General features: G+C 40.6%; 2 protein-coding genes, 4 long non-coding RNA genes, 1 other non-coding gene and 3 pseudogenes across 89 annotated transcripts, besides 48 other annotated features; 4 read left to right on the forward strand and 6 right to left on the reverse strand.

Annotated features, from left to right (window-relative positions):
* Positions 1-27905: 27905 nt before the first annotated feature.
* KIAA1217 lies at positions 27906-881022 on the forward strand. Of its 54 annotated transcripts, none has more exons than NM_019590.5 (21): positions 542317-542442; positions 552805-553088; positions 714048-714246; positions 766174-766372; positions 771565-771658; positions 806407-807239; positions 827679-827783; positions 828326-828375; positions 834558-834724; positions 846438-846613; positions 853302-853432; positions 854961-855108; positions 857502-857943; positions 861115-861298; positions 865009-865172; positions 866249-866416; positions 869953-870072; positions 875872-875949; positions 876062-877660; positions 878160-878282; positions 879006-881022. In NM_019590.5, the coding sequence occupies exons 1-21, from the start codon at positions 542373-542375 to the stop codon at positions 879501-879503; spliced, it is 5832 nt and encodes a 1943-aa protein (NP_062536.2). In that variant the 5' UTR covers positions 542317-542372; the 3' UTR covers positions 879504-881022. The 54 variants fall into 54 exon arrangements, with proteins under 54 accessions (NP_001091970.1, NP_062536.2, XP_047281450.1 ...); XM_047425494.1 differs by having other exon boundaries at positions 865012-865172; XM_047425495.1 differs by having other exon boundaries at positions 857502-857910.
* Positions 36142-36191: an enhancer, noted in NCBI's record as "active region_3152". NCBI's record gives its function as "activates an Ori minimal core promoter by ATAC-STARR-seq in GM12878 lymphoblastoid cells {active_cell/tissue: GM12878}" and the evidence as "EXISTENCE:reporter gene assay evidence [ECO:0000049][PMID:35858748]".
* Positions 75830-75879: a silencer, noted in NCBI's record as "silent region_2220". NCBI's record gives its function as "represses an Ori minimal core promoter by ATAC-STARR-seq in GM12878 lymphoblastoid cells {active_cell/tissue: GM12878}" and the evidence as "EXISTENCE:reporter gene assay evidence [ECO:0000049][PMID:35858748]".
* Positions 157450-157629: a silencer, noted in NCBI's record as "fragment chr10:24113200-24113379 (GRCh37/hg19 assembly coordinates)". NCBI's record gives its function as "represses an EF-1alpha promoter that drives an FKBP-Casp9 reporter gene in an ReSE screen in K562 erythroleukemia cells {active_cell/tissue: K562}" and the evidence as "EXISTENCE:reporter gene assay evidence [ECO:0000049][PMID:32094911]".
* Positions 251293-252188: an enhancer, noted in NCBI's record as "H3K27ac hESC enhancer chr10:24207043-24207938 (GRCh37/hg19 assembly coordinates)". NCBI's record gives its function as "activates a minimal SCP1, AML or CMV promoter by ChIP-STARR-seq in naive H9 embryonic stem cells {active_cell/tissue: H9 hESC(naive)}" and the evidence as "EXISTENCE:reporter gene assay evidence [ECO:0000049][PMID:30033119]".
* Positions 252189-253082: an enhancer, noted in NCBI's record as "H3K27ac hESC enhancer chr10:24207939-24208832 (GRCh37/hg19 assembly coordinates)". NCBI's record gives its function as "activates a minimal SCP1, AML or CMV promoter by ChIP-STARR-seq in naive H9 embryonic stem cells {active_cell/tissue: H9 hESC(naive)}" and the evidence as "EXISTENCE:reporter gene assay evidence [ECO:0000049][PMID:30033119]".
* Positions 429293-429910: an enhancer, noted in NCBI's record as "OCT4-NANOG hESC enhancer chr10:24385043-24385660 (GRCh37/hg19 assembly coordinates)". NCBI's record gives its function as "activates a minimal SCP1, AML or CMV promoter by ChIP-STARR-seq in naive H9 embryonic stem cells {active_cell/tissue: H9 hESC(naive)}" and the evidence as "EXISTENCE:reporter gene assay evidence [ECO:0000049][PMID:30033119]".
* Positions 491001-492522, forward strand: NUP35P1 (nucleoporin 35 pseudogene 1; annotated as a pseudogene).
* Positions 535421-536186: an enhancer, noted in NCBI's record as "H3K27ac-H3K4me1 hESC enhancer chr10:24491171-24491936 (GRCh37/hg19 assembly coordinates)". NCBI's record gives its function as "activates a minimal SCP1, AML or CMV promoter by ChIP-STARR-seq in naive H9 embryonic stem cells {active_cell/tissue: H9 hESC(naive)}" and the evidence as "EXISTENCE:reporter gene assay evidence [ECO:0000049][PMID:30033119]".
* Positions 542503-543702: an enhancer, noted in NCBI's record as "CDK7 strongly-dependent group 2 enhancer chr10:24498253-24499452 (GRCh37/hg19 assembly coordinates)". NCBI's record gives its function as "activates an origin of replication core promoter dependent on BRD2, BRD4, P300/CBP, MED14 and CDK7 cofactors, with strong dependence on CDK7, by STARR-seq in HCT116 cells {active_cell/tissue: HCT116}" and the evidence as "EXISTENCE:reporter gene assay evidence [ECO:0000049][PMID:35650434]".
* Positions 542736-542785: a silencer, noted in NCBI's record as "silent region_2221". NCBI's record gives its function as "represses an Ori minimal core promoter by ATAC-STARR-seq in GM12878 lymphoblastoid cells {active_cell/tissue: GM12878}" and the evidence as "EXISTENCE:reporter gene assay evidence [ECO:0000049][PMID:35858748]".
* Positions 543076-543135: an enhancer, noted in NCBI's record as "active region_3153". NCBI's record gives its function as "activates an Ori minimal core promoter by ATAC-STARR-seq in GM12878 lymphoblastoid cells {active_cell/tissue: GM12878}" and the evidence as "EXISTENCE:reporter gene assay evidence [ECO:0000049][PMID:35858748]".
* Positions 547588-548176: an enhancer, noted in NCBI's record as "H3K27ac-H3K4me1 hESC enhancer chr10:24503338-24503926 (GRCh37/hg19 assembly coordinates)". NCBI's record gives its function as "activates a minimal SCP1, AML or CMV promoter by ChIP-STARR-seq in primed H9 embryonic stem cells {active_cell/tissue: H9 hESC(primed)}" and the evidence as "EXISTENCE:reporter gene assay evidence [ECO:0000049][PMID:30033119]".
* Positions 555850-556578: an enhancer, noted in NCBI's record as "NANOG-H3K27ac hESC enhancer chr10:24511600-24512328 (GRCh37/hg19 assembly coordinates)". NCBI's record gives its function as "activates a minimal SCP1, AML or CMV promoter by ChIP-STARR-seq in primed H9 embryonic stem cells {active_cell/tissue: H9 hESC(primed)}" and the evidence as "EXISTENCE:reporter gene assay evidence [ECO:0000049][PMID:30033119]".
* Positions 570927-571452: an enhancer, noted in NCBI's record as "H3K27ac hESC enhancer chr10:24526677-24527202 (GRCh37/hg19 assembly coordinates)". NCBI's record gives its function as "activates a minimal SCP1, AML or CMV promoter by ChIP-STARR-seq in primed H9 embryonic stem cells {active_cell/tissue: H9 hESC(primed)}" and the evidence as "EXISTENCE:reporter gene assay evidence [ECO:0000049][PMID:30033119]".
* MIR603 (microRNA 603) lies at positions 608864-608960 on the forward strand. The gene has a single exon (NR_030334.1). It is a non-coding gene; the product is annotated as a microRNA 603 (primary transcript).
* Positions 625551-626750: an enhancer, noted in NCBI's record as "BRD4-independent group 4 enhancer chr10:24581301-24582500 (GRCh37/hg19 assembly coordinates)". NCBI's record gives its function as "activates an origin of replication core promoter dependent on BRD2, P300/CBP, MED14 and CDK7 cofactors, and independent of BRD4, by STARR-seq in HCT116 cells {active_cell/tissue: HCT116}" and the evidence as "EXISTENCE:reporter gene assay evidence [ECO:0000049][PMID:35650434]".
* Positions 682616-682675: an enhancer, noted in NCBI's record as "active region_3154". NCBI's record gives its function as "activates an Ori minimal core promoter by ATAC-STARR-seq in GM12878 lymphoblastoid cells {active_cell/tissue: GM12878}" and the evidence as "EXISTENCE:reporter gene assay evidence [ECO:0000049][PMID:35858748]".
* Positions 693688-693767: an enhancer, noted in NCBI's record as "active region_3155". NCBI's record gives its function as "activates an Ori minimal core promoter by ATAC-STARR-seq in GM12878 lymphoblastoid cells {active_cell/tissue: GM12878}" and the evidence as "EXISTENCE:reporter gene assay evidence [ECO:0000049][PMID:35858748]".
* Positions 693798-693857: an enhancer, noted in NCBI's record as "active region_3156". NCBI's record gives its function as "activates an Ori minimal core promoter by ATAC-STARR-seq in GM12878 lymphoblastoid cells {active_cell/tissue: GM12878}" and the evidence as "EXISTENCE:reporter gene assay evidence [ECO:0000049][PMID:35858748]".
* Positions 714122-714318: a silencer, noted in NCBI's record as "fragment chr10:24669872-24670068 (GRCh37/hg19 assembly coordinates)". NCBI's record gives its function as "represses an EF-1alpha promoter that drives an FKBP-Casp9 reporter gene in an ReSE screen in K562 erythroleukemia cells {active_cell/tissue: K562}" and the evidence as "EXISTENCE:reporter gene assay evidence [ECO:0000049][PMID:32094911]".
* Positions 716227-717426: an enhancer, noted in NCBI's record as "P300/CBP strongly-dependent group 1 enhancer chr10:24671977-24673176 (GRCh37/hg19 assembly coordinates)". NCBI's record gives its function as "activates an origin of replication core promoter dependent on BRD2, BRD4, P300/CBP, MED14 and CDK7 cofactors, with strong dependence on P300/CBP, by STARR-seq in HCT116 cells {active_cell/tissue: HCT116}" and the evidence as "EXISTENCE:reporter gene assay evidence [ECO:0000049][PMID:35650434]".
* Positions 716524-716603: an enhancer, noted in NCBI's record as "active region_3157". NCBI's record gives its function as "activates an Ori minimal core promoter by ATAC-STARR-seq in GM12878 lymphoblastoid cells {active_cell/tissue: GM12878}" and the evidence as "EXISTENCE:reporter gene assay evidence [ECO:0000049][PMID:35858748]".
* Positions 716754-716913: an enhancer, noted in NCBI's record as "active region_3158". NCBI's record gives its function as "activates an Ori minimal core promoter by ATAC-STARR-seq in GM12878 lymphoblastoid cells {active_cell/tissue: GM12878}" and the evidence as "EXISTENCE:reporter gene assay evidence [ECO:0000049][PMID:35858748]".
* LOC124902395 (uncharacterized) lies at positions 764570-772645 on the reverse strand. Its single transcript, XR_007062090.1, has 2 exons — positions 772569-772645; positions 764570-764807 (listed from the first exon to the last, which is right to left on the reverse strand). It is a non-coding gene; the product is annotated as an uncharacterized LOC124902395 (long non-coding RNA).
* Positions 765587-766786: an enhancer, noted in NCBI's record as "CDK7 strongly-dependent group 2 enhancer chr10:24721337-24722536 (GRCh37/hg19 assembly coordinates)". NCBI's record gives its function as "activates an origin of replication core promoter dependent on BRD2, BRD4, P300/CBP, MED14 and CDK7 cofactors, with strong dependence on CDK7, by STARR-seq in HCT116 cells {active_cell/tissue: HCT116}" and the evidence as "EXISTENCE:reporter gene assay evidence [ECO:0000049][PMID:35650434]".
* Positions 765587-767300: a biological region, named in NCBI's record as "CDK7 strongly-dependent group 2 enhancer GRCh37_chr10:24721337-24722536".
* Positions 765642-766278: an enhancer, noted in NCBI's record as "NANOG-H3K4me1 hESC enhancer chr10:24721392-24722028 (GRCh37/hg19 assembly coordinates)". NCBI's record gives its function as "activates a minimal SCP1, AML or CMV promoter by ChIP-STARR-seq in primed H9 embryonic stem cells {active_cell/tissue: H9 hESC(primed)}" and the evidence as "EXISTENCE:reporter gene assay evidence [ECO:0000049][PMID:30033119]".
* Positions 766624-767300: an enhancer, noted in NCBI's record as "OCT4-NANOG hESC enhancer chr10:24722374-24723050 (GRCh37/hg19 assembly coordinates)". NCBI's record gives its function as "activates a minimal SCP1, AML or CMV promoter by ChIP-STARR-seq in naive H9 embryonic stem cells {active_cell/tissue: H9 hESC(naive)}" and the evidence as "EXISTENCE:reporter gene assay evidence [ECO:0000049][PMID:30033119]".
* Positions 773973-774022: an enhancer, noted in NCBI's record as "active region_3159". NCBI's record gives its function as "activates an Ori minimal core promoter by ATAC-STARR-seq in GM12878 lymphoblastoid cells {active_cell/tissue: GM12878}" and the evidence as "EXISTENCE:reporter gene assay evidence [ECO:0000049][PMID:35858748]".
* LOC105376455 (uncharacterized) lies at positions 787374-799565 on the reverse strand. 3 transcript variants are annotated; one of them, XR_930755.4, is made up of 3 exons: positions 798932-799565; positions 791143-791215; positions 787374-790362 (listed from the first exon to the last, which is right to left on the reverse strand). It is a non-coding gene; the product is annotated as an uncharacterized LOC105376455 (long non-coding RNA). The 3 variants fall into 3 exon arrangements; XR_007062087.1 differs by having other exon boundaries at positions 795403-799565; XR_007062088.1 differs by having other exon boundaries at positions 787374-791215.
* Positions 795647-796148: an enhancer, noted in NCBI's record as "H3K4me1 hESC enhancer chr10:24751397-24751898 (GRCh37/hg19 assembly coordinates)". NCBI's record gives its function as "activates a minimal SCP1, AML or CMV promoter by ChIP-STARR-seq in naive H9 embryonic stem cells {active_cell/tissue: H9 hESC(naive)}" and the evidence as "EXISTENCE:reporter gene assay evidence [ECO:0000049][PMID:30033119]".
* Positions 825071-825240: an enhancer, noted in NCBI's record as "experimental_11630 CRE fragment used in MPRA reporter constructs". NCBI's record gives its function as "activates a minimal promoter by MPRAs in K562 erythroleukemia cells, with activity observed for both the introgressed and non-introgressed 10:24780906 variant alleles {active_cell/tissue: K562}" and the evidence as "EXISTENCE:reporter gene assay evidence [ECO:0000049][PMID:34662402]".
* Positions 826785-827286: an enhancer, noted in NCBI's record as "H3K27ac hESC enhancer chr10:24782535-24783036 (GRCh37/hg19 assembly coordinates)". NCBI's record gives its function as "activates a minimal SCP1, AML or CMV promoter by ChIP-STARR-seq in primed H9 embryonic stem cells {active_cell/tissue: H9 hESC(primed)}" and the evidence as "EXISTENCE:reporter gene assay evidence [ECO:0000049][PMID:30033119]".
* Positions 827287-827786: an enhancer, noted in NCBI's record as "H3K27ac hESC enhancer chr10:24783037-24783536 (GRCh37/hg19 assembly coordinates)". NCBI's record gives its function as "activates a minimal SCP1, AML or CMV promoter by ChIP-STARR-seq in primed H9 embryonic stem cells {active_cell/tissue: H9 hESC(primed)}" and the evidence as "EXISTENCE:reporter gene assay evidence [ECO:0000049][PMID:30033119]".
* Positions 827942-828722: an enhancer, noted in NCBI's record as "OCT4-NANOG-H3K4me1 hESC enhancer chr10:24783692-24784472 (GRCh37/hg19 assembly coordinates)". NCBI's record gives its function as "activates a minimal SCP1, AML or CMV promoter by ChIP-STARR-seq in primed H9 embryonic stem cells {active_cell/tissue: H9 hESC(primed)}" and the evidence as "EXISTENCE:reporter gene assay evidence [ECO:0000049][PMID:30033119]".
* Positions 834631-835131: an enhancer, noted in NCBI's record as "H3K4me1 hESC enhancer chr10:24790381-24790881 (GRCh37/hg19 assembly coordinates)". NCBI's record gives its function as "activates a minimal SCP1, AML or CMV promoter by ChIP-STARR-seq in primed H9 embryonic stem cells {active_cell/tissue: H9 hESC(primed)}" and the evidence as "EXISTENCE:reporter gene assay evidence [ECO:0000049][PMID:30033119]".
* On the reverse strand, positions 858651-859995 carry LOC124902394 (uncharacterized). Its single transcript, XR_007062089.1, has 2 exons — positions 859958-859995; positions 858651-858741 (listed from the first exon to the last, which is right to left on the reverse strand). It is a non-coding gene; the product is annotated as an uncharacterized LOC124902394 (long non-coding RNA).
* Positions 865328-866527: an enhancer, noted in NCBI's record as "BRD4-independent group 4 enhancer chr10:24821078-24822277 (GRCh37/hg19 assembly coordinates)". NCBI's record gives its function as "activates an origin of replication core promoter dependent on BRD2, P300/CBP, MED14 and CDK7 cofactors, and independent of BRD4, by STARR-seq in HCT116 cells {active_cell/tissue: HCT116}" and the evidence as "EXISTENCE:reporter gene assay evidence [ECO:0000049][PMID:35650434]".
* Positions 874539-874833: an enhancer, noted in NCBI's record as "tiled region #10635; HepG2 Activating DNase matched - State 5:Enh". NCBI's record gives its function as "activates a minimal TATA promoter and a strong SV40 promoter by Sharpr-MPRA in HepG2 cells {active_cell/tissue: HepG2}" and the evidence as "EXISTENCE:reporter gene assay evidence [ECO:0000049][PMID:27701403]".
* Positions 891800-892247: a silencer, noted in NCBI's record as "fragment chr10:24847550-24847997 (GRCh37/hg19 assembly coordinates)". NCBI's record gives its function as "represses an EF-1alpha promoter that drives an FKBP-Casp9 reporter gene in an ReSE screen in phorbol 12-myristate 13-acetate-treated (for megakaryocytic differentiation) K562 erythroleukemia cells {active_cell/tissue: K562(+PMA)}" and the evidence as "EXISTENCE:reporter gene assay evidence [ECO:0000049][PMID:32094911]".
* Positions 913028-913529: an enhancer, noted in NCBI's record as "NANOG hESC enhancer chr10:24868778-24869279 (GRCh37/hg19 assembly coordinates)". NCBI's record gives its function as "activates a minimal SCP1, AML or CMV promoter by ChIP-STARR-seq in naive and primed H9 embryonic stem cells {active_cell/tissue: H9 hESC(naive and primed)}" and the evidence as "EXISTENCE:reporter gene assay evidence [ECO:0000049][PMID:30033119]".
* ARHGAP21 (Rho GTPase activating protein 21) lies at positions 916793-1057066 on the reverse strand. 28 transcript variants are annotated; one of them, NM_001367450.1, is made up of 28 exons: positions 1056336-1056400; positions 1055016-1055458; positions 1003397-1003576; positions 1000164-1000188; positions 983870-984134; positions 982010-982115; positions 968190-968282; positions 966581-966659; positions 963175-963229; positions 955912-955941; positions 952652-954548; positions 940924-941082; positions 940678-940780; positions 937491-937527; positions 935157-935282; positions 933825-934109; positions 931124-931188; positions 930626-930762; positions 929919-930061; positions 929067-929222; positions 928896-928974; positions 928296-928369; positions 928129-928218; positions 925066-925191; positions 924821-924862; positions 924404-924509; positions 922450-922481; positions 916793-919285 (listed from the first exon to the last, which is right to left on the reverse strand). In NM_001367450.1, exons 7-28 carry the CDS (start codon positions 968254-968256, stop codon positions 917591-917593), a joined length of 5583 nt encoding a protein of 1860 aa, NP_001354379.1. In that variant the 5' UTR covers positions 968257-968282; positions 982010-982115; positions 983870-984134; positions 1000164-1000188; positions 1003397-1003576; positions 1055016-1055458; positions 1056336-1056400; the 3' UTR covers positions 916793-917590. The 28 variants fall into 28 exon arrangements, 23 of the variants coding, with proteins under 23 accessions (NP_001354379.1, XP_011517904.1, XP_011517906.1 ...); NR_160021.1 differs by lacking the exons at positions 982010-982115; positions 983870-984134 and adding an exon at positions 923385-923658; NR_160022.1 differs by lacking the exons at positions 982010-982115; positions 983870-984134 and adding an exon at positions 923385-923658 and having other exon boundaries at positions 924704-924862.
* Positions 945637-945826: a silencer, noted in NCBI's record as "fragment chr10:24901387-24901576 (GRCh37/hg19 assembly coordinates)". NCBI's record gives its function as "represses an EF-1alpha promoter that drives an FKBP-Casp9 reporter gene in an ReSE screen in HepG2 liver carcinoma cells {active_cell/tissue: HepG2}" and the evidence as "EXISTENCE:reporter gene assay evidence [ECO:0000049][PMID:32094911]".
* On the forward strand, positions 973345-973463 carry RNA5SP305 (RNA, 5S ribosomal pseudogene 305; annotated as a pseudogene).
* Positions 979093-979182: a silencer, noted in NCBI's record as "silent region_2222". NCBI's record gives its function as "represses an Ori minimal core promoter by ATAC-STARR-seq in GM12878 lymphoblastoid cells {active_cell/tissue: GM12878}" and the evidence as "EXISTENCE:reporter gene assay evidence [ECO:0000049][PMID:35858748]".
* COQ10BP1 (coenzyme Q10B pseudogene 1) lies at positions 993720-994233 on the reverse strand (annotated as a pseudogene).
* Positions 1055846-1056155: a silencer, noted in NCBI's record as "silent region_2223". NCBI's record gives its function as "represses an Ori minimal core promoter by ATAC-STARR-seq in GM12878 lymphoblastoid cells {active_cell/tissue: GM12878}" and the evidence as "EXISTENCE:reporter gene assay evidence [ECO:0000049][PMID:35858748]".
* Positions 1056216-1056575: a silencer, noted in NCBI's record as "silent region_2224". NCBI's record gives its function as "represses an Ori minimal core promoter by ATAC-STARR-seq in GM12878 lymphoblastoid cells {active_cell/tissue: GM12878}" and the evidence as "EXISTENCE:reporter gene assay evidence [ECO:0000049][PMID:35858748]".
* Positions 1056596-1056675: a silencer, noted in NCBI's record as "silent region_2225". NCBI's record gives its function as "represses an Ori minimal core promoter by ATAC-STARR-seq in GM12878 lymphoblastoid cells {active_cell/tissue: GM12878}" and the evidence as "EXISTENCE:reporter gene assay evidence [ECO:0000049][PMID:35858748]".
* Positions 1056596-1057509: a biological region, named in NCBI's record as "H3K27ac hESC enhancer GRCh37_chr10:25012349-25013259".
* Positions 1056599-1057509: an enhancer, noted in NCBI's record as "H3K27ac hESC enhancer chr10:25012349-25013259 (GRCh37/hg19 assembly coordinates)". NCBI's record gives its function as "activates a minimal SCP1, AML or CMV promoter by ChIP-STARR-seq in naive H9 embryonic stem cells {active_cell/tissue: H9 hESC(naive)}" and the evidence as "EXISTENCE:reporter gene assay evidence [ECO:0000049][PMID:30033119]".
* Positions 1056766-1056835: a silencer, noted in NCBI's record as "silent region_2226". NCBI's record gives its function as "represses an Ori minimal core promoter by ATAC-STARR-seq in GM12878 lymphoblastoid cells {active_cell/tissue: GM12878}" and the evidence as "EXISTENCE:reporter gene assay evidence [ECO:0000049][PMID:35858748]".
* Positions 1056866-1057055: a silencer, noted in NCBI's record as "silent region_2227". NCBI's record gives its function as "represses an Ori minimal core promoter by ATAC-STARR-seq in GM12878 lymphoblastoid cells {active_cell/tissue: GM12878}" and the evidence as "EXISTENCE:reporter gene assay evidence [ECO:0000049][PMID:35858748]".
* Positions 1057806-1058185: a silencer, noted in NCBI's record as "silent region_2228". NCBI's record gives its function as "represses an Ori minimal core promoter by ATAC-STARR-seq in GM12878 lymphoblastoid cells {active_cell/tissue: GM12878}" and the evidence as "EXISTENCE:reporter gene assay evidence [ECO:0000049][PMID:35858748]".
* On the reverse strand, positions 1086168-1111353 carry LOC105376456 (uncharacterized). The gene is made up of 3 exons (XR_930757.3): positions 1111131-1111353; positions 1109641-1109830; positions 1086168-1086620 (listed from the first exon to the last, which is right to left on the reverse strand). It is a non-coding gene; the product is annotated as an uncharacterized LOC105376456 (long non-coding RNA).
* Positions 1095526-1095726: a silencer, noted in NCBI's record as "peak910 fragment used in MPRA reporter construct". NCBI's record gives its function as "represses an SCP1 promoter by STARR-seq MPRAs in K562 erythroleukemia cells {active_cell/tissue: K562}" and the evidence as "EXISTENCE:reporter gene assay evidence [ECO:0000049][PMID:32103011]".
* Positions 1096016-1096568: an enhancer, noted in NCBI's record as "OCT4-NANOG hESC enhancer chr10:25051766-25052318 (GRCh37/hg19 assembly coordinates)". NCBI's record gives its function as "activates a minimal SCP1, AML or CMV promoter by ChIP-STARR-seq in primed H9 embryonic stem cells {active_cell/tissue: H9 hESC(primed)}" and the evidence as "EXISTENCE:reporter gene assay evidence [ECO:0000049][PMID:30033119]".
* Positions 1111354-1153433: the final 42080 nt, after the last annotated feature.

Genomic DNA, 1153433 nt, shown 5'->3' on the forward strand with positions numbered 1-1153433 from the left:
GGACATTTGGGTTGGTTCCAGCTCTTTGTTACTGTGAATAGTGCCGCAGTAAACATACGTGTGCATGTGTCTTTATAGCAGCATGATTTATAATCTTTTGGGTCTATACCCACTAATGGGATGGCTGGGTCAAATGGTATTTCTAGTTCTAGATCCCTGAGGAATCGCCACACTGACTTCCACAAGGGTTGAACTAGTTTACAGTCCCACCAACAGTGTAAAAGTGTTCCTATTTCTCCACATCCTCTTCAGCACCTGTTGTTTCCTGACTTTTTAATGATCGCCATTCTAAATGGTGCGAGATGGTATCTCATTATGGTTTTAATTTGCATTTCTCTGATGGACAGTGATGATGAGCATTTTTTCATGTGTCTTTTGGCTGCATAAATGTCTTCTTTTGAGAAGTGTCAGTTCATATCCTTTGCTCACTTGTTGATGGGGTTGTTTGTTTTTTTCTTGTAAATTTGTTTGAGTTCTTTGTAGATTCTGGATACTAGCCCTTTGTCAGATGAGTAGATTGCAAAAATTTTCTCCCATTCTGTAGGTTGCCTGTTCACTCTGATCGTAGTTTCTTTTGCTGTGCAGAAGCTTTTTAGTTTAATTAGATCCCATTTGTCAATTTTGGCTTTTGTTGCCATTGTGTTTGGTGTTTTAGATATGAAGTCCTTCCCATGCCTATTTCCTGAATGGTATTGCCTAGGTTTTCTTCTAGGGTTTTTATGGTTTTAGGTCTAACATTTAAGTCTTTAATCCAACTTGAATTAATTTTTGTATAAGGTGTAAGGAAGGGATGCAGTTTCAACTTTCTACATATGGCTAGCCAGTTTTCCCAGCACCATTTATTAAATAGGGAATCCTTTCCCCATTGCTTGTTTTTCTCAGGTTTGTCAAAGATCAGATGGTTGTAGATGTGTGGTATTATTTCTGAGACCTCTGTTCTGTTCCATTAGTCTATATCCCTGTTTTGGTACCAGTACCATGCTGTTTTGGTTACTGTAGCCTTGTAGTATAGTTTGAAGACAGGTAGCATGATACCTCCAGCTTTGTTCTTTTGGCTTAGGATTGACTTGGCAATGCGGGTTCTTTTTTGGTTCCATATGAACTTTAAAGTAGTTTTTTCCAATTCTGAGAAGAAAGTCATTGGTAGCTTGATGGGGATGGCATTGAATCTATAAATTACCTTGGGCAGTATGGCCATTTTCATGATATTGATTCTTCCTATCCATGAGCATGGAATGTTCTTCCATTTGTTTGTGTCCTCTTTTATTTCGTTGAGCAGTGCTTTGCAGTTCTCCTTAAAGAGGTCCTTCACATACCTTGTAAGTTGGATTCCTAGGTATTGTATTCTCTTTGAAGCAATTATGAATGGGAATTCACTCATGATTGGGTTCTCTGTTTGTCTGTTCTTGGTGTATAAGAATGCTTGTGATTTTTGCAGATTGATTTTGTATCCTGAGACTTTGCTGAAGTTGCTTATCAGCTTAAGGAGATTTTGATCTGAGATGATGTGGTTTTCTAGATATACAATCATGTCATCTGCAAACAGGGACAATTTGACTTCCTCTTTTCCTAATTGAATACCCTTTATTTCTTTCTCCTGCCTAATTACCCTGGCCAGAATTTCCAACACTATGTTGAATAGGAATGGTGAGAGAGAGCATCCCTGTCTTGTGCCAGTTTTCAAAGGGAATGCTTCCAGTTTTTGCCCATTCAGTATGATACTGGCTGTGGGTTTGTCATAGACAACTCTTATTATTTTGAGATATGTGCCATCAATACCTAATTTATTGAGAGTTTTTAGCATGAAGAGTTGTTGAATTTTGTCAAAGGCCTTTTCTGCATCTACTGAGATAATCATGTGGTTTTTGTAGCTGGTTCTGTTTATGTGCTGGATTACATTTATTGATTTGCATATGTTGAACCAGCCTTGCATCCCAGGGATGAAGCCCACTTGATCATGGTGGATAAGCTTTTTGATGTGCCTCTGGATTCGGTTTGCCAGCATTTTATTGAGGATTTTTGCATTGGTGTTCATCAAGGATATTGGTCTAAAATTCTCTTTTTTTATTGTGTCTCTGCCAGGCTTTGGTATCAGGATGATGCTGGCCTTATAAATTGAGTTAGGGAGGATTCCCTCTTTCTATTGATTGGAATAGTTTCAGAAAGAATGGTACCAGCTCCTCCTTGTACCTCTGGTAGAATTCGGCTGTGAATCCATCTGGTCTTGGACTTTTTTTGGTTGGTAAGCTATTAATTATTGCCTCAATTTCAGAGCCTGTTATTGATCTATTCAGAGATTCAACTTCTTCCTGGTTTAGTCTTGGGAGAGTGTATGTGTCCAGGAATTTATCCATTTCTTCTAGATTTTCTAGTTTATTTGTGTAGAGGTGTTTATAGTATTCTCTGATGGCAGTTTGTATTTCTGTGGGATTGGTGGTGATATCCCCTTTATCATTTTTTATTGTGTCTATTTGATTCTTCTCTCTTTTCTTCTTTATTAGTCTTGCTAGCGGTCTATCAATTTTGTTGATCTTTTGAAGAAACCAGCTCCTGGATTCATTGATTTTTTGAAGGGTTTTTTGTCTCTCTATTTCTTCAGTTCTGCTCTGATCTTAGTTATTTCTTGCCTTCTGCTAGCTTTTGAGTGTGTTTGCTGTTGCTTCTCTAATTCTTTTAATTATGTTGTTAGGGTGTCAATTTTAGATCTTTCCTGCTTTCTCTTGTGGGCATTTAGTGCTATAAATTTCCCTCTACACACTGCTTTAAATGTGTCCCAGAGATTCTGGTATGTTGTGTCTTTGTTCTTGCTGGTTTCAAAGAACATCTTTATTTCTGCCTTCATTTCATTATGTACCCAGTAGTCATTCAGGAGCAGGTTGTTCAGTTTCCATGTAGTTGAGCGGTTTTGAGTGAGTTTCTTAATCCTGAGTTCTAGTTTATTGCAGTGTGGTCTGAGAGACAGTTTATTATAATTTCTGTTCTTTTACATTTGCTGAGGAGTGCTTTACTTCCAACTATGTGGTCAATTTTGGAATAAGTGCGGTGTGGTGCTGACAAGAATGTATATTCTGTTGATGTGGGGTGGAGAGTTCTGTAGATGTCTATTAGGTCCGCTTGGTGCAGAGCTGAGTTCAGTTCCTGGGTATCCTTGTTAACTTTCTGTCTCGTTGATCTGTCTAATGTTGACAGTGGGGTGTTAAAGTCTCCCATTATTATCGTGTGGGAGTCTAAGTCTCTTTGTAGGTCTCTAAGGACTTGCTTTATGAATCTGGGTGCTCCTGTATTGGGTGCATATATATTTAGGATAGTTAGCTCTTCTTGTTGAATTGATCCCTTTACCATTATGTAATGGCCTTCTTTGTCTCTTTTGATCTTTGTTGGTTTAAAGTCTGTTTTATCAGAGATTAGGATTGCAACCTCTGCATTTTTTTTTCCATTTGTTGGGTAGATGTTACTGCATCCCTTTATTTTGAGCCTATGTGTGTCTCTGCACATGAGATGGGTTTCCTGAATACAGCACACTGATGGGTCTTGACTCTTTATCCAGTTTGCCAGTCTGTGTCTTTTAATTGGAGCATTTAGCCCATTTACATTTAAGGTTAATATTGTTATGTGTGAATTTGATCCTGTCATTATGGTGTTAGCTGGTTATTTTGCTCATTAGTTGATGCAGTTTCTTCCTAGCATCAATGGTCTTTACAATTTGGCATGTTTTTGCAGTGGCTGGTACCGTTTATTCCTTTCCATATTTAGTGCTTCCTTCAGGAGCTCTTTTAGGGCAGGCCTGGTGGTGACAAAATCTCTCAGCATTTGCTTGTCTGTAAGTATTTTATTTCTCCTTCACTTATGAAGCTTAGTTCGACTGGATATGAAATTCTGGGTTGAAAATTCTTTTCTTTAAGAATGTTGAATATTGGCCCCCACTCTCTTCTGGCTTGTAGAGTTTCTGCCAAGAGATCTGCTGTTAGTCTGATGGGCTTCCCTTTGTGGGTAATGCGACCTTTCTCTCTGGCTGCCCTTAACATTTTTTCCTTCATTTCAACTTTGGTGAATCTGACAATTATGTGTCTTGGAGTTGCTCTTCTCGAGGAGTATCTTTGTGGCTTTCTCTGTATTTCCTGAATTTGAATGTTGGCCTGCCTTGCTAGGTTGGGGAAGTTCTCCTGGGTAATATCCTGCAGAGTGTTTTCCAACTTGGTTCCATTCTCCCTGTCACTTTCAGGTACAGCATTCAGACGCAGATTTGGTCTTTTCACATAGTCCCATATTTCTTGGAGGCTTTGTTCATTTCTTTTTATTCTTTTTTTCTAAACTTCTCTTCTAGCTTCATTTTATTCATTTCATTTTCCATCACTGATACCCTTTCTTCCAGTTGATCGCATCAGCTGGAATCACTGACAAATGCACTGAGGCTTGTGCATTTGTCACGTAGTTCTCGTGCCGTGGTTTTCAGCTCCATCAGGTCCTTTAAGGACTTCTCTGCATTGGTTATTCTAGTTAGCCATTCGTCTAATTTTTTTTCAAGGTTTTTAACTTCTTTGCCATTGGTTCGAACTTCCTCCTTTAGCTCGGAGTAGTTTGATATTCTGAAGCCTTCTTCTCTAAACTCGTCAAAGTCACTCTCCCTCCAGCTTTGTTCCGTTGCTGGTGAGGAGCTGCATTCCTTTGAAGGAGGAGAGGCACTCTGATTTTTAGAATTTTCAGTTTTTCTGCTCTGTTTTTTCCCCATCTTTGTGGTTTTGTCTACCTTTGGTCTTTGATGATGGTGACATACAGATGGGGTTTTGGTGTGGATGTCCTTTCTGTTTGTTAGTTTTCCTTCTAACAGTCAGGACCCTCAGCTGCAGGTCTGTTGGAGTTTGCTGGAGGTCCACTCCAGACCCTGTTTGCTTGGATATCAGTAGCAGAGGCTGCAGAACAGTGAATATTGCTGAACAGCAAATGTTGCTGCCTGATCGTTCCTCTGTAAGTTTTGTCTCAGAAGAGTACCCAGCTGTGTGAGGTGTCAGTTTACCCCTACTTGGGGGTGCCTCCCAGTTAGGCTACTCAGGGGTCAGGGACCCACTTGAGGAGGCAGTCTGTCCGTTCTCAGATCTCAAGCTCCCTGCTGGGAGAACCACTACTCTCTTCCAAGCTGTCAGACAGGGACATTTACATCTGCAGAGGTTTCTGCTGCCTTTTGTTTGTCTGTGCCCTGCCCTCAGAGGTGGAGTCTAGAGGCAGGCAGGCCTTCTGGAGCTGCAGTGGGCTCCACACAGTTCGAGCTTCCTGGCTGCTTTGTTTATCTAATCAAGCCTCAGCAATGGCGGGCGCCCCTCCCCCAGCCTCGCTGCCACATTGCAGTTCAATCTCAGACCGCTGTTCTAGCAATAAGCCAGGCTCTGTGGGCGTAGGACCCTCTGAGCCATGTGCAGGATATAATCTCCTGGTGTGGTGTTTGCTAAGACCGTTGGAAAAGCGCAGTACTAGGGTGGGAGTGACTCGATTTTCCAGGTGCCATTTGTCACCCCTATCCTTGGCTAGGAAAGGGAATTCCCTGACCCCTTGCGCTTTCTGGGTGAGGCGATGCCTCACCCTGCTTCGGATCACACTCAGTGTGCTGCACCCACTGTCCAACAATCCCCAGTGAGATGAACCTGGTACCTCAGTTGGAAATGTAGAAATCACCCGTCTTCTGCGTCGCTCACGCTGGGAGCTGTAGACTGGAGCTGTTCCTATTCAGCCATCTTGGAACCACCCCCAATAGTAAATTTTTTAAGGCACACAAATATATGTGAGAAAATGACTTTTAAAACAGCAAAACAATGAAAAAAGATTAATAAAGTCAAGGTAGTTATTACCTTTGAGCAAGAGACTAAATCATATATGATGGAATAAAGAAAGGTGTTCATAAATAGCATTGTTGGTGTTATCAATTCTTAGGCTGGGTGGCAGTTTCACCCACATAAATAACTTATGAAAATAAAAGAAACACAATAAAAAGTAAAAGTCTTGATGACAAGGGTGTGTAAGCTTTGAGATGGGTGATTGGATTTAAGCATCTTAAGTCCTTCTATTACTCAGGAGGCAGATAAAGATATGGATTAGTGTTAGAGTTTAACATTTAAGCATGTTAAAATTTTAAGGACAACTTCTTGAAGACTAGAAATAAATATATCTATCTTCCAAATAGCTTCGGAGAGAAAAAAAATTAAAAAAAATTCAGAAGACCAGAAAAAAGAAAGCTGAAATTTAGAAAAAAAAACTTGGACAAAATAAGAGGCCATCTATATAACAAATCACAGTGAATTTTGAAAGCATAGATTAATTGTCTGTTTTTTTAAAAAAATTTACCTATATATTTTTTACAAGTAAAATTTAATGTAATTTTTTTCACCTGACTCACTTGTGATAAACTACCCTAATAATATCCATATTTTCTGTGTTCTTAAAGTACCTAATAAGAGAAACTCATAGATGTCTGAGCCAACAAATGTCACACAAGTCAGAATTAATTTGTCTCCAAGGTACTTGGAGACCTTCAAAGGCATGTTTTTATTTTATTAGTCACATCCTCAGGGGTGTGAGGTATTTTAAGCCAGCCCTGGAGTTCTCTGAGAAGTCTCTGTGGAGTCTATAAAATTCACCACATGACCCACCACCAAGCATTTCACCGCTGAAGGCTCATGGACCTTGGCATAGGACTTCAGCCTCAGAGATGTCATTCTGGGACTTTTTCAGAGAGCAGAATTTTTTTTCTTGGACAGTCTAAAGGCTGATGCTACTAAAACCTGATTCCACATTTTCCTATCTATGTTGACATTTAGTTATGTCAATTTCATAATGTCAGGGCCAATCTTATTATATAGGCTGGTCGTCAGCTGTCTAGGGTAGAGAACTGCGCTGGCATTAAAGTGCCAGGTGACTGGCACTTTGATGTTGGCAGAAAAATAATTCTATTTAAAAAGACCACAAAAAAGAAAATACAGTTAAAATGAAAACTTTAAAACATAGGAGTTCTTATACCTTTGCTTCCTGTAAAGAAAACGATGTTGTAAGAAAAGGAAAGTCTGAAACTTAAGAATCATGCTGTGCTTCTTTTCTTCCCTAGAAACTATCAGGGCTAGCTCTGTGCCTAGGCAAATGTGAAAAACGGAAAACAGCTTCCCTTTTCTCCAAAAATATTATTCTGCAGTCTTCCACTCTGACGTTCTCACAATAGGCGATTGCAATTAAAATTTTAAAATTATAATTTTATCAAAGTAAAGCATGTGTGGAGTTTTTTGTTTTAGTTAAAACATCTAATAAAGAATAGCACTCTCTTGCCCTAATCTGTCAGTTGGACATCTCAGAAGCAACCTCTTCATTTTTTTTTAGTTATTTCTTCTGATGATCATCTATATAATTTTAAATACTACTTTCACTTTGATTTTTTTCTATTTTAGACATTGTTGTGTACCTGGCATGAAAGGAGAGTACCTGCGACTCTTATGAGACCATCCCAGCCCTCCATGCCCTCCTTCCTTCATCCTTTCTATATACTTACATAATATATTTTAAATAAAATCAATAATCAGTGTTACAGTTTTATGGCTATGAAGGTATTATTTGCTGCTGGGCAAAATCTTGTTTTATGGTTGTATTCTTTTTAAATAAGGAAACTGTATGTTTTCCTTGGAGTTGACATTTGCTTCGTTTTTATTTATAAGTATTAATGTTTCCATCACAAATTTTTCTCAAACGTGTCAAAGAACTATAAAACCTGTGATATTATTTTTGGTACCATTTTCCACATGGTAAAACATAGCAGGTAATCTATTATTTCCAGTTTGATTCCCCATGGAGACATATTTGTTTTATCTTCCTCTTCCAATCTGGATGGTTTGATTTGGCCTATTGCAGAGATGGCATACTGAGAATCCCTTTAGTTTCACCCCTGTACGAGGAGCTCTACATCTTAGATTTACTGTTGGTGTTTTTCTTGACTCTTATTTTTCTATATCACATCATTTAGTAATTTCCTGAGAAACAGTGCATGAAGATTGTCAAGTAATACTTTTGAGACTTTGAATGTCTAAAAATGTCATCTTTAATCACTTTTGTACTTTAGATAGGTTAGCTGGATATGAATCCATATCCATGAATACATGAAGGTACTGCTCCATCATCTTCTGGCTTCCAATGTCTTAGATAAGAAGTATAATGTCATTCTGATTCTTCATTCTTTGAATGCAACCAGGCTTTTCTGTCTGCAGACTTTTTGGATCTTATTTATTTTTAAATTTAATTATTCTTGTGTTTTAAAAAATCATTCTGACACATTTCACTTAGGTCCTTTCTTATTGATTCTGCTGGATTCATAATTTCAGTTACAGAAATACTTTGTATTTTCTATTGGCTAAATCTTTTCTCCTCTGTTTTCTTCTCTTTTTCTGTTTTATGTATTATTTGAATTCAGGATTTTGAATTAATCATGTAACTTTCCAAAATTTTTCTTTCCTGTTTTTTATCTCTTTTGCTTCAGTTCCACTTTCTAGGAGATATTCTGCAATTTCTCTTCCAGACCTTCTGATATTTGTTTTTGACCCTATGTTTAATTAACAGGATTTATTAATTGCTGTGTCTTTTTTATTGTCAATATATTCTCTTAGCTCTTCAATAATATTAAATACAGGTTTTTAAATTTTTTTCAACTTTGTGCATCATCTCATTTTCACTGAATTTTATTCCCTTTTGGGTTTGTATTGGTTTTTGTTTTTCATGTTGAAAACTTTCCTCAAATGCCTATGACTTATAGGATGCCAGGTTATACTAAGACATTATTTGAAATATGTGTGTACAGGCAGGACATATCTACCGGGACTTCATGTGAGTTTCATAGTAGTGGCCCAGCTGTTTCAGGATAATTTTCTCAAATGTCAGTACATGCAAATCTTGCCCTCATCCTCCACTCCGTCTTTTTATATCTCAAGAGAAGAATTTTCCAGTCTCCAGCCTTGGGGAATATGCCTAGTTGCCTGCATTCTTGGAGCTGAGTCATGAAAAAGTGGTGGGTGTTTCAATATTCAGCATATAGATTTTTAAATTCAATTTTTAAATTTATATACAGTAGGGTCCCTCTTTTTGGTTTATAGTTTTGTGAGTTTTGGCAAATGTAGGGTCACAAACCATCACCACAGTCAAGAAACAAAATAGTGTCATCATCCCCCCAAATACCCTCATGTTTTCAACTCCTCCTCCAAGCCCTAATCACTGTCAACTACTAATCCTTTTATCCCTAAGGTTTTGCTCTTCCAGAATATCACACAAATGAAATAATTTATTTACTTTTTAGTGTCTGGTTACTCTCACTTGGTGTAATGCATTTGAGATGCATCCATTCTATTGCGTATATCAACAGTTTATTGTTGTTGTTGTCATTGAGTAGTATTCCATTACCTGAAGGTTTTTCATCTGTTCCCCTGTTGAAGAACATATGGATTGGTTCCAGTTTTTGGTGATTATGAATACAGCTACCATAAATGTTGGCATATGATACTGGTATAAAAATAAATTTTCATTTTAATCCCATCCCCAAGAATGAAATTGCTAGGTCATATGGTAAATGCATATTTATTTAAATTTGTAAGAAGCAGACAAACTGGTTTTCAAAGTGGCTGTATAATTTTGCATTTCACCAGCAGTAAATGAGAGTTGCAGTTGCTTGGCAACCTCACCAGGATTGTCATTGTTAGGATTTGTTTGTCCAATTTTGTTCTGTTTGTTCAAAGTTCTTATGGTTCTTCTCTTTGCCTTTCCGTGTAAATTGTAGAATCACCTTGTTGATATCTACCGAAATTTACTTGGGATTTTGATAAGGACTGCCACATGTGAGACTAGGTCTCTGGTGGAGAAGTACAGATAATAGTGGAGGACACATGCAAGACATCTCTTAGATATTCCTAGAAATAGTCAAGAGAACTTTGCAAAGGTGTCTTAAGTTAGCATGCACTATCTAATAGACTTCAACTTGAGACTTCTGCTTCTTGTCAAGATGGAATTAGAGGCACTGTATTTTCCTGACAGAAACAACTAGAACATTTGAAATAATATGTCAAACAATGGTTTTCAAGACATTGGATATAAGCCAATAAAGAATAGTTTTCCTTGAGAAATGGGAAACAAATGAGGTGAGTGTTATGCTTGCCTCAGTTTATTGCTAATGGTGCATTTTCAGGTTTTAGTCAGGGAAGAAAAACCCAGAGGGAGCCCAGAAGTCTTGAATTGAAGTGATGCAGCTAGGGATCTGGGGACACAAAGTCTGCTAAAGTTTGAAGAACAGAGGAGAATGCTGCATGAGAGAGAATGCCAGAGATCTCCAGGCAGTGCTTTTCAAATGTTCTGAGAGTACTGATCAACACATTGCATGTGAGAAAACTCCCTGTGTCAGGAGAAAGAACCTCTTACAAAGATTAGCATGAACAATAGCTGGCATTCGCACAGAGTCTGAAAAAGTGCCTGTGGCAATCAGGTGAAATGGAAAACTGATAAATTCTGAAGGCATTGGGTTGAGCATTCAAAGGATCTTGCATAAGAATTGGAAAATAATTAGGCTTAAACTTGGCATTACTCTGGACCTGCCTAACAAATCAGAAAAGCCAGATCCAAACAAATCAAGTGGTTTCACAATAACTTAATTGCATCCAAAAATAAAGCACAAGAAGACTTAGAGAAATACAATAATATCCAGTACACAACAAGACAAAATTCTTAATGTCTGGCATCCAATAAAAAATTACCAGGAATGCAAAGAAGCAAGAAAATATGACTCATATGAGGATAAAAGTTTGGTCAATCAAAATGGTCCCAGAACTTAAACAGATGTTAGAATTAGAAGACAAAGGCATAAAGGCAGTTATTATAACTGTATGCCAGATGTCCCAAAAGCTAGAGGAAAGATCAAGTTAAGTAGAGATACGATATAAACAAGAAATCCAAATCATATTTCTAGAGATGATAGCTATACTTGGAGATTTAAACAAACTCACTAAATAGAATTATTGGCAGATTAGACATTGCAGAAGATATAACTAGTTAACTATGCAATGAAAAACAGAAAAAGACAAAAAATGTAGAAAACGGAATCACTGAGATACGGAATAATATCTATTGAAATCTATAAAAGAAATAAAGGATAAAACAAAAATATTTGAAGAAATAATGGCTGAATTTTTATCAAATTTCATAAAAACAAAAACTTTACAGATCCAAGACAATCAATGATCTCCAAACACAAAAGACATGAAGGCAACTACACCAAAGCACATCATGATGAAATTCTCTAAACTGTAATAAAGAGCCTATCTCAAAAGGAGCCAGAGAATAAAAGACATGTTAAGTAGAGAGTAACACAGAAAGAATTACAGCATATTTTTCAAGGGAAACAATCCAAGTTAGAAGATAGCGGAACAACATTTCTCAAATACTCAAAAAATGCCGTCAAGAAAAACTGAAATTGGCCGGGCACGGTGGCTCACGCCTGTAATCCCAGCACTTTGGGAGGCCAAGGTGGGCAGATCATGAGGTCAGGAGATTGAGACCATCCTGGCTAACACGGTGAAACCCTGTATCTACTGAAGAAATACAAAAAATTAGCCAGGCGTGGTGGCGGGTGCCAGTAGTCCCAGCTACTTGGGAGGCTGAGGCAGGAGAATGGTGTGAACACAGGAGGCGGAGCTTGCAGTGAGCCAAGATCGTGCCACTGCACTCCAGCCTGGGGGACAGAGCAAGAGTCCGTCTTGAAAAAAGAAAAAAAACCTCAAATCAAGAGTTTTATACTCAGTGAAAACAACTTTTAAATAGAAACTCGAAATAAATTACATTTTTAGACATACAAAAGCTGAAAGAATTCATCACCACTAGAGACACACTGTGAGAAATGCTAAAGGAGACCTTCAGACATAATAAAAATACAGATGGAATGCACATAAAGAATAAAAAGTACTGAAGCCTGGACACCTGTACTGAAGTGGATCACACCTATAATCCCAGCAATTTGGGAAGCCAAGGCAAGAGGATTGCTTAAGCCCGGAAGTTTGAGACCAGCCTAGGCAATATAGTAAGACCTCATCTCTCTTAAAAAAAAAATTAAAAATAAGAAAAATTAACCAGGCATGATGGCACACACCTATAGTCCTAGCAGCTACTTGGGAGGCTGAAATGAGAGGATCTCCTGAGCCCATGAGGCAGAGGTTGCAGTGAGCCAAGAGCACACCACTGCACTACTTGTAAGTGATAAAGTGAGACTCTGTCTCAAAAAAAAAAAAAAAAAGAAAAGAAAAGAAAAAAGAAAAAATGGTACTGCAAATAGTAATTATGTGTGTAAGGATAAAAGTCCTTTTTCTTTTCTGTTTATTTAAATCTCTTTAAAGGATAATTGACTATTTACAGAAAAAAAATAATATATTTTGGAGTTTAAAACAAGCAGAAATAAAATGTATGCCCATGATAGCACAAAAGACAGGAAGGCAGAAATGAAAGTATACTGTTGTAAGGTTCTCTTACAATATGTGTTATGGTATAGCATCACTTGAGGTTTAAGTTAAGCATACTAAAGATAAAATGTACAGTACAGTAAGTTAAATATGAATATTAAATATCCCCATGCAATTGCTAAAGCAACACAAATCATATCTAGTAAGCCGATAGGGAAGATAAAATGGAGCCATAAAATATTCAATTAATTGAAAGAATGCAGAAGAAAAGGAGAAAAAGGACTGATGAAACAAACAGCAAGATGGTAGATTTAAATCGAACCATGTAATTAATCACATAAAATTAAAGGGTTTTAATATCCTAATTAAAAGACAGCTTTCAGATTGACCAAAAATGCAAGACTCACCTATAAGCTGCCTACAAGTGACACATTTCATTCATTTTTCATAATTTCAATTTTTATTTTAGATTAAGTGGGTACAAGTACAGGTGTATTGCATGATGCTGAGGTTTGGATACGAATGATCCCATCACCCAGACAGTAAGCATAGTACCCAATAATTAGTTTTTCAACACTTGCCCCCGTCCCTTCCTCTCCTCTCTATTAGTCCCTGGTATCTACTGTTGCTATCTTTATGTCCACGAGTACCCAATATTTAGCTCCCACTTATAAGTGAGAACATATGGTATTTTTTTTTCCCCGTGTTAATTTGCTTAGGATAATGGCCTCTAGTTGCATCCATATTGCTGCAAAGGACATGATTTCATCCTTATTTATAGCTGCATAGTATTCCATGGTGTCTATGTACCACATTAAGAAGCACATTTTAAATATATAGACAAAATAGGTTAAAAGTAAAAGGATAAAAAGCTGTGTACCATGCTAGTGCTATTCTAAAGAAAACTGGAGTGAATATGTTAATATTAGACAAAAAAGTATTTAGAGAAAAGTATATTATGTTGAAAATATAGGATTATTCTATAATGATAAATACCTCATATCTACAACTATCTGATCTTTGACAAACCTGAGAAAAACAAGCAATGGGGAAAGGATTCCCTATTTAATAAATGGTGCTGGGAAAACTGGCTAGCCATATGTAGAAAGCTGAAACTGGATCTCTTCCTTACACCTTATACAAAAATTAATTCAAGATGGATTAAAGACTTAAACGTTAGACCTAAAACCATAAAACCCTAGAAGAAAACCTAGGCATTACCATTCAGGACATAGGCATGGGCAAGGACTTCATGTCTAAAACACCAAAAGCAATGGCAACAAAAGACAAAATTGACAAATGGGATCTAATTAAACTAAAGAGCTTCTGCACAGCAAAAGAAACTACCATCAGAGTGAACAGGCAACCTACAGAATGGGAGAAAATTTTCGCAACCTACTCATCTAACAAAGGGCTAATATCCAGAATCTACAATGAACTCAAACAAATTTACAAGAAAAAAACAACCCTATCAAAAAGTGGGCGAAGGACATGAACAGACACTTCTCAAAAGAAGACATTTATGCAGCCAAAAAACACAAGAAAAAATGCTCACCATCACTGGCCATCAGAGAAATGCAAAATGAGATACCATCTCACACCATTTAGAATGGTGATCATTAAAAAGTCAGGAAACAACAGGTGCTGCAGAGGATGTGGAGAAATAGGAACACTTTTACACTGTTGGTGGGACTGTAAACTAGTTCAACCATTGTGGAAGTCAGTGTGAAGATTCCTCAGGGATCTAGAACTAGAAATACCATTTGACCCAGCCATCCCATTACTGGGTATATACCCAAAGGACTATAAATCATGCTGCTATAAAGACACATGCACACGTATGTTTATTGTGGCACTATTCACAATAGCAAAGACTTGGAATCAACCCAAATGTCCAACAATCGTAGACTGGATTAAGAAAATGTGGCACATATACACCATGGAATACTATGCAGCCATAAAAAATGTTGAGTTCATGTCCTTTGTAGGGACATGGATGAAATTGGAAATCATCATTCTCAGTAAACTATCGCAAGAACAAAAAACTAAACACCGCATCTTCTCACTCATAGGTGGGAATTGAACAGTGAGAATACATGGACACAGGAAGGGGAACATCACACTCTGGGGACTGTTGTGGGGTGGGGGGAGGGGGGACGGATAGCTTTAGGAGATATACCTAATGCTAAATGACGAGTTAATGGGTGCATCACACCAGCATGTCACATGTATACATATGTAACTAACCTGCACATTGTGCACATGTACCCTAAAACTTAAAGTATAATAATAATAAAATAAAAAAACCCTCAAATCCTCGGACATACAAATTCCATTTTTGTGTACTTAATAAAAGGGCTACAAAATACATGAAGCAAAAACTGATAGAACTGCAAAAAGAAATCGAGAAATCCACAAATGTAGTGATAGAGTTGAATGTAACTGACAGAACAAGTAGATTATCAGTAAGGATGTATACAATTTGAACAACACCATAAAGTAACTTACCTCATTGATATTTATATGATACTGCATTCAAAAGCAGCAGAATATATATTCCTTTCAAATGCTCATGAAACATTCATCAAAATAGATCATGTTTTGGACCACAGTAAAATCTCAACAAGTTCTCTGACCACAATAGAATTAAGTTAGAAATTAATAACAGTAAGTTTTCTCAGAAATTCCTGAGTATTTGGAAAGTATACAACACAGTTAAACTCATGGGTTATTTACGAGATAAAAAAGAAATTAGAAGACATTTTGTACTAAACTGAAACGAGAACACATAATATAAAAATTTGTGGGATACTATTAAAGCAGTAATTAGAGGAATATTTATAGCACTAAAAGTCTATATTATTAGATAAGAAGAAAGGTCTTAAATCATAGACCTCAAGTTCCACCTTAAGAAAGTAGAAATAGAAGAGTAAATTAAACTCAAAATAAGCGGAAAATGGGGCAAATATTGGAGTGGGAAACAAAATAATAGATAAAATGAAAGCTGATTCTTTGAAAAGATTGATGAATTTGATAAACATATATCCATATTTATCAGGAATAAAAAAGACACAAATTACCAATATCAAAAATAAGAGGTAACATAACTACAGATTCTACAAATATTAAATGGATAATAAAGCCATATTATAAAGAACTTTATGTCAATAAAGTTGACAACTTCAAGGAAATGAATAAATCCCTTGGAAGACACAAACCACTAAAGCTCTCTAAGAAGAAATAAATAACCTGAATAGCCCCGTATTTATCAAAGTAATTGAATACATAGTAAAAACTCCAGGCCTTCTTGATTTCATTGGTAAATTTTACCAAACGTTTAAGGAAGAAGTAATACCAATTCTGCACAAACTCTTCCAGAAAGCAGAAGCATGGGGCATTCTTCCCAGGTCATCCTATGTAGACAGCATTACTCTTATGCCCAGACACAACAAATATATGACAAAAATAGAAAACTACAGAGCAATATCTCTCATGAACATAAATGCAAAATTCTTAACCAAACTTTGGCAAGTCAAATTCAACAATGTGTATTTTAGAAACATGACCAAGTCATGTTTATCCTAAGCAGGGTCTGTTTACCATTTAGAAATTTATCAACACAATTTATATTAACAAATTAAAAAAATCGTATAACTCTCAATATACCCCCAAAAAGTATTTGACCAAATTCAATATTCATTCCTGATTAATTTTTTTCTCAATTAGATAAATGGCATACAGGAAAAGTCTATGGCTGACTTCACACTTAATGGTGAAGGACTAAATGCCTTCCCCCTAAGATAAAAAATAAGGCAAGAATGCCTACTCTCATTGTGTCTATTCGTCATCATACAGAGTTTCTAGCTGGTGCAATGAGGCAAGGATAAAAAATAAAGGCATTAAGATCAGAAAGGAAGAAGTAAAGATGATTTTTATTCACAGATAACCTGATTACCTATGGGGGAAATCTGATGGAAGTATACAAAAAAATTACTAGAACTAATAAGTGAGCTTAGAAAACTCACAGGATACAAAAAAGACAAAAGTCAATGTGTTTCTATTACCAGCAATGAGCTATCAAAAATTGGAATAAAATCATATTCACAACAGCACCAAACTTGTGAAATATTTGGGATAAATGAAAAACAATGCACAAGACATGAACTTTGAAAATTATAAGCCATGCAGAGATAACTTTTAACAGATCTAAATAGAAGGAGAGATATATTGCCTTCTTGAGTTACATCTTGGCTTCAACCACTCCTGCTGCCAGCACTGATTTTCCTTGTAAAGACTTTTTCCTTGCCATTACCGCTTGTCCTAAAAGGAAAACCCTTTTAGGTTGAACAAACCTCTACATGTACCCCCTGAATCTAAAATAAAAGTTGAAGTTATAAAAATAAATGAAATATGTTTCTTGTCGGCAGCTTATAGTCGAATCTGGCATTTTCAGCCTATCTGAAAGCTCTTTTAATTAGGATATTTAAACTCTTTAATTTTATGTGATTAATTACATGGTTAGATTTAAATATACCATCTTGTTGTTTGTTTCATCTGTCCTTTGTTCTCCTTTACTTTTTCCTTCTTTCTTTCAATTAATTGAATATTTTTACAGTTCCATTTTATCTTCTCTGTTGGCTTATTCAATATGATTTTTTGTTATTTCAACAATTGCTTGGGGATACTTAATATTCCTATTTAACTTACAATAGTGTACATCTTTATCTTTAGTACACCTGTTTAACTTTAACTTCAAGTGATGTTATACCATGACACATATTGTAAGAGAACCTTCCATTTCTGCCTTCCTGTCTTCCAGTCGCCTGTGGATGAAGCACGCTACTGGCACCAAGTTATCTGCCTATGCTCTACTGCAAAAGGGGTTGAGCAAGTGAGACTTTTAAAAATGTTGACAAGGTAGAACTCACCCAAAATTAAGAGTGTTCAAAAATATCAAAAATATTGAGCGGCCAGGAACATAATGCACTTCCCATGTAGGCCAAATACTAGCATAAAACATAAAATTATAGGACACGATCTGTATTTTAAAATAAACTTTCTACCTTGGAAGTATAGGAATCCTTTTGTTAGTTGTCAAGACTAGGGAAGCCTGTGTTTTAATTCAGAAAGTATGCCCATTTCCATTTCCCTCAGATTCACTGGAAAAAGATTTCCAAAAACGTGTGCGTAGGTCATCATCAGGAAGACAAAATACAAAAACAGAAAAATAACCTAAGGGATGACTTCATAAAAAGCCTAAGGAGAAATAACCTATTTCTCTTTTCCCACTCTGCACTGGTTCCCAGGGAGTCATAAAGAAAATGGAGAAAGACAGACTACCTGTGATTATCACATGGGCAGACAGGAACCACCTTGTTGGAAGTCTTTCAAGAAGAGTTAGTGCTTGGTTCTCAGGGATTTTCCCTTACCTGGTTTCCTGAGTTAGTTATTTTTTTTCCTTTTTAAAGATTTCAGAAGTCCCAGGAAAAAATTTTAGACATCAGACTCATTGTTAACATTGTGGTTATAATTTAAGGCATTACTGGCAGTCGTGTGGAGCAGATAAGCCAGCAAGCTTTGAAGAAAAAGTACGTTTCTTTATAGGTGTCTTGAATTTCTAAAAGAATACTTTTTAATATAGCTTTATGTGGGTATAGTTTAAAATATAAAATCTGCTTCTCTAGGCCACCACAAGAACAAGAACAGAGATTTAATAGGCACACACACACACACACACACACAAACATACACATACACATATGTACAGATGCTCCTTGACTTATGATGCAGTTACATTTGGGAAAATCCATCATAAGTTGAAAATCTCCTAAGTTGAAAATGCATTTAATATACCTAACCTACAGAAAATCATAGCTTAGCCCAGCCTACCTTAAGCATGTTCAGAAAACTTACATTAGCCTACAGTTGCATGAAATCATCTAACACAAAGCCTATTTTATGATAAAGTGTTGAATAGCTCATGTAGTTGAATACTGAAAGTGAAAGAATGGTTGTATGGGTACTCAAAGTATAGCTTCTACTGAATGTGTATCATTTTTGCATCATAGTAAAGTTAGAATACCTAAAGTTGAATCATAAGTTGGGGACCATCAGTACAAAATACAGTATTTATATAATTCTGTGCCCACACTCCATTACAGGGCTTTAATCCTTCACCTAAAGAGCATTTATCTTAGTCTATTCCTGCTGCTGTAACAAAATACCTTAGTCTGGATAATTGATGAAGAACAGAAATTTACTTCTTACAGTTCTGGAGGCTGGGAAGTCCAAGATCAAGGAGATCAAGGCACCAGCAGGTTCAGCATCTGGTGAAGGCTTGTTCTCTGCTTCAAAGATGGTGCCTTGTTGCTGTCTCCTCACATGAAAGAGGGCAAAAAAGTGTCAAATAGGCTCCTTCAATCTCTTTCATAATGGGCATTAGGTGAGAGCCTCCATGACCTAATCACCTCTTAAAAGCCCTACTTCTTAACACTATTGCATGGGGGATTAAGTTTCAACATGAATTTTGGAGGGACACAAACATTCAGATCATAGCAGTACTTTTTGCCTCCCCTTGAGGAGTCCAGCTCCAGGCCAAAATCATCTGTATGCTCTCTTTTTTTTTGAGATGGAGTCTTGCTCTGTTGCCCAGGCTGGAGTGCAGTGGCTCCATCTCTGCTCACTGCAGGCTCTGCCTCCTGGGTTCATGCCATTCTCCTGCCTCAGCTTCCTGAGTAGCTGGGACTACAGGCGCCCACCACCACGCCCAGCTATTTTTTTTTTTGTTTTTAGTAGAGACGGGGTTTCACTGTGTTAGTGAGGATGGTCTCGATCTCCTGACCTTGTGATCTGCCCGCCTCGGCCTCCCAAAGTGCTGGGATTACAGGTGTGAGCCACCGCGCCTGGCCTCATCTGTATGATCTTTCATGTCTGACTATAGACATTTACAAAGGCTTTGCTGGCAGGCCTCATGGGGGAAGCTGCCCTTCCTTCCCAGACCTGGAGCACAGCCAGTGCAATGCAGTTTTCTGAAGGCGGTTGCAGTGAAAGACTCATGGCCCTTGGGTCTACCATGCTCATTTGCATATCTGCAAGTCTAGCCCAGGCACCTCCATTCAGAGACCTCCTTATGGGAGGGGAGGGCTTGACTCAGGCACTTTTCTCCACTCCTATTTCTTCCTGACCTCCTTCCTTCCCACCTGTGCTTTCATAAAAAGGCAGGAGCCTTTTGTTCAGGACTCCTTAGTGAGATGATTTTCCCCAGTTGGCACAGATCCTCCTGATGCTTGCCCAGAGCTCTTCTGTGGGGCCCTTTTTGCCTTTTGCCTGCACTGCTGCAGTAAGTGAACAAAGCCTTGATTGTCACTGTCAGTTTGGCTTGTTGTCCTAATTGGCCACCATCACACCTGGCTGTTCAGCACCCCCTCCTCAACTATACCCCAATTACTTGTGAACCTCTGCAGAGGTTCCCTCATGTAAGGTTCTCTCAGCTGCCTTGTGAAGCTCGTGGTTTCCTCTTCACTGGTTCTCTGGCCCCGGAGACTGAAAACTGGGAAGTTCCCTCCTAAATGGAGTTGCTGCTGGCACTGGTGCCATCTCCCAGGGATGGTGCTTCTCTGCTTAGCTGGTCTGCTGTATCAGATCCATCCTGTGGACAACAGGAGTATTGCTCGTGCTGCCACTTTTCAATGGTCTTCCTGGTCTGCTCTGTCTGCTGAGTTTTCTTAGGAGGAAGATTCTCTCCCCCATGAATCTACACACCATTATTGAGACTCACAGCACCGTTGCTTTGTTTGCTTAGTGACTAGGGGTTTTACGTAATGAGTCTCAGTTACACTAGGATAGTATTTTTCTCTCTCAAGGACCCTGACACAAAGTAACTGGGGTAAGAGAATCACCTGAGTGATAGACATTTATTGTTCTCAGAATGATTCCTTCCCTGCTTGTAGCCCAGCATCATTAAACTCCTCCTTTCTGGGAATGGGGTGAATGCTTGCGTAAGATCTTTCTTGGCCACTGGTGGTTGCTGCTGTTCATTGACTCCCTTGATCTCCATTCCATTCCCCTAAAAGGAGAAGTTGGAAAAGCTCAAACTCCATTTCCCAAGGCTCCTTTATCTAAGGTTCTAGATTCCAGGCAAGACTCACCAGCCAGACACACGAATTTGATGGCAGAAGTGAGGCAAGACCCCGGTGGCTCACGCCTGTAATCCCAGCACTTTGGGAGGCCGAGGCGGGTGGATCATGAGGTCAGCATATCGAGACCATCCTGGCTAACACAGTGAAACCCCGTCTCTACTAAAAATACAAAAAATTAGCTGGGCGTGGTGGCCGGTGCCTGTAGTCCCAGCTACTCAGGAGGCTGAGGCAGGAGAATGGGGCGAATCCGGGAGGTGGAACTTGCAGTGAGCCGAGATCATGCCGCTGCACTCCAGCCTGGGCAACAGAGCGAGACTCCCTCCATCTCAGAAAAAAAAAAAAAAGAAGTGAGGCAAGACCCATCTTCCTGCCAGCTTTGGCTGATTGTGCTGGCAAGGAAGACTGCATGAATTACAGTTGCTCTGCACTGGTAATCTCCTGCCTTCTGGAGGTCCAGGAGCACCTGCAGCAGCTAAGCAAATGTGTAGCATGATCAGAGGTGTAGCACGATCAGAGCTCCAGAGGCAGCCTTGAAAGCTGTGGCTGGCCTAGGAGTTCAGCTCTGTGTTTTTGGCATGTCGTTTCTGGAGACTCAGGTCAGAACATTTTCCTCTAGATCCTGCAATGATTTTGTGAGCACCCAATTCCTGACAGTATATTACTGCTTTCATAAAATACCTAGAGTCCTTTTTGTTTGTTGTGCGGATTTTGACAGATACGTTGCTCTTATCAATAGACCTCTGGGATGCAAGTTTAAACTCAAGCTAGAAAGATACCCTGTCTCACCTCAACCCACCCATACCACATGTCTAACTATTTCTCCTTTGAAATACATTTTTTTCCTGCCCAGCCATGAACAGCACATGTCTTCTGATGGTTTTTTAAGAAGAAGATAAGTCATTTAAAAGTTCAGAAATAGTTGCTGGAGAACAGTTGCAGTTACTGTACACTTCTCCTTTCATCATTTTAATGGGAACTTCCTGGAGGGCGTTTTGCCTTGCATTTCTCATTTGCTATGGTCTTTTACACACAAATCTGAGGATTAATTCAAGATGGCCCCCTTTTTTTTTTTAAGCAACTGCAAGTGAAGACATACATACCTAATGATTATGTTGGTGGATTGGATAATGTTTCAAATGATAACTTCCTCCAAGGTAAACTCCATGTGCTGTAAAAATCGATGGATTTTGTTCTGCCAGAGAGAAGCGGGAGAGTTAGGATTGCCGACTGCAGACTCAGCGCCTCTGCCAACATTTTGGCTCTGTGGCAGTTCTTTCTGAGAACTCTGCCTTAGGTATTTCTGAAGCAGTGTCAGAGGCATTTTTACTATATGGTGCTATATTCAATTAATTCAGAAGGATAAATATACAGCTTAAGACAATGGAATTTTTTTGACTGCCTAAGTCTCTGGCCAAGGTTTCTATTCTGGCACATTAAAATAACATGACCGCATCAGAAGCAAAACCCTAGGCAAAAAGCAGGGAAGCCAGGGAGCTCCCTCTTTTTAGGTAGTGGAATGGTGTGAGATTTTCAATTTTATGTACTGCCGTTCTTTCCACACTATTTATTTTCAGACGGCATGGGTATTTTGGATGTGTAACCTATCTGCTCAATGATTTCAGCTGCAGTACTAACTTCATTACTTCAACCTGGCACCTTTGTTGCAGCAAGAGACAAGTAGCGCTGCTTAGCACAAACCAAGAGTTTTTTTTTTTTTCCTTCTGTATTTTCAGGAATGCCTTTGCTCTCTTCTCTGAGTTTGAAAGTGAGAGGCAGTTCACTGTTTTTCCAACAAAGTCAAGGCTACTCTTCTGATTGCTGTTTAATCAGACAATGGAAACTCAGACAGCTTACAATGGTGGCCATTGGTAGTTACCACTGGTTAAAGCTTACATAATTGCCCCTAGGCCCTATGTTTCATGTGATAAATCTGTGATCATCCATAAAGTGGTTGGTTATCTAAATGTTGCAGTCTATAATTTGCAAGCTATCCTTTATGTGGGGGCAAATTATACATTGCCATCTTCTTGTTCAAGTTACTTCTCCTGGACAAAGATATCTTAACCATACTAAATGCTGGCTGGGTTTTTGGATGAAAAAGGCTGAAAAGATTACTTGGAACAGTTTGCAACATGAATACAACTTAAGTATCATCCTACCATTTCTGTATCTCAGAGGTAGGTGGGGATAAACTGCAGGTGCATCTCTTTGCCAGAATATATAGTAACATATTTTGGGAAGATTGTATAATGTAGTGCCCATTTTTACCATAGGTTTCATGAGATAATTATAAAGCACTAAAGCAAATCAGCATACTAGACTGGTTGAATATGCTAACATTCTAATTTTGTATAGAGGGTGATTACTGTTATTATTTATAGAGTGCAGTAAGTATATATAATGCTTTATAAACACGTAGGCAGACAAGGTGCCCAGAGGTGCCTAAATTCTAATTGCTTGAATTAGACATTTTAAATGAAAAAAAGCTACTCTGCAAAAGTGGAAAGAGACTAGGCATGAAATTGTGTTAAATAAGTGTTTTTGAAGAACTGAAGGATAAAAGCAACTGTTCTTTTAGATTTAGGTTGAAGTTGCTCCATAGAAGTCAAGAAGAACCAAAGTACTGTAACTAAAACCATCTAAAAACACTTCTTGAAACATTAAGAGAAATTCCAACTGGTTCCCATAAATTCAGTTCTCCCCTACTTGCCCAGGTCTAGGTCTGCATTCCAAGTTCCCAGAGCACAACTCACAGGGAGTTCACAAAAAAGGGGGGAAAAGATGACTGTGGGCTCTTTGAGTGGAGAGACCAAGTCTGATAGGTACAGACTTTCTAAATCCATTCTCTTGGCTAGGACTTTTCTTGACCCAGTAATGGGGAAAATGAAAACTTTGCAACTAGCGGCAGTGCTTTCACAGATAAGCAAATCTACATATAGAGGTACCCTTTATAAAAACACGTAACGATCTACCCTTTAAGGAAGCCCTTCTTAAAACTTGAACTGGAAACAACAATGAATTGTCCTTTTACTATTGATCATTAGGTTTGATAATGTCACAAAGATGTTCTTTGATGTCAGTGCAGTCCACTTAGGAAGAGTGTTCCATATATCACAAAAGATTCAGGGAATGGTCTATTGTAAGTTCCATACGAAAATCTATGATGAAGTACAGTTACCACATATAAACATATGTGTAAGTAAAATGTCCTTATTTCTAAATATAATAGCCGAGTCCAACTTTCATCACAAAATTATTGCTAATCTGTCATTATCCACAAAATAGTTGGTTATCTAAATGCTTCTTCATTAACATTTTAGTATGAAATTTAACTTGGCACTACCTTGGGAGTACTATTTATAAATGTATAATGTCAACTACTTGTTTTGGTTATGATATTTTTGAAATTTGAATTTATTGAGTTTATCAGTTTAGGCCTTCTTATCAGTTTAGGACTCCTTAAAAAGGAATTGGCCACTTCGATTTTTGTCTTCAGGGTTAACTCTATCTGATTAGAGGGCACTACACAAGCCGTTCAAATACAAAACTATTAATATATCATGAAGCATAAAATATTAAGAGCCAGCTCAAGTCCTGAGAGAAGTTACAGGCAAATGCCAGTGTTTTTTGCCAAATTTGCTATGCTCTGAAACAAGTGTTTAAAATGTTTTGATCATGTTTTCTTTATGATGAGCTATTTTAGCCCTCTTCTAAATGTCACTCTAGAAACATACCTACATAATTGAATAGATTTATTAAAATCATTTTGGCAATATTTTATAAGTGGTGTATATATATGTGTGTATCTCTGTCTATATACATATATATGCATATATGTATAGCTACATATACAAATACGTATATATAGGTATGCTATAAATATGTACAAGATTGGTGCTAACTGGTTTTCAGGGGCCTATAGGAAGGTAAGTCCTATGAGAAATAATTAATTTTTATTCTTATTCTTGTCTTTTTAAAATTTGCTTTTGTGTTACAGAAAATGAGAAGCTGCCTCCAGGATAGGGGGAGCTTGTTTTGCTGTGGAGATAGCTTCTAGAAGGACAGAATTATGATTCTCCATAGTTTTGCCAACATGTATTTGCTAGAGGGTTTGGCTTAGAAGCTTTAATGGCTATGGAGTATGTGATGAAAAGCCACTGCAGTATTAAAGTAGTTACCTTCCCACTCCAAGACCCTACTCTTTGACACCCAACAGAGCTATTCCTTCCTTGTAAACATGATGTTCTGGCTCCATAGCTATGGATTGATGTACGTGTGTGTGTGTGTGTGTGTGTGTGTGTGTGTGTGTGTGTGTGTGTGTGTGTGGCTAATTTTCTACCTGGTCCCTTTATTGTGCTTGACAATTGAACCACCTGGCCATAAGCGGCTTGTGTTTGAGAGCATAGTCATAAACATTGGCCTGTGGCCTGTTGGGCTATAATTGCAGTTGCTGGACTCTGACTCTCCTCACACTGATTAGGGCACAGTCCAGGGCACGTTGAGCTAACAGTGTTTCTGAACTCACCACCAACACATATACCCAACTTAAATGATGTGCTGCTTCCTAAGCAATGGGAAATATTTGTAATGTACTTTGAACAGTGCTTCTGAGGTCCAAACCCCCAAAATTTAAAACATGTACATGGTAATAGACCAATGCGAAAGAAATCTCACAGGTTAAGGGCAGCAAGTGATGTTTCTACGGACAGTTCAAATCCTCACTCAGATTGAGTCACTGTTTAGCCATTGGTAGTTACTGTTTTCAGAGTTCATTTTTTCCTCTCCTTTTCTTTCCCCTCTTTTTTCTCTTCTCTTCCCCTTTCCATCTTTTCAGTTTCATACATACATACATATGCATGTGTGCATGTGTATATACGTGCACATGTGTATATATGTGTAAATATGTGTATGTATATACACATTTGTTTCACATATATGCTATAGGGTTCAGCTTAAAACAGATTTTAAAATGTTATGTTATACTCTTTAAAAAATAATTCAGTCAACATATATTTATTAAGTGCCTGCTGTTTATACCAGGCACTGCACTGGGTCCTAAGAAAAGAAAAACAGAATTCCTGCCCTGGAGGAGCTTGTAAGTTGAGAAGGAAGGCAGACATACAAACAACCAATCACATCAGAAAGTAAAACAGTTGTTGTAGAGTTGTGAACAGAAGGCAGTGGGAAATAAGGAAGGAGGGCTTAGGCTTGCCACATCAAATAAGCATTACTTACTGTGGCATGTTAGCCAGGCTGATACCTGCTAATATGGCATCACTTACTTGCTGCATTGAACGCTTGGAACGAAAACTGTGACCCAACAAAGAAGGTTCCTGTGTACCAGCATAGCTGCCTCTTGACAATTTTGTTTTCAAATCATGCCTTTAATTTGTCAATGACTTGCCTATTCCCACACTATCAATCTGAATTAGCATTTTCAGGAACAGTGATTCCTACTGAAAAATTGCTGCTTTTGAAAGATGCAGAACGAGGAACTAGTTATGTAATTCCTTCATGATGTCAGGGTGCTTTCACATTTGCACGTTAAAAAATAGGACGGTTACAGTTGCAAGAAGCCCTCGGGGCAATGAATCTACAGCCTTCTCTAGTACTCCTTTGTTCTAATTAGGAACATGCTGGGCTGTACGTTACTTATTTTAATTATTCTATTTATTCGTGAAATCTAATGCATCGTTAAGGATATCCATAATTTTGTCTAATTAGCTAGAATTTGAATTTTCAAATGCGGGAGTGTTTAAGATCATTAAACCTAAGACAGTAGACTAGGATCTCAGGCTTGCTTCTATTCTGTTGAGCTTCCATTTGAGAATCAAGAGTGTTAATGAAACTTTCTGCTGCTTCATCCAGATCTGACTCTACTTCAGTAACTTTAAAAAGGTTGAAAAACAGTGTATGTGGATGGAGAATATTTTTGCCTCTTTTACTTGCCACTTCCCACTCTCTACCCTTTCCATTAAAAATATTTTAATGAATAAAAAGTCATCTTGGCGATTAAACAGTGTCTGGATTCAGGAAGCAAGACGCTCGCAGTTAAAAACCGTTGCCACTCGACGGTGGCAAAATTGCTGGCTGCACTGGAGATCACTGCAGAGCGCTCCTGATGCCTCGATGCTGACGGCGGATCTGGCGCGGGCTGGGGCGCATTGCACATTCTGCTCCAGCCGGGAGGCGGCGGGCGGGCAACTCCGGGTTGGTCACTCGGCAGCCGGCAGAGGTGCGCAGAAGGCGCACAGAACCAGGCACTCAGCCTCAAGGATGTCTGGGTCTCTGCTAAGGGACAAACGCTCCAGGAACAAGGAACAACCTCTAGCCATCCCAGCACCACCTAACGAACCTTCGTTTGGCTCTCTCGCAGAAAGTCTCTTCTATTTTTGGCCCCCAAGACAATTTCAGAGAACCAGTAAAGTTGGGTGACAACGTGGATCGCTTTCTAGTGTAAGGTCCCGGGGAATGGCAAAACTCAAATGTAGCCTCACTGATGAGCTCAAGGAACTCTGCTTGGAGTTGTCACCCCTACGACTGACCTCAGACCCAGGACCCAAGGGCGGGGCCCTCTTGCATCTGGAATCCAGCCTCGGCCTTGACCCCTTTCGCTTGTTCGGAGTGCTTTCGCCCAGCTTCTGGCGGAGGTTCACGCAGGGAGGGGACTCAGGTGGAAAAGGCTGGCCCCTTTGATCTCTTTGCAGGAACTTAGTAGACAGGGGCCCCGGGCTGGAGATTTGCTTCGAGTAGGCTAGAGGCGCCCTTGGCGCACCGAAGCTGGCTGCCTTGCTGGAACCTGCCGCGGGGGTGGAGGTTGAAAGGACTCTGAGCTCTTCTTCCCCAAGCCGAACTCCCTCCTACAGGAGCGTGGAAACCAACTCTCCCACACCGTCTATCCCACTCTTCCCCCCTAAACCTCTAGCGCAGCTTTTTAAAGGCATCCTGTGCAGCCTCCAACTTTGGGGAAAGAGAATGCCCAACTCCCGCTCTCCAACTACCCGTACTGCCTTCTTCCTTTTCCTGCGGTCGCCTCCAAACTCTGCTTCCCTGGTATCCCCGCCCCGACCTGGAAGCGAGCGCCCCCGGCTGCTCGCGGCAGCCCCTCGGCGCCCGTTTGCAGGGAGCGAGCTCTGGCTCCTCACAGGATCCAGACGCGGTTCCCATCCGTCCCCAGCCCTGCAGGGCACACGCGCGCGTGCACACGCACGCGCTTACACTCCAGCTCACACTCGCGCGTCCTCACTCCCTGCACCCCACCCTCCGCGCCGCTCCTCCGCGGGGTGGGGGGTGGTGGGGGTGACGTCAGGACTGCAGTCCAGAAGAGAGCGGCTGGAGAGGGCTGCGCGCTTCTCGCCAAGCAAGCGGGAGGCGCACTGGGGCCGCCGCCGTTCCCGCGCTCCTCCCTCTCCTCTGCACCCACTGTCACGCTACCCGCCCGCGGGGGAGCCTCGAGAGCCTCCAGGTGAATTGAAAGTCGTTTCCGGGGGAGGACGGAGAGGGTGCTGCAGTCCTGGCATGCCCTGAAACTGCAAGTCGGGCAGAAACGACCCGGCGGAGGAGCAGGGCGCGCAGCGCCCTGCGCAGCATCCCCGGGCTGCCAGAAGAGGCCACCACTCGGCTGGCAGCCGCGAGCGGCGGCCGAACCTCGGCCCCAGACTCGGGCCCCCGGCACGCTCGCCCGGGAGATACCCCTTCCCCCTCTTGCGCATTTCGCAGCTGCGCTGGTGTGGGGCATGAGAGCGAGGTGGCTCCAGGTCTCCGCGGAGCAGCTGCCAGTGGGAGAGCGAGGAGAGGCGAGGGGGCGGCAGCCTCGGCCCGAAGTAAGTGCAGCAGAAGTTTGCGTCGGTTGCCCCGCCGCTCCCCCAGCGCGAGTGGGAGGCACATCTCCCCTCCTTGGATAAGGAAACCGAGGGGAGACTTACAAGGGAGCCTTGCGCGGGAGAGCAAGTGAGCGTTTCGAGAGAGGGCAAGGACCCCCCCAGGAGGGCCAGGCCGGGAGGGGTCCCGGTGCGGTGATGGGGTGCCAAAAGGAGAAGACCCCCAACTGGGAGGAGGGACTGGAGAGGAACCGGACCCCGGGGATCTCAGAAAGGGAAGGATGTGGGGAGAGTGAAGGTGGAGGCAGTCACACCTATCCTGGTGACCTTGGCGTGCCCCCCTGGAGTGGCGAGCCAGGGGCTTATATAGGTGCGACTAGGATGTTGCCTCGTTTTTCACTCGGGGCTGCGAAGAGGGCATTGCTCTTTCTGATGGCTGGAAGACAGGGGCAAGGAGAGAGAGAACCGGCCCCGAGACGGGCTGGAGGGTGGGGACACTGGGGAGTTTGGAGCTGGGGGTTCGGAGTGGGAGGTTTGGGTCTTCTGAGACGCTCCAGACTCTCCGGAGGCGGCAGAGGTCGAGGCAGGAGGCGAATGTGACGCTTAGGGTCGCTACGGTTGATGTTGGGCGCCTTTGGAAGCTGGTCATTAATTCTTGTCATCGGGAGGTTTCGCGGAGGGCGACAGCGCCCGGGAGCAGGGTGACCCCCACAGCGGCCGGCCTTCCGGCTGGCTGCCCTCCCCGCTCGCCGCTCTCCCCGCGCCGCTGCGGGTCCTCCGAGACCCCGGACTGTCCTGAGCTGCTTCGAGGGCGGGCGAGACCCTGTCTGTTCAAAAGAGACCCTCGAGACCCTCGACATTCTGCTCACTTCTTTTCGGGGGCATGTTTAGCTCTTTTGGGCTCTCTCCTTCCTAATGGGATTCTCCCAAGGAGGTTTTCTTCTTTAACTGACCCTACTTCTCATAGGGGAAAAAAGTTCTTGGAATCTGCCCTCGTCCTAGGGTCAGAGCCCTGCAGAGGGCAGGCGAGGACGGCGTGGGCCAGCTCGCCTACCCTGCTCTCACCTGGGGAGGGTTCTCAGGAATTTGATATTAAATTTGATGAAACGATCCTAGGAAAGTGGCTAAGGCATCTTCTCCGAGAGTAGGAGTTTCTGTGCTTCGGGAATGGAAATCCCACTTAGCTTCTGATACCAAGTCTACACTTCGGAGAGAGAGGGAGATAGTTAATTAAAAACTGATTCAATTGAGTTGAAGACAAAAGTCATTTGTAATGCATCCTGGTCACCCAATTTCACTCCATCCCTCCCATACACTTTATGGGGCCCAACTATGTATGTGCCAGACATTGTGCTAGATGCTCCTGCAACAGAGATGATTCATGTGTGGTCTCAGCACTTTGGGAGCTTACAGTCTGTGCTAGAAGTGGTTTGGAAAGAAGGTGAAGATGCTTGCTCTACAGGGAAGGGCAGGTGCTACCTGGTTTTAACCACAATGACTCACACTCGCAGCCCATTAAGTGTATGGACAAATATTTGCAAGACGGTATCCTCCTTGAAGGCGGGATACTGTCATTCATCTTTGATTCCCAGAGACCACCACTGCACCTGCACATAGTAGGTCATCAGCAAGTACTGTTAAATGAATAAATGAATGCATGAATTATGCATAGTTAAAAGTAACCTAACGAAAACTGTCATGCTAGGGGAACATGTCAAGAAGAGACTGAAATAAAGGGAATTGGAGAAGGCAAGAGGGAAGAGAAAATAAGGTTCATGAACGTTCGAAAGTGTATATCCTTAAACAAGTGTTTGTTTTCTATCTTTATGCAATGGAAATTACCAGCACCCATCTCCGTTCTCTATGAAATACGTGCATCTCTGAACACTTAGATTGTAAATGCCATTTTTAGAGCAGAGTCTCTGTTAACTTACCATGCAGAGATCACAATACCCTTCTCATGTGGCTGTGTTGATAATAAGATGATTGGAATGTGTCTAGGTAGTGAGGCAGATGGGTGAAAAATACTTTAGGATTATAAGAATTCCTTCACGTATCTAATAATATTTTGCTACTAATGTATGAATTTATACCCTTGTGCTTTAAACGTACTTCATTTAAACCTCATTAAAATATGCATATATTGATTTTACTAGTGAAGATTAAACACATATATGGAAGACTTTCCTTGGTTTTATTAATTGAGCCCAAGTTACTATTGCAGTACGGTAGAAGGTGATAAATTCCAAGGTGAGTAATAAGGATTCCATCCCCCTCCACCCCCTGCCAAATTTAGTTTCATTATTCATTATTTCAGAAAACTAAGGCTTCATAGTTTTTTAAAAGTGCACAACAAGGCCAGTCACAGTGGCTCACTCCTGTAATCCTAGCACTGTGGGATGCTGAGGTGGGCAGATCGCTTGAGCTCTGGAGTTTAAGACCAGCTTAGGCAACATGGCAAAACTTGTCTCTACTAAAAATACAAAAAAAAAAAAAATTAGCTGGCATGGTGATGTGCACCTGTGATCCCAGCTACTTGGCAAGCTGAGGTGGGAAGATCGCTTGAGCCCAGGAGGTCAAGGCTGCAGTGAGCTGAGATCGTGCCACTGCACTCCAGCCTGGTTGACAAAGTGAGACCCTGTCTCAAAAAAAAAAAAAAGTGTACAACAAAACTACTTACTTTTGCACTCCTTTTTCAGTGTTTATCAATGATAATTATAACTCAGTAATTTGAGTCAAGAGTTTATAGGCATTAATACTGGTTTTAGTTTTTGGAAACTTTTCAGTGCTATGTGATTTGGGGCAATTTGTAGAATATTTGTAAATTTTATTTTCTCTACTTACAAAATGAGATTATTGTAATTACATGATTTAATTAGGCACTGAAAATCAAAATATGTTGATGTAGAGCATTGCTTTGTTTGGGGCTTTGTATTCTGTAGTTAATGTCATTAATTTAGTATACCAACACTGAGAAGCAATTTGTAATTTGTGAATAGGAAAAAAATAGTATATTTTCCATTATTGAGTATCTTGCAGATATTTAAGACATCAGAGCTCTAGGAAGAGTATTGTGATTGTGGATAATTTATGGTGGCTTAAAATTTATATTGTAGAAGTAAATGTAAAGAAATACTAAAAATGGTAGCTAAATGTTGGAATTCTTTAACCAAACATTGAGATGTTTCTTCTGTGGTAGATCTTTGATTTGGATTATTTCCAGAACTGCACTGTTAGATCAAATGACAATTTGAGTGAGTCTTGAAATTTGGCAAGAAGCACACTCTAGGAGGCAGAAGTTTATTTTGGAAATTTAGTTAAGGGACAGAAATGCTGAGGTTATAGGAATGTGGGGTCGTAGATTACCGAGTTTAGAAAATATCTGGCCTCATTTTGCAGATGAGAAAACTGGAGCCAAAATAGTGAAGGGTCTGCATTTCCCAGGATCACACTCAAATGCATGAGTCCCTTATGTTGTCGACCGTAGGCTTAAGAGAAAAATCACACATTCAGGATACCTAAATCCAGGGGCAGTCTAACGGATCGGCTATCCTATTTTTTTTTCCTTTTTGAGACAGGGTCTTGCTCTATCGTCCAAGCTAGAGTACAGTGGCATGATCTCTGCTTACTGTAGCCTCAACCTCCTGGGCTCAAGCAATCCTCCGATCTCAGCCTCCCAAGTAGCTAGGACTGCAAGTGTACACCACCGTGCCTGGCTACTTTTTGTAGGCACAGCCTCCTGCCTCAGACTCCCAAAGTGCTGGGCTTACAGGCATGAGCCACTGCACCTGGCTGGGTCTGCTATCCTTGAATTTGTCTTTTCTCTCATTCTCTCTGGCTCACACCGTCCAGTTGCTCCCATCTCTGAGAGCGGTCTCCCATGCCAACCCCCTACTTTCACTGCTCCTTCTGCCTGATCAGGTCCTTCTGAGGACAGGGCAGCAAAGGACTTGGTTGGGGTCCTGTGGCTCCCAGTTTCAGACACGGGCCTGGTCCTAGGCAGAGCTGTGAAGTCAGTGAAGCTTGGACTGGGTGTTCCCCACATCTTCTTTCCTACATGTGGACACCAATGTACATCAAAGAATCACAGTTTCAGACACAGAAGGGACTGCGAAGACCATCTGGTTCATTTTAGAGATGAGGGAACTTGGGCCCAGAAAACGTTCTGTAGTTTTCATGACACAGCCATGGTCAGGATCTCCTGGGTGGTATTGGTGCTCCTTTTGACTGCTTGTGCTCTCTTCTCCATTGGATGGTGCTTGCATCTGATCACTCCATAAAGTGAGCATGTGGACTCTGGAAGGAGGCACCTGTGTCAAGTTCCAACCCTGTCTCTCCCCACCTATGCAACTATGGGCAAATTACTGAAGTTGTCCAATACTTCCCTTTCTTTTTCTTTTCCTTTTTTTTAGAGACTGGGTTTCTCTTTGTCACCCAGGCTGGAGTGCACCATTTCAATCATAGCTCACTGCAGCCTCGAACTCTTGGGCTCAAGTGATCCTCACACCTTGGCCTCCCAAAGTGCTGGGATTACAGGCATGAGCCACTGTGCCCAGCCATTGCTTTCTTTATTAATAATTTTTTATTTGTTTTGTTTTATAGCTTAATATAATTGCTTTTCCTCCAGATCGTAAGTTTTAAGAAGGGAAGGAACCAAGTGTTTCTTGCTCACTACAGGTCTAAGACCTAGCATACTGTTTGGCACACAATGGACACTTGATGAAAATTTGTTGAATAAAGGAGTAAATGAATAAAAGAATGAGTGAGTGAAGTATGCATCACTTAGATAGAACTGGAATCTTAATCATGAGAGCCACAGCCTTCTAAAGATTCTAACTGTGAAGTACTGTTTCCTTTGCTAACATTACTTTATGGATAGACGTGACCCTAATATGCCTGCTCCCTGCTTCTCTCACTTATTCCTTCTCTCAGTAAGTGGCAGCCCCATTTTTGTCATTACTTGAGCCAAAAACCTCGGAGTCATCCTCTTACAGAAAGCATTCAACCCATTAACCAATCCTGCAGCTAGGCCTTCATTATGTAATCCCAATCTGACCAGTTATCACCACATCCCTTCCTGGCAGCCGAGACCAAGCTGCAGTCATATCCCTGAATTATTGCAGTGACTTCCCAACCTCTCTCTGCTTCCATCCTTGTACCACCCCCAAAGTCTAGATTCCATACACAGCCACAGCAATACTACTAACACATAAGGCAAATAATGTGACTCCTCTGCTTAAATTTTATAATATTTTCCCATTTCTCTCATAGTAAAAAAAAAAAAGCCCTTACAATTACAAATAAGATTCTACATGATCTACCTGCTCTGACTTTCTGATTTCTCTACAACTTCCCTCTTTAATCACCATGCTTCCACCACATTGCCATCTTCCTGTTCCAATAACACACCACACTTGCTGTCATCTAAGTAACTTTGAACTTATCTTTGAACTTCTCCAGATAACCTGCTTGACTTCTCCACTTCCTTCAAATGTTTTCTCAAGTTCATCTTTTCAATAAGGTCTTTCTTGGCTACACTATTTTAAATTACATCCATCTAACTTTCTATCCTTTTTTGCACTAATTTCCCTTTTAGCTCTTTGGCTATAAGAAATTCCATACATTTGATTCACTTCCATCTTTTGTTTCTCTCCCCTACTAGAAGGTAAACTCCATAAAGGAAGAGATTTTTTTTTTCTGTTTTGCTCATTTCTGAATCCCTAGTGGCTAGAACAATTCCTGCCACATAGAAGGTAGTCTGTAAATATTTCTTGAATAAATAAATGGGAATAAAATAGTACCTATATCATAGAGTCTTGTTATGATTAAATGAAACCATGCACATTGAGTGTTTAGCACAGCGTCTGGCACTTGGTACATGTTTATTTAGTATAAGACATTATTATTATGGTGTCATCTCAGTTCTCCTGGCCTTTTAGTCCCTCTTCTGGCCAGAATTGTGGTCAGAGGCAGAACTCTTCTAGAATCCCTAATACTATTTTTGGAAATGACTTTGAAGAAGTCCCAATGGCTGTTTACATCTGCTGCTGAAGATAAGTAGGAAATAAATGCATTTATCTCTCCAAGATATGGCATAATCCTTTCCGTGAAATACTTTCTGTCTTAGGGATGCTGGAAGGTTGCGGTTGTGCCTTTCATCCTCAGGGTGAGAGAGCCACATTCTCTCATGTCCATGCAAGTCGTCCTCAAATGGGTTGGCCACCTGTCTTGGTTTTTCACAACTTTCCTGTCTCTCACTTTTGGGTTTGCCTCTTGCTGGTCTTAACATAGCTGTTCTCACTGATGGCCTCCTGAACCAGCAAAGTTTAGCTGGAGGAGTTATGAGGTCGTATCAATTAACCAATGAAGCATTACATGAACAACAAAAACTAATAATAAAATGACCCCTGTAAAGCCCTCCCTAGGGCTAGTAATAGCCTGTATAAATAGCCTAAATAAATACTTCTTACTTGCTTAATAATAGCCTGTAGCTGTTTAAATGCCCTGTTGTCTGGGTTGATAGGATATTTTCACAGCTTTACCAGGACATTGTGAGCAGATATTGCGTGTACGTGTTAAAGTTTAGTACCTTATTACATTTATGTATAAATTAGCATACTATACAGATCGTAATTCCTACTAGCTCAAAGCAGTCAAATTTTAGAAGTTGACTCCACAAATAGCACCTTCAGTCCTGAGTGTTTACAATGGTTTTGCTTTACCAGAGAAAAATGTCATGTTGTGCCCATTTTTCATGCTAGAAATAGAAAGAGAGCCTTGGGTTTAGTACTTGTAGGTTACCAGGTCTTTTCTTAGCCTGCTCCATGACCTTGTCCAATTTCCATTAGATTACAGTGGCTTTTCTGGAGCCAGGAAAAGTTACTACAGCAGCAAAAATGGGGCCAACAACCTTAAAGTGCAGCATATCTATGAGAAATTCATTTTATTGTAACTGTAAAAGAGATGCAGACAGTACAGTTCTTTAGGGAAGAGGGAGAGAAGAGAAGTGAACAGAGAACTTGGGGTGGGTGGGAGGAATTTGGACTCCAGTTATAATCATACAATGAGACAATGAAATGAAAGAGGGAGTGACTTTCTAAGGGGTACACATTATTTTTTCTTTTGCCTAGTTCATAAACACATTTTATTCTGAACACTCTTCATAAGTAGGTTGTTGGGAAGTATTTTCTAATAGAAACAACATTATATGTGGAATGTAGGTTTCCAGCTGCCTTGGGGAAACCTATTTAATTTATGGCTGAGCATTCAAAAATAATACTATAGTTTGCTTTTTCATATGGGAAAATGAGTCTTAATTTGTAATTAATAAAATCTTAATTGCCATCATGTTACACCATGAAGATTCAGGTTGGGCATTTTTGTAAGTAATCTCTTCCTTGACTCCTTGCTAGTTTACTTAACAGAACAGGAGAATACACACACACACACACACACACACACACACACACACACACACAAATATATTGTATTTTGTTGTGTATGATACATATATAAAACATACTTATATAATCACTCTACTGAACAGACAATATCGAATCCACTTTATTTGCTACTTAAAAATTAACATAAATAATATTAAGTTAATAAAATGTAGCCTCCGGAGTAGCTGGGACTACAGGTGCATGCCACCTCGCCCGGTAATTTTTTGTATTTTTAGTAGAGACGGGGTTTCACCGTGTTAGCCAAGATGGTCTGGATCTCCTGACCTTGTGATCCGCCCGCCTCGGCCTCCCAAAGCGCTTCTGGTTGCCTTTTTTTGCCCTCTGTATTCTGGTCCCTCGGGCTCCTTGATGCAAAGTGTGACCAGCCCTCCCCCTAGTGGCGATTAGAACATCTTCCCTCCATGCCCTGGTTAATGCCAGGAACTTGTTTTCACCTGCTATAGTCCTGGCATGTGGGCTGGGCGCTTCTCCTTCTCAGCAGTCTCCAGAGATCGGGAGTGGAGACCCTCCTGGCGGTCACCTATATGTATAGAGCAGAGAGATGTCCCAGCAAAGAAAGTGCAGTGTGGGAGTGGTGGAGGGAGGATCAGAGAGACACTTTGAGTCTGAAGTTTCTTTTCTTTGCAAGAACGGGACATTGCCCTATGTACTTCCTGATCTGCACCTAGCTTTATACCATGGCGTCCCATCTGCAAATTCCCTGTGGACTAAAAATCTGATTGTAGGTTTCTTCCCTGTTCTCTGATTTCTGAAAAGTACAAAGACGACAAGATTTTCGGAAGGTTTTTATTTGAGATACGCTGGCTCTCTGCAGGGGGAAAAAAGCCCTGATTTGAACTGTTTGCCAATTTCTGTATCGTAAATATTTCTGCTGTGGCCAATTACAACATGACATCAACTGACTTAAAAAGTCTTAAAAACTTAACAGTTGGCTCTCGTGAATATGTACAAACTGGTCCCCATACTGCACTGTTTTCACGGCTAACAATGATGTAAAAGAAAGGGTATGTTTTCCTCTTATTCTTTCTCCTCCTCCTCCTCCCCTTTTCTTCTTGGTAAATGTAGAGAAAATAAAAGGTATAGATCAGGGGGTCAGCAAACTTGTTGTATAAAGGCCCAGAGAGCAAACATATTTTAGACTTTGCAGTCCGCACTGATTTTTGTCACATACTCTTTTTTATTTTTTAAAAAGTCCTTTGAAAATGTAAAAACTGCATTTTTGTTTTTGTATTGCCAAAGAGCAATACAAAAACAAAAACAGGTTGAGAGTTAGATTGGGTTTGTGGATCTTCATTTGCTGATCCTTGGAATAGAACATCAGGGTGGGTCTTTGGAAACCGAGGACTGGTGTAATATATACAATATACTATATATATATACACAATATATATGTGTGTATGTACTTTGTATTATGCACACACATACACATATATGCATGTATGTGTGTGTGTATGTGTGTGTGTGTGTGTGTGTGTGTGTATATATATATATATATATATATATATATATATATATATAGTGAGCTCAGTGGTAAATAAGGAGAAATATGACCCCAGGGCTTCTTTTTTTCTTTCCTTTCTTTTTTAAAAAACAGCTTTATTGAGATATAATTCTTATAGTGTACAATTCATCCATTTAAAGAGTATAGTTGCATTTTTAAAAACAAATTTATAAGGTCATGCAACTACCACCACTATCTAATTTTGGAACATTTTCATCTCCCCTAAAAGAAACTCCCCTACCCAGTAGTTGCGGTTCCCTTCTTACCTTCCAGCCTGTCAGCCCCTGAAAACTGCTCATCTACTTTCTGTTTCTATGGATTTGCTGATTTTGGACATTTCATGTATATGGAATCATAACAGTATTTATCCTTTTGTGATTGGCTTCTTTCACTCTGCGTAATGTTTTAACTGTTCATCTGTGTTGTTGCATGTGTCATTAATTCCTTTCTTTTTATTGCCAAATAAAAGTTCATTGTATGGATATACCACATTTTATTGTCCATTTATCAGTTTATGGACATCTAGGTTGCTTCCAATGTTTGGCTATTATGAATAATGCTGCTATAAAGACTAAAATACAAGTCTTTTTATGGGTATATGTCTGTATTTCTCCTGGATAGACCCCTAGTAGTGGAGTTATTGGGTGATATGATAACTATGTTTAGCATTTTAAAGAACTGTCAAACTGGTTTCCAGAGCAGCTGCATCATCTTACATTCTTGCTGTCAATATGAGGGTTCCATTTTCCTCACATCTTTGCCAATACTTAACTCTTTTTTTGAGGATAGTCATCTTTCTGGATTTGAAATGGTATCTTGTGGTTTTGACTTGCATTTCGCTAATGACTAATGAGGTTAGGTATCTTTTCATGTGCTTATTGGACATTTGCATATCTTCTTTGGAGAAATGTCTATTCAAATTCATTGTCAACTTTTAAATTGGTTTGTCTTTTTATTATTGAGTGAGTTGTTAAGTGTTCTTTATTTTAGGTACAAGTTTCTTGCAAATATTTTCTCTCTTCCTGTAGGTTTTCTTTTCAGTTTCCTGATGGTTTATTTTGCAACACAAAAGTTTTAATATGTTGATGAAGTACAATTATCTGTTTTTTTTCTTTTGTTGCTTGTGCAACAAATGCAGATTCATTAAGATTTATTCCTGTGTTTTCTTCTAAAAGTTTTGTAATTTTAGCTCTCTTAATTTGTCTACATTTTATTTTAAGTAAAGATTTTTGTATATGGTGTGAGGAAGGGATTCAACTTTATTTTTATGCATGTGGATATTCAATTGTCCCAGCAACATTTGTGAAAAGTAATCAAATTTTCTTGACAGCCTTGTTGAAATCAATTGACCATAAATGTGAGGGTTTATTTATGGGGTCTTAATGTTATTTTATTGATCTGTATGTTCATTTTTATGCCAGTACCACATTATCTTGGATACTGTAGCTTTGAAATAAGTTTTTAAATTGGAAATTGTGAGTTATTCAACTTTGTTCTTATTTTTTAAGATTGTTTTGGCTATCTCAGTACTTGAGTTTCCACATACATTTTAGGGCCTGCTTATCAATTTCTGTGAAAAAGAAAAAAATAAACAGAGAGACAGCGCCAGCTGGGGTTGTGGTAGGAATGGTGTTTAGTCTATAGATCAATTTGGGAAGTAATGTCATCTTAACAATATCAATTCATTTGATACATGAGCATGGTATGGCTTTCCATTTATTAAGGTCTTAATTTTTTTCAACATTGTTGCATAGTTTTAAGAGTATACATTTTACATAAATTTTGTTAAATTGATTTTTAAGTATTTTATTTTAAATGTTGTTGTAAATGGAATTGTTTGCTTAATTTGATTTTTGAATTGTTCATTGCTAGTATATGAAAACACAATTGCTTTTTTTTATATTGGTCTTGTGCTCTGCAACCTTGCTAAACAAATTTATTTGTTTTAATAGCTTTTTGGTAGATTTTTAAAGGATTTTCTCTATGCATGATCATGTCATCTGTGAATAGACAGTTTTATTTATTTCTTTCTAATCTAGATGTGTTTTTCTACCTCCCTCCCTTTTTTACTTCCTTGCCTAATTGTCCTCGCTAGGTCCTGTAATACAATGTTAAACAGAAGTAGCACAGGTGGACATCCTTGTCTTGTTCTGGATCTTAGAAGTAAAAGCACCCAGTCTTTCACCATTAAGTATAATGCTAGCTGTAGGTTTTCCACAAATACACTTTATCAGGTTGAGGAAGTTCTCTTTCTCTTCCTACTTTGTTGAGTGTTTCTATCATGAAATGGTATTGGATTTTTTGAAATGCTTTTTCTGTATCCATTAAGATGATTATTTGATTTTTATTCTTTATTATATTAATATTACATATTAACTAATTTTTGATACTAAACCAACCTTGCATTCTTGGGATAAATTCTACTTGATTATGTTGTACAATCCTTTTCATATGTTGCTGGACTTAGTTTGTTGAGAATTTTTGTCTATATTCATAAGAGATATTGGTCTGTAATTTTCTTGTGATATTTTTGTCTGGTTTGAGTGTCAGGATAAAAGTGACTTTCTCCTTCTATTTTTCATTCTTAACACTGCTGTTCAGGCACTTTTGGGACATGTAAGATGAAGGGAAGAGAAGGAAGTCTAGGGCTGATAGTGAGTTCCAGTCAGCAGTATGGAAGAGGGGAGGAAAACCCTAAATAGATTCTATAGTGGGCCAAAGATTCTTGGCTGCCACATGGACACCAGGCGGGGACCTGTTATTGGGTATATCCTATGTAAAGAATGTGTCCTGTTCTGTTCTTTTTATACACATATTCATTCAGAATATTTATTGATCACCAGCTGCTATCTAATAAGAAGTAAACTTATTACCAAAAAGTTTAAATAGACCTGACTCCTGTCCTATGAGAACATATAGGTTAAAGGGGTAGGAAGACACAATAGAATAATTACAAACTAAATGTAAAATTACAGCTATGATTTGTATGATGAAGGGAAGATTCCTGGTGCTGTGAGAGCATATAATATAGGGGTTTGGTCTGGTGTTCTGGCGGTGGGAATAACATACCCCAAGGCCCTGCTTTAGGAAGAAGTGAAGGAAGGCCAGTGCTGGGGGAACACAGAGAGCAGGAGGAAGGGAAATAATGGGAAGGAGAAAGTAAAAAGAACCAGGCTACCTGCGGCCTGGAAGTCTGGTGATAGGCCCATGTCATTATCCTCAGAGCAGTGTGTTTTCACTTTTAAAATGTCTGTTTCTGAAGAACTGGGGGCCATTGCCTAAATGAAATAACCCAGAAACAGAAAGTCAAATACTACACTTATAAGTGGGAGCGAAACAATGGCCACATACAGGGTGGAATAGTAGACACTGGAGGCTCCAAAAGGTGAGAAAATGGGAGGGTGTGAGGGTTGAAAAATTACCTGTTAGATACAATGTTCACTATTTGGGAGATGTGTCCACTGAAAGTCCGGACTTTACCACTACACAATATATCCTTGTAAGAAAACTGCATTTGTACCTCCTAAATCTCTAAAATAAAAATTTTTTTAAAGGCAAAAATTAAAATGTCCTTGTCTGGATTCACCAGTTTTATTTTGGTTTCAGGTTTTCCTTCAAGAAGGAAATGTCATTCACGATTTCTGCTCTTTCCATTCCAGTTCTTTACATTTTTGAGACTCAAAGTGGAGGCAAGAGAGAAATGGAATTGAATGAAGGATTTGAAAATTGCTTTCAAAAGGCTGGTCACAGAGGGAAGGAAGGGAGAAAAGCAGGGTGTATTAGTCCATTTTCATGCTGCTGATAAAGACATACCTGAGACTGGATAATTTATAAAGAAAAATAAGTTTAATGGACTTACAGTTCAATGTGGCTGGGGAGGCCTCACAATCATGGCAGAAGACAAAAGGTACCTCTTACATGGCAGCAGACAAGAGAGAATGAGAGCCAAGTGAAAGGGGCTTCCCCTATAAAATCAGATCTCATGGGACTTACTTATTCACTACCACGAGAACAGTATGGGGGAAACCACCTCCGTGATTCCATTATCTCCTACCAGGTCCCTCCCACAACATGTGGGAATTATGGGAGCTGCAATTCAAGATGAGATTTGGGTGTGCTCATAGCCAAACCCTATTACAGGGTTAAGTTTATTGAACAGCAGCAGAAGGAGGGTACACACATCTGTCTGGTCCAATCCCCTAATTTTACAGGTGGATGCCCTGAGGCTCAGAAGCACTGGGTGACATCCTGGCTCACAGAGCTTGAGGTGGCAGAGCCAGAGAGGGAGCCTCAGCTTCCTGGCTTCCTTTTGAGTGCTCTTTCCTCTGACCCTCACTCTTCCCCAAGCTGAGCTCTGAAGGACAGGAAGAGAGAGGGCAAGATGCCAAGTAGAGGAGGCCCAATATGTACAGGCCTTGAGGCAGTCCTTGCGGAAGGCCACTGTGGTTGGAACAAGGTGAGTGAACAGAAGATGGTGAGAAATGCAGTGGAAAAGTTAGGCAGGGCCTTAACTCCTCAAAGAGGAGTGCAGATTTATTCTAAGGATGGTATGAGGCGTTTTAAAGGGGGACTAATGCAAAAAACATATATGGATGAAGAAGATGACTCTTCCTAGTTCATGGAGAATGGATTAATGGGGCCAGACAGAGGTGGAGAGTTGAGGTAGGAGTCTGTGGAAGGTGAAGTGGTGAGAAGTGGACAGACTAGAGCTTTGTTTTGGAGTTCAGATTGCCAGGACTTCCACATCACCTTTAAGGCATTTGTAAGAATTCCAAGAGGAAGGTGGCTATGCCTAGGCTGGAGAAAAAGGGCAGTGTGGATCCTCCTCTAGGCAGTTGGGTTATTCTAGAAGCAGATGTGTTGGCTCTTTCTGAAGCTCTGGAAAAGTATAAAGTTTTCTGTTGCGGTGTTCATGGCTTACCCTCCAGATGTTTTGACTGGCCGTTGCCCCACCAGCCTGCGGCCACTTGACACTTTGGATATCTCCTCTCAGGTATTCGGCTATAGCAGTAGTGGAGGAAAATTCTCCAAGAAATAAAAACTTTCAGGTGGGTGCGGTGGCTCACACTGGTAATCCCAGCACTTTGGGAGGCCGAGGTGGGCGGATCACTTGAGTCTAGGTGTTTAAGACCAGCCTGGGCAAGATAGCAAGACCTCGTCTTTATAAAATAGTTTTTTAAAAATTAGCCAGGCACGGTGGTTACACACCTGTGGTCCCAGGTACTCAGGAGGCTAAGGTGGGAGGATTCCTTGAGCCCAGGAGGATGAGGCTGCAGTGTGCAGAGAGCATGCCACTGCACTTCAGCATGAGTGACAAAGCAATACCCTGTCTCCAAAAAAGAAAAAAAAAAAATAAAGAAATAGAAACTTCCTTTCATCCGAATGCCCCTCCTTCTTTCCTAATGGAAAAATGGTTACCTATTCTTCAAAGCCTTCCTCAGATATTAAGCTTTACTATGAAACTATGAAGACTTGTGTTTATACACAATTATATGGCATTAATTATGCTCATCTAACCCTTTTTACTATGCCTGTATGGTCCTTATTACACCTAAACTGTTATCATTTTTTCTGTTTAACTCGGAGATACAAAGCCTAGAGAGATGAAGTAACTCACCCAAGGTCACAGGCAGTTGGGGCCCACAGTCTGAAAGCTTAGCCATTGTGCCATGTTGTCACTAGCTGGGAGCTCTCTGGGCAGCATTACTGATTTTCTCTTGCTTTCAACACAACTCTGTTATGTCGCACTTTCCCTATTATGTGAAGAGTTAATTATCTGATTTTCTTCTCTGGTTGAGAGTGAGCAAATTGAAGGTAGGAACTGTGTGTTACTTACTTTCATATTCCAGTGTTGGATGGATAACGGATGCAAAGTGAGTGAATGAATGACTAAAGAACATGAATGAATGAAGGGATGACTCAGAGAATAACTGAGAAAATAGAGTGGCAGGTGTGGGACGGGGCCTTCTGTTACCTTATGCAGACTGCACTTTTTCTAGGCCGAGGAGTCCCTGAGCTGCATTACAATTCAGGCCAGTGTAATTTCTGGCTTTACCATCACATAGTTTAAAATTTTCCATTAATCCTTTGGTGTGTTCTAATCAAATAATGCTGTTCTCAGTTAAACAGTTGAAGAAGCTCCCATTCTGGCAGGTATTATACTCTTTAACACAGTTGCTCTGTTGTCACCAAGGACACTTCTGCATCTGATATTGATTTAAATCTTCAGTTATGAAGGTCTTGAAGATGACTTTGTAGATAATGAAGATTGTATTGGCTCAAGAAACTGTAACAATGGAAAGAATATAGTGCATACTTGTTCATCCAATCTGAGAAACAGAGTAGCCTTATTGATAAGCAATTTACAAAGCATTTTGTTCTATGCTGATACAAAGTTGAAACATAGTGGGTGTTCTATTTGGTGTCAAGTGTTGAAAGTATTTTTGGAAAATTCATTATATTTTGGAGACAGTTCAAGTTGTGTTGAACTTTTACTCAAATAAAGATTTATATAGCTGTGCCTTGATTTTGAAAAATTTGTTTTATCAAAATCTGAATTGCAGAATAGATACATCAGAAACAAATGCCATTACAAAATAATCTCCAGGTAGCTCATCAAATACCTATGGAATGGGTACAATGAGTATAGGGAACCGGGTCACCATCTATCCTTCTTATTCTCTAGGGTCTGATCAATAAAGCAAACCAATGAAGCAAGATTGCTAGCCAGATAGAAAATGAAAAGAGTGATTTTGCTTTGTAGAGTCCTCTGTGCACATCCTTGTAAAATCTATATTAAAATATTTGCTTTAGGCTTCATCAAAAGTGAGACTATTGACTCTTACTCTTTATCTAGATGTGAGCACCACAAGCTCAGATGTGCATACAGAAGGAGTGAGGCACCAGATCTTCTGGGCCATCCCCAATACCGTGTGCTTGAATATGGATGAGGCTGGCAGGTTGGTTCCAGAAAGAAGACATTATAGGTGGAATGATGTTCCCTTAACCCCAGAAGATGTCCACATTCTAATTCCTAAAAGCTGTGGCTATTTTACCTCCGAAAGCAAAAGAGACTTTGCAGATGGGATTCTATTAAGAATCTTGAGATGGGGTTGATCAATGCCTTTGATTATCTAGGTGAGCCAATATAATCACAAGGGTCCTTACAAGAGGGAGGCAAGAGGGTCACAGAAGATGTGATGATGTAAGCAGAGGTCAAAGTGATCCACAGGCCAAGGAATTTGAGCAGCCTCCAGGAGACAGAACAGGCAAGAAACTAGAGTCTCTTGGCAGACAGCGTGGTTTTGGTCCATTGAGATTTCTGACCTATAGAACTCTAATGTAGTAAATTTGTGTTCTTTTGAGCTAGTAAGTGTGTGATTTCTTACAGCAGCAATAGGAAATTACTGTAGAAGGTTTGGGGACCTGCACAGATGTGCTTATTACAAGGGAACAAGATACAAAGGAGAACCTTCTGGGTGTCATCACAGAAAGTGAAGGACAAAGTAACCCTGTTCACCAGGAAAGCATGGTCCAGTTCATGTCAAGCTTCAACAGATGAAATCAACCACCTTCCTCTCCTGGGGAAGACGAGTGAGAGAAACAGAAGCTAATTAAGGTGTCTTAGTGGAGAGAAGTTTAACTCCAGGAATTAGAGGCTCACACAACCCTTGAAGGATGGGAAACGAAGCCTGATATGATCACTTTCAGGAAATCTAAAATGTGGGAATCGCAGAGAAACATGCTCCCTAAGTGAGTCACAGGAGGATGCCAAAGTCTATAGTCCAGACTCCACTTCTGTTGCCTGTCTGCAGACATTGTCAGAGAATGACCTTCACCTTCCAAATCTCATGTGAGACATTCTCAATGGTGGACTCTTCTAGTGACCCCACAGGCAAGGAAGAAATGTAGTTTCTAGGCTTCACCCCTCTAAAAGTCAAGGGCCAAACTGTACAGGGTATCAAAATACCTGGCACAGAGGTGAAGAGAAAATTATGGTAGAAGTTTGCTTCTCTGCAGTTTGAGGGTGGAAGGTAGAAAGAGGAACATAAGCATCTCTCCTTACATCCCTAGCCCTATGCTCCCCTCACCTGCATTCCCCTCACCAATAACTTAGAGTTTGCCAAGACTGGGAGATGGTCTTAGAAATGGAGAAATAACTCAGTATGATAGTCAGCAGCAAGCCAAGATGTTCATTGACTTGGCTACCATTATAAGCCAAGTCAATGAACATCTTGGCAAACTCTGAGTTATTGCAGAGCAGTGCAGTCAACTCAGTACAGAAAAGATAGGAGACAGATGGGAAATTGAATATTCGTGGATACGTTTTAGGTGATTGTGCTGTAATTTAACTATAACTTACCAGGTATCTATTTTGAACCTGCTTTATTTCAAGGGCACTTTTTTTTAAGCTTTTGACAAATAATTTAAGCCAAATTAATATTCATTGCAAATGTCAGGAGCAGTTGAGTTTTCTTTTCATAGAGCCTTTGAACCTGTTTATGGGAAAGATCAAGTGTTATCATGCCATTAGTTCTACTTTTTAATACAGGATAAAGTTGTACATGTCACTGTTATCTAATTACTAATAGCTATAAATACCAGTTAATTAAATAATGCAGGAATAGAATAAATTTACTATGCCGTGTTTCTTATTGCTCTCAATCAAGTATTTTTAGAAGATTTTCATATTACCTCTTTTCAGTTTTAATTGCCTCTTAAGAAGACAGAATTGCTTCTGGTATACCTGAAGCAGCCAAGGGGGTGGAGTTGTTAACATGTAATGCGGCTTGCAGGCATTTGGTTCAGTGTGGAGTCTCAGAGGGTGAAAGTGTAGAATGCCAGATCAAGGTTTCAAGCCATGAACTAAGAGTATGGAAAAGAGCTGGGGAGGAGTATGTTGTAGATGAATTGAGGTATTAGAAAATAGGAGTGCAGGTTGCAGATTACTAGGAAGCCACTGAATAGAACTGTTTGAAGCTATCGTACCTGCTCAGTAGCCAGGATGACTTTTTCAGGCCCATTCAGAGTAGGTTTTGGTTTGGTAACACTGTTTTTGCTTGACTTTTTGCTGCTAACTATCATACTGAGTTATTTCTCCATTTCTAAGACCGTAAGGCCAATATCAAGAGCTATTGCTTTCAGCTCCTAGTTACTAATCATTTCAGTTTTATCATCAGAGATTTTGTTTTTTTACTTCCAATGGATTAGTTCAGTTTCTACCTAGGCAGACTATCATGGACCAAAATGTTCTTCTCTAAAAATGCATGTTAGAAAATATTATCATGGTCCTTTTGGTGTTTAACAGCTTCTTTGGAATAATAATTTAAATTGTGTTGACCACTCTACACATCATATTTTCAGTTAATATAGAAGTTATGCTCTAAAATAGTCAGTTTCTAAGGTTTGGTTTAATTTCTTTGTGTCTTAGGAGCCTATGTTGATTTGAATGGTGATATTAATATCATTATTAGCTATCCTTACATAAGACCACCCAATAAAACTTTTTGGTATCTGTAATAAAGTTTGACTTTAATTTTTGCCAAAATATGTGATGTAATTCTGGAGTTGAAGACATCCTAAAAAAGAGTCAACTTAGATTACTGTATGCCCCAGCAAAATAATGCCTCATGATCACCTATTTCCACCTCTAGACAATTTCATTTATAACCTTGACTTCAAACCTAATTCACATCTGCTTAGCTCAGAACTTTCTTCTGAATTCAAACTTGCTTATACACTTTTCATTTTAGGTACCCCATCCAGCTGTTTCATAGGCACCTCACCTTTAATATGTGCAAATCTGAAATTATTAGTCTTTTTTCATTCCACCAGAACTTCTCTGCCTTCTATATTTCCTGGCAAAGGGATTGATGCCAGCTAGTCGTCCAAGTTCAGGATCTGAACATATCCTAGACTTCTACCTTTTCTCCATATCCAATCAGTTGCTAAGACCAACCTTCTAAATACATATTTCCCCTTCCCCGCTATCCTGTTTGTTATTATATTGCTGAAGCGTTCATGATGTTTCAGCTGGAACTATTGCAATAACTTGCTTACTAACCATTGTCTTAGGGCAGCTTCCACAGAAATCAAACCCTAAGAGGAATTTTTGTGCACAAGTAATTTATGAAGAAATTGCTCCCAGGATAGACTCCTGGAAAGTGAGGGAAAGTAGAACAGGGGAGGAAGAGAAGCCAAGCAAGGATGAGAACTTGGGCAAATTTCTGCAGAGGGTAGCTTCCATCATATCCTGCAGCCAGGGCGACACTAAGACTTTGGTAGAGTCCTTCCTCAATCAATCAATTGCAACTTGGACTTTCCTGAATACGCTATGCTGCCTCAAGATTCCTGCCTTTTCACCTGCTGGTCCACTGGCCTGAAATATTCTTCTTCTTTGGTTCCCTCCTCACTTGACCTCTGGACTAAAGATGACTACAAAGTTTTTTTCCTGCTCTCCCTTTGTGACTGTTCCAAGAAGTCTTGAGGTCGTTTTTCTATTCTGTTTTGTGAAAAGGCCATATTTGCGAAGGGAACCCCAAATACAAAAGGAGCTGAGAAACCAAAGGGTAGGGCAAACAAATCCAGTTTGTCAATAGAGGGTGGTTTATTGGGGAACTCATGGGCAGAAGCATGGTCTTGGGCAGTCATAAGACAGGTAGATCTCCTCACCATTACCCCAAGACCCAGAGCTTATATACCATAGAAAAAGGGTATATGTGCTTTAGCTCTAGAGGGAATGTGCAGGACAATTAAAGTTGACCCTTCATGGAAAGACAAGAACGCTATGTGCATCATAGCCTATAATTTGCCAAAGGGCAGGATATATGGTAAGTATGTGTTTATGATGATAACATCGAGATTGTACTGGTTTACAAAAGGAACAGTAAATAAGGCAGAAATATTAGAGGCACTCCTGGGATTGGGGTTAATCTGAAGTCAAAATGGCGGATTAGCATTCAAGATGGAGTTACTTTAGCCTCCTCTTACTCCATGGTGAGCTTCTCCTGGGCTGCCATAGCTCTGTGTATTGACTTGGTTATTTTATTTCATTGCAACTGTTATTTGCATGATTACCTTTCCCTAGTGGGGGATGGAAGAGACAAAATCTTTTCATTTTTATCCCTTTGGTGTTTAGCCCAACACTTGTTAAGCCAATGAAGGAAGTAAAGAAGTGAAAAAAATTGATGAAAGGACTGTGATTCCAGTTATGCGTATTAGATCATAAATAGTTTCTGAGGAGCTTGAGATTCCATTAGAATATGTGATGTAAGTAAAACTTATTTTGGCTTATTACCTTTTTACTATTGAGTATGATGAGACCTCATGGTAAAAGTTGTATCAATTTTAGAGTCTCTTTGATGTAGCTATAAGATTTTACATTTCTTTTATGACTCACCATGTAAAGTTTCAAATATGTACTAGAGAGATTTAAAATGAGCATGAAGTGATGACTAACATGTAAATTTGAGAATTTCAGTGTTAAAATGATAGATTTGTTTTCTCATCTACAAATATTATATTTTTAAATATTAGGTAGAACTGATTCTAAAGGAAGTAATCACATTACCCATATTTTAAAAATTAAACTTGCCCGTGAAAGAAAAGCAAAGCTTACATGACACTTTAACTTTTACAACATTTTATTTAAAAGATAAATGTCATTACTCAGTTCACTAAAATGACCTTTAAAAGCCATGATCTTTAAAAAAGAAATAGTTTTCTTTTAAAGGGAAACACATTGCACCAATTTGCAAGTTAATGGTCGAATTTTTGCCTTAACAGTGATGAGAAAGCAGAAATTGAGGCACAAATGATACAAATAGCATGTTTCAGTCTTGAAAGGCAATATTATTCCTTTTATTCCTTAAATAAGCTTTTACGGAAGCGTTCTGACTAACGCTGCATGCAAGAGATTTACGTACATACTTCCATGAGATGAGGATGTGTCATTAAAATATATGAACATAATAGATGTTGTGCACACAATATGAAACAAAACTATGCTTAGGGCATCTGGAAAGTTTCTCTTTATGAAATAAATGAACAATAGCTTTATTTAAATCTATCTAAAACCAAGCTCTGATTTACATATAGGGCTTAATTTGGATCATTGAATTTCCTTTGCATTGGTTTCTTATGCATACATTTTGTAGTAATTTTAAATATGTAAACTCATCAGCATAGTTTGTGTGTGTATCTGTATTCTAGGGGATCCTTTAGGCTAAATAAATGCAATATGTGAAAGTTTTAAATCACCAATTATTAATTAAGACATAAATTTCCTATATACAGTCATACCTACCTGCATTTACAGTGTGAACCTGCTTTGTCTTTCCTTGAATAAAATTAAAGTGATTGGATCTTTCCAAGTATCATATTTACAACCAACTTCTCCCTCTGGAGGCTCCCTCCCTTCCCCACCTCCAGCCTGGACTGAACACACAGAAGACTGGGTGTGATTTTATGATATAAATCAATGGAAAAGCTGGTCCACCTTACTAGGAGCAGCTTTTTAGATCAGCCTCTATTGTGCATATTCAAATATATTTATATGCATGTAACAACAAAAAAACATTCTTGTGGCTTTGTTTATTAAAGATTTCTTTCTGGACAAATAGATTTTGAATTATTGCTTTATAAAGTAGACCCCAATTTACTACATCACGTTTTTTCTTTGTCATCATCTATTGTTCTTTTGGATCCTAATTATTCATTTTTCTCATGTTTTAAACTTCTTATATACAAGGCTTATTTATACTTGTCACTCTCCCATGCCTGTCATAGTCTATATTTATATTTCACTTATTTTAAGAAAATGCACAGAAATCCATGTTAAACAACTAACCACACAAAAACTACATTCTCCTTCAAGATTAAACCCCTGCCTTACTTTGCCCCTTCTCTTCCCAGCCTGTCTTTTTGAAAGAGTTACCTGCTTTACTATCTTTACGTCTTCACCTTTTTGTCATCTCTAGGTTTCCGTGAACTTAAAATGCTTCCTGGTATTAAGAACTACTTGGTTGTCCCCTGTGCTTATGTATTTTTAAATGAAATAGGTTGAATTCCGCTTTTAGATTTTTTTTTTGCTCTGAATTAAGCTCATAGCGGGACTTATTAAAATGCAATTGCTAATAAGAGCTAATAATTACTGAGCACGTACTATAGTCCAGGCAGCATGCTAAACTCTACCTGGATTGTCTAATTTATGCATCACTATCACACTATGAGGTAGGAGTTTTGCCACTGGAGAACTCACAAGGCGAGTTTTGGCCATACTCTCCAGAATAATATAGGTCACCCTAAAGTCACCCCAACATGGAATATACATACATTGCTGAAAATACATCCCCTAAGGTTGGAGTTCTAAAATCAAAAGTCCAGTAGCAGGTGGGGTGGTTCAGGAGATTGATTTCTGAATGTTCTTATTATTCCTAATAGAATTTAAGTCTAGACAATAAAGATATATTCAATGACAGTAGAAATAGGGATAAGAAAAACAATAAACCTAAGATGAAATTAGTATGCAAAATGTATGCTAGAAATCCTCTACCCTTGGCAACATGAGCCTCAGACTTGAACTCTGAGCCAAAACGAAGATGAAAAAACTATCAGTGACATCATTAACTTTTTCTAAAATCAGAAAACAAACCACTTGTTCAGGAAAAGTTCAGTTCATCTAACAATGAGACTCAGGTCCTCATAGCAATGATCATAAAACATTATACACACATCCCTTTAAAATAGATGTATCTTTCCAAAATACATTTTTATAGCAATTACATAATTTTCTTGAATCATATTTTAGTGTAAAAATGAGCAGCCTTTTCTATTGGTTCGTCTAAGTCCTCCTTGCTTCCATTTTAGCTTACTTAGCTTATGATTCAGTAGGTGTGGAATCTATTAAGTTGGTGCAAAAGTTATTGCGGTTTTTGCCAGTTCCAAAACCAATGGCCAAAACTGCAGTTACCTTTGCACCAACCTAATATGTGAATTTCCTCTCTTTTTACCTTGCATGTCATCAATAGAAAGTGGGGCCACAGTAGTTAAAATAAGTGACTGCTTCTGAAATGGTCCTTCATCTATTAAATATCTCAGTACTTACAAGAACACTTGTATTTCTCCTTGTTTCTTTTTGGAAATATTTAAATGTAGTTTATAGAATAGCAGAAATATTCCAAAGAGCCATTTGTTTATTAAGCAAATTTTGTGTCAGAGGGAAATATTGTATAATGAAAGATGTGTCCCAAGTTTGTTTTTTTCCATGTTTAAATCTTTTTGTTTGCTTTGTTATTCCTCACAAGCTTAAAACAGTTTTAAAATTGCATAATGTTTTAGTTGCTGATAAATCCTTTATCGGGGAGAAGAGGATGTGGGTGGATAAAATTAAGACTATTGTGATACGGAATAAATTTGCAGAGCTGGAAAGCAAGGAAAAACTAAAAAAAAAAAACTTTTACAGAGATCTGTTTAGTGAAAAAACATAAGTGATAGGATTTCTCTTTGTTAAAAAGGACCATATTCTTTACAATATTTTCTTATAGCAATCTCAAGGTTTATTTAGATGAAATACCTAATACAAGGTTTTGGAACATCTACAGAAGTGTATTTGGGGCCATACAACTTGGAGAGAGGGATTGAGGGAGGGAGGGAGGGGGAGAGAGAGAGAGAAGAGAGAGAGAGAGAGAGGAGAAAGTGAAAAATGCAAACATAATTAAAGACAAAGACTTCTTTTCAAGAAATATCATTCAGTTAGATAAAATGTGCACAATAAACCTGTGTTTGTGTTTGACAATTCCTCAGAAAGCATCCTTAAACATGGTATTACCATATGACCCTGCAATTCCCCTTCTAAGCATATACCACAAGTAATTGAAAACAGATATTCAGACAAATAACATGTATACACTACATGTTCATAGCAGCTCTATTGACAATGACCAAAAAGTGGAAACAGTCCAAATGTCCATCAGTGGATGAATGGATAAACAAATGTGGTATATGCAAACAATGGAGTATTGTTCAGCCATAGAAATGAAGCACTGATACATGCTACAGTATGATGAAGCCCCAAAACGTCTTAATTGAAAGAAGTCTAGGCCTAGTCCGGGTGCCGTGGCTCATGCCTGTAATCCCAACACTTTGAGAGGCCAAGGAGAGCAGATCACTTGAGGCCAGGCATTCAAGACCAGCCTGGGCAACATAGCGACACGCTATCTCTACAAAAAATACAAAAATTAGCTAGGTGTGGTGGCACACACCTATAGTCCCAGCTACTCAGGAGGCTGAGATGGGAGGATTGTTTGAGTCCAGGAGGTCATGGCTGCAGTGAGCCAGGATCATGCCACTGCACTCCAGCCTGGGTGACAAAGCGAGACCCCCTTCTCAAAAATAAATAAATAAATAAATAAATAAAAAGGAAGAAAAAGCTGGACATAAAAGGCTATATCTATATATATCACACCTGTAATCCCAGCACTTTGGGAGGCCAAGGCAGGCGGATCACAATGTTAAGAGATCGAGACCGTCCTGGCCAACATGGTGAAACCCCATCTCCACTAAAAATACAAAAAATTAGCTGGGAGTAGTGGTGCATGCCTGTAGTCCCAGCTACTCAGGAGGCTGAGGAGGATCTCTTGAACCTGGGAGGTGGAGGTTGCAGTGAGCCGAGATCGCGCCACTGCACTCCAGCCTGGCAAGAGAGTGAGACTCCGCCTCAAACAAACAAAAAGGCTATATAGTGTATGATTACATTTATATGAAATGTTCAGAATAGTTTAATACTAGAGACCAAATGAAGATTGGTGGTTGCCAGGGCCTGGGGAGAAGGGGGGAGGGTGGTGGAATAATTGCTTAATAGGTAGGGGATTTGAATTTAGTATGATGGAAATATTTTGCAACTAGATAGAGATGGTGGTTACACAAAGTTGTGAATGTACTAAATGCCACTGAATTGTATAATTAAGAATGGGTAATTTTATGTTACGTGGTTTCCACCTCAATAAATTATTTTAGAAATAAGTGTTTGCCTCCAGGACTGAAGAATGGGGAGTTGGAGAGAGGGGTGGGGCATTGTCATAGTATTTTGGTTTTAAACTTTACAATAATGTCTAAATTGTAAAACTATGTGTGTCACTTGATAAAATAAAATTCATTTAAAATTTTTACTAAATGTTGAGTAAATAACAAGGAAATGTCTAAGTCCTAGAAAAATGTTGACTAATAAAACTGATTATAGGTAGTATTGAGGATTTTTAAAAGAAATCTCTTTGTGGACATTAATTTTGAGCTGCACTTTTGAGGCTGAGCTGAATAGACTGATAGAATGAACGAGGGTTTGGGAGTGGGTGGCATAAGAGGCGGGATATGAAGGGGACTGGGAGGTACAGCCTTATAAAAAGGACTTCCCCAAAGATGAAAGTAGAGGTCATGGGAATCCAACAATTGGTTACTTCCTCTCCATCTTGTTTGCACCAAACACTTTACCTCTCTCTGCTTTCAATTTATAATTAGTTAAATGAAAAAGATATTGGAATCCCCATATCATGGAACTACTGTAAGAATAGTCTGTCCTGGTATTGGAAAAAAATTCTAAATTTTATCGATAAAAATTCAATGTAGGTATATTAACTACTTTAAGCCCAGAATTATTCCACTGATGTTCACAAGTCACCCATAGGGAAGTGGCTCTTGTTCCCTAAGGGATGAAAAATATGAGTCTTGGTTTTGCTTAGAAAATTAAAACGAAAAGGTATGAATTCCACTGACACCTTTGTAACTTAACAAAAACCTTAAGGATCTTTTTGGATTCATGGCATTCATAATAGCTTCTACCTACCCAATTCTGTAGAGGCTTTAGTAGTCTTCAAGTCCTGTTTCTTAAAGCCTATTAAAAAATACATTTTTAGAATACGACATGTGAGAACTTCATAAAACATTTGGGAAATTAGCCAGTTTCCCTGAGCGTGTGCCCTTGAAAAATCAGATGTAACTTCCAAAGTGACTCTAGGAATTTCAAATTGCCACTCACAGTGAGAATCCACTCCTTCATCCCATCTTGACACTTCTGCCCAAGAAGAGCAACTGCTGGGCATATTTTGGAAAGTGATTTAGGGCTTCTTGCTCCCAGTATTATTTTAATTTAGTGTATTGGAGCTGTCAGCTTTCACCTGACTGACTCTGATGGACCCCACGCATTGCACAGTGTATGGGTAAAATAATAGGTAAGACATTATAATTTATTGAAGTCAGGGTTACTGTTATAAATACTCATAGCATCTTTTTCCTTTTTTTAAAAAATCATAAACTCCTACAATTGCTTTCACTGCTGGTGGTATTCCTTTTCAATGCTTATCAAAGTGTAAGTAAACAAATAACCCATGTTCTCGGTGACATAAACCAACCTAAACTAACAAAGAGAATTAAAGATAGTCTCTGAGTATGGTTACCTTGAAGATAAATAAATTGTTAAAAAAATTCCAGAAAGTTTTTCTAAGAAAATTTCCCTCATTTAGGAATCATATTTTTTGTCTTCTAAGACAATGAAATAAATTAACATAAGCACACTGGTTCTAAGTTTAAAAGAAATCAACCCAAATGCCTGAAGCTCAGAAAGTGAGTACTCCTAATAAAATATTTGAAATTTCACTTTTCCAGGTACAAGTTTCCTGTATTTTATCATTTTCTTGTGCCTACTAGATTTCCTATCTTTCTTGCTTTTACAAATATTTCCTTGTTGCAATCCAAGTGTCCCATTGATGGATGCATGGATAAACGAAATGTGATGTAGTCATACAATGGAATATTATTCAGCCCTAAAAAGGAAGGAAATTCTGACACATACTACAACATGAATGAACCTCGAAAAACTTATGCAAAGTAAAATAAGCCAGGCACAGAAAGACAAATACTGTATGAATCCAATGATATGAGTTACTTAGAGTAGTCAAAGTCAAGAAGAAAGTAGAATGGTGGTTCCCTGAGGCTGGGGGAAGGGGAAATGTGGAGCTATTGTTTAATGAGATTAATGTGTATAATGAGTCTCAGTTTTGCAGTTCAGTTTTGCAAGATGAAAAGAGTTCTGTGAGTGGGTGGGGGTGATAGGACTATGACAATAAGAATGTACTTGAAGCAATTGAACTGTACAGTTAAAAATGGTTAAGATGGTGAGTTTTATGTGTATTTACCATAATTTTTAAAATTAAAAACTTAAAAATAGATATGAAAAGAATGGTTTTAGTAGTTTTCCATTAAGTCTATCATCAGCTCTTTAATTAGGATAAACACTTAGTGTCTTGTTAGAGAAAAAATCCTTGCCTTTATTTTATTTGTAAATTCAAATGATGTTGGATACAAATATTTTCCATATATATTTAGCTTCTTAAATATAGTCTGTTTTCACTCTTGGTTTTTAAGATGTGCCATCCTTTGAAGTAACAAAAATGCGATATAATATGCTTTATGTCTGTAATTTCATTTTAATACCACAATTATTGGTGAGGAAACTCTTACCAATGAGGAAACTGATGCTCAAAGAAGTACCTTGTTCCAGGTCATATAGTGCTAAGTCAGGATTTGGGCTTAGTCTGTGCAGTAAGAAGCTTTGGACTGCATGTAACAGAAATCCCACTTCAGACTGGCTTCAGCAAGGAGATACCATAGTTCTCACATTCCAGTTCCTAAGGAGTAGGCTTCAGGTCTCGAACCCTGGGTCCAGCTGTTCCTCTGTTCCTCCCTTTATTCTGCCATATCCTGAGTGTTGGCCTCACTCTCAGATTGGTGGCAAAATGTAGCCAAAGCCATTCCCGAGTGTCATCAGACAGCCCTTCAATAGGTTTCATCACGCACCTCATTGGCCAGGCTTGGTCACATCCATTCTTTGACCAGTCACTGGCCAGCAGAAAGTAATGAACTAAAATTAGAATTTGGGGCCACATGGATATTGAGAAGCTCATGGCCGTGACCACTTTAGCCTGCTTGACTCTCCTATAGCATGCCCCTTCCTTATGGGTATTGATGCTTTTCATCTCTTTCTGCACTGACTGGCCCCACACTCCTGTGCTTTTGGGATGATTGTATCTGGCTTGTTACAGCTTCTCTAGCTCTCTTTGTCACTGTGAGCTGCTCCTTCTGGTTTCTATTAGTGTACTTATTCCCATTCCTTCTCTGGTTGCTTAATTGTCTGTTGCTTAGCTGCTGTGCCCTGGGAAAATGAAAAAAAAATCACCTTATTAGAGATTTTTATAAAAATTTAAAAATAGACTAATAATAATGGCATAGTGGTCTCTTCTAAGAAAAAAACAAGTAAGTCTTAGTGCATGCATCTTGGATCACCACTTTTTGCTGTTCAGATTCATTGTTGCACATTTACTGCTTCAGCTCTAGTTTCCTAATAGTTAAGACTGGTTCGTGAGTCATTTCCAATTGCAAGTATTTCATGTTACATAAAAGAGTATATAATTCTTTTATGTTTTTCAAAGCTATTATGAAATTAGCTGAATGAGAATTTTTATCATTTTTAAAGAGATCCTTGCTAAGAAAGCCTTGTAGTTGTACATACTAGGTTTGCTGTTTGCTGATTTTTTTTAAAAAATGTTAAAATTCATATGTGACAATAAATACATGTGTATTAGGCCGTTCTCAGATTGCTATAAAAATATCTGCGACTGGTAATTTATAAAGAAAAGAGGTTTAATTGGCTCATGGCTCTGCAGGCTGCACAGAAAGTATAGTGGTTTCTGCTTTTGGGGAAGCCCCAGGAAGCTTCGAATCATAGCGGAAGATAAAAGGGGAGCAGGCATCTTACATGACAGGAGCAGAGACAAGAGAAAGCAAGCGGGGAGATGCTACACACTAAAATTACCTAAGAACTCACTCACTCCTAAGAACTCACTCACTTTCATGAGAACGGCACCAAGGGGATGGTGCTGAACCATTCATGGGAAATCTACCTGCATGATCCAATCACTTCTCACCAGGCCCCACCTCCAACACTGAGGGTTACAATTAGATGTGAGATTTGGGCAGGGACACAGATCCAAACTATATCACCTTGGTAACCCTAAACTTTGCTTCTTATGTATTTTTTTTAACAAGATTTGATAATTCCTATGTGCTTTCTCTTTCCAAAATGGTAAAAAGTTCTATCACCTAAATGTTTAACTTTGAATGTTATTTCTGTATATATTTTTCATTGTGTTATTAATTTTAATTTTTCCTTCTGTGAATTTTAAATTCTATTTAATTAACAATTTTCTATATTTCTTATGCTTAACTTTTAAATCATGCATTGCCTTTTATCTTTTTCAAAAGATATTATCCAAGGTATTTTTACAATGGTGTTAGATTTTTCAGTAGTGGGAGATAATGTTAAAAGATGGTCAAGATTTTGATTGGCAGACTGGATAACTTAGCAGAGTCTCTCAAATTTTACCCCTAAATATCCCTAAAGGCAAAAGAGAATGAAGGATTAATTCTATAATTTGGGTGGCTAGCCCTAAATGGTCCCAGAAAGTCCACTACAATCTCTTTAAGCCGTTCTGTTTCAACTTAAAACTTCATGTACATTTTTTATTTCCCTCCATAATAGGTGTGTAATTATTTTAATGTGAGTTATGCTTTAATTAATTGTCATTGAGTTAACTGATATACCAGGAAGACATGCCATGTGTAACTCTTGACTTTGCCTTCATATTATCCCATTTGCAGGAGGACTTGTATATCTGGTCCATGACTCTGGCTTTGTCTTAAGCCCTCCCAGTCCAAGCCTGCCAGCTGCTTGAAGTCATTGGTTCTACCTTAGTTCTACACAGAGGGAGCCTCCCTACACCCAAAACTTTATGACAACCTTTCATACAAGGTGCCTCCCCTCTGGCCTGCCTATGTCATGGGTTCTCTTTCCTTTCATGTCTTCAACTACACCACTTCTGTGTTTTTAGCAGTTTTCTTCCCTTCTAAACCACATATGGACTCTTGTCATCCTGCCTTCAGCACCCTGGTATAGTTGGCTCAGCCTATGCTGTGGAGCAGGACCTAAAAACTGAAGATTTTAATAAAACAGTGTGACTGATTCAGAGTCTTAATGGAAGTTTGCTCCAAGAGTGGTCTGTGAGAAAAGTTTAAGTGGGAACTACAGAGACAAGGCCACCAGTTAGAATGCACATAGAAGGCAGTTTCAGCAGAAAGACTGGCATGATTTGATGTTATTGTTTAAGGAATACACAGAAACCATGACCTATGTCTTGAATTATACTTCCCCCATCCTTTACAGGCTGTGATGTGGGTGAATGCTGATTCATGTGAAATTTCAGTTATTTTCCTGAGGGTAACATTATGATTGCATTCATGTATCAGATCTATGAGAATATGACATAATTAAATATTACACAGAAAATGAGCTACTTGCCCCCTTCCTTCCAAGTAGAATAAAATATGGAATGCTGTAGTTAATGGAATAATTAATGTCCACTACTGATGACAGTGAATTCTTTGGCTCAGAACAACACATGTCATTTTGCTTACATGCATGGCTTGTTTATTCCTTGAACTTTTGACTTACAGAGACTAGCATTTTACTGTAATAAACACTTGGTTACATCTGTTATAAATTGAGCACAATTGGTTTTTCCAAGAATAGTAGCGTTCCAATTCTAGACCAAAATTATAAGCAGCTGTCTGCTAATAGATATGTATACCAACTTCCACCTTTGTGCCCTCTTGTTTAAAAAGGTTGTCTATACCTTAGAAATCAAGTTAAACTTGATGTAATTTCTTAATTTGAAAACTATGCTTTATGATTTTGTGTTCTTTCCCCCTTTCCTCACTCAAAAAGGGACCATTCTGTATGGAAAGAAAATAGTGTTTTATGGTGTTTGCAACTTTTTTCTTCCTACGATTTTAAGGAAGTATTTCTCTTAATTTTTTCTACCATTTGAACTAAATTTAACTTTCAGTCTTTCTAAGTTCTCATGGGGTTTTAAATTCATCTTTTTACAGTTTTCTTAGTGGTTACTTTTCTGTAGTATTAACCTCTATAAAGTTTCTAGGATTTGGGGGAGAGTAAAACTAATTTGTTTGTAAAAAGTAAGCCTAGTATTTGAGCATGAGTTTGGTTTTTTTTTTTTTAGACAAATCATATTTTTTATTTGAAACTTCAGATTACATGTTTATTTTATTTATTTTATTTTTTATTATACTTTAAGTTTTAGGGTACGATGGATTAAAGACTTAAATGTTAGACCTAAAACCATAGAAACCCTAGAAGAAAACTTAGGCAATACCATTCAGGACATAGGCATGGGCAAGGACTTCAAGTCTAAAACACCAAACACAATGGCAACAAAAGCCAAAATTGACAAATGGGATCTAATTAAACTAAAGAGCTTCTGCACAGCAAAAGAAACTACCATCAGAGTGAACAGGCAACCTACAGAATGGGAGAAAATTTTTGCAATCTACTCATCTGACAAAGGGCTAATATCCAGAATCTACAAAGAACTCAAATTTACAAGAAAAAAACAAACAACCCCATCAACAAGTGGGCAAAGGATATGAACAGACACTTCTCAAAAGAAGACATTTATGCAGCCAAAAGACACTTGAGCATGAGTTTTGCATTTTCTTACTAACTCTCTTAAATTACAAAGGAAATGTAATTCACATATGAAAATCTTGGCATATATAGAAAAGTAAAGAATTTCTTGTGAGCTTACCAGAATCTCAATACTGCTATGATAATTTTAGGATATTTAATTCCATGCCATTTCCATGCCATTTGTATAGGCCTCTTTTTTTTTTTTTTTTTTTTTTTTTTGAGACAGAGTCTTGCTCTGTCACCCAGGCTGGAGTGCAGTGGCATGATCTTGGCTCACTGCAAGCTCTGCCTCCCAGGTTCACGCCATTCTCCTGCCTCAGCCTCCTGAGTAGCTGGGACTGCAGTTGCCTGCCACCAAGCCTGGCTGCTTTTTTTGTATTTTTTTTAGTAGAGACAGGGTTTCACCATGTTAGTCAGGAAGGTCTCGATCTCCTAACCTTGCGATCCACCCCTCTCGGCCTCCCAGGCATCTTTCTAAAAATAAAATTGTTAAACCAGGCATGGTGGCTCACATCTGTAATCCCAGCACTTTGGGAGGCCAAGGTGGGTGGATCACCTAAGGCCAGAGTTTGAGAGCAGCCTGGCCAACATGGTGAAACTCTGTCTCTACTAAAAATACAAAAATTAGCTGGGTGTGGTGGTGCACACCTATAATCCCAGCTACTTGGGAGGCTGAGACAAGAGAATCACTTGAACCTGGGAGGTGGAGGTTGCAGTGAGCCGAGATCACCCCACTGCACTCCAGTCTGGGCGACAGAATGAGACTCTGTCTCAAAAAAATTTAAAAAAAAGTTGTTATGATGCACATACATAGTTATATTTTTTTCATTTAATATTTTTAACGTTGCTTTTCAAAAAATAGACATTTTAAAATTACACTTTAAGTTCTGGGGATACATGTGCAGAACGTGCAGTTTTGTTACATAAGTATACATGTGCCATGGTGGTTTGCTGCACTCATCAACCTATCATCTACATTAGGTATTTCTCCTGATGCTATCCCTCCTCTAGACCCCCCACCTCCCGATGGGCCCTTGTGTGTGATGTTCCCCTCTCTGTGTCCATGTGTTCTCATTGTTGAACTCTCACTTATGAGTGAGAACATGCAGCATTTGGTTTTCTGATCCTATGTTAGTTTGCTGAGAATGATGGTTTCCAGCTTCATCCATGTCCCTGCAAAGGACATGAACTCATCCTTTTTTATGGCTGCATAGTACTCCATGTTGTATATGTGCCCCATTTTCTTTATCCAGTCTATCATTGATGGGCATTTGGGTTGGTTCCAAGTCTCTGCTATTGTGAATAATGCTGCAATAAACATACATGTGCGTGTATCTTTATAGTAGAATGTCTTTATAGAAGAATGATATTATAATCCTTTGGGTATATACCCAGTAATGGGATTGGTGGCTCAAATGGTATTTTTCGTTCTAGATCCTTGAGGAATCACCACACTGTCTTCCAAAATGGTTGAACTAATTTACACTCCCACCAATAGCGTGAAAGTGTTCCTATTTCTCCACATCCTCTCCAGCATCTGTTGTTTCCTGACTTTTTAATGATCGCTATTCTAACTGGCATGAGATGGTATCTCATTGTGGTTTTGATTTGTATTTCTCTAATGACCAGTGATGATGAGCTTTTTTCCATATGTTTGTTGGCTGCACAAATGTCTTTTTTTGAGAAATGTCTGTTCATATCCTTTGCCCACTTTTTGATGGTTTTTTTTTTTGTTGTAAATTTGTTTAAGCTTCTTGTAGATTCTGGATATTAGCCCTTTGTCAGATGGATAGATTGCAAAAGTTTTCTCCCATTCTGTAGGTTTCCTGTTCACTCCGATGATAGTTTCTTTTGCTGTGCAGAAGCTTTTTAGTTTAATTAGATCCCATTTCTCAATACATTCAGGACATAGGCATGGGCAAAGACTTCATGACTAAAACGCCAAAAGCAATGGCAAAAGTAGACTTTTTTTAGAGCAGTTTTAAGCTTACAGCAAAACTGAGTGGAATTATATACAAAGATTTCCCATATCCTCCCTGCCCTAAGACAAGCACAGCCTCTGCAGTCATCAATATCCCACACAAATGTATGATGACATGTATCCACCATTTGTGGTACCACACAGAACAGCTTCGCTGCCCTAGAATATCCTCCGTGCTGCATCTATTCACCCCTTCCCCCACTCCCAACCCGACTGACCTTTTTACTGTCTCCATAGTTTTGCCTTTTTTTCAGAATGTCATACAGTTTGAATCCAACAGTACATAGCCTCTTCAGATTGTCTTCTTTTATCTGCTCACATGCAGTTAAGGTTTCTCCATGTCTTTTCATGGCTTCATAGCTCATTTCTTTTTAGTGGTGAATAATATTGCATTGTCTGGATGTACCATAGTTTACTTACTCATCCACCTACTGAAGGACATCTGGTTGTTTCCAAGGCTTGGCAATTATGAATAAAGCTGCTATAAACATCTGGGTAGAGGTTTTTGTGTGAACATAAGTTTTCATTTCCATTTGGTAAATACTAAGGGGCATGATTGCTGGATCATATAGTTAGAATATGTTTTGTTTTATAAGAAAGTGCCAAACTGTCTTCCAAAATGACTACACCATTTTGCATTCCCACCAACAATGAATGAGAGTTCCCGTTACTCCACATCCTTGCTAGCATTTGGTGGTGTCAGAGTTCTATATTTTGACTATTTTAATAGGTATGTACTAGTATCTCATTTTTGTTTTAATTTGCATTTATCTGAGGACATATCATATAGAAATTCTTTTCATATATCTATATTACTTCTTTAGTAGGGTGTCTGTTAAGGTCTTTGGTCCATTTTTTAATTGGCTTATTTGCTTTCTTATTGTGGAGTTTTAAGAGTTTTTATATATTTTGGATAAGCTGCCTTATCAGATATGTCTTTTGCAAATATTTTATTTCAGTCAGTGGCTTGTCTTCTAAATTTCTTGACAGTGTCTTTCAAAGAAGAGAAAGTTTTAATTTTAATGAAATCCAGTTTATTCTTTCTTTCATGGATCATTCCTTTGGCATTGTATCCAAAAAGTAATTGTCAAACCCAAAGCCCAAAGTCATCTACATTTTCTTCTGTTATTTTCTATGAAATTTTTTTTTTTTTTGACATAGTCTCACTCTGTCACCCAGGCTGGAGTGCAGTGGCACGATCTCTGTTCACTGCAAGCTCCGCCTCCCAGGTTCACACCATTGTCCTGCCTCAGTCTCCCAAGTAGGTGGGACAACAGGCGCCCACCACCATGCCTGGCTAACTTTTTGTATTTTTAGTAGAGACGGGGTTTCACTGTGTTAGCCAGGTTGGTCTCAATCTCCTGACCTCGTGATCTGCCCGCCTCGGCCTCCCAAAGTGCTGGGATTACAGGCGTGAGCCACCATGCCCGGCTTCTATGAATTTTAAAGTTCTGCTTTTTACATCTGTGTCTAGATTCTTTTTTTTTCTTGCATGTGGATGTTCAGTTGTTTCAGCACCATTTGTTGAAAATAGTCTTTTCTTTATTATATTTCCTTTTCTTATTTGTCAAATATCAGGTGATGCTAGTCTGTTTTATTAATCTATTTGTCTACTGTTTGGCGAATACCGTACTGCCTTGATTACTGTAACATTCCAGTAAGCATTGAAGTTGAGTAGTGTCAGTTCTTCAACGTTATTTTCTTTCTGAGTATTTTGCCTTTCCATATAAACTTCAGAATCAGTTTGTTCATATCTACAAAATAATTTGCTAGGATTTTTATTTTGATGGCATTTAATTTATAGATCTAGTTGGGAAGAACCAATGTCTTGACAATATTGAGTCTTCCTATCCATGAACATGGAATATTTTTCCATTTTGTAGTGTCTTTATTTTATTCATCATAATTTTGTAGTTTTTCTTACATAGATCTTGTATATATTTTGTTCAATTTATACCTAAGTATTTTATTTTTGAGGAGATGCTAATATAAATGATAATGTGTTTTAATCTCAAATTCTTTCTTGTTTATTGCTGGTATATAGGAAAGCAATGGACTTTTGTATATTAATCTTGTATTCTGAAACCTTGCTATAATTGCTTGTTAGTTTCAGAAGGCTTTTTGTTCAGTTCTTTCAGATTTTCTTCATAGACTAACATATCATCTGCAAACAAAGACAGTTTTATTTTTTCTTTCCAATCTGTCTACCTTTTAATTCATTTTCTTGTCTGATTGCATCAGCTAGCACTTCCAGTTCAATGTTGAAAAGGGGTGATAAGAGGGAACATGTCTTTTATTTCACTTTATTTTATGCTTTAATTTGGGAAGGAGAGCTTTTTTTTCAGAAGGGTTTGCAGTCTGCAGGATGGCCATCCTGACAGGCCAGGAATCATAGCCTCTGGCCAGAAGCCAGAAATAGATACTTTGAGGGAGGGGAAGGTGGAACAGAAATTTACGCTGAATGAGGTGGCTAAATATACATACTCAATAAGCCATAGGAAAGTTCATGAATGTTTATAAAAGAAATATGCACATGCACAGTTGAGCTTTATGCCCATTCCTGGGTCCCCTGTACAAAAAACAGTGGTGTTAGCATAATCTGAAGGTGGACTTTTGAGTCCTCTGATGTCAAAAGGTGAACCAGAGGACACAAATACCTGTACTACCCATTCTCTGTGGACTGACCAGGAGCGCTTCATGGTCAGTGGTCTCTTATCCGGTGAAAAAGGAAGTACAGTGTCAGTTGCTTGGTCCATATCAGTGGTGGAGTCTTTTGAAAGGGCTGGTTTCTGTTAAGCCCTTAGGGAAGAAAGCCTAAGCCCGGTTAGGGAGGGAGGGGGTACAACCAGGTAGGTATGAACCCCCATCCCATCATTTTTGAGAACTCAGTTTTCGTCCTTGCCTTGTTTTTGATCTTGGTAGGAAAGCTTCGAGTTTCTCACCATTAAGTATAAGGTTAGCTGTAGGGGATTTTTTTTTTCTTAAATATTCTTTATCAAGTCAAGGGAGTACCCCTCTAAGATTTTTGTTTTTTAAATCATGAGTGAGTGTTAGATTTTGTCAAATGCTTTTTCTGCAACTATTGATATTATGATGTGATTTTTCTTTTTTAGCTTATTGATGTGATGGATTATGTTAATTGATTTTTAAATATTGAACCAGCCTTGCATACCTGGGATAAATCTCACTTGGTTGTGGTGTATAACTCTTGTTATACATTGTTGGATTTGATTTTGTTGAAGAGTTTTACATATATGTTTATTCATAGTATTAATCTATAGTTTTCTTGTAATATATTTTTCTGGTTTTGGTATTAGGATAATATTGGTCTCATAGAATGAGTTAGAAAGTATTCCTTCTGCTTGTATTTTCTGAAAGAGATTGTAAAGAGCTCGTGTAATTTCTTCTTTAAATGTTTGATAGCATTCACCAGTGATCCATTTAGGCCTGATGCTTTTGGTTTTGGGAGATTAATAAATATTGATTCAATCTCTTTAAACTTTAAAAGATATATAGTTGGCCCTTCATATCTACAGGTTTCACATCTATGGATTCACCAACCATTGATCAAAAATGTTCAAAAAAACCCAAAACAACAAAAACAAAAATTAATACAACAATAAAAAATAGAAATTTAAAAATCAATGGTTTTAAATTGTATAACAACTCTTTACATAGCATTTGCATTGTATTAGGTATTTTAAGTAATCTGGTGATGATTTATAGTATACAGGAGGATGTGTGCTATTAGTAATTTGTGTTCTCTCTCTTTTTTCTTAGTCTGCCTACAGGCTTACCAATTTTATTGATCTTTACAAAGAATCCGCTTTTGGTTTCATTGATTTTCTCTATTGATCTCCTGTTTCCAATTTCATTGATGTCTCTCCTAATTTTTATTTTTTTCCTCTACTTACTTTTGATTTAATTTGCTCTTTTTCTAGTTTCCTAAGGTAGATAGCTAACTGGTTTTTTAATCTTTCTTTTTTCCTAATATGTGTATTCAGTGCTATAAAGTTTTCTCTAAGCATTACTTTTGTTGTACCTCACAAATGAGATGCAAGTTTTTTACATGCCAGACTGGAAACAAGAACTTTAACATTGCTCTTTTTTTCTTATATAATCTTCAAAATGATCAGCTTTAATGCCTTTACATCATACTTTGGAGAGATACATGATGATTTACTTAATGTATTTTATATTAAACATTTATATCACTTCTCACTATTCCAAATAAACACATAGTGTATGTTTTTGTTTTTTTTTTGAACCCTAGTCTCACTCTGTTGCCCAGGCTGGAGTGCAGTGGCGCGATCTCAGTTCACAGCACCATTCACCTCCCAGGTTCAAGTAATTCTCATGCCTCAGCTTCCCAAGTAGCTGGGACTACAGATGCCCGCCACCACACCCGGCTAATTTTGTATTTTTAGTAGAGATGGAGTTTCACCATATTGGCCAGGCTGGTCTCGAACTGCTGACCTCAAGTGATCCTCCCTCCTTGACCTTCCAAAGTGCTGGGATTATAGGTGTGAGCCAAAATGTGTGGCCAAAATGTAAGAATATGTTTAAAATTTAAAATTTAATACTTTAAAAATTCTTTGATAAATCGCTTTTCAGTAGTACAATCATTTTTGGTATCATCAGGGAATTGTTTCCAGGGCTGTGAAGATACCAAAATTTGTAGATGCTGGAGTCTTTTCTATAAAATGGCATAGTATTTGCATATAAACTTTGCATATCCTCCTGTTTATTTTAAATCATCTTTAGATTACTTATAATACCTAATACAAGGTAAATGCTATGTAAATAGTTGTTATGCTGTGTTTGTTTTAAAATTCATATTATTTTTGTTGTTATGTTTTTTTTTCTGAATATTTTCTATCTGGGGTTGGTTGAATCTGCATATGCAGAAACCGTGGGTATAGTACCCGCCAGATAGAGAGGGCCTCCTGAATTGTAGTATATGGCACCTATAGGATTTTAAGTGCCTGCACTTAACTGTATAATAGCTGACACTAGATTATTAAAAATGTGTTAATTTGCAGTAACTTACTGCTTCAATTATCATTTTTGGTTGTTAGAAAGACTGAATCTTTGTCCTTGTATATTTTCCAGTTGCATTTTGTCTTTTATAAATTGTTCTTTGTTACTTGGCAGTTTACTGCATTTTAAATATTTTTCAGTATATCTATATATTCCTGATTGTTCCTTATCATGATAAGGAAAAACACATTTTTTCTTTCATATGTTTTTATCATGTAACATTTAATATGAAACATTGATGTAGACATGTGAATTATAAAAATAATTCTTTATTATTATAATGCCAACTTCACTGGAACCTCCCAACTTAGTAGGAACCCAACTTAATGAGAACATCAGCACCTAACTTAATGGAGTCTTACTTGGACCAATCTCTGCACTTATGTTTTCTTCCCTGCCCTCCCCTTATCTTCCCTTCATTGGAAAGCACTATTCTTACTTTAGAAGTTATCATTGCCTTTGAATTTAGATTTAAACCTTTTTTTTTTTTTTTAAATAAGACAGAGTCTCACTCTGTGGCCCAGGCTGGAGTGCAGTGGCATGATCTCAGCTCACTGCAACCTCTGCCTCCCAGGTTCAAGCAATTCTCCTGCCTCAGCCTCCTAAGTAGCTGGTATTACAGGTGCATGCCACAACGCCTGGCTAATTTTTTTGTATTTTTACTGGAGACAGGATTTCACCAGGTTGGCAAGGCTGATCTCAAACCCCTGACCTCAGGTGATCCACCTGCCTTGGCCTCCGAGAATGCTGGGATTACAGGCATAAGCCACTGCACCTGGCCAAGTTTTAAACTTTTTATCATACACTTAATTTCTAAACAATAGTTTGTTTGATTTTATTATTTTTTGGATTTTTTTAAAAAATATTCTTACACTATGTGATTTCTGCAACTGGCAACTCCTGCAACATTGTTTCTGTGAGTCATCCATGTTGCTGCATTTAGATATGGCTTATTCATATTTATCATGATAAATTTTCTGTTGAGAGATCATGGCACATTTATTTACCTTTATTTTAAGTTCAGGGGCATATATCAGGCTCGTTATATAGGTGAACTTGTGTCATGGGTGTTTGTTGTACAGATTATTTCATCACCCAGGTATTAAGTCTATACCTGGTAGTTATTTTCCTGATTCTCTCCCTCCTCCCACCCGCCACCCTTTCCTTCCATAAGCCCCAGTATGTGTTTTTCCCCTCTAAAGAAAATATCACAATTTATTTGTTTCTTGTTGATAAACATTTGAGTTTAAAAAAAATCGTTATTATTTTAAATAATGCTGTTATGAATATTGCTATAGGTGTCTGTGTCTACAAAAGTACACATCTAAGGATTTCTCTAAAACATGTTCCTGGGAATAGAATTACTAGGGTAATTATAGAGTATTCAGAGCTTCAATTTAAAAGTATAAAGCTGTATTATTTTATTTATTTATTTATTTATTTTGAGATGGAGTCTAGCTCTCTCTCCGGGGCTGGAGTACAGTGGTGCGATCTCAGCTCACTGCAACCTCCACCTCCCGAGTTCAAGCCATTCTCTGCCTCAGCCTCCTGAGTAGCTGGGATTACAGAGTGGCATACCACTTTAATTTTCTCCAGCAGTGTATAAGAATTTCTTTGGATCTGCATCCTTGCCTATACTTTATATAGTTAGACTCAAATTTTTATAAATCTATGGAAGTAAAATAGTATAGTATTTTAATTTTAAAATTATATTTTTTTCTAATTATTAATAAGAGTGTGGCATCTTCTTGTATGTTTATTTGCCATTTTTGGGTCCCTTATCTGTGAAATGCCTTTTTGTGTCTTTTGCTCATTTTTTAATTAGGTTATTTGCTTTATTCTCATTGGGCTCAATGAGATCTTTATATATTATGATTACCATTTCTTTGATGGTTATATGTGTTACAGATACCTTTCAGTTTTTGGCTTATCTTTTCACTTTCTTTGTGATATCTTATTTAAACACCTTTATTGAGTTATAATTGACATACAATAAATGACACATATTTAAAATGTATAATTAATCATATTTTGACATATAGACATATGAAACAATCAACCATCAACATAATCAAGATCATGAACTTACCCCACATTCCCAGAAGTTTTCTCATGAACACATATTTCATTCTCTCTTGATTAAATACCTAGGAGTGGAATGGCTGTGTATATGATAGGCATACATTTACATTTTATCATAAGAAATTGCCCAACTATTTTCCAAAGTGGTTGAACTACTTCACATGCCAGCTGGCAGTGTATGAGAGTTTCATCATGATACATTTTTATGAACACACATTCTTAATTTTAAGGTAGTCAAATGTATCAATCATTTATTTCTTTACTTCTTTGCACATGTTATTTAGGAAATTCTTCCCTGTCTGAGACTGTAATGACATTCTCCTGTATGTTTAAATTTTTTAGGTTTTGACCTTTTGCTCAAATCTTTGATCCTTTGTTGTGATATGTGCAGTATGGTGAGTGTGGTATGACACACAGATTTAATTTTATTTTTCCTATATGGACAACCAGCTGTCTCAGCACCACCTATTGAGTTGTCCCTCCCTTTTCATGTGATCTCCAGTGCCGCCTTTGCCAAACATCAAGTTTTCCTGTATGAGAGACTCAGTGTTTACATCTGTATTGTTTCAGTTGTCTATCCTAAGCCAGTGTGACACTATGGTAATTAATCACTACACCTTTGTGATAAGTTGTTGTTTTTTAGAGATTTTAGAGATGGGGTCTCGCTTTGTCACCCAGGCTGGGGTGCAGTGATGTGAACATAGCTCACTGCAGCCTCAAACTCCTGGGCACAAATGATTCTCCCACCTCAGCTTCCCATGTAGTTGGGACCACAGGGACATACCACCATGCCTGGCTAATTTAAAAAAAAATTTTCGTAGAGATGGAGTCTTGCTGTGTTGCCCAGGCTGGTCTTGAACTCCTGGCCTCAAGCAATCCTTCTGCCTCAGCCTCCCAAAGTGCTGAGATTACAGGCATGGGCCACCGCACCCGGCCTATAATAAGTTTTGAGAGCTGTTGGTGCAACTGCCCTTAACTTATTTTTCTTCAGCAGTTTCTGGGCTATTCTTGGCCTTTGTTCTTCCATATATATTTCGGAATCAGCTTGCCAAGATCCATAAAAAAACACTTCTGAGATTTTGAGTGAATTCTATTTAATTCAAAGATCAATTTGAAAAAAAATTAAAATCTTTACAAAATTGGGTGTTCTGACCCGTGAACATGGTTTCTTTCCCTTTATTTGAATCTTTAATGTCCTTCAAAAGACTCTTATAATTTTATTAGGTATGTCTTGCACATCATTTGATATATTTATTACCAGATTTTATGTATGGAAGGCAAATAGTGTGTTTTAAATTCTACCAGACTTACATTAACATATTTTTTTTTGAGACGGAGTCTCGCTCTGTCATCAGGCTGGAGCACAGTGCATGATCTCAGCTCACTGCCACCTCTGCCTCCCAGGTTCAAGCGATTCTTCTGCCTCAGCCTCCTGAGTAGCTGGGACTACAGGTGCGCACCACCATGCCTAGCTAATTTTTTTTTAGTAGAGACGGGGTTTCACCATATTGGCCAGGATGGTCTGTATCTCTTGACCTAGTGATCTGCCCACCTCAGCCTCCCAAAGTGCTGGGATTACAGGTGTGAGTCACCCGCACCCGGCCACATTAACGTTTTAATAGAAGTTTAGTCCTTTGCTTTTCTAAATTTTCTCCCATTGCCCCTCTCCTCATTGCCCCCAAAGATTACCACTTTTCTATCAGTTTAATATGGAATTTTACACAAAAAATTATTTTCATTCTAAAACAGAATAAAAAATAGTACACATATTAAAAAAGATGAAATTTTGCTTTCTGTTTTTCATTCTGTTACTGTATCATAATAAAATTATTTACATTTGTGAGAATACATTATTTTTCTCATAGTGATTAATGAATTAATTTAAGTACTTTTAGGTAGAGAACTGATTTCAGTGCCCATTGACAGTTATTTTCTACTAAAATGTCTCTATTTTTTGGATTCACAGTTTTATTAATCTCTTGGTGGTCTGGATGATATTGTTAGCTAATTTTTGTAGAAAACTTACTGTGTGGCAAATTTATAAGACTTTTTCATCTTGTAGCTGATTTTTTTATAATATTCATTTGCAGGGATGATCATTAAACATAAGTCATTCTAACATATAAATAGCACGTAGATATATATATAAAATCCTTGAATCATAAACTTCTCCCTCCACGCATAATACTCTGCCTTGTTTTTAGCATTTGTTATTGTAGAGGAGATATGGAAAAGAAAAGTATAGTTGATTTTTCCCCCACTTTGGTTAATTTTAGGACTTGTTGAAAAAATTCTTTAAGTTTAAAATTTTTATGAGGCTATATTTTAATATTTATTTCTGCTCATTAAGTTTCTCTGGAAGATGTTACACTATCAATTTCTAATGTCAAGTTTGCTTTTTAAGGTCTGGAATGTTTTATTCTCTCATATCTCTGATTATTGCCTCTCACTGATTCATTTGTTCTTGCATTGGGCAGTTTTCTTTCGAAGGTTTGGCATTTAAATATGTCATTGCCTTATGTGTATTTTTCACATTGTCATTTATTTGGCCTCTACTCTGAAAATGCTTCTCAAGTTTATTCTCTACAATTATAAATTGATTTTCTGCGTGCCTGCTGATTTTATTTGTTGTTACATATTTCATTTTCTTGTATCTTTTTCAGCCAGTTCTTGTTTAACACATTATTTTTTCATATTGGGTTCAAAAAGTAGATATCTTTAGAAATGTTTTTTTTTCTATTTCTTCAAATCCAAGAAGGAAAATGGTGAGCAGTGAGGAGGCAGATGATTTTCCTTTAAGCCATTATTCTTTGCTTTTCTTGGGCAGACAGAATTTATGGATAGATATTGATTAATTAATTCAGCACATATTTATCGAGCACCTACTATGTGCCAGGTACTATTTCAGGCCCTGAGGATATAGTAGTGAACAAAACAGGCAAAAAAAGTCCCTACTTTCATGGCGGTTATATTATACTGAGGGGAATAGGGAATACACATACAAATAAATAAAACATTTGTACATCAGATAGAGGGATGTGCCCTAGAGAAAAGTAAAGTAGGGAAAGGAGAGAAGAATTTTTGGATCAGGTGCATGGGTTGCTTTTAAACTGAGAAGGTAAAGAATGATTGGATAAAGAAAATATGATATATATGCACAATGAAATACTATTCACCTATAAAAAGGAATTAAGTCATGTCTTTTGCAGCAACATGGATGGAACTGGAGGTCACCATTTTAAGTGAAACAATTCAGAAACATAAAGTCAAATGCCACATATTCTCACTTATAAGTGGGAACTAAACAATGTGTACACATGGACACAGAGTATGGAATGACAGACATTGGAGACTCGAAAGGGGCAGGTGATGAGAAATGACTTAATAGGTACAATGCATGTTATTTTGGGTGATCGATACACTAAAAGCCAAGATTTGACCACTATGCAATATGAGCATGTAACAAAATTGCACTTGCACTCTTAAATTTACACAATTTTGTTTTTTAAAAAAGTAGATAAAGATATAGGAAACAGAGCATTCCAGGTGGAAGAAACTATGTTGCAAAAACCTCTAGTGGGTGCATGTCAGTTGTGTATGTTTCATAACAAGAGTGTCAGCGTGGCTTGAGCAGAACAAGCGAGGGAGGGTGAGAAGTGATGTCAGAGAGGGACAAGGGATGAGGTCCAGTGAAAAGGTCCGGCAGGGCTTTCTGGCTTTTGCTTTTTTGTACATGAGATGGGAATGTGTGGAGGAGGTATGAGCAAAGGCATGGCATAATCTTACATTTGTTGTTACAAGATCACTCTGGCTGCTGGGTTAGGAATTGACTGTAGAGGCCAGAGTAGAGGCAGGGAGACCCGGGACGAGGCTCCTGAGAGATCCTGTGGATCTCACCTTGTGATTCCAGTGAGACATGCTGGCAATTACAGCAGGTGGGAGCAGCAGCGGAGAAGTGCTGGGAGTTCAGCTCTAGATATATTCTGAAGCAGAGCCAACATGATTGGCTGAAAACATTAGATGCCAGGTGAAAGAGAGAAGAGTTACGGATAAGTCCAAGGATATTTGCCTGGGAACCAAAATTGAGTTGCCACCTTCTGAGCAGGAGAAGACTGAGGGGAGATGAGATTTGGTGAAGATGGGGGGGTTCCATTTTATACATCTTAAATTTGAGATGCCTATGTAAGTGGAGCTGACATGTAGGAAATTGGATACACCAATCTGAAGCTCAGGGGAGAGGTCAGGCTGGAGAAATGATATGAGATTCATCAGTGGCTAAATGGCATTTAAAATCATAACTCTAGATGACAGCAAAGGAGGGAGTGCTGATAGAGAAATAGATATGTTGGCATTTTCATTTGTATAATTCACTTTTGACTTTGATTTGTTCATTTCTACTTATTTTACACAGTAGTCTTCTGAGATTGGTTTTAGGGCTCCTGTGGTGTAGGTTATGTCATGTAAGCACGTATTAGATTGTTTTAGTTTTTGAAACAGGGCACTGTGTTGCCCAGGCTCGAGTGCAGTGATGCAATCATGGCTCACTGCAGCCTCAAGCTCCCGGGCTTAAGCAATCCTCTAGCCTCAGCCTTACAACTAGCTGGGACTACAGATGCGCACCACCACACCCAGTGAATTTTTTAAAATTTTTGTAAAGATGGGGTCCTGCTATATTGCCCAGGGCGGTCTTGAACTCCTAGGCTCAAACAGTCCTCCCATCTTGGCCTCCCAAGGTGCTGTGATTACAGGCATGAGCCATTATACCTGGCCTTGTTTTGATTTTTGAATGTAAAAGTTCCACCCAGGTCTGTCTCAGAGGACCCCATCTCATCCTTGTAGCCATCCTAAAGTTTTCTTCTAGACCTAAAGGTTGTATGTAGGTTGAGATTAAAAAAAAAAAAATGGGCGCATGCCTGTAATCCCAGCTACTTGGGAGGCTGAAGCAGGAGAATTGCTTGAACCAGGGAGTCAGAGGTTGCAATGAGCCAAGATCGTGCCATTGCACTCCAGCCTGGGGGACAGAGCAAGACTCTGTCTCAAAAACAACAACAACAAAAAACAGGAACAATAAAAATCTTATTTTATGCTTGGGATAAAGCAGACATCCATCAAATGTTAGTTTGCTCTTTTAGATATGGATGTCCTACCCTTTCTGTAGTTTAGCTGTCCAGTAATTGGTCCAGTAGTACACATAGCCGCAATCTGTGTCTTCCTGGGATGAATTTAAGGCTGCTAGCAGAAAGAAGCCTCTTTCTACTGAATTAACTAATTAATGTAATTCTGGATTGGCAAAAGTTATTCCCTTGCTGCACAGAGGAAGCATAGGAAGAGAGAACACAGTCTTCATAAAAAGGAAAAAGTGAGGTGAGGGGTCAGAGAGAATACACACTCTGACAACATTCTTTAAAGATCCTGGATCCAGCCATGCCTCAAGTCACCGTAGGATGGCTTCTTCCCCCTTCCTTGCCTCTCTTCCTCCCTTTCTTCTCTCTTTTCCTTATTTTTTTTCTGCTTATGCCTTTTGAAATTGGCTATTTGCAATTGGAATGATTCTGACTAATTTCATGCCTGTTCAATCCTTCAGGTCAAGGCAAGGGAAATAAAGAGACTACAAGTAGTTCATTGAACAAAGAAAGCACATTCAGGTCCTTATTTCACTAACCCCCCTTTTCAGCATCTCAGAGATGACATCAGTAGGTTGCTTCAGGAGACACTGGTCTGTAAGCACATAGGCTGTACATGCAGAGCCAGCTCTGGGTGGCCTGAGCTGCCAGCCACTCCCAGGATGGGGGTCAGTGGTATACGAGTTGGTGAAAGTTCATGCCTCCCTCTGCTTAAATTTAGTGGGAGAGCCAAACATCAAACAAATCCACATGTAATCTAGGTGATAAAGCAGAATAGGGGCTAGGGATATAGGCACAGGGGATAGAGCTCTGTTGTGGATAGGTAGAGCAACACTAAGAGGTGGCCTTGAAATGGTGTAAGAATGAAACAAGTGATGGGATGAGGCCATCTGGGGATATGGAGTCCAGGCACAGGAAGTCAGGAGTCTTTGGGTGATTTATGAGCAGGTGAGTGATGTAGTTTGATTTATTCTTTAAAACCATCACTCAATGCTCTAGAGAACTGACCTTAGGGGCAGGCAGGCCAATTAAGGGCTAATGTAATGGTGGCGCAGGTAGGAAGCAATGGGACTTGGACTGAGTGATAGTGCCAGGAAGTCATCGTAGAGCTGGAGATCAAGCTGATGGGAGTTGTTGGTGGAGTCGCTCTGGGGTTTGAGTACATGATAAATATCAAAAAATGCATGCAAGATTTTTGCCTGAGTCAATAAGTCCTTGTGCCATCTATTGATAGGGAGAAGTGTGAGGGGTAGATGTCTGGAGGGGCCTGCCACTGAGCAGGACGCTAGAAGAGTGTGACATCTTGGAAATCATAGGCATGATTGTTTTCAGGAGAAGGGGGTTGTGTTAGGCTGTTCTTGCATTGCTATAAAGAATTACCTGGGACTGGGTAATTTATAAAGAAAAGAGGTTTAATTGGCTCACTGTTCTTCAGGCTGTGTAGAAAAGTATGGTGCTTGCATCCGCTCAGCTTCTGGGGAGGGCTTGGGGAGCTTCCAATCATGGCAGAAGGCAAAGCAGAAGCAGGCACATCACATGGCGAAAGCAGAAGTGAGAGAAAGAGTGGAGGGGGAGGTGCCACACACTTTTAAAGCAGTCACATCCTGTGTGAACTCAGAGCAAGAGCTCACTTATCACCAAGGGGATGGCCCAAGCCATTCATGAGGAATCCACCCTCATGACAAAAACACCTCCCACCAAGCCCCACCTCCAACATTAGGAATTACAATTCAGCATGAGATTTGGGTGAGGACAAATATCCAAACTGTATCAGGGGTTGACTCTATCAAACACTGATGAACAGCCAAGGTACAATGAAGACTGAGAAATTCCCATTGGGTGGGCCATGATCATCATATAACAAGAAGGTTTGGGAGTGTAGGGGTTCAGGGGAGATCTGATTCTTGACCATGTGTTCAAGGGACAGTCCCTTTGCTGTGCCAACTGCTAGAGGAGAGCAGAATGTGCAGGCTGCCCAAACCTGTTCTGCCTCTGCAGAAGGGTTGAAAGTGATGGGTTGGATTGCCTGGGATCAAAGCCAAAACTAGCACCACTGAAGCAGTGTGGGGCAGGGGAGAAAAACACAGATTGCTGGGAATTTCTGCAAGATGATTTTGGCATCATCTTTATGGTACGTTTGAATGTGGCCTGCATAGGAAACCAGAAAGTTGAACTTAATACAAAATTGGAACTTGCCTCCTGATGGGCCCCAGGTGACAGATGAACTTTGAAAAAAAAAAAAATCAGTGTTTACGGTAGTTCTTACCACAGTATGATCGGTAATTCCACCCAACACCTATTTCCATGATTAGCCTGGTTTTCTTATTTCTTTTGCAATTCACCTCTAAGCCAGGCATGTGATATGTACTAAAATCAACCTGAGGGACAAAAAAATTCTCTGGCATTTAAATGGATTTCACATGTGCCACTTCTAAAAATTCCCAGCAAGAGGGGACATTTCTATTAAGACATTCCACTGGAATGAATTGATGGCTGCCTGAATTGTACAATTATATTTGCTCTAAGGGATGAAGGATCTAAAGAATAGAGGAAATGAGGGTAGTTAGAATACAACAATTATAATTATGGAGCTCACACGCTGCTATGTTGAGAGAAATGATCAGCAGCCACTTCTCTGACACTGCAAGATTTTATGTTTTGGAGTTCTTAAATTTGAGGGTTATTACCCTGAGTTACCCAGTGTTATAAACTTTTATTTGCAAATTGCATTTATAAAGAGTGGCTATAGAAGGCAGGATAAAATATAGCCAGTAAAATTTGCACTGTCTCATAGTTTTACTAGTTTTCCAAAACAACTTTCATTGGGCTGATGTTTGAATGTTTGGTTAATAGGACCATGTTTTTGCGTGTTGTTTTAATTTTCAGAAAAAAAAAAATAAATGTCTCTGAGAACCCAGGAGAGGGAGTAGTTAATGTTTCCTGACAGGGATCAGGAAAGACTTCAGAAAAATGCTAACATTTGGCAGGGCTGGAAGGAGAGATAGTTTTCTAGTAGAAAAGTGGAAGAACACATCCCACGTAGAAGGGAAGCATCCACAAAGACGAGACCACTTAGAACAGCTAGATGGGCCTGGATCAGGGCCAAATCCAACAGGAAGTTGGCAACCTTGGAATTATGGGCTTTAAAGATAGGGGATGGCCTTAGTGGTGTCTGTAGCCCCCAGCTAGCAAGGATGTGAGCTACTAGGTAGCCTGTTGTCCCAGGGACAGAACTGAATGCCATTTCTTCTTGGGTACTTTCCCGCTGCTTTTAACATTTGGGTGACCCCAGAAGAGGATCCAAATTGGCGTTTTTCAGGTCTAAAGGTCAATTTTTGCTTCTAGAAAGATGTGTAGGTTACCTCTAGAGCCAGCTGAACTGCCTAATTCCTCAGAGGACACACTAGGGGAAGGGAAATTGAGGAGGTGTCAGTGGAAGGTGACAAAGTTGGAGCTTCCAAAGGTCACACTTTTATTGACCACTGTTAAGCCAGACAGGGTCGCATCCCGAGTGTATCATAAAGGGTGTTTTGGGAGAAGTAGGCATAACAAGTCTCTCCAAAGGCAGCCCTGGGAAGTACGTGGAAAAGGCATGATGGAAATGATTACGGAAGGTTATGCTGGGACTGGGTAATTTTCCATCAGTCTTAGTTATTAAAAGCATTTACCCCGTGTTAGGGTTTTGCAGAGAAACAGAACCAATAGGATGTACTTGTATGTCAAAAGATTTATTTTAAATAATTGGCTCACATGATTATGGAGGCTGGAAGGTACATATTCCTGTGATTTTGAACCTGTGAGTTGGAGATAAAGGGAAGAACCAATGTTGTAGTTTAGGTTGAAGGCCAGCTGCTTGCTGGCAGAATTCTTGCTTGAGGGAGGTCAGACTTGGGTCTGTTAAGGCCTTTAACCGACTGGATGAGGCCCAGCTCCATTATGGAGAGCAATCTGCTGTATTCAAAGTTCACTGATTTAAATATTAGGATCACCCAAAAAAAATCCTTCACAGAAACTTCCAGAATAATGTTTGACTATATATCTGGGGACCATGGGCCAGTCATATTGACATATAAAAAGTTAACCATCACAGCCTCCAAAGACTGACGCAGGAGGGGATGCCCCTTTAGAGCTCAATGTCTCTTGATTGTCTTTTGTTGCCAACAAAACATGAATTTTAAAACTACTTTTTTCCATGTCGATGTATCCCCAGTGCCTATAATATAACTTAGCACATAGTAGGTGCTTAATAAATATTTTATAAATAAACAAATGATAGGATAAATGTTTGAGTTCAATTATTTGAAAGCACATTATATGACACTCTAGTTATTTCCATTCTGGACAGAATGTTTGTGCTAATGTATGTAATAACATCACGTCGAGTTGCTCGGTTTGTCTGGCTTGTGTTCCTATACTTCCTAGGCATAAATTGGGCATCTTTGGAAATTGGTCGTAACTTTTTCATATTACTGATTATCATGGAGAAATTGGCAATAGACTTCAATACATGATGTTTCCGTGTGTCCTGCTGAGAAGCTCTCACCCAAGTGAGAAAGCTAATGAACCGTCTGAGGAGTTTTAGCTGTATATATATTACAGCACATTGAAAGGGAAAGAGAAATGATGTATTTTCTTTACCAGCAAAGCTTGTGAAGGCTATTTGTAACTGTACTTGGCCCACCGATAATTTGTAGCCTTGGAAAATGTGACCGACAGGTGTGGAAGTACTCCTGGAGCCCATGGTAGAGTGAATGATAAATCATAGCCTTGTAGATGGATGGGAGACAGGACTGGCAAGAAGTTCATCAGCAGTGGGTGCAAATACAATGAGCAATGAATAAAATAATATGCATCTGATTTTGTCTGCAAACAAATAAAGAGAAGGCTAACCCATACTTACCTTCCTTTCATGGTTCAGACTTTCCTGATATTTTATGCCCTTTACAAACACCACTTTTTGAAGGACTACACTGAATGTCATTCACCATGTTCCCTGCCCTCCAGTAACTTATTGCTGCCATTTGTTTGTTCCCTACAAATCTCATGTTGAAATTTGATCTCCAGTGTTGGAGGTGGAGCCTAAGAGGAGATGTTCGGGTCATGGGGGCAGATCCCTCATGAATGGCTTGGTGCCATCCAAGCAGTAATGAGTAAGTTCTTCTATTAGTTCCAGTGAGAACTGCCTGTTTAAAAGAATCTGGCACCTCCATCCCCTCTGTCTTGCCTCCTCTTTCACCATGTGATCTTTGCACACACTGGCTCTGCTTAGCTTTCAGCCATGAGTGGAAGCAGCTGAAGCTTCCCCAGAAGCAGATGCTGGTGCCTTGCTTCTTGAACAGCCTGAGGAACCGTGAGCCAAATTAACCCCTTTTCTTTATAGATTACCCAGCCTCAGATATTCTTTATTTTTTATTTTATTTTATTTTTTCGAGACAGAGTCTTGCTCTGTCACCCAGGCTGGAGTGCAGTGGTGCGATCTTGGCTCACTGCTAGCTCCGCCTCCCGGGTTCAGGCCATTCTCCTGCCTCAGCCTCCCGAGTAGTTGGGACTACAGGCGCCCGCCACCACGCCCAGCTAATTTTTTGTATTTTTAGTAGAGACAGGGTTTTACCGTGTTAGCCAGGATGGTCCCGATCTCCTGACCTTGTGATCCGCCCACCTCAGCCTCCCAAAGTGCTGGGATTACAGGTGTGAGTCACAGTGCCTGGCAGATATTCTTTTATAGCAACGTGAATGGACTAAGAGACATTCTAGATAGAAGTTTGGGGCAGAGGTGTGTATGCACCTTTCCTAGTTGGTGGGACAAAATGATTTGCTTCAGCTACAATTTTAGTAGCTGAAAACTTAACAGAAAACAGGGGTCAAGGTAAAGGGTTAATGGGAATCATTCTCTGCCAGCAGCTGTAGGGAAGGAGAGATAGAGATGGCAAAGGAAGGATTAAGCAAAGTGTGCCAAGGGAGTATCTGATTATAGTGAAGGAAGTAAAAAACTATAGGAGGTAAAGAAGAAACTAGAAAAACTGGCAGAAAGGCTTGAAACCATCAGGAAGGAAGCGAAGACTACGCAGGGCCTAGGGGACTATCTCATTTGATAAAGCACTTTCTAGTATGCATGGCACTCATCTCAGAGGAACGTAATCTGATTTGGCAAAGAAAAATACCTCTTTGAATCTCTGGAGAGGAAACTAGCTAGAAACAAGAAGGCTGCTGGGGCGATGACAGTAGCCAGAGGAGTCTTGAGGAATAAAAAATAAATGAAGGTAATGAAGATGTCCAGGGAAGTATTGGCATTTATTTATTCCAGACTTTGGATGAAGATGGAGATGCATCTTTTGTTTCCTGGGCTTCGGATCCTGGGGCACTGGGGTCTCTCAGAGGTTTTATGAAGATGATAATGGGGTGGGTTTCAGGAGAGAGATAAAGACTGTATCTTTGGTGTAAGTCCAGGCAACAGAGAACAGTTCAAGGAAATATGCTCCCACATGACCACACATGAGCCTCTTGAGTAGGGCCAGGACATGTCAAGAAGGGAATGACTATCTGCACCAAGATAGTTGAGACAATTAAGGAAGGACATTTCCTTATTAGGAAGGGATTGAGAATAGATCCCAGAGGGAGCATTCATAAATAGTGGAGGAAATGATGAAAATGAAGATTTAAAGAAGATACAAAGGTCAGAAAGATACAGAGAACTAAAGTCAGAAGTGAGTTCCTTCAGAAGCCCAATCTAGAACTGGCTGGCCTCTTTGCAAAAGGCCCAGCTTCTTGCTGAGCTCCGGGGATTGTTTCTGTGACTGATACGTGATGAATCCATCTCCATGTTTCCTGCTGCTGCCCTACACTTAGATTTCCCCAAGAATACAAGCTAGCTAGACCTGGGCTGTTTTGCAATGAGAGCCAGTTTCTCTCCTCCCTTATCCCCAGGAGTGACTGTTGTGCGCTACACCTGGATTCCCTGGGGAAGCTCAGTGAATTCAAACCTGCAGGTGTGGAATCAATTCCATTGGAAACCCCAAGGCCAGTTGACCAGTTCCTCCAGACTGCACACCTCTGACATTCTCAGGTGCTTCTCAAAATGGAAGCCCCTCCAAGGTAGGTTATCTGTTCTCTGCAGCCCAACCTGCTCTGTGTGTCCTCCCCTTGGCCCAGCCTCCCTCACTCCCTCTCTCCAAAACCTATGCACGACATCTTTTGGAGTGCTTGTTTCCTAGTGAACAAAAGTCCTTTCCTTCATCCTCCTCTTTAGTAGAGGGTCTTTATCCCTGGGTCTTAACTGACACCTTCCTCCAGCTCAAGAATTTTAATTTTCTAGCAGCCTTCCGATTGTAGATTCTATGAGAGCAGGAACCCCATGTGATTTGTTTACCCAGAATTTTCTTAGCATCTAGCACAGCCCCAGCACTAGCAGGCACCCAAGAAATGCTTCTGGAAGGAAGGAAGGAAGGAAGCAAGGAAGGAAGGAAGGAAGGAAGGAAGGAAAGAAGGGAAAGGAGAGGAGAGGAGAGGAAAGGAAGGAGAGGGGAGGGGAGGAGAGGAGAGGGGAGAGGAGGGGGAGGGGGACGGAAGGAAGGGGGGAGGGAAGATGGAAGGGAGGGAGGATGGGAAGGAAGATGGGAGGATGGATTTGCTTATTTGCCTGCAACCTGTGTTTTCAGAGTCAGTAGTTGGGGTTGAGACCCCTCTATTTTCCCTGTGCCTTTTACAGGTAACGTTTCTTCTTCCTCTTATCCACGGTCCTGTGAGGTTCATGCTGTCTGGTTATAAAACCCACTACCCCATCACTGTCAGCACTACCTTCCTACTTCTGTTCTTCATGTAGTAAAGGCTTTGCTGTCTGGCTCCTGTATCTCCTTTACCCCAAGTCTAGGGTAATGTCAGTGTCTTAAAAAATGATCCACTCAACACTCCAGTTTTTTGGTCTCTTGACTTCCTCAATACTAGTGAACTTCATCATCACTTCTCTGCCACCATCCACCCCTGGCTTCGTCCTAGAGCTCGTCATCACCTGCTGTTATACCACATCTAACATTTTTGTTTTTATTGGTGTATATTTCCAGAAGTGGACAATTAGTGTTCATAAAAATGTTCTCTACACCACTGACTTCAATTCCTCACCACGTAGACACATCCTGATTCAATCCAATCAAGCATTTATACTACCAAGATCCCCAACTCATTTGCCATCTGCCTCCTTTTTGTTAAATCCACTGTGGTTTTCTACCTTTATTTCAATTGACAACTTGGCAGCATGTACCAATTTTAACCACTGCTGCCTTCTTGAAATGTTTTTCTTTGGCTTCCTTCACACTTACTCTGATTCTCCTATGTCTCTTTCTCCAACTCCCTTTGTTCTCTGCCATCTTTACCCATTTCTAAATGTTGGTGTCCCTTAATGTTTAGTCTTTTGCTTTTTTTTTTGAGACAGAGTTTCTATCACCAGGTTGGAGTGCAGTGGCGCCATCTTGGCTCACTGCAACCTCCGCCTCCTAGGTTCAAGTGATTCTCCTGCCTCAGCCTCCCAAGTAGCTGGGACTACAGGCATGCACTACCATGCCCAGCTGATTTTTGTATTTTTAGTAGAGATGGCATTCACCATGTTGGCCAGGATGGTCTTGATCTCTTGACCTTGTGATCTGCCCACCTTTGCCTCCCGAAGTGCTGGGATTATAGGCGTGAGCCACCTCGCCCGGCATTTTGATCTTTTTTCTTTGAATTCTACACTTTCTACCTGTGATTTCTGTCTTTCCTTGGGCTTAAGTAATAATTTGCATACAGATGTTTTCCAAATTTAGAGATGCCTCAGCCTAGCTTGTGAGGTCCAGACAGTTATCTCAAAGCTATGTGCTGATTGTACAAAAGGGACTAATATTGACTTCAAACTCAACCTGTTAGAAACTAAATGCAATATACCAACCATCTCCACAAATTTTCTTTGTCTCCTGTGTTTTGTTTCTTTCCGTTTCCTTTCTCTTCTTCTCTTCTCCTTTCCATTCCTTTCTTTTCTTTTCTTTTTTTGACCTTCCTCACGTATCTTGATTCTGTTTTCTTCTCTCCAACTCCATTCCCACAGCTTCTGGCCATCATCATCTACTACCTAGGCCATTGCAGTCCTTTCTTAAACTGCTTTCCAGATATCTATTCTTAATTCCATCCAATTTAATATCCAAACTGTCAGCTTTCTAAAATGAAAATCTGATCATGTCATTCTTCTGCTTAATGCCCTTCCATTTCTCTGCATTGCCCTTAATAAAAGTCTAAATGTTTTGTCATGGAATATGCAACCCTTCAAAATGTAACCCAAGTTTACCTCTTCTGCTTCAACTCTTGCTGTCCTTCTCTCTACTGAATCCTAATAGTCCAGCAGTCCTAAGAATTCAAGAATCTGCCATTCTTTCTAATGTGTCTGTTTCAACTGCCTAGAAACAGCCTTTTTCTTACCTCTCTTTAACCTCCTCTTCACAGTTTGGCTTTTGTGATGTCCTCTACGGTGGGCTTGGTGGCTCTCCTTTGTGTTCTCACATGCACAGTCCTTTCTTTCACTGCATTATTATTGCATGTTGTATTTGCCCCTTTACGCCTCTGTCTCCATCACTAGACAGAATGAATGCCTTTGACGGAAGGCACTCAAATCACATTCTCTGTTAACTCCCCAGTGCCCAGGACCCTGGCTTGATATACACTTGTTCAATTAATGAATGACTAATTGAAGAGCTTGAATGAGGGGCTGTGACTGCGTAATGGTGGCACAAATGCAGGAGGCTTCTAATAGCAGCATCTTGGCAGAATGAAGTGTTGGTCCTATTTTACATGATCATTAATATGGTCAAGTACTTTCTAGCTAGGAAAAATATAGATTTTAGTGGTTCATCACCAGGCATGCACTTTGAATTTTCTACTCATGATGTGCTGACCTTAAGATAATTCCTTTCCCTTCCCTTCCCTTCCCCTCCCCTCCCTTCCCTTTCTTCCCTTTCCTTCCCTTCCCTTCCCTTTGTTTTTTTTTTGTTTGTTTGTTTTGGTTTTTGTTTTTTTGGATACAGAGCCTTGTTCTGTCACCCAGGATGGAAGGCAGTGGCATGATCTTAGCTCACTGCAACCTCCACCTCCCAGGTTCAAGGAATTCTTGTGCCTCAGCCTCCCGAGTAGCTGAGATTACAGGTGCATGCCACCTTGCCGGGCTGAATTTTTTATTTTTAGTAAAGCTGGGGTTTCTCCATGTTGCCCAGGTTGGTCTCAAACTCCTGAGCTCAAGCTCTCTGCCTGCCTCGGCCTTCCAAAGTGCTGGGATTACAGGTGTGAGCCACCGTGCCTGGCGAGAATTTTCTACAATACCATGTGAGGTGTCCCATGCACCAGGACAAATGTGTTGTCTAGAAAGTTTATTCAATCACGTATTTTAATAATTTAAATCAGTGAGGATCATATGTACTGAAGCATTTTTGAAAGTATGCAGAAAATGAGTCTTCTAGTTTTTACTTCCCTATGTTATGTGTCATGAGGTCCTTACAGGAGCTAAAATGTCTTTTTTTTAAGATGCCATTTCTCCAACTCTTCCCTAGTCCCCTTGAACTTACTTTCAGTATTAAAAAAAAAAGAAATTTCTTCTTATTTTACTGTGATTGACCAAACTAATTTGTGACTGTGGCTAGTGGTCTTGAAAATTAAAATAATTTCATTCATTTAGCAAATCTGGTTGAAGAAAAATGTGAATAAAAAGTTTTTTCTTCCTGGTTTTCTTTACTGTATTTTAAGCCATCTGCAGGGGCTTCTTGTGAGATTATCTGTCTTGAAGATATTTGTGACTAATTACAAGCAGTGTAACCTGGGAGAGAAGCTGTTCAGGCTGAGGATTTTAAAACGATGAGATGAGAGAAAATTAGCAGACATCTTTTATTATGTCTACTGTCTTTAAAAGTCAACTCTCTGGAAAACTATTTTTATAGGCAAAAAGTAGGTGGGTATGTGGTATGATTATTTGTTTTACTTTTGAGGGCAGATGCTGTACCTCACATCATGAGCAATCCACCCTCATGTTAGAGGGAAGATGGAGTCGTTTCTGGGTGTTTGTGAACTCTTGGTAGAGCCAACTGAATGTCAGTTTCTATTATTCTGTGGTGAATAATAACTCAAGTAATTTTCATAAAGAAACAGATTGAATTTCACTGTGAACATTTTCATCAATTCCTAGAATCTTGGAATTTCGCTAATTAGCGAGTTGGAAGTATTGTATTATGTGGGAGGGGGATTTAATGAATTAAAATACTATTAATTTTGTCTCTTTTTGTTTTGGTTCCTGAGACATTTACATTTTATTGACTCCTTAGATATGGGCTTAAGCAAGTCTCTTTTTAAGACAGGAAGTCATTGAACAAATTATTTGTGAGCTCCAAGAGTAGGCTGATTTTATTGCTTCAAATTATGTGTGGGGGGAAATGTACTTTGATCCAAATGTTAATTGGATACTGAAGAATTGTTTCTGAAAATTTGACTATTTTTAAACAGCTTGATATAGGCTCCAATTAAAATAACCACATATAACGTTCATTTTTATTTTCATTAACTCAGAATTAAGAACTGTGTTATAATTTTTGAATTCATGCAATATTGCACTTTCTCAATTTCCCTCAGGTATCATTTTTGACTATGTTTACTTGGAAATTATGCTTTTTACTCTTGTATCAAAGGCATTAGTTATGACATGTTACTAATGAATGTAAGCATAAAGGAATGATATTTTTATTAAATCCTAGGCATTATGTTTTATTCAGTGTCTTTAGATTGCTGGTTTAAAAAAATTCCATCAGAAACCAAAGTGAATGGGTATTACCCAACAACTTCCACAGGGCAGCCCTGTGCTAAGCTACACATACTACAATTTATCACATTTAAGCTCTGCAAGAGCCTTGTGAAGAATTATCACCCCCATTTTACACAGAAGGAGTTGAGGCACAAAGAAGTTAAGTGCCTACCCCAAATTCATACAAATAACAGTTGGTGGATTTGAGATCATGGGTTTTTTGAAATCAGTGATAGATGCTCTGCGTTTTGGTTCTTCAGTTTCATGCTTCTTATTTTTTATGGGGGCTCAAATCATTGTATAGAAAGCATTCTGTGCCTACTTGCAAAAAGATTTCAGATTTGACAAATAGTGGTGCCAAAAATGGAGCTGGCAAACACAAATAGAGGGAAAACTGGCTAAGACCAGTGGCATTGGTTATAAGCAGAATATTCACCAGCATTGCTTAAAGCTTTATAGAAAGAAAAGATGACATCCTCAGTATGAGGATTAGGAGACCATTTGTAGCTCAAGAAGCATGACCATTAAGCTTCTAGCTGTTAATGGAAATAATCTGAGAGCTTTGCACTGTACGAAGCTGTGTCTGTTTGATTGCTTCATCTGTACATTTGCTTGTGAACATAGTCAATCAAAAATCAAAGAGCTACCTACCTGTTTCTTAGTTGAAGCTGTAACTGTAATAGTTTTATAAGATTTAGGATGCAAGCTAGGAATTGAATTTGGAGCTCTTACAGACTGTGTTCAATTGGGTTGACTCAACTTGCTATAATATATTTTCAAAACATTTGGGAGTAGGAATCTCACTGATTGAAGCAAGAGTTATCCAGACTTCTAGTTTCTATTGAATGCTGGAGTACAAATTGGGGGTCTATTTGATAATAAGCAAATTAATCTGTTTTAATGATTAAAAATAACATTATGTCTAAAATCCAAACTAATCTCAACAGTTTATCAATGAAAAGTAATTAAGAACTTTTGAAGAACCATCACGTCTCCTGTGATTTTTAAACATCTATTTTTAGAACTTAGAGAAAATCATAGATCTTAAAACTTTGATTCTCGCTTTCAACTTTGCCTTAAGATCTGGATTATTCTAACCCTCCTAGTCCTCCTGAGAAATTCCTACTTTCTTGCTAGACCCAGCTCAAAAATACCCTCATTTATGGATTCTCCCTTAACTATATGCCCAATGTCCCCTCCTCCCTGTTCTCACTGGAGTTAACCCTTTCTTGATTCCCCCTGTACGCTATTTAATGACTGACCTTTCTGGGTATCTGCCAGGCTGAGCTGTGAGCACCTGGGTAGCAGCCAGTTCTTTTGTCTCAGAATATAGTACAGTGCCTGACATTTAAGAGACACTCAATATTTGTTAAACATTCATACATTGTTAAACAAATGTATGAATAACACGGGGAAGGCAATGCATGGGTGCATCAGAGACAATCATGTCAAAAAAGAGAGGAAAGGAAAGGGACATTTCCCAGAACTTTAAAGACTGAAGGATCTCATTAATGACTCATCTCTGTCCTAAAAGCAATCAGGATGACTGTTCAGTGCCCCTCCTGGCACCATGTGACCCACATAAGGAGTGTCTTCAGACTGAAGCTTTGCTAGAACTCAGAGTTTTACAGGCTCTGCCCAGGAGCCTCTCTGGCATTTTCTCACACAGTCTAACAGGCAGAAAATCTCTTCTTTCTTTTTGTGATCTTTGACGAATATTGTTGGATCTTCTGATTCTGACAGCCTTTAGCAGTGCTCCATTCAGGTGCAGGGCAGTGGATGCCTAGGCTGCTGCCTTCATAGCTTCTCCCGCTCTCTCTATCCTTTTTATCTTTAATGTCCTGCATCTCGAGGATAAAGTGTCCGCCTCCTGCTTCTGCTGTCCACCTTCTCTTTGGGACCCTTGAATCCTGACACTCAGCTGCTTAGATTTCTAAATGCTCCTTTTCTGCCCTACACCTTGCTTCCTTAATCTCTGGGCATCGCCTGAGAGAAGGAGCTGATAGGGCCGTTGTACCATTTCCTGCAACTTTTTTTTTTTTCCTAAATGAGACTTGCTAATTTTTTTCCATTTGTGAGCTTCAAGAAGTGGTATTTAATTGCTGCATTAAGAGGAAGAATAAAATCAAAGGAAAAGGAATTAAAAAAAAAACAATTGGCAAATGATTAAAAACCACCAAATTATCAAAATAATAATTAAATACAAACCGAATTTCATCTTCATTATATAAATACACAGACAAATCACAGACTGTGTAATTGTCAGGACTGACACTCACAATCCAGGGATCTACAGCTGTGGCACCCACGGCGGACGCTTCCAAGCCCAGCTGCCCCCAGCTGTGGCCCAGATTCTTTCCTGAGCTGGAGAGCAAATGGAACAAAAAAGTTTGGAAGAGAAGATAACTTAGATCTTTGGAGCTTATTGAGAGAAATTGAAATCCTAGAGGAATCCTAGGAACATGAATCTGTAGGGAGAGGAAAAACATTTCTAATATATACGACAGTTCTTCACCATAGATCTTTGGCCATATCCAGGGAATTAAGAGATCTGGTTTAGTCTCAACTCAGTCTCCACGCAGGCATAATAATCTTGTCCAAGTCTGTTAACCTCTGTCATCTTCAGTGATCATAAAAGTCCCTAATATTGCTAAAATTCAATACTTCTGTTATACAGTCCTATTGGTAAGAGTATATAGAATGTGCAATGTAGAGATGAATGTAAATGGTCTTTTCTCCCTGGTGGCCTCGAGTGAGGAGCAAAATACTTATAATTCTGTGAATGCAAAGCAAAAACAAACGAGGAATGAAAAGAGAAGAGAAACAGAACACAAGCCTAGGGGGAGAAGACTTAATAGGTTATTGTGGAAGGAAAAAATAGAAATGTCAATAGTCAAAATAAGAAGTTTGACTGTGCTGTGTATCACTGAGAGCCTGCTGAACAGGTTGCGAGCTAATAATTACAAGAATCCAGTTAACCTCAAGTAAGCATCTATGCCTCATGTTCAGGATTGTGAACCAGTACTTTATTTCACTGATACTTTATTTTACTTTCTAATCTTCCACATATATTTATGTGCGATATCACATAATAACCAATACCTTTGGTTATTATGTGATTCTGAGCCCTATTTTATTTTTTTGATTTTTAAAATTTTATGGAGACAGGGGTTTCACTCTGTCATCCAGGCTGGAATAATGCAGCAGTGTGATCATAGCTCACTGCAGCCTCAAACTCCCAGGATCAAGGGATCTTCCCACTTCAGCCTCCCAAGTATCTGGGGCCACAGACATGCACCACCACACCCGGCTAATTTTCTTTTTTTTTTTTTTAGTAGAGCTGAGGTCTCACTATGTTGCCCAAGCTGTTCTCAAACTCCTTAGCTCCAGTGATCCTCCCACTTCAGCCTTCCAAAATGCTGGGATTACAGGCATGAGCCACCACACCCAGCCTGAGTCCTATTTTAAAGAAGTATAAGGTTTATAAAAACAAAAGGAAAACCTGTAAATAAATAGGAACTGATGTAATTAATATTTTAAAAAACAACATTGGGGCTACTAAAGATGAGTTTCATGCCCACATGAAACAGTCTTTTCAAAAAAATAACCACGACATTCATTTTTATTTTTATTAACTCAGAATTAAGAACCATGTTATAATTTTCCAATTCATGTAATATTGCACTTTCTCCATTTCTCCAAACACAGGTGCAATGTTTGACTATGTTTGTTTTGAAATGATGCTCTTTATTCTTGCATCAAAAACTTATGGCATGTTACTAATGAATGTAAGCATAAAGGGACGATAGTTTTATTAAATCTTAGGTTGTTTGAGCCATTAGGATGTAATAATTTTAAAATATATAACAGTCCTTTCAAAAATAGCTATTTAAAAATTATTAGTATTTAATTTTTTCACCTAATTTTTCCAATTATTTATTGTGGTAAAACATGTATAACATAACATAATTTAGTACATTAACCATTTTTAAGTGTACAATTCAGTGGCATTAAGTGCATTCATATTGTTTGGTGACCATCACCACAGTTTATCCCACATACATTTTTCATCTTGCAAAGTCGAAATGCTATACCCATTAAACAATACTGTCTGTATGATTTCTATTATGCTAAGTGCCTTATATAAGTGGAATCATGCAGTATTTGTTTTTCTGTGGCTGACTTGTTTTGCTTAGCATAATGTTTCCAAGTTTCATCCATGTCATAGCACATGTCAGAATTTTCTACTTTTTTAAGGTTGAATAATGTTCCATTGTATGTGTAGATCACATTTTGTTTATTTATTCATCTGCTGATGAATGCGTGGGTTCTTCCACATTTTAGTTATTGCGATTAATGCTTCTATGAACATGTCTGTGGAAATATATCTTCGAGATCCCACTTTAAACTCTTTTGGGTATATACTCAGTAGGAAAATTGCTGGATCACACAGTAATTCTATTTTTAATTTCTTGAGGAACCACCATAGTGTTTTCCACAGTGACTGTACCATTTTCACTCCCATCAGCATTGCACAAGGGTTCTAATTTCTCTACAACCCCACTAACACCGGTCATTTTTTATATTTTGTTCTTAATTAAAAAAAATTATAGCAGCCATCCTTATGGGTGTGAGGGGGTGTCTCATTGTGGTTTTGACTTACATTTCTCTAATGATTAACAATGTTAAGCATCTTTTCTTTTCTTATTATTTTATTTATTTTTTTGAGATGGAGTCTCACTCTGTCGCCCAGGCTGGAGTGCAGTGGCGTGATCTCAGTTCACTGCAACCTCTGCCTCCCGGGTTCCCATGATTCTCTTGCCTCAGCCTCCTGAGTAGCAGGGATTACAGGTGCATGCCACCACACCTGGCTAATTTTTCTATTTTTAGTAGAGATGGGTTTTCACCATGTTGGCCAGGCTGGTCTTGAACTCCTGACCTCAGGTAATGCACCTTCCTCGGCTTCCCAAAGTGCTGGGATTACAGGCATGAGCCACCACACCCAGCCTAAGCATCTTTTCATATACTTATTAGCCATTTCTTATTTGGAAAAATGTCTATTCAAGTCCTTTGCCCATTTTTGAATTAGATTGTTGACTTTTTGTTATTGCGTTTCAGAAGTCTTCTATATAGCTTGGATATTAATCCCTTAAATAGACGTATGATTTGCAAATATTTTCTTTCATTCTGTGGGTTGTCTTTTTACTCCTTTAATAGTGCCTTTTGATGCACAAAATTTTTAAATTTTGATGGAATCCAATTTGTCTATTTCTTTTTGTGGCCTGTCCCTTTGGTGTTATCATATATAAGAAATTACTGCCAAGTAAATATTGGGAAGCTTTTGCCTCATGTTTTCTTCGAAGAGTTTTACAGTTATAGCTATTACATTTAGGTCTTTGATTCATTTTAAGTTAATTTTTGTACATAGTGTTAGATAAGGGTCCAATTTCATTCTTTTGCATGTGAATATCAAAATTTCCCAGCACCATTTGTTTTAAAAAAATTATCTTTTCCCCAGTGAATAGTCTTGGCACTCTTATTGGAAATCATTTGACCATATATGCAAGGGTTTATTTCTGGACTCTGTTGTATTCCATTGGTCTGTATGTCGATGCCAGCACCACACTGTTTCAATTTACTGTAGCTTCATAGCCAGTTTTGAAATCAGCAAGTGTGAGTCTTCCAGCTTTGTTATTTTTTAGAATTGTTTCAGCTAATTGGGACTGCTTGCAATTCTACATGAATTTTGGGGTGGGTTTTTCTTTTTCCTTTTCTTGATTTTCTCTCTTTTCTTTTCTCTTTCTTTCTTTCTTACTTTCTCTCTCTCTCTCTCTCTCCCCCTCCCTCCCTCCCTCCCCCTTTTTCTTTCTTTCTTTCTTTTTTTTTTTTTTTTTGTTTCAGAATTTTGCTCTTATCACCCAGGCTGGAGTGTAATGGCGTGATCTTGGCTCATTGCAACCTCTGCCTCCTGGGTTCAAGTGATTCTCCTACCTTAGCCTCCCAAGTAGCTGGGATTACACGTGTGTGCTACCACACCTGGCTAATTTTTGTATTATTGTTAGAGATGGGGTTTCACCATATTGGCCAGGCTGGTCTTGAACTTCTGACATCAGGTGATCCACCTGGGGTGGGTTTTTCTATTTATATTAAAAAAAGTCATTGGGAGTTTAATAGGGATTCATTAAATCTGTAGATTGCTTTGGGTAGTATTGACGTCTTAATAGGTTTTTCAACCCATGAACATGGGAAATCTTTCCACTTATTTATTTCTTCTTTAGTTTGTTTCAGAACTGTTTTATAGTTTCTATTGTTTGTTTTTTACCTCCTTGGTTATGTTAATTCCTAAGTATTTTATTCTTTTTGATGCTATTGTAATGGAGTTGTTTTCTTATTTCCTTTACAGATTGTTAATTTTTAGTATATAAAAATGCAAGTGTTTTTTGTGACTTTGTATGCTGCTACTTGGTTGAATTCATTTCTTAGTTCTAACATTTTTTGGTGAAATAATTAGGGTTTTTTACATATAAGAACATGCCATATGTGAACAGAGATAATTTTGCTTCTTCCTTTCCAATTTGGATACCTTTGATTTCTTTTTCTTGCCTATCGGCTCTGGCTAGGACTTCCAGTACTGTGTTGAATAGAAGTGGAAAAGTGGGCATCCTTGCCTTGTTCCTGATCTTAGAGGAAAAGCTTGCAGCCTTTCACCATTGAGTATGATGATTACTGCAGGTTTTTCATATATGGCTCTTTTACGATGAGGTACATTAGTATTTAATTTTGAGTGTTACAGTTTCTCTGAATGTCTGATTTCAGGGTAAGTAGCTTTATTCTGTAGAAGGCAAAAATAAGAACAACAGTAACACTCTTAATAATTAGATAATGGTGTAGTGAGATAAGAACGATGTCTGACAGACTTTGGGCTGATTCATAACACTTCTGTTTTCTGACTATCAGACTTTGAACAAAGTGCTTAACTTCTGTGAGCCTCCAGTCCCCATGTGTGGAATTGCCCTCCAAAAGTTGTACCTATGCATGCTTTTGAAGTTTCAGTTTGTTTCTATATCCACACCTACATCATGAGTATGAAGAGTGCATTATTTTCCCCTGTTACTTATAGTAAAGGGAGGAAGAATAATTTCCTTTGACTTGACACCATATCCCCAATTAGTTCATTTTTTCTATTTACCTAATGTCGTATATATACCATAGGTAGAGGATTAGCTAATTTTATTTTATTTTTGGATTTTCCTCCCTTCTTGGGTTTAGGGAAGTTTTAACTCAGTGCCTAGACCCTCACACATAGTTGGCACATGCAGGTTGGTGGGCATACACAAATCAAATCAAAAGTGTGAAGAGCTGAAAGTGCATTGCACTTGCTAGCATGTACTTGCTAAGAGCTCTGTTTGCTCCTCATGGATCGGGCTCCCTTTCACACTAGGCATATGAAGGGTGTGAGGATGAGAGTGCTGGCTGGGATGACTGCTACAGTGCATGCATGCAGCAGATAGAAGTTCCTATTTTCACCTCAATGCTTATTGAATCAGGCTTTTCCCTCAGGCTTTCACACTATCTTAACGGGACTAATAGTTGAGTTAGTTAAGTTTGTGACAGCCTAAGGCTGCATCAGTGTGCATTGAGATAGAAAGTTTCAGGAATAAGCAAAGCAGGAGGGACTGGAGTGGACAATGTGCAGAAGTTGAATTCTAGCAGTCGCAGTAGCACATCTGTTTCAGTGTTCAAAGTGTTATTTTGCCAATGCTAAGAAGAATAGGAATAGGATAAAAAAATGGATAACAATATAGGGGAATGATTTTAAAAATGAATCAAAAGGTTAATAGTAAGAACAAGTCAGGTGTGGTGGCTCATGCCTGTAATCTCAGCACTTTGGGAGGCCCAGGTGGGAAGATTGCTTGAGCTCAGGAGTTTGAGACCAGCCTGAGCAACATAGCAAGACCCTGTCTCTGCAAAAAATTTTAAAAGATAAGAAAAGAACAAGTATCAGCATACGTTTATGTTGAGATGGTTTACCAGTCAGTGAAAAAAAGAAAAGTTCAGACAGTTTAACAAGTATCCACTTTCCAGGAAGATCTAGTCCCAAATTCAGTCATTAACTCTTAAATGGTGATGTTTTAGAAATGTAAATGTAATTGGACAATAGCTGGGCATGGCAGTGCAGGCCTGTAGTTCCAGCTACAGGGAGGATGAGGTGGGAGGATCACTTGAGGCCAGGAGTTTGAGATTAGGCTGGGCAACATCGTGAGATCTCATCTCTACAAAAAAAAATTAAAATGAAAACTAAAAAAATTAGCTGGGCATTATAGGGCACACCTGTAGTCCCAGTTACTCAGGAGGCTGAGGTGGGAAGATCATTTGAGCCCAGGAGTTCAAGTCCAACCTAGGCAACCTAGTGTGGCTGACCTTCATCTCTTAAAAAACAAACAAACAAAAAACAACCCTGATCTGTTATTTCTTGTCTTCTGCTAGCTTTTGGATTAGTTTGCCATTGCCTCTCTAGCTCTTTTAAGTGTGATGTTAGGGTGTTGATTTGAGATCTTTCTAGCTTTCTGATGTGAGCATTTAGTGCTATAAATTTCCCTCTTAACAGTGCTTTAGCTGTGTCCCAGAGATTCTGGTACATTGTCTCTTTTTTCTCCTTGGTTTCAAAGAACTTCTTGATTTCTGCCTTAATTTCATTATTACGGGAGTCATTCAGGAGCAAGTTGTTCAATTTCCATGTAATTGTATGGTTTTGAGTGAGTTTCTTAATCCTGAGTTCTAATTTGATTGCACTGTGATCTTAGAGAGGCTGTTTGTTATGATTTCACTTCTTTTGCATTTGCTGAGGAGTGTTTTACTTCCCACTATATGGTCGATTTTAGAATAATTGCCACGTGGCACTGAAAAGAATGTATATTCTTTTGATTTGGGGTACAGAGTTCTGCAGACATCTACTAGGTCCACTTGGTCCAGAGCTGAGTTCAAGTCCTGAATATCCTTGTTAATTAGCTGGTGTTTTTTTTTGTTAAATTAACAAAATAGATACATTCCTAGCTAGACTAATAAAGAAGAGAAGAATCAAATAGACACAACAAAAAATGATAAAGAGGATATCAGCACTGACCCCACAGAAATACAAACTACCATCAGATGATACTATTAACACCTCTATACAAATAAACTAGAACATCTAGAAGAAATGGATAAATTCCTGGACACATACACACTCCCAAGACTAAACCAGGAAGAAGTCAAATTCCTGAGTAGACCAATAACAAGTTCTGAAATTGAGGTAGTAATTAATAGCCTACCAACAACAACAACAATAACAACAAAAAGCCCAGGACCAGATGGATTCATAGCTGAATTCTACCAGAAATACAAAGGGGAGCTGATACCATTCCTTCTGAAATGATTCCAAACAATTGAAAAGAAGGGACTCCTCCCTAATTCATTTTATGAAGCCAACATCATCCTGATACCAAAACCTGGAAGAGACACAACAAAAAAAAAAAAGAAAACAGGCCAATATCCCGGATGAACATCAATGTGAAATCCTCATTAACGGGCAAACCAAATCCAGTAGCACATCAAGAAACTTATCTACCATGATCAAGTCTGCTTCATCCCTGGGTTGCAAAGCTGGTTCAACATACCCAAATCAATAAATGTAATCCATCACACAAACAGAACCAAAGACAAAAACCACATGATTATCTCAATAGATGCAGAAAAAGGCCTTTGATAAAATTCAACATCTCTTCATGTTAAAAACTCTCAACAAAATAGGTATAGATGGAATATATCTCAAAATAATAAGAACTATTTATGACAAACCCACAGCCAATATCATATTGAATGGGCAAAGGCTGGAAGCATTCCCCTTGAAAACTGGCACAAGACAAGAATACTCTCTCTCACCACTCCTATTCAACATACTATTGGAATTTCTGGCCAGGGCAATCAGGCAAGAGAAAGAAATAAGGGCATTCAAATAGGAAGAGAGGAAGTCAAATTATCTCTGTTTGCAGATGACATGATTTTATCTTTAGAAAACCCCATCATCTCAGCCCAAAAACTCCTTAAACTGATAAGGAACTTCAACAATGTCTCAGGATATAAAATCAATGTGCAAACATCACAAGCATTCCTATACACCAATAGAGAAGCAGAGAGCAAAATCATGAATGAACTCCCATTCACAATTGCTACAAAGGAATAAAATACCTAGGAATACAGCTAACAAGGCTGTGAAGGACCTATTCAAGGAGAACTACAAACCACTGCTCAAGGAAATAAGAGAGGACAGAAACAAATGGAAAAACACTCCATCCTCATGGATAGGAAGAATCAATATCATGAAAATGGCCATACTGCCCAAAGTAATTTATAGATTCAATGCTGTTTCCATCAAACTACCATTGGCATTCTTCACAGAATTAGAAAAAACTATTTTAAATTTCATATGGAATCAAAGAAGATACTGTATAGACAAGACAATCCTAAGCAAAAAGAACAAAGCTAGAGGCATCACACTACCTGACTTCAAACTATACTACAAGGCTACAGTAACCAAAACAGCATGGTACTGGTACCAAGACAGGCATATAGACCAATGGATCAGAACAGAGACCCCAGAAATAACACCACACATTTACAACCATCTGATCTTCGATAAACCCCACAAAAACAAGCATGGGGGAAGGTAAATGGTGCTGAGAAAACTAGCTAGCCATATGCAGAAAACTGAAACTGGTCCCCTTCCTTACACCTTATAGAAAAATTAACTGAAGATGGATTAAAGACTTAAATGTAAAACCCAGAACCATAAAAACCCTAGAAGAAAATCTGGACAATACCATTCAGGACATAAGCATGGGCGAAGACTTCATGACAAGCCAAAAGGTTCATAACAAACCTGCACAGTCTGCACATACACAAAGTCATATAATATCAACATTCTGCTCTGTATTAGTCTGTTTCATGTTGCTGTAAAGGAATACCTGAGACTGGGGAATTGATAAATAAAAGAGATTTATTTGGCTTCCAAAAAAACCCACTAAAATAAGTAAAGTTTAAAAAATGTAGTTGGGAAAGTCATTTAAAAAAGCCAAAAGCAATTGCAACAAAAGCCAAAATAGACAAATGGGATCTAATTAAACTAAAGAGCTTCTGCACAGCAAAAGAAACTATCATCAAAGTGAACAGGCAACCTACAGAATGAGAGAAAATTTTTAGAATCTACCCATCTGACAAAGGCCTAATATCCAGAATTTAAAAGGAATTTAAACATATTTACAAGAAAAAAAACAACCCCATCAAAAAGTGGGCAAAGGATATGAACAGACACTTCTCAAAAGAAGACGTTTCACAGCCAACTAACATATGAAAAAAAGCTGAACATCACTGCTCACCAAAGAAATGAAAATAAAAACCACAATGAGTTACCATCTCATGCCAGTCGGAATGGTGATTATTAAAAAGTCAGGAAACAATAGATGTTGGCGAGGCTCTGGAGAAATAGGAACACTTTTACACTGTTGATGGGAGTGTAAATTAGTTCAACCATTGTGGAAAACAGTGTGGCAATTCCTCAAGGATTTAGAACCATTTGACCCAGCAATCCCATTACTGGATATGTACTCAAAGGACTATAAATCATTCTACTATAAAGACACATGCTGCATATGTTTACTACAGCACTATTTACAATAGCAAAAACATGGAACCAACCCAAATGCCCAGCAATGATAGACTGGATAAAGAAAATATGGTACGTATACACTATGGAATACTATGCAGCCATAAAAAAGAATGAGATCATGTCCTTTGCAGGGACATGGATGAAGCTGGAAGCCATCATCCTCAGCAAACTAAAACAGGAATAGAAAACCAAACACCACATGTACTCACTCATAAGTGGGAGTTGAACAGTGAGAACACATGGGCACAGGGAGGGGAACATCACACACCAGGGCCTGTTGAGGGGTGGGGCCTGAGGGGTGGGAACTTGGAGGATGGGTCAATAGGTGCAGCAAACCACCATGGCACACATATACCTATGTAACAAACCTGCACGTTGTGCACACACACAAGTCACATAATATCAACATTCTCGTCTGTATTAGTCTGTTGTTTCATGTTGCTATAAAGGAATACCTGAGACTGGGTAATTGATAAATAAAAGAGTTTTATTTGGCTTCTCCCCCAAAAAAACCCACTAAAATAAGTAAAGTTTTAAAAAGGTAGTTGGGAAAGTCATTTAAGTTACACTTTCCTGTTAATAAACTATAATATTATAATAGTTATGATAAACACCATAGGACTCTTGTCTGTTGGTTAGAAAATTTTTTCTTTTGTTTTCCCTTTTTTGTTCTCTTTTTTTTTTTTTTTTTTTTTTTTTGAGACGGAGTCTTGCTCTGTCGCCCAGGCTGGAGTGCAGTGGCGCGATCTCCGCTCACTGCAAGCTCCCGGGTTCACGCCATTCTCCTGCCTCAGCCTCCCGAGTAGCTGGGACTACAGCCCGGCTAACTTTTTGTACTTTTAGTAGAGACGGGGTTTCACCGTGTTAGCCAGGATGGTCTCAATCTCCTGACCTCGTGATCCACCCGCCTCGGCCTCCCAAAGTGCTGGGATTACAGGTGTGAGCCACCACGCCCGGTCTTTTGTTCTCTTCTTTATCACCCCTTTGCCATCCCAAAAGTATGCATTGACATGGTTTGGCTCTGTGTCCCCACCCAAATCTCATCTTGAATTGTAATCCCTATATGTGGAGGGAGGGATATGCTGGGAAGTGATCGAATCATGGGGGTGGTTTCTGCCATGCTGTTCTCATGACCGTGAGTGAGTTCTCACAAGATCTGATGGCTTAAAAGTGTTTGGCAGATCCCCCGATCAGCGCTCTCCTGCTGTCATGTAATACATGCCTTGCTTCCCTTTTGCCTTCTGCCATGATTGTAGGTTTCCTGAGGCTTCCCCAGCCATGTAGAACTGTGAGTCTGTTCGATCTCTTTTCTTTACAAATTACCCAGTCTCAGAGAGTTCTTTATAGCAGTGTGAAAGTGGACTAATACATCCATTAAACATCAGAATAAAAAGCATTAACTTGCTATACTGCCTAATGTTTGCTACTTTCAAATTTCCAAGTCTTACCAGCGTTACTCAGTAATTTTAAATTTTTTGAATTATCACAGTAAGGCAGAACTTGAAGGTGATTTGCAGGCAAAACTGTGGCTAATACTAATAACAAGGTAGAGAGTTGCTGAATCTTTTAATTAGCAATGATTTTAATATTCTTCTTCTCTAGGAGGTTTGCCTCAGATGACAAGTTGAAACTCATGTGTTCTAAAAGAAACCTCAGTAGTTCCCCCAGGAGATTTTTATGGCTTCTAAGTCAAGTGTGATTTTGTGCCCTGCAGCTGTCACTAGTGGCATGGTAGAGTGGATACAGCAAAAATTGATTTTTGTTTTTGTAATATTTAAAGAATAGCTTTTATTTATGGCAATGGTCTCAATGTCAAAACATACAGTTAATAGTGTCCTCAAGTTTGTCGTTATATGATTTCACTGTGGGCACCACTTAACAGCAAAGAACAATAATTTATTTTTCAGTCCTAATGTTAACTGAATGTTCATTTAACAAATATTTAGGTTTACAAATGTCATTTGACTCTGGAGCTGTTGGTATCACTATGTGCTCAAGTTAGTTGATTCTCTGGGAACAAGAACACATCATTCTTTCTTTTTTCTTTTTCTTTTCTTTTTTTTTTCTTTCTTTCTTTTTTCTTTTTTTTTTTTGAGACAGCGTCTCACTCTGTGACTCAGGCTGGAGTGCAATGGCACAATCTTGGCTCACTGCAATCTCTGCCTCCCGGTTTCAAGCGATTATTGTGCCTCAGCCTCCCGAGTAGCTGGGATTACAGGTGTGTGCCATCATACCCAGCTAATTTTTGTATTTTTAGCGGAGACGGGGTTTCACCATGTTGGCCAGACGGGTCATCTCGAACTCGTGCCCTCAAATGATCTGCCTGCCTTGGCCTCCCAAACTGCCAGGATTACAGGCGTGAGCCATCATGCCCAGCTGGAACATGACATTCTTATTCTTACCTCTGTTGAATCATTCGTTTAGCAAACATTCCATCTACCACCTGTCCTGTGCTAAATAAAAGGGATTCAGAGACAGGCACAGAGTCCTACCTCCAAAGGACCTTTTGGATTAGCTGGGTTATGCAGGAGCATCCAGAGTTCTATGGGGACACAGAGAAACAGTGAATTACTAGAAAGAGTGGTGGGAGAGAGTGGTCAGAAATGATATTGAAAAAGAGATGGACAAAGAAGGCTGTGAATGCAATGGCCAACAGCTATGAATACGTATAAAGTGCATCCTGAGAATTACAGCTGATGGTGGGAGGAGGTGAGACCCATGAGGACTAAGCTGGGCTTTGCTCTGAAAGCTCTGGGGTAACAGAAGGATTTCTCAAAGGAGAATGATGTGATCAGCTATGCATGTAGATATCAATGTGGAGAAAGAATTGGAGGTGGCTGATCTGGAGGAATGGTGCTGAGGCTCTTGGTTGCAATATTCCAGATGAGAAATTCTGGAGTCCCAACTAAGAAGAAAGAAATAAGAAGGACATATTTAGTAGGTCAGGCACAGTGGCTCATGCCTGTAATCCCAGCACTATGGGAGGCTGAGGTGGGAGGATTGCTTGAGCCTAGGAGTTTGAGACCAGACTGGGAAACATAGTGAGAGCCCATCTCATTTTTTTTAAAAGAAAAAGTAAAAGGACATATTTAAATTCTATTAGGAAAGAATTTGAGGGGCGAGGTAATTGTGGATATGGGAGGAGGAAGAGGCCGTGAACCCTCAGGTTGGGCTGTGGGGAGGTGCCATTCACTGGTGATGCATTTGCATGGGGGCAGGGTTTTAGTGCCTTTCTCCCCTCCATGATTTCCTAATACAGAAGTGTATGCAGAAGGAAAAACTCAAGTAAGACATAAAGCCCTACTTTAGGAATAATCAAGTAAGCATCCTATACCCCCATGCAAACCCAGAGCGTAGGGTGTAAGCTGAGAATCCAAGTAGGGCTTTCTCCTTTCCCCCTCAATTTGAAATGGCTGAATTTGGGCAGTACACGCTGGGTCTTCTACTTCAAGAGACCAGAAGGAGGGGGCTGGCTGGTTGCCCTTAGGGCCAGGCCATGCCCAAGCATATCTGGAAGAGCAAGACCTGGGAGAAGTTACCTCCCAGTTAGAAAGTGGGTAGAGTCCCATTCTGTCTCCAGTGAATCCAATGAACAGTAATCCCACCCATTCTTAAAATGTAGCCCAATGAATGCTGCAAGAGCTGGCCAATACGATTTTCAACTTTTCCCTTGGGGAAGTAACAGTGAAGAGGTGGAACAGTGGGGCAGGAGCATGGTCTCTTTTATGGTCAGAGGAGGGATAGGAATGATGACAGTTGCATATTCACCCCCAATGCTGGACACAGTGACTTTGGAAACTCTCAAACAACTGGGAGGAAACATGAGCAGGGATTCTTGCTGTGGAGAGAAAAAACTATTTGAGAACCATCAGAATGTTGGTTGGAATGAGAGGGGGGATCCTGTCTGGCTTTGCTCATTATTGTGCCCCTGGCCCCTTGGCACATTGCCAGGTACATATTAAATGCTCAATTAATATTTGTTAAATCCATCAGTGAAATTTCCTGTGCTACTCTTGTCTACTAAAAGATACCTAACTCTTAATTTTACCATTCAGGAACAAAGGTATATTCGTGAACTTTTCAATGAGGAAAGTATAAGTTGCCATTTTAAAGACATAGGGGAGAAAATGGGTTTGATGTTTTAATGGAGCAATTGGGCTTCACTGAGCTCGGTATCACAAGAGATGAGGGGTTGAGAAAATACCTGGATTTGTCTCTTTACCATTTAGCACAGCCCAGAGATGGGTTCAAGGATTATTGACTTTCCCGCAGGCACTCGGGCTGAACTTGCCTCATGGGAATGCTTGGAGCTATGGATGATGTAGGTTTGTCTGGGTCTTCTGGAGCTGCCCAGATCCACAAGGAACAACCTCCCAGAACCAGGCCAGAGAGTGTAATAAGCATTGATTTCTATGCTCTGCTGTCCATGCTGCTAAGGACTGGGAGTCCTGCACTGAACAATGGTGTAACTGCCTAACAAGTTCACCTTGCCTGCTGCCTAGACAGAGACAATTTATTAAGACAGGGGAATTGCAATAGAGAAAGAGTAATCCATGCAGAGCTGGATGTGTGAGAGACCAGAGTTTTATTGTTACTCAAATCAATCTCTGTGAGCATTCTGGGATTAGCATTTTAAGGACAGTTTGATGGGTAGGGGGCTGCCAGTGAGTCACGAGTGCTGGTTGGTTGGGTGGAAGATGAAATCATAGAGAATTGAAACTGTCTTGAAATGAGGCAGTTCTTGGGTGGGGTCCATAGGATCAGATGAGCCAGTTTATCCATCTGAGTGGTGCCAGCTGATCCATTATGTGCAGGGTATGCAAAATATCTCAGGCACTGATCTTAGGCTTTACAGTAGTGATGTTATCCCCAGGAGCAATTGAGGGGAGGGGGGACAGTCAGAATCTTGTAGCCTCCGGCTTCATGACTCCTAAACCATAATTTCTAACCTTTTGGCTAATTTGTTAGTCCTATAAAGGCAGTCTGGACCCCAGGCAAGAAGCGGGTTTGTTTTGGGAAAGGGCTGTTATCATCTTTGTTCTAAATTATAAACTATAAATTAAGTTCCTCCCCAAAGTTAGTTCAGCCGATGTCCAGGAATGAACAAAGACAGCTTAAAGATGAGAAACAAGATGGAGCTAGTTAGGTCAGATCTCTTTCACTGTCTCAGTTATAATTTTGCAGTGGCAGTTTAAATGGAACTGTACACTCTCAACCTCACAGAATTTCAAGTCTAGTGAGGACTTAGGGTAATGGAGACCAAATAGGTGAGACAGAAAATGTGTTTTATCAAAGGAGTAGGATTGATTGCTACTACATCATTCTTTCATTCCAACTTTCTCACAGATTTTGCCTTAATGATCTGAGAGGTCAAGAGGCTCTATTCAGAACCCTAGACCACGTTTGGCTTTGACATAGGCAATCAGCCTTGGGGACTCAGTTCCCTTTTAACTCATAATTAATTATAGGCATTTACAAATTCAGGGACCAAAGTGGGTAATCAGACCTAATTAACTGGTAATCAACCAATGTTTCACTTTCTATCCTTCTCCATGTACAATGGGACAAGTTCATAAAGATAGTTTTGATTCTAGGAAGACTAGAAGCCCTTTGGAGGCTGGGAGAACCATTCTAACATCATGTATGAGGAAATTGATGTGTGGCTTCTAGTTTTTTAATCATGTTTGGGGAACACATGGCCATCTTTTTCACTGCTCCAAACTTTCCCCTACTTGGTGGTTACCATGTCTTCTACACCAGACACTGTCCTAAAATGTGCAAGCCCCATTCCTCAGGTGGTTGCACATTGGATGAAACTTCATGCTTGCTATCTCTGTTGTTTAGGCTTTAGTGTACTTTCATTTAGTTCCATTACATGTTGTCTATGATTGCTTAAAATATTCCTTCAGGCTAAGCTCAATTTCTACCAGCTACTCACTGATAGGTAAAGTTCAATGAGTTCATTTGTGGTGGTGGAAGGGGAAAAGACAAGAGCTGGTGACACACAACTTCAAAACCAATTATCACAACGTTGCTACATTGGCCCCTGAGGATGGAGAAGACCCTGGAAGAGTGATTATATTGTAGCATCAGTCTAAAAAGTTAGTGTCCAGTGGTTTTTCTGAGAGAGTGATCATCATTTTCCTCTTATTCACCACTGAGTCAATGTAGGTTTTCTAGCATCTCTATGATGCACGGATCTTCCTAATTTCCCCCAAAGCAATGTAACACAGAAGTAACTTCTGTGCATGGATTGACCTTTGATCTCCAGTGGCTCTCCAGGCTTCACCTGTTTTTCCAATGTTATGGAACTCAATGAAATGGGGGAGTCTGATGAAATTAAGGATTATATTTATGGCTTGCAGTATTGGTGCTGTACATCCAAGGTACTGCTGTCCAAGTTTGAGGTACTCCCTTAATGTGACAACATAAATTAGCGTGTTATCAACCCAACAACACTCTTTCTTTCTGTGATCAGCCCTTTTCTCCTTTCATCACCTTGATACAAGTCATCAAGATCTTGGAAGCTGTAAAGAAGTGTACTTTGTAAGAGCTGAAATATTATTGCAATGATGCCACCAAGAATGATTATGACATGGTTCATGTGCCACTGTTAGATCGACTTCAGGGATGGTTTCCAAAGACATGGCTTTGCCTCCTACATAGTTCAGATTGAATAAAGCTCTCTTCTAATACAAATTACCCAATCTGTAGAGTCTCTGCAGTGAATATTAGAACCTACTTGTTTTTCTTCCTTACATAGGGAGCTTTTAAACCATTTCCTCTTATGACCATGCCTTTGAGCTAAAAGCCATAGGTTTGGATTTAGGAAAAGCCCACAAAATTTTAATATTAGCACAAGTAAGATAGACTTGGGAAAATGTATGTTTTTGCTGCTCAAAACATTATTTTGCTCTCTCAAAACATTATTTCAATCCAAGCCATTCATTTATGTATCAAGCATACTGGTAAGTCTTGATGCTATTTTGTGATGTTTATATTAGATATAGTATCCCTGGCCACTGTACAACAGATAAACTTTTAAATGTTAAGGCACAATAGAATTTTATTGGTCAGGTACATAATGTGTTCTGATTAGTGGGCGGTGCCCCTCCAAGCAATGATTTGGAGATCCAGCTTTCTTTCATCTTGTGGCTTTTTTGATACAACACTTCCACCATTACCTCAGAAGGGGAAAGAACATGAGGGATTGCATGTGTTTAAGGGTCAGTCTTGGAAGTGGCACATATCACTTTTGACTCAGCTAGAAATCAATCATATGCAAAGAAGCCAAGACCAAAGCCCAGTGGTGTGCCCAGGGGGACAAGGATACTGCTGTGGTCAACAGCTAGCCCACCTCTGCTGCAATTATCTTCTGTATTCCTCTATATCCTCTTCCTTTCTTTGCAATTTGTCTTTTTAAATTCTATAATGTAAAGCTTGGCAGTGAACCTCAAGTGTTGAACATTTAAGAAAGAATCTAAAAATACATGAGCCCATCATATTTTATGCATTTTAAATTATGTGAATTTTAAAAGTGTGATTTAAATGTTAGTAAATATTAGCAGAATCTCATTTGATGTGTGAAATTTAAGAAAAGTAAAATATACCAAACTTAAAAATAATCTAAATTGTGTAATCTCAAAGCTGGCTGGCAAAGCAAATAGTAAGGTGTTTATGCTCTTGACACTTGGAGCCTTTGCCTCAGCGGACAGCAGAAATACCCAACGTCCTTGGTTAGTACAACATGAATTATAAAAATTTTTATGCATTAGACTCTCTGGTTGTAGGTTTTAATGACCTGTTGTGCTATCCTCTTAACCTTCATGGTTATTCTACTTTAAATCATGAAGTAGTAGCCAATGTTAAAAATGTACCTGAAAATCAATGCCATTGAAATGGAAAGGTAATAATAATAATAAAGAAATGCAGGAGGATGAAAAGAAAGAAAGAACAACAACAAAAAAAGATCAGCTAATACTTAGGAGCACCAGGCATTGTTCTAAGCATTTGGATGGTACTGACTTCTGAGTTTGGTAGGAAGGTACTGTAATCACTCACTCCCAGTTTATAAATTCAGAAATGTGATACTCTGGGTGGAAGGCCACACATCTCTGTATTATACGATGTCATGCTGTTCATTTAGGAATGAACACTCCGCGAACTATTAGAGATATTGCTGAGACAATTAAAAGGAAAATGCCAGCAATTTTTTCACTCTGCCCCATTCTAGAATTAATCCTATTGGATAATTAAGAAGCATGTGTTCTGACAACATAATTGTTCAGGCACACATCCCTGGCATACAAGCAGCTGCCTCAAACTTTATACACAAACAAGGATCGCTTCTCGGCCTTTTGGCTGAGATCAAGTGTAGTACACACAAACAGGGAGACACACCCTTGTCATTTCCTCATATTTTGAATCAAGGCCCTAATTTTGTTTCTGGTTTCTCTTCCTTTCATGCTGTCCTGTAAACAGCCTGTTGCATTCTCGCTTATGGAGTGGGGTTTTATTTTATTTTTTCTTTTTGGAACCCCTGATGGATTTAGAAATTCAATAATAAGAATGGACATTGAGGAAGAGAAAAACAGGGATGGGCTGGAGAGAGGGATATGATTGACTGATTCATTAATGATTATCTTCATTCATCATCAAACTGTTATCAAGAATATTGTGTACCAAGCATTATTGTACACTCAGGGAATCATTTCCCCATTTCTTGTTTTTCTCAGGTTTGTCAAAGATCAGATAGTTGTAGATATGCGGCGTTATTTCTGAGGGCTCTGTTCTGTTCCATTGATCTATATCTCTGTTTTGGTACCAGTACCATGCTGTTTTGGTTACTGTAGCCTTGTAGTATAGTTTGAAGTCAGGTAGCGTGATGCCTCCAGCTTTGTTCTTTTGGCTTAGGATTGACTTGGCGATGTGGGCTCTTTTTTGGTTCCATATGAACTTTAAAGTAGTTTTTTCCAATTCTGTGAAGAAAGTCATTGGTAGCTTGATGGGGATGGCATTGAATCTGTAAATTACTTTGGGCAGTATGGCCATTTTCACGATATTGATTCTTCCTACCCATGAGCACAGAATGTTCTTCCATTTGTTTGTATCCTCTTTTATTTCCTTGAGCAGTGGTTTGTAGTTCTCCTTGAAGAGGTCCTTCACATCCCTTGTAAGCTAGATTCCTAGGTATTTCATTCTCTTTGAAGCAATTGTGAATGGGAGTTCACTCATGATTTGGCTCTCTGTCTGTTCTTGGTGTATAAGAATGCTTGTGATTTTTGTACATTGATTTTGTATCCTGAGACTTTGCTGAAGTTGCTTATCAGCTTAAGGAGATTTTGGGCTGAGACAATGGGGTTTTCTAGATATACAATCATGTCATCTGCAAACAGGGACAATTTGACTTCCTCTTTTCCTAATTGAATACCATTTATTTCCTTCTCCTGCCTAATTGCCCTGGCCAGAACTTCCAACACTATGTTGAATAGGAGTGGTGAGGGAGGGCATCCCTGTCTTGTGCCAGTTTTGAAAGGGAATGCTTCCAGTTTTTGCCCATTCAGTAAGATATTGGCTGTGGGTTTGTCATAGATAGCTCTTATTATTTTGAGATATGTCCCATCAATACCTAATTTATCAAAGTCCATTAGGGAAGGAAGATGAGTATTTAAAAAAGGAAATGAACAAAGTAGACAATAAAGATGTGTCTCACTTTCCCTGTGAAAACACTTCATATACAGTTTATCCAGACAAGAAGAGGTGAAAGGACTGGCGAAAGAGGTGAAAGGACCATCAGGTGTTCTGTGTTGCTGGTGTGTGGGCTATGCTGGAGACAGTCCTGCCCTTAGCCTTGAGAGACAGGTACCCCCATCCTAGGTCCTGTACTTCAGAGGGTGTCACTGTGGCAAGAGGCCTGTGGAGCCAAAGAGACCTGATAACTTAGAGTCCCTTATGACCCAGGGGCTTGGCGCCCTAGAATGCCCTGCAGGATGACCTGGGGCCCACTGCCTAGGTCTGTGCAGACCTCCTCTACTGGCAGTTCTCTTGAGGATGGAAATGCATGGTAGATGTGAGCATCTCCAGGCTCGAATTGGGCCAAGGGGTGGCTGTTCACAGGGAGGTGCAGTTCAGCTCTAACATCAGCCAGGGGTGTCCCCAGGCTGTCCACAAGACTGTTCATGGAGGGAAACCAGAGGTGGAAGAAAAAGGTGCAGTCTGGGGCCCAGGGCCTGCTCTTGTTTGGCTGCTATTTCCCATGTGGGACTCTGAGGGGTCCAAGAAGTCTAAAGTCATCCCTGATCTCTAAGTTCTTTAAGAAGTTATATTTGTTAAGATAGAAAGCTTTAACATTTTTTAACAATGTATAAGCTTGCTTTATAAGTTTTGATCATCATACATGGCTATTTGGGCCTCCATTTCTATTCTTGCCTATACCCCATGAATGGAAAGGGTGAGCTTCATGGAGAAGATGAAGCTGATGAGGTTGGTTGGGTCAAATGATGAAGATCTTGGTGCATGATGCCAAGTAGCTATGGGGAGTTAACAGACATGTTTAAGGATAAGGTGTGTGTGATCAGATGCATTTTTATAAAGACAGCCTCAGGCAGTGAGTCCATTAAAAGCTGCTGCCCTTAGCTCACAGATGACCAGGAAGTGGCACCTAACCCTGTGGAAGAGACAGTGAGAGTGGAAGGGAGATGAGGAGATTCAGATTTGAGAGACATTTATGAGTAGTATCAATGGGGTTTCTTGATTGATTAATAGGTTGGCTAACATGCAGAATGATGGAATGAGAAATGGGAAGTCAGAACAGCAGGACCCATAGGAGGAACGGAGATGGGCATATTTTGTTGTCTGGGAAACTAAGGATGGCAATACTATTGATTGACATTAGAAGGGAGGTTTTTGGGGAGAGACAATGCATTCAGTTTCAGGTACCCTAAGTTGGAGGTGTCTCTTAAGACACCCAGGTGCCAGTGTGCACCCGGCACTGAGAAATGAGGTCAGGGCTGTGCCTGGACCTTTGTCACTCCTCCGTCCCCAAGTCACACACGTCTGTTGTAGCATGTGAGAGTGGATTAAAATCTCATACAAAATTAATGGCCAACGTTAATTATCCCTTTGTCTAAATTGACTAAATAGTTGAGTTAATTCAAGATATGAAACTTCACTTATGATGGACTATACCTTTTAGGTCATACTAGTATTTCACATAACATGAGGCTTCTGGGTAATTAAATTCATTGTCCGGAGTATTGCATTAAAATGGGACAAATCTGGATTTTCTTCCTTTGATGTAACTGATTTGTACTGCAAGACATTTCCATCACAGACTTTTTTTCCCACTGGTCAGTGCCTTTTTTCTATTTTATACATTCTTAATTTAAGCCATTTTATGTGTAGCTGTGTTAACTTCTATAACTTCTATAACCATAAAACATAATTATCCCATAAACGTATCAGATAATGTTATGAAAGTTACATTGAATTAAAATGACTTTCACAGAGTCACATAAAGAACTCTAATAATTTCTTTTAAAATTATAGGGCAGGTCATGTTCAGAAAAATAATCAAACATTAAGTAGAGGAATTACATTGGATCAGTGCCCAGATTCTTAAGAGATACCATTGAAGATGATCACCTGGTTTCCTCTGAACTTGAATGTTTCCTTGTTATAGTGGCCCCTGACAGTAAACCAAAGGATGAGTCTGATCCCTCAAGATTCTTCCCCAAAGGACACTGGTAACAGTGTAGTTTATAACTTAATTCCTTTTAAAGTAATTTAGTCAATGTTAAATAAATGAACTTTGGAGAGCTATTGGAAATATATATATATATATATATTTACAATTTTTCATCTATGATGAAGATAATGATATCCCTATGCCTAATTCATTATTGCTTTATTCACCCATTTATCTCATATATTTATTCATAATATTCTCCTATGTCAAGCTGTGCTTTCAGGTGACAGTTGTATATACCATAAGGAGCATATTTGGCTATAGATATTATCTAAGGCTATAATCTCAATAAAATAATATAAATATTAATGAAATCTAAAATTAATAAATTCTATTATTTTTAAATGTATAGATAAAATTACTAGAAAAAATACATTGGAATTACTACTATGTGTACTGAGTGTTATTGACTGTGGGTACTTTTTTTTTTTTTTTTTTTGCGACAGAGTCTTGCTCTGTCACCCAGGCTGGAATGCAGTGGTGTGATCTCGGCTCACTGCAACCTCTGCCTCCTGGGTTCAAACAATTCTTGTGCCTCAGCCTCCTGAGTAGCTGAGATTACAGGAGTGCACCACCACACCCGGCTAATTTTTGTATATTTTAATAGTGATGGGGTTTTGTCATGTTGGCCAGGCTGGTCTTGAACAGTCCTGGCCTCAAGTGCTCCACCTGTCTCAGCCTCCCAAAGTGCTGGGATTACAGGCATGAGCCACAGGGCCCGGCTGACTGTGGGTACTTTTTCTTTCTTTAAGCATAGCCTGTGTTTTCCAAAATTTCTCTCATGAGCATATCATTCTTATTGTCAGGTCAGCCTGAAATAATCAAAAGGATTAGAATGTAGTTTTAAGAGATTATTTCAGTGAAAAGCTGGGAATAGCCATCTGGGAAACATGAACTCCAGAGAAATGAGGTCAGTGCTCTGAAGTTAAAGTTAAAATCTTGCTTATATAGGATAGAAAACAAAGAAACTTAGTAGGATTACAGCGTTTTCTATACAAGCCTGGTTTATGTGTTACAACAATTTAATTAGTTACCATTGGTTTTCTTTTCTATACAGCTTTTCTTTTCCTTTCCAGTTTAAAAGAGTATATTTAACATTCCATCTTAGACAATGCAAAAGTCATGAAGTGTTTGTGTGTTAGAGTTAAGAGGGAAGTTAATCTGTAATGAAGATCAGCAGTTAAGAGGGAAGGGGTCTTGCCTGGAACCCGTTAGTCATTCACAACATTTTACAAGACAGTGTAAGAAAGGGAAAAGGCTAATCCATAATCAAAGAAACAAAGGTTAGAGCTGCTTAGGTTACAGGTCTCTGCTTATGTGACTTAGGACCCATAATCACATTCCCTTACAGCTGAATTATTTTAAAGGTCCAACAGCTTAGAGTTTGAATTACTTATTTTCATATTACATTTAGAAAAAGCCAATCTGTCATTAAAAAAAAATAAAGATGCATGAAGGTTGAGGAAGAGTGGTGGTAAGGTCACAAGGAGTCATATGTAGGCTCATGTGTTCACACTCACATATTCACTATAAGGAAAGAATAAAGCCAAGAAAGAAAAAGAAAAACTCAATTTCTTGTCATCCTTGTAGGGGTGGAAAGGAAGTCAAGTCACGGAAAATGCTTTCTGTTTACCTCTTTAAGAAGTCACTGACTACCAGTCTTAACTACGGAAATTTTTTCTTTTTTTCTTTTTCTTTTTTGAGATAGAGTCTCACTCTGTCACCCAGGCTGGAGTGCAGTGGTGTGATCTCGGCTCACTGTAACCACCGCCTCCGGGTTCAAGTGATTCTCCTGACTCAGCCACCTGAGTAGCTGGGATTATGGGTGTGCACCACCATGTTTGGCTAATTTTTGTATTTTTAGTAGAGACAAGTTTCACCATGTTGGTCAGGCTGGTCTTGAACTCCTGACCTCGTGATTCCCCCCCCTTCGGCCTCCCAAAGTGTTGGGATTACAGGTGTGAGCCACCATGCTCGGCAAACTGCAGATATTTTTGTGGCAGGTAGACGCACCAGTTGCTGGATAAAAACCGTTTTTATTTCATAATTTGAACAGTTACCATTACCATTTCTTTTTAGTATCATTAAAGATTTAAGCACATAGAAAAACATAGAGAAAAATGTAATAGACATATGCCCATGATCCAGCTTTGTCAAAATTTTGCATTTTTGCTAAATTTGCTTCAGATATTGCATTGTTGTCAAGTTAAACATTACAGCTTTATGGTGGATAAGGGGAAAGACATCAGGTAGCCCCTGATTGGAGGCCATTGTTGTGGGGAATCTGGAGGCAGGGTAACTAGAAGTGGGACATCTTATGTGCTTGGTTAGGGGTACATATTTGGCTTTCTCTGGTGATAAGTTGTAAGCAGGGACAAAAATTAAAGAAGCTGTTAGTAATCAAGTCCTGGCTATTTGGGGCCAATTGCTATAGAGGTCATTGTTTAGCTTTGTGGATTGTCACTAGAGATAGCAATGTGTCTTCCTGCAAGTCTGACATAAAGTAGGCTGGCTTCTGGATTGTTCATTGGCAATAAAGGGATTGGTTTCCTGGGCAGGTTGCTGCAGGTCATGAGTCAATGTAACATTTTTATATATGGTCTGGCCACAGTCTGTAGATTCAGTCTCCCCTATATGTGAGGCTCAAATTCATTCATTTAGCTGTTGAATGGTATTTCATTATATGACTATACAACTATTTATTTATTCATTCTCCAGTTGATAAGCTTGGATCTCAGCTTTTTAACATTCTGAACAATGCTGCCATTAATATTCATGTCTACTTGTAGAAGACATTTTCATTCAATGTTTTTATAAGATAACTTTCCTGCTATGTGGCTGCTTTCTGGTTTTGGACCAGAAAGATATGATGAGTATCTATAACTCTTGTCTTTTCCCTTGGTCAGAGCTGATGTACTGTAACTATAATAGTGGATCGCTAGAATTAGTAAACAGTACCCAGGACTCCTAGAGCTTACAGAGGCAGGTCAGAAAATCACATTTGCCTGGTTTTTAAATTCTTATGACAAAATGTCATTATTTCTCTTCCTTTTACAAAAATCCAAGCTCCTCCTTTTCTTTCTTCATCGTCTCCCTTTGTCTGGAGTTAGTCAGGATGGCAACTTCACCACTCCAGCAGAATAGAAACCTCTTTAAGCTAGCTATTATAAATAGCCTCCAGAGTTGCTTATTCAGACATTATCACATAAAGCTCACTCAGTGTGAATGTTTTCGGTCAAGGCCAGGTGACTAATAGATACTTAACTGGAAGTTAAATTGACCACAAATTCTACGATGAACCCTTGGTATTGAGTAATTGTCAGCACTGTTATTTTACGTTTACCCTGTCCTTTAAATGCTCTACTGTGTATTGAATATTAATATTGTAATACATCCTTTTATACATGCATGCTTTCTAGGATTTTCAATAGCTTTTTCTTTCACTCCAGATATTCACTTAATGTACATTGATGTGAATAGTAACTATTTATTTCAAAGAAATGGTAAAACACACACACAATAACATTTCAGTCAACAATGAACTGGGTATATGACAGTGTTCCCATGAGATTATAACGCTGTATTTTTACCGTATCTTTTCTATGTTTAGATACACAAATATTCACCATTGTGTTACAATTGCCTACAATATTTAGTACGGTAATAGGCAGTACAGGTTTGTAGTCTAGGAGCAATAGGCCATGCAATATAGCCTAGGTGTGTAGTAGGCTACACCATCTAGAATTGTGTAAATGCACCCTATGATGTTCATAGGACAAAGTCACTTAATGATGCATTTCTCACACTGTAGCCCCGGCATTAAGGAACACATAATAGGAAAAATATGAAGTTGTGATCCTCACTTACGTAACCAAGTTTTTGTTTTGTTTTTATTGTACATATTTAAGGTAGACAACATGATGTTTTGATATACTTGTACATAGTGAAATGGTGAGTACAGTTGCACAAGTTAACACATCCATTGTCTCTCATAGTTATACTTTTTTGTGTGTGTTAAGGCACCTAAAATCTACTCTCTTAGCAAATTTCCAGTATGCATGACAATATTATTAACTACAGGCTTCATACTGTACATGACAGATCTTTAGACTTATTTATCCTATATAACTGAAACTTTGTACTCTTTGACCCACATATCCCATTTCCTGTTTAGTCACCTTTTGTTTGTTTTGTTTTGCTTTGCTTTTAGATTTTGTATATAAGTGAGATCACTTCTCCCTGTGTCTGACTTATTTCATTTAGGCTGATAACCTCCACTTGTACGTTGTTGCAAATGGCATGTTGCAACATACATGTTGCTGTTGCAAAAGGCAAGATCTTCTTTCTTAAAGTTGCAAATAGCAAGATCTTCTTTCTTAAGGTTAAATAATTTTCCATCCTATAGATATACCAGATTTTCTTTTTTGGGAGGGTGGGGGGAATGGAGTTTCACTCTTGTTGCCCAGGCTGGAGTGCAGTGGTGCCATCTCAGCTCACCGCAACCTCCGCCTCCCAGGTTCAAGTGATTCTCATGCCTCAGCCTCCCGAGTAGCTGGGATTACAGGTGCCCACCACCATGCCTGGCTAATTTTTGTATTTTTAGTAGAGACTGGGTTTCGCCATGTTAGGTAGGCTGGTCTCGAACTCCTGACCTCAGGTGAGCCACCAACCTCAGCCTCCCAAAGGGCTGGGATTACAGGCGTGAGCCACCACACCTGGACACCGGATTTTCTTAACCACTTATTTATAGACAGCCACTTAGGTTGTTTCCATATCTTGGCCGTTGTTGAGTAATGTTGCAATGAACATGGGAGTGCAGATATCTTTATGAGGTGCTGATTTCATTTCCTTTGGGTATATACTCCAGAAAAGGGATTATTGGGTCATGTAGTAGTTCTGTTTTTAACTTTTTGAGGAACCTCTAAACTGTTTTCCATAATAGCTACACTAATTTATTCTTACTCCTACCAACAATGTACAAGGTTTCCCTTTTCTCCACACCCTTGCCAACATTTGTTATCTCTTGTTTTTTTGATAATAGCCATACTAATAAGTGTGGGGTGATATCTCATTGTGGTTTTGATTTGCATTTCTCTGATAATTAGTGATGTTGAGCACTTTTTCACATCTCTGTTGGCCATTTTTATGTCTTCTTTGGGAAAATATCTATCCAGGTCCTTTGCATGTTTTAAGATTGTGAGTTCCTTATGTATTTTGGACATTAACCCCTTATATAGATATATGGTTCTAAAATATTTTCTATCCATCTGTAGGCAACGTTTTGAATTTGTTGATTGTCCCCTTTGCTGTGCAGAAGTTTTTTAGTTTGAAGTAGTCAACTTGTTTGCTTTTGCTTTTGTTGCCATATCCAAAACAATAATTACTGAGGCCAACGTTAAGGAGCTTTTCCCCTGTGTTTTCTTCTGAGAGTTCTGTGGCTTCAGATTGTACAATAGTTCTTTGATTCATTTTGAGTTGCTTTTTGTGTAGAGTGTAAGATGAGATCCAATGTCATTCTTTCGTATATAGATATTTAGTTTTCCCAGCACCATTTATTGAAGAGAACTGTCTCTTCCCCTTTTGTCTTCTTGATGCTCTTGTCAAAAATTTGTTGACTATATATGCACGGGTTTATTTCTAGGCTCTGTATTCTGTTCCATTGGTCTATGTGTCTGTTTTTATGCCAGTACCACATTGTTTCAATCGCTATAGCTTTATGATAATTTTAAATCAAGAAGTGCAATACCCCAAACTTTGTTTTCGTTTTTCAAGATCGCTGTTTGGGGTTTTTGTAGTTCTATATGAATTAAAAAAAAAATTTTTTTTTCTATTTTCATGAAGAATGCCATTGGCATTTTGACAGTGATTGCATTGTGTCTGTATATTGCTAAGGGTAGTATATACATTGTAATAATATTCTTTCAACAATTCATGAATATGAAATATCTTTCCATTTATGTGTATCTTCATTTTCTTTCATTAGTCATTTAATAGTTTTCAGTGTATAGATCTTTTATCTCCTCAGTTAAATTTATTCCTAAGTATTTTATTGATTTTGATGCTATTACAAATGGGATAGTTTTCTGTATTTCTTTTTCAGGTGGGTTGTTACTGGTGTAAAAAAATACAACTAATTTTTGTATGTTGATTTTGCATGGTGCAACTTTATTAAGTTAATTTTATTTATTTAGAGACAGAGTCTAGTTCTGTCACCCAGGCTGGAGGTGCAGTGGTGCGATCTCAGCTCACTGCAACCTCTGCCTCCCAGTCTCTAGTAATTCTCCTGCCTCAGTCTCCCAAGTAGCTGGGACTACATGCATGAGCGAACACACCTGGCTGATTTTTGTATTTTTAGTAGAGACGGGGTTTCACCATGTTGGCCAGGCTGGTCTGGAACTCTTTACCTCATGTGAGCTGCCTGCATGGTCCTCCCAAAGTATATTATGTTTATTAGACCTAACAATTATTTTTTTGTATGGAGTCTTTAGGGTTTTCCACATATAGGATTATGTCATATGCAAATAAAAATAGTTTTACTTTTTCCTTCCCAATTTGGATGCCTTTAATTACTCGTTATTATCTGATTGCTCTTGCCAGTACTTCTACTATTATGTTGAATACAAGTATTAAGAATGGGTATCCATGCCTTGTACTGGATTTTAGAGGAAAAGATTACAGTTTTCCCCCATTAATTATTATGTTAGCTGGAGGCCTTTCATAAATGGACTTTGTTATGTTGAAGTTCTTTTCTATACCTAAATTGTTTTGAGTTTTTAATCAAGAAAGAATGTGGAATTTTGTCAAATGCTTTTTCTCCATCTGTTTAGATCAGGGTTTTCCAATCTTTTGGCTTCCCTGGGCCACACTGGAAGAAGGAGAATTGCCTTGGGCCACACATAAAATACATTAAGACTAAGGATAGCTGATGAGCTTTAAAAAAATTGCAAAAAAATCTCATACTGTTTTAAGAAAGTTTACAACTTTGCGTTGGGCCACATTTAAAGCTATCCTGGCCTGCATGTGGCCCATGGGACACAGGTTGGACAACCTTGATTTAGATGATTATGCTTTTTATTTCTCATCCTGTTAATGTCATATATTACATTGATTTATTTGTCTATTTAAACCAACCTTGCATCCTAGGGATGAATGCTGCTGACTCATGGTGTATAATATTTTCAATGTGTAGTTGATTTCAATTTGCTGGTATCTAATTGAGGATTTTTGCATCAATATTTATAAGAGATATTGACTTATAGTTTTCTTTTTGTTTTAGGTGTTTTTATCTAGTTTTGTTATCAGACAATGCTGGCCTCATAAAATAAGTGTGGAAGTATTCCATCTTTTGTTTTTTGAAGTGATTTAGATGGATTGGTATTAATTTTTCTTTGAGTGTTTGGTAGAATTCATCCATGAAGCTCTCTGGTCATGGTTTTGTGGCTGTTTTTGTTGGGAGGTTTTTAATTACTTTAATCCTTTCTGTGCTATTGATTTGTTCGGGCTTTTTGTTTCTTCCTGATTCAATCCTAGTAGGTTGTGTGTTCCTAAGAATTTATCTATTTCCTCTAAGTTATCCATTTTCTTGACAGGTGATTGTTTATAATAGTTCCTTAGGATTCTTCTTATTTTTAAAGCATCCATTGTAATGTCTCTCCCCTTCATTTGTGATTTTATTTATTTGAATCTTTCTTTTTTCTTAGGCTAAGGTTTTGTCGATTTTATTTATTTATTAAAAAAAAACTTTTGTTGGTTTTTTTCTGCATTTTTTATACTCTAATGAAGTATTGAAGTCTCCTGCTATTATTGTATTGCTGTCTATTTCTCCCTTCAGTTCTGATAATATTTAGGTGCTCTGGGGTTGGATTCATGTATGTTTACAATTGTTAAATACTTTCTTAATGAATTGACCCCTTTATCATTTAATAGTGAACTTCTTTGTTTCTTGTGACAATTTTTGACTTAAAATATATTTTGTCTATTATAAATATAGCCACCAGTATTCTCTTTGCATGGAATATTTTTTGTTAGGAATTTTTTTTAATACCTTCACTTTCAACTTGTGTGTCCTTAAAGCTAAAGTGTGTCTCTTATAGTCAGCATATAGTTGGATCATGTTTATATATCTACTCAGTCACTCTGTGTCTTTTGACTGGAGAATCTAATCCATTTCTACTCAAGGTAATTGCTGATAAGTAAAGACTTAGTGCTGCTATTTTGTTAATTGTTTTCTGTGGGGTTTTTTTTGTTTGTTTGTTTTTAGATCCTTTGTTCTTTATTTCCTTTCTTGCTGTCTTCCTTTGTGACTGGATGATTTTCTATAGTAGAATGCTTTGATTTCTTTGTTTTTATCTTTTGTGCATTTAGTATATGTTTTGCTTTGTAGTTACCATGAGGTTACATAGCTAGTCTTATAGTTATAACTGTCTATTTCAAGTTGATAATGTCTTAATTTTGATAACATATAAAAACTCTACACTTTTATTCTACCCTCACATTTTAATTTTACAATGTCACAATTTTCATTTTTAAATCTTGTATATTCCTTTATAAATGAATGTAGCTGTAGTTACTTTTTGTCTGTGACCACTTTTAAAACCCAGTTTCTTAACTCACAGACCTTTTCCCCTATGTGAATCCCACTGCCTCCATCATTTCTTGCCTGAACTATTGTTTTGAAAAAAAACCAACGCTTTTGAACAATTTTGCTATCTCTGGGCTTACTTCCTTTCAAGCTACTCTTCCAACTGCTACCAGAATGATATTTCTAACATGAAAATCTAATTACTTTCCTTCTTAAAATCCACTGGGGCTTCTTATCATCTTTAAAATAGAGTAACAACTGGCTAGTGTGATGTGAAAGGCCCTTTGTGACTTGAATGCCACCTCTCCAAGTTCCTCTTCTGTCACTCTCCAGCATAATCATGTGCCAAGCAGCCCTATCCTCCAGCTACACCCAGAAGTTCCCAGATGCGCCATAGGGCCCCAGACCCTTTGCTTGGAGTATTCCTTCTTCCTTTATTTATCTGACTAACTCATCCTTTAGGAGTCAACTGCTCTGTGAAGCTGTTCCAGAGCCTGTTCCCTCACCTGCAGAATCAGGTACCCCCTTACCCCTGTGCCTCAGCATCCACACATTTCTGTTATGGGACTTGACATAGAGTTTTATAATTAGGAACATGCTTGAGTCCCCCATTAGACTTTGGGCACTTTATGGAGAAGGACTGTCTTGAAGTGTTCATCTATTTTATTTTTCATCACTTTGAATTTCAATTAAAACCTTGTAAATATGCACATGTATACATGCACACATACATACCTACAAATACCTCACTTTTAACTCCCCTCTGCCACTTGTTTTCTGAACATGGACATGTTATTTAACCATAAGACCTTAGCTTCCTCATGAAAAGGTTGGGCTTTGGTAGATTTTAGGAGCTTAGAGGAGTCATTAAAAATTGTAACCAAGGATTCATCAAGAGTAAGGTCATTTTTTCTATCCTTAGCACTCAGAAATATATGTAGTAATTTGTTGAATAAATTAAAGGAAGTAAGGAAGGAAAAGGGGCTGGAGTAAAAGAGTTGAGGAGAAAAGAGTAAAGGAGAAAGAAAAAAAGGAACATGAAGCCATATGGGGTGAGTGGGATACATAAACAACATCAGAATTCTGTTGGAAATAAAGAAAAAGGAGGAGACCAATGCTGGGCAGACAAGTAAAGTATTCACACTAAAAATAAATCAGACATAAAAGTTGCCCTCAAAAAACTTCCTCTCTGGTAAAAGAGATTAAAACAAGTATCTACATAAAATTACAAGGCAAGTAGTGAGAATTGTCTGGGGCAATTGGTCTTCTGTAAAAGTCCATGGAATTAACAAATAATTGAGCAACAGAGGTACAGGGGGAAGTTCTTATGGGACTTCAGAGGAGAAGAAAATTCCATCTAGCTGAAAGAGTCTAGGAAGGGATAAATAAAACTTGACTTAGGCGGTAAGGACAGGGAGGATTTGGTTAATATGGATAAGGGGGAGAGTTTGGGGTGATGGGAGGAGGGGAGGAGAACATTCCAGGCAGCATGAGGAAAGGAGAGTGAATGGGACTTGAGATTAAACCAGTTTGGCCAAATCATTCTGTTTTGGTGGCTCACAGTCATGCCTCTATGACAACAAATTCTGACAGTTTAGACATGCATTATTTTATTGTCTTGACTTTTCCGGCTATTGTGGTAACCACAAATACCATTTCTACCTCTCCCAAAATTTTAAAGTCTATTCAGAAGTAGCCAAAAAAAAAAAAAAATTAGTTACAATAGTGACATGTAACTATCCTAACTCCGACTTTGGTACATGCTGCAAAGATGGAGACTTAGGAAGTGAGCTCCTGTAATCATTAAGCATAGGCCATGGCAGAGTTTTCATAGCCTTGCTTCCTAATGAAGGATTGAAAATTATTTAGCCAGAGTAAAGCAAAGGCTAAAAGAGGAGCTAAACTCAGCAGGCTCAGGGAACCCAGAGAGCACACAGGAATGATACCACACCTGACCACAGAGAATTACACTTTCTGCTTGTGCTACTCAGAAGTCTGAACTCCTCTAGTGAAAGTGTTTTCCAATCATCAAAGCTTAACCTTTACCGATCATGACAGCTATCTTTGTGTCCTGCTCACAGGTCTTCTGTAGAGGAGGCTGAATATGACAATGAGAAATGGAAATCATGTTTTCTGTTTTATGGACATTTTAAAAAATGTTAAAGTTTTAATAACATATTTTTCTTCTGAGCAACATTTTAAAATTTAAAATCTATCTTTGAGTCTTTTTTGCATTATAAGGAATTCCACAAGATAGTAAAAATGCGAGTTTAATACATTTTGTAAATATTGTGGAATAAAACAATTTCCTCCTCTTTATGAATTAGCTCATATTTCCAAATGTTCACCAATCACATTGATCCTCTGGGGTGATTTAAATATGGAGTGTGATAAATACAAAAATCCTCTTGTTAGAAAATAGCATTAGAATATATGAGATTCTAAGAGATTTATGTCATTTGACTTTCAATAATTACTGGTTACCTGCTATGGCTGGTATGAGGCTAGGTATTGGGTATATAACGGTACAGAAGCATTCCTGACAATATCATCAGTGATCCAGGAGCAGGAACCAGGTCCTTATAATTCTACAGGTACAGATATTGGTAAACACAGGGTTCTTCAGGAGCTTGCCAAATCCAGGCTCTAGGGTCAAGAAGGGATCCTAGAAAATAGACCATTAAGGTAGAGTGCTAAATTGGAAGGAGGGGTTGGAGGTGATGTTCTGGATAAAAGTTACAGTCTACTCAGAGGCTATGGGATGAAAGGAAGCATGCCACTGGAGGAGTATTGCTGGGAATTGTGAGGAGACAAACAAAACAAAAATCCGCCACAATGCTCAAATTTCTAATTCAATGTGTTACATGCATATTTTATGAGAAACAGCCTTTCTTGTCTGATATTTCTTTTCTAAACCAATTGGTGAAACAAATAATCGTAAAAATGTTAACCCACTGCAATTCCTTTTGGAGCATATTTTTTTTTTAGGACAGAAATTTGTGAAAATGTTGTTACCTTGTGTTTAGTGTTTCCTTCATTGGTAAGTCCTCTGTCAAACATAATTAATTATGGGGCTGGGCATGGTGGCTCACACCTATAATCCCAGGATTTTGAGATGTTCAAGTGGGAGGATCAGTTGAGGCCAGGAGTTCAGGCCAGCTTGGGCAACAAAGCGACACCCTATCTCTACAAAACAAAAATGAAAAAATTAGCCAGGCACAGTGGCACACACCTGTAGTCCCAGCTACTTGGAAGGCTGAGTTGGGAGAACTGCTTGAGCCTGGGAGTTTGAGGCTGCAGTGAACTATGACTACACCACTGTATTCCAGCCTGAGCAACAGGGCAAGACCCTGTTTCTGGAAAGGAAAGAAAAATAACAAAAACCAAACCATAACTTGTTATTTGAGAAAAGTTAAGATTCTCTTCATTTCAATTTGTTGATAGCCCAGTGGGAGAAACATGGAATTTCTGAGTTGGAAAAGCCTAATGGAATTCATAGACCTTTATTTGCCAAGGAGTTCTCAATGGGAGGAAGTAAGTTGCCCAAGGTTACTCAGCCTCTTGGGGCTAATGCTAGAGCTAGAGCTCAAGGTTTTTAATTCCTATCCAGTACCATTCTCCAGATGCCCAGAATTTAGACATAAGGTTTCCAAAAAAGGCTTGGTAGGGATCCCCTAGTTCTGCTGTGAAGTGCCCACTGTGACATTATCCTTTGTTTCCACTTCCCTCTGCCCCCATATGGGGTTTTAATTAATTAATGGAAGGTCAGATGGCAAATGATTTGCTTTCTGATGGGATTTTGATATGCATTGTTGAGAGCAATTACATATGCACATTTTGGAGACAGCAGCTTCCTGACTGTACTCATTTACATGGCTAATCACCATGAGCAGCACTTGTCAGGCAGCTCTATCTGTAGGGGTAGGACAGGCACGGGGAGAAGCCAACAAGGACATAACACAAAACACTCACGTTATACTCTTTCAAACTGAAACGCTCAATGGCACATTTTAGATGAAGCCAAGTGACTTGTTATTACTATTACCAATGTCCTTTTAATTGAGGCTTCAGATGACCATAGAACTCGGTGACCTTAAAGAGATGAGCTCACGTCAAAAGGGACAATTTTTGATATATTTCTTTACAGTGTGAAAGGGTCAATGAACTGGCATTTGCCAATAAAAGGCAAAGCTCTTTTTGCATCTCTATAATTCTTAATAAAATTTGAGACCAAATGAGAAAACTTTGTCTTTTCTATTTCCGTTTCTCTGATTGTGAAATAAATTAGTAAGTGAAAAGAGAAATAACTTCTATTTTATTAAGGTTTTTTTGTAGTTTTATTGCAATAGACATAGCTAAGGCATCAGTATTAGAGGCTTGTGTTGGTGACTTTTATTTTTAATCTTTGGTGATTCAACGTTTGCATTTAGATTTCTGAAAAAGACTACTGTGTGAGTAATCTGGTATTGTACAGTACACTGATTATCTGAAAACAAAAACCTGCCATTTGTAAGCATTTCCTTTTTCTCTAGACATATCGTGCAGAATCTGCCATGAACGCAGGCTCTAGAATCAAATATTGTTAGGCTCTTACCTTAGTGCAGCCTTATACCACCTGAAAGATGCTGGGTAAATTGACGTAAACTTCTTGAGACTCAGAATTTTCTTCTGCACAATGGGATGATAATGGAATCCAAGTCACAGGGTATTAATGAGGATTAAGTGAGGTGAAGTGAGTGAAGCCTTGGCAAGATACATAGCCCATTCTAGCAACTCAGTAAATGCTATGAAATATAATATGACTGGTAATGTAGAGCTTTATTCAGCTTTTCAGACTGTACCTGATATTTCAAACCCTCATAATTGCGCTGACTCTGAGTTCATCACTGAGAAATGGCCAACTTTGGTTATAAGTATGGAAGTTCTTATAAGTACTATTTCTCTAACACTTACTAAGCTGTCAGTGCATGGTCATAGGTGATATTTGTAGTAAATGCCATGTAGAAATTTCATTTGGTGAAAATAGTTCCCTTCATATATATATATCATATATATGATATATACATATACATATGCATATACATGTATATATACACATATACATATACATGTATATATACACATATACATATACATATATACACATATACATATACACATATGCACATACACATATACACATATGCATATACACATATACATATGCATATACACATATACACATATGCATATACACATATACACATATGCATATACACATATACACATATGCATATACACATATACACATATGCATATACACATATACACATATGCATATACACATATACACATATGCATATACACATATACACATATGCATATACACATATACACATATGCATATGCACATATGCATATGCACATATGCATATGCACATATGCATATGCACATATGCATATGCACATATGCATATGCACATATGCATATATACATATGCACATATGCATATATGCATATATACATATGCATATATGCATATATACATATACATATGTATATATACATATGTATATATACATATATACATATACATATATACATATATACATATACATATATACATATATACATGTGCATATATACATATATACATGTGCATATATACATATATACATGTGCATATATACATATGTATATATACATATATACATATACATGTGCATATATACATATGTACATATGTATATATACATATGTATATGTACATATATACATGTACATATATACATATGTATATATACATATATATGTACATGTATACATATGTGTATATATATACATATATATCATATATATAATATGTATGTATATATACACACACATATATATATGTATGTATGTATGTATGTATGTATGTATGTAAAATCTGAGACAGGGTCTCCCTCTGTCACCCAGGCTGGAGTCCAGTGGCATGATCTTGATGCATTGCAACATCGACCTCCTGGGCTCAAGCCATTGTCCTGCCTCAGCACCCCCCAATAGCTGGGACTACAGGGATGTGCCACCAGGCCCAGTTAATTTATATATTTTTTTGTAGAGTCAGGGTTTTGCCACGTTGCCAGGGTGGTCTCAAACTCCTGGCCTCAAGTGAGCCTCCTGCCTTGGCCCTCCAAAGTGCTGGGATTACAGGCATGAATAACCATACCAGGCCAAATAGGTCACTTTTAAAGAATACGTGGTTTTCCCCATTGTATTACCAATTAAAATGAGGGGAAAAAAGACTCTTTTGACATCTATAAATAGCTGTCTTTCAAAAATTCTGTTAATTTGGTTTATTGCTATAGACATTCTTAATAATCATATGATTTCTGGTCATAATAATTGCTGAATCTTTGAATTCTGTTTTAAAAAACTTTGTATAATGAAAAATGTCAAACCTATACAGAAGTTGAGAGAAGAATATGATAAGCCCATATGTATACCTCACCCAACCTCAACAATTAACAATATATGGCCAGTCTTATTTCATCTAACTTCCCACTCACTTCCCTCTTGTCTCATCACAGTGAGTTATTTTGAAAAAAAGAAAGCCAGACATTACATTATTTTATTCCTAAATACTTAGAAATATATCACGAGAGGATAAGGACCCTTTGGTGTTAATAAAACCACAGTACCAATATCACACCTTAAAAATTAAATTCCTTAACATCATCAAATATCCAGTCAGTTCTCTAATTTCTGCAATTATTTCATGAGCATAGCATTGCTTTATAGTTTAAGTACCGCTTTTGTGTAAAAGAAAATGAAAGAAAAATTAAAAAGTAATTTTATTGTGCATTTGTGTTCATGTGGTGTATACCATAGTAATTTCTGTCATTTGTCTCCTAGGAAGTAACATATTGAAAAATATCTTTTTAGTAGTTGCATTTTACAAGGCAACTGCTAGATGCATCTTGATCCCAAAGATGAGAATTTTACTGGGAGTTAGAAATACCACAGCCTACATCAGCATTACTGTTTTATATTTCCACCAAATAAGAAGTGATTTTTTTTCTCTGTTATCTAGACACTGTCGATGAAGACTAATCCAGAATAATTTATACTTCCAATTTTATATTTAGGAAACCCATTGCAAGAGTTTCCTTTGATTTGCAATTTGAGCTACATGCATACTGTGTTCTGTCTTGGAAAAATACTGATATCTATGGAAAGTTTCATGACTTTCTTCTGTAAAAGCTATAAGTGGCCTAGAAATCAATTAAATAGAAAGTCTCTCATTAGGGTGATCATTTTATGATATGTTTTATCTTTGCAAGCCAGGACACTGGAGGACAAAACAAACATTTAACCCTGTCAGTGGGGTCAGGAAAAGGCCAAGCTTTTTCACTTTCTGCCATAGCTATTCCAGAATGTTCACGTGTAAATCATGCTTTCAGAGCCAAGCTATGCTTTAGATGTCTACAGAAGCCTGCTATTTAAGGAAAACTACAGTGAATCCTTTTGCAAAGTGAGGAATACATTGTTTTGAACCATGAACAAATATGATTAATTTAGTTCTCTTATAGTAAACTTTCCGCATATTAGTCTTTTTGAATGGACCTAACTTGAATGTCATTACTGTTAAAATATTAACCTCTTTTTACTCTTTTTATTTTTATTTATTTATTATTATTATTATTTTTTGAGATGGAGTCTCGCTCTGTCATCCCAGGCTGGAGTGCAGTGATGCGATCTTGGCTCACTGCAAGCTCCGCCTCCCGGGTTCATGCCGTTCTCCTGCCTCAGCCTCCCCAGTAACTGGGACTACAGGCGCCTGCCACCACGCCCGGCTAATTTTTTGTATTTTTTTTTTTTTTTAATAGAGACAGGGTTTCACCATGTTAGCCAGGATGGTCTCGATCTCCTGACCTTGTGATCCACCTGTCTCGGCCTCCCAAAGTACTGGGATTACAGGTGTGAGCCACTGCGCCCGGTCTCTTTTTATTTTAAAGTAAGATTGAACGTGGGTAAAAACTCTAAGCTTCTGTGGCCTTATAACTACTCCATTCTATAGAACTGCATTTCTCTGAGATTTGCTTGCTTTTCTTCTCTGAGCCAGTGTTATGTTTAAATGGAGCCAGTGAGTCTTCATTCGCCATTTTTCACAGTGCCTTACAGTTTGTCACACCAGTGGGTTGAATGATTTTCCAGGAAACATCATCACCTCTCATGTGGGAGAAGGGATGACAAGGGATGTGGGAGAAGGCAAGGTCATTTCTGCTCCAGACCGTGTCACAGAAGAAATGAGTGACGATTTGTGCATGGTTCTCTTCTATTGATTAGGAATGTGCGCGCTTCAGTCCCGTTCCTGTGTATGTTCTTGTCAGGATGAGATTTCTAACTGCTCAGTTGTCTCACTGTGGTCACAAGGAGAACTTCACAAGTGAGTGGAGAGGACCCAGAAAACCCCTTTCTACTCATGGCACAGCAGCCCACAAGATGAGATCCCTATGCCACTCCCAGATAGCACGTCCCCGGTGCGTTCTGTGCTTTTGCCTTGGGCATGATTATTCCATGTCACTGATGGCTTCCTGGCTGAAGGTTAAATGTCTGTGTGAGCCAAGAAGGCACATTCCTGTTCATGCCTGTCTTTACTTTTCCCTCCTTGTCTTCCAGTTCTGGTCCTGTTTGCTTCCTGGACATTTTGCACTACTTCCAGGAAAAGTCCTGTCATTCAATGAAAATGTAGTACAATTAAACGTACTTCTACTGAGCACATTTTTGGCAAGAAAAATAATGTCTTGGCTGTAAGTCCGCTGCCTGAAACACACTGATAGTTGCTAACCATGCACATTTTTTCATATAAAATGTCCACACAGAAGTTCGCCTGCTGTCTGGACCTGGGTTCTTCCTCCCTTGCTGCTGTAACTGCTGCTACAGCCGCCTTGTGACCTACCACACAGGCCAGCCACAGGCAAGCACAAAGCACACCCCTAGCTGTGGACTCAAAACTGACAGAGATAAGTTGGGCTTCTGTCAGTAAGAGCTCTTAAAAGCAAAGGAGATAATTTCATTTTGACCTTTTCTCCCTACGGTTCAAATGAGGTGAAATTAATTTTAATAGTCATTAATCAAAGGCATTTTGACCATTAATGTAAAATCATTGCTTTTAAAAGCACCCGGATGCTTGTTAAGAGGAAACTATTGCCCTTCCAAATAGTCTTCATTTTTAAAAATATCCTTTAACATCGTAAGATCATAGAATTTTGAGACCTGCTTAAACTTTGCTTTCCAACTTGCCTTTAAGCGATTCCTTTCTAGACCAAAGTGCAGTAAGAAATGTGTCATGTCTTCCCACCTGTTGATGGGTTGCTTTGTTAAGTGGATGCTACTCCATGTCCCATTCTGAGATGCTTACCTTTTGCTGATTTCACTGATATCACTAATCATAAAGTCTTTACATGTTTTGGGGAATATCCTAACACTTATGAAATGGACATCAGGGCAGGGGGTAAAAATCTTTCATATAATAACTTGGCTTGTGAGATAAGTTGATTCGTAAGGAAACCGACCCATCCTGTTCTACTCTCTATCTATTTCCAATTGTAGGGGACTAAGCAAAGCTCAAGTTTTCACTAAAGAATGACACGTTTTTCCCTCAGGCTTTTGGCTTTTGCTTACAAAAGCAGAGAAAGCTGTTGTTAATATTTTCATTTAGCTGACAAAATTGCAGTTATCTCTTTTAGCGAGGTTTTGATATTTGTTAACAACTGTGAATCATTTCATAGATAATTCAAGCCTTGGCTTTCATCCTGTCAGATTTCAGAACAAAATTTTAGATTTCCTGAAATAAATGTGGAATGCATGCTTTGCTCAAGGTAGAATAAACCTAACCTCTATGAAGTCAATTAAATAAATGTGTAATGGATCACCTTAACCTGGGAGGCTGGGATCTCTAAAAGTGTCTGATGATTTTAACGTGTATACGTGTGTTTCTTTTGGTGGTAAATATATAAAGATACATCTTTTATCTGATTGTCAAAAGGCATTTGGCTATCACTTGATTTTACCACTTGCAACAGAGATGTCAGGTGAGCTACTTACTCTTTGAATAGCTGATTACATTTCGCCTGACTCAGTTTCCAGCTTGTGATGCCCCAAAGTCCTTTGTAGGAGAGCTGGGAAGCCCCAGGGCTTTCTTCCTCACGGGACCCTCAGCCTCAGTGCTCCTGGGTGTGTGTGACAGTTTCAGCCTGCCTCAGCCTGGCCACAGAATACCACCTCTTTCTCAACCAGTGCCTGTAAGAACAGCCCCATTAATAACATTTTCTGACTTTAGTAATCTTTATTGACAATTTAGGGGCTATGGAGAGAGATCACTCAAGAAAGGACCTCCTTTGATGTCTCCTTATCTCCACTTCATTTTCTCTTGGTCTCCCTGCCTCCCTTACTAAAGAAACAAATTCCCTCCCTTATGCCTCACTAGTTCTCCCAGAGGTCTCAGCTTCCACCCTTGGTGCTTATCTTGTTGCCAAATTGAACTTGGGTCCACTTGCCCCGTGCACAGAAAAAGCCACATGGACACCAGGATTTGCAGCAAGAGAAAATGAGACATGATTTCAGGGCACAAAGCAAAGAAAATGGGCTGCTAATGCTTAAGACCTGAACTTCTCAATGGCTTATAAGCAAGGGCTTTTAAAGGCAGGGTACATTTCAGGAAACCAGAAGTTATAGGCAAAATCATAAATCATTATATGGTGGTTATAAAGTGGTTCGGTCCAAAAGGCTGGATATCTTGAAGTAAGGACTTATAGGTCATAGGTAGATTCAGAGATTCTTTGCTAAAAACTTGGGGTCAGCAGAAGGAAGTTCTCAGGTTTGGCCTACAGGCATGACTCTCTTCGGGCCCATCAGGAAGAAATGCAAAACAAAGAGTGGTAGTCAGAGTTCAGTCCATAGTTCCCCCTTTTCTGAGGTCTATATGATAGCAATTGGCATTTTTCATCTTCTGGGGGTCCAGATTGCTATAAAACAACTCAAGAAGATATGTTAAGATGTTATCTTTTAGTTTCCATAGGGACCCAAAACACCTTGTGACTCTGACTTGCTTGGGAGACTATTATTACTATCTTGTTTGCTTTATCAAATTGTTCGTTTACTTTTCAAGGCTAAGTGCCTGGAATTTCCCTTGAAAGAACTCAAAATTTTTCCTTTATTTCCATGCTTCCAGGGCCCTGGCAGGCTCCTAAGTCAAGTCCCTGCTCCATGTCAATCTTTGTAGTTTCCTAAAGAAACCTGGAATATAAAGTGATCTCTGTCTTCTTACATGCCATGCAAAGATTTTAGCTTTGGTTCCCAAAGGACATAGGGGTGTGTTAGGAAAGATGCCTAGAAAGCCAGGATGTCTGGGTTCTGAGAGTCTTGACCCTGACCCTCTAAATGACCTTGTCTTAGTCACTTCACCTCTGTAAACGTCAGTTTCCCCATTTGTAAAGTGGAGATGATAACATAAGCCTTGCCTTCCCGAGAGACTGCTTATTTATTTATTTATTTATTTATTTATTTATTTTTTAATTGAGACGAAGTCTCACTCTGTCACCCAGACTGGAGTGCAATGGCATGACCTCGGCTCACTGCAACCTCTGCCTCCCGGGTTCAAGCAATTCTTCTGCCTCAGCATTCCTAGTAGCTGGGATTACAGGTGTGCACTACCACACTGGTTAATTTTTGTATTTTTAGTAGAGTTGGGGTTTCACCATGTTGGCCAGGATGGTCTTAAACTCCTGACTTCAGGTGATCCACCCATCTCAGCCTCCCAAAGTGCTGGGATTATAGGCATGAATCACTGCGCCCGGCTGCTTTGTTTGTCTCTTATGTTCTTTGATATCCTGGAGGGTAGAGCAGCTCCAGGGTCTGGACCTTCAAATTCTCATGGGAGAACAAAGCAGCTCTACCCACTAGGACCTTACACAGGAACCCATCACTGAAGGAACAGAATACTTTAGGTACATGACTTTAGTGCTTTTTAAGATATATGTATGTATACATACATACATAAATATTTGGAGACAAGGTCTCACTTTGCCACCCAGGCTGGAGTGCAGTGGTATAATCATAGCTCACTGCAGCCTCAATCTCCTGGGCTCAAGTGATCTTTTCACCTCAGCCAACCCAAGTAGCTGTGACTCAAGGCAGTGCTACCACATCTGGCTAATTGTTTCTTAATTTTTTGTAAAGACAGGATCTTACTATGTTGCTCAGGCTAGTCTCAAACTCATGGCCTCAAGCGATCCCCCTGCTTTGGCCTCTCAGAGCTGTAAAATGTATATTTTAATACAAATATTGTCCATAGTGTTATGTGGGTCTGGAATATTCCAGCTGTATCACCTTTCCTGATGAAGGGTCTGAGTGGACAGGAGAGTGTTTTCAGGCCTGAATGGTGATAGGGATGTGCTTATTGAACACTCATGACTCGTGACACTGGGGTCAGCAGTAGTTTACTACTCACAACTACCCTGAAGATAAGACATTTTTAATCTCTATTTCAGAAAGGAGGAGACTGAATTTGTGAGAGAATAAACAACTTGCTCAAGGCCACACAGTCATTATGTCCAATTTCAAAGTACAATTGACTCCAAAACTCGTGTTTCTGTATATTAGCCTGTTCTCACACTGCTATAAAGAACTACCGAGACTGGGTAATTTATGAAGCAAAGAAGTTTAATTGACTCACAGTTCCACAGGCTGTACAGGAAGCGTGGCTGGGGAGGCCTCAGGAAACTTACAATCATGGCGGAAGGTGAAGAGGAAGCAAGCACGTTTTCACAGGGCAACAGGAGAGAGCTAGCAAAAGGGGAAGTGCCACACCCATTTAAACCACCAACTGTCATGAGAACTCACTCACTATCATGAAAACAAGGGGGAAATCTGCCCCTATGATCCCATCACCTCCCACCAGGTCCCTCCCCCAACACTGGGAATTAAAATTCAATATGAGATTTGGATGGGGACACAGAGCCAAACCATATTATTCCATTATACCAAGTTATAGTACAGGGTGTCATTCATGCAGAAGAACATCTGAACTTTCTACAGCCACCAGTTCTCATGAATCCTAGAAGGAGATTTAAACTTGGAGGAACAATAGATTGTAAGATCTTTAGGGACTCTGCCACCTATAGCATTCCAAGAGGTCATTAATTCTTTTTTTAGTCACAAGTTCAATGGGGTGCTCAAAAAAGAAATTATTCCTTGTTTTGCCTCTTCCATTCAAACAATGGTCTCTGGAGTGTGATGTGCAAGAGAGTCAATCAGGTTGTAGAGGGAAAATATTAGGCAGGAAGAGGAAGTTGCCAGTCCCTCAAGGCCTGGCCTATGAACCAGCATTTTGCATTCTATGGGTGAGATTGTCATAGCATCCATCCAAGCTCAAGAGGAAGACACAGAGCTTACCCTCGATGGAAGCAATATCACGGAATTTCTGTCCATTTTAAATCTTCTTCAAGCTGCATTATTTTTGTAAAAATGATCCCAGCAAACCTGTCCTCATGGAAGCAGAAAGGACCATGTATAGGTGTCACATTCTGTGTCCTCCTCCATCACCACTTCTACCCATCATCTTCAGCATTGGCTTGGGCTTGGACAATTGACCCTCTGAGTTCTTTATGCCACTTCACGTTAATTTTTAAAGAAGATATATCCCAAATTGTTGGAGATAAAGATGTAGACTACCTCTTGAGTATAGTAGTTTTTTTGTTTGTTTGTTTTGTTTTGCTGTGAATCAATCAGGAAACTTAATGGTAGAGTGAGTGCAGAGCTCCATGGAGTTTGTTGTGTGTCTCCTAAAACTAGAAAAGAAAGGAAAGATTTTGTCCCCTAAAATATTCTGAAATGTGCAGTGATCCCTGACAGGCAAGGTGCTGTACTTCTAGTGCTTAACATCCTAACAACATCTAGCAGATTCTTTGTGGACAGTCTCCTGTCTATCATGTTCAGTTTGGCTCAAGCGTAGAGTCCATTGGAAGGAAGGATGAGAGATGGTGCCAGAGAGAAAAGAGCAGATTGCGAAGAGCCTTTGGGCTGCATGACAAAGTACCACAAACAGAGTGTCTCAAACAACAACAAAAAATATATTGTCTCACATTTCTGGAGGCTAGAAATTCAAGATTGAGATGTCAGCAGGGCCGGTTCCCTCTGAGGACTGTGAGAGAGAATCTGTGCCATGCCTCTTTCCCAGCTTCTGGTGGTTGCTGGCAAATTTTTGGTGTTCCTTGGCTTGTACATGCATCACCCTGGACTCTGCCTTCATCTTCTCATGGTGTTCTCCCTGTATGTGGCAGTCTCCATGTTTTCTTTCTTTTTTACAAGGGCATCAGTCATATTGTATTGAGGCCCAACCCTAACAACTTCTGTAAAGACCCTCTCTCCAAAGAAGGTCACATTCTGAGGTCCTGGGGGTTAGGATTTCAACATATAAATTTTGAAGAGGAAACTATTCGACTCCTAACAGACTTGTAAACCAGTAAAGGATTGTAGACTTTGAAATCAGAGTTTTTATTAGGATCATGTAAGATAATGTTTATGAAAGCACTTCACAAACTGTGAAGTACAACACAGATGTGAGTTGCTGCTATTGTAATTGCTATGCATGTTACAATTATTCAGCCTATTTCTTTCCATTTTCCTTTGATTTTTGGACTTTGCAGAGCAGACTGTCACGCTGCAGAAAGTGTGAAAATGGCAAAATGCTTCTACCAACATGGGATTTGGATGTGAGAAAAAACAGCTACCCTTTGCATATTCTTCTAAGGAATTAGGACCTACTAATTAATTTCTGATGTTTTGAGGGAATCCAATAAACTGCCTCTATAATTTGTATTGGACCTACCAAGACTCACTCTTGTACACAAGCCCACTGGGCTTATGTATGAAATAGAAATTCTATTCTGTTCTATTAAGAGAAACCTAGCAGCTGCCATTCTCTTCTGAAATGGAAAACCCCAAGGACCACCGTCTTTGGAATGTCAGATTTAAAATATAAAAAGGAGCTTATGTTCAAAAAGGCAGCAAACAGGGGAGGGTTCTATTGGACTAAGAATTGAAAATATGTTAGCCCTTCAAGAAATGCCTTTCTAGGATGTAAACAAGATTAATTTGAAAGTGATTTCTTTTGCCTCGCCTGTATAATATTTTTCTGGGAACAATTTTGTTTGCTTTGAAACTGTCACCACTGGGTATCTTAGAAATCTCTTGATTGCTTTTTCATCTTCTCACAGACCACCGACCTTGCACCCCTGCCTCTCATATTTTCACAAAAATGGAAGATCAAAATTCATTTAAACAGGAGTGAGAACTGCCATAAAACAGCAAATAGCATAATAGGAAATAAGACACTAATCCATACTGTATGAATTTGTTTCTCTGTTTATGTATATGATGACTTTTTTCCTCAGTGGATTTGAGGGGGTTCATAAAACCATGTAAATTACAATAAGATTAAATAAACAACCGAGGGAGCAAAAGCCAAGGAGCAAACATGGGTGACAAAATACGGAAACTAGAGGTGGGTTTAACACCATGAAATGTATACCCTGTGGACCTGTGCTTTCGCTGGAGCTGGACCTGAGATGGTGCCCAGCTTCTCAGTGGTCACACCATTCATCTCCAAATGCCTGGGTTCTGTAAGATAATCATAGTAATGAGCCCTGTGCCTGAGTAGCTGCTCTGTGTCCTTGCAGAGAAATTTCTTCCAGGGGCCCTCATAAAAGGACACTGTGTGATTATGGGCAGAGTCTTCAGCCCCTTTCGCTGTAGCAGATACAGAAGTGGACACCATGTGGTTGGGTTCTTGTATCTTCCCTTGATGAAGGTCAGTGGCATAATAGTGTGGCGTAATTAAAAAAGCAAACATATGAAAAAAACCTTATTATCACTGGTTATTAGAGAAATGCAAATCAAAACTACAATGAGATACCATCGCACGGCAGTTAGAATGGTGATCACTAAAACGTCAGGAAACAACAGATGCTGGGGAGGATGTGGAGAAATAGGAACACTTTTACACTGTTGGTGGGAGTGTAAACTAGTTCAACCATTGTGGAACATAGTGTGGCAATTTCTCAAGGATCTAGAACCGGAAATACCATTTGACCTAGCAATCTCATTATTGGGTATATACCCAAAGGATTATAAATCATCCTACTATAAAGACACATGTACATGTATGTTTATTGCAGCACTGTTCACAATAGCAGAGACTTGGAACCAACCCAAATGCCCATCAATGACAGACTGGATAAAGAAAATGTGGCACATATACACCATGGAATACTATGCAGCCATAAAAAAGGATGAGTTCATGTCCTTTGCAGGGACATGGATGAAGCTGGAAACCATCATTCTCAGCAAACTAACACAGGAACAGAAAACTATACACCACATGTTCTCACTCCTAAGTGGCAGTTGAACAATGAGAACACATGAACAGAGGCAGGGGAACATAACACACTGGGGCCTGTCGTGGGAGTGGAAGACTAGGGGAGGGATAGCGTTAGGATTAATACCTAATGTAGATGATGGGATGATGGGTGCAGAAAACCACCATGGCACGTGTATACCTATGTAACAAACCTGCACATTCTGCACATGTATCCCAGAACTTCAAGTATAATCAAACAAACAAACAAAAAGCATGGTCCAAATCAAAACTCCCTGATCGTCTGATAGTCTGACTCCATCCAAGGGTTTAATTGAGAATATCCACAGCAGCATTTCTGAACATTTTTGGAGTAGGGACTCCTTTAAGAAGAAGAATAATGACAAATATAAACTGAGAACTGAATATACCCAGGTATCTGAGATTGTCTCGTTTACTCTGCACAGACACCCCAGGTGTAGATACTGTTATTATCCCCCTATTAAAGATTAGGAACTCAAGACCTCCCAAAGTAAGTAACGTGCTTAAGGTCACATAGGTGATAGTGATAGAACCAGATATAAACTCAGGCATGGGTTCAGCCTGGTGTTATCCATCACACAGAACAGGTCAGGACAAAGCTTTTTGACAACGTGATTAAAACCATTAAGCTCTCTCTCCAGAAGAATATGCATACGGACATAAATACAAAAATCTAGATGTCTTCTTTACAGTTTTCATATATTCCCTAAAGTCCTTCTTCTAAATAGATCAAGAGCCTCCAACTGTAAAGACTGAATGATCCAATGTCATTCAGGACCTTCTTGGAAATAGTTTTCTATCAGGACTTGAGAGACTGCAGATGGGAGAGTTGAGGGCCCTAGCTGATAGCAGAATATGGGGTATAGATGTGCTAGGTTTCAGATGAAGGGCAGATACATGAGCTTGTACAGTCAGGTAAGATATGGGACAGACTGGGGCCCTTTCATGAAAGTTGAGGACAATTGCTAAGTGAGTGGTCACTCTCACCTCACATGCTGAGAAGTTGGCCAGGGAACATCTACGGTGTCTGTTCCAACACATGATGAAAGAGTGATTGAGGGCCCAAAGTATTTTTACCTACATAATCATTTTAGTTAGGAAATATTGTTCCAATAGTACAACATGGCCACATGAATGTTCCAATAAAGCAGCCATAGTTTATCTACCTTTACATGGAGCTGTTTCCTGGTAATCTATCTAATCTATTGACCTCTCTGCAAATTGTACACCCAGGTGTCTGATTGACTTGACCTATGGCATAGAATCAATGCATATGAGGGATTAAAGGTTGGAGGACATCTGACACCTATCAGGGTTTTGATTTTAGAATAGTTGACCTAAAGCTATCCTTTCTGTGCTTCTCAATAGAAATGCCAGTTATCTTTTGAAGCCGTATATACTGATCAAGTACAGAGAAGAAACTTTATTTTTTAAATCAGTGACATAAAAGTCAACCAAAGGTAATGTGAAGTCATTGGGTTATCACTTAAAAAGAGGTAGGACATCATTAGAACCTAAAGTGTTGGGACACTGGGCTGGCTCCTGACTCTGTCCCTTAGAGTGTTTTGTGGAGTAGATTCTGAGTAAGCATAGTAACCATGAAACCATATTGAGCTCACAGAGTTTTCCAAAAATAATAATGCTGGTAATAGCTAACTGTGTGACAGGCACTCTTCGAAGATCTTTGCATGGGTAATATAATTTATTCTGCACACCCCATGAGGTAGGTGCTATTATTATCATCCCTGTGTTATAGATAAAGGAACTGGAGCCCACTCTCTTTCCACAAAGTGTGCAAACTCTCTATTTCCGTCAGATTTCTCTACAAGGTGATCAAGGACACTTTTCCATGTGGAAAAGCTGGACTACAGTTGACTCACTGTCCTAAGAAGTCAGATAGAAGACTGGATTTATAATTTGGGGTAACAAGTTGTAGCTCTTCTGAAAAAAACAAGATGGATTCATAAATCTCTTGTAGTGACACTCTGGTGCCCAGCTCATGCCACCTTCAGTCCTGAGGAACATATTTCCCCAGCTGCTGGGAATGCCCCTTCCTGATGGCTCATGACTGAGTCCATCCCTGAGCATTTGCCTCCCAGAAGGGGTTATGCCCCACACCAGGGGCAGCCCCCGTCCTATGACCGCTCAAGGCAGGGTGCCAGGGCCCAGTCCCCATGCCTCAATCTGGGACATCTCTGAAAGGGCATCTCAGCCCCATCGCTTCTTATGAGATCGGCTGAGGTTTCTTTTGAAACTAAATCACAGTCAGTTTCTCCCTTTGCCCTATCCTGCTGTCCTCATGCCCCATAGGAGTCCTGCTCCCAAGGCACTCCCCAGTGAACATCGTGCAGATGCATTTTGATCTCAGAATCTGTTTCTTGGGGGGACCTGAACTATGACATCTGTCTTTGTTTATGATGTACTTTTCTCAATTTTAAATCAGTGAAAGATTACTTTCTCATTGTATGTAGGATATCTATTAAGTAAACTATTAGTGCCTAGGTCTTTTTTGTTGCATCTCATTGCTGTGTGGAAGAAACACATCTCAAATTGCATTTTGATGAAATGACCATGAGAATGCTTTGATTTTACCTGGTGGGTTTGTGTTTGTATGCACACACACATACACACACACACAATGACAAAGACATTGATGCAGACTCATATAGATATCTACGTGTTTATAAAAAATCAATAATTTTATATAGCTTCATAGATATATGATATAAATATGGAAAAATATAGACCTAAAATAATATTTTATATACATCATCATATAAATGTAAATACAGACAAAATATAGGCGTATGGGCAAAACATAGCCATAGCCATAGACATGGATTGTTGTTGTTATTGTTCTCTTAGGCCTCCATCTAGATCATGTTTTCAACCAGCACTTTTTTTTTCTTCATTGCTGGTTCTTCACCTTTATTAGGAGGACAGGTAGAGTGAAACTATTCAAATATGACTTAAATCAACTGCCAGGATACCTCAGGGAAGGTTATAATTATATGCTGCTGATGTGCTATGAAAAGCTGCCAAGCCGTGAGTACATCTGTCTTTCTGAGCCCTTTGTCACTTAGCTTGCTTTGTGTAGAGGTGAGTGTGATAGGAAGCTGGGTGACAGCTTTAGAATGTTTTGAATTTCTCTGTATGAGTACGGTCTAGGAGCCACTCACTCAGGTGTTTTGCATTAAGATAACACCTAACAACCAGAGATTCTGGGACATGTGAATAAATGTTGGACTTTCACTTGGGTAAACTCTTTCATTTTTTAAGACAGAGAATGCATACATGGCCAGTATGAACATAGGTCTTGTCCTTGGTGCTTCTGCAGTCTAGACTTTTGTCTGAATTACTTTTTCAGTGCTGTGCTGGAGATATACAGGTCTAGATACACACCGTTGCCAGTGTCTGAAGTATATATGCTTTATACAGCATATGATAGAAATATCATATTTATGGCATATGTCAATGAAATAGCCAGCGTGAATGAAAGTGTATAGTCCGAGACAATAGATCAGACTATATTGCTCCTATTAGTCTGCTAGTCAACTGGCCCAATCATCATGTATTTAATGACACCTTAATATGCACTCAATACTGGTCCCTGGGAGAGGACAGTATAAGGCAAATATTTTTAGTTAGGATCTCTGATCTTAGAGAAATGCAAATCAAAACCATAATGAGATACCATCTAACACAAGTCAGAGTGGCTAATATTAAAAAGTAAAAGAATAACAGATGCTGATGAGGCTGTGAAAATAAAGGAATGCTTATAAATTGTTGGTGGGAGTATAAATTAGTTCAAGTATTGTGGAAGACAGTGTTTAAAAATCACTTAAAAAGAGGTGAAATACTAAAGACAGAAATACCATTCGACCTAGCAATCTCATTAATGGGTATATATCCAAAGGAATATAAAAATTGTTCTATTATAAAGACACATACATGCGTATGTTCATTGCAGCACTCCTCACAATAGCAAAGACACAGAATTGACCTAAATGCCCATCAATGATAGACTGTATAAAGAAAATTTCTTACAAATACACCACATGTATTATGGACTACTGTGTAGCCATAAAAAAGAATACGATCATGTCCTCTGCAGGGACATGGATGGAGCTGGAGGCCATTATCCTTAGCAAACTAACATGGGAATGGAAGACCAAATACTATATGTTCTCACTTATAAGTGGAAGCTAACTGATGAGAAAACATGGACACATAGAGGGGAACAACAGACTAGGGCCTATTGGAGGGTGGAGGGTGGGAGGAGGGAGAGGATCAGGAAAAATAACAAATGGATACTAGGCTTAATACCTGGGTGATAACATAATTTGTACAAATGAACCCCCATGACACAAGTTTGCCTATGTAACAAACCTTAACATGTACCACTGAACTTAAAAGTTAAAAATAGAATTTCTCAGGACATAGAAAGCACTAACTATAAAAGAAAAATAGGGCCAGGTGCGGTGGCTCACGCCCGTAATCCCAGCACTTTGGGAGGCCGAGGCGGGTGGGTCCCCTGAGGTCAGGAGTTTGAGATCAGCCTGGCAAACATAGTGAAACCCCATCTCTACTAACAAATACAAAAAATTAGCTGGGCGTGGTGGTGCATGCCTGTATTCCCAGCTACTCAGGGGGCTGAGTGAGGAGAATCGCTTGATACTGGGAGGCGGAGTTTGCAGTGACTCGAGCCTGGGCAACAAGAGCAAAACTCCATCTCAAAAAAAAAAAAAAAAAAAAAAAAAAAAGAAAAGAAAGAAAAAGAGAAAAAGGTGTATGAATTTGATGTCATCAAATGATAAAATTTTTGTCTATTCAAAAAAAGGATATCATCTAATCAGATGGTACTCCCATCTTGGGGATTCCTTAGATATTGAGGGATGTGTGTGTGTACACATACACTTGCACCTGTGTGCACGTGAGAAGGGAAAGATTGGTTGAGGAGAATGTTCCGCCGTTGCTGAGTTTATTCCATTATTGCCTGATAATATTCTCATAGGTTAAAAGGATGCATATTTAAGACCAAATTAAAAGTGACGGATTAACAAATCCAAACTGAAAAATAAGAAACAAATGATAAAATGTGAATGACTTTTTTACATTAAATTGGCTTTGCTTTTAGATAATGGCATAAAACTAGAGATTGAGGAAGTCATTTTTCATTTCTTCAGATTGTGCCCCAATGACTACACGTCCCTTTACCTTGGTGATGGTCTTCCATTTTTACATTCATCTGTCTTGCTAAGGATACCATTTTGCATTCTCATGAATTATGCTGTGAAAAAAAATTCTCAAACATCTGGGTGGTTTCTTTTTTTGTATTCACATTTCATATTCCATTACTTTCCTCTGTCATCTCTTCTAGGAATAATGATTTTTTGCTAGCCTAGTTGAATCTTCTTAGGTTTGAACCAACAGTCTTGACTCTTTTGAATGAGTTTAATTTGCATTCCTACTTTTTCTTTTTGCCGATTCTTTGAAGATTGCAATCAACTCCTTTTTGCCTTCACTGTACATTTTCGAGTTATTGATTCACTTGCTATGTGGTATAAAATGAAGCTTACAAATGCAGTTTCTTTGGTTCCTAAGGTGCTTCCCACCCCTCTTTCAGTTCTCTGTTGTCCCAGCAATCCTAACTCTGCATTCACAATATCTTGGCCCATTAGCAGCTAGGACTTGTTTGGGCAGAGTGAACTATATTTCCTTGCTCTAACGAAGCACACAAACTATAACAGCTATCTCCTCAGCAGGCTGCTCCTGCTAAAGAGGGCAGAGCAAATGTTGCCTTAGAGCAGGGAGCTAAGCTCTGAGGATTTAATGAACTTCAGGATACTGTCTACACAGGACTGTGGCATTGGTATGAAGCTCAGCGATTCATTTCAGCTGTGTTAGCTGCTCCTGTCTGCACAGGGCCTTTCTGGCCTTTCGAATGGACATTTTTACTCTCCTGTATGGCTTTTGTTTAGTGGATTAGTGACCTGGATTATGTAGTTGACTATGCTGCCATCATTTAGCACTTTCTGAAATGGAAAACTCACAGATCTTAGATGAAGGTCACAGAAATCATTATAAATAGAAATAGGACCTAGAAGCTACCCCTAAATGAAGTTTCTTGAAACAAAGATGTGGGGTTGTGATGTTACACAGAATGTTCAGGAATGAGGCCTGGGCCATTATGGCTGTAGTGTGGAGTGGGGGGATTAAGAGTGTGGCTACAGGTCAAGTTTAGAAGCCAGAATCCTACCTGGATGTGAAGTTTATAAAACAGTCAGATGGAGAGATCGACTTTATTCTTCAAGCAAATGGGAACCCATTGAAGGCAATGTGATCCTGTTTGTGTTTAGAAGGATAGGATGAATATGGCTGAGTGAGCTGATGTGAAACAACTTCCCAGCCTTTCACTTCAGCACACAGCCACATCAAAAAAGTATAAAAATGTAAATACCTACTTCAGATTCAAAATCAAGAATGGAAGGCCTCAGCTGTCAGAAATGAGGAGGGAACTCAGAGGCAGGGCAGTGAGCAGGAACTGGCATTTAAATGGACCATGAGAGAAAGCAATAAAAGATGTAGGCTCTAACTGCTGGCAATTGGAGTTTTAAGCCCATGGGAAAGCAGTTCAGGCCTTACTCTTAGATCTGAGCTACAGGCACCAAGCCAGGAGTTAGAAAGGGCTGCCTTGTCAATTAAAAAGGAAACAGCAACTGCACACTGGCTCAGAGGATTGATGACAAACTTGCCATATCTCTGGTGCCATCGGAAAAAGATCACCAAAGCGAAGTTAGAACTCCAGGCTATTGCCACTGCAGATGTAAGGTCTGGATTTATACTATCTATGTGGTGGGGAACCCAGTACTGAGAAATTAACATGAAAAATGTCTTGGAATGGGAGAAATGAGTAGGCCTCTGGCAGAGACATCTACAGTCATCACATTGGTACTCTTCCTAAGAGAACTTGAATAGAAAATAATCCCCACTGAAGGTGAAGTCACACTAAAACAAGTACAAGGCCTGTGAGTAATGAAGTAACACAGAGGGAATTAGGCCCAACAAATGGTAGAATGTAGGTTCCAAAAATTAGAAATAATAGAATAATCAGAAACATCAATTCAGGTTATTTAGGATGTTCAAGAACCAGAGAAAGAAGAAAAACCATAGGATTGTTGTATAACATGTTTTTATAAGCGTATTTTTCAAGTGCTCTTATAAAACTGTAAAAGAGCATTTGAAAATAACAAGAGGCTTTCTAAAATTAGAACTGCAGTCATTTAAAGAAAAAAGCAAATGGGTTGAGCAATAGATCAAACAGAAAAAAAGGGTGAACTGGAATATTAATCTGAGAAAATGATGGAGAATTCAATAACAGAAAGGTAGAGATGAAAAATTTAAGAGAAGAAAAAATGGAGGCTACATTAAAAACACCTCAACATATGTCTAATAAAACTGTCAGAAGAGAAAATAAAAGATGAGAAAGAAGCAATTTTCAAAGTGAAAATGGTGAGAATATTACAGAACTCAAGTGGTTCCATACTGGTTCCTGAATATGATAAGTAGATAATAAAATAAAAATATAAACTCACCCAAGACCTACAACTGTGAAAATGTATAATATTAACAGCATAAAGAAAATTTTATCAGCTTCCAGAGAGGAAGGCAAATCCGTAACAAGGAAGGGATGTTAGATAATACACTTGGCATCTGCAACAGGACATGATGTAAGACAGTAAAATATCTTCAAGGTACAGAGGAAAATAATTGTCATTGTAGAATACTATACCTAGGATAAAATAAAAGAATAAGCAATGACAAACTTTGACTTAAAAAGAATATGAGTATTTACAACTCTGAATTCACAGTTCAAACGTGTCCTTGAGAAAGAAGGAAATTAAATACAGTAAAGAATGATGAATAAATAACATCATAAAAGCAAATGCAAGTAAAAGTAATATTGGAAACATTTAACAATGGATATTTAAGAAAAAAGACGCAAAACAGTGATAACAAGGGACATAGGTTGGGAGGGGGAGAGAATTGAGTCCTTGGGTTACTTGGAAAAACATTAAAGATATTAATTAAATCTAGACTTACTAAAATTAAGATTCCATGTGAAACTTTAAGGGTATTATGAGAAAAGAAGTGGAATGTATAATTTGGGAGAGAAATAAAATATAGCATAGAAAATAAAAAGGAATAAGGAAAGTGATTAATTCAATAAAGTGAGGTAAGAAGAAAAAAAGGAAAAGCAAGGTAAATTCAAAACACAAAATAAAATGACAGTAATAAATATAAACAGGTAAGTAATCACTGTAACTAAATGCTTTAAACATACCTTGTAAAAGACAAAAACCTTTCACAAATAATCTATAAATTAGTAAGAATTTAACAGTGTCACTAAAATGAAGTTCAATATACAAAAACTAACCATGTTTCTGTAATATGTAATGGCAACAATTAAAAATAAATTTTAAAGAAAAAATCACTTACAATAGTATCAAAAAAATTTAATACCAAGGAATAACTCTAATTACAATATGCTGGATAGCAACACATGTATCTGCATATGCAGATGGTCTCTGACTTAACAGTTCTTTGACTTATGACTTTTTAACTTTACAGTGGTGCAAAAGCAATAAACATTCAGTAGAAACCATACTTCAAGTACCCATACAACCATTCTGTTTTTCACTTTCAGTATAGTATTGAATAAATTACATGAGATATTCAACACTTTATTATAAAATCAGCTTTATGTTAGATGATTTTCCCAACCGTAGGCCAATGTAAGTGTTCTGAGCACTTTTAAGTTAGGCTAGGCTAAGCTATGATGTTCCATAGGTTAGGTGTGTAAAATGCATTGTTGACTTAAGACATTTTCAACTTGTGATAGGTTTATCAATGTAACTCCATTGTAAGTCGAGCATTTATCCATCCATTCATCTATCTGTCTGTCTATCTACCTACCTACCTACCCTCTTTCTGACTACCTACCTGTCTATCTGTATATATATATATGAAAAGCTATATAGTATATATGTGTAGATATCTATATATACACACACTATATATACTATATATAGATTATATATAGTATATATTCTAGTCCATATACTATATATATATACTCTCTCTATAATATATATACACACACGCTATATGTACTATATATAGATTATCCTATGTATACTATGTATAATCTATATATATACTATATTATACTATGTATAATCTATATATACTATAGATAATCTATATATAGTATATATAGTATAATCTATATATAGTATATATAGTATAATCTATATATAATATATATAGTGTGTATATATAAATTATATAAATATATAGTGTCTTATATATAATAAATATATAGTGTGTATATATATAATTAATCTATATATAGTATGCTATATATAGTATACTATATTAATCTATAAATATACCATATACAGTATACTATATTATATATACTATATAATATAGTATTATATAACTATATATACTAATTACACTAATTACTAAATTATAATTACCAAATACTAATTATTATATATACTATATATTATATGGTATATATATTATATAGTATATATACTATACAGTATAGTATACATATCATATAGTATATATACTCTATATAGTATAATAATATAGTATATATACTATAGTATATATTATATAATATATATAGTATATATTATATACTATAGTATATATACTATATTATTATACTATATAGAGTATATATACTATATGATATGTATACAATATATAATATATATTGTTAATCTCTATATATAATACATAGTACACTATATTATATATACTATATATTATATACACACTATACATACTATATATAGATTATACTATGTATATAGTATACATGTATACTATACATATATACTATACTATACATATACTATGTATATAGTATAATCTATATATAGTATAGCGTGTATATATATTATATATAGTATATATAATATAGTATCTATATATAGATTATACATAGCATATATAGTATGTGTATATATTATATATAGAGGGAGTATGTATATAGTATATGGACTAGAATTATGCATCCAAATTTTGGGGGGCAAGAAAGAAGGGAGTGGGACTGGAGAGGGAAAAAAGGGGAACTCAGTTTTGGCCAAAATGCTCCATTTCTAAATAGAAACTAAAATTACAGTAAAAGTTACATTATATTAAGATATGTTCATTCTTAGTTATAGGATTTTCTTTAGTCAAGTGTATTTTAGACTTTTTTAAAAATGCAATTTTAAAAAAGGGAGGAAAGCTAATCCTTACTGCAATGTGAGGATGAGAAAGGGGAAGGGGAAGCTGGAATTAGATGTACAACTTGGGAAATGACTGCACTCTTCCAAGCAAGAGATGGTGAAGGCAAGAACCAGGGCGATGGCAGTGGGAGACTGGAACATGAATGCTAGAGACACTCAAGAGGTGGAATTATAAGACCCTGCTGATGGCCTGGATCTGGACAGGGGGAAGTGAGCAGACTCAGGGGATTCTCAGGTTTCTAAACCTGCTTTCTAAGAGGATGCTGTGCCATATGCTTTCTGAGATGTGGAAATAGAAGAGGTGTGCATTTGGTATAGCAATAACGGGGAGGAATGGAGGATGAAAATATTATTTAACACTTAAGCTTGACGGGGTAGTGCATGCCTACAGTCCCAGCTGTTTGGGGGGCTGAGGTGAGGGGATCGCTTGAGCCCAGGAAGTTGAGGCTGCAGTGAGCTGTGTTTGTGTCACTGCACTCCAGCCTGGGTGACAAAGTAAGACCCTGTCTCAAAACGAAAACAAACAAAAAACCCACTTAAGTTTGAGATATTATGGGAAACCCAGCTGGATGTTTCCATAAGACAATTGGAAATACAGATCTGATTTAGTAGACACTTATATTAAGTGATGAAGTTACATATGATTGCTTAAAAAAGATAATGAAGTAAGAAATGATAATACACATTCCATGCTTTTGCTAGTGTTATGACAGAATATATGTATAATCTATAATTAGTTGTATATACACAGTCACATTATTACTTCTAGCATGAGTTAGAGTTAATTCATGTGAATGCCTTAAAAACAAAGGATTTACTTTATTTGGTATCTTTGATTGTATTTGGCACAGGCCATAGTAGGAGCTTGGAATAGGGTTAATAGATGAAATAATGAAACTAATTATTATTGTTTCTTTTTTTTTATTTAAAAAAGCTAGCTCTATTGAAATAGTATAAAATTCACATTACATACAAGTTACTCATTTAAAGTGCACAATTCAGTAGTTTTTGGTGTATTCCCAGAGTTGTGCAACCATCACCACCATCAATCTTAGAACATTTTCATCACCCCAAAGAGAAACCCTGTGCCCACTGGCTGTGACACCCAACACTGCCTCCCATCAATTTTCTACTCCAGCACTAGTTTACCATTCACTTATTTTCTTTCACAGTAGATTTGTCTATTCTAGATAATTTTATAGATGGAATCACGCAGTATGTGGTTTTTTGTGTGTGTGTGATTGGCTTATTTTACTTAGCATAACATTTTCAAGGTTTCTTCTTGGGTTGTTTCCATTTCTTGGCTATTATGAGTAATGCTGTTATGAACATTCATGTGCAACTTTTTGTGTGGACCTATGTTTTTCTCTCTTGGGTGTAAACATAGGAAAGGAATTGCTGGGTCTATGGTAACTATGTTTAACCATTGAGGACTGCCTGACTGTTTTCCAAAGAGGCTACACCATGTTACATGTTCACCAGCAGCATAGAAGGTTTCAAAGTCTCTACATTCTCTGTAGTACTTGTTATTATCTGACTTTTTGATGATAGCATCCTAGTGTGTGTTAAGTGCTATCTCCTTGTGGTTTGGGTTTGTTTTTCTCTGATGGCTCATCATGTTGAACATCTTGAGCCTATTGGCCATTTGTGTGTCTTCTTTGGACAACTATCAGCTTCTTTGCCCTTAAAACTAGGTTATTTGTCTTTATATCATTGTAATAATTCTTTATGTATTATATATAAAATTCTCTTATAAGGTACCTGATTTGCAAAATAAATAATTCCTTTTTTTGCTATTTTTTTGTTTTGTGTCACTATAGTCCTTTTTATGCACATAAACCTTGTCCTGTCCTATTCTTTTCTTTCTCTCTGTAATTATCTATCTTTAAATAAGATCTTTATGTATGTAATGGTTTGATCCTGTTTTTCTCACTTAAAATTTTATAGTAAAATTTTTCCCATATTATTCAAAATATTTGGAAAATATTTATAAAATGGCTATAAATCCTACTATGTAATTTATGTACCATAATGTATTTAATTGTTTTTATATTCTTGCACACTTGTAAAGTATTTTCAATATTGTGGTATTATTATTAAGGGCTAAAACACATGTGTAAATACATGTTGATCCAAATACCTAAGTCTATCCCTAGAATGGGTTCTAGTTAAGAAGTAGAGTAACTGGGTCCAAGACCATAAACATCTTTCTAGACTGCATGCAAATTGTTTTCCAGAAAGTGCGTCAGTTCACACTCTTCTAGTAAGTGCCTGTTTCATTATGTCCTTATCAACACTGTGTTATTTTTAATCAAGTAGTAACTGTGTGAACATTTCTCCTTGATGCCCAGACCCTGCATTTACTTAATGCTGAGCCCGTAGCTGTCAATTCAGGATGATGCAGTTCGCTCAGGAAGTCATAAGTTCTGACAAAGCTTTCACAGTAGTATATCCATGACTTTTTGGTGACTTCAAAATTCACTTAAAGAGACATAAAACAATTACCAGGTCATTAGCAGTCACTTTTTAAAAGGAGCCCCCAAAAAATTATCTCTGAGAGAGATGGCTTCTGAGCTGGTGTTTTATTTTGCAGGGCAGGGAGGGGGATGCCAAGAGGAATAGTTGACAAAAAGGAACAATTTAAAGGCAAGCATTAGAGTTATGGGAGGAATGAGTGGATCATTCTGCTCCTATATCTGGGTAATCTCCTCGAGGGCAGGGACTCCAGCTTACTCCTACAATGTGGGACACTTAACAGCACAGACTCCAGATGAGCAGATCAGTGTTGGAATCCAGGTGTTCCTATTTCCTGGCTGAGTGATCTTGGGTCTGCCTTAATTGCACATGAAGCACTTAGCACAGCTAAGAGCATGCTAGCTTCTCAATATATGTTAGCTATTTCCCATGACTGTTCACTCAGTATCCCTAACTGGACAGCAAGCATTGGGGATGACCCAAACAAGCACTCAACATAAGTATTAAATGAACAAGTTATGGGAAAACTTTTTAAAAATTTGCTTGGAAGAAACGTTTCAGTTTTCTGTAGGATGAGCCACTCACAATCCACCATTTTAAAATTAATCCTCCTCATGTTTGAAATTGTCCTATGCTCTTATCCAGTTAGGTTTCCTCAGTAAGATTTTACTTTGAAATAAACCATTATGTGTAGCATGACATTTTTCTGTTCTTGCAGGGATATGCATTGTTCTTTATTTCTGTTATTTTAAATCATTTAGTAGATAACCAAAAAAAAAAATCACTTAAGAGTCTGATTTAATCAAGAAGCAGAGGATGAAGTGTGAAAGATCCAGTGTTTTTCTGATCCTCAGTTTTGTTGAAGGCTGCAAAAAGGTATCAATTAAGTGACCTTTCCAGGTCAGGATTTTATGGCTCTGATAAATTCCCCAGGCTTAGCACTTGTCAGGGAAGACATGCAAGTGAAAATATGAAGATTCTTTCTCTCTAACTACATCTTTCCAATGAGTAGATGAGATCATGGATTTGCAAGTGCCTCAAGAAAAGTTTTATAAATCTAAAACATTATTATTATTATTATCTTGTTGTGATAACAGCACAAAAAATGAAGAACTTAAAATTGAGGCAAAGGTTTTTTTTTAAAATCATTTTGTAACATCTTACAGCTAGACAGATTGTTACAGATTTTGTGGTCCCAAGCTCTCACTTTTACAGATGAAAAAAAAGCATAAAATTGCTTAAGATGACATCATTTAAAACAAAAGTCTTGTTACTCTACAGAAAGACAGTGGATGGTAAAATTTAATAATTTAGGCTGGGCGCGGTGGCTCACGCCTGTAATCCCAGCACTTTGGGAGGCCGAGGTGGGCGGATCACAAAGTCAGGAGATCCAGACCATCCTGGCTAACACGGTGAAACCCCGTCTCTACTAAAAATACAAAAAATTAGCTGGGCGTGGTGGCAGGCGCCTGTAGTCCCAGCTACTCAGGAGGCTGAGGCAGGAGAATGACGTGAACCTGGGAGGCAGAGCTTGCAGTGAGCTGAGATCAGGCCACTGCACTCCAGCCTGGGCGACAGAGCAAGACTCCATCTCAAAAAACAAAAGCAAAAACAAAAAAATTTAATAATTTAAAATATTCTTAGATGACTACATTATTTATCCCCACAATGCAAAGAAAATACAAACTTATATTCACATATTTCATGTATAATGAGTTTGAGTGCATTTTAAATGTTATTGTCCCAAGGTAAATTTTAAAAATCTGAAATAAGAAATTTCGTTTACGAAGTCTTTAGTGGAGTCGATTCTTTTGGTGTTTGGAAAATGTTTTTGCTGCATAAGCAGGGCAAAGTTTAAATTCTCCAAGCTTACTGCAATTTACCACATAGCCCTTTCCTTCAGAGAACTGCTTACAGGAAGGTACTGTCTTCCCTGGATGTTAAGTTACATTGAAATTAATAAAAGTTAATGAAGTCTTTTAGGAACTCCCTGTCTTTCCTGTGAGGTGCCATATTTAAAGTTAAGCTACTCCCCTTAAGCAAAACTTCAAGAATGTTATTTCCTGGTAACCAGCATTTGCGTTACCTTGAGCTGTAAAGGTCCCCTCTGCAAGGCATTGAGTGACATTTTGAATACACACAAAGCAGTACTAGGTTACAATTTTTTCTTTTTTGCAAACATTACTTTGATCCTTAGGGGAAGTAGTTTCCCATGCTCACATTTCTTTTTGTTGTTGTTGTTGTTTGTTTGTTTGTTTGTTTGAGGCGGAATCTCCTCTGTTGCCCAGGCTGGAGTGCAGTGGTGCTATCTCGGCTCACTGCAACCTCCACCTCCTGGGTTCAAGCAATTCTCCTGCCTCAGCCTCCCAAGTAGCTGGGATTACAGGCACCTGCCACCATACCCGGCTAATTTTTGTATTTTTAGTACAGATGAGGTTTCACCATATTGGCCAGTCTTGTCTCAAACTCCTGGCCGGGTGCGGTGGCTCATGCTATAATCCTAGCACTTTGGGAGGCCTAGGCAGGTGGATCACTTGAGGTCAGGAGTTCACTTTTTGATAATACTGTATTTAAAACACAATTCTCCTTTGTTCAACTCTATTTGGAAGAAATGAAGAGTGAAGAGTGATGGTGTGAGAAATCTAAATCACTTTAGGGAGCTCTAGAATACACTATATTTTATCATTATAATTGGAAGGGCAATTGGACAAATGGTTAGAGATTGACATTTCTGCATTGTTTATCACTAACTGGAGAGGCATAGTCAGAAGGAGAATGGTGGAAATCGGCCTTTGGGCACTATTCTTTGTGCAACAGAGCAGGGCTCATAGAAATTCTGGGAAACAAGCAAGGCAAAGAGAAGGAAGTGGAAAAAAGGATGACTCTGCTGTTCTCAGGCTGCAGCATATACTGCTATCCCTGCTGCCAAGAATTTGAAATAACAATGAGCAGTGCAGAATATGTATTGCAGAAGTACTTGACATCAGATAATCCGCATAGTTGGAAAGTAAGATGTTTCCTTTCCCCTTGCAAAAAAGGCAAAGTGCTAGTTCTTCCAAAAGCCATACTCTAAGAGTATTATATAATATTCATTTTAAATGATTTGAAGTAATTTTAATTGGTACTTACCTGGGAGGCTATATCACTCTTCATTTCACCGTCTCAAAATGGCATAGTGAATTGCCTCTCATTGGCAGTTGCGACAGTAGGATAAGACAGGATGATATATACAAATGACTTCTTCTTCAGAAGAATCCATCCAGAAGAATTGTCAAATTATTTTTAAATGGCTATAGTTCTTATTGAAACATTGCAAGAGAAGTTTAAAGTCTTCACTTGCATTGTTTGACATTGTTATTTGGCAATTCTATCATAAAATCCTGGAACGTTTGAGCTGGGATATACTTCAGGTGCTTTCTTTTCAAAACTCTCACCTTTTCCAAATGAGATAAGAGAGATCCAGAGAGGCTAGGTAACTTGAGGAATAAACTCCAGGATAAAAGAAGTTGTCAGAAATCCAAAAGATCACAGTTTTTATAACTATGAAGAAGACAGAAGGGTGTCTAAGATCTCTTCAATATCAACAGATAGGAAATTGGAGGTCAGAGTAATGGAAAGAAGGGAACAGGTTTTTGAGAGAAGAAACATTTCAATGACTTTGGTTACGGTGTTACAGAAATAGTACTAGTCTCATTTTGAGGTGTTTGACAGAAGAGTTTTTGGATGACAGTAATGCAGTTTTTGTATATGAAATATAGGGCCAGATGTGGTGGCTCATACTTGTAATCCCAACATTTTGGCAGGTTGAGGCAGGAGGATTGCTTGAGGCCAGGGGTTCAAGAACAGTCTAGACAACATAGCTAGACTCTGTCTCTACAAAAAATTAAAAAATTATAGCTTGGTGTGGTGGCACATATATATATATATATATATATATATATATATATATATATATATATACACACATATATATACACACATATATATACATATATATACACATATATATACATATATATATACACACACACATATAGATATACATACACACACACACACACATATATATATATACTCACACACACATAAAGTTTCAAACCATGAAGACAAATTGCCATGTACGATGACATCAATAAAGGTATTAGGTAAGACATATTTTTTTTGCATCTATAGGCAAAACTTTATATATTATACATAATATATATTTTATATGTAATATATAATATGTTATATATTTATATGTTATATATAAATTATATATATATAACACTATATATATATTTTATATATATATATAAAAAAATATATATATATATATATATAGCCATGCTCCCATTCTGAACAACTAACTGGGAAGGGCTAAAAGGGACTAATTAGACCCAAAGTGAAAAATATTTTGCATTTATTTAAACCCTACATTTTGAGTAACTCATATTTTCCAGATTCCCTGTTGGTAGTAGCCCCAGCAAGAGGAAGGAATATAAAGGAAGAGTCAGCAATCTTCACCTCTGTGATTTGGATACAGAAACCAGGACTCCAGGCATTCAGCGACAGAAACCAAAACCCACTTCCGTCTGCCCCAGAGCACCTTCTTGCTCCTTAGTGCTTGTTTGATCACAGCACAGGCGACCAGAATCAGCAGGGGAGCATGAAGGGCCTTGGTTGCCTTGGCAATAATTTGTCCTTTGGCAGGGCTTAAGGAAGTGGGAAGGGTTGGGGGAAAGGGTCAGCCACACTCTTGAAGAAATCACAGCTCTGTAAGCTCTCTTGACAAATGTCATGACCTGGTGACTATTTCCTTGCCCTGTGAGGAATTTCTGATAGCCCTGAGATTATTTTGCAGCTCTTAGTCTCAACAAAACAAAGATGTGAGCTCATAATGATCACATCTTAATAAAATCTCCCTTATGTACATAATGTGTTTAAAATGATTGTCATTATGCTGGTTCATATTACTTTATTCATAGAAATTATAGTGTTCCATTTTAAAGTGTGGATTATTTGCATGATATTAAAGCAATCTTTAAATTGATTAAGAAAGCAATTGAGGAATTGTTGAGCAGGCTTTCTGTGGAAAAGGGTGCTGATGGCACCTCATATTCACTCTCTCCTTCTTTCTTGGGAGCAGAATCTCTATTTTAGCAGGGAACATGGCCACCATGATAAAAGACTGCATTGTCCAGGTTCCTTGCAGTCAGATAGGGCCACATGACTAGGTTCTAGCTAAGACAATGTAAGCAGAACTGTTGTTTGGGTCCTCCAAGAGGTCTTCTTGAAAGAGAGGAGTGTGCCCTTTCTCTACCTCTTCTCCTTCTGAATTCAGGGGAGATAGCTGGAATTCAGGATCAACCTTGAACCTGAATGTAATAAGGGAAAGATATGGAGCAGTGAGAGATGACGTGGACTGCTGACACCAGTGAGCTCCACACCAGCTTTGGCCCCCCTGCTGCTGGACTTCTTTAGGTGACAGAAAAATAAATGTAATTCTCATTAACTTGGAGATCACCAGATACATTCAGCTGAATGCAAACCTAAATAATATAGATCTTAAAATAGTATGCAAACACTTAGCTCCTGTAGGAAAATCATCAAGCAAAAAGTTTTGCCCATAGACACAAAAAATATGTCTTACCTAATACTTTTCTGATGCCATTGTACATGGCAATTTGTCTTGGTGATTTGAAACTTTTTGTGTCGTAACATTGAATTTTTGAACCAGATTTCCCTTTATATGCTATATGGAGCCTTGGGAGAAATACCAGACCAGTAGTTCAGGAGCTTGAATTCAGTGCCACCTGAGTCATTTTTTTAGCGCTATGCTCTTGAATAAGCCATCCTGATCTCAGTTTCTCTCCGTGTAAAATAAAACTTCTGGACTAAACAATTCTCTAAGCTCTAAAGATCTATAAATGTATGATAGTGCCTATTTCTTTTTAAAACCACTAAAACTGATTCTGGGCCCTAGTCATACATGTAAATATATGTGCACAAATACAGAGTATCTGGTATATGTACAGAATTATTCAACTTTTTATTACGTAGGGTATGTGTGTATTGGGGGGAGGACCACAAAGCTCATCGTCAAAGAGTCTACATTTTAATTGTGTAGAAAATGAGGCAAACATCGAAGCATAAAATTCTGAGTAAATCCTGTTTCCTGACTCCTAGTTCAACACTGTCTCTTCTATTTCATATCCCTTATCTCACAGAGCTTCACATATTAAACGGACAGAGGCCTACTAGCTCTGTGGTTTACAGAACTCTTTTAAAATTCCAACAATTTTGTTTAATGCCATGAAATACAGTTCTACTCTATGATTACCCATGTGAGACTAATCCACTTGCTATGATAACAGTCATTCAACCTCTCTCTAATTAACATTAACTGTGCTTCATCTCACTTTTAAAGCTATATATCCATGAGGGCAAAATATTCTATTGTTCACTGAATACCCACGTATTAAAACAATTAATGGAACAATTAAACCAGAAAACATTTTTATGGAGGAAGTGAGTTTTGATCCAGAGTTTTAGGGAGGTGATAAATGTGGGTTGTCAGAGAAGTGAGGAGGTTGCCTTAAAGGGCGTGAATGTTATTTGCAAAGACATCAGGCTGTGGATGATCAGCAGCACAAGGCAGATGGTACAAGGTGGGGCTAAAGAGAGTGGGATCTCAGAGCTTTCCTGCTGTTCCTTTGCTGCCTTGGCTTTCTTATTAGCATGAAATACTTGCTTTATGCCCAGTGTTTGTTTGGAGTTGGATGGCACTCATGTAGAAGAGAGATGGATAAGAATATGATGCTGGTGGAAGTAATTTTAAAGATGAAGAGCAGAGAATGGCAAAATCATCGCTGTAAGAATGTGCCCCCTTTGTACAAGAGATATTCCATTTGCATATTTAGGTTTCATGCTTCATTGTGTGCTTATGTTGTGTGGGTGAGATAAAGTTGCAGAAGGAACTTAGCATTGCCTGACTTGTGAAAATTAAGTCAGCCGTGTCTTTCCACTAATAAAGTATCTTCATGGGCTTAATTTTCTTGCAGCTGTGTGTGTGCGTGTGTGTGTGTGTGTGTGTGTGTGTGTGTGTGATACTAAGTGAAGAGAAAGTAAATAGGCAGTGTATTTATTGCAAGCAATGTGTTTACCTGCATGTATCATCACTGAAATTATCAGTTATTAGAAGTGGAAAGTCATGTGTTTTAAGTGTCAGTTCCAGTCAACTTCTTTTGCAGCACAAACCTGCCCAACAGGGTCATGATGGTTCCTAAGCACTGATTTGGACATGGTCACAGGAATACAGCACAAGAATAAAGCCCCATGTTCAGGTGGCACAGGCTGCAGCAAACTAGACTGGCCAACTCAAAAGAATGCATGCAAACCACAAATCAGAGTGAGCACTGGTTTGTGTTTTCTAAGAGAGGCATGGAAGCAACTCTTCTTCCTGGGCCATATTCCAAAGGTCAAACACAAATGATGGGGAAAACCTTGAGAAGCAGAAGGAAGCAGGGCCTTTCCCACTTGGCCCTTCTTTTAATAGCCAGTTTCTTGGATTCCTTTCCTCATGCTCCTCCATCTACCGATTCACACATACACATATAGTTGGCATGAATTTGCTCCACAACAAATACAAAAACATTGCATTGCTTTACATTTCTATATGTAATAAAAATCTGTTTTTGCCTGTTAGTTAGGTTTTACCTCTGACACCCAACATCAGTCATAGTGGGAGGCCTGTTTACCTGAGGGTGGCTTAAGAGTCTCATGGTGTTCTGCAGTTCAAAAAATTAGGAAGGGGCCTCCAGCTCTTTCGGCCATCAGGATCACTGCTGAGATGCGTGTTGTCCAAACCCTTGGGGCCTAAGCCACCAAAGGAGGTACTTCTCCCACTGCATGGAATGTGGCCATCATCTTCCGTGTCTCCTGAAGCCCCTGCTGCTTGTGTTCAGGCTACAGCTACTCAGACCATCCCATCAGATCTCCTAGACAATAAGTAAGAGCGGGTGCAGGCACCACAGCTCCACACATTCACCACTCATCTCCTTACTCAGTTCCCACTCATTTTCATTTCCTAAACTCAAAACTATAGTCTCCATCCCTTTCCTGTCAGGAAAGACTCACCCTAACTCATCTCTTTAGTTTGTAACAGACTCCAAAGCCTGCATAGGGCTTTTTTCAGGTTTCTGGCAGTTTCTGTTTTCAACTCATGAACCTAAAAGTTCTGGAAGCCCTAAACTCAGAACTCAAGGGGCTGTGCTACCTAGAAAAAGGACTGATAATTTTGCCTTATATATGTTTGGATCTGATTGCAGTAGCAGAAACAAGACATAAACTTTATTTTAATAAATTATCTTGAACACACACATATCAGAGTGGGAATTTGTGCCAATAGGGAGCAGACAAACAGGAATTTTTTGACTTGTGGAAAATTTGCAAAATTGATATTTGTCTTTATTATTGTTGCTGATGTTGTTTTGTGTTAGAAGGAGCAAGACTTTTCTTAAGGTCAATTTGACTGATAAGTCAATAGGCAGAATCAACAGGTTGTTTCTGCATCACAGACCTACAAACCTCTCGTTCCATTTGTCAGATTGGGGTAATTGTACTTCCATTCTGGTGGTGTGGTAGAGAACATTATGTCCCTTGATTGCTTAAAGAAACAAAATGCTTTGCTTAAGTCTCCCACAAGGATGGAGAGGTATTTAGCACAGAGTTTTTCCCACAGAGTTTTGTAAGAATAAGAATGAATCAAGTATTTACAATAATGATATGTATCTTGAGAATGAGCCCCTCTAGATTACTAAGTTTATCCTTTGATCTGAAAACATAACAATGATTGAAAAATCAATTAGCACATATACCATATGTCTAAATTTAGCCTAAATTAAAGATGAGGGAAGCACTTTTTTATTAGGAGTTATTAACCTATGTGTCCCCAAATTAAGCAGGATTTAATAGAATTTATGCTTGCATTCATTTTTTATTGCTACAGTAACAAATTGCCTGTGAGATAATAAATAAATGTCTTAAGCATGCTTCACCTGGGTCCTCTGCTTAGAGTCATGCTTCACCTGGATCCTCTGCTTAGAGTCTCACAAGGCCCAAGCCAAGGTGTTGGCAGGGCTGTGTTCCATTCTGGAGGCTTTGGGGGAGATCCACTTCTAAGCACATTCAGGTTGTTGGGAGAATTCGGTTCGTTACGGTTGTAGGACTGAGGTCCTGCTTCCTTGCCTGCTCTCAGGACAGCTGGGGACCACCCTTGGCTCCCAGAGGCTCCCTCTGATCCTTGCCCATGGGCTGCTCCATCATGTGATTTCCTCCATCTCAGAGCCAGCAAAAGTTTGAGTCCTTCTTACGCTTAGAATCTCTGACTTCCTCTTTTGCTGCATCTCTTCTGCCCCTAGAAGAGATGGCAGAGAAAGGTCTCCACCTTTAAGGGCTCATGTAAGTGGAATGGGCTCACCTAGGTAATCCAGGATAACTCCCTCAAAATCTGTAACTTTAATGACATCTGCAAAGTCCCTCTTGCCATGTAATAAAACATATTCATAGGTTCCAGGGATTAGGGCGTGGATATGTTTGGCAGGGGGTTTGGCCTACCAAGATGCCTTTTCGTAGAAAAATGAATATAAAACATTAAACCCCCCTACTTTTAAGTTAGAAAACAAAGAATATAAAAGTATTCAATAAGAGTGACTAAAATATCAAAACTTTGTTTTAGTTCGGGGTAATGGCAAGTTGGGATGGGCCTGATAGAATGGAGGGAATATGAAATCTAGAAGGAAGATTTTTGTTTTAAAAAGGGGTGGAAGGGAAGTAGAAAGTTGCATAGATGGAGAAGAAAAGAGCCACAGAAAGACAAAGAGGGAGGAAGAAGAGAGGGGGGGAAAGGAAGGGAAGGAACTGAAAAGAAAGGCAGAGGGTTGATGAAAGAGGAGGGACACACCGGGCATGGTGGCTCACACCTGTAATCCCAGCACTTTGGAAGGCCAAGGCAGGTGGACAACTTGAGCCCAGGAGTTCAACACCAGCCTGGGAAATACAGTGAAACCCCATCTCTACAAAAAATACAAAAAATTAGCCCAGCGTGTTGGTGCACACCTATGGTCCCAGCTACTTGGGAGGCTGAAGTGGGAGGATCACTTGATCTGGGGGTGGTAGAGGTTGTACTGAGCTGAGATCATGCCACTGTACTGCAGACTGAGTGACAGGAGTTAAGACCCTGTCTCAAAAAATATATAAATAAATAAAAAGAGGAGGGACATTGTATAAAGGCTAAGAAAGATACATAAAGATATGTAGGCCGGGCGCGGTGGCTCACGCCTGTAATCCCAGCGCTTTGGGAGGTCGAGGTGGGCAGACGATGAGGTCAGGAGTTTGAGACCAGCCTGACCAACATGGTGAAACCCCGTCTCTACTAAAAATACAAAAATTAGCTCAGCATGGTGACATGGGCCTCTAATCCCAGCTACTCAGGAGGCTGAGGCAGGAGAATTGCTTGAACCCGGGAGGCAGAGGTTGCAGTGAGCTGAGATGGCGCCATTGCACTCCAGCCTGGGCAACAAGAGTGAAACTCTGTCTCAAGAAAAAAAAAAAAAAAAAAATAAAAAAAATATATATATATATATATATATATGTATATATGATATGTAAAGGAGAAAACAGGTAAAAGAAGGCATGTGAAGAAGAAGAAAGTGTAGAGGGCTTTAAAGTGAAGGTTAACTGAAGGTCCTGTGGTGTGTAGGGCATTTATCATCTATTGGGGTAACATATTCTCTAATTTTCCTAAGACAGCTCCAGATTACGCTAATTATCCTGGCATATTTACTAGTGGCATCCTTTTCACTCTCATAAATGTCCTGATTTGGACAAGGTATTACATAGTAATCCTTCCTTAATATGGCTCCATTTGAAAGGTACATTATCTGCTTACCATTTTTTGCAGTGTTTAAGATGTTATCGGGAACATCTGCTCCACATGGTTTGGTCTCAATTCAGCAAAATGCATGAAATTTATCAGTGACTGACTGAGGTCCTTGAATCAAGTTTCCAATTCCTGCACGCACCTTTTGTTTCTATTTGTCTCTGACATTCACAGTCTGCAAACCCTATTAGTGGTATTAGAAAACGTCTGCATCTTTTCTTTTAAGTTAATTTTCTTTCTCCACTTGTAATATATCATTGCATAACACATAGTTTAAAGTGTAATCCTATGCTTTTTGGTGGGAGAAAAATGAACGCTCATTATCTCTTAGATGTTAACTCAGAACATACTTTCTTGTATTTTAGTTTTTTTACATTAAAATGTCAGCTTTTCCTTATCTTTGCATCCTCTTTAAATGGTTTAAACTCTTAGAAGTTACATTCTTGTTTGCATGCTAATTAATCTATATTGATGAACATATATGTAAATAATAGTGATAAATAAAAGAGCATCTGACCAATAGAAAAGCTAACTGGCTTTAATGAGACTGTATTTCAGATTGATTTTGGTTATTAAACCACATACAGTGCTCTTGCCTTCCAGTAATTACACTAAGCAGAACTGGTTATTTGATGATGAGACAGTTTCCATTTTGGTTTAAGTAAAATTGATTTCCATGAACTACAGTTTAGTTCTGAATAATATATGCGTTATTCTGGATTGCTAAGCACTTAGGAAATAGTGGATAAGAGAAATATTCAATTCGCCACAGATGAAAATAACAGTAAAAAAATAGTGGTAAAACGTGGATTTTTGAGTCATGCAGACTGAGATCCAATGCTGACTTTGTTCCTTAGGAACTGGAAGACCTCGCACAAGTCACTCATTCTTTCTGACACTCGGTGTTTTTATGGGCAAAATGGGGTTAGCAGTATCAACCTGGGGTGGTGGGGAGGAATGTGATGCAGATTAAATGAGATTGCTGAGAAATAACCAGCCCAGTTTCTGGTACACAGAGATAAAAAATTGTTAGTTACCATCTCCTTGCCTCCTGGGGTGGCCAGTATGCTAGTATGTTAACCTCAGCCTCTGCATCCAACTTTAACCTGAACCCTAACTTTGTGATGTAAGAGTGAGTTGAGTCTATCTAGATTTAACATTCTTTTATATTGCACTAGTTATGTTTGAATTTTTTTTTCAGTTACACCCTCCAGGTCTACTAAAAAAAAGTGTAAGTAGTTAATATGATTATTTTCTAAAGCAATAATAAAAATGCTTTTTAAAAAGATTAGAAATTTGAAATTTTATAACAGGTTTAGAAAACAGTAGCATCTTATTATTTACATTAGATTTGACATGTCAATAGCAAATGATACTTTATTGTAGTTCAAAGGTTTTACCACTAAGAACTTGATAATTATTCTTCTCAAAAGTAAGCTGGGCATGGTAGCATGTGCCTGCAGTCATAGCTACTCGGGAGGCTGAGAGGATAGAATCGCTTGAGCCCAGCTAGGAGTTCGATAAAAGAAAACAGCCTTGACTGGTGATTTGAAAGCACCGTCAAAACTCCCTGCATTTCCTTTGGTGCTTGGTTTATGACTCCTCCTCAGAGATGCTCTTGTCCATGGTGCTGACCTCCTGATTCAAGCTGTGGATGGAGTTCAAGTAGCGGACGGCCAGGGTGTCCCTTCCATGCTGGGAACATAAGGAGCGTCCTGTGGTGTGTAGTTGCTGTTCTTCTGTGTTCAGTCTGTTGTAACTTTAAAGCTCTTCTTCGACTCCTCAAATGCTCCAAGGGCTATCATATTCTCGGTTACTATTCTGTAAACTCCCCACATGCAATGTTCTGTTTCATGCTGTGGGTCAGAGCTTCGTGAACTGTTTCTCTGGTCCAACTCACTCATGGTTGTTGAGAGTCAAGTCCCCTATAGTGATATCTTCACTCATTCATTCCATAAAATTTTACTGCCCTTTTATGTAGACTCTTGTCATGGGCACTATGGACAAATAAAAGGTGAATATGACTTAGTCCCTGACTTTTAGATACTTAGAATCTGGTGAGAGGTGAAGAGGGAGATCAGCACACAAATTCAGGAAAGTGAGGCAGAATTAAGTAACTTTATAGGACAGGTGCAGTGTGAACCTATAGTGATTCTCAACCCTGACTACACATCGGAATCACCTGTAGGGCTTTGAAACATCCTGCCACACATGCTTCATCCCAAACAAATTCAGAAGCTCTGGGAATAAGGAGTGAAGGCATCAGTGTTTTTAAAGCTGATTCCAGTAATTCAATGTGAAGACAAAGTTGAGAACCACTGGCCTAAGGAAGAGCCTGAAAAACTTTCACTGGCTCTGTGGCAGGCTGATAGTAAAATCTTAGGTACCTTTGTTTCCATTGATTTCTTGCACCTGTCCTTATATTATTATTGGACTTTGATGTCCCTTACTTTCGTGTTGATAGGGAACATGTGTAATTAGTATATACTCAATAAACGTTTGTTTGTGGATAGATGAATACCCATTCTTAATGCTTCCTTCTTTTTAACAGCAAACATTTATTGAGCATCTACTATGCCTCAGGCACTGTACTGAGTAGTGGGAACAGAGCAGTAAGGACGATTGTGTCTCTGCCTGGATGCCTTGTGTTTCTCACATTGCATCTTCCCCTCCAGCAGAACTATCTGGGGAGCTTGTTAACAGAGCAGGCTCTTGAATTCCTCCTCAGCCTATTGACTAAGTCTTTGAGGGTGAACTTCAGTAATCTCTGCTCACAAGCCGCCGGTATGATTCCTGTGTGCACGACAGCCTGAAATTGCTGAGTAACGGCACATGCAAAGCCATGACAACAAGACAAAGACAAATGAAGAGGGCTGTTGGTGTCACATCAGAAAGGGTGACTTCCCCTGGGGGGAGGTGGCCTCTAGGTGGTCTTAAAGGATGACTGTTTGCCCAGGGAAAGAATGGGAAGGAAAGTACTTCAGGCCCAAGGAAGATGACCTGTGAAGTCACAGAGACACAGTGAATACAGCATGTTGTGGAGAATTGAGCCAGATTGTGAAGAGCCTTTTGTAATTTTAAGCTAATTAACGCTTATTGATTTTCTGCAATGTTTTAAGTCCTGTGCACAAAGACGGTAATAAACTGCTCAAGGAACAGGGTGTTCCTGGGTCTGGCTCTGAGCCCTTGTTTAGTTCGGAGCTATGCCAAACTCTGAAAATCTCCCCAAAACACAGAAGCCTTCTTGATTCCTGGTGTTATAAAACCATACCTAATTGTGCCAGTGTCCCTGGGAGATAGGCATAGAGTTCTAGCTTGGGTAGCCAGGAACACATCCTCTGATACAGCAATAGCAGATGGAGTAGGGACTCCCTGCTCTCCAAACTTCTAGAAGCTCTAGAAGGAGGCAGAGTCTGGTTTGAGAGGGTGGGCATGGGAGTTGTTTCAGACACTCTAGGAGGTCATGGCTGGTGATCCTATTACATTGATAGTTTGGTTTTATAACACCGTGAATGCCAGGCTATCAACATTATGAGTAAAATTGGCTTTGGTAGCCTAACCTGGAGTTCTAACCACTTATAACTTTTTGTCTAAAAGAGGAAGCTGTGTTCCAAAAGCTAAATGTTTTTGATTAACAATAGTTATGTATGGGTTGCTTAAAAGCATCTGTCCTCCAATGCTCTGAGCTTTACATTTGCTTCTTGTTACTACTTATTTGTTTTTCTCACCAACCCTCTAAGATATGCTGTATGATTACATCTGTTTCTACAGATTGTGTGGCTTGGGAGTGACAGAGTTGGGATTTCAACCTAGGTGCATGTAATTATTAGAAACTGAGTGTATAGCAACTATGCCAGGCCATTCTTGGAATGAGGCTTTTTCTTAAACTGGTGGATTTTCTCTGCCTTTTTGTTAAATACTTTACATATATATCTCACAGTTTCTGTAGGGGTTTTGTTGAGTAATTAAGGTAAGGCAAATTGAAAGTATATAAAATGCCCCAGATTAAACAGGAAAAAAGATATTACCCTCTTACTTCTGTCCTATGACATACATTGATATATGCAAAATCCCTTTTCCTAAGCACTTTTGCTTAAGGATGCCAGATAAAGGGATAAGGAAATATAACACTATTCAATTTGGCAGGAATCACAGCTAAGGTTGAATATCACATTACTTTGCTGCAAAGAGCATTTTCAGATACATTGGCTGTAGGAAGATTATGATTCTGCAAAACAAAATGTGGAAGAATAGGATGAAATTGATTGAGTTATGAAAACAATTATTATATCTATTCACTTATCATCTAATTTCCCGTTACCTGGATAATTACTGGACACTTGAATCACAGTCTACACACTAACCAACTGATGGCCCACAGAACCTAGAGGAAGGCAAACTCTCAGCTCTGTTATTCGTCTTCTCCATGGGAAAAATATTGACACTGCTTTGGTGAAAACTTACAGTTCAAATATACAAAAGGAGAAAACTGCAGAAACAAAATCCCTTCACAGTGATCTGGAATTTCAGTAAGATTCAGATATGATATATTTGCTCCTTTTTATTAGAAAGATTTGATTATTTGCACATTTATAATTTTTTGCATGACTCACTATTTAATCCAAGTGTTTTATGTTTATTCACTGGGTAGTCTAAACATGTTCTCTCTTTCCAAACTATTATCAGTCATCACAGTCATTTGATATGATTCAGTTATATCCTATTATTTAAACAATCCTCTACTGACTGCCTTCTGTGTACTCAGTATTACATACGTAATCTTTTTGTACATGTGGTAATCTTGGATAGCAAGGGGTTAACAATGCCTTGCATAGTTGTTAGGCATTTCAAAATATTTATAGTGAAGATATGAATGCACATGACCTCTTAGTAAATAGAAATTAATTGAGCTCATGTTGTGAAACTAAATAAATTAGTGGGAAGAAAAATGGTAGGGCTTACTAGCGGAAGTAATTAGATCAAAGAATTCTCTGTTGTACTAAGTTGCCTCTGTTTGTTTCTGAATGGCTGCTAATGTTTAAATCTCTGGGCTGCCAAATTTGTGCTATTTTGCCAACAACATTTTCTCTACTCCAAGTGTTACTGGAAAGCTAATCAGAGGCAGTAATTGATTTAATGACAGAATGATTCAATAGTTGCAATCTTCCATAAAATATCCCCTTTTTTGGGTAAGGTAAATTATCAATTTATAGATCTTCTCAGAAAAGCAGTTCTTTTTGCTCCCTTAAAAAGAAGAATTCTTTGCAGTCAAATTTGTTTGGGGATAGAATGTTTCACCTATTTTGTGCTGGAGCATAAACACAGTCCTTCGTTGACAGTGAAGTCTCTCTTGATTCGGTTGTCCTGCATAATAATTACATGGCTGCTTAAAATGGCATGTAATCAAAATGACACAATCTTGATAAAAGACGACCGTGTCCAGGGCTCTCTGAGAAGAATTTAATAGTAGAATTTTTGTGTTTGGCCGTTGCTGTGATAAACAGTCTAGGGTTTTGCTTTTAAGAGCCTTCTGTCTCTCTGAACTGCCTTTCTTAGCTCCTAGCTTCAGTAGTTGATGAACAACACACAGTTTCCTCCCTTGCAGGTATGTGTGGCATGAAAGAAAGAGAGAGAGAAAGGGAGACAGTGATGATAGGGAGACAGATGATAGACGATTGATAGAAAATGAGAAATCATAGGTAGGTAGGTAGGTAGGTAGGTAGGTAGGTAGGTAGGTAGATAGATAGGTAGATAGATAGCTAGATAGACAGATAGATGATTGCTGGAATGGGGAATAATAGAAGATACATAAAAGAAAATAGATAGGTGATAGAGATAGAGATATATGTGTACACACACACACACACACACACACACACTCACTCACATATACCTGCTTAATGACCAGAAAAAGTACAAAACAGATGTGAAACTGCAGATTTCATGTTAAAGCTAGAAGTCTCTCCAAATGCCCACAGGTATTGAGTATGACACAGCATTTGCAGTAAAGGAAAGGATTCGGGTGAGCAGGAGGCAGCATCCTGCAGAGCCCTGAGCTGAGTTGACCTCCAATTCTAGAACTTGTCTTCTCTACTGACTCCTGAATAATTACCAGCTTCCCCACCCCAGCCTTGCCAAGCAGCAGAAATTAGACCCTTATCTCGTGCTACACACAAAAATCAACTCAAAATGAATTAAAGAGTTCAAACAGGGGAAATTGACATAGACAATGATTTTGTGGATATGAACCCCAAAGTGTAGGCAACACAAAAAAATATAGATAAATGGGACTACATGAAACTGAAAAGCTTTTACACAGAAAAAAAAAAATGGAAAACCAAAAAACAAACAAACAAACAAAAAGAGTAAAAAGATGGCCTATGGATGGGGAGAAAATATTGGCAAATGAACCATACATCCAAAAAGGAGTTAGTATCCAAAATACATAAGGAATTCAAACAACTCGATAGCCCATTAAAAGAAAGGGCAAATAACTTGAATAGACATTTTCCAAATGAAGACATACACATGGGATACAACATACAACAGGGATTTCCTTGGTGTTTGCATGCCAACAGTGTTGCTCAGTTGTCCCACAGCTTCCAACTTGTACGTTTAAATAATTGTATTAGGAATGTAATATGTGTATTAATGATAAAATTTGAGTAGTACAGAGATGATAATACATAAAATAAATATCTCCTCCCCTAACCATATCTTGATCTCCCATTTCTGGTTTTCATTCTTCTTGTGGTTATATTTATAATAATATCCAGGTGATATGTATAAATGTCTACCTTTTGAGCTATCAACCTTAAATAGTATACATTGCTTCCCTGATATGAAAGATGTGGAATTTAGCATACTTGTACTATTTCTTCCACTTCTAAAGAAGGTTTTGTTCTCACTAATGATTGATTTTATAACTCTATTGAGAGATAGGAAAAAGCAAAGTGTTTTTTCTACCCTCATGCACCACTCAACACAGAACACTTCTGTGACCAGATGTGTGCAGATTTTTCCCAGTGGACAATTCTCTAGTGGACACCAACTGGGTATCCTACAATTCCATTCAACTCTGGTGCTATCTACCTGGAGATAGTGTCAGATCTCTCAGGTTGAGAGCCCAGTCCCACAAGACTTCTCTCCGCCACTTCAGATACCAATAGCAAATAGCAGATTGTCACTTATACTTCTGACTAACAAGCAACAAAGCAGGTTCCTGTGACACTTCCTTGGGTTTGATTAATTTCTGGGATGTCTCACAGAACTCAGGGAAACACAATTACTGGTCTATTATAAAGATTATAAAAGATGCAGATACCTCAGATGAAGAGGTGCATAGGGCAAGGTATGGAGGAAGGGTGCAGAGATCTCATGCCCTCTCTGGGCACACCGCACTCCCGGAACTTCCATGTTTTCACCAACCAGGAAGCTTTCTGAGCCCTGTCCTTTCTGGATTTTATGGAGACTTCATTGCATAAGGATGTTTGATTACATCACTGGCCATTGGTGATCATTCAATACTGTCCTCTCTCCTGAAGCGCAGGAGTAGGGCTGAAAGTTCCAACCCTCTAATAACATGGTTGGTTTCCCTGGCAGCCACCTCCCCATCCTAGGGGCTCCCAGTTATCAGTTGTCTTGTTATTATGCAAAAGAAGACTCATTATTCCACAGATTACAAGGGTTTTAGGAGCTGTATCCCAGGGACCAGGGGCAGAGATCAAATATATATTTCTCATTTTATCACAATATCACAACTCTAGTAATATATGTGTATTAGTCCATTTTCATGCTGCTGATAAAGACATACCTGAGATTAGGCAATTTACAAAAGAAAGAGGTTTAATGGACTTACAGTTCCATGTGGCTGGGAAGGCCTCACAATCATGGCAGAAGGCGAAAGGAAGATAAAAGAAGAGAGCTTGTGCAGGAAAACTCCCTTTTTGAAAAACGTCCGATCTCATGAGACTTATTCACTATCATGAGAACAGCAGGGAAAGAACTGCCCCCATGATTCAATTACCTCCCACCCGGTCCCTCCCACAAGACATGGGAATTCAAGATGAGATTTGGGTGGGGACACAGCCAAACCATATCAATACTTAAATCTATTTTTCTTAATATATCAACCTTAGGCTTTATATCTAGACTCCAGTATATCTGTAAAATGGAGATAGTAATAACACCTATTTTATAAGGCTGTTATGATAATTAAATGAGAGAATCCATTTAAAGGACCTAGCAAAAGCTTGGCTTACAGTGAGTTCTCAATTAATTTAGCTGTTATTCATTGAGGACAGTTAACTAATTGCCTCAAGCTTCATCCCCTCACAACTTTCACTGAACAACCACAGCCTCAGTCAGCAGAGTGTGACTGTGATTGCCTGTAATCACAGCTACTCAGGAGGCTGAGGCAGGAGAATTGCTTGAACCCAGGAGATGGAGGTTGCAGTGAGCCAAGATCATGCCACTGCACTCTAGGCTGGATGACAGAGTGAGACTGTCTAAAAAAAAAAAAAAAAACTAAGTAAACCATTATCTTTCCTTAGCATTTTGATGTTTCTCTACTATTTCCTGATTGCTGTAGTTGCTGATGAAAAAATACAGTCTAACATCACACTTCACATCTTAATAGTCTCTCTTTCATCTTCATTTTCTTGTTTACAGTTTCAATACTTCTGTCTCTAGTTTTGTATTTATTTTTATTTAACTTTTTTGGTACTTAGGGCCTATTTCCATTCAATATCTTTCTATAATTCTTGGAAATTCTTACCTACTACTCTTCAAATGTTGCCTTGGTAGTCTTTCCCTAGATCCTGGAATTTCTATTAGATAAGTGATATAACCTCTCAGTCTGTGCCCTTTTATTTTTAAATATATATTTTTTATTTCTAATATGTCAAAACAGATCTTTAAAAAATCTGCTTTTCTTGTTTTATTGCCATCAGTTTTGTTTCATAGTTTATTGTTGTGGGTGGTTTATAAACATAGTTTATATGGATTTCATGTCTTCATTTATCTCCCTTTAAAGTTTGTTTTGACTGTTTCATAAAATAAATTAAATTCCAAGTCTAGAGAATTCATGTTCCTACTGTTGATGTTTTTGGCTGTCTTTGCTAGGATTAGTCTTATATTTGTGTTTTGAAATTTAGATTCATAGGCTCATTTTGAGTGAGAAAATCTTGCTTTTTATTTTGTTTTATCTTTTCTATCTGCTCACCCCTGGGCTCCTAGTTCAGAACCAGATCTTATTATGTTTTGAACTTTCTGATCTGTGGTAACTTAGGAATGTTGCCCTTCCACTTTGGCTCAATTCCTAGACACAAAGCTTTTCCTCCATGTATGCATGCATGCTTACTTTCTTATCAGCCAACTATTTCAAATAAAGGTGCAGCACCCAATGTCAGGTTTATTCATTACTTTTATAATATTTATTGAGTTACCAGTATATTCTAGGCATTATTCTAAGTCCTGGAGGTTTAGCTGTAAACAAAACATAGTCTCTTCCCTCATGAGCTGACATTCTAGTGGAAGAGAGAGACGATAAAAAATAAACATGCCATATGTAAGAAGATGGTTAAGTACTATGGAGAAAAAAGAAAGAAAAATGAGGAATTTGGGGTCAGTGTTAACTCATAAAAATGATGAGAGAAATCTTCATTAAAATGGCAAGGGGGCAGTGTGGCTGGAATGAAGAAAGGAACAGGTAGAAGCAATGGAGGTGATGAGAAGGAGTTTGAAGATAAAACTAAATGGATTGCATGTGGGTTATGATAGAAGAATCAAGGACAACTCCAATAATTGTGTTCTGCAGGATTGGTTGCCATTTACTAAGATGGTGAGGACTGTAGGAGGAGATTTGTGCCATGGAGGGGTGGCAGGTGGGGGCACAGAGCAAGAATTCAGCATTCAGACGTATTCATAAAATAAATTTGAATAAACATTCAAATCACTGTTTTGTAAGTAGTCACTTGAAATGACTATCAAATATCCAAGTGGAGATGTGGAGTAGGAAGTTGAACAAATGCTCTGGCATTTGGGAAAGACGTCTAGGCTGGGAGTTGGGATATGGGGTAATTGGGCCATGGGACTGAATGAAGTCATGGAGGGAGAGAATGTCATAAGAGAAGAAAATAAACAGTTCTGAGGGCCAGGTTCTGAGTTATGCCTAGATTTAGAGGTGGGAGATATGAAGAGGATCTAAGAGAGATGGAGAATAAGTCAGTGAACTAGAGAAGAACTAGGAAGGAGTGTCATTCAGGAACCCAAGTGAAGAAAGACTTTCAAGAGGAGAAAGAAAGAAACCAGACCAGATGCTAATAGTAGAAAAAAGAATATGAAGGCTGAAATGTAAAGTGAAACTCATTGGTAAACTTCTCAAAAATGGAGTGATTTTTTTTTGGCTTATCTGAGAAGGGGGAACCCTCCTCAATCTTTGAGGCATATTTATTCCCAGGAGATAACCCCTCCACCCCCTGCTAGCATCTGCATTAGTACCTGGCAGGTCTGTGACCTGAGGCATTGATGTTTCTGCCCTTTTCCTTATCCAAGGTGATAATTATTTCTTTGAAAGTCTGGCTATGTTGTTTTTATTTGCTCTTTTTCTATTTGGTCACATTGGTATGTGTTTAGAGCAGTGAGAGTATGAAAAAGTATGAATTTACTGTACCATTTTGACTGAAATTTCTTTCTGCCACACCTTTAATGTCTTCAGTAAGTGTTCCTTTTATCTTCTAGCCTCACCTGGGTCACCATTAAGAATATGATTTTTTTTTTCTATCCCATTTCACATATAGCCAAGTTGGCGGTGAAATTGATGTCTCATCACACCACACTGCCATGAGAAGTCATTTCTCCTTCCTTTATGAGTATTTCATTTGCTATATCTCCCTCTGTTCCTCCTAGTTTTTGTTGTTTTTTAAGCTCCTCCTGGGAACTCCTGTTATGGGATGGATTGTGTCCCCCCAAAATTCATGTTGAAGTAACCCTCAGTACCATAAGAATGTGACTGAGTTGGATATAGGGTCTTTAAAGAAGTTACTAAGTTAAAATGGGGTCATTATTGTCTACTTTCATTCAATGTATTTCTATTATTCTTGGAAATTCTTACATACTGTACTTCAAATGTTGCTTTAGTAGTCTTTCCCTAGATTCTGGAATTTCTATTAGATAAGTGATATAACCTATCAGTCTGTGCCTTTTTGTTTTTAAATGTATATTTTTTATTTCTAATATGTCAAAACAGATCTTTTAAAAACCTACTTTTCTTGTTTTATTGCCATGTTTTGTTTCGTAGTTTATTGTTATGGGTAGTTTATAAGCATAGTTTATATGGATTTTATGTCTTCATTTATCTCCCTGGGCCCTACTCCAATATGACTGATATCCTTATAACAAGAGGAAGTGAGAACACACACACAGAGAAGGAGGACCATGTGAAGACACAGGGAGCAGACCGCCATGCAGGAGCCAAGGAGGGAGGCCTCAGAACAAACCTCCTCTGCCAATACCTTGATCTGGGACTTCTAGCCTCCAGAACTGCTTTTTTTTTTTTTTTTTACTTTGTATAAATGTAAGAGGTACAAATGCAATTTACTTACATGTATATATTGCATAGCAATGAGGTCTTGGTTTTTAGTGTATCCATCATTAGAATAACGCACATTTTAGGCCAGGCTCAGTTGCTCATGCCTGTAATCCCAGCACTTTGGGAAGCCGAGGCGGGAGGATTGCTGGAACACAGGAGTTCAAGACCAGCCTGGGCAACATAATGAGACCCCCGTCTCCACAAAAAATAAAAAAAAAAATTAGCCGTGTATGGTAGCACACACCTGTGGTCCCAGCTACTCAGGAGTCTGAGGTGAGGAGGATTGCTTGAGCCTGGGATGTCAATGAGCTGTGATCGTGTCACTGCACTCTAGCCTGGGTGACAGAGTGAGACCCTGTGGGAAGGAAGGAAGGGAGGGAGGGAGGGAGGGAGGGAATGAATAAGGTACATTGTGCCCATGAAGTAATTTCTCATTCCCCACCTCTCATATGCCCAGCAACCCCTCCAAATCTCACGTGTCTATAATTCCACACTCTATGTTCATGTATGCACATTATTTAGCTCCTCCTTATAAGCGAGAACATGCCGTGTTTGACTTTCTGTTTCTGAGTTGTTTTGCTTAATATAATGGCTTCCAGGTCCTTCCATGATGCTACAAATGATAAAATTTCAGACTTTTTTATGGCAGCCTCTAGGACTGTGAGATAAATTTCTCTTGTTCAGGCCACCCATTCTGTGGCACTTTCTTATGATGGACCTAGCAAAGTAATATGCCCAATTCATTCACAGATTTTTGCACCTGGTTCTCAGATTTTCTTTCAACCCAGTTCCCTGCCTTCTTCCCGGATGACTTCAATGTCCAGAGAAATGGTTCATTCAAGACCTTAGTAATTTAATAATCCCCAAGGTTCTTCTTCACTCTTCCAGAGCCATGCACCCCAAGGACATTCTTTGGTTTTCACTCAGAACTGTTTCACTATTGAAATGACACATTCACCTTTCCAGCAATCTCAGTCATTTTTTCTTTTTTGAGATGGGATCTTGCTCTGTCACCTAGGCTGGAGTGCAGTGGCATGATCATGGCTCATTGCAGCCTCAACTTCCTGGGCTGAATCAGTCCTCCCATCTCAGCCTCTCCAGTAGCTAGAACTACAGGCATGTGCCACTATGCTTGGCTAATTTTGTTGTTGTTTATTTTTTTTAGAGATGGGGTCTCACTGTGTTGCCTCGACTGATCTTGAACTCCTGGGCTCAATTGATCCACCCACCTCTGTCTCCCAAAATGTTGGGATTGCAGGCATAAGCCACCACATATGGCCAATTATTTTTAATGTACTGGTTCTTTAACCACTTCGTCATACTGGCTGTTATCTTCTAGATGTTCTCCCTGTATATAGGGCAACTATTTTCGTGAATTTCTCCCACCTTGCTTAGCCTGCATGACCCATTCCTTCAACAAAACTCTGCCAGCAGCCCTAACCCTCTTGTCCTTTTGTCTTTCTGCTGCATCTTCTCAGCAAACCTAAGACCTGGATAAATCCAAATGCCTCTTTTCCATGTCTGCAACTAGGACACATTATAATTTGTTTAATGATTGTTGGGCATGTGGAGATTGTTTCTTTTTATACTACTAAGACTGTGATTAATATCATTATACATGTATCTTTGCGTGTTTCTCTGCTTACTTAAGCTAAATTCCTAGAAGTGTAGTTACAGGATTAAAAGGCTTAAGACTTTGGAAAAATGACATCAGGTTGCCTTTAAGTACATTTGTAATGATTTCCCATTACTGATATATGAGAATACAGTATACATTTTGTTGTAAACATCCCAAAGTAGAGAAAAATGAGTTTAAAATTTTAAATCAACATAAAAGATGAAAAATGACACTTCATGGCTAGGGAGATAACAGACTTATGTTTATTGACAACTTGTTTTCCTGTTTTTTTTTTCTTTTTTTGTGGAGTCTCGCTCTATCGCCCAGGCTGGAGTGCAGTGGCACCATCTATGCTCACTGCAACCTCCGCCTCCGAGGCTCAAGCAATTCTCCTGCCTCAGCCTCCCAAGTAGCTGGAATTACAGGTGCCCACCTCCATGCCTGGCTAATTTTTGCATTTTCAGTGGAGATGGGATTTTGCCATGTTGGCCAGGCTGGTTTCGAACTCCTGACCTCAAATGATCCACCCACCTGAGCCTCCCAAAGTGTTGGGATAACAGGCGTGAACCAGCACACCCAGCCGCTTAAGATTCTTTTTAATGGACTTTGTAAGAGATCTTTTTTTCTTTTCTCATACATGATTATCAGATATATTGTTGACTTAGGACTTTCTTAAATTCACAAGTATTCTATCTTATGAGTTTGATTATTGTTTCAATAATCTATTATCTGCTGTTCTTGCACCTGCAGGGCTACCAATTATACATAAATACAGGATTTTTTCCCTTTCATATTTGTCATGTTCTTTATTTCTGTGTTCAGCTCCATTCTTTTCCTCCATATTCTTGAAAATCATCTAAATATTTTCCCAACATTTTATTGATTTTTCCACATTTTCAATACTTTTTCTTTTAGAATTTTATATGCAGATTTTAAATTATCCAATACATGCCTAGTTTTCTTCTCCTATCTTCTTATTTTATCTAGTTCCCTTTTCTTCTCTTCCTGTGTCTCAGACAGCTTCTGAATAATTTCTTGCTATCTTTCTTTTCTTGTTTCATGGCCTGATTAAATTTTGAGATGACAAAACCAGTATTGCTGACAATCTTCTTGTGAATCTTGTAGTAGACCTTTTTTGAGGCATGTGGTTCTTCTTCTTGAAGATGACATTTCTCTTTTTTGGGTGGCAGAATTTTTTCTACTGGATTCATTTTTTTCCTGTTTCTCTTCTTTAGTGAGAAGGTCACTCTTCAGATCCGCTTTTGCTGATATACAGGGCAAGCGAAATCTCCTTAGTGTCTCTAACTCTTCACCTGGTCACTGTTAGAATTTCTCTCCCATGCAGCAGCCTGGGTTATTTTATACAGATCCTTTTCTATTTCCTGAGGCTGGTGGTCATTTATATACAGCATGGCTGTGCTGCATTGAGGAAGGATCTTCTGCCTCTCCTGTCATCTCTCTGTGTGAAGAGGAATTTATTTTAGATTCTCTGAAGCATCCTACAGATCATCCCTTTCCAGAAGTGGTGCAAGAAAAACTATCGCCTCTCCATCTCTGATGGCTCCCACAACTCTTTCTTCTTTTTCTCATCTTACAATAGATTTGTATCCCAGGATTGATGTCCCACCACAAATCTGTCTTTGTAGCCCAGAAATAATGCTCCATTAGAAATCCCCCACCCCAATCAGATAGTTTTTATTGAAAACGTATGTGTCCAAATGAGTACAGAAAAGAAGGGCATACTTTTAATTGGTGGAAATAGGTGGTAAAGGGGCCCCAGCTGCTGCAGAACACAGCTCCTATATTAGGTTGATGGCTTTTCTCATTTTGACCAGAGAAAGTTCTTAAACTTTCTGTGATCCCTGGGCAGTGGTGGAAATTGCCTAATGTCCTCTCCTTAAGTTCTGTCCACATTTGGTTGGTATATCTGGTGTGCTATGAACCAGTATTTCTTATTTCCAATGCTCTTGTAATTACGCTTCTTTTTTTTTTTTGAGAGGAAGTTTTGCTCTTGTTGCCTAGGCTGGAGTGCAATGGTACGATCTTGGCTCACTGCAACCTCTACCTCCCAGGTTCAAGCAATTCTTCTGCCTCAGCCTCCCGAGTAGTTGGGAATACAGATGCCTGCCACCAAACCCAGCTAATTCTTGTATTTTTAGTAGAGATGGGGTTTCACCATGTTGGCCAGGCTGTCTCGAACTCCTGACCTCAGGTGATCCACCCACCTTGGCCTCCTAAAGTGTTGGGATTACAGATGTGAGCCACTGTGCCTGGCCGATTATATCTTTCTTTCAGTGTTATTGTGAGTATTTCAATGAGAAGGTAGAAAAGGGTGACTATAACACCACTAATGGTCCTTCAACTTAATATGGAAGTCTATATTTTTCTTAAAGTTATAGAATGTGGTTTAATGAAGAATTAGTGATCCTTTTACATGAGCTTCAAATATGTAAGAAAAAAACATGATTGAATTTCTACGAATGAAGGCTTTCCCCTACTTATTACATTTTCAGTATGTTTTAGTTGATATAGATGTGTTTATTGTAAGTTACAGTACATTCTCCCGAATTCCTAAGTCTTTACAGGTCACCTTCACTCTATAAAGAAACTTGTGGAAATGGTCATAATCAGAGTTCGACAGAACTGATAATGATCGACTTTCTTCATATTACCCTGCTTGTACTTGCATTTTTCCCATCTTCTATTTCAAGAGGAGCCATAGAATAGTGGTCAAGAATATGAATTCTGAAGCCAGACTACCCAAATTCAAATTTCAGGCCAACAACTTCTAGCTACCGGCCCTTGGGCAATTTTGCTTAACCTTCCTGAATTTTCATTTCCTTGGGTATAATGTTGGATTGGGAATGATATGTACTCCATAAAGTTGATATGAATATTAAATAAGCACATAGTTGTAGAATTTTAAAGCAGTAATCAGCATATGGTAAGCACTATATATGTGACTTTTATTACTATTAGTGCTTTGTGATAAATTTAGGACTATTTGGCAATTTCTATGAAAAAGTGATGTTTTCATTAGGTTGTGTGTAAACCTGAATGGTAACAGAAGCCTGCGATGTAAAAGCTGGAGGGAAGACCATTCCAGAAAGAAAAAAACAACAACTGTAAAGACCCTGAGATAGGAATGAATTTGTCCTGTTCAAGAAACAGCAAGGCCTGAGTAACTGTCATTGCTGGGTGGCAGTGAAATGGTACACAGTCCTCGATGCACATAAATACTATTTATTTAATGTACCAAAATAATTGATGCATGCTGTAAAGCACCCAAAAGACATTTATGCAAAAGACATTATATATGGGAATGATCTGACTGATGTTTACCTTTTTATGTATGCTATTCATGGTGAAGGCAGATCTAACACTCTGTTCCTATTAATTCTTTTTTTTTTCATTTTCTTCTAGGAATTTGTAACAGAAAACCCAACATCTGATTCAAAAATAATAGCTTCTGTTTATTTTGTCCCAATAAGCAGTATAATTCTTCGTTGCAAAAACAGAAAAGCAGCTTAAATTGATTTAAACTTAATGGGTAATTTATTATTATAATGTTGAGGTGTCTCTCAGAATACAAGGGTAGAATACAAAGGGTAACTTAGGTACCCTAAGGGGACTCCCACACCATTGGGACTTTATTTTATTTTATTTTATTTTATTTTATTTTATTTTATTTTATTTTATTTTATTTTGAGATGGAGTCTCACTGTGTCACCTAGGCTGGAGTTCACTGGCACCATCTCAGCTCACTGCAACCTCTGCCTCCCAGGTTCAAGCTATTCTCCAGCCTCAACCTCCCAAGTAGCTGGGATTACAGGCACGTGCTACCACACTTGGCTAACTTTTGTATTTTTAGTAGAGATGGGATTTTGCCATGTTGGCCAGGCTGGTCTCAAACTCCTGTCTTCAGATGATCTGCCTGCCTTGGCATCCCAAAGTGCTGGGATTACAGGTGTGAGCCACCGTGCCCGGCATAGGACTTTCTTTCTTTATATCTGCATATCTGCCTTATTCCCTCTTACTGCAGACCAGTTTTCTGTTTTCCAATCTACAAGATAGGGGAATAAATGGTTCTGCCAAAAACTCCTAAGTTCAAATATTCTCAGTTCAAGAAGATCACCAGACGGCTCTCCAAATTTCCAGAAACAACAATAATTGGCTGAGTGTGAGTTGGATTTTCACTTTTGGGCCAACCACAGTCATTATACAGATAAGTCGGAAAAAAAGGCAGTCTTCAAAACAGGTGGTGGTGATATGGAGCGAGTGCTGGGTAGACAAGATAACCATTCTGCTCCACACATATTCTCGGATTAATCCTTCATCACAAACTTAAGAGGCTAAGAAATAATTTGCCCTCCATCACTCATTTTACCAGTAAATAGGGATGATATTTAAATCCTGAACTGAACTACTTCAAAACTCATGTTCTTAAGTACCACACTATGTAACCAACTTTTAATTACATGGTGGTGAATGAAATGTTAGTGCCTTCACATGATGACATAAGTGAGTTTGGGGTTCAAGAAGGAATTATACATTAAGTCATCTCTGTTGAGACTATTTTAGGATAAAATCATCTATTATCCAAGCAGAAGAGTTTCCAAAATGGACTTTAAAAAATACAATAATTAGAATCTTCAGATCTACTGCAGGGAAGCACTCACCTGTCACAACAATTCTAAGTTTGAACACTGATATGAAAGGAATTAAGTTGTAGGCAATCAGAAAATTTCAAGAAATGTTTATTTCTGACAAAGAACCAAGTAAAAATTATTATCTTGGTTTTGAGAGTATTTCTAAAAGCAAACATCACTGGGCAGAAGTTGAGGAAGACTTCCAGTATGTGAAACCACTTAGGGTTAGTCGTGAAGTGGAATCACTTCTCAAATATTATCAATGTAAATGTTTCTACTTTACTGGTCAAAGAGACAAAGTTTGAAATTTGAATGATTTTGATTTAGTCTATCTTACTATGTAAAATTTGTATTATATGTGGTAGAATCATGCTATGGCCATTAAGATATTCTTTGTATTATTAAAAATTACAGCAAGGAAATCAAGTAAAACAGTAATATCTTAAGTAATTTAGTAGATCAACTCGAAATAGTCCTACCCCCAAAGTGGGTTCTACAAACAAGACAGTTATTTCTTTCTAATATCTAAGCCTTTTTCCAACTCCCAGTGCTAATAGATGATTTTTATCCTAAAATAATCTCAACAGAGATGACTTAAAAATCAATCCCTGTTCCTCCCTGCCTTCCTCTCTGATCCTGTTCTCCCAAGTGTTTTCAGCCAGTTTCCAGAAGTGCAGGTCTACTACTTGGTGCTCTTTAACATCTTACCATTTGACGAGGACCTGTTCCATTGGTCCCTCCAGATCCACTCTGTCCTTCCTAATTCTGCTCTCTACTTGGAATGGCTAATTTCAGTTGGGTTTGGCCAATGGTGATACCCAGCAAGAAATCAGAGAGAAGGAGGATACTGGGATAAGATCTTTGTTGACTATGTTCTTCTGTATAGGCAGGGTGATAATGGTTGACCTGTTCCCTTGGCGAAAACCTATGTAAGTTTCTTTGGGTCTTTTTTCTTGAACTGGTCAGATTTCCAAAAGAAAATTCAACCGATCTCTTCCTAACCAGGCAAACTTGGTTAAAATACAATATACATCAAGGAAGAGGGCTTGAGGGTCTTAACATTCCGTAAATAACCTTTGATTTAATTCTCCATTATTCAGCATGGTACCTTATCTTTAGTGGTGTATGGAGTCCACCAGTCTAGAGATCCTCTGCTTTAACCTTTCTAGAGAATTAATACACCATTATATGTTGGCATGGGGAAGAGCAGCTGTATAGCTACAAGGTATGAAAATGGATAAATGAGGATTTTACTGCTTTTTAAATATTTTCAACCAATCTTTTTATGTTTAGCAACCCCCTCATTTCCACTTATAAAGGAACCCAGTGTTACAATTTCTTGAGCCTTCTGGTATATTTTGAGATGTCACTGTGTTGCCACTTTGTTTTTCCTACCAGATTAGAATCCAGCTTTCTACATTTGCCAGTGGTTTCTATCTTCCCTTTTATTCTCTTTGTGAGTTTATGCCTTTTAAAAAAATCCCTTTATTTTCATTGTTCTGGGGTTTGAGAAGTGAGTAGAATAAAAGACTATTTTCAATCCACTGTCTTTAAATCTCCTTAACTCTTACTCTCCTTCAGCCTACTGAAGATATAGCTTCTCTCCCCTACAACACTCAAATATTCCTTGCTGAGTTACTCATGACCTGTGTTGTCATATTCAAAACACAAGCCCAGTTTTCATTTTACTTCACACTTCAGCAGCATTTGTTTATGTTCACCAGTTACCTTTGTAAGAATTTAGCTTCTGAATTTCAAGATACCATATTCTCCTGGTTTTCTCTATCTCTTTTGTTCCTTCCTTGTCAATATCCTCTGCAAGATATGCACATCAATGTTGGAGTCCCTCAAGGCTTGGTTCTAGGTCCTCTTTTCTTTTCTTTTTTTTTTTAATTTGTGGCTCAACGTTTAATTTTTTTATTGTTATTATACTTTAAGTTCTGGGGTACATGAGCAGAATGTGCAGTTTTGTTACATAGGTATACACATGCCATGGTGGTTTGCTGCACCCATCAACCCATCATTTACATTAGGTATTTCTCCTCATGCTATCCTCCCCTAGCCCCCCGCACCTCGACAGGCCCAGGTGTGTGATGTTCCCCTCCATGTGTCCGTGTTAACCTTGTTCAACTCCCACTTATGAGTGAGAACATGTGGTGTTTGGTTTTTCTGTTCTTGTGATAGTTTGCTGACAATGATAGTTTCCAGCTTCATCCATGTCCCTGCAAAGAACATGAACTCATGCTTTGTTATGACTGCGTAGTATTCCGTGGTATATATGTGCCACATTTTCTTTATCCAGTCTATCATTGATGGACATTTGGGTTGGTTCCAAGTCTTTGCTATTGTGAACAGTGCTGCAATAAACATACATGTGCATGGTCTTTATAGTAGAATGATTTGTAATCCTTTGGGTATATGCCCAGTAATGAGATTGCTGGGTCAAATGGTATTTCTAGTTCTAGATCCTTGAGGAATCACCACACTGTCTTCCACAATGGTTGAACTAATTTACAGTCCCACCAACAGTGTAAAAGCATTCCTATTTCTCCACATCCTCTTTAGCATCAGTTGTTTCCTGACTTTTTAATGATCTCCATTCTAACTGGCATGAGATGGTATCTCATTGTGGTTTTGATTTGCATTTCTCTGATGACCAGTAATGATGAACATTTTTTCATAAGTTTGTTGGCTGTATAAATGTCTTCTTTTGAGATGTGTCTGTTCATATCCTTTGCCAACTTTTTGATGGTTTTTTCTTTTTCTTGTAAATTTGTTTAAGTTATTTGTAGATTCTGGATATTAGCCCTTTGTCAGACGGATAGATTGCAAAAAATTTCTCCCATTCTGTAGGTTGCCTGTTCACTCTGATGATAGTTTCTTTTGCATGTGGAAGAAAGCTCTTTAATTAGATACCATTTGTCAATTTTGCCTTTTGTTGCCATTGCTTTTGGTGTTTTGGACATGAAATCTTTGCCCATGCCTATGTCCTGAATTTTATTGCCTAGGTTTTCTTCTAGGATTTTTATGGTTTTAGGTCTTATGCTTAAGTCCTTAATCCACCTTGAGTTATTTTTTGTATAAGGTGTAAGGAAGGGGTCCAGTTTCAGTTTTCTGCATATGGCTAGCCAGTTTTTCCAATAGCATTTATTGAATAGGGAATCCTTTCCCCATTGCTTCTTTGTGTCAGGTTTGTCAAAGATCAGATGGTTGTAGATGTGTGGTGTTTTTTCTGAGGCCCCTGTTCTGTTCCATTGGTCTATATAACTGTTTTGGTACCAGTACCATGCTGTTTTGGTTACTGTAGCCTTGTAAGATAGTTTGAAGTCAGGTAGCATGATGCCTTCAGCTTTGTTCTTTTTGCTTAGGATTGTCTTGGCTGTGTGGGCTCTTTTTGGGTTGCATATGAAGTTTAAGGTAGTGTTTTCCAATTCCTTGAAGGAAGTCAGTGGTAGCTTGATGGGGATAGCATTGAATCTATAAATTACTTCGAGCACTATGGCCATTTTCACAATATGGATTCTTCCTATCCATAAGCATGGAATGTTTTTCCATATGTTTGCGTCCTCCTTTATTTCCTTGAGCAGTGGTTTGTAGTTCTCCTTGAAGAGGTCCTTCACCTCCCTTGTAAGTTGTATTCCTAGGCTTTTATTCTCTTTGTAGTAATTGTGAATGGGAGTTCACTCATGATTTGGCTCTCTGTTTGTCTGTTCTTGGTGTTGTATAGGAATGCATGTGATTTTTGCACATTGATTTTGTATCCTAAGAGTTTGCTGAAGTTGCTTATCAGTTTAAGGAGATTTTGGGCTAAGACAATGGGGTTTTCTAAATATATATTCATGTCATCTGCAAACAGAGACAATTTGACTTCCTCTCTTCCTATTTGAATACGCTTTATTTCTTTCTCTTGCCTAATTGCCCTGGCCAGAACTTCCAACACTATGTTGAATAGGAGTGGTGAGAGAGGTCATCCTTGTCTTGTGCCGGTTTTCAAAGGGAATGCTTCCGGTTTTTGCCCATTCAGTATGATATTGGCTGTGGGTTTGTCATAAATAGCTCCTATTATTTTGAGATATGTTCCATAGATACCTAGTTTATTGAGAGTTTTTAGCATGAAGGGATGTTGAATTTTGTCAAAGGCCTTTTCTGCATCTATTGAGATAATCATGTGGTTTTTGTCATTGGTTCTGTTTATGTGATGGATTCCATTTATTGATTTGCATATGTTGAACCACCCTTGCCTCCCAGGTATGAAGCCAACTTGATTGTGGTACATAAGCTTTTTAATGTGCTACTGGATTCGGTTTGCCAGTATTTTATTGAGGATTTTCACATCGATGTTCATCAGGGGTATTGGCCTGAAATTTTCTCTTTTTGTTGTGTCTCTGTCAGGTTTTGGTAACAGGATGATGCCGGCCTCATAAAATGAGTTAGGGAGGATCTCCTCTTTTTCTATTGATTGGAATAGTTTCAGAAGAAATGGTAGCAGCTCCTCCTTGTACCTCTGGTAGAATTCAGCTGTAATTCGGTCTCGTCCTAGACTTTTTAGGCTATTAATTACTGCCTCAATTTCAGAGCCTGTTATTGGTCTATTCAGGGATTCGACTTCTTCCTGGTTTAAACTCGGGAGGGTGTATGTGTCCAGGAATTTATCCATTTCTTCTAGATTTTCTAGTTTATTTGCATAGAGGTGTTTATAGTATTCTCTGATGGTAGTTTGTATTTCTGTGGGATACCCCCTTTATCATTTTTTATTGCATCTATTTGATTCTTCTCTCTTTTCTTCTTTGTTATTCTGGCTATCGCTCTATCAATTTTGTTGATCTTTTCAAAAAATCAGCTCTTGCATTCATTGATTTTTTGAACGGTTGTTCATGTCTCTATCTCCTTCAGTTCTGCTCTGATATTAGTTCTTTCTTGTCTTCTGCTGGTTTTTGAATTTGTTTGCTCTTGCTTCTCTAGTTCTTTCAATTGTGATGTTAGGGTGTCGATTTTAGATCTTTCCTGCTTTCTCCTGTGGTCATTTAGTGCTATAAATTTCCCTCTATACACTGCTTTAAGTGTGTCCCAGAGATTCTGGTACATTGTGTCTTTGTTCTCATTTGTTTCAAAAAACCTCATTATTTCTGCCTTCAGTTCGTTATGTACCCAGTGGTCATTCAGGGGCAGGTTGTTCAGTTTCCATGTAGTTGTGCAGTTTTGAGTGAGTTTCTTAATCCTGAGTTCTAATTTGATTGCACTTGATCTGAGAGACTGTTATGATTTCCATTCTTTTGCATTTGCTGAGGAGTGTTTTACTTCCAATTATGTCGTCAATTTTAGAATAAGTGTGATGAGGTGCTGAGAAGAATGTATATTCTGTTGATTTGGGATGGACGGTTCCATAGATGTCTATTTGGTCCACTTGGTCCACAGCTGAGTTCAACTCCTGATTATCCTTGTTAATTTTCTGTCTCATTGATTTGTCTAATATTGACAGTGGGGGGTGTTAAAGTCTCCCACTACTATTGTGTGGGAGTCTAAGTCTCTTTGTAGTCTGTAAGAATTTGTATTATGAGTGTTCATAACATTCATAAAGTGTTCATGGAACCCTTTACCATTATATAATACCCTTCTTTATCTCTTTTCAACCCCAAATGCCCACTCAGCATCTCTATTTACATGTCAAAACCTTTAAAGGAATCTCAAAATTGGTATGTCTAAAACTGAACTCAGGAGTCTCCTGCAACACACATAAAACACACACTATCTGGCCCAAATCATGGGTCTCTTCTGGCATTTTATATTTTTGTGAATGGCACCATCATCCTTGTGGGTAGACCCATCAGGGGTCTTTCTCAACACCTCCCTTTCTCTCATCCCACATATCCAAGCATCTCCAACTTTTCTTGCTTTTACCTCTTATATATCTATTGAATTATCACTTGGAGGACAGTTACTGTCTGCCCTGGAGAGTCACATGGCTCCACAGTGGATTTTTTGTGAACAATAAATATACCTTTGTTGTTACAAGAAATAAAATGTTGACATTGTGACTGCAGCACTATTTACCTCATCCTCACTAATACAATATATGTCATGGTTTGTAATTACACATTGCTTTGAGTTATTAACTTAATATATTCCTCTTTGACTAAATTATTAGCTCTAGTAGTGCAGAAATTGTGTCTATTTTCTATTTCCCCAGAACCTGGCACAGTCCTAGGACAAAGAAAGTGCTCAGAGAGTATGTTAGATGAAAGAATGGGGAAATAAGACAATATGGAGCTAAATACTGTTGTTGATACAATTCTTCATAATTAGCTTGCATTAAGTGTTGGTAGAACAACTGAATAAATGAAGTAGATTTTGCTATTATTTATAACATTTTATCAATGGAAGCCTTAAAATATATAAATCTCCAATCTAAATCCAGGGACTAATGTTGGAAATGTGCTAGAAGCTTGGGCTTTATTTTCTGGGAACCAGTTTTTACTTACATAAGCAATCATCATCCATCCACATTTGGATGTAGCAGAGCTTCAATATCTGCTAGTTCTGGTGAAAAGTTCTTTGCTTATCCTCTCCTTGGGGCAAGGACCCTAGATCTGTGTTGAAATAAGGGGACGTGAGGCAGTGGCTCTAAAATCACCTGGAGTGGCACCTGATTGATACAGTGTTGCTCCATCAATCCCTCCTAAGGAATATTCTCAAAGTTGGTGTCAGGATAACATCCTCCTAAATGCAGCTGAGCTTCGCATCTCACTCTCTGTGAGTTAATGGGTGCATCAAACCAATATAGCACATGTATATATACGTAACAAACCTGCACGTTGTGCACATGTACCCTAGTACATAAAGTATAATAATAAAAGAAAATACATAAAAATAAAACTTAAAAAAAAGAGTTGCTCTCAATGGATTTCCTGAACCTTTCATCTCTCTGTCTACTTTCCCTCTCATTCCCTAGAACTGGTCAAAAGACTTTCTGTTCTAACTCAGTCTTGGTTGTGATGGTCCATGTTCTCCCAATGTGACCGTCTTTGATTGACCTTCCTCTGTCCTTCTAAGAGTTTTCTGCCAATTTCCAGGTACTTATAAACATTCATGCGTACAACAGACACATTGCAATCTTGCTTACTTTCTAACCTGAATAGCCTATAAATCCATCCTTCAGAGACTGCAATGGATTTTTTTATTGTGTGTTCAAACCAGGAGGCTATTTTTAAACACAATTTACAAATTGGACTTTGGAAAATAAGGTGGACCAAATTCTAGCCTTTACAACGAATGCCTGAGAGTCCATCCCATTAAAGAGTTTTTAATTAAAAAGAACAACCCACAGGTGCCTTATTGTTCTAACATACAGGATCACTCAGCAGCCTCTGAAAGAAACAGAATAGTTCACTCCATGGTTAACATCTTCTAGATAAATTTAACCCTAGCTAACAGCTGGGCTGGCCATTACAGGCTAAGGTAATTTTGTTTGAAGTGCTACCAGCTCCTCACTTTCATGTTTAAGTCTCCCAGAATAGCACAGAGAAGAGTAATCATGGCCTCAATTCTTTTATTTCCTCCCAACACTATTTTAATGAGAATTTCAAAGAATGCCAGCTGACAATTTCCACTGTAGGGAAAAAACCAGATGCAGAAATGCAAACAGGGAGAGGATGATTTTCCTCTGCACTACTCAACTGTGATCTTTATGAAGAGGCAAAGATTGACACACCTTTGTGGGCCCAGTACCAGCTAGAGTATATCAAACACAGTAGCCTTTCAACAAATGTTTGTTGAATAACATTTATACAAGATTTGGTAGTGCTTTCAATTAATAAATAAATTAACAAATCTCAGAAAGAGAAACTCCCTGTATTAGTCTGTTCTCACATTGCTATAAAAAACTACCTGAGACTGAGTAATTTATGAATAAAGGAGGTTTAATTGACTCACAGTTCTGCAAGCTGTACAGGAAGCATGGCTGGGGAGGCTTCAGGAAACTCACAATCATGGTAGAAGGTGAAGGGGAAGCAGGCACATCTTAAATTGACAGAAAAGGAAGAAGAGAGTGAAGGGGAATGTGCTACACAATTTTAAACAACCACGTCTCGTGAGAACTCACTATCAATGAGAACAGCAAGGGGGAAATCCACCCCCATGATCCAGTCACCACCCACCAGGCCCCTCTTCCAATACTGGGGATTACAATTTTTTTTATTATTATTATACTTTAAGTTTTAGGGTACATGGGCACAATGTGCAGGTTAGTTACATATGTATACATGTGCCATGCTGGTGTGCTGCGACCATTGACTCGTCATTTAGCATTAGGTATATCTCCTAATGCTATCCCTCCCCCTTCCTCCCACCTCACAACAGTCCCCAGAGTGTGATGTTCCCCTTCCTGTGTCCATGTGTTCTCATTGTTCAATTCCCACCTATGAGTGAGAACATGCAGTGTTTGGTTTTTTGTCCTTGCGATAGTTTACTGAGAATGATGATTTCCAATTTCATCCATGTCCCTACAAAGGACATGAACTCATCATTTTTATGGCTGCATAGTATTCCATGATGTATATGTGCCACATTTTCTTAATCCAGTCTATCATTGTTGGACATTTGAGTTGGTTCCAAGTCTTTGCTATTGTGAATAGTGCCACAATAAACATATGTGTGCATGTGTCTTTATAGCAGCATGATTTACAGTCCTTTGGGCATATACCCAGTAAAGAGATGGCTGGGTCAAATGGTATTTCTAGTTCTAGATCCCTGAGGAATCGCCACACTGACTTCCACAATGGTTGAACTAGTTTACAGTCCCACCAACAGTGTAAAAGTGTTCCTATTTCTCCACATCCTCTCCAGCACCTGCTGTTTCCTGACTTTTTAATGATTGCCATTCTAACTGGCGTGAGATGGTATCTCATTGTGGTTTTGATTTGCATTTCTCTGATGGCCAGTGATGGTGAGCATTTTTTCATGTGTTTTTTGGCTGCATAAATGTCTTCTTTTGAGAAGTGTCTGTTCATGTCCTTCGCCCACTTTTTGATGGGGTTGTTTGTTTTTTTCTTGTAAATTTGTTTGAGTTCATTGTAGATTCTGGATATTAGCCCTTTGTCAGATGAGCAGGTTGTGAAAATTTTCTCCCATTTTGTGGGTTGCCTGTTCACTCCGATGGTAGTTTTTTTTTGCTGTGCAGAAGCTCTTTCATTTAATTAGATCCCATTTGTCAATTTTGGCTTTTGTTACCATTCCTTTTGGTGTTTTAGACATGAAGTCCTTGCCCACGCCTATGTCCTGAATGGTAATGCCTAGGTTTTCTTCTAGGGTTTTTATGGTTTTAGGTCTAAAGTTTAAGTCTTTAATCCATCTTGAATTAATTTTTGTATCAGGTGTAAGGAAGGGATCCAGTTTCAGCTTTCTACATATGGCTAGCCAGTTTTCCCAGCACCATTTATTAAATAGGAAATCCTTTCCCCATTGCTTGTTTTTCTCAGGTTTGTCAAAGATCAGATAGTTGTAGATAAGCGGCGCTATTTCTGAGGGCTCTGTTCTGTTCCATTGATCTATATCTCTGTTTTGGTACCAGTACCATGCCGTTTTGGTTACTGTAGCCTTGTAGTATAGTTTGAAGTCAGGTAGGGTGATGCCTCCAGCTTTGTTCTTTTGGCTTAGGATTGACTTGGCGATGCGGGCTCTTTTTTGGTTCCATATGAACTATAAGTAGTTTTTTTCCAATTCTGTGAAGAAAGCCATTGGTAGCTTGATGGGGATGCCATTGAATCTGTAAATTACCTTGGGCCGTATGGCCATTTTCACAATATTGATTCTTCCTACCCATGAGCATGGAATGTTCTTCCATTTGTTTGTATCCTCTTTTATTTCATTGAGCAGTGGTTTGTAGTTCTCCTTGAAGAGGTCCTTCACGTCCCTTGTAAGTTGGATTCCTAGGTATTTTATTCTCTTTGAAGCAATTGTGAATGGGAGTTCACTCATGATTTGGCTCTCTGTTTGTCTGTTGCTGGTGTATAAGAATGCTTGTGATTTTTGTACATTGATTTTGTATCCTGAGACTGCTGAAGTTGCTTATCAGCAGAAGGACATTTTGGGCTGAGACAATGGGGTTTTCTAGATATACAAGCATGTCACCTGCAAACAGGGTCAATTTGACTTCCTCTTTTCCTAATTGAATACCCTTTATTTCCTTCTCCTGCCTAATTGCCCCGGCCAGAACTTCCAACACTATGTTGACTAGGAGTGGTGAGAGAGGGCATCCCTGTCTTGTGCCAGTTTTCAAAGGGAATGCTTCCACTTTTTGCTCATTCAGTATGATATTGGCTGTGGGTTTGTCATAGATAGCTCTTATTATTTTGAGATACGTCCCATCAATACCTAATTTTTTGAGAGTTTTTAGCATGAAGAGTTGTTGAATTTTGTCAAAGGCCTTTTGTGCATCTATTGAGATAATCATGCGGTTTTTGTCTTTGGTTCTGTTTATATGCTGGATTACATTTATTGATTTGCATGTATTAAACCAGCCTTGCATCCCAGGGATGAAGCCCACTTGATCATGTTGGATAAGCTTTTTGATGTGCTGCTGGATTCGGTTTGTCAGTATTTTATTGAGGATTTTTGCATCAATGTTCATCAAGGATATTGGTCTAAAATTCTCTTTTTTGGTTGTGTCTCTGCCTGGCTTTGGTATCAGGATGATGCTGGCCTCATAAAATGAGTTAGGGAGTATTCCCTCTTTTTCTATTGATTGCAATAGTTTCAGAAGGAATGGTACCAATTCCTCCTTGTACCTCTGGTAGAATTCGCGTGTGAATCCATCTGGTCCTGGACTCTTTTTAGTTGGTAAGCTATTGATTATTGCCACAATTTCAGAGCCTGTTATTGGTCTATTCAGAGAGTCAACTTCTTCCTGGTTTAGTCTTGGGAGGGTGTGTGTGTCGAGGAATTTATCCATTTCTTCTAGATTTTTTAGTTTATTTGCGTAGAGGTGTTTATAGCATTCTCTGATGGTAGTTTGTATTTCTGTGGGATTGGTGGTGATATCCCCTTTATCATTTTTTATTGCATCTATTTGATTCTTCTCTCTTTTCTTCTTTATTAGTCTTGCTAGCAGTCTATCAATTTTGTTGATCCTTTCAAAAAACCAGCTCCTGGATTCATTAATTTTTTGAAGGATTTTTGTGTCTCTATTTCCTTCAGTTCTGCTCTGATTTTAGTTATTTCTTGCCTTCTGCTAGCTTTTGAATGTGTTTGCTCTTGCTTTTCTAGTTCTTTTAATTGTGATGTTAGGGTGTCAATTTTGGATCTTTCCTGCTTTCTCTTGTGGGCATTTAGTGCTATAAGTTTCCCTCTACATGCTGCTTTGAATGTGTCCCAGAGATTCTGATATGTTGTGTCTTTGTTCTCGTTGGTTTCAAAGAACATCTATATGTCTGCCTTCATATCATTATGTACCCAGTAGTCATTCAGGAGCAGGTTGTTCAGTTTCCATGTAGTTGAGTGGTTTTGAGTGAGTTTCTTAATCCTAAGTTCTAGTTTGATTGCACTGTGGTCTGAGAGACAGTTTGTTATAATTTCTGTTCTTTTACATTTTCTGAGGAGTGCTTTACTTCCAACTATGTGGTCAATTTTGGAGTAGGTGTGGTGTGGTGCTGAAAAAAATGTATATTCTGTTGATGTGGGGTGGAGAGTTCTGTAGATGTCTATTAGATCCGCTTGGTGCAGAGCTGAGTTCAATTCCTGGGTATCCTTGTTAACTTTCTGTCTCGTTGATCTGTCTAATTTTGACAGTGGGGTGTTAAAGTCTCCCATTATTATCGTGTGGGAGTCTAAGTCTCTTTGTAGTTCACTCAGGACTTGCTTTATGAATCTGAGTGCTCTTGTATTGGGTGCATATATATTTAGGATAGTTAGCTCTTCTTGTTGAATTGGTCCCTTTACCATTATGTAATGGCCTTCTTTGTCTCTTTTGATCTTTGTTGGTTTAAAGTCTGTTTTATCAGAGTCTAGGATTGCAACCCCTGCCTTTTTTTGTTTTCCATTTGCTTGGTAGATCTTCCTCCATCCTTTTATTTTGAGCCTATGTGTGTCTCTGCACATGAGATAGGTTTCCTGAATACAGCACACTGATGGGTCTTGACTCTTTGTCCAATTTGCCAGTCTGTGTCTTTTAATTGGAGCATTTAGTCCATTTACATTTAAAGTTAATATTGTTATGTGTGAATTTGATCCTGTCATTATGATGTTAGCTGGTTATTTTGCTCGTTAGTTGATGCAGTTTCTTCCTAGCCTCGATGGTCTTTACAATTTGGCATGATTTCACAGTGGCTGGTACCGGTTGTTCCTTTCCATGTTTAGTGTTTCCTTCAGGAGCTCTTTTAGGGCAGGCCTGTTGGTGACAAAATCTCTCAGCATTTGCTTGTCTGTAAAGTATTTTATTTCTTCTTTACTTATGAAGCTTAGTTTGGGTGGATATGAAATTCTGGGTTGAAAATTCTTTTCTTTAAGAATGTTGAATATTGGCCCCTACTCTCTTCTGGCTTGTAGAGTTTCTGCTGAGAGATCCGCTGTTAGTCTGATGGGATTCCCTTTGTGGGTAACCCGACCTTTCTGTCTGGCTGCCCTTAACATTTTTTCCTTCATTTCAACTTTGGTGAATCTGACAATTATGTGTCTTGGGGTTGCTCTTCTCGAGGAGTATCTTTGCGGCATTCTCTGTATTTCCTGAATCTGAATGTTGGCCTGCCTTGCTAGATTGGGGAAGTTCTGGATAATATCCTGCAGAGTGTTTTCCAACTTGGTTCCATTCTCCCCGTCACTTTCAGGTACACCAATCAGACGTAGATTTCGTCTTTTCATGTAGTCCCATATTTCTTGGAGGCTTTGTTTGTTTCTTTTTATTCTTTTTTCTCTAAACTTTCCTTCTCGCTTCATTTCATTCATTTCATCTTCCATCACTGATACCCTTTCTTCCAGTTGATCGCATCGGCTCCTGAGGCTTCTGCATTCTTCATGTAGTTCTCAAGCCTTGGCTTTCGGCTCCATCAGCTCCTTTAAGCACTTCTCTGATTGGTTATTCTAGTTATACATTTGTCTAAATTTTTTTCAAAGTTTTTAACTTCTTTGCCTTTGGTTTGAATTTTCTCCTGTAGCTCGGAGTAGTTTGATCGTCTGAAGCATTCTTCTCTCAACTCGTGAAAGTCATTCTCCGTCCAGCTTTGTTCTGTTGCTGGTAAGGAACTGCGTTCCTTTGGAGGAGGAGAGGCACTCTGCTTTTTAGAGTTTCCAGTTTTTCTGCTCTGTTTTTTCCCCATCTATGTGGTTTTATCTGCTTTTGGTCTTTGATGATGGTGATGTACAGATGGGTTTTTGGTGCGGATGTCCTTTCTGTTTGTTAGTTTTCCTTCTAACAGACAGGACCCTCAGCTGCAGGTCTGTTGGAGTTTGCTAGAGGTCCACTCCAGACCCTGTTTGCCTGGGTATCAGCAGCAGTGGCTGCAGAACAGCGGATTTTCGTGAACCGCGAATGCTGCTGTCTGATCGTTCCTCTGGAAGTTTTGTCTCAGAAGAGTACCCGTCTGTGTGAGGTGTCAGTCTGCCCCTACTGGAGGGTGCCTCCCAGTTAGGCTGCTCGGGGGTCAGGGGTCAGGGACCCACTTGAGGAGGCAGTCTGCCGGTTCTCAGATCTCCAGCTGCGTGCTGGGAGAACCACTGCTCTCTTCAAAGCTGTCAGGGACATTTAAGTCTGCAGAGGTTACTGCTGTCTTTTTGTTTGTCTGTGACCTGTGCCCAGAGGTGGAGCCTACAGAGGCAGGCAGGCCTCCTTGAGCTGTGGTGGGCACCACCCAGTTCGAGCTTCCCCACTGCTTTGTTTACCTAAGCAAACCTGGGCAATGGCAGGCGCCCCTCCCCCAGCCTCGCTGCTGCCTTGCAGTTTGATCTCAGACTGCTGTGCTAGCAATCAGCGAGATTCTGTGGGCGTAGGACACTGCCAGCCATGTGCGGGATATAATCTCCTGGTGCGCCTTTTTTTAAGCCCATCGGAAAAGCGCAGTATTAGGGTGGGAGTGACCCGATTTTCCAGGTGCTGTCTGTCACCCCTTTCTTTGACTAGGAAAGGGAACTCCCTGACCCCTTGCGCTTCCCAAGTGAGGCAATGCCTCGCCCTGCTTTGGCTCGCACATGGTGCGCTGCACCCACTGTCCTGCACCCACTGTCTGGCACTCCCTAGTGAGATGAACCCGGTACCTCAGATGGAAATGCAGAAATCACCCGTCTTCTGTGTCGCTCAGGCTGGGAGCTGTAGACTGGAGCTGTTCCTATTCGGCCATCTTGGCGCTCTCTCAGGGATTACAATTTTATATGAAATTTGGGTAGGGATGTGAATCCAAACCATATCACTCCCCATACGATACTGACTTGAGATAGACTTCAGGGGTCAGAACATCTTATTCCTCAGACTATGAGGGATTTTTTTGTCACCTCTTCTGAGCATCTTTTCAAATAGTGCTGATAAGTTCACTTTGTTCATTAGAGAGAAAAAGGACAGGACGAAATAGGAGACCATAAATAGGAAGGAATGAGAATAAAATGGTCAATTAAGGAAAGGATTTTCTGAAAGCAGGCCCTGTCATTAATAATGATGATCTCTAGCTGTAATTAAAACACCTTTGTAAATGTATTCATGCCCTTGTGCCTCAGAGGTGAGGTCTTCAAGCCTGTCTCTATATCACAATCATCTGGAGAATGACAGGTCCATGTTAAAGGTATTAAATCAGAAGGTCTAGGGTCGGGGCCCAGGAATTTGCATTTTATAATAAACGGTTTGCACGCTTTTGATGCATAGCTAGTTAGGAAACCACATTGCCTCTAAGAATTTCTGTGAGTGGAGTGACATCTCTCAACCTTTAGAGGAGTGGGGAATCTTTTCTTGAGAACTTTACAAAGAATCAGCTATAATATATTAGAAGGAGATAGCTATTTAGATTTATGGATGAATGTATGTTCATATATATGTATGTATTTATAGAGGAAACTATAGATATGGTTGAAATTCCTTCTAATTTAATAGTTAGAAACAGTGAAAATGCCATTTTATTAAGTTATATGTCAAAAACATTTAAATATTTCAATCTGGTTAAAAAAAAAAAAGAGGGGTGGGCCAGAGACTTCAAGTAGGAGACAGCAGCTGGGAGACAGGCCAAGAGGATCAGATATGGAAGGGGAGGAAGAACAAAGTTGTGCTACTTGGTAATTTCTCTAGAATACAGCAGGAAAGAGGGCCAGGAAAGGACAACTGTGACCACTCAAGAAACGGGAGCCAAGGCCGGATCTTCTTTCCTTGGCTCTTCTCTGGGCTCTGACTTAATCCTGCCAGGTCTCAGTTTCTTCTCCTGAAAAATGAGCTGGATGGGGAAGAGCAGTGATTTTCAATTTAGCCTGAGAATGTGCCTTGCTGTGTCATCATTTCAGCATAGTCGTGAGGAACCCAGCATGATGACAGTTGTAATTTTAGTGTTCACTGATTTAAAAATTGATGATACCTAAAGAACTATAAACTTAGAACTTTTTAAAATTATATTTCCTTTTATTCACCACAACAGCATATATATATGCTGTATATATATATATACACACAAACATATGTGTGTGTGTATATACATACATATAAATATACACACACATCTTTAGAGCAGTTGTATACACATGTCTATAGCAGATATCAGTATCATTGCTTGAATTCTTGCTTTTTGAAAAAAACAACTTGAATCTGACTCTGAATATCATAAAAATGATTCTGTTAGTATAATCATAAGTCTAATTTCAGTCATAATCGGGCTCCCCATCAGTCCTAGGATCCCTCCAGTCTTCAACCCTCACTGATTGCCACTGAAATACTCATTGTCCCCCACCACTCGGTCCTTTTACAGTTGCCTCATCTGCTGGTTCTCTGGGCGTGGTGCCCTTTCAAGTCTAAAAGACCTGGTTGTAGGTGTCACCTGCCAAGACTTAAGAGACATAGTAGAAAACTCTCCATCTTATGATTCTATTGCTCTTCCAGTCTACTGTACAATCTCAAAATCGTCCTTACTTAGATATAAAGCTACCACTTCTCTTTCCTCCCTCGTAACTTAATTTCTCCAAGGGGTTTAGAGTTTCAGAAGATAAAATGCAGGAAGAAATTTAAACTTATTCTAAGCCAGTGGAGCACAAAGACCCTGACTACCGTCTTGGAAAGGAGAAACACAAATGATTTCAATATACTATAATTCCACATGTAATGTGTGTGTGAACCCATATATGTATATGTCTTTGTATATGTGTGGGTGTATACATATGTATATGTATAACATGTGAAACTTGTTACATTTATAGATTGGTGGTTTCTTTGTTATGGACCTAAAGCCTGTGGATTGGGAACCTCTGGACTACACAGTCTCTAAGATCCTTTCCAGCCTTAATATTAAGTGCTTCTGGGATCTCTTTGCCCTTTGGCATTGACTTTGATTGAGAATTGCTGCAACCTACAACTTCCAACAATAGGCACTAAACTCTCTATATGTAATGATAATGGTAACTTGAATGGAATTGTCATTGTTGATTGGTTGATTTATTTTCTAATCTAGGTTGAAATAAAAATATATTTGGTGTCATATTTTGCAAAATAATGGCACAACCTTCTACTAATCACATGTCTTGAAGCATTCCTTGCTCTAGGGACACCCAAGGGATTACCACTATCTACAATAGTCAGACTATGGCTGTAGTGACATATGGGATTCATCCACATGTAAACAGTTGTTCTTCAATATTTCACATTTAAATACGAACTTTGTTACTTTTGGCCATGGCATGTTGCAAAGGTTTCTACACAAAGAATAAATCAATGTGTACTTTAGAAAAGGTCATATGCTTTTAGCAAAATTTCTAAGTATAGAAACTTACAACATTTTTAGAGATGAGTTTATTAGCCTCATTAAAGTGTCACTGTGTTTAGACTCAAATGTCTAAAATGACTTTGCTGTGATCCCTCTTTTTTTTTTTTCTTGGCAGCCAATACAAAAAACAATTACTCAGAGTCACAGACCTGTAAGACTTGCCTTTTGGTATTAGAATATCATGTAGACTTTCAAAGGTGTATGCACTCCTTGTCATATGCTCATTTGAGTAATGGCATTTGCAGCAACAATGCTGACATAGTCACTTGTCTATGTATAGGAGGGCTGAGAGCGAGCAGGAATATTGATGTGCCCAAGCTAGTCCTGCCCCTCGTACGTTCTGATTTCCATGGCCTCCTCTTCAGAGCAGGGAGCAGCTACAGGATTGGGCCTCATGAGCAGCTCTGGGCAGGGCTCTCCTTGCCTTCTTGTGCTGGTCTTTGTGACTTTATCTTCCTTAATGCAGCTGAGGTAAATGCACATTTTTTTTTTTATCTTGACGCTAAACTCTAACTGACCTTAATGGCAAAATCTTTACAAATTTATACCTCTGGTTTCCTAGGTGATAATTTAACGTCATTACTCCTTGCTTCTAACCTACTTGGAAACTATTCCATTTCACTTTGGTCTTCTGTGTAGTATGATTTCCATTATGTAACTCCCATCAGAGCTGACAAGATTCCCTTGCCCCATGTAAAAGGTATATAATTTAATGACAATATTATACATTGTAATGAAATGTTTACATGTCAGAACATATATTTTAAAATAAATAGGTTAAAAAACAGACTTTGGAGTTAGGAATTGTTATTCTAACTCATTTCTTTCTTCCTTTATGTGTAAACAATTCAGATATGCAGTTTTAAAAAAGCAAATACATTACTACTACATTAATAATAAAGGAATTGTTGTAGAGATAATCATAAAGATGATGTTAACTGTTATTAAGGTTTGCTTTTAACCTGCTATGGGCAACATAAAAGTCATGAAACATTAAATTTTTTAAAAATGTTCTTGTGTATTTTTTTTTCTGGGAAAGTGCTCTCCATTCCTGTGTTATACAGAGATCCTGACTCTTTATTTTTCTTTTTTTCTATTTTGTTTTCTCATCTTTTCTCCTCTCTTTTTCTTTCCTTCTTTTGTTTTCTTTCTTTTATTTTTTTCTTTTCTTTTTTTGAGATGGAATCTTGCTCTGTTACCCAGGCTGGAGTGCAGTGGGGGGTCATAATTCACTGCAGCCTCCACCTCCTGAGCTCCAGCGAACCTACCACCTAAGCCTCCTGAGTAATTGGAACTACAAGCACACACCACCGTGACTGGCTAATTTTTGTATTTTTTGTAGAGACGGAGTTTCACCATGTTGTCCAGGCTGGTCTCAAACTCCTGGGTTCAAACAATCTGCCCACTCTGGACTCCCAAAATGCTGGGATTACAGGTGTGAGCCACTGTGCCTGGCCAGATCCTGACTTTTGAAAGTTCCTGGTAGCTTCTATCCTGTTTAGTAACACAGGCAGGAGATCCACATCAAGAAAGGCAGGCTTGGTAAAATTTCAAGTGAATTTGGAATGAATGATGAAACACACAGACACAGTGACTTTATAGTAGTGGTTTTCTGAGCTATAAGCAGTGAGATAGGCAGAATGAACTCCAAAGATGTCCATGCCCTGATTCCTGGGAGCTGTGAATATGTTACATTACACGGTAGAGAGGACTTTGCAGATGTAATTAGGGTCACATGCTTTAAAATGGAGGGATTATCCTGGATTATCTGTGTGGGCCCAGTCTAATCCTATGAATTTTTGAAAGTAGAGAACTTTCTCCAGTTTGGATTAGAGAGATGTGGCAGAAAAGGAAGTCAGAGAAATTCAAAGCTTCAGACATACTCGACTCAATGTTTCTGGCTCCATGATGGAGAGGCCAATAGGACGAGGATGCAGGTGGCTTTAAGAGTCTGAGAGAAGCTCCCAACTGGCCATCAGCAAGGAATTTGGACCTCAGTCCTGCAACTACATGAAGCAAATTTTTTTCAGCAGATATGAACCTGGAAATGGATTCTTCCCCCAGAGCCTCCAGGCCAGCTGACACATGGATTTCCTCCTTGTGAGCCTCAGAGCAGAGAAATCAATTGAGCCACCAGGACTTCTGACCTACAGAACTATGAGATAACAAATTGTGTTTTTTAAAGCTGCTAAATTTGTGGCAATTTGTTATGACAGCAATAGAAAACTAATATAAGTAGGAAGCTGTGACCAGAGTCATAGACTTTAGTTCTGAACTGGTCAATATTGTGAAGATGAAACATCTTCATTGATTATGAATAGGATTAACCTGTTAGACTACAGGTCTGGGTCTGGGTACTGAGATGCATTTAGGTGAGTTCATAGCAGTCTAGTATGTTCAGTGGCTCCCAAAGAGTTGGCTGGCATTTTATACCTAGTTTATCTTTGTCTAGCTTCTTTTAATCCATAGTAAGCTGTGATTTTGCCCCAGTATTAAAGAAAAATATGAATAAACATGAACCTCTATTTCAGTGGAATTTTAATGCACAGATTATAAATATGCCTGTTGTGCATTTCTAAGTTAAATTTTAAAATAAAGAATTGGAGGTCAAAAATTAGGCAGAGAGAGAGGGATCAATGAAAGTTGTCCATACAGAGATACTTGAGTATTTGAGATGATTCACAAATATCCATAACTCTTGTTGACCAAACACATGTTGTTCTTGACCAACCAGAGCTTTTATCTCTCTCTTTGGAGCCGAATGTCTCTCAGGAGTTATATTTTCAGATTATAGTTTAAGATATAGGGAAATTTTGTAATTACTTATACTTTTATCCAAACAGATTGAAAACAGTAATAAAAATTAGTAGACAAGAAGTTCAGGTTGTAAAGATCCAATGTTAAATTACTGGAGAACAAAATTCCCAATGAGGAGAGTGGCAGACAAAGAAATCAAAATGGTAGGCAGGGGGCAGATCACAGAGGATCTTGTAGGCCAAGGTAAGGATTTTATTTTGTTCTGAGGGAAGTAAGAAAGTTTTGGAGAGGTTCAAGCAGAAGCAAGATATTCTAACTGCTTTTCTGTTTTTCTTCTTGCCTTGATGCTACATTCCTTGAAAAATATTAATATTTACCATTTCTTCTTCTTTATTCTTTGCTCTGAAAGCCATTGAAGTCAGACCTTAACAAGGATGAGGTTGCCTCCAAATTACCAAATTCAACATCTCTTTTCAGTGTTATGTTTCCAGATTCTTAGCGACCCTTAATACCTTTGACATTAGCTTCCATTCTGAAATTTTCTTCATCTGTTTATAACCTACTTCCAGTCATTTTGGCCCTGTTAGCTCTGTGACCCTGGGGATACTGATTCATGTCACTGTTCTTCAGTTTCCTCATCTGTGAAATGGGGAAGTAATTGTAACAACTTCAAAGGGACATTTTGAGAGTAATAAGAGATAAGCACTCAATGCATATTAACGATTGTTACATCCCAAACCAAACTCCCGATCTTAATTCCTCTCCCAGAATTGCTCTTCCTCCATTAGTGGCATCGCTACCTGCTATGGTTTGAATGTGTCTCCTCCAAAATTCAGTGTTTCCATTGTGATAGTATTAAGAGGTGGGACTTTTAAGAGCTAATGAGGCTATGTGGGCTTTTCCATATTTAATGAGATTAAGACCCTTTCAAAAGAGGCTTCACAACATTTAGGCTGGCTTGATCTTTTGCTCTTTTGCTCTTCTGCTATGTGAGGATACGGTTCATCGTCTCTTGCCTTTCCATCTCTTCCTCCATGTGAGGAGGCGCAAGAAGGTCCTCACCAGTCACCAGGTGCTGACACCTTGATTTGTACTTGCCAGCCTCCAGAACTGAGATAAATAAATTTCTGTTCCTAGTAAATTACCTAGTCTGTGGTATTATGTCATAGCATTACAAATGGACTTAGGTACTATCTAAACCAGAAACTTCAGAGCCACCCTTGATATTGATGTAATCTTGTAGATTTTACCTCTGAGATTCTCCCCTTTATTTATTTCTACTGCCATGGCCTCTTCCTTCCAAGCACATGTACACATACACACACAGCTTTCCTTATATTACACTCTGGCCATACTGAACTACTATGCCAGCTACTTAACTCCTCTGCACATTTTGTTTTGACTTTCAGTAGTCCTTTAGTGATCTCACTGCCTCTTGTCTGTAATAAAAATGAAATGACAGTAGGAATAAATGCAATGGTTTACCTTGTGCCTGCATACAGTATATTAAATGCTTTCCATACATGATTATTGAGTACTCACAAAAACCTTGTAAAGTAGTTATTATTATTATTATTATTATTATTATTATTCCTACTTTACAGAAAAGGCAACCAAAACAGAGGAATTACATAAAAGGTCACACTCAAATAAGCAGTAGAGCTGGGATTTGAGCCCAGATACACCTGATGTGAAAGCCCAGGCTTTTACACTATGCTCTTATTGTGCCCTGAAATGAACTTACCTTGACAAATTCTCTTAAAATTTTTCTTACTTGTATATCTTATGCCTGTGATAACTGTCCGTTTTGCACAGGACAAGTTAATGTTCCTTAGCCTGGTATGAAAGACCCTTCAGTATCTTCTCTCAATTGATCCCTGTAAAATTTAGTTTATGTCCTTGTTTTTATTTAATTTTTATATACTTGCAGTTTTACTGTACTTTCTTTTATATTATATTTCTAATTTATTCTAGATTTTTTCCATTCTCCTCTTCCTCAGTACACACACCAACACACACACACACACACACACACACACATGAATACCCACAGTACTTTCAGCTTGGGAAAAATTCTTCCTGAATTTTTCCCGTATTTGTACAGACCTGTACAAATATAAATACACATGAATAGGGCTTTTGTTTGTCTGTAGCACTGGAAATATTATATGCATGTATTAGTCAGGGTTCTCCAGAAAAACAGAACAAATAGACTGTACATAGTTATATATAGAGAGAACATTATTTATTTTAAGAAATTGACTGGCATGACTATGGGGGCTGACAAATCCAAATTGTGCAGAGTAGGCTGGCAGGCTGGAGGCCAAGGGAAAAGCTGCAGTCATGAATCTGAAGGCAGTCTGGAGGTAGAATTCCTTCTGTTTCTGGGGAATCTCAGCTTTTTTCCCTTAAGAACTTCAACTGATTTGATGAGGCCCACCCACATTATGAAGGATAATCTGCTTTATTAAAAATCTACTTATTTAAATGTGAATCACATCTAAAAATACTTTCACAGCAACATTGAGACTGGTGCTTGAACAAATATCTGGAAACCACAGGCTATAAAAGTTGACCCATAAAATTACCACCACAGTGTATTTCTTTATAACTTGCTTTTTTCTCACCAACAAGGTAACATTGACATCCCTTCATATCAATAATTACAATATTCACCTTTCCATCAGCAGCATGTGAGAGAATTTTTCCTTTGTCCTGGTCAGCACAGGGCATTAGAATTATTTGTAATTAATGCAGATCAAATGAATGAAATATGGCATCTTACTATACCTTTAATATTAATTTCCCAGACTGTGGGAAGTTGAGCATCTTTTTATTTATTTATTAATCATTTAGCCTCTATTCTGTGAATTGTATTTTGAGAATTAAATCATATTCCTTGCCCACTTTTCCATTTATTTCTATTGTTTTTTCTTATCAATTTTTGTATTCAAGAATTTAACTCTCAATATTTCACGTCATTTGCAAATACTATTTTCCTGTCTGTCATTTGTCTTTTGACATTATTTGTGAAATCATTGAACATTCTAAATGTTTTTCTTAAACTTCCTTTTATAATCCAAACTGCCTTTTTTTTTATAGCTTTAGAGGTGCTTAAGTTCTTTTGCTTAAGAACTCTGTTTTGTTTTTTAATTTTTAACGTTTAAATCTTAATTTAGCTAGAATTTATTTTTGTATTCTATATAGGATGAAGTCCAATTTCCTTCCCTTGAAATAGCTTGTCAATGGTGACAGTAAAATTTATTAAGGTTATTAAATTTCAATGAAATAAATTTTAACAATGGGAGAAGGGACTAAATAAGCCATCCTTTCTCCAATAAATTAAAATGCCATTTTTGTCACATGTCAGTTTTTCATAGATATTCAAATCTTTGTCTGGATTCTCTATTGATTTATTTGCTCCTGTGCTGGTCTGATTAAGGAAACTTTATAATAAAGTTTTATAGCTGGCAAAGCAAATCAACAACCTCCTCAGCTTCGAACATACATATGCTGTATTCTTTTTTCTCATGATTTTATATACTTGGAGATTCCTTCTTCCATACAAACATCAAATTATTTCACACACTTCCAAAAATAAAATAAATAAAGTAACCTCTGCTGTAGCAAAGCAAAAACACAACCCTATAGGATTCTGCTGGTGGCTGCATTCTATGATGTGTGATGTCGGGGGGAGATATTGCTGTGCTTATGATATTAAACCTTCTCATCTCAATGAAAGTTGCTTATCTGTTGAACTGCCATCATCATAGTTGCTTCAGGTTGATCAAGCCTCAGGGAGAACTCCTCTGTTATGTCTAGATGATTCTACAGTACTGATTCAAAAGCATTCTAATAAAAGTGGGTGAAAATTTAGTAAAACAAAATTTTGTATTTTAGCAACTTTCTCTGTTTTCTAAAGACATGATGTTTCCTGTTAGTACACCCACAATTTATTATACGAAAGAGCAAGGAATCCCCTCCCTTATGGGAGCCAAGATGGTCAAGAGGATGTATTTAATCTTGCTGATTTCTGGAGGGCAGCTGTACCCTTTTCCCAGGCTTATCTCCCCCTCCTGGGAAGGACCCATCCCACCGTGCACCCTACCCCTGCTTGGGAGAGAAGGTGCCATCAGAGCTCCTCTGATGCCTCTCCCTCTTGCCCATTTGTTCACCTGCTACTCTCCCAGCTTGGCAGCACTGTTTCGAGACCTTTGCATTCTGTAGACCCAGAAGCCCTCATGTCACAGCAGAGACAACACAAGTTGGCCATACATTATAGAGCTCTTCTCTTTGGTGCGATCTCAGGACAATTTTCTTTTTTCTTTTTCTTTTTTTCTTTTATTATTATTATACTTTAAGTTTTAGGGTACATGTGCACAATGTGCAGGTTAGTTACATATGTATACATGTGCCATGCTGGTGTGCTGCACCCATTAACTCATCATTTAGCATTAGGTATATCTCCTAAAGCTATCCCTCCCCCCTCCCCCCACCGCACAACAGTCCCCAGAGTGTGATGTTCCCCTTCCTGTGTCCATGTGTTCTCATTGTTCAATTCCCACCTATGAGTGAGAATATGTGGTGTTTGGATTTTTTGTTCTTGCGATAGTTTACTGAGAATGATGATTTCCAATTTCATCCACGTCCCTACAAAGGACATGAACTCATCATTTTTCATGACTGCATAGTATTCCATGGAGTATATGTGCCACATTTTCTTAATCCAGTCTATCATTATTGGACATTTGGGTTGGTTCCAAGTCTTTGCTATTGTGAATAGTGCCGCAATAAACATACGTGTGCATGTGTCTTTATAGCAGCATGATTTATAGTCCTTTGGGTATATACCCAGTAATGGGATGGCTGGGTCAAATGGTATTTCTAGTTCTAGATCCCTGAGGAATCGCCACACTGACTTCCACAATGGTTGAACTAGTTTACAGTCCCATCAACAGTTTAAAAGTGTTCCTATTTCTTGACATCCTCTCCAGCACCTGTTGTTTCCTGACTTTTTAATGATTGCCATTCTAACTGGTGTGAGATGGTATCTCATTGTGGTTTTGATTTGCATTTCTGTGATGGCCAGTGATGATGAGCATTTTTTCATGTGTTTTTTGGCTGCATAAATATCTTCTTTTGAGAAGTGTCTGTTCATGTCCTTCGCCTACTTTTTGATGGGGTTGTTTGTTTTTTTTCTTGTAAATTTGTTTGAGTTCATTGTAGATTCTGGATATTAGCCCTTTGTCAGATGAGTAGGTTGTGAAAATTTTCTCCCATTCTGTAGGTTGCCTGTTCACTCTGATGGTGGTTTCTTTTGCTGTGCAGAAGCTCTTTCATTTAATTAGATCCCATTTGTCAATTTTGGCTTTTGTTGCCATTGCTTTGGTGTTTTAGACATGAAGTCCTTGCCCACGCCTATGTCCTGAATGGTAATGCCTAGGTTTTCTTCTAGGATTTTTATGGTTTTAGGTCTAATGTTTAAGTTTTAATCCATCTTGAATTAATTTTTGTATAAGGTGTAAGGAAGGGATCCAGTTTCAGGTTTCTACATATGGCTAGCCAGTTTTCCCAGCAGGTCTACGGCCATACCACCCTGAATGCGCCCGATCTCGTCTGATCTCAGGACACATTTCTACATGGTTCTTCATTTCCTGATGGTTCAGCCCTGTTTGTCTTTGTGTTGCTTTTTACCCCTTCTCAACCCACAAAATAACTCCTGGGTACATGGTTTTCTTTGCTTCCAGGAAAGCAGCCCAGATGTACGGTTACTCAGTTAAGCCAGGCCTGGCATGAAGGATTCAAAGACAGACCAGCAAATAGGCTGAGCAGAGCCTGGGCCAAGATTTTCCTGACCCAAGGGCACAGTGACACTCAATTCAGTGCTTGCATTGTGCCCAGGGCTCTAAGAAAGACAGGCAAAGAGATTTGCCAGAATCTGTCCTTGCCTGTATAGCTCTTTGTATGGAGATGTTTTTTTTTGTCCATCTGTTACCAAATCATGACTCTCCTGACAGTCAGCCTGGGTAAAGATGCAGTGGTTAGCTCCTTGTTTCTTCTGAAGGATGACATTTTCCAACATCTGCAGCCTGCATATTGAGCAAATAAATGGCTGTCAGTTCACTCAGGGAGAAGATTCTTCATTTCTCTTGTGACCAACCTCTAGGACACATGGCAGGGCCTGAGGGCTGTCTATCCTTCTTGTTAGTAGAGCCTCCTGGCTCTCAGGCCTGCTGCGTTGTCAGGATGTTTGCAAAATCCCTTTATTGGATATAGTAGCTAATACAATGTTATCACTTGATATCACAAGTTGAGGCTATCCTTTCCCATATTTTTGAATATTTGAAAAAGTATCTTGTCTTTGGAAAAACTAGAATGTTTTATAAAAATAGACCTGTTCTGATGTCAATTTTCTGCCTGAATAAAAGTGAATGAATATTAAACATTGCTGCAGGCAGTCTTGTCATTGGAATTAAAGATTCTCTGTTATAATAAATAATTCTGTAAAAACACAAATTTTGTCTAAGCAATGCTAAGCACGTTTTTTTTATAAATGTGTTTTCAGTCCAGGGTATATACATTTGCAGTGTAACGTGCAATCATGAAATGTAGTTTTTTTTTTTTTTTTTTTTTTTTTTTTTTGCATAAGTAGCATATATTTTGAAGTAACAGCGTTGCTATCTACCTGTTAAAAAGTGGTCTAGCAGCAGTATGGAAAATAGATGACTCTTTCCAGTGGGAAGATGGTATACGTCTTGAAGGAAAAGTGAGTCATATCCAGCACTACTAAATTGTTATTCACTTGAATAACATATTAGGTCTCCGCTGAAATAAACGTGATGTGTTCTGTGAGAGGAACACTGGATTCAAGTCAACAGACTTGTTTCAAGTGGGTGGCAGTGCTGCTGCTTGCTAGCTGTGTGACCTCGAATAATTTATTTATGCTGTCTGAGCATCTCTTTTATTGACTACAAGTGGAAAGATCAGACCAGATGGGACTTCTAAACTGCATTATTTATACATGGGCATGTCTCAATCGGTCGTGAGGTAGATAATTTATTGCTACTAGAAATAAAGTCCTGACGTTTGCAAACAACTTACAGTTGTAACGCAGATAAGTTTAGCCCCATGATGTCACTCTCACCATCTCACCTTCTGAGGTAGTTTCTTGAGTGGGAGAGAAGAAAGAGAGTGAGTTATGGTTGCCACACTGGTAAGACAAGTACCACGGCCGCCAAGAATTCCACATGATTGATTTCATTATTTGTGAGCCTATCAAATGTTTTCATGGACACTATTCCCAGGAAGTTCCTGGGTATTTGTCTTGCTTCTAAACAAATATTTTTAGTCAATATTTAGTTAATATCTTGTTGACATCTGAGTGCATTCTGAGAAAGGAATTCTTCCTTAAATACCGCCAGCATATGTAAACTGTAGTAAATAATTTTCTAACAACACAAATTATGTTGAAGCAACGTTAAGCCCAATTTTTCATAAATATATTTTTGGTTCAGAGTACATACATTTGCAGGGTAATACGTGAACATGAAATGTAGCTTTTTGCCTAAGTAGCATATATTTTAAAGTAACAATGTAGCTATCTACCCGTTAAAAAGTAGGTAAAATCCAGCTGGGCTGGATTGTCCCTAGCATTCCTTCTGATTAGTTACTCTCTATGCAGGAACACGTGAGGATTTTCACACATCCAGAGTGAAGCCACTGAGGGAATAGATGCTGACTATATCCAGAGGTGGAAATGTGTCTGGAGGCAGAAACATCTCTGTTTTTCCTGCTCACTGCTTGGCCATAAAGACTGTGATTTCCTGGGGTTTGAAGTACTTTGAGTTTCAAATTCCATATTTTCATATTCTAGATCTTCTTAGCCTCTAGGCATCTTAACAAAGGCCATATTGAGTCAAGCCATAATCAGTCCCCACCTTCTACTTTCACCAAACACACACACTTCAAGAAGCACCAGGAAATTGACAAGGCAACAATAAGGAATGGTGACATCAGCCAGGGTCGTGGGGACTTAGCCCATCTCTGGCCAGGGCTCATTACCTTATTTACTGTTTATTCTGTGCTAAGCAGGGAGGCAAGTTTTACGTACTTTAAATCACCTAATTCTCATAACAACGCAGTGAAGTAGGTAATATTAATATCTGCATTTCATAAATGGGAATCCTGAATCACAGATAAATTAAGGAACTTTCCCAACTGGTAGCAACAGGCAGAGATTCACCCTTAGGCAGTCTGGCTACAAAATCAAGGCTCTCCCTCAGTCTTCTCTGCTATGTCATCAGCACCCTAAGTCAATTGAGTTTATGCCAGCTGCTTTTACATAACTGTCCTCTGAAGTTGTTCCTATTATCCCTATGGTATATTTCAGGAAGCCAAGGATAAGTGAAATTAAATATGTGACTAAGGTCACATGGCTACAATTATTAATAGGCAGTGAAAGAGCTGGAATTTGAACTTAGGTTTGTTTTTTTTTCTTTTTCTTTTCTTTTTTTTTTTCCACAAAGCTGCATACTTTCCTCCGTCCTTTCACATATTGTTTTCTGTATCTTAGAGGAAACTCATAGGAATGAATGTGAAACACTCCCAGAGTTGTTTTTCTGGAAAGATTATTTGTCTTAACTGGTTGGAGTTTTCATCTATAGTGTGGCCTCCTTTCCTAGTCACTTGATTACTGTCATTGTAGTTTTGCCAAGCTCTAGGCTTTGAATATCTGCTGAAGAGTCATTTGTTCTACAGCTTGGGATTTACATTGCAAATAGAAGAGATAGTCAGTTTCTAGTTTCCTCTACCCTATTTTTAGGTACTGACCACCAACTGTTACTCTGCAGACAAACCACATGTGCGGTTTGGGGTCTTGCTCTTCTAAGGCAGCTCCATAAGCTGCAGCTTCCTTCCTGGCTCCCACTATGACCCACCACAAGAGGGAAGTTCTGTCCTCATTCTTGATTTTTAGTCAAGTTCTTTGATGGAACTGGGATCTTGCTCTTCATCTTTCACCACTACAAAGCCATCAGCACAGTCCAGCTCCCCTTCTCTGAATGCTGACTCTGTCACTTCTTCTAAATCATTGGCTAGGATTTACCCAAACATCTCCCCCTTCTACCCCTGTCACCACCAAAATTGATCAATTACAATCCACCATGACTTTCTAAGTATGGGGGTTTGAACGAAACATTGATTCCCACTCCTTCAGTACTGACGTCTTTTCAAGACTCTAACTGTAACCTCAGATTGTTACAGATTCAAGAAGTACTATGAAAAATCAGTAGCAACTAAAACCATTTGCTCATAGCATCAAGAGTAATAATAGCATCACCAACGTGTCATTTCAAATTTCCCATTAAAAACAGCATGCATAGAGTGTCACCCACATGCCAGGACCAGGGATTAATGCCAATGAGTCCTGAATCGTGTCTCTAAGCACTTGCAAATTCCTTTCTTCCAGCAGAGGCCCATTCTTCTCCATTTTTATTCAGCTTTTCTGAGAAGATCAAGCGACCTCCATGTTTATGAATCTTTATATGATGCATTTGTCCATTTGGGGAAAAAACACTCCGCTCCCCACATTTGATTTAGAAGAGGTATTGCAAGTATTTGTGGTCAGAAATTGTTAGAGCAGCAGAGTGAGACTAGGGGGTCTGGGAAAGACAAGACAAGTATAGAAAAGTGAACGTCATCACCTTGGCAAAGGCAAAGGTGTCATGGGAATAGATGAAAGGAAGAGAGCTCTTGTAGAATGAATCTGGGTAGGACCAATAGATTTTAAAAGACTTAGGAGAGATAGAATGTGAAAGAAGTTTAAACATTACTGCTGAGTCTCATTCTCAACTTTTAGGAGAACAAGTTCACTCACAGCTTCTAGAAAGAAAACAAACTAACAAAAAACAGCTGAGAGGCTAAGCATGCTGTTTGCATCTTGAGGACCCCCTGCCTCTGCCTGCTGCAAGACTGCATCACACGAGCCTTGCCAACACTGCAGAGAGCTTCATTTACCACCACAAATATATCTCCACTAGCTGGTGTTCACATTAAGGAAAACAATTAGCAAGTTAATTAATTGTGTTTTTTTTTATTTGCTTCTTTATTGGCAAAGCTGCTTTGCCTTGATCAGTAGCCTAAGCACTTTTATGAGCTCACCGAGCTTACTTCTAGGGTTTGGAATACAAGGTTTGTGAAAATATAACATCTTGGAAAAACAAGCTAATTAAAGTGAGGGTTTAATTTCTAATGACAGTAACTCAGTGAACAGTTTCTATAAATTTATATACACTTAATTTTTAGAATAGGAATGGAGATATAGTTTCAATTTTTCTTCCCAGAGTTTTTCCTTAGTTGACATTCAGTATTCACCATGAGAAGCATGTAACATTGGCAGCTCACCCATTTAGAGGTCAGGTTTCCCGTATTTTTGGAATGAAACAAGCCCAGAATAAGCAATCAAACAGCCTGAAATGAAAGAAATGACAAAAGTCTGTTAAAAAGCTCTTGCATTTTGTTCAATTAGAAATATAGAATATCTCACTGGCTAGAGGTTATGTAAAAAACATGAACCAAGTTAGAAGCAGGATATTCTGATACCAGGAATAGAGATCAAATCAACACAGTGTAAGGACAATAATCTGGGATCATTAAACCTAGGGACAAATAACTTTCCATACCTTAATATTTTTTCAGAGCATCACAACTCTTAAATAAGAACATTGCTATTCATTCTCTTAATCCCATGTTCTCAAGAACAAAATCAAATTATGTTTGGTATATCCTTTAAAAAGGATATTATCATTAATATTCTTTACCAATAATTCAATTAGAATATTTTTCTGAAAGGTGGCTCTTAAAGAAATGTGATTTATCTTAAAAATGAATTTATGTGGACTACCTCTTCCATGAAAATGCCAGATGAAGCATTACTCTGTGCCATTGAACATACTGCATCCGGCCTTACTCATAAGTTAGGTAATTTACTCCCAATTTTAAGACGGATAAATGAGTTATAGTTAGGTAAACGGATCTAAGCAATGTTTGAGTTTTCCAGGGCCAAGACAAGGCATCATCAGCTCTTCTGTTACTGATTTCATCCTCCGCAATTTTGGTTGAAGGAAAAACAAGGAGAGGCCCATTGCTGTTGTCTTTCTGGCCCTACAAGTTGTCTGTTTCTCTCTCTCTCTCTCTCTCTTTCCCTCTGTCTCACTCGCCATCTATCTCTCAATGCTCAGAATTGAAGAAAGTACTCTTCACTTTAGGTAAGTGCAGAGTACAAAATTTCAATGTTTCACCATTGTAAGTCAGGAAAATATCAGTACACATGTAGCACGACAGTAAGGCATTCAAATTTATGGACCAACAAAGCCCAATTCAGATGGATTCTTCATTGTTTCATCAGTGAAGTGAAGTGGCATGTGTCATGAACTGAGCATTTAGCCTATGCCAAGCACATGGTAAGAATGTGTCTAATGTATCCTTTGCTTACATAGGAGGCACATGTATCTAATGTTTCCTTTGCTTACATAGAAAGAATATGTGCAATATTTTATGATATCATTTCTGTAGTTCACCCAAACCTGGATTCTGTTTGATATTAACCAAGTCACGTTTTGTTTTTATCCTGACATTCACCCCTCATGGTTAGCTATCACACCTCCAGCCCACAGCTCCTACTAATCGGCTGTGAGTCATCACAGATTTGTCTAATAATCCCTCCTTGAATGGTGGTATGGTGCTCACCTCTTGAATACCATATGTTTTATATTTTCTGAGCAAAGCTGTCACTTTATTTTATTTCTATTCTAAATTATTTTTCTCTCTTTCAGATGTCATGGGATAACTCTTTACTATTTAGTTTGTTCACAAGTTCAAGTGACCAGAATGCTGGCTCTGCAACTAGCTAGCTCTGAGACCTTATTGACTTAACATCCCTAGGCATCAGTTTCTCACTGCTATAGCAAATTATAGCCCCTAAACTCTCACATGTAACTTCTACCTATAAATTACTATTATTTTGTAATTCACTTCATACCCTTCATGATACCCTAATCTTTGCTCATATCTCCTTAATCTAGAACAATGCTATAATCATATATATAATCATTTGGAGTTCTTTTTTAAACCACCTGATGCTGGGACCATACCCCAGACCAGTTTATCTAGGAGTGGAGTCCAAATATCGTATTTTTGATTCTAATGTTCAGCCAGAATTAAGAACAACTAATCTTCACTAAAGCATCCTGATTTTATCTTTGGCATCTCTACCAGTCACTATTACAAATAATCATACAGAAAGGGTATTTGTCTTTTCTGTGCTGCTATAAAGGAATACCTGAGGCTGAGTAATTTATAAGGAAAAGAGGTTTATTTTGCAGTTTGTCAGGCTGTGCAAGCATGGTGCCAGTATCAGCTCAGCTTCTGGTGAGGTCACAGGAAACTTCCAGTCATGGTGGAAGACAAAGGAGGAGCTGCCATATCACATGGCAAGAGCAGGAGCAAGAGAAAGATGAAAGATGTGCCACACTCTTTTTAAAGAAGCAGATCTCATGTGAACTCAGAGCAAGAACTCACTCATTACTGCAAGGAGGGCACCAAGCCATTGATGAGGGATGAGCTTCCATGACCCAAATACCTTAAATACCTCCCACCAGGCTCCAGTTTCAACACTGAAGATCACATTTTAACATGAGATTTGGAGGGGAAAAATATATAAACCATATCAGAAGGAAAGAGGAAACTGTTCTAAGATCCCTCTTTATAGAAACAGGGGAGCAAGGGACCAGGACTCTGATAGGAGGCAGGTAACTAATAACAGAAAAGATATTGCATTGGGAAAATATAATTTTATAGGTGCAGAATATAACCCTTGACAAGCTTGGCTGGTTGTGTTCCAGGATATCCAAGAAAAGAGTGGTTGGCCTCTATTTTAACCACTGTTTCAACTTGTTCTAAAAAGTTTTCCCCATGAAAATGCACCTCCAGTTTTATATGGTACGGTAGTGGATATAAAGCATGCTTTATGAGGCTTTATAAGGATGTAGAACTAGAAATACCATTTGACCCAGCAATCCCATTACTGGGGATATACCCAAATGATTATAAATCATTCTACTATAAAGACACATACACACGTATGTTTATTGCAGCACTATTCACAATAGCAAAGACTTGGAACCGACCCAAATGTCCAACAATGATAGACTGGATTAAGAAAAATGTGGCACATATACACCATGGAATACTATGTAGCCATAAAAAATGATGAGTTCATGTCCTCTGCAGGGACATGGATGGAGCTGGGAACCATCATTCTAAGCAAACTATCACAAGGACAGCAAACCAAACACTGCATGTCCTCACTCATAGGTGGGAGTTAAACAATGAGAACACATGGACAGAGGGAGGGGAACATCACACACTAGGGCTTGTCGGGGGGTGGGGGGCTGGGTGAGGGATAGCACTGGGAGAAATACCTAATGTAAATGATGAGTTGATGGGTGCAGCAAACCAACGTCGCATATGTATACCTATGTAACAAACCTGCATGTTGTGCACATGTACCCTAGAACTTAAAGTATAATTAAAAAAAAAAAAGAAAATGAGACATATACACCGTGGAATGCTATGCAGCCATAAAAAGAGCAAAATCAAGTTCTTTGCAGCAACATGGATGCAGCTGGATGCCATTATCCTGAGTGAATTAACACAGAAACAGAAATGCAAATGCTGCAGGTTCTCACCTGTAAGTGGGAGCACAACACTGGGTACTCATAGACATAAAGATGGGAACAGTAGACACTGAGGACTCCATAAGGAGGGTGGAAGGGATGGGAAAAGGGCTGAAAAAACTTCCTGTTGGGTACTATGTTCACTCTATGGGTGATGGGATCAATTATACCCCACACCTCAGCATCAAGTAATATACCCATGTAACAAAGCGGCACATGTACCCACTGAATTGAAAATAAAAAATGGAAAACAAAAAATAAAAAAAAAAGAAAATGCACCTCCAGTTTTATATGGTACCGTAGTGGATATAAAGCATGATTTATGATTATGCTTCAGGGTCAATTTTACTGGGATGGCACTCTTCCAGAAACATGGGCCATACACACATCTTCTACAATGCTAGACCAGTGTCCATGTTGCATGCCTTTCTTTCTCATAAATTCTTCTTTCTTGAAAAGCCATCTTGCAGCAGTTGAATTGGAATCTATAATTCAGTGCTTTTTTTTTCTTGCCTTTGAAAGTTTTACATTTCTTCCAATAGAAAATAAATGGTTAGATTTAAAGCTGTATATGCTTAGGGCTGAGACTGTCATGAAATTTTACAACTATATTTGATGACAACAATAAAGGGTGAGTTACGAAGAGTTCGGTTTAGGGTGAGCGGTGTCATAGTGCAGCAGAGAGGACATTGACTTACGTGTCCCTCAAACTGGAAGTTAGACTGACTCTGCCATTAAGTGGCTTGACACCGCCAACTTCTTTTTCACATTTAAAAGTTCTGCATTTTAAAAACCGTGGTATTAGTGTGACAGGATCATTTCTAGGGTCCCTTTCAGCACACAGGTTCTGTAGTCTCAAACTCATGTGTCACTAGATGCGTTTTCTTTGGCTAATGAATGGATTGCTTGTCCAATTGTTCTTTTTAAGTGATACTGAAGTTTCTAAGATGTTAATGAGATGTACTCACCTATCAGGCCAGAAGCCCATTGGCTGTCTTCTCACAGGCATTAGACCAAAGGACCTCAGAAGCACAGCCATATTACTACATCCTGTTTGATTGTCCATTTTATTTCATACAGGATTTCATATCTGCAGGAGAAATTTGATTTTTTATTTGTCCTAATATGTTAAAGTCCATTTTTATTTTTAACATTTCTAGGACTGTTTCCTTGGGCCCTCGGTTTAATGCTGTCCACCACCCATGAGCAAAACTCTTTCTATGGCAAGAAACATCGAACACCTGTAGTGGGTGAGTGAGACAACGTCATAATCAGCATGTTTGTATTAACAGTGTATTCTGCCTTGGTTAATGTAGTTTTGCCTTAAGTAATTCCAGTTTCCCTAGGAGAATATTTATAGGTTTCCATGGGCCATATAAATTTTGCCTGTCAGATATGCACAACGTGTGTCTTTAAAAATCGGGAAGCCAATTCTCTTTGATAGCTTCTGAATAAATGTTCACTCTCAAAAGCTTTAACATTAGCTACCAATTGACACTTGAATATAAAATAGGCTTTTAAAATCTCTCTTCTTAGTTGGCTAGCATCTGTTTTGTCATATACCAAATGAGCACAGGTACATAAAAGATTCATATTGTGATGCCAACGTTCGTGACAGAGGGTTTCATGGACACAGCGAAAATGTTAATTTGCACCACATCCAGGCATTGGTTTTCCACTCTTTCTTGTCAAGCTCCCACAGAGGAACCACAGAATCAGGATTGCCCGGGGCACACAGTTCAGCTGAACCAACAGCCAGTGCAGAGAAGTTACCAGGTAACACAGATGCGTATTGTCACAGTAAAGAGGCACAAATGCCCTCTGCTTTTTTTTCTTGGCAGGGAGGCTCTAAAACAAGAAGACCGACTTATGAGACAGTTTGGCTGTGAGCAGTGCGAGACGTTGAGTTAGATCATGGCAAGAAAAAATCCAGACATGGTTTTTATTGAAATAACATGCTTCTCACGTAGAGCACATTCTTTATGGAGGCATACTTCTGCACCAAAATGGATTTTTTAAAAAATTTCTACTATGAAGCCAGCGGACAGTATCAAAAAGTGGCATTCTGACAGTAGTTTGGGTTAGCTGTTCTGTCTTGCTTAAAATGATCTTATTATTTGTCTCTTGATTCATTTAAATGATTTTGTTTCCAGAGGGATTTGTTTGCTAGGATATGGAAGATTCAATCATTCATTCAGTAAATATTTACTGAGCATCTACTCTGCTCACATTCGAGGTTCTATTTCAGATGGGAAGCCCTCTTGAGCCTGTATTTTGAGAGAGAAGCAGAATAAATACACAAATAAGTGAAAGATGTAGTGTGTCAGATTGTGATAAATGCATTGGAATAAAATAAAGCCAGGCATGAGGATAAGACATGCAGTGATGAGGAGAGGGTGCTATTTTAAACAGCATAGTCAGACAAAGCCTTGCTGAGTGGATAATATATGGGCGATGAATGGAAGAAGTAAGGAGCAGGAGGTGCATCTGTCTAGAGAAAAGTGGTGGGGTTTGGAGTAGGACAGTCTTAGCAGAGGTGTTGAGCAGTGACAGGTTCTCAAACTATTTTGGAGGTAGAAATGACAGAATTTTCTTCCAGATTGGATTTGGGGTATGAGAGAAAAAAGATCGGGTTGACTCCGAAGTTTTTGGCTTGAGCAACTGAAGGATGGAGTTGTCATTTATTGGCATGGAGAAGACTGCAAAAACAAGTTTAGAACATGTGGAATTGGGATATGTGTTTTAGGATTGTAAAGTTTGAAGTATTTATTAGACATCCACGTGTAGAAATCAAATGGGCAGTTGGATATGAAAGTCTGGGCAAGATCTGTGGTGAAGACATACATTTGAGGCTAACAGTTCTTAGATGGCGTTCAAAGCTGCGAGGCTGGCTGAGATCATTTAAAGTAGTTGTTCTCAACTGAGACCCACCTTCACCCTTAGAAATTCTTCTGTAATTGGTCTGTGATGGATCTCAGACTTTGGCATTTTTAAAAACCTCCCGGATGATTCTTATCTCCATTTTAACCTTGTGACTTAGGTTAAGTACCTCTGACTTAGAGATTGAGTGTTGCTAGAGATGAGAAATACTCTTAAGACAGAGTACAAGGCATCCTAGCATTTAAAGGTCAAGGATATGAGGAAGAACCAGAAAAGAGAATGAGCTACTGTGAGACAGGAGAATAAGCAGAGTGAGGGATTCTGAAAGCAAAGTGTAGCATATTAAGGAAGAAGGGGTGATTAAATATATCAACAATGCAGACACGTCAAACCAATGAAGACTGAGAATTGACCATTGGATTTACAAGTTGGGTCTTTGGTGGCCTTGACAAAAGCTGTATCAGTAGTCCAACAGGGTGATGTCTTGGCTGGAGTGGATTCAAGAGAGAATGGGAAAAGACAGATTGGAACCAGTCCTTCTAAGACCATTCTTTAATGAGTTTCTGTATAAAAGAGAGTAGAGAATCAGGGAGTTAGCTAAAGTAGGAGGTGGGGGAAAGAAAGTTTTATTTTTTTAAGATGGTAAAAAGAGTTGCATATTTGTGTGCTCTTGGAAATGATCCAATAATAGAGGAAAATGATAATGTAGGAGAAGGAAGGAAGAATTGATGGAACAATCCCCTTAGGTGAGGAAGAAAGGGATGTGTATGCAGTGGAGGCTTTAATTTGGGTGACAGCATGGCCAGTTGCTCCACATAACAGGAAGGAAGGTTTGATTACATGGGCCACTTCTAGGTAGGCAAATGCTTCTGGTGGTGGGTGCTGGAGGACAGTCTCTTCAGACTGTTTCTGTTTTCTCAGGGAAATAAGAAGCCAGGGCTTTAGATGAGAGAGGGCATAGGAAGGAGAGATTAGAGGCCTGAGAAGTGAGCATGGTATGAAATACACATAAGGAAAAATGAATGAGTTTATTGCAGCACTATTCACAATAGCCAAGATTTGGAAGCAACCTATGTGTCCATCAACAGGGGAATGGATAAAGAAAATGTGGTATGTACACACAATGAAGTATAATTCTACCATAAAAAAAAATGAGATGCTGTCATTTGCAACAACATGGATGGAACTGGAGGTCTTTATGTTAAGTAAAATGAGCCAGGCACAGAAAGACGAACATCACCTGTTCTCACTTATCTGTGGGAGCTAAAAATTAAAACAATTGAACACATGGAGATAGAGTAGAAGGATGGTTACCAGAGACTGGGAAGGGTAGTTGGGAGAGGAAGGGAAGTGGGAGATGGTTAATGGGTACAAAAAATATTTAGAAAGAATAAGTAAGACCTAGTATTTGCTAGGAAATCAGGGTGACTATAGTAAAAAAAATTTAATTGTTCATTGAAAAATAACTAAAAGAGTATAGCTGGATTGTTTGAAATGCAAAGGATAAATGCTTAAGGGGATGGCACTCTGTCCACCCTCATGTGATTATTATGCGTGGCATGCTTGTATGAAAATATCTCTTTTAATCCATAAATATATACTCTTACCATGTACCCCATAAAAATTAAAAATTAAAAGAAGAAAACAACAACAACAACAAAAATGAATGAGTAAATGGATGGGGAAACATAGAATTGATGGACAGTTCAAGGTCACAGGTTTAGTTTGAGACCAGCAGCTGTATGTGTGCTTTTCAGCCACATTCGGCTGCTTGCCTGGTGCAGACAACCTGGAGAGTCAGACTTAACCAGGGTGGAGTTCTCAACAGGTGAATACAATGTAGGAAGAGTGAGCCACAGAGTTGAAGCTATATGCAATGGTGTGATTATAATGATGAACCCTGTGATGTATACTAGCCTGGGGGGAAAGTGAGGATTTCAGAGGAGAGGAGCACTGGAGGTCTGGAGTAGATAAAAAAAAAAAAATGCTGAAGCCATGGTTCTAGTAGTTCACTATGGTGTGAAGAAAGTGTCTGTTTCGATGAAAGGTAAACACATTTCTTACTGAAGCCAATTTTACTTTGAACCTGATTAAGTTTTTAACCATTGAAATTAGTTGTTATGCAAAAAGAGCCATAGCTTTGAACATTAATATGCATTCTTTCACTTACAATTATGAAATGAATATATTAATGAATAATCTAAAAACAATTAGTGGTTGCTAGAGTACATCTCAGTCATCTGTCTCTTGTAAGTTAATAAATTATCAATGACAGAATTAAGCTATCCTGAGCACTTTTTAAATATTTATGCTTCTTTGCAACCTCAGTAGTTTGGGGAAATGATGACAAGCAGCAAAATGTATGTCTCCGCCTATTTTGTAAATCACTTTAATTGTGCTAAATTGCTGAAAGGGATTCGCTGGAATCAAGAAACACTTTTCAAAAATCTAATTGATAAAATTGCATTATGTAAGACTAATGCCAGAGCTATGAGATGCTTGACTTTGAAAAGATTTTGTCCATTACATTCGGAATTGCTATTGGTGAGTGGGGCATTATCTACTTTATAACCTAATCAAATGGTCTGACCCACTGAATGAAGAGGGCAGCTTGGATATGTTGCTCCATGCCTACCTCCTGATTGGATGAGGAGTAGCAGCTTCTTGTAGCATTAGAACCTGGCATGGTGGGTCCATGTGCAGCTGCCCCATCCCCCATACACCCTTAAGACCAGGTCACTTCCCATCAACTCCATCTTGCCTGGTCCTGGCTTATGTTCTGATGTCTGATGCCAGAGCCCACCTAGCCATCAAAATCATATCACAGGTGTGAGGACATCATGAACTTGTGCTGCTTATCTCTTTCATTATGGTAAAAATATGGTTCACAATTCCGTAAAATAGAGTGTCTCTTTCTTGTCTTAAAGGAGTTATACAGTTATACTTTTGATATCATCAAAGTTAAAGTTTCGAATACATTCAAAAACCATAAAAACACATATAAACCCACCACAATTTTGAGGTTTTATTTCTGTAAAATAATCTATACCAAATACACTATCACATTCATATTCTCATATATACCTCATTGCACAGATGTGGGTGGCAATGTGACAAACCTGAGTCAGTGTACAGCAGACATTGCCATTGTGTGAAGACACCCTCAGTATCAAAGTATGGCAGTTTAGATGATCAATGTTAATCAATAGTTGCATGAAAACAAGACATATCACTACCTAGAAGGGACTGCATAGACACTTTCTAAAGCAGATCCCATCAACAAGAGAGAGGAAAGAATTGAAGGGGAACTTGACAGAGAGGCTAATATGTGTACAGAATGGTGGTTGGGAAACACGGTTTTACACTCCCTCATGTTTGAATTATGATTGTTTTATGTTGTTTGAAATAGCACCTGGGAATAATCTGTATCCCTTATATTGATTTATTTGTATCTATTGATTGCTGGATTGATTTACAATTAGGAAACAAATCACCACAATACTTAAAAAGAAAGAAAACCTGAACTTCAATCTGTGTTCGTCACTCAAGATAGCAAATGGTCCATCTTCTGGGAATTACTCTCAGCAATGTTTCTCATGCTAAATATTAAGTACAGGAATGTCTCCTGCTTTACCTAGGGTTCAAGTGTGTTTATAAACCCTGCTCTTTGTGAGGTGTCATGGAGATTGAAAAATATTTATGTGATTCCTCATGAAAATGGGTTAAAAAATGGAAAATGTGGTTAATGCTACAATTAAATTAATTAGAAAATAGTTCACAAAAACTTGGGGACAGATGAGGGGACAGAGCAACTATTCATTCTGGTGGGAGAGTTTACATCTTTAGGATGGATTTCACTAGAGGGATAAATTATATCTCTCTTTTACCTAGAATGATTTGCATTACAGTGATAGCTATTTTAGCTTCATGCACCATTTGTTAAAAACAATACAAAGGATCAAAGGTAGGGATAGATATATTCCTTAAGTTGTTATGGTCATTTCAAGAGTCAGCCAAATAATACCGTGCTTTACTGAAATTGCATCTTTGAACCGAGTGAAATTGTGATAATACACTGGTCTGAAATTTAAGAATTGTGTTCTAGATCGAATGTCCTAACTCACTCTTTACCTTGGGAAAATAACATAAAGGAAAGGCATGAGACTAGAGAATCTCTCAGATTCTAGCTTTCAACATTTAAATGTGTAGAATAAAAGGTGGGATGCAAGTGAGCTATTTTTTGCCTCTTGCTTAAAAAAAGGAAATGTAAAAAAATCTTCACACCTCAGAGTTGGTTGCTGTGGACAAAAGAAAATGTCAGTACACGTTTTTTCAAAACAGACTTTATATTTTAGAGCAGCTTTAGGTTCATAGCAAAACTGAGTAGAGGGTACAGAGCCTTCACATACACCCCTGTCCTGACACATGCATAGCGTCTCCCATTAGCAACGTTCTCCACCAAATCGATACCTTGATTAAAATCAATGAACCTACATTGACACATCATTCTCACCCAGAGTTTATCTTAGGCTTCACCCTTCGTTGTTTCACATTCTCTGGATTGGAATAAATGTATAATGACATGTAGCCACTATTACAGCATCATACAGAATAGCCTCGCTACCCTAAAAATCCTTTGTGCACCATCTATTCCTCCATCTCTCCCCCCAACTCTTGACAACAACTGATCTTCTTACTGTCTCCATAGTTCTGCCTTTCCCAGAATGTCATGTAGTTGGAATCGCATTGTATGTCTCTGACTGGCTTCTTTCACTTAGTAATGCACATTTAAATTTCCTCCGCATATTTTCATGACATGATAACTCATTTATCTTGAGTAATATCCTATTGTCTGGATGTAACATAGTTGATCCATTCGCCTACTGAAAGGCATCTTAGTTGTTTCCAAGTTTTGGCAATTATAAATAAGGCTATTAGACACGTCTGTGTACAGATTTTTGTGTGGCCATTAAGTTTTCAACTCCTTTGGGTAAATGCCAAGGAATGTAATTGCTGGATTGTATAGCAAGGGTGTGTTTAGTGCTGTAAGAAACTACCCAACTTTCTTCCAATGTGGCTTCTCCATTTTGCATTCTCCCCAACAATGAATGAGAGTTCCTATTGCTCCACATCCCCACCAGCATTTGGTGTTGTCCGTGATTTGGATTTTGGCCATTCTAATACGAATATGGTAACATCCCATTGTTGCTTTAATTTGCATTTCCCTGATGACAAATGATGTAGGTGGCAACTTTTCTTACCCATTCTTGATTACTCTAAAGCTTGAAAGGATGTTGCGGATGTCCAGAGAAATCTAACCACTGAAAATACAAGGGAAGTATACTGTCAGTCTAACGATTGCTGACATGTCCCTTCTTAGAGCAGCAATCGGGCAAGCCACAGCCTTATTTCATGTCATCTTCATCTCTTCAGCTAATTTAGCCTGTAATGCACTATCAGTTTGATATTCTCAGGAGTGAAATTATTTTCCAAGGTAGGGAGGCCTCTTTCTTGGCCAGACCATTATCCAGGGAAGAATGAAATTCAGGCACTATAAAACATAATCTCTTGCTTTTCCAGTTGCCTCTCTAATTATCCTACCATGAGCACTGACACGTGGTAGAATTAGAGGAATTATTCCTGCAGCTTTGCCCTTCAATGCAGGCTTCAGGTTTGTCCCCAGCAACTTGCTTACTAGTTTCCTGTTCTTGGGAACAGTAGAGGGTCTGGCACCTGGTAATTCCCAGTTGTCAATAATCAGCCATCTCTGCAGTTACTCATTAACTCCAGCACTCCATCCTCAACTCACTAGAAGTTTAATTTAAACACAATTGTTCGGAGTGGGTCTGCCACCTTTCCTCTTCTCCCATTTCTCCAGTCTTGCCACACTCTTCTCTCCTGATAGTTTAAATTGCTATTTTGGGAGGGAACTATTTCTGTTTCCAGAAGCCAAAGAACAGAATAAACAGAATGTTTTTTGTGTTTTGTAGTTCACAGTGTACTATTAAAAATTCAGTTTGTAAATAAAAATTGTATTTATTTAAGATGAACACTGTGATGTTTTGATATATACATAGTGAAATGACTATCACACTAAATCTAGTTAACACACTCATCTCCTTATATAGTTACTGTGTGTGTGTGGTGAGAACACTTAAGATCTACTCTCTTAGCAGATTTAAACTCTACGGTACAATATTATTAAGTATAGTCCTCATGCTGTACATTAGAACTCTAGAGCTTATGTATCCTACAGGACTGAAACTTTGTACTCTTTGACCAACATGTCCCCATTAAAGCCCTGAAGTTGGAATCTCTAAATGGGGAAACTGACAGAGAGTAGATTTGAAGGTGAAGGACTTCGCCTGGGAGAGTCTTGGAAGAAATCCACATAGGGAGCAAGTTATAATGACAAATGCTCTTCTCTCTTTATAGACTTGATCTCCTTAAGTCCATGGATGAACTCCGTAAGTCCAGGAAAAGTCTCTCATTCATCTTTAGGTCTTTAGCATGTAGCTCTGTGTTCAGCATTTAGGAGATGCTTGATAAATATTCGTGGAACTGATCAGAACAGAGCCACACACAGTTGAGCCAGGGACACGTGGCAGTCAACTGGCGACTGAGTTCAGTCGATGACAGAGCAATGGGAAAAGGATGGAAATAAACTTCTCACCCCTGCTTATATTCACAAAGATCTTTGTGCTGCATTTTTGTTTGAAGCTGTGTGCCTAGATAACCCATGAACACAATCAATTCCAAATTGAGCTGTCTTTCAAATCATTGAAACAGGAACAATTGTTGTAACCATGTTTAGTGGGTTATTTGTGGTGCCAAAGATGCCCAAGTGAAAGAGTTACTTCCCATCATCACTTCACAGTCATGAAGTGGTGCTGGCTCTTTGAAACGTACTTACGCGTATTTCCTGTTCAGCTCTGGGTGTGATTGTGTGGGTGATGCCTTCAGTGCCGAGGGTGGCTGTAGGGTCTGCAGCTGTTAGTAGACGAATCATTATTCTGATGTTGGCTCCTGTCCTTCACAAATAATTTTAGGAAAAAAGCTGACCCTGTAGTGACCTTTTCTGATTTCCAGTAGCCAAGTGTTCCTCTTATTGCTAACTGTGTGGATGTTAACATGGGCATCTTCACATTTGGATCAGAAAACAATATTATTCTGAAACACTTTCCTTTGAATGTCTGGTGTCTCATGTTCATTCAAAAGGATTGTCTCCAGTGTCCACGTATGGCTGACTCTACTAGTCAGTTGCCTTTTAGTCAAAACAGTTTCTGAAAGACAAAAGTTCTGTGTTAAGCATGCTTAGGAAAAGTGATTGCAGAAATAGCCATGTCAGTCAGAGGCCAGAATGCTCTTTCAGATTAGGGTATCAGACGGAGGAAGCTACTGGGCTTTGGTCAACGTGTTTCATTTTTAACAGGCTCGCTAGGGCGCAGCAGAGAGAGAAATCGTATTCACCCACTGAAAACCCAGCAACTGACTTAATGACAGTTGAACAGGAGAAACACAAACTTCAGGTTGAGGTTGATTTTTGCATGTGTGCATTCTCTTAAAAGACATCTTCTGTTATTAGCATAGCCTCTTTTAGACTGGGTGGTTATGGCTTTTTTATATTTTAAAAGTATTTATTTTCCTTATAAATGTCATTTGATAACAAATTAGTAGTCATTAAGGTAGTAGGAGCAACCAATCTTGTTGACTTTTTTTTTTTTTAACTTTTGAAGGAATTTACAGATAAAATGTTAGTCACATTGAATTTTGGAATCAAATTCTCCAACTGCTGTAACCAGTAGAGAATACATTTTCCTGTACCTTATTCTGTAAGCCTATCAAATAATGTAATTTTGAAGGGATTTGAGGCCCCTCTTAATTCAATCTTTATCATTAAAATATTTCTGGCTCTACTTAGTAGGGAAACAGAATAAGAGTCAGGAATCCTAGATTTTAGACTTGGCATTACCATCTTCTGGCTTTCTTATCTTTGGAACATCATTTAGTTCCTCTGAAACTCAGTTTCCCAAATTATAAGAAGTAAAAGGATGATAGCAGCTAACAATATTGATGATCATATCCAATAATGTGTGCCAGAGTCTTTTTTTAAAATTTAAAGCATTATATAAGTGTTTTATGTTTAAGAAAAGATATGGATGCAAAAAAATAGATTGTGTCAATGCTGGGACACAGTGGGTTGTTAGTTTTTAATCTGTAAATCACAGCCTTTGAAATGTTTCCATTGTTAATGTTCTTATAACAAAGAGTTGTAAAAGAAAGAAAAAGAAACACAGCTATAGGCGACCATTAGGCTAAGTTAGAATCTGTCTAATGTGAATGTGAGGCTTTTCACATCTCTGTCCTGAGGGCTCAATATTCACAGTAACATAAGAAAAACAAAATTATATTTGTGAACACACACCAGCCTTGAGATTTTTTTATATTGTCTATAATAAAGCTATAAAATGCTCATTTTATACCATACATTCTCGGTTTCTTTTAAATAAAAATCTAACTTGTTGGGCTTTCGTGACAATCCAGATGTGATTACCCTTTGAAAGAACCTGAAATTTTATTTTTAGTTTTTACTTGTTTACTTATTTATTTTTAAGACAGGGTCTCACTCTTTCCCCCAAGATGGATTGCAGTGGCACAATCTCAGCTCACTGCAACCTCCACCCCCAGAGAACCTGAAATTTTAAAACAACTGGAAAGTTTTACCAATGACTGAGAATTTATTTCCTTTTGAAAAACCCAAAATAAATATTATCCAGCTACTGGCCAGTGCTTATGATATATCTCTTATGAAATAGTTATCTTTGTGATTTTGTGTAAATCTCATAAATTTTGATACATTACTTAGGATTTCTTTCATTGGCAAGATGGTTCTCTGTAAATAGAGAACAATGGACAACCTCTGTAAAATTTTTAGCAGGTTTTACATTTGCAAAACGGAATACAGTCAAGTTTGCAATTGTTTTTGTGTAGCTTTCCAAACATTTCCACTTGTCTTAACATAGGACGTCCAGGCCATGTGCAGAGAACAGCTTACTAAACTACCTCTGTGACTCATTTTACCAGGCTCACACCTGTCTGACATTAAACCTTGGGACTAGATTTAAGAACTTGAGCATAACACCAATTTGACCTCATTCAGTAACAATCAAAAAGGATATCAAGACTGAAATCAGGATAGACATTGGTTCAAATTGCTTTTTCCTTCTCTCCGTTTAATCAACCTCACTCTATTTTTGTCTCTTTCTAGGGAGAAGTGAGTGAGATAGACTACTCCTGAATAGATATACACATCTATAATGCATCTGAAATCAACTATCTGGATTTTGAAATTTAGGGTCAATATTTTGTGTGTTGTTTCACATTTAACATCCTATCAACCTTTTTCTTAGGATTTGGTTATAGAAAACCCAGGTAATGTGCAAAGGGACAGATGAGATTGAGGAGACTGCTTAGTATTTTTTAAAGTAGAATAAATGGTTTTAAGTGACTTTTGTGTAAAAGTAGGTTTTGCACTTTTGGCACCAAGGCAATTCTGCTAATTGTAAATTAGTCTGTTCTTAGAAAAATTTTAATGAACTTTTTTATGTATAATTTGCATAAAGTAAATGTACCCATTTAAAATGTAAAATTCCAACACCCAAATCAAGACATAGAACATTTCCTTCATCCAGAAAGTCCTCTCTTGCAAACTGTCAGCTAATTGCTACCTCTTCCCACCCCTAGCAACCAACCGATCTGACATTTAGCACTAGTGATTAGTTTTCCCTCTTTTAGAGCATTATACAATTGGAATCATTCAAGACATATTGGTGTGTCTGTCTTCCTTTGCTCTGCATTATGTTTTTGAGAGCCATCCATTTGTGGCAAGTATCAATCATCTGTTCCTTTTCATTGCTAAATAGTATTCAATTTTAAGAATATAGCATAGTTTTATGAACATCTGGGTAGTTTGCAGTTTGAAGCTATTGTAATTAAAGCTACTCTGCATTTTCAGCATACATTTTGGTGTTCATAGATGTTTTCATTGCTCTTAGATGAATACTTTTGGCTCATAGCGTGTATAACTTTACCAAAAAATTGCCAAATTGTTTTCTAACGTGATGGGACCATTTTACGCTCCTACCTGAAATGTATGAGAGTTTCAGTAGCTCTTCATCCGTGGTTGGGATTGTCATTTATTTTTGTTATGGGCATTTTAATGCATATTGGCACCTCATTGTGGTTTTAACTTGGATTTCCTGATCAGTCATGATGCTGAGCACCTTTGATAGGCTATTATCCATTTACATAACTTCTTGTGTCTAATATCCGTTCTCATCTTTTCCCCATTTATCAGATTGTCTTTATATTACAGATTTGTAAGAGTTCTTTAACCATTCTAGATGTGAGCTCTTTGTCAGTTATTTGTTTTGCAAATATCTTATCCCTGCTTGCTTAGAGAAATATTTGTATCCTTAAATGATTCAATTCAGAAAAGACTAATGGTTTGCATTGTATTTTCCCAAAGTAGTATTTGAAGAGCAAGAAAATGCTTTTAAGTTTATTGAGTTTTCTTTTATGGCTAGTGTTTTCATTTTGTATTGTTTTTTCTCCTAGGAATCAATGACCTACGATAGAGTTGAAAGGATTTTTCCATCCTTGTTTTGTTCAGAAATACAATTAATTTTTGTGCATTGATTTTTTTGCATTATTCAACATTGCTAAATTCTATTCATTTTTATTAATTTTAGTATATTTCTTAGGATTTTCTTAACAGATAATCTTGTTCTCTGTAAACAGAAGACAATGTCATATCTTTAGCAGGTTGTAGGTTAACCCTGGCCTCAGAAAATTAGTGTAGGAGCATTTTATCCTCTAATTCCTCTAAGATTTTATATAAGATTGATATTAATTTTTTCTTAAGCATTTGGTAAAATTCACCAGTGGAATCATCTGGAAAACTTTAGTTTTCTTAGTGGGAAGATTTTTGACTATAGGTTCAAATTCTTTTCTATTTCCGTAATTAGTCTTAGTAGGAGATTATTGTTTTTAACAATCTTTTTAAAAAATAAATTTCTTATTTGTTAATTCTCTATTTTCATTTATCTCTGATCTTTGTTATTTTCTTATTTCTGTTCACTCTGGGATTAGTTCAATCTTCCTTTTCTAAATTCTTAAAATAGACACTTGATAACAGATTTTTAATCTTTCTCTTTCTTTAATTTTGTCATTTAAAGTTATAAATTTTCTTCTGAGCAATGCTTTATCTGCCTTTTGCATATTTTGATATGTAATAAAATAATTACATTTCAAAATAGATATGTAAAATTATTTATTTTGAAAGGCTTTCTCATTCATCTTTGACTCCTTTTTTAATCCATGAATTATTTAAAAGTGTATTGGTAAATTTTGAAACATTTGGGATTTTTAAAGATATCTTAGTGTTATCGATTTCTAATTTAACTTTACTATGATAAGCTCACATACTCTGTCAGTTTTCAAGCTTTTGAAATTTTTTGAATGCATTATACACTTTGGCATACAGCCTATATTGATGAGCAGTTGATGTGCCATTGAAACAAATATGTATTATGAGGTTATTGAATAAAGTATTCTGTAAATGTCAATTAGGTTAAGTTGGTGAATAGTCTTTTTCAGATCTTCTGTATCCTTACTGATTTTTTGCCTACTTGATCTGCTAACTACTAACAGAGCAATAATAAAAAACTCCAAATTTGATATCTGTTTTTTATTTAATTTTGTCGGTTTTAGCTTATAAATTTTGGAGTTTTGTTATTAGTGCATATGCATTTAGAATTGCTATGTCTTTCTGATAAATTTCCTTTTTACCATTATACAGTGTCTTTCTTTAACTCAACTAATATCTTTTGCCTTGAAGACCATTTTGGTATTTTAATAGCCTCATCATCTTTCTTATCCGGACTGTTCACATGAAAAGCTTCCCAACACTTGTACTTTCAGTACATTTGCAGATTAAATTAAAATGTATCTTTCTAGTTTATACAGTACATTACATAACTGGATCTTACTTTTAAATGCAGTTTGATAATCTCTGCCTTTTAAGTGTTCAGTCTGTTTACACTTAATGTACCAATTGATGTTATTGTGTTTAAGATACATCTTGCTATTTTTTTCCCTTTATTCTTTTAATGTTTCTTTACTGTCTTCTTATTTTCTTTGTTGAGAGACAGGATCTCACCTGGTTGCCCAGGCTGGAATTCAGTGGTATAAGATCAACCCTGAGCAGTGGACTTGTGGACCACACACGTTTAAACCTTTGAACCCATTTTCCCGACACTCTGGCAGCTCTCTTGCCCTCAGGACCCAGCCATTCAGGTTTCAGTAGCTTCAGCAACCTCATACCCTGATCTTTGCCTCCTCAGATCAGCAGAACTGCTGTGTTTTGCTTGTGCTGCATTTGGGAAATTGTCCCCAGGCAGAATTCTAAGGTAATCATGGGCTTCGCCTCATGAGTCTCTCTACTCTCAATTACAGCGTTGTACTTTTTGTTGTCCACTGCTTAGAAATTATTGATTTTTTTCTCCCTAACAACCTAGTGTTAATTTTCTCTGATTCATTATGTTTTTAGTGTTCTGGTTTCAGAACTATTTATTTTTTGTACTTCTTAGTTTAAAAATTTATTTCTCTCTGAATTTCTGTTTGGTTTTAAAAATGAAAAACCACAGAAATAGCCAACGTGAAATATATGCTTCTGTACTTCATGAAGATAAATAATTTGTGGTGTTTGTAAGTCCACTGGGTACATTAAGTATCAACTACTCATATTTTTTCAACTTATAAATCTCTGAAGGTTATTAGTATAAAGTGTTTTCAAAGTTTTATCTAAGTACATGTCAGTTTTTCTCTAAAATTTATAACTAATATTCATGTACATATATATTTACAGATAAATATGAATGGTGATAAAAATAAAAATAACACACACTATATATTTCATATGTTACAATAGGTATTTTTATGCCTTTCTTATTGAATGTTTGGAAAGTAAATGTCTTACATTTCAACAAACCATTAATCAAAATTAAAAGAAGGGAAAATCATTATTAAATGTTTTAATATCTGTTCAATTTGAAAATTCCCTTTTAAATATTATATGTCAGATAATAATATGTAAAGAGATTCCTTTTATGAGAATATAGGTAACATTTTAAACAAATACCTTTTGTGAGATTTTCCTTTCATCTGGTTTCTTTAAACTTAGGGAAATAAAATTATCAGTACAGTAAACTGGAAGGCTGTTTCTTTTCCCTGATGGCATTCTCTGGAAGCCTTGTTGAGATTTGTGGTACATTTGGTTTGGCCAGTGAGTCATCTCTCATAATATGTTCAATGTCTGCTTGCCTCAGGACTAGGAGTCTGCTGGCAAACTCTGGCCTCTTAAGTCATAGAAATCAGCCTTTGAATTAAAAGTTATTAATGGCATGCATTAAGTATCAGCTGTCATTTCCTCCAGGGAGGAGAAATCTCATGGAAAATTTGCACAGTGTAGCTCATTTATTATGTTAAATGTCTTTTAATAATGATAGCTTATTTTTTAATTTTATTCAAGATTCACAAATTTGAGAGGGTAATTTGTTCTACACTATAAACAAAAGGAAAGATACTTCAGTTAAGAATTTTGATAGAACTGGAACAAAAATAAACCCACAGCTTAAAATAAGTAATGCCATCATCAACAAACCACGACCTGGTTGTAAAGGAAATGGGGTCCCCATTCTTCCTGGCTGCCTTATGGTGCGGAAAACAACGTGGCATTGACGTCTCTTTGAAAAGCAGAAGATTCTCTTTTTTGGTTGTGTCTCTGCCCGGCTTTGGTATCAGGATGATGCTGGCCTCATAAAATGAGTTAGGGAGGATTCTCTCTTTTTCTATTGATTGGAATAGTTTCAGAAGGAATGGTACCAGTTCCTCCTTGTACCTCTGGTAGAATTCGGCTGTGAATCCATCTGGTCCTGGACTCTATTTGGTTGGTAAGCTATTGATTATTGTCACAATTTCAGAGCCTGTTATTGGTCCATTCAGAGATTCAACCTCTTCCTGGTTTAGTCTTGGGAGGGTGTATGTGTCGAGGAATTTATCCATTTCTTCCAGATTTTCTAGTTTATTTGCATAGAGGTGTTTGTAGTATTCTCTGCTGGTAGTTTGTATTTCTGTGGGATCGATGGTGATATCCCCTTTATCATTTTTTATTGCATCTATTTGATTCTTCTCTCTTTTCTTCTTTATTAGTCTTGCTAGTGGTCTATCAATTTTGTTGATGCTTTCAAAAAACCAGCTCCTGGATTCTTTAATTTTTTGAAGGGTTTTTTGTGTCTCTATTTCCTTCAGTTCTGCTCTGATTTTAGTTATTTCTTGCCTTCTGCTAGCTTTTGGATGTGTTTGCTCTTGCTTTTCTAGTTCTTTTAATTGTGATGTGAGGGTGTCAATTTTGGATCTTCCCTGCTTTCTCTTGTGGGCATTGAGTGCTATAAATTTCCCTCTACACACTGCTTTGAAAAGACAGGCAGAGACGCAACCAAAAAAGAGAATTTTAGACCAATATCCTTGATGAACATTGATGCAAAAATCCTCAATAAAATACTGGCAAACCAAATCCAGCAGCACATCAAAAAGCTTATCCATCATGATCAAGTGGGCTTCATCCCTGGGATGCAAGGCTGGTTCAATATACGCAAATCAATAAATGTAATCCAGCATATAAACAGAACCAAAGGCAAAAACCACATGATTATCTCAATAGATGCAGAAAAGGCCTTTGACAAAATTCAACAACCCTTCATGCTAAAAACTCTCAATAAATTAGGTATTGATGGGATGTATCTCAAAATAATAAGAACTATCTATGACAAACCCACAGCCAATATCATACTGAATGGGCAAAAGCTGGAAGCATTCCCTTTGAAAACTGGCACAAGACAGGGATGCCCTCTCTCACCACTCCTATTCAACATAGTGTTGGAAGTTCTGGCCAGGGCAATTAGGCAGGAGAAGGAAATAAAGGGTATTCAATTAGGAAAAGAGGAAGTCAAATTGTCCCTGTTTGCAGATGACATGATTGTATATCTAGAAAACCCCATTGTCTCAGCCCAAAATCTCCTTCAGCTGATAAGCAACTTCAGCAAAGTCTCAGGATACAAAATCAATGTACAAAAATCACAAGCATTCTTACACACCAGCAACAGACAAACAGAGAGCCAAATCATGAGTGAACTCCCATTCACAATTGCTTCAAAGAGAATAAAATACCTAGGAATCCAACTTACAAGGGATGTGAAGGACCTCTTCAAGGAGAACTACAAACCACTGCTCAAGGAAATAAAAGAGGATACAAACAAATGGAAGAACATTCCATGCTCATGGGTAGGAAGAATCAATATTGTGAAAATGGCCATGCTGCCCAAGGTAATGGATAGATTCAATGCCATCCCCATCAAGCTACCAATGACTTTCTTCACAGAATTGGAAAAATCTACTTTAAAGTTCATATGGAACCAAAAAAGAGCCCGCATCGCCAAGTCAATCCGAAGCCAAAAGAACAAAGCTGGAGGCATCACGCTACCTGACTTCAAACTATACTACAAGGCTACAGTAACCAAAACAGCATGGTACTGGTACCAAAACAGAGATATAGATCAATGGAACAGAACAGAGCCCTCAGAAATAACACCACATATCTACAACTATCTGATCTTTGACAAACCTGAGAAAAACAAGCAATGGGGAAAGGATTTCCTATTTAATAAATGGTGCTGGGAAAACTGGCTAGCCATATGTAGAAAGCTGAAACTGGATCCCTTCCTTACACCTGATACAAAAATTAATTCAAGATTGATTAAAGACTTAAACGTTGGACCTAAAACCATAAAAACCCTAGAAGAAAACCTAGGCATTACCATTCAGGACATAGGCATGGGCAAGGACTTCATGTCTAAAACACCAAAAGCAATGGCAACAAAAGACAAAATTGACAAATGGGATCTCATTAAACTAAAGAGCTTCTGTACAGCAAAAGAAACTACCATCAGAGTGAACAGGCAACCCACAAAATGGGAGAAAATTTTCACAAACTATTCATCTGACAAAGGGCTTATATCCAGAATCTACAATGAACTCAAACAAATTTACAAGAAAAAAACAAACAACCCCATCAACAAGTGAGCGAAGGACATGAACAGACAGTTCTCAAAAGAAGACATTTATGCAGCTAAAAAAACACATGAAAAAATGCTCACCATCACTGGCCATCACAGAAATGCAAATCAAAACCACAATGAGATACCATCTCACACCAGTTAGAATGGCAATCATTAAAAAGTCAGGAAACAACAGGTACTGGAGAGGATGTGGAGAAATAGGAACACTTTTACACTGTTGGTGGACTGTAAACTAGTTCAGCCATTGTGGAAGTCAGTGTGGTGATTCCTCAGAGATCTAGAACTAGAAATACCATTTGACCCAGCCATCCTATTACTGGGTATATACCCAAAGGACTGTAAATTATGCTGCTATAAAGACACATGCACACGTATGTTTATTGCGGCACTGTTCACAATAGCAAAGACTTGGAACCAACCCAAATGTCCAACAATGATAGACTGGATTAAGAAAATGTGGCACATATACACCATGGAATACTATGCAGTCATAAAAAATGATGAGTTCATGTCCTTTGTAGGGACATGGATGAAATTGGAAATCATCATTCTCAGTAAACTATCGCAAGAACAAAAAACCAAACACCGCATATTCTCACTCGTAGGTGGGAATTGAACAATGAGAACACATGGACACAGGAAGGGGAGCATCACACACTGGGGACTGTTGTGGGGTGGGGGGAGGGGGGAGGGATAGCTTTAGGAGATATACCTAATGCTAAATGACGAGTTAGTGGGTGCAGCACACCAGCATGGCACATGTATACATATGTAACTAACCTGCACATTGTGCCCATGTACCCTAAAACTTAAAGTATAATAATAATAGAATAAAATTTTTTAAAAAAGTAGAAGAATAATCAAAGGCAAATGGCTCCATATTTTCTTACTCTATTTTTTAATTTATCTTTTGTTATTTTTATGAGTTTTTAATCATCCACAGAATTAAATTTATATTGAATGCATCTTTAGGTTTTGTTTCAGCAAGTAAAAAGCACTTCTGCATGAATTTGTCACACTTCTATTGGCATTCACGCATCACACGCTGTCGAGAGTTCTTGCTTTATTTGTAATCTTTTCCTTCTTCCACCCTCTGTTCACCCCTATGAAGTCATCACCTGATTATAATGTCTTAGCTTCAGGTGACTGATAGAGATCTTTCTGGTGATCACCACAGTGCAGTGCTATTTCACTCTTTGGCAGGTCGTATCTGATTTGATTTTGACCTCTTATTATCTTTGGCTTACCATACAGTTGGGTAATGTATGATGATATAGACCGAATAATCATTTAAAAAACAAAAACCTCATGTTTCACCACTGCAGCCAGTTATTTTGAAGGAGGCATCCTAAAGGTTGGGTTAATCTCTTAAGAAGTCTTGAGCAGCCAAACTTGGATGACACTTGCTTTCTTTGCAAAAACGTCTTTAAACTTGAGATGTTTTCCATTATCAGTTATATTTTTAAATTTTTGAAGTTTGTTAAGAGCTGGCTTCTTTTTTACAAAGTTGAGGCAAGTGAAAATAGACTTCTTAAAATGAACCTTTGATTAAGGGTGGGTGGTGGTTCACAAGTTCTAGAGGTTAGAAACTCTAAGTGGACACTTAAGGATTTTGCTTCTTTGAGATATTGGCTGGCTTCTCTACTTTAATGAAAACACTTGTGGTAAATCCAATACTATAAAGAGACATTCCTACATTTTGTTAATAACACTTTTTGGAAGCAAGTGATAAATTTTTGGAAGGCAAATATATGAAGCTCTGCAAGCGTTCATATAGTTAAACTTGTTTATCAAGATATATTTTAAGCACTTCATTGGTAGAAGTAAAATTCTGATGTAAGCAATACTGCTGTCTATTCACAGATTCCACAGATTGGAAATGCCCTTGTCAGCTCACCAAGTTGGGCATGTGATCTTGGGGTCCTCATCAACTTCCTTCATTCTCATTTTATTTATATATCAAAATAAAATCTATTTGTAGCTTCATCTGCCGCAGCAACCCAAGTTGTCTGGCATCATTGGAATTGTCTCAATGCCACCTCTTGGTTTGACTTTTCCCTTTGCATGTCCTTTGCCCTGTCTCTCTGCTCTTGGCTTTGGTCTGAACTATTCTCTGGCTTTGTTGGTGTTCACTGGTATCAGAGAAACAATGGACTTTGAGCTTCAGCTGATGAATTTCCCTGATGGTGGCCAGGGCTGAGACTGGGAGCTACCAACATCCACGAATTTGACCTGCTATGGAGCCAGGGTACCTGGGGTGAATCACAATCCTTTCTGTATTGAATGTGCTCTTATATAGGCCCCTGGGAGCTACACGGAACCGAGGAGTGTAAAACCAACTGGTGGCTAGGAGCCCTTACCTTCTCTTCAACCTTCATTGAACACTGAATGATATCAGTGGAACCATTTATTTTTCCTGTTTTCTTCACTGTTTCATATGGAACCAAAATATAAAAAAGGATTAAATATAAAAAAGGTTTTATATAAAATGTAAATCTTCCTAAATATAAAAAAGGATTTAAATGTCTATAGTATGTTACAAAAAATAATTTCTTAAAATAATCTGATATGGCATTACATTTTATTTGATAGTAAACAATTTTTAAATTTTTTTTTAAAAACGCTCTCTCCTGAATCCTCAATTTCCCTTTTCTTACAAGTAGACTTCTATTTTGGTTGAGGCTAATAGTGAGTGTTAGGAGAGAAAGTGCCAGAGCATCTGTGATATGGCTGTTTTCCCTGGTGCTGGTGCTTAGCTGTTGCTAAGGGAGTCTAAGAAAACAGTGGCTACTCATATTTTACTGAACAAGCTGCACATAAATTCTGATTCTAACCAGGATACCGGGTACTTTATTGTGAACGGAGTGACTTTCTAACCTGGAACTCAGTTCTGTATACTCCATCATATTGATCTCAATTCTGATATTCAGACCACAAAATTCTGGCTTTAAAAAAGTTTCTATATTTATAAGACTATATATATACACACACACACACACACACACATATATATAATATATATTTATACATGTACAACCATCAAACTATACTAACACCCAATTGAAAGGTTAGAACACAACTATCAACATTGAAGACCTCATGTACCATTTTCCATTTCACAAAATCACCTTACTTTTATTATAACTTCACCATAAATAATTATATCTCTAAAAATTACATAAGTTTGAAGATGTTTGAGACTTTTAAAAAATGTCATTATACTTTGTGTATTCTTCTGCAACTTTCTTCTTAAAATTTTTTAAGTGTTTTATTGCATCAAAATGCACATAAAATTTACCATCTTGACCATTTTTAAGTGTACAGTTCCATATTGTTAAATATATTCATATTGTTGTGCAACCAATCTCCACAACTTTTTTACTGTACAAAACTGAAACTTAAACAAGTCCCAATTTTCCCCTCCACCCCAACTCCTCACAACTGTCATTCTACTTTCTGTCTCAATGAATTTGACTACTCTATATACATTTAAAGTGGAATCATACAGTATTTGTCTTTTTGTCCCTAGCTTATTTCATTTAGCATAATATTCTCTAGATTCATCTATGTTATATCATGTCAGAATTTCCTTCCTTTTAAAGGCAAAATGTTGAATTATGAAGTCAGCATTATACCCATGGGCTAAACTGTGTTGATGTGTATAGCTGTTGTTGACTACTTTCCACTGCTGTTACTCTATCATACCACTATTTCATAACTTATTTATCCATTCTGTTTTGTCTGGACTTAGAGCTGTTTCCTGGGTTGGCTGATTGGTTTGTTTCCTCTATAATCAATGCCCATGGAGTAGTCTTGTTCATGTCATCGTATTCATATTGTGTGCACCTGTGCAAGAGTTTTTCTAAAGCATAAACCTAGAAAACTGCTGAACAATAGGGCACATGCTAACTTTACTGGATGATGCCAAATTGATGTCCAACGTGTTTATACTGATCTATATTCCTGCATGAGAGTTCTTGTTGTCTCACATCATTGTCAGTACTTGATATTGTCAGAATTTTTAATGCCTGCCAATCTGGTGGGTGTGAAATAGTATCTCATTGTGGTTTTAATTTGCATTTTTCTGATTGCTAATGAAGTTGGAGCATCTTTTTGTGCATCTGACTTGAATCTTCAAATCTGTTTCTGGATTAGAAGAGAAGAAATATAAGTCGAGGGAAAGAGAGAGAGAAAGTATTCTATATCCAGACCTTAACTCTGTAACTGCAACTTTTTAATTGACCGTAACTCTGTCAGCTCTTTTCCCCATTGGAGCAGTTTAAATATATAAAATGAGCACTGCCCTCAAATCTTGTGGTCAACAACTTATCTCCTGATGCTGCACAGAATCTTTGAATGAAAGGTATCATGCGGTCCATAGCCAGAGCACTAGAAAGCTCAGAGGACCACAGTCTAATGTTTTTGACTGAGAGACATATGGGAATGTGTATGTGTGTGTTTGTGTGTGTAAAACAAATGCCACACACGATAAAGTCTCATAAAACAATTCTTACACCTACTAGGTAAAATACAGTTTGATATTTTTACTTTGATTTAGTCCAGTCTTCTTTGTTTTACTTCTTTCTTTCCCTCTTTCTTTTCTTTCCTTCTTCCCTCCCTTCCTCTCTCTCTTTCTCTCTCCCTCTGTCTCTTCCTTCCTCTCTCCCTCCTTCCCTTTCTTTTTTCCTTTTTTTTTCTTTGAGACAAAGGAGTCTCACTCTGTTGCCCAGACTGGAGTGCAGTGGTGTGATCTTGGCTTACTGCAACCTCCCCTCATGAGTTCAAGTGATTTTCCTGCCTCAGCCTCCTGAGTAGCTGGGATTGCAGGCCCCCACCACCACTCCTGGTTAATTTTTGTATTTTTAGTAGAGATGAGGTTTTGCAATGTTGGCCAGGCTGGTCTTGACCTCCTGACCTAAGGTGACCCGCCCACCTCAGCCTCTCAAAGTGCTGAGATTACAAGCACGAGCCACCACACCCAGCCCCTTCCTTTCTTTCTGATTACTACCAACTAAGTTGATTTTACAATCCGCAGCTACAATGGTTCCCAATGGGGACGTTGCTGCTTCCAGGGAATGTTTTGGATATTTGTGAGGGATTTCCTGGCATTTATCAGCCAAGAACCAGAGATATGATATATGAGACAGTCTCAAACAATAAAAATTGTTCCTGTATCACAAAACATTCAATATTTATATAGATGATCATTGGATATTTATAAAAGAACTTCCTTTCACAAAAAGTATATTATTCATAGTTTTCATATACAATATGCACTCATATTATAGGACTTATATTACTCTGTCTTGTAAAACTGTGGTCTATTACCCTTGGAAGTGGAAGCTCCCTGAAGATAGGAGAAGTGTTGTATTCATCTGGGTTACCTCTAAGGTACCATCAAAGGACTTTGTATATAGGAGGTAGGAAGGCAGTTTAGTGGAGGGCGAGAAATAGACTCCAGTTAAAGAAAGACTTGATTTAAATTCCAACTGTATCATGTCCAGTTGTCATGGACTAGGGTAAGCTATAAAGCTTTTCTATCCATCCATTACTCACCTGCAAAATGAATTAATAATAACACATATCCTAAAGCTTCAGTGGAGATTAGGTAAAATAATGTTTGTAAAAGAGCATATAGTAGGTGCTCAAATTATCAAAATTATTATGGCTGTTAATAATTATTTTTATTTAATAAACATTTGTTCACTTGATTTTGACCCATCTTGTTCTAATGTTTTTATTTAACCACAATAATAAGCACTAACACTTCTGAATGCTTACTTCATGTCAGACATAAAAACTTTAAATGGATTAGTTTCCTTAAGTGAATATTTGCTACCAACCTATAAAGTAATTATAATTATTATTTAGCTGGGGAAATTTAGGTTAACAGAGGTTAGGTAACTTGCTCAAGATCTCCCTGTTAGTAAAGAAGGAAGCCAGGATTTGACCAAGGAAGTTCAATGTCAGCATCTATGTCTTAACCATTTTTGTGTTAATTGTTGATATTGAAAACTTTAAAAAATTCCATAGTAATACAGTCTTATACTTTAACTGGCTTCAAGTTTGACAAATCTTAGACATTGTTCCTCAGAAAATAAAATATACTGATACAAAGCAAGAAAAAATGCCTGTGGCCAAGAACACAACCATAAGAAAATGTGTAAAATATGGCAAAACTAACTTATGTTGGAAATCAAACATCCAACTCCAAAATTTAATTGGTGACTTAGGATTGAATGTATTATGGAATCTTGTTTTTCTAATTGTACCATATCATTAATCAGCTAAGAACTGAAATATTTGGCTAGGCATGGCGGCTCATTCTTGTAGTTCCAGCACTGTGGGAGACTGAGGCGGGTGGATCACTTGAGGTAAAGGGTTTGAGACCAGTGGGCCAAAATGGTGAAACCTGCCTCTACTAAAAATACAAAAGAAAATTAGTGTGGTGTGGTGGTGCATGCCTGTAGTCCCAGCTACTCAGGAGCCTTAACCAGGAGAATCGTTTGAACCTGGGAGGTGGAGATTGGAGTGAGTCGAGATTGTACCACCACTACACTCCAGCTTAGGTGACAGAGTGAGACTCTATCTCAAAAAAAAAAAAAAAAAGGAAGAAAGAAAGAAAAGAAATATTTAAAACCTAACATACTTGGATATGTATCCAGATTACAAAATTGAGCATGAAAATAGAACTTCAGGCAAATAATACAGAGCCTTTACAACAAGCTTGGAGGGAGCATGCAGTATTTGGTTCCCATGCTGATGAGTCTAGCAGTTCTTATCTCATTTCTCTGGGTGCTGGTCTATATCCCTCTGACATATGATCATTAAAAGAGTTGTATTTTTCCCGTGGAATACTATGCAGTCATAAAAAGGAACAAGATTATGTCCTTTGCAGGAAAATGGATGGTGCTGGTGGCCATTATCCTTAGCAAACTAAGGCAGGAACAGAAAACCAAATACCACACATTCTCACTTATAAGTGGGAGCTACGTGATAAGAACACGTGGGCACATCGAGGGGAACAGCACACTAAACCTCAGCTAAGTAGCAATGCAAACCTCTAATCTCAGGGACATGGAGCAAGAAGTCTGATTGGATGGGCCACAAATTCATCCCCACTCCTGGAAACAGCATTCAAAGTATCTCACCTTCCTGGGGGCTCAGGCAAAGCTTCTTGTTTAGGATGCATTCTTTGCATGTGGTGAATTTATGCATAAGGAGGGAGTAGATGCCATGCTGAGCTCCAGAACCAATTCATAGCAGTACTTTAGTCACAGCATCAGATGGCAGGCAAGGCTGTCTGTACATTAAAAGAGCTTATACTAGTCAGTCCAGTAATGTTGCACAAGTGTTCATCCAATTTAATTTTTCTGGGAATGACATGTGATGGGGTGTTGATGTGCAATTAAGTTAAGCAAGGAGAAAAGAAACGTGCAGCAGAGCTGGAGTCAATATGGTGGCTGAACTGCCCCATTGATTTGACAAAAGGATCTGTGAGTGCAGTTCATCTTAAGGTCCACGTGGCCCATACATGGGAGGTTATTGGAAGGTGAATGTTAGCAGAACAGCTGAGGCAAAAACTAAAGTCATGCCAGAAAGAGAGTCTTGAGGAGAGGGAAGGGGGATTCTTAATGACAGGCAGGATCCTAAGCAGGGTGTAGCGTTGGAAATGGGAGCCAATTTCAGTGAACACCTTTTAGCTCCTTTGCACTGTTTTTAATGAATCCATGTGTGTAGGAAAGTTAGGTCCCCAAGTTTCTTACTATAAAGTGACTATTGTCATTAGCCCGCACAAATACTGGAAATGGGAATGAAGATAAGGAAATCCCTCCTCCATCCCTTTAGGTTTATGTTAATTTATAAAATAAAATCTATTCCATTTTTGGTATTTCTTTAAAACTTACCCATGGTGAACTTAGTAGTTTCTATCAAATATTGGTGATTCTATAATAGATATTTTTAAAGCTTCTAAAAAGTCTTTTGTAAGGGAGAAAGAGTAAAATTTTTCTCACTATCTCAAGGTTTATGGCTGAAACCTCTATAACAAAGACAAATTAACAACAGAAAAGCCCATCATACCTATTTAACCAAAGTCTTACATTACACAGGAGCCTTCAGAAATGAAGACCCAAAGAAATAGGAAAAACTGTAGTGTTATGCCTAGATTTGATGAAGAGTGGACAGTCATGGAGAAGGAAGATTGGACAAAAAGGGGTAAGATCTAATGGTCATAAACTGAGGGAGCTTAGCAAGGCCTGTTTGTTCAGATTTTCCTGAGTGTATCTGTATCCTCATTCCTTTCCTACAGGTATAGGACAGGGCACCTGTCACAGGAGGATCTTATGACCTACTTTCAGGGGAAGTAGGTCAGAGAGTTTTTATGGTTGTCTCTCACACAGCAAGGTAGGAGACAGAGTGATTTTCTTGCTTCTTCAGCTTCCTCAGTTTCCATGACACCATATTTTGGGGTAGTATTTCCTACACCTCATCACTTTCTAGCCCTGGCACTTGGGAACTGGGATAGCTTCCCTTATATTAAATGAAAAAGAAATGATTTCATACAATGTCAGCCATATATCTTCAGATTATCAAGAGCTGGCAAACGAATTTTCTCAAAGTTTGGAATTTCTGTGCTAGCATATACTAATTGATTACCATGTAGCTCTTGAAGTAGAATGTTTCTGGATATTCTGAAATATTTTTGCACAGCTCTTCTCTATCCCTGGCAAACAGTAACCTAGAGGAGTTCTACAAACTGAATGACTTTTTTTTGTATAAGTCTGCAGTTTGATGATGAACCATTATTATGTCTTCAAAGGGCATGCCAGCTGTAAAGGCAATTGGTATTTAAGATGTTTTCACATCAGAAAGAAAGTATTGCATATGCATTGCCTGAAATAATATCAGAAACACAGTGAATGCTCTGTACACATTGATGATGGCAATGAAATGACAAGACTGAGCTGCTTTAGCTGTAGTCTTCTCTTATGCATATGTAACATGATTTTAACAGATACCCGCATAGCAATAATTAACACTTACAGAACATGTTATATTTGACAAAGCTTTGCTAACATATATTTGTCGGGATAGGCTATGTTTTACTATACTTACAAAAAACTCCAAAATATTTTTGGTTTGACACAACAAAAGTTATATTGTATTCATGCAAGGCCAGCTGCAAATTTTAGAACATCAGTTGGAGCCTCTTTTGCTTCAAACACTTCCACATCAAGGTGAGCTATCAGAGTCATGGCAGCAGGGGAAAGAGAGCAGGAAAACCATGCATTGGTTCTTGAGTACTTCCACCTGGAAGTGACACAAGCCCCTTCTGCTCAAATTTCATTGGCCCAAGCAAGTCACGTGGCTACATCTGACTTCATGGAGGGCATAGGTACAATCTTGTGGCCCAGAAGGAAATGAGAAAATAAAATATTGGTGAGCAGCAGCAATGACACCACATCTACATTATCTTATTGACCATTTAATCTTTCAAAGAGCTCTATGAGGGTCAAAAATCTTTTATTCTTGTTTTACAGATGAAAAAAGACTCAGTTTAAAAAACTTGCCCACAGTCACCCAGTTGGTAAGAAATGTACCACTTGGACACCAGTCCTCTAATTCTAAATCTTCTTTTTTTTTTTTCTACCCACCATCATGATGGAGTCGATTGCTGAGAGTGTGTTTGTTTTTAGAAGCAGAGGTCCCATTGAATTGGGATTCTTCTTTTCTCTTTTCCTTTTTTTTTTTTTTTTTTTTTTTAGCAGAGTAATCACTTACCATATGGCCGTGTGTGTAGTTATACCTAATGTATCAGTATGTAGCCTGTCATCTGAAACTAAAGTCACAGAAGGGGCTGCTTTTTTTTTTTTCTTTCTGCAGAGAGAGTTCTTGGGTGCAGTGGGGAAGATCTGCCCAGGACCCTGGATCACATGCACTATCTCTTGAGAGGGTATGAGCAGTGAGTCTAGGGAGCTTGTCTCTGCAAGTCTCCCCACTCACAAATCAGCCCTTTGTGTACCCGGTGGCATGTCCTGCCCCACACCCACAGCCGAGGAGCCTGGAGATGAAGGAGATCAATCATCAGCTGGACTTCCTTCAGATGCCCAATGTATGGTTTATGCTTTACAGATGATGACAGCAGGTCTTCAAAAAGGTTCAGTCATTCGCCCAAGGTCATAAAGCTAAAGGAGGTGGGGAGGGAGGACCCAGGGCTACACAATCCTCAGGGAAACTCCTTCAGTTGCGCTACATTGCCTCTGAAAGATGCCCCACAGGATGCTCTGCCACAGGCTTCTGAGAGCAAATAAAAGGTAGGGAGATGGATTATAGTTTGCACCCATAGCTAGAAAGAGCCCATTCTTTAATGGAAAAAGAGAGGAGTTGAGGACTATATCATTCACTAAACAGTAGTATCATTACCACCATCCCCAATGACTTTAAACCATTGAAAAACAAATGTTAACCATTCCCCCAAAAGTCCAAGACTGAGATGACTTTGGTAGGGAAGTGTGTGCACACAAGCACTGTCTTAGTCCATTTGTGCTGTTATAAGAAAATACCTGAGAAATAGCCTGAGACAAGGTAATTTATAAAGAACAGAAATGTATTTTCTCACAGTTCTGGAGGCTTGGAAGTCCAAGATCAAGGTGCTGGTAGGTTGAGTGACTGGTGAGGGCCCCTGTCTCTGATTCCACAATGGCCATCTTGTTGCTGGTTCCTCACATGTTGGAGGATGGAAAAGCAAAAGGGCCCAGCTAATTCTCTCCAGCCCCTTAATAAAAGATTAATCATATCCATGAGGGCAGAGCCTTATGGGCTAATCACCTTTTAAAGGTGATTAAGAGTTGCATCACTTAATATTGTTGCATTGGGGATTAAGTTGCAACATAAATTTCAGAAGGGACATGAACATTCAAACCATAGGAAGCACACACACACACACACACAAAAATACACATACACACAAACACGTACACACCCCAAACACATACTCAAGGCTTTTCTCATAATCTCATGTTCCTAATCTCTTCATTACTCACTACTTTCTTGGAATATCCAAATGTGAAATGGAATGTACTTAAAAAACAAATGAGAAGTAGAGAAAGAAATTTTATTTTGTAGATGGTCAGGGTTTTTTATTGTTATGTGTGTAAAACTAAAATTATGATAAATTTTTATTTCTGTTTGTGCAAAGTAGTTTAGTTACCAAAAATATTTCACAAAATCCCCAGTTTGCAATTTCTTATAGAACTGTGTCTAGGAAAATAGTTCTGGATAAACTACTTAAGAAAGTTGAATGTCTCCAAGACTAAATCCCCAACATGCATTTGGTTTTATGATTGGTGTGGGGTAAGGAGCCTGAGTGTGTGAGAGCAGTTTGTAGGGCAAGACAAGCAAAACTGCAGTTATTACTGCTGGAGCTCTCATAGGTATGTGCACATAATGGAGAAGAAAAGTCTTCCTGTCGGGCTGATGTAAAATCCCTCATCCTGGCTAAATTTCTTTGTAATTGATGATCATACAGACCAGTGCCACCATGACTGGGTTCCCTTACATTCTATACATACCTTTTTTGAGAATGCTTGGAATTCAATGGGCTAAATTTTATTATAGAGGGAATATTTATAAGAAGCAAAACTACCTTTCTCAGTGACTGAAATATTTATACACTGAGGGCTTGAGGGTGCCAGTGTATGTGAAGCTGTCTGAGGCAGCGTACAGTCATTTATGGATTTCTATATATAAATAATTGACATGAAAACTGCACACCATTCTCCCATGTGTATTAAAGCAACTGGCCTAAAGACCTTTATTGGACTGCTGCTTTGCTTGAGTTATTCAACAAATAGGCTGCATCTTTTCACCCTCCTTTCTTTTGTCTTTACCTCTTTCCTTCTTTTCTTCAACATTTTTTTTGAGGGCTGTATTAGTCAGGGTTCTGCAGAGAAAGAGAACCAATATGATTTGTGTGTGTGTGTGTGTGTGTGTGTGTATGAGAGAGAGAGAGATGGAGAGAGAGAGAAGAGGGGAAGACAGGGAGAGAAACAGCAAGAGAGAGAGATTTAGCATGGGATGTGGTTCATACAATTATGGAGGTGGAGAAGTCCTATGATCTGCCATCTGCATGCTGGAGAACCAGGAAAGCCAGTGGTATAATTCAGTCTGAGTCAGAAGGTCTGAGAACCAGAAGAGACAATGGTCCTGGTCTGGGTCCGATAGCCCAAGTTCCTGGAGTGCTGATGTCCCAGGGCAGGAGAAGATGGATGTCCCAGCTGACACAGAGAGAGAGCGATGTGCTCTTTCTCAGCCTTTCTGTTCTATTTGGGCCCTCCACGGGTTGGACGATGCCCACATTGGTGAGGGTGATCTTTGCTCAGCCTACCGACTCAAACGTCAATGTCTTCTGAAACACCCTCACGGACACATTCAGAAATGTTTTACCAGCTACCTGGGCATCACTTAATCCAGTCAAGTTTACATAAAATTGACTCTCAGAAGGGCTGACTATGTGCCTGCTCCTCTTCTAGGCTTCCCCTATGGGGAAAAAACAATGAACAAGAAAAAACTCTCTTCTCATGGAGTTAACATTCAAGAGTAAAGGGGAAACACAGCAAAAAAAAAAAGATGTGAAGAAGAAAATTCTTCTTTGCTTGAGATGGGGGCTTGGTAGTGAAGCCATATTGGGTAATCAGATAATGAATCTCTAAAGAGTTTGCATTTGCAATGTGAGCAAATGACCGTAAGAAGACCTGAGGAGAGAGAATTCCAGGCAGAGGAAAGAGGCAAGGTGAAGGCAGATGGCAGGGAGGCAAGTGTAATTACAAGAGCCCGTGCAGCTAGAGCTGAGGCAATGGCAATGACACAAGTAGAGTGAAGGGAAGGTGGTCAGGACTGGGTCATGTAGGGGTATCTGATGCTAAGGAATTTGGATGGAAGAGTCTATGGATGTATTGTTTTTTTTCAAATCTTTTCCATAATTTGGATTTCATCCTCTTAGCTATGCGTCCTCCAGTTTCCAGGCTAATACTTTCCCCTTCAGAACTGGTGCTCTCAATCCCCAGTGGGCAATGGCATCACTGTCTCCTCATGTTCTTCCCACCTCTTGGACTGCTCTTTCTCTGCTTCTTCACTGACTCTTGTTCCTCGGCTCACCCCTTAGGTGTTCGCATGCCCAGATACAACCCTCAACTGTTTACTTTCTCTTGGTACCCTCTCTGGGTGACTGCCTTTGAGTCATGGCTTCTTTTCTAATAGTTCTCCAACCCAGCCCTGAGGTCTCAGCTGAACTCACAGTCCAGCAGGACATCTCCCCTGAGTGATGTCTAGTCTCTTCAGTGTCAACATTTTCAATATCTCCCTATGCACAATGCAGTACCACCTTACTCCTGCAAGAATGGCCTAATCAAAAAATCAAAAAATAATAGATGTTGGCATGCATGCGGTGAACAGGGAACACTTCTACACTGTTGGTAAAACCACTATGGAAAACAGTGTGGAGATTCCTTAAAGAACTAAAAGTGGAGTAGAACTACCATTTGATCCAGCAATCCCGTTACTGGGTGTATACCTTGAGGAAAAGAAGACATTATACAAAGAAGATGCACAATTGCAAAAATGTGGAAACAACCCAAATGCCCATCAATCAACGAGTGGATAAAGAAACATATATATAGAAAGAGGAATACTACTCAGCCATAAAAAGGAATAAATTAATGGCATTCACAGCAACCTGGCTGAGACTGGATACTATTATTCTAAGCAAAGTAACTCAGGAATGGTAACCAAAACATCATACGTTCTCACTTGTAAGTGGGAGCAAAGCTATGAGGATTCAAAGGCATAAGAATGACACAATGGACTTTGCAGACTCAGGGGGAAATGGTGGGAAGGGGATGAGGGATAAAAGACTACAAATTGGGTGCAGTGTATACTGCTCAGGTAATGGGTACACCAGAATCTCACAAAACACCACTAAATAACTTACTAATGTAACCAAACACCACCTGTTCCCCAATAACCATTGGAAATAAAAAAAATTAAAAAATAATAAAAATAAATTAAAAAAAGAAAAACTAACTGTTGGGTGCTATGCTGACTATCTTGGTGACGAAATTACTCATATTCCAAGCCTCAGCATCATGCAATATACTCATGTAATAAACCTAAATGCATACCTTCCGAATCTAAAACAAAAGTTGAAATTATAAAAAAAAGAAAAATGAAAGTCGTATAGAAAAGAAAGCTAAGGGAATGATGGTTTCCAGCTTCATCCATGTCCCTGCAAAGGATATGAACTCATCTTTTTTTATGGCTGCATAGTATTCCATGGTGTATATGTGCCACATTTTCTTTATCCAGTCTATCATTGATGAGCATTTGGGCTGGTTCCAAGTCTTTGCTATTGTGAACAGTGCCGCAATAAACATATGTGTGCATGTGTCCTTATAGTAGGATGATTTATAATCCTTTGGGTATATACCCAGTAATGGGATTGCTGGGCCAAATGGTATTGCTAGTTCCAGATCCTTGAGGAATCCCCACACCTTATCTTCCAGAATGGTTGAACTAATTTACACTGCCACCAACAGCGTAAAAGCATTCCTATTTCTCTGCATCCTCTCCAGCATCTGTCGTTTCCTGACTTTTGAATGATCGCCATTCTAACTGGCATGAGATGGTATCTCATTGTGGTTTTGATTTGCGTTTCTCTAATGACCATTGACAGAAAACCAAACACCGCGTGTTCTCACTCATAAGTGGGAGTTGAACAATGAGAACACGTGGACACAGGGAGGGGAACATCACACACGGGGGCCTGTCAGGGGCGTGGGGGCTGGGGAAGGATAGCATTAGGAGAAATACCTGATGTAGATGATGGGTTGATGGGTGCAACAAACTACCGTGGCACGTGTATACCTATGTAAAAAAACTTGCACATTCTGCACGTGTACCCCAGAACTTAAAGTATAAAAAAAAAAGAAAAGAAAAGAAAGCTAAGGGAAAAAGTAGATAAGCGATTTCAAAATCTCAAGTAAAATGGCCTTCTGAAGAAGCAGAAAAAGTGGGAATTTCTCAATAGGAAGAGAAGGACAGGAGGACTCCCAAGGAAACCTCTGCATGGCTCTGACTAGATTGTGTACAACGGGTCCAGCTGCATCCCTGGCTGCAGCTGCCACTGTTTGTCAGGCAAAGGCAAGTGATTCTCCCTAACCTAGGAGAGACTTCCCTTAAGAACAGGACTCTCAGTTAAGTGAAAAGAAATAAAATACTCTGAGCCAGAAAATTAAATCCTGGGTGAGGAAACTCAAGTTGTGATGAATGTCAAGGAAGATGGAGACAGCCTGCAGCTGTTTTCTTTTAGTAGGACGTTAGGTGTAAGCTGGTTCATCCATTCGACTGTTATGAACAGCCGCAGACCTGAGGGCTGATTTCTGATGGGGATGTCTGGCCCCGTAACACATAAACAAGCTGGCCAAGAGGGAAATCAAACCCCAGGGTCCACTCTTAGCAGCAAAATGCTCAAATCAGATGGATCCACTTGGTGGGTTTGAAAATGATGGGCTTCAAGGCTCCTCCAAGGATCTACTGATCTGCACCCATTCAGGAGTAGAGTCAGCAATGGCCATACCCTGGAATTGCAGGGATTAAGGATGACTGCCTATCCCCCATCTCTAACTCAATTTGGATGCCACCAACACTTAATGTCTACAATGTGCCAGATGGCGAGTCAAGTTCTAGCATGTATTATTTCATTTAATCTGTATAAATATTCTAGGATGCAGGTATCACTATCCCAATTTTAAAGGCTAAAATATTAAAGTTAGAAGAAGTAACTGGCCCCAGACCATGTCTCTGCTAAGTCCAAAGCCAGGATTCAAGTCACTGGGCCCCAAATTCAGAGATATTTATTTGCAAAGCCTTGGCACTGTCTACAAGGCACTAGGACTGGCCTTATTTACTGTCTGCCTCCAGGCCCTTTATCCCTTTGAGATACTAGGATACCACCCAAAACAACCTCACTTCTCCACATATACCCCGTAGGGGCTTTGAATTAGAAATGTTTTCATCATTGACAGCTTCAAGCCTTCTGTCTTTGAAATGCAAGCAATTTCCCCTTCTCACTTTACCATCACATATGAGAATAGATGCTATACGAAGGACATGTTTTTTATGTATGTGTGTGTGTGCACACATGCATTTGTGTGTTGATAGCATTTTTGTTTCTCTGCCAAGCCATTCTCTTTCCTTACCCAATTCCCAAATGAAAAATACCTAAATAAAGTTTGAAGAAGGAAAATGTATTTATTATATATGTATTTGGCAAAACTGGACTGGCATCACCCAGTGGTTTAGCAAAGCATTTGATGCAGCTGGCCTTGCCTTTTTTCAAGGTTGAATGTCTAGGCATGTAATTTATTATTATTCCATTAAGATGGCCGAGGACATGTGATGCCTTCAACTCTTCCTTCTGTATGGAGCGGTGCTTTGCAATCAGTAGGCAGGTGAGATGAGAGTTCCTTGTCAAGAACCCCATGGCTCTGTGCTGGTATGAGTTGAGTTGTGATAGCACTGATTATTTCAGATAATGATGAACAATAGGCAGGATGAGTACAAATCATACCCTCCACTACAGGCCTGTGGCATCAGCGTAGGAGGCAGCCACTTAGCTTACTAGGAGGTGTAGCTCGTTGACATGCACCCCTTCTCTTCCTCCTCTTCCATTTAGTGGTTCCTGGATGCTGTTATCCAATAACAGAAATAAAGTCTCCTGGCTCCCCAGTTTTGAGGAGAACTTTAAGTGCAATTGCCCCTGAGGGAAGTAAAACATTGACCTAAACTGACATTGAGGCAAAGGTTTCCAGTGGATTAGGCCTCCAATTCTTAGCCTTCTAGAGCTGTTGTCTACTCAGATTTAAATGAGCATTTAATATAGTCCATTAAAAGTCTGGAAGCAGCAAAAATAACAGTTGGGAGGCTCAAAGGTAAATGTTGTGGCTCCATTTGTTTATTTTTTTAGAACTTTTTTTTTTTGGTTTGGGGTTATACGTGCATGTTTGTTATATAATTGCGTAGTGGTAAGTCTGGGCTTTTGGTGTACCCATCATCTAAATAGCGAACATTGTACCCAAGAGGTACTTTTTCAACCCTCACCCCTCTCCTACTTTTTCCCCTTTTTGAGTCCCCAGTGTCTGTTATTACTTTGTGTCCATGTGTACCCATTGTTTAGCTCCCACTTACAAGTAAGAACACACAGTATTTGATTTTCTGTTTCTCAGTTAATTCACTTAAAATAATGGCCTCAAGCTCCATCCACATTGCTGCAAAAGACATGATTTCATTCTTTTTATGGCTGCATAGTATTCTATGGTGTTGTGTTTCTATGTGTGTGTTTCAAAGGTAAAATTTTAAGACAGTGTGAAATAAAATAATCATTTGCCTTTCAATGAGATTGAAAGAATGAAACACACATTCCTGTGAAAAGAATTTGAGAACCAGAGTAAGAGTGGGAGGAAACGGAGAGCAATCATTTAGACACTGGCTGCAGGAGGGGACCACAATGCTGACTGTCTTAGCTTCACTTCACTGTCCTTTGTAAAAGCAGTGCCACAGTCTAGGCTTGCTTTGGCTAGTCTGTCACTGACGTTTTTCTCAGCCTGTCAGTTTCTCTTCTGAGTTGTCTATGTAGCACCCAACACAGCATCTCTAGCAGGAGGAAAACCATGTTATTTCCTTCATTTAACCTTAAGAACAAAGGTCACCCTGCGGGTAACTTGTCTTCTACTAAGACAGCCTGTGAGTTTACAGTGACGTGTGACAGCCAGCCAAAAGTCTTAATGGAGACCTTGCTTTGACTGAGCAGAATTCCCCCAGGGGCTGCATTAGCCTCCCAGACTGCAGGGCACAGGCAGTTCTGGGGATTCTCTGGGTCAGTGATAAAGAAGTTGTCATACTGAATCAATCCCAGAGCACAGACAGCCGATGAAGTACATGAGTTTATATTGGCAATAAAGGCGACAAAGGCTATCATAGTTTACCGTGTTGTTTTTTTGTTTCTGTTTTTGTTTTTTACTAAGTGCTTTTCTGTTCCAAAAAAAAAAAAGTAAAAGATGCTCTCCTTTTTTGTCTTACCTCTGCACCCCACAACTTGCCTTATTAACGTGCATGGGGGTCTGTGGATTTTTTGGAGATGAAAGCAAGGGGGAGTGAGAAGTGTATAATAAGAATGATTGAATTAGAGGACCGGGGCTAGAATGGAGGGGTAAGTGAGGGGTGCCCAAAGGCTACAGAATATCCTGGGTTGTTGGGGCACCAGGCAGGCTGCTGGAGAAATGTCTGGTTCTAAAATAGCACTGTCCCTCTCGATTGGCATGTACCCTAAGAGAGAAAAAACATCAGCCAGATTCTCCACATAGACTAATAAAAATATGACTTGTTCTCTCCCTTTTCTCATTCTGTTTTTTACACACTGGGAAGGTGGACAATCCCATGGGGGAGTCTCTTTGGGGGTTGGGGGAGAGCAGGGAACTACTTCCTTCTCCTTCTACCTGTTGTCCTCACACAGGGAAGGCATGGCTGGCTGTTCTTATTCATTCAGCTCTTCCTCTACGTAACCAGCATGTACCTGGACCCTCCCTGGAGCCAGGTGGCTCCTAGGTGCCAGGGGTGTTGCAGAAACACAGAGGCATGCCCTGCCCTTGGGAGAAAGGGACCCAGCCTTACCATGCTGTGCTAAGTGAGAGAGGAGAGGAAACTCAACCTAGTCTGGAGGCCAAGTAAGACTGTCCAAGACAGGGGATACAGAAGCCAAGATTGGAAGGATGAGTGGGCCTTGGTCATTCTTCCAGGCAGAGGAAGACTCTTCCAGGTGGAGGAAACTCACCTTTAGAGGCAGAGTGCAGCTTACAAAGAGGGCTGCACAGGGGTGTGATGGGCCACATCTGAGGTCAGTCACCAACATGCACAATTCCACCTTTTTCCTTGACATTGGTTTAGAATACTTTTCTAAAGATAGGATCTCACTCTGTTTCCCAGGCTGGAGTGTAGTGGCACAGTCATAGCTCACTGCAGCCTCCAATTCCTGGGCTCAAGCAATCCTCCCACCTCAGCCTCCTGAGTAGCTGGGATTACAGGTGCACATCACTGCACTGGCTAATTTTTTTAATTTTTGTAGAGATAGGGGTCTTGCTGTGTTGTGCAGGCTGGTCTCAAACTCCTGGCCTCAAGTGATCCTCCCACTCTGGCCTCCCAAAGCACTGGGATTACAGGTGTGAGCCACCATGGTGGGCTGGTTCAAAATTTTAACATCAGCTGTAACCCAGCCCCGTGGCTCTATGCACATAACAGGATGCTGCAGAGTAGTGATCCTCCCTCCCCTCTTTCACTCCAGCCCAGGTTTAAGAACAGTGTAAATACCGGTGCAACACCCAGTGCTTAGGTCCATGGCAATTCTCCTTTTCAGTTAAGTTCATCCCCCAAAGAAGGAAATCACTGCTGGGCAAGCTGCCAGTCTTGATGTGCAACATTCACTTCCAGCTGCCTGTGGAGCAGGACTGTGGACATTTGTAGATGCTGGGATGCTCAAGGGAGATTTTGGGTGAGTAGATGTAGGTTTGAGAGTCACTAGATCTATTGATTTATTGAAGAAATAAGATCTATCTGCAGGAATGCCTAGAGTGAGAAGAAAAGAAATTATAGACCCGACCTGTGACAGAAGAAAGAGAACCCTACAAGAAATAAGAAAAGAAAAAAGAAGAGGGAAGAAAGGAAAGAAAGGAGGAAAGGAAGGAAGAAAGGGGTGAGGAAGACAGAAAAAGATCAAGGGGAGGTTGAAAATGACAAACATGAAATTGCTCAGAAACAGAACAAGCGGTCAATGCTACAAAGAGGTCATGTAGCTAAGAAAAAAGAAGAGGTCCTTGGATTTAGAAATAATTGGATCTTTAGCAACCTTGGCAAAGGCAGTTGCAGCGGTTGTCATGAGCTGAGATGTAGATGGGAAAACAAGAGTTTACCAGTGAGGGAGATGTGGGGGGGAGGGAAGTCGTGGATGTTTCATACAGGCTTTTTGTTATTGTTATTGTTTTAATATTGTAGAGATTTGGATATGGTAAAATGCTATTAGGAATAGAAAAAGGAGATGAGGGGAAAACTGATGAAATCCAAATAAAGTGTGGTGTTTAGTTCACAGTATTCTACCAACATTGTTTCCTTAATTTGGGCTGATACACCAAGGTAATGTACCAAGATACCATGTGCATGCTAGGGAAAGATGGGTAAGGGTATATAGAAATTCTCTGTACTATTTCTGCAACTTTTCTGGAAATCTATAGCTATTCCAAAACAAAGGGTTTACTTTAAAATCAGTTATTGGGAAGGTGCTTCTAGAGATGGAATGGTAACCTAGGGCAGAGAAAGGTGCAAGACTGGCAGGAAGGCAGGGCCGATGACCAGACCCAGGAGGAAAGTTTGGGCAGAGAGGAATACCTTTGTAGAATTGCCTGTGGGAAGTTCAAAGCCAGCTCGTAGACAGTATCTGCTTTCTCTGTCAAGGAGAAGGTCCTATCATTGGTTAATATGGGGGAAGGGAGAAGCACAAGATTTAGGAGGTGGAAATTCTTTTAAAAACCGTGTTATAATGGCAGGGAAAGAATACCTAGGGCAATGCTTAAGAATGTCAGAATGCCAAGGATGGGCTTTTAGGTACTTTCTTGGCTGCCAGTTATCAATATTCTATCTGTCACTTTAAAATATTCAGCCTCCGGTTGCATATGCCACAGTCCAGGTTAATACTGTCAGATTGTCTTCTTGCCCTATTCCAAGGAAAAAATTAAACTGAAAGCAGCCTTCTAGATTGACTGATGTCCAATGAGGGTGAGCTGAACTTTCAGTTGTCTAGATTTATAGTAACAGACACAGACACATCCATAAAATTCTCTAACCTCATTTCAATTACGGCTTTCAAAGGTAAGTTAAGGCCATATTTGAATTTGCACTCTATTGTTCATGCTTTGCCTGTCTTACTCTGGCTCTAAGCAAATCTTCCTCATCCTTCACAGCCCGGCTCAGTTGGTTCCTTTTCTGCAATCCCACCTCAGGCAATGTGTCTCTTCCTTCCTGGTGCATTCACACCACTTTATATCTTCTTCAACTAGAGGTAGTGTGGATCTCACTGAATTGCAGTCGCTTGCTTGTTTATTTAATGCTCTGGTAGTGCTAGATTAGAATAAATACATAGTACCTTTCAAACACTAAATATGAAAGTATTTCCTTGTAAAGGTCACTGTAAGTGGTGATTGGAGAGTTTCTTATTCATGTAGCCTACATATGCTAGCACCCAGATACATTTTATTAAAAATGTTTGGCTGGCAGGGCGCAGTGGCTAGTGTCTATAATCTCAGCACTTAGGGAGGCTGAGGCGGGCAGATCACGAGGTCAGAAGATCAAGACCACCCTGGCTAATATGGTGAAGCCCTGTCTTTAATAAAAATACAAAAATTAGCTGGATGTGGTGGCGTGTGCCTGTAATTCCAGCTACACGGGAGGCTGAGGCAGGAGAATCACTTGAAACAGGGAGTTGGAGGTTGCAGTGAGCTGAGATCGTGCCATTGCACTCCAGCTTGGTGACAGAGTGAGATTCTCTCAAAAAAAAAAAAAAAAAAAAGGTTTGTCTTAGTTTTCTTTCTATCTTTCCTCCCTTTCATTTCCTTTCCTTTCCCTCCTTTTTTCTTCTTATAGAATATAATATACACATATCAGTTGGACTACGCCAACATTTTCGTGTTTTAACATATTTTATTATGCTCCCACTTCATTTTAGTGCGTTAATGACACTCTGGTGGCTATCATGACCAAATTAAACAAGAAATGGTAGAGGAAAACTGAGATAAAGACAGCATTGCACGCAGACCTCCACTGAGTCCATATTCAGAATGGAAGTCTTGCTGAATTGCAATTTCCAAAACCATGGTCCCTCACTCAGAAGGAACCACTCTCATTTCAGTCCAGAGAGCTTCTAGGGCAGTAGGGCATCTGAGACAAGGGGATACTCAGGTTCTTACTCCTCACTCTGAAATTCTCAGATTGCTTGTTCTGTGAATACTTGGCAGCAAGCCTAGGGCCTTGTGAAAAGAGGGCAGTGGAAGAAGGAAATGGAGACTCTGGACTGATGTGGGAGCAGCGGCCACAGAGGAAGAGGTGGTGAGATGCAATAACAGATTGGAGATCTGGAGCAAGAACTCTGACTGTGCGAGTGAAAAGTGACTATAGTTTTAGTTTGGAGATGTCATTTCCCAGAGCTAGTGTGCTGCAGGCAATATGAAAGGTCAATGCAAAAGAGTCAGCCAGAGAGTTCCAGGAAGGTAACACAGGGCTCTCCCCAGCTGTCCAGACAGCTGTCGCTGACAAATGGTGTCTGTTTCTCGCTCCCACAGCACATCCTATGTGCTAAGTATGACCAGCAAGGGAAGATGAGAAACCACTCTCAATGCCTAAAGCTGTGAAGGGCCTATGACCCTTTGTCTTCCATTTAGAGAGGTATGATCACTTGAGTACTTTGCTTTAGGGTTTGTGGGATGTATTATGTATGTTCGTATAGAGAGATGTATGGAATGAACAAGACCAGTTTTAGCTTAGATGCATTTAAATAGGATTCATGTTTACAATTGAAAGGCAAGACATTTTTTATCCCACAATTTTTTTTTTAAGAGACAGGATCTTTCTCTGTCACTCAGGGTGAAGTGCAGTGGTGTGATCATGGCTCACTGCAACCTCAAAGTCCTGTGCTCAATTGATCCTCCCATGTCAGCCTCCAGAGTAGCTGGGACTTTTTTTTTTTTTTTTTTTTTAAAGAGATAGGGTCTTGCTTCATTCCCCAGGTTGTTCTCAAACTCCTGACCTCAATAAAGTGATCTTCCTGTCTTAGCCTCCTAAAGTGCTGGGATAACAGGCATGAGCCGCTGTGCCCTACCCTTATCCCACAATTCTTAGAGAAAACAAAACAAGCAAAACAAGAGGCTAATGAGAAATTGGCTCATCTCCATGTGAAAAATAAACTTTGAAACCACTAGTCACAAGTGGATCTTGTTCTGAGAATGAAGCATAACTGATGCTTGACCTGCCCTTTCGGGAAGCTGTGTTTAGCCGTGATAACCTTTGCATGCAGTCTGCTGCAGTGCTGGGTCACAGCTGAGACCCCTTGGGAATGTCACCATTCCCACGGTAGCTCCAGTAGGAAGGCTACTGTGAATGCTTGCGCTGTCATAGACCTGCTGTCGGCATCAGGCTGTTACCAGCTCCTGCTAAGACAAACACAGTGAAGTCCAGCATGTACCCAGCACTGGATGGACCATGAATAATTTCATACCCACAGATAGTGGCAATAGTGTGATCTTTAAGAATTAAATATATACACACACACACACACACACACACACACACACATATATAGTAAGTGACAATAACAGCACCCCTTTTTCCTCCCCAGTAAATCATCCAGAGAGCAAGTTTGCTGACAGCAGATGCCAAGACAATTGTCTTTGCACCTCCAGGGCTGCTACAGAGTCAGAGCCAAGTCCCTAAGCCTAATTAGATGTCTCCCCATACAAGGCTTAAACAAGCACATGGGGAAGCCAGGTCTCTGATGAGTAAAGAAAGAGAACACAGGCTATATCAGGGTCATGTGGACAGGCATTGGTCACAGATACAGATGACTCATTTTCAGTCTGAGATGTTGAAAGAAATGGAAATGACTCCCCCATCTCCCAACCTCCAGCCCCACATTCAGTGTCTATTGTCATTGGTTTGGGTCTGTCTGGGTGAAGGCTTATCTCATCAGAGAGGAATCTGAGAGTCTCTAATAAGGAAGGTGGCAAATGTCAAGTGTTAGGTGTGCATGTTTGAAGCTAGGGTCATTTTTTTTTTAAGTTATTTATTTCTCTTGGCTGCAACCAACCCCCACCCCACTAAATCTCAATTCCTCCTCTAAACCCCTAATCATCGACTGGGTGCAGTGGGTCACCCCTGTAATCCCAGCACTTTGGGAGGCCGAGGCAGGTGGATCACCTGAGGTCAGGAGTTCAAGACCAGCCTGGGCAACATGGTGAAACCCCATCTCTACTAAAAATACAAAAATTATCTGGGTGCAGTGGCATGTGTCTGTAATCCCAGCTACTCGGGAGGCTGCGGAAGGAGAATTGCTTGAGCCCGTGAGGCAGAGATTGCAGTAGGTCGATATTGTGCCACTGCACTCCAGCCTGGGCGACAAAGCAAGACTCCTTCTCTAAAAAAAAAAAAAAAAAAAAAAAAAGGCTCTGCAGATTCATTTACTCATTCATTCATTCATTCAACAATATTCATTCATACATGCCAAGTGTGCAGGCACTGTCTTATGCTCTGGGAGCAGATGACAGTGTTCATTAACACAAGGCTTTAGTTCCAAACCCTATTCTTTCGGTGCTACCCAAAGAGAGCTGACCTGAATCTAGAGGAGCCTCTTCAACTAGAACGACTGCAAAATTCTGCCCCATGACACCTTTCTCCTTGGCCACCTAGTTCCTTCCTTCCTGACCTTCTCCAGGACACAGTACTTGCTTGAACTTGTTGACATCTCAGACACAATTTTTACAGGGCACAATCCAGAAAGAGAGGGCTTCCAAGAAATGCCAATCCCAGGGTCAGTCCTCCAAGAGAAGATTCCAGAATGGGTGACTTAAAGAGGCTTTGTCATGTGGACTCTGAAGTCATTGACCCTTTGCTCCACACCCAGCTACTCAAGGACAAAATGTCCTCAGCTTTGACCCTCTTCTGCAACACAGTGACATTTAGGTTTTTTTGTTTGTTTGTTTGTTTTTGTTTTTGTTTTTGTTTTTCTTGCCCAGCACACCTTAAGGAGGACTCAGGTAAAAGGAGAGGGACTAGAAGCCCTTTTGTAGGGTTTCATTTGTGACCATGGAGATCCAGCTTCAGAGGTAGACATCGGACACTTTTGCTTTAGTCTCTGGTCATCCACTTTTAGCTTCTCTGTCCTTTCTTTTGGTAAGGTCGCTGACTGGCTAGATTGATTAAAGTGTATTCTATTTCTGGACTGATAAAATTTTGTTTTGAAGGCAACCTGAGCTTTTTGGGTGGACATAGGATTCACTGGTCTCCTTGAGGTCTTTCAGGTTAATGACTTGTGGTGCGTCATCAGATCACATTAGACTTGGCCTTAGAATGATTAGATACCAAGCTTATAAGAATCTTTGAAGACATTAAGGCTAATTCCTTCTTTTGTCTCTCTATTTATCTCTTAAATCCCCTCTGCCACACTCTGAGATATAGTTGTCTGACCTCCTTTTGAACAGTCAGTGACAGGGACTTCTCTGTCTCAAGATGGCCCAGTCAGTCCACTGATAGCTCTAATGGACAGAGTTCTCCTGTGATGGGAACCTGGTTTCAGCTGATATGGCCTGGCTGTGTCCCCACCCAAATCTCATCTTGAACTGTAGTTCTCATAATCCTCATGTATCATGGAAGGGACACAGTGAGAGGTAATTGAATCATGAGGGAGGGTTTTTCACATGCTGTTCTTGTGATAGAGAATAAGTCTCATGATTTTATAAAGAACAGCTCCCCTGCACACACTCTCTTGCCTGCCACCATGTAAGAAGTGCCTTTGTTCCTCCTTTGCCTTCTGCCATGATTGTGAAGCCTCCCTAGCTATGTGGAACTGTGAGTCCATTATACCTCTTTTTCTTTATAAATTACGAAGTCTCAGGTGTTTCTTCATTGCAGTGTGAAAATGGACTAATACACAGCTTATATTAAACTTTTTGTTTGTTTTAAAGTCAAAACATCACTCTCTTTATATAGAACCATTTCAACAACTGGCAAATTTGTCTCTGGTGAAGTGCATATGTTGGGATTTCTATACCCAATAGAAAATGAATGATTTCTCTTAGGGATTTGGTCAGGGACACAGAACACCCCTTTCCTGCAGCTGGAGCTCAAAACAGACAACTGTGGGCTCATTGAAGTCCTATTTTCTGATCCAGTGAGAAGATTCCATCAGAGAGAGAACTTGTGTTTTCCTGACTCCATCTGCTTGAATAATTTAGCTTAAGATTCCAGCACATTGTTGTCACTTCCTTCTCTCATGGTTGGTGTTGCCTATCCTCTCTTGTACTGATATTTTAGGGCCAGTGCAAGGCCATATTTCTTAAGCTTCACCAAATATTTCTTAAGCTTTGCCAGGGAAATGAGAATCCAATCAGTAGAAGGCTCAAATAGCCTCTGTTCAAAATGTGTGATACTTTGAGCTGGGGGCTGAGCATGTTATTCTTTCTGCAGGCCCATGAGTTTCTTCGGGGAGGGTGTTCAGGGATGAGCAGGTGCACCCCCCTGGCTGTTTGGTTGCAGGTTAGTGCCCATTGTCTTTTCAGAACAGAAGCCCCATGAACATGGTTCATAGTTAACCACTCCTAGCATTATTAGCAAAACAGTGCTGTTTGCCAGGTTGTGGCTGTGTGGACTTGTAACATAATAAGAAATATATATTTGGTCTTCATCTCTTGTTCCTGACACAAGAGCTTGTAAGACCCTTGGAATCCTAGTAGTGATAAATGTGTCTTTTTGTGTGCTAATGGATGATTGGTGGCTGGGGCTCCTAGATAGCTTCAGGATGGGAGTTGCAGTTGCCAGAGGTACCAGCCATGTGATGAGAGTGTCAGAACTTTCACCCCCCACCCCCCACCAACAGCCTCCTGGGAGCAGAGAGTGGCTGGAGATGGCCAATAATTTAATCAATCATGACTACATAATGCAACCTCTGGCCAATAATTTAATCAATCATGCCTGCATAATGCAACCTCTGTAGAAACCCTAAAAGAAGGGGTTCAGAGAGCTTTCAGGTTGGTGAACAAGTGGAAGTACCAGAAAGGTGGCATCCCCAGAGAGGGTATAAAAATCTCTGCACCAGCTCTCATACCTTGACCTCCATACCTCCTCATCTGACCGTTCATTTGTATCCTTTATAATATCTTTTCTAATAAACCAGTAAATGTAAGTAAAGTGTTTCCCTGAGTTCTGAGAGCTGTTATAGGAAATTATCTAACCTGAGAAGGGGGTTATGGGAATTCTCATTTGGTAATCAAGTCAGACCTAAGTCTGGGTGACATGGGGACCCTCTCTTTGGAATTGGCATCTGAAGTGGGAACAGTCTTGGGGGACTGAACCCTTAACCTGTGGGGTCTGTGCTAACTCAGGTAGTTAGTGTTAGAATGAAACTAAATTGTAGGTCACCCAGTTGGTGTCTACAGAGAACAGGAGAACTCCTGGGTATGGAAAATCCACACATTTGGTGTCAGAAGTGTAGTGAGCATAGAAAAACAATTTCCTTTTTAATGTCTTTGACTCAAGAGTGGAGAACATTAGAATTCAGCAGATCTTGAAGATTATAAGGGGGATGCTTTTAATGACAGAAAATGTTGCTAAGGAACATGGCGGCCTGAAATAAGGTAAAGGAAAACCTATCCAGAACTAGGCACACCAGCTACAAACAAAGGAAAGGATGATATAATACTTAAAAACAAACCAAAACAAAACCTAGTTTTGATGCATATTGTAAGGTAAACCAAGAAAGACTTTTATTTTATTTTAATAGTTTTGGGGGAACAGATGGTGTTTAGTTACATGGATAAGTTCTTTAGTGGTGAGTTCTGAGATTTTGGCACACCTGTCACCCAAGCAGGGTACACTGTACCCAATATGTAGTCTTTTATCCTTCACCCCACTCCCAGCCTTCCCCCCGAGTCCCCAAAGTCCATTGTATCATTCTTATGCCTTTGCATCCTCATAGCATAGCTCCCACATGTCAGTGAGAACATACAATGTTTGGGTTTCCATTCCTGAGTTACTTCACTTAGAATAACGGTCACCGGTTCCATCCAGGGTATTTAGGCTCGTTCCATATTTTTGCAATTGCAAATTGTGCTGTTATAAACATGTGTGTACAAGTGTCCCAAGAAAGACCTTTTAAAATAAGAACTCTGTGCTCCGAATGGTGAGAAAGTCACACTGTGGTAGGGTGGATAATGGCCCCTCAAAGATGCCTACATCCTTATATGGCAAAGGGAACTTTGCAGCTGTGTTTAAATGAGGGGTTTTGAGATGGGGAGATGGTCCTGGATTATCTGGGTGGGCCCTAAATGTGATCACAGGCATCTTTGTAAGAGGTGGCAGAAGGAGATTTGACTACACACAGGATAGGGTGATGGAATGACAGAAGCAGAGATGGAGAGATGTGTCGGAAGAAGGAGGAAGGGGTTGCAAGCCACAACAACAGGTCACCACTAAAAGCTTAAAAAGGCAAGGAAATGGTTTCTCCCCCTGGAGCTCACAGCAGTAACCAGCCTTGCTGACACCTTGACTCTAGCCCAGTGAAACTGACTTCAGACGTCTGACCTCCAGAACTGTAAGGGAACAAATCTGAGTGGTTTTTTGTTTGTTTTTGTTTTTTAAATTTGAGTATATTTAATTTATTGAAAATTTTAAATTGGATATTATTTGTTGCTTTTATTTCCAATGGCAGTGGCATTTGGAAGTGAAATTTAAAATGTAGGATTAGGAAGTAGCTTTCACGTTTACCTTTATTTTTTGCAAATACCTATTCATATACATAGATTTTCAACTATGTTTTCATAGGATTTAATGGAAATTGTCAAAAATGTCTCAAGATAATTATGATTTTTAAATGTTATATTTAGAATTACTGATCAATTTATGATCAAAACTGCAAACAATAATTGTAAATATTTTGAAGTTGGTGATACTGTATTTTTCCCCACTATTTGCTACTCTGATTCTTTTTTTTTTTTTTTACTTTAAGTTCTAGGATACATGTGCAAGCCACTGTGTTTGGGGTAATTTGTGGCGGCAGCAATGGGAAACTAAGATAACTGTCTTTACTTTTTAAAGTAATTAGAGGAAAGTTGATGAAAATCTTGGAGACTGATCAAAGGAAACTACAATATAACTACCAGAATGACCAAAGAACAAATGAAAAAGTCTAATCATGAAAATGAGGTGTGGAAGTGAATTTTAAGTCTTCTCTATAAGAAGAAAATGTAGGATTTTTAAATGCCTCTATAGTGTAAGAGGAAGATGTAAAGATGATACCGATTTTGTGACAAAATGAGAGCAGTAGAGTCTGAGTTATTTTAGAAGTAGTGACCTTAAGGTCACCTTATTTGTCCTGTCAGATGAGCAAAATTAGACATAGAGAACTCAAGGAAACGTTCAAAGTCAGACAGTAGGACCATAGCGAGCTGGGACCACACCTTGCTTCCTGCCTCCAAATTTCATGCCTCCAGCGCTTTTTCTCCTACTCCAGGATTAAAAAGTTTGCAAATAATCTGTATGAAAAAGAAAAGTGGTGCAGATGATTCAATTGCACCTCAGTAACAGGCCTATATCCAGTCTCCTTTATGACACTGTTTCTGAGTCTGAACAAGGGAGCAGGAAGACATTACTGAAATTTGCAAATGCTATTAAACTAGGATGTGGCGTTAGCTGTTATGGAAAAAAAAATAATGAATTTAGAAATATTCTTAAATTTTAGAAATTTTTAAAAGTAGATTTACTTAGAGAAAACTTAAAAAAAAATCCAGTAGCCAAAATAGCATTATTTTGAGAGATCTGGAAACTTGGCCTGTTTTTCCCATTGTACAGAAAGGAAAATGTCTTTGAGGTGAAATATCCCAAATTTTTAGTCCCAAAAGTGTTCATATTACTTAGAAATGTGGAAGAAGAAGATGGAGAAGGAGGAGAGGAAGCAAGACAGAAGGAAGATAGATAGGGAAAGAAGGAGAAGGAGGAGGAAAAACAGCAGCAATGTCAGTAGAAGCAGAAGGAAAAAGATAAGGAAACAACTTACAAAGGCTGGCAATTTCTTGCTTTCCTTCTTCTCTTTCAGCATACATAGGCATGCCCCTGATCAACAAATATTTACTAAGCCAGTGCCAGGCCCTGGGTTAGGCACTAGAGAGGCATCAGGAAATAAAACTCCCGGAGCTTCATTCTAGTGGAGAGACATGAAAGAAATTATAGATATATTAAGGGCCGATACATACTAAGTCCTGCCTTCTGCCCTCAACCCACCTCCTCTCTGCATTCTGCAAGGATCAGTCTCTTTTGACTGTCGCTGGACTTTTCCAACTCGTTTAATACATTTCCAAGCTTTTGAAAGACTTTTCTGAGTGAATTGCAGCTTAACAAAGTTCACTTTTATGCTGTGTTCCATGTTTCGAAGGCAGAGGCATCAGTTTTCCCTGAGCCTTTAATCATCCTTCAGGACTTGCCATCTCAGAATGAGGTGCTGCCCTTCTGTGATCATGGAGGGAAGAAGTGGAACACGCCCTAAGTGACTGTAGACAGACTGGATTCATTTCTGGTCCCTGTCTCTTTCCAGCTCTGTGGCCTTAAGCAAGTAAATGAATTCCTACAAGCTTAGGGTCTGGGATCCAAAGAGGCCCAATAAAATAATACTCCTCTTTTCTGCAGGAGTTTTGATCAGCTGAGAATTGATGCAAAGTAGTAAAGCAAATGGGTGTCAAAACAGCACCTGTATTCTGAGTCAAAGGGAATCTGGCTTATATATGAAGGCCAATAAACTTTCTCATACTGGATTTCAAAATGCGCATACTTACCCACACCCCATCACTGTGGTCCTCGATCCAGGCAGACCTCCCCATACTGAGGCAGAGACTGCACCTGGCAAAGCAGCTGTGAAAATCAGCTCAGGTGCATTGGTCCTCAGGAAAAAGAAGGAAGAAGGGGAATCTACACAGGCTCAGTATCTCCTCCCTGTTCCTTAATTAGATTCAGTCAGTTCTCCCACCCAGGGCCGGGATGGGTGGAGGGGGCTGGGAAAAAATAAAATACAGGGGCAGAAGTGTAGCCACTTAATTTCTCTGCATACAAAAGGAGGCAACAGAAGTCAAGAAAAGTCTAATACTTGAGTTTCTTGTCTTTGAAACAGGATTAATACACATCTCATATGAAAATGATGACCATGCTAAGAATGATAGAGAATGCTGTCAATATTTCCATATGAGATGTGCATTAGTCCTGTTTCAAAGGTAGGCCCGGAGCAGTGGCTCACGCCTGTAATCCCAACACTTTGGGAGGGCGACGTGAGTGGATCACCTGAGGTCAGGAGTTCAAGACCAGCCTGACCAACATGGTGAAGCCCCGTCTCTACTAAAAATACATAAATTAGCTGGGCGTGGTGGCAGGCGCCTGTAATCCCAGCTACTCAGGAGGCTGAGGCAGGAGAATTGCTTGAACCCGGGAGGCGGAGGTTGCAGTGAGCTGAGATCATGCCATTGCACTCCAGCCTGGGTGACAGAGCAAGATTCTGTCTCAAAAATAAATAAATAAATAAATAAATAAATAAATAAAGTGCCTGGAAAATTGTTACCTGCTTGCCTCCCTTCCTCCCTCTTTTCTTCCTCCCTCTTTTCGATCCTTCAATCTTTATCTCTCTTCCTCTGTGTTTAGAGAAAGTTATTTGAGACAGCAGTCTATCCTATTTATTTATCTGTTTATTTATTTATTCTTTTTTTGAGACAGGGTTTCACTTTGTTGCCCAGCCTGGAGTGCAGTCACGTGATCTGGGCTCACTGCAGCCTCGACTTCCCAGGTTCAAGCAATCCTCCCACCTCAGCCTCCCGAGTACCTGGATCCACAGGCATGTACCACCATGCCTGGCTAATTTTTGTATTTTTTGTAGAGACAGATTTTCTGATGTTGTCCAGGCTGATCTTGAACTTCTGATCTCAAGTGATCCTCCCACCTCAGCCTCCCAAAGTGCTGGGATCCTATTTATAAATTGCTATGCTGGGATCCCAAAGTGCCTGGTCTATCTTATTTATTTTAACTGCCTGAAAATTTTTACTATAAGTTATTTCTGTTCCAGCAGTAGTTCCATTTTCTCTCACAAGGCTCACCCTAGCAAGTCATAGGGTGTGTGTGTGTGTGTGTGTGTGTGTGTGTGTGTGGCCAAATGTTTTCTATACATTGAGGTTCTCCTCTTGCATTACCACTGATCATTATTCTATTTAAAGTGTAACGTGAAAATATTATGAGAATTAGTGCCACACAAAACTAGTAGTAAATCAGAGGTAGATTTTGAAGGATCAAAATCAAATTTTATTTTCCTGTGAGAGAAGGATGACATGCTGTGAGATGCTCATATGTGATTGAAAGTGATTATGTGAGCTCATGAAAGTAGAATCTTAAGGAAGACAAAATGGTGATGCACTAGGCTTTTGGTTATATATTTTCAGGATGAGATTTATAAACCCTCTGTCCTTTCCCAGAATAAATGCTTCTGAATGTTTTCTTGCTTTGAGCTCCCTGAATGTCACCTGGTTTCCGTGTTGGGGGTTCTGCAGCAGATTCCCATATAAACAGATGTGCTATTCAGGCCTCCGGAGACAGTAAGATTCTTTTTCAGGCTTACTTCTGAAACTAGTGCGCGATAAACCAAATGTCACATTGAACATAAGACTTGGGAGGAAATACACATATAAAACAGCTAATTAAATGGAAAAAATGGTAATCATAAGCTTGCCTAATTCAATCACTGAAGGACTTGTGCTGTTAAACTTTAGGCCAGATGCAGTAACTCGTCCACCCAGCAGACCAGCATCATGGGCTGCTGGCAGGGTACTTGATATCTGTTAAAAAGCATAGCTTAAAAGAAACAATGGCTAAGCTGTCTACCTCTGTAGGCTTGGCTGGCTTTTGCCTAATCATCAAGCATTTCAGTCCCTCTTTGAGACATTGTGCTTGTGTATTTCACAAGGAAGCCACATCTGGCAGCTCCTTCGAGCAGCACAGGGTCCCCTGAGAGCAGTTTAGGCTTGGTAGGGCCACGGTCCAGATGGACTGGGGGAGGAAACGTTGTTTCTAGCTCTTTCTTTGAAAGCAAATCACATATTCTAGTGGAAAATATTGCTTTTCAAACAGTTACCTGAGAAAGCAGCTTCCCAGAATTTGCGGTGAATTTTAGTTTTCCGTGGCATGATAGATCTTTCTCTTTGCTAATTGCTTGATGAATTGTTCATCATGCAATTAGCAAATGATGATTTGTTCATTTATTTGTTTATATAAATGTATATGGTCATTCATTTAATAAGTAGTTATTGAGCACCTACTGTTTGCAAGACATTACTCTAGGGCCTGGGGATGGAGTACTGAACAGGGCATGACAGGATCCTTGTTCTCCTGTAACTTAAAGTCTTTGAAGATGGAAAACGGTCAATGAGCAAGGAATTACACTCATACAATTACATAGTGCTTACTACGTGTCATGCCCCCAACAACCTCATGAGGTAGATACCATTATTATCCGCATTTTACAGACAAGGAAACTGAGACACTTATAGCTCAAGGGTTCACATAAGTAGTAAAGACCTTGAACACAGGCAATATGGTTCCAGATTTTGTTTTGTTCACTTCCACATTGAAAATTTAAAAAGGGCAAGGTGATAGCCACTCTGTGGCCATCTTACCTGGAGAGGTCTCAGAAGGCCCCTCTGTCTGAGGAGATGACCTATAAGTTGAGGTCTGAATGACAAGTCAACTATGCAAAGGTCTAGACAACGAACTGTAAGGGCAGAGGTTCCAGCGTACACAAGCTTGGCATGATAGAGGACCAGAAAGAAGATCAGTGTGCCAGGCAAGGCAGAAAGAAGAGGTACAAGATGAGGTGGTTATGCAGAGGCCAAATCAGGTAGGGCCTTGTAAGCCAAGAAAAGGAGATGGAATGTTTATTATTATTATTTTAATATTGCTATGCTAAGAAATAAAATGAAGTAAATTGTAAAACACAAAATCTCTCATTTATTGTCAATTATTCATGCAATTCTTCATGGCTAACCACCACAAAGTCTGCATCAGTTAGAAAGAAAAAAATATGAACTCACTGAAATAATGGATTTTATTTTATTTTTTATTTTTTTTTATTTTAGACTAAGGGGGCACATGTGCAGGTTTGCTGCATGGAGATATTGTGTGATGCTGAGGTTTGGGCTTCTGCTGAACCCAATAGTGAGCATAGTACCCAATAGGTAGTTTTTCAATACTTGCTCACTTCCCTCCTTCCTCACTTTTGGAGTCCCCAGTGTTTATTTTCCCATCTTTAAGTCCACGTGTACCCAGTGTTCAGCTCCCACTTGTAAGTGAGAACATGTAGTATTTGGTTTTCTGTTCCTGTGTTAATTTGCTTAAGATAATGGCCTCCAGCTGCGTCCATGTTGCTGCAAAGGACGTGATTTCATTCTTTTTTTTGTGGCTGCGTAGTATCCATGAGGTATATTTTCTTTATTCAATCCACAGTGGATGGGCACCTAAGTTGCTTACATCTCTTTGCTATTGTCAGTAGTGCTGCAATAAACGTATGAATGTAGGTGTCTTTTTGGTGGAATAATTTATTTTCCTTTGGATATATACCCAGTGATGGGGTTGCTGGGTCAGATGGTAGTTCTGTTTTAAGTTCTTTGGGAAATCTCGGAGCTGATTTCCACAACGGCTGAACTAATTTATATTCCCACTGATAGTGTATAAGCATTCCTCTTTTTTTGGGAAATCTCTGAGCTGATTTCCACAGGGGCTGAACTAATTTATAATCCCACTAATAGTGTATAAGCATTCTCCTTTTTCTACAACTTTGCTGGCATCTGTTATTTTTTGACTTTTTTGCTAATAGCCATTCTGACTGGTGTGAGATGATATCTCATTGTGGTTTTAATTTGCATTGTTCTGATGATGACTGATGTTGAGCATTTTTTTCATATCTTTCTCGGTCACTAGTTTGTCTTCTTTTGAGAAGTGTTTGTTCATATCCTTCACCCACTTTTAAATGGGGTTATTTGGTGCTTTTCTTATTGATTTATTTATGTTTCTGAAATAAGGGATTTAAAAAATCAACCCCAGGATCTTTAAATATATATACAGAAAAATGTCAACCTTCTATAACATCTGTTTCTATGTCATCTTATATAGTTATTATCTAAATATGCAAGCTAAAAAATTGTCGAAAGTCCTCATGAAGGGTGGTGGTGCTTCCAAAGAGCTATGTCCACATTTGTTCTACATCCTGTATTATTTGCTCTCAACTCGGCAGCAGACATTTTTTCACATTCGAATGTTTCTAAAACTGGTTTGCATCTTACAGTCAAGATGCACACAGATATACTAGCAAGATAATTGGCAGGGCCTTTCAGAAATTACAATTTCTGCATCTTGCTTGGAAAGGGCAATATGAGAAGTGAGTTATTTACAATTTGCACAGAAATCAGAGTCAGTGAAATAGACTTTTCCAGTGTATCTGTGATTCATCAGGAAAAAGACATTGGAGGACATTCTCTTTTCCTTCATTGCACTCGAGCTCTGATTTACATAAGTTAACTCAGTGGGAACATGGACTCCTGAGGGTGAGGCCTGGATTTCCTGCCCTTAACAATCATGTGACCTTGTTGTATGTTTCACCTTCTTAGATGGCCCTTTGGTATTGAGCCTGTCCTTCCTCACGTGTGCCTCCCCTTGGTCTCCTGAAGATACACCCAATTATACAGGAGTTCTAGTTCATTGTCTTTTTTGCAATTAAAGAATACATGCATATCTTAAGTCTGGTGGAACTATCATCATATTGAATGTAGCAACAGAATATTCTATTAAATACTTTTCTATAATTTTCTATAGTTCCTACTTCTAGGCTGCAAGCTAACTCACCCCGCCTGCTTCTACCATGTCTTACTTATAACAACAACTAGCATTTATTGGGTTCTTCCTAGGGGTCAAACATTATGTTAAATTCATTACATGGATGTTCTTGTATAATTCCTACAATAATTCTGAGTGATAGGTATCAGCATTAGCTTGTCCATTTCATGGATAAACAAACTGAGCCCCAGAGGGAAAGAGTGACTTGTCCTTGATCGCATAACCAGGAAACAGCAAAGCCAAAATTTGAATCTAGAATCTGGGGACTTTGGTGTGTCCTCCACTCACCTATGCCCTTGCCCTTCACCCCTGTACCTAAATTGACCTGGAGAAAGAAGAGTCACTGTGTCAAGGCCATCCCATCTAACATTTACCTACACCCTGTCTTGCACTGATCATAGTGTGAGCTTTATCCACCAACTAGACTGGAAACTCCTTGAAATAGGAATTATGTCTAATAATCTTCCTGCACCCTCCCAATGCCTGACACAAATGTCCACATGGTCATGATAGGGGGATGGATTATCCCTGGTCAGCTATAGGAAACCTCATCAGATTGACCCAAAAGTGTCTGGTTACCTATCACAAACGAGCCCCACTTTCCTTTCTCATGGGTGGGGTTAGTTTCATCTTCTCGTATTTTACTTTAATATATGGCAGATATGCAGTTTCTTAAAACTTTTGTGTATCAGTAAGAGTCCTGGCAGGAAACAGATGGTTTACTCAAGCTGGGAAATTAAGGAGCATTTACTAAAGGGATTGTTTGCAAAGGCTTGGACAGTAAAGGATAATGCAGTCCTCCAGGGCTGGAGGATACAAGAGCTGTCACTACCCCCCTGTCTAAAGGGACAAAAAATGGGGCCAGTTACCAGACTCCAGAAAAGACCAGCTGGCAAGAGCTGTGGCAGTTGGTAAATGAAACAACCAGAGCAGCCCGGCAGGGAGGGCAGGGAGAGAGCAGAAGAATGCACACCTGGGCTTCTCCCTCCTCCAACTTCCATCTCTGCTGGTGCCTCCTCTTGGCTGAAGGTAACCAGAAGCTGAGGGGCAAGTGAGTCCTTGGTGCAGTCCTGAAGTTGACCTCCTGGGACAAAGGTGACATGGAGAAGGGCAAAGAAGGCATTTGGTGGAGAAAGGGGTTGATATTCATCACAGCTTGTGAGAAAAGTCAGGACTGTCGCCTGCAGGGTCCAAAAATGTAATTGATGAAAATAGCTTAGCTCTCGCTTATTTAATACAATTTTCATTCATTCATCAACTATTTGTTGATGGTCCCATATGTGCCCAGCAAAATGTACAAATTGAACCAGAATCTTCTAGTCTTAAAAAAAAAAAAGTGCAACTTTAGAGATTTGTGAAAACATTCACTGTTAAAAGCCACTTGAGCAATATAATGTATCCTCAACTCTGGGCCTAATACACAACTTTGAAGAAATGTGTGTGTGGGAGTGTTGAATAACTGGTAAAAATTTAACATATAAACTTTCCCAGAGGCTGTTAAACCCTATTCTCATGGAGCATTTTCTTTATGATTTTTAGATAGTAATATTTTAGCATCATCTTACCCCATACCACTGACATTTACTATTTGTTTTTACATTAAAAAACATGAGTTCTGAAGTCCTGAGATGTTATCTCTTTTCAAAGTAGCCAAATAGATTATATTAATCATTACTTTCTAGTTGGCAGATATAAAAGACCTGGTTGCACAACTGTGTGAGTTTCTTTAGAGCATCCTGGCCTTAAATTCCTACTTGGGATAATAATGAAGCAAAAATAAATAAGAATAAAGGTGCTTAGAAGAATTGATAAATATGAAATTGGAACCATATGTAAGGACCACCCTTGTTTTTAGGTTGTTGCTATGACAGGTAAATTGAATACCATAAGAACCTGGTATGAACGATTGGTTGATTAGCTAGAACTATGGGCAGTTTATAATAGCACAAAAGCTGTAGAGGCTTTGCCTTAGCATCACAACATTGCTGCTGATTGCTATTATTTTGGCAGTTTTACTTCTCATATAATAAAATCAGCTTATTATCTGCTAGGCGTTGTGGAGCTAGGGTCTGCTCGCTTGCATCCCAGCTTTACGTCTTCCCTGCAAGCTGTGTAATCACATTCTGCAGGGAGAGTTGAAGAGAGAAATGAATAGAGTTTCAGACCAAATAATATTTTTTGAAAAACTTCAGAGGACAATGCCATCTTTACCGGAAGGGTGCGTTAGTTTCTGAGATGACTGTACTGCTTTGGACTAGGGTTCCAGAGACCCAGGACGTGCTCCTGGCTAGGTGACCAGTCACTGCTCCTAGAGCAGGGCTCCTACCTCTCCAAGCCTTTATTTCTTCTATTGTAAAATCATTGCACTTACTTTTAATGATCACTAAGTTTTTTTCCAGTTCTAAAATTACATGATTTTCTGTTAATTGCAACAAAAGCCAAAATTCACAAATGGGATCTAATTAAACTAAGAGCTCTGCACAGCAAAAGAAACTATCATCCAAGTGAGCAGGCACCCTACAGAATGGGAGAAAAGTTTTGCAATCTACCCATCTAACAAAGGTCTAATATCCAGAATTTACAAGGAACTTAAACATATTTAAAAGAAAAAAAAATCCCATCAAAAAGAGGGCAAAGGATATGAACTGACACTTCTCAAAAGAAGACATTTACACAACCAACAAACATATAAAAAAAAGCTCAACATCACTGATCATCAGAGAAATGCAAATCAAAACCACAGTGAGATACCATCTCATGCCAGTCAGAATGGCGATTATTAAAGAGTCAGGAAACAATAGATGCTGGTGAGGCTGTGGAGAAAAAGAAACACTTTTACACTGTTGGTAGGAATGTAAATTAGTTCAACCATTATTGAAGACAGTATAGTGATTCTTCAAGGATCTAGAACCGGAAATACCATTTGACTCAACAATCCCATTCCTGGATATGCACTCAAAGAACTATAAATCATTCTACTATAAAAACAGATGCTGCATATGTTTACTACAGCACTGTTTACAATAGCAAAGACATGGAACCAACCCAAACGCCTATCAGTGATAGACTGGATAAGTAAAATGTGGTACATGTACACCGTGGAATACTATGCAGCCATCAAAAAGAATGAGATCATGTCCTTTGCAGGGACATGGATGAAGCTGGAAGCCATCATCTTCACCAAACTAACACAGGAACAGAAAACCAAACACCATATGTTCTCACTTGGGAGTTGAACATTGAGAACACACGGACAGGAGAGGGGAACAACACACACTAGGGCCTGTTGGGGGGTGAGGGGTGAGGGGAGGGAGCTTAGAGAATGGGCCAATAGGTTCAGTAAACCACCATGGCACACGTATACCTATGTAACAAATCTGCACATTCTGCACATGTATCTCATTTTCTTTCTTTTCTTTTTTTTTTTTAGAAGAAATAAAGAAAAATATATTAAGTGGTCTTTAAAGTATATATATATATATATATATATATATATATATGTATATATATATATATGTATATATATATATATATATTTTTTTTTTGAGACGGAGTCTCGCTCTGTCACCCAGGCTGGAGTGCAGTGGCACAATTTCGGCTCACTGCAAGCTCTGTCTCCCGGGTTCACGCCATTCTCCTGCCTCAGCCTCCTGAGTAGCTGGGACTACAGGCACCCGCCACCACACCCGGCTAATTTTTTGTATTTTTAGTAGAGACGGAGTCTCACCATGTTAGCCAGGATGGTCTCGATCTCCTGACCTCGTGATCCGCCCACCTAGGCCTCCCACAGTGCTGGGATTACAGGCATGAGCCACCGCGCCTAGCCAAAGTATATTTTTTTAAAGTTCTGTAGCATAAAACACTAAAAACAAATGCAAATAAATTCATCTAGCCTCCATGGATAAAATCTGTCATGGATACTGAGGGTGGGGTTGATGACTCCAAAAACCTACAAGCTGTTCATATTACCTCCATCACATTGGGTGCATTTCTATTTAAGATAAGTACAGTCTATGTTCTATAAATAATGAGTGATGTACATAAGTACAGTCTATGTTCTATAAATAAATGATTGAAAAGCCTAGGAAAGTGATGGCACCTTCCGTGTGTGGAATTCTTGGCCAGTCCGAAAGCTGAGAAAGGCAAAATATGGATAAGGAAGCACTTACAGACGATGGGCTTATTTGTAATTATTAAACTGACTTCAGGTCAATAAGAATGGACATGTTTATCCAAATATCAGACTTCTGCCCACCTCAGATCACTGCGAGAAAAACACATCTAAGCATTTTGAAGAGCTGCTAGCAAACATCTTCTTTAAAGAAATGTATTTTGTCTGTACTCACTCGACATTTATCGGCTCTGATTTCACCTGAAATTCTCAATTTAATATGCAGTGTAACCAAAAATTTTATAAACTAGATGATTGTATCTCTCAGACCAAAGTATATTAGCAACAAACTGGGAGTCAGGTTAAAAACAAAAACATGAAACACTTGGAAGTGCATATAACAGCAAGGGAAGTGAGACTTCAGAGACAGTATCTGTGGTATTGATAAAACAAATAAAAGGTACACAGAAAATCATATAATTAATGTTTATAATAAAGTTCCTGTATAATTAATTATATACTATTTGCACCTGCATATATTTAAGAAGCAGTGTATAGTATTATCTATAAAGGCTTTCATTAAAATAATTAATTTTTCTTTTGGTGCTATGAGTTTCAAACATTTTTTAAAATCACTTTTCTAGAATAACTGAAGCCCACCTAATGGTGGATAAATGTCAGGGTCCCAACAGAAAACAGATGGCACATACACATTATGATAATCTAGATGGTTTGATAATAAAGGTCCTGATTACAAAAGAGACTGCAAGGTAGATTGCAGGACCTAATAGGAGCCATGATGTATCCCCAATCCCTGTCCAAATGGCAAGAGGAAGAATCTTCTAGAACCAGGAAACAGTAAAAATACAGCAGGCAGCCTGAGGACCTTCTGTTAAAGCACACAACAACACTGGGAGCCACCTCACAGGAGGGAAGCAGGTCAGTAAATTATCTGGCTACAGTCTTCTCAGTTATTCCAGTCAGCTCCTGGGGTCCTCATTCACTAAACACAGCTAGAAGCCAGAGGTCATGGGGACCCATGATGTCACCCATAAAGGTCAGCCTCCAGGGACTGAGAGAATGGTAGGGAAAGGTGGAGTGTAGAATTGAGGGTCAAAGAAAGATATCTTGCATACTACCTGTACTGGGTTATATTACATTACCCCCCGGCCCCAACAAGAGATATGTCTAGGTTCCAGCCCCAGTACTTGTGAATGTGACCTCATTTGCGCTCTTGCAAATGTAATTAGGTTGTGATGAAGTCGTAGTGGATTAGCGTGGGTTCTAAGTTCAATCACTGGTGTCTTTATAAAAGGAAGCAAAGGGAGATTCAGACACAAAGACACAGAGGATACACACAGAGAAGAAGGCTGTGTAATGCTAGAGGCTGAGATTAGAGTGACGCCTGTAAAGCCAAAGAACACCAGGGATTCCCAGCAACCACCAGCTCCTGGGAAGAAGCAAGGAAGGATTCTTCCCTGGAGCTTTCAGAGGCAGCGTGGTCCTGCAGACACCTGGATTTCAGACTTTAGGCCTCCAGAACTGTGAGATAATACATTTCTGTTGTTTCAGGCAACACAGTTTGTGATAATTTGTTATGGCAGCCCCAGGAAACTAATACACACAGAAAGCACTCATGTTGTTTAGGGCCATGATAATACAAATACAGTTGAAGTCTCCTTTCATTCTTTTTTTTTGACAGTGTTTCTCTTTGTCACCCAGACTGGAGTGCAGTGGTGTCATCTCAGCTTACTGCAACCTCCACCTCCCGGGTTCAAGTGATTCTCCTTCCTCAGTCACATGAGTAGCTAGGACCATAGGCACCTGCCATGATGCCTAATTTTTGTATTTTTAGTAGAGACAGGTTTTCGCCGTGTTAGGCAGGCTGGTCTCGAACTCCTGACCTCAAGTGATCTGCACGCCTTGGCCTCCCAAAGTGCTGGGATTACAGGCATGAGCCACCATGCCTGGCCTGATTCTTTCTTTCAAGTGGTCTTATGTGAGCTAGGTTACATATGATGTAATTATAGGGACGGAGCTTTTTAGGAGTGAGGGAGGAGCGCACCTACTATGACTGAAAAATGGTGTTCAAAATCCCTTGGGTTGGAGAGTAGCATGGGGACACAAACAAACACTCCCATACCTGGCTGCTTGGTGGCACACTGACCACCCAGCCTTCTGGTTTACCTGAAACTCATTCCTAGAACCAAGGCTCCAAATTCCCTGTGGTTGGCCCATCTTTTACTTGTCTTCCTTCCAGATTCTGTCCTCTGTCACGATATACATCCGGCAGTACTGTCCCAATTCTGTTCACCAGAATCTGCACCTTACCTAGCCCCACTATCCCATGTTTTATATGTTGCTTACAAAATGGAAAAAGAAAAAGAAGCCAGGTTATAAAAGGTGGCTGAGAAGAGGCTCCATAGAACGGCCCATTAGTCTACTTATTTTTTCCCCATGGCACCTTAACTTAATTTGGCATCATCATAAGTAAATGGGAACTTCTGCTTCAGGCCAAATTGGGATAACAGGGCCCAGGTTTACCTTCCCAATAAAAACAACTAATAACCTGGTGAAAATATAAGAAATAATGATTTTCAGACATTGGGGAGCAAGCAATGTAGGACAGGGATGCCTGAGAGAGGGGAAACAAATGAGATGAACCCTGGGATTGTCCCAGTTTATTTCCAGGAATCGGTTTCCAGACTTTAGCACAGGGAGAGGGAACCCAGTCAAAACTGAGAGGAATTGCTGAGCTAAGAAGATGAAGTTGAGAGTTCAGGGCAGGCCAAGTGTCGAGAGTTCACAGGGCATGGTATTAGTAAAGAAAGAAGTGAATACAAAGAGAGCACTGGAGATACAGAGAAGGCCCCTCCCATCTTCTGCTTAGTATAACCAGCATCTATATGTTGGGAAACTTCTTAAGGTTGGAGAATGAACCACTCAAAAGGTCACGCAGAACTTTCCTCAGAGCTCACGCAAGACTTGGAATAGTCGGTGTTTCCACCAGGCAAAATAGGAATGTGTCATAATATATAGGGAATCAGATAGAGTGCTTCGATGGGTATTGAGCCAGGCAAAGTCAGGAAAAACAATCAGCTCTAGAATAAAGTCTGCTCCAGTGCAGTTAACTAATCTTAAATGCAAGCCTTGATTGAATCAAAATGTTTCCAGGTAACTAAATATGCCCAAGAACAAAGCTCGTACATAGGTAAGTATGTATATACACCGAGACCTCTATGTCTGTGCATTCTGCATCCGTGGTTTCAACCAACTACAGACCAAAAATATTGAAAAATTTAAAATAAAAATAGCAGTACAACAATAAAAAGATACAAATTTTAAAATTTGTATTACTTTGTATATAATACAGCATACAACTATTTATATACAATGTAGCATAACAACTATTTACAGGGCATTTACATTGCATTAGGTTTTATAAGTCATCTAGAGATGATTTAGAGTAAAAAAAAAAAGGATGTGCCTCGGTTATGTGCAAATACTACACTATTTTATATAAGGGGCTTGAGCATCCTCAGATTTTGGTACCCATGGGAGAGTTCTGGAACCAATCCCCCTTGGATACCAAGAGATGACTGTGTATATGCATACGTATATGCCATATTCAACAAGGTAAACTTCACAAGGTATGACATTCAATAAAAATTAACAGTTGTGGAAGAAAGCAGGGAAATATGACCTGTAATGAGAAAAAATACATTTAAAACAATCCAAAAATAACACAGAAGATAGAATTAGTGTATTAGGACATTAAAACAGCTTTTATAACTATATCCCATAGAGTCAAGAAAGTAAAGAAAAACATATTTGTATCAAGAAAGACATAGTAGATAGGTTGTGCTAAGTTAAATACTGTAAGCCCTAACACCACCACTTAAAAATAAATACAGCTAATAAGCCAACAAACACGTATAATGTAATAACAAAATAAAAATCCAAAAGAAGTCAGAAAGTAAAAAAGGAGCAAAAAGCAATTGGAACAAGTAGAAAAAATAGCAAGAGGATAGATTTAAACCCAACAATATATTTTTAAAATCACATTAAATGTAAACAGTTTAGACATCCCAGTTAAAAAGCAGGGAGTGTTAGAATCAACAATCCCTATACGGGGAGGCATGCATGTGTGTGGTGCATACTTCAAATTTAAAGATACAAACATATTACAAGTAAAAAGATAGAAAAAGGTCTACCATGCTAACACTATTCAAAAGGAAACTGTATAGCTATATTAAATATCAAATGCAGTAGATTTTAGGAGAAAGAATATCACCAAGGATAAATATAAAACAATATTTTTATATTTATATAACAGTACATAAAATATAATTTATTTTTAATGATAAATGGATCAGTCATCAGGAGGACATCACAATCCTACATGTTTATATGCACCTAATAACAGAGCTTCAAAATACACAAGGCAGAAACTTACAATTATAATTAGAAATTTCAGCAGTTGTTACTTAATTAGTGATAAAACAAGTAGACAGAGAATCATCAAGTATATAGAAGACTTAAACAAGACTTCAACTAAATTGACCTAAGGAACATACATAAAACATTCTTCCCAAAAACAGAATATACATTCTTTGTAAGTGCATACAGAACTGGAACTTTTACTAAGAAAGGCCATATTTTGGACGAGTAGCTATATTAAATATAAACTATTTATTAAATATTAATATTTACTGTTTAGTAAATATGACACATATTAAATATATAATATTAAATATAAACTATATTAAATATAAACTGTGTAGCTATATTAAATATCAGATGCAGTAGATTTTAGGAGAAAGAGTATCACTAAGTATAAGAGGTTTATTTTTTAATGATAAATGGATCAATCATCAAGAGGATGTAACAATCCACGTGTTTATATGCACCTAATAACAGAGCTTCAAAATACATGTAGCAGAAATTCACAATTATAATTAGAAATTTCAGCAGTTGGCTGAGTGCAGTGGCTCACGCCTGTAATCCCAGCACTTTGGGAGGCCAAGGCGGGTGGATCACCTGACATCAGGAGTTCGAGACCAGTCGGGCCAAAATGGTGAAACCCGGTCTCTACTAAAAGTACAAAAATTAGCCAGGTGTGGTGGCAGGTGCCTGTAATCCTAGCTATTCAGAAGGCTGAAGCAGGAGAATCATTTGAACCTGGGAGGCGGAGTTTGCAGTGAGCCGAGATTGCGCCGCTGAACTCCAGCCTGGGCGACAACAGAGAGACTCCGTCTCAAAAAAAAAAAAAAAAAAAAAAAAGAAAAAAGAAAAAAAGAAATTTCAGCAGTTGTTACTTAATCATTGATAAAACAAGTAGAGAATCATCAAGTATGTAAGACTTAAACAAGACTTCAATTAAATTGACCTAAGGAACATGTATAAACATTCTTTCCCAAAACAGAATATGCATTATTTGTAACTGCACATGAAACTGGAATTTTACTAAGATAGGTCATATTTTGGACAAGACAGAACAAGTCTCAGCAAATTTAAAAGGATTCCATCATACAATGTATATTCTGTGACAAGGGAATTATTGATTTAACAATCAATTACAGAAATATCTTTGAAACTTCACTCAACTAGTTGGAAATTAAACAACACACTTCTGAATAATCCATCATCAAAGGAGAAATCAGTGTGTAAATATCTATTTTACAAACTCTTTCTGACTACTGTCATAACATTTCAATTTCTTATTTCTATTTCTGTTTATGACTGTGCCAAACTAAATGAAACAATCAAAACCTAATGCTTCTGAACCTTCTTCCAAGTTTCTTGATAGAGCAGCTCTGTCTGCAGGCGCCTGCAGAGAAAAGTGGTTCAAGTGCCTACAGCCCTGCTAGAGGTAAAGCATAGGACATTACATTACTTACTTAGGCATGGGCAAAGCTTTCGAGGCAGAGACTTCAAATATTTAACTATGGTTGTTCAGACAGTCAAATTATGGGTAATTTTTGTTTTTCATAGTATATTTGAAATTTTTAAAATATTATCTACAGAGTTAACAATACGTTTATAAACAGGGAAAACATCATTTTTATTACAAACAAATATGGAAGGCTTCTGGGTTCACGAATGGTGACGTAGATTGGATTGAACAAATCGTGTAATGTAATAGCAAGTATAACTCTTAGCAGAATATAAACAACAATTATTCAAAGTTACTACAGAGTGACCAAAAACACACAGAAACTGGAGGAGGTTTGACCCTGGATAATGGGACCACATTGAATCGGACTAACATTTATTCCACTTTTTCCATAAGGCTACCCCCTTGTCTGGGTAGCACTGGATGATGAGAACTTAAATATGTTTGCATTCATACTGGTTTGACATGTCACAGTGACTGGAAATTGAGGATGACCATCTCGGGGAGGTGACCACAGAATGTAGAGTGCACATATTTGCATAAAAAATCCCCTAAGAATTTTAGCTGACCCCTGAACATACATGGAGAATCCCAGGAGCCCAGCAAAAAGTGGCAGGTGAATGATTTAAAAAGCTCAGTAGTTCAAGTACTGCACGGCACTTAGAAGAGAGTTTGGAACTTAAATTTAGTCATGTTAGAGGGCCTTGGTAAACATAAAATTTTCCATTGAAATTTCAAAAAGCCAAACCTTAGGAATCAATTCTATATCCCAAGACTAAACATTCATCCTAAAAATAAATGTAAAAGTGAAACAGACTTGCCCTAACCAAAGGAGAAAACAATCTTCCACAACGTCAGGACAGTCAACCAATAATTCAACTGCCTGCTAGAACAAAGATCTACACCGCACAGAGGAAGAAAAAAGAATCCAAAGCCTCTACAATATGTAATTTACTATTTGATTAATAATATGAATAATATGCAACTCAATACATATTACATATAATTATACTACAATTGAATATAGTAACATGGAAATTGTGTCAGTATATCATCAAGATACTAGACATGTGAAGAAACAGACGTGACCAAGAATGAAGATAAAAAACTGACTAGAAACTGTCAATGAGATGCCATGGATTTGGAGACTAGCAGACAAAGACTTTTAAATAGCTTCTATAAATATATTTAAGAATGTAATGGAAAAGGTGGTAATAATGAGTGAACAATGAGGAATACCAGAAGAGAAATGAAAACTTTCAAAAAGAACCAAATAGAAATTTTAAAAGTGAAAACTATAACAACAGAAATTGTAAAATCCTCTGGCTAGGCTTCACAGATTGAAACAGAAAACAAGATCTATTAATTTGATTTCAGATCATCAGAAATTATACGTTATGAAAAGTAGAGTTAACAAACAACTTCAGTGGAGCAGAAAAAGTATCTGAAGAAATAGTAGCCCCCCAAATCTCTAAATTTATGAAAAACCTAAACTTACCCATCAACAAATCTTAAGACAACCAATTCTGAGAAATCAAACACACAGTCTCTCTCAAGCACATCACAGTAAGATTGCTAGATGTCAAACACAAAATTCTGAAAGCAGCCAAAGGAAATGATACATTATATACAAGGTAACAAGGATAGGCAATGATGCATACTCTCCTGACTTCTATTCAACACAGTATTGAAAATCCTAGTCCATGCAACATGTCAAGAAAAAGAAACAGTCTGGGCACAGCGCTCATGCCTGTAGTGCCAGCACTTTGCAAGGCCAAGGTGAGAGCATCACTTGAGGCCAGGAGTTCAAGATCAGCCTGGACAACATAGTGATATCCTGTCTGTACCAAAAAAAAAAAAAAAAAACTAAAAAAATTAGCTGGGCATTGTGGCACACATACCTGTAGCCCCCAGCTACTCAAGAGGCTGAGGTGGGAGAATTGCTTGAGTCTGGGGCTTCAAGGTTGCAGTGAGTTATGATCACGCCACTGCAATTTAGCCTGGTGTCAGAGTGAGACACTGTCTCAAAATTTAAAAAAAAGAAAATTCACATATATTTTATACATGTGGAAATATAAGGAGGAATAAGAGAAGGGAAAATAAAAAGTAAAAGCTGTTTATATTTACAGATGAGATGGTTGTTTATTTCGAAAATCCTAAGCAATGTACAAAACAACTACTAGAACAAATAAATTTAGCAAGGCCTTGGGATTCAAGAGCAGCATATAATGATCAATTGTATATTTATACAGTAGCAGCAAATAATTATAACATGAACTATTTTAAATAAAAAGTAGCTAAGAATAAATTTAACAAAAGATGTGAATACATGTACACTGAAAACTATAAAACATTTCTGATAGGATAAATAGATGATCTAAATAAATGAAGAGATATACCATGCCCCTGGATTAGAAAGTCAATATTCTTAAGATGTCATTTCTCCCAAAATTTATCCATAGATTTGGTGCAATTTTGATTGAAACTGCAACAGGCATTTTTGGCAATAGGCAATAAATTGATGAATTTATTCTAAAATTTATATTGAGAATCAAAGGTCCTAAAATAGTTTAAAACATCTTGAAGAACAAAATTGGAAAATCCATACTACCTGATATCAAGACTTCTATGAAGCCAAAATAATCAGGACAGTATGGCAGTGTGGTAAGGATAGGCAGAGAATGGATACATAAAAGGTCAATTGATTTTTTTACCAAAGTGCCAAGGCAATTCAATATGGAAAGAAAGTCCTACCTACACATGACGTGGAAACAACTGGATACACAATGAAAAACTAAACTTTTCCACCTACTTCATCCCTCACATACAAATTAATATTGGGTGGACCCAAAAATAAAAGCTAAAACTAAAAAACATCTAGAAGCAAATATAGGTCAATCTCCTTACTAAACTGGCTAAGCAAAATTTTCTTTAAGAAAAGATACCAAAAGCTCTAAATGTAAAAGAAAAAATTGACAAATTGGACTTTACCAAAATTGAGAACTTCTCATCAAAAGATAATGGGCATTAATAAATGAATAAGTAGGCCGGGCACGGTGGCTCATGCCTGCAATCCCAGCACTTAGGGAGGTGGAGGTGGGCAGATTGCTTGAGCTCAGGAGTTCAAGACCTGCCTGGGCAACATGGGGAAACCCCATATCTACTAAAAATACAAAAATTACCCAGGTGTGATGGCACACACCTGTATTCCCAGCTATTTGGGTGACTGAGGCAGGAGAATCACATGAGCCTCAGAGGCAGAGGCTGCAGTGAGCGAGATGGCACCACTGCATTCCAGCCTGGGCAAAAGAGTGAGACCCTGTCTCAAAAAAAGAAGTGAATAAGTATATCAGAATATGTAATAAGCTCTAAAAAAAAAAGCAACAAAAAATACACAAAACATCTAATTAAACAGTTGAAAAATACTTGAGCACATGCTTCACCAAAGATATACAAATAATGATAAACATGTATAAAAGTGGTCAACATCATTGGATATTAGGGAAATGCTAAATAAATCCACAATATGTCATCATTTCACACTAACTAGAATGGCTAAACTTAAAAAGATTAACAACACCAACTATAGGTGAGAATATTAAGAAACTGGAACCGTCATGCATTGGTGGTACAGATATAATGGGAAAAAAAGTTTGGCAGTTTCTTATAAAGTTAAACAAGCTGGGTGCAGTGGCTCACATCTGTAATCCCAGCACTTTGGGAGGCCAAGGTGGGTGGATCACCTGAGGTCAGGAGTTCAAGACCAGCCTGGCCAACATGGTGAAACCCTGTCTCTACTAATAATGTAAAAATTAGCCAGACGTGGTGGTGTGTGCCTGTAATTCCAGCTGCTCTGGAGGCTGAGACAGGAGAATCGCTGGAACCTGGGAGGCGGAGGTTGCAGTGAGAAGTGATCATACCATTGCACTCCAGCCTGGGCAACAGAACAAGACTCTATCTCAAAAAAAAAAAAAAAAAGGGTTTTAACATACATCTATCATCCAGTAAATCCACTTCTAAATATTTGACAACAACACACACACATTCACACAGACACACAGATACACAGAAAACACCTCTACAAGAATGCTCATAGTAGCTTTATTCACAATATCAAAGTGGAAATAATGAAATTTTCATCAGTGGGAGAGGATAAACAAACTGTGCTATTTTCATAAAATGGAACACAACACAGCAATAAAAGAGGTAAATATTGATACCTGCAACCACGTGGATGAATCTAAAATCATTAAGCAAAAGAAGGCAGACACACACTAAATACTGTATTATTCCATTAATATGAAGTTCAAAAAGAGAGAAAACTAATTTATGGTGATAGAAATCAGAGCAATGGCTGCTTATGGAAGGAGGTAGGCATTGATTGCACAGGGACATAAGGGAATTTTCAGGAATGATGGAACTGTTCTGTTTCAATTGTAGTGGCGGTTACGAAGTGTATACATTTATCAAAACTCAACACATTTTACGTTTAAGATCTGTGCAATGCAAATTTTACTTCAAAAAACTCATCTCAGGGAACTCCAAGGGGTTATTAAAGTTCTTTTATTATGCAGGGGAGGTTTTTTAAATCAAATGTTGTTTAATATAAAATAAGTGGTGCATTTGCTGGAACCTGGAAATGATTCTCCTGTACTTCATTTCTAATAGTAGTAATAGTTATTATTTTAAAGCAGGATTCCATACAAAAATATGACAGGGGTGTGACAGGGCTATTCACAGGAAAGAAGTAGAGAGTCTAATCTGGCATATGAAGGCTAATCGCAACTGGGTGAGTGCTCTATATATATCCTTCTACCTGTTTTCAGCTCCTAGGTCACTTTAAAGCCTGGATTTTACATCCTGAGACTATTTGACTGTAGAGCTTACTCTAGTGGTTACTTAAGTTCCATGTCAATAGTATTAGGCTGGTGAAATAGTAATTGTGGTTTTTGCCATTAATAGTTATGGTTTTTGCCATTAATAGTTATGGCAGAAACCACAATTACTTTTTCAACAACCTAATAGTTATAAACCACAAAGAATGCATTTTTACCATATCCAGTTTATGAAACGTGGCTCACTTTCTTCTGGCAGCTTCCTAGACTTCTCTACAGCCTTCTGCCCAAGGAAAATCCATGCATGCTGTGTGCCTCCAATGTCTCTTCCGTTTAAAAAAAAAAAAAAAAAGTAAAGGAGCTATTTGGCATATAGGAAAAAAAAAAGTAAAAGAGCTATTTGGCATATAGGAAAAAAAAAAGATTGTGTAGAAAACAACCTGACTGAGTCTCATTAGGGCTTCCTGATTTATTTCAGGGGTTCAGATCTGTGTAAGTGTTTAATTATATATGCATTCATTTTTAATTTATATTTTACCCATATACACAGCCATTCTAGAGTTTAAATTCCCTTACTTATAACAAGATATTTTCAAGCAAATATAATTCATGTCTTTACCTTCCAGAGAAATTAAAAAACAGTATGGCACTGTGTCGAAGTGATCACTGCTAAGTGTTGTTTTCATCATTTAAAATATCATTATTATTATTATTGTTATGCTTACCTGCAGGACAACATTATCATCACATAACAGCCTACATAAAAACTCTTCAAGAGCCCATAACAACACATCTTTCTGATAGGTAAAACATTTTGTTAATATTCTAGTTTGAAGGAATGGGGTCAGGAAGAACTTTGGAGAGACCATTTTTATTTTTTTGAGTAAGAATTCAAATACTATATGACATGGTTTTGCTGTGTCCCCACCCAAATCTCATCTTGAATTGTAGTTCCTACAATCCCCACGTTTCGTGGGAGGGACCCAGTGGGAGGTAATTGAATCATGGGGGTGGTTACCCCCATGCTGCTGTTCTCATGATAGGGAGTGAGTTCTCATAAGATCTGATGGTTTTAGAAGGCGCTTTTCCCCATTTTGCTTGACGCTTCTCCTTGCTGCCACCATGTGAAAAAGGATGTGTTTGCTTCCCCTTCTGCCATGATTGTAAGTTTCCTGAGGCCTCCCCAGCCATGCTGAACTGTGAATCAGTTAAACCTTTTTCCTTTATAAATTACTGAGTCTCAGGTATGTCTTTATTAGGAGCATGAGAACAGACTAATGCACTATATAAGGATTGAATGTTTATAACATGAGAATGAATTCATTCATCTCTAATAAAATGTATTTATGACTAGAAGAAAAGATGTAGTTAAATAAAAAGCTTCCAAAGAACCTTTGTTTAGCTGGCCAAAACCACGATTATGACTTTCAGCAGTAAGTATTGATCTCATTAGCCAATTTCCCATTTCTTTGACTTGCAATTGGAGTAATCACGTTATGTGCAATCCATAGATAAATATGCCAGGCTTTCCTTTTAGCCGGTCCTATACATTTCATCTCATACCAAAGCTTTCACCTAATTACTCAAAGCAGCAAAAGTACATTATTTTACATTTCATAATCTTTCCTCTCCTCTTTCTTTATTTCAACAAGAGATATCAGTAGGTGGTGACATCACAGGAGCAAACTGCAGTAGTGTTAAAATTATAAAATTGCCATTAAATTATTTCATTTAATAAATATTGATTGATTGCCTTACTATGTGTCAGGCACTGCTCTTGGCATTGAGACACAGATGGGAACCCAATGGATAAAAATGTTGCCTGCCTAAAGCTTATATTCTAGTGTAGGGATACAGACAGTAAACAAGGTAAGTACATATAGGACATCATAAATGGTGACAATTAGAACAATTATAAAGAAACATCTAAATAAAGGGAAATTACTGGCTCCCATCATCTGCGAGCCCTGACTGAGAAGAGGTTCTTTTTCCTTAACTGATAAACTCAGGTCCTTCCAATATTGGTCATTTACTTAATCACAACATGGGCTCAGAAACGTGTCTTCCACCTAATCTGATATGTTATCTGAGTTCTTACACACTTCTTACACACAAAATTATATTAGCTATTGCCAATTTGTTTGCTTTCGTGAGGTTGTTTGGACTGAGTGTTTATTGCACCAGTGGGAACCTGGGAAGTTAGTCTGTTAGTAGGTAAGGGCATAGATTCTGGTTCAAATCCCAGCTCTCACCAGCTGTGTGACCATAGGCAGAATACTGAACTTCTCTGTGCTTCAGTCTCTTTAGCCACAGAGAGGGGATATTATAGTACCAACCGCATAGGGTTGTTGTAATAATGTGTATTCAAAGCAGTTAGAGCAGTACCTGACAAATAGTTTATTAAATAAAACAATACAAAGAAGATTACTTTGAGCATCTGCTTACCAGGGTTTCAAATTTAGGTTAGATTGAAGGTCATGTTCAATGCCTCACCCACACCTAAAATATTGCCAGTAACTGCCACTTTGTTAACTACATACCTTGGAATGATGCTAGATTTAGTGAGGTTTTTTGTGAAACTTTAAAGAGATGATGGATGTGTTTCCTAGTTACAATGTGATTTTGAGGGGAAAAAAAGAGTTTCTGTATCAAAAAGGCTTATCTGCTGTGTATTCATTATTGCCATTTTCCCTCCACAAGAAGGTAAGCTCCATGAAGGCAAGGTTTTTAGTTTTGTTTGGTTTTGGTTTTTGCTTTGTTTCTGTTGTTTACAAATGTATCCCACATACCTAGAATAGTATATATGGCACGTGGTAGGCATTCAATGCAATGGTTCAATAAATGAATAAAATAATAGATAAACAAGTGAATGAATAAATGAGAAAAAGCAACATTTAAAACCTGGTTATTAAACCAGGTTTAATTTCAGCTTAGTCACTACACCCAGTAGGGCTCCATGACTTACCTATCTATAAAATATACTCACTTCTGTAACTTTTTTGAATGCTAATGTATACAAGGTAATCTGCTAAACTGTGAGCCCTCAAAAAACTCACAATTTGGTAGCACAGATATGAAAGGTACCTAAATAAATAATGCAATGTACTCTAAAAAGAAAAAGAAAAGGAAAGCGAGAGAGAACTGGCGGAATCAGAGAAGATTCCTTACTGACCTTTCACCTTTTAGGGATACTTGAATTGATTCATATGATCCTCCCATGAAGTCTTCTTCAATACATTTGTTGAAAATTAAGATATTTGTGAATTTCACAAACCGTGTGAAACCCTGACAAAAAATACCTGGGAAATTCTAGCAAAACAAGATACCCTCATGTACAAAAGCAAAGAAGCCATGAAAGAGGACAGTTGTTTTCTGGGAAACTCGGATGAGATTTTGTAAGCCTGATTATTTTTTAGTTGATTTATATGTATTTACAGTTTCAGTTGTTTGTTACTTCTCAAAGTTATTTATGTTATTTAGTTTGTAGAAATACACACGACTGTGTGACATACGCATGGTGAGAATTCGTTTCCCTGACAATGATTACTTATATTTGTACAGAATAACATTACAAATGCATTAAATCCAGACACCCAGAAGAAATTGCAGCCATAAATTTTATTTGCTAGAAAAAAAATAGACAGGAACATTTTTTTCTTTGTTTTACCTTTTTTTAAGATTAATTTTTATGATATTAAAGAAAAGACTGCCTGGTGTGTTTAAAAGCAAGTATACTAAAAGTCATTTATGATCATGATAATGCAAGTACTGTGAATGAAATTTTTTATTTTAAAAAGTTGAAAAGTGTTCAGTGTTGTATATAAAAAGTGAGAAATATTGAGGTGAGAAAATTAGAACTTCTTTGTAATTAAATGCTCTAGTTTGTTTGCTGAACCATCGTCAGATGTATTATGAAGTGAATACGGTGAACTGGCATTAAACTCTGGAATCACAATGATAGCACCTACCACTTACTGAGCATTCCCTTTACGTCAGGAATTCTTCTAAGGCCTTTGTATTTACTAACTCATTGCATGCTTATAAGACTCCTGTGAGGTAGATGATTTTATCATCTCAAGCGTAGATTAATAAATCAAATGAGAAGCATTGGGAAATTGCAATCGTTCAGGGCCAGTAAGTGATAGAGGAGAAATCTGAACCAAGACCCCTCTAATCCCACAACCCTGAATGACTCTACACCACCGTGTTGACCCACCATGATAGTAGTGGTGATTTGTAGTTGTAATCATGGCAGTGATCCAGCCTCTGCCTATAAAGTTTGGGGATTTCTTCCCCATAAGATTACTAGCATTTCTTTGGTAATCGTTACATTGAAGTGCTGTAGAATTCTGTGAATAATGTATAAAAAGCAGCTTACAAAAAAAGTTCAAATGCTAAATCTTGGCAAATTTTGAACATGTCTTCTATGTTTTCATGGTGTTAGCTTTCAATCACATCATTTTTTTTTTATTTTTTTCCCTTGGAATGTAATCTCATCATTTCTAATCCACTGAGGTTTTAAACACATAAACGACTCAATCACAGACAGGGATACGGGAGGGGAAAAAAAAACACGTATTGAGCACGAAAATTGGGCCGGGCCTGCTCTAGGGGTTTACTGGCTTTATCTCAAATAATATACAAAATAATTATATTGTTCATGCATGCATGCATTCATGCATTGATGAATTTCAAGTTGGAGATGTATAGGTAAAAATGGGTTAGGGTTAGAAGCTGGGAGGGGACTGACCCTGGGCTCAAAACTATGAAAAGGGATGGGGTGGGGATGGCTTTGGGATGACATTAGAGACGGTTTATCACTATCTGAAAAACTGTATATTTTACTTACTTGTTTATTGTCTGTTTCTCTCTAGTAGAACATAATCTCCATGAGGGCTCAGATTGTTTTTTGTTTTCTTTACTGTTGTATTTTCAGGGTCTACTCTAGAACAAGGCCTAGCATACCATAGGCATAAATACTTTTTGAGTGAATGAATAAAAGAATGAATCATTTCATAAATATTTATTGTGTGGTGCCAGTCACTCCACTGGTGCTGGGGTGTTCATGATGTGAGACACTGCCCTTCTCTTAATAGAATTATGGTCTAGTATAAGAGATGAACAAACAACAGGATATTATCGTTTGGTATGAAAGGCAGTACTGTGAGAACAGGAATTCCAAAAGCTCTGGTGTGATCCTGTGGACCTAATCCCATTCTGGGGAGGCAGAGTGGCTTTCTTAGATGAGGCAAGAGCATCTAAGCTGAAACCTAGGCAATAGGGGAGTAGCCAGACAAGTAGGCAAAAGGAAATAAGAAGAACAAGGCTGAAGGCTAGGAGGAAGCACAGCTTCTCCTAGGAACTCCAAGGTTGCTAGTAATGTCCTCATTTTAGTTATGAGAAAATTAAAGCTCAGAAAAGTAAAATGATTGGCCCAAGGTTCCAGCTCAGGGGCTCACGCCTGTAATCCCAGCACTTTAGGAGCCTGAGGTGGGCAGATTGCTTGAGCCCAGGAGATTGAGACCAGCCTGGGCAACATGGCAAAACGCTTTCTCTATAAAAATACAAAAATTATGCCAGCATGGTGGTGCACACCTGTAGTTCCAGCTATGTGGGAGGCTGAAGTGGGAGAATTGCTTGAGCCTGGGACGTGGAAGCTGCTGTGAGCCATGATTGTACCACTGCACTCCAGCCTGCAAGCAAGCAAGCAAGCAAGCAAGCAAGAGGACGATTCCAGCTCAGTTCTGTCTGTGTCCAAATGCCATGATGTTTTTAGTCTGCCGTGTGCAAGACCCACATACCAGAGTTTCCTTGTGCTTGTGTGTCAAATCCCCTCCGCAAGTGGCAATAGCATTTTCCAAATGGAAAATGGTGACTGTTTAATTCCTGCCTAGTATCCTTCATCTCATCTCTTACTATTGAAAATATTCCTCAGAGAACTGCAAAGCTAACTTTTCATTGTTTTTCTATGTGGTATAGGCTGGGACCAAGGTAAACATACATGAAGTTGTATTCACTTTCTTAGGACTCCAGAGATCCATTGTGTGGACTAAGATGTACATTTAATCAGTGTAGCTTAAAGGATTAGAAGAATTCACCCGCCTTCCCGAAAGGCTGATGTTTCCCCTGGGGAACGGCTTACATATGGGGATTATCATTGAGAATCATTACTTAACAATTTGCTCTACCAAATTCTGCAATAACCAGAGACTAACTCTAATGGAAGATTGGGGATGTTTTAAGATAATACCATCTGCGATCCCAGCATTTATTCCGCATGATGTCTTTGCCTTCTTCGGGAGACTTCATTTATCCTGGCCCACAGAACCACACATTTTCTGAGTTGGAAGTGTTTCTGTCCTTTTATTTTGCATTTCTGGGATAACCATTGCTTCCCGTGTTCTGGACTTTGCTGTCTTCCCTTCACCTTTGTGTGTTCAGCGGGTGTCTCACAAAGGTAGGAATCTGTAAAAGGTAGCCGGATTTAATCTGTCTTTGAAAACATGGGGGGCTATAATAAGGTCCACTGCTGAGAGAAATCACTCTGAATGCTTCAAACAGGCAATTCTAAGTACCTGAATGCTCAAGGGTTTTTCTATCATAGCATTATTGACAAGACCCTTCAGTACTCTTCCTGGCCATTTTCTCCATTTAGGGACAAGATTGGGAAAATCTGAGTCTCAGCTTTAGCTCTGCCATCTAGAATTATTTCACCTTCGTGAGCCTCAGCGTCCTAACCTGTAAAATGGGAATGGTAACAGTGGATTTGCCTATTTTTGTGTTGTTACAAGGAACAAATGAGATGTATGTCAACATACTTGTAAACTATAAAGTATTCTGTAGATGTAAGCTGTTAATATTGCTATTACTACCCATGGATTGAGATACAAGTGGATATTTTCATTTCAGCTTTCTTATTATGACAAGTGGTCATTTCAAGCATGAGGACTTGGCTCAGATGGTGTAGAAACATGCTGCTGAATGTCAGTAACACCTCTGTAACACTTGGACTGCATTCATTCACAAAAGTGAAGAAGAACAACACCAAATGCAGGAATTTTGCATGAGGAGTTCTATTAATGTCACTTCTTGTCTACTTCCTGAGAGAAGACAGTTGAGAACTTCTAGAATTCTGATCAGTGATATCTTACATATTTTTTAAAGGACTAACTTTAGAACTGAGGACTTTGTAAATAAGAAGTAAATTATCCAGAAGGTATAACATAACAGTTAAGAGTTTGGGCTTTGGAGTCAGCCCAATGTTCTAACAGTGTTTTAGTTGGGATTGTATTAGCTTATGCTTCATGAAAAAATTAACCGTGAAATATCAGTGGTTTAACATATTATGCTTGTTCTTTTGTAAAAACTGATGCAAGTCAATAACGATTCTCCTCCATTCAGTGTCTCAGGAATCCAGGGTCCTTTCAGCTTAAGACATTATCTCAATATATGGCTCTCAACATACCAAGGAAAGGGGAAAAGTTCATATAAAATAGATACATTAGCTGTTGAATGGCTAGAGGTATCAGCTATGATTGCCATCTATGTTTCATTGTCTAGAAAAGTTATATGGCTTTGCCCAACTACCAAGATATGGGTAGTGTAGTCTTCCCCTGTTGCCAGGAAGGAACGGACCATTAAGGGGAAACATTAGGCATATTTTCTATACCCGACTCAACTAGCCAAGTGAGTTTTGGCAACTTAGATGTTTTCATGCATAAAATAAAAGTAATAGTAGTTTCTACTTTATATGGCTATTAGGCACATAAAATGAGATAATGTACATCCAACATGTAGCATACCTGGCACAGAATAAGTGCATAATTAATGTTAGATAATATTATTGTTGTACTGATTAATGGATTAATTGACCCATACTCAGTTATATCAAGTGTTAATGAAGAAACTCCACGGCTGACCTCTGAATTACTTGGAGATTTCTCAGCACCAGAACCAGCTTTATTTCCAGAAGGCTTTACCTTTTTTCCCACAATTATGAAAAAGTTATACATCTTACAATTTCTAGAGTATCAAGAGTTTCTCAGTGAAGCTCTTCTCTTGCTATGAAACCAACAATCGTTTAATTTAAATCTGTTTTATCCAAAGGTCAGATGAAAATGCATTTGTGTAATAAGATGTCAACTCCTGAAGGGTTTGTTATTTTCCATATCCACTGAGCAAGAACATGGTGGGCCATTTCCAGGGGGCTGCTTTGTTTGTATTTAAAACCATCTGAGCTTTCTTCTTCTAGTAAGTCAATAGACGGAAAGATTAAAGCAGATGCACCCAGCAGGCAGAAAAATTATGAGTCCTGGCCATTGATGCTAGAGCCTCAATGAAAGGGAAAGGGGGCCGGGCATGGTGGCTCATGCCTATAATCTCAGCACTTTGGGAAGCCAAGCTGGGTGGATCTCTTGAGCCCAGGAGTTCAAGACCAGCCTAGGCAACATAGCAAGATCCCATCTCTACAGAAAAATACAAAAATTACCAGGTGTGGTAATGTACATCTGTGGTCCCAGCTGCTCGGGAGGCTAAGGTGGGAGGATTGTTTGAGCCTAGGAGGTTGACGCTGCAGTGAGCCATGAGCATGCCACTGCACTTCAGCCTGGACACCAGAAAGAGATTCTGTCTCAAAAAAATGAAGGAAAGAAGGGAAGGGAAGGAAGGAAGGCAGAAAGGGAGCCAGGAAAGAAGGAAGGAGGGAGGGAGGGAGAGAGGGAGGAAAGAAGGAAGAAAAAAAAGGAAAGTGAAACTAACATGTAGATTATCTGCTCTATGCTGGGAACTTGACATGTCACTTTAATCCTCGGAGCAAACTTGCAAGGTGAGTTTTATTCCTCAGTTTGCAGATAAGAAAACTGAGTCTCAGAAGGGCTGAGTAACTGGCCCATGGTCTCAAGGCTAGTAAATGGCATGGCTTGGATTTGAACCATGTTTTAAGGGAGAGGAAAAATAATAGAAAGAACATACACTTTGAACCAAGAAAGAGCTGAGTTTGAATCTTGGCTTTGCTACTGATTAACATGGTATCTAGATTAAGTTACTTAGTCCAGTTTATCTATCTGTAAAAGGAAGATAATAATAATAATAATGGGCAATAATAACAAGTTATGTAGGACTTACTGTGCCCAGTTTTTTATATGCCTTATGTATATTGCTCTACTTAATCCACACAACCACCTGATTGAAGCAGGCAACATTATTGTCCCTCTTTTATAGAACACAAAAGTTCACAGAGGGGGTAAGCGGCAGAGCATGAATTCAAAACCAAGTGACTGGCTCCAGAGTCCAAGTCCTTAGCTGATAGCTGCCCTCCATTCACAAGAATAATAGTATCCAGAACAAATGAGAGAACATATAAAGTGCAATGCATGCCTATTTTAGGGCAAATACATGTCGTTATCACTTTTCTACTCTACAATACTGGTGTGGTATTTCCAAGGGGATAGCTTCCCTCCAGGAAGAAGCAATCTAACTTGGGAACCATGGAGCATTGACCCAGCTATGAATGATGCTTCGCTCCTTTTATCCATCAAAACGTTTCCATCTCACCCTTATATTGTCTTGGATTCTATTCTTCTATGGAACAGACATTTGCAATTTCTCCCAGTGTAAAGGAAATCAAATACAGGATGGGACTGTGCTGTCTCCGTTAGTCTGTAGCTGGTAGGTCGTCTGCCCAATGGGAAGGCTGCGGGTGATGATGTGGGAGGAGATTAAGGCATTTGAGAGACCATCCATCAAACGGCAAGTTAGCTGGATAGTATAATTGCTTGGAGATTTTATCATATATTTGGCTTTTTTGCTAAAGGAGAGCTTAACTATAATCCTTTTAAATTGATTAGCCATTATTTCTGTTGTTGAGCCAAGTTGTTAAGAATCCGTAGTTCCTCATTCCCTTTCGGTTCATTTTATCACAGAAATCTGAAAGATGAAGGCAAGTTCTACTTTCAGACGTGCAGTTAAATGGACAGAAACAATCAGAGGCCTGCAATCTTTAGATTCGAGATGGTATCTAATGAATTGGGAGGGCACTGTGAAAGAGAGTACCCTTTTCTAGCTGAACAGAGAGATGATTAACTACGTTGACTACAAAGAGCAGTCATTGTAAGTTACTATGGAAATATTTTCCAAACCTCTAGGCAAAAGCACAGGCTCAGTGAAGACAAATAACTCTCAAAGTTCTTTTTTTAGGTGAGTCCATAAGGGAGCTGCAACTTAGGAACACTCTCTAATGGCCTTCTTTTAATCTTCCTTTATGACACTGAATTTAAAAAGTAAAAGTCAGGGTTAAGAGAGAAAGCAGTCTTTTAGGATAGCTTTGTGTCCTTACCTCTCACCCCAAATTTAAGACCTAGAAAATAAACAGTACACACACATTCACACACACATACACACACACTTACTTTAGCATTGTGTATCATAGGAATTGCTAGCTGTCCTTGGTGACTTATAGGAACATTAGAGTAGTTTCATTCAGCAAACATAATTGAAGACATATCCTGTTCAAGGCAGTGGGCTAATTACCTCACTGCATTAAAAAAAAAATGTCTACAGCAGTCACCTTGATACTGCCTTCTAACCCCCTTCTAATCAGTTACCAAATCCTGTTGACTCTACTGCAAAGACATTCCCTGTATTCGTCTGTTTTTGCATTGCTGTAAAGGGATACCTGAGACTGGGTAATTTGTAGAGAAAAGAGATGTACTGGGCCACGGTTCTTCAGGCTGTATGAGAAGCATGGTGCCAGCATCTGCTTCTGGCAAGGACCTCAGGAAGATTCCAGCCATGGCAGAAGGCAAAGGGAGCCAGTGTATCTCGTGGCAAGAGTGGGAGCAAGAGAGTGATTTGGGGAGGTGCAAGGCTTTTTAAACAACCAGCTCTCCCATGAACTCAGAGAACTTACTCATTACGAGGACAGCATCAAAACATTCATGAAGGATCCATCCCCATCCCCAAATACCTCCCACCAGTCTCCACTTCCAAAACTGGGGACTACATTTCACCATGAAATTTGGAGGGGACACCCATCCAAACTCTATCATCACCTTCACTTTCTTCCAGTTGCCACCCATGACTCGGGCCTGCACCACCCCACTGGCTCCTCACCAGGCTCCCCATGCCATTCCCCTTCCTTTGAACATCAGTCTGTCCTTTCAAAGGCAGATTTCATTCTGTGACGGCTCCATTGAGAACTCTTCAGTGATTCCCAGCTGCTCTAAGCAGAACAACGGAATCCACCTCACGCTTTCCAGAGTCCCGTGTGTGCTGGCCCTCGTGTGCCTGGCCAGTATCCCCACATATGCCCCTTCTGGCTTCCCTGCTCTCCAGTGTCACTTGCTGTCAGTCGTTTCCTCCAACAAGCCCTGTCGTTTCCTACCTCATAGTCTTTATGGATCTGTGACTTCTGCCTGCACAACTTTTCACCCTGACTTCACCTAGCTAACTCCTAGTCATCCTTTAGGTTCTTACCTTAAATATTATTTTCTCAAAAGATAAATAAATAAGGCTGGGTATAGTGACTCACACCTGTAATCCCAGCACTTTGGGAGGCCAAGGCTGGCAGATCACCTGAGGTCAAGAGTTCAAGACCAGCCTGACCACCATGGTGAAACCCCGTCTCTACTAAAAATACAAAAATTAGCCGAGGATGGTGGTACGTGCCTGTAGTCTCAGCTACTTGGGAAACTGAGGCAGGAGACTTGCTTGAACCTGGGAGGTGGAGGTTGCAGTGAGCCGAGATCGGGCCACTGCACTCCAGTCTGGGTAACATACTGAGACTCCATCTTGGAAATAAATAAATAAATAACTCCCAACCAACTTTTCCTTTCTCCTCCCTCCTCCCATCCAGGCATACACCTTTGAACACCCTTTGCTTTTCTCACCTATTTCTCTATCATCATGGTTTAGTTACATTCTTAGTTGCATAATTAATTTGCAACCCCCACAAAAAACAAACCAACAAATCTTCAGAAGAAGGTGGCTGACTGCTGTGTCCTCAGCACCCCACATACAAGAGTTGCTAAATATTTCCTATTCGACAAATAAATGAAATTACATTCCATTCCCTGAGAGAATGAGAATATTTGCAGGTAACCTCACATGAAGAAGCAGAAAAAGTAATACTTTGGGAGTATACTTAAGAGAGCCATTAATTCCCTGTAGTGGGACTGATGAAATCTCCATAGAATTAAAGTGGACTTTTAAGGACAAGGAGAATTAAGAGATGCAAAATAGAGGGAAGGTCCTGCCTATTCCAAGATAAGTGCTTGGCCAAAGCAGGCAAGCATATGTCACTTTTGAAGAATGGTGAGAAGTCAAATCCAGCTCATACATAAGGTGCTGTAGCAGACTGGGTGCAGGTGGGTGGGAGGAAGACTGGGTTGAAAGATGGCTTTGAATGCCACACCAAAAAATTGGGGCAAGCACATAGATAAGAGGCAGGCTTCAATGTCCTTGTGAGGGAGTACACAGGATTTTAGCAGTGCTTTATAGGTGGGTAAGAATGATCCAGATGAAAAATAGTGAAAAGCCTGGACTAGGCTCATAGTAAGTACAATGAAAGCAAGGAACAATTTAAGAGACAGTGCACAAAGCAAGGTTTCTTTGTATATTGAAATCAAATGCACATTTAATATCAATTTGTTGAGAAAAACGTGACTTTTCCCCTGTGAACAATTCATTCTTTTAAAACAACATTTTCTAAATTTTCTGGAAAATGAGAGAAAGAGAGAGAGAGAGAGAGTGAGAGATTGTTTGGTTGATTGTTTCTGTTGCAAGATGAAAAACTTAACCCGAGCGAGTTTAGGCAAAATGGGGAATTTACAGGCTCTCATACCATGCGAAAGCTGATTTGCTGCTGGAAGCTCTTTTTATTTCTTGCTATCTTTCATCTCTGCTGTACTTTGGGCGTCAGTTTTTACTCTCGCAGACAGGCTCTTCCTGAGCTGTTTCATGCACAGGTTGTCACCACACTTCTTTTAGGTGCTAGTAGAAAACTACTGGAAGGTTCTCAGTGATCTAGTAGGGTGTCTCATCCACTACCGAGCCTGGAAGATGTGCTCTGTGCCAGCCACGCTCTCGAACCATGGGCCTGACATTGTCTGCTGGACTGGATCTCAAAATAAAGAAACATTTCATTATGGAAAGAAGGAAAAGGTGAGGCAAAGCAGTGGATGTCGGCTCCATATACTGTGACCTATGTGCTGAATAGGTCATATTTGGGGGCTGTAGGTCAACACAGTGTAGGGGAGGAAAAGATTCCCTTTCTTACCTATTGCCTGGTTCATGGCTGAGGCCTCTATAATAAAAGATATGCTGGGCACAGTGGCTCATGCCTGTAATTCCAGCACTTTAGGAGACTGAGGCAGGAGGATTGTTTGAGGCTAGGAGTTCGAGACCAGCCTGGGCAACATAGCAAGGAATTATCTCAGTTTAAAAATTAGCCAGGCGCAGTGGTGCATACCCTTAGTCCCAGCTACTCTGGAGGCTGAGGCAGGAGGATCGCTTGAGCCCAGGAGTTCAAGGTTGCAGTGAGTGCCACTGCACTTCAGTCTGGGTAACAGAGTGAGACCTTGTCTCTTAAAAAATAAATGAATGCATAGATTTCTAAATGACAGATAAGAGAAAAACACACACATTTATTTATTTCATGTAAATTTTACATGACATAGGAGCCTTCCAAAATGAAGACCCAAAGAAACAGGGAAACTTGTGTATTTTTAGGCTAAATTTGATGAAGAGTGGACAGTCCATAGGGAGGTATGACTGGACAAAGTGGGTAAGATCTATTGTCCAATCTTATTGTTAATTAAGTGGGTGATTAACTCGGGGGAGCTTAGCAAGCCCTGTTTGTTCAGATTCTCCTTGGCATCTCCTTGTCTTCGAGGATAAGGACGTTTCTTTCCTCTGGGTATAGGGAGAATATCTCTGGAATGAAGGTCTTTTGACCTACTTCAGAGAGGAAGGTCATAGACTTCTTTTTTTTTTTTTTTTTTTTTTGAGACAGAGTCTCCCTCTGTTGCCCAGGCTGGAGCGCAGTGGTGCCATCTCAGCTCACCGCAAGCTCCTCCTCCCGGGTTCACGCCATTCTCCTGCCTCAGCCTCCCGAGTAGCTGCAACTACAGGCGCCTGCCACCACGCCCGGCTAATTTTTTGTATTTTTAGTAGAGATGGGGTTTCACTGTGTTAGCCAGGGTGGTCTCGATCTCCTGACCTCATGATCTGCCCACCTGGGCCTCCCAAAGTGCTGAGATTACAGGTGTAAGCCACCACGCCCGGCCAGAATTCTTTTATAGCTTCCTGCAGGGGAGAAGGGAAGGAGGCAAGTCAGAAACACCTTCTTGCTTCTGCTGTTTTCTCAAATGCCAAGGCTGGAGTGCAGTGGTGAGATCTCGGCTTACCGCAACCTCTGCCTCCCAGTTCCAGCAATTCTCCTGCCTCAGCCTCCTGAGTAGCCGGGATTACAGGCACGTGCCACCACACCTGGCTAATTTTGTATTTTTAGTAGAGACGGGTTTTCTCCATGTTGGTCAGGCTGGTCTCCAACTCCCAATTTCAGGTGATCCGCCTGCCTTGGCCTCCCAAAGTGCTGGGATTACAGGCGTGAGCCACCACGCCTGGCTACGTTTTCATTCAACAGAGTTGGAGATCAATCATTTCACTCCAGAAATAGAAGAATATTTGTGTAGTAAAGGAAATAGCTGAATGTAATATTTCTGCTTCTTCTGATCCTACTGTGCTTCATAATTAAATAATGTCCTAGATAGCCAGGGCCAATAAATAAATGGAATCAATATTTTACTTAACAAAAACAAAAATAGATGAATATGGCTAGCTGCTTAATAGTTCATCTCATATTTCATGTAATCATTCTTACATTGTTTATTTTACAATAAGAAAATGGGAGCTGACATCTGTGGATATGAACTACTGTATCTAAGGACAGATAGTTTAAAACATAAATACTTAAAAGAGATATATTGCTAGCCTTCAGATATCAAAGTCACTAAAATATGAAATTACACTGCATTGAGAATGTTCAAATTATATTTTTATGGATTATAAATTATAAAATTTTTATAAAGCCTCCAGAGAATTTTAGAATTTGTATTGGAAGCCATTCTGTGGAATTCCATAAAACACTTTAAAGGTAGGAATTTTCATAGGTCACTAAGGACTTCTGTAGAGCCCCATAAAAATGCAATTTCCATGAAATACCATGTTAATGCATTCCCAGTTTATTTATCTTCTTGCCTTTCCTCCAGCTGTAACCTAACAATCATCCTGTCTTTTCCTTTTTACGTTGCTTTCTTGCAGTTGTATCCAGATGTAAATGAGTGCATTCATTATATTTCATATGCCCTTTTGAGGACCTTATTATCCAAAAATAATATTTGAAATGGCACCAAGAAACATTTTTTAAAGCCATTGGCCAACAGTGCCATGCGTGGGGAGCAGGTTGAAGCAGAGACCTAAAAACATTTCTAAATAAAATGATTAGAGAGCCATGAATTTAATGGCAGCCTCTATAACTGTAGAAAAATTATTTTGCAAGCCCTGCATTCAGAGGTGTCTCTGGTGCTCTCTGTGTGTGTGCCATAGGTTGGCTGGCAAAAGCACATTTTCCCATGTGTTCTTATACTTATAAACTATCTTTAAAATAACCCTTCAGCTTTTTTGTAATGTGATAAATCAAACAGATCCAATTAAGCTTAGGAAAACTGTTCTTTTTGGCAGCAGCTGAGCTAAGGTGGTATATGAGTTTCAAAAAGTTGCCGTAACAAAGCACTGCAGAGTGAGTGGCTTAAGCAGAAACATATCATCTCACAGTTCTAGCGGCTGGAGTACAAAATCAGGTGTGGGTTGGGCTGAATCCTTCTGAGGGCTGTGAAGGATCTATTCCAGACCTCTCTCCTTGGTTTGCAGGTGCTCGTCATCTCCCTCTCTCTCTTCACTTTGTTTTCCCTCTATGTACCTGTTTCTGTGTCTAAATTTCCCCTTCTTATAAAGATACCAGTTGTATTAGATTATAGTTCACCCTAATGATCTCATTTTATCTCGATTACCTCTATAAAGACCCTTTCTCCAAATACAGTCATATTCTGAGATACTGGAGGTTAGGCTTTAAACGTAAGAATGTTGGGGGCACTCAATTTAACCCATTACAAATGTGTTGCCCTGGCCGTCTGGCCGTGCAGGCTGACTCTGACCAATGGAATTACTAGGCATTATTCTCATGTAGAGTAGTGAAGAAATGTAGGCCCTAGAGTTGAAGAGCCTGGATTAGAATATTGCTTTGGCCCTTCTTACCTGTCTGACCAACGACATAACCTCACATAGCCTCAGTTTCCACATCTATAAAATAGGGGTATATGAAGTACCTACTTCATTGAATGTTCTGAGGCTTAACTGAAAGTGCTTAATCACTAGAACAGATATTAACTCAAACATGGCACCTTCTTGTTATTTTTATCATCACCAAGTTGTCTATCTGTTGTTATTATTGCCCTTCTTTGTTGGAAATTTTCCATAATAACACATTTTATATGCATGTTAACACAACAAATGGGAATTCTCTTGGTCTATTTCAGTATTTATAGCTCCGATGAACTTCAAGAAACTATGACTGAAAGATACTATATATTGTGTCTCAAATCTGATTATTCTTAGAAAACTAGTGACAGATTGAATGACCCTACCCCGTATCCCACCCAAGGAGTACATATAAAATATTCTGATTCCATCTATGCCTTAAAAATTACTTTGCCCACACAGAACTGGATGGGAAGTTAACTGGATTGGAAATTCTAGTCCAGATTCTACTACTTGAGGTCTGTGTCTGTTTCCTCTTCTGTATAGAAAAAGATAACTGACTTGAAGCTAAAATTTTATATTTTTTAGAACGGAACATGACCAGCTCCCCTTTAACTAGTTCCCTGTAATCAGGCAGAGCATACAGGGAGGTGGACACCAGGTCAGATCTTGTGTCATTTGTATTGGATATTTTACATGTAGAATGTTATTAGAATATAAAATCTCTAAAAGAAAAAAGAAAAGATTTTCAGGTACCAGGTTGTGATCTTCTTAATTCAAGTATTAGGTTGAACCATAGTGAAACATACAATATTTGACCTTTTTTCGACCTACAAAAATAATGGTTTCATATGGTTCAGCTTAAGAGTTGAATTTTTTAAATACATATTTTAAGTTTTGGGATACGTGTGCAGAACGTGCAGGTTTGTTATATGGGTATACACGTGACATGATGGTTTCCTGCACCCATCAACCCATCATCTACATTAGGTATTTCTTCTAATGCTCTCCCTTCCCTTGTCCCCCACCCCTTGAGAGGCCCCGGTGTGTGATGTTCCTCTCCCTGTGTCCATGAGTTATCATTGTTCAACTCCCACTTATGAGTGAGAACCTGCAGTGCTTGGTTTTCTGTTCCTGTGTTAGTTTGTTGAGAATGATGGCTTCCAGCTTCATCCATGTCCCTACAAAAGACATGAACTCATCCTTTTTTATGGCTGTAGAGTATTCCATGGTGTATATGAGCCATATTTTCTTTATCCAGTCTATCATTAATGGACATGTGGGTTGGTTCCAAGACTTTGCTATTGTGAACAGTGCCGCAATAAACATAGAGGTGCATGCATCTTTATAGTAGAATGATTTACAATCCTTTGAGTATATACCCAGTAATGGGATTGCTGGGTCAAATGGTATTTCTGGTTCTAGATCCTTGAGGAATTGCCACAGTGTCTTCCACAATGGCTGAACTAATTTATACTCCCACCAACAGTGTAAAAGCGTTCCTATTTCTCCGCATCCTCTCCAGCATCTGTTGTTTCCTGACTTTTTAATCATAGCCATTCTAACTGGCATGAGATGGTATCTCATTGTGGTTTTGATTTGCATTTCTCTAATGAACAGTGATGATGAGCTTTTTTTCTTTTCTCTTTTCTTTTTTTTTTTTTTTGAGACAGAGTCTCATTCTGTCACCAGGCTGGAGTGCAGTAGTGCAATCTTGGCTCACTGCAACCTCCGCCACCCAGGTTCAAGAAATCCTCCTGCCTCAACCTCCCAAGTAACTGGGACTGCAGGCGTGCACCACCACGCTCAGCTAATTTTTTCTTTCTTTTGTATTTTTAATAGAGACGGGGTTTCACCATGTTGGCTAGGATGGTCCCCATCTCTTGACTTCATGATCCACCCGCCTCAGCCTCCCAAAGTGCTAGGATTACAGGCATGAGCCACTGTGCCTGGCCGATGAGCTGTTTTTCATATGTTTGTTGGCTGCATAAATGTCTTCTTTTGAGAAGTGTCTGCTTATGTCTTTTGCCCACTTTTTGATGGGGTTGTTTTTTTTTTTTTGTAAATTTGTTTAAGTTCCTTGTAGATTCTGGATATTAGCCCTTTGTCAGATGGATACATTGCAAAAATTTTCTCCCATTCTGTATGTTGCGTGTTCACTCTGCTGATAGTTTCTTTATTAGATCCCATTTGTCAATTTTGGCTTTTGTTGCCATTGCTTTTGGTGTTTTAGTGATGAAGTCTTTGCCCATGCCTATGTCCTGAATGGTATTGCCTAGGTTTTCTTCTAGGGTTTTTATGGTAGAACACTATGTAACAGTTGAATTTTTTTTTTTGTCTTGCTCTGTCGCCAGGCTGGAGTTCAGTGGCACCATCTCGGCTCACTGCAACCGCCACCTCCCAGGTTCAATCAATTCTCCTGCCTCAGCCTCCCGAGTAGCTGGGGCTTCAGGTGCATGCCACCACGCCCAGCTAATTTTTGTATTTTTTAGTAGAGACGGGGTTTCACCTTGTTGGCCAGGATGGTCTTGATCTCTTGACTTCGTGATCTGCCTGCCTCAGCCTCCCAAAGTGCTGGGACTACAGGCGTGAGCCACCATGCCTGGCCAACAGTTGAATTCTTAATCCAGTGCCTTAGACCACTTGGCCATGCAACCACCCATAATAGTTGAATTCTAAGAGACAGAAAGAATACGAACTTTATCTTGAAGCTGGTTATAGTGGGATGACTTCTATTAGAGGCAAAGGAACAGAAAATGACTTTACCCCGTCCCCCAGCTGCACATTAAAGGTGAAAATATAGTCACACAAACTATCACTGTGGAGTTGCAGCATTTTAAATGTTATAAACTGCATTTCTGTGATTAGGACCAACTGGAGAACAAGTGCAGCCTGAATTAGCAAAAATAAAAATACACAAACACACACACATGTATAATTTTAGAATGTTGTTTCAAAAAGGGTTTAAAGCTGTGCCTGGCAGATTGGACAAACATCATGCTGCATCCGGAGGGCCTCTGCGTGTGTTCTCTGGGAAAGCGTGACCTGCAGATCCCAAGGGCTCATAACCAACTGTATGTTTCATAACTAACTGAGTGCAGTCTCACTGGCAAATGCCCTATAAGGCCTCTTGTTCCTGGGGCCGTCAACGGCAGCAGAATAGAAGGCAGTTTAGTCATTGTGGATAGAGAGGCTTGTACTTTGGATGCCTTTTTGTTTCCAGCTAGTTTCCACCTTAAAGCCTGGACCTGGACATCACTCTACAGCTGTGTGTGGAAGGAGCTAGAGATCACATCAGGGTGTTTTAAGTAACTGGAATTCTGCTACATTTGAAAACAATTAGATCAGAAACAAAACGTTGCCATCTCAAGGTGCTTATCTTGAGGTCTACAAGGATGCAGGAAGCAAAATAAAAGAGCAAAGGCATAGCAGTAAATGGATTTTTAAAATAACCCACAGCAACACATCTTCAGCACAGAGGGAGTGGGAATGCTGCCTTCTGTGGTGACCTGGAGTTATATAGGGCCCAGTTTCTAGTGCTTGAGGCTAAGGATACTGGGGAAAGAAGCACCATACTCTGTACCCACAGGGTCTCTGCAGAGTTTGCCATCCGGTTACCTTAACATGTTTAAAATGCCCACTAACTTTCAGCAAGAGTGGGTAAAAGTGTCCCTGTAACAGACACTGATTTAATGGCTTGACCTTGACAGCCATGATTCTTTCTAACCATGACACCATGGCATGTCTTAGCCCATATTGCCAACATTGCTCCTAGGACACTGGTTGTCAGTGGAGCTGCTGAGCACATCCCTGCTGGCAGACCTGGCTTTATGAGTGTGTGGGCTGTGCAGTCTCACTGAGCCCTGTGCTTAGAAGGGCCCTGTGCCTGGTTTAATGATCTGTTGTCTCCATCTGGAGATTCTTAATTTTTGAATAAGAGCCCCACATTTTCATTCTCCCCTGAGATCACGCTGACTGATAGACAACAAGCCTCTGTGGGCACTACCTTTGGAGAGGATCTGCCAAGAGACTGAGCAAAGGCTGTAAGCATTGTTCGTGGAATTGAGATTAATCTAAAAAATGGGCGTGGGGGTAATGGGACTCTGAAGTCTCTAAGAGAGCACTGTTTGGAGAAAGTTTCATAGAAAAGCACATGGGAAAAGGAAGGGCCGGGTCCACATACCAACCCACCAGGGTGGGCTGCCGCCAGTATGACACACGTGTGCTCTCTCAAGCAGTAGCCATCAGACTACCTGCTGTCTACCGTCAGCTGACAGCAGGTGCTCTTCCCCTGCCCTGCCCTGCAGTTTGCAGCCTTCATTCTTGCTATGAAGCAGATGTATGAAGCTTGAGAATAAAAACGATGCTCTCATCCCCTCTGGCATACAGTCAATACTTGTTTTCCCAAGCTCCATTCCTCCCTAGACCTTCTTTAGTCTTCCAGAGAAAGAGGAAGAAGACTGGAGATTATAGTTTTATGATTTAGACTGGTGAAGGCCTCTGTAACCATTCATCCCGAAGAAAGTAATAATGTAGTAAGGAACTATGAAGGGACTATGTGATGATGTAATTAATTCTTTTTGGGCAGGGATTCAAATGAATATTATTCAACCATCACAGGCAGTTTTGGTTTTAATCTCTGCAATATGTAGGCCATGTGCTGCTTCAAAAAGTATAGAGTCTTTGGTTTGACAAGTGACCCTTTTATTTTAAAACTAAATACATATTGGAAAAGTGGCTAATCTGGTGTTATCATAAAATTTTGATTTTATACAATCAGTATTAATAAATAAATAAAGAATTATTAAGTTTTAAAAGAAAAAACACTTGGAAATATAGAAGACCCTCCCCTTTTAAACAACTCCTCAAAGAAAAAGTGAAAACAAATGGCAAAATTGTTAGAAAATGATAATCATAAAAACATGACATATGACTAAATATGTCATCTTTAATGCTTTACCCATCGAAATTAAATGAAGGAAAATAAGGGAACTAAGAGTCCAGTTCGATAAGTAGAAAAACAACTATAAACAAACCTAAGAAAATAGCAAGATAACAGAAATGAATAAGAAGATGGTATGAGGTTTTAGAAAATTACATGGTAATTTATTATAACAAAAACAAATAACAGAAGGAGACATATTTGCAATACATGTGTCTTTCAGGAAAAGCATGAATTTCTTCAGGTTTATTTTTAATAGAAAAATAATAGAAGTGCAAGAAGTCCACAGAAAAAGAAATACAAATGGCCAATACATAAATGCAATGATACTTGACTTCATAAAGAAATTGTATTTAAAGTGGAAGTGTATTCAATATCACTTATTAGAATGCTAGGTAGTATTGCCAAAGATGTGGGGAAATAGCATCCCTCTACTGTGCTGGTAGAAGTGTAAATACAAACAGTTTTGGAGGACAATTTGACACTATTATTTTGGAAAGACATACAATAATGCATTTATTTTTTAATGTTTTTCATTAACAGAAAAATTCTGAATTACAAAAGACAAATTTAACCTGCTTATTGATATTGTTTAGAGGTGAATATTTACATTTTATTTGGTAATATATAATTTGGTCCTCTAATTGCTTAGGCACTTAGACATTAGGTAAGTTCTAGTGTCTCAAGCAACTCACAGAATAATATATTAAATGTGTGTGTGTGTGTGTGTGTGTGTGTGTGTGTGTGTATGGAGGACATGCCTTTTTTAAAATTTTACTTTAAGTTTTGGGATACATGTGTGGAATGTGCAGGTTTGTTACATAGGTATACATGTGCCATGGTGGTTTGCTGCAACTATCAACCCGAATTTGACTCTATTAATTCTCCTGCAGATAACCTATCCTATGTATATACTCACAAAGTGATAATCCCAACAGAATACCAAAGTATGCATATGTGTGTGTGTGTGTATATTTATAAATTCATATGTATGTGCATATATAAATCTAAGAATCTATATTGCATCAAAGGCAACGCTTAAAACATTCTAAGTATACATGTTGAGGAACATAGTTTAATATATGATGAGGCATTTACAGAAAAGAATAGCAAGAAACTGTTTAACAATGAATGAAGTTGATGGGTATATGCTTGATAGGGAAGGCTCTGCAAGAGTTATAGCTCATTTCTTTTTCTTTCTTGGCTACGTAGACGGGTTTTATGTAAGCTGACTTATGGAAAGCACCCAGTGCTGTCTTCTTTTTTGTGGTTGTTTTTGACAGCTTTATTGAGTCATAATTCACACAGCATACTATTCATCCATTTGAAGTGTACAGTGTGGTGGTATTTAGTCTATCCACAGAGTTGTGCAACCAACACCAGAATCAATTTTTGACCTCCTCATAAGAAATCCTGCATCCATTAGCGGTTACTTCCCATTACCACCCAACCCCTGGCCCTAGACAATGACGAATCTACTTTTTGTCTCTGTATATTTGCCTCTTTTGGATATTTCATACAAATAGAACTATACAATGGGTGGTCTTTTATGACTGACTTCTTTAATTTTGCATCATGTTTTCAGATTTCATCCATTATGTAGCAAGTATCAATACTTAATTCCTTTTTATTGCCAAACAATATTTCATTGGTAAAGATACACTATATTTTATTTATCTATTCATTGGTTGATGGAGACTTAAATTACTTCTCCTATTTGACCATTATGAATGATAATGTTATGGATATTTGTACACAAGTTTTCATGTGGGTCTATCGTTTTTGTCTCTTGAGTACATACCTACAAGTGGAATTTCTGGGGCACATAGAAGCTCTATGTTTTTTTTGTTTGTTTGTTTTTTTGAGATGGAGTTTCACTGTTGTTGCCCAAACTGGAGTGCAATGGCACGATCTCGGCTCACTGCAACCTCTGCCTCCCAGGTTCAAGCGATTCCCCCACCTCAGCCTCCCAAGTAGCTGGGATTACAGGCACGCGCCACTATGCCTGCCTAATTTTTTGTATTTTTAGTAGAGACGGGGTTTCACCATGTTGGCCAGGCTGGTCTTAAACTCCCGACCTTTGGTCGTCCACCTGCCTCGCCTCCCCAAGTGCTGGGATTATAGGCATGAGCCACCGCGCCCAGTCCGAAACTCTATGTTTAACATTTTGAGGAAAGGCCAAACTGTTTTTCAAATTGGCTGTACCATCTTACAGTCCCATCACAATGCATGAGGGTTCTAATTTCCCCACAACCTCACCAAAATTTGTTATTATCTGTATTATATTAGAGTCATCCTAGTGTATGTGAAGTGATATTGTGATTTTGATTTCCATTTCCATAATGCATTTTGAGCATCTTTTCATGTGCTTATCGGCTATTTTTATATTTTCTTTGGAGAAACGTCTATTCAGATCTTTTGCTCATTTTTAATTGGTTATTTATATCTTTACTATTGGTCTGTAAGAGTTCTTTATATATTCTGGGTAAAAGTCCCTTTATCAAATATATGGTTTTCAGATATTCACTCTTATTCTATGGATTGTCTTTTCATTTTCTTAATAAAATCACTTGCAGCACAAAAGTTGTTAATTTCTGTTGAAGTTCAATTGTATTAGTCTATTTTCATGCTGCTGATAAAGACATACCTGAGACTGGGTGGTTTAATGGACTCACAGTTCCACGTGGGTGGGGAGGCCTCACAATCATGGCAGAAGGCAAAGGGCACATCTTACATGGTAGCAGGCAAGAGAGAGAATGAAAGCCAAGCAAAAGGGGTTTTTGCCCTTATAAAACCATCAGCTCTTGTGAGATTTACTCACTACCATGAGAACAGTATGGGGGAAACTGCCCCCGTGATTCGATTATCTCCCACCAGGTCTCTCCCACACCACATGGGAATTATGGGAGCTATAGTTCAAGATGAGGTTTGGGTGGGGACACAGCCAAACCATATCACCAATTAATTGATTTTTTTCTTTTATCATGTGTGCTTTTGTTCTTGTATTAGAGGTCAAATGCAAGATCCCAAAGGTTTACTCCCAAGTATTCTTCTTAGGGATTTATAGTTTTAGCTCTTACATTTAGTTCTATGTTCTATAATCAAATATGATTCAACTTTTAAAAAGAAGAAAAGTTTGTCATTTGCTATCTGGAGGAACCTGGGCAACATTAGGCTGAAGGAAGTAAGTCAGGCACAGAAAGACAAATATCACATGATCTCATTTGTATGTGGAGTCTAAAAAGTCAAACTTGTAGAAGTAGAGAGTAGAGCAGTGGTTACCAGGAGCTGGGCGAGGTGTTGCTTGGAAGGGGTAAATATTGGTCAAAGGGTATAAAGTTTCAGTTAAACAGAAAGGATATGTTTTTGAAATCTATTGCACAGCATGATGACTATAGTTAATAATAATGTATTGTCTACTTGAAAAGTGCTAAGACAGTAAATCTTAAATGTTCTTTCCACACACACAAAAATGATAACTATGTGAAATGAAGAATGTGAATGTATACCCAAAATAAAATTCTAAGGCCACCAACCAACTGAATAGACCCCTCCTCTCTGCCAAGGGCATTCTACAGTAAACCTAAAACACTAGTTCAGGCCATGATAGGCATAGGTGGCTGGACATACCTCATTTCGTCAGCAGCGGTAAGTCTGTACAGGTCTGCAGCAACCTCAGTTCTTGCCTCCTCAGGAGAAATAATTCAACTGAGGGGGGGATAAGGCAGAGTGAGGAGACCAAGGCAAGTTTTACAGAAGGAGTGAAAGTTTATTAAAAAGCTTTAAAGCAGGAACAAAAGGAAATAAAGTGCACTTGGAAGAGGGCCAAGCGGGCGCTTGAGAGATCAAGTGAATGATTTGACCTTTGACTTAGGGTCTTACATGTTGGCATACTCCAGGGTTAAATTACTTCTCCCCTGAGTCTTCCCTTGGGGTTGTTTTCCCGTGTGCACAGTGGCCTGCCCGCCCTTGGGAGGGGCCGCGTGCACAGTGTGTTTATGAGGTTGTACACATGCTCTTTTGAGGCGCTCTTCCCTTACCAGTTGAATATTCCTAGAAGGTCATTTGCCAGTTAAACTCCACCATTTTGCATCTTAGTGCTCATGCTTGAGCCCACTCGCCCAATTCCTGAGATCTTATTGGGAAGCTGCTGATCACCAGCTTCAGGTGTTTCTATCTATTGGGAGACAACCTTTCCCTGGCCCCCATGGCAACAAATTATTACTTTAGAGAGATGGCTAAAAAATGTGTGATCATCACCTACCTGATTGGTTGGGGGGGAACCTCCTCTGCCCTGTTCATGTCTGCCTCACTACCTACAGTAACAACTATACCTTCCTTCCCTTGGAATTCAGTCATGGCTGACCAGTATTAACATTAAAACAGAGACCTTAAGAATGACAAAACAGACTCTATAGCAATTGGATACCAACATGACAGATTGTAGACTCTGAGAGAAATCAAAGTATTTTACCCTAAAATTTATTTTTTGACATATTTTGAAATGGTCCTGCAAAGCTATCTCTTGTGGGGAAAATCTACATTATGTAGAGAATCCCCTTCCCTTCCCAGGTCTTTTTCTTGATCCAGGAGAAAATTAAGAGGTTGGCACCTTTTTAAGTCTGAAAAGAAATATTTACCACCTATTCTCTCTGAAAACTGCTACCTGGAGGCTTCATCTGCATAATAAAAACCCTGGTTTCCACAACCCATTTTCTTAACCCAGACACTCTCTTGTATTGATTCCAGGTCTTTAATCAGAAAATTCTGGAATCCACCTATGACCAGGAAGTCCCCACTTCAAGTTTTCCCACATTTCTGAACTGAACCAATGAATATCTAACATTTATTGATTGATGTCTTACGTCTCCCCAAATGTATAAAACCAAGCTGTAGCCTGACCACTTTGGGTACATGTTCTCAGGATCTCCTGTGGCTGTGTCATGGGCCATTGGTCACTCATATTTAACTCATAATTAATCTCTTCATGTCAACCATTGTGGAAGACAGTATGGCAATTCCTCAAGGATCGAGAACCAGAAATACCATTTATCCCAGCAATCCCATTACTGGGTATATACGCAAAGAAATATAAATCATTCTACTATAAAGACACATGCACATGTATGTTTATTGCAGCACTATTTACAATAGCAAAGACATGGAATCAACCCAAATGCCCATAAATGATAGACTGGATAAAGAAAATATGGCACATACACACCACAGAATACTATGCAGCTGTAAAAACGTATGAGATCATGTCCTTTCCATGGACATGGATGAAGCTGGAAGCCATCATTCTCAGCAAACTAACACAAGAGCAGAAAACCAAACACTATGTATTCTCACTCACTATAAATAAATATAGATATATGTAAATTTTATTATACTTCAATAACCTGGAAAAAAAGATTCTGCTTGAATTGAAAAGGTTCTCTTTGAACCAACCCAAAGACACATGCACACATATGTTTATTGCAGCACTATTTACAATAGCAAAGACATGGAACCAACCCAAATGCCCATCAGTGATAGATTGGATAAAGAAAATGTGGCACATACATACCATGGAATACTATGTAGCCATGAAAAGGAATGAGATCATATCCTTTGCAGGGACATGGATGAAGCTGGAAGCCATCATCCTCAGCAAACTAACACAGGAACAGAAAACCAAGCACTGCATGTTCTCACTCATAAGTGGGAGTTGAACAATGAGAACACATGGACACAGGGAGTGGAACAACACACACTGGGGCCTGTTGGGGTTTGGGGGTGAGGGGAGGGAATTTAGATGGCAGGTCAATAGATGCAGCAAACCACCATGTCACACATATACCTATGTAGCAAACCTGGAACTTAAAGTAAAATTTAAAAAAAATTTTAGAAAAGAAAAGTTTCCATTTGAAAAGCCATCTTTGATTTTTTTCTCTTTCACTTCAAAATTGTGATATCACTTTGTCAGCTAATACTGATGAATTTAAAGTTTTTTTCCGCATCCTTGTTATGTAGATGCAGAGAATTAAGTTTAGGAGGGAAAAAAATAGCTCTAAAGAGGGAAAAGAGAATTATTGAAGAATTTTAGCCTATCGTTATAATCGTAGCTACCATTTATTGTGCACTTATTCTGCCTTGCATCTATTATTGTGTTTGATTTTAAAAACAACCTGTTTCACAGATTAGGAAACTGAGACTAGAAAGATTAAGTAATATCCCCAAAGTCATGCTATTTGTAAATGGTAGAGCTGGGATTCAGAATCAGATCTACCTGAATCTAAAACCCAAAGATAGATTACCGTTCATTCCTGAAGTGGTTCCCAACCTCCCATAGGGATTGTGCAGAAATTCTATGAAAAGCATCATACATTAGAGAACAAATACATGGATTTGTGCAGATAAAAGACATTATTTGCCCACATCGAGGAAGATCAGTTAGCAAATTCTTATGTCATTGAATATACTTCAAACAAGCACTGTGTTCACTTCTGCAAAGGTTATTCCTTATCACCGGGAATCAGAGGTAATGACGAGAAACTGTGGTTCATGTTGAATGCCTATTTGCTTCTCTCAAATCAGATTTCACATGTCTGTCAGCAATTTTTTTCCTATAGGACCACTTCTAGTCAAGGAAAAAAAAATATGACTTGGAAAAAAAAAACCCTCTCATTTCACCTCTAGAAGGAAATGAAGACACCTTCCGACCAGTCCTGCATGTTCAACTCTCTGGGACAATCCTAGAATCAGATGTTAACCAAATAGCCCCCAAATACATGAACAATGTTTAAAATGTTGAAAATGGAAAAGGATGAGACTGCTTTGGAATACAATTTGGGTTTATTCATTAACCAAAAGAAAGATGCATTTGTATTGATTATGCATCTACCCCAGACTGAAAAACACAGATGTAGAGGACTAGTTCTTAGCTGTAAGGCACCTCATTACTAATGCTGCATGATGGAGGTTTTACTATTGGGCAGAGGAGTGAAAGCGTGTGTTGTGAGAAAGTGGGTTTGAAGTCTATGCCCAACAACTCCTAAGATGCTAACCTTGGAGAAATTACAAAATTCTTCAAATTTCAGTTTGTCTATAGAATGAGGATGCTAACAACTATACAATACATAGCCTCAAGAGACCAGGGGCCTGGGCTTTATATTAGCTTATTTCCAGGTTTAATCCTGGTTCCTTCCTTTATTTCAACGGTGTGATATTGGACAAATAGCTAGGCTCTCTGGACCTCAGTTGTTTTCTTCTACAAATGCGGTTATTAATTTAAAAGGGTTTATAAGGATGAAGTAAGATAACATGCACATACAATTAAGGCTGGGCCCAGCACAGTGGCTGACACCTGTAATCCCATCATTTTGGGAGGCCGAGATGGGAGGATCACAATATAGTGATTCCTGGGATCACTATATTGCCCAGGAACTTGAGACCATCCTGGGCAATATAGTGACACCTCGTGTCTGCAAAAAATAAAAAATAAATAAATTGAGCCTGCTCAGCTCATATTATATGCTGAAAAATGTGTGCATCATTTATTGTTTATTGTCATCATTATGACCACTGCTACTGCTGCTACTATGTGAAACACCAAGTACGACGCCAGCCATAAAGTAGGAACTCAGTATAAGCTACTTCTTTCTCCCTACTTTATAATATGAAAGAATACTCATAAGGGTAATGATTATCCTTCCCCCCCCCATAGATAGGCATCTGCTCTTTGGCCATAATGCAAATGTGGAATATTTATGGCTCTTTTTCACGAGCCCTGGGTGTAGCTGTGCTATTTCTTTCTCTTTAGCAGCTAATTTCAGAGTTTTAGTTGAATTACTCAATGCACATTGCAGACAGCATGCCTTTCCTGGGTCAGTGATTTATACAGCTGATATACACAGAAGGAAAAGAGCTAAGGAGATGGCATGCCAATGTCCCTACTTTTTACATGGGAAATGTGTATTTTCAATTTAGAAACACCATGGAAGTCACTGGCCCCAGAGGCAGATACTATTTTTATCAAGAGAAGTTGGCCCCTCAAACTTTGTTTGCTAGCTGATTTTACTGCTCCGTGGGTCTCTTGTCTGGCTCCCCGCACTCCTTTCTGACTGGAAGTGAGATCTCGTTTCAGGGAAATGCTTGGCTGGCGGGCAGGCAGGACACATTGTATAAAAAGCTAGTATCTGAAATTAAGATTTCAACCTGCTGTCCCAGCAGGAGCTTCTTCCAAATTTTTCTTCCTAACCTTCAAACTAAATGAGAAACACCAAATTTTCTTTGAAAATAAAAGGTAAATAATGAAACATTTCCTTGGTTCTGATTAAAATGCACAGGCCAATGCTTCCTTAACTTCCTTGTATGAGTGAGTCAAAGGATCTCAAAAAGAGGAGCTCAGATCACTTTCAAAGCACTTACCAGGGTAGAAGGGACTTCCCATGTCACATGCTGTTGGTGGGAAAGAATGTGAAGGTCAAGTATTCCATGCTAACTTTGAGATACCATTGATTATACTCAGAGCCTCACGGGTGCCTACTACCACTGAACAACACACCTCCTCCATATTATATTTGTGTTCCTGGAGTCAGGGATGTCTATTCTTTTTGCTTTCCTTCTACTTGAAAATGTTACAATGGACCCCATGTGACATGAATTATTTATCTAGAAAGAGGCAGTTCCATGGCAATTGTTAGAATTCCATGCCCAATTCTCTTTTTGATCCATTGCACCCATTTTCTTGATGACCTGTCAGGGCTGGCCATTCAACTCTAGGAGCTCACTAGTCTATGTAGGGACTGCTCTTGTTAGCACTCCTTGCCTGTCTTTCAACCTATCATCCACAGATCCAGAATGAATTCAGAGACTCCCAGCTCAATGTCAAAACGAAATAGGACCCCACAGAGCAACAGATTTCATCCTCTCACTTTTTGATGAAGAATTGCTCAATGTCAGAACTAAATAGAACCCCGCAGATCAGTGGATTTTATCCTCTCACTTTTTGATGAAGAATCGAGTTGCATCTTAAGGAGATAAAGCAATTTATCCAGTCACCCAAGCAGCCTGTTGCAAAACTAGGACTAGAAAATCTCTGTTCATCATTCCAGACTGCCCTTCTTCCTAAGCTATGGGAATTTACTAAGCAGAAGTTTAGCTGGACACATTCTTCCTCTACAAGATTATAAATGGTCTATTCTCAAATAAACTGCAACTGTTAACTTGTTCATAGCAACTTAAGCATATTAAAATATGATAATTTGTACCCACAGGCACATCTTCTATTTATAGGCAGATGACACATACACACCTATGCCAAAACTCTCCCTCTTGACTCAGGCTCACATAATATTTTGTATACAAGACGATATTCCTCAATACTCAACCAGTACAGATTTAATATGTACCTCCTATATTCTCTGCAGTCTTCCAGGTACAGCAGAGAGTGGAGGAAAAAGAATTATTAGGACAGATTTAGAAAAATGAAGATGTGGAGGAAATTTGGAGGGAAGAAGTCTAAAGGCTTTGGTCTTCAAAGACATTCTGTATTCTCAAATGCCAATATCTGCTGATAGGCAGGTGGGAGGAAAGGCACACAGATTTTCTGTAAAGTCCTACTGAAGACAATGCTATCTCACATTGACCAGGTCAAGGGAAAATTCTTGATGCTTTAAGATGAAATATACTTTACTTTGCTTAAATAAGGACTCTGTATGTGCATTTAACTTGCTCTAAAGGAGCAGAGGAGCAAAGTCATTTGCAGTCAGAGAGCTAATAAAACCCCATACGACACCACTTTCTTTCTCAGCAGAATAACAGTGAAAAGTTAAAGATGATTATGACTTTTAGTCTGTGAGCCTTTCTGCTGACGGAGATCTTTTTTATGTATGTTTTACATTTAAATGGAATGATGAGTATCCTTAAAAAAATGTTATCTCTAGAATTAGATCCTTCTTGGTTCCATAAGGATGATTTGTGACCCAAAATTTGAAAAGAATTTTGATTTGGTTGTAAGAAGAGAAGCACATCTTGAAGTTATTTCAAACTTTGTCAAACTTCTTTAATGAATAAAGTGCCATCTTTCATGCTTAGTTTCTTAGAATGTCATAAATCTATAACCTGAAGTTTCTAAAACACTTTCATTTTCCTGCTTAGAGAGGAAGGGAGGGCAAATATCATTACCTTCATGTTATACATGAAGAAACTAAACTTCAGAGAGGTTAGGTGACTTGCCTGAGGTTGTACAGCTAATAAGTGACAGAGTTAGATGAGAGTGAAGTCTTTGCTGATTTCATCTGATATTCTTTCTGTCACACTTTCATGCTTGAGAACTAGGAACAAGAAAGGGGAAAGTAACAAGAAAAAAGAAGGAATGAGACTAATGGATACTTCCTAGGGTATCCCAGCTTTCCAAAAAGTAAAACAGTTGGAAAAGAAAATCTACTCTGTTTTTATCTTTTAAAGCCCTCACAGTGTTATATAAAATGAAAAATTAATGAGCACCTGTAAAAGATTTCATTGCCCAGCTCTCTGAGGCCACAATTTAAAGTTAATGTTATTTTCTGTATTAATAGCTGCTCCCAATGATGTTTCCCTTTTAAGTTAATGCAGATGCCAGGTAATTTGGAAGAGACCAAATAGACCAGGAGGAGCAGCTCAGACTGCTCACTCAGCAGCCCTCTAATTTGAAAAGAGAGCTTCAGGAGTAGTTACTACCTTTGGGACCTTGTCTGGGGTTATTAGATGTACACAGGCTACTCCTTAAGAACAACATCCCCTGTTTCTTATCCTTCAGAAAAATTTGCAGCTCCTAGTAATTGTAGAATAGAATTCCATTATCACAGTACTCCCACTGAGTTTCTCTTCCACTCTCCATTTTAAAAACATTTTCTTTAAACATGACTGTTTGTTCCAGCACTGATAAGGGAGTTGGGTGACACATTCTGCTCATAAAATGGCAATGATCCTCATCATGGTGATTTCGGATGAGGAATGGTTACTTCCTCAGTCGGAGACCCAAGCTTAATATTCAGAGACTTCCTCCAGATTCTGCAAACTCTCCATGTTCTGTCTTTATGCTGGAAGAGCTGAAGCTTCAACTCACCCTTCTTGAATCTTCAACCTGACCTCCTCGAGGAAGGAAGAACCTCCTAAAAGTTCCCAGGTTTATTGGTGATTTTTTCTTTCTTCTGGTCAGAGACATAATTATTTCTGTGACTAGGAAACAAGGAAAATGTGTGGGTGTCTTTTCTGATACTGGCTTGAAGTTATTCTGATAAATTAGCCTAAATTAGAGTGGAATTCCTCAAGTGCAGTGAATCTTTTATGTTGAATTCATGCCAGGCTTTCGTATGACCCTGGCCCTTTCCTGTCAGTTTCTGGGTCTGCTTTTAGAGCACAACATTACAGGAAGTTAATGGACTGGTTGTAGAATTAATAGACTCTGAATGTTGCCAATAATATTTAAACTATATATATATAATACCCTATACACAATCTTTATATATATAATGTACATGAGCTACACTGCAAATACATACTAGTATGTGACATGCTTTTAAAACATACACAGAAAGTGCAAACTAAAGACAAAATAACTATAAATAGAAGTTGTGTTTTCCTTGTACTTCAATAAGTAATTTAATTTCTTCCTTACCAGAGGTTTTAAAGCTCTCCTATGAGGCCACTGAGCTAACCAACGTGTTCTACCTGCCATGTTCTCTCTGGTGGCTCTGTCGGTTATGGAAAGAAGAGTAGTCTGAATGTATTTTCTTTGAATTATTCCTACTTGCATGTCACCTGGGAAGCAAAGTAAGCTGGGCACATGGGTGGTGAATGAGCCTCATGTTCCCATGAGCCTTACCTGGATCATCAGGTAAGGAATACTGCAACTGAGACTTACCTGTGTCTTCTCCTCAAAGACAAGTCTCAAATGAATGACAAAAGGTCTTGATTAAATTGCTATTATATCAAATCACTTTGAGCCACTGAAAATAGAAGAAGAGGAATTAAAATGCATTCTTCCCAACATTCCTTAGACTTAAAGACTCAGGATTTAAGTGGAACCATAAAAGTCACGTTGCAGGTGCAAACACAGCGTCCTAAAGAGGTGACTTCACCCGCCCAAGTTGACATAGCCAGTCCCAGTGAGTGGAAGATCTAATGCTCAAATCCTGCTGTGCTCCTTCCTGCTCTAGGAGAATTTATATTTTAAGGTGGAGAAGTGTTGGATTCCCCAAACACAAACAACCGCATTTTTCGTGTCTCCTTAATTTCTTCCTCTTCATGTCTTTCTTAAGGGAAATATATGTTGTAATAAAGTTTTGTGTATGTCATTCTTTTTTTTCTGACTTAGGATACTTTTAAAAACCATTTTATTATAAAATAAAACGTTGATACGGAAAATCATACAAAACAAATTTTGCTGTTGTTGTTTTCCCAAGAGGGACTTGGAGCCCTCTTTCCTGACCCTTCACAGGTGAGGTGTGCTTGTCCCTCTCTGCCCAGCCTCTCTCACAGGCTTGTCTGCCTTCTGCCAATTGATACCGTAGTGTGGAAGCCAAATTGCAAGATTACTCTCTCCCCTCACTCCCTTCTGAATCCATGAATTCACCTATTTGTAGATGCAAAGCTCTCAAACTGGGACCTTCCTTTGCTGATTTCAATTGATTTTCTTTTCCTTTTTTTTCTAATTTTTGTTCCTTATTTCTCATATCTTTTGCTCTGCTTCCTGGAAGATTTTTTTAAACTTTATCATCCAGCTTGATGATGGGCTATTTTAATTTTATTTTTCAAAAAGTATTTATCACTGATTGTTTTTCTTTTACAGCATCCTTTGGTCATTTCACGAATACCATATATTTTCCTCTTCCTCTCTGATGACAGGAATGTGTCTATTTCAAGTGTTCCTTGGTCCTTTGCAGATTCTCATTTTCCTGTGTGATCCTTTCCTCCTGCTGTTTGTTTTGGTCTGTCCCTTTCAGGCAGGAGACTTCACTCCGTGTCTAATGACCTTGCCTGTCTGTCCCGAGAATGGGACACTCTCAAACATGCTTGACTGAGCTCATGGTGGGAGGGGCTGAGTGTGCTGACAGGTTTCAATGTCAGGAGATAGGGTGACTGATCAAACAAATGTCAGATGTCATTATCTGGAGACTGTTTTTCTGAGGTCTCAAGTTTCCTCAGAGCGAAAGCATCCAACTTGACTTGCTGCCAGCATTCTGGAAGCAGGACTAAGGAAGGTGTCTGAGGAGTCCAGCCTTCTACATGTAGGGTTTCACTCATCCCCTGCATCAGCCTGACTCTATCTGACAATCACGGTGTCTGGTGCCTTGAGACCTTGGATCACCAGGAGAGTGTCCCTCGGGTTTTGTGTGGAAAGGGTATGTTGAGCCGGGTGGATGAAAAAAGGAGGAAGACAGCCATGTTGTAAGGCATCAGAAAAACCAATTCCTCTTTCCACCAGCCCCCTACTTTGGCCTCATTTGCCTTCTAAACCCCTCACATTCCTGATACCTGTTGTTTCTGAGAGCTTGGTGTTCATTGATTCTACAGGCGAATCAGCTCATCCTTGATGGCAAATTATGACTTGGGTCACAATTCCGTTCAGCTCAATCTGTTATCATCTTTACTTCTCTTTCCCATGTCTAATATCTGTTAAAACTTCTCATCTGTAGCTATCTCCTCCAATTCTCTTTCTCGTATGGTTAATGCCTTTTGGGTCTTGAAATAGAGATCAATGGGTGTGGTTACCTTTGCTATTTTTACTCTGAAATCTATGGAGTTCATTTGTCTTCTCAACATTAGGCAATATGTCCATCAAGTAACTTTAGTTGCGTGGTCAATTGTTCACCGTTGCTTAAAGTTTAAAAATAAAACCGTATTTGCACCAAAGCAGAGATAAACTTTAGTTAAGGCATCATTGGAGCCTTTACAAACACAGAACATTTCTGCTTACTCAGGTAGCAATGATTTGAAACTGTTGAAGATATTTATCAATAATATCTATATACAATTTATTTTGGTACTTTCTGAAATTGTAAGGAAATTTTGTTTAATTTAGGTATTCATTTGAAATTATAATACTTTAGATAAATCTTCATTTTAAAAGATATTTTCCTGAAATAGCTGCTTTGAAGTTTTAACAGCTTCATCTCTGAGTTACAACCACAATTTTACCTTTAGAAAGCATCCACTAGATTTAGTCAACCAAAATGTTATCTCACAGTCTTTGTTCAACGTGGGCAGATTGGGAAGTTTCTGTATTTTTAACATAAAGAAGCTACTGGTGACCTTTAATTCAAAGGTTAATTTTGAGTCTGCAAGTCTTTGTCATGTCTATACGCAAGTGAGGGTCATTTTCAGAGCAGGTAATAATAAGCTAAAAAATGCATTTCTTTTATTTTCTGTAAGGATTACAACATTAATTTTTTATGGTCAGAACAAAGGAGCTTGTTATTCAGCCTGGAGTCGGCTCTATTTTCCCCCTGGAAATATATAACTTCCTTTACACATGTCAAGACCAGCCCTGTTTGTGGACAATCTGTACTCTGACAAGACTTATTGGCCTCCTAACACAGAAGAGAACTGTGCTTGGGCCTCCACTTTTCACTATTATTCATTTCTTGGGTTTGCTCATGAAAGTTCCAGTTAAAATGCAAATATATCAGTAACATTTTCAGCTACTTCTGTCTCAGGAAAATTAGTACAGCTGAGTTCACCAGGGCCTTAGGAGACTGGGACAGATAAAATTTTAATGGGACCAAACCAAAGAAAATGATGGTACGTTAAACACTGCCTAGCGCTGCAGAGTTGAGAGGTAGAGAGCAAAAGGAACCTCCCAAAAGCTGAGAATGGAACTGGCTGCTGTAGTAGTGGTGAGCCATGTGCCTGGAAAAATTCAAGCAGAAGCTGCAGGAAATCTTGTGGTGACTCTGTAATAATAATAGTGCCCCTAGTGACATAGTGCAGTACTATTTTCAAATTGTTTTCAGATCCATTATTTCATTCATAATCCAATGAATCTTATGAAGAGAACAAGTTACAACTGTTAAAGAAAGAAACTGGGTATCAGGGAATCTGTGCAATGGTCTCAAAGTCATACAATTAATGATCAGTAGTGGAATCAGCATTAGCACCCAGTTTGCCTAACTCTAGTCTAGGGCTCTTCACTAAACACTGTGTTTTTCCCCGATGATTCCCTGGACAGCAGTGGGAGTGACGCTGGCCTCTAAAGTCAGAAGTTACAGTCTCAAGAGACCCAAAGCCAGTGTGAGATTTCCCTAAAGTCTTGTGTTTTATCTTTAAAAATAGTGGAAACTTTGTATTTCCTCTGTATTGCTCTGTTTTTTGTTTCTCTCTCTCTCTCTCTCTCTCTCTCTCTCTCTCTCTCTCTCTCTCTCTCTCGGCTGGAGTTTGGCTTTTGTTGCTCAGGCTGGAGTGCAATGGCGTGGTCTCGGCTCACTGCAACCTCCACCTCCTGAGTTCAAAGGAGTCTCCTGCCTTAGCCTCCCAAGTAGCTGGGATTACAGGCACCCGCCACCACACCCAGCTAATTTTTGTATTTTTAGTAGAGACAGGGTTTCAGCAGGTTGGCCAGGCTGGTCTGAAACTCCTGATCTCAGGTGATCCACCCACCTCAGCCTCCCAACGTGCTAGGATTACAGGCATGAGCCACAGCACCCGGCCTCTGTTTTTTCTTTGTAGCAAACAACTCAAATATCTCAGGACTTATGATATCCGGTTTATTTTTCTCACTCATGGGTCTGTGGGTTGACCATGGTTGTGTGGACTTGGCTGGGATTGCCTAGCCTTGATCTCGGCTGGGTTGGGTTCAGGTTTGCTGCAGAGGTCTTCTCATTCTCCCAAGACTGGCAGTGAACCAGGGCATGTTCTATGCATGGCAGATCAGAGGTGTGCAAGAAGAACAAGCAGAAACAGGCAATCCTCTTAAGGCAGCTGTCACCTCTACCCTTCTTCTGTTGGTTAAAGTACATCATAGAGCGAAGCCCAAATTCAGTGGGATGGGATGCATATTCAGCTTGCTTTACTGTACTGCAAAGTCTCATAGCAGAGGAAGTAAAAAACTGAAACAAGTAATCCAATTGTATTAGTTTGTTCTCACACTGTTACAAGGAAATACCTTAGACTTGAAACTGGGTAATTTATCAAGAAAAGAAGTTTAATTGGCTCATGATTCTGCAGGCTATACAGGAACCATAGTGGTTTCTGCTTCTGGGGAAGCATCAAGAAATTTACAACCATGGTGGTAGGCAAAGGAGAAGCAGGCACATCTTACATGGCTGGAGCAGAAGGAAGAGAGAGAGAGAAGGTGCTACACACTTTTAAACAACCAGATCTCACGAGAACTCACCCATTATAAAGTACCAAGGGAAGGGGGAATGGTGATAAGCCATTCATGAGAACTCCGCCCCCACAACCCAGTCATCTCCAACCAGGCCCCTCTTCCAACATTGGGGATTACAGTTCAGCGAGATTTGGGCAGGGACACAGATCCAAACCAGATCACTAGTAGACAGTGGCCTTCCCTCTTGACTGCAAACATTCACCCTGTGACCCACATGCAGAATACATTCACCTCCATGCTAAGACTCCAAAAAGTTTCATCTTATCCCAAGAACAGGATCCAAGTCCTGAATCTCATGATTGACATTAGGTCCATATGTTGCTCTTCTTAATATGGGCTTTTAAACTAAAAAGGCAAGTTAACTGCTTATGCCCAATGCCCACACACCCATCACTGTGTACCTAATACGTAATAGTAAAAGAGGCAGAGATTAAATTTTGCAAAAACCCAAAACAATCCCATTTGAAAAGGTTAAGACTGGGAGGTACATAGCAGTCACTAGTCCACTGCAGTTCCAAAATCCACTGGACAAAGGTTGCCAGGGCATAGGTAAAAGAATATTCTTTGATTACATCTAGTTCTGATCCCCAGAAAGCAGCTCCCACCACACTGTTCTCCATGGCTCTTCACTCCACCCTACGAGAGAAGCTTCCTTTTCCATCCTCTTTCCCAGCTGCATCTTAAGAGGGCATTGGCAAATATGTCCTTCCTGGTGACTAAGAAGTTATCTCTGTCTATTCCTGCCTATATACTGTTGGTGTCCTATAGGTCTTTTTACAGCCAAACAGTCACAGTCTCTTTCATTTAAAGCTGGCAGTACCTTGTCAATTTAACTATCTCAAAAGCTTTGATTTTTAATACTTTGGGTATATACCCAGTAATGGGATTGCTGGGTCAAATGGTATAAAGGCACATGCATAAGTATGTTCATTGCAGCACTGTTTACAATAGCAAAAACTTGGAACCAACCCAAATGCCCATTAATGATAGACTGAATAAAGAAAATGTGTCACATATACACCATGGAATACTATGCAGCCATAAAAAAGGATGAGTTCATGTCCTTTGCAGGGACATGGATGAAGCTGGAAACCGTCATTCTCAGCAAACTAACCCAGGAACAGAAAACAAACACCACATGTTCTCACTCATAAGTGGGAGTTGAACATTGAGAACACATGGACATAGGGAGGGGAACATCACACACTGGGGCCTGTCAGGGGTTGGGGGCAAGGGGAGGGAGAGCATTAGGACAAGTACCTAATGCATGCGGGGCTTAAAACCGAGATGATGGGTTGATGGGTGCAGCAAACTACCATGGCACATCTATACCTATATAACAAACCTGCATGTTTGGCACATGTATCCCAGAACTTAAAGTATTAAAAAAAAAAAAGCCTTGAATGTTTTCCATGTATTTGATTCCAGTCAGTTCTATGTGCCTAAGCCACAACCACCATTCTTTTGGGACATGGCTCTCTATAGACTAAAAGAAGTCCTTTGAGCTGAACAGGCTTCTAGGAGACTATACCTTCAATCTGTATAGAGGCACTTTTCCAGCTAAAACCTTCTCTTAGAGCCACTTTAATTCTTTCAGCCATCTTAAAAAGGGTACTAATACCAAGGTCTTGATTTTGTGCTTGTCCTGAGCTTGTATATTAATGATATACAATGCCCTTTAGTAGACCTTTTCCTGACACAGTGTGTTTATGGCTACATCTTTGATTTAATAAGAAACACTTTCATATGTCAACTCTACATGTCCTAGAATTTCTGGACTCTCTTCTATTTGCACACTGGTCTTTTTGGAGTTCATCAGACTCTTGTAATACTTTGCCAGAGGAACTAACTCATTCTGCCAACCTTTTGCCTCAAAAGCTTCTCACCTGACACAAGTTGTTATGAATATTTTTCCATGTTCTGAGTTACCACAGAGGACAGACTTACCAAATGGCTTGACAATTACCTAACATAGGTCCCTATTTTTTCCATTCTCCTATAATGGTTTCCTTAGTTCCTGTCAGTTGATCTCATCATCAACGCTGCATAGTAGAAGCACTACAGAGGCACTCCACTTCTAGGTACTGATTTCTGTATTAGTCGATATTCAATGCATAACAAGCAAAGTCAAAATCTCAATGGCTGAAACAAGTATGTGGTTTTCTTGGTTCTTTGGGTTTCCTTGGCTCCAGGTTGAGGTTGGATTCAAGTCTGCTGCATGTTTCCTTATTCTCCTTGGTCCAATGGCTTCCTTTCTTCTCATAAAGCCTTAGAGGAGAAGGTTGTCACTGTCATTCAGAATTTCCAACAAATTATCTGTAGGCTGCCCCTCTTGTATTGTCCAAAGCACATCACATGACTAAACTCCAAATCGATGGATGCAGAAATTATGCTCTGACTATTCTACTGCCTTGTGCGTCCCATGGCAGAAAGAGGGGAAGAAGTGAGACAAATAACACAATTTATAATGCATTTCAGAATGTATCTTCGTTCTAATATAATTGTTTAATGTATTGTTATCCCCAAAGCCTTCAAGTAAAGTTGATATCCCAGGATCATTCCATGGTTTTGAATATTCCACACTCTACCAAGAGTCCCTCAGGAGTACATGTGGTCCAGTTTGAAAAGCAGGGATTCATAAAACTGTGCCTCGAGCATATTAGAGGGACAGGGACCTTTCAGGTCCCTTCTAGTAAGAATTCTCTGACTCTATGACCATGAATTGGAGACACTGAACGCAAACTTCATCCAATTTGCAATTTTGTGTTAGACTGGCCTGAATCAAATTACAGTTGTCCCTCAGTTTCAGTGGGGAATTTGTTCCAGGATCCTCCAGTGAATACCAAAATCCACAGATGCTCAAGTCTCTGATATAAAATGGTGTAGTATTTGCATATAACCTATGCATGTCATCTGGTATACTTTAAATTATCTCTAGATTACTTACAATATCTAATGCAATATAAATGCTATGTAAATAGTTATTACACTGTATTGGTTTAGTTGTATTATTTTTATGACTGTACTGCTATTTTTTGTTGTTTTTTTATGAATTTTTTTGATCCACAGTTGGTTGAGTCCACATACGTGGAACCTGTGAATACAGAAGGCCAACTCTATGTCATGTCGCAAATGTGGCTTCCTGTGCTAATCCCTTTCTTTCTGCAACAAAATTATGAGGACTGAGAATGAATGTGAGAGAAAGTCTTCCTTTGAAAATATCTACAGACTGTTGCCTACACACGTTGTGCAGTGTACAATACAAGAATGTAATGTCCTTTTACTCCTTAATTCATTCAACAAATATCTTCTGTGAATCTGTCATGCGTCAGAGTCAATGCTAGTGGCTAGGTATGTATGAATACAACGGTTAGCAAAGTGTAGTCTTGGGACCCTGAGTGCCCTGAGAAATTGTCAGGGGGCCTTCACAGACCAAGCTATTTCCACAAGAATACTTAAAAGTTCTTTGCGTTGCCCATTCTTTCATGATCACAGAGTGAACCCATCATCTGTTATGCCAGATGTTAAAAAGGTTTCCAAAAACGTAAAAAAGGGCCAGGCGTGGTGGCTCACACCTGTAATCCCAGCATTTTGGGAGGCAGAGGCAGGTGTATCACGAGGTCAGGAGATCGAGACCATCCGGGCTAACATGGTGAAACCCTGTCTCTACTAAAAATACAAAAAATTAGCCGGGTGTGGTGGTGGACGCCTGTAGTCCCAGCTACTCCGGAGGCTGAGGCAGGAGAATGGCGTGAACCCGGGAGGCGGAGCTTGCAGTGAGCTGAGATTGCAACACCGCACTCCAGCCTGGGCGACACAGCGAGACTCCATCTCAAAAAAAAAAAAAAAAGCCACCCTTCTTACTTTTGTTTTTTTAAAAAAAAACCCATCATTTTTATTTAAAAATATGGTACTTATGTTCATGTGTAATAATTTCATTATTTATTCACTTTAATTGACAAAACTTATACATATTTATCATGTACAACTTGTTTTGAAAAAAGTATGCATCACAAAATGGCTAAATCAAATTAATGTATTCATTACCTCACATTCTTATTTGTGTGTGTGTGTGTGTGTGTATGTGTACGTGTGTGTGTGTGGTAAGAATCCTTAAAATCTACTCTCTTAGCAATTTTTAAGAATTCAATATATTTTTATAACTACAGTCACTACGTTGTGCAATAGATCTCTTGAACGTATTCCTATCTAGCTGCAAGTCTGTATCCTTTGACCAACATCTTCCCAGCTCCTCTCATCTTATTGTTTTTTAAGTGAATTAATTAGTAAATAAACACTTTTAACTGTTCACAAAACCTCTCATTGTTATCTTGAAAATATTTTAAAGGTGGTTTGCAAACTTTTAAGTCGTAGGATACTTTACACTCTTAAAATGTTTGAGGATACCAAGGAGAGCTTTTGTTTATGTGGGTTCTCTCTATCAATATTTACCATAATGGAAATTTAAACTGTGAATATTTAAAAGTGTTTTTTTATTTTTATTTTTTTTTAAAAAGCAGCGTGGATCCTTCTCATTCAGAACTTTCAACAAATTATCTGTAGGCTGTCCAGCACTCCCTTGCCATCTGTCGCAGGGGCTAGAAGCCTGAGAACTCCGTTTTCTAGAATCCTCTGCCAGGAGGGCTCCAGATTAGTTTCTGCCAATGAGAAGCATTCTCACAAAGTTTGGAAGACAGGCAGAAGCCAGATTGTTGCTCCGCGAGCAGGCGTCTGGGCTTTAGCAGATGTGGAATTTTTTTAGCACTTTAAGGCGTTCCTATAATGACTGGTTTCAGAGATTCATAAAACTATAATTATAACCAATAGTTTCCTGGGGTCTCTGAAATTTCCTGACCCTCTTAAAGCTAGTAGCAAATTTACATTTTTTCTCCTCCCACCCTTTCAACATTTCTTTAATCATTGAATTCTATGATTTATATCTCTTTCTGCTTAGAATAACTGGAGAGTTTATATATTTCTGAACCATCTTACTTTGTGGTTGGAGCATCAGAGAAAGACCAAACAAACAAATAAATATGCAAAATGCATACAAACCATGTGAAGTACAAGAGAAATAAAATTAGCATCATAATATAGGCCTCATTGTTAGGTTTTAAGATGTATTAAAACACACCCTAAGTATATGAGAACTATACAGTGTCAGCCTATTTACTTACATTAATAATTATGTATCTGTTTTTGATTTTCTAAGAAAACATGTAGTTTGTTTTTCAAGTTTCAAGGCACCATAAAATAAAATCAGAAAATGATATTGGGAAAATGACATTGACTTTTAAGAAATTAACACCAGTGTTCCTTGTCACAATGATTTGTGAATGTGCTATAAAATTTTACAGACTCTTACCATATGGAAATGTTTTACACAGAAATTCTTGGCAACATGATTTAGAATCTCATTACGTAATACCTTGATATAAAACACCGATTTGCTGATGTGATTAATTAAAAGCACAATTTTCATTAATTTTTATTTTAATTTCTGAACATTTTTCTATTTCATTGACTCTTCTGGAAAACTCAGCATAATCTAAGTTATATGAAGCATAACTTCCAACAGTTGGAACAGAAACTTCAGATTGCAACAACAAAACATATTGTACCTCAGCTTTGCAGAAATAAGCAACATTTACCATTGAGGAGGAGGAGAAATGTCTTTTCCTCACTCATCCTAGGTACATGGAGGAGGCTTCTATAACAGAAGACAGATGAATAAAAGAAAAAAGCACACAAATGTATTTAATGTAAGTTTTATGTGACGCAGGATACTTCATAAAGAAATGGAGACCCCAACATGTGTAAAACTATGTATTTTTTTATGTTAGCTTTGATAAAGAAGTGGATAGTCATGGAGAAGTATGAGGGACAAAGGGGTATGATCTAATGTTGATAAACTTGGGGAACTTAGCAAGGCCTGTGTGTTCAGATTCTCCTTGGCCTCTCTGTAACATTCCTTCCCTCTGAATATAGAGCAGGTCACCTGTCACATGAGAGTCTTTAAGATGGAGGATCAGAGAGACTTTTTGCTTCTGTGGTTTTCTTAAGTCCTTCGGATTAAAATACTCGATATTCCAAGGTGCCATATTTTGGGGTATCAGTTCCTGTACCCCCATTACTTTTAATTAGGGATTTTTATTTAGGAAGACTATGTGGTATCATAGAAAGACATTTGATGTCAGAACTACCTTCAAATAACTGTAAGTTACTTAACAGAGTAGTTTACATCCCCTTAGTTCTACAGACCTGAGAAGATAAGAGTTTAGGTTTATGGGAGGCTAATTCTACTGCACACACTAGTGACTGCACATTGCTTCATCTTTTTGAGCCTCTTTTCTAGTCAGAAAAAAAGAGGTGACCATTCTTACCTGCTAAGACTTTAGCAAGGATTAAACCAAGAAATGAATGGCAAGTGCCTTGGTCAGATCTAGCACAAAGTACACACCAAAGAACAGTACTATTCTCACATGTCCCACTTAAAGGACATGGCTACAAGCTTTGGGAGAGAGTTGATCCTGTGTCCCCTTTTTTATGGTATCATATTTGATGAAGCTTATGAATGCTAAGGAGTTGGGTGTGTTGCAAAAGTATCTTCATTGGGATTAATTCATTGATTATAAGCAAGGCAGAGAGAGGAGGAGAACTATTTGATTAAATGTATTCTCTTCTAACCTCAAAGGTAAATCATGCAACATATATCCCAACCAAGCAAGGGCTAGAAAAAGCTGCACACACGTTAAGGGATTGGACTTTCAAGTTTCATCTTTCTATTTGTCAGTTCTGCTTAAATCTTTCCCTTTTCTACTTCTTTTCATGAAGGCCTCAAAAATCATTTTTGTCTCTTTTCAGCAAAATAGTATCCTTCACCATTAAATTATTGATGTTAATAATCTTTTTTTAATGAGGTGGATTTTTATTCATGCTCAATCAAAAGAATCCACACCCTTCTCCTAATTCAGTTTCTGTGGGTGCTCCTCCACTCTTCTAATGATTAGTCATATCTTTGGGTGCTGGGAGAGAAAAAGATTTTCTAAAATATATTTTAGGAAAGCATGCACTTTGTTTTTTTCTGATTTTTTTCAAAGTAGGCATATCTGTTTAAAGTACCACTAGCTTTGCAAAAACATTAAATTACTATAGGAAGAGCAAAGAGTCATGAGCAAATAAAAATGTAAGGAACTGTGCTTTAATATTTTTAAATTGCTGCACTATGACATCTCTACAAAGGGTCCTAGTTAAAAAATAACTTGACTTACTGTCTTAGGGGTTGGCAGCCAGAGAGGGAGGAAAGGGCTATAGATTAAGAAAGTGGGTTATAAGAGTATAGAATTTTAGAGGTAGAAAGAACGTTGGAGAACAACCTAATATCCCAAATCCTTCATTTTATGAGCGAGGGAATTGCAGGCAAGTGAGATAAAGTGACAATAGAACTTGGAACCTACCCTTTGAAAATAAAGAGTTACAAGTGACTTTGTCTACACATGCAAAGCCAAGTGTGAAATGGTGCCTTTCTGCTTAAATGACATTTAGAGCCAGGATTGTCAAATTCTGCATCCATGTTGATTGGGTCATCAAACTAGTCGGGTATTTTCCTAATCTCTGCTAAAAGCCATGCTTTGCAAACCCAGTCTGTGGGTCTACAGCAAAATGCAGCTCAGGCCCTGCTCCCATGCAGCCACTTGAACAGCTTTTAGCATTGTACACTCGATTGTTCAGTTTTGTGCTGAGACACCATTTTCTTGCCATCCTGTTTCCATTGACTTCTCAGTTCTTTTTTCACGTAGCCCATCATGTACTGGCTAAGCACTCAGATATGCATAGCCCTGAGTTAAGTGGTTAGTGGGAACACGAAAGTACAAGCCAAGGTCCTGAAGGAGCTTATTCTCTAATTAAGAAATAAATGGATGCATGAAGAAGTGAGATCATAGATCCTGTATCTGCAAGTGTAATATATTCAGTGCTGTGGTTCAGAAAAGGGAGTAATCTCTATACACCGCCCTGGATTTGAACTGGACTGTAAAATGGGGTAGGTTCTAGATATATGTTCATATGTTCAGATATCTACATAGATTCTATATCTAGATATTCATATATCTAGAACGTATCTATCCGCATTTCACGTATATGATATATCAGTATATCACAACCATGACGTACGATATAATTACATGAAGCAGACAGGGAATGGCATTCTAGGGAAGGCGATAACATGCACACATACTTTAAGTTGGTAATAAACACCCCATATCCCAGTGTCAGATAGGAAAATAATCTGTTGGGGGCAGGGGGATTCATGATAGGAAGTAGCTGGTTGGGTGTGTTTTAGGAGAACTTGACTACTAGGCTGAGTACATTATCCCATTAAATATAGCAAGGCTGCTCATTACAAGCCTATGAGTAAGTCAACTTTTCATGGTGGAGAGTAGAGAACATAAATTGTCTTGCAATCCATTAATATTATGACATGATTACCTGGTTGCCCCCCAAAACGCATCATTTTATGGGCTCTCTTCTGGTAAAATTACTTTTCTGACTCTGTAACACCATAAAAGAATACTCCCCAAACCACAAAACTGAGACAACTAGAGTGCTTTGGATTTTGCTACCCATGTAGATTTATAAGTTTTCTTTTTATTGATAATTCATTGTGGAAATTACTTTGGCAAATATGTATTCAGAAGTCCATTCAAAAAGGAAAAACTCACTAAGTGAAGAATCTAAAAAGTTAATACAGCTCACAGAGCAGCCAAGAAATAGAAATAGAAATGGTGAGGCTTGAACTTCTAGCAAAGATATCAGTGTTTCACGTGATGGATCCAGAAGGAGATGCAATCCTTGCCTACCCCATTGCCATCTTTTCAAAGTCAAGAATGAGACCCAAGAGTAACAGGAGAGGGATGGAGGCTGACAAAGGCAAAGCAGCAGAAAGGAATCATTTAGAATATGCTCATGTCCTGATTTGAGGTTGAAGACCCCCCAGGATAAGAAGTGTTCTGCATGAGATATGTTTATTTGGCAAACAAGAAAGGCCAGAACAGGGCCATCATTTCTTTTTTTTTTTTTTTTTTGGAAGCCCTCGTGATGGGATAAGAAGGAACGCATCCCAGCCAAAGGTCTAGAAGGAAGCTTCAAGGTCAGGCCCTGATTTGACACAGGGCCCCTAACACTGTCAAAGTGGCATGCCTGTTGGCCCCTACAAATGCACGAGGAGAGTTTCTGTGTTGTGACAGAGTCACACTATTTATCCTCCTTCACTGAGCTTGCAACTCTAGGAGGGACACAAATGGAGTGTGAGGGTGGCAGGAGGAAGAAAGGCCACCCTTAACCAGCCAGATAAACTGAACCAACACTGCGGGACAATGGAATAAGTGATACCACCGCCAGTTTTACTTTCTTTTTCTTTGCTTATATGTCATTTAAGAGCCACTTGCAGTCACTTGTCCCCATGAACAAAGGTACTCTGATAGCTTCCTTTTTTTTTTTTTTTTTTTTGAGATGGAGTCTTACTCTGTTGCCCAGGCTTGAATGCAGTGGTGAGATCTCGGCTCACTGCAACTTCTGCCTCCCGGATTCAAGCAATTCTCCTGCCTCAGCCTCCCAAGTAGCTGGGATTACAGGCACCAGCCACCACACCCGGCTAATTTTTGTATTTTTAGTAGAGATGGGGTTTCACCATGTTGGCCAGGATGGTCTTGAACTCCTGACCTCAAGTGATCCACCTGCCTCGCCCTCCCAAAGTGCTAGGACTACAGGCGTGAGCCACTGCGCCCAGCCTGATAGCTTCCTTTTTATCCCCACTGGTGTAAGTTGACTAAACAGCAAGTCTTGAGGACTTTCATGGTCTTCTCTCCTCTCTTGTTCTAGGCTATTGCTTAGTCCCCTCATCCTAATCAGGAATAGTCAATACCTTCAGAAGCTCCATGGAAGATATCCAGGAGATTATCCAACTCTTTCAGATTTCCCAGAGTCCAAGAGTTTGGCTCTCCATAGCCCAGCTTTTTTTTTTTTTTTTTTTTGAGACAGAGTCTCATTCTGTTGCCTAGACTGGAGTGCAGTGGCATGATCTCAGCTCACTGCAACCTTCGCCTCCTGGGTTCAAGTGATTCTCCTACCTTAGCCTCCCAAGTAGCTGAAATTACAAGTGCATGCTACCACACCCAGCTAATTTTTGTGTTTTCATCAAAAATACATTTGGATTTTTAGCAGAAAACGGGGTTTCACCATTTTGGCCAGGCTGGTCTTGAACTCCAGACCTCAAGTTATCCACCCACCTCAGCCTCCCAAAGTGCTGGGATTACAGGCATGAGCAACCGCACCCAGTCTGTAGTCCACCTTTTGTAAGAGATGTGAATTGGGATGAGTCTTCCCGGTGTGCCTAAGTCTCAGCTCAGGCTCCTAAACATTCAAGAGAACAGAGAAACTGTCCTGAGGTTACAGGCCTTCGCATTTCTCCTGATGCAGTGGATGGGATAGCAAGTACCAAGGCTTAGCGACTACTCTAGCTTGTGAGCAGATCTGGGGATCCCTAGAGGGAAAGAGGAGAATGTGAATGATTTAGAGTCGTCTTTGGTCTAACCTGGTCATGACTGTGCTGTGTTCCTGACCTGGCTTAGAAAAACCCTCCCATTGACAAGCCTTTCTTGGTTTCTACACCATAAGTTGATGACTATTGAAGCTGAACATGACCTCAATGGTCTTTTAGTTGGCATATTACACTTGGGTTGGGGTGTGGATATGTGGGAGTTTGAGGGATGGGGATTAGGTAGCTGAGGACCAGGGACATCTGATGTAGTGGAAATCTCCTTTGTGCTGATTTTAGGTCTCAGGACAGTCCCACAGCCCAACACCACCTTATCCATGGGACTATCGTGATCGTTGGGTTCTCCGGATGGAGTCCTAACATCGCCCTTTTAAGCAGTTGCCCTTTCTTTCTACTACCCAGGTCAAGCTTTGGAGAAATGGGACAGAAAGTCAAGGAGAGTTTTAACTTTAAACTCAGCAGCCTTTTTTGAAGGTGTCGCTGTGGAAGCCAAGATCATGTCTGGGATTGACCCTAAGGTTGATGGAAGGTTTCTGAGCATAGTTCAGCATCATCCCACCAGGGGGCAGTAGGAAGCTGTGTGCACAAACCATTTCATCTTGACCAAAGTCAAATCCGAACCATACAACTTTTCTGTCCTTGAACCGGAGCTTCATTAAAACCCTTGGGCAACATTTCAAACTTTAAAACTGTAGAAACTTTTAGTGAATATGGAAGCATTGTTAAGCGTAGGTTGGATTTTCTCTTCATAACCAATACAGGATTCAATTTTGCTGGGAGCATGTCATCATTTATTTTCTTGTCTGAAATGGCTGTTTTTCACTGGTTTCAAGATCTGAAATATGAATGCATTATTTACAATTATGTAATACCCTTACCCTGAGCTGTAAAATAAAAATTAAAAAAACTTGCTTTTCCGTGTCTTTTAAAGTGTTGCCTCCAATCCATGTTATTAAAATTTAAAAGAGCCCAAGAGCAGCATTGGTAATAGCAGAGAACAGATTCACACTCAGATTCATTTTTGTTTAGCACTTGCCGTGTGCCAAGCATTGCCCTGGGAACTAGGAGTACAGGGGTGGCTCTGTTCCTCGGGGAGATCATGGTCTCCTGGAAGATCCTACAAAATAACAGAAGACCAAGTCCCCTGTGCTCTGGAGTAATTAGAATGCTGCTCTTAGCTTTTAGGCAAAAAGCTAATCAAATTGGTAAATGGGAAAAAGAAACACAATAGAATCCTTTCTGGAAAAACCACTGCTTAGGAAACCTGACATGTTCATAATTGCAGGATTTGGGGTAAAAACCCCTCAAAGCAAATTTCCTACTTTATCAATTCCATTACAGCCAATTATGGCCTGTGTGTGTGTGTGTGTGTGTGTGTGTGTGTGAGTGTGTGTGTTGTGTCTATATATAACGAAATTAGGGCAAATGGCTTCCTCATTATTAAGAGAGCATTTTTCCTTCCTACTTGAGTTTTCATTATTTCCTAAGTAATATTTTCTCAGTGCAATTTTGCAAATGTAAGATACCCGGGAATAGATACAGGTTGAAGCGGCAATCCAGGGACTGTCTCATAAAAGCATTGAGAAGTTTGGAAGCACATTAAGTTTTTAGATTGAAACAGCAATAAAATAATGTCACTGTGTTATGAACCAGGTGCTGCCTGCCTGCCTGATGTGTCTTGATTCTAATTAGTTAAACAGTAAAAATGGAGCCCTTATTTTTTTGGCAAGGTTAAGCGTATGGCTGAACATGCTCAGCACAGGACAGTGATTTGCAAACTCTGAATCCTGGTCCCCAGTCTATTCTTGACTTTGGGAAAGTCACTTCGCCTCTTGTTTCTTATTTCTCTTGAGTAAAATGGAAGCCATGAAACAGTCCATCTCACTGGGGTACCGTGATGAATGTCACAGATGATGGAAATATGCTTTGCAAATTCAAACTGGGGTTGAAATGTTGGTGCTAGCCCATAGCAAAGAGGTATGTGTCTGGTTTCATAGAGAAGCAACTCCCCTGCCTCCCTTTTTTGCCCACTTCTAGCCTCTGCATATGCCTAGAAGCACCAAGATCATTATTCAGCCATTTTTGCCCTTAAACAAACCAAATGCAGTCATTTCAAAGATATTCAGAAAGCATCTTGCCTTTATGCTCTTCAGGAAGCAGGAACCATGAAAATCAAGTTATTGTAGTTGTGCTTATGCGCCTTCTTGCCTCGGATTGACAGGGAAGGTATTGCATTTGGGGACCATAACCGCAAAATGGATTTATGATATAGGAAGGAGACAATTTCTCCATGTGGAAAGGGGAGCACTGGGCCGGTAATTCCTTGTGGTGAGTTTTTCTTCCCTAGACAGCAAACACAACGGCAGAAACTGTTATTTTCTTTTTTACTGTGTATCCAACACCTGTCACAGTGCCTGGTACACCGTAGCCCTACAGTAAATGTTCGCTGAAAGAATGTTGAGAAAAAAAATCCACTGTTTCACTTGAAACTGCTAATTGTCATACCAAAGTACTTGAAAACTGCATTTTCCATGAAGATCCTAAGTCATAAAACAACCATGAAATAATTGGAACTAATACTAATCCATTCATGTCTAAATTTATGTACAAAATTATAAAATTTTAATATATTTTAAAAGGCTTTTTTAAAAATGAACTTTAACTTTGATCTTTATTGTTTTTAGTAGATTTTTCTATAAGCCTGAATTCCCACAGTTCAAAAGAATGAAGAGAGATGCTAGTTTACCCTTGTATTGCGGAAACTCCAACAATACTTAACTAGCTCACAGGGGAAAATGGGATTTCAGTCACATGGTTTTTATTCTTATTTACTCCTGAGCATCCCAGTATTTTAAAATGTAAAGGCATAAAGAGGAGATACAAATGCCTTCAAAACTCACTGTTACTTCTTAGAAGCCCAGGATGACTTGAGAATTGAAAAACAGCACAGCTTCATGGTCTAACCTGTTTCGAAGGTGATTCCCAAGTCTCTTCTATGAATGCTTTGTACTGGGATTTCAACTGTTTGTGCTTTTAGTGTTTCTTAAGGAAGAAGCAGCCACATTTCATGATTCCTACCAACTTGCAGGAAGTTCTACTGTGAAAGAAGGATAAAAGAACTTAGTATTATTTTCAGGAGAAGGGTTACATTTTCCCACATTATCACATGTCCCCCCAAAAAGTATCATTGAAGGGAAAATTGAGGACTTCTTAAAAGAAAATAGAGTTTAAGGCCACTATGAAAAGAAATGCTTTAATTTTTTAATTGCTTGGGTCCATGTTCAATAAAGAGCTTCGCTAATCATTTTTCCTAATTACTTTGGCTAACTCACATTTGATGGGAAAAATATATATTGTGGAAACTGCAGTGAAATGTAAGTTGTTCTCCCATGTAATTAGTTTGTTCTGGGAGCTTATTTTTATTACAAAAATAATTTGTGGTAGGTAGCTATAGGAAGACGCTCAGGCTGGAAGGTTTCAGGATAATATTTTCTATGTGAAACCTTCTCTACCATGAGAAGTCATTTTATTCCTTGGAATTCAAACATATACTTTACATCTAATTCTAGATAGAGAGATGTAACAGACCTGGGCCTTTCACTGTCTGGCAGCATTTTGGTGGCCTTCTATCCATGGAGGGAATTAAAGGCTTCAGGCATCAGGGCCCTGTATATTCTTTCAGAGAACCTATCTCTGGGGCCCTGTTTCCCTTTCTTACTTGTGTCTCCCTCTCAGTGCCAGTTCAGTTATATGGGAGGTGTAGGGAATGGTGGAGGTTGGAAGAAGGGCACAGCCATGCCTATACCTGGAGTGATTTCTCCAGGGAACATTGACTGGTTTTGTTCATGGCTCCCTGAAGCCAGGAGGTATGGAGAAGGGGGCTTTCTTTTTTTTTTTCCCCCCAAAACTAATCTAACTGCCTGTTCTCTGAATCCCATTTATACCAACTCCCCAGGAATGTCCTCTCAACTATTTTCAATTTTACCCTCCGTTTGGCTCTTTCTCCTTTGCTTTCAAACATTAGTAAATTCACTTATATTTTTAAAAAGAAGAAAAAGAAAAAAAAAGACTTAACCTTAGCAAAGTCTTCAAACAAATATCCTTTACCTGGTGCCTTTATTTCTTTGTGTTCTCCTTCCTGACTTTTATGTACTTTGCAGTCTGGCCCCATCCTAAAATATCTTTATTGTTAAGATTTTAACTCAATAAAAATCAAACCTCAATGCAGAAAAGGACCCCAAGAGGTTGTCTGGTCTGCATCCAAATCTTCAGGCATCAGTGGCCATGCACTTGCCCCAAGAGAACAAATTTCCAGGACCCTGTTTCTCGTTCCTGCCTCTCTCTTGCTCTCAATGCTAATTCAAATACATGGGAGGCCAATGGAGAGCAAGCATTGCCCGACCTGGGGTGATTCCCCAATCTGCAGACAAGGCACAGGGGCCAACAGCCAGAGGACACTGTGTACTTCGATAAATCTTTTGGTGTTTTCTCATGCTCACCAATCTTTCTACCATGTTTGATACAGTTAAAAAGGCCAGTTCAATTTCCATGACACTATATTCTGAATTTCATTCTGAACAACAGGGGAGAATTAGTTGGGGAAACTGGGCACTTACAAAAGGTCTTACTGATTCTCTGGCTCAACAGAGAATTCTCATAAGCAGAGGGCCTTTGCATTGCATTGAAAATACTTTGATTCTGTGAGCAAAAACACAAGCATGGTTCGTATTGAGCATGGTTACTGATTTAAAAGCAATTCAAAGCTGAGTGTACACTCCAGATTTAATGTTTGGCTATGGTTTTTATTTAGAAATATTTCAAGACAGAAAGAAGGCATTGTAAAAGTTACAGCACAACAGATGGTATATTTGGATATATATTCAAATATGCAGACTAGATCTCTATCATTGGGATCGCTTTATATTAATATTTCTGAAAATAACTATCACTAAAAATAGCCATATACAGTTTTTTTCTGCTTTTCTTCTGGGCACTGTTACACAATTTATAAGAAAACAACTGCATTGCCTTTTAAAATCAGAATACAAATAAAGCGGTTTGCATGGTTGTATGTATATTTGGTGTTGCTGTTGGTTGCTTTGTTTAGTCTGTTGGTTGATTTGAATTAGGAAGATTCAAAAGAACAGGGTGAAACCTGTGTGTTTGCCCCAGGGAGGGTGCCTCATTGCAAGAATCAGGACCTGGGATAGGAGACAGAGAACTCACTGACTCTTGAGTAGCTGGAGGCAGTGTTGGACCCTGGCAGCACCAAGTAGGCACTGACAATTAAGGAGCAGGAGCAATGTGGCCAGGGAACCACCACTGCCATCTCTTGCCACAAGCCACTCTCACACTGCTGCCACTGCTACTTCTACCCTTCGCGTCATCTTGAGTCCTTCCCTCAGGGTTTAGAGTAGAGCCCACATCACCTACCTGGACACTGGTGGCCAGGGATGGTGCAGAGATGGGGAAGGCGGAGGGAAACGTCTGAGAAGGGTCTTACCCTTTCCACTTAGATTAAGGGATGAGGGGGTAGATTCGCTGACATGGCAGAGAATTTCCCAATAATGCGAAGGAGTTTTGAATGGTGGACTCTCCCGCAATATTCAGTATAGAAGGGGAAATGTATTAGAACACTCTGACTAATAAAAATATCATGTGCCCTCTATTGATTTATTAAGATTACTATAGTGATCCCTCCCAAGTGATTCCAGCATTTTGGGAGGCCAAGGCGAGAGGATCGCTTGAGCCCAGGAATTTGAGACCAGACTAGACAACATAGCAAGGCCCTGTCTCTACTAAAAATTAAAAAAAATAATAATAACTGGGGATGTTGGCACAAGTCTGTAGTCCCAGCTACTCAGGAGGCTGAGTGGGAGGATCACTTGAGCCCAGGAGTTTGAGCTTACAGTGAGCTGTGATTGCACCACTGCAGTCCAGCCTGGGTGATAGAGTAAGACCCTATCTAACAAACAAGCAAATGATTACAGTAAACCTCATAAAAGTGTTGGAAGCATGGTTCATATATTATCATAATTTCTAGCATTGTATACTTTTAAAATCCAACTCAGTAAAAGTATACCTTTATATAACTAGCGATATGGTTTGGTTGTGTCCCCACCCAAATCTCATCTTGAATTATAGTTCTCATAATCCCCACGTGTCGTAGGAGGAAGCAGTGGGAGGTAATTGAATCATGGGGGGCAGTTACCCTCATGCTGTTCTAGTAATAGTGAGTGATTTATCACAAGATCTGATGTTTTTATAAGGGGTTTTTCCCCATTTTGCTCGGCACTTCTCCTTGCTGCCACCATGTGAAGAAGGACAGGTTTGCTTCGCCTTCTGCCATAATTGTAAGTTTCCTGAGGCTTCTCCAGCCCTGCGGAAACGTGAGTCAATTAAACCTCTTTCCTTTATAAATTACCCAGTCTCTCGTATGTCCTTATAGCAGTATGAGAACAGACTAATGCAATTAACATCGGGCATTGAGTAACACAATGTGTATCTTGTAGGTCTGATGTCATTTCTGTGCCATGCAGTATCCTGGGGCACAAGTGGTGATCTGAACAGTCATGGAAATCCAACTGGCTTTTCAACTGTACCAAACACGCTGGAAAGATTGATGAGCATGAGAAAACACTGTCAGATTTATTCAAGTACACAGCTTCCTCTGGCTGTTGGATGCCGTGCCTTGTCTACAAATTGGGGCTTCACCCCAGGTCGAGCACTGCTCGCCCTCCGTGGGCCTCCTGTGTGTTCAAATGGGCACTGAGGGCAAGTGAGAGGCAGGAAAAAGAAACAGCATTCTGGAAATTGGTTATGTGGGGGAAAATGTGTGGACTCTGATGGCCTGAACTTTTGAATGAAGACCAGATAATCTCTTGGAGTTCTTTAGTACATTGAGGTTTGATTTTGTTGAATTAAAACCTTAACAATAAAGATATTGCAGAATAGGGCCAGACTGCAAAGTAAACACACACACACACACACACACACACAGCTGCTTTAATCGCCAATGTGAGTATATTTTAATTGAAATGTTGCTCTACTTATAATTTAACTAATATGGCTCATCTTACATAATATAATCACTGTCTTTATGTAATAATTGGAGTTACTTATGTACTATTTTCCTGACCCCATTCATTCATACATCTGCCATGCTTCATATGCAAATGTCTGTCACAGAGCAGCCATTCGGTGAGTTCTTATTACATGAATGATCAAACTGAACTATGCGACAAATATTATTTCTGGTGTGAGAAACACAAAATGAGTAAGGCACAGGTCCTCCTCCAAAGAGTTCAGATTCTAGTGGATAAGATAGAAAGTAAACAAGTATTTAAGTGACATAAGATATGCTATAATAAGAGATACATGAAAATATTCTTAGCATTTATTGAGCCTTTACTGTATACCAGGGAGGTTACTATATGGTTCACAGATAGTTATTTTATTAAGACAACTAAATGGCATGTGTGTATTTTTATTACCATCATTATCATTTCCATTTTATAGATGAGGAAACAGTCTTTGAGAGGTTAACTGATATAGAAAGTGGTGATTTGAATAGGAAGATTCAAAAGAATAGTATGAAGGCGGTGTTTGCACCAGAGAAAGTTCTTGATTGTAAGAAACAGAAGTTTGCCTGAGCGAGGGGAATGTCTAAACTCAAACCCTGAGCATCTCATCTGGAGGGCACACTCTTAGCCACTACTTCATGCCATACTTAAACAAGGAGGAGTTTGCTATGGTTTTCACAGAAGAAAGAGTGCTGCTCTGGTATCTTGCAGGCTGTGTAGGTGATTTTTTTTTCAGGCAGATACTGGATATTCCAGACAGAGGGTGTCACACACAGCAAAGCTGGGGTCATGAGAGAACATAGTTGAATAAGCAACTGCCAGTAGTTCAGCCGTGAGTTGGGCATTGGATCCCTATGGGGTCTGTGATAGTAGATGAGGCTGGGAAAAGAAACCAAGAGGCAGGCAGCTGATGCCGACTGTGGTAAACAATCTCACGGGGCTCTCAGGGCTGTGGATATTATTCTCAGGAAGGTGAAGAGCCACGGAAGGAGGGGAGATGAGCAGATTTGTGGCAATTGCCCTCAATCTCTTACCGCCTAATTCTCCTTACAGCTGGTAACTAGCAACTTCTAGTCAGGGCCACAGTCACTTGTGGTTCTTTCCAATTCATTCTTAGTCTCCTCTCTCCACAGAGCTCAGGCATAGGTTGTCCAGGGCTGGGCCTGGGTCAGCTCCAAGTCTTAGGTCACACACTTTACTCAGATTGCCCCCACCTCTAACCACGGAGGCACTTTTAGAACATTCCAGAGAACTTGCCTCTCTCCTTCTTTACAAAAATTGCTCCTGCTGTTCCAGGCCTCCTCAGATGCCCAGTGGGTCCACCAGAGGCTCTGGCGGGGACCTCTGCTCCATCCGACTTCAGATGTTACCTTGCTTCACATTAAACCAGCAATCACTGGCAATTAAATGTATTATTTAATAAGGACAAAATTAACCCAAACCCCTCTCTTTTATATCCTTCAAATGCTATTTTTTAAATTTTATTTTGGTAGTTTTGGGGGTACAGGTGGTTTTTGGTTCCATGGATAAGTTTGTTAGTGGTGATTTCTGAGATTTTGGTGCACCTGTCACTCAAGCAGTGAACACTGTACCCAGTGTGTAGTCTTTCATCCCTCACCCCCCTCACACCCTTCCCCTTGAGTCCCCAAAGTTCATTATATCATTCTTATGCCTTCGCATTCTCATTGTTTAGCTCCGAAGTTATAAGTGAGAGCATATGCTACTTGATTTTCCATTCCTGAGTTACTTCACTTGGAATAATGGTGTCCAACTACATCCAGATTGCTGCAAATGCCATTATTTTGTTCTTATTTATGGCTGATTAGTATTCCATGGTGTATATATTCCACATTTTCTTAATCCATTCACTAGGTGATGGGCACTTCTGGTGGTTCCACATCTCTACAATTGTGAATTGTGCTGCTATAAACATGTGCATGCAAGTGTTTTTTTGTTTTTTGTTTTTTGTTTTTTCATTTTTGGTAGATACCTAGTAGTAGGATTGCTGGATTGATTGGTAGATCTACCTTTAGTTCTTTAGGGAACCTACACACCGTTTTCCATAGTAGTTGTACTAGTTTACATTCCCACTAGCAGCATAAAAGTGTCCCCTTTATACGACATCCACGCCAACATCTATTATTTTTTGATTTTTTAATTATAGCTTAGCCATTCTTGCAGGAGTAAGGTGGTATCTCATTGTGGTTTTAATTTGCATTTCACTGATAATTAGTGATGTTGAGCTTTTTTTTATGTTTTTTGGCCATTTGTCTACCTTCTTTTGAGAATTGTCTGTTCATGTCCTTCAAATAGTATTTCTTTAACTCTGAATATCATCAACTGTTTCACATTTGATGAAAATGCACCTTACTTTCTTGCATTTCTATCTATTGTATGCAGCCAAGTTGAATTTCTCAAATGAGAAAATCTGACTGGTTGCCAGGGCACCAGTGGAAGAAAGTCTTTTGCAAAAAGGGGTGGGTTTCACAACTGCTTTTCTCACAAATACTGCGCTATCACAGGATAACTCTGATGATTTAATGTGTCACTTTGAATCACAGAATGTTTCTATAATTCTACTACTGTAGTAATTTGCAGTAGTCAAACAGGAAAATTGTGTTCATTCAGACTCAGTGGGTTTCATATTCCTATTGTTTCCAAAGTATTTTAATTTTTAAATAATTTGGAGTTTAACTGATTTGAAGTTCATATTTACTAAATAAACCCTCTCTTCCAAAGTCTTACGAACTGGGTAGCAACATCCAAAATATTTCAGAGACCTTTTTTTATTTTATTTTATTTTATTTATTTGCTTTTTGAGTAGGAGTCTCACTCTATTGCCCAGGCTGGAGTGCAATGGCACGATCTCAGCTCACTGCAAACTCGGCTTCCCGGTTCCAAGCGATTCTCCTGCCTCAGCCTCCTGAGTAGCTGGGATTACAGGCACACACCACCACGCCTGGCTAATTTTTGTATTTTAGTAGAGACGGGGTTTCACTATGTTGGTCAGGCTGGTCTCGAAATCCTGAACTCATGATCCACCCACCTCAGCCTCCCAAAGTGCTGGGATTACAGGCATGAACCACAGCACCCGGCCGAGGGCTTTTTATTTTATTCAAAGACAAGATTTTTCAGGTTAAGCCAAGTGGTCTTGATATACTCATCTTTTTTTAAAAAAACCCACAGACTGATCACAAATGTTCTTATTCATTCATTATAACAAAATTCACTAAGAACTTCCACTTGGCCATTTTTAGTAGTATAACTGGAATTACTCTATTTGTGTAAAAATAATAAAACTATATTTGGAACTATATTCTAATATACTTTTCAATTACCTCCCCAATTAGTCTGAATTCTCCAGATTAGATTCTAGAGAATTTTGCTTACTACGAAGAGATCCAAGCAATGGATTATTATTGCTAATTACTTCTCAACAAGATCCAGTGACCAGCAAATAACTCAAGGTGTATTTTCATGTCCTGTTGCAGTGCCCACACTGTGCATGCACAAATTGTCTGCCTTCTCATATACAACTTTCTCAGGGTGCTCTTTTCTTCTTCTCTCTCACATGCAGAAAGGGAAAAGAAGAGAGCAAAACTGTAGCCATTGAGGCAAAGATTTGGAGGAAGAAGAGCAGAAAAGATGAATACAAATGTTTGGAACAGGGATAGAATTGGGCCAATCTAGTGGGAAGGAAGGGCTGTAAGCTGTGGAACCAGGAGTGACCAGAAGCCTTGTTTGGTGTCCTGGAGGACCAAAGTGGGAAGGTTCGACAACAGGACTCAAGGAAAAGAGATGGATGGTGGGAGCAGCTTAGAACTTTCTGTCCCAAAGAGTAAACTTATTCACATAGAATTGTGAACTATTACACGCACAGAAAAAGAGTAGCCATGGAGAGAATGGGCTACGGAGTTAGACTGACTGGGATTTGGGATCAGGCTTCTGCCACTTACAGCGTGATTTTGGACAATGTAACTAACCTTTAAAAGTGTTGGCTTATTCATTTGCAGGATTGGGCTAACAATGCCTAGCTGGCAGGACTGTCCTGAGGATAACATGAGATAATGTATGGGGAACAATGCTTGGCACTCAATGTAAGCTAGTTATTGTCTATATTATTTTATATACATTTTTCAATTACCTCCCCTAATTAGTTCAAATTCACCAGATTTGACCCTAGAGGACTTCACTACAGGGACAGTCAGGCAATTGATTACTATTACCATTATTCTAATAATAATTTGAAGCAATCAAACAGCTATGTTTATGTCATTGGGCAAAATAATCACTCCTTCACCTGGTCACTGGTTTATGTAAGTGGAAGGATCCCAGACTTTGAAGTCACACTGACCTGGGTTCAAATCCTGAGTCTGCTACTCACCAGGAAAATAATTTTAAATCTGGAAACTCACTTTCCTTTATAGTAATGTGTGAGATCACTTCTACCTTTCCAGAGAATTGTTATTACTAAAAGTGATAACAATGGATTTAGTGTGGTGTCTTGTTAGAGTGCCAGGTAGTTGGCACATTGTAGTGATATTCAATTTTCAGTATTTCACAGTTTTGTTGTCATTCAGTGGCCAGTGGAACTTAGTGTGGTGAATGGAGAAAATGTTGTTCTAAGTATTAGACAAAACAAGAACTCAGAGTAGGTAAGAATGTGTGCAAAGTTTTATGACGAAGTGGTCACAGAATCAACACTAGAACCTCGAATATAGATTAGCAGAGCTGGGACCCTATCCTCTACTCATCAAGAACTTATAGCTTCATGTTGTTGGTAAAGAAACAGCCCAGAAATCAAATGGTTTCGCCAGGAACCTAGACTTCACCTGACATCAAGGCTACTCATCTCTCCTGTGTTATACGGTTTCAGTGGACCACTTTGATGCCCAAAAGAGCTTGAAAATAAAACTTTAAGTATGACAATATTCATAACTATTGAACTCAGCACAAGAAATAATTTAAATTGTATGGTCATAGCCAATATTTTAAAAGTATAATAGCATGAGTATTTCAGGGTGAAAACTCAACAAAATGTTTGTGATATGTGTTAATTGAGGCATAGTTCACATTTTAATAGCCTGGCTACTAAATGATGGTCAAAACTCAATAATGTGTTTCTGACATAAGTGTGTTCAATTACCTTTTTCCATACTTTTATCCATCATTTTCCTTCTCCTTAAAATATGTTTCTCAGGATCCTAAGAGGAGTTTACAGAAACAAATTTCTATTGGGAAAAATACTGTTTTAACCAGTTGCCTTATTCTGTGAGCCCCCAGTTTTCTGGCATCAAGTAAATCACTATAGTTTCCCACAGCATAGAAATCTACCAAGTGCAGGGGGAGGTTGCAATGTCAAGTTCATTCTTCTGGGTCTCCTCAACAATCCCAAAACCCTCCTCCACAGAAGAGGTGCCTCTCAGCATCATCCATAATTTTGAAATCTTTAGGCTTCAAAATTCCATTTAGACAGAAACCTTTATGTTGGGCAATTCATGTTCACCAATGTTCCAGGCTCTCCTACCTGTCCTTACTCCCATGAGCATGACCATGACCATGTCTTGTTTGGCATGGCTGAGGGAACCAGGCATCTCTGTGTAGCAGGCTCTTGGAGCGGCATAGCCACTGCAGCTGCACATCATCCTTAATAAAGGGATTAGAGATGCGAGTCTGCAATGGTTCAGCTTTTCATTCAGCCTCTCTGATTCTCAATTGGCCTCTCTTCATTTCCTTCCGCCCCCAACTACCTAAGCCAACTCTTATTTTCATGGTTGACTTAGTCGAATGTGTTTACTTTCCTTTATAGCGTCCAACTAATGTTTTGGGGAAAATACTGGAAAACTGAAGTTAACTTGAACTCTAACTTTGGATAACTATAAAGCCCTGTGTGTAATTACAAAGCATCCTGAGCCAGGCTGTATATCATAGAGGTATTTTATTCTTCAGTTTTTTCTGCTTTTTTTTTTTTTGCTATCCACTTGAGTTTTAATTACTCAGCAGTTCTGCAGTGGGAACAATTCCATTATGACTTGTATTTTACAGACGGAGATCCTGGGGTCCTAAATTTGTGGCCGATTGCACTGTGTCCTGGAGACGGAGTGGAACCACAGCCCAGAGCCCCTGGGAATCATCCCTGAAAGACTGCATTACTTCTCCATGGAGTCTTCCTCCTCCTGCTTATTTTCTTTTTGGGTAAGGTCTATCTTTTTATTAAATCATAAAATGAGCATCCATCATCTTGACAGTGAGTGAATTATGAGCTGTAGGCCTATCTATAAAACTTGGCTTCTGTTCATTCCCTCTCTGAGCTCAGTGGAACAAAATGTCCAAATTGAACCCTGCAATCTTCCCACAGGTATTTGTTCTGATATGTAGCTGCTTTATTTTTCAGTCATTCTTCCTTTGGTGTTGCGGACAGGGTTAGCACATATGTGTTATTTTTCAGACCATGTATTAGATCCATTTATATGCCTGTCTTTGTGTTCAGACTCTGGCTCAAAGCCATGATAATGACTAAAGAATACGAAAATGCTCAGAGAACATGAACTTTTTGGCAAAGGATAGAGGGAACGGTGTAGATACCTGATGACTGCCTGTGTCTATGGAGGGAATAGAATGAATCAGAAATAAGAGTTGTTTTTGGGTCAGTCCAATTATATGATCTTGATCAAAGTCAGGATCCCATAAAAGAGCAAAATTAATTTTCCAGTTTCATTGAGATCCCTTTGCTTTCCCCAAATCAGCCTACATGAGTGGCCTTGAGTGTCTGGAATGGTGAGATGACCAATTAATCCCCAACTTTAGCATATTCATTCAGCCTAAATTCTGTTCATAAATCCACCAGTTCAATATTTTATGCTAATAAAAACTATTAACGTTTTTCATTTTCTCCCATTACAAAGTTTTCATACAGCCCTCAACATTCTGCCTGCAAGATGTAAAATTTTGGTATTTAATCCATAGGAAGGTAGGAAATTAGATAGATAGATAGATAGATAGATAGATAGATAGATAGATAGATAGATTATTTATCTTGTCTCAATACCGTCTTCATTCAACTTGGTGTTTGGTTTAGTGAGCTGTATAAATCAGCACTCAGCCACATCACAGAGGGATAGAAGGGCCTTCGACATCATGGTCAGAGAATCATTGTCAGGAAGCATTAAACTTAGCTTCCTCAATGTCAGAATGTTTGCACCAGCTCTGACACAGGAAGTTCGCTTAATGATGGCAAAAGTTCCCTGAGTGACGGTAGAAAGTTTGCAAAATAGCTTCTGAATTCAAGCAACCAAAGAGGCTGTATCCCCTCCTTCTGTAAAGTGATATTGTTGGTAGAAAACCACCAGATGAAGGAGGGCATGCGGGTGCTGGATTTTGTGCAGCTAGAAAGCTGGTAGGTAGGTCCTGTTTAGTCTGTGCCAGAAGCCAAGCAAGCTTCAGAAAGGGAGTTCAGGAGTCCTCTCAGCTCCCGGTGATTTACCCTGACTTCCCTTTGTAAGCATATGGATTCTATTTTCTGCTGTCTCTATAAATACTGTTGTGACTGTCTCTGCCAAACCAGCTACCTTTCTCACCCCAGGGAGAAGCCAGGGATCAGACATTCCTACGCTACCGCCCCATTAGATGCTGCCGTAACACGAGGGAGCAGACCTGGCAGTCAATATGATGTGTGTATTTGAATCTTTAAAGAGCTAGGCTAAACTTAGAGTCAGCAGACTACCATAAATAACCTGTGTTCCTCTCTCTTTGTGTGGTTTGCCCTGGAATGCCTTGCGCTTTAGCGTTGTACAAGCAGCAAGAGATCAAAGAGTCAACCTTTTATGGATGCATAGTTCATTACAAAGTCATCCGTGGGAGGAGACCCTGGCAAAAGCACTAATCATTCTCTCTTGTGACTGTTTTGTTGCCTGAATTGGGATTGGAGGGCACTAAAAGAACTTGCAACCACTTTAAATAATTTTAAAGAATAAAATAAAGCTGGAAATTCACTTTTAAAGGAGGGTTAAAACTTAACTGGCATCTTTTTTGGGTATAGAATGTGGTAGGAGGAAAGAGGAAGTAAAGGAATTGGCCCATTATCACATGGAATGTGGTTGGAGAAGAATAATAGAAGGCAGAACAGAATCCTGTGTAATTTACTTACCCTTGGGTAAGCGTTAGAGAGAGCCTTTGATAAGCAGAGCAGAACATCGACAGGGATTTTTTTTTTTAAAGCCCAAACTAGATAATGTATTTGAAAAACAGGCTTTGAACTAGTTTGCTAGAATATAAAGAATAAATGTGTTTCAAATTATAGCACTAATGATGTTGCAAACCCAGGATTATGGATAATCACAATGCTACAAAACAATAGCTACTATTTATTTGATGTCTGCTGCATGTCACATGCTGTGCAGTGTATGTGATATCTTTTCATCTCACAACCATGCATGGGGTTGACCTGTTGGTTATCCCCACTTACACACAGGGAAATAGGACCCTGCAAAGTTGAAATGCTTAGCTCAAGGTCACACAGTCACTAAGTGGTAAGCCCAGGATTTGAACCGAGCTCTGGAAGGAAGTGGAAATGACTACCTCTTAGCCTGTAGTTAATATTTCTGGCTCTTGACACTTGTTCTAGTCTCTGCTGCAGGAGTTGTTGGAACTCTTTTGCTTTCTGAGCTTGGGAGATTCGCTCTCAAAGACTTACTCTGTGATTAAGACTTACTCTGTCTGAGCTGAATGTGTGTATCTGTATGGGGGCTCTGTCCTTGTGGTTGTCCATAGGCAGTCAGAATTAATTACTCATAAAACATTGCATAGATAAGACTTTTGATCTGGCATTTTGGAAGTTAGGGGTTGGATATCTTATAAAAGAATGTCTGTTGCATACTTGATCAATTACAGTGATAGCTAAAGAAACATTTTCTCAAATGTATTATTTTAACAGGAATCATGTTCTAGCTTCCCATCCTTTAGCTTACTTTAAGTTTCAGAAAACCTGGACTGTATGAACGCTTTTTAAAAAAAATGACAGGGTAAAATGCAAAAAAAAAAAGTCAATGATTACAGTCAATAAAGTCTCAATGGCTCTGTATCCCTGAGATCTTTTGTTCTTGTCACAGATAAAAACTGCATCACAGAAATGCCACAAGATCAAATGATTAAGATGATTGGAAAACTACAATGCTCTATAAATATTACTTTCTTTCTGTTCTTCTCAGTGATACTACCTTTGTTCAACCCATCTCTTCCTGCTGTTTTAAAATAAAAAGTTTTTTGAAAGTCAGAAATAAAAGCAAATAACTGATCGATCCTTTTTTTTTTTTACCAATTTCATAGCAATTGAAAACATCATCCAAAATACTGTAGATCTTCCCCCCCTTCAAGTTTTCTTGAAAGATTTCACACGTGCAGTGTAAGAAATTGTGAGTCAGCCTTCTCCAATCCTGACTTTAAGAGTTGCAAAAATCATCTGCCAGGGATCACATATGTTCTCGGTTCCATGAGAGGAAGAAAACACATTTGCTGGAAAAAAAAAAAAAAGGGAACTTTAAAACCAGTGGAGTTAGAATAAATACACTTGCATTCTGCTAACTTCTTTTCCTTTCCAGGGCCTGAAGGCTTTTCTGGCCCTGGACAGGAAGCAAGGCATCTGTCACCCCAAATACTGCCTCTCCGGGATGGGGGTTCCAGCTGGTCATGGAAGGGAAGCAAAGGAAGTGCAGAATGACCAAAAGATGGGATTAGGATGCAGAAATAATAAATCTACAGCAACTACTTTTTGAAGCCAAGACATCCAACAGCTATAAGTCCAATCTCTCCTTAAGACCTCACAACACTCCAATATGATTGGTAATAAACTTCAGTCTGCAGTTGAGACATGACTTTTAGCAGACTAAGGCACTTGGCTAAGGTCACATAGCTAGTGAGCCAGGTAGGGAAGAATACCAGAGCCTGTGAGTGTAGTATTTCATGAGTAGCATTACCTATGGAACCTCCAGAACATTGGATAGGTATTTCCATCTAAGAAATTGTCTTCAGCCTGGTGCAGTGGCTCACACCTATAGTCCCAACATTTTGGGAGGCTGAGGCAGGAGGATCTCTTGAGGCCAGGAGTTTGAGACTTGCCTGGACAACATAGCGAGACCCCATCTTTACAAAAAAATTTAATAATTTACCAGACGTTGTGATGCCTACCTGTAGTCCCAGCTACTCAGGAGGCTGAGGTGGGAGGATCACTTGGGCCTAGGAGTTTGAGGTTGCAGTGAGCTGTGATCATGCCACTGCATTCCAGCCTGGGTGACAGAGTGAGATCTTGTCTTAAAATTAAATAAATAAAATTGTCTTTTTAAAAAAAAGCAGAGAAAGAGTCTCCTAACATCCTAAAGCAACAGCTTACTGGCAAGTACTAGTGCCTCCATGTTAACATTGCAGAAACCAGATTCAAACAAGTTGTGAGTTTCTCTTGAAGCAAAAGAAATCAATTACAGGGAAAATGGAACTCTCAACTTAACACTCAACTTAAGAAATTTAAAAGTCATTTCATGATGCTTTGCCCTTCTTCACCTCTCACTGAAACAGTTCTGTTCTTCAGTAATTGGTGTTGGGTTGTTCCCGTGGGTTGACAGTCAGCATGTTTTTATTTATTAAATGGTGTAAGTAAAAATTGATGTGGTGGAACAATCATGGCAGTCTCTGCCACAGAACAAAGGCTTTTTCCAAACCAGCATTTCCCCCATAACATCTGTGAAGATGTTTCATGTGGATTTTCCTTCCCCAATATCCAATGGCATTATTTCATGTTCAGATGGAAATGACAGTGACATTTCATTTGACCAAGGAAAAATAAAAGGAAAGAAAGAAACATTTCTACATTTAACAGAACCCAAAGGCAATTTGAAAAACACTTTGGAAGCTTATTTCCATTTTACGATCTAAAGCAGACCTAAGGTGTATCTGTAGACAGGTGGTGCTGGTTGCAGTTCTGCTGTGAGCCTTTATGAAAAGGATTATGTTGACTTTCTGAGAATATTTCAGGACTCAGCATCTCAAAGGACTCCAAAATGGTGGTTTTAAACTCCCATTGAAATGGGTCACAATATAAATCCTAAAGAGAAAACCAAGCCAGGTAAACCTAGGGTCTTGGCTCCACATCAAACCTCACAATTTGAAGCCCAGGTTATTCTTACAACTCTCTTAAGACCTCTAAGCCCATCCTCACTAGCCACAGCCTGGGGCTTCCTTGATCCTGCTAAAACTGAGCCAAGAAGCAAAAGCTCAGTGAGTGTCATTTTGCATAGAACTACTAAGCAGGATAAAGAGAAGCAGTAGGAAAGGAATTCCCCAGTCACAGAAAACTAGGGTGTCTGATTATAAGATAGTAGTCTCTTCCTTCAAGGCTGGTGGGTAAAATTCTCCCTTGTGCCTTTGAATGAGGGATTTCCCCTAAACACAATACTGAAGTTTGTATTTAGTTGCTGGAACCCTGGAGACTGGGGACTTTTTTAAAAGGCAGAACTTTCAGAGGAAGCTGGAATATAATGCCTATTATAGTGAACTGTAACTTAGAAGTACCCTGTAGAGACAAGAGAAGTCAAGGTTGTTTCTTAACACAGCTTTAACAAAAAATGTAAACTTTGGTTGGATTAAGCTATTACTGATCTCATGCTTCTGTTGGTAGAAAATACACCTTTTTATAAACAGAACTATTTTGGGGAGGATGATAAATCACATCCTAACGCATAACATTTTTATGATTTAAAGACAGTTGGTCCTCATTACATGTGGATTCTGTATCTGCAAATTCTAATACTCGCTAAAATGTATTTATAATCTTCAAATCAGTACTCATGGTACTTTTGCAGATAAGCACAGAGTGACAATAAATTTGAGTCACTCAAAGTACATTGTAAACAAGTGTCCCTTTCACGATCTATTTGGTGCCATATTTTTTTGCATTTTTATGCCTTTTGCATGTTCAGTGGTGATTTCACTGTTTAAAAATGGCGCCCCTAAGCAATGTACTGAAGTACCGTCCAGTGTATCTAAGCACAAGAAGGCCAAGATGTGCCTTACAGAGAAAAAATACACTTGTTAGACAAGCTTCGTTTGGGCATGAGTTATAGTGTTTTTGGCCATGATTCAATGTTAATAAATCAAAATATATATATTGAATATTTATGTTATTTCAATATACATCTATATATTAATTATATATTAAATAAGGTGTCTTTAAGCAGAAACACACATAAAAAAGGTTATGCATTAATCAGTGGACAAAAGCCAAAGGCTTATAGGAACCAAGCCCCGTATTTCCTCTAGGAGCAATGATTCAGTATTTGCTAATTCAACATCCATGTCTGTGTTATAGATCATAATTAGTGTGAATAACAGAATCAACTGCATTTGATTGAAAGCTCTGTGCCATCTGGTTACTTGAGTGGCTCTATTATGTGCAGACATAGTCTCCAACTATCTTTAATGTGACTCAGAAATGTCCTGCTATATTCAGGATCAGGTTTCAGGTAAGTTAGGAGTTACATAGACTGGATGAGAATCCAAATAAAATCTTACACCTGAGTCAAAGAATGGGACGCTGATTCTGGAGTGTGGTGAGAGAAGGGAAACTTGGCCATGCGCTATGGGGAGTGCCGCCATGAGGGGAGGGAAGGAGAGATATGGAAGAAGCTGAAGAGAGGAAACCAAAAGTAGAGGGAAAGATGTGTGTGCTCACAGTGACGCCAAGAGCCAGCACCTTAGACAGTGCTCTTAATTGTGGGATGTGTCACTGTCTGAGAATATTCAACATTACTCCTTCCACCAAAGTATGGAACAGGAAAATTAATGTGTGTACAATGTCATTTGTTATACTTTCTTGACAGGCAGTAGGTGAGATACCAACACATTCTGCAGAGCTTAATGACATCATTTTAATGTAAATTGAGCCTGTTTATTTGCTTTTCCTGTTTCATATAAGGTTATGACTCTGTCTCCTGGCTACCCAGAAAAGGCCATTTTGATTTTGGATAAATAGTATCTGTAGAAATGTGTTTTTAAATAAAGGGTACTTCATGCACTTAAGTTAATGGACTTTAATAATCTATTTAATACGCTCTGGCAAGAAAGATGTTTTTACTAGCTACCATTGGAGAAACTATGTGTTCTCATATTCAGGCATAAGGTAATTTGTTTTACACGCAGAAAATAGAGTTTACAATTTGAAATAAACAAATCACTGCTTTAAACAGTGTAGGAGAGAGTACACTACTTCAAAAATAATTGCTTGTTTACATGCATTTGCTTGTTGGAAACAAAAGACTGAAATGAGAGCTCCTCTATCGTTAGTCTGTTATGTGAAAAAATGAGAAAGTGCATACAAGGACCCAAAGCAGTAGAGAGAATTTCCCATAATGCCATGTGGACATGATAAATTGTACCATTTTGCCAGTTAATGATATATTAGATCAATACAGCATCTAACTCGTGAGCTTCAGCTAGAAATCTCAAGTCTGATGGAAAACTATTTTTTAGTATCTTAAGAAAGTCTCAAAACTTTGGAAAAAATTAGTGTTTTTGAAATATGGCCAAGTTATATCTTCACACATGAAAAATGTACTATATTTTTCTAGGAGTTTGAAAATCATTTTGAGGGCTGAGAGTTTTTCTAAGCAGTGTTAAAACCACATTGAATTGCTGTTAAAGGGTAATAGTCATACCCTTTCATATTGTTTTGAGAATTAAACAGAATACAGCACATGGAACAAAAATTAATATAATATCTTCGATCAAAAATATAATTCTAAAATAATATTATTCAAAAATATAATAATATTCTTGGTAGAGTAAATGTTGGCCCTAAAAAAGCATGTAGTTATCAAAATTGTCCTAAACAAAATATCATTTTCTGTTGGCTGTCATTGCTACAACCATGCCACTCTTGGAAACTGATAGAACCAACAAAGTAAATGGCAAAAAGAAATGTTGAGGACAACAATAATGCTTTCCTGATTCCTCCAAATCATTTCCTATAAAGGGCTGTACAATGAGATTGCTTAGTCTACATGCCTATCTGTTCCACTCATTGGTAATTAAAATGAACTGCTATAACAAGGAACCTCAAAATATCAGTAGCTTAAAACAATGAAGATTTACTGTTGATGTGATCCTTCCATAAGAATCAGGTAGCTCTTCTTGGGGTCCCTCTTAAATAGTTTCTTCCATGTTGCAGCCTCCTCAGTCTTAGTAGAAGAGAAAGACTTTATAATGATTGTTAGGGAGGTTTATGACCAGGTCTAGAAATAGCAACATAAGGCCAGGCATGGTGGCTTATACCCATAATCCCAGCACTTTGGGAGGCCAAGGCAGGTGGATCACCTGAGGTCAAGAGTTCAAGACCAGCCTGGCCAACGTGGTAAAACCGCATCTCTACTATAAATGCAGAACTTAGCAAGGCATGGTGGTGGGTGCCTGTAGTCCCAGCTACTCAGGAGGCTGAGCCAGGAGAATGTTTGAACCTAGGAGGCAGAGGTTGCAGTGAGCCAAGATTGTGCCACTACACTTCAGCCTGGGCCTCAGAGTGAGACTCTGACTCAAAAAAAAAAAAAGAAAAAGAAAAAAGGAAAGAAAGAAAGAAAGAAATAGAAACGTAAAATCCACTTCCATTTTAAGACCAGAACCTAGTCCTAAGGCCACAAAGTAACTTCAAAGTGTACTGGGATGTGCCCTCTTCCTGTTTGCGTAGGGTAAAAAAAAAAACCAGGATATGCTTTCTTGATTCTTCAAAGCAAGTAAAGGTTTAAACTTCCCAGTATGTTCAGTTTATTTCTTAACATGCCATTAAATGAGCTGAACAATTTACTGGAAGAGGAAAATAAGGTACCATTTGACACCTTAATTTATGTATCTCAGCATGCATAGTTGAGGTTGGTGTTAAGCACAGCTAAAGTTCCAAGTCTCCTCTGAAGCTCCCCTGGTGATCTAACTGGGCTTTCTGGTGATGGTCTCCTCTAGGCTGCTATAGTAACATTTATCAAATATGTCTCTGTATTCTTTCTTTCTGTGTATTATGTCTGTTATCTTCCTGTTTAAAGAATTCAGTTCTTCTCTGCTTTGTGTAGCTACTTATTTCTTTGCTCAGTTCTTGTATTCTTATATTTATATTTTCAGCCTGGCTTCCTAGGGGTCATCCCTGTGTTTTCTCAGCTCAGTGATCAACCAGCGATTGGGCAGAGATTATATTCAAACACCTTTTATACAAAGTATACAAAGAAACAGGAAAATCTACCCTGCAGCCTGTACTCAGAAAAAATAGTGTTCAATGAAACTAACTTACAGAGTCAGCCAGGTTGTTAGATTTAACAAAGATGTCAACACAACTATTAAAATTATGTTTAAAGAATTCAAGCTAAGCTTCTTATGTTTAATAATATTATATAGTGTAGTATATTGTAGTATAGTATAATATTGTAACTATAGTAATTAAGGATGTGTGTTCTGGAGTCAGACTGCAAGGGTTTGGATCTTGTGTTCATTACTTACTTGCTTTTTACCTTACCTAGTTATTTAACCTCTTTCTGCCTCAGTTTCCTCATGTAAAAATAAGCATAGTAACTAAAGTACCAACCTCATACATTTATTTTAAGGATTGAACATGATAAAATATATAAAGCACTAAAACTGGCAAGCATTTAAAAAAAACGTGCAGTGAGCCTTCAAGAGATGCTAAATATAATGAGTAATACAATATAGAACTATGATTTTATTTGCTTGAATCTTCTATTGCTGGTAGCATTATAGACTTACCCATAGTAGGTCACAATAAATGTTTACTGAATGAAATCATGAATATTTTGTTTCGTTGGTTAGTTAGTTTTTTTGTTTTTTTTTTTTTTTTTTGATTTTTTGTTTTGAAACAAGGTCTCACTCTATCACCCAGGCTGGAGTGCAGTGGCACAGCATAGGTCACTACAGCCTTGAACTCAGGGGCTCAAGTGAACCTCCCACCTTAGCCTCTCAAGTAGCTGGGACTATAGGCATGTGTCACCACACCTGGCTAACTTTAACATTTTACATTTTTTGTAGAGACAGGATCTTGCTATGTTGCCCAGGCTGGTCTGGAACTCCTGACCTCTAGGACTTCTCCTGCCTTGGCTTCCCAAAGTGCTGGGATTGCAGGCATGAGCCACCGTGCCCAGCCAGAAATCATATTTTTGATGCATGAAGTAGAGAGCCTTTCACTTCAATGTAAGGGGACTATAAAAAATTCCTTCCCCAATGTATTTCCTCTAGTTCCACACAGATGCCAACCTTAATTAAGATGTAATATTTTTATTCAGAATGAAGAATCAATGTTAAATGCAAATAAACCTGAAAAAGTAACATACTGGCTTAAATTCACACTATAATTTTCCATTTAAACACAGTATACTCAACTTTAAGTGAAACACCTCCTGATACAACATACCTAAAAAGCTGGATAAAATTTAAAAATTTAATTTTATATGTATAACTGCACTGTTGCAAAAGTAGAACTCCTGCAAAGGCCAGAAATTATATGAAAATGCAGTTCCACAGAAGCACAGCCACTTACCCTGGGGAGTTTACCTTTTGCTTGTGACCCAGACCTGGGTTCCAAAGGTCTCACCCAGGGGATTAAAAACAAAGCTTAAAGACATAGCAATGTGGAACAACATACATTGAAAGCAAGAAAGATTAGTGTAAGGACAAGTGCACATCTCATTCAGAGTTCATGGAGATAATTGCTTGCCTCACTGTTTAGGGAGAGCACAAAAAAGAAAATGTATTCCTTCAATATCTCCAACCACAACTCTACCAGGTTACCTTTGTAGCCCCCCAAAAAGTAAGATCCGAGTTTAAAGTGGCCTCAAGTTTGTAGTATCCCAGCTTCTTTCTGCTTTACAGAAGAAATACAAATTCTTTCTGGAAGAATGCACCTTAAACCCAAGCTTCATATTAAAAAAAAAATTATAAGGAGTATGTGCTCCCAAACAAAAAGTCACCAAACACAAAAAAGTGAGAACCCATTAGCAAAAGCCAAGAGAAACCACAAAGTGGAGAATTTCAGACATTGGAGTTATCAGACCTAGAATATGTAAGTTTGATCTCTAACATGCTCAAGGAGTTAAAAGCATATAGCAAGTATAGTAGAGTTACATAACATTAAACAGTGAAATAATAACTGAAAGTAGGAACTACATTAATCATCGGATTAGACTTAGCTGAAGAGAGGATTTGTGAACTGAAAGAGCTTTTATTAGGAGATATACCTAATGCTAAATGATGAGTTAATGGGTGCAGCACACCAACATGGCACATGTATACATATGTAACAAACCTGCACATTGTGCACATGTACCCTAAAACTTAAAGCATAATAATAATAAAAAATAATAATAATAAATAAATAAATAAAATTAAAAACAAGTAGCATATAGTAAGTATAGCCATTCTAGAAAACCGTAGAGATATTCCTCAAAAAACTAAACTTAGAACTGCTATATGACCCAGCAATCCCACTACTGGGTATATATCCAAAGATAATGGAATCAATATGTCAAAGAGATAACTGCACTATCATGTTTATTGCAGCACTATTCACCATAGCCATAGCCATGACATGAAATCAAGCTAAGTGTCCATCAATGGATGAATGGCTAAAGAATATATGGTATATATACACTATTCTGCCTTCAAAGAGAAGAAAATCTTGTCATTTGCTACAACATGAATAAAGGAGGGCATTATGGCAAGTGAAATAAACCTGGCACAGAAAGACAAATACTGTATGCTCTCAATTATGTGAAATCTAAAAAAATTGAACTCATAGAAGCAGAGAGTAGAATGGTGGCTACCAGGGGCAGGGGTTGAAGGAGCAGGGAGATGTCACTTAAAAGGTACAAAGTTTCAGTTAGACAGGAGAAATAAATTTTGGAGATTTGTTGTACAGCATGATGACTATAATTAATGATAATGTGTGTAGTATACTTGAAAATCACTGAAAAAGTAGATTTTAAAATGTTCTCATCAGAAAAATGATAAGTAGGTGAGCTGATGGATATGTTAATTTGCTTGATTTAATAATTCTGCTATGTATACATATATCAAAACATTGTTATATACCATAAATATATACAATTTGGCATTTGTCAATTTAAACAAATAAATGATGAGACCTAACTCTCAATAAATAAATACATACATACTTAAGGAATGCAAAAAAAATTTAAAAAATAAAATAAAAATAATTTAAAATGCCACTTAAAAAGACAGAGTGGAGGTAATTGTGAAAGAAGCATTTGAAGAAAAAGAAAATATAGTGGGGAAGATAGAACACATTTCAGATTGAAGATTTGGGGCAGGGGAGGGCAGACTTCTGTGAAAGATCAGATGGTAAATGTTTTAGGCTTAGGGGCCATAGAGTCTTGGAAATACTTAACTCTGAGGTTGCAGTGCAAAATCATCCATAAGTAGTAATGTAAATAAATGAGCCCGGCTACATTCTAAGAAGATTTTATTTCTACAATGGCAGCACACTACATTTGGCCCTTGGATGATAGTTTGTTAAATCCTAGACTAGGAAATCATAGAAAATCAGAGCAGAATAAAATTTGAGAAGAGAATGGATTATACCTCAATCAAGATAATCTAAAAAATAAAACAACTCTAAAAAGAAAAAAAGAAAAAGTACAATAATGGCTGAGAATTTTTCAGGAATAAGTAAAATAAATGATTCTCAGATTCAAGGACCCCCAAAATTCAAAGTGAGTTAAAATAAAAATAAATCCACATCAAGATACATTACTGTGAAACTGCATAACAAGAATGATAAAGAGAAGATCTTAAAAGTAGCCACAAAAGTCAGTAAATTCTTTCCCCCAAAATTATGTAGACACCAGACAAAATTGTCAAAAATAACCACATATGGTTCCAGAAATCAACCAAAGGCAAACAAAAATTATGAAGCATTTATTTATGAAAAACTTCTAGAGCGTTGGGTGAGAATAGTAGTCCGTGACTTTCATTCCTGGGGCTACCCCCATCACCTAGCCATCAGCAGATGCATGGTTGATGCTGTAGTTTTACAAGAGGGAAGTTGGCTGTGAAAATCAGCAACTTAATTGTCAGAGGGGACTGATTTGATTTGGAATGAAAGGTAAAAACCACACTAAGTAGCATTGTCAGTAAAAGTAGCAAACTTGATAAGAAATGAATGAGTAAAATCTGCTGCTCATAAGCTTGAGGTTGTGGTCTCATTTGGGTGGGCAGTGGACAAGCAAGAAACTTAACGAAGAGATCTTGGAAGAAAGGGCTATATAAGCTTCACACAGCCATGGCTGATTGGGAAGCACGGGTGCCTTTCAGAGAGACCACAGAAAAGTGCAAGTCAAAGAAGAGGTGAAAATGCTCAAAGTTTTAACATGTTCCCCAATACACATATATACACACACTGAAAGTAGAAGCCTTATCGCTTGAGGTGTTTGAGTACAATCTGTGCACAATCATTGGTTGACCACTGAGCTGAGAAGACACAGGGATGATCCCTAGGAAGCCAGGCTGAAAAATATAAATATAAGAACACAAGGACTGAGCAAAAAATAAGTAGCTACACAAAGCAGAGGAGACAGACTCTACAGATTAATTCCTAGCAAGTTCCTAAAACAAAACAAAACAAAACAAAACAACAACCTTGGGGGAAAAAGTAAAGATGCTGTATTTTATGATCTAACATGTTAGTTTTCAACAAAATGGAACAAAGTATGAAAAGAAACAGGAAAGTCTACCTGCAACCTATACTCAGAAAAAATAGTCGTCAATGAAGCTAATTTACAGAGTCAGCCAGGATGTTAAATTTAGCAATGATGTCAACACAACTACTGAAATTATGTTTAAAGAATTCAGGGAAAGAAATGTATAAAGAATTAAAGGAACATATGACTAGTAACAGCACAAGAGATACAAAATCTCAATAGATAAGTAGAAATTATTTTTAAATAATCAATTATGTATGTAGAAAATCCCAAAGAAGCAACAGTAACAAAAAATACTGGAATTAATAAGCAACTATAGCAAGATTGTAGGATATGAGGTTAATATACAAAAGCCAATTGTTTTTCTGTATACCAGCAATCAACGATTGAAACTTTAAGTAAAAACACAACACCATTTACATTAGCACCAAAAAAATCAATACTTTAGGTATAAATCTAACTAAATATACACATGATCTTTATCTGAAAAATTATAAACTCAAAAAGAAATCAAAGAAGATATAAATAAATGAAGAGAGATACATATTCATGGACAGGAAGACTCCATATTGTCAGAATGTCTGTTATTCCCAATTTTATCTACAGATTCAGTGTAATACCAATGCAAATCCCTGCAAATTATTTTGTGGATATTGACAAACTGATCTAAAGTTTACATGAAAGGCAAAAGATACAAATAGCCAACACAGTATGGAAGGGGAAGAATAAAGCTGGAGGAGTGATACTATCCAACTTCAGGACTTACTATACTTACTATAAAGCTATAGTAATCAAGACAGGGTGGTATTTGTAAAAGAATAGATAAATAGACAGTGGAACAGAATGAACAGCCCAGAAATTGGCCGATACAAATATAGTCAACTGATCTCTGACAAAGGAACAAGACAATTCAATGAAGAAAGATTAGCCTTTTCAACATCTGGACATCAATATACAAAAAAAAAATATGAATCTAGACACAGTTCTGACACCTTTCACAAAATTAACTCAACAGATCCTACACCTAAATGTAAAACCCAAAACTATAAAATTTCTAAAAGATAATATAGGAGAAAATCTTTTAATCATTTAAGATTTAATCTTAAAAGATTAAAATTATAAAATATACAACACAAAAGCAAGGACTCTGAAAGAAAAAAACTGACAAACTGGACTTTATTAAGATGAAAACTCCTGCTCTGTGAAAGACACTGTCACTAGAATGAAAAGACAAGCCACACACTGGAAGAAATATTTGCAAAACACATATCTGATTTAAAAAAAACTTGCATGCAAAATATACAACGAACACTTAAAACTCAGCAATTAAAAAAACCACACAACTCAATTTAAAAGTAAACAAAAGACCTAAACAGTCACTTCTCTAAAGAAGATATACAGATGGGAAATATGCATATGAAATGATTCACAATACTATGTGTCATTAGGAAATTACACATTAAAACAACAAGATACAATTACCCACCTATTAGAATACCTAAAATAAAAAAATTTTAAAAAGCTGACAAACCAAATGCTAACAAAGATGTGGGGAAAGAGAAACTCATTCATTGCTGGAGAGAACACAAAATGGTCCAGCCACTTTTGAAGACAGTTTGGCAATTCCTTACCAAGTTAAACATCGACTTACTATATGATCCAGCAATCCCATTCCCAGGTATTTATCCAAATTAGTTGAAAACTTATGTCTACACAAACACCCACAAATAAATATTTATGGCAGGTTTTTTTCATGGTTGTCAAAATGTGGAAGGAGCCAAGATGTCCTTCAATAAATGAATGAATAAACTGTAGTGCCTTCCTAAACGGGAATATTATGTAGTGATAAAAATCAAGCTATCAAGCCATGGAAAGACATGTAGGAAATTATGACTATCCCAAAAGATTCAAAAATAAAAGTATATGATAAAAGTCAACAATTATTCCTAGTCAAAACTTTTAACAGTCAGGAACTTAAGGATATATACTTGATCTGAAAAAAAAAAAAGGATATCTATAAAAAACCTACAGCAAATACTATAGCCAATGGTGAAATATTGAAGGAATTCTCTTTATAGTCAAGAACAAGACCCAACTGCTATCACCATTTCCTTTCAGCATTCTACTAGTGAGCCTAGCCATCACAGTAAGACAAGAATAAGAAGCATAAGGATTAGAAAGAAACAAAACTGCCATTATTTACTACTTTTCTCTGAAAAATTCAAATGAGTCCATATATTATTAGAATTGGCAATTTAGTAAAATTCTTTCACGTAAAATCAAGCTGAAAGTTAACTTTCAATACCAAGTATAGTCAAACATGTGAAGAAACTGGAATTCTCACACTTTGACGAGGGAAGAGTAAAATTTTATAACCATTCTGGCAAACTGTTTGCCAGTATCTATTAAGCTAAATATATAATATATATAACCTATAACCAGCAGTTTTCCATCTATGTATACACAGTTGACCCTTGAACAGTACAGGTTTGAATTGCACAGGTCCTCTTGTAAGTGGGCTTTTTTCAACCAAACATGGATAGAAAATACAGTATTCACTGGGTACAAAAGCTGTGTACTGGAAATACCAATTGGAGGACCTACTTTCGATATATATGCAATTTCTGTAGGGCCAACAGTGGGACTTAAGGATATGTGAATTTTGGTATATGTGGGAGTTCTGGAACCAATTTCCTGCATACACTGAGAGACAACTGTAATCAATGAAAATAAGTGCTTATGTCCTTCAAAAGATATAAAATAATGTTCATAGTAACTTTAGTCATAATACAAAATAATGAAAACAGAATAATCAAATTGTAATATTGTTATATAAATAAATACCACATAGCAATGAAAAAACACAAATACGTATGACAACATGGATGAATCCTGCAGACTCAATATTGTAAACAAAGAAGGCAGAGATTAAAAAGTTCATTCCATGCGATCCTATTTATATGAAGTAGAAAAAAAGGAAAAATTAATCTCTGTTGATGGAGATCAGATTAGAGGTTCCAAGGTGAGGGGACGCAGTATTGACTCAGAAGGTAAATGCTAGAGCCTTCTGAGAGGCTGGACATAATCTATATTTTGGTCTGGGTGGTGGTTACACAGGTGTATACATGTGTAAAAATCAACCTCAATTTATTGTTTTTTAAATTTTAAATGTTAAAATCTCCTAAGTTTTATTTTAATCAGCTTTATTGAGCTATAATTTATAAATATTAATAATAAATTCACAAATGTTAAATATACAATTTTATAGGTTTTGATAAATACATGCAGTTTTGTAACCACCAGCATAATGATGATATAAAGCATCCCCAACACACCAAAAATTTCCATTGTCCTCTTTTGCAGTCACTGTCCTTCATCCATCCTGGTCCTAAATAAATGGAATCATAAAGTTGGGTAGTCTTTTGTGTTTGATTTCTTTCCCTCATAACAATACTTTATCCAAGTTGTTTTGTTGATCAGAATTTTATTTTTTTATTTCTGAATAGTATTATATGGGCATTATTTTTATCCACGCAGTAGTTGATAGATATTTGAGTTGCTTTTGATTTAAGGCTTTGTAAATATACCTATGATGAGTATTTGAGTAATTCTACATGTGGATATAAATTTTAATTTTTCTTGAATAAAAACCTAGTTGTAGAATTGCTGGGTCATAAATAAATACATATCAAATTTTATAAGAAACTGCTAACCTGTTTAAAAGGTGGTTGTATCGTTTTGCATTTCTACCAGCAATGTATGAGAATTTCATTTGTTCCACATTCTCACCATAATTTGGTATTTTTAATTTCAGCCATTCTAATAATGTTTTAATTTGCATATCCTTCATGAGCAATGATGTTGAGCATCTTTTCATGTGCTTATTTACAATCTGTAAATCTTCTTTGGTGAATTGACTTTTCAAATATTTTACTCATTTCTAATCAATTTATCTTCTTATGATTGATTTTTAAGAATTCTTTATATATTGCAGATGCAAGTCTGTTATCAGAATATATTTTGGAAAATATGTCTCAATCTATTTCTTACCTATGCATTTCCTTACCTTTAACTTTTGAAGAGCTAATGTTTTTAATTGTGTAACAATACTTTCTTATTTTATGGTTCCCACTTTTTGTGTTCTAAGAAATCTCAGTGTAACCTAAAGTCACAAAATATTCTCCTGTGTTTTTCTCTAAAAGTTTGAATCTTTTTAGGTCTTACATTTAGGTCTGTAATCAACTTGAATTAGATGCTTGTGTTTGGTCTGAGATAAGCATTGAGGCTCATGTTTTGCCTATAAAAAATATGCAACTATTCTAGTGTGATTTATTTTAAAGGTTATTTTCCTCATAAAATTTCCTTGGTACCTTCTTCAAAAATCAATTGACCACATATGTGTGGGTCTATATCTGGAATTTCTACTGTGGCCCATTGATCTATATATCTCATCTTATTCCAAACATACTTTCTTGCCAATTGTAGCTGTATAAGATTTGAAATTATGAAGAGTTAGCTCTTCCACTTTCGTTCTTTCTTTTCAAAATTCTTTTGGCTATTTGAGGTCTTTACATTTTTATATAAATTTTAGAATCAGTTTGCTATTTTCTACATAAAATCTAGCTAAAATCTTAATTGAGATTACAATGAATCTACAGATGAATTGGGGGACAATTAAAAGCAAAACAATAAATAGTTTTCCAATTCATGAACATGGTATGTCTCTCCATTTATTTGTGTCTTTCTTAATTTCCCTCAGCAAAGTTTTGAAGTTTCTAGTGTACAACTCTTGCACATATCTTGTTAAACTTATCTCTAAGTATTTCACTTTTTTGGTACTATTCTAAATGGTAATTTTGAATTTTAGTTCCCAATTATTCTTTACTAAAATACAGAAATACAATTAGTCTTATATATTTACCTCATCTTCCGTGACCTTACTAAACTTACTTACTGCTCCTAGTAGCTTTATGGTAGATTATTTTGGATTTTTCTACATAGACAATAACGTTATTTATAAATGACAATAGTTGTAACTTTCTCTTTCTAATTGGAATGCATTTTATTTCATTTTCTTGCTTTATCGTACCAGCTAAAGCCATCAGTAAAATGCTGAATAGAAATGGTAAGGGGAAATGTAGTACCTTTTTTCAAATGTTAGAGCAACTTTACATTTCTGGGATATATTCTACTTGGTCTACTTGTATTATCCTTTTTATATAGTGCCAGTTTCAAGTTGCTAATATTTTCTTAGAGACTTTTACATGTATGTTCATGATAACTTTTAATCTGTAGTTTTATTTTCTTATAATGTCATTTTCTGGTCTTGATATCATGATAATTCTGGCCTCAGACTGAGTTAGAAAGTATTCCCTCTGCTTCTATTTTCTGAGAGAGTATAAATAAAATTTGTGTTATACTATTCTTAAATGTTTGGTAAAATTTACCAATAAAGCCATCTCAGCCTGGAGCTTTCATCTTGGTTAGATTTTTAATCAACTATTCAATTTCTTTTGTAGATATAGGACTATTACCTATATCTTCTTGAATGAATTCCTGTAGCTTCTATCTTCAAAACAAGTTGTAAATTTTATATATGTTTTCAAATTTATTGGTATAAAGCTATTCATAATTGTTTATTTATATGATTATATCCTCTCTTTCATTCCTGATATTCATAATCTGTGTGATTCTCCTTTTTTTCTCAGTTAGGCTGGCTTGAGTCTTATACATTGTATTGATTCTTGCCTGGAACTAGATTTTGGTTACATTGATTTTTTTTTCCATTGCTTTCTATTATCTATTTCATTGATTTTTTTTTTTTTTTTTTTTTGCTCTTTATTACTTTTCTCCTTCTGCTTATTTTAGATTTATTTTTTCCAAGGTGGATGCTTAGATCATTGACTTGAGACTTTTCTTATTTTCTAGCATAAATAGTTATGGTATAAGCTATATAATATCATATAATGCTATAACCTTACCTTTAAGCATGCTTTAGTAACATCACTCAGATTTTTATGTCATTCTAATTTTCATTCACTTCAAAGTATTTTACAATTTTTCTTTTTTCATCTTTAACCCATAGGTTATTGAGATGTTTGTTGTTTAACTTCCAAATATTTGGGGCTTTAAAAAATATCTTTCTGTTACTTATTTTTAATTTAATTCTGTTGTTATCAGAGAAAATATTCCATATATCTTCATAGTTCTGTGCAGCACCTCCTCTGACTGAAAATTATGCCTTTGCCTCTCTGAACTAGGAACTCTGTTTCCTTAACTCAGGGAGACTGCTGAGCTCTGTTTGGGTGTCCCCTCCCTGCACTATGACCTGGAAACTCTTCAGATGGTGACCTGGGGCATTCACTGGGCTTACCACATTTGTTTGTATTCTCTTAGCAATCACTGTCCTGTGCTATATATTGCGCAATATCTGAAAACTATTGTTTCATATATTTTGTCTGTTTTCCTGGCTGTTTAAACAAGAGGGGTAGTTCTGGTTCTTTTTGCTCTACCATTGCCAGAAACAAGTCAAAAACTATTTAAAGTCATATTATGTTTCATCATATACCAACAAACAGAAAATGCAACTTTAAAATGATGCCATTTACAGTTGCTGAAACAATATATCTAGGAACATATTTAACAAAGGATATACAATTTGTGGAATATTATAAAACATGCTAAAAACACATTATTTAATACCTAAACAAATGGAAGAAAAATACCATGTTAATAGATAGGAAAACTCAATAGTGTAAAATTATTTACAGACAATAAAATATCAATGAAAATTTTAATAGGTTTTATTTCACATGGAACTTAATAAGATGTTTATAACATTTGTGTATAAGAACAAAGGACTAAGAATTCCCGGGAAACTCCTAAATAAGACCTATCGCCCAATCAGAAATCATGATTTATAATGAGTCAGATTTGCACAGTGTCTAATAGCACAATCTGGGTGAATAGATTGCCTGAGTTTCAAGTCTTGCTTAGGTACCTACAATCCATTTCTTTGAGCTCAATTTCTTCATCTATATAATAACAGTGCCCACTTTGCAAGGTAATGATGAGGAATACATGAGTTAACATGTGAAAAGTGCTTGGGACAATGGCTGGCATATCATAAACATATATTTGCTATTTTTATTATCTAGCTCTAAATCATTAAGACAGCAAACATAGAGATGGACAAGTAGACAAACAAAACATATTAAGAAACCCAGAAAAGAGTCCCACGAAAATGGAATTTTGGCAAAGCTGAGATTTCAGATCTATGGGAAAGGGTGGGTTATGGTGTGGGATGATTGATCAATTGATTATCCATGAGGAAAAAATGAACACTAAAAACAAAATGTTCATCAGCTGTAGAATGTAATATATTCATTCATTATAATATATTCATGCCATGCACAACCATAAAAAGTGAAAATGAATTACAGCATATCAGATACATACATACATAAATCTCAAAAAACATAATGCCAAGCCTAAAAAAAGTCACAGAAGAATAAATACAACTTACTTGATAACATTTATGTCGACTTTTTCAAAAGCATAACTAACAATATATTGATTAGAGATATATGCACATTTGTAAAACTATGAAAGAACATAAAAGAATCATTCAAATTAAATCCAGGAAAGCTGTCACATCAGGGTCCAAGGAGCATGTGACCAATTGGAAGCACTTAGAAGATTTCAAAGACTTCAAAGGGAAATGTATTATTGCTTAAGCTTGGCAATGGGTACATGTGTATTCTTTGCATTGTTTTTATCTTTACATTTTAGCACATATCCTCTTTATGTCTGCTGTATTTTAAATTTTTTATTTCAAAATCATCTGAGGAGTACCAAAAAAATCTGAATGACTATTATTGGTGCTATACCAATAGTTTTATGCTTCTGTAAATAAGTGTTATGTTGAATATTTTAAAATGTATCATTGTGAAATTAACTTCTTGCTTTAACCTAAAAAAATTCTGAGTTATAAATATCCCTGGACAATTCTTTCCAGAAAGCAGGCTTTCAATGGGTTAGAATTAGGGGTCTCCTGAGGACATAAAAGAGATGTCCAGTAAGTGGGAAGAAATACAGGGAGCCAAGGGCTGTGCAATAACATTAGAACATAATGAAAAATAAATTTATACTTCACAGTTTTCCTAGCTGCCCATAAGTGGATAAATTTTTTTGTCTATGATTTTTTTAGGGAGAAAAATAATGTAATCATCCAAATAATCCTACCTTAGATTAGATGCATGATATCTCAAAAACAGACCTTAAGGACCTCATCTGGTTTTGTAAATTAAAACTGTCTGAAAGGAGGAGGAACATCAAACCTTTCTTTACAATGGACACTGCTCTATTTTTCTACATAAATATCTTCATTGCCTTGTTTTGTGAACATGAGCCTGCAGACATATGAGAGGTATAGACTATTCTCACACATCATGCCGTAAATTCTTCCTTTCATCTACTCTAAGGAGTATTCAGGGACTGGTGTGAGCTGCTTTTTGCTCATAAAAACAAGTGCAGGGTCCTCAGTGGATCTTTATTTACTCATTTAAAAAATATGGAACATTCTAGTTCAGGACCCTCTGTAATATAATTCTGGGCAAATTTTGGAAAGGCCAGAGGATTTACTAGCAAGGATTCTGAAGCCAACTGGGGGAAATTTCTCCCCCATTTTAAGAAGGATTTACTACACCTCTCAAGAAAGAAGTAATCTCCAAGAAAAGTACAAAGCCAGGGCCAGAGAGCCAAGGAGCCAGAAGACAAGTTCTGAAAAGATCTTCTCAGAGTCTTTATGAGACCATTTGATCTCTAGCCTTGCCCATGATGCGTAGAGTGGTTGTTTGCATTTGTCTTTGTTAAAGTGGGGAGAGAGAGAAGTTTTAAGTTCCCTCACACGGGCATGTAGTATCATCTCTGTATTGCAATGTGGCTGTGTGACAATGCAAGGGAACATGGTGGATCTGCTGGGCAGCCATGGTTAGGCCTCAGAGAGAAAACCTGGTCCCTCCTCTGATCGCAGAGTGACTCTGGCCATCTTAAACCTACCTTGTGAAAACACAGCTTGCATCTAGGCATTGCCCAGGCTACAGAAAGCTAGACAGAGAGAGAGTGGGCCATTATCTAACCCTCATTTCATAGGAAGTTCAAGCATCAATTACATGAAAATATGAATTCAAATAATTTATCATTGTGATAAAATAGGCATAACATAAAATTCACCATTTTAAGCATTTTTAATTGTGCAGTTCTATGGCATTATGTGTATTCACATTGTCATTGATATAGTTTCGCTCTGTGTCCTCGCCCAAATCTCATCTCAAATTTTAATCCCCAAGTGTCGAGGGAGGGTCTTGATGGTAGGTGACTGGATCATGGGGGTGGTTTCCCACTTGCTGTTCTCATGATAATGAGGGAGTTCTCATGAGATCTAATGATTTAAAAGTGACGCTTCCCCCTTTGCTGCCTCTCTCCTGCCAACACGTAAGAAGTGCCTGGCTTCCTCTTCGCCTTCCACCATGACTGTAAGTTTCCTGAGGCCTCTTCAGCCATGTGCAACTGTGAGTCACTTAAACCTCTTTCCTTTATAAATTACTCAGTTTTGGGCAGTTCTTTGTAGCGGTGTGAAAAAGGACTAATACAGATGTGCAACTATAATCACCATCTGTCTCTGGAACTTTTTGGTCTTCCTCAACCTGAACTCTGTACTCATTAAACACGAACTCCTCATTTCCCCTTCCCCAGTGCCTGATAGCCACCATCCTACTTTCTATCTGCATGAATTTGGCAACTCTAGGAACCTCACATAAGTAGGATCATAAAATATTTGTCTGTTGGTGACTGCCTTTTTTCACATAGTATAATGTCCTCAAGGTTCATCTATATTGCAGCACATGTCAGAAGTTCCTGCCTTTTTAAGGCTAAAGAATATTCCATTTTATGTATATACCACACTTTATCCATCTATCATTGTTTCTTCATTTATCCATAGACATTAAGGTTGTTTCTACCTTTTGGATCTTGTTAATAATACTATTATGAGCATGGCTGTACAAATATCTGTTCGAATCTTTGCTTTCATTTTTTGGGGGGTATATCCCGACAAATGGAATTGCTGCATTTTATGGTAATTCTAAGTTTAATTCTTTGAGGAACTACCATTGCATTTTCCACAGCGACTATCCTGTTTTATATTCCCACCCACAGTGCACAAGGGCTTCAACTTTTTCACATTCCCACCAACACTTACTTTCTATTGTTTCTGTTTTTTGTTTTTTTCATAGCATCCACTCTCATGAATGTAGAGCCTCATTGTGCTTTTGAGTTGCATTTCTCTAATGATTAGTGACGCTGAGCATTCATTCATTCATTTATTTAGAGTCGGGTCTTGCTCTGTCTCCCAGACTGGAGTGCAGTGGCACAATTACTGCTCACTGCAGCCTTGACCTCCCAGGCTAAAGTGATCTTTCCACCTCAGCCTCCCGAGTAGCCGGAACCGCAGCATATGCCACCACATCCAGCTAATTTTTATATTTTTCATAGAGACAGGGTTTCACCATGTTGCCCAGGCTGATCTCAAACTGCTGGACTCAAATGATCCGCCCACCTTGGCCTCCCAAACTGCTGGAATTACAGGCTCACACCACTATGCCCAGCCGCTGAGCATCTTTTTATGAGCTTATTGGCCTTAAATAATTTTTAAAGCTGTGCAATTTCACATTCAAAAAGCCATTTCTTAATTTCACTGTTTGTGTGTGTGTGTGGGTGTGTCAATTCTTTATCACTTATGTGTAAAATTTATGTGGTTTGAGTAAAGAGGGAAAATGGAAAAGGAATCTTTAAACACATTAAACTTGATGATCACATGATTTTCAAAATCTTTAATGGACTCACTTTCTCCTTACTCAAGCTCCATCAAAAGTTAATTAAATATGTAGAATTTTCCTAGAAGCTAAGCACATTCTTAGGTTTATTCAGTTTTGCTCATGATTTTGCATACTTCCCACTGCCATTAAATCAGAGCATTGGAAACTACAAAGGATTTCTATAGGTAGCTCAGAAAAAACAGCAAATGTGCATTGAATTACATGTCATCCCACATTTTCACAAGTACCTACAATTTATGAATAACCTCTTCTTTTTTAATATTTGGCTTTCAGTAACCAGAAAAATTCAATATGTTGAATGCTTTATAATAACTAAGAAGTTGAAGAAGAAAACTTGAAATTATACCAATGAAATCCCATTACCCTTGTAAGTTACAGTCAAAGAATTAATAAGCCCATCTGATTGCCTAAGTATTCATAGTTTTGTTTTGTCATTTTGTTTTGTTTTTGAGATGGAGTCTCGTTCTGTCATCCAGACTGGAGTGCAGTGGTGCAATCATGGCCCACTGCAACCTCGGCCTCCTAGGTGCAAGCATTCTTCCCACCTCAGCCTCCCAAATAGCTGGGACTACTGCTCAGGAGTAAGTCTTGTATTTCTTGTAGAGATGGGATCTCACTATGTTGCCCAGGCTGTTCTCCAACTCCGAGGCCCAAGTGATCCACCTCTTAAAGTGCTGGCATTACAGGCATGAGCCACCATGCCTGGCCTCTTCATGAGTTTTGTCTGTTTGTTTTCCTCCTCAGAACTATGTAAGTCTCATTAGAATCCTTTAAAGAGAGACAGGAGCCTCGCTTGCATTTCAAAGTAAGTAAGAGGTCATGCCCACTAGAGTCACAAGTATGTAAAGCCTCAGGGATAAATCTGAATATATATTACTGTTATTACTAATTAGTCATAAGAATAACTTTTAAGTCACCCAGCGCTTTGGGGTTGTTGTGCTTTAATGCTTTAGATTATACGTTCAATAATATCTCTGGAGACCACCCTAATAAGAAATAGCTTATTTTTACCTCAGGATTCTACTCTCAAATATAAAATTTTAACTTGCACTGAGAGCCAAGATAATTCTTAAAATGGCACATGGAAAAACTGTGACTACAAAACTCCAGCCTCCATCACAACCTGGCTGTCTAACACATTTTTGTACAACTTTTCAAACTGCTTCTAAATCCACTGTTGGTTCAGATAAGTCGTTCAGCCTTCTATGTAAGGGAGTATTTTGCAATAAAAACCCAAAAAAGTTCCTCTTGGCACTGACAATTTTATAACATAATGAAGCATGTCCTAAATAATTTTAAGATTCTTTTACAATATAGAAGCACAGATGGGTGACATCATGGTATAAAGCAACTTTTACTGAAATAAAAAAATGCTTTTTAAAGGGTTCTTAGAAATTAGAGCTGTTAAATCAAGAAATCTTTCTGTAGCATTTGACTATAAAATTGAGGAATCTAAACTTACAAGCCTTTGTCTTGAATCTAGGAAGCATGAAAAATCTTACAGGATAAATGCAGACCACAAATTCAGTTATCCAAGCACTCAAACCATGCCTCTCTACATATGGCCACCTATATAAAGTCACTATCAGTGTAAAGTGGCAAAGCGTGGCATAATCCAAATAGCTAAAGGGGTGGACCTTGCTCCTGTTCCCACTGTGTTTTATAATTAAGTTAGAATCAATATTGGCTGTTCTTGGAGACCATCATGACACTTACCTCAAGTCCCTCAATGTGATATAATGTCCAAATAGTAGAGTGAGATAAATTTAAGAAATTATTCACATCTAGGTTTGGAACCAGAACAGAGTTCACCCATCTAGACACAAAGGGAGGCAAAATATCCATATAGCAGGTATTGGTCAAGGAAACAGGAATCAGAATACTATGCATACATGGTTTTAACTGGCTGCTACTGAACAGGTGTCAACAAAGTACTACCAAATCTGTCCAGCCACCTGTTTTTACAAACAAAGTTTTATTGGAACACAGCCTTGCCCATTCACTGGCATTTTGTCTATGGCTATTTTTACACTCCAGTGGTGACACTGAATATTTGAACAGAGGCCATACAGTTCAAAAAGCTGAAAATATTTACTGTTTGGCTCCTTACAGAAAAAGTTTGCTATAGAACATTCTGCTAGGATATCAAGGCAATCTTAAGGAAGGACCAAGTAAAAAAACTGGATTAAGCCAGGATGAAGTAGGACATTGGTATTTTATAGCCATTAAAATTATTACCTTTAATTCATATGCATTCTTACAATTGTCAAAGTGCTTTCGTATTCATTATCCCACTTGATTGTTGGAAGAACCCTGTAATATAAACAGCGTAGTTGCCACAACACCTTTTTCAAAGTGATTTGGCCCTGAGAGGTGAAGTGTTTTCTCCTGGATTACATAACAAGTGGGGGTCTTCTGGCACCGTGAGCTTAGAAGCCAAACAAAGCTAGCCAGGTGCTGTGGCTTACACCTGTAATCCCAGCACTTTGGGAGCCCAAGGTGGGGTGGATTGCTTGAGCCCAGGAGTTCCAGACCAGCCTGGGCAACATGGCAAAATCCCAACTCTACAAAAAATACAAAAAAAATTAGCCAGGCATGGTGGCACATGCCTGTGGTCCCAGCTACTCAAGAAGCTGAGGTGGGAGGATCACCTGAGCACAGGAGGTTGAGGCTGCAGTGAGCCATGAGCACACCACTGCATTCCAGCCTGGGCAATAAGATGAGACCCTGTCTCAAAAAAAAAAAAAAAAAAGTAGAAGTCAGACAAAGCTTACCAAGCTACCAGGTTGTTTGTCTTGACATCTGGCCAGAAAGCAAGATCAGGAGGCGGGGCAAAGGTGAAAAGTTCAAGAAGCCCAGCAGACACTGTGCTCTGGCACCTTACACCTCAGGAGAAGACGCAGACATCCTGGAGCGTGTTTCCCCACTGACCTTTGCAGAGGCTTGCTGGCTGCACACAGGAAGCTGTTCTGCTCACATCCTCCAGGCTGCTGCCTTCCCATCTGCTCTTCAACACAGGATGTTGTTCTCCCAGATCAGAGCTGCTGGATTCCCATGACACGACGCTCATGCACACATCCTATCTGGGGATGCTTTGCAGCCACCCAAGTGCAGTGCATTTTGGGGTCTGGCACACAGCATCCAAGATGACAGAGGCACTCTTCCCAGGTCACCGCTGTGACTGAACAGCCAGTCTGTGTTCACACTCAGTGTTTGTGTGGATTGCGGCCAGACTTTTTGCTTTGTCGAGAAGAGGGCAGATTCTAGGGCCAGACTGACTGAGTTCAATTCCCGCTCCTGTACTTAGTATCCGTGAGATCTTGGGTGAGTTTCTGGGCCTCTGAGAGTTTCAGTTTGCTCATCTGTTAAATGGAGATAATAATGGTGTCTACCTTGTCAGGTCACCATGAAGGATAAATGACTTAGGACAGTGTTGGGCATATAGTAAGTGTACAATAAATGCTAGCAATTGTTCTTAATGATCATTACTATCTCAAGGAGAGCTAGGGCCCTGCCACAGCCTGTAGCATTTTCTTCTTGGGAGGCAATTTTTTGTCTTGGGGTACCTGATGCCTTTATACCCTCAGTTGGATGTACACTGTCACCAAGATATTTGTTCACATCTTGAAGATTGGAAAGCAGATAGAACTTTGGAAAAAACACTCCATATCTGCAACACCAATGTGCTGATACACTGGGAAGAGACTAATCTCTCCAGCTTCTGAGGCAGAGTGTAGCTTCAGGGCCGATTAGTATCACCAGCTCATGATGGAAACCCCAGTTAGACGCTGCACAGTGAGGTGGTCACGTGAGGTTCTTCTTAGGGACTGTGAAGAAATGAGGCAGGGTATTCCCTTATACATGATCTCTATTTCCATGTTCAAAACTGCAAGAAAGTTTGTTTGAAGCCCATAGGAAGAATTTAGGTTAGCTACAAGAAAGAACTAGTAAACATGGAGATTTCATGTGCTGCCAAAAAAGCGAAGTTGGCTATGCCTTTGGGATTTGGAAAACAGAACAGAGTCAGAGAGGTGTGAGGCAGCTCAAAGCTAGGCATTGCTGAACCAGGAGAGCACAAGAGATCCTCAGAGCCAGCCCCCAGCTATGGATGGAAGGAGCAGTCATGCATGAGCAACCACTGGTGTCAAATCCTGCCAGAAAACAGAAGTGCGCATTACCAGGTAGAGCTGCTCATTAGAGCCCAGGTGAAGGCCAGCGGAGCACAGGGTTACTGCAGGCTGTGGCCTCGAACCAGCCCCAGGGAGGAGATCCCCAACAGCTGCCTCCTTCACTGGGGTAGCCAAAGATCATCCCTAAGCCAGGGCAGCTCAGGCAGTTACAAAAGCAGAATCCGGGAGCTTTAGCAAAGGTTCAGAAACCAGGAAGAGAGTTCATGGGAAGGGCTAGCCCCATATTTGGAATACGGTAGTGTTCTCTCTCTTTGGTGAGGATTTACGTCAACAGAAAGGATTTCCAGACAGGTGTGGAGGCATCCAGTCACGAAACTAAATAGAGATATATGTGGGGAGGGGGTCAGGGAGGCCCAGAAGTACAATGAATAATTCAATAGTGATATCACTGAAGATGGTTCAGGAAGATGTTCTCATGCTGAAAAAGTCATGGCAGCTGCATTTGGAACAGGGTATTTGTCCATTTGCATTGCTATAAAGGAATACTTGAAACTGGGTAATTTATAAAGAAAAGACGTTTATTTGGCTCACAGTTCTGCAGGCTGTACATGAAGCATAGTGCCAGCATCTGCTCCTGGTGAGGCCTCCAGAAGCTTGCAATCGTGGCAGAAGGTGAAGGGGAGCCAGCAAGTGACAGGGCAAGAGAGAGAGCAAGAGAGAGACGGGAGGGCCCCGACCCTTTTTAAACAACCAGATCTCACGTGGACTAATAAAGTGAACTAATAGAGTGAGAACGCACTCATTACCACGAGGACCGCAACAAGCCATTTATGAAGGATCCACCCCCATGACCCAAACACCTCCACTAGGCCCACCATCAACATTGGAGGTTGAGACTTGGAAGGGACACACATCCAAACTAAATCAACAGGGTAAGCACTTAGAATTTTTAAGCAGGGAGAAAACTTCCAGTCCTATCCTTTCTGAATAGGCCAAAGGATGATCAGGCCAGTTCCAGAGGTGCTGACAGTGAAATCGTGAGACTCAGGGAGGAGATCCGTAGGGCCCTGGAGAGCAGAGGCTGTCACCAGCACATGCAGGAGGCTTGTTACAAAGTCTTAAGTAAAAGGCAAATGTCAAGGTTCAGTGTGTTGAATCCTGCTAGGATTAGGTCATTGTGGGGAGATACTAGCCTAGAAGGGACCACACATAGGAATAAAACCCAGTCCCAGCCCAGTGGCTCACGCCTATAATCCCAGCACTTTGGGAGGCCAAGGCAGGAGGATCACCTGAGGTCAGGAGTTCAAGACTGGCCTGGCCAACTTGGTGAAACCCTGTCTCTACTAAAAAAATAAAAAATAAAAAGAATAAAAAATAAAAAACTAGCCAGGCATGGTGGCAGGTGCCTGTAATCCCAGCTACTCAGGAGGATGAGGCATGAGAATCACTTGAACCCAGGGAGCAGAGGTTGCAGTGAGCCAAGATCGCACCACTGCACTCTGGCCTGGGCAATAGAGCAAGACTCTGTCTCAAAAAAACAAAAAAGCAAAAAAATGGAACATAGCCCACGAATTCAAAGTAAACCTCAGAGCAAACCTGATCAGCTGGTGAATGATCTCAGTATGGAAGTCTTAGGCTCTGGAGTAGATGGGCAAGTTGCCTGTTGATCACAGGAGACAGATTGTCTATTCCAGATTAAAGCAGCATTCTTGGAATAAGCTTTATAGGTGTGTACCATTCCCAGAGTGAGACAGGGTTTGTTCTCTAGAAACTGGTCTTTTACCCTGAGATTACTCACAATTCAAACAATATCATTGTGATCTAATGGCTACTTCCTTATTTTTGGACTCAAACTAATGATAAAAATAACATAGACTCTTCAAACTCTTCTCTTTCCTTTTTTGCTTTGGTGCTAGGAAGCTCACAGCCAAATTTCTTTTCCTCCAGACTCTATGATTATTCATTTCTTATTTTAATGTCACACAAATTTTATCTTAGTAGTGTATGTATTTTGCAAGCCAACTCACATCCTTTGTTAGGAATGAGGTAAGGATAGAAACAAATTAATAAAACCTCTCTTCTTTATTTCTGCCTTTTATTTTTGTAAGGGTTTTTTGTTGGGCAGGCTTGAAACTGCATGACCAAGCAAATGTTTCTCTGTCAACTTTCTATTCTTTCTTTGGTTTAAAATGAAAATATACCATGCACTGTTGACCATGGCCCTGTGTTCAGCCTTTATGATGGCCTGAGGGTTTGATATACACTAAAATGACAAAGCATTTCAGGAAACCTCCACTGAGTGGAGAGGAAAAATAATAAACCACATGGTGCTCTTCAATGCGCTTTAAAATATTGACTTTGTGGATGAACCAGCTTTACTTAAACAGATGCATGAGTTTTGGTACAGACATGTGAAGTCTGTTTCTTGAGTGACAGGGGATACATTTACCCTAAGTATTACAGCTCAAACCAAGCATGGTCACTGAAACACTGATTAGGTGACAAGTGAAATGAGCTTGGTGTTCTCGGGCAGGTTCCCCAGTGTCTCCATAAAGGGACATAACCTGTTTATGGCAGGTAGTCCCTACAAAATGGAAGGAGCAAAAATGAGCAAGCAGCCCTGCAAGTGACCTATCCCCCTAAGGTGCAGTAGCACCTGGGAGGGCAGCCGAGGAAAATTGGATCCAGTAGTTGCTAGCACCGGCACAGGGAAGGGAGACGGCTTCCAGTGGCTCAGACAAGCAGCTGATTCCAAAGCCCACTGGGCATGACAATCACCTGAGAATTGCTTTTTTTTTTTTTTTTTTTTTTGAGACACAGTCTCACTCTGTCACCCAGGCTGGAGTGCAGTAGCACGATCTCAGCTCACTGCAACCTCTGCCTCCAGGGCTCAGGTGATCCTCCTGCCTCAGCCTCTTGGGACTCTAGGCATGTGCCACCATGCCCGGCTAAGTTTTGTATTTTTCGTAGAAACAAGGTTTCACCATGTTGGCCAGGCTGGTCTCGAACTCCTAACCTCAGGTGATCCACCCACCTTGGCCTTCCAAAGTGCTGGGATGACAGACATGAGCCACCGCACCCAGCTGAAAATTGTTGTTGTAAATTTCTGGGACCCTCTCTTGGGCATTTTCCAGAAATTCTAATTCACTGGGCCTGAGATGGAGCCCAGATATGCCAATTTTTTTTAGAGGTTCTCCAGCTGATTCTATAGTCTCTCAGGTTTGGAAAAACCACCCTGGCCTAAAGACAGCTGCCCTAGCCACACTCCACTCCACCCCCACCCCAGCAGTGCAGACATCTATGTCATACATATGTGTATATTCTGTTGATATACACACAGTCCCCAACATATGATAGTTCCACTTAGGATTTTTTCACTTTACAATGGGGGAAACAATATGCATTCAGTAGAAACCATACTTTGAATTTTGAAATGTGGTCGATTCCCAGGCTAGTGATATACAACGCAATACTCCCTCGATATGCTGGGCAGCAGCAGTGAGCCACACCCCCTTGTCAGCCACACAATTGAGAGGGTAAATGACAGATACTCTATAGTGTTTTGTGTGGCCAGACGGTTTGCCCAACTGTAGGCTGCTGTAAGTGTTCTGGGCAGGTTTAAGGCAGGCTTGGCTAAGCTATGATGTTTGGTAAGCTGGGTACATCCAGTGCATTTTTGACTTACCCTATTTTCAACTTTCAGTGGATTTATCAGGACCTACCCCCATTGTACGTCAAGGGACATTTGTATATACATATGTATGCATACAGAGGAATATATATACATATTTATATATGGACATATCCATATGTATCTTATTGGCATGATATAGATATAGATAGATATAGATATAGATATAGATATAGATATAGATATAGATATAGATATAATCTCCCACTGGCTCTGTTTTTCTGGAGAACCCTGACTAGTACAATTCCCAACTCTACAAGTGGCCTATAGCATAATCCCCTTGATTTTTCCCCTTTCCCTTGTAAAATTAGTCTAATTACACTGGCTCTCCCAGAGAAGGAAAGTGTGCTATAATAAGACGTCATTCTATTCCTCTGAAATGCTTCTATCCACACTGCATGGGATAAAACCACCTGTTTTAAATGGTGTCAAGATGCAGTCACACTTCTTTCCTGGCACTGATCCTTCCAGTCAGCTTCCCAGGCCAAAGTCCTTTGCCAGGTGCCACAGCCCTCGAAGTCATGTGATTTGTATCCGCCAGGGTCCAAGCTATGTCACTGTCAGTCATTATTCTGAGGCATGAATCTAAAATGTGAGCCTGGTCTCTGGAGTAGCCACTTGGCTAGTGGGTGGAGAATCCTGACTGGTTCCTCTCTCCTCCATCCCTGCACAATTGGAATGCTCTTCATTTGACAGCCTATAAAGTAGCCAAGGTTAGTTTCTTTGTGAAATCTATTCCTGAAAAGAAAGGCGACTGCTAATATGATGAAGGAACTGAAGACACCTGAAGAAGCATGAGAAAGCAATTGTTCTTGGGCAGACATAAAAGATAATTTGGAGAAATGAAAGCATGGACTTTCTTATTTGGACAGAATTATGAAGAGTAAAAGGGCTAGCTTAAATTTTGTAGTTATGCTTTACTAAATTTAATGGAGTGGATTTTATGATACAGCAGTATTTGCAAACGTGGTGGTTCATTACATTTGCAGGACACTTCTCATAATATTAAGGGTTTACTCCCACATTTTTTCCTCCCAGTTTATAGGGCTGAGATTATGAGTGTGATCCTACTATGGACTCTGTGGTCTGAGTGAAGAATTGATTTTGTAACTGACATTTTTCATAAGGCTGTGCTAGACCTGTTAGGAATCATTAAAACTGAAGTTTTGAAAAAGACGGGCTAAGGAAAGTATTTATTGAGTGCTACCATGTGCCCGACAAGGTGCAGAGTTGTCATTTCAGTTGATCTATGTAGGAACTCTACATGGCAAAAATTACTATACCGACTTTAATAACGAAAAGCCAGGGAGGGTAACTTGCCCAGGACTGGGCCCACATTTAGAATTTAGAGGTAACTCCTGTTCCCGTTGATTCCAAAATTTATGCTCTTTCCAGCACATAACTGTGTCTGATAAAGTGCTAAGTAGCTTCACATTTATCAACTGTAAATGGGGAATAGCACAGTATTTACACTTGGAGTGGAGTTATATGACCACATCTTCCCAGAACCTTTTTATAGTTCATAGAGAGTTTGTATAGACTCTCCCCAAGGGAACACAGAATAATCGAGGTTGGAAACAGCTTAACCTCAAGTCATAAAAATCACTGACGTGGGAAACTAAGAGGGAAAATGGTTATCCTTAGTGGAGGAGAGGTTGTATGCTTCTGGTATGTGCTACATGTTCAATTGGTGGAAGGAATGTTTTCAGCCTTGAAAAATGTGACCCCTTGAACACATTTGATTTTTACATCATGACTATTGTTTTTTGTAAAGCACGCTAAGTACAAGTATTTGTTAGAATAAACTCCGAACTCTTTAAAAGGTAAAATAATTTATATCTCTTTCCCTGACTCTCTCTCTCTGATGCACACACATATGCACATACACACATACATACACATCCCATAACACATCACACAGACACACAATTGCCCATTTTATCAGTTAGTCGGTACCCTATGGCAGCCCAAAGAGGTTGGAAATTACATTCTTCTGTTTTCTTACTTTGTCATGGTGCTGTGCCTGTTCTGTAAACAGCAGGAGAAGTAATTATGTAAGGTGGGCATTCGTTTCACGGTCACCTCTTGGAATATACTATAGGAATGTGCTAAAGCAAGGAAATATTTGCTTGAACTAATGCCTGGAAACTGAACGTGGTATGCACTTCATAATAATATCAACCACACATCTGGCTCATTTTTATGTATTGTACCTGAGTGGGTGGGATAATATTTACATTATTTTTCCCCTTCTAGGCTGTCTGGTGTGTAGTCTGTGCATGCAAGGGAGTATCGTGTGTGTGTGTGTGTGTGCGTTTCATATTCCCTATTGCAGCATCTGCCGTTTGCTCTGAATTGGAGCATTTACCATTGCAGAACTGTCACCGGCATCTTAGAAACACAGATTTACATTCCACAGGTCCCGTAAATGGGCTACGGGGCTGCATGATGCCTTGTGTTTAAAAGAGATCCAAGGGGCAGCCCAGCACTTTCCGTCCAGCTGCACTTCATACTGTAACTGTGTCCGTTGAAAAGTGAAGCTCAAAGGATTTTTTAGAATCTGCTGCCCCAGCAGGTAACATTCTGGAGTTTTGTTGTTTTTTTTTTTTTCTTGTTGTTTTTTCTGCCATTTAAAATGTCCAAACCCTCTCGCTTGGCTAGACCTTTCTTCTCTAATGCAGCTTCTAAGCTGCCATCAGCTAGGCGGGATGATTTGAACAGCAAACAGAAAAAAAACAGCTTAGGTGAGAAGATTTTGAGAACTGGGAGTGAAGGAAATTTGGTCAAACAGCAGCAGGTGCAAACGGCGGCAACTCCTGCACAGCGGAAAGCTACACCACACAAAGGTAATGTTTGAAATCCACTGCTTTTGTGAACGTTTGCTTAGAAACTTCCTGCTTAACAATACTGACCGGTAACTTCAATGAATGAGACTTTCATGGCTTCAAAACTTATCCATTTGATTGAATGTGAAATTTTCTAAAATCCTGGAGTGTGTTGCTAAAAATAACCAATAATTATTAGGAAGATGGAGGTGATAGAACTTTCTGTCATTAATTAATGAATGAGATAAGAAATGCTGATTGTTTTCACTTGTCTTCCAGAATAACAGATTTTATTCTTGGTCGTGTTTTGTAGCCTTTCATAATCCAATCATATTCAAAGTTTCTTACCCTTTACCTATATGAATAGAAACAAAAAAAAGAAGGAAATTGCTCTAAAACCTCATCATTAACCAGCAATGGAAGTGTTGCATGCTTAATTGTTTAGTCTCTTTTAAAAATGAATTGTATCTGAAAATACTAACGTATGGTTCATTGAAAAGCGTGATAAAAATTCCTGCTAGTGTTGTTACCTGGAGCATTTAAATTAGCCTTCTCAGGTGAATGTTGGAATGTTTCACCTAGCAAGAGTGTTGGTGGATATTTGCCCAGGAATTGAGAAATGTAGTAACTTAAGCTATCTGTTATTTTAGCGTATGTAATCACAGAGGGCAATGAAATCATAGCTGCTAAAAATATAATAGTAATTTCCCCCATTGTACCAAGAACTACATATTAAAACAATAAGCAGCATTTATAATACTTACTTTAATAGAGTTTGAGTTTTCTACTACAAATGTAATATTTGGCCCTGTGATTTTATAGTAAGATAAAAAATTGTTTTAATATTCTCATTCTTATAACTGGGAGTTTTTATTTTCTAAAAAGTCTATTTTATAATTTTAAACCTGACCTCTTCTCCATTAAAAACTATGACAAACAAATACGCAATGATATACTTTTGTGCCCTGTACTATTTCGAAGATGTAAGTATCTGTCTGGAAAATTTTAAGTTTTCCCTTAGTTTTATTATTATTGTTTCATCCACTGTGATCAATGACATGCTTGTATAAAAAACAGAGACCAAAATGCTTCATAAAAGGCACATGCAATGAACACTAGAAGACCTTAGAAGTATTGACAGAAGTGGCTGAATAGAATGAATTTTGGCTGCATGAAAGAAAAACTTTCTTTTCTGTTAGACTATGTATAAAGACATGAAAAATTCTTAGAAAAGGAATGTCAACTACCTCAACCTAAAGAGCATCCAAACATTTATACAGAGTATATCCTTTTTTAAACAAACAATCCGAGGCTCGGTGCTTATTCCAAAGATTTATTCAAAATGCTGACCTTTTCATGGCGACCTGTGAGATCATTTTTAAATAGACTTAGTGGGTGAAAATAATTTTCTTTGATAAAAGGTCTGGGTTGGGATTAGTTCAAAGTCATTTAAAACCAAGAGTGAGTATTAAAGTCCAAGATCAATATAAATAAGACATATTTTTGTAAATAAATAAATAAACTGGAGATAAATTATAAAATAATGAGTTGGGGGATTTTTTGAGTTTCTCTGAGAGGAAAAGGAAGTATTCTATGACAAGACATTTTGATACTGGCAGCAGGACTGGATTATTTTTGAAAGACATCATCATCACTCATGTTTGTTTTTATTCTTTAATCAGTATTTTTTAAATCCAACACATTGTATCATATAGCACCAATAGAAACCTTTAATAGTTGGCAAATCGGACTATGAGTCTCTTTCTAAGATAGCTCTGTTGCATTAGGCTTTCACGGAACGTGGTTGTCGTAAGATCAAGAAATCCAATAATAGCCACACCATCTGAGATTTATGTTGAATTGATATGGTGTTTTTGTCCTCCTCACTAAGATTTTTGTGTTAGTTCTTTAGAATGTTTATTTCATTTGGTCCACAAGGTTTAGCTTAATCTTGACGTAGCTTATCACGTGTCAGATTTTATTTCTTTCTTGTGTAATTTGTTAAATGAGGGCACCCTGATACATTTCTGACTTTTTTTTTAAGTGTGTCTCCCATTTAGTGTATTTCTTAGACTAGTGTAGTGACCCTTCCTTTCACCTCTTTTCCATGCTCCCCTCTCTGCTTCTTAAATTTTCTCTTCCGTACTTTTATTTGGGTATTAAAATATTGATAATAGTTATGCTTGGTTATCATAATTAGTTTTCCATCATCCATCTATAGGCTAATTCTAAAAGTTGAAAATCAGTACAGTGTGTAACTAATATGACCTCATAAATCCTTTCATTACTAAGCTGAAAAGTGTGCTAAATCATTTTCTCTTACAGTTTTAAAGTCTTTAGTCTTCTGTCCTCAGCATCTCTATCCTCCAAAGGACTGTATGGTCATGGTTATAGTCATAGAACGCCCCTTTTTTTCTAGATGCTTTTCTCTGCATTCCTCAGTTCTTCTGCCCTGCTCTTTCTTGCCTGATTTCTAGAACTCCTGAACAGGTATCTCTTACTTTCTTTTATTATTTTGTGAAAGCACATTCCCAATAAGCTTAAGGAAAACTAAATGACAGGTAAACTTTCTAAATGTTTGCATGTCCAAAAAACATCTTTATTTTATTTTCACATTTCAATGATACTTTGGACAGGCATAGATTTTTAGACCAAAAATAATTTTTTCCTCATAATGTTAAAGGCCTTTCTCCATTGTCTTTTGAGATCTAGAAGTGTTGATGAGAAGTCCTGTGTTGTTCAAAGATTCAGTTTCCTTTGTAGGTGATTTTTTTCTCTCTCTCTCTCGAAGCTTTAAGGATCTCCTTCTTTATCCTTGATGTTCTGAAATTTCACTGAAGTATTTAAAAGTATAGGTGTTTTATTCATTCATTTTGGCTTGATGGGCTCTTTCAATTTGAGGAATAATGGCCTTCGGTTCTGAGTATTCTTTCCTATCAATTCTTTGATAATTTCTTTCTCCGTATTTGCTCTAGTTCTCTCTTTATGGACCTCCTAGGAGTTGGCTCTTGAATCTACCCCACCAATTTTTCTGATACTCATCTTTCCCTTATATTTTTAAGCTTTTATCTCTTGAGTTTTTCTAGGAGATTTTCTTAATCTTATATTCCAACTCTTCTGCTATCTAGTTTTGATCATCGTCATATTTTTAATTTCCAAGAAGCTTTTAAAATTCTGATTATTTGGGGACCAAAACACATGGCATTATTTTCTGTATATAAGCAATATATTCGTGTGCTTCATTTACCTAATGTACTTATCTTTGCCTGTTCCAATCTGATGGCACCATATACCCATGTTTCATGATGAGGGTAACCATATCAGTGTGATACTGGTGTGTTTTTATTCTGAACCAATGGTCTCAATTGAGCCCTAGAACAGAAGAGCCTGGCAATCAATAATCCTTAGGACAACAGCCTTGAAACTCATGTTCACCTATGGAGAATTTTTTCATGATACAAACCCACCAAATGGAAAGTGAATGTTGAAGTGTATGTGTTGATATATGTCAATAATTTTATTCAGGATGAGGATATGAGCCAATATCTTAGAATGTGGCATTTCTTCCTGGGCTTTCTGGTTCCTCTGACCCTAAATTGTTTTGTCCTGATTTCATTTATTTATTTATTTATTTATTTATTTTAGTTATGTTTAACTTTTAACTGTTCTAAAGAACAACTTTCTTTAGAAGAGGATATACTGACTTCAACCTTGGTTTGAAAAATAGCTTCCATCTCTTATATATTTGTGATGATGATGATGATGACGATGACGATGATACCTAACCTCTATTGGGCTCTTCCTATGTGGCCAGCACACTTCTAAGCACATTATAAATACACTGACTCATATAGTCCTCACAACAATCCTGTGTCATAGTCCTATTGCTATTCCTATTTTGCTGATAAGGAAACAGACAGAGAGTGTATTAGTCCATTCTCACACTGCTGTAAAGAACTACCTGAGATTTATAAAGAAAAGAGATTTAATTGACTCAGTTCTGCATGGCTGAGGAGGCCTCAGGAAACTTACAGTCATGGCGGAAGACGAAGGAGAAACAAGCACATCTTACCATGGTGAAGCAGGAGAAAAAGAGAGAGCGAAGGAGGAAGTGCCACACTTTTAAACCATCAAATCTCATGAGAATTCACTCACTATCACAAGAAAAACAAGGGAGAAATCCACCCCCATGATTCAGTCACCTCCCACCATGCACTTCCCCTGACACATGGGAATTACAATCTGACAAAAGATTTGGATGGCAACATAGAGCCAAACCATATCACAGAGTTTTGAGTTATTTTCCCAAGATGATGCAGACAATAAGAAGTAGAGCCGGAATTCTAATTCCAGTGGTTTTGAGCCTTGTACTTGCACATTTCACCGTGATGCTAGACCACCTTTCTACACAAAAAAGCAATTCACTCATCAGATAAGTTAATAAAATGAGTTAACACTTTGTGATTGGTTAGCTAGTTCCTGAAAAATCTTTCTGGTGGCACTCTGCAATTCAGAATAAGCTCTTCTGCTTTCAGCATTTGTATTTGTTGCCCAGGATTATTGTATCTTAAACAAAACAAAGAAGTGGGAAAGGATGAGAACAAATTTCAGAGTTAATAAATGCATCACAAAACTGTAAATGCTCTTCTAATATTGAAATAAATTAAAGGATACATTGTCTATAGGGCCTTGCTGTCCTAATATGTATACTTATCCCTGCAGACATGAGTATACACACACACAAACACACACATGCATGCACACACAGCATACAATTCAAGAAAGGCTCTTCCATCACACATGACCTGGTGGTCCTAGTACAAGCCTGCAGGCCAAAAATCACTCAAGTCTAATTCTCTTCTGACACAGGCTCCCTCTGTGGCCTTGAGCAAGGCAATTATCCTTCTGGATTGAATTTCGTCAACCATTAAAGAATAATAATATGTGGTTTATGGGGAGAAGTAGTGGTGAGGATTAATGACTTAGTTAATGTGTGTCCAGTGTTCTCAAGAGCTCATATCCTGCATGAATACTCTAAGTCAAGCACAATGGGGTCTCTATTTACATACCTACAATTGCTATAGAGAATAAAATCTTACTCTGTTGCAAATACTATGCATGTACCCATACCAGGAAAACTCTATTATCAGCCCCTGGTTGATTGCTACCTTGCCTTATTCTTTATGTTTAAGGAGTAAACTTACATGCATCTCCTTTTCTATAGCACATGTAGATTGAGATCACCTTTAGATACCTGGAGCTCAACATTGTCCACCTCTATATTAATACTTGGAGAACAAAAAGTGTGTCCTCTTGCTAGTGGCACTCAAATTTATTCTGGACCCTGCTGATGACTGTAGTTATCTTAGACCAGTGCACAGTGAAGTAGCCTGAAGGCAGTCATGGCTGTGGATAGGCAATGTCTTGAAAAGGTGCACTCAGTGTATGGCTTTTTCCTAATAATAAGGAGCAAGCTGATAATACCAGTCAATGGGTATCATCCATTGATAGGACTTATACTTTTTCTAGTATTTTCCAGAAGCAGCAATGGATTTATATTGATTATGTGCCTTTCTTTATCTGACTGCCTTTAGGACCAATTCCACTCATTTGCTGAGAAGATCAGAGGTCAAGGGTACAGTATGTAATCAACAGAGCACTGGCAACTTATGCTCACAGTTATTAAATTCATAGTTTTGGCTCATTACTGAGACCAGTTCGTCCAGATCCATGTATTACATATCTATATGGGTCATTACATTTCTCCTCATACTTTTGCTACAATTTGCATAGCTTACTCTGAGTAGCCACTGTACAAATGAAAAGTAAACATACTTAATTTGCTTAAGAATATTTAATGGCAACTTTTCTCCAATTAAATATAGTATGAGCTATGACTGTGTGAATATGAAAAATTACACTTACTTCTAGAGTTTTCCATTTCTTGACTAATCTTATTTAAAATTTTCGCCCAGGTTGGGCACGGTGGCTCACGCCTTTAATCCCAGCACCTTGGGAGGCCAAGGCGGGTGGATTACTTGAAGTCAGGAGTTTGAGATCAGCCTGGCCAAAATGGTAAACCCTGCCTCTACTAAAAATAAAAAAATTAGCCAGGCGTGGTGGCAGCCGCCTGTAATCCCAGCTACCTGGGAGGGTGTGGCAGGAAAATTGTTTGAATCTGGGAGGCAGAGGTTGCAGTGAGCCAAGATCATACCCCTGCACCCGAGCCTGGGTGACAGAGCAAGACTCTGTCTCAAAAAAAAAAAAAAATATATTGGCCGGGCGCAGTGGCTCACGCCTGTCATCCCAGCACTTTGGGCGGCCGAGGCGGGTGGATCACGAGGTCAGGGGTTCGAGACCAGCCTGACCAACATGGTGAAACCCCATCTCTACTAAAAATACAAAAATTAGCTGTGTGTGGTGGCGGGCACCTGTAATTCCAGCTACTCAGGTGGCTGAGGCAGGAGAATTGCTTGAACCTGGGAGGCGGAGGTTGCAGTGAGCCAAGATTGTGCCACTGCACTCCAGCCTGGGCGACAGAGTGATACTCTGTCTCAAAAAAAAAAAAAAAAAAAAAAAATTATCCCACCTACTAATGAATGAGAAGTAATAAATATAAGTAATTCTTCTTACCGTACTTTATTTTCTTCCTAGATTCTGTTGAAATTCAGTATATCAGGAAAGGAGTATAGAGTCACCTCTTAAAGTTAATCTGGGGTTTTCTCTGAGCTGATCTGTAGTTTTGGTTACCCTGGCATAGCCTGCTTAGGGTAGAGAGATCAATAACTCAAAAATGTGATGAAAAACTAAATGCACTTGCATTAGAGAAGCATGAATCACTGTGGAAAAGAGAATTAACAGTCTCCGAGTTTTACAGTGGCATAGAAACCTAAAGATCGTATAAATTATCTCTTTTTTTAACTCTATTTATTTATTTATTTTTATTGTTATACTTTAAGTTCTGGGGTACATGTGCAGAACATACAGTTTTGTTACATAGGTATAGACATGCCATGGTGATTTGCTGCACCCATCAACCTGTCACTTACATTAGGTATTTCTACATTAGGAGAACATGTGGTGTTTGGTTTTCGGTTCTTGTGATAGTTTGCTGAGAATGATGGTTTCCAGCTTCATCCATGTCCCTGCAAAGGACATGAACTCATCCTTTTTTATGGCTGCATAGTATCTCATGGTATATATGTGCCACATTTTCTTTATCCAGTCTATCATTGATGGACATTTGGGTTGGTTCCAAGTCTTTGCTATTCTAAATAGTGCTGCAGTAAACATACGTGTGCATGTGTCTTTATAGTAGAATGATTTATAATCGTTTGGGTTTATACCCGGTAATGGGATTGCTGGGTCAAATGGTATTTCTGGTTCTAGATCCTTGAGGAATCGCCACACTGTCTTCCAAAGTGGTTGAACTAATTTACACTCCCACCAACAGTATAAAAGCATTCCTATTTCTCCACTTCCTCTCCAGCATCTGTTGTTTCCTGACTTTTTAATAATCACCATTCTAACTGGCATGAGATGGTATCTCATTGTGGTTTTGATTTGCATTTCTCTAATGACCAGTGATGATGAGCATTTTTACACGTTTGTTGGCTGCATAAATGTCTTCTTTTGAGAAATGTCTGTTCATATCCTTCGCCCACTTTTTGATGGGGTTGTTTGTTTTTTCTTGCAAATTTGTTTAAGTTCTTTGTAGATTCTGGATATTAGCCCTTTGTCAGATGGATACATTGCAAAAATTTTCTCCTGTTCTGTAGGTTGCCTGTTCACTCTGATGATAGTTTCTTTTGCTGTGCAGAAGCTCTTTAATTTAATTAGATCTCATTTGTCAATTTTGGCTTTTGTTGCCATTGCTTCTGGTGTTTTAGTCATGAAGTCTTTGCCCATGCCTATGTCCTGAATGGTATTGCCTAGGTTTTCTTCTAGGATTTTTATGGTTTTAGGTCTTACATTTAAGCCTTTAATCCATCTTGAGTTGATTTTTTATAAGGTGTAGGGAAGGGGTCCAGTTTCAGTTTTCTGCATATGGCTAGCCAGTTTTCCCAACACCATTTATTAAATAGGAAATCTTTTTCCCATTGCTTGTTTGTGTCAGGTTTGTCAAAGATCAGATGGTTGTAGATGTGTGGTGTTATTTCTGAGGCTCTGTTCTATTCCATTGGCTTATGTATCTGTTTTGGTACCAGTACCATGCTGTTTTGGTTACTGTAGCCTTGTAGTATAGTTTGAAGTAAATTATCTCTCTTAAAATATCTAAGGAAAAAGCCAGAGTTAGTTGTTTTGGTCAAGACTAGAGGTACACTAGTTTGAATCAATGTCTTCTAACTCAATGCTTTTTTTCCTTCTGTGTATCCTTAGCAGAAAAAGCAAAAACTGCTAGAACACCTCCAGGTTTCCCTTCAAATGTCCACTTCTTAACATGGTTTCTTTTTTTTATTTATTTCACTTATTTTGGGGGAACAGTTAGTGTTTGGTTGCATGGAAAAGTTCTTTAGTGGTGATTTCTGAGATTTTGGTACACTGATCACCTAAGCAATGTACACTCTACCCAATATGTAGTGTTTTATCCTTCACCCAACTCATACCCTTCTCCCTGAGTTCCCAAAGTCCATTATATCATTCTTACGCCTTTGCATCCTCATAGCTTAGCTCCTGCTTATAAGTGAGAACATATGATGTTTGATTTTCCATTCCTGAGTTACTTCACTTAAAATAATGGTCTCCAACTCCATCCAGGTTGCTGCAAATGACATTATTTCATGCCTTTTATGGCTGAGTAGTATTCCACATTTTCTTTATCCACTCATTGGTTGATGGGCATTTAGGCTGGTTCCACATTTTTGCAATTGTGAATTGTGCTGCTATAAACATCCATGTGCAAGTGTCTTTTTCATATAATTACTTCTTTTCCTCTGGGTAGATACCTAGTAATAGGATTGCTAGATCAAACGATAGTTCTTCTTTTAGTTACCTAAGGAATTTCTATGTTTTCTGTAGAGATTCCACTATAAACATATTTCCTTATTTAAGGAATCTCTATGTTTTCCATAGTGGTTGTGCTAGTTTACATTCTCACCAGCAGTGTCAAAGTTTTCCCTTTTAACCCCATCAACGCCAACATCTGTTATTTCTTTATTTTTAAATTGTGGCCATTCTTACAGGAGTAAGGTGGTTTCTCATTGTGGTTTTGATTTGCATTTCCCTGATAGTGATGTTGAACATTTTTCATGCGTTTGTTGGTTATTTGTATATCTTCTTTTGAGAATTGTCTATTCATGTCCTTTGCCCACTTTTTGGTGGGATTATTTGTTTTGTTCTTGCTGATTTGTTTGAGTTCCTTGTAGATTCTGGATATCAGTCCTTTTTCAAATGCATACTTTGCAAAAATTTTCTCCTACTCTGTGTGTTGTCTGTTCACTCTGCTGATTATTTCTTTTGCTGTGCAGAAGCTTTTTAGTTTAATTAGGTCCCATTTATTTATCTTTGTTTTTGTTGCATTTACTTTTTGATTCTTGGTCATGAACTCTACCTAAGCCAATTGGCATGGCTTCTTATTAACCTCTGATATATTGTGTCTCTCGTGCTCTGCTACCTGCACTCCTATTTTCTGTTGCTACTTGCGTACTCCAAGTTCAAGAAGAGTGTGTATTGAGCAGGCAATGGTTGTGCCGATTCTTTATTGGATTTTATCTATGTAACTAAGTTATAATCAGGGATCCTTTAATGCTGATAACATGTGAGCAGTATCTCTTATTATGTTTATAAGACACAGGTTTGTTTTTGGTGGCTTATCTCTAATGGATCTGATAAAGAAACTTTCCTTATCTCAATAACGTTAAAAAATCACAAAATGATTTTCTGTTTCTGCTTTAACTAGAGTGGAAACTAACAAGCTCTATTTTTATAAATATTTTCCTAAAATCTGTACTAGTCAGTACCTTCCAAACTTTAGATCAATGTCCCAGGGAAATATTTTCTTTGTAAAGAACTTAAGAGATTATATAGAATCACAAATTATAGTTTTAGCCAACTCCAGTAGAATATTTTGCTATCTAAACTACTTTTTCATTTAATTTCCTTGTATTCAGTTCTTGGTGCTTCCAACTTTTAGTTTTCAAGTCTAATGAGCCACTTTACATTTAAAATACTTCTATTATATTACATTCATTTAAGCAATCGGAACTTGGCCATTTGAAAAATAACCAGAATTAGTATAGATGAAAGAGTATGTGATTACCTTTTTATTTGGGGCTATGTCTCCCAAGCAAATAAATCATTTTCTTATATTGTTATATGCTATATATGTTCTTAAGGGTAGTTTTATCAATCTTGGCTATTTAGGAGCAAATTATCACGAGCCTCTCTAGCTATCAATCTGCCTATTAGATTACCCATCTCTTCTATAATCACATAATACCAACCTTCCTAGCTCATGGCCACATATGGGTAGGAGAGGCATCTGAGAATTTGGAAATCTAGACAAAAGAAGAACCTTCTTCCTGGTGACAGTGCTATAGCAAGTTAACTATTATGGTTTCTCAAGTTAATAATCTTTAGAGTTTTAAGGCAGACCACAAAGTCTGCCTGCATGGTTTTCTCCCTTTGTTTTGTAACAGGAGAAAATTCAGTTGAATTCAGTGCAATTTTGTTCCCCGTGTTTCCAAAATATACAATTCCATTACTAAAATAACCTAGAGGAAACTATAAGTAAGTAAATAATCCCTTCTTATATACCATAAACATTGGTTAAATATATCTCTCAGGAACACAGATAACTTTTGTTATATTTTGTATTTCTGGGTAATTCATATTTATAAATATGATACACAAGTTAGACTTTAACAGACATTCATGGTTTAAACACAATTATTTAGACTGTAGAATATTATGCTTGTGTCTGACAGCTTATCATATGCGTTATGAATATATATATATAGCATTATGCTGGTATATTACATTTTTAACATACTCATTAGTTTGGAGCTAATAAACTTAAGTAGTTCCATTTTCAATATATGTAGGATATACATTAGTTAGACTTTTCTTGAGCCAATGTTTTAATATTTTACCCTGTTGATTAGGTTGTTTTCTGAAACTATGATTCCTACAATGCCTTTGCCCACTCAAAAAATAAAAAGAAAGAAAGAAAGAAAGAAACCTATTTAACCATCTCCTATGTGTCTGGCATTGTGCTAAATACTGGAAAGTTAAAAATAAGTAAAACATTGTTCTTGCCCTGAGGAGTATTATACAGTGATAGAAATAACCAGGTTATCTGGATATCTAAATGGAATTTTCTGAATATATTTATATACAAAATGGCATGAATGCACAGAAGAACAGGCCATTTCCCCCAGGTAATATGAGTTCACCAGGTAGAATGAGAAAGGAAGCATCATAATAGACCATGTTGGTTGCATTTAGGAAACAGCAAAGTAGACCTGTGTGGCTGGTGAGGGAAACATGGAGAGAGGAAGAGACTGAAATAATTTCAAGGGAAAAAAAAAGTTTGTTCATGTTTCTCTTCCATCAGTGAACATTTATTAGGCTAAGTGTCAGGCATTATTCTAGGATCTAACCAAGATGAAGGCCATGAGAGATGAAGGCTGTGGTTCCACGGGGTTTAACTGTGGGCTCTGTGACAAAAATTAAGGCAAAGTGATGGAGAGTAATGAGAAACAGGGAAGGAGCAGGTTTTGGTAATTGAGAAAATCAAGTTTTCTTTGTGATGTTAATGTGGCACAGCTATAAGCATTCAAGAGGAGATGCCAGATAGGAAGTTGAATACGTGGATCTAGAGATCAGGGCAGGACAGAAGCTATAGACATAAATAATGTGAATCACCAGTATATGAGTGCTATTTAAAGCCATGGGATTGGATGAACACCTAGGGAGATGGAGGGGGATAGAAAAGAGAATGTGGCCCATCTCTGAGGAGAGAAAGTAGCCCAGGACCCTGGGATATTCCAAGATTTGAGCTTCAAAGCAGGAGCAAAGATAGAATGAAAGTATTAAGCCTTGTGTGCACTAACTTGTCTTTTAAAACTCCAGGCCAGGGTATTCTACGCATTTCCTCCCAACAGAAACAAATTCATGCCTGCCCCTTCTGCAGTTGCAAACAAATACAGTCATACATTACTCAATTACGAGGATATGTTATGAGAAATATGTCATTAGGCAATTTCATCATTGTGCAAACATCATAGAGTATACTTAAATAAACCTAGTTGGCATAGCCTACTACACACCTAGGCTATATGGTATAGCCTACTGCTCATAGGCTATAAACCTGTACAGCAGATTACTGTACTGAATACTATGGACAATTGTAACACAACGGTAAGTATCTGTACATCTAAACATAGAAAAGGTACAGGAAAACATACAGTATTATAATCTAATGGGACTCCTGTTGTATATGTGATTTGTCCTTAACCAAAATTTTGTTATGCAGCACATGACTATACTCCAAATAAGAATTTTCTTAGACGCTGGGCATGGTGGCTCATACCTATAATCCTAGCATTTTGGGAAGCCGAGGCAAGCAGATTGCTTAAGCTCAGGAGTTGGAGACCATCCCACAGAACATGGCAAAACCCTGTCTCTACAAAAAAGAAAAAAAATTGCCAGGCATGGTGGCATGCACCTGTACTTTCAGCTACTCGGGAAGCTGAGGTGGGAGGATTGCTTGATCCCAGGAAGTTGAGGCTGCAGTCAGCTGAGAGGGTGCCACTGCACTTCATCCTGGGCAACAGAGTGAGACCCTGTCTCAAAAAATAAAAAGAAAAAGAATTTTCTTGGAAATTTATATTTAAAATGATGGAAGTCTTATAATCTAGTCTATAATGTCTTGTTTAATATTAGACTATGTTTAACTAAATTACCATCAGAATTAAAATGTTTCCTACCATGTTTAATTTATAGCTTCAAGTATCCACAAATATTTCTCACACATTGCTAAGGGGACCCCTACTCCTCCTGAAGAAGAAAGACTCAGCCATGGGGAGCCATTTAGAGGCTTTCAGCATCCTTCCATTCTTACTTGTAATTTCAGATTTGCATGACATAATTATTTTATATGGTTTGTTAGTATTTGTGTGGCTGTCCTTCCTCTCTCCTTGAGAATGGAGTTTTCTGGTTTTGATGATGAAGTTCTTTCTAAGAAGGTGAGGGCTTATTTGCTACTTCAATTTCTGGCACAATGTAAAGTCATTTTTTTTTTCCGATAAAACTTCTATTTACATTTTTAGAGATTTGTGAAGAAGCATCTTCAATATTTAAATACAACACACTAGGAAAATCTCAAATCTATTCTATTTGTGCCCTACTTATTAAAGTTATTTCACAAAATTTTTTGATAGCTATAAATAGAAGAATCATCAACAAATAATAACAGGAGCTGTACATAATAGATGTTCAGAGAATGCCCTTGCAGAAGGCTAAAGCTAAAAACACTAAATTTAAAAAAAAAAAAATACCCCAAATGTCTTTTATAATGCCTGGTTGTTCTGGCAGAAAGTAAAGAAATTCCTCTGAGGCAAAAGCAAAAAAAAAGCTCCAATGCAAAGGACTAAGTGAAAGTTGGAGCCATCATTTGCTTTAGTGGCCTCTCTCAATCCCCTGTTGCCTAGAGGAGTTTAAAAGACACATTCACTGACAATAAGGAAATCTTGAGTCCAAAGAATAGTGGTAACACAATTAAATTGGGTGTAGTTCCAGATGCTTGGGGGTCTGAGATGGGAGGATCGCTTGAGCCTGGGAGATGGAGGTCACGGTGAGCCAAGATCGCGCCACTCCACTTCAGCCTGGGTGACAGAGGGAGGCCCCATCTCAAAAAAACAAACAAAAAGAAACAAAGCCAGTGTTGACACCATCAGGGATGAAGAAAAAGCATACCCGCTTTGCAGTGGGAGACCTTGGAGAAAACTCTTGGCTCACCCTCGAGTCTGGGTGGAGAAGAATAAAAGAAAGGACTGTACTAAGAACGTCTAACCTCAGGTCTAAAGTTATATTATCATACGACAGGAAAAAAAAAATCCAAAAGCCAAAAATGCTATTTAATTTTTCCAGTTTGACCATGTACCCAGCTACCTGGAGGCAGAAAATGAAAATCCTATTGGAAAGAAAGCACTTTGTATGCAGCCATCTAAGAATTCCAACAGATGAAGGTCCGAAAACATGAGTTCCCAATAAAAATTTCACTGAATACATAAGGAAACAAATGACCATGAGTAAGAGGCAGGAAGGGAAAAGAACCCCGCTGAATCTGATCTACATAAACTCCCAATATTAGAACTATCAGATACAGAATATAAAATAAATGTATTATATTTTGAAAGAACAGATTCTAGAAATATTGAACTGTGGTATTTTAAAAATAGATCTTCTAGAAATGAAAAATGTAATAATTAAAGGTTGTATTTAATTACATAATTATAATTAAAATTCAGAGTAAATACAATGAAGAGAAAACTGACAAAATAGAAGGTATACTTTAAAAAACAATTTTGGCTGGGCTTGGTGGCTCACACCTGTAATCCTAACAGAATACCAGCCTGGGTAACATAGGAAGACCCCATCTCTACAAAAAAAAAAATTTAAATTAGCTAAGCATCATGGCACACACCTGTAGTCCCAGCTACTCAGGAGGCTGAGGTGAGAGGATTGCTTGAGTCCAAGAGGTGGAGGCTGCAGTGAACCATGATCTTGCCACTGCACTCCAGCCTGGGTGACAGAGCAAGATCCTGTGTCAAAAAAATAAAAAATAAATAAAATGTATTATGGCAACATAACACGTGATCTAGCCTCTTAACACATTTTTAAGTATACAATACAATATTATTAACTATAGACACAACATGTACAGCAGATCTAGAAAATTCGTTCATCTTGCATAACTGAAATGTTACACTCGTTACATAGTAACTCGCCATTTGTCTCTCCCCTCAATCCCAAGCAACCAGAATTCTACTCTCTGTTTTATGAGCTTGACCATTTTAGATATCTCATATAAGTGGAATCATATGGTATTCTTCCTTCTGTGACTACCTTATTTCACTTAGCATAATGTCCTCAAGTTTCATCCATGTCGTGGCACATTACAGGTGATATCTCATTGTGGTTTTGATTGGAATGTCCCTGATGATTAGTGATGCTGACCATCTTTTAATATTTTAATATACCTACTGGATATTTGTATGTCTCCTTCGGAGTCGTGTCTATTCAAATTCTTAGCCCATTTTTAATCAGATTATTAGGTTTTTTTGCTATTAAACCGTAGGTGTTCCTTACCTACTTTGGAAAATCCCTTCCCAGCTATATGGGATTCACACATATTTTCTCCCATTCCACAGGTTGCCTTTTCACTCCATTAATAGCCTCCTTTGCTGTGCAGAAGCCTTTTAGTTTGATGTAGTCCCACTTGTCTATTTTTGTTTTCGTTACCTGTGCTTTTGTTGTCATTTCCATTAAATCATTGCTGAGGCCAATGTCATGAATCTTTCCCTGTTTTCTTCTAGGAAATTTATAGTTTCAGGTCTTATGTTTAAATTATTGATTCATTTTGAGTTGACATTTTTGTACAGTGTATGTTAAGGGTCCAATTTCATTTTGCATGTGGCTATCTAATTTTGCCAACACCATTTGTTGAAGAGATGGTCCCTTCCCCATTGTGTACCTTAGTACCTTTGTTGAAGATCAGCTAATTGTGTATGCATGGGTTCATTTCTGGGCTTTCAGTTCTGTACCATTTGTCTATATGTCTGTCTTTATGCCAGCACCATTCTGTTTTAATTACTGTAGATTTTTAATATATTTTGAAATCAGGAAGTATGATGCCTCCAGCTTTGTTCTTTCTTCTGAAAATATTTTGGCTATTTAGGATCCTTCATGATTCCATGTGAATTATAGAGTTGTATCTTCTACTTCTGTAAAAAATTTCATTGGAATTTTGATGAGGATTGCATTGAATCTGTAGATTACTGGGCAGTATGAACACTTTAACAATATTAAGTCTTCCTATTTGTTAACATGGAATAAATTTTCCATTTATTTGTGTCTTCTTTAATTTCTTTCATTAATGTCTTTAATTTTCAGTGTGCAAATCCTTCACCTCTTAAGTTTATTCTTAAGTATTTTATTCTTTTGGATGCTATTGTAAATGGGATAAATTTTCTAATTTCCTTTTGCAGTAGTTTGTTAGTGTATAGAAACACAACTTATTTTCATATGTTGATTTTATACCCTGCAGCTTTACTAAATTCACTTATTAGTTTACCTTTTTTTTCTTAAAGTTTTTAGGATTTTCTAAGGGTGTGTTAGGTAACGTCATCTGCAGAGGAGGATAACTTTACTTTTTCCTTTATGATGTAGATGCCTTTTTTTTCTTGCCTAATTGCTCTGGCTAGAACTTCCATTACTTTATTGAATAGAAGTAGTAAGAGTGATCATTCTTGTCTTCCTCCTGATCTTAGAAGAAAAGTTTTCAAGTTTTCACCATTGAGTATGATGTTAGCCATGAGCTTGTCATATATGGCCTTTATTATGTTGAGGTAATTTTCCTCTATTTCTAGTTTGCTGAGAGTTTTTATCATGAAGGTTTCAATTTTATAATTACATTTTCTGCATCTATTGAGATGAGCATGTGATTTTTAGCCTTCATTCTGCTGATGTGGTGTATCACATTAATTTATTTTTGTATGCTCCACCATCCTTGCACCCTAGGGATAAATTTCACTTGGTCATGGTGTGTGATCCTTTTAGTGTGGTGTTGAATTCAGTTCGCTAGTATTTTGTCGGGGGTTGTTTTATCTATGTTCATCAATAATATGGGCCCGCAATTTTCTTTCCTTGTAGTGTTCTTATGTGGCTTTGGTATGAAGATAATGCTGGTCTCATAAAATGAGTTTGGAAATGTTCTCACTTCCTCAGTTTTTTGGAAGTGTTTGAGGGGGTTAGAATTAATTCTTTTTTAAATTTTTGGTTGAATTTACCAGTGAACCATCTGGTCCTGAGCTTTTGTTAAGAGGTTTTTGATTACTAATTCAATTTCCTTACTAGTTATGTCTATGCCAGTTTTTTGTTTGTTTGTTTGTTTGTTTTTGAGACGGAGCTCGCTCTGTCACCCAGGCTGAAGTGCAGTGGCGTGATCTTGGCTCACTGCAAGCTCTGCCTTTCGGGTTCACGCCATTGTCTTGCCTCAGCCTCCCAAGTAACTGGGACTACAGGCACCCGCCACTGCACCCAGGTTATTTTTTGTATTTTTAGTAGAGATGGGGTTTCACCATGGTCTCGATCTCCTGACCTCACGATCCGCCCACCTCGGCCTCCCAAAGTGTTGGGATTACAGGCGTGAGCCACTGCGCCTGGCCTCTATGCGAGTTTTCTATTTCTTCATCACCCAGTCTTGGTAAGCTGTATGTTTCTAGGAATGTATCCATTTCATCTAGGTTATCCAATTTGTTGGCATACAGTAGTCTCTTACAATCTATTCATAGTAGTCCCTTATGATCCTTTTTTCCTGTGGCAGCAGGTGTAAGTAATGACTCCTTTTTTATTTCTGATTGTCTTTGAGTCTTCTCTTTTTTTTCTTAGTCTAGCTAAAGGTGTGTCAATTTTGTCTTTTGCTTCGAAAACTAATTCTTAATCTCATTGATTTTTTTTCCTATTGTTTTGCTATTCTCTATTCTATTTATTTCTGTTCTAATCTTTATTTCCTTCTTTCTGCCAACTTTTAGACTTAGTTTCTTCTTAATGTAGGCATTTATCCCTATAAATTTCTCTCTTAGCACTGTTTTTGCTGCATTCCATAGTTTTGGTGTATTGTATTTTCATTTTTGTTGGTTGCAAGATATTTTCTGATTTCCCTTCTGGTTTTTTCTTTTACTCACTGGTTGTTCAAAAGCATGTAGTTTAATTTCTACATATTTGTGAATTTTCAAATTTTTCTTCTGCTATGGATTTCTAGTTTCATTTCATTATGGTTGGAAAAGACAGTCTTCCTAAATTTACTAAGACTTGGCCAAACACAGTGGATCATACCTGCAGTCCTACTGCTTTAGGAGGCCAAGGTGGAAGGATTACATGAGGCCAGTAGTTCAATACTAGCCTAGGCAACATAGCAAGACTCTGTTTCTACAAAAAAATTTTTTTATGAGATGTGCGTGGTGACACAAGCCTGTAGTCCTAGATACTTGGGAGGCTGAGGCAGGAGGATTATTTGAGCCCCAGAGTTCCAGTTTATAGTGAGCTATGATGGCACTCCACATCTTTGGTGTCACAAGGATGTCACAGCCTTGTCACAGCTTCGGTGAGAGAGTGAAACCCTGTTTAAAAAAAACAAATATACTGACCTTTGTTTTGTGACCTAACATGTGGTCTCTCCTGAAGAATATTTTATTTGTACTAGAGAAGAATGTGTATTCTGCTGCTATTGTTCTGTATAAGTATTTGGTTCATTTGTTGTAAAAGGTTGCTCAAATTCACTGTATCTTTGTAGATTTTCTGTCTGGTTGTTCTATTACTATTGCCATTTTGACAATCATTTTCTGTATGTCTTATGGTTCATTTGTCCCTCTTTTCCTCTCTTACTGTCTTTCTTGTGTTTTGTTGATTTTTAAAAAATTAATATGTTTTGATTCCATTCTATTTTTCTTGTGTGTATTTTTCTTCTGTAGGTATTTTCTTTGTGGTTACCATGAGGTTTACATAAAATATTTAACATTGTAACAGTCTGTTTTAAGCTGATAGCAACCTTACTTCAATCACACATAAGACCTCTACACTTTTACTTCTTCTCCCCTCACAATTTATGTTATGGATGTCACAATTTTTATCTATTTATATTGTATATCCATTAACATATTTTCAGTTATAGTAAATTTAATAGTGTTGTATTTTAACTTTTATGCTTCAAATACAATGATTTAACCACTAATGTTACAGTAATAACAGTATTCTCTATTTGACTATATATTTACCTTTACCAGTGATTTTTCTACTTTCTTATGATAATGTGTTACTGTTTAGTGTCCTTTGTTATAAGTTGGAGAACTCTTTAGTATTTCTTGTAAGGCAGGTAAGCGGTGATAAACTCTCAGCTCTGTATGTCCTGAAAAGTCTTTATCTCTTCTACATTTTTGAAGAACAGTTTTGACCAGCATAATCTTCTTAGTTGGCAGCATTTTTTCTTTTAGCACTTTGAATATATCATCCCACTCCCTTCTGAATTGCAAGTATTCTGCTGAAAAACCCATTGAAAATCTTCTCAAAGCTCCCTTGTATGTGACAAGTTTCTTTTCTCTTCCTGCTTTCAAAATTCTTTTTCTCTGACTTTTGACCATTTGATTATAACGTGCCTTTGTGTATATTTATTTGGGTTTATCTTATTGAGAGTCCTCTGGATTTCCTGGATCTGGATGTCATTTACTTCCTCACATTTGAGAATCTTTCAACCATTATTCATTTGAATAAGCTTTCCGATTCTTTCTCCTTCATCTTTATCTGGAACCTCCATGATGCTCATAGTGTGTACTTGACTGGATAATTTCAGATGACTTGGCTTTGACTTTACTGATTCTTCTGCTTGCTCTTATCTGCTGTCAAACACCAACCTAATGAATTTTTTAGTTTAGTTAATGTATTCTTTTTTTATTATTATTATACTTTAAGCTTTAGGGTACATGTGCACAAGGTGCAGGTTTGTTACATATGTATACATGTGCCATGTTGGTGTGCTGCACCCATTAACTCGTCATTTAGCATTAGGTATATCTCCTAATGCTATCCCTCCCCCCTCCCCCCACCCCACAACCATCCCCAGTGTGTGATGTTCCCCTTCCTGTGTCCATGTGTTCTCATTGTTCAACTCCCACCTATGAGTGAGAACATGCAGTGTTTGGTTTTTGGTCCTTGAGATAGTTTGCTCAGAATGATGGTTTCCAGCTTCATCCATGTCCCTACAAAGGACATGAATTCATCATTTTTTATGGCTGCATAGTATTCCATGGTGTATATGTGCCACATTTTCTTAATCCAGTCTATCATTGTTGGACATTTGGGTTGGTTCCAAGTCTTTGCTATTGTGAATAGTGCCGTAATAAACATACGTGTGCATGTGTCTTTATAGCAGCATGATTTATAAGCCTTTGGGTATATACCCAGTAATGGGATGGCTGGGTCAAATGGTATTTCTAGTTCTAGATCCCTGAGGAATCGCCACACTGACTTCCACAATGGTTGAACTAGTTTACAGTCCCACCAACAATGTAAAAGTGTTCCTATTTCTCCACATCCTCTCCAGCACCTGTTGTTTCCTGACTTTTTAATGATCACCATTCTAATTGGTGTGAGATGGTATCTCATTGTGGTTTTGATTGGCATTTCTGTGATGGCCAGTGATGATGAGCATTTTTTCATGTGTTTTTTTGGCTGCATAAATATCTTCTTTTGAGAAGTGTCTGTTCATATCCTTCGCCCACTTTTCGATGGGGTTGTTTTTTTTTTCTTGTAAGTTTGTTTGAGTTCACTGTAGATTCTGGATATTAGCCCTTTGTCAGATGAGTAGGTTGCAAAAATTTTCTCCCATTCTGTAGGTTGCCTGTTCACTCTGATGGTGGTTTCTTTTGCTGTGCAGAAGCTCTTTAGTTTAATTAGATCCCATTTGTCAATTTTGGCTTTTGTTGCCATTGCTTTTGGTGTTTTAGACATGAAGTCCTTCCCCATGCCTATGTCCTGAATGGTATTGCCTAGGTTTTCTTCTAGGGTTTTTATGGTTTTAGGTCTAACATGTAAGTTTTTAATCCATGTTGAATTAATTTTTGTATAAGGTGTAAGGAAGGGATCCAGTTTCAGTTTTCTGCATATGGCTAGCCAGTTTTCCCAACACCATTTATTAAATAGGGAATCCTTTCCCCATTTCTTCTTTTTGTCAGGTTTGTCAAAGATCAGATAGTTGTAGATGTGTGGTATTATTTCTGAGGGCTCTGTTCTGTTCCATCGGTCTATATCCCTGTTTTGGTACCAGTACCATGCTGTTTTGGTTACTGTAGCCTTGTAGTATAGTTTGAAGTTAGGTAGCGTGATGCCTCCAGCTTTGTTCTTTTGGCTTAGGATTGACTTGGCAATGTGGGCTCTTTTTTGGTTCCATATGAACTTTAAAGTAGTTTTTTTCCAATTCTGTGAAGAAAGTCATTGGTAGCTTGATGGGGATGGCACTGAATCTATAAATTACCTTGGGTAGTATGGCCATTTTCATGATATTGATTCTTCCTACCTATGAACATGGAATGTTCTTCCATTGGTTTGTATCCTCTTTTATTTCATTGAGCAGTGGTTTGTAGTTCTCCTTGAAGAAGTCCTTCACATCCCTTGTAAGTTGGATTCCTAGGTATTCTATTCCCTTTGAAGCAATTGTGAATGGGAGTTCACTCATGATTTGGCTCTCTGTTTGTCTGTTATTGGTGTATAAGAATGCTTGTGATTTTTGCACATTGATTTTGTATCCTGAGACTTTTCTGAAGTTGCTTATCAGCTTAAGGAGATTTAGGGCTGAGACGATGGGGTTTTCTAGATACACAATCATGTCATCTGCAAACAGGGAGAATTTGACTTCCTCTTTTCCTAATTGAATGCCCTTTATTCCCTTCTCCTGCCTGATTGCCCTGGCCAGAACTTCCAACACTATGTTGAATAGGAGTGGTGAGAGAGGGCATCCCTGTCTTGTGCCAGTTTTCAAAGGGAGTGCTTCTAGTTTTTCTCCATTCAGTATGATATTGGCTGTGGGTTTGTCATAGATAGCTCTTATTATTTTGAGATACATCCCATCAATACCTAATTTATTGAGAGTTTTGGGCATGAGGGTTGTTGAATTTTTTCAAAGGCCTCTTCTGCATCTGTTGAGATAATCATGTGGATTTTGTCTTTGGTTCTGTTTATATGCTGGATTACGTTTATTGATTTGCATATGTTGAACCAGCCTTGCATCCCAGGAATGAAGCCCACTTGATCATGGTGGATAAGCTTTTTGATGTGTTGCTGGATTCGGTTTGCCAGTATTTTATTGAGGATTTTTGCATCAATGTTCATCAAGGATATTGGTCTAAAACTCTCTTTTTTTGTTGTGTCTCTGCCTGGCTTTGGTATCAGGATGATGCTGGCCTCATAAAATGAGTTAGGGAAGATTCCCTCTTTTTCTATTGATTGGAATAGTTTCAGAAGGAATGGTACCAGCTCCTCCTTGTACCTCTGGTAGAATTTGGCTGTGAATCCATCTGGTCCTGGACTGTTTTTGGTTAGTAAGCTCTTAATTATTGCCCCAATTTCAGAGCCTGTTATTGGTCTATTCAGAGATTCAACTTCTTCCTGATTTAGTCTTGGGAGACTGTATGTGTCGAGGAATTTATCCATTTCTTCTAGATTTTCTAGTTTATTTGCATAGAGGTGTTTATAGTATTCTCTGATGGTAGTTTGTATTTCTGTGGGATCGGTGGTGATATCACCTTTGTCATTTTTTATTGCGTCTATTTGATTCTTCTCTCTTTTCTTCTTTATTAGTCTGGCTAGCGGTCTATCAATTTTGTTGATCCTTTCAAAAAACCAGCTCCTGGATTCATTGATTTTTTTGAAGGGTTTTTTGTGTCTCTATTTCCTTCAGTTCCGCTCTGATCTTAGTTATTTCTTGCCTTCTGCTAGCTTTTGAATGTGTTTGCTCTTGCTTCTCTAGTTCTTTTAATTGTGACGTTAGGGTGTCAATTTTAGATCTTTCCTGCTTTCTCTTGTGGGCATTTAGTGCTATAAATTTCCCTCTACACACTGCTTTGAATGTGTCCCAGAGATTCTGGTATGTTGTGTCTTTGTTCTCGTTGGTTTCAAAGAACATCTTTATTTCTGCCTTCATTTCGTTATTTACCCAGTAGTCATTCAGGAGCAGGTTGTTCAGTTTCCATGTAGTTGAGCGGTTTTGAGTGAGTTTCTTACTCCTGAGTTCTAGTTTGATTGCACTGTGGTCTGAGAGACAGTTTGTTATAATTTCTGTCTTTTACATTTACTGAGGAGTGCTTTACTTCCAACTATGTGGTCAATTTTGGAATAGGTGTGGTGTGGTGCTGACAAGAATGTATATTCTGTTGATGTGGGGTGGAGAGTTCTGTAGATGTCTATTAGGTCTGACTGGTGCAGAGCTGAGTTCAATTCCTGGATACCCTTGTTAACTTTCTGTCTCATTGATCTGTCTCATGTTGACAGTAGGGTGTTAAAGTCTCCCATTATTATTGTGTGGGAGTCTAAGTCTCTTTGTAGGTCACTAAGGACTTGCTTTATGAATCTGAGTGCTCCTGTATTGGGTGCATATATATTTAGGATAGTTAGCTCTTCTTGTTGAATTGATCCCTTTAACATTATGTAATGGCCTTCTTTGTCTCTTTTGATCTTTGTTAGTTTAAAGTCTGTTTTATCAGAGACTAGGATTGTAACCCCTGCCTTTTTTTGTTTTCCATTTGCTTGGTAGATCTTCCTCCCTCCCTTTATTTTGAGCCTATGTGTGTCTCTGCACATGAGATGGTTTTCCTGAATACAGCACACTGATGAGTCTTGACTCTTTATCCAATTTGCCAGTCTGTGCCTTTTAATTGGAGCATTTAGCCCATTTACATTTAAGGTTAGTATTGTTATGTGTGAATTTGATCCTGTCATTATGATGTTAGCTGGTTATTTTGCTCATTAGTTGATGCAGTTTCTTCCTAGCCTTGACGGTCTTTACAATTTGGCCTGTTTTTGCAGTGGCTGGTACCAGTTGTTCCTTTCCATGTTTAGTGCTTCCTTCAGGAGCTCTTTTAGGGCAGGCCTGGTGGTGACAAAATCTCTCAGCATTTGCTTGTCTGTAAAGTATTTTATATCTCCTGCACTTATGAAGCTTAGTTTGGCTGGATATGAAATTCTGGGTTGAAAATTCTTTTCTTTAATAATGTTGAATATTGGCCCCCACTCCCTTCTGGCTTGTAGAGTTTCTGCCGAGAGATTATCTGTTAGTCTGATGGGTTTCCCTTTGTGGGTGACCTGACCTTCCTCTCTGGCTGCCCTTAACATTTTTTCCTTCATTTCAGTTTTGGTGAATCTGACAATTATGTGTCTTGGAGTTGCTCTTCTCGAGGAGTATCTTTGTGGCATTCTGTGTATTTCTTGAATTTGAATGTTGGTCTGCCTTGCTAGATTGGGGAAGTTCTCCTGGATAATATCCTGCAGAGTGTTTTCCAACTTGGTTCCATTCTCCCCGTCAATTTCAGGTACACCAATTAGACGTAGATTTCGTCTTTCCACATAGTCCCATATTTCTTGGAGGCTTTGTTCATTTCTTTTTATTCTTTTTTCTCTAAACTTCTCTTCACACTTCATTTCATTCATTTTGTCTTCCATCACTGATACCCTTTCTTCCAGTTGATTGCATCAGTTACTGAGGCTTGTGCATTCGTCACGTAGTTCTCATGCCATGGTTTTCAGCTCCATCAGGTCCTTTAAGGACTTCTCTGCATTGACTATTCTAGTTATCCATTGATCTAATTTTTTTTCAAAGTTTTTAACTTCTTTGCCATTGGTTTGAACTTCCTTCTTTAGCTTGGAGTAGTTTGATCTTCTGAAGCCTTCCTCTCTCAACTCGTCAAAGTCATTCCCCGTCCAGCTTTGTTCCGTTGCTGGTGAGGAGCTGCGTTCCTTTGGAGGAGGAGAGGCACTCTGATTTTTAGTGTTTCCCGTTTTTCTGCTCTGTTTTTTCCCCATCTTTGTGATTTTATCTACCTTTTGTCTTTGATGATGGTGACGTACTGATGGGTTTTTGGTATGGATGTCCTTTCTGTTTGTTAGTTTTCTTTCTAACAGACAGGACCCTCAGCTGCAGGTCTGTTGGAGTTTACTGGAGGTCCACTCCAGACCCTGTTTGCCTGGGTATCAGCAGCGGTGGCTGCAGAACAGCGGATATTGGTGAACCGCAAATGCTGCTGCCTGATCGCTCCTCTGGAAGTTTTGTCTCAGAGGAGTACCCGGCCATGGGAGGTGTCAGTCCGCCCCTACTGGGGGATGCCTCCCAGTTAGGCTACTCGGGGGTCAGGGACCCACTTGAGGAGGCAGTCTGTCCGTTCTCAGATCTCAAGCTGCATGCTGGGAGAACCACTACTCTCTTCAAAGCTGTCAGACAGGGACATTTAAGTCTGCAGAGGTTATTGCTGTCTTTTGTTTGTCTGTGCCCTGCCCCCAGAGGTGGAGCCTACAGAGGCAGGCAGGCCTCCTTGAGCTGTGGTGGGCTCCACCCAGTTCGAGCTTCCTGGCCACTTTGTTTACCTACTCAAGCCTGAGCAATGGCGGGTGCCCCTCCCCCAGCCTCACTGCTGCCTTACAGTTTGATCTCAGACTGCTGTGCTAGCAATGAGCGAGGCTCCATGGGTGTAGGACCCTCAGAGCCTTGTGCAGGATATAATCTCCTGGTGTGCCGTTTGTGAAGCCTGTTGGAAAAGTGCAGTATTAGGGTGGGAGTAACCCAATTTTCCAGTTTCCGTCTGTCACCCCTTTCTTTGACTAGGAAAGGGAATTCCCTGACCCCTTGTGCTTCCCGGGTGAGGCGATGCCTCGCCTTGCTTCCGCTCATGCATGGTGCACTGCACCCACTGTCCTGCACCCACTGTCCGGCACTCCCCTGTGAGATGAACCCAGTACCTCTGTTGGAAATGCAGAAATCACCCGTCTTCTGCGTCGCTCACACTGGGAGCTGTAGACTGGAGCTGTTTCTATTCAGCCATCTTAGCTCCACACCCTCAGTTATTGTATTCTTCAGCTCCAAGATTTCTGTTTGGTTTTTTCCTTAATTTTTTATATCTTTACTTAAATTCTCACTTTGTTTATGTACTGTTCTACTGAGCTCACTGAGCATTTTGGTGACAGTTATTTTGAATTATCTGTCAGATAATTCATATATCTCTGTTTCATTAGGATTGGTTTCTCGAATTTTATCTTGTTTCTTAGTTTGAATCATGTTTCTGTTTCTTCATTTTCCTTGACTCTGTTGATATCTATAAAGTAGAAAAAACTACCACTTTGCCCAGTCTTCATGGACAAGACTGCTACAGAAGAAGATCCTAGCATGACATCAACCCAGCTAAAACCTCTGTTGGCCTCTCAAATCTTTGTGCTACTCCAAACTGCCATCTTTGTTTTTAGTGGCCCACAGGTGTCCAGAGTATATCAGATCTCATTAGTGTTTTAAGACAGGTGACAGATAAGACAGTCCCTCAGCACCCAGAGAGGTCAGAAGTTGACTATGCACCCAACTCTTTCCTTCCTCAGGGAGCTGGGAGCTGGAATTTTTTCTGCAGATTCTGTGCTGTGCTAGGAGAAGGAGCTATGGGAAGTTTGTGCATACTAGTTTCAACCATCTCCTTTGTTCTCAGTAGCCCTCAGGCATGTAGAATTATCTAGGTCCCATCAGCATTCTGAGACAAATGAGACAGAAGCCAGTTCCTTAGGCAACCCTCAGAAAAGTTGGAACATTTGACACACAATCCAACTGCTTCCCTCCACAGGGAAAAACTAGGAGCTGACTTTTTACCCACCTGCTCTGCATTGAGCCAGGGGGCAGAGCTACGGCAAGTGTTCATGGGCTAGTTCAAACCACTGCCTTTTTTCTCTGGAGTCATCAAAGGCTGAGCATTTGCTGGACCCCAACAGTACTGCAGTACAGGTGAGACAAAAGCCAGTCCTTTAGGTAGCACCGTAGAGGTTGTAATGTTCGACATGTGGTTCAACTCTTTTCTCTCCAGGGAAAAGCTGAGAAGTGGGTTTTCGTTTTTGTTTTATCTGCTTACTCTATGCTGGACCAGGCAGAGGAGTTGTAATGAGTGCCTGCTTGCTGATTCAAACTGCCACCTTTGTTCTCTGTAGCCCCAGGTGTCTGGCATAAGGCAGGTCCCATCAGCACTCTGAGACAAGTGGAATAGAAGCTTTTCCTTTGGGCAGCACCCAGAAAAGTTGAAATATTGGATGTGTGGTTCAAATCTGCCCCTCCTCCTGAAGAAACTGGGAGCTAGGAGACATCTCTCAATCAGATAGTGCTGTGCTGGGGGTAGGGGTTATAGAAGAGGTTTGCCTCCAATTTTCCCACCAGTTTTAATTTGGCTGGTTTTACACTTCCAAAGGGTGCAGGAGCCTCTAAACTAGTTCCTGGAATTTTACAAAGGGAATTAATTCATTTATTGCTGTTGAATCAATGTATCCATGAAGCTAAGAAAAGTCCATTGCTTCCTATACTGTCATCTTACTGATATTACTCCAAGATAAACTTTTAAATTTTTCTTTCTTTCCATTTTTTTCTTTTCTCTTTTTGCAAGACAGAGTCTCATTCTGTTTCCCAGGCTGGAGTGCAGTGGTGCAATCATAGCTCACTACAGCTTTGAACTCCTGGGCTCAAGAAATCCTCCTGCTTCAGCCTCCTGAGTAGCTAGGACTACAGGTACACACCACCACAAATGGCTAAGTTTTAATTTTTTTGTAGAGATAGTGTCTCACTGTGTTGCCCAGACTTGTCTCAAACTCCTGGCCTCTAGCGATCCTTCCACCTTGGCCTCCCAGTGAAATTTCTTATAATGTAGCATTTAGAGACAAAGTGATCAGAAGTATAAAAGAGGGGTTAAAGGAAATAAGCAATAGAGTGAGAGGTCCAACAGAGGTCTAACTAGATGGCCAGAAGGAGACCATACAGAAACCAAGAAAGAGGCATTATTTGAAAGATAATGGCTGAGACTATATCAGAATTGATAAAAAAAAAAGAGATATTAATATCCAAAGCCAAGAACTCCATCAATTCCCAAACAAAATACATTGAAAAAAATGAATAAAACAATAAAACCCTACACTTAGACATAAAATAGTAAGAACTAATGATTTAATTTTATGTCTATACGTAGGTTTATCATCAAACAGCAGGTAATAGATTGGTATACAATAGTAATACAAATAATACAAGTAATACAAATAATCAATTTTAATCTTTGGATAATTCATTAATATATAATCAGTTTCCAACTCTATTATAATTAAGCCAAATACATTTGAGAGAAGTGTGTTTTATAACCATATCTTGCTTCTTGAAGAAACCCAAAAGTTAAAAGTCTCAGGGTCAAATCTGATAGTTGTAACCTATTTTCCCACTGTGAGGGGGAGAAGGAAGAAATATTAGTGGTAATTTGTTCAGTTTTTGCTAAAAGTGTTTTCAACTCACTTTCATTTGCACATTATCAGTCAAAGGAAAGGTTGCGAAAAGGGGAAAAACTATTTAGAGAACACTATGCAAATGGACAGTAGAAAATAGAATTCTAGATGATCATTGTTTTATATTCAGAACATGTATATGGATCACTAAAAGCTTGTCTCTGTGGGATGCAATGAGTATTCAAGTTGGTTGGGTGACTTTGTACCCTTGTTAATATTTTTAAGGGTATTTCTACAATTATCATTTTTTGAATATTCACAAAAGTAGATAGTATATCTACTAAACAAATCACTCTATCTGTGAGCATACCTAATGAGACCAATTGAAGGGAACATTGTGGCATCATCAAGAGAATAAGAACTTCCCTTAATTGATAATTCCCAATTACTGAAGATAATATGAAGCTTGCTTCTTTTTGAATTATCCAGCTAAACAGCTAGAAATTCTAAAAACTGTGCAGATAATTATGTAATCCTCTTCTCTATCAGTACTTTAGAAGTGAACAAAACATTGCGAGTTTTGTTTGTTTGTGAAAACTTCATTGGGAAAAAATATGGTTTGAAAAGTACAATTATACTTAGTGGGTCATTTATATATTTACGACTTTATCCAGCTGAAGTTAATGCACTTCACATTGGATATCCTAATGTTAGCTTTCCTCTTTCCATTTGTTCTTAAGTAATCTCAGCATTTCTCCAGGTATCAGCCTTAATTGCTTATTGAAATCAGAAAAAGAAGAGAATAGGGTTAATTTAAAAAAAAAAGAACTCTTTCTTTACAACTTAATATCTGATTAAATGGATACTATGTTTAATGATTTCTCATTTTGAAGTACATGATTTGGGAAGTCACATTTCTGCTTCAGTGATCTATGTTGCCAAATGGTGAGTGAACGGTTAAGTCCAGCCTAGTATGGATTCACTCAGATGAAGATTATATTTGCACTGTGTTGAATGCTTAACTAAATGCCATCAGTTACCAGATGAGAGAAACATGAACTGTGACTGCAGCAATGACCCTGAAGAGGCATTATTGCCCATCATTAGAAAGTAGAAGAAAAATAAAGTGAGTGTTGAAGATAAAATGGGGAACTATAACACAGAGGGACAGATAGTAGAGAGGTGAAAAATATTTATTTAGAAAATAACAAAAATAATAGAATATTATTTTTCTTATTATTTCACCATCTTTTAACTTAGTGTACAGAATCCTGGTTAGGAAGTACTTCCCCAGCTTTATTTTTTATGACTGTTACAGAAAAACAAAATAGGAAAATATTACTCTATTTCACTTATTTTTTTAGAGATGAGGTTCTACTCCATTGCCCAGGCTGGAGTACAGTGGTGTGACCATAGCTTATTGCAGCCTTGTACTCCTGGGCTCAAGCAATTCTCCTGCCTCAGCCACCCAAGGAGTTAGGACTAAAGGCACATACCACCACACCCAGCTAATTATTTTTATTTTTTGTAGAGATGGGGGTCTCACTATGTTGCCCAGGCTAGCCCCAAACTCCTAGCCTCAAGCAATGCTCCCACCTCAGCCTCCTAAAAGTGCTAGAGTTATAAGCATGAACCACCACACCCATCTATTCTATTTTAATAATAAAAGCCAAGTTCCAGAGGACAGATAACTAGAGAAGCAGTAACTTAATGTGGATATGCTACATTTAAGATTGGTCAAAAAATTAGAGAAGAAGAAATAAATAAGTTTGTCCTGCATGTATTAGGTAAACATAAATAATAATAAGCATGATTATTTTCAGGCTATTGTTTAGATGTTTATACCCAGGTTCTCAATAATCTGTTACATTTGTGGGATCCATGGAGGGGCAGTGTGTGTTGCCTAACAAATGCGGTCAAGTAGGTTCAAGGATCACTAAGTCCTTCAAAGCTCAAATGATAAGGGCCATTCTTGGGCAGCCACCACCACAGATGCCTAGGCTATGCTTAGAACACTGATACTCTAGCAAACCTTTGAAGAATGTTGAGAAAAGGGAATGACATGATTAAATTTACACTATCAAGGTAACTCTGGAAGCAGTTTGAAAGATTGGGGGTGGAGATGAAGAATACAGGCAGAGAGGAGGTGTCCCTAATAAAGCCTGTCAGAAAGAAGGACTGCAGCCTGGGCAACCTGGTGAAACCCCATCTCTACAGAAATACAAAATTTAACTGGGCATCATGGTGCATGCCTGTAATCCCAGCTACTCAGGAGGCTGCAGTGGGAGCATCACTTGAGCCTGGGATGTCAAGGCTGTAGTGAGCCCAAGATCACGCCACTGCACTCCAGCCTGGGAAACAGAATGAGACTCTGTCTTGAAAAAAAAAAAAAAGAAAGAAAGAAAGAAAGAAGCACTAGCTTTTCAAACATATTAGCAGCCATTGACAAAGCAGAACCAAGCATACTCAATTTATATACTCAGCTCAGGCCTGAATTCGGGAGCGAGCGCTGGGGCAGAAGAAGAGAAACAAGAAGGAAGCAGAGCTGACGTCTTTAGAAAACAGTGGGTTGTGGGAGGTGAACAAGGAGAAGGGGTCTAGATTTCCTGGGCGGCTGGGGCAGGCATGTGAGTAGCGAGCCGTTCACAGAGCTGTGGAAGAGGAGGTGCCTATTTGGAGGAAGGCACTAGAAATAGTCAAGGGCATATTGAGCTTGAGGAATCTGAAGAACACTCACATAGATGTCCCGGAACCAGCTGGATATAGATGGAGCTGAAGTGCAAGGGTTCTTGGCTGCATATGTAAATTTGGAAGTTATCAGCTTATTTGAGCTTTGCATAAGGATAAAATCATCCAGAAAACATGTCGAGGGCTTAGGTCTAGCACTTGGCATTTGAGATGGTCTTACTCTAGCTGCTACATGTTGGAAGAGACAGCGATGCACTGGAGCAACTTATGATACAGGAATTGGCTAGAAGGATGGAATGGAGAGATGAAGTCTATTCCAATAGGAATGTGCTGTGTGGAGGCTTTGACTCCTCTGAACTTCCAGAGCAGAGCTGAGACCAACTGGGGGAACTTCATGGAGGGAACTTCAAGCTTAGTATACAGGAGACCAAATGAATGACTAGAGTGCCACAGCACACAGACACTGCCCTAGGAAGTAGGTAGGTTCCCAGTGGGAGGACACAGGGAAGTGGAGGTTAAAACAGGGTTTCTGTAGTAGGTGGGGAGCATAATTGGGTGGATTTCACTGCTTCTTTCAACTCTCCGATCTGGGGATACATTGTGTACTGCAGTAGAACAAAATGCAGCAAAATTCCAGGATAACAGAAAATAATTGGACTGTCTCTATAAAGAAGGTGCTTAAAAAAAAAATTAGGCCAGGCATGGTGGCTCATGCCTGTAACCCCAGCACTTTGGGAGGCCCAGGCAGGTGGATCACCTGAAGTCAGGAGTTTGAGACCAGCTTGACTTGACCAACATGGTGAAACACCATCTCTACTAAAAATACAAATATTAGCCAGGTGTTGTGGCACATGCCTGTAATCCCAGTTACTCAGGAGGCTGAGGCAGGAGAATTGCTTGAACCCGGGAGGTGAATGTTGCAGTGAGCTGAGATCGTGTCACTGCACTCCAGCCTGGGAAACAGAGTGAGTAAGACTCTGTCTCAAACAACAACAACAACAAAAACCAACAACAAAAAAAAACACCTAACTTTAAAACGTGCTTTTGGTGTTGCAGACATTTTCATTTTCTGTCCATATTAACCTCTATTACCCCCTTCCTCTCTGATTCTTTCCCTTCTCTTCATATGGTTCTCCTTAAGAATGTGTCAGTAACAAACTGTTTTTTGTTACATAAAAAATGTCAAAGAAACCAAACATAAAAGGGCAGAGAAAGGAGAGGCAGGTCATATGATATTTCCTTGAGGTTCAATGTCTTGTTTCTTTTTTTGCTTTCTGTTCTTATATTCTGGAATTCTTCTTCTTCTTCTTCTTCCTCTTCCTCTTCTTCTTCTTCTTTTTTTTTTTTTTTTTTGAGATAGAGTCTTGCTTTGTCACCCAGATTTGAGTGCAGTGGCCTGCACACTCAGTGCAGCCTTTACCTCCCGGGATCAAGTGATCCCCCACCTCAGCCCCCTAAGTAGCTGACACTACAGGTTGCATCAACATGCTTGGCTAATTTTTGTATTTCTTGTAAAGATGGGGTTTTGCCATGTTGTCCAGATTGGCCTTGAACTCCTGAGCTCAGGCAATCCGCCTGCCTTGGTCTCCAAAAGTGCTGAGATTACAGACATGAGTCACCATGCCCAGCCTGGGATTCTTATTTCATCTCATGTAATACCTAGCACCCTCCATACCTTCCTCTATGCTCTACATGATAAAACCTCTTGCAGGATCAAGAAAGCTGAGAAAGTCCTTCTGTTCCCCCTAAATACACACACACACACACACACACACACACACACACACACACACACACCCCTTCCTCACATGCTCACTACAGCCTCAAATTCCAAAATGGGCACTTCATTCCCTAAATGAAGGCAGTCCTCCCTGCAAAAACAGAAACCATCCTGAAAGACGTATCATTCCAAATTATAATTGGTTTTCTATGCCTTGTATGAATGAATTTTACAACTCTTTAAGAGCTATTTCTGGGTTTTCTGTCTCTCAGGCTGGAGTGCAGTGGCACCATCATAACTGTTTTTACTACATATTTTGAGTTTATTCTTTCCAGTTTTCTTTTTCCTTTCCTTAATTGCTGTAGCAGTGATTCATTTCAGTGACTGATATGTTATCTATGTTTACTGAGCAATTTAGGTCCTCAATCTGATCATTTTATGTTTATATCGTCCCTTCCATGGCTTCCCAAGTAACCTGAAAATGCTAGTTCTGTCTCCAAATCTAAAAGCATTTTATCTTTTTTTTTTTTTTTGAGATGGAGTCTTGCTCTGTTGCCCAGGCTGGAGTGCAATGGCGGGATCTCAGCTCACTGCTACCTCTGCCTCCTGGCTTCAAGCGATTCTCCTGCCTCAACCTCCCAAGTAGCTGGGATTACAGGCGCCTGCCACCATGCCTGGCTAATTTTTGTATTTTTAGTAGAGATTGGGTTTCACCATGTTGGTCAGGCTGGTCTTGAACTCCTGACCTCAAGTAATCCACCTGCCTCGGCCTCCCAAAGTGCTAGGATTACAGGCATGAGCCACGACTCCCAGCCTTAATCTATTTTTATTGTGCTTATCAATGAACCTTAATTTTTTTTTTCAAATTCTGAGAGGTCATTACTGAAGATAGCCTAAACTGTAACAGAAGCCTGAGAATTTTTCTGTGATTCCAGGCATCTGGAGCCATTTTGCAAGAGGAATCACTTGGGGGGAGTAGGGCCTCTGAGGGCCTGATGAACAACCTGTGGGACCTAATCTGTGTATTGGTTTCATTGAGACCCAAGGCAGATATTGGGCTGCCTTCGGTCACTCCCAAGCTGGCATGGCCAACTCATGAGTCACACCAGGCCATGGGGTTATTTTCCTGCTGGCTATTCTAAAGATTGATACACAGCGTTTATGCCATGTTTAATACTGAACGCTCAGTATCTAGTGCTTGGAGAACTTACTGATATTATACAGAGTGGAGAGAGGCGCAGGGCCCCATAGCCTGGCAGTGTGGCTTTTTTGGGATATAAGCAGACATCTTTGCATTGTGGCCATGAAGAAAAGACATTTATCCTTGGCATTCGTGGTCTGTGCCACTCTCTGGAGCATAGCTATCTAATCCTTTTGTTTCTGGCATGTAGAGTCTGAGAGCAGGAAGATGCCCTGCTCCTGCCTCTCTATGATTCCAGAAATCACATCCACTTCCATGTGCACAGATTCTCTCTTTCAATTGCACAGCAACTCCATTTATGATGAGGAAACCACAGCTTGGAAAAGATGAGTGCCTTACCTCAGGGTCTCAAAAATGCCAGAGTTGCAACCCACAGTCAGGATTCTCTGTCTCCAAAGTCCATGCTCTGCTCTGTCCTAACCAATAAAATAAAAATAAAAGGCTGTTCTCTTTTTTATGCTAAGAGAATTCTAGAAAAACAGGTACAGATGCATACATTCTTATGAGTTCAGAGATTGTTTTAAAAGAAAAAGATGCTGTTATACTTTCAGATCTAAGAAGTTAAACTGCTAATTTTTTATTTCCATCTTTTTTTTTTTTTTTTTGAGATGGAGCCTCATTCTATTGCCCAGGCTAGTGTGCGACAGTGCAATCTTGGCTCACTGCAACTGCCAGCTCCCAGGTTCAAGCAGTTCTCCTGCCTCAGCCTCCCAAGTAGCAGGGATTACAGGCATGCACCACCATGCCTGGCTAATTTTTGTATTTTTAGTAGAGACAGGGTTTTACCGTGTTGGTCAGGCTGGTCTTGAACCCCTGACCTCAGGTGATCCACTGACCTCAGCCTCCCAAAGTGCTGAGATTACAGGTGTGAGCCACTGTGCCTGGCCTATTTCCAATTTTTATTTTAAGTTCAGGGTTACATGTGCAGGATGTGCAGGTTTGTTACCAGGTAAAGGTGTGCCATGGTGATTAGCTGCACAGATCATCCCATCACCCAGTTACTAAGCCCTGCATACATTAGCTATTCTTCCTGATGCTCTCCCTCCTCCCACTCTCCACCCTCAAACAGGCCCCAGTGTGTGTTGTTACCTACCGTGTGTTCTCATCATTCAGCTCCCACTTGTAAGTGAAAACATATGGTATTTTACTTTTTGTTCCTGTGTTAGTTTGCTGAGGATAATGACTTCCAGCTCCATCTATGTCCCTGCAAAGGACATGATCTCATTCCTTTTTATGGTGCCATAGTATTCTATGGTGTATACATACCACATTTTCTTTATCCAGTCTACCATTGGTGGGCATTTGGGTTGACTTCATGTCTTTGCTATTATGAATAGTGCTGCAGTGAACACACCCGTGTGTGTATCTTTGTGATACAATGATTCATATTCCTCTGGATGTATAACTGGTAACAGGATTGCTGGATCAAATAGTATTTCTGCCTCTTAGGGCTTTGGAGAATTGCCATACCATCTTCCAAAATGGTTCAGCTAATTGATAATTGATATTCCCATCAACAGCAGGAAATGTGTTCCTTTTTCTCCACAATGTGGCCAGCATCTCTTGTTTTTTGACTTCTTTATAATAGCCATTCTGACTGGTGTGAGATGGTATCGCACTGTGCTTTTGATTTGCATTTCTCTAATGATCAGTGGTGTTGAGCTTTTTTTTCATATCGTTGTTGGCTGCATAAATGTCTTCTTTTGAGAAATGTCTGTCCATGTCCTTTGCCTACTTTTTAATGGGGTTGTTTCTTTCTTGTAAATTTATTAAAGTTCCTTAAAGATGCTGGATATTAGACCTCTGTCAGATGGGTAGATTGCAAACATTTTCTCTCATTCTGTAGGTTGTCTGTAAAACTACCATTTAAAACTAGTAATAAAAACACTTTTTAAAGGAGATTCAGGTGTAAAGTACCATAGAGGTTAAGAGAAGACTCATTATTCAGGGAAGGATTTCACCCAGTGATTTGAACTGGGCCTTGGGGTTTGGAGGACTGGCCGCAAGTGCAGAGGGTAAAGCCGTGATGGAGCAGTGCCCTGGTGACCTTGGGAAGTCAGGTACCTGGAGAAAGAACGTGCAGCTGAGAGGGGAGGACATGTTTCCACTTCATGTCCCTAACATAGATGGGCAGCTTTCCAGGATTTCTCCCCAGCAAAGATAAAATCCATTAGCTTTACACGGCACACTTTTCTCTTGAGTGAGAATTATTATCCCATTGTGCGTTCACCAGCAATGCTGATGTGTGGGCAAATACTTGGGCCCTAATCTTGGCATTCTCTCCAAGCAGCTGTGTGACCATTCATCTTTCTGAACTTGTGTCTTCTCTTATACAATGAAGGGGCGCTGATGTCTAAATTTCTTTTGGCAGCATTCTTGTTCCATGAGACAGTGATCTGGTGCTGAGGCATTTCAGGTTCTTCTTGCATATGGAGATATGCAAGAGTAAAATAATAAAATAGAGACACACAGAGAGAGACAGATGAGAGAGAGAGAGACAAATGAAAAGGCTGAATCCAGGCCTTCTGTGGCCCGTCTGTTCTTCCTGCCTGTGTCCTATGGGCAATGCCCCCACATCCTTCAAATCCTCCTTCTGTTTAAACCAGCGCAAGTGGTTCTTACAACCAAAGGATCCCTCGTTAAAACACCCTGATTTCCAAGACCTTCTTTTCCTGTCTGATTTCCGTTTAAGGTTTCTCATGGGTGTGTTGGATCTGGTAACGTCTTAGCATGGCGAGGGATGAAATCAGGTCCCTTCTGTGGGAGACGGCTGCTGGCAGAGCAGGACCTTTCAAACCTGACGATACAGGAGACTTGTGTTAACGCACTTCACCCTCCATTACTGGATTGATTCACAAAAGGATTCATCAAGTAGCCACAATGTGCAGGGATTATGGGAAAAGACAACTATGAAAGATGAATGAGCAAAGAAAACAAACACTGAAATAGAGAGAAGCAGAGATATTCTGTGATGTGTAACTGAGGTTTACAGTAGAGGCTCAGCATCAGGGAAATGGGAGAACAGTGATCACCTATGCCCCCATGGAGGGCCATTTGAAGCTATTATAGGGCCATGAGGCAGTTCTGAGCACCAGAGTTAGGGTTAGGTAATTTCTGTCCACGCTCTCCTGGTACACTGTCTCTGTATAAGCAGAATGAAAGTCTCCATTTCCCTTAGAAAATAAATGGGATAATGCCATCCACCCATTAATGGTATTGTATTGCCATAAAAAGGAAATATGATCAGCCAATTTAAATACAAGTAAGGTATCTGATTAGTCTCATTCCTTCGAAGTTCTGAAACATGCTTCCTGTGAAAGCTCTATGGTCGATCTTGCATAAGACATTATCCATTCCATAATGCAACATTTTCTGTACCCAGAAAATGGTTTGTTTGCAAAAGGGAGGGCCACCCCTGATGATGGTTGTGATAACTTTTGGGATGATGGCAAAGCACACGTCTGCATCCCCATCACTCACAGTCATGGCACTGTAGCAAAATTTGCATCCCCAAGGCCACGCACAACTGAATTGAAACACTGGTGTAACAGTTTCTTCTGAAAATTTAGAACTGGATCTGAGAGGCACTGGGAGTTGTTGTTGGTCCTTAAACCACAACATCCTGGCACATCCAAGACTGGCCCAGTGCATAATCAGAGAAGGATGGCTTACAGGGAGAAATAAAGAGACACACAGAGAGAGACAGATGAGACAGACAGAGACAAATGAAAAGGCTGAATCCAGGCCTTCTGTGGCCCTTCTGTTCTTCCGGCCTGTGTCCTGTGGGCAGTGCCCCCACATCCTTCAAATCCTTCTTCTATTTAAACCAGTGTTGAGTGGCTTCCAAGACCTTCTTTTCCTTTCTCATTTCTGTTTAAGGTTTCTTGTACGTGTATTGGATCTGGTGATATCTTAGCATGGTGAGGGATGAAATCAGGTCCCTTCTGTTGGAGATGGCTGCTGGCTGAGCAGGACCTTCCAGAGCTTGATGATACTGGCTGTAAGCTGTTTGGTTGTTTATACGGCATTCCTGGGTCAGTGTTTGTCCTTGGTTTTATTTAAGAAGACGGAACAAGAAGAAGGGACCCTCTGTCCTTGGCGTGACTAGTATTGTTCAATGGCACATCTGTTTTCCTAAGCCATTAATGGATCCTTCCGGAAACAGCCAATCTTTCCTCAAGCATTAGGTCAGCAATCCTGATTAGAATCAGCATCAACCACCCATGAAACTAGAAGCTCCCCTTGTGATTTATTATTACAATAAAACCTCACTAATTAACCATAATTAGGAAAAAAAGCCTGTCTCCATTTTAAGATTCAAAAAGAAGCAACATTTTAATTCCTTCCAACTTTGCATAGTCATTTAAATTACACTAATAAGTATATTTGACTTGATGTGTAAATAAAAATTATTTCTAAATAGCACATCAACTTAATATATGCATTTTGGTATGTAAAGTGTCTTTAAGAAACAGCTTGTTCTTTCAAGCATTCTACTTATACTCTTACAATATTAATAGTTTAGTAAGTGTTTTTTCAGATTGAAAACACAATGATTAACTTAATCTTAACGTTTGTCAAAATTATTTTTAAACAAGTAGGGCCAGAATTACTGAGATTATTGTACTTTTGAATCAATATGACAATATTTAGGGAAATGAATGATAGGAGTTAACGTGTCACACAAACCTATTCTGAAGCTTTCTACATCTTACTGAGGGTTTTACATTGCACTGAAAATGAAGCTGATTTATTTAAGAGTCTGATGGAATGATTGTGTTGTAGATGAGCTGAAAATCTTTTCTCCTGCATGTTTGATAATGCTGTGATTTTTACACCATGGTTCCAGTTTACAAAGAGACAAGGGTAAAAACAAATAAGCCTGCAGTAGGATGTTTGGTGCCCCAAATCATTTCTTCTGATGTTTACTTGCTGTTTATAAAGCCTGAAGAAAACGTGCCAGGAAGCCAAGACTGGTTTTATGAATAGAGATGTCTTAAATGGCTACGCTAATGTCAAGCCTGCAGGAATGTCTCATCAGGACACCCGATGTGAGCTGCATTGGGCTACCAAGGCAGAGTTTCTGTCTGTGTTCTGTGGGGGATACGGATGAATGCTGGGATGAGACAGGTGGGCACAGCAGTTGACCTGACCCTGGGATGGCACCTGCTGAGGATCCCAAGACAGCCTGACTCATGCCGGACATTTATCTGCTGATGGAGCCTCTTCCTCCTCGTTCCTTCCTTTTCCTGTTAAGTTGGCTGTTTTCAGCTTCTTGCCTTGCTTTTCACCTGGCCCCCTAAAATGGTCTGCACAGTCTAAAACAGAGGTGTCCAATCTTTTGGCTTCCCTGGGCCACATTGGAAAAAGAAGAATTGTCTTGGGCCACATATAAAATACATTAACACTAGTGATAGCTGATGGGGAAGAAAAAAAGAATCTCATAATGTGTGAAGAAAATTTATAAATTTGTGTTGGGCTGCATTCGAAGCTGTCCTGGGCCACATGTGGCCTGGGGACTGAGGGTTAGACAAGCTTGGTCTAAAAGGACAGAGCAAGAAAACTAAGGCAGGTTTTTAGAATGAGTTGGAAGCTACTTACATTCTAGTGTCCCTTGTTGTAGAAGCTGCACCCTTACCCACCTGGCCCCAGAAGTGCTTCTTTGACCTCACAGGATCAAGTCTACTAGAGGCACAATATTGACAAATCTGCTAACCAGTTAAGATGGGACTCAATCTGGCATTCATGTCGCTGGAGGTTGTAAGGGAAGATGAAAAGATGCTTTCTGCTGCTGAAGGTGATAGTGCTTTGTCCCCTTTTGTAATTCAGCCTCTGGTTAGGAATGACTGATGGCTGTGGATAACTTCACCCCAGAGGAATTCACTGTGCCTCTTCCCCAGGATGCCAGCTGGGCCTTTGTTCTCATTGTTTTTGGACATCATTTTTTTTTCTTTATTTTTATTTTTTATATTCCAGGGTACATGTGCAGGATGTACAGGTTTGCTACATAGATAAAAATGTGCCATGGTGGTTTGCTGCACCTATCAACCCATCACCTAGGTATTAAGCCCAGCATGCCTTAGCTATTTTCCCTAATGTTCTCCCCCAAACCCCCACCCCTAACAGGCCCCAGTGTGTGTTGTTCCGCTCCCTGTATTCATGTGTTCTCGTGTTCAGCTCCCACTTATAAGTGAGAACATGCGGTGTTTGGTTTTCTGTTTCTGTGTTAGTTTGCTGAGGATGATGGCTTCCAGCTTCATCTGTGTCCATGCAGAGGACATGCTCTTTTTCCTTTTTATAGCTGCGTAGTATTCTATGGTGTATATGTACCACAGTTTCTTTATCCAGTCTATCATTGATGGGCATTTGGGTTGATTCCACATCTTTGCTATTGTGAATAGTGCTGCAATGAACATATGTGTGCATGTATCTTTATAATAAGATGATTTATATTTCTTTGGGTATATACCCAGTAATGGGATTTCTGGGTCAAATGATATTTCTGGTTCTAAATCTTTGGGGAATTGCCATATTGTCTTCCACAATGGTTGAACTAATTTACATTCCCACCAACAGTGTAAAAGTGTTCCTATTTCTCTGCAACCTCACCAGCAACTGTTGTTTCTTGACTTTTTAATAATGGCTTTTCTGACTGGTGTGAGATGGTATCTCATTGTGGTTTTGATTTGCATTTCTCTGATGATCAGTGATGTTGAGCATTGTTTCATATGTTTGTTAGTGCTTGTATGTCTTTTTTTGATAAGTGGCTTTTCATATCCTTTGGGCATCAACATTTTTAATGTGTTTGCTATTTGGCATCTTGGCTGCCGTTTTGTAATTTTTCATCTTATATGAAATTGAGGCACATGTGAGATACTGAAATCAACCTTTTGTAGAGGAGCAGGATGGGAAACAAGGAGGAGCTAAGGGGCCTTCTCAGGGACACTCTGTTGCTGCTGTCTTTTGTGCCACAGATGACTATTATCATGCCTCATTCCAATCTTGGGCTCTTGGCCAATGTGGGCACCATGGCACAGAGGACATTGCTGGTGCATGGGTGTCACCAAGTTCAAATCCAGGCCCTAATGTTCACTATTTGAATAGCCTCCAGAAATTTATTTCATCTCTTGGTGAAGGTATTGGTTTTATGAAAAAGTGCAATTACATAAAATAAGAGGAAGTGCTCAATAATTGCTTGCTAGCCTTGTGGCTTAAGGTTTAGGGTAATCTGTGGTTCTTCATATATACACATACATATATGCTGGCAAAGAATTAATTTCCACATTCTTATCTAGCACTTCTTTGCAATGGAGAAATAGCACTTTAAATTTTGGAGTACTTTGACACACATTTCTAAATATGTTTTCCATCCAATGTTAATGAGATTATGGTGGCCTAATAGGTGAAGGCATTGAGTGAAATTTAAAGTAAAATAAAATTATAAAATTACTACATTAAGAACATGCAATTAACTAGATAGTGGGGAGAGGGAGAGGGAGGAATTGAGGCTGCCTCCTAGATTTCTGCCTTGTGTAATGAGTGCATGATGATGCAATTGACCAAGCCAAGGACCACCAGGGAATAGCAGGTCAAGCAAGTAAATGATCAGTTCCTTTGAGGGCCTGTCGCATTTCAGGCATCCTTGGAACACCTGAAGATGTCTAATGAGGAGCTAGGCTTCAGGAGAGAAACCTAAGAGCTAAGAAAATATTACAGAGAGTTGTTGAGGTCTTTTCACTTGCTCTCCCTCTGGTCTGGAACACTGTTTCTCCAGGTATCTGCATATTTCACTCCCCATATCCTTCAAGGTCTTTGCTCAAAACATCATCTTTGCAGTAAGACTCTCCTGGCCACCCAATTATAAATGCAGAATGCTTGCTACCCCAGCTCTTCCTCTCTACCTTCTTTGTGCTATATTTTGACATAGTAGACATAACATTATCTAACCTACTATATATTTTACTTACTTTCACTTATTTGGTTCACGATGTTTCACCTATTAGAATGTAAGCCCCACGTGGGCAAGGATTTTTGTGTTTTTGTGTATTTCGTTTACATCTCTATCCTCAGTAGCCAGAAAGGTACATATAATCACTCAAGAAATACTTGTTGAATTAGAGAATGTGCCCTTCCTATGTGCCTGACACGAAGTGCTTTTTGTGTATTATCTCATTTAATCCAAGTAAGCAATGGGTTTATAGATAGTAATGAGAGCCATGAAAATGAATGAGATTTGCAAGGAGAGTATTTAACAAAAAAGAGAAGACTGAGAGCAGAGACCTAAAGAATACTATTATTTTAGAGACTGGCAAGGGAAATGGACCCTGCAGAGGAAGTCACAAAAAGCCACACAGAGAGGAGGAGGAAAACCAGGCTACTGTGGTGCTATGGCAATGAACTGAGGGAACATTTCCAAAGGGAGGAAGTGATCCAAGGTGTCAGACTAGGTAAGGAGCAAAAAGTAATTGAGAGAGAAGTACAAGCAAAGCCCCTCTGCCTTCCTTTGCCGCATCTGACTCAGATTCACTGCCGACAAGCCTCTCACCAAAATAGGTAGAACTATTTTTATTACTATCTCCTCTGACAGAGTATATTGCAAAGCTATAAATGGCAGAGTTTACTTTTTTTTTTTTTTTTTTTTTGAGACGGAGTCTCGCTCTGTCGCCCAGGCTGGAGTGCAGTGGTGCCATCTCGGCTCACTGCAAGCTCTGCCTCCCGGGTTCACGCCATTCTCCTGCCTCAGCCTCCAGAGTAGCTGGGACTACAGGCGCCCGCCACCACGCTCGGCTAATTTTTTTGTATTTTTAGTAGAGACGGCGTTTCACCGTGTTAGCCAGGATGGTCTCGATCTCCTGACCGCGTGATCCGCCTGCCTCAGCCTCCCAAAGTGCTGGGATTACCGCGTGAGCCACCGCGCCCGGCCCAGAGTTTACTTTTAAGCAAGACATAGATGATGATAGATAGTTCAGTGGTTCGCAGACTTTGGAATTTCATAAACTGATAACATTTGAGGGGTTTAAGGGAGTCACTGAAATAATAGACCAACTTACCAGTCCTCTGAATCATTCTACTCAATTCATTAAGGATGACCTGACCAGAGGAAACGAATAAACTGAGAATTGTTCAGGAGATGTGAAACCCAGTCAAGACCATTTGTCTTGCCTTCTGGTCTTCAGTGCAAGTCAAAAGTCTTATTGGAAAGGGTAAGATTTCTAGCCCACGGCCACCAATAATGGGCCCCATTGTGGGTACTGTGTCTGCCCTGCTACTCTGTTCATCATGGTGCCCAGGAATAGCCTGGAAAGTCTCTAGCACCCTTGACCATGAATATCTATCAGCCTCTTCACCCCATACCACAGATAAATACACACAATTTCAGTTAAAAAAAAAAAAGTGCTGGCTGGGAGGCATGGTAGCTCACGCCTATGGTCCCAGCACTTTGGGAGGCTGAGGCAGGCAGATCGCTTGAGCCCAGGAGTTTGAGAGCAGCCTAGGTAACATGGCAAAATCACGTCTCTACAAAAAATACAAAAATTAGCTGGGCATAACTGCATGTGCCTGTTGTCTCAGCTACTTGGGAGGCTGAGGTGAGAGGATCACTTAAGCAGAGGAGGTTGAGGCTGCGGTGGGCCAAGATTATGCCACTGCACTCCAGCCTGGGCAACAAAGCGAGACCCTGTCTCAAAAAAAAAAAGTGTTTGTTGAGTCACTTTAAGACAAATCCCCTGACTGCTCCTCCCTGCCCCACTACACACCCCCACCACACAGAAACACCCCTGATTGATGCCCCTCAGCCTCCTACTTAGAAATTGGAGCACCACACCTGAGCAGGTGAGATTCTATGTGACATGGTGCCTGGTCTTGATTGTTAATAGAGGAAGGCTTTAAAAGGAGATTACTAAAAACAGGGTGGAAGTGACTCTGAAAAGGAGCCTCAACAAAGGGAGGCTTTTATCTAGGGTCAGCTCTGCCTTCAGCAGTTGAGCAAATGAAACATTCCTTTTGCTTTTGACAATATTTCAAACTGGAGTAGCCACCCTCATGTTTTGAGAGTACAGACACTCGTTCATTATCAGACTGACATTAGCCAGAATATTTTAATGTCAACAAAGACATGTGAATGATTGTTGGCCTGATTATTTCTTATGTCCCCTTTGGAAGTCTCCATGTGTATCAGATTTTAAATAAGGAATACTTCCAGGTTGATTTTGTTGTTGTTGTTACTGTAAGAATTCTGAATCTTATCAAGGATGCAGTCTAAGTGAACTTGGAAGAAAGCTTTAGTTTCATATTTTCTGGCTAATGTTCCATAAATGTCATAACTTGGCTGTTTAATGGAGAGTATGTTTTTTTAAATGTAATAAATTTGCCAAACATTAATGAAGGGAAGAAGAGAGAATAATGGAGAAATGCCATCTCAAGCTTGAAAACATCAAAATTAGCAATAAAAATAGAAGTTTCTTATCAGGAGTGGGAGGGAGATCATTATAGGCATTAAAATAGACACAGTCTGATCTTTGCTCCTGGTTTCCTATGAGGGACTCATGGGGTAACCTTGACCCAGCAGTTCCACTGCTTCATGCCTGTTTCCTCCATTTGTCCCGTGGGAACTGTAATATTCATTTGATTAAGTAACATTTAGATTTCCAGCTGGTACAGGGAAGTTGTAACAGTCCTGCAGATGACATGGCCTTAGGTCATCCTCATGCCCCCATTGTCCAGTATGGCTCTGAGCAGAAGACTCGTGTGATATTCATAGTATCCAAATTCAGTAAGTCTACTCATCCTTAAATGAAAGCTGCTTTGTAGGAAAATCTCTAACACCAATGATGACTTAGAATGGGAGAAAAAATTAGTGAGATTTAGTTGGACTCAGAAAAAAATTTAAGACAGTAGTTTTATTACTTAGAAAGATTCATGTTAACTAGGATCAAGTTAAATCCTGGCCTAATGGCAATTTTTTCACAGAAACTACTTTGACACATCTTTAAGAATGGTCTGTTTTTAATATATTGTCTTTGCATTCTTCTGAAGGTGCTTCTAAAGTGAGGGTTCATGAAAACTGCCTTACATAATTTAAGCTTTCTTCTGCAACCATATGTACGGTGTCATTGGTTTACTAAGAAATTATTTTAATGTTAAATTTTATGTACTTTTTAAAATTCTTAACTAGAGGGGCCCAAATACATGAGGTTTTATTATTGTGGTTCTTTTATGTTTTGTTACAGGTTTTCTCTGCTCACAGAGTGCTTGGCAAACATAATAAATGCTTGAGTTAACTGATAAATAAATGAATTAGCGAAAGGCTGTAGATCTAACCCTCATAGTTAGCCTTACTTTATTCTATGTGTGGAGACAGAATCCCTGATCCTGAACACCCATTCAATACCATTTGCAAAGGCCATTTGTACAGTCTAGCCCATGAAGAAAAGCATATGACTGCAATGAGATGTGGGGTTTATTCCATCGTGGTAGTCTTCTTGCTCACAGTGACAGACTTCAGCACTCTTTCCACACTTATGCATTCTAATCAAAGAGTTAGGGAATGCGTACACTTCCTGCCTGCAGCGGTGTTAGAAAGAGTGTGTCGTGGATTTTCTCTTTATGCCAGATCAGAGCTGTGGTGGCCTCCCAAGCCTTCCCATGATGAAAAGTAAATAGAGCAGGGCATCTACCAGATTCCCAAACCAAGTTAGTGGACCATCCATTGCAGATGGTAGCCCAAATGAAGTAGTCCTTTCTCTGGGCTTACTGGGCCATTCCCATTCCACATCTCACAGTGGTCCTACAACTATATTGCATACAGTAAACTCTAAGGGTTATGTAGATAATGAGTTCTTTTTTCATGCAGAAGAAGCTAATGACTTTGAGAAGTCAGAGATGCCTGGAGGCACATGGATCTCCTCTGCCCAGGCTCAAGGAACATCCCAAACTTGTGTCCTCCCAGGCTCTGTTTTTTTAATATACATATATATATATATATATACACACATATATGTGTATATATATATATATATTTATTATACTTTAAGTTCTAGGGTACATGTGCACAACGTGCAGGTTTGTTACATATGTATACATGTGCCATGTTGGTGTGCTGCACCCATTAACTCGTCATTTACATTAGGTATATCTCCTAATGCTATCCCTCCCCCCTCCCCCTACTCAACAACAGGCCCCAGTGTGTGATGTTCCCCTTCCTGTGTCCAAGTGTTCTCATTGTTCAATTCCCACCTATGACTGAGAACATGCGGTGTTTGGTTTTTTGTCCTTGCGATAGTTTGCTGAGAATGATGGTTTCCAGCTTCATCCATGTCCCTACAAAGGACATGAACTTATCATTTTTTATGGCTGCATAGTATTCCATGGTGTATATGTGCCACATTTTCTTAATCCAGTCTATCATTGTTGGACATTTGGGTTGGTTCCAAGTCTTTGCTATTGTGAATAGTCCGCATTAAACATACGTATGCATGTGTCTTTATAGCAGCATGATTTATAAGCCTTTGGGTATATATCCAGTAATGGGATGGCTGGGTGAAATGGTATTTCCAGTTCTAGATCCCTGAGGAATCGCCACACTGACTTCCACAATGGTTGAACTAGTTTACAGTCCCACCAACAGTGTAAAAGTGTTCCTATTTCTCCACATCCTCTCTAGCACCTGTTGTTTCCTGACTTTTTAATGATTGCTGTTCTAACTAGTGTGAGATGATATCTCACTGTGGTTTTGATTTGCATTTCTCTGATGGCCAGTGGTGATGAGCATTTTTTCATGTGTCTGTTGCCTGCATAAATGTCTTCTTTTGAGAAGTGTCTGTTCATATCCTTCGCCCAGTTGCTGATGGGGTTGTTTGTTTTTTTCTTGTAAATTTGTTTGTGTTCTTTGTAGATTCTGGATATTAGCCCTTTGTCAGATGAGTAGACTGCAAAAATTTTCTCCCATTCTGTAAGTTGCCTATTCACTCTGATGGTAGTTTCTTTTGCTGTGCAGAAGCTCTTTAGTTTAATTAGATCCCATTTGTCAATTTTGGCTTTTGTTGCCATTGCTTTTGGTGTTTTAGTCATGAAGTCTTTGCCCATGCCTATGTCCCGAATGGTATTTCCTAGGTTTTCTTCTAAGGTTTTTATGGTTTTAGGTCTAACATTTAAGTCTTTAATCCATCTTGAATTAATTTTTGTATAAGGTGTAAGGAAGGGATCCAGTTTCAGCTTTCTACATGTGGCTAGCCAGTTTTCCTGGCACCATTTATTAAATAGGGAATCCTTTCCCCATTGCTTGTTTTTGTCAGGTTTGTCAAAGATCAGATAGTTGTAGATGTGTGGCATTATTTCTGAGGGCTCTGTTCTTTTCCATTGGTCTGTATCTCTGTTTGGGTACCAGTACCATGCTGTTTTGGTTACTGTAGCCTTGTAGTATAGTTTGAAGTCAGGTAGCGTGACAAAGGATGTAAAGGACCCTTTCAAGGAGAACTACAAACCACTGCTCAATGAAATAAAAGAGGATACAAACAAATGGAAGAACATTCCATGCTCATGGATAGGAAGAATCAATGTCATGAAAATGGCCATACTGCCCAAGGTAATTTATAGATTCATTGCCATCCCTGTCAAGCTACCAATGACTTTCTTCACAGAGTTAGAAAAAACTACTTTAAAGTTCATATGGAACCAAAAAAGGTCCTGCATTGCCAAGTCAATCCTAAGCCAAAAGAACAAAGCTGGAGGCATCAGGCTCTCTATTTTAACACATCTTGACCACTCTGATTGTCTTTCTTGCTCTCCTCTGCCGTCTAAAGTGGGGAGATCCTGCTCAGTTGCTGGAATTTAGTAGTCATGGAAGCTTTCTTTTTTCTTTCTTTCTTTTTCTTTTTCTTTTTTTTTTTTTTTTTTTTGAGACAGGGTCTCGCTCTCTTGCTCAGGCTGGAGTGCAGTGGCATGATCGTGGCTCACTGCAGCCTTGAACTCCTGGTTTCACACAATCCTTCCTCCTTAGCCTCCTAAGTAGCTTGAACTACAGGCATGCACCCTCACATCCTGCTCTTTTTTTTTTTTTTTTTTTTTTTTTTTTGAAGAGACAGGGTCTTGCTATATTACCCAGGCTGGTCTCAAACTCCCGGCCTCAAGCAGTCCTCCCACCTCAGGCTCCCAAAGTCCTAGGATTACAGGCATGAGCCACTGCACCCAGCCAAAACTTTCTTAAACACATCTCCAAACAGAGCTAATCTTTCCTTTCTGTGCTCCCAAGGACTCAAATCACAGTGGACACAAAGTCTCTGCTTTCCAGTTTTTCTCAAAGAGCATTTTTGAGGAGGGACTGTGAGCATTTCGAAGAGGAGAAGTGATCTTTAATCCACAGTGGATCCCCATTCCCCAGCATAGACCAACTTCTCTGTAAAAGTCTGCAAATGAGTCAAAATCAAGCAACAACTTCACAATCGCAGAGCTGCTTCCTAGCATTCTTAACTCTGGTATCAATGGTGCTAAGTATTCTAGAATAAATTTCTCAAAAGGATAGCAATCTTATTTCTAATATGGCAGCCTTCCAATAAATAACATGGCAGCTGAGAAAAGGAAAACAATAGTCAAATGTCATTGAAACACTAGTTACCTATGTAGATTATGTCTGGATTCACAGCCCAACTCACCATCGGCAAAACTCTTCCCTGATTATATTACACTTATGATGGTCTCAAAGCCTTTTCCAAAAATAAGAAAGTACATTTTCTGACTTAAAACTTGTAGCATTTTCAGATCTATTAAGATGAGATTACCACAGTAAGTACTTCTGTATAGAACCATTCCACAAAACATTTATTGGTTCCTATGAGTTTTTAAGGCGTTAAATCTGATATCCAACAACTGACTGTGTTATTATCAGTCCTGCCTCACAAATTGCTCTGCTACATAACAAAACGAGGTTTTACAGATCAGAGTGATCAGCTGGAGTCATTTCAGGTATTTCCCTGAAGGTCTTAAAATGGCAACTTCTTAAACAATGCACCCAGCGACTGGCATCCTCATCATATTGGCTAAAACAACTGCTATTTTTCTTATTCTGTCTTTATGGTAGATACCATTTTCTTTTTAACAGATGGAATATAGGGAGAAAAATTCTAGCCTGTTTTACTCATTAATGAGTCAGAGGAAAAGTCCCCACTGCTTCTAATTATCAGGAGTCATTGTCAAGATCTCTAGCAAGGAAATGTGTTTACGTTATCAAGAAAGTTAACAAATTGCCAAACTGTACACAGTAAGGGAACTTTCATGAGCATGCTGCTTGTCCCCAACTCCTGTACCTACCCAGGTCCTGGTGATCTGGGTGGTAACTGTGATACTGGGATCCAATTGTGAACATCATAAGAGTGTTTTTGTAGAAACTAGGGTAAAACATACCTCTGAGGATAAATAGTAACAATCTGCTGAACTTGCAGCTTTGCTTCTTTTCCATAGCAAATGCTTCACCGCTGCTAGGCAAGCAAAGGTGCTCTACTGACACCCCCAAAACCCCAAACATCCACTGGCTCTTAAATAACAGGGTGAACATGATGTCATCATGAGACAGTCTGGTTGGGGCCAAGAGTTTTTGCAGGCATGTAGTTTGAAAGGGCTGAACTTGTCTTCTGCCATCCCCTAAAAGATCACGTGAAGGTCAGACTAGGGCTTGGAAAGGCTCACTGCATTTATGCCCTCTCATTAACATGGAAGAGCTACCTTTTTATCAAAAGCCAGTCCCTCCCATCCTACCAGAAACCTCACTATCTCCTTCCTCCCCAACGTCCTTCTCTTTCCCTTATCTCCATCCTCTCTGTCTGCTTCCTCCTTCCCATCATCATTAAACATGCTCAAGTATCTTTTAACTCTGACAACCCTTCCCTCCCTAAACCTCATGCCACCTCCAACCACATCCCTGCTTCCCTGTGTCAGCTGAAATTATCCATGTCAGCTGAAATTAAAGCATTGCTTTCACTCACTATATCCAACTCCTCACTTCCCTCTTTCTTCTTAACCCTCTCCACTCCTGTTTTGATCCTACCACCTCACCAAACTACTATCATTATCAAGATACTAAGGACTATAAAGCTAAACATAGCCATGCCATATAACCCAGCAATCCCACTCCCAACAAAAATAACCTAATGTTCAAACAAAGCCTGTATGCAAATGTTTCTAATAGCTCTATTTGTAATCAACAAAAACTGAAAATAACTAACCTGTCCCTCAACCTATGAATGGGTACACAAATTGCAGTCTGTGTACACCATGGAACACTACTCAACAATGGAAAGGACTGAACTGTTCACTCATGCAATAGCTTGAATGATTCTTAAATATATTTCATTAAATGAAAGAAACCTGGCTCAAAAAACTATGTACCATATGATTTCACTGATAACGTTATGAAAAAAAAACAAAAACCTAGGAATGGGAAACAAATAGTAGGTTTCCAGGAGTGGAGACAGAAGAGTGAACTACTATGGGATAGCATGGTAAAATGTCAGGGTGATGGAACTGTTTTGTATCATGGCTGTGATGGTAGATAGCCAACTCTTTGTATTTGTCAGAATCCATATAACTCTACAGGACAAAGTGAATTTTACTGTGTGTATGTATAGTGTGTGTGTGTGTGTGTGTGTGTTGTGTGTGTGTGTGTGTGTGTGTGTGAAAGAAAATCAGGATGTAGAGGCACCCCAAAATGAAATATGAACTGAGACTTTTTTTTAGACAAGGTCTCACTCCGTTGCCCAGGCTGGAATGCAGTAGCATGATCTCGACTCACTGCAGCTTCGACTTCCCAGGCTCAAGTAGTCTTCCCACCTCAGCCTCACAAGTATCTGGGACTACAGGCACGTGTCACCATGCCCAGTTATTTTTATTTATTTATTTATTTATTTTTTGAGACGGAGTTTTACTCTTGTTGCCTAAGCTGGAGTGCAATGGCACCATCTCGGCTCACTGCAGCCTCCACCTGCTGGGTTCCAGTTATTCTCCTGCCTCAGCCTCCCTAGTAGCTGGGATTACAGGCACCTGCCACCATGCCCAGCTAATTTTTTGTATTTTTAGTAGAGATGGGGTTTCACTATGTTTGCCAGGCTGGTCTTGAACTCCTGATCTCCGATGATCCACCCACCTCAGCCTCTCAAAGTGCTGGGATTACAGGTGTGAGCCACCACTCTCGGCTCTATTCTTTTTCAGTAGAGACAAGGTCTCACTATGTTGCCCAAGCTGGTCTCAAACTCCTAGACTGCTGCCATCCTCTCACCTCGGCCTCCCAAAGTGCTGGGATTACAGGTGTGAGCCACGGCACTTGGCACTCAACTAAGAATTTTTTTTTTTTCAGTTATAATGGTTACTTTTTTAAATTTTATTATTATTATACTTTAAGTTTTAGGGTACATGGGCACAATGTGCAGGTTAGTTACATATGTATACATGTGCCATGCTGGTGTGCTGCACCCATTAACTCGTCATTTAGCATTAGGTATATCTCCTAAAGCTATCCCTCCCCCCTCCCCCCACCCCACAACAGTCCCCAGAGTGTGATGTTCCCCTTCCTGTGTCCATGTGTTCTCATTGTTCAATTCCCACTTATGACTGAGAATATGCGGTGTTTGGTTTTTTGTTCTTGCAATAGTTTACTGAGAATGATGATTTCCAATTTCATCCGTGTCCCTACAAAGGACATGAACTCATCATTTTTTATGGCTGCATAGTATTCCATGGTGTATATGTGCCACATTTTCTTAATCCAGTCTATCATTGTTGGACATTTGGGTTGGTTCCAAGTTTTTGCTATTGTGAATAGTGCCGCAATAAACATACGTGTGCATGTGTCTTTATAGCAGCATGATTTATAGTCCTTTCGGTATATACCTAGTAATGGGATGGCTGGGTCAAATGGTATTTCTAGTTCTAGATCCCTGAGGAATCACCACACTGACTTCCACAATGGTTGAACTAGTTTACAGTCCCACCAACAGTGTAAAAGTGTTCCTATTTCTCCACATCCTCTCCAGCACCTGTTGTTTCCTGACAGTATTTCTGCTCTGTTTTTTCCCCATCTTTGTGGTTTTATCTACTTTTGGTCTTTGATGATGGTGATGTACAGATGGGTTTTTGGTGTGGATGTCCTTTCTGTTTGTTAGTTTTCCCTCTAACAGACAGGACCCTCAGCTGCAGGTCTGTTGGAGTTTGCTAGAGGTCCACTCCAGACCCTGTTTGCCTGGGTATCAGCAGCAGTGGCTGCAGAACAGCGGATTTTCGTGAACCGCAAATGCTGCTGTCTGATTGTTCCTCTGGAAGTTTTGTCTCAGAGGAGTACCCAGCCGTGTGAGGTGTCAGTCTGCCCCTACTGGGGGATGCCTCCCAGTTAGGCTGCTCGGGGGTCAGGGGTCAGGGACCCACTTGAGGAGGCAGTCTGCCGGTTCTCAGATCTCCAGCTGCGTGCTGGGAGAACCACTGCTCTCTTCAAAGCTGTCAGACAGGGACACTTAAGTCTGCAGAGGTTACTGCTGTCTTTTTGTTTGTCTGTGCCCTGCCCCCAGAGGTGGAGCCTACAGTGGCAGGCAGGCTTTCTTGAGCTGTGGTGGGCTCCACCCAGTTCGAGCTTCCCGGCTGCTTTGTTTACCTAAGCAAGCCTAGGCAATGGTGGGCGCCCCTCCCCCAGCCTGGCTGCCGCCTTGCAGTTTGATCTCAGACTGCTGTGCTAGCAATCAGTGAGACTCCGTGGGCATAGGACCCTCCGAGCCAGGTGTGGGATATATTCTTCTGATGCGCCGTTTCCTAAGCCCGTCGGAAAAGCGCAGTATTCACGTGGGAGTGGCCCGATTTTCCAGGTGCCATCTGTCACCCCTTTCCTTGACCAGGAAAGGGAACTCCCTGACCCCTTGCGCTTCCCGAGTAAGGCAATGCCTCGCCCTGCTTCTGCTCGTGCACGGGTGCGCTGCACCCACTGTCCTGCGCCCACTGTCTGGCACTCCCTAGTGAGATGAACCTGGTACCTCAGTTGGAAATGCAGAAATCACCCATCTTCTGCGTCGCTCATGCTGGGAGCCGTAGACCGGAGCTGTTCCTATTCGGCCATCATGGCTCCAGCCCTCTAATGGTATTAATGGCCTCTATAGCTTCATGAGGACTTGATAGTCCATAGCTTACTGCATCCAATACTGTGACACCCCACCCCACTGAACACACCTTCTTCTCTTAATTTCCAGAAACCACCCTCTCCAGCCTTCCTCCCACTGCATTGGCTTCATTTTCTCAGACCCAAGTTCTTTCTTCTCTACTCAACCTTTCCATGATGCTGTTCTTTGATTCTCAGACCCAGGCCACTCTCTCTTCTCTCTCTACAAGTTCTCCCTAGACAAACTCTATCACTCTTATGGTCTCAACTACCAAATATGCCAGTACTCACAAATTTACCTCTCACACTGGCTCCTCTTCTGAACTCCAGACTGACCTATGTTTCTATTATACCTTTTAGATACCTCTTAGAGGTATCCAATGTGTACTAGATTGTCCAAAACTAAACTTGCACCTGGCGTGGTGGTTCAAGCCAATAATCCCGGCACTTTGGGAGGCCAAGATGGTAGGATCGCTTGAGGTCAGGAATTTGAGGCCAGGCTGAAAAACATAATGAGACCTGTCTCCGAAAAACAAAAAGTTTTCATTAGCTAGGCATGGTGGTATGCACCTGTAGTCCCAGCTACTTGAGAGGCTGAGACAGAAAGATCGCTTGAGACCAGGAATTCAAGCCTGCAGTGAGCTGTGATTGCACCACTGTATTCCATCCTGGGTGACAGAGTGAGATCCTGTCTTGAAAACAAAATGAAACTAAACTATTCTAAACTCAGCATCAACCTCCACACCCATGCCTGCTTCTTTTTCTGGGTTCCCAACTCCTTAAAGGTGACCATGGTTGTCTGTTGTTTGTGCTAAAAGCTTAGACATTATCCTTAATCTCCCTCTTTGTCATTTCCCTCCAATCCAGATCCCCCATGGCTGATCATTCTCATTCTCTCTTGAATCCATGTATTTTCTCCTTTTCTACTAACTTCAGTGGCACTACCCTGGTCCAGGGTGCCACCACCTCTTATCTGCACTCCTCCTCCTATTTAGTCACCCAGTAGGCTCTTATGCAAACCTCCTTCACGTTGCAGCTGGGATAATCTTTTTGAAACACAATAAATTGTTGCATTCCTCTGCTTTAGGCCTGCTGTGATTTCCCATTGCTTTTATAATAAAGTCAAATTCCTGAGCACATCCTACCAGGCTCTGCAGGGTCTGGCCCCTGGTGACCTCCCCACCTTTATCCTCTGTGTACTTCCCCATCTCCCTCTGTCTCCTTCCAGACCTGCAGCAAATTTTTTTTACCTCAGGCCCTTTGCATGTGCTGTGTTCCTCACCTGCCCTTCAGTAATTCATCATTATTCACCCTCAGGCCTCAGCTGAAATGCCACTTCTGCCTCCCGTGACTCCAGAGACTAGATTTGCTTCCCTTATTACATGCTTTCATAGTTTCTCTTTCTGAGCATTTATTTTTTCCTATCAACCCCTCTTCTCTAAAAGGCAAGAAAGAAGTGGGTCAGGCTTATTCATTGCTTTCTAGAGCCAAGGATGATGTATATACTCAATAAATATCTGCAGGTGCTCCATAAATATCTATTGGACAGAAAAACAAGTTAAGGTAATCAGCTGAGTAACACACAGTACAATACATTGTATATAGGTAACGGTGGGCCATTGAAGGCATTCGTGCATGGAAAGACACTGGGGATTGTGTTAAAAGCATTAACATGGCAATCATGTGCAAGAAAGATTGGGGAAACCAACAACACTATTATAATGTAATAGGCCAGGCATGGAGGAATATAGCCTGGATTAGAATGGTGACAATAGGAAGAGGAAAAATTTATAGGATCTGATGACTAGTTGTACTTCAAAGGAATAAGGGAAAAAGTAGATTCAGAGATTAGCATCTGGCTGGACTCAGTGGTTCATGCCTATAATCCCAGTTACTTAGCAGGCTGAGGCAGGAAGATCCCTTGAGCCTGGGAGTTTAAGACTAGCCTGAACAACATAGCAAGATCCTATCTCTGAAAACACAAAAAAACATTAGCCAAGTGTGGTGGCTTATGCCTGTAGTCCCAGCTACTCAGGAGGCTGAGGAGGGAGGATCACTTGAGCCTAGGAGGTGGAGGCTGTAGTCACATCACTGCACTCCAGCCTGGGCAACAGGATGAGACCCCATCTCTAGAAAGAAAAAGAGAGAGAGAGAGGAAGGCGAAAAGAAAAGAAAAGAAGAGTCTGGAAATTTTTTAAATAGTAAGAAATTAAGAAGAAAAGAACTGGGTTTCAGAGGCAGCTAATGATTCCAGGCCAATAAATTGTCACGGTGATGGAGAGACTTGTGAAGAATTCCAAGTGGCCTAAAAAACAGAAGTCATATTTCAAAGACTGTCTGCATACCTCTTCCAAATCAGGACCATCTGCAAGGAAAGCTGAAGTGAAATCATTATTTATGCAGATAATTTTCTCGGCAGGTGGTCTCCTTTTCTTCAGGCAGAATTGTGCCAAGGCCAGGCCACATTTCATAGGCAGGAACAGCCACGGCACCAATGGGGAGGTACCTGCATTCCTCTAGGGAAACTGCCTGGAACTACAGGCCACGGATCTCTGTGTTCCAGGGGCAACACGCCTCCTTTTCTGCTTGCATGCCCTGGAGCTGCCGCTGATCTTTGGCAGAGGAGACCCAGAAAAAAGGCCAGTTAACCCACAGAACGTAAAGCCGTGCTTGTGAGCATGTGGGTTATGGACCTGATGACCTTTGGTTTTCTGAGGCAAAGGAGGAAGAGCAGCTCTCAGTAAAGCATATGGGATCTTATGGAAACAGAAAAGCTGCAAGGGCCCTAGGAGGTGTGGGACACGAGGAGAAATTCCAGAGACCTGCTGCTACTTTCACAGTTAGGTGTGAGCTGAGATTCGCACCTAACTGTGGAGGAGATACAACTGTTTTGCCCATCCTACACTTAGAGGAAAAATAAAGAGTGGCTTTAGACTACAAAGTATAGAGAAAGCAGAGTGTCTGAAATATGGAACTGAAGTTTGCAAAACCCCAAACAGAAAAGAAACCAGGACTTTGGGGACACTAAAAGCTCACTGAGGCTCTAGATGGATTGCTCTGTTCTGTGAGTGGAGAAGGGTCTACTCAGCTATATCTAGAGACCAAAGGCCAAAAGCTACAGCCTTGATACCCTCTGTGGGGCAGGGTCCATGCAAGCCACTTTCTGGCAGCTCAGGGACTAGACAAATTTCTCTGAGCTCTGTGGGAAGTTGGGGAATGGATTTAAGGTAAATTTCATAGGCTGTTAGTCTGCTCAGACTATCTGACTATCTCAAAGAGAGCAGCCTGTAACCCTCCCCTCTGAAGGGGAGCGTGTGTGTGTGTGTGTGTGTGTGTGTGTGTGTGTGTTAGAGAGAGACAGACAGACACACAGGGAAAGAATGCCTATTGGAAGACCCTGTCTCTGAAAAAAAAAGTTTTCATTAGCTAGGCATGGTGGTATGCACCTGTAGTCCCAGCTACTTGAGAGGCTGAGACAGAAAGATCGCTTGAGACCAGGAGTTCAAGGCTGCAGTGAGCTGTGATTGCACCACTATATTCCAGCCTGGGTGACAGAGGGTTCAAGTTCAAGACCAGACTGCACCCACTTCAGTCCACTCACTAAACCACTGTAGAAAAAACAACAGCAAGAAAAGCCATCAGGCACCCTCTCTAATCTTGCCCAGGAGTCCCCACCCTTGTTTGGGCAAATCCATTTCCCGGCTCCCAGGAAGAAGTTGGGAAGGCCCTTTTCTTTTTTTTTATTTTTATTTTTATTTTTTTCTCCTGCAAAAACTTTTTTTTTTTTAATACTTTAAGTTCTAGGGTACATGTGCACAACGTGCAGGTTTGTTACATATGTATACATATGCCATGTTGGTTTGCTGCACCCATTAACTCGTCATTTACATTAGTTATTTCTCCTAATGCTATCCCTCCCCCATTCCCCTACCCCACGGCAGGTCCCAGTGAGTGAAGTTCCCCTTCCTGTGACCAAGTGTTCTCATTGTTCAATTCCCACCTATGAGTGAGAACATGCAGTATTTGGTTTTCTGTCCTTGTGATAGTTTGCTCAGAATGATGGTTTCCAGCTTCATCTATGTGGCTATGAAGGACATTAACTCATCCTTTTTTATGGCTGCATAGTATTCCATGGTGTATATGTGCCACATTTTCTTTATATATATATATATATTATATATATATATTTTATTATACTTTAAGTTCTAGGGTACATGTGCACAATGTGCAGGTTTGTTACATATGTATACATGTGCCATGTTGGTGTGCTGCACCCATTAACTCGTCATTTACATTAGGTATATCTCCTAATGCTATCCCTCCCCCCTCCCCCCATCCCACAACAGTCCCCGGTGTGTGATGTTCCCCTTCCTGTGTCCAAGTGTTCTCATTGTTCAATTCCCACCTATGAGTGAGAACATGTGGTGTTTGGTTTTTTTGTCCTTGCGACACTGCAGGGGTAGATAGGTTACTAGTTTTGCCACTGCAGAGATGATTCCCACCTCAAATGCTGCCTCATTTCACCTGCCTTGAAAGGAGACTTGATATGATTTCCTTGTCTTTTATTTGCCTGCCAATAATATTCCACCTGATAAGAGGTGGCTGCAGTTGCATTACTGGGACAGCCCTTTTCTTTTATTTGTCCTCCTCCTCCCCTCCCTCTCCTGTCTTCACTATAGCAAAATAAGTCTTTGTGTCTCATTTCATTGGTCTTCAATCCTTTTAGGGTTTTTTTTGTTTGTTTTCATCACTCCACCAAGAAACAAGGGTCTGAGGCTGCTATTATGTTAGTTAGGTTGGTAATAAGCTTGAAGTTGCTACTCTACTTGGTCAATAAAGTCTGAGCCCAGCAGGTTGCACATCTGTTTCATTAAGAATAAAAGGTTTCTGTGCAGACAGCGACCCATTGGGTGTATGCAGCTGCCAGAGAGGACACTCTGTGACTCGGTATGAAGCCCAGGAGATAGCAATAGTGAACTTGTAACATACATTTAAATACATTAATTACTTTGGGTGTGAAAATTATCACAAAAGAGTAACAGTAAAATCAACATAACTAACCATCACCCTATCATAATAGGCCCTTTTTCAAGTCTGTCTGCTGATCCACAAGGTTGACTGTAAATAGGGTGCTTTCTCACTCTGTGTCTTATGTAAGACAAGCACTTAATACTTAAAGTGAATGTTGCTTTTAGCAAGGCTGTCATTTAGTTTGTGTCCTGGCCCAGTTTAGACAGTTGCCTTCAAGGCAATAAATATTATCAACTTTTCCCTTTTCAAACTATTTTGCAAGGAAATCAATTCTCATACTATAGAATATATTTCTAGTATGACTGCAGTTTTTATTATTTAGATCTTAATTATCTTAGGTATTTTGCTTTTCTATTTTCTTCCTTTTCATGTCAGCTTTAGAGAAATTAGATATTGTTTGTTTGTTTTCTATTTTCCTCATAAAATGAACTAGGAAAATAAAAATTCAGCAATATACTCCTATTATTAAATGCCCTAAAAATATATAGAAAAAATATGCCCAAGGAACCTGGGATAAATGTTTTGTATCAGAAATTTTGTGGCCACTTTGTGGCCCTGCTAACAAACATCCTTTAAGCTGCTTTTTATGGTGTTTCTTTTTCTCAACAAAACAAAACAAAACAAAAACAAAACAAAAAACAGTATTCCACGTTACCATTGCTAAAAAGAACTAAAACAACAAACTGCAATTTTTGGAGTCAAATCACAAAAGGAGTCAAGGTCAAAATACAGCCATGGCTTGATGAAGAAAAGCACTCCTGTGTTAACAGCATACATTATTGCAGAAACCCAGCTGATGGGACATCTGAGAAGATCATTAGCAGTGGCCACACGGTATTGGCACAAGTTTCATTTTTTTCCCTAATGGTTATTAGTGGAGTTTTATGATTCTAAATTATTCATAAAATTGTCTAAGACATTTAAATAATGTAAAAAAAAAGTTCTAAAATTTGTTTTTAAGTATTTGGATTCCCTTTCTATGCATGCTTGGGAACCAGCAAGGACATCCATTCCTGTGAGGGTATGACAGCCCTGGTGGACGCTTAAATCAAGGATTTGAAAATGATTTTTTAATGTTTGCTGTTTTCATTTATTCATATTCTGTTTGCACATTATTATTGCTATACTTGGGAGCTAATAATGAATTACATTGAAAGCTATACTCGTCAAGGTATTCTGAAGAAATTCAATGATTTCGATATACTGATGCAAATATTAGATTGGACTATATGAAATTGACATTGTTAGGTCGTTTTTGCTTGTAAAAATGATAATTTCATAATGTTTAGCCTAGTATTTTCATTTGGAAATTAGTCATCTTGTGCTTTTCATTGTGTTTTGGTTCTGGTTTTGCTTTTTGCTTTTTATACTTTTAAATTGTCTGAACAGTAGTTTATTTATCTTGGATGTTGGATTTTTAGTGTAAAATGTGACATATCCAGTGAGTGGAAGGGTGAAAAATAATTAATGGATATGGGATTTCTTTGGGAGGTTATGAAAATAGTCCAGAATTAGATAGTGGTGATAGTTGCACAATTCTGTGACTATACCAAAAGCCACTAAACTGTACATTTTTAGAGGCTCAGCTTTATGGTACGTGAATTATATCCCAATTTTAAAAAATCCAAAGGTGTAAAAATTGGGAAGGAATAAATAAAACTGTCTTTGGTCACAGATGACATGATTATCTACATAGAAAATCTGAAAGAACCAAAAAAATGTCCTGGAATGAAGAAGCAATTATAGCAAGGTTGTAGGATAAAATGTTAATATACAAAAGTCAGTTGCTTTCCTATATACCAGCAATAAACAATTGAGACTTGAAATTAAAAACACAATGTCATTTACATTAGCACCAAAAATTGAAATATTTAAGTATAAAACTAACAAAATATGTATAAGATCTATATGAAGAAAACTCAAAGCTCTGATGAAAGAAATCAAAGAACTACTAAATAAATGGAAATATATTACATGTTTGTGGATAGAAAGATTGAATATTGTTAAGATGTCAGTTCTTCCCAACTTGATGTATAGATTCAATGAAATCCTAATCAAAATCCCTGAAAGTTATTTCATGAATATCAATAAACTGATTCTAACATTTATATGAAGAGGCAAATGACCCAGAATAGCCAACACCATATTGAAGGAGAAGAACAAAGTCGAAGGACTGACATTCCCCAACTTCATGACTTACTTTAAAGCAACAGTAATCAAGATAATGTGGTATTAGTGAATGAATAGATAAATAGTTCAGCCAAAAGAATAAATTCCCTTCCCCTCAAGAAATAGACCAACACAAACATATTCAACTGATCTTTGAGGAAGGAGCAAAAGCAATACAATGGGTGATATGTTTGGCTGTGTCCCTACCCAAGTCTCATCTTGAATTGTAGTTCCCATAATCCCCATGTGTTGTGGGAAGGTCCTGGTGGGAGGTAATTGAATCATGGGAGCGGGTTTTTCCCGTACTGTGCTCAGGGCAGTGATTAAGTCTCATGAGATCTGATGGTTTTATAAATGGGAGATCCCCTGCACAAGCTCTCTCGCCTGCTGCCATGTGAGATGTGACTTTGCCCCTCATTCACCTTCCACCATGACTGTGAGCTCTCCCCAGCCATGTGGAACTGTGAATCAATGAAGCCTCTTTCCTTTATAAATTACCCAGTCTTGAGTATGTCTTTATTAGCTGTGTGAGAACAGACTCATACAATGGGGAAGATAGTCTTTTTAAAATAGGGTACTGGAACAACTAGACAACACATACAATAAAAAAAGAAAAGAATCTAGACACAGACTCACATCCTTCACAAAAACTAACTCAAAATGGATATAAATGCAAAACAATAAAGCTCCTGAAAGATGACACAGAAGAAAACCTAGATGACCTTAGATGTGGTAATGACTTATTAGATACAAGAAAAAAGCCACAATCCATGAAATAAATAATTGATAAGCCAGCCTACATCAAAAATTTCTGCTCTCTGAAAGACAATGTCAAGAGAATGAGAAGGCAAGCCAATAACTGGGAGAATATATTTGGAAAAGACACATCTGAAAAAGGACTATTATATAAATTATGCAACGAACTCTTAAAACCCAACAATAATAAGACAACCCAATTTAAAAGTGGGCCAAAGGACTTAGCAGATATGTCCCCAAAGAATATATACAGATAGAAAAAAAGCATATGAAAAGATGTTCTACATTTCATTAGAGAAATGCAAATTAAAATGATGAGATACCACCACACACCTATTAGAATGGACAAAATCCAGAACACTGACAACACCAAATGCTGACAAGGAAATGGAATAGCCAACACCATATTGAAGAAGAACAAAGTCAAGACATTCCCCAACTTCAAGACTTACTTTCAAGCAACAGTAATCAGGATAACATGGTATTGGTGAATGAATAGATAAATAGTTCAGCCAAAAGAATGAATTCTCTGTCCCCCAAAAATAGACCAACACAAACATATTCAACTGATCTTTGAGGAAGGAGCAAAGCCAATATAATGGGTGATATTTTTGGCTGTGTCCCCACCCAAATCTCATCTTGAATTGTAGTTCCCATAATCCCCACACATTGTGGGGATTCATTCATTACTGGTGGGAATGCAAAATGCTATAGCCACTTTGGAAGGCAGTTTGGCAGTTTCTTACAAAACTAAGCAGACTTTTACCATGTGATCCAACAATCATGCTCCTTGGTATTTACCCAAAGAGAAGTTGAAAACTTCTATCCACATAAAACCTTTACACAGTTGTTTATAGAAGTTTTATTCATGATTGTCAAAACTTGGGAGCAACAATGATGTCCTCCAGTAAGTGAATGGATAAATAAACCATGGTATATCCAGACAATGAACCATCACTCAGCACTAAAAAGAAATGAGCTATCAAGCCTTGAAAAGATATGAAAGAATCTTAAATGCATACTACTAAGAGAAACAAGCCGCCAATTTGATTCCAAATATATGACATAGGTCTCTATACAACATTCTTGAAAAGGCAACTAGGGAGAAAGTAAAAAAAAGATCAGTGGTTGTCAGGTTCTGGGAGGAAGGAGGGATGAATAGGTGGAGCACAGAGGATTTTCAGGGCAGTGAAAATACTTTGCATGATACTATAATGGTGAGTACAGGTAATCATACATTTGTCAAAACCTACAGCATGTACCATGCCAAGAGAGCATCCTATGGACTTTGGGTGAAAATGAAGTGCCAATGTAAACTCGTTGATTGTAATAAATGTACCACTGTGATTCAGATATTGACAGTAGAAGAGGCTGTGCACATGTAGGGACAAAAAGTAGACGGTGACTTTCTGGATTTTCTGCTCAATTTTGCTATGAACCTAAAACTACTCTAAAAAGTAAAGTGTGATTTAAAAATTTTATCTGTACTTATAAAAATGATGAAGGATGTCTTCTAAAGTTGGCAAAGCCACATTTTATTAAGGATGCTCTTCATCTGGTTTTACCTGGAATAATCAAAGTGGTTTCCCTCAAACACATTTCCTGTCTGTTTAGATTCTGTAATTTTCTACTTGGAATTTGGTGAAGATACCAAAGAAAATGTTCAAAATGATGAAACTTCCCACTGCAAGATGATGATGATGATGATGATGATGATGATGATGAATACTTAATAGTTATGTAACTGTAGAGATGCATGCCAACTAACTAGAATATAAGTATGGAGTCCTAGGTTTGGGTCCAGGTTGAAATTCTAGCGACTCACAGAGGCAAAAAAAGTAAGGAGCAAGAGAAAATTCAAGCATCCCAGAAAAACTGACTCAGGGAACACCTGAATAGCACAAAGCATCAAGTTGCAAAAATCTCAAGTCTGGTAGACAGCAAAAATATAAAGACTCAGCCATCAGGTTCAGCCAGACGGAGTAGGTGCAGGAGAAGGAAGAGCAGGTGGAAGCCAGGATGTACTGGGAGATATTCATGTATCAAAGGTAGCAGCTTTTTAATGTCCCTCATTCAGCCCATCTCACAGGCGAGGATGAAATGTCCCTAACAGCAGTGAGCTGAGCCAGGCATAAATAAGCTTCTAGTTCCTCCTGCTCAAGAAACCAGTGGTATCTGTTCTCATCTAGAACTGAGATTCTTTTTATTCCTGGTCCACTGATCTCCATGGCCTGCAGGGGCTGCAGTTCTGCTGTCTCCCTTGGAGCTTAGTGGGTCCTCTGTGAGGTTGCATTCCTTCTGAGCAGAATAGTTGCATTCATTTCTCAGCAAATCTTTATTGAGTATCTACTATGTTCCAGGCATTCTTCTAGGATGCAATGGTGAAGAAACAAATGAAAAGACCAGGTTACTGCCTTCATGGGGCTTTCGGCCTAGAATGGAAGCTATGGCAACCATCAATCCACAAGGCATGCATGCGTGTGGAAACTTCCCCTGAGTGGAGCCTTGGGGGAGGAAAGTACTTGGGCTGTGCATTGTGGAAAGAGGGCCTTGATCGAGGCAGGGAAGGCCTTCCCAGGGCGTGGGGAGTCAGTGAGGCCTAAAAGAAGAGTAGAAGTTATTAGGAAGTTGGAGACCAATTCTAAGCACCGGGAACCTTGTGATGGAATGGGATTTTGTGCAGCTGGGATTTTGACAATGGGATTTTGACAATACCACACCACATATCAGATGGTGGCAGTGTATGTGATATGTTCTGTGTAATCATTTCCAGGACACAAGGGTGGCAGGGGCAGTTAGTTGTCTGCCGTTGCCTCCTTGGTAACAGGACCCTGATGCTTGGCTGGGACGATGGCACCTAGAAAAGGATTGCATTTCTCAACCTCCCTTGCAATTAGGTGTAGCCATGTAATTATCTGGAGACTAACCAATGAGATATAAGTGATCAGTTGTACAGGACTTCAGGAAAATATCTTTAAAAAGAGAGGGTAAGAACATCTTCTTCCTGTTCTCCTTCCTCCTGCCTAGAATGTAGAGTAAATGGATGGTGCTGCAGCAGCCATTTTGAACCATAAGGTGACTTGGAGGCTGGAAGTCCACTCTAGCCTACTAGATTATAAAGCCTGTAGGGGACTTGGTCCCTGATTATATGAATTTCCCATTCAAGCTCTAACTGCCTAAGTTGACTTCATTTACATGACAGAAAAAAAAACCCTTGTGTGTTTATGCCTCAGTGATGGGAGTTGGAATCTCAGTTACCTACAGCTGAATGACGTGCCAGGAATCAGGAGGTCATTGAGTATCCCAGCTTATCCCACCTTACTGTTGTCAAGCATTCTATACCAGATGTACAGCAGAATGCATCTCAACTGTCTCATCCATTTTCATAATTTTTCTGCCTAAATATAAAAGACAGGACCAGATGCCTGTCCTTTGGAAAATCCCCACCAGTTATTTCATCACCAATTCTTTTTTGTTGTTGTGTTGTTTGGTTGGTTGGTTGGTTGGTTTTGTTTTTTCTTTCCAACTTTTAGGTTCAGGGGTACATGTGCAGGTTTTTTACATGGCTAAATTGCATGTCATGGGGGTTTGGTGTACAGATTATTTTGTCATCCAGGTAATGACCATAGTACCCAATAAGTAGTTTTTCAATCCTCACCCTCCTCCCAGCCTCCACCCTCAAGTAAATCCCAATGTCTGTTGTTCCCTTGATTTTGTCCATGTGCACTCAGTGTTTAGCTCCCACTTATAAGTGAGAACATGCAGTATTTGGTTTTCTGTTGCTGCGTTAATTCACTTAGGATAATGGCCTCTAGCTGCATCCATGTTGCTGCAAAGGACATTACCTCATTCTTTTTTATGGCTGCATAGTATTCCATGGTGTATCTGTACTGCATTTCTTTATCCAGTTCACTATTGATGGGCATCTAGATTGATTCCATGTCTTCACTATTGTGAATAGTGCTGTGATGAACATAGGTGTGCATGTGTCTTTATGGTAGAATGATTTATACTCCTTTGAGTATGTGCCCAGTAATGGGGTTGCTGGGACAAATGGTAGATCTGTTGTGAATTCTTTGAGAAATCTGAAAACTGCTTTCCACAGTGGCTAAACTAGTTTACACTCCCACCAGCAGTGTTTAAGCATTCCCTTTTCTCTGCAATCTCACCAGCATCTGTTACTTTTTGACTTTCTAATCATAGCCATTCTGACTGGTGTGAGATGGTATCTCATTGTGGTTTTGATTTGCATTTCTCTAATGATTAGTGATTTTGAGCGTTTTTTCATATGCTTGTTGGCCACACATATGTCTTCTTTTGAGAACATCACCAAGTCTAAAATTATCCATCTTGGAAGTGAATGTCTGGCTAAATCCAATCTTCTAACAATTTTTAACAACACTATCAGAATCTTTTAACAGACCTTGTACTCACACAAGGGATGAAAGTGTTGCTTAGTGCTGCAAAGGGGAAGAACAGTACTAACAAAATACTGTTTAGGTTATCAGCTTTAAGTCACTTTTATAGGTATAGAACTAGCAAGTGAAGCAGAAAAAAAATGAAATATTAATGGTTTGATCACATTACTCTGTGACATTGTAGGTGGCAGGATGGGGTTGTCCAGGTAAAGGTAGGTCTGGGGGTTCATCTGAAGAGTCTACAGGCACACAACAAGCATCAGAGGTCAAAGCAAGGAAGAGGGAAGAAGTAGCCAAGAAGGTTCCAGAAGCCTGCACTTGTTAGATTTGACTTCTCATCCTAAGGAAGGCTATTTTATTTTATATACTAGGTGTGAGTGACTGTGTAACCATAGGAATTGTTTATAATGGAAAGAAATCACACATCTTCAGAAAAATGCTAACCTCCACTGAGGCAGAGGCAGAAACTCTAGGATTACTTCACAGCCAAAAATATTTCGGTAGCAAAAACAGATAAGAATGCCTGGTGACCATGTTATTAACTAGAATTCAATGATTGGGGGTTTCTTAAGATTGAAAAGACTTTTGAGGTTGTATAGTAAATAAGGGCTGGAGGGAAAATTTTTAAATGTGGTACTTGCAGTTTTAAAACATATTCACAAAATATATCTTGGAATTTACTGCCCAGAAAGTGTGGCTTGAGTCCTTTGTATAATAGTTAAATGAATAGCAAGAGAAAAGAAACCTTGAAGTCAACTAAAGATTAGAAAAATGAGGATCAGGAGTCATCTTTTACTAACTCAATGGCTTTTTTATGGAATGATAAAATTAATGGATGAGGAGAATGCAATCGATGTAATATATCTGAACTTTCAAGAAGCAGCTATTATTGTCATGTCACAGAATGATACTTGATAAGTCTATTCAATCATGCCAAGATCTAAATATGGCCCCTCAATTGGAAAGTAGATGGGAATCTAGGCAACATAATAAATAATGAATGATTGGGGAGACAAGAGGAATCAACATGTTCTCAAAACTTTGTTTTGTTTTGTTTTGTTTCGAGACTATGTTTCACTCTGTTGCCCAGGCTGGAGTGCAATGGCTCAATATCGGCTCACTGCAACCTCCGCCTCCCAGGATCAAGCGATTCTTCTGCCTCAGCCTCCCAAGTAGCTGGGATTACAGGCATGTGGCACCACACCCAGCTGTTTTTTGTATTTTTAGTAGAGACGGGGTTTCCCCATGTTGGCCAGGCTGCTCTTGAACTCCTGACCTCAAGTGATCCAACGCCTCAGGCTCCCAAAGTGTTGGTATTACAGGCATGAGCTACCGTGCCTGGCCAAGACTGGGTATATTTGAATTTCACTTTATTTGTCACTCCTTTCACTAATGATCAGAGAGATGGATCAACACCATGAGTAACAACAAAACAAACAAACGATGCCACTAGGGGTGCTTACATTATTTAATGTCACAGATGGAAAGACGCTAACTCTTTTGTCTGTGTTCCCAGTTGCCTTTTTTTAAATTGGGATAACTATCTTGTTTTATATAGTTAATTGAATTTATTAACTTTTTGGTTGAACTGTGGTCTCTTTTTTTTTTGATTAACATGTTTGCAAGATAGATTACTGAGCAACGTTTACATTGAGCTATAGATTTATGATCTTTGTACGGCTCCTATCTTCTGTCAATAATTCTCTATGTGGATTAACTGCACTGGAGAAAACCAGGGGAAAAATGAACAGATGGAAACTGGAGGGTGGGGTAGGAAGTAAGTTCATGGGGATCTGAAATCAACAGAAATCCAGATGGACATTCAAGGGAAATTGAAGAGTGTTAAAAAAGAGGAAAAAAGTGCTTGAAAGTGAAAGGAAGAATGGTGAAAGGAAAGATAAGTCCAGGAATAAATGTAAAAAGAACGAGGAATAAGAAGTCAATGTTTGGGGGATATAAAAAATATAGGAAGAATTCAGTAGCTGTCAACATGACAGTCATAAAGGATTTGGTTTGAGATGGATTTGGAATCGATCAAAACGGAAATAAAAATTCTATTAGATTGTTATTGATGTCATGGTTTGTTTGTTGTTGTTTGAGACAACGTCTCGCTCTGTTGCCCAGGCAAGAGTGCAGTGGCACGATCACTGCTCACTGCAGCCTTGACCTGCTGGGTGCAAGGGTTTCTCCCAACTCAGCCTCCCAAGTAGTTGGGACTACAGGCACGCCACTATGCGTAGCTGATGTTGTTTTTGGTTAATAATTGTTTACAAACCTATCAAGTGCAAAGTGGCTCTGGTATAACTATAGATGAGAATGGACTTTGAGACAGTCTTAATTACTTGAGTTTGTATAAGAAAATGGTGGTTCCTAATTCACTTTCCATGTTGGTAAATTAGTTCATCTCTGTCTTCGTCCGAAGACAAACTAGTTGTACATTTGTATCAATTATAGCAAAGTATCAGCACAGATCTTCAGAGTTCTCTCTTATCCATATGAGAGAAGTATTATTAAAATTAGTCTATTCTGTCACTTTATTCAGTGCTCGTGGGGAGCCAAAAATAGTAAAAAAATGCAGATTCATTTTTCAAAGGAGGCTGTGTGTACTATTATATGCACTATTAATGATTGTTATGATTAAACAACAAAAACATACAAATTTAAAGTATTTGGCATCCCTTGAGTGGTGAAATGAAATGTTGCAGTTATGTGGCTACAGAAGAAAAATGTATTCAGATTAAGGCACATTTATGCAAAATCCTGCCCAGTAATTTCTTTCCTGTCTTCCTGGCCTTGATTCCTTCTGTGGGCCTTAAAAAAAAAAAAAAAAACTCAAAATGTATTTGTCTTAATTTCTCTACCTAAAACAAATGGATTAGAAACCTTTGTTGAACAGCCCTGTGAGAAATAACTCATTAATAAATGTGAAATATTGCCCAATGGCAAAACGGCATAAGTTTTAAGTGCTCATTATGCCAGTAAATGTTTCTGCATTGTAAATTTGGATTTTAAGTTATATGGAGAAAAAATACTCAGGTTAGAGCAGAGCAGGTTTTAGTTTCCTCAAAGTGCATATTAAAACTGAGATAATTTGATAGCCAACCACCAAAATCTATTTTTAAGTTATTTTTTTCAGTTACGACATATTTTTAGTAATTTTTTTCTTTATGCATTCTTATAACTTAAATATTCAGATTTTAGCTACAGAGGGCATTGTATTAATATTTTCAGTGACACATTAATGTACGCCAAGAATGATTGTATTGTGTGGTTTGTTTATACCAGTAGTTATATTTGATGTTAGCTATTTGGTACAAAATACAATTCTTATACATTATGGGAACATAAACTTTATTGCTGTCTCATTACCATGCAGAAGCCAAATATGAGCAAAAGAATAATATCCTGTATTAATCTTCCAAAGGTTGGCTATGGATAACCCAACTGATTGTGTTACAGTTTAATTAATGGAATAAAAAGGGAATAAATAGTTTCAATTCTGCCTAATAAAGGTAATTCTCCCATGGCAAGATATGTACACTGAAACATGATAAAAGAATTCTGATGGAATGGCTTTTTGTCTAGTTGAATAACGCAATATTCTCTTCTGTGCCCGTAAAAAAAGATATCTCCGTCCTTAAGGCTATATTTTGTAGTGTCATTTTAGGTATTCATTTTGGGGGAAAAAAAAATCCTTGCTTATTCAGCTTTAAGGAATTAGATCTCATTGAACTAGAAAAAACTATCTAAAATAGCTTAAAATGTTTTTTGATTTGTGAAATATAAAAAGTCCTCACTGTGGATAAGTGAAGCCACATTCATTTGAGCAACTTCACTGACCTTTTTCTCCTCTGCATAAACGCTTGTCCGTTGCTGATGGTTCTGTGGAAATGTCTGCAGGCAGAAAAAAAAATCAGAGGGGTGTATTTTTGCAGCAAAAATTTCAGATGAAGGGGTTTGTATTTTTAGATGGCTTAGTTTTTTTGAGTTTTGTTTTTTTGCGACAGGGTCTTGGCTGTCATTCAGGCTGGAATGCAGTGGTGTGAACACAGTTCACTGCAGCCTCGACCTCCTGGACTTAAAAGATCCTCCTTCTTCAGCCTCTCATGTAGCTGGCACCACAGGCACACACCACCATACTCAGCTAATTTGTTTTTGTTGTTGTTGTTGTTGTTTGTTTTGTTTTTGTTTTTTTGTAGAGACAGGGTCTCACTATGTTGCCCGGGCTGGTTTTAGACTCCTGGGCTCACACGATCCTCCTGCCTTGGACTCCCAAAGTACTGAGATTAGAGGCGTGAGCCACTGCACCCCATCAAGATGCTTGATTTGAGTTAATTACAGACATTTTCCTGTAATTTTAAGATTTTCTGCCAACAAAAGCATTGGAAGAAAGTAAAACGTCACTACATATGTTGAGGTATCCTGAATAGTAGGGCATATTTAAAGACAAAAGAAAATGCAACTAGCTTTACTTTCTTCCACAAAATTAAGGCTACCTCTAAGTCTTTCTAACTTCACACATCTGTAGCCAGTTGGTTCAACCACCCAGGAACAGATGGTCATGAGGCCAAGATGTTTTATTTCTGTGCGAACAGGATGGCTTTGTTTTATTCCATAGGCTCAAGTATATAGCCTGGTGTCGTGGACTGAATAGTGTTCTGAAAAATTTATGTCCACCCAGGACTTCAGAATGTGACCTTATTTGGAAATTGAGCCTTGCAGATGTAAATTGGTTAAAATGAGATCATACTAAATTAGGGTTGGCCCTAACTCCAATGACTAGTGCTCTTTTTTTTATTTTATTTTATTTTTTTTTGAGACAGAGTCTCGCTCTGTCGCCCAGGCTGGAGTGTGGTGGCACAATCTCGGCTCACTGCAAGCTCCACCTCCTGGGTTCACGCCATTCTCCTGCCTCAGCCTCCCAAGTAGCTGGGACTACAGGCGCTCGCCCCCATGCCCGGCCAATTTTTTTTGTTTTTTTAGTAGAGACGGGGTTTCACCGTGTTAGCCAGGACGGTCTCGATCTCCTGACCTCATGATCCTCCCGCCTCAGCCTCCCACAGTGCTGGGATTACAGGCGTGAGCCACCACGCCTGGCCATGACTGGTGTTCTTATAAGAAGAAGGGCCACACAGAGACACAGGAGAATGCCATGTGAAAATAGAGGAGGCAGGGATTGGAGTGAGAAACCAAGGCCTGCTGGTAACCCCCAGAAGCAAGAGAGGAGCACAGAACAGATTCTCTCTCCAGCCTCCAGGAGGAACCTACCATGACACACCCTGATTCCAGGGTGAGAGAGTAAATTCTTATTGCTTTAAGCCACTCAGTTTGTGACAACGTGTTACAGTAGCCAGGGATAACCCCTAGACCCGGACATACAGCTTGATCATATTCTACCGGTCACACAGGCATTCAATGGAGACTGTAGACATCTAGGTCCACCAGTGGGAAATAATAGCTATTTTCTAAAAATAATACCTATTTTTAGAAAAGCATCTTCACAATTTAAGGTTATAACTAATGTGCCCAAGTCCATTCCTGGTAAGCAACAGCTCAGGCTCTTTACTTAACAAGGAGCATGTCCAGAACATGCAATCTCAAAAGTGCTACTAAATTCTGCCACCTCAACAACACCAAATCTGATGACAAAGCAGTAGAAAAGCTTTTTAAGGAAGCCAGTTTGTTCCTGCAAGAGTGTCTTTAATTAGGGATGAGTATTGTAGAAGATGACAGCATCCACTCTATTTTAAACAGAAAAGGAATTTTGCTCGCAAAATCACTGGAAAGGCTAGAAGATCAGGATCTAGGCTGGGATTCCAAAAGTGGCTTCCTAAAATGACACCACTGAGCAGAGCTGGCTCCTGGGGAACTGTGCCCTCTGTCAAGACCGGGAAGACGAGGACCAGGAAGCTGCTGTCCCAGATGTCCACTCTTGTATCTCACCACCTGATGCATTATCCAGGGAACTGGAAGCCCCTGCCATGCCTCCCGGCTTTTGGGAACACATTGCTTCGCTCTCTTCAGAATGAAAAAGCTGATAGCAGAACCGTTAGCAGAACCAGCTACATATTCATGTGGCCAGTGCAAAATGAAAATGCAGACCCCCATGTTCACAATTATTAAGACCCAAGACAGCAGCAACAGAGCATTAAGCCAAGCATGGGGCCCTTCTAATCATGGGAGTCCTGTGTGACTGCTCTGGTCACCTCCCATAAAGCTGGCCCCAGCTGTTGGCTTCAGAGCCATGGTGGCCTGATAATCTACATCGGCAAAAGGGATCAACATGGATGCATCCTGTACTATAACTCTTCCTCACTTGAGTCAGCAGAGAGTTTAAGACTTTGAGACTCTGGAAGACTGGGAGGCAGGGCCCTGGCTGCAAGGGAGTCTGAGGAACGTCCTTGTTAGCTGTCCAGGCTCTGCGGTGAAGGAAACACTCCAGAAGGAGCTGCAAAAATGCTGACTGATGGATGCAGCACACCAGCATGGCACATGTATACATAGGTAACTAACCTGCACATTGTGCACATGTACCCTAAAACTTAAAGTATAATAATAATAATAATAAAAGAAACAATTCCAAAAAAAAAATGCTGACTGAGTCTATCTACTGTATCCACCCAAGTGATAATTTTTTGCAGAGCAATTGGTTCTCTTCTCACTTACAGACCCCCCCTGTTGCAGCCAGCTAAGTGCTTTCTATACACAGCACTCAACAGACAGCTGGCAGAATCATGTGTGTATCTTCTCTGCACCAGGTGTGTGTTAGAAGATCAGAATACAGTGCTGACCCAGGAAGACAAGGTCCCTGCCCTTTGATTTCCCTCAAGTGAACAGACACGAGAAATTAACAAGTGAACATTCTCACTCAGTCCCATCTTTCTTCCCTTCAATCCATTCTCAACAGCACATCTGGAGAAATCCTTTGAAAAACACAAATCAGTTCACACACATTCCCCTGCTTAGATTATTTCCATAGTTTTGCCTTGCCCTTGGAAAAAAGCCAGACCTCCTCATCAATCCTGACAAGAGCCTCGCACCATCTGGTGTCTGCCTATCTCTGATGCTTCCCCACTTGCTAACTACGCCACATCAGTGTCCTCTCTGCTTTTTGGAGCATAACAAGTTCCATCCTATCTCTGTCTTTGATTTTGAGCTTTCCTAGCTCACTGCTCAACTGGTTCCTTCTCAGCTTCCGGCATGTGGCTAAAATGCTACCTTTTCAGGAAGGTTCTCTCTAATCCTAAGATAAAATCCCCACCTCAGCCCAGTTTTTCTACATCATATTGCTTTGCTTATTTATCCCCACTTATCACAATCTGAAGTTAGCCTGTGTATACATTTGTGTGTTTCTCTTTCCTGTCCATGAGACCAGAGGCCTTGCCTACCTGGCTCAGTGCTTTACCCCAAACTCAGCACAGCACCTGCGTATAGCAGGAGCTCAAGAAATATTTGTTGAGGAGCTGTTACTGACAGATTGGTACATTTTTTAAAAATAGCTACATTCATGGAAAGTCAGGTTTGCATTCATTATTTAGATGAAAGAAATTGAACCTAAAAATGAAGCATTATTTGGGATAGCTATGGAGTTTAGGAAAATTAAAGCAGAGAGTTCAAGGCAACTGGCAGTCATCAAACCATACAGGTCAGCTATTCTGGGAAAAAAAATGTGGGCTGGCATTGGGGTAAAAAGGCCAGGCCAAAAACTGTCCAGTAATACACATGATCTCACACTTGTTTACAGGTTATTTTGAGGCTGTTCTCTTCCTGTTCCCAGTGAGTGATCTTCCTGCTCACAGTGAGATCACTTACTCACTGAGAGCAGAGACCTCTGTCTTTCTGCAGTGGCCCCCAGTGCTCCCAGTAGCTCTAAGAGCAGCTTCCTGCTCCTTGTTTAAGTTCTCTAAGGATGGAAGATGCTAAGCACTGGGAAGGCTTGACTTTCATGCTTTTGCATGGCGCCACCAGGTAGGATGGCCAACCATCTGGATTCCTTGGAACTGGGGAGGTTCCTGGATACGGGGCCTTCAGTTTTAAAACCGGAACAACCCAGGGAACAAATCAGAGTACAGTCATCTTTCCATGGGGGCACTAGAAAGAAGGTGGCTTCATTCTTATTTTTGCTGATGGTCTCAGTCCGACCAGCTTGCTTCAGCCCATGTCATACTCCATTTACTCACTTGTAACTAATCTTTGTTATTTTGCCCTCCCCTTGTGGCTTCATTGTGCTTCCCAATCCTCACTCTCAGCCCTGCTTCTCTGACTTCCCTCGTTGACAGTGTCTGGATTCTTTCTCTGATTGTGTCATACTGCAACACTCTTACATCACCTGATCCATCTTGCCCCCTGGGATCTTGGGGGTTCTACCCCCACCCCAGGCCTCCAAGAAGCCCCGTTGTCACACTTGCCCCATGAGTAGTGGTAGGACATTGAGTGATGAGAATTATCTATGAATACAATTATGGTGATACACCTCTGACTGCACAGCTCAGAAAAAAAAGGCCAAAATATTCAGGAGTTATCTGGTGACCCTCTATCATACAGAGGAGGAGTCTGAAAACTTTCTCTGTAAAGGGACAGATGGCAAATATTTTGGGCTCTGCAGACCATGCAGTCTCTGTCGTAAGCGTGCAACTCTGCCGTTGTGGCAGGAAAACAGCTGTAGACAATATGGCAACAGAGACTGCATGGCCTGCAAAGCCTAAAATATTTGCTATCTGTTCCTTTACAGAGGAATTTCTCAATTTTTATGTGTTCCAATAAAACTTTATTTACAAATATAGGCAATGGGCCTAATTTGGCCCATGGGCCATAGTTTGTGGATCCCTGATGTAGAACAGCCTTCTAGATGATTTTTAAATTTTTTATTGAGTCTATAAAAGTTTTTTTTGTCCTCACCACTCATGGATCAGCCATAGCTCCGCACACACAATTTACACATCTTCTTCCTAATAACCCTCCTTACCTCTCTTAATTTTTCATAGTCATTTTCCTGTGCTTATGGAAACTTTTACTCCACAAAAATTAACTCTTGCACCAAGACACACGGAAAGAAAGACTGTGTGGTACTTATTTCTAGAAGGATGTTTAACACACATTTGTAATATGAAAGATAGTTAGGGAGTTAGAGTGAACTGTTAGGATAACTGAAATTAATACACGGTTACTGCTTTGTTAGATTAATAGGGCTCTGATGGGCAGGAGTATCCTTATTCTTGGTGATAAGGAAGGAAATAACTCCAAATAGTGTTTTTTTTTTGGGTGGGGGGGGATGGAGTTTTGCTCTTGTTGCCCAGGCTGGAGTGCAGTGGCTCAATCTCGGCTCACCGCAACCTCCACCTCCCAGGTTCGAGCAATTCTCCTGCCTCAGCCTCCCTAGTAGCTGGGATTACAGGCATGTACCACCATGCCCGGCTAATTTTGTATTTTTAGTAGAGACAGGGTTTCCACATGTTGGTCAGGCTGGTCTCGATCTCCTGACCTCAGGTGATCCGCCCGCCTTGGCCTCCCAAAGTGCTGGGATTACAGCACTGTGCTGGGCCCTAATAGTGCTTTTAAAGGTGAGTTTTGGGGCTGAGCATGGTGGCTCATGCCTGTAATCCCAGCACTTTGGAGAGTCAGTGTGGGAGGATTGCTTGAGCCCAGGAGGTCGAGACCAGCCTTGGCAACATGGTGATGCCCCATCTCTACAAAAATTAGCTGGGTGTGGTGAGTGTGCCTGTAGTCCCAGCTACTTGGGAGGTTGAGGTGAGGTGGGAAGATCACTTGAGCCCAGGAGGTTGAGGCTGCAGTGAGCTGAAATCATGCCACTGCACTCCAGCCTGGGCAACGGAGTGAGATCCTGTCTCAAAAATAAAAATTAAAAAAGTGAGTTTTGGGCTATTCACTATTTCTGGTTTTGTTTTTGTTTTAAAGTTAAAAAGTCTCAATCTGTGGTCAGGGCTCTGCAGTCGTAAGCAGCTTATGCAGAGTCCTGCTTTCTTCATATGTGTAATTTAATGTTCCTGAGCAAAGCAGTATCTTCATCACATATTTTGAAATGTGCTTCGCTGAAAAGTGTACTTTCATACGGAAAAGGGGTGGTAGGAGAAAGAAAATGCTGATAACATTTTAAATTAATCTTTAGGAATGCACTCACAAAATGCATGGAACTGGAAACTGCTTATATCAGATAAGAAACCTGGGAAATGAATGTGAAAAGCCAAGAAAGGGGAGGAGGGTGGGAGAAACGAGAGGAAGGAAAAATAACTATCAAGTACTTTGCTTAGTACCCGGGGTGACCAAATCATCTGTGTACCAAACCCTGACGTGAATTTACCTCTATAACAAACCTGCACATGTACCCCTGAGCCTCAAATAACGGTTAAAAAAAAAAAAAAAAAGAAACGAAAGTCATGGGAAAGAAGACTGAATCTAGCAAAACGTCCTTACGTGCATTTCTCTGGTCCTGAGGTAAGATGTGGTTGCAATAGGGGTGATGACAAACAGGGCCCTATAATGTTGTTGAGCCGCCTCCGCCACTTGCTTTCGGTGGAGTTATTGCAGGATGACAGAGTTCTCTGTAGCGCAGAGACAGCATATATGGGCTCATTGCTGAGCTGATTCTGCTGAGCCTAGAAAACCGAGCGCCTTAACAAGTCAATTCCACACCCCCTCGAATTTGTGCCTCGGTAGGGAGTCCTCAGCAGGAAATCCTCCATCTGTTTTCCTTTACTACAAGGGACTTCAGAGAATGAGTTCATTTCTCTTCAGACATCCTCACGTTGCTGTAAAACAGCACCGGGCTGAGTGAAGAGAAATGTCACAAGGAATACAAGAGGACGCCTTCAAACAGAGATAGCGGAGACAGTTACACTCTGAATTAGAGTCTAGCTTTGGAGAGGATTTATTTTTCTTTTGTTACTTACATCCTGGATTTGCTTTTTTTTTTTTAAAGGCAGCTTTGTTTTTTACTATTTCTAGTAAAGCATGGACATTTGAAGAAATAAATATAAAAGGAAGATTTCTCAAAGATTTGTCCTGTTGAGTAATGAAGCATACCCTGAGGACCCAGGGAGTAGAACTAGATCAGTCTTTCTTTTTGAGCAAAAAAGCCTAATTTGAAATTCAGGATTACTTTTAAAATATCACTCAAAGTAAGTACTTTGTCTTTGTTTTTTTTTCTCTTTTCTTCCTTCCTAACCCCCTAGTCAGCCTTTTTTGCATATTATAATCTCAATGAAGTTATCAGTTGTACTATAAATATGAGTAAAATGATTTGCCAACTCATAAATTACTTACAAGATGAGATACTGAGTTTTCTGCTGTGAACACTGTTCAGTACTAGCAGGTAGCAGGCAATATTTATAGTAATGTTTATGTTTTTATGTCAAGACTCATTTGATTTCATTAACATGTCATGTGAATATCTTTTGCCTCATTTCCTCCAATAATATAAACGATATTTTAACTTGGAAAATGAGCAAGCAAAAGTCTCTTCTGAAAAGAGCATTGTTGCCCTAGCAAGCAAACCAATTTATTTCAACTTTTGTCGACTTCTCTGGAATATTTAGGTACATTTGCTGAAAGATCTGTAAATCTAGAGAGTAAACTTAGCTAAAACAATAACTCTTGTGAACCCCTTTTGAAATTGCCATGAAATCATATTGCAAATGTGTAAAAATTTTTAAAAAAAACAACTCTATAGCAAAAGGATGTTGAAACATAAAAATACGTCAAACTGCTAATATCTTGGGTTGCACTATTAGGCTGAGCTACAGCTGTGTGTGTCTTGAAGCCTCCTCAGAACTCCAGGAATCCAGAGCTGTGAGGCTGATCTAGCTGTATGTGGTTAAAGGATATACAGGTAATCAGAGAGGTTATCTAGAAGGGCCCAGAATGTCCTGTTCCCTTAGGGGCTCCTAACATCTACCACCCATCCCTCTACCCTCTCGTCCTTATATAGTAGCTGTAAATCCTTAAAGTTTGCTATTGGAGGGGTCATGCTACCTCTCCCAGCAGTTATTTTGGGGAAGAGATGGCTGCTTCAATGTGCTGTCTGGCCAATGTCTGGGCAAGAAGGAACATTAAAATGATCTGTGCTTCCTACACATCCCAGGTCCCCTAAGTCACAAAAGCCATCACCTGTACCAAGGCTCTCTACGGACCAGCATGTCTGCAGGAGAAAGACAATGGGTGAAACCCACTTCCGTGGAAGTAGGGTGCTGCATTCTTCCTCCAGCTTTCCCTATTCTTTAGATACTGTCTGCCTCGACCTCCAAGAAACATGATTCCTATGCGTCATCTGTTGCCATAGCCAAGTGCTCCCAGAACCGGCCTTGTTACTGGTTAGCCCTTCAGTTAAAGATCATTATCTGCCAGGCCATCTGTTATTTTCACTTAGGAGAGTGTATTATTTCAGACCTATAGATGTCCTTTAAATTTCCCCTACATGTTGTGTAGTAACTAGATGTAGTCCAAGGGTAAAGTCCCACTGTGAACAATGGGAATCAGAGTCCCACTTTTGAGAGCATTTGTGACAATGGTATAATCTTGGATGGCCATGAACCCACCCTTGGGAGACGGGGAGGGGAATCTGAGAACAGTGAAAAATGAAATAAAATGAGAGTCTGGTTCTTGCCATACAGAACAGTGGTTGCTTTCAGTGGGATTACTTGCTTTCTGGTGTAGCTATGCTTAAGAATTCGTGCTTCTTGCTATGGGGCATAATGTTGCCCCTATAGCCTCTTTTATGAGTGCTGGCTAGCTCCCATCAACTATGGTGATCTTGGCACGCCACCTTTACAAAAGGGAGCCATGAAGACTAGGAGTTTTCCTACCTCGCACATTCCTCCTTAACCAGTTAAGAAAATGCTCAGTAGACTTTGCCTTCTTTAACTGGCCTGTTTTCCACCTGCTAAATGAGAATGTGCCTTATGACTTCTTTTCCCCCAATGGAAATTGTATTGCTGAATTTCAAAAGGCATCAAGTCATCTCTGCAACCCTGGGGCAGCTGTCATTTGTAAAGAGAATGGTTTGCATTGAGTGGCTTTTTTATGAACCTATATTCCAGTCATATCTGAACTGCCACATCCTGTGGTACAAGGAGATGATGATGAGGAAGATGTTGATGACATCTAGCAAGTATTGACTGACATCCTTTGCTAGGTGTGATACTAAATATTCTGTGACACTTATCACATTAAATCCTCCTTACTTTACCTGTGTAATGCAGGTAATAGAGGCAGCTCATTCACGTATTTCAATGGACAGGGGAGGAAAAAGATCCAAGAATGATCCTGTCCACTGGCATCCTGTATTCTTTTTGTTTGCTGTTGTTGTTTCTTTCATTCAGCTGTCTAGCTTCCAAGGCTGTGGGTTGTCCAGGCTCCCTTCTCTATTACCTTCATTCATGGATAGTATTTCTAGGAGAAAACAGGTAGCCTAGCATAGGTAGCAGCCTAGGGTGGGGGTAAAGTGGAAACAGACATTGAGACTTCAGCAGTGAGTTTTTGCTACATGTGTTGGTAATTGATTTCAGTTGTCTCTCCTCTGTGTTAACCTCTATGTAAAGTCTAACTTCACCCATGTCATGCTTTTCTGGGCTTCAGTTTCTGCAGGGTTATGGGAATGATTAAGCCCTTGTAGCTTAAAGCATGGACATTCTTGGGAGAAAATCGCATGTTAGTGAACAAATGTGTTTTAGTTGTTTGTGTTGAACTAGATTGTCACTGGGAGCAAATAAGACACTTAGAAGACAGAATGAAGTCTTTCAAATTGTCAGAAATGAGGAGGGAGATGTCAAATTTTTTGCTCTCATGAAACATGTTTTAAGTAAAATTTACTATAACATCTACTGTCATGAAAATTTTATTAGTATACGACAAATAGAGGTTAGCTGATTTGTAGATGATTTTTCAGCAAAATGCCTTTTTCAACAAAAGGCATGTTAAATAATCAATGAACAAGTGGATAAAGAAATAAGTTTGTAAATATGGGAAGGGAAGTCACTGGGGGTTACTAACATTTTCTTTGTTTTTCTATTGTTTCTAACCTTGGTTATGGGGGCATTTTTAGGTTAATTTGCCACCTTTATTACATACTCAATGATTATTTACTGAATATCTCTTGGGGCATCACTAACGGGTATGGGGGTGGGTGTGTTAGATACAGACATACATATAACTACATAACGTGTGGTTATCTTGATGCTTTGTGTTCAATTTTTAAAATTATTTTTTAATTTCAATTTTTATTTTAGATTGAGAGGGTACATGTGCATGTTTGTTACATAGGTGTATTATGTGATACTGAGGTTTAAGCTTCTATTGATCCCATCACCCAGGTGTGAACATAGTACCCAATAGGAAGTTTTCAGCCCTTCCCCCCACCCTTTTGGAGTCCTTAGTGTCTCTTTTTCCTGTCTTTATGTCCATGTGTACCCAAGATTTAGCTCCTGCTTACAAGTGAGAACATGTAATATTTGGTTTTCTGTTTCTGTATTAATTCACTTAGGATAATGGCCTCCAGCTGCATCCATGTTGCTGCAAAGGACATGCTTTCATTCTTTTTTATGGCTGTGTAGTATTCCCGGGTGTATATGTACCACATTTTCTTTATCCAGTCCACCATTAATGGGCATCTAGGTTGATTCCATGTCCTTGCTACTGTGAATAGTGCTGTGACGATATGTTCAAATATTCAACATATCAGAATAGTCCATGATTATATTGGAGAACAAATGTACTGCTACCAGGTGATTATATGCTTGAAGATGGTATCCAATGAGACAGAAAAACCAAATTCAGAAATACTATCCTCTCACAATTTTAGATTTACACACATTGAAACTAGAATGGATTTGGGATCATCTTATCTGACTCCTCTTTATGAATAAGAAAACCAAAGCCAGCATAACAAAATGATTTATGAAACTTCACTAATCAGCTGCAGAGCTAGAATGAGAATTCTAGCCTCTGGCCTCCAAATATAATGCTTTTTTTGTTTACTTTTTAGTTTTTATGTTTTAAAAGTACTATTTATTTACAATAATTAAAAAATAATGAAGCTATGCCCCCATGGTCATGCCGATTTCATTGCTCTTTTGACTTTTAAATATTTTAATATAAAAATAATATAAAACATAATATAAAATAGTATAATAGTCATCTGCAAACCCACCACCAAAAATATGTTATTTTGCATATATTAGTTCAGAAAACTTGTAGAATAAAATAGAGCCCATTATAAATACAGTGAAAGTACAATTCTTTTCTCTCCCCCTTCCTTTCCAAGATAATTATCATCCTAAAATTGCTACATAACTTTCCCATGTGTATTTTGGTATCTTGGCATTTTTACTGTGTGTTTGTGTGTGTGTGTGTGTGTGTGTGTGTGATAACAGGCATATTCATGTCTGTATGTTGTTGTTATCTATTTGTGGTTATACTACTGTTTATTTTAAAATTTTAAAATACATAAAGCATAGTCCATATTCTTTTGTAACTTTGTTTACATTCAACATTATTTTGGGCATGTATTTATATTGATACCTATATATAGGTCCATTTATTGTAATTGCAGGATAGTATCATGTTGCATAAATAATCCAAGGTTGATTTATCCATTTTTCTACTGAGGGAAGTGTGGGTTGTCCCTGCAGTTTTGCCATTACAACCATGCTGCAGTGTTCCTTGTACACGTCTTTTATGTATGTGCTAGAATTTCTTGAGGGAAATTTTCTAGAAGTTGATCATGGGGGACACATATCTTTGTTTTACTAGATGTTGTTAAATTGCTCTACAAACTATACTGCTTTATTTGATTATGGAGCAGTAGTTCTGAACTCTAGCTGCCGATGGCAGTCACCTAAGGAGCTTTTTAAAATTACCGATGCTTAAGTCCCACCCCAGACCAATTAAATCAGAATCTGTGGAGACTCGAAAATGGTATTTGTGTAAAGCTCCCCAGGTGACTGTAACATAAAATTAGGGTTAAGATCCACTGGTTTTGTATTTGTTTCCCCATATCTTTTCCAATACTTGGAATTATCTGATATTCTTCTTTGCTAATCTCTTAGATGTAAGGACTTTCTGATTACTGGTGAAGTTGAGTATATTTGTCTAACGTTACTGAGCCTTGCATTGAGAACTGTGTTATATATTAGTATTCTGGGCAGTAATTTTGAAGGGGGTAATATATGATTTGCAAATATCGACCCCCAGTCAATGACTTTTTCCTTACTTTATTTAGGCTATCTTTTATCATATAGAAGTTAAAAGTTTTAATATAATTAAATGTCAACATTTCATTTTATGGATAAAAAATACTTTGTACTTTGGAGAATCTTAAGAAACATTTCTCCACATAATTTAATAAAGTTCTTTTTCTATGCTTTCTTTTAAATGTTTTACTTTTTCTAAATGAGATCTTTATCTAGGATTTGTATTTCTATATGATGGCCTGTATTATCCTGATTTTTATCTCTTTAGGTATGAATAAGCAATTGCCCCAGTACAATTTATTAGTTTATCATGTTTCCAACCATGTTGGACAGCTTACTTGTTTTAGAAGTTTGTAAATTATTTTTGATTTTTAAATTAATCATTATATATGCAAATAATGGCAGTTCTGCTCATTCTTTAGTAACATTTATATATTTTTATTATTTCTTTTTCTCTTATTGATATCATGATTAGGAACGCTTGTCCAATGTTGAATAGAAATGTTGATAACAGGCATCCTGTCTTGTTCCAGATTTAATATGAGACGCCTCTGACTTTAACCATTAAGTATGGTATTCTCTTAGCATATGGTATATTTTATCAGGTTAATAGCTTCCCTCTATTCCTTGCTTGCTCAAAGTTCTTATCAAGAAAGTGTTTTTCATGTTATCAAATATTTTCTGTATTTATTGAGATGAACTTGTTTTTTCTCTTTTAATGCATTAACTGGTAAATTATACTAATAAATTTCCTAAAATTAAATCATTCTGCTATTCTGGGAAAAACTCTACTTGATCCCAGTTTTATAAAATATCCGTTCTAAATTTAGTTTGCTAACATTTCTTAGAATTTTTATATTCATAAATGAGACTTACTCATTTTATATTAACTTTATTCTGCCTCATAGGATGAGTTAGGAAAGATTATCTGGTTTGTTCTATTCTATGAGACTGTTTTTACAGCATTAGATTTACCTCCCCTTAGAAAGCTGGTAGATTTGTTGGCCGGGTGCAGTGGCTCATGTTTGTAATCCCAGCACTTTGGGAGGCTGAGGCAGGCGGATCACGAGGTCAGGAGTTTGAGACAAGCCTGGCCAATACGGTAAAACCCCGTCTCCACTAAAAATACAAAAATTAGCTGGATGTGGTGGCACACACCTGTAGTCCAAGCTACTTGGGAGGCTAAGGCAGGAGAATTGCTTGAACCCGGGAGATGGAGGTTACAGTGAGCTGAGATCGTGCCACTGCACTCCAGCCTGGGTGACAGAGCAAGACTCTGTCAAAAAGAAAAGAAAGTTGGTTGGTAAAGATTTGTCTGAAAGAATCCTATGCTCTGTGTGTGTGTGTGTGTGTGTGTGTGTGTGTGTGTGTGTGTGAATAGGCTTTAACTATAAATTCACTTCCTCTTATTATTGGTTAATTCAGACTTTGTATTGCTTCTCATGTAATTGTAAGCTACATTTATAATGAATTGACCATTTTTGGCTAGATCTTCAAATGTATTGATACAAAGTTGTTTTTGATATTTTTTCTTTTTAAAAATCTCTACCTTCTCTGTGGTCATGTCACTTTTTTTACAGCTTTGTAATCAAATTCTGAGTATCAAAGTAGTCCAAGATTTTCACAATGCACTCCAGTTTTTCTTTCTACTACTCACCATAGGACCCCAGCAGCTAATACTAATAGTCATTTCTGGTTTCCCTTTCTCTCTATTTCTAACAGTGAAAATTGAGTCCATTAGGCTTATTTTTTCCAAAGAAACAGTTTTCAGTTTTCAAGGATATTAGTAACAAATACCCTCCATAGTCAGACATTAATTTAGTTGGACATATTCTTCTATATTGGCAGTTATTTTCCTTTATCCTTTTGAAGATATTTCGCTGATTACTGTCATTTATTTTTGCTTTTGCAGAATCTGCTATTGTCTACTTGTTACCGCTTGGTAGCTAACTTGTGTTTTGTCTCTGCCTGCTTTTAAGATCTCTTTTGTCTTTGTTTCGTTCTGCAGTTTCTGCTACAATGTAGCTCATTGTGGATCTATACTAATCTTCATTCCTCCTTGTCTCAAAGTAACCATATATTTAATGAATTCTTGGTAATGTATAGGCATATATCATTAAATAATGCCAATTTATAATTCTATTCTCTTTCAGAAATTTATATTAAACGTGTTGAATTTTTTGTTTGTTTTATGCTCTCTGTTTCTTAACTTTATGCCTATCCTCTTATACAACTGCATTCTAAATTGTTTCCTTAAACCTGTCTTTCAGATCATTGATTATGCTTCAACTTTGTCTGAACAGCTGTTTCACCTATCCATGGAGTTTTTGGTTCAATTGCTATAGTTTTTATTTCTAGATGATGTATTGTTTTAATACATATTTTTCTTTTCATATAGTATTTATGCCCTTTAGTCTTAGTCACTTAAAACATGTTAGATAATCTGTTCTTTTGTTCATTTATCCAAACTTCTTAGGGTCCAAAGTCCCATATTTATTGTTTCTGGTGATGCAGTTCTTCTCATGACAGATTGTTTCTGCATGAAATTTGTAATTTGGGATTATGAGCTCATCTTCAATGGGGAATACTGTATACAAATATGTAGCCAGATTGGATATAGCTAGCCCTTCAGAGACATTTTGAATTTGCTTTTAATTCATGTCCTAAGTGAATCCTTAGGCTAATTTCTTAATTCAGTTATTCCTGAACCACCCACATAGCCCTGGTTATAAATTCTGAGTGATACTGTCTCTTCCCTTCACTTGGCATCTAGATAGAAACAGATAGGCATCATTATGGTGCCCATTTATTTGGACACTTTTCACTATCCTCTTATGTCCACTACATAAGAATCTAAACCTAAGCTTCTAGGTCACTGAGACCCATTAAGTCCCCTTAATGCAGATCAATATCAGTTTGTATCTTACCACACTGCTCTTAGGTCTCTGTACCTTACACCTGGGTCTCTCTTTTTGTTTGCTTTCTCTCTTTCTCTTTTTGCAAGTCCAATAAAACACTTGAAAAAATGTCTTTTTGTCAGTTATTTCTAAGTGGTTATAGTAGGAAAGTTATCAGGTTCTTTAAGAAAAAGAAAAAGCAGAACAAGAAGTTCTACTTTGACCTTTTGACCTAAAACAAATCATATTCTCCATGCAAAACTTTCCTGCTAGCTTCTGTCCAAATGTAGACTGTCCAAAAACCAGCTTGAAAAGTATTAAACTAATGTAACCCTGAATGCCTTACAGTATAACCTTTGGGGATTTGTGTTCCTTTGGACTTTTAAAATAAATGCAGCCACAGCCTGGTGTGTTGAGAAAAGATAGGGTGGGGTTGGGGAGGGTTTATATCCTACCTTGAAAAAATTTTCAGGGAGTATATTGCAGAGAAACAGAGTATTTTCTGAAATCGTGCAAATGTCTTTTGCTTTTCCTTATTGAGAGACTAGAAGAGACTTTTTAAAAGTTATAATAAAAGTCCAAAGCCCTTTCTATCCCTGGAATCCTATGATTTTTCTACTGCCTTGAGACATGTTCCTGACAAATCCTTTTACAGCCGGTGTACAGCTTTGTAATCAAATTCTGAGTATCAAAGTAGTCCAAGATTTTCACAATGCACTCCAGTTTTTCTTTCTGCTACTCACCATAGGACCCCAGCAGCTTTACAGATATGATGGGGACTCTATTCTCTGCTGTTAATGCTTCTCAGATCTCATTGTCCACATAATTTTTATGACATGTCAAAGAGTACATTAGCAAACAAAATAATTAGTTGATTAAAAAGAATGTAAGTTATCGAATATTGTATAACATGACATATTTCACAATACCCACTGTTGGAAACTTTTATTACTTCCTTTGAACATCCTGTAATTTTGAAATGTTTTGCCCTAAAATTCTCTTTGGAAGCAACATGTTAGTAATAAGTCAGCAATAAGACACAATTGGAATAAAAACAAAGAATTCACACACATACAAAAAGAACAATATTGCAAATATTCTTCTCATACTCAATACCCAAAGTTATTTCTGAAGCCTCACCAAATTATTTTAGATTAAGTATCTACAACAAATTATTTTTTAAAATCCATCCTTTGCTGAATTTTATTCTGTGTTTGGATTGAGGCGGAGTCTGTTGTTAGCTGCATGATGAGAGCGGAGACGCTGAATCTTTTTATTTTCTTAATTAAGAATTACCATCTCAGGCCCTGGTCAGTGGTTTACAATGGCAATAATCTCTTCCAAAACAGTTGTTAGTCTGGATCCTAAGGGATTTGCCAGAACATTAACCTCAATTCGACCCCTCATGGTTGCAGGAGGAGGATGCAAGGGTCAATAATCATTTTTAGAAAATTATCAAGCCTGGGTTGCACCCTAGATTATGTAACTTGCTTTAAAAATAATGATAATGTGTTTGTCATTTTAAATAACTGGGATCAGCAAAGCTAATGAAAATGTTTAAATCCTTATCAGTTGGAATGAATAGGGCTGGCTCCAGAAAGTGCTGACTTCAACATTTTTGCGCTGCTTTTGTTGATCCTGTCTGCTGATGCACACGACCTATTGATGTGCAGCTTCGCATGCCATGGGGACTCATTCATCCATGTTAGAAGTGAAAGGGGCTTCCGGGCCTCTACATGTGCTGTGGCACATTCCTCTGGTTCTCTAACAAAGCTTTTAATTGACGTCTGTGACTAATGAGCATGAAGTCCCAGGAGAAATGGAGCACAGTCTTCTACCACCCATTAAGACGAGCTGCAAGTTCATAGTTTATCAAGCTTGAACTGGGAGCAGGCAGGGCCAAAGACTTGAGATAAATAAGAATGAATAGTTTCATTTTCTACTTTCATAAACTGGCATTAATAATTCTTAGCTAAAGTACATTGCATTTTTAGTGTTATTACCTAAGCTCTCGTAGCCAAGGCCCTCAATGGCCCTGTTAAAGGCTGCATACCTCTTTTCAAGAGAATCAGAATTAACCCTACTTCAGCTAAAGTTTAGTCGGAGTGCATTTCCCTAACAAAGAAATATTTTCCCTCTTTGTATAGGGTAGTAATCCTTTCTCACCTGAAGTCATATGGGATGAAGTAAATGCTGGAAGTGGGCCATATTGAGCTAGGCAGAAAGGTACTAACCTCCTACTATGTACAGAAAATGCTGATGCAGATAGTTCTACCCGAAGGTTTTTGTTATCTTTGTCTTTTAATTTATACTTTCAATTATGTGCCTTACTGCAGTGTAATAGAGTCATTATGTGGATTAGAGGAGAGCCAGGATGAAAAACTTATAGTCATTACCTGTTATTTATTGTATCTACTCAAGGGCATCAGAGAAATAACATCATTAGAATTAGTAAATTGCTAAAATCAGGGGTAGGAGTTATACTTACTCCCTAAGATCTTAGCATTAATGTTTGAAAGGACACTTGTAGGTCTCATTTGGTCATTGGTATATTATAGACTTCATACTTCTAAGTGGCATAAGTGAGTATAAATATATATTCAATAAATAATTCAAATGTCTTTAAAGTATATAATCATTAATTTTTAACTCTAGAACAGTTATACTTCATAATCAATAGGACTCCTGCCACTCTCATGATTAATCTTGATTTTAAACAGCCTACCATATGACTCTGCTACTGTATGACACCTCCCTACCATATGACTCTGTTATCTCTTGTCCTATATCTCTGTATCTGATCATTTCAACTAATCTATTTCAGTTACTTTATAATTGCCTCTTACCCATTCCTAGAAACTTGATGTGAATTCCCTTTCCTCCTGTCCAGTGGACCATCCACTTCTCAGTTTTTCACAGAGTTCTTTTTTTCTTTATTCTTTTTATGCCATTCCATTGACTTATTATTATTTTGATTAAGATTCATGATCTTAGGCCTCATGTGTCTCTCATGATCAAGGGCCAGATTCATGATCATAGGCTGCATGTGTCTCTGCCCACATCCCCTGTCCCGCATAACCTTTGACTTCCTGTACCCCCTTCCTCCTTTCCTAATAAGACCTTCATCCTTAGTATATGCATATTCTTCAGAAACTTGTTCACCATTTGCTTCTGCCATCTCTCACAGAAAAACCTTTTTACTCACATCCTTTCCTCCTTCAGTGTACAAGTTATAACTCAACCTTTCAATGAAAACTTCCTAGATTGGGCTATTGGGTTATTATTATTATTATTAATTTAGAGACAGAGTTTCACTCTGTCTCCCAGGCTGGAGCGCAATGGCGCAATCATAGTTCACTGCAACCTCAAGCTCCTGGGCTACTGGGTTATTTGAAGTGCTACTAGCTTCAAATGTATTATATATAACTCAAGCATCACGATTTCCTATGTAAAAACATGTGTGATTGGCATGCATTGGGCATGCCATGTTTTATTATTTTCCTGGAACCAGATTATAGGCTATTTTAAGGCAGTTATGAAGTTTCATGTCCTGTAGCATCTTTTTGTGTGCATCAATGAATCCTTACTTTGCATAATCTGTATCAAAGCAGTTAATGATGATGGTAGTATCCAACTCCATATGTAAAATGAACTAGCAAATGTATGCCTGGAATATAGAGTTGATAGAGTACTATGGAGTTCCTGCATTCTTAATTGAAAAAATGTCAAGAAATAAATATCCAGGAACTATCCCAAACAGATGTATTATTCAGCTGCTCATAAAAATCAGAATAATGCCGATTGGAATTACCTTTTCATGCACCTCATGACTCCCATATAGTAAGTTCTCAATAACTATCAAATTTACTGTGATTGGAATATGTGTTCAGTACCATATAATTCGTCACCATCATTAACTTTTCCAGCAACTTCTTTATAAAATCTCTGGCTATCTTATGGTTACCTCTAGATTTCAAAGGCCAATTGGTAGACATGACTTTAAACTGACGCCTTTTAATCTATGGGCACAAGCCTCTAACTTTCCTTGGTATACTTAAAAGATAAAAATTTAAAGTTTGTAAAGATTGGTGAGATAGTGATTACAGTTCTTCCTCCAGGGGGAATAAAAATACATATCTTTAGATTACTACATAAATGATTTAGTTAAAGAATTATTACAGCTCAGCATTACTGAATATTGAAACATACTTGTTGAAGATATGAAATCACTTTCCTTCTATTTTATTAAAAATAGCATTAACATACTGAGATCCAAGGTGGATTTGAAGACTATTTTAAACTCTTCAGACCTAGGATTTTACATTCATCCATAATAGCTCTGCTGTTCTTCGATTACGTGGTGTTTCTTTCGAGGTATTTTTAACCTGGGAACACTGAAGCAAAGATGTTCAAATTCAACCTTGGAGCTTCATCTCTTTCACCAACAACATTTACCCATCCTGTGTTATTTAAAGGCCAAATGGAACCGTTATTTTGAAAATCTGAAAAGAATGTCAGAATGAACACAATATGGAGAAAACATTTTCACAAAAATAGTGATTCCAAGTCTTGTAATTTAATATGCATGGTTGAATGAACTTATCTTTCTCCTACTCCACAAATACAGCCTACCATATCCTGAACTGCAGCCCTTTGGAAAAGAGACAAGTCTGTAAGTTAGCGTCCCATAATTATGCCCGCTGTACATCTTTATATCCCATAACAATTTTCTAATTAAAAATGAATTATTTGCCTACAGGCCCGAGAAAATGATAAAAAGAAGGAAATAATTGTTCTAGGTTTCTTTGAACTAAAAATGAAATCATTTAATCCAAAAAGAATGATGAAATGCATTTTAGTGGGGGCATGGAAACTATCATAGAAAGGAATAGATTGTGTACCTGGAAGCTGAGGAAATAAACTTTTGGCATGTTCTCTGGGGAGTTAATAAAAAGTTCCTCGAAGAATTTCCTTAGCTTGATTTTAGAAGTGTATCATTAGAGTCTAGCCCTCTGTGTTAGTAGACATAATCACCATAAACAATCTCCACGTTTCAGTGACTTCTCACTATAAAAGTGTGGTTATTACACACAGCATAGTTCAATGATGGTCCGATGAATACAGCATGAGGTTCTGCTCCATGCACTCATTCAGGGACCCAAGCTACTTATAACATATGGCTTTGCTATTTTGAGGGCCCCCACCTTCTCTGCCTGCAGTCCACCCATGGTAGAAAATCACGAAGGACTGCCTGGGAGGTCTTCTGGGTCCAGACTTGACAGTGATGTACCTCACTTCTGCCTTCATCCCATTGGCTGGAACTCAGTCACACAGTCCCACCTAACTGCAAGGGAGGCTGAAAAATGTAACCCAGCTGGCTGAAAGACGAAAAGAAAATAGGATTTGATTAACACAGAGCAGTCTGTCACATCATCAATAATTTTGAGTTGGAGTTAATAAGGTGTGTGAAAAAATAGCCCTGTGGTTGGTCCTGAATGCCAGTCGCTGTAAGAAAATACAAGACCAAGTGTGTCCATTTCAGAGAGCTATAGCTACATATTGCCTATGAGAGAACATGCTCAATTTTAGAGGCTACGAGGAATATAAGATGAATCGGACATTGTCTCTGCCCTCCGGCAGGACCCAGTCTTCTAAAGGAGCAGTTTCTCTGTAAACTGTTTTCTAGCTGTGCACCGGGATGTTAAATTGAAAATTTCTACTGAGGCTCCCAGTTCTAATAGATATGAAATTCCAAAGTGAGGTACCAGACCAAGGTGCCAATTTCCAGCGGAATATCAAGAATGGGTTCTATACATGAAACATTTGTCAGCATAAAGAGGATATATGGCCCCCAAGAGTGAAGGTTAAGAGAGGATTTCGTGAGGATAATTTCTATTTTCAAAAAGACACCGGATGAGGCTGGGGGGCTGTCTGCCGCCTCACCTAAATGCTAAGAAGACTGACTTCAACAGTACCATTTTGAGAACTTGACACATACCTCCTGGAGCTGGAAGAGGGTAGATGTGGATTGATGACTCAAACATGAGAAATCTGGAGGAAGTTACACCCTAACTGGCTAGTTATTCAGATGGCAAGAGCAAAGGAAAGTTGTTGCTGGTTGAAATCAGCCAGCAGGAGCTTGTTTCTTAGAAGAATGAGGATGCATCTAATATGGCCACTGAGAGAAAAAAAAAAAAATGGAACCTCAGGAGAGAAAACCTTTAAGTGGAGCCTAGATCCCTAGGGGCTGAGAAAGAAGCAACCAGCTGAATTCAGACTGCTTGCTTAACAAGAATGAAAAGAGTAGGAGAATCTCTGAGGAACCCGCACAAAGTAGTCTTAGAGAAAGGATCAGTGTTAAATATTGGTTAAGCTGTCATGATTCTATTAGTCAAAAAAGATCTTGGCTAGGCACGGTGTCTCATGCTATAATCTCAGCATTTTGGGAGGCTGAGACGGGTGGATCATTTGAGGTCAAGAGTTCGAGACCAACTTGGACAACATGGTGAAACCCTGTCTCTATTAAAAATACAAAAATTAGCCAAGCAGAGTTGAGTGCACCTGTAATCCCATCTACTGGGGAGGGTGAGGCAGAAGAATCACTTGAGCCCAGGAGGCAGAGGTTGCAGTGAGCCAAGACTGCACTATTACACTCCAGCCTGGGCGACAGAGCGAGACTGTGTCTCAAAAAAAAAAAAAAAAATGTCTTGCCTATTCCTCTTATCTCTCTTCTTTACTTCAACCCTGGGGATGGAAGCTGATCAAAACAGCAACTAGTGAGTGAAGGAGAATGGACATAGACAGAAAGAGACAGCCAAACATATTCTTTATATTGAAGACACCCATTTGCCTGTGGGCAGCCATGGCTGTAAAATGATGAAATGTTAGCTTTCAGTGATGATTCAGGTGCTAATGAATATTGGGCTGGACATCCATCCTAATTTCTGAAATCAGACTGTGTTTTGTAACCTACTGTGAAAATAGAACTTTTTCTTAACTAGGAGTGGTCAGAAAATAGTAGTTTTCATCAGAGGCAGGAGAAAGAGCTAACCAACCCCTTGGATCAGGCTTAGAGGAACAATGACAGGCAAAAGCAACATTCTTTTATGACTCTTGCTGACACAGCTGATTTGTACAATATGATGTTTGCCTTTGAATTCTGGGAAAGTGCTCCAGGAGAAGTACAAATAAAGTACTCTGGGAGGTGAAATAGACGTCATTTGCTTCTAGCTAGAGTACAAGGGTGTTTAAGGAAGGGCTTCATGGAGATGAAGGTGTATGCACCAGACCTTAAAGATAAAGGGATTTAGATGTGCAGAGATTTGGGATGGGCTAGTGGAGGAGAGGTGGCTGATGGTGCATTGTTAAGGGCATTTTAGCAGAGCAAACATAAAAAGGTAAGGAGACAGAAAAACATAGCAGATGCAGGTAGGAGAGCAATTAGTTCCATTTGGCTGAAGCCAAGCATGGGGCAATAATTAAAATTAAGGTAGAAAGTGTTGGCTTCCAGCTTGGGCAAAAGCATAAGATATGCTTGAAACCTCAGCAGGTTGTCTGCACAAAAGGCAAGGTATCTGGGACTAGGTAATAAGGGCAAAAGGAGAACCTTGTAGTTGCGCTGACCTTCACAGTAGGTAGTCAGATGTCTAGTTTACAGTATCCATAGTGTCCATGGAGGTATTGGGTATTAATTAATTTATTTTTTAGAGGCAAAATCTCACTCTGTTCTCCAAGCTGGAGTGCAGTAGCATGATCAGAGCTCACTGCAGCCTCGAACCCCTGGGCTCAAGCGATCCTCCTATCTTAGCCTCCCAAGTAGCTGGGACTATAGGCACAAGCCACCACACCTAGCTAATCTTTTTTATATATTTTGTAGAGACAGGGTCTCACTGTGTTGCCCAAGCTGATCTCGAACTCCTAACCTCAACCCATCCTCTGGCTTCAGCTTCCCAAAGTTCTGGGATTACAGGTGTGAGCTACCACGCCCAGCTGAGGCATTAATTTTTATCTAATTGATATCCAAGCAGGCTGATGTGATAGGTTAGGTGTGAAAACAAGGAAGTGTAAGCAGTGGGATGATAAATTCAGTAAGTTGTGCTTGAAGGTAGTACCCTCAGCTTGGAGTAAGTTTGGGAGTCAAATTTCTATAGATAGGAGAAGTTCCTTTTCTGACAGGCAGCTCCTACATTCTGTGACCTCCAACAAGTAATTTGACTTCCCTGAACTCCTGTTTCTTCATCTGTAAGGTGGTAATAATAACATATAATAAAACAATCCACACACTCCCTTCTCTTTCCTCCAAGAGGAGAAGGAGGATGGAGATTCCAAGCAGCGGGCTGCCACACCAGTGATGGTCCCCGTCTCAGCAAGGGATCTGGAGGAAAAATCAGGAAGATGAGACAGATGTTCTGTTTCATGAACAGAATGAGTGGAAGTTGGGGGAAGACTTTAAGTCAGTGAGTTTTAGCTCCCGTAAATACCAAGCTTACATCAAGAAGCACCCACCCTCTGCCAGTTCCGTCTCTGCTTGCCTCCGCTGGGATTGGCGTGGGGACTGGGCGGGGCTGAGTTTGCAGGTTCCCAGTCCTCTGTGTCTAAAGTGCTCAGGGAGGCAGAAATAAAATGGATAATGGGGAGGAGACATGCCAGCCAAAAGGGCTTGAATGTTATTCCGGTGTGATCACAGGTTTTTAAGGAGGACAGAGCTAGAGGAGGGGAGAGAGCTGACACCTGACATATCGGTCCATGCAGCGTGGAGAGGAGATGGCAAGGTGAGCAAGGGGTGGGACATTCAAGTTAGATGAAACAGCACAGACCTAGGCCTGAAGGCAGAAAGGATTGGCAAGACGCAGGAGACAGGGACTGTAGTCCCAGCTCTGCTGCGAAGCTTTCTGAGTTGTGGTTTCTCCGTGTATCAAATAGGTTCTAAGTGACACCTCACTTATTTAGAGGCTGCAATTTGAAATCTCATCTATCCAAAATTCAGGCAGACATATAAGTAAGTAAAAACTGTCTCTGGGCATTCTGTATAGGTATTACAACTTTCATGCTGAAAACAGGAGACAGAACTTTTCTCCAGCTTCTTCTTCAATAGCTACATACCTAGTTTGGAGACAATTTTAACATTTGACATTCTAATTACTCTTCCCAGAGAAGTGAAGATTTTGCAAAGAAAGAGGGGTATTAGAGTATGAGATTCAGGCATGAGAGAAGGGCCCACTCTAAGGAGGAGATAAAAGGAAGCAAAGGAATTATTTTCAAAATAGCAATATGGATCCATTCGGCATCGGTACAAAGAATATCCACATCTCTGTATGCTCTGGAGGTCTATGCATATTTGTGCTATAGTTTCCGGCATCTTCAAACATAATGAGTAATTGATGCTTGCAAAGATACTTCTGAGTCATCAAAAAATGGATAAATTATATCCAGAAGTCTCGATTTCTAAAGAGGAAGGGGAGGGGAGTGGAATTTTTTAAATTCTAGTTGAGATTATTAGATTTTTTAAACTAGGGATTTTTGAGAGGATAAATTTTCATTAAGTGAACATTTATTTATTCAGTGCTTATCTTTTATAAGTTATTCTTACTATGATAATGGGACTATAAAATATGAAGGCTACTTTAAAAGAGAGAGAGAGAGAGAGATACACCGGAACGCGGTCAAATGACTAGTCATCTTCGAGGGTAGAAACTTACACTGATGATCCCACCTTTGCTGAAAATATTTTTATGATTTGTATTGACTGTCTACATAACCTTTTTTGTGAGTTTATAGTCATGCAAAGCAACAGCCTCCTGACTTTAGAATCTCACCTGGATATTTACAAGGAAAACCTCCATCTCCAATAACAACATATTTTGAGTCTGGTTCTTCGAGGAAACATTGACTGAGCATTTAACTAGCCCTTTGCAGTAAGAGGGAGGTTCTGCGTGGTCCTTGAAATTCACTCAGAGTGTAGCTGAATTGTCCACGTTATTCACAAGGCTTGTTCTTTTTAGCTGTTTACAAAAGCATTAAGCCTACCCTAAAGGTCAAGATGTTGCTAACATTGAGAAGATTTTTGTTTAATATACAATATACTCTGGCATCAGGGTCCAAAGTAGAGAATCAAAGGTGGCTTGAAAGATGACGGTGTCATTAAAATAAGGTAACTCTTTTGAAGGGATAGCACTCATTTAATACGTAAATTCTGACATATTCATGTAAAAACATGCATCATGTGGAATCACATTTGAGAGGACATTGGCAACTATTAATCCCTGTACAAAAGTAAAAGAATTGTTGACATCATCATCATATTGGAGACTACCTACATGTCAAAAGGCTGCAGAAAGGCAGGTTTGCCTTCACTGCTGTTGGCAAGACCCATAGTTCCCCCTGCCCCAGGCAGCCACGTGTGGTGATGACTGAATCCTGCAGAGACCCAATGACTGCAAGTAGGCATGCTCTCACCTGCTCCAAGCCAAATGCCAGTTTTGCAGCAGGGCATCCCTAGGCCCCCAGGAGATTGCTGTCTTCTTGGTGATCAGAGCAGAGATTGACACTTTGCAGGCATTTTCTGCTGCTGCACCAACACTCTTTGGAAGTTCTCACATTTGAGCAAAACTGCTATTCTTGAGATGTCTAGCACCACTAATGTGGGCCAAGAATCAAAACGTTTGCCCAGACTTTGTTTTAAATTGTTGACCTGAGTTCAATTTTTAAGCAAGGAGTTTTTAAAATAGAGTAGAATCATATTATTACATAAAATGTGACATGCCATTTGTAACTCTGCTAGGGTATACCAAGCCTGAACTTGAAAACAATAAAGACACTGCGTTTTATTTGGAAGGTTTTATTATCAAAAATATCCTATTCATTCTAAAAAGTATGAAGTGCTAATGCTTAGGTATCTGTTTATTCCCTTATTAAGCTGATGTCATGACATCTTAGTAAAAACACTTCTTTTCTATGCATGCTCTTAAAAAACAAGGGTTTAGGTGGACATGTGAGTTCATATTTAATTCTTCCAAATGCACAAAAGAATTTTGTTGGGATATTTTTTGTTGCAAAGGATGGTTGTTTTTCTTTAACTTATTTTAAAATATAAAAATAATGTATTTTTAATGTAGATTTGAAAAATGCAGAAAAATAGAAATTAAGAAAAATGAAAGATAAACACTATGAACGTATAGTAGCATAAGGTTCTTTCCAACCTTAGTATTATGCGTAGTTTTCTTCTGGACTTTTGGTTTACAGTATTTGGTTGAATTTGGGAGGTTTTTGCTTTTTGGTTTTGTTTTAGAGGCAGGGTCTTTCTCTGTCACTCAGGCTGGAGTGCCATGGTGCAGTCATGGCTAACTGCAACCTCGAACTGCCAGGCTCAAGCGATCCCCCTTATCTCAGCCTCCCAAGTAACTGGGACTACAGGTGCACACCACCACACCTGGGTGGTTTATGTTTTAGAGATGGAGTCTGACTGTGTTTCCCAGGCTGGTCTTGAACTCCTGGATTCAGCAATCCTCCTGTTTCAGCCTCCCAGAGTGCTGTGATTACAGGCATGAGCCACTGAGCTGGCCTGTATATATTTTTTCACATACTTGCAATTATTATGTATATGATTAGACTTTTTTCATTAGATTATGTGTTTTTATGTTATTGTAAGCTATTTGTAGACACAGTTTTATTGATGATACAGTTTTCTATAAAATGGATATTATATAATCGACTTAGTTAATTTCCTGTGGTTTTAAATTTAGATTTCTTCCATTCATTAACCAAAAAAAAAAAAACCACTCCAATGAACATTTATATATCACCACTTCCCCCTATCTGGAATTAATTTTTTGACATACAGTCTCAGAAATGTTACTGATCAAAATTGTAATTACATTCTTAAGAATCTTCACACACATCCTGAACCCAGTGTCTAAAATGTTTTTTGTTTTGCTTTTTAACCATTTTACAGTTTTATATCAAAGACTTCAGTGTCGTGAGATTTTATCACTTTTTAAAGCTCATGTGACATTATGGTGTAGCTTCAATGTGCTTTTTAAAATGTTGAATTTTTGTGTCTAATTTTTTAATAAGGAAAGAAATATATGTATGTCCTTTACATAGGCTCTGAATGTTTTCTTAAAATTGATGTGATCACTGTATTAATAATAGTAAACCTTTGTCATATTTGGGTGTACATTTTTCCCAAAAGATTTTGGCTTTTTCATTTTATTTTAGTTTTCTGTATAATTATTTGTATCTTTTAAAGAGCAAAATATATTGATTGCTGTTATCACTTTTAAGCTTAGGAATTCCTTTAGAGATTTAATATTTACTTCTACTTCCCTAGTTTATTGAATGTTCCCATTTTTAATATATATATTTGGAATTTGGTTTAGGTATATGCTATAACATATAATTATACATACTCTAACTAGCTAAATAATTATTCCAAAACAATTTACTTTTGTCCATATTGGTGTGTGGTACTTTTTTTGAGTATATATTGATTTCTCATATATTGTAGATTCTGTTTTGAAATTATCTATGTTGTCTCGATCATCTATATGTCTTTCTGTATCAGTGCCAAAATATTCTAATTATTATACCTTTCTATTATATCTCAATATTTGTTAGAGTTTGCCTGCTTCATTCTTACTCTTTTCAATCATGTTTTCAATTGATCATCTTTGAGTAAGGGCACAAGTTTGATGGTCTACCCAGTCTAATATACTGGGCCTTCCACGAATTTACTATGTGATATTGAACAACTTACATAATTTATTTTGGCCTTAATTTTCCTATCTGTGAAATGGAGATGGTCATAATAATATCCATTTTATAGGTTTATTATGAAGATCATCTGATTTAATATATACAGTAGTCCCCACTTATCCATGGGGAATACATTCTAAGACCCCCAGTGAATGCCTGAAACTACAGATAGTACCAAGTCCTATATATACTATGTTTTTTCCTATACTATGTTTTTATACCTATGATAAAGTTTAATTTTTAAATTTGGCACAGTAAGTGATTGATAACAATAACTAGTAGTAAAGTCAAGCAAATATAACAATATACTGTTCACAATTTTATGAATAGATTTGTTCTTCCCATAGATCTTGGCAACCTCAGCATACTTTTTTTTTTTCCCCCTTATCAAATTGAGAACTTTCGCCTTTTCACCTAAAGAAATCACTTTATGGCAATGGGCCGGGCACAGTGGCTCACACCTGTAATCCCAGCACTTTGGGAGGCCGAGGCGGGTGGATCACGAGGTCAGGAGATGGATACCATCCTGGCTAACACAGTGAAACCCCGTCTCTACTAAAAATACAAAAAAATTAGCTGGGCAAGGTGGCAGGCGCCTGTAGTCCCAGCTACTCAGGAGGCTGAGGCAGGAGAATGGCATGAACCCGGGAGGCGGAGGTTGCAGTGAGCCGAAATCGTGCCACTGTACTCCAGCCTGGGCAACAGAGGAAGACTCTGTCTCAAAAAAAAAAAAAAAAAGAAATCACTTTATGGCTTCTTTTTGGCATATCCAAATTGTCAGCAACACTTTTCCTGCCCTTTAGGGCCAGTATGAAGTAAAATAAGCTTGAACCCAAGCACTATGGTACCTATACATGACAGTCGATCTGATAACCCAGACAGCTCCTAAGTGACTGTGGGTGGGTAACTTAGGGTAGATCCTCTGGACAAAGGGATGATTCTTGTCCTGGGTGGAATGAAGCAGGACTGTATGAGATTTCATCACACCACTCAGAATGGCATGCACTTTAAAACTTAGGAATCGTTTATTTCTAGAATTTTCCATTTAATATTTTTGAACTGAGGTTAATTGAAACATCGGAAAGCAAAATTGCAGATAAGGTGGGGCTGCTGTATATAAATTATCTAAAGGCCGTGCTTGACATACCTTTAGTGGTTGCGAACGTTACCTCTTATTAGAATTTGCAAATAGTGATCCTATTGTCTCCTTTGCAATCATTATATCTCACTTCTGTGTCATGTCTTATTGCATTGTCAACAGTGTCTAAAACAATATTAAATAATAATTATGGTGCAAGTCCTGTTCTGGATAAGAGTAAAGGCACCGTGTCTCTCCCATTGAATGCAACTGAAAAGCCTGGATAGAATGCATGAAACAACTCTTTGAAGACTGAAAAGTCTTCTGGGGTAGAAGACTACAATTCAAACTACCATTGAAATGGCAATGAGTTTACTTTCTTTCCTCCAGCATCTCCCAGACTCAGCTCAAAAGGGTACTGGTGCCAATAGAGACACCCTAAGGAGAATCCCCTTATTTCTGGCTCAAGGAGCAAAAAGGAGTCTCTTAATGCTCAGAGAAAGAATAAACCCCCCCCCCCCATTTCTCTCTTCTTTCCTTTTCTCTGTTCTTTGAAGAAGGAGAACGTTCCCCTCCAATCCTTTGATCAAAGGAACTGTGATTCTAAGAACCTGGGGCAAGTGCCTGATGGTTTCATTTTCTTTCTCTCTCTCCATTTTCCTACCACTTGGACCCAGACACAGTGTAATCACAAGAAATATGCCGTAGCAGCAGAATAAATAAAGTCTCAGATTCTTTGAAAGCCTCAGGGAACGAAAAAGGACTATGTTGCAGAGATATTGCAGAAAAGGAGGAGCTTAGGAAGGCAATCACTTAAAGTTGTGTATGAACTCCTGGGCCCACCCCTAAATTGTGTGTGCTTTGTTCTGACCCTAAGCAGCATGCATCAGTCCTTGAGAACTGAACTATGAGAATGGCCACTGGACGAAGATCACACTGGACACAGGAAGGTGCAAACACAGGACAGACGCAAACAGCACTCCAAAGGCTTTGAAATCATAAACAATTAAATTCACATTGGAATCACAACCCGTAGATAAGGCTGGTCAGAACCAGCAGCCTGAACCCAACCAGGTCATATGTGAACACCTGCTGGCACCTTGATCTTGGACTTCCCAACCTCCAGAACTGTGAGACATAAATTTCTATTGTTTTTTTTTAGTGTTTTTTATGTGTTTTGTGTTCTAAATTTTATTTTTCAGCCTCAATATATGACATTTTAAATTTTTGTTGTTTATAAGCTACCCAGTCTATGGAATTTGGTTATAGCAGCCCAAACAGGTAAAGACACCAATATATCCAAAATATTAGTTCATCATATAATCAATATTTTTAAATGTTAATGAGATTTTTTTGTTTTTTTTTTCTTTCTATTAAGTCTTCAAAAGCCAGTGTGCATTTTGTACTTACAGCACAGTTCAATTCAGGCATTAGATTTTCATCAGAAATACCTGATATGTATTTAGATTTCATAAAATTTACAATTGAAAAAAAGTGGATTCACATACTCAAGTTGTTCCAAACATACCTACGAGTTTTCCAGTTAGTGAATCGAGTATCAATTTAAGTTTATAAATTGAGGGGGCTACATGATGTGTTCCTGATCTAATCATTTGTGGCTCTACTTTTTGTTAAATTACATGATTCATTGTTCTTAAGCATTATCTTCCTATAGGTAAGATAGTGCCAAGGCAGTGTCTTGGTGTAGATAAGATGGTTTCCTTGTGTCTAGAAAGATGAGAAGAGAATAGCTGGAGAAAGAAGGAAGATGGACCTGTTGGGTCCAATCCACACTATTCGAGTGATGAGTGCACTAAAATCCCAGACTTCACCACTACGCAATACATCCATGTAACAAAACTGTACTTACACCCCTTGAATCTATAAAAAAATAAATAAACTTTTAATTTAAAAAAGGATAAAAATAGAAGATGCTGGGAACTATTTTTAGAAAGACAGATGAGAGGAAAGAGAGTTGCTGTCAACCTTGAACATTGTCAAGAATTTGAGAAGGATAAACCAGCCTGGCCTCCCTTGGAGTCATGTGACCAAGAGCTGTTACTGAGAAACATCACTGTTGTCCCTGTAGGTTTAATACAAAAAGTGACTGAAAGACAAAATCTGAGTATTGTTCTTGATAATAAAAGACAGGCAGATATATCAGGAAGAGGAAAGGAATTTATTACCACTGTCAAAGACCAAGACTGCAGTAATCCACAGGAGGGGGAAAAACATTAATCCATACCATGCTGAAATTATTTTCGTATACCCTTAAAAAGCAGAAGGGCGGAGAGGACAAATAGCAGTGAGCAATTTACTGGTTGTCTCACGTAGATTCTTTAAGGTTACAAGGAGCAGAGAGATGTGTAGTTTACCTTAGTTGAAAGTTAAAAGTGAAATAGACAAAAGAGGAGGGACATGTGTCCATTTCTGCATAGAAATCTCATGGAACAGGAAAGCCATTTGGGTTGCAGCTGTAATTCCAGAGACCCTCTGGACACCACAGCTGCAGTGATCCACTCAAGTTGTTATCCCCTCAGCAAGCAATATCCATTTCTTCTTTTTTGAGATGGAGTCTCGCTCCGTTGTCCAGGCTGGAGTCTGGAGTGGCACGATCTCAACTCACTGTAACCTCTGCCTCCCAGGTTCAAGCGATTCTCCTGCCTCAGCCTCCCGAGTAGCTAGGATTACAGGCGTGTGCCACCACACCCAGCTAATTTTTGTGTTTTTAGTAGAGATGGGGTTTCACCATGTTGGCCAGGCTTTGAACTCCTGACCTCAGGTGATCCACCCACCTCGGCCTCCCAAAGTGCTGGGATTACAGGCATGAGCTACCAGGCCCGACCTAGTATCCACTTTTTCTAAACCTATGCCCCACCATTTTGGGGCTAAGCTACATTCTGCTTCTGCTTCTACTTATTTGTGCTGCTATACTTATTATCTAGCTAATCTGCCTAGTGTATCCCATATTCAGTCTCACGGAGAACCAGGGTGTGATTGGTTTTACTGGTCACCACTGAGACAGGGCAGCCTTATTGACATATCTGGCCTCCCCCTAGGCTAGCAGCAAATCTTTTGACTGGGGCTCATTCCTGATTAAAAAAAAAAAAAACAAAAACAAAAAACCAGTTCTGACCAGGACAGCAGGATCATATGGTACCAGGCATCTGACCTAGAGATCCATCAGTTTTATCAGAAGAGAGTTATGGGCATGGCAGACACTCAATGAATCATGGACTTCTCAGCTGATTTAGGGTTAAGTCTGTAACCCAACTCTGTAAAAATGAATGTGCATGTTTGTTATCTGCAGTATTAGACTGGACTTAAATCTACAGAATCTAGATAGAAAAGTGAGAGGAAAAAGAATCCCAGTAATAAATAGGATAAATAGAATTAAGCTGATCAAAAAGTTTTATTACAAGAATGATTCTGTGTTTATTCATATGTTCATTCCAATCTTCAAAGCATTTTTCAATATTCAACAAGGGGCTACCTTCTCCATGTGTGAATCTCATTTTAAATTATCTAAGACACAGTAGCAATTCGGAAGCTTTTCATTGATTAACATTTGGAAACTGAGCAAAAGAATATTTGCATGTCATCTTGTAGAGCAAAGGGCAGAGGGAAATAGAAGAGCAGATATTGAGCAAAAATTAATGTAGAGTGAACTCTGCTAAGGAAAGAAGGGATACATGTTTTAAAATGTGTTTATAAGGCACACACATCTGCTTTGCCCTCATGCTTTCATGGCTGATTGCAAAGACAAGAGGGGTAACTATTATTGACTTAATTTTGTGATTCCTGCAAATTCCCAAAGGGAAAGTAATCTAACATGACTAATTTTTTAAAGTAAGAAATTAGGGAATCCTGCTATAAGGACCACCGGCTTGAAGCAGGATGCGCAATCAGTACCTTTGCTGAACAGATAGGAAGGAGATGATACGTGTCTAAAACATGCCTTTTTATAGATCTGAACTTGAAATGGCAGGATCTGGAGTACAATGGCAGATCAAATATCTTTAGGACAATTTCCTATGCTTCTGCTATTTTTAGGTGTTCTACCCTGGCTTCTTCCTTAAGTCCCCCTAGCCTGCCTTTTATTGTTCTCCAAGTTACTCAGTATCTCTGCTTTTCTCTTGTTAGCCCCACCTTTCTCCCTCCCCTCACATTCTTGATAATTTGTATATCCTGCTTCTCTGTCCAGTTTTCCAATCCTAGACAAAGAGTTATTTACAACTGCCAAATGGTCACAATGGTTTTGTAAACAGGGCATTTATTTGAGTTAATGATTATCATCTTATTTGGGTTTTCATTATAGATCAAAGAATACTTTGGAATTTGATTTAGGATGAGATTGAAATTCTTAAAGGTCCTGTTTCAGGGTTGCATAGAGAGAAGAATGCAAACAAAGTCTTCCTTGGCAGGGGCCAGCTCTTATAAGACACCTCCTCTGTGGTTCATACTTGTTATTCCTCTGACCCATTTCCCGCGGTCACACAAACAGGTCTTGAATTGCTCAAAAATCGGGATAACAATTTTAAGCAATCTGGTCAAGGACAATTTGTTCTGTTCCTTATTGTCTGTTTCACTCTGACTTGGAGGCTTTGCTCACAAACACATCCAGGTGTTGATTATTGGAGATTAGTCAGAAGCTTAAATGATAACTAAGTATTGTACACACCTGTGCATATGGACCTCTTACAAGAGCTAGTCTGGCAGTTAATTGTTGTCAAAGAATCATATAAATCAAACTTCAAGAAAGGCAAAGCCAGAAAATAAGTGTTTACTGAGCGTATCAGTCAGGGTTCTCTAGAGGGACAGAACTAATAGGATAGATGTATATATGAAGGGGAGTTTATTACGGAGTATTGACTCACGTGATCACAAGGTGAAGTCCCATAACCGGCCATCTCCAAGCTGAGGAGCAGAGAAGCCAGTCTGAGTCCCAAAACCTCAAAAGTAGGGAAGCCAACAATGCAGCCTTCAGTCTGTGGCCGAAGGCCCGAGAGCCCCTGACAAACCATTCGTGTTAAGTCCAAGAGTCCAAAAGCTGAAAAACTTGGAGTCTGATGTTTGAGGGCAGGAAGCATTGAGCATGGAAGAAAGATGAAGGCCAGAAGACTCAACAATCAAGTCCTTCTACTCTCTTCTGGCTGCTTTATTCTAGCCATGCTGCCAGCTGATTAGATGTGCCCATCCAGATTGAGGGTGGTTCTGCCTCTCCCAAGTCCATTGACTCAACTGTTAATCTCCTTTGGCAACACTCACAGACACACTCAGGAACAATACTTTGCATCCTTCAATCCAATCAAGTTGACACTCAATATTAACCATCACGCTGAGTAACCAGCCAAATAATTTCTTTTTTGGCTTTGTAAGAAACTTTACGTGTACCTGATAAAAGGGAAAAAAGAACCTACTTGTAGTAAGGATCAACCGTTTCATATTGAATTAATCACATTTGCTCAGAAAGATACAAAAGGGTTACATAAATAATCTCCCTGCATGCTTTTCTTTGTATTTTTTAGTTTCCCTCAAAGCATTTGGTCACCTGAAGAAACTTCAGAAGTTGCCCATTCTAAGTTTTTAAGTTATATGAAGCATATGAAGAAATAGTCTCTTGATAAAGTTATTTTTACTATTTAATATCTGGAAGAGAATCCAGGCACCAGAGCCATCAATTTGATCTGCAGAGAAACTGAGTCCTTAATTGGACACAATTTAATTATCATCAAGCATTTGTTAAGACCCTGATTGAAATGTCCAGCAAGCCAGCCTGGGCAACATGACGAAACCCCAGCTCTACAAAAAATACAAAAGTTAGCCAGGTATGGTGGAACACGCCTGCAGTCCCAGCTCAGGAGATGGAGGTGGGAGGATCACTTGAGCCCAGAAGGTCAAGGCTGCAGTGAGCGGTGGTTGCACCACTGCACACCAGCCGAAATGACACAGAGAGACCCTGTCTCAAAAAGAAAAAAAAAAGAAAAAAGAAATGTCCAAGGAGAATGCAATAGGCCCAGCCTTTGTCTGCTGTGCTGATGGAAGGAGACAGGCTAGGATAATCCACCTTTCCACCTCCCAAATATCCCTCTACCCCATCTCCCAAAGATGGAGAGACAAAGCAGTCACAAAACAGGAGAGGAAGAGAAAGTCAAAGAGAAAGTGTCTTGGAAAATATTTGGTCCTTCCAGAGAGGTTTGAGCGTTGCTCGTATCTTCAACATCAAAATGTGTTACTCGCACATTTCCGTGTTCCTAAGAATCACTTAAGGAACATGTTTTTGTTTTGTTAAAAAAAAAAAAAAAAAAAAAAAAACAGTTCCCAGAGATTCTGATTCCAGTTCAAAATTCAAATGATTTGGTGAGGCCCCAGGATTTGCAGTTTTAATTACCCTTTCTCTGTGAATCTAGAATGGTTTGGGTAATAGCTTCTGCTGGTTGATAAATACAGAACACATTGCTCTTTTCTACCATGTTTTCATTGCAGACATCAAAGAAGTCTTCTATTTTCTTTTGACAGTTTGAAAATGTAATATTTTTATTTTTGCAGTTCAGTGGGGACAAGGGAGAGTGAAGAGTAGATTGTCTTTATTTCCCTAAACACATTTTGTTTCATAGGAAAAGAAAACCTCTTTTAAAGTGATCTATATTGTCAATGTTTAGAGAGCTTTTCCTAACCTTGAACGCACCACTTTGAGAATTCTTTGAAGAGGCCAGTTAATATATCTGAGTTTTAGAGAGTAGATTGTCCAACAGATGTGCTATGTCTAAATTGTGGTAAAATAGCCACAATGTCAGAAATGTGTGCTGAGTAAAATCATTAGTTATTTGAAAAATGAACTTTTGGCCAGGCACGGTGGCTCATGCCTGTAATCCCAACACTTTGGGAGGCCAAGGCGGGCGGATCATCTGAGGTCAGGGGTTTGAGACCAGCCTGGCCAACATGACGAAATCCAGTCTCCATTAAATTAGCCAGGTGTGGTGGCACGTGCCTGTAATCCCAACTACTCAGGAGGCTGATGCAGGAGAATGGCTTGAACCTGGGAGGCAGAGGTTGCAGTGACCCAAGACCATGCCACTGCACTCCAGCCTGGGCAACAAAGTGATACTCTGTCTCAAAAAAAAAAAAAAAAAAAAAAAAAAAAAAGAAAGAAAGAGAAAAGAAAAGAAAAATGAACTTTCTACCCTGTGTCTAGATTCGCATTTTCAATTATGTACTTTGCAAGATTCAAAATAAAAGCTATTACACTTAGTGCATGTATTACCAAACCACTGCTTTTTAAAATATAAGGTTAGAATATTGTTTTAAGTATGGTCACTTTTGAGCGTATAAGCCCAAAAGAGGCAAAAGGTTTTTTCTCCTGTTTTCTAAAAATAAGTTGCCTTTGAATAAAAGCCATATATGGATATTTATCCCTAAAGGAGACTTTTTTTTCTTGGTTTTAAATTACTGAAACTATTTTGCATTCTTAACTACTGCATTCATTACTATGAATAGATTTAAAATTTTTCTTGCACAAATCGAACCGAGTTTTATAGAACACTTATGTAGTATTATGTAGAATTGCTACTTCTGATGCTCATCTTTTACATGTAAATAGAAAGATACAGTTTTGTAAAGCTAAAAAAAAACCTAAAGTTAAGCTTAGTGTTTTTTTTCCATTTACTTATTGATATGGTATGAATGTTTGTTCCCTCCAAATCTCATGTTGAAATGTAATCCCCAGGGTTGGAGGTGGGGCCTGGTGGGAGGTGACTGGGTCATGGGAGTGGATCCCTCATGAATAGTTTGGCGCTATTCCCATGGTAATGATTGATTGAGTTCTCGCTGTAAGTTCCCGCAAGAGTTGGTTGTTTAAGGGAGCTTGACACTGCCTCCTCACTCTCTTCTTGCTCCCTCTCTCATCATGTGATATGCCGGCTTCCCCTGTGCCTTCCGCCTTGATTGTAAGCTTCCTGAGGCCTCATCAGAAGCCTCACAGATGCTGGTGCCATGCTTGTACAGCTTGCAGAACTATGACCCAAATAAGCCCTCTGTTTTTTTACAAATTATCCAGTCTCAAGTATTCCTTTATAGCAATGCAAAATGGACTAACACACATCATGAATTGTTTTGGGGAAAGATAGATATATGTTATTTTTTAATCTGAATATATGTTTCTGTTTCTATACAATATTCATTCCTGATCCTCAGATCTTAATCCATGTTACATATCTTAAAATGATATGGAAACTTCTGTGAGTTTTTTACTTTTTGTTGACAACAGATAAGCTCATTCTGTGTTGAGGTGAGAATCTTGGTGTTGGCCTGACCTCTGCTTACTGCCTGACATCCCATTCCCTATGGAATCACAGTTAAAGTTTCCTGAATTTTACAGAAATATATGAATTATTTGATAGAACTGACAGTTTATAGAAAAGTATAATATAAACAACAATTTTTTTCCTCCTCAAGAATGGTTTTATGTTTTTTGTTTTTTTAAAGGCAGAGTCTCACTCTGTCACCCAGGCTGGAATGCAGTCACACAATCTCTGCTAACTGCAACCTCTGCCTCCTGGGTTTAAGCAATTCTCCTGCCTCAGCCTCCCCAGTAGCTGGGATTACAGGTGTTTGCCACCATGCCCGACTAATTTTTTTTTGTACTTTTAGTAGAGACGAGTTTCACCCATGTTGACCAGGCTGGTCTCGAACTCCTGACCTCGAGGGATCTGCCCACCTCAGCCTCCCAAAGTGTTGGGATTACAGTCATGAGCCTCCATGCCTGGCCCTATTTTTTTTTAATGTAAGAAAATAGAGTCAGCTTGTTCATAAACAGGCATCAGATGTTGTGTGTGTGCATCTGAAGTGGCTAGAAATAAGAAAAAAAAATAAACAAATTTTTATTTTAAATAAAACTAAAAATGGGAGAAGGATGAAGGGAAGTTAAGGAGTACACAAATACACTTAGCTAGAAGGAATAAGATCTAGTACTCAATAGTACAGAAGAGAAGTTATAGCAAATAATTTATATTTCAAAATAACTACAAGAAATATTTGTGATGTTCTCAACACAAAAGAGATAAATATTTGAGGTGACGCATATCCCAGTTACCCTGATTTAATCATTACACATTGTATACATATATCAAAATGTCGCAATACCCCCAAAATAAGTGCAACTATTATATAGCAAGTTTTTTTAAAAAACAAAAGGAGCAATAAGAACCAGAAGACAATAAAATGATGTAAAATTGAGCCAGATGTGAAAGGAAAAACAATAAAGCTTAAAACAGAACTAAGAGATATTCTGTATTTTTCTTTTTTCTTTTTCTTTTTTTTGAGATGGAGTTAAACTTTTGTTGCCCAGCGTAGAGTGCAATGGCGCGATCTCAGCTCACTGCAACCTCTGTCTCCTGGGTTCAAGTGATTCTGCTGCCTCAGCCTTCTGAGTAGCTGGAAATACAGGTGCACGCCACCATGCCTGGATAATTTTGTATTTTTAGTAGCGATGGGGTTTCACCATGTTGGCCAGGCTGGTCTTGAACTCCTGACTTCATGATCCACCCACCTCAGCCTCCCAAAGCGCTGGGATTACAGGCATGAGCCACTGTGCCTAGCTTGTTAGAAGGCAGTAAGACCTTGTCAACCAGTGTGACCATATTTAAAAAGAGAACCATCATTGAGAATCCGTTTAAGAGAATGATCATCTTACCTTCATACCTCCAGAGACTAGTCTGATTCTGTCTCACTGTGGAGTATGGGCCAGACCAGAGAAGGTCTGCAGGAGCAGAAGGGTTTGTTTTGAAGCCATCCTGGAGGAGTCCTGATTTCCAAGCCTACCATTCCCTCCCTCCCTTCTTCTATTCTTTCAATTGTCCTGATAGAGTGTAAGTATTAGAGCTCTCACTTGTCAGGACAGAAATCAAAATAAATTGGCTTAGGGTAGGAGTTTATAGATAATCAACTGGATATGCAGTAAAATAGCCAAGGACACATCAGCATCAGGCATGGCTGCATCTGGGATCCCTGAAGTCCTCATTAGGAATCTCCCCTCCTCCCAGCATCTCTAGCTTCTGTGTGGCTTCCTTCTCGGTAGCTGAATTATCTGATAGAGCTGAAGTTCATTAAAGAGCATAATTTTCCCATGACAGTCTTGATCACTGGAACTGAAGAGGGTTAGTTATCTTTCCCCAGGGGGTACTGAGGCAGCATGCTCCTGGCTGTCATTCTTGAAAATTCCAGTTCACACCTGAAATGGAAGGGAATGTTATCCTAAGTGGCCAGGAGTAGGATATGCCTGAGAGTGAGACTTAGGGGGCTAGAGAAGCTGAAATCTGACTCCCGTTCTGGGAGACAAAGCTGGAGGAACAGAGGCCAGGTGTGCTAGGAGCTGAGCAGGGAAGGATAGTAGAGTCAGGGGCAGGAGGCGCATCTGAGCCAATTGCTGCAAGTAAGTATAGGAATGTGCGCTTCTCCTGTTGTTCATTTACTTTTTGGTTGTAGAGGGTGGGGGAAGAACATATTAAAGCCAGACATCACATGCTTCATTTCACAATAGTTGGGCTGCTTGGACTGAATTTCACATATTTTATCTCATTGAATCTTTATTTTAAAAATTTAGAGTTAGCAACATTCATGATTAAGGATAAGGAGACTGAGGATTTAAGAGACTAAGAAACTAACCCATGGGCACTTATGCTGGGCAGGTATAGAATCTGACTAGAGGAGAGATTTTCCTGGAGTTCATTCACTGAGTATCTAGTATGCATCGGGCATGGTTCAAGGTTCTATGACAGGCGCTGGAGGAAGGATGTTCCAGCCACATCATACACGGCGTTGTAAGAATTAATGTACTCTAGGTGTGTGTGTGCTTCAGAGTTGATGCGTAAGAATTCAGAAGGACTTGAGGTCTCTCTGGAGAGAGAATGCTCTCTTAGCTCAAGAAACAGTATGGCCGCCTTCTTCCCTGCTGAAATCCCTCCCTGAATTTTGCTGAGTGGTACCACGGAAGGCCCCTTGCTAGATGCACCACTGGCTCTTTGTGTTACTTTATTGGAGAATCATAGCCTTTTACAGCTACATAGACTTAGGGGGAGGATTTAACCAATCCTCTCATTTTACAGGTTAGAGAACTGAGGGCCAGATGGGATGAGTGGTTTACCCAAGATCACACAGCTGGTTAGTGGCAAAGCTATGATATGAATCTCATCTAATTCCAAATCCTTTCTATGCTCTATCTGTACTCTTCCCAACCATTTAAGTTTCATGTTTGAATATCCAAAGGTAAGTTTCTTGTTGTTAACCAGAGTAGTTAAGTTTTGTGACCATAGGTCAGACCTAACATTCTAGTTCTCCTTCCTCCCTTCCCCGCTCCCTCCCTCCCTGCATGGCTCTCTCCTTCTTTTTAGCCTCCACTATCTTAAGAATGCTTTGGTTCTTAGATATGGGCAATAACCTCTCTCTTTTTCTGTAGCTCAGCATTTAGTATTCATGCAGCGAGCATATGATTTTTTCCTGATGTATTTTTATGTATTTTAAACTCTGGTTTGACTAGTCTACATTTGCTGTAAATGCCCAGATTGCAAATGGTAGCAATGTGCTATAAAAATAAAATATTCTTATTGTAGTAAATATCCACAGATACAGAATGAGCGCCTGTTTTATCTCCATTTCCTTTCCTTCTCATTTACTGGCTAAGTACTTAGCCTTTTAAAAACCTTTCCGTGTGAATCAGTATGTAAAATATTTGTCATGTGTCCAAACTGAAAGTTAATGAATTACAAAATATTCTTATTTTGTGAAATAGCATTTTATCTCTTTGTGCATGAAGTACACAGAAACAGGCAGTGGCTTTAAGTGTGATGATGGTCTTCACAAAGCAGAGATTATGTTACTTCTGTGAGATTTCTAAATCTCCCTCTATATCCAGTAATTCTCTCCTTGGACTAAATAGGGCAGAACATATTACATCTTTTCTATCCATTGTCTAACACGTAAATAAACTTTACTATCTTGTACTTTCTATTCCCTTAAAAAAAAAAAAAACTCTTTGTAAAGAAAGATTGTGCTGATTTATTTTAAAAGCAACACTAAATCTTTCACTATACAAGGAAAACTCTAAGGTTGAACTTTTTTCTTACTAAAAACGATCTGCTCCTAGATATGGTGGAATGCTTGCTTTAATCAGGAATACATAAGTCTTAAATGACTAATATAGAAGAGCAACAAAATCCACTCATTCTGAAGTTAAGAATAAATGTAATAACAGTCTTGTATGCAACAAAATCCTAGAAAGTCTACAAGAAGAACCTATTCAGAACAGTGCCTGCTGGGTGCAAATCCTCTGTTCTCCAGCTTTAGATCCTACTGTCAAATTCATGAACTACTAGCCTTAGGTCAGTTTGCCCATCACAGGACTTCACTCCTTTTTACCATGAAGTCTGACTGTGGGGCTGTCTGTTTCGCTCCTGGGTTGATTGGCTACAGCTGGTCTTGGAAGCAAATAACTCTTCATATAACATTAAGGGCTGCAAATTCCTACACCCTAGGATTCACCAACAGCTGAGACAGCAGCCGGGAAGGGTTAGTTTATACTTTTGAGGGTAAGAACACCACTTGTGGTTATGTCTGTCTGGAATCATATTCTGTGTTTTCGAGAGACATTTAACTCTAAACATTGGAAGTAATAAAAACATGTTCTGTGGTTACATGGTACCATATGTCTTTCAGAAGGCACTTGGAGCTTTACACATTTGATCTAACTCATTTTTATTTCACCTTAGTTTTAAGAAGGTACCTTGTGTAACTTTGTTCTTACTAATGTACACATACACATAATTTATAGAGAGCCGGAGACCGAGCTACTAAGGTTTTAAGCAGCCTATTATAATCCAGTCAAGGCTGAGAGTTGAATGAATTCCACTGACCTGTATATTGTTCTCAAACTTTTGTTATCTCTTTGCTAGATCACTGCTTTCTCATTAAATGCATTGTTATTGAATTACAGTAATGGAAGTTTCAGGGCTTTGGAAGCAGTTAACCCATGTGTCACTCCTGGGCCAGTGACTCTTAGTTGCATGATATACAGCTTCCCATCAAAGCCTTAGTTTGTTCATCTTTTTGGTATTTTTTAAAAAGATAATTCCCCCGGGCTTATGCCTGTAATCTCAGCACTTTGGGAGGGTGAGGCAGGAGGATCACTTGAGCCCAGGAGTTCAAGACCAACCTGGGCAACAGAGTAAGACTGTGTCTCTACAAAAAATATTTTTTTTTTTTTTTTTGAGACGGAGTCTCGCTCTGTCGCCCAGGCTGGAGTGCAGTGGCGGGATCTCGGCTCACTGCAAGCTCCGCCTCCCGGGTTCACGCCATTCTTCTGCCTCAGCCTCCCAAGTAGCTGGGACTACAGGCGCCCGCCACTACGCCCGGCTAATTTTTTGTATTTTTAGTAGAGACGGGGTTTCACCGTTTTAGCCGGGATGGTCTCGATCTCCTGACCTCGTGATCCGCCCGCCTCGGCCTCCCAAAGTGCTGGGATTACAGGCGTGAGCCACCCCGCCCGGCCAAAAAATAATTTTTTAAAAAAAGTAGCCAGACGTGGTGACACACGCCTGTGTCCCAGCTTCTCAGGAGGCTGAGGTATGAGGATTGCTTGAGCCTAGGATTTTGAGGCTGCAGTGAGCTGTGATCACGCCACTGCACTCCAGCCTGGCTGACAGAATGAGACTCTATCTACAAGAAAATAAAAATAAAAATAATAATGAAGAGGATAATTCCTACTTCCTGACTTATTGGAAGGATTAAATAAGATAATATAAAAGCACTTAGTGCATTGTGTGATGCTGCATACCTGAAGCACCTGGAGTAGCCAAATTCATAGAGATAGAAAGTAGAGAGGAGAGGCCGAGCACAGTGACTCACACCTATAATCCCAGCACTTTGGGAGGCTGAGGCAAGTGGATCACCTTAGGTCAGGAGTTCGAGACCTTCCTGGCCAACATGGTGAAATCCTGTCTCTACTAAAAAATACAAAAATTAGCTGGGCATGATTGTGTGTGCCTGTAGTCCCAGCTACTTGGGGAATATTTTATTTCCCAGTCTCTGAAGTTGTCTAATCAGAATAGAGAATACTCCTTGAGGAAGGAGAATTGCTTTCACCTGGGAGGCAAAGGTTGCAGTGAGCCAAGATTTCGCCACTGCACTCCAGCCTGGGCAACAGAGTGAGACTCCATGTCAAAAAAAAAAAAAAAAAGGAAAGTAGAGGAGTGGTAGCCAGGTGTCTGGGGAAAAGGGAATGGGGAGTTAGCGTTTAATGCATACAGAGTTCCAGTGTTGCAAGATAAAAAGAGTTCTGGAGATAGGTGATGGCGATGGTTGCAGATGAGTGTGAAAGTACTTAAGGCACTGCACTGTACACTTAAAAATGATTACGATGATAAATGTTACGGTATATGTATTTTACCACAATAATTTTTTTAAACACTTAGTGCACTCCCAAACAACTCCTGTTAACCTGCTCCTGCCTCCTTTCCTAGTCTTCCTTTTTGCCCTTGACAAATGGCTGTCCGTAACTGGAGATAGGATCAGGGGTTATCTGAAACTCTCTGAGTTGGGCAACTTGGATAGATCCACAGAACCCTAGTTAGTGGTGCTGGATCCACAGTTGAGAAATGACAAGTACTTAGAGAACATCTAAGTTCCACATATTCATATTATACACAAGAAAACTGAGGTCTGGAGGAATTGAATGATTTGCCTAAAATGACACAGCAAATCAATGGCATAGCTGGAACCAAGACCCAAGATTACTAATTTTGAGTCCAATTTGCTTTTCAAAAAATGTCAGGGGCCGGGTGCAGTGGCTGATGCCTATAATCCCAGCACTTTAGGAGGCCGAGGTGGGCGGATCACCTGAGGTCAGGAGTTCAAGACCAGCCTGGCCAACATGATGAAACCCTGTCTCTACTAAAAAATACAAAAATTAGCTGGGCTCAGTGGCGGGCACCTGTAATCCCAGCTACTCAGGAGGCTAAGGCAGGGAGAATTGCTTGAACATGGGAGATGGAAGTTGCAGTGAGCCAAGATCAAGCCACTGCACTCTAACCTGGTGACACAGTGAGACTCTGACTTGGAATAAAAAAAAAAATGTTAGGTTTGCAACTGTCTCTGGGGATCATTTGGGCCACTCTGTGACCTGAAGTTGAGCTAAGAGTTTTCTCTATTCTGATTAGATAACTTCAGAGACTGGGAAATAAAATATTCCCTTGACAAGAAGTTGTTTTAAATAGCTTATTTGAAGTATAAATGCACACATTTATACCTTTAGTAACTGCACACATTTAAATTTTCCCATTTGATAAACCTCAACGTATGTATATACCATGAAACTATCACCACAATCAAAATAATGACAAGTCCATCACCCATTTTTAATGTTTTTCTCCATCATACCTCATCACCAGGCCATCAACTGATCTCTGTTCTGTCACTAGAAACTAGCTTGCATTTTCTAGAGTAAATGGTATCATACATACTCCATTTTTGTCTCCCTTTTTCAACCAGCATAATTATTTTGAGATTCATCTACATTTTTGTGTGTATCAATAATTCATTTCTTTTTACTGTTGAGTAGTAGCCTATTGTTTGGATATGCCATGATCTGTTTATCCATTTAAATGTTGACGTATATTTGGTTTGTTTCCAGTTTGGGGCTATTGCAGATAAATCCAATATGAACATTCACATAGAGTTTCTATATAGAGATAGAATTCTGTATTAACCATGTGTTTCTGATATTTTGACATTTGAAACCTTGCTGATCTTAGAGACATTGCCTCTCCCAAGGTAAGCCAGTTCCTAAAGGTAACAAGACTCACCTGCCAACATCACTTTTATACATAAACTAACCAGTCCAGAGCCTGGAATCCCCTACTGCCTCTTTGATCAGACTCTTACACTCTGGGCCACTATCCACCTTCCCTAATCACCCCAGGGCTGAGTACCAGAAAACTAGGGGCAATCTCTACACCCTAGAGCCGGCTGAAACTATTCAAACTAGCCAGTCCTAAGCTCATTTATTCTTCTTATCCTGCCTCACACATTCCTTCCTGCAGAAACCACATAAAGGCTCATGTTTTCCCCTGGCTCTTCTTACTCAGGACTGACCTTGTGCTTGCTCATATGGCCTCTTTGAGTGTCATGCTTCCCATTTCTAGGAAACTGTGAGTAAAACAACTTCCTTCACAACAGTCATTTCTGTGTCTGCATGTCTTAACATACCTGATTAAAGTACATCTTAAGTACACTTTTAAACACTCATTTTTCTTGAATAAATCCTAGGAGTGGAATTGCTGGATCATATAGGAAGTACGCGTTTCAGTTTTTAATAAATTACAAAACTGTTGCCCAAAGTGCTTGTCCATTTCACATTCTTAGCGATAGCATATGAAATTACCAGTTATTCCACTTCCTTACCAGACTTTGGTATGATTAGTCTTTTTAATTTTAGCCATTCTAAGAACTACAGTCTCATTAATTTGCATGCCCTTAATGAACAATTTTGTTGAATATTTTTTGTGTGCTAATTTGCCATCCTTTTATCTTTCAGATGTATCCATAGAAATCCCTTGCATACTTCTTTATTGGGTTGTTTATTTTCTTACTGTTGAAATTTGAAAGCTCTTTCTATATTCTAGATACAAGTCCTTTATCAGATGTGTGTTTTGCAAAGAACTTCCCCCAGTCTCTGGCTTGTCTTCTTGTTCTCTTAACAGTGTCTTTTAGAGAGCAGAAGTTTTACATTTTGATGAAGTCAATTTGTTCTTTTATGGATTTTGGTTTTGGCATCATATCTAGGAAATCTTTCCTTGACCCAAGGTCACAAAGATTTTCTCCCCTGTTTTCTTCTAGTATACCTGGGATTTGTAAAGATATATCTGAGAGAAGATACAAGGATGGCAAATTAGCACACAAAAAAAATTTTCAACATAATTGTTTAGTAAGGGAATGCAAATTAATGAGATTATAACTCTCAGTATAGCTAAAATTAAAAAGACTGATTATACCAAGTGTTGGTGATGAAGTAGAGCAACTGGTACTCTCATATGATATTTCTAAGAATATAAAATAGAAGTTCCTGATGCAATGGCAGCCTTTGCCATGGAACTCCAGGTGCCTGCATTAGGATCTGAACCAATGATGCTGGCTTCATCTCCAAAGCCAGGAGTTAATGCCCAGTTCTTACCTGGATTTTGAATGTGGAATTTGCCAGCCCTGGTGACTCCACAATCTCGATCAATTAGTGGCCCTTCAGTAGGAGTAGTGGAAATGAGATCACCTTTACTTGCAGGTGGGTCACCACCACAACCAGTTTTACTAGCTCATAAAGATAAAAGTGGCGCTCCACAAGTTAGAAGTATATATGATGACATTTCTAGCCTGGGATTTGGATCAACACCTTTAACTTCAAGAAGACAGCCAAACATTTCATGATGCAGAGTCCTCTTACTGGAGTTACATCTACTCCTGGAACAGGGCAAAGTACGTTTAGTCCAGCAAATGTCGGTCAGTCATGAAAGATGACATTTTCTCCTTCCCGGTTGGATCCTTTTTATACTCAAGGAGATTCTTTGACTTCAGAAGGTCACCTTGATGACACTTGGGTGACTGTGTTCGGGTTTTCTCAAGCCTCTGCTTCCTACATATTATTACAATTTGCACAGTATGGGAATATCTTAAAACACATGATGTCTAACACAGGAAATTGAATGTATATTCATTATCAGTCTAAACTGCAGGCTCGGAAAGCCTTAACCAAAGATGGGAGGATTTTTAGAGAATTCATCATGATTGGTGTAAAATCCTGTATTGACTAAACTGTAATGGGAAGCACTGACAGACGTGCTTTATCATCTCCATCTTTCGCCTTTACACCACCAATCAAAACTTTAGGTACACTAGCACAACCTGAAAGTACTCCTAGGATTTCTGCCATGAGACCTCTTGCTACAGCATACAAAGATTCTACTAGTGATTATCAGGTTATTTCTGACAGATGAAAATCTTGTATCCAAAGCAATGGAGTACATGTCTGGCCGGTAGTAGAAGACCAAGGAGGAGGTTGTTACACTAAAACAGAGTTAGCAGAGTGCTGCTGGTTCCTTCGGTTAGTTATATAACTGTTCCTGCAGTATTGGACAGTTATACTTCTTTTAGGAAGAAGCCTTTTTCATTAAAGATACAGCCTATTTGTAGCTCACACTTTAGAAGATGCTTGAGATACATTTTAAAGAAAACTAAAAATCCCTGTAAATAGAATTTTGTGCTTTCTGTAACAGTGCATGCTTCAACACAGAAAACTCAGCATTGATTATTGTAAATTAAGTAACTGAAATTCTGGTGAGACTTCATAGTCTTCATGAGAAGGTGGGGGTGAATTTCATAAAAGGGGACTATAGTTATTTCTACCAAGACACAAAGGTTATAATTAGCAATTTGAATTATGGTGTTTTAATTTAGATAGTATTTAATATTATAATTATCCTTGTTTGTATATGTCCTGTCACAGAGTGTTCTCTTGGTGTATTAAAAAATCAGCATTCTTTTAAAAAAACCTACTACTACAGTTTCTTCATAATAAACATTGTCAATGATTTTAAAAAGAATATAAAATGGGACACTTTGCACAACAGTTTGGTAGTTTCTTAAAAACTTAAACACATAGGATCCAGCAATTCCACTCCTAGGATTCACTTAAGAAAAATAAGTATATAAAAATATACCTAGGATTTGTTTTAACAGTTTTGAAGGCTGGGGGTGGTGACTCATGCCTGTAATCCCAGCACTTTGGGAGGCCGAGGCGGGCGGATCACGAGGTCAGGAGATCAAGACCATCCTGGCTAACACGGTGAAACCCCGTCTCAAAAAAAAAAAATGCAAAAAAATTAGCTCGGCGTGCTGGCAGACCCCTGTAGTCCCAGCTGCTCAGGAGGCTGTGGCAGGAGAATGGTGTGAATCCGGGAGGCAGAGCTTGCAGTGAGCTGAGATCACGCCACTGCGCTCCAGCCTGGGCGACAGAGCTAGACTCCGTCTCAAAAAAAAAAATAGTTTTGAAGTTTTAGGTTTTACATTTAGTTCTATGATATATACAGTGTCTATGATACATATTTAGGTCTATGATATATATAGAGTTTTTATCTGGTGCAAGATACCCATTGAAGTTTGTTTCCTTCTTTGATATCTAATTGTTCTAGAACCACTTGTTGAAAAGCTTATTTTTTCCCCATAGAATTGCCTTTGTACCTTTGTCAAAAATCAGTTGTCTATGTAATATTAGTGTGGGTATGTTTCTGGATTCTCTAGTCTGTCCCATTGATCTATTTGCCCATCTTTTCTCTGTTAATTCCATGCTGTCTGGATTACGATAAATGCATAAGGCATGACGTCAGTTAGTGTTAGTTCTCTAACTTTGCTCTTCTTTTTCAAAATCGTTGTGGCTATTCTAGGTTCTCTCCAATTAATGAGCATTTTGATATCATTTAAAAAGCATTTAATAATATCTTGTCAATTTCTACAAAAAAAAAGCCTTCTGGAATGTTTATAGGAATACATCAATTTAGGCAAAAATGATATTTTAGCAATATTAATTTTTCCAACCTAAGAATGTGGCATATATCTCTCCATTTATTTAGGACTTCTTTAACTTTTTAAGCCATGTTTTATACTCTCGGTGTACATATAGTACACATCTTTTGTGAAATTTATCCTTAAGTATTTCAAGTTTTGGATGCTATATGAATGGTATTTTTTTCTTAATTTCAATTTTCAACTGGAAAAAAACCTTGTTACTTCAAACTTGAATGCTGTGTTTCCATAGAGAACAGTAAAACAATAGTTTCCCTGTTCTGTTTTGGCTCCTATCTCTCTAAAGAAGTTCTGCAAATGGATTTTCCTCTCGGCCTTTCAAACTAAATGCCAAGAGTCCTATAATGAGGCTGAAAATGTGACCATATTGCCCAGAAGGAGCTAACTGTGCTGTCCTCTTTTGCAAAAGCAGCTGAATAAATTGAGTATATTAGAGACACAAATTTCTAGGACTTGTAAGGATTCTGTCAAAAATGTGTAACAGGGATGTATTACTCTTGCCCTGAGAACTTCAACTTTTGCACTTCCTGACTTTGCTGTGGCTAAAATTGAAATACCAAAGTGGTATTCCCCAAAGTGTTTGAATTTAATAGCATTAATGACTAGGCCCCTACAAGTCTATAAATTCTTATTTGAAAATTCAGCTATTCTATTTGTACTTTCTGTGAGTGCTTGACTTTTAGTTTCCTACCTGTAAACTTTTCAAAAAGCAAATAACCTCACCTCAGACATCAAGTCCTTGTAAGGAGTGAGTGAGCAGCCCTACCTCCCTAAAGAAACAGCTATACTCAGGAGAAGTCTTGTGGTTTAAATTTAGCTGGGTCTTATCTCCTTCTATTCCATTTAACTATTATGCTCTCAGAGCCTTGGGGAAACATGTTCTGGGAAACTCCTTCGCCATAAAATGTTAAGAACAGAGAGCAAGTTAACACTTCTAAGACCATCCACATTTCAAAAGACAGTAATTCTAATGTACAGGCATTCATGGTAATGGTGGGTTTCAGGCATTGTGGGAAGGAGAGACAGAACAGCAAGAGAGCCTTTCAGCATCCCCTGTGATGTCATCATTAGTCTTGCCTTTTAGATGATCTGGTCCAACCTTCACCTCTGACTTTGTGAACGCTGGGCTCTACGTCCTGAAATACACTATTAACACACACAAGACTTTTCTGTCCCTGTGTCTCCAACTATGTGACAATGGATCATGGATTTTGTTTTGTTTTGTTTTACTTTCCACACAGGAAAGTTGAGAAGGTATAAAGATATAAAGTTATAAAGATATAAGTTGAGAACACAATACTCAAAGTCGCAATAAAGAAAGTTCAAGTCTAGGTTGAGTTGACGCTGTTACCATTATTCAACCCCTTCCTTACCACACCAGCCTCTCAGGCACTGGCATTATTTGGTGACATTGATTAAGCCTCCACTGTTAAAGCTTTGATTGTCCGTTATCTTTGAGATTCAATGTTGGGAACCAGGAAGGACACCCATAGAGACAAGAGGAATGTAGAACCAAGCTCAGCTCTTCTCCTGAATGAGGCATAATGGTTCAAAGTAGATGGATAAGAAATGATACGAGCTAGATAGAATCACTTTAGAAAAGCTTTATGAATCTGATGAGCTCAAACTTAACAATGAAGAAGGAAACAGATGCAGTCTAGCAGAAAAACAAAGGAGGTATATCTGAGGTGCTCAGTGATGCTTTCTAGACCCAAAGCACACCAGCACAAATAAATCCCACTCCCCAAACTGCAAGTATTTTGAAGTGTCCACAGCCCTGGAACTGGTTAAGAAAATATCAAATTTGGGTTCAAAGGTACTTTCAAATATCCTTTCTACAGAATCCAGAATAAACTTGTAACAGGGCAGGGAAAGAACAGCCTCTGGAAATTTCCAGTCCTCCGAAAGCATAAGACAGCAGCAGGAGACTGTGCATGTTTAAAGGAAGTCTGCCTAAAGCCATGCTTTGTATTCACTACTCTCTGTGAACATCAAACTGCTGCCATGCCTTTGTTGCAGTTTTGCCAAGGGAAGTTGAGCACAGGCTAACAGCCGCCATGAATCGTCCTTGAGGAGGCGTTGTTGGCATTTGGCAGAAACATTCTCCAACCTCTTCATCCCTGTGGCAGAGCCTGAGCTCAGGCAGGCCCTGGAGCAAGCAGGTGTCTGTCTCTCCTCTGTGCAAGGAGTGAGAAGGTAGCATTGTCACTAAGTAATGCAGCCCATCACATGGTACCTGGGATGATTTCAAGGAATTAAAGCACAATGCCTATATTAGTTATCTGTTCTGCACAAAAAATTGCCCACCAGAATAGCAACATGAATCATAAATTTTTATTATCTCACAGTTTCTGGATGTTAGGAATCTGGGAGCAGCCTAGCTGGGTGGTTCAAGCTCAGGATCTCTTGTGAGATTGCAGTCAAGCTTTTGGCTAGGGCTATAGGTGTGTGAGGCTAAAAGATCTGTTTCCAAGCTCTCTTATGTGATTGTGGGCAAGACTCAGTTTCTTGCTGGCTGTTGGCTGAGTGTCTCACTTCCTTGCTATGTGGGCCTTTCCAAAGGCTGCCTGAGCAATTTCATGACATAGCAGCTAGCTTTCCCCTGAGGACATGATCCAAGAGAAAAAGACCAATATGGCAGCCACAGTCTTTTACAATCCATCTTGGAAATGACATGGGAAAAAATCACTTCTGTTATATTCTATTGGTCATACAGACCAACTCTGGAACAATGTAGAAGGGGAGTGTCAGGAAGCAGGCATCACTGGGGACCCTCTTGGAGGCTGCCTACCACACTTCTCATCTAACAGTGCTAAGAACACAGTTGGCCCCAGCCTTCGATATAATGTATATCAGGTAACACTTTTTAGAGGTACTGCAATGCAGTGGCAAGACTAGTAGACTGCTAGTAAAGAGATTTTGATTCAAGTTCAATTCTGACAATCAAAAATGCTCTGTGTCTTTGGAATGCTGGTTAACCTTTTTGCCCATCTGTTATCTCATCTGTAAAATGAGACTATTGTCATTAATGGCCTCAAGGATGTCTCTCAACTCTCAAATTCCATCTCTTCATTCATATATCTTAATTGCCATTAAGAAATGTGCCATTTCAGGCATGAAAGTTATGAAGGTGATTTTGTTTTACAAAATGGACAATTTTCCAATGAGTTTCCCTTGTTTTAAAGTAATAAACCAACTGGAGAAATGGCACCCTAGAGTTTTCTTGAAGCTTATTTCTTTTCCGTTCATTATTCATACTTTAGTAAGTACGCCTCACAATAACATACTGTTATTTGCATGATGCTTTAAAGTGTAGTACACATATTCTACATATGCAAGTGAATTCATCTGTAAACCACATTAGGAAGGTATTAGGCTTGGAAAGCCTTCCAGCTTCATTCTCCCATTACCTAGTGGCTGGTGTTTGCATGGGTGGCAATTTGGCCAGAACTACAATAGCCTTCTAATAAAGACACTCCCAGGCACATGGCCCAAATAGATGGGTGAAAAAGGCTTCCTCCTGTCTGAAATCTCTAAGTCTAAGTGAGGCACAGTGACACATACCTGTAGTCCCAGCTACTTGGGAGCCTGAGCTGGAAGGATCACTCACTATGTTGCCCAGAAGTTTGAGTCCAGCCGGGGCAACATAGTGAGACCCTGTCTCTAAAATTAATTAGTTTAATTAAATAAAAAATAAATTTCTAAGTCTAAAGAGACAGCTGCAGTGGCCTACCATATATAGAGTAGACTAGCAATGGAATGAACAGTGAACTCTTCATCTCCTGTACTAGCCTAGAGTGAGCTAAGGACAGGGGACAACCTCTTGGGAGACTGAACTTCTAAGATGAGAATAGGAAAGCCACCCAGTTGCTTATCGTTTAATTACTTGAACGAGATGAACAGGCTTCCGCCCCAGGACATTTGTACTTGCCCTGCCTGGGAATCACTTAGGTTCACTTCAAGGATCACATTTTCAGATTAGCTTTCTCTAGCCACTAATCTTAAGTGACATCCTCTCCCCTACAGGCATTCTCTACCACACCCTATTTTACTATCTTGGTAGCCCTATCTAAAATCATCTACTGGTGTACCTGTTTCAAGAGTTCGCCTCCAATAGAGTGTAAGCTGTCTGAGAGAGGTAACCCCATCTATCCTGGTTACTGCCACATCTCCAGTCTGGAATAGTTCTTGGTGTAGAGTGGGCACTCAATAAATATTTGTTAAATGGATGAATGAATAGGTCAGTCTGAAAAAGCTTGTAGTTTGATGGATGTGAGTTTCAGGAGACACTTAGATAGTAGTGGAAAAGAATATTAAATGGACCTATTTTCTGTTCCCTTGGAATGGGCAAGTAGGGGTGAAATCTGAGAACAAAGAGACTTGTGTATCCCACGTAATTAAGATAACCCCCAACAATTGGGAGCAGACACCCCCCTCAGGGATTCTAGGTGGAAAGGCCCTGCTATCAGAACCAGTTGTGCCCCAGGAAGAAAAGAAGAAGAGAGAATAATATTTCTGAACTATTTGGGACCACTCAATGGATGCCATGCTCATTGTGACAGGGGATACTCTCCCCTGGAGACAGGAAGGGTGCCTTCCCCTTCTTGAAGCCAAGGGAAGATTGCATTGAAGAGAAGAGTGCTGGCAAAAGTGGAAGACTGGTACCTCTTTGGCTGGGCAGATGTCTGCTTAGGGAGCAAACAAACAGTTCAGTTCCTCAGCTTTGTTAACCTGGGGAAAAGCGAATAAGAGAAAAATGGCAGAGTAAAGCAAAGAGAAGTGGCCAGGAAGCCAACTGTACTTACACTGCATGGAATGGCAAGGATGGCGGTGATTCCCACATAGACCATAGACAGGCTGGTGCCATCTTGAGAGTTCTCCACCAGCCCACAAGGCTCCCAAGTTTCTTAGAGGATCCACTTGTATCTGTAAGGGTGGAAGAGTATTGCTGGGAATGGAAGAAGTTGAATAGGAGCCTGACCTCTCACCTCCAGGAACTGTCCGCACCCTGGTCTGGCACCCAAGATCCATATGTGGATGGCTGTCACACAAGAGATGCTAGGAATGTGTCAGTGTTAGTGCAAGATGCAAAAAACAGAAAACGAAAACCACCCAGAGAGGATTCGCCTAATCCCTCTCCACTAACCCAGACCCACCAAGGAGCAAGATTTTGAATGGAGGTGGAGGTGGAGGACCCAGAAGCAGAACATTTTCTGTACCCATGGGGTATACCCTGAGCCATCGCCCAGCCTGCACCAGAGAAAAAGAGATTAGATTTAAGCTGGATACAAAATTCGAGTTTTAAACTGGCCCAGACTTTTTGTAACTCCAAGTGACCACAAGTTTATAGGATCTTGCTCAGGTATCATTAAGGAACAGGAAAATGGTATTTGACAGGGCATGGTTGAAGGCCATAACTGGAAAAATTAAACAAATGAAACTATTTCATGTTTTCAACACTGAGTTCAAACTATCCAATCTCCTAACTAGAGCAGAAAAAAAGCAGTTTGCTGAACCTTTAGCAAGAGAGTTCTTCAGGCATTTGATTTATCTTTGGGTGAACTTTGCTGGCTTTTATCAGTGGCCAAGGTGACAAGACAGTTTATAAAAAGCAAGACTCAAGACACACCCTTGGTGCTGTAGACTCAGTTGCCTTTCTTCTTCCATGCTCCATCCTCCTCCCCACCTCCAATTTTTTAAGAGTCAAGAGAGAAAAGGATTAAAAACTTATTTTTTGAAAGTCATTTTTCTGCAGCTTCAAAGGACTTTTTAGACATTTGGACAAATCGTTTTTAAAATTTCAAGGATACTTTTTAATAAAACTGAGTGATTGAAAAAAAAAACACCACCCTCATTTCCTCCTTCCTTGATAAATAAATCACCTTAATAAAGAAATCACCTGTGAGATTGTTTCTGAGTGGGCGTACAACCTAGGAAGGCATTTCCTGTGGCTGTTGAAAACTAGATTAAAAGAAAATGCACTGAAATTCATGTTAAGAATAATCTTGGTTGTTGATTAACGGGTACAAATATACACTTAGATAAAAAAAATAAGATCTGGTGTTCAATAGATCAGTAGGGTGACAATAGTCAACATTATCAATTGTATATTTCAAAATAGGGGCCAGTCGTGGTGGCTTACTCCTGTAATCCCAGCACTTTGGCAGGTCAAGGCGGGTGGATCACTTGAGGTAAGGGGTTCAAGACGAGCCTGACCAACAAAGTGAAACCCCATCTCTACTAAAAATACAACAATTAACTAGGCGTAATGGGGCATACCTGTAATTCCAGTTACTTGGGAGGCTGAGGCACAAGAATCACTTGAGCCTGGGAAGTGGAGGTTGCAGTGAACTGAGATCATGCCACTTCACTTCCAGCCTGACTCAGTCTCAAATTAAAAAATTAAAAAGTTTTAAAAAGCTAGAAGGGCATAATTCAGATGTTCCTAGCATATAGAAAGCATAAATATTTAAGGTAATGGACATCCCAATTACCCTGATTTGATTATATGGATGTATCAGATTATGTGCTATAAAACTATGTACAGCTATTATGTATCAACAACAAAAAAATTAATCATTTTTTTAAAAAAGAATAATTTTGATCAGAAGAAACACATTTCAGGTGCTGATAGCTGGAGAAGAAAGCTGCTTTGGAAAGGGATGGCAGCGAATAAGTTAAAAATTAAGCATACCCCCTTTAGGTTTCACATAATCTCTTTTTAAAAGGAAAATATATTTCCTGAATGATTAAAAAACAGGAAGCACACTTACTTTTTTAAAAAATATATTGAATGACAGTCAACTGGTAAGATTCCTTTCTGCTTGGACTTCTCTAGTCTTTGTTTTAGGTTCTCTCCTTTTCAAATTCCTTTCATCTTTCTGATAAAAAGCACTGAATAACAAAATAACACTTACTTAGAAATATTAGAAAGGTTTGGTGTGTATGTGCGTGTGTGTGTGTGTGTGTGTGTGTGTGTGTGTTACTTTAGATGTTACAAAAATATGAAGCAAACCAATGCCCTATATTTGTCCTCTCACAATATTGTAGGATTCAAAGGTGTCATAGCATTGGTGAAGTCATTTGTTGGTAACAGCACAAACTCAGGATGTCTTTATCTTTCCTGTAGTTCTCTACAACATGTGCAAACTAGAGCCCAAGATGTAAAGGCCTCCTGTCCCTTTCTAGCAGTCAAGGGGTGATTATCTTTTAGAGGGACAGACTCAGGCCCTCTCGCTTCTGAGAGCTAAGTGTTTTTCCACCTTTACCCAACTTGGACAACTGTGAAGAACTCTGTAGCCTTCCATTATTATGTTTATATTCATGAACAAAACTCTTTCCTCACTGACACTACTCCCCTCCCTCACACAAACTCAATGTTTTCTAGTGATCATTTAGAACAATACAGGCATGTCTTAGTCTGTTTTGTGCTGCTGTAATGGTATGCCACAGAGAAATTTATTGGCTCATAATTCTAGAGGCTGGGAAGTCCAAGATCAAGGGGTTGGCATCTGGCAAAGTCCTTCATGTTATGTCATCCAGTGGTGGAAGGAGCAAGTGAGTGCAAGAAACCTCAAGATGGGAGCCAAACTCACTTTTATAACAAACCCAATCCTGAGATAACGTTGCCCATCCATGAGAGCAGAGCCCTCACGAAAACATCTCTCATGAGGCCCCACCACCCAACAGTTTTGCACTGGGGGTTAGGTTTCCAACATATGAACCATGACCTCTGTTAATGGATAGAACATAAGGATTCTAATTCTGGCAGATTCTTCACTCTCCAGATATTACTGAACTTGAATCCTGGGGATTGCTAGGGGTATGTGACACAAGGACCTAAAAATTATAAGATTTGAATTATTCATCACAATGATAAAAATTATGACCATCAATTAAGCGCCTCTAGATGTCAGGTCATAGAGGTATAGGTGTATAATTTTTAATCCTAAAGCTTACTTATAAGGAGGGAATATTTTTTCAGACAAGAAAAACTGAGGCTCCATGAAAGTAGTAACTTGTCTAAGCATGCACAATTAGAAAACAGATGAACTGGGATTCAGTCCTGAGTTTGACTACAGCATGGCCTCTGTCCAAAGAAAACTCTTAAGCAGAAGCTGAAATCCAGCAGAACATTTCCTCTGTGCTATGGAGACCTTTGTGAGACAGTGGGGGTGTGGACCATTCTCTCCCTACATGGGACACCTACATTTTTCTTAAAAGAAACGTGACCAGCTGAATGGCTGATTATTTAAAAATTGGGTCCTTTTCTGTATGATAAAGTGAGGTGGGAAGAACGAGCAGACTGGCCAATATATCAAAGGATTTCCTGACACTCCCCAGAAGCAGAAGACAGGCTGTCCCTGTTTCCTCTGTTCACTGAAGCCAGCCTCGGTTCTCTCCGGCCACTGTCTGACATTATCAGTGTTCACACACATTAGCCTCAAAGGCTGTCCTACATAGCAGAGCACTTTACCTCTCACTTCCTGGAGAAATTATTTTTCTTTTCTTAAGCAAAGGAAACTCCAGAATCTAAAGAGGCCATTTTTCATCTGGATCATCAAGCAGTGGCTCTGAAGGTGTGCTTAAGTTCACTCTTAGGTGTGCTTGCCAAGCACACGATCTAGGTGCTGGCAGAGCACAGGGTCATTCAAGTGCATAATTCACAAGACTCTAGCTGCCAGCCAGTGGGACCTGGAGAACCAGGCAGGAAGTGCAGTTGATAAAATGAGCATAGTTAACCCTTCAGAAACATGAGATACAATAACATTTTCAAAAGTCTTCAACATGTCAAATGTTTGTGCTGTGCCCAATGTTGATCTTCATTTATTATTTATCTGCTATCTTTAAATTGCCTGGAGCATTAAAGCTCAGAACTTTAAGGATGCCAGTAAATGTACCATTGCTTCTCCTCATCACACTTGGCATAAAAGTTTATGAGGCCTCAATGGTTTGGCCCATGCCCGTTCTTCCTGACCCATGCTCCATCACTCAATTCTCATTCTCTCCATTCTAGTCCCAACGGCTTTCTTACCCACAATCACCCTCCCACCCACCCTCTGAATAAGACCACCATCAGTCTCTAGCATATATTCTGCTTTATCTTTCTTCACTGCATTGACCACTCATTGTTTACCATTGTCTTCACCACCAGAAGGCTATCTCTGTGAGGATAGGGAATTCGTTTTGTTCCCTGCCATAACTGAATACCTAATAGTTATCCAATAAATTAAAAATTCATGATGAATTAATGAATGAAGTGTAGATCTGGAAAAGATGGTTGTATTCAATCAGCAAGTCCATCAAATTCTGCAGAGTATTTAACTTGTCCAATGTTTGCTGTGCCAGGGTCTGCACAGCCCTCAGGCATCCTAGGTTACCAGGACCCTTCCAAGGAAAAGGGTGCTTCTCTTAGACAAAGATGAGCTCCTCTCCCAGTCTGGGTCATCATCTGGTTTCCATGGCAACCCATATAAAGTGCCTCTGACCCTGAGCAATTTATAGGACATAAAGTATTCCACACTTATAAAACAGTAAACAACAACAAAAAGAAAATTAAAAAAACGAAAAAACACCTAAGCTCCCTAAGTTACTATTTTGGAAGATAATTTATTAGTATTCAAAAAGCTTTAAGGGATACTTTTCATAAACAGGCTATATCTGATAGCAGTGGTTGATTGTGTTATGTAAGTGCAGCTCTCTGCTAGCCATGGAAAATGTAGATTTTATGCTAGTAAAGACACTATTGGTTGTGATTATCTACATACATCCATGCTTTATACAAAAACTCATATTAAATTAAGAGTAACATTTTCCAATGCTAGTTTCTGTCCTAAATACAGCAGTGTTGAAAAGACTTTATTCTACATTCAATATTTTGCAGCACTGGTTGCTTTTTGCCGGGTGGTAAGTTGGGGCTTCAGAACAAGGAAATAAATAGACTCGCTCCTGAAAGGAGGAGAGGAAGGTGGGACTCCCAGGGGAAGCTGGCCTTTGTGTTTGATGAATGAGTCTTTTTCAAGTATCTCCGTTGTTTGGTTTTTCAAAGAAAACAGAGACAGTCTCCAATCTGTTCCCAAGCTCATTGTGTGAAATTTGCCTCGTTTGGGAACTTCATTATTTTCCTGGCTGTGAAATATTGAGTCAGTGGGTTTCACAGGGATGCACTGTCTGAGGGGAGGCTCTTTGACAACACCCCACTACGAAGGCCAAGGATGGGTGCACAGTAAATAAGTCCAAAGTCAGTGATATAGAGAGGACAAAGGCAGTAGTGAATGGACATGATGGTCAAAAGACCCTCACTGCTTCTGACGCTATATAAATAATCTCCACTACCTCTGCTGCTTATAGAGCAAAAGATTTAAGTTGCTGCCATTCATTTCTATTCCGAGTTGACTAGAAGTTCCCAAATCCAAATAAGTGCCCTATAAACTTGAAGAAAAGTCTACATGGATTGAAATTTAGAAACCTACAAAATAGTAGTGTGTAGCTGTGAGATATCCTCCCTGGAACTGGCTTATGAGTGAAGGGGGCCCACATCCTGTGGGTGCTCTGGCTGTGACATACCCTTGAACGCATGCCCAGTTGGGCCTGTTCTGTTCAGAGATGTGTTCTGCTCAATAATGCTGAGTAGAAAAGCAAATTCCAATGTTGTTTTCTAAACACTCTATTTTCTCTAAATGGCATCAGCAAAACTAAGACTTACTAACCCATTGGGGACCCCTAAAAGCTTAGATTGGTAGCATCAATCTGCCAAGAGCAAAGAAGGCATCAAGCACTTCATTCACTCAAAGACATAATCAGAATTATCTTCAGCCAAATTAGGTACTCCCAGAATGTGAGTGCTCCGAGCAAATGGGTTTGTGATGACATTGTTATCATGATCATCATCTTCTTCATCATCAGCTTACAACGAATTTATAACACCAAAATACATGGCTCTGATAAGAAAAGCAACAGGAAACATTTTTATTGAAAAACTCTCATAAATAGGGAATATAGCATGGCTAGAAGGGACTCCATTAGTCTAGATATTTACAAAGTCTTCATGAAATACTTTAAAATAAATGATCCTAATGAAAAACATTGGAAGCACGTAAAATTTTAAAAATTGAAAATGTTTAATTTCCAAATTACAATAAATGTTTTTAAAAGTTAATATTGTTTTTCCTTCAATAATAATGATGATCGGCTGGGCACGGTGGCTCACGCCTGTAATCCCAGCACTTTGGGAGGCTGAGGCGGATGGATCACCTGAGGCTGGGAGTTCGAGACCAGCCTGACTGACATGGAGAAACCCCGTCTCTACTAAAAACACAAAATTAGCCGGGTGTGGTGGTGCATACCAGGAGGATGAGGCAGGAGAATCACTTGAACCTGGGAGGCGGAGGTTGCAGTAAGCTAAGATTGCACCATTGCACTCCAGACTGGACAACAAGAGCAAAACTCCATCTCAAAAAAGTAAATAAATAAATAAACAAATAAATAAATGAATAAATAAATAAAAATAATGATGATCAACACCATAATCAAAAATCATAGCAAAAAGCTAGAAGTTATTGAAACCTTCCTGCAAGCTAGGAACGGTAGGGAGGAGTTTACACACATTGTCTTAATTTCATCCTCACAACATCCTCTGAGGTTGGGGCTATTATTATCCCCATTTAAACAGAGAAGAAACTGAGGCTTAGACATGGCAAATGGCTTGACAGAGATCATACAGTTGATATGTGATGAAACAAAAAATTAAGCCCCAAACTTTGGCTATTATACTGAGAGTATAATTCACACAAGGTAGTACAGAAAAGAAGATAATAAATTTGAAATTCTTGGTTTCTATTGAGACAGCAACCATTTAAATGGGAACTATGGGCTTTTTCTGTCTTGCCCCATCATGGTGGAAAAGGAGAAGAGATTTACAGGAAACGCTGTCAAATAATTTGTCACTCCTGGAGGAACCATTTTCCTATGACCACTATGCCAAGAGGATATCTTTCATGTCCAAATTCATAGAGACAAGATAGACTGCTCTGGGATTCCGAAGGGAGAAAGCATCTCAGTAACAATTTTGAGAAGCAGTTTGTGTAGTCCCTAAGAGCACAAAAACCAGAGCCAAATTCTCTGGGTTCGGGTCTTGACCGCAGTGCATCCTAGCTGAGTTACCTTAGAAAAGTTGCTTAGCCTCTCTGTGACTCTATTTTCTAATCTGCAGAACTGAGACAATAACAGTACCTATTTTACTGAGCCATTGTGAGATTAAATGAGTTAACATCTGTCCAATGGTTAAACATGCTTAGCACATCATAAGACTATATAGGTGCTGGCCATCACTAGTACCAACATTGAAATAACCTGTTGAAGATCTGAAGGACACAGTTGACCAGAGACATCAACATTGTTCACAGTTCCCTACCTGTGCACAAGTTCAAACTCAGGCACTCCGTATATTTTGTTTTTACAGGTATTTGGAATCTGCTTTTCACTTCTGTTTTCTCTATTTGATGTGATACTTCAGACCTGCTCTTGACTGTCTGGCTCATTCCTAAGTGAACTGTGGACTGTTCCTTTGTTTTGTACCCAGAATTATAAGTTTCAATGAAGTTATTAACAAGACAATTCCCATAAGCATAGTACCCTAAGCAGGGGTCCCCAACCCCCAGGCCATGGACTGGTACTGGTTTGTGGCCTGTTAGGAACCAGGCTGCACAGCAGGGGTGAGTGGCAGGCCAGCAAGTGAAGTTTCATCTGTATTTGCAGCCGCTCCCTATCACTCGCATTACCTCCTGAGCTCCACCTCCTGTCAGATCACTGGTGGTATTAGATTCTCATAGGAGTGTGAACCTGATTGTGAACAGAGCATTTGAGGGATGTAAGTTGCATGCCCCTTATGAGAATCTAATGCCTGATGATCTGTCACCGTCCCCTATCACCCCCAAATGGGACCATCTAGTTTCAGTAAAACAAGCTCAGGGCTCCCACTGATTCTACGTGATGGTGAGTTGTATAATTTTTCATTATATATTACAATGTAATAATAATAGAAATAAAGTGTAAAAATAATAGAAATAGAAATAATAGAAATAAAGTGCATAATGCACTTGAATCATCCTCAAAACCACCCCCTGACCCTCGTCTGTGTAAAAATTGTCTCCCATAAAGCTGATCTCTGGTGCCAAAAAGGTTGGGGACCTCTGCTCTAAAGTTACCAAGACTACTTAGATGATATCATAATAGTTACAGAATCTAAGACTTCCAGTTCTAAAGAGATCATCTGGTTCAATACTCTACCTAAAAGATGGTTCAACTTTATATATTAAAATATTTCATAGACACTCAAAGTAGAAACTGATTCTAAAACTGGAATTGTTCCTCAATAATTCTAGAACTTCAAAAGCTTAGAATACTGCCTGGTCCATAGGAAATACTTAACAGTTATCAACTACCTTTTTAATAAGAGTGTTAGTATTAGTTTGAGTAACCCAAATCTTTTTCCTCCAAGGACTGTGACTTCAAAAAAAGTCACGTTGCCTTTTAAATGTCCAAATTGCAAAGTCCAAGCTGCATCTCTTTGCCATAAGTTTATCAATTTCCATGTGCCCCTCAGGCATTTCTGAATGTCCCATGGGGCTGTCTTGTACCCTCAGGAACATGTGCCTTGTGACACCTGCCATGTTCTCTTCCATCATGGAAATGCACCATTCTAATTCCAGTTGATCTCTGTGATGACACTGTCAAGTCTACTGCCTCCTGACTTCCGGAGAAGGGGCTCAAGTCTCAGCAGGGGTAAGACAAGGGCTTCATTGTGCATGGAGACAAGCTTTTCTGGAAGTTTTATGGAATGGCAATAGGACATGGAGTATGAGTTATCATTATTACCCCTGCCCAGTATGACTCAGAGACCACAAATGCAGGCCCTTCTATGTCTGTCTAGCTCTTGGCTTGCTGCCTTGCCACCTGGGCAGCTTGTCCTTCACCAAAAGGTGTGTCCCAGGTATCTCTGCACATCTCAGCATCCACACCAACCACACCAGACCCTAGGGGAGAGGAGAGTATTTTTCCCATCCAAACTATGTGCACGTATGTGCATGCTTGTGGACACACACACACGAGTCTAAAGCTATACCTTGAAACCCCATTTCCTATCACAGAAGAGGATTAACCAAGAAAGGCTTTGGGCTACCAAAAACTGAAAGTGGCAAGGAAGGATCCCCACCTAGAGGCTTCAGAGGGAGCATGACCCTCTCAACAACTTACTTTCAGACTTCTAGCCTCCAGAACTATGAGAAAATAAATGTCTCTTGTTTTAAGCAACTCAGTTTATGGTATTTTGTTATGGCAGTCCTCAGGAAACTCATCGAGGAACTACAGACATTTTTTAAATTTTATTTATTTATTCATTTCAATAGGTTGTGGGGGAGCAGGTGGTCTTTGGTTACATGAATAAGTTCTTTAGTGGTGATTTGTGATATTTTGGTGCACCCATCACTGGAACAGTGTATAGTATACCCAACATGTAGTGTTGTTGTTGTTGTTGTTGTTTTTGGAGATGGAGTCTCCCTCTGTCACCCAGGCTGGAGTGCAGTGGCATGAGCTCAACTCACTGCAACCTCTGCCTCCCGGGTTCAACTGATTCTCTTGCCTCAGCCTTCCAAGCAGATGGATTACAGGTGTGCACCACCATGCCTGGCTAATTTTTTTTTTTTATTTTCAGTAGAGACAGGGTCTCACTATGTTGGCCAGCGTGGTCTCAAACTCCTGACCTCAGGTGATTTGCCCACCTTGGCCTCCCGAAGTGCTGGGATTACAGGCGTGAGCCACCGCACCCAGCCCAATGTGTAGTCTTTTATCCTTCACGCCCCTTCCATCCTTTTCCCGAGTCTTCAAAGTCCATTGTATCATTCATATGCCTTTGCATCCCTATAGTTTAGCTCCTTATAGTTTAGCATCCTTATAGCTTAGCTCCCACTTATCAGTGAGAACATACAATGTTCGGTTTTTCATTCCTGAGTTACTTCACTTAGAATAATGATCTCCAATTCCATCCAGGTAGCTGTGAATGCCATTATTTCACTCCTTTTTATGGCTGAATGTTATTCCATGGTGTATATATATGTGTGTGTGTGTGTGTGTGTGTTTATTGTTTTTCATTCCTGAGTTACTTCAATTAGAATTATAGTCTCCAATCTTATCCAGGTTGCTGCAAATGCCATTCATTCATTCTTTTTTTGAGTAGTATTCCATTGTGTACGGAATTGGTGGGTTCTTGGGCTCACTGACTTCAAGAATGAAGCCATGGACCCTCGCGGTGAGTGTTACAGTCCTTAAAGATGGTGTGTCCAGAGTTTGCTCCTTCTGATATTCAGATGTGTTTGGAGTTTCTTCCTTCTGGTGGGTTCATGGTCTTGCTAGCTTCAGGAGTGAGGCTGCAGACCTTCGTGGTGAGTGTTACAGTTCTTAAGGTGGTGCATCTGGAGTTGTTCGTTCCTCCTGTCCAGACTTGTTCATGCCTCCCAGTGGGTTCATTGTCTCACTGGCCTCAGGAGTGAAACTGCAGACCTCCACCATGAGTGTTACAGCTCATAAAGGCAGTGCGGACCCAAAGAGTGAGCAGCAGCAATATTTATTGCAAAGGGAGAAAGAACAAATCTTCCACACTGTGGAAGGGGACCCAAGCAGGTTGCTGCTGCTGGCTCTGGCAACCTGCTTTTATTCCCTTATCTGGCCCCACCCACATGCTCCTGATTGGTCCATTTTACAGAGAGCTGATTGGTCCATTTCACAGAGAGCTGATTGGTCTGTTTTGACAGGGTGTTGATTGGTGCTTTTACAATCTCTGAGCTAGACACAGAGTGCTGATTGGTGCATTTACAATCCTCTAGCTAGACATAAAAGTTCTCCAAGTCTCCACTAGATTAGCTAGACACAAAGCACTGATTGGTGCATTTACAAACCTTCAGCTAGACACAGAGTGCTGATTGGTGCATTTACAATCCTTTAGCTAGACACAAAAGTTCTCCAAGTCCCCACTAGATTAGCTAGAAACAGAGCACTGATTGGTGCATTTACAAATCTTTAGCTAGACACAGAGTGCTGATTGGTGCATTTACAATCCTCTAGCTAGACATGAAAGTTCTCCAAGTCCCCACTAGATTAGCTAGACACAGAGCACTGGTTGGTGCATTTACAAACCCTTGGCTAGACATAGAGTGCTGATTGGTGCATCCATGAACCCCGAGCTAGACACAGAGTGCTGATTGGTGCATTTACAATCCTCCAGCTAGACATAAAAGTTCTCCAAGTCCCCACCTGACTCAGGAGCCCAGCTGGCTTTACCTAGTGGGTCCTACACCAGAGCCGCGGGCAGAGCTGCCTGCCAGTACTGTGCCGTGCACCCACACTCCTTGGCCTTTGGGTGATTGATAGGACTAGGCACCGCGGAGCGGGGGTGGCGCCCATCGGGGAGGCTCAAGCCATGCGGTAGCCCACGGGGCAGGGGAGGCTCAGGCATGGCGAGCTGCAGGTCCCGAGCCCTGCCCCACGGGGAGGCAGCTGAGGCCTGGCAAGAATTTGAACGCAGCACAGGTGGGCTGGCAGTGCTGGGTGACCCAGCACACCCTCTGCAGTTGCTGGCCCGGGTGCTAAGTCCCTCACTGCCCGGGGCCGGTGGTGCCAGCTGGCTGCTCCGAGTGCGGGGCCTGCTGAGCCTGTGCCCACCATGCACAGCCCCGATTCCCGCCCGTGCCTCTCCCTCCACACCTCCCCACAAGCACAGGGAGCCAGCTTAGGCCTTGGCCAGCCCAGAGAGGGGCTCCCACAGTGCAGCAGTGGGCTAAAGGGCTCCTCAAGCATGACCAGAGTGGACGCCAAGCCTGAGGAGGCACCGAAAGCGAGCGAGGGCTGCTAGCACGTTTTCACCTCTCACCATCATATATATATATATATATATATATATATATATATATATATTACAATTTCTTTGTCATATATATCACATATATCTTTGTATCTTATATATCTTTATCATATGTGTATATATATATATATATATGTGTGTGTCTCACAATTTCTTTATCCACTCATTGATCAGTGGGCATTTAGGCTGGTTCCATATTTTTGCAATTGTGAATTGTGTTGCTATAAACATGCACACGCAAGTATCTTTTTCATATAATGACTTCTTTTCCCCTGGATACCCAGTAATGGGATTGCTGGATCAAATGATAGAACTACAGACATTTTTTGACCTGTGATATATGTAAATCTGTATAATAAAGATATTCTACTACTTTTACTAATGTCTACAAAGATGACAGTTTAAAAATCTCAACTCAGAAAAAAAGTACACAAAATTCCAATCAATGCCTATATTTATTTTTCCCCAAGCAGTTAGACAAATTGAAGGTGGTGGGGGAGGCTAGCTTCACTTGATTTCCAGTGAATAGTGCTGATGAGTCAGGACCATTACATCTCTCAGAAAATGCCCTGTAAAAAACAAAATCTGAGTGTTGTGTTTACTAAAGTGATACCATATGTTGGTTGATTAACAAGTTGTCAGAATATTAGAAGTTCTTGGCTGATTGCAAGAAGGAGCATCTGTTTGCTGGATCCTTTATCTAATGTGTGTACAGATAGCACCAGGTCTGGTGCTTTTCCTAAATATCAAATATAAATTCCTGTAGTATTTAGCTTTTAGAGAGTAACACCGATGTACAGCTAGAGTTGAAGATGTTTATTCTGAGGAGAGCAAATTAAGGCCAGACAAAAAGATAAGTGTGCATATAAGAGTATGTCATTTAGCATTGTTTTACCATTATCTCTGACATTATGTACCACAGTGAATGTTTACGTTAATGTCACTTGCATAGGGATTTAGGAAAAGAAGAAAAATCTCTTTTAGAGCTGTTTATTGTTTTATCTGTTGATGGAATTTAATAATGCTTTATTTGTATAAAGTGACTTACAGTTTAAAAATACTTTCACATTGAATTCTCACAACATTGTAAAAGATGGCAAGGAATCCTATCCCCATTTCATGGATGAAGAATCTGCAGTTGAGTTGGGATACATCCATCTGGCTTAAACATGGTGAAACCAGGACATAAAGCCAGGTCTTCTGAGGTGCTATGATGGGATTTACTCAGGGTGAAATTCTGGACTTTTCCTTTGTAACTTCCTGCATCTGTTCTCCACCACCTTTGATAACAGCCAGCTACCATATATTAGATTGTACCATTTTAATTTCAGCCAGTAGATTCCTTTTCACTGCCCATCAAAGCAGACATAAAATAAGTAAAGGGAGGAAAAGGGACTCTTCTTATGTTAACTGAGTTCAAAGTTAGAATTAGATTTCAGTTGTTCCATTTCCTTTGAAGTTTCTCAGCACCCATGGTCTTAGAACTAAGTGGCTCTGTGATATGACATACATTTCACCTTTTTCTTTAGCCTGAGTTTTTTTTGTTCTATATTTTTTGCAACATACAGGAAGACTATGTTATGGAGAATTTTTTTAATGTTTCAGGGAAATGGGACATATGAGGAAAAACAGAGTAGTTTCTTTTAAGTATCCCAAATTTTAGTTATTTATTTAAATCATAAGTCAGATGTCACTTTTGAGCATTTCTTCCTATTATTCATTTGCTTAATGTAGGGGAGGAAAAAAATAACTGTTTCTTTACCCTCTTAGATTCAGTGGCTGGGGTCTGTGAATTAAACTGACGAAGGATAATTAACAGGAGAAAGTGTTTATCTCCCATGTACACAGAGTGCCTCACAGAAAAGAAGTAAAAACCTTCAAAAAGTACTTAGGCATTGATGCTTATATACCATTTTAACAAAGAGCAATACATTGTGTATAAGTGACAAGACAAAGTAAAAGGCTTTTGGGCTTCTGATATGATTTGGATCTGTGTCCCCACCCAAATCTTGTCTTCAATTTTAATCCCTAATATTGGAGGTAGGGCTTGGTGGGAGGTGATTGGATCATGGGGGTGGTTTCTAATGATTTAGCACCATCCCCCCAGTCCTGTCTCATGATAGACTTCTCATGAGATCTGTTTATTTAAAAGTGTGTGGTACCTCCCCCCTCACTTCCTCCTGCTCTGCTATGTGAAGATGTGGCTGCTTGCCCTCCACCTTTTGCTATGATTGTAAGTTTCCTGAGGCCTCCCCAGCCATGCTTCCTGTATAGCCTGCAAAACCAGGAGCCAATTAAACCTCTTCTCCCTTTAAATTGCCCAGTTTCAGGAAATTCTTTCTTTCTTTTCTTTTTTTTTCTGAGATGGAGTCTCACTCTGTCACCCAGGCTGGGGTGCAGTGGTTCCATCTCAGCTCACTGCAACTTCCACCTCCCGGGTTCAAGTGATTCTTGTCCCTCAGCCACCCAAGTAGCTGGGACTACAGGCATGTGCCACCACATCCGGCTAATTTTTTGTATTTTTAGTGGATGAGGTTTCACCATGTTGGCCAGGCTGGTCTTGAACTCCTGACCTCAAGTGATCCGCCTGTGTCAGCTTCCCAAAGTGCTGGGATTGCAGGCATGAGCCACCATGCCTGGTCTAGGAATTTCTTTATAGTAGTGCAAGAACAGACTAATACAGCTTCTATGTGCAACAAATTGTAGGAAAGTAAGTATATGGAGGAAACTAGTGGAAGATGTGGATTATTTAATCAGTTTTATTATGCAGACTCAAGTTATTACAATCTTCAGTGATAAGAGTTATCTCCTTTTCCTGGTATGAAATTTATCCCCTGCTTTTAGGCAAAAATAGGGGTGGCAGAGAGTTCCTTCTGTATCTGCTGTTTCTCTATTGCCTTTGACTCAGAAAAATCCTTATGCCAAAGTGGCTTCTTTTAAGGTGGCTTATTCTGCTCACCTTCATTAACTTTGAGGACCTCTACAGTCAGGTCCTTCCCTATCTTTCCAGCTATATCCTCAACTCCTCAACCTTCTTTTTTTTTTTTTTTTTTTTTTTTGAGACAGGGTCTCGCTCTGTCACCCAGGCTAGAGTGCAGTGGCACAATCTCAGCTCACTGCAACCTCCACCTCCTGAGTTCAAGCAATTCTCCTGCCTCAGCCTCCTGAGTATCTGGGATTAAAGGTGCATGCCACTATACCTGGCTAGTTTTTATATTTTTAATAGAGATGTGGTTTCACCATGTTGGCAAAATTCTGCCTGTCTTGCTCTACGATTTTCCTCCTCTGAACTCATATACTCATACTCATCTCTCTGTAATACCATTTCCTTTCCTCTTCTCCTTCCCAACCTTACCCATCCTTCAACTCAAGTTCAAATTTGTTTTCCTATTTCAGTGTCTCCCCAGACCTCCAGCTATATCAAGTGGCTTTTCCTTCCAAATGTTTTGAAGACACATATCATTGTCTGAGGAATTAATTTGACAATCTGTCATTTAGTCCTGTGGTTGTGTTGTTTTAAGTTATGTGAGTCTTCTATTGTTATTTAACTTCTCACATTTTGCTCCCTTTTGTCTCTTTAACCTCAGCTTCTCTCTCTTGCTCATGTCTGTAATCCTGGAGTATTGCTTTCCAAAGTGTGAGTCAAGAACAGTCTGAGTCAAAATTCATCCCCTATTGTTGTTGAAAAGGTAGGGTCCTGATACTGATTATGGATCAGCTAAATTGACTTCCCAAATGATTCCTCTGTATAGTGAAGTTTATGAATCATTGATATAGACAGCACATGTTACTCATTCATTTATCCATGCAACAACTATTTGAGCACACGTTAGGAGCTGGTTACCTGGGATACAGTAGTGAGTCTGGCAGACATGGTCCCTGTTATCTTGGAATTTCTTATTTAGTTTGGAAGACAGACAATGAACAAGGACTTAAGATATGATGTCGGTTACAAAGGTGAGATGTAAAGACCTGTGGAAATATCTGAGAGGGGAACCTAATCTGGCAAGTGCAGGTATCAGGGAATATTTCCCAGAGGATATGGAGTTGAGACCTAAAGAGAAGTAGGACCTGGCTAGATGAAGTGAGAGGGGGAAGGATGAAAGGCCAAAGGAATTACCTGTAGAAAGGCTCTGAGGTGGGAAAGAGCATGCCCTCTTCTTTGGAGGGACAGCAGACAAGATCAACCTAACTTGAGTCTCCAAGTCAAAGGAGAAAAGTAATAGGAAGAAGAGCTAGCAAGGTAATGCATGGCTGGATTATGGGGGGCTTTGAGGCCATGATAAGGAGTTTGGAACTTACCAAATGTAGTAGGAAACAACTGATGGAGAACAGCCTGATCAATTTTGTCATTCAGATTATTTCAGTTCTAGAAGGTAACAAGAATGTACCTGGAAAAATAATTAAGGGACATAATGTAATATTCCAGGAGAAAGGAGATGATAGTTTTGTCCAGGTTGGTGGTAGTAGGATGGATTCAAATGATTCTTAGGAGATAGATTAGATGGAATTTAGTCATTAATTCCTTTTTGGGTGAGAGAAAGGGAAGTGTCAAGGATGTCTCTGATTTTTGTTTTAATAACATTTTGTGGAACCATATAACACTGAGGACCAGGTTTTAAGGACAAAAGTTCAGTTCCGGGTACACAGGTTTTGGAGTACCTACAGACCATTCAGGTGGAACATGCCTGTTCTTTTTCATATTTCCCATGGAAAGGGGGAATTTTAAGTGGGGCTTTGAGAGAATTGTGGAATTTAGATGAGCACGAGTGGGATCCAGTTAAAGGACCACAAATGTGTTTATCTACCAAAAGGGTCCCTTTGTGTCTTTTTTCTTACTTGATGCTTAGTGATGCACTGAATTCATAGTTCCATATTTTTTAATCCATCTTCAAAAATGACTGTGTTGGCTGGAAGCAGTGGCTTATGCCTGTAATCCCAGCACTTTGGGAGGCTGAGGCAGGCGGATCACTTGTGGCCAGGAGTTTGACACCAGCCTGGCCAACATAGTGAAACTCCGTCTCTACTAAAAATACGAAAATTAGCTGGGCATGGTGGTGTGCACCTGTAGTGCCAGCTACGCGGGAGGCTAAGGCAGGAGTATCGCTTGAACCCGGGGAGGTGGGGGGAGGGCTGCAGTGAGCCAAGATCGCACCACTGCACTCCAACCTGGATGACAGAGCAAGACTCCATCACACACACACACACACACACACACACACACACAGACTGTGTTCTCCAAGGAGATTATGATGGCTTTGTTTGTTTGTTTGTCTTCATTTTGTTTTGTTATGAAGTGATTTGAGTCAATGAGTCTCTTTGCATGGATTGTATTTATGTTGGTCCTTTGGTTGGGGGTAAGCTAAGGGTAGGGGCATATGTTCTTTAAAGTTAATCTATAAACACAATTTGTATTTTGCTTAATGTAGTATATTAATCAGTTTTGGGTGAGTTCAGACATACTTGAGGATATGAGAGAACTCCCATGAAGAGAATAAGTGAAAGCAGAACTATAACATTTTATACTAAAATTGTAGTGCTCCTGGTAAACATGTTTGGAGAGGGATTTTAGGAGATTATTTGCAAGAATCAGTTGGTCTTTGATAACAATACACTCTAGTTATGCAAGGGGCTATGGTTTCAACATGATTTGTTTCTCCCCACCAAAATGCATGTTAAAAAGTGATCCCCAATGTGGTGGCATTAGGAGATGGGATATAGTGAGAGGTGTTTAGGTCATAGATGCAGATCCCTTGTGAAAGGCTTAGTGCCATTCTTGTCGTAGTGAATGAATTCTTGTTCTGAAGGGACTGAATTAGTGCCCACAAGAGCGGGTTGCTATAAAGCTGGGACACCCCCCAGGTTTTCTCTTTTCACACATGTCTGCTTCACCTTTGACCTTCTCTACCATGTATGATGCAGCACAATAGCCCTCACCGGAAGTCAAGGTGATACCCTTGAACTTCCCAGACTGCAGAATGATGAGCTAAATAAACCTCTTTTCTCTATAAATTACCCAGTTTCAGGTACTCTTTTATAGCAACACAAAATGGATGAAGACACATTTCATAGAACTATTCAGATATAGCCAAATTTCCAAAAAAGAGGAAATAATGGAAAGCTACAGATTCTCCTTCTACCTCTTTTCTTCTGATTGTCCTTCCTCTCTTTCTGTTAGTCATCTGCTTCTCATTCATCTTCAGAAAAGAGAATAATGAAAAAAAGACAGTGGGGCTAAATTACTCTGTGTCCTAAAAATAATTCCCCCAAATCATTATTTGCTGCGTTTTGAAAATTATGCAAAAGGCTTTAAAACTAAACATGAATGATAGAATGTAAAAGTGGGTCCTTTGGTTGTCCTCATGCATTCCAGTATGAGAAATCCTTCCACACAATTCCTGAGCAATCCTCAACTAGCCTCTTCTTGGTTATTCTTAGCAGCGGGGAACTCCCTCTCTATTTTAGGAAACAACCATTTATTCCCACTAAATCTGGTTAGACTGAATAACTTTCCTAAAAATGAATCAAAATTAGTCTACCTCGGGGAATGGTTCTGCACCTCACAGCAACACAGAAGGAATCTATTCTATATGCTATATGACAGCCTTTCAAATATATTAAGACAACTGCCAGGTCTCTTCAAATCTTCTCTTCTGCAAACTAAATATCCCCAATTCCCTCAAATACATTTCTTACAGAACACAGTGTCTGCATTCTTCACCATCTTTACAAAAACATATCTCCCCTGAGCCCTCCCAAAGGACAATCACCCCTTTCTGAGTGACACTCACACTTTAAACAGCACCATCTATAGTAGGACAGCTGCCTCTTGGTTATTCTTGTGTTTACTTTTAATGACAAACACTTTAGCTTTCAACAGAGCCAGTGAGTGAAGACTTGGGGATATGTGCTGTTTTTAAAGCTCAAGCTTTCCAGGGTGGGTGGAATGTGTACGTATGGTTTAAAACAGAAGTGGTTTTTCATTTGTGGGACTTGAAATGGGCTGAATCCCAGTGGAATCACTGGATAATAAATGGGAGGGGTTTTAAATTTCATCAGAGTAAAATGGGAAGATATTTCCCCTTTTGCACTCTTTATGTGGCAGTTGTACCTTAATCTGCTTTTAAGAACAGCTGTTGCAACAGATGTTCATTTTAGATAGTATCTTTTTTTGAAAGTATACCCAGCAAATCCTTTTCATAAGGAGATGTTTATGAAAGCCCAAAACTTTTCCTAATGCAAATAAGCTATCATTTGTGCAGCACCTTCAGACTATCACCCACACAGACTAAGCACCTTCAAAGCGCACAGTCCTCAAGTATATGTTATGGAGGATTTCCCATGAGGCCAAAGCCCCATTTTGGCCTCAAGAAACTCCCAATGCACTGATTGCTGTCCAGCAGCAGGATTCCAGCCCATGGGGAGGTCACTGGTCAACAGAGCAGGGCTAGGAGAAACAGAAAAGCTGGCTGCAATACTGGCAGTATTCAATTCAAAACCAGGAGCACATGATTGTCCCTTTTCCTAGTTTTCCTTTCTGCCAGATTTTTGGCTCTGGCCCCATAGGTGGTCATTCAAACCAGATGAGGTCTTTATACTTGGAAATCACAGACACGCTGGAGAATTCTGCTCTTGGTTGGTACAGGGACACAAAACTATATTATCTCAGAAAAAAATATGTATTTCTCTCATTACGTATGGTATCTAATATAGGTATGTGTGACATTTATAAAATATATGTTTCTGTATGTAAAAAGAGAAAGAGATGCATAGGCTGAAATTTTTTTTAATCAATAAAAGTTCTATCTGAAATAAAATAGGATGCCCTTAAGAAGAGACTGCTCTTACTAGTCTCTATTCTCCACCAATCTCTCATCTAGAAGGGAAACTTCTTTGCTAAAGAGGGAACTCTCAGAATCACCATTTACCCACCTGTCTCTGTTGTGGGAGTCTTCACACTTCTACTACATAAGTAGTAAAACCCACAGGTAACCTGCAGGATAAGGAATTCCAGTTGGGGTAGGTTACAGTTACATACAAGGACACCACTCAGTTCCAGTTTGGTTGGTTAAGGCTTAATGAGAATCTCCTCCAAGACATTTGCTTCAGCATCTCCTTGCAAGTCCTCGAACTCTTCCTTTGTTGTAACTATCTGTTATTTTGTTACTTTTAATTTATTTGAATTAATCCATACCCATGATTTTAAAAATCAAAGGCTACTAAATCATACTATTACCTAATTTACCAGCTTTAAAGAATCAACTCTTGGCCAGGTATGGTGGCTCATGCCTGTAATCCCAGCACTTTGGGAGGCTGAGGTGGACGGATTACTTGTGGTAAGGAGTGCGAGACCAGCCTGGCCAACATGGTGAAGACCCATCTCTACTAAAATTACAAAAATTAGCCAAGCATGGTGGCTTACACCCCTAATTGCAGCTACTCGGGAGGTTGAGGCAGGAGAATTGCTTGAACCCAAGAGGCAGAGGTTGCAGTGAGCTGAGATGGCGCCACTGCACTCTAGCCTGAGTGACAAGAGCAAAATTCCGTCTCAAAAAAAAAAATTGCAAAACTTAGCGGAATGTGGTGGCAGGTGCCTATAATCCCAGCTACTAAGAGGCTGAGACAGGAGAATCGCTGGAACCTGGGAGGCAGAGGTTGCAGTGAGCTGAGATCCCACCACTACACTCCAGCCCTGGTGACAGAGCAAGGCTCTGTATTAAAAAAAAAAAAGATTCTGCATTTGAAAAATGAGGAAAATCAACATATTTACTCTAATTTCTGTCTTCCCTTCCCTTCTCCTCCCCTTCCCAACACATGTTAGCAATATTATTTTTAAATGGTCATTGCTCATAAAATTTAAGTTCTGAAATCATCATTCTATGGTTGTCTTATTTTTAGTTTTAGTGCTAAGTGGGTTCAGTCCTAAAAGCAGCCCTTTTGCCCTGACTTTTTCAATTTTCTGTTGGATGACTGGGGTTTGGACTTCCAATATTTCCTCAAAAGGACTCATGGGAACTATTTTCCTGAGCATTTAAATTTGAAAATCCTCTGGTTTTATACTTGGATGACAGTGTTGTGAGTAAAATTCTTGAGTCATACTTTACACCTCTGAAGACTTTGTGTCTATTATCCACTGCCTTCCAGAGTTGACTTTTTTGTCACTTACTATTTGATCTGTACTCATTTTTTCTTAGCCTATATTTCCATGTGTCAACTCATGTCCTTTATTTCAATAAAACGTCTTGAATTATCTTTGGATATAATTATACCTTTTCCTCTTCCAATTACTTGGTTTTCTCCAGTGATAACTGTTACTTAGAAGGGGGATCTTTGTTGTATCTCCCATCTATACATTTTTAATCTGGCCAGGCACAGTGGCTCACCCCTGTAATCCCACCACTTTGAGAGGCTGAGGCGGGCAGATCACCTGAGGTCAGGAGTTGAAGACCAGCCTGGCCAACATGGTGAAATCCCTTCTTTACTAAAAATGCAAAAATTAGCCAGCATGGTGGTGAGTGCCTGTAATCCCAGCTATCATGGAGGCTGAAGCATAAGAATCACTTGAACCTGGAAAGCAGAGGCTGCAGTGGGCCAAGACGGTGGCACTGCACTCCAGCCTGGGTGACAGAGTGAGACTCCGTCTAAAAAAAACAAAACGAAAAAATTTTAATCTAGTATTTTTCATTCCCTTTTCTCTTCCCCAGTTCATTTTACTCAGTTTCCTCAAATGTACTCTCTGTGACTCAGGCTATGTTTTTCGGCATCATCTCTTCTGCTCTACTCCTCTTCCAACGGTGCCTCATTTTTACGATGGTTTTATTGATCTGCCTTTGAGACTCTCCGTACAGCCCTGGTCTGCCAGTCTGACCATTGTCCATCGGAGCTGTTCATTAACTAATTGCAGAAAACCCTGATTATAGACCCCATCTTTGACTCAATTTTTCCTAACATGAGCTTCCTGTCTTGTCGCTTGTCACAGCATCCTGGGTCCGCTGCCTCCCTTTCTCTCATTCTTTTCTCTTTTGTATTTGCTCATATAACCTTTGTAGCTGACTGGGCTAATGGTGATTAATCTGCTCAGAATTTCTCCCTCTTCGCTGCCTCCCAGGTCATTTATTTCCTTTCTCAGTTCAGAGGGTCCGGCTTCCAAAAAATGTCACTGCTCTATACTTCTCCATCTCCCTTCACTCATTAATATGTTCTGCACTTTTAATTCATTTCCACTTGGTTATAAAACATCATAACTATCAGCAGAGAAAGAGAACCAGTACACTTGAAGATTCATCATGCAGTCCTGAGGGGGTGGGCCTCCTGCATTCAATTTCTTTGAAGTCCAGCATTTTATCTCAGAAAATAAGGCAATGGCCAGGCGCAGTGTCTCACGCCTATAATCCCAGCACTTTGGGAGGCTGAGGCAGGTGGATCACCTGAGGGCAGGAGTTCGAGACCAGCCTGACCAACATGGAGACACCCCATCTCTACTAAAAAAACGAAATTAGCCAGGCACAGTGGCACATGCCTATAATCCCAGCTACTCAGGAGGCTGAGGCAGGAGAATCGCTTGAACCCGGGAGGCGGAAGTTGCAGTGAGCCAAGATCGCACCATTGCATTCCAGCCTGGGCAACAAGAGCAAAACTCCATCTCAAAAAAAAAAAGATAAAAGGCAATAGGCCGGGTGCAGTGGCTGATGCCTGTAATCCCAGCACTTTGGGAGGCCAAGGCAGGCAGATCACTTGAGGTCAGGAGTTCGAGACCAGCTTGGCCAATATGGCAAAACTTCATCTCTACAAAAAATACAAAAATTAGCCAGGCATGGTGGCAGCGCCTGTAATCCCAGCTACTCAGGAGGCTGAGTCAGGAGAATCGCTCAAGCCTGGGAGGCAGAGTTTGCAGTGAGCCGAGAACCCACCACTGCACTCCAGCCCTGGTGACAGAGCAAAAAAAAAGAAAGAAAAGAAGGCAGTAATTTTATCCAACACCATAATATCTGTGTTTGTTTTAAATATGTTTATTTGTAGTGTTTTAAGTGACTTAGCTCTTCAATTAATTAACTCCTTTATCCCACCTCCAAACCTCAAGTAAAAGTGAAGCCTCAAAAACATAAGCCATAATACTAATGAGCTTTCCAATACTTTCTGTCATGCCCCTGGGAATTCTCAGGGGTAGAGGATCACAGCCAGGGATAAATCACATGTAAAAAAGGGTCCCTTATATCCAGCTTTGAACCTCTAGCCTGTGGCACAGTATGAGGTACACACCTGATTCAGTGATTATTGTATGTGGAATTGACTGAAATTGAAATTGCAAGCATTCTCTGCAGTATTCAATAGGCTGCTGCCTATTTCAGTTTATTCTTGGTGTTGTTCTAACTAAAATGGAATCTCTCTTCTGTAGGGAAAGAAAGATGGAGGTTGGGCCTTAAAGAATCAAGTGTAACGTGTTTGTCCTTTTTCAGGAGTCAGCTATTGAAATCGTCTTTGTTAGTTCATTCCTCCCAACATGGAGGAGACCGGACACTTTCCTCAAGCCTCATGTCCATGGGCTTGATGATTGATGAGTCAAAGCTTCATATTCCTCGGCCGGGTGCAGTGGCTCACGCCTGTAATCCCAGCACTTTGGGAGGCCGAGGCGGGCAGATCGCGGGGTCAGGAGATCGAGACCATCCTGGCTAACATGGTGAAACCCCGTCTCTATTAAAAATACGAGAAAATTAGCCGGGCGTGGTGGCAGGTGCCTGTAGTCCCAGCTACTCTGGTAGCTGAGGCAGGAGAATGGTGTGAACCCGGGAGATGGAGCTTGCAGTGAGCCAAGATCACGCCACTGCACTCCAGCCTGGGTGACAGAGCGAGACTCTGTCTCAAAAAAAAAAAAAAGAAAAGAAAAAGAAAGCTTCATATTCCTCACCTGGAATCTGGGGATGATGATAGTACCAGCCTTATCAGGTCGTTGAGAGGAATACATGATCCTACCATTGAAAGCGCTTGACCTGCAACCTGACATAAAGTGTACACTCATTCAAAATAGCTGTTGCTACTGTTAAGTGGTTGGCCGAAGGAGCACAGAGATCATAGGATGACCCCAAATCATTTTGGCTAAAAATGCTTCGAAAATATGCCCCTGAAACTGAGGAGCAATTCTAGACAATGATTGGTCGCCTTGGTATAGAACTCTACAATTCCCACAATTAATACAATAATTTAAAATATTTTTCTATCCCTTATCTTCCCCCCAAACACACATGTGCACACACTTTTACCCATGCAGAGGAGAAAGAGTAATACCTTTTTCTCACCCATCACAAGGGTCATGGCTGATACCCTATAACAAAAGACAGATTAACAAGAGAAAAGCAAACAAATTGATTTAATGTAAGTTTTACATGGCACAGGAGCCTTCAGAAATGGAGATCCAAAGACCTAGGGAAGACTGCGTGTTTTTATGTTTGGTTTGATGAAGAATGGACAGTCTTGTACAAGTATGATTGGAGGCTGAATGCAGTGGCTCACTCCTGTAATCCCAAGGACTTTGGGAGGCCAAGGTGAGAGGATTGCTTGAGGCTGGGAGTTTGAGACCAGCCGGGGCAGCCTAGTGAGACCGCATCTCTACAAAATGAAAATTTTAAAAATTAGCTGGGTATAGTGGTGCATGCCTATAGTCCCAGATACTCAGGAGGCTGTGGCAGGAAGATTGATTGAGCCAAGGAGTTCAAGGCTGCAGTGAGCTGTGATCATACCACTGTGCTCCAGCCTGGGTGACAGAGTGAGACTCTGTCTCTATTTAAAAAAAAAAAAAAAAAAGTATGATTGGACATACAAAGGGTATGATCTAATGATAATAAACTGAGGGGGAGCTTAGCAAGGCCTGTTTGTTCAGATTCTTCTTGACCTCTCTTTGCGGCAGGCGTTTCCCCTTGGTATAAGGCAAGATACCTGTCACTTAGGGATCTTATGGCCCATTTTCAGGGGAGGTTGGTCAGAGAATTCCTTTATGGCTGGCTCTTAAACAGAAAGACTGGGGAAAGTCAAAGCTAGTGACCTGCAAGGTACCATATTTTGGGGTAACATGTTTTGCACCCCAATGCCCAGAAATAGTAAAACAGCAAAGCAGGAGGAGGTTTTACCTACAGGTCCCATGCGGTAGCCATTTCTCATCCTTACTTCGAAAGCCTGAACTTCCCCAAACAGCTTATTCTATGTGAGGCGCTGAACCCAAGCCTCCCTTGACTCAGAGCTCACCGTATGGTAGAATGGTCAGCAGCCCTAAATTCCCGTGGGCTTTAGAAGTTAGGGCTTTCCCACAGCAGGATTGCCCTGGTTGACAAACACAAGGAATCCAGAAGTTTCTCCTACCCACAGATTCCCCCATATTTCCTGGGAGAACCCAGTGCTATCTAGGAGTTCCAGAATTAGGACGAGCCATGGAGGATATCCTGTTTAAGGGAAGGCAGGCTGCTGACCAGTTATTTTCTTAACACCTTTCCATCCTTTGGCACCTACTCCAGGAAATGCCAGCCAGAGCTCTCCAATTAGCTACCATATGGATAGAGTCTATAAGAAGAAAATGTATAATCCATATCAGTTAAGTGCTCTGAAGAGCAGATCATTCCAGGGAGGGAAAGGGATAACCAGGACATGGGTTTGTCATGCTTAAAAAAAAATGATCAGAGGCGGGGCTCGGTGGCTCACACTTGTAATCCCAGCACTTTGGGAGGCCAAGGCTGGCGAATCATTTGAGCCCAGGAGTTCAAGACCAGCCTGGCCAACATGGTGCAACCCCATCTGTATACAAAATACAAAAATTAGCTGGGCAAGGTGGTGCACACCTATGGGAAGCTAAGGTAGGAGGATGACTTGAGCCCAGAAGGTTGTGGCTGCAGTGAACTGAGACTGTGGCGCTGCACTTCATCCTGGGTGATAGAGTAAGACTCCTCTCAAAAAAAATAAAAAACAAAAGATCAGTCACCTTGTACCACATTGTCTAATTTTTTCATAATGTAGTTTTACTCTATTTAATGTGATTTAAAGACCTGCATTCCTGACTATTAATCTGGTCAGGAATAAGAAACATTTAACAGGCACAATAGGAAAGTTCTCCATTCAGGAGAGTTATATAAGGTTTGGAAATACCTGCAAAAATCAGACATACTATTTGATAGTACAATAGGGTGACTATAGTCAACAATAACTTAATTGTACATTTGTGTAAATGCATTGTTTGTAACACAAAGGATAAATGGTGCCCCCCTTCTCCATTATGTGATTATTTCACACTGCATGCCTGTATCAACACATCTCATGTACCCACAAATATATATATATATATATACCTATTCTGTACCCACAAATATTAAAAATTTAAAAATTTACAAACAAAATTCTTGCAAAAGCAACCCAGAATAGGATCAAGCCTGGAGGCAGTGAAACTGTAGTGGGTAACAGATTTCATTGCCAGCTTCATGGTTGAGGCATGTGTAACAAAGGACTTATTAGCAAGAGAAAAGTGTACAAATTTACTTTTTATTTTTTGAGACAGAGTCTCGCTCTGTTGCCCAGGCTGGAGTGCAATGGCGCAACCTCAACTCACTGCAACCTCCACCTCCCAGGTTCAAGCAATTCTCATGCCTCAGTCTCCCAAGTAGCTGGGACTACAAGTGTGCACCACCACACCTGGCTAATTTTTGTATTTTTAGTAGAGACAGAGTTTTGCCGTGTTGGTCTGGAACCCCTGACCTCAAGTGATCCCCCTCCTTGGCCTCCCAAAGTGTTGGGATTACAGGCGTGAGCTACTGCTCCCAACCACGGATTTACTTAATGTAAGTTTGGGTTGACACAAGAGCTTTTGGGTGTTAACACAAGAGCCTTTGGAAAGGAAGATCCAAAGAAAGAGGTGAATGTATGTATGTTTATGCATACGTCTGGTGAAGAGCGGAACAGTCACGCAGAAGTATGATTAGAAGATAAAAGGAAGTGATCTAATGGTAATGAACTTAGGGACTCAGCGATGATTCTTTGTTCAGATTCTTCTCTATGTCCCTGTGTCTTCAGAGACAAGGATGCTCCTTTCTTCCAGGTATAGGGAGGGCATCTCTCACATTAGGGTCTTGCCACCTGCTTCAGTGGGAAAGGATAAGGGGAAAGGATAAGGGGAAGGTGCAAGAAACCTTCCTGCTTCTGCTGTTTTCTCAATGTCAAGGTATCATATTTGGGGGGTAGTATGCTCTGGACCCCATCAAAGCAATCATTGCGACCTTGTTTTCCAGTGTCATCCCCATAAGGTTAAGTTCATCACATCCCATTTGTTCACAGCCCAGGCTTCTAAGAGAAGCACATTTGGGACAGAGGGCATGGGGCCCTGAGATGGCCCTCCAACCTCAGTTAGAGGTCACACCCACACCAGGACTCTTGAGGTCCCTCAGGGGCTTGGAGAAATGCACAGGACCCAATTCACTCTGCATGTGTGACCAGAGGTGACATTTACAATGTCTGGGGTGGTGCTTACAGCAAGACCTTGGGAAGATTATGTTATTTGGTGTTTCTTTATTTATCTTTTTGAGACAGGATCTCACTCTGTCACCCAAGCTGGAATGCCTGGTAGTGCAATCATAGCTCCCTGTGGCCTCAGACTCCTGGGCTCAAACGATCTTCCTGCTCAGCCTCCTGAGTAACTGGTACTACAGGCATGTGCCACCACACCCAGTTAATTTTAAATTTCTTTTTGGAGAGATGGAGTCTTGCTATGTTGCACAGGCTGGTCTTAAACTCCTGGGCTTAAGCAATCTTCCCATCTCAGCCTCCTGAGTAACTGGGACTATGGGCATGTGCCACCATGCCCAGTTAATTAAAAAAAATTTTTTTGAGAGACGGGGTCTTGCTATGTTGCCCAGGCTAGTCTTAAATTCCTGGGCTTGAGCGATCTTCCCACCTCGGCCTCCCCCTCCTGAAGTGCTGGGATAACAGGCATGAGCCACCACACCTAACCTAAGCTTACATTATTAATGGCTAAAAAGCTCTAGCTTCTTAAGGTTCCCTCAGTAAAGATACAAATCTTATAACTCTGATTTTATAGGAGTCCTGCGGACTTATCTGGAGAGAAAATTTGCTATGAAGCAACAGTCAGATACAAGATGTTATACCAGTGTTCAATTTCAATAGCTGCTTCAGAAGCTGTTCCTCCCTGATCCAAATGTAGCCCTGTGTAGACAATGGGGTCTTTGCTGTCCTATCTCTGGCGATCTGTCCTGCTCAGCTATAAACACAGCGTTAGATGTTTCTTCATCTTCCCCATGGTCAGGTCAGATAATACTTATCTTCCTTTATCTGTGGGGGAGAACTCTCTAAATTGTTGCTATCTAACCTGAACATGAACAATGGCTTAAATTGTTTCTTCTTGAGGAAATAAACGAGCTGCGCCATGCAGAACTGCGCTAATCCAGATAACTCCATCTGGGTCAACAGTAAATGAGGAAAGTGCTCAGTTCTTAACATTTGACAGTTAGAGCAGATCACAGTACTCAAGGATTTTTTTTTTTGTATGAACTCCATCTGCAGCGTTTTCTACACACACACACACACACACACACACACACACACACACACACACAAAGCAGTCACGTGCATGTTCATGTACTTTGGTTTCTTCATTTGGAGATAATTTAAAATAGGCCAGGTGCGGTGGTTCACACCTGTAACCCCAGCACTTTGGAAGTCTAGGTGGATGGATCACCTGTGGTCAGAAGTTTGAGACCAGCCTGGCCAACATGGCGAAACCCCATCTCTACTAAAAATACAAAACTTAGCCAGATGTGGTGGCGCACACCTGTAATCCCAGCTACTCAGGAGGCTGAGGCATGAGAATCACTTGAACCCGGCAGGCAGAGGTTGCAGTGAGCTGAGATCACACCCCTGCACTCCAGCCTGGGTGACAGAGTGAGACTCCATCTTAAAAAATAAAAATGAAAAATAATCTCCAAGGAGCCTATAAATACATTACCAAACCTATGAAACCTTTCCCACCAATCTTGGCCTTCATTTCCCTCCTCTCCCCTCCCCTCCTCTCCCCTCCCCTCCTCTCCCCTCTCCTCCCCTCCCCTACCCCACCCCACCACTCCCCTTCCTTCATCCCTTCCTTCCTTCCCCTTGCTATGTTGCCCAGGCAGACCTCAACCTCCTGGCCTCAAGCCATCCTCCCACCTTAGCCTCCTAAGTCACTGGGACTACGGACACTTGCCACTCCACCTGACCTCTGGCCTTTATTTTCACTCTGCTGAACTCCCAAACCAGGTGTGTCTACAGCTCACTTTGTCCTTAGCACAGGCAGCCTCTTTTCTTTGTTTTGGGGGTTGTTTTTGGAGACAGTCTCGCTCTGTCAACCAGACTGAAGTGGAATGACATGATCACAGCTCATTGCAGCCATGATCTTCCCATCTCAGCCAGGCTCAAGCGATCCTCCTGCCTCAGCCTCTGCAGTAGCTGGGACTATAGGCATGCACCACCTATAGTCACACCCAGCCAATTAAATTTTTTTTTTTTTTTTTTTTTTTTTAGAGAGAAGAGTCTCAGTATGTTAGTCAGGCTGGTCTCTCAAACTCCTGACCTCAAGTGATCCTCCAGCCTTGGCCTCCCAAAATACTGGGATTAGAGGCATGAGCCACAGTGTCCAGCCCGTGTCTTTATTTCTATTGTATATGACTGTTCTTCTCTGTACGAGGATAACAAGTCCCCAGTCTTATCCCTCCATGCTCCTTCCAAGTGCTGGAGGCCAAGAGGAGAATGAGGCTGTCTTCCTCCTCTCCTGGTCCCCTCCCTGCCAGGCCACCCTGGGTGGGCTGTATTCTTCCAGGGAAGGCAGATTCCTCCAGGCAACCCTCCCCTTGACTCTCTCTCTGGGCTGGGGAATGAGCTTTCTCCTCTTGCTCCTTCAGGCCTAGGAGAAGTAAGAGTCCCTGTCCCTGGACTGCAGCATCCCTGGAAGTATGATCAAAACCCTGTCCAGTCCCATGGAAACTCTGCAGTGCCTTTTATTAAGCTTCCTGTATTTCCAGCTACAAGATGCCATGTCTTCTTAATCCAGACCCTGACCGAGAAAACCATTAGGAGATGGCTCAGGAGTATTTCTCCTTGTTCCAGCTGAAGCCCAAATCATCCTTCAATGATGGCTCTGACTCTGCAGGTTGCCCAAGACAAGGAACCCAGAAAACAGGGCTTTTGTGGACGAGGCAGCCATGAACCTGCCCTGTCTCGAAGGTTCTTTGGGGATTAATTGTTGGGACTGGGGATAAGCGTTTCTGTTTCAGGACTTCTACCTCCAGAAAAGAACAGAGGGAGGTTGGAATCAGAGGGCAACAGAGCCACTAAGATAATATGTGAAAATGCTCCCAGGAAAGTCAGAATATGGGAAAATCTGATGACAGCGAGATACTGAATGAGAATTGTTTTTAATCCGCCAGGAAAGGAAGTGGCTCTGGGGAGAGCCACTGAGGAGCAAATCTTTTAGGTGAAATGTGCTAAGAAAGGGAACTTAGGAAAGGTTTTGCTTTGGTTTTTGTTAGTTTTTACAAAGAACTAGGGCTTTGCTGATTATGTCATTGAAAAAATATGTATTGGCTGGGCGCAGTGGCTCACGCCTGTAATCCCAGCACTGTGGGAGGCTGAGGCAGGAGGATCGCTTGAGGCCAGCAGTTTGAGACTATTCTGGGCAGCACAGCAAGATTCCATGTCTACAGAAATTTTTTTTTACATAATTATCCAGGTGTGGTGGTGTGCACCTGTAGTTCCAGCTAGTGGGAGGCTGAGGCAGGAGGACTGCTTGAACCCAGAAGTTCAAGGCTGCAGCAAGGTATGATTGCACCACTGCACTCCAGCTGGGGTGACAGAGTGAGACCCTGTCTCAAAACACACACACACACACACACACACACACACACACACTGCCCTCACAAGTTGGAGCATACTTACATTAAAGGCTTTATTGTTACCTGATTTGAATTAATTAGGCATCCTGTGTTTTCCCTGGCAACCCCACCCAACGCGCAGTGTCTCTGGTCACAGTGCCTGGAAGGAGCACATTGGGGCCTCACAGCTTCCAGGCAATTGCACAGGAGGCAGCTCAAAACAGTAATCAATCTTGGGAAATTTTCCTGATTTCTGTTTTCATGTTTACATTTTTATTAGAAAACAAAAAGCATTGCCAAAAGTGGATGTTTACAATTGCTTGGGGGTAAAATATTACTATGATTCCTGATTCTTGCTGTACCAAGTATCGGGGATGATTAGGGAGAAGAAATCCAAGAATGCTTTCATTGGAAATTCAGGAAAAAGTTTACACCTTGAAGAGGGCAAGGCTGACGTTCATATGCAGCCTTTTGACTCTCTCGCCCCCTAGTGGCCATATGCCTAAACAGGGGTTTGCGTTCCTGCTGGTGACAGTTGCGTCCCCTTGGACTTCTCCATTGCACTAACTCTGCAGTAAGTGAAGTAATAATAAAATACATAGGAAGGTGAAGGTCCAGGCATATCTAAGCCCCAAAACCAGTCTGAGCGGTGCGTAGAGACAGGGCCGAGGTGCAGATGCTGCGCTGCTCCCCTGTAGCCTCCAGCTGTTTTATGGGGCTCCTGGGCTAATAGGGGAAAATCTGGCTTCACACCCTGGGGATTGAATCTGCCTAGAGTTGGTTGCCTTTATTTACACTCATTTACCCAACAAATATTTCTGGAGTGCCTACTATATGCCAGGCACCGTGCCAGGTGCTAAGCATCATTACACTTCACATCCTTCACTACGATATGGAGTTAAACGAAAGAGTTTGCACAGAGTTCTAGAAATTGTACCCAAAGCAAACTGAACACACAGCTAGGCACAGGCAGAAATTTGAGAACTGTGAGGGGATCTATATAACCAATGACCTTTTAGTTAAACTAATATCCCTGCCACATCCTTTCTTTATAACTCATATATACACGGTTTCAGCATCTTTTTTGATAAATGGTCATTAGACTTCTTGACAACTATTTATAATTCGGCACCCAGTAATCAATCAGAGTTGCATATGGTACAAAATTAATGCCATGTGATGTGCCTGGAGCCATTTCTGACTTATGGAAAAAAGATGGTGTTGGCAGAATGTTGAATTTTCATCCCTGTTTCTAGAACGTGCAATGCTGACTTGCTGACATTGAAAGAATGTACCAACAGAAACCTATTAGAGCAGTGAACTTGTTTTGGAAATAGTTGGGTTGGGCCTATTTGTGGTAGCACTGACCAAAGTCAATCAGGGAAAAGAACTGAGGCGGAATGTTGAAACATAACCTGAGTTTGTTCAGCAGTCTGGAGCATCTCCCAACTTCCACTACCCTATGTGCAATTTAATTTCTACATCCTGCCAATTTTACTTCCTGAGTATTTCTCAAAGCTTTGCCTTCTTTTTATCTTTATAATTCCCTTAGTTTCAAATCTCACATATTTTTTCCTGAATTACTGTAACAGAAACTTTATTGTAATCTCTTTTCCTGCTTCTCTCAAATCCATTCTCCACACAGATTTATCTCAAACACAAATCTGATCATGTCCTTAGTCTGCTATTGTCTTGTTCATGACTCCATGGTGCTTGCAGGACACAGTTCAAGCTTTTTGTGCATGAAATGCATGGACCTGACACCTGTCCTGGTGCGCGGAATGCATGGGACGGATAGTTGTCCTGCCACATCCACCATCATTCCATCATCTTTCCTATCACATCCCTCCTGGGGTTTTGCAGGTGCTCTGAATTGGTCTGTGAGCCTATTGAGTGAATATCCAAACATATGCATCCACCTCTGTGCTGTGTTGCTTATGAGTTTTCTCCTTGGTAAACCAGGTAACCCTGATGTGACCGAATGCCATTATTCAAAACATGTTATGAGTCTGTGTTGTTTTAAAGAGTCCCATTATCAGTGGGTAATATTTCTGTCCGATTCCAGAAGCTTACTGCCCTTCTCTTCCCCACTTCTCAGCTACAGAGAATTCTTCAGCTAATTCTCTTTGGTGTTCAGGATTTCATTAATCGGATTCTGACCTCAACATAAAATGGAAATGTTTGGGATACTGGGTGGGCGTGGTGGCTCATGCCTGTAATCCCAGCATTCTGGGAGGCTGAGGCGGGTGGATCACCTGAGGTCAGGAGTTTGAGACCAGCCTGGCCAACACGGCAAAACTCCATCTGTACTAAAAATACAAAAATTAGCCAGGCGTGGTGGTGCAGGCCTATAATCCCAGCTATTTGGATGGCTGAAGCAGGAGAATTGCTTGAACCCGAGAGGCAGAGGTTGCAGTGAGCCAAGATCGTGCCACTGCTCTTATCTCGAAAAAAAAAAAAAAAAAGCATTTACTCAGGATCTGTGTGTGCCTCGGGCTGTGGTAGGAAATGGGGATTCAGAGACAATAAAGCTAGTCTTACTCCTTGGTGACCTCATAAATCTCATGAAAGAGGCTCACATATAAGCAAAGAAAGTGCGACAAATGTTCAAAAATCTACGGCTTCTCTGATCAATGTCAACATCCTTGGCCTCCACCACTGGCAAACTGGGGCTTAATAGTTTTTTGAAAAACTGAAGGTGTGAGTGAGTAACGAGATGGATGAATTGATCATCTTTGGCCTAAAGCAGTACTCTCCGAACTACTAGGCCTTAGGAGGCAATGTTCAGTATTACATGAACAAGCCAGGTGTGGTGGCTCACGCCTGCAATCCCAGCACTATGGGAGGCTGAGGTGGAAAGACCAGGTGAGGCAAGGAATTCAAGACCAGTTTGGGCAATATAGTGAGAACCCATTTCTATAAAAAATTTGTAGAAAATTAGCCAGACATGGTGGTGTGCACCTGTAGTCCCAGATACTCAGGAGGCTGAGTTGGGAGGACCACTTGAGCCCAGGAGTTTGGAGGAGTTTGGGGCTGCAGTGAGCTGTGATTGCACCACTGCACCCCAGCCTGGGTGACAGAGAAAGACCCTTTCTCAAAATAGAAAAGAATTAAATAAACAAAACATTTTACATTTTAATAGTTATATATTTACTATACAGGATGTAAGAAAATATGCAACTGTTTTATCAAACCCAGAATCTAACAATAATATAGATGAGAGGAAGCTTAATATTTTAAGCAAGTCAGTATAAAGTTAATACTAATATAAATGGTAAGAATTTGACCCAATTACCTCTTAAAGACCCCACCTTTCCACATTGCCACACATTAGTGATTAAGTTTCAACATGAGCTGTGGCGGGGACAGACATTCAAACTATAGCCGAAGAGAAATTGTTGAAGTTTGGGAAACAAAGTAATTTTCACTGTTTCCTTTTCTTCAGGTTTTATTCTTTCCCCAAATTCAGCCTACAGTTGACTGTTTTATGTGCAACCAATGGCAATTTTTAACTATGGAATTGAAACCTTTGAAAAGATAAGACAAAGCTGTGTGTGTATGTGTCTGTTTTTAAAGATGAATCAAACTGTGTTTATTATTTATTTTATTTCATAAGTGATTCTGTAAACTGACCACGTGAATGTCCTGATTTTCATAGATTATGACTGGCTCAGGTGACAAGAAATAGACATACTAATAACCTAAGAACCTTGGGTTATTATTTATATTTGGAAGTAAGGAAAAACAGGAAATGGCTTTCCCAAGCCTCCTGAGCAGCATTTAGGAGACATTTTATATATTTTTATTTATATATTTATATACATATTTTAGGATAACATTTAGGATACAGCAGTAGTGGCATCAGGCTGACAGAAACTCTGGGAAACCCACAGTACACTGTCCTTCCCCCCCATGCACCCCTGCCCAGGCTTCAATGTCTCCACTCCTGCTTCCTTCTCTACCTCCTGCTGCTACGCGGTCTGCTCTGCTGATCTCTCTCTTTCTCCTTTTCTCTCTTTCTTTGGTTTGTGTTGCCTCATGGCTTTTGGTTGCTGTCACTTTTTTCATTATTTTTTAATTTTTTTTTTTTTTTAAGAGATGGGGCCTCGCTGTTTCCTAGGCTAGAGTGCAGTGGAGCTATCAGCTCACTGCACTCTCAAACTCCCGGGCTTCCGGCTAATTTTCTGAAAATATTTTTGTAAAGATGAGGTCTCGCTGTGTTGCCTGGGCTGGCCTCAAACTTCTGGGCTGAAGTGATCCTCCCACCTCAGCCTCCCATGTAGCTAAGACTACAGACAAGAGTCACCAAGCCACCATGCCACTGAGCCACTGTGCCACTGCACCACCTGGCTATGCTTGCTGTCTTTGTGCACCTCAGCTTTCGCCTGCCATACTGCCTGCATCTGGGGTGACCAACTCAACCCAGTTTTCCTGGGACTTTTCCAGTTTCAGCACCAGGCCACACCCAAAGTCATAGGTGAACTGGGATGTTTGGTGACGCCACCTGTATCCCTTCGCTATATATTTCATATTCGAATTCTGTAAAGGAGAAGAGGGGAAATCTGACTGGATCTCTTTGTCCCTTGTCCAACCCGGGGAGCATCTGAGCTCTTCCAGCTGAGCCTACTGATTGCACCAGTCAAGCTTGGGGGTGATGAAAGGAAGCATCCCCAGCTGCCTTTCTCAGAAGGGGCCTGTGAGCAGAGTGAGCCTGGGAATATCATCAGGTCCTGTAGTCCATTTTCCACACCAGTTTGTATCAGTGCTGCTGCTGAACATGTTGGGTGAAGGTATGTGCAGATGAGAGGTGGCAGTAGGGGGCAAGCAGAAACAATTTTAAAAATCATTGCAGCAGCTGGGTGCCATGGCTCACACCTGTAATTCTGGCACTTTAGGGGGCTGAGGTGGGTAGATCACCTGAGGTCAGGCGTTCGAGACCAGTCTGGCCAACATGGTGAAACCCTGTCTCTACCAAAAATACAAAAATTAGCCAGACGTGGCGGCACGCACCTGTAATCCCAGCTACCACGGAGGATGAGGCAGGAGAATTGCTTGAACCCAGGAGGCGGAGGTTGCAGTGAGCCAAGTTCCCAAGACTGTGCTCCAGCTTGGGTGACAGAGCAAAACTCCATCTCAAAAAACAAAAAAATTCGTTGCACCTTTTTTACTTTTATGAACTCAAGCGTTACACAAATTAGGCTCCTAATATAGTGTTATGGAAACCCTGGCCCAACCAGTCATTAAATATTTTATCCCACTCAATATTGTCCAGTTCAGAGATTGTAAATTTTGCAAAAGGGAGTGTTTACAAAGCAAAACGATGTCATCTGGGAAATGAAGAATGTTAAGCTCTAGCAGCCCTGGGGAGAAACACAAAATGCACTTCGGCTTAGGGCAGAGAAGCTTAGCCATCAATACTTTGTAAATCCTGGAGGGCTTCCTCTACCTCCTGCATGCCAGCACCCCCTCTACCCACTTGGCTCCAGAAATTAGTCCTTCTGTATTAAAACTGTTTTTCCATCTGCAAGGAACAGAAGTCCCCACCCTGCCCTACCCCGCCTCTGCTTCCGCCCCACCTTCAATTCTGTGGACTGAGGTGGGGAGAGAAAAATAAAATCACTGTAAAAATACTTAACTTCTGAAGCACGTGACTGGCTTTCAAGAATTCTATAAACTCGAGGGTGAGGCACTTGAAGAAGTTGGAGGCATGGCTCAGGGCAAAGCAGGGGCTACAGTGAGCCCTTTGAGTCTCTGGACACCCCTCTCGAGCGCCCCCAACCTCCTGATCACCCCTGATCCTCCTATCCAGCACCCCATTCCCAATTCTTCCTGGTGTTCTGAGACCCCCGAGGGAGTGCAGGCTGCACGCAGGCAGGCGGCCCAGCCCCGGGTGCTGGGTGACCCCCTCAGCTCCAGGTGTGGCTGCAGGACTGTCAGCCTCCCGGGGGTGACATGGAAAGGTGAATGTATTTGCACTGCGCCTTTCATTCTGTAACATCTGTGTCTCTGTTTCTCTTAAAGCCTATGGCCATCACTCAACCGGAGGCTGAGAACTGATGAAAAAGTGGAACAAAAACAAAATAAAACTAGCTGCGTTGTTGAAACAAAGTCAATTTCAGTGTTTATTTGGCAGAGAAGCCAGTAGAGGTGATCAAAGTGATCAGGGCAATTCACTTGTTTCGCTGGCCCTGGGAGGGAAGGTGAGGAGCTCTGAATTCCAAAGGTAGGGGGAGAGGAGAGCAAAGCTCAGGGGAGAGAGCGGTCAGGAAACTCCCTGGGCACAGGCAATCCCTGCCAGGACTCCAAGACACCAGTCACAGGCTTCTCCTTCTCCTGCATCAGGGTGACCTGCAGGGCCCTGTTCTCGGAGCCTCCACCCTCCACCCTGGGCTGCACCACGGCCCCCAAGCCTTCATGAGCACCGTTGCCCAAAGGCTGTGCTCTGGTTGCACCCTTGCTCCCAAGCTCCCCTCACAGGCGCTTTCCCCTATCCTAGCAGCTCCACGTCTCCTCTGCTCTGAGGGTGGTTTCCATCTTTGGCCTCATCCTCCTGGAAGCCCTGCCCCCCAGGGAGGTCCCTGGCATCACAGTCTTAGCTTACAGACTAGAGGTCTCAGTGACTAGAGCAGGCGCCCAGCTGCAGGGAGACTTTGATAAATATCTATGGCCGAACTGCATGATGCCTTAGGGCTCTTACAGCAATGCCCCCCAAATAATACCAGACCCAATTCTATAGTTGAAAGAAGAGGAATTTTAGAAAATAGGTATACCGGGCCAGGGGCAGTGGCTCATGACAGTAATCTCAACACTTTGTGAGGCCAGGGCTGGAGGATTGTTTGAGCCCAGGAGTTCAAGACCAGCCTGAGCAACATAGTGAGACCTAATGTCTACAAAAAAATATAAAATTAGCCAGGCATGGTGGAGTGTGCCTGTAGTCCCAGCTACTTGGGAGGCTGAGGGTAGAGGATTGATTGAGCCCAAGAAGTTGAAGCAGTGAGCTGTGATCATACCACTGCAATCTAGCCTGGGTGGTGGAGTAAAAACTTGTCAAAAAAAAAAAAAAGAAAGAAGAAGAAGAGAGATACCTCCCCTTTTATTCTTCATTTCCATCTAGCAAAATAATAAAAATAATATTGATGATTGAGGGGTCGCCTTGGACAATTGCCTTGGACTTCAGTAGTGAAAAAAGAGGATAAAAGATCCTAAGGTATTCATCAAGTATAACAGAGCAAAGGCTGAACAGGACCCTGGAGACGAGAAAGATGGGAGAGATGAGAGCCACACGTTCGAGAATGCTCCAGGAGTCAGTTTGTTCAGCAGCAAAGTTGGGGGATGTTGGTGGGGGAAACAGGGAGAAGTGTACTCCATGATCCTAGTTTTGGCAACTTGATTGGTTCCCCTTCCTTCTTGCTCCCCCTACCCCCCAACCCCCACCTCCACAGGTCACTGCAGCTTTGAGAAATGGCAGAGGAGAAGCTCAAGGGCAGAAAATAAGCCAGGAGAGTCTCTTTCCCCCAAATACTCTATTGAAAGGGTTGATAATGAGGCACTGTGGGTAAAGCAAGGTAGCAACCCAGGTGCTTGTATCTGTAGAAGCTCTCATATTCTCGTGGATTCCACCCTGGCCCTTCAGGAACTCTGGGAAATATGCCATGGTTTTGCTCCCTCTGGGATAAAAGGGGTGAGCAGATACATGTTACACTTTTCACTTATAAGTTGCCACCTGGAATCCAGACTTTGTCTGCAGTGACCAGAGGGCAGAGCTGAGCGGGGCTTTCAAGACGGTATGCTGCACAGATGCCAGCTCTGGCCACAGTGCTGTGCACACGGGGTCTTTGCTGCCCAGCATCTATCTTCCAACTTAAAATAGATAAAAGAAACCATAATAAAAACCAACATCAATGGGTTCTCTTAAAAAGAAAGCAAATATGCTTAAAGTATTAACACATTGGATCTATGTGTAGTTTCACATCATATGACCACATGAGGAATTTGTGTGGAGTAGCAGGAGAGTTCCAAGACATTTCATAGGGAGATTTGAGTGTTGGTGGGTGGCGAGGGGCTCCTGGGCACCTCACTTATTGTCTGGCAGGATCTCCTTGGAGCCACTGGAATTTTAAGGACTTTAAGTAAGGGAAGATTGGTTACCCTCTGGAGAGAATGCTGGAGGTTACCTGGTGAAATTGTTGCTCTTAACGCAGAAGGGAAAATTCTGTTTTGATCTATGAGTCATATAGAAATGTATTATACTATGGAATCTGCGAAATTGTTTGTTAGTGGGGCTTGTAATACGGTCCGTGTGAGGCTCACACCTTTGCTCTAATTATTGTTTAAGATTAATTATTTTTTAATTATTGTTTCAGATTCTTTTATAGGGTCTTTGTTGGGAAACTCAAACAGTATCATTATGTTCCCCTCACATTTGGAAACCTAAGGCGCCCAGAGGGCTTATCTTGGGATCACACATAGGTGGCCATCTGTGCTGGTTTGCCAGGGACAGTCGTGGTGTCTTATTGTCCAGTTGTAATTATTAATAGTGTCTACTTTCCCTCTCACAAATGCTGGTTTATACTAAGTATAAGGTCACCCTAACCACCTGACACATTGCTGTCAAAACTAGGATTGGAGAGCCCACATTTCACATGCGCCAGATCATCCATTTAAGCAAATGTTATCCCAGTTGTTAAAAATCCTTTATTTCTGACTTACAGGGCCTCATACCATAGCAGCCTGTCTTTTAGAAACAGTTAATGTGGAACACATCAAACACGAGGCCTCTGGTTGAAACACTTTTGTTGACTTCTTTGTTTTTCACTTTGTTTTAATTGACTCTCACAGTTATGAATGCCTTTGAAAAGTACATTTTAAGGACTTCAGCAAGCATTAATTATTTCTTTTGTGTCCTGATGTCAAGTCATTTTCAACTATCTGGTTCTTAATAGGATTTAAAGTGAAAAAATATTAAATATGTATCAGGGCAATTCCACTTACTCTTGGTTCTTGCAATGATTTCTCTGTTGAAAAACTTACATAGGCCAGGCACAGTGGCTCACGCCTGTAATCCCAGCGTGATTACTTTGGGAAGCCAAGGTGGGCGAATTACCTGCGGTCAGGAGTTCGAGACCAGCCTGGCCAATGTGGTGAAACCCCGTCTCTACTAAAAATACAAAAAAAAAAAAAAAAAAAAAAAAAAGCCAGGCGTGGTGGCACATGCCTGTAATCCCAGCTACTCAGGATGCTGAAGCGGGACAATTGCTTGAACCCTCGAGGCAGAGGTTGCAGTGAGCCGAGATCGCGCCATTGCACTCCAGCCTGGGCGACAAGAGCAAAACTCCGTCTCAAAAAAAAGGAAAAAATGCCGGGCGCGGTGGCTCATGCTTGTAGTCCCAGCACTTTGGGAGCCCGAGGCAGGCAGATCACAAAGTCAGGAGATCGAGACCATTCTGACTAACACGGTGAAACCCCATCTCTACTAAAAATACAAAAAGTTAGCTGGGCGTGGTGGCATGTGCCTGTAGTCCCAGCTACTTGGGAGGCTGAGGCAGGAGAATCACCTGAACCCAGAAGGTGGAGGTTGCAGTGAGCCGAGATCATGCCACTGCACTCCAGCCTGGGTGACAGAGCAAGATGCTGTCTCAAAAAAAAAAAGGAAAGAAGGAAAAAAGGAAAAATTTACATGAAGGAAGTTGACATGCTTTCCACAACCCTATAATTGGCCTGCTGAGAAATCATATGCAATTGTTTACGATTTTTGTGATTAATTCTCTTTATGGTGAATGCCATTTACGTTGCGTTATCAACACCAATAATGGTCCAGTTCTGTAACGGGTTAGCTATGACTGCAAAATCACCATTTGTCTTTACAGCACTCTTTTATCTCGTCACTTGTCTTTCCTTTTAAATGACATTTGTTTTATGTGGTAGCTCATTTTGAGTCATGAATTGCAACATATGGAACCACTAACCAAGAAATAGTCTTGCACCTTTCCCTGTTAACAGAAACGGAGTTGAAAACTTAGCCTCCTGGTATTATTATTATTCTAGTTCTTTATATGACTGGAGGAAAATCAGATTTCAAGTTCTTCCCGCTTTCCTTATGCCTTTCACAGCAAATTTCAAAGTATAGCAGTAGGCAGATTGCAATGTAATAGCAATTTTTAAGCCCAGAAATTAAATTAAACCAGAAAGAAATACACCTACTTCTAGTTCAAATAGTGTTTCTTCCAGAAAGAAGAACATCTCCACAGTAACAGCAGTGACAATAAGAGTATTTTCATGAAGATCGGAGTTACCAGGTTTATATAGATTGCAGAATACAGCTACTGTTTTCCAGAGACACTGACAATCAGTGCTAAATTGTTAGGAAGGTCTCTGTGCTTTGGAGAAAGATATGGAATAGTCGGTGCAAGGGCAAATAGAGTGCCTTCTCAAATTGTTTTCAGTTCCTCTTCTTAAGGAGGAACAAAAGGCCAGTAAGTAATCCAATAGAAGCTTTTCCCTATAGAATGGTCAGAAAGTTTGATCATTCAAAAGAACATTATTTTACCATAAATACATGTCTAGGTTTCATGATCCTTAATGATTCATGTTAATTCTCTTCCCCCAATGCCTTTTTCTGTTGTGCATATCACAGAGTTTTGTTTCCTGGAATATCAGCAGAGAGGGCAGTGGGCTTGGCCCGTATGGGGGAGGGGAGGGTCCTAGCAGCTGGAAAGCAAGGTCGGCTGACCAAGGGGGTTCCTTGGGCTGCCTGGAAAATGGTAGTTCAGACCTGGTGGGAGACATTTCCCTATTTTTGTCCATCTAGGGGTCAACAGAGGCCTGAAAGACTGCTCTGACACCTTCCAAACAGCCCCCAGGAAATCTTAATCAGCATCTGCCAATGGATCTTTTCTGCCTGGGTTGAGCTAGCCAGGAGGGCCCTGGGGCAGGGTGCTGTTTGTGGCTGCCAACGGCTGTGGCAGCCCTCTGCTGCCTCCTTCATCCTGGGGTTTTTGCCTTTGTGCTACACCAAATGACAGGTAGGAGCTGTTAAGCACGGGCTCTCTGGACACCAGAGCAAGGGGATTGGGGTCACAACCAAAGGCTGCGGGACATCTGATTTGGGCTGCTGCATCTCCTGCTACAGTGTTTCTCTCTCTCTCTCTCACACACACACACACACACACACACACACACACATACTTTTCTCCCACCCTCCTCCCCACTCTTCCTAGCATTAATACTTTAAAGACAAATACACAACAGTATACAAGAATCAGGATGATCTGGACCTGAAAGGCTGAACACAGCAGGGCCCTCCTTCATGAACATTTTGCACCTAAGGAAATAATAAGGTTAAAACTAGATTCATCTGGCCTTTGCCCAGGGGCCACCAGGACAGAAACTGTGTAAGATTAGTTCCTCCTTAAAGCAAGATTGCCAGGTAATTCTGTTGCAAAGTCATAGAGACCTTAAGTTATCTGCCCTGCAAATCCCACTGCCTCTATTCAGGCTGCCGAGGCACTGCTTTAATTTTTTGAAAGATTCACCGCGTCTTCTTGGATTTCAAGAAAAATCCCGTTAAGAATTGAGGGGCTCTCTTCTTCCCCTCCTGACGTGAGTGTAACTCACTTCCTGGTATGTCTCCTTTCCTTTTGGCCTACATCCTTTGTCTGTTAGGTGCTTCCACATCCTTATGTCTTAAATGGCCAAAATACGTCACCCCCACTGCCAAAACACACAGGTCACTCGAGGTCACAATCTGGAACATAGGCTGGCCATTGTTCAGCACACATTCTTGATCTAAATCAATCTCAAACCTTGCTGGAATGCCCTGTAAACTGGGGCAAAGTATGGTCACCAGACTAACCATTGTCCTTTTTTACCCCTCCTGTGACGGGGCTACTACAGGTTACAAAATCGCGCTCTTCCTCCTAGCTACTGTGTTACTCTGAGATATCTGACATCGCAGAGCTAATGTTGCCTAAATTATTTTCCCATCCTCTTTTTTTTTTTTTTTTCGGACATCATGCCTCCTATTTTCACTCTCTGGGAACTCTGCCAGTTTTTCAAGGACTGGGTAAAGAACAAAATAAATATTTGTAGGTGGTTTAAAAGGAGAAGTATGTTGGTTGTAACTCTGCCTGTCCAAAGAAATGCATTTTCACTGTCTTTCAGATTTTTGGAGTCGTTAACTGGGAGAGCTTCAGAAGATTGACTTTACTAGTTTACCTTTCAGATTTGTGATTAAGGGCTGGGTGTGTGTGTGTGTGTGTGTGTGTGTGTAAGTGTGTTGGGGGAGGGAGGAGTCTGAGAAAGTGAGCAAGTACGTAGAAACTTTTTTTTAAAAAGTCCAGATTAAGTGATTGAAATCGACTGTGTGCAAATGACGCTATACCTCTTCATAGATGTTAATCGGGCCCTAAAAAGTTAGTGCCGGAAAGTGCTTACTTACAACACTCAGCATATACTCTTTCTTTCAAATTGTTTGGGATTTTTTTTTAAGGGAGTTCACTGAAATTTGGGAGGTTCAACAGGTTGCTGTTTTTTAATATGTGGATCACCCGATTTGGGAGGCTCACTCTGCCTCTGAGATTAAAGAGATGAGGGCACTGGCTCCCAGCGAAGGCTCTCGGCCTTAATCATGTGTGAAATGTTTTCCTTCCTCGGCTGCAGAGCCTCGGTGGTTTGCAGCAGTGGAACCAGGCAGGCCCAGTTGTGGGTAGGAGAGGCCGTCACCTGTTGAGGCCTCCCCCCCACACCCCCGCATCGCCCTGCCCTGGCAGAGCCCAGCCCCCAGTCCCCGGAGAGCGCGCCTGAGGACGGACGGACGGACGGACGGACAGACCTAGGGACGGAGGGCCAGGGGCAGGGGAGATCCAAGAGGCCCCGCGCTGGAATGCAGTTTTCTCGGGCGAGGGAGACTTTGCACCGGAGTGGAAAATAGTTTGGGGTGGGGTTTCGCACCGTCCCCTCCTCCCCAGCCCCGGGCCCCCTCCCAGGCGCTTTCTGGGAGCTTTTAGAACTGCGCTCTGAAGTTTCCAGAGAGCGAGGAGCTTTTGCGGCAGGCAGAGACAATGGAAGAAAATGAAAGCCAGAAATGTGAGCCGTGCCTTCCTTACTCAGCAGACAGAAGACAGATGCAGGGTAAGTAACAGACCCATTCAAAGATGGAGTTACAGGGACGCGTGCCCCTTGCCGCTTGCTGCTTTTTATAAACTGCAGCTCTGGGACCCGGCAAAGGAAAAAAAAAAAAAAGGCAATTTCTTGGGATGGTACATTTTCCAAACTGAGTAGAGCATAGAGAACTGTGATTTCTTAGGCTTGACTTTATCTCTGGCACGATTTTCTTAAGCAGCAAAAGAGGTGGTGGGGTGATGTCACATTTGTAGTGCAGTGAGCCATCAGCATGAGCTGTATCTCTAAGCAATGACAAATAAATCACTAAGCAGCTTTTAATCATTTCCCCCCGGGGCTCCAGCCACGGGAGAAAGGAGCTGTTTTTGTGAAACTGTCTCTAGGACCGCAGCTTCCATTCATTGGTTGGGGGATTCCATGTGGCAGATGCATGCTGGCTGCAAAGTTTGTGCAGAATTTTAGAGTTAAATCACAGAAACCAGGCATGTTTTATTTTACAGATCCGAGCAGCAGGGGAGGGCTTGAGCATCTGGGTGATAGATAGAACTCTGGATCTTCTTTTATGTTTTAATTCAAAACTTGGGAGTTGTTGGACAATTTTGGTAAATTTTCTCCAGGCAGTTTCCCTTTAATTGTGTTTATAATAGACTTGTCTTTTCCGTAGGGAATTTCCAGAAGCTTATGTTGTTCCAAAGAAATTTCGCACCGGGTTGGGTGGCCAGAGGAGGTCCCTGCTCTCTGGCATCTGATGCCTGTGATGCCAAGAGCTGATTCTGTGGGATCCTATAGGCAGCATGTTCATAAACCACACAGCCCTGGACCACCCGCCCCACCCTCCCTCAGGTTCATGCAGGGGCCAGTACACAACAAAAAGACGTGCGGGAGTGCAGTGCTGTGCGTGGGAGTAGGGATTATGCACAGGGGAAAAGGTGTGTGTTTTATGAAAATGTGAAAGGGAAGTAACACATGACTCATCCACGCTGAAAATGCAAAGCTAAGCCAGTCAGGAGAACTTACAATGACAAGAGATAGAAATCCCCCAGTGAAATGCAGAAAACTTGAAGTTTTGTAATGGCTGGAGAATCCCTGAGTCTGAACAGTCATCTGTCGAAGTGTCTGCCTTCGTGCTGCCAAAGCACAGCACTCTCCTTCAGGCTACCGGGGTCAGTGGCATCCAGTGGAAGATAAGGCTACCTCGTCCCCCTGACCCCCGCAACCCCCCACCCCCATTTTCTAGGACAGGATCCTACTTCAGGAATTCAACCTCTGGGCCTGTCCTGAAAGAGATGACTCAGATTCTAGAGGGGCCATTAGAAAGGGATCCATTTAAGAAATGACTTTCCAACAATCAGGGCAATTCAGAGGCTTCAGAGGCTAGGATGGTCAGCCTGAGACAGTGTGCTCCTTTGCTCACTAATTCATTCATTCAGTGAATATTGAGCATCTGTTATGTAGACGTCACTGTTTTAGCTGCCAGACATCCAGTGGTGAACAAAGCAGACTAAAAATACTTGCCTTCATTTAACTTCCAGTGTAAGGACCAAGTTTCAGGGGGTGGGGAGCTGGTAGAGACAGACAATGAACAAATAAATAAAATATATAGCATGTTAGATGGCACGGCTGCTGGATTTAGCAAATAAAAATACAGGAGGCCCAGCTAAATTTGAATTTCAGGTAAACGGTGAATTTTTTTTTTTTTAGTATAAGTATATCCCATGCCATATTTGGGATATACTTATGTTAAAAATACTTCTCCATTATTTATGTAAAGTGCACATTTAACTGAGCAGTCCTGTATCTTATCTGGCAACCCTATTTGATGGAAATAAGGTTACAGAGAAAAATAAAGCAGGAAAAGGAATAAGGAGTGAAACTGTAAATAGGATTATTAGAAAGAGCTTCGCTGAAGTGATATTTGAACAAAGACAGGAGAGGTAACAGCAGGGATGTAATGTTTTCAAAGAACAGCAAGAACATGGGAGAAGGATGGGAGGAAAAGAGATTGAGAGGTAATCCCAGGCCAGATCACCTAGGGCCCATGAAACCATTGTAAGGACTAGAGCTTTTATTTTGAAAGAGGTGGGAATCTCCTGGCAGGTGGGACTACTTTTTTTTTTTTTTTTTTTTTTTTTTTTTAGAGAGGGTCTCATTTGTCACCCAGACTGGAGTGCAGTGGTGTGATCATAGCTCACTGCAGCCTTGAACTCTTGGGCTCAAGCAATCCTCTGGCCTTAGCTTCCAAATAGCTGGGACTACTGGGACATGCCACCATGCATGGTTGTATTGTATTGTATTGTATTGTATTGTATTGTATTGTATTGTATTGTATTGTATTGTATTTTATTTTATTTTAGAGAAGGGGTCTTGCTATGTTGCCCAGGTGAGTTACAAAGGGATTTGTCTTTTTAAATGGGGTAATACTGGGTGCTGTATTGAGCACAATCCAAGTAGGGTTGAGGGAAGGGCAGGGAGGCCTTTAGGAAGCTTCTGCAGTCAAGGAGGCAAGAACCAGGGCTAGCTTGGACCAGGCGGTGATTAGCAGGCGGTGATAAGCCAGCAGATTCTAGGTGTATATTGAAGGTAATGCCCAAAGCATTTCCTGTAGCCTGGGCAGCATAGTGAGACCCCATCTCTAGAAAAAAAAATTTAGCTAGGCATAGTGCCCTGTAGTCCCAGCTACTTGGGAGGCTGAGGCAGGAGGATCACTTCAGCCAGGAGGTTGAGACTGCAGTTAGCCATGATTACACCACTGCACTCTAGCCTGGGTAACAGTGTAAGATTCTGAAAGAAAGAGAGAGAGAAAGACAGAGAGAAAGAGAAGGAAGGAAAAAGAAAAAAGAAAAAAAAAGAAGAGAGAGGAGGGGAGGAGAGGAGAGGAAAAAAGAAAAGACAAACAAGACAAGACAAAAGCAATTGCTAAAGGATTCAACTTGGGATGTAAGAGAAAAAGAGGAGTCAGAGACAACTTCCAAAATTTTGGTGTAAGCTGCTGGGAGAACGGAGTTGCCATTTGCCTAAGTTGGGGAGTATTTACGAAGAACAGATGAGAGGGTGTTTATGGTTTGAGGTTCTGAGGAGCAATCTTTTGATAGATTAGGATTGAGAAGTTTATCAGGTATCCAAGTGGAGATGTTGACTACAATTTGGATATTAATCACTAGAGCTGAAGGAAGACTGAGAACTGAGAGATCCCCTAAGATTGAATCTGTGTGCAGAAGAAAAAGTCCAAAGGATGCCCCCCGAGGCAGTCCAGCATCTAGAGGTCAGGGAGATTGGAAGGAAGGGCTGGAAAAAATAGCAAAAGTGGAATAAAAATCCAAATTAGATTTTTAAAATCCTGTTCAGTTCTGGGTGAATATGATGCTGTAGAGAAGCATGGCTTCATTTTTAGTTCTCCCGGTGAGCACGAGTGCCGCAAGGGAGAGCAACATCTCTGATGCTAACATCACCCATAACGTTCATTTCTATCATTGCATTCTCTCTTGTGTCTGCCTGTGTATCTGTTTTACCCAATGACAATGTGATATTCCACAGCAAGGACCATGTTTTATTTATTCACGTTTGCATTTCCAGCACCTAACAGAGCACTGGGCAACCTAACAGAGCACTCACTGGGCACTGTAGAAGGCACTCAATAATCATTTGTTGAATGAAAGGCTAATTTTACCACTTTGGGACTTTGAGTTTATTATCCTGCTATAGATAAGGATCCCTAGGGTGATCATGTAACTTACTGTCCAAATGAGATCCTTTTGAAAGTGAAAGGGAACACTCAAATAATTTTACTGGGACAACAGTTGTAACCCAGAGCTGTTTTGGCAAACTGGGGTATATGATCACCCTAAGAATAGCTCTAATCAATGAAGCTTCCATGGCTGAATAGCCCGGCTACCAGGTAAATAACAATGGGGAAGTGTAGCGCATAGTGTGCTTTGCGGAGTAGGCACTCAACAATTATTGGTGGAACATGAATCTAACTGTATCATATTCTCTTTGAAGCCCATGGGCTCTACATTGTGACCCTGGGGCATAGGCATTCCTTGGGATGACTCTGTCCACAGCAGTCCTGACGTGTGTGCTTTTGCTCTGGTTCCTAAGGTCTTGAAACCTCTATGCAAGTGAAGTGCTATTAGCCCACCTGCTTGCCTTCCCCACTGTCTGATTGGCAGCCTCCCATCGAGTGCAAGCCTGGGGAATCAGATATGCAGAAGCCTCCTCTAAAACAGCCCCCTCAGTCTCTGTACCCTTATCCCGTTTCATTCTTCAAAGCACTTACCGTTACATGACATTTAGAGTCTATATGATTTGTTTGTGGTTGGCCTATTTCAAATGTGGACTCCTCTATGAGGGCATTAAGTCTGACTTGATCTACTTCACACTGTATCTCCTAACTCCTTTCAGTGTGGGAGCAGGCAGTCAATAAATATTTGTATGAATGAATGAATGAATCAATCAGTGCTTGACACAGAATGCTTTTCTGGGAAGAGGAGCTCCTGTCTCTATTTTGTCTAAGATCTATACCAGAAATCCTCTTCATCACTGGTAAAATTTTAAGGTACTATAGAGGAATATAATGACCTGGTTTCAGCTGTAATTTCTGTGCTGATTTGTATATATATTATGATAGTAACAAGGGAGCTAACCCCATCACTTTGGGATGCTGAGGCAGGAGGATCACTTGAGGCCAGGAGTTCTAGACCACCCTGGGCAACATAGTGAGACCCCATCTCTACAAAAAAAAATGTTTTTAAAGTAGCCATGCATGGTGACTATGCACCTGTAGTCCCAGCCACTCCAGATTCTGAGGCAGGAGGATCACTTGAGCCCAGGAGTTTGAGGCTGCAGTGAGCCATGATTGCATGACTGCATTCCAACCTAGGTGACAGAGCAAGACCCTGTTTCTAAAAACAAACAAAGAAAAAAAACAAGGGAGCTTGAAAACTGAGGGATGCTGTAGGATTCTGCGGCCTGCTAACCGATTATGTGTATTAATCAGATAGGCTAATTGTTGTAACCACCCTCTAATCTTGGTGGCTTTGCATGATTAAGGTTAATTGTTCACTCAGACACAGCACAGTGTGATTTCTGTGGCCAGGTGGATTTCCTGGGTGGCCGATGAGGCTCCTCCTGCCTTGTCACTATGGCATCCCCCACGGCGTTGGAGGGTTCTGCTGGATCCTTTGTATTCAACTGGCCAAAGAGTAAAGAGAGAGAGAACGTGGAAGGTTATTTGGGAGGTCTAGGGGCCCCAACAAAAGGTGGCCCACATGGCTTCTGCCCACAATACATTGACTGGAATTAGTACAAGGACCCAGTGAGATGGAGATGGCTGGAAAATGTGGTCTTCCTCTGTGTGCAGCAGAAGAGCGTTCTGGTCGAACACATAGGGCTGTCTCTGCCACGGTACACCCAGAGAGGTTGTACAACCAGACCAAACAGCAACTCCCTATGATGCTCCCTATGACAAGAGAGCTTCTCAGCACAATTGAGAAGGAGACAGCTAACCAGAAGCCACTAGAAAGAAGTGAGGGATGCCTTCCCTAAGAGTCTGTGGCCTACCTAATCTTGACCCAGGAATAGGATCTCAGGGAAGCCATCAGCACTGTTGCTGGCTCTGGAGCAGGTGTGGAATGCCTGAGTGGTGCAAGGCCCCAAATCCCTTGCTGCAGGTCAGCTGACCCAGCCAGAGTAACCCGAGTTGTGGCAAAGAAGCTGGCCTTGGCAGCGCCTGCAGTTGCCTGCCTGCCGGACTTGCAGTGCGGCTTTCTCCTTGAGGAGGCCCCATCTTCCATGAGCCTCTGCGTGTTTGGTGTCTGCCCCAGCCCCTACTTTCTATGCTTTCTTTCCAGAATGCCAAATCCTAGCCTGGGAGCTCCTTGGATTCCTGAAGAGTGTCCCTTTAGCATTTCTGCCTGCCTTGTCCTCACTTCTCCAGGGAATGTTCCAGGGATTTTGCTCGGCTTTAAGCTCCTATGTTGCTCTTTGCCCTGCTTGAAGTGAGCTCCCAGGAGGAGTTGCCCTGGGCTCTGCAGAGGCTGGGAGGGGCAGGAAAGGGAAACAGGACTGCCTTTCAGCAAGCCCAAGCCTTGCCTTCATGCTACAGCTTCATTATTTTGTTTGACAAGGATTCCCAGAATAGCGAACAGCTAGACACACCCATATTTAAATGTTAACACCAAAGCGCATTCCAAACAAGAAATCGAATTGTATTTCTGTTTTGATGACTTGGATAATCCACACTTGAGCTTTTCTCTATTCATGTGGATAATGAGGAGTTGGCCAGGCTCAGATCTCTGACAACATGGCTGTGGAATTGTGACTAAATGTCCTCTGCCTGATCCCTCTCTAGTTTGTAATCATTCTTAGTTTTTCTCCACTGAAAAGACCACATTCTCCTTAAATGGCTGGAATGGCAGAGTTGTTGCTTCTCCCCCAGGTGTGGGGCTTGACGCTTCCAAGAGCTGAGCCTTGTCGAGGAAAAGGCTCAAGTGACAGATGTGCTGAAGTGCCTTTGTGTGGAAAGTGGCGTTAGGTGGCTCTGAGTGCTGGTGACAGGAGAGCAGGTGCCTCGAGGTAGGAGGGGAGGCAGACAGGATGATAGAGCATTGGGCATTGGGTGGAAGGCACAAGGCAGGAAATTGAGACAAAAGGAAGGAGTGAGCTCCAAAGGCAATCCGATGTTTGCCAAGTGGCTGCATTGAGCCTTCTAGCCTTGCTAGTGGTTGATGCTTTTTGTACCTTTCCTCTAAATCGCATCAATCCTTGTTAAGCAACTGGAGATATTTTGGAAAAATCCACAAGAAAGAGAAAAAACAGAAAAGCAACATGAGGTGAAAAGTGCTAGGAAAAAAACAGGGGTCTGATGAGTCTAGTCCAGTAAGTCAGGGCTGCTCAAAGATTAATGTGGACTGAAGATTGGCTCTGACCCCCAAAACTCTCCCCTTCCATCTCCCTTCCCAACTCATTTCAAAGAAGAAAGAGGGTTTATTGTCCCGGCTGTCTTGAACTCTCTTGATGCTCTTTGGATGAAACAGAATAGATCATATGAGCCTGTGCAGCATAGTAAGGCAGGATGCGACTTTCTGCCGTTATTGCCGTTGGACATGCATGGATGTTTATCTGTATGGCTGTATGTGTGTATGTAGACAGATGTGTGTATGCCTGCATAAGAAATCACCTTTCCAGAGGCTCAATCCTGTTAATTCATCTAGCTGTCCTGGATAACTTAAAATATATTTTCTTAATAATGTCAAAACTAATCTTCCAATTCCACTTAAAAGTCAATAGCATTGCTGGGTGTGATGGCTCATACTTGTAATCCCGGCACTTTGGGAGGCTGAGGTGGGCAGATCACTTGAGGTCAGGGGTTCGAGACCAGCCTGGCCAACATGGTGAAACCCCATCTCTATTAGAAATACAAAAATTAGCCGGGCATGGTTGCGCACGGCTGTAATCTCAGCTACTCGGGAGGCTGAGGTACAAGAATTGCTCGAACTCGGGAGGTAGAGGTTGCAGTGAGCTGAGATCGCACCACTGCACTCCAGCCTGAGTGATGGAGTGAGACTCTGTGTCCAAAAAAAAAAAAAAAAAGGTAAAAAATAAAATAAAATACATAAAAATAAAAATAAATAGCCAGATGTGGTGGCACACATCTGCGGTCCCAGCTAGTCAGGAGGCTGAGGCAAGAAGATTGCTTATGCCCAGGAGGTAAAGGCTGCAGTGAGCCATGATCATGCTACTGCATTCCAGCCTGGGTGACAGAGCAAGACCTTGTCTCAAAAAAAAAAAAAAAAAAAAAAAAAAAGGCAAGAGTGTTAGATCAAGTATACAACAATTTTGGCTGATATGAAACACATGCACAGCACTCAAAAGATAAAGCTAAACCTCTTCAGATTGCACAGGTATTTATCAACCTGAGAGACAGCATTTTTGGCATCTAGCTTTGTTCAGTAGATCCTGTTATTTCTCTGTTATTAAGGAAGAGATCATTTTAAAGGTAGCCATGATGTGAGTCTAAGTGTTGGAAGCGCAACCTAAATAAATGAAATGACAGTTTAGCCCCCAATATCTTTTAAACCAATAGTTCCATCTTCTTCTCCTTGTAAACTTACTGCTGAAACTAATGAAAAGTAGAAGAATTGACTAATTTGGCTGTGCTTTTCCTTCCCTTCCCCATCAGTGTCTGATGGAGATGCTATAATTAGCAATGTAATGAGAATTGAAGGGTAAACAAGAAGAATTATTCCCAGAACACACATCAAGGGTTAGAAGACTGGAACAGGAAAACCAGCCTGAGATGAAAATATTTTCTCTGCCCAACCAACGGGCATCTATACCTAGAGTTCTATATACAGATCTTTCTAGGCAAAGACAAGGGAAAGAGTGGTGGTCACATTGCTTTCAGGAAACTGGTTTATGCCTAGACTCTTAACACCTGTTGCTTTGCAAAACTAGTGTGAAGGATTGGTTCTCTGTTTATCTGGGATTCAACTGAGCAGAACTCCCAAATATTAAATCTGTATTTTTCTGCACTTAACTTGTAAAGATAAATAATTGGCAAATATGCTTCTATTGGAAACTTATTTTTAAAAAAATTAGAATAGTTTTAAAAGATTTAGAGGTAGAAGGCTCTTTGCATACCTAATGTTAGTTCAGTCGTCTTCATTTTATTCATGAAGAGAATGACACTGAGAGAGGTCACATCATTTGTTCTAAATGTCGGATTAAAGCCAAGATTCCTGAGATCCAGCCTAGTACTTTTTCCAGGGAATTCAGTGGACAAGGAAACATTATTCTGCCTATATCAGCAATACTTTATGATAAGAACTGTTCTTCGTGAAGAGCCTGACTTCATGAAGAGAGCCTGTCTAACTCCTGAAGTGCTTCTGAATGTTTTACTTTTTCTCCCTAATCTATTTGTTTTTTTTAAAAAAGTAACTCTTTTTTCTGAGCTAGCTGGAATATTCATACCTGACACCCCATCTCCCAACCATCGAGGATGAATGGAGATTCCCTTTACATGCTCCCCACTCTCAGCATTGACATCATATGACTTGGTTGATCTGTTCTTAGCAGAAACCAACTTGTCCCTTCAAAGCCAGCTCAGAAGGCAGGATGTCTTAGGTCCAGGCTATCAGGATGTACCATTGCTCTTCCTTTTCACTGTGTTTTAGGTAAAGTCCACCTCAAGTAAAATTTGTCTAAGCCTTTACTTTATAACTCCTCGATTGTTACTTTTTTTTTTTTTCTTTTGAGACGGAGTCTTGCTCTGTCTCCCAGGCTGGAGTGCAGTGGCGTGATCTCGGCTCACTGCAAGCTCCGCCTCCCAGGTTCACGCCATTCTCCTGCCTCAGCCTCCCGAGTAGCTGGGACTACAGGTGCCCACCACCATGCCCAGCTAATTTTTTTGTATTTTCAGTAGAAACGGGGTTTCACTGTGTTAGCCAGGATGGTCTCGATCTCCTGACCTCGTGATTCACCCGCCTCGGCCTCCCAAAGTGCTGGGATTACAGGCATGAGCCACGGCGCCTGGCCCTCGATTGTTACTTCTGATGGTATTCTTATGCTTGCTTGGTTTATGCCAATATGAGAAAATAAAATTTTCAAATGGTTCACATGTGTCAATGATTACTTACGTACAGGGTGATAGCTATTTTTGTTCTTGGTGATGAAGCAAATGTTTCAGAAACCCGACTGAGCTTATATAAGAATCCTGTTACCAGAATGCAACTGTTATTAAAAATACAGAAATAATCAGAATCACTGGAGTTAACTCTTTCTATAATTACAGACAAGGATAAGGAATAACCCTATTGCCTGCACACAAGTAGCCTAACCAAGTGTTCTTGAGGGTTTTCTTGTTTTTGTGTTTTGAGACAGGGTCTCACAACTGTCACCTACCCAGGCTTGAATGCAGTGGCACGATCATAGCTCACTGCAGCCTTGACCTCTTGGACTCAAGCAGTTGTCTTGCCTCAGCCTCCCGAGAAGCTGGGACCACAGGCGTGCACCACTACGCCTGGCTAATTTTAATTTTTTGTAGAGATAGGGGTCTACTATGTTACCCAGGCTGGTCTCGAACTCTTGGGCTTAAGCGATCCTCCCGCCTTAGCCTCCCAAAGTGCTGGGGTTACAGGCAGGAGTCGCCATGCCCAATGAACATCTTTATTTCTAAAGTACGATTTTTCATATTTCTTTGATTGTGGATTTTCTCCCCTGACTGCTGCAAAGCAGAAAAAGAAAGAAAAAGAAAAAAGATTTGCGAAGTTAACATTCATACATTAACAACTGCCGCAAACCCTCTTGGTGTTCTGCAAATGAGACTTCTAGTGTGAAATCATTAATTGTGAACCGAATTTTTTTGTCTTTCAGAACAAGGCAAAGGCAATCTGCATGTAACATCACCAGAAGATGCAGAATGCCGCAGAACCAAGGAACGCCTTTCTAATGGAAACAGTCGTGGTTCAGTTTCCAAGTCTTCCCGCAATATCCCAAGGAGACACACCCTAGGGGGGCCCCGAAGTTCCAAGGAAATACTGGGAATGCAAACATCTGAGATGGATCGGAAGAGAGAAGCGTTCCTAGAACATCTGAAGCAGAAGTACCCCCACCACGCCTCTGCAATCATGGGTCACCAAGAGAGGCTGAGAGACCAGGTACGAATATGCTCTCATTTCTCCTTGTGTAGCTCGCTCTCTAATGAACATCGAGGAAAGCAAACTTACTTTCTTTGTAAAAGGTAAAGGATAGCTTAGTGGACTGTGCATACTATTTAGTTGTTCTGGATTTCTTTGGGGCCTTGGGAGGAGGAAGCCGGGTGTAGAAAACTTCTGCCTGCAAGCTCAGTCTTCTTTGCCAATACAGCAAGAGAACAGGAGGCCAGGCCAGAGAGGAAGGGCCTAGAGAGTATGCAGTTCCCCAAAAGAGTGTTCCCATGTTCAACCACAAACACATCTAAACACATCTAAAGTGCAGGGAATGAAGGGGTATTATCTACTGAGGAAAGCATGGCACCAACTACCGTGTACCCTGAAAGCACGGAGTGCTTAGCACTGTGAATGAATGAAGTAATGAATGAATGAATACACAAATACATAAATGTATTTTCAGGGTAAAATAGATCTTACAGATACAGACTTGTGGTAACTCCTTTTCCTTAAAAAGCTGACATTAGGGTTTTGTTTCTGCTCTTCTTTTTTTTTTTTTTTTTTTTTTTTTTGAGATGGAGTCTTGCTCTGTCGCCCAGGCTAGAGTGCAGTGGTGCGATCTTGGTTCACTGCAAGCTCTGCCTCCCGGGTTCACACCATTCTCCTGCCTCAGCCTCCTGAGTAGCTGGGACTACAGGCACTGGCCACCATGCCCGGCTAATTTTTTGTATTTTTAGTAGAGACGGTGTTTCATCGTGTTACCCAGGATGGTCTCGATCTCCTGATCTCGTGATCCGCCCACCTCAGCCTCCCAAAGTGCTGGGATTACAGGCGTAAGCCACTGCACCCCGGCCTTTTTTTTTTTTTTTTTTTTTTTGGAGATGGGTTATTGCTGTATTACCCAGGCTGGAGTGCAGTAGTGCCATCATAGCTCACTGCAGCCTAGAAATCCTGCACTCAAGATCCTCTCATCTCAGCCTCCTGACTAGCTAGGACTACAGACATGCAGCACCATGCCTGGCTCATTTTTTATTTTTGGTAGTAGAGACGGGGTCTTTCTCTATTGACCAGGTTGGTCTTGAACTCCTGGCCTCAAGTGATCCTCCTGCTTCTGTCTCCCAAAGTACTAGAATTACAGGCATGAACCACTGTGCCTGGCATTTTTTTCTTTTGAATCACAGATGTGCTCCTTCTGCATGCGTTGCTTTGTGCTAGCTTTCTGTCTTCACCTACCTGTTTCCTCTGGTTATTTTGACAGTCATATAGACATTACCCAACTGTGGCTAGGGATGTTTTTGTTTCTTGGCTGTGTGCAATTACTTTTAGCAGATAGAGCAAGTTTGGGGTCACAGGAGATTTGAGGCCTCCTCTACCGACCTCACTGGCGAGTTACCAGATTGACCTTTGTGTATGGAGAATGTAGGGAAGGAAGCAGAAAGCACTTAACCATATATGTGACGGGTGGGGGTGGGAAGGAGGGCAGGATGATATTGATTTCCACACAAGGGAGGAAAGCTCAGTGTTTTAAGTCTGCTGTCTTCCCAGTTAGGTGCAAAAATTATGTCTAACTCACTCAGCCTTTGATTATCCATGGAAATGGAGATTGGCATCAGCCCGAATAATTGAAATCTATACTTTATTCTCAATCTCATATTCTTCCTTAAATTCAATCTTCTCTTCTAGAGAATCATTATCTGAGTGGCTAAAAATGTGAAACGTGCTTTATGGACTTCATGTTTGCTTTTTGTTCACACTTCCAACAGTCAGTAAACCCAGAAGAGGAGAAAAGAAAAAGAATCCTGGTTGCTATAAGGATGGGCTAATGATTAATTCTTTGATAATTTTAAAAAGACTCTGGGCACAGTGGTTCATGCCTGTAATCCCAACACTTTGGGAAGCCAAGGCTAGAGGATCAGTTGAGGCCAGGAGCTTGAGACCAGCTGGGTAACATAGCGAGACCCCATCTCAACAAAAAAATTTAAAAAAATTAACTGGGTGTGGTGGCACACACCTGTAGTCCCAGCTTCTCAGGAGACTGAGGTGGGAAGATCACTGAAGCCCCAAAATGAGACCCCGTCTCTAAAACAAAAGTATCAATTTTGCTGAGAAATATAGAAATTGGCCTGTCAAAAATGGTATATTTTTCCATGTCAAAAATAATGATTATTGTTACTCTTCTTATTTGTAGTGTTATAATTATTGTTATTGCTGTAATAATGGTGGCTTTGGTTAAAACAATTACAAGGGAAGCCTAATTATAATTAAGGTTGAAAGGAGTAATGAATATATTTTGGTGTTCTCAAGCTCTGATCTGCTGTTACATACATTGCTAGTTCTGCCATGGCTGGCCAGCTGTCCCTTCTCTGATAATGAGGGATGAACAAGTCACATTCTATCTTTCTGCCTCTTTTGTACTCGAAGCTGACCATCCAAAAGGAGAGAGTTTTTAATGCATGAATCTATGTATACATTTTTATTCTCTTATTAACAGGAAAGGGGTCCTGATCCAGACCCCAAGAGAGGGTTCTTGGGTCTCGCACAAGAAAGAATTCAGGGTGAGTTCATAAAGTGAAAGCAAGAATTTTGTTTGTTTGTTTTTGTTTTTGTTTTTTGAGATGGAGTCTCGCTCTGTTGCCCAGGCTGGAGTACAGTGGCGCAATCTTGGCTCACTGCAACCTCCACTCACTTCAACCTCCACCTCTCAGGTTCAAGTAATTCTCTTGCCTCAGCCCCCCAGTAGCTGAGATTACAAGTATGCACCACCACACCCAGCTAATTTTTGTAGTTTTAGTAGAGACGGTGTTTTACCATGTTGGCCAGGCTGGTCTCGAACTCCTGACCTCAGGCGATCCACCTACCTCGGCCTCCCAAAGTGCTGGGATCACAGGTGTGAGCCCCCATGCTGACAAAAGGAAGTTTATTAGCAAAGTAAAGAAATAAAAGAATGGCTACTCCATAGAGCAGCCCTGAGGGCTGCTGGTTGCCCATTTTTATGGTTATTTCTTGATGATATGCTAAACAAGGGGTGGATTATTCATGCCTCCCCTTTTTAGACCATATAGGATAATTTCCTGACGTTGCCATGGCATTTGTAAACTGTCATGGCAGTGGTGGGAGTGTAGCAGTGAGGACCACCAGAGGTCACTCTTGTGGCCATGTTGGTTTGGTAGGTTTTGGCTGGTGTCTTTACTGTGACCTGTTTTATCAGTAGGGTCTTTATGATCTGTATCTTGTGATGACCTCCTATCTCACCCTGTGACTTAGAATGTCTTAACCGTCTGGGAATGCAGCCCAGTAGGTCTCAGCCTCATTTTACCTAGCTCCTATTTAAGATGGAGTTGCTCTGGTTCAAACGCCCCTAACACTGTCATTGCCCTTCTGCAAGCAAACCCCAACCAGCATTGTAAACACCAGAGATCGGTGTAGACATGGCCTATGAAATTGCTGCAGACATCATCTCATCTTCTGTCTTTTCCACTCTTTTTCTCCTACCACCCATTTCCTCTTTCCTGTCTTCCTCTCTGCAATGCCATTTGTTCCTCCTGGACCTTCTCAGTATGGACTATCCCAGGCTTCCTTTGCAGGAAGATTACACAGCCAGCTGTGAGAAGGAAGTCAGATAACACACATCTGATGCTCTCCTCCAGATACTGAGGCTCTTAATACCAGATGCTCTTCTGGCAGCTGTTTTTCTGGCTTCCTCTCAGAGAAGTATCCTTGATAAGAAGAGAGCCAATCAGCAAGATAGAGAATAAGATGTTGAAAGTGATGTATCTGCCGTCTAACATGAAATCTCTTAAAATCTAGGTTCTTTTTTTTTTTTTTTTTTGGAAGACAGGGTCTTGCTCTGTTGCCCAGGCTAGAGTGCAGTGGCATGATCATGGCTCACTGCAGCCTCAACCTCCGCGGCTCAAGCAATCCTCCCACCCCAGCACCCACCACCCACCCCGCCCACCCCCAGATAACTGGGAGTCCAGGAGTGCTTCATCATACCCGACTGAAAATCTAGGTTCTAATTTCCTGCTATTAAACATAAGAAGAATGAGAGCATGCCTTATGTTTCCAAATCTGACTTCAAACACTGGAAGATTCACGGTTGCAAAACTTCTGTTTGTCTTTAAAAAATATGTTGGTCAAGAGTTTTCTTTAGTCTAAAATTATTGAAAGGCTAAGAGGTCACCTTAACTCCCTTCTACAGTCTTCAAAAAATGCGGGTGGCCCTTATTGCAACATAATGCTGATCTGCATAATAGTAGCTGTGATCGTTAAGGACTCTTATCAGCATAACCTTAGTTGTGCAGGGCAGTCAGGCTGTACAGCCTCATTGCCTGGCAGCTAAGGGCTTGGTTTGGATGCAGGTGGGACTCATCAGGATCCAGCCTTCACAATATGCTAATTCTATGATTTGGGCTAATAGCTTAATCTTTCTTTCTTTTTTCTTTCTTTTTTTTTTGAGACAGAGTCTCACTCTTTCAGTCACCCAGGCTGGAGTGCAGTGGTGCAATCTTGGCTCACTGCAACCTCCACCTCCTGGGTTAAGCCATTCTTGTGCCTCAAGCCTCCCGAGTAGCTGGGATTACAGGTGTGCACCACCATACACCATACCCAGCCAATTTTTGTATTTTTAGTAGAGATGGGGCTAGTCTGGAACTCAAGTGATCTGCGTGCCTCAGCCTCCCAAAGTGTTGGGATTACAGGTGTGAGCCACTGCACCCGACCTTAATGGCTTAATCTTTCTCTGTTTCAGTTTCCTCGTTTGTCAAAGGAAAATAGTATCTACATCATGGAGCACTGAGAAATACAACGATGGAATCTTTTACTGTTTCACTGGCAGCTTTTAGCGTGATAATATTCTGGTTTTTAGTGTCCCAAAGAAGAGTCTCAGAGGCTCTTATTTTTAAATTAGTACTTAAAATCATTTGACTTTTTTTTTTTTTTTTTTTTGAGATGGAGTCTCACTCTGTCACCCAGGCTGGAGTGCAGTGGCGCAGTCTCGGCTTACTGCAAGCTCCGCCTCCCAGGTTCACGCCATTCTCCTGCCTCAGCCTCCCGAGTAGCTGGGACTACAGGCGCCCACCACCACGCCTAGCTAATATTTTGTATTTTTAGTAGAGACGGGGTTCACTGTGTTAGCCAGGATGGTCTCGATCTCCTGACATTGTGATCTGCCCGCCTTGGCCTCCCAAAGTGCTGGGATTACAGGCGTGAGCCACCATGCCTGGCCCAATCATTTGACTTTTTTATTTTTTCAAGACAAGATCTCACTCTTGTTTAGAGTGCAGTGGCGTGATCACAGCTCACTGCAGCCTTGAACTCCTGGGCTCAAGTGATCCTCTCACCTTAGCCTCCTGAGTAGCAACTACAGGCACACGTCACCACTTCTGGCCAGTTTTAAAAATTATTTGTAGGGACAGGGTCTTGCTGTGTTGCCCAGATTGGTCTTCAAAGCCTGGCCTCAAGCGATCCTCTCGCTTTGACCTCCTAAAGTGCTGGGATCATGAGCCACTGCACCTGGCCTCACTTGACTTTTTTGTCAACAAATATTTGAGCACCTGAAGAGGTTAATTTTTTCCATTGTTAAAGAATAACTTTATTACATTTCTGAAACTGGTATTTTTCTTTCATTCAGTGCTTAGTATTCATATTTCTTTTATTTATTTATCCCATATATATTTATTTGGCACCTACCATGGTAAAGGTATTTGAGAAGAATGCAAACCATTGGACTTAACCCTGTCTTCAATTCAGTAAAAGAAATAGGCATTCACATATAAAGAATAGTCTTTCCAGATCCAGCCCAGATGGCATGCCTTCTGAGATGGTCATAACATTGCAGTACTGCAGTACTTACATTGTAGCATCTAATCAGGTTGCATTACATATATTTTTTACATTTCTTTTTCTCACCTAGAATAATCTTCTGGAGGTAGAAACCTTGTCTTACCACCCATTTCTTCTTTCGCCTCTGTAAACTCAGCATTTAAAGGAATACACAACCTAGATTAGGCTAGATCCAAAATTTCTGTTGCGTGAAGGAATGAGCCACTATTTCTAATACAGTTAGAATGTGATAGATGGTACAGATAGAGAGGGGTACAGAGCCACAGAATTCAATGATTGATTGCAGTTTGAGCAGTCAGAAAGAAGAGATTTCTTAACTAAGAAGTTAGGAATGGCTAAGTAATTTTCCCCTAAGTTAAGAAGTCAACATTTGAACCAGGGCCAGAATTTCCTGTCCTCAGAGGAGGTCTCCAGGAAAAAAAAAAAGAATTTCCAGTTTATGGTCTTTTCATTCATTATGGGCCTATGGACCTTGGTTTTCTTAAAGGTTTTCTTCCACCTCTAATTTTTCCAAAGTTTGTTGACATCATGTACATCACATTGGGTCAAGCAATAGAGCCATAGACATGACTTCCATTGCCGTTTCTTTAAAAAGGCAAATCTGACTGGGTGCGGTGGCTCACGCCTGCAGTCCCAACACTTTGGGAGGCTAAGGCGGGCAGATCACGAGGTCAGGAGATCGAGACCATCCTGGCTAACACGGTGAAACCCCGTCTCTACTAAAAAAAAAAAAATACAAAAATACAGAAAATTAGCTGGGCATGGAGGCACACGCCTGTAGTCCCAGCTACTCTGGAGGCTGAGGTGGGAGAATTGCTTGAACCCAGGAGGCAGAGGTTGCAGTGAGCCAAGATCGCACCACTGCACTCCAGCCTGGGTGACAGAGCGAGACTCCATCTCAAAAAAAAAATAATAATAATAAATAAATAAAGGCAAATCTTACTCCATTCCAGAGCATATTAAATAACCAATAACCATAGAAAATAGATTCCTATCTGTATTTTATATAAAAAGAAAGTTGCTTCTTTTAAAAACTCTGAGTTCAGAAAGATCTGTAGTCCAGCAATCCCTCACAGTTGTGGTCACTGTGTAACTGCACAGTTTGGAAATGCTATTTTTTATGTCTTCATTAATGAATAGATGTTGATGGCTTCTTACTTGCAGAAACCAACTTTCCACTCCTAGTCTCAGAAACCATTCTGAAATTAATTTTTCAATCTTTACTCCCAGTTATTCACAGAATTTCTACCTAACTTACTTGGTATATAGAATCTACTCTGTGGTTTCAGTTAGTCTATGTGGATTCTTTTATCTGATGTGCTCAGATCATAAAAGAAACGAATAATACATTTTAACCTAAAAATCTGACATGTCCAACAAAGAGTAAGAGAGATATAAAGGGATTATTATTATTATTATTATTATCATTATTTTGAGACAGAGTCTCGCTCTGTCACCCAGGCTGGAGTGCAATGGCGCGATCTTTTCTCACTGCAACCTCTGCCTCCTGGGTTCAAGCGATTCTCCTGCCTCAGCCTCCCAAGTAGCTGGGATTACAGGGGTCCGCCACCACACCCAGCTAATTTTTTGTATTTTTAATAGAGACAGGGTTTCACTATGTTGGCCAGGCTGATCTCAAACTCCTGACCTCAGATGGTCCACCTGCCTCGGCCTCCCAAAGTGTTGGGATTACAGGTGTGAGCCACCGCACCTGGTCGGGATTATTCTTTAACATGAACATTACAGGGGGCAAAAATAAGGAGATAAGAAAATGAACACCAATATGAGCACTTTTTTTTTCTTTTTTTTGAGTCAGAGTCTTGCTCTGTTGCCCAGGCTGGAGTGCAGTGGCGCAATCTTGGCTCACTGCAAGCTCTGCCTCCTGGGTTCAGGCCATTCTCCTGCCTCAGCCTCCCAAGTAGCTGGGACTACAGGCGCCCGCCACCATGCCCGGCTAATTTTTTGTATTTTTAGTAGAGACGGGGTTTCACCGTGTTAGTCAGGATGGTCTCGAGCTCCTGGCCTCATGATCCACCCACCTCGGCCTCCCAAAGTGCTGGGATTACAGGCGTGAGCCACTGCGCCCGGCCAATATGAGCATTTGAAACAGGGTCAGTGAGGCCAAGAGGTCATTCTTCTGGTTTCTCCCATCAGACCAGGGCTTTGCTGCTGTCTGAGTGCCCCTCAGGCTTCCTTAGGGTCCCCTCCTCAACCATCCCCTCCTTTGAATGTGTTTGTGTAAAAACTGCTCTGGAGACCAGGAGAGCTGGCTCACACCTATAATCTCAACACCTAGGGAGGCTGAGGTGGATCACTTAAGTACAGGAATTTGAGACCAGCCTGGGCAACATGGGAAAGCCCCTACTCTACAAAAAATACAAAAATTAGATGGGCATGATGACTCGTGCCAGTTGGGGGGCTGAGGTGGGAGGATCAATTGAGCCTGGGAGATCAAGGCTGCAGTGAGCTGTGATTGTACCACTGCACTTCACCCTGGGCAGCAGAACGAGACCCCTTCTTAAAACAACAACAACAAAAAATCAAATATAGGTTATCATAAGAAAGCTGCAAAGAGAAGTATGTCTTAAAGCTGATGTATTAATCAGGATTGTCTATTAGGTTGGTGCAAAAGTAATTGCAGTTTTTGCCATTACTTTTGCACCAACCTAATAGGTTATGCTACTTAACAAATTAACCCTGTGATTTATTAATATTTGTGGTATTTTCTGATATGACAGAGAAACATTTTATTTCTTACACACACAAATCTTATTCTCACAATGACTTAGGAATTCTGGCTACTTCCCTCTTGCGATCATGCCATCTCAACACATGGATTCCAGGTCACCATGACAGAGAGAGACAGAGCTGATGGGTTGTATACACGCTCTTAAATATATTGGCCTGGAAGTGGCATATGTCACTTCACTTCATAGTAGCTTCTTGGTTCTAGTACCCACTGGGATATTTGTTGTATTCAGGTTTTGGCTGTGGAATCTAGCTTAAGACTAAAATCTTCCTGCTCTAGTTTGTTTCATCAGCTCTCCCAATGTAATTGATTATTTTATCAATTTTGTTATACCTAGCACTTTATCTGTACAATGACGTCATTGGCATTTTTACAGAATATAAACATATTAACAGATATTCCTATCTGTAAGTAATGGCATCTATGTCTTTGTGACTTATTTTTGATGAATTTAATTGTATCAAATCAAATTGCAGAACTCCAGCATGGACTATGCTGTATGCTGTAGATCTCAGGGAGTCAGTTTATACCTCAGGGAATAAACGTACTACCCTCTGTTATGTGTGAAAAACTCCAAATTCATTAGATATGCATCTGTCATATTTGTCTTGGCTCTGATCTATATCTGTCTATTCAAAATTTACGTACATGCATCTATATTTATGAAGGTACCTTCCAGTGAAGGCTGAAAAGTAAGGCTAATTGAAATTAAGACACATGTATACTATACACTGTTCAGTAAGTCGCAGCCTTTGGCCACAGTGAAGGTCTGGATACAAGGCTAATGTTGTAGAAAGTGTATGTTTTGAAAAACTAGGCATGTTTTGTAAATAAATAAATAAGTAAAAAGTTTAGAAATGGAACTAGACTCAGCTAAGAATTTCCTCTTCAGAGCTATTAATTTATTCTAATCCAATGGCGAAATGATGGGAGAATAGCCACATGTAGTAGAAGCAGCTACTTAGTTGTGTGAACTAATGACTGAATATGAGTTTACAGAGCTGTTTCTTTTTTATTTTTATTTTGTTTATTTATTTATTCTTTTGAGATAGAGTCTTGCACTGTTACCCAGGCTGGAGTGCAATGGCACAATCTCGGCTCACTGCAACCTCCGCCTCCCGGGTTCAAGCAAGTCTCCTGCCTCAGCCTCCCAAGTAGCTGGGATTACAGGTGCCCACCACCATGCCTGGCTAATATTTTGTATTTTTAGTAGAGACAAGGTTTCACCATATTGGCCAGGCTGGTCTCAAACTCCTGACCTTGTGATCTACCTGCCTCCCAAAGTGCTGGGATTACAGTCATGAGCCACTGTACCCAGCCTCAGAGCAGTTTTTTACCTAAACTTTTGGGAGGAAAGGACATAAATTTTTTAGCAATTAAGAAATCTAGTATACTGTGTGCACAGCAAATAATAATAGCACCAAAATCTCACAAATCACCGGTGAAGAACTTACTCATTTAACCAAATACTACCTATTCCTCAAAAACGTATAGAAATAAAAAATAAATAAATAAAATATTAATAAGCCACAATAGGAAGAGGGAAGAAATATCCTTATGCAAACTATGAAGAACACAGAGAAAGCCAGTAACATGCTCAGTATTTTTTTTAGCACTGTTTTCTCAACAAATATTTATAATGGTGGAAAAGACTGTAAGGAGAACGTATTATTTGCCATCAGCTAAAATTGCTGTGCTGTTTCTCTTTACATGTATTACAGGTTGAGTATCCTTTATCTGAAATGCTTGGGACCAGAAATATTTCAGATTTCAATTTTTTTGGGGGGTGGATTTTGAAATATCTGCATTATATACTTACTGGTTGAGCATCTCTAATTTGAAAATCTGAAATCCGAAATGCTCCACCATGGCCTTTGAGTGTCATGTTGGTACGCAAATATCTCAGATTTTGGAGCTTTTCAGATATTGAATTTCAAGATTAGGGATGCCGAGCCTGTAGTGTAGTCCATCCTCTCTACAACTCTGTTGGGTAGGCACTACTATTTGTTTTGTTTTTTTTTTTTTTTTTTTTTGAGACAGAGTCTCACTCTTTCATCCAGGCTGGAATGCATCTTGGCAGGTGCGATCTTGGCTCACAGCAATCTCTGCCTCCTGGGTTCAAGCAGTTCTCCTGCCTCAGCCTCCCAAGTACCTGGGATTACAGGTGCCTGCAACCACTCCTGGCTAACTTTTGCATTTTTGGCTAACTTTTGCATTTTTAGTTGAAATGTGGTTTCACCATGTTGCCCAGGCTGATCTTGAACTCCTGGCCTCAAGTGATCCACCCACCTTGGCCTCCCAAAGTGCTGGGATTACAGGTGTGGGGTAGGCACTACTATTAACTATAGTTAACAGAATGGGAAACTGAGGCACAAAGCAGTTCAGGCTTGTCTGAGGAGACACAGCAAGTAAGTGGCAGCACCAGTATTTAAATCCAGTTATCTTCCTGTGGGAGCCTTGCTCTTAAATTCTAGATCAGACCACCTCTCTGATGGGGGATGAAACAGAAAGATGTTCTGAAATGCTAAGGAAAAGAAAGACTGGACTGGGGACCAGTCTGCCTCGTGTCAGTAAGTGTGAATGAGATTTAACGCTCATCCTGCAATGGATGAAGTGCCAGCGTCCTGGTTGGATTTGCCTTTAATAATTTGAAGAAGAAAAGGAGTTTGGCACTGAAGAAGCAGTAGTGTGCCTGCCTGTAGTCCCAGCTACTTGGGAGGCTGAGCTGGGGGGATCATCCATGCCCAGAGGTCAAGGCTGCTGTGAGCTGAGCAGTGATCGTACCACTGCACTCCAGCCTGGGTAACGGAGTGCGACTCTGTCTCAAAAATAAATAAGTAAATAATAAAGAAGCAGTTGCATACATAGTGGTGAGTACGCAGAAAGTGAAAACTGAGAAAAAACCATTTTCAGAGCAAGCACTGCACGTGAAAGGAGTATGGTGTCATAACAGAATCACAAGTCATAGCTGGAGAATTTACAATATTGTATGTGCGAGTGTATATTTAATGGAATACTGGAGGCCCGTGAGCAAAGAATATGATAGGATCGAATCAGTAGAAAAACATCTCTTGTCCTCAGAGAAATTCCAGATAATGTTAGATATGTCTAAGGAAAATCAGGATGTGGTCAATGATCAGGAACAATAGTCATTTACATTTGGATATGATGAAAAACAAAAGTAAAAAAGAAAAAAAATGAACAGAAAGAAGAGCCTAAGATCTAAGAGAGATGATGTTCCTCAAGGGATGAGATGAAGGAGCTAGCTTGGATGTGATACCTGGAGGACTGATTTATTTTTCACTCTTGGGTTTTTTTTTTTTTTTGAGATGGAGTCCGGCTCTCTCACCCAGGCTGGAGTGCAGTGGCATGATCTCGGCTCACTGCAACCTCCACCTCCGGGGTTCAGCCTTCTGCCTCAGCCTCCCATATAGCTGGGACTACAGGCATGTGCCACCACGCCTGAGTAATCTTTGTATTCTTAGTAGAGATGGGGTTTCACCACGTTGGCCAGGGTGGTCTCAAACTCCTGACCTCAAGCAAATTCACCTGCCCTGGATTCCCAAAGTGTTGGGATTACAGGCGTGAGCCACTGCACGTGGCCGAGGACTGACACTTTGAGTTGTGACTCAAAGGTCGTTGAAGTACATCTCAGAAGATTTGGACCATTACATAGTAGGACATCTTGCGGCAGAGACTGAACAATTGAAAAGACTAAATTCAGGGGTTGTAGTTTTACTTGCAAAATTGACGTACAGTTGACGTTAATCACCCAGAATGCAGAAAAACAGCAAAGGAATCCTAAATGGGGATCATTCATAACACATCGCTTTTGATCCATGTTTAATTGGGTGCCACCAACCTCAGCATTAGCTTTCATTTTAATTAGTGACATGGAAGAGCAAGAGAACATATCTTGAGAACAGTGCTATATTAAGGAAAGCTCTGCAAGAAATCAAAATAAGATTCTACTAGAAAACCTGCTAAGGAGTGCCCGGGGGTAGGTGGGGAAGTATGGAAAGGCAAGAACCGAAGTCTAGCTAGGCAGTGTCAGGAGACACCTGGAAAGTGGTAGTCAGCTAGAGGAAATTGCCACAAAATTAGATGGAAATTTTCAGTGTTGAGGGATCTAAAAAAGACCAATGTGATTCAGTCCAGTGCATAGATGCAGAACTCATACTGCAAATGTCCAAATTGTCCTTCCTGTCTTTTCTTGTCAAACTTGAGCCTTTGCCATTTATTCATTCTTCCTGCAGTTATGTTCTTGGATTAATTCATTCAAATGCTTATTTATTTATTAGGGATCTACATTTCGAGGTTGGCATTGAACATTATATAAAAAGTACAAGGCCGGGCACAGTGGCTCATTAATCCCAGCACTTTGGGAGGCTGAGGCAGGTGGATTGCCAGAGCTCAGGAGCAACATGGTAAAACCTTATCTCTACAAAAAAAAAAAAAAAAAAAAAAAAAAAGAATAAAGAAAAATTAGCCAGGCATAGTGGTGTACACCTACAGTCCCAGATACTTAGGAGGCTGAGATGGGAGGATCATTTGAGCCTGGGAAGTCAAGGCTGCAGTGAGTCATGATCATTCCACCATACTCCAGCCTGGGTGACAAAGCAAGACCCTGTCTCAATAAAATAAAGAAATAAAAATAAAAAGTACAAAACCCAACATCTGCCCTCTCTTAGTCCATTTGTGATGCTTCCACTCATGACCAAAAGGGGAGCCTCTGTTTGCAGAGATCACATTGTCTGAGAGGATGCAAGAGTGTTGAAGAGGTGCCAGGCTCTTTTTAACAACCAGTTCTCATGGGAACTAATAAAGTGAGAACTCATTCACCCCTAAGGGAGAGCATTCATCCCATTCATGAGGGATCCACCAGCCTCCATAACTCAAACACCTCCCATTAGGCCCCTTCAACTTTGGGGATCAAATTTCAACATGAGATTTGGAGGGGACAAATATCCAAACCATAGCATGCACTGCCAAAGAGATATCTCTTTAGTGGAAACAGTACAAACCTTTGGGTATGATTTGAGTATGGGATGATCCAGGAATATTTAATTTAGTATTGAATTTGCAAGTAGTTGAGGCTATCATTACTCATTTATAATTTTGTTAGATGTGATCAGAGAGTGCAATCTCTAAAATTCTTACTTTTAAATTTCGCTTAAAGATTGGTTTACAAAGTTTTTCTTAGAATAAAATACACAATCAGTATTGCATAGATATTCATGGACATTTATCTATTCTGTATTCTATGCACATACATACGCACACATATATATTGGGTTTGTTGATTGTATTATTCATTTCTTCTCAGTCTTTATTTTTTAAGGTTGTTCACTTCTGAGCAAAGTATAACAAAGTCTCCCATATCATTGTATTTTTATCTTTTTCTCCCTGCGTTCCTAAGAATTTGTTTCACAGGTTTTTAGTTATGATCACACCTTCTCTATAAGTTATGTCTTTAACATTACCAGATGACCTCTTCATTCTGTTTAGTGTCTGTTAACTTTTTAAAAATATTATCTCTCTTGATTTACATTTGTTTGCATCTGTCAGGTATGCCTTATCATTCATTTTCAATGTTTTTGTATTAATACAGGTTGAGTATCCCTAATCTGAAAATCCAAAATGAAATGTTCCCAAATCTGAAACTTTTTGAGCACCAACATGATGCTCAAAGGTCATGCTCATGGAAGCATTTCAGATTTTGGATTTTTGGATTAGGGATGCTCAACTGGTAGCTATGTACTGCAAATATTCTAAAATCCAAAAAAAAAAAAAAATCTGAAACCTGAAACACCTCTGGTCCCAAGCATTTTGGATAACAGTTACTCAACCTGTAATGAGCGTGTTTATTAGAAACTACATACATATATATCGGCCGGGTGCGGTGGCTCATGCCTGTAATCCCAACACTTTGGGAGGCTAAGGCAGGCGGATCACCTGAGGTCAGGAGTTCGAGACCAGCCTGGCCAATATGGTGAAACCCTGTCTCTACTAAAAATGCAAAAGTTAGCTGGGTGTGGTGACGCATGCATATAGTCCCAGCTACTCAGAGCTGAGGCAGAATTGCTTGAACCCAGGAGGCAGAGGTTGCAGTGAGCCGAGATCATGCCGCTGCACTCCAGCCTGGGTGACAGAGCAAAACTGTCTCAAAAAAAAAAAAAAAAAAAAAAAGAAACTACATACAAAAAACTTGGCTTTGCTTTTTCAGCCTAATTCGTTAAGTCTGTTTTTAATGGGAAATTCCGTCCACTAGCATTTAGTGTAACAACTGATGGACTTAATTATATTCCTCCATCTTAATTTGACAGCAAGTACTGTATGTCTATTCTTCTTCTCTCTTAAATGTGGCTCATGCTATTTAAATGCGAAACAATGGCTTGAGTTTAGGTCTTGACAAGCTGTATCTGAAATGACAGTGGTTGCTCCAAGTGAAAATGACTGTTAGACAATTGGAGATAAAATAGGACTGGACCCTATGCCAGGAAACAAGACTAGACAGATACATGTTGGAGGGATCAGCTCTATTAGTCACAGTTCTTCAGAATATCAGAGCCAATAGCAGAATTCCTTTTTCTTTGGGGGACCTCAGTCTTTGCTTCTAAGGTCTTCAACTGATTAAATGAGGTCTACTCACATTATGGTGGGCCATCTGCCTTACTCCAAGTCTACTGATTTAAATGCTAATCACACCTAAAAAATACCTTTACAGCAACATCTACACTGGTGTTTGACCGAACAACTGGGCACCATAACCTGGCCAAGTTGAAACATGAAATTAACCATCCCCCTCTGCACCAACAGTTGACAGAATGTGAATGGATAATTTCTAAAAACAAGTAACAACTACAATCAAACACAGAGCCAAAGATCAAGGGTTTAGCATTAGAGAATTACCACAGTTGGGGTCCATGTTTCATTAAAGAATCCAAGCATTCTTATCTTTTGGTGATACTTGTAGTGTGGTCTTGACTTACGAAATGTATATGTGTTGTTTTCTACCTTTTTCATGTTTGACAGTTTTTCTTTAGACCAGAACTTCGGATTGCAGCTATTTCTTAAGAGTTGCTATTTCATTAGCCTTATCAACATCCTAGAGATCTGTTTGCCCTGGGGTTTTGAGGGCTAAGCCCTGAGTTGTAATGCATTAACTCTGTTCTGTGCAGTCCTTCTAGGACTAAATACAGCCTGCAGCTAAATACATACTGCTTCTCCAAGGCTGCTGCTGTGCTGATGTTTCTGTCTGAACTACCCCAGACTCCAGTACCGTCTGTTAACTCCGTATCTCGGAGGATCTGCAGAAGGTCCGCGTTGACCCTTTGCAATCCAGTATGCACTTTCAGGCTCATCTACTAAATAAATCCTTTCAGCATGGCTTCGTTTAGTTAGGCTCTTAGTATCCCAATTATGAGCAATTTTATTAAACTAGGAGTATCAGTGCCTGGTAGTTAAGTACAGGTGTTTTGGGTTTAAATCTCGGGTCAGCCTGAGTTCAAATCTCAGCTCCAACACTTAATAGCCATGTAAACTTACTGTAATTACCTAACCTCTCTAAAGCTCAATTTCTCCATTTGTAAAATGGGAATAATGATTGTTCTTACATCATACTATTGCTGTGAGGCTTAAATGAGATAAGGGTTGGTTATTTGAATGATAAAAAAATTGATATTTTGCTTGAAAGAAAGTATTCCTTTTCTACCTGACAACTTCCAATTCATATTTCTTTTCTCTTTTCTTTTCCATTCTTTTTCTTTTTCTTTTTTTCGACGGCGTTTTGCTCTTGTTGCCCAGGCTGGAGTGCAATGGGCAGTCTCGGCTCACTGGAATCTCCGCCTCCCAGATTCAAGCAATTGTCCTGCCTCAGCCTCCCAAGTAGTTGGGAATAAAGGCATGTGCCACCACACTCAGCTAATTTTTTTGTATTTAGTAGGTTTCACCATGTTGGGCAGGCTGGTCTCAAACTCCTGGCCTCAGGTGATCCACCCTACTCAGCCTCCCAAAGTGCTTGGATTATAGGCGTGAGCCACTGCGCTAGGCTCATGTTTCTTAAGAAACAAAAATTCAGGCCATAAATAGTTAAGTCTAACCTCTTTCCCCAGCTGTTTGTGTTCTTTTATCTTTGTGAGCTTTTTCAGTGAGGAGTTTTTTTTTTTGTTTTTTTTTTGAGGCATGTTCTTACTCAGTTGCCCAAGCTGGAATTCAGGGGTGCAAACATAGCTCACTGCAGCCTCAACCTTCTGGGCTCAGGCGTTCCTCTCACCTCAACCTCCCAAGTAGCTGGGACTAGAGGCACACACCAGCACGCCGGGCTAATTTTTGCACTGTTTGTAGAGACGGGGTATTGCTATGTTGCCCAAGCTGGTCTCAAACTCCTGGGCTCAAAAGATCCTGCTACCTCAGCCTCCCAAAGTGCTAGGATTACAGGCATGAGCCACTGCTCCTGGCCCGTTTTCTACCTCTGCTATAAAACAGGTTTGTTGAAGCGAATTCAAGACAGAGAGTCTTATTTGCTCTCCAAGTCAATCATAGGTACCCATGATGTTGCTAAATTTAGAAAAAATAGCTCATCTACATGCATTTATTGAGCTCTGATTTGATTAGTATGATGCTAAGGTTGCCATCAGGCAAATCACAATGTCATTAAGGCTTAGTGAGATGTTTTTCTCATTCAGGGATGGTAGGAAAAATCGTCACTGGACTGGCCACCTCTAATCAACTCTTGGCATTTCTGCCCAGCCTTCGTGTGTTGTCCTTATTGCTGGGATCCTTGTTGCCAAACACTTTCCCAGCTCTAAGTTGTTCAAGATCTCTCTGTCTTGATCATAATAATGTCAATGCTGGTTACAAATTTTTCTCTTGGGTTTACCTCTGCCTGTCCACTGAGGAAACGGTTAATGGAGTTGCTTTCCCATCTGAATTCTTTCTGGACTCTCTCCATTTGCCTTTACATTCTGACTCTTCTCGCTCTCTTTTCCAAGCCTGAATTCAATAAGCAAAAGCTGAGATACTGTAATTTCCTAAATAACCCAAAGGGAAGATCTGGCATAATTTATAACCACTCTGACTGCTGAATCAACTTGCACTTGCTCTTCTCTCTAATGGAACTTTGAAGAATAACTGTAATTGAATAGTGCCTCCACCCCATCTTCAGATTTGACTGAATCAAGCCTAGATCTGGTTATATCTGGTTTTTGTTTGTTTCATGTTGTGTTTGTGCCCCACTGAGTATAAAGCCCAAGTGTGGGCTTCATCTGGATGTATTTTCATCTCACAGAGACATTAATTGAATCTCTGACAATAGTCTTGCCTCCGAGGAGTGCTCCAACTCTGGCTGCGGTATTAAACCAAGGTAGTTCTTGGTTGCCTTCAAAGGTAACCTCCCATCTGTTGACAGTGAACTACGGCAATGCAACGCTTACAGAATCATTGGAGGAGAGGATCCAAAGCGTTTACAATTCCCTGCTATGCAAAGAGTCATTCTGAGTTTTTTTAACCTATGATTGCTCTCTGTAAATACCTGGGTGCACCCAGCAAGGTGTAGAGGTTAATGTTTGCTCTCTGACCTTTGAAGACAGATGCACTGAATATGTTGCAGTTTGCAATGGGATCCGTGGCAAGTTAACAGCAGACTGCTCCTTCAGCTACTGCTGTTTCCAAAACTCTGCAGTGTCACATCTTGCTCGCGGCTGCCTCCTCAGAAGTGCTTCTCAGCTTCCATTCAGCTCCCTGCTGAGTTCCTCTGAAGAACTTTGTACTGTGGCATATGACAGCGACCTGATAACATTATGATAAACTCCTATGGGTTTGAACTCAGTCCTATTCAAATTTTCTGGTGCCTAGTGGTCAGCAGTCTTAGACCTGGGGAGTAAGAGGTGTGTCTGCAGTGAATTTAGAGGTGAGAAGAAAGAGGGCTGGACTCAGATATTGAGTATCTTAGAGCCTACGGACCATTTCCCAAAGCCTAGAATAGATTTCAGCGTAATTCTGGTAATTTACATAAACTAGGATAGACATGCAAAATATCTGGATATGTTAGGAAGGAGTTAAAAAGTTCTCCACACCTTTTCCTACCACCTCTGCAGCCATAGAAGCCGAGGGGAAATGCACACACACACACACATACACACTCTGGCAGGGAACCTGTTTTGCAAGTTTTGCTGGTAAAAAGTTCTAGGAAGGGGGCTGGTGGAGAACAGAGTGGAAAAGAAGTATCAATTGAAGGTTTTTCAAGACCTGAGTTTTCAAGGTAACTTTATCCTGCAGAGAGAGACACGCATGGCCGCTGTAGGTTTTTCTTCCACCAATTAAGTGCATTGTTAGACAGGGAGGGGCAGATTAACGAACGCCTATAATTTTGATCATTGTTTTTTGCAAAACAGCTCAGGCTTTGAAAATGAAGCCATCGTTCCCGGCTAAGTTTCTGCCAACAGCACAAATTATACTGTGCAGAGATCCAAAGCCCCTAAGAAGGTTTCATTAATGAACAATTTCAGACGATTGTTTAAGTCTTCGCCTGACAGGTAATGTTGGCATGTCGGCAGGTGGGGTTAGGGTTTCCATGGAGATTTATGATGTCATGCTTGAAAGAGCATGTCAAGACAGCCGATTTAACAAGTAGCTACTCAAAAAGTCCTATAGGCTACAAGTAGGTTTTATGCAAATGACGAGAGTTTCACTGGGAAAAACTGCAAAAGAAAACAGCCCAGACATGGAGGGGGGTTTTACCTGACAGCTCCGAAGGAAGACCCTGGAGTCCGTTCCAGACAAAAACTTCCAGAAGAATTAGATTTTCTGCTTTAACTGCCGCCTCACCTGTGGAGCTCTGGGTACAGGTAAATATGCGGGGTTTTTTTCTTCCAAGTTTTTGCCAAAAATTATTTGGAAACATTTCGCTCTGTTTCTCGGCATTGTTCTCTTGGCAGGAAGAAGTGAATCAATAAGCCCAGCTTTCCCATAGCAATGTTCGTGCTAAAGGGCTGTTTTTAAGGGCTTTTTTTTTTTTTTTTATTGAATGAACTGAGATTTTTGAATAGAGCTGAAAACAAGCGATGCATTGTGCGTTCTGCTGATTGTGCCCGGTGAATACTGCTATAAAAGTGCCACAGATAAGGGTTAGATGGACAATCTGAAAATTGAGATGCTCCATGTATTTCTTATTTATTCCCAGATGTGTGTGTGTGTGTGTGTGTGTTTGTGTGTGTGTGTGTGTGTGTTCTTTTACTCTTACGACAAACCTGAAATTGAGACTATGGGTAGTTTTGTATTTTCACATTGTAAAAATGCCAAAAATAAAATCCATGGAATGTTGCAGAAATAATCTTTGAATCAGGTTTATGAACATTGCACTTTTTTAAAAGTATGTATCTGATGCTTTTCTCACCGAGGCATTTTTCCCAGACTAGAAAAAAACAGTCCTGATAGAGACATCCAGTTTTTGAGCTTTTAGGGAAGCAGGATTTCTAAATTCCAAGAAGATAGATAAAGACTTCTTGGAGGAAGGTGGGGTGTGGGTGATAAAGGTAGTTTTTAAAGCATGGTTTAAAAGAAAATACTGGTCACTTGGGAGTATGAGGGTTTTTTTTGTTTGCTTCGGCTGCCAGTGAGGATAAGTAAACAGTCTTGCCAGCCATTTGGATGTGATAGCAATCACTGGATGCGGCTGTGGATCTGTGAGTTAGCTGAAAGGGGTTAGTTCAGAGGCATCAGTTGCCCTGTGAGTAGTTAGTTCCACCAAGCTTAAAAAGAACACAAAGAAAGCCTATTGTTTCTTCCACACAGTGCATGGCAGCGTGTGAGGTTAAAGCGGAGTTCAGAATCATCGAAAGATACCTGTGAAATGGGAATTTGGACTTTTGAAACTAAAACTACTTAGGAATAAGTGGATAGGCTTTCAAAATGTTTTAAGAACTGCCTCATGTGTGAGAATGAGACCTCCTGAAATTTTGCAGTTAGATAATGTGGATTAATGCCAGAACTCACATTCATATTAAATTGTTACCACAGTTATTGCAAAACAGTGAGTGACAAAGAACTGTGCCTCCAACATCGGAAGTTCTGGGCGTTGAGTTCTGGCTTCACCACTTAGTGGCTGTATAACTAGAGGAAAGTAAATTCATGTCCTTAGGCCTCAGTCATCATGTCCATAAAATGGGATGCCAGTAGCTAGCTGTGTTGTGAGGATTAAATAACAAAACAGACGTAGCACAGTTCTAAGCATTCATGTTCCAAATGTTAATGATTGTTTTTATTGACTGCTGAAATGGCATTGGATATTTAGAAAGTGTTTTTATATTCTTTACTTCCTCTTATCATTACAAGTAATGACTAGCAGTCAAGTAAGGCTAGTAGTCTTTTTTTTTTTAAAAAAAAAAGACAGGGTCTCACTCTGCCACCTAGGCTGAAGTGCAGTGGCGCGATCTTGGCTCACTGCAACCTCTGCCTCCCGGCTAAAGCAATCCTCCCACCTCAGCCTCCTGACTACTGGTGCATGCCACTGTGCCAGGCTAATTTTTTGTATTTTTGGTAGAGATGGGGTTTCACCATGATGCCCAGGCTGGTCTCAAACTCCTGGGCTCAAGTGATCTACCCACCTTGGCCTCCCGAAATGCTGGGATTACAGGCTTGAGCCACTGCACCCGGCCTTGGCTAGCAGTCTATTTCCACTTTACAGATGCAGAAACTGTGGCTCAGAGAGTTACTGGGAAATACGACATAATAAACTATCCTATACTGCCTGCACTTTTTCTCATTTTAGGAGGCATAGAAAAAAAATGAATGTGTTATTGAAATAACTCCCAGCAGCAGCAATGATTCTGTAAAGTAATTAAAATACAAAATGTTAAGTATGCCAAAGGAGCCAGGGTATTTATATTTTTATATTAATTATGCTTTTGCCACTTTTTTCTAGACAGGCTACAGAAGTGATATTAATTTACTTTTTACTGGTACCTACTGATAGGAGCTCCAGTACTGCACAGACTTAAAATTTTAAATTCTACCTGCCTGAAATTTTTCTTGGCCATACAAGTAGAGTCGGATTTTAATGTTACAGGTATTTTCGGAGTGAGAACCCAAGTCACCAAGGGGCTGTGGTTGCTACAGGGTGCAGAAGGAGCCTAGGAGTCGAATATACTGTCCTTTATTCCTTCTGTATTCTAGACGTTGGCACTTCCTCCCTTGCCTCTATCCCAGACAGAAACACAGCCCATAATTATATCCTACATCCATTGTATGTAAGAGACAAATATGTTTTTCATTGTGCTATTTTTAGCCACAGTGTTTCTAGCTGGGGAAAACACTCTCTTCATTCCAGGGTTTTCTTAACAATTTTTCCAGTTTTTCCATGTCAGACTATTCAGAATTATTCAGGTTCCACACTCCTGGGAGAAGGCTCTTAATGAAGTATTGAGTAGGCTCATCGAGGGGGATTCTAGAGGGATTTTGGCATCTGAGCTGCTGAGCCTGAACTCATTCTATGACAGATGATGTCTGTGGTCCCATGAATTAGGCTGCATTGAGGACTCTCATTCCCAGCACTGTTTGGGGGCACTGGGAAAAGGTTGAGTTACCTTATCCCAAGGGTAGATCTATAAGGAGAAAAGCAAATATTTATTTATTTGTTTTAAATTTCTGCTTTTATTTTTAGATATAGGAGGTACATGTATAGGATTGTTGCATGGGTATACTGGATCCAGATAATGAGCATAGTACCCAATAGGTAGTTTTTTAACCCACATCCCACCTCCATCCCCACTCTAGTAGTCCCCAGTGTATTTTGTTCCCATGTTTACATCCATGTGTGCTCCATGTTTAGCCCCCACTTGTAAGTGAGAACATGTGGTATTGGGTTTTCTATTTCTGCATTAATTTGCTAGGAAAATGGTATTCAGCTCCATCCATGTTGCTGCCAAAGAAATGATTTCATTCTTTTTTATGGCTTTATAGAATTCCATGGTGAACATGTACCACATTTTCTTTATCCAGTCCACCATTGACGGACACCTAGGTTGATTCCATGTCTTTGTGGATAGCACGGTGATGAACATAGAAGTGCATGTGTCTTCTCGGTATAATGATCTATATTCCCTTGGGTATATACCCAATAATGGCATTACTGAGTCAAATGGTAGTTCTGTTTTAAGCTCTTTGAGAAATCTCCACACTGCCTTCCACGGTGGCTGAACTAATTTCACTCCCACCAGCAATGTATAAGCACTCCCTTTCCTCCACAGCCTCACCAGCATGTTATTTTTTGACTTTTTAATAACAACCATTCTGACCGGTGTGAGATGGTATCTCATTGTGGTTTTGATTTGCATATCTCTGATGATTAGTGACGTGGAGCATTTTTTCATATGTTTGTTGGCTTCTTGTATGTCTTCTTTTCAGAATTGTCTGTTTATGTCTTTTGTCCACTTTTTAATGGGGTTGTTTTTTGCTTGTTGATTTAAGTTCTTTACATATTCTGGACATTAGACCTTTGTTGGATGCATTCTTTGTGAATATTTTCTCCCATTCTGTAGGTTGTTTGCTCTGTTGATGGTTTCTTTTGGTGTACAGAAGCTCTTCAGTTTAATTAGGTCCCACTTGACAATTTTTTTATTGTTGCAATTGAAAGCAAATATTTATTTCATTCAAAGTTTTAGTTTCAAATATGAATCACAAAGCTGCAATTTTAGGGTAGAAAAGAGTTTTGAACTCAAACATGGTGCCAAAACTCCAAATAGGTTTTGAGTCACTGATGAAATGTTTCTTAAATTTTATTTTATTTTCTTTTAGATTCAGGGGGTACATGTGCATGTTTGTTTCATGGGTACATTGCCTACTGGTGGGGACTGGGCTTCTAGTGCACCCATTATTCAACTAGTGAACATCATAACCCATAGGTAATTTTTCAACCCTCACCCCCTTCCCACCCTCCCTCCTTTTGCAGTCCCCAGGGTCCATTATTTCCATCTTTATGTTCATATATACCAATTGTTTAACTCCCGCTTAATAAGTGAGAATATGCAGTATTTGTTTTTTTTGTTTCTGAGCTAGTTCACTTAGGATAATGGCCTCCAGCTCCAACCATGTTACTACAAAAGACGTGTTTCATTCTTTTTTATGGCTGTGTAGAATATTCACATATATACAGGAATATATATATATATATACACATCTATGAATGTGTAGAATATTCATATGTATGAATACATACGAATGAATATATATGTGTGTTTGTGTGTATATATAGGACTATATATACACATCTATGAATGTATACAATATTCATATATATGAATATATAAGAATGAATATATATGAGTTTGTGTATGTATATATACATATAGATCCTGTTTTAGAAGCCCAGTGAAGCTTTTTATTACACTTAATTGTCGTAGCGTTCAGAGATTATCTTTGATCAATAAGTAGCGATCGCATTGAGCAGAGCACTTTACACCTAGTGGGTTTTAGCAAAGGCTTGTAAATCAGATGGGCTGCGTGCAGTGACTGAAGAAGTCTCCTGCCTGGATTCGGATCCTGCCTTCATTACTTGCTCGTAGCACAGGCTTTCCACTGAAGAGCATATGAAGTTTTGTTCATATTCCAAATAAAATAGAGCATCTGAATTTCCAATGCCTCTTGATAAAGGAATTAGTGGTCTTTAAGTATTACATTATTCTCTTTGAATGTCATTTTTGGAATTTTCACAGAAATGATTTCTTCAGAAAGAAAGGCACTGAAAATTTAACTGGAAGTTCCTCTCGGCTGGCTACCGGGGAGGTAGAGAGCAGAGAGTTCTCCTGGGTGGGAGGGATTTCTAGAAGCTCTTTACAGCTGAGGCCCTTTTCATCGCTATTTATTAATTTGACTTGATCAGAAGCAATCCAGTTTTGAAGGTGTAGTTTCTAAAATCTCTTTATTTCAAAGAAAGTCATCCTGAAGAATGGTGTCATCCCAGATGACCTTGCTTTTTCTCTTCAGATGTCTGGCCACAGAAGGGATCAGCAGGTAGAATGGGAAGGCTGTTTTCATCCTTGGGCATTAATTGGGCTTCCCTCTTTTCTTTCTTTCTTTTTTTTTTTTTTTTTTTTTTGAGACATGTCTTACTCTGTCACCCAGGCGGGAGTGCAGTGGCGAGATGTCCGCTTATTGCAACCTCCGCCTCCCGGATTCAAGTGATTCTCCTGCCTCAGCCTCCCGAGTAGCTGAGATTATAGGCATGTGCTACCATGCCCTGCTAATTTTTCTAATTTTAGTAGAGACAGGGTTTTGCCGTGTTACCCAGGCTGATCTCGAACTCCCGGCCTCAAGTGATCCGCCTGCCTCATCCTCTCAAAGTGCTGGGATGACAGACATGAGCCAGTGCTTCCGGCCAGCTTATCCTAACGGCAGGAAGCTTTGATACTTTTACTTCCTGACCACAGACTTAGTAGGCAGCAGGAACAGTCTTCAACTTCCTGGTTGTATAATTACAAGAGCCAATGTGAAATATTATGCATTTGGAGAAGCCCTTCTCTAGAGCTCTTATAGAAAAGGAATGTACAGCCAAGTTTATGGGAAGCATGAGGATGGTGAGTCCAAAGTCAAGGTAGGTGATAGCATTGGTGGCCCCTTGCAGCACCGGGAGTCTATATGGCGGTCTAACTTCGCACCCCCTATTTGTCACTTCATAGCACTCTTCACTTTCACTCCGTTTCACTTGCTCATGATTAAGCAACAAACGTGGTAATGGTGTTTCCTACTCTGAGTTTCACTAGATTTAGTAAACGCACATGATCATGCTGGTCCCGTCGAAGTGACGATAGGAGTCCTCGGAGCTGTGGTCTCCGCCCTGGCTGGTTGCACCTGCTCTGTGCTCTGCTCAGATCATACAAGATGGAGAGAGCAGAGACCCCATCAGAGAGAGGCTTCTGTTGGCTGCAGTGTGACACTGTAGACTTGCCAGAAAGGGCTCTCTTTGGACCTACTACTTGCCACTCAGAAGCAAATGGGCTGCAGCCTCATACGTTTTTGGAGTGAATAAGAGAACTAAGATTCTGATGGACCCTTGGTGATTTTCTCTCTTCAATATTATGAATGTTCATGAATGCCCCTCAGAAGGTCACAGGGATGTCAGATCTCATTTTCTCCCCTTCCCCTTCCCCTTCCTTTTCCTTTCCGAGACAAGGTCTCTCTTTATCACTCAGGCTGGAGTGTAGTGGTACAATCATGTCTCACTGCAGCCTCAACCTCCCGGGCTCAAGCAATCCTCCTGCCTCTGTCTCCCAAGTAGCTGGGACTGCAGGCATGTACCATCACACCAACTAATTTTTTTTTTTTTTCTTTTAGGTAGAGCCAGGGTCTCACTTTGTTACTTAGGCTGGTCTCAGACTCCTGGGCTCAAACAATCCTCCCACTTTAGTCTCCCCAAAAGTTTAGATCAAAGGTGTCAACCACTGCACCTGGCCAGGTCTCATTTTCATAGCAGTCACTGGTAGTAAGGTAAATGTGCTGCAGATAATCGTTTGGCCTGTGTTTTGGAGGGACCTTTTTGTTTTTTAATTGTCTCTTTGAATTTTGCACAAAGAAGGGTTGCACGGGCTCCGTTCATCTTTAACTTATTATTTGCATCCTTTTTTATGATAAGTTTTAAGACTACTGAAGAAAGCAGCTCCGGTAAAGAGCCTCACAAAGGCCAATTTTCAATTTCTCCCTTGTGGGCTGTGTGTGTGTTTATGACGGTCAGAAGAAGACAGACTCTCATTTAAAACTATTCTCTCTTCAAAGCAATTATAAAGTGGCCCCATCATAGATAAACTTGACCCCTTTTAATTGCTGGTTAGATTGCTTCTTTTTTCTCTCCCTGTTGTGAACAGGACTGCAGTGACCATCCTTGTATCTGTGCATGTGGGAACGAATCTGAAGGACAAATTTCTAGAATGTCAAGTTGGATTGCTAGTTTTGGAAGGTATTGCCCAAACTTTTTCTCAAAAACACTCAGTTTATTCTGTCGATATGAATGTTGCAGGGGATATTATGGTACGTTCAGAGAATACAGTTCACTACAGTGATGCCAATGTGTGAAATACACTTGACATGTGGGTAGGAACACATAACCAAGTTATATTTAGTAAACAATCTACCGAGCAGTAGAGTTAATATGATCCCATTTATTATTTTATTTTCTAACAATTACTAGTGATACTTTAGTTTGGTTCTTGCTTTTCTAAACTGTTAACCGTGAACATGTAACTATTTAAAACTTATGCTGGGTTTGCTGGGTCATGTCTGTAATCCCATCTTGGAAGCCAAGGCAGGAGGATCAGTTGAGGCCAGGAGTTTGAGACCAGCCTGGCCAACATGGCGAAACCCGATCTCTACTAAAAATATAAAAATTAGCTGCACACGGTGGTGCGCATCTGCAATTCCAGCTACTTAGGAGGCTGAGGCAGGAGAATCACTGGAACCCGATGGCGGAGGCTGCAGTGAACGGAGATCACACCACTGCACTCCAGCCTAGGTGACAGAGCAAGGCTCTGTCTCAAAAAAAAAAACAACCATATATTATTCATTAAATGCATGTTCATGCTTACTTAACCAACAGTATGGCCCTTTGGCTTAGTCTCATAGTCTATCTGACCCTTATTTTCTTTTCTTTTTTTTTTTTTTCAAATGCCCCTTTCATTATGAAACTCTTTTTTAACTTTTAATTTAAGTTCAGGGGTATGTGTGCAGATTTGTTACATAGGTAAACTTGTGTCATGGGGCTTTGTTGTACAGATTGTTTCATCACCCAGGTATTATTTTATTTTCATTTTAGTTTTTTAAATTTCTTTTTAGAGGCGGGGTCTCACTGTGTTTTGCCCAGGCTGGTCTCGAACTCCTCCTGGTCTCAAGCAATCCTCTCGCCTCTGCCTCCCCAAGTGTTGGGATTATAGGCATGAGCTACTGCACTCAGCCCACCATTTGTTTTAAAAAGGGTGGATCCTATTTGTATAAAAAGCCATGTGCATTTTCTGTGTACTTGTCTACACATTAATTTCCAGGCTGGGCGTGGTGGCTCACGCTTGTAATCCCAGCACTTTGGGAGGCCAAGGGGAGGCAGATCATGAGGTTAGGAGATCGAAACCATCCTGGCTAACACGGTGAAACCCCGTCTCTACTAAAAATACAAAAACAAAATTAGCAGGGTGTTGTGGCGGGCGCCTGTAGTCCCAGCTACTCAGGAGGCTGAGGCAGGAGAATGGCATGAACCCGGGAGGTGGAGCTTGCAGTGAGCTGAGATTGCGCCACTGCCCTCCAGCCTGGACAACAGAGTGAGGCTCCGTCTTAAAGGAAAAAAATTTCTGGAATGATGTCCAATAAATCAGAGAGAGGGACTAGAAGACTAATGAGGACAGAAGCTTTTATTCTTAACACCTATATTTTGCTACCATTTATATTGTCATCATATGCATATAACATTTTAACATTTAAAAACTAGTTTAAACAGAAATGGTTGCCCTGGAATGTGGCCTGTGTTCTTTCAAGGGAGGCCAGCAGTTTCTACAGTGGCTGAGATGGTACCTTCATCTCACACACCTACGCAGGAGTGCATTTGTGCTTTGATGTGGTTGTCCCTTGAAGAAGGAAGCAGTTCTCTTTTTCTTTTTTCCCTTTTCCATTATAGGATCAGTCACTTCTTGGGGCATTAGTAGTCTCATTTCCAGTGGCATCTTCCCTTGGCAAAAGGAATCCCAGATAGGACCTCATCTTTCTAAACAAATGCTGTTTTGGGTCCTAACCATCCCATGTTTGCTTTGAATATGTTTAAGTTGCCTGGAATTATCAACAAAAGAATTAAATTTATTGTAGGTCAGGGCATCTTTTGACTCATTGTATAAAACATTCACTTTAAATGTATACCGAAATGTCCTTTAGGCCGGGCGCAGTGGCTCATGCCTGTAATCCCAGCACTTTGGGAGGCCAAGGCAGGTGGATCACCTGAGGTCAGGAGTTCAAGACCAGCCTGGCCAACATGGTGAAATCCCGTCTCTACTAAAAATATAAAAATTAGCCGGGCATGGTGGCGGGTGCCTGTAATCCCAGCTACTAGGGGGGCTGAGACAGGAGAATCGCTTGAACTTGGGAGGCGGAGGTTGCAGTGAGCCGAGATCACTCCACTGCCCTCCAGCCTGGGCAACAAAGCAAGACTCCATCTCAAAAAAAAAAAAAAAAAAAAAAAAAAATGTCCCTCATACCTAAACCTTACCTCTTGCTAATTTGCTGAGGGTTCATTTTAGATAAAAGGTGTTTAGGTTTTCATATTATGTTTGTAACTGTATAGCTATGATTCAGTTTCCTAAATGAAAAAAGAAACTGTTTTAATGTACAGACTATTTAGATTTGAAAAGACTGTGAGAGCTTTTTCTTTTATAGCAAGACAAGTCAAGAATAGAAGGCACACTGCGAGAGGGATGTCTTTTGAAAGAAAAGAAACACTACTTTTTATATTCTCAAATCACTGAAGAAAGCTTTAGACATAATTTCAAACACTAGCTCCTGTTTAATTCAGATGCACAGAATGCATTAAAACCACGAGTGTAGTGGACGTGATTTATACATTCTCTTAGCACAAATCAGTACCTATCTTCACTGTAATTAGACTTTTCTTCCTTTCTCCTTCTCAAAAGCTACTTTTGAAACCTTATGTTTTCCCTGGACATATTTTCTGTACTTCATAAAATAGCTCAGTTCTGCAACTAACTGCAAATATTTGCAAAAGGGAACAAATGTAAAATAAACGTCCCCTAATGCAGTGTTTGGTGAAGAAACATATGTCTGACATTAGTTGGTTAACCTGAAAAATAGTAAGAAACAACTCTACTTAGGGGAAAGGGGGTAGAATTGAGCCCGTACTGTGCAAATCAAGAGAAAGCTATAATTTACGCAATTTTTATTAAAGAGAATACAAGTGCTGTAGGCTTGGGGTGGTGCTAGGTCATATTTAAGCCTAATTGAGCTTTTTCTATATCATTAGAAAAATGGGCCAAGTTTCCTATATTATAGGGTAAATACAACATTTTCTTCCTGCAAATATTAAATACCACTGGCTTTTTAAGACGTAAACATCCAAATCTCAAATGTCTTTATTCATGCCAATGCAATACAATAAAAATATTCCCCATATACACTTAAATCACTGCAAGTAAGCCTTAGAATCCCCACAAGTATTATTACTTACTATATCTCAGAAACTTTCACACACATTATTTCAAATATAGTTCTCCCAAAAAAACCCTGCGGAGAGATACCTGTAAACCAAGGCTGAGACTAGCCTAGACAGTTCGTTCTTTAGACAACAGGAGTGGAGATTTGAACCCAGCTATTGTGACTCAAGCAAGCCTAGGGCATGTTTCTGAGATCTCTAAGGTGTGCGCTGTGAAACCGGTGGCTCATTTTATGGGTTGGATTTCCAAACACGACTATCACAATCATGCCAGGAATCAATGACTGACTTCTTGCCTCCGTGGCCTGAAGTTCTCCTCTGCACCTCCTACCTTTTTGCCATTTCAGTGATGCACCAAAGGGTGGAGTTGAAGAACATCAGTTTTGCTGCTGCTTGTTGGCAATACTCTCAAAAAGGCGTGGGGAGGGAGAGGTGTAACTCACCCCTGAAGTCAAGCCTGGAGATTACTTGTCAGGAATGTCAAAAGCATTTGTTAAGCAACCTTCTTCCTGGCATTTTAAGAAGAAAGCCGCATACATAGATCAAATCCCTTCCTTCAGAAACCTGTACTCTCTGAACAGAGCCTTGGAATTCAGCCTAGAGAAAGAATACTTGGTGGTTCATAGAACTTGGTTCACAAAAGAGTGCTTGCTGCCCACGCATTTTGCACAATGACTCCCAAACACACAGAATGCACATTGGCAACAATTTTACGCGTGTTTCCAAAAGTGCTGACTGGAATTGAAGGGACACATTTGGCACTTTTTTTTTTTGAAATGGGGTCTCTCTCTGTCACCCAGGCTGGAGTGCAGTGGCGCAATCTCGGCTCACTGCAACCTCCACCTCCCAGGTTCAAGCGATTCTCCTGCTTCAGCCTCTGGAGTAACTGGGACTACATGTGCCTGCCACCACGCCTTGCTAATTTTTTTTTTTTTTGTATTGTTAATAGAGACGGAGTTTCGCCATGATGGCCAAGCTGGTCTCAAACTCCTGACCTCAAGTGATCTGCCCACCCCCCGCCCCTCGGCCTCACAAAGTGCTGGGATTACAGGCGTGAGCCACTGTGCCTGGCCACATTTGTCAACTTTCATTGGTCAATGATTGATGCAAGCCAGAATAAGAATAGATTGGGCCGGGTGCAGTGGCTCACACCTGTAATCCCAGCACTTAAGGAGGTCGAGAGAGCAGATTGCTTGAGACCAGCAATCTGAGATCAGCCTGAGCAACACAGGAAGACCCTGTCTTCACAGAAAAATGAAAAAAATTAGGCCAGGTGCTATGGCTCACACCTGTAATCACAGCACTTTGGGAGGCTGAGGTGGGTGGATCACCTGAGGTCAGGGGTTTGAGACCAGCCTGGGCAACATGATGAAACCTGTGTCTACTAAAAATACAAAAAATAGCTGGGTGTGGTGGTGCACCCCTGTAATCCTAGCTACTCAGGAGGCTGAGGCATGAGAATCACTTGAACCCAGGAGGCGGAGGTTGCAGTGAGCCGAGATCACACCACTGCACTCCAGCCTGGGCGACAGAGTGAGACTATGTCTCAAAAAAATTAAATTAAAATTAAAATTGAGCCTGATGTGGTGGCACATGCCTGTAGTTCCAGCTATGCAGGAAGTTAAGATGGGAGGATCCCTTGAGCTTGGGAGATCAAGGCTGCAGTGAGCTGTGATTGTAACTACTGCATTCTAGCCTAAGAAACAGAAAGAGACACTGTCTCAAAAAAAAAAAAAAAAAAAAAACAAGAAAAAAAAAGAAAGAAAAAAACAGATCAGAGGCCCTGGCCTGGGGTCAGTTTCTCCAGAAAGGCCTGCACAATGGAGTTTTCATGTAAAAAATTTCTTACATCCTGATTTTAAAAAATCAGATGATCAGGAAACATTGAGTTCCGATTCCTTTGTTACAACCTCCACTAAAGCTAAGTAACAGCTGCTGTATTAAGATGGGGCTCCCCCTCTCCATCCCACACCTGCCTCCCTTACATGCCTAACTCCTGTTGTAAATAGGGACCCTAATCTGATGTTTTTGTAGTCCCTTTCCTAGGGGCACTGTGGGGAGGTGGAAGGAATTTCACCTTTGTTGTTGGACAGACTTAGATTTGAGAACTGGTTCTACTACTTACTGTTTGTGTGGTCTGGGACAAGTCACTTGGTCCAAGTAAGCTTCTGCATCTGTTAAAAAAAAAAAAAAAAAAAAAAAAGGGGCGGGGAGCTAAGAATTCCTGCCCAGCAAGTTGGTTTGCAGATCAGAGGCAGTGTGTGAGAAGTACTTAACCCAGCACCTGGCATATAGTAGATGTTCAGGACATCGTAGCAGGAATAAGGGAGACATCTCACAAAACATTTTGTGAGAAAGGATCAGTTTCTATCTAGTCAATGTCTTAAACATTCATAGGTTGTTCATGGTGGGAGCTGCTCGAGGAATCATCCTAGTTTTATGGAGGAGGAATCTGAAGCTGGAGGAATTGTCTCCTTCAAGATTACTTAGTTAAAGGCAAACAGGTTCATAGCCAGTGGCTCTTCACCAACCCACAAAAAGGCCTCAGATTATAATTTTGAAGATTAAGTATATGAAAGTGCTATTTGAGTGATTAAGTGTAAGCATCAGATCATTTTGAACTGGTGAGATGGCTCACACCTGGAATTCCAGCACTTTGGGAGGCCCAAGAGGGAGGATTGTTTGAGCCCAGGAGTTCAAGACCAACCTGGGCAACATTGTGAGAGCCTGTCCCTACAAAAAATAAAAAAAAATTAGCCAGGCATGCTGGCACACACCTGTGGTCCTAGCTACTCTAGAAGCCGAGGCCAAAGGATTGCTTGAGGCCAGAAGGTTGAGCCTGAAATGAGCTCTGATTGCGCCACTGTGCCACAAGCTGGGCGACAGCAAGACACTGTGTCCAAAAAAGAAAGATAATTTTGATTAGCACAAAGATGGGACAGCTACATGTGATCAGATTTGGAAAAAAAAAATAACCATTCATTCATTCATTCATTTACTCGGCACTGATTGAGTCTAGTTTGGACAGGTATTGCCCTAGTCTCTGGGATGACAGCGAGAGGCAAAACACAGACACTCACTGCCTGCATAGAGCTCAGAATGTAATGGTGGGAAGGCAGAGGAGGAAACAGATATACAGATAATTTTAGATGGAGATACCTGCCATGAAGGAAGTAGAGGAAGGCCAGGTGCAGTGGCTCATGCTTGTAATCCCAGCACTTTCCCAGCACTTTGGGAGGCTGAGGCAGAAAGATCGATTGAGCCCGGGAGTTTGAGACCAGCCTGGGTAATATAGCGAGACCCCGCCTCTACAAATAATTAAAAAAAAAAAAAAGAAATAGGATTACCTGAAAAGGAGCCAGTCTTGCAAACAGCCGGGCAAAGAGTGAGCAAGAGTTTTTTGGGAAGAGGTGCACACAGCAAGTGCTGAGACCCAGAGGAAGGAAGGGGCTTGTCTGCTGAAGGACCCAGGTGCCCTGGGAGAGGTAGCCAGAGGCGCTTAGTAAGCTTCAATCAGGATTTTAATCTTAATATAGTGCTGAGGGTTTTAAGCAGAAGAGTGATAGAAGAGAGTTAGCTTTTGTGCAAGCACTATTATTCATGGAAGTCCCCTTTCGATGGGGTAGTGGGGACTCCTCACTAAGCTGTCCTTCTATCTCTGTGGCTGTCTCAGAGAAGCACTGTGGAACTCCAGGGTGCTACGTAGCTCACCACGGTGACCCCCAATGCAGGCCACTTACAGAAGCTTGAAGATCTGTGATTTGCTCACCCAGGCTCCCATGCCGAGTGTTCTTGTCATTAACTCAAAAGCCAAATGCTGGTATTTCTGTTCTTACTTGCTTGATTGTTTGTTTACCAGTTCTCAACATCTTCAGTGTCCACTTGGTTACTAAAATGTTTACTCCTTAGCCCAGTGTGTAGGCATGTGCCTGTAATCCCAGCTACTCAGGAGGCTGAGGCAGAAGAATCTCTTGAACCTGGGAGGTAGAGATTGAAGTGAGCCAAGATTGTGCCACTGCAATCCAGCCTGGGCAACACAGCGGGACTCTGTCTCCAAAGAAAAAAAAAAAAGAAAAGGAAAGAAAAAATTATCCAGGCATAGTGGTACTCACCTGTAGTCCCAGCTGCTCGGGAGGTTGAAGCGGGAGGATCACCTGAGCCCAGGAGGTTGAGGCTGCAGTGAGCCATGATCAGGCCACTGCACTCCAGCCTGGGTGACAGAGTGAGACTCTGTCTCAAAAAGAATATAAAAATAATAAAAATAAAATAAAATGTTTCCTCTTGATCACAAAAAAAAGGATATAGTTCTATGCAATCATGTCTGAAACAGGATACGTGTGTCATGCATCCCTGAGTTCGGGTTACCTCAATGACATGACCATTTACCTAATCTTTGCTTTTTCATCTGCTCTCAATTGAAAAGAAAGAAACCATTAATTATATTGAAAGATGCTGACTTGTAAGCTTCTCCCCTCTCCTGGCTCAGGTCAGTTGCTCAGAATGCACCCAGCAAAGATTGGCTGAACAAAGACAGGGAGATGTTGTGAGTCCCACTGATGCCCTTAACACCGGGCATTGTTCAACTTGGGGTCATTTGTGAAAATGATGGGAATGCAACTTCCTCACTTTACAGATGAGAAAACAGCCTCAGAGAAATGCTGGGATATGGGATATGAGTTGGTCTCATAGCCTGTGAGTGCCAGAGCCAGCTCGAATCCAAGTTTCTGACTCACAGTGACTCTTATCCAGCAGGACGTATTCTTCAGAGGCCATGTGTTGAAAACAGTTAGGTGGGTTGGGGGCTGCAGGCCATACCATTAGGAAATGGGGGGCATGTCCTCTGGGTGGTTCCTAAGCATTTGGATGTTACAGCCCTGCCTTTCTTTATTCTGTTGTTCTAGAAGCTCCAACCTGGTATGCTTTTAAGGCAGATATGGCCACAAATGAAGCACATTCACATGACTGCACTGCCTTTCTGGATGAAACAATTTGACCAAACACTGGTGTTGAGACAGTTGGTGATTTGGGCTTTGCCACGTGGTGGGAATGACACAATAAATATATTTTGATATGAATTAGGTAAAGATCTGTCTCTAACCTTGGGCTATATGTGAACATTAACTGCCCATTGGATACTGGGGAACTATAAATGTCTCCGTCCAACTCTGTTCAACTCTAATTTTTTTTTTTTTTTGAGACGGAGTCTTACTCTGTCACCCAGGCTGGAGTGCAATGACGTAATCTTGGCTCACAGCAACCTCTGCCTCCTGGGTTCAAGTGATTCTCCTGCCTCAGCCTCCCAAGTAGCTGGGATTACAGGAGCCCGCCACCATGCCCAGCTAATTTTTGTATTTTTTAGTAGACACAGGGTTTCACCATGTTGGCCAGGCTGGTCTCGAACTCCTGACCTCAAGCCATCCACCTCCCTCGGCTTCCCAGAGTGCTGGGATTACAGGCATGAGCCATGACACCCGGCCTGTAATTTTCTTTAAAGACTGCCACTGGGTGGAACCCACTGGGCCCAGTGAGAACTACGGAAAAGAGACCCATTCTTGCCCTCATTGTTAGTGTCCACATCCGGATTTACCTAAACCCCACCCAGGTGGCATTTGCATAGTAATGAAAAACCGGTATTTTCTAGCTGTGAATCACACTTCAAATCCTGAGCGGCTGACTGTCAGGGGTGCGTCAGGCCTGCTTGCTGGGAGAATGGACGAGCTGGTTGTGGAGCGGGCGGGTCCCGCCACCCGTGGGCTCAGCACTGGACTGCTCCCAGAACATTAAAGGTCTGGCTGATGTTCCATGCCACATCTGGACATGAAGACCCATGTCTGCCCTTCTGTAGAAGGGCCAAAGAAGAAAGGAGGCATCACATGTTTCTGCTGTGGGGGGCCCTTCCGAGCAGCAGACAGGAGCAAGGTACAGGAGTGGCCTGATTCTGGGGTTTCCCTGCCCCCCCTGGGGTCCCTAAACTGCTGTGTGATATGTTTCTAACTATCTGGACAGCTCACCCAAGAGTCAGTTGTTCCCAGTCGCTTCTTGCTGAGGATAAGCCAAAAGAGGGCCGGGGGCCAATCTGGTTTCTTTCAAGTGAAATTATGCTTCTCAAGCAGAGAATGATTGCCCACAGCAGTTAAACCTTGTTTAATGGTAATTAAATTGCTTTTCTTCACTTTGAAAAATCTCTTAATTTTCTGTACAAAGGCAGGAAGCATTTTTCTTTGATTCTACAGGATGTTTCTAAGTATGGTGTAATCAGTTCATCTTACCTTGCCGGGCTCTGAAAGAATGAGTGTGTGGGATCAGATTTAGAAATGCCTCAAAGGTTAGAAAGCCGAGTGCTGCCGATTAACTCAAGCTCAGATGACCAAAAAAAAAAAAAAAAAAAAAAAGCTGCTTTTCCCCTCACTTCTCCCTCTGGTTCTGCCTCAGTACTTTGCTTAGGAGTTTCTAAAAGCAGGCACAGTTGCCTGCGGGGCTGGTGTGTGTCACCTTCGCAAAGTGCAGATGAGGTCTGGCATGTCCCATCTTGTTCCTGCCTGACTACAACTCTGCACACAGACAGTGTTGATCTGGCTTGGAGCCCATAGTGGCAATCCTTGGAGTGGAGGCAGCAGAGATCTCAGTTCTTCCTAGTGCTTGAGAAGTTAACTAACTGTCTTTCCCATGAGGAAAATGTTTTGAGACTGTAGAAGCAGAGAAGAGACTTCGCCAAAGCCCATAGAAAATAAAAAGCAAACCCTCAAGCATGAAAATCCCTGGCCCTGGAGTAAGTGCAGGTGATAAGGCTTGCTATCTGATGCCTCATTCCATGTCTCTGGCTTCCCATTGCCTAAATTAAGATGTCCTGAAAGAAACCTTGGGAAAAAAAAAGCACAGTCCCCACATTTGAAGTAGAAATAGAATTAAGGAGAAATTGTGATTTTCCTGAAGGAACAGAACCAACACTGGTTTTCAAAAGCCTTAGTTTTACATTTTAGTAGAAACTGTTAGCAGTAGGAGGATTTGCTTTGTGTGTGTGTGTGTCTGTCTGCTTTGCCTTATTTTGGTTCTGACCATACCACTGCTATCTCAGTCTTAGAGGCTGATTTTGTGGCCCAGAGTGTTTCGTTCAGATATCTTTGTGTTGAGGTGATATTGAGCCAGCAGCCAAAGAAATGCATGGCCAAGATATGGAATATCTGGTCAACAGAGAATAACAACAAAGTGGGACGCATCATAAGGTCATAGGTCAGTGAAAACAGCTGCTAGCCATTTATATGCAGGAGAGAAAGAAGGCCCAGGGAGTTGGAAAGACTGAAGGTATTTTGGACTGAGCAGAGCAAAGGGATTTGGGGACATATAAATGTATGAAACAAGATGGTCAGGAAAACAATTTTTTTCAAAGGTAGCATGAATAGAGTGAGGTAAGGAAACCCATGGCCATGGTACTGGTGGCCTAATGGGAAAAGGCAGTGTAATGACTTCTACATGGAGACTTCAGTTCTGCCCCTCGTACTGTTGAAGAATATTCTGTCCAGAGAGGCTCTTCAGTTTCTACCTGGTTTTCTAATGGCTTTAAAAAACTTTGGTGTATTGGGGGAATGGAAACAAAGATATTTACTAGAGAAGTGTTTGGCAAAAAGTGCCAAGCTTATTCCTGAGAAAGGATGGAACGGCGTGGGGGGTGGAGGGAGGGTTGGAACCATACTCCAAATTCCCCTGAGGCCCACACGTGTTCACCAGACATCTGTGGGGAGCCCGGATGAGATGTGGGGCCCTTCCCCTTTCTCATTTTCTTTTTTACTTTTAGATCCTGGATCAAAATGAGTCCTTGATTCCCTCATCCCATCCCAGGACCCTTTTTTAGTTGCATTACCACCTAGTGAAGTCTACCAAGTCTTGATTTGAGAATCAAAACAAACTCAGATCAAAGTCAACCTCAGGGAATCAGAGAACACAGAAGCTGAAAGATGTATCCAGCCTTCCCTAAATGGCAGATGAGGACACTGAGGCCAGGAAGCTCAGGTGACTTATCCAGGAGCGTGCCAGTACTTAGCCAAAGATCTGGAACTGGGACTGATGCTTCCTGAAAACAGATTCCTGCCTGGAGTGCATGACCCTGCTTGAGAAAGTGCAGAGGGACAGTGACAAGGCGGGATAACGTAGCAGTCCCAGCGACTTGGGCACCCATCCTGATGCTTCCCCTAGGCCCCAGTGTTTTATTTTCTGGTAAGGCCAGACCTGAGTCAGGTCCTGCCTCCTAACTCCTTTCTCTTCCTTCAGTGGGCAACAAAGATGGCCACAGAAGCAGAGAGGGGTTCCTCCCAGGTACATATTTACCAGTACTTGTACCTTGCGCTTTTAAAAACTCTTTAGCCAGGGATAGTGGTGCATACCTATAATCCCAGCTACTTGGGAGGCTGAGGTGGGAGGATCACTTGAGCCCAAGAGGTCAAGGCTGCCGTGAGCCGTGATTATATCATTGCATTCCAGCCTGGGTGGCAGAATGAGACCCTGTCCCCTCAACCTAACTCTGATGAGGACTATATTACAAGTGTTATATACCAGATTCTGGATGGAGAAGGGAAAGTGATTGTAGACAAGAGAATATTATACTTGGTTGCTGTGTTCTCCAAACCCAAACGCATAGATACACACAGACCCACAGACACACACACACAGACATGAGCGGGACATATTTGAAATCCTCACTGGTTTTGAAAATCTGAGGCTAATAGTTGGAGGAAGTGAGGGGTGACTGTGAGAGAACAAATGTGTAACAGATACACCCTGAGAATCAGGGCTCATAAATAAGGAGTAGAGTCTATTGCACCTAAGCCTTACTACTAGCCTAAGCCTTCATACTAGAGCAAAACCGTGGGCAGACAGCACACAAAAGCAGCCCCTGTCACTCAGGGGCTTACTTCTTTTTTTTTTTTTTTTCTTTTTTTGAGACGGAGTCTCGCTCTGTCACCCAGGCTGGAGTGCAGTGGCGCGATCTCGGCTCATTGCAAGCTCCACCTCCCGGGTTCACGCCATTCTCCTGCCTCACCCTCTCAAGTAGCTGGCACTACAGGCGCCCGCCACCAAGCCCGGCTAATTTTTTGTATTTTTTAGTAGAGACGGGGTTTCACCGTGTTAGCCAGGATGGTCTCGATCTCCTGACCTCGTGATCCGCCCGCCTGGGCCTCCCAAAGTGCTGGGATTACAGGCGTGAGCCACCGCGCCCGGCCGGCTTACATCTTAATGAGCCCACAGCTGCCTGTTGACCTGGTGTCATCACGAGGGTGATCACTATTTCCAGCAAGCTCTTTGTCCCTCAAAGCCCAGGGATCAGGGGCAGCCCGTGGAAGACGAGCCACTGGTTCCAGCGAGGCACAAGGAGAGAGGTTAAGCTGCTTCTACCCTGTTCAACTGTGATGAGATTCCAGCGAAAATCAGCATTGAGGGCCTCAGGTGTTTGCAGGGGGCTCTGGTATGTTAGAAAAACTAGAGGGAGGGGTCTGCCTTTGTGTCTGTTTGTGAGCGTGTCTACTCAAGTAGGAAAGGGGAGCACAGATTTTTACAAAATAGATGTGGGCGGTTTCTTGTAGTCTTGCCTAACTGAAACCATGTTTGCCAGAGATTACTTGGAATTACCCTAATAGGTGCTTTGTCAAAATACTTGGTGCTGGCCAGATGTGGTTCATATACCTGTAACTTCAGTGCTTTGGGAGGCTGAGACAGGAGGATTGCTTGCGGCCAGGAGTGCAAAACCAGCCTAGGCAACATAGTGAGACCCTGTCTTTACAAAAACAACAACAAAATTACCTGGCTGTGGTGGTATGTGCTTGTGGTCCCCACTACTCCAGAGGCTAAGGTGGGAGGATTGCTTAAGCCCTGGTGGTTGCAGATGCGATGAGCTATGATTGCATCACTGCAGTCCAGCCAGGGCAACAGAGCAAAATCTTGTGTCTAAAAAAGAAAGCAATACTTGACGGTGAAAGCGAGTCCTGCTCAGGGGTCCCTTCTGGAAAGTCCTGGAGCCTGGAACTGAACTCCGTGATTCCCCTGTGCCTTCCCCCTGGGAGCCTGAGCCCCCTTGAAGGTGACAGACACGGGGGAACCTGTGTCCTGTGGGATCACTCCTCTCAGTCCTTCTCTACCACATAGAGAAAGGGATGGATGGCAAAGTAAAGCCAACAAACCTCCACTTCCTTCCTCCTCCCCACTGCCAGAGTGGAGATTCTTCTTTATTCTGTGGAACTGGATTCTGAAATGCCAAACCATTCCATCTGTTGTGTTTTGGCACAAGTGCTCAAAAGAGCTCAGGTGTCTCCCTTTGCAATTTCCCCATGGCTTAAAATTCAGTCCTGGAGATCTGTCTCTTGTAGGAAATGGAGGGGCTTTCCTTATGCTTGTTTTTCTCTGTAAAGAAGCATAAAGGTTTAAGTTTTCGTTGGGAGGGCCTAAATTAGGAAGGAAAGATTATTTAAATCAAAGCACTCTCATTGTAGAGTCATAAGCTTGGATTTTGTGTGCATGCCATGCTAGCTCAAAAAACAAAGTTGAGAGTCAGAGCTCTTTGAAGGATGAGGAAGGGGACCCGGGAATGAGTGGCTCTGCTTCAGGAAGCATGTTTTAATGTGTGTTCCTAAAAAAGCCTCTGGAAAAGTGGTTTAGGAAGCTTCTGGGCTAGGAGAGACACCATGAAAAACAAAACACAAAGTATGTGAGTCAGTTATGATCAATTGTGCCATAATCGACATTTCAGTTGTATAGTAGTTACACTATGAAAAGCACAGACATATTTAAAAAGACAATTTTGAGGCCAGGCATGGTGGCTCATGCCTGTAATCCTAGCACTTTGGGAGGCTGAGTCAGAAGGATCAATTGAGTCCAGAAGCTCGAGACGATCCTGGGCAACTTTGTGAGACCTCATCTCTACAAAAAAAAAAAAAAAAAAAAAGCCAAGTATGCTGGCACATCCCAGCTCCTTGGGAAGCTGAGGCGGGAGGATCACTTGAGCCCAGGAGTTCGAGGCTGCAGTGAGCTATGATTGAGCCACTGCCCTCCAGCCTGGGCAACAGAATGAGATCATCTCTTAAAAAAAAAAGGAGAAAGATAATTTTGAGATTCAACATAGCCCACTAACAGCTTCATTTAGACATCATACCTTTTGTCTAGACTTGACAGAATTTGTTAAATACTGGAAAGTTGTATTTTTTATCTTGTTTCCCCTGTTCTGTCTGTGAATAGAGACGTTTGTTCTTTACCTAGTTTATAGGACTGTCATGAGGAAAGGTGACATAATAATGGGTTCACAGTATTGGAAGGGGGAGGACAAAATGCCTGTTTACAAGAGACCCAGTTACAGAGCTATGTGAAGTAAATACTGAATGTCAATTCTAGGTAACGATCCTCAATGTCACAGGTACTTCACGTATTAATACCTCTTTGCCATTATACATATGTCCTTCTCCAAATGATGGCTCTTTGCTGTAAAAGTTTGTCTTCTAAGCTGGTTGTGTGGAATTTGGCCCCTACCTTCCACATTGTCTTATAGGAGTGCATTTAGGCCAGGTGTGGTGGCTCATGACTCTAATTACAGCACTCTGGGAGGCTGAGGCAGGTGGATTACTTGAGGTCAGGCGTTTGAGACCAGCCTGGCCAACATGGTGAAACCCCTTTTCTACAAAAATACAAAAATTAGCTGGACCTAGTGGTGGGCGTCTGTAATCTCAGCTACTTGGGAGGCTGAGGCAGGAGAATCCTTGAACCTGGGAGGCAGAGGCTACAGTGAGCCGAGATTGCACCACTGCACTCCAGACTGGGTGGTAGAGCAAGACTCTGTCTCAGACAAAAAAAAAAAAAAAGCATTTAATCTGGTGCTGAGCTGACCTCTTGTACTCTGATTTTTTCATTGTTTAGATTGGAAATAGGTCCTGAGTTCTAATTCTGTATTTGGGACTTGGTGACTGCTTCTATCCCAGTCTTTGATGGTTTAGACAGTGGAACCCTCCATGGGGGCATGTGGGTGATCCTCTTGTCGGGGAAAAAAGAGGGTGAGTGACTAGGGGGTGGGCTACCGTAACCAGGACTCTGAGGATAGGTGCAGGGTCACTGATGACTGGGAAGAGTTGTAGGTCCTGCCACCATCTATTTTGCATGGGAAGGACATTTGCCTGAGCTAAGCCATGGGAAAAATCTAAATTTAGATACCTGAGCTCTCCACAGCAACTAAGCCAAGACACAGTAGACAGAATGTTTTGGCCTTTCAGAATCAGTATTTTACATACAAGGACTCGATTTCACAGAAAACCCTTCTCAATGCTTATGTGTATATGAAAAGAAAGTTTGACCTGCAGGAATCATTGTAATGTATCAGATCCATATCACAGCTCAATTATTCCCAAGGATTCAGGGAGGAAAAGCCAACAAAAACAAAAAAAGGAATAAAGGAATTGGGTTGTTATGGAAGAGAAAGCTAAAGGGGATTTATTTGAGGTCTGGAAGGCTACGACGGGTTGCATTCAGATGTCATCCACATGTCCACAGAGAACCGCACAAGGACTTCAAGGTGAAATAGTGGCTGATCAAGTCCTAGGAGTCTGAGCAATCAAACATTGGCATGTGTTACCAATTAAGTAGAGAGGTGGCTGCTGTTTTAGAGGCTTGATGATTGTCTGTCTTTAAGAGTCAATATTGGCCGGGCGTGGTGGCTCACACCTGTAATCCCAGCACTTTGGGAGGCCGAGGTGGGTGGATCACAAGGTCAGGAGATAGAGACCATCCTGGCTAATACGGTGAAACTCCGTGTCTACTAAAAATACAAAAAATTAGCCGGGCGAGGTGGCGGGCAACTGTAATCCCAGCTTTTCGGGAGGCTGAAGCAGGAGAATGGCGTGAACCCAGGAGGCGGAGCTTGCAGTGAGCCCAGATCACACAACTGCACTCCAGCCTGGGTGACAGCGAGACTCCGTCTCAAAGAAAAAAAAAAAAAAAAAGAGTCAATATTTGTGGGAGTCTCAATTTAAGGTGCTAGGTAAATTGGGAGTTCCATCTGAGGTTTCTTTCAAGATAAAATGCCTTATAAAAGTACTGTAAGTCCACCTGGCCAACATGGCGAAACCTCATCTCTGCTAAATATACAAAAAAATTAGCTGGGCACAATGGTGGCTCATACCTGTAATGCCAGCTACTTGGGAGGCTGAGGTGGGAGGATTCTGTGAATCTGGGAGGTGGAGGCTGCAGTGAGCCAGTATCGCACCACTGCACTCCAGTCTGGGTAACAGCAAGACCCTGTCTCAAAAAAAAAAAAAAAAGAGAAAAGTATTGTAAGTCACTTCAGTATTAGGGATGGGGGCCAAAGTCCACTCACGTATAAAAATATCCCTCAGAGGAAGACTTCTATGTGTGTCTCATGCAACCACTTTATGCTGTCTCTGAGGTTGTTCATTCCAGTTTTCCTGCTTTTCTGTTCCAGACTTGGGCTGATACCAGAGAGTGTGGATTGCCTGCAGGGCTTCATGCGCATTTCTCTGTGTATTTAAATACTCACGGAAGATTAGCAACTATGCATAAACTTTCCAGTTGTACTTCCTTAATAATGATTACTGCTACTCTTTGTTGGTAGCTAAGGGAAGCGTCTGCATGGAGGTGGCTTAGAATTGACAATGTGCAAAATTCTGGGTCGTTTCATGGGGGCTGGGGGAAGGCTTGGAAATAAAGGCTTGGGTCATTCCCTTGTGTTTAGCTCTTGCAGGAAACTCTTGCAACACCATGCTGTTGTGTTATCATCTGCCTGGGTTTCGTCCCCAGGACAGAACGGCATGAATGATGTCTTTAGTGTCTCACAGAAGGAACACTGGGTTCTTGAGTGCCTGCCATCTCTGTCTCATCTTGACTCCAAGGACATTTTAACCTCTCAATGCCTTGTTTTGCAGCCAAAGGTATATTATCTGTCTCCCATATGCGTTCTGGGAGATTAACCACTAAGCATTTTGCTTTTTAGGTGTGAGGCGCTGTTTCCTTCTAAGACCAGTATTGTTTCTGACTAACTTTATCCAGTTGAGTGGGGTTGTGTCTCTATTTCATGTTACGAGATGCCTCTAACATTTTTATTATGAAAATAATTTTTGTGTCCATTGAAAAGGTTTGGGAGGAGTATTTAAGTTTTGTAGGATAATTATAGATACTCTATCAGTCATACATTCTATCTTTTTTATTTTTTTTTGAGACAGAATCTCGCTCTGTCAACCCAGGCTGGAGTGCAGTGGTGCGATCTTGGCTCACTGCAACCCCTGCCTCCCAGGTTCAAGTGATTCCCCTGCCTTAGCCTCCCGAGGAGCTGGGACTACAGGCACGTGCCACCACACCAAGCTATTTTTTGTATTTTTTAGTAGAGATGGGGTTTCGCCACGTTGGCCAGGCTGGTATCGAATTCCTGTCCTCAGGTGATCCGCCCACCTCGGCCTCCCAAAGTGCTGGGATTACAGGTGTGAGCCACCGCTCCCAGCCCATCACACACTCTAAATCCATACAACGAGTACAGCGGGACTTTTCTTTCTGTGTTTTGTGGCAAATAAGTTGGTAGAAATATTATCAAATAAAGGCCAAAACTGTGTTCAGAGACCTGGAAGTTCATTCTTTTCCTGGTTTTGTTGTATGTCTGAGACATGCAGAGGGACAGACAAAAAGATGCATTTAAAAAAGAGCTGCCAGGGAACACATACCAAAATGGAAATTTGGGAAGGGGATGGACAAGATGAGACAAAGCAGACAGACACAGATTTTCTCAGGTCAACAAAGTTGTGTCAGACTAGTAAGACCAGCTTTAGAGTTTAAAAAAAAAGAAGAGGAAAAAGAAAAGAAAAAATACACACACAAACAGAGGTGCACAGAACATTCCAGGAAACCATTGAACTGTGAGTGATAACGTGTTTCCTTCTATTCCTTCAAAGATTTGTTTTAGAGGATAGCTGGGTAAGAACTTGTGCTGAAAAAACAATGCAAGGGATTTGTAAAGAAACAGGGAAATGAATGATCTGACAGGCCGTTTGTTACCACCAACATTTTTCTTAATTTAACCTGAACTTACTTGCTCTTGTGGTGGTCGGTCGGTCTTTCTCTCTCTCTCTCTCTCTCTCTCTCTCTCTCTCTCTCATTCTCTCTTTCTCTCTCTCTCTCCCTTTCTCCCTTTCTCTCTTTCTCTGTCTCTCTTTCTCTCTTTCTTTCTTGTCTCATTCTGTTGCCCTGGCTAGAGTACAATGGCACAATCCTAGCTCACTGCAGCCTCAACTTCTGGGCTCAGGTGATCCTCCCACCTCAACCTCCTGAGTAGCTGGGACTACAAGTGTGTGCCACTACCCACCACACCCTGCTAAATTTTTGTTGTTGTTGTTTTGAGGAGACCAGGTTTTACCATGTTACCCAGGCTGGTCTCGAACTCCTGGGCTCAAGCAATCCGCCCACCTTGGCCACCCAAAGTGATGAGTGCTAAGATTACAGGCATGAGCCTCTGTGCCCAGCTTGGATATTTCAAAGACATTAGCCATGGCCTTCATGTTTATCTGGACTTGAGGGCTTCATATCTTTGACCATAGATGATGCTTAAGTTGGTCTTTCACGTGGTTTCAGATCCACAGACATTTTGATTAGGTCAAATAACAATCGTCTTCATAATGCCACCATGTATGTATGTAGTCCTTTGGAGACTATTTTGACATCATTTATAACTGACAACACTGTGACTTTCATCCTCCTCTTAGCTCACATGCCTTAATCCCACATGTACTGCCCTGTAGAGAAATATTCCTCCTTCCTCTTGGCTTGCTTTCTTAGCTTTGTCTCTATCCCAGGACAATAACTGAACAAAGGCTCTTCATTCTTGGTGCAACTCAGAGTTGGAAGAGTCAAGGGTGAAGGGGCATTGGGCAGCCGGCCATAGCTGTCTTCTTCCTCTCTTAATGTCTTTGTCTCTCCCATCTTCATGTGGACATTTTCTCTCTCCTTCTTCTCTTTTTCCTCCCCTCGCTGAAAAAAATAGGATTACTGTTTTGAACCGGGCATTATGCTAGATGATAGATGTACAGGGGTCAGCAAGATGGGCAAGGTTTCCATCTTCATGTATATTAAAGTTTGGAGGGAATAAAACATTAAAATAAATAGTTACAAGGGTGGTGAGTAGTAAGAAAAGATAAGGAATGCTTAGCAAGGGGGACTGAAATAGTGTAGAGGTGGGATGAGGAGTCAGCGAAGTCTGAGTAAGTAAATTCAGAGAGAAACAAAAGAACTACACTCTAGATTTCCCTTTAAAGGAAAGGAAGGGGAAAGAAATAAAATTCCAAAGAGAAAAGGGCAGAAAGATACTTTGTTTTATACAGAACACTGGAGGCCCCAGTGTAATCAACATCAAATTTGTGTATCTGCAAAGGCTGATCTTTTTTTTTTTTTTTTGAGACGGAGTCTCACCCTGTCGCCCAGGTTGGAGTGCAGTGGTGCAATCTTAGCTCACTGCAACCTCTGCCTCCCGGGTTCAAGCAATTCTCCTGCCTCAGCCTCCTGAGTAGCTAGGATTACAGACATGCACTACCACACCTGGCTAATTTTTGTATTTTTAGTAGAGACAGGGTTTCACCATGTTGACCAGGCTGGTCTCCAGCTCCTGACCTCAGGTGATCCGCCAGCCTCAGCCTCCCAAAGTTCTGCAATTACAGGCGTGAGCCACCATGCTCGACCTAAAGACTGATCATTTTTTATCAGTTGTCCAAAGACTTCATCTTTTCTCCTTCCCTGATACCATTGCATTCAGCCATGGTGCTGAGAGGTGAAGCCAGCTGGACTTCCTGGGTAGAATGGGGACTTGGAGAGCTTTTCTGTCTTATAAGAGGATTGTAAAACACACCAATCAGCACTCTAGTTAGGAATGTAAAACGCACCAATCAGCGCTCTGTAGCTAGCAAGAGGATGGTAAAATGCACCAATTAGTGCTCTGTAAAACACACCAATCAGCGCTCTGTAAAATGCACTAATCAGCACTCTGTAAAACGCACCAATCAGCAGGAGTCTAAAAGTAGCCAGTTGTGGAGGATTAAAAAAAGGGCATTCTGATAGGACAGAAATCGAATTTGGGAGGGGACAAATAAGGGAATAAATGCTGGCCACCCCAGCCAGTAGTGGCAACCCGCTCGGTCCCCTTCCACGATGTGGAAGCTTTGTCCTTTGCTTTTCGCAATAAATCCTTGCTACTGCTCACGCTTTGGGTCGGTGCCATCTTTAAAAGCTGTAACACTCAGGACTGCGAAGGTCCGCAGCTTCATTCTTGAAGTCAGCGAGACCACGAACCCACCAGAAGGAACCAGACACAGTGCCACCTACCCACATCTTCCCCTATGGCTAGATGGCAGGAATCCACAAACACCTGCCAAGATAGTATTGTGATCATGTTACCAGCTATAATTGGAGGTGAGGAGTTTGGAGTAGAAATTTGTCTGTTTTTATAATAACGAGGTTGAATTATTTATAGCTTTGTGTCTTTCCTCTTCTCCATAAGTATAATTAATTTTATTAGGCATCTATTCCTAAGAGCCAGGAATTCACATAGCTGCTGGGAAGATGAAGACTTATAAAGACCACTTGTGGTCTCTCAAGGAGTCTGTTGGCAGAGACTGGCATACATAAAACAAATGGAATAAATATTCTATCAGGAATATGGGTAAGGTCTTACAGAAACCCAGAAGAGGAAAGAGTTCTCCCAAGGTAAGGGAACCTAGAAAAAGTTACAAAACGGAAAGAGCTATCCATCTATCTGTATCTGTATCTATAACTATATATCTACATCTATACCTATATCTGTAGAGATGGGATCTTGCCATGTTGCCCACGCTAGTCTTGAACTCCTGGCCTCAAATGATCTTCCTTTCTCAGCCTCCCAAAGAGCTGGGATTACAGGCATGAGCCACCATGCCTGGCCCCAAGAAGGGATATTTGAGTTGATCCTAAGAGAATGATAGACTGCTGATAAAGCTAAATAGACTTTTTTAGAGTGTTCCATTATTTTTGTATTTTGTAGTTAATGCTTAATATGAGTAATCATGCTTTAGAAAGAGAAAGCACCAATCAAAACAAGCCTATTTTCTTTTCACCTAGGCATAGTACTTGGTATGAGTTGGCCTAGAAACAACTGCATATTCTACTCACACTGCTGCATGGTTTGCCTAAGAGTACTCCATAGATGGACTATTGAAATTTGGGTGTGGGTTAAATTTTCATAAATCAAATTTCATTTCCCATTATCTTACACCTAATTAAAGAGATAATGTGCCTTCTGATGACCCTGTAATTGGCAGTTGTAACTGGCCCTTTAACTTTGTTTCCCTGCGCTGCAGCTCCTGTCTCCAGCAGTTAGTTCATCATCTGTACACTAACAGTAAGCTACGCGGGCAGGCACTATTTTAAAAAACACACACAAAGCTGTCTGTGAATGGCAAAGGAATCAGAGCAAGTCATTACTCTCTAGTTCATTTGGCTAGAAAGGTCAGGTCGCCTATATTGACTTTTCATGAAAACTAGGCGAACTAGTAGTTTTCATGCACAATATGTCAACAACCTGTTATATTTGAAATTCTTTTTAAATTAGGTGGGTGAATGGTGTAAAACTTCACTATATTTTCTCCCTGCCTGTTAATTGACTTGCTAATCTCCTGCCAATATATGTCCATTTTAAAAAACAAACAACCCCATCAAAAAGTGGGCAAAGGACATGAACAGACACTTCTCAAAAGAAGACATTTATGCAGCCAAAAAACACATGAAAAAATGCTCATCATCACTGGCCATCAGAGAAATGCAAATCAAAACCACTATGAGGTATCATCTCACACCAGTTAGAATGGCAATCATTAAAAAGTCAGGAAACAACAGGTGCTGGAGAGGATGTGGAGAAATAGGAACACTTTTACACTGTTGGTGGGACTGTAAACTAGTTCAACCATTGTGGAAGTCAGCGTGGAGATTCCTCAGGGATCTAGAACTAGAAATACCATTTGACCCAGCCATCCCATTACTGGGTATATACCCAAAGGACTATAAATCATGCTGCTATAAAGACACATGCACACGTATGTTTATTGCGGCATTATTCACAATAGCAAAGACTTGGAACCAACCCAAATGTCCAACAATGATAGACTGGATTAAGAAAATGTGGCATATATACACCATGGAATACTATGCAGCCATAAAAAATGATGAGTTCATGTCCTTTGTAGGGACATGGATGAAATTGGAAATCATCATTCTCAGTAAACTATCGCAAGGACAAAAAACCAAACACCGCATATTCTCACTCATAGGTGGGAATTGAACAATGAGATCACATGGACACAGGAAGGGGAATATCACACTCTGGGGACTGTGGTGGGGTGGGGGGAGGGGGGAAGGATAGCATTGGGAGATATACCTAATGCTAGATGACGAGTTAGTGGGTGCAGCGCACCAGCATGGCACATGTATACATATGTAACTAACCTGCACAATGTGCACATGTACCCTAAAAGTTAAAGTATAATTAAAAAAAAAAAAAAAAAAAAAAAGGATTGTGGCCTGGCGCAGTGGTTCACACTTGTAATCTCAACAGTTTGGGAGACCGAGGTGAGAAGATCACTGGAGGCCAGGAGTTTGAGACCACCCTGGGCAACAGAGCAAGATCCTTTCTCTACAAAAAAGTAAAACATATGAGGCGGCCTGTTGGCACACATTTGTAGTCCTAGCTACTCGGGAGGCTGAGGTGGAAGGATGGCTTGAGCCCTGGAGTTTGAGGCTGCTGTGAGCCATGACCGTGCCACTGTACTCCAGCTTGGGCAACAGAGTGATTCCCTGACTTAAAAAACAAAAAGATTGCTTTAAACATTCATCAAAAAACAGAGCAAATTACACTTTGGCAGAAACATGAAGGCTAATACTTGAATCCAAGCACCCATTCCCTCTGGGCTTACCACACTGAAGGCAAAATGAGTGGGGTTGGTTTTTCTCCTCAAGAAATGTTGTTCTGGGACAGTGAGTCATTGGTTTTTGTTCTTGCAACCCTTCATCATCTAACAGGTTTGGTTAACTCAAGAAGTTCTAGGAAATGTTCAAACACTGCAGATATTTATCAAGGGGCATTTTTAGGAGTAGCAGAGTGTCAAGAACTCAAATTGACATCTAGTGGCAACACTTCTAAAGATTGGGGCCCCGTACTATATACAATGCTAAATTTCCAATGCTGTGATTGGAAAAGACTATGAGAAGGCCTCTAGTCTCTTCCCACTACCATCATCTGCAGCAGGCCCACACCACCCAAATCAACACAGGTATGGAAGAATCGCCCCCTGCCACAGGAGTGGGCAGTAAGCGTTAGAACACAGATTGCCGAGTTCTGGTTCTCAGTCCACCCAAGTCTGGTCTGTTTCCCTAACTGTAGAAGGAAGGTGTTAGAAATGGAAAATCCTTAATATATTCTTTGATTTTTTCAAAACAGAATAATTGATTTTTATCATCTTTCTTAGTATACCTTTCACGTTCTGCACAATTATTCTAGATTCAAACTGAAGATTGTGGTTCATGTCAAGAGTCAGTTTGGTCACTGAACACTGTCTCATCCAGCTGTGGGACACTCATATGAGCTTGGTCATAGGTGGCTCATCTTCCCCCACTTACTGGGTTTCCATAATGCCATTCTCTTGGGCTGTTAGATAAAATATTTACAACCCATCCCTCCATCATCATCAAAGCAATTTATTTGCACAAACTCCACTGTCACTAAATCACATGAATGCATCCATCTTTCTTATTTTCATCTTTTTGAAAATTAGCCAGCATGAAAAATAACAGCAATCGATTAAGCTATTGCATTGTGAAGAGTAGCTTAGATTTCTTTCTTTCTTTTTTTCACCCTGTTGCCCAGGCTGGAGTGCAGTGGTGCGATTTCAGCTCACTGCAACCTCTGCCTCCCAGGTTCAAGAGATTCTCCTGCCTCAGCCGCCTAAGTAACTGAGATTACGGGCGCCTGCCTCCACACCCAGCTAATTTTTGTTTTATTTTTTTTAGTAGTTATGGGGTTTCACCATGTTACCCAGGCTGGTCTCGAACTCCTGACCTCAAGTAATCCACCTGCCTTGGCCTCCCAAGGTGATGGGATCATAGGCATGAGCCACTGCACCCAGCCAGATTTCTTTCTTTTGATGATATTTGGGAGTAACTGTGGAATGTGTCCCCCCACCTATATCATACAGCAATATTTTTTTGATCTACAAAGCACACCATATACTTCACTATTTATTCTGCTGAGGGGAAATGGGTGAGACTGCCAGATTTCTATGAGAATTACAGGGTTTTCAAGTCATTATGGAGAAAATGATTGAGGTTCAGTGTCATTGGAAAAAGCATATTCTTAATTTGTCTATAATTTTTCCTTTAATTGGTAGTTTGGCTCCATTTTCAAAGTACTTTTGAAGCTTTCTTTTCCAATTTGGCATCAAAGTTATTTTTCTAAGTGCCATTCAATTTGGGACTTATTTTCTATTTTGATTGACATAAAATATGTCATTCTGAAAGGAAAAATATCAACACAGTTTTTGAGTAAGAAACTCAGTAACATTGAACTTAGTAATCACCTCCCTAGGAGTGAAATTTCATGGTCATATATATTGAAAAAACCTCACAATATAACCAACATGCTATCTGAATCTTGATTGAGATTCCACATCATAAGTGCTAATTTCAGTTCTGACTATAACCAATTTGTTAGTTTATACTTACTCTTTACTAAAGGAAAGAAGAGTAGGAATAGGATGGTGCGGTGGCTCACACCTGTAATTCTAGCACTTTGGGAGGCCGAGGTGGGTAGATCACATGAACCCAGGAGTTCAAGACCAGCGTGGGCAACGTGGCAAAACCCCATCTCTGCAAAAAATTATAATAATTAGCCAGGCGTGGTGGCATGTACTTGTAGTCCCAGGTACTGGAGAGGCTGAGGTGGAAGGATCACCTGAGCCTGGGGAGGTTGAGGCTGCAGTGTGTCGAGATTGTGCCACTGCACTTCAGCCTGGGTGACAGAGTGAGACCCTGTCTTAAAAAAAAAAAAGAGTGAGAATAATGAAACTGTGCACACGCAGGCCTTTTAATAAACTTTCCCCCTGTACGCAGCCCATTCTAGCTATATATATTTCTTGGTCCCAGCCTCTTCAAATAAAAATTGTTTTATTCAAAAGTATGACCTAGCCTTATACAAGATAAGATAGCCCACTTAAAAGTGGCATAAAAGGCCACTTTTATGCATCTCCATTTTAGGTTGGTTACAAGAGGCACAGAGAGACCAAAGCCCATGGGATGCTCGTGAGAGTAGGAAATTGGGTGGGAAGGGTGGACTCGGGAGACAACCTGACATCTCTCTACTTGAAGCCTAGCAATAAGGTTCAAAGGTTCCTCATGCCTTGTTTTCCCTTCTCTCTACATGATTAAGATCCCATTCCTGTAACAGATAGCAATGTGTTTATGCAGTAAAATTAGATAAGGGAGATTACTAGGGAAGTCACTACTCAGTTAGGGATGTCAGTGGTGCTCACTGCAGGTCCAGGTTAGTAATAAGAACTCTGGACTAGTAGCTAGGAGTGCTTGAATCTAGATTAGTTCTACTTTCTAACTCGATGTGTGACATTTTTTCCACTTAATTTTTTTGGCCTTGGTTATCTTATTGGAAAAAATATTCAAGTTGCACAAATAACTAAATGATGCCTGAGTTTTCATTCAGTTCTAAAACTTCTCAACTGAGCAATCTGTTGTTGAAAGGAGAGTACGAGTTCTAAAAGCTACTCTAGGGAGCTCTGCATTCACCAAGCCGCTCCATCATTGTTGGGAAGAAAATACTAAGGTTGACTCATTGTCAAAGCCACATTCTACTCAAACTCAATGTACATAACTCGAATTCTAGCCACATTCCAGCCAAATTGAGATAGCTGTTCAAATAGTCATGGATTTATTTAATAACTGACTTCGAAATTCTTTACTTCTTTCAAGGTGGCATTAACAAGTATTTCGGAATTTCAACAGAGATCGGTTTTCACGTGCTCTTCAATGATCCCTGTGAAATAAATCATATTCAAGGGTTTTTTTCCCCTTATGAGTTATTCGCCTGAAGGAAGAATTCTTCATTTCTTTTTCTTTTAAATGCATGTTGGAATAAAGTCTTCTTTGAAAAGTCTTAATGAAAAGAGCAAACGTGGAATAGCATCCACCCCAGTTCTTTCTCTGGTCCTTGCACTCTGAGAATGAAGTCTTAGACAGCAGAATGTCAGGGGACTCTCATTGCGTAAAAGTCTGTGCCCTTCTGCGCCTTGGACAGTTATGGACAGAAGCCTTTAAGAAGAAGAAAATTAAAACTAGTTAATTTTTTAGTTAATTTTAGCAACACTACATATATGAGAGAGAGAAAAGATGGCATTTTCTGAATGAATGAGATGCCTCTGCATTTTGCCCAACTCATTGGAGACTCAGGATAGAGAAAAGGGAGAAATTATGTTTAGAGGCTGATAAATTTCCCTATGGTTACTATCAAGAGATCAGACTCTTATTAACATTTGCAAAGTGTGAGCAGAGAAGAGCATTTGAACAATAAGCATAGATTAAGTACTCCTCTTTCCTTCATTCCCTTTTCTCTAGTCATATTCTCAGACAGTCCAGGCTAAGTATTAATGATCTTCTTTGAAGTTAAACATACCCTTGCTACTTTCATTACATTATTATTTTTATGTTCTTCCTTTTGGAGTACTCAAGGTAAATGACATGGCAGAATCTGTCCCAGTCCAGTGAGGGTGTCACATAAGAGGCCCTTGGCTTACCTCTATGCATAACTGGCCCACGTCACATCTTTAATTAGAAGTCCAAGTTATTGGCTGGACGCCATGGCTCATGCCTGTAATCCAAGCACTTTGGGAGGCCAAGGTGGGTGGATCACCTGAGGTCAGGAGTTCGAGACCAGCCTGGCCAACATAGTGAAACCCTGTCTCTACTAAAAATGCAAATATCAGCCGGGTGTGGTGGCACATGCCTGTAATCACAGCTACTCGGGAGGCTTGAGGCTGGAGAATCGCCTGAGCACACGAGATGGAGGTTGCAGTGAGCCGAGATCGTGCCACTGTGTTCTAGCCTGGGCGACAGAACAAGACTCTGTCTCAAAAAAAAAAAAAAAGTCCAAGTTACTGTTGCAGGGATTGGGACATCTTGCCTTTCTCAAGTTGAGCAATATTCCCAAATATAAAAATGTAGGATCTTAGTCCAATCAGAGCAGATATTTGGTGTAGGGCATTTTCTAATGTAGTACCAATAAATTAGACGCATACCTCAACCAAAAAACAGCCCATATCCAGTAAGTAATAAGGCAATGATTTACATTTCACATATTACCAGAGTAATGACTAATAGCATACATGTATAAACTGAAAAGTGACTGATGCTTATTTTCAGATGGGTCCAAATTTATTGGATAATTATGGAGAATAATGTATGTTTTCTGAGAGTTGGTAGTAAGAAAATATTGCCATTGCTGGCCAGGCACAATGGCTCACACCTATAATCCCAGCATTTTGGGAGACTTGAGGTCAGGAGTTCATGACCAGCCACCTCAGCCTCCCAAGTAACTAGAACTACTGGTGCATGCCACCAAGTCCAGCTAATTTTTTTTTTTTTTTGAGACGGAATATTGCTCTGTCACCCAGATTGGCTGTGTTCTCCATTCTAAGTCCAGTGGTTAGAAATTGTCAAGTTCTCACATCTGCAAAAAAAGTAAAAAAGATGAACCTGCTACATCTAAATATACTTTGTTGTCTTCCTACAAGTCCTATTTTACATACTTATGGCATTTTTACTGCAGTTTGAAAATACAGTCAATTCTTGTTATTCACAGTATTGATGTTCTATAAACTTGCCCTAAATACTGCATTAGTGAGTCCTGAATTTATTAGTTAATACTGAATTTCCTAGGGGAAATACAGGGTTAGGTTCCTGTGAGTCTTTGGTTACCTTTTTATCAACCAATCAACAAAAATCCTTATTTTACCTGTGTTTTTGTTTGAAGACACCTTTTAAAATATATATTATTGATTCATTAGCATTGAACTAAGCTTATCTAATGCACTTATTTTTTGTGTAAGGTGTATCACAGCCTTCTTGAGCCTAGGAATGCCAAATAGTACTTCCACACCATACTTAAGGGCCATTTCATTTTATTTCTTATTTTTAAAATTTATTCTCTTTTCTTATTTAAAGAAAAAATTTGTAGATGCCGGGTCTCGCCCTCTTGACCAGGCTGGAGTGCAGTGACACAATCACAACTCACTGGAGCCTCAAACTCCTGGGCTCAAGTGATCTTCCCACCTCAGCCTCCCAAATATCTGGGACTACAGGCACACGCCACCATGCCCAGCTAATTTTTTAATTTTATTTTTTTGTAGAGGCAGGGTCTGGCTATGTTTTTGAGGTCTTAATTCCCCAATGAACATGACTAGTATATTCCAGGCTGGTCTTGAACTCCTGTCACAAAGCAATTCTCTTGCCTTAGCCTCCCAAAGTGCTGGGATTTCAGGCATGAGCCACTGCACCTGGCTTGGACCATTTTAAATAGTGAAGTCACTCACACACACATACACGCATGCAGGTGCACACACAGACACAAAAAGACACAAAAATGCGAAACTTGTGGCACTAAAAAGACTGTGGAAAGGGTGCTTCCTTACAGTATGAAAACTGAAACAAAAAAGCAGAGTGTTGTTTAGTTAGACGCCACCTGGGAACGTGCTTGTTGGGAAACTCCAGTTGTCCACTGTCCTGCCATGTCTATGATGACTGCAAACATTTGGGAGTATTAATTTGAGGGTCACAAACAGATTTTAGGTGATGGGCATATTTACAAATACAGAATCTGCTAGTAATGAGGACTGACTGTATAATGCTTTAGTAGTCTCAAGTATGTTTTTTTTCTCATTAAGCCTTTGCTTAAGATGCAGGCAAGATTGATGCTGTTGGTTTGGTGCAAAAGTAATTGCAGTGCTTCCCATTTAAAAGTAATGGCACACACTGCAATTACTTTTGCTCCAACTTAATACTTGGCTTTATTGACTTTTAGCATCAGTGCAGTTTGGTTAATGATAAAATTTTCCAAAGCAGTGTCTCATCTGCAGGAGCAAACTATAGCAAGGGCCCTGGCCATCAGTTCTCCCTTCTGGTCCTGATATTCCTTTTTAAACTGTCTTTCCATACCCCTCCCTCCAGTGGGCTTGGCGATGTTGCATTAAATAGCAAAGAGAAGGAAACTCCTCCCCAGTCCTCACTGACCATTTCTTTTTCCACTCAGTCCTGCTCAGAATGTAGAAGAGAAGTTGAATTTAATTCATAAATTCAGCAGCTTGAGGACTGTCAGTTTTGTCGTTATTTAGTGAAATAGTAATTGAATTGGGCTACAAGGTCATTGGAATCTGCTGTTTCATTTCATATCATTTTACGTGTTATTATTCTAATAAGAATACAAATGGAGTTTGATGCCATTTGCTGATCATCCATCTTATTGATGCCATTGAACAGAACGCAGAAACACAAAGGGATTTATAAGGCATTTCAGTTTTGATGTCCTTTGAAAAATGAAAGTCTTTTCAGAAATGCAAAAGACAAAATGACTTAGAATTCCATCTCGTTCTGCCCGGTTTGAGGGCATCCCTTCCTATTCCTTAGATAGCTGTTAATAAGAGTCCTGAGGAAAACTGGGTTTGAATTTAAAAACAAAAAATTTTTAAGAGACAGGGTCTCGCTTTGTCACCCAGGCTGGAGTGCAGTGGCACAATCATAGCCCCTGTAACCTTGAAGTCCTGGACTCAAGTGATGCTCCCACCTCAGCCTCCCTAGTAGCTGGAACTACTGGCACATGCCATCAAGTCCAGCTTTTTTTTTTTTTTTTTCTGAGATGGAATCTCACTTTGTCACCGAGGCCGTAGTGCAGTGGCGCGATCTCGGCTCACAGCAACCTCTGTCTCTCAAGTTCAAGTGATTGTCCTGCCTCAGCCTCCTGAGTAGCTGGGACTACAAGCATGTGCTACTACGCCCAGCTAATTTTTGTATTTTTAGTAGAGACAGGGTTTCACCATATTGGCCAGGCTGGTCTGGAACTCCTGACCTTGTGATCCGTCCGCCTCAGCCTCTCAAAGTGCTGGGATTACAGGCATGAGCCACCACACCCAGCCAAGTCCAGCTAATTAAAAAAAAAATAAAAATCGTAGAGATGGGGTCTCCCCGTGTTGCCCAAGCTGGTGTCAAATTCCTGACCTCAAGCAATCCTCCCACCTCGGCCTCCCAAAGCTCTATGATTATAGATGTGAGCTGCCATGCCTGGCCTTAAATTTTTCAAAAGCTTTTAAACCAATCTTAAAATGTTTTATCCTCTTAGAATCATGTCCCTAGTTTTATAGCTTGGAAATTCTTGCTCTTTTCAAATTGCTCTTTAACTCTGGCCTGATTGGAAGGTGGCAGCTTTTCAAATACAGGTCATGGCAGCGCTCAACCTGGATTCCTCAGTTGCAGAAGACTGCTTTTGCTAGACTGCTGAATTTACTTCCAACTTTTCAGATGTTTCTGAGGTTGACCCTGGTGTGGTTCCCACTCAAAGTGGAGCAAGCAGGTGGGTGGCAGGTCTCTTCTTAGCGGCTTCCTAGAGGGAAGCCTCGTGAGTGGGATGGGGGACAGGTTGCCCTGGGGGAGCCCAGGAATGGGGAGACAAGGCCACCTGCTATGCAGATGATATAGTTTGGCTGTGTACCCACCCACTTCTCATCTTGAATTGTAGTTCCCATAATCCCCACATGTTGTGGGAGGAACCTGGTGGGAGGTAATTGAATCATGGGGGCGGTTTTCCCCATGCTATTTTCATAATAGTGAGTGAGTTCTCATGAAAGCTGATGGTTTTATAAGGGGCTTTCCCTTTCACTGGGCACTCATTCTTCTCCTTGCTGCTGCCATGTGAAGAAGGACGTGTTTGCTTCCCCTTCAACCATGATTGTAAGTTTCCTGAGGCCTCCCCAGCCCTGCAGAACTGTGAGTCAATTAAACCTCTTTCCTTTATAAATTACCCAATCTCAGGTTTGTCCTAATCGCAGCATGAGAATGGCCTAATACAGTAGGTTTTCCTGAGTCCTCTCTCTGACTCACCCTCTGACGGGCAAAAGACAGTGGCAGCACTGCCAGCAATCAGCTGGGAACTTCTCCCCTGTGATAGAAAGCAGTGCTTGCTGGCTTCCCTTTGTGATGCTTTTGGACAGCAGCTCTATGGACCTATGCCTTTTGTCCTTTGAGGACGGACGCACAGTCTGTGCAGCTCGAGGACGCCGTCATGGGTGAGATGCTGTGGAGTGTGATGACGCCACCTCTTAGGCTGTGTGTGAAAGTAGCGAGGAGAGGCAGGGTCTGCATGAGCCACTTTGGAGCAGGCCAAAACACTGTGGAGAAGCACATTACAGCCACAGTGGCGGTGTAAAGGGTCAGACTGACCACTGGCTTCTGGAAAGTCTTCATTTCTGAAAGACTGTCAGGTAGAAGATGGATGAGAGTTACTCTGTGAGGCCGGAAACCTAGAACTCAGACCATTGTGTGCAGACCAGGGAGAGGCAGTGTTTGGAGTGAGATAAGCAGGAATTTTGAAATTACACAGACCCGGTTTTGAATTTACTCATGAGCTGTGTGGCTTAGAGAAAGCTGTTTAATCCCACTGACCTTCATCTGTGAAGTGTCCAAAAATAATACAGAGCTTGCAGAGTTGTGTGGATAAGGGATAATCTATCGAAAGCATGTGGCAAGTGGCAGACACAATGTGGGCACTAGGCAAGTGGCAAGTCCCTTGTATTGAGTCTTATTTGTCTATTCAGTGAATATTTGGATACCAACTCTGCTGTTCTGGGCATGATGTTAGCCACTGGGGAGACAGAAGGAATGAAAGAGATGAGTAACCTAATGTGTGCTGTCTAGTGGGGACTGCAAATAAAGTGGGTGTTACCACTAGCGTGCTCTACAGTGTTATGCTAGAGAGAAATTTACTTCCTTTGGCCACTCACTTCCTTGTTTTTAAATAAGAACTGAGTTAAAGTTGCTAACTGTGAAGACTGAGTAATTTGAATCTGCTGTTGGTGTACTCAGATTACTTTTTTTTTTTTTTTTCTTGGAGACAGAGTCTCACTCTGTTGCTCAGGCTGGAGTGCAGCGGCCCAATCTCAGCTCACTGCAACCTCTGCCTCCCAGGCTCAAGCGATTCTCATGCCTCAGCCTCCTGAGTAGCTGGGATTACAGTCACGGGCCACCACTAATTTTTGTATTTATAGTAGAGACAGGGTTTGCCAGGCTGGTCTTGAACTCCCAACCTCAGGTGATCCGCACATCTTGGCCTCCCAAAGTACTGGGATTGCAGGCATAAGCCACCACACCCAGCTCAGATTACTGTTTACTCAAATTAATGGGGATGATTGAGGATGAAACAGTGCAGGGATTCCCCATTGTTTTGTTTTCTTCTTTGCATTTCTAGTGTCTGTTTTTTTTTTTGTTGGTGGTGGTGGTGTTTTTGTTTGTTTGTTTTTTTTTTTAAAAAAAGATCTGCAGAGGCTATTGTGTCCTTTGCATAACCCAAGTCCAGTAGCATCCTTGACTTCAAAGTCTGTTGGCATTGATGGCATCTGACTCAGTCATAACTATCTTTAATACATCATTATAAAATCTACAATATTGCTCAAGTGAAGATATTATCATGTAACTGGGAGATATTACTAATTAATGAGTATGTGGAAAATTTTCCCTAGAAAATGAAGTGTTTGTGAAAGGGACTGAAGGATTTTTGCAGAAGAGTCTATGAGAAAGTTATTATAAACCAAAGGGTTATGAATTCTGCATATGAAACATAAATAGCTATTAAATATTTTATTTCAATCAAAAAGTGTAATGAAATTAGAGCTTCTCATTATGAATCTGGGATTTATATGGAAACTTATAAAACTAAAAGGTAATACATTCAAAATAGAAGCACAGATTTACCAATTAACTGGAGTTAAAACTTTTTACTTCTCTTTACAGTGACAGGAGAAAAATACATCCTAAATATGTTATTATGGTAAAAAAATAATATTGCTAGTGGACAGAAAAAATAGTCGTTAAGAGGGTACAAGTTCATCTGATAGTTGCAACTAACATTCTAAGGGGGTTCTCTAAGTTTAGTGTTTGATTTTCTTAAAAACCGATTTGAAAATTCATGGTGCATGGAACTCAGTGAAGGCTCCTCTGTTGAAGAAATAACTCTCTGAAATAAAATGAACATATAGGCCCTTTATCTTTTTTAATGGGATGGCGTGCTTAGGCCCATGAGGATCGGTTTGGTAGAGGTTGATGTTCTTCCTTTATCCTTAATCATTGATGCCTCTCTAGAAAAGAAATGCTCATGTCTTTTAGGTGGAACCATAGGATATTGGTGATTACGTATGTCAAAAACAGTCAAATATCTGCAGTTTCATGTCATTCATGCTAATGAATTCTAAATTGGATGAAGACCTTGACTCACCAGATTTGGCAAGGAATAGGGGTCCGTATTTTAAGGACAAAAGGCTAGAAGCCTGTTTGCAAAACTCTAACAAACATTTTTGCTTTTCTAAGATTTCTGAAATAATCTGGAGTACACACAGGTGAATAATGTAAGTGAAGGAAAGTGAAAGGGTGCTATAAAGTAAAATGAAAAGATGCTGAATTTCAGCACTAATTTGAATATACCTAGATTCTAGATTGAAAATGACCTTTTCCGCACAGGTAAATAAAATGTTTCCATAAAGGAATAAACCTGGCCGGGCGTGGTGACTCATGCCTGTAATCCCAGCACTTTGGGAGGCGGAGGCGGGTGGATTGCGAGGTCAGGAGATCGAGACCATCCTGGCTAACATGGTGAAACCCCATCTCTACTAAAAAACAAAAAATTAGCCAAGCATGGTCACAGGCGCCTGTAGTCCCAGCTACTCAGGAGGCTGAAGCAGGAGAATGCAGTGAACCTGGGAGGCGGAGCTTGCAGTGAGCAGAGATTGCGCCACTGCACTCCAGCCTGGGCAACAGAGCGAGACTCCGTCTCAAAAAAAAAAAAAAAAAGAATAAACCTAATTATACTTCTTCAACTTAAGATGGACATTTCTCTACCTAAGAATATAAAATTATCAAATACTCTAGAGAAAGTTGGGTTTATATTCAAATAGCACAATATCAACACATGTGAAGGTCAGTATTCCATAGATGGGGATGTTGATAGCTAATTTCAAATCAGTGTGTTTTGTTTATTAAAGCTAGACTGCTGATAGGCAATATTTGCTAGAAAATAATGTAATTTTTAAAACTTTGATGTGTATTTAAAATAAAGTTTTCATTTTAGAACAGTTTGAGATTTACAGAAAAATTGTGAAGATAGCACAGAGCTCCCACATACAATGTATGCAGTCTACTCTAGTATTAGCATCTTACATCAATATGGTACATTTGTTATGATTAATGAACCAATATTAACACAGTTATTATCTAAAGTTCATATTCATTTTTTTGCCATCGTTTTTACCTATGTGTGATGTAAGTAATCATTCCATTTCAGTATACATGAATTACAAGATCAGAATTGTTAACCCATGCCCTGTGGGAAAGAACTTTATCAATTAGGGTACAGTGTGTTTGGACAGTTTCTTTTGTCTTTTGTCTTACAGAAATAGTTTGTTTCCAACATTAATTAGGTCAGCATCTTCTCCCCATCACCTTTCCACATACACTTACCCTCAGTGAGACTGTTTCATATATTTATGATACAGTTAGATTGCTTGGTAAGATCTGTTCCTTAGGCTCTTGGCTATGACAGTTTCTCAGACTCTCCTTGTTTTTAATGACCTTGACAATTTGGAGGAGTACTGGTGAGTTATTTTGTAGAATCTCCTTCAATTGAGACTTGTCTGATGATTTTATCATGAGTAGACTAGGGTTAATATGTTTTTGGAAGGAAGATCACAGAAATGAAAAGCCATTCTCATTATATCATTATATCATATCAAGAGTAACAATAATCGGCCGGGCTCGGTGGCTCACGCCTGTAATCCCAGCACTTTGGGAGACCAAGACAGGCAGATCATGAGGTCAGATCGAGACCAGCATGGCTAACACGGTGAAATCCCATCTCTACTAAAAATACAAAAAATTAGCCAGGTGTGGTGGCGGGTGCCTGTAGTCCCAGCTACTCAGGAGGCTGAGGCAGGAGAATGGTGTGAACCCAGGAGGCGGAGCTTGCAGTGAGCGGAGATCACACCACTGCACTCCAGCCTGGGTGACAGAGCGAGACTCCATCTCAACAACAACAAAAAAAGTACCAATAATCTGGCCAGGCATGGTGGCTTATGCCTATAATCCCAGTACTTTGGGAGGCTAAGGCAGGAGGAGCTCTTGAAGCCAAGGGTTCAAGACCAGCCTGGGCAACATAGAGACCTCACCTCTACAAAATTTTTTTTTCAAAAAAGAATACTAATAATCTATATGATTTATTGCTATAAATATTAGCTTTCATCACGAGGCTGAGGAGTCTTTTTCAGGTTTCTCCACTGTAAGGTCACACACACCCCCACCTCTTTTCTATGTTGTCTTCTTTGGAAAGAAGTCACTACGTGTTATCCACACTTGAGGAGTGTGCTATGTTCCCCCTCCTTCAGGGTGGAGAATCTGCATAAATTATTTGGAATTCTCTGCATAAGAAATTTGTGTTTATTTATCCCCCTGTGTTTATTTATTCAATCATTCGTTTATAACAGTATAGACTCATGGATATTTATTTTCACTTTGGGTTTGAATCCAGTATTACTTGATTGTTGCTGACATTCATCCAGCTTTGGCCACTGGGAGCCCTTTCAGTTGACCCCTGTGTTCCTTTGATATACCCTCTTCCCCTCTTCTTTGTGGTTTGTGGGTTCTTTGTTTTTTGTTGTTGTTTTGTGGCTCTTCTTTATGGCACTGAAAGATACTCCAGGCTCATCTTCTACATTTCCTGCCACAATCCTAAAATCAACCATCTCTCTAAGGAGTTCTAAACCAAGATGTGTTCTTTGCTACTGAGGTGTTGCTTCTTTTTTTTTTTTTTTTTTTTTTTTTTTCAGACGGAGTTTCATTCTTGTTGCCCAGGCTGGAGTGCAATGGCGCAATCTCGGCTCACTGCAACCTCCGCCTTCCAGGTTCAAGCAATTCTCCTGCCTTAGCCTCCCGAGTAACTGGGATTACAGACGTGTTCCATGATGCCTGGATAATTTTGTATTTTTAGTAGAGACGGGGTTTCTCCATGTTGGTCTGGCTGGTCTTGAACTCCCAACCTCAGGTGATCCACCCACCTCGTCCTCCCAAAGTGCTGGGATTACAGGCATGAGCCACCGCAACCAGCCTGAGGTGTTGCTACTTTTAGGGCCTTTGACTGATAGAGCAAAGAAATATATGTGTGGATACTAAACCATGCATAGACACATATCTATATTTCCTTCTTTCTTTTGCCTTTCCCAGAATGTCATATAATTAGAATTGTACAATATGTAGCCTTTTCAGAGTGGCTTCTTCCACTTGGCAATATGCATTTAAGATTCGTCCATGTCTTTTTGTTGCTTAAGAACTTTTCATTGCTTCATAAGAAACTGACAAACTGGCTGGGATGGTGGCTTACGCCTGTAATCCCAGCACTTTGGGAGGCCAAGGTGAGCAGATCACTTGAGGTCAGGAGTTCAGGAACAGCCTGGTCAACATGGCAAAATCCCATGTCTACTAAAAATTCAAAAATTAGCCAGAAGTGGTGGTGTATGCCTGTAGTCCCAGCTACTCAGGAGGCCGAGCATGAGAATCACTTGAACACAGGAGGTGGAGGTTGCAGTGAGCCAATGTTGTGCCACCGCACTTCAGCCTGAGGAACAAAGCGACACTCCATCTCAAAAAAATAATTAAAAAAAGAAAAGAAACTGATGAACTGTCCTCTAAATTTGCTGTACCATTTTTGCATTTCCATTATCAATGAATGAGAGTTCCTGTTGCTCTGCATCCTGGTCAGCATTTGATATTATCATTTTCTGGATTTTAGTCATTATAGTAGTGTGTAGTAGTATCACATTGTTGTTTTAATTTGCAATTCCTTAATAACAAATGATATTGAGCATCTCTTCTTTTCTTTTCCTTTATTTTTTTTTTATGTTTTTGAGACGGAGTCTCACTCTGTCACCCAGGCTGGAGTGCATTGGTGCGATCTCAGCTCACTGCAGCCTCCACCTCCTGGGTTCAAGCAATTCTCCTGCCTCAGCCTCCCGAGTAGCAGGAACTATAGGCACAGGTGACCACACCTGGCTAATTTTTGTATTTTCAATAGAGACAGGGTTTCAGCATGTTGGCCAGGCTGGTCTCCATCTCCTGACTTCGAGATCCACCCACTTTGGCCTCCTAAAGTGCTGGGATTATAGGTGTGAGCTACCGTACCCAGCTGAGCATCTTTTCTTTTTTAAAAGAAATTTTAATTTTAGATTCAGGGGGTACATGTGCAGATTTGTTACAAGGGTATACTGTATGATGCTGAGGTTTGGGCTTCTATAAAACCTGTCACCCAGATAGTGAACACAGCACTCAATAGGAAGTTTTTCAGTCTTTGTTCCTCTCCCTCCCACTCTTCCCCCTTTTGGAGTCCCCAGTGTCTGTTGTTCCCATATTTATGTCCGTGTGTTTATTAGCTCCTACTTACAAGTAAGAACATATGATATCTGATTTTATTTCTGTGCTAATTCACTTAGGATAATGGCCTCCAGCTGCATCCATGTTGCTGCAAAGGACACGATTTTGGTTTTTTAAAAATGACTGCGTAGTATTCCATGGTGTAAATGTACCACATTTTCTCTATCCATTCCACCACTGATGGGCCCCTAGGTTGATTCCATGTCTTTGCTGAGTTCTGTGTCTTTGTCAATAGTGTTGCAATAAACATACAAGTGCAGGTGTCTTTTTGGTAGAATGATTTATTTTCTTTTGGGTATATACCCAATAAGGAGATTGCTAGGTCAAATGGTAATTCTGTTTTTAGTTCTTTATGAAATCTCCAAACTGCTTTCCACAGGGACTGAACTAATTTCCAATCCGACCAACAGTATATGAGTGTTCCCTTTTTTCCACAGCTTCGCCAACTTGTTACTTTTTGGCTTTTTAGTAATAACCATTCTGACTGGTGTGAGATGGTTTCTCATTGTGGTTTTGATTTGCATTTAATGATCAATGATGATTAGCTTTTTTTCATATGCTTGTTGGCCTTACGTATGTATTCTTTTGAGAAGTGTCTGTTGACGTCTTTTGCTTACTTTTTAATGGGGTGGTTTTATTCTTGTTGAATTGTTTAAGTTTCTTATAGATACTGGATATTAGTTCTTGTTAGAGGCATAGTTTGCAAATATTTTCTCTCATTCTGTAGGTTGTTCAGCCTGTTGATAGTATCTTTTGCTGTGCAGAAGCTCTTCAGTTTAATTAGGTTCTACTTGTCAATTTTTGCCTTTGTTGCAATTGCTTTTGAAGACTTAATCATAAACTCTTTGCCTAGGCCAATGTCTGAGGGGTATTCCCTCGGTTTTCTTCTAGGATTTTTATAGTGTGAGGTCTTACATTTAAGTCTTTAATCCATCTTGGGGTAATTTTTGTATATGGTGATAAGTAGAGATCCAGTTTCATTCCTCCGCTTATGGCTAGCCAGTTTCCCCAGCAGGGAGTCCTTTCCCCATGGCTTAGTCTTATTGACTTTGTTGAAGATCAGTTGGTTGTTGCTGTGTGGCTTTATTTGTGGGTTTATTTCTTATTCTGTTGGTCTATGTGTCTATTTTTGTACCAGCACCATGCTATTTTGGTTACTGTAGCCTTGTAGTATAGTTTGAAGTCAGGTAATATGTTTGTTCTTTTTGTTTAAGGTTACTTTAGCTATTCATGCTCTTTTGTGGTTCCAGAATTTTAGAATACTTTTTCTTCTAATTCTATGAAAAATGACATTCACAATTTGATAGGAATAGTGTTGAATCTTTAGATTGCTTTGGGCAGTATGGACATTTTAATAATATTGATTCTTCCAATCCATGAGCATGGAATGTTTTTCCATTTGCTTGTGTTGTCCATGATTTCTTTCAGCAGTGTTTTATAGTTCCCTTACAGAGATCTTTCACCTCTTTGGTTAGATATATTAATATTTCTGGGTATTTTATTATCGTGTGTGTGTGTGGCTATTGTTAATGAAATAGCATTCTTCATTTGGCTCTCAGCTTGAATGTTGTTGCTATATAGAAATGCTACTGATTTTTGTATGTTGATTTCATATCCTGAAGCCTTAGTGAAGTTGTTTATCAGGTCTAGGAGCCTTTTGGCAAAGTCTAGGTTTTTCTAAGTGTAGAATTGTGTATCTTTTCATATGTTTATATGCATCTGTTTGTGTTCTTTGGTGAGGTGGTTGTTCAGATCTTTTGCCCATTTTTTTAATTGGTTTTTTAAAAATTGAATTTTAAGAGTTCTTTGTATAACTTTACTTATTTTTCACACCCAAATTTTCTAAGTATTTTGAGAGACCTTAAATGTGATCATCAACTTCTTAACTTCATAGATTTTAAAAGTTAGTTCAGAATAAAGTTTACCCTTCCTCATTAATACACTTAATAATGCTTAGTTTTAACAAATTATATACATACACACACACACACGCATATATATATATACACACACACACACACATACACATACACACACACATACACACAATCACTCCTTAAATGTGCAAGACCGGGACTTGACTTTGAGAAATTTCAATTCAGGAAGGAAAATTCAATGGGAGGTATTATTATAGATTTAATTTGATGGGAAACGAGGCAGAAAATTTCAAGGACATTATCCCCTTTATATTCTCTTCATCCTTTGCTGATTCTGGCTTTAAAAGACTTCAGAAGTCTTCCAGAGACATTTATGCATTTTCTGAAGGAATGGTAAAAATCCTAATTCTGGGTAACTTTGTTTTACTCCAAACTCTTGGTGCTAAGATTCTGTTCCGTAGTTTCTCACCAAAGCATTCTGTCCCCTTCAGATAGTCAAACATATGACAAACAAAAATACCCACACCCTCTTTCCTTTCCTACCTGGTGCTAATTGGAAAGGGTACCTGGTCAGCGCATTTATTTCACTTTCAGTCATGGGGGAGTCTAATTATGTTTGATTTAACCAAATAATACAAAATTCCTCAGTTCTTGCTTATGGATTTGGACTTCAAAGCATCTTGCCTTTACCTCTCAGAAGCTGTTCTCACTTGTTTTTTGTTTTGTTTTGTTTTGTTTTTGAGATGGAGTCTTGCTCTGTCGCCCAGGCTGGAGTGCAGTTGGTGTGATCTCGGCTCACTGCAACCTCCACCTCCTGGGTTGAAGCAATTCTCTTGCCTCAGCCTCCCAAGTAACTGGGATTACAGGCATGCGCCACACGCCGAGCTAATTTTTTGTATTTCTAGTAGAGACAGGGTTTCACCATGTTGGTCAGGCTGGTCTTGAACTCCTGACCTCAAGTGATCCACCCGCCTCGGCCTCCCAAAGTGCTGGGGTTACGGGCGTGAGCCACCGTGCTTGGCCATCTCACTTGTTTTGAATCAGGATGCCTAGGTCAGTGAGAGCCTGTGTGAGCCAAAAACAGCCACGTTCATCTTTGAAAAAACTTAGGCCGACAAATCAAGTTTTTAATTACAGGAAATAATCACCAACTACTGGAGATGCAATTAAAGGCATTTTTCTCTGAGAGTAGCTTGTTTGTCTTTTATATTTTTCCCCAAAGCTCATTATAAAAAATACTATGTTCTTTCATACTTACAGTCTCAACTCTATCACTTCCTGCTGTGAGTATGGAAATGAATTTTGTTGAAATCAAAGAAATTAGTTAATAAGATTTTTTTTAGCCTGTTAGTAGAAGTGGCTTAACGTTTATAAAGAATATTTGCTTTGCTCATAATTTAACTGAATGAGACATCTGACCTCTGCTGTCTATCAAATTCATTACCGCTTTCTGGGACCCATGAACTGCCTTACATTGTACTAGTTGAGAACTGATGAAATAAAACCATAACTCGATTCATCAAACTGTTTAGAATTCAAATGTTGAGACATATCTCACTTAATAACATGAGGGTATTTTGTTTTTCTTTTTAAATTGTTCACTCTGGCCTTTAGTAGCCACCAGGGAGACATGTGAGTTTGGAAGGGCATCTCAGGTCAATCCTAAAAGCCTGCAGAAGAACTGAGCTGGCAGAATATAATCCTGCAGGTTGAAACTTAGCCAGCCTTTGAAATTATTTTCATCGGGAAAGTACTACAGGATTTTTTAAAATGACATAGTAGACACCCTACTCAGAAGCCTACTCCCTAATTTTTTTTTCTAGTTACTCATTTGCCAAGATGACTTGTTTATTTGAAAGTTGTTGTGATGGAAGTTGGATTATGTATATTATGATTGCTTTTCTTCCTGTGTATTATTTTCATTTGAAAATGTCAAAGTATCTCACCATTTTCCTATTTTATAGACTAGTAAACTGAGTTATATGATTTTGGTGAATTTAAGCTTCCAGGGCTAGATCTCCATTTAGCTTTCTCTTCTACTATTTAGCGCAGTCCATACAAAGCTAGCTGCACCAGAGAGCATTTTATCTGAATCCTATTCTTGTTCACCATGCCTTCAGCAAGCACATTTTACAGAGCGTCCACACGCCGGCCAATAGAACTGCAGGTGTGAGCAGTTCCATTAACCTGTCCTCAAGCCTTAGTGGGAGAGATGGCACAGAATTGCTATATAGGATGTGAATGCTCACTCAAGGGACAGAGCATACAAGGAGACCAGAGAAACAGACCATGGGAACACTAGAGGGAACAAAAGGATAAGAGGCAGTTTGGGTCAGGGAAGGCTGAGGCTTGAAGAGTGAGTTGGAGTTTGCCAGACACAGAAGAGACCCTTGGAAGCAAAGAGATCATGGTATGTCCTGTGCAGAGTTTAATGAGCACAGCGTGTGTAGGGGACATGCTTGGACATGAGACAGCTGGGGCTGAATCAATGAAGTACCTGGTTAAGATGTTTGGACTTAATCCTGTAGGCACTGGGAAGCAACTAAAAGGTAAATAGGGAAGTGACATATCAAATTTGCACTTTAGGCAAGTCCAATGAGAAGGGTTTGAGTTCCATCTTATGAAAAGCTGCTTCTAGATGCCCTGCAATTTATACAGCTGCCATATATTAATCTCCTACTGTGTGCCTGGGCATGCCCATACATGTTTTTCTTTACTTTTTACGCTTTTTTCTCTACTGGCTCTTAACCTGCCTCATCCTATGCCAAGTTTATAAACATATTTCAATTTAATATTATAAATAAAATAATAATACAAAGCCATTAAGATGAAGAGATTGCCATTGCTGTTGCATTCAGCAACTGGGAGTCCCTGCAAATTTGGGAAGAGCTGGTTCAGTGGAGGGCACGGGCACTGGGGTGGTGACTGATTGAGAGGTAAGGAAGGGGAAGTGGGAATATAGATGCTCCTTCTGGAAGGTGGACTGTGAAAGGAAGGAGTTAACCAGTGAAGGCTATAAGATGTGTGGGCCCTACAGAGGCCTGAGAGGAGAGACCCTGAAGGCATGGAAACAGTTGGTGGGTGGATTTGCTTTTAATAGGGGAAAGAGGAGGAGAAGGTGGAGGAGGAGGGATGGAAATATTTTTTCCACTGCCAATGATGGAAGATCGCAGTTGGGGCTGAATTGTCCTCATGGAGGAGGAGGAGGAGGAGGAAGTTGTAGAAGGTTTACTGCTTGCCATCGAATTTTCCAACAAAGATCTTCCACTGAAAATGAGAGAAGAGGTTGATGAGGAAGGAGACTGGAAGAGAAGGGACAAGCTTGAGAGAGTTTCCGTGTGGGAAGGAGAGGGGAATGTTGAGAAGGATTGTCACTAGGGCCCTGGCAAGGGTAGGGACCTCTAGTAGGTAGTCTCAGTAATGACCAGCAACACAGTGTGGGAACAGGAAAGGATGCTGGGACCCCCTGGGATTGAGATTGGGCTGTGTGGGGGTGGTAGGAGGGAAGGTAAGTGGTCAGAGGAGCTGAAGGCTTTGAGAAAAGTATGGGCAAGTGCTAGATCATGGCACCCAGTCTTTTTAATAGTAGGCTGAAAGAAGATACAGATGGTCAAAGATTTGGGGATTGTGGGAGCCAACAGGTTGTTATCAAAAGCGAAGAGAATAGAGTTGAAGATTTCAGATGTAGAGCAACAGTTCCGAGTGATACTAAGCTCCAAGGTATGGCAGTTCGTGTGCAGAGGCTAGGCAAGAGTCCTAGGAGATAAGGAGGCCGAAAAACCTGGAGACCAAAGAACCAGGAGGTCAAAGAATCTGGAGGTGCCAAGCCTTGTCCTAAGGGCCCTGAAACCCTCAGGGTGATGGCAAAAATTGGAGGGAAGAGAGAGTGGAAGTAGAACTCCCAAATCTTCAATGAACAGTGGGCTCATTATCTGCATAAGAGTGAGGATTCATGGGAAATGTGCTCCCCAGAAGAAAGCTTCTTACTTGCATTAAAAATATTAAGAGTAACTCTGAAAACATGATTTTAATCACAATTTCTCTCAGTGGATTTTAGGGTTTTGGAAAAGGCCACAAGTGCCCTAAAGTAGAAGTCTATTGAGATAATGAAAGTTTACTGAAAATTGTATCTGCAAACATTACCTGTCATTCATCTCTCAGGTGAGGTTGTATGAGTGTAAAAAAAAAAAAGTTCTTTCTTTTTTGCTAACTTTCACCTTATCACAATAATGCAACAGGAAGAGAGTTTCAACAAAGCATAATATAAACAGATGTCTCTCTTTTTTTTTTTTTTCAGACGGAGTCTTGCTCTGTCACCCAGGCTGGAGTGTAGTGGTGTGATCTCGGCTCACTGCGACCTCCACCCCCAGATTCAAGCGATTCTCCTGCCTCAGCCTCCCAAGTAGCTGGGGTTACAGGTGCCCACCACCATGCCTGGCTAATTTTTGTAATTTTAGTGAGACAGGGTTTCACCATGTTGGCTAGGCTGGTCTCAAACTCCTGACCTCAGGTGCTCCACCTGCCTCGGCCTCCCAAAGTGCTGGGATTACAGGCATGATCCACCGTGCCTGGCCATGAAGTCTCTCTTAAGACCTTTTATTGTGTGGGGCAGGGGGTTGTTTAAAATACATCCAGTGGGAATGGCAAATTGTGCCCTCTTTTCAAAGTTTGTTTTTCCTCCATCATCTATATTTGAGTTGTTCTGTGTGAATAAGTTTTGGAATGCTTCCTCCTTCTTGTTGACCACAGTGGTTGTTGACATAGACAGAGGTTGTTGGGATAGGAAGAGATCCCTGAGGTTGTCTTGTGGACAACAAAGACCCACGATAACTTTTCTTCCCATATAAGCATGGGCTATCCTAGAGCCCAGTCCCCTGTGGGATATGACCAACAATTATCTTAGAAAATTTCACTCAATCGGCTGGGCATGGTGGCTCACGCCTGTAGTCCCAGCACTTTGAGAGGCTGAGGCGGGCGGATCACCTGAGGTCAGGAATTCCAGACCAGCCTGGCCAACATGGTAAAACCCTGTCTCCACTAAAAATACAAAAAAGTAGCCAGGCATGGTGGCAGGTGCCTGAAATCCCAGCTATTAGGGTGGCTGAAGCAAGAGAATCACTTGAACCTGGGAGGCGGAGGTTCTAGTGAGTCAAGATCGCACCATTGCACTCCAGCTTGGGCAACAAGAGTGACACTCCATCTCAGAAAAAGAAAACTTCACTCAATCATTTCACTTCTACCTCTCCCAGTCCTCTTTGGAGCGTGAGGACACTTGTAAGGCAGTCTGTGGGGACAGTAACTTATAGGTTGTGTCCTGTCCGGTAGTGGGCTTTCATCAGAAGTATGCTTTTGGTCACACTACACCATTTTTTTATACCACCATAGAGTTGACAAACAGCATTCACCCATTTCATTTTGCTTTACTACTCCGATGTGGAGAAAAAAAAAATCTAAGGATTACATTTCTCTTGCAGATTTTTTAGATCAATAGCTATTATTTAAATACAGGGAATCCTGAAAGTCTAAGACTAAAAAATTTGGGTTCCTTTTGTATATGTTAAATTCTCCCATATACACATGGGTCTGTAAATAAAAATAAATAGGTGGCCCCTACCCTTGCAGTTGCATAGAGAAACTAGACCCTGAAATAAAATGGAACAACATTGGAGGATTTTTGTTTAGTGGATTAAAAATTCAATAATACTTGAAAACTTTGTCCAGCTCTTCAACAGAGATATTTGGATGAGTTTTCTGGCTTTTCTAATCAGGAAAGGCTTGTTGGAGAATTAAAGGAGATATGATTGAGGAAATAAAACACAATACAAGATTTTTCTGGATTTATTATGAATAAAAAGGGACCCCAGAGGATTAAGTGGATGTAGTTTGCAGTTGAGGTTAAGTGGTCATGGCAGTTTACCGTGGACATTGTTTAACTGATGGAAAACTCCAAAAGACTGACCAAGGAATTGAAGTAGACCAATTTGGACCAATAACTTGGAGCTCAGAATTAACCACTGTATTTCTCTATTCCAAATACCCATTCCTCTTCCCTGGAACCTCAGGCTGGCCACACAAACTTTCTTGAAAATTCTTGGGGTTCTGCCTTTACAGGAAGGCCATTTGCCTCACTCATCAGAAGTATTAGAGGTTTATTCTGCACAACCATGAAGAGGTTAAAGAGAAGGGTAGGGAGGCCATGAGGGTTCTTACATTCCATCTTGAGTCAACCATCTCCTGTTACCCTCTGAAAAGTGGCAGAATTTGTCCCAGACTTTTTTTTGTTGCACTTCATATCTACTATGGAATTACATTTATAGCTAATGCATTAACTCTAAAAATGGAGAAACCCATTGCTCTGCTGTTTTCATGGTAAGGAAAAACTGCTGAGTCATGATTGACATGGGCTGTTTCAAGAGTTTCCACGGAATGAAGGTAAACGCTTAGGATATCGCAGCCTGAGTGAGAGGCACTGCAAAGTGTGGCCGCTACTTGAAGTTCTTCATGGTGAGTGGAGAGGGAATCCTGAGCGCATCCTGGATTAGAAAAAAAAAAGAAGAAAGGTGGCCTGAAATATGATCTGAGTATATCTGGAAATACGCAGACATCTAGTACTTCACTTGCAGCACTCTGTGAACCAGAAGGCCAATTTCTACATGCTACAAGCTGCACTTCAAGATGCACCCAAAATGCATGCTCGGGAAGTTGTTTTTTGTTTTTGTTTTGTTTTGTTTCTGAGACAGACTCTCCCTCTGTCGCCCAGCCAGGAGTACAGTGGCGTAATCTTGGCTGGCTGCAACCTCTGCCTCCTGGGTTCAAGCAGTTATTTTGCCTCAGCCTCCCGAGTAGCTGGGATTATAGGCATGTGCCACCATGCCCGGCTAATTTTGTTGTTGTTGTTGTTTGTTTTGTTTGTTTTTGTTTTTAGTAGAGACAGGATTTCACCACATTGGCCAGCCTGGTCTTGAACTCCTGACCTCAAGTGATCTGCCAGCGTCGGCCTCCCAAAGTGCTGGGATTACAGGCGTGAGCCACCGCGCCTGGCTGGGAAGTCTTTTTTAATGGCAATAACCAAATGAACTCTCTTGACCTTGCTGCCTCTGCAGGCACTGCCCCGCCCCGGCCCTTCCACTCTAGAGGAAAGCACCTGGCATTTAGCATCTTTACACACAGGAAACAACAGATATGCTCAGGGACTTTTCCTCTAGCTTGTAACCAGGGATGGCTGTTGGGCTTGGCAGCCGTCAGGCTGAGAGTGACTCAGCTTAAAAGGTTTCATTGTTGATATCTGCCCTGAGCATTCCCCTTTGGACTTGGAGTTCCAGGATGTCTTGTGTCTGTGCTTCAGCATCTGAAGCCCCTTGTTGCCTGTTCTTAAGGTAGACTGCATTATCAACGGTGTCTTAAATTAATAGCTTCTCTCTACTGACTATTCACTTGTCACAGCTGACATGAAGGTTCTCAGTCCTGAGTGCCTATTAATGAAGCTCACAGATAGAGTGCAGAAACCCTTTGCAAGATCTGTTTTGCCAGCTTGCTGGTGTCCTGGCATGAAGGTCTCCGACCGACGTCTTTGAAATAGTTCCTGGCCGGGTGCGGTGGCTCACGCCTGGAATCCCAGCACTTTGGGAGGCCAAGGCGGGCGGATCACGAGGTCAGGAGATGGAGACCATCCTGGCTAAGACGGGGAAACACCGTCTCTAATAAAAATAGAAAAAATAGCCGGGCGTGGTGGCAGGCGCCTGTAGTCCCAGCTACTGGGGAGGCTGAGGCGAATGGCATGAACCTGGGAGGCGGAGCTTGCAGTGAGCCGAGATAGCGCCACTGCACTCCAGCCTGGGTGACAGAGCGAGACTCCGTCTCAAAAAAAAAAAAAAAAAAAAAAAAAAGAAATAGTTCCTTTCCACGTGGAGTGGACTGGCCACCTTGGGGCTCTACATTTGCCTGCTTGGTTCAGGCAGTTCTGTCCCATTTCATGTACATTTCACTCTTTTCCCCTACTAGCTTCTCACAGTTTAAATTATCGATGTGATTGCCTACCCAGACATCTAATTCTTTCAACAGGTAGTGGTTTACAGACTCCAGTTTCTTTATGATCATCAAGACAGGGATTGAACAACTGGCACCTTCCCTGTCTGTCCATTGAGGGGCATGTGTTTGATGTGTGTGGATGCTACTTTCATTAGGCAAGTTAATGGCAGTTAGCTACGTTCACACTGAGGAGGAAATAGACCACCGTGTATGCATTTAGTAAACACCAGCGTAGTCAGTGGATCTGTTTCCTTAACAGAACATGGTTCTGCTCCACTGTACACTTCAACCAACTGCTTCAGAGCAAGCTTTTTCCTTAGAAAAGTTTTCATTTAATTAGGATTTAGAAAGGAACGTGGAAACTTTAAGATCTCCATTTAGTCTTCTGCATACTTCAGAGACTTCTGATGTCTCCTACAGGGACAGGAAAGGAGTCAGGGGTCTGAAACTCTAGGACCTGAAAGGCAAGTGCAATTCGGTCACTGTCCACATTGCCAGGGTGTCAAATCACACATACCCTGCCTGAAAGTCTGGGAATTGGAGAATTTAAAATGACAATATTTTCTACTGTGGAATACCTTGCATTCTCCCACTCTGTAAACTACTATTCTGGAGGCGGCCCCTCTCACTATATTTCAAAACCAGATGCTTTTCTCTGGAAATACTAGAAATGTCTCTCTTCTGGGCTGACCTAAAACCAACATAGTATTGGGCATTGAAGTAAGGAGAAATATGGTCAGTGAGGCTAAGACCTCCTCTTCTGAGAATGAAAAATGACTGAGTATTTTGTGTTAGGTGGGACACTATTTGTTAATAGAGAACTTATATCTTAAGTCTCTTAAAATAATTATAGCATCTCTTAGTTATTTCCAGCATAATCCAGGAGTGAGCATTCCAAGAACATCATCTTACAACTTTTAATTAATATATCTTTCTCTAACCCTTAAAGAAATGCTGGTAACTGCTTGTCAGATGAGGAAAAGATGGATCATTATTCAAGTAAGATCCAATATGGGAAACTCAGATATAAATAGTTCAGCATTTTCGTTTCTTATCAAAGATTTATGACTGTGTCTACTTTAGGATTTATTTCTTCTGGACTATTTCAGGAGCCCCTTCACTGGTCTTTCAGCCTCAATTTCCTTTCCTCCGCCCCTTTGTTTGTTTCTCCCACTGCTCTGAGGACAGTTGTCATAAAGCTCAGTTCTAGACTTCTTGATTTGTGTCCCGGGTGCTTCCCCAGTTGTTCTCAGGCCAATTTCTCAGGCCCCTGTTTCACCATTTTATCCACACCTCCAACAGGCATTCCCTCCTGGTGGAACTTCTCCCTCTTCATCTGAGGGTGAAGGGTCTCTTTGTTGACACTGGTCCCTCTGCCGGGCATCCTCTCCCTTCTATACCTCCCTATTGCTACCAATCCTTCCTTCACTAAGAAATCAACCTAAATGCCACCTTCTTCATCCCAGACATGCTACCACTCCTGAGCCAGGAGTAATTAATTCTTTGACCTGTTGTATCGCTCTTATGGCACATGGCTCTTCTGTTTGATTTGGAAAAACGTATATCTCCTTATGCAAATTGTAAGTTCTTTGAAGGCAGGGTCCATGTTTAATTATTTTATTCTTTAATGTGCCTTAGTACTTAAAATGTCCTCTGCTGGCCAGCAGTAAGGGTGTCACCTGTGAGCTTGCTCAAAAAGCAGACTGTCAGCCCCCATCTCAGATATGTGGGATCAGAATTCACATTTTTTTTCTTTTTTCTTTTTGGAGACAGGGGCCCACTCTGTTGCCCAGGCTGGAGTGCAGTGGCACAATCATTGCTCACTGCAGCCTTGACCTCCTGGGCTCAAGCGATCTTCTCCCCTCAGCCTCCTGAATAGTTGGCCTTACAGGTGCACATCATCAAACCCAGTTAATTTTTAAGTTTTTTTGTAGAGAGGTGTCTCCATGTTGCCAAGGCTGGTTGGTCTCAAACTCCTGGCCTCTCAAGCAGTCCTCCCGCCTAGGCTTTCCAAAGTGCTGGAATTACAGGAGTGAATCACTATGCCCGGCCAGGATCCACATTTTAACAAGGGGTCTCCAGGTGATTCCAATGCAGCTGAGTTGGGAGTTCTGGCTTTGTACATTGCACAGAACCTTGTATAAAGCAGAGACTCCCTGGATAGCTATTGAACAACTAATGAATAAATCACATTAAAAGCTGAGTTTCTTCTCATTGACTTAGAGGGAGGTTACCTCATAATTACTCAAACATAGAAAACGTAACCCAACATGTACCATTTTCCTATGACCATTTTGAGTCTTAAAAACGTGGAAACCCTTTTCTTCTTTTAAAATCTTGGATTTGTTATTTCAGATCACCTTTGATAGTTTTTCTTTCTTTCATTTTTTGTGTACCCTCACTGGGTAGTGTTTGGCCTTCGCGAAGAAGGATAGAGAGAAAGCTTGCTAATTGGGGCTAAATACAGATTATGTGCAAAAAAAGAAATTGCTAGCATCTAAAAATAAGCACTCTACACGTGTATAGTTTTATAATCTTATCAGCTGTGATCTTCAGGACCAAGTACGTGGCAACTACAGGAGGATGGTCTCTGTCGCTGTCAAAAGCTGAGTATTCCAACTCTCACTTACTTGATACCAACCACAGAAGGACATGAGACTGTAATACACTGGGATTTTCAAAATGCAAAAGAATTTGATATTAAAGGCTTGTTAGCTGTCTAGGAATAAAACAAGAATGGGGAGAAACATATAAAGTAAGGAAGATTATCTCTCTACAGCTAAAACCAGGCAAAAGGACCACCCACTATGGCATATTGTGAAAATTTTGGGGGCTACTTTTGTTTGTCACAATAATTGGAGCAGTTGGTTGAAGGGTACAATGCAGCAGGGCCATGTTCTGTTAAGGAAACAGATCCACTGACTACATTTGTGTTTAATAATTGCATGCTTAGTGGTCTGTTTCTCCTCAGTGTGACGTAAGTAACTACCATGAGTTTGCCTAATGGAAGTAGCATCCACACACATCCAGCACATGCCCCTTGATGGACAGACAGGGAAGGTGCCAGTTGCTCAGTCCCCATCTCAATGATCATAAAGAAACTGGAGTCTTTAGACTGGGTGCAGTGTCTCATGCCTGTAATCCCAGCACTTTGGGAGGCCAAGGCAGGCGGATCACCTGAGGTCAGGTCAGGAGTTCAAGATCATACTGGCCAAGATGGTAAAACCCCATCTCTACTAAAAATATAAAAATTAGCTGGGTGTAGTGGCCCATGCCTGTAATCCAAGCTACTCAGGAGGCTGAGGCAGGAGAATCACTTGAAGCTGGGAGGTGGAGGTTGCAGTGAGCTGAGATCATGCCACTGCATTCCAGCCTGGGCAACAGAACAAGACTCTGTCTCAAAAAATAAAAAATTTAAAAATTTAAAGAAAGAAACTGGAGTCTTTAAATGACTGCCTGTTAAAAGAAGCAGATGTCTGAGTAGACAATCACATCAAGGATTTTAACTGAGAGAAGCTAGTAGGGGAACAAAGTGAAAGGTACATGAAATAGGACAAAGGCCAGGGATACTAGATACCTTGCAAGGCATAGGATAGTCTCATACTGTGAAGAATTGTCACTTGAGGCCGTGACTTTAGAACATCTGGCCTGACATTTTGGTGGTGAAAAAGTGTTTTTATTAATAGACTCTAAAAATATTTTTATATAAACAAAAATTAAATATATGCTAAATTTTTCAGGAATGCAATTACCATTTCAATTGAGAGGATACTGTCCTTTGTTTTGTTTAGAACTTTACTATACAGTAATGTCTCTGCTCATATCAGTCTGCATGTGTAACTATTGAATTCACACTGATTCTACTTAGAGGTAGCTCCTGATGTCATTGTACCTGAGCATTTGTATATTGAAATGTTCCTTATTTGTTTAGAAATTTTTTTTTTCTCATTTATATAATAGGATATTGTATTGATTTTTTTAAATCTATGTGACTAAGCAAGTTTTAAAATAAGTATATCTCAGGATATAAAAAGAGGCCTTGGGTCTGATGGGTTTGAGAATTACTGGCATGGACAGCCTCATTAGTTCCTGTCTTAAGACAGAGGATAATAAAAGTTAAAGGCTCAGACTTAATCAAAGGGTTAGAAATAGGAGTAGCGAGCCGGGCGCAGTGGCTCACGTCTATCATTCCAGCACTTTGGGAGGCCGAAGTGGGCGGATCACCTGAGGTCAGGAGTTTGAGACCAGCCTGGTCAACATGGCAAAACCTCTTCTCTACTAAATATACAAAAATTAGCCGGGCATGGTAGTACCTGCTTATAGTCTCAGCTACTCAGGAGGCTGAGGCAGGAGAATCACTTGAACTTGGAAGGCGGAGGCCATGGTGAGCCAAGATCGCACCACTGCACTCCAGCCTGGGCGACAGAGGAAGACTCCATCTCAAAAAGAAAAAATAAATAAATAAAATAAAATAAATAGTAAGAGCATATCCCACAGGAAAAGAAGCTGAGAGACAATCTTGGAGGGAATTCATGTATGGGGCAACTTGTCAGAATGAACAGAGCTTGGGCTCAGGAATTAATGCACTGAGTTTGGTGCTCTTCTCTTCAACTTTCAGAATTCAACTATCCTGAATTCTGGCTTCTGGGGGTCCCGGCAGGGTCAGAATGAATATTAGAGATAATGACCTTAAAACACCTAGCACAGAGTTGCAAAAAATGTTACAAATTGTAAATACTGTATATAATAACGCTAATGTCATCTGGCTCTTCAAAATGGAAAATGATGAAGCTATCTTACTGGCTTTTAGAGAAGTTGACCGAGTTTTCTACAATTGCTCATGGCTAGATTTTGGGGCCAGGCTCTAAAATCCAGGTTCTTTAGATTATTTTGAGCCTAACAACCAACTTAGGTTTGACCTGACTTGAATCACTCTCTTCCTCTAAAATTCCCTGTACTCTTGGCTTTGTCCATACAGAACCTGTACATCAAATTACACCAAATATCACAATCCTGTAGCTTTCTCATGGCAACGTAAGTGCCTTTGATATGTGAGTTTTTTCCTTTTTTTCTGGAAACAGGGTCTTGCTCTGTTGCCCAGGCTCTGATCGTAGCTCACTGCAGCCTTGACCTCCCTGGCTCAAACAGTCCTCCCACCTCAGCCTCCCAAGTAGCTGAGACCATAGGTGTGCACCACCACGCCTGGCTAATTTTTTAATTTTTTTGTAGAGACAGAATCTCCCTATGTTGCTCAGGCTGGTTTGAAACTCCTGAGTTAATGTGATCTTCTCACCTTGGCCTCCCAAAGTACTGGGATTACAGGCATGAGCCACTGACTCAATCTAGTTTTTTCCTTTTCAGTAGTCACTTTTACGCTTATGAGTAAACTACAATTTTATGAAGCCTGTGGATGCTGGAGTGATACTTACAGCCCTGGTGTGTCCTCTGTGGGTTCAGCCTGCCCTGTGAACTAATGAAATTTAACCAGTGTGGTGCCTCCCTCCCATTTAGACTTCTCTCTCTGACCAAACTGCCTCTGTTTTCCTTCCCTTTAGACCCCCAGAAGCTGTGCATGCTCCATGTCCAGCAATAACTTTTCTCCTAGATTCTTTACTGCTTGTTCGATTCCAGATGCAAGAGATATAGCTTCACCCGTGCTTCCTATCTTCCTGTGATTTCTCTGCTACCGCAGAGGGTAGTCACCAACCTTTAGCTCAAACACTGATGCCGAGGCTACGTACAGAGAGATGCTTTACCAGTTACTCACCTTCCTCACTGGGCATCTGCAGAGACTCCTAGAGAAATGTTTGTAAGACAACATGAGTTATAAATTTTGCATTCAAAATCTTTTAAATTGGTAACAAAATGAATCCCTGTCCCACAGTGTGAAGAGATCACTGCTTAGTCAGTTTCCTTTTGGGAGAATTATTTCCAATTTTTTTAAGTTAAATGCTAGTTATTAGAAAAGTGACCACATGGCCACCTGAGTCTGTTCAGATCTTTTGGACCATTTTCCTTCTCCTCTTCTGCACACCTCGATTTGCTTGTCACAGGTGTTCCAGAGATTCCTTCTGTTCTTGTCTTTGGCAGGATCATCTTGAATTGAGTAGTATAAATATATCCTGCCTCTGTTTCTACTATGAAAGCCCCTCTCTCTGCATTTCCTGCATGGTTTCCTTACGCTGTTCTGTGCATTTTGGGTGGCGTCTGCATTCTTTTATTATTTTTTTGAGATGGAGTCTCATTGTATCACCCAAGCTGGAGTGCAGTGGCACGATCTCGACTCACTACAGCCTCCACCTCCTGGGTTCAAGCAATTCTCCTGCCTCAGCCTCCTGAGTAGCTGGGACTAGAGGCATGCACCACCACACCTGGCTAATTTTGTATTTTTAGTAGAGATGGGGTTTCACCATGTTGGCCAGGCTGGTCTCAAACCCCTCACCTGAAGTGAATTCGCCTGTTTGTTTGTTTATTGAGACAAGAGTCTCACTCTGTTGCCCAGGCTGGAGTGCAGTGGTGTTATCTTGGCTCACTGCAACCTCTGCCTTCCGGGTTCAAGCAATTCTCATGCCTCTGCCTTCCGAATAGCTGGGATTACAGGCACCAGCCACCACGCCCGGCTGATTTTTGTATTTTTAGTAGGCACAGGGTTTCACCATGTTGGCCAAGCCTGTCTTGAACTCCTGACCTCAAGTGATCCACCCGCCTCAGCCTCCCAAAGTGCTGGGATTACAGGTGTGAGCCCCCGCAACTGGCCAGGTCTGCATTCCTAATGCTACTTTTGAGCCCGGCAATCTCAGACAATAAAATTCAGTGCAGCTGGGGCAGATAAGTGCCCCCCTGCTCTCACATTTCTCTTTAGTCTTGGCATCTTCAAGTTAGAACCAGGTCATTATTTTTGTATCAATGACATTTCATTATGCCATAAATACTGAGGTGTTAAAAACACCAAAAAAGCCCTAAAAATGCCTAGAAAATTATCCGAAGCATTTACTATTAAGGCTGATAAACTTTTTCTTCTCTTTTCAAATATAAATTGATTATAAAGCATATTGAGTGACTTCAAGCTGAAGGTTTTCAGTATCTGGAAAACTGAAATTTAATTGCAGCCTTCATGTCACCACAGTGCCAGGTGCAGCATAGTGCTCAGGGCCCCACGCACCTTCTAACTTCCATTCCCAAACAGGTCTTCCCTCCTCTCCATTCCCCAAACCCCAACCATCTCCACCTGCTGACACTGTAGCTTCATCCCCAGATCACTTCAGCTGAAAGTGGTTTTCCTTTTTCTGGATTCCAAGAAGGACTTTGCTTGCAAAAAATGTTTATTTACTTATTTTTTTTTAAAGGCAACAGAAGTTCCACAATTAATCTTTTCTTGTAAGTAGACTTTATTTTTTAGAACGGGTTGGCCAGGCGCAGTGGCTCATGCCTAAAATCCCAGCACTTTGGGAGGCTGAGGCAGGCAGATCACCTGAGGTCAGGAGTTCGAGACCAGCCTGGTCAATGTGGTGAAACCCTGTATCTACGAAAAATACAAAAATTAGCTGAGCGTGGTGGCGCCCGCCTATAATCCCAGCTACTTGGGAGGCTGAGGCAGGAGAATCACTTGAACCGGGGAGGCGGAGGCTGCAGTGAGCCGAGATCACGCCACTGCACTTCAGCCTGGGCGACAGATTAAGACTCCATCTCAAAGAAAAGAAAAGACTGAGAGACAGCAAACGAGACATAGGGTTTATCAGGGGAACTTACTTACAGGGATGGTCCAGTGGTGGCAGGTTGGACAGGAGAACCACTACCATTTGTAAAAAGCATACAGTTTATATAGCATTTTCACTTAGCACCCTCCACCTAGCAACCTCCATTTAACCCAAAACAAAGGGACTTGATCCCCTGTATGACCTGCATTTCAAGAGACAGGCCAGGGGTTTGGATGTCCATCATGGGTAAGGAGTGAATCCCTGGGTTGGCCACTCCTGGATTCCTTAGCTCAGAACTCTGAATGCACATTCTTCTTGATCATAGTGTCATTCTCAGGGCATGCCTAGGTTAAGTTATTGCTGTCAGGTGCATCTCTATACACTTCCTAATGTGTTGCTCTTTTATGAGTGAATTACCTTTAATTTGGCCTTATGTTTTCTATGTCTATGTTGTGCTTCTCTTTTATTCTTATTTATTCAGTGTATATTTCTTAAGGGCATATTAGGCACTGCTGTGTAGGTCTGGAAAAACAGGGAACACACAAAGTACCTGCCTTATTAGTGCCAGGATTTCAGAGAAAACAGGCAGGTGACAGACAAACCAATAGATGGCATGCAGTATAAGTGCTATGAAAAAAAAATAAGACAGTGTAAGGGAAATCGACACAGGAGACCTTAAAGAGAAGGCCTTCTGGATGAAAGGACACTTTGAGCAGACACCAGGGAGCAGTGAGGGAGGAGGTGGCCATGTGGATATCTGTCTAGTGGAAGAGCCCAGAAGGCAGAGGAAACAACACAAGTTAGACAGTTAAGACCAAGGCCTTAGGTGGGGTGGCAGGATGGCTACATGGGACTGAGGGACCATATGGGGGTGGGACATAGTCAAGGTCAAGGTCATGTAGGGTCTTAACAGGCTGTAGTAAAGGCTTGAATTTTTACTCTGAGTAAGAGGGAAAATCATTGGCTTTTTATTTTTCTAGAAATAGGGTCTTGCTCTGTCACCCAGGCTGGAGTGCAGTGGCTCAATCATAGTTCACTGCAGCCGCAAACTCCTGGGCTCCAGCGATCCTCCCATCTCAGCCTTCCTAGTAGCTGGGACTGCAGGTGCACACCACCAAGCCCAGTTAATTTTTAAATTTTTTTTTTAGAGACAGGATCTTGCTGTGATGCCCAGGCTGGTTTCAAACTCCTGGCCTCAAGCGATCCTCCTGCCTCGATCTCCCTAAGTGCTAGGATTACAGGCATGAGCCACCACACCTGGCCTCCATTGGAGGGTTTTAAAGACTTATATACTTAGTTAAAGCAGTCTGTAGGGGGATAAGGCAAGCCTGGAAGCAGGGAGACCCGTGAGGAGGCTCCTGGACAACGTAGGGACAACAGGCCATGACTAGGGTGGTGGCCATGAGAGGTGAGAATTAATCAGATCCCAGTTCACAGAGTTGATGGGATTTACTACTGGTCTGACTGGGAAGGACTGTAAAGAAAAGCAGGGAGTCAAGAATGATTAGAAACAAGGTTTGTGCCCTCGGCAACTGGAGGAGGATTCCTGATGTCATTTACAGAGAATGGGGAGGGGATCTGAGGTGGGATTAAGCTTGAGGAACAAACTCAAGTTGGGTTTTGGACAGACTACATTCGAAGTTCCTGTTGGACGTTGAAGGCTGTTGGCTGTGAGTCTGCCTTCCAAATCCCTGAGTCCTTGAATTCAAGGTCGTGTGTTGGCCGTCTTTGTATTAGGACATCTAACTCTTGTGTTTGACTTAATGGGATTCAAATTTGCACGTGTGTGGTTTTCTGAATGTGGCCTACAGTTTCACTTGGATCTTCATATTCTTTTTCATCATAATCTGTAAAAGCAGAAAAAAAGACCATTGGAAAGAAATGCTGTATGAAACTTTCTGAAAATGGATAGAACCAGAAATGATGCTGACAGGAGTTTTAGAAATGAAAAATAGAGAGTATTCAGACCAAATATAAGTAAATTAGCATAAATCAGCATTCTCTGATTTCCACGCCTACTTACCCAAGTTGGTTGACTCAACAGCTGCTAAGACTACAGCTGTGTGAATCCTCCACATTTTTTTTTTTTTTTGCATGGAAAAGTGTTTCAGTTTGTCATTGCTTCATCATTTCGAATTCCATATTAGGTTACCTTTTTTTTTTTTTTTTTGCCTGACCATAGTACTTAAGAAAAATCTTGCAACTGTCCTTCATTCTGTTGAACCAACTATATCTTATGTTTTCACTTGACATTTTGTTTTAGATCTACTTGGGGCTTTATTTAAATTTTTTTAACATTTAAAAAAATTTTTTTACTTAAATAATGAGGCAGTGTCTCATTATTATCCAGGCTGGACTGCATGGGGCATTCATAGTTCCTGGGCTCAAGCAATCTTCCTGTCTCAGCCTCCAAAGTAACTAGGACTAACAGCATGTACCACCACATCCAACTAGTTTTTTTCATTTTTTTATAGGGACGGGGTCTCGTTATGTTGCCCAGGCTGGTCTTGAACTCCTGGCCTCAAGTGCTCCTCCTACCTTTAAGTGCTGAGATTACAGGCATGAGCCACCAGACCTGACCTTGGGGTTTTATTATTTGCCTTCGAGCCCCTTCAGACAGTTCTTCTTGGAGGTTTGGGGAAGGCTTCTGTAAAGAAAACTTCCTTACACCTGTTTGATGATGGTAAAAGGTCCAGGTGGAGAAAGACTTCCTAGGCAGAAGGAAAAGGAAGTGCAAAGCTATGTAGCCTCTACAAGAGCACATGTGTAGTTTAGGGTGGCTGCATAGGACCTGGGAAGAGAGCTGGGTGATGCAGGGCAGATGACTGGCAGGTAATGAAGGTACTTATGGGCTATGCTAAGGAGTATGGAAAATGGGGAGTATTCAAAATTTAGAGCCCAGGGTACAGTGATGGGATTGCATTTTTTGACAAAGCTACTTTGACTGCCATGTAAAGAACAAATGGGAGGTGAGGGAGCCTGATTAGAAGGTCCTTGATGATGCAGGCAAAAGATGATGAAGGTCTCAAAGTTCTTTGAGCCTTGACTGGAACACATTTAGTGTGACGTGTGTTTATAACATAAAATTAAATACGAAAGCAGAAACATTGGTGATGGAGAGGAGAGCACAAAATTGGGGAGATATTGTAGCCAGGTTGAAAGCTTGTACTGCTCACTGCACAACAGCCAGTAAGTCAAGAGACAAGGAGTTAGAGTAAGGAAGATGACTTTATTTGGAGAGCCAGCAAACCAAGAAGATGGTGGACTGGTGTCCTAAAGAACCATCTTAAAAGACATGAATCTCAAGCTTCTTTTTATATTTGGGAAAGGGGAACAAGGAGAGGGTTGAGGTGACAGGTGACCACAGACATCTGAGCATTAGCAGGCGTCCGAGGGTGTTACATTGAATATTGCATTGTTACTTGTGTCTATGCCCTTTTTATTTCCTCAGTGGTTAGTTTTGGGAAGGGACTATTATCATCCTTGCTTTAAACTGTAAACTAAATCCCCCCCATGGTTATCTTGGCTTATGTGTGGGAATGAGCAAAGATAGTCAGCTTGAGCGGTTAGAAGCAAGATGGAGTTAGTTAGCTACGTTATGTTTCTGTAACTGTTACGTCTTACTTGTAGGATTACAACATCTACTTGGATGAATGGTGATGTCATTCTAGCATGAGGAGCAGGTGGGATTAGGTTGAGGTTGAATGGGACCATAGTTCTGTCAGGACGTGTCATCTTTGTGGAGCCCAGGGGTCATCCATTAAGCAGCTGGGAATACAGTTCTGGGGCTCAGCAGAGACCTCAGCCTGGAAGAACATGTTTAGAAGTCATCAACATCTCATTAGGAAAGAGAAAGAGATCGCCCAGGAGAGGAAATAGAGCAAGGAGAGAAAATGGTCAACAAGGGAAACCATGCTGGGATTGAGTCTCTGTGGTACCAATGGTCTTACTATTGACGTCAGAGTTAAAAAAGAAGAGAGTTATATTCAAATTCTGGTTGAGTTAGTCTCTTATTAACATTTCCTGACTCACCAACTGGTAAATGTCCAAGAAAAATATATCTTTTTGTTTTATCAGAAAATATACATGCTATTTGATCACTCTTCAGGCATTAACAAATGGTGTCTATGAGAACATTTTAACAAAATGTCCTTTCTACTGTTAATACCCACAGCAACCAACTTGGAAATCAGTCATCATAGAAGATGACTGCAGGTTCTGGCTTTCCCAAATCACCAATAATTCACACCTTTGTACATGGTTCTGTGCATGATCTGTTCCTAATATTATGCAACACTTGTGAAATCTTTAGGACTTTAAGTAATTCATCGTTTTGCCCCAAACCTAGACACTACTATAAGAAACCCAACAGGCTACTCTTACCAGCAATAGGGGTTCCTGAACAATATCACGGAACAATGAGAAATCCTGCACTCATGAATTCTCTTTACAACCCCAGGTGCTCAAGCATGGTTTTTAAGGGTGACTCCCTGGCCACCTGGTAAGTCTGAGTGACTTGCGGGCAGCTGTCTTTCTGGAGCGGGAGTTATTCTCTGAAGCCATAGAAAGTGTCAGGGAAGGCTGGATACACATCACGTATGTGCATGAGAAGTAATACTTTCAACAGCAGCAGCATCTTCCAAGTGATAAAAATAACTCAGCTTTAGTCAGTAGCCCAGAAGCCAAGTGTCCCCTTTCACTGCTTGTTCTCTGTTGGTATTCTTCAAAGGGACATCGTGTCTTTCACAGTTTGGAATGTGATGTTTCTGTTCTCACTGACATAACTGTCTTAGTATCTGCTCCTCCTCTTGTCATATATTTGGAAGGTCTTCACCTCTTGATCACTTGCATTTTACATTCTACTTGTCTATTGTTCATTCACACGGCAAGAAATGACGGCTACCTGCCGGGCATTAGTTAGCAAAGCTGCTTATACTCTGATTTCTATTGTTCTCCCAGTTTTTAGACTGTAGCCGTTTAATTACAATGCAGCAGCTTTCACGTCAGTATTTCTCCTGAAGGTCTTAGTTTATTTTATTCCTCCATCACAGAAGGTTCCTTGAGGTCCTGTATTCTGAAAATAGATGCATTTCTTCCAAAATACTGGATAGCTTTTAGATTTTTCAAAGTTCTTGGCAAGTCTACTTTTGGAAACCTTGACTGACTTGCGAATATGATTTCTCCTTTTTTCTTAGCTCCGGGTTGAGCTCCTTCTCAAGAGCTCTTATGTTATAAAGCTTGTGTTCATGAGCAGAGAAGGACTGATAGTGGGTGTTATTAATCATTGAAAGATGTGGCTGTGACTGCTATTATTTCCTGTGTTAAGCTTCCCACCAGCAAACCTGGCCAAGTGCTTTGGCGCTGTGGAAACAGCCTTCGTGTACACACTTCTTGACCCTTCACTCCCTTCATGCCCTTCTTCCCATCAAGACTTAATGATTGGCTGGGCATGGTAGCTCATGCTTATAATCCCAGCGCTTTGGGAGGTCAAAGTGGAAGGATCACTTGAATCCAGGAGTTTGAGACCAGCCTGGACCACATAATGAGACCCCATCTCTCCAAAAAAAAAAAAAAAAATATTAGCCAGGCATAGTGGCAACATGCCTGTAGTCCCAGCTACATGAGAGGCTGAGGCTGGAGGATTGCTTGAGCGTAAGAGGTCGGGGCTACATTGAGCCGTGATTGTGCTACTGCACTTAGCCTTGGTGACAGAGTGAGACCTTGTCTCAAAAAAAAGAAAAGAACTGGAAAAGAAAAAAGAATGGTGTTCATCTCCACCCAGCATGCTAGAGCAGGCATGCCATTCATTGTGGAGGCAAAACTCCCGCATAGCTGCCAAAATAACTGCTGAGTGCTTTGCGATGGAGAGAAACAAAGGAATGTTGGGTCACTGCCCGAGTCATGGGGTCTCTGCCTGAGCCATAGAAAGCTTTTGATTTCTGGAGCCACATTGAATGAACTGATTATGTTTAAAATTATAAAAGAAAAATATAGCCTAAGATAATTGAGTGCAATAAACCAATTTAACTTATTTGTTCTTACGTGTAACAATTGTTGAGTAGGTACCATGGTACCCACTCTATTGCTAAGCTGTGGAAGGAGCCTTGCTTTGGAATTCTCTCAGCTCCTCTTTCCCATCATTTCCTTAGCTGTGTCCCTTTTCAGCCTCCTGTGCTAACTGATAGCACATGTGTTTCAGAATGGAACCTGGAAAAGGAATGTGTGCAGCCCTCGTAAGGATATACCGTTCCACATTCCATATGCTGTTAGATAATATGCTGGCTAGACCGTCAACAGTTACCCCAGGAAGGGGGAATTTGGATTGGAAAGAAATCAAAGGAATTGGAGGTAACATAATGGACTGCAGTTAAACAGTAATAGGGTGGTCTGGACAACTGGACGAAGGCCAGTTTCTAAATTGCAGGCAATCCCCTCTGCCCTTTTAGAACAAGGCAAGGTCCACTGAATGGAGAAGAAGGCAGGCCATCAGCCTTCTTAGGGTTTAATTCAGACACGGGCTCTGAGCTTTGTCTTTTGTTCTCTTTAAAGGAACAAAGCCATTGAATCCAGCCAGAAAAACCTGTGCGTATCCATCATAAACATCCACAAACTCTTCTTTAATCTCCCTTGTTATTCTCCCTAAGAAGTAAGGCTCCAACATAAGTTCTTGGTTGCATCTGACAAGTGTCAGCTGATGTCCATGACCCCTTCGTTTCCTGTGTCCCTTCTACTTGATGCAATGACTGGCATAACGTATTTGTTGGAATGAATGAATGAATGGCATTGGTGGCTGGGCACAGTGGCTCATGCCTCTAATCCCAGCACTTTGGGAGTCCGAGGTGGCTAGATCAGTTGAGGTGAGGAGTTTGAGACCAGCCTGGCCAACATGGTGAAATGCTGTCTCTACTAAAATTTCAAAAATTAGCTAGGCATGGTGGCTAATGCCTGTAATCCCAGCTACTTGGGAGGCTGAGGTCGGAGGATCACTTGAACCCAGGAGGCGGAGGTTGCAGTGAGCTGAGATCACACCACTGCACTGCAGCCTGGGTGACAGAGCAAGACTCTGTCAAAAAAAAAAAAAAAAAAAGGAAGGAAGGAAGGGAGGGAGGGAGGGAGGGAAGGAGGGAGAGAGAGAGGAAGGGTGAGTGAGTGGAAGAAAACAATGAAATCCAGTTCTGAGGGTAAGGAGCATGCCATCAATATGATGGGGGATGTGATATGGTATGAGGATGGGGTCTTTCAAACTGTATTGTGTAGACCAGTAGACCATGACAAATAGGCGCGCGCACGCGCGCGCGCACACACACACACACACACACACACACACGGGCTTCCATGTTCTTACAAATGTTGCACACTATATCTGACTGTGGGATCACAGTGTACGTTTGTATACCAAAGTCTCTGTAAAGACCTGCAATGAAGTGAACCCCTTTAACCTTTCTTTTACTCAGTGTTCCCCTATTGTATTTGACTGTGGAACCCTCTGCGTCATACCCTTTTACATCCCAGAACCCACCGAACACAGTTTCTTCAACATTGGCAGAAATTTACAAAATCATCGTAGTCTTGAGTCCAGCTGACCTGAGTGTGAATCAAGGTTTACCACATAGTGTGTGATCCTGAGCCAAATTAAGTAACCTCTGGTTCCCTCCTTCCTCATCTATATGATGAGGATAATGTGCATCTCCTAAAAGGAGAGAATGAAGGCAGTTAATGCAGGTAATCCATCTTGCGTGCACCCAGCACAGGGTGGCTCTTCCCTGGTTAATTTCCACCCTGATGTGTAGAATTTCCCTGCAACACTCTGCTACCACAAAGAGGGGCTTCTTAGGATATAACCTATTGTCCTTAAACTTTATGAGCAGTGCAATAATTGTTATTTGCACCTGTAAAATGTGAATAACTGGTCTTTCTTTTTAAAATACTTTCCCAAAGGAAAATTATGGCAAAGAGATCATGTCCTAACTAGTTTCTCACGTGTTGGTGCTATCACCTCCTGAGTTTTGGCAACGTTATTTCTCTGCTTTTTTTCTTGACTCCCCTCTAGTTCTTCTAAATTAGATATTAAGCAGGAGAAGTATTTTTAATATCCTGGAAATGTGTTTTATTAATCTACCAAACAAATGGCTGTCCAACAACTCCATGAAACAGGAAGAACGGCCACTAGCATTCATTTTGCTTTTACCAGGCACCAGGTAGCGCTGTAAACTCTTTATGTGTGTAATTCATTTCATCTTCACAACAACTCGATGAGGTAAGTGCTATTATCTGCAGTTTGCAGAGAAGGAAACCGAAGCTGGTGGAGTAACATGCCTAAGGCCACCCTGCCAGGATAAGATGAATGACCACGACTCTGAGTGACTAAAGCCTTAGGAACAAAGATGAGTTGAAAATGGGAGAGCCACCTGGGGTAGAACCCCAGAGTTTTTATTTTCTTGCAAAGTTTTAGTAAAACTTTCTCAGTTTTCAGGAAACAAAAGTTATATATTTTAGAGTTTGAAATCACAAATTACACACCACTCCCCCATCTCTAGCCTCTACATTTTTAAGCAAGATCAACAGAACCCAGTGGAGTTCCATGGAGTTCAGGGACCTTGCTCCAGGTGTGCCTCTAACACTCAGTCCCTTTTCCAAGGCAGGGCACATATAATTGAATATAGGCTGGGTGTGGTGTCTCATGCCTGTAATCCCAGCACTTTAGGTGGCCGAGGCACGTGGATCACTTGAGCCCAGGAGTTGGAGACCAGCCTGGGCAACTTGGTGAAAACCCATCTCTACAAAAAATGCAACAATTAGCCAAGTGTGGTGGTGCACACCTGTAGTCCTAGCTATTTGAGAGGCTGAGGTTGGAGGATCACGTGAGCCTGAAGAGGTTGAGGTTGCAGTGAGCCAAGATTGTACCACTGCACTCCAACCTGGGCAAGAGAGTGAGACCCTGTCTCAAACAAAACAAAACAAAGCAAAAAAATGAAGATTGCCAAATATTTAAATGTCAGTTACTATTAATTTAAATGTCCATCAGGGTTCTCCTTGAAGTCAAAACTGCTGTTTTCCCCAATGCCAGAACTCCTAACAGTGGACCCCAGGCCGTAGGAGGTGATCTAGAATTGCCCCTGAATTAAAGGCTTTGTGTTCTGCACACGTGATGCAACCTCAGGATCGGACATGTGTTAGTTCCCAGCCTGTGTCCTGTGACACCTTGGAGAACAATCGAGACTGGTTGATATTTGGAGGGTTAAGCAAAGGACCTTTCTTTTGCCAGCTACTCTGCCGTGGTTGAAGTGTCTTGAGGGTGGTGAACGGGTCCTCGCTGGGCTTGTCTCTGAGCTGCACACATTGACTTGACACAGGAGTCAAGTAGTAAGTATTGGTTGAAGGAATCAGCGATGTTTGGCTACCCATTGTGTGCTCTCTAATATTTGCTAGGGATATGGTGATAAGGGAGGAAAAAGACCCAAGGAGTAATGACCGAGCAGCTATGTAAGTGAATCAATGATGTGACCACATTGCTTTTTCTTAGCCGATAGTTACAGCTCTATGCAACTTTTTCTACTTATTGCTGGAGGTAATCACATTCCAACCCTGAGGACTGCTCCCATGCTGGGCGGTACTGCAGTGACCTCTGCATTTGAGCTGGGGTTTCTTGTATCTCACGAGGGTCAGGGGCCTGTGGGAACTTTTTGTCATCTGGGGGGACAAAGGCTTTCTTGGGAAAAAAAAGTCTCCTTTTTATCCTCTGCGGGTGAAAAAGAAGTGCCGTTAGAATAGGAAGGGGCTTCTTGTAGGCTTGAAAAGAGAAGGACTTGGCAGGTGGCACCTGGGCTTTGTTCAGCAGAACTGAGAGGGCAAGAGTATAGCTGGCTTTTTTGTAAGACTCATGAACTCTGTGGCCCATTGATGAGATGCTCTCTGCTCTACAAAGTGGACTTTCCTCGAGGTGGAATTTTATTTTCCTCCCTGTGCTGGTGTTAGATTCTCTGGATACATAAGGTGACCCGAGGAGAAGCAGGCAATGTCATCACAGTTTATTTGTAGGATCTGGGCTTCCTCCTTCAGAGGAGGTGCCACTCACACCCGAGATGCCTGCTCTCTCCCTGAGCCTTTCAGCACAAGGGCAGGACGGAGAGGAGCCCAGCTAACGAGGGGCCAGCTCAAAGTCATTCAGGAAAAACAGATATACACAGACATGGCCGGAAGCCTCAATGTGTTTTTCTACTGCAGGAAGGTTAAAGTGGAACTTCATGTCATAGATTTAAAAAAAAAAAAAAAAAAGGCTGGGGCCAGGCACAGTGGCTCACGCCTATAATCCCAGCACTTTGGGAGGCCAAGGCGGCCGAATCACCTGAGGTCAGGAGTTCGAGATCAGCCTGGGCAAGATGGTAAAACCTCGTCTCTACGAAAAGAAATACAAAAATTAGCTGGGCGTGGTGGCGCATGCCTGTAATCCCAGCTGCTCGGGAGGCTGAGGCAGGAGAATTCCTTGAACCTGGGAAGCGGAGGTTGCAGTGAGCCAGGATTGTGCCACTGCACTCCAGCCTGGTGACAGAATGAGACTCCATTTCAAAACCAAACAAAAAAAAGGTGGGCATGGCGGCTCATGTCTGTAATCCCAACATTTTGGGAGGATGAGAGGGAGGATTGCTTGAGTCCAGGAGTTCGAGACCAGCCTGGGCAATATAGTGGGACCCCATCTCTACAAAAAAATAAAAATTAGCTGGGTGTGATGGTGCAGACCTGTGGTCCCAGCTACTCAGGAGGCTGAGGTGGGAGGATCACTTGAGACTGAGGAGGTCTGGGCTGCAGGGAGCCTTGATTGTGCCACTGCAATCCAGCCTAGGTGACAGCGCACATCCTTGTCTCAAACAAACAAAACCCTACATATCTTAAGAGGTATTGGAAGGCCTTAATACATGCCAAGCACATAGGACTCAATGAGCAATTCTGTCTCAAAAATAAATAAATAATAGATATTTAAGAATACACTACTATTAAGAACCTCAGATATGGAAGTTCATGAAAGATACTTTTATTTAATAAGACATGAAGGGAAATTTAGCGTCACTGATGGTATCCTTCTCTCTCCTCACCGCGATCTCTTCCAGTTAACTGCTGAATGCAAATCAACAGTAGAGCGGGACGTATTTTGCAGTTCAGTTATTGATTTTTAGGGAGCCTGGGTGGGTACCCTTATCTGTGTCTCTTTGAGGACAATGACAGGAGCCCTCATTGCCAACAGAGATAACAGTGAGATTGTATTTTTATTTGTTCCACAAACACTGACGTGACAAAGTGCTCTTACTGGTAGGCTTGAGGAGAGTAGCCTGGCGATTAAATGTTCTTATTTCGAGTGAGCAGCCGGGCTGTGTTCAGAAGAGCCCATTAGCAGAGCACGGGACCCATCAACAGTCCAATTAAGAGCAAAGGGATGTGACTGCGGAAATATTAATGGGCTGTGTTGGTAAAGCTGCCCGGGGTTAGCGCCAGATGGAGTTTTTCTGTATACAGTTTGTAGGAAACTCTTGTGTATTTTCACGCGGGATGTCCTTCTGCAGAGGGGGATGGTTTTAGATAATGACTGTTGTGCTTTTTGGGGATACCACCTGCAGAGATGTGTTTATTTTGAGTGTTTATAGATTGCAGAAAGCTGGTGAAACCACCTTGAGAGAGGTGATCCTTTGATTGAATGTTTTTTTCATCCAACACCAAAAAATTACAGGCCATGATTGGATTTTGGAGCTGATTCTTGCTTTGTAAGACTGCATGGTTTTGGTGAACATCCATCTGGTTGTTTTTTTTTTTTTTTTTTTTGAGTCTCACTCTGTCACCCAGGCTGGAGTGCAGTGGTGCAATCTCGGCTCACTGCAACTTCCACCTCCCGGGCTCAAGTGATTCTCCTGCCTCAGCCTCCCGAGTAGCTGGGATTACCAGTGCCCACCACCGCGCCCAGCTAATTTTTGTATTTTTAGTAGAGATGGGGTTTCTCTATGTTGGTCAGGTTGGTCTTGAACTCCTGACTGAACATCCTTCTTGAATGATGAAGTCAACCTTATTTACCCTTGAAAGATGACTTAATCCTTACCAAGAGAGCTTCAAAAATACCTGTTATTCTGTACCTTCGTTTAAAAAATAAGTCCTATTGCCTTAACTCCTGTCCAATGCCTACTGTAGCTCTGTTTACATATTACAAAATAAATAGAACCAACCACATGTCTTTGAAGTACCAGCCCTGTTAGTCCATGGTAAGATTTCTGCCTAAAATTTAAGCATCTTGACAACATGCGGGAGACTTAGGGGCAGAGAAGGACCATTTCTCAGAAGAATAACCCCTCAGCTCAGCACAGTTGTGTCATCTGTCCAAGGTAGCACTTTAGCAGTTTCCTAAATGAGGGAGGGTATTCATGTGTGTATGCATGTATGGTGTCTGTGTGTGCACACGTGTACATGTGCTCACGCATGTTATAACTGTAGAAAACAGGCAGGGGAGCCTGTGATTTGCCTTGTGTTTCTATAAACCCCCCTACAGCTTTAACTAATTTCCATGGTTGTTGATGGAGGTTCAGATGTGAAATCTAATGGTATCTGTGATCTGCAAAATATACATATTGGCCGGGTGCAGTGGCTCACGCCTGTAATCCCAGCACTTTGGGAGGCCGAGGCAGGAGGATCATGATTGTCAGGAGATTGAGACCATCCTGGCTAACACAGTGAAACCCCATCTCTACTAAAAATACAAAAAAAATCAGCCGGGCGTGGTGGCAGGCCCCTGTAGTCCCAGCTACTCAGGAGGCTGAGGCAGGAGAATGGCGTGAACCCAGGAGGCAGAGCTTGCAGTGAACTGAGATAGCGCCGCTGCACTCCAGCCTGGGCGACAGAGCGAGACTGTCTCGAAAAAAAAATAATAATAATAAAATAATAAAATAAACCCATTGTTCATCTAAGAACCTACCCATGTCTTTCGGGAGGCTTTCCATCTTATCTTGTCTTGGTTCAGACAGTCTTCCATGGGACCCACTGATACCCTGGAGCATCTCTGGAAGGTTGAAGCGGAGGACAGAGGAGGCATGGAAAAGGTGTGCAGTAATACATAGGAAGCTTCCAAAGAGAAGTGGGTGCAAGACAGCACAGAAACATGTTCAGTTGCCTCAGCTGCTGATGTTCAAAATACCTGCAGAAAATCAACGCTGCTACACCCAAAAGAAAAGGAAGATGGAACTGGGGGCCTAGAGTGAATTTTTTCAAAGGTAAAAAGGAGCCCAAATTTCACAGAATGATCTCCCGCTTCAGAAAGGGAAACCCTCTAAGTACACTATACACTTCCCTGCCTGTTTTCTGGAGAGTGATACCGAGTGTTGGCACTGTCTGCAAGGAAGGAAGTAGGACTTTGACTAATTGCACAAACAGCAATTTTGTGTTTTTGAAGTGCGAGGACTCAGTCCTGTGTCCACGAAGCCTCCTTCAGGAGGTTACTTCTTGACATAGCCCATCAACCGGACCTCCCGTTGCTAGGTTCTGAGCCTTAGGGTGCTTTCAAATGCAATATCTAGGCCAGGAGTGGTGGCCCACACCTGTAATCCCAGCACTTTGGGAGGCTGAGGCAAGAGGATGGCTTGAGGCAGGAGGATCGAAGTCAAGGCTGCCGCGAGCTGTGATCGTGCCACTGCATGCTAGCCTAGGCAACAGAGCAAGACCTTGTTTCAAAACAAAACAAGAAAAAAAAAATATGTGCAGAATCCACTAATGGAAGTCATCATAAATTTGTTGCCAGAATGGGAATGTATCAGTTTATACTTCCTACATTTTGTTTTTTGTGATGACTTTAACTTTGGATCATTTTATCAGTGACTGGATGAAAGTTTATCTTTATTTTATCTAATGGGGGGGGGGAATCCAAGGAGCTTTTTAAAGACAGCCAGTATAATTGATTATAAAGGGTAGTTCCCTGCTAAGCTGAAAATGCTGTCTTCGAACACTTTAGGCATCTGTTTCTACCTAAGAGATGCATTGTGGAGCCCAGTCTATAGCACCTGCCACTGGTCTTCAATGTGTTCAGTATGTATCCTGATAATATATGAAACATCAGGGTCCGCTCACCTGCTTCAGGTGCTGTGTGTACTCCAACAGGTATTCTACAATCCGAGCTGTTCATCAGTTGTTAAATTACTGTGATTTGAGTCCCTTCAAAGTGAGATCCATTGGCAGCAGGAACTGTTATATAGTATTATGTGTGTGTTTAAGGGCAGAGGGATGGTGTTATCTAACTGTCCTGTCCCAGTTTGCAGGCATGGAAGGAGTTCCTAGGATGTGTGACTTTCAATTTTAAAACTGAGAAAGGCCTGGACAAACCAGGATGAGTTGTCAACCTGCATGGGGGCAATGGATTTGGCCATGAACTTCATCATTTCAAAGTATTAAGTTGTTGGCATTCTGAATGCCCCTGAACCTATTTTGCATCGTAGAGTGGACTTGTTCCCCAGTGACCCATGTCCACCCCTAGTGGACTCGATCAACTCCTGACACACCCCTACTAGGAACACGAAAATGGTTGTAGAATGTGTTTCATTGTCCTCATCCACAGATACAGACACTTTGGTGACTCTGTGTTCTATCTGAATGGGGGCTGAGACTACAGGATACCCCATCCCATTTCTGTCCTCTGTCCTTCATCCAAGGTGTCACCATTTGTATCTATCAGGAAGGAGGCTTTGCAGCTAAAATTTAAAATAATAAGAAGAATATATTTCCGAGCCAGAGATTAGATGCCTACATATCTCTTTTGGCCTCAGCATTCTGTGGTCTTCTATGGAGAAAGGCTAATTTTCTGAAGGCTTTGAATGGAATGAAAACTGCCTGTTCAAATGGTTCTGAGGATACTGAGAGACGCTCAGTGTGTGGTCTTTTTATTTTTAGTAATAGTGTTGGAAAAAATCAGGTTATGTTTACGCTGAGTGTGTGGGGGGCGCTGGTGAGATTGTGTAGTCTAGAAAAGGCTAGAATTATAAATTATTATAAACGTTGGCCATGTGGGGAAATTCTTATACCAAAAATACTGCAATGTATGTCAGCCTATAGATTTTCATGTAGTTTCTTGTCCAAAACTGTATATGAGAGCAGAAATGATTGATTATGTTATGTTCAATGTATACCTAATATCTAGTGCTGATACATAAATAAACCCATCATTTGTGACAAGGGTCTTTTGTCCGCATTTAATTTTATTTTGTTACTTTTTATTTATTTATTTATTTTTCAGCCAGGGTCCTGCTATGTCGCCCAGGCTGGTCTCAAATTTCCGGACTCAAGCGATTCCCCCACCTCAGCCTCCTGAGTAGCTGGGACTGGAGGTGTGCACCACCACACCCAGCTTAATTTTATTTTTATGGCCAAATATGACACAGGTGAAAGCCATTACCCAGACCTTCAAAGGAGTGTCACGATGGGGTTGGCAATGAGGACAAGGGGTGATGAGGAAAATACATTGCTGGAAATCAAGTTGATAATAGGTTTGGTGGAAGATCTAAGAAATGTAGTGTGGAACCTCTGAGGTAGGGAAACTGGGAATTCTTTTCTTTAGAATATACATGTATATTGGCATGTATGTAGAATATGCATGTCTGGAACTCCAGAATACAATCTGGGCTGCAGCCATCAGTGTACAGGTTAAAGGTTCTTAGGCTTTCTCTGTTCACGGCATTCCTGTAGACTAAAAGAAACAGCTAACAGCTCCGTTTATTAAGTAGTAAAGCCCAAACAACTTAGTAATTATTTATGACCTAACAATTTAGTGGCCAATTGAAAATACAATCACATCAATTCAAAAGAAAAGATGTATTTTTTCATTTTTAGGTGATGGCTGGTTTTATGCATCAACGTGCGTAGGGCATGGGGCCTAGATATTTGGTCAAACCCCTGACTGGGTATTGCTGTGAAGGTTTGTTTTTTAGATGAGATTAACATTTAAATAGGTAAGTTTTCTGGGTGCAGTGGCTCATGCCTGCAATCCCAGCACTTTGGGAAGCGGAGGCAGGAAGATCACTTGAGGCTAGGAGTTTGAGACCACCCTGGGCAATATAGCAGAACCTGTCTCTAAATAATTAGATAGATAATTAGATAGAGATAGATTAGATTAGAGAGGTAGGTAGGTAGGTAGATGATAGATAGATGGATAGATAGATAGATGGATAGATGGATGTATAGATAGATGAATAGGTAGGTAGATAGATAGATAGACAGATAGACAGACAGACAGACTGATTGAGTAAAGCAGATTATCTTCTATACTGTGGAAGGCCTCATTCAATAAGTTGAAGGCCACAAGAGAAAACAGACTGAAACAGGCTGAGGTTTCCTTGAGGAGGAGGGAATTCTGCCTCTAGACTGTCCTTGAACTTGAGCTGCAGCATCAACTCTACCTTAGGTCTCCATCCTGCTGACCTTCCCAGCAGATTGTGGATTTGCCATCCCCCACAATCATGTTAGTCAGTTCCTTAAAATCATCACTCTCTCTCTTTCTGGTTTTCTCTTGAATACACACGTATACGCACACCTCCCCCTCTCTTATCTGGAGAACTCCGCCTTCTACAATTACCAGTGGGATGTGTGCACCTGTTGGGCACCGCACAACTCCCCTGACCTTGGAATCAGATTGGACAACATTTCCTATTCCGCTTTGATTTTTCTGCAGTACTGGCATTTTAATCCCAGCAACCTCTGAAAACCTCATGTTGCAAAAATGACATCAACAAGAAGAATGCTTATGATCTAATGTTGAAACTGTGAACTACCTGAAGTGAATCATTAGCCCAGTGTGTAACAAGTATTGCTGTGTTTCCCTCAAAAAGTTAAAATATCCCTCAGTGCCTCTGTGAGTTCGCTGTGGCATCCCATCCAGGACACCTGGGTGCACGGTTTGGGAGCTGCAGGTAGAGTGGCAGCAGTAGTCATGGGAGTGGATGAGTTCAGGTGGAGGGCACAGGAGGTGGAGACAGCAGAGAAGAGCTTCACAGAGAACATCTAGGAGGGACAGCTGAAGAAGCGCTTTGGGGCCGGGCGTGGTGGCTCACGCCTGTAATCCCAACACTTTGGGAGGCCGAGGCGGGCAGATCACCTGAGGTCAGGAGTTCGAGACCAGTGTGGCCAACATGGCGAAACACCGTCTCTACTAAAAATACAAAAATTAGCTAGGTGTGGTGGTGCATGTCTAATCCCAGCTACTCAGGAGGCTGAGGCATGAGAATCCCTTGAACCCAGGAGGCAGAGGTTGCAGTGAGCTGAAATCATGCCACTACACTCCAGCCTGGGTGACAGAGCGAGACGTTGTCTCAAAAAAAAAAAAAAAAAAAAAAAAAAAAAAGGCAGGGGATGGCTTTGGAAAGGAGATTCTAAAGGGAGACTAGAGACACAGGGAAAAATTGATGTACTGTCTGTGAACAGCAAGGAAAATATGATTACACCTAAGAGATGAAATTGGCATAGGCGAGAAGTCAGAAAAATAATCTATACAGCTTGCATGGTTGGGGAGTTAGGAGAGGCCAAGGCCACGTGCACGTAGAGCAAGAGGTAGAAGAGGCCCGGGGGCTAGAGCGCACCCTGGTGGATAGTGTGAGAATTTCACACTGGCTCAAGCCTTGAAGACCACCCCAGGGGTGCGCCTTAGCAACGCACTTATGCAAGACCCCAACAACTGGCCCTTGAAAGGAGCTTTTCACTGGTGGGGTGTGGCCCTGCTTGTATTCAGAACCATAGTTTTAACAAGCCAGCATTAAATCCACAAGTCTTTGCCAAAGCACTTTAAGCCTCTTGACATTTATTGGAATTAATTTACCTGCAAGGAAGTTCATATATCTAGCTTTGTTAACCCTACATTCGGGAAAATGTTTCCATGAGATAACTAAAACCCGCATGAATGATACAATACTGTGACAAAACCCAAAGGTGGCATAATTAGCATATAAAACTCCCAAATTTTTTTTGCAATTACCATCGTCTAGTAACTGGTTGTTTCATTAGGTAAAAGTGGATGGAATCAGTGGAATTATATGTATGATATGAAATGCTCTTTGGCATCTATTAAATTTTTATTTTGAAGAAAAAATAAAGGACAAGGAAAGCATCCTATTCCAAGACTCCAAGGAGATTATATTTTTAATTCCACACCACAGAAAATGCAAACAAATTTCTAATTACACTTCATGCATGGAGATCTGTAGAGGAAAAATAAATTGGTACCCATCCACCCAAAAGCCACAAATCAGACATAGAATGGCTAATCACAAATATAACTTGTGTGCCTGATGCTGATTACTTTCTCCGCAGTCTGTTGTGAACAATTAAGAATTTAGATCTTGGGCTGGGAGTGCTGTTTTTAAAGTGTGACTCAAAAGCATAAAGTTCATTTAAATTTCTCCTAATCCTGGTTTGCAATTTCTATTCCTTTTTGGTTAGAGTATTATTTATCTTCAGGAGGCCCCTATTATACTATAAATATTGCCTTGGGGCAGTGTTCATAGCACCACAGCACCTATCTATCCATTTATCAGAATAATCAGCACTTCCTGTTGGCTGAGAAAACACTGTCATTTTTACTGTTTAAAAACAGAACAGCTTTCAGTAGCAATTGCCATTAATTGATTTCATGGCAGGAAGACGGAAAATTCTCCATTTTTTCATTCTCATAAGTCACCTAAGAACATCTTAAAAGCTACAGAGAGGCCGGGCTCAGTGGCTCATACTTGTAATCCCAGCACTTTGGGAGGCTGAGGCGGGCGGATCACGAGGTCGGGAGATCGAGACCATCCTGGCTAACACAGTGAAACCCTGTCTCTACTAAAAATACAAAACCAAAATTAGCCGGGTGTGGTGGCAGGTGCCTGTAGTCCCAGCTACTTGGGAAGCTGAGGCAGGAGAATGGCGTGAACCCAGGAGGTGGAGCTTGCAGTGAGCTGAGATCACACCACTGCACTCCAGCCTGGGCAACAGAGCGAGACTCCATCTCAAAAAAAAAACAAAAAAAATGCTACAGAGAAAGGGGACAGCTGCCATGGAAAACAGTGGGGCGGTTCCTCAGAAAAAAATAAAAATAGAATTATCATATAACCCTGCAATTTCACTTCTCTGTACCCAAAATAATTGAAAGCAGGAACTTGAGATATTTGTACATCCACGTTCATAGCAGCATTATTCACAATTGCCAAGGGATAGGCTCGGCACAGTGGCTTATGCCTGTAATCCCAGCACTATGAGAGGCTAAGGTGGGCATAATGGATCACGTGAGGTCAAGAGTTCGAGACCAGCCTGACCAACATACCAAAACCCCATCTCTACTAAAAATACAAAACTTAACTGGGCGTAGTGGTGCATGCCTGTAATCCCAGCTACTCAGGAGGCGGGAGAATTGCTTGAACCCAGGAGGCAGAGGTTGCAGTGAGCCAAGATCGCGCCACTGCACTCCAGCCTGGGTAACAGAGAGCAAGGCTTCATCTCAAAGGAAAAAAAAGGAGCCAAAGGATGGACACAACCCAGGAAGAATGGATAAAATGTGAAGGAAATTCTGACACATGCTACAAAATGGATGAACCTTGAGGACATTATGCTCAGTGAACTAAGCCAGTCACCAAAAAGACAAATAGTATAGGATTCCACTTGTATGAAGTACTTAGGGTAGTCGAATTCAGAGACAGAAAGTAGAATGGTGATTGCCAGGGGCTGGGAGAGGGGAGATGGGGATTTACTGTTCAATGGGTGTGCAGTTTCAGTTTTGCAAGGTGAAAAGTGTTCTGGAGATGGGTGGTGGTGATGATCACATAACAACATGAAAATACTTAGTGCCACTGAACCGGACGCTCAAAAATGGCTAGGTTGGTACATTTTGTGGTGTATTTTACTGACATTTTATTTTATTTTATTTTATTTTTTGAGACAGGGTCTCGCTCTGTCACCCAGGCTGGAGTGCGGTGGCCCGATCTCGGCTCACTGCAATCTCCACCTCCCAGGTTCACGCGATTCTCCCACCTCAGCCTCCTGAGTAGCTGGGATCACAGGTGCATGCTATCACACCTGACTAATTATTATTATTATCATTTGGCAGAGATGGTGTTTTACCATGTTGGCCAGGCTGGTCTTGAATTCCTGACCTCTAGTGATCCACCCGCCTCAGCCTCCCAAAGTGCTGGGATTACAGGTGTGAGCCACCATGTCTGGCCTGAAATTTATTTTTAAAAAAGCAAATCTACAGAGGAGTGGGCTCCACCATAGAAATTCAGTTCCAGTTAGTCAGCAGTAGCGGCCTGGGCAGCAGCAATTCTGGTCTAAGGTGCGGGGTAATCTCTGAAGTAGTTAAACACAAGTGGTGTAACCAATGTGTCAGGATGGGAGAACTGGGCACTGGGAAAGAGAAAGACTAGTGTTGGGAGGAGCAGGGAAGCACCAGCAAGGAAAAAGACCCTGTACATGAACTTGGCTAAGGAATTGTTTCAGTGATAGAAATACCAGACACTGTAAATGGTTGTGCACATGGGCCAGAGAGGTCTTTAAATTACATTTGAAACATATACACCTACTGTGTACCCATAAAAATTAAAAACTATTTTAAAAAATAAATTCCATTTGAGCCACTCCTTCAAACCACCCAGAGTGGGTAGACGTCTTTCGTGCCTCTAAGAAGCCCCATCTCTATTCTGCGTCTCACCTTGCAGGGCTGCTCATCTGAATCCTGAAGATGGTGGACACCCATCTGCTAGGACTGAAATGAATAGGACAGAGGGAGGTGCAGAGTGAATGGACCATACTACCTGTCATCTTGGCAACGTGTGATTGAATAAAACAACTTCTTTAGAAGTTTGATAGAGTGATTTGATAATGTAATTTACAAGTGATCATTTCTTTTTATTTTCATTTTCAGTTGTTTTTTATAGACAAAGTCTCACTCTACTGGCTACCGGCTAGGCTAGAGTGCAGTGCCACACTCGTAGCTCACTACAGCCTCAAGTTCCTGGGCTCAGCAATCTTCCCACTTCAGCCTCCTGAGTAGCTGGGACTATAGGCATGAACCACCATGCCCAGCTAATTAAAAAAAAAAAATGTTTTTGTAGAGATGAGTCTTGCTATGTTGCCCAGAATGGTCTTGAACTCCCGACCTCAAGTGATTCTGTCACCTCAACCTCTCAGTCTTCTTTTTATTTGTGTACCTGGCTTCAGCCCTTTTGTTTCTTCAAGGGCCTGGACTTGTTACTCCTGGCCCAGGAGTATGTTGTTAAACACTGGATTAATGGTGTGACCTATGCATCTATTTAATTTATACGTATGTACAGAGAGATTTTTGCGTGCCGTCAGTGGCTAACCAAATCAGGCAAACCACAGTTCATTTGAGTAAGTCCTCCCATGCCATGAGGCATCCCTGAAAGGGATCCATTCTCCTTTTCCAGAGAATTTTCTAGGATCAGTAGCAAGGCCTGGTGTCCCTACTCATGCTCTTTATTGAATACAATTCATTTTGAGTGACCTTTACTTCTCAGTAATAGTTCTTTATTTGTGAAGCGCAGTTTGCAAACAGCCTAATCGGCTTCTGGCTTCTGGTTACTAGTATTCCACCTGCTTTGTAATGCCATTGTAAAAACCAGCTGGGTAGGAAGGAAGAAGATATTGATTGAATGTTTTTCACTGGAAGAAAAATTTGTGTAGCAATGAGACTGCCCTAGATTCAAATGGAATTTGAAGACAATGCCCATGTTTTCTCTTCGTGTGTGTGTGTGTGTGTGTGTGTGTGTGTGTGTGTGTGTGTGTTTGACTAACTTAGGGTGGTTTTTTTTCGTATTTCTTCTTAGTACCTGAGAGTTAATGTATCCTAGTTAATTAATGATAGTATGTTTCTAAAAATCAAAGGAAGAATAATAAGTATAATAAAATGTTATAAAGTTAAGCATAAGATCTTAGGCTAAGGAACCACTGTAAATACACCTGTAATCCCAGCAATTTGGGAGGCCAAGGTGGGAGGATTGCTTGAGGTCATGAGTTTGAGACCAGCCTGGGCAGTATAGCGAGACCTCATCTCTACAAAAAAAAATTTAAATTAGCTAAACATGGTAACATGTGCCTGTAGTCCCAGCTACCACGGAGGCTGAGACAGGAGGATTGCTTGAGCCCAGGAGGTAAAGGCTGCATTAAGCCGTGATCACACCACTGCACTCCAGCCTGGACAACAGAGTGAGACCCTGTCTCAAAAAACAACAGCAACAGGCCGGGCACTGTGGCTCACGCCTGTAATCCCAGCACTTCGGGAGGCCAAGGTGGGTGGATCGCTTGAGGTCAGGAGTTTAAGACCAGCCTGTCCAACATGGTGAAACCCTGACTCCACTAAAAATACAAAAATTAGCCAGGCATGGTGGCATGCTCCTGTAATCCTAGCTACTGAGGAGGCTAAGGCAGGAGAATTGCTTGAACCCAGGAGGCAGAGGTTGCAGTGAGCCAAGATCCTGTCACTGCGCTCCATCCTGGGCAACAGAGCAAGACTTCATATCAAAACAAACAAACAAACAAACATACAAAACAAAACCCACAGCAACAAAGAAACTATGGATAAATTGACCCAGGGTGAGAGTATTAGTAAGGACTCTTGGATTTTTCCCCCTAGACTATGGCTCATTAGTTATTTTATAGTCCTGCTTTTTCAGGGATCTTTGTATTATATCTTAGACCCTGTTTTGTTTTGTTTAAAAATGTGATGTTAATACTTGTCTGTGGGCTGGTCTTGTCAAGTCTTGCAAACTTGTACTGCTGTTGTGCTGATTTCTTGGATAGGAGCCCGAGGTTATCATGTTTCCCTAACAATGCTCAATCTTGCCCCTATTCAGCGACTGACTGTTTAGAAAAGCCTGGCCTTCTTGGGTTGCCCATGAACTTGACCCCTTAGATACTGGCAGTGAAGAGCTTGAGTTAAAAAAGGAGTTGAAAAAAAGTGTAAGCAGGTGACTCTCAAAGTGCCGGTCAGTTGCCACCTTCTCTACTTGAAATAATCCTAGAAACTCTCACTTCTACTTCTCAAAGAACAATCCATAGTCACCCAGAAACAAGCACTATATATACACAAAAACTCGGGTTTCTGACTTGTCTTCATTCCTTCAACATGTCCTTGTTACAAAAGTGTGGGACAGTGATTTGCAAGTTCTTTGACAGTAGTGGTTATACTGGGGATTTTCTTCTATCTTTCAGGTATGGAACTCAGCTCTTTGATTTCAAGGAGGGAAACTCAAGCAGGCTGCAGCAGTTCAATGCTCTGCAGGCGTCAGTTCCTGGCATTATGGAGAAACTCAGAATTATTAGGGGGAATTATGGAAGCAGGATGAAATGAGAAAGAAGGGTGTGTATGGCCCCTGAGCGGGCACCTAAGAGTAAGAGTGAGAAGGTCATCTTGGTTCCAGCCTGTCAACCCACAGATGAGGTCCAGAGAGAGTATAGAGCTAGCAAGCAAGGTCTCAGATAGTTAAGGCAGCTCTGCCACCAGCACCTTTTCAAATGCCTTTTGCACCACCTTCTGAATAGATTGTCTTAAACTTCTCAGACATGACTAATTACAAGTGGCCGGTTGATCCTATAATAACCGATTTGTCTGGTCTGGCTATAAGATTAGAGAAAATTATGCTCTTAATGCAGAGTGTGGAAAAACAGAATGGTATGTAATGGGGTGGAAGTTTGGCTTTGCATGTGGATCTGTCTGGACATGTATGAAATGTACATACATTTCAGAGGGGCAATAAGGGGAAGAAAATAAAGAAATAATTTGCCATTTTCTCTCCTAAGTTCAATTTCAGAATTCAGCAGGAAGCTCCTCTCTCTAAATGAATACTTCAATGACTTTGTAAGAAAAATTAGATAATTTAGAGAGTTACATTATTTTCATATTTATAATGCTGTGAGTAACACTGAAATGAGCCCCAGCAAAGGCCTTAAGTTTTAGGTATACCAGTTAACAGGACCTGCCCCGCTAAGGCCTGGTTGGAGTGATGTTTCCATCACTCCAGGACCGTCTAAAAGAAAGCAACACTATAAAGGCCTTGCATATTTGGGAAAGTAAAAGAACTTTACTTCATTTCCAGTTTTTACTTCGTTGTGTTTTTCATCAAGCTCGTTCATTATTACTACGGTATCTCTATTGATACTGTTAGATAAGTTGTAAAAGTTCCCATAGGCTACCATTTTAATCATTGTCTCTCCTAGAATTGTTTATTTCATGCAAGATGTTGATATTAACACCTTATAGAAAAAAAAGACTTAAATCATAAAACTTCCATTTGCTTCCTTGTCCCCCTCACCCTGGAAGAATGAAAAAAAAACTTGCTATTTTTTTTAAAGTCGATGGCAAAATACTTTGGTTTAGCTCATGAAACATAAATATTTGTGGTAGCCTAGTTGGAGAATAAATGACAAAAGCGCTTTTATAAAATAGCTGTTGTAGTTATATAATTCATTTTTTTCCAGTATGCTTTAACATTTCTTGAATCTAAAGGTGTGAAAGGCATGGTTATCAAAAGCAAATAGATGTGAATACTGCTGTTATTAAATGTCATGCTTTTCAATTTGTCAGTCATATATTATCTGAAAAATAAAATGGATTTTTCTGTTATTATTTTTTTCTTTTATTTTCTCAACTGGGCTGTCCACAAAAGGTTTGTGGCATTCTTGTTTTTCCAGTGAAAAATGGAACTTTAATTGCCTTTGGATACTTTCATAATTATATAAATTAATACTGACCCCCAAAACCCTTACATATAGGAAAGGTACAACTGGAAATAGGATGGCATTTTAATGATAATTAGGGAAACGAATGATATGAAATTACTTATGATTTGTAAATGATGCTTAATAATTTAAGCAGAGAGAGGTGGTAAATTGTTGTCTACATTGAGAGTGTTTTATGCATACCTTTTGGTTATGCATAACTTTTGGTTTTCCTTTTGTTTAATTATTGCTTCTTAGTGTTTTCAAAACACAGCACAAAATATTTGAGTATGATTTGTTTTCTGAAAGATAAGATGTAAAGTGCAAACTCATTAGATTTATATTAGAATGGATGCAAGCTTGCTGCAGTCTTCTAAATTGGTATTGCTTATCCTTTGTTGAGAACTAGTTTGGGTATGGTCAGTGTTTTGGAAAGCCATTTCATGAGCACTGCCTTCACAAGGTAAGATGCCAAATACAGACGTTTCAGAAATATAAGTTCATTGGGTTACCATCACTATGATACCCAGCCCAATTATGTTATCTAAGTGAAATGTTTAAGAATGTCTCCTAAAACATGGCTACCTATTTGACTTTAATGTGTTTTTGCTGTTTTATTAATTGATGTAAAGTCCCCTATAAGTATAAATTTAAGGGAATTTCTCATTGAGTGCTATGTGCCTGACATGTATTAATGTCTCTTCAATACTCTTTGACATATGTAGTTTTTTGTTTGTTTGTTTTTGAGACAGGGTCTTGTTCTGTTGCCCAGGCTAGAGTGCAGTGGAACAATCATAGCTCACTGCAGCCTCAAACTCCTGGGTTGAAGCGATCCTCCCACCTCAGCCTCCCAAGTAGGTGCACGCCACCATGCCTGGCTAATTTTTGTATTTTTGTAGAGATGGAGTCTCCCTATGTTGCTCCAGCTGGTCTCAAACTTCTGGACTCAAGGGATCCTCTCACCTTGGCCTCCCAAAGTGCTGGGATTAGAGGTGTGAGCCACTAGTTTTATTTTTATTTCCATTTTACTGACAAGAAAATGGAGACACAGAGGATTTAAGTAGCCTGACTGTGATCACAGCTAACAAATGGCAGAGCCAAGATTCAAACTCTAGTTCTAGAGAGCATTATCATTAACCCATTTTCTCCAGGCCCGGGATTCTGGGTCTGATGTTCTGGGTCACCTCCTATATGCAGTCATGCTTCACCCTATCCCAGAGGCTAAATATTCATGTCATCTCTGTGTCTGACCTTGTAACTCCCTGATTGGGACCCAGGCTGAACTACTCAGCAGTGAAACTCTTATGAAACACCAGGGGTTTGGTCTAGGTCCTGCTGCTTACCTAACAGGAAGCCAATCACTGAGACAACAAGTATTGCCGGGGAAGAAAGCTTTATTCAGGTGCTGCAGCCAAGGAGATGGGAGATCAGTCTCAAATTCATCTCCCTGTCTGACTAAAATTAGGGGGTTATGTAGCAGGGAAGAAATGTAACTATGTGTGAGAAAACAGGAATTAGGGAGAGGTAAGGGAGGGGAGTTGGTCAACAGGAAGCAGGGGGTCAATGAGGCATCATCATGGGTGAGGGGTCTGACAATTTATTGTTTAGATGCAGTGATCTGGTGAGTGTCAGCTTCTTGATGCTAACTGGGAGGCCTGATGGTTTCCTGAGAAAAGAACTCAGATAAGTCAAATGTAACCATCTCAAGTTTTAAGACTGGGGCGATCAGTTTTTATGTTTTTTTTTTTCAAAAGAAACCATAAACATTGGCTCTATGGAACAAGTGAGTCAGTTTAAAAACAACTTTATTAACAGAGTTGATGATGTATTTTTTATTTACTAGGAATAAATGATCAATTGATATATTGTTTTCAAATTTTCAGGACTGGGTTCTTTCCTCCTCTCCTTTTTATAACCGCAAAATATCCTCACAAACAATGTAATTAATATAAATTTTATCTCATACTTTTTGAGATACATTTACTTTTCTGTTTATAGCTTGTCTTAGTTTGATTCTATGCACTGAGCTGAACACCATACCTACTACCATTCTGCTGGAATCCCAGTTTTATTAAGTGAATTTGCAACACATGATATGGAATCACTGTCCTTCAGCATGTGTCTTCCCAATTTTCATAACTGATGACATAACTTTATAGGGTTCGCCAGTAGCATTGTTATGATTTATACCATATCACATTTGTAGTATATTGCATAGTATAAACATATGCTGTTTATATACATAGTATATAAGTAGCACATAGCATATACTATATACATAGTATATAAATAGTATAAATATATAGTATATAAATAGTATAAATATATACTATGTAATTAGTATATAATTATACTGGAGTGTATATATATACTATAAATATATACATAGTTTATATTTATACATAGTACATAAATGGTGTATATACATAGTATATAAATAGTGTACCTAGTATATAAATAGTATAAATATATGCTATTTATATACATAGTATATAAATAGTACAAATATAAATAAGTTTATAAATATATTTTTTAAACAGAAGTATAAATATGTATACTATATTATACATAGTGTAAATATATACAATATACTTGCTGCTCAGTGGAAAATAAGAATTATTTGCTTATACTTAATTAATACAAAATCTTTTCTAGAGTAAAATCATTATAAATTCCCCTTTCTTCAGAGCCAAAGGAGAAAAATAAATTGTCTTCAAATATAAGTGCATCACTCATTGCATGATCCACCCTTTACAGACCTAAAGGGGCAATGTACGCTCTCCTGGAGTATGTCAATGGGAAGTTGAGCATGAATAGCCCTGCATTTAGTAAATCAGAAGTTATTTAACTACTCGGAACCTAGATGTTCCTATGTGTTAGATAGGAATGAAAATACCCATCTTTCCAGGTTTACTCACATTTAAATATGATCGTGTAATGTACTTAGTACAGTGCCTGGCTGCCTTCTAGTGTCGGCACTCAATAAGGAGTAGTTATCATTGGTTCTTCGTAGACTGCCATTGGGAACTTGAGCAGGTTTGGAGAAGTGGCCATTAGCAAAGAAATCATAATGGAAAGAGGCTAGGAATATACACAAAGCCAGCACTGTCTTATGGGGTTGCCTAAAATATAGGAAATTATGGAAAATGGAGGCAAGAAAATCTCTATTCTTGACTTAGAACTTGCTTAACTTGTCTAATGCATAATTTACCTAAGGATTCAAAAGTGTGGGTTGCTTAAGAATAAGCAGAAACGGCTGGGCGTGGTGGCTCACACCTGTAATCCCAGCACTTTGGGAGGCCGAGGCAGGTTGATCACCTGAGGTCAGGAGTTGGAGACCAGCCTGGCCAACATGGTGAAATCCTGTTTCTACTAAAAATACAAAAATTAGCCAGGCGTGGTGGCGTGCACCTGTAATCCCAGCTACTCAGAAGGCTGAGGCAGGAGAATCACTTGAACCCAGGAGGCAGAGGTTGCAGTAAGCCAAGCCCACACCACTGCACTCCAGCCTAGGTAACTAGAGTGAAACTCCATCTCAAAAAAAAAAAAAAAAAGAATAGGTAGAAACTTGAAAAGCAAGGCTATGTTACCCTTTGGACATTTTTTGTTTGTTTGTTTGCCATTTAAGAGGACGTAAAAGGAGATCATTAGACAGAAAGTTTGTAAGTTTTGGAAGTAAAATTTTAGAGCAAAAGGAACCTTTGCAAGCACTTTTGATATAGATCTGTCATTCCAGAGAATCCATACATAGGCTTCCAGAACATCTAACTAAGCCATAGACCTTGGAGGTATCAGGGGTCTTGCTGCCCTCTTCTGCCTTATAGAATCAAATAAATTCATAGAGAAACAGTAGGGGCATTTTTTATTTTTGAGACAGGGTCTAGCTCTGTCACCCAGGCTACAGCACAGTGGTGTGATCATGGCTCACTGTAACCTCCTCCTACCAAGCTCAAGCAATCCTCCCACCTCAGCCCCCAAGTAGCTGGGACTACAGGTGCATGCCACCACACCAGGCTAATTTTTTAATTTTTTGTAGAGATGGGTTTTTCCATGTTGCTCAGGCTGTTCTTGAACTCTTGGGCTCAAGCAATCTGCCCACCTTGGCCTCCTAAAGTACTGGGATTATATGTGTGAGCCACTGTGCCCAGCCAGGACATTTTATTTTTATCTTATATATATTTTTTTATTTTTATTTTTTGAGACAGGGTCTCACTGTGTTGCCCAGGCTGGAGTGCATTGGCATGATCACAGCTCACTGCAGCCTTGAACTTCTGAACCCAAGTAATCCTCCCACCTCGGTCTCCCAGGTAGCTGGGACCACAGGCAAGCACCATCACTCCTGGCTAATTTTTTATTTTTTGTAGAGACAGGGTCTCCCTGTGTTGCCTAGGCTGGACTTGAACTCCTGGCCTCCAGCAGTGCTCCCACCTCAGCCTCCCTAAGTACTAAGATTACAGGCATGAGCCACCATGCCCGGCCAGTGAGGACATTTTAAAGAAGGAAGCAGAAGAATCAACTAGACTGATTGCCCTCTCCAAAATTAAATATTGCAAAGGCAGGAGTTGGATAAGCATTTGGTCATGAAAGATGTTAGGATGCCTTAGAATCTTCGAAGGCTAAAAAGCAGCAGCATTAATGAAGTTGAATGTATGAAAGCAGATTTCAGGTGTTGAAGAGGAAGCAGCTATCAATGCAGAGATTAAATAGACGAAGTCACAAGAATCTAGCAGTAGTAATTATGACTTAATGAAATTCCAGTTAACGAAGCAATGAGGTAGAGAAGGTAGGAGAAAACCCATCAGGATGAACAAAGCGTGGCTTGAATAGCTGGGTGGCCAATAAGAATGCTGCAATGAAGCGAAGAGCATGGCAGAGGGCCAAGGAGGAGAAAGGACAAACAGCAGCTTCAAGCCAGGAAAGCTCAGGCAGGAAATGAGAAGCAAATTTCAAAACACCTCAAGGGAAACATTCTTTAAATACATCTGAAAGAACAGGACAGGGAAATGTCGTTTCTATTAGGTAGAGGAGGGAGTTGGTTTTATTTATTTATTTGGAGAGGGAGTTTTGCTCTTGTTGCCCAGGCTGGAGTGCAATGGCGCGATCTCAGCTCACTGTAACCTCTGCCTCCCGGGTTCAAGCAATTCTCCTGCCTCAGCCTCCTGAGTAGCTGGGATTACAGGCGCGTGCCACCATGCCCAGCTGATGTTTTGCATTTTTAGTAGAGACGGGGTTTCACCATGTTGGCCAGGCTGGTCTTGCACTCCTAACCTCAGGTGATCCACATTCCTTGGCCTCCCAAAGTGCTAGGATTACAGGTGTGAGTCACGGCACGTGATATCAGTAGTCAGGTTGTCTGTTTTCTTTTCCATGCAAAGCAAAACTTCTTTGTTTCAAGAGTCTGGTAATATTTACTGGAAGTTGGGAGAGTAAGAGAAATGAGGAGAAGAGCTGACAAAAGGCCGTTATAGCAGACTTTGGATTAAAATCTGTAGACACCCATGTCCTGCCTATCAGGGGTACTGAAATATTTCTTTAGAATGATTGCCTCATGGAACACCCAGCGTAGAGAGAATATAGAACTAGAAAAGGTGCGAGATGTCATTTGTATGTAACAGGAGGTGAAGAATGGCCTTGAAATGACAAATCTGAAGGCTTTTATGACCTGGAAGAAAATTTGGGATGGGTTGGGGTAGCAGGTGTCATCACAACATCAATTTGGAAATGGCTTGTAAGCTGTAAGGTAGCAGGTATTAGCAATGTGGTTTTAAAAAGAGCAACTCCTGTCAGACTAATGCATCCTCTCTCGGTGACAGAGTAGATGGAGGAAAAGTGAAAGATGTAACCTAGATTGATTTTAGGAGAGTTGCTAATGCGTATCCATAAGTCACACCTGTGGGACCAGAAAGAAATGATTACTTTTTGCTGTACAGCTCTTGGAGGGGCTGCCTCATTGGAGCACATGTAAAGTGTGTTTAATTAGGAATTAAATGGTCATAGTGGACTGGGTAAAGAGGGTCATATTAAGAAATGTTCTAAAGTGATCATTAATAGATCCAGTGCTCATTCAAAATGTTCCATAACCTGCAAGATGGCAGGAAACACAGAAAATGGCCAGGTCGGTGGCAGGGGTAGGAGGGAAGGAGGAATTTAGGATCAGAGGTTAAAATGATTATGATTATTTAGAGGCACAGTCAGAAATAATGTAGTAGAAGGTCACGTGAAAGGTAGAAGGGCAGGGCAGAGTATGTACTGTTTTGTGTGTGTGTGTTATTTTTTGAGACTAAGTCTTGCTCTGTCACCCAGGCTGGAGCGGGGTGGTGTGATCTCGGCTCACTGCAACCTCTGCCTCCCAGGTTCAAGCAATTCTCCTGCCTCAGTCTCCTCCCTAGTAGCTGGGATTACAAACGCCCACCACCACAGCCAGCTAATTTTTGTATTTTTAGTAAAAACGGGGTCTCGCCATATTGGACAGGCTGGTCTTGAACTCCTGACCTCAAGTGATCTGCCCACCTCAGCCTCCCAAAGTGCTGGGATTACAGGCATGAGCCACCACAGGGTACTTACTGTTTTATGGGTAAGGATTATGATGATGAATGGTTGCCTAGAAGGCCTACATGCTGAGTTTATCTGGGAGTGACATTTATTCCTCAAAGCGTATCTTTTTCATAATTTCAATTTTTATTTGGGATTCAGGGGGTATGTGTGCAGGTTTGTTGCCTGGGCATATTTCATGATGCCAAGATTTGGGTATGAGATCCCATCACTCAGGTAGTGAGCTAAAAGCAGTATAAAATGGGTTTCTTTCTTAGCCCTGTAAGTTGGTTCTTTCTTGACCAACTACCCTCTAAGGAGAGTTAAGAGAAGATCTTGTAGGTATAAAGCTAAAAATCAATAGGCTGGCCTACAAGGTCAAGTAACAAAGCACGTTGTTTTAAGCTCAGGGTCTTAGGCTTAGTGGAGCAGGGATCTGGTCTGATCCCTACAAGTAAAAGAATGATTAGAGACATTGAAAAAGCCATAAAGATGGTTAAAAGGTTGGGGAAAATAAGGCTTCCAGGCCAAACAAAACTTGAATTCAGTGTGGAAAAATGTTGAGAGATAAGTTATTAATGTTAAGTATGCAAAGAACTCCTAAAAGCACATGGATGTCAGCTGTTCTATATTTCTTTTGCTGACCAACTAAGAGGGCAAATTCTTAACTGAATGAAGCATTTGCCCTACATCAACTTGGAATAGATTTAAAAGAAGAGAGTATGACTATTACTAAACATGGAGATAAGTTAGTGGGGGAGGGTATGTGTCTCCTTCTAAGAGATCTTTAAAATTATGAGCAATTGTGGCTGGAGGATACATACATGTTATACATTTATAAAATATTTGAGTTTGGACTCAAAGTAGAAAATGAAGATGAGCCCTTTTGTCTCTTTCAACTATGCATCAAGATTAGTATTAGTTTTGGATGACTTAGTCTATTGCAAGAAAGTTTTCACTAGGGGTTGGGCATGGCGGAGCATGCCTATAGTTCCAGCTACTTGGGAGGCCAAGGCAGGAGGATTGCTTAAGCCCAGGATTTCAGATCTAACCTGGGCAATATAGTGAGACCCTGTGTCTTAGAAAAGAAAAAAAGATGAAGGAAGGAAGGAAAGATGGAGGGGTGGAGGAGGGAGGGAAGGATGGAAGGAAGGAAGGAAGGAAGGAAGGAAGGAAGGAAGGAAGGAAGGAACTTACTTGAATTGGCATTTTCCTTTTCCTATCACAACTATGCCTTCAGCTTTCTTCTAATTACCATCTAAGTCCTTATAATAAGGACTTATAAATCCTTACATCTAAGTGCCTTACAGTAGTGTATATAAATTCTTACTGTATTTGCTCACCTAACAGTCTTCTTGGTGCCTCTCAGCTCTGTGAATGAACCATGTCTACCCTGCTCACTCACCATTGTAACTCTACTTCCAACAGTGTTTGGCACATAGTCATAATATCTGCAAAATGAATGATGGATGTTGGAAGAAGTACAGCACAGAAGGTTGCAGGCTTAGAAGGTTGTCATTTATAGAATGATTTGTGGAGGCTGGAATATCACTAAGAAGTATTTCCCGATCTTTTTCATATTGTTGAAGTTGTACTCCTGGAAATATGTGTCATTTGAATTAAAGAACTTCCTCTGTAAGCATCTTCTTTTTAAATGCAAATGGAATCCACACAAAAACTCATACATGAATGTTTACAGCATCACTATTAATAGTTGCCAAAAAGTAGAAACAACCCAAATGTCCATCAACTGATGAGCTAATACACACAATGAGATCTATCTAAACAATGATACTAATACATGCTACAACATGGAGTAATCCTAAAAACATTACGCTATGGGAAAAAAGCCAGCCAGAGGACCACCTGTTACATGATTCCATGTATATGAAATGTCCCAAATAGGCAAACCCATAAAGATAGAGAAACTACACTAGTGGTTTCTTAGAGCTGGGGAGGTTAGGAGGAGATGGGGAATAACTGCTAATGGGCAAGGAGGGTTTTTTTTTTTTTTTGAGACGGAGTCTTGCTCTGTCACCCAGGCTGGGAGTGCAGTGGCACAATCTCAGCTCACTGCAACCTCCGTCTCCCTGGTTCAAGCAGTTCTCCTGCCTTAGCCTCCCTAGTAGCCGAGATTACAGGCAGGTACCACCACACCCGGCTAATGGGTATGGAGTTTTATTATGGGATGAAAAAGATGATCTAAAATTATCTGCCATGATGGCACGAGCCTGTGAATATGCTAAAAACCACTAGATTGTGTACTTTATTTTATTTAATTTTATCTTATTTTATTTATTTATTTATTTATTTATTTATTTATTTATTTATTGGAGATGGAGTCTCGTTCTGTCGCCCAGGCTGGAGTGCAGTGGCAAGATCATAGCTCACTGCAACCTCTGACTCCTGGGCTCAAGCAATCCTCCTGCTTCAGCCTCTCAGGTACCTGGGACTACAGGCATGTGCCACCACACCCAGCCACTGTAAAAAAATTTTGTAGACATAAGAGGTCTCCTAATGTTGCCCAGGCTAGTCTCAAACTCCTGGGCTCAAGCAGTCCTCCCACCTGGAACTTCCAAGGTACTGGGATTATAGGCGTCAGCCACTGCACTCAGTTGAATTGTGCACTTGAAATGGGTACATTTGGCTGAGCGCAGTGGCTCAGGCCAGGCACAGTGGCTCACGCCTGTAATCCCAGCACTTTGGGAGGCCAAGGCAGGCAAATCACCTGAGGTCAGGTGTTCGAGACCAGCCTGGCCAACATGGTGAAACCCTGTCTCTACTAAAAATACAAACAATTAGCTGGGTGTAGTGGCAGGTGCCTGTAATCCCAGCTACTCAGGAGGGTGAGGCAGGAGAATCTCGTGAACATGGGGAGGTGGAAGTTGCATGACCCGAGACCGGGCCATTGCACTCCAGCCTGGGCAACAAGAGCAAAACCCCATCTCTAATTAATTAATTACTTACCTAATTAATTTATGGGGCACTTGGCATCAAGGAGATTTCTCTAGCAAGAAAAAGAGCACAAAGAACACGTATGGTAGACAACACAAAATTCAAAATTTTTCCTACTTTTTAGTTTTGCCTTTTGCTAAGTGTGCTTAACAATTACACTTGAGAAATACCTTTTCTACAACATAAGCACTGTAGAGTGTTGCTGTTTTCCCTTAGAATGTGTGCAAACTCCTCATCTTGCACTCAGTATGTTAGGTCTGAAGTGTGGATGTCTGTGTGTGTCCTGCCCTTCACGATGTGAACCTGAGCACTATGATGCCATTCTGTTCAGCATTGTGTCTGTGTTTATTATCCCAGAACCCATGGTAGGAGGACCACAGATATTTGCTGAGCTATCTATACTTTGATATAAAGGATATAAAGACCTGGGGAGATTTTCTTTCAAGAAAGAGGGCAGACTCTATTATGAGCTTAACAGAGTTGCCTGCTTAGAATATGGTTTTTTAAAAAGTTAATACTCAAATTATTTTCAACAACAGTGCCAAGATCATTCCATTGGGAAAGGAAAATCTTTTCAACAATTGCTGTTGGGAAAACCAGATATCCACATGCAAAAAAATAAATCTGAACGCTTACCTTATGCCGTATACAAAAATTAATTCAAAATGGATCAAACATCTAAATATAAGAGCTAAAACTATAAAATGCTTGGAAGAAAATGCAGGGCAAAAGTTTCATGACATTGAATTTGGCAATGATTTTATAGATATGACAACAAAACACAGGCGACAAAAGAAAAAATAGATAAATTGGACCTCATCAAAATTTAAAACTTTTATGCGTCAAAGGACACTAACAACAGTGTGAAAAGGCAACTCACACTGTGAGATTAAATATTTGCAAATCGTACACCTGATAAGGGATTTACATTCAGAAGGTATTTTTAAACTCCTTTAATTCAACTGTAACAAGTTTTTAAAACCCAATTTAAAAATTAGGTCTAAGACTTGAATAGATATTTCTCCAAAGATGTACAAATGTCCATTAAGCACATGAAAAGATGGTTAATATCACTAGCCATTAGAGAAATGCAAATGCAAACTACAGTTAGATACATATCACACCCCATCCTAATGAGTATGAAGGAGTATCTCATTGTAGCCCTGAAAGGGTTCTGGGAAGTTGATGCTGTGCCCACATTATGTCTTCTGTGAGCTATGGCTTATATTGGGTTGGTCTGCCCATGCGCATCACACTTCATGAGAATATGACAGATCGCATTTTCTTAATCTGCAGACTTAAATGTTTTTTTGTTTGCTTTGTTTTTGTTTTGTGTGGTTTTTTTCTTTTCTTTTCTTTTCTTTTCTTTTCTTTTCTTTTCTTTTCTTTTCTTTTCTTTTCTTTTTTTTTTTTGAGACGAGTCTCATACTGTCGCCCAGGCTGGAGTACAGTGGCGCAATCTCCACTCACTGCAAACTCTGCCTCCTGGGTTCAAGTGATTTTCCTGCCTCAGCCTCCTGAGTAGCTGGGATTACAGGTGCCTGCCACCATGCCCGGCTAATTTTTTGTATTTTTAGTAGAGACAAGGTTTCACTATGTTGGCCAGGCAGGTCTTGAACTCCTGACTGCGTGATCTACCCGCCTTGGCCTCCCAAAATGCTGGGATTCCAGGCATGAGCCACCGCGCCCGGCCCGTAAACATTTTTATGTTTGCCTTTCTCCTAGTCATTTTGCCAGTTTCAGCAGTACATGGGACATTGTAATCTCTCAAAGTGTTTTCTAAATTTAACTTGAATCTGTAATCTAGAAAGCAACCAACAAATGGCCAATGCAGCATGAGTCTCAATGTCCCACCAGCCTCACTCAATTCCCCTTGAATCTTTTTGTCACCAGAAGTTCTGAGTAGTTTATGTCCCAATGTGGATGATTTTCTAGGTTCTGCCAATGCAGAGGATTATTCTAGGTTATACAGGTTATTCTAAAGAGGCCCGAGACAGCTATCCTTTTCTGAGTCCTAAGGTTGAACCCATACATATATCTATGCAGGTGCATCCTCTGGTGTCTGAAGTGCAGCTTCTTAACATCCCATTATGGGGGATCAGAATCTTAAGCAATCTTCTTAGCCCTAGACCCCCAGTCCTGAAGGTTGATATGCAAGTGGCCTGAAAAAAAATGACATTGGCTGCCCCTTGCTTCTGAAGGACTTACAGATACTCTCTAAGTCCTATAGCATGTGCACAAGTCAGAAAGCACCTCATGAAATTATTCATGCATTCAAGCTGGACTGAATTTAATCCTTCAAAGAGAGACAGCTGTCAACTTCTTAAGAAGCTGAGCATGTTTTACAGTTTTGACCTTGATACTCAAGAAATGTCTGTGTCTGACCTAAAACTTGTTTGAAATAGGTTTTCTTTTCACATAATGTAAACGTATTTGCTTTTTCCTCATTCTAGAAGCAAAACATGTTCCTTTTCAAATATTGTCAATTTGAGGCATTTTAAGATTATTTCCTTTATTTGTTTTTTTTGTGGGCTAGGAAATCTAGACAGAATTGATTATTATTATATGGATAACTTTTAAGAAAGAATAATTTCATCTTAACAGAATCATGTTGAAACTATCTTATAGAAGGATATATAGAAAAATATAAACCAAGATTCATTTCAGAAATAAATTCCATTTACATGGAGAAGGAAAATTTCGAGTCAAAGTGACTTACATTGAAATCCTGGTTTATGCATGAACTAGCAAGTTTTTGAAGCTTGATTTCCTGATCTGTAAAACTGAAGATTCCATATTTTTCTCAGTGTTACTATGTGGATTGAATAAAATATTACATGTGAAAGAACCTGATAGGTTTCTGGTATACATAGTAGCTCCCCCAAAAATGATCTCCCCCGTTCTCACACTATTTTCCTTATCTCTAATTAACCTCGTTTTGTTTTTTAAATATCCCTTTTTGGATGTCTCTTTAGTAGCACAGAAAATATGTTTCTATTGGGTTGTAATCATTACAATTCAGTCATTGAGTATATACATATATTTCCCTTTTGGGCATTGTCACCCAATTTTTGGCTATTCAAATAGATCTTCATTAATAGTTCATTAGTTATTACTTAATTTCAATATAAAGAAAATTATACTTCTGAGTGGAAGGAAATCCCATGTCACCTCTTGTAAAGAATTTACTTTCTTAGTATCAAAGTAACATGTTTGAAGCTCAGAATCAATATTACATGGACCTATTGAATTACTAGGTTCAGAAGCCAGTAAGTTCAAGGGTGAGGTGATAATCAGGAATTTTGGTGTTTGTCAAATATCCACTGTGAGCCAGGAACTAGAGCAGGTGTTGTACGTGTGTTTCCACACTTAATTTCACAACTCTCTATTAGGTATCATTATCACTGTTTTACAAGAGAGGAAATAAGGGCTGCAGAGGTTGGTTAACTCAATGAGGATAGCACATTAAGAAAGTTCTGGGCCAATGTTGCACCCAGGTCTCTCTGAGACTTTTATTATTATCCACCATTTAATTGCATTTAGGGACCATGATTATGAGGAGACATCTTTTACAATGAAGAACTTTAGTGTCCCCCCAAAGCCAATGTTAGTCTGTCTCCCAAAACAGATTCTCCCCTTTTCTTTGACTCTGTCTTCTCTCCTACTCTTCCTTGCTTGTCAGAATAACAGGTTCATTGTTGAGAGTGGGTTAGTAAATACAGCGAATTCCAAGGATTTAGAGTGTTGCGAAGTCAGGAAAGAAGACCTGCTGCAGGCTGTGTGGTTCTGTGGGGAAGGAAAAGGATGTCTAACCATCCAACTGGGACCTGATCTCTTGGCCATTTGGGACTGGGTAGGAGAATGGCTAGACTGACAGCCCTGTGATTTGGCCCTTTTCCTTTGGAGGGGTGTGAATCTGATGCTGTAACAATTTCTGCCTTCTGTTGGTGGTATGGCTTGGCCGTGTCCCCACCCAAATCTCATTTTGAATTGTAGCTCCCACAGTTCCCATGTGTCGTGGGAAGAACCCGGTGTGAGATAATTGAATCATGGGGGCAGCTTCTCCCATACAGTTCTCCTAGTAGTGAATAGGTCTCACGAGATCTGATGGTCTGATAAAGGGTTAACCCTTTCACTTGCCTCTCCTTCTCTCTTGCCTGCTGCCACGTAAGCCATGCCTTTCACCTTCCACCATGATTGTGAGGCCTCCCCAACCACTTGGAAGTATGAGTCCATTAAACCTTTTTTTCTTTAGAAATTACCCAGTCTTGGTATGTCTTTATCAGCAGCGTGAAAACAAACTAATACAGCCGGTTAATATCCCTGCAGTTCCCTCCACCCGCATCTCTTCCCTCCACCCACATCTCTTCCCTCCCTCCTCTGTAGCATCCATCACAGGACTAAAGCCAGACAAGGCTCCGCTGGCACAAGCAGAGCAATTCATTGTGAAGTTTACTCCTGAGAGTTTTCTTCTGCTTTAAACTGCCACAGAAAGAACCGTCTAGACAGCTACCTCATGTAATTGACTGCCCCACGTTTAATAGAATGATCTTTTCTTCTGAGATGTCAACCTCATAAGGAATCATAAAGTTCACTTGGAAATTATTTTCAAGTGAGCAGAAATGCCTCAGCATTTGATCCAGTTTTCTAGTGGATGGGAATATTCTTTGAATGTGTGTGAGCACGTGCACGCTTGTAAATGTGTCTGACACATGTTATGCGCCGATAGTTCTCCGTCATGTAATCCTGAGAAATGCGAATTTTTTCTCTCTGATTGCTTTGCTTTCCTTCCCTATAGATACTGTGTTGTACTCAATAGGCTGCCAAGTCCATATGGATTAGATCTGCTTGTTATCCTTTTACTTCTCCTGTCAAAATAACCATCACAGTGCAAAAGGAAAACCAAGAAATGCATTCTCCCCGGGCTGAAGTTGGACTCAGTGCCCAGCTTGCAAATGAACTCTTCTTATTTTCTTTCTTTCTAGAGGCATTCCACAGTGGTATATGATAGGATTCCCTTTTCCATGTCTTCTATGTACAGGCAAAGTCGTGATTAAATCCTTCATTGGGATGGAAATCAGTAGGTCAGTTGGAAGATTGTCAAGCCAAGATGATTCTTTCTCTTCCGGTCCTAAAAAAAAAAAGACCTCATGAATTGTTTTTATTTAAATTGGATGTTTTGTTAATCTCTATCTGGAGTTGAATTCTCCTTTTGCCTTTCTTTTCATTGGAGACTTGATGTTCATTTCATTATTTCTACTTGTAGATACGTATAGTATCTCCTCTATTTGAGCCCAACATTCCTTGGAAAATTTTATGAAGTTGAATCAGGGAAACGAAGTGTATTTCCTTTTATACTCTGCGTCATAGCCAAAGACTCCTTTAATACTTACTTTAATGAACTGAGGTTGTAATTTAGATTTCTTCAGTGTAGCTTTTAGAGCAAAGAGCATGAAACTGGTTTTCAGGAGATCTAGAATTTCCCACTGGCTTTCCAACTGCTAACTAATAGCCTTAGACAAGCCATTGAACTTTTATTAGTTCCAATCTCTTAAATGTAGGAGTTGAAGTGGGTGGTTTCAAAGATTCCTTTCAGCTTCCAAATTCTGGAACTCTGGAAAAAAAAAAAAGATAGCCACATAGACTTGGAATATCGTCATGTGTTCCTAAAGTATCATCTTTTATAATAATTGATGTTGTTTGAAAAGAGTGTTGATATACAGATCTTGGACAAATAATTAAAATTTAAGGAAGTCTACCAGACTGTCCTTGCTAGCATGAAATTATGCCTGAAGGCATAGCACTGTGGCCTTTGCAGCCAGAGGGCTTGTTTTAGAAGTACAGTACACTGTACACGTCCTAGTCACTGGGGAGCTCTGTGTACAAATACACACAAGGCCATGGTCACAGAGAGCAACAGTCACAAACATAAATTCAGATGTGTGAACAAGACAATTGAGAAACAAATCATTGTCATTTAAGCTTAAACTTTTAAATCAGAGAGACCTACCTCACATACTTGTCCAATTTAGTAGAAGACTGTGACAACAGAGAAAATGGCAGCTGACAGCAGAAACAGGACTGATTTTTTTAATTAAAAATTTCAAATTAAATGTAATATATGTACATGGAAAAACTTCATACGTTAAGCTGTGCACACAATCACAAAGTTAAAAGCTTCTACCTTCAATTCTCAATCCTCCTTTCTAAAATTAACCATTGTTATTCATTTTTTGTTAGATCCTTTCCTCAAATGGCATATGCATATCCCAGTAGATAGATGCATGGCTTATGTGAACATTTATAAAAATTATAATAATCTACAGTTACTCTGTATGTCGCTTCTCCACTTAGTGATGCATCTTCAAGGTACTTCACATTAGCTCATGCAGATACAACTCAATTTTTTTTTTTTTTTTTTTTTTTTGAAACAGAGTCTCACTCTGTCGCCCAGGCTGGAGTACAGTGGCGCAATCTCGGCTCACTGCAACCTCCGCCTCCCAGGTTCAAGCGATCCTCCTGCCTCAGCTTCCAGAGTAGCTGGGACTACAGATGCATGCCACCACATCCGGCTGATTTTTTATTTTTAGTAGAGACAGGGTTTCACCATCTTGGCCAGGCTGGTCTCGAACTCCTAACCTCGGGGATCCGCCGACCTCTGCCTCCAAAAGTGCTGGGATTACAGGCGTGAGCCACTGCACCCGGCCGACTCAGTTTTTAATGATTACATTGTTTACCATCATATGAATTATCATTTACTAAATCAGTTCCCTATGCTAATTTAAATGATTATTTTTCTAGTTTCTGTCTTTCTCTAACTGCAACTCCTGCATTTCCATCTTTATCCAATTTCTTACGAAGGCAAAGCTGCACTGGATGGTCTGTTCATATATCTGGGTATTTTTTTCCACAGGATAACTTTCTAAAGGTAGAATTGATTGTTCAAAATGTTTACAAATCTTACCAGAAATGTTAGACCTATTTGGATATATATAATATTCTGCAACATATAAGAATGCTAGTTGATAGTTGCTATCCTGTATATTAACTTTTTAAAAGTTTTGCTAACCCAATGAGTAAAAAAAGCTCATTGTTTTGATTTACATTTTTATAATCATTGACGTTAGAGTATATTTTCCTATATTAGTTAGTCAATTTTGTGTTTGTGCGAAGCTCCAGTTTGTGTTTTTACCCATTTTTAATTGGATGATGAGGTTTTTGGGGGGTATTTTTAGACCACTTCATAAATTAAGGAATTAACTTTCACACTTTATGCAAATATTTCTCCAGTTGTTAAAGTTTGCATGTATTTTTCCCATAGAAATTTAAAATTTTCATGCAATCAACCTCAGAAATCTTTCCTCTCATATTTCTGCCTCTGGAATTGTATTTTTAGAAAGAACTTCCCTGTCCTAATATTACATATTAAGCATTGTTTGTGTTCTATACTAGTGCTCTTAGAGTTTAGCTTCCTTACGTTGTAATATTTGATCCTTCTACAGTTTATTTTGAGGCAAGGAGTTTGATAGAGATCTAGCTTTCTTTCTTTTGCCAAGTGGCTAGTCAACAGTACCACTACCACGAACTGAATAATTAATCTTTTCCCTTGTTGATTTGAAATGCCACTTTGTGAGATCCAAATTTCTGCCTGTGTTTGGGTCTGTTTCTGAACTCTATGTTTCATTCCATTGAGCTGTTTTTCCGTCTCCAATTCTACGATGTTTGAGTGACTATATTTTTAGTTATGGGCCATGCAGGGGGAAGATTTGCAAAATTGGTTGCTCAGTTCACTGTTTTGAAACTGCTTAATGAAGAGGCCTCTTTGTTTCCATTTTCTCTATTAACACCAGAATTAGTGTTCACGATGACATTGTATCATCCAAAAAGAATTAATTTTGCCCTTATAATAAGCTTAACAAGATTGAATATAAACAAAATTTTAAATAAATAAGATAATGTTAAAAATAGCATCTAGAAGGATATTTTTAAATGTCTTATCTGGAAATCTCACTTCTGGGACAGCGTTCAATAAATCTACTGTACCTACTCACACACACATTTGTAGACAATCAGACAGAAAACTGTTCGTATTTCTTGCGCTTTGTCTTTTAGAATGTGGCACATCGAATAGAGTTACCAGTTGCCCTGATCTGACTGATTTCGTATAAATGTCTTTGCTTTGGCAACAGTTGAGACCTATTCCTTCTCTGAGGTAAATCTTCTTGCAGAGCAGGAAGTTGAGGTTTTGGGGTAGAGTCCAAGAGTCAGTTCTGACCTTATTATTGGGGAATGTGGAAACCTAAAGCCTTCCATGAGTTAATAATGTGCACAGTGAAGGATTTTTTTCCCTCCTGAACTGATTGGGTATTTTCTAAAAGAGGATGAGCTTTTAATAACAGGAATGTAACTTTTAATTTTAAACAGATCTGTGCTTAAACATGGTCAGGGAATAGCCCCTGCTCAAAAATCTCCTTATTTGTACATGTTATTGTTCAAGGGAGAGACCTTCCTATTTATATGGCGAGAAAATAAATGAGATTTCTTTCTATCTGTCTTCCATATGTTTAATGGTAGGAATGTGTCTTGGATCTTGAATTAAAACAGACTGTGGATTCAGTTAGTTGATACAATTAAGAACTGTTCTTATCTCAGAATCAACTCTGCAGACTATCTCAGAGAATCCAATATCAACCATCCAGGTGGCTAATCCATCATCAACTGAATGGGCAATTTGGTTGCTTCTGTTCAATTGAACAAAGAGGCATAGGCACTCGTTAGTTCCACACCCCAGTCAGAGAAGCAACATGGGTGTGTGACAAAAGGGGTATATAGTCTGTTCTTTGGCTTCAGATATGAAAAAGCTTTTTTCAATCCAACTAATTCAAGACACCAAGCATAGTGATTTCTTCACTGACAGTTAGCATTGAAAATGAACTTCATTTTCCTCCTAACACACACAAAAAAGGGGGTGGTAGAAGCCACGGCAGATCATGGCAGATGGCACTTAGGGACAGCTGTAGTGCTTGGCTTGAGTTCCCCTCCGCATGGAGCACAGAGCTGCCCACTTCGTAGGAATACGGCAATATTTATCTACGCATAGGAGTCATTCCAAATAAAAAGGGTAACAGAAAGAAATTGCAGCCTACTGCTGTGAGCCTATCCAAAGGGTATCCATACATAGCCCAACATTTGAGGTAAGGGCATGGTTTAAGATCTCAAGGAATCAAAACATTATGGAAACACTAACGGGACCATTAGAATAAATGAATGAACCTAAGATCTTCAGTCCGACTTGATTGAGTGCAGATCCAGTCCCCTTTGGAGAGAGTTGTTAAGATAAGACTTAACTGTGACTAAATATACAGGCAAGGAATTGCCTCTGCAACACAAATAAGAAGCTTAGAATAATTTGCCATTTGAACTTTCCTTATATAGTTAGATACTTTGTAGAGAAACCTAGGCTAGGAGTTGGTGATTTTTTTTGGGTGGGGGGGTCGCTTTTTTCCCCCTTTCTCATTTTATTCATTTGACTATCGGCAACTTTACGATTTTTTAAATTGTAGTAAAATACACATAACGTAAAATTACCATCTTAACCATTTTAAAGCGTACAGTTCCGTGGTGTTAAGTATATTCACATTGTTATGCAACCAATCTTCAGAACTTTTTCATCTTGTAAAACTGAAACTCTATCCATTCAACAACAGCTCTCCATCCCCGCCATCCTCCCAGCCCCTGGCAACCACCATTCTACTTTCTGTCTCTGTGAGCTTGACTATTCTAGACAACTCGTTTAGGTAAAATCATAAACCTACTGAAAGTGTTTGGGTTTTTCTATGTGACTGGTTTATTTCACTTAGCACAATGTCCTCAAGGTTCACGTATGTGGCAGCATGTGTCAGAATTTCCTTTTTAAGGCTTAATAATATTCTGGCCGGGCACCGTGGCTCACACCTGTAATCCCAGCACTTTGGGAGGCCGAGGTGTGGGCGGATCACCAGGTCCGGAGATCGAGACCATCCTGGCTAACACAGTGAAACACTGTCTCTACTAAAAAACAAAATACAAAAATATTTGCTGGGCATGGTGGCGGGCACCTGCAGTCCCAGCTACTTGGGAGGCTGAGGCAGGAGAATGGCATGAACCCAGGAGGCGGAGCTTGCAGTGAGCCGAGATCGTGCCACTGCACTCCAGCCTGGGGGACAGAGCGAGACTCCGTCTCAAAAAATAATAATAATAATATTTCTTTGTATGTCTATACATTTTGTTTATTCATTCATCTGTCAAAGGACATTTGGTATTTTGGGTTTTGTTGGCCCTTTTTTTTTTTTTTTTTTTTGGAGGCAGAGTCTTGCTCTGTCACCAGGCTGAAGTGCAGTGGTGTGATCTCAGCTCACTGCAACCTCCGCCTCCTGCATTCAAGCGATTCTTGTGCCTCAGCCTCCCAAGTAGCTGGGACCACCAGGTGTGCACCACCACACCCGGCTAATTTTTGTATTTTAGTGGAGTTGGGGTTTTGCCATGTTGGCCAGGCTGGTCTCGAACTCCTGACCTCAAGTGATCCTCCCACCTTGGCCTCCCAAAGTGCTGGGACAACAGGCATGAGCCACTGCAACCAGCCAGGTTTTGTTGGCTTTTAATCAAGATAATATGCAAACACTACTTTTGTCCATCTGATGATGTCTCAACAAAGCCATTTTAGAATCTGAAGATACTTCCTCATTAAATTGTTACTATTGTTAATAACCGAGTGTTGGCTTAGTGAGTGTTAAGGTATATAAGAGTAGTCCAAATAAATGGCATAGAAATAAATGACAGTGATTAATCACTCACTAGTCTGATACCTCATAGCTTCCTTACTTCAAGTTTAGGCAGGTGCAGGAGTCATGAAAAAAAGCCAAAAGATAAAGGTCGCAACCACTTGGTGAGGAATGTTTGCTTTCTTGAAATGATAGCCCTCTACCCAGCACCATGAAAAGTGTGTTTTTCGTGGTCATTTTCAGGCCTCTAAGCTTGAGGTGTGGGTTTATATTCTGAAGGATGCAGTGCGTGATCTTTCTCACCAAACTCTCTCAAATACTGCACTGGATAAACACTCAGAGGACTGGAAAGTGGGACTGGAAGGAGCCATTGAGATTTTTTTTACATCCTCTTGTCCTGGAGTACTTTCCTTCCTCTACACTTTCCTTACATTTCTCAGAGAAAAAAAGAAAAACTTTGTCATTTTTGTATTACAAACGTGCCAGCTTTGACTACCCTTGACACTAGGTAAGTGGGAGATTAATTGTTGGGATTATACCCATGGAAAAAGCCATAAGGCTTACATCACAAGTTTTATTTTTTTTAATATTTTGTTTTCATAGCTGGGGATTACTCTATTGGCATTCAGGGAGAGAGAATGAAAAAATATACTAGGATAAAAAAGGGAGTACTAATTAAAACTACAAAAGCAATGCAAACATACATTAAAAGATACAACAAATTCCATGCCAGTTTCGTGAAGAAATGCTTTGAGGTTTTTTTCCCCCCAGCTTTATTGAGTATAATTGACAAATAAAAAATGCATATATTTAAGGTGTATGACCTGACAATTTCATATACAAATACATTGTGAAATGGTTACCACAATCAAATTCATGAATATATCCATCACCACACATGGTTACCATCCTTTGAGTTTTAAGGTGAATTAATGGAATGCGTGTCATTCATATGCATATTCATATGCATGTCATTTGCATACCATTCCTTGACTCAAGAAAGTTGCTATATGAGTGAAAGATAATTATTGATCATATGAACTTAAGATACAATTATTCTCATCTGGCCAGGTGCAGTGGCTCACGCCTGTAATCCCAGCACTTTGGGAGGCAGAGGCAGGTAGATCACTTGAGGTCAGAAGTTTGAGACCAGCCTGGCCAACTTGGTGAAACCCCATTACTGAAAATACAAAATTAGCTGGGCATGGTGGCACATGCTTACTTGGGAGGCTGAGGCAGAATCGCTTGAACCTGGGAGGCAGAAGTTGCAGTGAGCCAAGATCACACCACTGCACTCTAGCCTGGGTGACAGAGTGAGACCCTGTCACAAAAATAAAATAAAATGAAATAATTATCCTACAAGAATTACCAGTAAGTATACTTCTAAAATAGATCTTACTCTAGTTCATTCCAATACTCACATAATACAACTATATATTAAATGGTGAAAATATCATTGCAGATAAATTCTAAATGAAAATAAATCCTAATATGTAATCCATTAGGAAATAAAATTCTAAATTTAATTCTACAAATTACTTTGTGATTTTGATAAAATTTACCTAAAGATACAGGGAAGATTTTAAATTTGTTTAAAAATGGGAAGTTAGTAAAATCTTGAGGATAAAGAAGAAATGTATACATATCAGGCAAGCCCACCACTGCATGTTCCATAGAATCTTACAGATAATGGATCTCAAGAATAAGCAGGCTAAATTTTCACACCCATCCCCCAAGTAGCTGAATCATTGGGGATTTTCTTTTGGAGAAATTTAGGGCCCTAGCAAAGAGTAGATAGCGTTCTGAGCAAGTTACTACTCCCAAGGGTTGGCCCAAGCATTCAAAAACAGCTGGGGGCTGGGCACAGTGGCTCCTGACTATAATCCCAGAGTTTTGGGAAGCCAAGGTAGGAAGATCATTTGAGACCAGGAGTTCAAGATTAGCCTGGGCAATATAGTGAGAATCCCATTTTTCTACAAAGAAATTTAAAATTTTGCCTATAGTTTCAGCTAGTTGGGAGGCTGAAGTGGGATCACTTGAGCCCAGGAGGTAAGGCTGCAATGAGCCATGATCATGTCATGCCTCTGCACCCCAGCCAGGGCAACAGAATAAGACCCTGTCTCAAAAAAAAAAAAAAAAAAAAAGAGAGATTGAGATCTGAGATCTCATATTTTTGTAGCAGGTTACACTGAGTGTTAATGGATGCATGATGTTAACTTACTGATTTTGTTTGTGAAGAACATATAACCTGGTTATTTGAAAGAAAAAACCATGACTACCAGAATGAACCAATGTGTAATATAGAAACAATCCCTCTGGCTTTGATCCCCTAACATCTGTGTGTCCTCTGGCAAGATTTTTGAGTACAGGTTGGAGAATGAGCAAAGCAAAGGTATTTGTTGGACACCAACTAGGCATCAGACACTGAAGTTATTTTAGTTACTCCTGACCACAACTCTGCATAAGCTACAGGGTGGTTTTCCCATTTTACAGACAAGAAGACTGAGCCTCAATCAGGCCATTGTTTGGCAGACAGTACATCTAGGACAGCCTGTTTCCAAGCCTGTGCCCTTTGCAAAACACCTTCTTTTGCCTGGCCAGCTTGATGGAGGCTCTTATAACCTGAGGCTATGGTGTGCTGGTGGGATTGTAAACATTAGAAAGTACATGCCAAGAACCGAAAGCCATTAAGGAAAATGAGTCACTTTCTGGATGCATTGAACATCTTTAGATTATGAGAGCTTCGTGAAGAAATAAAGTACAGAAATGATTTTTCTTCTTAAAAAGAAAGGAATATCTCTCTGGAGTAGAGATTGTTGGCAAGTTCATGTATAATCATGGTCAGCAGAAAAGAAATCTAAGCAGTAATGAAAAGCTTGTGTACTCAGAATGCCTTTAACCCAGTGAGCTGAAGAGCAGGCCTTTGGGGGAATGACGTTGGATGGAGGTGGAGTTGGGACAGGAATAGAATCCTGGTCCTGGAGGGAAAGACAGGTAAAAGAAAGTGAGACCATTAAAAGCAGGCATGATGCATGGTTACTCTTCATCCCTGGGTAAGGTGGTATAAATTGCTTTTGTTTTGCCCCCGTCCCCCAAATCATTTTTTTAAAGAAAGAGAAGAAAATATTTTTGAGGGAACTCATTACCTTTTGGCTTGAGGCATAGAAGCCTCAGAAGCTGAAAGCAATGTTATATTTTTATATGCTGCAGATGCTTCCTGGTTTTAAAACAGTGACCTGGCTCCCCAACAATTACAGCATCAACATTGAGGGAGAACATTCTTGTGTATCGTGTAATTCCAGGAGCAGATGTGGGGTAGCCTTTACGAAATTAGGAGGAGGGGAGGCAGTCTGGTTTAGATCGTGAACTACCCAAAGGAAAGTTACTTGGCATGACTTCGATTGTGTGTTAAGATAATTTTTATTGTGTTCTAGTTCTCAGACAATATCATAGATAACCTCTTTTGCCTGGGTGCATTTTGAAAGGTCTTTGTGTTGATTATCTGCTTTTGATGTGTTTTCATGATCCGTTCAGACTACCCAAGCCATAAAACATCAGTAATTAAGAAAAACTCTCCCTGTGGAGAAGAATCAAGAAGATTCTACTTCTTTTATTTAATTTTTAACATATCTAAAGGAATGCAGTAAACTCTTTTTACCCATTAGTAATTGACTTTGAAACAGGATATGCCTTTCCTCTGGAGTCTACAAGTAAGTCTCGAGAGAAACTTCATAAAACAGATTGATCCTAAACTTCCCTCCTGCATTCATGGGAGTTAGCTGACAGGAAATACACAGTGCGAGGAAGTGGTGAGTGAGAGAAAAAAAAAAAACAGCTAACTGATAAGATCTTAATTGCAAGGGTCGTTTTCATGGTGGATCATACCTAATAGGTCATGTATTTCAACAGTTTTTTTGGAAAAGTGATTATGCATCTTTTTTTTTTATTATTTTCTGAGGCAGAGTCTCATTCCGTCACCAAGGTTGGAGTGCAAGTAGTGTGATCTCGGCTTACTGCAACCTCCGCCTCCTGGGTTCAAGCAATTCTCATGCCTCAGCCTCCCAAGTAGCTGGAATTACAGGCATGCGACCATACGCAGAGCTAATTTTTGTATTTTTAGTAGAGTTGGGGTTTCCCCATGTTGGACAGGCTGGTCTAAAACTCCTGACCTCAAGTGATCCGCCCACCTCGGCCTCCCAAAGTGCTGGGATTACAGGTGCAAGCCACCATGCCTGGCCAGTGATTATGCGTCTTGTAAACGAATTTTTGGGGTCTAACTTTTCCAAAATTTCTATCTGGTTTTCTTTCTTCCCTTCTAAGAGTCTGTATCTTCTTCCCTGCCCTGGGCTTTATTCTTTTCTAGAGATCCTGGCAGTCATTATGACCATGCCCTTTATGGCACATCCAAGGTCAGTGTTCATGCGTGTCCTCCCTCGTTCATTCCCTAGTATGGGTGGATATAGCTGTGTTACATGCTGAATCCTGCTACCCACTGTGCAATGGAGGGGTCAGAGTCTTGTGGAAGGAGAGCTGGAGAGCCAGGGAGAATACAGGACTTTTCTTCACCTTGGGTTGAGGCAGAACTCATGAAAAACAATGAAGCAAGGAATAATTTCGTTTTGCACCCGTTTTTTTCGTTTATGGACCCCATTTCCTGCATCTTAGCAAAATCTCTCCTCAAAAAAATGTTCTAGATTAGTAGTAGTAAATTGATCTATCTGATGGGGCTGCTGTTGGATCTCTCCGAGCCATGTTTGAACTTTTAATAATGAAGTCCACAGTCCCTGCATAGCTTACCAAGCAACTGTGGATTTGCAGGGTGCGGCCAGCAGGTTGCTGGAGCGAGATGGGCTCCCAGTTCCCCTAACATCACTCTCCACCCTCCACAGTCTATCCACAAGCCACCACCCTGCTGCTCACAGGTCTGACCCTCCCCTGTGGTTGATGGGCAGGACAGGACTCTACATATGCCGGTGTCTGTTAACACAATGGGGAACCCACCAGAGATCCCTCACACAGGATCACTTTTCTGGCTGGGCTGTTTTTCCTCATCTTTCATCAGTGAGTGTTGGCCGTCAGCGTGGCACTCTTCACACCCAAGTGAAGCCTGCCTTTCCCCTCTGCCACATTGCAGTCTCTGCTGGGGTGGAAAAGAGGTCAGCAAATGAACTCACAATAGTGCTAAGCATTGGATTAAGCTTTCACCATTAGTCTTTTCAGCTGACCCAAGAATTGCATTGTGAATGGGGAGGTGGGGTGACTCACTGAGTAATCCTTTAAAGAGTCCATTGGAAGCCAGTCTTCTTTCAAATGTTTCACATGGAATAATCGTGAATATTTTTGCATGGATGTGCAATTAATTGCAAAGTATGTATGTATACTTTAGGTGGAAACTTAAAAACCTTCCTTTGCCATTCTCATAAATGGGCTTGCTGATCTGCCTATTATAGATTATGGTGGCCAAAGCACCACCCTTCTATTAAAAAGTATAATCTTTTTTTTTGTTGTTGTTAACCAATCAAATGTTCCATCTGTTTAGACTCCGCTGTCTGCTCTGGATTTTAGAACAATGCAGTCAAGGTTATTCTTGCTCAGTAATCTTGCCTTGAAAAAGTGAGTTACTGTTCCCAGAGGCAAAGGCACTGCTTCTTGATGACAGGCAAGTGGGATTTATTAGCTTTGTGAAGGAGGTGGGAGGGCATCGTGATACTTGGTAAATTATGAGAGGGGCTGGGGAGACCATGTCAAAAAGAAAGGGATTCCTTGCCAGATGTTCCTAAGAGTTGAATTACCATGGAGAAAATAATCTGAAAATATGAGTGACCTCGACTTTGTCCTAAACCCCCATGGCTTAAAGTGCAAGCGAAAGGAGGGAATGTGGCTTTATAGGGGCTTGCAGGTAGATGGAGGGTGGGTGGGGGTGGTGTCAGGTCAGTTCCTTATGGGCTTCCCTAAGTCAGTGCTGGAGAGCAAAAAGAGTGTTGAGGCCTCCCGAGAACGCTAGAATGACCCCACATCCCTCTACATCAGCTTTAGACCCACAGCAGCCTCCTAGGTCTTCTAGGTGGAGGCTGAGATAGAGATGTTCTATCCTGAATATGTTCAGACAAGCCAGGGGCACTCATATAGGTGGTGCGGTTTCCTGTTTTGCAAAGGACAGGAGATAGAGCCACCCAAGCAGATGTCCCAGATGAAAATGGCTGTGAAACGACAGTGTCACCTTAATATCCATTTGGACCTCATTTATGGGAAAAGCCACCTTTCCCACACCACTATATTTTGTTTGTTACAATCTCTGTTTGTCCTTCTCTTTCAAACATATTTCTCATTAGATTTATTCCATCGCATATTTTCAGCTTGTTTCTGTGAAGTTCCGACAGGAGGGGTGTTCCAGGAAGCTCCGCGGTACCTTTTATTTTATTTTACTTTATTTTTGCCCTTCTCCTGGAAGAGCACTTGGTAATCTTCTTAAATGCTTTTTGAAAGCCTTTTAATGACATCACTCAGTGCCCCGCTGATCACTCATGAACTGCAGTTGTACACCAGCTCCAAAAGTTCCATATTTATGATGATAAACAAGAGCTGTAAGATTTCTAATTTTGCTGAGGGGCTATTTTCCCTCTCTCTCTTGATGTGACTCAGTTTTTCAGTGTAGGGCCAGAGGCTGTTTGTGTACTCAGAGACGATGTTTTCAACTTTTTGCTCTTGATTTTTCCAGGCAATTAGCAAAGTCTTTTTAGAGTGGAATTGTTATGAGCATACATTCTATTTTAATTCATTGTAATTAGAGGGATGAGCATTACACTTCTTCAAGAACTCCTAGAAGTCAATGTTCTGATTTCCAAAGATCAAAATCTTATTTTATGAGCAAAAAATGTGACTAGATATGAAAAATGACAATCAGTAATATTCCTCCAGCTGGCAGAGTGTATGAACTCCACTTGTGATTTCAAAATCATGCTGCAGAGCTGTAGCTGGGTTTTCTGATGGTTTCTCCACGGATTATCTTCCTCAAATACAATGTTAAAAATAATAACTTGTCACTGTGGCCCTCAGTTTGGTTGTGTTTATTATAAAGAAGATTGAACATATGAACTGCCAATTGATGATGGCCCATGTTCCTGGTCTGTTTAAGTAACATCAAGTCATCTTTGAATTTAAGAAATGGTAGCATTCTCTTATTTGATTGCTATTAGCCCTGAAATGGAACTGTCCAGAATAGTATTTGTGAAATGGCAGAGTTCCCGGACCCCCCTCACAGGACGTGAGACAGGGGTGTGGCTAGTCTATCTGGCCACCTAGTGAGCACTCAAACCCCTTACAGGAGGGGGAGCATGCAGATGGGCAGGTGCAGGAGCCGGGGCAAGTGCTTTTGGACTCTGGCCCCACAGTAGCATCTAGGGGTGGGTGCCTGCAACTCTCAAAGCTGCAGTGGGCATGTTACCATGCTCTTTTAGCTCTGCCATCTGCACACAGCTTAAGTGTTAACCAGCTCAGTGCCCTCTTGGTATCCAAGTCCTTGTCCTGCATCCAGGAAGAATCAGGTCACACAGACAAACTGAAGGATGGTAAATGCGGGGGATTTTATTGCCTCATCAAGGTGGCTCTCAGCAGGATGGAGTGGGAAGATGATCTTCCCCTGGAGTTCAGCCATCCTGAAGCCAATCTCCTCTCTCACCATTCCTAGCCAAACTCCTCTCAGCATTCAGATGTTCCTTCTCTTCTCTCCTCTGCTCCTCTGCTCTTCTGCTCCTCTGCTCTTCTGCTCATGGAGCCTGGGGCTTGGGGTTTATATGGGTACAGGATAGGGAGGCATGGCAGACCAAAAGGCAACATTTGGGCACAAAAACAGGAATGCCCGTTCCCATTTAGGGCCATGGGTTTCCAGACTTGAGGGTGGGGCTTTTGCCAAGGAACCACCCTCTTCTACCCAGTATTTCCCTGCCTCCTGTCCATGTCATTTGTACAAGAAAACATTTTTCTCCCAGTAAAGCTTATCAGTTTTCACAGAATAATTGTCAGCCCCTAAAGTATTTTTGGCTGTCTCCAGAGGTTAGTAGGTAAGAAGCTTGAAGATGAGGCCAGAGTTCAGCATTGAGCTGTCCCAGGTGACACAGACTGGTGAGGGCAGGCAGGTTGGCTGAACTCAGTCCCTGGAGCTTGGGGCCAGAGGAGGTTGCAGCTGTGTAAGCAGGTGGGCTTCAGCCCCTCAGGATAGCAAGTCTCACAGCCAGGGATGCAGATGCTAACATCTGTCACATTGTCTTCAGTGGTTTATTATCTTAGTTTCAGCTGCTGCAACCAATACCATCGACTTGGGGGCTTAAATGACAGGGATTTATTTCTCATAGTTCTGGAGGCTAGAAGTCCAAGAGCAGGGTGCCAGCATGGTCAGGTTCTGGTGACAACCCTCTTTCTAGTTGGTAGACCTCTGTCTTCTTGCTGTGTCCTCATATGGCAGAAAGAAAGCATCTGTCTCATGTCTCTTTTTAGAAGGACACTAATCCCATCACAAGGGCTCTACTCTTGTGACCAAATCACACCCCAAAGGCCTCACTTCCAAATACTATCACATTGGAGATTAGGGCTTCAACATGTAAATTTGGGGTTGGGGGGCACTCACATTCAGTTCATGGCACTTGTGAACTGAAGCCAAGTGTTGTAGGTCTTCTGTCGCCACAGCTGAGCAGGCTGAGATGAGCATAGCAAGTCCTCACTCTTTTTTTTTTTTTTTTTTTTTTTTTTTTTTTTTTTTTTGAGACAGAGTCTCACTCTGTCTCCCAGGCTGGAGTACAGTGGCCCGATCTCGGCTCACTGCAACCTCCACCTCCCGGGTTCAAGCCATTCTCCTGCTTCAGCCTCCCCACTAGCTGGGACTACAGGTGTCTGCCACCACGCCCGGCTAATTTTTGTATTTTTAGTAGAGACGGGATTTCACTATATTGGTCAGGCTGGTCTCAAACTCCTGACTTTGTGATCCACCCGCCTCGGCCTCCCAAAGTGCTGGGATTACAGGCTTAAGCCACCACACCTGGACAGCAAGTCCTCATTCTTTAGCAGCAGAACATTTTAGGGTCTCTTCTCTTTCTTTTGTGCATAACTTAAGTTTCTTCTCCTTAATGATAACATCATTGCTTTATTATTTTTAGAGCTTTATAGTTAACAGTGCTTTCAACCAGTTTGCTTCATTTGTGCTTCCTGGAGACCACTGTGAAGTAGGTGGGATGATTATTGCCATTCTGCAGATGCAGAAATTGAGGGTCATGGTTTAGTTGCCCCAGTACAAAGCCTGATGCTGGGTTAAGTAATTTATTCAAAGTAAAACAGCATCGAATGCTGAATCTACATCTTGAACCCAGGTCCTTCTGACCGCAGGTCCTTCCCATGGGTATTTAGAGATTTGCAAAAAGCACTTAGAGCTCCTGCCCATTAGTCTAGGCCTTCCTTGATAATAACCTTGTGGGGGAGACCTCTAGTGTGGCCAAGGATGTTAGGAGGTTGCCGTGGTTTCAGTGTGTCCCCCAAAGTTCATGTGTTAGAAACTTAATCCCGAATGCAACAGTGTTGAGAGTTGGGACCTATAAGAGGTGACTAGGTCATGAGGCACAACCCACAGGAATGAATTAATTCTGTTATCTTGGAAGCACGTTCCTAAGAAAAGAATAAGTTTGGGCCCCCTCCTCTGTCACTCACACACATGCTCCCTTGCCCTTCCACAATTCCACCATGGGATGACACAGCAAGAAGGCCCTCGCCAGATGCTGGCATCTTGATATTGGACTTCCAGCATCCAGAACCATGAGGAATGAATTTATTTTCTTTATAAATTACCCAGACTGTGGTATTCTGTTATAGCAACATGATACGGACTAAAACAGAGGCCATCTGTGTCTAAAGCAACTTAAAGCTAAAATTTGCCAAAAAGGTTTAATCCAAGTCTTCATTTTAATGCATAAGGAAATTAAGGGCCAGATAAATGCCTAAGTTACAATGAGTTTGAGGCAGGGCCTGGGCTAAGAATTGGTCTCAGACTCTCAGCCCAGTGCTCTCCAGATCATTGAGCCTTACCTCTCCCTCATAGAGTGGCAAGATAAGATGCCCCACTCGTACCACGGCCAGCCATTATGGAAACTTTCAGGGTAGACCTTGTATGAAGGCCAGCCCCTGCCCACTGTAGGTAGAGGAAGACAAGACACTCAGAAGCATCCCTCAGCTGGCTGCCTGGGCCTGGAGTAGTACGAATCACCTTGCTTTGGATGCAAGCTGGTCAGAATCTGTGAGTTTCTACACTCTGGGCCTGTTTCCTATGGAAGAAAAGGGAGAATCAGAAGTGCATTCTGGACTAGCTTCAATAAATCATCTTATGTCTTATCCCACCTCTTTTCCCTATTAAAATTCTTACCTTTGGCCGGGCCCAAGCTTGAGAAGGCCACTCCTAAAGCAAGGCCCCTTTGGACTAGGGCCTGGGCAAGAGTTAACTGGCACCTGCTATGCCAGCACAAAGCTTAATTCCCCTGCAGCAGCACACCCGCAGGCAGCTATTGAAGCAAGGATGGAATGTCTTACAATACAAAGCCTTTGTAATAATGAGAGGGAAATAGAAACCAGAGGTTTGCAAGCTCTTTTTTTCTTGGGGGGTTCTGAGTATTTTTGTTTAACTTAAGTTTCGTGTTCCAAGGAAGGGGCGTTTTAGTGAAAATTGTGAAGGGAAACCCTGCCAAACAGAAATTCCTTATAGGATGAGTATTTTCCTCCTTTCAAGGTGTGAGAGCGACCAAGAAGCAATAACGCATAGGGGAGTCGGGGTGATAGATTGGAATGCTCTTGGCTGGAGTGTGATTGGTGTCTGGAAGTGAGTCCCAGCAGGTTGGCTGGTGAGGCCATGTGAGCATTGGGCCTGTTCCAGGGCTGTGAAGTGTGCAGGCTTGCTTGAGGCTGTAGGCACCACTGCCTGAGCCATGCACGTAAACTCCCCAGACCCTAAGAGTAGTTTACTGTCAGGGGGTAAGCCCCCAAATCAAGCAAGCTGCACAGAGCCAAGACTCCCAAGAACCAATGCCTTCTTCCAGCCTTTCATTCATTCATTCTGTAAGTGAAAACTCAGCGTGGATGTGGATGAAGATATTCATGCCTTTGTGATCATTACATTTCAGTGTGTGGGTGCAAGGGGAAGGAGACAGATAAGAAGTGAGCAAATAAGTAAAGTATCTAGTGTGTCTAGGGGTTTTAAATGTTATGGAGGCAAAAATAAGCAGAGTTCTCAAGGAACTGGTCATCCCGATGTCCATGGGCTGCACTTGGTTGGGGCAGTTCTAAGAGTATCTGTCACACTTGCAGAGACGACCTGGGTCAACTCTTCCCAGGCACTTTGTAGAACACCGGGCAGGGATACTTCAATTTCACTCTTTGTTAACTGGGAATGTGGAGGCTTAGGAAAGAACTCTGAGATTTGTGAATGTGATACCAGTCCTCCTATAGTTAACCAATGTGTTTGTTCATTCTCATACACTCTTGCATTTGTATGAGAATATTAACTATTTCAAAGCTCTCATAAATCTATTGCATCATTTTAGTCTTATATCAAAGTAGGAAGGGTGGATATTGAGACACAAAATTGAAGATCAATGACTGTGCTGTGGCATGGGTTGTCCAGTCAGGACAGTGGCCATACACAGTGGTTGGCCATAGTGAAAACTGGCTGAATAGTCACCCTGTATATGACAGGTTTGCTTTGCAATTTGTTTTTTGTTTGTTTATTTTTTGCATTGCAATGGCAAGGTCATAGAAATAATCTTGTCACCCTTCAAACTCACTACTTTGAAAGCCAGCACTCCATTGTATGCATATATATACACATACACACACAAAGTGTACTTGTTTTGTTTTTTTAAAAATCAGTCTCCTTACTTTGACCCATGAGAACAGGAGCACACAGGAGTTCAGACATATCCATTGGCCACATAGTACCTGAGATCTGTGAATGAGATCACAGTCGTCCTATAGTTAGCCAATGTGTTTGTTCATTCTAATACTTTCTTTCTTTCTTTTTTCTTTTCTTTTCTTTCTTTCTTTCTTTTTTTTTTTTTTTTTGTTTTTTTGAGATAGAGTCTCACTCTGTCACCCAGGCTGGAGTGCAGTGGTGCTATCTTGGCTCACTGCAACCTCCACCTCCTAAGCTCAAGTGATTCTCGTGCCTCAGCCTCCCAAGTAGCTGGGACTACAGGCGTGTGCCACAAAACCCAATTAATTTTTTGTGTGTTTTTTGTAAATACGGAGTCTCAGCATGTTGGCCAGGCTGGTCTCCAACTCCTGGCCTCAAGTGATCTGCCCGCCTCGGCCTCCCAAAGTGTCGGGATTACAGGCATGAGCCACCATGCCTGACTTAGCTTTCATTTGATGAGAATATTAATTATTTCAAATTGCTCATAAATCTGCATTACTGTATGTCAGATATTGGCTTTAGCATTTTTCTCAAGTTATTTCATACAACAAAGTATAATATAAACATCATTATTACTATGTCATGAATGAAGAAAGTGTACATGAAACATGCCTAAGGTAATATGCCCAAAGTCTCACAGATAGTAAGTGTTGAAAATGAAGCTTACGCCCAGTTCTTTCTCTTTCCAGAAATTATACTTTCAACCACTATCCTATATTCACTATAGGATTACTTTAGATTCTAAGATTCCTTAGGAAATTAGAAATTCTTAGAATTAGAAGCTGTTGGGATATCACCCTGAACTCTTTTTTGTTAAATGTTGCTGCTTTTTAGTTTATTTACCCTTGAAGGTCTTTGAGGCTTTATATTTTATTATTGTTATATCAACTATAATTCTTAGTGTGACTTATAAAGTCTCACAAGGCTACGTAATTTTATTCCATCTTTAAGTATTTTAAACAGTTAGAAAAGGAATTATATTACAATTAGATTTCTCAATTTAGTAGCTCTTTTTTTTTAACCCAAATAATCAGAAATTACTTTGCTCCCCCAGTTACTGACAGACTGTGTATCTTTAGGATATAATTACTTTTTTTTTTTTTTTTTTTTTTTTGAGACAGACTCTTACTCTGTCGCCCAGGCCGGAGTACAGTGGCACAATCTGGGATCACTGCAACCTCTACCTCCCGGGTTCAAGCGATTCTTGTGCCTCAGCTTCCCGAGTAGCTGGGATTACAGGCACACGCCACCATACCCGGCTAATTCTTTGTACTTTTAGTAGAGATGGGGTTTCACCATGTTGGCCAGGCTGGTCTTGAACTCCTGACCTCAAGTGATCCACCCACCTTTGCCTCCCAAAGTGCTGGGATCCTGTCACGCCCGGCCAAGATAGAATTACTTTCAAGACTATTTCCCAACGTTTGGTCTTGTTATATTCTTTAGTTTTGTGTCATGAGGCTACTAATTTTTTATTCCTCAGTGGTAACTTTATGAAATCTCTTAGACTTGCAGCAATCAAGCCTCTCCCTTCTATCGTGGGCTTTAACTATGCAAGCAGTCAGCCCATTACAGTTTTTTCACAGACTGGTTACATTCAGCCCGAGTTTGAACCAGGGCCATTTGGGGGCATTTGGAGAGGATGAAGATGGACCAAAAGCAATCAGTTGACCTGTGTCTTGTTTCCTCTTGAATTTGGGATTTCAGCTGCCTCCTTTGATTATGCTGGAGACTGTATCATACTCGCTAGGTTCAGGGCACCCCCTTGTGGTGCAACTCGAAACGTAATCAACGTGAGGAAACAGAATGATGGCCAAATGACGAGGAATGAAGAGGCCACGCATGTAGATATGATTTTATTGTTCTTCCCATTTTTAAAACTCTCAAATCAAATCTCCTGTTTTTCTCCTGTTGTTTCAAATTTATCAGTAGTTATTTCAATGCTAAGTGGTTTTTTTTTTTTGGAGGTAGAAACAAATCAGAAAAGCAAGCACAAATAATTTAATGCTACATCTCGGGAGTTTTTAAAAAAATTTTATTACAAAAGTAACCATGGATATTCTAGGAATGTTAGAAATAATAGACTAAGAGTAGGAGAATTATTTACAATCCCATGACCCACATAGAATACTTGTGTTAATATTTTGGTGTATATCCTTCTCCTATTTTTTTCTAGGCACATAGACTCAAAGGAAAGAAACCACATGCCACAAGCACATGCCATTTTTTTTTCTTATTTATGTTATTTTATTTTTTGAGACAGGGTCTAACACTGTCACCCCGGGCTGGAGTGTAGTGGCGCAATCACAGGTCACTGAAGCCTCAACCTACTCAGGCTCAGGTAATCCTCCCACCTCAGCCTCCCAAGTAGTTGGTACTGCAGGCAGACGCCACCATGCCTGGCGAATTTTTGTATTATTTGTAGAGATGAGGTTGCAACATGTTGCGCAGGCTGGCCTTGAGCTCCTAGGCTCAAGCGATCTTCCCACCTTGGCCTCCCAAAGTGCTGAATTTACAGGTGTGAGCCACAGTGCCCAGCCCATTGTTTTCTAATATGATTTTATCCACTTAATTATATGTGTGAACTTCTTTCCCTCCTGTTACATGATAGCTACTTCATCATTGCATGTGGTTGCCTGGTTTTGTTGGTTCCACTGTGTGTGGGCAAATACCATATCATGCAGGGCCTCCTTGTAGATAACTGTAGATTATTTTCTTGGGTTCTTTATTAGAAATAGAATGGCTGGGCCAGGGGCGATGGCTCACGCCTGTAATCCCAGCCCTTTGGGAGGCCGAGGCGGGAAGATCACGAGGTCAGGAGATCGAGACCATCCGGGCTAACATGGTGAAACCCCGTCTCTACTAAAAATACAAAAAATTAGCCAGGCGTGGTGGCGGGCGCCTGTAGTCCCAGCTACTCGGAAGGCTGAGGCAGGAGAATGGCGTGAACCAGGGAGGCGGAGCTTGCAGGTTCGGGCCACTGCAAGATCGGGCCACTGCACTCCAGCCTGGGCGACACAGCGAGACTCTGTCTCAAAAAAAAAAAAAAAAAAAAAAGAAAGAAAGAAAAAGAAATAGAATGGCTGTATCAAAAAGATATGCAAAATTGTCTTCTTGTTCATTTGTTAAAATAGAGCATCTTTTTGAGAATGCAATTTTTTTTAAATCTGCAAGTTCCTAACATTTGCATCCTTAGTCTGTGTTAGGAATTGTGTACAGTGTTTCACATGCCTGGATCTCACTTCATCCTCCCAGCAACCTATTATGATCCATTGCCACACCAACTTGCTGATGAGGAAAGTGGGGCTTAAGGAAATTAAAGAGCTGTTGTGGGACTTCCAAAGCAGAAGACAGTAGGCTTTCAGAAATTTGATAAAAATAGCACTTTGCATTTCTTGAATCTTGAGCTAAATGGAAATTAATACTAAACATTCTCCACTGGTAAAATAGAGAATAAGGATATTAACAGTAAAAGAAAAGAAGAAGAAAAGGAAATGTGCTTCCACAGATTTAGAAACATAAGTAACAATCTAAGTTAAGGCTTTGGCGATTAGATCTTCATGTTGGAAGATATGCTGGATGGCTCAGTGATTTGCTGTGCAATTACAAACCCGAGACAATTTGTAATACAAAGAGCTTTTCATGAGATCTTACATTTTTTTATGAATATATTTTCGTTTACCATGGTTAGTCTCCTAACTGGTTAAATTGCTTCCAGAGAGTCAAAATTTGACTCTATGTAAAGTGACATCAGAAAGTCTCTAATTTCTGGGCCGGGCGCGGTGGCTCACGCCTATAATCCCAGCACTTTGAGAGGCCAGGGTAGGCAGATCACTTGAGGCCCGGAGTTCGATACCAGCCTGGCCAGCATGGCAAAACCCTATCTCTACTAAAAATACAAAAATTAGCCAGGCAGAGGTTACAGTGAGCTGAGATCATGCCACTGCACTCCAGCCTGGGTGACAGAGTGAAACTGTCTCAAATTTAATTAAAAAAAAAGAAGAAGAAGAAAAGAAAATCTTTAATTTGTGAACAAAAGTGGAACTTTGGGTGAGTGCTTAAATTTTAGCAGCCTCCAGAGTTTCCTGATGTTACTCCCTAGAGATCAACAATTCACTTTTTCCCTCCTTTACTGATACTTTTCTTTGTGCCTTGTTATAGAATTATATTTATTATAGAAAACCCTGAAATAGACATAGCAAAAGAAATAAAATAAATATCGCTTGTCATTCAGACCGTTTGAAGTACTGTACGTGTGTCATTCATTTCTGGTTCTCTCCACTACATTTGCTCATTGTGTGGTTACCCAATATTTATTATTCTTGAGCAATTCTTCTCAGACTCATCAGCATTAGGAAAGAAACTCTGAACCCCTTTCCCTTCCTGCCACATTTAGCCTTTCAAAGAGATCTCAAGTGCCATTTAGTACAACAACAATGTCTGAAGTTTCTTTTTGCCATTTTCTTATGATAGCTGATGAATTTATTAGGAGTCTCTGAAATAATAAATGCTCTTCTGTTTAATTTTTACAGTATTATTATTTTTGCCATTCCTTGAGGTAGTTGAGTCTTCCTGTTTTCTCAGTAACATTCCTTTAGTTTTTTGTGGGTTTTGTTTTTGTTTTTTTTTTTTTTTGAAACAGGGTCTTACTCTGTTGACCGAGCTGGAGTGCAGCGTGCAGTGGCACAATCTCAGTTCACTGCACCCTCCACCTCCTGGGCTCAAGCAGTCCTCCCACCTTAGCCTCCCAAGTAGCTGAGACTTCAGGCGTGTGCCACTATGCCCAGCTAATTTTTGTATTTTTTGTAGAGATGGAGTCTCATTGTGTTGCCCAAGCTGGTTTTGCACACCTGACCTCAAGCACTCAGCCCACCTTAGCCTCCCAAAATGCTAGGATTACAGGCATGGGCCACCGCACCAGGCCCATTCTTTTAATCTTGATCTAACCTCTTTATATGTGATAAACTACTGATTATCATTAGCATAGATAATCCAGAAGTTCACTGAAAACACTCAACTCTGGTCTCATCCACTTTTTTTTTTTTTTTGAGACAGTGTTTTGCTCTTGTCGCCCAGGCTAGGGTGCAATGGCGCAGTCTTGGCTCGCCGCAACCTCCGCCTCCCAGGTTCAAGTCATTCTTCTGCCTCAGCCTCCTGAGTAGCTGAGATTACAGGCGCCCACCACCACGCCCAGCTAATTTTTGTATTTTTAGTAAAGATGGGGTTTTGCCATGTTGGCCAGGCTGGTCTCGAACTCCTGAGCTCAGGTGATCCACCCGCCTCAGCCTCCCAAAGTGCTGGGATTACAGGCGTGAGCCACCGCACCCAGCCACCCGCTCTTATTTTTTAAGAACAATTTTCTATCGTATAGTCAAAGCCGTAAATCAAGCTTGTAAATGCTCCACGTTGATTTAGCAGGTATATGTGAGAGGCCTAATAAAATCCAGTTTTCTTTTTTATTGCTCTTATTGTTGGGCTCAAAACTTTCCACACAGATGGAACCTACTGAGAAGCGAAAAAAGGTTCTCAGTGAGGTTCATTTTGTAATCCTGAGAAAACTTATGTGTGATTATAGGATCCTGAGGCCTAAAGTTCGTGAGCTTATTCCATTGCATCTTCTGAGAAGGGCTTCCTACGTCTCCAGCATCCCGGGGCCTTCCCTGCTCTGATGGTGGGAGATTCTTCCAGCTTCTAGGTTTCCGTGACCTTAGTTAGCAAAGGCAGGAAAAGATGTAACAGGTAGACTAGGGGTTTGCTCCACAGTTCGGAGGCTTTGAGCAATTGTGTGTTTCTCTTGCCTGCCTGCCTTCCTTCCTTTCTTTCTTTCTTTTTTCTTCCTTTCTTTTTTTTTTGTTTTGTTTTGACAGTGTTTCTCTCTGTTGCCCAAGCTGGAGTACGTTGGTGTGATCATAGCTCACTGTACTCACTGCACCCTCGACCTCCTGAGGTCAAGCAGTCCTCCCCCCTCAGCCCCCTCGGTAGCTAGGACTACAGGCACTTGTCACCACACCAAGCTAAATTTTTTCTTTCATCTTTTGTGGTAATGGGAGTCTCCCTATGTTGGCCAGGCTGGTCTTGAACTCCTGGCCTCAAGCGATCCTCCTGTCTCAGCCTCCCAAAGTGCTGGGGTTACAGGAGTGAGCCACCTCACCCATCCTCCCCTACTTTCTTGACTTTCAGATGATATTTGTCTAAAGCAATGGCTGTAGCGACTTTCCTTGCCCCCGTTTCTCCATATTTCATTTTCTTTGTTGTAAGTTCCTCTGATGAGGGTCACCTAGCAGAGAGTGGTTGAGGTCTCTTTGTCCCTCCTGGCAGACTCACTGGGACTCCGGTCTCTTCCATTACCACTTTCCATTCCTGGTCCTCTCTGAAGGGCTGTGGTTGTCCTGGTTCTCCTCCCGCAGCCGGTGTTACTTATCATCGCTCTGTGATTTTCTGTGCTTTTTTTTTGTCCCCCTTTTCCCTGTCCATAGCAGCTCTTCAAATCTATCATCCTGTTTTTATCTTACACTTTTATTTACCATGCATCTGCAGGGCTTTATTATTTGTGGTCTACTTCAGGGTATTTCTTTCACAGTTGATGAAGCCTGTAAACTTCAGAGCAGAGAATCAGAGGGCCCTAAGCAACCCTCACCTTTCTGGTGAGAATATATTCACCTAGAAAAGGGCTTTTATGAGGTCACTTTAGCTAATTGTTTTTCTAATAGTGTCACTCCCTTTTTCTCTTCAAGGTCTCTTCAAGTTCTTTTATTTATTTATTTATTTTTTTAACCCCTATGTGCATCTTGGGTAGAATATTTTAGTACAGTTTTTGTCTGGAGACCTGTTGTTTGGCTTTTTGGCTTTCGAGTGTAGCCATCTGTGTTCAAGTGTTCTTTTTCTTCTAGTGGAAATTTGTGTCTGATGTGTGGGACTAAGTTCTAAGTAATATACACACATATATATAATCTATACACAATGGTGATATGGATCATGGATATTGTATAATTCAATCATGACGGTACTTAGAGGCTCCTATATGTTACTAGTCCTTATGGATATGTGTATATGCGTGTGCAGTAAGATATGCAGCTATGGCACCCCACTGGCAGATATTGGGCACAAGAGGAAGTCACTCTTCTTGCATGAGGATTATAGAAATTTTCATTTTTTAAGTCACAAAAAAATATTTCACTGCCATGTTTTTTTAAAAAGTTAAGTTGCTCAAAAATGAGTCGGATGCAGTGGCTCACAAATGTAATTCCAGCACTTTGGGAGGCCGAAGCAGGCAGATCACTTGAGGTTAGGAGTTTGAGACCAGCCTGGCCAACATGGTTAAACCCCATCTCTACTAAATATACAAAAATTAGCCAGCTTTGGTGGTGGGCGCCTGTAATCCCAGCTACTCCGGAGGCTGAGGCAGGAGAATCGCTTTAACTCGGGAAGCAGAGGGTGCGGTGAGCTGAGATCACGCCACTGCACTCCAGCCTGGGCGACAAAGTGAGATTCTGTGTCAAAAACTAAAAATAAAAATAAAAATAAAGTCAGTGGCATCAATGAGAATTAAAATATTTAAATGCTTGCACAGTAAGCATTGTAAACCAAAGGCACACTCCAGGGTCCACCAGGTTCAAATATTAGAATTTGTGCCCTGAATTACAGTGTGGATCTTCTGTTCCTGCATGTATTCACCTTGGGTGTGCCCTCCTGCATGGCAAAGCATGGGCAGAGAGCACTGCACTCACAGGCCTGCTTTCGTGGAGCAATCTAGTGGCCAGTGAGCCCGGGGCCAGTGACAATCAAGATGGCAGCCTCAGACTGCATTCTGGCTAAGAAAGCTATTTCATTTGGGTTGGGCAGGCTCTAGTAAGTTCCCTGCAGCTCTGGGACAACCTCAGGGATGGTGGATTAATATGACACATTCTCCAATGATACAAGGTGAATTCAGAAGCGCCTATGGCAGGGTATTTTGGGGCAAACCCATTGCTAGTTAAGGCTTCAACATGTCTTTCTAAAATATAAGGATGGAACTGTCATCATTTTTCTTTCTTTTCGGGGAAGAGGAGTTAACCGTGCTACATTTTCATCATGAATAAATAGGTGGTCCATTTGGTCAACCTATTCTTTTTCTCTTCATGTTTTCACCCCTTTTCTTTCCTATTTTTTTCTTGTTTTCTCCTGGTCCACAGGCTTTGAAGGGCATGCTGATCTCTCTTCAGGCAGAACTTGACATTCAAAGGTACTTGATGAAAATTGAATCGTCTCAGCGAGTTAGTACTCTACCTGTTCTTTTTCTGCATCGAGTTGCACCCTCATCCTGCACCTTTCCCTCACCTGCAAGTGCCATTCTAATCAGTGTCAGCCACTAACGCCTGCACTTTTCGCTGTTTACCCCAATCCCTGATTCAAAACTATCAGAGCCAAGTGCTTGTAGCATTCTGAAATATGTGCATTTCTAAAAATTATGAGAGTCAGTATTAAAATGAACACTAATTGCATGCTTGCTTCGAAATATTTAATTTGCTTTCCACAGATTGGATTGTGGAATCAGCAGTAATGCAACCACAAGCTGGAGATCTTTGAATAATTGTTTGAAAAGTGGGCATCTCTAAGCAGAGATCCTATCCTTGCCAGCTTGCTCCAGCAGAATACTCATGGCAGTAAAACAGAAGCCTGAATCATTCTGACAATCCCAAAGCTATGTCATTCTGCTTTGCTCAGTTCCAATGTGTCCAATGTTGGGTCCAGATCATTTTACTTATATACATTTTAATAATGATCATAATGGAAATAAACACATTTCTTTAGAACTTATATACACCAGGCACTGTTCTAAGTGCCTTACAAGTATTAACTTCTCACAGCAACCCTGTGGGGGAGGTATACTATGATCCCCATTTTACAAATGAGGTGATTGAGGCACAGAGAAGTTAAGTAACTTGCCCAAGGTCACACAGCTAGGTAATGGTTGTGCTTAGGAAATGTTCGGCCATCTGGCTTTGTACAAAAGTGACCTCCTTCCCATTGGTCAGTCTTCAGTGACCATGCTTATCTCTTTACCTTCCCCTTCTTAATAATCAGTCTCATTGATCTCTTTTTAGGGTAACAAGCTCAATTTAGAAAGTTCCTGCCCAGACAAATAAACATTAAAGTTCAAGTTTAGACACTAAAGAGAATTTTCATGTCACACATCATCCCAATTCTGATGAGTGTTTATCCTTAATTTTATTCTTAATCATTTTCACATTCCTAAAATTCATGCAAAATAGAGGCATCTTTATTATTTCCGTGCGCATGTATTGTGCACTAAGTTAAAATGCAGAAAGGGAAAAGAAGGGCATAGTGAGCTCTTCCCTACAACTTCACACCCTGCCATTAACCTTTATTCCTACTTTCAGAATAGAGATTTGACATTGCCCAGTGGGATTTTCCCATCATAAGTAGTACTGAGTTTGGGATTCCCTCCCGCTATTCTTTTTTTCTTCTGCTTGAAACAAATAAATCTTCAGTACTGACTTTCCTTTTCTTTCTTTTTTTTTCCATATCAGCAAATAATTGGATATCTGAAATTTTTCTTGAAGTGCTTTTTTGGCATTTACAAGCATTTTAAATTATAATGCTGTTTTTCAGAGATGGAATAGGATGAAGGTTAAGGTTGGAAATCGAAGGTGATCTTCCCCCTTTAGTGAATGAGTAACTCTCAGATCCTCTCCAGATGTCAAATTCTGTTTTGAAATTGGATGTAACTATTTACCTATCTCACAAGACCAAGATGAAGGCATGGTGGATCCATTAAAGGTTTGTTTGTACCCTTCTCCTCTCACATAGGATCCCAGAAGCTACGGGACTTCCCAAGAACAGTAGGAAGCTGAGCCATCTAGAATCACCCTACTGAGAGTAACACCAGCTTACTACCTAAGGAAAGCTAAATGGTTGGCATCTTTTATAATTTACCAATTGCTGTCCCATGCAACATTTTTCCAATTACTTCTCACTTTATCAAGTAGATATTCTGATTATTTTATAAAAGTGAGAACCGAGGTTCAGAAAGGTTTCATATGGAGTTGCACCGTGAGTTCATGGCAGGATTGGAGTCTGCTTTTCATAAAATAACCTGATAAAAACAGTAAGTTCTCTCATTATAAATTTTGTCTTCTGTCCATCTCTTCAAACACTGGTATACTTTCCTAGAGCAGGACTAGAGGAAAATCAGAATCTTTGGTGCAGAAAGCTAGTTAGAACTTTCACTATGTGTGTGTGTGTGTGTGTGTGTGTGTGTGTGTGTGTGTTTTCATTTGAAAATCATTCCAGTGAAATTGGGCAGGTGGTAGTGGTGGTTGTTTTGGACTGGCGGGAGGGGGAATGTGTTTGAAATTAACAGTGAACGCTATTCCCAGGATGTATGGGGAGGGTCTGGCCATAAGCTCTGAGCCTTGGTGACCCCAGGAACCCACAAGAGTCCCTCTTGCCCAGTTCCCTGTGGCCTTCTCCACTGTGGGGTGATGAGGACATCATAAGCTCTCCCATGGCACAGCCCATACCCTCACTGAGGGTGAGGGCCTTTGCTAGCAAGGAAAGCCTCTTTGGTTTGGCAACAATGCAATTAAGTTTTAGGGGTACGATTCCGTGGCTTGGGATCCCACATCCTCTCCATAAAGCACTGAAGCCTAGGTTGCAGAGATGAGCTTAAAAATGGCTTTTGTTAAGAAGGCCTTCTAAGATGTGTACTTAGCACCATGTTTTGCTGGTTGTATTTTACTTGAGACTTCAAAGGCTACAAGCAGGTTTCTTTCCTTTTATCAGTATAATAACAGCAATCCTCACACAGACACCTTTTATCCTATAGCCTTTTAAAGTGCATTCCTGACTTTCTGAATTACAAAAGCATCTGCAGTCTTGCTCAGACCTCAACCAATGAGGATTTTGGCAGCCAAAGCCTGTTCAACATTTTACTTGTTGATAAGGCATTACTTTTCTTGTTTCAGAAAGAAAGGAGAGAAAGAATAAATTAATTGTTGTATTCAAGGCAACTTGCAATAAAAAGACATCTACCTGGCCGGGCGCGGCGGCTCACGCCTGTAATCCCAGCACTTTGGGAGGCCGAGGCAGGTAGATCACGAGGTCAGGAGATCGAGACCATCCTGGCTAACACGGTGAAACCCCATCTCTACTACAAATATAAAAACTTAGCCAGGCGTGATGGCGGGCGCCTGTAGTCCCAGCTACTCGGGAGGCTGAGGCAGGAGAATGGTGTGAACCCGGGAGGCGGAGCCTGCAGTGAGCCAAGATCACGCCACTGCACTCCAGCCTGGGCAACAGAGCGAGACTCTGTCTCAAAAAAAAAAAAAAAAAAAAAGACATCTACCCTAAGGTAGATACACTGAAAATCAAAAAGCAAAATCTCGTAAGAAGAGGAAGCAAATTTTAAAATATAGGTACTATGATTAGCTTGGACATTAAATTTACTTTCAAGCTTCCTGACATACATGATATTTTACATATGACAAGGTAATACTTATTAATCCTTCAGGAAGCAAAATCATATTCTTTGTTTCAAATTGTGAAAGAAACATTGTTCGTGCCTTTATAAAAGGTACACTGATCAGCATAGTAGGCAGGACCAACAAGTAAACAGCAGTATTCTTCATGTGGCTTTTGTTTTTTTAGAGACAGGATCTTGCTGTGTGACCCAGGCTGGAGTACAGTGGCATGATCACTGCATAGCTCACTGCAGCCTTGAACTGCCAGGTTCAAGGGATCCTCCCACCTCAGCCTCACGAGTAGCTGGGACTACAGGTGTGCACCACGACTCCTGGCTAATTTTCATGTTGGTTTTTTGTAGAGATGGGACGTTGCCGAGGTTGGTCTCAAACTCCTGGCTTCATTTATCCTCCTGCCTCAGCCTCTCAAAGTGCTGCAATTATAGGTGTAAGCCACCACACCTAGTCCAGGCTTTTAATTTTGTATCGGCAAAACGAAAAGAAGAAAACACATCACTGAATAAAAATTGCATGAACGTATTTCTGAAAGGGGTGAAAGTCTGAGTTAATGAGATCCAGACTTGGAACTTACCGATGATCTAATTTTCTAACTTGGTAGAAGGATGCTAAATGGAGATCATAGTTGAGCTAGGCTTTATTTTCTTTAAATAGCTTTTGTCTCATTCTGGCTTTGGGGAGGAGTCAGAGAGCAGTCAATCTGAGGTGGTATTTCAGTAGAGTTTATGTCATGTTACAGGTAGGCCACAAGGCAGACAGGTGGCAGGTTGATGTCTAATCCTGGAGTTGAAAAGGCCACCCTGCCTTCTGATCTGATAAGAACCCCTGTCTCCTCTGCAAGGCAACAGATTTAGCAGCTCCTCTAGGTGGAACCAAACCTCTTCAAGGGAAAAAAAAGAATACTGTATCATCTACAAACTATGAAGGGTTGAAAGGTGGAAAATATCTCTGGGATCATAGAAAATTGCTAAAATTCCAAATTTACCTAGAATCAAATTTTAAGAGCCTTTAAATTAAATTACTATAATGGTATCAGAACTACAGATGTGGAAGTCTGTCTCTTTAAAAGGTGGAATGCAATCTGCATGTCTGAAATTGATTTGATGGCCTTGGCGCTTTTCTTAACTGTATCGTTTTGTAGAATTGGAAGTTTTGTAAGAACTGGATTCTTGCCAAATATTGCATGGCATGAAAATGAAAACGTGTTTCCCTTCCCATGTTTTCCCCATGCATTTGTGTTGTCATTTCAGGGGCCATCTCTAATGACAAGTTCTTAAACCTAGAATCCAATCATACAGAATACACAAGAGAAGACAGGAATTGGGCATGAATACATTCAGGTCACCATAGACAGGAATCCTTCTGGATTCTAAATGTTTTATGGGAAAGTTCCCTTCCTCTGATCTATTCTTTAAAAATATCATGCCTATTTAGTAATTCTCTGATTTGTAAAAACAACATATTCTTATTTTGGAGAAATAAAGAAAGTGTGTCACTCTTATCCTAAGCAATCTAATGCAGAACAGAAAACCCAATGCAGCATGTTCTTACTTAATAAGTGAGAGCTAAACATTGGGTACACATGGGTATAAAGATGGCAATAATAGACACTGGGGACTCCTGGAGTGGGGAGGCAGGAGGAGAGCAAGGGTTGAAAACCCATTGAATACTACGCTTGTTACAAAAACACCGGGGGTTTGGTCGAGGTTCTGCTGCTCACCAAACAGAAAACCAATCACTGAGACAAGTATTGCCAAGGAAGAAGGCTTTGATCGGGTGCTGCAGCCAAGGAGACAGAAGCTCAGTCTCAACTCCATCTCCTTGACTGACTAGAACTAGGGGTTTATATAGCAGGAAAGAAACGTTAAGAACACATAAGAAAACAACAACTGAGAAGGCGCAAGGAAACAATCATGATGAATGAGGGGTGTGGCATCTGGTGTGGTGATCTGGTGCGTTTCAGTTCTTTGATACTTTTTTGAGAGTCCTAAAGGTGTTTCCTGAGGAAGGAACTCAGATAAAACAAATACTGGTTTCCAGCTTTGAGACCAGAACAATTTCTTGTTCAGTTTATCAAAAAAAATAATCTATGGGACTGTTGGGTCAGTTTCATGCTCACTGCCTGGGTGACGGGATCAATTGTACCCCAGACCTCAGCATTTTGCAATATACCCATGTAACAAACCTGCACGCCAAAATAAATCTAAATCTAAAATAAAAGGTGAAATTATTTAAAAAGAATGTTACCCGTAATCCCACCATCAAAAGAAAACTAATGCTCGCATTTGGCTCTATTGTGTCCAATTACTAAATTATACCCCAAAATTCCATTAAAACACCTTTATTATGATTGTGTAGTACTCTAGAGTACACAGACATTGTAATTTGTTAACCAGCCCTCCAAATTGTTTCAAGATTTACTTATTCTATTAAAGATGTAATATGTACAGATTTGCTTCCTGACACTCCAGTACAAGAACTACCACTTTTCTTAATTTTCCCAAATCAAACCAATCTATCCTGGCTTCAGCAATTATTGAGAAATTCATCCTCATCATATTAAGGGGAAGCATTTTCCCCTCACTTGGAGTCATAAGGAAATCTTGAGGAGCTTGTCCAATCCAATAAAACCAGGCCAGGGCCTCTGAGTCTCCTGGGACTTATAGTGAATTGCTTTCTGTGCAGCCTGTTTGCATCCAGGTTTATGGGGACCTTTGCCAAGTATCCTAAGTGTGAGCACCTGGTTCCACCCACTCTAAGCATGTCACACATCCATCTTCCCAGTTGTGGGTCACTTCTTGCAAATGGAATACAGGTCTTCCCAATTTGAAGAGCACCATCGCCACCACTGACACCAAAACTGCCACCCTCTTCTTGGCTCTGGGAAGTCATCCACTCCCCTCTTCCTGCGCAATTAGGAACTTCCTCCTTTCCCCTTCTGGAGGTAAGTCCAGACGTCTTTTCCAGATACCTTTACCTTCTAACCCCAATTTAGGGAGAGAGTCTTCAGAGTGGCCTCTGTAGCATGGGGATACCATTAACAACCCTTCCCTGTGGGAAGACCTTGGAACTTAAAGGCTTGGAAGTTTCCCAGGAGGTGATGGCTAGCAATAGAAGTTCCATAAATTTTTTGTTGTTTCTGACAACCACAAGGACAAGGTAAATTAACAATACCTCAGAAGATGAATCTGACACACAGATAATACTCTATGGAGAGTATTTGCATAGTGTGGTGCTTCTTTAAACAATGAGGAAGAGCCCTTTTCTGCACAGAGGTGTCCTTGTCATTTGTTTGTTTGCAGCTGTAGGAAGGCAGGGGGCTTTGCATGGTGACAATGGGTTGGCAGAGGGGTCCTGCCTGGCTCACTTCGCTCCACACAGAGGATGCCTCAGTGCAGGGATGACTGTGGCTGGCTCCATATGAGCTGCCCGTGGGCAGCGGGTAATGGGTATCACTGCCCTTTCATCTTTCCAATCTGATAATGAAATAATACACACAGAGAAGGAAAATGTGGAAACAAAAGATGCAGTTGTACTTTGCCCAACTGCTGAATCGTCTGATTTCCATCCAGAACAAATGCCATTCTGTTTTCACAGGTGAAAATCATGAATAACGTCTGGGTACTCTTTGGATGGAAAAGGGAGAAAAGTGTTGAAATATTAGCGTTGAAGAAACAGGATATAAACTGAGTGTATCAAGGATATTTCATCAAAATAAATCCTAGAGAAAATGCTTCCCCTTTATCTAAGTCAGGGAAGAGAAATACTAATTATCAGACCTCAACTTAAGCTAGGAGAAACGTGAGAATCTCAGATATGCACCGTTGGAAGTTGGCATTAAAATGTGGTTAGTGAATATAGATCTATCTTATTGTAAGGCCCAGAAGTTCCTGGTTACTAGTCATCCTGGCAAGTATCCACAAACTGCTCACATCCAGCATCCAGATGTCCACTAAACACTCGATTTTGTGTGTGTGTATATTGTACTGTAGATTAACAGCAGGACCCTCTAGCGCCTGCACCCAAGGTTTCTATTAAAAACAAAAGCTGCTGATTTATTCTCCTCTACCACCATTTCTCTGAGTCTTTAATGCCAGACCCACCCCAAAATTGCAAGATCATAATAAAACTAACTACAGTTCTCTTCTCCATTTGTGTTGCAGTTCTCACATCCACCCGTTGTATTTTAGAATCATGGGTGTCTCAGTCTATTACCCAGAGTGATCATAGTTGCAAGAATGGCACTGGGGAGATATCATTCAGATTTTGCTTTTCTGTCCATAAGCCACAGAAGCCGTGGGAAGTTGCCAAGAAGACATGCATAGCTAAGCCTTGCTGTTCTTTTTTTAAATTTTGTATTCTTCTGTTATTTTTTAGAGATGGGAGTCTTGTTCTTTCTCCCAGGCTGATGTGCAGTGGTGTCACCCTAGCTCACTGCAGCTTCAACCTCGGGCTCAAGCCATCCTCCTGCCTCAGCCTCCCCAGTGGCTGGAACTACACGTGTGCAGCACCACACCTGGCTAATTTTTTAATTTTTTGTAGAGACAGAGTCTCAACTAGGTTGCCCATGCTGGTCTTGAACTCCTGGGCTCAAGCAATCCACCTGCCTAGGCCTCCCAAAGTTCTGGGATTACAGGTGTGAGCCACTGTACCTGACCCCAGGGCTCGCTGTTCGAAATATACACCTGGCTGTTGGTCACAGGACTCACCAGAGAATGGCAGGTGGTGGCCAACTGGAGGAAGAAGGCCTCAGCTGATGCTGTCACCAGGGATGGGTTTATGTAAGGATGGGAGATAAGATAGAAGCCAGGTGTGCCCGATGGAGCTCCCTGTCTTCCTTCCCACCCTTAGTCCTCAACCCAGCATGGACATTAAAGACAGGAAACTAGAAGGAGAGCAGAAAATGGGAAAAAGGCAACTGCACTGTGGCTTGTAAAAAGGACTCTGTAAGCAAATTTAGAAGCGTAGAGCTTCCAAAGTGAGAGTTTATTAATTTTCCTTTGGAGTACCGTGAAGCAGGAATGGTAGAGAAAACCTAAATTCTGTGGATGATTTATTTGTTAATTTAATATTTTGTTCCTGGAATTTTTAATAAAAGTACCTAGCAACTAGAATGTTCTCTTCAACTGAAATCAGAATTTTGACTGGGTTTGAGTTGAAAGTTTCACAAGTGAAAGAAATGGGGCTAAAGTGTCTGAATGTCATGATTAAATTAACCATGTCCTTTAATGAGTGCTAGGAATGAGTCATTCCAAATACATTTGCATGTGGAAAACTTCATTGTATTTTCAAATGCCCTGTGGCAAATTGGGCATTAATTAGGATGAAGTAAAACTTCATCACGGCAATGTTGATTTTTCTTTTCACAATAGAACGTAATCTGAAGCAAAGTGAATACCTTGGCTAGCCAGACACCCCACTGTTCCTGGCAATTAACATATTACGTAAAGCTACATTTGCAGGTTCATTTTCTGGACCTCGGCATTTCAATTTAGGGTTTAAGGGTCTGAAAACGGGAATGAAAAATACATCATCAATACCTCTAGCTCTAACTTTCTTTTATCTTTGTTGTTATCTCCAAATCCAATAGCATTGCAAAGAATATGAATAAATCTGATCTCCCTCGCAGAACAGTGCACTTGGTGAACATTTCAGCAAATATTTGTTCATGATGTTAAAATGAAATCATGACCGTCTTTTAAAAATTAATGCTGTTCAACTATGTTGCATACACTTGAGGACATAAATGCGGAAAGCCAGATCTTAGCACTACCTAGCTACATATATCTATGGAGCAGGTGCTATAGGATAAATAATTCGAAGGAAATCTCAGTAAACTGTTTTTCTGGATGACATGATCTTTTCTTCTTATATGATGTGTACTTAGAGTTAGAAAGTTTTGGTCCTGCAAGGGATCTGAGACACCAACTAGCTCAACCTCTGGCCTTACAGATGAGATACCTGTGACTCAACGAGGTTATATGTGGACCAGTTTTTGGCAGAAGCTGAACTAGAACTAGCATTCCCAGACTCCTGGTTAAATAAAAATTTTAGGCAGGGTGCAGTGGCTCACACCTGTAATCCTAGCACTTTGGGAGACTGAGATGAAAGGATCGCTTAAGCTTAGGAGTTTGAGACCAGCCTGGGCAACAAAGTGAGACCTCGTCTACTACAAATTAAAACAATTAGCTGGGCATGATGGTACACACCTGTAGTCCCAGCTACTCAGGAGGCTGAGGTGGGAGGATCGCTTGAGCCTGGGAGATCGAGGCTGCAGTGAGCCATAATCTTACCACTGCACTCCAGCCTGGGCAATAGAGACCCTGTCTGACTGAATGAATGAATGAATGAATGACCAACCAACCAATCTTACCACTGGTGTCAACTCTGGAGTGCGCCACACGTGATCTTTGCTCCTTTCATTTGGTAGAGTTTCAGGGCAAGCTGCTTTTTCTATTTTCTCAGTGGTAATCAGTAGTGTGAGGTTACAGGGAAGGTTAAATTAGGTTACCACATGACAGTTACTTGATACAGAGCAGCAGGCACCTGTTATGTTGGGTCCTTTATTTCTTCCCTCATCCTTTCATTAGGAAGAGAATATTTCTATAGGGTCAATCACAGATGCAGAAGAGGAGAGAGCTGCATTGAGCCAATGACACCAGAATGTCTTCGTGACAGAGAGACCCCTTCGAAGAAGAGAAGAATAGAAAGGACAAGTGGGGTTCAGGTGGCCTGATTATACAGACCACCCCCTTCATGCATGACCCCAAAGGGCTTACCATTTGGGTTTGCGGGTTTGGGGTTGCCTAATGATTTGGGGAAGTCTTTACAAGGTTGTGATGGAAACAGAGGGAGATTGGTGTCATGGATCTCCATGGAGCAAGGAGGAAAATCCAGTCTTACAGACCCTTGAGTCCTGCTCACGTGGCTCAGAGAATATTCCCACCATCCCCTGCTTCCTCCTCAGTTAGGCATAGCTCTCCACTCAGCAGCTTAGGGTAGCAGCTTCAAACACCAAGCTGTAGGCCATGCATGACTGAGAAAAGTTTTCACCGGAGGCAAAATGAGAACACTAACTCCAACATAAAGAATTTTTCACTAGATCAAACCTGAAATTGTGTTTGCTTCCCCCTTTTTTGGTATTAAAGTATCTTTCCTTTCTTATGGTAAAAAAATGATACCACAGAGAGTAAGATTTCTTTAATGCCTCTTACTTTGCAAAATAAAATCAACATCCTTGTATTGTAACCCCTCATAAATTTGGGGGAAATATTTCTTTAGAAATTTTCATCTATGAAATATAAAATAATGGGAACTATGATTATGGAAATAAGCTCCAGAGAGTTTAGCTTTCTCCATGGTTCTTACTAATATGAATATGTGAGCATCCTAGCAGCTTAGCCAGGAGGAACCATTAGAATTGGTGTTGGTCAGCGGTGGTTTGCTTGTAAGGCACCGTTATCCCAAACTAGTGCAAGAACAAAAACTGAATTAATTGAAGGAATTCATTGGAAGGACCCCACAGTGTACTGGAAACAGAAAGTGGGAAGCCCAGGAGACCCCAGATGGCTGCTGTCTTATCTTTTGTGCTCTCTGAAGATCGTGGGGGTCTCACATCTCTGTTTTTTAATACAGATTCGCTTTATTTTTTTTCTCTGCACTTTTTTCTGTTTCACTTTTCCTGCCCACGTTAACCACAGCTTCAAGTTGAAAACTAAGTTGTTTCAAGTTCTCTGTAGACATTGACTAATAGATCCTCTGTCCCAGATCTAAATTTACAATTGAGAGTTTAATTGGACCAGCTAAGTTCAGGTAACTACTTCTTGACCCAATCAGGAAAGACATTTCCAGGGGCGAGAATTTGATTGATCCAGCTAAGATCAGGTGACTACTGTTCAGTCCAATCAGGAAAGACCAGGCTGGGAGTGGGTAGCCCTGTACTTTATTGCCCAGTTCAGAGCAACCCTCGCACCTCCCTCACCTACACTCTTCCTCCTCCCCTGATGCCCCTTTAAACTCAGCAGTTACTGCCCCAGACTCCTTCTGCACCCAGGGTGATGTGCCTCTTCATTCTTCCTGTCCATCTATTGCATATATATTATCTTTTGCCCCCATATAGACCTTACATGCTTGACGAGCTCAAGAACTTTTATCTCTGGTCCACTTTTACCCATGGTGCCTAGCACTGTTCCAAAATGCTATTTTGACTTTTTTTTTTTCCAGCATATCAGATCACAGGGTATCTGGCACAAGTGTCAGCAATTTCCATTGTCTTTTCTCTGAACTAAATGATGTCTCAGCAGCAAGCTGGCATCAGAGGGGAGGGTACTGCGTGTGAGGAGACTGCTAATATGTAGTGATCGTTTTCAGTGAGAACGTGAATAACAACAAAAAGAGGAGTTTACATTTGGAGCTAAATAGCTATGTTTAGGAAGTGAGGGGAGAAAAAATATATAGCCCTGCATCTCTGATTTTTCTACTTACCTACCACTACGATGACCCTGAACAAGAAACAGAGATTTGATTTTGATTTTCTTCAAGGATTATTACCTTCTGCAATGGAAAATGACAACTCATCAAATGTATGGTTTCTGCCGTGAGCTATAAAGATGACCAAAAGGCAGAGGTTATAAATGTAGCCATGTTGCTTAAAGTAATATTATTTCTTGGCTATCTTGCTAAACTGAATCTACCTTCTTTAAAAAAAAATGTCAGGAATGAGGACATCATACCTTGATATTCTGCTGAGCACAGTAAGGAGGAAGCTACTTCACTGAGGACCACGTGAATTTGTCTAAATCTTGGTGAACTGGGCAGTGATTTAGGGATAATTTTCCTGGTCAAATACTTGTAATGTGTGTCAAAGCCAGATCCCCATAACAGAAGCAGACTTTGTAAAAAATAAATCTAGGAATGCACCACTTTGGGGACTTGTACAGAAAAATTAACCAAAGGAGACAATTTCACTGTTAATGCATGTCCTTTCTGGTCATGATATTGGCATATCTTTGCTGAGTTTCCTGTAGAACACCCAGTCATCTCCTTGAAGCCACATCCCTTAAGAAACACAGGGCGGAAGGTACTGACCTTATCCCTGCTTTCCTCTATGGGAAGGTCCTGAGAGGCATGTAGGAAGGTGTGATTGTCTGGATAATGCAATTGGTTCTGTTGAGAGGGGTCGTCTTGTACTTTTAGCAAGAAGCTGCTCATCCCATTCTCAAAGGGTACTGCTAGAGTATCAGGCACACCTTGGGCATCCCTGAAACAAATCTGTAGCCCAAAACTCAAGGCAGGACTGGCTAAAGAATTGTCAGGGTACCTTGTTCAAAAATCATTAATAAGGCCGGGCATGGTAGCTCGCACCTTGGAATCCCAGCACTTTGGGAGGCTGAGGCAGGTGCATCACCTGAAGTCAGGAGTTTGAGACCACCCTAGCCAACGTGGCAAAACCCCATCTCTACTAAAAATACAAAAATTAGCTGGGCATGATGGTACATGCCTGTAATCCCAGCTACTTGGGAGGTTGAGGCAGGAGAATTGCTTGAACCCAGGAGGCAGAGGTTGAAGTGAGCCAAGATGGCACCACTGCACTCCAGTCTGAGCAACAAGAATGAAACGCCATCTCAGAAAAAATAAAATAAAATAAAAATCTCCCTTGCAATGTGAGTTTACTGATTGTGGAAACAGTCTTGGTATGAGACTCTGAAGGACCAGTTGTGTTCAATTTACTCTGGTATTAGTAGCTCATCCATCTAGGGTGCGTAGAAGAGTATACAGTCCCATCTGTTGTGAAAGCACTGTTAGAATTTGTCGGGCAAAAGGAATTGTTTTGCTGTCACTTTCTTATAATGTGGCTTGTCCTCAACTCCCTGTTCAAAATGCACCACATAAGTCAAACAATAAAAATCTTAATGGAGACCAGGTGCAGCGGGTCACGCCTATAATCCTAGCACTTTGGGAGGCCGAGGCAGGCGGATCACCTGAGGTCAGGAGTTCAAGAGTACTCAAAGTACTCAAAGCCTGGCCATCATGGTGAAACCCCATCTCTGCTAAAAAACACAAAAACTAGCCAGGCATGTTGGGGCACACCTGTAGTCCCAGTTATTCAGGAGGCTGAGGCACAAGAATTGCTTGAAAACCGGAGGTGGAGGTTGTAGTGAGCCGATCTCACACCACTGCACTCTGGCAATAAATAAATAAATAAATAAATAAATAAATAAATAAATACAATGGAACACTTAAGGGCAATGTTATTTTCCGGTAATTTTCACAACTGATACTTTGACCCACTGGGTCTTTAGTTTTCCCTATCTAACCCTTGTGATGGACTGTTACCCCTTGCCATATTATTTTTCCAGATTAATAGAAATGGCATTGGACATATTTTCCACACGATTAATAATAGTCTATTTTCCCACTTTCTTTAAAATGCCTTTTGCAGACAAGGAGCCCCAAACTGTCTCACAGTCCTCAACCACCCAGTCTGGGTGACCCGGTCGAGCATTTATCAGAGACGTCCGCTGATTCTTTGGAAGCCATGTCTGAGGGGGATGCTCCAACCCCTTTTTCCAGAGGCAGCCGGACTCGTGCGAGCCTTCCTGTGGTGAGGTCAACCAACCAGACGAAAGAAAGATCTCTGGGTAAGCTTTAGAAGGCAGTTTCTGATGCCCCTTTCTTACTGAATGCGTTTGTTGTTATACTACTGAACCTATACTCTTTCATTCAACATTAATTTGATCTTGATTTGCAAATACTCTAGTACTGGGAAACTTCATTGGTTTAATATCAAGCATTGAGGATTTGCCTGCTGGGTAATCAGGTCAAGTGCAAGCTGATTTTGAGGCTGGGCACTTTCAGAAGTGGTTGGGATTAGCAATTCAAGCCAAGAGGCTAGTAGTATTTTACCTATGTTCCTGCTACTATACAGCAGGAGTCCCCAGTCCCCAGGCCATGGACCAGTACCAGTCTGTGGCCTGTTAGGAAACAGACCACACAGCAAGAGGTGAGCAGAGGATGAGCAAGCATTACCGCCTGAGCTCCGCCTCCTGTCAGATCAGCTGTGGCATCCGCTTCTCATAGGAGCTGAACCCTATTATGAACTGCATGAGTGAGGGATCTAGGTTGCATGCTCCTTATGAGAATCTAACTAATGCCTGATGATCCGAGATGGAGCAGTTTCATTCCGAAACCATCTGCCATCCATGGAAAAACTGTCTTTCATGAAACCAGTCCCTGGTGCCAAAAAAAATTAGGGACCAGTGCTCTATAGGAAATTGTGAGGAACTGACCGTAGAATGATCCTCTTCTCACCTTGCAACCCTCCTCTCCAGTCCCAGAGGCCAGGACAGTTGGCATTTGTACCCAGTGGTGTGGGTTTCCACCAGCCCTGCTGCACCTGTCTGGTAGTCCAGTGGAGGAGATGACAAAAAGGGACAATGTGGCTAACATCTGCATGACTGTTCATAAGAACCATAAACACGAGGCTGTTCCCACTACCACGTGAAAGGATAGAGGGGCTTGGTGTGTGTAGGGCACAGCTTTTCTGAAAGGCAGAAGGATTCTTTTTATGATTTTACCACGTATCATTTCCTTTTTTTTTTTTTTGTATTGGAAGTTTACTTTCTATCTTGCTTTGCTTTTTTAATTGCTTTTTTTGGCGCTTTAACAAAATGGACAAGTCGTGAGGATTTAGACCTCTCTGTCAAGGGGGCAGATGTTTCTTATGCTTCATTGCCATGTTAAGGTTCTGATTTGGGTACTTGTGTTTGCAAACAGATGGGCTTGGGGATAAGAGGGGACAGGAAAAGAGTCAACATGCAAAAGCCTTCAGAGTCTAGCACGTGCAAAAGACAGCTGAACTCTGCCATGTAAAACTGAGCAAATGCCTTGCTGGGAGAAGAAAGAAAAAGATTGATGTGAGAGAAGGTACCCTGATTTTAGTTCCTTTGCTGCAGATAATGACCCAAGCAGACTGAATTCAGACATTGTCCTAGCTGTCCTAAAAAAAAACCCTACAACTTTGTTATTATTTGTATTATCAATATTAATATTTAACATTAAATTTTGTGTCAAATTAAATTTTGATCAAATTAAGATCAAATTAAAATTTGATCTTAGGTTAGTAATCTAGGATCCTCATTGTATAAATGAGAGAAGACCACAGAAAATGTGCTTTTTGTTTATGTGTGTGTTTGCTTGTTTGAGCTCACACACTTAATTAAGTGGCAGCAGTGGGAAGTCCAGGGCTCCAGTTCCCATTAACATGATCTTACAAATGAAGGGACAAGGACACACAGGGGAGGGACACACCCAAGGAGCATCATGGGCCAAGACAGTGTCAAGATGACACAGGCTTCCACACCGTCACCAGGCTGGGGCTTTCTGTGTGGATTCAAGAAATTTGTGGTTTTTCTTTTCTTTTTTTTTTTTTTTTTTCTTGAGACAGAGTTTTGCTCTGTCACCCAGGCTGGAGTGCAATGGCATGATCATGATTCACTACAGCCTCGACTTCCCACGTTCAAGGGATCCTCCCATCTCAGCCTTCAGAGTAGATGGGACTACAGGCACGCACCCAGGCGCCTGGCTAATTTTTTATTTTTTGTAGAGATGGGGTCTCACTATGTTGCCCAGGCTGGTCTGGAATTCCTGGACTCAAGTAATCCTCCCACCTTAACCTCACAAAATGCTGGGATTATAGGCATGAGCCAGCATGTCTGGCCTGAAACTTGTGCTTTCTTAACTCCACTCACACTTAGGAGCCAGGCAAGGAATGGGATTTCTCCTTTGTGCTTGGAGGAAATGAGCTCAGGTCTCTGTAAAGATAACCTCAGCTCTGCAAACCAAAACGAAGATAAGAATAAATGCCTGTCCGCCTTCCCCCATACCTGGGGGAACTTTGACTCTGTCGGATAATGGATCTTTTGTCTTAAAGGAAGGAATTTCCTCTGCAGCCAAGAACGGTTGGCAGTGCAGGTTGAGACTTGCTGGGTTCAGGAACCAAGCCTTGGGGCAGAGAGGCTGCAGGAGCTGGGGCCGGCTTGCCCAAGGAATGGCTGAGGGTGGCGGGTGTTTTCGCACGGGGTGGCCACGCTTCTGCAAATTGCTCCATTTTACTCAGCATCCTTTGCTGTAGAGTGCCGGTGTGCTGTCACAGCAGGCTGAAAAATGCATCTGACCTGTTTATTCTGCCCTCCCTGTGAGGGGCTTTTTGGCCTGCCATTTTTCACTACTCCTGGATAGAAACAAAGGAACACAGTAAGAGGAGAGGAGAGAAATGAGAAGTTTCTTGCCAAAGCCAAGGGAAGCTCTGGTTCCAGAAAATGAGGCTGGCACTGGGCCAGCTGGGTTGATGTTGCCCTTGACCGCCTCTTTGTGGCCGATTGGGGAATGTCCCCCCAGCCGCACCTGGCCCTTATGGCGTAATCCAGTTGAGCCTGGACGGGAAATAAAAAGGAAAATGTGACTCACAGCAAGTGCAAATGCAGTCTCCCTCCCAGGGGCCTTGCTCAGCTTAGTCTTTGGGAAACTCCCCGCCTGCCTGGCCTTATTTAACACACAGACGCACGGGTTCCTGGGATAAACAGTGCTCCCCAGAGAGCCCCGGCCATGAGCAGGGTGTCTACCAGCACCTGGGTGGCCCAGAAGCACAGCTGCAACTCCATGGGGCCTCAGATATGCCGACTGGATACTTTGAGCTGTAACCCCCCTGGAAACCCGCTGTTGATGCCATCTGGAAGCCCTGGGTGTCTTTTGGCATCTGTATGTTGTCACTTTATCTCAATCCATAGAGTTTTAAGTTCTCTCATGAAGCCCTGTTGATCTTGCCTTTATTTAAAATTTTGATGGTTTATCATGAATTTTTTTTATCATTTTATTTTTTAGGAGCAATTTTTTAGGTTTGTAACAAGATCGAGCAGAAAGTACAGACAGTTCCCATACACCCTTGGCCTCCACGCATGAACAGCCTCCCCCATGATCAGCATACCCTACTAGAGTGGTACGTTTGTTACGATCAATGAAATGAGACCGACACATTGATATCACCCAGAGTCCATAGTTTACACTGGGGTTCACTCTTGCTGTTGTACATTCCATGGATTTGGACAAAGAGGCTGTCAAGGGCAACATCAACCCAGCTGGCTCAGTGTCGCCCAGGCTGGAGTGCAGTGGAACGATCTCGGCTCACCGCAATCTCTGTCTCCCGGGTTCACGCCATTCTCCTGCCTCAGCCTCCTGAGTAGCTGGGACGCAGGTGCCTGCCACCATGCCTGGCTAATTTTTTAGTATTTTTAGTAGAGACCAGGTTTCACCATGTTAGCCAGGATGGTCTCGATCTCCTGACCTCGTGATCCGCCTGCCTTGGCCTCCTAAAGTGCTGGGATTACTGGCGTGAGCCACCACACCCACCTGCTTTTTAAAAGTATTGCACAAAGACATTATTTATCATGATCACTGAGCTTTTGGGAGACCCTTAAATTTTGCACTGGAGGTATGCGTCTTGTTGACCTCACCCCAGTGCTGGCCCCTCATGTAACCCCAGGAGCATCAGACACTGTTACTGCCAGCCCCCAGCCACGGGGCCTGGAGTAAGGAGAGTGAGGAAAGCCCAGTTCCCGGCCTGTACACTGGCACGTGGTGCCACAGTTTGTCACTGGAGTCCTTCCCCAGCTCAGGCAGCACAGAAAGGGGAGGGCTAGGCAACTTGAGGGTGGAGCCAGGACAAGATGGAATCCTCACACCACTCCGGCTCCTGAGAGGAGAGGAAGCCTTCCCTCACTTCAGTCTGCCTGTGCCTGGAGATAAACCTGCCTGCCTCTTAGTTTCTCCACTTGAATAAGTCCTCATTTCTATTGCTTCAGTGTATTTGGGGGCTGGGAGAAATGCAGGAAGGCTGAGCATGGTGCATTTCGCAAATGGTGTTAAAAGACATGCAAGAGAAAGTGTGGGGAACAGTAGCTGTGTTTTGGACCCGTCTTAGACATCACTGGTGTCTGTGTAATGGTCTCCCTCGGGTGCTGTCCTGGGATGCAAGGTGTCTACTTCTCATTTGGGAGAAGCATTTTGACATTCAGACAGAGCCAAGTGACAGCAACACACAAGTCCTTTCTGAGGCTTAGAGCCTAGAAATTTACAAAGAAGAAAGGTAAAGAAAGAAATTGATGGGTTCAGCAGCACTGACTTATCCCAACGCCAGGTTCCAACAACCTATCGTGTCTAAATCTGTACTTCCACAGAGTGATGGGTTCCCTGCCCTTTCCTCTCATCCAGAGCCCAGCTGAAATTCTTTTCAGTGGAATTTATGCCACTTCTCCTTTACTCTCTCTTCAGTGAAAATAGAGAAGACCAGGAGAAAGGAAGACTAAAAAGTAAAGTGAAAACCGCCTTCCAATAGAATTTGGTTGCAGAAATAATTTCCATGAAAAATGGTCGGGCTGATATTAGGTCTGGAGTCTTAATGATGGAGTAGTTTCCTTTTAATCATGGTGCTGTCTTAGAAATGCCTGTCTGGAATGTGACCATGGGCGGGGGTTGGTGTCTGGCCACTGCGTAGTCGGCCTTCGGGGAAAGGGTAGCCACAAGATGTTCCCACTCTTCTGTGAGCCCTCAGGAATTTGAAAATAAGACTCATGTGAAAACAGGAACAACAGCAGCAACTTCTTGATGCAGACAGATTCCTTTGTTGACCATATTCTGAATGCATAGCTTTAGAAAAGAGACCTCACTGACCAGCCCGGCAGCCAGAGGAGTTCCCATTTCTGCAACAAACTGCCTCTGAAACACTCAGACTGAAAAAGCAAAAATGATCTTAAGTGGCATAGGAGGATTTTAGACTGGTTAGAGGGAGAAGTTCCTCAGGGGGACGAATTATTGAATATCTGTGTGGCTGTTCTTTTATTCCAACATGATTAACTTTGATGCTTATCATTCCCTATGGGAATTTAAGGAAAAGAAGGCTCATAATTGCCAGAATCTTCCATCCTGTGTACATGCAAGGCTGAGTAGGAAATCAGGGCAAAGGAATTGATGAATTGTCTGTCTCTAAAGATGAAAACAAAGAGGGGGCAACAACTGTAAGACTAATGTGAGACTGTCTGAATGTGAACAGTTATTTCTTGAATATTCAAAAATAAATCTATTTTATTTATTTATTTATTTATTTATTTAGAGACAGGGTCTTTCTCTGTTGCCCAGGCTGGAGTACAGTGGCACAAACATAGCTCACTGCAGCCTTGAAGTCCCTGACTCAAGCAATCCTCCCACCTCATCCTCCTGAGTAGCTGGGACTACAAGTGCACACCACCATGCCCAGCTAATTTTTCTGTTTTTATTTTTTTTTAGAAATGGGGTCTTGCTGTGTTTTCTGCTGGTCTCAAACACCTGGCCTCAAGTGATCCTCCCACATTGGCCTCTTAAAATGCTGGGATTACAGGCATGGGCCACTGCACCTGGCCCAAAAGATAAAAGAATTTTAAACAAATGAAAAGAAGTATTGCTCTGTAGAGTAAGTGAAACATTTATGAAATTTGTTTTTTCTAAGACCTTGTAGTTATTGAAAAGTAATACTGTAAAAACAAAAATTCGCAGAAGGGAGTTTCATAGCAGGTCAATAAGTTCATGGTCAGGCTCTTAGGCTGCTAGCATAGAAAATGTCAGAGCAGGCAGACACACAACAAAAAAAGAGAATTTTAGACCAATATCCCTGATGAACATTGATGCAAAAATTCTCAGTAAAATTCTGGCAAACTGAATCCAGCAGCACATCAAAAGGCTTATCCACCAAAATCAAGTTGGCTTCATCCCTGGGATGCAAGGCTGGTTCAACTTACGCAAATCAATAAACATAATCCATCATATAAACAGAACCAAAGACAAAAACCACATGATTATCTCAATAGATGCAGAAAAGGCCTTCGACAAGATTAAACAGCCTTCATGCTAAAAACTTTCAATAAACTAGGTATTGATGGGACATATCTCAAAATAATAAGAGCTACTTATGACAAACCCACAGCCAATATCATACTGAATGGGCAAAAACTGGAAGCATTCCCTTTGAAAACTGGTAGAAGACAGGGATGCCCTTTCTCACTACTCCTATTCAACATAGTGTTGGAAGTTCTGGCCAGGGCAATCAGGCAAGAGAAAGAAATAAAGGGTATTCAATTAGGAAAAGAGGAAGTCAAATTCTCCCTGTTTGCAGGTGACATGACTGTATATTTAAAAACCCCCGTTGTCTCAGCCCAAAATCTCCTTAAGCTGATAAGCAACTTCAGCAAAGTCTCAGGATACAAAATCAATGTGCAAAAATCACAAGCATTCCTATACACCAATAACAGACAAACAGAGAGCCAAATCATGAGTGAACTCCCATTCACAATTGCTTCAAAGAGAATAAAATACCTAGGAATCCAACTTACAAGGGATGTGAAGGACCTCTTCAAGGAGAACTACAAACCACTTCTCAACGAAATAAAAGAGGACACAAACAAATGGAAGAACATTCCATGCTCATGGATAGGAAGAGTCAATATTGTGAAAATGGCCATACTGCCCAAGGTAATTTATAGATTCAATGCCATCCCCATCAAGCTACCAATGACTTTCTTCACAGAATTGGAAAAGACTACTTTAAAGTTCATATGGAACCAAAAAAGAGGCTGTATAGCCAAGACAATCCTAAGCCAAAAGAACAAAGCTGGAGGCATCACACTACCTGACTTCAAACTATACTACAAGGCTACAGTAACCAAAACAGCATGGTACTGGTACCAAAACAGAGATACAGACCAATGGAACAGAACAGAGCCCTCAGAAATAATACCACACATCTACAACTGTCTGATCTTTGACAAACCTGACAAAAACAAGCAATGGGGAAAGGATTCCCTATTTATTTAATAAATGGTGCCGGGAAAACTGGCTAGCCATATGTGGAAAGCTGAAACTGGATCCCTTCCTTACAGCTTATACAAAAATTAATTCAAGATGAATTAAAGGCTTAAATGTTAGACCTAAAACCGCAAAAACCCTAGAAGAAAACCTAGGCAATACCATTCAGGACAGAGGCATGGGCAAAGACTTCATGACTAAAACACCAAAAGCAATGGCAACAAAAGCCAAAATTGACAAATGGGATCTAATTAAACTAAAGAGCTTCTGTACAGCAAAAGAAACTACCATCAGAGTGAACAGGCAACCTACAGAATGGGAGAAAATTTTTACAATCTACCCACCTGACAAAGGGCTAATATCCAGAATCTACAAAGAACTTAAACAAATTTACAAGAAAAAATCAAACTCTTCAACAAGCGGGCGAAGGATATGAACAGACACTTCTCAAAAGAAGACATTTATGCATCCAACAGACACATGAAAAAATGCTCATCATCACTGGTCATCAGAGAAATGCAAATCAATCCACAATGAGATACCATCTCACACCAGTTAGAATGGCGATCATTAAAAAGTCAGGAAACGACATGTGCTGGAGAGGATGTGGAGAAATAGGAACACTTTTACACTGTTGGTGGGACTGTAAACTAGTTCAACCATTGTGGAAGACAGTGTGGTGATTCCTCAAGGATCTAGAACTAGAAATAGCATTTGACCCAACCATCCCATTACTGGGCATATATCCAAAGGATTATAAATCATGCTGCTATAAACACACACACGTACGTTTATTGCAGCACTATTCACAATAGCAAAGACTTGGAACCAGCCCAAACGTCCATCAATGATAGACTGGATTAAGAAAATGTGGCACATATACACCATGTAATACTATGTAGCCATAAAAAAGGATGAGTTCATGTCCTTTGTAGGGACATGGATGAAGCTGGAAACCATCATTCTCAGCAAACTATCGCAAGGACAGAAAACCAAACACCACATGTTCTCACTCATAGGTGGGAATTGAACAATGAGAACACTTGGACACAGGGTGGGGAATATCACACACTGGGGCCTGTGGTGGGGTGGGGGAATGGGGGAGGGATAGCATTAGGAGATATACCTAATGTAAATGATGAGTTAATGGGTGTAGCACACCAACATGGCACATGTATACATATGTAACAAACCTGCACGTTGTGTACATGTACCCTAGAACTTAAAGTATAATAAAAAAAAAAAAGAAAGAAAGAAAATACAACAACAACCACAACAACAAAATGTCAGAGCATTCTCTCTAGCATCAGAACCAGCGCCCTGGCCTAAGTAGCTGGGAGTGGGTGGTTAGGGTGTCTGGCTGGAATCACCCATACCAGTCTCTTCCTAGTGCACCTGCTGCTACCACTGAGGCTGGAAAGCAGATTCTTTCTGGAATATCCAATGTGCTGGGTTCTGGAAGGTGAGAAGCAAGGCAGTTGTGGAGACTTGGGTTTTTTGTTTTGTTTTGTTTTGTTTTTTTTCAGCATTATTTGCCAAGCTCCCAGGGCACGGCCACCAGCTTGATCGGGTTGAGACTGCTGGGGCAGGCATCCATCTCTAGTACTGAAGTGAAGGTGAGGCCCAACTCTGCATCTGTGCTGGCAGCTTCCAATCAAGGCAGCATGGCTTTGGAATCACACCTGACCAGAGTTTAAGGAAGCTTCCTCTTTACCAAACCAGGTCTATAGTCACCCAGTTTTACTGTGAAGATTCAGCCCAGTGATTCTGCAAGCCATTTAATAAATCCATTTTTTTTAACTGGCTGAACCAGTTCAGTTCTCTACAACTGATCTCTGACTGCACAGGGGCCTAACTTATTATATTTGTAGATATTGTAGTGCTGCCTGTTCTGTGTGTTTCAGGAAATAGGACAAGTGCTGGAGGGTATAGGTTGATGACTTCTGGAGGCTTGGCAGGGAGCTGTAAGTGTGGTTTTCAAACTATGTTCTAGAGAACATGGAAGTTCTATATTATAAATACTGCAATTTCATGTAAGATCTCATTTGAAAAATGAGCTGATGCTAAACTGGTAAAAAATACAATAAAATAAAACCGATACACACAATAAAAATTAAATAGGCCAGTAGTATGGGGGAAAAAAGGAGGGAGGGAGGGAGGGAAGGAAGGAAGGAAGGAAGGAAGGAAGGAAGGAAGGAAGGAAGGAAGGAAGGAAAATTATGAGGAAATTTCAAAAGAAAGGGAGAAAGAGAGAGGGAGGGAGGGAAGGAAGGAAATGAATAAATGTCCTTTATACTCAGCAGGAGTCTTTAAATACTTTAATTTGCCAAAACATTCTCTTAGTTTTCTCGCACTTGATGTAATGAATGTCCTGAGAGGTAGTTTTTTAAAAACCGAGTCAATCTTTAAGTAAAACATTTCAGGCTAAGAATTAACCATTGTAAGGAATATGTCAAAAATTTCTTCAGTATAGTGAAGCATGTTTTGTGATACAAGCATCCCCCCAGTTTGTCCTTTATCAACTAGGATTTTCATATATGAGGCTTGCTGAAAAAAGGCAGCGTTGTCCAGGTTTCCTCACTTGGCTCCCAATTCACCCATAAGAAAGAATGTTCTTGTAAAAGATCATGTGGATTCATGATGCATTTGTGCTTACTTTAAAAAACAAAGTTGGTCAGATATCCTTAGGAATCTCTTGTGATTAAAATTCCTGGGTTGAAACTCTAGAAGAGATTTCTCAAACTTTGAAGCAATTGTTTAGTTAATATGGACCTGAGAGATTCTATGCCTTTTACCAAAAAAAATATATCTTCTAGGATTACTTTGCAGATGGGACATAGGTAAAAAAGCATGGCCTGAAGTGAGGAGAAGATGTGATGAATGACAAAGGTGTCAACCCTCAGGCACCATTATTTTAGAGGGACTTTCAGTGATCAGGGACTATGAGGAGGAAACAGTCTTAGCAGTGAGAGAGGTCTTAGAGAAGATTTAGGTTCTCCTGTTTCTTTCTTTCTTTCTTTTTTTTTTTTTTTTTTTTTTTTTTTGTGAGACGGAGTTTTGCTCTTGTCACCCAGGCTGGAGTGCAGTGGTGTGATCTCAACTCACTGCAACCTCCACCTCTGGGGTTCAGCAATTCTTGTGCTTCAGCCTCCTAAGTAGCTGGGATTACAGGCAACGGCCAACACACCTGGTTAATTTTTGTATTTTTAATAAAGACAAGGTTTCACTATGTTGGCCAAGCTGGTCTCGAACTCCTGACCTCAGGTGATCCACCCACCTCAGCCTCCCAAAGTGATGGGATTACAGGTGTGAGCCACCACACTTGGCCTAGGTTCTCCTGTTTCTCTTTCTTCCTTTGCAGCCAGGCTGTTGTTAAACCTGGAGTATAAGTCACCTTTTTATAAAGTTAACCTAAGACTTTTCAGTGCTGAAGATGGAGCTATAGGGTTAAGTAACTGGAAAGGTAACATATTTCCAAAGCCATTTCAGAAAATCAGTCTTGGCGTTAAGTTAGAGTGAACTATTCCATTCTCTCTCTGCTATACCCATTGATACCCCATCCTAACCCAGACACCTAGCTGATTTTGTTTTCCTGATGCGAAAAATACTCTAATTCAAAAATGAACCCTCCATCAAGTTTCAAAGACAACACAGAAGAAAGTAGGCAAGTTTTATCTATGATTTATACCTTTCTAAATCCAAATTAGATTTGATCTGGCTTCATCAAAACCAATAAAAATATCAAAGAACCATTAAAATAAGAATTAATACAAGTAGCTGTTGGGTAAAATATGTGTTCCAGAAAAATTAAGATAAAGATGATGGCTGTAATTGCAGTTAATATTAGAATATAAGACAAAAGAAGAAATGTAAGGCATTATTACATGGATTGCATTGTTTAAGATGAGGTTTATACCAGCTCATTAGAAAAAAAAAAAGTTTTAAGGCATTATCTTCCAACAACTCTTATATCTTAATGTTTTTGACATCTGATTATCTACTAAGCAGTTATATATCACAGTTGTTTTATGAAATGTTTTCCATGTGGCTATATCTTTACCATAAAACTTCAAAATCCAACAACACAGTATTAAGTCATGCAGTGAGAAGGCCATAACTTAGAATCTATAGATTTCCAGGGATCTAATTTAATACATGGAAAAAGTTGATGTAGTCTTGATAATTGCTTTAGCCCTCAGATGGTTGGTCCTTGGCTATTAGTTGTCTTAGCAGGTTGGGTAACTTCAGCTGAAGAGGAATATTTGAGAGGCAGATCATTGTTGAAGACTTGAATGGCAAAAGAGAGTTAGAAAAGTCATTTCTCCCACAGTGACAAAATTCCAAAATTTTTAATATGTTCCAATAATACCAGCTACTACTCTACACTTTCCCCGGGAATGACATTGGAAATTTATGGATTCAGATGCTGTACTTTTAGATGTTCTGCAATGGTTTGGTTGGAACAAGAGATGAGACATTAGGAAATGTTACCTGAACTGTGTATGAGGAAAAAGATTTTGTTTATCAGCCTCTTTTGTTTCCCTTTGCCATGAAAACTCTATCTAAAATCTGTTCACCATGCCTTACTGTTTTCATAAATGCAAAATATATTACACACATTATTTTTTTTTAATTAAAAGTTTCTGGCTGAGTCAATTTTTTTTGAAAGCTAATTTTCAGATATGATCCTTTAGGTTTATTTAACTCGATACAAGTTCCCCACATTTTTAGCACCGGCTTTTAAAGAACAGTCTAAAAAATGTTAGAAATAAAATTAAGACGCAAGCCAGTTTTATGGCATACACCCAAGTAGAACTTCATCCTTGGTGTTCTCATCCTAGCAGTGGCCTCCAGAAGGCTGCCCGCTGATGTCCAGAAACTGAGATTTAGGGCAGTTTCTCATATTTCTGGCTCAGTCGAGGAACATGGGAAGGTACACGTTCTGCATTGCTGGAGGGTAGATTATGTCTTCTTAGGCAGAGGAGTTAGTGAAAGGTCCTGGTCTACTGGCATCCAGATTTCACAAGTTAGCTCTGTGGTATGGATTTGAAACTAAGCAGGCCCCTGTCTGGAGATGAGGTTCTGTCTGGAGCAGGGAGGAGCCAGACTTTCCATCCAGGAAAGCTGCTTTCATGCAGGACAGCAGGCGAGAGCCCCCAGGCACCACCATGACGCTCTTCGGTTTCTTGTGATTCTGAGTCACTCTCTTGGGGGCTGTTAAGGGAGGAATTGTGCCTACCCTCTCCCAAATTCATATGTTGAAGTCCTAACTCCTAATACTTCAGCATGTGGCTGTATTTGGAGGTAGGAACTTCGGAGAGGTGATTATGTTAAAATGAGGTCATAAGTGTAGGTCTTAATCCGATATGACTGGTGTCCTTACAAGAAGAACAGATTTGGATATAGACGTGTACAGAGAGAAGACCATGTGAAGACATAAGAAAAAGACAGCTATCTACAAGCCAGGGAGAGAGGCTTCAGAAGGAACCCACACAGCTGACACCTTGATCAAAATAACTCTGTTGTTTAAGCCCCTTAGCACAGCCCCACGTACTTAATTGTGGCAGCCTGAACAAATGAGTACGGGGACTCCTGTCTTCTTCTTTCGTCCTGTCTCCTTTGAGGGGAATGTCAGGCTTATGACAGTTGTCACAAACATATTGTGTGTCTTTCTTCAAGACATTAAAATTGTGTTTGTCAAGCTTTCCATTCACTTTAATTTGTTTTCATTTCAGCACATCAGCTTGGTTTCTTAGCATTCCAAGGGGAAAGTTTAAAACCTTTTTGCATATAGACTCCATTTGCACGGCTACTTTTCTTTTCGGCGATTCTCAAGCCCCATCCTCAAATTCAGCCCGTGGAAGTTGTTTGACATCTAACTGAGTTAACTGCATCCTATCAAGCGAAGCTCCTATTTTCAGCCTGCTGAGTTTGGCTACTCAAAAGTTGGTTAATGTCATTAAAAATGATATTCCCACCAACTTTTCATTTGCAGAATTTGCTAAGGTGTTAATTGGCTTTCAGACATCCCTGGCTAAACATCTCCCTATAATATAAAGCTAAACATGATAAAAATAAATTACTTGTTTTCCCCTCTCTTTCTGCCCCAAGTTTTGCCCACTCTCGGGTTTTGTTTTGTTTTTTTTTAATCTCCATTCATGTGTTTATTAAGAATCGATTTGGTTTCTGGCACTGCTAAAGGTGCCATGATGAGTTATTTTAAAAACATATACAATCTGGTTCTTGTATTTAAGGAATTTTCAGTATAACTAAAGACACATGGTAACTATGTAAGGACTGACTTTAAAATATCCATAAATCAAAGACTTCCCGGATGAAGCTCTGATTACACCCAGCCACCCCGGACTCCTGGCTGTTCCAGCAGTCTCGCCCAGCACCTACATCCCTGCCGCTCTCTGCTTTGATTCACCCCACAAACGCCAGTTTCCCATACCCACATCTAGACCTCTGCCCATCAGAGAGCCCTCCACTGGGTAAAATATTAATAGCACCCCTGCTGCCGGTCTCTGTCTCCTTACCTGCTGCATTCTAGTTTCATGATGCTTCTTTAACAGAACAGTGATTCTCAGACTTTAGCAGGAGACGTGTTAAAGCGCAGGTTTCTAGCCCTACCTCCTGAGTTTCTGATTCAGTAGGTCTAGGGTGGGACCTCATAATTTGCATTTCTCACAATTTCCCAGGTGACATGGATGCTGCAGGTCAGGGGACCACTGATTGAGGGTGAGACATGCCCTCAGAAAGAATGAAATGGTTATTTCAGTGACCACCATCACCACATAAGGGCATGTGAATCAGTCCCCAGTGGAGAATAGAAAGTTGTCATTTTACATTGGCAGGAAAACATAGAGGCCCTTGCAGGGAGGACCTCTCCCCCATTCTTTGCTGTTCTTATTTTTGATCCCTACTTGATCTCTGAATCACCTCATCTGCCACCTCTTTCCCCTGCTGGACACCCTTAGACTCAACATCTGACCTCCGCCCTGTTGCTCCGGTCTTGGAGGGTAATCTTTTCTTATGCCTTTGTGCCACTCTGCACATACATCCCAAGTTACTTCATTCAAGGATTTCCCACACCAGTGTCCTGCCCTTCTCCTGCCCCAGGGACACTCTGGCTCCAACCATGGTCAGTTTAGCAACCAGATGTTGATATCATTCATGGTGTGGACGAGGCAAAGGACCAGTGCTTAAGGCCAGTGCACCTGAGAATGTCCCTGGAAAAGAAAGTTCCCTTGGAACAAGATGCTCTATGCTTTGATTCAGTAATTGGCCTTTCTTGATTCTAGGGCTAGGCACGTTCTTGTGCTTCCATTTGGTTCATAAAAGGAACCACATAATGTAGGAGCCTTTTTTTAAGAGACAGAGTCCTGCTCTGTCACCCAGGCTGGAGTTCGGTGGTGCAGTCATAGTTCTACAGCCTCAATCTCCTGGGCTCAAGCAAGCCTCCCACCTCAGCCTCTCAAGTAGCTGGGACTATAGGTGTGTACTATCAATTACACTTGGCTATTTTGTTGTTGTTGTTAATTTTGTAGGGACGGGGGTCTCACGATTAGCCCAGGCTGGTCTCAAGCTTCAGGTGGTCATCTACCTCAGCCTCCAAAACTGCTGGAATTACAGGCATGAACCACCAAGCCCAGCCTATAGGAGCCTTCTTAAGAGTAAAAACTCAATTAAAACTACATACCAATGCCAGCAATGATTCTTTTAAGAAATGCTTACCGGCCAGGCGTGGTGGCTCACCCCTGTAATCACAGCACTTTGGGAGACTGAGGTGGGTGGATCACCTGAGGTCAGGAGTTCGAGACCAGCCTGGCCAACATGGTGAAACCCTCTCTCTACTAAAAATACAAAAATTAGACAGGTGTGGTGGCAGGCACCTGTAATCCCAACTAGTCGGGAGGCTGTGGCAGGAGAATCACTTGAGCCCGGGAAGCGGAGGTTGCAGAGAGCAGAGATTGCGCCATTGCACTCCAGCCTGGGCGACAGAGTGAGACTCTGTCTCAAAAAAAAGAGAAAAAAGAAAAAAAATGCTCACCAAGTATCTACCAGGCAATCTTAATAAAACAGCCACAAACCTCTGGCTTCTGGAGCTTCTGTTCTGTTGGAGGAGGCAGCTGATAAAGAAATAAAATATATAATAGATGGTATAAGTGCTATGGAGAAAAATAAAGCAGGAGAAGGGATACAGAGAGCGCTGAAGACATGAAGATGGGAGAGTTGTAATTTTATGAAAGATGGACAGGGGGAGCCTCACTGAGAAGGCAGCCTTCGAGCCATGACCTGGAGCATGTGAAGATGTAAGCCATGCAGATATCTGGGGGAAGAGAGTTCCAGGCAGAGGAACAGTCAATGCAAAAGCCCGAGAAAGAGCATGCCTGGAGCATTCAAGGAACAGCAAAAAGGCCACTATGATCGGAATGATGTCAGAAAGGTAACAGGCCAAATATTGGATGGCTTTTGCAAAACAAACACTCTGGCTCCACTGGCAACATTGGAAAGAGAATGTCTGCTTCATTGCAGAGGTAGGATCAGTGGCGCCACTTCAGATTTAAAGACTATTCTGGCTACTGGGTTTGGAACAGACTAAAGGCAGTGTGGACAGGAGCTGGGAGACCAGTTAGGAGTCTTGCAATAATCCAGGAAGATGGGAGTGTTAGCAGAGTGAGCAGGGAAAAGAATCTGGGTTCTGTAGATGCTTTGAAATGAGATTAAGGTTGGTTTCTGCCATCCAGGAGTTTGTGTTCTGATGGAGAAGGCATAGATGTAAGAAACTCTTTTTTTTTTTTTTTTTTTTTGAGACGGAGTCTCACTCTGTCACCCAGGCTGGAGTGCAATGGTGCCATCTTGGCTCACTGCAACCTCATACCTCCTGGGTTCAAGCAATTCTCCTGTCTACAGGCATGCAGCACCACACCCGGCTAATTTTTGTATTTTTAATAGAGACAGGATTTCACTATGTTGGCCAGGCTGGTCTCGAACTCCTGACCTCGCGATCCACCCGGCTTGGCCTCCCAAAGTGCTGGGATTACAGGCGTGAACCACTGTGCCTGGCTGATGTAAGAAACTCTTAACCGAGGATATGATGCAAACATCACCATAGTAGCTAACATTTGCTAAGCACTCATTCTATGCTAGGCGGTATCTAACACACCAACCAGCAAAGCCAAGATTGGAACCCAAGCAGCCTTGTCTGTAGAACCTACATACTTAACCACTACAATGTACGAAAAAGTAAAAACGACAAAGATCTTATCTGGATAACTGGGAGAGTTTTTAATGAAAAGTAGCATTTGATTTGGGTTTTGAAGGATGACTAGAAATTGACAGTTTGAAAAGGGGGAAGGTCTCTTATGAGAGCAGTGACTATAATAATAAGATTCCACTAATAACCATGTAGTGATCACTTGAACATTCCAGCAATGAAGCTGGAGCCACAGAGGTGTATTTCTCTCTACAGCAGTTATTCCATCCTATCCAGTGCCATTCACACCTGTAGCTACAGCTGTTCCCACAACCCCACCCCCAATAAAGAGGGCACTGAGTGTACCCGGAAGCAGCCAGTAGAGTAATCAGGATCATCTCATCTGGGTTCCTTTACTTACCTTGTCTGTGACATTGGGCAAGTTAATCAATCTCTGAGCCATTTCTGTAAATACCTACCTCACAGAGTACAGTTGACCCTTGAACAACACAGGGATTAGGGGCGCTGACTCCCCATGCAGTTGGAAATTCACATATAGCTTTTGACTCCCCCAAAACTTAACTACTAATAGCCTACCATTGAGCAGAAGGCTTGCCAATAACATAAGTAGTCAATTAACACATATTCGTATGTTCTATGTATTCTATACTGTATTTTTACCATAAAGTAAGCTATAGAAAAGAAAATCTTATTAAGATAATCATTAAGAGAAACTACTATTTATTTAGTGGAAGTGGGTCATCATTAAGCTCTTCATCCCCATCATCTTCACATTGAATAAAGCTGAAGAAGAGGAGGAGGGGTTGGTCTTGCTGTCTGAGGGGTAGCAGAAGCAAAAGGAAATCCACATACTGTTAAGAATGGCAAATATCCGACTTATTGGTGGCAAATATGTACAGGTCTGCAGCAATCTCAATTCTTGCCTCCTCAGAAGAAACAATTTGACTGAGGGGCCTAAGGCAGAAAAAGAAACCAAGGCAAGTTTCAGGGCAGGAGTGGAAGTTTGTTAGAAAGCTTTAGAACAGGAAAGAAAGGAAAGTACACTTGGAAGAGACCCAAGCAGGCACCTTGGAGCTCAAGTGTGGCATTTTTATATATCGACATATTTCAGGGGTCTTGTGTCCTTTTTCCCATGATTCTTTCCTCTGGATGGGCCGCCCGCATGCACAGTGACCTGCTAACACTTAAGAGTTGAGCGTGCACAGTGTGTTTACTGCAGTTGTACACATGCCCACCTGAGGCATTCTTCCCTTTTCCAGTGGCATGCCCCCAGAAGATCATGCTTTGCCATTTTGTCTCTAAATGTGCAAACCAAAGTCTAGTGGCCCAATTTCTGAGCTGCCAGTTACCAATTTCAAGTGTTTTTATTTATAGGGAAACTGCCTTTCCCTGGTACTGGCTGCGACCAATTATTATTTTAGAGAGACCATTAACAACTACCTGACCATCACCTGATGGTTGCCTGACTTTCCTGGTAGGGTTGGAGGGAGCCCTCTCCTGCCCCGCTCATGCCTGACTAGCTGCCTACCATAATAATAGAAGTGGACCCACACAGCTCAAACTGTATTGTTCACAGGTCAACTGTAGTTGTACATAGCCAGTGAGATCATATAGGTCATGTTCTTAATACACTGCCTGATATATAGTAAGTACTCTGTAAATTAGCTGATGGTCATAGCGATGAACTGAGGTTTTTTTCTTAATGTCTATTGCATTCTAAGGTAGGACATTACAAATTTCATTTAGAAATATTTACATCATAATGGTTAAAATTAAGACATTTCTCATTTGTGACGTACTCACTTTTAACTTATTCTTTTTACCGATGATGTTAACTCAAACCTCATCTCTTTCCCAATTCAAAAAAATGCTCTATCATTGTCCTTTCACATCGTGTTTCATTTGCTAAGTTCATGAGTTATTTTATAATAATTAACATTTTAGATTGGTCAGCTGAATTCTGATAGTCTTTATTCTCATTGGTAACATGTCACTGAGTTATATTTTAGGTTATCTTAGATCCCATCTCTAAATTCTAATGGCCACTCTGTGTTGCACTGTTCTTTTCAATTCTGTCTTTCAGTTCCTGGGTCCATCAGATCTAAGAATGTGACTGAGGTATTCCAGCATGGAGAGAGTTAATGTGAGGTTGAATGTGGATAATGCTTCAGAAAGAGTCCAAAAAATACAGAAATTATGCTAATAGGAAAGAATGAGTATCAGAAGATTTCTAGCAATATAGCAGCATGAGGGATCTTAGATGCTAACTGTACCCCTTGTCACCACAAACACGTAGCGACCCAGGATGAAATATAATAATAACAAAAAAATAATAATAATACATGGCAAGTTTGAAAGCGATGAAAGGAAATCTCCAGATTCCAAAAGTGAAGAAGAATATCAAAGTGGAAATCACCATGGACATGGATATTTCAGAGATGGGTACCATGTCTTTGAACTAGGACTTTGCTACTTAACATAGCAACAGGAAAATGAACAGATAGATGGACTAATCGCCCCTGCGTAAATAGCCTAGAGGTTCAAATAACTGATCATTTATTTTTTAAAAATGGGTAGATAGAACTCTAATCACATCCCAGGAAAGCAGCAAAGAGGTTTGCCTCTGACCTGAGAATTGGGGCAGAAAAAAAAATTATCTGGGAGAAACAAAAGCCCTAGACAGGAACCGTGCACAGGGATGAAGCCTGGACTTATACTACCTGACCTGCATTTTGGGGACTTCCCACAGTATATCAGTCAGGATAGGCTAGTTAATGCTGCAGTAACAATTCCCAAATCTCAACAGCACTTATCACAACCACTGTTTATTTCTTGCTTAAGTTGCTTGCCCAGTGCAGCTTGGCAAGAGGTCCTGCCTGTCATAGCCACCCAGGGTCCCCATGCTGATGGAAGCCCCATCTCAACATGTCACAGAAGCAGGATAAAGGGAGCATAACAAATCTTGGCTCTTAAAGCTTCTGCAAGAAGTGATGCTTTGGTTAAAAGAAGCCACAGATCCATGCTTACCTCCAAAGGGGACAAGGAAGTGCAATCCAACAATGGACCTGGAATATTTGTGAACAATACTAGAGACAATCACACCAAGCCTATACATTAACCTAAAAGTAATCAGGATCATTGAAATCCCTAGTCCAGAGTATTCAGCTGAAGAGAGAAATAGTCAACCAGAATATAAATATGAGGAAATCTCACAATCTGAGGAGAGAAAACATGAAAGACCAACTTAGAGACAGGATCAAGCAACCAGGGCCACCTATGTCTGAGAGGAATTCTGGAAGATAAGGCTAGAAAAAAATTGGGGAAAGACAATAGTGGATGAGAGAATAGATGAGAATTTTTCTAGAATTGAAGACAAACCTGAGACTTAAGATTGAAAAATAACACAAAATTCCAAGCAAGAAACATACACACACACACACACACACACACACACACACACACAGGCCCACTTTGGAGAAACTGCAAAACATCAAAGATCAAAAGAAAATTTTAAAAGCAGCTGGAGAGAAATGACAGGTTACTTACAAAGAAAAGAAAACTTAATACCAGCATGCTTTTATAAGCCAAGAAGTCAGAAAGCAAGAGTAATAGCTTCAAAATCCAAGGGAAAGAAGTTACCATCAACCAATATATATATATATATATATTTTTATCCAGCAAAATTCTTTATTTGAGAGTGAGGGCAAAAAGAGCCTACTTTAAGATAAACAAGATTAGGAGTATTTACCATTCACAGACTCACTGAAAGTACTATTACCATATGTATTTCACACAAAAATCCTTAATACATTATAAGCAAATCAGATTCATCAAGGTGTAAAAGCAATAATACATCACAACCAAGCGAGGTTTATTCCAGGTATGCACGGCTGGTTCAATATTTGAAAATTTATAAAGTAATCCACCATATGAACAGGCTGAAGAAGGAGAATCATATGATCATGTTAATTGACAGTTAAAAATATTTGATAAAATCTAACAACAATTCATGATTAAAAAAACACAAAACTCCCAGCAAACTAGGAATAGAGGTGAACTTTCTCACTTCATAAAGAGCATCTACCAGAAACCTACAGCCAACATCATACTTTCCCTCTAAGATAGGGAACAGCCAGGAGTGTCTGATCTTACCACTCTTAACATAATTCTGGACATGGTAGCCACTGCAATAGGCAGGAAAAAGAAATAAAAGGCATGTAGTTTGGGAAGTAAGAAATAAAACTGTCTCTGTTTGCAGATGACATTATCTACATAGGAAATCCAATGAATGCACCAAAACAACTCTCCTAGAAGTAATGAGTGAGTTCAAGATCAACATACAAAATCTATTGCATTTCTATATACTAAGAATGAGCAAATGGAAGCCAAAATAAAAAACACAGTACCATTTACAGTTGCTCCAGAGAACATGAAATACTTAGGTATACATAAAACAAAACATGTATATGATCTGTATGTTGAAAATTACAATATGCTGTTGAAAGAAGTCAAAGACCTAATAACTGAAGAGACTATTTTCATAGATAGGAAGATTCAGCCAAATGAAGATGTCACTGCTCTCCCAAAAGATCTATAGGTTTAAAAATATTCCTATAAAAACCACAGCAAGTTTTTTTTGTAAACATAAACAAGCTTGTTCTAAAATTTATATAAAAAGGCAAACGAGTGGTCAGGCGCAGTGACTCACGCCTGTAATCCCAGCACTTTGGGAGGCCAAGGCGGGCGGATCACGAGGTCAGGAGGTCGAGACCATCCTGGCTAACACGGTGAAACCCTGTCTCTACTAAAAAATACACAAAAAATTAGCCGGGCGTATTGGTGGGCGCCTGTAGTCCCAACTACTCAGGAGGCTGAGGCAGTAGAATGGCGTGAACCCGGGAGGCGGAGCTTGCAGTGAGCCGAGATCGCGCCACTGCACTCCAGCCTGGGTGACAAGGCAAGACTCCCTCTCAAAAAAACAAAAAACAAAACAAAAAAAAAAAAAAGGCAAAGGAGTTTGAATAGCTAAAACTATTTTGACAAAGAAAAATGAAGTGGGAGGAATTATTCCACCAGATTTTTAGGCTGCTTATAGAGCTACAACAATCAGGACTTTGTAGTATTGGCAGACACATAGGTCAATGAAACAGAATAAAGAACCCAAAATAGAACCACCCAAATACGCCCACTTGGTCTTTTACAAAATTTAAGAGTTCTTTATATATTCTAGATACTGGTCCTTCATCAAATGTGGTTTACAAATATTTCCTTTCAGTCTGTAGCTTGTCTTTTCATCCTCTGAAGGAGATCCAGTCTGGGCACGATGGCTCATGCCTGTAATCCCAGCACTTTGGGAGGCTGATGTGGGAGGATCACTTGAGGTCAGGAGTTGGAGACCAGCCTGGCCAAGTGAAAAAGCAATTCAATGGAGGAACAATAGCTTTTTTAGCATATGGTACTGAAGAAATGGGATCTCCCCTCAAAAACTTCAACCTGAGTCTCACACTTAATACAAAAAAAACTCAAAATAGATCATAAACTTGAATGTAAAATGGAAAACCATACAACTTTTAGATAAAAAGCAGAAGGTATTATTCAGGAACTGTAGCATTGTGAAGATTTCTTAGACGTGACAGCAGAAACATGTTCCATAAAAGGAAAAGTTGATAATTGGATCTTATTTTATTCTATTTATTTATTATTATTATTATTTTGTTTTGACACAAAGTTTTGCTCTTGTTGCCCAGGCTGGAGTGCAATGGTGCAATCTCAGCTCACTGCAACCTCTGCCACCCGGGTTCGAGCAATTCTTCTGCCTCAGCCTCCTGAATAGCTGGGATTACAGACATGTGCCACCACACCTTGCTAATTTTTGTATTTTTAGTAGAGACGGGGTTTCACCATCTTGGCCAGGCTGTTCTCGAACTCCTGACCTCAAGTGATCCTCCCGCCTCAGCCTCCCAAAGTGCTGGGATTACAGGCATGAGCCATCTTGCCCAGCCTGGATCTCCTTAACAGGATGGAAAGACAAGCTACAGACTGAGAGGAAATATTTGTAAACCACATCTGATGAAGGACCAGTATCTAGAATATATAAAGAACTCTTAAAACTCAATAGTGAAAAATCAAGCAATCCAATTAGAAATTGGATGAACTACAGAAAGAGACATTTCACTAAAGAGGAGGTACAGATGGTAAATAAGCACATGAAAAGATGTTCAACATCATTAGCCTTTAGAAAAATGCAAATTAAAACCACAGTGAGGTAGCACTACCCATGCATCAGTATAGTTCAAATAAAAAAAATAGAGATAACACCCAATGCGGGCAGAGATTCAGAGAAACTGGATCACTTATACATTGCTGGTGGAAATGTAAAATGGAATAGCCACGCTAGAAAGTAGTTTTGCAGTTCCTTTTATTCATTTTTTATTTTTTGAGACAGGGTCTCCCTCTGTTGCCCAGGTTGGAGTACAGCGGCGTAATCACAGTTCCACCATAGCCCCCATCTCCCAGGCTCAGGTGATCCTCCCACCTCAACTTCCTGACTAGCTGGGACTAAAGGAGCACGCCACCATGCCCAGCTAATTTTTTGTATTTATTTTAGACACAGGGTTTCACCATGCTACGCAGGCTGGTCTCGAACTCTGGGGTCAAGCGAGGAGCCTCCCGCTTTGGCCTCCCAAAGTGCTGAGATTAAGGCATGAGCCACTGAGCCCACCCCTACAGTTCCTTTTAAAACTAAAAGTGGGCCGGGTGCGGTGGCTTATGCCTGTAATCTCAGCACTCTGGGAGGCCAAGGTGGGCACATCACAAGGTCGGGAGATGGAGACCCTCCTGGCCAACATGGTGAAACCCTGTCTCTACTAAAAATACAAAAATCAGCCAGGCATGGTGGTGTGTGCCTATAATCCCAGCTACTCGGGAGGCTGAGACAGGAGAATCTCTTGAACCCGGGAGGCAGAGGTTGCAGTGAGCTGAGATCACACCACTGCACTCCAGGGTGGGCAACAGAATGAGACTCTGTCTCAAAAAAAAAAAAAAAAAAAAAAAAAAACTGAAAATGGACTTGCCATGGGACCCAGCAACTGCAGTCTTTTGCATTTATCTCAGACAAATGAAAACTGTTTTCACCCAGAAACTTGTACATGAATATTACTAGCAGCTTTGTTTGTAAGAGCCAAAAGCTAGAAACTACCCACATGTCTGTCCTTCAGTGGGTGAATAGTTCAACTACGATACATGCATACCATGGAATACTACTCTGCAACAAGGGACAAACTGTCGATACACAATGACTTGGATTTATGCTCAGTGAGGAAAAAAGAAAAAAGCCAGTCTCTAAAGTTTACATACTGTACCATTCCACTGATACAAAACATTGTTGAGATAAAATTATAGAGATGCAGAACGGATTAGTAGATGCCAGGGACTGGGGATGTAGGTGGGAGAGAGGAGTTTGAATACAGAGGGGTAGCACTTGGGGGCCTAGTTATGATGGTACAATTATCTTAATTGTGTTAGTAGTTACACACAGCTATACATGTGATAAAATCGTATAGAGCAACATAAAATTAATAACAAATACATACACACATACAAATACATGTGTATGTGTATCAACCTGAATAAGCTCTGTGGGTTGCAGCAATGCCAGTGACCCAGTTTTGTTATTGCCCTATAGTTATATAATTGGGGGAGGGAGGGCAAAGAGTGCCTGCGACCTCCCTGTACATTTCTTTGCAACTTTCTTATTATAATTTTTTTCAAAATAAAAATACATATACTTCTCTAAGAAGGATAATAAACCTAGAAGGAAAAACTGAAATGTGAGAAGTAATGGTGAGAAAATAAATTAGTAAACATGTTTTTGGAAAACCTAAATGAGCATAAATCCTAATAAATCATGTAAGGGGGTTAAAAGTAAGGCAAAATAAAAATACCTGGCAGAAACAATAAAAGACCAGAGAGAGTGATCAGAATGAAAGCATCCTAAAAGTCCTCCTATTTTCTAGAAGGAGACTGATAGCCATATACTTGAAATATTTTTATGATTAAAAGGCAGAATGGTATCTAAACCTACGATGCTATTTTGATATGAGGTGTCATTTACTGAGCATCTGCCCTGTGTCTGGAAACCTGCTAACATCACAGTCTCTATTATAATTCTGAAAGGAAGTAGCTTTTTCCTCTTTTTATTGAAGAGAAACAAATGCCAAACAGGGGGTGAATAAAGTACAAGTTAGAGCGGTAAGTGGTAAAGTCAATATTTGAACCCAGGGCTCTCTATCTCCTAAGCATATGTGCTTTTAACCTCCCTGTCCCCTCTTGAGCATAATGAATATGGAAATAATGCATTTTCTAAAAGGAATGCTGCAGTGTTTTGAAGGTGAAGTAGTCTTACATTTTATAGAATGAAATATGAAATCATCTCCAAACTATGGGCACAACAGAAAGCTTTCCTATCTTCCCTTTTTATTTGATTTCATTGACCAAAGTGTGGACAAAACTGATTACAAAATAGAAGGCTTTCACATCTTCCCTTTCCTTTCATATCAGCTCCAAACAGTCATTGTGAAGCCATGTGTCCCAGGAACCCATCATTCAATGAGTTGTGCTACTTGGAAGAATGACGAGCAACAATTCACATTCAGATTTGGTGTTTTCTTCATCAAGCTATAAGCATAGAAATGAAATTTTTGACATTGTCCCATATGGATGAGAAAAGAAAAAGTGGTATTTTGAAGATCAAAGAAAACCACAAATCTATGGATGTCCTATATGTAAATCTTGTTTCTGTTTCTCCTGATGCTAAAATGTTGAATTCTAAATATGCAAAGGTACATTCACACACAAACACACACACACACACACACACACACACCATACAGGATGAACACACACATTGCTAATGGGTCCTAGAAAAAGGTGCTAGGGCTTAGTTGCACATGTTTGTTGACAGGTTAAAATAAAAGAAACCTGAACACGCCCCTCTGGGTCTATCAGTCTTTTTCTCCTTTTAGCTAAAGCTCTCCAGTTTATACAATTGAAAAGAGGGAGTACTTTTATCTTACCTGAAACATTATGCAGCCAAAGCTTCTATTTACTGACTCATAAAGGATTTTATGCCTCATCTGTTGTACTTAAGATGACTATAGAGAATATACCAGAAAAAAGATTTGAAATGTGTTGCCTTCTGAAGTTAGAATTATAATCAGGTGTATTATTGAACAATCCTACTTTCCTTAATGTGTACAGATTTCAGCATTGGCAGGAAGTATTGAAGTAAACCCAAACACAGCATTAAGCAAAATGTAGCCTCAAACTCTAAAAACATGTACAATTGCCACTCCTCTGTGTGAAGACTTCAGAATGATTTTGCCCAACTCTTTCATAATAGTTTCATCTGATGAAACAACAAAAGCACCTGTCACTGGGTGAGCGCAGAGCCTTCTATAAAAACATCAGGAACATTCTGATCCCAGAACTACCATCGCAGCTCTGTCATGGAATAAGCCAGAGAGACCCTGGGCAGATCTCTTCTCCTTTCTAGACCTTAATTTTCTCCATCTATAAAATCCTGACACATTTCCCAAGAAGTCTGAGAGGAAGATTGGCTTTATAGAAATGGTTCTGAACAGCAGGATGTCTCGTAGCAATGTTTAATCGTTGGTGATGATAACATGGGAGACTATTTACTTTGTGTCCTTGATGAAGATACGTGTGTGTGTGTGTGTGTGTGTGTGTGTGCGTGCGTGTGCGTGCGCGTGCGCATGTGATGAAGTCTCACTCTGTTGCCCCGGCTGGAGTATAATAGTACCATCATAGCTCACTGAAGCTTCAAAATCCTGGGTTCAAGCAATCCTCCTGCCTCAGCCTCCCAAGTAGCTGGGACCAGAGATTCACACCATCAAGCTCAACTGATTTTTTCATTTCTATTTTTATTTTTTGTAGAGATGGGTTCTGATTTTGTTGCCCAGGCTGGTTTCAAACTCCTGGCCTCAAGTGATCCCCCCACCTCAGCCTCCTAAAATCTTAGAATGATAGGGTGTGAGCCCCCACGCCCAGCCAATAGCTATTCTTTCACCAAGATAAAACCAAAGGCAAAGTATCAGAAAGAAGAAACTCATCAAAACGAAGGCAGACATGGCCATAATATTCTAAAATGTTCATGTCCCATTCCATTTTAGAGTTAGTGTTTTCGAAAGCGTGACCTTGATGGCAGTCCTTAACTGCCATTCCTATGGCCATGGTCATGAAGAGTGGCCTGGTAGCCCCACCTTATCCAGGCGGACCCGTGAAAAGCGTCCACTTGTATATTGGTTTGTCGTGTTCTTAACAAAAAAATAAAGAGGTTTCTGAATTTTTTGGTTTAAGACCCTAAGTTTTACATGAATGGCCAATATAACATATTTCTCAATTTTGTTATTGGTCTAGGTTCATCTTGAGCAAAATATTATTTATATATTAATTTTGAGAGGTCATATAGCATGTGGTTAACAGCATAGACTCTAAAGCCAGACAGCCTGGGATCATGTCCCAGCTCCATCATCTGCCATTGTGTGATGCTGGTCAAATCATCCAACTACTCTTTGCTCCAGTTTCCTCATCAGTAAATGGATATAAAAATAGGACCTACTTCATAGTATTGCTGTGAGGATTACATTAGTTAATTGTGCAGTATAGTGCCTGAACCATAACAAACACTTCATAAGTTGGGGGTATTTTTGTTTTTAAGCATTTCATAAAACCAATGTGGGAAAATAAATCATGAGCTATCAACCCACCCTCCGAATGTATATAGATCCTGACCACTTCTTACATCCCCTACTCCTAATCCACCACCACCTCTTGCTGGGACTTGTGCAGTAGCCACCTAACTGGTTCCCCTCTTATCACGAGCAGTCTCCACAGGGCAACCCAAGTAGTTGTTCCAACTCCTGAGTCACATCACACCTTTCCTCTATTCAATATACTGCGTGGCCCATCATTTCATTCAGAATAAAAGAGTACAAGCCTTGGCTCATCCCCTGCCACCCTCCTCTCACCTCTCTGCTCCAATTCCTGGCATCTTGGCAGCTTCTTTAATAACCTAGTTTATTGGCAACAACCTCAAGGCCTTTGTACTTTCTGTTCTTTTTTGCCTGATATGTTCTTCTCCTAGATGTCTGTGGGAGAGTGGCTTCTCCCTCATCAATCTTTATTCAAACACCATCTTATCTGAAGAAGGGCTCTCTGGCCACAATCTCTGAAATATCCTTTCCTTCCCTGTTAAATTTATCTCTAACCTGCCTTATTTCCCTATAGAGGACTAATAGCCACCTGATATAGTATACGCTCATTCTTAAACTGACATATGACCTGTCTCTTGCTAACCAGCATCGGTGGTCCATGACAGCAACTATCTTGTTTTGTTCACTGCTGTTTTACAAGCTCCTAGTATGGTGCCTGCACATAGTAGATGCTCAATAAATATGTGTTGCATTAGTTAATGAACTGGCGTGGATGATACAGTAGTTTATATTGGACTTTCGAAGCACTTTTACATACACAGTCTTATTTGATCCTTGGAAATAAGAATCACAGGGGGACAGATTTTTTTTCTTGCCCCTACACCTACAAAGATTGGCTCAGATCCCAAAGGGGCTTCCATTTTTTCCAAAACCAAGTACCCTGACACCACTTTACTTTTGTACTTATGTCAAATATTACTATTTTATTTGACTGAGTTTAAGTTGCATCATTTAATGTACTCTTGAGATAAGCAACAGCATGGATGTATCTCAAGATAATGATGCAGAATGAAAGAAGCCAGACCAAAAGAGTATATACTGTCTGATTTCATTTCTTCAAAATTCTAGGGAATGCAAATTAATTTATAGTGACAGAAAGCAGATCAGTAATTGCTCAGGGGCTGGAGGAAGGGATTACAAATGGCCCAAAGGAACATTTTAGGGTGATGCAGATAGTCATTATCTTCATTTTGGTGATCGTTTCATAAGTATATCCATATATCAAAACTTACCAAATTGTACACTTTAGATGTGTGCAGTTTTTTAAAATTTTTTATTTCCATAGGTTTCTGGGGAACAGGTAGTATTTGGTTACATGAGTAAGTTCTTTAATGGTGACTTGTGAGATTTTCGTGCACCCATCACCTGAGCCATTTCACTGAACCCAATTTGCAGTCTTTTATTCCCTCACCCCTCTCCCACCCTTTCCCCTGAGTCCCCAGAGTCCACTCTATCATTCTTATGCCTTTAAGTCCTCATAGCTCAGCTCCCATTTATGAGTGAGAGCATACGATGTTTGGTTTTCCATTCCTGAGTTACTTCACTTAGAATAATAGTATCCAGTGCCATCCAGGTTGCTGCAAATGCCATTAATTTCTTCCTTTTTATGTGATATTCCATCATATATATATCACAATTTCTTTTCTTTTCTTTTCTTTTTCTTTTTTCTTTTTTTTTTTTTTTTTGAGACAGGGTCTCATTCTGTCGCCCAGGCTGAAGTACAGTGGTGTGATCTTGACTCACTGTAACCTCCGCCTCCCGGGTTCAAGCGATTCTCCTGCCTCAGCCTCCTGAGTAGCTGCAATTACAGGCACCCGCCACCACGCCCAGCTAATTTTGTATTTTTAGTAGAGACAGGGTTTCACCATGTTGGCCAGGCTGGTCTCGAACTCCCAACCTCAGGCAATCCGCCCGCCTTGGCCTCCCAAAGTGCTGGGATTACAGGTGTGAGTCACCATGCCTGGCCTATACCACAGTTTCTTTATCCATTCATTGATTGATGGGCATTTATGTAATTTATTGTACATTATTTTGCCTAATAAAACTGTTTTGAAAACAGAGAGATACCTTGCCCAAGGTCACACACATTTTTCTGCAAATCTTGACTGCAGTCCATGTCTGTGGATTCCTGGTATGTCCTTCTGCTTCCTGTGTTGCTTACCAGGTGGGTAATGAGGCTCAGGGTTTTAACAGTAATGATACCCATTTACAATAACATTTATTTATGTATTGCTCTGTGCTGAAAGGAGAACTTTGATTTTACACTTTGAAGGTGTTCTCTATCACTTTTCTAAGGCTCTATCTCTTAAATTTAGTGAAAATCAAGTAGCCAACATTGATTGGATAGTATTTGAGGAACTGCAGGTTAATAGCACTTTTATATGAACAAATTGAGAGAATTTAAATGATTTGACCGAGGTCATCAAGAACAGCAGCTTTGGCACAGGAATTAGAAACTGGATTGCCCTTGCATTTTGTTTTTCAGCATAAAAGCTACATTTCTGTTCTCTCCATTCTTTATGGGCAAATTGTAACTCTTTTTCCCCCCAAAGTACCTAAAATAATCTGTTTCTCACAGTCCTTCGTGCGTGTCTTCTTTTTCTCGCTTGTGAATAAGGTGTACTAAATGCCTCCCAGCACACACAGGACTCAGTGTTATGTTCTTTTTTTCCTCTCAATTCACCGTGTAAGAGAGGCACCACCTATTAAAAACAATATCCACAGACCTGAAGTCAGCAAAGATATCAGAATGTACTGTGCATGTCAGATTAGGGCTGAAATTCCAACTATAGTGTTTAAATGGGGACTCATTTTAATTAATAAATTTGGTCCTGACATGCAATTGCTCTTCACTTGATCAATATTTTGCTATTCAGTTGGACAGGTTTTTTTTTAATTTACTGCTGTGTGTGACTGAGTTCCTACTTAATATTCATTGACACAAAAGGATTCAAAGAGAAGTCAGCCTAACTCTCAAGTAAACAGAATAGAACAGATATACATGTGTTTTGCAATTGCAAGGAAGGTATACTAATTTTGAGATACTTGAGATTTGGGGCTTTAAAAATAATTAATGGATCTTTATAGTTCAGCTTTACATTTATTGGTTTATCCCTTTTATTGTACTTACATTCCCAAGACCCTTGGTTGATTATTTTACAATTGTGATTTTAAATGCATTTTGATACTAACTGCTACTTACAGGATATACTTGGTGAATTCTTTCACATATTAACATTACTCTCTGGTTTATCTATTATGAGAAAGTGTGTGTTTGTGTATGCATGTGTGTGTGTACATATACACACAGATATATAAATTTTCTTAAATTGAGACATCCTTTTCTATTATATTTGCAAGTATCACTAAAGAATCTGAGTCACACCTATTCTGGCAGAGAGAAAGAAAACAACGGAAAATTAAAGCTCCAACATGACTTTTTTTTTTCATTCGTGTCATGGCTCTCATCTAATTGAACACTAGTATGTTTCCTTGGGTCTTGCTGTAAACATTGAAAACTTTTAGTTTTCTTTGGATTTTGGAGACTAGATACGATCAGTAGGAAATCGCTAATGGGAATTGATGCTTTTGATTCCAGCCAAGCATACCACCGAGGTCACAGAGGTAACATCCAACTCGTACACAAAACATGCCTTATAAAACTAGAGCATCGCCGAGGGTGGGTTAGTAACATCTGCAGAGGAACAGCCCTACCTGTGCTGCCAGAATCATCAGTGTAACCAAAAGTTGTTGTGTTTGCAGAATTCTAAAAGAAAGATCCCGTGTGATTTTTATGTTTGTTATAATTTTCCATTAAGATTGTGAGAATATCACAAAAATGTTTGGTCCAAAAAAAAAAAAGAGAAGAAATCTGAATCTTCTAAAAATATTTCTATTATTACTGGTGGCATTCGAGCCATGTCTCATCTGACTTGCTTGTCAGTCTTCAGCAATCATTTGGGACTATTTCGAGATTGGATGACCTCATGTTTCAGCTTTAATGCCACATTCCCCCTCAAGCTACTGGCCTATGTTGACAAAATGACTAGATGACTAGAAAGGGATTATCTAAAAGCACTGTTTCCAGTTCTTCTCCTGTCATTTCTCTTGGACCCATCCATTGATGCCTTCAATCCCTCCACTCCACAGAACTCGGGTCCAGGTCACAGATGATTCCATGGGTTAACCAGTGCTTGCTTCTCTTGACTGCCAACACATCACATGGTAGACCATGTCCCATCCTTAAGACACACCCGTCTCTTGGCTTCCTGGACATCTCTTCCATCTCACAAGCTTCCTTATGACCTCACTGGCTGGTCCTCCTGGGTCTCCTTTGTTGGTTGCATCTCATTTTCTCATCCATAGACACTGGCTTCTGCCCTAGACCTCATTGCTTCTCTATATTCATGCCATCGGTGTGAATGGATCCTGCCGCATGGTGCCAAATATCAGCTATAGGATGATGACCGCTGTAGCCTGGATGTGTCCTCTGAAATACAGATTAATAGTTCAGATCATCTACTTGACATCTCAACCTCAACAAGTCCAAAAAATGAACTTCTTATTTCCTCCAATAAAACTATCTCCTCCCACAGTTTTCCCCATCTCAATAAATTGTAACCCTGTTATGCTAGTTGCTCTCAACAAAACCCTTTGCATCTTTACTCATCTTTCGATCTCATTTCATATCTAATCTGATGAGAAATCTCATTCACTCTTCTTCCAAAATATATGCACAAATCCAGCCACTTCTCACCATCTCTATCTAACCCTGCACTCAGGTCCAACCCACCATAATCACTTTCCTGGATTATTGCCTTAACTCCTGGTGGTCTCTTGAGTTTAGTCCTTGTCCCTTGTAGTTAATTCTTTTTGAGATGGACTCTCGCTCTGTCACCCAGGCTGGAGTGCAGTGGCATGATCTCAGCTCACTGCAACCTCCACCTCCTGGGTTTAAGTGATTCTCCTGTCTCAGCCTCCCGAGTAGCTGGGACTACAGGCCCAGCTAATTTTTGTATTTTTAGTAGAGACAGGGTTTCACCATATTGGTCAGGCTGGTCTCCTACTCCTGACCTCAGGTGATCCACCTGCCTTGGCTTCCCAAAGTGCTAGGATTACAGGCATGAGCCACCACGCCCAGCCCCGTAGTTAATTTTTAACAGAGCAGCCCTAGCCATTGACCTCATCTTGTCACACCTCTGCTCATAATCCTCTGTTGCCTTGCAGCTCAATCAAGAGCACAAGGGCCTCCACCATGTGATCACCTACCACCTTTCTAACCTCTTCTCATTCCATTTCTCATCTCACTCATTTCCCTCCAAACACAGTAGCTCTCTGCTGTTTCTGGAGCACATCCAGCATACTTTTGTCTCAAGAAAACTTGCTTTTCCCTTTGCCTCCTTCCCCCAGATATCTACAAGTCTCGCTTCCACACTTCTTCCAAATATCTTCACATCAGCAGGATGTGCAACTACTATGAATAAAATAGCAATCCGCCCACTTCCACCCCACTGCTCTCTAGTCCCCACACCCTGTTTTGTCTTTTTCCCTGTGTCTTGGCACACTCTACACTTACTTGTTTATGAGTTTAGTGTCTATCTACATCAATAGAAGCTATGATCTCTGAGCTTACCATCGTATCCCCTCCTTTTAGAAGACTGAGGTACATGGTGGTATTCAAAAAATATTTCTAGAGTAAATGAAATCCATCTTTTACCATACCCATTTTGTTTAAGTGTGAAGTTTAATGCAATACTGTTTCTCTGTAAATCTAAAACAGTCCTAAGTTTCATCAACAGTTCTCTATTCCTAAAGAATTTATTTAAGGATCAAGATAATAGTCCAGTCTGCTTTGCTTTAGTTGTTCCTCCTTGCATAAGTATGCCACATAGGTTGAATTATCTTGTCCTGTGGAAAGGGGACACAGACTATTATCCTCCCTTTTGTTATGCTTGTTATATAAGCATAATGTTTACATATGAGCTGAATTGCTACTATAGAAGGTAAAGCTGACAGAATGCACAGATGCTGGTAAGGGAAGCAGATTCCTTCCACCTGGGGTAGGTGCTCAACTTGTTTAATGCATGTTATGATTGGGGTAGCTCAGTATGATGACTTTGCTTGATAAGTTCCTCAGGTAACAAAGCAGATGGGAGGGGGTACTTATAGGGTTGATTGCTTTTTTCCCAGTGCCTTGAGTTGGAAAGCCAACAATTGTCGTTTTGATCATGAGGCATTTAGGGGGACTTCTACCTCTGTATGTAATGGGGAGAGAAAGGTGATTTATGGTGAATCTGGAAGCAGGAGTTGTATTTTACAGGTGGTGATGGGAAGATCTGGGGACATGGACCCATCGGAGGATGGGCACCTTGTCCTTGCGGACTCGCCCCACCCACCACTCTCAGAGCTGTTCAAATGGGGCCCTGCATGGTTTCGCCACCCTCAGACATTTGTTCTTTATTGTGTGATCTTGTGGTTGAGAACAGAAGTGACTCTTAAAAGGCAGCGCCAGAACTTCAAAAGGAAATGTCTAGGAGGAAGTAGCCATGTGTGATGCCTCTTAAATGCCTCTTTAGAAGGTATCAGAGGAGAACAAAAGATAAAGGTACAACCAAAAAGTCTTCTGGAGTTTTTTAAGGGCGGATTGGAAAGCTAGGTTTGTGAAGCCCAGCCTTGGAGATTTAAGTCATGGGAATGACTGTCCCCAAGATGGCTGCTCTTAAAGTCCCTGCATGGTTGGAGGCCCGGCAGTCTGGAGCAGCATGGTAGCCTGATCTCTCTCTTTTTTTTTTTTTTTTTTTTTGAGATAGAGTCTTTCTGTTGTCACCCAGGTTGGAGCACAGTGGAGTGATCTCGGCTCACTACAACCTCCACCTCCCAGGTTCAAGCGATTCTCCTGCCTCAGCCTCCTGAATAGCTGGGATTATAGGCACCTGCCACCATGCCCGGTTAATTTTTGTAGTTTTAGTAGAGACAGGATTTCACCTTGTTGGCCAGGCTGGTCTCGAACTCCTGACCTCAGGTAATCCACCCACCTTGGTCTCCCAAAGTGCTGGGATTACAGTCATGAGCCACCACACCCAGCCACTTGATATCTTGTTACCCTCCTTGCACCTGTACTTCCACTAGCAGTGACTCTTCTTTCCCACTTGCTCTTGGGGAAAAAAAAAAGCATATAAAGATACACTTTACAGACTTTACAAACATTAGATAAGCCTTACAAACACATTGTAAAAACCCCCTTCCCTACCAGAACACAAGCCACCAAATGACCTAGATCTGAACATGAGGCCAACAGATCGGTCTCAACCCCCTTCCGCCTTTGCTTGAGACTCACACACTCTTGCACACTCACACACAAGACTGTGATCTGAGCACTCATCCCCAGCCTTAGAGAATTGGGCCCTTTTCAGTGCCATCTCTCTGGACCCTCAAAAGCAGTAGCTCCCTCAGGAACCCCTTTATTGCTCTGGCCAGGGCTGAGAGAAGGACATTCCAGTTCTCCCACAGGGGCAGGGTGTGTAAAGGCAGAAGACACAGACAAGGCTGCCAGCAGATCCACACCCTGTGGCGTGGGCCTGAGGACGTGGGAGGAGCTGTGCTGGGAACAGCAGGGAGACCCAGGGAGGGGAGTGGGCAGAGAGCCAGGGACTAGCCTAGGAAGGGATGATCCGGCTGGCTGCTGGCTTCAGGCTGCAGTCAGGCTGGATTTGCCTGAGAGTGTCCCCAGGGCAGCTGTACCCTGTTACAAGGGAGGAAACTTTTCTAACAGCCCTAGGAAAGCCTATTGAAAGCTTTCAGTAGTGAACCAGAGACTGAACAAATAACGACGTAATTATTACATAACAGTAACAGGAAAACTTTAGAGCGTAAATGGTAACAAAAGTTGTTCCCCAATATATAAACTTTGGATACCCTAAAAGCAGCTCAGCGTGACTCAGTTTTTGCTACTAGCATAAAACCAAAAATAATCAGATCCCTGCAGAAGTAGAGGGTACTCAGGTATCCACCTCCATAGCACTACTTAAGAAATAAAAATAAAATAACCTGTTCATAGAGTGGACAGCACAACTTGAATGCCAAAAGGCAGAGAAGGTTCTGTTCCTGGCTTTGATGCTGACGCTTGGGAAACACCCCTTGTCTTTCTGCATCACACACAAGCCTGCCTGGGGCAAGAATCCAGAGGCTTGTATATGCCCATGTCTAAATATTTTTAAAGGTATAAATCAAGCTAACAAACTATTAGATAAAATGTGTTCTATCCTCATACTTTGACAAATTTACCTTCACGATGACCGAGGATGCCAGATTTGATTTTAGACTTCTCTGAGCCCTCACAGTTGTGGGCTGGATCATGTGATCAGGAAGGGTCCCCCCCACATCCCAGCCTGCAGCAAGCCATCTTCCCTCCTCTTCATCCTCCCTCCAGCTCCCTTCCGCTTTGCAAGGAGGCTCAGGCACACGTGAGTGATTTTCCTCAACTACACGGGCAGGTTCCCTCCATGTGCCCTGCAAACAGCATTCTTTGGTCACCCCTCAGTGTGAGGGGTGCATACACCAATGTCAGGCAAGGATTACGGGACAAGGACTCCCTTCCCAGACTCCTCCTCCATTCCACAGTTTGACCCTTATTCCTTCAGGACTTATACCCCTAATCCCTGTACTTCCATCAAGTCAGTCACAAGGATTTAGGGAAGCTGATCATTTCTATGAGAGCTGGCAATGGATGGATTAGGTTCCTTTATGTTTTCAGGTCACGTAAGAGATACAGCGAGTCTTTTGTTTTTTTTAAGAGCTCCAAGATGAAGGCCAGCGTGATATGAATTTCCTCAAACTGCCCACACAGTCTTTCTCCCCACCCTCTGGGGAAAAAAATCTGAGCCTCCCCCTCAGATACCTAAGAAGAAGCTGAGAAAAATCTGCCCAGAAGAGGAACAGCTGCTGAGAGCCTGCCTCACCCTCCCTGGCTGGCCGTATTTCCAACTTTGTTGCCTTCTTCAGTAGATCTGGGGAACAAAAAAGCAAGGCGTGAAATTTGAGTGTTCCCAAGTCTCTCTCCATAGCTGCCCGTGAGCAGTGTTACCTTTTGATTGAGGCACTCACGCTTGAGGGCCACATGAATAAATGCACGCCTAAGTGTGAGGGTGGCAAAGACCAATCATTCACAGACTGATGGGAATTGTTTCCCTAAAATATTCCCCTGAGCTGCTAGAAAGGGGGTGATTTCCACGAGAGCATAGACTGATGCGGACTAGAATTGCTAGGACAGGGAACCCCCGTGGACGGCTGGCCATTGAGACACAGTGGAGAGGAAGGAGACCATGGTGTGAAGTCTACGAATGAGAGTGAGGAAAAGGAAGAGGTGGGAAGAAGTGGTACCCAAGGATAAGGCTTTATGGAATCTAAGCATCCCACATTTACTGTTTTTAAAAATGAGCTTGAAAAATTAGGGTGTCCGTCCTGTGAAATGGAATCCCACAGCCACAGATCTGCTAACATTTGTTTATATTTGTTGTCAAAGAATAGCTTGATTTTTTTTTTTTTGGTTATTAACATAACTTAAGTGGAATAAAAGTATAAAGGAGCAAGCACCATGGTTTTCTGTCATCTCCTCTCCTCTTTTCTTTTTTCTTTTCTGAGACAGAGTGTTGCTCTGTCACCCAGGCTGGAGTGCAGTGGTACAATCATAGCTCACTGCAGCCTTGATCTCCTGGGCTCCCGGGTCCTCCTGCCTCAGCCTCCGTAGTAGCTGGGACTACAGGCATCTGCCACCACCAATAAAAAAAAAATGCTGCTTTTTTTTTATTTTTTGTAGAGATCATCTCATCATATTATTCAGGCCGGTCTTAAACTCCTAGCTTCAAACGATCCTCCTCCCTTCTTGTCCTCCCAAAGTGCTGGGAATACTGGTGTGAGCCATTGCGCCCAGCCAACACTGTTTCCTTTCCACTTGGAAAGTAGTTTATCCTGGAAATTCCTGGGATCCCGACTTTTGTTTACCAGAGTGGAAAAGCTAATCAAGTTGATACTTCCCCAGTATCTTTCTCCCCCAACTTGAGGACCAAACAGGTTGTGCCTTTTCAAAAAGAATAATTTTTTCCCAATAGTAGAAAATAAATCTTGAACAATAAAATTTATACACTTCACATTGATGCTTTTTAAATCTACACGCAAATTACATAAAAAATAGCACTTCATGCTGAAAACTTTCTAAAGATATATTCACTCCTCTGTAATAACTACTGGTTATCACTACGTAAAATACCAATACTTTAGCACACAAGAAAAATTTTAGATTAACTCAGGCAGTTTCTCACTAAAGTCCATAATCTCTGCGCCTAAATCTGCTAATCACTGTAATTGAAGAAAATGCAGGAAGTATAAATCTCCTAGGGGGCAGTGTTTGTAACCCTTTTTAAAAAGAAATTACACCCAGAGTCTTTTTGATAGTTTGAAAACATGCACTGGAAACTGTTGCATATCCCTAAAAGGCCAACTTTTTTTTTTTTCCTGGGGCCATGATTATTTAACTTTTACATTTTTGTTCTTATCTTTAAGAAAATCTCTGCTGGGTGCGGTGGCTCACGCCTGTAATCCCAGCAATTTGGGAGGCCGAGGCAGGCGGATTACCTAAGGTCAGGAGTTTGAGACCATCCTGGCCAACATGGTGAAACCCTGTCTCTACTAAAAATACAAAAATTAGCTGAGTGTGGTGGCAAGTGCCTGTAATCCCAGTTACTCGGGTAGCTGAGGTAAGAGAATCGCTTGAACCCAGGAGGCAGAGGTTGCAGTGATCACACCACTGCTCTCCAGGCTGGGTGGCAACAGAGCAAGACTCGTCTCCAAAAAAAAAAAAAAAAAAGAAAGAAAATCTCATTCTTTCTGACCTTTGCTCTTTGCTTTCTATAACCACTCATCAGAAGCTAAGGGCCATAACTACATCCAGATTTGGCCTCCTGAGTCAGATCTGAGTGCTCTGTGGGAGGGGAACTATTAAGACAGCTCTCTTTTGTCACTTTTAAAATGATTTTTCTTTAATTTTTTGAATGGAAAAAATACAGAAAACATAATATAGTAATACCATAAACAGATGTTAGTGTCTGTTTAATGTCTGAGAGGCAGAATGGTACAGTGGTGAAGACAATTAGCTAGGTAAGTCACACAACTTACTTCTCTCTGCCTCAGTGGTCCTCATCTGTGAGATGGGGATAATAGTAGTGACCTCATACAGAAGATTAAATGAATTAATATGTGGAAGAGTTTGGATCAGTGCCTGGCACATAGCAAATGCTATATAGGTTTTTGTCAGATTTTAAAGAGAAAAACATGTTTCCATAATTGCTTGAGCCCTCTTACACTTTTAAAGTAAAATATTGTAAAACCCCTGCACTTTCTTTCCCCATCCTTTGCCAGAGCTAACCACATGCTGGAGTTGGAGAGTGTAACTACCATGCACATTTTGGGCTTCCACTATGCTCACAATGTATATTATTGTTTTGTGTGTTATAAAGCTTTACTTAAATAGGATCATACTGCACGTATCCTTTTATAAGTTTCGGTGTTCACTCAGCATTATGTTTTTGAGATTCATCCATATTGACAGAGATGGTTCTAGTTCATAATTTGTTACCGCTGTTAACTGTTCCAATGTATCAATAACCCACTGAGAACAAGCAGATGACAAACGGTGCTACAATGAGCTCCATGGAACAAGTGTCCACATGTGAGATTTTCTCTGCGATGGTCAGCTTAAAAGACGTAGCTAGGTATGGGAGGCACCTCTTCAACTTCATGGATAGGGTTCAATAGTGATTATGCAAATTTACACTCTCACCAGCAGTAAATAACAGGCTGTATTTTCCCACATCCTCACCAGTACTTGAGGCTGTTATATTTTCTGACTTTTCTCTATGTGACGAGAATAAAATAGGATGTGACATTTTTCATTTTTATGTCCATAATTACTAATTTATTGGCCACTGGAGTTTCCCTCTCATTGAATTGCCTATTTATATCCATTTTTGGATATCCATTATTGTCTATTTTCTTATTGCTTTATAAATGTTCTTTAATTATTCTGAATGCAAATCCTTGGTAGAGCATGTGAGTTGTAAATATCTTCTCTCTGTGGTTTGTCTTCATTACTTTGTTTGTAATGTCTTTTGTAGTTCAAAATCCTCATTTCAATGCAGTTTAATTAGGTAATATTTTCCAGCATAGTTTATGATCTTTGTTTCTTTTTAAAGTCCTTCCCTGTACCAATACACTGGGAGACAACACCATGTGGTGTTTTTAGTTTTTTGTTTATGCGAAGTTTTAGAGTTGAGCTTCTCACATGTATGTCTTTGGTCCATCAGGAATTGCTTTTACTTATGGTGTAAGAAAGGGATGTATTTTTTACTTTTTCCATATGGAAAACCAATTTTCCCGACACTATTTATTGAATAGTCATTTCTCTATGGGTTTGTATGACCTCTTCTGTCATATATCAAGCTCTCACAAAGTCTGTGTCTTTGTCTAGGCTCTCTGTTTCATTGCGTAGTCTTGTTTGTCCTATCCGTGTGCCAAGCCACACTGGCTTAATAGTGCTGATACCTGGTGGAGCAAGTACCCCCTCTTATTATTATTCCTCAAAATTGCCAGATTGATGTTATAAGTGGTTTTGTTTGTTTGTTTGTTTGTTTGTTTTGTTTTGAGGTGGAGTCTTGCTCTGTCACCCAGGCTGGAGTGCAATGGTGTGATCTTGGCTCGTTGCCACCTCATGCCTCCTGGGTTTAAGCAATTCTCCTGCCTCAGCCTCCCAAGGAGCTGAGACTACAGGCCTATGCCACCACACCCAGCTAATTTTTGTGTTTTCAGTAGAGACAGGGTTTTACCATGTTGGTCAGGCTGGTCTCAAGCTACGGACCTCAGGTGATCCACCCACCTCAGCCTTCCAGAGTGCTGGGATTACAGACGTGAACCATCATGCCTGGCTGTAAGTGGTATATTTTTATTAAACTGTATTCTCTATTTTTTCTAGTATTTCAGGTTGCTGTCAATCCTATATATTGATCCTGTATCATTCAGTTATATTGAATAGTTATAATAGTGTATCTGCAGATTTCCTTACATTATTATATTGTCTATGAACAAGTACCATTTTGGCTATCTCTTTTTAATCCATATTGCCTTTATTTCTTTTTCTTATATTCACCATGCTAGTGAGTTCTTAGGATGCAGTGACAGCAAAAATTCCAAATTTTAAAACAATCCTTCTAACATTTCATCACTGAGCCTGATACTTGTTTGAGGTTTTTGCTAAACATAAGAACATTCTTTTTAATTTTTAAATTACTGGTTTTTAAAAAAGTTATGAATGTGTGTTGGATTTTTCTTAACATTTAGCTGACTCTGTTAAGATAAGTGTATAGTTTTTTTATTTATATTGCAGAAAATTTTAGGGCTGGACTGTCTAATGTGAAACCAGCCTTACATTCCTGAGATAAATTATTTTGGATCATGATGTGTTTGTTCATATATTGCTGTATTTGCTTTACTAATATTTTATTTAGGGCTTTGGATTTGAATGTAAAATCCCTTCTTATTCTATGTCTTCGTCTGTTCTCATGCTGCTAATAAAGACATACCTGAGACTGGGTAATTGATCAAGAAAAGAAGTTTAATGGACTCACAGTTCCACATGGCTGGGGAGGCCTCATAATCATGGCAGAAGGCAAATGAGGAGTAAAGTCACATCTTACATGGTGGCAGGCAAAGAGAGAGCTTGTGTAGGGGAACTCCCTTTTATAAAACCATCACCTCATGAGACTTATTCACTATCACAAGAACAGCATGGGAAAGACCCACCCCCATGATTCAGTTACCTCCCACCAGGTCCCTCCTATGATATGTGGGAATTATGGGAGCTACAATTCAAGATAAGATTTGGCTGGGGACATAGCCAAACCATATCATTCTCTCTTTCTAATATCAAGGTTTATACTAGCCTTATAACATTAATTGATATTATAATATTTGATTTAAACCACAGCTCATCTTAAGTGTTAGAATTCAGATACAGTTATAGCATATTCGTAATTAGAATAGTGTTCCTCACAGCATTTTCTTATAATATTTTCTCCCTTAATTGTTGAGTAACCTTTGAGATGAAAATGAGGACTCAACTGATGTTGCTACAAGTTCTGTTGTGACTTTACATTATAGCTTCTTCATGGACAAGTTTCTAAATATCCATGCAAAGGGACAAGAAGACCTATTTGGAAGGACCAGGAGGATCACAGCACTGGAAATCAGCATCTTTCACTCAGTCTGAATTCCAGAAATCATCAATTGATTCTTTCAGCCATTGTTTAGAGAAATGCCTTGGGATGCTCATTTCAATGATATTAACATTTTACTTGAATCCCAATTGCACCAATTTGTCTGAAACAAAACAAAGTTAAAGGGGTAAGCCCCAGGGCTTTCTGTGGAGAATGAGTGCCTCCAAGCAGAACTCTGCCCAGTGACTGCCCTCTGTCAGGTGGTTATGGGGGGCAAGACACTCTCTCATATTACTTCCTATAGATTTAACTTTTTTTTTTTTTTTTTTTTTGAGACAGAGTCTCGCTCTATTGCCCAGGCTGGAGTGCAGTGGCACCATCTTGGCTCACTGCAAGTTCTGCCTCCTGGGCTCACACCATTCTCCCACCTAAGCCTCCAGAGTAGTTGGGACTACAGGCACCCACCACCACACCCAGCTAATTTTGTTTTTGTATTTTTAGTAGAGATGGGAGAGATGGGGTTTCACTGTGTTAGTCAGGATGGTCTCGATCTCCTGACCTCGTGATCCACCTGCCGTGGCCTCCCAAGGTGCTGGGATTACAGGTGTGAGCCACTGCCCCTGGCCTAGATTTAACTTTTAACATGTTCTTTCAGGGTGCTAACATAGGTTTCCTCACACTTATGAGTCTTTAAAGCACTTTTTTTTTTTTTGAGTCAGAGACTCAGTTTGTCGCCCAGGCTGGAGTGCAGTGGCACAATCTCGGCTCATTGCAGCCACTGCCTTCTGAGTTCAAGTGATTCTCCTGCCTCAAATTCCCAGGTAGCTGGAATTACAGGCGCACACCACCACGCCCAGATAATTTTTGTTTTTTTGTTTTGTTTTTTTGAGAGGGAGTCTTGCTCTGTCGCCCAGGCTGAAGTGCAGTGGCACCATCTCGGCTCACTGCAACCTCTGCCTCCCAGGTTCACGTGATTCTCCTGCCTTAGCCTCCCAAGTAGCTGGGACTACAGGCATGCACCACCACACCCAGCTAATTTTTGTATTTTTAGTAGAGTCGAGGTTTCACCATGTTGGCCAGGATGGTCTCAATCTCTTGACCTAGTGATCTGCCCACCTCAGTTTTAGTAGAAATAGGGTTTCACCGTGTTGCCCAGGTTGGTCTCAAATTCCTAACCTCAAGTGATCCACCCACCTTGGCCTCCGAAAGTTCTGGGATTACAGGCATGAGCCACAGCACCCGGCCAAGGGCACATTCAAAATTGGAATTTAGCTTAAAATTATTATTGCCTGGAATTTCTCAGTCCTTCATAAAGATTCGTCTAGAGACTCTCAAAGTCTTACATTGTCCTCAAGTATCAGGTCACTAAGTGAAATAAAAAAATAATTGACAGATAGATCCTTCTTGAATACAGCAAAAATTTGGTATTTACCCAATTCAAGATAAAAACAGTGAAATCCAAGAGTAAAGTTATTCCAAATTTTTTTTTTTTTTAAATCCAGACTTTCTGCGGAGAATGAATTTTCTATTATCTTTTTCTTCTTTGCAAGGCAATTGTCATCATTCTGCTTTGTCACCTACTTTAAAAGCTATCCTATAGGAAGGGACTTAACAGCGGGAGAGTTCTCTCTGGGATTTGAGAAGTTACTGACATCAGAAGGTATCCTAGAGCCATTTGAGGAACACACACACCCTTGTTCAAATCGCTGCTGTGTTTGAAACAAAATGTCAGCTGGTGTTAGGTAAGAATTGCTAACTTCTAAAGAATAGTGTCATTTATAGAACCACTGCAGGGGTTAGAACACAGAGGATGACCAGAAAACACCTCCAAGAAGAAAGAGATTGAGTGAGACTTTTTTGATTGCTTTTGTACTCCCGAGTTCCTGGCACAGGCCTGGCACAAGATGGGAACTTGTCTAGTGAATTAATGAAGCCATTTCTACCGTTGCCTCTAGGGTACCTCTAAGTACGTTATATTCTTTGTGGGTGTTGTTTTTCTGTTCTGTTTTTTGTTTTTGTTTTTGCTTTTTTTGAGACGGAGTCTCACTCTGTCGCCAGGCTGGAGTGCAGTGGCATGATCTTGGCTCACTGCAACTCCGCCTCCCAGGTTCAAGCAATTCTCATGCCTCAGCCTCCCGAGTAGCTGGGATTAGAGGCACATGCCACCATGCCCAGCTAATTTTTGTATTTTTAGTAGAGACGGGGTTTCACCATGTTGCCCAGGATGATCTCGATCTCCTGACCTTGTGATCTGCCCACCTCGGCCTCCCACAGTGCTGGGATTATAGGTGTGAGCCACCGCGCCCGGCCTCTTTTTAGTTTTAAATCATAAGACTCTTGAATACAGTCTCTTAAAGATATGCTACTGTGTTAACTGTACTGGAATCTTTTGCTTACCTTAAATGTCAATGTCTTTCCCATTTCAGATGCCAGTGTACATTCTACCAACTCTACTGAAAGCTTTTATTTGAGCAGCCCTTGGCTTATTTCCTCTGGCTTCAAAAATTACCCAGTTAACTGAGTAGGATTCCTAACTGGCCAGTCCGTTTAGCGATTTTTTAGATGAAAGTTTTAGATTTTAGTGCAGAAGTTGTCTTTGAAGATTATCAAATCAAAACATCCTTATTTTAGAAAGATGATACAGAAAATCATAAGGAAATCTGAGTGAACTTACCACCCTTCACATTTTAGGGTATAGTCATCAGGTATTTCAGGAGACTTAACTTGAACCTAACGAAACCAAGTTTCAGGCCCCTCTAAATATAAATGTTCACTTTTATACCTAAGTTTCTGTTTCAAATGTTGTTATTCTTGTTCTTAAAGAGGCCACTCAAAATTGTGTAAGCTTCAGGGCTCACAAAATGTGGGGTCCATCACTGTCATCAAGGTGATTAATTGATTTGTATAAATCTAGTTCCTTTCTGTTTTATGATATGCTTTGTCATTTAATAAAATACAGTTTTTTCACATTGCCATATTCTCTTACAATTGCTTTTCATAACTGTTTAGTGTTCCAGTGAACAGATTTATTAAATGAACTACTTATTAAATCAATCCCCTATTGTTGGAGATTCTCCCTCACCTTATATTATTCCTACAGTTGATACTTCATTGAGTGTCTAGGTAAGGATGTCATTGTGCCTAAATGTGTAAAAGTTGAATTAGTGCTTCAAACCACATGTGTACTTTGGGGGCTTTTGATACATTGACAAATAACCCTTCAGAGAAATGGTATCAACTTACTTTCCCAACAGTGATATGTGGGAGTATCCATTTTCCCATCCCTTGTCAGCACTATTTATTGTATCAACCTTTGCCAATGTTGTAGGTGTAAAAACTTACCTTGCTATTTTAATTTTAATATTTTTCATAAGTTGAAAACTTATTTCCCATCAGAAAACGCAATAAGAATCCTTTATATATTTAAGGCATTAGCCATTTGCCACTGGTATTGCAGATGGTGATCTGCATAGTCCTAAAATGGATTTGGAGAAACTGAGGCATTTAGTTTATTTGGAATTGTCACCGTCAGCTGCCTGCAGAAGACGCCCTTCAGGGAAAATGGTATTGCTATTCCAAAAGGCAAGCATACATCATATTCACTTGGCCACATTACAGGAATAATTTAATGTGTTTCAACTAAAGGTATCTGAGCGTCTACTAGGTACCTAACTCTGTACTCTATCTTACCATCTGGTGAGGGAAACTGTATACAACAAACCATAATGCAGGATTAAAAGCCACGCTTGCAGCCAGGTGTGGTGGCTCCACCTGTAATCCTAGCACTGTGGGAGGTCAAGGTGGGTGAATCACCTGAGGTCAGGAGTTCGAGAACAGCCTGGCCAACATACCAAAACCCCGTCTCTACTAAAAAAATACAAAAATTAGCCGGACATGGGGGCATATACCTGTAGTCCCAGCTACTCAGGAGGCTGAAGCAAGAGAATCACTTGAACCCAGGAGGTGTGACGTTGCAGTGAGCCGAGATCGCACCATTGCACTCCAGCTTGGGCAACAGAGCGAGACTCTGTCTGAAAAAAAAAAGTCATGCTTGCAGTCTCAACAAAATACAATATGAGCACATCGGTGAGGTAAATTAATTCCTTCATTCCTGATGAGGAAATGATGGAGTAGTAATGGGGGAAGATTGTTCAGAGGACTTGATGTATATGTGAAGCAAAGAGGTGGTGAGAAGTGCGTGGCGCAGCGTGTGGGATGAATGTGCACCGTAAGAGGTCCAGTCCCACTGCGGTGCCCTAGCAAAGTGGGACGCTTCGGGAAAATAAGGCAGGAAGAGGAGTTGAGGTCACATGGTGAATATCCTTGGATACCATGTTGAGATAAAGATATTTTAGAAGATGTCCCACATTCTGGAACTGATTCTGAGACGCAAAAGATAATGAAGATGTGTGGGCACAAGTGTGACCTGCCAACTGCACCCTGCTTTTTGTAAAATGTGAGTAAGAGATCTTGGTTAAAATCCACATTCCTTTGCAAAGCCATGGAGGTGAAAGAACCCTTCAGTGTTCAGGCTTCTCAGGGGGACACTGAGCATTGCAAGGTTCATATCGACACTCACTCTGGCACAGGTTTCAGAGCTCGGCACCTCCCCCTCCCACCCCACACCCCCATCCAGCATGTGGATCCATTCTAACCCTGTGATGGCATTCCCTTCGGTTGAGGTAAAGACGGGAATCTTTTTTCTGAGCTGCACCCAGCACGCTTCAACATCTTCAAGCAGATGGTCAGCCTAAAAGTGTGAGGATAGCTCAGGTTGCCCTGAGAGGATGCTTGCAGGAGATGGACAGAGCTAAATGCAGGATTTCAGGAGAAGTATGCTTCAAGAAAGAGAGCATGGCATCTATGAATTTGGCAGAAGTGGACATATAGCTTCTGCCAAATGATGAGTTGTAACTTTTAGGCAAATTGCTTGGACTTTCTGAGCTTTTATTTCCTTATCTGTGAAATGGGGTCATAGTATCCATCTGACAAGAGATACTGTGCTGATGAGATGAAATACATACACATGGTTTCTGACATATGGCAGGCATCCTATAAATGCATTTCTCTCATCCTCATCCCTTCTTCATAAAAAGGGAGTTTGGGAGGCAGAGTCCCCTGGACAACCTCTGGGAATCTGGAGCAGCCAGCACTAACTTGGAGCGAGGAAGCCTGTGCCAAAGCATGCGGAATCTCTAGAAACCATGTGGGCTTTTGTTCATCATCATGCCAATAAAACGCCATCGGATATTAAGAGAATTCCTTCTGAGTCTAAGCATTTCTAAATACCTTTCCTGAATTGAGAAAGCAAACTGTGTAAAAGCCAAGCGTGAAAAGACTATTCTGTTTGCAAAGGCATTTTTCCCATCCTGCCTGGCTTGTCACGTTCTGTGACTGGACTCATGCACCCAGCTGGCAGCTGCACCAGCCAGACCCTGAGGTAACTATAGTTTAGGCCCATTTTTTTTCCTGCTCCAGAGACTACAAATTCTATTTCAAGCACACGCATGTACAGAATGCAGATGTGGGGATGAAAATCAGACCATCTTCTGGGAGCGAGGCTGTGATACTTAACTGTAGGGACGCCATTGGTGGCCTTTCTGCAGTGGCCTCGCCCAGGCATGGCTGGGGCATGGACCTCAAGAGCGGTTTTGGCCTTTTGATGTACCATAGCAATCACATGGGACAATCACCACACATCCCACGTGGGGCCAAGACATTGCGTGATCTGTGATCAGACAGGCTTAAAAGGTATTCTCCGCATTCTGAGGAATTTGTAACAGCATGGAGATTCTGGAAAACTAGTTCCCTGAAAAAGCTGAGGGTCAACACAGGGATGAGTGGAGAGGGGACATGGAGCCCTTATGCCTGACATGAAGGGACTGCTCTAGTCAAGGAAACAGCCACTTCAGAATGTGTCTCTACTGTGGATACAAACCAAGGGCGAGGTTACTAGGCTGGTTACATCATCTAGCAAAAGCTCTTATAGCTCAGATAGACCCACAAATGAGACATTCCTTTTCAATGACTAATAAATCATTCGTTTATTCATTCAACAAATATTTATTGAGAAACTACTATGTAACAGGTAGTCTCATAGGTACTAAGGATACAGTAGAAAACAACAACAAACTTAAAAAAAAAAAATCCCTTAGCCCCAGTTACTTGAGAAGATTGCTTGAAGCCAGTAGTTTGAGGCTGCAGTGAGCTATGATCATACCACTGCACTCCAGCCTGGGTGACAGAGCAAGACCCCATCTCTTTAAAGATAAAAAAAAAAAAAAAATCTCTGAGCTCATGAAACTTACATGTTAGCAAGAGAAACTGATCATAAGCAATATCACTAATTAAAATATGAATTATAACATAGAGTAGAAAATGCTAAGAAAACAGACATAAAGCAAGTATAAGAGTAAGAAATAGTATGGAGAATGGCTACTAAAATTCTAGCTGAGGAGGCTAGGGAGGGCTTCACTGAGAAACCAACTTTATAGAGACCTGATGGTTTGGATAGGTATAGACCTAGATTGAAAATATTTCCCTCCAGGTTTTCAAAGGCATTGCTCCATTATCTTTTGGTTTCTGAAGTTCCTGTTGAGAAAGCTATTGCCTTTCTGATACCTGATCCTTCCTATGTGACTTTTTACCTGTTCTGGGGGCTTTTAGGATTTTCTGTTTTCCCCATCTTCTGGAATGTCTCAGTGACAAACCTGTGTGTTGAGTATTTCATAAACTTTTACAATCTGCGATCTCATGTCCTTCAGTTTACAAGGAAAAAAGAACATTCTTATAATATTGTTTTGGAAAACTCTGTTTTTTCTGATCTCTTTTACCCAAATCTCCATTACTGGGGATCTGGGTACTCTGACATGATTCTATGTTTCATATTGCTCTTCTCTCTTTTCCCATCTCTCAGTCTCTTTTTTTCGGAGGGGAGGTGGCCTCCACTTTCTGAGATTGCGTCAACTTTTTCTTCTTCACTGAATTTTAAAATTCTGCTCTCATGGTTCCTAGAGACTGATCTTATCCTCCAAATGCTCCCCCTTTTTCTGGACTGTTTGTTCTCTTCCGAGTTTCTTTTTCCTGTTTCTTTGGGTGTTTTCATTTGTGTTAGAAGCTTCTATAAAAATGTTTGTGACATCTTGGGAGTCAGTTAATGTAAGAGGGAGGCACGGTTGTAATTTTGGGAAGTTTTATATGTGGGTCTGGCTGCTTCGCTATGGGGTGACCAGACAGAATCTGAATATGACCCTCAAAAATCTGTTTGTCAGGCCAGACATGGTAGCTCATGGCTGTCATCCCAGAACTTTGGGAGTCCGAGGTGGTCAGATCACTTGAGCTCAGGAGTTTAAAACCAGCCTAGGCAACATGGCAAAACCCCATCACTAAAAAAAATATACAAAAAATTAGCTGGGTGTAGTGGTTCTCTCCTATGGTCCCAGGTACTCAGGGGGCTGAGGTGGGAGGATAGCTTGAATTCATGAGGTTGGGGCTGCAGTGAGCCCTGATCATGTCACTGCACTCCAGCCTAGGCAACAGAGCAAGGCAAGACTCAGTCTCTCACATACACACAAAAGTTTGTCTCTTCTCATGGGTCATTCAGCATTCCTAGAGAGGACCCTCCAGTGTCCTGACTAAGGAGCTGGCCCCTTTGCCAGCATTCGGTCGAGGGCATATCAGCCCCTTCCCCTATGCTTGGTCAGCCAGAATCCAGTGTGTTTGATGTGGACTCTTCCATCTTCTGTGGATGTGATGGGTGGCTACCTGGCTGGGTGGGGTGGGAAGAGAGATGGACATTTGCTACATCAGTGGTCCCTAGCCTTTTTGGCACCAAGGACCGGTTTTGTGGAAGACAATTTTTCCATGGACAGGGTTAGGGGGAGATGGTTTTGGGATGATTCAAACGCATTACATTTAGCATGCACTTTATTTCTATTATTATTGCATTGCAATATATAATGAAATAATTATACAACGCACCATAATGTAGAATCAGTGGAAGCCCTGAGCTTGTTTTCCTGTAACTAGTCAGTCCCATCTGGAGGTGATGAGTGACAGTGACAGATCATCAGGCATGGGATTCTCTTAAGGCGCATGCAACCTAGATCCCTCACCATGCGCAGTTCACAGTAGGGTTCACGCTCCTATGAGAATCTTATGCTGCTGCTGATCTGACAGGAGGTGGAGCTCAGACAGTGATTCGAGCAATGGGGAGCAGCTGTAAATACAGATGAAGATTCCCTCGCTCAGCCATGGCTCACTTCCTGCTATGTGGCCCAGTTCCTAACAAGCCAAGGACTGGTACTGGTTTGTGGCCTGAAGGCTGGGGACCTTTGTGCTACACCATTTTAAAATCAAGTTCAGTCAGGCATCATGCATTCAACTCACTATGCATTTCTACCTTCAGAAGGGTTGGGAGCCTCATTTCCTGAGTTTCCCTGGCTCTGCCTGTTTTATGTTGAGTTATTCCCTTGAAGGTTTAGGTATCAGCTTGCTCTTGTCTACTGTTAGTTCCTCTCTCATTCCCTTACTTCTTTGATGTATGCTTTTGTATCCCTTATTGTCACTTTAATGGAATTTCTGGAGGAAGCAGAGACAAATGTATTACATGGGCTGCCATATTGAACCGGAATTCATTCTTTTCTCTTTTGAGTCTCCCTTTCCAAAGTTTACTCCAGTGGTAGTAGTTCACCCCCAGTAGATTCTCACAAAAAGCAAGACTCAAATTCAGTGTCAGGATTGTGGATATCCTGTTTCAGTTATCTGTTTCTGAATAACAAATCACCCTAAGCATAGTGACTTCACATGACAGTCATTTATTTGCTTATCATTCTGCAATTTGGACAGTGCTTGGAGGGGCCATCTCATTTCTGCTGGCATCAGCTGGGGTAGCTCACCTGGGGCTGGGGAGACCACTCCCAAGACGGCTCATCCACATAACCTCAGTGGTTCCAGCTGTAAAATGGGCGCTTAGATGGGGTGGTTCTTCAGCATGTGACCTCCCGTGTGGCTGGGTTGGACTCCTCAGAAGCTGAGTTCTGAAAGGAAACATCCCCAAACCAAGCTCACCAAGAGGACAAACTCCAGGGTGCAAACACATATCAAGCTTTCCTTTTGCATCACACTTGCTAATATCCCATTGGCCAAAGCAAGTCACACAGCCAAGCCCAGAATCAACGTGGAACAGAGCTGCTCTCCACAGATGGGTGAGTGCTAGGAGGCAGGGTGCACTGGGGCCCACATACCCCCTGGGAACTCTGGGATCCTGTGCTTTTTCCATTTTATTTCTGAAACATTGAGGTGCCAGATTCTAGCACGATATGAACATTCAATAAATATGTATTAGAACCACAGAAATCTTGTTGCATTTCCACTGAAAATGTTTCTGAATGGACTAGACAGATTTAAGCTATGTAGCTTACCCATGGCTATAATGATTGTGTTCCTAGTTAATGAAAGACATGAAAAAAAATCACTCTATGAGGTCAGATTTCTAAATATACCTTTCCAAGGAATTAAGTATCGTCCTTTTTTTTTTTTTTTTTTTTTTTAAGATGGAGTCTTACTCTATCGCCCAGGCTGGAGTGCAGTGGCGTGATCTCAGCTCACTGCAACCTCCCAGGTTCAAGCAACTCTCTTGCCTCAGCCTCCCGAGTAGCTGGGATTACAGGCATGTGCCACCACACCCAGCTAATTTTTGTATTTTTAGTAGAGATGGGGTTTCACCATGTTGGCCAGACTGGTCTGAAACTCTTGACCTTAAGTGATTCGCCTGCCTCAGCCTCCCAAAGTGCTGGGATTACAGGCGTGAGTTACCGAGCCTGGCCAAGTATTGTCTTTTGCTTTAGGCTACCAGAGGTTTGCTTCTTGCATGTTTGTTTTTGAGTCAGGGTCTCACTCTATTACTTAGGCTGGAGTGCAGTGGCGCAATCATAGCTCACTGCAGCCTGCAACTCTGAGGCTCAAGTGATCTTCCCACCACAGCCTCCTGAGTAGCTGAGACTACAGTCATGTGCCACCACACCCAGCTAATTTTTTTTTTTCCAAAGAGATGGGATCTTGCTACATTGCCCAGGTGGGTCTCGAACTCCTGGCCTCAAGCAATCCTCTTGCCATGGCCTCCCAAAGCACTGGGATTACAGGCATAAGCCATTGCACCCAGCCCTTGAATTTTTGAAAATTAGGCTCTTTAACACCTGCTTGGACTTCAAAGAACGAAGGTGAGTACTTACACAATAACCAAACAGTGCATTCCTTGGAAATTCCAAACCTAGATCTCTTGTTACATGCTTGCCAAGCTTGTCCTGAACGTTCCTAAGTGCAGCAGGAAAGAAGTGGCTCAGCTTGTGCTGTGTGTCCCCTGAGTCTTGACCTGTGACTAATAACTGTTTCCTTTGTGTGCAGGGGTTCTCTATCTCCAGTATGGAGATGAAACCAAGCAGCTCAGGATGCCGAATGAAATCACAAGTGCAGACACAATCCGTGCTCTCTTCGTAAGTGCCTTTCCACAGCAGCTCACCATGAAAATGCTGGAATCGCCCAGTGTCGCCATTTACATCAAAGATGAAAGCAGAAATGTCTATTATGAATTAAATGATGTAAGGTAAGTTGTGACATCATTTTTTGCCTGCCATTTTGCCTTAGAGTTTTTTTTGTTTTTTGTTTTTTTGTTTTTGAGGGGTTTTTTTTTACCCACTATATTGCATTTAGAGTGTTTTTTTGTTTTTTGTTTTTTGTTTTTTGTTTTTTGTTTGGTCCATCATATCCCTTTCATAGAGTTTATACCAAATTCTAATTTCTTTATATCCTAGTGAAGAAAGCAGATTCATTATCCTGATTGGTTGGGCTTATTTCACCCAGTCAGATGATTTCACTATCTGGTTTTCTACAATTCATTTACAGGGTATAGCTTATAAAAACGAGGACAAATTTCTCCGCCACAGATTTTTGAATGCTACATCTGAAAAGAACATTAGAAATGATTCAGTCCACCATTTTATCTAAGGGTTAGGGAAACTAAGGCCCAAAAAGGTAGCGGAGAGACCTGATCGAGGTCTTAAGAGTTGTAGGCAGTACTTCATTCATATTGGAACTTTCCCAATTCCCCCTCAAGTGTTCTTTCCTCCATAGAAAGACCCTGTGGACATTTTAGGTAATGATCCCACTGGGTCGTTATTTACACATAACAAGTTAGAATAAAAGCAGTGGGCTCTGTATTATTTTCCATAAGAAAAGAGACTGAGAAGCATCTTCACTTTCCATTCATTTCTTAAAGAGTTGTCCTTTACCCAAAGATCTTACTTTCCAGGTGGCCTTTCCCCAGGGCCCCCAGTTGAATATCCTCCAAAATTAAGCTAAATGGACTCCTGCTATTGATGGGATTGAGAGTCAGTTAGAAACAAAAGCATCTCTCTCTCCCTCTCTCTCTCTCTCTCTTTTTTTTTTTTTTTTTTTTTTTTTTTTTATGAGACAGTCTTGCTCTTTCGCCCAGGCTGGAGTACAATGGTGCGATCTCCGTTTACTGTAACCTCCGCCTCCTGGGTTCAAGCGATTCTCCTGCCTCAGCCTCCCAAGTAGCTGGGATTACAGGCGCCCACCACCAGGCCCAGCTAATTTTTTTCTATTTTTAGTAGGTACGGGGTTTTACCACGTGGGTCAGGCTGGTCTCAAACTCCTGACCTCAGGTCATCTACCTGCCTCGGCCTCCCAAAGTGCTAGGATTACAGGTGTGAGCCACCATGCCTGGCCTCATCTCTCTTTTTTTGAAGACAGGGTCTTGCTCTGTCACCCAGGCTGGACCTCAGTGGCATGATCATGTCTCAGTGCAGCCTCGACCTTCTGGGCTCAAATGATCCTCCCACCTCTGCCTTCCGAGTAGCTGGCACTACCGGCACATGCCACCATATCTGGCTAATTTTTAATCTTTTGTAGAGACAGAATCTCCCTATGTTACCCAGGCTGGTCTGAAACTCCTGAGGCAAGCAATCCTCTAGTCTCGGACTCCCAAATGGTTGGGATTATAGGCGTGGGCCACCACACCTGGCTCAAAAGCATCTTTATTGTCATTTTGGTGTCATGTATACAGTAGAAAGAACTCATTTGATCTGTTCCAACCAAACAACCTGGAAAACAGGACTTAGATCAACACAAGCAATCAGTTGCTAGTATGGTCTCTAAACATTTTAGAACTCCACAGATTATTTAGTGACTAATCCAGCCATTTCATTTTATGGAACCAGAAACTCAGACGCATAAAATTTGAGGGACTTATTCAAAAGCACACAGCCAGCTAAGTACCAAGCTCTGCCCCAAATATGGCTGTTCACACTTCTTGGTCAAGAACTTTTTGATTTCTTCGAATGTTCCCTCACCAAATCACTGGAGGCAGAACTTGGGGTTTCTGAGTCCACACCCTGGGGGGAATAGCAAGTTGCCCTGTTTCTTCATCATGGAATTAATGGGTACCACTTTTAAAAAATATGCCTCTAGTGCATAATAAATGTAAACTGATCTGTATCTACCAATGATCACAAATGACATATTTAGGCATGTGCCCAGGTGTATGAGTAATTTAGAACTTTCAAAGTTTGACACATGCCTCAAGGTATAGATACTACATCTGTTTCACAACCTTACAGCTTTTTAAAAATGTGTTTAAATATTCATGGGTACCCAAAAATTCATGTTTGTTTTTAAACTAAATTATTAATCAAGCTGTCACCAAAAGAAATTTTTTGCATTCACAAAGCGTAAACTTGAAACATGAAATAATCACATTATATTTAAAGACAATGTTTGTAGTAATATAATCCCACATACTGTTTTTACATGGAGCTGCCAGTTACAACAATCATCTTACATTTCTGCCTTTGCAATTAGAGGAATTGAAGGACACAGTAATAGCAAGTAAACATGCAACTTAGGGAAGCCACACTTGATTATGGAGCTCAAGGCTGATGAGGTTATTATGAGTAATTGGGCCTCACTGTCTTGCAGCCTGTGCAAGGATTTTTATATTACAATGAGTCACCATTTTCTAGAGCTTTTCTCAAGCTTCAAAGTATGGCTACTTTGCCTTCTTTTTTACATTGTTTGGGAAAGTCGAGAAGTAGTCACAAAATAAAAGAAATGAGAGGGAGGAAAAAGAAGAAAAGGTCATGATTCTCCTTAATGGAAATCTAGTTGATAACATAAATGAAACCATCAGTCAATATGTTGATATTTGTGAAAATGATGATCTTGTTGATCCGTAAGTTGTAGTATGGATAGCCTAACTTTTTTTTTTTTTGAGACAGAATTTCACTCGGTCGCCCAGGTTGGAGTGCAGTGGCATGATCTCAGTTCACTGCAGCCACCACCTCCTGGGTTCAAGTAATTCTCATGCCTCAGCCTCCCGAGTAGCTGGGACTACAGGTGTGCGCCACCACGCCAGGCTAATTTTTGTATTTTTAGTAGAGATGGGGTTTCACCATGTTGGCCAGGTTTGTCTCGAACTCCTGACCTCAAGTGATCTGCCCACCTCGGCCTCCCAAAGTGCTGGGATTATAAGCGTGACCCACTGCTCCCAGCTTGATAGCCTAAAGTTATTTTTAAAAAACTCTCATTTAAAATATTTAAGTGGAAAGATCACCGATTTATAAATTTGTCTGTAATTTTACTTTTCAGTTACTTTGATTTAAATAAAAAAAAGAACCTAAAAATGTTCAAATGTAGACAATGTTTTATTTGGTGATGACAGTAATGTTTATGCTATGTGAGCACATGCATGTCGCTTCCAAAGAATTATTCTATTTCTTGATTTTATGCATTAAATGCCTTGATTATATTTTATTTGAATGGTAGAAGAAATTTTCACCACCAGCATTATATAAGACAAAAAAAAAAAAGGCTGGGCGCTGTGGCTCACGCCTGTAATCCCAGCACTTTGGGAGGCCAAGGTGGGCGGATCACGAGGTCAGGAGATCGAGACCATCCTGGTTAACACAGTGAAAACCCGTCTCTACGGAAAATACAAAAAATTAGCCGGGCGTGGTGGCGGGCACCTGTAGTCCCAGCTGCTGGGGAGGCTAAGGCAGGAGAATGCTGTGAACCCGGGAAGCGGAACTCACAGTGAGCCGAGACGGTGCCACTGCACTCCAGCCTGGGCGACAGAGTGAGACTCCGTCTCAAAAAAAAAAAAAAAAAAAAAAAAAAAGACAAAAGAAAAGTATCATGTAGATTTCAACTGGAGACAGTGACTTTAATCTTCTAAGTTCAGAGACAAATTTCACTGCACTTCCTTCAGTGTTTCTGAAGCGTGAGCATATTTGCTAAACAGTTGCCTATCTCATCATTGTGTTAGGCTCCTCATATTTTCCTTAGGGAAATGCTATGGAGAGTTCAGGTCAGAATATTGTGTTGTAAATGTTGCCACAGTAAATGCAACCCCGGCCTTTACTGTTGGTTCATCTCAGATGAATATGTTTCTAAAGTCATGATAAACCAACCTCATGCATTTTAAATACCTCCAGAATCACAGTTAGTCTTTTTCATGGCTCCCGTGAGGTTTTCTAGTTTTTCACGTCCTCGCCTGTGACTCCTTCCTCTGGCCAAATGGGGAGCTCCTTTAGTGAAACCCCACATCCTTACCTCTGTGAGTCTCCCCTTCATATTCACCCAGCCCCCTTTAATAACAGGGCTGCTGGTTCCCCCTCAAGCCGACTTCTAACAAGCTACTGGAGCAACCGTGCAAGCTTGGGCTAGTCATTGCTTCAAAGCAATTACTGGCGGATATTTAAAGGAGAAAGAGAAGACTAGTCCAAGAATCCTCCACTTCAGTTAAAACAGAAACACAAGCCAGTAATCCCAGTGATTGGGTCAGCCCACTAAATGAGGCTGCACCTGGAAGAGAGGAATTCTTCCTCCTGCCCACATTTCTCTGAGCTAGCCCAGCCGGCATTGGAAGGGATCACAGTGTAGACAGAGCCAAAAGGGCCTTGGGTGGCCCTTCTGCTGATGAAAGCTGAACATGGAGGGAGAGAGACTTCATAGATATTCATGTGCTCTTCGATAATTTTAAGGTAGGCTCTGATCCTGTCTTTTGCTACGTTATGACACCTTGGCTCTAAGAGCCGGGTTCAGAGAAAAAAGAAGAATTTATCTGCTGCTATTTCTTCACATCCAGCAATTCGATTTGTATATAGAAAAACTAATTTTCTAACCCACTATGGAAGGAAAAAAGGCATGGTAAAGATATTAGATCTTTTTGGTACTGTTTTTTTTTTTTTTTCTGGACTCCAGATACCTTTTCTTTCAGTTGCCGAAAGTGTTTGAAGGCAAAAAAAAAAAAAAAAAAAGAAAAAGAAAAAAATCTTCTTTCATGTACATTCATTAGATAAGCAGCAAACCAGGTGTTTGGGAAAAGTAAACAATTAAATATTTAAATATCAACCAAATCTCTTTGAATGTATTGTAAATATTGGAACTTTATTTTTTTTTTTAAAGCCTTAGTTTCCATACTCGGAATCTTGAAAGAAAGTTCGTGCCACCCAACATTTATGGGTGGGGAACTATACTGGAGGAATAATACTTTCTTGGGGAACAAGAAAAGGAGAGAAAAGCTGAAGTCATTTTTCTTCTTCTTTTCCGTATTTATAATTGCCTATTTTATGGTCACATAGCTTTTGACTGGCGTACTGTAGATAGCCTTTGGATTGTCTGTTCATGTTTTTTACCTGATCTTTAAGGGCAGGCTAAGGAAATGGCCAAAGTCAGGCTTCTTTCATCTGCCATAGTTATCGATGTTTTTGATTCCAGGAACATTCAAGACAGATCACTCCTCAAAGTGTACAACAAGGATCCTGCACATGCGTTTAATCACACACCAAAAACTATGAATGGAGACATGAGGGTAAGTGTTTCTGTCATATTTTTACTTATCTTCAGTGGGTCAAAGCGTCCCTCCTCTTGCTTGTACTCCTGATGTAATCAGAACTCTACAACTGAGTTTTGGAGGGTTCTCCGCACTCATCTCACCTAGTGGATCATTATTTGTTCTTGGTAGAGAAGTAAGATTTCCTGGTTATTTAGGGCAAAGGGATTAAAATAAGGCTGGACACATCCTAATTTATCTTTAAGCAAGGAGTTATGTCCTTACTTTAAATGAATTCTGAAAATCTTCCTATAAAAGGGTCCCTGGTCCACAGTATATTAACTGACTCAGAAGATCTCTTGCATTTCTTTCTCCAATTAAAGCAAACCTAACATACAAAAAGGCAAACAGCAAGGTGCACAATTGCATGGAAAATCTATTCATACTCTTACATTAGCTCTTCCAAGTTCTAACATTCTAATTCAATTTCTCACCTTCTAATTCAGGAGCTACCCTGGAAGAATTTTGTTGTTGTACTGTCTTAAATATTACCATATCCTCTCTGAGCCATGCTGAGGTCATAATACAAAAATCCGCATGATTTGGGAACTAAAATTCTCTAGCTTTAGATTGTCTCAGGAGATTATCCAAACATTCAAAGCACACAGGGATGTTTTGAAGAAAAAAGAAGGAGAAACTGAAAAAGCAGATTTTAAGATCATATTAATGCAGGTCCACTAGAAAGGGATTGAGTTTCTAAAAATAAGGCTACATTCCTCTGTAGCAAAACTGGGAGGTAAAAAGAAGATTAGCTTCTCAGCTGTACACCCCCTACACACACACACACACATTTGGAAGACACTGTGCCATTTTTTCTCATCTTTTCTACAGATTAGCACTTGGCTGGATGCTCAAGTTTAGCTAGAAAAATAAATAAATAAATGATTACCTTTTATTGCCAAAGAAACCCAGGCACTGTTCTGTCTTGGAGCTGCAGTTTTGTTCCTGAGCGAGGCTGTCTCTGCTTCCTGATAGTACATATTAGTTTCCTGTTGCTGCTGTAATAAATTAGGACAAATTCAGTGACTTAAAACAACACAGATTTACTCTCTTAAATTTTAGAGTCTGTAGACTGAAAGTCTCTGGTCTGACATAAGGGGTCACCAGCAGGTATGCATTCTTTTCTGGAGGCCCTAGGGAGAATCTTTTCTTTTTTTTTTTTTTCCCCCAACTTCTAGAGGTCATCAACATTTCTTGGTTTGCTGTCCTCTTCCTCCATCTTCAAACCCAGCAAGATAGCTTCCCTTTGACCCTGCTTCCATGCTCACATCCCTAACCCTCCCATGTCCACTTTTAAGGACACTTTAAGGACATTGAGCCTCCCTGATCCTCCAGAAAAATCTCCCTATTTCAAGGTCAGCTGACTGGCAATCTTGACTCCCCCTTTTCCATGTAACCTGATGTAGTCACAGGTTGAGGGGACTAGGATGCAGACATCTTTCAGGGACCAGCATTCTGCTTTCCATATTGGGTAAGTTTAGAACCATAAAAGAAGCCAGCAGATCTAGCTGAAAGTGCTGGGAGAAGGTCTGTCCTTCTGGACTGGAATATGAATGACGACATTGTGGGATCAGAGCCTACACTTCTGGAGGGAAAGGCCTCTCACGTACTCAACTGCTGTTATTTTTGTGTCAGAAATGATGTGTGACTTGAATTGAAAGCTGTGTCGCTACTTCAGAAATTCTAGGATTTTCAGCCTTATTTTGCCAGTTATACTTTATGTGTAAACCAGAGCCACATGGAGACAGATTGAGTCATGCCAATCGTGAAGCATGGACTAAATATTACAGCACCATTTGCCTTTTATTACTCTGTTATTCTCTTTCTTGGAGACATTCATCAATGTCTTCGCTCCTTGAATATCTTTATTTTTTGCTATGTCTAGCCTTCACCCTGGAGTTCCATGGTGCTGAGAGTTCTGTTCCTATCACATAGAGCCATTTCCACACCGGTGCCCCAGAATCGCCTCTGAGAATCTTGTTTGTGGCTGGAAAGACACCTGTTTTAACCCTCCAGCAGCTCTGGTACCTACGTAAGGACCAGCAGTGAGGACTGAGAGTATCGAATATTGACCGTATGAACAAAGCTGATCAGGATATGCAGAACATGTGCTGTGGGTTTCTGCAGAGTGGTTCTGTTCTTACTTCAAGATGAAACCCTGCTGATCACTTTTTCTGGGTTACCCAGAGCCTACTTTAAGCCCTCATTTTGTGTGTGTGAGAAACTCAATCATTGTCCCCAAATGAAGGGACAGTAAATGTTCACCATCTAACCAGCAGAAAAGCTTTTGTGTTTCAATGCAGATTACTTAGAAATGAGAAATAGAAAGCGGTTTCAAAGCCAGCTAGGTGTGATCATGCCTGCAGTTTGCAACTTGGTTCCTGTTCACAGATTGCAGACGCTAAAAGGCATGGAATTCAGCTGCCCTCACCTTTTGGCTCTGCAGGTTGGAATTCTTTTTCCTTTCTTGATGAATGTGGCTGCATTGCCATTAAAGGGCAGGAAGCTTTGTTGAGCCCTGCCTCTGGAGCCCAGCTGCACAACCCACTGCCCATGGTGGAGAACAGAAACAGAGAACAGAGCAAGCATCAATTGTTGTAGACTAAACCACGCTGCAGCGTGGGGTTAGGGAACTCCGTCCTCCCTTATGTTTGCAATGTGAGCGTGGCCATGAAGGAATTCGATGCTAACTACTCACATGAGTCAGTCACTGCAGTCCTGCCCCTGATGTCATTAGACCTCACTCCCCAGCCTCCAGAGACAGCCTGGCACAGACCTCCCAGCTGCCTGCTTATGACCAATAAACATGCATGTCATGAAAAACATCAGTTGGAATAAGCAGAGGGGCAACAAAAGTCACACCAGAACTCCTCAGGGGCTCCTGAGACTTTCCTTAACCAATGAATGTAATATCTTGCCTTTGAAAGAAAAGAAAATGTAAAACTCTCCATCTAAAACAGTCTTCCCAGAGCGGTTTTATGATTGGAAATGTGTTACTCAGGAAGCGTGCTAGACTAGGCCTCAGAGTGTGCGTGGAATGCATGCTTGGTGGGGAAAACGTGTACTAAATTTTCATCTAGCATCTAGCTGAGCATTTTTGAGGCTAGTCTGTCTAAGGAGACTTGTGGTTCTCGGCTGGAACTCAGCATACCTGGCTCCTGTTTCTCTACCCACCACCCTGATCTAATTTAATTGCGTGGCTTTTGTTTCCTTACATCAGATAGGAGCTTTGATAATTCAGTTCCCAAGGGACTGAGCTCACCATATGGAACAGGCCCTTTTGCAAAATTTATATATGTACTCACAGGGTTTTAAATTCACAAATGTACAACTTGAAGATGGAACCATTCCATTTCATGACTCTCAAAAAGTACACGTTTTTCCATACCAGCAGTTTGTTGAAGGAACTGGACAATTCTGCTTTGAGGGTGACTTGCTAGTCACCAAACCTGGTGGCTTTTTCATAGTGTGGGGGCTTCTCCACCTTCTTGTGTGCTTTAAGACAACTTTCCAAGACTCTCTGCTCTCATCATTTAATACTCTCCCTCTTCTCTGCTTCCTTTAATTTCTCTTGCATGTCTTTGATTTTTACTTGTATATAGACAATTACCAGATTGGCCCTACCTCTTAAATTATTCCCCAATACCCAAGGTAACTGCTGCCTCCCACCCCTCTTCTACTGATCTTTGTATTTGACACCAGTGAATGGTCCCCTTATAAATCATTGGTCTCCATGGCACTTTTGTGTCTAAATACCTTGTCTGCATTCACAGACACCTCAGCTTCCTTCATTCCCTAACTCTTCTTCCTCTTGCCTGTGTTTAAGCAGGCTTCTCTAGTTTGGAGTTTATTTGTTTTGTTTTTTTAAATTTACTCTTTTTTATCTGAACCTTTGCACTTGTGATTTTTATCTTACCACTTGTTTGACTATTACATCAGTGTGGTTGACCCTTGAAGCCATATCCCTAACTCTGCCATCTCTAGAATTCAAGACCCAAATGTTCAGCTTCTAAGTGTCTTCATATGGAGATCATTTCCGTGGTTTCCAATGCATTCTGTTGAAGAAAAAATTCCTAATCTTTTTTCCACTCAAGTCTTTATCCTTCTTGATTACCTTTTGAAGAATGGAGGGGCTATGATAGGGTGTGTGTGTATGTGTGTGCACATGCATGTGTGCCTGTGTGTGTATGCATGCATATTTTGGGGAATGTGGGAGGAGGGATGTAAAACATTGAGTTACCAATGATTCTTCTCTTGCCTGACCTTTATTCTTCCATGCATCCAGCTGGTCACCAGAGTTCATCCACTCCACTTTGCAAGGCCTCTAACAGATGACCCTTCTGCCACTGCCTGTACCAGTATTCTTACAATAGCTAACTTATTTGAGCATTTATTAAGCACTTTTGTGGGATTTTTTTTTTTTTTTTTGAGAGGGAGTCTCACTGTGCCATCCAGGCTGGAGTGCAGTGTTGCAATCTCGGCTCATTGCAACCTCTGCCTCCCAGGTTCAAGCGATTCTCCCACCTCAGCCTACTGAGTAGCTGGGATTACAGGCATGCACCACTATACCTGGCTAATTTTTGTATTTTTAGAAGAAATGGGATTTTGCCATGTTGGCCAGGCTGGTCTCAAACTCCTGACCTCAGGTGATCCACCTGCCTCAGCCTCTCAAATTACAGGCGTGGGCTACTGCGCCTGGACAGTAATGTTAATTATTTAATCCTCAAGATAAACTTTTGAGCCAGGTCTTGGTATAAGCCCCCCTGTTTACAGATGATGAGACAGCTCCTTATGTTAAGAGATTTCCCCAAGGCCACACAGCCAGAGAGTAGCAGAACAGAGATTTAAACCCAGGCACCGTGGCTGCTGAAATTATAGCCTTCATTATCTCTCTACTGAATCACCTAACAGTTCTTACTTCCCACATCTCATTCTCCTGTTCTCTTTTTCCAAGTGTCTCAAATTCACTCTCCCTCTCTACATATCTGCCTTTCAAAATTCTACTCATCTAACATATTCCAGAACAATTGTCTAATTCCTTCAGCAAATTGCAGTCATGAAAAAAAAGTGGGGGAGGGAGCACAGTTAAGTTTCTCGGGGGTCTTCTGTACCATAATAACAAAATGTGGCCTGTGCACCATCTTCAGATTTTGAGAAGAACAAAGCAACTGTAAAAGACATCTTTAAAACTATTTGGGAAATTTGAACATGTGTTAGGAATCAGGAGATATTAAGGGATAGCTGGTAATTCTGTTAGGCATAATAATAGGTTAGTGGTTATGTTTTAAAAGATGGAACATACTAAAGTGTTTACAGGTTAAATGACATGAAAAATGGGACTTGCTTTAAAATACTGCAGCAAACCAAGAAAACAAAAAGGTGGAAGTAGATGAAACAAAATGGTAAAATGTTGAAAAATGTCAAAGCTGGATGATGGGGGTACCTTTTATTGTTTTCTCTACTTTTTTGTGTTTGAAAATTTTCATAATAAAATCTGTTTGTTTTCTTTTCTTTTCTTTTCTTTTTTCTGAGACAGAGTCTCACTCTGTCACCGGGCTGGAGTGCAGTGGTGCGATCTCAGCTCACTGCAACCTCTGCCTCCCGTGTTCAAGCAATTCTCCTCCCTTAGCCTCTTGAGTAGCCGGGACTACAGGTGCACACCACCACTCTTGGCACATTTTTGTATTTTTTACTAGAGACGGGGTTTCACCACGTTGACCAGGCTGGTCTCGAACTCCTGACCTCAGGTGATCCACCCGCCTCGGCCTCCTAAAGTGCTGGATTTACAGGCGTGAGCCACCATGCCCAGCCCATAATAAAATCTTTTACAAAATAATAAAAACTTGTTTTTAGAGCCCAAATAAAAGACTTCCTACCCCAGGAAGCTTTCGCTAATGCTCTGTCAGAATTCATCTTTCCCTTTTGGGGGCCTGTTGCACATTCGCATTGTGTTATAATCATTTAGCTGTGTGTTCATCTCATGCAAAAGACTGTACACTCTTCAAAGCCACAAGCCATATTATGTGATGATTCATCTTCACGTCCCTCCAAAAACCAGTCATGGCATCTTAACCCCTGGTGAGTGCAGAGTAAACACACTTGTTAAACAGGATGCGCTGAGTGTCCTACTGATGGTCCTACAAATGCCATATTATTCATTTTCTATCATTAATGAGGACCCACTGTAAAAATATCTCTCTGTTCTCATCACCAGAAATAGTTGTGCTTCTCCTGGTTTATTTTTATCATATGGACACTTTGAGTCTTGTAAGTGATCATTTTCCCTCTTTGTGTTGCTACTCTAAAGCTTAGAATTAAATTTGTGGCCCACCCACAGCAAGGGTACAGGCATTTGTGGCGTGTGTTTTGTGTGTTGGCTTCATTCCTGGACTCTCTTTTTAATTTTCCTACTTTCATCTTCCTTTGGTTGCACATTCTACTTTGACTTCTTTTTTCTGTAAAACTGTAAAAATGTATAGGAACTCTATTAATTTCTTGGTGCAATCTATCAGGATATAAATAGTATTCATTCTCTACCATCGTTGTTCTAGATAGAAGATAGCAAACCTTTTTGTGTCTGCAGAGTAGGCAGTGTGTTAAGTACTTTACATATTATTTAAATTAGTCAGTAACTCTGGCAAAGTGGGTATACTGACTTCGTTTTCACAGGTGATAAAACTGAAGCCAAAGAGGTCTTTCCCAAGCTCACACATCTGATCAATGTTGGACACTGGATTTGAACTTGTTTCTGCTTGTTTATACACAGCCCACAGCCTCCCTTCCTTGATATTTCCATTTAAGTTTTGCAATTTTGAAGTGATGTTCCTACTAAGACTTTAGAACAAACAAAATATGCTTTATTAAACATTTGTTTCATTTCTGTTTTTAATTATTATTATACTTTAAGTTTTAGGGTACATGTGCACAACGTGCAGGTTTGTTACATATGTATACATGTGCCATGTTGGTGTGCTGCACCCATTAACTCATCATTTAGCATTAGGTATATCCTAATGCTATCCCTCCCCCCTCCCCCCACCCCACAACAGTCCCTGGTGTGTGATGTTCCCCTTCCTGTGTCCATGTGTTCTCATTCTTCAATTCCCACCTATAAGTGAGAACATGCGGTCTTTGGTTTTTTGTCCTTGCGATAGTTTGCTGAGAATGATGGTTTCCAGCTTCATCCATGTCCCTACAAAGGACATGAACTCATCATTTTTTATGGCTGCATAGTATTCCATGGTGTATATGTGCCACATTTTCTTAATCCAGTCTATCCTTGTTGGACATTTGGGTTGGTTCCAAGTCTTTGCTATTGTGAATAGTGCCGCAATAAACATACCTGTGCATGTGTCTTTATAGCAGCGTGATTTATAATCCTTTGGGTATATACCCAGTAATGGGATGGCTGGGTCAAATGGTATTTCTAGTTCTAGATCCCTGAGGAATCGCCACACCAACTTCCACAATGGTTGAACTAGTTTACAGTCCCACCAATAGTGTAAAAGTGTTCCTATTTCTCCACATCCTCTCCAGCACCTGTTGTTTCCTGACTTTTTAATGATCGCCATTCTAACTGGCGTGAGATGGTATCTGATTGTGGTTTTGATTTGCATTTCTCTGATGGCCAGTGATGATGAGCATTTTTTCATGTGTTTTTTGGCTGCATAAATGTCTTCTTTTGAGAAGTGTCTGTTCATATCCTTCACCCACTTGTTGATGGGGTTGTTTGTTTTTTTCTTGTAAATTTGTTTGAGTTCATTGTAGATTCTGGATATTAGCACTTTGTCAGATGAGTAGGTTGCTTAATTTCATTATACATCTCTTTCATGGTATCTTTTTATATTTAATTTTGCTTCATTCTCTTCTTTTCTGAGCACACTAAAAATATATCCATTAAAAAAAGAAAAGAAAAGAAAAGAAAAAGAGTGAGTTGCCCATTTAGTATGTGTGTCTGCAGTGGCCACTGAACTCAGAGCACTTTTTCTCACAGGGCAGTGTTCTTGTTGAGAAGAGGGGTTTGGGATTCAGGGAGTATCAAGTCATCCCGTAGTAACAAAAGAATCCCACAGAAATGGAAGTTTCAGAAAACACTCCTAGCTGATAATCTATTTAGAGATCGTTTTTGACCCACCTGTAATATCCCCTTCACTCATGCAATGACAACGGTATCAATAACTAACATTCCTGACGTGCTTACTCTGTGCCAGTCACCATACTGAGCAATTTGCTTGTATTTACTGCCATTTGATTTTCACACCTATACAATGTGAGAGAAGTTCTTATTATTCTCCTGTTTCAGAAGTGGAAGCTGAGGCTTAAGAGAGGTCAGTGTGCTTGCTCAAAGCTACCCAGCTAAAGAGAAGTGGAGCTGAATTTAGAGCCAGGCAGGCCAACTCTAGAACTGGCCTTTGTAATCATGCCTGTGGTCACTACCGTCCGTCCTTTCCCACCACTGTCTTCATCAGTGTGTCGATGAGTCATCGCCACATGTCCATGGGCCTCTCATTTCTGAAGACCTAACCCAGAAGCCACTCTCTTCATCAAGCCTCTCTCACTTCTTTCCAAACCTCACCACTCACTGTCCCTTCTCGAAACTTCCATAGAACTTCACCTCCCTGCCCCGCTCTCTTTGTGCACTCCCCTTTTCCTGACTGCACTGAGTTATTGATGCACGCTTCTTTTTCTTTTCCTTTCACCATTTTATTCTTTTTTTAATGAATGATTTATATATTTATTTATTTATTTATCTATTTATTTTATACTTTAAGTTCTGGGGTACATGTGCACAATGTGTTATATATGTATACATGTGCCATGTTGGTGTGCTGCACCCATTAACTCGTCATTACATTAGGTATATCTCCTAATGCTATGCCTCCCCACTCCTCCCACCCCACAACAGGCCCCGGTGTGTGATGTTCCCCACCCTGTGTCCAAGTGTTCTCATTGTTCAATTCCCACCTATGAGTGAGAACATGTGGTGTTTGGTTTTCTGTCCACACGTCTTAAGTGTCTTTCAGCTCTAAGCTTCTCAGGGACAGGGTCTCCATTTCATTCATCTTCACGCTCCCTGTGGCTCTCTCGGACAATGCCCTGCCCTGAGTAGATTCTCATTAAATACCTGGATAGAAAAAGATACTTACTTCAGCCCTTTTCTATCACCAACTTTCAGTTAATTAGTGCCTTATCTACTAAGAGCGATACAGTGATTTGTAAAGGTACGTGTTTGAGGCTTATAGCACATTACCTAATGTATCCCGCTATTGGCCACTGACCCAAATGAGAAATAAGAATGTCTGCCTTTCCTCAGTCTATCAGTATAATTTGATAGAAGTTAATTACCCTGGGCTGAGCGCGGTGGCTCACACCTGTAATCCCAGCACTTTGGGAGGCTGAGGCGGGCAGATCACGAGGTCAAGAGATCAAGACCATCCTGGCCAAGATGGTGAAACCCTATCTCTACTAAAAATACAAAAATTAGCTGGGTGTGGTGGCGCGTGCCTATAGTCCCAGCTACTCAGGAGGCTGAGGCAGGAGAATCACTTGAACCCCGGAGGCAGAGATTGCAGTGAGCCAAGATCACACCACTGTACTCCAGCCTGGTGACAGAGTGAGTCTCCACCTCAAAAAAAAAGAAGTTAATAACCCTGAAGTTTAAGAATAACAATAAAGAAAAAATCTGCTTTGTCAGATTAAAATAAGTGTTCATCAGAAATACACAGTTATCTAACCTTTTTTTGCGTGGGGGGGGCTGGAGTTTTCAGGAGTTGAATTCACCTGTGGTAGAACGTAAACTAAATCCCTAGACAACAAATCTAAATAAGATAGATCTGATTTTGCTGTGTTTATAATTCACTAGGAGAAATCTTGCTTTTATTTTGCTTTATTTTTATTTTATTTTGAAGGCAGGGTCTTGCTCTGTCACCCAGTTTGGAATGCAGTGGCACAATCATGGCTCACTGCAGCCTCAGCCTCCCTGGCTCAAGTGATCCTCTGCCCCAGCCTCCTGATTAGCTGGAACTACTGGCACACACCACAATACTTGGCTAATTTTCTGAATTCTTTGTAGAGACACAGTCTCCCTATGTTGCCCAGGCTGGCTTTGAACTCCTAGGCTCCAGGGATCCTCCCTCCATGCCTTCCAAAGTGCTGGGATTACAGGCATGAGCCACTGTGCCTGGCCCCTTGCTTTTAGATTGAGTCGATAGTCAGTATTTCAAATATCTCTAAACTTACACCGTAAGGGTGATGATTTTTGAACAGTTAACCTAACTTCATTACTGTAAGCGTTTACTGATTCACTCAATCAGCCATAGTGAGTCAGATCCTTCCTCTGGTCTCAGCTCTCATGCAAGATCCTGAAGATATATTGGCAAAAAGCAATAATGATACAGACAATAATCAATTAACTCAATAATCAATAATGATACAGACATCTATAATTTTTCACATAAGTTCAGGCTCATGAAATCCTTGCCTGTGTTCTATAATTTGCTGGAGTTAACACTATGGAACTCATTTATGAGTGATATACATAATGATATCTTTTTTATATTGTGCTTTTCTGGGAGGCAAAAAGATGTTTCTGTTATGATTGATAAGGAAGGACTCTTACAGAAATGATTAGCTAGGCAAACACATTTGAATACAGTGGCTGTCCAGAACATGGGAGATATTTTCTTGTTCCTTCTCTGCTTCCAGTTATAAAGTCTTATTTTTTAGAAGCAAGAAAAGGTAATATATGCACATCTGATATGCAACTTCCAAGTGATACAAATCTCATCTTTCCTGCTGCGTGGCTGCTTGCTTTTCCTTGTACTATTTTTTTTTTTATTTTTTGTCATTGAGAGGTTATGACAACATGAGCCATATTGTATTTATAAACATCACGTGTTTCCTTGATATGGCTTGCAGTTTCTGCCAGACAGAACACATGGAAGAAACATTTCTCGTTAGTTCAGCATTGGTTTTAGTTATGCTGATTTCCGGGACAGGAAAAATGCCTTCCTACTCAGAATTAACTTTCATAGAGTAGAAACAAAACCTCTGAATGTCCGTGAAATAGTTTTAACAAGAGTGGATACTGCTCCTTTAAACCACATATTTTGACTAAAAGCTTCCTTCTGTAAAAAACCCAAGGCTTGCATTTAGTCACCATGAAGACAGGCAAAGCTGAAAGCATTGGAGAGAGGGGTGGTTTCGAGGTCTCTGCAAGTCTAGAAAGTTTCTTCTAGAAAAGAAAGGCTCACGGAAAATGTAAGGTAAGAACTGTGCCTTTATGATAGGATATTATCTTTAGAATCTTTTTTCATGCTCTGGCACGTTTATCTTTCATTAACTTGTCTTCTGTATTCAAGTTCAATGCAATAGGCGATTGCAATTTTAGGTTTTATTTTAACTTCTTGCACACTGCCTAGAAGAAAACCTCTCTTTGTTATTGACATTATTCTGTTTTTTTGAAATCCACTTAAATTAAACTGGGCTGGTCTTCAATCTATAAATCTTGTGGTCTAGTTTCTGGCTAACCTTATAATTTGGAATGGGATTTAAAGTGCCAACACAGTTTGCTTTTACAGGTCTTGTTGATTTATGTGCTCTGTGACAATTTTCAGTGTTTTCATGAAGTTGTTGACATACATTCAGTGTCTGAGGCAAAGTCGATAATTTGAAGGCATGGTACAAGCAAGGAGGGAAATTCATATGTGTCCTTTAACATTCCAGGGAAAAATTATTTGGTGTTTTGTTCTTGTGAAAATCACTTTAAATTTAAAAATAAAAATAACCTTTATCCTGGTCTTGAAAAAATTTTAAAGAAATAGCAGTTTAATCTGTATGAAATCACATTAAAAACTTCTACAGTTTTAAATGACAAGCTTGATATAACAAATCTCTTATAGCAGGTTTAGTGATTGCCTGAAAAAGTCTTTGACAGAAATCTTGTTTACTTGAGATAACTATTCTGTCAACTCTTGCAGTAATTCACTCACAATATTTTTGCATTGATTTCCTTTAAAGGAATTTAATAAGAGCAATGTCCTTTTAAATCAGTCTGTTTCCTTTCAAAAGTACATGTGTTCATGAATTTGCTTGTTCATATTTCTGTGGATATCTTTATCCCAGTTTATAGATGAGTTAATATACCTGAGAAGTTGTTATCCAATGTGGTTTACGTAATATCTATTATTCTATTTAGTCATCATGATAACCCTATGGAATAGGTACTATTACACCCATTTTAAGTTTGGAAAACCAAGGCTCAGAGAGGAACAAGATCAAGATCACACACTTGTAAGTAACAGAGCTGGGATTTAAATCCAGGCTGACTGTCTTCCTTGTTTTTAAGTCCTGGACAGCACAGCCTCAATAGTAGCTGAGAGCTTCAGGTCTGTAATCAAATATAGATGACTTATCTTGAAAATAATAATAATATATAATGTTTACGTGGCTTCAGGATAAACTATTTTTTACTTTTCTGGAATTTTATTTTATTTTAGATCTGTAGCATCCAAAACCTAGTATCACACTGGTTGTTTATCCAGGGACCTGGTTACAACTTACTCAGAGCATAATGAAAACAGTGAACATCAGAGAGTGTAGAGATAGAGAAAAGCACTTTGGATAAACGACTCTTCCTTCTTTACTACACAGACCTTTCCTGCTCTCTTCTTTGCTTCATGTGCCGTGTTGCTCATAAAAAAATGTTTCCATAGGACAGAGCAGGAAGCTTGTTTGTGAGCTTGATTTGGGAGCAAGAAAGTATCTTTGAATGGAGACTGGCTAACTGTGCCTGCCCACTGCCCTTCAGGCTGCTGGCAGAGCTCTCAGGAGGGGGACAGGAAGAATGTTAAGGCTGAAGGTGGAGGGTTCTGAAGTTAGGGCAGCTGGCTCAGCTGCCTGAGAGCCCGAACTTCACCTTCAACAGTGCTCTTCCCACCTCCTCCTGAAGATTGAGACATCAACACAGCAGCAAAAATATCCTGGTGATTTGTAATGCAAAGTAATTACTGCTAACAGCATCAACAGGGGATGCAGCTGCTCACAACACAGGCTTCAGGATCAAGGCTTCCAGCCCCAGTTCAGCATAAAATCCAGGATTGGCTACACAACCAACACAACTCAAAGTTGATTGGAGCAGAACCTTCCTTCTCCCCAACAGGTCCTAGGGTTAGCTCCCGAAGAGTTCTGAGCCGTGGCTGGCTGGAGTGCACATGAGAGGTTTTTGCCACATCCCTCTGCCCTTTGATATCCAAACCACATCCCTTTTCTTTGCTCTTATAAGTATAGGTGTTGGCGGAGATTGCTTTTGACTGGGGACATATGTCCTTTCATTTTCAAGTTGCATCCCTTGTACCTGCATGTTGTTCACTTGCTGAGGTCTTGCTTTTCTGTGTTCTTTGTGGGTGCCCAGCAAGGCATCCCAGACCATACTAGGCTGTTGTCTACCACATCAGCCTAGGCGCCCCGAGTCCCAGACCCTACTCTATAGAGGGCTTCCAGGGGACCATTTTTCTCTTGATGCTGTTTCTAACATTTCTCAAATGAGCATGTGTTACTTTTATATAAATTTGGGGGTAGGGAGAGAACACGTTAATCTTTTAAAAAGAAAAAAGTGTTTTTAAGATACATTTTGCCTACTGGTAACACATTTTCTTCTGTCCTAGTTTTTCTTGTGGAGCAGGTGATCTCTGCTTGCATGTGGTTTGCAGAAGTCATAGATACTCTGTCCGCTTTTGAGGAACTAGAGCTGGCTACTGCAGACTTGTAATTGAGAAGACAAACCTGACCTGCACCACCGGTGCTCCCTCAAGAAACAGCACTGAAACTAATAATAATTTTTTAAAAGACGGTTAATGGTACAGAAAAATCATTTAGCAGGAATGAATGAGACGGCCGGGCACGGTGGTTCACGCCTGTATTTCCAGCACTTTGGGAGGCCGAGGCGGGCGGATCATGAGGTCAGGAGATCAAGACCATCCTGGCTAACACAGTGAAACCCCGTCTCTACTTAAAATACAAAAAAAAAAAAAAATTAGCTGGGCGTGGTGGCGGGCGCCTGTAGTCCCAGCTACTCGGGAGGCTGAGGCAGGAGAATGGGGTGAACCCGGGAGTTTGAGCTTGCAGTGAGCCGAGATCGCACCACTGCACTCCAGCCTGAGTGACAAAGCAAGACTGTCTCAAAAAAAAAAAAAAAAAAAATAGAATGAATGAGACCTAGTATTTGCTAGCACAACAGAATGCCTATAGTCAAAAATAATTTAATTGTACTTTTAAAAATAACTAAAAGAGTATAGCTGAAATGTTGTAACACAAAGGATAAATGCTTGAGGTGACAGACACCCCATTTACCCTGATGCGATTATTACACATTGCATGCTGTATCAAAATATCTCATGTAACCCATAAATATATACACCTACTCTGTTGGCACAAAAATTAAAAATGAAAAAAAGAAAGAAAGAGGCCTGACTTATTTGGAGTCGTAGGATTTTTGAAATAGAAAGAAGGTCTTAGACATCATCTTTTGTAACCCATTGCCCTGTAACCTGAGACCCAGGAGTTCCAGAGTGGTTGGAGTGAGATGGTCAAGATCACAAAATAAAGAAGTGACAAAAATAGGGCTGGATCTCAAGTCACCGTTCCCAAGACCAGACCCTTGTCTCTATGCAGTGCCATTTCAGCCTGTTCTCTGCTTTTGTTCTCACCCCTCTGGATCTTATGAGGTTTGTCTTCTTGATTGATTTAGAAAAACACTATCTATTTGACTATCTATTTGACTTCTCTTAGCCATCTTTTGTGGTACCTGAGTCCAGCCAGCTTTCGCTAATCCTCTAGAAAGCAGGACAACTCTCTTTTCTGGATTATCTTACTAAAAGAGAACCAGAAATCCTGTAGTTAGGCCAGAGCTGATTAATTGGAAATGCATGAGCCTGGACTAAAAATAAATGGATTTTAAACTAACCAGATTTAGATTATCCAGTATTTTTTATGGAAGGAGAATAGGCCATCATGTCAACTGAAAAATAGCAGCTGTTTCAAATTATGAGATACTTTGAATAGAGCAATATTGGCTCAGCAAGATTGTACAGTGTTATGGCATTATTTTAAAAAACAGCCTCTTTGCTGTGGCAAATAGCTCCTGCAGTTATGCTGTTTGAAATGTTAATGTATGACTCCTCACATTACTTTCAGAGTTGTTCATTGCTTGGAACCAGTGATTTTAGGTGGCAACTAGAAAAGCAGTTTGTAAATGGTAATAATTATATGATGTTGTTTTGAATGAATGTTGGAAAGACTGGTAGCACAAAGAACTTGAGAGTTACTTTTCATTAACTCCTTAAGTCACAACTATAATTCTTAGTCACGACTAAGGAGAGAAAAAGTCAATTTAAAACTGACTTAAAGAAAATTATTAAATGAGTACTAGGACAGCTGATACAAAGATATAGCCAAAGTGGTGATAGTATCTTGTTAATGTATGAAGTATAAAAACCAAGGCTTTAAGATGAAGCCCAAATTGAGGGTTCAAGGAAGGAACAGGGTAAAACTTGATTTAAAAGCATACAATTGGCAAAAAAAAAGAAAAACGAAAAAAAACCATTTTGATGTCCAAATGAATTCTAATTCCTCTCTAAGAGTTCTCAAGACGATCAGCATCGTACTATTTGGCAGAAAAGACAAACTACTCATTAAATAGTTTTTTGAGCAGATTTATTTATTTAAGGTCTCTCCAGATAAAAGGTGTGACTACCTAGCTTTTCATTTAAGCTAGAGGACCTCTTTCCATTGTGCAGGCAGCACTAACTCACTCCATATTCCTGAAACAGAAAATATGTTTGACTCAGTTGATCGACACATGTATTTGATTTCTTTCCTTTTCTTCTTTTCTTGTGACATCAAAGGTCGTGCTTTGCCTTGTTCTGATTTCACTCTTTGAAACTGTTCCTTTTCACGCACCCTTGATAGAGTAGGAAGAGTTACCAAAGAAAAACACAAACAACAATAAGGAATCATACCAATGCCAATGATGGGGCAATTCAGAAATAGCAGGGGCCTGATCTGTAGGGTGCTTAAACTTCCATGCATGATTTTCATGAAATGCAGCACCTCTAAAGCATAGGACTGGTGGTCAGGGTCTGATAGCTTCGTCTAGAATGAGCATCTAGTGCCAGTCCTTGCAGTCACTTACAAGGAAGGAGGGCACGGAATAGAACATGTTGTAGATGGTTGACCCCTTGCAGTAGGGACTGAGGGATCATGACGGATACATCATGGATGGAAATCCACAAAGTGGAAACCGTTTTTGCTTGCCTTTAAAAGCAAATCTAAAAATATGTTTTCTAGCAGCTGTGTAACTGCAAGGAAAAAAAAAAAAATCTGCTCCACTGCAACACAACTCGCTCACCAGATATCTGCAGGGTTCAGATCTTAATGCTTCAGAAATTTGTTGCAGATTTTACTGTATATATTTAGACCAAGGAGCCTATTAGCTTGCAATCTGAGAGAACCTCTGCATTTTCATGAAAATGAGAAATGTGGCACTGTTGGCAACCTCGGGCTATAATTATGTTAATCTGACCATTTTAAGACTGAAATATGTTGTTTTAAAATGTTTCTGTATTTTTATTATTCGTAACAATGATCTGAAGAAATTTACTGAAATGCTAATAAGTTTCTATTCAGTATCACTTTGAGACTAGAGCACAAAAAATGAGTCAGATGTGGAATTTTGATATTTTTAATTTTGGCACAGAATTTTTATCGACAGATATGTACTCATATACATAGAGTATCTTAATATAAAAACTACCCAAATATAATTTTATATTTTAAATATAGATACAGTGAGTATATGTGCAAAGCTGTCTTGGCAGATATGTGCAATAACAAAACATCTCTACATTTGCATTAAATTCCCAATCTTTGCTCTGCCAAAAATTAATTTTGCGCATTATTACAAGATAAATGTTTTTCTATCAAGAACCATGCTAAAGCACCCAGTTCCCTGTTTTTGATATAAATGTAGGACAGGACTAGAATGGATAATGTAGTTGAAATTCTGAGAGCCTCTAAACACATATCTTGAGCTAATTAGTTCGGCTTCCTCTTCAGCAGCCAAAGCTTGCATTCTGGCCACAGACAAGTAATGACACGGGTGCTCTTTTCATTCACAAAAGAGATGTTCTCCCAGGTGGTAAGATGGGAAGGAAAAGAGAATGATCCAATGCCAAGATGTGGGTAATCACCCATCTCACAGTGATTATAGATAATTGCAATTTGAGTCTATTTGTTGTTGTAACACTACGAAATGAATTGGGAGTCTTTTACATATAGCCTGATCTGGGTTCAGAATGATCAATTAATTTGGGAATAGGAATGAGGAAAAGTACTTTTTGTTTTTTTCTGAGACACGAGTCTCCCTCTGTTGCCCAGGCTGGAGTGCAGTGGTGCAGTGGTTCACTGCAACCTCCGCCTCCCGGGCTCAAGAGATCCTCCCACCTTAGTCCCCCAAGTTGCTGGGACTAAAGGCGTATGCCACCCCACCAGGCTAATTTTTCTATTTTTTGTAGAGGTAGGGTTTCACCATGTTGCCCAGGCTTGTTGCAAACTCCCGAGCTCAAGTGATCCACCAGCCTCGGCCTCCCAAAGTGCTGGGACTACAGGCGTGAGCCACCATGTCCAGCCTGGACCATTTTCTCAAATATGATATCTTTGAAATATAATACAGTATGATGTTCTTACATTGGCTGCATCCAGAGTCCTCATTTTTTGCCAGTTCTTGTATCTCCAAAACGAATGTGTCATTCGTTTCATCCTTCTGTGAATACATTCAAGTGAGTATTTTCCGTTTTATTCATTTTCTTCTGCCTCACAGCTCACTGAGTGGGCCCGTGAATGTTTGCTGATGATATTAATAATCATGCGTGCTCAGTGACACAACAATGATGGAACTCATTAGGTATTCACAGCACCAGAAGAGAAAGTGCAAGAAGGTTTTACTGAAGCAAGTAAGCAGCTGAATCAGGGGCTCAGAGTTCAGTGTCAGGACTACAGTCACAGTTATGAGACCACAGCCAAGAAGAGATTCCCAGCAGGGAAAAACCAAGCCCTTTGAGTCATAATCCAGTGCTCGATCCACCACACCCCACTGCCTTCCTTGAGATGATGGTGTGGAGGAGTACTGATTGATGAGGAGGATTAAACCTTTTTTTTTTTTTTTGAGACAGAGTCTCGCTCTGTCCCCCAGGCTGGAGTGCAATGGTGTGATCTCAGCTCACTGCAACCTCCGCCTCCCAGGTTCAAGTGATTCTCCTGCCTCAGCCTCCCGAGTAGCTGGGATTACAGGCACCTGCCACCAAACCCGGCTAATTTTTGTGTTTTTAGTAGAGTCAGGTTTCACCACGTTGGCCAGGCTGCTCTCGAATTCCTAACCTCAAATGATCCACCTGCCTGGGCCTCCCGAAGTGCTGGGATTACAGGTGTGAGCCACTGTGCCCGGCCAATTAAACCCTTTTTAATTAAAAAAAAAAATTGGAAACTAATTTGTGTACTTCAGTGTGTTGGAGGAAACGTCATCGAAATGGCACCAGTGTCTTGCTGCCTTAATTTTAAGAAATCCCCTTTATTTATTGTCACTTATCTTCTGTCCTCTCTGGGAGAAGTGTTGCTCTAACGTTGCTTTTCTGAAAAGTAAAGATAATGCAAAGATAAAAAGAGTTGGGGAGGTTGGGTTGGGCATTGAGGGAAGATAAGCTACCTTTGGTTCAGCCTGCAGCTTGATTCTTTTTGAAGTGACTTGAAAGCTCTTGGTGCTAATCAAGAACTTTTTGTTTGTTTTTTGTTTTGTGTGTGTGTGTGTGTGTATGTGTGTGTGGGTGGCGGGGTTTGGGGGGAACAGGATCGTATTCTGTCACCCAGGCTGGAGTGCAGTGGTATAATCATAGCTGGAGTGCAGTGGTATAATCATAGCTCACTGCAGCCTTGAACTCCTGGGCTCAAGCCATCCTTCACCTCGGCCTTCAAGTAGCCAGGGTACAGGCATGCACCACCATGCCTGGCTAATTTTTTAAATTTTAATTTTGCAGAGACAGGGCCTTGCTATGTTGCCCAGGCTGGTCTCAAACTCCTGGCTTCTAGCCATCCTCCCGCCTTGGCCTCCCAAAGTGCTAGGTTTATAGGTGTGAGAGCCACTGTGCTCAGCCCTAATCATGAACTTTGAAAAGTGCTCCATAGATTACAAAGCATTTTCTTCACTTGCCTTACATCCTGTGTGGGAAGGAAGTCTTTCCTTCCTGGAGGCAACGGGTAAGAAGAGCAACTAGACAGTGTGTAGCTCCTTACTCTCGGTAGGCATTTCGTCATATGGAGCATGACTTATTGACTTGCTTCTGTTCTTTCTCATGAGCTACTCAGTGTCAGGAGTACAGGGCTTGACTTAAACATAGGGATACTCAAAGGCCCACCTGGCAGTTTGTTGTTGGGACACAGGGAAGCAGATTGTGTCTCTGAAGAGGAGGCTTCTGTCGGTGTCAGAGCCTGGTGGGGAAGAAGGGATTGGTCAATATTTGGCTAAACTCCTTCAGCTGTTGGTGCAGCAAAAGGCATGGCAGGGCGTGGGCAGAGATGCCTGCCAAGCCCGGCCTCAGGGCATGTACAGCTCCCAAACTGGTTGTCTTTGAGGCTGTTATTTATCCAAATAAGGAGAAGCAGTAGTTTTGCTGACCATCTCAGATTTCCAAGCCATGCTCCCTGGCTGGCTGACTGACTTGCTATTTGAACTGAAAACACGAAGGTATTCCTTTGAAATGGAGCAGTCTTGTGGGGCTCGTGAGTACCCTAGAGTCATTACTTGGAAGAAGATTTTTTTTGCTCCCCACATTTGTAGATAACATGAACATGGCTTGGTCTATTTGACCCTTCTCTTGTGACTCTGGCAACACTCAATACAGATGGACCTGATCTGGGACAGAAATAGTACTCATTTTCAGAGGTTCTTGAACCACTGCCCTCCTTTGAAGAGGATTCAAAGGTCAGACCTCCACACTGATTTCTTAACACTAGAATGCAAGATTATTCTAGCACTTCATAGATCCTGGCCCTGTTATCTGACTTCAGGTAAGATATTTGAAGTCTCTGAGCCCCAGTTTGTTCATCTGTGAAATGGGAATTATAATGTATCTAATGGGAATGAGATGAGAATTAAATGAGGTAATTTTGGAAAGCATTGGTAAATAGGAAGTCACCCAAAATATTCATTTTCTTCCCTATTTCCATCTTCTCTTGGCAGATTTAATTGACAATATTTATAATAGAGAAATTCTAGATAATTATGATTGCTGTCCAAAGGATTTAACCAAGCTCACAGTAGAATGGAGATTGTGATGTGAACGTTCAGTGACCCTGCATTACTATGTCCCTCTACTCACTAAAGCAGTGGTTCTCAAAGAGTATTCCCTGAACCAGCAGGTCAGTATCACCTGGGGACTTGTTAGAAATACAGATTCCTCGGCACCACCCGAGACCTACTGAATCAGACACAGTGGATGTTAGACCCAGTAATCTGATTTACTAAACTCTCCAGGTGATTCTGAAGCCCACCATCTGAGAGTTGGAGAACCACTGTCCGAGAGTAACTCACTGGTTGGGTCGGTAGTCTAGCCATTCCCCCAGGGCACCTGGACTTTCCTATCCCTTGTCCTTGACCATGCCTTAGTTCCTGCCTGGAATACCTAAGAAAGGGACCTCTTTCTTACCTGCTGAAATTCTATTCATCATTCATGAACCCACTCTCACCTCTTCAGAAAAGTGTTCCTCAGTCATCCCCACCATAAGAACCTCATTATTCTATGAACTACCAGAGTATTTGTCTGTTGCACTCATTTGACACTTAGCAAAGTTATTCTTGCTTTCTCATATTTTAATGTTCACGTACATGCCTTATTTTTCCTACTAGAATGTAAGTTCTTCAGAGGTAGAAATCATGTCTTACAGATCCCTTTTCCCTCATCAGCCTTAACCCTGGGCTTTGTATATAGGTAGCTACTCTGTAAATATATGGACCCACAGAATCTCATCATTGGAATGGGCCTTAGAGAAAGTCTACATGAGATTTCTTATTTACAGATAAAGAAAGGGATGTTGACCAGGCGTGATGGTTGACGCTTGTAATCCTAGCACTCTGGGAGGCCTAGGCAGGAAGATTTCTTGAGGCAAGGAGTTTGAGGCCAGCCTGGGCAATGTAGTGAGCTCTTAGCTCTACAAAAAAAAAAAATGTTTTTTAATTAGCTGGGGATGGTAGTGTGCACCTATAATCCTACCTATTCAGGAGGCTGAGGTGGGAGGATCACTTGAACCAAGGAATTCAAGGCTTCAGTGAGCTATGATCACACCACTGCACTACAACCTGAGCAACAGAATGAGACCCTGTCTCTTTAAAACTAAAAAAAGTGAAAAGAAAGAAAACAATGTTAACACCTGGACCAAAATGCTAGTTCCGGGACTCCCCATTTGGTGTTCTTCCCCCATCACCCTGCTGTGCCGACTGCGGAGAAACATACCTGGGGGCTTTCAGAGCCACTGGCCTGGCCCCAAAACTAGCAGGTGTTCTCATGTTCTCTGCCACAGACTTCAACTAAACCCAAGGAAAGCAGATGGGTTTTCAAAGCTATACTCATTTAATTTATAAACCTGGAACCTCTTACATTTTTTCATAACTAATGAAAACTGGGAAAGTACAAAATTTTCATTCATAAGCCTATAAAATTGTATAACAAATGGCATCAATTCCTAGCCTTACACGTGAGAATTTCCCCAGCTCACACACTCCGTATACTTAGGATACCCATGGAACTTCTTTTATTTTTGAATAAAAGTTCACAGTGAAGATCATTCACAGTGGAGCAGGCGGCTCTTCTGAACCCAGGAAGAATGGGCATGAGGGCTTTTTTAATCTAGGTCCCCATCATTGTTTTTTTCATGTTTATTTTGAGGAAAAATTGAACCTGGCAGATCTGTGAATTACTGTCTTTCGGTGTTACCCTCTGGGACTATTCCCTCAGACAATCCTTTCTTCTCTTGACACATGGGCTGATGTTGTTTGGCTGAGGATCAAAATAATGGCACAACTAAAACACCTTTCATCAGAAGTCATCCATAACATACCCTTTAAAATTTGCTCCACAGACACAGCTCACTTTATGCTGTATGTTTTTTCTTTTGCTTGGTAATAGAACCTACACATATCCTACTGAGATCAATATGAACACAGCAGAATGCAGGCAATGGAATGTGTTTCCTGTAGACGGGCTAAGACGGTAACCCAGGTCCACAGAGTTGGTTTCAGAAAAGCTATAATCAAAGAAGGAGGAACAGTGAAGGTAGACATGAGACAGGCCTGAAGGGGTTAAACCTACTAGGGAGCAATTGGTAGTAAGAAGCTGAGACCACATGAGGCTGTGAGAAAGGAGTTATTACAGAAACAGACATCCTGGGATTTGAGTAGCTCCATTGTGAGAAGACATTGACAGACCACGAATAAATGGCCATATGGTTTCCAAGTTGACATCTGCCATTCCCCAATGTGTTTACCACCATTTTCTCTCACGGGCTCTGAAAACCATCTATCCTTTACACTGCAATTGTATAGTGTGAAATTCTACATAGATCAACATCAATTCATTGTTTCAGTTTAGGTATATCATATCATCAAACTAAAATATATATACATTTTAATTTTCATGCTGTAATCATCCTAAAGTTATATAACACTCCATCTAGCTGTTTTCATATCTGTCCTTTAAACTGCAATTGTAGAGCATAACATTCTTTTTTTGTTTTTGTTTTTGTTTTGTTTTGTTTTGTTTTGGTGGTGGGGAGACAGAGTCTTGCTCTGTTGCCCAGGCTGGAGTACAGCTGCATAATCTTGGCTCACTGCAGCCTCCATCTCCCAGGTTCCAGCAATTCTCCTGCCTCAGCCTCCCAAGTAGCTGGGATTACAGGTGTGTGCTACCATGACTGGCTAGTTTTTTGTACTTTTAGTAGAGATGGGGTTTCACCATGTTGTCCAGGCTGGTCTCAAACTCCTGGCCTCAGGTGATCCGCCCACCTTGGCCTCCCACAGTGCTGGGATTACAGGTGTGAGCTACTGCACCCGGCTGTATAGCATAAAATTCTACACAGATCAACATCACCTCATTGTGTAAATTTAGGTATGTTATATCATCAAACTAAAATACATATATACATTTTAATTCTCACGTTGTTGTAATCATCCTAAAGTTATATAATGCTCTACCTAGCTATTTTTGTTCACGATATAATCAATTTGGTCAGTTTCTCCAGTGAAAAGAAAGAAGAGCATAGAGTGCAGCGATGGAGACCCTGTGCCTCTGTGGGTGGTGCATGCATCTCTGAGGGGCATGGTCCTGAGAATGTCACCCCATAATGGAATTAGGGTTGTAATGGTAAGGGATTTTAATCAGCTAAGGCTCAGATATTTTATTTCATAAGTAATCCGGTGCCTGTGACTGATGATGACTTTGTGCATGCTTCTGTGTGTACATATATGTATATGTATACATATGTATAACTTGTGATATGGTGATATCCATATAGTACTGAGTGATGTATAATATCGATAGGTATATATAAGTATAATATATATAAGCATATATACTGATATATCTATTAAATATAACTAATATATAACTAATTATATAACTTACTCATTTTGAGGCAAGTAGATAAAACCTAATTGTAAGTCAAGAGAGGCTCTAAATCATTCGAGCCGAAGCCCAGTGAGATGCCCCAGTGATTCTTTTCCTTTGCTGTGAAAATCTGGACCTGTGAATGGAGTGAGGTACTTCTCAACAGACTTGTTCATGTTTCACACCATGGCCAGAAATCGAATAAGGAATCCATCAGTGATCACGCGTGGGCAGGCATGAGGAACATCGTTCTTTGCAGAATAGCTTGCAGTGTCCTGAAGTGCACAGCAGGTCACACGCAAACAACCGAGGAAGCTGGGGTTCTTGCTGCCTCACTGCTTAGCAGCTATGGGAAGCTGGGTGAGGTTCTTAACTCCCTGCACTTCTGTTTCCCAACTATTCAAAAAGACATAAGACACCTGTTCTATGTCTTTCACTGAGTTCTGGAGCCCATGAAATGTCACAATTGAGAGCCCTTTGTAAACTGCAAACTGCTATGTGATTATTGGAGTGTTTGTGGGTGGGGTATGGTGAGCACGGGGATTTAAAATCTCTTGTTAGAATATGAAGTGTCACAAGCAAATAAAGCAGTATATCCTATATGGCAACATGTGGTTGACAAGTTACATAGTAGTTTCAAGAACTGTCATAAAGAGAAAAATAAAGTCTAAGGCGCTAAAAAGTTGTAGTTGGGTGCCGCAGATAACTTACTAGCATCCAATCTAGAAAACATTAAAAGGGAGCTGTGCATAAAAGAACAAGGTTCGTCCAGGAAATGGGTGGATGTGCAGAGATGGAGATAAGAGAAGGAATTATTTGTACCATCTGTTGCAAGTGGCATAAAAAAGATATCATTTTACAAACTGTAACTATTTTTGGTACAAAAGGAGGTTGTCCTTGGCCTGGGGAACATGGGAGTAGCCCAGCAGAAGATTGAGTGTCAGTGAGAAGGACATTTTTCTTTTATCCATCCTACAGCACTGCACAATTATTGATTGTGGCTTGGAAGCGAAATGATTTATTTAACATTACTTCTCTATTCTGCTCCAGATTGAGATCTTTAATCACTGTTGGACCCAGGACTGGTCAGCCAGGTCTGGCCACTGGAGGGCTCAGTAGAGTTCCTCTGTCAAAAGATTTATAGAAATAACGCTCATCTTAAATATAGCCATAAGCTAACCGCTGACTGGACCATCTCTTTCCTGGGAATTAAATAATTTTGGCAGCAGTCTGTCTGTCTGTCTGTCTCATGTCTGGGAGACATTCCGTTTACAATCAAATGAAACAATAGGCTAACTAAAACCTTACAAATGGCAATCTTCCCAATTTTACCAATGCAAACAAGATGAATTTGAAATTTTTTCAACGTAATAATCCCTTCCCTTCCTAATATCATCTTCATATCTATAGGCACAGTTCAGATTTTCTTTGAGCAAATGTAATTTTTTTAAAGCCAATGAAGAAATGAATATGAAAGGGAAAATAGGAATGAATATGTGTCACAATACTATTGGCCTTGCCAGAGCATAAAAATTACTTCCTGTTGAGGTAATCCTGAATATTTCCTAGCACGTCCATTCTTAACACTGACTCAGAAAGAATACATTGCTTCCACTTTGCTTTTAGGCCTAGTCAATGAAAGGAAGAGGGAAAATGAAGAGTGGGACACTTTATACACTGCTGGGAAGAGGAACGTAGTAATGGCTGTAATGTCCCAAGGTAGAGAAGGCAGAGAAGGATCTGGTGATGTAATCAAACCAAAGCGTGGGGGTGTTAGTGGTTGCACACACTCATACTGAACCAAACTTTATGGTGAGTTAGCCTGAAAGAGCCCTTCTCTGGAGAATGTGCCTTCCACTGAGATAAAGCCACTGGGTCCTAGATGGCACCAGGATATTGTTTAGGAAATTGGCTTGTCTGGTTCATTAGCAGGTACTCTGGGGCCTTTGGAGATTGAACTCCACCTCTCTTGGGTGAGCTTGGCGCTTGCTAAAGAGCATTTAACTCATCCTGATTCACCGCAGGATTGGGCTGGCTTTCAAACTCCTGACAGTGAATTACTGCTCTTGTAATGACGAATCCATGCATGCATGCTACAGACAGTGCCCTGGAGCATTTTGAAAGTGAAAGGAAATTGCTGTGAACCTGGCAGGAAGGAAGAGAAGGGAGAGGTAAACTAGACTTCTTCTCGCATTGAACCGACCGACTCTCATTGTAACAGGGTCAACAGAAGCCACCTCTCTCTAGCGTAATGGACATGGTTTCTTGTGGTTTTACCCTTTGTTGCTTTTTTTTGGAGCCAGGGTCTCACTCTGTCACCCAGGCTGGAGCGCAATGGTGTGATCTTGGCTCACTGTAGCCTCTCAACCTCTCAGGCTCAAGTGATCCTCCCACCTCAGCCTCCCAAGTAGCTGGGAACACAGGCATGCACCAGCATGCCCAGCTAAGTTTTTACTTTTTGTATAGGCTGGGCCTCCCTATGTTGCCCAAGCTGGTCTCAAACTCCTGGGCTCAGGGGATCCTCCTGCTTCCACATCCCAAAGTGCTAGGATTACAGGCGTGAGCCACATAGCACCTAGCCCATAGCAGATATGGGATAACATGTCGAACATGGCATGACTTGCTTAGCCAAGCAGCAGAGAGACAGAGAGTTCACTGTTTGTTTCCTGGGGGACAGCCTGGCCCCAGACCCTTCACATACAGTCACTGGGACAAGCAACCCTGCCCATAATAAGCAGGTAAAGAAGAATTATAAGAGCCATGTCTGTTAGCACACCTCACGCCATAAGACAGGGTCTTTGGAGGATGTGATAGGGGCGGCATCGTGGCCTAATCAGACAAGGGGGACCACTCCTCCATCCCCCTTCCTGGAAAGTACGTGCTTGACTGAAGACACAAAACAAAACCTGCCTAATGTATACCAGATTCATCAGAAGCTGATAGTGTGTGCCTCCCATACTCTGGTGAGAAATAACAAACCCTTGCTGATTAGATTAAAAGTCAAGAGCTTCCACATTCCTTCTACTGTTTTCCGACCTCTTAGGTGGCATCTGTTACAACCACTTCATCCAAATATTTTTCCTAGTGAGACATCTTAGGAGGGTGGCAATGTCACGTGCTCCATTTGCCCCCTTCTTTAATAACCACAAAGTGATTTGATGGCAGTAAACAGTTTTTTTAGAAAGCCTGCAAAGGACTGGATTTGAACTTGAAAGACGTCATGGAATTCTTTTGGTCAGCAAGAACAACCTCTAAAAGCCTTAAAATGTTTTAAAAATGCACAGGCTGCCCAGAGCGTGGTAGTTGGGTGTGGCGTGAAGCCAGTGGGGCTTCCAGCCCAGTGAGTGGAGTTCCTTGTCACCGTATTCCCACTTGGATAGCTTTCGGTTCCACCCAGTCCCCAAGGGCTCAGAAAACATGATGGTAATCAGAGCCTGCCTGGGAGCGCAGGAGATGCTTCCTTTCTCCCCCACCTTTTGCTAGCAATGCATTAATGCCAGTCCTCCGCTGAGAGCTGCACAAGTCACTTCGTGTTGTGGACACGCACCTTCTTGTACCTGTTCCCCTGGAAGATACCAGCTGTGCTGACAGCGGTTGTAGCCAGAGGTCTCTGGGGATCGCCTACCTTCTCGTCCTTCATCTTGTTTAGGGTGGGGCAGAAGGGCTCTGGTTTCCTTTCCAGAATCCCCTCTGCACAGCCCTGGTTTGCCCTCTCTATCTTTCCTTCTCGTTTCAGATGTATTTTCCAGGGTGATTGCAGTTCCTTGCCCGGCGCTATGTAGGACTGATTAATGGCTGCTACCCAAAGTTCAGCGTGGTAAAACAGGGCTGGTTAATTAATAGACAGCCTCCTTATCTCCCTCATGTTTTCCCTCTGGTGTTAAACCAGGAGAAGAGGCTTACGTTTCCTTCAGCTGCCAATTCCCAGACTTCAAAAGTCTGGCAGCAAAGTGGGTATTGGGTGCTGGTCTAGGTTTTTGCAGTAGCACCTTTAAGTCAACAGAAAACTGATCTGAAAGTTGGCTCCTCTGGATTGAGTATGTTGGGTTTTTTGACAGTTTCATTTCTCGGTGGCTGGTTGTTTGCCCTTTCTAATGATCCTGTTTGCCTTCAGCGAAATATATTTTGTAATATTTCCTTTGCTGTTAACCCATTTACCTAGGCCGTTTAAAGTTCCTTCATTGGTGTTTTCCCTGTAAGCAGTTGTTGAAGGACTGAGTCACCCGTGAGGTAGCCTGTGGTTGGATGTGGGCTGAGGTTATTCAGTGACTAATTTCCAAGGGGAGGAGAAATTGACTTATCACGGGGAAGGTTACTTTTTATCCATGCCAGTGTCAGCTTCTCTCCGAAAACTGGGTAATACGAAATGGTCTTTATTGGTTGTGAACACTCGAGCTGAGAAACATTTTAGGATCTTTGTGTCTTTTGTGATGATTTTGTTTCTGAAGAGGAAGCTGTCTAAAATATTCAAGTGTGCAACCAAGGATTTAGATGAAGCCAGCAAACAAAGGAATCATGTAATCAGGACCTGAGCGAATGTGCTTACTCACGGCGTTAGTTACACAGGTGATTTCCTTAAGAAAAAGTAAGTGGCTTTAATTCTTTGAGGGTGAAAGAGTGTCTTAAGATTCCATTTCAGTTTTCTCTGCTTACTTCATTGTGTGGTCTGATTGAGTGGTATGTTTACAAATTCTAGACTTGGAAGGGTGGGGTTTGAAATACAACAAACTGTACATAATATTCCTTTTCCACAAGCAATATATATATATATAAATGCTCCACAGACATGATTACATGAGGCAGTTTCCCAAGATGATTTTAAACAAATATTTTTTATACTAGGTTTTTTTTTTCTGGAAACAATTTTAATATGTTGTTTCTTATCTTACGTTCAAGAAACTTCTGAATGAGTGATATTCGATTTGACTTATGGTTCTTTTGGGAAATAATATATAGCTACATGTAAGAATTTCTAACTCAGACTTCAGATCTTAATTTGAAATGGCCCCAGATATTTTCTGGTGTTTCAGAAGTATGGTGTAAACAGCATTTTGATCCGTGTGCAGTCTGTGGGCAGGGACACCTGCCTGTCAGCCTGCTATTATGATGAGGCTCTTGAAGAAACTACCCTCTTTCTAAGAACTGGAAGAACTCAAATAATGAAGAGACAATAGAGGTTTGGGCAGTAATGGAAAGAAGAAAAGACAGTGCCTAGCCAAGCAGATGAATGAGGTAGAACAGTCTTGTTCATACATTGCCATTATATCTAGTGCAGTTGAATGAACATTTTCTGTGTCTGGGCTTAGGTGCAGGCAAATAGTTATCTGTGTTGTATTCAGATAAGGGGTTAGAAGAATCTTTATTTTTCTGTGTCGGTCATCTCTTTCTTGCTGTAAAATGAAATTGTTTAAAGCTTACATTATGACATTAGTGTTGAAATTCTGTGGGGAAAAAGTGTCAATGGTACAACATAGCTAGTTACTTAAACTCACTAAGGGAAAAGAGATGATAAGATTAGTAGCATCAGAGAGATCAGTGGCAGAATAAGGGACTGGGATATATTAATGTGAATGGCAACTCGTATGTGTGTATGTGTATGTGTGTGTGTATGTGTGTGTGTGTGTGTGTGTGTGTTGCTTATTTATTTTCTTTGTAAGTTTAGTATAATTTTCTCCCACAAGGTCTGACTTTGAGTACCAGCGCAGGAAAAACCCAGTATGTATTTAATGCCATGTCTTTACTCATTAGCCAAATAACAGTTAAAAACCAAAACAAAATAAATCTGTGTTGGTGACAGATTCTAGGAAGATCTCTCCTTAGTAAGAATACCCGCAGCAAAGGCTGGGTTTGTTTTAAACTGTGAATTATACAATCTTAACCATCATGCTGCTTCCATCTATCAGATTCTGGAGTCTCTAAATTCTACTTTTTATTGCAAGTGTGACCTTGGAAATCACATTGAAGACTTGAAAACATCCCTCCAGTGATGTCCCCTTACCTTCCCCCACATCCTAAGAGCGAGTTGCCTTAGGTTGGTCCCTGTCTTTTATGGTAGGATTCCCAAGTTGTCTGATCGTAAGGGTTCATTCTAGTTGTGGTTTTAAAACAAATGTTTCCCACTCTATATTGGGATCATTGTGTCATTTTTCTTCTTGGGCTCTGTTTAGAGCCAAGGATGAAATACATGATCCTGGTTCTTTTTAAAACTCCGTCTTAGAAAGTCAGTCACAGCTTGGCAAACCAACATAAGAATTCTGCCAAGACTTCCAACATCTAAGTCACCTGTGTTGATAGAGACATTCAACCTCAGATTACCAATTCTGTCACAACCGAATGTTTGTATTCAGCGCCACTGTGGATAACTCAGATTGATGGTGACTCTTTCGGTGACCCTTTTGGATGATGGCAAGATTATTTTGAAGTGGACAGGGCAGGGAAGACACACAGGATTAGCTCCAGATCCGGGCTGCTGACTGTTCATGGCAAGCAGCCGTCCTCATTGGCTGAGGTCCCATTCTGGTTGGTTGGTGTCCATGCCATACTGGATATTAGCTGTAAAATATTTCGACTATCACTGGTGTTTCCCACATGAATGCCCAATACAATGTATCAGAATTACTTTTAGTTAATTGTTATATTTCTTTCTAATCTCATCTATACATACCACTAGTAAATCTATTGAGATATTCTAGTTAGATCTTTAAATGTTTCATTTTAAAGGTTATTTATATATCTCCTAACCATTTTTTGCATGTCACCAAGCATGTTTTTAAAATACCTATGTAAATACCTTTGCTGTTTTCAAAGAAATGTACTCAACTTTTTATGAATTTAAATAAATTTTACATTTTCTTTTTACTAATATTATTTATCCTTCTGGACAGTTCTATACTCTCTAGAATATTTTATTTTATTTTATTTTACTTTATTTTATTGGAGACAGAGAGTCTTGCTGTGTCGCCCAGGTTGGAGTACTGTGGTGTATTCTTGGCTCACTGCAACCTCCGCCTCCCAGGCTCAAGCAATTCGTGTGCCTCAGCCTCCTGAGTAGCTGGATTACAGGCGCATGCACTGCGCCTGGCTAATTTTTGTATTTTTTTATAGAGACAGGGTTTTGCCATGTTGCCCAAGCTGGTCTCAAACTCCTGGCCTCAAGTGATCCGCCCACCTCAGCCTCCCAAAATGTTGGGATTATAGGCGTGAACCACTGCACCGAGACCCTAGAATCTTAATGTCCCTTTTTACACTCCTGCCAAAAAGAGGAAAGCTTCTGCTGGTTAATTGGGATCGTAGTCCCCCAGATAAAGATGTACTCTGAAGGTGGCTAAGGAAGGAAAAGAGAACAGGGAATAGTGACTGACCTAGTTAGGACTGTTGTTCATACCAAGAGGGTTCTAGATATTATATTGATTGATTGATTGATTGAGACAGAGTCTCACTTTGTCACCCAGGCTGGAGTGCAGTGGTATTATCTCGGCTCACTGCAACCTCCACCTCCCGGGTTCAAGCAATTCTCCTGCCTCAGCCTCCCGAGTAGCTAGGACTACAGGTGCATGCCACCATGCCCAGCTAATTTTTGTATTATTAGTAGAGAGGGGGTTTTGCCACGTTGGCCAGGCTGGTCTCGAACTCCTGACCTCAAGTGATCCGCCTGCCTCGGCCTCCCAAAGTGCTGGGATTACAGGCCTGAGCCACTGTGCCCAGGCAGTTCTACATATTTTAAATATTTTTCTGGAATTAATAACAATAATGACAACAGTACCTACCATTTGTTGTATGTGATTTGCCTTGGACACTGTGTAATGCTTTATAAACAGTGGCATATTTGAGTCGATGTGATGAATTTATCTCGATGTTTGTTTTGGTTGGTTATTGCATTGTGTAATCTGATTATGTGGAGAATTTGCCCACATATCCGCTGCTCGCTGAGCCAGTCCCTCCTGTATTTTATGACCTGTGAAGCCCTGTGCTGCTTCCTGCTGAGCCATACTTTGCTTTTTATTGAGCCCTGAATTGTGAAGGCAGAGTGAGAGAGGTATTTATAGAGGATCCGTGTCGCTCTCCTGCAAAACCTGTGTCACGCGGTTGCCCAGCCTCCCTGGAATGAGCATCAGTCAGGTGTATTATCATGCAATGACCTTGGGACTGTTCCTTCTGGTCTAAAGCACTGAGCACCTGAGTCATGAGGGTGTCCAATGAGCAGGGAGGTCCTCATGGGCTGGAGCATCAGGGCAGGGGCCATGCAGAGCAGACGCACCTGGAGCCTGACCTCGAACCTTCATATGGATCCCCAAGAACTAGCACATGGGGAGAGAGACCCTGGAGTGAGGACAGCATCAGGATATCACAAGTTAGGTTTAGAGAAGGGAGAACAGATTAGCCTATCATAATGGGAGCTCTGTGTGTGTTTTGGGAGGGGAGTAGAGAGGAAGTGGAGATAAAATTGTAATTGTGAGGGAGGAGCCTGCATACTCCAGGGGGCCCAGAAATAGCCCCTATAGGAGCCAAGAGGCCAATTCCGTGGTGCCCAGGTCATGTATTCAAAAAGGGCTCCCTTTTGTTGCTACATATTAGCACCTTATTTGCACTTCTCATTGGTCACTTTCATTATGAAATCCACTTGTCTATGTAAAACTTGCAGGGCAGGGATTCTACACCGCTGGATCCTTCCAGGAGCAAGATAAGGAAGCCATGGGAGTCCCACTGGTTGTTCCTGCATTCTTATCTACGAAGTTTAAGAAAGAAGGTGCCCTCTCCATGGCGCTTGGGAGTTTCCATGGAACTTGGGGGCTTCTTTAGAACTGTATCCTAGAATAACCCCAGGCACTTACCAAGTGCTTGGTAAATACTCTTTACTACATGCAGTGAATTTTTGTGATAAAGAAGCAGTTAGTTTGTATCCTGTGCATTAGGCTCTGTTTCATTTTCAACCTTCTCCTGGTGCCTCTACTATCCCTACTGTCTTCCACATCATCCACATCATGGGGTCTCTTGGCTGCTCATCTTGGTTCTTGCCATTCAAGCCCCCACCTCTTTCCTCGGGTCCCTCCCTCATCCACCCTCCAACCATTTATACCCTTCTTCTCTGTCACATCTCCTGGAAGTCAGGATAGGGACTGTGGGCTCCTGTGACCTCACCAATAGAACTTGAAGAATGGATGGAGCCTGTCTCTCCTTCCCTCAGTTATTTGGAGAATCTCAGTGGTCATTTCCCCACTGCACCTTGACCAAAGCAAAAATATATGAAATCATCATATCCTGAGTTATTTTTTTTTTTATTCTACTCCCTTGCTAAACACAGTAACATAGTTGCAAATTACAGTTGACCATTGAACAAGGTGGGAGTTAGGGATGCTAAGTCCCCCACACACAGTAAAAAAAAAAATCAGTGTAGAGGCCAGGTGCAGTGGCTCATGCCTATAATCCCAGCACTGTGGGAGGCCGAGGCAGGCAGATCACCTGAGGTCAGGAGTTCAAGACTAGCCGGGCCAACATGGAGAAACCCCGTCTCTACTAAAAATGCAAAAATTAGCTGGGTGTGGTGGCACATGCCTGTAATCCCAGCTATTTGGGAGGCTGAGGTAGGAGAATCACTTGAACCCAGGAGGTGGAGATTGCAGTGACTGAGCTGAGATTGCGCCACTGCACTCCAGCCTGGGAGACAGAGCAAGACTCCATCTCAAAAAAAAAAAAAAAAAAAAAAAATCTGTGTAGAACTTTTACCTCCCCGCAAACTTAACTACTCACAGCCTACTGTTGACCAGAACACTTACAGATGACTTGAATGGTCGATTAACGCATAGCTTGAATGTTATATATATTATATACTGTATTCACATAATCAAGTAAGCTAGAGAAAAGCAAATGTTCTTAAGTAAACCATAAGGAAGAAAAAAATGTGTTTCCTTTCTATTAAGTGGAAGTGGATCATCATAAAGGTCTTCATCCTCGTCAACTTCATGTTGAATAGGTGAGAAGGAGGAAGAGAAGGGCTTGGCCTTGCTCTCTCAGGAGTGGCAGGGGAGGGAGGATATCTGTGTATCAGTCAACCTGCACAGTTCAAAGCTGTGTTCTTCAAGGGTCCACTGCCATTGTACTCTTATTGCTTAATTATTTCCTTCCAGCCTCTCCATGCTGATTTCTCATAGGCTCAAATGAAGAGTTGGTGAATGAATGAAACTTCCCTTCCAGGTTTTCCCCCATGCATCTCCTTTCCCCCTGCTCATCTCCCTAGATTGTATCCACTTTGAAAGATGGGAAACATGGTTACTATTTCCCAGGGCTAACAGTAGAAAAACGTGCTCAGGACAAGTTTTAGAAGACTCAGCGTGAGCACTATTGATACACTAGACCTGCATTTATTAAGCAGCATCTCTAAGAAGCTGTGACATTAAAATTTAAGCCACCACACTATTTTTTCCTGAAATCCCACAAAATTGCACTCTCCATCAGGTGTATTCATTTCTTGTGGTTGCTGTAACAAATTACCATAAATTTAGTGGCTTAAAACGTCATGATTTTTTTAAACACCATAGGTGTATCATTTTACTTTTATGGAGATCAGAAGTCCTTAATGGATTTTGCACATCAATATCAATGTGTCGGCAGGGTCATCCTCCCTCTGGAGGCTCCAGAGTGGGATCCATTTCCTCACCTTTTCCAGCTTCTAGCAGCTGCCCACATTCCTTGGCTCATGGCCCCTTCTCATAGCACCTTCCAAACTCTTCTAACCCTACTTCCATCAGCATAGATCTCCCCTGGAGCTGATTTCCCTGCCTCCTTCCTCCGCATATAAAGACCCTTGTGATTGCCTTGAGTTCACCAGGATAAAGATCTCCCATCTCACCATCCTCAACTTCACCCCATCTGCAAAGTCTCTTTTGCCATGTAAGGAAACATATTCACAGATTCCAGGATGAGGGTGTATACATCTTGCAGGGGAAGTCACACGGTTACACACTGAGACTTCTCTTGAAACACGAATATCAAAGTCAACTTTCTGATCCCTTGTTTTCTTTTCAGATGCAGAGAGAACTTGTTTATGCAAGAGGAGATGGCCCTGGGGCCCCTCGCCCCGGATCTACTGCTCATCCACCCCATGCGATTCCAAATTCCCCACCGTCTACTCCAGTGCCCCATTCCATGCCCCCCTCCCCGTCCAGAATTCCTTATGGGGGCACCCGCTCCATGGTTGTTCCTGGCAATGCCACCATCCCCAGGGACAGAATCTCCAGCCTGCCAGTCTCCAGACCCATCTCTCCAAGCCCAAGCGCCATTTTAGAAAGAAGAGATGTCAAGCCTGATGAAGACATGAGTGGCAAAAACATTGCAATGTACAGAAATGAGGGTTTCTATGCTGATCCTTACCTTTATCACGAGGGACGGATGAGCATAGCCTCATCCCATGGTGGACACCCACTGGATGTCCCCGACCACATCATTGCATATCACCGCACCGCCATCCGGTCAGCGAGTGCTTATTGTAACCCCTCAATGCAAGCGGAAATGCATATGGAACAATCACTGTACAGACAGAAATCAAGGAAATATCCGGATAGCCATTTGCCTACACTGGGCTCCAAAACACCCCCTGCCTCTCCTCACAGAGTCAGTGACCTGAGGATGATAGACATGCACGCTCACTATAATGCCCACGGCCCCCCTCACACCATGCAGCCAGACCGGGCCTCTCCGAGCCGCCAGGCCTTTAAAAAGGAGCCAGGCACCTTGGTGTATATAGAAAAGCCACGGAGCGCTGCAGGATTATCCAGCCTTGTAGACCTCGGCCCTCCTCTAATGGAGAAGCAAGTTTTTGCCTACAGCACGGCGACAATACCCAAAGACAGAGAGACCAGGTAAGGTGCAGTGAGGGTGACCGAGGGTGGTACCTGGGCCCATGTGTCACTGTGGGCAGCTCTACAGGGGTCAAACCGACAGAATAAATGTCTGAGCACCCATCTCTGCAGCATGTCCTGTGGATGCTGCAGGAGTCACAGAGTGGTGTCAAAGCCACCATTGTCTGCAAATAGTTTCTAAATTGGCAGGGGTTACAGTCATTAAGCCATGTTCAAGAAGACAGGTGCAGCAACAATAGTAATCAGTCCCTTGTGCCTCTGGAGCATGGATCTAAGAGCATTATCATTTGTATAAATCTGAATAATTTGGAAGAAAATTGTCATTAGCAGAAGACAGATGAAAAGATCAAAAGGTCATAATAATTGATCTGCTACTGCTGAAAATAAGGAGTGAGTGTTTTCAGTTTTAACTGTTGGAAATGGCAGTTTGTGTTTTTCCTTGTGGAATACAATTTTGTTTTCTCATCTGGTTGTGGGAAGTGGAAATAATGTGTCTGTTTTCTAGGAGGATAAACATCTGAATTTGCATGAAAATAGAATGGCTTAGATTTAATATTTATCTAGGAGTGGTGCTGAAATCAGCAAAATTTTTCCAGGGAAAGACTCTCTGGGGACTTGAATTTCTTTTTAAATAGACATATTTTATAATTTACCAATTCAGAAGCTTCCTACTCTATCTTGAAAACCTTCCAAAGTTCATATAGTAATAGAAAAGCTAATTTTGATAAAGGGAATTTCTCTAGCCTGAATTGGTTGAAACAAGTCAACATAATAATCATAAAAATCTAGCCAAAGAAATTGAGTCCAAAGAAGGTTTAAGCATGCTGCTACCTATTGTTATATATGAATCAAGGGGTATGAAAAATAAGATGTCCAGGCCAAGTGCAGTGGCTTACGCCTGTAATCCCAGCACTTTGGGAGGCTGAGGCAGGTGGATCACCTGAGCTCAGGAGTTCTAGACAAGCCTGGCCAACATGGTGAAAATCCATCTCTATTAAAAATACAAAAATTAGTCGGGTGTGGTGGCAGGTGCCTGTAATCTCAGCTACTCGGGAGGCTGAGGCAGGAGAATCACTTGAACCTGGGAGGTGGAGGTTGCAGTGAGCCAAGATCGCACCATCACACTCCAGCCTGGGGGACAAGAGCAAGACTTCATCTCAAAAGAAAAAAGAAAAATAAGGTGTCTAGATATTCAGTTATTCAATACCTTATTAGAACCACTGCTTCTCACTAAAAAATGTTAATATCACTTACTATTATATACCATGTAAAAAGAAGGCCAAAATTGTGAATGGAATGTGACCTGTCTACCTTACTGTTTTCACACACAAGTCAGAAAGCCCTGAAGTCCTCTTTAGCACAGTTTTATTATGAAAGGGCAATCCCTTCTTACTTGTTCAGTTACAGGGAATATCATAGCAGAAAGATTCCAGGAGACAGAAAGAGAAAGAACATGAAAGTTCTGGGATCATTAATGAAACAAAAGTTCTAACTCTCTCATGTAGCTAGAATAACAACAACAGTGAATGGCTTGATGATGCAGGACTAAGAAAAAATAAGGATTGGAAAATAGTATTCATTCTCTCCTTTCCAAAGTCCTCATGAAGTGAAATTCTAAGCATCAAAGAAAGGGACTCTTCCCGTCACTGCAGACAGCTAAGGGGTATAGGATAAACACTCATAGTGGTTCATGGGAACAGACCAATGTGACATCTGGAGAGGAATCTACCAAGATGTGCGATAAGTCTTGGAAGCCTGTGTTGCATACTTCACAGAAAGGATAACACACCTGTCCCCTTTGGCAGGCTTTGAGGTGCTGGTTGGGAAATGGTATGTTGCTGAGGGGATGGAACTTACGGGAGCAAGAATTTAGACCAGAAAACAATAAAGATAATTTGTCTCCTGCATATAATGTTGAGAGCCAGAATCCTACCTCCCACACTGACCTATCCTAGATAAAAGAGCATCAGGAGCTTGATTTTGCCATGACCATATTGAACTGTTTCCACCCCGGTTCTTGGATGATAAAAACCTGAATTTGCATGAAAACAGATTAGTTTAGATGTAATATTCTTTTGGGAATAGTGCTGAAATTATCAAAATTTTTGGCCAACCAAAGATGGTGTCTGCCTTCTTTCCAGAACCTAGCTCAGTGTCATCTGTGTGATTACCACGCACACACAACTTAATGTACATCCTTGAGCCTCACTTTTCAAGACGTTTAGTTATGGAGAGAATAAAACAAACCCTCTGCTGACCTGTGGAGTCATCTCTGTATGGGATCAAAATCTTGAAAGATTTTAGCTTTTGGTACTATGGGTATTCTTTGAGAGCCTCCACTCCCTTTTTTAAAAAAGATCTGCCAACCCTAGAGACTTCCATTTTGTAAAATTTCAGAAAATTCTATGGACTTCAGTTTTACATGTTAGAAAACCTTTTTAGAAAATCCAAATTATTCTATTTCCAGATTAACAATATAAGAAAAACTGACAAAACAGATGAATATTCACCTAAAATACAGTCATTATCACCAGTGTATTCTGACATATGATTGTAATTATGAATGTAATTTTACATGTTCACATTTTTCATTCCCCATAATGTAAAATAGCACAGGAAAAATTTTATCTCATACATCTTGCCAAGGTGACTCCCCACCTGTAATCAGCTTATCTCCAGAGGGTGGAATTGGAATGCTTGGGTATATGTGGGCCGGTTAGATTCTCTTTTCCTAGAGACCTGCACATAGACACACAGACACACAGAGACACACACATACCACATGGACACACAAAGACACAGACACACACAGACACACGACACACACACAAGACAGACACACCTACACATTCTCTCTACATTTAGACTCACTATTGCTGAAAGACCTAAACACTCCCCGCTAACTCCCCTCAGTCACATGTCAAAGGTGAAGAATAATTCTCTGGTCAAAAGAACTTGAGTCTGGAACTTTTGCCCTCAGCACTCCTACATGCTTCCCCCATTGTTTCTTACATGGGACAAAGTGACAAGGGTGAAGCTCATGCCATACTTCCTCCTCCAAGGACAGCTCAGAATCTGGCCCTGAACTCTTTTAGATATCTTGGTAACTAGGCTGACATGTAGCATTCCTGGGGAATGTATAGGAAGGAGGTGAATGGCACCTATCATTTATTGAGAGCCTTTTATGAGCCAAGCACTATGTGAAGTGGTTTCTATACATTATATGATGTAATCATCATGACAACCCAGTGAGATATGTACTATCATCATCTCCTTTTTACAGATGGAGAAACTGAGGCTCAGAGAGGTTAAGTAACTTGCCCGAGGCCACAAAGCCAGTAGGTGGCATAAAATGTCCAGGACTATTAAAGAATTCTACATATTCCATGCTGTTTACCACTGTGCAGTATTCTGCCTTGCAAATGAGAACTATAAGCCCCACCTCCACACAACAGAGAAGTTAATTCAGGAGTGAATTCTAAACATTTCAACCAGAATTCTTCAAAAATTGTTTCAGGACTAGATGCTAAGTAACTGCTCCTAAAGGATATTTACAATCATAAACACAGTAGAATTTGCATAATTATGCTGCTAAATATACACATGCCATTTTAAATATAACTGCCCTAGCTAGTATATTAGCACAATTATGCAGAAATAGGGGAAGAAAGAGGACAGCATTCTTGGTAGACTTCATTTTTTTAAATGCATCTGAGTACTATGTCAAAGAAAAATGTTAAAAACAGGAACATCAGAAACAATTACCGAAGCACAAAATTATAATCCATTGTCTCATCTATACCATGATGTTATTTAGAAATGCTTAATCTGTGTAAGTATTGTTAAAGAATTTTCAACCCCTTAAAGCTTAACTTCATGAGCACAGGGTCGTATAAAGAACCAATCCAATTTCTGTTGCAATTTCATAATATTAAAAAGCAAATAAATATGAGAGTGTTTTTCATATGAGAGTCTCAAGTGACATTTTACATCGAAGATGTGAAGCTGCAAAAACACCAGTGGGAGGCTGAGAAATCGGTGGCTGTGCTTTCTGTTGGCACTGCTGGGTTCTTATGCTGTTCTGAAGAGCACTTCAATATAGTAGCCCAAATAACTGTGGGATGTTAGAAATCAGAGGGAAAAATTCTTCCTTCCACATGCATACTTTGAAGACATCCAGTGGTAGCTTTTTTGAAGGAACATGATTTGGTAACAGCTCTGTTGACTTGAAAATAGCTCACTCAAGACTAAGTAATTGAGTCTTCAGTCTTATATTTAGTCACATACCTTGTGCTAATGAATTTGGCATTTCTTTCTTTCTAAAGATGCTTCAATGAGCATCTAGTAATAATAAATTGCATCTAGAATATCTGAAGAACACAGTGTCTATGGTATAACATTCTTGTGATGGTAGGGGTCTCCTACCAGGGACTTTGGGGTACAGTGACAGATCATAGCTGCTTTGACTTTCAGAACAGCCATTCTAGTGTCTGAGCTTCTAGAAAAGAAAGCAATCTTGAGTGATGAAGTGGTTTTATCCAAGTGACTTCCATTCAGCTAGGACTCCAAGTAGAGAATAGTCCTAGTGACCAGGAGAGACTGCCCAAGGAGACCATGTGTGACAAATGGCTTAGTGCCTGAGGCTCTGTCTTCTCTAGGTTGTAAAATTACTTCATTAAACAGCATCATTATTTCTATTCATGGCACATAAAACAGCCCTTAAGAATTGTAAAATTCTGGGACATTTATGTTTTGCTATTTTCTATTTGTAGTTTGGATCATATACTGTAATGTAAAATACCTTTAGTGAAATAACACTCAAAATTCAAGAGTGCTTATCGCAAAGTGACTACCTTGCCTTCGAAATATGTAACAGATTCCTCCAAATTGATTTTTCAGGACCCAGTAAACTTGAACTGAGATTGTATTTTTACACTATTCTATACCTAGAGCAGCTACATTCGACAAATTAGCATAGAGTTACACTAGGAAGAAAAATTTTGCCCATTCCGAGCACCTATAACTACAGAAAAGCAAACAACTTGAGTTTCTATTATGATTTTTGAGGCATGGTAGACTTAGCAGAACCTTCTGTGTACAGGAGGAAGCCCACATGGCAACTGGCAGCTTGTGTCTGCTGTTAATCATTTCACATCACTTTCTCATTTTATGAGGATTCAATGTTACTATGTTGGTAACTTTTAGGGGTGAGATGGATCCTTGGTTAAACAGTTGATCAAATGAAAGTCTAAATTCAGATTTATGTCATTGAAAAATGTTCACTGCGACTGGAAGACCTTTGAAGATTTCCTAAACCATGATTTATCCTCCTAGAGGACAGTCAGTTTGAATGATGGGAAAAGAAGGATTACTTGCTTTCCTTTCTTGCTGGTATAGTAAAAAGTGAGCCACATCAGCGATATCCTAAGTAGTTACAGTTAGCATCTCGGTAAAGCAGAGTTTCTTAACCTCTGTACTGTTGTCAGTTTGGGCCTGATAATTTGCTGTAGGGGGCTGTCCTGTGCATTGTAGGATGTTGTCTTAGTCCATTCTGTGTTGCTATAAAAAATACCTGAGACTGGGTACTTTGTAAAGAGAAGAGGTTTATTTAGCTCATGGTTCTAGAGGCTGAGAAGTTCTAGGGCATGGCCCTAGCTTCTGGCAAGGCCTTTTGTGCTGCATCATAGCATGGCAGAGAAGGTCAAGGGAGAAGTGAACCCAGGCAAAGAGGGAGAAATCTGAGGGGGGTCTGGTTTCCTAACAACTCACTCTCATGGGAACAAATTCATTACTGATAGAATGAATCCAATCTCTTAAAAGCGAGAGCAAGAAATCACTCACTACATTGAGAACAGCATGAGGCCCTTCATGAGGGATCTGCCCCCATAACCCAAACACCTTCCACTAGGCCCCACCTCCCAGCACTGCCACGTGGGGGATCACATTTCAACATGAGTTTTAGTGGGGACAAACCATATCCAAACCGTAGCAGATGTTTAGCAGCATCTCTGGCCTCTACCCACTGGAAGCCAGTAGCAAATACCAACTACCAATCCTGACCTAGCCAGGATAATCAAAGACATCTCTAGATATTGTAATGCCCTGCCCAGGGGGGCAAAATGCCCCAGCTTAGAAACGTTGCTCTAAAGGAAATTTGAACTTTTTCTACTTTTAATAAAATAGAGAAATGAAAGAATACCCCATGTTCAAGCAATGTAAATTGTGACATTCGTAAGGCAAGGACCAGGACAGTTATTACCTCCATTCTGCCCTCCTCCTCGTGATAAAGCAACTCATTATTGATAGAGCTTGCTATGACTACCTTCAGGTCAGTCAATCTGCTCATCAACCAGTTGTTCAGAGGCAGTAACTTGTAATGGACTTCCAAGCCAGAGTGCCTGGGTTCAAATCCCAGTTCTAACACTTGCCAGCAGATGGGACCTTTGACAAAGTACCGAATCTTGCTCTGCCTCCATTTGCTCAACTGTGACATAGAGATAATAATAGTATCTACCCCACAGGATGCAACAACTCATTACAGTTCAGTGTGTTATGGCAGCCTGGGATATACTAAGTGGCTGAGAGTTTCTAGTTTGAGCAAAGCACTCTACTAAGTGCTACTAAAGAGGAATGTAAATACACAGAGTTGGCAAGGATGAGGAACTCCCCGAAGAAGCAGGGAGAGACATTTCTGAATATAATATCAGAAAACACGTAAGGTGAGCAAGGGTGAGAGAATTAAACTAAATGTGAACACAGAATAGAATGAGCTGGGCTTACAGATCCAAATTAGAATGTTTAGAGTATCAAAACTGCTTCGAAGTTCATTTCAGGAAAGTAGCCAGGGTTGCACATCTGCTTGGGTCCAGGGGCAAAAAGACAAGCTAGGTTCAGGGCATCCTTTTAAAACTGCATCTGAGCTATAAGACTGAAGATAAGACAGCTAAGCCAGGTATGCGTGAAATCATTAGGTTATCTGTTTTGATGCCTAATAGTGCTTGACTGATTCAGCTCTTGTCTGAATTGCTTTTTCATGTAGCTGTAATTATGGATCAATAAATGTTTATTGAGCTGCTCTTATGTGCTTAGCTGTGGACTGGAGGATTTGCTGCATACAAAGAAACTGAGATATGGTTCCCATACACCAGGAACATAAACCATGAAGACAGTCATAAAATATTAAAAGCTTAATATAAACATATAAGCTTTGTCACGGTTTAAGTACAGGAAGCTTCGGAGTTACAAATGCCTACTGAATACCTGTTTTTGAGAAACAACCACAATCATTGAATTTCACACGTGATATTTCTTTTGGCTTTGGTGATGCCCAGGGATGCTCTTCTTGTCATTCCTGAGAGTGACAATGTCTCCTTGTGAGTCAGAGAGGAGAGAAGGGGACATGCCAAGTCACATGGCACCCCCAGAGGCTTGAGCTCCAGAGAAAGATCTCTTCCCAGCTTCCCAAAGTCCAGCTTGGAAGTCAGGACACGTTTTCCTTGAAAACAATGAGGAACGACGACAGGACTAATAATACATTGTAGGTTAAAGAGGCTTCCATGGGCCAGCTGGAAATCCAACCACCATTTATTCCAAGTTCTAAACAATGAAAGTACAAGTAAACTTTTCAATGACAAGCCTGCCATAATTTGGGGTCTGCTTGTACATAATTAATTCCAAAGAAGTGATACAGACGGTAATTGCTATGAATTCAGAAAAGGGAACATTTTCCCAAAGTTATGTGGGTCTCAGAGCCTTCTTGAGAACATTGAGATGGTCTAGAATTGAGGGCATGTACGTAATGAAAAGATGTCATTTGGGAAAGACCAACTAGTCTCTATCCAAAATTTGCTATACTTTTACCATCATGGTACCTATAAAAATGACATCTCGATATGATGTTTTGCCAGTCTCAGAAATCAAGTGCTGACCAACTGAATTGTTATTTCGTTCACAGGAGTGGAATTTCATGGTTAAGTCATATTTGCTAGTTATTCCTTAGACTCCTGAGTTCAGGCATCAGATACTTGATAAACATACTAGACCAACTAACAGATTTATGCAGCTAGCTCTATTCTTACACCAGGGATACTCTGTCAGAAATGCCAATGGAATAGCAGCCACAAGGTCTGTGTGCTACTTTAAACAAATCAATATCTCAAAAGGAAAAGGCGTCGTCTGTCACTAATTAGATCAAATTAAAATGTGCTGCTGTATCTCCTTTGAATATTCATGAGGTGCTCTCAATCAGAAGCCCTAAGTCTGAGACCAGAAACTTAAGCCAGAAAAAACTAAATACTGTGAGATTCAGATAACTCGGTCCTTTGCCAACTAGAACTTCAAAGAGAAGAGGAATAGCTTAGGTGCAGAGTAAGCCTCCTGAAAAGATGACAAAATCAGCTTAATGCAGAATCGTGGGGTTCCCACCCAACCTAAAGATGGATCGTCAAAATAGCCCAGGAGCTGATAATCCTAGACTCTGTTGACACACAGGACACATAGTTTAGCCTCTCTTGTGATTTACTTGTCCTTCTGTCTGGCGGAAACCATGGAGATTACACTTGTCCTTATTTGAATTCTGGACTTCATTTTTCATGAATGAAGTGATTCAAAAAATACAGCTGGGTCTAAGCATGAATTCTAACTTTCAAAAATCACAGATCTTAAAAAGTCTGTATTGAACTGGGTGCAGTAACTCATGCCTGTAATTCCAGCATGTTAGGAGGCTGAGGCAGGAGGGCCACTTGAGCCCTGGAGTTCAAGACCAGCCTGGGCAACAGAGTGAGATCCCATCTCTACAAAAGACTTTTTGAAAAATTAGGTGTGGTGGCACATGCTTGTAGCCCTAGGTGCTCAGGAGGCTAAGGTGGAAGGATCACTTGAGCCCAGGAGTTGGAGGCTGCAGTGAGCTATGATTGCACTACTGCACTCCAGCCTGGGCAACAGAGCAAGATCCTGTCTCAAAAAAAAAAAAAAAAAAAGTCTGTATATACTCATGCAGGGCCAACTTGTATCACCAGTAAATACTTCCTCTGTCTCCTTGTCCATCCTCAAAGCTAAAGAGACCTTGGAGAATACTGGGTCCTAATAGCTGACTTTACAGCAGGAGAAACAGCAAGGAGACTTCCTAAAGGTCCAAGGATGGGAGCTACTCTAGTTAAATGACATTTCGCTATCCTGCTGCCTTAAGGGTGGCTCCAGCCATTGCTCTTGACCTCACAGCCACCCACTGGGCCACTCCACCTCCATCTCTCACCTGACTTGCTACAGTGGTCTCCCAAAAGGTCTCCCCACTCAGTCCCTGCCCACCTTCCGCCTGTTCTCATTGGGGAGGCCAGAGTGACCCCGTTAAAACGTGAGACCTTTCATGTCGAGCCTCAGCTCAGGACTCGCCGTGGCCCCCCTCACATTTTGTCTTTGCAAGCACAAGTAACTAAGACAAAACAAAAAGGAAATGCACTAGAGAGACCAAATATAGCAAATGTTTTTTTCTTTTCCCTAAGAGTCATTATTTTATTTCTTTTGAGTCCGCCCTAAGATTTACAGCTCTAAAGCAGGCGAGAGTGGGGAGTTCATTTCCACAGTCACCATGAGGTCCACTCAAGAGACCATCTCTCCTGACACCGTCTCTCATTTGAAGGTAAATTAGCTGGCCGTGTTCAGCTGGCCCATAACATGAAGCAACTGCTATTCCTACCTGTTTGTACCTGTGCAAAAAATGAGATGTCAATTCCAGAACACAAATGTTCCAGATTAGCCTCAGGGAAGAGAAAGAAAATGCAAAACAGGTGATTTCATAAAGCAGGGTGTAGGCTTGCCCTGGGGAGTGGCGGCTCTAGGCACCCAGCAGAGAGCCAACAGGAAGTGAAGTGCCTCACCCTAGATGTGAGTCACTAAGGGAGGCAGCTCAGTGCCACAGAGAGCCCTGGATCCGAGAAAGCCTGCAAGCTAATTGATCTGTTTCCCTAAGAAAAGCCCTGCCTGGCTAAGCCTCAGTGTCTTTTGTCCTAATAAGGGGATGATAATCTACTCAAGAGTTCTGTGCAATTTTTATTTTTATTTTTATTATATTTATGTGTATATATATGTATATATGTATATGTGTGTGTATATATATATAGATATACATATATATTGATATACATATATATAGATAGATAGATATACATATATATATATATATATTTTTTTTTTTTTTTTTTTTTTTGAAACAGTCTCGCTCTGTTGCCCAGGCTGGAGTGCAGTGGCATGATCTCGGCTCACTGCAACCTCCGCCTCCCGGGTTCAAACAATTCTCCTGCCTCAGCCTCCCAAGTAGCTGGTATTACAGAAGCCCACCACAGTAGCCCAGCTAATTTTTTGTATTTTTAGTAGAGACAAGGTTTCACCATGTTGGCCAGGCTGGTTTTGAACTCCTGACTTCAAGGGATCCGCCCACCTCGGCCTCCCAAAGTGCTGGGATTACAGGTGTGAGCCACCGTGTATGGCCTATTTTTATTTTTCAATGTATTATTATTTTAGAGATGTGGTCTTGCTCTGTCACCCAGGCTGGAACGCAGTGGTGCAATCATAGCTCACTGCAGCCTCGAACTCCTGGGCTTAAGCAAGCCTCCCCCACCTCAGCCTCCCAAAATTTGGGGATTACAAGTGTGAGCCACTGTGCCTGGCAGAGGGACAAGTTCTGTGCAATTTAAATGAAAATAGCTATTAGATCACTTTGTGTACTGGACAGTTTTCTATGAATAAATTTTTCATTGACATAAAACCATGAAGCCATAGAGTTGTGCCAGCCCTTCGGATCTGAGGGGGGTTGTGTCCTTATTCCTGACTTGGGGCTGTTTCCTGGTCCCATCCAGAACAGCCTACACAGAAAGTGAATTGTGAAATAGATTAAAGGCTGCCTGGAGCCTTCCCTAAGTGCATTTGCTGTGCTGGGCAGAGCACTGCTAGAACCTGGGAAGCCAATTGTGCATGCGGGGAACACCAGGCCTGGGTGGGACTGAGCTTGGACCTCCTGGTTGGACCTGCCCGCTTTTTTTTTTTTTTTTTAATAGCTTCATTCAAGATCACAGACCCAGAATGGGAAGAGCTATGGGATTTATGTAAATCCCTTCCAACCAGAAACTTATGTAATTCCAGGATTCTAAGTGAGGCTGGATTTCTGTGGGTAGTGGGTGTGAGAGAATGGGTACCCCTGTTTAACAAGGGGTAGGGGCCTTCTGAGACTGTTTCCTCTACAGAGTAAGGGTTCGTTCAGCCTTTTCCGTGGCCTGCCAAGAACTCAACTCCATGTTCCCTCACTTCCTGTAATTGACCTTGTCCAGGACTTTCTGACCTTGGAGAATTCACCTTTGCTCTTTCTGCTGCTTCGTGCATTCTTCCACCAAATGTCTAACTGACTGGCTCCTCTCCAAACTCAAGGCTTTGCCAAATGCCACCAGCTCAGGGAGGCCTTTCCTGGCCATGACACTTGAAGTTGCAACACTCCCCCGCAGTCTCCCGTGCCCCAGATGTAAGTTCCATGAGGGCAAGCCCTGTGCTTTTACCACCATATCCCCAGCATCTTGAGCTGTGCCTGGCCCAAGAAATATTTGTTGAATGAATGAATTTAAAGGGATATCATGAAGGCTTACACATCCTCAATGGTTTACAGGTTATAATGTGCTTCGCTACACATTTTTCTCATTTGCCCTCATTTTGATGTCTCTGTAGGGTGACAGCCTTTGGGACAGGTAAGGCAGTTGTTTTCCCAATTCGATGGTTAAGGAGCGGAGACCCAGAGACGTTAAGTGACTTCTGAGTGGAGATTTGTATCTCCCCGTGGATGTCTGTTAATGAACTTGAATGCAGCATGCCCAAAAATAAAGTCCTATCTTCCCCACATCAGGTAACAACAGCTTCATTCATCTAGTCACTCAGGCCAAAAGTCTTGGTGTCATCTTGATTGCTGTCTCCCCAACCCTGCGTTTGGACACCCAGACCCAGAGAACAGTAAGATCTGTACTCAGAGGTTTCCTGGCTCCAGCCATTGCTCTCGACCTCACAGCTACCCATTGGGCCAAGCCACCTCCAGCTCTCACCTGACTTGCTGCAGTGGTCTCCCAAGAGGTCTCTCCACTCAGTCCCTGCCACCTTCAGCCTGTTCTCAGTGGAGGGGGCCAGAGTGACCCTGTTAAAACATGAGACCTTTCACGTCCAACCTCAGCTCAGACTTCCCCATGGTTCCTATCACACTCAGGGTCAAAGTGAGAGTCCCTAAGATGACACACAAGTAGGGAGAATGCCCTTCTCGGCTGGACTGGGACAGCTCCAGGGTATCCCTATTGTCCTTGTACAATACTTGCAATGACCAATGGCTCCCCTGTCCACTTTCTGAAGTATCCTGGTGTGGAGAATAAATGATTTGATTCCCCTCGCCACAAGCCCTGGACAGGTCAACCGTCTGCCCCTCTGACATCATTTCAATCACCCTCCCCTTCCTTCCTTCACTGCAGGCACACTGGCCTCCCCAGCTCTCCTCAGTACTGCCAGGCATGCTCCTGCCTTGGGCAGAGTGTATATGTGTGAGTGCACCTGCCCTTCCCACAGCCTAGAACGTTCCTCCTCCAGACAGCACACATGGCCTGCTCTCTCACTTCCTTAAGGTCTTTATTCAAAAGTGACTTTCTCAGTGAAGCCCTGTCTGCTCACCCTGCGTAAAATTTCAGCTCTTCTTTCTATCTCTCTTCCCAGATTTTTTTTTCTCCTTCATGTTCGTTGGTGTCTAAGGTTTATCATCTATTTCGCTAATGGTCAGTAGAATGTAACCTCCACGTAAGCAAGGAGTTTTGTCTGTTTTGTTCATGTCTATGTCCTTAGTGCCTGGAGCATTCCCTAGTATGCAGTAGGTGCTCAATAAATGTCAGTTGGATTAATGGCTGAAAGAAAGGTCACCGCTGTAAGGATGGAGTCAGAGAACAAACACAGTTAATTCCTGGTCCACTGTTTTTGCTTCCACTAAATTGTATTTGGTCTACGGCTTCTCCGCTTGCCCTGGAACCCTGCTCAGAACACTGCTCCCTTCTCCTTCTTCTTCTCCCTCCGGATAAATTCTGCCATTCTTTTCAGCATCATTCACATCTCACCTATTATAAGAACTTGTTCTTCCGCAGCCTATTGCTCCGTCTCCACCATCCAGGAGTACCTTATTGATAGCACTGAGCACAGAGGAACCCCACAGAATTCTGGCTGGGCTGTAGCCACCATGCCCACCCAAGCCAAGTCATCCGAAGCCTAGGATCAGGAAGAAAGGCATCAGCATCACTGACTCTCAGCGCCCGTCATGGTGCTCACGCACAAAGTGATGGTGGAAGTGAACTGAAATTGACATGATAATCAATCGTCTCCCGAGGCCATGAAGAAAATAAACAGCATCCCTAGGAGTATGTGAAGAACTATTTATTAGAGAGAATACCATCATCGCCACAGCATTCCCTTTCCACATCTCATTGCCAGTTTTCATTCTGTCAACACCTCAGTGAATTTATGAAGAAAGATTAGAAATAGCTTTTTCCTCTAGATCCTTGTAAATGGAGCTTCATTTTTGCCTGTTTTTTTTACAGGTATCCTTAAATGTGTCTGTCTTCCTGCACTGTAAGTGAAATGCAGAACATTTTAGATGAGCCCCTTTGTTAGGTTACAGACTCTTTCCTGACTTGGGAAAAGTGCCTAATGAGAAGGTTTCCCCCAACTCTGTCTCCTTGAAGATTACCAGAAGGAGAGGACATAGGAAGAAATAGAAGGGGCACAAGGGGCCTTTTCTTCTCATTTATTACCCTCCTCTGTCATTCAGAAAGCAACGTCAGTATAGCATGGGAACAGCAAGGCTGAAAAATAGCCCAGATGCAATGGGGTTCAGTTGGGATAATGTTGAAAGTATTCAGGGTCCAACCTGGGTAAGAGGCAGGAGAAATGACCAGAGACTGTTCAGACAGTATCGAAGGTGGAGAAAGCAAGGCCAGGCTACAGATAAAGAAATAGTTTGTATGAATAAGAGAAATGAAGACAACAAAAAATCGCCATACTTAGAGGGGGTCTTGGAGTTTCAGATCTAGACAGTAACACCATTCTGAGTTAGAACTCAAGGTCAGAGGATGGCTGTAAAGATTTTGAGGCTGTATAGTGCCAAATTTCTGTAGGGGTTGTAAGTATGGATGTTGAAGCTACAAAGGATGGCAGCTGGGGTATGGTGGATGGGAGCACCAGGGATGGGAGGGGATTTCCTGGGTAGTGGTAGGGAACTTAGGGATGAGATAGTCAAGAATTCCAAAGCAGGGGAGATACTGAGACATTAGACGAAACAAAATATTGAAGTGCTTTTTAGGGGAGACAGAACGTAGCCAGTCTTCTTGCTCATGCCATAAGCACAGGGCCCGGGGAGAAGAAATGGCAGCCCTGACTGCCCACTACACCAGTGTCTCCCAAATAGATCTAAATGTGTCAATGAGAAGTTAAATGTATTGGGAGTTTGGGGAACAATGTCTTTAGTTACACAGCTTTTCCACCAATAGGTTAACTTCTGGCAGAAATAGAAAGGTCATTGCTTAGAGTCACATTTGAAGCTTTACCACAAATTCAGACAATTTAAATTCCTTTGTTTTGTTGAACTCGTCTGAAAACAGTCTTTAATTACTTTGGGTTTTTTTTTCCTCATACCAGAGTCAGGGCATGAACAAACAAGGGCATAGCCTCGCTTTAAACCTGTTCACTATTGCATCCTGGAAAAATGCCTTCGGCACTGCCAAGATCAAAGAGTTTTAGTTCAGGTAGATTGCTCCTAGAAAAAAGGAAATTGACATTGTCAAAGAAAGGCATGCCTGGGAAAGGGGATGCAGTGCCTCTGCTGTGTCCACGGCAGCTAGCATGTTACCTAGCACGTATTAAGGGCTCAAAAATATTTGTTGATTGACTCTTTGGCCATGTAACACTTTCTGGGGTGGGGAGAGAGATGACAGGGAATGAGCAGGAATACAAAGAAAAAAATTGCAAAATTTAGAACTAGAAGCAAATGGCGGAACCACCTAGTAGGGACTCTCAGAAGGCCAGAATACTGCAGTTGTTACTGACTACAGTGGGTTGAGGCTGCAGTGAGCTATGATCATTCGTGCTGTACTCCAGCCTGGGAACAGAGTGAGACCTTGTCTCAAAAAAAAAAAAAGTTCTATAAATGGAGTCACTGGCTAAAAATCATCCCCTAACTGGTTAGGAAGGTTAATGCTTCAGATTAGGGACTAATCACATCAGCTCGGCTAGCTGGTTTCAGCCATCTTCTGTAATATGTCTTCTGGAAACTTAAGAACAAATCCTTTGGGATTCTTAATAGGGGAATCGCCAGCTTCATATGCTACTGACTTGTTTCTTAATAGCCATTCATTTACTTAGATATATAATAAGGACTTAATTCAGGCTTAGTGACACTTTGGTCAGTACAAAGTCTCTAGTCAAAAAAAAAAAAATCAAGGTGAAACTTGAATCAAAAAGTTATATAAGTGGGCCAGGCATGGTGGCTTATGCCTGTAATTCCAACACTTTGGGAGGCCGATCTCGCTTGAGTCCAGGAGATCAAGACCAGCCTGGGCAACATGGTGAAACCCCATCTCTACTAAAAATACAAAAGAATTAGCCAGGCGTGGTGGTGCATGCCTGTGGTGCCAGCTACTTGGGGGGCTGAGGTGAAAGGATCTCTTGAGCTCGGTGAGTTGAGGCTGCAGTGAGCTATGATCATGCCACTGTATTCCAGCCTGGGAACAGAGTGAGAACCTGTCAAAAAAAAAAAAAAAAAAAAAAAAAGGTTCTATAAATGGAGTCATTGGCTAAAAATCATCCCCTAAACACAGATTCTTTTTTTTCCTTTTCTGTGTTCCAAAGGCAGAACAGACCACCAGCGGTATGAATTTTGCTTCGTCTTCACAGACAGACATGGAGCTTGCAGGAAAGTTGTTTAGAGTAATCGGACTTTTAACACTGGAAACAGCACTTCCCTGAATTTGACTTGAGTTTTTTTATTAATATTATGTTTGGATCATGAGAAGACTCATTCAGACAGGCTGACTTAAGACATTAAATGACTAGTTAACCATATACACTAATCACATAAATATGGTTTGTGGAATGATATAAAATGGTTTACGAAATCATTTTTAAGCCATCTTTTCAACAGTAATTGTATCAGTCCTGTCATATTTTAAACCAAGCGATATTGGCAAGAATGAGCCTAAATGTCTTTAATATTCTGATGATGAGCATGAAAAATTGCCACTGCAATAAAATGACAGGGTTGTGTTCATTTCTCTTCTTCCATGGCACTTTGCTTTCTTCCCTTTCAACTTTAAAACACACTTCCTAACATTTCATCATGGGAGAAGGCTGCATAAGTTTCCAGTTGCTGTAATTTACTTAAACCATAAAATTGTTTCCAGATTACCAACCATAAAATGGAAAGACAATCTTATTTATTAATGTATAAATCAGATAATGTCCCCAATATGAATCCTGAAACCAGACACACTTTGACGATTAAATAGGAGGGAAAATGTTTTCTCATTACCATATGTCAAAAGAATGGTATTTTTGTGAAGTGGCTTTGGTCAAGAGAGTAGAGCATACACTTGTATTCGGTGCTCTGTGTGCTCCCACCCAGGAGAGAATGGCTTCCCCTCTACTGTCAAGCATCTGAACTCTCCAGGGGGGATGTCAGATGAGAAGCCACCTGACTCAGTATCTCTGATGCAGCGTGTCTCTTTCCTGGTGGCCTTGCAGGTGACATGCCCTGAACGAGGCCATCCAGGGAGCCTTCACTCCCTTCCTCACAGATACAAAAAGGCAAGCCAAGCATGTGGGTACCTGGAGTGCATATAGCCCTTTTGTTCTAAAAGCACCCAGACTCTTATCCCAGACCGTTCTGCAACTCTGTCAATGTCAGCCTTAAAGAAGAATAGGATGTTGTTTGGGAGTTGTCTCTCTCTGCACCCTAAAACTATTACCTGGTGGGAGCTCAGGGTAGAAGCTGAGTACTCACTGAGCCAAGGAACATGCCGAAGGTGTGTCTGCAGCTCCCCAGACTTCCATGTGTAGATGACGTGGTCTGTGTTGTGACATTCTATAGTTCTAACCTCGAGGATGAATCAGTAGAGGAGCAGCAATGTTGTTTATCCAGAATGATTCAGGTGCTTTGTTTCTTTTTTTTTTTCCTTTTTTTTTTTTTTTTTTTTTGAGACAGAGTCTCGCTCTGTCTCCCAGGCTGGAGTGCAGTGGTGCAATCTCTGCTCACTGCAACTTCTGCCTCCTGGGTTCAAGTGATTCTCCTGCCTCAGCCTCCCGAGTAGCTGGGATTACAGTCATGTGCCACCACACCCAGCTAATTTTTGTATTTTTAGTAGAGACGGGATTTCACCATGTTGGCCAGGCTGGTCTCGAACTCTTGACCTCAAGTGATCCACCTGCCTTGGCCTCCCAAAGCACTGGGATTACAGATGTGAGCCACTGCGCCCAGCCTGTTTTGAATTTTAATGCTGATGCTCTCCTTTGTTGGACGATGTAATGAAACCTGTTGACCAGACTGGAAGCAGAAAGAAGGCTGGTCTAGCCCTAACCAGCATTGTTCTTGTGGCCAGCGATGGAATCCCAGGACTCCCCTCTGCCATTTCCCTCTTAGCAGAGTCTCATTTAGTCTCTACATAAATGAGACCTACCTATTTCTTGCATTTCTTAATATTACTGTCTTCTGCATGTACTAAGGTTGTCATCATGCCTTCCTATCCCACACTCCAGCTGTACAGAACCCTTTAAGCAACTTCCTTACCAAAGCTGTCTAGACTCTAAAAATGCCACGTTACCTTTTTTTTTTTCTTAAAGGAATATCCTTTGCATTTGCCTAGGATTGAAGAAAAGCAGTAAAGTGGTACATCTCAAGGTAGCCCTGAATGCACCTCTGCTCTTACTGTCATTCATTTTACTCCAGCACCACTGCGGATAGAGTCCCTGTGGGACGAATGAGGACACTGGGCAACTTTCACCTGGGGCTGAGCATTCTTCCGAGGAAGTCATTCATTTCCCAAGAGTGTGTGCAAGTCTGTGCCCCCCATGTGGCAGGAAGAGTGACCAACCACCACTCCCATTTTTTCTGAGATGCTACTGTGACTTGGGTCAATAAGCTTGACATTGCTGATGGATGTTCACTAACCTGCTTTCCTTATTTGAATTTCTTACCATTGTTTCTCTTTGATATGTGGACTATTTTATGGCAAAGAGGGTTGCCAAGGTATGACTGAAATGCTATATGGCTGAGAGGTTTAGCATCGGCTGGTGTACCTGGAAACATTTGCAAATCACTCCGTGGAGATATATTTCCACACTCACCGTTTGAGATTTCTTATTTCCATTCTATTACAGCAGAGAGACCATACTATTAATACTTAAAATTGCTTGGTGTTTTTTTTCCTCCTTGGTGGATTTGCAACCTTTAACTATCCAGACTGCATGACTTATATGCAAGAAACTCAGTATTGTGACAGACCTTCAATTTTAAACTAAAGAAAATGCATGGAGTTCTGATATCAGAAGCTTCCAATTACAAAATTAAGATCAGTGTTACATATGGCACTGAGAGTTACATTCCAAAGGCAAAACTCAAGGCCGCAATGCTTGAGTTGGACAAAATTACCCTTGAATATCATCTTGATTGTCACAAAATTCAGGATGCAGATGCACCAGCTTAATCAGTTGGCTTTTTCTAGTGGAAGAACAGGCCATCATTACTTTTTTTTTTTTTGAGACAGTCTTGCACTGTCACCCAGGATGGAGTGCAGTGGCGCGATCTCAGCTCACTGTAGCCTCCACCTCCCAGGTTCCCGTGATTCTCCTGCCTCAGCCTCCCGAGTAGCTGGGATTACAGGCATGCACAACCACACCCAACTAATTTTTGTATTTATAGTAGAGACGGGGTTTCACCATGTTGGCCAGGCTGGTCTCGAAGTTCTGACCTCAGGTGATCCGCCCACCTGGGCCTCCCAAAGTGCTGGAATTACAGGCAGGAGCCACCGTGCCCGGCCAGACCATCATTACTTTTTCCACTGACAATCAGATAAATTAGCCAGCATGTATTTAATAGTGTAAGAATATACTGTTTGCAGCATGGGAATCCCCACCACTCACAAACCCAGAGGCCTGTGGGACTGAGATCCGCAGTGAGGAGTGAGGTCCCCTCTCTTATCTCAGGCTCATGCAAGGACACTCACTCATGGGAGATAACAGCACAGGCAATGCCCATGCCATATACATTGTTCTCCTCTCTCTCCTTTTCCTGTTTTGAACTAACAAATATGCATAACTGAATTCACATGAGGTGACATGTGAAGCCTCTATTCACTTACTCGTATTGTTGTTTTTAACAATGTGTTGAAAACATGGCAATAGTTCTGCGAAACGTCCATTGTCTGAGGTCTAGAAATGTGAGTCTATTTCAAATGCCAGCTAAACTGTAATGAAACATCAAAGAGCCCTGGAGAGAGAGGAACAGTATCTGTATATGGAAATCATTGGGAAATTTTTCATTAACATCTTGAGATGGCCAAGCTGTTAGGGATATTCGTGTTCCTGCGTGATTCTATAAAAACCTCCAGGCTAAAGTTCCTATGACATTAGATCTAACATCATCTACCTTCAAATAAATGGGTTGTTTTGTTTTGTTTTGAGACAGAGTCTCACTCTTTTGCCCAGTCTGTAGTTCACTGGTGCAATCTTGGTAGCAGAGACAGGGTTTCACCATGTTGGCCAAGCTGGTCTCAAACTCCTGACCTCAGGTGATCTGCCCACCTCGGCTTCCCAAAGTGCTGGGATTACAGGTGTGAGCCACCGCGCCCGGCCGGGTTTCAGTCATATTTCTCCATGGTCTAAAGAAGAGACATGTTTGTGTTGCCCCTAAGCTGTGACACAAGTGTTACTACCCACACAGCAAACAGCTCCATCATTTACACCAAAACCACTCCGCAGCCTCCCAGCTGAGGTGTACGGCATAGAAATGTGTGCAGCTAGGTGAGATCTGGCCTGGGACACTGCGAATGCTAGGGAACAGCCCTTTTGTGCAAGGTGAAAGAAAGAAAGCAGGGCAGAAAGACTCAAAAACATAGGATGTGCAAACAGGAGTGTTTCCGAGGGAGATGTCTTTGAGTTGGTCCGTGCTGTGTCTTTTTTTAGCCAGTCAGGTCACTGGCTTGATACTGAACACTGATCACGAATCTTGACCTGAGCTAAGGATGTGCGGCTCTTCATGTTCCTGAGCCAGGTTGGGTGAACTTCCACGGCCTTCTAGGTGGTACCTTTTATAACCCTCAGGTGGTGCATTCACCCGGACAAACTGGTTTGAAAGTCCATAAAGCTTTAACAAACAATTCTCTTGTTTTACAGAGAGAGGATGCAAGCCATGGAGAAACAGATTGCCAGTTTAACTGGCCTTGTTCAGTCTGCGCTTTTTAAAGGGCCCATTACAAGTTATAGCAAAGATGCGTCTAGGTAAAAAAGAAGAAAGCCAATGAAAAAAATAATTCAATCTGTTTCTCTTTTAATCATTAAGATAATTCATTCATTCAAATCTGTTTTCTTGTAATCATTTCAAGGCTGAAAATATTCACATCTCTATGGATCATGGGCGTTATTTTTTTGTTTTGGGGGGTTTGGTTGCTTTTTTTCTTTCCTCCTTCTGGTAATTCTTGGTCGAAAGTAACACTTTGGCCCAAGAAGGTAAATGGGCTTCCCAGTGCATGTGGCTTCATGGACCACTCACCGTGCAGTGCCTGCAACCACCACCCTTGCGTGTCCACGTCGCCATCATCTGAAAGTCACAAGTGAGCCTGGCTGCATTCCACCCCCAGTGTCAGGTGCACACCTGGGAAGCCTTTTCCATCCTGGCCAATTGTGATGCTGATGCTAAAATACCTTCATTGCTTAATCCCATCACTGCCAATTGCTTCAAATAGTGGATGGAATGGGCTTTAAAAAAAAAAAAAAAGGCATTTTGGAAACTGCATAGCTGACTCTCTTTTTCTTTTATTCAGCGAGAAAATGATGAAAACCACAGCCAACAGGAACCACACAGATAGTGCAGGTAAGTAAGTGTTTTTGGAGCTGTAGGAGGCCTGTGGGCTGCCTGGGATGAGCCCTGGCTGGTCTCAGAAATGTTTAACATTTCCCTAAGTCACGTATTTGGTATGATGTCAGGGGATTCCTAGATATTCCTGCCAATACTGAAATTCCAGATTTATTCATTAATTCGGGGGCAAAGCACTGTATTCTCCCTTCGGTTTTCATTCATTCGCTCATTCATTTGTTCATTGATATGGCCACACGGTGGTCATCTTGCAGACACGGGGCTGCCTGCCTAGAACTTAGAATTCAGTGGGGAAGATGGAAATGGGACAAGTAATTTTATGTGTGTCAAGTGTTTAAAAGTGCAGGATAAATGTTTCACCAATAGGACTAGCCTATACCAAGGGCAGTCCCCAGACAAAGTGACATAAACTAAGCCCAGAAAGATGAAGAGGACTTAGGGGGAAGAAGGGTTGTCCAGTCAAGGGAATTTAAAATTGTTCTAAGTGCAAAGTGAAGCCATCGGAAGGTTGTACACTGGGGAAGGACATCAGCCCAGCTGCAATATGGGGATGGATGAGAAGGGACAGTAGCCAATAAGGAATGACCAGTGTCCAGATGGGAGAAAAAGGAGTACTTGGACTAGGGCCTACTTTTTATTTTATCTTTTTAATCTCATGACAGATGACAAGGCCTGCTTTTTAAATGCCAGCATTCCCCAGAAAGACAGCCCAGTTCTGTTAGTAGTGGCGTTCACTAGTATCCAGGTCTTTGCAATGAATGTCTCATCCAGCAGTCTCAAGCCAGGCCTCTGCAAGAAGATGAGGTCTTCCCTCTCATCGGGTTAGAAATAGAAATCCTTAGCAGGAACACATTCAGATACTAAATTACACAGAAAGCATATGGCAAGTTGGGTGAAACCCCAAATTTAGGGAAGCCACGTGTACTAGTTTTGTGCAGCACGGTAGAGTAGACAGAATTGGGGACTTCAGTTTAGGGCTCTGTTGGTCGTGGTTCTTCTCTGGCTGAGCACAATTTAGCTACAAAGCCAACAGGGCCACTCTGCCATCATTCCTGATCCTGACGGGATTTGTTGTTTTGCTTAGAAATCAATCAGTGGCCTTGGCCGAAGCCAGAGAATTATTTCACGGAAATTGCTAAACTTGTCTTCAGAGCAATTGCCAGTTTGTTTCGGAGATACTTAATTCATTCATTTTTTAAAATGGATTGTAAACTTAGGGAGAAGAAAGGAAACTACTAAATACTAAAAGCTCCCATCCTTCTATAATCCATTCTAGAAATGATTCATATCTGAAAGCACTGCTCTAAGCAATATGTACGTGCTGTTTTGTATTCTCCTTTTATTTCTTTTTGCTTTATAGAGAAGAAGAAGAAGAATAAATATGTAGTGAGTGCTTCCTATGCACTTTTCATGCATTCACTCATGAACTCCTTACCGCAGCATCTAGGGAGAGGTACAGTTTTTATTCTCATGTTCCAGAGAAGAAAACTGAATGCACATCCACACACGTGACACACATCATCATAGTCCAAATGCCTCCCATTTGAACTCCTTTTATGTTAAGATGCCTCAGTCCCTTTAAAGATATATAGGTTGTTTCATTTCTTTGTTCTAAAAACTCTTGTCAATTTCTTTTCAAATGTGGGGAAAGGAGCCAGTGTCATTTCCTCAGATATATTTCCCAAAGTGGAATCGGTGGGTCCAAAGGGACAGTTCAGTGCCACTGGTGACATGCTGTTAGTTTTCTCTTCTGAATGGCTGAGCTGATTTGCAACGCCACTGGCAATGAGCACGTGGACTCACTCCCCACGTCTCTGCTAGGTTTGGACTTTCTCACTCTAACGTATCAGGGCGAGATATCGTCCACAGGGGCTTCGTTGCCATAGCAGCCTTGTATAGTGCACAAAATATAATAATTCTTCCAGAATGCTAGGAAGTCAGCTACAAGACAAGTATTATCCCTGTTCTGTAGACAAGTAAACGGAATTATATAGAAGTCAAGGAACTCATCTGGCCAAGAGTAAAGGAAAACCCAGACTTCCTGGCTACTTATGGAATGTGTAGTTTACTGTGGAAAGAGAACAGATGGAACCTCCCATCTCAAAGGTTTTTATACTGAGCATTAGATCATTTAACACACAAAACCCTATAAGGAAGATGTCATTACCCATATTTTACATGAAAAGAAACAGAAGCTCAGGGAGGTTAGGTTAGTTTTCCAAAGCGACACAGCTATTAAGAGTGACAGCCAGGCTGGGCATGGTGGCTCATGCCTGTAATCTCAGGACCTTGGAAGGCTGAAGTGGGAGGACTGCTTGAGGCTAGGAGTTTGAGACCAGCCTGGGCAATATTGCAAGACCCTGTCTCCACAAAAAATGAGCGTGGTGGTACATGTTTGTAGTCCCACATACTTGGGAGGCTGAGGTGGGAAGACTGCTTGAGCCCGAGAGGTCAAGGCTGCAGTAAGCCGAGATCAAGCCACTGCACTTCAGCCTGAGTGACAGAGCAAGACCTTGTCTCAAAAAAAAAAAAAAAAAGTGACAGCCTGACTGGCTGATAATTGAGTAGATAGTGGTGCCACTGGCTACAATTAGGCCCGTATTATAATGGACATTGGAGACTCAGAAGTGGGCAGGGTGGGAGGGGATGAGGGATAAAAAAAACTACGAATTGGGTACAAAGTACACTACTCAGGTGATGGGTGTACTAAAATCTCCGACTTCTCCACTATACAATTCATCCATGTATCCAAAAACTACTTGTTCCTCAAAAGTTATTGAAATTATATATATAATACAATTAGGCCCACAGAGACAGAAAGAGCTTTGTGGAAGACGAGTGGAAATAATGAATTTGACTTGTTTATGGAAAAGTTCAGTAGTGGCGTGAAGGCGTTAGTATGTGGATCTGAAGATGATTGTGTGCTGCTGACGAGGGTGCGGGAGACCTTGGTGGGTGGTGGTAGCAGAAGTGGCCTCCCTAGAAAGTATGTCCAGCAAGAAGAGAAGTGGACCCAGGGACACAACATATCAGGATTTAAAAGGTTGGCAGAGGAAGGAGTTAGAAAAGAGATTGACCAAGACGGAGCAGCAGAAAGGGAAGAAGATCATGGAAAGTTTCAAAGTGACTAAAAGGAAAAGAAGTGGCTGACAAAGCTTAGTGTCACATTGAAGCAAAGGAGAGAGTCCACAGGGGTGACAACTAGAAGATCGCTGAAATGAACATAAAGAGCCATTTCAGAGAATGAAGGAGCTATGACATGTACCAAATATAGGAGATTAAGAGGTTATAGATGAAGATTTTTTTAAGTGAGTATAGATTCCATTAAGAAATTTGGTTGTGGCTTGGCATGGTGACCCACGCCTATAATCCCAGCACTTTGGCCGAGGCAGGAGGATCGCTTGAGGCCAGGAGTTCAAGACCACCCTGGGCAACATGGCAAAACCCCGTCTCTACAAAAAATACAAAAATATTAGCCAGATGTGGTGGCACATACCCATAGTCCCAGCTTTGGAAGGCTGATGTGGGAGGATCACCTGAGACCAGGAAGGTTGAGGCTCGGGGAATTGCACCGCTGCACTCAAGCCTGAGTGACAGAGCGAAACCATGTTAAAACAAAAAAATTGCGCTGTGAAAGTTATCTTCTTAAACCAGTTATCAGCATTCAACTGTAACAACTAGTACCTAGTCTTCAGCCTTTTCCTCCATGGAATAAAAGATCGAGGGGAGGGAGGTACCTTGGTGGCCTCAGAATGTGTAAGGAGAAAGAGGTATAGAAAGAATGTGTGATTTCCTTTGGCTGAGGAATTAGCAGAATGGTTCTTAGTAGCAAACAGAAGGTAGCACAGTGTCATCTTTGTTGGAGAAATACCTTGTTATCAGAAATGATATGGCATGTTGTGAGTGTGTGTGCGCCTATCCCTCAAAGAGTGCCTATCCCTCTCTGTCTGGGGAATGATGATAAAGTAATTTGACTGATTCTGTAAGGAAAACTTCCAATGGATTGTGGTCAGAATCACTGACATTGGAAGGCACTGTTAACTCTAACATGCAGCTGTCATTGGAAATGTTATCAGATATGTTTTACTTGGTACTTTCATAGTTGGAGAATATCCTTTTGAACAACAGCAGAGATGACAAATCTTGCTCTTTCGAGGATGATTTTGATTTGAGGGGTGGAGGAACCACCAGAAATTGGTCAGAGCCATGACTGGTGATGTGAGTGACCATTTAGGCTTAGAAACATAACGTGGCTGGGCGCGGTGGCCCACGCCTGTAATCCCAGCACTTTGGGAGGCCGAGGCAGGTGGATCACCTGAGGTCAGGAGTCCGAGACTAGCCTGGATAACATGGTGAAACCTCGTCTCTACTAAAAATACAAAATTAACTGGGTGTTGTGGTGTGCACCTGTAGTCCCAGCTACTCGGGAGGCTGAGACAGGAAAATCGCTTGCACCCAGGAGGCAGAGGCTGCAGTGAGCCAAGATCATGCCACTGCACTCCAGCCTGGACAAGACAGAGCGAGACTCTGTCTCAAAAAAAAGAAAGAAAGAAACATAACAAAAAGCTCGCTATCGGGTCTCCTGGAGCTCCATTGTCAGTTCTTTAAAATGCCTTCTGGCCTGCTCCCCTGCTGCCTCCCCAAGAGGGCCATTAGAGGGGCTGGGAGACTGGCCCTATTTGGATGGTCACTCATGGATGAAGACCATGGGGCGCCAGCAGCATCAGCATCGCCAAGGCCAAGCAAGAAAGAGGATAGTTTCAGGGAGCTCCCTGGCTCATGAGCCACTTTGAGCTCCACTGGGGCCTGGCTGAGTTGTGTGTGCTGGAGCGGGAAAGGTTCCCGAAATGACTGAGCCAGGATGGAAAGACAGGGTACCACCACACTATAGCCACTCCAGGGTCTGCAAGTGGCCAGCAGTGCTCTGTCCTGCAAGGCCAGCCTGGCCTGTGACAAAGCTTTACAGGAAAGAGAACTGAACAGAAGTGTGTGTGTGTGTGTGTGTGTGTGTGTGTGTGTCTTTATTAGTAACATGGATCCAGCCTCTACTCCAGAAGAGTGTGTGTGCGTGTGTGTGTGTGTCTTTATTAGTAACATGGATCCAGCCTTTACTCCAGAACAGTGTGTGCATGCGTGTGTGTGTGTGCGTGTCTTTATTAGTAATATGGATCCAGCCTCTACTCCAGAAGAGTGTGTGCGTGTGTGTGTGTGTGTGTGTGTGTCTTTATTAGTAACATGGATCCAGCCTCTACTCCAGGTACCTGTATCAATAGAATTGCATTGTCCTTTTTAGAGTCCCCTCCTGAAGAATTTTTGCATCTTGCCTTATTTTCTTACTAAAGGAGTTGTGTGCAGATGCCCTCTTTCTTTTCATTTTGGAAATCTGAAGGGATTCAGGACAGTACCCAGTTCTTACTAATCTCCCCTTGGCGATTGGCTGAATCTCTGCCCAGAAATAAGTTGCATGTCCTTAGGTTACATTTGCTGTGCAGAAAATAGGCACATAAGCACTCTATATTAGGTCTCAGAATTTTAAAATTAGTTTTCTCTATTATAAAATTGCAGATATTCAGTATGCAGATTTTAGAAATACAAAAAATTGGCCAAGTGCGGTGGTTCACGCCTGTAATCCTAGCTCTTAGGGAGGCAGAGGCAGGAGGATAGCTTGAGCCCAGGTGTTCGAGACCTGCCTGGGCAATACGGTGAGACCCTGTTCTCAAAAATAAAAAATAGTAAACAAACAAACAAAAAACCTTATATTGGAAAAGCACAGCTGGAGATACCGTTAACACTTTGTTTTATACACTTCTAAGCTTTTCTCTATGCAAACCTGTGTGTTTAAAAAAGCTCTACTTCCAGGGGTTAAGAAAAGAAAAAAAAATTAAAATAAAAAAAAAATAAACAAAATTGATCAATTGATAGAACAATCAGTGGATAGATAGATAGGAGCATAGGCAGCTCTGTGGCCTGTCTTCCTATGGCACTTTCTTACTAAACTTCTAGAATGTGATCATTGCACACTGCATACCATAACACTGTGTGATTCATATATATGCATATTTTTTGTAATGAGAGAATTAGGCCTTTTTAGAATTACCAGTCATCTGCATTGGGATGGGATGCATAGCTTAGACTTTCCTTTGTGGCCTTCTGAGTTCTCTGATGCACTTTTCTCATAGGAACGCCCCATGTGTCTGGTGGGAAGATGCTCAGTGCTCTGGAGTCCACGGTGCCTCCCAGCCAGCCTCCACCTGTGGGCACCTCAGCCATCCACATGAGCCTGCTTGAGATGAGGCGGAGCGTGGCGGAACTCAGGCTCCAGCTCCAGCAGATGCGGCAGCTCCAGGTATTCCTCATGCACGGCGGCCTCTGTCTCGGTTGCCCTGAGCTCTTCCTACCTTCCTTTTCCTAGGGGCTCCGTGAAGACCTAGAGAATGTAGAACCATAGAAACAGCATGGCTTCCTCTCTCACACACACAATCCAAGTCTAGAGCCTTCCACTGCAACTATAGTCAATCTATAACCACTTCTTTTTTTTTTTTTTTTTTTTTTTTTTTTTTTTTTTTTGAGACGTAGTCTCGCTTTGTCCCCCAGGCTGGAGTGCAGTGGCGCGATCTCGGCTCACTGCAAGCTCCGTCTCCCGGGTTCACGCCATTCTCCTGCCTCAGCCTCCCGAGTAGCTGGAACTACAGGCGCCCGCCACCACGCCCGGCTAATTTTTTCTATGTTTTAGTAGAGACGGGGTTTCACCGTGTTAGCCAGGATGGTCTCGATCTCCTGACCTCGTGATCCACCTGCCTCGGCCTCCCAAAGTGCTGGGATTACAGTCTTGAGCCACCGCGTCTGGCCTACAACCACTTCTTTAAGCTGTGCGTACTTTTACGCAGGAAGAGACTCTAGGGCATTTGTTTTTGGAGAAGAGCCGAAAGGAGAGGGGCCACGGGGAGCATGCCGACAGCCAGTGAAGGCTGACTTCTGACAGCTTGGAGGCTCCATCCTCCTCCACACTGAACGGGGACAAAGGTGGATAGTCAGCCAAGCTTTTTTTTTTTTTTTTTTTTTCATTTTTTTTGCAAGGATCTGTGATGTATTTAGAACTATGAGTTTAGAATAGAAGATGAATTCATAAGGAAAAAAAGCCATCATGGTGATTTGTTACGAAAAACATCTGCATTTCATTCAGATACTGTGATCCATCCGTTCCTTGCTCTTTTCCATTGTTAAGGAATATATAAACTCTACGGGAATCAGGATAAGTGACCCTTCAGGTCACGAATCTTGGTCAACAAATCCCGTAAATCTGCCAAAGCAGAATAAGCTGTCTCCTGGGTAATAAGGAGGTAGAGATGTGCATCTCTGCATGAGACCACATATTTGCTCTGTGCACCTTCTCCCACCTCCCTGCCCTGGCTGGTAGGTTGGTCGTTGAGGATACAGTGCTGGCCTAGGCTCTATACAGATATCCTCCCTGACTTCCAGAAGCTCATAATCCAAATAGTGCTAGAAGATAGGGCCAGGTGTCATGGCTCATGCCTGTAATCCCAGCACTTTGGGAGGACGAGGCAGGTGGATGACGAGGTCAGGACTTCAAGACCAGCCTGGCCAATGTGGTGAAACCCCATTTATACTGAAAAAAAATTAGCCAGGCATGGTGGGGTGTGCCTCTAGTCCCAGCTACTAGGGAGGCTGAGACTTGAGAATCACTTGAATGTGGAAGGCAGAGGTTGCATGAGCCAGGATAGCACCATTGCACTCCAGCCTGGGCAATAGACCAAGACTATGTCTCAAAAAAAACAAGATAAATGTATCCAGGATCCTGGAGCAGCCATGGGGATGCAACCTCCTGAGCCCTTTCCTCTAATAGGAAAAAGGCTTCCAATCGGTTCTGCTTCTTCAGCACAGCGACAGCACAAGCCCTAAGTTGTTTAACCACCTAATGAAAGCTAAGAAAACAATTTCCCCTTGCCCTCTGCCTACCAGAAAACACACAGAAAGGCAGCTGGTTTGAGAGACCTGCCCCAAGGCCCCAGCATGGATCATGACGGTTGCTAGAAGAGTGAGGGCTCTGATCTCCAAAGGCTACTCTGTCTCTTAGGCAACATCCCAGATACCTTGAACATCTGATGCAAATTCATTTAAATCTCCTAGTGAATCTCATCGTCTGTGATGGCCCCATCCTTTGCATTAGCTTCCTCTCGCTTTGCAATTTTAAAGACACATTGCAATGAAATGAAGTGTACGGGTTGGGCTGGGTTGTGTCAGGGGGTGACAAAGTCACATGTCTTCAGTGTCCGGGCAGTAACAGCAAGTGAAATGGAGGAGAGACCACAGTAAATTGGCCCCTTTAAAGGATAGTAGCCACTCAGTTCCAACTGGCTCTTAACCTGATAGAATAAGTATCCAGTGTTTCTAGATGTTTCAATATTTCAAGCAAATCTGGAGACACAGGTTTTATATGAATTACCGCCATTTAAAAATGTTGGAAAGTAATTGAAAACTAATTACTGAGTACTCTGCAGGCCAAAGGACACAATTGCAGTTCAGAGGGGGCCTATCGGCTCCCAAGTTCGTTCTTACCTGGGGCTCCTGGAGGTCAAGCCCTTCCCTTCACTGCTCCTGCCTTTTGGCACCATCTGCTGGCCATTTCGAAATTGTTACCTCCTCATTGCGCCCTTTAAGAAAAACATACATATCATTTGTATGGAAGTACCTAACTGCTCTCAAAAGTGAGCATTTGTTGGTTTGGGGACAGGGATGGAATTGCTTTAGCATAAATGCCGCACTTCCCCTGGGAATTTCACAGGCGTTAGAGGTGAATTTGATACCAAGGCTCTCTTGATGTCTGTAGCTACAGCGTCACCCCATCAGTGGCTGGCGTAGTTTGGTCCTCTGGCCGGCTGGGAGGGATCTCTCACACTTGTCTCGCCTTGCAACCCTTGAACTGTGCAGCTTTGTGAAAAAGAGCAGTTTTCTTAAACAAAGAAGGTCTTTGGTCAAGGTCTAGGAATGCTGTGTTAACCACACAAGTTTCTTTATTGCTCCAGAACTACTCAACTTTTCTGGCTTTCTGGGAATAAAGAACAGTGAGCAAATGTGCTTTTGAGCCTGGGAAGTTGGGCAGTTCTAAAGCGCAGACTCGCAGGGAAAAATAAGCATGGTGTTTCCTAACCTGGCTGTTACTGTTTCTACCTCTGCATTTGTATTCCCTGGGTCCCATTCAGCTTTCCTCCCCATCAAACTTCTGTCTTTTCAATCGAGGGAGTCTACTTAAGACAAAAACAGCTTAGAATAATTAAGCTATCTCGGCACCAATTCTCCTTCAACATGTGCGGTATTATATACCAAAAATGAACTGCAGCCGCACAGTGGCTCTAAGTCCAATAATGGAGCTATCATTAGAGATATACGAAACACTAGACTAGTCTCAAAAGAACAAAAATTGAATTAGAAATTCAAATATTCTTTGAACTGTGTTATAAAATAGTGAAACTGAATAAAACCATTTGTGCTTGGCAGCCAGCTCCAGTAATTAGATAATTAAATCATTGGAAAATCCTAGACTGTAGAGCATATCCTATTTGAGCATTTCATTTTCAAAACTGATGGATTATTCTCAGGAATAGAAATTTGTTGCAGACACAATGGGGTGGGTAGATTTCAATGGGACAAGGGGAACCTAAGCAGAAGATCAAGGAAACCACTAAAAGCTTGTTCATGTTATCTTCTGCTCTCCAATTTCACAGGAGTTATCGGTCTAAGAGTGGTTCTCAATCCTGGCTACTCATTAGAATTATTTGAAACCCTTAGCAAAAATACCAGTGCTCAGGCACGATGGCCAGAGTCTGACTTCACTGGCACGGACTGGAGGCTAGGCACTGGTGACTCTAGAACATTCCAGGGTAAAAACTACTGTTTTTACCTCTTGGCTACAGGTAATATGAATGCTTAGTCCATGAAGACACCTCCTGGAAATGTTGAGATAGCCAGCTATTACCAATGACTTAAAGCCTTGACTTCAAACAATGCACCTCATTCCCAGTGGCTAATCTAGTATGTTCTCTGCTAGCTACATTTGGTATGAGAGCTATATGGAACCTTTATAGTGTGATATTCCCATTCCCAAATAACGGTTGGGTCTGTAATTAGCTAGCAACAATGGGAAAGGGTTTTGTCAAGGTTTTGTGCCTAACAGATGTTCTCCTCCAATGATGATTATGTTTGCCTGTTACCTTTCCTGATATCATTTTGAAAAAAAGCCCACTTTTTCTAAATAATGAACATCTTTTTCCCAAAATGCCACAGTACTTGGATTTTACCAAAGTCATCCCATATCTACAGAAGTGACTGCACTTCTTCCCCTCCTTGTGGGTGGCTGAGGAGAGAGAGAGAAGCTTCTGGAAGAGATGGTACAGGTTCTGTGGAGGCCAGATAGGCTTGGCATAAAGAGAGGATGGCGACCTCCTACTTCTTTCATCCCCAATCTCTTTATTCTGCTTCCTGATAAATAAAAAATTGGGTTGTTCATTACATTTGTAGGACTCCTGAGAATTTACTGTCCCTTCCCAAGAGAAGGAGGAGGTAAAATATCAACATAAAAAATAAACACAGTAGTGCATAGAGCCCTATGTATTTGAAATGATACAATTCAATACAATTTCCTTAATGTGTCTTTTTATGAGATGGCGCCTCGTGGAAATGTGCCAGGGTCTCATTTATCTTCTGACATGCATAACAATGGTCACGGGAATGCGGATCCCTGAGAACAGCATATTGGAGTTTCCCATGTGCAACAGACCCGTGTCCCCTGCCAAGCAGAAATAATAAACGGAACTAGTACAGGGCTTGACGATTAGGCTGCTTACAATGTGCCAAGGTCTAGTCAGATCTTCAGACAACAAGAAGCTTTCTAAGATGGGGAGACAGCACCCCAATAACATGGGTTATATAGCTGTGACCAGGCATCCCTTGTCTTGTTCCCTGAAGCCTGCAGGAACAGATCCAGGTGGGATCAGGAGTCGTTCTGAGGTCTGGCTTTCCTCCTGAATCTTTCTGATTTGTGGTATAACCACTGTTCCATGTCACTGCTAGACAGCAAAATCAGTCCAATTACATTATCCATTGTTGGCAAGACTGATAGTCTTAGATTTTACCTAAGAAATCAAAATTGAGTATGTGAGATATAGGTCCATTTTCAGGTTGGGGGAATTAGGTTTAGGCATTTGCTAGTTTCTCCATGAAGTGATTTGGATAACTTATTTGGTCCAATTAAAATTTTAATGGACAAGAGCATTATTTCTGTCTCTTATTTTACAAGAGTGCTTATAAAAATGGCAAAGCATTTTCAATAAATTATCTTTCTAGCTATGAGGAATAACTGCAACTCTACTTGCCCTCCCACTGTGGGCAACTAGAAAACTGAAAAATAAGCAAATGTATGAAACAAATGTTTTCAGAAATTAAACAACACAGGACCGTAATCCTTAGGAGAATGGGGGGAAAAAACCTACAGTTGACCCAGCTTTCTGTCTGGAGGCACTTTTCAGATCTTGGTGCAGGAAGGAAAAACCCAAGCATGGCACTGACAGTGAGTTGAGGAGATAAGACCAAAGTTTAGAGAGAGCTGAAACAGCTAGAACTGGTGGACTGGAGAACCAAACACAAGAAAGCTCTGCAGAGAAAGAAGTACATCAATAAATGGGTCTGTTATTAAATATTAAGCCAAGCATGTACAGTGTGAAAGCAACCGCTAAGCCAGGCAGAAACTAAGTCGGGGGCTGTAAGCCAAAAAGTTCCCGAAGTTCACACAGGCCTGGGAGATGTTCACGTTTTGAAAAGCAAAAAGCGAAGAGGCCTTGTTGAGCACCTGGGCATTTTGTAGAGATCGGAGAAGGACTGTGCCTCAGTCTTAGGACTAAACTAGCCCCAGAGGAAAGACTACCCTTGATTTAACCTAACTGCTTAAAAATAAGCCTTTAAAGGACAAAGCTGATCCACAAGTAACTGGACTGTCTGCCAGAGAAAGTCCAAAATCTGTAAAGGAAAACAACAAAATTCAGAGCTCCATGCCCAATATCCACTCAAAAATTACTAGACATGTGATGATGCTGACAAATGTGACCTATAACATTAAGAAAAATTTGTCAAGAGAAACCAACCAGACATGGCAGGGATAATGAAATCAGCAGCAAGGACTTCAAAACAGCTATTATAATTATTCTCAAGGATTTAAAGGAAGACATGAACATAATGAGGAAAGAAATGGAAGATATAAAAAATATCCAAGTGGAGCTTTCAAGAGCTGAAAAACAATATCCAAATGTGCTTAACAGAAGATTAATCACTGCCCAAAATGTCAGTCACCCTAAAAACAGCAATGGAAACTGTTCAAACTGAAGTATAGAGAGACAAGAGACTAAAGAAAATGAATTAAAATGTAGTGACCAGTGAGACAATATTAATAAAAGATGAAGTGGAAAGAGAAAAATATTCAAAAAGGTAATGACTGAATTTTTTCCAAATTTGATGAAAGCTGTAAATCCACAGACCAAAAAAGCTCAGTGAACCCCTAGAATGGTAAGCACAATGGAAATTGCACCAAAGCACATGGTAGTCAAATTGCTAAAAACCAGAGATAAATGGAAAAATCTTCAAAGCAGCTGGGGGTGGAGAGAAAACCCATTACATACAGGAATCACAATTAAGAATTAATGCCAACTTCTCATCAGAAACAAAAGGCAAGTCAGGACACAGTGGAATGACGTCTTTAAAGTATTGAAAGGAAGAAAAGTCTTTCAGAAAACAGAGAATACTTCCTAACTCATTTTATGAAGCCTGCATTACCCTAAGAGCAAAACCAGACAAAAATATTATAAGGGAAGAAAACCACAAACCAATATCCCTCACGAAAATATATGTAACAAATCCTTAACAAAACGTTAGTAACTGAATCCAGCAATATATAAAAAGAATAATACATTATCCTGGGGTTTTATTCCAGGAATGCAAGATTGTTTTAATACGAAAAAAATCAACGTATTTGACCTTATTAACAGAAAAATCGTATTTCAATAAATGCAGAAAAAGCATGTAACAAAATTTAGCATCAATGATAAAAACAGCGCTCTAGAAGTAGAAGGAAGCTTCCTTACCTTGATAAACAATGTTTGTGAATGACCTACAGAAAACATAGTTAATGGTGAAACACTAAACACATTCCCCATAAAATCAGGAGCAAGGCCAAGAAACCTACTCTGACATCTGTTTAACACTGTACTGAAGATTGTAGCAAGTTCAGTATGGCTAGAGAAAGAAATAGAGTCACACAAATCGAAATGTAAAATGTCTAATTGGCTTTACTCACAAATGACATGATTATATATGTGTAACATTAAATGGAATCTACAAAACATGCTACTAGAAATAAGTGACTTGAGCAAGATCACAAGAATCAAGTCAATGTACACAAATATTAAAATTTTGTTATATCCATTTGTACAATGAAATGCCACTTAGCAATAAAAGAATGAATCACTGAAAAACTCAGCAACAGGGCTGGATCTCAGAAAAACATATTCTGAACAAAATAAGCTGGACACAAAGGAGCACATGTTATATAATTCCATTTTTATAACGTTCTAGAACACAAAGAACTCATCTATAATGACAGAAAGCAGAGTGGTGGTTTCTTTGGGCTGGGGCTTGGGGATTGATTGTAAAAGGTCTCAAAGGAATTTTTTAGGATGATAAAATATATAGCTGTCTTTCAGCAGTGGTTACATCAGTGTATACATTTGTCAAAATTCATCGAACGGTGCACTTAAGATGGATATGTTTTATTGTCTGTAAACTTTGTGCCTCAAGACAGTTGATTTTAACTATTGAAATGTAGGTATCACCTCTTAAGCAAAAACCAACTTAACAATTTGAGCTTCCAAAAAGTAATTTACTTGAAGCATTTAGAGAAAGATGGTGATCCACATCATATCTTTAGCACTTTTTTACACTGTGCTCAGATAAGCAGGAACTGTCCTGCAGCCTGGAGACAGTGGCAAGAACACCAGACAGGGAGGGCAGGGGGACTGGGAAAGCAGACAGAGAACCTATGTAGACCTTGTTCATTCATGATTCACTCCTCATTGCCCACGTGCCAGCCGGTGAGCTATGACAGCTTCCCTCTTTAGTACCCTCAGCAGGATCCTGTAAGGCCCCGCTTTCTAGACAGGAGGATAATAAAGCCTAGGATTGAAACAGAGCCTCTCCCTCTCCTCCTCTTCTAGTGGAGTAAGTCTAGTTGTGTTTAAACATTATGCCCCGTTGTATTTTCCAATATTTCTTATCCTTCTCAGAAACGTTATATTGCGATTCATTCATAGAGCAAATACAGTTGCCCCTTGAACAACATGGGGGTTGGGGTGCTGACCCCTCATGCAGTAAGAAATCCATAACTTTTGGCTCCCCCAAACTTAACTACTAATAGCCTACTGTTGAGTGGAAGCCTTACCAATAATATAAACAGTTGATTAACACATATTTTGTATGTTGTACATATTATATACTATATTTGTTTTTTTCACATGCCTGCTGTGTCAAATATATACTGTATTCTGACAATAAAGTAAGTTGAAGAAAAGAAAATGTTATTAAGAAAATCATAAGAAAGGGAAAATCATAATATTCATTAAGTGGAAGTGGATCATTATAAAGGTCTTCATCCTCATTGTCTTCTCATTGAATAGATTGAGGAAGAGAAGGGGTTGGTCTTGCTGTCTCAGGGGTGGCAGAAGAGGAAGGAAATCTACATATAAGTGGACCCATGCATGCAGTTCTAACCTGTGTTGTTCAAGTGTCAACTGTATATGTTGGGTACCTACCATGTGCCACACGCTGCTTGTAGCTGTGAACAAAATGGCATGCTCCCTGCCTTGATAGAAGAACAACTTGGGGTGGTGGGGAAATTGATGAGTTGAATTCAGAAGACCTGGTTCTAATCCTAACTGTGCTCTCTAATTGCCGAGCACACCCTGAGCATGTCCTTTGACTTCTCAGGGCCTCACTTTTCCCACCTTTCAATTTTATGAATTTTAAATATTCCACCAATAATTTCTAGCATGATATCCATTGTTAATATCCACTATCTAACCAGACCCCAGATTTACGTAAGCTTGTTTTAAAATTTGGGCAGGAGGGTTAGGTGCCCTGCTGTGCCCCATAGCTCATGGCACAGTGACATCATCTGTCTATTCAAAAGCCCTTTTCTTAGTCCATGAAATCATCCTTGGTGGCAAATCGAATCATATGAGGAGTTTTAGAAATTCCCAACAACCAGACGGTACCTCAGACCAGTAAAATGAGAATCTCTCAGTTGGGACCCAGGCATTGGTCACTCTTAGACCCATTTAATTATCTACTCATTTTCCCCTCACAACCCTGTCATCACTCATTCCCGCCCCCTTCAAAGGCAGGAGCTCTGTGGGATTGGACACAGGGACTGAAGTTGAGCAAATCATCTTGATAGCACGTGGCTTTGCTGTGTGTGGTTAATCAACCGATATGAACAGTGCTGACCTGTAGCCCTGCCACATCCCCGCAGTGAGAGCAAGACAAGGCACAGGAGAGCTGATCCCAACACATATCTAAGCCCATGGGTCACAGCAGGTTTCAACCATTTAGAGAAGAATTTTGGATTCTTCATTGTTGCCTGTTCTTATCAATGTTACTGATTCATTCAGTTCATTCATTCAACAGATGTATTTTCAGTTTTCTGCTAATATGCCAGACACAGTGTACCAGAGACTCTGTGGAGGGCAGAAATTAACCAGGTGGAGGGAAGAGCATTCTGGGAGATGGGAATAGCAGGTGCAAAGGCCTGGCAAATAGGAGTCTGGCGGAGGTTGCAGTGAGCTGCGATCACACCACTGCACTCCACCCTGGGCAACAGAGTGAGACTCTGTCTCAAAAAAAAAAAAAAAAAAAAAGGAGCCTGGCCCCTATGAAGAACTGAAATGATGTATGGCTTGAGCAGAGTGCCAGGTGCATGGAGGGAGGGAGATTAGCCACAAGGGAAGCGACCAGATTGCCCAGCGCCTGGAGAATGGGCTGCAGCCAGAGAGAGCATAGGAGGATGTTGTTCTCTGTACACTGTCTCTAAAAATGGTGCTTTTTGGCTGGGCACGGTGGCTCATGCCTGTAATCCCAGCACTTTGGAAGGCTGCGGCGGGCAGATCACTTGCGGTCAGGAGTTCGAGACCTGCCTGATGATCATGGAGAAACCCCATCTCTACTAAAAATTCAAAATTAGCCGGGTGTGGTGGTGTGGTGGGCACCTGTAATCCCAGCTACTTGGGAGGCTGAGGCAGAAGAATCGTTTGAACCCGGGAGGCAGAGGTTGCAGTGAACTGAGATCGTGCCATTGCACTCCAGCCTGGGCAACAAGAGTGAAACTCCATCTCAAAAAAAACAAACAAGCAAAAAAATGATGCCTTTTAGCAAAATAGTGACTGACTGGCTTTTAATACCACAATAAAAAGACATTAGCAAAAGTGGTGTGAGAGCATGATCATGAGTCCTGTAGAGAAAGTAACCAAAAGTGATACATTTCTATGTGGTTCCCTCCCAGACAAAATGCCAGGCTCCACCCACTAGTTCACCCTCCCTGTTAGCAATGGCTGGTACGTGTTCAGGTTTAGATTGGTGCCAGACACTTTATTTTATTGTCTCACCGAGTCTCCATGACCAACCTACGAGCTATGAGATATTACTACCCCTTTTTTGGATAGACACAGAGGTGAATAGCTTGCCCATGGACACACATCTACTAAGTGGTAAAACTGGAAATCGAACCCAGGCAGTCTTTCCCCAGAGGCCAGTTCATCACCATGCAGTGCTGATGTTGGGACCTAATGGTGGTTCTGCTTGTGGCCTGTGTTGAAATGTTTTATCTTTATTCAGAGAAAACAGAAGGCATGATGTGGCTTTAAGCAGGTGGTGACATGGTCAGATTGCATTTCCCCTCAATTTACATGGATAATGGACAGTTGACAAAGACATCATCACCCCCATGAGATGATAAACCAGTCCATGAAACCGGAAAACAGGAAACCATTGAAATTTGTTAAATGATATTTCAGTGGAACTTTGGGGATAATATACTAGGCATAATATCATTATTGTGATGGAGGCTGATTGAGTGAATTCACTCGATGGAGCTGCTGTTAGAAAATTGTCCTGCTCCAGGGACTCAAGTGCTCAACCAGACTCCTGCGAAGCCTGAATAAAGCTCCCACCTCCTATATTCTCTGGGATGAGAAACAAGAATGTTCTCGGAACTGTTTGGAAATTGTGAGTTCTGTATACAGGTAGCCTACCTCCAATCTAGAGAAATTCATAAATTGCCAAAAGCCCTGGACTCATCCAGAATCATTATCATTGCCAACATTAAAGTCCTATGTTTTAAGCATCTGTGATTTCATGGTACTTGGTACATGGAACCATGTGAACGAAAAGGACACAGATCCTCTTTGAACTGATACTGACGTATTTCATAGCCAAATCACCACGTGTTGAGTTCCCATTCTACACCATGCGGTATTTCATGTAACCCTCAAGAATGGCCAAGGAAAGTGGATTCCCCATCATTAGAGGTAAGGAAATGAAGACCAAGGGAGTCTAAATAATGGGCCCAAAGTCTCACAGTGGGCTAGAGAGAGAGTATGGGATTAGACCCAAAGTCTTCTTGGCTCCAAAGCAGGTGCCCTGTGCTGCTCCCTCTAAAGATACATCAGTGAGAGTTTACGCCTGTTGTCCATGATGCATTGACCAGAGTAGAAAAAGGATCCTTTGTCTTGCAGGCAGTCTGGTTGCCAGTTGGCTGCCAAAATTCAGATGTTGGTGGAAGAAGCCACATTATGTACAGTCTTTGCTCCCTTTCCTTTCTCATTGAAATAAGTAAAGATTCAGCCGCAGGGCTGTCTACCCAAAGTGCTCCGAAGACTTCAAGGCATTCACTCGCCTCCATTTCAGGCAGGCAGAGCCCACTGAGGTTGATTTTTTTGTGTTCACAGCTGCAGAACCAGGAGTTGCTGAGGGCAATGATGAAGAAGGCCGAGCTGGAAATCAGTGGCAAAGTGATGGAAACAATGAAGAGACTGGAGGATCCCGTGCAGCGACAGCGCGTCCTAGTGGAGCAAGAGAGACAAAAATATCTTCATGAGGAAGAGAAGATCGTCAAGAAGTTGTGGTGAGTGCCAGTCACTTGCATGTTGAGCTGTTTCACCTGCAAAGGAAAATTATCATTACTAAGAAGGAGGTCCTTCCCAGTTGGTGGTCTTGCCCTCTCTTTATTGAGCACCTACTGTGTAAAAGTTAGAGTTCTGCTGATGCTGGTATATGTGGACACTTCAGCACCTGTCCATGGAGGCCCAGGAAATTCAGTGGCCCTCAGGTGACTGAATTTCTTTAAAAGTTGCGGCATTGCTGGGCATGGTAGTTCACACCTGTAGTCCCAGTTACTCATGAGGCTGAGGCGGGAGGATTGCTTGAGTCCAGGAGTTCGAGACCAGCCTGGGTAACACAGGGAGATCCTGTCTCTTAAAAAAAAAAAAAAAACAGAGAGAGTTGCAGCTTCATACTCTCCTCCAGGGCTCAGCAACACACAAAATTAAAAGGAGTAAATGGCAAAACCCAATGGCAAATAGGAAGCCTATATTTCATCTCAATAAATTAAAACTAATGGCCAAAATAACACAGCTCTAAAATTATCTTCCTATTATTCAACTGTAGTTAAAATTGCAAAAGAAGAATTTAAATGTAAAATGTATCTGATCCAGAATGAAAAATGCTTCCTTAGCTGTTATGAATGTTATTTAAGGTTCTTATTGAAAGCATCTATCAAGTCCTACTATTGAAATGAGCAGAATTTTATTACTCCCCCGTCACCAGGCAGGCACATCTTTTATGGTAATTGTATGTTTTGGTATGCAATGAAGATTTATCATAGAACTATCTCACCTTTTAGTATAATGAATAGTAATTTTGAGGGGTTTCTCCAGTGTTGATAATTCTCTTGTTTCTTGGAAAACTTAAATCTTTCAAATGGGGATTGTAAGGGAGCAGTTTGCAAACTCTTCTCATGGCCATAATGAGAAAAGATTTCCATGATGGAAAGCATTGTGCTCAGTCACCTATCTCCTATTGGAGCTGTGGCTCGTGTCGCCCTGGATGCCAACCTAATGTGTTTGATTAAAATTAGAGTGTCCCTCTCAGCAGTCTAGAGGGAAAAAAACATCAATTTGAGTTATTCTTTTCCTAATAAATTAAATTAGGCTGCTGTTCATCCATATCTCAAAATAGCTTCCAAAATTCTACTTAGTTCACACATTTATAGACAGAGTTAATCACCCACCATGAGTTGGTAAGGCTGTTATTTGTCTGAAATGTCTTTGTGACAGCCCAATTATCTAAAACTAGGTCTCCAGTTTCTTCTTTAAAACTTCTTTTAAAATGCATATCCTGGCTGGGCACGGAGGCTCATACCTGTAATCCCAGCACTTTGGGAGGCCGAGGCAGCCAGATCACCTGAGGTCAGGAGTTCGAGACCAGCCTGGCCAACATGGCAAAACCCCGTCTCTACTAAAAATACAAAAAAAATAGCTGGCCATTGTGGTGTGTGCCTGTAGTCCCAGCTACTCAGGAGGCTGAGGCAAGAGAATTGCTTGAACCCGGGAGGGGAAGGTTGTGGTGAGCCGAGATTGCACCACTGCACTCCAGCCTGGGCAACAGAGCACAACTCCGTCTCAAAAAATAATAGTAAAAATAAAAATAAAAATATATATCCTTTTAAAAACATTTATATAAATTTTCCAATAAAATTATGAAAAAAAATTTTTTTGAGTTGGAGTCTTGCTCTGTTGCCCAGGCTGGAGTGCAGTGGCATGATCTCGGCTCACTGCAACCTCCAACTCCTGGGTTCAAGCCTATTCTCCTATGTCAGCCTCCCGAGTAGCTGGGATTACAGGTGCACACCATGATGCCCAGCTAATTTTTGTATTTTTAGTAAAGACGGCGTTTCACCATATTGGTCAGGCTGGTCTCAAACTCCTGACCTCAGGTGATCCACCTGCCTCAGCCTCCCAAAGTGTTGGGATTACAGGCATGAGCCACCACGCCCGGCCAGTAAATTTCTTCTTTTTAAAAATTGTGTTTATTGGTTAGCTGAGATAATTCTCACTTCTGGCCTAGAAAAGCCATCTTTAATCTCAATAATACTCTGAGATTACAGCCTAGCATAGGAATGAGACAGAAAAGGTAGTGGAACGAACATATCATAAGAGGGCTTTATCTGGTTGGATTTGTGGGAAGGCCACAGATGAGTAAAAGAGGCAAAGAGCCCTTGAGGATCTTCAGTCTAGCAAAGGCAACCTGATAAATAGGAGTATAGCCCCGAACAGGGGATTTACAGGTACCAGTTGTACCCACACAAAAGAGAGACTAACCCAGGGATCAGGAAGACTTAACCTGAATGAAGTCATTCTTTGTATGACCCACAGGCCACAAACAGTATCTTGCACATAGTAGTTTCAGAAATGGTTTGTTAGGCTGGGCACAATGGTTCATGCCTATAGTCCCAGCAGTTTGGGAGGCTGAGGTGGGAGAATCACTTGGGACCAGGAATTCAAGAACAGGCTGGGCAATATAGCAGGACCCTGTCTCTACTAAAAATAAAAAATTAGCCAGCTGTGGTGGCATGCCTCTGTAGTCTCAGCTACTCAGGAGGCTGAAGCAGGAGGATCGTTTGAGCCCAGGAGTTCAAAGCTGCAGTGAGCTATGACTGCACCTCTGCATTCCAGCATGGATATCAGAGCAAGACTCAATCTCTAAAACAAGAAAGAAGAAAGAAAGAAATGGTTTGTTAAACTCAACTGAGGTGGCCTTGAAGATGGGGAGATTGCATCAGCAGAGGCTAGAGATGGAAGGACTTCCAGGCAGTAGAACCCTGCAAACCAACAAGTTTCTGGCCTGGAAAATGCAAGATGTCTTTAGAGAACTGGGGAGCAGTCCAGTTAGGCAGCAGAGTTGGGTGCAAGATACTAATAACATCCCATATTTGGGGAGTGTCATTCCCATTTGCACACTGACTTCCTGTATCTTAGACCATACTCAGGCCTCACATACCTGCTTGATGCCTGTCTGGGCTGTGCCTACAGAGATTGGAAGATTCTGTAAGAGAAACCTGGATTTCTGGCTTTTCTTGAAAGTTCCGGGGTTCAACCCCAGATTCACAATTTCTGTGGATGGGGCTTAGGAATCTGCAGTTTACAAACAAAGCCGGTGATTCTGAAGCACTTTCACATTTGAGAGTTACTGCCTAGAATGATGAGGAAGACACTGAGTGTTTGGGTTTGTTTGGTTTTTGTTTTTGATCAAGGAAGTAGCAAAGCTAGAGCTGTATTGGAGAGAGGTCCCTCTGGTGATCATGTGCCGGACTGATTAAGAGGAAAATAGATCAGTGACTAGGAGACCATATGGGAAGCTACTGTATCCGTCAGGCAAAAGGCAGTGAGGCCTGAACCACATAGTAGAAGTAAGAAAGAAGTCAAATGCAAAACGTCCTATGGTATTCACCGTCTAAGACTAGCTCTCAAAATTCTTCTTTAAAACACCTTTTGAAATATATATCCTTTTGGCTGGGTGCAGTGGCTCATGCCTGTAACCCCAGCACTTTGGGAGGCTGAGGTGGGAAGATCGCTTGAGCCCAGGAATTCAAGACCAGCCTGGGCAACGCAGGAACACAGGGACACCCAATGTCTACAAAATAAAAATTAAAATTAAAAATAAACCCTAGCCGATCATGGTGGCACACACCTGTGGTCCCAGCTACTCAGGAAGCTGAGGTAGGAGCATGGCTTGAGCCTGGCGGGTCAAGGCTGCACGATCACACCACTGCACCCCAGCCTGGGTAACAGAGCAAAACCCTGTTAAAAAAAAAAAAAAAACTAAAAATATCTATATACATATATATCCTTTTAATAATGGTAGTGTAAATTTTCCTTCCATAAGGTATAAAGTAGGTTAACTGATTGGATGGCTAGATCTGAATGGCAAGACAGCAGGTTATAAAAGACAGCTGGAAATAGCTAGAAGAGAAGAACTAGAATGTTTCTAGCATGAAGAAAAGACAAATATTTAAGGTGACGGATATCCCAAGTACACTGATTTGATCTGTACAAATTATATGTACTAAATTATCACATGTACCCCAAAACTCACATCTATTATGCGTCGATTTTTAAAAAGAGCTTATTTTTTAAAAGCCAGAAATTTCAACTCTGGAATATCAGAACAGTGATATCCCTCTTTCCTTCCCCTCTCCCTCCTCGTTCTCCTTTTTGTTCTTCTCCTTCTTCTTCTTCCAAGTACTAGAATATAAGTCTCCTTGTGGAGCATGTTAGGTTGAATTACTGGTGAGCCATTCAGAAGGCAGAGAGAAGAAACTTGGGCCTAAAACTGTGAAGAGATGGGCTGGGCACAGTGATTCACACCTATAATCCCAGCACTTTGGGAGGCCAAGGTGGGTAGATCACTTGAGGTCAGGAGTTAGAGACCAGTCTGGCCAACATGGCGAATCCCTATCTCTACTGAAAATACAAAAATTAGCTGGGCATGGTGGCGGGCACCTGTAATCCCAGCTACTCAGCAGGCTGAGGCAAGAGAATCACTTGAACCCGGGAGACGGAGGTTGCAGTAAGCTAAGATCAGGCCACTGCACTCCAGCCTGGGTGACAGAGAGAGACTGTCTAAAAATAAAAAAATAAAACTATGAAAAGAAATTGGGTCTAGATAATTTCTACATGAAAATAATAATTGGTCTTCTAATAACAGTCAAGTGAAATACATTCCAACAAACTGCATGCTTCTTTTTAACAAAGCTAGGATGAAAAGCCACTTAAACAAATAGAATGCTGTAAACTGTGACGTCTATGAATATCTGACATTCTGTGGAGCAAAGCTGATATTTTAAAAGTCATATTGATTACCATGTCAAAAATTTATTTCCAGCATTCATTTTAGCCCCATGTCTCTGTTACATTTTTGAATGAACAAATTTGATTTTTAATGTTTTATCTAAAGTAGGTATCATAAACGTTTGCATAGAAGTGATATTGTTGTGTACAATTGTATCAATATACATTTCTGTATATTCCATAAAGCTGTGAAGTTTAAGCGTCTCCGTATGCAAGGTTGTGAAATCCAAGAGGCATATTGTATAGAAGAGATCAAAACAGAATTCTAGGCAGACTGACTTTGAGTCAGATGACAGCTCCTTGAAGTATTAATTACGCACTGACAGACATGTTGGTTGTTCACGGAACCAGGAAAATATTTGGTCCTTAGCTCTTCCAGCAAAGCTTTGCAGGACTGGACCCTGTGTCCAGTCAATACAGGGAAGTCATTCTGTTTGGTTGTGCAATAGAAAAGAACTTTTCCACACGAAGTTACCATATTTATTTAGAGCCCTTCAGTGAGGTGGCACAATCTCTTCGTGTCAAGAATCCAATAGCTGTAGGAAGTTTCCCGTGGGTGTGTTCACAGAACACTGGGCCCCTTTCCATAGTTCACAGACGTGGACAATGAGCAGATGAGGCTTTCTCCCTCTGGTCCTGAAGTAGCATCATTTCATCTGAAATGGCCACAAGCAATTTTGGTTTATTTTTCATAACAGAATCAAAGACATCACCAAAAACTCCATCCCACTTCTTGCAGGGGAGGAATTTGTTATTTTCCCTTGGATCCTGTTGAACACATGTGGCATCCTGCCTGAACCCCTCCCGCAGCTGCCATGCGATCCAGAGCTCCATCCACTTGCCCACCTAAGTGGAAAGGGCCTTCGAGGGCCATCAGTTTGCAGACGACACTGTGCATTCCTTTTTCTCTTTCGGACGCTGGCTCCACAATCCGGGCTCCAGGAGGTGGAATCGCTGTTCACTTACTGCCCCCTAGTGGTCCGCATTTCTGAAAGTTCTTTATCCCTGTTTCCTTTGAGATTTTTCTCCGTAGATTTATAGGTGTTTAGGATGGGGTTAGTAATGTGGCCAAGGAGGTGGTTGTTTTCTCAAGGGTGAGACCTCGTCTCCGATCTCCGTCTCTTGGAGCTAGCATTCCCCTCTATCCACAGACACCACGTCTGTCGTCATTTTTATTTTCTGCAATCATTTCTTCTCTTGGTAGCTTGGAGAAGAGTTCATCCTTGTTGATGAGACAATCAGTATAAACCAGAGGTTCTCATTTAGGGGCAATTTTGCTCCCCCTTCCCCAGGGACATTGGACAATGTCTGGGTCTGGAGACATTCTGGTTTGTCACAAGCTGGGGTAGGCAAGGTTTCTACTGGCATCCAGTAGATGAAGGCCAGGGGCGCTGCTAAACATCGTACCGTGCAGTTTCCCCACACCACAGCGAAGAATTACACAGCCCAAAATGTCAAATGCTGAAGTTGAAAAGCCTGATATTAACCACTGTGGGCTTCTTGTTTTACTGCACCGCAGGTCGGTCTCCCTCTCTCTCTCTTTCTCTCTTTCTCCCTCTCTCTCCTACCCCACCCTCCCACCTATCCCTCCTTCTGTCCCTCTGTTGGCATCAGCACCACTGAATAAAAAGACTCGGTCCTCTGTTAGCCAGGCACAATCGTCCCTTTGGCCAATGTAGAACATTCCCTGGAAAACCCTCCTTGTACCTGCCTCACACCACTGCAAAATGTTCCCAGCCACTGTTAAAAGATGAGCGACCCCCCTCCACCACCACCACACGAAAGGCAGGGGGGAGGAGCTGGGGCTCTACACAAAATCAGAGGCTGAGACGGGCACTCGGCCCCTCCTCTTCCTCTGTGAGGCCTCGTGTTCAGCTCTATGTGCTGGTGTCCTTGCTCCCGCAGCGAGTTGGAAGACTTTGTTGAAGACTTGAAGAAGGACTCCACGGCAGCCAGCCGATTGGTTACTCTGAAAGACGTGGAAGACGGGGCTTTCCTCCTGCGTCAAGTGGGAGAGGCTGTAGCTACCCTGAAAGGTAAACTTTCTGCTGGGTCGGGGGAGGAGTCTGAGCTGTCTTTCCTGCGGTGTTTAAAAATCTGCCACATAGAGGATTCATTCATGTATGCAAGTATTTATTAAACGTCTACATGTGCCAGGCATTGTTCTGGACACTTGGGATACCCCACAGCACAAAGTAGGTGCACATCCCCCTCTTCTTGGAGCTGGTATTAGAGTGGGTGCTGTAAGATTTCACACTAAATGATTCCAGTAACACTTTCTATTTGCTAGGCTCTTACAGTGCACCGGGATGCATGTGCCAAACCCGTTAAAAACACAAGGTGGGAGGATCACTTGATCCCAGGAGTTCAAGACCAGCCTGGGCAATATAGAGAGACTCACATCTCTACCAAAAAAAAAAAAAAAAAAAAAAAAATATATATATATATATATATATATACACACACACACAAAAAAAAATTAGCCAGGTGTGGTGGTGCATGCCTGTGGTACCAGCTACTTAGGAGGCTGAGGTGGTAGGATCTCTTGAGCCTGTGAGGTCAAGGCTATGGTGAGCCACCATTGCACCACTGCACTCCAGCCTGGCAGCCTGGGTGGCAGAGTGAGACCCTGTCTCCAAAAAATAAAAATAAAAAACAAAAAATAAAAAATTAAATTAAATTAAAAACCTGTAACCAGGCACGGTGGCTCACGCCTGCAATCCTAGCACTTTGGGAGGCCAAGGCAGGAAAATCGCCTGAGGCCAGGAGTTCAAGACCAGCCTAGGAAACATAACAAAACCCCATCTCTAAAAAAAAAAAAAAAGTTTTTTTTTTTTTTTTTTTCTGGCCAGGCGTAGTGGCTCATGCCACTTTGGGAGGCTGAGGCGGGCAGATCACTTGAGGTCAGGAGTTCGAAACCAGCCTAGCCAACAGAGTAAAACCCTGTCTGTACTAAAAATACAAAAATTAGCTGGGCATGGTGGCACAAACCTGTAGTCCCAGCTACTCAGCTGAGGCAGGAGAATTACTTGAACCCAGGAGGCGGAGGTTACAGTAAGCCAAGATCATGCCACTGCACTCCAGCCTGGGTGACAGAGGGAGACTCCATCTCAAAAAAAGAAAAAAAAAGTTGAATTAGCTGGGCATGGTGGTGTGCAGCACCTAAATAGTCCCAGCTATCCAGGAAGCTGAGGCAGGAGGATCGCTTGAGCCCAGGTGTTTGAGGCTCCAGTGAGCTCTGATCATGCCACTGCACTCCAGCCTGGATGACAGAGTGAGACCCTGTCAGCCAGTCAAATTAAAAAGTAATAATAATAACCCTAATGGTCAATTGGCTTTATCCCAAATACACAGACAGGAAACAGGCCTAGAGGAGCTTTACCCTTGCCCAAGGTGAGTTTCTCCAATGCTCCTCTGTGCTCTTAACCCACTGCCACCTGAAGATGTGTGAGCCACCCTGTGGCTTGTGAACTCTGCACTTCTCTGTCCAGTATCGGAGTGCGGGATGAGGGTTGTCGTTCTGGCTTTTTCTCCTCCAATTCACCTGCTGGTTTGGGCCTGCAGGAGAATTTCCAACCTTACAAAACAAGATGCGAGCCATCCTGCGCATAGAAGTGGAGGCCGTGCGGTTTCTGAAGGAGGAGCCACACAAGCTGGACAGTCTCCTGAAGCGTGTGCGCAGCATGACAGACGTCCTGACCATGCTGCGGAGGTGACCGGGCCCTCATCGTGCTGGGGGTGGCCTGCGGAGGGGTGCACTGGGAAACCGAGAGTGGACGTTTGGGACTTCAGCCTTCCACCATGCTCCCAGGACACATCCAGTGTCCTGAGGAAAAGCCCCAAGTCCTTCTCACCCTTGAACTTTTATTGCAATATGGCTTGAGGTTCTAATTCTTCAACACAGGATTGCTAGGTGGAGCCCATCCTAGGGTTTAAAATTAATAGACACAGTAAACATTGTTTTAAAATCATCTGAAAGGCCAGGTGTGGTGGCCACTCAGGAGGTACAGGCAGAAGGATCCCTTGAGCCCAGGAGTATGAGGCTGCAGTGAGCTATGACTGAGCCACTGCACTCCAGCCTGGGCAACAGAGAAAGACTCCATTTCTTTTAAAAAAATCATCGGAAGGTGGGTTTTTTAAAATAACATTTTGAAGTTGAAAAATTGATTGAAATAGTTTATTAGCCTCCTTCACTTCAGGGGCATAGATGAATTCAGTTCAAAGAAATGTAATAGAAGTAAACAAAGTCTTTCTTAAATGACCTCCTGAAGGAGTATCTGTGAGACTGTTGGTCCCACCTAGAAAAGAGGAACAAAGCATTTTGAGTGGCCTGGGCCAGGCTTCCTTACCAAAGGTAAACCTGCTCACCGAAGAGGTCACAGTGGAGTAAAGACCAAAAGACATTCAGGAATTTCACTGCAAAGAAAATTCCAGGACTCCACACTCACTGAAAACACATATGCATGCAAAATTTGTGTTGCCAGAAGTACCTTCACTGGCCAGGCACAGTGGCTCACACCTGTCATCCCCGCACTTTGGGAGCTGAGGTGGGTGGATCACTTGAGGTCAGGAGTTGGAGACTAGCCTGGCCAACATAGTGAATTCCCATAGGTATTACAGGCGGTGGCGTGCCTGTAATCCCAGCTACTTGGGAGGCTGAGGGAGGAGAATTACTTGAACCCAGGAGGTGGAGGCTACAGTGAGCCGAGGTTGTGCCACTGCACTCCAGCCTGGGAGACAGAGCATGAAGTCAGCTTCATGGAGATGATTATTGAAAATGGGAAAGATCACTGGGTGCAGTGGCACGTGCTCGTAATCCCAGCTACTCAGGAGGCTGAGATGGGAGGATCACTTAGGCCAGGAGTTCAAGGCTGCAGTGAGCTATGATCACACCACTGCACTCCAGCCTGGGTGACAGAGCAAGACCCCATCTCTACAAAAAATTATTTTAAAAATTAGCCAGGAAGGGTGGTATACACCTGTAGTCCCAGCTACTTAGGAGGCTGAGGCAGGAAGATCTCTTGAACGTAAGAGTTTGAGGCTGCAGTGGGCTAGGATTGAGCCACTGCACTCCAGCCTGGGCAACAGAGCGAGGCCCTGTTTCTTAAAAGAAAAGAAAATGGAAGAGATGGTTGAGGCAGAATGATAGGGAAAGGAGAGAACAAATCCTTGGGGATCTCTAAGAATCTAAGGGATTGGGGTAAAAAAAGAAACAGCAAAAGAAAGAGCACTGAGTAGCAGAAGAGTTATAGAATGCAATGTCTTTTTTCAAATAAAAAAAAGTAACATAATAAAAAGGGGATGAGGGACTAACTAAAAATTAGAGGTCAAGTACCATGTTTGACATTGCCTCACACATAACTTTACAATGTTAATGTTAGTCCTAACGACAGGTCCTGAGGAAGTCATTATCATCACCATCGTCATCCCCATCTTCATCACTCCATTTTATGCAAAAGCACCTGAGGCTTAAAGAGGCGAAGTTCTCAACGTTATATAAAGCATGAACTAACTGCTATTCAAACACAGATCTGACACCAGACACTCTGTCTTTTCCACTACATCATGGGTGGGGAGGGACATATAGCTTCAAATGACTCCAAACACCAGAGGAAGTTGAGGAATAAACACGACCGTTAGATTTCGAGTCACTGTGTACCTTGTGGCAAGACTTCGTTGAATCCAGGTGGGGAAGCCAGTGAGCAACAGGTTGAGATACAGAAGAGCAAACAGAAGGAATTAGAATGTGGGCGGCCCACCCAAGATGCTTGGCAGTGAAAGGAGGAGGGAATAAGCAAACTTTTGGCTTAGAACTAAGCATATTTGAGGGCTGCATAGGCCAGAATCAGGCGGAGGAGTTAGAGAGGCTGCTGTTAGACTCATGATTCATTTTCTTCTACCCACCCCCCAAACAATGATGGAGTTGCAAGGGTCTGAGCACAACTGCACCAGCAGAAAGGGATATGTCTATACATGTCCCTAAGCGGCTACTCTGAGCTTTGGGATGTGTGACTCTCACCTGGCTTTGGGATGACATAGCCTGCAAGTATACCACCATGAGAAAGTGACATGAGGGTTAATGCCGCTGTGCATGGTTTCTCCTAGACATGTCACTGATGGGCTCCTGAAAGGCACGGACGCAGCCCAAGCCGCACAGTACATGGCTATGGAAAAGGCCACAGCCGCAGAAGTCCTGAAGAGTCAGGAGGAGGCAGCCCACACCTCCGGCCAGCCCTTCCACAGCACAGGTGCCCCTGGCGATGCGAAGTCGGAAGTGGTGCCTTTGTCCGGCATGATGGTTCGCCACGCGCAGAGCTCCCCTGTGGTCATCCAGCCCTCCCAGCACTCCGTGGCCCTGCTGAACCCTGCTCAGAACTTGCCTCACGTGGCCAGCTCCCCAGCCGTCCCCCAGGAAGCAACCTCCACTCTGCAGATGTCGCAGGCTCCGCAGTCCCCACAGATACCCATGAATGGGTCTGCCATGCAGAGCTTGTTCATTGAAGAAATCCACAGTGTGAGTGCCAAGAACAGGGCAGTGTCTATCGAGGTAGAGTCCTATTTCTGTTTCTCATAACCCCATAAAGGAGTCTGATACATGGACCTTTCCCTTAAAGCATTTATAGGTCAGATGATGACATGATTGTGTATGGATCAGAGACAGGGTTTTGGAAGTGGAAGTGGGATTCAGTGGCCAGGTTAAGAGATAGGTCATGTGGTTTCAGAGAAGGGTGAGACACCTGGCCTGTAGGAAGGTGAGACACCTGGCCTGTAGGAAGGTGAGACACCTGGCCTGTAGGAAGGTGAGACAGCAGTGTGCTGGTAAATGTTTAACAACCAGCTCTCTGGTAGCGGTTGTGGCGGCGGGGTGGGGGGGCAGAGTGGGTGCGTGCAGATCTGTGTGTGGCATTTGCCAATTTCCATGGTGTAAATATCGCAACCATGGCTGATTTCAAGTTATGACATGACACCACTACTGCTGAAGTTGGGAGAAATGTAACAATCAGCTCTCCTGGGCCAGGACAAGCCGGCTTCAAGCACTCCACTGAGGTGAAGGCAGCCTGGGGAGGGTCTGCCACACATCTAGATGATAAGTGGAACCTGGTTAGCATGGGAGGGTGGTGAGGGCATCCTAGGATACTAAAATGCTGGATCAAAGTCTGGGACCATGACTAAGCCTGTCTAAGTGGAACAAGAACGAGGACCTAAGACTGGGGAAATGGGCTGGAAACTGACTTGAGTGCTTGAAAAACAGTCCATGATGTTTGGAGTTTATTTGGAAGGTATCAGAGAAATGCTGCAGCTCTAATCCGTGATTTTTTTTAAATGGCATCTTCTGGAAATTAATCTAGAAACAACGTACAGAATTGATTGAGGTGGTGGGTCTAGAATTAAGAGAGCTGGATGAGAAATTACTATAGTCATCTAAGAATGAACGGTAGAGCAGTCAGAATGAAAAGAGAAAACTAGGTCTTAAGACCAAATGACATGAGGCCATGTGTGGTGGCTCACACCTGTAATACCAGCACTTTGGGAGGCCGAGGCGGGTCGATCACTGGAACATGAGTGCAAGACTAGCCTGGGCAACATGACAAAGTCCCAACTCTACCAAAAAAAATACAAAAATTAGCTGGGCATGGTGGCGCGTGCCTGTAGCCCCAGCTACTCAGGGGGTTGAGGTGGGTGGATCACCCAGGCCCAGGGAGGTCAAGGCTTCAGTGAGCCAAGATCACGCCACTGCACTCTAGCCTGGGCGACAGAGTGAGACCCTGTCTTAAAAATCATAAGATCAAATGACATATTATGTTTTTAAATATTCTTTTTATCAAGGGCTGGTACCAGTGCTCCGATAACACATTTGTCTTTTCTACTTCTTTTTTCTTCTTGCCTCGTAACTTTTCCTCCACTCATTTGCTTTATCACCCAACAACCTTGTCGTAACCCTCCTGCCTCTACTGAAAGTCACCAGTGGAGAGGTCAGGTTGGGTATATCGAGACGACCTGGCAAAACTGCCACAGCCACGGTCGCAGCCTCGGGGCCTCTGAACACTAGGTGGTTTCTCTGTGTCGCAAGGGCCCTGGCTTGCCTCTAATCAGAGCCAGCTATTTTAAAAACGCATATCACAAGGGTACAGAAATGTGATTGACAGAGTGTGATTCTATTCCCAGTACCTAGTAGGGCAGGGGAGGGAAAGACATTTCCTCCTAAGAATTGGCAGATCCGTCACTTAAGACGTCTTGCCACTTTAAACATCTCAACATTTAAAGGATGTCAGTATGATGGCACTCTTATTTAACAAATCTCTGTTGAGAACCTAGTGGGCATAGTTATCATTGTGATGTGTGTATTTTACGCTTTGAGAGGAGACACGAGTCATCTCTGAAAATGCCCTGATCCACAGGTATGGAGGCCTGGGTTTTTCTGCCAGCTCTGCCACTGACAAATGGGGTGAGCTTTATTCATTCAACAGAGATTACTGAGCCTGTTATGTACCAGGCCCTCGTAGGCTCGGGGGAAAGCCAGTGAACAGAAGAGACAAAGTCTCTGCCCTCAAGACACTTACCTACTTGTAGGAAGAGACAGAAAAAAAGTATATGCCAGGTGGTAATAAATGCTAGGAAGAAAAAATAAAGGAGGGTTAGAATGGTGAAGGTGGTGGCTATTATTTATATGTAATGAAACTTGGGCAAATTCTCCATCTCGCTGGACCTCAAAGTTCCCATATGTTGATTCAATGATCTTTGCCAATTCTTAGGTTATAAGGTTCCACTAATCTTGGTGTGAATTTCCACTCTGCCCCCTTAGAATTATTAATGTGCTGGTTCAAAAGTCACAGAAAACATTCTTTTAAAAAGTATGCAGATGTTTTAAAATGCATTTTATGTATAACTCTCTGTTGTGGAACTTAAAGGAGTTTACAGGTCATCTAAATAATACCTCCTCCCTCATTTTATAAGTAGGACAATGTGACCCAGAGGGCATATAGCAATTCTTTGATAGAAGTGGTACTAAGACACAGGATTTTTGTTCTTAGTGTTGTGGGTTTTGTTTGTTTGCTTGGACATCTCTTCTACAATGAAAACTCAATTTAAAAAAATTTTAGGCTGGGCATGGTGGCTCATGCCTGTAATCCCAGCACTTTGGATTATAGGCATGAGCCACCATGCCCAGCCTAATTTTTTTTTTAATTGAGTGAGACTCATGTCTCACTCAGGGCAGAAGGATTCCTTGAGGCAGGTTGTTTAAGACCAGCCTGGGCAACGTAACAGAACCCATTGCTACTTAAAAAAAAAAAAAATTAGCCATGTGTGGTGGCTGAACATGTGTAATCCTAGTTACTCAGGAGGCTGAGGCAGGAGGATTGCTTAAGCCCAGATGTTGGAGGCTGCAGTGAGCTATAATGACACCACTGCACTGCAGCTTGGATGACAGATTGAGACCCTGCCTCTAAAAAAATACATCTTGGTAGTAGAAAAAATACTTTTAAAAGCATCTTTTTTAAAGTTCAGGGGTACAATTGCAGGTTTGTTGCATAAGTAAACATGTCATATGGGTTTGTTGTGCAGATTATTTCATCACCCAGGTCTTAAGCCCAGTACCCATTAGTTATTTTTCCTGATCCTCTCCTTCCTCCCACCCTCCACCCTCTGAGAGGTCCCAGTGTCCGTTGTTCTCCTCTATGTGTCCACGTAACTTCCTTTACGTGCTATATTCCTCCAGAAAGCAGAAAAGAAATGGGAGGAAAAAAGGCAAAATCTGGATCACTATAATGGGAAAGAGTTTGAGAAGCTCCTAGAAGAAGCTCAGGCCAATATCATGAAGTCAATACCAAATCTGGAGATGCCGCCAGCCACAGGCCCACTGCCAAGGGGAGATGCCCCAGTGGACAAGGTGGAACTTTCAGGTAAGTTCCGGTCCCACAGCAGGAATATATGGAGGTACATGGCTTTGGGCAAATACAGTGCCATCCACGACAGCACATACTCATCAACAGAACCAATGTCTCAGTTCTTACAAATCTTACAAAATGTAAAACCTGGAAGAGCAAATCCTCTGGTGTTCCTTAGATCTTTACTACTATCTCTCTCTTTTTGTTTTTTTTTTTTGTTTTTTTTTTTGTTTTTGAAATGGGGTCTTGCTCTGCCACCCAGGCTGGAGTGTAGTGGTATGATCTTAGCTCACTATAACTTCCAACTACTGGGCTCAAGCAATCCTCCCACCTCAGCCTCCCAAGAAGTAGCTAGGGCTGTAGATGTGTACACCACTGCACATGTCTAATTTTTTTTTATTTTTTTAGAGACAGGTTTCTTCCTCTGTTGCCTTGGCTGGTCTCGAACTTCTGGCCTCAAGCAATCCTCCCACCTTAGCTTCCAGAGTAGCTAGAATTACAGGCTTGAGCCACACTTGATTTCACTACTACTGTTTTATGCTAACCACAGTAGAGAAGCTGAGTTCTGTGTTAGGATTCTAGAATAATGGCCAATAAAGGAAAATTTAAATTCATAGTGTTTGCGTTTTCTATGCATTTGTGATACTTCACAGCAAGAGCTGGGAAAATATTAGGCCTGCATTTAAGACAAGAGCTTTTGCAGAAAGAAAATGGTAGCTTTTATGAGCTCTCGGGGGATATTAGATCATAAGGCAAAATTGCATTTTTTAATCAAAATTATTAGAATATGTATTTAACCAACTCAACTATGGAAGTTAAATGCCAACATGTGAATAATAATATAACTTCTAAGAATCTCAACCTATTAAATATCCTATCAGTTACAAGCCACGCGTCTTATTCTGATCTTAAAATTATGGACCCGGATGTTATTTTACTTGCAGTCTAATGTCTCTGCAGTGTCACATTCCACAGTGCCTTATCCAGCAACTAAAATTAATTTGGAAAGGAATCCCCATCTTGACTTGCATGTTGAGAAACATTAAAGTGTATTCCATTTATAACCACCGTACAGTCATCCCTTGGTATCCATGGGAGATTAGTTCCAGGACTCCCATTGGATACCAAAATCTGAGGACGTTCCAGTTCCTGGTATAAAATGGCATGGTATTTGCATGTAACCTACTCACATCCTCCCATATACTTTACGGGCCAGAACACTTCAGCAGTGTGATTCTGCTGCCTGCCTCCATATACTTTAAATCATCTCTACATTACTTATGATACCTAATACAATGCCTACACATTACTTCATTTGTGTGGATTCAACATAGTACTTGGCACAAGGCAAATTCAAGTTTTATTTTTTGGAATGTGGAGGGAATTTATATATATATATATATTTTTCCATCTGCAGTTGGTTGAATCCACAGATGTGGAACCCATGGATGCAGAGGACCAACTGCACTTGTCTCCTCCCCAGTTTTCATCCATTTCATCCCCTAAAGTTCCACTCACTGCATCCCTCCCCCTCAGTCTGTGCTAAGAGGCTTTTCTTACACCTTTCCCCACCATCCAGCTGTGTCAGGTCTGTCTAGGGTCCTGGGCGGGGCGGCTCTTCTCACACAAAGTGACTTTCCTCTCACAGTCCCCGTGGAGAATTTCTGATGGAGAAAATGCCCTAGCTCATCACATTTTTTTTTTTTTTTTTGAGACTGAGTCTCACTCTGTCACCCAGGCTGGAGTTTAGTGGCATGATCTTGGCTCCCTGCAACCTCCGCCTCCTGGGTTCAAGCAATTCTTCTCCCTCAGCCTCCCAAATAGCTAGCATTACAGGCACCCACCACCACGCCTAGCTAATTTTTGTATTTTTAGTAGAGATGGGTTTCACCGTGTTGGCCAGGCTGATCTCGAACTCCTGACCTCAGGTGATCCACCTGCCTCGGTCTCCCATAGTGCTGGGATTTCAGGCCTGAGTCACCGGCCAGCTCATCACATTTTTATCTTGTGTAATTCTGTTCTCTCTGCCCCATTATTAATTTTGTCATAGAGTCCTTTGATGTTTTATATAGGTCTCATAACTGTTCCTTCTCATGATTGAACAACAAAAACATATTACATTTTGTTCACTTACCTCATTTTGGCTCTTGATTCTATCTGATTTTTTAAATTTGCCTAAATCACTTTTAAATTACTCCCCAAGGTATTTTGACTTAGTTAAAATGCTCTTGTTTTTTCTTTTTTAATGCATCTCTGACCTGGTCTCAGAAACAGTACAGTGATGGACAGGCTACCAGAGATGTGTAAAGGTAGCATCCGTGACCTGTAAACATTAGTTTCTGTCATTTTAATTTATTTGTCATGGAGTTATCATTTTTAATGTATTTTTGTTTATTAAGGAGGCAAATTTCTAAGTGTAGAGTTTTAAATACCATTTGTATTTCCCCTTGTGTGAATTTTCTGACTACTTGGATAATGGAGGAATATGGGTAGTGATCAAAAATTGATAAAGGCTGGCGTGGTGGCTCATGCCTATAATCCCAGTGCTTTTGGAGGCCAACACAGGAGGAATCACTTGAAGCCAGGACTTCAAGAGCAGCCTGGGCAGCATAGTGAGACCCCCCTCTTTACAAAAATTAAAAAATCCGCTGGGCATGGTGGCACACACCTGCAGTTCCAGCTACTCTGGGCTGGGGCAGGAAGATTGCTTGAGCCCAGGAGTTTGAGGCTGAGGTGAGCCGTGATGGCACCACTGCACTTCAGCCTGAGTGAAAGAGCAATACCCTGTCTCAAAAATAAAACAAAAAAGGCCTGGTGCAGTGGCTCACACCTGTAATCCCAGCACTTTGGGAGGCTGAGGCAGACAGATTGCTTGATCCCAGGAGTTCAAGACCAGCCTGTGCAACATGGCAGAAACCCCGCCTGTAAAAAAAAAAAGAAAAGAAAAGAAATTAGCCAGGTGTTGTGACACACACCTGTAATGCCAGCTACTAGGGAGGCTAAGGTGGGAGGATCACCTGAGCCCCGGAGGCTGAGGCCTCAGTGAGCCTTGATCACACCACTGCATTCCAGAGTGAGTGACAGTGAGACCCTATCTACAAAATAAAAAAAATTAAAAAATTTGTTTAATTAAAAAAATCAAATCCACTTCCTCTCCAACTTTGTTCTTTGTTCTCATTTGCATCCCATTTTTTCTCTGGCCCTCCCTAAGCCAGATTCTACTCTGACATTGACCTTCAGCAGAAACCCCTCTTGCTGATACTGTTTTTTCAGACTGAGGGATGAAGTATTTGGAGGCCAAGCCAGGGGCTATGGATTTGCCTTTGGGCTTCAATTTTTTTTTTTTATCTATCCAAGTAATACTCAGCTTTTTCCATAACAAGAATGTTATTTAATAATAGTAGGTAATACTTTACATAGCATTTACACTATGCCAAGCTCAGCGTATAAGTCATTCAATCCTTATGACACCCCAGAGGAAAGTATATTATACTACCCATTTAACAGATGAGAAAACTGAGACCGAGAGAGGTTTAGTAACTTGTGCAGGGTCTTTTTGGGATTTAAATCCAGTCACTCTTTAGGGTCTATACACTTAATCCTTGCTCTATGGAGAGAACAGAAAATTTTTAAATCAGATTGCATTGGGTTTGTAGCAATATACCAGACTTTCTGGATGTTTTCTTGAAAAAAGATTATTCTTGTAATGGTGCACTGTTTTCCAGAAGATTCTCCAAATTCGGAACAGGACTTGGAAAAGCTGGGGGGAAAGTCGCCCCCTCCTCCTCCGCCACCTCCTCGTCGAAGCTACCTGCCAGGATCGGGACTCACCACCACGAGGTCAGGCGATGTGGTCTACACCGGCAGAAAGGAGAACATCACCGCTAAGGTCTGATAGGCTAAGCCCTGGTAAACTGGCCTCTGGGTTCAGATGATACCCTTAGACAAGGTTCTCTCTGTTGGAACATAAAAAGTAGTGAGGCAGAGAAGTAGTAACTCGACCACACAAGATCCCCAGGAAGCACCACAGATGGAACAATGGCAGCCAGTATGATTGGACTAGACCCAGACCATGAGTTTTATCCTTATTTTACTTTTAGCTGCAACAATATGAAATGCAAATCACAAGCTATTTCCCATGTGGGCATCATAAGATTGAAAATGAGGGTAGGAGGGGGAAACGCAAGAAAGATTATCTTCCAAAGGTAACTGAGGTGAGCTGACACCGTTGTGGGAGTCTATACAGAAAGATGTTCAATGAGCTTTAAATTCCACTTAACTAACCAAGTGTTAGCTTTCATGTTAAATGTAAAACACAATTTCCAAAGAGATGCAGTATGGGAGGGCCTTTCATGAGGACTGTATTAGTCTGTTCTCAGGGTGCTGATAGAGACATGCCTGAGACTGGGTGATAAAGGGAAGAGATTTAATGGACTCACAGTTCCATGTGGCTGGGGAGGTCTCACAATTATGGCAGAAGATGAAGGAAGAGCAAAGGCACTTCTCACATGGTGGCAGGCAAGAAAGAGATTGTGCAGGGGAACTCCCATTTATAAAACGGTCCGATCTCGTGAGACTTATTCACCACCTCGAGAACAGCACGGGAAAGACCTGCCCCCATGAGTCAATTACCTCCCACCTGATCCCTCCAATGACACGTGGGAATTACGGGAGCTACAGTTCAAGATGAGATTTGGGTGGGGTCACAGCCAAACCATATCAAAGACACTGAATGTTGAGGAGTTCCAATTATATTATAATTATTTAATCCATTCACCAAAATGACAACTTATGCAAACACAAATACAAACTAAATGCAAAGGAATAAAATAGCCTTTCAGCTATTTTCTCAGCTAAGATCTAGGAAGCAAGTGTTCTAGACAGTGAGGGACCATACGATCTGTCCCTTTTTTGCTAGCACCTAGGAGATGTTAAACCACTATCTGTTGTTTCAATCTCCCACAGGCAAGCAGTGAAGATGCTGGACCAAGCCCACAGACCAGAGCTACAAAATATCCAGCAGAGGAGCCTGCTTCAGCCTGGACCCCATCCCCACCGCCTGTCACCACCTCCTCCTCAAAGGATGAGGAGGAAGAAGAAGAAGAAGGAGACAAAATAATGGCAGAACTCCAGGTATGTGGATGAGGTGACTGACATTGGCTCCTTGCCTCCCGCCTGGGTCTCTCCAGCCATGGCACTCACAGATTTGTTAGCGAGAAGGCCAGGGAAGCGCATGGACCGGGACCATAGAAGCTGTGTCTTCTGGCCTTAGCCTTTGCTTTCCCAAGATGGCGCTGAACAAGGCTCTCAGGATGCCTATAAGATGTGCAAGGAATGACCATTTCACAAAACAACTCACGCTTTCCTACCTCTGGCTGTAAAATTGACTTTCCTTTCTTTCCATCTTAAGAGATTCTGCTTCATTTCAAAAGCAAGTAAGATAAGGATTAGAAATACCAGCCATTGTCCTGTCTTGATAAGGACAGACTGAAGGACACGTTACGTGGGTTCCCGTTCCTTGGCTTTACCACTTAGAGCCACTGACCTTGGATCATGGACTCAAGGCCAATGACTGGCCTCCTGTGGTCCATAACCAGGTCCCTGTTCAATATCAATGTCATCTTTTCAGATATTCTGAAAAGCTGAATTATTTTGTTTTCCATTTTCCTTGGTCTATTTGAGAAATGATACTGTATCAGTTTTAGATATTTATTTTTTAACTATGACACAGTCCACTCATAGGATGAAGGATGGCGTGCCAAGGCTGTGCCCAAAACTGATCCCACATTCCCATCACGGATGTGATTCTACCCCAGGTCTATGTCCTGAGAACTTGTCTCATCAGAGACATATAAACAATTCCTAGAACAAACTTTGTGTAGAGTATTTCATTTGCCTCATGCTTCTTATAGGATTTTTCTGTCAATCAGATAGTTGGAACACCAGCACCTTGGGGCTCAAAAACATGTTAGCTTTTTACCGACGTACCAATGGCTTTGTGCCAACCCATAAATTTTCCTCTTTTCTTTGGAGTAGGGAGAATTTTCAATCTACATTGTTTTTACTGCACTTGTTCTACTCTGGTTTCCATGGTAATAACTGCCAAAATTGAGCTGCCTGGATTTTGCAGGGAAAACAGAACTGCTGGTTGATTTGTCACATACGTGAGCCCTTTCACACTTCACTAAAACTCACAGACTAGCCTGGGACATCCCCGCAACCAATCAGGCTATTTGCAGGTTTTTAGAAGGCTTGGATAATTGTTTTCATAGGAACTACAGATTTATAAAGCTGGTATCTTTCAGGCTTGTGGATAATTTTTTACACCTCTCTAAGAGAAATACTAAATTTGTTGCAGCCACTTACAGCCCACCACTGAGGGACACTCTTCTCCATTGAAGTCTAAATATTTGATGCCCTCTTTGACCACTGTACAGACATTGGCATATCTGGCTTCATGTCATATTCTTGGTGGTTACATAATAAAAGTGGTGGCCAGGCATGGTGGCTCATGTCTGTAATCCCAGCACTTTGGGAGGCTGAGGCGGGCAGATCACCTGAGGTCAGGAGTTCGAGACCAACCTGGCCAACATAACGAAACCCCATCTCTACTAAAAACTACAAAAATTAGCTGGGCATGGTGGTGGGTGCCTGTAATCCCAGCTACTCGGGAGGCTGAGACAGGAAAATCACTTGGACCCGGGAGGTGGAAGTTGCAGTGAGCCAGGATCACACCACTGCACTTCAGCCTGGGTGACAAGAGTGAAACTCTGTCTCAAAAAAAAAAAAAAAAAAAAAAGCGTGGTGAATGAAGTGCTCTAACCTTAACTTAACCAAACCCTGTTAGCCCTCTGGCTGGGATAGAAACCCAGCCTGCTAAATCCGCAACTCGATCAATGGCCAGTGGCCATAATGATTCTCTTGTTTCTGCACCTTCTCAAGGCAGGACAAGGAGCAGCTGTGGCCCCTTCTAAGGACAGTTGTGGAACCACTTTCTGTGCTCCACATCTCCAGGCATCAGAAGAAAACACAGGCTCTGAAATCGAGGGTCTAATAGCTCAAAGGAGATGGCAATTGGCATTTGTAAGCAGCTTTCTAAGTAAGCGGATAAACCAAACACATCCGGGGCAAGCTAGGACTGGTATGACTAAGGAACAGCAAGGAGACCAGGTACAGCAGAGACAGGGGAGCAAACAGTCATGGAAGAAAAGGCCAGAGAAAGTCCCTCATCAGCCACCTTCAGATTTTAGGACCAGTGTTGGAATGTTTACTGAGGGAGGACATACATTATTCTTTCTGCTGGCAGAGATATCTCCAAATGACAACATTTGACATAAAGAAAACACTAGGCAATTATTTAGGCTGATTCATTTAAATAAGTGGTCTTTCACCAGGCACAGTGGCTTATACCTGCAATCCCAGCACTTTGGGAGGCTGAGGTGGGCAGATTGCTTGAGGTCAGCAGTTTGAGACCAGCCTGGCCAACATGGTGAAACCCCATCTCTACTAAAACTACAAAAAAATCAGCCAGGCGTGGTGGCGGGTGCCTGTCATCCCAGCTACCTGGGAGGCTGAGGCAGGAGAATTGCTTGAACCCGGGAAGCAGAGGTTGCAGTGAGCTGAGATCTCACCACTGCACTCCAGCGTGGGCGACAGGGAGAGACTCTGCCTCAAATAAATAAACAAACAAACAAACAAATAAAAATAGTTTTTAATCCTAGCTGCACATTAGAATTACTTTGGGAGTTAAAAAAAAATCCTACAGCTCAGAGATTCTGATTTGTGTATTCTCTGAGTGGGGTCTCAAGAGTATTTGAGAACAACAGTATTTTTTTTTTAACCTGGGTGGTATATAGCCTGGTTGAGAACCACTGTTGTCCATAAACTTGGGTCCCTGAGTTACCAGTCTCTCCTTCTCTCATGATCATATTATCTGGGCATTGCCCACATGCCCGCTTCCTTTTTAGCCCTGTAGACACAGTCTATGTCTATACTTTCTCCCTTTGTCTGAGAACTGACCTTCCTGACTGAAGTTCACAAGAGCCAACAGTTGGCTCTTATAGTTTTCAGAGACAAATCTCCAGGGTTCAGGCAGCTCCTAGGCCACTCGGAATGACATCGTTGCTTAAAAGCATCACTTTACTCTAAATGAGCCTCAGAACACCTCGGAGCGCGGTAGTACCTGTTACTATTTCAGAGAAGGATTGCTAAGAGTACTTTTATTGTAAGACTTAAAGGTTTAAAACGTCTTGTGAGCTTTTGCTGTATAATTTCAATAAAACTCATAAAAAAAGAGGAATAAAAAAGAAAGATAGTTTTTTGTTTTAATTTATTTACATATTGAGCATTTTTTAAATGTCAAAGCAAGAAGCCCTCCTAAGTACCAATTTATGTTCACCCCAGACAGGCAGAAAAGGTAGTAATGTCTATTTTATCTTGGCATTCCCCAAGAAAGGAAGGCAGCCTTTGCCTCGGACTCTGCCTCCAAGCCAGCTTTGTCAACATGAGAGCACGTGAGGAGCAGGATTTCAGGGTGCTGCCTCCCTGGCCTAAACCTGCGTGCAGGACCCGGGTTGGGGTCCACAAGCGTCTGGTTGTTCCTGCCTGTTTCCCTCCATTCTCCTCAGTACCCTTGGATCCCTGTTAACCTCAGTATTTTAATTCCTTAGGCATTCCAGAAGTGTTCCTTTATGGATGTAAATTCAAACAGTCATGCTGAGCCATCCCGGGCTGACAGTCACGTTAAAGACACTAGGTCGGGCGCCACAGTGCCACCCAAGGAGAAGAAGGTAACGTGGCAACTGCACATTTGCCACACGGTTGGGAGTCCTTCCTTCCTTGCTCTGACACTAACACGGCTCTTATACTCGACCTTTGTCCCCTCTGTCTTTTTTCTCTCTCTTTTTTTTAACTAATGGAGACACAGGCATAGGTTAAAATCAGAGATATCTTGCTCAGGTTTTCAGAGCAAACACTGTGTTCCAGCCCACAGCATACAATAGTATATGCAGAATTTAGACACTATCTTCCCAAACTAAAGAGTGAACACCTTTCAGTACTTTCTAGAACAACTCTAGAAAGAAATATATAGAAACAGCAACCAAGTATTTAGCAGTTTTTCTAATTTGTAAGACCCTTTGGGAAAAAAAGAAAAACAACTATATATGTTAAGAAAAATAGGTAAAAATCGGCTGGGTGCAGTGGCTCACGCTTGTAATCCCACCACTTTGGGAGGCCGAGGCAGGTGGATCACCTGAGGTCAGGAGTTCGAGACCAGCCTGGCCAACATGGTGAAACCCCATCTCTACTTAAAATACAAAAAATTAGCTGGGTGTGGAGGTGGACACCTCTATTCTCAGCTACTCGGGAGGCTGAGGCAGGAGGATCGCTTGAACCCAGGAGGTGGAGGTTGCAGTGAGCCGAGATTGCGCCACTGCACTCCAGCCTGGGCAACAAGAGCAAAACTCTGTCTCAAAAAAAAAAAAAAAGTAAAAACCTTTGATTTGGGAAAGAAAATGCATGGTAGAAAGTATCTACCACCACACACTGGTGTAACCTCATGGAAACATACAAATGTGTATTTGCACAAACGTCCAAGGATGCCAAACAGAATTTTTGCTAAGTATTATCCATTTATAAAGTGTACCTTCCAAGATAGTAAGTTCAGTATAGTTTTAGTGTTAACATACATGTGTGATGTCAAAAAAAGAATCCAGGCTCTGAAACAAAGTCTGCTGTCATTGTATAAGTAAGCACTCTAGGGAAACGACCATAGCCTGAATGTTTGAAATGCAACTTTAAGTTGCACCTAGAGCATCTCTGATTTTCAGATATAAAGACATCTTACTTGAATTAAGCTTCCATCTAAACTTCAGGATAAAAAGCTTGCAAGGCCTAACATTTTTCTCCAGGGACTTATCTTTCAGAATTCAAAGATTCTAGCTTTCCTTAAACAAAATCAAACTAATCAGATGCAAGAGAGCCCAATAGCTACTACAGATGGGTACCTCAGTCCATGTACGACAGCTCAAGGAGGTAGATGTAGTATCACAAAACTGAAAGGCTATTCTAACACAACCATTCAAGAGACACAGTTTTGGGCTCCCAGCTCCCAGCCAAGAGGCCTTGCCAAGGAGGCCAGCTTGCTTCCCCCTGGCTCATAACCACCACGGCACCCTTGTGTAAACTCTCTGCCACATAAATTGACATGTGACACTGTTAATGGGGGAAGGGAATCTCGCTATATCCAAGGGGGGTTATTGTTGATAAATGTTTCTCATGAAGAAAACCTGGCCTGGCATGGTGGCTCACACCTGTAATCCCAGCATTTTAGGAGGCCAAGACGGAAGAATCACTTGAGGCCAGGAGTTCAAGACCAGCCTGGGCAACATAGTGAGATGAAAGAAAGAGAGAGAGATATGGAGGGAGAGAGGGTAGGAGGGATGGAGGGAGGGAGGGAGGGAGGAAGGAAGGAAGGAAGGAAGGAAGGAAGGAAGGAAGGAAAAAGAGAGGAAGGAAAAAGAGAGGAAGGAAAAAGAGAGGAAGGGAGGGAAAAGAAAGAAAACCTACTAATTTGAACTGAACCCATGAAACCATGTTGGAAATATATTGATTTTTATTGTTTTTGGTTTTTTTTTTTTTTTTTTGTGAGACCGAGTCTCACTCTGTCACCCAGGCTGGATTGCTGTGACGTGGTCTCGGCTCACTGCAACCTCCGCCTCCCGGGTTCAAGCAGTTCTCTGTTTCAGCCTCTCTAGTAGCTGGGATTACAGGCGCCTGCCACCATGCCTAGCTAATTTTTGTATTTTTAGTAGAGATGGGGTTTCACCATCTTGGCCAGGTTGGTCTTGAACTCCTGACCTCGTGATCCACCCGCCTCAGCCTCTCAAAATGCTGGGATTACAGGCGTGAGCCACCGCACCCAGCCGGAAATATATTGGTCTTTTCAGTATGTGGAATTTCCTTATGAGGGCTTATTAAAACTAACTCATGGAAGGCCTGGTATAGCATGTTATACTTAGGCTAATGTGACCATTTCTGTCTAGAACACTGACTGGGAATTTGGACTTTCTCAAAGATCCCTCTGGAGACCATTATTGTCTCATTGTAGAATTTTTCTTTTCTTTTCTTTTCTTTTTAATTGAAATGGAGTCTCGCTCTATCACCCAAGCTGGAGTGCAATGGCGCCATCTCAGCTCACTGCAACCTCCCCCTCCCCGGTTCAAGTGATTCTCGTGCCTCAGCCTCCCGAGTAGCTGGGACTACAGGCGTGCACCACCACACCCGGCTAATTTTTTTGTATTTTTATTAGAGATAGGGTTTCACCTTGTTGGCCAGGCTGGTCTTCAACTACTGACCTCAGGTGATCCACCCGCCTCAGACTCCCAAAGTGCTGGGATTACAAGCGTGAGCCACCGTGCATTTCTAATTGGCTAGAAAGTGGCATGAGATTTCTTGCCCCATAATTAGAAATCCATATCCCATTGGTCTCATTTATCTCAGTTGAGGATCCACTGGCTAATAAGCAGGTCTTTATTGAGTGCCCAACACTGAGTTTAGTCACAGGTGCTTATTCTGGATAATTAATCTCAGTAGATTAACCTTCTTCAGAATGACCATGTATATCAGACTTCTCTTATCCCCAATTCTGGGTCCTTATTAACCTCTTCCAGGGCTAAGTATTTACCCTTCCATAAATCGGATGTTTTCTTAAGCATTTTTTCTCCTGTCATCACTGAAACTCCAGCCTAGTTCTTCACTTGTATGCAATTTTCTTGTAACCCTGTCTCTCGTTTTGGTTTATTGTCCATATGCCTATTGAGTGCTTTTCCAGTTGTCTTCATAATCCAAATCCCAGGGCCTATAAATACATATTAAAGAGGCATAATTACCTTTCACCCAGAGTCTTGACCATCTAAGACTAAGAAATCACTGTGAGTTTGCATGACAATTATGACCAAGCTCCTGCACTTGCTTTGATACATTCATTCATTTTTTTCTAGCCCAGTGATAAAAAGTATAGGTCGTGTGAAAACCAAACTTCACATTTTTATCCTAGTGACTTTCCATTAGAGCATTTATGCTACTACTCAGTTTTAAAATACATATATTACAGGGGGGATTTTTGAAATTTATTTATTTATTTTTGAGACCGAGTCTCGCTCTCTCGCCCAGGCTGGAGTGCAGTGGTGCAATCTCAACTCACTGCAACCTCCGCCTCCTGAGTTCAAGCAATTCTCCTACCTCGGCCTCCTGAGTAGCTGGGATTATAGGTGTGTGCCACCACGCCTGGCTAATTTTTGTATTTTTAGTAGAGACAGGGTTTCACCATGTTGGTCAGGCTGGTCTCGAACTCCTGACCTCATGATCCACCCACCTCCACCTCCCAAAGTGCTGGGATTACAGGTGTGAGCCACCATGCCTGGCCTGAAACGTTTAATGATGGGAATGGCACAGGCCATGACCAACCAACAGACACCAGCCCTAACCTCCAGTAAATAGACCCCCAGAACATCTGCCACGTGTGTGTCTTTAGATCACATGCCAAATCCATCCACGATTCAGGGGGCAAATTCTCATTTGGGTCCTAGCATGATATGCTGACTCCATATTTGGAGTTGTAACCTTAGGCTGAAACCTTTTTTTTAAATTCATTTACATATATATATACATATATTTTGAGACAGAACCTTGCTCTGTCGCCCGGGAGGCTGGAGGGCAGTGGCACGATCTCAGCTCATTGCAACTTCTGCCTCCCAGGTTCAAGCGATTCTCCTGCCTCAGCCTCCCACGTAGCTGATATTACAGGCACCCGCCACCGTGCCCAGCTAATTTTTATATTTTCAGTAGAGATGGGATTTCACCGTGATGACCAGGTCGGTCTCAAATTTCTGACCTCAAGTGATCCACCCACCTTAGCCTCCCAAAGTTCTGGGATTACAGGCATGAGCCACTACACATAGCCTATTTTTATTTTTTATTTTTGCGTATATGTGATGGAGTCTTTGCCATGTTGCCCAGGCTGTTCTCGAACTCCTAGACTCAAGCAATCCTCCTGCCTCAGCCTCCCGAGTAGCTGGGATTACAGGAAGCTCAATTATTTTTCTTCTTTAAAACCTTTTACTTGACGTATTCATTGTTTCATATTTTAAATTTAAAATCCCACAAAAGAAGCCATGTGGCTCCGCTGCAGCAGCCGAATCATGGCACTTGTTTGGGGGCTTCCTGGGGAGCAAGCAGAAGTAAAACAGGAGGTATTTGGTGGCTCGTGTACCTTGTACTTTGCACAGTATTTGCGTGTGATTAATTCTGACTGCGTTGTTTGTGTGTCATTCCTCAGGCGTGTATGAACAGTCTTTCCATTCTTAAGTAAGGTCATAGGGGTTGCTCTGGGTTGACTTTGGCTGGGCCCGGGTGTTTGTGCTTTGTGTTGTCATTGCTTTAACCAAGCAGCCTTCATGGGAATTGTGCTCCATCCTGCTATAATCAATCACCTCAGCATGAAGAAAGGGCAGCAGTGCCTTGGAACCGACAAGGCATCACTAGTGTTAGTGTTATGTCAGGGCCTGAGGCTACTGATACACCTTGGGAAAGGCCAGGCCTCCAGGTGAAGCGCCTTGAATACCTGGGTCCTCACCACTGGATCCTTCACTCCTGAATCTTGGTGAGACCCTAAGACATGTATCTTCAGTCTACACTGGAAAATATAGAGAATGAAAGCTGAGTCGTGACGTCACCGTCACCAATGTAACCTCAAATATCTGCTTTGTGAATGTTTAGGTTCTATTGTAACAGCATGATGGATATGAACCAAGGTTCTATTGTAACAGCATGATGGATATGAATTGAGGTTATATTGTAACAGCATGATCACTCTGAATTTGGATTTGGTCATCGTGGCTATGAGGAGTGTGAAGGTTATTTTGGCACTTCGACACCTGCAGTACAAACTGCATTTCAATCTGTCATTTGATCAGGGGAAAATAATGTTTTTTCGTCCCCAAATGCCAAACCCAACCAAGGCAGATGTCTTTATAGGATAATCTCCATAACAGAAGCAGAGGGAGGACTGAAATAATGAGCTGTAAGGGGAACTAAAATTCCCCTGGGCTGGTTCCTAAGTTTATAGGCAAGAAAACTGAGGCCAAAGAAGTAAAGTGACTTATCTAAAGTAACACAGTTTAGTGGCAGATCTTGATTAGGATCAAAACTTTCTGTCAGCCCATACATTGTGCTTTTCACAATTCTTCAGGTTTTAAATTCTGCTAAGCTCACAATCTGATGTTGAAAAGAGGACATGTTAGTAATGACTCTGTCCCTTTATTTTCTTCACCACTCCCCTACAAAATTTTAAATTCTTGAAATCTTTTGCTAATTGAGATTTTCATCTTGTGCAAACACAGGGCATTTTTGGCAGTTGGAGAACAAAGCAATCCAAGGTAAACAGCTGTAGGCTTTGGATTGGTGTGTAAGAAATATGCGTGGCCCGCATGTCTTAGAAATGTAATTAAAGGAACGATTTAGTTATAGTCCACTTTTTTGGGGGGATGTGGTTTTGTGGAGTAACATGTCCTACACTATTCTACCAGAATTTGGAATTTTTCCATGAAGATGTACGGAAATCTGATGTTGAATATGAAAATGGCCCCCAAATGGAATTCCAAAAGGTGAGTTCACCAGATCTGGGTTCCGACCAATACCATGCACATTAAGTACCTGCCTCTGCAGATCCATTGCTGATTAACGTGTGTGGTTTCCCTCCTCCGTTCTCCCTCTCAGGTTACCACAGGGGCTGTAAGACCTAGTGACCCTCCTAAGTGGGAAAGAGGAATGGAGAATAGTATTTCTGATGCATCAAGAACATCAGAATATAAAACTGAGATCATAATGAAGGAAAATTCCATATCCAATATGAGTTTACTCAGAGACAGTAGAAACTATTCCCAGGAAACTGTGCCTAAGGCCAGTTTCGGTTTCTCTGGCATTAGTCCATTAGAAGATGAAATAAACAAAGGGTCTAAAATCTCAGGCCTGCAATACTCTATACCTGACACCGAGAACCAGACGCTGAATTACGGAAAGACAAAGGAGATGGAAAAGCAAAATACGGATAAGTGTCACGTTTCCTCTCACACTAGACTAACAGAATCAAGCGTGCATGATTTTAAAACAGAAGATCAAGAGGTTATCACGACAGATTTTGGCCAAGTTGTTCTAAGACCCAAGGAGGCAAGGCATGCTAACGTGAACCCTAATGAGGATGGAGAATCAAGTTCAAGTTCTCCCACTGAAGAAAATGCAGCCACTGACAATATTGCCTTCATGATTACCGAAACCACTGTCCAGGTTCTTTCCAGTGGGGAGGTGCATGATATTGTTAGCCAAAAGGGAGAAGACATACAGACGGTTAATATCGATGCCAGAAAAGAGATGACCCCCCGACAAGAAGGGACTGACAATGAGGATCCAGTCGTGTGCCTGGACAAGAAACCAGTGATCATCATTTTCGATGAGCCCATGGACATCCGGTCTGCCTATAAGAGACTTTCAACTATCTTTGAGGAATGTGATGAGGAATTAGAGAGAATGATGATGGAGGAAAAGATAGAGGAGGAGGAAGAGGAGGAAAATGGGGATTCTGTAGTCCAGAATAATAACACTTCCCAGATGTCTCATAAGAAGGTGGCCCCAGGCAATCTTAGAACCGGACAACAGGTGGAAACAAAGTCACAGCCACACTCCCTGGCCACAGAGACCAGAAACCCAGGAGGACAGGAAATGAACAGAACGGAGCTGAACAAGTTCAGCCACGTGGATTCTCCAAATTCGGAATGCAAGGGTGAGGACGCGACCGATGACCAGTTTGAAAGCCCCAAGAAAAAGTTTAAATTCAAATTCCCTAAGAAGCAACTCGCCGCTCTCACTCAAGCCATTCGCACCGGAACTAAAACAGGGAAGAAGACTTTGCAAGTGGTAGTCTATGAAGAAGAGGAAGAGGATGGCACCCTGAAACAGCACAAAGAAGCCAAGCGCTTCGAAATCGCTAGGTCTCAACCTGAAGACACCCCTGAAAACACAGTGAGGAGGCAAGAGCAGCCCAGCATCGAGAGTACATCTCCGATTTCAAGAACTGATGAAATTAGAAAAAACACCTACAGAACATTGGATAGCCTGGAGCAGACCATTAAACAGCTCGAAAATACAATCAGTGAAATGAGTCCCAAAGCCCTAGTTGATACCTCATGTTCTTCCAACAGAGATTCTGTTGCAAGTTCATCCCACATAGCCCAAGAGGCCTCTCCCCGACCCTTGCTAGTTCCGGATGAAGGTCCCACTGCCCTAGAGCCCCCTACGTCGATACCTTCAGCTTCACGTAAGGTATCTTGGTCTGCTGGAAAATGAAAAGACCCAGCTGCTTTCCTAAATCTGCCATAATCACCATTAGTGAAAGGTGTCTTGTAACTTAATTGCTTTCTTTCAGGTGGCTTTTTTTTTTTTGTCTGTTCGCCATGAAACCCTTCTTTCATACTTTCTCCCTCACCTTCCAAACAACAACAACTAGGTATCTAACAGCTAATCAGTTCTGTTTTTGCCTCTGTTGCTGACTGGTGTTGGGTAAACACGAGGCTGCTGGGTCAGCCATGTGCTGTTGAAATGGTTGCTCTGATACTCACATTAAAATCCGTTTGATCAGTAGTGAGCAGTTGATTCTGTTTGATTCTTCTGATTAACCCCAGTTGGTGTCTCCTAGATCTGTCCTGCATGTAGGGCTGTGGCTTCTCACCTTGAGCTTCTCTGCACATCGTGGGGCAGCCTCACAGATGACCTACTCATGCGCTTCTCCTTCTCTTCCCCCTCTCACTGGTCCTTCCCACAGGGCTCCAGCGGGGCCCCACAGACGAGCAGGATGCCTGTCCCCATGAGTGCCAAGAACAGACCCGGAACCCTGGACAAACCCGGCAAGCAGTCCAAACTGCAGGATCCCCGCCAATATCGTCAGGTAGTTTTACCTTAAACCCACTTTTGGATGGACGCTATTTCAGTTAAGCAAGTCACTGACTTAGTTTATACCAAATATTGTGCTTTCTTTGTAAGATAACGGTTTACATAGACATCCTGGATCTGGGGGCATGAAGAAAGTCTAAATAAACCTTTGTTACACTTTTTTACCACGCTTTTGCATGCTTGCAATAAAACATCTTTTACTTTGTGACTCCAAACTCCAAATTTTAACTGTTAACACACGGTGCCAGACCAGGTGGCTTTTCTTTGGTGAATGTAGTGTTTCATCTGAACACCTCGGGAAGCAGAGACAAACCAACCTGTGGTTGAACTGCCCTTAACGTCACCACTACTAACGTCTATGTTGACTGTATTGTGTTAGAAGCACATTAACACTCCGTCACAATGCCCGACCCCCACCCCAGTAATTATCCAGACGCATGGCCCACCTGGCACACAGGAAATGGTAGAGCTGGAATGATGGGACTCCTCTCACAAATGTATTCTTCCTTTCCTCCTTTCCCGTCCATCCTTTGCTATGTACATGGGGGGTTTCTACCAGGTCCAGTAGAGCACAACAAGACTTAGCTCAGGCCTTGAACTGTGTTTGGTTGGTTTTCTTTGATTGAATTATTCTCAGAAGGGCTGTGTTGCCAGGCCCTGTGGGTTGATCATGTGACCGCCTTTCTGACAAAATGTCTCCCGCCATCTTTATTTGCAGGCTAATGGAAGTGCTAAGAAATCTGGTGGGGACTTTAAGCCTACTTCCCCCTCCTTACCTGCTTCTAAGATTCCAGCCCTTTCTCCCAGCTCTGGGAAAAGCAGTTCTCTGCCCTCTTCTAGTGGTGACAGCTCTAACCTCCCTAATCCACCTGCTACTAAACCATCGATTGCTTCTAACCCTCTCAGCCCCCAAACAGGACCACCTGCTCACTCTGCCTCCCTCATCCCTTCTGTCTCTAATGGCTCTTTGAAGTTTCAGAGCCTCACTCATACAGGTAAAGGTCACCATCTTTCATTCTCACCGCAGAGTCAAAATGGCCGAGCACCCCCTCCTTTGTCATTTTCCTCCTCCCCTCCTTCTCCTGCCTCCTCCGTCTCACTGAATCAAGGTGCCAAGGGCACCAGGACCATCCATACTCCCAGCCTCACCAGCTACAAGGCACAGAATGGAAGTTCAAGCAAAGCCACCCCATCCACAGCAAAAGAAACCTCTTAAAGGTCAAATCCTATTAGGCACAAGTCGGAGTTACATTTAAAAAAAATTAACAGTCTACAACAACTGTTTTCACAAGAGAATGTAACATATTGCTGTATCGTTTGAGGCTTAATGCTAAATATGTGCTAAATACTGGATTAATAGATTTCAGTAAAGCTCGTTCGTTTTGTTTGGTTTTCTTTTTACCTAGTTGCTATAGTGTCTACAGTCTATACTCAATACCTATAAAATGCAGTAAGCATGTGTTACAGAAAGAGGTTCTGGTGGGAGAGAAAGGTGCGTGTGAGACAGGAGAATTGTCTTAAGCATATAAAACATGTATGATTCCAGAATTTTAGTATGTTTTGTATAAAACTATTTTTCATTACGGAGACTAGAAGTGAACAGAGAATTACACAAGTGTGACTATACAAATTGTAAAACAGATACTATAATATTTCCTTTTATTTTAGTGTTATTTAGCTTTATTACAGATTTCTATTTTTGTCAAAACTTCATGGTTCCTTTCAAGATCTTTTTTGCCAAAACATTTTGATACTATAGCATTGTACATTTGAAAGTAGTGTTCTAGACTATAAAACCAATGAACTTCTACATGAGCCCTACAGACAGGCATGTGTAGAAGGCAATTTATCAAACCTATTGCACTGCCATGAAAAGTGTGTATAATAATTTGCTAGCCCAAGCAAGCTAGTTTTCTTTGCTTGCTTCTTTTCTTTCTTTTTTCCTTCCTTTTTTTTTTTTTTTTCTTTTTTAACATGTTGAGATTCTCTAGTTGTTTTCTTTGGCGTATCTAACCCCTTCTTTTGTTTTCTGAGACCTGGTAACCCACGCTCTTGCATTGTGGATTTTAAAATGTATACTCTGTACGGTTCTGTAAACCGAAAAACTTTTGTAAATATATAAATATACATAGACATAAAAATACTGTATGTGACAGCACATAGAGTAGTTTTCCCACACCAAAGTTAATTTTTATGCATGCTTTAAAAGTATATATCGGGACCGGCAGAAATGGAAGTATCCATACATTTTTAAAAAGCAACAAGTTTGCACAGCTAGAGTGTTTTTGTAAATAAATGTATTTGTATAACACAGTCATGTAATATACAGAACTATAAGCAGAGACTTTGCAAAACTAAATAAAGGGCTGCATGCTTATTATTTTTTGTACCTTGTCACTATAACTACTTCCTAGTCAAAGAACGAAATGTAACTGTTACCGAGTTAAATGTTTTTCCGCTTTGAGGGATGTAACCACATCCACTCAGAGGACACTACTTTTCTGAAAGCTCTGGGGTGACTAATGATGAGTTCCTAATAAATTAATTGCAAGTGTGGTGCCTTGGATGTGGCCTGTTGGCTCGCTTTCTTCTCTGTGGCTTATCAAGGTGTAGATGACAGAAAGCAAACCTGGATACAGAGTTTCCACCCTCAGTTCCTGGAGGGGCTCTTATTATTTTCTCTCTTTTTAAAAAACTTCCAGTAGAAGTAAAGTGGAAATAAAATGTCTTTATCACTTGGCTTTTTTTCTTTTGAGTCCTCAACTTAAAAAATTATTGTTGGCCTAGAGGGAAATACGCTTACACCATATGTTTTCATTTGTTAAAATGGGAAGAAGCCAGGCACGGTGGCTTATGCTTTGTAATCTCAGCATTTTGGGAGGCTGAGGCAGGAGGATCACTTGAGGCCAGGAGTTCCAGACCAGCCTGCGCAATATAATGAGACCCCATCTCTACCAAAAATAAATAAATAAATTTAAGTTAGGTGGGCATGGTGGTGTGTGCCTGTAGTCCCAGCTACTCAGGAGGCTGAGGTAGGAGGATGGCTTGAGCCTGGGAGGTGGAGGCTGCAGTGAGCTATGATCACACCACTGCACTCCATCCCAGATGACAGAGCAAGACCCTGTCTCAAAAAAAAAAAAAAAAAAAAAAGGTGTGGGGGAAGAAAATTAGTGAAAACAATACCAGGATTATGAATTAACCACAGGAACAATCTCAGGAAACTACTTAGATTTTTCACCTCAGAATGTTTCATTTGGTGATTTCATGTAAAAAGCAAATATTTTTGGAACTCAGTTGTTCAGTGTTTCTGAGTTTCAGGCTTTCTTACTTCAGGATGCCTCCGCCAGAAATATTCATATCTCTGTTCATTATGTTAATGGCAGTCCCGTGTTTCAGGTGGCACTTAGGAAAGTATTTAGGGTCCAACATTTCAATCATGTCCCATAATCACCTTAATGACATTATATTCATTTATATATAAATATATCTCATAGCTAATTCATGCCAATTTATTTGCTTCTGTTTATGGACAAGCTGAAAATTCTTTATAAGCAGCAAAACAGCAGATGGTGGGCTCACTTTTTCAGTTTAGCTTCAGGCTTCCCAGAGAGCTCTGACAAGGTCACAGAGGTGATGGTAGTTTCAGCCAATGTCGTGAAGGATGGGACATGTTCACCCGGTAAGGGAAAACTCCACACAGTCCCATCCACTGCCCTGAGATCCGAGCCAGTGCTGCCTGCCTCTTCAGGAAACTGGAGGAGAAACTACCATGATTGGAGAAACCAGAGTCAGGTGTTGCAAAGACTTCCTATCACAGCACAGACCCAGGAGGTGCCTGTCTAAATTAGTGCAATATAGCTCCTGCCTTGGTACCCATTTTTAGGCCTGACCTAAGTATTTATTGAGACGGAGTCTTGCTCTGTCGCCCAGGCTGGAGTGCAGTGGCACGATCAAGGCTCACTGCAACCTCTGCCTCCTGGGTTCAAGCAATTCTCCTGCCTCAGCCTCCTGAGTAGCTGGGATTACAGGCGCCCGCTACCACACCCGGCTAATTTTTTGTATTTTTAGTAGAGATGGGGTTTCACTGTGTCAGCCAGGATGGTCTCAATCTCCTGACCTCGTGATCCGCCTGCCGCGGCCTCCCAAAGTGCTAGGATTACAGGCATGAGCCACCGCACCCGGCCAACCTAGTTGTTTGAAACCTTGTACCCTGCCCTCTATGGCCTCATTAAAACTTCGCCTCCCAGTGTGGTGGTTTGAAAAATACAGCCCAGGCTCCTTCCTCATCCCACCAACCAAAAACCCAACATGCCCCACACCTGCGGGCCCGTGGTAAAACCTGATGATTAATACCAGAGTCGTGTCAATAAATTTCCCCTGCGCACGTGTTTTCTTGAAACTAACCAATCCACGACCCCCATGGGAAAGCCTAAGGGGTAACGCCCCTGGACCCTGATAGAAGCACAGCCCCTCAGGCTTGCTCACTCTCACTCTCTCCCCACCTCTTGGTTGAGCTCTGCTGTCACTGCCTCCAGACCTCTCATGAAGGCCCCGCCACCACCCTCCCTGGAATCTGTAAGTAAGATATTTCCTCTGTTTGGTGCATTTTTGGTTTCGCCTCCTCACTTGTGCCTTAGCTGACCAACACACCCAAACCTAACTGCACCCCACCCCATCAGGGCTTCCCTAAAGAGGGGCTATCTCGGCTTATGGCCACTCTCGACAGGGAAACCTCAAGACCAAGTTAGAAACTGTAACAATAAAAACTCACGATAGCACCTCGGTTCTTTGAATATCTACAGTGAATGATGTTGGGCAGGATGAGCTCAGCTCTTGGGTTTTCAGATTTTGCTAAACTACACTTAACAGACACTCAGTTAAGACAGTCTCTCTCTCTTTTTTTTTCTTTGAAGAGACAAGGTCTTGCTCTGTCCCCGCAAGCTGGAGTGCAGTGGTACAGTCATACCTCGCTGCAGCCTCAAACTTCGGGGCTCAAGTGATTCCCTTGCCTCGGCCTCTGGAGTAGCTGGGATTATAAGCATGCACCACCACACCTGCCTGTCTTTTAAGTTCACCATTCAGTTATTCACTGTATCTAAAAAGATTCTTAGAAATAAACCATGTGGCTTCTCAGGTTTATTCAACGATCAGTCCATCCAGCCCTCACTGAGCATCTTCTGCACGTAGCATGGGATGAGGAAGGCATCTGGCCCACGGCATCAGTGCTGCTTTCTGGTTGTGCCACCTTGGGTGTGTTTTGGCTTCTTCACCTGTTCATGGAGAATAATAGCACCTACTAAAAAGGATCATTGGGAGGATTAAATACGATGTATACAAAATTCTGAAGACAGAGTCAAACATACGGAGCACTCAAAAGTTAATGAGGGCCGGGCGCAGTGGCTCACGCCTATAATCCCAGCACTTTGGGAGGCCAAGGCGGGTGGATCACCTGAGGTCAGGAGTTCAAGACTAGCCTGGCCAACATGGTGAAACCCCTTCTCTATTAAAATACAAAAAAATTAACTGAGCTTGGTGGCACACATCTGTATTCCCAGCTATTCAGGAGGCTGAGGCAGGAGAATCGCTTGAACCCGGGAGGCTGAGGTTACAGTGAGCCGAGGTTGTGCCACTGCACTCCAGCCTCGGCAAGAAGTAAGACTTTGTCTAAAAAACAAAAAAAGTTAATGATGATGATTATTACTGCTGCGGTGACAGCTGGAACCAGTTCTGCCCTTGAGAGGCATCAGTCTAGTTGGGGAAAGCGTGGCACACATACCGGGGAGATCAAGTCACAGTTGATGCAGGTGGGGGAGTGCGAGCAGTCCTGGCAGTTGGCTACAGGAGTGCAGAGCAACGGGCTTGTCTGGTGCTTCACAGAAGTGGTGGCACCTGGCACTGACAGGTATAATACAGAACTTATAATAGCGTTACAGCATTTTTAAAGAAGCTGGTTTTCTTTTAATGCTACTTGTGACTGGATTTTTTTCCAAAGTAAAATAGACATTTACACAGATGGAGAAAAGCCAAGGCCCTGGGAATCATGGCTCAGAATTATGGTTCTTTTGTGAAGTCACATGTGCAGGCTTGGGAGAAGGTGCTCCCAGGTCACCCCAACCCATATTCCTCAGATGATGCTCATTCCTGGGCTTGAGTGCAAGGGGCCAGACCCATGGGGTAAGAGGGACACATCCACTGGGTGCTGAGAGCAGGTCTGGCCACTCCCCTCCCCGCAGGCCACATTTAAAACATAAACCTGGGCCTCTTCCTGAATGCCCCACCTTGTAATTCTAGCTAAGGTCCTCCCCACCTCCAAGGCTCAGTAAATGCAAAGGCATTTCAGAGCAAGCAGGAAATTTTTTGGAGGAAGTAGAGGAATGACAGCTGCTTCAACTGAAAATTCAAAAGGTAATTTTGCAAAAGAGGCCAGCTGACGTTGTCCAGGAAAACATAGCCCTGGCATCGGGCAACCACTCATTCTTTGATCTATGCTCCTAAGAAGGTAATGTCCGAAAGAATAACCCGAAAAGCACCTCTGAGAAGAGAGTCCCAGGCCCTCCCAAGGTGCATGTCCATCTAGCTCCAAGTCAGGTGCCCACCTTAGAAGCAAATGTTCGCCCTGATGGAACGAGGAAGGTTAAGTTATGCTCACCACTCTCTGCCAAGAAGGCAGGAGAGCTTACAGTGCATGCCTTCGATTTGCACAAAATGCTTAATATTTTAATTGCCCAACGTATTGGGTGGTCCTTAATCCTTGTGTCTGTGAACACATCAGCAATAACTGCCATCTGTTGCCTATTATGGGCCACGTAGAATGCTAAGGTGTTTTGCATCTATTGTCTTTTAATCCTCACAAACACTGAAAAAGTTCCTGTAATTTATCCCTCCCCCACTTCACTGCAGGACACTGAGAACAGGCAAGAGGTGACAAGTGCAGTATGCACCTCTGGGCACTCGCCATCCTGCTTGCGGTGGGGGCTGCTCAGGTTGCCCCTTTGAAAGAAGGTGGCTTTAAGGGGAGGTTTTTCATTCCTGGATCAGACGAATGAGCACAATGCAGAAAATTATCCATTTGTGGGATTATTAGATTGCAAATTTTGGTTGCCTCACCTTCAAAAGATGCGTAGGTAGAGACCCCTTCCACTTAAAAGGCTAATGTTCTCATCTAGTATTATTGTTGGAAAGGCGGTGAATCTGGATTGGAACCTGGGATAGGTACTCCTCTTCCCCTAAGCCCCAAGTGGTCAACTACAACTCTAGGGCCCTGAGCTGGGACTGCAGGGAAGGCTTCACCTGCCAGAAAGACCACACCCCAGACAAGCCAAGCCAAGCCCAGCCTAGGTCCTACCCGTACCAGGCCCCACCTCCTCCTGGCCTTGCCACGCCCCTCCAGGTACTGCCTCAACCTGCCTCAGCTAAGCCACGCCCCACCTTTCTGGTCACACCCCTCGAGGCCTCACCACACCCCTCGAGGCCTCACCGCGCCCCTCCTGCTGGTGCCTTCGGGAACTTCAGCTGCTGGAGACCAGGGTAAGCGGCCCCCAAGTGCCTCCTAAAAGGGTTTTCTCGAAGTTCGGCTTCTCGGCAGGGACTTGTGAGTAGGCACCTCAGCCTCTCAGAGTGATCCTTTGAAATTCAAGGATAAGTCTCAATTCCAATGGATCCAAGCCCCCTTTTAGTTACAAATGTTTTGTACGAGATGAAATTCCTTATGACATCTCCTACCTACTCGCCTTGTTTCAAAAATAAAATACAATGTCCTAGTGGCACTATAACAAAGGTATAATTATTACCGTGCCATGCACGCACCCATCAGCAGAATTCACATTCAGAGACGAGTCGTACCGGGGACTCGAACGCTGTGAATGGCTGGTAATGTGACTTTTCCCAAATAGCGAATGACTTGGTTGAAAGCTTTGAACAAAGCAGAATACGACTCTCCCTCACTTTACACGTTCCTGAAAAATTTTATTGCACATTTTGAGGCTGCAAAAGTGTTTAAATATAAAATAAAATTGGCCTCTACACTCGGATCATTATAAGCAGGGTTTTTCCTTACGCATATGTCCAGTGGGACGTGACCAGGTCGTGCTGGGGGTGGGGGACAGTTTTTCCTGGGCAGCTGACTGTAGGACATCCCGATTCAGCATCCCTGACCCCTACACACTAAATGCCAGTTTTGCCTCTAACATTGGGACAACCAGAAAACTCTCCACAAATACCCAAAACTGCCTTTCAAGGGCGGCATTGCTGTGACTCAGAACCACTGGCACAGAGTAATGAACAGGGGCCTCATTGTTGAGTCGGGACAAACCCTGAGGGCATAAGGACCCAACAGGGAATCTTCAAAGTACCCAGCCCAGTGACCCCTCCCTGTGTAAGAACAGCCCTTAGGTACACATGGAGAGCCGGGGGTGCCTCAGTGACCTGCCACTCCCGGGGGATTTTCAGGAAGCCCATACTGGTATTAGCATTTCTGTTCTTTTCCTTCATGCCTGGAAGACCAAATGGTTAACCAGGAAAGGGCCAGGCGAGGTGGCTCACGCTTGTAATCCCAGCACTTTGGGCGGCTGAGGCAGGTGGATCGCCTGAGGTCAGGAGTTCGAGACCAGGCTGCCCAACATGGCAAAGCCCCATCTCTACTGAAAATACAAAAATTATCTGGGTGCGGTGCTGCATTCCTGTAGTCCCAACTACTTGGGAGGCTGAGGTAGGAGACTCACTTGAACCAGGGAGGTGGGGGTTGCAGTGAGCCAAGATCATGCCACTGCATTACAGCCTGGGTGATAGAGTAAGACTCTGTCTCAATTAAAAACAAACAAAAAACAACATGAAAGGAATCCAATCTCTAAGCAATTGGCAGGAGGGAAAGAAGAGAACATCTTGGAACGATGAGTGGGAATGGATGTCTTAGGGTAGAGTGCTGGAGCCCTGGGCTTAGCAAGATGGAACTTGGTACCAGGAACTTAGAACCAGGGCCCTAGCCTGCCACAGACACCATCTCCTTTCTGACTTAAACGTGAAAACCTTGGGAACAGGTGATCAGTGGGGGACACCCCTGCAGGGGAGGAACCCAAGAAAGCTGGACCCTGTACTGGGGATAGGCTCGGCTGCTGTTCCAGCTTCTCAAACCCGTCTGCACAATGCAATCCTCGAAAAAGCTTTCAAAATGCTGCCGCCTGGGCCCTGCCCACAGATTCTCATTCAAGTGCTCAGAGGTGCTGCCTCAACAAACGGAGGCTTTTAAAATACCCCCAGGTGATTCTCATGGGAAGCCAAGGCTGAGAACCACAGTGTCAATCTAGAAAGGTGGAGGCCCAGGCGTAGTGAGAAGGTGCTGTTCCTTAAAAATAAAGGTGACTGTTACCAACCACAGGAGATCCGCGCCTGAAAAAGTACAGCTCAGCCACCACTTCTGGATTTTTTTGAAAACTTTCCAACTGTTTTTAAAATAAATAGTTGAAATGTATGGACTTAATTTTTGTCCTCTAGGTAGTGTCAGTTGGGGCATTTTAGAGTCTGGCTTTGCGTTTTGATACTTCCAAACTGCAGGGACCTTCCAGTGTTGGCTAAGTCTGGAGCTTGTTTTATTTGCCAGGAGCTAATGTGTATACGAGTGCCCTTGAACTGGGAGTAATTTAGGGATTAGATTTCAGGAAAGTACAGACATAGCCCTTTCCTTAGCCTCTGGAAATTCTAGTAGTCCCAAAAATGGTTCCTAATACTTGGCTGAATGAGACATTTCATGCACGTTTGTTACAGAGGTTCTATTAATAATGCATATCGTTTTAGTGATGTATTTCAAATGTTTCTCCAGGCTTCTATTGGACATAGTGTCAATAGGTAAAGCCAAAAATTAGAAGTGCAGAGCCATTCTTTGAAGGAGAGAGATTCCGGGAGGGTGGCTCATGCAGCTGTGATTTGGGATCTGAGGATAGGGCAGGAGAGTGAGGAAACGGATACTCGTGGTCCCAGCAGAGGAACCCTGGGCAGGAGAGAGCCCATCCCAGACTTCAGCCTTGCGAGGCAAGACCCCGGAGGGTGGCATGGAGGTTCCCTGCCCATCAGGTTAAAAACATAAGCAGCACCAGGCCCAAACCAACAGGTCCCCTCTCCTCTCCAATTGCCCTCAGTGTGTCCCTCACTGCTCAGAGGTTTTGCACTTTCAGTGAGACCCTCCCCAACACCACCAACATCCACCCCGCGCGTAATCCTGCCCATCAGCATGTAGACAGGTTGCTTCTGCTGCTTCACCACCCTCAGCCCTTCCTCAGTTTCTCTATGTTGTATGCATGCCTGGTCTTCACACCCTGCTTCTCCCACTTCTCCTGGTTCTTGAATCACCGTGAAACGATCACCTCTAGTGTTACCTACATCTCCGTATCTCCATACCTAGGACACACTTTTATTCTTTGTCTTTGGCTTTATTTAAAGCCTTTACCTACAAGTATTCTATTTGAAACAAATGAGATGAAAGCCCCTTTCTATGGATGAAGGACAGTAGGGACCAACCTTGTATCATTACCAGTCAACACCTCTGCCAGGCAACAGGAACACAGATGATCCCCAATGTTGGGAAGCGACAGTTGAGCCGTCCTGTCTGCAGAAGATATTAAGTCCTTCTCTGCAGCATGTTGATTGGATCACACTTTGTTTGAGCCGGCATTAAAAGTGGTATCCAGGACTGCTCCATAAAGAGATTGGATCTAAGATAGCACATTGGACCGATTTAGGATTGCAGATGGATTAGAGATTGTATTAGTCCATTCTGGAATTGCTAAAGAACTAACTACCTGAGACTGGGTAGTTTACAAAGAAAAGGTTTCACTGACTCGCAGTTCCACAGGCTGTACAGGAGGCATGGCTGGGGAGGCCTCAGGAAACTTACAATCATGGCAGAAGGCGAAGGGGAAGCAGGCACGTCATACGTGGCGGGAGCAGGAAGAAGAGAAAGCAAAGGGAGAAGTGCTACACACTTTTAAACAACCAAATCTTGTGAGAATTCTATCATGAGACAGCACTGGGGGGTGGCACTAAACGATTAGAAACCACCTCTGTGATCCAATCACCTCCCACAGGGCCCACTTCTGACATTGGGGATTACAATTCAACATGAGATTTGGGTGGGGACACAGAGCCAAACCATATCGGAGACCTAAGATTTCTTAGATCTGTAAGGAAGCCAGAATTTGTCTTTGACCTGTTTGGTCTCCTCCCTTGAGTGTTATCTCCTTTGTGGTTTTGAGCTCATCTGACCACACACACCAGGGTCTGAGTCTGGGGCCTCAGCCGCCTCCTTCCTCATATCCCTGGTGTCCTCTGGGCTGGAAAAGGAGGTCTCTACTCCTTTCTGAGAAGTGCTTTTTTTCACCTGACATCAACTCTAGGAAGCTAAGCCAAGAAGGCTTAGCTGAGCTGTTTGATTCTCAAACAGTTGGCTAACTTACTTGGAAATGGAGTCAGGGAAGAAGATGTTCAGGAATAACTAGATCATTGTACAGTGATTGCAGCTGCACATTCTTCAGTCTCACAAATGAATAGAATCCATTGCACAGCAGAAGTTGCCCTGCCAGGCCTAGCACACTTTCCCCCTCCTGCAAAAAGAATGTCCGCTCACTGAGTGACTCCAGAGAAAGGGGCCCTGACCTCTTCCTGCCCCTTCTGTCTAAAATCCCTCAAAGGAGACACTCCCAAGGTCAAGCGTGGCATCCCTGCCCCACGGAATCTGGCGTCTCCCTATCTTTCAGTGGGCGCCTCGCCCACCTACCCGCGGCTCCCTCTGGCCCAGCCACCCTGTTCTTTGGTCTGCTCCTCCTCAAGCCCCAGCCACAAGCTGCTTCCTGTGCCTGGAATGTTCACCCCACCACTTCCTCATCCTGATCTCAGCTCACACGCTGCTCACTCCAGGAAACCTGGATCTCACCCTCTATGAGTTCACCCTCCTTCACAGCACTTAGTGGAAACTAAAGCAGACAGTGGGGGTGAGTGGTGGTCAGTAAATTATCAAGTGCAGGAATCAATGTCTGTATTACACACAGAGGACCCCAAGGCAGGACCTGCCAAAAGTCAGGTAGGTTCATATTCTTCTGTGGGGTGCAGGCTGGGGGACGAGGTATGAGGGGCACGTAGTTCCTACTGTTCACACCATCCACATTTAACACTCTTTAAGACTTGAGATTGAAGACTCCTTTAAGAGGCTGCATCTCAGGAAAATACTGTTCACCTCCTGCCATCTGGTGGTCATCTGGAACTTGTGCACCTCGTTGAATTTCTCAACTTTATCTCAGTTTTTGCTGCAGCTGTATTATATAGTTTCAAATAGCTAGAAGGAGGATTTTTTTTTCCTGAGATGGAGTCTTGCTCTGTCGCCCAGGCTAGAGTGCGATGGCATGATCTCAGCTCACTGCAACCTATGCCGTCCGAGTTCAAGTGATTCTCCTGCCTCATCCTCCCGAATAGCTGGGATTACAGGCGCCCACCACCACGCCAGGCTAATTTTTGTATTTTTAGTAAAGAGGGTGTTTCACCATGTTGGCCAGGCTGGTCTGGAACTTCTGACCTCGTGATCCGCCCACCTCGGCCTCCCAAAGTGCTGGGACTACAGGCGTGAGCCACCGCGCCTGGCCAGAAGGAGGATATTGAACGTTCCTAACACAAACGAGAAATGTCGAAGATGATGGATATGTTAATCACCTGGATCTGATCATTATACCATATATATATATATATATATATGGTATACCATATACCATATATACACACATATATAATATGGTATACCATATATCATATATATACACACACATAGGGGTGGTTTATATATATATACATAGGGATGGTATACCATATACCATATATATACATATATATATATCAAACCATCCCTATGTACCCCTTGAGTATATATAATTATTTGCCAATTAAAAGTTTTTAAATGTAAATGTACCAGCCATATGCAGCTGTAGCCCCGAATGAAAACGTGAGGCAGTTGGCATTTGTCCTCAGCTTGGGGCTTCTTTTCAGAACTCCTCTGTGCCTTCCATCGTTTCTATCTTTGGGGGAAGTGATAAACTGAGATACCAGAAAACTGATGTTCCTTTCCAAGCATGTTAGGGCAATAGGAAGAGGGCAACAATTTAATCAAAGGATCAAGTGTCCGGTGGTGGAATGCCAAGTGTCAGAGGGCAGATCCAAAGTAGAATTTTCTGGGAATTCAAACTCCATGGGGCAGGAATGGGAATCCCCGGGAGGCGGTCTGCTGACCATGAGTTTGCTGTTCTTTCATTTCCACATTTTGGAATTTCTGGAGGAAGTCTTGCTGTCCACCGCAGGGCTGAAGGAGCTAGAAGCTGTAAGTGTGTGGATTAAAAAGTATGTGGATTAAAAAGCACTATTTGGGAGGCCAAGGCAGGAGGATCACTTGAGCACAGGAATACGAGGCCAGCCTGAACAACGTAGCGAGACATCGTCTCTATAAAAAAAAGAAAATGGTGGTGTGTGCCTGTAGTCCCAATTACTCAGGAGGCTGAGGCTGGAGGATCACTTGAGCCCAGAAAGTGGAGGCTGTGGTGAGCCCTGATCGCACCATTGCACACCAGCCTGGGCAACAGAGTGAGACCCTGTCTCTAAAGGAAAAAAATGTATGAACTGGGGAAGGTCCTTACTCAGGTAAGCTAACCAAAGCAATGGTTCAATTCAGAAAAGGTAGTTAGGAGTAGATGATGGTGTATTTTATCAAAATCTGAACAAACGTCGGCAGGCAGAACCTACTGGGCGTGTTCCATCTCTTAGCTTGCACGTTGTGTTTCTAGTTGAGCACCTATGACTGCATTAAATTCTGAGTAGCAGCTGCCGATGGTTCACTTGATAAAGGCTGTCATCAAAAGCCCCTGAGCCTCTTCCACCTGTGCAAAAGCTAAGCCATGTAGCCACTGTTCTATACTTGTGCAATTGCTATTTTGGACTCAGACAAATTTATATATATATCCCTGTCCCTGTCACATTTCCACCTGTTTGATTCAACCGACCATTCCATGTGCATTTAAATAAAATCCAAAATTTTTCTAGGGCCTGCAGGCTCTGTCAACATCTCCAACTTCACCTGCTATTCCACAATAACGTTTTGCCTGATGAATAAGCAAAGACATTACCTGTGGATCAGTAACTCTCAGCTTGTGGGTAACCCTTATTCTCTCCCAATGCCATAGGATGGTTGGGGGAGCTATGTAGAATTTTCTTTCGTCTCTTTTTTTTTTAGAGACAGGGTCTTGTTCTGTCACCCAGGCTGGAGTGCAGTAGAATGACCATAGCTTACTGCAACCTCAAACTCCTGGACTCAAGTGATCTTCTTTCCTCAGCCTCCCAAGTAGCTGGGACTATACAGGCACACTAAGTTTTATTATTATTATTTGTAGAGACAGGGTCTCACTATATTTCCCAGGCTTGTCTCGGATTCCTGGGGTCAAGCAGTCTTCCCTCCTCAGCCTCCCAAAGTGCTGGGATTACAGACATGAGCCACCTCATGCAGCCCTGGAATTTTCATCTCTAACAGAGAGTCACATGCTACCAAAGAAGGTAGCGCTGCTTGGGGGTCTGTTTGAATTTCTACTGTCAGTTCTTCCCAAGTCCAGGCTCTCAGACATTGGCACTATGTGAAGGCCTGGGCCTGGGGTGGTGGTATTTCGGATGGGCTCTGAGTTCTCTGTGGCCTCTGTTGATTTCCCCCGGCAGAACTGATGCCTTAAACTTCTGGAGACCACAGCTCTACCTTGGAGGTTCTTAACCTGATGTGATTTTGCACCCCCCACCACCCCCAGGGGACATTTTGACAGTGTCTGAGATGTTTTTGGTTCTCGCAGCTAGGGTGATGGTGTGCTACCAATATCTAGTCCGTAGAGCCCAGAGGTGCTGCAAGGCAGCCCCCACCCCCACAATAGGGAATGATCTGGCTCAATGTATCAGGTGTGCCCAGGCTGAGCAGCTCTGCCTTAATTCCACACCTTATTTGTTGGGTGTTTATATCTCTTTCACTCAGATCCCTGTGAGGACAGGGATGGGGTTTGACCACTTCTGTTCTTGGCCCATGGAAGATGCCAGTGAGTGAGTAGGTGGTGTCATGTTTTATACTCAAAAGCCATTCTCTTTTAAATAAGTCCTACACTGGCAGCTGACTCTGACATAGGGTGACCTCAGTTGGGGAAAAAGGAAATGGAGCATCCCATTCCTCATTTGCAAGTGGCCACCTTTCTCTCTTTTCCCTCCCTCTTTTCCTCCCTCTTTTCCCTCCCTCTTTTCTGCTCCCATGTTTCGCCTCTGCAAACTTTTGCCCTTCCATGTTTGCTTTAATATAAGTTGCCCTGTTACAAGCAGAGTCAGAATTTCAGCCATCACAGGGTGCAGAGTCCTGTCCTCACATCCCAGTACTCAGAATGGGAATAGGAGGCAAACCCATGGCTCTTCACTGTAGCCACTATGAGAATTAACTGTGGGCTTTAAAAGCTCATCGGCCCCCGGTTAGAAGTTGCCCAGGATTCTGAAGCTCAGCTGGGATGGGGAGCTGTTGGGGTGACAAGGGGCTGCTCTGCACAGCTCTGCCTGGCTTTGCTGTGGGACAACAGCATCAGGCTGGAGCAAGTGGCCCGAGGAAAGAGGTCTCAAACCTATCAGCATCATGGCCCCTTGGAGAATCAACTGAAAGCAATGGGCCCTCTCCTGAGGCCTGTTCACAGTTTTGACCATATTCCAGGTCCCTGAGCTAAGAATCCCTGATTTTTGTTTCTAAGTGGCCCCCCAGATTTGGGAGTAGATGGCATCAGGGGAGACAGTGGAGAGCCAGTAGCTTGCCTCCTCCTGCATCCCCAGAAGAGCTCCTGCCTGCTATGTGCTCATGTCTCTTCCTTCCCACCACCTATTAGTGTGCACTGACCTTGGAAGAAAATCAGGGCAGCCCTCAGCCTCCCCACTGGTTGCTTTATCTTAGCAGGATCATGATTACTAGTTCCAAGACGACCCAGATGATAAGTTACTGTGAAGACAGACTTCCATATGACTGACTTAGTTGTATTTTTTTATTTTTTTTAAATACTCCGTGGTTACTTTGATTAGAAGGAATATCTTCTGTGTATCCTAGGTCCCAAACATGCATAAGTCAGTTTTCTCTTGTGCAAATATATCTTTCAGGTTATTTACCTGTTTTTAAAGAATGACAGTTGCTGTGGACAAAATGTTTGTCTCCCTCAACTTCTTAGGTTGAAATCCAAACTCTCAATGTGATGGTATTAGGAGATGGGGCCTTTAGAGGTAATTAGGTCATGAGGGAGGAGCCCTCAGGTGTGGGATTAGCCTTTATGAACATGATAATGAGCATTCCCTTGCCCCCTCTACCATGTGAGGACACAGTGAGAAGACAGACATGTATGAACCAGGAAGTGGGCCCCACCAGACAAGAAATCTGCCAGCACAAGCCTCAGTGTCTTGATTCTGGATTTTTAGTTTCCAGAACGGTGAGAAATAAATCTTTCTGTTGTTTATGAGCCACCGAGGTATTATGTTACAGCAGCCCCAACAGACTAAGACAACAGTGCATGGATGCCAAGTGCTTTGTAAATTCCAGAATCCCACAAGGTACATTGTTGTTTTTAATTAACATGAATCAGTTCTGTAGTCCAGTTTCTATAAAGTATAACATACATAAAAGTACACAAACTAGAAGTTTACAACTCAGTTTTTACAAAGTATACATATCCGGTGTACCTCCCACATGACATCAAGAAATAGAAAGTTACCAAAACCCTCAGGCCTCCTCTGAGATGCTTCACAAAGTAACTGTGATTTCATTGTTACTGAGTCTATAACCATATATTAGTTTGACTTGTTTTCTACCATAATTAAGTGCATTCTTGTGTTTTGCTTATTTCACCTAATTACGATTCTGAGATCAACATCCAAGGTGTTGGTTGTATCGATAGTTTGTTACTTCTCATTGTTGTACAGCATTTCATTGTATGAAGATACCATCATTAATCTATTTTATTGCTAATAAGACCTGGGCTTGCTTCTAGTTTGGCACTATTACTAACTTCTTTGAACAGTATTGTATATATTTTTGGTGCACATATGGTTGCATTTTTGCTGGGCCTATCATTAGGAGAGGAATTGCCAGACCATAGAATTTCCCAAAAAAGCAGCACCAATTTTTACTCCAGTGTATGAGAGTTCAAATTGCTCCACTTCCAAGCATTCAGTATCATCAGTATTTAATTTTAGCTACTCGGGTAGCTGTGTGAGTACTACTCATTGTAGGTTTTTGGTTTGTTTGCTTCCTTGTTTACTTTTAAAAAAATTACATTGGTTGTCTGTTGCTGTGAAACAAATTACTGCTAACTTAGTGGCTTAAAACAACACAGTTTATGTGGGTTAGGAATCCAGATAAGTTTAGCAGGGTTATCTGCTTTAAAAATCTGCCAAAAAAGGTTTTAGTTGGGACTGGGGTCTCTCCTGGAATCTAGACTGGGGTACGATCTGCTTCCAAGCTCAAGTGGTTGATAGCAGGGGTTCTGTTCGTTGTAGGCTGTTGGCCAGAGACCATCTTCAGTTCCTTTCCCCATGGGCCTCCCCAATATAGCAATTGGCATCATCAAAGCCAGCAGGGCATAGAGTGAGCTAGCAAGAGGTAAGTTACAAACTTGGAACTGAGATCCCCTTAACATCAAGGTAGTGTGTTGATTAGAAACACGTTTCTCAAGAAGAGAGGGTTACTCGAGGCTGCCACTGCCAGTAGGCAGGATCACTGCAGGGGCATCTTAAACTTTGCTCCCTACATTGAATAAAATCAATATACAACAAACTGCACACATTTATAGGGTATGATTTCCTAAGTTTTGATACCCGCAAAAGTATCATGACAAGGTGGCAAACATATTCCTCACTCCCAAAATTTCTCTCATGTTCCTTTCTAATCCCTCCTCCCCACCCTTCTCCATCCCCTCTTTCCCAAACACTGATCTGCTTTTTGTAACTATGCGCCAGTTTGAGTGTACCAGAATTTTAAATAAATGGAATATTAGACCCTGTATTTATTTGTTGGCTTTTTTCGCTTTATTTTGAAATTCATCCGTGTTATATAAATAGTTCATTTCTTTTTGTGACTAAGTAGTAGTTCATTGCAGAGACATACCATAATTTGTCTATCCATTTACCTGTTGATAAACGTGGATTATTTCAGGGTTTTGGTTATGACAAAAGTACTATGAACATTCGTGGAGTAGTCTTTGCATGGACGTATGCTTTCATTCCTCTTGGGCAAATATTTAGGAATGACATGCCTGGATCATAAGGGAACTCTGTTTAGTATTTTGAGGAGCTACTGGATTACTTTCCAAAGTTGTTGTATTAAATACATTTTACATTCCCATCATCAGTCTGGGAGTTCCTATTTCTCTGCAACCTCATCAACACTTGATATGGTCAGTCTTCGAATCTTAGCCATTCTAGAGTGAGTGATTAGTGATTCAGTCTCACTTTGATTTTCATATTTCCTAAATTACTAGTGATTAGAGCCTCTCTCTGGTGCTTATTTGCCACCCGTATATTTTCCTTGGTAAGGTGTCTGTTAAAATCACTGATGTTCTTTTATTGAGTTTTTCATTTTATTATTGAGTTTTAAATTTTATCTATATATGTTCATTTATTTGTATCAGATATAAGCTTTGAAAATATTTTCTCCCAGTTTTCCATCGTTTTATTGTTATTATTATTTTTTAGACACAGTCTCACTCTGTTGCCCAGGCTGGAGTACAGTGGCACAATCTCAACTCACTGCAACCTTCACCTCCTGGGTTCAAGCAATTCTTGTGCCTCAGCCTCCTGAGTAGCTGGGACTACAGGCACGCACCACCACGCCCAGCTAATTTTTGTGTTTTTAGTAGAGACGGAGTTTCGCCATGTTGGCCAGGCTGGTCTTGAACTCCTGGCCTCAAATGATCCTCCTGCCTCAGCCTCCCAAAGTGCTGGGATTACAGGCATGAGTCACCATACCCAGCACTCCATTCTTTTAATATTGTCTTTTGAAGGATAGGAGTTCTAAATTTTAATCAAGTTCAATTTATCAATTCTTTTATACATTGTGTTTTTGATGTCAGAAGAAATGATTAATTCCTAATCAAAATTAATTATGCCTATATTTTCTTCTGTGAGATTTGTAGTTTTAGGTTTTACATTTATGTCTATGATCAATTCTGCATTTTTTTTTAATACGGTGTGAGGTATGAATGAAAGTCCATTTTTTGCACGTGGATATCCAATTGTTTCAGGATTGTTTGTTGAAAAGGCTGTCTTTTCTCCATAGAATTGCCTTTGGTCTTCGTCACATCAATTGAAGATAGATCTGTGGTTCTATCCTGGATTTCTTTCTGTCTCATTGCTCTATTTGTCTATCTTTACATCAGTGCCACACTCTTGTTTCCTGTAGCTTTGTAATAAAAGTTGTTTTGGCAATTCTAGGTCTTTTGAATCTCAATATGAATTTTTAGAATTTGTCAGTTTATCTGATAGTCTGCTGGGATTTTTATCAGGATTATGTTGAATCTATAGATGAGTTTGGGGTGAGTTGACATCTTAACCTCTTAGGTCTCTTGACTCATAAAAGAGATGTGTATCTCTCCATTTATTTAGATGCTCTTTAATTGCTCTTAGCAATGTTTTCCTAGTTTTTAGTGTACAAGACTTTCATAGTTTCCATCAGATTTATCCCTAAGTATTTAATATGTACTGATGCTGTTATAAATGATATTTCTAAAAGTTCAGCTAATTTTTAATTGTATTTAGAAATACAATCTATGGCCGGGCACAGTGGCTCACGCCTGTAATCCCAGCACTTTGGGAGGCCGAAGTGGGCAGACCATTTGAGGTCAGGAGTTCGAGACCAGCCTGGCAAACATGGTGAAACCCCGTCTCTACTAAAAATACAAAAATTAGCCAGGCGTGGTGGCGCCTGCCTGTAATCCTCGCTACTCGGGAGGCTGAGGCAGGAGAATAGGTTGAACCTGGGAGGCGGAGATTGCAGTGAGCCGAGATCGCACCACTGCACTCCAGCTTGGCGACAGAGCAAGACTCTGTCTCAAAATAAATAAAATAAAATAAATACAATCTATGTTTGTATATCAACTTTTTATCCTGCAACCGTGCTAATTACATTTATTAGTTCTAATAGCAAATTGTAGATCCGTTAGATTTTCTATATAGTCAAGTATGTTTTCAAATAAAGGCTCTTTTTACCTCTTCCTTTCCAACCCAGATGGTGTTTTTCCTCTTATCTCATTGCAATGACTAGAGCCCTAAACACATTGGAAAGTAGAAGTGGTACAAGTGAGCATTCCTCTCTTGTTCCTGATCTAAGGGAGAAGGTATTCAGTGTTTCATCATTAAATATGATGTTGGCTGTAAGTTTTTTCATAATGTTCTTTATCAGGTTGAAGATATTCCCTTATATTTCTAGTTTGCTGAAATATTTTACAGGAATGGATGCTGAATTCTTCCAAATAACTTTTTAATATCTCTTGAAATGATCATATGGTTTTTCTCTTCTAATTTAATATAGTTAATTATATATATATTTTTAATGTTAAACCAACCTTGCATTTTTGGGATAAACCTCACTTGAACATAGCATATAATTCTTTATATATATATTGCTTGATTCAATTTGCTATTATTTTGTTGGACACTTGGGGGTATAAGTTCATGAGGAATGGTCTATAGTTTTCTTATTATATTTTTTTTCTGGTTTTGGTATCATTTCAGGGTAATAGTGGCCTCTAGAATGCACTGGGAAGTATCCCTACTGTTTCCACTTTCTGGAAACTCTGGAAAGAATTTGGATCAAATGGTTTTATTATTTTCTTAAATGTTTGGTAGAATTCATCAGTGAAACTATCTGAACCTAGACTTTTGTTTGTGTAATGGTTTTAAACTACAGCTGCAATTTCTGTATAGATCCAGGGCTATTTAGATAATCCATTTCTTGAGTTATCTTTTTTTATTTTATGTTATTTTATTTTTTATTATTTTTTTTTTGAGATGGAGTCTCACTGTCTCTCCCAGGTTGGAGTGCAGTGGCGTGATCTCGGCTCACTACAACCTCTGCCTCCTGGGTTCAAGTAATCCTCCTGCCTCAGCCTCCCAGGTAGCTGGGATCGCAGGTGCCCACCACTGCGCCCAGCTAAATTTTGTATTTTTAGTATAGATGGGATTTCACCATGTTGGCCAGTCTGGTCTCCAACTCCTGACCTCAAGTGATCTACCTGCCTTGAGCTCCCAAAGTGCTGGGATTACAGGTGTGAGCCACCGTGCCTGGCCTCTTGAGTAATCTTTAGTTGATTGTTTTCCAAGGAATTTTTTCGTTTCCCTTAATTTGTCAAATTTATTGGCATAAAGTTGCTCATAATATTCCCTGATTTCCTTTTATACCTGTGGAATATGTAGCAATATCAACTCTCTCATTCCTGATATTGATAATTTGTATTTTCTCTCTTTTTTCCTAGGTAGAATTGGCATTAGCAGTTACTCCTTTTTTGTTCCTGCTCTCAGGGCTTTACAGCTTTCAATAGTTTTCAAGAATTTAGATTCTTCCAAATAACTTTTCAATAGATATCTCTTGAAATGATCTTATGGTTTATCTCTTTTTAATTTGTTAATACAGTAAATTATATATGTATATTTTAATGTTCAACCCATCTTGCAGTTTTAGGATAAACCTCACTAGATCCTGGCATATAATTACTTTTTTAATATATTGCTTAATTTAATTTGTATTATTTTGTTGGAAACTTGGGGGTATAAGTTCATGAGGAATGGTCTGTAGTTTTCTTACATCTTTTTCTGGTTTGGGTATCATTTCAGGTAATGGTGGTATTACCATTATCTTTATACTTAATTTATAGCATTAAGTATAAAGTTTGGTATAGATTCTATGGTAAAATAATCTTCATAAGATTATATTCTTTTATCAGATTATATTCTGTTCCCAATTTGCTCAGTTTTTTCTTCCACCTTATGAAGGAATATGCAATCTTATTAAATGCTTTTTCCACATCTATTGAGATGACCACCTGATTTTTTTCCCCTTTATTCTGTTAATGTGATTAATGACATTGATTAGGTATAGTTATTAATATGGTACACTGACAAAGCAGTATATATGATAGTGGTTAAGAACAGAGCTCCAGTGACAGGCTGCCTGGATATTAACACGGTTCACCACCTACCAGCTTCGAAGCTTGAGTACTGTCTTAAACTCTCTGTTCCTAAGTTCCCCCCTCTCTAGAAGGGATATAAATCATAGTCCATCTCATGAAATTGTTGTGAGAATAAATCGGGTCACATGTGCAAAGAGCTTAAAACATCTGCAACTTAGTGCTCAATAATGTTTGCTATTTTTCTTATTAGATCCTGGCCTAGATTATTGAAACCCGACAGCAAAAAGAACTGTCCTGAGATCTGAGCAAGAAGGACCCAGGCCTCTACTTTAGAGGGCTCCATGGTGGCCCTGCTCAGGTGACACTGTCCCTGCAGAGGAGGCATCTTCAGGGCCTGATGCCTGCAAGAGGGTCTCCACACTTGGAACATGGCCAGTGTAAGCAGACATGCTCCAAGTGCGAGGACAGACACCTGGTCCAGACACCTGTCCACTTACACTGGCCATGCTCCAAGTGCAGGGACCCTGGAACTCTGCCCAAATGCCCCAAGCCTGCCCTCTGGGACTCAAGAACTTCTACCCTAGGTCCAATGTCCAGATGGTAGAGAGCTTTGGGGTACAGACTTCTATGCTGGAGAGGTTTCCAAGAGATGGCTGTTTACGGTAGGATGTTGATGGAATTCATGAAAATAGGCTTACGCAGTCAGAAGCATAAAATAGATTTTATTTAGCAGTTCATCAGCTTGATGTATAACTTTTCTATATGTAGACGTATGGTATGTATACATCCAGTTGTACCATCGTCCTGAGCCTTGCCAATGTCGGGTTCTCAGCCACACTGGCATACCAGGTCATCTTAATTTGGAGAGGCAAACCTGCAGCCTTCTCTTGGCCTGGGAGTGTGAAGCACACGTGCTTATCTCCAGGCCAAAGCCCTGATGCCCCCAGATGTGTTGATTCATTGTTGAGGAAGCAGGAGGAGAGGGTTGAGAGTAGTTCTGGGAAAGGGGTCTTCCTGGAGACAGCTGTGAGGGCCCTTTGAAGAGCAGGGCTGCCAGGGAGACTTTGATTGGCTCTGCAACAGAGAAGAAGCCACTCTGCTGGCCAGAGATGCAGCCTGCAGCCCTCTTGCAGGCATGGGGGTCAGGGCATCAGCAGGAAGAAGACCTCACCCTCCGAGGATCAACATAGGCCAGATTAAGAAAAGGAGCGTTGGCAGGGTACGGTGGCTCACACCTGTAATCCCAGCACTTTGGGAAGCTGAGGTGGATGAATCACCTGAGGTCAGGAGTTCAAGACCAGCCTGGTTAACATGGCAAAACCCCATCTCTACTAAAAATACAAAAATTAGCCAGACATGGCGGTGGGCACCTGTAATCCCAGCTACTTGGAAGGCTAAGGCAGGAGAATCGCTTGAACCTGGGAGGCAGAGGTTGCAGTGGGCCAAGATTTGTCTCAAAAAAAAAAAAAAAAAAAAAACTAAAAAAAAAAAAAAAAACGATTAAAGGATTATCTTTAAGGAGTACAAGGCCCAAAGGGATCAGGGTAACAGCAACACGCAGATCCTCCATGGCCACCCTCACCAATTTGGGGCCTGTGGACCCACCCTTCTGAGTTCTGTATGGCTGAGGGCTGAGGGGCAGCTGACCTAAGAATACTCCCTCAGGCCGGGCACGGTGGCTCACGCCTGTAATCCCAGCACTTTGGGAGGCCGAGGCGGGCAGATCACGAGGTCAGGAGATCAAGACCATCCTGGCTAACACAGTGAAACCCCGTCCCTACTAAAAATACAAAAAAATTAGCCGGGCTTGGTAGCAGGCGCCTGTGGTCCCAGCTACTCGGGAAGCTGAGGCAGGAGAATGGCGTGAACCCGGGAGGCGGAGCTTGCAGTGAGCTTGCAGTGAGATCGCACCACTGCACTCCAGCCTGGGTGACAGTGAGACTCCGTCTCAAAAAAAAAAAAACGTCTCAGCAGAAGGGTAGAAGCTGAAAGCAGCATTGAGAAACGGGAGTGCAGGGAGTGCTTCTAATTTTATGCGGCCTCAGCATCCAGTTTTTAATATAAGTTTACCTTTCATATACCAGGAGCAGGGCTTAGTTCCCCTGATAGGGTTTCCAGTAAGTACCCCGCCCCACCCAAATTGCTCCAGCCGGTGGCCAGAGATAAGAACTTGGAAGTGCCTCTCCCGCCTAGCAGGCGGGACACCCTGCTTGTGAGGTGGCAGCGTGGCCTCCTGGGACACTTGCTTGCTTGCCTGAAACCCAACAAGTAAAGGTCCCTGTGGGAAACCGGTTTGGATAACGCCCGGGACCCAATAAAGGCCCTGCTCAGATAAGGGGGGCTCTTCTCTTTCCCTGTCTGCACCCCCCAACTTCCGTGTGTATGCATGTGCGTGTGTGTGTGTTTGCGTGTTCCTGCAACCTCCAGGTGTGCCAAGTACTCCCCCAGGGTCTGTAAGTACTAAAAACTCTTAAATTTTTGCATCGTGGTTGTGCCATTGTAGCCCTGCGGACAATTCAACCGCTAATGGTGAGGCTGCCCAAAAGGGACCCACACAGGTGGATCTCCAGCTGTGCTCTTCTGTCCTGGCCTCTGTTGGCTGCTGGGGACAGAGGCTGCCAGCTAAGTTGATAAACTCAGTTTCATTCAAACCTGGCAGTTAGGCCCCTAGTTGGCCTGGAGCCAGCTGCAGTTAGGAAGGGACCAGAAGGAAGGGAGAGGAAGAAGGCAGGTATGCCCAGAGAAGCTGAAGAACCCGGGGCTTAGGGGTTGGTGGGGCAGGAGAGAGGGAGAGAGAGACAGATATATCTGGCGCTGCTCCGTCTCTGGTAGCTTTGAGGCCCAGGGCCAGGTCTGAGGCACCCTCAGCTTTGTTCTCGAGAGAATCCAGGGCTCTTGCTTCTGAAAAGAACACGCCACATCCCAGTGCTCTAAGGGCCCCGTCGGAGATCTTTTCTCATGTGCTCATGACTTCTCAGAGATCCTGTTCCTGGAAAAGCAAGACAGTCACCTAGGAGGAGTGACATAGGGTCTTGAAATGACTCCTCTTCCAAGCAGAAAGGGCATGAGAAACGTTGGAACCTCGAGGTAGAGAAGCTGTGCTCTGGGCAGAAAGGAAAGCCTCCCAGAGGAGCTGTCACTGAGCAGAAGCTTGATGGGCAGGGAGAAGAGGAAAGGAGTGGGCAGGCAGAGGCTGGATGTCAGAGAAGGTTGCTGAGCCATCTGGTCACCAGGACTCTCGGGAGCTGCCAGTGGGGTGCAGGAGGAGCAGGCCCACCGTGTGGTGGAGGGGAGCTTTGCTAAAGGTTTGCTCCACCTCGACCAGGCCCTGGCCACTCTGGCCCTCTTCCCTGGAGAGGCGCTGGCCCTGCATGCCTTAGAGAGTGTGGTCTCCCCCACTGCTCTCCTGCCTTGAGGGCACAAAACCTGCAATGGCACCAGGTCTCCTGTGTGCCTCCTTAGCCAGCAATGTGGGTAACACTCCACCCCTGTCCTCAAGGATCTCAATATCCGGCAGGAAAGGCAGAAATGGACACACAGTCACGGTGCTGCCAGTGTGAAGGTTCAGGGTAGGTGCAAGTGTAGAGAAGAGAGGGCCCACTTTAAGGCAAGCCAAGGACACACGTCATCAGGCTGGAGGGCAGAGTGCCTTGGTGTAGGAGTACTTAGAACTAAAATAAGGGCTTCCCATGCTAGGCAACCAAGTTAGTCACTTGCTTTGTAGGCAAAAGCAAAGTATTTGTGGATTTTAAGCAGAAAAATGTGTTTTGAACGCAGTGAGGGGAATGATGAAAGGGAGTTGGAGGCTCAGAAAGAGCTGAGGGGGGCTGGGTGTAGTGGCTCACACCTGTAATTCCAGCACTTTGGGAGGCCCAGGCAGGAGGACTGCTGGAACCCAGGAGCTTGAGACCAGACTGGACAACATAGTGAGACCCTGTCTTTAAAAAAAAAATTAATGGCTAGGTGTGGTGGTGTGTACCTGTAGTTCCAGTTACTTGGGAGGCTGAGGTGGGAGGATCGCTTGAGACTGGGAGGTCGAGGCTGTAGTGGGAGGATCGCTTGAGACTGGGAGGTCGAGGCTGTAGTGAGCCATGATCATGCCACTGCACTCCAGCCTGGGAGACAGAGCAAGAACCTGTCTCTAAATAAAGAAGGAAAGAAAGTAGAAAAAAAAAGAGAAAAAGCTGAGGGAGGTCCTGAGTCTGATTTGTGGCTGTGCAGAAGCTCAGGGGACAGGTGGCAGAGGCTGACAAAGTGGGTGACCCCACCCGATGCCTGTCGAGCTGAGTGGGGTGACTTGCTTCCAGTTGGTCCGAGGCCGCACTTCTCCACCCCTTCCTTCCACCTCCACCTTCTGCAGCATTAAAGCGCACTGCTTGCCCATGGGTGACACTGGGGGGACATCTCTGGATTCCATCACGTCAGTCGCTGTCCAGGCAGTCGGGCACATTTCCCGTATTCTTTAGCTACGGCAATGTCAGGTGCTTCTGGCAAGGTGGAGGCGTTGAGAAAAATGAACAAGATCTTTACATTTTTGGTTTTTTAACTGGAGAACAAGGATTTGAAAAATTAGCTCAGTTGCTGTCTCAAGGTCAGTCACACCATAGTCTTAAGGGCTGACCTCCCAAAAAATGCTTCCCCAAAACACCCCCATCCTGTGTGCAGCCATACCATCTACCACCCCTGGGCTTTAACGGCTCCCTTTGCTGCCAGAGAAAATGCCACCCCACTTCTGGTACCCCCTGAGGTGGTGACAGCAGCTTGATCTGGGAAGAGCGCAGTCCCTCAGATGGACCTGAGTGGCACATGGCCCAGCTGAGAGAGTTCCACACTCGGGAGTCAGCTCCAGGTCTGCCTGAGGTTCTGGCTACCTTCCACACCTCAGTGCCAGCCTCTGGTGCCCCAGGAAAGAAAAATAGCTTTCTGCTAGGCAGTCTTCCTGCTGCAGAATTAGAAAAGACTCGAGCGTGGCTTTGAGGAAGTGAAGTCACCCAATCAGCTTCTTTCTCCCGAGACCTCTACTCATGGCTCCCCCAGTGGGAAACAGGGCTGGAAAACGGCACCTGATTGGAGGTAGCAATTGTTGCCTGGAACAAAGGACAGAAGGAGGGAGAGAAGATCATCAGGGATAGGAGAAGGTGGCTGAGGAGACAGTGACGTTGTGAGTGATGTGATGGTGACAAGTGTGGCTCTGAAGTCAGGGAGAGTGGCCACGATGTGTGAGCGGCTTCCAGAAGCCAAGAACCTTCAAAAAGGCACCAGAGGTTGAGTCAAGGAGGAATCCAGACAACGTCTGCAAAGCCATTGTTGTCAGTGGGAAAGCTCTGGGGGAACCAAATGAGGGCAGTCATCCTAGAATGTGGCAATGGAATCTTTGCAGACCTGATATATTTTGTTTTGCTTTTAAGAATTTATGTGCACAAAGCTGTTATTTGAATTTCAAGTAGGAATTGAGTGTGTAGTAGGTTCAGCTTGACTCATTGCAAATAAGTATTTTACCTGTCTCTGAAATGACTTTTGGTAGCAGAAAATGAAATTACTTCAAAGAAATCAAAGCATCTTTCCTTGAGGGAGTTTTATTTCTCACAGCTCTTACTCTGAGCTTCAATTTCCTGTGAAAAACTGAGATTGCTTATGAAAATGGCTGAGTTAGCAACTAAAAGCATGTTTAAATTACATATGTAAGAGAAATTAAATGCATTTAAACAAACTTCTGGGTTCTATGTGTTCTGTTTTTTATATACTTCGCCCAGTAAATTCTATTGTTTCAGAAAAGCCTTGTTTCTTGTTATAACTTTGGGGCATGGAAAAAAAGAAAAACCTTGTTTCTAAGTGGCATAAATAATACATCATCACCTAAAATCCTCAAGTGGGTCAGGTGGGATGGCTTATGCCTGTAATCCCAGCACTTTGGGAGGCTGAGGTGGGCGGATCACTTGAGGCCAGGAGTTTGAGACCAGCCTGGTCAACACAGTGAAACCCCATCTCTACTAAATGTAGAAAAAATTAGCCGGGCATGGTGGCACACACCTGTAATCCCAGCTACTCAGGAGGCTGAAGCATGAGAATCGCTTGAACCCAGGAGGCGGAGGTTGCAGTGAGCTGAGATCCCGCCACTGCACTCCAGTCTGGGTGACAGAGTGAGACTCTGTCTCAAAAACAAAGTAAAACCATCAGGTGGGCTAGATTTTATTCAAATACACAATACTAACCTGATGTTTCCATTCACTTTTGTGTTTTTAGTATATTGCAAAGGGGTAGAAATCTCTCAAATTTTTGTAAGTTCTGGAATTCTATGTTATCAAAATGAAAACTGGAACCACTGGAGTCAATCTGACAGATTAACACCATCACTAGCCATTAGAATATGTGGGGGATGGGGGCATCTGATCCTACACCATCACTAACCATTAGAACATGTGGGGGATGGGGAGGGATCTGATCCTACACCGTCACTAACCATCAGAACATTCAGGGGCGTGTGGGGATCTGATCCTACACCATCACTAACCGTTAGTACATCCTGGGGGTGGGGGGATCTGATCTAGGTGGAGATCTCAGATTTTCCTTTCCTAAAATTGTCCTGAGCTAACCTTGGACAAATGGCTGAATCTCTCTGTGCCTGAGTTTCTTCATCATAAGACAGGGATATTATACTTCTGTATCATCCAGGGCTAGGTTCAGCTGCACATGACAGAAAACCCGAAGTAATACTGGTTGAAACGAGAGAAGTTGATTTCTCATATCCAAGCAGCCCAGAGGTAGGCGGCCCACAGTGTCATCTATTTGGGATCCACTGTGCAAGGCTCTCGTTTAGAGATTCCTGCGTGTTTCAAGGGGATGTGGAAGCCGGGCTGTGTCCAGTCTGTGGTAAGAGGAAAGCATATAGAAGCCCATGCCCCCTGCGTGTGCACGCAGTGGCTAGAGTTTGCGTTAAACCACTTCATCTAGTCCCGTGGCCACACCTAGCTGTGAAGGAGGCTGAGAAGTGTGGTCTCTAAGAAGCAGTACTGGGAAATAACCGGGACTCTGCGTCACAATCTGTTTACTGCACAGTTGTGAGACCTGTGTATTGATGCATATCAAATACTTGGGACAGGACCTGGCACACAGTATGTGCTCAGTGAATGCTGGCTGTTATACACGAAGTGGTGGAGGCAGGGAATTTGGCAGTACGGAAATGCGTATGTCCAAAGGAGAACTGCTTCTCAATTGTCCTTTCCTATTCTTTCTTATCCCAGATGAATTGCTGGGATTGGGTAGAGACGTAGAGTCAGTTGGGTAGAATGTATTGGCACTGGCTGGAGAGGCCAAAGGGTTGTTGTATTTCTAATTCAAGGACATCTCATTCATGCCAGGAGTGAGGGTAGTAATTTGGGGTTTACAGCAGTGATTGCAGTACTGTTGTGCAGCGGGTCCAGGCAGGTAGGGGAGGCAGCCTGGTGGGGCTGAGAAAACTGGGGAGCACACATGCACTCTCTAAGGGGTGACTGCAACCTGCCACTACCCTGTAGGGGGACTAGCGCTGCTAGACCTTCCAGTTCTTAAAAAGTCTGGATTTTTATGTGATATCTTTTTGTTCGCCTTGAACACTGTCTTATTATGGCCACAGGCAAGCAATCAGTTCAGTAAGACCACATGAGATGAAAATAATTAGGTGAGGGACAGGCTGGAAAAAGCTATCAGGAGCTGCAGCTGGAGGGCATGATCATGACAAATTCTGGGACAAGGTTACATAAGAAAGGACATCAGGGGTGGAGCTTCAGTTTTCAGCCCCTTCTCAGCTGGGTAAGAAACCCAAGGAAGGAAGAAATGCTAAAGCTACAGTTTTATGACTTTTGTTTGCATGATTTCTGCTCAAATAGGCTGGAGGAATGGGATGATGACTATATTCTAACAATTAAAATGCTGTCAATACTAGAACTGTAATACCACACTCCTTTAAACAAGAAAAAGCCACATTTCTGTTTTTGTGGTTGACTACATGATTTAAGTTTTTGTTCTGTTTTCTCCAACCCCTCCATGAGAAATCTCCAAGCATAAGATTATTTTGCTCATTTCTTGAGGATAAATCTGTTTGAATGATGTTTTCTCAGGGCAGGGATGGGAAGTGTCTGCTAATCAATAATGAACCCCCGGGAACCAAGAGGGTCTGTCAACAAAGCTCTAGCTCCCCTCGTTACCCCACGGCTCAAGCATCCTGTGGGGCCACAGGTAGCTTTGCAGAAGAGGTCACGCCAATGGAAAGGGAATAATTGGATATTTCTCCTTCTAAGAATTCATGAGAAGGAAAAAATGTGGAATGTTGTAAGAAAGTCAACATGGCCTAAGGGAAACTTTAATAGGCTTTTCAAGTCAGTCACGTGAGCCAAAACGGAGAGAGAATGATAAAGATGCAAGGCTCTCTGGCTGCTCAAAACATGAAATAAAGGAGACTTTTTTTTGGCGGGGGGGTGTCCACAGTATAGTCTAAAAATGTCAAGGCTTATTGCGCAGGTTAACGGTTTTTGATTTCTTGGTATCTGAGGTTAGCCACAGGGGAGTGTATTATTATAAAGTCACCTGGCTTCACGGTGGCTCTTGGTGGTTTTACTTACCGATAGACTTTTATTCTCAGATTCTTAAGATAAGGAATCCTCTAAGAAAACCTTCCTGAGACTCCTGAGTCTGAGCTACTAGGAATCTTACGCTGTCTTCCAAAGTCACTGTGTAAATGTGCATTTATCAATATGGTTTATGATTTCTCCTGCCCATTAGTCTTTAAAAAGCACTCGTTGGGTATTCTCAAAGATTAAAAAAAAGATGAAGTATCATTTGGGTATACTGAACTATGTACACCATGACAAACATTTATTTTTCTGGCTCAAAGATAATGATAAAATAAGTTTGCTACCCTGATTTGTATAAACTGTGAACACATGCTTTACCATATGAGAAAGCAGATCACCATAGGCACGAGTCAGTAGAAATATCAAAGAATCAAACCTGCTAAAACTGAAGGTATGATAGCTATTGGATCCAGATATAAAATAACAGAAAACACAATAACCGAGACAAGGATTATTATTTCTCTCATTTTACATATGAGGAAAACTAATATGTAAGTTGGGTAGCCTGTCCAAACACATCCACTTTGTAAATGGTAAGGTCTAGATTTGAAGTCAGGCAGTTTGGTCCTATAATTCTTATAAGATTTGTTTTATATTTTACAGAAATAAAAGGGGATAAAATGTGATGCAAGCAAGAGAGATCTCAAAACTGACTAGGCTGTTTTAAAAACAGCTAAAGAGAACTTTCTGAACTGAGAGAAGTGAAATTTAAAACTCACTGAACCGATTAATTAGACATGGCTGAAAGCAAAATAATAAATTGGAATATAATTCTGAAGAACTTACCCAGAATGCAGCACAGAGAGAAAATGAGAAGTAAAATATAAACAATAAGGTAAAAAATACAGAGAATAGAGTAAGTTCATTCAACATACATTTAACAGGAGGAGTTCCTAAAGGAGATAACAGAGCAAAGGGGGAAGAGCCAATATTAAAAGTGACTGAGACATTTTACAGAATTGACAAAAGATACCAATCCTCAGTTTCAGCAAGCCAAACAAATCCTAAGCAGAATAATAAAAAGAAACCCACATCTAAACACATTGCGGCAAAGCCTCAGAACACCCAGGACAAAGAAACGATCTTAAAACAGTCTGAGAATAAAAATACACAGACCCAGACTGAAAACTGATTCATAGCAGCAACACCAGAAGCCAAGAAAAAGGGACTAATATCTCCAAAATGTTGAGGGAAAAGATTGCTGTGTACCTATTTGTGTATCCAGCATAATGATCTTTCAAGTGTGAAAGCAAAGTAATTACATTTAAAGATAAACCAAAGCTGAGAATGTTTATCCCTAATGACTCTCACTAAAACTTCTGAAAGACACAATTTAGGTAGAAGGAAAATTATCCTAGAAGGTAGGTCTGCAGTTCAAGAAGGAACAGTGATTATTGAAAATGGTAAAAATATAAGAATCTAACCATTGGCATTGATTGTATAAAACAACAATGACAGTATGTAAGTTGGGAGAGGATGACTGGACTTAAATTAGGCTTAGATTTTTGTGTTGTTTGTGAGAAATGTACAGCTACTGATTAAATGTTTCATATGCATATTAAATCTCCTCGGGTATGCACTAAAAGGATAGAGATTAGGGAGGAAATGAAAAGTGAAGGTAAAAATCCATCTACATGAAGAATGAAAAACATGTCACCAAAAAGCGGTCACATGAAAAAACCCCAAAACGCAATTCAACAGATGATGAAAACAGATCAGTAAGTACTATCAATGGAAAATGACTAACTGGGAAAATTAAATGGTACGGCTTGTAAGATTGATTTAAAAACAAGGGAAAGGAAAGGAAATGTAGCTATGTGGCATTTAATATATAAAGACAAAAGATATTAAAGATTAAAGACATATACTCAATAGTGTGTGTGCCTTTCAACTGGAGAGTACATGTCTTTTTCAAACACACCTACACCATTAGTTAGAACTGATTGAAATGGAATGGAAAAAATACACCAAGAATGAAAAACACACAAACCAAAACAAAGCTAGTGTAACTAAATTAATATATGGCAAAATACAAAATAGACTTTAACTAGAAATGAAAAGAATCACTAGAAAAATAATAAAAATTTATCATGTAATCACAAGTGAAGAAACAGGAAGTTATAGCCATTCTAAATGTGCAAAACAACAAATAATAACAAAAAGAAAAACCGACAAGGAGAAAGTGACAAATTCATTATCCACCCCAGGGGGCAGCCATGCTCAGTACTGATAGACCTCCCAAAATCACATGAATTTTGATCCGTCGGATCAGGTATGGATTTGAAATCACAATAGACATACACTCAATGATGTGTGCCTTTCAACTGGAGAGTACAGATCTTTCCCAAACGCACATACATTAGTTAGGACTGATTGTACAGTAGCCTCAACAAATTTCAAAGAACTGGGATCACACAGACCACATATTCTGCCACAACGCAGTTTAGAAAACTACAAAAACTAGAAAAATCCCATCTCTTTGGAAAATTTAAAACATATTTCTGAGCAACCCATGTGTCAAGACAAAATTGTAATAGGAAATACAAAAATACTTAGCATTAAATCTTGTTTGACACAGCGTATACTATTTACAAGGAAATGTATAATCTTAAATAACTGATACTCGGCCTGAGCATTCAACTTGAGAAATTAAAGAGAACAGAAGAATCTTCTCAATAAAAAGTAAAGACAACATCATATTGAGTTATAAAATAAATTCATGTGTAAGCTCATAGGACCCAGAATGGCCTAGATAAGAAGAAACAGGGAAGATTTCCTATCAAGATTTATAAGGTGTGTATTAGGACCAATGGACTAGAACTGGCCAATGGAACAGTGAGCCCCACACAGTCCAACACATATATGGGAAGTGACATGGCAGAGCTGGCATTGCACCCCAGAGGGGAAGCGGGGTACTTTCAGTACATGGTATTGGGACCACAGGATAAAAAACATAGATCCCCACTTCCCATCATACACAACAATCAATGCCACGTAGATCAAGGTCCTTTATTTTCAAGTGACCAGTGTTAGACAAATTGTACAATGGCCCTGCTCCTAACCATGTAATTGTTTTTCTCAGTCTAGGCTCTGAACAAAATCCCTCTTCATCCAACAAATATTTTCTGTGTGCCAGCTATCTTCCTGCCAATTGTTCTAGGCATGGAATACACCAGTAAACCAAAGACCTCTACCCTTGTGGGGCTTACAGTCTTGTGGATAATTGACATATAAGGCAGTAGTTATGTATCAGGCACTTTATTAGCCCTGACATACTCATTACATCCTTGATAGACACTACTGTCTCTAAGTGCCAGAGCTAGGATCTGAAGTAAGTTAGCCTGCCAACTCTCAGAATCCCAGCTAACTACTGTATTACATCTACTGCCTTCCTTATTGCCTTAGTGAAGAATGTGCCATGAAATGTTTTTGCTTAAACATGTATGTGATGATCCTAAGACATTGTTATGTGTAATGAATTGACTTTTTTTCTACGGATCTAACGTACTGGATAGGTACCATCCATCCTTGGAAGAATTTTGAGAATAGCTACTCAAATCACTTTCTGTGTTGTGTGGTCAGATGAGAAAGCCTGAGTGGGCAGAGATGGTACCACTGTGCTCTAGCTTGGGTGACAGAGTGAGACCCTGTCTCAAAAAAACAAAAAAGTAACAAAAAGTGAGGTACAGTGATTCCACCTTCTGGGGAAGTTTAACCATACCTTAAAATCTAATGCTGACTAGGTGAAATTCAGACAATGTCATACATGAGCACCTAGTTTTTTGCTTTGTTCTGTTGGTAGATTTTTACAACTGCCATCTTCATTCTACTCTCAGAAAGTAAAGGTTTCAAGACATGTTTTGTTTTGTGTCTGTAAGAAAGCATCTTCAGGACCCCATGGTCAACAAATTTGACAATCGATAAATCTTTATGTCCAATTCCCAATATTTTCCTTTTGTAACTGCTTCATTGGAAGGTTTGAGCATATATTATACTGTCTAAACCTTCTCCTTGGCTGGACAAAACTAAGCTTCCTTCTGCTTTGTATTTCCTTCTACTGTCCTAAGATGCTGTTCCAGCTCTCGTGGTATTTAGCTTTCATAGCAGGGATGCTGGGAGGTCTGTGTAACAGATGCTCTTCCCCTAGTACAACTCCCCTCCTTCCTTCCTTCCTGGGCAGCCAGCTGAGATGCCTGTTACAATTGGCTCCTACTGTTCTCTGTTGCACAAATCAGTCAGCTAAAGCAGCCCTGCTGGTGTCGTATGGTTTAACCTTGCTACAGTGAAATGGCAAGTAGGGACATTTGATTGTCTTGCATACGAATCCAGGGATCTGACATTTTGTAGCAAAAAGCTCATCAAAAACGACCAGAGGAAAAGATAATCCTGCCATTCTACCTAATATCAGTCACAAAATGAACTCCAGCACATGAAAACGAACTTTAAGCCTACTAGAAAACAAATATATACCATATGTCTGTGGATAGGGAAGTATTTTTTAGCGGTTCTCAAAATACACATATAAAAGCCAACAAATGGGGATAAATAAAATTTAAAACTATGCAAAGAAACACCTGAAACAAAGTTTAAAAACTATAGACTGAAAGAGGGGATTTGAAATTAAGATTAGTATCCAAATCTTGTAAAGATCTGTGAGGAAAAAAACAACAGAAATATGATCAAAGGTTCACATAGCTGGACGCAATGGCTCATGCCTGTAATCCCAGCACGTTGGGAGGCTGAGGCGGGAGGACTCCCTGAGCTCAGGAGTTCAAGACCAGCCTGTCCAACATGGTGAAACCCCGTCTCTACTAAAAATACAAAAAATTAGCCAGGTGTGATGGCGCGTGGCTGTAATCTCAGTTACGCGGAAGACTGAGGCAGGAGAATTGCTTGAATCTGGGAGGTGGAGGTTGCAGTGAGCTGAGATCACGCCACTTCACTCCAGCCTGGTGACAGAGCGAGACTGTGTCGTCACCAAAAAAAAAAAAAAAAAAAAAAAAAAAAAAAAAAAAACTTAGTTGGAAACCAGAATAGCCAATGAACATCTGAAACGTGGTCTCTGCCCTAGTAATGCAGGAAATGTAAACCAGTGAGAGATCTCACACCCATCAACTTTGTTTTAAAAACAAAATTTTTAAACACTGACAGTACCCTACTGTCCTTGAGGAAGTGAAGAGATGAGAATCCTCGTACACTGCCGGCGAACTCTGGAGATTAATTTGACAAAACCTAGTAAAGCTGCAATGTGCCAGGTCGGTGCAGTGGCTCACACCTGTAATCGCAGCACTTTGGGAGACCAAGACAGGCAAATCGCTTGAGCCCAGGCATTTGAGACCAGCCTGGGCAACATGATGAAACCTGGTCTCTACAAAAAAATACACAAAGTAGAATCCAATTTAAATTATATTCAGTTAAGTCAAGGATGTCCATGAAAAGAACATATAAATATGCTAATAGGAGGAAATGGTATAATAAAAATATTAATCCAAAAGAGGCAAGAAACAAGAGAAAAGGGTAGGTAAAATGCCCTGGTCATGGAGAAAATGAATGGTTCAGCTGTAGATGTGAATCCAAACACATAAATAATCATATTAAATGTAACTGGGTTACATATTCCAACTAAGAGACTATGTTTAAAGAAAATCTATATGCTGTTATGAGAAAAATACAAAAGGATTAATACGGATGGAAATGATGTATTATGCAAATACTAACCAAAAGTAACTAATATAGCTACATTAATATATAAAATAAGGTAATAAAGCTTTGGTTGAGACTCATTATGAAGGACATTTCATAATAGAAGGGTCAATCTACCACAAAGACGTAACAATTCTAAATTTATGTTCACTTAGTAAACTAACTTCAAAATAAAAGATTGACATAAAAGATATGCAAATCTACATTCATATCATAATATTCTATCACTTCTCAGGAACTGGTAAGAGCCAGGGAAGAAATCTATAATGATCTAGATCTGTAAAACATGATTAAATTTGACCTAATACACCAAATAAAAAGCATCCAGTAAGGATAGAAACATATTCTTTTCAAGTAGACGTGTTATTTCTCAAAATTGACCATATAGTGGGGTCAAAATGGATGTCTCAATTTCAAATGTATGTTTAATGATAATGTAACATTATGCTGGAGTCAACATAACCAGAAAGTTTTCAAATGTTTGGAAATTAAGCAATACATTGCTAAATAACTCACAGGTTAAAGAAAAAAATCAGAATGCAAACTAGAAAGCATTTTGAAATGAATGATAATAAAAATACAGCATATAGCCTTAAAATGAAGATATTAGAAAACAACTAAAAATCAATTTTCCAAGCAATCGTCTCAAGAAATTAAAAAGTCGAGCAAATTATAGCCAAAGAAAGGTTGGGCGTGGTGACTCATGCCGGTAATCCCAGTACTTTGGGAGGCCAAGGCGGGCGGATCGCTTTGAGCCTCGGAGTTTGAGATGAGCCTGGGCAACATGGAGAAAGCCCATCTCTACAAAAAATACAAAAAAAAAAAAGTTAGCTGGGCATGGTGGCATGTGCCTGTCAGTCGCAGCTCTGCAGTGAACTGTGATGATCGTACCACTGTACTCCAGCCTGGGCAATAGACTGATAGTGAGACTCTCTCTCAAAAGAAAAAAAAATATAGAAAAAATGAGGAGCAAGAACAAATAATATAAAACTATTTGAGCCTTGAAAGTAACTTTTAAAACATATAAGTAAAAAGTGTTTTTGACACTTTTAATAATACACTGCAAGAACTCCCCCTCATGTAAACTAAGGGAAGTGTGTGCTTTGTTTTGTTCAAAACTTTAAAAGCAGAGCATGACTCCTAGTAAAATCTCATCGCCAGCAGCAAACTATTCATGGTACCATCTCCATGTGTAGTTACCATTGTTAGTGACTCTATATACTGGAGCAAACATCTGACTATTCCATTATATTATTTTCATGATGTAGTTGTACCTGAGCATTTGCATATTGAAAAATTTATTTTATTATAAATCACTTTCATTTTTCTTTTATAATAGGGGATTATGGTCTATATCATAACATACTCAATGTAAAGTTATATTTAGATATATTATGAATTTCATGATGGTAAAGGGGAAATCTCAAAATACTTTTAAGAAAGTATCATGTTTGACAGTTGACAATCTCTGGATTTGATGACTGTTAAGGTCCTTCTCAGCCTTAACAGTCTGAGATTTTTTTGTAACCATTACTTCCAACAATAGCTTTGTTCTATTTTGAAACTAGTGTGTGGCAGGCACTGTAAGTGGAACAGTATCTCATTTAAATCTAATCACCCTTATAATAGGTAGTGTTACTGTAACTAACTGTTTATATGAGAAAACAAATTCAGAGAAGTTAAATAATGTGTTCAAGTTCACATACCTAGGTAGAGCTGGACTGACTCCAAACTCATGTTCGTTTCACTCACGAAAAGAACATTAACATAACATACATTACTTTACCTAGAAGAGTTAAACACTATCAGTCAACAAGTGAGGTTAGGCTAATGTAAGCATCTGTAAGAAAGAGTCTCTACCCACCACAGCAAGAAAGAGGAGAAGATGGAATGTATAAATATAGTAGGCACCTTTTTAAAGTCAGGACCAATTAATCATGTAAGGTAGTTATAAATGGATGACATCTAAAAATATATCAGAATAAGTTTCAAGCCATGCAAAATTCACCAAAACAATTTTTATTTCCAGTGTTTAATTGGGTATGCACACAGGCATGACACAGGTTTGGATTCATTAAGTCCTCATGCAGAATTATATTCTTCTCGATAAAGAAGCCAGTTCCATCCAGGATCCACTATCTACACACCTATGTTACAACATTATATCAAATCTGGTATCTGAAGAAAAGATACACATTTAATATGTTCATTTAAGTTACGTATTTTACAGAAAGATTAAAAATTCAAGTCACACAAAACTCAAAAACTGTATTAAAAGTTTGAATATAAAACTCAGATCCACCTGGAATGACTAAAGAATGGAAGTTCTGTATCCACCTGTGTTAAAACTGGTAAATGTAATGATATCTGTTACCAATAAAACGCATTCGTTTATTCAATGTAAGTAAGTTATCTAATTTTAACAATATGGCACCCTAAAAACCAACTGTATTTTTATGATGAGGCACTTTTGTTAGTGATGAAACCAAAAGAACAAATTTGCTGCACACTGATGCCAGCGATTTTCTTCAGTGATTTTGGGTATATGCTATGTAGTAAGTTGCAACAAATACCTTGCTCATTTGTATACAACTATCCGATATATTTTTAAATATATATATATATATATATGTTCTTCTGGCTGTAGTAATGCACTGTAAAGCTATTTCACAGTGCAAAATGATGAAACCAGCCCAAATGAAGGCTGCATAATAACAATTCTGATACAAGAAAATATTGACAGAGTTACTGGAACGTGTAACAGTAGTTTTTTTACTTGCTAGAGTGGACATACCCCCAGTTTAAAGACAGGGATGAAACTCTGCTTTACTGCCTGGGGTTTCAGACAGTTTATGAGGTTGGGCATTCGCTGCAGAACTAGCATTTTTGCTCACGTTCTGGAAGCTTTCTCCGTTTATTTGGTCAGGTGACTGTGGTGGTATGGAAAGAAGGGGCCTGTTTGTTGAAGCCAAGGTGCTGGAAGAACTGCCTGTGTTGCAATGAAGAGACAAAGGTGTGTCGGTCGTGGCTATTTCTCGTGTGCTTGGGTTCTCTGTCTGGGGATCTCCGATTTCTCCTCTGCTAAGGTCAGAGGTACTGGTGCGTAGGCGTTCCCTGGCCAGCCAGTCTGAGATGGAAAGGTCCTGGGCTGAGCATTTTGGTTTTAACCGGTTTACAGCTGAAAGTTCAGATTCTCTCTCCCCGCTCTGCTCATGCACTTTCCAAAAATTCAAAACGCTGATTTCGGTAGCATCTCTGTGCCCTCCTAGTGTATGTCTGCGCCGGATGCTTTTCCTTTTAGCAGTCTCGGCATTCACTTTGTGATTCCCTACTCCAAACATGTCATCCGCAGGGGCTCTGGGTCTCAGTTTTAACCGATCTGCTATTTTCGTTTTCCATGTGGGTTCCTGTTTTTCGGATTCGCCTCTGGTGGGTGTCAGTAAACTCCCAGTTGACTTTCCTTTTTTCATAACATCAAACACTTTAGTTAACGAAGGTGCTTCTTTCTCATTCTTGGCATCTCCTAGACTTCCACTATCTGACTTGAATCTAGCTGATTTTTTCCTGGAAAGAGTATCACATTCGATGAGTTTATGGGAACTGAAGAGCTGTCTCCGGCTATCTAAACTTGATGTTAAACTTCCCTCGGTGCAACTTAATTCACTTCCTTCAGAATTTCTCCGGCTGCTCTTAGTCACTTCTTGCAGTTTTCCTCGGAAAAGCCTCTCTGAAGTCAAGGCTGTGGGGAACACGGGAAACTCGCTCTCGCTGTCGGTTTCCACAGGCCGCCCTTCACTGATGAGTTCGCTTCTCTCGTCATCTGCCTCGTCCCCCTTGCTCTCTGCCACGGATTGCACCTCAGGGCTCAGTCGACTGGAGTCCAGGCTAGTCAAGTATGTAGCAGACGATGTGGTGGAATAATCTGAGGTGATGGTGCTGACGTTGGCCAAAAACTCGCTATGTTTCGTTTCTGGACTGGTTGATTTCTTCATGGAAAACCTTGCCAGGGAGGCCTGGGAAGACGTGCTGAGCAAAGTGCCAGAGTCAGAGCCTGTCTCTTCAAGGTGGGAGGACTTCTGTGCCAGAAGTGACCTGGGGCTCTCTTTCAGGATGGCAAAGCGACAGCTGAGAGTTGGTGACTTGTTGTGTTTTGAGTTGTGTGGTGGTGAGGGTTCTTCAGAAGGCGTGCTCTCTTTTCCTAGTGATATCTTTTCATCTTTTGTCGTGCTGGGGTCTTTCCTAGTGCTGTTTTCTTTGGCAATGATGATCTTCTGTTTTCTGCCCAGTGTCTCACTTTCTTTTTTGGACTCCTCTTTAGTATCATTGTGACACTGTTCCACATTTTCTTTCTTAAAAAATACATTGTCCAGTTCATCTTCTGAGCTGCTAGGCTGTGCTTTTTCTTTCGGCTTCTTCCTCTTGCGACTAGCAGCTGCAAAGATGGAGGACACAAGCAGTTCCCTGCTATACTGATCCTTTCCAGATCCCCAAGAACCCTGGGAAGCAAGAGAGAAGAAAGACTCTGAGCATAAGAATGCAGCTGAGTTCATTTTCTGACAAGCTTGTCTCCCAAATATTTCTTATCAAATTATATCTACTAAAGCTCTGGAAGCATTAACAGTGCAATTAGCTTTTTTTTTAATACCTCTTTTTACCTTGAACCAAAGTCAAATTTTTATTTAATGAGTCCAATTTCTTGCCTCGTGGTATTTAACTGCCAAGCCACAGCTCATACACATCTGCCTTTCAGGAAAATAGTCTGTGCTTAGTGCTGATTCCTATCAAAATCCCCCAAACACCTGACCTTCCCTCCTTCCACAGTGCCCAGGCATTCTTCACTTCCTTCATTTGGAATAGAGGCATGGGATAGGTAAAACAATATTGTGACACGGTCAAACATCATATTCTGATATAGGTTATTAAACATCACATTCTGATATAGGTTATTAAATGTTTATGACTGACTTTGATTTTTCTAATTACAGGTACCACATGATATAGATACTGTATCAGATAAGCTCATTGAGATAAGGGAACTCTGGTCTTCCATTAGTTCATTCAGGCAGGATCTTCAAGGATCTGCCTTAAGTAAATCAGGTTGGTAATGTCTTCATTTATCTCAAGGTAACAATGGAATTAGAATATTCAAAAAACAGGCCAGGTGTGGTGGCTCATGCCTGTAATCCCAGCACTTTGGGAGGCTGAGGCGGGCAGATTGCTCGAGCCCAGAAGTTCGAGATCAGCCTAGGGAACATGGTGAAGGCCTGTCTCTACAAAAAATTAAGTGGGCATGGTGGCACGCACCTGTGGTCCTGGCTACTTGGGAGGCCGAGGTCAGAGGATCACCTGAGCCTGGGGAAGTCAAGGCTGCAGTGAGCATGAGGGTACCATTGCACTCCAGCCTGGGTGACAGAGTGAGAACCCACCCCAGGAAGGTAGAAAGGAAAGATCAATTAACATAAGTACAATTAAATCCTTACCACAGAAACACTGTAGTGCAGTGTTATTGGGAAAGTTATTTGCTATGTATAATAGGTTCTTTTAAAAAAAATTTTTTAAGATGGAGTTTCACCATGTTGCCCAGGCTGGTCTAGAAGCCTTAGTCTCAAGCTATCCTCCCACCTCAGCCTCCCAAAGTGCCAGGATTTACAGGCATGAGCCACTGCATCTAGATATAATAGGTTCTTGATTGCAACTATTAGTTTCTTCCTAAATATCTGCTGGTTTACCACACACTTTTTAAGACAAGCAGGTAGGCAGGAGGTATGCTGAGTAATAGAAACAGACAGTATATTTCTCTATTGCCTGCAAATCTTAGACAAGTTAAAACTGCTCTATTTAAAGTCTTAAAGTAAAAATTTAGGCTGTTCTATCAAAGAATTTAGGCTGTTCTATCAAAAATTCGCTAAGATGAAATCACAGATGAACAGAACTTTGTTTTTACAAGTTATAAAGACTTTCATAATTATCCAGCACATTTCTAATGGTTATTTACATTTCCCCACATTGTGCTGAAGACTGTAGGGGATAATGGTTGTGACTGGGCTCTCAATTGGGAGACCTTGATGTCCATCCTCTCTAGCTTGCTGGGTACGAGCAAGGGATTCACTTTTAAACATCTCAGTTCCGTGGCGAGAAGCAATTAGATTATACTGTCTTTCAGATTTCCTTAAGGTTCTCTTTACAATTCTATGATCATATATGTGTTGAGGCAAATTACTCTACTTTTCTACAGAGACTGTTTGTTAGAAGTAGTTAATCATGTCATTGGGATATCCACTATATTACAGGCATAGCATAACACCACTATGGATAAGATGAAAAGGCTACTGTAATAACAGGTTAAGAAAAATGCATCTAGAGAAGGGAAAAGCAGGGATTTCAAACAGGTCTCTCTGGTTTAAAATCTCATCTGCTGGCAACAGAGTTAAGGAAACTGTTCTAGATTAAAGAAGTCTAAAGAGATTTGACAAAGAAATGCAAGGAATGATCCTTGACTGCATTCTGTATAAGGAAGTAAAGAATATTACTGGGACAATCTGTATAAAAACTGCACATTAGATAATAATGTGTTGTACTTACCTCAGTTTCCTGAGTATGAAAATTACACTGTAATTATATAGGAGAATGCCCCAGTTCTCTGGTGATACATGCTGAAGTATTTAGGAGTAGTGTTATCTCTACAAGTAACTATCAAATGATTCAGAACAAAAGTGTGAATTTACAATTGATGAATCTAGGGTAAAGGATTTGGGTGCTATTATTTTAGCAGCTTTAGGGTAAAGGATTTGGGTGCTATTATTTTAGCAGCTTTTCTGTAGGTTTAACATTTTTCAAGATAAAAAGCTGGGCAAAAAGATAAACATCACAAGTAATAGAGACATGATAAAGCATTTTTGTAAGAATTATAATTTAATCATATGGAGTCCTGTTATGATATTTAAACATGATATGTAAAATTCATGTCTCATTACAAAATATAACAATGTTTTAAGAAGTCTGACAATTCCAGTTGCTACTGCCTCAACAGTGCAAAATTTAGATCCACTGACTTGACAAAAAACTTTCTAAGAACTATAAATGTCCCACAAACTACTCAAAAAGTTGTGTAATTGAGGGAACACAGATTGTGTAAAAATATTATTTAAAAAATTAGTGATTTCACTGAAAAGGCAAGACTATACTGTCTGTAAAAATGCATAACAAAAAATTGGTATTTCTGAAATATTTACAGATGATATGATGCTTGGGATTTGTGTAAAGATGGTCCTAGAGGGAGGGAAGCAGGTGGCGTACAGAGCAAACGGAGTCGGCCGAGTGCTGATAATTACTGGAGATGAAGATGGGTGCAGGGAGGCTTCTCATTTTATTATTCACTTCTGTATATGTTAGGACCTAATTTTCACATTAAAGAATGGCCTAGTTCTTTGTATTATGCTAAAACTGCACAATGAGAAGAATATGAACTTTTGAGTTCTTATTCCAACTCAAAATCTAGTATTCTTCTTATCATATATTGTTTTAGGAATTAATTTTTTGATTATACTTTGTTGCTCTGTCTCATTAGACATAGAGAGGAATGCATTTGTGTATCAACCATAACAATCAGCCGAAAAACAATTCCCCCCTAAAATATTTCAAATTGTATGAAACAATTTACCTTAGATTTTGTTGAGTCACTAGTAGCTGAATCTGTGAAAAATTAAATAAAACATGGTCAGTATTAGCCAATCTTTACTGCTTTCCACAAACAATGCAAAACTTATGGAAAGACAGGCACAGAACAAAATGTGAAAGCAAAACTCAAAACAATAGAACACAGTGGATAGTCAGAGCTCACAAAGATGCAAGCTGCACCACAGAAAGCCACCGCCATGAAAGGATGCTGTGAATTGTAGGCAGAACCAGCTCAATGATAGAAATGGCAAAGGAGCCCTGTGCTAAACAAAAACAGAAACACTCGTGTTTATTAGACTTTCTAAATATTAAATCTAGCAATAAAGAAGCTTCAGGACAGTGTAATAATTTTCTTTTTTAATGTACCACATCCTGTATCTGAGACTGATACACAATGTAGAACTTTGAAGAGTGTTGGCCGCCCTAGCTACAATTGAGACACTCATACTGGCATGTTTATGTTGATTTTTGTCAGACTTAAATTTTCTGAGCATTATGCTGTATGCGTATGGATGCAAAAGAGGCATTAAGATAATCTTGCTTCCAGGTCACTTTGGTTTTACATTAAATAATGTTTATCTTTGTGCTTCAGACCCCAGTTCCATAGCAGTGCAGTTGAGGGATCCTTTTGACTAGTTTGGTTAAATTGCTACCAGTTTTGCAATTATCTATTAACAAATGCTGTTATGGAAATGGAAAAATGGAGACCATAATTTTACTGTCTGGCAAAAACTCAGATTATACAATTATAAAGAGGGTAGGAAGGGGCTAGCAATATTCAGGATAATACCAATTTTGAAGTTTCATCTTTCAACATTAGGGAAATTGGTTTTCAGAATTAATGAGCTGAGCCCCATGCCACGCCCCTTTTAACACATGGCTAAATGCTTTATGACTTTAAGAACTGGTAGACCATACCATGCTATTTCTCCTCAGGGTCTGCTTCAGAAATAACAAGAAACAGCAGAAAAACTTTTAAGAAAGTAGTATTGATCTGTTTACAATAATCTTATGAGAAACTTTACACCACAGATCAACTATGTTTGCATTTACAAGAATCGGGGATTTCTGCAGACAAGGCAGCTACAGTGTGGACAACAGTCCTCCTTCTTCCTACAGTTCCAGCTGTCCATCAGGGACATCACAGAATCCACTAGTGACATTACCGTGTGATAGACTCCTCCCACTTCGCCTGTTCAACATCAGTATAGATTTGCCTGTGTCAGTAAGAGCTGAAAAAACCCTTTAGGACTAAAACAAGAACTAGAGACAAAGGGAGAACATTGTGTAAAACAACATGCTAGATTAGTGCAACAGTTTGGCAGGAGAAAGTTTTCATCAAAAGAGCCTAGAAGAACTAATACTTAACCAAGCATTAGGGTGGCAACAGGAAACAGAAGAAAATAAATGTCAAATAGGCTGGCTTTTTACTGTGACAAATAATACACTGTATTTATGAAAATGTATTTATGAAAATGGTGCCCATTACCAGTTCAACAGATTTAACTTGCTGCTTTTAAACAGAACTCCTGGCTCAAGAATAAGAACTACTTATACAGCCCAGATCATACTTTCTGCCATCACAGCAACCACATACTCAGTAGCATATATCTGTTTTACCTTGTGATGACTATTACATGGAAACTGTGAATTAAAAAAAAAAAAAAAAAAAAGAACAAAACAGTGGTTTGCATGCTCATTTCCCTCATAGTTCCATTCTGACAAACATTACAACTGCATGCACTGCCAATGGCATTAGAGTCACTGGAAGATAATTCAGATCAATTGGAAAAGGAAGATTAAGGTTTTTTATTAGTAGAAAGGAAGAGAAAAAGAAAAAAATCATAAGTAACAATTCACTATGATTGATTTGCTCTTTCATATTGTAAGAATGTAGCTTTCAGCCTAGAGGTCAAGACTGCCCAGGCAAGAGTTACCTGATACATCTCCTGGGGAGACTCCTGTCCTTCCAATGTTGGTGAGTAAATGATCTATGTTTGGCACTGGCTGGGAGTCTACTGTGCTTTCCTCCTGCACTGTTGTCTATGGTTAATAAACAAAGATCTCTTCATCATCTCTTCAAAGATACTTTCTTTAAAATTTAAACAACATTTAGTAAAAGACACATTACTAAGTAAAGCACCTGTGCTTAATGTGTTTACATTGTTTACGCATAATTAACTGCAAAATAAGCACCGTACTTGTATATTCATTAGATCAGAAACTGAGCTAGAGACCTGCTTCCGGGGCGCAAAGCGGACAATAGCAAAGCAGGAAGTTGACATTGTTGGCGCGCCAGGATCTTGTGTCCCAAATGAAACTACTGAGTACAAATGCTGACAGACAATACTTACAAGAGGCTCTTCAGCACCTTCTTCTGTGAAAAACCAGTCATGCTAAAATTTAAAAAAGGTGAGAAGAGAAATTAAACAAGCCTTTAAATATACTGAGATCTTGGAGGATAGTATAGAAAAAGGGTAATTTTCTTAGGGAAAGATATTACAACCAACCTCTGTCTGACCAAATAGCGGCTGCCCGTGAAAATGAATTTTCTTGCAGAGATGAAGCATGAACTTACAGAGATGAAGCATGAACTTACGTGCTGGATGAGCGTTTCTACAATCTTGTACTGGTCAGGCATGTGGGTGACCATGTGGGTCATGTTGTCTTCTGATGTTCGAACAAGGGTGGGACCAAACACTATTGCTAGGTTTCTTGGTTCCATCTGAAAGAAAGGATGATACTGGGAAATACCAGAATTTTTCTTAAGGAAGTAGGCTGAAATTGCCATTGTAGGATTTTTGATGAAAAAGAATAAACAGAAAAATAGCTTTGATGTAGATTAAAAAAATAATGCTTTCTAGCAAGATTTTTTTTTTTTTTTTTTTTTTTTTCTGAGACAGGGTCTCACGTTCACCCAGGCTGCAGTGCAGTGGCATGATCACAGCTTACTGCACTCTCGATAGAATCTTATTATGTTGCCAAGGCAGGTCTCGAAATCGTGGACTCAAGCAGTTCTCCAGCCTCAAGTGTCAGCCACCACAAGTGGCCTAGTTAGGATTTTCAAAGCAAATGTGTACAAAACGTTTTTTCTGCATTAATGATAATGTGCAATGCATAATTAGCATTCATTTTTTTCCAAGAAGACTTTGATTGAAAACAACTGATTTGGTTCAAAACGAGGGTTACCAAAGCTGGATTAACTGATAAAAATGTTAAAATCAAAGGAAAAAAAAACTTGCAGAAGATTACAGGCACACCTGTAGTCCCAGCACTTTGGGGGACCGAGTCAGGTGGACTGCTTGAGCCCAGGAGTTCAAGACCTCATCTCTACTAAAAATAAATTAGTCAGGCACGATGGTGTGTGCATGCAGTCCCAGCTACTCCGGAGGCTGAGGTGGGAGGAGGTCGAGGTTGCAGCCTGGGCGACAGAGTAAGATCCTGTTTGAAGAAAAAAAGAAAAAAAAAACAAAAAACTCCCTCCCCTTCAGAAATGAAAAGTGGAAGAAGTGCTGAAAAATACATGAAAGGTTATAGATTTTTCCCTCTAGTACATCAAAATCACTAATGTGTAAACACCCAGTGTCTGGAAATATTATTTCTGACCAATTTTTACTTGAAACCAATCTTCTGAAGCTACATTAATTTCCATATTTGGTATTCCTTGTATAATAATTATCAGATTGTCAAAGGTATGGATCTTTTGTTTTCCTTCATTAAATCTTATAGTATCTGATATATTTTGAATTCAGTATTTGATTAAAATAACTTTAATCAACCCTAATAACATCCCAGGGGGGTAAAAACCACTGCCAAACTCAAAAAGCCAAAATGGAAAAAAAAGAAAAGCAACTGCTGCACACCTAACATGTTAACTAGTAGTGTAGCACACATACAACGACACCATCAGTGCAGAGGAAGAAGAAGAAATTGTGTTGAAGTCAGGATTCTTCTAGAGAGTTGGCTTGGTAGAAAGAAACTATGTGTGGGAAAGGTGTACTTAAAACTGGGCACCCAGAAATGTTTCTGGTCTCCCTCTAGAATATGTACTCATCCTCCTCTTAAATCTGTGCTGGTGCTGGTGGCTCAAAAAACAGAAGTCTACCATCTCAAATGCCTTATGTAAAATTTTTACTAGACTCTTGACTATGATTTATGTTTTTAGACTAATGATAACAAACATTAATATTTATATGTATACACCGTAATATTTTATCTGGGTAAACAGTTTCAGCTGGTTCCTACATAAAACTGGTAAAATAGTCTACAGCTTATTCATAAATTTAAAAATTGTATTTTTCTTGAAAGATATTCCATAAAATACCATACCCCATCTTCAAGATTCAGTGTAATTAAAGACACAAAAAATTCTTCAGTAAAGACCTATGCTAAAGATTAATTCAGTACTTTCTAAATTAACTAGACCAACAGTACTCCTAACATTCAGCAAAACTGATGAATGATGTAATAGATTTCAGAAAATACTGAAATTAATTAGAGACTATTTCAGCTATAATTATATTGAAAACTCTTTGGCTCCTACAGTATGAATTTCTGGCAACAGTCTAGGCTTTCACTTCCTTTCTCTCTTTTTTTTTTTCTAACCATTTTGTAGCCCTATCAATCACTATGGAGGAAATTGAGCACCTAAAGGAAGTAAGCTTCTTGATTTGCAGGTAATAGAGGTTGACACTCTTCTCATAATCAATCCTTACAACTTCCAGAACATGCACAGTCACTAAACTGATCTATCTTTCTTAAACTGATCTTTCTCTACCTTAAGGAAAAATCACTCAGAAAAGACTGTCAGCAATATTCCTGAGCTTGTGGTATTCTTTTATTTTCTTCTCCAGAAATTAAAACGACTGCTTCAGTACTTTAAGAAGTAATGCCCTTGAGTTAGAAAATCATCATTTTAAAATCTCTGATGATATAATGGATTTAGGCAATAATCATCAAAAAACTAAGTTAAGACTACAACCTGTCAACCAAATACCATGTGTAGACCTTGTTTGGATATTGACTTAAGCAAATAACCCTACAAAGACACTTTTACAATCAAGAAAAACTGAATGGGGCTGCGCATGGTGGCTCATGCCTATAATCCCAGCACTTTGGGAGGCAGGTGAATTGCTTGAGCCCAGAAGTTTGAGACTAGCCTGGGCAACATGGTGAGACCCTGTCTCTAATATAATTTAAAAAAAAGAAAAACTGAATGTGAACTGAATATTAGACAATATAAAGAATATATTTTGTTGTGTTTGACAAAGAAAATGTGGTGGTGTTAAAAGGAATGAAAATGACTTATCTGTTTATGTCTGTTTTCCCTGTATTCTATTTGGCCTTTTGACTGTTGTAGCGTATGCATATGTTACCTCTTCAAAATATTGATATACAGCTAAAAAATGAGAGAAGTAAAATTTCTGACTTTTTCATTTTTCTTACTGAATAACCATAAAAGAAATCTTTTAAAATATCCTTTTAAAATGGTGACAACTGGTATTTTGGGATCTTTTGCTTTTAAAAACAATTTTAAGAAGGACTTACCCAGTTTGATGTTGAATTACAAACCTTTTATTGACTATTTGGCATGAAGTAATGAAGCATATCTTTTAAACTAAAGCCACTAAAAGTACATTTCTTCAATAAGCATTTTACATACCTTATTTTTTTCTGAATTTTCTGCCACTGTCTTCAGATGAGCTGAAAGGAACTTAAGTGTTTCATAATGATGTTCAGGCAAATCGTGAATCTGAAACAGATTATTTTCACAATGGATTCAGAGGCTGAATTTTAGTTGTATCCCCCAAAATATAAAATAATACCTACTAGTCTTTTTAATGTTTTCAGACGATCTAGAGGATCTTCTTTACGATTGGCTTCAATAAAATCAGCATATTTATCTGACGACAAGAACAATAAAACAAATTTATCTTAAATTGCCTAGGTGAATTGTAATCTAGTTTCCCTTTAAGGATCAATTTTAAACCACAACATAGGAAAGAGTTCTAATAGTTTTGAAATGTAAATTTCTAAAATGTAAGTTCCCTGCAGGAACCATCCTATATTTACACAGCCTGTCCATTCCTCCCCCACCCTCCAACAACATCTAGTAAAGTGTCTTACATGGCACTTAAATACTTGGCTTGACTGAAAAAACATTTTTCTACTCATTGTACCTTATGATGTCAGAAGCCATTTGACTGGAAACAATAATATTAATTTGGCTGCAAACATGTATGAACAAGATAATACATATTTCACTGAACCTAAATAACTTTTATGTTTTTAATATATGAGGGAGAACTAAATAAAGCCTCCTGCTTCCTTTGACCAAGACATTTTGTCCTTGTTCAATTTAATATTCTATGGTTTTCCAATTGTAACTTGAACCATTTCATCTGGTATCTTTCACGGGAGTTAACTCACCATTTGTGAAGAGAGGCTCAGGGAGTTTTCTGAAGAAGGATTTTAGTAAACTGCTTATCACATTCAAATCTCGCCATTTCTAGGTGTACAAAATAGAAATATAGTATTTTCATATCCAGTTCCACCAAAGGGGGAAAAAAAAGGATCAGTTATTCAAATAAGCAAACTTACATCATCTTGTATATCAATATCAGCCATTCCCTTGTTGAGTTCTTCTTGCATACTTGAGATGGCTGCATTATTTCCAGGAACTCTATAAATACCTGTATATTCAAGACCTCTTTCTTCAACTAATTTGCAACATATGTCAACTATTAATGGAATATACTGCAAAACAAGAAATAAACATTTTATTTAATGCAGCACAAATGTTTAGTAGTTGTATATCACAGCTAAAATGCCCCTTTCATCCAAAAGGAAACATAAATTGCTGTTATGTAATATAAAGAATACAGACATTATAGATCTGGGAATAGATAAAACCTGCAAGAGATATTTGAGACAGTAAGAAGAGAACAAAGAGACTGAAAGAAAGAGAGGGACCCCCAGAGAGATAACATTCTAAAAAGGAAGTAACAACAGGTAAAGAGAATGTGGAAACCGTTCCGCTGAATAAAGAGTCAAGAAAAGAGGAGGAGAGAGTAATATCAATTCATGATACGAATCCTAGCATGGGTGTTTTAAATATATGCACATACATTTACATGTATTATACTTTCTTAATCAGGTCCTTGTTCTCATCCTTGTTTTAAAATGCTAAAAGCAGAAACACACGATTTGAAGACGAATTCTTACAGACCATTTCAGACAAATTCCTAATGGTTGAATAATTATTCAATTTCGGAGTCAATACATTAGAAAAAAAGCATTACAGGTCAGAAATACTTAGGGAAACTAAGGTCTGCTATGAAAAGGAAAACAGATTGACAGTCTCTGTTGTCTGAAAGGCTATATACTCAGATCCCATTATAATCAAAACTGAATTAATGACTTGAGGAAATCCGGTGGGCTGGTGTCTCCTACCCGATTAGTATGAGCTGGTGGGCAGTCATCTAGTCGGACGCCGAAAGTTCCTGTAGCAGTTGGCTTTTTCTCAAATGTCTTTCTCATGATACTTGGAATGCCTTTTCTCCATGTGCCTTTGTCTTTTGGGGGACTGGTATCATCTTTTGATTGCCAGTCAAAATAAAACAACATAATAAAATGGAAATGAGTGTCTAAATCATGACTTTAAAAACACTTTATCAATGTTTACATAAATCCAAGTCCTGTAATATAAATAATACATCCTATATTTAACAAAAATATGTTCTCTTCCATATAACTTTTACTTCATTCTTTTATAATGCGTGCTATAATTTTCTTTAAAACAGCAAAAAAAAAAACTACATAGAATCAGTGTGTCATCTTTATAGTGAGACTTCAACAAAGGGAAAAGTAATAGTTTTATTTCAAAATGATAGGACCTGAATCCTCGGAGTCATTTAAATTTGTAATGTCTCTGATTTAAGTATTGTTTGTATTTTCCCTCACTTTCGCTTTATAATGAAGCTGGTGTCTTGGGCCTCACAAAGGGAAAGGCCCAATGAGCCCAGACCAAGCCTACTATGAATTTTGAGCTAGTTGACATGGGGCCTGGTCAGTAGAAATGGTACAGAAAACATAAACGTACCTCAACGATGCCAATTTTAAATCATTATATTTATTTGTTAGAAAGCTAACATCAATACCTTTACTGAGAAGTTTCCTTTCCGACTCTTCCTTCGGAGAGTGTGGGCTTTGAGTCTTTGGCTCTGATTTAGCACCAAGCAAAGTTTGCCTGATGCTGAGACTCTGGCGAGGTGTTTTTGGCAACTGTTCTGCTTTGCTGTTGAAGGAAATGACATTTGTTAACAATTACAGTAATCCCCCTCTATCTATGGTTTCAGTTACCCGTGGTGAGCCATGGTCTGAAAATATTAACTGGAAAATTCTTGGAATAAACAATTCATAAGCTTTCAATTTTGTAGTCCTGCCCAGAATAAGAATCATCCTTTCATCCCGAGTAGCCACACTGTATACACTACCCGCCCATTACTATATGGGAAAAAATATAGCGTAGAGAGGATTTGGTACTATCTGCGGTTTCAAGCATCCACTGGGGGTCTTGGAATGTATCCTTGCAAATAAGGGGGATGACTGTACTGATTTTATATCCAAATTAACTGCAGGCAAGGTGGGATTCTCACCTCATCAGATTGTTGTATTCTTTTATTCTTCGACTAATTAGATCCCTGTTAGTGACTCCAGTGTCCTACAGAATAAAGTAAAATTAGAAAATCAATTCTAAACATAAATAAGTGATCCTTACTTTTTTGAGGCTTTCTATTGTACTGCTTTGCTTATTTAACACAAACACTACTATCATCTGTTCTCAGTGGAGCTGTTTCAAAGCTTCTATTCAACATCACTGTGTGAAAGATTTTCCAAGTGCCTCCCAACATTGCCAAAGGGTTTTGCTTCTTTTCTGTATCCATGCGATACCTAGGATAGTACCAGCAAGTAACATGTGTTCAATACTTATTGAATTGATCCGTCCATTTAAAATAAATGACTAGGAAGCAGCCAGTGTTTTCTCTAATACCAGAAAGAATGATCAGCATTTAAGAAATATACGTGTAAGTGATTTTTCTTCAAAAAGAAAAACAAATAATATAGGTGGATAAAAGATGAAAACAGACTGCCAGAATTTGTTAGTGACTGACTAATTTTTAAGGATAGTGAAACCAAGGATCAACTAGTATCACAAGCGGCAGTTACATTATCAGAAGATAAGAGAAAAGCTCAAAATTTGCATGATTTTTTTTTAACCTCTGTGAGTTACCTTGTATGAAATGCTATATGGTAAACCCAGAGTTGACCATAAAGTGATCCTTTTTTTCCTATTCATTCCAATTATACATTGATATTGACTGGGGTTCTCAATTTTTTTTAACTTGCCTCATTTTGATGATAGTGAATGATGATACAGTTTACAAAGAATACAGTCTTTAAATACGGGAGTAAGTTATCTTGAATTTAAATAGACTCTTCCAACTTATCAGCTGAGAGATCATATGATTAAGATCTAGAATAAGACTGCCTGGATTTAAATCCTACCCCTGATGCTTAAGTCACTGTGTGACCTTAGGGAAATTATTTAGCCTCTCTTTGCCACTGTTTCCTTATTTTTAGAATGGTGGTGATGATAATAGGACACATTCATATGGTTGCTGAGATTAATGCATGTAGTATGTTTAAAATAGTATCTGCCATATGGTATGTGCTCAGTGAATTATTGTTTTCTCATCTATAAAACTGGGGAAAATACTTGTGTACCTGTGTCTTAAGATTAGATGGTGATGCTAATAGCTCACATTAAGTAAATGTTTATTACTTGGCAGGCATTCTTCACATGCATTATCTCATTCAATCCTCCAAACAGCCACTATGTGTCACAGAACAAGTCATCTGAAGGAGTTTTAACAATGACAGTCTACTGCCTGAGAGAATGCCTGACACATAGTAGGTGCCTGTTACACAGAACTCCTCTGAACTATTACTTAAAGCTGAAATCCACATCTAAGTTCTTATTCTCCCTGTTTATTTTGCAAAAATTCAGGTCTGATGCCCTCTGTATAGCGGGTAGTTGTACAACATAGGTTGCACTGATAAAGATCTGGTGTTATTTTTAACCACAAACAAGGCAGAGTGTAAACTACCAAAGGAAAAAAAGCACACTTTTCCTATGGTGTAACGTTTTAATACTTTGAATTGGATATAATGGAAATGACTAAATTAGAACATAATTTGCATAAGTTTACATTTAATGTAGGCATTCCTGAGTATTAAAAGAGAACTTCGTGCCCCTTTTTTGGTTATAATAAATAGGCATGAAAAGTGAGAACACAGTGAAGAAAAAACTGTGTTAATGATAAGAAAATACTTGAGCAACTGCTACTTCATCATTGCTAGATTTGCTTGATAAAGTTTATAGTTATACATACTTTAAAAACTATCTTTACTATTGAAATTCCTACTGTGAAAATACCTTGATGATCATAAGCTGTAAATTCTCAAATCCCTAAACACTGTTCTGCATGAAAAAGAAATGCTGGGCCGGGCGCGGTGGCTCACGCCTGTAATGCCAGCACTTTGGGAGGCCGAGGCGGGCAGATCACAAGGTCAGGAGATAGAGACCATCCTGGCTAACACGGTGAAACCCCATCACTACTAAAAATACAAAAAATTAGCCGGGCATGGTGACGGCTGCCTGTCATCCCAGCTACAGGGGAAGCTAAGGCAGGAGAATGGTGTGAACCCGGGAGGCAGGGCTTGCAGTGAGCCAAGATCGCGCCACTGCACTCCAGCCTGGGCAACAGAGCAGGACTTCGTTTCAAAAAAAAAAAAAAAAAAGCTGACTTATGATTTTTGAAAATGCAAGTTTTCTTAGAAACTAACTATTGTGTGACAGTAGGCTATTCCATATTCTTGACTGTATAGTTCTCTTAACAAAAATCATCAGTATCACTCTGCATTTATATAGTTATTTATACTGGTAAGTATTTTTACTGTAACTTAAGCCCTACAACAATCCTGTCTTTGAAAGATGGAAATGGATCTGGAATAACTTGGTCACAAACAACCAGGACTAGGAATGTAGTTCATTGCTTCTGAGAAGGTATACAGCATATATAAATAACCTATTTTTCTAGTTCAGTGATGGTGATTTTCCAATGTGTGAAAATAATATAAAACAGGTATGTTTGAGTTTTCCTTTTCATCAACTGTTTTACATGAAAATAGCACATTATAATTTTTTTATAAAAATGATATATCATATTCCTTAGATCTTTGTAAGAAAGTGTTGTGAAAGGGTCAGATTTCTCCAGCATTCCTTTGAACACCCACCTCTTCGTTTAGGTTGCTGCTCTCCTGGATCGTCTTGATCCAAGCTAGCATATCATCTCTGTCTTCAGCCTGAAACAGGCATTCACAGTCGGACGTGGTGAGTCGAAACACATTTTTCCTCTTGGTCTCACTGTAAGAGATGTCTATCAAGCAAGCATTAACACTGATGGGCTGCTCTTCCTCAGACGGAGTCGTCTGCTCTCTTTTATCTTTGTACAGGTAAAGTGAATGACCCCGAAGGACAACATACATCTGTTTCCATGGCCGAATACTTCCACCAACTCGCTAGAAAACATGCGACAGTTCTTTAATAGTCAATATTTGGCTAAATCTTTGTGACAGGATAAGCACATTAAGCAACACCCTTCCTCTGCATTTACATATAACTAGTGTAGCAGGTGGCAGATTTAGCTCACTACATTATTTGTGAGGAGAGGAAGGATAAAAATTGTGGAGCATAAACTGAGTTAGGCAGTGTATTCATATCAAAGTCAAGGACTGTGAAATCCCAACTTTAGTTGGGAAGGCAATATGAACAAAGCTAATCAAATAAAATAAATGTAGCAAAACATATCAAAAACAGTAACGGAATAGAAAATTTAAAAATCGGTCCAAAAAACCTGTTGAGTGAAAGACTTACGTCTTAGAGCACACAAATGACAGATACTGCAGGAGTTCTCCAACAATTGTATACATAACTAATTAACAGAGTTCATCAACTTTATATGGCTAAGCAACTCTATCCACATCCAAAGTGAGCTTTCTTAAAATTTTTAAACTCTTCTGACAGCATTAAAATGTTCTTATATATAAGCTGTCCAAATATTATAGAAAATTTTTATGGCAAAGTCTTTTTCTGTTGAAATCTACTGGATGCATATATTGATATTTTTATATTTGTTTAACTTAATATTTTTAAAATAAAATGAAACAAAGTTATAAAGGTAATTTAAAATAAACTAAGAAAAGAGACATAAAAATTTAAAACTGATTTGCCACTTCCTAAAGGACAACGGAATAACCCATTGCTAATAAACTAATAAGAAAAGCAGAGTTCCTTTTTAAATACTTAGATTTCCTTTTTACATTGCCAAAACGTAAGACAATATATTCTACATGTAGCTGATACACAGGACAAAAAGTACCAAATTAATGCAATAATTAGAATTTTTTTAAGGAATACTTTTTTTAATGTAGAAAAATCTATTTATAAATGGTTTTTTTTTTCACTCTTTAATCTGGATATCATGCCATTTTATGTATACAGGCTTTATGGTTTATTTGTCAGGGTCTGCATTTCTGACACTCAGGGTGGCTTAGAAAACACACTACCTTGCCCTTATCGGTGACAAGGGGTCGGAAATGAAGCCACCCTTCCTTGGCAGCATCACTGAAGACCTCTGAGGAAGAATCTTTTCTGGACCCAGAGTCTTCTGATGACTTTTGGCTGTCTGCGATCTATAGAAAAGACCAAGAAAACAGTAAAATGTCAGCATTTTCCTTTATAAATATTTGCACATGGAAACTGCTTTGTGGAAAACTTTATTTAATGTTTCAAGTGAAGGGCTATTTTTGAAAAATCCTAACTTTATCTTTTTAAAAATTTCTAGTCTCATTTAAAAAATGTGAATTATCATTTTTTAACCATTAAAAATAACAAATGACGTAATTTTCCTGTTCTTATTAGTTCACATTTTAGTGAAAAATGAGAAAATGATCCGTTTGTGATTTATGTTATTTGAAGAATGAAAACGGCAAGATGCAATAACGAATGGCTGAGAAGCAGCTAGAACCTGGTGATGAGGTGGCAGGGCTACTCTGAAGAAATAATATTTTGTTGAAATTTGGAGGAAAAATAAGGAGCCAGCCATAAAAGGTCAGAGGGAAGAGAGTTTGATGAGAATGTACAGCTACTGACTGTATATCATCATTATCACTTTAAATGTTCGCTGATTAATGTGATCAATAAACAGCTAATTCTAGGTCATTAAGGGTCTTCTAGGCCATGGTAGGAAGTGTGAAAGAAGCATTAAGTGATGAATCGGGGGAGTAACTGATCACCCAGTTCAAAGCTCACTCTGAGTACTCTGTCAAGAGTGGATTCTAAAGGGACACGCGTGAAAAGAGCTGTGACTATAGGAATCCAGGTGAAAGATGACGGCAGCTTGGATTTAAGTAGTATAGGTGAAGACGGGAAGATTCAGGGTAGTCTGGAATTGATATGGGGGAAAGTGAAAAAGAAGAAACAAGGCTAGTTCTGAAATACTTGGCTTCATCAAGAAGGTGAATGGAAGTGAACTTAATGAGATGGGGAAAACTAAGGGATAAGGAAGTCTGGGGGTAACTGCGGTCTAATCATCACGTAAACCTTGAGTTGCTGATTAAACATCCAAGTGACGGCAGCTGACACCAGCTGCAGTTCAGGAAGGAGGTCAAGGATAGCCATGTAAACTTTGGGAGACCTCTGCATAAGATCACTGAGGAAATCGGGGTAGATAAAGAAGGGTCAGAACAACTCTAGGCATTCCAACATTTAAATATCAGGTGGAGCAAAAGAGCCTGCAGAGGGGATGGAGAAGTAGTCTTTCAGTTAGAAGGAAGAGCAAGAAAGTGTGGCAAGATGGAAGCCAGCAGAAGAAAGTGTTTCAGGAAGGGAGCCAGAAATTGTGTTGAATACCAGCGAGGGCTCTAGGAAGTTAAAAACCAAGGTTAACCATTAGTTTTGGAACCTGAATGTCAGTGTTGTTCTGATGTGTGTGGGCTGAGAAGAAGTAGAAACTATAGTTTTTTCAAGGGGTTCTGCTGTGAAAAGGAGTAGTGAATAAAGCAGGATGTGGATTCCAGGAAGGTTTCTATTTTAATGTAGGAAATAGAACATGGGTGCAGACAACAGTGAGTGAATGAGTCACTGGAAAAATGGTGACTGTGCAGAAGGGCACCGAGGAAGTGAGAGGCAAGAGAATCCGAAGAAGTGTGGGGGTTGGTTTTTAATAGGATAATGGTACAAGCACAGCAATATTTATGGTAAGAATAAGGAAGGCAGCAAGTGTGGGTATAAAGGCAGGGGACTGGCTGGGGATGGTGGCTCACACCTGTAATCCCAGCACTTTGGGAGGCCAAGGCGGGCAGATCACCTGAGGTCAGGAGTTCGAGACCAGCCTGGCCAACATGGCAAAACCCCATCTCTACTAAAAATACAAAAATTAGCCAGGCATGGCAGGCGCCTGTAATCTCAAGCTACTTGGGAGGCTGAGGCAGGAGAATCGCTTGAACCCGGGAGGTGGAGGTTGAAAAAGGCAGGAAACTGATATTTTTGGGGATGATAAATAAGGAAATTCCTGTCTAATAGTTTCTATGTTTTCAGGGAAGTATGAGGGGAGGGAGAAGAAAGAGAACAGGGGTGGGGTGGGGGGTGTTGGGGGGAAGCCACAAAATAATTTCCAGGATAGAAAAGCATACAACAAAATACAAAAAGGGCTGCTGGGCAGTTAGGACTGCTGGGCCTTGAACTGATAAAGTCAGAAAAATCAGCACAATGTGTATCAAGTATTACATACTTACAGAATAAAAGATTATAATATTTAAATATTAAATGTCTACTGGGTAAAAGAAGTACTTCTCTATGAAGAGATAAACTAAGGTAAGTAGAAACACTCTAATACCAACCTTGATTCCCTTCAGACTAGATACGTGCTTAAAGGACCTGTTGGGGAAAAAATATATAAATATTTTCAATTAGTGCAAAAAAAATCTTAAAGATGTAAGAATAATTTGAATATTACAATTACTCTTTCAATAATAATCTGACATTTCATCATTATCATGTTAAATGTCCACTATTCAATGGAAGAGAAAAAAAGCTAATTTTATAAAAAATGTTCCACCTAATAATTAAAACTTTCTTAATTGATCTGGTAAATTAAAATTGTTTCTGCTTGAAGTGTGGGATTTTCTTTTTTTTATCAAAGAAAAAGCTACTCAGGCTGAACACTGGGTTTTATGTTATTAGTTAACTGTAGCTGCAATGCTATATTAAGGATTTCCATGATGTTAATTATGATCAGTAAGCAGTTGCCATTAGCAGCCAGCTTCAGGGAGATGCTCCCTGTCATCTCCACTCATCCTGCTGGTGGATACCCTGAACTGGAAATGTGGCAGGGAGGGCACAGTTACAGACAGTCCTGGCCCTTCACTCTTCTACTCTAACCACATTATGACTGCTTTCAAAAAGAAGGACAACTGTTGCCACTGAACAGGCTTAGAGCTTCAGGAGACAGGTTCATGTTAAAGTAATCGAAAATAATTTAACTTTTATTAAGGGACAATAAACTTTTTTTAAACTCAAAATTCATTTAAGAAACTTAGAGTTTTAAGATGTTACTAAAGGTGTCACTGTTTTCTCCTCTCAGAAACCTCCCCCTCAAACAACAATGTAATCAGAAAGATATGCAAACTCAATCTTCAACCATATCAGAAGACACTGTAACTCTGAACTATACCATACAAAGAAGGGTGGCTAACTGCAGTGAAGTAAACAATGGATACGGGAAGAAAGAACAGGGCACCGATCACTTGCAGATCTCAAAACTGCACTACATTGATTTCTGAGAGATTGAAACCAACCCATCCCTTGTTTGGAACAATGGAAAATAGTGTGCTGAAGCTGGTGACAGGAGCCTCATTTGTTACCATGGAGTATCAGAGGAGAATGAGGAAACATACAGTCCTGCCATCTTTGCAGGAAACAGTGTGTAGTTGGTGTAGGGTGCAGTAGACTCTGAAATAACGGCAGTTTTTGATACCTTATAATGAGGAAGAAATAAAGGCTAAAATAGCTCACAAATCCAACCCTGTATCTTTAGGAAAATTCCTGCTACCCTGGAAGCAAGCCCTGCTAGCCTCACACAAACCTCCCTCAAGTAGCTGCTCCAGAAAGAACTACTTTTATTGGAATATAAAGAATAACCAAATGGAACCCTCAGAGGACTGTATGCAAAGATAACAAAAAAGACAAATAGTTCTTTAACATAAGGTTCAGTATCATAAAGATGTGAGTACTCCCCAAGTTAATTTATAAATTAATCATTGTATCAATGAAAATGTACATAAGAATTCAAGAACTAGAAAATCTGATTTTAAGGTTCAAATACTAAAATAAAAATAGCCAGGAGAATTCTGAAAAAACATAAAATAATAGCCTTACCAGGTAAGACAGACATTATAAAACTACCATAATTAATAGAACCTCGTGTACATTAATACACAGATAAATCAACTGAATAGAATAGAGCCCCACAATAAAATTAAATACATATGACTTAGTATATAATAAAGATGATGTATCATCGGTGGGAAAAGGATGACATTCAACAGGTACTTTTGGGACAATAGAGATATTAGAAAATGTAAAGTTGTCTCTTTATCTAATTTGAATAAATTAATTCCAGATGAGTCAAAGTTTACAAAAAAATAAAAAGTAAACATAAATTTTGTTATAATTCTGGAGTAGTGACAGAATTTTTTGATACAATATGACTCAAAATTCAAAGTCCACAAATATTTCCTAAATTTAGCCACAGAAAAAATTTTAAATATTTTTGCATGGTTTAAAAAAAATGAAAAATATTGAATTAGGAAAGACTTGCAACACATCACAGAAAAATGTTAGCTTTCTTTATATAAAAAGGATGCAGAAGTCAGAAGAATCCATAGAAAATAGTCAAAAAATATAAAAAATCAGTTCACAGAAAAATATAAATATCTTAAATATACGAAATGGTGTTCAACTGCTAAGTGTCAAATTAAAACTGCAATATGCCATTATAATAATTAAAAATATATGTATCAAACAATACACTGTGTTAGAGTGTAACAGCAGAGGCTTTTCTATATTGTTGGTGGGAATGTGGTTTGGTATAATTTTTATGGACAGCAATTAACAATAGATATTAAAATTAAAAATATGGCAGGCCGAGGTGGGTGGATCACCTGAGATCAGGAGTTTGAGACCAGCCTGACCAACATGGTGAAACCCGGTCTCTACTAAGATACAAACTTAGGTGGCACATGTCTGTAATCCCAGCTACTTGGGAGGCTGACGCAGGAGAATCGCTTGAACCCGGGAGGTGGAGGCTGCAGTGAGCCGAGATCGCACCATTGCACTCCAGCCTGGGCAACAAGAGCAAAATGTCTCAAAAATAAATAAATTTTTAAAATAAATAAAAATAGACATACCCTTTGATGTAAGAATCCTGTTTTCGATTATATTTATTCACATGTGCTAACCGAACTCTGTACAATATAGTCAATGAAGTATTTGTGATAGCATAAGATTTGATCAATATAAATGTCTATTAATATAGAGTATTGGTTAAGTATATTATGGTATAAACTATTCAATGGAAAATTAAAAAATCATGAAACAGCATGAGCCAGGACTATATGCATTTAAGGATCTCTAAGATCAGTGTCTATACCATGTGTCATTTGTTTGTAAAAATAATTAGAATACAGTACACACACATATATGCATATTTAGGTAGTGTACATATGATTTTATGTATAGAATAGCTCTAGAATTACACAAAAGAAAACAGTAACATATTATGTCTGAATAGTACTGAATGGCTGCAGTTTCTAGGATGAGAGTATTTAACATATTTTTCTACCATGTTTGTGTGTTACTGATTTTTAAAATTCAATTTAATGTTACCATTAACAACTTTATTTATTTGCATTTCTAATGTCAAAGTTAGAAAACATAAGACATCATTAAATTCTGAACTTATGTGTCAAGGTCATGCTGAACACCCACCCACATACAAATATTTAAAATAATACACCCGAGACTTACAATTTTGCATCTTCTCTGTAATCATCCAGACCCTCATCATATGATTTTGATCTTTCTGTCTTTGAGTTGGGCTGAGCATCCAGGCTAGGAGGGCCAACAGATTCTGTAATTAATTAAAATCCAATATTTAGACATTCACAAGTGGTTCCCAGATTCTTTTAACGGTGGAAACATCAGTTTATCATACTATTCTAAGTGGAAAACAGAGCATGAGATACGGTTTACAAAACCACCCTTTAGACGTACCGTGGTCATGTGAGAGCTGACGGCGAATTAATGGAGCTGAAGTTGTGAGGCAAGGAGGAACTGTTGCTATGGAGGGGACCTGAGAGGTAGAGGCTGATATAACAGCAGAGGCAGGGATATGTGCAATATCATGATCAATGCTAGGGCTAGTTGGTTCATCTGTAAGAAAAAAGGAAAATCAGAATGTTCAATGACCTAATTGTTATTAATAATAAAACTCAGTCAATAATCATTATTAAGGGGGTCAGATAAGGATTTTAACACTTCACCACCAAAGCACATCACTAAATGACCTATTCAGTCTGCTAAAAATTGATTTACAGTTATTACTCTAGTAATTCTAAATAATTCTGAGAATATGGTGTAAGAAATTAAATGAGCTGCTCTACCAACCAATTAATGCCTTCACTAACTGATTGTCAAGGTACTAAAGTTTATAGGTACCTCGAACCTAAACCCATCAAACCAGAGCAATAATCATGTAACACCCTGAAAGAATTACTTTTCAAATTTTAAATGTACCACAGATTATCACTTCAGGAAATTAAGGTGATTGGCTGAGGCTCAGTTTTCAAAGCATTAATTCCTAAAACCGTATCCCCGCCTCATCCCTACACAAGTGTATCTCAATTTTTGAAAAGACAAAGTCCAGTCTCTAGCTTCCAAAATAAGTTTCCAGGGCCATTTGCACAAAATTCTTACTCTTATAAAAACATCAGTGATTTAAATTCTAATACTTGAGGCCAAGAAATGTAATTCAATAGGATGCTGGAACGATAATCCTTAAAATTAAATGCCCCAGAATAAAACCTGTTAAAGAATATACTACAATGATAAACCAGGATTTTGATGCCTGGATTTAAAAGGTCCAGCTATTTTAATTTTGATTAAATTCTAAGGATGCTGTACCATATTATCAGGATTTTAATCAAGAGGACTGATAATGTTACAAAAATATAACATTTCCATTTTATGGCCAAAATCAGTAAATTCTAACTGTGTTTAGCTTATTTTCTGTTTTTACAACTTTCTTTAAAAGCAGCTCTTTACATTTTAGGAAGAGAAGACATTTTGAAAATTTCTCTATGCACCACTTTTTACTAAGTATACGACAGTTTACTATTATGTCAGTAAGAATGCAGTAATTCTTTTTCCAAAAGCAAGAAGATAACTGAAGTTTTAAAAATTCAATGAGGATAACAATTTAATTTCACTAAAACTTGTAGTATTTAAAACTGATTTTGATATTTAAATTGCACATGTTTAACAAAGTTTCTTCAAATGATACATCATATAAAGCAGCCTGGTTTTATAGAGTCTGCTGATCCATAATTCTGTTACAGATTAATGAATACTGATGTGAAGAGGAATACACTGTATTCTTCAAAAAGTATCTGACTCATGCAGTATGAATACATCTTTAATTATACTGGGATAAATCTTTGAGGAGAATGATTTTATGCCTTGCAAAACTAAAGAGAGTGAAATTCAAATTGTGCATGGATTAAGCATTATTGCAAAGCATTAAATACAATTTTCAAATTTTGTGTCCCTGGATTTCCTGATGGTATTCATTCAATCTCTTCCAACTTACTATATTTTGGAGAACATTTCTGAAACACACTGGATTAAAATAATCAGTTTTAGATATGTCTGCAAAAACAGGTGGGAGGATAGATACTCACCTGTTCTAAAGGAGGACTGAATGGAGAAGGCGTGGGAGAAGAGACTAACATTGGGCTTACTCATTTCAGTATTGTTGCATTCTTTATAATAAATTCCTTTTACTGGTATGTTAAAAGGAGAAAAGGAAAAGCTAAACATACTTTTAAAGTAAACACAATTACATTACCTCACATTTACAGACTATACTAATCCAATTCTTGATTCCCTTTGAAAATATAAAGACTTTTCTACCGGTTTAAAAATACTGTGTTCGTTAGGAATAATCCAAATTCAAAAACTCTACTTTTCACATACACTTTAATTATTACCAATGTGCATATTATGTAAAAACAAGAATAATTCCAATTTATCTTATTTTCCAATGTAGAAAAATACATATTATTTAGTTGACCAAACGGAAAACAAAAATTTTTCATCTCATATACAAATATATTCAAAAGCATCATGCTGTCACACTTTCAAATGACTTCTAAATTTTTAAATAAAATATTCTGTTAGATGAAAATCAATCATCTTTATCCTAGGCATATCACATACTACATTAAGACATTAAATAATGCATTCAAAACATACTTATGAACTACTGGGGTTACAGATTTATTAAGTGGCATAAACATTCGTGTTAAACTACGTAATCAAAGAACTGACTTAAGAAACGAGGTCTTGGACAGGCGTGGTGCCCACGCCTGTGATCTCAGCACTTTGGGAGGCCAAGACGGGTGGATCACCTGAGGTCAGGAGTTCGAGACCAGCCTGGCCAACATGGCAAAACCCTGTCTCTACCAAAAATACAAAAATTAGCTGGGCATGGTGGTGCGCGCCTGTAGTCCCAGCTACTCGGGAAGCTGAGGCAGGAGAATCGCTTGAACCCGGGAGGCGGAGCTGCAGTAAGCTGAGATCATGCCACTGCACTCCAGCCTGGACAACAGAGGACTCTGTCACAAAAAAAAAAAAAAAAAGTCTTCATTTACTTTCTTCACTAAAAGACCCAGAGCTCTTTATAATAAAAAGAACGGTGAAGGACACCTAAGTTGCTACACATCAAAATTCAATGTGGCTACTGTTCCTTAACATGTAAAAAAAAATACAGGCCTATATATCCAAAAATTTTGCTTTGGAAAACAATGTTTTCCAAAAGTAAATAATCCTCACAGATAAAATCTACTCCATTATTCAATTTGGATTTTTTCCAAATGGAGAGTATTTCAAATTATGTTTCTATTTATTATTCGTATCTGAATAGGAAACTTTCACTGTTTATTGCTTATCAATTAATATTTTAGAAAAACATCTTAAAGATTTCATATTGTGAAAATTCATACATGTTACATAATAATTTCTCAGATATCAAAGCATGAAAGAAGGGAAGCCCTCCTATATGAAGAGTTCTTATAAGTAAGGACCACTAAAATCACAGTGGAAAGAGCGAAACACATGAAAAGACAACTCATGGAAGAAATACAAAAGCCAAATAAAAATGTAAAAAATACTGGTAAAAACCTATTACTGAAATGATCAAATAAAAGCAAGATGAAACAGTGATTTATAACTGTTTTTTCATCTCATAAACTGACAAGTATTTTCACTTTAAGATGTTCTCATCCTATTTGTTCCTCTTCGTGTTCCGCAAGATAACTACAGAGAGTGTCTATGCTTGTCTATCCCAGAGGTTCAGTGGGATTCACAGGAGCGGCTGGCCCTCCTGTGGGCGGGCATGATCTAGGCCTGACCAACCATAGGGCCTATCCCTCTCAATCCACAGAGACTGGCCAAGGGGCGAGAACCACGCAGTCAGGGCCCCTTATATTAATAGTATCTCTAGGATTCAATACATGGACAGTGAGAAAACTATGGACTTTCTCTTCTTATCCTTGGAGAACAAAAACTGTAGAAATCAGTAAACTGTTGAGTTGTCACCAACGGCCACCTTTTCTACTATGTGGAGAAAAAGAATCTGAGAATGAAGAAAGCAAAACGAAAAAAGACTCACAGGCCAGGCGCGGTGGCTCATGCCTGTAATCCTAGCAGTTTGGGAGGCCAAGGTGGGATGATCACTTGAAGTCAGGAGTTCGAGACCAGCCTGGCCAACATGGTGAAGCTCCATCTCTACTAAAAATACAAAAATTAGCTGGGCATGGTGGCACACACTGGTAATCCCAGCTACTCAGGAGGTTGAGGCAGGAGAATCGCTTGAACCTGGGAGGTGGAGGCTGCAGTGAAGCGAGATTGCGCCACTGCCCGACTCCAGCCTGGGCAACAGAGCAAGACTCTATGTCAAAAAAGAAAAAAGAAGGAAAAAAAAAAGGAAAAAGAAAAACTCACTCTTGATGTCATTACTTGGGTATCTGGATCCAGGCATGCATGGAACCAGGTCTACCACAGAAGTTCTTCCCTGTGAGCTAACATTACTTCTTGGCAGGAGCTAATTTGAAATAATTGCCCTGTCCCTGTAACCAAGAGAATTATGATGAACATAAATGTGGAGGGCAATGCATTTCTAGCACCCTGACAAATGTGCATGTCTTCTCATAACACCCAATGTCCACTGTTACAGGTTAGGGCACAGAGCAAAAAAAAGTCCCTTCTAAGGTGAGCTGAGTTATGAGGCACGTTTCTCACAGCTGACCATAATTACAAAGAAGCATATAATTAATGTACTTTATATTTTATGATTATAGTTGACAATAATTTTATGTAACTCAGTGAAATTATCAGAATTTTCAGCATAGACCATGGCAGAATAATCAGTTCCCTGACATAATTCTGCTTTTTATTTCACCTCTGCTACGAAGTAGTATTCCTAACCCCTCCCCAAATTACAGCATAATAATTGAAGGAATATTAACACTATTACTTATTTCAATGACAGAGTAAACTATATATTGCAAAAAGAGGGGTAAATTTGTATAAGTTGAAAGAAATGGCAACTAACCTAAAATTATATATGTGGTTCCAAAACAGCAACAGCATGTATATATCTTTTTACCAAAATATGGAAATTGAATAAGCTGTTTCTGTTCCAACTCCTACCAGAAGGGACATACCTCAAGCAAAATACGCTTAAAATCTTGATTTTTCCTCATCCTTAGGGAAAAGGAGAGGAAATATTGCTAATGGATTCTGTGTCTTAAAAATAAATTCAGGCCAGGTGTGGTGGCTCACGCCTGTAATCCCAGCACTTTGGGAGGCCAAGGCGGGCGGATCACGAGGTCAGGAGATCAAGACCATCCTGGTTAATACGGTGAAACCCCGTCTCTACTAAAAATACAAAAAAATTAGCCAGGTGTGGTGGCGGACGCCTATAGTCCCAGCTACTCGGGAGGCTGAGGCAGGAGAATGGCATGAACCCGGGAGGCAGAGCTTGCAGTGAGCCGAGATCAGGCTGCTGCACTCCAGCCTGGGCAACAGAGCAAGACTCTGTTTCAAAAATAAATAAATAAATAAATAAATAAATTCAAATGTGACAAATATCCTTTCTTTTTATTTGCCTTCTGAGATATACACTCAATTTAAATCAAAGGAGGTGAACGGCTAAAGTTAAATGATCTTATTAATAGTCAAGCATAAGCTCCTTCTTTCAAGTAATAATGTATTAATCTTTGGCAATGCCACTTTTTTTTTTAATCAGAGTTAAGCCCAATGAAATAAAGACATCCTAAAAAATTGAACTCCCTAGGCAAATTTAAATGAGCCCCATTAATACCAATTACTGAACATCAGGTACAAGAGCTGATAAAAATGGCATGCTGGAGCAACTCCATTTACATTATATTTAAAAGGCCTGGAGAAAGAATGTTTAAAAATGATGCTAATATATTCACATGGCCTTCTCATCTTTGACCCAGCAACAGACCTTGAGTAGGCTCACTAAACATTTTTCACTAATTATAAATAAAAATTTTGAAGCAATAAGTCCTGTTTTATATGAACTGGTGATGGGTGCCCATCACCTAGTTCAAATATTCCCAATTTTTACAATAATTAAGCTAATTATCGTAACTGGAATTCAATTTTCTAATTAAGACCAAGTTTCTTTAATGGTCAGTTCTGTGAACATGGATTTAAATTAACATTCAGCTTCTTCAAAGTCATCTGGAGATTTGGTTATCTTAATAACCAAAAGGTCAATGCTGTATCTCCCTATTAGATAGAAATGGTTTTACAGTGGTTAGGAAGGGGAGAGTATTTTGAATAAATTCCCTATTCACGTTTGCCATGGCAAGATGGCAGTCAGTGCTGACGATGAGGGAGTGGAGTTGTAAATCCAAGAGGAACTACTGTGAAGTAGGTATTTGAAAGGGAGGTGACAAAATCAGAGCAAAAGCAGGGATGTGCACAATATCATGGTCAGCTCATCTACAAGAAAGCATGCACCAGGTCAGCACAGCAAGGGCTCTAATTTTACAAAGGGCAAGTGGAAGGATCACTTCTAGATTTGCCACGGTTAACAGGTTACAATTACTTGGCTGAATCTTTGCAGTCCCATAGATCAAACAAGTTAACTGAACTCTTAAGATCTGGGGGTGAGGGTGTGTGTCCATGGGCCAGTGTACAAGCGTGTGTGTATGAAAAATGATCCAGCTTGCCAGCTGACATGCTGTAACAATTTCAACAAATTCAACATTTACTTAGAAATTTAATAAATATCAGCTCACCAATTTCACTAATCTATCTTGAAAATTATTAATTCTCAATTCTAGTACACAGAAAAGCAGCAAGGGAGTAGAAATGTGGATGACTGAGTAGGGAGGTCAAGAGACCTGGTGTGTTCGATTTTGCAAAAGCCACTTAACTTTTCTGGATATTACATTCACTACCTATAAAATAAAGAAGTTGGACTTGGGTAGTGAGAAGGGCCAATTCTAGTTCAAAAGGCCTACAATTACGAATCCACTAAAGGGGTGGAATTATCTATTTAATTTATGTAAACATATAAAACATTTTTAGGTTTTTATAAACCAGGCATTTGTTAGGGGGCTTTTGAGATTTGGGTCTATTTTCAACATTAAAGGAACTAGGTGAAAAGGCTCCAAAGTCTACTTTAGTGAAACAATTTCATAGTTTATAAGAGCTAGGTTTTGGGAGGGCACAGTGGCTCACGCCTGTAATTCCAGCACTTTGGGAGGTTGAGGCAGGCGGATCAGGAGTTCGAGACCAGCTTGGCCAACATGGTGAAACCCCGTTTCTACTAAAAATACAAAAATTAGCCGGGTGTGGTGGCACACGCCTGTAATCCCAGCTACTTGGGAGACTGAGGTGGGAGAATCGCTTGAACCTGGAAGGCAGAGGTTGCAGTGAGCCGAGATCATGCCACTGCACTCCAGGCTGGGTGACAGAGTGAGACTCCATCTCAAAAAAAAAAAAAAAATGCGGCTAGGTTTTAAAAAAAACGTATTTCCCTAAATAAATAAGCATAGCAATCTATAAAGTGTGCTACAAAGAAATTTAAAGTGTTTCAGAATAAAAGTTAATGTGGCCAGGTGCGGTGGCTCATACCTGTAATCCCAGCACTTTGGGAGGCTGAGGGGGACGGATCACCTGAGGTCAGGAGTTTGTGAGATCAGTCTGGCTAACATGGTGAAACCCCGTTTCTACTAAAAATACAAAAAATTAGCTGGGCATGGTGGTGCACACCTGTAATCCCAGCTACTCGGGAGGCTGAGGCAGGAGAATCACTTGAACCCGGGAGGCGGAGGTTGCAGTGAGCTGAGATCGTGTCATTGCACTCCAGTTTAGGCAACGAAAGTGAAATTCCGTCTCAAAAACAAACAAAAAAAACTAATGCTACTATCAAAGAAAAGATAAAAGAGCATCTAAAATTATTTATTGGTGGAACATTTTTGTTAACGAACTCGACACTTCTAAACCATCTGGATATGGCAGTGCCGTTAAGGCTATGACCATCAAATTCAATTTAGCTTAGGCTAACCCTCACTGAGCACACATACAGCCAACGTTGGGGTAAGAGGGAGGAGGAGAAGTCTTAGAGATATGACAAAAGCATGGGGAAGAGATGCCAATTCAAACCTGGGTGATCTGAGCTAATAATAGTCGGCATAAAACTTAGAATGATTTTTCAAGCTAAGATTTAAAAAAGTAAAATCCAAGATTTAAATTTTTGCTCATTTTGAGGCACTGTCCAAAGAATATGAAATTTGCAGCCAACAGGCAATCGGCTCTGTCAGTTCTCTGAGAGAGCTTCAGCAAAGTACTTAACTTTCCTTATCCATAAAACGGGTTATTAATTCTGCCATAAATTCCCCACTGGGTTATGGTAAGGACTGGTACATTATAAAGTATGTGGTAGATTATAAAGCACGGCATAAGTTTTTGTTATTTTATTATTTTATTTTATTTTTTGAGTGGAGTCTCACTATTCTGTCGCCCAGGCTGGAGTGCAGTGGTACGATCTCAGCTCTTTGCAACCTCTGCTTCCCAGGTTCAAGCAATTCTCCTGCCTCCGCCTCCCAAGTAGCTGGGCTCACAGGCACCCCACCACGCCCAGCTAATATTTTTGTATTTTTTTTTGTAGAGATGGAGTTTCACTGTGTTGGCCAGGCTGGTCTTGAACTCCCAACCTCAAGTGATCTGACTGCCTCAGCCTCCCAAAGTGCTGGGATTACGGGCGCAAGCCACTGCACCCGGACTATTTTATTATTTTTTAAATTACCTCACATCGTTACTCAAATAGTGGAAGCAAAAATCTCTAAGCTTAAGTACCAATGGCATCACATTTTTGGGAAAAGCCAATATATGAAAAAGACATATAAAGATGATAAGTACATGATTTCTCTTTATAAAAGATGTAAGATGATAAAGTATATGATTTCTCTTTATAAACAGACTATTTGCTAAGACTCAGCCTGAATTAGTATTAAAGAAGGGCTGGGTGCTCATTGCATCGTCCTGTCATATCACCACTGGCACTGAGCCCAGAGCTCCCAAAGGGAGAAACTGGGTATAGGGAATGGTCACCTCTTCCCTTTGGGTAAATTTCAGGGAGCTAAGTTCCCCTGTATGGACAATGTAATCCAGCTATATCTTACCAAATCTAACACTTCTAAATCATCTTGATATGGCAGTGCCAATAAGGCTGTGACCATCAAATTCAATTTAACTTAGGGCTAACCCTCAACTGAGCACACACGCAGCCAATGTTGGGGTAAGATGGAGGAGGAGTCTTAAGAGATATGACAAAACTATGGAGAAAGAAAGTTAAGATGAAACCCTGAGTGTAGGTAACAGTCGTAGCATTTTTGTATTACTAGTAATGAGTGGTATAAATTAGAGAAGTGTAGGAAGTCAGGATTTTAGAACACATTGTAATATCTGCTATTCACCGTGAGATTACTCATGAACAGCTCACATTGTTGAGGTTTGTGTTTACTTATAAAAGAAGTTGAAATTTATTTTCAGGACTTACTATGCAGCTTTATAAAGTGGGGGGTGGGAACAGTAAACAAAATACTGTTAATGAGTAATATTCCAAATTTAAAAACAAAATGTATTCATTTTGTTTTGTATGCCTGTATGCCTCCTGCAACCTTAGTATATAGCAGGGGTCCTCAACTCCTGCGCTGCAGACTGGTACTGGTCCATGGCCGGTTAGGAGCTGGGCCGCACAGCAGAAGGTGAGCAGCGGGGGAAGGAGGGCGAAAGTCAAATAAGATAGGAACTAATTAGAGAGTACTTTTATTCTTAGTAAATAAAATTATTTATTTACATCAATCTATATGTATATAGAATTATACAGATCTTTATTTTCTATTTTAGCCAAAATCTTCTCTTTAATAACATAATTGTTTTATTTCTATACTTCATAACTAGGAAGAAATATTAACAGATATATCCAGCACATTTTTTTACTACTCCAATGTAATCTGATTATATTGTTGTTATTATGTAGGAAGAAAATATGATGCCACTGTTCTGATAAGATCGCATGGGCCTGTGAAACAGCCACAGGTTGTAAGATTTTTTTACATTTTAAAACTTCATAAAACAATCATTCGTCATCAGTTGCCTTCTATAAAATATCTATTCTAGATGATGTATAAGATTCCATCTACAACAGGAGTCTACTATTTGCTGAGCTTGGCCTTAGGGGTATAGATATGAATATGGGTACAATTTAGGTTGAGATTCCCCACAATGTTGACAACTTGAATATATCCGATTTATAAAAAAAAACATAAGCTGTGTGGAACTTTTTAAAAAAGCTTTTAGTGTCACCTATCCAATTAAGTGTTTTCTCAAGAAACATTTTTAAAGCTATCAATAGCTTTACAATTGATAGCTTTAAAAATGTTTCCGTAGAAAAGAAACAACAGTCCTCAACAGCTTTAAAAATGTTCCCGTAGAAAAGAAAAACTCAACTAGTACTCAAAGAGAAGCATATTATATTGTAAAATGATGGAGAACTCTTTTCATAAACCCATGGGACACCAGGGGGACTACAAGTATGGCCTTGGTTGGTGGCAAAAAGAGAAGGAAAAAAGCCCCTGCATCGCATGCCTCCAGGGGGCGCTCTTCACAGGCATTCCATATAAATGGCGTGCTCCCTGGAGCTGTGCTCTGGGACGAGGCTGAATGAGGCAAACCTAGAGACCCTGTCTCTTATCACTTACTATGCGATTTTAGAGATGTTATTTAGCCTCTCTATACCTTAAATTTCTCACTTATAAAATGAAGATAATATTAAGGACATAAGTCATCACCTGTTAGCAGATGATGTTTTAGAGCTGCACAGTCATGATGAGAACTGTATTGTTGTGCTATACATTTAACCAGCATTTCAAAATTGTCTTTCAGCCATTATCTCAACAAATACTTACTGAGTGAATTCTTTATGTGCCACGCAGTGTTCTAGGCATTAGGGACACAAAAGTGAACCAAAGATTTTAAATCTCTGCTCTCATGTAGTTTATGTTTTAGTTCTACTGAGAAACATGTAACAAAAAAACAAAACATGTCAAGTGGAAACAGTAATACGAAGATAAATAAAAAAGCTTAAGGGAAGAGAATGTCCGTTTCTGTGTCTGTGCGTGGGATACCTGTTTTAGATAGGTGAGTCACAAAGCCTGCTTGGATAAGATCTTTGAGCAGAGACCCAAATGTCATGAGGAAGACAGAGGCTTGTTAACTATCTGTGGAATGTATACCAGGGTTAGAAACCAGCTGTACCTGTCCCTGTAGCAACACACACCTGACAGCAAGGAGGCTGGTGAGGCTGCAGATGGGATGCACATGGAAGATTGTGATAGGAGATCACGAAGTAGGATCTCTCTGACACCATCAGAGAGGGAGTTGTGAGGCAGACCATGGAGGGCCTTTCAGATCACGGGAGGATTTTGCATGCTATTTTGGGTGAGATGAATGGGAAGGAAACAGAGGGTTCTGCACAGAGGAGTGGTGTGATCTAATTGACATTTTTAAAAACATCACACTGGCTGCTGTATGGAGAACAGATCTGGGGTGGGAGGGAGCAGACAGAAGACTCAACAGGACAGGTGCCGGCAACTGTGGCACACGCTTATAATTTAAGTAACTTCTCTAAATCTGTTCCAGGATTTATAGTATGGCAAACTAACTTGACAATGAAGAGGTCTTTTCTCTCAGTACACGTTAAATTTACAAAGAAATATGTTTTAGAAAGTAAAAGCACTGTTTAAATGAAAGGTTGGTAACTAATTATCAAAACTGTTCCACTTGGTTTTTCATTCACCTGAATCAACAATTAGGTATAATTTGCTTCGCTGATTTCCTTAATCTCAGGAATTTGTTTCATCAAAATAAAAATTTGAAATGGGTACTAGGTACATGAAGTTTTTGTTTTTTTTTTAAAAAAAGGAAAATTGGTACTAGAAATAACTTTTAAAGAGGTTTGTGAAAGCTCTGGTTGAAGCACAGCTTATGAGATTCACTAGAAACATTTTAAAATCACAGTGTAAGACTTCTATGCCTATTGAACTAGAAATAATACTTTTCTGGAAAGATTTCTTATACATTTGGCATATTAGCCAATGACTCTAAATGAGCTCACCTATAAATGGGATGGAAGCCAAAGAATCGCCAGGCGGACTGGTACTCGAGGCTTTTCTTTCCTCCATTCTTTTTATGTGGACCTCTCGACGTGCATCATTGGGCAGCCAGCAGGTAGTGTCTGACCCGGTCTCCTGGTCATTTACTGCCAAGATGTAAGACTGATGCCTTAAAGGCTGCGGTGTCTGGCGTCCAGATGGAGGTTTTTCCCTTAGGATGACAGCTTCTTTATTATCTAAAGTATCTGATTGCTCAGTTTCAGCCTCTTGTAAACTTAAATCTTGATTCCTTTGACTGACAGGTAGTTCTAAATCTGAAGTACCAGCGTTTTCACTCGACTGAGGGGCAGGCTTGGCAGAGGCTCCAGATAAAGAGGGGGATTTCCCAGTCTCCACTTGCTGATCGGGGGCACTGTCAGTCCTTACCCATGTCTGCTGATTCAACAGACTGTTCTGATGCAAGTGATTTACTGGTCTTTGGTCTTTGATAGAAACAAATGATTTCTGGCTAAATGATGGTTTTGTGACATGCGTGGAAGGAGCTTTCAGAGAATTACTTCGGACTTTCACAAGAGGTGACCTGTCTTGTGAAATACCCCGAGGCAGTGACATTCCACAAGTAGTCTGAAAATTTCTGTTTGACTGCAATGTTTTTAGATCTGGTGGAATTTTTTTAAACTGCGACACAGATCCCACTCCTCTACCACTCATTCGCCTGTTATCAGAATTAACAACGCTTGGAGCCACAGTAAAATTGGAACCTCGAAAAGATTTATGAATTTCTTGCTGCCTAGGTCTTTCACAAATACCTCGTCTATCATCCTGTTCAGTAAACCCACTCCACTTGTAAGTCTGTTTTTTCTCTCCATTGGAATCAGGTATTGGAGTTCCAGAATTGACATTTTCTAAGGTTTCATCCTGTCCCTCAATATAATCCCATGAACGAGTTCTATGATTACTAAAACTAACAGATGGAGACGTCAGTGCTCCTTGAGATGCACTTCTTGGACAATACTTCATTAGCACAGAATCTTCCAGTCTTTCTTGGGACACACTGCGTTGCCGTATCTGGACAGACTGGGGCACTCGATCATGAGAGGTGCTTCGACGTCGTCCCTGCAAAGTAGTGCGGTTGGGGACGACCTGGTTATAATCTGTCGTGCTTTGAGATGCTGCTCTTAAACTATCTAATCTTTCTTGTATTGTCCGACAACCTATGTGCAATCGTCTGTTATCAATATACTCTTTGTAAGTTTTATAGTTTTTCCAGTCTATGTGCTGATGGGAATTTGGCGAATAGTGATTAACAGATACAGAGGGAGCCTCCACAGCTTGAGATCTGCTGCTTGAGATTCCATCAGAATGTCCACTGTAATTTCCAGACTTAAGTAAAATTCCAGAAGGTTCCAGTGATCTGGAGCCTGCAGGCTGATGAATTAGATGAGTGGTGGGAATTGATAATGGTGGTGATGTGGTTCTTGACACTGTTTTTAAAGAGGTCTGCTCACTCACGCCATACCTCACTTCTTCAGTTCTATGTGAAGGACCTGTATGGTTGTTTCTATTGGATAACAAATCTACAACCTTCTCAGAAGGCACAATGACAGTCCTTACACTTTCATTGCAAACACACACTGCTGTGTTTGATTTTGCAACATCTGTTGGTGATGGAGGCACTTGTATTTCCATTCTATAGGCCCTACCAGGTTGTGTCAGTACTGGTGTACTGGTTTGCTGTTTGCTCAATGATGAGTCAGGAGGAGATATTTCAACTGGCTGTGCCATGGCTGATGGGGCAGATGGCAGCCAGGGATAGCAGATTGGTGGAGGTTCAGGTATATTGCGGGCATTGCCGCTATAAGCTTCGTTGCCTTTCAGGTAGGCATCTTGAGAATATGCCTGTATAGAAATGAGAGGAAGGTGTCACTGGAAATTCATAAAAAGAATAATAATTTCCATTTTTACAGTGCACTATTTTATCTATGTCCTACCTCGTTCCTGAGTGACATTCACTATAGCATGCATGCAAACACAACATAAGGGTACTCTACAAATCTAGAAAGAGCTAGTCTCTCAGAAATCAAATAAACTGTAGAATCTGCAACACATACAAATTACAATCACCTCTTTGCTCAAAACATGTGAAACTCATCAAATTTCTACCCAACCAATTAGATGTACCCACATTACTTCTAAAATTCTCCCCATTCAAGCCTTCTGAGTTTCAGCAGTTGACAGGTTAAATGGCTGCCAAATAAATCCCAGCAAAGGAAGATTCATGTATTTTGCCAGAGAAAAGGTGAAAATATTAAAAATCTTAAATGCATTTTAAGTACTACTACTATAATAAATTAAGTCTAATTTATTTGAAGCATCTTGTCAATTAACCATTACAGAGTCCCTAAGAATAATCCATTTTGACAAATTAAGACCTTCAGCAGCCATGCTAAGTATTTTAATATTTAAAGTAAGATAATATGCAAGTTTAAGAAATAAAGCACATATAATAAAGGCAGAAAAACATGAAAAAAGGTAACTCATCGTTCTGTATATAATTTATATTTTTATTTTAAGCTAATGCAAAAGTATATCATACAAATTTATTTGGTCTCCTTTACTTATTATAAGGAGACATTTCTCTATTACTAACAGGCAGGCATGCAGCCTAAATAGTTTTTTATCAACTATTTGTAAAATTATTCAGCAATATTTTTAAAGCCTTAAGAATAACAGAAATCAACTATAGAGACTTTACAAAACAGAGCTCATCAGTGCAACACAGGGACTATGTTCAGCATCTGAGACAGATGTGGTAACACATCTTCCCCTAATCAAAACAAGCTTAACTCAAGACTATCATCACATCCTGCTCTTTGCATTCGACAGCTTGCAAAGCTCAAGTGCAGCCACAAACGTAACAGCAAAGTAGTAGTGACAGGAAGAGGGTGAGATACTTAAAAAACATATATATATATATATATATATATATATATATATATATATATATATATATATACTGATGCAGATAAATATTACGCTGTAGCATCAGTTATGTACAGGATACAAAAGAAAACCAAACATAAAAATAAAAAATAAGGATGGCAAACCATCTATCACAAACGTATTCTGCAAATTAGTAAGATTAACACGATAGAGGGATTTCTCTAAGCAAAAGTGAACAGTTTTTAATAGATTGGCTTATTACAAATCTCTACAAAACATGACTTAAAAAGCAAGGAAATGGCTACTGTGCATTTCTTACCAGTGCTGTGACATCCTTTGTAAACTGTAGCTAGCAGAAAATAGGAAAACATAGTAGAAGCTGCTTACTGATATAAAGACAAAATCATGTTGTCATATTGATGCTGGAAACGGCAAGCTAAAAATACATCTATACTTGTTTCTCTGGAAGGTACCAAGAGAGGTAAAGGGCAGTGAAGCATAAAGAATAACTCCAGTATTCTTCTGAACATCTTTTTCTCAGGCTTTTATCTGATTCTTGTTTGATGTGTCTACCATTCTTGAAAGCAAAATACATCTGGTGACATGCATTCCTAACAGATATTTTCTTCAATATGCACTGCTGTCTGATAACATGCTACAAAGCTTCCCTCCACGAAAGCAACAGTGATGTCTCTCATTTCCCCCCAGCTTCTTCCATCTCTGCTTCCAGATGACGAAACGAATGCTCTATTATGCATTTAAAATAGTACAACCTCCTCCTTCCCCAGTAAATCAGAGCATAACCACAAGCTGTCAGCAGACTGCAGCTGCCTTTACACTAAGATTCAGGGGGGAAAATGACTTCTTTTAAGTAAGTTTCACTCAAAAATTAAGATCTTTCAACACTGTGCCTTTTGTACTATTGTATTAGTTTGCAAAAATAACTACTGGATAGACATAAAAATATTACTTCCAGAGTAATTCTTGTTAACCTATAATAAATATTATAGAACAGAGACTAGAATGCAGTGACAAATTAAAGCTAGCCATATAAAATAAAATATGTCTACATAGTATTTTTATGGCATGAATACAGTTAATCCCAACATGCATTTTGGGTGTGTGCATTGACACACCAAGTCTATCTTTTCCATGCTGATTAGAATCATACCAATACTTTTCTGCAATAGGAAAATTGTGTCTGGATGAGAGAATACTGTACTGTCTGGTACAGCATTTCCCACAACATCCTTGTGTAGTTTTATTATATACCACCTGAAAAGGAGGATGGGGGAGAGGAGGTCCCTATGGTCAATGATGTAGGGCCACTTGGCAAGCTTTTTGATTTCTCAAAACCACGACGACACTAATGTACATTGTGAAATTCGAAAGGAAAATATAAACTTATTCACCATGGAGGCCATTTTTTTCCCAGAGGTTTTAACATAATTAGAATATCTACTTGGGTAATGCTATTCTAGAACTAATATTTTAAAGATGACTCCTTTATTCAAATTTGGGAAGAAATATTACTGTTTAGTAATAGAAGTATACGGCTGGAACTATTAAAACTTGAGAATATTTTACATACTTCAGACATCTCTAATATTCCTGTATGGCAATTCTAAATGCTAAATAGTCTACATTACAGTCACAGGTCCCCACTTCTGAGTTAAGTTATCACAAGGGGCCCTGAAATCCATACAAATGCAGGCATTAACAGTGAACATCTCACACATGCAGTACTATTATCTAATGTAAGCAGATATGGTTGAGATAAAATATGAATTCATTCAAGAACATTTTTCACAAAATGTACATTGTGAAACTCAAAAGTACAAACTTACTCGCCAGGGAACCCATTTTTTTCCCCAGAGATTTTAAAATAATTAGAATATCTGCCTGGGAAATGCTGTTCTAGAACTTTTTTTTTTTTTTTTTTTTGAGACCGAGTCTCACTCTGTTGCCCAGGCTGGAGTGCAGTGGCGCAATCTTGGCTCACTGCAACCTGTGCCTCCCAGGTTCAAGCAATTCTCCTGCCTCAGCCTCCTGAGTAGCTGGGATTACAGGCATGAGCCACCATGCTCAGCTAATTTTTGTATTTTTAATGGAGGTGGGGTTTCACTATGTTCGCCAGGTTGGTCTCGAACTCCTGACCTCAAGTGATCCACCTGCCTCGGACTCCCAAAGTGCCAGGATTACAGGTGTGAACCACCGAGCCCGGGTAGAACTAATATTTTAAAGCTATCTCCTTTATTCAAATTTGGGGAGGAATATTATTTTTGAAACCAATGTCATAAGAATTACATATTCAGTATTAACAATTTTGAATTTTAGTTAGGCTTTAAGCCCAAATGGATACTTTACAACATATGAAAGTGTTTTGATAGAATCAGACAACATTTAAATTTTTCCCAATTTACTAGCTCTTGTGAATTCAACAGAATATGACAAAACATTTTTAGCCATTTTTTCCACTCAGCCTTTTTGTATACCACTTCACATTCCTTCTTGAGCTTTCTTTACCCTTGTACTTAAGTATTACACCTTTTGGAGTTTAACAGCTTGTATTTTAAAAACTGAAGCCTTCCCTAACAGCCCTGTTTTGCCTATTAGATACAAAAAGCTCTAAAAAGTGGGGGGGGGGGGGGAGGAGGAGGAGGAAGAAAATAAGAAAGATGACCCAAAGAATTCTTTCTTTGTAATTAGAACTCCAAACAGTATGTTAAATACAACTTAATATTAACAGCCTGGATCTTGATTATATGTACAATGCCTAATAGTAACTAAATAACCCTAAAATAATCTCTAGTTCATTTTTTATACAGTCACATCAAAATCACCATGACCATACCTATGATAAATGGTAAACAAAATGAAACAGAGAAAAAAAAAAAAAAAAAAAAAAAACCTGAAGAATAAATAAGGTGGTAAGATTAAAATTCCTGCCTTTCAGTTCACCTTTAACAGGTTATTAATTTAATGCCTTTACCTATGATAAAAGCAAGAGTAACTTCATGTTTGTTGGTAGATGCCAACCATGCCAGCATAGGGAATGGGAGAAGGGGATGGTGTAGATGGAGAAGGACTTTCTTTTTATTATACCTTTCTGCATTATTTCAAATATTTTCAACCAGCACATACTATTCTTGTAATTATTTAAAAATAGATTTTAAAAAATTACAAAGTAAACTGCTGCTAACCTGCAAAATATGAAAGAACCCTCCAGAATTCATACTCTTGCTTCCCTCACTCTAGGCCGGACCACCTACATGTACACTTGACAAATGGCTACTTAAATAGGATATTGTACTGATAATAGAACACATGAAATGCTTATTTTAAAAGTAATTCTAATAAACTTCAAGAAAAACTTAGTTTAAATTACATTTTTCAAATTATCACATATCCATAGAGCAGCAAAAAAGAACACTGGACTCAGAACCCAGAGGTTCACGTTGTAATAACAGCTCCAACACCAACTGGCAGGGTGACTTATGGTAAGCCACCTAAACAGTTCATCTCCACTCAACAGCAGTATAGGACTGTGGTTTAGAGTACAGGCTTTCATCTCAGACCCGCCCGAGTTCAAATCCTTATACCATTTGCTTTCTTCCTTATTATACCAGACATGCTGTTTAACTTTGCTGTGTTTAACATAGAACAGCATAAAGTAGGTTTAAAATGTCCTGGCCAAATATTAGTTATACCCAAGAATCTCCAGAGTTATAAAAACCGATTAACTTAAAATTTAATCTTTGAGTCAATGGAGCCAAATGCTTAACAAAGTATCCTGGGTGATGAACCAAGAAGTATGCCCCGATCTAGTTCTCCTACCACTATCTCACTCAGGGAAGTATTCTCTTTGGTCAGTGCTACGGTCTGAATGTTTGTGTGTTCCCCTCCCCTAATTCGTATGTTGACACTTAATCACCAGTGTGAATGAGTTAGGAGATGGGGCCTCTGGGAGATGATTAGGTCATGAGGGTAGACCTCATGTATGAAATTAGTGTCCTTATAAAAGAAGCCACAGAGAGCTGCGTCAGCTCTTCCACCAAGTGAAGACACAGTGAAAAGGTACTATCTATGAGAAAATGGGCCCTCACGAGACACCAAATCTACCTGAGCCTTGACCTTGGGCTTCCCAGCCTCCAGAATATGAGAAATAAATTTCTTTGTTTATAGGCCATCCAGTCTAAGGTATTTTGTTACAGCAGCCCAAATAGACTAAGAGAGTCAGCATCATTGTTTAGGTGACCAGACTGGTGTGGCTATTTCACTCATGCATAGATAACATTTAATGGGGAAACAAAATCATTTTGGTTTTTGGAAATACAATAAAAAACCTTTTTATTTTGCAATAAACACGAACCTGTCTAAGATACCAGAGTCTAAAATATTACAACAAAATACTGTTAAAATGATTAAAATGAATGTAATACTATTTATATTGTTAACCTAGAAAATATATGCTGGTTTAAAAAATGAGGCTGCCAAGCACAGGACTCCTATTACTAGCACTAGTTTAAAAACATAAATGAATTATTCTTAATTTTACTTCATGGTTTTAAACATTCTATCATTGTCATCCATGAATTATGAAACCTATAATCATATACCTGTCCTTACACGAGTCAAATTTTAAGCCAAATTAAATTTTCTAGGCCACCTCTCAAAGGTGAGCAGAGCACTTCTAAAATAATTTGGTCTGTATATCACTTCAGGAAAAGAAAAAAAACCTCCATGCACTACCCAATCCTGTTGCCCAGGCAAACATATACAACCTACAAGTGTTTCCATGGGTAAATGATTTTTACAGTGGCTGTAAAAATGTTCACATTACCCATTGCTTTTCTTTACAATAAATATTCAACCTCATGGGAACAAATACATCTTTAAAAGCATATATTTTGAATAACAGATTTAAGATCTGCATAAGTACTTCTGAAGTACATTAAAGAACATTTTAACTCTGGAATATATGTTAGAGACAGAAAATTATATATTCCTTTGATTTCTTAATGAATTACACTACATTCAAATGTGAATTAAGGTTAAAAAGTAGAGTTTTCTTTTATGATTAAAGGCATGTACTTTTATTTCTTAATGATTAAAGTAATTCAAATACCATGTTTTAAAAATAAATTTTATGTTACAGTATACCAGAACTCTTTACTGCTGAGCCTTGAAGATCTGCATGCTCATGTTATTTACTGAACTGGTTTTTCTCTGTCTCTGGGATACTTTATATTTTACTTTTACTTTAGATTTACTTAAATAAAATTTAACAAGACAGACTATTCTAGAATATGAATGAGTAACAGAACAAAACTAATTTTTCTTTAAGTGACCTCTTTTTCCATTAATCATATCATTACAAAATTACTCCTTCCATTACATGAAGTGGTTTGCTGCTCTTCATCAATCACACTGCAGGATATCATGGCGATTCTGCATTTAATTGCTTCCATGCCAGCCATTCTGTGAAATGAGCACTGTTCCAAGAGCCATCCAACCAGTACCTTCACCTTGGCAAGGAAAGGGTCTACTGAAGATCGGAAAACAGTTCAGTTTCATAAGCTGATTCTGTCTTCAAGCCTTCAGATTGCAAGGAGGAAGCCAGGTAAATCCTTCGCTACCATATACACCATCTTCTGTATAAGAAGAGCACTAGAGAAGAATTCCCTATTTATTTCTAGTCTAGTTATTTTCATAGCCATTGGTGTCTGTGGTTATGTCTGCTACATGATCACTATGCTGAATTGTCAGGGTAGGAACTCTACAACCACTTTTGCATGTCTAGGAAAATTACTGCAGCAAACTGTATCTTCCTTCCTGAGCCTCCCAACTCCAACTGAACTGTGTACTTCAGAAGGGTAATTGTTATCGGTACTAAGCCATTCCTAAGTAAAATCTACATGCCTTGAAAACATGGGGTTAATCCCCATGAGTTTCACTTAATTATAGTTTACATGTCAGTGAATGACTCTTTAGGATCGGCTTTAGTGATTTTTTTTTTTATAAAACATGTTTACAGATTATTTATGGCCTTTGATGAGCTAAGTTCAAACTACTGCCTTACAAATGAAGAACATTACTATACCATTTCCATTACCACGACAAAGAGTCCATCAGCTCCCTGCTTTTCTTGAATTTAGCTATAGGTAATAAGAAAAAAACCCAATTGTTTACCAAAAAGAATTAAAAATAAATACTTCAGCGGCCACTGCCATTTCCTAGATCTGTTAGTTGTAAGTATGTTACTTAAAGAGTTTTTCTATTTTATTCTACAGAACTGCAAAATCAATTGAAGGAAAATGTTATTTTCTTGAATGAAATATGTGTGTGTGTGTGTGTGCATATATATATACACACATATATACACATATATACATATATATACATATACACACATATATGTACATATATACACATACATATATATACACATATATACATACATATATACACATATATATACATACATATATACACATATATACACATATATATACATACATATATATACACACACACACTATATATATATATATATATATATATATATATTTTTTTTTTTTTTTTTTTTTTTTTTTTTTTGAGATGAAGTTTTGCTGTTTCACCCAGGCTGGAGTGCAGTGGCGCGATCTTGGCTCACTGCAACCTCTGCCTTCCGGTTTCAAGCGATTCTCCTGTCTCAGCCTCCCAAGTAGCTGGGATTACAGGTGCCCACCACAATGCCCAGCTAATTTTTGTATTTAGTAGAGATAGGGTAGAGATAGGGTTTCACCACATTGGCCAGGCTAGTCTCGAACTCCTGACCTCATGATCCGCCCGCCTCGGCCTCCCAAAGTGCTGGGATTACAGGCGTGAGCCACCGTGCCCAGATGAAATTTATATTTTTATCATCAGCAGTATTTAAGCTTAGTAAAGGAGTTAAGTATTCTATTCAATTTCTTTCTTTATAAAAATCAGAAAAATATTTTAGACTAAATACTAAAGTTTTCAAGTTTCATTTCAAGACCATAACATATTTTCCCCTTAAGTTGTAGACTCCGTTCATTGTGAACATTTTAGGAACGAATTGATACTACTAACAATACTGCTTGGTGAATTTACAAACGTAATATTTATTGGAAAATTAGAAAATGGCAATCATAAAGTTTGTCCTCGTATTACAAAAATAAGATTCTATTTTTTTTTTTTCTCTGTACATAGTGAGAAGGAAAAAAAAAAAGATTCTAATTCCTGGGGATATGCACTTGCACTCTAAACTCTTCCTTTGGTCCAAGGATGAACTAGAAGGCAACACTAGGACAAACTCTTTAGGAATCTCATTCTAAATGAGAGCATTAAGAGTTCACTGTAGAATCAACATAACATTTCCATGTCACTTAATTGCAAAAACTTGGCAATGGTATTTTTGTAAAATGTAGAGAATTCCAGATTCTGTAAAAGGAACCAGAGGGTTTTTAAATTCTAGAATTTTTTTTAAATTCCATCTTTAATACTTCCATCTCAAAAATATTTTCCGAACATTCATGACTGTAAAACAACTCATATATGAATAAATAAAACTTACCACTTGGAGAATGTCTTCATCTTTTGGCATAACACTAAGTTCCAATGTTGTATCACTGAAATTGAATTATATACTATTTTAGGAGAGGTAGAAGTGTATAAAAAAAGACTTAATGGAAAAACAGTTAACTCAGAAGTATTTTTTAAATTGTTTAAGAGTTTATTCTGGTTTTCTTATATCTTAATTTTTAAAATCAAATCATTAGAATGAAAAGAAGTCACCTTTGTATACGTAAGTTAACTATATACAAAAGAGGGACGGACCCCTGCCATGTTTGTGCTATTCATAATCAGTAAAGTTTTCTTTATAACATGTTTCTAATTTAGAAATATAAAGTATGTTGCTTATATTAAATAGTCCCAGGACAAACTCTTAACAATATCAGTATACAATTATTTATTGTTTTATTCAAGTCACAAAACAAATTATAGATTGTTGTCATATATTCTGTTCAAGTTAAAATTCATTAACATCAAAGAACCCTCAAACTTAATATTTTAAGTAATTTTTTTTTTAGACTGAGTCTCACACTGTCACCCCGGCTGGAGTGCAGTGGCGCAATCTTGGCTCACTGCAACCTCTGCCTCCTGGGTCTAAGCCATTCTCATGCCTCAGCTTCCCAAGTAGCTGGGACTACAGGGCATGTGCCACCATACCCAGCTAATTTTTCTATTTTTAGTAGAGAGGAGGGCTCACCACATTGGCCATGCTGATCTGGAATTCCTGACCTCAAGGGACCTGCCCACTTCAGCCTCCCAAAGTGCTGGGATTACAGGCGTGAGCCACTGTGCCCAGCCAAGTAATATTAAACATCTTAATTTTGCAATATTCCCTCCTGGCCTCAGAAGTGAAGGAAATCGCTTTACTGTCACAACTACTGAGCTGACTCATTTTTAATAACTATATAACATTTCAACTATTTGCTTTTTTCCCTATGATTTACTTTTAGTGCCTTTACAGGGACAGCTCAAAGTCTAATTTTATTTTGGTTCTGTAAATTTCCTGTTGAAAATGATAGAGAAATTTCCCTAAGTTTAGAAAGTTCAAAGGGGTAAACAAAACTGAATCCTGTGATCTGGAGGTACATACAGATATGGCAAAGGTGCCGGGCGAAGTGGCTTACGTTCCCAGGCCAAGGTGGGTGGATCACTTGAGGTCAGGAGTTCGAGACCAGCCTGGCCAACATGTTGAAAACTCGTCTCCACTAAAAATACAAAAATTAGCTGGACGTGGTGGCAGGTGCCTGTAATCCCAGCTTCTCAGGAGGCTGAGGCAGGAGAATTGCTTGAACCTGGGAGGCGGACATTGCAGTGAGCTGAGATCATGCCATTGCATTCCAGCCTGGGCAACAAGAGTGAAACTCCCTCTCAAAAAAGAAATAATAAAATAAAATAAAATAAAAGTTATGGCAAAGGCAGTGCTACTATCTCCACCAAATGCTTCAACAGCTAATCTAACAATATCAGACATATTTTCCCCCAATACAGTCAAGAGATTAAGAAACAATCAACAACAAAAAACAAAATAATCTACTGGTGTCTCTTCTTGACAGATTTGAATCATTATGTTTAGTTTCATAAATGCTCAGATTATACTAAACCCATGAGAACCACAGGTTCAAATAAATTTAACTAGTAAAATATGTAGGTACTTTCATTTCAATATTTAGAGTTGGTAGAAACTGATGTTTAGATAAACTCCTGTGCAAGGACACATCTGTTTGTTTGTTGTTTTTGTTTTGAGACAGGGTCTCACTCTGACACTCAGGCTAGAGTGCAGTGGCTCTATCAAGGTTCACTTGATTAACCTCACTTGACTGACCTCCTGGACTCAGGTGATCCTCCCACCTCAGCCTCCCAAGTATCTGGGACAACAGACACACACCAGCACGCCCAGCTAATTTTTTGTAGAGACAGGGTTTCACCATGTTGCCCAGGCTGGTATCAAACTCCTAGGCTCAAGTGATCGGCCCACCTCAGCCTCCTAAAATGCTGGGATTACAGGCATGAGCCACTGCACCCAGCCCACAAGGACACATGTTATATTAATCCACTGCAGAATCTCAAGGGCTTTGTGGTGCATTACCCATTTGCTACCAACTGCAGACAGAAGAAAAACAACACTTTTAATGGAAATAAGATTATGAAAAAATATTTCTCTAATATTCAAATTGATTTTAGTGGTTGAAGTGTTATTATTCTGAAAGATGAACTGTACCAGTAACAGAAGAATCAATGTAGATTTTGAAGAAAACAATGATTAAGTTGGTTTTTAAAGAAGAGATATTAACAAATACACTAAGTCTTTTAAGTTATGGGCTGACAAAACATATCGTTGTATTTATGATGATCTAAATTATTTTGAGGAAAAAAATTCTGGCAAATCTGTTATCCCTTGGAGAGGCTTTAAATTCATTATCAACATTAGAGGCAATATTCAAGAGTTGTTTTCTGTTAGACTCCCATTAAATATTAAAACATTAAAGAAAACACTCTGAGATCAATTAATCATGACCATGTCATTTAATTGTAAGAAATGGCAATGTATTAGGGCATTAGTGTAAATAATTTAGATTACAGCATGAGCCACTCTAGACATACTTAGGAGAGCTTGATAAAAATCTTCAGAAAATGAACTGCACTTGAATTACAGACAGGTGAGTTTGGCCAACAGAAAGCATTAGATAATCCAAAAGTTCCTGTATTTGAATCTGAGAAGAACCTCTTACAACAGAGTGATGATCCGACTAGGCTCAGATCCATGGCCTAGCCTTGACAGAAATTCAATATGGTAACTCTTTGGTTTCTAACTTATTTGTAATTTGGAAAAATTTTCTAGTTGTGTGGGTGAAACAGAGTAGGACTAAATGATCTTCGAGGTCTCATAGACAGTCACTCTATAAATATGTATCTAACTTTAGAGCTCAAAATCCTACTATTCTGTAAAATGCAGGCAGGCAAATGGATTAAAAGGGAATGTCTTGTTGTCTTGGTTAGAACAAATGAGTTGAGGCTAGGAAGATTATTCAAAAAGATACTTAAAAGTAACATACCCCTGTAAGAGGTTTTAAAATAAACTATATATGCATTTATTTATATATTAAAAACAAATTATACATTTGTCACTTCAAATAAAAGGGGTAAACACAGTAAATCTAAAGTGTGTGCCTTACAGCCTCTATGGGATTTTAATCATAAATCTGATACATCTGTCAAACCAAAGCCACCAACTAAGCTATCCTCAGATAGCTGGTCCTTGGCAACTCTCAAATGCATTATATCTAAGGGAAAGTTCCACATCTCCTTGTCACCACAATTCCTTGTAAGAATAGAAGATTGTATTAAATCTATGTGCTCTATTGATCTATAAAACCCATCTTTGGGTTTTAATGTTTTAAGACTCTTACCTGTTTTGAATTAAAGCAATTACTTGGGAATAGGTTTTGCCAATAACACTTTCTCCATTGACTTTTATAATTCGGTCACCTTCAAAGAGAAGTTAAAAAACAAATGAGAGATCCTGCAGAAAGTCACTTTTGAACACTTTTGAAATATTTCTTGAATAATGTCCTTATTTTTAATGTCGTATATATTAAAATAATAAAATACAGAGTTGTGAGAAAATTATTAGTATCATAATTATAAAACAATTATATGAATATCCTAGCTTATTACTTTTAAAGTTTTTACAAAAGTAAATACATTTTAATATATCCAGCTTTTTGTGAAACTAGCCATGTTCTAAGTAAGAGTTCCAGTCATTACTGAATTTAGAAATTTCAAAAGGTCTAGTTACCAGGGGACCAGAGCTATACTACTTATGCTCCTATCAGTTGTTTCCTGAGTTGCAGAACTAATTATCTCTCCACGTACCCTGTCTTTTTTTCTCTTTTTTTTTTTTTTTTTTTTTTTTTTTGAGACAGAGTCTCACTCTTGTCTCCCAGGCTGGAGTACAGTGGTGCAATCTCGGCTTACTGCAACCTCTGCCTCCCGGGTTCAAGCAATTCTCTTTCTACTCTGAGTAGAGTAGGAAAGGAAAAGACAGAAACAAAGAACAGAGGAAAGAAGAAAATAGGCAAAAATGTACTTTTTGTGTGCTTATCACAGCATATCTCCACTTCATCTTCCCAATCATGTGGGGCTTAAAATACGACAGATGATACATTCTAAAGAAATCCCACATGCATACTAATATACATATTATACATATTAATGATATTTAAATCAGGCTTACTTTAAGTATAATAAAAAAAACTAAGGTGGGTAATACATTAACAGTACATCCTTATAAATCTTAGCAATGATGTCCACTACTTTCTAATATTTGTAGGTGAAAATATAGCATTGTATTTAAAAGGCAGTGAAATATAGCTTTTCAATAATTCCCATTTTAAATTGTCTAATGTTTAAAAAACAAAAGAAAAGAGTATTTTAGAGTGTGCACTAATATAAATGAAATCTCTACTTAGGGTTTATTAAAATCACAAATCACAAAACATTTTAGAACAAACAGCTACTATATCCAGCCAATTAAGCCACATATACTGACACCTTCAGATGAAGCCAGGCTTATGTTCCGCATTGGAGACTTAAGCCACTTTGTGCTGCAAATTAATTAACTCAACTCTGTCAGATCAGGCACTTCCAGAACTTGAAAATCCAAGATTATTTCACTTATATCAAATAAATACCTTCATCATTTTGCTACTTTGTAATCCTTTGTCAAAATTCAATGCATGCAAAATTTGTTCCTTTAAAGAGCCTCTAAGAGTCTATCATCTGTGTGGTAATTAAAAGTGCTCACAGTGTATCAATTTATATTGTTATTTCTGTTCAAACCCATTCATATGGGCACCAAGAAACATAATTAGTTCTCAAAATTAGTAACAACAGATGTGAAGGAAAAGGAAGAAGCATACAGAAAGATACAAAAGGAAAAAATATCGAACATGAAATATGGAAGAAATAAAGTGAAAAAGAAATTAAAACGTATTGTTTAAAGAAGAATATCAGCACCTGTACATAATCCAGCTTCAAAAGCAGGTCCTCCTTCTTTAACTTGCTTAACAAATATGGTATCCATTGGTTCCAAGCGGTTTCTTTGTTTTCCTGTTACAGAGAAGCCCAAAGCATGATTTTACTTCACAATACTTTACTAAAATACCTAAATATAAAATAGTATTTGAGAGAATTAAGCAAAGCTTTTTAATGAAATATTAAATACATATCCTGAATTTGGATGCTAAAATTATAATGTAGGGGTTTTCATTTAATTCAAACATTTATTTTGCTTCTTCCATAACATAATGACAACCACAACACTGTAATGCTTTCCATTTACTGGCTACATTCCGTATGTCAGTTGCCACACTAAATACTGTATCTCAGAGCTAATTTCCACAGCAAGTAAGTACTACTACTACCATTCATAAAAGAGGAAACTGAAGCTTAGAGGGATTAAATAAAGTCTCCAAGGTCAAACAGCTAACAAGTGCCAAAGATGATTACACAGGCGGTACTCACTCCATGGCTTTTGTTTTTTGTTTTGTTTTGTTTTGTTTTGTTTTTTTGAGATGGAGTCTCACTCTGTCACCCAGGCTGGAGTGCAGTGGTGCAATCTTGGCTCACTGCAACCTCCACATCCCGGGTTCGAGTGATTCTCCTGCCTCAGCCTCCTGAGTAGCTGGGACTACAGGTGTACACCACCCCGCCTGCTAATTTTTGTATGTTTTAGTAGAGACGGGGTTTCACCATATTGGCCAGGCTGGTCTCGAACTCCTGACCCCGTGATTCACCCGCCCTGGCCTCCCAAAGTGCTGGGATTACAGGCGTGAGCCACCGTGCCCAGCCTCTACTGCTTCTTAATACTGCATTGTGCTAAGCATTAAAATGTAACAATGAACAAGACATATTCCTTTCCCTTCAGGGAGTCTGGTAGGAGGAGAAAGACATACAAACAAATAACAGTATAGTATAAAAAACAATCAGAGACAAATACAAAATACAGTCATGGCAATGAGGAGAGCATGATCAACCCCGTAAGTCAGAATTTCACAAGCTGTTTTCCATGGATCATTGGCATTAACATCTAAGGTGTTTGCTAAAAATGGATGTTTTGGAGTCTGACCAGAAATCTGCTCTGTCAACAAGTTTCCCAGATGATCCTAATACACATTAAATTTTGAGAACAACTAGTTGTTTCAGTGAAATAGAAGTCAAGGAAAAATTCGCAGATGAGAGGACATTTAAGCTAAGTGACAAACAGCATAAGTATTGTGGGGGAAGAAGGAGGTACACGGTAGTTCTAAAGGTGTGGTCCCAGGACCAGCAGCATCAGTATCACCTGGGAATATGTTAGGAATGCAAATTTGTGGACCCCACCCTAGATCTCCTGAATCAGAAACTCTGAGGTGATTGTGATGCACACTTAAGTTTGAGAATCACTGAAGTAGAAGACACAGTCCTGACCCTTAAAGAAGAATGTAACTGAGAAAATAAGGCATATACATGTGTTGAGTAACATGATACTACTTGTTAAACAGCAATACTGGGCAAAAAATGATTGAGTGTCAAATACAAAGAGTTCATAATTATTGCCATATAAAACTGAATTGTTACCATAGTGTATGCACCAAGATGGCTTAAAGGAAGTTACTTAATAAAGGAATATCTATCACTAGCTCCCCTTAAATACTTAGCTATTTATTCTGAAAGACGCCCTCCAAAGCAATGAATGGCTAGATTTCAAAGGCAATGGGGCATAGTAGAAATTGCTTGTTTTAGAAGCGAGTAGACATCGGTCCAAAACACTTCCTTTGCCACTTGAAATTTTCTGTGTGCTACACTTTATTTTTCTTCATTAAACTTACAACCCACTACCTAAAATTACATTTTTATTTGCTTACATGTTTGTTGTATATCTCTCTAACATAAAGATCAGGAATTTTCGCAATGCTCACTAATATCCATAGCATAGAGCAGGCATTCAATAAATAATTATTCAATGAATTAATACATTTATTATTTAGTTTAAATTCACACAAGCCCTCAAGATGGGCATTATGATCCTAAAATTGCCATTTGAGTGAAGAGGAAAAAGAGACTCAGTAACTTGCTAAGAGGCAGCATAGGGATTTGAACCCTCAGGCCTGAATTCAAGTGTGGCAATTCCATGCTGCCTCAAAAGTAACTGAATGTGATTTATTTCTCAAGCTCTGCTGTATTCAAGTAGACAGTCCATTTGCAATTAATTTAAAAGGAAAAATACTTTCTTATCAATTCAAGTTGCTTAAAATGCAAACGCTGAATTCCTATCAAGTTGGTGATCAGGTTAGGTCAGTCTGTGGTCAATCTAATATTTACAATAGTTGGCATTAAAGAAAAAACATCTATCTTCTTGGCTAGATATCTAAAGGCTTAGTAAGTCTTGTTGCATCAAGTCACTGCTTTCATGGAAAGATTTATATAATAAAAGAGAAGAGACATTTTTCCTATTAATGTCTTCTAGTCCACTGTGTCTCAAAGGTGATTATTTCATACTTAAAAATACAAAATGTAAATGACCATTAATGAATTCTACAAAATAATAAAACGTTGGTTGGGTAGCAATGCGATGACTTCTGAAAATTCTGATAGAAAATTTCACTTACACAGAACAGAGGTGGTCCAAAATAATGTGGTGTTAATTCTACAAAAGAAATACTAATTTTGAAATGACTACCATTGTAAAGTCAGACATACTTTGCCACTGACAAATCTTTCAATACACTATGCCTGAAAACATACGAAGATGGAATAGATTAAAATAGAGTCCAATCCTATAGCAAGCACTGTTACATCTGCTGAGAGTTGCACTTTTAATTCTTGCTCACATTTTTTTTTTTTTTTTGAGACAGAGTCTTGCACTGTTGCCCGGGCTGGAGTGCAGTGGTGTGATCTTGGCTCACTGTAACCTCTGCCTCCCAGGTTCAAGCGATTCTCCTGCCTCAGCCTCCCGAGTAGCTGGGATAACAGGTGCCCGCCACCATGCCTGGCTAATTTTTTTGTATTTTTAGTAGAGATGGGGTTTCACTATGTTGGCCAGGCCGGTCTCGAACTCCTGACCTTGTGATCCACCCTCCTCGGCTTCCCAAAGTGCTGGGATTACAGGTGTGAGCCACCGAGCCCGGCCTCTTGCTCACTTTCCTTTCTGAACTTTCTCCAAAAATCTGACTTGCTACCTAGATATCATCCAATTCCTCCTAGAGAGAGAAAAACATTTCCTGTAAATATCCCTTAAATATAAGCAGATTTCACTATGAAATATACTTTTCTTCAATTTCTATACACCTTGACTCTATGTCTTGAGTTAAACACTTGACTCATGAATTTTAAGAGTGTCTTCTTTTTAAGATATGTGCTCCGCAATTTTGCCAGAACTGGAAATCAGAAGTATCATATTTAACACGTGTGTCATTCACAAGCTCTCTCAGGTCTTTAGCTTTTGTAAATACATTTCTAGATATGCAGAACTAAAAGCCTGATCCCGAATTGTGGTAATTCACCAGGAAAAGTGACTCCTTACTTCCCTGTATGATTACTTAGCAGACCCAGATGGCTTCCCTGGCAATTCTTAGTAAAAGCCTCTTTCAATTCCACATCTGTATTTTATAACTTCTCAATTTTTTGAGAACACATGGGACATGTTTCAAAGAACTGTTAAATACCTTATTCAAATATCATTTCCTAACCTTATCAAAAGAGAGTGTGCCTTTTTGGCACATACATGCAGTTAAATCTTCCTATATTTGTAGAAAAGAAGGTAAAAAGACAATTATCTTACATGGATGAGAATGGCTAAAGTAACCAGGTTCAAAAAAAGTCCCATTTTATGTTATAATATATAATTAGTACTGACTTAAAAAGACATAAAAAGCACATGTAAATTTACCTGAACTTGAACACTACACTTGAAATCAGAAAGAATACACATACGTCTACAATGAAGTAAATATGATCAGTTGGGGGAAAAATAACTTGAGTAAAAAAATTAATTATATATAGGTAGTAGCTGCCATCTAAATACTGAATGTTCAGGTGGATGTGATTCTTATTCTCTATATTCATTATAATGCAACAGTTAAGACCTTGGGCCCTATAACCATATTACATGGTTTAAAATCCCACCTCTGTCATTCATTTTCCAAGTGGGGTCATCAGATTTTGCAATATTTGATACATATTTAAACTAAAAAATAGTAGTAGTCTATCTGAAATTCAAGTTTAATTGAGCATTCTGTATTTCATATGACAACCCTATATCCAAGTGATTTTAGATGAATGATTTGTATGTGCCCCCAGTTTACTGATCTGAAAAATGGGGATGATAATAATTATTCCTACCTCGCAAGGTTGTTGTGAGGATTTAAAAAAGATAATCCAGTAAAGCATTTATATAATATCTAGTACATGCAGGTATTTGTTAAGTATTACTTATTATTATGATAGACCTGATTATAAACTTTTCAGGTTTACAAACAGATCAGAGATGATCTTGGGTACACAGAGCCTGTCACATCGCAAGTGAGCAATAAATACTGGTTGAAAGGACACTCATCAAATTCAACTGTCATATTATAGGGAAGTCAAGGAATACTGCCGGGGGAGGGGATAGGACGAGAAACATGAAAGAAAAGAAAGTAAAAAGAGATTATACTAAAAAAATTTCCAATAACTCTGACACAAACTATACACCTGTCTTCAAAGAGATTGTGTCTAAAACCAAAGTGCTACATCTATAGGCCTGGGGGCTTTGTCAGTCAAAAAGGATGAGTTAAATCTCTAGTGACCTCCTTCTTTGGAGAAAGCCTAAGACAAAATCATTTGCAACATCTAAATTATTTGAAATTTTTAAATATTATTTGAAATTTCTAAATATTAAGTATACAAAAAAAAACCACACTAAAGCTAATAGATTACTTTTAAGAAGCAACAAAATTTGAACTATGACAGTTACAAAAAGGACTCTGTAATGAAGATCACAGAGAAACAGATCATGATAGTAAGAAAATCCTACAGTTCTGAGGACAAGAGAAACATATTTCTTAACAGACTGGAAAAATATATAGTTTATACAAAGAAAAACTATCCCACATTTTAATCAAGAGCAAAGCAATAGAAAATAATGGCTCTTGTCTATGGCCATACCACCTTAAATGTGCCCAATCTTGTCTGATGTCGGAAGTTTAGCAGGACTGGGGCTGGTTAATACTTGGATGGGAGACTGCCTGGGAATATCAGGTGCTATAGGCTTTAAAATATATATATATATATATAAGAAAGAAAGAAAATAATGGTTATAACTGAGATTGAGCTTTTGTTTCTTCTCTCTCAGAGTTCCCAAACTTGCTATTGGAGAATTTTTTTAATTAAACCAAATCTCTGCTTTTATGAGACTTATTTCAAAAAATGGTATTTTTTCCATTGGTTTCTTTGTTGCCAAAGAAAAATCTCTATCTTTATACAACAAAAGGCTGTTGAAATGAGACTATGCTCCAATCTGAAAGTCAGATAAGCCTCGCAAGAAGTATACCCTCCAGAAAGGTGGAAAACTAAAGAGGTTTATCACATAATGGAATATGAAGGCACCAAGCATCAGCTATTTAAGGGAAATAAATAGCATATTGAAATTAATATCTATTTTTCAGATAAAAAATAACTGAAACCCCAACACAGACTGAAATACATAGCAAAGTTATGTCTGAGTGATGAAAAGGGATCTTTATTTCTCTTTGATGGAAAATAGACTGCCACAGAAAAAAAACAGCATGTAGAAGAATTTATTGAGCAATAGGAATGTGGATCTATTAAGGAAAAAAACAAAAATAAGGAGTAATATACACCAAATTCAGGCTAGTAATTACCTCTGGAGGAAGGGAATAGGAAAAGAGTGGCATAAAAGGGCCTTATTATATTTGCAGTCATTTATGTCTTCAGGAGAGAGAAACAGAGAAGGAAAAAGAAAGGTTATGAGGGGGTGGAGGTGAAGCTGAAATGTTAAGATGACAAAGATGGGTGGCAAGCATTTAGAAGTAACATTTTTGTTTGCCTAAAATATTTCATAACTAGTATTTCTTATTGTTGACAACAGGCTTCTAACTTTTATTTTGGGAATATGGTTTACTGGTATCTTAAGAGTCTAACAGAGACACAATGTCCAACATTAAAAATCCATATGTATCATATGATAAATATATCCTATATAAGTCATTAAGCAGAATCCAATTTAAGAGGACTGCTGTGGCAGATTATTAGTCCTTTGTTTGTTTGTTTTTTGGTAAGGAGAGAAGCACTAAGAAAGATGTGCCAACTTATTAAATTTAGGTGTTCCCCAAATTCTCACTCAAAATGCTCTCACTTGCAGGTGACAGCTAGCACTTTAAAATTATATCTCCAAGTCTCCAATCTGCAGATCCAGCAATTACCATGAGCTCCCAAACCCAAATTCCAATAATCTCTGGATACTGTCAGTAGAATGTCACCTGTCAGGTCTCAATCACATTATATCTATTATTAGTAAAAACATACTATCTTTCTACTCAACCTGATCTTCAAGTAGTAACAAATAGAACAAAATGAAATAAGAAAGTTTGTTTAATATAAAAAAGCAAACCATGTTCTAACTGAATCATGCTAACCTTTCTTTCAACCCACACCTCTCTAGTTTTTAAAAGGTTTTACTGGCCAGGCATGGTGGCTCACGCCTGTAATCCCAGCACTTTGGGAGGCAGAGGCGGGTGGATCACGAGGTCAGGAGTTCAAGACCAGCCTGGCTAAGATGGTGAAACCCTGTCTCTACTAAAAACACACAAAAAATTAGCCGGGCATTGTGGCACATCCCTATAATGCCAGCTACTTGGGAGGCTGAGGCAGATAACTGCTTAAACACGGGAGGTGGAGGTTGCAGTGAGCCTAGACTGCGCCACTGCACTCCAGCCTGGGTGACAGAGCGAGACTCCATCTTGGAAAAAAAAAAAAAAAAGTTTTACCGTGGAAATGTCCAGCATACACAAAAGTAGAGAGGACAATAAAGCCCATGAATGCAGCTTAATTATAAAAACATTTTCAATCTTGTCTTGTTTCATTGAAACCCACCCACTTTAAAACATTTTAATGCAAATCCCAGATATCATGTCATTCATAGGTACTTTAAATATATCCATACACACCACTAACAGATAAGAACTGTACATTTTCTTAAAAGCAAGAAACAGGGGCTCACGCCTGTAATCCCAGCACTTTGGGAGGCCGAGGCGGGCGGATCACGAGGTCAGGAGATCGAGACCATCCTGGCTAACACGGTGAAACCCCGTCTCTACTAAAAATACAAAAAATTAGCCGGGCGTGGTAGCGGGCGCCTGTAGTCCCAGCTACTCGGGAGGCTGAGGCAGGAGAATGGCGTGAACCTGGGAGGCGGAGCTTGCAGTGAGCCAAGATCGCGCCACTGCACTCCAGCCTGGGCGACAGAGCGAGACTCCGTCTCAAAAAAAAAAAAAAAAAAAAAGGAAGAAACAAAATCCTTCAACAGTTCTTCACAGTATGTAGCATTCTGCACTATGTGATCGGTACTGCAAGCTGACAAACAAACCCACTCTATTTTCATCTTCCTAAATACCTACTTAACATTAATAAAAAGCAGTATGTCATGACAGAAATGATAGCCCCAAAGGCTATGAAATAAATTTAGAAAGGTTTCACATGTAAAAATCATATGAGAATCCTAAATTAAGTGCCTTAACAAGTAGCCCAGTGCAACTGCTCTACCTATGTATTCAAGTTCAGTAAGTTCATATACGCACGAGAATATACAGGACATGAAAATCTCCAGCACACAGAACACTGCATGGCACACAGTAGATGCTCAATAAATGTTTGCTAATTAAAATTAGAGCCCTGGAAAATGCTAATAGTAAAAATTCCCAAAACCAGCTTGGAGAGTTGTTTCAGGGACAAAGCAATAGTGCTACGACTAATCTGTACTATTTCCCTCAAATAGTATAAGGAAAATGCTGCCACTCAACAGCAGTTTAAGTACAGTACCACTAGGTGTCGGACATGAATCAAAATTTTCTGGCATTATGAACTATCCAGGCAAGAAAGACTGTGGATGGGTGTTATTCATTCAACAAATATTTACCGAGCTCTTACAAATGTGCCAGGCATTGATTATCCTACAATGAACAAAGAATCCTGGCATCTGCCTTCTAAAGTATTTAAAGTTCATGTAGCATTGTACATTTCACATGTAACATTTCACACACAGTATTATCATATCTAGATTCATAGCCCTATTATTTCTGTTATGCTAGAATTTAATTTCTCTGCAAACTCAGAAAAATTTGTTATGGTGCTCTAACCAACTATCTTTCTATCTGACTTTATCACCTCTCAATCCTTTAACCAATTAAACTTGCTTGACTTTATCAAGACCTTCCATTCCCTTTAGCCTTCTCCATTCTTCTAAACTATCAGTCTCCCTCCAGAAATTACTATCATGCTCACTTCGGCAACATATATACTAAAATTGGAACAGAAGTTACTTTCTTTCTTACTAAGATTACCCGTGGATCAGTATTTCAACAAAATTGACCAGTACCCTCAACTTCCTTTCCCCTTAACCTTTCAAAGCATTCGATGTGCCAATCTCTAACTACGGAGAATTCCAAAATACACCTGCTCTGTTCTTGTTCTTGGCCTGCTACTACAGCTGAATAAAACTGCAGGACAAGCATTGATTTACAATTTCCCAGTTCAGCTAAGTTCTTGACACTACTCAGAAAAGTCTCTTGCTTGCATTTTAATTCCTGTCCCCTCAAGGTTGCTGTTTCAAACTTCTAGTAACCTTCTTTTTTATTTATTTTTATAGAGACAAGGTCTTGCTACATTGACCAGGTTGATCTCGAACTGACTTCAAGCGATCCTCCTGCCTCGGCCTCCCACCCAAAGTGCTAGGATTACAGGCATGAGTCACCACACCCGGCCATCATAAACCTCTTTAACTTGCTGTTCCATGCTGATTTCCTCACACTAGTTCAATAACCTTGTCTCCCAGTTCACTCAATTGCTATATCCTCAACTTTTTTTTTCTTTGCCTGTCCTCATTTTCTTCGTCCTATTTCAGGTGGGGATTTAGTCATCAGTCCTCTTCAGGACCTTGCCACCATAATTCTCTCTTCTCACATGTAAAACTTCATGTGAGAAAATCCCTAGTCTTCTCTCCAAATCTCATGGATATATAAATGCTTCCCAAACAACAAAAGTTCTCTCCACCTTTCCATATAGCTACCCTCTCTATCCCTTTGTTTTTCAAACTACTTACAAATGTAGTGTATGTATCGCTTACCTTCAGTTACCTCTAATTCAGGGTTTCTCAGAAATTAACAAATACCTCCTTGGGGGAAAACTGCCAACTACCCCACCCTGACCTTGTCACGGTTTGCTGCTCTAATTTTTATGTTCCAACCCACTTCTATCTGTCTTCCTCCTCCCTTCCGTCCACTGCACTGAAACTGTTCTCAGTAACTTTACCAAACTGCCATTTGTCAGGTCTAGTCCAACTGTATCCCTTTAGTCCAAATCCTAATGAATTCTCTAAGACAAAGGACAAATTTTCCACTCCCCTTGCCCCACTTAAAATTATCACCTCCTAATAAGCAAATTACCAACTCCTCCTGGTTGTCCTCAGACCTTTCCACTACTTACTCTCAAATTTCCTTTCTGATTCTTCTTTCTCTGACCAGCTCTTAGAGTCCTGTCTTCATTCTACATGTCTTTGTCCTCTCTGTGTATGGTTTCACTTACACTTAAGACTTAATTATAACATATAAAATGACTGTCAAATCTATTTTCAACCCCTAACCTCTTTCTTGAGAACTCTAGAAACAAATTTTCAGCTAGATACTGAACTCTCTACAGGCATCAGAAATGCAACTTATCCCAAATTAAACTCATTTCTCCAGAGGAAGGAGAGATATATTTCACTTCAATATCCTTCAGTCCTTCATTTAATGACACCTCCATCTATCCAGTCACTCAAGTCAGAAAAACATAATGCTCCACAAGGCATCTTTAACTGGAAACACACACTCCATCCTAAAATCTTTCAACCAAATCTGGGCAAATGTAACTTCTAAATGTCTCTAAAATCTGTTCTGGAATGCCATTTTTCCTTCCTCCTGATAAACTCCTATTCATCTGTTAACAACCCAATGGACACCCCATCTGAGATCCCCTCACCTGGTGGTTAAAACTGACTTCAAAAAGTTCCAGCCAGTTGTGGTGGCTCATATCTGTAATCCCAGCATTTTGGGAGGCTGAGATGGGTTGATCACCTGCAGTCAGGAGATTGAGACCAGCCTGGCCAACATGGTGAAACCCCATCTCTACTAAAAAAAATACAAAAATTAGCAGGGTGTGGTGATGAGCGCCTGTAGTCCCAGCTACTAGGGAGGCTAAGGCAGGATAATCGCTTGAACCCAGAAAGCATAGGATCCAGTGAGCCAAGATTGTGCTGCTATACTCCAGACTGAGCAATAGAGTGAGGCTCTGTCTCAGAAAAAAAAAAAAAAAAGTAGTTTCTAGTTTGGTGGAGGATATAAGTATAAAATAATTACCTAAGTACAAAAATAAAGGTACATGAAATTGTTGTAGGATCATGGCACAAGGAATCAGAGCCTGTATTCTACATATATTCATTAGATGTATATGTGCCAGGAACTGTTCTGGGCTTTAAGAGATAAAGAAAATAAAGTTTCTGCTCTACATTCCAACTGAGAGAGAAAAATGCTGAGGAAGAAATAAGTAATATGAGAAATGGTGACAACTGCAATGGAGAACAATAAGCAGAGTGAGAAGGAAAGGAAGAGGGAAAGGCAGGGCTGTTTTTCTGAAGTGGTCAGGGAAGGCCTCTCTAACAGGTGACATGTGCACAGCTATCTGAAGGAAGTGAGGTTAGAGGCCACATCACTTCCTTCCCAGTAATTAGTTTAGTGAGTGGCTCACAGGACTGACTCAACAGATGTTTGCTAAAGGAACAAATAAACAAAAATTATATTTCTGATTTAATGTGCTTGGCATTTACATGTAAATATTTCTATTCTGTTTTTATAGCAAAGATGAAAAATTATCTGTTAAACATCAAAAACAGGGACTGTAACTATTATAATTAAATCTTTACTACATGGATTTATGAATCACGTACTTTCAATGTAGGCTAACTAGCTGGAGAGCAATCAGGAAAGAAAATGGGACTACTCAACTAGGGGGTGTCTATGATTAAGGTCTTAAGTTATGGAGCAGCTGAAAAAAAAACACAGCTCAACTTCTATGAAATCAACTTGGCCAGGTGTGGTGGCTCATACCTGTAATCCTAGCACTTTGGGAGGCAGAGCCAGGAGCCTAGTACAAGACCAGCCTAGGCAACATGGCAAAACCTTGTCGCTACAAAAAATACAAAAATCAGTCAAGCACAGTGGTGCAAGCCTGTGGTCCCAGCTATTCCAGAGGCTGAGGTGGAGGCTGCAGTGAGCTGAGATTGTACCACTGCACTCCAGCCTGGGAGACAGAATGAGACCCTGTATTTAAGGGGGAAAAAAATGGCTCAGCATGGTAGCTTGGTCTTGTAATCCTAGCACTTTGGGAGGCCAAGGTGGGAGGATCACTTGAGCTCAGGAGTTCAAGATCAGCCTGAGCAACATAGTGAGAACTTGTCTCTAAAAAAATTTTAATAATAAAAAGAAACCATTATACAATGATTTGATCATTATACAATGCATATATGCATTAAAATATCACACTGCATCTCATAAATATGTATAACTGTCAATTATAAATTTAAAAATTAATTTAGAAAAAAAAGCTCAAAATTACCTAATTACAGAGTTACCTCTAGAGTAACATTTCTATAAAGAAGTTCCTTCCAGAGGAGAAATTAATATTCTGCAGAACATTAATACTCCGCCATGCACTTTTCTTCTTTTTCACCTGTATCGTCCTATCTATTCAGTGTCTCCAATTAGTTCTCTGCAATCCTAAATTTCATGTTAAGTGTTTTAGAACCCTTGAAGAGATTTTTTAAATTTCATTTATTTTCTTGGCTGCCAAATTAACTTCATGCACTGTTTTTCAAACTCTTAAAACCTACTCCTAGAAATGGAACTTCTGACAATGCTACTTGAATCCAGTTGAATTCCTTGCATTTTAGATCACTATAAACAAGGTTTCCCAGGACTTGAAGTAAAATATTTTTTTTAACCTTTCATCTAACTTGACCACCTTACTTTACCAGTTTATTTTACAAAGAGGAAGTTCAAGTTGTTATGTAAATCCAAGATTACCATGTTTTTGTTATTACTGTTCTAGCTTATACACATAGCAGCTATGGGAAACTGATTTCTAAATCAAAAGAGTGTCACTGGCACTTTGTGTTAGAGAGGTTGATGGGAAAAGACAAAAGAAAAGTAGGAGGGCAGTCAGAAATCTGCTTTTCTTCTTCAACAGCAGAGGTTAGATACTAACATAGTAAATTTTGCAGCTTTGAGAGCAGTCATTTTAGAAGCTTGTGCCAATTCAAGATGGTGGTCATCATTAGAAATACCCCAGTGCACCTCCCTTTATTCAACACATTTACTCAGCAAACATCTGAGCTCCTACTATATGTACCAGGTACTTACTAGGCACTGAAAACTCAGCAATAAAAGACAATTTCTATCCTTAATGATCTTTGCTCTGAAAGTAATACATAAAAGAAATTATTTTCCATAAAAATACTGAAAAGTCAAAGTATGTAAGAAAAGTTTACTTTGTATATTCTTTTCTCTTTTTTCCCCAGACAGTCTCACTCTGTTCCCCAGGCTGGAGTGCAGTGACACGATCTTGGCTCACTGCAACCTCTGCCTCTTGGGTTCAAGTGATTCTCCTGCCTCAGCCTCCCAAGTAGATGGGATTTACAGGCATGTGCCACCACACCCGGCTAATTTTTCTATTTTTAGTAGAGACGAGGGTTTCACTGTGTTGGCCAGACTGGTCTCAACTCCTGACCTCAGGTGATCCACCCACCCCGGCCTCCCATAGTGCTGGGATTACAGGCGTGAGCCACTGTGCCTAGCCTGCATATTCTAATGCTCAGTCTTTGCCTCTCGTTTCTCTATTTGCCTTCATTAGGTTCGTGCTGCTGCCACCACCTCCCTCGAACAGGTACGTCAGGAGGAAGAAATTCCCTACTTGTTTACCACATAGCATGAACAATCACTCAGATTGTCTCCAAAATATGAGTAGAATTTTCCAGTAGAGAATTAGGGAAAAGGTCTATAGCTTTCGAAAATTGTGAAACACCAATCTACTTCATCTTATACAAAATATCCCTTCAAACATCTGAAAGCAGCTATCACTTTTTCCCTAAGCAATTCTCTTTCAAGCAAAGTTCCATGTTTTCTCCATCTTCTTTTTAAAAATACATATCATAGGTCAGCCGGGTGCAGAGGCTCACGCCTATAATCCCAGCACTTTGGGAGGCCGAGGTGGGTGGATCACCTTGAGGTCAGGAGTTCAAGACAGCGTGGCCAACACGGTGAAACCCTGTCTCTACTAAAAATACAAAAATTAGCCAGGCGTGGTGGTAGGTGCCTATAAACCCAGCTACTCGGGAGGCTGAGGCAGGAGAATTGCTTGAACCCAGAGGCGCAGGCTGCAGTGAGCCGAGATGGTGCCATCGCACTCCAGCCTAAGCAATAAGAGCAAAACTCTGTCTCAAAAAAAAAAAAAAAAAATCATCATAGGTCAAAATGTATATATATTCTTACCATCACAGCCCCTTTATATCTGAGGCTCCCAAGTGTTTTAATCATGTCCTAGTCAGTCAGAAGACAACCCTGGAGACCTCCTTTCCCATATTTTCCCACCTGTCCACTAGAGAAAAACAAAATAAATATTTTGAAATTAACTTGTTACTAGCTACATATAGAATCACTTTTATTACCTTTGTGTGTGCTTATGTATGCATATGTGTACATGTGTATATATGTATATAAGTGAGTTTATACAGTTTACATGAGGAAATATTACCCATAATAGCAAACTACAGATAACTTGGTAATTTTATTATAACTACATCTTAATAGGACAAATACATGGGTAGCAAATTATCTAATGACTTATCCATGTACTAGCTAACTGGGCTAATATAGAGAGATGGGTAATTTATATCTGAACCATAGTGTATATACATGTAAAACCTAGCTGCTAGAAAATTATATCCTAAAATATTATTGATACCAGTGAAACAATATATGCCCAGGCCACTGAACATGAGCATCCACTTTAAGGACTTTTCTACCCAGCAAATAGAAGAAAAAGCCCAAGTCCAGTTAGGAATCTCTATCAGGAGACTCTCCCGCACTTAAGAGGAAGGGTAACTACAAATAATGCCCCCACCAACCCAGAGGCTACTTTGGAGCTGAACAAAGTAGGAAAAAGAAAAAAAGGAAGGGGAAAGATAACTCTAAGAAGTGGCCATGGGCTAAACTGCACATGGACATGGATTTTTAGGCTAACTCAGGTAACAGCCTGTCCCTGGACAAAAGCAAACACCAATCAACTTGGAGAAGAGATTTTTTGTCTTAGATCTCAAAGAATCCCCAAGTAATAATTTTTGAAGGTCATAAAACACAAAGCAGTTAAAAAAAAAAAACCATGGAAAACAACAATATTCTAAGCTAAAGCTTAGAAAACAAACCAGAGAAAACAAACAAGAGAAACAGATTCAAAAACTTCTGATAAAGGAATCACCAGGCACAGATTATAAAAAAATTCCGCTTACCATGTCTGAAGAAATAAAAAGATAAAACTAAAAGTAGTCCAGGTGAAGAAACTATAAGAAGTGATCAAGCATATTTGCTGCAGTACCCTAAAAAACTTCTCATAATCAAACTTTAAAACTTAACTAAAAAGAAATTTACTGAACATATATTGGAAGAAATTAACTAGAATGCAGACCAGAAAGACAAAAAAGAAGAAGAAAAAGAAAAACTAGAGAATTTAGTAGCCATGGGAGATGGAGTAAGAATGAAATAATATCTTCAATATTACTGAATAATTGTGTACCCAGCAAAAATACCTTCCAAAAATAAGGGCAGAACACAGATATTTCACAGAAAAAAGGAGAGAGAATTACATCACATATAAGTAACATGTTGGAGCCAGGCGCAGTGGCTCATGCCTATAATCCCAACTACTCAGGAGGCTGAGGCTCTGAGTAGTGCCTGAGGGGGACTGCCTGAGGCCAGGAGTTCAAGATCAGCATGGGTAACACAGTGAGACCCCATCTCTTTAAAAAACAACAAAAAAAGCAACATGTAGATAGGAAGGAGATAATGGAGTTAAAATGTTCTAAGGTCCTTATATTTTGTAAGAGTAGAACAGAATTTTAAGTAGCATCAGACTTCGATGTGCTTGCATATTGTTTCTAGGATAACCACTGAAAGAAGGGTAATAATGTTCTTTAACCTTTCAAGTAGAAAGTATAAAAGAAAAATTATTTTTTAATCTCAGAAAAGAGAAAAATATAAGAATGAACCAAGAGAAAGTTCAAAATAAAAGATTAAACAATAAATACATAATTAATTACATTAAATACATACGTGAAAATTTCTAAATCTACCTACAGTGAACTAGCTGGTTACAGAATCAACTCTTCCACCCATGAATAATAGCCAGAAAAGCTAGACGATGTATAACCACATTTGTGTGAAGGCACCAGAAAGCTACCAAGGCAGAGATGGCTTAATGGGACAAGCTTCCAAATAGATGGAAATCCAGAGAGGTGAGTCCAGTGCTTTGCACAACTGTTCACCTTGAGGCGTTTCCTGTTTCCAAAGTAATGGCTGAGAGACTGACCAGCTGCACAGAGCTTCCATCAATCTCAAAAGGCTGAGGAGACAAAAAAAAAAAGGAACTTCAGGGCCAGCCAAGGAAAAGAGCTCTAGAAAACACCATGTTTTCACTTGGGGTCCCCAAAAGAATACAACCTGTGAGCAGGGATGAAAAGAAAAAGGCCAACCATGTCAAGCATGGAGGTGGGCTGTTCCTCTGCACACCTCCTTCTGAAGAACTTGCCGAGGGGAAGACTGTGACTGACAGCCCCAGCTGCCGCCCTTTGGATCCATCACCATGTTCACACAGAGGCCACATTTCCCCATTCCTGCCCAAAGCAGGATTCTTCTAAAAGACAAGTGTTTGCCTGGGGACTCTTCACTGGCCTAGCAGAGGCATTCTTAGATCTGTGCTGCAGGCTGGGGCCCTTCCTACCAATTCTTTCCTTTCCTCTCTTCTTTCACAGGGGTCAGGCCTGTCTCATGGTCTCAGGTTTTCCCCTGTCCTCTCTTGCTTTCTTCTTTATCCTTTACAAGCATTGCCCCCAATAAGCCTTCTGCATATCTCATCCTGGTTTAGTTTATGCTTCCATCTTGATGTCTGCTACTCAACACCAATTATCAGATCAAGGCCTGACTTTAGGTGAAGGCAATCCTTGAGCAGAGATGCAAAAATTCTAAATAAAACAGAAAACCAAATCTGGTGATATATAAAAAGCATCACACACTGTGGACAAGTTTGGTTTAGTCCAGTAATGCAGGGCTGGTTTCATATTTGAAAACTTTATCAACATGATCTACTACATTAAGTGATTAAGGAAGAAAAATCCAAGGATTATCCCAAAAGATGCAGACCATTTTAACACTCATTCATGAGAGAGATACACCAGATTCATAGATCAAAAGATTCCATATTTCAAATATTCCAGTATTATAAACAATATAAAACAAATCAAAATTCCAACAGAATTTTTTTCATGTGGGTATAGAAACTGAAAATTTGATTCTAAGAAGACATTCTACCCAATAGCAGCACTTATTATAAAGCCACATTAATTAAAATAGTGTTGTTTTGGTGCAAAGAAAGTGATCAATGGAATAGAACAAAGGTTGGCAAACTTTTTCTGTAAAGAGCCAGACAGTAAATATTTTAGGCTTTCTGGGACACATGCAATCTCCGTCGCATATTCTTCTTTTTTTAACAACCCTATAAAAATACAGATCTATTCTTAGCTTGGAGGCTGTACAAAAATGAGCCATGGGTCAATCCCTGGAACAGAAGCAAGTCTAGAAACAGATCTACACACATACAATTTATGATCAAGGTGGTATTACAGAGCTCTAGAGAAAGTATGGACTTTCCACAAAATAGTGTGGGGCCAAATAAATATCTACATAGGAAAAAAATTCATCTTGACCTCATATCATATGCAAAAATAATCAATTTCAGGTGGACTTTAGGCTTAATTGTGAATAACGCATCTTGAAGATGACACAGGAGGATATCTGCATGACCATGGAGTAGAAAAAAATTCTTACCTAGAACTCATAAACTATTAACCACAAAAGGAAAGACTGATCATTCAGAGGACATTAAAATTAGAAACTTCCCTTTATAGAAATTACTAATACGAAACTGAAAGGCAAGTCACAGGTTGAATTACCTGCTAATAGTATATCACTAACAAAGTCCTCATCCACAATATTTAAAGAATGCCTACAAGTTAATAATAAAAAAAGAACTGACAGGTAAAATCCAAATAAAAGGTAATCAACCTCATTAGTCTTCAGGAAATCCAAATTAAAGCCATAGTCCACACCACTGTACATCCACTAGGATGATTAAAATTACAAAGACTGACAACAGCAAGTGTCAGTGAGGATACAGAGCAAGCGGAACTCTCATACACTGTTGCTGAGTGTGTAAATGGGTACGGTCCCCTCAGAAAACTGTTTAGCGGCATCTACTAAATGTAATCATATGCATACCCATGACCCAGCAATGCCTAGATATACATACCCTCTAGAAATGAGTACAAATGTGTACAAAAGTACACATACAAGAATACTCATAGCTGCATTGTTTGAAGTAGCTAAACACTGAAAAAAATTCAATGTCAATTAACAGTAGATTGGATAGGTTGTACATATTCTTTTTACAAACATCAGCTTTATTGAGGTATAACATACATAAGATAAAAAATACCCATTTTAAGTGCAGGGTTCAATAAGTTTAGACAACTGCATACACCCATGTAACCACTACCATAACCATGATATGGAACATTTCTATTATGCTAACAAGTTCCCTGGTACCCTTTCCCAGTCAATTCAGGAAACCACAGACCTGTTTAGAAGAGGATTTTGTTTTGTTTTGTTTAAGAGACAAGGTCTTGGCCAGGCGCAGTGGCTCACGCCTGTAATCCCAGCACTTTGGGAGGCCAAGGCGGGTGGATCATGAGGTCAGGAAATCGAGACCATCCTGGCTAACACGGTGAAACCCCGTCTCTACTAAAAATACAAAAAAAATTAGCCAGGCGTGGTGGCGGGCGCCTATAGTCCCAGCTACTTGGGAGGCTGAGGCAGAATGGTGTGAACCCGGGAAGCGGAGCTTGCAGTGAGCTGAGATCGCGCCACTGTACTCCAGCCTGGGCGACAGAGAGAGACTCTGTCTCAAAAAAAAAAAAATTAAAAAAAAAGAGACAAGGTCTCACTATTTGCTATGCTGCCCAAGATGGCCTTGAATTCCTGGGTTCAAGCAATCTTTCTGTCCTCAGCCTTCCCAGTAACCAGGTCTACAGGTGCAAACCACCATGCCAACTCACAGACCTGTTTAGATTACTCTTTCCTAGGATTTCATATAAATGGAATCAGATAGTACTCTTTTGTGCTTGATTTCTTCCACTCATCAAAATGTTTTTAACAACAAGAGCATGAGCAAAATAATAAAAAGTAGATAAATTATATTTTATCAAAATTAAAAACTTTTGTGCAGCAAAGGACATTACTAAGAAAGTGAAAAAAAAGAAGGTGAAAAGACGACCTACATAATGGAGGAAAATAGATGCAAATCATATATCTGATAAGGACTTGGTAACCAGAATATATAAATACAACCAAAGACAAAAACCACGATTATCTCAACAGATGCAGAAAAGGCCTTCGACAAGATTCAACAGCCCTTCATGCTAAAAACTCTCAATAAATTAAGTATTGATGGGACGTATCTCAAAATAATAAGAGCTATTTATGACAAACCCACAGCCAATATCATACTGAATGGGCAAAAACTGAAAGCATTCCCTTTGAAAACTGGCACACAACAGGGATGCCCTCTCTCACCACTCCTATTCAACATAGTGTTGGACGTTCTGGCCAGGGCAATCAGGCAAGAGAGAGAAATAAAGCATATTCAATTAGGAAAAGAGGAGGTCAAATTGTCCCTGTTTGCAGATGACATGATTGTATATTTAGAAAACCCTATCGCCTCAGCCCAAAATATCCTTAGGCTGATAAGCAAATTCAGCAAAGTCTTAGGATACAAAATCAATGTGCAAAAATCACAAGCATTCCTATACACCAATAACAGACAGCCAAATCATGAGTGAACTCCCATTCACAATTGTTTCAAAGAGAATAAAATACCTGGGAATCCAACTTACAAGGGATGTGAAGGACCTCTTCAAGGAGAACTACAAACCACTGCTCAACGAAATAAAAGAGGACACAAACAAATGGAAGAACATTCCATGCTCTTGGATAGGAAGAATCAATATTGTGAAAATGGCCATACTGCCCAAAGTAATTTATAGATTCAATGCCATCCCCATCAAACTAACAATGACTTTCTTCACAGAACTGGAAAAAACTACTTTAAAATTCATATGGAACCAAAAAAGAGCCTGCATTGCCAAGACAATCCTAAGCCAAAAGAACAAGGCTGGAGGCATCACACTACCTGACTTCAAACTATACTACAAGGCTACAGTAACCAAAACAGCATGGTACTGGTACCAAAACAGAGATATAGATCAATGGAACAGAACAGAGGCCTCAGAAATAACACCACATATCTACAACCATCTGATCTTTGACAAACCTGACAAAAACAAGAAATGGGGAAAGGATTCCCTATTTAATAAAAGGTGCTGGGAAAACTGGCTAGCCATACGTAGAAAGCTGAAACTGGATCCCTTCCTTACACCTTATACAAAAATTAATTCAACATGGATTAAAGACTTAAATGTTAGACCTAAAACCATAAAAATCCTAGAAGAAAACCTAGGCAATACCATTCAGGACATAGGCATGGGCAAGGACTTCGTGTCTAAAACACCAAAAGCAATGGCAACAAAAGGCAAAATTGACAAATGGGATCTAATTAAACTAAAGAGCTTCTGCACATCAAAAGAAACTACCATCAGAGTGAACAGACAATCTACAGAATGGGAGGAAATTTTTACAATCTACCCATCTGACAAAGGGCTAACATCCAGAATCTACAAAGAACTTAAACAAATTTACAAGAAAAAATCAAACAACCCCATCAAAAAGTGGGCAAAAGATATGAACAGACACTTCTCAAAAGAAGACATTTATGCAGCCAACAGACACATGAAAAAATGCTCATCATCGCGGCTGGAGGAGCGGACGGGCCCCGCGGGGCCCGAGGGCAAGGAGCAGCCGCCTGCCTTGGCCTCCCAAAGTGCCGAGATTGCAGCCTCTGCCCGGCCGCCACCCCGTCTGGGAAGTGAGGAGTGTCTCTGCCTGGCCGCCCATCGTCTGGGATGTGAGGAGCCCCTCTGCCTGGCTGCCCAGTCTGGAAAGTGAGGAGCGTCTCCGCCCGGCCGCCATCCCATCTAGGAAGTGAGGAGCGCCTCTTCCCAGCCGCCATCACATCTAGGAAGTGAGGAGCGTCTCTGCCCGGCCGCCCATCGTCTGAGATGTGGGGAGCGCCTCTGCCCCGCCACCCCATCTGGGATGTGAGGAGCGCCTCTGCCCGGCCGAGACCCCGTCTGGGAGGTGAGGAGCGTCTCTGCCCGGCCACCCCGTCTGAGAAGTGAGGAGACCCTCTGCCTGGCAACCACCCCGTCTGAGAAGTGAGGAGCCCCTCCGCCCGGCAGCTGCCCCGTCTGAGAAGTGAGGAGCCCCTCCGCCCGGCAGCTGCCCCGTCTAAGAAGTGAGGAGCCTCTCCGCCCGGCAGCCACCCCATCTGGGAAGTGAGGAGTGTCTCCGCCCGGCAGCCACCCCGTCCGGGAGGGAGGTGGGGGGGGTCAGCCCCCCGCCCGGCCAGCCGCCCCATCCGGGAGGGAGGTGGGGGGGTCATCCCCCCGCCCGGCCAGCCGCCCCGTCCGGGAGGTGAGAGGCACCTCTGCCCGGCCGCCCCTACTGGGAAGTGAGGAGCCCCTCAGCCTGGCCAGCCACCCCGTCCGGGAGGGAGATGGGGGGGTCAGCCCCCCCACCCGGCCAGCCGCCCCGTCCGGGAGGGAGGTGGGGGGGTCAGCCCTCCGCCCGGCCAGCCGCCCCGTCTGGGAGGTGAGGGGCGCCTCTGCCCGGCCACCCCTACTGTGAAGTGAGGAGCCCCTCTGCCCGGCCAGCCGCCCCGTCCGGGAGGGAGGTTGGGGGGTCAGCCCCCCGCCCGGCCAGCCGCCCTGTCCGGGAGGGAGGTGGGGGGGGTCAGCCCTCCGCCCAGCCAGCCGCCCCGTCTGGGAGGTGAGGGGCGCCTCTGCCCGGCCGCCCCTACTGGGAAGTGAGGAGCCCCTCTGCCCGGCCAGCCGCCCCGTCCGGGAGGGAGGTGGGGGGGTCGGCCCCCCGCCCGGCCAGCCGCCCCGTCCGGGAGGGAGGTGGGGGGGTCGGCCCCCCGCCCGGCCAGCCGCCCCGTCCGGGAGGGAGGTGGGGGGGTCGGCCCCCCGCCCGGCCAGCCGCCCCGTCCGGGAGGGAGGTGGGGGGGTCGGCCCCCCGCCCGGCCAGCCGCCCCGTCCGGGAGGGAGGTGGGGGGGTCGGCCCCCCGCCCGGCCAGCCGCCCCGTCCGGGAGGGAGGTGGGGGGGGGGTCAGCCCCCCTGCCCGGCCAGCCGCCCCGTCCGGGAGGTGAGGGGCGCCTCTGCCCGGCCGCCCCTACTGGAAAGTGAGGAGCCCCTCTGCCCGGCCAGCCGCCCCGTCCGGGAGGGAGGTGGGGGTGTCAGCCCCCCGCCCGGCCAGCCGCCCCGTCCGGGAGGGAGGTGGGGGGGGTCAGCCCCCCTGCCCGGCCAGCCGCCCCGTCCGGGAGGTGAGGGGCGCCTCTGCCCGGCCACCCCTACTGGGAAGTGAGGAGCCCCTCTGCCCGGCCAGCCGCCCCGTCAGGGAGGGAGGTGGGGGGGTCAGCCCCCGGCCGGCCAGCCGCCCCGTCCGGGAGGGAGGTGGGGGGGGGGTCAGCCCCCTCGCCCGGCCAGCCGCCCCGTCCGGGAGGTGAGGGGTGCCTCTGCCCGGCCGCCCCTACTGGGAAGTGAGGAGCCCCTCTGCCCGGCCAGCCGCCCCGTCCGGGAGGGAGGTTGGGGGGTCAGCCCCCCGCCCGGCCAGCCGCCCCGTCCGGGAGGTGAGGGGCGCCTCTGCCCGGCCGCCCCTACTGGGAAGTGAGGAGCCCCTCTGCCCGGCCACCACCCCGTCTGGGAGGTGTGCCCAACAGCTCATTGAGAACGGGCCAGGATGACAATGGCTGCTTTGTGGAATAGAAAGGCGGGAAAGGTGGGGAAAAGATTGAGAAACCGGATGGTTGCCGTGTCTGTGTAGAAAGAAGTAGACATGGGAGACTTTTCATTTTGTTCTACACTAAGAAAAATTCCTCTGCCTTGGGATCCTGTTGATCTGTGACCTTGCCCCCAACCCTGTGCTCTCTGAAACATGTGCTGTGTCCACTCAGGGTTAAATGGATTAAGGGCGGTGCAAGATGTGCTTTGTTAAACAGATGCTTGAAGGCAGCATGCTCGTTAAGAGTCATCACCAATCCCTAATCTCAAGTAATCAGGGACACAAACACTGCGGAAGGCCGCAGGGTCCTCTGCCTAGGAAAACCAGAGACCTTTGTTCACTTGTTTATCTGCTGACCTTCCCTCCACTATTGTCCCATGACCCTGCCAAATCCCCCTCTGTGAGAAACACCCAAGAATTATCAATAAAAAAATAAATTAAAAAAAAAAAAATGCTCATCATCACTGACCATCAAGAGAAATGCAAATTAAAACCGCAATGAGATACCATCTCACACCAGTTAGAATGGCGATCTTTAAAAAGTCAGGAAACAACAGGTACTGGAGAGGATGTAGAGAAACAGGAAAGCTTTTATACTGTTGGTGGGATTGTAAACTAGTTCAACCATTGTGGAAGACAGTGTGGCGATTCCTTAAGGATCTAGAACTAGAAATACCATTTGATCCAGCCATCCCGTTACTGGGCATATACTCAAAGGATTATAAATCATGCTGCTATAAAGACACATGCACACACACATATGTTTATTGCGGCACTATTCACAATAGCAAAGACTTGGAACCAACCCAACTGTCCATCAATGATAGACTGGATTAAGAAAATGTGGCACATGTACACCATGGAATACTATGCAGCCATAAAAAAGGATGAGTTCATGTCCTTTGTAGAGACGTCGATGAAGCTAGAAACCATCATCTGAGCAAACTATCGCAAGGATAGAAAACCAAACACTGCATGTTCTCACTCATAGGTGGGAATTGAACAATGAGAACACCTGTACACAGGGTGGGAAACTTCACACACTGGGGCCTGTTGTGGGGTGGGGGGAGAGAGGAGGCATAGCATTAGGAGATATACCTAATGTAAATGACGAGTTAACGGGTGCAGCACACCAACATGGCACATGTATACATATGTAAAAAACCTGCACATTGTGCACATGTACCCTAAAGTATTAAAAAAAAATACTTATACCTCAACAACAAAAAACAACCCAATTTAAAAACAGGCAATGGATTTGAACAGAAATTTCTCCACACAACATACACAAATGGCGACAAGCACACAAAAAGATGCCCAAAGTCATTAGGCATTAAGGAAATACAAGTGAAAACCACAGTGAGATACCACTTCACACCCACTGGGTTGGCTATAATACAAAAATGGAAAACAACACATGTTGGAGAGGATGTACAGAAATTAGAACCCTCATTCATTGCTGGTGGAGACATAGAAATGGTATAGCCACTGTGGAAAACGGTTTGGCAGTTCCTCAAAATATGAAACATAGGATTACCATGTGACCTAGCAACTCTATTCCTAGGTATAACCTCCAAAAATTGAAAACAAGAATTCAGACAAACACCTGTGCATGCATGTTCACAGCAGCACTATTGTCCAAAGAAGATATACAAATGGATCTTTTATTGTTATCTACCTTTCAAAGGAACAGAATCCTCTTTCTTTTTTTTGAGATGGAATTTCACTCTTGTTGCCCAAGATGGAGTGTGATGGCGGATCTCGGCTCACTGCAATCTCCGCCTCCCGGGTTCAAGCGATTCTCCTGCCTCAGCCTTGCGAGTAGCTGGGATTACAGGCATGTGCCACCACACCCGGCTAATTTTGGATTTTTAGTAGAGATAGGGTTTCTCCATGTTGGTCAGGCTGGTCTCGAACTCCCAACCTCAGGTGATCTGCCCACCTCGGCCTCCCAAAGTGCTGGAATTACAGGCGTAAGCCACTGCGCCCGGCCCAGAATCCTCTTTCTTACGTATTTTCAAGAATGAATTATGTGAGAGTAAAGAACTTTCTTTTTTTTGTTTTGTAGATAGAGATCTTGCTATGTTACCCAGGCTGTTCTCAACCTCCTGGCCTCAAGCTGTTCTCCTGCCTTGGCCTCCCAAAGTGCTGGGATTACAGGCATGGGCCACTATACCCATCCAAGAGTAAAGAACTTTATTGAGAGGCTGTGGTAGAAACTTAGAGACTGCCTGAGTTGTAGTCCAGTTCTGCCACCTGCTAGTAACTTAAACACTCTGCACCTTAGTTTCATCATCTGAAATATGGCGGTGATAATAACACCCACCTTAGAAGCTGTTGAGAAGGTTAAATGAGTTAATCCATGCAAAGTCTTAGAATGCAGCCAGTACACTGTTAAATTAGCTGCCACCACCACCACTACCATCATCATTATCATCTTCATCATCATCATTATTCTTCCTACTTCCTAAAATATCCTCAAGAATATTTAAGACACCTGTGATTGTACTAATAACCAGCATTAAAAGTTCATAAAAAACATACCTAATTAGTATGTTTCCCTAACTATCAGAGAAACTCAAATAGTTTAAATGGTCAGTATAGTTAAAAATGACTCTGGGAGGCAGTGGGGCACAACTGTAGTCCCAGCTACTTAGGAAGCTGAGGCAGGAGGATCACTTGAGCTCATGAATTTGAGGCTGCAGTGAGCTATCATCATGCCACTACACTCCAGCCTGGGCACAGAGCAACACCCTCTCTCTCTTAAAAAAAAAAAAAAAAAAAAAAAAGATGCTGAAGGGTTCAGTGAATGTTCCCTCCCAAAGACTTCAGAAAAGAGATCCATGTAACGCTGCTACATTTTGAAAGCAATTCTAAACATGCTTCTGATACCCCACCCAAAGCCTTCGATCATGGACCATGCTTGAAAAGTCTCCCATCAGTACAGGATACCTTTACCAAATGAGGTTTCACCAAGGTTACTGCTGAATATCACTCCAACACTGGTGGAAACTCAATTTCTAATTATGTTTTGTAATATCCAGATCTCTCTGATATTATATCTGATTTTTTGCACCAAAGAATGAAATGCTTATAATCCTCCATTCCCAATACAACATCATACATTTCCTGCATTAAATAGCCTAAAATCCTCCTCTCTGAATATTTCCTTTTATTAATGGTGCAGCGATTGTGAAGAAAGTTATTGCACATATCTCCTTAATCAAAATTGACATATGTAGCGGAAGAGCTCTGCTCATCAGTATACCACAGGAAGCTAAATATCGGATGTTCTGCTCAGGCCCCTATGCTGAGCCAGGGCTCCAACCACTGTCATCAACTTTGGATGGCATCCCGAGACCACCCTTCTCTCAAGGCCATCTGACCAGTCCCAGCTGCCGAAAGACTCACTGAAGCTGGCTGCTACCATCCCACTATTCTTATTTTGATTATTTATATTCATAAATTCTTTAAAATATTATTTATAATTATATTACATTAGAACATGTTATACTATATTGTTATATATTTATATTATAAATTATTATTTATATTCTCCAGAGATTTAAGGGAATACAGGATGTCAGCAAGGTATTAATTATCTACAAGCAACTATTACCACCAAAAATATTATTTTACTTAACCTTTTTCTTATAAAAAATCTGCATCATAGTACAGAAAACTAACCAACAAGAAGAAAAAATACTTTTAAAATATAAAAGAGTGCATACATAAAGGATATGAGAAACAAAGCAAAATGCAAACACTGGGTAAGTAAAATAATCAGAAAATTAAATGGCTCGGTATTTCTTGGTTGATAAGAAAGAAAAAAGAAAATTAAGTGGCAAAAGAGATTTCACTAAACTGCCAAAAGGAAAGAAGACCAAAACAAAATCATTCAACTGTTTAACAGAATTTTGGCATTTTAACAGCATCTCTTAGGAGTTTGAATAAAATCCTGGCAATTATTTTCTCTCCAGTGATTCTAGGCTTTGACTCTGATCATTACACTGGAGGCTCCGATTCCATTAAACTAACACAAAATTCTACATAAGAAGGATTTCATGATCTCAATATGCTTGAAAATAAGTTATCAAAGGAAATGAGACAGTAAGATAAAAATCATAACATTCTGTTGAATTAAAATACTAAATTATACATAGTTTGTTTCTGAATAGGTTGCATTCTAAAAACTGACTTGTAAATAATTGTCTAGAAGTTAGAAGAAATTTTTTTCACATACAATATGGTGTAATTGTTGATCAGGTTATTTGCAATGGTATCATGACTATCATACTTAGGGCTAAACAGGCCTTTGTGAAATAGCCTGAGACCCCAACGATCAACTGGGATGCCAACAGCAAACTCACACTTGGAAAGCAAAGGTGCGATCAAGGTAGGTGGAGCACTAGGACTCCATAACCTCATTAAGCTTTGCAGGTCCACTGCTAGCCAAGTACTGAAACTGAGTAACAAGTGATGGTTGCTCCTGCAAAGTGTTCACAGCCTCTAAACCTGGGATCTCCTTGACCTTTCTCCATGCAGGATTCACAGAATTAATTTCATAACATACTAAACATACCCTATATTTATCTTCTAATTCTTAACACTACATAAGTCATACCCTTTTTTTTAAGACATTATTTTTAAAATAAAATTAAAGAAATGAGGAAGGGACTTAAAAAGATGTTAACAGAAGTAAGAGGGCAGAATTATAAGATGGACCTAAGAGTTAGACACAACTGATTTGGAAATCCAGTTACTACCACTTACTAGCAGTGTGACTGTGGGCAAGCTATTTCTCAGCCTCAGTTCCCTCATCTACAAAATAAGAATATTATCTCATACCTTACAGGGTTAGAGTGAGGATTAAAGACGATAAAAATATGTATTATGATGCCTGAAATAGATTAAGTTCTCAGTCATGCGCTAATTTCCACCACTCTCCCAACCCACTCCCCAAAATCAAGCAGTTCTTCCAAATATATTACAATTGTATTATAAATCACTTTCTCCAAATACTCTCATACCTTTCCATATTCTTCTTTGCTTAGGAAGAAAACTACAGATCTTCTGGACTTAATACATATCCAACCTTGTTGAACTTTGATCAGAAGAGGTAAGGTACTTGAATTTCTATTTCTCTCATTTTAAAGCCTTAGTTTTCTGATTTTTAAAATTATCTTATTAGTCTTTTAACTAACTTATTGATTTACCTTTTTGTTAACCTCACTTATAATTATTTTCTCCCTCAACCTGTTAGACCCCTGATGGTAAACTTTTACTACATTTCAATTACAGTTGTCCCTTGAACAATGGGTTTGAACTCTGCAGATATGCGGATTTTTTTTTTTTTTCAGTAAAAATATGGTATTCATAGTAACACAAGGATGCAAAAGCTGTGTTTCCAATACATGGGTTCCACAGGGTCTATTACAGGACATGAATGTGTGCAGATTAGCATATATGTGGGCGGTCCTGGAAGCAATCCCCTGGGTATATCAAGGGATGACTGTATTTACATCCTTTATGGACTTTTTCTTTTAGCCATCTTATCTTCTAGTTATTATATTGACTCTATATTTTCTTACAATGTAACTTTTCTTACTTAGGATTATCCCTTAATCAACAACGCACAATGCCAGTAAAGCAACCAGATAATTTAACCTCAAACTATAGCAGTAACTCAATTCAGATCTCAAGTTCAGTTGTAAGGGATAATAATCATAAAAGATCACCGGATATGCAGCCTTGAATATCCATTCTTCTAAACGGTTTGAATGTTGTCACTGGATCAAGCCAGACTCATGGCCTATACACTTGGACCACAATGCTTTGGTGCCCATCACTTTAAACCAGGATTTCTTGTCCTTGCACTATTAATATTCGGGACCAGGTAATGGTAATAACTATTATTATTATTTTGAGACAGAGTCTTGCTCTGTCATCCATGTTGGAGTGCAGTGGTGCAATCTTGGCTCACTGCAACCTCCGCCTCCCAGGTTCAAGCGATTCTCCTGCTTCAGCCTCCTGAGTAGCTGGGATTAGAAGCGTGCATCCCCACCCCTGGCTAATTTTTTTATTTTTAGTAGAGAAGAGGTTTCACCATGTTGGCCAGGCTGGTCTCAAACTCCTGACCTCAAGTGATCTGCCCGCCTCAGCCTTCCAAAGTGCTGGGGTTACAGGCGTGAGCCACTGTGCCCAACCCAGATAATTCTTTGTTGTGGGGGGGCTGCCCTGTGCACTGTTTCAACAGCACCTCTGGCCTCTATCCACCAGATGCCAATATATACTCCCCCTCTCCCAACTGTGATAAAGATGTGTATAAAGAGGGTACATTACCATATACCTCCAGGGAGCAATATCATCCCCAGCTGAGAAGCGCTTTAAGCTGAATGAGACCTTGGGGTTTGCAGTCAGCTTACATTAAGGAACCACTTTAAAAACAGCCATAGGAAGAAGTGGTGTTGAAAATATCATCTACTATATCGCTCTTTGTTTTCCAAGGGAGAAACCCGTCTCAGACCTCAGTGCAAAATGTTGTTTTCTTAGAATAATGTGTATCCTTAACTGATCATATTCTCATCTTTTCTATGGCCACTGGCAAGCTCAAAAGCAAACTTACAGCCCACCGTCAATAACAGTATAGGACCGGCCAGGTGCAGTGGCTCATGCCTGTAATCCCAGCATTTTGGGAGGCCGAGGCAGGCGGATCATGAGGTCAAGAGACAGAGACCATCCTGGCCAACATGGTGAAACCCCGTTTCTACTAAAAATACAAAAATTAGCTGGGCGTGGTGGCGTGCGCTTTTAGTCCCAGCTACTGATGGTGGGTGAGGCAGGAGAATCGCTTGAACCCAGGAGGAGGAGGTGGCATTGAGCCGAGATCATGCCACTGCACTTCAGCCTGTCAACAGAGTGAGATTCCGTCTCAAAAAAAAAAAATAATAATAATAATAATAATAATAACAGTATAGATCCTAAACCGTGAATTTATGTGTACTAAATCTTCTGAATGTCAATTTAATTAATTTTTTACCATAATTGACCTTATATTTTATCTTGCTATAAATAAGGTGTTTCTTCATGTGGCCATAAACCCTTGAGTGAAATTAAGCATAAATTAATAATTAAAATAGGCAAACTGTTATCTTCTCCAGCAGATTATACCCTTTAGGCTCACTCTATTATTCCTCTTCAAATCTCCTTCTGCTGAATCTATAATAGATCTTCTAGTTTTCCCTTATAAATATTCAAGTTTATTCTCCCTAGCCAAAGCACAAAACTAAATCCATTCTCTTCAGCGAACTACGTCAGACACATAATGATCTGCATGAAGTTTTATAACAATGTCTTTCTATATTTATTAGAAATATATTCCCCCCCATAAGAAGCATGAATTCTAGATGCTGTGTGTCCAGTAGGTTGTCCAGGTATCAGCACATCAGCCTTTAGGATGATGGGAAGATGGAGTACCTACATCCTCCTTTCTCTTGCTGATGCCAGCTTCGTGAGTTTTCCCTTTCCCCACTAAGGCTTATTTCTAACCCATGCCAAGTAGCATTTGGAATTCATCCTAACCCTGGTGCATGACAGATGGTAATGCAGGAGTGGCTCATCTTGTACCAGTGACAACTATGAAGAGTCCTGCCTGGCCTTACACCTTCAGATTACTTTTGATAGTGCAAAAAAAAAAAAGGCCATTTCCTTCTCATTTTAACTCATAACCTTTTCAAGACCTCAAATGGTTATTACAAAGCTCCATCAACAGGTTGAGTGGTTAAACAATTTGTGGTATATTCATACAAACGAAAAAACAGTAGTACTATCAGTACCCATACATATAATACAGTGAAGGTCAAAAATATTATGCCTGACAAAAGAGTACATGCTGTATTATTTCATTTATAAAAAAAATCTAGAAGAGGCAAAAATTAACCTATACAGTGATAAAAATCAGATCAGTGATTGTCTAAAGACAGCAGAATAAAAAGGAGCACAAGGGAACTTTATGGAGTGATGGAAAGGTTGTTTTGATATCACATCTTAATTGGGATAGTGATTTCACGGGTTATACAGTCATCAAAACTTACCAAACTATACACTTACAATAGATGCAAATGTGGTATTCTTGCTAAACACGTATGACCTTGAACTAGGGAGAAAACATCAGATAAACTGAAAATGAAGGACATTCTAAAAAATAACTGATCAGTACTAGTAATAAAATACAAGGAAAGACTAAAGGGACACAACAAGTGAATACAACGTGGGATTCCGGAAGAGAACAAGGATACTAGCGGAAAAACTGGTGACATCCAAATAAAGTCTGTAGTTTACATAGTAGTATTGTACCAATGCTAATTGCTTAGTATTGTTGATTGTACCATGGTATTGTAAGTTTGTTTTGTTTTGTTTTGTTTTTTGAGACGGAGTCTCGCCCTGTCCCCCAGGCTGGAGTGCAGTGGAGCGATCTCGGCTCACTGCAAGCTCTGCCTCCCAGGTTCACGCCATTCTCCTGCCTCAGCCTCCTGAGTAGCTGGGATTACAGGCGCCCGCCACCACACCCGGCTAATATTTTGTATTTTTAGTAAAGACAGGATTTTCGCTGTGTTAGCCAGGATAGTCTCGATCTCCTGACCTTGTGATCCACCCGCCTCAGCCTCCCAAAGTGCTGGGATTACAGGCGTGAGCGACTGCGCCCGCCCCTGCCATGGTATTGTAAGTTTTTAACACTAGGGAAAGTAAAATAAAGGATACATGAAAATTCTCTGTACTATTTTTGCAACTTTGTTGTCTAAAATTATCTAGAAATAAAAGTTTTTAATGGGTGCATTTTGTTGAGTGTGAATTTTAACTCATTCAAGTTGATTTAAAATCAGTTATTAAGAAATAATTTTATCTCCAGCCTGATTGTCCTTTTACGTTCATTAATGTTTAAATCAACAGTAACATTAACTACAAGAATAACCCAAACCCTCTTCTTTTCAATATTTGACTCAATAAACCCAATTGATAAAACACACAGCATTTCTTACCTAAAATAATCACCTCATCTAGAAAGATTACTAATTGAAATAAAAATCTTAAGTGCTCTCCTTGGAATTATAATGATATATTCCTCCACAAAAACACATACAATTAACAACAAAACCATTACATGTTCAAATTAAGATGAGACAATGGAATTCATAAAACTTTGAAGTCCACAGTAAAAAACATTTAATTCTATGACTCTCACACCTAAGAACTATTATATATTTGAACACCAAAAATTATATCATCTCATTTAGTATCACTTAAAGAACAGAAAGAAATGGGTAGAAAAACATTCAGAGATAAATTAAAATGTTTATAGCATACCTCCTCTGTTTCCATTTTCTTCATCCTACAAATGAAAATATATATATACATATATGAGTACATATTTATAAACTCTTGTTAATCACAGCAAGGCTCAATTTAATTCAAATCGACCTCCCCAGATTGTGCCAATTACAATCTCACTAACAATATTCTTAATGATCACATTCTCTTCTATAGCCACTGGCAAGCTCAAAAGCAAACGTATAGCCCATCTTCAATAACAGTATAGGAAGTACCTTTTACTGGAAAGATAGAGTTTTCACAAATAGAGATAAGCAGGCTGTGGGTGAAGCCAATTTAGGGGTAAGACATCAGGAGTTCAGTTTTTGGCATTTGAGTGCGAGATTTCTAATGGAGATATCCAAGTGAAGTTGTCAAGTAGGCAGTTGGACAGATGGAAAGGTCAGGTCATCACTTACTGTACTATACTTAAATGTGCCTTTAAGGGATATTACAGGACCCAGAGCTGTCTATATAAATGGATTGGTCCCAAATTGCTACATATTTAAGTTCTTGTATTCAATTTTGAAGTTTATCTACTTGGTCTCTTTCATTGTTACCAAGCTGTCTTGCTGCCATGTTATCTACCTCTAGCTGGAAAATTAGAAAAGAAACCTTTAAAAACTAGTCTAAAAATACATTTTCAAATATTTGCTGAGCCTCTACCATACTGGAGCTACCATGTACCTTAGAAAGAAAAACAGACGTTCGGTGAAGGGCTGATAATTTATTACATAATTTTTTGACCTTTATTTTGGCTGCCCAATGTTTTTTTTTTTTCTTCTTCTGATTATAAGATCTAGTCTGAGACTGAGGTTGCCAGTTAAGTGACAAAATAAGGACACTGTTATATTAATTACACATTTTCTAAAAGCTATACAATATTAAAATTTTTAATTCGTTTGAAGTGAATTTATAAAATTTCATAATTAAAATGGAAAAGATTCCAATATATATTTTCCATGTAAAATTTACAAGACAGAGCCCTATTTACAAGAACATCTGTATTAAATAATAGCATTAATAGCTAAAATTTATTGAGCAATTACAGTGTCAATTTCTATGTTAAGTGTGTTACAAGTATTGTATCATTTAATCATCACACAGCCTGTGAGGAAGGTACTACTATTGTGTTAGTCGACTTATCCAAGGTCACAGATCTAACAGGAGGCAGAAATGGAACTCAAACCCAGGCTCTTTTGATGCCAATGACCATGCTGTTAACAAGCGTAAGCATGTCCTGGAATAGCATCATTTCATTCAAAGTTGTTTTGGTGTAACATTCACGAGAAAAATTAATTCCCCACTGGGGCCCTGTCTGTGTGAAGTTTGCACATTCTCCCTACGTCTGTGTGAGTTCTCTCCAGGTCCTATGGTTCCTTCCCACATGCCAAAACTGTGCCTGTTCGATTCACAGGTGTGCCCACATTGTCCCAGTCTGAACAAGCGTGGCTGTGTGTGTGCTCTGCAATGGGATGGACAGCATCCTGTCCAGGGTTAGGCCCCACCTCATGCCCTGAGCTGCATGAGCTGCCGGGATAGGCTCCAGCCACCCTCAACTCTGGACTTTTTATAACGCTTTCTTAAGTGTATAAACACCGCACATTTACTTCAATGTTTAATACTGGAAGTGTTTTGGTCTTTATTTACAAGTTTGGTGATTTTTTTTTTTTGACCAGAAATATGCCAAGTAAACTCTAGCCAACATAAGATCAGTTATCACTTAAATACGTTTCACATAAAGTTGCAGTTTCCAAAAATCTACTGACAATGTTAAGTGAGGGTTTATTGTACTGTGCTACTAAAATTTCTAGAAATATTTTCCAATAATAATAATACATGTTTATATAAGTTTGGTAAAATTATCTTATAAAAAAATTGTACTACCTATATGTTCATCATGACCCAAAGCTCTTATTCAAAACAAAACAAAAACAAAAAGACAAAAAATACACAATCCTAATGTAATTATCAAGTGCTCTCATATGTGACCTAATGCGTAAGTAACACTATTTGAGACTTTTTAATATCAGCTAGATTCTTAAGAGATCTAGTCCAGTTGTTTTATACACATTTGAGAAAACCCAAACAGATAAATTTCATTCTAAAGGTAGCAATTATTTACAATCCTTAAAAGATATTCAGTTGTTTCCTGTTATCTCAGTGTTAAAGTAACCAAATATAAAAAATTTTAAAAAAGAAAAGGAAAAAAAAGAGCTATTCAGTACTTCAAAAAAGCATACCCTGTAGGACATTACTAGAAAGACATATTTAACAAAAAATAATTTAAAACTGTGGTCTCTAGATAAAAATACGGACACTACTTTTTAAAAGACAGTTTTGGATTCATAGATATTTAGAATTAGAAAAGACTTTGTAATACTCTAGTTCAATTCCTACAAATGAAAATGGAAATCTAGAGGTCAAAAGAAGTGGCCTGGCCAGGGTCTCGTAACTCTTCTGAATATCATCATTTCCATTATACTATTGTGTAATAGTTCAGCATCAAGCATGTATATTGGTCAAATTCAAATCCTAGATCAACTACTTATCTGTTTTATGACCCAGATCAGTTTCCACATCTGTTATATGGGGCTAATAATACCACCTGCTCCACAGGATTCTGGCGTGGATAAAGTAAGATAACGCTCATAACGAATGGTAAGGAACACAGAGCAAGTACCCAGTGTGTCAACTGCACTTATAATTATCTCAGGCTGTCCTTTTCAGGCTGTGTTACTGTCCACTGAAGCCTGTCGATGTAATTCATTCTGATGAGAAGCTGTGTTTTTCAATTCTAACATGCCATCATATTACATATCTGAAAGTTAAGTATTGTTCTAATTCTACTAATTTTCTATAACTGCTAGAATATTTCAGTGAACCATTTCCTTTGCATAGTCTGCCCAGAAAACTCACTACCTTTCTAGATAATAAACAGTTACATATTAGAAAAAGTAGAAAGAAATCTGGAATTAGAAGTCCTTAAAAAATGCAGATTTGGAGTTTAGAATCACTATGATCTTTCAGAGAAGACTAAAGTTTCTGTTTTGTTCTTGAAGGTGGGAAAATACCTAAAAGGAGAAAAATAATATAATAAAAATTCAAATGTAATGCTTGATTCTTTTAAGACAGAAAAAAGGCCATAGGGAAGGGTAAGAGGAAGACTAGAAGGGGATAGGAATGGCCTTGTGGTTTTTTTTTCAAGTTGCGGTAACTATTTCTCTTACCTTATATGAAAATTGAATTGCAGACTCTGGGGGATAAACAATAAAATGTCTTAATGTAAAACCAAAGCCTTGAGATGTTCTTTTCAACGTAACTGTTTTGGGACCTGGCCAGGAGAATGTTTCATCTTCAGACAGTGATACAGTTTCACTTTGTTCTTTTCCATCTTTATTTTTTGAGACCTAAAGTGAAAAGATATTTAAAAGTTAACTACATAACACAATATACTTCCTCATCTAAAAAAATTCTATGTAAAAATGTTAATACCTGAGCGCCGATATGAACTATTTTCTGATGCATAAACTACACAAAGCATGCAATTATCAAAAACTAAAATTTATTATATTATTATAACAAAGCAAGCAATTATCAAAACCTAGAATTTTTTTCTAGAAAATAATGCCATAAAAAATTAGTCAGAAGAAAGAACTCTCAGAAAATAGAAATATAATTCCTAAAATTAGAAATGCAATAGAAGGAATGAAAGATAATACCAAAGAAATTTTAAAGAGCACTATGGATTAAGAAACAGAAAGCATGAAAGAACAGATATAAAACTCTGACGAAGAAATAAACCTAAACCTTATCAGATAGTCCAACAGCAACAAAGGACATTAGAAAATAACAGAAAAGGTCTTCAGGTTCTGAGCACGAATTCAATATCCACATAGATAACCCTTCTGATACCCTGGCCTTCTTGTTCTTTGACCTCCTCTCCTCCACTCTCAGCTTTCACTTGGTCATGACTGAAACCCCCTTCTAAGCCCAAATCAAGAATCCCACCTAGAACCACCACCTATTATTAGTTCACTATTTAGTTCATTCCCTCTCATCCCCCAACCCTTACAATTCTTCAATCTGGAGCTGACTCTACCACCCTTTCCCTGTCCCTCATCACCCCATGTTCTCACTTTCCTCTTAAGCCAGCTTCAATTCACTCCTTTACCCTCTCCCACTTCCTCAAAGTTGCCTGACAAAACCTAACCCTGGATAAATCAACACTGCCTACTCTGGGCCTGCTGTACTTATGCAGGTGAACGTGGGTAGAGAAAAACAAAAACTAAGCTATTTCACTCTAAGTTCATGACTACCAACCTCAAGAGAGCCTTTAGTGTTGTCAGTCAATAGTAACACATTTCTCTCTGGTCATTCATCCTAGATGACTATTTCATCCCTTTTCCCCACCCTCACCTGCAGCAGATGGTCCTGCTTTCTATTACACTCAGAAAACAGAAGCAATAAAATGAGAACTGAATCGCCTGCCATGATCACCCCATCAACCTGCAACCGTGCCCATGTTCCCCTGCCTTCCCTTCTGCTATGATGGATAAGCCATCCATTCTCACAAGGCCCCAGCAGTTGAGACTAGATTCCTCCCCTCTTACTATTCAAAGATACAGGTCCAACAATTCTCCCCTCTCTCTTTTGCATCACTTATTCTCTCTTTACTATATATAGCATTCCTATCTGCATACACATATTTTGTAATTTCTTTAATCTTAACAAAATTTTTTTTTTTTTTTTTGAGACAGGGTCTTGCTCTGTGGCCTGGGCTGGAGTGCAGTGCCATGATCATAGTTCACTGCAGACTGGATCACAGGGGCTCAGGAGATATTCCCACCTCACCCTCCCAGGTAGATGGGACTACAGGTGAATGTCATCAAGCTAATTTTTTTTTTTTTTTTTTTTTTTTTTGTAGAGACAAGGTCTCACTATGTTGCTCAGGCTGGTCTTGAGCTCCTATGCTCAAGTGATCCTCCTGGCTCAGCCTCCCAAAGTGGTGGGATTACAGGTGTGAGCCACCACACTTGGCCAAAATCCTCTCTTGATCACACACAACCCTCTCCAGCTACCACCTTGTTTGTCTGCTTCTCTTTGGCGCAAAACTCCTTAAAAGTTATCTGTACTTGCTGTTTCCAATTCTTTTCCTTCCATTTCTCTGAAATCCCTTTAAATCAGGCTTTTATCTGCCTGACTCCCAGAAACTGCTCTTGTCAGGGTCCCCCATGACTTCCACATTTTAAACTAAATGATCAATTCTCAGTTCTCATCTTATGTGCACCTTATTGGCACAGGCGTCACCTCCTCCTTCTTGAAGAATTTTCTCAACTTGACTTCTCACACTGATTTTTCTTCCAACTCACAGGCGACTTTGTCTCAGGCTCCTTTGTTCTCATCTGCTAAGTTCCTGAACCTGGAGGTACCCAGGGCTCAGTCTATGGACTTCTCTAGCTATACTCTGTCTTTTGGTGATTTCATTCCATTTCCTACATTAAACACCGTCTAATATGCAAATTATTCCCAAATCTGTATTTCTAACCCAAGCCTCTCTCCAACCTGATATGTATCTTAAACTTAACATGTCTGCATAGCTGCTAAGATTTTGTTTTAAATTACAACTCCAAGTTAATCCCAGCATTTTGAAAAGGTCACCTTTATTGAATTGCAAATGCTTGAATAGTCTTGCTTCTATTATATTTTTTATTATCTTCCACCAGTGAGTCTACCCACTCTGCCACAATAATTTGCCTCATATAAAGGTGAAAAGATAACTAGGTGGTAACATTGCCCAGCCAAACTTGCAGTAGGGGTGGCCATATGATTGAGTTCTAGTAAATGGAATGTTAATGAAAGTAATAATACAGTATACCAAAAACAAAAACAAAAACAAAAAAAAACAGCATTTCCATATACTAGCAATAAGCAACTGGAAATTTAAAACTTTTTAAAATACCATTTATAATTACATTAAAATATGAAATATTTAGGGATAAATCTGACAAAAGATTTGTAAGATCTACAAACTGAAGCTCCAAAACATTAAGAGATATTAAAGAATAAATAGAGAGATATACCATGTTCATGATTTAGAAGACGCAGTACTGTTACAATGTTAACTCTCCCCAAAGTGATCTATAAATCCATTGCAATCCCAATCAAAATCTCAGCAGATTTTTGTGTGCAAGCTGCTATGATATTTCTAAAATCCACTTTATAATGCAAAGAACCTAAAATAACCAAAACAACTTCAAATAAGAACAAAGTTGGAACACTCAGACTTCAAGACTTACAAAGCTACAGTTATCAACACAGTACAGTATTGGCATCAAGAAACACAGATTCACAGAACAGAATATGGAGTCCTGCTCTAGACCCACAACCACATGATGCTGCCATTCTACTCCTAGGTATTTATCCAAAAGAAACATGAACCCATGTCAATATTGTACAAGTATAATACAAATACTTGTAAACACAAATCGCCCTGGAACAACTGTGTGGAGGCTGTGTGCAAGAAAAGAAAAGAACTTTGATCTGTAACTCGTATCACAAACAAAAATTAACTCAAATGATCATACACCTAGGCCGGCCGTGGTGGCTCACGCCTGTAATCCCAGCACTTTGGGAGGCCGAGGCAGGCAGATCACTTGAGGCCAGGAGTTCGAGACCAGCCTGGCCAACATGGTGAAACCTCATCTCTACTAAAAATACAAAAATTAGCTGGGTGTGGTGGCACACACCTATAATCCCCACTACTTGAGAGGCTAAGGCAGAAGAATTGCTTGAACTCAGAAGGTGGAGGTTGCAGTGAGCCGAGATTACACCACTACACTCCAGCCTGGGTGCAGAGTGAGACTCTGTCTCAAAAAAGTCAAATAAAATAAATGATCATAAACCTAAATGTAACACTTAAAACTATGAAACTTCTGGAAGAAAACAGGGGAAAATCTTTATGAACTTAGGTCAAGATTTCTTAGATATAACCCCAAGGAACATAATCCATTAACAGCAACAACAAAAAATATTCACTAGAAGAACATACAATGAATTTTTTTTAAAAAGATAAATGAAACTTCATCAAAATTAAGACCCTCTGCTCTTCGAAAGACACTTCCTGGCCAGTCATGGTGGCTCACACCTGTAATCCCAGCACTTTGGGAGACTGAGGCAGGAGGATCTCAGCCAGGAGTTTGAGACCTGCCTGGGCAACACAGGGAGACCCTGTCTCTACACAAAATTTAAAAATTAGCCAGGTAGCTGGGCACAGTGGCTCACACCTGTAATCCCAGCACTTTGGGAGGCTAAAGTGAGGGGATCACCTGAGGTCAGGAGTTCAAGACCAATCTGGCCAACATGGTGAAACCCCGTCTCTACTAAAAATACAAAAATTAGCCAGGTGTGGTGGCATGCGCCTGTAATCCCAGCTACTCAGGAGAATCGCTTGAACCAGGGAGGCGGAGGTTGCAGCAAGCCGAGATCATGTCACTGCACTCCAGCCTGGGCAACAGAGCCAGACTCTGTCTCAAAACAAACAAACAAATTAGCCAGGTGTGGTGGTGCATGCCTGTAGTCCCAGCTACTCAGGAGGCTAAGGCATGAGAATCACCTGAGCCCAGGAGGTTGAAGCTACAGTGAGCTGTGATCACACCACTGCACTCCAGCCTGGGTTACAGAATGAAACCCTGCCTCAAAAAATATATATATTTTATGAAAAGTATACACACACACACACACGTATATACATACACACATACACTTTTATGAAAACGAAAAGGCAAGCCATAGAATGGGAGAATATATTTGCAAATCATGTATCTGATAAAGGACTTGTATCTAGAATATATAAAGAACTCTCAAAATTCAATAATGGAAATGCAAACTAAAACCATAATGAAATACCACTGCACACATAATAGATGTGCTATATAAAAACTAACCATACTGAGTGTTGGTCAGGACGTGAAGCAACTAGAACTCTCAGACACTGCTAGTGGGAATGTAAAATGGTACACTTTGGAAAACAGTCTGACAGTTTCTTAAGTTAAACATACACCTACCATATGACACCGCCATTCTACTCATAGAGAAATTGAAAGCATACGTCAACAGAAAGACTTGTACATAAATGTGCATAGCAACTTTATTATAGCCACAAACTGGAAAACAACTGAAATATTTCAGTAACAGATGAATGGATAACTAAACTGTGACACAGCCAAACAACAGAATGCTACTTATCAATAAAATGAAATAAACTATTGATATATGTAGCAATATGTTAATTAGGCTGAGTTAAAGAACCCAGATCAAAGAAGAAGAGGAGGAGGAGAAGGAGTACATACTGTATGCTCCATTTATATAAATCCTAGAAAAATTCTAAATACTGGTCTATACTGACTGAAAGCAGATTAGCAGTTGCTCTGGGTGGGTGTAAGGGTGGAGATTATTATGAAGCAGCATGAGGAAATGTGAAGGGTGGTGAATAACCTTGACTGTGGTGATGTTTTCACTGGTGCATACTTGCGTATAAACTTACCGAACTGTACAGTTTACACATGTACAGTTGATTATATATCAAACATACCTCAATAAAGACATTTAAACAAAAGAAGCAGCAATAGGATGCTTATCATGAAATTCAAGAAAGTGGTTATCCTGAGGGGATAGGAGTGTGTGAATGAGGAAACATGGGGCTGAGATCTGGGGAAAACACACACATTACTCCAACAGCATGGGTAATGTATAAGTTAAAATCTGTGGGGAGTTCCTAAGGGTTCATTTTATTATACCATATAAAGTCAATATGATATACAAAAAGATATATATGTGCGCATCTTTTTGTATACAGCAAATATAAACATAAAAAGTAGATCGGGCTCAGTGGCTCATGCCTGTAATCACAGCACTTTGGGAGGCTGAGGCAGGCAGATCACCTGAGGTCAGGAGTTTGAGACTAGCCTGGCCAACATGGTGAAACCCCATCTCTATTAAAAATACAAAAATTAGCTGAGTGCAATGGCACGTGCCTGTAATCCCAGCTACTTGAGAGGCTGAGGCAGGAGAAGCACTAGAACCTGGCAGGCGGAGGCTGCAGTGAGCTGAGGGCGCCACGGCACTCCAGCCTGGGCAACATAGAGAGAGACTCCGTGTCAGGGGGAAAAAACAAAAAACCCTAAAAAGTAAAAATGATTCTAGAATTTAACACTGGAAAAAATAACTATTAATCATTGTTTCCTATCTCCCATCATTCTTCAAGAACACAAGATTCTATTTTGAGTCTATCTCTTTTTTGCCAACTTTTATTGTAGGTTCTGAGTGTACATGTGCAGTTTTGTTACAAAAGTGTACTGCATTACTGCATGCTGCTGAGGACTGGCATAGGAATGTGATTCTCTCTTTTTATCTGACCCAGAATTTTAATTTCCAGTTTAGCATTGTGGTTCAGAACATAGGCTCGCATTCTCGCTTATAAGTGGGAGTTAAACAATGGGTACACATGGACATACAGAGGGGAAAAATAGATACTGGAGACTCCAAAAGCGGGGAGGGTGGAAAGGGATGAGGGTGGAAAATTACCCGTACAATGTTCACTATTCAGGTGATGGTTATGCTAAAAGCCCAGACTTCACCCCTACGCAATATACCCAGGTAACAAAACTGCACTTGTACCCCCTAAATCTATAAACATAATTTGAAAAAAAGAACTTAGGATTTGGAGATTTGGAGTCAGCTGAATCAGGCACTAACTCTGGCTCTGCCATTTGCTAGTTGCAGTATAGTGGACAATTATTTAACGTCTCTAAGCCTCAGTTTTCTCATCATTAAAATAAGAATAAATGCACTTCTCCTAAAGAATGAATGTGGATTAAATATGAAATGTGTATGAAGAGCAGAGTACATAAACATTTAATAAATATTAACTCCGGGCCAGGCACAGTGGCTCACACCTGTAATCCGAGCACTTTGAGAGGCTGAGGCAGGCAGATTATGAGGTCAGGAGTTCGAGATCAGCCTGGCCAAAGAGACCAGCCTGGCCAACCTGGTGAAGCCCCGTCTCTACTAAAAATACAAAAATTAGCTGGGCGTGGTGGTGGGCATCTGTAATCCCAGCTACTCTGGCGGCTAAGGAAGGAGAATTGCTGGAACCCAGGAGGCGGAGGTTGCAGTGAGCCAAGAACACGCCATTGTACTCCTGCCTAAGCGACAGAGCGAGACTCCGACTCTAAATAAATAAATATTAACTCCTCATTCTTTCTCTGCAAGCTCCATTGTCTTTTCAAATCTATTTTTCCTGATAGCTCTTTAAATCACAATCTCTCACAACACTTTAACATACTTGCATGTAAAATGCAACTAGAAAGATGCATCAAAGCAAATAATGGAGCATTGGAAAAAACTGGGCTAGCAATCAATAGTGTAAGTAAGAAATAAGAAAATAAGAAACTGGATCTTGGATGAACTGCTAACTTTTTCCTCCCTATTCTTAGCTATTTGTGTGAATGAAGTCTCTGAAGTCATCTATGGAGGCTATGTATATTTGAAACTAACTTATCATAAATCCGTTGTAGTTTATCCCCCACTTCTAGGATTTAGCGGAGCATAACATGAGAGACTCAAGCTAAGCCCCAAGCGACTGCAAAAGCAAGCATATGATTAGGTAGCGTTTATAGGGTAAGAGGTATGCTAGGCTTAGTTTCCCAAATAGTCTAGTTAAGCTGTAAGTAATGACTGGATCCTCCTTTTGAGATCCAAATGAGAGTTCATTGTATATGTGCAGATCACGGTCTCATTCACTGACATACTCTTCCTTCATTCAATCAATAAATGAATATTTATTGAGGACCTACTGTTTACCCAACCTTGTTCCACAGAGTAGATACACGGATGAATAAAATAGTCATTAAAATTTTAGTTCTTTTTTAAATTAAGCTTCTCATTTTGAGACAACTGTAGATTCACAGGTAGTTTTAAGAAATAATACACAGTCAGGCATGGTGGCTCATGCCTGTAATCCCAGCACTTAGGGAGGCAGAGGTGGGAGGGCAGCTTGAGCCCAGGAGTTCGAGACCAGCCTGGGCAACATAGTGAGACCTCACTCTCCACAAAAAGGAAAAAAAAAAGAGAGAGAGAGGAAAAGAAAGATAGAGAGATCCTATGTAATCTTTACGCAATTTCCTTCAACAGTAACTTCTTAGAAAACTATAGTACAACATCACAACCAGGTTACTGACACAGATACAATCCACTCGTGTTATTCATATTTCTCCAGTTTTACCTGTACTCGTTGTGTGTTTAGTTCTGTGCAGGGTTATCACATTATGTAAGTGTATATACCCACCATACCAGTCAAGATACAGAAGTGTCGCATCCCCACAAGGATCTCTCCTGTTGCCCTTTCATAACTATACCTACACCTGCTCTCTCCCTCCACCTCCTACATGTCCCCTAAAACCCTTGGCAACCACTAATCTGTTTTTCTTTTGGTTTGTTTCTGTCTTTTTGTTGTTGTTGTTTTGTTTATTTTGAGACAGTCTTGCTCTGTGGCCCAGGCTGGAATGCAGTGGTATAATCCGGCTCACTGCAGCCTTAACCTCCAATGATCAAGCAATCCTCCCACCTCAGCCTCCCAAGTAGCTGGGTCTACAGGCATGCACCGCCATCATGCCTGGCTGCCTGGTTTGTTTTGAGGGTTTTTGTTTGTTTGTTTGTTTTTGTTTTTAGAGACAGGGTCTCACTATGTTGCCCAGGCTGGCCTCAAACTCCTGGGCTGATGTTATCCTCCTGCCTTAGCCTCCCAAATTAATCTGTTCTATATTTCCATTATTTTGTCATTTCAAGAATGTTATGCAAATAGAATCATACAGTCAGTAACCATTTGGGATTGGCTTTTTTCACTTAGAATAATTCTCTGGACATTCACCGAGGTTGCTGCATGTATCTATAGTTCATTCCTTTTCATTGCTGAGTTGTATTCCATGGAATGGATGTACCACATTTTGTTTAACCATTTATCTGTTAAAAGACATCTCAGCTGTTTCAAGTTTTGGGTTACTATGAATAAATATGCTATGAACATTCACGTACAGGTTTTTGTATGAACACAATTTACATTTCCCTGGAATAAATGTCCAAGAGTGCTACTGTTGGGTCATATGTCATCTTAGCACATCTGGGCTGCTATAACAAAATATCATAGGCTAGGTTGCTTATAAACAACTGAAATTTATTTCTCATGGTTCTAGAGGCCCAGGAAGCCCAAGATCAAGGCACCGGCAGATTCAGTGTTTGGTGAAGGCCTACTTCCTAAATAGGCCGCACATTCTTGATTACATGGTGGAAGGGCAAGGTCGTTTCCTGGGGCTTCTTTTTTATAGGGGCATGAATCCCATTCATGGGGCTCCATCCTCAGAAACTAATCTCCCAAAGGGCCTACCCTCCTAAAACCATCACCTTGAGGGTTTGGGTGTCAACATATAAATTTTTGGAGGACATTCAGACCACAGCATATAATTACATGTTTACTTTTATAAGAAACTGCCAAACTGCTTTTCAGACTGGTTGTACCATTTTACATGCCCACCAGCAGTGTATAAGTGATCCATTTCTCCACATCCTTCACAGGACTTGGTATTGCCACTATTGTTTATTTTAGCCATTGTGACAAGTGGATAATGGTATCTCACTGTGATCTTAATTTGTACTTCCCTTATGGCAAATGATGATGAGTATCTTTTCATGTGCTTAGCTGCCATCCCATTATATAATTTTAGAGCACAAAAGAGTCTTTTAAGATTTAATCTAAATATTTTAAGTTTCAGGGTACATGTGCACAACGTGCAGGTTTGTTACATATGTATACATGTGCCATGTTGGTGTGCTGCACCCATTAACTCGTCATTTAACATTAGGTATATCTCCTAATGCTATCCCTCCCCTCTCCTCCCACCCCACAACAGGCCCCAGTGTGTGATGTTCCCCTTCCTGTGTCCATGTGTTCTCATTGTTCAATTCCCACCCTAAAACTTAAAGTATAATAATTAAAAAAGAAGAAAAGAAAAAAAAAGATTTAATCTAAATAAGTGAACCCTTCACACATGATGTCCAGATTTGCTAAGTGATTTATCCAAGATTGTGGCTGGTTTACATCACAGTAAGAATTAAAATAATGGTCTCCTGAATTCGATGCTAGAATATTTTCTCTATGTTAAATTGTTTTTCATCATCTCTTTTATTTCATAATCTACATATTCTTCCCCGTAACAGCTTTTTGATCTAATTTATTATCTTTTATATTTTCCTTTTCCTGTGGGACTCATATTTCAACACTTTAAAAACTATACAGTATTAAATTTATTTCTAATGTATTATTATGACTTGGCCTCACAGCTCCCAAATATATCCAAGTTTTCTTTTGTTGAAAATCATATAGGTAACTCTTGGATCATGGTTACATGCTTCACATTTCTGAATTGAGCTGCTATGTCTTGTTTTACTGGGCTCTTTACACAAACAGAGAAGATGGGATGCAGAGTAGGCAATTTCTTTCTTGCTCTCTGCAAACTAATTAAGATTTCTGAATGTGACATAGCTCAGGTGTCTCAGTCATTCCACCCACCCAGAACATAACACTGTAGCTCCTCTAGTCTCCTAGAGGGTTACATTTCTATGGGCCTTCACAGAAGCGGAAGATAAAAAAAATATACATATGTGCCCTCTTCACTCCTTCTACTCACCCACATTGCCGCTGATCTGTTAGATCTTATAACAAGGGCAAGCTATAGGCACACACAGTGAAGGAGCCAGCAGTCATGGGTTTCTCCACCTAAGAAATATCCCTCTACACACATCTTATTTCCCTAATGTGAGTGCCAATTCATGTATCAGAGTGCAAGAAGCCAAGAAGTGACTGGAATAATAGCAGTTAAATTCCTGTGGACTAAGAACTGTCATTTGACTCCCTTAAAAGACTTCATAACAAGGTCATTTGATTGAATAATAACTCAAGGTTAAAAGAAACCAAAATAAAGATTTAAAAACTAATTCCATAAAAATTAGATATAACAACTAGACAAAGCAAACTCAAAGAGGGTGAAAGAGAGTTTAAGGGGAAATCACTAATCATAAAGCAAATAAAGGTGATAAAAACCTCACATAAGGGAATGCAAACCGGCATCCCAAACAGGAACAATGGAAATGTTCCAAAAGACTGCAATGAAAGTTTCACAACTGCATAAAGTTGCTAAAAAACCATTGCAATGTATGCTTACAATGGATGGATCTTATAGTTACTAAGTCATACTTAAATAAAAATGTTATTTAGATAGACATGTTACATCTGGTTTTCACAGATAAAAAGTACAAAGTCTACATGTTCAACAGAGATGAAAGAGATAGGGCTGTCACAAAAGTAAATGCAAGGGAATTATAAAAGAGTGCCTGTATAAACAATATATAAGTCCTAATCTATCTTTTGTAATTATTTGCACTTTAAGTAGAACAGGGTCCTAGTATATTCCAGGAATCATTCATAAGACCCAAGAAAGCATTTTATACTGTGTTCTCTTAAAAGATAACTGGTATTGATTCCATCATGTAACTAAGATTACAAGCCTAACTCCCATGGACTCTTGGAAAGCATTTTGTCTTTTTTTTTTTCCATTTTACCATCAATATTAATAATACCACTTACTTAAAGTAAAATTTCGTTCCTTACATTAGGGCCAGTTTCATGGTGATGCAACACCTTTTTAGGATGTCATTAGCTGAGAAAAAACAAGACAGGATTTGAATGTGTGCAGCCACGTGGCTTTTTATTGTTGTATATAAACTGTTGGAACTAGTATGGTATGACCGTCACCTGGCTCGTTTTTTCTTTTGTAACACTGGAAGATGGCATGCTTGGGGGGAAGGACATGCACTCTGACTAGACTGCCCGGGTCTGGATTCTTGATTTGTTAAGTTGTGGCTCGTGGACAAGCTCCTTAACACAACTGTGCCTTGTCTTTAACATGAGGATGATAATGACAGTGCACTTCATATTCTTGTTAAGAAGATTAAATGAGTTTGTAAAGGGATTAAAACAGTACCAGCCACATAGTACACGCACTATTTAACTACCTAAAAAAAAAAAACATAGGGGTCACTGATACATAAAGGCTTATATCAAAAACGTATTGTGATACCACTTTTGAGATACTTGGGAAAACAGTATATAAAATATTGTTTTGTCTGAAAGGAAAAACAAAATCTTGAATATCCATAAAACTTTTAGCATATTTTTGCAGATATCACAAGTGTGATGGAAAAACAGGCTTGCTGTGAGGAATTTGTCAAAAATACACAGCTAATAGTAGGTGATGGAGCTAGCCCATGCTTTTCTCTATATGCCATGAATAGGAAGGGAATAATATGTTTTTCAACATTTAAATATTGCCTATTTTTAAATTACTCTATCCATAGTCCTAATGCCACAGAGATCAATCTTATTGTAAATTATTCCTCACATAGTAGGATTCTTTGACAGGGTATTTCTCTGCAAAATTTTTCAACATGTGGAAATCTGACGTTGTGAACTAAAGGGTTGTTTAAATTCCCACTGAGAGAAAAGACTCTTGAATACAGTTTATTGCATGCTAAGTATGCTTGATAACTTCACAAGCAGCTTGTTTACAGAGTTTCTAATTTTAAAGATTTCTTTCTCTTTTTTTTTTTGTCAATAAAGGTCGACAATGGGAAATGCTTTGATGATAAATATCTAGACGTATCTAGATGTTTTTTCCCAAAAAGTAATTCTGTTTTTCAGCGGGTATTGAACATTTAAGAGATAAAAGATGATGACTGCCTGTAATCCCAGCACTTTGAGGCCGAGGCAGGCGGATCACGAGGTCAGGAGATTGAGACCATCCTGGCTAACACAGTGAAACCCCCGTCTCCACTAAAAATACAAAAAATTAGCCAGGCGTGGTGGCGGACACCTGTGGTCCCAGCTGCTTGAGAGGCTGAGACAGGAGAATGGCGTGAACCCGGGAGGCGGAGCATGCAGTGAGTGGAGATCACACCAGTGCACTCCAGCCTGGGCAACACAGCGAAACTCCATCTCAAAAAAAAAAAAAAAAAAAAGATGATGACTAATGAGACTGTAATACTCTCACAACATGAACTTGAACAATCTAAGTGACTTTAGTTGATAATACTTCCAATTAAACATTTGGGCTTAATTTTTTTTAAATGTAGCTTTCAATGTTCAACTTCATTATTTACTTGGACATTCATTTATAATAATACTTTTCATATAGCTGGCTTTCATAAACTAACTGTTGACATGAGTCCTTTCTGCTGTATCTGTATGGTTTCATGTATGGATTATTTTTGAATCACTGATATTTTCACTATATTTATTTCTGTATTCAGGGTTCTGGTTTTTTAATTTAATTTTTACCTGGATAGCACATTTCTCTGTCTTTCTCTCTCTGATTTACTTTATTTTCAAAGGTAAGTTTTTTGTTTTTTTTTTGAGACAGAGTCTCGCTCTGTTGCCCAGGCTGGAGTGCAGTGGCATGAGCCTGGCTCACTGCAACCTCCACCTCCCAAGCCCAAGCAATCCTCCCACCTCAGCCTAGGGTATGTCTTTATAGTATAATGCCAGAAGATGGTTTGTTAATATAAATTGTAAAGGAATAACTCAGAAACCTGGTCTAGGCTATGTCCATAAGCAGCTGCTACCATACTCTGTCCCTGTCAGCCTCTCAACCTAGAAGGGCACATGGTTAGGAAACCACCTTCCCTTTGGACATGCACACATCTCACACAATGTTTTACCTGCAAAGTTTCAATTGTACTCCTCAGTGTTATTCTCAGGAAAATTAAAAACCATCTACTTCTCATTTTTCAGAAACAGTTATGGCTTCAGTTTTAGAGAAAAACAAATCAAAATAAAAATACTTTATAAAGTAATTTGCATATGCTACATACACTGCATGACTGTTTCCTAAAAAAGACAGAAAGCCTAGGCCAGGCATGGTGGCTCACACCTGTAATCCCAGCACATTGGGAGGCCAAGGTGGGCGGATCGCTTCAGGTCAGGAATTTGAGACCAGCTTGGCCAACGTATCAAAACACCGTCTCTACTGAAAATACAAAAATTAGCTGGGCGTGGTGGTGCACGCCTGTAATTCCAGGAACTCAGGAGGCCGAGGTACAAGAATCACTTGAACAAGGGAGGCAGAGGTTGCAGTGAGCCAAGATCGTGCCATTGCACTCCAGCCTTGGTTACAGAATGACACCCTGACTGAAAAGAAAAAAAAAACCCAGCAAAAAAACAACTTGAAGATACAACACTATAAAACACTCTTCAAACACTAACCATAATTAAATGATAATACAAGATCCCCAAAATTTAACTGACAACTGCCACATTTAACTATTACTACAAATTTGAGAGGCATATACAGTATTTACATTTTTTAAAATGAGGCTCAGAGAAATGCGTACTTCAAGCATTTTCTTTTTAAATGATATCTTAAATAACTTAGATCTTGCTGAAACAAAAACTCCTGTCAAAAACAAAACTTCCCAGGAGTTTATCAGTTTGACTGTTGAATAACTGAGCAAACTAGGAATGGGTTTTTTAATTTATGTTTTATTTTTAATTTTTGTTTTTTGAGATAGGATCTTACTCTCTCACCCAGGCTGGAATGCAGTGGCGTGATCACAGCTCACTGCAACCTCCACCTCCTGGGTTCAAGCAATTCTCCTGCCTCAGCCTCCTAAGTGGCTGGGATTACAGGCGCCCGCCATCTTGCCCGGCTAATTTTTGTACTTTTAGTAGAGACAGGGTTTCACCACGTTTGCCAGGCTGGTCTCGAACTCCTGATATCAGGTGATCCGCCCCCCTCAGCCTCCCAAAGTGCTGGGATTACAGGCGTGAGCCACCGCGCCCGGCCTAGGAATGGGTTAACAAATAATGACTGATATTCGGACTGCTATAATCATTTAAATCTGCTTTATATACACTTTAGTTTCCTTTTTTTTGTAAAGAAACACAGAAGGATAAATCAATATATTTAAAATTGGGGGGAGGAGGGGTTGCAGTATAAAAATGTAATTTTGGCCATTCATGTATTTCTTCCTCAACAAACCATGTAGCAGTACTCTAATAATAAATATTCAAATTTGTTTGTTTTTTCCATTCCTATATTTTAGTAAACATGCAACTTCCTAAAGGCAGAAAGAGCCAAATGATGGAAAGAAATAATTTGCTGAATACATATTCAAAAGAGTTTAGTGGCAGTCAATCATATTTAGTATAGGTCCAAAACAACAAGAGCATCCAATCAATATAGATATTAGCAGTTTATAGTGTCATAAGCATTTGGCCCCTACTCTCAAAGCCTAACTAGCTCTATTAAGCATTTATAATCAGTTACCTTTTAAGCATGTCTACCAAAATCAAAGATCACGATTTTATTTACATTCCTGATTTGCTGTTAACTTCCCAAAGAGTATCTACCAGTCATAAAGATACAATGAGATTATCATTTAGTGCAACAAACCTCTTTCTTTTCTAAATATAATACCGTATTGATAGAATTGTCTTCTTGGCTGGTGCAGTGGCTCACACCTGTAATCCCAGCACTTTGGGAGGCCGAGGTGGGCGGATCACTTGAGGTCAGGAGTTCAAGATCAGCCTGGCCAACATGGTAAAACCCCGTCTCTACTAGAAATACAAAAATTTGTCAGGCATGGTGGCAGACGCCAGTAATCCCAGCTACTCAGGAGGCTGAGGCAGGAGAATCGCTTGAACCTGGGAAGTGGAGGTTGCAGTGAGCCAAGATCGCACCACTGCACTCCAGTTTAGTTAACCCACTCACTAACATTATTTTCAATAAGGAGAGGACACTGAAGAAAAGATATTAAGCTAAAACAAATCAAGAAAAACATGGTACCACACTGTTAAGATGAAATCAAATGGGAATTCACATATACTTCACTGGAAGTACAATCTTCCTATAAACCTACTTGGCAATATCTACTAAGAAACTTCAATTTTATACTTGTTAAGCTAGTAAATAATGAAATAAGAGATAAGGGCAAAAAGACAGATTACAAGCTATTCATTCCAAGGTATAAATAACTCAAATTGGAAACTACTTAGGCCGGACATGGTGAGTCATGCCTGTAATCCCAGCACTTTGGGAAGCCGAGGCAAGAGGACTGCTTGAGCCCAGGAGTTGAAACCAGCTGTGTAACATGATGAGGCCCTGTCTCTACAAAAAATTTAAAAATCAGCCAGACATAGTAGCATGCATCTGTGGTCCAAGCTACATGGGAGGCTAAGGCAGGTGGATCCCTTGAGCCCAAGAGGTCAAGGCTGCAGTGAGCCGAGATGGCGCCACACACTCCAGCCTGGGCAACAGAGTGAGACCCTATCTCAAATAAATAAATAAATAAATAAAAATAAAGATAAATAAACTCAAACTGGAAACTATGTTGTCTAACAACAACAAAAAAGAATAGTAAGTAAATTATGATACAGCTCCTAAAGTCATGACTGTGAACATTTTTCAATGGCATGAGAAAATGCCCAAAATATAATGTTAAGCAAAAATATAAAACTCCCCAATATGATCAAAATTATTTTAATCACATACACACTTTTTGGAATTAGGAGCTGTTTAAATTTTTTCCTGAACGATTCATGGATTTTCCATAATGAACATGCACGCAAGCAGTTGTTACCTTTCACATCCAGTTGCAATATTGGGCGGCACATCCCTGCAGATGAGTTATGACTGTTTTCACATGTTTCCCGTGTACTAACTGAATAAACTATTCCTTTCTCAGCACCAAAGTGCCTTACAGCAGAACTTCCCGATCAGTGTACTTTAAGGCTTAAAAGCAGTTTCTAAGCCAGGTGAGGTGACTCACATCCATAATCCCAGCACTTTGGGAGACTGAGGCAGGCAATGGTTTGAGCCCAGAAGTTCACCTGCTACTTCCAGGAGAGCAAGGGCAACCTGATACCAACCTGGCCAACATGGTGAAACCCCATTTCTACAAAAAATACAAAATTTAGCCAGGTGTGGTGGTGCATGCCTGTAGTCCAAGCTACTCAGGAGGCTGAGGTGGGAGGGTGAGCCCATGAGGTCTGGGTGATGGAGACCCTGTCTCAAAGAAAAAAAAAGGCAGTTTCCCAGGCCCTCTACTGTAGAGAGTACCTTTACTGTAGGACTTACTAACCATATTATAATTGCTTGTTCATACATCTATCTCTTTAATCACAGAGCAGCTTCCTGACAAGATGCCCAAGTCTTACTCTAGTGCCCAACACAAAACCTGACAGAAAGCAGGACCTCAAAAATGAATGAAATTTATACGAAATGAGTAAAGTTTACATAAAACAAAGATAATAGAAAATGAAGACTTTAAAACATTGTTGGGGAATTGTTCTTATTTCCTTATTTCTCCATTTTCCTCATTTGAGGCAGTGAGTGCATATAGCACATTTCACAACAACTAGACAAAACCAGAGAAACAGACATAAACTCAAATACAGATATGCCTATTTTTACACATTTTCTTGTAAAGAAGTTTTACCAAATAGAGATATTTTCAAAAGCTACTTTATGATATGAATAAAATCTTGTTTACTCTGAATCAAGGAACAGATTGCATTTCTGTGGTTAAAAACAATTACTTCCCTTCCCTTTGGGTAGACAGGAATCACCAAATTAAAAGTCGAGCTTAAATTTCAGTTCATCTTAGCTACCAATGAAATAATGCAATCCCCTTTGAGCAGATACCAGCAATACCAAGCACGAATATAGGCTACGGAAGAAAAAGCTACAGACGGTCAGACACATATCATGTGGTTTCACTATTTTGCTTGATGAGCTATGATTATCTTGACTATGATTATCAGAAACTCATCTTATTAAATGTATGTATAAATAAGTTTTTATAATGTAAGTTAATTTTGAGTTATCAGTAATACTATATCAGCAACCAATGTTAATGGTGAACTCATTTTCATTGGCAACACTTGAGAGACTACACAATTTCAAAGAATTTTATAGCTAGAAGGAAAGTCAGAGATAACAGAATTCAATTTGGTGGCCAGGTGGAGTGGCTCATGCCTGTAATCCCAGCACTCTGGGAGGCCTAGGCGGGTGGATCACCTGAGGTCAGAAGTTCGAGGCCAGCCTGGCCAACATGGCGAAACCCCATCTCTACTAAAAATACAAAAATTAGCTGAAAGTGGTGGCGTGCCATCTGTAATCCCAGGTACTCAGGAGGCTGGGGCAGGAGAATCCCTTGAACCAAGGGAGGTGGAGGTTGAAGTGAGCCGAGATGGCACCACTGAACTCCAGCCTGGGTGACAGAGAAAGACTCCGTCTCAAAAAAAAAAATTCAATTTGGTTATTCACCATTTTATAGAACAGAACACTGACACTCCAAGAGGTTAAATGATTTGCCAAATGTTACACAAATTTTGGTGATCCAAACTATGCATTAGGGTCCAAATTAAGGCAGGACAGACCAGTAAGAGAGTACTGCTCCAATAGGCCAAGACTAGATGGGGAAACAACTTATAGAAGATGACGAAATGGTTTTTCACATGTGTAAAAATATAGGGTCTCTATGTATCAGCTAGGGTGAAGGCAGTCTCATATCAGACGTGAATCACCCATTTACTCATTAGTTCTCAGTGAAGGTTGACTGTCATAGTCTGCTATTTCCAGGAGAGCAAGGGCATCCTGACACAGGAGTTAAGCTCCGTCCTAAAAGAACCCATGCCCCATGAATAGGAAGAAAGATGGAAGCTTAAAGGGAGTAGCATCAAATATACCTAGAATTACTCAATCTCAGAGATGGGGTTTCCTTTTTCTTTCCCTTCCTCCCACTCCAAATCTCTGAGACCTTTTGCTGAAAGATAGCTTAGAACAGAAATTCAATATACAAATATTGAATACTGTATACAGAGCTGCTCTGCTTGGGAGAGAGGCAAGGGCGTTTGTACAGAAACCTACTCTACTAATTCCTTGGAAACACTAACAGTCTGATAGAGACTTTTAAAATCATAGATCTAGTTGAGCCAATTTATTTTACAAATACAGACACTGAGTCCCTGAAAGACTCACTGGTGGCCTCATAGCTAATTAGTGACACAGCTTGGACTAGAACCTCAGTTTCCAATCTTCTGATCTTGGAACTTTTCCACCATACCACTAACAAATTGTTTTAACAATCTGAAGATAATAGCTATTGGCTAATGTATCATTTTTTTTCTAATTTATATTTATGAAAACATAATGTATGTTCACTTAGGATACACCAGAAAATAAATCTAAGCAAAAAGGAAATAATTTAACTTACCTGTCATTCCCCGTCTAGAGAAAATTATGTCAATACTTCGAGACATATACATATTCTTCCAGACTTTTTCATACATAAATATACACTGGCTGGAAGTGGTGGCTCACACCTATAATTCCAACACTTTGGGAGGCCAAGGTGGGCGGATCGCCAGAGCCCAGGAATTCAAGACCAGCCTGGGCAATATGGCAAAACCCCATCTCTACAAAAAATACAAAAAATTAGCCCAGCATGGTGGCACGTGCCTGTAGTCTCAGCTACCCGGGAGGCTGAGGTAGAAGGATCATCTGAGCCCGGAAGGTTGAGGCTGCAGTGAGCCGTGATCACGCCACTGCACTCCAGCCTGGACATCAGGGTCAAGGTCTCTTGTCTCAAAAATAATTATATCTATATGTATGTATATATGTGTGTGTATATATATGTATATATGTATATGTATGTGTATATATATGTATATATGTATGTGTATATATATGTATATATGTATATGTATGTGTATATATACATGTATATATGTATATGTATGTGTATATATACATGTATATATGTATATGTATGTATATGTATATATGTATATGTGTGTGTGTGTGTGTGTATATACACATACACACAAAAAATACATACTTTAGGAAAATCTTCTAACCTATTTCTTTTTATTCAATATTTTATGTAAGTCTTTCCATATCAATTACATATACCTACATCATTATTTTTAAAGACTACATGGTATTTCATTACATAAATAACATTTTATTTGTTCACTCTTCTCTTTGTTCATTATCTTTTTTACACTACATTACTACTACTATTATTATAACTACAACTGCCTTGTAGACCAGTGTCTATGAAAAACCATTGAGAATTACATTAGGATAAATTCCTAAGAATGGAGCTGCTGGCTCAAATGTTTACTTTTTGTTTGTTTTTAGTTTTAGACACAATATTTTAAAGTGCCATCCAGAAAAGCAGGGAACCAAATCCACTGACAGCATGAGATTCCTATATCCATATTCCAGCCAACACTGAGTATTTTTTTCATCTTTGCAAATATGTTAAAGATGAAAATGGTTCTTAATGTTTTAATTTTTTTATTCTTTCATTACTAGTGAGGCTAGACATCTTGGCATATAACATGCTATTCTAAGTGCCCCATAATATAAATAACATAGAAAAACAGGATGGGCGTGGTGGCTCACTCTTGTAATCCCAGCACTTTGGGAGGCCAAGACAGGCACATCACCTGAGGTGGCGAGTTCGAGACCATCCTGATCAACATGGTGAAACCCTGTCTCTACTAAAAATACAAAAATTAGCAGGTGTGGTAGCATGTGCCTGTAGTTCCAGCTACTCAGGACGCTGAGGCAAAAGAATCGCTTGAACCCAGGAGGTGGAGGTTGCAGTGAGCCGAGATCGCGCCACTGCACTCCAGCCTGAGTGACAGAGGGAGACTCCATCTCAAAAAAAAAAATATATATATATATATACACATATATATATACACACACACACATAAACACACACATACACACACACACATATAAAACATAGAAAGGCAGATACAATATAGTCTCCAGCGTCTTTAAGATTAAATTAGAAAAGTACATGGTGTCATTGGTGTTCAGAACACAGCTCTCATATAAAATTACAAATTGGGGTTAACAGGAATGTCTTAAAATATAGTAGCAGAACTCAAAGCAAAATCCCTGGGAACTGGAAAGGAAGCTTAAAATACACAGAAACTGAGAGGTCATCAGCTGGGGTAGCAGACCCCTTAGAGACAAGATAACAAGCCTTTCAGGGTAAGAGGATCAAGCTGTCTTACATTCTGATTAGTGTGAGCACTGGTATGTACCCTAACTTTAGGCGGAAACATCAGAGTTGGTCCAGCTTTGAGTTGTTGGGTCCAGCAAAGGCAAACGGCATGAAGCTGAGCTAATAGCATCCACAGTTCCCTGGGGAAAGACAGGGCTTAGACATGGAGCAATGAGGCTGTCATCCAACTTCTAATGTGGTAATAACACACAGTTCACTCACGTTCTTTCAAATACATCGCTGAGGTCAAACTGAATTGTGTCTTATTTATTTCAAAAACCCAACTAAGTAAAAAATTCTAAATATAGAAGGTATTTATTTTATATCTTGTTCATGAAAAGTTATGATTAAATATCAAAAAGTATTTTAGACACATTTTAGAGGCATTGGTGGAACTTACTATTTCAAACCCTGGAGGAAGGCCTTTTAGAAAGCACTGAATTATTTTAATCACTTCATAATTTATGTCCTATAAATACAACTGCCTTTCAACATAATGTATTTCTGGAAACATTATAAGATGGATTATTTTAATAGGCAATATTTTTACACAGAATAAATGTTTTAATTGGCTAAAATACAGAAATGACCAAATAATGCCAGAGAAGCCCAATAATACCAGAGAAGGTTGAACAATGAGAAACCTCTAAAACCTTTTACAAGGGCAAACTGTTATGATTTTTAAGTAAGCATAAATACATAAGATGTATATTTTACAAAGAGAATCTTCAAGTATTATGAAGTGCATACAATACTCACAAAAAATAGAAATCCAATATACCATAAATTTTACTAAAAATGTGTAAGCTAGAAATAAGAAACATGAATCACTCAGATCCACCTGAAGAGACAAAATGGAATTCTCTGTTACAAGAAGGGCAGTAACACTGCTTTACTAATAGTGCAGGTGTTCAGATTTTTCTTGATGATGTTGGTATTGTTGTTATTACTGAAGTCTAGTAGATGGAGAGGAATGGTGTTGGGAGGGAAGGACATAAGTTTAGTCTGTGATATGGGTTTAAAGCACCTGTAAGGTGCCAGTGGAGATACTTAGCAGTTAAACAAACGAATCTAAGCTCAGGAAAGTGATCTGAGATTTGGAAATCATCAGTCTATCATATGATACCTATAGGCATGGAGTCGATGAAAACATCCATGGAAAGTATAGATTACGGGGGGAAAAACTGGTACAATTCTTCTTACTAAATTATATAAAATATTTAAATCAAATTTTAAGTAATTTTAATTTTCACAAGAAGAAACCATTTCTAAGAGTCTGTCTTCTTATAAACCAGCTCTATATTTTGGAAACAGTAACAGCCAAAAGTTGGAAACAACCCAAATGTCCATTAAGAGTAGAATGGATAGACCAGACTCCATGGCTCACGCATATAATCCCGGCACTTTGGGAGGCCAAGGTGGGCGGATCACCTGAGGTCAGGAGTTTGAGACCAGCCTGGCCAACATGGCGGAACCCCATCTCTACTAAAAATACAAAAAGTAGCTGGGAGTGGTGGCAGACACCTATAATCCCAGCTACTCAGGAGGCTGAGGCAGGAGAATCACTTGAATCTGAAAGGTGCAGGTTGCAGTGAGCAGAGATTGTGCCACTGCACTCCAGCCCAGGCAGCAAGAAACTCTGTCTCAAAAAATAAAAAAAATAAAAAAATTAAAAAAAAAAAGAGTAGGATAAACTGTGGTCTATTCACACAATGAACTACCATAAACAAATTTTTAGACAATTTACAGCTAATGCAACAACATGGATACATTTCAAAGATAATGCTGAGTGAAAAAAAAACACAACAGGTGCATACAGCGTGATAATATTCACACGAAAGTTCAAATAGGCAAAACCACTATATGGTGATGAAGTCTGGAGAGGGATGATCTTTGGAGGAGAAAACAATGACCACAAAAGGCATAACAGAGGCTTCTGAGGCGCTGTTCATGTTCTATGTCTGGGTGGCCAATGACGACACAGGCGTGTTCACTTTGCAAACCTCGCCAAGCTATGTATTTATGATTTATGCATTTTATGTACTGCTATATTTCTATTTAAAACATTTACAAAAACAAACATGAATCTGATTGTCATTGTCATGCTAAAAAGCCAACAATAGAATTCCCATCACGCTGGGAAGGAAATCTAAAACTTTTTTTTTTTTTTGAGACAGAGTTTTGCTCTTCTTGCCTTCTTGCCCAAGGCTAGAGTGCAATGGCACTATCTCAGCTCACTGCAACCTCTGCCTCTGCCTCCCCGGTACAAGCAATTCTCCTGCCTCAGCCTCCCGAGTAGCTTGGATTACAGGCGCTCGCCACCACGCCCGGCTAATTTTTTTGTATTTTTAGTAGAGATGGGGTTTCACCATGTTGACCAGGCTGGTCTTGAACTCCTGACCTCAGGTGATCCGCCCGCCTCAGCCTCCCAAAGTGCTGGGATTACAGGCGTGAGACACTGCGCCTGGCCCCTAAAACCTTCTCTTGCAGAGGGATTGACTCTAACCTAACACCCTCATCCCTCTCCCCCATTCACTGGCTCCTGCCACACAAATCTCCTGGCTGCGTCAAAGCTCACTACCCAAGCTCTGTCTCATCTTAGGGGTTTTACTACCATAAACCAGGTATATAAAGAAACTGTATTGAGTAGAAAATGAATGTTTTCTTTTCCTGTAAAAGAGTTTTATTTTTGTAATTATATTTTTATTTCTGTGTTCATTCATTTAGTATCTCTCTCCTCCACTAGACTATAATCTTCAGGAACACAGACATACATGTTCACCATTTTACAGCCTATACCCAGCACAGTGGTCAGGACAAAATCAGGTACAAAAGATATACACCAATGGCCCACTGAAACTTCATTTTTTTCTAAATTCACAAGTATATATTGTAACACCAAGCTGGGATCTAAATGTTAGGATTATTGCCCAAATTACATTCCTTTGATCTCTAGGCCCCAGAAAGTACCATTCAACTCACCCATACCCCCTTATGCCTAGGCCCACAATCATCAAATTTAACAAAATATTTTGACTGGTCACTATGGTTTGTGGTAAGCTTAACATAAATTCCCATTCCCTATTGCACAAGAAAGAATTAACACAGGAGGCCTGACTGCTATCCTTAGAAAGGCCAGCTTGCAAGGCGGCCCTCCGTTGGTGTTTGGCAACTGGGATTTCAAGACGGTTCCCGTCATTCCTTAATGATAGTGGCTCCCCGTGCCTAGACTGTGCAAATGACATGGTTTATGCTGAACACTTCCTTTCCTTCTGGGAGTCTAGAATGTTGATATACACTAGGCTGAAGGTACCTATGTGACCTGCCCCCAGTAAACATCTTGTCTTGAATGAGCTTCCCTGGTAGGCAGTATTTCACACATATTTTAACAATCTGTTGCTGGAAAATTAAGTATATCCTATGTGGCTCCGCTGGCAGAAGACTCTTAGAAGCTTGTAGGTGGTGTCCTCTGAACTTTGTCCCATACACTTTTTCACTTTGCTTTTGTATTCTTTCACTGTAATACATCATTGCCTGCGTACTACTTTATGCTGAATCCTTTAAGTCCTCCTAGAAAAGAAATGAACCATGGCCAGGCACAGTGCACGCCTGTAATCCCAGCACTTTGGGAGGCTGAGGCAGACAGATCACCTGAGCTCAGGAGTTCAAAACCAGCCTGGCCAAATGGTTAAACCCTGTCTCTACTAAAAATAGAAAAATTAGCTGGGCATGCTGGCACGCACCTGTCATCTCAGCTATTCAGGAGGCTGGGGCAGGAGAATCACTTGAACCTGGGAGGTGGAGGTTGCAGTGAGCTGAGATGGTGCCACCATACTCCAGCCTGGGTAACAGAGCAAAATTCCATCTCAAAAAAAAAAAAAAAAAAAAAAAAAAAAAAAAAAAAAAAAAAAAAACGAAAAGAAAGAAAAGAAACTCCCTGAACATTATCTCCCAATTCCTAAATGGATTATCATCAATCACAGTGATAGAAAAAAGAAAACCGTGATTCCCACCTTGCAATATTCATGCTATGTGTCATCCCCTACCCTTGAGTGTGGGCTAGACCTAGCGATTTACTTCTAATAAATAGATAAATAGAATCTAGGGTGGGTGCAGTGGCTCACGCCTATAATCCCAGCATTTTCAGAGGCCGAGGCAGGTGGATCACTTGAAATCATGAGTTTAAGACCAGCCCGGCCAACGTGGCAAAACCCCGTCTCTACTAAAAATACAAAAATTAGCTGGGCGTGGTGGCGGGTGCCTGTAATTCCAGCTACTCCGGAGGCTGAGGCATGAGAATCACTTGAACCCTGGAGGCAGAGGTTGCAGTAAGCTGAGATTGCCCCACTGCATTCCAGCCTGGGTGATGGAGTGAGACTGCGTCAAAAAAAAAAAAAAAGAATAGAATTTAGCAAATGTGATGGGATATCACTTCCAAGATTAGGTTACAAAGCACTGTGACCTGTCTCGCCTACACTCTCTCTGGCTCTCTTCCATCATTTCTTCTTATGAAGCCAGCTGCCCTATTGTTAGCTGCCCTCTGGAGAGACCCATATGTCAAGAAACCTCTGAGGACAGCCTCAGCCAACAGCCCCCTTAAGAACTGAGGCCCTCAATCCAAGCACCTGCAGGGAGCTAAATCCCACCAGCAACCCATGAGTGATCCTGAAAGCAGACCCTTCCCCAGGCAAGTCTCAAGATGACTGCGGTTCTGGCTGATGCCATGATGACAGCCTCGAAAGACCCTGAGCTGGAGGACCCAGGTAAGCCAGACCTGGATTCCTGACTCCCAGAGAAACTGAGATAATAAATGTTCCTTTAATCACTAAATTTTAAGGGTAATCTGTTACTCAGCAATAGATAACTGAACTGACACACTCTACCACCAAAAACAACTAAAAATCCAGACAATATATGTGAAACAATAGTTTCCAGGCATTGGACATCAGGCCCACAAGGGACAGTGATCCCTCAAAAAGAGGACACAAACAGTGGGCCCTATGGGCGCCCTAGCTTACTACACAGAAAGTTTCAGGGCTTTGGCACAGGGCAGGGGAACCAGGCAGGGCGGCTCAAGTTCACAGCACAGAGTCCTGGAGAAGAAAGTGGCCCAGAGAGACAGAAAGCTCTGAGAATCTGCAGGGGGTCCTCCCCGACCCCAGTCTTCAGCTGAGCAATGATGAGGGAAAAGAATCTCCTGAAGAAATTACAGGCACCAACCCTCAAAACTCACACAGGACGAAGAAGAGAGCCCGTTTTCGCCAATGAGTGGGAAAAACCTCAGCATTCAGGGGCAGTAGGTAAAGTACTCAGAAGTGTACTGTGCCTCTGTAGTGGGGCAGAGTGGTTCTGAGAATGTTAACTCGAGGCAGTAAAATGTGACGCTGGATGAAGGCTGAAATGAGGCACTATGACCTAACATAGGATTAACACTGAGGCGTGGGCTCAGTGGAGGCTCAAATATACTACTGGGATGGCTCTAGGAAGTTTGGAAAAAATGATGGCCCACATTAAATGAAGTAGAGATGCCAGAACTGCTATGACAGACCATGACAGAAGGGATCTGAAGGCTCAGAGAATCGGGCCTGCTAAACACGTCTATGTGCTATGTGTTACATCAGAAAACCAACCAGCTAACAGCGACCCTCGGGAGGGCCCACAGGACACTCCGTGTACCACGGCAATACTGAATGTGCTGATGGAGGCAGTGCCAGTTCTCTGTCCCCTTCTGGCCAGCACTGACAGTAGAAGATATTGCTATAGGTCTGGGCTTCTTAAGGACCAGGGAGGATGTTAGGATCACAGAACAGCAGAGGCCAGGTAGCAGCATTTAACATTCCAAGTCAATGAAACGTAGGAATGAGTATCAAAATCAAGATAGCATCCAGAGGCCCGACCCAGAATCTCTAGAGATGGGTAACAAAACATGTTCCTAGGGGTGGCCCTTCCCTGGCTCTCATCCACCCCAGGGAAAGGTGAAAGTGATGACCCAGATGGGGCAAAACTCATTAAGCCAAGGGAAACCATCCAGAGGAAAAGGACAGCTGGAGGTATTCGCTGCTGAGAAATGGGTGAAATGGCCTTATAAAGGGGTCTGGGTGAAGGGGTGAGGGGTATGAGGACAATATGACAAATAGAGGGATGAATTTCAGCAACAGAAAAAGAAAGAGACAAAAAGAAAGCAAGAAAGAAAAGAAAGAGACACCTTTTGGTCTAGTATGTTCCCTCTCCCACTTTCCTATCCCATCTTTTCTTCTTCTCCAGGCTCCCCTCGTTTCCTTTCAGTTCACATTTTCTCCACTACTCCCTAAATGAGCCATCAATTTAAAGGATGCTTTTTTCTTACATTTTATACAGAGCTTTATAATTTCTAATTTAAAACCTGATGAGCTGGCCAGGCACGGTGGTTCATACCTCTAATCCCAGCACTTTGGGAGGCCGAAGTGGGTGGATCACTTGAGGTCAGGAGTTCGAGACCAGCCTGGCCAACACGGTGAAACCCCGTCTCTACTGAAAAAATACAAAAAATTAGCCGGGCATGGTGGTGTGCAGCTGTAATCCCAGCTACTAGGGAGGCTGAGGCAGGAGAATCGCTTGAACCTGAGAGGCAGAGGTTGCAGTGAGCGCAGATCGCACCACTGCACTCCAGCCTGGGCGACAAGAGCGAAACTCCATCTCAAAAAAATAAAAAAATAAAAAAAATAAAAAAACCCGATGAGCTGAACACTATCTTCAACTAAAGAGCCAGTAGTGTCAGAGTCATATGTACTGCATTTGGGGGGGAAATTCTAAGGCATTTTGTTGATAAAGCTAGTAAATTCAGTAGCTCCCACATTTGCTTATTATATATGACCACCCTTAGAAAAATTAAGTGCTACATTCTTTAATGGACCTATTGTATAGCTTGTATTAAATGAAGGATTTTCCCATTCATCTTTTAAATTGAAAGTCACTATGAATGGGACCCTACACAAGAAACTTTCCCCATCAATCATGAATTAAACATGGTACAACACAGGAGTCAAAATTTCATTTCTCAAATATATAGTACTATGTAAAAACATATCCTGCTTTTCTAAGAATCACTTTTTGTTATAACTAGAATTAAGAAGCCCAAGAAATCATCTAATCAGTTTATAACATAAGAAAACTAAATCCAGAGCATTAACACACTTGCTCAGTCACACAACCAAGCAGCGGCAAAGTGACTAGTGAGTACTTGCCTCTACTCTCAAGCAAACTGTTTTCCCCAAAGTTGCGGAGGAGGTAGTATTTTTAAGTGCTTTTCTCTTTGCAATCAAGTCCAACTCTCATCAAGAAGCCAAGACAGATGGGTCGGCCATCCATTCATCCACACACCATTTAGACTGTTCCTTTAAATTCTTCCTTTTCCTTCAGAGATTTCCATTTTCTCTTTCTTATTCATTTAAACCTGATTTCACCCATCAACCAGAGCTCTCAGGCAGAATACCCTACTAGGGTATACTGGCCAAGTACCTACTAGGTCCTCTTAAGTTACAGATCCAGAAGCAGCTGGCTTGCTATTAACCATCAATGTGAACTAAAATTAAGGCAAATTGTTTACAATCCAAACATAACCACTTTCCAGCTAAAAGCAATTATGCATATTGTTAAATGACAGTAATGATGCCACTTTTTAGAATTTTAACATTGAATTCTGCTCACATAGGCTCAATGTTTATAATTAGATTGCTTATATGACATGTTCACCAACTCACAATATATTTGTACATATATATCAGCAATGCTAAAGGTTTCAGTAACAGAGCAGAGGAAGAACATCAACTAATCAACACTACAAAAAGCGCCTAAAACTCACAGCCACTAATAGTTACTGCAAAACCTGATCTGCCCTTCGAAAGTGTTTTCCCACCTTAGCTTTCTCTTCAATCTTTAGCTCTTCAGTACTGTGTATCTATCATTCCAGACATTCCTTTCATCTTTTCGTCCCCTTTCTGGCTCCTATTATCTCTTTTTCAGTCTACTTCTCTCCACTACTCCCTAAATTGGCCAGCAATTGGGAATGGGAGGGAAATATATAATTTACACATATATTTGCATATTATATCCATATAATTTTATTATTTACTCTAGATGTCTGATACATCTTTAGAATTATTATTATTATTATTATTTTTTTGAGATGGAGTCTCACTCGTCCCCCAGGCTGGCGTGCAATGGTGCGACCTTGGCTCATTGCAACCTCCACCTCCCAGGTTCAAGCGATTCTCCTGCCTCAGCCTCCCGAGTAGGTGGGATTACAGGCGCCTGCCACCATGCCCAGCTAATTTTTGTATTTTTAGTAGAGATAGGGTTTCACCATGTTGGCCAGGCTGGTCTCCAACTCCTGACCTCAGGTGATCGGCTCACCTCGGCCTCCCAAAGTGCTGGGATTACAGGCATGAGTCACCGTGCCCGGCCTAGAATTACTAGTTTTAAAAGCTGATGACTAGAACACTACATTATATCCTTCGGTAAAGAGAAGGCATCAAGCACCCAGACTTTGGAGTCTCACTCCCTGGGCCTGCGTGCTGCTCTGCACCTTCTTAGCTATGTGGCCCCGACAAGAGACTTAAGCCCTTGTTTATCAGCTTCTTCGTCTGTAAAATGGGAATGTGATATTCATAGCATCTCTGTAGAGTTGGTTAAATAGTCTGACACATAGTTAAGTACTCACTAAATATTACCTATTCTTCATCACTCACAAAATATTCAACTAACGTTCCTGCGGCATTTTTCATCATTTTAGAAGCTTGCTGTGAGGGGCAGAGAGAGGTGTTTTTTTTCCTCCCCTGCTGAAGGCCAATAGCTGTGATAGCTGCAATTCTGAAGCTTAGGTCAATGGTTCTCCAATACTGCTGGTGAAATACAGAAGCGGTCTGGCTGGATTTCTCCTAACAATGGTTAATAGGCCTCTGTCCTTTAATTCCCGTCCCCTTGCTCTCACCTGCAAGATCCACCTGTGGAAAACCAGCCATCTGTGCATTTTGGCAATGCCCGTTGTGTCCCTGCACATATTAGTGTCTCTGCTCATCCCATATGCACCCTGCCCACCAGCAAGGTTTCCCTGTGCCATTTCCAGCTGATGTCTTATACACAAGGTGATGAGTGTGGAAGTGCGCCGCAAGCACGTGCAGAGAGAGCACTCACACAGCACACCCACAACGCTACAGAGAGGCTGGCCTGGAGGTCAAGCCAGGAAAAAAGCCAATTTAAAGTATTACACCTAGGCAAGGCAAAACCCTCGGAGTTCTCAGCCTAAAGTCCAATTTCCAGGCTCCCTAACTGATTAAAATAATAAGAATTAAAGATGGTTTCGATTTTTCCATTTATGTTAACAATGAAATATAAAACATGAAAAATTGAGGCTTTTCTTTATGATTAGGTATTCTGGATTAATTTAGGATCTTATCCAGTGGTTGCAAAAAAGAAGTACCATTTAGCCACTTAGAATTTTTCTACATAATTATTTAAATAATATGGTAAGTGGTAACACCATAATACTTTGCATTTGTCCTAATTTTTAAAAGGATGATACAATGTAAAGTAATATTTAAAGAAAAACAAATTAAGTACCTCTCAAAAATAACCTTTAACTCTCTTTTGGCCATTGAAGGCAGAGCTTTAATGTGTGGAAGAATCACCTGACGATCTTGTTAAACTGCAAATTCTGATTCCCTAAAGTCTAGAGTGAGACCAGAACATCCGCATTTCTTACAAGCTTCCCGGAGTGTAGATACTGCTGGTCAGTTCATAGACCACACTTAAAGTAGCAAGAATTTAAGGTACCTTAAGTGTCAAAAGGCCTATTTCCAATTTCCTAGCTTATCAACGTAAAGCCTCCGTCTACTGGTGTTAGAAGCAGCTGCTGATTTTAACAGCTCTAAGGAACAGAGAACTAGGACACAATTTAACAAAACAGGAGGAGCGGAGGAGGAAGACAAGAGGAAGGAGCTTCAGGGAGAAAGCAGTAAAAATTAAAAAAAAAAATGCTCTATGCAGCCTCTCTTTCCCTCTTCCATTTGGTTTCCCCAGGGAGAGAGGGAACTTCACTAAGCTTGAGGCCTCTTTGGTGTGGGTATCTCCTTGTCGTTTCCAGTTCGAAGGATCCAATCTAGGATTCCTCCGGCTCTTCTTTCCTGAAATGGACTTATACAAAATGAGATTTCCATTAAATAATAAAAATTTCCAATCATTTTACAACCTTCTTTCAAAGAAAAAAAAAAGTGCCTTCTTTAATGGCATGATTGTTTTTCCCTTTGTAATATCTTAAATTGGAACAGAACATTTCTCTGAGAAGGGAACATGTGAATAGAACCCTAAAGAAAGCAAAGCAGCAGGCTATGCAGAGATCTGAAATGAAAGTATTTCAGGAAGTGGGAACGGTGAGTGCAAAGGCCCTGAGATGAACAGCAAAGGAGGCCAGTGTGGTTAGAGAAGAATGACTAGGGTTTGAAAAGGAAGTAGAAACAGGGTACTGGAGATAATGAAAGAAGGGAACAAAATCTCTTCAGGCCCTTGGCTTTTATGCTAATATGGGCAGCCTCTGGTGGACTCTGGTAGAATACCATGTTCATGTTCTGATGTTTAAAATGATCATACTCGATGCTGAGCTGAAAACAGACCGCAGGCTGTATACAAGTATCTACAGAAGTGATAATGCCAGGATCTCCCATGCTTGATGCTCCCCAGTATTCCTTCTGAGTTCCCTATGTATGTGGCTGTGTAATAACAGCTGTCATTGGACTTGAAGGAAACCAAGAACTGGGATTATGTGATATGCCATATATATGAAACCTTAATGCACAACTTCTTGTATCTGGCTCCATTATTACCAAACATTCAACCCCTATTTCTAAACACTGATTAGAACATTTGAAATTTATCACACACCTTGGTGAGGGGGAGAAAATACTTCCGGTTCTTTTTTTTTTTTTTTTTTTTTGAGACGGAGTCTTGCTCTGTCGTCCAGTCTGGAGTGCAGTGGCGCGATCTCGGCTCACTGCAAGTTCCATTTCCCGGGTTCACGCCATTCTCCTGCCTCAGCCTTCTGAGTAGCTGGGACTACAGGCACCCGCCATCACGCCTGGCTAATTTTTTTGTATTTTTAGTAGAGACGGGGTTTCACCGTGTTAGCCAGGATGGTCTCGATCTCCTGACCTCGTGATCCGCCTGCCTCAGCCTCCCAAAGTGCTAGGATTACAGGCGTGAGCCACCACGCCTGGCCAATACCTCCATTCTTAATTGTGGTATGGGAATAACCAGTATTGTAATCTACAACTTTTTAAAATTCACTCATCTGTCAAGAAGCCCAAGAACAATCACCTCTCTAAGATCTTCAGAATACAAAAAATGTATTGTTTTAAGGTTTTTTTTTTGGTTTTTTGTTTTTTGGTTTTTTGAGACAAGGTCTTGCTCTGTCACCCAGGCTGGAGTGCAGTGGCAGAATCTCGGTTCACTGCAACCTCCACTTCCCCGGCTCAAGCAATTGCCCCACCTCAGCCTCCCAAATATCTGGGACTACAGGTGTGCACTACTATACTCAGCTAATTGTTTTGTAAAGATGAGGTCTCACTATATTGCCCAGGCTGTTATTAAAGTTATATCCTAAAAATAGTGTCACTATGACCCAGTAATTTCACCTCTAAGACTGTATCCTATGAAAATAATCCTGAACAGGAAACAGTTTAAAACACAAAGATATTCACCACACATTATAAGAGCAGAACACTGGAAGCAATTTAAATGTTCAACAGATAAATGGTTTCAATATATATACACACACACATAATACATAGTTTATATTATAGTGTATAATATTATACACTGTACTTTACACTCTATATTATATAGGCATTGAAAATGATGTCCTAAAATGGAAAAGTGTACATAATATTCCAACTTGTAAAACCCACACACAAACTAGACACACTGGGTGAAAAAAAATGGCAGTATCAATATATTAACAGGAGTTGAATTTGAAGGATTTAATTAAGTAAACCAATTTTAATTTTCCAGTTTTTACAAGTGACCATGCATTTGTAATTTTTAAAATTAAATTAATGGATTTTTTACTACCATCTCTTTACTTTTAATGTAAATCTCATATAACATCACCTATACCAACTTAGAATACGCTAATAATAATTGTAAGCATGTATTAAGCACTCAACACGCCAGCACTATGTTAAATGCTATATCCAGGTTATCTCATTTTAAACTTCACAACAATCCCTGATGTTGGTACTGTCAGAGAGGAGAAGGCAAGTAACACTCAAGCCATACCACTGCCACAGAGCCAGGAACAACTCCAGGCCTTGAATTCAGTTCTTGGGCACTAAACTCTGCACTTTCAACTATAACACTATACTGCCTCCATACAACAGTGGTAATATTTAATAAGTAATGTTACCTTGCAGAATTCTCAGTATGCAACCTGAGAAACATGATGGCCACTCTCCCACTTCCCATGGTATCATTTCTTTTGTCTGTCTCCTTCAGTTGTTCTCCTTCCTTCCCATCCTGCCTTTTCTGCGACTTGTTTTCTCTCACCCATACTTCTTTCCGACCTATACCATAAGCTTTCCAAGGGTATCCGGCAGCATCCTTGATTACTGCTTAGCTTCAACGGTGAAACTCAAAGAAACCAAGTGCTGTCCTAAGTATTCCTATAAACAAGAGGTTACACACTAAAAGCCTAGAGCCACATCTGGTCAGCAGATGTATTTTGCTTAGATCTCACTATTTTGAAAACCTTGAATTAGTCATCAACATTTAAAAATTAGGACACGTTAACATGAAAATTCAAATTTTCAGCTTCTCTTGAAATCTAAATGATCTGACAACAGTGGGTACAACATGACAACAATCTCCTAAAGCCAAATCTCTAGTTATCCATGGTCTCCACCAGCCTCTATTGTCTAACCCCTGACTGTGATCCACTCACTTTCTTTACTCTTCAACTGCCTGGCTCCCAAAGTACTGATTTTGTGACCTCCACCAAATACTTTAAGTGGTGACACAGAAGCCACAGGAGATGTCATATGCCATTTTTACTTTATGCTAAGTTCTACATTTTTTCTTTTCTTTTTTTTTTTTTTTTTTTGAGACAGGGTCTCACTCTGTGGCCCAGGCTGCAGTGCAGTGGCCCATTCTCAGCTCACTGCAACCTCCACATCCCACGCTCAGGTGATCCTCCCACCTCAGCCTCCCGAGTAGCTGGGACTATAGGTGCACACCACCATGCCTGACTTATTTTTCTATTTTTTTTTTTCTTTTTTGAGACAGAGTCTCGCTCCACTGCCAGGCCAGAGTACAGTGGCACAATCTCGGCTCACTGCAACCTCCGCCTCCCAGGTTCAAGCGATTCTCATGCCTCAGCCTCCCAAGCAGCTGGGATTATTAGGCACATGCCACCACGCCTGGCTAATTTTTTTTGTATTTTTAGTAGAGACAGGGTTTTGCCATGTTGCCCAGGCTGGTCTCGAACTCCTGAGATCAGGCAATCTGCCCACCTTGGCCTCCCAAAGTGCTAGGATTACAGGTGTGAGCCACCGCGTCTGGTGGTAATTTTTCTATTTTTGGTAGAGATAGGGTTTCTCCATGTTGGCCAGGCTGCTCTCGAACTCCTGGGCTCAAGTGATCCTCCCAAGGTGCTGGTATTACAGGCATGAGCCATTATGCCTGGCCTAAAAACTCTTCTTCTCAGAGACATTGGCAACTAAATGGCTGATTATCAGACCTAAACCACAAGGATGGTAGCAACAACAATCCTAGCAAAAAACCCCAGGCCAAGGCACATCCAAAAAAGCACTTTTGATATCGCTGGCTTACTGGATCAATGCACCCCTAGATTCTATTGCAACTCAAATTAAATTCCTTTGGGATTACCCAGAATGAAGACGTCTTAAAAAGGTCTCAGACCTCAAACTAGAAAGTTTTCTGATGATGAGACTAACTAATGAGTTTAGTAATTGCTGTAAACTAGTCACTAAACGCTAAAAAATTTTAAGTTTCAGCTTCGTTAGGCTCCTGGTATTATGAATTTTACATGTTAAGATAATTCCAGTATCTATCTTCTTTTATCCTCTTAGCAGCCATTCAAAATCCATATTTTTTACGGTAATGTAAATCCATTAGGCACAGACTAGAAAGTGCATTGAGGGATCAATCTTACGGTGAAACAAACAGAGACTAAATGACCTTCTCCATCTCTGATTTCTCTGATACATTAGTCTATTATGCCCAGCCTAAACTATGAAAATATTTTTTCACCATTCCAGAATAGAGAAAACAGTACATAAAGAAAAGTATTGGACACCCCAAAGTACCACTGGGAACTAATTCCATATCATAAACGAAGAAGCTCACATCACAGTTATGGAAGAACTGAGAAATGGTTGGGGCTGGGGCAAGCATGGTCAGTGTGCTTTATTTATCATTCATTGCTTTCAATTACATTTTCAACTGTTTTCCTTTTAAATTTCAAACAATATTAAATAACTTGTTTTTAGTAAGGAAGACAAATACCCACAAAGTGATGAATAACCTACGAGGTAAATAATTCATAGTTTTTAAAGATTCACTGATAACTGGAACAAAAGCTATCATTCACGTTGCTTTCTATTCTGTAAAAGAAGCCATTATGCTGAATTTGTACAATATTATCTACGATTAACAACAAAGGTCTGATAATAACAATGTTGATCGAGGGATAAAGGGAAAAATAAGAGCTTTTGCTTCTTAGGGAAGAACACTCAAAAGCAGACAATAGCTAACCTAGCAGATTTTCTCTATTGCAAAATAACCATTTTCTAAACAGACTAGTAATCAAAAAAGTTTTAAAAAGTACTTCCATTTAATCCCACTGTGAAAGAACTCAAGAACCATATTTCACTAAAACTGAAAAACTAGCTAAAAAGCAACTCACTCCAAAATCTTGCCTACTTTCTAATAAATACAATGTCAGATGCCTTCAAAAATATGTAACATTTATGTTACAATTATATTGCTTTAATTGTTGGCCACTTTTAAGTAATTCATTCTAACTTCCCCTCCTCCACCACTTAAAGCTCTGCAAATAGTCTCATCTGTGCTACTTAAGAATTAACTTAATTCTTTTAAAGTAATTCAGATCATTAGATTTATCACATTAAACAGGTATTTTGACAAAAAAAAAATTCTAAAAGATTACTTTCCTACTCTTACAAGAAGACAGTGTTTTTATATCCTGATTTACTTTTGCTTTATACATCATAGCAGTTTTGAATTAAAAAGCAAATATATACATACACACTTATGAAACAAACCTGACCACTCCATGCACAATACAGATTGCACAACAAACTCCAATTGTGGTTGATCATGCAGTCTAAAATCCTGAACTGGGCCATGACTGCCTATAGCACAGTCTGCATCTCTTCTCTGACTCAGCTTCTGTCAGCAGAGCAGCGGGGTTACGAGAGCTCTGCAGTGATGTGGTCCACAAATAAGATCTTCCCCTCCCTTTCCTGTCTAAGCAGCAATAGCTAACTGGCAGAACGACATCATCTTCCCAAATGTAGTTCCCACCAGTACATTTAAATTATTAGATCATGAAGGAAAGTTTTCATAAAATTCTTACTGAGTATTTAACATTATTTAATTTGTAAAAGGTTATTGCTTTTTCCTTCTTTTCTGGGCATCTTTAGTCATTCAATGAAAACACAACCTGGGGAGGTGGTATATAAATCAATCAACTATGCTGGCTCCGGTCCACAGCAAACAAATTCCAACACAAGGCTGTGCCATCATCAATGACGCTCACACTGACTTGATCCCAAGGGTACCAAAGGGTACTCCGTCCTTTCTTAACCTCTCAGTAGCGCCACACAGAGCTAACAACTCCTTCAATGGCTCTCATCCTGGGTACCACAGTTCCAGTCTCTTTGTTCTCTTACTACTTCTTTAACTATTACTTCTTTGCAAAAGGCAATGTAGCAATGTGAGAAAAGCCTAGATCTTAATAAGACAGATGTATGACCAAGGAGGCTAAAGACTTATCCTTTAAGCTTCAAATCATTCATTTGTAAGATGGAGACATACCTTCACGAGGTTTAATCTGAAATAACATCTGTAACATGCTTAAAACAGTGTCTAACAGATATCTAATAAATGATTAATAGTTTCAAGATGATCACCCCTTTCTGTCTAAATCAGAATTCTATCCTTGACCTCCCTCTAATTTCTTACACTTCCATAGGTGAAGTCACCTCAACCTGTGATTTTAACTATGAATTATTTCTAAAGCCCTCTTCAACACCACCCTTTCTCCCAAGCTCCAAATCTGCGTGACTAAACACTTGCTAAGCACATACACCTACATACTACATGTCCAAAACTGAATTCATCACCTTCCCTCCAAACTTGCACGACCTCCTCTATTCCCTAATCTGCATAGTGGCTGTACAACTCATCCCCCTAGTCACCCAAACAGAAACCAGAGTCATCTTAGACTCCTCCTTCCTTACCTCTCATATCTAGCTACCAAATCATGTCACTTCTCCCAAAACATATAATGAACTGTCCTTTTTCCACTCCACCGGCACTGCCTAAATTCAGACCCCCATCAACTTTCTCCTGGATTATCACAGGGCATCTAGTTGGTCTCCCAAACATCCTGTCACCCCTCTCTGGAATCTTGTCTGTTCAGGACTAACAAAAGCACCTTTTAAACTAAAAGCTAATCATATGACTACTCTATAAATTCCTTCTGTTGCTCCTTTCTGCCTGTATACAGCAGTGTTTCCCAAGTATGTTCCTACTTGTTTTATAGGATGCAGAATATAAACTACAGTTAAGTAAAAAAAAGTCTTCAATAGCAAAATAAATTTGAGAGAAGCTAGGTTAAACAATGCTGCTGCTGGAAGCTTGCCAAAGGCTAAATATAAAGATCAAATTCAAAGTCCTCAAAATCTGAAAACTGAGGCTACTGAAAAGCTTGTTTCTAACTAGTTCGCCTTGGTGGCTGGTTTGTCGGCCTCTGTCCGTCCCTTAATTGGTGGTGTTCCTCAGATTCTGGACTTTGACCCTCTTCCCTCCCTCAATGACCTCATCAACTCCCAAAACTATAATTACCATAGATGCTGGCTTAATTGAACTCTGCCTAACTGACTTGCTAGACCAACCAAAATTCTTGATTTCCTGGCTAATTCTTGAATACTGGCTGATCCCATGGCTCAACTCTATTATTATTATTTGTACAAATTTATGGGGTATCATATGCAATTTTGTTATCTGCATAGATAGTGTAGTGGTCAAGTTGGCTTTTCGTATATTTATCACCCAAATAACACACACTGTACCCATTAACTAATTTATCGTCATTCACCTGCTCCCACTCTGTCACCCTTCTGAGTCTCCATTGTCTATCCTTCCACTCTCTACACCCATGTGTACAAATTTTTAGCACCCACTTATGAGCGAGAACATGCAATATTCAACTTTCTGTGCTTGGTTTGTTTCACTTAAGATAATGTCCTCCAGTTCCATCCACATTGCTGCAAAAGATATAATTTCATTCTTTCTTATGGCTGAATAGTATTCCATGAATAGTCTTCCATTCCAAATATACCACATTGTCTTTGTCTATTCCTCCACTGATGGACACTTAGGTTGATTCCATATCTTTGCTACTGTGAATAGTGCTGCAACAAACATACAAGAGCAGATATCTTTTTGATAAGTGGATTTCTTTTCCTTTGAGTAGATTCCTAGGTCAAATGGTAGTTCCATTTTTACTTCTTTAAGAAATCTCCACACAGTTTTCCATAGAGGTTGTAACAAAGAAAAGAGAGAAGACCCAAATAAAAAAATCAGATATGAAAAAGGAGACGTTACAACTGATACCACAGAAATACAAACGATCATCAAAAACTATTATGAACAGCAATTATGCTCACAAACTAGAAAACCTAGAGGAAATGGATAAATTCCTAGAAACATACAACCACTCAAGGTTGAACCAAGAAGAAATAGAAAACCTGAACACATCAATAACAAGTAGCAAGGCTCAATCAGTAATTTAAAAAAATCTCCCAACAAAGAAAGCTCAGGACTAGATGGATTCACAGCCAAATTCTATCAAACATACAAAGAACTAAAAAGAACTAATACCAATCCTCCTGAAACTGTTCTAAGAAATCAAGGAATAAGGAATTCTCCCTAACTCATTCTATGAGGCCAGTATCACCCTGATACCAAAACTGGAAAAGGGGGCGGGCACTGCGTCTCATGCCTGTAATCCCCGCACTTTGGGAGGCTGAGACGACAGGACAGCTTGAGCTCAGGAGTTCAAGACCAGCTCAGGCAAAACAGTGAGACCTCATCTCTACAAAAAAAATTTAAAAATTAGCCAGGTGTGATGGTGCATGCCTGTAGTCCCAGCTACTCAGGAGACTGGACAGAAAGACTGCTTGAGGCCAGCAGGTCGAGGCTACAGTAAGCCATGTTCATGTCACTGCACTGCAGGCTGGGTGACAGAGCAAAACCTTCTCTTAAAAAAAAAAAAAAAACAATCCAGACAAGGACACAACAACAACAACAACAACAACAAAACCCTACAGACCAATATCCCTGACGCACACAGACACAGAAGTCCTCAACAAAATACCTGCAAACTGAATCCAACCGTACTGCAAGCTCAACTCTTACAACTGGGAAGATAATCTAGACACTCAATTCTGCTCCCAACAAGTGACATTCAAGCTTAACATAAGTCAGTTTTATTTTTGCACATATCTCTTTATGTCTGTTTTGTGTTTGGTAATAATGTAATGTAGATGGTATGGAAACTGATGAAATATGGGTAAAAACAAAAGTTGTTCTTTCTGAGAAAACTAACTTGAGTACATTGAAAGGACTCAATAAAGGCTGTTGCTCACTTCTATATTTTTCCCTTCCTGGTCTTGTAGCTGAATAAGCTACAGCTAGGGAGAATATCCAGTATCTCTAGATATAAATATTCTAGATATACTATATGTAGAATCTCTAGATAGAGAGTATCTAGTGAGACATTAAATATTCTCCCTAGTATTCTAGAGATAATAGATATTCTCCCTAGCTGTAGCATATTCAGAATCTAAAGTTGTTCCCTGTGCCACAACATTCTTCTCTTCTTTCTACCTAGTTAACTCCTTCCTCAGTTAGCTTAGACACAATCTTCCCAGGAAGATTTTCCCTGATCTCTACAGTAGGTGAGGTCAGCCTGCTATATGTTTTCATAGCTCCTTACTCTTCTGCTAAAATCCTATTCATTGCAACTCTACTATAAGTACTTGTTCAATTGTCTGCGCTTCCCATTGCCCATGTATACCCATGAAGGTAGGAACCAGACTATGTCTGTATTTTTATGCTGCGCACCCTCAGTGTCTGGCACTCAGAAGGTGCTCAATAAATGTTTGTTGAATTTGTTAATAAATGTGGAAGGACACTTCTAAATATAACAGGAAAGTTTGGCACTAGATCAAATTTGAATCATTTTTGATTAACTTCTATCTTGGGAACAAAAGGGTCATTATCATCAGTTGTAGGCAAAACACAAGTTGCTTCCTTCCTCAATCTCAGTAAGAAAGTAGCTGGTGCGGTGACTCCCGCCTTTAATCCCAGCACTTTGGGAGGCCAAGGCGGGTGGATCCCAAGGTCAGGAGTTCGAGAACAGCATGGCCAACATGGCGAAACCCCATCTCTATTAAAAATACGAAAATTGGCTGGGCATGGTGGAGGGTGCCTGTAGTCCCAGCTACTTGGGAGGCTGAGGCAGGTCAATCACTTGAACCTGAGAGGCAGAGGTTGCAGTGATCCAAGATCGCGCCACTGCACTCCAGCCTGGGCAATGGAGCAAGACTCCATCTCAAAAAAAAAAAAAAAAAAAAAAGGGAAGGAAGGAAGGAAGGAAGGAGGGAGGGAGGGTGGGAGGGAAAAAGAGAAAGAAAGAGAGAAAGAGAGAAAGAAGTTAGTTGGAGCACTTGGGCTTCTAGCAAAATCGCTGCATATCTAACAACTGATACTATTCCATCCTCTAAGATGCTGAAAAATTCTGGGAGAAGGAAAAGAAGGGTTTCAGGCATTTGATTTTCAAAAGTTCCCAGGGGAACCACTAAACGAAAAGTTCATACCAAAAAAGAAAAAAAAAAACTCAGAGACTAAAGGCCCAACTATAATCAATCTTTTATAAATCATTCCTAAACACAGTCTACTTTTCCCATCTTCAGTCCCCACGTCAGAACATCTTCATCTGTAAAATCCTTTAGAAAACTCAAACCTGTTTCACATGAAGGATAATATTCACGTAACTATCTTTTCCTTATTTGAGAATCAACATGGAAATCTCCCTGAATTCCCTTCTCCCCTCAAAAAAAGATAAGTGCAGCCAGATAGCAAGCCAACAGCAACAACAAAAACACGTGGGCAATATTTACAACAAAACTAGGTGTCAAGGCATCCCTAGGAACCCCAAAACAGACATGAGAAGAGGCAAATCACTAACAACACTTTTAAGTTGTACACAGCATCAGCATCTGGAAAGAAGGGAGCAAAGAGAAACATCTGAGCATGTGACCAAACAGAAGAAACCCCAGTGTAGGGGTTTGAACAGTAACCCCCCTGAAAGGATATGTCCACCCAGAACCTGTGGGCATGACCTTATTTTGAAAAAGGGTCTTTGCAGATGTAATTAAGAACTTTTTTTTTTTTGAGACAGTTTCACTCTGTCACCCAGTCTGGAGTGCAGTGGCTCCATCTGGGCTCACCACAACCTCCGCCACTTGGATTCAAGACGATTTTCATGCCTCAGCCTCCCGAGTAGCTGGAATTACAGGCATGCACCACTACACCCAGCTAATTTTTTGTATTTTTAGCAGAGATAGGGTTTTGCCATGTTGGCCAGGGTGGTCTCGAACTCCTGACCTCAAGTGATCTGCCTGCCTCAGCTTCCCAAAGTGCTGGGATTACAGGTGTGAGCCACTGCACCTGGCCAAGTTAAGGATCTTGAGAATTACCTAAATCCAGTGACATATGACCTTACAAGAGAAAGGCAGATGGAGACTTGGGCATGCAGTGGAGAAGGCCATGTACGGACAGGCAGAGACTGGACCTATGTTGCCACAAAATAGATATGATCTATACAGTGGTCCTTCAATATTCATGGGAGATTGGTTCCAAGACCTCCTGCGGATACCAAAATCCACGCATGCTCAAGTTCCTAATATAAAATGAAGCAATATTTGCATATAACCTAACACACCTCCTGCAGTAAATCATCTCTAAATTACTTACAATACCTAATACAATGTGAATACCACATAAACGGTTGTTATACTGTGGTTTTGGGAATAATGACAAGAACAAAAACTCTGTACTTGTTCAGCACAGACACAATTTTTTTCCCCAATATTTTTGATCCACAGTTAGTTGAATCCACGAATGTGCAACCCCATGGATACAGAGGGCTGTTTATACAATCTATGGACAAAGAAGGGTGTCTATATGATTAAATAAAAAAAAAGTAAACAAAAACAATTTCCTAAAAGGATTAGAATAACAATCTGATATGAACGGGGTGCCCAGAGCCTTTCCTTCCCCTCACATCCACTACTAGCACATAATGTTTCCAGAAGCCAATATGCAGAACCCAGAGAAGAAAGTAAGTCTCACTGATCTGCCTTATACAAATTCTTTTAAATATACAATCTGTATTTACTAGGCAAATACTGGGTATTACAGAGGTATTACCTCAAGGTTAAAAAAAAAAACGGCGCTGATGAATTCCCAAGATCACACTAGCTATGCCACATTCAGAAGAATGTCTAAATATAATCATAAATCCAGCTTTGTATCTACTGATATTCAAGGACAGTCTCCACATTGTGAGTAAGGAGAAAATCAGGACATATACTCAAGAATATAAGTCTTCTCAATATATTAATGAGTAGTGCAATGAACAAAAAAATAGAACTCAAGAGAGTGTCTTCCTTAGGTTGTACGAAGGGCAAAGAAGTTGTGGGATTATAAACAGTGCTGCATACATAGCACTACTCCTGACTATGCCAGAGCCCTCTTCAGAACAGAGATAAGCAACAGGGGAAAACATAGTAAGTAACCAATTCTGAATCAAAAACACACCCAATATCAAATAGAAAACTCAGCAGCTAGTCACCAGGGAAAAGTAAATAAAGTCTTTAACTTCCCTGTTTTTTTATTTTTATTTTTTACAATAATAAACAGTTTCTTCTGATCTGTCTACTTACCCCGAAACAGATGAATAGTCAGAAATATCAAATTTGGGTTCTCAATCTATTCTTTTATTCACAAATCTACATAGTGGAAATTCTTGCACATTAAATAGATAACTAGAAGAGGACTTATAAAACATTTCCATCACATCAAGTTTCTTTTTTTCTTTTTTTTTTTTTTTAAGTGATGGGGGTCTCCCTATTTGGTCCAGGCTGGTCTCAAACTCCTGGGCTCAAGCAATCCTCCCGACTCTACCTCCCAAAGTACTGGGATGACAGGCATTAGCCACCACGTCCAGCCCACATCAAGTTTCTCAAACCTATAGTACAATATATCCATTTGTCTTTTGGATTATTTGAGAAGCACAAAATGCCATCATCCAGATTAGATTGTGAAATAATTTGCACAATACCCAATTTTATAAGAACATGGCAACTTAAACCATAAAACTATTTTAGTGAAAGCAATCCAAAATTGAGTTTTTTGCATTTAGATATCTTTCTACTTCAAACCAGGGAAGATATGGAAGGCTTACAATATTTTAACACATTTAATTACTTACAGTCAATTAAAATTAGATAAAATAGTAGGACAATCTTTAAGTCCAATAACCTTTCGTTTTAGTAATCTAATCACATCAACTAGACAGAAAAACAAGTGCCTACCATATGGTCTTTCTGTAACAGAAAATAGCTGCATTGAATAACAGCATCTGTGCATCTTATCAACGCTAGCATTGCCCATACTTAAATCAGCATATTGTTAACTATAATAAGAAGACAGGACCCTTCACAAAGCAAAGAACAAAAGAAACTGAATATTACCTTTGTGCTAGATTACTTGACCTGGTAGTAACTAAAGAAATGAAGAACATCAAGGCACAATGAACTTCATAAAACGCTTAACCTGGAAGAAATGAATGGGAAGGAACACTAACAATTTACGGAGAAATTCTTTAGATCTGGGTACTCACTTTGCTGATGGCTCTTATCTAGTGATAGGCCCCACTCAATACATTAAAATCCAGGCTTCTGCCGAAATGCCACTTAATGATCCCTGCTGCTGCTACTGCCATCATTCTCAATTCTAACAGGTTTTAGCTTTAACCCTAACTTGCAGCATAAAACTTTTGGCATGGAACAGTATTCTGACACTTAAATTCAGGTGTATGAAGAAACACAAAATTAAAATTAAATAATAGAGTTATACCATACTGTAACTAGTCTAGAATGAATCCTATGCCTCCAATGAAGAAACTTGCTTTTTAAAAATTGTTTTTTGGCCGGGCACGGTGGTTCACGCCTGTAATCCTAGCACTTTGGGAGGCCACAGTAGGCAGATCACAAGGTCAGGAGATCGAGACCATCCTAACACGGTGAAACCCCGTCTCTACTAAAAATACAAAAAATTAGCCAGGCATGGTGGCGGGCGCCTGTAGTCCCAGCTACTCGGGAGGCTGAGGCAGGAGAAAGGCATGAGCCCGCGAGGCAGAGCTTTCAGTGAGCCAAGATCACGCCACTGCACTCCAGCCTGGGCGACAGAGTGAGAGTCCATCTCAAAAAAAAAAAGAAAAGAAAAGAAAAGAAAAAGAAAAAATTGTTTTTTAAGTGTTGCTTTGAGCAGTGTGTATGCTTTTTAGTATTGTTTTAAGCAGTGTAGGTTTGCCACAAACCAAATTTTCACAAGACTGAATACATATTACCTATTTTTAAAGTCTATACATAGTGTTCTTTTATTGTCATTTTGGTAATAAAAAAGAGAAAATGTAAAAATAATATAATCCTGATATTCTCATCATTCAGAATAAACAACTGTTAACATTTCATCACGGTCAATGTTTGTGATCTTTTTTTAACTGGTTATGAAATATTTATGACATGAAAAAATAAAAATACATAATAAGGAACATCCATATACTAGCCATTCGTTTTAAGAAATAAAACATCATCCATACAGATTATCTTTTTATAGCTTCTCTTATCGACCAGTCTGATTGCCCTTTCACTTGTCTGTTAATTATCATGATCTCATCTCTTAGTGGAAATTGTTTCATACATTTGTACTACACATTGTCTTGGTTACTGTTACTTGGTTACCAGCTTCCCAAAGGTAAAAAAGGTGCAAAGAAAAAAGGCACCAAAAATTTTAACAGCAGTTCTAACGGAAATGAAATAGAATTTAAGGTGGGCAGGAGGTCTAAGGAAGAACATATTTCATACTGTACATATTTTATATAAACTAAAATAAGTATTCAGCTGGGCGCAGTGGCTCACACCTGTAATTCCAGCACTTTGGGAGGATGAGGTGGGTGGATCACTTTGAGATCAGGAGTTCGAGACCAGCCTGGGCAACATGGCAAAACCCCATCTCTACTAAACATACAAAAATTAACCAGGCATGCTGGCACACGCCTGTAATCCCAGCTACTCAGGAGGCTGAGGCAGGAGAATCACTTGAGCCTGGGAGGCGGAGGTTGCTGTGAGCGCAGATTGCACCACTGCACTCAAGCCTGCGTGACAATGCAAGGCTCTGTCTCAAAAAGAAATAAAATAAATAAGAATTCACATACTACATGTCCAAATGCAAACTCAGTAACATTTTGGAGTTTTGCTAAGTCTTTATTCATTCCAAAAACATATTTATTGACAACCTATTATGTGCTAGGCACTCTTCTAGGCACAAGAAACACAATGTGAACAAAACAGACAAACTGCACTCTCAACACCTGCGTTCTAGATATATTACCTGTCTCAAATAAACAAACAAAATCAAATGCATAAGCATGCCGGGTGGAGACTAAGTGATAGGGAGATAAAGCAAGGAAGGAAGGCAGAGCATGGCACAGGGAGCAGGGGAGGGGCATTCAACAAAGGGAGTGGTTGGCAAAGCTTCACTCGGAAGGTGACCTCTAAGCAAAAGCCCGAAGGAGCCAAGGAAGCAAGCTGTGCAGAGACTGGGGGAAGTGTTCTAAGGGGAGGGTTCAGTGAGTGGGAAGGCTCTGGGGACTCCCACGTTTGTGTACATGCAGAAAAGCAAGAGACCAGAATGGCTAGCACAGAGTGAGGCGGGAAGAGGCACAGGAGGTGCGCTCAGGGAGGGGGAAGGACCAATTATACAGGGCTTTGCAGGTCACTGCAAGAACTTTGGCCTTCAATCTTCAGAGAAATGAGAAGCCATTTGAGGAATTTGAGCAAAGGAATGACACAACTTGATTTATAAATTGTCTGTCCTGATTGCTGTGTGGAGAACAGGCTTTAGGCTGGCAAGGACTGAAGTGGAGAAATCAGTCAACCAGATCCACATGTCATATATGAGAAAAAAGAGAGACATCAAAGATCACTCCAAGATGCCTGGCCTGGAAGGATGGGATTGCTATTGCTTGAGATGAGGAAGACTGGAAGGAGCATACTTGGGAAGGTGGGCCAGGGGAATGGAGGTAGAGTCAGGATTGTGGTTTTAGATATGCCTATTTACTATTCAAATGGAGATTCTAGGCAGTCAGGTCAGTTGGATATAGGAATCTGATTCTGCGAGACAGAGGAGCAGGTCAGCAATAGAGATATACACATGTACACATAAAGAAATATAAGTGAGTGTGTGTGTGTCAATTATCTGCATATACTTGATATTTAAAACCATGAAACAGTATTGGGAGAAGAAATGAGGATTAACTGAGCTTTGAGGTGTAGAAAGGTTTAGCAAATCAGGATGTCGAGGAAACCTCAAAGAGACAGAAGGAGGTGACAACGAGGAAGGAAGATAATCAAGAGAGTATAATGTCCGGGAATCTAAATGAACACTGAATAAAATGTAAAGCCTTTCCTGCATATTCATTTATTCATTCAAAAAATATCACCTGACACTTACTATGTGTCAGTCCCTGTGGAAACAAACATGGTCCCTGCTCTTATAGGGACTGCAATCCAAGGGGGATATAGATAAACTTGTAACTGGTATTCCTGAAAGTGCAGGGTGTTTTGAGAGAATACACTAGGGGCAACTGAAAGAGTCTTGCGGGTCAGGGAAGGCTTTCCTGAGGAAGCAGTATTGAAGAAAAGACCAGTATGATGAGTAAAAATCAGCCATGGAGCAGAGGGAGGAGGAACAGGGGACAGTAGAGGGAAGGGTAGAAGAAAGGACCTGACAGGAGTTCAATCTAGGAAGAACAAAAAGAAGTAACAAGTGAGACAGAAGCGCGGACCAAATTACCAAAGTCCTTTCAGACTTCACAGAGGTCTGAATTTTATTTCAAAGGAAATGGGAAGACAGAAAATTGTCTTATAGGAGGTAATGTAACGATCAGCTGGAGTACAGTGGCGCGATTTTGGCTACCTGCAACCTCTGCCTTCCGGGTTCAAGGATTCTCATACCTCAGCCTCCAAACAGTTGGGACTACAGGTGTGCGCCACCACGCCCAGCTAATTTTTGTATTTTTAGTAGGGACCGGGTTTCACCATGTTGCTCAGGCTGGTGTACAACTCCTGACCTCAGGTCATCTGCCCATCAGGAGGATCATTCTGATTACAGTAGGGACAGAGCTGCGGAAGGGGACAAGGCTAAGTTATTGGGAAACTCCGTAGGGAATCTGTTTCTGTGGTTCATCAGTGAGATGCAGCTGACCTGAACTCAGGTGGGGGTAGTGGGTATTGGGAATGTGGACTCCACAAGACTTTGCATATGAGGAATGACGAGACGGAAGAGTGAGAATGCTGACCTAGTTTTTGACTTGGACCAATAAATAGATGGTAGTGCTACTCAGCGAAAGAAGGTGCACAGGAAGAGGGAGAGTCAGCGGTAGCGGTGAAATCTGATGAGTTTGCAATGCCTGGGGAATATCCCCCAAAAGTGTTCGGTAAATAGGCAACTGGCTGAAAAGGTCTAGAGATCAACCATAAAGCCTGAGATAGAGGGGTAGATACGGAGTCACCAGCACACAGGAGAGTGCAAAATAAAACCCAGGGAGTGAGAAAGAGAATACAGGAATGGAAAGGCCTTGGCTCTGGATAAAACCAACAATGGGGCAAGAAGAGGAAGAAAAACCCTACAAAAGAGGCAGATAGAGAGGGAGATAGAAAGGAGGGGAGGAGAAGAGAGAGCGCCTGAGAAGGAACTAGGGAGTCTGGGATGAAAGCAAAAGCAAACTGTCCAGCATTCCAGAAGGAAGAGTCAACACATGGATTCATACAAACTCGTACCCAGAAAAATGTCTTATTGTATTGTTTACAGTATTTCAAAATCAACCAACAAGTGTATTTCATCAGCCATAATACATTTCAGTCATAGAATAATCTTAGCCTAGGTCAAGAAGCAAAACAAAAATAAGTTCATTTGCATTAGTAAAAAGTTTAATAATAAAGTGACAAAAATTCTATTACTGGACAAGAGTATGGACTACAGATAAAAAATGAAATAAATGTTAGAAATGGAAAAAAAATCATGTGGTTAAGAAAGCTGAGGGAAAGTTTTCTCTTCTTTGGCTTAAAAAAAAAGTTAAACCTTGAAAGATGAAGCTATATGGATATGAAAAGGGGTGATAATATCATAGAGGATTCAACAGAAGAATCTATATAAAGTGATTTTGTGAGCAAAGTTACTCAAGGATTGGTGTCAGAAGACTTCACGGACTACACACACACACACACACACACACACACACACCCCAAAAATCACTTAAGAGGTTCAGAGTGAGTGATTTCAAGTTTTAAAAATACACCTTGAGATGTATAAAAGTATATAAATTCGTGTGAGTACCATCTGGACCATCCTTACTGTATAATGCCAAGACATATTCTACTGAACTGTCCTAATTTCTTATTTGAAGAGGGCTGTTTATTTGTTTTGAGGCTTCCAATATATCCTGGGGGTGGGGAGGCCTAAATGTATATCATATATCAACACAATAAAATTGCAATGCTTAAGATGAACAAGAAATCTCTGATTGTTTTTCAACAAAGCACAAGGCCTTATTCAGAGAAGGTGGAGTTGGCTAATTAGATAAAGCATGAAACAGAGACTCCTGTTAATTCATTACATTGATTTCTTCTGTCCTATAAAGTTAGGTTTTCTTGGCTGATTAACAGCATTACTATTAAGACACACATGCTCATCTCTTTGTTAGTTAAAAACACAATAATAAATGTAGTATCCAAACACATTATTGATTTTTAAAATTTTTTAAAGAGTGATAGTACCACTGTGGAATGTAGTGCTTCTAATAAAATTGACGACAAAAATTAAATGCAATGTTCAAAAACCTAAATATCAGCCCAAAGTATTTCATTAGCAACTAACTCCCTATTACTAAAAAATATTCACAAGATTTAATGTGTATCAGAAGCATCAATCACAGATTAAAACACGTCACAACTAAATACAGGCAATAATTACACAAGTTCTCTTCACTCCCAACCCTGAGGTTTTAAAATGTTTTCTGACAACATATATCCCCTTTATTTCCACTTCCACATAGAATCTAGGCAAAATACCTATTCTTTAGAAAGTCAAATAATATTGTAGTTTAATACCAAACCTAAATACTGTATATATATTTCACATAAGCAAAACACAGGTGATATTGTGTTTTCTTCATTGCTAAACTTAAAAACAAGATAGCCATGCTGCCAGCAGTAAGGTCCAAATGAAAACAAATTTCACAGCCGTTAAAAAATACATAACTGTCATTGTTAATAAAAGCCAAGTGTGCAACAAACTGGAAATACTGCTTGCTAGCCAAGGACAAGATGTGTCTAAATTCTTGGTTTCAGGACATCTCTTAAATGACCAAAAAAAAAAAAAAAAATCAAATAACATTAGTTCTTGCAAACAGAATGCAAATACAATGCTAATTAAAGTATTCACAAGACAATGACAAATAAGGCTTCAGGACCACAATACATATTATTATGTAACTGCAATACACATTAAGCAATCACCAGGTTGCAGGTAGGCCTTCCAAAAGGAGTTATTATGGTTTACCGTGATCAGAGGATTGTGGTGTTCCACTTAATCATGCTTTTGCCTGCAAGCAGGTGTTTACAGATGTCAAAAAGTAAAACACTGATTCTAAATGTAAACCTACAGTTCTGCCTAATAAATTGTACAGTAATAGCACACTGTACCTCACAACGTTTTCTGCATAAACTTTCTAATTCGACATGAAGTAAGCTGCATGAAGCAAGTTTCTCCGCTTGCTTTATGAACCAAAATTTAACTTCTGATTCATTTTTATTAAAATGCCAAAACTCACACACTTAGAGCCAGCCCTTGTTTCAAGGACTATGAAGTTAAAATTTAACATCCGGTGCAAAAGAAAGTGAGACAGTGAATGAGGGTTCATTTGGGTATGTTATTGTCTAAAGTAATCCTCAACCCTTCAATGAAAACATAGGCATCTCAAAAGTAAAATTTAAAGGATAACAATATTCAGTCTATTTAAAGAACAAATTACAGGAACCGCCAATGATAAACATAGTATATTCATAATAGAAGTAAATTCCGAATACTTCAATCTCCAAACACGAGGAAAAAAAAAAAAGGTGAGAGGCAACAGAGTATATGCGTGTCATAAATCAATGTATTTTCTATGATTTCTGTCCTGCCTGCTCAAAAATTTTCAGGAAGTCTGGAGTAAAATCTCTGGGCCCTTGGGAAGATGTTAGATGCTAGATGCTACCCTAACCAGCAACGCAACCCACCTGACACCCCAGAGCAGCTCACAGAACTTCAGAGTAGTGAAAGGGAGGGTATAAATAAGAGAACAGTAAAGGCAGGAGATTTTTCCGGGAGTTGGAATTACGACTCTGTAAGGTCGTTTTCCAAGGCTGTGCTTAAACTATTCACGGAAAAACACTTCTTTTTCTACCTAAAGCAGAGATCTGCAGCAACAGCAGCCAGACTCCCCTCGTCAGTACCAAAGAAAGACTAAGTTCCAGGTGCAACAAGCATACTAGCTGCCCTCTCTGCACCTTGGAGCAGACACAAATGCTGAAAGCCACCCCCAACCAGCTCAACTCCAAATATCTCGGAAGGGGACTGAAGGAAAACGGATACTGAGGTGCCCATTCTCAGGCTTGTAGCATCCACAGCCACAGAGACGGGAGAATTCCTGGCTCTGAGAAGGGGTGACCAAGATGAGGACATTCCAAACTGCGGGACATGTTCTTGCAAAAGAAACACGGGAGTCCCTGGAAACAGACGTGGGCCAGGCTTCTCCTCGCTACTGGTTAAGCTGGGGCGCTCCCGCCAACAGGCTCAAAGCCCCGGGAAGCCCCTAGTGAGGCCCCGTGGCCGGTAACCCCCAACTTGCAGGACGCTCAAGACACAGGCCACCGCCCTGCCGGCCAGGAACGCTGGCTCCGCGCTTACCTCGCAGGCCTTGAGCTTGTCACCATCTCCCTCAGACAGACCAGTCCGACGCGTGGCCATCATTTCATTTCAAATGACAAAGAAGGGACAAATCCTTTGGAGTCCACATTGGACGTGGCGGGGAATGCCACCACACACCCGAAGGGGAAGAATTCCACAAGCAGGCTCCGAGGAGGGGCAGGGCTGTTGAAACAGACAACGTGCCAGGGAATAAAGGTTTTCAGGAAGCGCCTTCAAATGCCTCGCTGATTTCTCGTGACTTCAACTGACTTCGCCTTCTTCTTCCATTTCTGGAGACTTAAAAACAAAGGCGACAGGTCTTCTTGGCAGCCAGTGTCGAGGCCAATTGCAGAAAGCGGTCCCCTTCTTCCCAGTGCCACTCCTGAGTCCTGGAAAAATCCGAATGGGTCGTGAAGGTTCGAGTGTCAGCTCCTAGAGAGATCCTAGGAAAACGAGAAGTTAAAGGTCATGAACTTTCTCCAGGCGCCTATCACTGTCTTGCCCACATGTCCACACCAAGTTCGCGTTTCCTCCCGAGCAAAACAAACAAAAAAAAATTTTAACGTAAACAAACAAAAAGCCTATAAATTCGAGGGGGTGTTTAAAAAAGAGAAATCTCGAAACTGCCCAGCGGTTGCGTCAAACACACCTGGCTGTTATGCAGCCTTCAAGAAAAAATGTTCCCCATTCAAGTGCATTTTAATTCATGTCTTTCCTGGGTAGAGCAGAGGGCTGTGCATGTTGTTTTCTGCATCACCCAGACAGGGACACTTCGGTGAAGTTTTCTCCCCCACGAGGCTGAAATGGGATCACACTTTCCAAGCCCCCTCTTCGCTCCCCTCCGCCCCCCAAAAACGCAAGCACAAAGCCAGCCTGGCTGGGGCCGGCGTGGGCTCGGCGGCGTCTCCGGGTGACTCGGGCGCCGCCCCTCCGCCCCTCCGCCCCGGCCGGCGTCCCCGAGGAGGCGGCTGTTTTCCTTGGCCCGCGGCGGGGCTGGGTGGGGACGGCCGGGGAGGCGTGCGCGGCCGCGGGTGGGACGCCGGCGCCGCTCCCGCTCCAGGGCATGATTCTGGAGCTACACCCGAGCAACTCTGAAGTCGCGGCTTTTCCCCCAACTACCACTCGACACGGCTTCCCTTCCCCTGTGGCCACCTAGGGGGAAAAAACGAGAAAAAGCAAACCACCACCCACCTCCCCACGATTCCCCCGCCCCTTCCTGAGGCGGGTCGGGGACCTCGAGCTCCCGAGGAGAGCGGCCCCAATATGGACTTTCTCAAAGGTGCTAGGAGCCCCGGGGCGAGACAAAACCGGGGGCCTTACCCTTCCCGCCCGCTCGGGCCCGGCGGCCGAAGCGCGGCGGCGAGCTGAAGCGGAGACGCTGGCCGGGCGCCGGGCCCGGCCGGGACGCGCTAGGCCGCAGGCTCGGTTAATATTCATGAGCGGCCCCAGGCGCCCCTCCTCCAAGGCTGGCCGGCCGGACCCCAGCGCCCACCGCCGGCCTTTGTGCCCTTCCCTCCGCCCCGCCGCCCGCCCTTGCTCCGCACACGCGGGCGCGGCCCCTCCGCCCCCGCCGGGCGCCCGCCGCGGGCTCCCTCCGGCCCCGAGCCAGCGCCCGGCCGGGTGGCCTGTGGCGGGAAGGGAGAGAGCCCGCGGCAAGCCGGGCACTCCACGGCCCGCGAGCGCAGCGCCCTCTCGGCTGAGACGGAAAAGAAACCAGACACGCACCAGAGGAAGCGGGACGAGTGGATCCGCACGGGGCTGGCCGGCTCCGGGACAGCGCGCCCCGCCCGCCCGCCCGGCGTGAGCCGGACCCCGCAGCCGGACGATCCCGCGCTGCCCGCCGCCGCCGCCGCCGCCGCCGCCGCGCTCCGAGGCCGCCGCCCCCGGCCGGCCGCTCCCAGGCACCGCCGCGACCTGCCCCGGCCGGCCCCGGGCTCTCGGCCGCCGCAGGAGGGCGTGGGGCGGGGCGGCGGCCGCCGGACTCTCCCCTCGCCTCGCCGGGCCGGGCCGGGGCCCAGCTCCGGCGCCCGCGAACGCCAAGTGACAGAAGCGCCTCGCTCCGTGGCCGCGCGGAGCTGTTTCCCGGGGGCGGATTTCTCGCTTCTTCCTCCCTGGATCCACCTCCTCCCACTCCACCTCCTTCCCCTCCCCTCCCCAGGGGAGGCTCTGGGGCTGAATATTTTCTGTCTTGAATAACACGGGACCGGGGAACCGACGCTGGAGAAGGGGGATTAGCCGGAGGCCGGAGCGGGGTGCTCGCCTGCCCCCTCCCCGTGGGTCGCGGGACCTACAAGCCCTCGCCCCCCAGCACCCCAAAACCAGGCACACAACGCTCCCCGCCCCTGCAGTCTCCCAAGCGCTGAACGGCAGCGTCCAGGGATGGGCTTGCTCCCGGGAAAGGAGACCTGGTGGTAGACGTCTGGGGTGGAGAGGGGGACAAGCCTATAACAGCGACATCTGCAGACTCCAGGGATCAAAGGTCCTAGATTGGGGGACAGGGCTTGGCAAATTGTGCCCCCACCCCTTTTTTGCAGCGGGAAGGCAATGAAGCTGCGACGAGACGTGGGACTTCCAGATAAGGGAGTGTCCCCTCACGCCTCACAGCAAAAATCTCTTCCTGTGGTGGGAAGGGGGAAGTTAGCCAAGCGTTGCTCATTCAGTTCTTTCCCTTTTATAAATTCTGCAGAGCGGCTGAGCGAATTTGGCGCGGCTAGCGGAACTGTGGAGAGGCGGCTGCGCTTCTCTGTCCGCCACACTCCAGGTCACAGCGGCTCCGGAGCCGCGGCACAACCGCCACCCTCCCCACCCAATTCCCGGGCCTTGTCACAGACCCCGGCAGCTCGCTCCGCCCCGCCGTGCCTCACAACATCTCCCGCTGCAAATTACCCAATCGGGAGACGCGACGAGAGAACGCGAACCAATCAGGGGCTGGTAAATCAGGCTTCCCTCCGCCCTCTTCCCCGCCCCCGGGTGAAGGCCACCGCCCCCTCGGCCTCTCCTTCCCACCCCGCCCCGCTCCGGGGAGGTGGCTCCCCGGCTCCGAGCCTCGCGGGGCTGGAGGGGGAGTTGCTCGCAGTCAGAGGCAGCGTTTGTCACCTTGTCACCCTCATCCTCGCCCCCTCCCATACACACTCCCCTCCCCTTCTCGGTGCTCCTGCTGGTGCTGTTGAGGGTCATTTTTATCCTCACTGCGGCCGGGGACTGCCAGCTATTGTGTCTGATCAGCTGCCACCGCTGTCCAGAGGGAAAAAAAGAAGAACAAAACCTAGAAACTGTGGAGTCCTCTTACCTTTTCCTTCTTTCTTTCTACACTCTCCCCTGTAGACTTAGAAACATCCCTTCTCCTTCCCCGCCCGCCCACCACCTGAGGTCCTGTTTCTTTATGGGGGACAGGGGAGCGGGGACAAAAAACACTCCCTGCAGCTGGAGTACCTGCGCCTTAGTTTTTACATCTTCCTTAAAGTGGAAGGTGCCAAACCAAATCTACAACTAAATCCTCCGCTTCAATTCGAGGGAAGACGTTGACGAGATCATTTTTATATGGCCATGAAATTTGCGTGTTCTTGACAGCCTGTCACCAAACAAGTCAGCTAATAATCAAGAAAAGAAAAATAGAATAAAATACAAGGACTGTATTTCAGTCAGATGGTAATTTACTAAATAGCCCAGTGGCTGTAGCAGTATCCAGTGCTAGATACAATTGAGTAAATTAACAAGAAGTGAATAGAAATTCAGGGTTCAAGTAGCTCACCGCTTGTGGGCTTATAGAATATGTCCAGAAAGGAAAAACAACTTACAGCACAAAACAACTCCTTGCACATGCAAATGTGCATGCATGGCATGAACGGCGTACCTAACAGCTGAGGACTTTTGGGTTAAAATTTTTGCACTAGAAATTTTTTAAATGTTGATTGTGAAATTTTCAGTTTGATAAAGGAGAGTAAAATGTGGGCCATGAAAGGAGAAGGAAAAGGAAGGAAAACACATTCTAGGAATTATGGAAAAATAACATAACCTAGAGAGGCAATATTTCTATAAGAGGTAATAAGATGTAAGGATCAAGATTACAATCCAACTCCATCATTTACCACGTAACTTAGGGAAAATTATGACTTATGTGTCTAAGTACTAGAGCTATCAAATTCAATACCTCCTGCTAGGTACTCCTCTAAAAGCTTTACACACAACATATTGAGATAGGTGGGTGGTGAAGCAAGGATTCAAGCCCAGGGGATCTGGCTCCAGAGTCCATTCTTTTATTCACAACACTATACTAGGCTGGGCCCAGTGGCTTATGCCTGTAATCCCAGCACTTTGGGAGGCTGAGGTGGGAGGATCGCTTGAGTCCAGGAGTTTGAGACCAGCGTGGACAACATAGGGAGACCCGTCTGTACAAACAAAAAGTTAGCTGGGCGTGGTGGCATGTGCCTGTAGTCCCAGCTACAAAGGAGGCTGTGAGGCAGGAGGATCGCTTGAGCCCAGCAGTTCAAGGCTGCAGTGAGCCCTGTCCAAGTGTGGCACTCTAGCTAGGGCAACAGAGCCAGACTGTGTCTCAAAAAATAATAAATAAATAAATAAATAAATAAATCACTGTACTACCTCTTAATATGGGTTTTTAATAATAACAGCTAACACTTAACTTACTATGTGTGAATTATTGTGGTCTTTGAGTGCCAATTTAACTCTACTCCTGGGACAAATATAATTGTGATGTTCTAAAATTTGGGAATGTTTTTAAGAACTGTTATGATAAGTTACTATCTTAGGTATCTTAAGTGTATTAGGCTATCTGTACGGAGAAGTGCAAAGGCACACAGCTAAGATTTGAAAAACCTGTGTCCTGGGCTTCTACAGGACCTCTGAGTTGTAACAGCATCCTCCCTGTCTTGCTGGACTGTTAAAGAGAATCAAATGAGATAATAGATGTGAAGAAATTTTAAGGCCAGGTGCGGTGGCTTATGCCTGTAATCTCAGCACTTTGGCAGGCCCAGGCAGGAGGACCACTTGAGCCCATGAGTTCAACAAGCCTGGGCAACATAACGGGGCCCTATATCTATAAAAAAATTTTTTTTTAATTAGCCAGGTGTGGTGGCCAATGCCTGTGGTCCCAGCTACTTGGAAAGCTAAGGTGTGAGGATCGCTTGAGCCCAGGAGGTCAAAGCTGCAGTGAGTCTTGATCACACCAGCGCACTCCAGCCTGGGCAACAGAAGACACTTTTAAAACGTAAAAAACATTATTTCAATCAAAATATTATGGGCTGGGCATGATGGCTCATGTCTGTAATCCCAGCACTTTGGGAGGCCAAGGCGGGCGGATCACTTAAGGCCGGGAGTTCAAGACTAACCTGGGCAACATGGTGAAACCCCTTCTCTACTGAAAATACAAAAATTAGCCTGGCGTGGTGGCACGTGCCTGTAATCCCAGCTGCTTGAGAGGCTGAGGCATGAGAATCCCTTGAGCCCGGGAGGAAGAGGTTGGAGTGAGCCGAGATTGCGCCACTGCACTCCAGCCTGGGTGACAGAGCGAGACTCCATCTCAAAAAATAAAATATTACTATAAAGCAGAAGTTTGTACTATTTCCCCAACAGGAACCCTACTGTTTATAACATTTTATTGATACTGTTTAGGAATATATGAACCCAGTTAAAAATTAGGTCTATTCCTTTCTGAAGCCATGAACAAGAATATTTTAATATCAGCTCTCATTTGGATGCTTTTTTGTGTTTGTTTGTTTTGTTCGTTTTTGTTTTTGAGATGAGGTCCACTCTGTCACCAGGCTGGAGTGCAATGGCACAGTCTCGGCTGACTGCAACCTCTGCCTCCTGGGCTCAAGGGATTCTGGTGTCTCAGCTTCCTGAGTAGCTGGAACTACAGGCACATGCCACCACACCCGGGTAATTTTTCTTTCTTCCCCGCCCCCACCCCGTAGAGACAGGGTTTCACCACGTTACCCAGACTGGTCTTGAACAAATGATGCCTCAGCCTCCCAAAGTTCAGGGTTTACAGGCGTGAGCCACCGCGCTTGGTCATCATTTGGATGCCTTCTGACCAGACCAAAAAGTGAGTGTGGCCCCCCACGCATCTGGAAAGAGGAAGCCTGCAGCTGGTTTTTCTCCATTCCAAAGGCTAATTGGCGTAATTGGTGGAGGGTGCAAGCCCTTGGAATTCTCTTTAGCTGCCCATCGTGGACATCTCACTTGTAAACACCTCCACCAGAGGGAGGGCAAGGGAAAGGAAAGGGGGCCAAACTTCAGTCACGCGGCTACGTGTTAGTTTCAGTGAGAGATTTGGTGAAACAATAGGTTTTGGGGCCATTGTAACTGAAAGGAGATTGAAACTAACTGGTTGCTATCTTGATAGTTTTCTTTATCCTCAAATATCATGGATAAGCAAGAGCTAACAGTAATTCTAGCTTTGTTTGCTTTGAAAGGCTATTTTCCTCCTTAGAGTATAGCTAATAAATGTGTGGGTTTCCTATAATCAAACTTCTTGGAGTATCCTTTGAAATAGCCTCTGAAATTACTATAGCTATATTAATAAAAACTACAAGAAAGCTTTATACACTAAATCTAGGCAAGACATTTATGAAGATGAGAACTGTATCCTTAAAAGGTAAGTGTTGGCTTTGCTAATGACATAATATTGTTTTGGTGAACCAATATCAAGGGAAAAAATGTCAAAGCCAAAAATAGAGGCAAAGTATCCCAGCCCCTGGTGTGGAAGGCCATTCTATGATAATCTATGAATGATTTCTACTCTGAATATGTTAACAGAAGCTGGCACATCTGAGAAGCACAAGTGTTTGCTAGTGAATCCACAAATGAAATTTGCAATTTGGGTTGAAGCCTTTGCAAAACTACGTTAAGACCAATAGCCCTCAGAAGAGTAAGGGGTTTTGTTTTGTTTATTTCTTATTCACACATTACCAAAAAGACACATTACATGCTAATATTACTTTGAAAGAGCAAAAGACTTTTTTTTTTTTTTTGAGACGGAGTCTCACTTTGTCATCCAGGCTGGAGTGCAGTGGTGTGATCTTGGCTCACTGCAACCTCTGCCTCCTGGGTTCAAGGGATTCTCGTGCCTTAGCCTCCCCAGTAGCTGGGACGACAGGCATGCACCACCACACCCAGCTAATTTTTGTATTTTTTAGTAGAGACAGAATTTTACCATGTTGGCCAGGCTGGTCTCGAACTCCTGACCTCAGGTGATCCACCCACCCCGCCCTCCCAAAGTGCTGGGATTACAGGCGTGAGCCACCATGCCTGGACAAAAAAAGCAAAAGATTTTCATGTTGAACTGAATAGCTACAGAAATCCCACCACACTTGCAAGGCATTTAACTATTGTAATTGAGAGAAGGGAATGATTCTCCACAATCAGCAATTTCTAGGACTCTTCCTTCATCTCTTTTAAACAAATAATGTAAATGATTTACTAATTTATTGTTCTGCATTTGCTAAATATGTATCTTATTATTTCTCTCCACATGATTACTATCTTTGATGATTAATTTCTAGAAGGCAATGACATTATTTAATTCATTATATACAATGCCTAGTAAAGTGCCACACACAATAAATATTCTTGAATAATTTATCTGCCCTCAGTTTATTGTCATCTTTTCCTCCTCTGGACTAGAATACTGGTGTTTATTTTTGGGTTTGTTTGTTTGTTTGTTTGTTGCTGTTACTTGATTATAAACAATCTTCTTTTGTTACACGGATATATTGTGGGAAAAAAATAATAAATCTTATTTAGCTAAATATTATCTCCTTTTTTAATCTGGATTATAAACTTCTCTAGAGGAGATTCCTGGAGCTTTTACTACTTTCACATCCCCACAATATCTACCACATCTTTTACACATAGAAATTACTACAGAATTATTCAAGAAATAAAAGATGGTTATGTCACTATTATTGATAAATATTTATACCTCAAGAAATTCCTGGCTGTACAGGTCCAATAACAGTACAGGTCACAGGAAGATATATGTATAGGCCTATGTGAATATGCCTAAAACAAAGAGTGTAAATTATAAGAGGTATCCACAAAGAGAACACTTGGTATGGGCCTCAACTTTCGGAAATGCCACATTTTATCTCCTTATCGAAACTTCTCTGGCCAGGCGCTGTGGCTCACACCTGTAATCCCAGTACTTTGGGAGGCCCGAGTGGGTGGATCACTTGAGGTCAGACATTCGAGACCAGCCTGGACAACATGGTAAAACCCCATCTCTACTAAAACTACAAAAATTAGCTGGGCATGGTGGCACGGTCCTGTAATCCCAGCTTACTCAGGAGGCTGAGACAGGAGAATTGCTTGAACCTGGGAGGCAGGGCCAAGCCTGGTTGACAGAGTGACACTCCATCTCAAATAAATAAATAAATAAACTTCACTGCCAGCGATTTAGCTGTTTTTCAGCCATAAGACCATCCTAAAAATTAATATCACTTACATTTTGGTAGAAACTATAAAATTTCACCCCAAAGCTTATCCATAATCATATATCAAAAGTTTTCTTTAGATCCAAATTATTATTCAGCATTAGAATTTCCATAATTAAAATTTAGTGGTATGCTAGTCATAGTCATCAACATTGTTAAGTTTATTTATATGTTTTAAGAAAAAATATGAATAAAAAATCCATGTGCAAGTTTTTATTTTATCCTAAGAATCGTGACTTTCATTTATAAGTATTCCAACTTTCCTTAAAAATATGAGACTAGTTTTTAAAATGTTTCCACCCACCCAACTAAATATGAGTTGGAACATTGTGAAAATACAGTGCAATCTGGAGAAACCCATATTACAACTGGAGAATTGAAATATGTTTTTATCATTTTGGAATAGAATGCTAAATTCCAAACATTTTAACTAGGAAACTGTGCTAGCAGTTGATTTTTAATATCATAGGCCTAATCCAAAGTAATCAAATCTTTTCATCAAAAAAAATAAAAAGTTCTAGCCTTCCCTTTCATTGTCATTGAGCAGAATCAGGAAAGACACCTAAAGACTTCTCTATTCCTTGATTCAAGAAACTCTGAGTATCTTTCAATATTGTCTAGCACTGTAGATTCCATTCCTCTATCCCTATAATTGCTTGCATTCCTTATTAATCCAAAAGTCAACTAACCAAGGCTTCTTCCCTCAGATAGGAAAAGATCGCAGGGCAATATGTGGTAATTCACATCTGGGCTTAAGTAGGATAGATGGCAGGCTTACATAACCTTTCTCCTCAAAGATTTTTTCAATTATATTTTAATTTTTAAAAATTACGAAGTAAAAAAGAAAAAAACAAACACTAAAACTATGAAGGGGCCCAATCTCATACCACATTTTACGAACCCATTCTCATGCCTCCTTCCAGCTTTCTTCTGTGGCTCCTCATTGCTTGAATCCAACAAGAAGCCTGGGGTCCTCAAAGATAATTCATCCACCCTGTTTCTTTCAATATAAATAGAAATTTTAGATAGTAAATATTCATCAAAGATGAATGAAAAGGAAATAAGACTGACATAAACATTTTAAATTGTGATATTGGGGAAGAGATGAAATAAAGGAATATATTCTAAAAAGAAAAGATATATTATGGAAGAAGATTAACCCCAGTAAGCAGAAGAAATATAGAGACAAATGTTTCATACCCCGAAGAAAATAAAATATATCAAAAGTGAAATCACAAGAGAATGAATGAAATATAAAAGATGTTAGAATGGCTAAGAGAAGGTATTGAGAGGGAAAAATCATACCGTTGCAGAAATAATACATGAATTAGAAATAAGAAGAAATAAGAAATGTCTGGCCGGGCACAGTGGCTCATGCCTGTAATCCTAGCACAGAGGCCAAGGTGGGAGGATCACTTGAGCCTGGGAATTCAAGACCAGCCTGGGCAACACAGTGAGACCTCATCTCTATTTTTAAAAAATAAAAATAAGAAATATCTAGCAGAAAATTGTGGGATGGATGACAGATTTGTTTTAAAGCACATCAAATACAAAGGAAAAGGACAAAGATTAAAGTGATTAGACAGGAGATGAAAAATATAGAAGACAACAGAAATCTGATTTAGAGAAATTGATGTCTCTGACAGAATTTACAACTAATGAAACTAAAAAAAATTTTTTTCAAAGATATACTATGGTAGCCTGCTAAATGTTCCCCCAAATCTGTTCTCTCCTTCTCCTATAATAGTAGTATTTTAGTTAGGCACCTGGTTAACAAGCTAGACTTTCTATCTAGGTGTGTCTAGGTGTGGCCATGACTAAATTCTAGGCAATGAAATGTGGGCAGGAATGATTGTGTGTCACTCTGGAAGTCTTCCCTTAAAAGGCTTAGATCTGTGCCTTCCTAGACCCTTCCCCGATTCACAGTGACTGGAGGTAGGGTTGCCAAGTTTAGCAAATAAAAACAATGAGCACACAGTTCAATTTGAACATCAGATAAACAACAGATAACTTTTTAGTATAAAAAAGCCTCATTCAAATTGGTGTTTGAAACCAAAAAAAAAAAAAAGAAAAGAAAAATGTTGCAGGCAATAAACAAATCAGATTTTAGTGTGTGTCTCATTAAAAAAAAAACTGTTGGGCATAGTGGCTCACACCTGTAATCCAACACTTTGGGAGGCCGAGGCATAAGGATTTTTTGAGCCCAGGAATTCAAGACCAGCCTGGTCAACATAATTAGACCTATCTCTACAAAAACATTTAAAAATTACCTGGGTGTTGTAGCTAATTTTTAGCCCAAGCTATTCTTGAACTCCCAGCCTCAAGCAAGCTTCACACCTTAGTCTCCCAAAGTTCTGGGATTACAGGCATGAGCCACTGCACCCAGCCTTTCAGCTGCTTTTAAATGTGAATGACCACATGATTCAATCTTTAAGTCACATTATTTGTTTTCTTCAAAATTTTTCTTATCAATTAATGCTGAGAAAAATTTTTAGGTGAGTAATGGTTTTCTTTTGGGTCAGGGATCATTAAACTTTTTCTGTAAAGGGCCAGATAGATAATATTTTAGGCTTTGCAGTGCCACGCGACCTCTGTTGCAACTACTCAACTCTGCTGTTACAGTACTAAAGCAGGGATGGACAACGTATAAATGAATGAATGTGGCTGTTTCTATAAAACTTGATAACAGATAGAAGACTGGATTTGGTATATGTGCCACAGTCGGCGAACCCCTGCATTAGGTAATTCACTTTGATTTGCTTGTAGGATTTCTTTTCTTTTTTGAGACAGAGTCTCACTCTGTTGTTGCCCAGGCTGGAGTACAGTGGCATGATCTCGGCTCACTGCAACCTCCACCTCCTGGGTTCAAGCAATACTCCCATCTCAGCCTCCCGAGTAGCTGAGACTACAGGTGCCCGCCACCATGCCTGGCTAATTTGGTATTTTTAGTAGAGACGGGGTTTCGCCATATTGGTCAGGCTGGTCTCAAACTCCTGATCTCAAGTCATCCACCCGCCTCAGCCTCCCAAAGTGCTGGGATTACAGGCTCGAGCCACCGTGCCCTGCCGGATTTCTTTTCTTATATGAAAGTTTAGTAACTTCCCCCAAGTCACTATTCTGTTTTCATAATCCCTGAAACATGATAAATTTTTTTTTAATTAAAAAAAGTTTTTTAGTAGAGACAGTGTCTCACTATATTGGCCAGGCTGGTATTGAACTCCTGGGCTCAGGTGATCTTCCTGCCTGGGTTTCCCAAAGTGCTAGGGTTACAGGCATGAGCCACTGCACCTGGTCAATCCTTTTAATCCTTGGAATTGCAAGAAAGTTTTCACATATTGGTTAGGACAAAGGCTAAGCTCTTGCACCAAAATGTTTTTTAAATACCACAGTACTTGTATTTAGAAGTGGCTACAAAGAAAGTTATGTCTTTTTCAGGTAATGATCCCCAAGTATGCTCTTCAGGCCTGCTACAATAGCTCCATTGTCTTCCATAGGTGGTTTCATCTCTGGGTCAAAGGCAGATGCTCCAGTTCTATCTCCAATAGGGTTCCCAGATAAAATATAGGATACCCAGTTCAACTTGAATTTTATTTATTTATTTATTTATTTGAGATGGAGTCTCCCCCTATTGCCCAGGCTGGAGTGCAGTGGCGCGATCTCGTCTTACTGCAACCTCTGCCTCCCAGGTTCAAGCGACTCTCCTGCCTCAACCTCCTGAGTACCTGGGATTACAGGTGCATGCCACCATGCCCAGCTAATTTTTTATTCTTTTTTTTTTTTTTTTTTGTATTTTTAGAAGAGACGGAATTTCACCATGTTGGTCAGGCTAGTCTCAAACTCCTGACATTGTGATCCGCTCGCCTCAGCCTCCCAAAGCACTGGGATTACATGCGTGAGCCACCATGCCTGGCCCCTCAACTCGAATTTTAGATAAACGACAAATACATTTTTAGGATAAATTTTGTTGTTGTTGTTTTTGAGACAGGGTCTTGCTCTGTTGCCTAGGCTGGAATGCAGTGGTGCCATCATCGCTCACTGCAGTCTTGACCTCCTGGGCTCAATTGATCCTCCTACCCGAGCCTCCCAAGTAGCTCAGGGACCACAGATGTGCACTACCATGCCTGGCTAATATTTTTTAAATTTTTTTGTAGAGACAGGGTCTTGCTATGTTGCCCAATCTGGTTGTATGTTATTTAATCTGCCTTAAATAATGGTTTGAGTGACCAAGTAATTAGAAACAAAATGAAAAAACAAGCTACAGTCTATCAGAAGATATATGCAACTGATATAACCCACCAAGGATTTATTTATTTATTTATTTATTTGCGACGGAGTCTCGCTCTGTCGCCCAGGCTGGAGTGCAGTGGCATGATCTCGGCTCACTGCAACCTCTGCCCCTCCAGGTTTAAGCAATTCTCTGCCTCAGCCTCCGGAGTAGCTGGGATTACAGGCGCGTGCCACCACGCCTGGCTAATTTTTTGTATTTTTAGTAGAGACGGGGTTTCACCATCTTGGCCAGGCTGGTCTTGAACTCCTGACCTCCTGATCCACCCGCCTCAGCCTCCCAAAGTGCTGGGATCACAGGCATGAGCCACTGTGCCCGGCCTCCCACCAAGGATTTATAGCCTGAGCCTCCATAAACCAATAACTAAAATAGAAAAGATGAATAGGCAATTTATGAAAGAGAAAATACATGTTTTCACCAAACATAATAAAAGATGCCCAGTATCACTGAAATCAGGATAATGCAAATTAAAATGATAATAAGACCAATTTCAAATCCATCAGACTGGCAAAAATCAGTCTGAAAACAGCAAATGCTGAACTGAGGTCAGGAGTTCAAGACCAGCCTGGTCAACATGGTGAAACCTCGTCTCTACTAAAAGTACAAAAATTAGCTTGGCATGGTCGTGGGCGCCTGTAATCCCAGCTACTCTCGGGAGGCTGAGGCAGGAGAATCACTTGAACCTGGGAGGCGGAGGTGGCAGTGAGCTGAGATCGTGCCATTGCACTCCAGCCTAGGCGACAGCGTGAGACTCTGTCTCAAAACAAAACCAGTAAATGGCAGCTCAAGTTGCTCAGGCCCCAAACCCTGAATAATAGGAAATGACTAGCTCCACTTCGAAATTCAAGAGGTCTCAAATTAAAGACACCCTAATCTGCCCTTTCCACGTTAAGTGGCAATTCTGTTCATACTGCTGCTCCAGACTAAGAACTTCAAAACAGCCTTGACCCCTCTTTCTCTCCCACCCCACATCCCCACATCAGTAAACTCTGTCAGCAACACCATCATATTATATCTAGAATCTGATCACCTCCACAGCGGTCACCCAAGTCCACGTGAAGTCATCGATCACCTGGATGAGTTGACAGCCTTCAGCTAGTCTTCTGCTCTGTCTTTACTAGTGTCTACTCTCAATACAGGAGCCAGTGCAACCCTTTTAGAGCCTAAATCAGGTCTTGTCTCTTCTTTGCTTAAAACTCTCTGATGGCTTCCCATTTCACTCAGATGAAAAGCCAAAATCTTTACAGTAGTTTACTTCATGCTACTGATCCACCTCCAGGCTATACCAATCTGCTTAAAGTTCATCAGGCACCGAGGCTTTCCCCCACCTCATCTGTCACTCACCTACTGTTTGCACCTGTTATTCCCCAAGGCTAGACTATGCTTCTCCCTGCCAGATATCCACTCTCCTCATTTGATTCAGGCTTTTGCTCAAACATGTCTTCCCTAACCATCCTACTTAAAATAGCACCATAGTCACCTACCTGACTCCACCCCACCCCAATTACCCTTTCTTTCCACCTTCACCCCTTATACATACTTTATTTAATTTTTCAAAAAGCACTTATTGCCACCTATTGTTTTATTTTTTATTTATTGCCTGTCTTCTCAGCCTAGAATGTAAATCTCAGAAGAACAGGAAATAAGTCTATTTTATTTTTTGCTGTATCCCTAGTGCCTAGAACAAATCCTGACATACACTAGACACCCCATAGAATATAAATGGAAGAGTTTGGGCACAGTGGCTCATGCCTGTAATCCCAGCGGTTTGGGAGACCAAGGTGGGAGGATTGCTAGAGCCCAGGAGTTTCAGGTTGCTGTGAGCTGTGATTGCACAGATGCCCTCCAACCGTGGTGATATAGCAAGACCCTGTCAGAAAGAGAAAGAGGAATAGCAAGAGAAGAGGAAAAGAGAAGAGAAAAGAAAAGAAAAGAAAAGAAGGAAAAGAAAGAGAGAAGAATGTACCGTAAACCCAGAGGCTTCCTGGGAGATGGGAATTTTTTTTCTGGATCTTTAATTCTTATGCAATTTAAATGTTTCTGGGGCATAAATAAAGAAATTATCTAAAATCCTTTATCTAAAGCATGAATGATAAATATATGATAGAAATAACCAGGCATGGTAGCTCATGCCTGTAATCTCAGCTCATGCCTGTAATCCCAGCACTTTGGGAGGCTAAGAAGGGGAGTATTGCTTGAGGCCAGGAGTTCAAAACAAACACATAAGAGAAAAAAAAAAAAAACAGGAGACAATTTCACATGAGAATGATTTTTAAAATCCCAATTAAAATATTACTATTAACCTTAAGTAATATATCAAATGTACTCTGGATAGAAGTTCATTACATAAATGTAACTATTGTTTGAAATTAGGACATCTCTCCATTAAAAAAAAAAAGTCGGTTTTATTAGTGATGAGGCTGATAGGAAAACATGGCTTTCAATGTGAGCCAGTTAGGTTTAGTAATCCTCCCCCTGAATTAGAAAGACTCCAGCTGTCTTGGGCCCAACTGAAGCACAGGAGGTAGTACCCCTGCTTCTGAAACTGTTCCAATTGTCCCACAGAACTGATATTTACAGGTTTTTAAAAATAAACTAAAAGTTGACCCTCCCAGTCTTGAAATTTGAAACCTACTTGTCTTATCTGAGTTCTTTTCTTAAGAAATCAACCCTCAGGCAAGGAATTGAAACTCTTCAGATCACTGCATCCAGACTTAGAAGACCTCTCTTCCAACATGATAGATTCCTTACCCCTCCCTAATTCTTGTTTTCCCATCTTCCCTGCTATATAAGCACTCCAATTTTAGTAGATTAGGGAGATGGATTTGAGACTTTCTCCCATTCTCCTCCTCCGCAGTACCCAATTAAAGCCTTCTTCTCTGGCATTAAAAGTAATGGGAAGGCCAGGCGCAGTGGCTCATGCCTGTAATCCCAGCACTTTGGGAGGCCGAGGTGGGCAGATCACAAGGTCAAGAGATTGAGGCCACCCTGGCCAACATGGTGAAACCCCGTCTCTACTAAGAATACAAAAATTAGCTGGGCATGGTGGCACACGCCTATAGTCCCAGCTACTTGGGAGGCTGAGGCAGGAGAATTGCTTGAACCCGGGAGGCGGAGGTTGTGGTGAGCCAAGATAGCGCCACTGCACTCCAGCCTGGTGACGAAGCAAGACTCCATCTCAAAAAAAAAAAGTAATGGGAAAAGTCTGGGTGCAGTGGCTCACGCCTGTAATCCCAGCACTTTGGGAGGCTGAGGTGGGTGGATCACTTGAGGTCAGGAGTTCGAGACCAGCCTGGCCAACATGGTGAAACTCTGTCTGTACTAAAAACACAAGAACTTAGCTGGGCGTTGTGGCAGGTGCCTATAAACCCAGCTACTCTGGAGGCTGAGGCAGGAGAATTGCTTGAACCTGGGAGGCAGAGGTTGCAGTGAGCAGAGATGATGCCACTGTACTCCAGCCTCAGTGACAGGGCAAGACTCTATCTCAAAAACAAACAAACAAAAAACTAATGGCAAAGACTGCAATTACTTTTTCACCAACCTAATAGTAAAGCTTTATTATTATTATTATTATTATTATTATCATTATTATTTTGGAGACAGAGTCTCACTCCGTCACCCAGGCTGGAGTGCAGTGACATGATCTCGGCTCACTGCAACCTCCACCTCCTGGGTTCAAGCAAATCTCCTGCCTCGGCCTTCAGAGTAGCTGGGATTACAGGCACCTGCCACAACGCCCAGCTAAGTTTTTGTATTTTTAGTAGAGACAGGGTTTCACCACTAGGCCAGGCTGGTTACGAGCTCCTAACCTCAAGTGATCCACTTGCCTCAGCCTCCCAACATGCTGGGATCACAGATGTATAATTACATATAATACATATGTGCCTGTAGTCCCAGGCCAGTGCACCTGCCCAGTAATGATATATATACAATATATAAGTTTAGAAAATATATGTGTATATATATTTTTGAGACAGAGTTTTGCTCTTGTTGCCCAGGCTGGAGTGCAATGGCATGATCTTGGCTCACTACAACCTCCGATTCCAGGGTTCAAGAGATTCTCCTGCCTCAGCCTCCCAAGTAGTTGGGATTACAGGCATGCACCACCACGCCTGGTTAATTTTTTTTTTTTTTTTTAATAGAGATGGGGTTTCTACATGTTGGTCAGGCTGGTCTCAAACTCCCAATCGCAGGTGATCTGCCCACTTCAGCCTCCCAAGCAGGGATTACAGGCATGAGCCACCGTGCACGGCCATGATATATTATTAAGTAAAAACAAAATAAAAGAGGTTACATTATTGGGAAGAATATTCACTATGAATAGTGATTTTTTTGGTAGGATGGATAGGACCGAAAGATGGCAATGGCTATTATTTTCTGCTTGTTATATTTTTGTAATGTTACAGGATTTTGCAAGGAATATGTATTACATATTAACTTTAATTTATGTATTCACTTTTTAGTCTTTTTAATTTTAATTTAATTTTAGACAGGGCCTCATTCTGTTTCCCTGGCTGGAGTGCAGTGGCACAATCATGGCTCAATGTGGCTTCGACCTCCTAGGCTCAAGTGATCCTCCTACCTCGGCGTCTCAAGTAGGTGGGACTACAGGCACATGCCACTGCACCTGGCTAATTCTGTTATTTTTTGTAGAGATGGGATTTCACCATGTTGCCCAGGCTGATCTCAAACTTCTGGGCTCAGCTGGACATGGTGGCATGCGCCTGTGGTCCCAGCTACTTGGGAGGCTGAGGTGGGAGGATCGCCCAAGTCCAGGAGGTGGAGGTTGCAGTGAGGCCAAGATAGTGCCCCTGCACTCCAGCCTGGGTGACAGAGTGAGACCCTATCTCAAAAACGAACAAACAAAAAAACTTCTGGGGTGTCACCTTGGCCTCCCAATGTGCTGGGATTACAGGTACGAGTACACCGCACCTAGTTTAGCCTTAACTTAAATTAAAATAATAATATTTATTTAATATTTATAATGTTTAATATTTAAATATAATATTTAACTCTAGAGATGAAAAAGATAAAAATCTAATCAATCTTTTCTGCTTTGCTGGAAACACATGCATTTTCTCTTTGTCGTTATTGGTCATGGAAAATATGCTGTGACTAGTCACAGACTAATGATAAATAAATAAATGTGTAACTTTTTAAAAAGAATCTTGCTTGAATCAAATGCACAACTGATTAGGTGAGAGGTGCCGTGTGTATATAGGCTATCATGAAATTCAAACCTCGTCAGGAAAGAAAATGACTGAACATGAAAAAACTGTAGCACATCATCAACTGTGTAATAGTTTGGAGGATTATATTCACCAGAGCTAAAAACAGAAAGAGCAGTGGTAGTTCTTGGAAGATTCTGTGGACTTTTCTCTGTGTAGAGAAAGGAAAGGTAGGGGCCATTGGGCATATGGAACTACCAGGTTTTCTGGGCATATGGACCTGCCAGGTCTTCTGGCCATTCTAGAGTGGCGTGGCTCTGCCATCAGGCAAGAATGGGAGTCTCGGCTGGGCGCGGTGTCTCACGTTTGTAATCCCAGCACTTTGGGAGGCCGAGGTGGGCGGATCACAAGGTCAGGAGTTTGAGACCAGCCTGACCAACATGGTGAAACCCTGTCTCTACTGAAAATACAAGCATTAGCTGGACCTGGTAGCGTGCACCTATAATCCCAGCTACTCAGGAGGCTGAGGCAGGAGAATCACTTGAACCTGGGAGGCAGAGGTTGCAGTGAGCCGAGATCGTGCCACTGCACTCCAGCCTGGGCAACAAAGTGAGACTCCGTCTCAGGAAAAAAAAAAAAAAAAACAAAAGGGATGGGAATCTCAGTGACCAGTTGACCATCTCCACTTGAAGGCTGTGTGACATGCGGGATGGGGTGACCAGAGAGAAGACATTGAAAAGGCAGAATAGTGGTGAAGAGATGTATGGCTGAGAGAGGGGACATATTTTCAGCATGTTTCCATAAAGGCAAAATACTAGGGGTGGGGCTGTGTCAAGAAGATAAGGGTGTTCTTTCTGTATGATACATGAAGAAAACCTTCTATAAAGAGTTGTAAACACTTTTGGCCAGGCACTGTGGCTCATGCCTGTAATCCCAGTCAGTACTTCCAAAGAGAAAATTGTATATAATCAACATTACCCTTGAAAATCCTTTAGGAAGTGAAGATGGATACATTGTTACCCAATAGGCCCCTACTAGTGTTTTCCCCAGCAAGAGAGTCATTATTTCTTCAATTGCATGCTGAATGAGATGGATATCTAATAGCAGGATTAACCTTAGGACAGGCAGATGAGATGCTTCCCGGACTGCTACCAAGGAAGGATATGTAGACTCATATCTCCCATCTCATTTTCACTTTTGGTTGAAAGCTTTTGAAGAAAGCAGGCAGTGTCACCTGCACTATACAAATTGTTATTATTCTCTATTATTTAAAGAGGGTTGTATAGCAGTTAAATTTGAGTAAATTAAGTGAATAGATCCTGCAACTCAATTTTGGGAAATGTACTCTAAGACTTTTGAGTGCTATGTATTGCCTTGATTAGGGAAGGAAGGTATTTCAGAGGGAGGGAAGGAATTTTTCCAGTTTCAAAAAATGAAACAATAATTGAAGAAAAGCCTTTCTGCAGAAATATATAGGAAGGTGGATCGTGAGACAGAGAAGACAGGCCAGGAAATGGACTGTGCCAGAAAGGGCCTTGTGAGGAGTGCTTGATTTCTTCTTCTTTTGCCTTAGGTTCTGATAATAGCCATATTTTGCCTCCTGTTTAAAAGTTCCTCTGACTACATTGTAATTCTCTCTTTTTTTTCTTTGAGATGGAGTTTTGCTGTTGCTGACCAGGCTGGAGTACAATGGTATGATCTCAGCTCACTGCAACCTCCGCCTCCCAGGTTCAAGCAATTTTCCTGCCTCAGCCTCCCAAGTAGCTGGTATTGCAGTTGGGCACCACCACACCCCGCTAATTTTTGTATTTTTAGTAGAGACGGGGTTTTACCATGTTGGTCAGGCTGGTTTCGAACTCCTGACCTCAAATGATCCACCCGCCTTGGCCTCCCAAAGTGCTGGGATTACAGTCATGAGCCACCACTCCCAGCCTATAATTCTCTTTTTATGGGACAAGGTCTTACTCTGTCACCCAGGCTGGAGTGCAGTGGCATGATCATAGCTCATGGCAGCCTTCAATTCCTGGGCTCAAGGGATCCTCCCACCTCAGCCCCCTGAGATGCTGTGACTCCAGGTGCATGCCATCACACCTGGCTTATTTTTTTTTGTTTTTGTTTTTTTTTTGAGACAGGGTCTCATTCTATCACTCAGGCTGGAGTGCAGTGCCATGATCTCAGCTCACTGCAACCACCACTTCCTAGGCTCAAGTGATCCTCCCATCTCAGCTTCCTGAGTAGTTGGGACTGTAGGCATGTGCCGCCACACCCAGCTAATTTTTGTATTTTTTTGTAGCGATGGGGTTTCACCATGTTGCCCAGGCTGGTCTCGAACTGAGCTCAAACAATCTGCCTGCCTTGGCCTCCCAAAGTGCTGGAATTACAGGCATCAGTCACCATGCCCGGCCTAATTTTTTAATTTTTTTGTGAATATGGGGGTCTTGCTGTGTTGCCAGGCTGGTCTTGAACTCCTGGCCTCAAGCGATTCTCCCACCTTAGCCTCGCAAAGTTCTGGCATTACAGGCATGAGCCACTGAGCCTGGATGTAATTCCCTTTAGTTAGTTGCATAACTTCAGCAAGCCTCATGTACTCAGGTGGAGTGTTGCGGAAAACCAAACGATTGGGCAGTAAATGGAAATTTGGCCTTCCCTAAATCATCCCTCCACTCAGCACGGCTGTAGAACCTTGTGTCATGGAAGGTGAGTAGGACAAGGTTTTTTGGGCTGGGTGCAATGGCTCATACCTGTAATCCCAGCACTTTGGGAGGCCGAGGCAGGTGGATCACTTGAGGTCAGGAATTCAAGACGAGTGTGGCCAACATGGTGAAACCCCGTCTCTACTAAAAATACAAAAATTTGCTGAGCGTGGTGGTGGGCACCTGTAATCCCGGCTACTCAGGAGGCTGAGGCATGAGAATCGCTTGGACCTTGGAGGTGGAGGTTGCAGTGAGTCAAGATCGCGCCACTGCACTCAAGCCTGAGTGACAAGAGAGAAACTCCATCTCAAAATAAATAAATAAATAAATAAATAAATAAATAAGGTGGAGGTTACAGTGAGTCAAGATTGCGCCACTGCACTCAAGCCTGGGAGACAAGAGAGAAACTCCATCTCAAAATAAATAAATAAATAAATAAAAGTAGTACAAGGTTTTTAGCAGCAACTAGCTACAGGTTGAACACAGGCCTAACACAGAAGCTGGCAGCCATCAGAGGGAACACGGGATAACAGAGGTACAGCTATGCAGCTGCATGAGCCGGGAACAGACATGAAATTAATTTGCTATTTCTTTCTCCCCACATGTGCTATAGAAAGGTGGCTGACTTTTTTTTCTAGTTTATGGCATTTTGTTAAGTGACTGACTATTGAAAGAGGTGAACAATATAAGCATTCCTGAGGAAAATGGAAAACGCATGAATATGCTTTACAATTAAATGTTTTTCTTTTTCTTTTCTTTTATTTATTTATTTTTTGTGAGATAGAGTCTGCTCTGTCGCTCCGGCTGGAGTGCAGTGGCACCATCTTGGCTCACTGCAACTTCTGCCTCCTGGGTTCAAGCGATTCTCATGCCTCAGCCTCCCGAGTAGCTGGGACTACAGGTGGGTGCCACCACGCCCAACTGATTTTTGAATTTTTAGTAGAGATGGCGGTTTCACCATGTTGGCCAGGCTGGTCTCGAACTCCTGATCTCAAGTGATCCATGCACTTCAGCCTCCCAAAGTGCTGAGATTACCGGCGTGAGCCACCGCTCCCAGCCTACAATTGAATGTTTTTGAGTGTTTTTTATGTATATCTTTATAAAACAAGGTAACTTATTTTTATTTTATTTATTTTTTTTTGAGACAGGATCTTGCTCTGTCACTCAGGCTGGAGTGCAGCGGCATGATCTCCGCTCTTTGCAACCTCTGCCTCTCAAGCTTAAGCTATCCTCCCACCTCAGCCTCCATAGTAGCTGGGACTACAGGCATGTGCTATCACGCCTGGGTCATTTTTGTGTTTTTTTGTAGCGAGAGAGGCTTGCCGTGTTGCCAATGCTGGTCTCAAACTCCTGGGCTAAATCCATCCTCCCACCTCAGCCTCCCAAAGTGCTGGGATTACAGGTATGAGCCACCACGCCCAGCCTGCTCTTTTCATTTTCACCACCATTTGCTTTCTCACTTGGAGGTCATTTTTAACCAGAAGACAAAGGTGTTATGCAATAAGCCCACCCACAGCAAGTAGCAACACTGAATAGTGATGTGGATGCTCCTGTCACTCGAATTTGTGCTTCTGCACAAATTTCAGAGAACTCCAGTTTGTCCATGGGAGCCCAGGCAGTAAATCTAGCTCACTAATTTTAAATTGTGCTCTCTCATAGCTAAAGGTGGGGAACTTAGAACCCTGATGCCAAGTCTGATTTAGAATTCTGGTTACATGTTTGAAAATGCAGGGGCCGGGTACGGTGGCTCACGCCTGTCATCCCAGCACTTGGGAGGCCGAGGTGGATGATTCACTTGAGGTCAGAAGTTTGAGACCAGTCTGGCCAACATGGTGAAACCTCGTCTCTACTAAAAATACAAAAATTAGTTGGGCATGGTGGTGCGTGCCTATAATCCCTGCTACTCAGGAGGCTGAGGCAAGAGAATCACTTGAACCCAGGAGGTGGAGGTTGCAGTGAGCTGAAATCACACCACTGCACTGTAGCCTAGGCGACAGAGCAGACTCTGTCTCAAAAAAGAAAAACGATTCATCATTCTAGGAATTGAGTTGATAAAAGCGGCAAATTAAGTAGTACCTGGCTTCTCAACCTGGGCTACACACTCGAATTCTTCTGAGAGTTTAATAACTCCTGTTGGGCACAGTGGTTCACACCTGTCATCCCAACATTTTGGGAATTCAAGACCAGCCTGGGCAACATAGTGAGAACCCCATCTCTACTATACATATACACACATACACACACTATATATATATATACACACACACTATATATATATACACACTATATATATACTCACACACTATATTTTATTGTGTGTGCGTGGAGACACATATATATGTATACATATACATATATATGTCCACACACACACACAATAAAAACTCCTGAGGCTCAGACCACCATGGAGATAGATGAATTCAAGCTCTCTGGAGGTGGGGCCCGCACATGGGGATTTTAATACTCCCCTCAGGTGATCCCACTGTGCCACCAGGGATGGGAACCACCTGCTACAGAGGCAATTAGTGGAAAAGGAAATGCTTACTTCACAGAAGCCATCAGAAGCTTGACACTTAAGAACGTGTGCAAGAATTTGTATCTTGCTTTCTCTTATTCTGGAGCAGAAGGCATTTTAGGAGTTCTTAGTCCAGAAATGTAAACTATTCTGTTTGGACTTCTTCATTAAAGCACGTGTGGGCAATGTCCCTGTGAAATCACTTCAACCATCTGGCAGTGCAACAGGAAGCTATTCTGATTTTGTATAAAACGGAACAAGTTGGGTGAGGCAGCAATGAAAACTTACCCATTATAGCATTGATTTTCTGAGGGGTACAGAAGGAACTTCATTTCTCCAAGGGGATTTTTTTCCTTCTATTTCCATAGAAAATATTTCTAAAGTGAATATTTAATTTGATTGAATTATGAGTTTTATATAATAAATACACAAACTTCAAAGGCTTTAGTAAAAACATAAAGCTCAACTTTTTTTTTTTGAAACAGATTTTTGCTCTGTTGCCCAGGCTGGAGTGCAGTGGTGTGCTCTTAGCTCACTGCAACCTCTGCCTCCTGGGTTCAAGCAATTCTCCTGCCTCAGCCTCCTGAGTAGTTGGCATTGCAGGCAGGCACCACCATGCCCAGCTGATTTTTGTATTTTTAGTAGAAATGGGGTTCACCATGTTGGCCAGGCTGGTCTCGAACTCCTGACCTCAAGTGATCTGCCCACCTTAGCCTCCCAAAGTGCTAGGATTACAGGTGTGAGCCACTGCACCCGGCCTAACTTCTTATTTTCATGGAGAAGAACGTATACCTCCAAGTAACGGGCATTTGAAATGAATATTTTTTCCACTCCTCCTCCTCTTCCTCTAAAATGAATACTGAAGCGCTATTAAAACTGAAACAGGGCCAGGCGCGGTGGCTCACGCGAGATCGAGATTGAAACCATTCTGGCTAACACGGCGAAACTTTGTCTCTACTAAAAATACAAAAAAATTAGCTGGGCGTGGTGGCGGGCGCCTGTAGTCCCAGCTACTCAGGAGGCTGAGGCAGGAGAATGACGTGAAGGCGGGAGGCGGAGCTTGCAGTGAGCCGAGATCGTGCCGCTGCAGTCCATCGTGGGCGACAGAGCAAGACTCCGTCTCAAAAAAAAAAAAAAAAAAAAAAAAAAACTGAAACAGGGGCTGAGCATGGTCGCTCATGCCTGTAATCCCAGCACTTTGGGAGGCTAAGGTGGGTGATTGCCTGAGTCCAGGGGTTCAAGACCAGCCTGAGCAACATAGCAAGGCATCCGTCTCTAAAAAGAAAAAAAAAAAAAAACTGAAGCAGCTTAAAAAAGGCGGAGCCTGCAGTGAGCCGAGATTGCGCCACTGCACTCCAGCCTGGGCGACAGCGAGACTCCGTCTCAAAAAAAAAAAAAAAAAAAAAAAAAAATGTATGTGGGAAGTGGCTGGTACAGGAGAAAGTTGGGAGCATTAAGCAGATGAGGTGAGGGGGAGAATGGCCTCTATAACACGCTGTTACCATCACTTAGTAGGTATGGGATTTTGAGGTAACCCCACAAAGGCTAATTCCTCCTAAAATCCGTGTCTGCAGCCTTGCTAACAGCATGTGACAAACAGCACTGAGCATAGCCAGCTGTAGATGATACATCTGAGAGTCTTTTGCAAACAGATATTCTTTTTCAGTATAAATATAATTCTTGATTATAGCAATGTATAAAAATATACGATCACAATCTGTAAACAAAACAAAGCAACAACAACAAAAATTCACATGCATTTGGATGGTTACTAGCAAAAAAAACAAAAAACCCAGAAAATAACACGTGTTGCCTAGAATATGGAGAAACTGGACTCCTTGTGCATTGTTGGTGGGAAGGTAAAGTGGTACAGTCACTAAGGAATACAGTATAGTGGCTCCTCAAAAAATTAAAAATAGAGTAATAGAATCACCGTATGATCCAGCAATCCTGCTTCTGGGTTTATACCCAAAAGATTTTAAAACAGGGATTAGAACAGATATTTGAATACCCATGTTCACACCAGCATGATTTACAATAGCCAAAAGATAGAAGAAGCAACTCAAGTGTCCAGCCATGAATGAATGGATAAAACTTGTGGTTAATACACAAACACACTGAAATGTAATATTATTATAATATATATGTATTTTTTGAGACAGGGTCTCACTCTGTCACCCAGGCTGGAGTGCAGTGGCACCATCACAGCTCACTGGAGCCTCGACCTCCCAAGCTCAAGTGATCCTCCCACCTCAGCCTCTTAAGTAGCCGGTACTACAGGTGCACACCACCATGCCCAGCTAATTTTTGAATTTTTTCGTAGAGACAGGGTTTCGCCATGTTGTCAAGGCTGGTCTCAAACTCCTGGGCTGAAGCGATCCACCCACCTTGGCCTCCCAAAGTGCTCGACTACAGTCATGCACATAATATTATTAATTATTTTGTTTTCTTTTTAAAGAAGGAAACTCTGAGGGGGGAAGGAAAAGGGGAAAGATACTTTTTTTTTTTTTTTTTTTTTGAGATGGAGTCTCACTCTGTCGCCCAGGCTGGAGTGCAGTGGTGTGATCTCGGCTCACTGCAACCGCTGCTTCCCAGGTTCAAGTGATTCTCCTGCGTCAGCCTCCTGAGTATACTCAGCCTCCTGAGTATACAGGTGCATGCCACCACACCCGGCCAATTTTTGTGTTTTTAGTAGAGATGGGGTTTCACCATGTTGGCCAGGCTGGTCTCGAACTCCTGACCTCAGGTGATCTGCCCGCCTCGGCCTCCCAAAGTGCTGGGATTATAGGTGTGAGCCACCACGCCCAGCCTATTAATTCTTTAAAAAAAGGGAAATTTTGACCAGATGCAGTGGCTCATGCCTGTATTCTCAGCACTTTGGGGGAACCAAGACGAGAGGATTGCGTGAAGTCAGGAGTGTGAGATCAGCCTGGGCCACATAGTGAGACCCTGTTTCTAAAAAAAGAAAAAAAAAATTAGCCAGGCATGGTGGCATGTGCCTGTCCCAGCTACTTGGGAGGCTGAGACAGTAGAATCACTTGAGCCAGGGAAATAGAAGTTGCAGTGAGCCATGATCATGCCACTGAACTCCAGCCAGGGCAACAGAGAGAGACCCTCTCTCAAAAAAAGAGAGGAAATTTTGACACATGCTACAACATGGACAAACCAGAAGACATTACATTAAGTGAAATAAGCCAGACACAAAAGGACAAATACTCTATAATTTCACTTATGAGGTGCATAGAACAAGACTCTCCCTATCTCAAAAAAAAAAAAAAGTTTAAAATGGTAAATTTTGGGATATATATATTTTTCCACAACTGAAAAAACCACAAATAACAGTTTTGAAGGAAAATTACTCTATTAGATCCAAGTTGATCGTCTTTGCCTGCTAACCTCTAACTGTAATTAGTTGTCCCTTGCAGAATCACTGTCTATAGACTAAATCTCACACCAGTAGTGTTTTAGGAAGATAACAGCTTGACATGAAAATTCGACACTTCAGTGTGATTCTCTCTCCCTGTGGGTCCACTTTTATCATGTTTTTAATGTGCTCTTCATCTGCTCAAGTTCTACTATTGTTCTTTTATTATTATTATTTTTTCTTTAGATGGAGTCTCACTCTGTTGCCCTGACTGGAGTGCAGTGGTGTGATCTCGGCTCACGGCAACCTCCACCTCCTGGGTTCAAAAAATTATTCTCTGGCCTCAGCCTCTGGAGTAGCTGGGACTACAGGTGTTCACCACCACGCCTGGTTAATTTTTGTATTTTTAGTGGAGACAGGGTTTTGCCATGTTGGCCAGGCTGGTTTTGAACTCCTGACCTCAAGTGATCCGCCCGCCTTGGCCTCCTAAAGTGCTGGGATTACAGGAGTGAGCCACCACGCCCGGCCTCTCAACCTCTCAATTTGAAGAACTTCTTTGAGCACCAATGCCACCCTCTTTTGCTCCCCCACCCCTAAAGGGTAATAGTGTGAATAGTGTGGTGTATCTTAGCATCTTTTTGTTGTTCTTTTTTTTTCTTGAGACAGAGTCTCACTCTGTCTCCAAGGCTGGAGTGTAGTGGTGCTATCTCTGCTCACTGCAACCTCCACCTCCTGGATTCAAGTGATTCTCCTGCCTCAGCCTCCCGAGTAGTTGGGATTACAGGCGCCCACCACCACGGCTGGCTAATTTCTGTTTTTGTTTCTGTTTTTGTTTTTTTGAGATGGAGTTTCGCTCTTGTTGCCCAGGCTGGAGTGCAATGGCATAATCTCGTCTCACCACAACCTCCGTCTACCAGGTTCAAGCAATTCTCCTGCCTCAGCCTCCCTAGTAGCTGGGATTACAGGCATGTGCCACCATGCCCGGCTAATTTTGTATTTTTTGTAGAGACAGGGTTTCTCCACGTTGGTCAGGCTGGTCTCAAACTCCCGACCTCAGGTGATCCGCCCACCTCGGCCTCCCAAAGTGCTGGGATTACAGGCATGAGCCACCGCGCCTAGCCATAATTTTTGTATTTTTAGTACAGACGGGGTTTTGCCATGTTGGCCAGGCTGGTCTCAAACTCTGGACCTTAGGTGATCTGCCCGCCTTGGCTTCCGAAAGTGCTGGAATTACAGGTGTGAGCCACCATGCCCTGCCATATCTTTATTTTTATTTCTTGTTTTTTTTGAGATGGAGTCTCACTCTGTCACCCAGGCTGGAGTGCAGTGGCGTGATCTTGGCTCACTGCAACCTCCGCCTCCTGGTTTCAAGCGATTCTCCTGCCTCAGCCTCCCCAGTAGCTGGGATTACAGGCATGTGCCACCATGCCCGGCTAATTTTGTATTCTTTATAGAGATGGGGTTTCGCCATGTTGGCCAGGCTGGTCTCCAACTCCTGACCTCAGGTGATCCGCCCACCTCAGCCTCCCAAAGTGCTGGGATTACAGGCGTGAGCCACTGCGCCCGGCCCAAATTTTTATTTCTTAATTAAACTTCTTATTTTGGGAAAATTGTAGATTCACAAGCAGTTATAAGAAATACCCAGTTTCCCCCAATGGTAAAGACTGTAAAATAGCCAGGATATGGATATTGGCATAGTCAAGATACACAACACTTCCATCACTTCAATAATCCCTCAGGTTGGCCGGGCGCGGTGGCTCACGCCTGTAATCCCAGCAATTTGGGGGGCCGAGGCGGGCAGATTGTCTAGGGTCAGGCGTTCGAGACCAGTCTGCCCAACTTGGTGAAACCCTGTCTCTACTAAAAAAATAAAAATACAAAAATTAACCGGGCGTGCTGGCGGGCACCTGTAATCCCAGCTACTCGGGAGGCTGAGGCAGGCGAATCGCTTGAACCCAGGAGGCGGAGGTTGCAGTGAGCTGAGATTGCGCCACTGCACTCCAGCCTGGGCGACAAGAGCGAAACTCCGTCTCAAAAAAAAAAAAAACAAACCAAAAAAACACTAAACGAAAAACAGAATCCCTCAGGTTGCCCTATCTTTTTTTAGCCACTCCCACTTCTCTCCCAGACCCTCCAACCACCCCTTGACTTGGCAACCATTAACTTGTTCTTTTTTTTCTATACCTTTGTCATTTCCATAATGTTTTATAAATGGAATCATACAGTCTATAACTTTTGGGGATTGTCTTTTTTCATTCAGCATAATTCTCTGGAGAGTCATCTAGAATGTTACATGTATCAATAATTTATTCCTTTTTATTGCTAAGCAGTATTCCATGGTATGGATGTATCACTCTTTGTTTAACCATTCACCCATTGAAGGTCATCTAGGTTGTTTCCAACTTTTGGTTATTATAAATAAAGCTGCTGTAAGACATGTGTGTACAAATTTATATTCCATGAATATAAATTTTCATTTCTCTGGGATAAATACCCAGAAGTACAATCGCTGGGTCATATAGTAGTGACATGTTTTTAAAGAAACTGACAAAGTGTTTTCCAGAGTGATTGCATCATTTTATACTCCCCCAACAATGTATTAGTGATCCACTTTCTCTGCATCCTTGCCAGTATTTGGTGTTATAATTTTTTCTTGTAGTCATTCTGATAGGTATATAGTGATATCTAATTGTGATTTTAATTTGCTTTTCCCTAACGGCTACTGATGTAGAACATCTTTTCATGTGCTCTTCTTATGTTTGTTTTATATATAGCATCTGGGGTTTTATTATTTATTTATTTATTTATTTTTGAGGTGAAGTCTCGCTCTGTCACCCAGGCTGGAGTGCAGTGGTGCGATCTCAGCTCACAGCAACCTCTGCCTCCCGGGTTCAAGCGATTTTGCCTCAGCATCCCGAGTAGCTGGGATTACAGGCACCTGCTGCCACGCCCAGCTAATTTTTATATTTTTAGTAGAGACTAGGTTTCACCATGTTGGTCAGGCTGGTCTCGAACTCCTGACCTCAGGTGATCTGGCCACCTCGGCCTCCCAAAGTGTTGGGATTACAGGCTTGAGCCATTGCACTAGGCCTAATGTCTGGGGTTTTTAAATTATTTTTGAAGCAGCAGGTCGGGGGAAGTACCACATTGTCTCTTATAATGGGTCAAAATAGAGTCATGGTTAAGAGATCAAGTTCTGTTCTCACATGGCCAAGGTCCAAATGCTGGCTTACCCATGTCTGGCTTTGCATGGGTAAACTTGCAAACATTGGGCAACCTCTCTTTCTTCAGTTTTCCAATCTGCAACATGGGGATAGCACCTACCTTGTTTTGAGGATTTAATGAGCTAATCCATGCAAAACACTTCAAACAATATGTCCAATTATTTTTAGTTATTATACAGAATTCATAGGCATTTCATAAAATTGATCATAGTTTCACAACATTTTAAAATTTGCTTCATTCCCTTCTGATATTTAATATTATAGAAAACAATTTTGATGCCAACTTATTTTTGCCTTTTAAAGTAACCTTTTCTGGGTGTGTCAGTATAGCTTGCGGGATTTTTGTTTTTCTTTGCAATTCCTAGCTGTCATCAGCCTATGTATGAGGAAGTGTCTCTTCATGCCTGATAAATACTTGATAAGCTCTTTCAATCTCAAATTGCAAGTGCTTCTGCAACTCACAGAATCATGAATAGATCTGGTTCAGATTCTCTGAATTTCTAAGCATGATGAAGCCCCATTTCTTTACCTAATGTTCAGTTCCTTTAATCATTTCTGAAATTGGGAGGAGATGGGTATACAGAAAGGAAGAGCATTTGAAACCTGATTATTGTATTCAAAACCACAGATTCATAAGCAAGGCTTACCAGCATTTACTCTATGGTTCATAGTGAAATAACATATTGAACATTAAAAAATTTATATATTATTATTATTATTTGAGACAGTCTGGACACTCACCCACGCTGGAACACAGTGGCCATGATCTCGGCTCACTGCAACCTCCACCTCCTGGGTTCAAGTTATTCTCCTGCCTTAGCCTCCCAAGTAGCTGAGATTACAGGCATGTGCCGCCACACCAAGCTAATTTTTGTATTTTTAGTAGAGACAGGGTTTCACTATGTTGGCCAGGCTGGTCTTGAACTCATGACTTCAGGTGACCCACCCACCTTGGCCTCCCAGAATGTTGGGATTACAGGCGTCAGCCACCGTGCCTGGCCAATAATGTCTATATATTTTAAAGTGTAATAAACACCCTTAAAGTATAAGGATGAAAAAACTTCCAAGTGGCAAGGAAGAGACAGTCAAGTCAGTGGTAACATAATAATTTCAAACCACTTCCCAACCATGTTCTAACCCTTAAAAGCTATCTACAAATTATGTGAGAAGCATCTTCATGTTTTTTCATATTTGTTTTACAACAAATAGAATGCAGAATTCTAAAATGAGTTTGATTACATGCACAAAGCTATCCCCATAGGTAATGAACATTTGGCTTAATGGCTGTAAATATGGATTGGTAAATTAATTATGGAACATCTGAAATTAAATATGTGGTTGTTAAAATAAGTTAGATATGTGCACTGATATGCAAGGTAGTAGTAGATATAGAATTGTATGAAAACATAGATTATACATGTGTGAATATGTATAATTTATATATTCAAAAACATTTATGGAAAGGCATTTATTGGCTGGAAATGATAAACAAACTCTGAAGATTGTAGGACTAAGTACTAGGTGATAGACCAAAGACTTATTTTAAAACTTTTTCTATCATTTGAAAAATTTTAACATTGTACAGTATAAAAACAATAGTAGTAGTTGTTGTTGTTTTGAGACAGGGTCTCATTCTGTTGTCCAGGCTGAAGTGCAGTGACGCGATCTCAGCTCATTGCAACCTCCACCACCCAGGCTCAAGTGATTCTCCTGCCTCAGCCTCCCAAGTAGCTGGGATTACAGGCATGCGCCACCAAGCCCAGCTAATTTTTTGTATTTTTAGTTGAGACTGGGTTTCACCACGTTGGCCAGGCTGGTCTCGAACTCATGACCTCAAGTGATCTGCCTTTCTCAGCCTCCCAAAGTGCTGGGATTACAGGTGTGAGCCACTGTGCCTGGCCTAGTCCTGTTAAAAAAAAAGAGAAAATATTGAGATATGGATGTTAGGATCTACCTGAATATAGAAATAAGCGTTGGTTGGCTGGGTGCAGTGGCTCACTCCTGTAATCCCAGCACTTTGGAAGGCTGAGGCGGGTGGATTGCTTGAGCTCAAAAGAGTTTGAGATCAGCCTAGGCAACATGGCAAGACCCTGTCTTTACACAAAATACAAAAATTAGCTGGATGTGGTGGAATGCACCTGTAGTTCCAGCCACCTGGGAGGCTGAAGTGGGAAGATCACTTGAGCCTCGGGGGTGGAGGTTGCAGTGAGCTGAGATCGCTTCACTACACTGCAGCCTGGGCGAGAGTGAGACCCTGTCTCAATTAAAAATATATATATATTTAAAAAAAGAAATAAATGATGGTGCCAAATTTTGTATTTATCTAAGATGCTGTGTTTTCTTTGTATCTCTTAACAAGAAGTTATTAGACCAAATTAATAATAGGGAAAACAAAAATCTTGGCTGTTATTGCAGAACACTGAACCCACGTGTATTAGGCTGTTCTTACATTGCTATAAATAAATATCTGAGACTGAGTAATTTATAAGAAAAGAGGTTTAATTGGCTCATGATTCTGCGAGAGAGAGGGTGAGGAGGGTTTGTCACACTCTGTTTTTGTTGTTGTTGTTGTTTTTGATACAGGGTCTCATTCTGTGGCCCAGGCTGGGGTGCAGTGGTGCAATCATAGCTCACTGCAGCCTTGATCTCCCAGGCTCAAGCGATCCTCCACCTCAGCCTCCCTAGTAGCTGGGACTACAAGCGTGTACCACCATGCCCACCTAATTTTTGTATTTTTTGTAGACACCATGTTTTGCCTTACTTCCCAGGCTGGTCTCGAACTCCTGGGCTCAAGCAGTCGTCCTGCCTCAGCCTCCCAAAGTGAGGGGATTACAGGTGTGAGCCACCATACCTGGCCACCATGCATTTAATACTTGCATTATCCTTGGGCTATCAGGTCTTTGAGATTATTTGAATTTATATTCACAAGTGCTAGTATATAGATACAGAATATATATAAATATATATATATATATTCACTTATTCAGTATAAAATGTCACATACTATCATACCTTTAAGGTATGACCACAATTATGTATCAAATGAACTGTAAACATAGTTTAATAAGTTATATTTGTTTGGGAAGGAATTTATGTGATCTTAATTTTTGGCAAATGCTCTTATATTTGTTTTTGTAAGCTATTTAGAGTGGTGGGTGACACTCATATGGTATAGAACATCTTTTAGTCCTTTTAGGTGTCTCTTTATCATAACCATTACTTTTAAGCATAAACTGAAATGTTAAATGAAAGTATAGCATTATTTTTATATATATAAAATCTTGTAAAAGTCCTAATTCATTAAGGCTGACATTTTTCTTTCTTTCTTTTTTCTTTTGAGACAGAGTCTCACTCTGTTGCCCAGACTGGAGTGCAGTGGCATGATCTCGGCTCCCTGCCACCTCCAACTTCCAAGTTCAAGCAATTCTTGTGCCTCAGCCTCCCGAGTAGTTGGGACTACAGGTGTGTGGCACCATGGCTGGCTAATTTTTATATTTTTAGTACAGATAATGTTTCACCATGTTGGTCAGGCTGGTCTTGAACTCCTGGTCTCAAGCGATCTGCCCACCTCAGCCTCCCAAAGGGCTGGGATTACAGGCATGAGCCACTGCACTCAGCCAAGGCTGACATTTTTCAATGAACTTGTTGTAGTCTTTAAAACAAATAATATTTTAAAATAGACATACATTAATACAAATATTACACTGCATCAAAATAAACTAAAAGTAACGGTAGATTAATGGCAGTAGGTTCTAGGGAATAAAACCATTTGAAAATTGCTTCTTTGCTAGATAAACAATTCTGTTTCAAGGAATGAACAACACTTTAAAAAATAAAGTTTTTGCCAGGAGTGGTGGCTCATACCTGTAATATCAGCACTTTGGGAGGCCAAGGCATAAGGATTGCTTGAGTCTAGGAGTTCAAGACGAGTCTAAGCAACATAGGGAGACCCTGTCTCAATTTTTATTATTATTTTAATATATATTAAAAAAATAAGGCTCCTTAACTTCACTAAAGAAATCAATAGAGTATAACTAGAAGAATATATTCTACAGAAAATGATTTATAGTATCTATAAGATCATGGAGAATAGGAAGAAACTTGTGTTTCAATAAACTAATTTTTATAAAATTATGAAGTTACAGAACCGATATGGCAGGACATTGAATTATTTCACAAAATGTGAAAATTCATAATTGCATTTGAGTCCTGGTTTGTCTTGTTAGAAAGGGAAGGCTCTCTAACACTGCTCTCAACCCATTGAGATCCATGGATGAGTAAAGATCCTTGCAGATCACAGAACAGGAGCAACCAGAATGGCTGATCAAGAAACTTACTCTGGGCAGGGCACAGTGGCTCATGCCTGTAATCCCAGCACTTTGGGAGGCCGAGGTGTGTGGATCATTTGAGGTCAGGAGTTTGAAACCAGCCTGGCCAACATGGTGAAACTCCATCTCTACTAAAAGTAAAAAAATTAGCCAGGCATGGAGGTGGGCACCTGTAATCCAGCTACTCAGGAGGCTGAGATAGGAGAATTTCTTGAGTCCGGGAGGCTGGAGGTTGCAGTGAGCAGAAATCACACCATTGCACTCTAGCCTGGGCAACAGTCTCAAAAAAAAAAAAAAAGAAACTCACTCTGCTGTAGGTTCAGTCCCTGCCTTTCCTGCTGGCTATGATACAGGGTATGGACTGATGACTACTGACTATAAAAATGGTCCCAGTTCTCCACTCTTTCCTCTATTTTCATCCTTTGCAATGTGATTTTGCAGTTGTCACCATCAAGAGGTGGTGCTGGTTTTCTCATCTATTGAATCTGGACTGACCTTGTGTGATATGTTCTTCCAATAGAATGCAGGTGAGTGACAGTGTGCTAGTTCTCAGTCTAGGCCTCATGAAGCCTTATGTGCTTCAATTCTCTTCCTTGGAATGCTGCAACCACTATATGGCAAGTCCAGGCTTGCCTGCTGTAGGATAAGGGACCACATGGAGCAGAGATGAGTTTCCCAACTGAAACCATCCTAGACCTCCCAATCCTCAGCCTATCGAGCAGCTGATGGTGGATGCATGAGCTAGCCCAGCCAAGATGTGCTGAGCATGGTTAGGATCAAAATCACCCAGGAGCCCTGCAGACTTGTAAGCTAAATAAGTGCCTTTTGAATTAAGTCAGTAAGTTTTGAGGAAGTTTGTTACATGCATAGCTAATTGATGTATGAAGTAAATATCAAGTCATCTATTTCAAAACAAAATAAGACAAAATCTCCTTCAACTATTTACTCTAGAGTAGTCATCCCATCGTTCACTTTTTCATGTCGAGTTATTTATTTATTTATTTATTTTGAGACAGAGTCTCACCCTGTTGCCCAGGCTGGAATGGAGTGACACGATCTCAACTCACTGCAACCTTTGCCTCCTGGGTTCAAGCAATTCTCCTGCCTCAGCCTCCCAAGTATCTAGGATGAGAGGTGCCTGCCACCACACCCGGCTGATTTTGTATTTTCAGTAGAGACAGTGTTTCATCATGTTGGCCAGGCTGGTCTCGAACTCCTGACTTCAAGTGATCCACCCACCTCAGCCTCCCAAAGTGCTGGGATTACAGGTGTGAGCCACCACACCCAACCAAGTTTTTTAAAACAATAGCCTATGCCTTACCTTCTCTTAATTCTTTCCCCTACAATTTCACTAAGACTGCTTTTGCTAAAAAGACTAAACATCTTTTTTAAATTTTATTCTATTTTTGAAACTAAAGATCTTGTGTGTGTGTGTGTGTGTGTGTGTGTGTGTGTATTTGAGACATGGTCTCACTCTGTCACCCATGCTGGAGTGCAGTGGCATGATCTTGGCTCACTGCAACCTCCACCTCTCGGGCTCAAGTGCTTCTTGCGCCTCAGCCTCCCAAATAGCCAGGATTACAAAAACGGACCACTAAGCCTGGCTAATTTTTGTATTTTTAGTAGAGATGGGGTTTCACCATGTTGTCCATGGTAGTGTCTAACTCCTGTCCTCAAGCAATCCACCCGCCTTGGCCTCCCAAATTGCTAGGATTACAGGCATGAGCCACTGCACCTGGCTTGTTTTTATTTTATTTTATTTTATTTTTTTTGTAGAGACGAGGTCTCTCTGTGTTGCCCAGCCTGGTCTGGCACTCCTAGGCTCAAGTGATCCTCCCACCTGGGCTTCCCAAAGTGCTGGGATTACAGATGTGAGCCACCGCGCCCAGCTGAGACTAAAGATCTTTTAATTCCCAAGTCCGGTGGACACTTTCTAATGCTTGTCTTACTTAAGTTTCTGCACCATTGGACACAGTTGATGACTCCTTTCTTGACTCTGTCTCCTGGTTTTTCATGACACTACTGTCTTCTGGTTTTCCTCCTGCCTCTGTGGCTATTGCTTTTAATTCTCCAACATGGATCCATCTTCCTCTGCTTCCTCCATTAATGTCCACGTTCTCCAATGATCAGTGCCCAACCCCTTTTTTCCCTCAGTATTTTAGATAGACCACTTTGATGATATTGTGAAAGGTATGTTTTTGTAACCCTTGCATATTCCAAAAAGTCATCATGTTCTCTTCATAAGTGAAAGCCAATTTTATTTCAACTCTGCTATTTGTTTTTACTTTTTTGAAGTTCTTATTTCCGCCACTTTGCTTTTCAAGTCATCCTTTGCTTTATTTTTTAATCCCATCCTGTCATCTTTTTCTCTTTCTTTCCTCTTTTATTTTTCTGCTCTAATTCATGGAGACAGCATCTTCCTGCATTCTATTGAGAATGTCCAAGAGATTTTTAAAAACATTCTTCAGAACTTTGGGAAGATACTTTTTCTTTCTTTCTTTCTCTTTCTTTCTTTCTTTTCTTCTTTCTTTTTCTTTCTTTCTTTCTTTCTTCTTTCTTTTTCTTTCTTTCTCTTTCTTTTCTTTCTTTCTTTCTTTTTCTTTCTTTCTTTCTCTTTCTTTCTTCCTTTCTTCCTTTCTTTCTTTCCCTTCCTTTCCCTTCCTTTCCCTTCTTTCCTTCTTTCCTTCTTTTCTTTTTTTTTTTTTGAGACAGTCTGTCTGTCTCACAGGCTGGAGTGCAGTGGCTCAATCTCGGCTCACTGCCACCTCTGCCTCCCGGGTTCAAGCGAGTCTCATGCCTCAGCCTCCCGAGTAGCTGGCATTACAGGTGCATGCCACCACGCCCAGATAATTTTTGTATTTTTATTAGAAATGGGGTTTCGCCATGTTGGCCAGGCTGGTCTCAAACTCCTGGCCTGAAGTGATCTGCCTGCCTTAGCCTCCCAAAAGGGCTGAGATTACAGGCGTGAGCCACCGTGCCTAGTGGCGATTATTCTTTTAATCTAGTTTTGCACTACATTTTTATAGGCAATTTTTTTCTCTGTCACTCATTCTTACATAAGTTGAGATCATCTAGCCATGCTTTTTTTTTGTCAACAGATAGAGGGGACAGTCCTGGCATTCCTCACTGCACACTCGTGGGGAGATTGAACTCCTTTCTTGGATCTACTGTTTGAGAGGAAGATAAACTGCTGCTAGTCCAGTTGCCAGTTTTTAGGATATTTTCGATTATTCTGGTCCTATTCATGATAGTCTTACCTCACTCCTTGCACTTTGAAACTATCAAGTGCTTGAATATTAATATCCTGGCCAGGTGCAGTGGCTCACGCCTGTGATCCTAGCATTTTGGAAGGCTGGGGCCGGAGGATCACCTGAGCCCAGGAATTAAAGACAAGCTTGGGCAACATAGTGAGACTATGTCTCTACAAAAGAAAAAAAAATATCCCCATTAGGTATGTATATGGTTAATTTTTTTTTTTTTTTTGAGACAGAGTTTTGCTCCTATTGCCCAGGCTGGAGTGCAGTGGTGTGATCTTGGTTCACTGCAACCTCTGCCTCCTGGGTTCCAGCAATTCTCCTGCCCCAGCCTCCCGAGAAGCTGGGATAACAGGTACACGCCACCACACCCAGCTAATCGTTTGTATTTTAGTAGAGACGGGGTTTCACCTTGTTGCCCAGGCTGGTCTCAAACTCCTGAACTCAGGCAATCTGCCCACCTCAGCCTCCCAAAGTGCTGGGATTACAGGCGTGAATCACCGCACCCAGCCTCTATATGGTTAATTTTATGTGTCAACTTGACTGGGCCATAATGTATCCAGATATTTGGTCAGACATTATTTCATGTATGTCTGTAAAGGTATTTCTGGATGAGATTAACATTTGAATTGGTAAACTGAATAAATCAGACTGCCCTCTCCAATGTGAGTGGCCATTATCCAATCTGTTGAAGGCCTGAATAGAACAAAAAGGCTGGGTAATAGAAAACTCCTTCTGCTTGACTGCATTCAAGCTGTGACATTGTTTTTTTCCCTGCCTTCGGACTTGAATTGAAACATGTACTCTTCCTGTGTCTTAAGCCTGTTTGGCTTTGGGACTGGAACTCCATACACCATTGGCTCTCCTGGGTCTCCAGCTTGCTGACGGCCAACTTTGGGACTTGTCAGCCTCCATAATTGCATAAGCCAATTCCTTATAATAAATCTTTTTTTGTACACATCCTATTTGATGTGGTTTGGCTCTGTGTCCCCACTCAAATCTCATGTCAAATTGTAATTCCCAGTGTTGGTGGAGGGGCCTGGCGGGAGGTGATTGGATCATGGGGATGGTTTCTAATGGTTTAGCATCATCCTCCAGTGCTGTCTCATGATGGAGTTCTTACGAGATCTGGTTGTTTGAAAGTGTCTAGCACTTCCCCCTTCACTCTCTCTCTTCCTCCTGCTCTGGCCATGTAAGATGTGCCGGTTTCCCCTTTGCCTTCTGCCATGATTGTAAGTTTCCTGAGGCCTCCCCAGCCATGCCTCCTGTACAGCCTGTAGAACTATGAGTCAATTAAACCTCTTTTCTTCATAAATTACCCAGTCTCATGTAGTTCTTTATAGCCGTGTGGGAATGGACTAATACACTATTGGTTCTGTTTCTCTGAGGAACCCTGACTGATACAGCACCCCTATTGGGATTCTTCCAGTTTTGACCCTCTGCCTTTGAAACTTTATGCATGGAGTCTATACCTGCAATATACTACCACCAGCCTTCCAGAGCACTACTTTCTGCCCAATCAGTCTTTGGTTGTTACCTCTGAATTGTAAAAACTGATAATGAAATTGGCTAACATTAATAGGAACATATTCTGACTCAAAGATTATGCTAAGGATTTTACATCTACTGTCCTAGTTAATGTAACAATATAGAAAGATATGGGGGGATGGGAGAGTGAGGTGAAGAATAAGAAGAAAGAATCAGGCTGGGCACAGTGGCTCACACCTTTAATCCCAATACCTTGGGAGGCTGAGGAGGGAGGATCACTTGAGGCCAGCAGTTCAGGACCAGCCTGGGCAGCATAGCAAGACCTCATCTCTAAAAACAGTTAGCCAGGCATCCAAGATCAGGTGCTGGCAGAAAAAAAAAAAAAGAAGAAGAAGAATAATCAGTGAATCAGTGCTGTGGCTGCCACATAATTTGGGATCTATGAGCAATATACTCTCTGCCCAATATTCCAATTGCTGCAGAATCTCTGAATGCAAGAATAACAGGGCTGATAAAAAAAAGTGCTCCTACATCTTTTCAGGCGAGTTAGGTATACTGTGAAGCAATGTCTGAGTGATTTTCTCAGTCAAGTTAGACCGTAAGCTCTGTAAAGGCCAATAGCATGATGGTATTTGTCCACTGTGTATTCCTAGTACCTAGCAAGGTACTTGGCACAGAATAAGTGTTCAAAATTTCCCATTAATGTTTGCCAAATCTAATTTTCAGTTAATAAAGACTCACCCCAGATTCTGATAAGTTGTATATGTCTTAATTTTCCTTGTGTTAATTTTTCTTCTTTTTTTCTGTAGTTTCATAGCTATTTTAGTGGACAATTGGGAGACACTTTATATACGTTTAAACCAGAAGTCACTTTAATGAGTTTTAAACATTGTGTCAAAGCTCAGGAATGGCTCTACTAAAAGTCAATAATCGTATATATTTCATAAATTGAATTAGTTGATTAATGCATAAGAGTTGAAAATATCAAAGAGAAATATTATTTTATGACCCTGAGTAAATATTTCCATTGCTCGGAACCCTTTTCCTTATCTGTACAATGAAGAAAATTACAGACACCCTAAGGTTTGTTATATATATGTGCATAGGGGTGAAGGGACTAACATAATGTATGTAAAACTGCTTTGCAAATGTGAAATCCTAGATATTTTGTTTTATTTTATTTTATTTTATTTTTTGAGACAAAGTCTTGCTCTGTCGCCCAGGCTGGAGTGCAATGGTGCGATCTCAGCTCACTGCAACCTCTGCCTCCCGAGTTCAAGTGATTCTCAAGCCTCAGCCTCCCAAGAAGCTGGGATTACAGGCACATGCCATCACACCCGGCTAATTTTTGCATTTTTAGTAGAGATGGGGTTTCACCACGGTAGTGTCTAACTCCTGTCCTCAAACAATCCACCCGCCTTGGCCTCCCAAAGTGCTGGGATTACAGGCATGAGCCACCGCGCCTAGTCAAAAGCCTATATATTTTAGATGTTTTGGTTGTTATCTTTATTGTTTTCTGCCTTGTGTGCTAATCTACATATATCTTTTTTAAAAAAAAAAAACTCCAACCACATATTTCACTCTGTCACTGCCAGAAGCAACAGTACAGTATTATACTCTCCAATTTCTCTACCAGATTCAAGGGTTATGGCCTCTTTGGCAGGGAGAGAGTTACTGTCAGGAAAATCTTACTGTTGGATCCAGGACAAACCATTAAACAGTTGCATAAGTCTTTGTCAGCTTGGAGTTGTTGTTCTGCAGGTGTTTTGCTATGTTGACACAGCTCATGTTTGCCCTGTTTTACTTATTGCTCTTTCTTTTGGAGGAAATCATAGAGAAAACAGGACTCAAACCACAAACGGAAACAGTTTATCTGTTTAGCTGTTGAACTCCCCGGGAAAGAAGAAAGAAATCAGTTAAGAGATGCATGAGTGAATCTTTTTAAAAATCCATCTTCAAAACACACCAGAGAGAGTAATGAAAGTGATTGATTGATTAGAGGCATTTGCACCAGAGAGACACAAATGCCTCTAATTGAGGCATTAAGGTTAATAATTGTGAAAGTCCCGTCATGCTGAAGGCTCTGCAGAAGGGACGCAGGTAAGTAAAACAAGCCTCTGCCCTCATGGAGCTTCTTGCTCAACAGAGAAAAAGAGCAGGCAAGTGACTCTAACATACAGCAAACCGTAAAAATGTGGCCGTCATCCTCGTGACACCCCCCATTTCAGCAGATCTTAATAATTATTCATAATCAATTATATTTACAGATCTTGTTTCTAAACACACGTGAAAATCTTGTATATTTTATTCTAAACATATGTGAAAATCTTGTTCTCAAATACAGCATTTAATGAGGCCAATGAACAAGCTTTCAGAGAATAATATATTGTTGTCTAGGAAGAAAGGAAGGTTTTGGAAAATACAAGTGACCTGTCCCTGTGCCTTGCTGATGGCCACTGAAAAGGCTGAGCATATAGGAAATAGTCTTCATTCTAATGTGAAAGGCAAATTTGTGTCCCGTGGAATGAGAGGTATGCATGGTATGAGAACAGGACCCAGGGTCATTGCAGGGCTCACAGTTGTAAGGCATATTTCATGAGTTATATTCCTCCACATGGATCATTGCTTGTTAGTTATCACATTCATTACTTCTATTAGATCAGTCCTAGGGTGTTTAATTATTCCTGTAATTTTCATTTGTTCTTCCCTTTCTTCATCATTCTCTGTCTTTGGTATTGTGGAATTTCATTTCAGTCTCGAAGTCCATTTGATCTCATCCAAGTGCTAGTTCAGGAGCATTTGTGTTCTGTTTTCTCAGAGTCTTTGTACATAGCTCAGCAATTCTTATATTTCTTAAAACTTTTATCTGTTGGATGAAGTAAAGGCTCAGAACTATATATGATTTTTATAAACACCTACATTCTAAGTCTGAATAGATTATGTGTATTTGATATTTTACAGAGTAAAAATTTGAAGATTACTTTTACACAATTAAATACTTGTTTATAGCTTACAAACAAGCTGTATAAACTATTAATCATGATCTATCACCTGACAAGGCTAATATTTATCTAACGTTTCTTTTCTTTTCTTTCTTTTTTTCTTTCTTTTCTTTTTTTTTTTGAGACAGGGTTTTTTTTTTTTTTTTTTTTGAGACAGCCTGTCACCCAGGCTGGAGTGCAGTGTCATGATCTCAGTTTACTGCAACCTCCGCCTCCTGGGCTCAAGTGATCCTCCCACCTCAGCCTCCTGAGTAGCTGGGACTACAGGCATGCACCATCACATCTGGCTAATTTTTGTATTTTTTGTAGAGATGGGGTGTATTAGTCTGTTTTCATACTGCTGATAAAGACATACCCTAGACTGGGAAGAAAAAGAGGTTTAATTGGACTTACACTTCCACATGGCCAATGAGGCTTCACAATCATGGCAGGAGGTGAAAGGCACTTCTTACATGGTAGTGGCAGGAGGAAATGAGGAAGAAGCAAAAGCGGAAACCCCTGATAAACCCATCAGATCTCGTGAGACTTATTCACTATCATGAGAATAGCATGGGAAAGACTGGCCCCCATGATTCAATTACCTTCCCCTGGGTCCCTCCCATAACACAGGGGAACTCTGGGAGATAAATTCAAGTTGAGATTTGGGTGGGGACACAGCCAAACCATCTCATCCCACCCCGGCCCCTCCAAATCTCATGTCCTCACATTTCAAAACCAACCATGCCTTCCCAACAGTCCCCCAAAGTCTTATTTCAGCATTAACCCAAAGTCCACAGTCCAAAGTCTCATCTGAGACAAGGCAAGTCCTTTCTGCCTATGAGTCTGTAAAATCAAAAGCAAGCTAGTTACTTCCTAGATACAATGGGGGTACAGGTATTGGGTAAATACAGCTGCTCCAAGTGGGAGAAATTGGCCAAAACAAAAGGGTTACAGGCCCCATGCAAGTCCAAAATCCAGTGGGGAAGTCAAATTTTAAAGCTCCAAAAAATGATCTCCTTTGACTCCAGGTCACGCTGATGTAAGAGGTGGGTTCCCATGGTCTTGGGCAGCCCTGCCCCTGTGGCTTTGTAGGGTACAGCCTCCCTCCTGGCTGCTTTCATGGGCTGGCATTGAGTGTCTGTGGCTTTTCCAGGTGCATGGTGCAAGCTGTCAGTGGACAATGGTAAATGGTACCAATTTACCATTCTGGGGTCTGGAGGACAGTGGCCCTCTTCTCACAGCTCCAGTAGGCAATGTCCCAGTAGGGAGTCTGCGTGGGGCCTCTGACCTGATATTTCGCTTCTACACTTCCCTAGCAGAGGTTCTTCATGAAGGCCCCACCCCTGCAGCAAACTTCTGCCTGGGCATCAGGGGTTTCCATATATCTTCTGAAATCTAGGCAGAGGTTCCCAAACCTCAATTCTTGACTTCTGTGCATGCACAGGCTCAACACCACATGGAAGCTGCCAAGGCTTGGGACTTCCAACCTCTAAAGCCACAGCCCAAGCTGTACATTGACCCCTTTCAGTCATGGCTGGAGCAGCTGGGACACAGGGCCCCAAGTCCCTAGGCTGCACACAGCATGGGGACCCTGGGCCTGGCCCACAAAACCACTTTTTCCTCCTGGGCCTCCAGGCCTGTGATGGGAGGGGCTGTCATGAAAGTCTCTGACATGACCTGGAGACACTTTCCCCGTGGTCTTGGGGATTAATATTAGGCTCCTTACTACTTATGCAAATTTCTGCAGCTGGCTTAAATTTCTCCTCAGAAAATGGGTTTTTCTTTTCTACTGCATCATCAGGCTGAAAATTTTCTGAACTTTTATGCTGTGTTTCCCTTTTAAAACAGAATGCTTTTAACAGCATCCAAGTCACCTTTTGAATGCTTTGATGTTTAGAAATTTCTTATGCCAGATACCCTAAATCATCTCTCTCAAGTTCAAAGTTCCACAAATCTCTAGGGCAGAGGCAAAATGCTGCAGTCTTTTTGCTAAAACATAACGAGAGTCACATTTGCTCCAGTTCCCAACAAGTTCCTTATCTCCATCTGAGACCACCTCAGCCTGGACCATATTGCTTATATCGCTATCAGCATTTTTGTCAAAGCCATTCAACAAGTCTCTAGGAGGTTCCAAACTTTCCCACATTTTCATCTCTTCTTCTGAGCCCTCTAACTGTTCCAACCTCTGCCTGACACTCAGTTCCAAAGTTGCTTCCATATTTTTGGGTTTCTTTTCAGCAATGCCCCACTCTACCGGTACCAATTTACTGTATTAGTCTGTTTTCATGCTGCTGATACAGACATACTTGAGACTGGGAAGAAAAAGAGGTTTAATTGGACTTACACTTCCACATGGCCAGGGAGGCCTCAGAATCATGGCGGGAAGCGAAAGGCACTTCTTACATGGTGGTGACAAGAGAAAATGAGGAAGAAGCAAAAGTGGAAACCCCTGATAAACTCATCAGATCTTGTGAGACTTATTCACTATCATAAGAATAGCATGGGAAAGACTGGCCCCCATGAATCAATTACCTCCTCCTGGGTCCCTCCCAAAACACACACGAATTCTGGGAGATGCAATTCAAGTTGAGATTTGGGTGGGGATAAAGCCAAACCATATCATGGGGTTTCACCATGTTGGCCAGGCCAATTTTAGAGGGAAATTATTCTGTGTTTCAACATTAAGTATGATGTTATCTGTAGAATTTTTGTTGAGAATTTTCATCAGGAATGGATGTTGTGTTTTGTCAAATGCATCTGCTGTGTCCATTGAGATGATTACATAATTTTTCTTTTTTTGGTTTATTAATATGGTGAATTACATTTATTGATTTTTGAATGATAAACCAACCTTGCATTTCTAGAATAAACCTCACTTGGCCATGATGCTCTTAATATGCTGTTGGATTTAATTTTGATAAAATTTTGTTTAGAATTTATGTTCATGGGGAATACTTCTCTCTAATGTTTTCTGACTATATTTTCTCATTTCTTTATTCCTCCTTGCAAATCTATTAGTTTTTTGCCTCATGTAATTAAAAGATCTGTAATTTGGTGCACAGACTTGTGTTTTGTGTTTGAGGGTTCACTTAGCTTGGTGGATCTGCGGGTTTACAACTTTTGTCATATGTGGAAAATTTAGGGCCATTAAATATTTTTCTGTCCTCTCTCATCTCCTTTGCAGATTCTAATTACAAATACATTAGGTCACTTGAAGTTATCCCACAATTCACTGATGCTCTTTTCATTAAAAAATTCTTTTTTCTCTTGTCTTTCACTACAATAGTTTCTATTGGTCTATCTTCCAGTTTATTAATATTTACTCCTTCAATGATTAATCTGTCATTAACCCCATCTAGAGATTTTTCATCTCATGCATTCTACTTTTTATGTCCAAAAGTTCAATTTGGGTCTTCTAAAAACATCTTCCATGTCTCTATGTAAATTTCTGAAGATATGCAATGCAGTTATAATAACATGTTTTAAAGTTCTTGTCTATTAGTTCTAATCTCTATGTCAGTTTTGAGTCAGTTTGAACTGACTCAAATATTTCTCCTCATTAGGGGTCCTATTTTCTGCTTGTTTTATTTCTGATAACTTTTACCTGGATGCCAGACATAGTAAACTTTACTTTGTTAGGTGCTGGATATTTTATATTCCTGTAAATATTCTTGAGCTTTGTTCTGGGGTGCAGTTACATTACTTGGAAGCAGTTTGATTCATTTGGGTCTTGCTTTGAGTTTTGTTAGGTAGGACCAGCACAGTGCTCAGCCTAAGGCTAATTGCCCACAATACTGAGGCAAGAGCCTTCTGTATACTCAACCCCATGCCCAGGGAATTACAGTATTTTTCCAGTCTGTCCAGTGGGAGCAGGCACTATTCGTGGCCCTCTGTGTGGAATGGGTGCTGTTTCTTTAATCCTTTTGAATGGTGCTTTTCCCAGTATCAAGTAGTTTCCTCATATGCATCCACTGCTCAATGTTCTGCCGCACACTTAAGGGGGACCTTCTGCAGATACCTGGATCCTTCCTTCCTTCCCTCCCTCCCTTCCCTCCCTCCCTTCTCTTTTCCTTTCTTTTTTTTATTTTCTTTCTTCCTTCCTTCCTTCCTTCTTACTTTTATTTTCTTCCTTCCTTCCTTCCTTCTTTTGTTTTCTCTTCTCTTCTCTTGGTTTCTTTTCTTTCCTTTTCTCTTCGTTTCTTTTCTTTTCTTTCTCAGGGTCTCACTCTTTCACCCAGGCTGGAGTGCAGTGGCACAATTGTAGTTCACTGCAGGCTTGACCTTCTAGGCTCGAACAATCCTCCCACCTCAGACTCCCAAGTAGCTGGGACTACAGACGTGCACCACCACACTCAACTAATTTTTGTATTTTTTCTAGAGAAGTGGCCTCACCATGTTGTCCAGGCTGACCTCAAACTCCTACTCAAGCAATCCTCCTGCCTCGACCTCCCAAAGTGCTCGGATTAACAGGCATGAGCCACTGTGTGGAGCCTGGATTTCTTTTTTTATGAAATAGTCTCCTCTCCATTACTCTGTCCTCAACACTCTAGCTTCCACTGTCTTTGTGGACTCTCAATTTCATCTCCTCAATTAGAGGAGTTCACTGGGTTTTGCCTGGTTTCTCTGTATGTTGCAGCCTAGAAACTCTTAAACTTTCTCATAGTGGTAAAACGAGCATTTGTAGCACTCGACTTGTTCACTGACTGTTTCTCAGGGATCACTGTCCTTCATTGCCTCTACTCAGTGCCTTCAAAGCTATTATTTCATATATTTCATCTGTCTTGTTGTTGTTTGGTTGCTTCATGTGTTAGAGTAAATCAACTTCTATTTCTCTATCTGGGCTGGAAACAGAAGTCTCTGGTTTTGTTTTGTTTTGTTTTTAAATGCTATTTTAAGTGGATTTTATAACATTAATTTTCTAATTACTTCTAGAAATACAATTGATTTTTGTATATTGACCTTGTATCCTCCAAATAGTACGGTTTTAACAAGATTATTGGATCATTCACATACACACATCTGAAGAGAGGTAAATATAAAGTGATTGGGGGATTAAGGAGCAAGAACTCACAGTATATAGAAGAAATTACTAAAAGAGCTGCAAGGAAGAGGTGGGATTTGAAGGATATATAGGATATGTTATAAAGAAAAGCTGCAGCATGAACAAAGCACAGAAGGAGGCCTAATCAAGGGCTGAGAAGTTCAATTTGAATTAAAGGTCAGTTTTGAGCAGAAGATTTCAGAAAACCGAAGTCGCTACACATATATTATGTATATGTATATATAACTGCGATAAGAGAGTCTTCTCAGACCAGGTTAAATCTTTCAAGATAAGTTTTATTTTTCTTTCATAAAGTGCTCACAATTCGAATTAACTTTTTTTAAGCCTATATCTGTAATGTTTATCTTCCACAAGAGACTGAAAATTCAGTGAGGGCAGAAATCACTCGTTTTCACTTTTTGTTGTGTTTATGGCATTTAAAAATAAATATTCATTGAATTAATTAATAAATGAGGCTGGGCGCAGTGGCTAACACCTGTAATCTCAGCACTTTGGGAGGCTGAGGTGGGTGGATCGCCTGAGGTCGGGAGTTTGAGACCAGCCTGACCAACATGACCCTACTAAAACTACAAAAAACATTAGCTGGGTGTGGTCATGGGCACCTGTAATCCCAGCTACTTGGGAGGCTGAGGCAGGAGAATTGCTTGAACCCAGGAGGTGAAGGTTGCAGTGAGCTGAGATCATACCATTGCGTTCTAGCCTGAGCGACAGAGCAAGACTCCATCTCAAAAAAATAAATAAGTAAATAAACAAAATGAAACTAGGATAAGCAGAAGTATGAATTTAATTTTATGTGCAAATGGGAGTCTTCAAATGTGTTTATTGGCTGGGCATACACCTATAGTCCCCCGACTTGGACGTGCTGGCATACACCTATAGTCCCAGCTACTCGGGAGGCTGAGATGGGAGAATCACTTGAGCCTGGGAGGTTGAGGATGCAGTGAGTCGTGATAGTGTTACTACAGCCCAGCATCCTGGGCAACCAAGGGAGACCCTGTCTCAAAAAAATTACATAAATAAATACATAAATAAATAAAAATAAATAGAAGTATTTGTTTTGGGGGATGATATATGTAGAGTTATGCCTTAGGAAGATTTTTTCTGGCAGCATATGGTGAATAAATTAGAAGAGACCAGGCATAAGGACAGCAGTTAGTAGGCTACTTTAATTGTTTATTTTATTTTGTCTTCCAGCTTTATTAAGGTATAATTGACAAATAAAAATTATATATATTTAAAGTGTACATGTGATGATTTAATATATACTGTAATAGTTTAGACAGGAGGCAAGGTGAAACTGAACCATGGCAGTGACCTAAAAACGGGATGGAAATGGATACAAAAGATTCTGTAGAGGGAAAACCAGTACAACAGAAATCGGAGATGAGAAGAAATAGAGAAATCAGTGACATACCTGACTGACATTTTGGGAGCAGAGAATTAGGAGGAAAATGGTGCCATTCACAGAAATAGGAACCTAACAGGAAGAGCTGCTTTGAGGAGGTAGCTATCAATCTTGAGTGTCGTTTACCTATGCGCTTTGTAGGTGAATCTATTGATCAGGCAATTGGAAATGTAGTTCTGGATCTCAGAACTGAGTAGTGGTTTAGAGACACTGATGTGAGAATCATGCCCCTAAAGGGGACATTTAGTTCTAGGATACTGATGAGGTTAGTGAGAGAGAGAGAAAGAGAGAGAGAGACAGAGAGAGAGAGAGAGAGAGAGGTAGACAACACAGTGGAGAATCCCAAAGAGACAGATTTGGGGGCATAAGCTTTAGGAGGCAGAAGGATACCAACAAAGGATATGGATTAGTAAAGTTTTCCAGAGTTGGGAGCAGACTCTAGAGAGCGTAAAGGAAAGGAAAAGACAGCGCTCTGAAAGTGAAAAGGTTGGCATCTAGAGTGCCAGAACTAGGTCTCCACTCCAATGACATTCCTGACAATGTCCCCTAACATCACACTACATCCTGTTCTTTGTAACATTCTTCAGAAAAATAGATTTGTTCTCAGGCCTATATTCTGTTTTCACTCATGTCATTCTTGTCTGTTTTGCTAGGAAACCTGTGGAAACACTCATTTTGGATGCTGCCGGCTCTTGTCAGTGACTTCGAAAGAGAAAAGACTCTGAATCTGATCATCATTAGAGGGTGGTGGTGGTTAAAATAATATAGGTTAATAAATATTTTTAGGAGCTTTCTCTTTCTATTAGAGCAGCAGATACAACTAACAAGTACATCAACTTTTCCTCGCCAATTCTTTAAGTAAATTAAACATGCTCTATATTTGTTTAGGTTTAAACTTGATTAAGACATATATGTATTTTCTTTCTTCATCTAATTAGTGATTTACTGTTATTATCTGAAAGTCATACAAGACTATTTAAAGGTGAGTAACATTTTATGAGTGCACTATATAGTACTATAAGGCCTGGAACAGCATGTCTTTTGTTCCAAGACTGTCAAATATGCATCCTGAAAGGCAAAAGTGTGCAATGAGGGGTGCAGAGAATTCTGACTTTCTGATTTCCTTTTTTTTTTAACCTTAAGAAAAAAGAAAGACATTGGAGATAGTTAAGCTGATGGACTTAGTTTCTGCCTTAAATAAGGAACTAATATGGGACAATCATGTGTGCTATTGTCATTTTCAAAAACTAGAACAAATAAACAGACAAACAAACAAGAAGATAACGGTTCTACCCACGGAATCCATTGTTAGCATCTGTGAGAAGAATATTGAGTCTGCTTATTTCTGTAATGGGCATTTCTACGTAGGAAGAACTGACCCCATCATAAGCAAGTGTCATTGAAATACTTTCTATTAGTCTAGAGAAGCTCGCAAGTTCATTTAGTTCAGAGAAGAGTTGCAATTATTGTCCTGAAAGAGCTAGTGTGTAGACCTCGAAAAGAGGGTAGCCACTTTAAGGGCAAGAGATCTCTTTATAATGCAGTCAATAAAGGCAAATACATGTTCTAAAATGTAAGCTTAGTTGTCTCACTACTGCCCCAAGCATAATTCTAATACCAAAGTTTTTTTTTAAAATATATTTTAATTTTTTAAAAAATACAGCTGGGTCTCACTATGTTGTCCAGGCTGGTCTTGCACTCCCGGGCTCAAGTGGTCCTCCTCCCACCTTGGCCTCCCAAAGTGCTGGGACTATAGGCATAAGCCACCACATCCAGCAAACACCGAAGTTTTGAGTAGGTTGATTCTTCTTTGAGAGCCTCTGTTCTGTGCGTATATTAACACCTTTTTCTAGGTTTAAAATTTATTTTTATAGGGGCCAGGCATGGTGGCTCACACCTGTAATTGCAGTGCTTTGGAGGGTCAAGGCAGGAGGATTTGCTTGACGCCAGGAGTTTGAGATCAGCTTGGGCAACATAGCAAGACTCTGTCCCTACAAAAAATAAAAACTAGTGTAGCCAGGCATGGGGGTTTGCTCCTATAGGCCTAGCTACTCAGGAGGCTGAGGTGAAAGGATTCCTTGAAGTTCAAGGCTGCAGTGAGCTATGATTGCATCATTGCATTCCAGTCTGGGTGACAGAGGGAGACTCTGTCTCTAAAAAATAATAATAATAATTAATAAAAATAAAAATTTATTTTATAAATAGATGCCTTTTTTTTTCAAAAGAAAACAAGGACAATTTTAAGAGCATTTCCATGGATATTCCCTTTTCCCTTGCCAAAAAGTAATGAGACAAGCCTACAGGCTCAGTTCCATTTTGGTCAAATTGCAAATATGTGACATTTTAGGAATCTTGGGCTGTTTTATTCTTCACACCCATTTAATCACAGTTTGCTGACTGGGGTTTGATGGAATAAAGTAGTTCTGTAGATTCACTGCAGTTCTGTTTCTGGGATTTTGTAGCAACTATGGTTTCAGAGGAGAATGGAAAAAATAAACACACTTAGCAACTCAAAGGCCAGCTGACTTAAAACTGGCTTGGACATTCTGGACTCATCACCATGACTTTTTCAATTTTTTTTTTTGTTCTACATTGTAAACAGACTAGTGTGGATTCTTCTTTTGTATATTTATATTTAAGGAAGGACCAGGTTGGAAAATTCCTCTTGTGGTATACATTTATATAACTTTTAAAAACAAAATAAGGCCAGGCACGGTGGCTCACGCCTGTAATCCCAGCACTTTGGGAGGATGAGGCAGGTGGGTCACTTGAGGTCACGAGTTTGAGACCAGTCTGGTGGTGAAACCCCGTCTCTACTAATAATATAAAAAAATTAGCCGGACGTGGTGGCATGCACCTGTAGTTCCAGCTACTCGGGAGGCTGAGGCATGAAAATCGCTTGAAACCGGGAAGCGGAGGTTGCAGTGAGCCGAGATCGCGCCACTGCACTCTAGCCTGCGTGACGGAGAGAGACTCTGTCTCGGCAAAACAAAACAACAACAAGAAAAAGAAGTCACAGTTTTCATATGTATTAAAACTGAAAGCAAAGACTTGAAAGAAATGTATTTATTGACTAATGACACCATTTCCTTCCCATTTAGGGGAAAATGGATAACAATATCCTTCACCTTAAGAAAGATTCTCTAGTCTAGAGTGCCAACGAGCTTTAGAAAACATTAATTTAGACCCAGAGACCTGGGGTATGTATGGTGGCTATTGTATTGACTTACATTGTAGGTATCAGAGGGAGAAATGTGGCACAAAACCCTAACTAGTGAAGGTTAATTTAGTTACCCAAGTTTATGCACAAGCATAGCTGGGAGGTTGCCCATTCACTGTGTCTCTTCCTTGGGTCTCCGCAAAACTCTTGAACTTGAACATCCATTATTATGGTGCATTCAATAATTCCTATGATACTTACCCAAAAATACATATGTTTCCTTTTCTCTTTCTTCCTTTTTCTTTCTTTCTTTTTTTTTCTTTCTTTTTTTTTTTTTTTTTTTTTTTTTGAGACAGAGTCTCACTCTGTTGCCCAGACTGGAGTGCAGTGGCATGACCTGGGCTCACTGCAACCTTCACCTCCCAGCTTCAAGCGACTCTCCTGCCTCAGCCTACTGAGTAGCTAGGATCACAGGCACCCATCACCATGCCCAGCTAATTTTTAGATACATATCTTTTAATATAGTCTACATTAAAACTATTTTAAGGACTTGGGCCATATTGAAACAGAACAGTTAGTTTGGAGGGCCATTGTATGGAGTGGAAAATTTGCTGTTGGGACTATGGAAACAATTCAGGCTACATTCTTGCCTGAGTCCTGAGACATTCAGCACAGCATTTTAACACATCCTTTGACATTGATTTAGAAAAATGGCAAAAATGAAAGGTATGGTGGATATCTTTATGGAGCTCACCAAAATTTATCTTCCATTCTTCTGTTTAAAGCACTCCAACTTGTTTTGGAGGAATCTTTTTGCTAACCCAACGGATAGCAGCCATGAAATTGTAGTCATTACAGTGAAATTGCCCCAGGGGTGAACCTGATTGGCTTAAACCAATCAGAACATCCTATCTCTCTAGCCATAAGGATTACTCAGATATGGATATAATCACATTTGCAACAATGAGGCATAACAATATTATAATGAAACTTCTGGGAAAAAAGTTCCCTCACACTTCTAACAACCCCAAAAGAAAATTCTTCCTCTAGATGGGATGGGAAGGTTTTTACTTCTACAGCTATTGTTGCTACTGTGAATGAAGCTGACCTTAAGACAAAACTGAGACATTGGGAGGAGCAGGGAAGAGAGAATTAGAATGAAGTCACTAGAGCCACACTGTCCAGTAGAAATTTCTGTGTTGCTGGAAATTTTCTATATCTGCACTACCCAATATGGTAACCACTAGCCACATGTGGCTACTGAGCATTGAGTTGTGGCTACTGACAGAGGAATTAAGTTTTTAAGTTAGCTAATGAAAATTTAAATTTATCGAACAGTGAATCACGAGGTGGTGCACATAATACCTATGAATAGATCCATATGTCACCTAAACAAAAATCTGTTGCCAACACACACAAGACATCTGATTTTCAGAAAGAATGGATATATTAGATTTATGTGTTCATTCAAAGCTGTTATGGCAGTTAACTTTTGAGCAAGTGACTAGAAGATCAATATCCACTACTCTTTTTTTTGAGACAGAGTCTTGCTCTTGTCATCCAGGCTGGAGAGCAATGGTGTGAACTCAGCTCACTGCAACCCCCATCTCCCAGATTCAAGCAATTCTTCTGCCTCAGTCTCCCAAACAGCTGGGATTACAGGTGCCTGGCACCGCGTCTGGCTAATTTTTGTATTTTTAGTAGAGATGGGGTTTTGCCATGTTGGCCAGGATGGTCTCCATCTCCTGACCTCGTGATCCACCTGCCTTGGCCTTCCAAAGTGCTAGGATTACAGGCAAGAGCCACTGCGCCCAGACCTCGTGATCCACCCGCCTTGGCCTCCCAAAGTGCTGGGATTACAGGCATGAGCCACCGCGCCCAGCCTACTCTTTTTTACATCTGGCATTTTATAGCTGGGAGGACTTGGGCAAATTATATCAAATCTCTGATACTTCAAAGATTAAATGAGATAATCCATATAAAGGACTCAGCATGGAATCTTGCCTGTAATAAATATTCAATGAATGGTAGCCTGCTGCTACCACTGCTACTTACCACTGACATAATATAAATGACTGTCCACCTTTTAGTACCTAGAAATGCCTATATCTGACAGTAATAGGTCACTGAAACATGAACATATCAAAGTTGGAAGAGAGCTAGAGAGCAAGTAATCCAAGAAGATATCATTGCAGAAGGGTAAATTAACTCTCAGTTGTCAAAATGACCAGGCAATTAGTAGAGCACAGAAGAGACATTACAGCCAAGACCTCCTGGCTCAAAATTACAGCCAAGACCTCCTACTTTTTATTTTTGCTTCAACTTTTCCCAGATTTTTCAAACTGCCTGGCATTCTCTATTCAACTTAGCAAACAGGTTAATACTAGTGACTTAGAGAAAATTCCATTCATCTTCTAGGCAGTTTTACAATAATAAGATAATCTTCTCAAGACCATTTAACCTCACGGTTGACTCTAGTTTCACTCTTCAAGACGTGGTGGGAAGGATTTTGCTGTCAGTGTTATTGAATGCCTGAATCATAGCTGTGTCTAAAAGATTTCAAAAGTTCAAGCACTGTTTTGATCTCATTCTCTATTTCCTTTGAAAAAAATGTTCTTAGCAGGGGAAAAAAAAACCCTTTTTCTTGAGTTTATAGCACTGTATCATAATGGTCAAAGGCAGAATTGGGTAAATTCCTCAATGAGTTATGTATTTTCCTCTTTAGTTCCTTCTCTTGTCCGCAGGCCACCATTTTATAGCTTTCAAACTGGAGCCAACAATACCTAAAGTCTAAGTTCCTACTGATTCAATACTGAACGACTTCATCTTTGAGTCAAGATGGCAGGACACCAGGGCACCTATAATTTATGACTACATAAACAGATACTGTTTGTTCTACATTGACAAATTTTGGAGTTTCAAAGTCATTTCAATCCTTCTTCACATAGCACTGTAGGGATAGACTGGTTGGAATGTAAGTTTTGAAGCTGCATCATCTCATTAAAAATTATTGTTAGACTATAGTCCTATTAGATTATGATCAATACTTTACAACTAGAAAGTCAGAATGAGAAGGTGAGACCCCATTTGAGTTAATTTTGCATTATGTTGCTTCTACATGGATCTGTTTCAAGTATCATTTAAGCCACTGTGTGAAATTGAGTTTGAAATGAGAAATGTCTGATTTATAAAGATCTTTTTACCTTACCATCCATCCTAAGCCATACCAGATGTTCTAAGATACTCACCTCAATTACCACATAAAGGAAGAGGTTCCCATACTTCCACATTCTTTCTAAAAACACATGTTAGCAGTTCATTGTTTCCATGGCTGTAAGAGACATAAGTGTGTTCCTGGCACTTTGGGAGGCGAGGTGGGAGGATTGCTTAAGTCCAAGAGTTTGAAACCAGCCTGGGCAATATGGTGAGACTTCATCTCTAAAAAAATAAATAAATACAATGTGTTCCTAGTGCTTTACATTTCTTCCCTTCTCCTACGATAGGTTAGGGGTACAAACATTTTCTCCAAATCAATGTATGCCTTTTGTTAATGCCAACGGATTGTTTTTCTCAAACATTACTATAAATGGTGATTAGACTTCTAAGATGACCACACAAAAGAAGTATGTCAATTACTTTAGCGGTTATCTCGGCTTTGGATGGCTGGGATGGGAACTAATGATGAATCTCAGAATTATTATTTCTGGGAAATGTCACCCATGCTCCAAAATGCAGACTATGAATCTTAAGAACATAACCCATATGGAAGTTGGGGACTTCTTATACTTCAATCAGGTTTCAAGTCTGGATGGCATTTACTTAAACATTTTCTTAACAATATAATTTGGTGTATGGGCAACAGTGCAAACTCAAATAATAGATTCTAAAAATATAATAATGAATACATTATATGAAAAACTTCAAAATATAAAGCATTAATGCAAATGAAAGACTACCAGACATATTAAGGAAGGCATTCTGATACTGGTAGCCAAAAATATGTCTTCTTGGAGAAATAAATGTTATGGTTGATATATACGTACAAAAGATGCAATGGGTCAATGTTAATCATATCGCCCATTGTACTTTTATACTTTGAAAGCACTGAAAGATCCAGTAGTGAGTCATAACTGTGACTTCCAAACTAGATCAATTTTGAAGGAAACTGATTCCTGAGACTAGCTGATAAATGTCATTTGTAATGGGAAACATTTGCTTTCTGGCTAGTTTAGCGCATTTAGGTAGACAGTAATGAGTTGCAGCTGAAGGGTGGAGATCCTCTAAAAAGAAGTATATTTTTTCTTTGCCAAATATAATGAAAAAAGTATTTCTTCCAAGTATCCCACTATTGATAGTCATTCAAGAAAGATTCTTGCAATGTGACTCTTTCACAGAAAAAGAAAACCCACTGGAAAATCAGAAGAGAGAATTATTACAGCCCAATAAATAGTATGGAGCTGTAAGAAGAATAATCAACATTTATCACTATAGAAACAAAGATACAAATTAAAACAAAGAAGAAATATAGCTTAATGTACAGGAAAATAAATGTATGATAAACCACATATTAGCGTGGACTAGCTTATGTTTTAATTACAAATACATCCCAAATCTCAGGTGCTTAAGACAGCAAAGGCTTATTTTTCATTATGCTACATGTTTAGCATGGGTTTGCAAGAATGCTTTGCTCTGTTATTTTCTTAATCAACATGGGACATGGAAGGGAGCAGTAAGGTACCTGTCACTGGCAATGAAATGCCTCCCCCAAGAAGAGTCCACACATCACCTTCAGTTTCATTTCATTCGCCAAAGCAAATCACATGGCAATGAGCAATTTCAGTAGAACAAAGTTCAGTTCTACCATATGCCTAGAAGAAAGCAAATTAGAATATCTGAGAACAGCTGTTTGACACACTTACAAAAGAAAAACTAGTTATAGGCCAAGGACCATTACATGCAAAGAGAGTCTACAGAACTATTAATATCAACCACTGGAAGGTATTTGTTGACAGCAAAAAAAAAATAATTTTCAAATTTACTACTAATCAATACATGAACATGAGGATCTAGAAAACGTATTGCTTAGGTTGAAAAGAAGGACATAAGTCATCATGAGAAATGGTCCTAACATAAATTTCAGGCAAAACTTTATTGGTCTGGCCAGGCAAGGTGGTTCATGCCTGTAATCCCAGCACTTTGGGAGGCGGAGGCGGGTGGATCACCTGAGGTCAGGAGGTCAAGACAAGCCTGACCAAGGAGGCGAAGGTTGCAGCGAGTTGAGATCGCGCCATCGCACTCCAACCTGGACAACAAGAGCAAAACTCTGTCTCAAAAAAAAAAAAAACCAACCAAACAAACAACAAAAAAAACTTTATTGATGACAATATATTTGCTTATGAACTCAGCAAGTCAAGGATGTTTTCTAACCAGTTTTATTAGGAAGCCTGGTCTTTGTTAGTAGACTTCAATCTCTTATTTATTTATTTTTTGAGACAGGGTGTCACTCTGTCACCCAGGCTGGGGTGCAGTGGCACAATCAGAGCTCACTGCAGCCTCAACTTCCCGGGTTCAAGTGGTCTTCCCACCTCAGACTCCCAGGTAGCTGGGACTACAGGTGTGCACCACCATGCCCAACTAAGTTTTGTATTTTTTGTAGAGATATGGGGTCTCACCACGTTGCCCTTGGACTCCTGGGCTCAAGCAATTCACTCTCCTTGGCCTCCCAAAGGGCTAGGATTACAGGTAGAACCACTGAACCTGGCCTTTTATTTTTTTCAAGCCAGGAGAAACTCCTTCCCCCCTACCCAAATAAAATCTTATGTAGCACCACAGATATAAAAACAGAGTAGTAGTAGAGTTACTTAAACTGGGATTGGACTCCACAGTGGTCCTGAGACACTGTAATACCCTGGAATATTCTAGAATATAGTTTTACAAAACACTTGTCAATAGAAGAGTGTTCTTTGATTGTTAAACGATTAGAGCTTTAGTTTTCAAGAATTAAGGGCCAGGTGGTGGCTCATGAATACATAATCCCAGTGATGCAGGAGGCTAAGGTGGGAGGATTGCTTGAGGCTAGGAGTTCGAGATCAGCCTGGGCAATGTTGTAAGTAATTTTTGTCTTTACAAAAATTAAATCATTTTAAAAATTAGCTGCATGTGGTGGCATGCATCTGTAGTCCCCACTACTCAGGAGACTGAGGTGGGAGGATCTCTTGAGCCCAGGAGCTCAAGGCTGCGGTGAGCTATGATTGCACCACTGCACTCCAGCCTGAGCTACAGATTGAAACTCTGTCTCAAAAAAAAAAAAAAAAAAAAGTCAAGAATTAGAAGTGTAATAATGGGGCTCTGTATTCATTTCTATGTTAACCTATTTACTATGTTTTAAAGAAGTAGTACAATATTTATTCTCCAATTTAATTATGTGATTCATGTAATTATATTATTTGTATCTGTCTGTGGTTGTGTTATATAGACCTTAGTAATGTGTGTGTATGTGTGTATGACTGAAAGAAAAGTTTCACAAAATAAAGCCTGCACTTACTACATGCAATAAATTCTGACATACTCTCTTCTTTTCTATGCTATTTTTAAAAAATGCTATTTTCAGTCAATAAAATTATTTCACTATCCAGTGAAGGATCACCACCACAGTTTGAAAAAGCCCAGCCTGAGAGAACTTTCTAGTTGCTAAGCCACAAGGATCTAGCCTGCTAAACATTTCCACTGGTGGTTTGAATTAGGGCATTGATTGCACATTGATCATGTCTGTAGATGACATGAAGCTGGAGGATGTAGCTAATATGACCTTAATAGGCTGCAATAATGGGTCCAAGAAAGCGACTTGAGGTTAAAAAGAACTAAATGTAGAACTCTACACTTGTGTCTAAAAGATGTAAGCCATATATACCAAATAGAGGAAATATTTAAATTTTATTTATTTATTTATTTATTTTTTGAGACAGGGTCATGCCCCGTCACCCAAGCTGAGTGCAATGTCACAATCTTAGCTCACTACAACCTCAGACTCTTGGGCACAAATGATCCTTCCACCTCAGCCTCCTGAGGAGCAGGGTCTACAGGTGCACGCCACCACACCTGGCTAATTTTTAATTTTTCTGTAGAGACAGAATTTCGCTTTGTTGCCCAGGCTGGTCTTGAATTCCTGGCCTCAATCAATCCTCCTGCCTCAGTATTGGGACTGTAGGTATGAGCCACCACATCCAGCTAAAATTTTAGTTTATTTTTGTGGAAGGAGATATGGCATAAAAGTGAAATATATGAAAAATATTTCAGGATTTTAATTTACTATAGGCACAATATAAGTCACCAGGGTTAAGTGTTTGCTAGGTAAAACTGAGATGAAAAGCAATCAGAGTCCTGAGAGCCTTCTCCGAGGCCAGAGCTCACCTGGACCCTTTTTAAAATTAATTAATTTTTTTTTGAGAAAGAATCTTAACTCCGTCACCCAGGCTGGAGTGCAGTGGTGTGACCTTTGCTCACTGCAACCTCCGCCTCCCGGGCACAGGTGATTCTGCTGCCTCAGTCTCCTGAGTAGATGGGATTACAGGCGCTCACCACCAAGCCTGGCTAATTATTTGTATTTTTAGTAGAGACAGGGTTTCACCATGTTAGTCAAGCTGGTCTTGAACTCCTGGGCTCAAGTGATCTGCCCGCCTCAACCTCCCGAAGTGCTGGGATTACAAGCATGAGCCATTGCACGCCCGGCCTCACCTGGAGCCTTTGCCTCTCTCTTTTTCTTTTTATCCCTGGAGCCTTTTGTTTCCTTTTTTTTTTTTTTTTTTTTTCTGAAACATGGTCTTGCTTGTCACCAGGCTGGAGTGCAGTGGTGTCATCATGGCTCACAGCAGCCTTGACTTCCTGGGCTCCAGTGATCCTCCTGCCTCAGCCTCCTGAGTAGCTGACACTACTGGTGCTCACCACCACGCTGGGCTAATTTTTGTATTTTTTTTTTTGCAGAGACGGGGTTTTACTATGTTGCCCTGGCTGGTCTGGAACTCCTGAGCTCAAGCAATCTACCTGCCTCAGCCTCCCAAAGTGCTGGGATTACAGGCATAAACCACTACTCTCAGCCTTCGTTTCTTTCTTGGGACCACATTTTAACCAGGGGGGATATGACAGATGAGAACAAATTCAATAGGGATGGTAGGGAAAAATGACATCACATAAGAATAGTTGAAAGAGCTAAGAATGCAGAACCTGCAAATATCAGACTAAAGAAATAACAATCGTCCGGGCACAGTGGCTCATGCCTGTAATCCCAGCACTTTGGGAGGCCGAGGCGGGCGGATCATGAGGTCAGGAGATTGAGACCATCCTGGCAAACACGGTGAAACCCCGTCTCTACTAAAAATACAAAAAATTAGCCAGGAGTGGTGGTGGGCGCCTGCAGTCCCAGCTACTCTGGAGGCTGAGGCAGGAGAATGGCGTGAACCTGGGAGGTGGAGCTTGCAGTGAGTCTCAGAAAAAAAAAGAGAAATAACAGTCCAGGCAGGGCGCAGTGGCTCATGCCTATAATCCCAGGGCTTTGGGGGGACGAGGCAAGGAGGGTCGCTTGAGGCCAGGTATTCAAGACCAGCCTTGGCAACATGGTGAGACCCTGTCTCTACAAAAAAATTAAATAAATAAATAAATAAATAAAAGAAATAGTGATCTCCAAGTATCGGAAAGTCGAATATGAAATCCCATCAAAGAGGGATTATACCTGTTCCCTCTTCTCCCAGAAGGCAGAACCACTCATTTGTTCATTCCTTCATTCCTTCCTTTATTTATTCATCCAACGAACATCTGTTGAGCACCTACCACATGTCTCTTAGACCAGGTATCTCTTCGTAGTACAGAGTACAAAAGCAACTCTCCCTGCCCCTAAGAATACAATTCAGTAGGAATGAAGGACAGCATCCAGTTTTCTGAAACTTGTGTTGGTGTCTTTTGTGGCAACACTGTTTCTTTGGGCCCACATGAGCCACTGAGGATGTGTGGCCTTCCATGTGTGATTGTTTTGTTGTCCTGACATATGGTCCGTCTGCTTTATCTGGTCATGTCACCATCCAGTGAAAGAAAATCTTTCAGGAGCCCCCGGATACCTTCAGGATAAAATCTAAAATCCAGCCAAGCATGGTGGCTTATGCCTATAATCCCAATGCTTTGGGATGCCAAGACAGGAGGATGGTTTGAGCCCAGGAGTTTGAGACAAGCCTGGGCAACATAGCAAGATTCTGACTCTACAAAAAATTTAAAAATTAGCTGGGCGTGGTGGTGCACTCCTATAGTCCCAGTTACTTGGGAGGCTGAAGCCAGATATCGTGGGGCCAGGAGTTTGAGGCTGCAGTGAGCTATGATGGCACCGCTACACTCCACCCTGGGTGACAGGGCAAGACCCCATCTCTAAAAATAATTTTTTTTTTTGAGATGGAGTCTTGCCCTGTGGCCCAGGCTGGAGTGCAGTGGCACCATCTTGGCTCACTGCAACCTCTGCCTCCCAGGTTCAAGTGATGCTTTCGCCTCAGCCTCTCAAGTGGCTAGGACTACAGGTGTGTGCCACCACGCCCAGATAATTTTTGTATTTTTTAGTAGAGACAGGGTTTCACCTTGTTGGCCAGGCTGGTCTCAAACTTCTGACCTCAGGGGGATCTGCCCGCCTTGGCCTCCCAAAGTGCTGGGATTACAGGCGTGAGCCATCTTGCCCGGCATAAAAATTAAAAAAAAAAAAAAATCAAATGGCTCCCAAGGCTTGTTTTCAAAATCTCTCTTTACTTTTGTCAGTATCTCCTGCCATTCTCCTAATATACACCCCACACTCCTGCCATTAAGAATTAATTTCCATACTCAGTGTGTGCCAAGGTTTCTCTCTACCTTCACAATCCTGCCTGCCCTTCCCCTACTCAGCCCCTGGCTGACTCCTGTTTGTTCACATGACAGCTCCATCACCACCTACACCGAGAGGTCTTCCATGATTCCCATTGGCCATGTTTCATGAGCTCTTCCTCTGGGTGTTCAAGGTACTCCATGAATAGTGACTGTCTGATCCTTATCCTCATTACCAGGCACAGCAGGGGCATGGAGCTGGTCCTCAACAAATGTTTAACTATATCAATGAATGAGGCTGAGCATGGTAGCTGACGTTTGTAATCCCAGTGCTTTGGGAGGCTGAGGTGAGAAGACCTCTTGAGGCCAGAAGTTTGAGACCAGCCTGGGCAACATAGCAAGACTCCATGTCTACAAAAAGAAAAAAGAATGAATGATGCAAAATCACTCCATTCTCACATTGCTATAAAGAGACTGGGTGATTTACCTGAGACTGGGTAATTTATAAAGAAAACAGGTTTAATTGACTCACAGTTCAGGAGCTGTTCAGGAAGCATGGCTGGGGAGGTTTCAGGAAACTTACAGTCATGGTGGAAGGCCATGACCGTAACAGGAGGAAGAGAGAGAAGGGGGAGGTGCTACACACTTTCAAACAACCAGGTATCGTGAGAACTCACTCACTATCACGAGAACAGCAAGGGGTGACTCCGCCCCCATGATCCAGTCACCTCCCACCAGGCCTCTCCTCCAATATTGGAGATTACAATTTGACATAAGATTTGGATGGAAACACAAATCCAAACCATATCACTCTGGAAGTTCAGATTGCACCAAACAGACAGCTATTTATAAAGATTAAGGTGTCATTGACTTTCAACTTTGGATAATGAATCTAAATAAAGGAAATATGAGAGAGATCCTTAGCAACTCCACTTCTTCTAAGCTCAAGACCACTGTTGGCTGGAAATGCTAGGGCTGTTAGTGCTTTCCTAAACCTGCATCATGGAGACATAAAAAGAGGGTATGATGAATTATTGACAGTCATGATCAGACGGTTATCTCCATTTTCTGCTTTGGAAGTCACCCTTGCAACACAGGAGACAACCATCCTTTCTGTCCTGCCAGAAGGCTGGTACCACGCAGTCCGTGTGTCCGGGCATGAAAACCATCAGGCATGAAGGGCAGCACGTTGCCGGTGGGCCGTGCCAACCCAAGGAAACAGTGCCTCCTTTGAGAGACACAAAGAGCCACTGTCTTCGCCTCTTTTTTTCTTCTCCAAAAACTGTTAGAGTCCAAAACTCGCTGTGGAGATAACAAAGGCTCCTCCAAGACGGAGCAGAGGGCTCCAGTCATTTCACCTGGAGAATTTCAGCCCAAACCAGCCCACAGAACGCAGCCCGCAAGATTAGGGTAGTCAAGCTCCCTTTTCACCTGGCCTGCAATCTGGAAGAAAAATAAGCTCCACTGAAAACAGAATGTCCCTTTTTTTCCCAGCATCATTCTGGACTGCTCTGTCCTTATCAACAGAGTGATGATTCCTCTGTCAAGATGTTTTCTTGCTAATGTTTACCCCACATACTAGTGTTTTCTACGACAAGCTCATTATATCCACTTGATACAAGAGCATTAAGAATTATTTAAGCAGAGATGGAGTGACTATTCGTAAGATGAGTTGTGTGCTAAACAGGAGGTTGGACTGGCTGACCACTAAGATCCCTGTAATTAGGAGGTTAGTAGAGAGAACATGTAATTCATTCATTCAAACCCGTGGTCCCCTGGTGGTCACATTAATAGCTAAATGGCTCAAATGTGGACAGCACTGCCATAAATTCAAGCACAGAGGGCAAGGGTGATTAGGAGAGAAGGCTAAGGGATAGGGATGCTGATAGGAAAATTGCCTTAACAAGCCTAAACTGAGCACTTGCTGTATGTCAGGCAGTGGCTGGAGAAAGAAAGACGAAGCTCAGGTTGTGTTTAGATGAGTCGTGAAAACAGACATGCACCCAGGCCATTACAATAAAATGGAATGGGTGCCACGGTGCTTATGTGCTATGCAAGTAGAATGGAGGAGGAGCCAATGCAGAACCTGTAGACGGCACGAAAGATGAATCATTGCAGGAGATGACAAATCAGCTTTCACTTAGGAATGAATAACAACTGACATAGGTTGGGAGGAGGGCATGGAAAGATATTGCAGGTAGAGGGGTCAGCAATGCAACGCAAGAAGGCATGAGGGATCATGGCAGATTGGTGAGCTGCAGGTGGCTTCTTGGTATAGCAGCCGTGGAGGATGTCTATGAAAGCGGGACATAGGCGGGCTGAGAAGTAGGTGGCAACCAGACTGGGAGGAAATTTCCTGCCATGGGGAATAAGAGCTACCTCCTGGGAGTGGCCGGGGAAGAGGCAGAGGCAAGAATTCAGAGAAGGAAAGAGACCACGCACACTGGACTTCCCAGCCTAATAGAAGATTCCTTTATTCCGAGCGTGGTGAGGAAGTGACTAAAGGGCCCGTGTGGACTGGGGGCCTGTGGCCCGTGTAGACATCTCAAAGATGAGCTTGAATCCCCAACCTTCTATCCCCAACAACGCCCACTGCTGTGTAAGGCTCTGGAACTGTGTCCTGGGATGTGGGTGAGAAAACCCTAAGAAGCTCTAAAGTTAAATACCCTAACATATATATATGTTAAATATTCTAGCATCTGAGAGGTTAAGTAAATATCCTAGCATCCCAGAGGGTTAGGGCTCAGAGAATATGTGATTTTAAAAATTACATATACATGTGTATATATAATTTTTTGTCCAGGTGAAATGACATATGTATATATACATATATATGTATATACATACATATATATATAATTTTAAAAATCACATATTCTCTGAGCCCTAACCCTCTGGGATGCTAGGATATTTACTTAACCTCTCAGATACTAGAATAGTATATATATATATATATGTCTATACATATATATATGTCTATACACACACACATATATATGTCTAGACATATATATATATATATATATATGCCTGTAATCCCAGCCTGGCCTCAACTTGCATTTTTAAGCTTTAATGCTGTCATTATTGCTTCCCACCTTATAAGGCAGATACTTTTTTTCTTTGAGATAGTCTCGCTCTGTTGCTCAAGCTGGAGTGCAATGGCATGATCTCAGCTCACGGCAACCTCCGCCTGTTGGGTTCAAGCGATTCTCCCATCTCAGCCTCCCGAGTAGCTGGGATTACAGGTGCCCACCACCACGCACGGCTAATTTTTGTATTTTTTATTTTAGTAGAGACAAGGTTTCACCATGTTGGCCAGGCTGGTCTTGAACTCCTGACCTTAAGTGATCTGAGTGCATTGGTCTCCAAAAGTGTTGGGATTACAGGCGTGAACCACTGCGCCGGGCCAAGCAAGCACTTAAATTTTTTTTTTTTAATTATTATTATTTTTCGAGGATGGAGTCTCACTCTGTCATCCAGGCTGGAGTGCAGTGGTGTGATCTCGGCTCACTGCACCCTTTCCCTCCCAGATTCAAGCACTTCTCCTGCCTCAGCCTCCTGAGTAGCTGGGATTACAGGCACCCACAACCACACCTGGCTCATTTTTGTATTTTTAGTATAGACGGGGTTTCGCCATGTTGGCCAGGCTGGTCTTGAACTTCTGACCTCAAGTGATCCACCCATCTCGGCCTCCCAGAGTGCTGGGATTACAGGTGTGAGACACCATGCCTGGCCAAGGCAGGCATATTTAAAAGGCAAATTTCCTGGAGATATTCTACTTTTGGAATCTTAATTGTAGCCTAAGACTATAGGAGTATGTAGGGCACAAAAGACCTGGGTCTAACAGGGTTAATCTCTTCCTGAAATTTCTCCAGTCCCGCGTTTCCATAAGAGGGTCAGCAAATAAAAGGAGAGAGAGAAACTTCTGGAAGGTCTGCTGCTGCTGCTGCTCCTGGGACAGAAAGGGAACCCAAGGGTATCTAGTTTAAGATGATGCCAGCAACCCAGTCAGATGTGAGAATCAGCCGAGCCAGCCAGTGGTCCTGGGCATCGTGGCTAGAGGCAGAAATTCCAGCTCTACTGCAAAACTTCTCCTGGCGTAAGGAGGAATCTACTACAGTCATGCACTGCATAATGATGCTTCTGTCGAGACAGACTACAGATACAGGGGTGGCCCCATAAGATTACAATGCAGTTGGCTGGGTACAAGTGGCTCAGGCCTGTAATCCCAGCACTTTGGGAGGCCAAGGGGGGCAGATCTCTTGAGGTCAGGCGTTTGAGACCAGCCTGGCCAACAAGGCGAAACCCTGTCTCTACTAAAAATACAAAAATTAGCCTGATGTGGCAGTGGGTGTCTGTAATCCCAGCTACTTGGGAGGCTGAGGCAGGAGAATCGCTTGAACCCGGGAGGTGGACGTTGTAGTGAGCCGAGATGGTGCCACTGCACTTTAGCCTGGGTGACAGGGCAAGACTCTGTCTCAAAAACAAAACAAAACAAAACAAAAACAAAACCCCAAAAAACAAGGTTACAATGCAGTTGAAAAACTCCTATCGCTAGTGGCATCGTCACTGTCATAACGTTGTAGCGCACTACGTGTTACTCACGTGTTTGTGGTGATGCTGGTGTCAACAAAACTGTTGTACTGCCAGTCATATACAAGGTTAGCGCATATAATATTTGCTAATAAATAATTATGTTACTGGGTTATATACTTACTATACTATACTTTTTATCGTTATTTGAGCTTGTACTCCTACTTATTTTTAAAAAGTTAACTGTAAAACAGCCTTGGGAAGGGTCTTCAGGAAGTATTCCAGGAGAAGGCATTGTCATCACAGGACATGAGCGCTCTATGTATGTTACTGCACCTGAAGACCTTCCAGTGGGACAAAATGTGGAGGTGGAAGACAGTGATGTTGGTGATCCTGACCCTGTGTAGGCCAAGGCTAATGTCTGGTTGTGTCTTAGTTTTTAATAAAAAAAGTTTAAAAAGTAAAACAATAAAAATTAAAAAATATAAAAATAGAGAAAAGCTTATAGAATAAAGATATAAAGAAAGAAAATAGGCCAGGCACGGTGGCTAATGCCTATAATCCCAGCAGCTTGGGAGGCTGAGGTGGGCAGATCACTTGAGGCCAGGAGTTTGAGACCAGCCTGGCCAACACGGTGAAGCCCTGTCTCTACGAACAATACAAAAATTAGCCGATCGTGGTGGCAGGCGTCTGTAGTCCCAGCTACTTGGGAGGCTAAGTCACAAGAATCGCTTGAACCTGGGAGGCAGAGGTTGCAGTGACCTGAGATGGCACCACTGCACTCCAGCCTGGGCAACAGAGCACGAGTCTGTCTCAACAGAAAAAAAGAAAGATACTTTTATACAGCTGTAAAATGTATTTGTTTTAAGCAGCATTATTGCAAAAAGTCTAAAAGTTTTAAAAATCTAGTTTATAAAATAAAAAAAGTTATAGTAAGCTAAGAGTAAATTATTGAAGAACAAAAAAATTTTAAAATAAATGTAGTGTTGCCTAAGTGTACAATATTTATAAGGTAAGTCTACAGTAATGCACAGTAATGTCCTAGGCCTTCACATTCACCCACCACTCACTGACTCACCCACAGCAACTTGCAGTCTTGCAAGCTCCATTCCTGCTCAGTACCCTATACAGGTATACCATTTTATTTATTTACTTATTTATTTTTTCGAGAATGAGTCTCGCTCTGTCGCCCAGACTGGAGTGCAGTGGCACCATCTTGGCTCACTGCAACCTCAGCCTCCTGGGTTCAAGTGATTCTCCCACCTCAGCCTCCTGGGATTAGCTGGGATTACAGGATTGCTGGGAGTAGCTGGGATTACAGGCACCCACCATCATGCCAAGCTAATTTTTGTATTTTTGTAGAGATGGAGTTTCACCATGTTGGCCAGGCTGGTCTTGAACTCCTGACCTCAGGTGATCCTCCTGCCTCTGCCTCCCAAAGGGCTGGGATTACAGGTGTGAGCCACGATGCCCTGTAAGTATACCACTTTTTAATCCTTTATAACATATTTTACTGTACATTTTCTATGTTTAGATACACAAATACTTACCATTGTGTTAAAGCTGCCTACAGTATGCAGTGCAGTCACATGCAGTGCAGATTTGTCGCAGTAGGCTGTACCATATAGCCTAGCTATGTAATAGGCTATGCCATCTAGGCTTGTGTAAGTACACTCTACAAGATACAATGAAATCATCTAATGATGCATGTCTCAGAAGGTATCCCTGTTGTTAAGCAACACACGACTGTATTTGTAAGTATTTCTAGGATGTGCCAGGAACCCTCACCTGTGTAATCTGACTTAATTGCAGTGAGACTACTGTGAGATAGGTATTATTTCCACTTCACAGGAGTGGAAACTGATGATCAAAGAATTTAAGCATCTAGCTGGGCATGGTGGCTCATACCTGTTATCCCATCACTTTGGGAGGCCAAGGTGGGCAGATCACTTGAGGTCAGGAGTTCAAGATGAGCCTGGCCAACATGGCGAAATCCCGTCTCTACTAAAAATACAAAAATTAGCTGGGCATGATGGCAGGCGCCTGTAATTCCAGCTACTCGGGAGGCTGAGGCAGGAGAATCACTTGAACCGGAGAGGAGGAGATTGCAGTGAGATCGTGCCATTGCACTCCAGCCTAGGGGACAGAGCGAGATTCTGTCTCAAAAACAAAACAAAACAAAACAAAAAACCTAGAGTTTAAGCATCTTGCCAAAGTCAGAGAGCTAGAAATTGGAGGGCTGAGATTCAACACCGGGCTTTTCCCATCTCCAAACCCCATTTGCTTTTGTTTTTGTTCTTCCACCCCACCACTGATTAATTTTTATGCCAGATTCCTTCATTGTTTTTTCATGTGTGAAAAGGGGGCTACAAAAAAGTTAGTAAAACAATTTTTACCTTCATTAAGGTGGAATGAACAAATATGAAAATGTTTTGGAAGAAAAAGGTATAGGATAAATATAAAGGGTTCTTGGGATAGAAAGAAAGGTGGGATTAGATTTTGCATCACTGAGATGCATATGCTCAAGTTCCCCTACTTAGCATCAACATACAATACAAAACCATTTTGATTCTATTACTAGTACAGGAGAGGCGGGGAGAAAAAAAACACTGTACTATCCAGTGACTGTTTTGAGGAGAAAAAAACTCCTTGGTGAGCTAATTTTGAACGTGAGGAACTGTTCCTTTATTGTCCAGCTGCCGCCTTTGAATCCCGTGTTTGCGTTACCAACAATTGCAACGGAAGTGTTTAATTTCAATTATTTATTGTTCATATCCCTCCAACTTCCAAAGAGAAATGCAAGGCATGGAAATGAAGGTTTTTGAGTTTTCATACACCAGATTCATATCTTAACTACTTGATTTCACCGGTTTTGCTGATACATCCATTTAAAACTCACAGAGCTGATACACACCCCGGTTGAGAGGGTTATGCTATGGCAATTTACTCTAAAATTCAAATATTTGGATTTGATGCAGAGGTCGAATGCCAAGGCCATGCTGATCTACGACTGAAGAGCTAAAACATGAAAGTCCCCATCTTGTTCTCTCCTGACCATGTTGCAGAGTTGCTCTGTTGGGTTAATCTCTTTAATCTGCCTTGCTGCTTCCAAACCCTCAATTATTTTGAAACCACGCAAGGGCCTGGTAGCGAGGCAGAGCCGGCTCCTGAGAGCAGTTCGTGGCTGGGACCACATCCCTGCGGACTCTTTGTTCGGACAGCGGATTCTCTCGGTGGCCAGCTGAAGGCCTTTTCTTTGTGTCGTGATTGACAGGCATGAATTAAATATCACCCCACTGGGCTCTCTGATTGGTGAATGATGACGTATTACAAGAATGTCTTGGGAAAATGGTGTTTCATGATAACGGGACAAGACCAGAAAGGCTGGGCTTTTTCAGCTAATCCTGAACTTGACAACAGCAGAGACCTTGATTCTGAGCTCTGTATTTTATTTTATTTTTGTCTGCGTATGTCTTGTTCAGGCCCTTTAAAGGACGATCCTTAAATGGCTAAGAAAGGAGCAGAGGATGAAGCCCAAGGAAGTACAAATTTAGGAGAGAGAAAAGGATTGTTTCTTTAAATGACTGATGTTTCTGTAGATGTGCTTTAAGGGTTCTCTTCTAAAATGAGCCTGGCATTGTCTTTGAGGCTTTTCTTCCGTCTCAATTTATCAGCGAGTCAATTAGTATTCCTTAGGGCAATAATATGTGCTGCAGGGTCCTGGCTATTCCCAACATACACTGGCCTGGCATTGCCTCGGGCATAAACAGCTCTACACACACAATGCTCTGGTTTTGAACAAGCAGAAACAGTGTGATAAGAAAGTGCAGAGAGAAATGGAAGGGCATGGAAATGCACCCCAGAATTTGAGGTGACACAGCATGTCTGTGGCTAAGTGGAGGAGGAAGGAAATGGGGTGCAGGATGATAGAAACTAATCTGTCATCTAGCCTAACAGCCGGTGAGGGGTTGGGAGAAGGTTTATTTCAGAGTAAGGTCATCGAGCTGGCTCAGTGGATGACACCCCAAAACCGAAAGGGTGATTGTAATGAGAGCTCTCACAGAGGCTGGGGGCAGCATTATAAGTCTTTTTTTTTTAAATTTTAGATTCAGGGGGTACACGTGTAGGTTTGTTACAAGGATGTATTGCACAATGGTGAGGTTTGGGCGTCTAGTGTACCCATCACCTAAATAGTGAACATTGTATTCAATGGACAGTTTTTCAACCCTCATCCCTCTGCCAACCTCCCACCTTTTGGAGTCCCCATTGTCTATTGTTTCCATCTTTATGCCCATGTGTACCCATTGTTTCACTCCCACTCACAAGTGAGAGCATGTGGAATAAGTTATCTTAATTAAACATAACTTTTGCTTCTCACTTATAGAGAATTATAGCTCCCACTTGTAAGTGAGAAGCAAAAGTGGATCTTGACATGGCCAAGCTGGGGATGTGGTGTGATGTTTTTGCATTAATTTGCTTAGGATAAAGGTCTTCAGCTCCAGCCATGTTGCTGCAAGGATATGATCTCATTCTTTTTTTATGGCTGCATAGTATAGCATGGCATTATATGTACCACATTTTTTAAATACAGCCCACCGTTGATGGGCATCTAAGTTGATTCTGTGTCTTTTCTATTGTGACTAGTGCTGCAATAAACATACGAGTGCAGGTGTCTTTTTTATATAAGGATTTCTTTTCTTTTGGATAAATACACAACAGTGCGAGTGCTGGGTCGAATGGTAGTTCTATTTTGAGTTCTCTGCGAAATCCCCATACTGTTTTCCATAGAGGTTGTAATAAATTATACTCCCACCAATAGTATGCAAGAGTTCTGTATTCATCTGTTCTCACACTGCTAATAAAGACATACACGAGTATGAGTAATGTAAAAAAGAAAAGAGGTTTAATTGATTAACAGTTTTGCATAGCAGGGGATGCCTCAGGAAACTTACAATCATGGCAGAAGGGGAAGCAAACACCTCCTTCTTTACATGGCAGCAGGAGAGAGAATGAGAGCCAAATGAAGGGAGAAGACCCTTATAAAACCATCAGATCTTGTGAAAACTTACTATCACGAGAATAGCATGGGGGAAACTGCCCCAGTGATTCAGTTGCCTCCCATGGGGTCCCTCCCACCACATGTGGGGATTATGGATTACTATTCAAGATGAGATTTGGTTGGGGACACAGCCAAACCGAATCAGGTTGTCTTTTCTCTGAATCCATGCCAACATCTGTTGCTTTTTTGACTTTTTAATAATAGCCATTCTGACTGATGTAAGATAATCCCTCATTGTGGTTTTAATTTGCATTTCTCTGATGATTAGTGATGTTGAGCATTTTGTGAATGATATTTTTCTGGTGCATCTAACATAAATTCCAATGTGAAAGGAAACTGGGTCCTTAGGTTTGCCAAGTAGGCTTGCTACCAGTAATATTGATAGAAGAGAGCATTAGGAAAGAATCTTGTGCCCAGCTTTCAGTAAATATGGAAGTTGTTTTGCCATTGAGTTGGGCACAAAGATTCTTTCTGCAAGATTCGAAGAAGGGAGAAATATGTAAATGTTGGCTAAACTTTGGGCAGTAATAAGGTGATCTGTGCAAAAAGCTTGCTTTGCCTAGGGACTTCTTACTAAAAGGTCTGGAAAGATAGTGTATTAGGCCAGGAGAACAAGGGCAGGATCATAACCATCAGCTAGGAGAACTGATGGGCATGGTTCAGGTGAACAGGTCAGATCTGGATGATGCTCTCCAGAGGAATAACTGAATCTACAAGCCAGGCAGCTCAGTCATGGGCACATTGGGAATGGAGGGGTTGTTATAAGTTAACAAGTACACAGGGGCCAGGTGTTGTAGCTCATGCTTGTAGTCCTAGCACTCTGGGAGGTGGAGGAGGGTGGTAATCTGGTAAAACCCCATCTTTACAAAAAATACACACACACACACTAATTAGCTGAGCATGGTTGTGAGTGCCTGTAGTCCCAGCTACTGGGGAGGTTGAAGTGGGAGGATCGCTTGACCCTGGGAGGTTGAGGCTGCAGTGAGCTGTGATTTTGCCACTGCACTCCAGCCTGGGTGAGAGAACGAGACCCTGTCTCGAGAAAAAAAAAGAAAAAGAAAAATAAAAAGAAGCATACTGGGCACAAGGCTCATGACATTAGGGGGAAAGCTGGGAAAATAGTTCAAAATGCTGGCAAGAAATTAGGGCAACAGGTGGAGACCATAGCCAGAAATGTTCCCTGGAGAAGCAAAAGTGGATCTTGACATGGCCAAGCTGGGAATGTGCTGTGAACCCATGGGTGTGGTGGAGTGTGTTGGGTGTGTCAGGGAGAGGGTTCAAAGGCAGGGGAAGTACAAGGCAGACATTTAGGAGCACAAAGCTAAGGCGCTAATCACCTAGATTCCCTGACTGCTGGAAATGGCTTCCTTCTTTGGAGATTAAAGTTGGAGAGTTTTCCTATTCATATAAATTATAATCTGGGTCCTGGTTAAAAGACTGCACAATTTGACTGAACTGCTGGTGACTGTGGTAAACACATGCCTGGGTGTTGAGCATTGATGCAGCAATGCCAGCTCCAGGGAGACTTCCTACACTGGAAGGAAATGTGAGTAATAACACATATGCTTTTTTAGCAGATCGACAGCTTGCTGAGCTGGGACATGGTACATCCCAACCCCCTCCCCACCATATTTTTTTCTTTTCCTAAAGCACACTGCGTTGCTAGGAATACTTATTAGCTGTGTATTTCTTCAGTTCTTTCATGAATCAAAACAGTTCTGTCCTAATGTCTTGGATATGATTTCTGTCTCAAAATGTCCTTGAAGGGAATGGGATTATTAAATTGTAAGAGAAGTAGCCTGGGCAATGATAGAGTGTGTTCATTTGCTAGGGCTGCCATAAGAAAGTACCACATGCTGGGGAGCTTAAACAACAGAAATTGATTGTCTTACAATTCTGGAGACTAGAAATCCAAGATCAATGTGTCAGCAGGGTTGGTTTCTTCTTCTTCTCTCCTTTTTTTCTGAGACGAGTCTTGCTCTGTTGCCCAGGCTGGAGTGCAGTGGCACGCTCTTGGCTCACTGCAACCTCCGCCTCCCGGGTTCAAGCAATTTTCCTGCCTCAGCCTCCAGAGTAGCTGAGATTACAGGTGTGTGCCACCACACCTGGCTAATTTTTGTGTTTCTAGTAGAGACAGGATTTCACCATGTTGGCCAGGCTGGTCTCAAACTCCTGACCTCAAGTGATCCACCCTCCCAAAGTGCTGGGATTACAGGCATGAGCCACTGCAGCTGGCTAGGGTAGGTTTCTTTTAATGCATCTCTTCTTGGCTTGTAGAGGATCATCTTCTCCCTGTGTCTTCCTTCACATACTCTTCTTTCTCTCTGTGTCTGTGTCCTAATCTCTTCTTCTTATAAGGACACCAGTCATATTGGATCAGGGCCCACCCTAAAGACCTCATTTAACCGTAATGCTAGAGACCGAATGTTTGCGTGCTCCCCATCCCCAGAATGTATATGTCAGCATCCTAGCCCCCAGTGTGATGCTATTAGGGGGTGGAGCCGTTAGGAGGTAATTAAGCCATAAGGGTGGAGCCTTCATGATTGGGATTAGTGCCCTTAGGAAAGAAAGCCCAGAGAGCACCCTTGCGCTTTCCACCGTGTGAGAACACAGTGGCCCTCATGAACCAGGAAGCAAGTGTTCGCCAGACATCAAATCTGCCAGCACCTTGACTTCCCAGCCTCCAGAACCATGAGAAATAGTATTCTGTTATTTATAAGCCACCTAGTCTATAGTATTTGGTTATTGCTGTCCAAACAGAGTAGGACACTTTCTTATCTCTTTAAAGACTCTATCTCCAAAAATACTGTCATATTCTGAGGTACTGGGGACTTCATCATAGGAATTTGGGAGGGAGAGGGACGTAATTCAACCAATTACATGGAATCGTGCCACTACTGGCCCCCATGAATACCTAGAGATACAGCTGTTTTGGATTTTACAAGACTGTGGTGGAAGAGTCTTCATATAAAAACAGAATACTTACGGACCTGTAAGGAGTCAATTTTCATTTAATCAATCACAGACCCATTTATTATCATAACCCTGTTATCATACACATATAATTATCATGTCAATATCAATAAATGTTTATGGAATGAACAAATAACTCTTCTTTCTTTGTAAGAGGGATTTGAGGCCGGGTGCCATGGCTCACGTCTGTAATCCCAGTGGTTTGGGAGGCTGAGGTGGGAAGATTGCTTGAGGCCAGGGGTTCAAGACCACCCTGAGCAACATAGCAAGACCCCATCTTTACAAAAAAATTTAAAAGTTAGCAGGATATGGTGGCACAGGCCTGAAATCCCAGCTACTCAGGAGGCTGAAGTGGGAGGATCATTTGAGTCCAGGAATTTGAGGCTGCAGTGAACTATAACTGTGCCACTGCACTGCAGCTTGGGTGACAGAATGAGACCCTGTCTCTACAAAGGAAAAAAAAAAAAAGGATTTGACAGTTGAGAGGCAGACCAAGGTCTCAGGTTACTCTCCTGGATTGCTTCTTATTGAAGGACTTGTGGGCAGTCTCTAGTGGACTATAAAGCATCATGAATAATTAAAATTAAACAACGCTTGTCAAAATCAATGAATAGAGCACTCTTTATGACACAATACTGCAGTCTGCTGGCTTGGTCACCAATTTGGAAACTCTGTCGCCTGGTCCCGAGGCTGCCCACCCTAAGTATGAGGTCCTGCCCTGGCCATGGAGGAAGAAATGCCCAGGAAAGAGCATCCTTCTAAATGAGCTTCCAGGTTGGGGCACAGTGGTTCACACCTGTAATCCCAACACTTTGGAAGGCCCAGGCAGGAGGATCACCTGAGCTCCTGGGGTTCAAGATTGGCCTGGGCAACATAGTAAGACCCTATCTCTACAAACAATAAGAAATTAGCTGGGCAAGGTGATACATGCCTATAGTCCTATATACTCAGGAGGCTGAGGTGAAGGATGGCTTCAGCCCAGCAGTTAGTGGCTACAGTGAGGTATAATCACATCACTGCACTCCAGCCTGGGTGACAGAGTGAGACCTTGTCCCTATAATTTAAAAAAAATAAAAAATAAGATGTGCTTCTGGCCAGGTGCAATGGCTCACGCCTGTAATCCCAGCACTTTGGGAGGCCGAGGCAGTAGGATCCCTTGAGCCCAGAAGTTCAAGACCAGCCTGGGTAACATAGTGGGAACCCATCTAAAAAAAAAAAAAAAAAAAAAAAAAAAAGCGCTTCTGTGACAGTGGCGAGATTGGCAGGGATGGGGATGAGGATTTTCCATGTCAGCCCCAGTCCAGACTAGAACCAAACAAATCTCCTGGTTAATTAATGAGCCTGCTACATACAAGTTTATGGGAAGATGAGCCCTGACTAGAATGTGAGCCTTGCCCTGGAGGGTTCTAGCTTTAGTCTGTTGACTGTGTCCGCTGAAGACAAGTCCCTGCTCTGGGAACATAGTTTTCCCTTAGCTAATCTTTCATCATCATCACTGCATCCATGAGACAGGCCCATGTCAGGAGTAGCTCCAAGTCAACCCAGTCCTTAGAAGGAGGGGTGAAGCTGTGGGACAAAGCCAGGAAAAGATGTGAGAAATTGAATTCTGTAATGTCTAAGGGCCAAGGATGGGCTGATTCTTTTTTTCTTTAATTGAGGTAAAATATACATAATATAAAATTTACCATTTAACCTTTTATTTATTTATTTAATTTGAAACAGGGTCTTGCTATGTTGTCCAGGTGGGACTCAAACTCCTGAGCTCAAGCAATCTTCCTACCCTAGCCTCCCAAGCAGCTAGGACTATAGGGAAGCAACACCATACCCAGCTACTTTTGTAAAACTTTCTGTAGAGATGGGGTCTTGCTATGTTACCCAGGCTGATCTTGAAATCCTGGGCCCAAGGGATCTTCCTGCCTCAGTACTGGGATTGCGGGCATAAGCCATTGTGCCCAACCCTAGGCTGATTCTTCCAGCTAGGCATCTCAGCCCATCTTTAAGCCCAGGAAGGAACGATAAGACCAAACAGAGACATGCACAGAGCTCTGGAACTGAGGAGAAGATAGGAAGAGAAAGCTGGGCAAAGAGAGAATCCAAGTCCAGGCAAAGAGTCTGGGCAGCAGGAACTCCATCCCCAGCCTTCTTTTTTTTGAGAGAGGGTCTTGCTCTGTTGCCCAGGCTGGAGTGCAATGGCATGATCTTAGCTCTCTGCAACCTCCACCTCCCGGGTTCAAGCGATCCAACCACCTCAGCCTCCCAAGTAGTTGGGACTACAGGTGTGCACCACCACATCTTGCTAATTTTTGTATTTTTAGTAGAGACGGGGTTTCACCATGTTGGCCATGCTGGTCTCAAACTCTTGATCTCAAGTGATCTGCCCGCCTCATCCTCCCAAAGTGCTGGGATTGCAGGCATGAGCCACCGTGCCCAGCCTATCTCCAGCCTTCTGAGATATTGTTTATCAGGAAGCATTTCTGCTTTTAGATGACACATCTCCTTTGGATCCCATAGCTCTATATCTGTATGCTTCTACCATCTGTACCACTTTCTACATTGGAGGTTTATTTATATGTATATCTTAAGTTTCCTACTAAACCATAAACTTCCTTAGGGCAGCAACTATACCTCATTCATTTTGGAAGCCCCAATAGCACCCAGCACCATCTGTGGATTGTAGCTCGTGGGTAATAACTATTTAGTAAATAGATGAACCTAATATTATATTAATATTAAACATTGAAGAAACAAGTCTACTCATTCCCTGGGGTTCTTCAAGGAAAGCACTACCACTCATGTCTGCTTAGATATTATTATTAATAGCAGTTGAGTAATAATAATAATACCACTGTGGAAATATTAGGCCACATCCAAAATATGCGCAATTCCAGATCTACCACAAGTTGTTTCTATCCCAGGTATTGGGGATAATCTAAAAAGAGCTCTAAAAAGAGCTCAGGGGAAAGGTTATCAGAAGAACAAAGCATCTAGAAGCTGTCAGGTGAAAAACAGTTCAGTGAATTGACTATTTGGCTCACAGACAAGAAGACTAAGGAGAGAGACATCATAAGTGTTTGCAAATATCTGGAAGGCTTTCTTGTAGAAGAGGAAGCAGACTTAGTTTTGCTGTAGAGGCAGAGCCAGGACCAGTGGATTTAGGAGCAAGGAGACAAAATTCAAAATACAAGAGAATTGTTAAACTTTTAAATTAGAGCTCTCCCACAATAGAGTAGACTGATAAGATTGTGAGCTGTCTGTCAACACAGACACAGTCAAGAATGCCGTAGGAAGGAAAATACAAATGAGATCTGAAAGGTTCTCGTTCTGACCATTGTCTCTCAGGCTGGAGTGCAGTCGGCACAATCTCAGCTCACTGCAACCACTGCATCCCGGGTTCAAGTGATGCTCCTGCCTCAGTCTCCAGAGTAGCCGGGACTGCAGGCAAGCGCCACTACACCTGGTTAATTTTTGTATTTTTAGTAGAGAGAGGGGTTCACCATGTTAGCCAGGCTGGTCTTGAACTCCTGACCTCAAGTGATCCACCCACCTCAGCCTCCCAAAGTGCTGGGATTACAGGCATGGCCCCATAGTTTTGATTTCTATGTCTCTAATCATTTCCTGAGAAAAAAAAATGGCCAAGGCGTGGTGGCTCATGCTTGTAATTCCAGTGCTTTGGGAGGCCAAGGTGAGAGGATCACTTGAGACCAGAATTCTGAGACCAGCCTGGGCAAAATAGCAAGACTCTCTCTCTGCAAAATAAAAAATAGAAAAGTTAGCTGGGCATGGTGGCACTTGTCTGCAGCCCTTCCAGCTACTTGAGAGGCTGAGGTGGGAGGATTGCTTGAGTCCAGGAGTTCAAGGCTGCAGTGAGCTATGATCGTGATGATACTGCACTCCAGCCTGGATGATGGAGTGAGACCCTATCTCAAAAAAAAAAAAAAAAAAAATCCTGTTCAGTTTCAGGGATGCAATATCCTCTTTTATCTCTCTGAGGATATTAACTCTGTGTCCTCATAAAAAATGAGCTTCTGCTTATTGAGTTTGATATCACTCTTCAGGATATTGGTTTTGTAAAAAATGATTGCCCATTCTTAGGTGTGAACTCATATGATGGCTGGCATGTCCTTGTAGCCTGTCTAGAGTGCTTTCTTTGCTTCCCAGCATTCTTAAGAAGGGGTGAGCTATACCAACTGTCAAGTGGGCTATACCCATAGTCAGTCTCCTGGATATGGGGACACCCCATTATTTCTGAGTGTTTACAAGTCTTCTTCCAAAGCTCACATTCATTGCTCCTACCCAAGGGCAGACACCTCTACTTGGCAAGGAGAGGTCGGAGCTTATCTCATCTGGCTGCTCCTAATGCATGTCGCAAACCAGTTACCCCCAGGTTTGCCTCTGGGCTCCCCTCTTACTCCTCACAAGCTGTACCTCCCAGCTTGGGGTTGGAGGCTTGGAGCATTCCAGAATGACTTCCTCCTTCTACAACAGTCGTTTGCTTTCAGAAAAACAGCCTCCTCAATGAACGAACCCTGCCTGCCTTCCCTTATTTAGATATTCCTTCTTATTTCTGGTCCTCCAAGAATACCCCTTCCTGTTCTCCAGCCCTATTATGGGTTTATTATTTTAAACTTGTAATCTCTTTTCTGTCATTTTTAGGCATCTGTGCTCAGTTAACCATCTTAATTCAATCTTCTGTCTCTTCCAATTCTAAATGTTATAATTTTATAAATGCAAAGGGGAAAGTAAACAAAAAATACAGTCATTACAAAAATAGCTCATTTTAAAGCTGTGGTTTTTTTCCTAATTATATCAACAATTAGGTAGTGATCTACCACCCATTACTATGGGTAGGGACCTCTACAAGTCTTAGCAAACACAAAAACATGTCATCTGCCACCCTAGACACCTGGAAAATCTAGCTACAATTTAAAGTGAATTAATTTAAATTTGTATCAAAGTAACTCATCAATGTAGTTTTAGAACTTTAAGCCCCCTGGCCAGGCACGGTGGCTCACGCCTGTAATCCCATCAATTAGGGAAGCTAAGGCGGGCGGATCACTTGAGGTCAGGAGTTTGAGACCAGCGTGGCCAACATGACAAAACCCCATCTCTACTAAAAATACAAAAATTAGCCGAGCATGGTGGCACACACTTGTAATCCCAGCTACTCGGGAGGCTGAGGCAGGAGAATTGCTAGAACCCGGAAGGTGGAGATTGCAGTGAACCGGGATTGCACCATTGCACTTCAGCCTGGGCCACAGAGTGAGACTACATCTCAAAGAAAAAGAAACAAACAAATAAAAAAAACTTTAAGACCCATCTCCCAGGCCTCCCCAACTGGAATCGTGCTTTCTAATGATATCGACTTCAAAACTATCCCCTATGGCATTTTCCTCCGTCATTCTTAGTAATGTGTTTATAGCACCATGTTTCACCGAATCCCTTTTGAAATGTAATCGTCTGTTATCCTAGATGAGGATTTGGCTTTCTTTCCCCGCTGCTGTCCTGACTTCTCATTCTTCCTAACTTATATCATAAGTTTTGGGTAAATCAATATTTGGAATTCACATTATTATGACTATGTAAATGTTTTTTATTTTTTGGCTGAGGTAAGTAGAAGAGCATATGTTCCTTTTCTTATTTAAAATTTAAATTTTTTTTTTGCTTTGCTTTTTATATTACAAGATATCATCATGCAAAGTCCCTAAATGTTCCTGGAGTTATTGACTAAATATTTTTTTAAATTTGTGCAATCATTAATTCTAAATACTCCAACAGCTCTGTAATATGCCTCTTGATACTATTTTTCACACAAGGACATTGGTTTTGTTTTGTTTTATCCAGCAGAGCTTCTTCTTGGAGGCTTCTCTCCTCATAGTCTAACTTGAACTGGTTGTTTCCTATGCCTCCCATATAGCCATCATCTTGTGTTTCATTCTCTGGTTTCTATAATTTCTGTTTCTTGCTTTCTCTCTTATTTTTCCAAAGAACATCATTCTGTATATCATACACACTTGTGTATGAAAGGTAAAATACTTGTGGATTTAAATATGTGACAGTATCTTTTTTTTTTTTTTTTGAGACAGAGTCTTACTCTGTTGCCCAGCCTGGCATGCAGTGGTGTGATCTCAACTCACTGCAACCTCTGTCGTCTCCTGGGTTCAAGTGATCTTCCGGCATCAGCCTCCAGAGTAGCTGGGACTACAGGCACGTGCCACCACACCCGGCTAATTTTTGTATTTTTGGTAGAGACAGGGTTTCACCATGTTGGCCAGGCTGGTCTCAAACTCCTAACCTCAAGTGATCCACCCGCCTCAGCCTCCCAAATTGCTGGAATTACAAGCGTGAGCCACCACGCCCAGTCCACAAAAAGATCTTTTTTTTTTTCTATCTTTATACTTTGTTCATAATTTGGCTGGATGTGGAAATTGAAGTAAAAAAACAAAGACCCCTTGGTTTTTTTGAAGATCAAAAACGAATCCATTGATCTATAGCTTCTGCTGTTGTTGTGAAGAGATTCAATGCCATTTTGATTCTTGATACTTTTTATGTAAACCGTTGTGTATTTTTTTCCTCTCTAGAAATTTTTAGGATCTTCTCTTTATTTTTTTAGGTTCTGGAATTTCCCAGTGATGTTTGTGGTTTGGGTCCTTTGTGGTAGGTGTACAACAGGCCCTTTTAAATCTAGAGACTCAGATTGACAATAATTTCTTGTTTCCTAAGTGTGTGGGATGGAGTTAGGGTGGGTGGGTAGGTAGATAACATGTCTGGATATATAAGGAAAAGGAGACAACCTATATTGTGTATGTAGTCTTTTTTTTTTTTTTTTTTTTGAGACAGGATCTTGCTCTGTTGCCCAGGCTGGAGTACAGTGAAGTGATCATAGCTCACTGCAATGGGGACCTCCCAGGCTCATGCAATCCTCCCACCTTAGCTTCCTAAATAGCTGGGACTACAAGTGTGTGCCACCAGGCCTGGTTAATTTTTAAAAATTTTTTTGTAGAGATGGGGTCTTGCAATATTGCCCAGGCGAGTCTTGAACTCCTGGCTTAAATGATCTTCCCTCCTGGGCCTCTCAAAGTGCTGGGATTACAGGCATGAGCCGCCATGCCTGGACTGTGTAGGTAGTCTTTTCATCCAATATCCATCTTTTCAGTTCTGTGCCTAATACAATCTTCCATATTAGTTGGTGATTCCAAAACATCATGCCCTCTGGGGCTCTGGTGGGGGTAAGTAGGAAAAATGACTCTCTTTTCTTTGTTTTTCCCCCTTTGCAGGCATTTAGATGGTTGGGGTCTCAAATCTGCATATAATATCTCATCCATCTATTTTTTTATTCTTCTAAAGAGACATTAACGTATCATTCATTGGTCTTTCCAACTTTTTACATTTTTATTCCTGACATTTTATTATTAACATTTTGTTAGATTTATTAGGTATTTGTTAAATCTGCCATATTTAAGCAAAAGTCTAAGGAGTTGTTAGAGTGAGTCTTTGAAGCCAGAAATGACCATAGTTTGCTGTCCATGGAATGACTGGGGACATGTTTCTGAACAGGACAGAGAATAGGGATGGCCAGACACAGTGGCTCACGCCTGTAATCCCAGCACTTTGGGAGGCTGAGGCAGGTGGATCATGAGGTCAAGAGATTGAGAACATCCTGGCCAGCATGGTGAAACCCCATCTCTACTAAAAATACAAAAATTAGCTGGGCACCGTGGCACACGCCTGTAGTCCCAGCTACTCAGGAGGCTGAGGCAGGAAGATCGCTTGAACCCAGGAGGCAGAGGTTGCAGTGAGCCGAGATCACGCCACTGCACTCCAGCCTGGGCAACAGAGCAAGACTGACTCGAAAAAAAAAAAAAGAAGAAGAAGAAAATAATTATAATAATGCCTCATACCTTGTAAGTATTATATAGGTGTTTGCTATGATTATTGCTGTTATTTCAAATGACAGGTGTTGCTTTGTTTTTTTTAAGAAAACCATTAGAAGAAAAACAAAACAGAATAGTCTGCAGCTGTTGATCCAATACAAGATGTGGAGCTCATTCTGTAGGAACTAAGCCTCAGATGACATACAAGGTCTGCTTTAGGAAGACCCACTAGATTCTTTTGCTGTATGAGTTGTTGGTATTTCCAAGGTGAATGTTAAAGTTTGCCTAATAAAGCCAACGGGCCCAGAGTGGGTTGGGGATACTCCGTGTGGGCTCACGTGGCGTCCCTAGATGTCCTCTTCCCTTCTCTTCAGGAAAGCCCCTTTATTATTTTTATTTTTTGAGATGAAGTCTTGCCCTTGTCACCCAGGCTGGAGTGCAGTGGCACGATCTTGGATCACTGCAAACTCCGCCTCCTGGGTTCAAGCAATTTTCCTGTCTCAGCCTCCTGAGTACCTGGAATTACAGGCACCCACCACCATGCCTGGCTAATTTTTGTACTTTTGGTAGAGACAGGGTTTCACCATGTTGGCCAGGCTGGTCTTGAGCTCCTGACCTCAAGCGATCCGCCCGCCTAGGCCTGCCAAAGTGCTGGGATTACAGGCGTGAGCCACCACGCCCCGCCCAGGAAAGCCCCTTTCTTATTTGATTCCTTTCAATAAATAGCTGCCGTGTGCTTGGAAGGGTACGACGAACTCAGGATTTGGATGGGAAGTTTTTGTGGGAAGTGGGACGCTATGCTCTGGCGGATCTGTGACATTGAACCCTTGCCTGATGTGGGAAAAGAAAGGGGCTGGCAGGGGCTGGGACCCACACAGGAGCGGGAGGTCAGCAAGCTCTAGCAGACATCCGGATGCCCTAACCCCGACTTCTTCCGTTCCAAAGGAGGACCTCTGGTGTGCTGGAAAGAGCCCGAATTCAGAGTCTGTTTGATCTGAGTTCCAGTTTTATCCCCGATTCAATTTCTCACAGCTTTATGAACTTTGCTTTTTTCATCTGTAAAACGAATACTTCTTAGTGTTGTCACGTAAATGGATGAGTTTGCATATTTAAAAATTGTCTAGTGTATCCTAGAACTCCCTTTAGCTCCCATTTTTTTGCTCCTTTTCCCACTGTACATAATTATCAGTCCAAAATATAACTCCCAGATTCCCACAGCAAGACAGGATCTGGCCCAGGCAACACCGGAATGCAATTACACCGCTCCACTGCAATTATGTTACTATAGGACATTCCCTTTTAAAGGATCTGCAGAGGTTAAATTTTTCAGGACTATCTGAAATTCTCTCTGATAATGACTTGTTTTGCTCAGCAATTGAATAATGTTGTATTTAATCAATTAAACATTATTTATTAAGCCCTGTCCAATATCCTGGGTAATATGGGGGACATAGAGGAAGAAGAAAAGAGCTTACAATTTTGTGAAAGAAACCAAACAACTAGGTAAGTCATCTAGAACTAAACCAAGTAGTGGACTATGGACAAAAGCCTGGAGACTTGTTGAATTTCAGAGTGGGAGAGACCTTGATGGCTTTCTTCACCCAGCTGTGCAATAGAGCCTAGCATTCATCTTCACCTCTGCAGAGCTAACTGGGATTTAGGGAGTTTCATGCTAATGTGGGGTGGGGTCTGGGGGATTCTGGGAATGTGTGCACATGCTGACTTGTCTTCAGGAGCCAAAATGCTTTCCCTGCTCAGAGCTGTTTTAGTACAGGGTTGTTTTCTCATCTTTCTGGGAAAAAAAAAAAAAAAAAAAAAAAAAACCCAAAGGGAGAATGCTAGTGGATACAGCAAGTTCTTTTCAGAACATGTTCTGTGCCAGGCTCAGCTGCCTACCAATTTTTAATTTTTTGGCAATTTGCTAGATGTGGAGCCTCATTTTTAAAAATTGCTCTCTTCTCTAGAGTACAGATTCTTTTCCTGCCTGCACTCCTCCATTTTTCTCATAGAGAATAGACTTCTGTTTCAGGCATCCATGATATACTTGGCATGTATCTACATTACTTCTCATTCATAGATCTTCAAACCCTCTGAAAAGAGAACTAAAAATGGGCCAGGTGTGGTGGCTCACACCTGTAATCCCAGCAGTTTGGGAGGCCGAGGCTGGCAGATCACTTGAGGTTGGGAGTTCGAGACCAGCCTGGCCAACAGGGTGAAACCCTGTCTCTACAAAAAAATAGAAAAATTAGGCAGGTGTGGTGGCCGGCGCCTGTAATCCCAGCTACTCAGAGGCTGAGGCAGGAGAATGGCTTGAACCCAGGAGGCGGAGGTTGCAATGAGCCAAGATTGTGCCACTGCACTCCAGCCTGGGCGACAGAGTGAGACTCCATCTCAAAAAAATAAAACGAAACAACAACCACAACTAAAATCAGCCAGTTAGTGCCCTTCAATTAAGGTTCTATTTATTGGAGCTAGATATTGATTATCGGCAAATGTCTCTGTTTTTTCCTCTCTCTCCTCTTGTAGAGGAATTGGAAGGTCGTTGTTGCCATGTTGACTTCTGCTTTTCTTCTTTTCTTTACTACTTCTACCTTTCATTCTGATTTGACCCACAGTAATACTATTTTCCCTTAATTGGATTGGGTGCTCTGCAGGACTGGAAAATTCCTAGTTTCTGTCTTGCAAATAAATAAAGGCAGATCCACGCAGAAGAGCAATGCTTTCTTCGTTCTGGCTTTCCTCTGCTATTGAAGTACCTCTGGGACTCATCTAAGTCCATACCAATCTTTTTGAGGGGTCCTAGTTAATGTTTCACGTGGGTTTGCAAATATGTCTTTTGAGTGTTGGCCATTTTCTTTGGCTCCCGTAGGAAATACCACCCCGGAAGTTGTAGCTCAGCCCCTCATCTGAACAAAAGTACTGACACTTTGCTCTCATCAGCTGCAGCTGAAGTCACCCACAACCACTAAAGACATCGTTGTTCTAGGGATGCTGGGGCTGATGTTGGGGTGTCTCTGCCAACACTGTCCTGAGACTGCCAGTGCCATTATGATGGACTTGCCCACAGATACAGCCCTAGTTCTCGTTCTGGGCTGGGATCTGCAACCCCTTGTGGGGCAGGCACCACCAGAGCAGGTGCTGGCCTAGGGGCTGCAAATGGTGATACTGTGTGCTGCTTCCCAGGGCTGCAGTCTCAGGGTGTCCATGGCTCCCTATGCAGAGCTGGCTTTACAGAAGTAGGGATAAACCTTCCCCATCACTTTTAGGGCATGCTCTTCTACCTCAGACCAAAGCTGTCCTGTTTTATGCTCCCAAAGTGTCTCACAAAGAGTTTTGTATGTGCAAGCCCCCCCCCTTTTTTTTTTTTTGAGATGAAGTCTCCGTCGCCCAAGCTGGAGTGCAGTGGCGTGATCTTGGCTCATTGCAACCTCTGCCTCCCGGGTTCAAGTGATTCTCCTGCCTCAGCCTCCCAAGTAGCTAGAACTGTAGGCACACACCACCATGCCCGGCTTGTATTTTTAGCAGAGATAGGGATTCACCACGTTGGCCAGGCTGGCCTCGAACTCCTGACCTCAAGCGATCCGCCCACCTTGGCCTGCCAAAGTGATGGTATTACAGGTGTGAGCCACCATGCCCGGCTGAGAAAGCACTTTCATACTTGCCTCCCTCTTTCTTGCATCAAGATTCTGATGCTTGTTTGCGGGAGAAACTGGTGGAAACATCTATGTCCCAGACAGCATGCTGTTTGCTCCTAGCACACTGAGCATGCTGTTGAAGCAAACTGTTGAGTGCTTCCCCAGTCTTGCTCCAGTCCATCAAATCATAAATCTACCTCCAACTCTTCTTCCAAATTCCAGTCATAAATGCAGTTTTTAAATCTATTTTTGTGACAGAGAAGTATGACAGTATGATGAATAAAACAACTTTTAGCTGGGTGCAATAGCTCACACCTGTAATCCCAGCACTTTGGGAGGCTGAGGTGGGAGGATCACTTAGGCCCAGGAGTTTAATACCATTCTGGGTGACTCCAGCCATAGGAAAACCCCATGTCTACAAAACATTTTTAAAAATTTAAAAATTAGCTGAGTGTGACGGTATGCACCTGATGTCCTAGCTACTTGGGAGGCTGAGATAGGACGATCCCTTCAGCCCAGAGTTCAAGGCTATGGTGAGCTGTGATCTCCCTACTGCACTCCAGCCTGGACAACAAAGTGAGACCCTATCTCAAAAACAAAACAAAACAATTCCTGGCACTGTGGCTCATGCCTGCAATCACAGCGCTTTGAGAAGCCAAGGTGAGAGGATCGCTTGAAGCTAGGAGTTTGAGACCCGCCCAGGCAATATAGCAAGACTCCATGTCTATAAAAAAAAATTAAAGTCTCTGGGCATAGTAGTGGATACCTGTAGTCCCCCCCTCATTAGGGAGGCTGAGGCAGGAGGATCCCTTGAGCCCAGAAGATTGAGGTTGCAGTGAGCCATGATAATGCCACTGTACTCCAGCCTAGGGGCAGGGTAAGACTGTCTTAAAAAAAAAAAAATCAGAGATAAGAATAAGTTTCATTAGGATAAAATTATATGGAGAAGTAGAATGGATATAAAAAGAAAAAATATATTTTATTTTCAAATATTAAACAATGACTTTCATATTCTTTTTTTGTTTTTTGTTTTTTTTTTGAGACGGAGTCTCGCTCTGTCATGCCCAGACTGGAGTGCAGCGGCACGATCTCGTCTCACTGCAATCTCCGCCTCCCGGGTTCAAACGATTCTCTCGGCTCAGCTACCGAGTAGCTGGGATTTCAGGCATGTGCCGCCATGCCCAGTGAATTTTTTAAATAGTTTTAGTAGAGACGGAGTTTGACCATATTGGCCAGGCCGGTGTCAAACTCCCAACCTCAGGTGATCCACCCGCCTTGGCCTCCCAAAGTGCTGGGATTACAGGCATGAGCCACCGTGTCTGGCCTCATATACTTTTTAGTGAATAAAAATGAGTATTAAATTGCTCAGATATTTAGATTCCATCGGAGACGTTTAAAAGTGATCTGTGGGTTTAGTTTACAATATTAACATTTACAATCCGCTGGAAATTACATCCTTGGCAGCTATTTAAACTTATGTTGAAAAATTTTAGATGTTATCCTTCAAACAGGTGAGAAAGTGCTGCATAGTTTTTCAAACTTCTTCTTTTTTTTTTTATTTTGAGTGGAGGTGGGGAGTTGTGAGTAAAATGTTTAAGGACCCCCAATTTAGAGTGTTTTGCAAATATGCTCTGAACAACTGACCGATTTCTATAAATTTGTTTTTTCACATGTTGTTTGTTCACGTAAATATTTTATAAGTTTGTTTAAATTTATTTTTCACTGGAAACCATGAAAAGCCATAGTTAATGCTAGAAAAGTAAGTTCATTCGGCTTAATGCTCTATCCCTTAATTGCTGCTCAATCTACTGCTATCCAGACGCTTGTGAAAGCAAGTGGATCTGAAGTTACCAATTGCTAGATCAGAACAGAGCCTGCGGGGAACCATCTTGACAGTTCTATTTTAAAGCCTAATCTGTTCCCATTCTCTGCTGCCTCCCTCGTCTTCTTCTGTTTTTTAATGTTCAAAAAATAAAAAAACAAGGTGGCAAAACCCAAGATTACTTGGCAAGAAGGACGGGTGGGAAGTGGAACATAATTAGCTTTCTTTTTTTTTTTTTTTTTTTTTTTTTTTTTTTTTTTTTTTTTTTTTTTTTTGAGACGGAGTCTCACTCTGTCGCCCAGGCTGGAGTGCAGTGGCGGGATCTCGGCTCACTGCAAGCTCCGCCTCCCGGGTTCACGCCATTCTCCTGCCTCAGCCTCCCAAGTAGCTGGGACTACAGGCGCCCGCCACTACGCCCGGCTAATTTTTTGTATTTTTAGTAGAGACGGGGTTTCACCTTGTTAGCCAGGATGGTCTCGATCTCCTGACCTCGTGATCCGCCCGCCTCGGCCTCCCAAAGTGCTGGGATTACAGGCGTGAGCCACCGCGCCCGGCCAGCTTTCTATGTGATGTTATTTTTAATGCCATTCCAACCTTCAAATATCAGTTGGGAGGGGAGAGTTTAGAATAAATCGGTAACTTGATTATTAAAAGAACCCTTCTCTGTTTGGGAAAAGAATAACTGTCCCAGGAAAAGGGGGCTCACAGGGATGCTCTTTCCATAAACACCTTTATACTCTTCTTTGTTGGTTGTAAGAAAAATAGCATTCAGGGGCCAGAAATGGAGAGAAGACAGGGATTTCCTTTAGCAAAGGAATTGCAGGGAATTTGGGTTCTTAGGATCAGTGGTCAAAGATAATATTCTTTTACTAGGGCAATTAGAGCTAGCAGAAGATCCATTTATTCCAGCAGCAGAGAAAACTGTGCAATGGCTTTAAAATTTTTTTTATTTTTATTTTTTTTGAGACAGGGTCGCCCAGGCTTGGGTGCAGTGGCACACTCATAGCTCACTGCAGCCTTGACCTCCTGGGCTCAAGCGATGCTCCTGCCTTAGCCTCCCCAGTAGCTGGGATTACAGGTGTGCACCATCCTGCCCAGCTAGTTTTTAAAATTTTGTGTAGAGACAGGGTCTCGACATGTTGCCCACACTGGTCTCAAACTCCTGAGCTCAGGGCAATCCTCCTTCCTTGGCCTCCCAAAGTGCAGGGATTATAAGCAGCCTGTGCAAAGACTTTTAATGCCAAAGCCGTTGTGTAAAAGTTGAGCATAAGCCCCACAAGGCTTTTAGACTCTGAAGAACAAGTTGAGTGAATTAAGTTTATTTCCTCCTTTGCCCTGTTTATGAACATCAGAGTCACATTTAATAGTAGTGAAAACTGGAAATTTGGACAGTGAGGAAAAGTTACATCTGTGTATTTGGACTTAGTTAAGTCATGTTCTTCTAAATTCTACTTACTCTAAACTTTATTGGCAACTATTGATATATTGTGTTTGTTAGATATTTATTCTTTTTTTTTCTTTTGAGACAGGGTCTTGCTGTGTCACTCGGGCAGTGGCATGCTCATGGCTCACTGCAGCCTTGACATCCCAGGCTCAAGCAATCCTTCCATCTCAGCCTCCCTAGTAGCTGGGACTATAGGCATGCACCACCACACCCAGATAATTTGTGTATTTTTTGTAGAGACAGGGTTTCACTGTGTTGCCCAGGCTAGTCTCAAAACTCCTGGGATTAAGTGATCCACTTGCCTTGGCCTTCCAAAGTGATGGGATTACAGGCATCAGCCACCACACCCAGCATCAGAGATTTATTCTGATAAGTGGATACACATGGTTTTTTTACATGTACATAGATGTATAGATACACATATATGTTTTAGAGCAAATGTTTAGCTTAAGGCTCCTCGTGCAAAATGTTCTGTTGAGCACCACTGCAGTCCAAGGAAAAAAACAGATGGTTGGTTCACTTTCCACAACCAAGCCCAAAACCCCATTTACCAATCAAAATTGTAGGCACTATGCTTAAGAAAAAATGATCAATGTTTCTAAGCCAACCCAAGCCTCAACTGTCCCACCTAAACAGTTGCCAAGACTTGATATGAATGTTCACCTATGAAACCTGCCTCAGTCTTTCTTGACTCCTATTTCTAGCCTGGGAGCCGATATTTCTTGTTTTTTTTTTTTTCATTATTCTTATTTTTTAAGACAGAGTCTTACTTTGTCTCCCAGGCTGCAGTACAGTGGCACGATCTCGGCTCACTGCAACCTTCGCCTCCTGGGTTCAAGCGATCCTCCTGCTCAGCCTCCCAAGTAGCTGGGACTACAGGTGCCCACCACCATGCCTGGCTAATTTTTGTATTTTTAATAGAGACAGGGTTTTGCCATGTTGGCCAGGTTGGTCTCGAACTCTTGACCTCAGGTGATCCACCTGCCTTGGCCTCCCAAAGTGTTGGGATTACAGGCATGGGCCACCACGCCCAGCCTCCTGTTTTTTATTTTTCATTCTTTTAAAATAAAGATAGGATCTTGCTATATTGCTTAGGCTGGTCTCGAACTCCTGGCCTCAAGTGACGCTCTCATCTCGGCCTCCAAAAGTGTGGAGTTACAGGGGTGAGCCACTGTGCCCTGCCAAGTGTTTCATGTTCTGATGAATTAAATATGTGTCCTATGGGAGGTGGGCCATATGAACAACCCGAAAGGACAACACAGTGTTCATAGAGTCACCCTGCAAATTAGCCTCACGGCTGTCATGGTGTGAAATGACGGGGTGGGACACCCCCTTGACTTTGTTTACTGTAGGGACATCATTTGGCCCCAGAGATCAGTGGCAGGGACAGCCTTTGTAGTTATTAGATTCTGTTGCCTTAGCTCTCTGGGTCCAGAAAGTTGTGAATGGAGATTCCATGTAGAAATTGGAAATTCTTACCCAAAAAATCCCACCTCTGAATAGCCCAGAGGTGCGTACATCAAAGGAGGCCACTGTTTGTTTGTTTTTCTTGGCCAAGTGGGAGGAGGAATGCGGGAGAGCTCAGAACATTCCCAGAGAAAATGAGGGCCCTGACTTGATATGTTGTTCTCGATTCCTTTCTGAGTGAATTCCACGGCCGATAAACTGGCTCGGGCACAACTGTTCACAGCTGCATGTAGGATGTTGCAGGGGACACAATGGCTGCTGTGTGTGCAGGAGGACAAACAGTCCCACACAGGCCTGAGCCTGAGCAACAATGAGCGACAAACGGCCTTCAATACAATGCATTCATTTCCTGTAATAACACTGGGGTAAATGCGGCCTGGGAGGCCAGTTCCACCTGACAGAGACGCTCCACTTCATGCAATCGTTTTCAGAGGCCCGCTTTTCATGAAGAAAGACACATATAAAAAGGAGAGAGATGGCAAGCGGCTGAGGGTTTTCTTTTCCCCTCCTGCAAAGCAAGATATAATTAAAACCATGTATATTTTTAATGCCTAGATAAAACAGTGTGGTAAAAATACTGTCGAGGTGTTAGAAGCTATTTCAATTTTTAGTCTTTCTGACACTAACTGCTCGTGATTCACCATCGCTGCTAAAAATACTGGCAGGCGGCAGCCTGAGCTTCTCTGCTTCCCAGCAGGTAGACTGGCTCTAACGTGAGCTTACCTCCCTGTCCTGCCAGAGCTTCCATCCTCATGTAGGTAAGAGTACTACTGGGAATTGGCTTGACAGCCTATAATAATAATAATTGGCTGGGCGTGGTGGCTCATGCCTGTAATCCCAGCACTTTGGGAGGCCGAGATGGGCGGATCGCCTGAGGTCAGGAATTCGAGACCAGCCTGGCCAACATGGTGAAACCCCGTCTCTACTAAAAATACAAAAAATTCGCTGGGCATGGTGGTGGGCGCTTGTAATCCCAGCTACTTGGGAGGCTAAGCCAGGAGAATTACTTGAACCTGGGAGGCGGAGGTTGCAGTGAGCCAAGATTGTGCCACTGCACTCCAGCTTGGGCGACAGAGCAAGACTCTCTCATAAAAAAAATAATAATAATTAATAAAGCCCTAATAATAATCAAGATGATGATGATAGCTAACATCTACTGAGTGCTTACTAAGTAGCCAGTCTGGGTCTAATTGCCTGAATCCTCATAAGAACCCTATGAGGTAGGGATCATTATTCATCTTGGGTGAGGAACCGAGGCATTGAGAGATTAAGCAACTTGCCCAAGCTCACAACTATTCATCCTTTTCAATATATACCCGGGTTCCGGGTGCAGTGGCTCACACCTGTAGTCCTAGCACTTCGGGAGGCCAAAGCGGGTAGAATGCCTGAGGATAGGAGTTTGAGACCAGCCTGGGCAATGTGGCAAAAATCATGTTGATTTAAGAGCCAATAGTAATAATAATTAATAAAGCCCTAATAATAATAAAGATGATGATGATAGCTAACATCTACTGAGCATTCTACTGGACCACAATTGTGCACCACCATACCCAGCTAATTTTAAAATTTTTTGTAGAGATGTGGGTCTTGCTATGTTGCTTAGGCTGGTCTCGAACTCCTTACTCCAGTGATCTTCTTGTCTTGGCCTCATGAAGTGCTGGGATTATAGGCATGAGTCTCCGTGCTTGGCCTTTCTCCTCATTTTATAATTGAGAGGCATGTGGGCAGGAGTGAAGTGTCCCGGCTAATACCACTCAGGTAGTTCAAGACAGAGCCAGGACTAAAATCAAAGTCTGCTCTTTCTACCTGTATAAAAGAAGAAACTCAGTTAGAACCATTTATTACATACTTACTGAAAACTGAATTAATATCTATACTAATAAGTGTCCTGGCAGGGATTTGATAGGAAAGAAATAGAATGTATGATTTTATGATTTCTACCATCCCAAGGCTTGTGATTTTCCTGAGGACACACAGGATGCATAAATACAAGCCTTGATGGACATAATCTTACCTTGGCAATCCAGCACACACGTAAGAACAGAGGGAATGTGACTTCCAGGATCACCTGCTTAGGATGGTGATAATCCAGGAGGAGATAGACAGGAGGAGTGTGAATTGGTACAGAGAAAGTAAAAAGCATTTGTGAGACGAAGTAGCAAACAGAAGCCATATCTGCTCATTTCTGCTTGCCAGCATAATTTCACCAAGCACCTGGCTCTGTGGTGACGTGCAGATCTCTGGAGGGATGCTTTAAAGACAAAACAGGACAGAGCATATGGCCGTCTGTGTCTCTTACTTGGGTCACCATATTCCTTAAAGATAAATGACCCTTGTCCTTGTCTTTCCTTAAACATAAGATAACTTTTTTTTTTTTTCATTTTGAGACAGAGTCTTACTCTGTTGCCCATGCTGGAGTGCAGTAGCTTGATCTCGGCTCGCTGCAACCTCTCCTGGGTTCAAGCGATTCTTCTGCCTCAGCCTCCTGAGTACCTGGGATTACAGGCACACAACACCACACCCGGCTAATTTTTTTTGTATATTTTTAGTAGAGACGGGGGTTTCACCATGTTGGCCAGGCGGGTCTCGAACTCCTGACCTCAAGTGATCCACCCACCTCAGCTTCCCAGAGTGCTGGGATTGTAGGCCACTGTGACTGGCCAACATAAGATAACTTCTGATGAGTTTAGTGACTATGTTTTTGTAATCTATAACTAGATGGACTCTTATACCTCAACCTTGTTGTGATTCTGCTTCAAAGTAATTACTTTTAATAGCAAAAACCACAATTACATTTGCACCAATATAATAACTTCTGAGTACGTTGGATGTGATCTGTCATCATAAACTCCCCCCTCCTGTATATAAGCTGTGAGCTAAAACACTGGTTGGGAGATTTCTGACAAAATCTCCTCTCTGAAAGACTCCTCCAGAGCTATAGGCCTCAGTCCACAGTCCTCAGTAAGACTTCTGAATAAAACTAACTTTAATTCATTAAAAACTTGTTTTTTCTTTTCTTTCGTCCACACATTCAATGTGGAAATACGATTTGTGCAGAAGGACAAAGAAGCCACGAGTGAAAGCCAGGAGCATAGTTGCAAACAGGTTTGTTTGGCTGGCACAGAGATGATGTATCAAGTCATGAGAAAGGACTTCATGAACAGTGACCAACTTTAAAAATATTCCTGGGGCGGGCACGGTGAGCCGAGATTGCGCCACTGCACTCTGTCCTGGGCAAAAGAGCGAGACTCCGTCTCAAAAAAAAAAAAATATTCCTGTCATACCTTGAGGTAGCTAGCTGTTTGACATTTGAGACACAGAGGCAGGATGTGGTGACTCACTCCTGTAATCTCAGCTCTTTGGGAGGCTGAGGTGGGAGCAAGTCCTGAGTCCAGGAGTTTGAGAAAAGCCTGAACAACATAGCGAGACCCTGTCTTTACAAAAAAATAAACCAAATTAGCCAGGTGTGGTGGCACGCACCTGTAGTCCCAGCTACTCGGGAGGCTGAGGTGGGAGGACTGCCTGAACCTAGGAAGTCAAGGCTGTAGTGAGCTGTGATTATGCCACTGCCCTCCAGCTTGGGTGACAGAGTGAGACCGTGTCTCAAAAAAACCAAAAGCCTAGGTGTGGTGGCTCACACCTGTAATCTCAGAACTTTGGGAGGCAGAGACAGGTGGATCACTTGAGGTCAGGAGTTCAAGATCAGCCTGGTCAACATGGTGAAACCCCGTCTCTACTAAAAATACAAAAATTAGCTGGGCATGGTGGTGCACGCCTGTAGTTCCAGTACTCGGGAGGCTGAGGCAGGAGAATCACTTGGACCTGGGAGGCAGAGGTTGCAGTGAGCTGAGATTGCACCACTGCACTCCAGCCTGGATGACAGAGTGAGACTCCGTCTCAAAACAGCAACAACGAAACCAGACATTTGAGACACTGAAGACTGCCATAGTTTGATAGCTAAGGGACAAACCCAATTATAGGCAAAACAGTGAAATTACCTGCGTGGTTTCCCAGCAGGCCCCATGAGCAACCATTAGTGATCTCAATGGTGTTAATGGAGCTACATAAATCAGTCAAGAACAGTGATGGAACTTCTTACTGTAGTCCAGGTGCAGTGCTGGGCTCCGGGATAGGATGAACAAGATGGACCCAGCCCTGCCCTGAATGTGTGTTCTTTGTAGGTACAGTTCCAGCAAGAAACCAGCTCTCTTTATGTCGTTGAAAAGTAGGGAAGTGTAGCAGTTCTCAGGAGCCGTAAATAATGAATACGTGTTTCACGGCTGTTTAAATGAGTGAATAAAATCGCTGTGCTCATTCTGTCCTGTCACTGTCTCATGCAGTGAAATGGGCATCTTAACCACAGCTTAAAGGGAGCTGAAGACAGCAGGGAGGACTCAGGCCATCCAGCCTGGGATACCCTGCCCGCACATTTCTGTACCAAGAGCCGGTCAACTTCAAAATCAGTCTATGAGAGACCTAGTCATTACAACACACAAGGTTTCCTTCCTTCCTTTCTTTTTTTTTCTTTTTCTGAGACACGGTCTTGTTCTATAGCCCAGGCTGGAGTGCAGTGGTGTGATCATGGTTCATTGTAGCCACAAACTCCTAGGTTCAAGTGACCCTCCTGCCTCAGCCTCCCAAGTAGCTGGCACTACAGGTGCATGCCATCATACCAGGGTTTTTTTTTTAAATTTTTTTATTTTTTTAGATATGGGGTCTTGCTACATCGTCCAGGCTGAATACAAGGTTTTCCGAACAAGCTTCAGACTAGAATCAGAAGGCTCTGGGCTAGTGGAGAGGGCGTACAGGGAGAGTCAGGAGAAAGTCGGTCTGGTGGATGGTCAGCAGATGATGAATCAGTTTTGGCTTTGCCAAGTTATTTAACCTTTCTGAGCCTTAATTTACTCATCTGGAAAATGGGGAAAATACAGAGCAGGTTCTGGAGGCAGGCAAGCTAAAATTTTAATCACTTTTAGCAATTTGACCCTGAGAAACTACTTTCAGCTTCCCTTCGCCTGTTTCCACTTGTGTAAAATGAGAGTGATTATGATCTATCTCAGGGCTATAAGAATGAAATATGATAATACATGTTAAGTGTTTAAGACTGTGTCTGGTGCATGGTGTTTAATAAATGTCAGCAGTATGTATACTAGGATGGGTCTGAGGATTGGAGAAACGGATGCAAAGCACCTAACATCCTGCCTGACACATAATGGGTGGCTGATAAGCATCAGCTATCATGCGACTTTGAGCAACCCGATAAATATTTTTTAAACAAATGCCCACAGGAGGAATGTGTCTTTTTCATCTTTGACTCTCTGCCACTTAGAGGTATTAGTTTCTTATTGCCGCTGCAACAAAATAGCACACATTTAGTGACTGAAAACAACACAAGTTTATTACGATATCTCTGGAAGTCAGAAATCCAAAACGGCCTTCATTAGGCTAAAGTCAAAGTGTCAGCAGAACTGCTTTCCTTTTAAAGGCTGCAGGGGAGACCCTTTCCCTGCTTTTTCCAGGTTCCAGAGACTTCTTGCATTTCTTGGCTCATGTCCGCTTCTTCCGTCTTCACAGCCAGCAGTGAAGCATCTTCAAATTTCTGTCTATGACTCTGACCTCACTTCTGCCATCTCATCTCCTTCTCTGAGTCTAACTCTCCTTCTCTCTCTCTCTCTCTATTTATTTATTTTTTGAGATGGAGTTTCGCTCTTGTTGCCCAGGCTGGAGTGCAATAGCGCGATCTCAGCTCACTGCAACCTCCGCCTTCCCGGGTTCAAGCAATTCTCCTGCCTCAGCCTCCTGCGTAGCTGGGATTACAGGAATGTGCCACCACACCCGGGTTCCTCCTTCTCTTATAAGGAGGTTACGCTGGACTCACCCAGCTAATCAAGGACAATCTCTCCATCTCAAGATCCTTAACTTAAATCGCACATCTGGAAAGTCCATTTTGCCAGGTAAGGCAACATAGTCACAGATTCTAAGGATGATGATGTGGAAGTCTTTGGAGAGCCACAATATCATCGCCACAGTAGGAATGAATGAACGGTGTGCTGCACATAAGCATGGCCTTCTGGAGCTTCTGTTCACCACCTGATCTTGTCCCATTTGTCTCATGCTGAACAAGTCTGCCCTGGACCTTATGTAAATTCCAGGGACATTTGACTTGGCCATAGGCCTTTCCAAATGCTAGCAGTTTAACAGCCTTGCCTCAGAGAAAAAGGCAGTTTATGATGAAAATAACCATCTCAGGCTACTTTTTTTTAAGAGACCGAGTCTGCTGTGTCAACCAGGCTTGAGTGCAGTGGCGCAATCATAGCTCACTGCAGCCTTGAACTCCTGGGCTCAAGTGATCCTCCCATCTCAGCTTCCTGAGCAGCTGGGACTACAGGTGTGTGCCACCATGCCCAGCTAATTTTTTTTTTAATTTTTTAAATTTTTTTGTAGAGACAGATTCTCGCCATGTTGCCCAGGCTGGTCTCAAACTCCTGGCTTCAAGCAATCCTCCTGCCTTGGCCTCCAAAAGCACTGGGATTATAGGCACGAGCCACCCTGCCCAGATTCAGGCTATTTCTTGATTTCTACTTCTTTGTCCCAAGTTAATTATAAGCATCTCATTTGCTATTGATGATACATTTACTTTGTATTATTAGCTAATTAAATATTCATCATAGCTGTGCTGAGGAGGAGGCCTGTTTGTCTCTCTTAGTTTCTTAGATAAATAGAGCCAGGCCTGGAAAGGATCCACTGAGCCTGGAATTATAGCTCAATGTTGTAGCTATCAGAATTACTTGAGTTCTGAGTATTGGCTTCAATATTTTACTTCTTTGCCTCTAATTGGAAAAGAAGGGTGGAACATAGTAGGTCTTAATTGTTGACATCACCGAGTAGAGTTTTGATGAGATTAAAACTCTCTCTGTTCCCCTGTCTGTGGGCACACTTTCTTTATTGGTGCCTGACTTGAAAGATACTGTATAAAGCGTTCATGAACTTGGGACACTAAATGAATACGTCTTTGATGGTTTCTTCCCTCAGTGTGGAAATGATTTACCAAGTTATTCTGGCTTCCAGATTAAAAACTGGAACTTCTGGCTGGGTGTTGTAGCTTGCACCCATAATCTTGTCCTCTTTGGGAGGCCAAGGTAGGAGGATCGCTTGAGCTCAGGAGGTTGAGACCAGCCTGGGCAACACAGTGAGACCTTGTCTCTACTAAAAAAAAATTAGCTGGGGATTGTGGCACATGCCTGTTGTCCCAGCTACTGGAGAGGCTGAAGTGGGAGAATTGCTTGAACCCTGGAGGTGGAGATTGCAGTAAGTCATGATTATGCCACTGCATTCCAGTGACAGAGTGAGACCCTGTCTCAGAAAAAAAATCCCCAAAAACAAAAAACAAAAACCCAAAAGCAAAAACTGAAACTTTTTTTTTCTTTTCTTTTCTTTAAAGTAGAGATGGGATTTTTGCCCCAGCTGGTCTCCAACTCCTGCTCAGGCAATCCTCCTACCTTGGCATCCCAAAGTGTGGGGATTACAGGTGTGAGCCACCGTGGCTGGCAATAAAACTGGAACTTCTTTTAAAAATTTTTATTGTAATCAGATCAGAAAATGGTTGCCAAAATAATCTGTACTTAAAAAAAATAAGTTCTGTTCAAATTAGAGCAGCTCCACAACTATTTTAACCATAGATTTGATAAAGGTAACTTTAAAAACTAAAATTTTGTACCCTGATTAAAAAAAAAAAACAAGGTTCTGACAAATATTACCTGGCCATAGAAACATGTAACTATTTCTTAAAGTATGCTGTGAAGTAGCAAGGACTGAGATGAAAGAGAAGGTATCCAGAGATGAATGATTAAAAAAAGTAAGCACTAAATATTTACATGTAACTATGTATTTATATATTTTATCTGTGTGTTGATTAATACTATTTGGTAAGAACTGCACATATAGTGTCTCATTTAATTCTCAAAACAACACTATGAGGTAGGTATTATCTCTGTTTAATGGAAGTTCAGAGAGGTTAAACCACTTGTCCATGGTTGAAAGTTAGTCAATTTCCAGGCTGGGCAACATGATGAGACCCCGTCTCTACCAAAAATAAAAAAAATTAGCTGGGCATAAGTGGCATGTGCCTGTGTCCCAAGCTACTCAGAGGCTGAGATGGGTGGATTGCTGGAGCCCTGGAGGCTGAGGTGGGTGGATTACTGGAACCCTGGAGGCTGAGTTTGCAGTGAGTCGAGATCACACCACTACACTCCAGTCTGATCATGTTGCTGCACTCCCCCATTAAGAAAGAAAGAAAGAAAGAAAGAAAGAAAGAAAGAAAGAAAGAAAGAAAGAAAGAAGAAAGAAAGAAAGAAAGAAGGAAAGAAAGAAAGAAGGAAAAGAAAGAAGAAAGAAATAAAGAAAGATGAA

The sequence above is a fragment of the Homo sapiens genome, chromosome 10 (genome assembly GCF_000001405.40).
Source record: "Homo sapiens chromosome 10, GRCh38.p14 Primary Assembly".
NCBI classification, from domain to species: Eukaryota; Metazoa; Chordata; class Mammalia; order Primates; family Hominidae; genus Homo; species Homo sapiens.

Coding starts and splice junctions, on each gene's coding strand:
- KIAA1217 (NM_019590.5), top strand. CDS start 542,373: ATGGAAGAAAATGAAAGCCAGAAATGTGAGCCGTGCCTTCCTTACTCA. Junction 861,299..865,008: donor GGACAAGGTGGAACTTTCAG/GTAAGTTCCGGT, acceptor ACTGTTTTCCAG/AAGATTCTCCAAATTCGGAA. Junction 877,661..878,159: donor TACCTTCAGCTTCACGTAAG/GTATCTTGGTCT, acceptor TCCTTCCCACAG/GGCTCCAGCGGGGCCCCACA.
- ARHGAP21 (XM_011519602.3), bottom strand. CDS start 1,055,078: ATGATGGCCACGCGTCGGACTGGTCTGTCTGAGGGAGATGGTGACAAG. Junction 1,000,189..1,003,396: donor CAATTCAATTTTCATATAAG/GTAAGAGAAATA, acceptor TTTCATTTGTAG/GATGAAGAAAATGGAAACAG. Junction 930,062..930,625: donor AAGGAAACTTCTCAGTAAAG/GTATTGATGTTA, acceptor GGCAATCAAAAG/ATGATACCAGTCCCCCAAAA.